This window comes from Mustela nivalis, assembly GCF_964662115.1.
Source record: "Mustela nivalis genome assembly, chromosome: 13".
In the NCBI taxonomy this organism is placed as follows: Eukaryota; Metazoa; Chordata; class Mammalia; order Carnivora; family Mustelidae; genus Mustela; species Mustela nivalis.
Genome location: NC_139032.1, coordinates 82,067,125 through 83,216,677, shown reverse-complemented (window position 1 = coordinate 83,216,677; position 1,149,553 = coordinate 82,067,125). Strand labels below are relative to the sequence as shown.

The 1,149,553-nt window shown below is 47.1% G+C and overlaps 9 protein-coding genes and 4 long non-coding RNA genes across 35 annotated transcripts in view; 7 read left to right on the top strand and 6 right to left on the bottom strand.

Annotated features, from left to right (window-relative positions):
* Nucleotides 1–6,750: 6,750 nt before the first annotated feature.
* NR5A1 (nuclear receptor subfamily 5 group A member 1) lies at nt 6,751–31,900 on the top strand. Of its 3 annotated transcripts, none has more exons than XM_082695021.1 (7): nt 6,751–6,982; nt 10,785–10,901; nt 11,060–11,201; nt 13,242–13,867; nt 20,324–20,443; nt 22,119–22,266; nt 30,158–31,900. In XM_082695021.1, exons 2-7 carry the CDS (start codon nt 10,800–10,802, stop codon nt 30,403–30,405), a joined length of 1,386 nt encoding a protein of 461 aa, XP_082551147.1. In that variant the 5' UTR covers nt 6,751–6,982; nt 10,785–10,799; the 3' UTR covers nt 30,406–31,900. The 3 variants fall into 3 exon arrangements, with proteins under 3 accessions (XP_082551147.1, XP_082551148.1, XP_082551149.1); XM_082695022.1 differs by lacking the exon at nt 6,751–6,982 and adding an exon at nt 9,189–9,222; XM_082695023.1 differs by lacking the exon at nt 6,751–6,982 and adding an exon at nt 9,383–9,449.
* A 2,118-nt stretch (nt 31,901–34,018) lies between these two features.
* On the bottom strand, nt 34,019–53,359 carry ADGRD2 (adhesion G protein-coupled receptor D2). The gene is given in 25 exon segments (XM_082695495.1): nt 34,019–34,162; nt 35,758–35,788; nt 36,062–36,120; nt 36,679–36,793; nt 36,867–36,920; nt 37,038–37,079; nt 40,737–40,857; nt 41,683–41,798; nt 41,889–42,022; nt 42,365–42,518; nt 42,788–42,890; nt 43,084–43,187; nt 44,340–44,473; nt 44,476–44,494; nt 46,445–46,550; nt 47,186–47,309; nt 47,832–47,966; nt 48,563–48,674; nt 49,814–50,095; nt 50,370–50,455; nt 50,820–50,918; nt 51,332–51,973; nt 52,296–52,508; nt 52,819–52,882; nt 53,282–53,359. Coding segments are annotated over 25 exon segments (3,195 nt in total). The 5' UTR covers nt 53,318–53,359; the 3' UTR covers nt 34,019–34,052.
* LOC309846546 lies at nt 51,338–53,582 on the top strand. The gene is made up of 3 exons (XR_014301991.1): nt 51,338–51,492; nt 52,742–52,848; nt 53,443–53,582. It is a non-coding gene; the product is annotated as an uncharacterized lncRNA (long non-coding RNA).
* Nucleotides 53,583–64,900: 11,318 nt separating this feature from the next.
* On the top strand, nt 64,901–71,652 carry LOC309846543. The gene is made up of 3 exons (XR_014301988.1): nt 64,901–65,256; nt 68,356–68,517; nt 68,667–71,652. It is a non-coding gene; the product is annotated as an uncharacterized lncRNA (long non-coding RNA).
* Nucleotides 71,653–83,427: 11,775 nt separating this feature from the next.
* Nucleotides 83,428–147,831, top strand: PSMB7 (proteasome 20S subunit beta 7). The gene is made up of 8 exons (XM_082695598.1): nt 83,428–83,597; nt 84,034–84,127; nt 84,942–85,039; nt 86,639–86,779; nt 95,242–95,357; nt 118,125–118,183; nt 144,523–144,674; nt 147,547–147,831. The coding sequence occupies exons 1-8, from the start codon at nt 83,536–83,538 to the stop codon at nt 147,656–147,658; spliced, it is 834 nt and encodes a 277-aa protein (XP_082551724.1). The 5' UTR covers nt 83,428–83,535; the 3' UTR covers nt 147,659–147,831.
* A 1,013-nt stretch (nt 147,832–148,844) lies between these two features.
* On the bottom strand, nt 148,845–230,304 carry NEK6 (NIMA related kinase 6). Of its 2 annotated transcripts, none has more exons than XM_082695594.1 (10): nt 230,142–230,304; nt 192,037–192,155; nt 182,312–182,452; nt 181,355–181,417; nt 176,418–176,528; nt 171,910–172,018; nt 171,471–171,578; nt 161,366–161,460; nt 153,525–153,638; nt 148,845–150,466 (listed from the first exon to the last, which is right to left on the bottom strand). In XM_082695594.1, the coding sequence occupies exons 2-10, from the start codon at nt 192,124–192,126 to the stop codon at nt 150,356–150,358; spliced, it is 942 nt and encodes a 313-aa protein (XP_082551720.1). In that variant the 5' UTR covers nt 192,127–192,155; nt 230,142–230,304; the 3' UTR covers nt 148,845–150,355. The 2 variants fall into 2 exon arrangements, with proteins under 2 accessions (XP_082551720.1, XP_082551721.1); XM_082695595.1 differs by lacking the exon at nt 230,142–230,304 and adding an exon at nt 201,317–201,506.
* A 20,573-nt stretch (nt 230,305–250,877) lies between these two features.
* On the bottom strand, nt 250,878–257,729 carry LOC309846540. The gene is made up of 7 exons (XR_014301985.1): nt 257,378–257,729; nt 256,307–257,160; nt 255,346–255,639; nt 254,118–254,760; nt 253,748–253,891; nt 252,155–253,639; nt 250,878–251,214 (listed from the first exon to the last, which is right to left on the bottom strand). It is a non-coding gene; the product is annotated as an uncharacterized lncRNA (long non-coding RNA).
* A 132,280-nt stretch (nt 257,730–390,009) lies between these two features.
* LHX2 (LIM homeobox 2) lies at nt 390,010–410,271 on the bottom strand. The gene is made up of 5 exons (XM_082696504.1): nt 409,572–410,271; nt 407,881–408,083; nt 406,523–406,926; nt 400,687–400,892; nt 390,010–390,901 (listed from the first exon to the last, which is right to left on the bottom strand). The coding sequence occupies exons 1-5, from the start codon at nt 409,689–409,691 to the stop codon at nt 390,614–390,616; spliced, it is 1,221 nt and encodes a 406-aa protein (XP_082552630.1). The 5' UTR covers nt 409,692–410,271; the 3' UTR covers nt 390,010–390,613.
* Nucleotides 410,272–447,841: 37,570 nt separating this feature from the next.
* On the bottom strand, nt 447,842–476,582 carry LOC309846535 (uncharacterized protein). Its single transcript, XM_082695599.1, has 7 exons — nt 476,313–476,582; nt 476,165–476,201; nt 469,773–469,874; nt 460,074–460,208; nt 449,136–449,177; nt 448,698–448,781; nt 447,842–448,033 (listed from the first exon to the last, which is right to left on the bottom strand). The coding sequence occupies exons 1-7, from the start codon at nt 476,378–476,380 to the stop codon at nt 448,001–448,003; spliced, it is 501 nt and encodes a 166-aa protein (XP_082551725.1). The 5' UTR covers nt 476,381–476,582; the 3' UTR covers nt 447,842–448,000.
* Nucleotides 476,583–476,713: 131 nt separating this feature from the next.
* DENND1A (DENN domain containing 1A) lies at nt 476,714–973,086 on the top strand. 16 transcript variants are annotated; one of them, XM_082695470.1, is made up of 24 exons: nt 476,739–476,977; nt 517,634–517,704; nt 601,417–601,460; nt 625,119–625,168; nt 636,324–636,443; nt 708,024–708,093; nt 713,262–713,342; nt 718,240–718,293; nt 734,278–734,388; nt 754,216–754,316; nt 771,115–771,160; nt 794,659–794,760; nt 817,902–818,027; nt 908,584–908,688; nt 909,078–909,165; nt 911,053–911,093; nt 913,334–913,405; nt 914,657–914,713; nt 923,165–923,296; nt 946,938–946,994; nt 953,688–953,776; nt 966,692–966,820; nt 969,375–969,633; nt 970,649–973,086. In XM_082695470.1, exons 1-24 carry the CDS (start codon nt 476,961–476,963, stop codon nt 971,849–971,851), a joined length of 3,225 nt encoding a protein of 1,074 aa, XP_082551596.1. In that variant the 5' UTR covers nt 476,739–476,960; the 3' UTR covers nt 971,852–973,086. The 16 variants fall into 16 exon arrangements, with proteins under 16 accessions (XP_082551606.1, XP_082551597.1, XP_082551596.1 ...); XM_082695480.1 differs by lacking the exons at nt 476,739–476,977; nt 625,119–625,168 and adding an exon at nt 476,714–476,731; XM_082695479.1 differs by lacking the exon at nt 625,119–625,168.
* CRB2 (crumbs cell polarity complex component 2) lies at nt 972,619–996,691 on the bottom strand. The gene is made up of 13 exons (XM_082695463.1): nt 996,536–996,691; nt 989,182–989,505; nt 987,147–987,342; nt 986,874–987,013; nt 986,239–986,424; nt 985,902–986,015; nt 982,388–983,263; nt 981,788–982,296; nt 981,046–981,211; nt 979,473–980,259; nt 978,558–978,674; nt 977,752–977,869; nt 972,619–976,152 (listed from the first exon to the last, which is right to left on the bottom strand). The coding sequence occupies exons 1-13, from the start codon at nt 996,630–996,632 to the stop codon at nt 975,928–975,930; spliced, it is 3,855 nt and encodes a 1,284-aa protein (XP_082551589.1). The 5' UTR covers nt 996,633–996,691; the 3' UTR covers nt 972,619–975,927.
* An 11,162-nt stretch (nt 996,692–1,007,853) lies between these two features.
* LOC309846542 lies at nt 1,007,854–1,041,884 on the top strand. Its single transcript, XR_014301987.1, has 4 exons — nt 1,007,854–1,008,208; nt 1,021,245–1,021,346; nt 1,039,423–1,039,539; nt 1,041,236–1,041,884. It is a non-coding gene; the product is annotated as an uncharacterized lncRNA (long non-coding RNA).
* A 35,743-nt stretch (nt 1,041,885–1,077,627) lies between these two features.
* STRBP (spermatid perinuclear RNA binding protein) overlaps nt 1,077,628–1,149,553 on the top strand; it is a 138,001-nt gene continuing 66,075 nt past the window's right edge. For 2 of the 5 annotated variants that reach the window (XR_014301973.1, XM_082695498.1), the window contains exons 1-3: nt 1,077,628–1,077,759; nt 1,144,094–1,144,262; nt 1,147,890–1,148,110. Coding sequence is in view for 3 of the 5 variants with exons in the window: in XM_082695498.1 (XP_082551624.1) it covers nt 1,144,260–1,144,262; nt 1,147,890–1,148,110 (224 nt within the window). In the remaining 2 variants the exon portion in view is untranslated. Of the gene's footprint in view, nt 1,077,819–1,144,093; nt 1,144,263–1,147,889; nt 1,148,111–1,149,553 lie in introns of those variants that run through there. The other 3 variants (XM_082695499.1, XR_014301974.1, XM_082695500.1) reach the window with 3 other exon arrangements.

Genomic DNA, 1,149,553 nt, shown 5'->3' with positions numbered 1-1,149,553 from the left:
GTTCAAAGTAGGGCTTAATTAAGTCAATCCCTAAGAGAAAGCTGTATGGGAGGAGCCGTGGCCCCTCACACCCCAATAACAGAAACCTAGCAGAGCCAGAAGCTACCACTTTGGCTCTGCCTGCCCACCAGGGTTTAGGTCCACGGTGGTAATCAGTCTGTCTGAGATCCTGTGGCAAAAGTGCCCAACTGTCAGACCCAGGGCTCTTGGAGTCTTGTTCCCTTGGCAACAAGTCTCACCATGGAGACCACAGCCCCATCCTTGCCCTCCCTTGCAATCTCCCTCTCCACAGACCTTCCCTGTTCAATACCTAGTCCTAGGAGAACTGTAGGAATGGAAGAGAGCTCCAAGGAGGCCCTTCCTCAGAGTGAGGAGTTTGGGGCACAACCGACAAGAGAGGCAAAAGGAACTTCCAATTTTGTGTCCTCTCTGAGCCTGGCAAGGTTCTGAGGCATCTACGGATTGTGGTCTCGTTTAGATCAAAAGCCCAGCACTTACCCTATTTTACACAGTGGAAACCGAGGCTCATGGAGACACAGTGGACCAGCCCGAAGTCTCACAGCTGGTCACTGTTGGAGCTGACACTTGAATCCAGGGTTTCTGACTCAGGAACCCTTGCTTTGTCTGCAACTCCCCACCCACAGTGTCGAGGCACGGCCGCTGCACCCCAGGGAGGCTTGGACGGTTGGGTGACTCCCCTCCACCCTAGGCCCTGGCTGTCGCACAAGCAGCAGCCAGCAGCCCTTTGAGGCCTGGGCTGGGCCCTGCAGCAGCAGAGGAACTGCACTATTTTAAGCCAGGGCCAACAGGCCCCATGTGGGCACAGGGAGGGTGGCCTCGGGCCCTTGGCCAGCTTCCCGGAAGTCACCATGGCCTCCCTCCTCTCCCCTGAGCAGCTTTCTGAGGCACTCACTTCCCAACAAACAGGAAGGAGGCCCTTAGGCCAGGAGACCTCCAGCCTCAGCTTCCTCCTCCTACACCCCCCGCCCCCCAGTCTTCTCTACATGGGGGAGCTCAGCAGCTGCACGCCCTGATCAATGTCCCTTATCTGGGCTGGCTTGCAGCAGGTGGGTGGCAGGGGGTCTGGACTTCGCTTGGGCCACCCCAGTTCACCCATTACAGGTCTAGGGCCTCCACTTGCCCAGGCCCTTTGCCCACTTGCCCACAGCTGGCGTCTCGTACGTTGCAGTTGGCCCTTAGGGCAGAGAGCAGAGCGGGGGGATCCTCAGGCCGGGCCCCACTCAAGGACCCTAGAGAGAGACGGACTAAGAGACTGAAACAGAGAGAAGCAAACTGGGACCTGCCCAGAAACAGACGGAGGCAGAAGTAGTGATAGACGCAGATTAATCACAGCAGAGACAGCCTTAGAGAGATACTCAGAGACAAAAGCAGAGAAAAACAAAGAGACAGCTGCAAAGGAGGCCAAGAGGTCAGCGAGACGGCTCTGAGCTGTTGCTCCCGACCACCCCCCAAGTACAGGCCCTGTCTCAGGGCTGTGGGGGGCCCACCGGCTGCGTGGCTGAAGAGGAATGTGGGGAGCAAGGCTGGGTCACCCCTTGAGGGCCAAGCGTGTGCACTGGGAGATAAACTATCCCAGGAAGGGGGCCCCAGCTGCGGCTGCACACTCCAGGAGCATGGCGGAGGGGCCCAGGCCCAAGGCTGAAGCCCCAGCCCTGCCAGACACCCAGCTCCCGCCTCTCCTCCCGAGGATCTTCACCAGGCCTCAGATTCTAGAAGGTGCCAGGTCTGTCCCTCTGGCCCTTAAGGGTCCCATTTGTGGAAGAGCAGGGTGGGCCCTGGGAACCCTGCCGGCCACAAGCCTTCCTTCTCCAGCCCCAGCTACAGTCCTGGCTCAGGTGAGGGGGACCAAGCAGAGCAGGGGCTCCAGCAGAGGAGTGCCATGGTGGGGGCAGTTGTGCCCCGGCCTCTGCATGGCCCCCTGGTAGCTTTGTGCACTCCTGTGCACCCGTGTGGGTCTGTGCGCCTGTGTCCATGTGCTTCCACGCACGTGGGGACTTGCACACATGGATGTGTCCACGTGCTACCGGGAGCCCCGCTCTGCCGCTGCAAGTCCCTGCTCTCAGCCTGGAGAAGAGGCCCCCGGAGGCGCCTGGTGTCTCCCACCCCCCACCAGGTGGTCCAGTCCCGAGAACCAGGAGGCACAGGGAGAAGAGCAAGCAGGTCAATTGCCGGCCCCCAGCTCCCCTCCCCACACTGCAGCTGAGGCTCCCGCTGGCCACGGCCTTGACCTGGCACTATGGACTTCTCTGACATTGGCATCGGATCTGAACATCTGGCAGCAGGCTGATAAGGGGTGCAGCGGAAACAGCGTCTGCGCCTGCCAGGAGCCCCGCCCCCCTCCACTGCCCTGCGAGGGGTCTCCACGTCCACATCCTCTCTGCCTCCGGCTCCGGACCCTGCCCCTCTCTCTTTTCTCATTCTCTGCCTCAGTCTCCCTCTCCCCCATTTCTACTTTCCCTCTTTCCCTCTTTCGAAATTGCTCTTGGTCCTTCCTCCTCTCCCTCTCCCTCCTTGCTCTGTCCCGCGCTCTCTCTCTCTCTCTCTCTCTCCCCCTCCCCCTCACCTCTCTCCCTTCCTCCCTCTTTCCCTTTCTCTTTCTCTGACCATATCTGGGTCTGTTACGCTGGCAGTGGGTCTCTCTTCTCTCATTCTCTGCCTCATTTCTCGGTGGGTTCTTTTTTTTTTGTCTTTCCCCACGGTGCTCCAACCCCAGCCTGATCCTCTTTCTCCGCTCCATGTCAGTTCCTAGGTCTCTAGTTTGTTTGTTCCTTGTTCCACCTCCAGGAAATAGGCCTGGCACTTTGGGAAAGTCCCCACTTAGAAGAGAGACCCTGTGCTTTGTTTACTTGGGGAGGGTGGGAGCGGGGAGCCTGGATCACCCCCTTCTCCTTCCCCTCTGGGTGGGTCTCAGGGCCTGGGACCACCTGGGCTGGAGCTTGAAGGAAAAGACAAATGGGCCACCCAGGGGCTTTGGCAGAGGAGGGAGGACGCGGACTCTCCAAGCCCACTGCCTGGATTCAAATCCTAGTTCCATCACACCCTTGCTCTGTGACTTTGGAAAGACTTGGGTTCTCCCTGACTCCGAGTTTGTTCATCTCTCCAATGCTGCTCATGGAAGGTGAGGGGAAAATACTGCCTACCTTCCAGGATGGTGGAGGCGGACCACAGGGGTGGAATGGTAGGGGACGCGGTGCTTGGGGACCTCTGTATTATTATGTCCCCAATACATTCCTTGCCAGCCTCACCCAGCAAGGGTGAGGGCCGAGGAGGGGCAGCGCAGAGGAAGGGGATGCCCATAGAGGTGTCGAGGGCGATCAGAGGTGAGCAGTGCCCAGCCTGGGCAGTGGAAAGTGTCCACGGACCGCCTACAGAGAAGGCAACAGGACAGGAGGGACAGGCAGCAGAACTCGACCTCGCAGGCAGCATGTGGGGCCTTTGGTGCAGAGACAAGTAGGCATTGAACAAATGCGCATTGACGCTGGCTCTGCTGGCTGCTGTGGACCCAGAGATAAATCAGCCCTGAGCCCTGAGCCTTGAGGGTTCCCCAGGCTGGGGTGAGTCACGCTCCCCCAGAAGGGCAAACAGAGCTCAGGATGATGGTGCAATCCAGACTCCACACCAAAAGGGCCCCTGAGGCCAGACATGCCGGTCCTGGGGCTTGTTGTTTGTGTTTTGCAAAACATTTATTGAGCACACATAACACGCTCAGGCAGCCACTGAGTGTGGTGCAGGCATTGTCTCATTTTGTCCCCATTTTTTGGAGAGGATGGGAGGTCCAGAGACAAGTCACACAGCTAGGAAACGGCAGAACTGGGATTTAAACCCGAGTCTCCACCACTAAGCCCTCAGGTTTCTCCTTAGGGCTCAGAGCCTCAGCAGGAGACTGACAAGACCAATCTAGTTCTTCCCACGGCACAACCGTGTTGAAAGGCCCTGTTTGCCCTGTTCACGAAGGCAGTTAAAGTGAACCCCATTTCACAGTCTCCCAGCAAAGGAAGCACAAAAGACCGGGATTGTTCGTTGTTGTTACGCAGATGTGACATGTCAGTGATGTCAAGGTGCTTGCTGGGGTGTTTCTTAAATCCAGACAATGAATGGTGTTAATCCAGAAACAAAATCATTGTATTAAAATGGGAAGATGAGGGGCGCCTGGGTGGCTCAGCAGGTTAAAGCCTCTGCCTTCAGCTCAGGTCATGATCTCAGGGTCCTGGGATCGAGCCCCCGCATCGGGCTCTCTGCTCGTCAGGGAGCCTGCTTCCTCCTCTCTCTCTGCCTGTCTCTCTGCCTACTTGTAATCTCTGTCAAATAAATAAATAAAATCTTAAAAAAAAAAAAATATGGGAAGATGAGTTAGGGTCAGTCATAGGCAAGAGAAATATACCTCGTAAGAACTTCAATGGGTGAAAAAGACATAATTGTGAAGTCATGCATGTTGGGAAATAAGTTATATGTGATGTCATAGGTAGAAATTAGAATTAGAATATGTAGTCCCCCTTACTGGCAGAGGATGCATTCCAAGACCCCCACCAGAAGCTGAAAGCCATGGATAGTACTGAACCGGATATACACTCTGGTTTTTCCCATACCTATATCCCTATGATAAAGTTTAATTTCTAAATTAGGCACAGTAACAATAACTAATAATAAAGCGGAACAATTATAACAATATACTGGTAATAAAAGGTATGTGCCTGTGGTTTTTCTCAAAATACCGTGAACTATGCTCTCCCTTCTTCTTGTGAGATGATCCGAGGCCTCCGTGAGAGAGGTGAGCTGAACGGTGGGAGCACCGTGACGTGGCGAGAGGCTACTAGGGGCTGACCTTCTACCAACAGGTCGCGAAGAGGGTCCTCGACTTCTTGACCCCGGTTGACCCCAGGTAACTGAAACAGTGGAAAACAGGGGCTCAGTGGGTTAAAGCCTCTGCCTTCTGCTCAGGTCATTATCCCAGGGTCCTGGGATCAGGCCCCGCATCGGGCTCTCTTCGCCCCCCTCCCCGCCTGCCTCTCTGCCTACTTGTGATCCCTGTCTGTCAAATAAATAAATAAAACCTTTACAAGAAAGAGTGGAAAACAAAACCACAGGTAAGCGGGGACTACTGTGCTTTTAATCTGTAGAACTGTTTAGTTACGACTGTCAACAAAATTTTTGTCTTGCAGGTATTTTCATGATAATAAAAAGTGCTGGGGGCACCTGGGTGGCTCAGTCACTTGAGTGACCAGCTCTTGGTTTCAGCTCAGACTGTGATCTCAGGGTCCTGAGATGGAGCCTGGCAAGGGGTTCCAGGCTCAACAGGGAGCCTGCTTCTCTTTCTCTCCCTCTGCCCCTCCCCCAGCACTCACTCTCACTCTCTCTTTCTCGCTAAACTCTCTCTAAAATCTTTTTTTTTAAAAAATGCATTAAGTGGGGCATCTGGGTGGGTCAGTGGGTTGGGCCTCTGCGTTCGGCTCAGGTCATGATCTCAGGGTCCTGGGATCGAGCCCCACATCGGGCTCCCTGCTCGGCGGGGAACCTGCTTCCCCCTCTCTCTCTGCCTGCCTCTCTGCCTGCTTGTGATCTCTCTCTCTCTCTCTCTCTCTCTGTGTGTCAGATAAATGAATAAAAATCTAAAAAAGAGAGGGGAAAAAAATGCATTAAGTGACTTCAGTTGACTTCAGTTATCCAGAAAACCCCTCCCTCCCCAGCCAGATAAGTGACATGTTGTGTGATGGGCCCGTTTCCTGAAATGAAAGCGTCAGGTGGTGGTTCTCAACAGTGATTGCCCCATGGCCTCTCTGTGTCCTTCCCCAACCCCCAGGACCTATGTCTAGGAGGTAAATGGTCCAGGGACAGAAACTTCTTCCTTTTTCTTCCCTTTTCCCCAGTGTCTGGACCCATGGCTGGCATCTAGGGTGCACTCAGGAAATATGAGACGAGGGTATCACGCGGCAGAGGGGTGCAAAACAGAGCAACTGGGGCCCCGATCAACCAGCACAGTTCAGGACCCATTTGGGCGTGGAGGTGGGACGTCCCTGGCTGCGTGCAAAGGCCCAGCCTTCTAGACAAAACCCCATGCCCTCTGCCCTGCCCTATCCTGGCCTAGCTACCCACTTGGCCCAACCTGCGACCACGCTAGGCAACCACCTGGCCTTGGGGCAGTCTCAGCCCTGCCTCAACTTCCCCAGCTGTCCGCTGGGAGTATCAGCAGCCCCCAGCAGATGGGACATTCAGAGCAGCCAGCAGGGAAGGCGCACGGGCGGTGTGCAGCCGGCTCACCTGTTTGCCCTCCACCCCCTTCTTCCAGAGTAAAAAGATCAAGCCACAGCAGGAGAGCCACCTGGTCAAGTCATCCATGCCCCTGTCTCCACTCCAGCCCCACCTGACTCCACTCCCTCGTCTGGACCAGGCCGGCGGACCCCGGCGGACCAGGCCCCAGGGAGGTAGCCATCCAAGGGGAGAGAGGCCAGGCTGCAGGCCCGGTGGGGGAGCCGCCCATAAATCAGGCCCCACTCCCACCCAGTCACTAACAAGCGGGGCTGCCTAACCGCCTACATGGGGTCCCTGCCTCTGGGCTCCCACAGCGGCCTGGAACAGCCAGCTGGCCAAGGCCTCCAGAGTGCCTTGGCCTCCACCCCCACCGCGGCCCCCAGATAGATAGGGGTATTTTTTTTTTCTTTTAGGAGAAGAAAAAAAATCGACCTAAATGAAGAGAAACACCAACAAAGAAGGAGAGAGGCCTGCAGAGTCACGTGGGGGCAGAGACCAATTGGGCCTCCGGTGCCCCCCCCTCCCCGCCAGGGCGGGGAGGAGGAGGACGGACGGACAGGGCCAGCCTACTGTCCGCCCGCCGCCCGCCGTGGCGTGAAGGAGTTCCCGTGTGCCCACGGTCACCACTGCCCCACCTGGGCTGCCGGAGCCTTCCCTCGGACCCCTGGTGCCCACTGTCCACCCTCATCCGGCGTGAGAGCTGTCCTTCCGCTCCGTAAGTGAGGGCCTGGGCCCAGGCCTCTAATGGCCAGCCTCCCTCCCCAGTGCCTCCCTGCGGCCTGGGCCAGCCACTGCCTGCTCGGCTGGGTGACCGGTGCCCACGGCTCTGCGCAGGGAAGGGGCCAGAGATTACTCCCAACCTGCCCTCCCATCATCCTTCCCCCTCTTCTTCCCTGGGCTGCTGTTGGGAGGAGCTAGGCCTATGGGGACAGGCCCCATGGGGCTCTGCGGTGTCCCGCTGTCTACTAGCGGCCGAGTGCCCACAGGGCTGTGCTGGCCCAAGCCTAGCAGTCCGGGAATGTGCCCGTGGTCTCTGGGCCTGTCTTTGGGTCTCTGGGTCTCCCTGCCTGCGTATCTGTGTTGTCTCCGTGCATTTGTATGGATTTGTGTGTCTGTCTCCAACGTCCTTCTGTCAGTCTTTCTCTGTGGCTGGTGCAGATCAAGGTTTCCTTCCCCGGGTAGGTGGACGAGAGTGCAGTGGAGCCCGGGTCAAGCCCAGGGCTCCCAACCTAGGACAGTGTAGCCTCTGGAGAGAAACAGGGTAGAGAGAGGTGGAGGGAGAGGGGCCCAGCTCCACAGACCGCCTGGGTCCCCAGCCCAGACTTGTGCTTACATTGCCCAAGTTCCTCAGCAATGTCCAGGAGACCCCAGCCTCACCCTCAATGCCCGTCACTCCCCTACAGAGGTGGTGCCCGTCCTGATTTCCCTCTTCTGAGGCTCCTCCCGGAAAGAGAGCTGTTCAGAGGCACTAGTTCCCCACCTCCAGCTCCTGCAGATGCTCGTCTTTCGGGGGGGGGGGGTGTCTCATGGGGGGGCGTCTGCAGCTAAACTCAGACTCAGCTCTCTCTGTTCTCACCAAGTCTCATCTATGGCATGTCACAGAGACTGCAGGACCCCTTCTGTAGGGCCGGACTTTTCCATTTTACATGTGGAGAAACTGAGGCTCAGAGAAGCAAAGTGACCCGGCAGAGCTTGCACAGCAAGTCGGCTGCCTATTCCGTCCTTTCTTCTGCCGGTGAAAGATAGGAGGAATGGTCAGCCCCGGTTCTCCAGCCACAGCCGGCAGGACCAAGGTGCCAGCTCCAGCCCTGGCCGGGTGGCGGGGGAGGCTCCTGGGGCGGGGGAGGCTCCGGTCGGGGGCCCAGGGGAAGTTGGCCAGGGCCAAGGGCCAGAGTCTTCAGATCCGCGCGTTGCTGCGGGTGCCTAACTGTGGTCACCCCCACCCCCCTCCGGCCGCTTGAAGATCGCGGCTTTTTGGCCTTGCTGATCTCAATACACTTCTCCGCGGAGCGGCCGGGGGCAAGATGAGAGCAGGCCCCTTTCTCTGGTCTCAATTTTTTCTTCTGAAAAATGAGAGTGATCAGGTAGCATTTCCCTACCCAGAGCAATTGCTCAGTGTAGCCCAGCCGGGGGGACCCCTTTGTCCCGGGGATGCCGGTGGCTCCCTTCCTCCTCCCTCAGCCTGGAGAAAGGCTCAGAACGGAAAGGGGGCAGAGGTCCCTCTGTTCTCCTAGCTCCCGCGCCCTTGGTGGCTTCGGGTCCTCGCCAGTCCTCGGAGGATTCCCATTTCCGGCCCAGCAAAGTGAGGTCTCCGTTGGAGAAAGGGTTGGCCCCAGGTCTCCCAGCTGGGTACTACTACTGACCGCTTCACAGTGTTAAGGCATGAGTTTTGTCAACACCTCTTCGGTTCATCCGCACGCCCACTCTTAAGGAAGTCCAGTCATCATTACCACTTCGCAGATAAACAAACTGTCTCTCTCTCTCTCTCTCTCTGTGTGTGTGTGTGTGTGTGTGTGTGTGTGTGTGTAAATTTGCTTGTCTCCAGTGAGGAAATACGGCAGGGCCAGGACTCGAACCCGGTTTCTAGCCTTGAACCCGTGCCTTGGCCATGTACCCCCACGTTCGCCCTTACCCACTTCCACGCTGCAAAACGACCAGCGCCCCCAGCGTGGCCCTTGCCACGACTAAGCTGGATTAGCAAACAGGGGCTCGCCTCCTGGGTGGCTGGAGGCTTCCAGGCGCCCAGCACCTGCCCGGATTCCGAGGCTCCCGGACTGGGGATGGGGGACGGAGAGGGTAGGGTAAAGGCGCTAGCCAGGCTGGGTGGCGGGGGAGGGCGCGGGCCGGGCCTCCGCCCCCGGATACCGCACGCGCTGATATAGAGGGGCCGGCCCCTGGCCCGGGCGAGGCGGGTTAGCGCAGCGCGCATTGGAGGCGGAGGGGCCCGGGTCCCAGGTGCGCCTTGGTGCGGCCCTGGAGGCGGCGGGGGGTGGAGAGGCTGGGGGGTGGGGGGACTCCGAGGCCCCGCGCCCCCGCCTCCCCGCCCCCGGCCCGATCGGCCGTCATCGCGGGCAGGCGGCGCTGCGCCCGGGTGCGGCTCATCGCCGGCGGCGGCGCGGCCAGGAGGTGCGGGGCTCCGCGCGGGCGGGACGCGGGGCGCTGCTGCTCGCAGGAGCCGCCAGGTGGGCGCCGGGCGGGCCGCGGCCTCCGTCGCGCCCCTTCTCTCTTCCTGGGCCCCGGCTCTGCGCGCTTCCCTCCTTGGGACTTCGGCTCTCCGCCCGAGGTCGCTCCCCCGCCTCGGGCTCGGCTCCCCGGGGCCCCGGGGGTCTCCGCCCGAGGTTTCCGCGCCTCGCGCCCGGCCTGCGGCTCCACAGCCGGCGCCTCCGCTGCGCCCGCGCTCCGCCCGACGTCTCGGTCTCGGCGGCACAGGCTGCGCCTCCCGTTGCCGTCGCTGCCGCGGGCTTTGTCTCCCACTGCCCGGGGGTGGGGGGGGGGGCGGCTCGGCGCTTTCGGGCTCCCGGTCCCGGGCGCCGTCGTTCTCCGCCTCCCTCGGCGCGAGTCCCCGGCGGGGTCCGGCCCTGCGGGGCCGCGCCTCGGAGCTCGGGCGCACGGGTCCCGCCGCTTCCCGCGCGTCTCCCCGGCCCCGGCCCCCTGGCTGGGCGCCTCCGTCTCTGCAGGTTTTCCCCCGGTGTCTCTGTCCCCCTCTCCGCCTTCCTCCCTCCCGGGTTTCTCTCGCCTCTCCGTGTCTCGGGCTGTCTCTCGTCTACCGCTGTGTCTCTGGCTCCGCGTCTCCTTCTCAGGTTTTCTCCTGGGCCTCTGCCTCTCGGCGTCTCTGATCTCTCTCTCTCTCTCTCTCTCTCTCTCTCTCTCTCTCTCTCTCTCGTTCTCCACTTCCTTGTCTCTCTGTCTCGTCTCCCCCCGGGTTTTCTCTGCCCGGCATCCGTGTGTCTCTGTCAGCCTCGGATTTTCGTTGTCTCTGTCGCCCCAGGGCGCTCGCTCCGTTAGGCGGCGTCGGTCGGTGGCTCTCGCTCTCGCGCTGGCCGTCTCTCTGTCTCCCCCGGACTCTGTCTCTGTCTCCTTCGTCCCTGTCCGATCCGCAGAACACTCGAGGCCCCACTCCGGCCCGGCTCGCCGGTGTCTCCCCCGCGGCCGAGCCCATCTCGTTTTCTCAGAATCGGGGTTTTGTTCTCAGACGAACGAATCCAGACCCGAGCGCACCGAACCGAGGGTCCCGGAACGGGCGCGATGCAAACCCCGCCGGGGGAGCCCGCGGGCGGGGGCGGGGGGCGCGCGGAGCGGGAGCAGGAGCAGGAGCAGGGGACAGGGCCGGTGAGGGCCGAGGCGCGGGCCGCAGCGGCCGCATCCCAGGACGGGCTGCTCGGGGCGCTCGAATGGGCGGCCTCGCCCCGGGCGCGGTGACGGGGGGCAGCGGCGTGGGGGCGCCGACCCCGCGGGCCCCGGGTCTGCCGCGCCGCCACTCGCGTCCCGCCCGCGGTGACCCTCTCCTCCCTCCGCAGGCGGACGCCGCGGGCATGGACTATTCGTACGACGAGGACCTGGATGAGCTGTGCCCCGTGTGCGGGGACAAGGTGTCCGGCTACCACTACGGGCTGCTCACATGCGAGAGCTGCAAGGTGAGCGGGCGGCGGGCGGCGGGCGGCGGGCGGCGGGCGGCGGGCGGCGGGCTGGGCGCTCGGGGGCCGCGCCGGCGGGCGGCCGGAACGCGGGGACCGGCCCGGGGAGGGGGACACGGGGCCTGCTCGCCTCCCGCGCGGACTCCGCTCTCCCCTAGGGCTTCTTCAAGCGCACGGTGCAGAACAACAAGCACTACACGTGCACGGAGAGCCAGAGCTGCAAGATCGACAAGACGCAGCGCAAGCGCTGTCCCTTCTGCCGCTTCCAGAAGTGCCTGACGGTGGGGATGCGCCTGGAAGGTGGGCGCGCGGCGCGGCGGCTGGGACCGCCGACCTCTGACAGCCCGGCTGGGGGTGGGGGTGCGGGTGGTGGAAGGGGTGCGAGGAGGGCACCCGTGACCTTCTTAAAGTTTCTGGGGCCAGCCGTGGGCCCTGCACGTGGGGTGAGGCCGGCTCTCCGCGCGGAGGCGTAAGGAGTGGCTCTGTCTGGCGAGGGGATGCGTGCAGGCTCCGCGGGCTTGGGTGCAGAGGCATCCGCAAGGGAACCCCAGGGAGAGGACCGTCTCTCCAGCCTCTGAGAGGGTGTGCAGCTCCGGGCAGAGCCCGGCCGACCTCCTCCCTCTGCAAGGAGACCTAGGACACCCCCACTGACACCCAACAGCCACGGGAGCCAGGGTGTTTAATACCTTAACCAGATAGAGTTCAAGTCCCAGGGCCACCACGCACAGGATGGTTGATCCTGGGCAACTTCCTTAACCTCTCTGAGCTGCAGATTCCCCATCTGAAAAGTGGACCTAACAGTAGTTAGGTCCTTCTTGAGTCAGTGTGAGGGAATTGTTAGGGTGAGGGAATTGAAAGGCTAGTATAGAGCAACTGCTATTATTATTATTATTATTATCATTATTTATATTATTATCTGTCCATCATTACAGCCTTCATTCATCCAGCCCACCCAAATGTGTGTCCGTCCAAAAGTTCGCTCAGGTCGATCACTTAGTGGGTGAAAGTCCTTCTACCGTGTTCTTGGGAGGACCCTGAGAGGATGAGGGAAGGGGAACCACGGGTCCCAGAGGACCCAGGCCCATCCCTCCCACCCCCTCCATCCACAGGGGAGGGAAAACCTCAAACTTTCTGAGGGTGGACAGTCCTAGGCGTCCGCCCTGCTGGCCCCAGTCGGGCTGTGTGCCGAGCAGGCAGCTGTTGGCTCAAGTTTTCAAACAATGGAGAAGGTCCCTAGTGGCTCTGGGAGCCACTGACCACAAGTCCTGCCACCTAGAGGAAGGACTCCCAGATGAGAGGGGAATGTCCCCATATCGCCAGCTCTGGGTCCTCCGGGCCAGGGGAGCTAGCTGTGTGCAAGGAGCAGCAACACTCCGGATGCAGCAGAGGGAGCAGAGCCCGGGCTCTTCACCCCTGCGGCAGGAAGATGGGCTGAATGGACCTCCAAGACACTTCCCTCCTGGGCACCACCCTCTCCCTCCTGCTCTGTCCCTTTTCCAAGAACTCAGGGTGGGGTCCTGTCTGAGCAAGGCCTGGGGCCACACTCCAGCTGCAGAGATGCACCTGTTGGGTCCGGCTGGTGACACATTCTTGGCCAGGTGGTGGGACATCTGGTGAGCCAGGGAGGTCCCTTCTTCCAGCTGGGAACCCTGGCCAGCCCTAAACTCAGCGTCATATCTGAAGGCACTGGGGGAAGCCCAAATCACTTTGCAGTAGGGGCTCGACAGAGTGGGCAGTTGGTCAAAAAGCAAGCAGCTGGACCCTGGGCACTGGAGGGAGGTTGTGAGGAAGGCTGACCGGGGCCTGCTTCCTGCAGCCATCTCCCTGCTCGGCCTTGTACTAGGCACCTGAACCCATTGCTGAGTCCCCAGAAACTCTCAGCCGGGGTCACATGGCGTGATACCCCTCAGCAGGATGACAGCGCACAAGAGGTGGGACATCTGGGGCAAGGACAGTGGAGTGTGCCTAGATGAATCCAGGAACACTTCTGGAGGTGGTGACCCTAGGGCTAGATGTTTGGCAGAATGAGAGAAGGCAAGGGTTGGAGGCAGAAAGAATATGGGGGCGGGGGAGCGGTGGAGGAAGAAGGACACGTGCCAAGCCAGAGGAGCCGAGAGAGAACGCGGTGGGGAAAGAACATGGGGTCTTGGAAAGGGTGATCCGGGAGGGCAAACAGGGCCTCGAATGCCAGGCTAAGGAGATGGACTTCCTCTGTGGGCAGTGGGAGCCACGGAAGGTACTGAGCGGGGGAAGTGACGCAGTTTGGGAAAGATCTGTGACTGTGGCCTTATGGTAGGTGGCTCGGAGGGGCTGAGACCAACGCTCTCCTTCTGCCCGCAGCTGTGCGTGCTGACCGAATGCGGGGTGGCCGGAACAAGTTTGGGCCCATGTACAAACGAGACCGTGCCCTGAAGCAGCAGAAGAAGGCACAGATTCGAGCCAATGGCTTCAAGCTGGAAACAGGCCCCCCGATGGGGGTGCCTCCCCCACCCCCTCCGCCGCCGGACTACATGCTGCCCCCTAGCCTGCACGCACCTGAGCCCAAGGGCCTGGCCTCTGGTCCACCTGCTGGGCCACTGGGCGACTTTGGGGCTCCAGCACTGCCCATGGCCATGCCCGGTGCCCACGGGCCACTGGCCGGCTACCTCTATCCCACCTTCCCTGGCCGTGCCATCAAGTCTGAGTACCCAGAGCCCTATGCCAGTCCCCCGCAACCGGGGCCACCCTATGGCTACCCAGAGCCCTTCTCCGGCGGGCCTGGTGTGCCCGAGCTCATCCTACAGCTGCTGCAGCTGGAGCCAGAAGAAGACCAGGTGCGGGCCCGCATTGTGGGCTGCCTGCAGGAACCGGCCAAAGGCCGCCCTGACCAGCCCGCACCCTTCAGCCTTCTGTGCAGGATGGCTGACCAGACGTTCATCTCCATCGTGGACTGGGCACGCAGGTGCATGGTCTTCAAGGAGCTGGAGGTGAGTCCCTCCTCCCGCCTGGCTGGCCACTGGGTCTGGGGTGTCCTCCTGGCGCCCGAGCCTCTGTCCCAGTCAACCTCTGGATGGAGCTGTCCTGCCCACTGGCTTCAGGCAACATCTGGGCACAGGGAGGTTTCTCTGGGGACACTGAGGAGTGTCTCTGGCCCATCGCAGCCTTCCCTGCTCTTCACCCCCTCTCCCTCACCCCTCCTGCTCTCTTTCTTTCTCTGTGTCTTGAATCTCTATTTGTCACAGACTCTGCTGCTTTATCTCTGCCTCTGTCTCTTTCTCTTATCCCTCTCTCCCTGATGTGCTGTCTCTCTGCATCTCTGTTTCTCTGGGCCTCTAGGTCTCTGTTCCGTTCTCTTCTGGTCAGGGTCTCTGTAGGCATTTATCTCTCTTCCTCTGAGACCCCGAGCTCCCCCAAAGGACTACCTGCGTCCTTTGGAAGCTGTCTCTGGCTGCCCCAGCCCAGTGTCGAGAAGAGGACACAAGGGATCCGGTCCTCCCGTTTGGAGAGGCCGCCAATCCCTGCCAGCCTCAAATATGATAGGTGGGGGTCTTCGTGTCTCAGAGTGTGGAATGCTTGTGGACGTGCTCCTTCCCAGCTAAGGTGAAAGTTCCTGCTGTCCCTGCGTCTCTTGTTCATGATGGCTGGTCTCGAGGGTCTGTGTGTGCAGTGGGGGCTAGGTGGGGCTTGTGAGTCCTGTCACCGATCTTCCCAAAGGAGCCCGTCTACCTCTTGCCCAAGTCTTCCCTTCCCCTGGATTAAAGTACCTGCGGCGAAAGTAAGCAAGAAAGCAGCGGGGAAAACTGAGGCCAGATAGGGAAGAGGTTCCCAGTCCTTCTGCCTGGTGGTTTAAAGGACCCAAGGCCTGGGAGCTGCCCCTCTGGGGACCTGGCTCCCTGCAAACAGGGTGCTCCGCCAACCTCTGAGGCCGCTCAAGCCCAGGCAAGGCCCTTCTCGCTGGCCGGCGCACAGACCATCTTTAGTCCGGGCTGATTGGTGTGCGGTTTTCCCCGGCCGGCCTCCCTGGCTGTTCCCGGGCTGGGTGTGAACAGCAAGGCCCGCTGCCCTCCCTGCTGGGGCCACCGCAGCCTTGAGCAGCATTGTCAATGCTGACGCCTGGGCTTCCTCCAGGGGCATGTGGCCGGATGGGCCGGGGGCACTGCCTGCCTGGGCTGGCCACGGGCGGGATAAAATAGGAGGTTGGGCCTGTAAGCCCTTGAGGCATCATGGGGTTGGGGGCCTGGAATTGGTGGTGATGATTCCTGCTTCCACAGTGGAGGAGCTGGGGATGTGCCCTCCATCTGCCGCAGGGTGGGACTTCTCACCCTTGTCCCCACTCTAGGCCAACCTCATGGATGGGACAAGAGGCGGGACCTTGAGCAATCCTATCTGCCTTTCACTCCTGGCTGGGGATGAGGATCTCAGGACCCTTGGGTTGGTTGCCAGCTTCCACTCCAGACTTCCCATGAGCCCCCTGTGCAGAGGGAAGGAGGAGCAGAGCATTCCTGGCTTTCCAGAACCCTGGATCCAGGGGCAGGGCACTTCCTCTGGCCGCCTTCCTAGTCTCTTGGGGTTTTTCACGCAGGATGGGAAGGGCTTTTGTCCCAGCTTGGCTGAGTGTTTTTTCCTGCTTCTGGCTTCTCTGTGGTCCAAACCTTCCTGCTTCCCCTTCCCAGAATCTCTGAATGGAGCCCAGGAATATGAACCATGGTCACCATCTTCTGTAAAGGAACCTTGCAGATAAGTACCAGCCCAGCCCATAGTCAGCCACGTGGAACTTCTTTCCTACTGGTCCAGCGAGGCTGGCTGGTGTCTGTTTGCAAAGCCAGAGGTGGGGAAGCAGAAAAGTGGAGTGGGGCTGAATGACCCTGTTCTCCCTCTTGGGTGACCATTCACCCCACCACCACCTCCAGCAGAATACATCTTAGGAGACAGAGTGGGGAGCTCTCGAGCTCTGAGAGTGGGGCACTGGGGCTGGGCAGTGGGCACCTTGAAATGAACTGGACCCAGGAGGCAGCCAGGCTTTTGCAGGAGACAGACAGGCATGCAGACACCATCCAGGGCTCTGGGAGCGATGGAAGGGGGGTAGTGGGGCCCAGCAGCAGGGCAAAAGGCTCTATCTAAGGAAATCAGGGTTTTCTTTGATCTCTGCCTTTCCAGAAAGCAGTCTGAGAAGGTTAAGGACATCCCAGGAAAGGAGAACAGCATAGGGAAAGACCTAGAAATGTGAAAAGGTGTCCTATGTCAGGGAGTTTCAGGTGGTCCTCTGTGTCCCGAGAGGTTGGCAGGGTCAGAAGCAGAGCTTGGACCAGGAGCCAGGGCTGGCAGAGGCCCCACATCCTGGGACAGGGACGGGTCCTATCATGGAGGCTGAGTTCTCCCCAGAGGCCACCCAGCCCCCGGTGATGCTGATGACATCTCGCTGCCTAGGGGAGGGCCTGGGGTCCTTGCTGAGCTGCCAGGGATGCCAGGAGCCTGGACGCCCCCTCGGGGTTCTCCTCCTCCATCTCCTCCCCCAGCTTAGACGTCCCCCTGCCTCAGTTCTTCATCGCACGCAGTCGAGGTGTGTGGTCGCTGACCGTGGCAGAGGAGTTCATCACAAAGACCAGGATCAGAGCAGCCCGTGTTCAAGTCCCAGCTCCATCGGCTCTGCTGCCTAACCCCGGGCGTGACAGTGGGCGAGGCACTGCTCCTCGGCCCGCGGTTTCCTCAGCTATACAATAAGGGAAGTTGAAAAACTTCTGCTTCGTAGGGCTGTTGCAAGGATTTAGTGGCCAGGACAGGTCCGCGGTCCCGCACAGGGCCCAGCACGCAGAAGAGTTTGGTAGGTTGCAGTGGTGGCTACCGTCCTTCCGGTCCCCTCTGCTGCCGCCCCCGTAACCTGCACTTGCAGGAGGTGCTCAGGCCTGGCCGGGAGGAATGCGAAAGCATAGGCTTTACCCACGCTCCCCTGGGCACTATGTCCCGGGAGCAGTCTCGGGCCAGGCCACCTTGCCCTGGGCTTAGAAAGCCACTGTGTGGCAGCAAGGTGGCAGAAACACCCGTCCCTGCTGCTCTGCTCGGTGGAGGGCCATGTGTCCGCCCAAGCCGTTAGCTTCTGGGGACGGTTCCCAGGAAGGGCAGGACGGCCCATAGGAGTCAGGGAGGAGGAGGTGAGCCCCGAGAGGGCCTAATGACCCATTTTGACATCACTTCACCCTCAACATCCAACTGCGAGGCCCCCGATCGGCAAGAGAACGGCTCAGATTGATGGTTTCATTTAAACAGCAGTAACTCTGTCACTCCCGGCCTGACAAACGAGGGCCAGGCGACCGCTCCGCGGGGACCGCGCCCCGGCCGGCCTGCGGCATGTCAGTCACCGGAGAGTTACGGAGCCCGTTGGCCTTCGGCTGCCAGACGGATCAGACCCCAGGGGGCTCCGGGGGGGGGGGGGGAACCCTGCTGGGAGGGAGGTCAGCTCGGCACCCATAAATACCCCTTCTCCAGGGCAGGCTGCGAAGCATCAAGGCTCCGGGAGGATTTATGGCAGACCGGCGGGAGGGGTGGGCGGCTGGGAGGCTGAGCAGACAGGCCAGGCCGGCGAGGGACCCCAGGGCCAGGCCGCCGGCAAATGTCCTTGTTCCCTGGGTGCCAGGGAGGTCCGAGGGCAGAGGAGGAACCTTTGCTTAGGAAGAAAGCGAAGCAAGGTGAAAACCAGCCTCTTTGGTTAAGTGAGGCTCTTAGCCACCTGCTTTCCTATGGAGAGGGGCCCGCAGCGAGGGCCTTCTGGTTTTCTTTGAAATAAAAAGAGGTGTGTGTGTGTGCGCACGCGCGCGTGCGTGTGTACACGTCTGCGTGCTCATCTGTGTGTGGGCGGTGTCTGAGAGTTTGGTATGTGTCCATCTGTCCACCTAGAGGAGAAGCAAGTGACGAGTCCGTTGGCCAGGGGTAGATGGGCACGTCAGCGGGGGCAGGATCTGCAGGAGAGCCCGCCACGGGGCCACAGAGCCCTTCGCAACAAAGGCCCCTGGGCTCACACGTCTTCTCTAACCAAAAGAGGGAGCATTTGTTTTTCCAGTTCCTCAGAACAGAAAATCAGGGCAGAGGAGGATATGGCGCTGAGTGGGGACTCGAAGAGAGGGACAGGACGCCGCAGCTCAGCCAATATGGCATCTGGCCGCCCTGCCACCCCTATCAGCCCCGTGGGCAGGGCTGCCCCCACTCCTGGGGTCTGAGGTCTGGGTACAGAGTCTGCTCCCAGGGCTTGGCCAGCCGGGTCACTGTGACCCCTCTCGCTTTCTGCCCGAAGCTCAGCCTGCTTATCTCCTAATTCTCCCCTTTATCTCTCTCTCTTCCACCCCCCCACCCCCCTGGTCCTTTAAGCCAGGCCCAAGGGCCGCAGTGAGGGGTGAGCCGAGCCCAGCCCCGCACGTCCTCCCTCTCTCTCTGCCTCCATCTGGGTGGCCCAGGGTAGGCCACTGACTCCTAGCCGGCGCCTTCCATGCGGACCTCGGGACTTCCTGGGGCCCTCGAGCAGCCCGGCCCAATTAGGGGCCTCCGGTTACCTTAGGCAAGCCTCTGTTTCCTCATCTGTAACATGGGCAGAATGTTGACAGGAGGGGTGAGGAGGCCGGGCCGGCATGCTGAGAGTGGGCCCGGCCACAGGCGCTCCCCGAGCCTTGCCTTCCTCAGAAACCGGTGGGGAGGCCTCCTGCCTGTGGGTCTCTGGGGATTGGCCACTTCCTGAGGAGAGATAGGAGACATGTCTCTGTGATTCACCCTTGCCCGGGTCTTCCTCTCTCCTGGCGCCTTCAATCCAGGGCTCCTTGCGGCTGAGCCTAGGGCCCCAGCCGCGCTTCTTGCTCTGACCATAGCTGGGCTCTCGGAAGCACTTTCTGCTAGGAGGGGAGGGGAGAGGTGTGCAGGTTCTTGACACAGAGACGAGGTGAGCAAGGGAAGATAGGGGGCTGGTGACTCAGAGCAGGACAGAGACAGGCCCTCCCTCTTGTTCTCAGCCACGGCGGGCCGTGGAAAGGTGGGCGGGCGAGGCCCGAAGGAAGCCTGAGCAGCTGCTCACTGGTTCGTTCGCTGTGCACTTGTTCTCTGCCTCCATCGGCCTGAGGATGGGCCCCAGGCTGCCCCCGGGGGGAGGGGGGCACCGAGGGGAGGAGGGGGCTTCAATCCCCAAGAAGAGAGAGCTGGTCACTGGGTGTTGCTAGTTCCCCTCAGGCCAGAGGCTGCCTGGATCCCTCAGGAGCACATTCGTGTTCATCAGTTGCTCACCGGCCCCTCCTCCGGGAGCCCAGCGATGAGCTGGACACCAGCCCTGCCTTCCCAGACCTTCCCAGACCCCGCAGGTGTTGGGGGAGGCAGAGGCGTGAACTGGAGTCCTCCGATGTGGCAGGTGCCACAGCCAGAGGACGGTGAGGGCACCACGGGAGGAGAGCTTCGTGGGGGAGGGAACGAGTGAGCCGCAAACTCCTGGGTGGCCGGCCTGGGTCCTCTTCCATCCCAGGCAGTTCGGAGCGCGGATCTGGAACCAGACGGGGCAGTGTGACCTTGGGCAAGTTACTTGACTCCTTGGGGTGTCTTCTCTCCTTAGACTGGGGTTAGGGACTGTCCCAGCCTCCCAGGGGCATGGATACGTAGCACGGAGACTAGTAGCTGTTAGAGTTGGCTCTCGTCACGGGGCAGGGCCCAGGAAGGTGCCCAGGAAGTACCAGCTGGGCAGATGGTGGCGGGCGAGCGAGCCGCGGGGGCTGGGAGGGACTGGCGTCTGTAGCGTGTCTCCCCAGGGTGACCTGCGGGCCCCTGTGCCCCAGGCACTTCGGAGCACCCAGGAGAGCGTGGTGTCTGTCACTGTAGAGGGTTGTGGACTGAGAAGGCCAGCCATGGCTCTGGTCTTGCTCTACGTCTTTGTGATCCCAGGATAGTCCCTCGCCTTCTCTGGGCAGCAGATTGTCATCTGAACAATAGAAGTTTTGGCCAGAGGATGCCTGAGGGCCCTTCAGGCTCTGGCATCCCACAGTCCTGAGTCCCGCTCACCATGGTCATGAGTGTCCACTCTTGTGGTGCTAGAATGTCTTGATCCTCTGGGGCGGAAGGACACCCCCCACCGGGTGCCGTACTTTGCCCACTTCACAGGTGAGAGACTCGAGGCTCAGAAGGCTATAGAACTTGCTTAAGGTCATACTCCTTGTAGGAGCAGAGCTGGGGCCTGCAGCCAGGCCCGTCGGAGTTCTGAGCACCTCCAGTGGCTTTTTTTTTTTTTTTTTTTTGCTTGATCCCTGCTACCCTTTGATGAAGCAGGCAGATAAGCAAAAAGGGCACAGAGAGGGGAAGCAGCTTGCCCAGGTCACATGTCCAGGTGAGCCTCTGCATCGTGGGCTGGGAGAGGCAGGGGTGGGAGGAAGGTCCCCGGCTGAACCCGGCTGGACCCCAGCCCCACACGTGCCTCTTCCCTGCAGGTGGCCGACCAGATGACGCTGCTGCAGAACTGCTGGAGCGAGCTGCTGGTATTCGACCACATCTACCGCCAGATCCAACACGGCAAGGAGGGCAGCATCCTGCTGGTCACCGGGCAGGAGGTGACCAGACCCTACTGTGTCCTGTGCCATGCCCTGAAGGATGCTTCCAGAATTCTGAGCCCAGAAGAGGTCCTAGGCCTCTCCAGGGCTGGCTCTGGGCACCCCCAATGTCAGCCCTTTCCCCAAGTTCATGCCCCCACCTCCCTCTGACCAGCCCTGGCCTTGACCTCGACAGGTTCCAGCCCCGAGGAAGCAGCTCAGGGATGTGGGGAGGGTCAGGGAGGCTCTTGGTGGAGGTGAAAGTGGCCCTGGGTCTTGAAAGAACACATAGGGGTTGGTCAGGTTGTAAAGGGTGGTGGGGGCCAGTCCTACTCCCGTCACAGCAGAGGGGACAGCATGGACAAAGGCACCCAGGGGGATGGTTAGAACCTCTGAGTTACCAGAGGCTGCCCGTATGTGGGTGCTAGTAGGTGGGTTTGGGGGACCAGGAGCCCTGTGAGGCAAGCGGTAGGGCTGGGGGCAGGCCCTAAATCCTGGGTGGATGAGGAATGGGTGAAGGAGTTAGGGACCCCCACCCTGCCCTGAGCAGGGAATTACGGGCCCTAGCATAGGAGCTGGGACCTCCTGAGATCAAGCAGGGAGCAACAGGAGAGTTATAAGTGAGGAAGGGCTCATCTAGGTTGTATTTGAGGGGGAGAGATGGGGGGTAGGGAAGTCGAGGCCCTTGAGTAATGCTGGGGACCCTGGCGGGGGCAGTTCAAGGAGGAAGGCCCCTCCTGGGCAGGAGGAGGTATGGGAGAGTTGGAGGGAAGGAGGGAGAGAAAGAAGAGAGGCTGATGCCGGGGTCTAGGCTGGTGGGGGGAGCATTGCTCCCAAGGGGGAGTTTGGAGGCTGAGGCCCCGCTCCCCATCCTGTGTCTCCAACCCTGGACGGACGTTTGTCCTCATGCTCTATTCTCACCCTGGGCCTCCAGGGCCAGGGCATGCTGGTCGCGAGGGTGTGGCTTGGAGGTCCCCAGGAGTGCGGGACAGGGAGAGTCTGAGGTGTGAGCGTGTTTGTTGGCCGGTGTCAACTCACAGGCGGTGGTCTTTGAGGCCGTATCTCCACACACCTAAGCCTGTGGTTGTTGAGATCTGCCTGTCACCACGTGTGGGAACTCATACACCGGTGCGTGTCCGTCCCCTTACCTTGTGAGGTGACCCTACAACCGCCTGCGTGTATGTGTGTGCGTTCACTTCCTGAAATGGCCGGGCCGCCCTGCAAGTGTGCCCAGGAGTGTGTGTGAAGGAGAGCTGAGTTGTGACCACGTCCCGAGTCTGAGCGGCCGCGGGTAGGCGTGGGGGCCCGGGCAGTCCCGCGGCCAACGGGGATCTGGGTGGACCAGACCCCACCCTGTCCCCGCACCCAGCGCGTGTCTGCCGCGGACAGCACACGAAACACAAAAGCTGCTCGTGCCACGGGGTCGGCGGCAGCTCTCCGAGCGTGAGGGACCCCAGGGTTGGCTCTGCGGCCGTGGGGCCCTCAGCTCGCCCCGCAGTGAGGAGCCCTGGGGAGGCGGGGCCGCGCGGTGGGGCTGGAGGGTCTCTGGGGCGCGGGGAGCGGCCCCCACCCCCTCAGCTCCAGGGACGGGGCCACCCTCCCCAGCCTCCTTCCGGGCCTCCCCTCCCGTGCCAGCCGCGCCCCCCGCCCGCTGCCCCGGGTCCCCCGACCCTGACCCTGCTCTCCGCCCGCGCAGGTGGAGCTGAGCACGGTGGCCGCCCAGGCGGGGTCCCTGCTGCACAGCCTGGTCCTGCGGGCGCAGGAGCTGGTCCTGCAGCTGCACGCGCTGCAGCTCGACCGCCAGGAGTTCGTCTGCCTCAAATTCCTCATCCTCTTCAGCCTCGGTGAGTGCGCCTGCCCACCTGCGGCGGCGGCGGGAGGGCGGCCTGAGGTGGGGAGGGGGCGAGGTTGGAGGCCCCGCCCCCCCTGCCCAGCTCCGTGAGGCTCCGCCCCCGAGGGGGCTTCCGCGGCGCGCGGGGACCCCTCCCGTGGTGAGTCAGGGCCTGAGGGACCTGGCCCCGGGCCCGGCTCTTCAAATGGAGGTTGATTCCTCCCTGGGCCTCAGTTTCTCTGTTTGGAAGTAGGGCCGACCAAGACCCGGTCTAAGATTGGCCCTCTGTGGGGAAGGACTCCGGAGAATTCGGTAAATTCCTGGCTGGAAGCACCAGAGAAGTGCCCAGGTCGCCTCCAGAAAAAGGCCTGTGTGAGCTGGGGAGGCTCTGTTCCTTGGCTCCTATCCTGGGGTCCCTGTTCTCCAGGTTCCCTGCTCTGGGGAGGGGGGTGGCCCAGATTCCGACTCTGGGCTCCCCACTCATTCATTCGCTCCTGTATTCGTTCTATAAATGTGCTGAGCATGGGCACTCTGCAAGGCACCGGGGACACAGGGTGTCTCCCTGTCCCTATTGTCACCAAGCCAGCCCTATCGGTGGAGAGACCATAATCATAATCCAGTTAGTAAGCTACGGACAGGAGTGAATGATCAGTGAGATGTACAGCCTGGAGGACCGTGATAGGGCTGAGGAGGAAAGTAAAGCAGGGAAGTGGCAGAGGGTGAGCCCAGCCCAGCAGCCCCCAGCCCTGAGTCAGGCGGGGGTCCCCTGAGTCAGGCGGGGGTGTGGGGGGGTGTCTCCGTCTCATCACCTCCTGACCTGCCCAGCCAGTGCCGCTCCAGCCTCCACCCTGCTCGGGCTCTCTCCAGTCTGGCCTCCTGTCCTCCCTCCCCTAGCAAGCCATCCGTGCCTTCCCTGGGTTCAGCATGGCTGTGAACACGGGCGTGTCCTTGCTCTCAGGTGGCTCCCAGTCCAGTAGAGGCCTCCGGCTCGTGCTGCCCCGGGCAGGGACAGAGATGGGGAACTCGGAGTGGGGAACAAGGGCTCTGCCGAGAAGGCTTCCTGGAAGAGGGACATCTGAGCAGGGCCTTAGAAGATGAGTAGGAGTTTGCCGGAGGGGTCAGTCTTTTAGCAGAGGTGTAGGTGGGATGGAAGGTCAGAATGGAGGGGCATGACTGCCTCGGCGTCAGGATTCAGATGTCATCTTTGTGGTAATTGACATCCTAGCCCGGGTCAGGCAAGGGAGCGCCTGCCCGAGACTGGGGAGAGCCGGGCGTGTTGGGCGGGTATTAAGGGAATGTTGATTATGGTTCCTGGGCCATTCTCTTCTTCCTACTACTGCACTAGTTGGAGGGTTTCCGTGCAAGGCTACAGGGCTTGGTAGGGGACAACCGTGGTGCTGGCTGGGGACAGAATCGTGGGCAGCCAATTAGGAGCTGTGGCCTGGAGCCCGTGGAAGGGCCTCTGGGGCCCGGGCCACGCTGTCTTCAGCTGGGGGAAGCCCTCTCTTCCCTCCAGTGAGACCCGCCTCCCAGCCGTGTCTCTGTGAGCTGCCAGGCATGGTGGCGTGTGGTTGGGGGTGTGGAGACTCTGGGAGGCATGTGCGTGTTTGTGCCTTTGCAGTTGTATCACTGTTTTCACATATGAGCGAACTATGACCTTTCGTGGGCTGGTGGCTTTTTCCATGTCCAGTCGTAGAAAGAATCTGTATGTAATTGGGGAGTGACGGGAGATTTGGAGACAGGAAGGATGTGGAGTGCACATAGAATTGAAGTGCGGGGTCTGTGGCGGTCGGGCTGCTTGCTTGCTTGCTTTTTTTTTTTTTTAAAGATTTTATTTATTTATCTGACAGACAGAGATCACAAGTAGGCAGAGAGGAAGGGAAGCAGGCTCCCCTCTGAGCAGAGAGCCCGATGTGGGACTTGATCCCGGGAACTCGAGATCATGACCTGAGCCGAAGGCAGAGGCTTTAACCCACTGAGCCACCCAGGTGCGGTCGGGCTGCTTTCTTGACCTGACACTAATCAGGAGGCCTCCAGGGAGGTCCAGAGGTGGGGTGGGTGGAAGGTGGGCTGCCAGCCACTAGCCTTCTTGGCCAGGCCTCCCTGTCAGTTGCTGCCCCACTTTGGCTTTCTAGACCCCTAGAGCCCAAGGCACACCCCTGTAGCCCCTGCCCCTCTCCCAATAAAGCCTCGGGGGCTGGGACTACCAGGCCCAGTGCAGCTCTGGCCTCAGCCACGTGATAAATCCAGGACTTCTCCTTGTATGGGAGGTGGGGGGGGCGGGGATAAGGCTAGCAGAGCCCAGCCCAGCCCTCTTCCCAGGGTCCGGGTGAGTGGCCGAACTCCGAAGCCAGAGTGCTGGCCCCTCCTTCTCGCTAGTCTTTCTCTTGCTTGCCAGAGTGGGGCCTAAGAGACAGGGACACTCTCCAGGGCTTGGCTGGCATAGGCTGGAGGGGCTGGATACAGGAGCGAGCGAGAGAGAGAGAGAGAGAGAGAGAGAGTGTGTGTGTGTGTGTGTGTGTGTGTTCACACACGTGAGGCACAGTGGAACAGTGCTTAGGAATGGGAACCAGGGACGGACCTCCTGGATTCTAAATCTGCTCTCTCTCTCTGGCTGTGTGCCCTTGAGCAAGCCACTCTCCTCTCTGAGCCTCTATTTCCCCATCTGTAAGAGGACCATCCTGATAATCCTTAACTGCTAGGAGGATTTCATGAGGGAATTCCCCCGAGGTGCTCCGCATTGCTTGGGTGCTTGGAAAGTGCGTTGGTGGTGATTTTCCTCCTAACCATCATTACCACCAGTGAGCAAAGGAAGAAACGAATGAATGAAGTGAATGAATGACCAAGTCAGTCTCCATCTTCATTGCATGCTGTCTGGCACAGTGCCCTATCACAGGGATGCAGGTCTGGCTGAGGTGGGTAGGGGAACGCCCAGCCCAGCAGGTCAGAATCCGTAATGAGGCTGAATCTGGGAGGGGAGGAGGAGGAGAAGGAGGAGGCCCAGGTGCCTGCACCTGCCTGAGCTCCTGGGAGAGCAGTAAGAGAGGAGGCCAGCTGAGCTACGAGGCTATCGGCGGATAAGTTCCAGGTTCCAGGAGGAGCCTGAGCAGGCCAGTGTGATCAGGGTTGGGCCAGAAAGAAGAAACCACCCCACACTTAAGATATCAAGGAAGACTTCTTGGAGGAGGGACCTCTGAGATGGGCCTTGCAGTATGAGTAGGAGTGTTCTAGGTGAAGCAAAGCAAGCGGCCGCAAAGGCGTGTGCAAAGAGATGGGGAATCCAGGAGGTCTGCTGTGGTGCAGGGCAGGGAACGGGTGGAGAGGAGGCTGGGGAGGCAGGCAGGGACTGAGCTGTGCAAGGCTTTGAATGTCAGGCCAAGGACCTTGACCCTTCCCTTGGGAAGGCTTTTCAGCTGGAGTAACATGATCGCATTTGCATTTTAGCAAGGTCCTTCCAGCTGCTGCAGGGAAGAAGGTTGGCAGTTGGCAGCCCAGAGCCCTGCAAGAGGCTAGACCTGGGGCTGGAGTGAAGTGGACAAGTTTGGGGAAGACGAGAGGGAAGATCTGCCCAGAGTTTGGAAGGTGGAGGGGGGGTGGCTCTCCCATGATCCCAGGCCCCAGGAGTTAAGTCCCTAAGAGACCTGGAGCCCAGAGAGGGATGGCCACTTGCTCTTAGACCGCCACCTGGCATGCTGGACATCACCCTTGGGGCAGTGCCTCCCTGGGCTGGGCAGCCCTGTCCCTTGTGACGACTGTCCCCCAACCCCCCCTCCCCATCGCCTGCAGCCCCCTCGCGCCTCCTTCCTGCCTGTCTCCGCAGAAGGGTGCCATTTGGCGTCTAAATAGCCTTCTCCCTGCAGGCGTGGAGGCAGGTAAGGAGGTTTAATTAAAATTAGTGCCTCTCTCCTGGCAATCGCGGTGTTTATGAAGATGGGCCCGGCTGGCATTGTTCCGCAGAGGACTTAATCGAAGCTTAATGGATTGACCTAACATTCGATTTCCTGACTCCCATTGAGACGGCCGCCGCAGCATTCCCTTAAGCGTTTGCAATTTACCCACTGCTCCGCGCCAACAAAAGGCGGCCTGAATAGCAGCCCCACTCGAGGGGCCATTGTGCGCGGGGGCGCCTGCCTGAGTCACCGCTATTGGGACAACATTCTTTATGCCTCGCTGGAATGAAAAGATTATTCAAATATTCAATTAAACCGTGAAAAGGGGGCTTTTCTGAGAACCTGGGGGCCCCCAGCTCCGCAGCGCTAGCAGGCTGCTCTCCGAGGGGGTGGTGCCATCTCCCAGCCCCCTCCCGCCTCCCATCTCCAGGACTGCTGGGGCTAAGCAGGCTGGGGGTGGGGGGGACACGGCAGGCTTTTCTCCCCTGGGCCCATCTCCAACCTGCGGTGTCCCGGGGCCCCGAGGTGGGCACACAGATCAGGCCCGGTTCCCATTTTGCAGGTGACAAACAGCTCAGGGGAAGGGCCTTGCCCAAGGTCACCCAGTTGGTGATAGAGCTGGGATTTGAACCCCTGACATACTAAGGGGGCACCTCCAGGTCTGTGCGACTCCTGCTCCCCCCTGTCTACTGGAAGAAGGGCGTGGCGTTCAGTGGGATGTTGGCTGTCACACCCATTATTCCACAGAATCTTCAGGACAGTCCCTTAGAGGGGGGTGCCGGGAGGTGGGAGAGGGGACACGACTTGACAGTGGTCTCCTCCAGGGTGAGGAGGAAGAGGAGTCTGGAGTCCACAGTAGCCTGGGAAACCTAGGATCCCAGGGGTGTGGGCCCTTGGACAGGACTCCTAGATGGGACAAAATGTAAAGTTTTCATGTCCCATCGCTCAGGAACTGATGTCCAAGCCTGATGCTGCCTGTGCTTACCTACCAGCCTTTGGAGCCAGGAGACCTGGCTTTGCGTCCAGACTCTGGCATCTACTCGGTGTCCCAGGAGCACCCCACGCCTGGGGGAAGCCCTTTTCTGCCTGCCTGGGTGTCTTTGGGGATTAACTGAGCTAGAGCACGACACCCTGCGGGTGCCCGGGAACCTGGGTGCGCCTACGCTGCAGGGTGGTCACGGGCTTAACTGGTGATGGCTTCCTTTCCCCAGCCCGGTAGCCCACCGCATGGGTGCGGTGGGGGTCTCCAGGCTGCAGAGAGCTGAGAGGTCCAGAGAACTGTTAAGAGTGGGGGCTGTCCCTGTCTGCACCATCCCCTGCGCTCCACCCCATTGTCCCTCGCTGGTGCGGTGCTGCGGGGCTGTGGGGAACAGTAAATCCTGGTAAAGCCGAGGCTCTGGTCCTCCCAGCCCCCTCCCACTCCTGCCTCTACTGCAGCACCCCAGCCCATCCTCCTCCACCCCCAGCTGTTTCCTCTGGGCCCCCTTACTGCTGTGTGGCCTTGAGCTGGTCCCTACCCTTCTCTGGACCCTCAGCCTCCTATTGCGTATGGTCAGAAGGCGGTATCAGGAGAATTGGCCAGCCTGGGCTAGGGGTCAGGGGTGGGGGGGGGAGGGAGCCGTGAGGAGAGGTGGGGGTGGGGGGTGAAGGTAGACAGGACTCTGTGGGATGAAAACAGGTTGGGACAGGGACGGGCCAGTAGCCACCTCTTGTGCGTAGGAGGCCGGCTTCAGAGAGGGTGGGGGCTTCCCATGACCTTTGAGTGTGTCTGGAGTAGTCCAGGCTAAGGAGCAGGGCTGCAATGCACAGGTGAACACGTTGTTCACTGCACAAAGGCCCCTAGGCAAGGGATGAATAGGGGCTGATATCCTGCTTGTGAGCCCCTTGCCATACTGTCCCTGTGGACAAGGGGAAACTTCTTTCTAATTGGCACCATGGTGCCTTATGGGCTCATGGTGATCATGGGGAGGCAAGGGAAAAAGTGACCCTGGCTCACTGCAGGGAGGTGAGGCAGCCAGGGGTGGGGGTGGAGGATGGAGGACGGGGGGTGGGGGGGGTGGGGGGGGGCAGATCCTGCCATACGCCTTAGGCCCAGCTCAGGTTTCCCTAAATCCAACTTTGGACAACACAAGCCTCGGCAGGCGTACCGGGGGCGGCTGGGGATCAGGGTTGCCAGGAGCATCGAGCCCTCCTGGCGCAGTGGGTGTTAAGCGGGATTAGAAGGGCCAAGGGCTGCACATGCTGGGCTCCAGACTCCCCCGCAGCCACGGAGCTGATGGGGATGGGGGCAGAAGGGAAATGGACGGATGACCACTGCCTGAACCCCTGGAGGCCGACTCACAGGCCAGGCTGGGCCGGATTTGGGGCTGGGGGACAGATCCCGTAGATTCCTGCTGAACCTCAGTCTCCAGGCCAGGCACCAGCTGGGGGTGCGGCCCAGGAGCTGAGAGACACCCACCAAGCCGTGATGAGGACTTGAGTGACAAACTGACCCTCTCTGGGTGCTCCCCGGGGCCCAGGTACCTGCGCAAGGTGGGCGTGCCCCGTTCCCAGAGGAAGGAGGCCTTGCAGGCCAGGAGGGGACAGGGCACAATGCCACGGCTCCTAACTGGTGGGACTGGGTCTTGAACCCCAATCGCCTCTCTCCAAAGACATTTATTTTTCGTGTCTTCACTGCACCCCTCCTGGGCGTGCAGGAGGCACTGGTCACACTCCTCTGTCCCTGGCACAAGCGATCACCCGTCCACGGAGAGCGGCCAGCCCTTGCCTCTCCCACAGGCAGCCACGCCTTCATGTTTAACTTGGATTCCTTGTCTGTCCCTGTTCTTACATAATGTGCAGGCTTCTGTGCAAGCATTTTTAATTTATGTAGATGGCTTTGCCATGTAGATTGAACTCTGGACCTTCCTTTTCTGTTTTTTTTTCCACGTAGCTCTATGTTTTTAAAGATCTGCCCGTATGCTCTGTGCTATGTCTGCTCTGTTGCTTGTGTCTCCCATGCGGGACTCCCCGGGGTGCCCCCCCCATAAATGCAGTTGCGTGAGAATCCACATCCCCCCACGGCCCCATGAGAGAATCTCCTTGTGGTACTGGAGGCTCTTGATCGGTAGACAAGAGGAGTGCTTGTCGCTGTCTAGAATTGGACCTGTCCACTGATGGCAACGGGGGGTGGTGGTGGTGGATGATGCAACAGGATGGTTTTTTGTTCTGTTTGTTTGAAGTAGTTTCCACGCGTGGCGTGGAGCCTTATGTGGGGCTTGAACTCATGACCCTGAGATCAAGACCTGAGCCGAGATCAAGAGTCAGACGAGACGCTTAACCAACTGCCCCATCCAGGCGCCCCATGATGGCTCTGACTGTCGGGCTGGGGTTGGTGTTGATCATGGTGGGGTGAGAGTAGGGGTTACAGTAGCGACATAACTTGTGTTCAAGTATGTCACCACCTACGTGTTCTTACGTGTCCAACACTGTTCTCCAAGCACTTCCCACCGAGCATGTCCCTGAATTCTCCCGACAGTCCTGTGAAGTAGGTACTGTTGTCACCTGTCACATGCACAGGGAGACAGCTGGTGAGGTGGGGATGGTTTTGGAGACGATGGAGGTGTTCATCCTGACCAGTGGGAGGGTGATGGTGGCCGTCATGATGGTGGCAGGTGATCGTGGTTGGGGGAGTGACGGTGGCAGTGGCCATGTTTGGGATAACTGCAGAGAGGGCAGTGTTGGTGACAGCTGCTGTGGTGGTGACAGGAACGGCTGTGGTGATTGGGGGGATGGTGGCGGCGGTGGCCACATTTGGGAGGGATGCGGGGCTGTCAATACTGGCGATGGGTGCTGGGGGCTGTGCTCCTCCACGGCTGCGGTGGCGGTGTGGTGGCCACGGGAGGCCTGGTCGCGTCTCTGACAGTAGTGGCGCCCGTGTCTTTGGTGCTTCTAGGGGGTGTTGGCGTTGGCGTTGCCAGTGACGGCGGCTGATGCGATGGGCTGCTGATGGTGACGGAGCCCCTCCCTTTGCAGATGTGAAGTTCCTGAATAACCACAGCCTGGTGAAGGACGCTCAGGAGAAGGCCAACGCCGCCTTGCTCGATTACACCCTGTGCCACTACCCGCACTGCGGGGACAAGTTCCAGCAGCTGCTGCTGTGCCTGGTGGAGGTGCGGGCGCTGAGCATGCAGGCCAAGGAGTACCTGTACCACAAGCACCTGGGCAACGAGATGCCGCGTAACAACCTGCTCATCGAGATGCTGCAGGCCAAGCAGACCTGAGCCTGGGCTGGGCGGGGCCGGGGCGGGGCCGGGCAGGTGGGCGGGGCCGCAGCCGCAGCCGCCCCCCCCCAAGGCCCTCCAGGGGACTGAGTTTTTTCTGCCGGCCCAAGAGCCCCACCCTGCACGCCCCTGCCCCTGCACTCTCGGCAGCCCCATGTTTGGGAAGGTGGGTGAGGGGGGACGGGGTCTGGTGGAGGTAGGGTGGCCCCCGCTCGGAGGGCCCCCCGGAGAAGGCGGCTGCTAACCACCCTCTCACCCTCCCCTTGCTCCCCTGTCTGTCCTGGAGTCTGGACGCAGAGATCCGGGGAGGAGGCTCGGGATTCCCTGGTGGGCCTCCATGTCCCTTGGGTCCCAAGTTGTCCCTTTCTCCTCTCCGGGAAACAGAAGCAGAGGGACGTTGAGGGGGCACCAAATGGAGGAGAAGAGAGGGTCTCCAGAACTCCCTCCCAGAGACCGGGAGGGCAGCCCTCTGTTCTGTCAACAGGGGTCACTGAGTTGGCGAAGTTGGTCAGGCACTGTGGGGCCTAGAGGACACTAGGGGGCGGGTTAGGACCAAGCCTCCCCAGCCCTTCCACCCCGTCTGACTCGTGCAGGGGAGAACTGTGACGTGCTATCTGAAAAGAATTTCTCCGCAGTCCGCTCTCTCTGTCCCTCTCCCACTGAAGGAGAAGTTTCTATTCCTCTCTCGCCAGGGAGCTAGAACATTCTAGCCCCACCCAGAGTTGGCCAGCCCAGGCTGGTATGTGTCTGCAAAGGCTGTAGTCAAGAGGTTTGTGGGTTTGGGGGTTTCGTTTTTTAATGTAGTAATCTAGATACTCTTGGAAAGGTGGGTATGTAGTGGGGGGCGGGGCAGGGAACGGATTTGAGGACCGAGGCGGGGACTTGAGGATCACCCCCAAGTACAGCCTATGGTTTCTCTCCAAACACCCTGTGCCAAGGACCCCATGGGTAGTGCTGGACCATTGTTTTGGTCCGGAGAGGAGCTGTTGCTTGCCCCTCCTTCGATGAGCAGCAGGATGGCCTGTCGGGTCTCAGAGTCTGTGTGTATGGGAATACGGGTGAACTTGAGGAGGGTGTATGGGTCTCCAGATAGGGGACACTGCTGATACGCCCCTTCCGCATTGGCCCCGTCCCATTGGATCCCTTGCTGCAAACCTTTGAAGCTGGGTCTCCGCTCCCTGGCCGCCTCCTGCCCTGTGTCCTGAAGGACACTCTCCAGGGCCAGGCGCTAGGGGAGGCCTTGGCTCTCCTTGGTCCCCGGGCTGGGTGTCCGCCCTCTTTCCTGCTTCCATGTCGCCATTGCAGCTTGTGCTGAGCCTGCCCAGTTAGAGGTAACTGGGCATCCACGCCCCCCTTGCCTCCCACCGCCCTGTCTCTGTCCCCGCCCCTGCCCACTGAAACATGTGCCCCTGCCAAGGCCAGAGACCCACAGCCCCAAAATGAGAAGTGCCCTTAAGAATCTCCCCAGCCCTTGCAGCCCTGGAATAAATTTTGCAATTAGTTTCCAGCTCCCTTTGCCTGTTTACATTCTGGGGCCAAAGCAGAGCCTCCAAGGTGGGTTTCGGTGGTCTGGGGCAGGGCAGTGCTCTGACTGGCATGGGCATGATGGTCAGATAAGCTTTGGTTCAAAACACCAGGCACCGTTGGGGAGCCTATGGGCCCCATGTCATTCCTGGGATCTTGCCATACCCAGGAGATCTGGGAGAGGCTTGGGTCTTCCTGGGCCTCGGCCAGAGTTCTAGACCGGCCGTGCATCTCAACCGACATCTTGGGAAGAAGGGAACAGTCATTTCATGAGCACCTACTGTGTGCCGTCCCCTCATCTCTCTGTCCCTGCGGTGGCCCAGTCAGGCAGGGGCTATGATCCAGGAGAGGGACTAGGCAGGTGCCCCTCAGTCAGGAATCTGCAGGGACAGATTCAAACCTGGGTCCCTCTGACTTCAGAGCACCGGACATTTCCTCTCAGTCCCTCTGGTGGCCCTGGGCCTGGGACTTCTTCCTGGCTCTCTTGCCTCGCCCACCGCTAGGAGGCAGCAGTGAGCATGGCTGATTTCTGAGACCAGCTGCCTCTTCTGAGATGGCCTTCAGGACTTCACACGCTTTGTCTCATTTTGTTGTCCATATGCTCTTCAAAGCCACTTCGGTAGGTGGCAGCTCCGGATTACAGATGAGGAAACCGAGGTCCGGGGGTGGGGGGCGGGTGAAGTGGCCTGTCCAAGATCACACACCAAGAAGGGGCAGAGCCATCACGGCCACCTTCATCATCCCGACCTGACAAGTTCACCCTGGGGCCACTCACGGTCTACTTCAGGCCTCTGTGCCGATTAGAAAAAAGACACCCCCTCTAGGGAGAAGTATCCCTAGGCACACAGCTTGGCAGTGGCTTTCATGCAAAGAAAGTGTGTCCCTTTTCCGCCTGGCATCTTCAGAAGGGAAGCAGATGCTCTGGTTCCCGCCTCTGGGGAGCATCCAGTCCCACGCGAGGCCACTTTCTGTCATTTTGTGATCCTGTGTGACCCACCACTAAGAGCCAGCAAAGGGGAGGAATTCTTCCTCTGGGGCGCCAGGAAGTCTTCTCGGGGGAGGTGTCATCCAAACTGGGTTTTGAGGGATGTTCAGGGGTTTGCCAGCTAAGACAAAAGTTGGGGGCAGCATGGGCAGGTGTCTGGGGACCTAAGCTAAGCTTCAGAAGTCTCGACAGCCTCCATCCCCGGAATGAAATACCCAGACCCCTGTCTCTGCATGATGGGCACCCCCCCCACCAGGGTAGATTTTGTCCCTGTAGACAGCCCAGGTGGTGCCCAGAGTAGAAACGACACAAAAGGCTATGGGGAGCTACTTGGGCCTGGCTGGGTCCCGGGGCTTCTTGTGCAGCCCTGCCCCGCCTCCACGCACGTGCACCTCCATCAGGGAGGCTGCTCTGATGCCCCCGGCTGTGCCACATCCTCCACATCCTCCGGCAGCATCTGGGCCAGCCGGAGGTCAGCAGGACAGGGTACGCAGTCCCTGGGCCCCTCCTTCGCCTGGTTTCCACCTCAGGGACCACCTGGTGCCAGGCCCTAACACTGCTCACCTTGGGCCAGAAACCAGCTCTACCTAAGAAGCGACCCGGACTCACAGAAGAATCAGAATCTTGCCGCTGGCCACGGAATTAGTGGCGGCAGGACCTGGACCTGTAGCCAGAGTGTGAGCTGCGGTCTCCCCGAAGCATGGCCCGTCACACCTGGAGCCTTCCCCCCTACCCCGGTGCCTTCTCTGAACAATCTTGCCTGGAGGACTCCCTCTCACGGCGACTGCCACCCCTGGCCCCCATGCTACCTCCTGGGGAGACCCTCTCTGAGCCTCCGTTTCTTCCTCTGTACACCAAGGAGTGACGGTGGTCACGGGGCTGAGGGAGGACCCACAGCTCTAAGGCAGGCGGGGGCTCAGTACCAGCTGGGCCCACAGTCGCTGCTGGTAAGTGTAAGTGTTGGCGGCGCCTACCCTGTTGATGAAACCGGGGCTGTCTTGAGTCCTGAAGACAAAGCGGCCCCTTCCCTTGTCCCACCCTCCCGTCAGCATCCTGTCCCCCTCCCCAGGCCAGGGTGACCCCCAGGGAGGCACAGGTCACAGGAGTATCGTTTATTATGACACCTTCCATGGGGCTGTCAGAACTTCAAGGCAGGCGGGAAGGGTGTGCGGGGGACGATCTTGGTCAAAGTTGGAGGGGCCTGAGCTGTGGGGTGCAGCTGCGTTGGCACGGCACTAGGCAGGGGTCCTATTGGAAGCAGGGGGAGGCTGAGGCCGCTGTCTGTCCCGCAGGGGCCCCCAGTGGGCCCTTTCAGAGGTCCCCCCCAGGAGCCTGGGGGTAAAGTCTGCACACTCTCTTCTCTAGAAACCTGGGAGGAAGGGGGGGGGGCTGAGCTGGCAGAGGATCATGGTGGGGGTGTCTGGAGGGGTCTGGAAACGGAGGCTGGGGGGAAGCCCTCGGGGGGATTCTGGCCCCGGGGGACCCTGGGCAGTGTCCCCCATTCCCTCTCTCGGACCCTCAGATTCTCTCAAAGAACACCTGATGCCCAGAGGCTTTCAGGAAGGGCGGTGGCTGCCTCGTGAGGGACCGGGGCTGGCAGCCTTCGCTCCCCCGCTCCTCGTCTCGGGCCACCTGAGAAGGTCGCGGGGTGCGGAGGGGGAGGGGGGCTAGGGCGTCCGGAGGGAGGGCGACGCAGGTTGGGGGTCCGGAGGGTGGGGCCGTCGCGGGCCTAGGTGGAAGCGGCTCGTTGCTACGAGCGGCCTTAGCAACGCACCCATTCAGCAGAGACAAAGGCGCTGTCACTTGAGCGCAGAGGCGCCGCTACCGCTCTTGTTCCCACCCGCGCCTCGCCTGCGGGGGTGGGGGGGAGGGGCGGGGTGGGGGGCGGGGCGCCGGGCCTGCGGGAGCGGGGGCGCTGTCGGCTCCGCGGAAGGCCCACGGCGCGCCGGCCTGCAGGGGGCGCCTCCTGCCCACGTTGCGGAAAGGGGAGTCGAGGCTCCAGGGAACCGGGGACACCAGGCAGGGGAGGAAGCCGGCGGGAGCCTGGGGTCCCACTGACTAGGGTTTCGAATGTGCCTCCACTTACACCGGTGTGACTGCCCCGGTGCCTCACTTTCCCCATCTGCACAATGGGAGGATAGTTCCCCCAGGTCCCCAGGTTTAAAGGAGTCAGCCAACGCGGGGCTTTAGTCCTGAGCCCAGCCCCAGTTAGAGCCGGACAAACAGGCCTCTTGCCCATGCTGGGAAGGACCCCTCGGCCTGAGGTGCGGCGGTGCCTGGCAGGCCCTCCTACAGCCAGCTGTGCTCTAAGACTGGGGGACTCAGTCTGAGAGAGGCTGACAGTGGCCAGAGGGCTCTGGGTTCCCTTCGGGGGCCCCAGCCTCATCCCACTGCCTGCAGGCCCCCATCAGCCCTGTGGTTGGGGAAGGGAGCCTGAGAGGGAAGTGCTCGCTTCTCACCAGGTTTGGAAAGTCCTTTCCGCCCAGGAGGCATCAGGGTAGGGGCTCTGAGAGCGGCGCTGGGCCTGGGGGGTGGGCACACAGAGCAGGTGCGCAGAGGAAGGCAGGCTCCCGGCTCCCTGCTCCTCCTGCAGCACCCGTTATGGGAAGGGGTCCCAAACCTATCCCCTGAGTGCACCTCTCCCAAAGAGCACTGCCCTTTCCTGACAGGCCCCCAGTGTGCTAATGGGGGACTTTGGGCACCAGCAAGGAGCAGAGCAAGAGGAAGGGCCCTGCAAGCCGTGGGAAGCCGGGTACGCTGCTTCTCCAATCGCTTCCATCCTGGTGCAGTGGGGCTGCAGGGGAGGGGGAAAAAGGGAGCCTCTTGGGGGGGGAGAGTTGTACCTGACACCTTGAATGCTGTCAGCTCCACAGCCTGAGGACAGATGAGATCATCAGGGGAGGGGGCCCCCCACTCCTGCTCCCCCTTGCCCTGGGGGCCCTGGGAAACCTTGTAATGACTCCCCCACCCCCAGTGGCCTTGGCATTCAGGTTCTGCCTGGCGGCTCCCAGGGCCCTGCCACCTGGTAACTGAGGAATGGGGCTCCTCTGATCTCCGGAGGAAGCCCCCCTTCCCCTAGTCCCTGTGGTTTCCTCTACCCTGTGGGACATACTCGCTAGCACCCTGCCACCCTCGTCCCAGCCTCACCGGCCTCTCAGGTTCTGCAATGGAGGAGAAGGTTGTGGGGATTCTGGGGCTGTGGGTCCCTACAGGAGAAAAACCCTTTTCAGAGACTGAGACAGGAAGCTCACTCTCTGCTCTCCTGCCCTGGACAGGACCTCATTATCAAAGACCCTAAGGATCCACTCAAAGGTTTACTCCACAGATTAATGAAGAAACTAAGACCCAGAGAGGGAAGGTAACATACACAAGGGCACACAGCATGTAAACTAGGAGATGGGGCTGAAACTCCCGGCCTAGCCTTGAAGTCATTCAGCCCATGCTCTATCTCAGGGCCCCAAACCTCATCTACCCACCTGGCTTTGGAACCCCCAAACACCCTTTGGACAGAGACCCCAGGAACGTGACCCTGGTCAAGCCCTGCCTCTGGGCAGGGCAGCTGGGGCCCCTGTTCCCTGGTGGTGGTGGGAAAAAATAAGCCACTTCTAAGCCATCCCCCAGGCCCCATGATTGAATTCCCTGGGCCTCAGTCTCTTTGCCTTTCAGATGGGCTAATAGGATCGCCAGCGCCTTCCCAGCTTTACCTGTGCACCAGGGAAACCAAGGCTCTGGGTAGTACAGACTGGGGGCTGGTGTGGCCTTACCTCTAAGAGCCAAGTGTCTTCGGGCTGGAGCCAAGGCTGCAGGGCTGTCCTGAGCCACCTCCCAGGGACCCAGGGACCTCGGGGGGGACGCTGGGCCCATGGGGCTGGAGCAGGCCTGAAAGGAAGAGGTGTGGCATTGACAGGGAGTGGGACCTCCCGCCCCGGGATCCCCACCTGCCAGCACCCACCGTGAATGGCTCTGTTGCCTTTTTCTCCGTCATCCTCTGCAGGGCGCTCCGGACCTGGGGGTTGGGCATCAGGGTCAGGCCTAGGCCCCTCGCCCTGACCCCCAGGCACAGGTGTCCTGCAAGTTAGCCCTGCCCATTCCACCCCCCCAACCACCCATATCCCCAACTCACCTCCCCGTTGTAGGCGGCATAGACCAGGAAGATGTACGGCCCCTGCGGACAGACCCAGCATGTGGATGGGTGTCACTGCCTTGGAGCCAGCCCCCTCCACCGCTTGGCCCCGGGGCCATAACAGAGACACACTGAGAGATACCCAGAGACACTGAGAGACACAGGCGGATGAACACAAATCCTACTCTGTCCCCCTCCTGCACTTGGGAGGGGACATCTGTGACATTCTATGGCAGAGAGAACCAGAAGGGGCCCTCCCCTACCTGACCCCCTTCAGCCTCTGGCCACAGATAGCCTCTCTGCCCTCTTGTCCCTCTTTGTCCCCCGACTCCCACCTGCCCCTTCCTCACAGCCTCATCATGGCTGCAGGAGTTCCTGAAATCATGGCTAACTCCAATCCTGGGACAGCAGATGTGTGAATGCATGCTGATTCATGCCTCTAGCTGCGTGTCTCTCTGACCCTCTGTCTCTTCTTCTGGAAAGAAGAAGCCAGGACTCAGCTCCTGCTGTGTGTGAAGGACTCAGCGCAGTGTCTGGGCTATAGCTGGCTCTTCCTGCTCACACACATGAGGCCCAAGAGGGCCTGGCCACTCACGAAGTACCGTCACACACAGGGTGACTGCCCTCATAACCGCTCCATGCTGAGAGGGTGGGGGGGAGTTAATCTTTCCTGTTGGATGGAGCAGGACCCTAGGGCCTGGGACAGGGGACGGAACAATGAGTCCTAGGCCAAAGTGTGACCCAGCAGGTGGAATTTGAAGCCTAGGCCTTCTTCAGATTCTACCAGGACAGGCCACAGCCCCTACCCTGAGGCTTAGACTGGAGGACACAGGGTGGGGTCCAGGGGCCCTCTTTGCGGCTTCTAGCTTCAGCCTCAGAGCCTGGCTGCTCCCCCTGGTTCTTAGCCCCTAACTGGGTTCATACCACCCTCCACCCTAAGACAGACCCTGGTGCCCCCCAGATTCCCGCCCCTCCGCACCCCCAGCTAGCCTGTCTTCCCTCCGCAGCCTTTCAAAGAAAGGCAGCTTTCCAAACTCCACCCAACCCCGCCAGCACCTCCCTGCCTAGCATTCTCCGAGCCTCCCTGGCACCCCTGGGATGACATCCGAGCTCCTTACAATAGCTCTGGGGACCCTGCACGGTCTGGCCCCCATGTGCCCTCCTGTCCCATTTCTCACCAGCTCATGTGTCCCCCCCTTCATGTCTCTGCTGGCTCCCCCCATATTGCCCTGACCTAAAACATTCTTCTGTCTCACTGAGTCTCAGCCGAGAATCGCTCCCTCCAGGAAGCACCCTTTCTGTGTCCCCACGAGGGGCTCCTCTGTCCCCAGCCTGCCCCCATGTCCCCTCAGCCTCTCAGCCTCCGCCATGCCCTGCCGTGGGCGTGTGGCCCGGTGCTTGGATCCTGGGCGCTAGCAAGCTCTCTCCAGCACAGAGCCCACAAAGGTTCTCCCGCCCATGGTGCTCCTGAAGGGTGCCCGGAAACCTGGCCCGGGAGCCACAAGAAGACACATCAGCCCTACCGAGGGAATGAGGCCCCGCTGAGCCCAGTCCCTCTGCCCTGGGCCTGCTGTAGGGTAGGAGGGCAGTCCTGAGGGCAGGTCCTGCCCAGCTGATGGCCCGGCCACAGTGTGAGAGGGACACCCGGAGGTGGGCGGGGTGAGGAAGACAGGGAGGACGGCAGGAGGAGAGGAAAGGCCAGGCGTGGGGAGGGACCCAGAGGACTCAGCCTGACTGGGGAACCTTCCTGGAGACTATGTCGGGAATGGCAGGGTGGGCCCAGGTCATGCGTCCGCTGACCCCGTAAGGCAGCCTTTTCCCTCCTTCAGCAGGAAACCTTGGCAAGGAAGGTCTGTGGCTGACTGGCAGGAGGAATGGGGTCAAGCTCAAGGACAAAAGCTGGCGGCGCCAAGGGTCAACAGAAAGGGACACAGTGGCAGGGCCATGCCAGAGGAGAGGGGGCCGGAGAAGGAACCTCAGAGAAAATTCAGAGACAGAGACGAAGAGGCAGGACAAGGGGAGAGGAAAGGAGGCAGGGGGACAGAGGGAGGGAGGCGGGGAGGTGGCCACTGCCGTGGTGGCCTTGGCAATGGGCTGCTGCTACCTGGCCACCCCCGGAAGGGGGTGCGGGCACCCCAGGCAGGGTCACAGGCTAACCCGGCAGGGCCCACGTTTGAAGCCAGGATGCTCTGGAGGCGTGGGGCTTGAGGAAGGGCTTGTCTGTGTCCAGGAAGGGGTGTAGCGCTGTCCTCTGTCCCCCACTGCTCAGGCCCACACAGGTGTCTGGGAGCGGCGCTTCTTTGGGAATATCTGGAAGCCCCGTTTTTTTTTCATTTTCTGGGCCCGTCTCTGGGCATGGCGCCTCCATGCTCCCCCAGCAGCGGCCCCTTCTTTCCTCTCTCCACTGCCACGCCTGGCTGAGCGTCCCCACGGCCCAGGCCGAGAAGGCGACGTGGACCAGGAGCTGGTGGTCATTACCCACGGCACCCTTCCTCGCTCCCTGCCTCCACCCAACACTGGACGCCTGGCCTTGGCCGTGGCCGGCTCCGCAAGAACACGGCATTTTGTAGCCTCTGTTCCTGCTCTGTCCCTACTGCCTGGAACAGTGTCCACAGCCGACACCTCCTAGACGTTCGACACATATCAGGAGGATAGATGAACGACTGGATCGGACCCTTCCTGATGCCAGCTCCGCCCCACTGGCTGCCGCCCCCCGCCCTGCTCCTTCCTCCCCTGCTCCTTCCTCCCGTGAGGCCTGGGCCATGACTTCACGGGGTCTGTCTTCTCATGTGTAAGCCCTGTTCGCAGACACAAATACAGGACAGAGGCTCTGTCCCGGGCCTCAGAGCACCTGGGCATCTAAGTGGCTGTTAATACCCTCAGGCCCCTTCATCCCAGGAGGGGCAGAAAGGTCCCCAGGAGGACCTCTGGGACACATGGGGTTTGGACAGAATTTGTACCTTATTTCCTGAGCTTTCTTTGTCCATACCCGAGCCACTCCTTTTCTCAGCCCTGACAGGACCTGGGCGGCGTAAGGGTGGACAGCAGGAAGAGGGGCCGGGGGTGCAAGGGAGGCTGGGGGGAAGGGCAGGGGTGGAGAGGCCCTGCCTGGACCCACCTCCCTCCCAGTACTCAGGCCCCTGCGGTGTGCCTGTCTGTGTCTATGTCTAGGTCCCCCCATAGGACCGCCACCCCCCTGAGGACAAGGACTGAGTCTGACTCCTCTCAGAGACTCTGGACACAGGCCCATGGGAGCTGAGTGTTGTCCTCCTGACACAGCCTCTCCTCACTGCTGTCCTCACCAGTGCCCCACAGTGGGCGCCCCACACCCCGAGCCTGAGGGCAGAGATCCCAGGGGTCCTGCGCCCCATCATTGGCTTCCTGCTGAGGCCTGAAGTGGCTCTAGCGCCAGTCTGGGGCCTGGAACCGCTGCCACACCCCTGAGGGTCTGGACCTCAGCTCCCTCAACTGTAAAATGGGCACAAAATCCTCTCTGACGTGCTGCCTCTTTGATTCGAGGGTTGGTTCCCACTCTTGCCCTCAACTTCTTGCCTCTTGACAATGTCCCCTAGTCGCTGTTGGTGCCTCCCATGACCGGCAGGACACTCCTTTTCCCATCTGCTGACAACCCAGGCCCTCCCTCTGAGCTCCACTATGCGTCAGAGCCCTGATCCCAGGAGGTCCAGAGCCTAGAAGTACCTGGAAGGAATTGAGGCCCACGGCGGCGTAGGCCCAAGCCGGGCTGAGGTGCACCAGCACGCCGACCAGCCAGGTCAGGCCCAGGACGGGCAGCAGGACCAGCACTGGCTTCACCATGGCCCTGCAGGAGAGCAGGCCGGGCTGAGGGAGGCCAGGCTGGCCTGGGAATCCCTGCAGGCTGCTGGGTAGGGCGGCACCTGGGAGGTGCCTGGAGAGGCGGGTCGGCCGTGCAGACCGGGGACCGCTGCTCAGGACTTAGGTGCAGCTGGGATCTTCAGCGGGACTTGGCTGTCCCTTCTCAGACCCAGAAGTGGTTGGCACTGGGGAGTCCCAGTCCCAAACCTGGCTCAGAGGAAGGGTGCAGCTGCCCAGAGGGAGGGCTAAGGACTGGGGAAGGGAACCAGGTGGCAGGGAGTCCAAAATCTTCCCTTCTCAGGGACCCCTGGGGAACTCTGGCTTTTCAGGGACCCATTGGCTGAGGCTGTCCTGTCCTTGGCAGAGGACGGGGCGGGGAGAGGAAGGCCAGGGGCAGCCTCCTTTCGGCAGGACATGGCCCTGGAGAGTGAGGAGAGTTCTTGCAAGGGTAGGGACCTAAATCCTCACTCTGAACCTAAACTTCTGGGGACTGCCTGATCGAGGGGTCTCCCCTACTTTGTCCCTACCAGGCCATCTATGCTATCAGTAGACAGTGAGCCCCCAGGACAGCGGCTTGTGTCTACAAACACCTCCCACCCCTCAGCACTTAGGACTGATTACTGCCCCCCCCAGGTGACTTGCGAGGTCACGGGCTCACCCTCGTTCACACACATGAGCATGCGACACCTGCTCAGGTCCCATCTTGGCCCCGCGAGCACACATGGCCTTAGGACCACATCCTGCCACCACAGACTCGCACAGGCCTCCATCCAGTGAGCCTCCTGCGTGCTCCCCCACTTCTGGGCCTCACCATGTCTGGATCCTGACCTGCTCCTGCAGGCAGGGCCGTGGGCTCAGCATGCGGGCACGGCGGCGGGCGCTGGCCACAGTGACCATCACTACGCGGACCAGGATGCAGGTGTTGGCCTGGAGACCGGGCGTCAGAGGGTGAGAGGGCCTCCCCCTTCCCCAGCGTGACCTGCCCACCCCTCTAGGCCCCCAGGTCTCCCCCCTCACAGTCAGCACGAAGAGCACAGGTCCCACAAAGGCCCAGATGATGTCTGTGTGCACGTTGAGCCAGCAGTGCCCGGCCGCCACATAGTCATGGGGAGACAGGGCCAGGGTGACGGCGACAATGGCCACAGGCACACCTAGGAGAAGAACGAGTGTCCCTCGGACCATGCCTTGCAGCCTGTACTCTCCCAGACCCGGCCCCGCCCCCAGGACCTGGCCCGGCCCCCAGGATCTTGCCCCGCCCCTCAGGACCTCCCCACCCCGCCCCGCCCCGCCCCGCCCCGCCCCGCCCCGCCCCGCCCCGCCCCGGACCGGCCACCCAGGGCTGTCCGTGGCAGCAGGTGCACTGTGGGCACGGGGAGCTCTGGTTGGGGCTTTGGATCCCAGGTGGAGACGGTGACCGGAGGGTGTCGGACAGCGAGAGGACACATGAAGCAGACTTGAGAACAGAGCAGGAGCGGGGAGCAGGGGGGCATCACCCCAGCCTGTGGTGTAGTAGAGCGCCATCCGGGGGCCCGGGCGCATGCTCACGACCACCACCTTGCTCCAGAGCAGGAGGCCCTCCACCAACATCCAGGAGAATGCCACCAAAAAGAGGAGGTGCATTACAGCTGTGACGGCCACACAGGCCACCTGTGGGTGGGAGGGTGGCAGAGCCCCACCAAGGCCAGCTGTGGGTGCAGCCCAGCTCTGGATCCCACGCCCGCGTCTGGCACCACCAACGCAAGGATGTATCCGTGGGGAAGGTCTCTGGACAGCGCCCCCCGCCCACCTCCAGCATTCGGGGTTTTGTTCATCTCTGGGCCATGCTCCCCCCAGGAAATGGAGCCTAGTGAAGTGGGGGGCAACCCAGAAACGGCTGGTCCCCCCTGAGCTCACAAGCACACCTGCTGGGCGCCCACCTTATTGGCCTTCGCCCACTCGCTGGCCATGAGGAAGCCCTCGGCGGAGGCCAGGGAGAAGGTAAGGTTCTTGTGGACCGTGGCTCGCTCTGACTTGGGGACCCTGGACAGGCAGGGGTCCGTCAACAAGGTCACCACTAGCAGCCCCCACCCACTATCCGCCCTGCCTGCTTGGGTCCCTGTGGGTGGGCTAATGAAGACAGAGATGGTGGCTTCAAGGGGGCCCACAGCCCTAAGGGAGACCCCCGACCAGGGGCTTCTTGGACAAGGAGGGACTCAATGGGAGCTCGTCTCACCCGGCTGCCAGGAAGAGCAAGAACGTGGTGGCCAGGGCACAGAAGGACACGCCGCAGCCCACAAACGAGAGTGTCCTCAGCAGTGACTCCTCCTCGGCACTCCTCTGCGGGCCAGCCGAAGACCCCGGAGGACAGTAACCCCATCACGGCCCCGACCTGAGCACACCAAGTCTCGCCCCGTCCCAGCCCAGCAAGGCTCCCCAGACCTCCTTGTCTGCGGTGACGCAGGGGTGACAATGGCAGCCCCCGGCAAGGCCAGGCTGACACACAGGAGGCACTTAATACAAGAGCATTCAGGCTTACATACAGGAGGCACTTAATACAAGAGCATTCACCTGTCCTCTCCTGCTGGTTCTCCCTAACCTGGCCCTGACCGGTCCTGCTTTTGCTGATGTCAAAGGTCCTGAGAGCCCTGGCTGGGAGGTGACTGAGGCAGCCACAGGGAGAGGATGGCATGTCACAACCCCCCCACTGGGGGGAGGGGGCATGGAGCTCACACGCAAACATGGCCACTCTCTGCTTTTACAGGACAAATGTGTCTGTAGCATGTTTCTCTAGTGTGCTCCCCAACACGCCGAGGAACCCTGGCATTCCTAAGCCCTGTGTCACTCAGTCTCTTAGCAAGTGACCCCTCCGAGTCCCTTGTCAGCTCTAGTGAGCACACCGGTCCGGCTCTGCTCTTGGGATTGGGTGGAAATGCTGGGTCCCACCCCGAAGCCCGAAGCCCCGTGGCCTGCCCCACTCACCTCTGAGATGACTCCCTCACCCCTCCGGCTGCCCAGGCCTTTGTCCCAGACCACCTCCTCCTCCTTTAGTCCCGTGTCCTCCATTGGCCCGCTGTCCCCCCATGCAGGGCCTGCCCCCTGCCCGCAGACCCCTTGAGGCTCTCTGCCCCTCCAGCTCACTCCTGGCACCAGAGGGCGCCCTTGGGGCAAAGCCAACACCTGCTGAACACATTCACGACAGATAGGACCCATAGGATCGCCATCTGAGCGCCTGAGCATTCTGGGCTCTGACTTCTGCCACTCGTCCCTCCATCTTTTCCACTCCTGGGCCCGACACAGGCAGCTCCAGAGACATCGAAGTTCTCAAATGTGTTGGAGTCGGCCTGCCATTTCTAGTCTCCTTGCCTTTGCTCAGACTGGCCCTCTGCTGGGGATGCCTTTCTGTTCAGTTCTTGGTCACCCTTTAAGACTTGGTTCCGACATCGCCTCCCCCGACGCCCCCCGTCCCAACCCTACCTCCCTGGGACTCACCTGAACGTCATACACCTGCAGCAGGACCGCAAAGTTGGTGCTGTGGTTGCAGAAGCAGGCGGTGGAGGCCTCGTACAGGGCGGCCACAGAGCAGCCAGCGGTGGCCCATGAGCCCCCTGTGTCCGGGCTGGGGAAGGGCAGGGAACAGAAGGGCTCTTGAAATGGGAGGGACATGGAGGTAGGTGGCAAGCAGGGGACAGCCTCTCTCCAAAGCTTGGGGCCCATCGCCACTCTGCCTCTAACCAACTTTGCGACTTTGGGCAAGCCTCTGCCCTTCCTGGGGCCTCAGTTTCCCATCTGTAAAATGGACTTAACACTCTTAGGGATGATAGGGGGCCATGGGGCCAAGACCAGTGATTACAACTGATTAATGGCATTAATTACTAAGTGACAGTGACCGACGTTCAGCCAAGGATCCAGGGCTGGGAGCTGGGACTCATCTCTGAACCGTCTTCCGCTCCTTCAAACACTGAAGCGCCCTGGCCTGGGACATATCATCAAGTCTAACACCTATTTGACGGATGGGTCTCTCCCTAGGCACCCCACAGAGTGAGCTCGTGTATCTCCCATGATGGGGAGCTCACTGTCTTCTGGGTCACAGCTTCTCTTGCTCCAGCTTGTTCTGGAGTTGGGGAGGGGCCCGAGGCAAGACAGGTGGTGACTGGTGACCCCAAACACACCTCATCCTCAAGCAGAATGGATGACTTAAAAAAAACAAAAACAAACAAACAAACAAAAAACAAAAAAAACTAACACCAAATTGCCTTAATTAAAGAGCTGGAAAGTTGAAACTCACCTGATACTGAAGTTCCAGAAAGCACAGACAGGCTGCACCAGTCTCAGCGGGAAGGCCTGAGGGCAGGAAGCAGGGACAGAGCAGGCGTGTGAGTGTATTTGGGGGGCCTGGGGCAGGGGTGTGGATGTGTATGGAGAGCGGAGACCAGGAGGGTGCAGGGGGATGGGACACAGCATATACTCTGGTTCCATTTATGGGAAACGCTGGAAAAGACAGAATCTACAGTCACAAGAAGCAGATCAGGTGATTCCTTGGGGTGCCTGGCCCAAGAAGCCCGTTGGGAATGTGGAAAGGGTCTTTACCTTGCTTGGGGTAGTGGTCCCTGAGTGTATATGTGGGTCAAAACCAGTTAAAATGGACACTACAGTGTATGGAGATTGATTTTTTTTTTAAGATTTTATTTATTTATTTGACAGAGAGAGATCACAAGCAGACAGAGGCAGGCAGAGAGAGAGAGAGAGAGAGGGAAGCAGGCTCCCCGCTGAGCAGAGAGCCCGATGCGGGCCTCGATCCCAGGACCCTGAGATCATGACCTGAGCCGAAGGCAGCGGCTTAACCCACTGAGCCACCCAGGCGCCCTGGAGATTGATTTTTACAGTCTTGGGATGACATACCGAAGACGATAAACTGTGGGGGGTGTGTATGTGTGTGTTCGTGTCTAGGATTAGTGGTCGTGGGTAAAGGTCAACTTTAGATTTCTCTGAAACTAACGTTGCAAAAGCAGGAAGGAATGTGTGTATTTCACGTGATGAAATGAAGCAAGGTTTTTTGGTGATCTTTCCAGATCAGTTTATAGAAAGAGACCTGATCCTTGTATAACCCTAGCGGATAGACGATTCCAGGGTGCAGCTGCGTATGGCTTTTTGCCCAGGCCCCTTGGTGGACGCTTGGGCTCTTCCAGGTCTCAGGAGCACTTGGCCGTGCAGGTCTCTGCACATGTCCCTGGATGCTCCAACGGGAACCACCAATGTTTCAAGTCATGCACACTGATAATGAAATCCCAGCTCTGCCGCTTACAGGCTGGGGCCCATCACAGCCCCTCCGCCAAGCTCACTCTTTGCTATGTCGAATGGGCAGTTGGAGGATTACATGGATGTTGCTTATTTAAGTCCCCCAGCCCAAAGTGAGTGTGTAACAAACCAATTCCCTTCAGGTCCCTGGAAGGCAATGGGGTGCCTTGGGAATGAGTATTTTTCTTGTACATTTTTAGACCTTGGTTCAAATGAATGCATGTTGGGGAAGGGGGACACCAAACCAGGATAAGTGCAGTGGGGTGGCAGTTCCCAGAAGTACCCCCCCTTCCCAGTACCTGGGCCTGGTGCTGCAGGTGAAACGTCACGGCTGTGCTGACCTCCCCGGTCTCATCCCATACCTCAGAGGAGATGATGGCCGAGCCCAGCCGGGTGCTTAGAAACCTGTGGGGAGAAAGGGAGCTTTTTTTTTTTTTTTTTTTTTTTAAAGATTTTATTTATTTATTTGACAGAGAGAGATCACAAGTAGGCAGAGAGGCAAGGAGAGAGAGAGAGGAGGAAGCAGGTTCCCTGCTGAGCAGAGAGCCCGATGCGGGACTCGATCCCAAGACCCTGAGATCATGACCCGAGCTGAAGGCAGCGGCTTAACCCAATGAGCCACCCAGGCGCCCAGAAAGGGAGCTTTTAAGGACACCAGCTGGCTGCACAGGAGAGGTTATGAATGGCCTGGATATGCAGAGATGACACCCTCTGTGTCCAAAGAAACATCAGGAAATGTCCTGTGCTTGGTATTAGGGCATACGAATTCCAGTTTTGCCTTGGGGACTTGCTAGGAAATTCATTAAGTCCTGTCTTCTCCCTGAGTCTCGACACTGAAGCCTGGACCCCAGACAGCGGTCGAGCCAGGTTCCAGCGGCACGCCCAGTGTTGTGAGTGTTGGGGATGGGGGAGAATTTGGTTCTGGGTGCTAAAGGCAGATTTGCCTCTCAGAATCAGGGCTCTGGCATGGGATGGAGGCCTGGCCCTCCCTGGGGAGGGGATCCAGACCCTCAGCAGCCTACTGGCTGGGCCCCACTCACCTCTGTGCCTTGCTCGCCTCTTCTGAGCTGTCAGGGGTCTGGGGCTCTAGGCCGGGCTCCCCTAAGGTGTGCTGGAAGATACTGGAGCTGAACCAGCTGTGGATCACGGTGGCTCTGGAGAGGCCTGGCTGAGTGGGAGGGGGCCCAAGACCCCATCCTGTGTCACTTGTGTGAGCAAGTGCCACGGGTTGGCCCCGAGGGAGATGCTCTGCTCACCTTACAGACAGGGAAACCGGGGCTCATAGAGATTAACTGCCTTCCCAAAGATCACACAGCTAATAAGTAGTGGAACCGGAATTCCAACCAGCCACGGCTCATGCGCTTAACCCCGGCAGCTCTAAGGCCCTATGCTGCATGTCCTGATCCTCCCGCCCCGGGCAGCAGCAGCAAGCTGAGGGCCTCCTCCACCACCCGCTTCCAAGAGGCAACGTGTGGTTCAGTGGAGGAGACTCAGCAAACATCTATGATGCAACAAGTGCTTTTAACCTCATAATCACCCGCAAGGCAAGTACAAAGAGGACAGTCTTCCAGGCAAGGAAACAGGCTCTGAACGGTGAGGTGACTTATCCAAAGTAGCCGAGTTAGCAACACGAGCTGACCCACACCCCAAGAGGAACCCCCTCTCCACCCCACCCTCCGTACCCACCTTTCCTGAGGAGCTGCTCCACTTCTCCCGCGGGGATACGGATGTGGCCGGGCCCCTCTGGATGTCCACGGGGCATCGTGAACACACAGCCCTCTCTGCTGGCTTCCCCCAGGTGTAGGCTCCGCACCTCCAGACCTGGGATCAAACGGGGCTGGGTGGCTGGACCTCCGGAGGGAGGTCTTTCTGCCCAACCAGCCCCCGCGGCAGGGTCGGCTTCCCCTCTCCTTCAAGTCCAGAAGAGGGGAATCACTGAGAGGCGTCCCTGGGGACCAGGATCCGAATATCAATGCACCCCAGAAACCAAAGGGTTCCCAAAGGACACAGGTTTTTGCCAAAATTCCAACTGTGAATCCACAAACACTGAGAGTGTACTGGGGTCTGGCCTGAGAGGCAGAAATGAGTCAGAGACGGTCCTGGTACTCAGGGGGCCTCAGGAGGAAGGAGGTCTGTGGTGACGACCACAAAGGCAAAAAGATGTGTTTGTGTATGGGGTGTCGGCAGAAGGAGGAAATGACTGTCAGGAGAGCTAACACCACACGAGGCTTCCTGGAGGAGCTGAGGCTCCAGCAAGGTTCTGAAGGATAGATAGGAGTCTGCTAGGAGGTCAAGGGAGAGAGGGCATCTGAGGGAGGGCACGGCGCAGGCAGACGCAGGAGACTGAGTAGAAGTGACGGAGGCTGAGAAGAGATGTCTGAGCTCCGAGGGCCCAGCTGGGTGGCTCGCAGGCTCACCGGCTCCATGGCGCTGGATACGCAGTCCCGGCCGCTCGGAGGTCAGCACGGTGCTCAGCACGGGTGCCAGGCGCTGGACACTTGCCACCAAGGCCATGGGGCCGCCGACCACCTGGAAGGAGCCACACCTCAGCTCCCTCCCGCTCGGCATCCTGCTGCCACCCGCCTTGACCGGTCGTGAACGTGTTCCCAGGGATCTGTGAAGTGGCCGCCCTGCTCCAGACCCTTGGTGGCTGCTCAGGGCCTCCAGGATCGAGTCCTGGGTCCTCAGGCTGGTGTCTGAGGCCCGGCCCCATGGGCCTCCTCTGGCCTCTCCGAGCCTCTCCTGAGCGGTCATCGGCGCTGGCCCAGGCAAAGGCCTCCCAGGGCTCCGTGCCTGCCGGCCGCTCGCTTACCATCTGGGCACCCTCCGAAGCTCACTTCCCCAGGGGAGCCATTCCCTGGAACTAGGGCCGCCTGTTGTGTCATCTCCAGCCCGTCCCCAAGCCTCGGGCCGGGTTCTGTCCTCTCAGGCCAAGAGGCACCACATGTGCTCTTCCTGCCCTCGAGACTTTCCGGTGATGTCTATGACCCCTCGTCTCTCCCTTCTCTGGGCCGACTGCTCCCAAGCCTACAGCCACGTCTGCCCGAGGATGTTTCCGACGCCCTTGCCATCTGGATAGCAGCTGTCCTGTTCTCCTGAGCGTCTGGGCTGCTTTGGAAGACAAGATGCCTGAACACTCAGCAGAGATGTCCTCCCTCTTAGGGGGGCTGCCAGACTCTTGGATATGGGGGAGGTCCTTATGGATTAGTGGCTCTTATTTTCGACTGTAGAAACTATTCTTCAAGCGTGGTTGTGTGTGGGAGTCCAACTTTCATAACAGATAAAAGAGGAACTTCTGGGGTGCCTGGGTGGCTCAGTGGGTTAAGCGTCTGCCTTCAGCTCAGGTCACAATCCCAGGGTCCTGGGATTGAGCCCTACATCAGGATCTCTGCTCAGCAGGGAGTCTGCTTCTCCCTCTCCCTCTGCTGCTCCCCCTGCTTGTGCTTTCTCTCTCTCTGGCTCGCTCTCTCTCTCTCTCAAAAAAAAAAAATATCTCTCTCTCTCTCATTTTTTTTTTTTTTAAAGAGGAGCTTCTTTTGATAGACGGAGAGATAAAGCTCAGCAACGGGTGCTGACTGGCCCATGGCTACAAAAGAAGCTGGAGGCAAGGACGGAATGGGAGCCCAGGCCTCCCCCACCGCCCCCACCCCAAGCCCTGCCTGCCTCACCTCACTGACTGAGAGCCACGTGCCAGCCAGCTGCTCCTCCAGGACCAAGCTGGCCACAGACACGATGCCCTGGCCAAGCTGCTCCCAGGGTCCTGTCAAGTGGTCTGGCTCCTCAGCCCCGAGGGCTGTCACCCTCTTCAGGAAGTGGATGATGGCCAGCAGTGCCGCGGGCCCCAGAGGGGCCGCCTCCTTTGCCAGGACTCTCTCCAGGATACCCAGGAAGATGCAGGCCTCAGCCGGCGACAGGTGTCCATGGACTTCAGAGAGAGGGTCTGGGAGGAGCTGTGGGCAGAGGAGCTCCTTGCGGCAGGTCTGGCTGTTAAGAGGGATCTCCTAGCGCAAGCCATACTTGAGCCCCACTAGGGCCTTCTTGGTGGCCCATGTCAAACATATCACAAGCCCCCAGCTCTCAAAGGCTCCAAAATAGGGAATATGAACAATCTTGATTGCTGAAGACATGTTAGGTGGGTGTCCCCTTTGTAGGTGAGGAAGCTGAGATGCAGGAAGGTGACCCAGAGTGTGCCCAATTCTTCAGCTCCCTGGATGGGGGGCTCACCACAGTGGTGTTGGCCAAGGCATTGACTCGGCTGATAACATCCTGGCCAGGCCATGACGGGGCTTTCTGCAGCCGCTGGTAAGTCTCTGCAAAGGAGGGGAGGCCAGGCTGGGTCCCGAGCGACACAGCCCAGAGGTGCCCCATCCACCATTTGCTGCTCTAGGAGGAAGAGCATGTTCACTGCTACGTGTCTGGAGCCTTACAGTGTTCTAGATGGGGAAACTGAGTCATACAATAGCAAAATCACTTGCCCAGGGACACACAGCTGGGATTCACCTCCAGGTCTTTCTGACCCCGACCTCGTCCTGTAGTTTGGACTCCAAGGAGGCCCTGAAGCTTCGAGAAGATTCTGAATTCCCAGTTCGTGCTAACTGCTTACTCCCCCTCGGCCTACACTTGTCCATACCCAGCCTCCCCTTCCGCAGAGCCCTGGGGACTGCCAGGAATCACCTGTCCGGTAGCAGCAGAGGAAGGGCCGTGGTTGAAGGCAGAGCGAAGAGCCCTCAGTACGGGATCCTGGGTTCCATGTAGGGCACTCCTCTGAAGGCACTGGCAGGGATGGGACAGGGGTCAGGACAGTATCGTGGCTCCCCAGGAGCCCCTGTGACTCACCGGCCTGTTCGGGCTTTGAAGGCACTTGTACACCTTTGGGGGCCAAAACGCACAGTCCCTGACTTAGGGGGGCAATATGGGAACCTGGGTGAAGGGTGCTGCAGCCAGCACAAGGTGGGGCAAGGCAGCTAAGGGGTGAGCCTAGTCAAGCTACTCGGATTGGGTATTTGCCGGACCGGCTTGGGGAGGGCGTGACCAGAGCTGGGCGTGGCCAGGTTCGAGAGACGTGGGCTGGGTCGCGAGCTTAGAAGGGAGCCTGCGGGAGCCAGGGGCGGGGCCCAGCAACCAGGGGGCGGGACCCAGCAGGTGGTGGGCGGGGCCTAGCCGTCCAAAGGCGGGGCGGGCCGTACCCGGACAGAGAAGGCGCACCGGCAGGGGCGGCAGCAGCGAGGGCATGACGTCCAGAGCGCCCAAGTCCCAGCGGAAGAGCAGGCCGCCGACTGGCGGCGCGCAGGCTCGCGCCCGCCGCAGCTCCGCGGGACTCAGCGCCCGAGCCCACAGGTGGAAGTCGGTGAGGTTGCCGCTGAAGGCATCGCGCGCCGAGAAGCCGCCGCCCAGGGAATCCTGATCCTGGCCCAGCACGAGGATGCCGCCCGCCGGCACCGGGTGGCCCGCGCCCAGTCCCCGCGCCCCGGCGCGCCGCCGCCCGTCGGCAAACAGCGCCCAGCGCCCGCCGCGCTGCTCCCACGTGGCGCACACGTGGTGCCAGCGGCCGTCGGCGCGGAAGGCGGCGAGGAAGGGCGCGTGGTGGCCGCGCACCACCAGCGCCGCGTGCACCGCGCCGCCGGGCTCGGCGAAGGCGCGCAGCTGCAGCGCGTTGGGCAGCGCGGGCGCGGCGAGGGAGAAGAGCGCCGCGGGGTCGGGCGAGGCGGCGTCCCACTGCACGTGCGCGCACGCAGTCAGCGCCCTCAGCGCGGGCAGGGGCCGCCGCAGCCGCGCCGCCCTGTCCGCGGTCCGCTCCCCGAACACCAGCGCGGCCGACGTGAGCGCGCCTGCGGGGACACGCGGGCCGGCCCCTCAGTGTCCCCAGCGGCGCACAGCCTCTGGCAACCCACTGGCGCAGCTGCAGGGCCCCCTGTGGGCTTTGGGGCATCTCCCTCTCTCGGGAAGGAAGAAATGGGGGCTCCTGTGCTCATACCCATGCGGCCAACCCTCTATTTTACTCCAGGACAAGGGAAATGGAGATGCAACGGGGACTTCTTCTGAGCTCAACCCAAGAGGACTATCACTGTGGGCCCCATCTTTGGAGGTCTCCAAAGCCTCTGCACCCCCGCACCCCCGCCTCCTCCTCCCAAGTCCTGGGCCCACACTCACGCCTTTTCGGGGCTCTCCGAAGAGAGCCCTCTTTTTGGCCCACCCAGATGGGGTTGGGCAGCCGTAGAGCCAGGACCCCAGCAGGGGGCGCGAGTGCCAGGTGGCCAAACCTCTGCTCACAAGCCTCTTGAGCCTGCCACCAGGTCAGGTGCTGCCCTGGAAACTTGCACACCCCATCTGCAGTCTCCACAACCTCCCCGGGACCCACTGGAGCTGCAGGGTCAGAGGAGAGAGTGTGGGAGAGCAGGGTGTGGGCCATGTGCACTGAGCTGGGAGTCATTCGCAGCTCAATGCTCTGTGACCTGTCAAGTCTAGTCCCTTTGCTGAGCCTGTTCTGTCATCTCTTTAGAGCCAAGAATAAGATGGACACTGTTGAAACTTTCAGTCCAGGGTCCGGGGATGATGGGGCTGAACTAAACGGCATCTCCTCCCTTCCTTTGCCTTAGACGCCAATGCACCAGGTGGACCACAGGCTGGCTGAGCTGGAGGACGGAGGAACCCCTCTGGGACCCTCATAACCAACCTGTGACCCAGGAGCCCCTTGATTCAGCTGGTGAGTTGGAGAGGGTCCCAGAGAGACTCCTTATCTGAGAAAGAAGCAGACAGTTCGGGGCTGGGTCAGTCAGTTACTGATTATTTACTTTATGCTCCTGCAGGATGTGTTGGAAGCTCCAAGCTCTGAGTCAGACCTGGGTTCCAGTCCCACCCAGAGGGGATCTTGGGCAGGGAGTTTCACTGCTTTGAGTTTGTCCTCCAGCCCCCCTCCACTCCCCACCCCCCCTCCCGCCCCCGCTCCCCTCCCCCTGAGGAATTAACAAGCTGTTGATTGAATGTAAAAGGTGCAGCAGCAGTGGGTGCTTTTACTCTTATTATTGCCAAAGGCTTATCTCATGTGACCTTCACAGTGACCTCAGAGGTGCCCACTTGGAAGTCAGAAGCTTTGAGTCCCCTTGGCTGCCCCACCCCCATCCCCCACGTTCACGTACCAGGAGGTAGACTAGGCAGTAGCACCAGAAGGCCATTTGGAATCCAGCAGGGACAGGGGAGGGACAGCAAGGGTCACAGATGTGGCCACTGTGGACTGAAGAAGGAAAAAAGCAAATGAACATTCAGCGTCCTGATTTGCTACCCGCTCTGTCTCCTGCAGGGTCATCTTCCCCCAGGTTTGGCTTCCAGAATTTACTGGGCGGAGAGCCCAGGATGGGAATCTACTTGACATTTGCTTGCACAAAAGGATGGTCTCCAGGAGCCCTTTCTAGGACCACAGCTGGGAACGCTGTAGCCCTGGTGAGCTGGGAACGGCTGGGTGTGGGGAGGGAAGGCAGCAGCAGCCGTCTGGCCAGAGAGAGGTGAAAACCGAGCACAGGATCCCTGTTAGACTTCCTTGTGTTCTTTTGGGCTCACAGCTTGGCATTCAAGGCCCTGCTTCATGAGGCCTCTGCTGAGCTCACTGGCCTCACCAGTCTCCCTATCCACCTGCCTCCTAGCTCCCCTGCAGTCACCTTTCCCCTGTCCCCCAAGCTGCCCCCATTTCTCCAGGCAGCATCTCTTCTCCAGATTTTGGGGTGCACAGTCCCTCTTGCCTGGACTGGCCTTCCGCTCCCTCAGGGGCACCTTCTACAGATCAGCCTGCTGTCACGGCCTCCACCTGCACTGATGGCCACACGCTGCTGTGAGCTGAGGATACCCTAATTGTGGGTGGCTTGGGGGTCACTCTTAGCAGTCTGGGGGGCTTTAGGCCTCCTGGGTCTCTACTCCAGCAGTGGCCGAGCACCAGTGGGTCCCAGAAAATACTGGAGAACAAAGAATGGTCCACTGTGTCCCACCAGTCGGCTTCATGCCAGCTGGACGTCTGGAGCCGTCCCCAGTGACAATTCATACCCTTCCCCCTTTCCAGATAAAGTGCCTAAGTGTGGAAACCAGACCCATTCCTGCACAGGAATACACGGGGGTTCACACCTGGATTCTGAAAAGCACCAATTTATTGTCACTTTCCCCCTTTTAAAAAATTAATTAATCAGTTAATTAATTAAAATTAAGTGGGCTCCACACCCAAGATGGAGCTTAAACCCACCACCCCGAGATCAGGAGTTGCATGCTGTACCAAAGGAGCCAACGAGGCGCCCCACTTTCCCCCTTTTTAAACAGCACCTGTGCCCAGCCTCCACCCCCGCCTTCAGTGGGTGGGCGATGGTAGGAGTCCAAGACTTGGTCCCTAGCATGTGCTGGGCACATAGTATGGACTCAATAAATGGGGACCGCCTCATTCCCGTGTTCGCGTTTGCCTGTATTTGCACCCCCGACCCCAAACTCCTTGCCCCACCCTCTTCGCTCACCGTACACTCTTTGGCACCCAAGAGGGAGATGGGAAGTCCGGCGGACACTGCGACACTGCATGTCCTTCCCTCCTCCGTGAGGGCCCAGTGGGGAATGCTTCTAGGCTGATGAGCCAGGACAAGGGCTCCCCCTCCTTCACCCGCGTTGACCCCTCCCCTATTCAGAGCCGAGCTCCTCACCTGCTCCGTCTGGCTCAGCCGCTGCGAAGTGTTTTGGGGACAGACGAGGTCCGGTGACTACACCTCTGTGCTAGCTCTCCACCGGGCAGGGGAGCCCGCCGGGCGCGGGGCGGTGCGGGGGGCGGTTCTAGGAGACCCCGCCCCTCGGCCCCAGCCCCTTGGAGTCAGGGACTCCCCGCCCTCCTATGCGCGCGGGACTGTCCAGTCTTCCCGCTGGCCCGAGAGCTCCGGCGAGAGAAGGGGTGTGCCCGGGAATTCCTCGGTTCCTGAACGGGATCTGCTGTGCTTCTCCCCACAACACGCAGGAAAAGGCACTCGGTTAGAAGGGGTCGCTCTGTGAGGCTTGGATCCCAAATAAACTTGTGGAAGTGGAAGGATCCTTGGACTTTCCCAACCGCATCTCCGGCTGGACGGTGGGAAAGGAGGGAACGTTCGGGGCCCTGAGCTGGCCCCCTGCGGACCTGCTCTCTTTTACCTTTAACCCCACTTTGAGGAGGGACTGTCATACCCATTTTCCAGATAAAGACTGAGGGCTCTCTCCAAGTTAGACAGCTGGTGGGTGGCAGAGCTCGGCCTTGAACCTGGCTCTTTGGGTCTTCATCCAGACCATTCAAAAGGTGAGAGCGGGGTGGGGGGGGGGTGTGTGGAGGGGGGAGGGCAAAAAAAAAAAAAAAAGCTGAGAGCGAGGTGGGCCGGAGAGAATCCACGTGTGTGAGGTGGTGGGGAATTAAAATGAAAGGGTTTTGGCCTCTGAGGGCAGAGCCTGGCTGGGCTAGGTGGGTGGTGGGGGAAGGAGCCAAGGTAGGTTAAGGGGAGGGAGGGGGGATGCAGAGGTGGTGCTCTGAGTGGCCCCCAGCTGGGACCAGAGGCACCCCCTGGCCTCAGTAGGGAGACTTCCAGCTTGGGAGGGAGGTTAGACCGATCCAAGTTCATCTTGACTGACTCAGGCACGTTACCCAATTTCTCTGAGCCTCGGTTTCCCCATCTGTGACATGTGGATAATAGTACACACGTCGAGGGGCTGCTGTGTGATTTAAGTGACCTTGACAAAGCCTGTGGCCCCTACCAGGCATTTAGTACATTTATCGTTCTTGTCAAAACTTTGCTTACAGTTACCTGTAACTGTAATAGCCTGCTGGCCAAACAGTGCTTTATGGGTTTTTCTCCCACAACTTCTTCTGTTGTAGTAAAATATGTAGAACAGAATTTACCATGTTATGACAGTTTTTATTTAGTTTTTTAAAGGTTTATTTGAGAGAGCAAGGGCCGGGGGCAGAGGCAGAGGGAGAAGGAGGCTCCCTGCTGAACTTGATCCGGGGACTCTGGGATCTCGACCTGAGCCTAAAGCAGGCAGACACTGAACCAACCTAGCCACCCAGGGGCCCCATATGATGGTTTATTTTTAAAAGAAAAGGGCAGGGAATCAAACTGGATGATATATTGGTGTGCAGCGGGCTCTTCTAGCTTTATCCAGGTTTGAGAATTTGCAGAATAAAATCGGGGGATGGGAGGTCCCCGTTGGGGCTGAGTCCTGAGCATTTCCCTGGTTCCTGGGCCTACAGAATGTCTGCAGGACTTGGCTGTCCCTTGTCTTTGTGGCCAACCAGCATCCCACCCAGAATGGAGCCCTTGCTGCCTGGTCCGGTTGGGCCCTCCCGCATTTGTCATTCAAGACAGGGACTCTTGGTGTGTGTGGGGGGGGCCATTTTTACATATGTGCTAACTGAGCCCAGAGAGAACACAGGGCTCGGGGCGGCAAGGAAAAGACGAAGCCCAGGTCTGCCACTTTCTTTCTGTGGGTGGGGTGGGCTGGGTAATTCTAATTCTCCCAGCTTCGTTTGTACACCTTCTAAGTCTCCAGGCCTTCCCCATTCCCAGCCCCAATCTCTCTGCCCTGTCGCCTGAGTTACGACATTCCCAGCTTCAGTAATGTCCCTGCCTAGGGGCTCTGGGCCAACCCTCTTCCTTCAGTGGGGTCACATTTCCTGGGAGTCACTCCTGGAGATGGCTAAGTACCAGGGGGCAGGAAGTAGGGGTGGGGGCCTCCATGGACCCACGCTGTTTGGGCGCTGTTTTAGCCTAATCTCTTTACCCCAGAGCCTGGGTATTGTCTGACCGGCAGCCCAGGGCCATTCATCGTGCCTGTGGCGGTGGTTCTGACAGGCCTCTTGTCTCCTTACGTAGGGCCTGGAGGCTGTGAGTGAGTGATAGCCACTGGGGTCCCTGGGCTCATTGTCTTTGTCGATGGGGCGGGGGGGGGGGGGGCATGGGAGCAGCCAGCGGTGTGCTCATCCTGGGGCATGGCCCTGCCCTGTCTCCTCAGCTAAGTTGTCCACAGTCCAAGTGTAGGAATTTGGAAAGAGGAGCTGGCAGCTGGGATACTTTCACCTTGGGGTTGCCACAAGCCCAACAGAATTGGAACTTGGCCATCAGCCAACTTTTTTGTGACCTGGGCCAGCCTCTGTGCCCTGTGTCTTCTCACCGAGAATGTAGAGAATCACCCCCTCTTCTCAGGGACAGAAAGGGTGGCTGTGAGGCGAGACGTGTGAGTGTCAGGGTTGGGGGAGCCCCATAACCTGACCCCGTTGTCACTTTTCTCTGGTGGCACTGGCCTCCTGCTCTGTAGGTAAAAGAAGAGCCCCTTCCCCTCACCCCACCCCTGCATACCTTGGTTCCTGAGAAATCGACGTGCCCAGAACCAGCCTGCCTTCTTGCCCACTCCAGCGCCTCCTCCACTGAGCAGGCAGAGTGAGCGCCGTAAAATTTCCATCTGCTCCTGCCCTTCCCCTGCTCAAAACCTCTCTGTGGCTCCCTGGTGCTCCAGGAGGAAATCCAGGGTCAGCATGTGGCTCACATGATCTGTCTCTCCACCACCCCCCCCCCCACCCCCGCCATCCTCCCCCACCGGGACTCTTCCCCATCACACTCCATAGCCCAGCCTGTAGCCAGGGAACCTCTGTCAGTTCACACCCCCGGGCCTTTACACATGCTGTTCCTTTGTCCAGGAATAGGCAGTCCTCCTCCTCCTCCAAGTCCTTTGTGGCTCATTTCTACCTATCCTTCAGGTCTCAGCTTAGACCTTCTAGGATACCTTCCCTGCCCCCAATATTAAACTGTTTCAGGAACCCCAGATCCCTGTAAATGCTGGGAAATTGTCTGCCTGTCTCTACTGCCCCCACCCGCGCCGCCGCCCCTCCAGCGCCAGGGATAGGGCCTGACAGAGTGAGTACTTGTGTTTGTTGAAGGACTGAAGGAATGATCTAACAGATCTAGGCATACCCAGACAGATACCTTGTGACTCTATGATTGGGGTGCGTGTGCCTGGGGGGTTGGCATGGGGGCTGAGAGGAAGAGGAATCTGCTTAGTGGACCCCCACACCTGCCACCCACAGGCCATATTCACCCACAGTGATTATGGCCCCAGGATACTGAAGCAACTACTTCTTGCCAAGCTGTTTCCAGCCATTCTCAGCTCTTCCTAGTCCTGTCCCTACCTGTCCTCACATGTCCCCACACGTCCTTACCTGTCACTAGGGCAGCTCCAGAAGCCAGAGGCAGCTGATGCAGAGGCCTTGAGCTGGGAGTCAAGGCCAGCCCCACGCTCCATTCTGGGCCCCTTTCTGTGACCAACAAGCATCGGGACCCAAATGACTACATCTCCACTCTTGGTCTTGGTTCCTCTCTTCGGAGCTTCTCACCCCAGTTTAGAGAGAATGGTAGTGCATATCTGTGACATGCCTGGCGTGGAACCTGGCACACAGCAGGTGCTCAATAAATGTCTATTTGTAGGGGAAACCAAGAACTAGAGAGGGAAAGTGACCTGTGGTCACATAGTAAATCCATGCACAGCCTAAGCCTTCACTTTCCTCAAGCAGCCTCTCCCCATCACTTCTCTCTAAGCTTAAAATAACTTTTACCTCGATCTGACATGACAGTGAATGCTAGGGGGTTCAGAGTTTCTTTTGGGGTGGGCAATGAAGTGTTCTAAAGTTGATTGTGGTCATGGTTGCCCCATTGTGTGAATGTCCTAAAAACCATTAAGTTGTATACTTTATTTTTTCTAACATTTTTTTAAACTTTTTTTTTTTTAAGATTTTACTTATTTTTTTTTTTTAAAGATTTTTATTTATTTATTTGACAGAGAGAAATCACAAGTAGTCGGAGAGGCAGGCAGAGAGAGAGAGGGGGAAGCAGGCTCCCTGCTGAGCAGAGAGCCCGATGCGGGACTCGATCCCAGGACCCTGAGATCATGACCTGAGCCGAAGGCAGCGGCTTAACCCACTGAGCCACCCAGGCGCCCAGATTTTACTTATTTATTTGACAGATATCACAAGTAGGCAGAGAGAGTGGGGGAAGCAGGCTCCCTGCTGAGCAGAGAGCCCCATGCGGGGCTTGATCCCAGGACCCCAGGATCATCACCTGAGCTGAAGACAGAGCCACCCAGGTGCCCAAGTTGTATACTTTAAATGAGTGAGTTGCATGGAATGTGAATTACATCTCAGTAAGCTTTTATTTTAAAAAATAACTACAGTGTGCAAGAAAAAGTGCTGGACAGAAGATGTGTAGCTGCACGGGCTTCTTGAGCCCAGGTCTCCTGCTCTGTCACTTGGATCGTATTCCCCACTTATAGGAATTTGTAAGACCAAATGAAGAAGTTGAGTTGTAATATTCCCAGAGTTGATACCAGTATCAATAATATTGATACTGGCCATTTCTATAAAAATGATTCTCTCACTCTCAAAGATTACTGGATAAAGAAATGAACAAATACGTTACCAAAGAAGAAAAACAAAGAGAAAAATACATGGGGAAAAAAGCACTCCTCCTCAATTTTAATCAAAGGAGTGAAAACAAAAAAACAACTTTAAGGTATCATTTTAAAATGGAAAAACTCTGTGCTGACACAGTTGTGATGAAATCGATATATGGAAGTACTGTTACACCAGGCAGAATGGCACAATCCTCTTGGAAAGCAACAGAGTACTATCTTAAGAGCATCAAAGGGGTGCCTACGTGGCACAGTTAAGTGTCTATCTCTTGGTTTTGGCTCAGGTCGTGATCTCAGGGTCTTGGAATCAAGCCCGCTGTTAGACTCTGTGCTCAGTGGAGAGTCTGCTTAAGATTTTCTCTCCAGTGCTTGGGTGGCTGAGTTGGTTAAGCATCTGCCTTCAGCTCAGGTCATGATCTCAGGGTCCTGGGATCAAGCCCCACATCGGGCTCTCTGCTTAGCTTCTTCCTCTCCCTCTGCCTGCCACTCCCCCTGCTTGTGCTCCTTCTCCCTATCACTAAATTAAAAAAAAATCTTAAAAATACATACATCAATAAATAAGTAAGTAGGTCATGGGGATGTAAAGTACAGCATGGAGGCTCTAATAATATTGAGAGTGTATTTGAAAGTTGCTGAGAGAATAGATCTGAAAAGTTCTCAGTATAAGAAAAGAAATTCTTGTATGTATGGTGTGATGAATGTTAACTAGACTTATGGTGATGATCATTTTGCAATCTAGACAAATATTTAATCACTATCTGTACACCTGAAACTAGTATGTTGTATCTTAATTATACCGCAATTTTTAGAAAAAGAAAGAAAAAAGTAGGAAGTAAGAAAAGTAGGAAACAAACAAACAAAAAGCAATCATATAATTACAACTAAGTACAACTCTGTGTAGACCGGCAGATATTGTTGGTGACTGACATAGCATTTGCATCCTTCTCCTCTGTTTTCAAAATGCTCTTTCTCAGCCTCCCTTGCAGCTGTGGATTGTCATGTTACCACTAAGATGTAAACCAAAGTCTTCTGGCAGAAATCAGATATATTTTGCTTTTCTGATAACAGGGATTGTTACTGTTTTCACCACCCTCTCCTCCTAATCTCTTCTTTTAAAAAAAATCTCTTCTGTCTCGGGGTGCCTGGGTGGCTCAGTGGGTTAAAGCCTCTGCCTTCGGCTCAGGTCATGATCTCAGGGTCCTGAGATCAAGCCCCACATGGGGTTCTCTGCTCAGTGGGGAGCCTGCTTCCCTTCCTCTCTCTTTCTGCCTGCTTCTCTGCCTACTTGTGATCCCTGTCTGTCAAATAAATAAATAAAATCTTCAGAAAAAAAAATCTCTTCTGTCTTGAACGTAGGTGAGGTGCCTGGAGCTGTGGCAGCCATATTGTGACCATGAGACTACAACATGTTATGTCAAAAGGCAATCTATTAAGAATGATAGGAACAGCAAGACTGACATACCATGGGTCCATAACTTCATTGTGCAGCCTTCCAACTTAGAGACTACCTACTGCCAGTCTTTTGTTATATAAGGAAAGTAACCCCATTTATTTAAAGCACTGTTGTTAGTTGCAGCTGGGACCATTCTCAACTGGCACATGGACAAAGATATGAAAATACACTGGATGGCGTACGGGATTTGAAGGTAGACAAACAGGGTTTTGAATCCCATTTCTCCCACTCTGTGTAGCTGTGATTTCAGGTCAAGCCTCTTGACCTCTGAGCCTCCATTTCCTCAGCAATAAAATGGAGCTAATGACACCCACCTGTTGGGCTTTTCAAGGTTAGAATGACATGGCAGATGTGGAAGCACTTAGTGAACAGCAAAGTGATATTTGGGTTTAGTCTTATCAAACTAAAAGTCTGAACTAATGCAAGAACAATGAAGGAGCTGTTGTGTTAGGAAGGAGAATTGGTCATGAATATTTTTCTTTTTCATTCATTAATTAAATAATTAATTTATGTTCCAGATATTCTTCAAGACTGCTCTGGCTCTCTCTCCTCCGGGCAGGGACCCCCACCTTGGAGGGGAAGGGTCTGGACCTGAGACCGAGGGCTGTCTTCTGGTCCTGTGTGAAGGTGGCGGTAGGTGGAGCTCGAGGCTCATGGCAGAGCTGGGCCAGGGCGCTGGGCTCTTCACCTGGTCCTGGCAGGCGGGCGGGCACTGGGGAGGCTCAGCGTCAGCGGCTGTGACTCGAGGTAAAAATAATCAGGGAAGGACAGCTGCTTCCTTGTCAGCAACCAAGAGGGAAATAAAGCTCATGTCCCCTCCAGCGAAAACCTGCTCTCCAGGTCCCCAGGCTTCTGCCACCAACTGCTCGACGTCTGCGTGCCAATCCAATTTGAACGGCTGCGATTCCCCCCAGAGAGGGCTTATTTTAACTTCATCAAGCACCGAGAAAAACATCCAGACTAGAGTAAATGGAAGGAAGGAGCAGCTGCTTGGGGGCTCAGGCCGGGAATGGGGTCCGCGGCTTCTGTCCCGCCTGTGGTTGGACTGGGGGGTTCCCTCCTCCTAATCTGGTTCAAAAATTGCCCATGTGGTTAATTCAGCCAAAGCTCGGTGAGCATCTAGTTGGTGTTCCCCTGAAATCCGGTGGGGGAGGTAACAACGCGGCCCTGCTCAGAAGTTCCTCTCTGATGTCATCTCCTCTCCTGTTCCCTCTCTCTCCTCCAGCGCCCGCTCTGGGGCTGTGCCAGGCTCTTCACGAAGGCCCAGACTTGTGTTCTCTCCCAGCTTCGTGCCTTTGCACACCACGCCTTCCACCTGAACTGCCTTTCCTATTTCTTTGCCTGGTAGATGTCCACAAGTTCTAGAGAGTTCCTAGGCATTCCTCAAGACTCAGCTCAGTATCATTGGCTGCTTCGCCAAACCCCCAGGCAGACTTGACTTGTTCTCTGTGGGGCCCCGCAGGATTTTTTGGTTCATCCTCCTGTTTTAACAAGGAACTGGGGTGTCTCCCCGCCTGCCTTCCTTCCTCTTCTATCCTGCTCTTCTTCCCTTGTTTCCAACAATCACACTGAGCGTCTCCTCTCCACCAGACCCTGTGCCGGCTGCTTGGGGCAGATGCAAATCCCTGCCCTCAAGTAGCGTCCGTGTGGACGGTTGTCAGCGTGATGAGAGGTGGCTCGTGGGCTGTGGGGACAGGCCAGCAACACAGCCACCCAGAAACAGCTGCTTCCCGATGACAAAGTGAAGAATCATGTTTGTGTCTCTTTTTATCCTCCTTTTTTTTTTCCTTTTTTTGTCAAGGGATGAGCACAAGAGGCGTTGCTGACTTCCACTACAATTAGTGGAGACTTACATTTTTAGTGTATTCATTTCTCTAAATTTTTAAATGGTAATGCATATTAGATAAACAGTAAATTAACTAAAAAAATTAAAATGAGGCTAATAATAGAAATAATTTTAAAATTAAGGTTTACTTTTTCCTGGCTCGGTCTCTAAGGCCTGCTTCCCCAGAAAGACTTTTTTTTTTTTTTAAGATTTTATTTATTTATTTGAGAGAGAGAGACAGTGAGAGAGCATAAGTGAGGAGAAGGTCAGAGGGAGAAGCAGACTCCCCATGCAGCTGGGAGCCCGATGCGGGACTTGATCCCGGGACTCCGGGATCACGACCTGAGCCGAAGGCAGTCGTCCAACCAACTGAGTCACCCAGGCGTCCCCCCAGAAAGACATTTTTGTTCAGCCTGTGTGGTTAGGTTAGGAGCAGAGTGTCCCTGGGTTCCACCAGGACGAGGAGCCTTTGTCCTGCTGCCTCCCTGCTCTGGGGTAGGATCCCAGGGCCTGTTGATCTGTGGCCCCCATGGCCATGGCTGGAGGGAGTCACTTGTGCAGGGACGGGGCTCTGGATGGGATAGAGGTGGTCTGTTCTTGCATGTTTGGTAATTCGGAATATCTGAAAATGTTCACTGTTTCTTAGGCCTCATTGGAATGTGCTAGCATCCAGGAGAGTATGTCAGCTCAGTCTTGGCTGGGGGCTCAGTGGGTGGGTGGGGTATGTGCAGATAATGGGGTGGGGAGTGTGGGTACTGCTGAGGTAGGCCTTTTGGAGGATGGGTAGATGGGGTGAGAGGCAGAATATGGGATCCTTGGTGTGTGGGGGGTTGGCAGGGAGGGAGTGACAATAAGCCACCAGGTAGATCTGAGGGAATTGATATGGTGGTTCAGAGAGGTAAAGCAACTCACCCAAGGCCACACAGCTGGAGGGAGCTTTGACTCTGTCTGACTCCAGCGTTCACATTCACCTTCCATGAGTAACTGGCAGGGCTAGCTTGAGACATGATCCCTGGGGTTGACCTTGGAGTTCTCCACACCTTTGTCCTCCTGACCCCACTCACAGTGGACTCCAGATGGACCACACTGCAAGAGGTCCACTCACCCCAGTGGGTTCCTTCATGATCTCGACCGGATGGGGAAGTTGTCTTAATGACTGAACTACTACGGAGTAGGATGGAGAGTGCCTAGCCCGGGGTCATGTAAACTGGGACTCCCTGCATGTTTAGCTGTAGTGGGCGCCCATCTATTTCCACGACTTTGGGGGAATCCCCCTCCCCCACCGTTCATGTGATCCCACTCTGGTTGCCTCTCCTCAGAAGCAAGCAACAAACCACACAAAACATACCGACAGCGGTTTTGGGCCATGGCTTGGCCATTTCTCTGGTCATGTGTGTATGTGACACCAGCTGTGCCATTCAGAGCTCTGCCCTAGATGTCCTGTGGAGTGAAGAGAGCAAGGGTCCTGACACTGGGGTTTCTGAGTAGGAACAGTGTGAAATCAGAACTTGCTTGTGGCCAGGTATCATGGAGTTAAGTTTAGCTGCATCTAACAAAATTTCTAAATAAAAGCAGTTTAAACCTGCAAGGGTTTGTTTATCATGGGAAAGAAGTCTGGTGGTGGTCAGTCCAGAGCTCATATTGCTGGCCTGGATGTCCAGCCTCATGTCATGGCCCAAAATGGTTACCATTGCTCCAGCCATTACACCCCTGTTTTAGGCAATAAGGAGAGGAAAGTGGGGAAGGGCAAGAGAGGTGCTCCTTCCAGCTGACTCAGTTTGCCTTCCCTTAGGCAACCTTCCCAAAAGGACCATAGAATACTTATATTTACATATCACTGGTCCCAAGGGAGAAATGGTTTTTGTCACCTGAGCATTTTACCCTCCAGATAAAACCAGGCTTTCATCTTTGCCACAGGTTACATTTCCTGTCCTTTCTGTCTGCAGTGGGAGGAAATAAAACCCAGCCAAGAGGAGGGCACTCAGGAACAAACAGAGAGCAGAAGCCAGAGAGAAAGATCCTGAGAGGCAGAGAGGCAGAGACGCCAGCCCCACCCTCGGCCTTCCCAGCTGCCTGCATCAGCACCTGCTCTCCTTTTTTTCTCAAGTCGGGCTGAACCGAGGAGGAGTTTCTGTGTCTTGTAACAGGAAGAGTGTGCTCACCTTGGGGAAGGATTTACCTTTCTGGATCCTTCTGAGAAATGGGGATTCTATTGCCCAGCAGGTGGCGCTGTGACAAAGACGAACGGTGACACTCTGCCAGGCGCCCAGGGACCTGCTGTTCCTCCTGGGACTTGCTCCTGTCCCCCTCCAGTGATTCCCCGCCACTGCCCCGCCCCCATCACTGAGGGTTTACTGGAAACCGCCTCCTGTCTGACGCAGGGAGCTGGCCAGGCTCCGGTGAGTTTTCTGGACACCTGAGTAGTGGGGGGAACATTGAAGAAGCTGGAAACTGGAGAGAAGGGTGGGGCATAGCTGGAGAAGTGCCAGGAGCAGACATGGCCCCTGCCACCCGGTTGTCTGAGCGCGGGGTCAGACCCTGATGCTGGCAGTTCCAAGGGGCCAGCCCGCAGTGAATGTTTTTTCAGGTTCAGCACTGCGGTTGACCTGGTCCAAGCCCCTTTTCCACTTCTTCTGGGAACAGCACCTGATTTGGGGGAGCCCCCTTCCATGGTTAGCCCCCGTGGTGTTGGGAGGGGCTGACCCGCTCCGTTCTCCCTGTGCGGTATTTGTTTTCTATTGCTGCCAAGCGAATTACACCAACATGACCGCTTACAGGGTGGATCCGTGATCTCACAGTTCTGGGGGTCAAGGGTCAAGGTTGGCTCAAAGGCCTCCTCTGCTCTGGGTCTCCCAAGGCCAAAATCAAGGTGTTGGCTAGGTTGCATGTTTTTCTGGAGGTTCTGTGGGTCAATCCCTTGCAAGCCCATTCAGGGTGTTGGCCAAATTCTGTTCCTTTGGTTGTGGGACTGAGAACCCTATTTCCTTGGTGGCTGTCAACAGCAGCTGGGCTTTGTCCTAGTGGATGGCCATAGTCCTTATGCTTCTCATGTGGCCCCTTTGGCAAAGCAGGGCTTTGCTTCATGTCTTGCCAATTTCCCTTTCTTTGTCCTCCTCTTGCACCTTCCTCTTTGGTCCCATCTCCTTTCTGTTGTTTCTGCTTTCCCCTTCCGCCTTTCAGCGCTCCTGTGGTTACACTGGGCCATCTGGAAAATCCAGTGGGACCTTATTTTAAGATCAGCTGATTAATGACCTTAATTACATCTGCAGAGTTTACATATCAGGGTAACAGAACCAACTAGAGTTATGTATATGTATAATATAGAGGGAAAGACAGAAACAAAAGGACTTTTTTTTTTTTTTTAAAGAATTGGCTTGTAGAGGATTTTAGAGGCTTGGTAAGTCCCAAGATCTGCAGAGCAGGCTGGCAGGCTGGAGACCCAGGAATGTCTTAATTCAAGTCCAAAGGAAGTCTGCAGGCAGAATTCGTTCTTGCTTTGAGGAGGTCAGTCTTGGGTTCCATTAAGCCCTTCACCCGATTTGATGAGGCCCACCCACATTGTGGAGGGAAATCTGCTTTATTCAAAGTCCACTGCTTGGGTGCCTGGGTGGCTCAGTGGGTTAAGCCGCTGTCTTTGGCTCAGGTCATGATCTCAGGGTCCTGGGATCGAGTCCTGCATCGGGCTCTCTGCTCAGCAGGGAGCTTGCTTCCCTTCCTCTCTCTTTCTGCCTGCCTCTCTGCCTGCTTGTAATCTCTCTCTGTCAAACAAATTAAAAAAAAAAACAAAACAAAGTCCACTGCTTTATTTATTTTTTTAAGATTTATTTATTTATTTATTTGGCAGAGAGTCATGGAGAGAGGGAACACAAGCAAGGGGAAGGGCAGAGGGAGAGGAAGATGCATGCAGGCTCTCTGCTGTGCAGGGAGCTGCATGTAGGGCTCGATCCCAGGACCCTGGGATTATGACCTGAACTGAAGGCAGATGCTTAATGAGTGAGCCCCCAAGGTCCACTGCTTTTTTTTTTTTTTTTTTTTTAAGATTTTGTTTCTTTATTTGACAGAGAGAGAGATCACAAGTAAGCAGAGAGGCAGGCAGAGAGAGAGGGGGAAGCAGGCTCCCCACTGAGCAGAGAGCCCGATGTGGGGCTTGATCCCAGGACTCTGAGATCATGACCTGAGCCGAAGGCAGAGGCTTAACCCCCTGAGCCACCCAGGCGCCCCGGTCCACTGCTTTAGATGTGATTCTCATCCCACAACACCTTTATAACCCCCCCGAAATAATGTTTTACCCAACACCTGGGAGAAAGTTGACACATAAAATTACTATTATGTAGCAAGTAGTACCTAGGCTAGTGCTTAGTTGAATAACTAACTGGAAATCAGGTGAGAGGGGAATCTTTAGAATTCTGCCACCCATAGGGGGACAAAAAACGGGGGTCCATCTAGTTAGGGTGTTATTGCACGTCCCTGGCCAAGGAGATTCACTGTAGAATGGATACGTGACCCAGGTGGGTCCCCGAATCTTCTATGAAGACTCCTGGGAGAGTCATGCTCTTCTGATTGGGGCAGCCAGCCCGGGAGAACCAAGCTTCATCTCTATTCCACACTTTAGGGAAAAGTCAAGTGAAAGCAAAGCCAAGCAAGAAGAGAGCAAAACCAGGAGCAGGAAAGAGTTCTTTTTTTTTTTTTTTTTTTTAAGATTTTACTTATTTATTTGACAAAGAGAGACACAGCGAGAGAGAGAACACAAGCGGGGGAGCAGGAGAGGGCAGAAGCAGGCCTCCAGGATGCCTGAGTGGGCTCAGTTGTTAAGTGTCTGTCTTCAGCTCAGGTCGTGATCCCAGGATCGAACCCTGCATCTGGCTCCCTGTTGGCGGGAAGACTGCATCTGCCTCTCCCACTCCCCCTGCTTGTGCTCCCTCTCTCGCTGCCTCTCTCTCTCTCTGTCAAATAAATAAAATCTTAAAAAAAAAAAAAAAAAAGAGAGAGAAGCAGACCTTCAGCTGAGCAGGGAGCCTGATGCGGGCCGATCTCAGCACCCTGGGATCATGACCTGAGCCGAAGGCAGATCTAACGACTGAGCCACTCAGGTGCCCAGGAAAGAGCTCTTGAGGCTGTCTTTGTCTGCTGAATCCAGTTGTCTCTGAAGTCCACACTAATAAGTTTTGCTAAAACCCAGTTCTCCAAATCCAGGTTCCCACAAACCAATTAACAGATGATTCCATCACTAAAGAAATGGGCAGTTTGCCAAATGAATCAAATGTATCTGTTGGGCATCTTTTGGGATGCCCGAGTGGCTCAGCTGGTTAAGTGTCTGCCTTCAGCTCAGATATGATCCCGGGGTCCTAGGTCTGGGTCCCAAGTTGGGCTCCCTGCTCAGTGGAAGGCCTCCTTCTCCCTCTCCCTCTACCCCGCCCCTCCCCAACTCGTATGCATGTGCTCTCTCACTTGGGTAAATGAAAAACAATCTTAAAAAAAAATTATTTATTTTAACTAAGGCTTACAAGCAAGTCCATGACATTCTGTAGCAGAGAATTTGCTCCTGTGACCTGCTGGACCCAAGCAGAGCCCGAGCACCTGACCGTGGGACATCCAGTAACTATGGGATTGAGCTACGCGCCATGAGCTGGTATTTGCGATCCCCCAAGTCACAAGGTCAGGTGGGTACAGCAACGCCTCAACACATATGAAGATAGTACATTGGTGTTTGCCCAGCCAGGACTAGAGGACCGAGTTCTAGGACTCTGAGGCCCGGGTCTGGATGGCACCAGGTCTACCGTAAATACCTCTCCCTTTCCTTCCCCATTAGGCCTCAACTCCCAGTCTCCTGCCTCCCTCTTAGAAGGGCCCCGTGATTACCCTGCTCCCACCTGGAAAATACAGGATAATCCTCTTGTTTCAAGATCCTCAACTTTATCACATCAGCAAAGTTCCTTGTACCATGTAAAGTGACCCCTTCACAGGTGGCAACTTTGGGGGCTGTTGCTAAGCCTACCACATTCCTTCGTCAGTTTCACCCGTCCACCCAGGGGCTCAGTGCCCAGCCAGAGCCGCGCTGGCGAGGGTAAGAGCTCCTCCCCAGGGGAAATCAGAGGCTGCTGGGCCCTATCCCTACCCCAGGCCCTCTAGCAGCAGCTCTGCTCCCCTCGATCTCAAGGCTTGGCCACTGTCCTCCTCGGGACGTGAGCATACACACGCGGGTCACCGTGCTTGTGCCTCTCTCGGCTGGAGACTGCAATGAACATAGTCTGCCTCTGATCCAGCAGCACTCACAGAGCATCTGTTATGCACTTGGCAGTCACTCGCTTTTGCCGATCTGCGGGCTGGGCTTCTTATGTCCTTTGTGGGCGTGGGAGACCCAGAGAAGCCAAGTGACTGGCCGGAGGTCACACAGTGGAAGTAGCGGATTGGAAATGAGGTCTGGAGGACTCAGAAGCTTCCTCCCCCGTCTTCAGGAAGCCATAGATGGGTCTCCAGGATGCTAGCCTCTCATCGGCCCTGACTCATTTTCCCTGGGCCCCCAAATTTAGAGTTCTAGCTCAGTTAGTTCAGCAAGAGTTGGCTGGTGGCCCTTGGGAACAGAAGACGTTAGGTTTCTGGAGCTGGGGGGCCCCCCTGCCACCTGGCCCCCAAACTTCTGTCACCTTTTAATAGATTTCTCAGGGAATGAGTAATTTGTTGCTGGTGCCGGCTTGGCATTCAGCAGGAAGTCCCTGCAGGCCTGGAAGGTCAGCATGGAGCCCCTCAAAAGCGACCGCTGGAGGAGGATAGTGGGTCAGGGCTGGCCGCTCAGCGCAGCCGCACCGCCAATTACCGCCCGGCCTGCTTCCTGCCGCAGACGTGCCCAGGGCCAGCGCTTTGAACCCTCGCAGGGAGGCCAGCTTCCAGTAAACAACCCAGGGCATCGGGCAGATTGACAGGAGAGATGCGGGAAGCCGGCCGGCCACTGGTGCCGCTCACTGCTCCTACTGGTAGATGGACAGGACCCAGTCCCCCGGGGCATCTCCCCCAGTCAGCGGCTTGGGGGGCCATCCGAGTGTCCAAGCCTCAAGGCTGGGAAGACGGGATTTCTAGGCCGTTTTTTCTGGGCCACCGAAGATGTCTTTTTCTGGGTGGTGAAATGAGCCTGGCCTGGGACCCCTTCCCTGGCCACCAGCCTGGGAGTGGGGATTTGGAAAAAGCAGGGTCCTGCTTCTTTCTGTCTCCCCAGGAAAGCCTCAGAAATATTTGGGGGTGCAAAGGTGGGACTGCCAGACTTTCTGCCACCATGTTATTTGGCATGTGAAAGAAAGGAGTTGCACTCGCTGCACGATCCCGTTTATGGAAGTTCTAGAATGTTTGGGTTTCAGAAAGTGGTGGCCTCTCCAAGGCACTGACTGGAAGTGGCACGAGGGAGCTTGCTGGGGGTGGTGGAAATGTTCATAGCCTGGTTGGGGTGCTGGTACCCACATTTATCAAAACCCACCCAGCTATATCCTTGAAAGCTGTTTCTTTTACTGGATGCACACTGCACCTCAACATGAGAAAAAGTAAGATAAAGAAGAGGGGGATGTGGAGGGCTGGGGAGAACCTGGGGATGTGTGCACACACGAGTGTGCATGCGCACACGTGGATGCCCACACACACACCTCCTGCAGGCACACATATGTTTGTCCTCCCTAAAATCAGAGCATTCTTCCCGCCTTTTCCTCAGTGAGGTTGAGCAAGAACACAGGTGTTCCTTCATCTTTGTATTCTTTTTTTTTTTTTTAAGATTTTATTTATTCATTTGACAGAGAGAGATCACAAGTCAGCAGAGAGGCAGGCAGAGAGAGGAAGGGAAGCAGGCTCCCTGCTGAGCAGAGAGCCTGATGCAGGACTCGATCCCAGGACCCTGAGATCATGACCCGAGCTGAAGGCAGCGGCGTAACCCACTGAGCCACCCAGGCGCCCTCATCTTTGTATTCTAATGGATGTCCTTCCATGTGCCAGCAGTAAATAGACCGGATGTGAAATGAGGTGCCCAAGCAGGCTGGCACCCTGTTCCTAAGGAGCCAGCTCAAGGCAACTGGCCCTGTCCCCTTGGGGTAGGACCATGAATAAAGTACCGGCTCGTGGTCCTTCTGGGGAGGGAACTTCAGGGGCTCACCTGCCCCCTGTTGCTGCACTTGCTGTCCGCTGTGCTCCTTCAAGGCCCGCGAGGGTCCAGACACGAGTGGCTGTTTCTAGGCCCACAAGACTAAATGTACGTAGGGAGAACTCTGCGGACATAACCCACTGTGCTGGAAAACAGAGAGGGACTCGAACTTGTGGGGAGCTGGTTGGAAGGGGCTCCAATGGCCAGATTGGGGGCAGTGGAAGATCAAAATGATGAATAACATGAATGGATCATGACCCAGAGAATTTAAAATGTCCTTGAAGTTGGAAAACAAAAAAGAATTAAAAAAACTCAGACGATCCAAGATAAGGAAGAAAGATTCCTAATAGAAGCGCATCAGCTAGGGGGACACCTGGGTGGCTTAGTCCGTCGAGCAGCCGACTCTTGGTTTCGGCTCAGTTTCATGATCTCAGGGCCCTGAGATGGAGCCCCAAGTTGGGCTCTGTACTCAGTGGGGAGTCTGCTTCAGATGCTCTCTCTCTCTGCCCCTCCCCATGCTCTCTCTCTTTTTCTTTAAAATGCATAAATAAATCCTAAGAAAAAACAAAGAAGAGGGTCAGCTAGGAAGTGATGGAAACAGAAAGTGGCATCTCACAGTGGACACTGTAATAAGGGATTGGGGCAAAAATTCTCAGCAGGTGTCAACATCGCTGGGAATAGGCCATGCCCTCAGGCTGGAAGAATGACCCACAAAGTGACATTTTTTTTTTTAAAGATTTTATTTATTTATTTGACAGAGAGAGATCACAAGCAGGCAGAGAGGCAGGCAGAGAGGAAAGGAAGCAGGCCCCCTGATGAGCAGAGAGCCCCATGCGGGACTTGATCCCAGGACCCCGAGATCATGACCTGAGCCGAAGGCAGTGGCTTAACCCACTGAGCCACCCAGGTGCCCCAAAATGACATTTTATTTTATTTAAATATTTTATTTATGTATTTGACAGAGAGACAGAGATCACAAGTAGGCAGAGAGGAAGGCAGAGAGAAGGGGGGAAGCAGGCCCTCCACTGAGCAGAGAGCCCGATGCGGGGCTCGATCCCAGGACGCTGAGATCATGCCCTGAGCCGAAGGCAGAAGCCCAACCCCCTGAGCCACCCAGGCGCCCCCAAAGTGACATTTTAATTATGTAGGGAAAATAATCATTTCACAAATGGAGAAATCTGGCAGACACCCCTTTACCCAAATGGTTGAACTTAAGACCACTAACCTCAGGACAAGATTGTATCTCTGGGGCCCTGAGAAAGGATACATTGCTTATGAGGAACTCTTGCCAGAAAAGCTTCCAGAATCATCAGACAAGTCTACCCTGAAGAGTATCCTTCAGAATGACTGACCTAGCCTCTTCATGAGAGACTGTTCCAGACTAAAGGAGGCTAAAGAGTCATTAAGGACCAATTCAGTGGGGATCAGATCCAAGTCACAAAAACTATAAAGGTGATATTGGGGAAATTCGAGTGTGTGGACTAAATATTAGAAAATTGTATTGCAACCTTATTAAATCATCTGAATGTGACAGTGATATTATGGTTTTGTTTTTTCTTCCTCCCCAACCTTATTGGGGAATAATTGACAAGTATAATTGGGTACCTCTACAGCATTCAGTTTCATTATATGCACGACAGAATGATTACGTACATCAAGAAAATTAACAGACCCATCATCTCTCATAGTTAACATGTGCCCCTGGTCAGAATGCTGCTCACATTCTCTGCAACTTTCAAGTATACCAAAAATATCTGCATATGTACATTTCCCCAGAGAATAATTAGAATGCTTCACTTTCAACTCATCAACTATTTACTACCCCTGGACAGGGTGCGTAGTGCTGTTCTGGACGCTGAAATAGAACGAAAAGAGGACCTGCTCTCAGTCTCAAAGGAGCCCTGACCTCGTAGCGAGATCACAGCTAGATTTGCAGGCTCTCAGCCGATCCCCAGTCCCCGATGAGACTGGCGTCCCGAGCTCTCCAAAGCCATCTGCTCTGTTGTGGGGGTTGAGACTAATCCACTGGTCTCTAAATTTATTAATTTCTTGCTCCTTTATCTACAACATGACTTCCACTTGGGGAGGAATTGCATAAAATCAAAATCTAACTTGAGCGATAACAACACGTCTAATATTCTCAAGAATGTGTTTTTTTCCTTCCAGTTTTATCAAGATGTAATTGACATATAACATTGTCGAAGTTTAAGGTATAGAACATAATGCTTTGATATATGCATATATTGAGAAATGATTATTAACAGTTCATTAACGTCCATCTCCTTATGTGGTTACAAATCTTTTTTATCTTGTGATGAGACTTTTTAAGATTTACTCTCTAAGCAGCTTTCAAATATAGAATACAGTACTGCTAACTGTAATCACCATGCTGTATATTACATCCTCGGAACTCATTTATCTTTTTTTTGTGGTTGGCATACAATGTCCTTAGTTTCAAATATTAGTTTCAGGTGTAATACCTATTGACTAGACAGTTCTATACATTACTCAGTGCCCACCAAGGTAACTGTAGCACCGTCTGTCACCATACGATATTGTTACAATACTATTGATGCCATTCTCTGTGCTGGACTTTTCATCACTGAGACTTACTTATTTTATATCTGTAAATTTGTATTTCTTAATCCCCATTACCTGTGTAACCTATCCCCCCACACCCCTCCCCTCTGGCAACCACCATTTTGTTCTCTGTATTTTTTTTAAAAAGATTTTATTTATTTATCAGAGAGAGAAGTCACAAGTAGGCAGAGAGACAGACAGTGAGTGGGGGGGGGCAGGCTCCCCGCTGAGCAGAGAGCCTGATGTGGGGCTCGATCCCAGGACCCTGAGATCATGACCTGAGCTGAAGGCAGAGGCTTAACCCACTGAGTCACCCAGACGTCCCATGCTTTCATTCTTTTTTATGGGTGAGTAATATGCCATTGGAGACAGATAAATAAATAAATAAATATATATATAATAATATTATATCTTCTTTATCCATTCATCTGTTCTTGGACATTTGGGCTGCTTCCATATCATGGCTACTGTAAATAATGCTGCAGTAAATGTAGAGATGCATGTATCTTTTTGAATTAGTGTTTTCATTTTCTTTGGGCGAATACCCAGTAATGGAATTACTGGATCATACGGTGTTTCTAGGTATTGTGGTTTTGTAGGAGAATGCCCTTGTTTTTAGGAGAATCCTGCTGAAATATTTGAGGGACAACTGAATTCAGTGTGTGATAACTTGACTGGCTCCTGGATCACAAAAATCGTAATGGATGGGTTTCTTCTTCTTCTTTTTTTTTTTTTAAAGTTTTTAAAAAAATACTTTATTTATTTATTTGACCAACAGAGATCACAAGTGGTTTCTTTTTAATTAAAAAATTAAGGAATCTCTATGCCCAGCATGGGCCTTGAACTCATGACCCCAAGATCAAGAATCCCATGTTCTAAAGAGCCCTCAGAATGGTTTTCTCTATAATGGGGACACTTGAGAAGTGGACTAAATATATTTTTTTAAGATTTTTTTTTTAAGATTTTATTTATTTATTTGACAGACAGAGATGACAAGTAGGCAGAGAGGCAGGCAGAGAGAGAGAGAGGAGGAAGCAGGCTCCCTGCTGACTCAATCCCAGGACCCTGAGATCATGACCTGAGCCGAAGGCAGAGGCTTTAGCCTACTGAGCCACCCAGGAGCCCCTAAGATTTTATTTATTTATTTGACAGAGAGAGAGATCACAAGTAGGCAGAGAGTCAGGCAGAGAGAGCGGGGAAGCAGGCTCTGCTCAGCAGGGATGCTGAGGCAGATGTGGGGCTCGATCCCAGGGCCCTGAGAGCATGACCCGAGCCGAAGGCAGTGGCTTAATCCACTGAGCCACCCAGGCGCCCCAGAAGTGGACTAAATATTTGATAACAATACTAAATCCTTACAATAGTGGTGTGAAATGTAGGAGAATGTCCTTGTTTTGAGGAGATCCATGCTCTCGTATTTAGGGATGTAACCTTGTGTAAAGTCGTGTAACTTTCAGTTGATTGAACGGAGAGAGACAGAGACAGCAAGACAGAGAGAGGGAGGGTGGGAAGGGGAATGGTTCGTTGTATTACTCTTGCAACTTCTGAAGTTTTGAAAAACTTCGAAATAAAAAGTTGGGAAAAAAAATGTCTATGTAGAGAATTTGAAAAATACTGTAGGAGGCACCAAGAGGAAAATGAGAATGATCTGATATTCTAGGGAGGAACTATCACTATTGGTAATATGATTCTTTTAAAATATATAATATATACATATATATCATATACATATGTAATATGCATATATATATTATCAAGTTGGAACCACATACATTCTGCTTGCTTCTCTTTCTTCTGTCATTAAACATGCATTGAAAAGCACACTCTTGGGCGCCTGGGTGGCTCAGTGGGTTAAGCCGCTGCCTTCGGCTCAGGTCATGATCTCAGGGTCCTGGGATCGAGTCCCGCATCGGGCTCTCTGCTCAGCAGGGAGCCTGCTTCCCTCTCTCTCTCTCTCTCTGCCTGCCTCTCCATCTACTTGTGATTTCTCGCTGTCAAATAAATAAATAAAATCTTTAAAAAAGAAAAGAAAAGCACACTCTTAATGCCTCTTACATTCTGTCATAAAATATTCAGTCACTCTTCTGTTGACATTAAAGCAGTTTCCAGATTCACATTATCATATTGCTAGAGATTATAATATGCAGAATCCATTATGATATCTATCTGTGTAATCCAATATATGTCCAACACATAATACATTATAAAATTCAGTATAATCAAATGTGCCACCCCAGACATCTTTACACACCAATCTTTGTTTGAGGATATGAGTCTGAGGAGGGGAACTTGGGGGATAAATGTTTAAAAAAAAAAAACAGCTTTACTGAGATAGGATTGATACACCAGAAAAAGATTGTGTAGATTTAATATACACTATTGTAGGAGTTTGGACATAAGGATGCCTATACCAAGATGTTATCACCACAGGCAAGGTAATGAACGTATCCGTCACCTCCAACAGCTTCTTTCTGTGCCTTTTTTCTTATAGGTGTGTGTGTGTATGCCAGGAACACATGGGAGTTACCCTTTTAACAAATTTGGAAGCTCACAGTACTGCGTTGTGAACTCTAGGCACTAAGTAGTCCAGGATTCTGAACCATTTTGGCAAGTGGCTTTTCAGAAAGCTTGTACCACTCTATACCCTTGCTGGCAAACTACGAAAGTGCTCATGTAAGCACATCATTACTAACAGTGTGTATTCTTTTTTTTTTTTTTTTTTAGATTTTATTTATTTATTTGACAGACAGAGATCACAAGTAGGCAGAGAGAGGCAGGCAGAGAGAGAGGGGGAAGCAGGCTCCCCGCTGAGCAGAGAGCCTGATGTGGGGCTCGATCCCAGGACCCTGGGATCATGATCCTGAAGGCAGAGGCTTTAACCCACTGAGCCATCCAGGCGCCCCTAACAGTGTGTATTCTTATTAGGAAAAATGTCTTTGCTCAGTTTGGTAGTAACAACAGCAAAGTGGGTGAGAACCATCCCATGGACTTGTTTCAGTCCTTCTCTTGCTTGACTGTCCTCGGGACTCCCCCTCCAACCCCAGACTTTATTCTCGGCAGCTCTGACTTTATTCTCCCGCTCCCCACCTGCCTCCCTGCCCGCACCTTCTCACCCCGCTTTGCACCTGCCTTGTCTTGACTTGCCTGATGAATTACTGACCATGTCCTCTGTCCTTGGCTCCTCTCTCCTTCTGCCCACCCTCCTATGGCATCTTATCTACACTTGGGACTTATATGAGCTTCTCAATAACACTTGCGCCTCTCCCCAGCCCTGACTTCCAATGCAGAGTGTCCCAATGGAACCCACAGGGGCCCTTCTGCCACCATCCATCCTGACCCCTAAGTCAGAGCCCTGGAGAACATTGACACCTCCTTTCACCCCCCCCCCCCCCACCGCTCTTCACTTCCAACCTCTGACCACATCCTGTCTATCCAACCTTCTGTAATATCTCCTGAAACTCTTCCCTTGGTGTGGCCACTGCCATCACCCAAGTTCGGGCCACCTTCCTTTCCTTCCTGCTCTATGGCTGTAGTTCTCTGTCTGCTTTCCTACTTCTGGTTTTTTCCTGTCCATCCATCCTCTGACCAGCTGCCAGGTTGATGATGTGATCACATCATCCTTCTGATTAATGCTCCAGGACGGGCTCCCGGGTCCTGCCTGCCCCTATCAGAAACTTCTGGTCTTTTAACTGTCTTATTTATTTCTATATTCATTTTCCTTGAGGGTAGAGTCTTTGCGTTCCTGTGCCCAGCACAGTGCCAGACACAGAACAGGAGTTTAAGGAATGTATGAATGAATGAGTGGGGTAGCTGCAGAAGGGTCTAGAACTATGGAGAAGACACAGAACGGGATGTGCCTAGGAGACACACAGTGTCCACATTCAGGGGTGGATCCTGCAAGGCTTAGCTGGAGAAAGCATCCATCAGCTCTGGTCTGGCAGCCTTCAGGATGCCTTGTTTGGGCAACACTCTCTGCTCAAACTCTCTTTGTCAAGTGGACAGCCTGTTCTCCCAAGAGAGGACATGCTGCTTCTCTGCTTGCAAGCTTTCTGCGGCTCTCCAGTGCCCTCGGGACAGGCCCAGGCTCTTGAGCCAGCCTACAAGTCCCTCATAATTGGAGCCCAGCCAGCTCACTACCCTCTCCTCTCCAACCCTGCCCTGTAGCCATACCCACCTACCTGCTCTTCCACAGACCTGGCATGCCCTACGGGTCCTCCACATCTTTGTGTAGGCTGTCCTTTTATCTGGAAAGCTCGTCTCTCTGTTGCCTTCCTAAAAGATCTGGTGTCAGCTTCACCTTCTCTAGGAGACCCACCCTCACTGACCTGGTACTCCTGTCCACCTGAATCTTCTGTAATGAAAACAATCGCACTTTTGCAGCCCACCCTCCAGAGACCCAAGTCTCAGCCTTGACTCTTCCTCCCTGTGTGTCCCTAGCCCTTCCGAGTCTTAGTTTCTCTTTTGGTTCCTCCCCACTTGGGGCATCCCATCTGTGATTCCTGCCCTCGTGGGTTATTATAAGGACCAGAAACGTTGAAAAGAGAGGCCAAGGTTAAGAACAAATGGACAGGACAGGCTTGGGTTCAAATGCTGTTTCTCTTGCTAACCAGCGGCGTGACCTTGGGCCAGGCACGTGCTGTCTCCCAGCTGACAGTTCCACACCGGAGAGGTAGAATTCTAGTAGCACCACTGGGGTGGTTAGGAGTATTCATGGGGTTCTGGAATGTACGGCGCTTAACAGCACCCGGCATGTGGACAGCTCTCAGCGGGTGTCGACCGTGATGATTAAACCAGGTAGAGAAAGGATTTGTAAATTCTAGCAAGCTAGGGAAGTGGGAGATATTCTCATGATTTCCCAGAGATCTGCACAAACCCTAGATAGGAAAAAGCCCCACTCCTGCTCACCATCAGCTGGGGGCCCTAAACTCAGGGCCCATCTCATTTTCTGGGGACAGGCAGTTGAACACCCATCCCAGGCCCCGCTTACAGCAACTGGGACTCTGTGCATCTCGTTGTCCCCAAACCTGCTAAGTGTCCCAGGGAAGTCTGGGACAGGTGGTAGGAATCCACACTGAGACACGGCCATGTGTCCCACTGTGTCCCCCACCAAAGCTGTGTTTCAGTGGCTGGGCGGCGAGGCTCGGCACCTAGGTGCTGTGCCAGGAGCCCGGGAGCCTGAAGCAGCTGCTCTAATTCATGCAAAGGAAGGCGCCCAGGTTTGCCCTGTCTATTTATAGCTTATTTATGAAGAACGAAAAACAAGGGCTCAGTTGCCTTAGCAACCAGGAGCATCATGGCCTTCTTTCTCTGCAGTGGGAAATTGGCCAAGTCTTCTTGTGGGGGGCACCCCCAGATGTGTGTGTATCCTGACAGAGGACAGGGGTGAACCTTTTAAGACCTTCCGTCGCTGGATTCCTAGCGGCCTACAGGTTGGGGGAGGGAGCCTGCCAGGCCCTTGGAAACCCCTCCCTGATACAGAGGGCTGTGCACAGCTGAACTCTCTGTGGAAAGGCACAGTCTGGTCTCTTGGTCTCGGTGCTGACTCCTGTCCTCTGGGTGCCCATCCTGCTGCCTCAGGGAGAAGCTACTGGGAGCCCTTTCCTGGCTGTGCTCTGGTACATGTCCCTTAGGGCACTTAGGGCAGGGAACTGACAGTGTGTTTCCCAGACCAGCACCCCTTAAGGCTGTGATCTGGCCCAGAGCCTGGCACTGAGGAGGGGCTTAATAAATAAATAAATAAATAAATAAAGAATGAATGAATGAATGAATGAAGTGCTTACATTTATAGTGCCATGTCCTTACTCAATACACACAAGGTAAGGGACATACTGTAATGTTCTCCCATTTTACAGCTCAGGAAACTGAGATTCAGACAGATGAAGAGACCAGCCCATGATCAGCTGGGAAATAGCTGGGCTGGATAGATGAGAGTCCTTGAGGAGGAAACATTGCTTTTGCTCTGGCAAAGCCCTAGAGAACACGGGAACTTGGGGTCCAGCTGGGCCATAATTGATGGGGGCTTGGGAAGGGCAGAGTGGTGCTGTGGCTGGTCTGGGACTGAGAGACATGTGGCTTGAATTTTGACTGCCACTTATCAGCTGTGTGACCTTGAATTTTTGACTTTCCCTCTCTGGGCCTCAGTTGCTGCATCTGTAAAGTGGGGGCAATGATGCCTGCTCCTTGGGGATTGGTGGCTCCTGGAGGGCAGGCAGCGTGTCTGTCTTTTGATATCTATTTTCCCTGTGTTGGCACAGTCCTAGATGCCGAGAATGATCATAAGCTCCGGTATATAAAGTAGATTGGATGCTCCCAGGGAAGGTTGCTTGTTATTCCATTATTAGGGAACTGAGGCACAGAGCATGGTGGTTCCCCTGAGATCACACAGCCAAATCCAGAGCAGAGGTGGTGGCTCTACTGGTCTGTCGGGTTTGCCTGAGGCAAACCGTTGCTAGGGAAAAAGTGGGACTGTGTCCGGGCCCTAGGGAGGGCTTTCTGGACTGGGCTGCAGTTCTGGGGGTAGCAGTCATGTTGGACAGGGCGGCTGAAGCAGGGGGTCTCTGGGTACTGGGGACCTGGAGCTGCCCTCCAAACAGCGGGAGGTACTGAGGCCCAGTCCTAGCTGAGCGCAGTTTGCCTGGCTTTGGGCTGGGCTTCTCAAGGTCCAGGCCCAGGCTGCCTGGAGGCTCTCTGTCGCCCTCTGCTGGGCCACCTCCGGAGGCTCTAAGGCAATGCCACCTCTTCAATTGTCTGGGCATGAAAACCATGCCCAAGAGATCCAGTTAAGACAAGGAGCGCCCCGGGATGAACTAGGATCTCAGATCATTTCCACTTCCTTTCCTGGCTCCTCCCGCTCCCACTCGACGCTATGGGAAGACACAGGAGTCCTGGCCTCACCCTCCAGGGCTGCAGGCTGCTCCCCTTCCTTCACTGCCTGCTACTTGATCAGATACATCACTGTTTCCGCAAAACAATGAGCGCCCAGGGTTTTTTGTTTGGTTTTGTTTGTTCCATATGTCAAGCCCTTGCTCATATGTCTGTCCCTTCTGCCTTCGGATTCCACGAGCGAGCGTGGGCTCTGTCCTGAGCCTCCAGGCTTCTGGAGGTCCCACCCCCCACCCAGCCCCTAGCTGGGTTGGGAATCTTCCTGGGGGCTTCTCTTCTCCCCTCAGTGCGAAGTACCACAAACTGAGTGGCTCAAACAACAGAAATATATCGTTGCACGGCTTTGGAGGCTAAAGTCTGAAATCACGGTGTTGGCAGGATTTGTTCCTTCTAAGGGCTGTTCCAGGTCTCTCGCCTGGTGGGTCCGGTGGTTTGCTGCCAACTGTTGGTGTTCCTTGGCGTGGAGAAGCATCACCCCATCTCTTCCTTCATATCCACATAGCTCTCACTGTGTGACTGTCTGTCGGCAAATTTCCCCTTTTTAAAAGGACAACAGCCATACAGGATTAGGAGCTATAGTAATGACCTCTTTCTAACCTCATTTTAACTCAATAATCTCTGTAAAGGCCCTTTCTCCAAATAAGGTCACATTCTGAGGTATGGAGGGGGGTTGTGACTTCAACCTAAGAATTTTAGGGTGGCACAATTCAGCCCCTAACTCGAGGAGAGGAAGTAGATCTGATCTACCTTGTTTTCATTCCCTTGGGGCTGAGCCCAGTGCAAGAGTGAGAGAATCTGATGAATGTTCTAGAAGTCCTTCATCCTCGGATTATTTGCTGACCCCCCCCCCGCCCCCCACCGACCCGGTGTCTGGGGCATGTCAAACTATGACCCATCCTGTCTAGGTCTTATGGAGATGAGTCTCTGTCATCAGGAAATGGACATCTCTAGAGCAGAGCTTAGATATTCTTACTTTTGACTTTCACCAAAGGAGATGCTCAGACTTTTTCCACCAGATTCCTGTGGAAACTGTAAGGACCTATTTAGCAAGAGGCTTTCATTAAGGTTAAACAATAACCTTGTTGCTTAACCCTTAAACTGTCCCTGCTCCCCTTCCCCCAGGGGATTTACTTAAAAACACGTCCCGGAAACCAGCTCCAGGTATCAAAGCCCAGATACAAGGGTGGATCAGGTCAGGTGGAGACATCCGATCAGTGGGGGGTTGCATACTGTCTCCCTAGCTACCAAGGAGTATGGGCCCCCACCCTTTGGGAGCCTTTTGGGTGCCAATTCTAACCAAGGTGTGAAAGGCTAGGTCAAATGTCTACTATAGGGTAAATTGTAATTCACTTATCACCTAGCATCACTGTGCAGCTTTCTCTGTGTGTAACTATCTCATTGGCCACCTGTGCGTGGCCAGGCCCGACCACATGGCCTTTGCCCTTGAAAGCTAGTCTGTGAAACAGAGAAGGGTCGCCCTCTCTGTAAGAGGCGCGGCCCTGGCTGGTCAGTTTGATTCTTGATGCTTGGCACGAAATAAAGCTTTGTTCGACCTTCGCTTTATATCAGTCTCACTCCTTTAATCACGGACCCATTTTGGGGGGGCATAACAGAAACAGGTATGTGAGGCCTTAGTTTCCTAATTCTCCACAAAAGACTCAGAAAAATAATGAAAGAATATTTAATTTTTGACAAATATTTATTGAACACACAATTGTGACAGATTCTTCTTTCCACCAAGTTGCCAATGTAACTTCATTCCACCATTCCTGAGGCTGTCACTTACTTGCTATGAAATGAATGTATTTACATTAATAGCTCTTTATTGAAAAGCTGCTATACGCCTGGGATACATGGTTTCCATGGACAATTTTCAATTCTCACAGCAGCCTTTTACAAATGGAAATAAAATTGACTTAACATAATGTTCACCATTTAAAAATGTACAGTTCAAAAAAAATAAAATGTACAGTTCAGTGGGTAGTAGTTTATTCACAATGTCATGTAACCATTACCACAGTCTAATTTCAGAATATATTCATTACCCCAAAAAGAGACTTTGTGCCCATCGCTCACTCCCCATTTTTTCCTCCCTCCATTTCCAAGCAAGCACTAATCTAATTTCTGACTCTATGGAATTGCCTAGTATGATTTCAGAGAAACTCAGGTTTTGTTTTGTTTTATTTTGTTCTGTTTTTTTGTGCCTAGTTTCTTTCACTTAGCACAATGTTGTCAAGGTTCACCACTGTTGCAGCATGTATCAATGCTTCCTTTCTTTTTACGGCTAAATAATATTCTGTTGTGTGGACGTACCACATTTTGCTTATCCATTCATCAGTATGGACATTTAGGTTGTTTCCATTATTTGGTTATGCTGAATAATGGTGCTATGAATATCTATGTACAAGCCTTTGTGAAAATATGCTTTTCATTCTCTTGGGTATATACTTTAGAGTCAAATTGATGGGTCTATGTTTAACTTTCTGGTGAACTGCCAAATGGTTTCCCACCGGGCGTGTATGAGGGTTCCGGGTTCCCCCATCACCACCAACTCTTGTTATTTTCTTTTTTGACTCTAGCCATCCTAGTGGGCGAGCACTGGTATCGCGTCGCGGGTTTGATTTGCATTTCCCTAATGACTTATGATGCTGGGCATCTTCTCACGTGCTTCTCCTTAGCTGCCTTTTGAGGTAGCTCTTATCTGCGTTGGGCAGCAGAGGAAAGAGATTGAGAGTTAAGAGGACTTGCTCAATGCAAGGAGGCGGTGGGCCTGTGCCTGGACTTGGGCGTGTCTGTCTCCTAGACCCCACGGAGTCTAAGAGTAGAAACGGTTCTGGTCTGGTCCACAGGAGTCTTGTCTTCCACAGGACCAACTTGGACCAGTCCTTTCCCGGCTCCGGGCGTTAGTTACTCCTCCGCGCCACTTGGGGTGAAATACTCCAAGCACGTGCGGGCTCCTCTAGGAACCCACAACTCTACGATCAATCGCCCCGGCGCGGAGTTTGCCCCGCCCCTCCAGCCCAGGTCGCCGCAGGCGCCGGAAGTGCTCCTCTCTCTTCGCTTGCTTCTGCCGGCGCTCCGGCGGAAATACTTTGTGGGGAAGATGGCGGCTGTGTCAGTGTATGAGCGGCCGGTTGGAGGTTTCTCTTTTGATAACTGTCGCAGGTGCGGCCATGCCCGGGGCCAGGTTCCGGGCGGGAGTGGGAGTGCGGTGCCAGAGTCGGAGCTCGGCCGAGGTCTGATCTGGGAAGTCCAAACGAAGGGTGAACGGCGGGGCCCGCGGCCTGTGCCCCGCGGCCCGTGTGACTCAGGGGAATGAGGGCCTGAGAGTGGGTTTCTCTTGGGGCCGAGACCGTCCTTCCCCTTGCCCGGCGCACCAGGCCAGACTCTGTCTCTTTAGGCGAGATGCAGCCCCTCTCCGACGATCTGCGCGCCGGAGAACGCGACAGTCGTCCCGATGTTGGGGGGATTCAGTGAACGGATGGGCTTGAAAGCGAGTAGTAGCTTTTCTTTCCCTGAGTTCCCTAGTAGACACTCTTGGTGCCAGCGCGGCTCGATGTGGTCCTGCCCTTCCGTGCTTTATTCTCTCCTTTTGTTTCAGAAATGCCGTCTTGGAAGCCGATTTTGCGAAGAAAGGGTACAAGCTTCCAACGGCCCGGAAAACGGGCACGACCATCGCGGGGGTGGTCTATAAGGTAAGCCGGCCCAGGCCAGGAGCAGCAGTGACTGAACTGATTACAGGAGCCAGGCAGGCCCCTTGGCCTCCTTTACTTCTCCGCGCTGTGTCAGGAAGGGCTCATGTTTCAGAGGACGTCAGGAAAAGATCCTTCAGGATCTGTCGGGAGGCTTTGTGTACTTATCAACAGTTTATATTCTTTCCTCACTTTTTAGAGTTTTTGACAGGAAACTGGTACTTTTTTTGTCTTAAGATACTACTTCGGGAGGCAGGGTTATATCCTGGGAAAAGATAGGATTTCGGATCAGACAGGTCTGTCTAACAGTTAAACTTTGATGCTGCTTCCAACTTTGGGCAAGTCAGTTTCCTTCTCCCAGCCACACTTCACAGACCATCAAATGGGCAGAATGACTCTTGCCTTAAATTGTTGAAAGGGTTGAAAAGAGTTTATGGTTATTGTTGTTAAAGAGAAAGAGTGATGTCTTTTAAAAAGAAATTGACGAAGTGGTATTCTAATGGAAGGATTTCTGAATCCAGAGTTTTCTCACATTAGGTCTGTGGTTTGTAAGGAATTCACCAAACACGGTGAGCCTCATTTGAAAAAGGGAATGATCATTCCTACCACCTACTGGAGATTCCGCTGATAAACGTTAATCAACAAAGCTCTTGTATTCTGAAAGTATAGCACAATATTTTTGGTGGGACTTTTCAGTGCGGGGGAGGGGGTGGAGGTTTGGGGAAAACTGGGATGGCCAACATTGTTTTTCCTAAACTAGAAAGTTGTGGTTTATATATGTCAAATTATTTTAAAATGTGTGTTTTTTTAAAAACAGGATGGCATAGTTCTTGGAGCAGATACAAGGGCAACTGAAGGGATGGTTGTTGCGGACAAGAATTGTTCAAAAATACACTTCATATCTCCTAACATTTAGTGAGTATCAGTTAGTTTGAATAGCTCTTATATTTTCAAACATGTCAAGGTTAAAATGGAATTTACTTTGTTCTTCACTACAACCTGTTGTTTAACTTGTATTTTGTTTTCTATCTCCCTTAAGTGGTATTTTCATCTGTCTGTTACCTAAGCTGGTCATCCGCAAGTTCTGTCTTTGATTTAGTCTTTAATTCTCTTGGTCTCCGGTTCCTGCTTTCTGCCTCTTAAAACCATTCCCTCTGCTAAAGCCTTAGTTCACGTTCTTAATTCTCATCTGTCCTCTTGCAGTCGTCATTTAAATGATCTTTCTGCCTTTGGTCTCTTTATTATCTACCCTTTTGCCATATTGGATTTTGTAAAACACAGATCTGAATATGTCCCTTCCCTCTTTAAAAATATTTCAAGAGACTTTTCACATTTCCACCCTGCTTTCAGAATAAAATGGAAACTCTGTAGCGTGATATTTAAGATCTTGTGTAGTGCCACAGAAATTTACCTTTTCCGCTTATATAGCTGCCATTACCCTGTGTTCCTGTTACACCCAGACTGTCCCTGTTCCCCTCATCTCCAAGATCTTTCACCTTTGTTTTTGCCAGTCCCTCTGCTTAGAATTACCCTTTCCTCTTTGTTCATGCGGTTTTGTTTATTTCTTTCAAATCCAGCTCATGTGAGACCTCTTCCCAAAGAGCAGAATTAATCCCTGTCTTCTCCCGTTTCTCATAGCGTTTTGTACCTATGCTACTATATCGGATTATATGAGGTATTAGAATTTTTGCCTATTTTTGTCTCCTCCACTCAACTTTTGAAATCAAGTGCTAAGATGATGTCATACTTTCTTTATTCTCAGCATTTGTCGTGACTGGTAACTGGTAGTAAATACTTGGTAAATGTTAAATTGCAAGGCCTTTAACATGCCTTGCCCTTTGGTACAACTTGAATATATTTTTAGGATTAGTAAAATGCAGACTCTGTTAGAAGCACAGAAGCTAATGATTTGAAATGTTCTTTTGGGCCACAGAAAAATATGTTTACAAAGGACGAGATGCATATTCTCTGTTTCATGTTTATTTAAGATTGGTTAGACAGGGTTGTTACAGTGCAGATTATACTTAAAAACATATCTCTTTGTACTTGAACTTAGTGGAAGTTATCCAAGAAGCCCTACTTCTAAATGATCCCTTTGGTAATTGAATTGCAGCTAAGTTTCTTTTTTTTCTCTTTTTTTTTCCCCTAATCTTTTTTTATTTAATTTTTAAATTTTTTGATAAACATATAATGTATTTTTATCACCAGGGGTACAGGTCTGTGAATTACCAGGTTTACACATTTCACAGCACCCATCGTAGCACATACCCTCCCCAATGTCCATATCCCCACCACCCTCTCCCATCCCCCCTCCCCCCAGCAACCCTCAGTCTGTTTTTTGAGATTGAGTCTTTTACGGTTTGTCTCCCTCCCAATCCCATCTTCTTTCATTTTTTCTTTTCCCACCCCCAAACCCCCCACATTGCGTCTCCACTTCCTCATATCAGGGAGATCATATGATAGTTGTCTTTCTCTGATTGACTTTGCAGCTAAGTTTCTGATTGTACTTTTTAGTTGCTGTGGTGCTGGGACAGCTGCAGACACAGACATGACAACCCAGCTCATCTCTTCCAATTTGGAGCTCCACTCCCTCTCCACTGGCCGCCTTCCCAGGGTTGTGACGGCCAATCGGATGCTGAAGCAGATGCTTTTCAGGTAAGGTTTTAGGATGGGGATTTCTTTTTTTAAAATTTAATTTAATTTTATTTAAATTCAATCATCATAGAGTGTGTTACTAGTTCCAGAGGTAGAGTACAGTGATTCATCAGTTGCATATAACATGCAGCGCTCATTACATCACGTGCCCCCTTACTGCCCATCACCCAGTCGGCCCGGCCCCTTCCCACCCCGATTCCAGCAGTCTGCATTTTGTTTCCTAGAGTTAAGAGTCTCTTGGTTTGTCTCCCTCTTTGATTTTGTCTTATTCTATTTTTCCTTCCCTTCCCCTATGATCCTGTATTGTTTCTTAAATTCTACATATGAGTGAAATAATAATTGTCTTTTTTGATTGACTTATGTCCCTTACCATAATACCCTCTATTTCCATCCACATTGTTGCAAATGGTAAGGGTTTTTTTTTTTTTTTTTTTTGGATGACTGAGTAATAATATCTCATTATGTATATATACTACACCTTTTTTTTTATCCATTCATCTCTCATTGGACATCTGGGCTCTTTCTATAGTTTGGCGATTGTGGACGTTGCTGCTTTAAACATTGGGGTGCATATATCTCTTTGGATCACTATGTTTGTTCCAGGATGGGGATTTCTTTTTTTTTTTTTTTTTTTTTTAATATTTTATTTATTTATTTGTCAGAGAGAGAGAGAGCGAGCGAGAGCGAGCACAGGCAGACAGAGTGGAAGGCAGAGTCAGAGGGAGAAGCAGGCTCCCTGCAGAGCAAGGAGCCCGATGTGGGACTCGATCCCAGGACGCTGGGATCATGACCTGAGCCGAAGGCAGCTGCCCAACCAACTGAGCCACCCAGGCGTCCCCAGGATGGGGATTTCTGTAGCATATTTTTCTCATATCTTAGATTTTCAGCTGAGGGGATCCTGGAGGCTAGAGAAAAAGCATTCATAAATTTTGTTTTATTCTAGAAATTTTATTCTAGAAATCAGTTGTTACCATTTTAATATCAAGGCTTTTGATGATATATTTGAATTTATGGGGTCTATCGCCCCCTCCCGATGAATAAATCACATGTGACCAACAGTCGTTTCTGGAAGCATAGGGCATTACCGGATTTTACAAAAATCCCTTTTATTTATGGGAAGAAAGTTAGAACTAGACAGAACCTTTGGTTCATCTTATGAACACACTTAGACAAAAACAATTGTTTTTTTCCTCTCTCTTTTAGGGGCAAAGTAACAGTGAAAAGAAAAATTGTATTTGTAGTTCACTGTAAGTGGGTATAATAGCAGTAATATTAATGCACGTTTATTTTTCTCTTCCTGCCAGACCCTGTGCTTAATACTTTATGCATGATCTCATTTCATCCTTTGATAAGAGAGGCCCCACTGAGATAGGAGTTGTTAACATCTCTAGTATTTCAGCGAAGCTGAGCCTTACAGAGGTGTGGTTGTCTACCTGATCTGTTCTTCACGCCTGCTTACTGCCCTAGTGCTTTTAGTTTTGTCTCCTTTTCTTCCTTAATCACATCATCACTTTACATTCGTGTAGGTCTTCTCTTTCTCAGATTCTAAGTCTGTTTTCTCATTTGCTTTTCAGAGAGAGAAGAGGGACAGTGTTTTAGACCAGAGCTAGGAATAGCTTGGACATTCAGTTGTGGGTTAGAATATTAGTTTCTCCTTTTGGGACTTGCAGTACCTTTAACAGATTCTCTCCTTTTCCTTCTTTGTAGATTTGTAGAATGTAGAATTACGGTGCCTTTTTTCCTTTCTTTCTTTGTAGTTGATCAGAGACCTTTATTCTGGTCCTCATCATTCATTAAGCAACCTACCGAAAACAATGTCTTTATTTAAAAAGATTTTTATTTATTTATTTGAGAGAGAGAGCGAGAACAAGTGGGGCGAGGAGAAGAGGGACAAGCAAGACTCCCTGCTGAGCAGGGAGCCCCATGCGGGACTGGGTCCCAGGACCCTGAGATCATGACCTGAGCCGCAAGCATCCACTTAACCGGCTGAGCCACCCAGGCGCCCCCCAGATCATTTTCTTTGTCTCTGCCCCAAGCAGCAGCAGCTGCATCTCGGCCTGTGTATAAGGAAGCAGGAATAGAAAGCCAATATTGTAAATTGGCATCACTCAGGCCATATTCAGCTTGTAGAGAAACTGTATTTGGGCTACATAGTGGGTTTTTTTTTTGGTTTTGTTTTGTTGTTGTTTTTTTTTTAATAGTGTCCAATAATATAAATTGGGAGATTGGAGTAAAAAATAATCTGGATATCTGACTTTAAAATTTTTTAAAATTAATTAATTGTTTCCTGGCTTCATTTGAAAAAAAATTCATAAAGAGAGTGGGACAGTAGATGGCCGCAGTCTTCTGGAGCTGGTGGCAGGTGTTGCCTTTAGAAGGGGCAGCATGTGCTCCACTCTCTCAGTCCCTGTCTGCTTTGACTTCCCTTCCTGCCTGGCTCTGGGCTTTCTGTGAACTTGCTGGTCTTCATTCATGAGTCTAGCATGGCTCTGGGCTCTCAGCAAGTGATTTGAGGCACAGTGTAGCTGTGCAGCAGGGCCCGTAGCATAGTTCCCGTTTTACAGCTGAGAAGACCAGGACTTAAAGAGTCTGTGGGCAGGAAGGCTAGTCCTGTCTACCTAATGTGTGCTCAGGCTGTACTGAGCCCTTATGCGGATGATTTCCATTTATTTATGTGCATGGTCGTTATCCTGATCCTGGAGAGTCATTGCCTACCAAACCAATTCTCCCAATACAAGTGAGAACTTGTTAAAGCACACCTGTTGCAAAGATTTCTGAAGACATTTGTGAGTTTGATGTTAAATTTAAGGCTCCCTCTGGTGGTTGGTGTGGTGCATTACATTTAAAACAATTTTTAAACTTGTGAAATTGCAAGTAAATAGCAAATTTTCAAGATTTCTTCCAATGTCATTTAAAACATCTAGCTAAACCTAGAAGCTGTTTCTGTTAATCTCTTTAGAATGTTTTGGGAATTCTAAATTCACTTTTTTCAGTGTTTATTTTTAGTTTAACATTATAAAAATTAAATTTTATCACAGTTTTCAGAGGAACACTTTTTTATTTTTTTAAAAAATGATTTATTTGGGGCGCCTGGGTGGCTCAGTGGATTAAAGCCTCTGCCTTCAGCTCAGGTCATGATTCCAGGGTCCTGGGATCGAAGCCCCACATTGGGCTCTCTGCTTAGCAGGGAGCCTGCTTCCTCCTCTCTCTCTGCCTGCCTCTCTGCCTACTTCTGATCTCTGTCTGCCAAATAAATAAATAAAATCTTTTTAAAAAAATGACTTAGTTATTTATTTATTTGACAGAGAGAGGGAGAGAGAGAAATCACAAGTAGGCAGAGAGGCAGGCGGAGGGGGAGGGCGAAGCAGGCTCCCCGCCGAGCAGAGAGCCCAATGTGGGACTCAATCCCAGGACTCTGAGGCCATGACTTGAGGTGAAGGCAGAGGCTTAACCCACTGAGCCACCCAGGCTCCGCGAGAGGAACATTTAAAAAATTTAACCAGGATGGTGCACCTGGGTGGCTCAGTGGGTTAAAGCCTCTGCCTTCAGCTCAGGTCATGATCCCAGAGTCCTGGGATCAAGCCCCATATCAGGCTCTCTCCTCAGTGGGGAGCCTGCTTCCTCCTCTCTCTGCCTGCCTCTCTGCCTCCCTGTGGTCTCTGTTCGTCAACTCAATAAATAAAATCTTTATCAAAAAAAAAAAAATTTAACCAGGATGATTGTGGTTCGTTACGTGTCTTCTGACATTTTTGTTAAGTTACATAAAATGTGCAAGTGGTGTAAGGGAAAAAAGCGTAGGATTTCACTTTATTATTTTTTTCCTTCTCTCACTTTTTTGAAGATTTTATATGTTTATTTGAGAGAGAGGGAGAGACAGTGGAAAGTGAGCAGAAGCACGGTGAGGGGCTGTGGAAGAAGCAGACTTTCCGCTGAGCAGGGAGCCCAGTGTGGGGCTTGATCCCAGGACCCTGGGATCATGACCTGAGCAGAAGGCAGAGGCTTAACCAACTGAGTCACCCGGGCACCCAGGATTTCACTTTAGGAGTTTGGTTCAGCTCTCATCTACAGTGCTTAGAGTTGTGTCACCGTGGGCAGTTCAGCTTACCTTTCTTTGTCTGGGTTTCTTCCTCAATAAGATGACTCTCTGACTTTGGAGAAGGAAATGAGTAAAGAAGCAAGGCTTACAGCAATGCTCAGTACAGGGCCTAATGCACAGTTAGAGCCCCATGAAACTCCGAGGCTGAGAAAGACAACAAGGTATATTCTTCTTGCTATTACTGTTCCATTTTCCCCCGAATAATCCATTTCCATGTCTGTGAATCAGTAAGGAAAGGGGGTTTGATAAACAAGAGTGGACATCTTTTCCTTTATGTAAGCAGTATTTTTATTTTACTCGTATGATGGCTGGATGTAGAAGATGTACCTGCTCTATGATCCTTCTGCATGAGCCTCCTAGTCGAGTTTAGTAGAAACCTTGTGGTCTTTTATTCTGTATTCCAGAAACTCCTTGAGTATATAGAGCCTCTTTCATTTATTATATTAATTGTGTTTTTTGTTCTGTGAAAGTAATATGTATTCATTGTAAAAAATTTGGAAAATACTGAAAAGCCCAAATTAAAAATAGAAATTTTACAGTTCAGGGAAAATCATGTTTTGGTCGGGTGTGTATACTTCCAGTCTTTTTAATTTGTGTTCACTCGTTCATTGGATCTTTCTTTGCTTCCTTCCTTATTACTAGTACATGTTCTCAGTAAAACCTAAGCTAGAAGATAGGGATAAACTAAAAAAATCGAAAAATTATCTGAGTTCCTACAACCCGTAAGCAGTTGGTGCTAGTACTGTATGCTTTTCAGGCTTTTTTCCATTTACTGATACATAACTTATTCTGTAAAAATGGAATCACAGTTGCACATTCTATCCTAAAGTACAGTCTGATCTTTTCATCTACCAGTATGTGTTGAATAGTTTCCATTTGAAGCATTTCAAAATGAAAGTCACCTTTTAAAAAATTATTGTGAAGGTAATGTGTGATCATTATGAAAATTTCCAACACTTTGGGAATGTGAAAAGAAGGAAGTAAATGTCACCTGTTTTGTTACTTAGACCATACGTTGTAAATCCTTGAGAACTATTTTTCCAGACTTTTTATACTATGACATTTGCGCATTTATGTATTTACAACAGTGGAATCCTGTTTGTTATTTTGTAACTGACCCTGTTCGCATAATGGTATATGTTCACATAATGGTAAGTGCATGTTGTTCCCATTAGTAGAAGAGCTCAGCATCCAGAGTTTCTGCCTTGAGCTTTAGAGGAGTTCTGGAAACCTGTGACCCTCCTGACATAGTAGAACTGTATGTACACTTACTATGAGTCCTGAGGGTTCCACAGTGTTCATCAGTTTTTCAAAGGAGTCTGTGACCCAGAAAAGTTGAAAGAACCACTGATCAATATCAATTTCTGGTGGTATCATAGTATTCCATTCTCTAGATGTACATAATTTAACCAGTTTGGAACTTTAACAGTATTGCTTGTGTTAAGGTATCATAAGGTATTCCATCTTGGAACATAGAACCTTTAGGTACTAACTCGTATGACTAATTCCTTAGGCTGTATTCTAAAATAAATTCCTAGAAGTGGAATTACTAAATCGAAGGTATGCACATTTTGATACATATTGCCAAACCCATCCTTGAGAAAGGTTGTACTGAGTTGTGCTACATCAGCGGTGTATGAGAAGATACTGTACTCTTTGGGTGATCCGGAGCAGAGCTATGTCAGTTTATTTAGCTCGTTCTCTTTTTCTGCTTTATTGGCATCATAAACAGTATTGCAGTGAACATCTTTGTGCATTCATTTCTGTATATTTGTCTGATTATATCCTCAGAATTTGATTCCTTGAAGTACAGTTTCCAGATCAGTTTTTTTTTTTTCTTAAGATTTTTTATTTACTTATTTGACAGAGAGAGATCATAGGTAGGCAGAGAGGCAGGCAGAGAGAGAGGAGGAAGCAGGCTCCCCGCTGAGCAGAGAGCCCAATATGGGACTCGATCTCAGGACCCCGAGATCATGTCCCGAGCCGAAGGCAGAGGCTTAACCCACTGAGCCACCCAGGTGCCCCCTGGATCGGTTTTTAAGGAATATGATAACTTACCAAAATATCTTAGATTCTTTTAAAGGCATCAGACAGAGGTTATGTTTTAGCTTGAAAGGAAGCTAGCTGATCATTACTGACTTTATTTAAGCAGCCTGTCTGGTAGGCAGTTGGTATATTGGGTCAGGCATTGGACTGGGGTGGGAGTGGTTGGTCTGGTGATTCCTACTTGTCATCCCAGAACCCTGTGAGCTAGTCTTGACCCTGCTACTAACGCATATGGCGTAGGACCAGTTTCTTTTCTGCCTTCTGGGCCTCTGTTTTCTTTTGAGACTGTTTCTAAAATCCTTTCCTGCTTTTTAATTTTTCACTTAAGGTTCTTTGTTTCTTTTTTTTTTTTTTATAGATTTTATTTATTTATTTGACAGATCACAAGTAGGCAGAGAGGGGCGCCTGGGTGGCTCAGTGGGTTAAGCCGCTGCCTTCGGCTCGGGTCATGATCCCAGGGTCCTGGGATCGAGCCCCGCATCGGGCTCTCCGCTCAGCAGGGAGCCTGCATCCTTCTCTCTCTCTCTGCCTGCTTGTGATCTCTCTCTGTCAAATAAATAAATAAAATCTTTAAAAAAAACCAAAAAAACAACAAAAATAAAACCAAGTAGGCAGAGAGGCAGGCAGAGAGAGAGGAGGAAGCAGGCTCCCCGCTGAGCAGAGAGCCAATGTGGGGCTTGATCTCAGGACCCTGGGATCATGACCTGAGCCGAAGGCAGAGGCTTTAACCAACTGAGCCACCCAGGCGCCCCTGTTTCTTTCTTTTTTTAAGATTTTATTTTTTTAAAGTAATTTCTGTATCCAGTGTGGGGCTCAAAACCACAACCCTGAGATCAGGAGTTACATGCCTGCTGACTGAGCGAGCGAGGCACCCTTGGAATATTTTTTGTGAAAGAGCAGTTTGGTAGTCAGAGATGGAGGAAATAATTGGTTACCAAGAGTGCTTCCTGATGGGTAGTTATGTCTCAGACAGTCTACAGTTAGGACTTTGATTGGGTCTTATGTTTATTTGTATCAGTTTTAATTACTATATCATTAGACAAGTTGGTTTAATTTTTCTTCCCAAAGAGCTAAAGGCTCATGGTGGAAGACTTTAAATCCAACATATTTATTTAGCATAGCAATTCAAATGGTAAAAAATAGAACCGGATACAGGGAGAGCAGTCTGTAGAAGTAGAAAATGAACTCAGTGAAGGATCCAAAAAACAAGTACATGCACAACTAAGTGGAGGTAGGGTGGGGTGGAAAGTATGTTCCCATTTATGGTCCTGAAAAGCCGTAGCGTCATCCTGTAGGCAGTAGCGGTGGGTTTCACAGGCTGTTGTGGAGGGATTTCATCATTCACTTCCCTGCATGATGAAATCTTTTTCTTTTACTCAATAAGAACTCAGATCTATGATAATAATTGTGCCTGTTTATTCAAAAGAGGTGTTTTGATATGAGCCGTTTTCCTATGAGGCTGTGGTGAGGTAAGGTTGCAGATTTGGACAGCTTGAGTCTAGCATCTCCTTGGTGTTAACTTTGAAAGTAGCTGATTTGCTGATCACTGAGCAGTGTGATGGGAAGGGTGCTGATAAATTTTGGAGTAAGCCAAGCTCGGCTCTGAGATATGGGGCTGGCATTTAATGCTTTGGGTTGGTTTTCTCTTCCCTAACGTAGGATGGTCCTTTTTAAAAAAAATTTATTTATTTATTTGAGTGAGAGAAAGACTCTGAAGCAGACTCTGGTAGATTTTGCATGGAGCCTGATGTGGGGTTCGATCTCATGAGACTGAGACCATGACCTGAGCCAAATCCAAGAGTTGGACTTAACCAACTGTACCACCCAGGCCCCCAAGAACAATCCTCTTTTTAAGATTTATTTATTTATTTGACACAGAGAGAGAGAGAGATATCGCAAGTAGGCAGAGAGGCAAGCAGAGAGCGAGAGGGGGAAGCAGGGTCCTTGCTGAGCAGAGAGCCCGATGCGGGACTCGATCCCAGGACCCTGAAATCATGACCTGAGCTGAAGGCAGCGGCTTAACCGACTGAGCCACCCAGTTGCGTCAGACAATCCTCTTTTAAAGGGAGCTGTTCGACTGAGGAAATAGGCATGTTGGAGGGCCTCAAGGATTGTCTTTATGGGCTGATAGTCAGTGTCCCAACGTAATATTCCTTCTGGTTCCCATCTTGTTCCCATCGAAAGAGTAACCACTTCATGAAACCGTAGCAGTGTAAGAAAAGCCTTTTGTTGTCTGACTTCTCATATAGCTTTTGGTTAAGTTACAGTGATGCAATGTAGACTTATTTTTTTTTTTTCTTATACATACTCTGATCACCAGGTATCAAGGTTACATTGGTGCAGCCCTAGTTTTGGGGGGAGTAGATGTTACTGGACCTCACCTCTACAGCATCTACCCTCATGGATCAACTGATAAGTTGCCTTATGTCACCATGGGTGAGTGTAAAATTTCCCTGATGTTTCAGAATCCTCTTACTTACCACGGTAGTCTCTGAAAGAGCTGGTCTGTTTTCTGTTAGAGGAGCCAGGGTAATATTGCGCTTTGATTCATTCCACACATATTTATTGATTTCCTCCTATGGATTAGGCCCTGTTGTAGGTGTGTGGGACAGAGCAGTGAGCACAGTTTAAAGATTCTTGCCTGCAAGGAGTTTGTATTTTAGTGCGGATAGACAGTAACAACAACTATTATATAAATATGTTAATGTTAGAAAGTAATAAATATTAGGAGAGAAAAGTAATGCAGGTACTGTGCTACATTTATGCAAGATACTACTTTTGGGGAAAACTGGGTCATGGGTATACAGACACTCAATGTTTTATTTCTTATATCTGTATATGAATTTGCCATTATCTCAAAACAAAAGTTAGAAAAATTAATGCAGGGTACGGGCACTTTGGAGCATTGGGGTAGAAGGCAGATTATAGTGTTAAATAGGATGGTCAAGGTAGGTCTCAAGGTTTCAGTGTGAGAAACCTCCAAGGTGAGGTTTTAGTAGAGGGAAACTAGAGTGGAGGCCTTGAACATGTCTAAGATGCGCACTGTATTTTTTTTTTTTGGAAGCTAGAGTGACTGGGGCCCCTCTTGCTATCAAATGATCAAAAGCGTTTAATCCATCTCTGACCTTGATTTCCTCACCTGTGAAGTGGTATCAATAGTATTTCCTATATATGCCAGGTTGTAATGATTAGAAATAATGTTTATAAAGAATCTGGCCCTGTGCCTGGCCTCTAATAGTAGCTACTCTTTTCAGATCAGCTTTTAAACATAGGTACTTTAGCTCTAAGTGCTAGACAGAGTATTTTATTTTTCAAGATTTTGTTTATTAGAGCATGCGCAAGTGGGTGGGGGAGAAGCAGGCTCCCCACTGTGCTGGGGGCCCGACAAGCAACTCAGGTCCCAGGACCCGGGGATCCTGATCTGAGCCGAAGGCAGACGCTTAATGGTCTGAGCCACTCAGGGACCACAAGGATTTTTTTTTTTTAATGACCACCAAAAAAAGAAGTGAGAAAATGGAGATTTTCAAATTCTGACTTTTATGTTAAATTTGAGTCAAATTGTGTAGGTACAGAAATTTGAACAGGTCATGTATGCTGGTATTTTTCCAGCTGTTGTTTACCTGTTACATTTTTTGTGTTGGTATCTTCCCTCCGAAGAGCTAGGAAACTGCTTCCTTGAATAGTTTGGAAATTGCCAGTTTGAGACCTTGCTGTTCCATTGTGTCATCTAGCCTCTTTGAAGGTTTTTATACAACAGATGTTCCCTGTTTGTTGGGGAGAATGATTTACCCCCAGATACCATATGGATGAGTCTTTGTAATTATTTTAAAATGAAGATACTTACAGTAATTTTAGAATTGTTCCAAACTGCTTTATACAAATATATTTGTTATCTTCATCAGAGTACTGTTTTTATTTCTCCCTGTCTGATTGATGCCTTTAAATGGTGGGAAAGATGAAATAGCTTTATATATTCAGTGGTTTCATTTCTTTTCTTTTTTTCTTTTAAAAGATTTTATTTATTTATTTGACAGACAGAGATCACAAGTAGGCAGAGAGGCAGGCAGAGAGAGAGAGAGGAGGAAGTAGGCTCCCCGCTGAGCAGAGAGCCTGATGCGGGGCTCGATCCCAGGACCCTGGGATCATGACCTGAGCCGAAGGCAGGGCCTTTAACCCGCTGAGTCACCCAGGTGCCCTTAATTTCTTTCTTTATTATTTTTTTTTTTAAAGATTTTATTTATTTGTCAGAGAGAGAGCGAGCATGAGCACAGGCAGACAGAATGGCAGGCAGAGGCAGAGGGAGAAGCAGGCTCCCTGCTGATCAAGGAGCCCCATGTGGGACTTGATCCCAGGACGCTGGGATTATGACCTGAGCCGAAGGCAGCTGCTTAACCAACTGAGCCACCCAGGCATCCCAATTTCTTTATTTTTTAAACAAAAAAATTTTACACTTGCATTTTAAAAGTAACTGAAATGTGCAGTGAACAGTCATACATGCTCTTTACTTGTATTTGTCAGTGAACATTTTACCACTCTTGCTCTCCCTTGCTCATACCTTATTTTAATTTTTTGTGTGGAATCATTTGAGAGTAAGTTGTAAGCAGTAAAGAGCAGACATCATTACCTTCTACCTCTAAATCCTTCATGATGTCCTCTTATTTTACCTTCATAAAGTCACATTTATAAAATTTAATGTTATTTCAAAACAGGTTCATTTTTAAGATGGGAAGATTGATTTGGTTTCTTTTGGTTTGGAACTGTAGTAATTTGCCTTCTGAGCACAATCCTGAATTTATGAAAAGTTATTGACAGCGAGCCGTCAAGCAACCCCACTTGGCCAACAGTGATCTTGCTGATCCCAGTGTAGTGGGAGCCCAGGGTGATGGTTCCACAGCCTTGCGTTCATAGCATGCTTGTGTTTAGAAATCATTGCCCCATGCAGTCTGGTTTTGTTATCGTAAAAGACCGGATTAAGGAGGAGAAACCCATAATCCATGGGTGATAATCCCATAACACGAGACTGTAATCCACGAGTAATAATTACTGTGAGCTTTAGTTTGTTCACCTCTTCATTTGTTTATCAGCTCTTTCTTGCCTCTGCGCCTAGGCACTGTGGCAGGCTCCACAGAGAGGGGAACGCATGGATCCTTATCCCCAGTACCCTCGCCCTGTACTGAGGGAGCCAGATGGACAAACTGACAAGGGCAGTAGGCACGAAGGTCCGTGGAGGCCCAGGGGAGAAAGGAGCACATCGAAATGGAAGGATTTCAGGAAAAGCTTCACTTCCCATGAAGAGTCTTAAAAGAAGCATAAGTTACTTTTGTTCATTTCTCAGGTCCTTATTTAACATTACTCCGGGCTAGGCGCGGTGCCGGGTGCTGGGAGTACAGGGGTCAGCACAGCACCTGCCCTCAGAACTTGCAGCCTCCTGTGGGAGACACGAATTAAAGTAAGTGCACATTCACTAAAAGAATGCACTCCAGGGCTAAGTGCCCTGGAGGAAAAGAGCAGTAGTAAGAGCGAGGAGCAGGAAGGATAATGACTGTTGGAGAAGTCCTTACTGAGCGAGCGACATGGAAACATTTCCTAGTGAAGGTAATTTATGAACATGACAAAACATTCAAGTGGGAATATTACTTGAAAAATAGGTGTGTTTCGTATCCCTCCTCCAAAGTAACCACTTGTAAGAGTTTGTTTTTTCTAGAAAATGTTTTATGAGACACTTTCATAGAGTTCTGTCAGTCTGTGCCTATTAAAAATACACAAATGGTTGGGGGCGCCTAGGTGGCTCAGTGGGTTGAAGCCTCTGGGATCGAGCCCTGCATCGGGCTCTCTGCTCAGTGGGGAGCCTGCTTCCTCCTCTCTCTCTCTGCCTGCTTCTCTGTGATCTCTGTCTGTCAAATAAATAAATAAAATATTAAAAAAAAAAATACACAAATGGGCCCCGCGTCGGGCTCTCTGCTCAGTGGGGAGCCTGCTTCCCCCTCTCTATTTGCCTGTCTCTCTGCCTGCTTGTGATCTTTGTCTGTCGAATAAATAAATAAAGTCTTTTTTTTTTTTTTTTAAGATTTTATTTATTTATTTGACAGAGAGAAATCACAAGTAGGCAGAGAGGCAGGCAGAGAGAGAGAGAGGAGGAAGCAGGCTCCCTGCTGAGCAGAGAGCCCGATGTGGGACTCGATCCCAGGACCCTGAGACCATGACCTGAGCCGAAGGCAGCGGCTTAACCACTGAGCCACCCAGGCACCCCAATAAATAAAGTCTTAAAAAAAATACACAAATGGGGCACCTGGGTGGCTCAGTGGGTTAAGCCTCTGCCTTCGGCTCAGGTGATCCCAGGGTCCTGGGATCAAGCCCCGCATCGGGCTCTCTGCTCAGTGGGGAGCCTGCTTCCCCCTCTCTGCCTGCCTCTCTGCCTACTTGCGATCTCTCTCTGTCAAATAAATAAATAAATAATCTTAAAATACATAAATGAAGTCATTCTGTACACACCTTTCCTTTATTGTTAACTTGTTCTGAAGAAGTTCTTTATCAACACATGTAGATCTGTATTGAAATAACAGTTACATAGAAATGCATTATATGGCTGTATCATGATTTACTGACCCATTGTATTGGTGGATATTTTGGTCATCAAATTTTTGCAACAAGTGTGTCTTGGTTTGTGGAGGTGAGTACAAACTTCAGATAAATTCCTAGTGGAATTTCAGGATTAGGGTATGTGTATGTATTGCTCAGATTTCTCTGTTGCAAAGCGGTAGAATTCCTGAATGATTTAAGAAAAGAGGGCTGTGTTGTAAAGGACAGTAGGTGGCTCAACAGAATAGCTGGGAGGGCAGGTGCTGGCTTTGGGGCCCAGAGCGGTGTCAGAAATCCTGCTGCAGAGTAGGTCACGGCGGGGGCTGCCTCGCTGCTGGGCTTCTGGGGCCTGGTGCTGGGACCTGGCTCACTGCACGCTCAGCCTCCCCGACAGTTTCAGGAACCCAGTCTTCCGGTCATCCCTTTCACCACTGCCAGTGCGTTCCTTACAGGGGAAGGTGAGTGCTTCTGATTGGTGGAGCTCAGTCATTCACTTCTAGAGTGTTGAGATTCTCCAGACCTAGGAAGGAAGTCATACCATACACACTGTCACTGGTCAGCCCAAGAAAGTAAGAGGGGGCCATATAGTGCATTCTGCTTTTTACTTATTTATTTATTTATTTATTTTTTGGTCAGAGAGAGTGAGCACAGGCAGACAGAGTGGCAGGCAGAGGCAGAGGGAGAAGCAGGCTTCCTGCTGAGCAAGGAGCCCAATGTGGGACTCGATACCAGGATGCTGGGATCATGACCTGAGCTGAAGGCGTCCCTGCATTCTGCTTTTTGAGACCTGTTGCTCGATTACCCTCCAAAGAGATTGTACTAGCTTTTATTTCTACCAAGAGAATATGAGAATGCCTTTCTCCTAACAACCTTACCAGCACTGCGTATTTGTGCTGTCTGATGGGGAAAGATGGGAAGAGGGAACACGTAAGCTGAGACGTGAATGGTAGCTAGGAATTAGCCAGGAGTTCTGTGGCCCTGCTCCCTGTCCTCAAGAAAGGATATCAGGCCCTGTATACACCAGGGTCTGGTGTAGTTGAGGAACTGAAGGGCCAGAGTTTGCTGGGTGGGTGAGGCAGGTGCAGTGGGTCGGGGTAGTGTTCAGTGCAGGGGTGCAGCTGAAGCAAAAGCGTTCTGGAGCGGGGAGCAGAGGTGTGACTCGAAAGCGAGGCTGGAGAAGGTCCTGTGATATAGCCCCAGTAGTTTGGATTTTGTCCTTGAGGTTCCTGTCTAAAGTTTTCATGCCAGAGAAGGGTGGGATGAGGTTTGCTTGTTAGAAAGGGCAGTCTTGGGTGCCTGGGTGGCTCAGTGGGTAAAAGCCTCTACCTACAGCTCAGGTTGTGATCTCAGGGTCCTGAGATCGAGCGCCGCATCGGGCTCTGTCCTTGGCAGGGAGCCTGCTTCCTCTCTCTCTCTCTCTGCCTACTTCTCATCTCTCTGTCAAATAAATAAAATCTTTTTTTTTTTTTTTTTTAAGATTTTATTTATTTATTTGACAGAGAGAAACCACAAGTAGTCGGAGAGGCAGGCAGAGAGAGAGAGAGGGAAGCAGGCTCCCTGCTGAGCAGAGAGCCCGATGCGGGACTCGATCCCAGGACCCTGAGACCATGACCTGAGCCGAAGGCAGCGGCTTAACCCACTGAGCCACCCAGGTGCCCCAAATAAATAAAATCTTAAAAAAAATTTTTTTTTAAGAAAGGGTGGTCTTATAGCTTCTAGCTGGAGGGAGGAGGATTGGCATGGCGGAGTCTGGAGGCAGACAGGGAGATTGCGTCTGGCCAGAAATACTGAGGGTGAGGCCAGGTCCGGTGACAATAAGGATGGCCCCTGTCATTAGAGCGAGCACTCAGAAATGAGCCAGCCGTTAGGCCAGATCCCAGGTGTCTGTCGTCCATCCCCTCCTGACTTCTTAGTGTCAGTCCGTTCTGGGCCTTGACTACAGGGGCAAGTTAACTCCGTCACCTGGGGCCTCTTCCCTTCCATCTGGGCTCTAGGCCTCTTCCTGTTTTGTTTCCTGTTCCTCCCCTAGGCCTTTGTGGCAGCAGAGGCACTTGTACCTCTCGCCCTCTCCTGGGCAGGCTTCTACACCCCACACTCCTGCTCCTCAGCTGGGGTCTAGCCCAGAAGCCATTCCCTCATGACTGCCCCAGGCTGAGTTAGCAGGTCCCCTTGGGGGCATAGGTGTGAAACAGGATTCCGGGATTCCTGCCTTGTCTGCACACCACTTGCCCCGGCTCTTGTCCCTCCTGCGCATGTGAACATTTGAGATCTTGGAGAACAGAATCTGTTTTACCTCCAGTCTCTCAGACTCCTGTGTGACTTGGTGAATATTTGATGGTGAAATAATTTTCTGGTTTGCTAACTTGCTTGTGTCAAAGAGTATCTGAAACTTAGTGTTAGAAACCTTAGCTACTGGTTATGTCTGGTGATTTAACCCTTTACGGTACCTTTGGAAGAGTGTTGCTTTAGATCGTGTTCCATTTGGGGCGCCCCAGGTTAGCTGTGAGAGAATAGCACAGAGCATTGTGTATGTGGTAGGGTTTTTTTTTTTCTTAAAAGCTAAATATTATTTCAGATTTCAAGCATATTATGGAACCTCTCTGTGCCAGAGTCCGCTAGTACTGTCACATTATTTTCAGTTAAAATTCTATGTAAGGGATGCTGTGGTTGCTGTTTTATTGATGAGAAACCTGAATTTAGAGAAATTTATGGTAACTTGCTCGTTTTTGCTCTGCCTGTAAATGGCAAAGCTGGGATCTGAACTCTTCCTGCTCAAGCGAGCCCCTGTGCAACACAGCTGCTTTGATTTTCTCATCTTACAGATGTTACTTCATTAAGCTATTAAGCCTTGCTTCTGAATACTGAAAATATCTATACAAATTCCCGAAGGGCCTTTATTTGTTTTGCTTATTTTTGACTGCCTATGTGCGGATTTTCTATCCTGCATATTAAAAACAGTATTTACCGAAACAGCTTTGTAGTTTCAAAGGAAAAATTTAAAAATTATACATAGTTTTACCATCCAAGACAACACGATTTTTATCTTTTGATTTTTTTCCAGTCCAAGTCCATTGTGAAGAGGTTTACCAGAGAATGTAAAATAAAATACAGGTTTTATACTGTCCTAGCTCTGTCTTTGTCATTTTTTAAGTTTCTTTTAGCCACTGTTGACTTCTAAAAAAAATTAACATATAATCTATTATTTATTTATTCTGTTATTTATTATAATCTATTATATACCCTTCAGGGGTACAGGTCTGTGAATCATCAGTCTTACACAATTCATAGCACCCACCATAGCTCATACCCTCCCTAACGTCCATTACCCAGGCACCCTGTCCCTCCCCCTTATTCCCCAGCAACCCTCAGTTTGTTTCCTGAGATTGAGTCTCTTTTAAATCTTTTTATTTTTATTTTATTTTAGTTAATTTTGAAGATTTTATTTATTTATTTATTTGACAGAGAGAGATCACAAGTAGATGGAGAGGCAGGCAGAGAGAGAGAGAGGGAAGCAGGCTCCCTGTTGAGCCCGATGTGGGACTCGATCCCAGAACCCTGGGATCATGACCTGAGCCGAAGGCAGTGGCCCAACCCACTGAGCCACCCAGGCGCCCCTGAAATTGAGTCTCTTATGGTTTGTCTCCCTTCCCAGTCCCATTTTGTTTCCTTTTTTTCCCTCCCTTCCCCCCCATGATCCCTTCCCTGCCTCTCAAATTCCTCATGTCAGAGAGATCATATAATTAATTGTCTTTCTCTGATTGACTTATTTTGCTTAGTCTAATACCCTCTAGTTCCATTCATGTCATTGCCAATGGCAGGATTTCGGTTTTCTGAAGGCTACATAGTATTCCGTGTGTGTGTGTGTGTGTGTGTGTGTGTGTGTGTGTGTGTGTATCTCATAGCTGCTTTATCCATTCATCTGTTGGTGGGCCACTGAGCAGGGCTTGCATGTGTCTTTCCCTAGAACAGTGGCTGTGCTGGGCTGCCTTTCTTCCTAACCAGGCCATTCTTCTGGCTTCCGGTTGCTGCTTCCTTCTTTCCCTCCTGCCTTCCCTCCTTCCTCCTTCTTTCCTCACTTCCCTTTATTTCTTTTCTTTTCTTTTCTTTTTTTTAGGGAGAACTCCACAATTGCCATTTGGTGGATTTTTTTTTTTTTAAAGATTTTATTTATTTATTTGACAGGCAGAGATCACAAGTAGGCAGAGAGGCAGGCAGAGGGAGAGAGGAGGAAGCAGGCTCTTCGGCAAGCAGAGAGCCTGTTGCGGGGCTCGATCCCAGGAGCCTGGGATCATGACCCCAGCTGAAGGCAGAGGCTTTAACCCACTGAGCAACCCAGGTGCCCCTGGATTTTTTTTTTTTTAAGATTTTATTTATTTATTTGACAGACAGAGATCACAAGTAGGCAGAGACACAGGCAGAGAGGAGGAAGCAGGCCCCCTGCCGAGCAGAGCGCCCGATGTGGGGCTCGATCCCAGGACCCTGAGATCATGACCCGAGCCGAAGGCAGAGGATCAACCCACTGAGCCACCCAGGTGCCCCTGGATTTTGTTTTAATTCGTATTATAGTTGACCCTTGAATAGCAGGGGCAAGGGGTGGGTTAGGCGTACTGTCCCCCTGCACAGTTGAAAAATTCACGTGGAACTTTTGACTCTCCAGAAACAAGTACTAATAGTCTACTGGTGACCGTAGGCCTTACTGATAACATAAACATTCTATTGATGCATATTTTATGCATCCTGTGTATCATATACTGTGTTCTTACAGTAAAGTAAGCTGAAGAAAACATGATTAAGAAAATCATAAAGAAGAGAAAATACGGGGCGCCTGGTGGTCAGTGGGTTAAGCCACTGCCTTCAGCTCAGGTCATGATCTCAGGGTCCTGGGATCGAGTCCCACATCGGGCTCTCTGCTCTGCAGGGAACCTGCTTCCTCCTCGCTCTCTGCCTGCCTCTCTGCCTACTTGTGATCTCTCTCTGTCAAATAAATAAATAAAATTCTTAAAAAAAAAAAAAGAAGAGAAAATACATTTATAGCACTATAAAAAAAATGCACATATAAGTGTACCTGTGCAATTCAAACCTGTTGTTATTCTGGTAAGTGGATTAGCCAAACGTAAAGCTACAGATAGAATAGAAAGCCTTCTTAAATGAAACGGTCCCATGGAGTATTAGAATTTACTGTGGGATTGAGGCTTTCCATAAGTGTATCTTAAGTGAGAAAATGAATATTTCATGTAAATTCTCATGTTTTAGTTAAATTATGAGTTTTTTATTACGAGAAATAACTAAACTTTGTAATTAATCTCTTTTTTTTTCTGAGTGATTTGACAGTAAGAGCTGGAAGCTACAAATTACCCGTAAGACAAGGGTGTCTAAATTTTGTCTACCCATGGGCCTGTATTGGCAACCAGCCAGGTGCCTGAAGGCTACCCTTCATTTACATTGGATAGAAGACACCTGTCTTGTCTTGTGCATCTTTAACATGCTGGCACAGCTCGCTGAACACAGGGTCCAGGAGCCTCCTCTCTGAGGGCTTGCCTGCCTCAGGATTTACTTGGGAGAAGAATGTATCAGATTCCTTGTGGGGTGGCCCTTGGACACTTCTGTCCTAAATCCTTTTTTGTGGACATGGCGTTGACCATAATGATGGCAGCGTTCATCCAGCAGCTTTCTAGCTGCAGTGCCAGCAGCTCTCATGAGATGCTTTACTGATTTAATCTTCGCAACATTGCGAGGTGGGCACTAGCATCCCTGTCTCACAGATGTGGAAATTGAGGCTCAGAGAAGTGTGTGGAGGTCCTATAGCCAGGGTACGCGTGAGCCAGTGTGGGAGCTGCGGCCTCTGTGACTTCCTTTCCTCGCTGTGTTACTGGTGTGATTGCTGGTGTGTGGCATGTGGTCCAGACCAAATATGATTTGGTCCATTCTTAAAAAAGAAGAAAGAGCCCCTTAGATTTTATTTAATCATTTCTTTTTTAAGAGATTAATTTGCAAGAGACTGCAGGTGATTGATCAGTGTGATTGTTGAAAGCCAGGCAGGATTCTTTGATTTTTCTTTATTAAGAAAGGGAAAAGGGCTTTGGTTGTATGTTTTATAGACAAAATGTGGGCTCTTTTAATTCTCAGATTAATTAGCTTATTCTTTTAACTTGCCAGCTTTTCTTTATTAGGCAAACTAAAGTAGTGTCAGGAGAAGCTTGGGGACCATCTTTTGCTATTAGTTTGGCAGTGTTCCTTGTAGCAGCATTGGCAAGGTATATAAAATTTTTATTTTTGCCCACTTATTCACATAAGAATTAATATGAATAAAATTTCAAGCATGACATTCCTGGAAATGAGGCCCTTGGACAATTTAGGAATACCAACTTAAGGAATAAACATTGTTATGCATCATTAGGGAAGACTTGGGGTCACTGCCAAGGCCATCCAGGTAAAATTTGATCTCCAAATAAACTGGTTGTACATTTTCCTAATTACTGGAATATACCTCTTAAGCCCTAGTTTACAGAGCCTCCTAGCAATTAAAAAGATTTGGGACAGAGTAGTAAATATACTGGATGTCTCACCTTGTGGGTAAAAAAAGAATCTTGGAATTAAGTTGGAACATCGGTAGGGAATTCAGACCTGCCATTTTCTCCATATTTTTACACTAAAGTGCAACCTTTGTGCAGACATTTTGATATTTCCACATGACTTGATTTTGAGAATTTTCCTGCCCTGGATTGAATTAGTGTACTACAAGATGGCAAATGTTTCTTTCACGTTCATTTTCAACTCTGAAATCAGCTATGAACTCATCACTGTATGTGGTTCATAGGCCTACGTAAAAGCCGCCTCAGAGGGCATGTGGACTTCATGGCTCTAGCATTGCTGGAAATCCTTTTTCCTTATAATGTGGGCCACGTGACTGTGTGCGGGAGTTCCACGAGCCTGGGGGTCTCCATCAGTATGACAGTGATGCTCAGATACTGTTTTCTGGGGGACAGGGGCTGTGCAATGGAGGGTACGCTATTCCGGTGGGGCCTTTGTCCAGACAGCTAGGGACTATGCAGAGTGGGGTTTCTGTAACCTGGAGTCCAGAGGCATAACCTAGAATGCTGGAAAAAGATGGGAGCCTTGGCTCAGTCTTGGTTCTCCTTGACCAGGGCTGGTCACCTAACCCTTCTGAACCTCAAATCCCACATTTTGAAAAAGAAACTGATTTTTTTTTCTTTTCTTTCTTTCTTTTTTTTTTTTTTTAACTTGGGAAGGTCCCAGGGTTATTGGGGTACTGGAGTGTCATGTTGTATGTGAACATACTGTAAAAAGTACATGTACTGTTCTGTGTGTTAGTTTATCTTGACATTATTTTTCCAGGTAGTGTGGTTTAGTAAAAAGAGCTGGTCTTTGGAGTCCAACTGGGTTCAGATCTAAGTCCCACATTTATTAGCTTTTGACCTTGAGCACTGATTTCATCTGTAGAATGGGGCCTAGAGGAGCTCTCCCATGGGAAACCATACATTAAAAAATTCTTTGTTTTGTAGCACAGTAAAGATGTTTAGTGCATGATATTTTGATCATTTAGTGCTAATACATGCCCTGTGTGCAGTTTTGTACACTAAGACTTCTGTCGGAATTTTTCCTGCTTTGATTAAGTATGATACATTTCAGAAGATTTAAAATGTGCAACACATGGGTATTATGTTGTGTTTTTTTTTTTTTTTAAAGATTTTATTTATTTATTTATTTGACAAGAGAGATCACAAGTAGGCAGAGAGGCAGGCTGAGAGAGAGGGAAGCAGGCTCCCTGTTGAGCAAGAGCTGGATGCGGGGCTCGATCCCAGGACCCTGAGATCATGACCTGCGCAGAGGCAGAGGCTTTACATGGGTATTATGTTTTAACATTTACTCTGCGTGGAATGCCAGGAAATGAAACAATTGGAAACCAAAAATCCACAAAAGTTGGATTATGCGTCTTGCTTCCTGGCTGCTGTGAAGGTGGTATAAGCCAATAGATGGTGCCGTTATGTTAGAAAATGAGAAAATATTTACTTCTAAAATTCCTCATGGTGTTGCAGGGTATGTAATTTAGCCACCCCTCACCAGTTTTTAATCTGTTTTGATTAGAGTGACTTTGTTTTTGATTCCATGTAAAAAAAAACATTTAATGCCTCTTGTGGGTAAAATTGAATTAGTGTAGATTCCTGTTTTTTTCTGCTCTGAGATTTACCATGATATCTTTTCTGACTTGAGTTCAGTCCTTAGCCTACAACCAGGTAAAAGCCCTTGCCAGACATACCTTTTAGACAGTTAAATGCACTCCTTGCGGTTCTAAGTTCTTTGCTTTAGACCCCGCTGCAGGGAGAGGGAGGCTAACTAATTCATCTTTACTTGCTCTTGTTCTAGAATTGGGCCAGAATTGGCCCTGCTACAGAAAGGTGCCTTTGTATTCTAAGAACTTAGTGCTCAATTTTGACTTGCTTATAAGACAGACTACGTGGAAAGTCATTTTATGCATCAGAAGACTTCTCGCTGTGGAGTTCATAGAGTGAGGGATTTGCTGTCAGCCATAACGGCCATGACTAGCTTTGTGACTCTGGGTAGGTTCATTCTCTTGTCTGAACTTAGTTTTTTTCCAGTCTGTAAAATGAAGATAATACCAGCTGGTCCATAGATGGATTCAATGAGAAAATCGATGTACCTGTGCTTTGCACGTTTTGTTCAGTACGTAGGATTTCTTATCGTTTGCATACGGGTCTACGGACAAGATAAATCTTTACTGATTTATCTTATCTTATCTGGGTATGTTTTATAAATTATTAAACTCTGTGGTTCTTTGTCCTTGAGAGTTCTGAGGGGGCATGAAAACCTGAGAAAGGTCCGCAAAGTGGAATAAACTGCAGTTTGGGAAGTTACTTTGAAATGTGAACCAGAGCAAAGGATGCCTTTGAAAAACCTGTCATTTCCAACTGCCTTGAGCTCCTGCAGCAGGAGGGAGCACTGTGTGCCCTGTGCTCACAGTGCTGAGTGTGAGAGCCTAGTGATATGGGAGACTGAGGAAGGAGAGGCCTTTTTTTTTTTTTTTTTTTAAGATTTTTATTTATTTATTTGAAAGATAGAGATCACAAGTAGGCAGAGAGAGACAGAGAGAGGAGGAAGCAGGCTCCCCGCTGAGCAGAGAGCCCGATGCAGGACCACATCCCAGGACTCTGAGATCATGACCTGAGCCGAAGGCAGAGGCCTTAACCCACTGAGCCACCCAGGCGCCCCAGGAGAGGCCTATTTTAAGGTAATCCTCATCCTCTGTCTTATCCCCTAAGCATTGGGTTGGGTAACTCCTTTGTTGGAAGGAGAACAGTTGTCTGTCCTCATACCTTGTGGAGTTTCTTAAAAATATGTTAATAAAACAAAACTTCCACTTTTTAGGCCTGGATTCCCTGATTTGTTAGTCTTTGCTTAAGAATAAGTGTTTTATAACCTGTCATGTTGATGAGACATTGCAGTTGCAATTATAAGAAAAACTCTGGGGTGCCTGGGTGGCTCAGTGGAGTAGGCATTTGAGGTTAGGTGTCTGACTTCGGCTCAGATCATGATCCTCAGGGCTGTGGGATTGAGCCTGTGGGGAGTCTGCTTCTCCTTCTCTGGGTGCCCCTCCCTCCTCTTGTGCTCTCTCTGTCTCTCAAATAAATAAATAAAACCTTAAAAAAAAAATCCCTGTTTCCTTCAGGTGCTCTTAGATTATTTGATTTGAGTAAAATTTAACTCCTTTTGACTTAATTTAGAAAAGGAACTGCATTTTTTTAAATTAGTTTTTGAATGAAAAATGTTATTGGGTGCTTTCAAAATGTATTTCTAAGCATATTAAATGGAATAATTTTTTTTTATTCATTGGGAATAAAAGGTAGACTCTTTGACATTGAGGTACATTTGCTGATGAAAAGGAAGCATTCTTCCCCCTCACGAGGGGTTTAAATGTAATACTCAGTGCTTACTCAGGAGTGAAAACATCAAATTAAACTGTTTATGCTGACAAAGGACAAATCTGGATTTCAGCAACCCATGCAAGATTGTCTGATTGCTTGGCCTGCCTCTCCTTGAAGCTTTTGGCCAGGACTTATAATAAAATGTGTGCATACAATTAAACCATTTCAAGTCGGTGTCTGAGTCTTCCCGGAGTGAGGAGAGGTGCTCCACTGCTCTCTAGTGGCTGAATGTGGTCCCCTGGCAGCAGCTTTGCTTTATATCCATAAATCAGCTCTTCACACATTGGCAGTGTTGGTCTCCAGAGCAGGCACCAATACCAGGAGATTCGTCCTCTTAGACAGGAACAGAGTGAAAAATGATCCCGATCCATGGGTCTCTAGAAAGCACCAAATTTTACCCGGGACGGGTGGCCACTTGACTAACAATGAGCAAGTGTGAGTAAGCACTCTGTCAGAGAGAGCTGACACTGATGGATTAGAGTGTTCTGCGTGGTACTCTCCTACCGCTGCCTACATCCTACACCTTGGCAGGCCACAGTGGCAAACAGGTCCTCGGGTACCTCTGACGGCCTGCTCCTTAGCAGAAGGAGCAGCTTTTTTTCTGAAAAGATCTGGTTAAATTGATTTAGGGAAAAGCAATAGAAATCCATTTCCTGCTGCCCGTCAGAACTTCGTGACTTTGAGAAAAGAAATTTTGAAGACCTCTGTGTCCATTAAAACTGCCAGGCCTGGAACTTGTTGAGAATGATGATATAAAACAGCTCCTGGAGGACGGGGACTTTGTCTTAGTGTAATTTACAGTAGCTAGCCTTTATTGAGCTTTTACTCTGTGCCCGACATTCTGCTTTCCGTGCATCATGCCCTGCAGGTTGCCCAGCCCCCCCAGTGAGGAAGGCACGTTCTGTCCTCTCCCCCTCTCATGGGGGGAGAAGCTAGGGCTGGTGGGCGGGTTGCTGGAGCGAGGCTTCTGGGAGGCCGTCTCCCTCTTCTTGAGGTGGCGGTGCCTCCTGGAGCAGCTTGCAGGGATCCGAGCACCTCAGTGCTGGGCTGGAGGGTGACCCCGGACTGTGCTGCCTCCTGCACAGCAGTGCGTGCCCGGAGCCTGCTCCCTGCTGGACTCCTGGGATGGTTGGTTGGAAGGAATGAGTGGGAAGTTGCCCTTCTAAAGCCTGGAGCCACGAGACCTAGGTTTGGATCTTGGCTTCCCTCCCTACTGACTGTACGGCCTTCACCAGCTGAGCCTGCCTTACCTGGTCTGTAGAAGGAGGAAATTTCTACCTCACTTGAGTTCAGGGCCTGGGACCTGAAAGGCTCCCGATAAATGCTTTCCCCTTTTCCAGTCTGGGAGTTTGTAAGCATGGACCTTATTAGAAAAAGCAAATTTCTACCTGCTGGCTTTCAGTTCCTTCTAGAAATTTGACTTAGAGCAGTGGGCTTTAGAAAATTATTTTAGTCTTTTATCGTTTCTTCAGTATATGTCTAAAAACATAGATTCTAGAATTGCTAAGTTTTGATTTAGTACTTGAGTGAACACTATAAAAATACGTGATTCATGTTTTCTCTCTCTCTCTTTTTTTTTTAACCCTTCTGTCCTCAAGCCACATTAATGCAGGTGTTCTTGAGTATATGGAACAGATCAAAGTGGTATCTTAGATGGTAAAATTTTCTTGATACATTTCAGATTTTGTCCTGAGTTGGGTTGTTCTCTCCGAAAAAGTTAAGTTCAAACTGAACTACCAGTGCCGATAAGCTAAGATCAGAAGTACCTTCAGGGGTTTTAGAAAATGGAGACTAATTTCAGTGTTCTTTTTTATTTAAAAATATTTTCTGAATGGGACTATTTTAAGATAAATACTCAGAACAGACAGTTGAGTGGTATTGCTAAGCAGTGAATGACATCTGTTAAATCATTTAGAACATTTAACTAAAATCCCAATCTCATTTGAATTTCTGAGCAAAACAACACAAATTAACCATACCCAGATGCGTGCTAATCATTCTCGTGAAATCTGAAGAAAAAGCAAATTAGAAAGCATGCTTTTTTTTTGTGGTAGGGAGCTAAGAAAATAAAGCTGTTTCCATGTTCACTTGGTAATCTTGATTTTAAGCATTTGACTTTGCTACTTAGGAGGCAACACAGTGGAATGGAAGGAGCATCAGATGCTTTTTAAATGCAAGATGATATGGGTTCACAGTCTCAGATTTGCTAATCATTGGTTATGTGATGGGGCAAGTTCCTTACCTCGGAGACTGTCTCCCATTTTGTAAGGTGGGACTTCTCGGACCTGCCCTGTCTGAAGAGCAGTCAGAGCCCATGGAACTCGGCTTTGACATTTCTTAAATGCTCTGTGTGCTGTGTCCATTGTGGTCTCTTTAGTAGTTCGTGTGCCACAGCATAGACTTCTGGAGAAGTGGGATCTGGTTTGGGGCTGATCTGCTCACAGGACTTCATTATTAAGAGGCTTTTTATGTTTCACACCATCTGAAGGAAGCCCTCCTAAGGACAGTGGTAGAAAGACATGGTGTGTATATTTGCTTGTGATGAGTGATTGCGGTCATTCCTTGGAACTGTTGACTCGTGCCTGGGTTGACCTTCAGGCCCCTGTATATGAATTTCAGGAGCGAGCTGCGTGCTGCGGTTGTTAGCAGTACGACCGTGACGGCTGGTGAGGTCTTGAGTCTTTTTCTTTTTCTTTTTAATTTTTCATCCCTGTACTGTGGCAAATTCTTATTTTCTGCAAATTTATTCTTTAAAATACTGCAGGTAATGCATGGTCTTTTGAAGAAAAATAAAGTATGAGTAAACCAAATAGTACCACCCAGATGGAAGTGTACTGTTTTGACTTACGGTTTTTCCAGATTTGTGGAATCTGTATCCTCTAAGCTTAGGTGTTAATACTGCTTTTGAACATGTTTTTGCCCTATTGAATATTTTAACATGGACATCTTCTCATTGCCAAAAAAGTATTGTCATGTTTAATGACCGTATATATAATAATTTTTTGCCCTGTCATCTGATTGTTGGATCTTTGCATTTACCTCTAGCTTTTTTCTTCTTTTTTTGCTAATCTAAACAATGATCTTTTTATATACATAATTTGCATATTCACCCATTTATTTCTTTAAAATGACTCTCTAGCAGTGGAATTGCTGGGGGGGATATATACCTTTATGCTTTCTGATGGATGTTTCTAAACTGCCTGTTTGGAAAGTTCTCTTCATTTTTGCTTCTACAAGTGTGTTAGATTTTCCTTTTCACTGCACTACAGCCCTGGGTAGGATTCTCCTTAATCTTTGTTAATGTAAAAAGAAAAAACAAAGGTATTTAATTTAAATTCAGATTTCTCTGATTACTAGTGCCCTTGAACAGCATTTTTAAGTGTGTACAGGCCGGTGCCTTTTTTCCTTTTTGTCAACTGCTGTGTCCTTTTTTCTGTTGCCAGATTGGCATATCTGTGACTCTTTTTAGTTACTAATGTCCTACATGCTGTCCATCTCTTTCTGAGTTTCGGGGCATAGATTTTACATGGTTTACAGGAGTTGGTCTCTCCCTACCCCTCCCTAAGCCCATGGCCTGCTACTAATAAGAGCAGATACTTCATTTTACAAGAGTGGTTGGAGCTGTGGCCCCTTGTGGCATTTTTGCCTCGGACCCCCTTCTCCTGGAGGTCAGCAGCATGGGTGACCCACACTGTCATCTTGAAGTGACTCAGTCCTTGACAAAGATGGGGTGCAGACCTTTCTGGGACCCTGCAGGGCATCTGCTATGGGAGGAATTCTTTGAATGGCCCCCGAACAGGAGCAGCCAGGCTGAGGTGGTGCCTGGCTGATGGCTGCAGTGGGTTGGGGCGTGCGGGGTGGTTCCTGACCCTCGGGTGGAAGAGGGCTGAGTTGCATGTCCTCCCCCCATCTCGGTCTCTGTGCACAGTCCAGCTGGTGCGGGGCTCGGGGGTCTGGAGTGGCTGTGGGTAGGCGGTGAGCTAGGGAAGGACCGCGGGTGCGGGAGGTGAGCCGGTGGATAGCTGGGTAGCCGCCACTGTGTCCTGTACCGTCTTCGTTCTAAATGCTGGTCACTGATTGCTCCTCGTTTTTCTGTTTTAAAGAGCTTTGTTCTGGAAGCAACACTGGCTACTCAGCAACTGTGGGTGGGCTGAAAAAGGGCAGACTTGGTGGAGGTTGCTAAGGAGCAGCTACATGAAAACTACTGATGAGACGAGGTTGTGGTAGTAAAATGCAGGAGCCCTCGGAGGGCATTTTACTCCTGTGGGATCACAGAGGTTTGGACCAGACTAGGACATACAATATGACATGGTTTTGTGGGTATAAAGCCTTTTTTTCCCCCCTTTTGAACATTGAGCTTGCTGCCCGCTTGAGTTTGTCTTATATTCATCCCAGTATGGCAAATTAGGCAATAAATGTTCTTGCCCACTTTATCAAGGCATTTACTGCTATCATCACGCCTTCAGGGCCAGCTCAGAGTTTTCCCCAGCTCCTTCATTTGGACAGTTGTCCTGAAATCAGCCCAGCTTAATTCAGCAGCTTCTGTTTAGTGCTGTGTGCCCGAGATGCAGATACGAAAGGGTGGGCGTGTTGCAGAGAGGAGAGAGCTAACCTCTCCGGGGGCTTGGGCAGGGAAGGCTCGTGGGAAGACGTACTCTCTCTGCCGGGGTTTGCAGGGCGCCTAGGAGTTCTGTGGACTGTCGGGGGGGCAGAGGGCATAGCCTGGGCCAAGGAGGGGGTTGGCTTGAAATGGTATAATTTAGGAAATTATTCTCAATTTTACGTTGGTGGGGTTTCAAGTGTGAGGAGGGGGTCAAGGGAGACAGAGCCCGGGTCCTGGGAGGTCATGCATGTCTCCTCTGAAGTGTCATGGCATGAGAGAGTGAGTGTCTTCAGTCACACCTGAGACAGGCCTCCTTGCCCTGCGCTTCTGAATCCTGTAACGCTAGACGAGAAGCTTTATCATGCAGTGGGACGGTTAAATGGCCTGACGTGATGTGTGGCAGGGAGTGGGTGCTCCACGAAGTGCTCTGCTTTCTTCCTCCTTGGCTGCCTTCTCCTCCCTACCATTAGCTGGCTTTTTGAGGGCAGGCCTCACACCCCTTATTCCCAGAGCCCATCCTGCGTTTGTGGAAAGCATATGCCGTCTGGAGCAGAGGCCAGTGTACGCTGTCTCCTGCTTTTCTGTTCATTTCTTCCTTAATGGAAAACCAGAGAGTTCTGACCAACTGTCTGAGGTGACTTTATTTTTGGAATAGAGAATCAGGGTAAATGTTCCTTCATGATTTTTGCCTTGGTTTTGGGTTCGAAAGTGCCAGGTTGGTTTAAGTCAATGCCAAAGTCATGGAATGTCTCAGGGCATTACTGTGGCTTAAAAGTGGGCTATAAGGGTGCGTGGCGGGGGCGGGGCGCTCCGTCGGTAAGCGACTCCCTTTGGCTCGGGTCATGATCCTGGAGCTCTGATCCTACCTTCTCTTATGCTCTTTCTCTCTCAAATAAATACAATCTTTAGAAAAAAGGGGGATAGAATATCTAAACATTTTGTAGGTGTCATGGCTGCTGTACTAGTGTGGCACTAGCCGGGTGGTTTACTGCAGACGGTTTTAAGTGGCACCGAAACACCTAGGAAGCCTGAGTGAAATGACTGAAGAATACTGGTCTCGTCGAGTTCACCTTCCTTTTTTCTTTTTAGTGGCCAGTTCCTCGTCCCTTCCTGCAGTTGCCTTGCCTTGAAATTATGTGAGGATTTGCGTCTTGTTCTTTTACCTCTTCGGGCAGTTGCAGTCCTATTTGAAATTCTGACTTCAGTGTTCTACATAGACACACGTTCAGGGTTTCCTGGAAACCTGTTGACAAGTCAGGCTACTCCATCTCCTAGCACTTCCACATTTTTCTGAGAAGGGGGCGCCAGAGTCCTCCTTTCCTAAAAAGCTGGGAGCAGGAGCTAATTTGCAAGTGACTTAGAAATTGTTTTTAATGTTGAATTTCCCTTTCTTTTCAAGTTTATTTGGAGGATGCTTATCTTTGATCTCAGGAACAGCAGAATCAGGCAGTTTAGCAAGCTTCCGCTTTCCAGAAAGCTTCTCAACATCGTGCACGTGCCGGATAGGTTGGAGTGTGTGTATTGAGGGGTGGTGGGAAAGGGGAAGCAGAAGTACAATGTAATTAAGACCCCTGTGTCCTCTCTTCATTTACCTGGATGGCACCTTCCAGCTCTTAAAAAAAAAAGAATCAGTCTCAGTGTGAGAAGCATCCCCACACTGGACAGACACTTTTTGTTCCAAGAGTTTAGATTTAGTATATAATTTCCACTTAAAGAAATTTTGTCTGTAGCATTGTTCTAAGCAGGGAAAAATAAAGGTTTTTTTTTTTTTTGATAAAGGAAGTATTATTATATTGGGAAGAAAGTATTTTTCATTCCTTAAAATACTGGATGAAGCTAAGCAGAAGGAAATATATGTGCCCAGGAAAAATAAGAGTAAAATTAACTTATTTATGGTGAAAGCCAAAGAAAGGATGGCCCCAGAGAAAAGAACAGGGCTCCGAATTTCTAAGGAAGAATGTCTTTTATGCTAAGCTTGGTTTTTTTCTTTTAAAATAATTGATTACAGTTTTCCATAAAGTTGTTTGCACTTAGGTTACCCACCCTCCCCTGTCTTTTTTTAAATGTTTATTTCAGGCTTCTGGTACTTTTACCATTGGCTTTTCAGAGGGAGATTCTGGGACCGAGACTGGATAAGGCAAGCCTGCTGTTGGGCACTCTGCGGGAGCATTTGTATCTAGAAGTGTTTTTTCCTGAGCTTTCCTTATTTGCAGTTTTCTTGTTTCTTCATGACAGCTGTCCTTTGTTTTCCTCACAGAACCAGCTTGTTTTTTTACTAAGTCCAAGATGAGTTCTCACCTGTGTCTTAGAACAGCCACTCGGGTTACTTTTTCCTCTTGATCCCCGAATCTCAGAGTAAATGTGTGACTCACAAAATATTGGTGGACTTTGACTCTGTTTTCAGATTTTCAAGGACACATTTATTAACGAAATTCAAAGGTTTGGCTTTGGTGAATTTGCTCTTGCTTATGTGCTGGTTTTATTTGGGTGCACACTGGTTTTATAGCTGCTTAATTTCTAGCTTCTTTCCGAAGGGCTTTTAATATCTCTTCAGATTCCCCCCCTTTTTCTATAAAGGAGAAAAAATGGTAAGAGGGGAAAATGGGGCTGCCTTTTGCTCCCAAGCCTAAATGAATAGTCATTGCTTGTAATACTGGTCTACACTTGACGCTTCCTACTGCTTTAGATGTGATGTATCCAGTGCTGTGAAGGTAATGATCCTCAACCACAGCAATATTCCATAACAGGAGTATCTGTCATATTCGTCGGGATTACCATGTTCATTGATTTGTGTCTGTAAATCTGCTGTTTCTACCCTTTAAATTTGATCTATAATTGGACCTCCTTAAATGGTTCAGAGAAGGTAGTCTGTATTTTCTCAATGCAGCGTGGCTGTCAGCTTCTCCTTTTTCATTATACATTCAGCAGACTTGATAAAATCAGCAGGACACCTCATTTGAAACTGTTTAATCGCTGCCTTTTTCCTTTGCTAAAACCATTGAGGTGGTCAAGCGATGTACACAAATCATTTTAAATAGAAAATATGGTTTTCTCTGTGACCCAGCTAAATAGATAGTGTTATGCAAAACAAGTTAAAAAGTAATAAATGCCAAAAAAATCTTCTAATTGGAGTAAAAAATTGTGGGCAACTCTATCCTCTCTCCAAAAGTAGAGTATCCTGAAATATTGCAGGACCCTGTAAAGACAAGATGATGGTTTTCTAAAGATTCTCTGGTTTCTGAACAAAGCAAGTTTAAATTTTCAAATAGTGCTGAGCTGCCTTTTACATCCATTCAAAGGGAGCCCACACTTATTTGTAACGCCTTTATAGCCTACTTTTGTAGGGGATATCTGCTGTCTGTTAATATCTATGCAGCATAACCTTTCAGCCATTTGCTATTGTGATAATAAATTTTTGTTTCTTTGTCTGTCATTTTGTCTACTCAGCTGTTACTCTTCAAAGTACGAACTAAAAATAATAGCTCCAAATAAATGCCACATAATAAAGTGTTTTACAGTGGAAGCTGGAATAACCTGGTGGCTGCGGCTCGCCGTCCTTATTACCATTGCTGGTGCCGTAGTGTCTTCCCCGAGTGTCAAGGTGACTCTACCAGGGCCAGCTCATTAAAACAATCTATTCTTTCTAACGGGCTTGGTACTTAGCGCTATACCCAGCAGCCTGCCAAGGCACAGTTGTGAAGCACAAGACTCACAGCATAGCATGTATGAAGTTAATGTGGCATCCACTTTTTGAAAAAATACCAATTCTCCATAAGCACATTTTCCTGCTTCAGCATTTTATTGTGACTAATTTACAATTACTCCTGTCAGTGGTGAGAGTAGGGCCAGTTGCAGGTTTGCCCGAGACGGTGGTAAGTATGACCTCAGGTTTTGGAGGAGCGTTGTTTACCTGGTGGATGTGGCCCTAGAGGATCAATACTGACACTGTGCTCAGGCGGGACACTGGGTTTGGTGCGCCATTTTTGCTGCCCCGAAGTAAACTTGGAGGGAGAAGCTGGAGTGGGTGGATAACACTAAAGGTCCATCTTTTTCTTTCAGGTTCTGGCTCCTTGGCAGCAATGGCTGTGTTTGAAGATAAGTTTAGGCCAGATATGGAGGTACGTAAGTCCCTGCAGTTTTCTTCTCTGTCACAGGTTTTTCCAGCTGTGTGTCGGACATTGGCAAGTTGACGGCCGGTTTCTCCAGAGCTTGTACAGCACTGTTAGCTGGAATGCTCTTTGGCACAGGTCACCTTGTTTGCCGAGAAGACTGGTTGGTTGGGAGAGCTTCGTTTCAGAGTGGCCCTGCTGTGCCCTCCCTTAGGCTTGGGGAGCCAGCACTGGTCAGCCTCTCGCTTTGGCCTCTGGGCTGTCTGGGATCTTCTTGGCTGCATATGCTGCTGCAGCGTGGACGTTGTGCTGTGCACTTGGCTCTCTGTGTCTCGGTATCTCAAAATGATGAGGGTTTTTTTTTGTTTTCTCACTGAGAATAGAGAAACTAGGTCTTTGCGTGACACACAGACCTGGTCTGAAAATGGAAGCAGCTTAAAAAGCTCCTATAGATTGTTCTGCATCTGGAAGAAGAGGGGGACAGGACTCGTATGTGTAGTGGAGTGTTCTCAGAGGGTGACGGATCTAGTGGCGCGAGTCTGTTTGTAAGAGATCCTTTGTTCTGTCTTCTTTGGTGGTGGGGGAGGTGGTACCTTCTGAATGGCATCCCACCTGTCTGCTTTAGTGATGGGTGTCCCCTCCCCATTGGGCAGCCTCCCCACCCCCTAGATCTCCAGGAACAAACCCACCAGTCTTCCGTTGTCACTTTTGAAGGGGTGTTCAGTGTGCTTGGGTACTTGATGGTACCACGTTATTCCTCCGCCGTGCTTATCCCTGCCGCTCAGCCAGCTCGTGGGCACAGAGGTCCTGTGAAGTCAGCCTTCATTGCCTGCTCTTGGTTTTTTGATCGCTGTTAATTTTGTGATGGTGCATAGCAACTTGTTTTCAACAATTAGTAGGCTGTTTATGAGTGGTTTACCCTATTCTTTAATATGTAGGCATCTGCTGTTTCTGCCTTTGCAGTATTGTTCTGTTCAGATACCAGAGGATGTCTCTGGGAATTACTTTCTGACAGTGCTTTATGCCTAATCATCTTTGGAGGAGATTGCATATTTAAACATTTTGTTCCACCAGCTCGTTGTCTTTAGAGCACCAGCTGTCGTTGGAACTCTGAAGGTCTCTCTGCCCTTTAGGTTTGGGCCAAGTGCCCTGAGAGCCAGAGGATGTAGGGTTGTGGATGCTGCCCATCCAGGACGGGGGTTTCCTGCCAGAAGCTTCTCTGCCTTTGGTGTGTGAGGTTAGCACACGTAAGTGACTTGGTCACTGATGGCTGGATTGCTCTCTCTGGATTCTTGGACATCTGCCAGAATTAAAACCTATGACCAAAGGTAGGATTTAGCTGGGTGTTTTGTAGTAAAAATAATAGTGTCTTGCTCCAATTAAGAATAGTAAACAGGTCCAAGTATCAACTGTAAATGAGATTAGGATTCTGTTCTCATTTCTCTGTGTGAAAATTTATTCTTATCTCAGCATTATTTTCTGTTTGGGGTTCTTAAGTACAGAGGAAAAATAAGATGTACTAGGTCACCTAAAAAAGAAAAATCAAAAGAAAAAACAAAGGTCTCCCAGTCTCCAGTCTAAAGGAGAGAAGTTCGTGAGTCTTCACGTATCCATTAGAACTAACGAAGGTATGGGGAGAAAGACTCTGATGATTTTTGTTTAGAAAATCGCCTCAGGAAAAAAAAAAAAGAAAGAAAGAAAAAGAAAACCACCTCAGTAATGTCAAGCCCTTCTTTAAACCACATTAATCTTTTCAAATTTTCTTGAGAGCTTTGTCTATTTCCAATTGATTAGAACCTCTATATGTTAGAGACAAATGAGAATTGCAGAAAAAGTTGAAAGCATGAGGTATATTAAAAGTGACTTAATGCTCTGCTAAAGTAATTTTACATTATTCAGAGTTTGGATTTGAAGTGATTCAAAGGCCATGAATTTAATATTGCTGTGATTCGAGGAAGTAAAGGGACATGTGATCTTCCCTTCAATAAGATTTGTGGTATCGTCAGTCTGGAGAATGTGGTCCTTAGATCAATTTTATATGCCGCTCAGTCCACTTGATGTTCTGTATCAGCTGTGAGACCTTGAAATCGCCTGGCCAAATTCCCATTTCAGATTGATTAGTTAATTTTACAATTTCACGTGACTGGTTTTGGTCACGGAAGTTGTTGAAACTTGACGCGGGCTGACAGTGAACATAATCGCTTTATTGTAAAGAAGGTAGTACCTGCTTCTTTGGTAGGTAATAATGTAACAACTGTCAGGAGATAATACTTAAAAAATGTACAGAGCCGTTGATAGATAGGAAAATAATTTATTGTGAAGACCACACCGCTAACTACTGGCCACCTTGCTTTTTGGGGGGAAGATTAAATGATGCGCTTTCTGTGGGAGGCTGAGTCTGGCTGGGGAAGTTGAGAGGATGTTTTAATGACTTCTTTGTTGTGAAAGAGAATTTGTCAGGGTGTCATTTCTGGCTCCGCATTTGCGTAGAACTTGTGGAGACATCTTGGTTTCAGATTTCCCATCTTTATTTTCCTTCTTTCCAGGAAGGCTTTCTGTCTTTCTGTGACAAGAGGTCCTCTATGACTTTTCTTTCTCACCTCTTTTGAGACTGTAGGGTTGGATGGCTAAATCTGCTTATTTCTTTCCAGTATGAGAAAGGATTCTGGACGTGTCTCACGCACAAACCCAGGAGAGCGTTGCTGCGTCTCAGATCTTACGTGGATTGCCAGGACAGGAGCTGCCGCACAATTCACGGAGAATTGCATAAGAAAGGGACAGTTGCAGGCTATCATAATTACATATTCTTTGCCAAACAGTAATTTTTAGTCCAGACTTATTAAACAAACTCTTGGCTTTATTGTTAGAACAAATCAATTAGAGGTAGCTCACAGTCCACCCCCCGCTTTTCTTTCTTTCTTTCCTCCTGCCCTCCCTCTGTCCCTTCCTCCCACAGCCCTGTGCTTTGGAAGTGCTCGTCCTAGACTGCAGTATTTATGGGATGAAAGTCCCTATCTCCTTAAAAACCTTTATTGTGTTTTCATTTTCTTCAGCTTCATAGTCCATTATGGTAGCCAGCAACCACATGTAGCTATTGAGCATTTGAAATGTTTTTTCTAGTCTGACTTGAGAGTGCTTTAAGTAGAAAATGCACACTGGATTTTAAAGACTTAGTACAAAAAATTTAAAAAATATATTTCTTTTGGGCACCTGGATGGCATAGTCAGTCAAGTGTCCGACTCTTGGTTTCAGCCCAGGTCATGATCTCAGGGTTGTGAGATCAAGCCCTGCATTGGGCTCTGTGCTCAGCGGGGAGTCTGCTTGGGATTCCCTCTCCCTTTCCCTCTGCCCCTCCCCATCATGGGCACACATGCATGCTCTTTCTTTCTAAAATAGATCTTTAGAAAGTAAGTATATATTTGATTAATAATGTGTGTTTTCATTGCATATTGAAGCAGTACTACTTTAGGTGTATTGGGTTAAATACCAAATAAATGACTATTATTATTTTTAAAAGATTTTATTTATTTATTTGACACACAGAGAGAGATTGCAAGTAGGCAGAGGGGCAGGCAGAGAGAGAGGAGGAAGCAGGCTCCCCGCTAAGCAGAGAGTCTGATGCGGGACTTGATCCCAGGACCCTGAGATCATGACCTGAGCTGAAGGCAGAGGCTTAACCCACTGAGCCAGCCAGGTGCCCTTAAATAACAAATTATTATTATTATTATTTTTTTTTTTTTTAAGATTTTATTTATTTATTTGACAGAGAGAGATTACAACTAGGCAGAGAGGCAGGCAGAGAGAGAGAGAGGAGGATGCAGACTCCCTGCTGAGCAGAGAGCCTGATGCGGGACTCGATCCCAGGACCCTGAGATCATGACCTGAGCCGAAGGCAGCGGCTTAACCCACTGAGCCACCCAGGCGCCCCTTAAATAACAAATTATTAAAATTTAATTTCACTTCTATTTATTTAAGATTCTACTTACTCACATGAGAGAGAGCATGTGAGCACGATTTGGGGGAGGGGTGGAGGGGGAGGAGAGAGAGAGAATCCCTTGCAGAGTCTGCACTGGGCACAGAGCCTGACGTGGGGCTTGATTTCACAACCTGAGCTGAAACCAAGAATCAGATGCTTAACTGACTGAGCCACCCAGGCACCCCTATTCTTAACTTTTTCAAATGTAGCTACTAGAAAATTTAACACTATGTATGTGGTTCACAAATTTCTATTGACAGGATTAGGATAGCATTGAGCTTGTCATTTGACATCACATTTAAGTTTTCTGCCTTATCCAGGTGACACCTGTACTATTATTTTTCTTGAGAAATTTTTAAATAAATTAATTCACTATTTTTTATAAATTGAGGTATCATTTATATGTAATAAAATGCATGGATCTTAGCTATATAGTAGATCTTGGCGTTTGTAATTCATTTCTTTTGTCAGTTCGCTTTCTCTTCCCTACAACCACTTCAGTTCACCTCTTTAAGTTAAATTTTGTTTCTAAATATAGTATATATCTGTGAAGTCCTGGGTTTGATGCACTGGTTATTTTTTTCCCTGAGACACATGAATGTGAGTACACACTATTAATATAAATAAAAAATATATTCATGTGTCAGCCATTGTGTGCAGGCTCAGGGGTATGAGTATTAAACTTGGAGAAACCTAGGGCTCCGTCTCGCTCCGTCCCCCACAACCCCTCTTGCCAGCTTGCTGTTCTGTGCCGGGTGTGCTTGCTCGGCATTGAGTCCTCCCTGCTGGCGTCAGCCCGCGGTGCAAACGTGGCTTCTTCATTTGTTTGTGTCCCTGTTGTCCATTGTACACACGTGTCTCATTGTTTTATGGCTGTTTGGGGGGCATCTGCCTCACTTGCCCTTGATGGGGGAGAGCCTCGAGGGCAGAGGCCATGACACCGTTTCTGCTCTTCCGCTCCTGTTCCGTATGTGCTGAGCTGAGACACGATAACCCTGCCCTAAAGCAAACTCTGAGTCATCAAAAACCACCTGGGAAATGGAGGGGACTTTCTCTTCTTCCGATCTGGAAAGTGCTGCGCGTTTTTCTGAGATAACCGAGGAAGATAACTCTACACTTCTTAAGTGATACACAGCACTGGGGCGCAGTCAGCAGAGCCAACACCCGCTTAAGTACACAGGCAGTACCGAAGATGGGCAAAGGGCGCATACGCATTGGGAAATCATGGGCCAAAAAGCAGAACAGGGAAACCCAGCGGGGCTTCGTGAATGGTTAAGACAGGCCTCTGCTGTTTCAGGTTATCGGAGCCAGTGACTTGCCTCAGGTGAAAGCCCTGGCTGAAGGTGGCCGAGAAACTGCCGGCTAACCATGTGAGTTTAGGAGTCCTGACAGTCTCCACAGATCTTCACCCGGCTGTGACCCTGCCCCTGCCCTCAGTGGTCTTGGAGCTTTCATTTTGTCCTTCTGTCCTTACGGGTTAGCCTGGAAGTCCTCCAAGGGTAGGAGCTGTGCTGCTTCTTCCTTCTCTTTCCTTGCACCTGGCGTGCTGACTGCTGTGCGGGAGGCATTCAACCGGTGTTTGTTAAGCAAGTGGATAAAAAGGTGTCAGAAGCAGCTTCACTTAGTCCTTCCCAGCTTAACCCTCCTTTGATACAGTTTGATAACTTCGCCTTCACTGTTGATAATACTGAGCTGTCATAGCAATGAAGGTAGAAGACATTGTATTACTTCTGCTAAATCTCCCGCCTTATTTTTATCAGCAAAGGGGGTTGTTTGCTATGTATTAGCAGAAGAGTGGATTTGGAAATGTGTAAGTTGACCTAATGACAAGGGGTCAATTATATGAGAGGTTTGTTTTTGGTGATGCTGGATCGCATGGAGCCATTCCCCTAGATTCCCCCCGCCCCCATTGTTAGAGCTGGTATAGGAATTAAGCCAGTGACTTGCCTCGTTGTTACCCATAGGCTGGCTAGGCAGGAAACTAGTGATAACCACACTGTGGCCTTTTGAGTCCATTTTCCAGTTAAGTTTAAGGAATTTGACCAAAATACCCAGGAATATGGTGTTAGCTTTGTGAAGGTATCTCGAAAATTGCTAAAATCGTTCACGTAAAAGCAGATTTGAATTTAAGGCAGGAAGGGAATTAAGGGAGCGCGCCGGTAACTTCCGTTAGTCTGCCTTCCATCCTGTTTCTTTGTAAGGAGGAATGTTTTCATTTGGTCCAGTGAGAAATTTAAACTCTTGACGATTATAATTCATTAAAACGGGTAGAAGATTAATATTTAGTCTGTCAAGATCAATACTGTCCCCTCTTTGCACTAATTGTCAGAATAGCGCGCGAGGGCCGCTGAAGGGTAGTGGTGTGCGGCAGGACCCTGACATCACAGGGAGACGATTCAAAGGCAAACTGTCCTGCACCCTCTGGTATCGACTTGCAAATTAGCATCTGGAATCTAATTAAACAAGCTTAATGAAAGTAGCAGCTGAATGCTGCTGGAAAAGACAATCAGCTTTTTTCCCCCTCTCTGATACATATTCTGTACTATTGAAGTTGGTCACCAAACACATCGTGTGAGCACAGTTAAAAAAAATTAGCATTTATTTGAAGAATAGAAACTGTTTTTCATTCTGTTATGCATTTGGCGTGCTCTGGCGTCCCATGAGAGCCATGCCACAGCAGATAGTGCACAATATTTATAAATCCATGACAGGCAATAATAGCAACTTGAAAAATTCTTTTGCTAGAATCTCAAGTTGAGAGCTGCCAAAAGCGGAGAGGATCAGATCTGCAGTGGCAGCTGCTGTGCCCTACAGTTAGAATTCTAGACTTTGAAGATGCTCAACTTAAAGAAATGAAGACTGCAGGCTTAGCCAATTTTTGCAGGTTTCTAGAGCTCTGGCTCTCTGCCTTTTGAAGATGAGTTGTTGAAGCTTCTACCACTGCCTGAGGCGTGCTAACACCAGCAGGATCTTTTTTTTTTTTCCCCCCTAGTCTTAGTGTGTCTTCAGTTTTAAGTAGCACATGCTTAGTCAGTGCCAACTGTGATGGTCCTTTCTCTGGTCACAATACTGAGGGATGAGCTCTTAGCCTCTACCCTTCAGAGAGGAGCCACGAAGATAGATGGTGACGTGTACAAGTGCCACTTCAGCCGTCTGATTTATGGAGTCATATTTCATCGCGCAGCAAGTGCTGGCCTCTAGAGAAGCCCTTATAGATTGCTAAAGATGTGAGCAGCTCTCGCCCTAAAGGCTTGTGGTTACCTCGCAGACGTGATGCCAAACACCTAGCTATCGAAGAAACAGAATTAATTTGTCATTCCGGGCAGCGATAGATCCACTTTAAATAATGAAAGAGTTCATACCTATGTGGTGTCGTGACAGCACATCTTCGAAGTAACTGTGGTGGGTTTTTGTTTTTGTTTTAAGCCTGGTAATAGCAAGACACCGAAGTTGTAGATTCGTCTCTGCTTTGCGAGATGGACAGTAGTGTTAAGAGAGCTGCATTATTTTGATTAAAAAGGAGAATTTGTTCAGCTTGGCACAGAGACTGGTCCCAAAGGAAAATATAGAGCGTGGGTTCGGTGTAGTCACGTGGAAAGGGGAATGGGAGTTTAGGAGCTAGAGGATTGGGCTGTGAGTCTGTTTCCACTGTCCTTGTAGCATGACTCTGGGCAAGCCACGACCCAAGACTGTTCGTCTAGAAGATGGGGATCCCGAGACATGCTTGAAGGTTGCTGTCAGGATTCGATGTGGTCTGTGAAACACCTTAAGATGGTGGCTCGCACGAAATTGGCTCTAAAATACACTAGCTGCGCCTGTTTTTCCATCATTCAGTAGCAGGATACAAACATCCCATAGCAACGACTAGTACAGTCAGCCGTACTTGCATCAGGCTTGGAGATGATAGCGTAATATGGACAGATGGGAACCTTCTCTTCCATCCGAAAGCTTAAAATCTGAGACAGACTTATGTAGAGGTCATAGTGACAGTAGAGGAAGCCTGTGTAACACATACCAGAGGCTATGGAAGTATTTGGCTTTTTGCAAGGATGAGGAAGAAGGTATTGAAGATACAGTCATCACGGTAGCTAGTGCTTGTGGCGTGCTGGTACACTGCAGCGGACTCTGTTCTAGCAGCTTCCTCGGCATTCTCTCCTTTACCCTTCAGTAACTGTGTGGGGTCTCAACTTTGTTAGCCCCATTTGGTGGAGAAGAACAGGAGGCTGCAGGGAGGTCAGATACCTTGCCCCAGGACCCAGAGCTATGAGTGATGGAGTCACTGAATCCTGGTCGGTCTGGCTTTAGAGCCCTCCGGTGTGATTCATCACTCTACCATCCTGCCTCTCTGCTAGGCCTCCGAGTGTCTGCCCGGAAGGTGGGGAAGGCATCTTACTCAAGGTGAGCTGAGGTCTGGGCTGCTTGGGCTGTTCTTCTCTCTGACGAGGGAGCCAAACGAGTATCAGTGGAGGTACGCAAGCCTCTTCAGTGAGCCCAGCGATCGGAAGGGACCCTGGAATAGAAAGACACAAGGAAATACAGAGATACTGGGAGATATGAAAAAGTCACTTCGCTGTGAAAAATATTTTTTTCTTCTCTTTAAATTCATCAGATGAATCTGCTGAATTCATCCTTTTAACCCTCCTTCACCCCAAATACCTTTTGATTGGTCCCCCCCAAAGTTTTCAGATATTCACAAGAGAGCTGTTTTCTCTATATAGCTTATGTTCAGATGGCATAGACCTCTTCAGATTTAGTAATGAGACCAAGAAGTCCTTAAATATTGGTGAATGGCATTTGTCCATTTGAGACAAATCATGAATAACTTGAACAAAAATAAAAAAAAATAAGCAAGACTATCACATTTGAATAATGAGGTGCTCTTTTTTTCCTCAACTGCCAAAACTTTTTAATCTTCGTCAACAATTGTTCTGTCCTCCGTCTTATTTAGGTTGCATCTGTGCGACTCTGAGCTCAGGAGCCCTGACAAGCGGCATATGAATTCTGTATTCATTAGTGATCTTGATCCAAATGCCTCTGTCCCTGCCACGGGGGCTCAGGTGTGGAAGCTGCTGGCTAATCCCACCAGCTGACATTCAGAGGTTTAATGACTCCATAGGAAGGTGGCCACTCGCTGGGAGGGTTGCTGGCGGGACCCACACAGCAGACAGTGGAGATCAAGGAGGACTATCAGTGTTGAGCCGGAGCACCTTCCTGTGCGACTTGAACCCTGTTGGCATCAAACGGAGTTTTAAGTAAATGCAAAATTAAAAAAAAAAGCTGACCTTCGATAGCTCTCATAAACAATGGTTTTTCTGTCTGTATTGATATTGATGGTGTTTAAGACTTTTTCTTGTTGCACTTTAATGGGTGTCAGCTTAATGAGCTTAACTTGACACACTTTTCCCAATTTTTAGATCTTAAGGTTATGTTTGTCTGGTTGCTACATCTGTTTAGGGATCTTACGTATGTCTGGGAAAAAATATATAGAGCCAAAATTCTTTCTTATTAAATGGTTTTGAGGATCTGTGCTGACGTTTTTGCTTATTGTGATCTCTGGCTTTGAAAACATACTGTTAGGGGACGCCTGGGTGGCTCAGTTGGCTGGACGACTGCCTTCGGCTCAGGTCATGATCCCGGAGTCCCGGGATCGAGTCCCACATCAGGCTCCCAGCTCCATGGGGAGTCTGCTTCGCTCTCTGACCTTCTCCTCGCTCATGCTCTCTCTCACTGTCTCTCTCTCAAATAAATAAATAAAATCTTTAAAAAAAAAAAAAAAAACAAAAAAAAAAACATACTGTTAGAATGTGAGTTTTTTGACTTGTGACATGTCACAGGATGTTTTGATTCCTCTAGTCTAAAAATGCTGGATACCTTTTCTTTATATAGTAGCTTCATCGAGATAACAATTTACATCTGTACAACTTAGCTACTCTAAGTGTACAGTTCAGTGGTTTTTAGTATATTCTCAGAGTTGCGCAACTATCACCACAGTCAAATTTAGAACATTTTCATCACCCTCAAAAGAAACCCCGTAACCACGCAAGTCATCCCCACGTGCCCTCAGCCTTCCCAGCCCTGGGCAACAACTAGTCTCCCTTTGTCTCCAGAGACTTGCCTTTTCTGGACATTTCATGTAATAGGAATCATAACAATACAGGGTTTTTTGTGACTAGCTCTTTTAACAAAAAGCTCCTTTAATAAAAATATTTTCGTAATATTTAATCCATGTTACAGCATGTGTTGTTACTTCATTCCTTTTTATGGTTTAATAATATTCCATTGTGTGGACATACCACATTCTATCTACCTGCTTGTTAGCTGATGGACATTTGAATTGTTTTCATTCTGGTTGTTATGCATAATGATGCTGTGAACATTTGTGTATGAGTTTTTGTGTGGACATACGTTGTCATTTCTCTTGTCAGTCCCTTGGAGTGGGGTTGCTGGGTCATATGATAACTCTGTGTTTAATCTTTTAAGGAACCTTCAGTCTGGTTTCCAAAGTGGCCAGGTCGCTTGCTGTGTATTAGATGTAGTAAGTTGCATCTTTATTGTTCAATCAAGATAATGTATTACTTTTCTTCAATAATTTTCTCTCTGGTTGTATTTAATGTAAAACAGTAGTTTTTTTTTTTTTTAATTAAGATTTTATTTATATTTTTATTTGAGAGAGAGCTAGCGAGCATGAGCTAGGGGAGGAGCAGAAGGAGAGGGACAGACAGACTCTGTGCCCAGCTTGAACCCATGACCCTGAGGTCATGACCTGAGCTGAAATCAAGAGTCGGACACTTAACTGACTAAGCCACCCATATGCCCCAGCATTAGTTTTTTTTTTTTTTTTTTTTTAAAGATGTCAGAACCCAAAAATATAATCCCAGGGGCCCAGTGTAGGATTATTCTTAAGTAGTGATTTCCAGTGGAGTTAAACAGTTAATTTTAGAAATGATCAGATATTGAAATTGGTGTAATGATTCCATGGGTGATTCGGAGAAACACTTTCAGCTTCTAGAATAGATGATGGTGAGGAGACACTGTTGATGGTTAGAGCTTCTCACCAGACCCAATATTTTGAGTTGTCACCCGTTTACAAAGTAAGTTTGTTCTCCTGGGTTTGAGCTCTACTGAGCCAACTTTGGAGAGATAGGAAAGAACTTCTTGAGTTAAGGTTATTCCCTTGGATCTTTTCCTTTTGTGGTGTTGTATAAGGCAGGTGGATGTTTGGTCTTTCTCCTGATAATTCAGGAGCAGGACTTTGCTCCCTTTATACAGAGTTTGGAATTTCACAAGTAATTGCTTCTCTCCCTCTGATTCTGTAGGATTGCTTCATCTGCCTGACTTAGGAATGGCCACTTCAATGTCTGTTCGTCTGGCTGTGTCTGTGTGTCTTCCGTATCTCTCTGTCTTCAGATCCTCAGTTAATAGGTGTTGGGTGGCTATTGTTTCCATCCTTGCCATTTTATTCTGCCTCTGATACAAGTTGAAGTTCAAAGTGGGGAGTGTTTTGGGGAAGGGGCAAAGGAGATTCTAGAAAGAGTCTTAATTCTTCCCATTTAGCTTCAAGAAATAAAAGAGGATTAGATGGGAGGAGGCCCAGCAAAAAAGGTGTAGTTTACCGAAATCTCCAGTGAGCTAGGAATGGATTCCTCTGGATGCCAGGCATCTAGAATTCATGAGTCAGCAGATCTGAGAGAAGTGACCCTATGTAAAGTTTGAAGTCCTCTACCGCCAGATCTCTGAGGCCTGCTGCTGAAGGTACTATAGGTGCTGCTCTGTGGTTACTGACTTCGAGAAGTCTTTGTTGATTTTTCTGCCAGAAATCTTCCTGTGCAAAATTTTTTTCACACTATGCTGTGTACACACGGAATTTCCTTTTCTTGTAAAGTCAATATGTAATCAGTCAGCAGGTACTTATGGGTGCCCGCTGAATGCGAGGCATTACACTATGCTTGGTGCTGTGGTCTGGAGGTGGTATTGCAGGAGGCCGTTCTGTATGACGGTGGAAATTCCTTCTACAGCTGTGGACCGAGTACATTGAAAAGGAGGCATTATTTTACTCTGTGGTAGATAGGTAATTATTTGTGATGCATTTCTTTGGAGCAGGTGTTCCCATTTGAAATGTTTTCACTTTACATATTTCCTATAACTGAGAAAGGCAGGGGGAGATACTCCGTATAGGAGAAATATTTCACAAAGTATATTGCTTGCTGCACCTGTGGCAAAGATCCAGCAGGCAAAATGTAGCTTCTTTCTGACCTGCAAGTCTTTAATTAGAGAGAGGCAAGAGCTAGATTCCGGTGTTGACTAGAAATAAGTGTTTCGTGACTTTCAACTATATGAGTAGAATTAAAAGGAAGTTTTGTTAATATATTATTCTACATCATGATATCACAGAGAAAATGAACTTCTTTATTCATCTCTTACCACATTGGTCAAAGGGCTAAGGGTCTCAGGGACATAATTTAAGACACTAAAAATGTCACCTTTATCTGCGTTGTCCTTTTCTGTTACTCAAGCAAGCCAGGCCAAGATTGGACTGCCTCAGCTCCTTGGGAAAAGAACGAAAAGGCACTCTTTTATTATTCACTGATTTCATTCCATCCTGGAACTATTATTTTATGAAAATTTTGCCTCATAACCCCTTACTGAACAGTGGCTTTCAGGAGAAGAGGGGAAACCCCCCTGAATTTCACTGTCAGAAGTCAGTCTCTGTGTCAGGAATCCAAGAGGTCGTCTGTGGTTAGAGGCCGGCGGCTCTTAAACAATGGGTTTCCACTTTTCTTGTGTGTCGGTTAGAGAGATACAAGAAATGAAATATAGGACTGAGTGTTATTGGATGGTAGCTTAGAATCTTATAAGTTTTGCCTTGGCAGGTAATTTGGCATAAATTGTTAATGTAAATCTGGGTTAGTGGTGAAGACGTTATTTTAGTAAAAAAGATAAACTGCTGATTAATTCAGCATAGAACTCAATTACAAATTGGAAGTGTCTCTGCGGGACTCCCGGACCCTAAAGACAGCAGATGTTGAATTGATACTCCAGCATATTTCACAGTGGTATGAAATATTAACATGGTTTATTATACTTGTGTGGTGTGTGATATCAGAAAAGGGGGAGGCGGTGGGCATGTGGGTGTGCAAAGCAGCCGCACGTTACACATTCGCTTATACACAGTCAAGCGTGATTAAGAATCGTAGGAAAGTTTCTTCTTTTTTTAAAGTGAAATAGCTCTGGAAAAATTAAGTGTAAAATAACACTTGGAGCTCAATACTTAAAGGTCGTGCCTGTGTACGTTTATGTTATACCTGTAAATGAACATAAAATAAAAATGCTAAACTTACATTACATATTTAAATGTTAAATGGGACCACTGCTGCAAGAGAAAGGGGGACTTGAGCACTCGATCTGTATTTCAATAACTGTCAGCTTGCATGGCTTGGGGAAGTTTTCCTGGGCTGCTGTACTATTTTTACCTTCTGATCTAGAACATATGGTAATTTAATAATGCCCCTGTAATTTGCACAGGCAGAGAAGTTTTGTTTCACAGTTTTCATAGATCTGTATCAACTCAAGGGGGGAAAAGTCGGCAAATACGATGTATCAGAAGAGCTGAATAAATGGAACTGCCAATATTTGAAGGGATTAGCAATTTTTAAGAGGCGTGAGAGTGAAGTTGGCTTAGATGAGATATTTCAAAGCCATTACTACAATTACGACAAGTTTTTTTTTCTTTTTCCCTCTTTGCATCACAGCCTAGTCTAGATTTTGCTAGCTGAAGTAAAAACTGTTCCAAAAATCGCCAAATGATTATGGTCAGAATGAACATAGCCTGGATACCTTCTGCCGTTATAAAGGCTTTAAAGAATGGTGCTTTCTCAAAAACATCGAAATTGGCAAAGGCAGAAGGGCCGTGGGCGAAGAGACCAGAAGTTTCTTGGTACCTACATCACCAGAAGAACATCTTTTATATCCCCATTGAGAAAGCCTTTTGTAAACTGTTGTGAGGCGGGGGTCATTCAGAGGTGTGAAGGGCGGCTTTGTGCTCCATTCATCCAAGTTGTACTGATCTCTGGCCGGGTGCCGAGGTCTCTGCGAGGTTATGAGCCATGGTCTCTCCATTTACAGCTTAGTGGGCTGGACCGGCCTACGGGCACCTACTTGAAAGTGCGGTGTGAAAAGCACAAGAAGGGTGCATCTGTGGGGGGCGCAGAGGTAACACAGAGGGGGACTGGTGGAATCTGGGGACTTTGGGATGGCTCGAAGTGCATGTGACTCCTTGCTTGAGGAGGGGTGGGACCTGGGAGGCTGCAGAAAAAGAGAGACCGTGGGGCATCCCATCATGCACAGAGGTGCAGGGCTGGGGCGGGGCGTTGGGGAGGAAGCGCCTGCTCTAACTTTTTTTTCAGTTGTGGAACCCTGGAAGTTTGGACAGCTGAACATATTTGGAAATAGGAAAACGAAACTCCGGAGGGTGTCCAGAGTTGTCTGGGTGGTCATTTCCTGAGTCGGTGTGGCCTTTTAATTAGCATCCGCTCTTCAGTGTGGGATGAGGCCGAGCTTAGCATCCCTGTCCCTGTGTGTGAATATTTAGTTTAGAAAGCTGCCACGTTCCATTAGAGGTGGTTGTGTTTCGGCAGTGGGTGCAGGAGCTGTGTAGACTTTGCAAATGTCCTTTGAGATTTCCGTTGCAGTGTAATTGGGAGATGCTGGTACTTAGTGTGGTGTGCATGGCGGGATGTGAGCTTACCTGCTGTAATGAGACCCCAGCAGCATACCTCGGGAAGGGAGTTAAAGTTTTAACCTTAACAGATAATGTTACTTGTGGGTTTCTGTGAGGTAATTTATACTACTCTTCCCTAACCCTGAAATGGTACAGGAACAAAAATAAGAAAATGATATGAAGTTGTGCTAAGTTGATATTTTAAAATTCCACCCAGTCGTACAGATTTTGGAAACTGTCTTCAGCAGTGCCCAGAGCACAGTCACACCTGGAATCGTTGTCACCCAGTCGTCATGTCGGAGCCTAGTTTTTCTGAACTTGGAGCTGTGATGATAACAGGAGATTGAAAAGATCCAAGGGAACATTAACTTTGATTCCTTGACAAATACATTGGTTTCTTTTAACTCTGATAAATTGAATTGGGGTGACAGCGAAAACAGGGCATGAAGGAAAGTGCATGTGGGGGCTTTGAAGAGGTCTGGGTACGAAGATTGATTTTTGTCTCTGATGTAACCCCTGAAACCCCGGTTTATAAAACCTAAACCTCATTCGCGACGTGGGCTTAAGTCAGTACTTGAGGGGATTGTTAGTAAATTGCACTCAGGCTCAACACAAGTTTCTTCTCTTATTCTCTGACTACTTCTTGCCCCAGAATGTCAGAAGAAAATGAAAACGCTCTTGCCGTTCTTGGTCTGTTCTGGTTAAGATTTACAATCAACAGATGGCCTGATGGGAAAATTCAGTTAAATGATAATCTTTTTTTATTGATAATACAGGGTAGTCAAGAAACAACTTGACTCATTCTGTTTGCTGAGAGGTTTTATCCGTGGATTGTAGGGAAATGGAAACATTTAAAATGTAGGGCTGATACAGTGAATTAATAGGCTGTTGGTTTGGGGTTTGATGAGTGTACATTCTGTATTAGGGAGATTCATCAGGACGCTCTTAGTTTTACCAAATGTTAACAAGCATGACGAATTGATGGAATGATTGAGTAGCATTATTAAGCAGTGTATTTGCAACTTTGAAGAATTTTCTAGGTCAGCTACTTTAAATAGGCAAACTCAAGCTTGGATTTGTCAGTTACACCTAAGGAGTTTACAAGCATCGTTAGTGATTTTGGAACTAGTTGTATGGAGGTTCTGTTGTCTTGAGTGAAAAAACAACAACAAAGACAAACAAACAAACAAACAAACAAACAAAAAACCCAGGGGCTTGTGAGTCAGACAGAACTCTGCAGAATCTCAGACTTTCCGGTTGTCTGGGTTAGTCATTTTCCCTCTCTGAGCCTCTGTTTCCTGGATTTGTAAAATGGACATACATGTCATCCCTACCTTAAAGGGTTATTTGGAATAGTGAGTGGATGAAGTGGAAGAATGTACTAGGCACAGGGCCTGCACGCGGTAATGTAAGTTCTTTTTCTGCCTTATTTTTTTTCTGCCTTATTGTAGGATATAATTTCTAATGAAACATAATAAGTGAAAATGTGCCACTTAGTACGGTTCTTATTGGCGTAGCAGTAAATTCTGTATGGAGCGTGTTCATGTGTTTTATGGCATCGTTGTGAATTTCAGTTTTAGTACAGGGGCTATTCTCATAATTGATTTGCTTTGAATTGGGGTTTGGTAAAACAGTACTGAGTTATGATCAGTTGCCCCTTGTGTTGATAGTTCTGCAGGAGCTAGCCTTTTGGTAACGGTGTTTGTGAACGTGAGAGAAAGGGGAGGATTGGATCAGGTTGGCACCCCGCATGGATTTCCTGCACGCCGGCGCGGTGCTGGCGGTGTCTGCGGTGCAGAGAGTGCTCCATTTTATCCTCACAGCCCACCCCGGTGCGACGTGGTTCAGGCCTCCTCTGCAGGTGAGGGAGGACATTGGGACTTAAAAATGTTGACTTTCCCACCGAGGTCACATAATTCCTAAGTAACAGGACTTGGCTCTCCTGGGTCTTCATTCTCTTCCATTCTTTGCCTCTGCTGCCTCCCTCCTCCCCCAGCCCCACCACTGCAGTCATATTGTGAATATATCCATCAGCTCCAGAAGTTTCTTTATGCCCCTTTGGGAGGCATCCCCATTCTTCCCAAGAACCTTCGATAACTGAGGGGGCATCTGATGGCTGTGTGTGTGCCTGGGATCCCAGGATGAGGTGATGAGCCAGGGGCCTCATGGAGAAGAGTCTGACTCGGTAGCACCTCAGGATCTTTACTCCCCCGCCCCCTCCCCCCCATCTGCTCTCTGCTTGTCTGTTTTACTTAGGTTTGTTCATTTCTACTTTCTCGTAACTTTACTTTGCAATGGCCAAACCCTCATGACCACAATTCCCCCCACAGAACTTCCTTACATTCTTTTGGCTCCTGCCCCATAGTTAATCAGCCCCTTACACTCTTTCTACTATATTCCAGAGGCCAGCCAGGCATAGGCTGCGAGCCCTTGCCACCAGTGAAATGGCATTTACAAGTTGGCGGATGTGTTCCCACCCCCACCCCCACCCCCACCAAACAGCAGCTTCCACTGGCTCTTCCTTTATCTTGTCTCTTTTTGGTGACACCCATTAGAGTGCCTACCACAGAAGCTTACCAGTGTCTAGAATATATAATTAGGTTAATCATTGTCTCCTATCAACCTGCCAGAAGAACAGGCACCAGGAAGTTATAAAAGGCCTTTCTGTGATGGCTGAGTTTGTTGAGAATTGGGTCAGTGCCCGGGACCGGTGCTGGACGTCCAGGCGGCACCCGCCGCCCCCTTCTGCTTTCCCGCCTGACCCTCACTTTCACTGGTCTCCCAGCCCTGTTGATGGTCCTCCTGCCTGCCCCTGCCGGCCCACCACCGCCTCACTGGGAGCATTCCTATCCCTTGCTCTCCTCTTGTCTGCCTTTGGCCTTTCTTCCTCTCCTGCCTCCAGGTTACAGGTTCATAAAACACAAATCTAACTACGTCATTCGCCAGCTTGAAATTCTCCACTTCCTACCACCGCTTTGCTTGCAGGGCCGGTTCCTTGTATGGCCCACTAGGTTCTCTGATATTCAGCCACGCCTTTCTCCTTCCCACGGTTTTCCTTCTTCCATCACATCTGCCCCGTGGCTTGGCAACCATTTATTTGTATGTCAGGATTCAGCCTCGTCTTTGTCACCTGCGCCCTGTGAGACCTCTGTACCCCTCTATAGTTCCGGCATCAGGCCTGGTTCCTTTTTTTTTTTTTTTTTAACATTTATTTATTTATTTGACAGACAGAGATCACAAGTAGGTGGAAAGGCAGGCAGAGAGAGAGGAGGAAGCAGGTTCCTTGCTAAGCAGAGAACCCGATGTGCGGCTCAATCCCAGGACCCTGAGGTCATGACCTGAGCCGAAGGCAGAGGCTTTAACCCACTGAGCCACCCAGGCGCCTCAGGCCTGATTCTTAAGACCTCTTACCACACTGTAGTGAGCTTTTCTTCCTGTTTCTCTTCTGGACTCCACACTCTTCGGGGCAAGGTCTTTGTCTGTTCGGACCTTATGCGCAGTGTTCAGTGGTGTCTGCGGAGCACGTTAGGAGCAGAGCATTAGGACAGGTTTGCTGAACTCAGCTGAACTGTACATTTTTTTCAGGGGTTTTATATCATGTGAAACTTGCTTCATAGGGGGTCTTTAAACTTCGTCAAACAAAGGTGCTCTGTACTTTCATGGATCTCCTTCTAGGCCTTTCTAATCCTTGTGAGGCTGTAGAAGCAGGATCGTGCAGTGTAACCCAGTCCCCACAGTAACCTTCCCACATGTGCCCTGTCCCCTGCCCTGCTGTCCGTCCTCCAGATGTGAGTGTGGCTCTTGTTTGTCTCTGAGTGACCCAGGGAACACATTCACTTCGTTTCCCCTCTGTTTTCATCACCAGGAATTTATTGGCAGAGTTATCACTGACCGCTGGGGAGAGAGCGAGATTATGAAGATCTTATTACCACCCGGGGCGGCTTGGTTTCCATTTGGAGGATAGTTGAGCATATTTCTTACTCTTCCTTTAAACCTAGTCTTGTTTTTTTCTCTGATTATATTTGATTCACTGCAGCCTTGGAAATATATATTTGTGTACACATATGCTGCGAACGCTGATTTCTTCTTCTTGCAGAAAGCAATATGTTCCTGTCTCTCTTGGTCCTCTTCCCTCTGGAAGCTTAGGTGTTTTTCCTTCCATTCGGTGCATCCAGCAGGACCGCTTGCCCACCACCAGTTTTTCCTGGGGCCGGGTACGAAGGTGGGCTTCAGTGAGGCAAGGCCCTACCCCGGCACTGATCCCCGAGTCCCACTCAGACCCAGCCCTGCGCCCTCCGTGCAGCATCCAGCCGTTCCAGAGCCTCAGTTTCCTCGGCTCACAGGCGGTGAGGAGGATTAAGTCGGCACAGACCCAGCGGAGCTGGTTGGGTGTCCCCTGTTCTTCACACCCTGGCCTCTTGCCTTCTGCCATAGAATTTGCTCATAATTCTGTTTGTAAAGTCCATGTGTCAGGGACATTCCTGTCCCCTTACTCCTCCTAACAGCCCCTGGACAGAGGCGTGGTCCCCCTTCTTCAGCGGGCAGCCTGGGACTCCTGGAGCTCAGCGCCGTGTCCGTCAGTGGCCCAGCTGGGCTGCTCTTTTCTTTTTCTGTGGCGGCTGTTTCTGGCTCATTGCAGCTCCGTAGCCCCAGAGGTCTGCTGTCCTGCCCTGAGTTGTGATCAGGCTTTCGTATCCTTCTGTGATCTGGCACGGGCCGGCTTGGCAGTGGTGTGGCTGGCAGTTCCTTGAATGTGAACGCCCTCTCCCATCCCTGCTGAAAAGCCCTCGGCTTGCTCCTGCGCACACAGCACGTTTGCCCTTCCTTACTCCCATCACCCACATCCGAGGTGCCAGAAGCTGTCGGGGGGGCGGTGTGTGGAAGTGGCAGTGCCCTCTGGACCTTAAAGACACAGTCCCTGCCTCACTCGCCACTCTGGGCACACGCAGCACCAGCTGTGCCTCGGTTACGCCGAACAGTTCGGGGCGTTCTCACGAGCAGCTGTGTTTGCCCACACAGCTCAGGCCAAAACCAAAAGTCAGACACCTTTGCTTTTGTCACACAGCCCTGTCTGAAAAAATACTAAATTAACCTTTTCCACTGTAAAATATGTCGCCACACATGGGATACATCATGTCTGTTACAGAGTGCAGGAAGCAGTCTGCTTGTGGGGGGACTGTTTTAAACACTTTTTTGAGCTCTTTAAATTTTATTCAACCATCAGCCACGAATGAGTCCTTCAGGCCGCATCAGTAGCATAAGCAGAACCTCAGCGTGTCCACAGGCCACTACGGGACACTGTGTTTAAACCTCTTCCTCGCGGTGTTTACCGGTCTTGGAGCGCTCTTGGTCTCTGGTCCCCAGCTGGAGCTGGCGCACTTTCAGAACTCCCCCTTCGGTATGCTGCCGTCTCGTAACTCATTTCACCTTCCGGTTGGGCAGAACTGGGAATACATTTGAAGATGGTGGTTCATGTTTTCATTTGTTGACATCCACGCCAGGCCCTGTGCTTGCTGCCTGGGGTACAGAAGGGAGATGCGATAGTTTGGGTCCTCGTGTTAGAGCCCAGACTCTTCGTCACACCCAGACTTCTAGTCTGCTCTGCTGCGGCTCATCGGAGCAATACCGTTTTTTTACTATTTCACATCAAAGTGACTAAAGACAATGCAGGTTTTCCAAGATGAATTTGGACTGCTTCTGTTCTCATTGGCTAAAATTTTTAGTTTAGTTGTTTTTTTTAAACTTTATTTATTTGACAGAGATCACAAGTAGGCAGAGAGGCAGGCAGAGAGAGGGAGGGGGAAGCAGGCTCCCTGCTGAGCAGAGAGCCCGATGCGGGGCTCGGTCCCAGGACCCTGAGATCATGACCTGAGCCGAAGGCAGAGGCTTTAACCCACTGAGCCACCCAGGTGCCCCTAAAATTTTTAGTTTTTAGTAAAGGAGCAAACTGTTGTGAAATAAATGGTCCTTGCAGATTTTGTAGCGACTAAGAAAACTGATGGGAGCTGTGAGAGGGTCCAGCTGCGATGCTGCCCCATGTCTCATTCCCTGGAGCGGACGGAGGAGAGCCAGTGGCCCCAACTCCCGGCATGATGGTGGGACACACGGCACAGGGCCGCGTCTGCAGGGCCCCAGAGGACAGCAGAGCCAGGGAAGCTCTGTCCTTTATGACAAAGGCTGTTTCTTCTGTTTTCAGCTCCTTTAATGTCAGCCCCTCAGCTACCGAAATGGGCTATATTTTCCAGCAAATAACCCATTTTATTATTTTTTTGAATTTCTTTAAAAAATTTTAGGTACAAGTCAGTTGTTTTAAACGACTCACCATACACACTTACTTTCACATTCCAAAGCTGTATCTAAAATAGTGTTAGGTTTTCCAGCGCATATTTGATGTTTCGCCGGCTCCTACTATAAGTAAAATGCTGTTCCAAATGCATAAGTGAATGTGGTGGAACGTAAGGCTTTATTTAAAGAGCATTAATTCGATGCTGAACTGTCCAGAGTGCCCATTGGCTGGGGCACCAACATTTTACTCTGGTGGCATTCCGCATCTAAAAATCACTTAAGTGAGAAGAGAAATTCGATTGTAGCTGTAGACAAGAATAATGTGGAAAAGTTTCTTTGCAGTACTATTTTGGACCTGCACCATAGTGGCTGCCGAGGTAATCTATCAGTTTGTGAGTGTCTACAAAATGCAACTCTCTAGATAACAGGTTTAAAGTAAAGATTTAATACAGTCTCCATCTCCTATGATGTTGCAGTGACAGTTTAAAACTCATTCTCTAAATCTCAGCAGACTTTATAGCTAGCAGTGGGCCAATATAAAGTTTAATAGCATTACAACACATAAATCATCTTTTAAAGATGCTACTAGTAGCTCCAATATTAAATGCAGACAATCGCCTGTGTTATAAATAATTTATCAAACACCGTTTCAGATTAGCCTTCCATGCTGAGTTATTTATTTTAGCCTTTTCTGTACGATTCCTAAGGCACTTTTTGAAAGATCCATTACTGGTCAGTTTAATGAACTTGGGGGTCTGTTTTGTCCCCTCAAGCACTCGGGTACAGCTGTGGTGACCATTACATGGCCGACGTGGACCTCTTTGTGCCTTTTACAAGTGCTGCCCATTTGTCATGTGGCGGTAAATGGAGCTGCACATTGGAGTCCGGGGACACATTGCGCGATGCGGTGATGGAGACAAACAGATAGCTCTATAAAGTGCTGCTTGTCACAGCTGACTTGTACTACACTACATCACTCTTATTGTAATCTCATTTAAGAAGCAGGGGCGGCCCGGGGGACTGATATTCCCAGTTAGTTTGGTCTTTGTAGCCATAAAGCAGGAAGTGCTCCTTTTATTTTCTCTGAACTTTTAGGGAGTGTGCCTTTTGCTTGGATTAATTGTTAGAGGAACTTCTTCACAGAACTGTGTGCAGATCTGTCAGCAGGTTTGTTTGGACCTTCCTCTCCTGGTCTGGGGTTTGGTTCGGGCAGTCACTGCTCGAGGTAAATTTGGTCTCCGGGCTTCCAGGAGCCCTCTGGCTTGCTTGCTTAAGTAAGTTATGTTTTATTATGCAACAGCTATGTGTCAGACACTATAATAGGTGCTTTCTATACCTTATTTCTAATTCTTGCATTAGTCCTTTGGTAAATCCTAATGTATTGTCCCTATACTTACTATAAGGGAGGACAGTGAATTCGGAGAGGTGAAGTGACTTGCCCAAGGTTGCACAGCAGTAAGTAGCAAATGGGATTCAGACCCAGTCTGCCTCCGCATCTGCCGGATTAACTTTTAATCACCAGGTAGTGATATTTTGGCTGAGTGTCTCAAAGTAAGAGGAAGCAGCCATTGGGCCAGAGGGCCATTTTTTCTGGTAGCCAAGATGAGTCCTGCTGGTCTGTGTGCACACCGAATCCAAGTTCCCTTGTGACTCACAGCGTAAATCTGTGAACAGCTGGTGAGGGGGGTAGGGGGAGGCGGCCGGCCTGGCAGTGGGCAACAGCATGGCACCGGGGTCTGCTCAGCTGGGGCCACAGGCTCTGCAGGGCCCTCGTCAGAGCCCCTCGGTAGCAGCTGTCCCTGGGCAGATGCTGCTCAGAACTCAGGTTACCCTGCAGCTTCCAGAAAAGGAAGTGCGATTTCCCTGGGAAGAAGGAATCCTAAAGGAAGGAACGGTGCTTCCTGCATTTATTGTGGGCCAGAGACAGATAAAAATGTGGTGTTTTCCCCACCTCTTGCTTTCAGTTGGTGGTTCTTCTTGATGGTTTTCTCAAATATTTGGTAGAACGTGTTAAAGACAAGAGTTGTTTAATTGTGAAACTCCACTATAAAGAAAACAGTATGAATATGCCCAGTAGCATATTTGCATATGTGTCTAGAATTCTGCGTCTGGAAATACGGTGGTAAAAGACAGTGACATACAAAGTGTTTCCTGGAACATAGTGGGTATCTCTAAATATTTGTTAAAGACACTAACTGTGTAAGTAATGGGTAGACAGTAGAGCCTTGGTAAATTTTCACCCTGTTTGCCTTTTGAGGGTTTTTGCTAGGGGTGTGAAATAAGACACGGGTTTTTTTTTTTTTTTTTTTAAAGGTTTGTTTATTTGAGAGAGTGCGCATGCGCTAGTGGGTGTGGAGCAGAAGGAAAGGGAGAGAGCATCTTAGGTAGACTCCCTGCTGAGTACCCGAGGCAGGGCTTAATATCATGACCTGAGCAGAAATCGAGTTGGATGCTTAACAGACTGAACCACCCTAGTGCCCCAAGACATGGGTTTCTAATATTGATCTCTGCTGTACTGCATTGTAGAAATGTTTAAGTGGTGTTTGTGGGCAGTTTGGGAAAACGCAGTGCTCCCCACCTCTGTTACGGAAATGACAGTTGGAGCAACTGCCTGTTGGCCCAAAGACTACTTGACAACCACCATCCACTTTGCCCGGGTTCTGAAGATCCTATGTGATTGAGGAGTGACATACCCTCAGTCAGGCAACTGCTGTCCACTGTCCCCAACTCACTAAGGAGCCCCCAGCTGAGACAGGTTGCTTGTGAGCTGGTAGGGTGCTGTGGCATTCTGGCTATGGAGCCCCATGGACCTGTTTTAACTGTTCACTAGCTTGGTGACCTTGGGCAAGTCATACACTCTCTCAGCTGTAGTTTTCTGACAGTATTATCTTAAGAAGATGGTTGGGGACAGAGGTAAAAATTATGATCATCAATATGCCTAACTCGGTACTTGGCATATTGTGGTAGGTGGTCATTAAGGTTCATTCCATTTCATTATATTTAGTCCTGTGCATATTAGATGAGGGTAGGACTGGAAAAAAGACCAGAGACTTGTGAGATTTTTTTTCCTTAAGGAATCGGTGGAGAGGAAAGGAATTTAAATGTGTATTTTCCCAATTTTTAAAAGCCTTTTATACTTAAATAACAGCACATAATAATTTTATGAATAAATCAAGCTATACATAATGCTTTTTGCACATTTTTAATTTTTATAAGTTCTTCTATTCACATTGTGGAATATTTGCAAAATAGAGGACGAGTCACCTGTGATCTGTGCACTGTTCGCATTCTGGTATCTGTGTGCCCAGCTTCACTGACAGACATTAGATGCGCATGCCTGATGTCATGTGTCTATCTCTGTGTCCTCGGAGTATTCCCCCATCCCCAAACATAGAATGACTTGGGAAATTTAAATCTGCAGTCCCGAGTGCAGCCGGCAGGGTTGGTGACATCCACTGGGTACAGTCGGCTGGCTCAAAGCACTGATGGCAGAGATGAGAAAAGCAGTGATATCAAAGCAGAGAAAATCATGGAACAGAGAAGAGAAGGGAAGAGGAGAGAGGATAGGTGAGGAGCGGGGGAATAAGGAAGGTGTCCCTACACATGCGCAAATCCAGAATCTTTTAAGAGAAACAGTTTGGAACGAGGCAGTGTTTGTTGAATTACGGTTGGGTTTTGCTGTCTGTATGGTAGCCGCCATCTCTAAGATGGTTTCTTTGGTATCACCTTCATGGGCTTTTGGCCTCTTGGGAGCCCTAGGAGAGAATCCCTGATTGGAGGATCCTGTTTGAATGAATTCTCACGGGGCTGTATATGCACAAGAGAATAATGGGCTCCGCTGGCCCAATATTAGGGGCCACTCAGGAAGTGAAAAAACCTGGTAGGATAAAGATCAGAATAACCCCGAGCTCCTACTGCTGGGTTGCTGAGGATCCCACTTCCAGCAGAGCCTTCTCGATCCTTCTCCGAGTCTGTAGAGGGCGCTCATGTCACTGGAATCCCACTTCCTGGCTTAGGGCAGGCAGAGGAGTAGGAACCCTGAGAGGCTCAGATCTCACAACAGGAAGTCAGCAAATCTGCCCTTTGATGATGCAGGCTGGACTTTGAGGCAGACAGGCCTGTTTCTCAAAGAGCGGCACTTCGATGAACTCTTTGGTTCAGGTTGCATGCTTGTGGGCTCTACAGGGCTGGCGAATGGGGAAGGGGCAGCACAAGTTAGAGTCTCTTCCTTGGGAGAATGGTTCATCTTTTTCCTTTTTGCCTACAGAGCTTGTACTGCGTGTTCCCCAGGTCCCCACCTCGCGGCTTCCACTACCAGCCTTCAGTGTTACTGGCCTGCTTTGTGCATTCCTGGTGCATGGCTTGTCTTGCAGAGCCCTCCCTGGAGCCTTGCTGAGGCAGCTGGTGTTTCCACAGCTCTGTCTCAGTTATCCATTAGCCCTTAGCACACAGCACTGTAGCTACTTGTGGCTGATACCCGCCCCCTGCACGCTAAACCCCCACAGGGCAGGGACCTTGCGGCCTCATCCGTCTCTGCAGCTCTGCCTCCTAGCCTAGGACCCGAGATCTGAGAGGCCTTCTTGAATCCGAAATGAGTTAATCTGCCTTTTTACAAGTAACTGTTGGTGACTTAGACTTGCTCCTAAAAGAAGTAGAAGAGAGAATGATTCAAAGAAAGGAATCACTTTAAGTGAAAGAAAGCAATAAATTCTCTTGGACAAGAGGCCCCACCCTTGGCTTTGCCACCATTTTGCTAGAACTATAATGTTTTGGTTTTAGTTTTCCCCCTTGATAGTGACTTCTTCATTAGGTTACCTGAAAGCTGGTTCCAACTGTTATGGAACATTTTTGATCAGGGGTTAGCAGACTACAACCCGTGGGCCAGCTCTGGCTCTCCGAGGCTTTTTTGGCACACAACCACACACGTTTGTTTATACATTGTCTTACGGCTGTCTTGTGCTACTGTGGCTGAGTTGAGTAGTAATGACAGAGACAGTATATCTACAAAGCCCAAAATATTTAGTACCTGGCCCTTTACAAGAAAAGTTTACTGGTCCCTGTTTTAGATGATAAATGGCTCTGTCAGCCCAGAGTCCTCAGTCATGCAGTGATTATCTGATGTGAAGTGGCATTTTGAAGAGGTGCATGTGTAAAGGGTTCAAAAGACCTGATTTCTGTACTTACTAGCCAAGGAACCTTCGGCAGGTCATTCTGGTACTCGGAGACCTTTCCTTCATCTATAAAACGGGCACTGAAAATGTCCACCTCACCAGGGATTCTGCACACTGCTCTTGAGGGCACTTTGTGGATGTCGGAGCAGCTCTTACAGCGACTGTGGCCATCCGTGATCGTTGCCATTCTCTTGCTCAGGAGGAGGACGCCAAGAAGCTGGTGAGCGAGGCCATTGCAGCGGGCATCTTCAACGACTTGGGGTCTGGAAGTAACATTGATCTCTGCGTTATCAGCAAGAGCAAGCTGGACTTCCTGCGCCCGTACTCAGTGCCCAACAAGAAGGGGACCAGGTAAGTGGCCCGTGTCCCCCGACTCCTGCGACTACTTGTGGTCTCTCCATGGCACTTAGGGTTTTCTTGATTAGTAACTCCAGTGTCCCCGAGCCAGCCTGCCACACAGACCTTTGAGTCCTTATTTGCTTTATGATTTGGGTAGCTGGCAGGTATAGAAGGGTGGTTTAACTTGTAAAATGTTGGTGGGAGAGGGAGAGCAGGGCCCAGTAGAGAGTCCTAGCCTGGGGGTTTGCCTGGAGAGGTTCGAATCACCTGCTGTTCTTTCTCTAGTTTCTTAAAGGGATCCCCTGAGTTCCTGTAGGAAATTCTACGAGAAGCACTTTTCAGGGAAACCAGCCCCCAGCTTTTCTCAGAGTGGCAGAGGAGTCGTAAGCAGTTATAAACCATGGGTTAGGAGTCTTGCAAGTTAGCCTGGGGAGCTCCTCAGTGCCTCCTGCTCCCCAGGGAGCCAAGCCGGTCCCCCCGGGGACAGAACAGCAGGCCTGTATCTCAGCGGCTCAGCCCAGGCTCAGAGTGGGGGACAGGGTTCCAGCCGGTTTGCTGACTAGAACTGGAAGGTTTCTAGCCCTCGTGACTGGTCTCATCTGCAGTCTCGCATTGTTGTCCAGCTGTTTGGCCATCCTCTGGTTCCTGACCTCTTCCGCGGTCCTGACAGCTCAAGATGGGGTTCCTGAGCACTGTGGGCTTCACAGATTTGACCACTTCCCGGCAGCCCCGTAGCAAGGCCAGAGCGTAGCAGGCACGTCGCCTTAACTCTCACTGTGTATACACGAATTCCAAGTCGGGAGTAGTTCCAAGGAAAGAGCAGAACATTGAGAACCAGCACCGCACTCAGCATTGTGGGAACTCCGTGTGCTCGCAGCAGGCTGTGGTAGCTCAGTAGCAAAGAGTTCTGGCTCGGGCTGGGAAGAGGTCATTGCCCGGCATGGTGACTTGGGGCCCGTCAGTCTCCTAGTCTTGGAAATGACGGAGCTAGCTAGGTGAATGGCCCGTGGAGGACCTGGCCTTTGAGCTGGAAAGGAAACCACCTTCCAGGCCTGGGGCTGTGCTGGGGGAGCAGGCTCTGCCAAGCTCCCTGACGGCTTGGGTCCCCCATTATATGCAAGATGCTGCAGGAACTGAGAGTTCAGGCAGGGCGACATGGTTCCGCTCCATCCAGACAGAACAGCGTCCTGGGTGAGGAATCTGGAAGCCACGTTTGAGCCTCTGAAAGGAGTATCTGTGTAGGACAAGAAACCTGTGCTCAGCAGTGGCGCATCTTAATTCTTCAGGACATTGGCACTCACAACGTGTGAGTAAACCGACAAGAACAGACACAAAATGACCCCCTTGGCGAGTTGTAAAGATTCATTGAGCTGGTACGGAGGGGCTCACCCCGTGGCAGCTGTGCACCCCCTGCCCTCTGGACAGAGCCACTTGCTGCTCAGGGCCTGGGCCCCACGGCAGCGCCGCACTCCGGAATCCCGCCGCCCTCTTTCCTACCAGTGGCTGACTGGTGGGCGCCGCCTGGGATAGCGGAGTTCCTTTCGCAGAGTGGGCAGTCAGGGGTTAGGGCAGAGATTCGGCCGGGCAGTTGTGGACCCAGCCCTGTAACTTCCTCTTGGCTGCTTTGCTGCCAGCCCGCTGCAGCCCTGCTTGGGGAGGCCCTGCCTGCCTGCCTGCCGATGCCAGGCACCCGTGCCCCGGGGTGGTGAGGAGGCTCTCGTGTGTCGGAGCCTCCCATGGACATGGTGGTTCAGAGGAGTCAGGCACACAGGAGCCACAAGGGGCTCTTGCTCCAAGACCACAGGCTGCCGGGGGTCCATTGGGGCGGGGTGGGGGAGGAGCTGCATCTTCACGCCAGCAGGGGAGGGGCGAGGCACATCTCTGAAAAGGTGCTGCCGTCTGATCCTTGGAAGAGAGTGTGGTGGAGCCCGAGGTCCAGGCAGAAATGAGGCTGGCCGCCTGCTGCACGAGCTCCTGGGTTTCTGCAGAGCTCTGACGTCCGCTTCTTCCTGCTTCCTGCTCCCAGTTTGAGCACCAGTGCCCATCTGAGGGGATGGTTTTCAAGGAGCACGTGGTCACGGCATAGCCAGCAGCCTTCTGTTAGTCCGCGCCAGATTGACAGAAATAATGTCCCAGCTGGGGAAAGACCAGAGGAACAGTTGGATTTGTACTGCTGTTTGACGATACTGTAATTCCTGGCCCCAATGTGAGAATTAGCAGCTCAGATGTGGCTCTTACAGACTGACTGTGCTCGGAGAAACCGCTGTCGAGTCACCCCGAGAGAAGGCGTGGGGCATGATGTGGTGGTGACCCACCGCGCTGCCACAGGGAACAGCTAACCCTTCTCGAGGCTCAGGAATGTGGTCTAGAGGGACAAGTCCAGAGTCTGCCTGCGGGTCATTTTTATACTGTTCTCGCTTCCACATGTTTTTAGTGTTTAAGGTAACAATTAGGTCATCCTTGTTTCTACACAAGAGAAGGGTGATGACAGCCTAACAAAAGGGCCCGCTTCCTGCTGATACTGAAGGGTGCTTCGGGGGAGTTGAAGCTCAAAGGCAAATGGCCAGGTGCTTTCCAGCATCTTTTGGGGACAGTGAGGTGGAGAGGGAAATGTGAGGGCCCACTAAGTGCCAGGTGCTCTCTCTGAGCGCTTTTGGGGCACACATCTACTGGCATCCCTATTTTGTAGCCCTTGAGCACCGGGGAGAGTGAGCCTTGGGGCAGTGGAGGACCCCTCCGCCTGCGGTTCCAGAGCTGGGAAGCAGGAGGCCAGGCTCGGAGTCCAGTCCTGCTGCGGCTTGGCCTGAGTACTTGTCCCTCTCTCCAGGCCTCTGTCGGGCTCCTTGAGGGGATCCTGACTCTGCTTTTGATTCTCTCCCGCCAGGTTCGGCCGGTACAGGTGTGAGAAAGGGACGACTGCGGTCCTCACTGAAAAAGTCACCAGCCTGGAAATCGAGGTGCTGGAAGAGACAGTTCAAACAATGGACACTTCCTGAACGGTGTCCAGGGAGAACCTGGGCTTTGAGCAGCACAGGAATCACCCTGATGGGCTGATCTGTGCTCTGTGGGGGGGAGAGGGAGGGGCAGTGGAGGCTCCCCCGTAAGACCTTCATTTGGCGCAGTGTCTGCTGAATGAGACCCAATAAAAATGAAAACCGGATGGAATGGCTGAGGTCTGGAGGTTGCGTGGTTTTTTAGTCACTAAAGCTCATCAACCTGCCCCCCCCCCTTTCAGGATAGGCTTGCCTCCCCCAGTGCCCATCTGCGTTCACACAGGTCTAAGAGCAACAGGACCCTCCTCCCAAAAGCAGGTGAGGCCTCCTCTGTCGTGGAAGTCACAGGAACCTTTCTGCCCATCCTTGTGCAAACTTCTCTTTGTTCGGGGTGGTCCCAGGTTTTCTTGTTTTGTTTTGCTTTATTTAGAGTGAGGGCAGCACAGCCTTTTAAATTAGCAGCCAAGTAGGAAAAAAGTAGAGACATCAGTTCTAAGTACCAAGAAAAACAGGTAGGTGGACAGTTGGCTTCGCCATTAGCTGCATAAAACTGGGTCCACTGCTCGTCGGCCACTTTCACAGAAGTCAGCGGAATGCTCTGCGGCTTGCTGTTTGTAATAATTAGGGTACCATCATCTCACAGGCCCTCGGGCCTGGTGAATGGTTGAAATTTCATGCCTCCAGAGGGTCCTGGTGGGCAAAGTTGCTCTCATGGTGTTGAATGGAGCATGGTGTACAGAAAGCAAGTCATCCGCGTCTGATTCTGCCACGGGTGACACAGTAGAGGCTCTGAGAGCCATAAGCAGAATATGTGCAAAAAACTCTGTGTGGAATCAAAAACTTCTAGTGGCAAGTGCTAGGCAGGAGATCGGGCCTTGACTCTCCCCCAGAGAGAGCGTGGCTGGGGTACACGGGAGAGTCCCAGCACCAGGGTCTTCCAGAGCGAGCCCATTTTGGGGGCAGCCTCCTTTGTTAAAACTGCAGGGAGTAGGGTAGGGGGAACAGTGGAATTATTTAGAACAGTGTCTTGGCTGATGATGATCAAAATTATCTGGGGAGCTTAAAAATATTCCAAGATTACTCAGAATGTCTGGGGCCTGAGAAATTGTTTTGAAAGGCATCTGGGGAAATTGTGCTGTAACATGAGGCTGTTTTTAAGTTACCCGTGAATCGTACTCACTCGCAGAAGTGACCCCACTTACCCCATTTTATTTCAAACATGGAAAACAAGTACAAAGCAAAGGTTGCATCTGAAGAAAATGTCCCAAACCCGGCAGGGTTACAGTAGAACAGAGTTCACACGTGGGAACAGAGCCGTGGCCCAGCCCAAGTCCTTTACCCCCAGGGAGGCCTGGGCCCCTGGTCAGCAAGTCGGCTGCAGTGAGAGCACCTGACCAGGACGCTGAGTGGGCGGGCACGTCTCTATCTGGAGGCTGAACTGTCACCAGGTCGATGGGTGACAACTTAGACCATATGAGGATTAACTTGAGTAGAAAGCAAAATTCAAACTATTTCCTTCAGAGCTTGAGTTTTCCCTAAGTTCACATTTATAAATTAGTCTTCACAGTTAATCCTATTTGGGAACAAGAAATAAATGAACATAGTTCTGGTTTCCTACGCATCATACAGTTAGTTGTACGTTAATTCTTGACTTACATGGTCCATGGACTTCAGTTTTGCGAAGGGGCAGGTGAGTGGCTACCATTTTTGGGATCATCTACAAAATGCTAGGTAACTTGCCTATTTTATTTCCAATTCTGACAGCAAGGCTGAAGGTAGACACTATTAGTCCCATTTTACAGATGAGGAAACTAAGGCTCAGAGAGGCTAAGAGAGGTGCCCAGGGTCATGGTAGGCAGTTGCAGAACCAGAACTTGTACAGAGAACAGCCTGAGGGCATGGTTTATATTTCTATTTTTTGTATCCCGAGCTTCCCACAGAGGAGAACAGACCCTTAACACTGTTAAATGAACTGCCGGCCTTCCAGCAGGCGATGGCGGGAGTGCCCGAGGTGCCCGGGGCAGAGCCGGTGATCAGGAGAGGAGGGCTGGGCCAGGCCGCACAGAACACAGTCGTGGCTCTCGAGAGACCAGGTGCCTTCTGAGACTCTGTGCCAGATGCTGGGCTCTCCTCATCGTCATTGATCAAGTTATAAATGTAGATAAAAAATATTTGGAAAATCTCCACTCTACTTTAAAAAATTATTTCCATTTTATCCTTTTACAACAGAGCAAGCACACAGCTTGATTTTTTTTTGAAAAGATTCTAAGAGCTAAACTGAACTTGCTACTAACCATTTTGAAAGGCTCACTACAAATCACACAGTCTGCAATTCTCCCGGTCTTACAAACCTTGACCTTGACGGGTCACTGAAGGAATCATCCTAGACATTCACATTACAATCCAGATGCGGGGGCTGCTCCGGGGGCTCGCCGAACCACCCACCCTTGGTAACAAGCCAGCTGAGATTGTCCACAGTTTAAAGAAAGGACTTTCGAATGTGACCACCAGTGACCCTGTGACCAGTGCCCCTGCCCCAGCTGCTCTGCACTCAGCATCTGCTGTGAAGCCCGGCCCGCTCTGGGGAACCCGGTGAACCCTCTGGTCTTAGTTGATCTAGGCTACCAGGCGGCCACTTCGGAGAGGAGACTCAGGTGAGGCAGAGTGGAGCGGCTCTGAGCCGGCGCGCTGCGGCCGCGTTCAGGTGCTGGAGGTCCACACGTGCATCTGCTTGGCCACCTGGTGCACGTAGCCGATGTCGGGTCTCTGGTTGGGGTCCGGGTAGATACACATGCTGACCAGTTCCCGTAACTGCAAGGGAGAGGATAACATGTTATCCCTCGGGAGGCTCTGCCCTCCTACCGGAGGGGACGCCTGGCACATGGGTGGCCCACCACGGCCACCGAGGGGAGCCAGCGCCAGTGCTAGACCTGTCTGGCCCCAAGGCCACACTTGGAGACCCTGTGAGTGGCTCTGTCCAAACAACTGTGAACTTCCAACTGCCCACACTGCTCTGTGTGTGTGTGTGTGTGTGTGTGTGTCTGCTGTCAGTCATGCCGACACCCAAATCAGAGGACAGAACTCAAGGCAAGGGCTTATTGATCATAATAAATGCATTAACATGCAGCAGGGCTGCAGTCTGCCCACCCCCTGGCCTCTTTATTGTGCTCATGAAAGACGGAGCTTTTAATTATACAGACACTGAAGGCTGTGCCTGCCTCGGGGTGGGGGAGGGGCGCCTTGAGCCTCTGATCGCCCCGGTTCTTCTGATAGCCAGAGTGCCAATTATTTTAATGGTAATTAAAATAATGACCTTAAAAAGCCTACATCTTAACTTGCATCACTGGGCTCACTGCAATTTTTTCATTTAAATACCTGGTGCTAGAGGGGCCCGGCTGGCCCTGCGGGGTTGGGGGGCTGCAGCAGAGAGAGGGCTGGGCTGGTCCTGAATAAGAGGACTCCTGTGGACTTGGTGGCTGTGCTCAGGGAGTCTGCGGAGGCTGGAGGGGTCAGGCGGGAGCCCTGGGGCTACTGGACGCGCTCCCATGTTTCACACCCGAGGTGTTTCAGGCTGCAAACGAGCTTTCCCAGGGTCGGGCACTGTGAGCTTCTCTGCAACCCATGTGCTGTCTTTTTGGGGTTCTGCTGCTTCATGAACACTGGGAAACCCCTGGCCCGAAAGCTGCGGCTGCGCCCGTGGGCGGCCTGAGCACTCCTGGAGTGGGAGGTTGCGTGTGACCAGACAGTCCATTTAGGAATCTTGCGGAATCTCACAATATTCAGGGGAAGGCCGCAGTAGTGGCCCCTGACAAGTTCATGTACCCAAGGAAAACGGAGGAAGGTAAAGTCATCGTGACTCCCAATTACGCAGCGAGGAGACTACGCAGTTGGCAGTGAGAGCCTGTTTGAAAGCCCGAGAAACAACAATAACGTGTCTTATACCCCGAAGAGGTGACACGTGAACTTCAAAAGTGAGGTGAGCTGAGCAACTCCAGTGCAGAGAAGCCCCTCTCACTTCCTAACACCCGGCCTAGAAATGCTGAACGGAGCTGGTGAAAGCCGGATGCTCTGGGATGTGCGAGGCCACAGAGTTGGAGTGACTGACTTGGGAGAAGGGGGCAGAGGACTTTATGCGGTTTTATTTCATTTCAACTTCTGTCTACAAGGCAGAGATTATGGTTCCCATTTATAGGTGGGAAAGGGCCACAGAGAAGTTCTGATGTGCTCCAAGGTCCAAGTCTAAGCTGCTTCTAAATAACACAGATTTTCAAATTTTAAAAGGTGAGAAAAGAAAAACCAAATGCAACTATGAACTTGGTTAGGAAACTGGACCTGTCCTGCCAACTCTCAGTCCAGGACTGAAGTACTTCCTTCAGGGAGACGCAGAAGAACTCGGTCAAGCCGCTGAGGCTAGAGCCACAACAGAAAGGGCACCAGACGACTCTCCAGGAGTGCGTCCTCCCGACCCTGACCCTCGTCCTCCGGGAGTCTGAGATGCCAGTGAGCGTGGTGTTAAGTGTGGAGGCTGCCAAGAGGGGTCGCTGATGACCCTTTTGGTTGGCCTGCCTGGACACAGCCTGAGGGCCCGCTGGGACACCTGGTCCCTGCAGCCCAAGCCCCTGGTGCAGGAGGGCTGCTCCTTCCAGAGCCTTCGGAACCTCCAGGATTGGGACGGCAGCAAGCTGCACGGGTGGCACCTTAGCCCAGCGGGACCACTGGCTCCCGAAGAAGCGTGGCATCAAGAAACAGGACTGCACAGTGGCTGCGTGCAGGATCTCTGGGTTCCAATCCCGCCTTCGCCACTTGTGAGTTACGTGACCTTGGGCAAGTTACGTTAATCTATCCGTGTCTCAGTTCCCTCGGTAAAACAGGAGGTGGGGAAGGACCCCACGGTAAGTCATAAATGTGAGCTGCTGTCCTGCCACAACAGCCTGTGGTCCGCAGGGTGGGCCCAGGGAGGTCCCGGAGTCCGCCCCACACCCACTAGTGCGGCCCTCGACAGAAGGAGCATGGAGAGTCGGCCCAGCATTTACCCAGAGCCTGGCCCTTTGTTACAGCTGATGGCTCCTTTGGGTGGCACTGGGGTCAGTGTGAGCCCGGTGTAACCCCTCTAGGATTATCCCCTGTTACAGACGAGGAGACCGAGGCTCTGAAGAGTTCAACGACTCGCCCAGACACAGGGAAGAGGGGCCACACCCTTAGCCACGCTGTGTTGTAAACCTGTTGTTTCATCTGCACATCCTATTTACAGGGGTGAAACAGTAGCCCTGCTTTCCAGAAGATGGCACTGAGGGAGGAGATACGCACACGCAGCTGGGACCTGGCACGGTCCCAGAACTGTCTGTGTCCAGAGCCCTCGCACCCAGAGTAAAACGCTGCAAATAAGAGCCCAAGGAGACCAGGCTGTTTGCCGTGGTTTCCTGTCATGGGAACGGAGTGGCAGCCAGCGTGGAGGATGGGGCACCTGGGGTCCTGCCACCTCCTGCCTCCGCGTCTGGTTCCTGTTGTCCCACACGGCACAGAGCCTGCCTCTGGGACCTGCAGCGGCCAGCCTCGTACTCAAGCACCGGCTTGGGAGCCAAATGGGCAGAAGTGTGCCAACGGGGCCTCCCCGGCCAGCTCCTGCTGGTTTCTGGGCCACGTACTGCTGTGGGGGCCCACACTGGTATCCGTGAAACCTCTTTAGTAAAATTAATCTACTTTTCCCCCATACCCCCCCGCCCCTGCGTCACTTTCCCAGAAATCTTCCCTTTTCACCCAGTAAAGAGAACCCAAGTTCCCACCCACAGCCATGGCATTTTGGAAATGGCTCTCTTCTCAAGCCACTGCTAGCCGTAAAGCTTCCCAGGCCTGGTGGCGGCAAACTCACCTTCTCCGAGTAATGTTCTCCAGGGAGAGGCGGGTAGTCACACTGCTCGATCTTCTGGCAGAGGGAGAAGAGGTTCATTTTATCTCCATAGAAGGGGCTCTGGAGAGCTGCCATCTGCGGGGGAAAGGGGGGATAAGAAAAGTGAGTTTGCAGCCTTGAGGTCCAGGGGCAAAAGGGACCCCTCCAGATTGGGGTGATGTCCTCCTCTGGTCCTGATGGGGACTGTCCAGAAGGATCTCTTAAAAACCCTGAGGGAGCTGGGATGCAACACAGCAGCAGTTTCAACTGAACTGAACCTTATCATGCAAGCAAATTCAGTGGCACGAGGCTTCAGTGGTAAAACTTTAAAGGCAACAGGGAAGGGGGAGCTGAATACGGAGGACCAGCCGTGTGCTGTCACACGACCCGCCTCACGCCGCAGCTCTCCAGGACCGATTCTGGTCGCGTGCACACGGCAGATGGGGAAACAGGCCCTGCTCACTGGGATTCGTGCCTGCGCCCAGCAGGCTCGCTCTGGTGCATTGTTCCATTCTGAAGACACCCATGGGAGGATGTCTAAGTAACGCACTGAGGAAATTACCCAAGGACTAACATTTTGGGGGCGGGGGGAGGTGAGGCCTTTCATTTTTGGTTTTCATTCTGGTGTTTTCACTAGCCTGAGGGCCTGGAGTTCGGGGCAGTGGCTGGTGCTCTCTGTAGAAGCCGGCGGCCCCGGATGCGGGGGTCCGGGACTCCATGCCTCGCAGAAGCTCCGGGGTAGAGGGGCAGCAAGCGCCTGGCTCCGGCAGCCGGCCGCAGCCTGCCTGAGTCCCAGCTCTCACTCTTGCTGGGTGTCTGGCCTCCTGTTTCTTAGTCCACAAAATGGGAAAGGCTCTACCTGCAGGGCTCCGGGCAGGCTTGGCCGGCACGGGTGTCCCCAGCCTGATGAGGCCGGGGACACCGGCTCCACCCTGGAGCACTGGGAAGCGAGAGGACTGTGACGGTGGCCCAGCGGGGTCTCCCCCAGTCGGGGAGCTACCAGTCTTCCCCTTTCAGGAGGGTGTCCGGATTCCCCACCTTGTCCCTCACGGCACTACTCGGGGTTCGCGGGAGCTCAGGGCAGCTGCGCCAGGCACAGTGCCCGTCCCCCCCGCCCCCCCCGCTGATGAACCCGTAATGGGATTCAAGTGCTTCTCGTCACTCTGGCTCACTGCTGCCTGCCGCCAGAAGACGCCCAACGCCTCCTGCTAATGAAGTGCCGTCGGGGCTTTGTGCCTGCCTGTCCGCTGGGGAGCCGGGCTGCCAAGGCCACTCTGTGCAGACTCCTCGGCCAGGGGCTCCCCCGCCCCCTGAGGGATCCTCACTTGGCCTCAGGCCCCGAGGGCCGGCCAGCGAGCCCTAGCGCAGGGCGGGGAGAAGGCCGTGGGTGTTGGGTGTGCAGGTGCCCACCGAGCTTTAGGGTCCCAGTCTGACCCCATCCTCTGCTCACCCCCACGGGCAGGTCTGGCCTCCTTCAGGAGGGCCCAGGGGGCTTCCGAGCCCAGGCGATGTTCTTAGGTTTACAAAAGGCCTCTGAGGAGGCAGCCCAGTGCGGCCTGGGGACTTTGTGGTTGCCTCTGACCCAGGCCCAGGGGTCCGCACCTGTGGGTCCAGGTGCCAGGGCCATGCCGAGTGATTTCGGGGGCGTTCGGGGCCAGCCTCACCTCTCCGCCCATGACCAGGGGCTCCGAGGCCCTGGAGGAGGGCTGTGGAACACCCCCTTGCAGGTAAGCTGCAGCGAGGGACCCCTGGGCCGGGAAGGGCATGTGGCGGCCCTGCCCACTGCGGGCCCCGCCAGCCTGACGGGGAGCCCGGCCTACTGCCGAGTGTGCAGAATGGCACCGGCTCGGGTGATGCGGTTCCAGCAGCTGAAATGAGAGCCTCGGTGCGAAGGGCTAATTGGACAGTTTCAAAAGGACATCTGTTGCCACGGTAGAGAGCAGCTGAGGCTCGAGGGCGGTCACTCGGGGTGAGCTGGGTGCCCTCCGAGTCGGGGCTGCATGATTAAGATGGATTTTCCTGGAAAGTGTTTCTGTTCAGAGTAGAAAGAACATTTAAAAACGCTGGTGCCCTAACACAGGCCCTGGTTTCCCGTGTGTGGGACCTGGGTGGGAGACTGGCTAATCCTCTCAACAAGCCGCTGGGATGTGCACAGACCTTGCTGGTGAGGATCCCCAAAGGGCCCCGGAAATTAGGGGGGACGCAAGCCCCTTCAGAGCGTTCCTTCTCCCTTGCGGGACGCTCCCACACCGTCCTCAACGGGGTCAGAAGAGGGCTCCACCGCGGGAGGCTGAGACAGCGGCTTCTCCATCCACAAAGGCAGCGTCTAGGGACAGCAGCGTCGCGCCCGCTGCCGGCTATGCGCCTTCTACCCGGATCAGGGCGCCGGGCTGTGAAGGAACCTCTGGGCCTGCTTGAGGTGCTGGGATTAGAACAATTATCCGAAATGAGGAGATCCTGGCACGGGTGACCAGGAGACCCCCACCCCCACCCCCTCGCTGCCTGGTGGACGTGGCGGTGGACCCGCCGTTCGGGCCGATCCTGGTGGCCGTGTCAGAACACCAAGAGCTGTGGCTCTCAGCGCTGCTCCTCAGATGCGCAACTTGTCCTCTCTGGCGTGATCGGGATGACACAGAGCCAGGCACGTGGGAGACTGTGGCCGCTCGCCCCCCGCCAGCGGGGCTCAGACACACTGGTGTGTGATCTGAGATGTCAGAGGGAGAAGGGGACTCTGACTTCAGAGATGACAGCAAATGCCTTGGACTCCCACCCTGTCAGGACACCCATCTTGTCACCTAGTATCTCCCAAGCACATCCAGGAACGACAGACGCCGATCACCCCGTGGTCCACAGCCCTGGTCCCTCGCGAGCCAAAGGACACCCAGACTCTTCTCTGGGTCCAGCCAGAATTCCAAACAGGGCTCTGTCCCAGGGGCAGCTGGTCCTCAGTCTGGCTCCCCCGCAGCTTTCTTGCCAGCTCTCAGTCCACTGAGGCTGCCGTGAGAAGGTCCCCTGCCGAGGGTCCTGGGGCCGGCACTGGCCCAGCCAATTCCATCAGCTCGGTGCCCGGAGCTGAGCTCGTGTGTACGTGCGCGCTGTGGAGCCCGCCCTGTGGGCCGGCGCCTCCACGGGGCGTGCTGGGGTGCCGGAGCTCCGGCATCTCTGCTGGGGGCTCCTGCCACTGAGGGCGGGTGCTGCTGTCACCTGGGGCTCCTCACAGCCTGGCCTTCCTCTCACAGGGGCTCTGGGCCAAGGCCCACAGGCCCCTTCTCCATGCAGTCATGCCTACCCCCGAGTGGACCCGCTGGGGAGAAGGGGCCTAGCGCCGGCTCGGGAAGGCCCGTGCGTCCAGCCCTGCGTCTGGCCAGGGCCTGGCTCCTGTCCACAGGGTGGGCTCTGACAGGCGGCCTGGGGACCAGTGCTCATCTTGGCCACTTCCTGACTGTGTGACCCTGGGGTACCTCTCCCTAAGCCCGTTTCCTCCCTTATGGCCTCGTGGGACTCTTGTGATTCACCCCAAAGTCTAGGGCAGTGCCGCTCCCCGCTGCTGAGCTGTCGGCCTGTTCCTTTTTCAGGCTGACCTCTTTGAGATGGTCCCAGCAGGCCCCCACGCAGGGGGAGGACGAGCCAGCCGAAATGCTCCGTGACGGCTCCTCACCAGCCTGGGGTCAACATCAGAACCTTCAGGGGAGCTCAGGGGGTCCTCAGCAAACACCTGGCTGCCCAGGCGACAGGGGGTACAGTGGGCTACACAAAGGCCCGCAGGGACGTCTGCATCTTCATCCCGGACGCTGTGAACCTGTTACCTTTGATGGCAAAAGGGGTTCAGCAGATGCGATCCCTCCAAGGAGCCCAGGTGGGAAGGATGTGGGTGCTCCAGGCGAGTCTTACATGTCATCACAAGTGTCCTCGTAAGGGGGAGGACGAGAAGGTGAGTTGCCAGACGGGGACAAGGAGGGGGTCACGAGCCAAGGAGTGCAGGTAATCTCTCTATTTTCCACGGAAGAGACAAGGAAGCGGATTCTCCGTAGAATCTGTGGAAGCAACTGGCCCCGCCAGTACCTCGCCTTTTGTCCACTGAAGTGGCTTTTGGACTTCTGGCCCTCAGAACGGCAAATGAGCAATTTTATAAGTTGTATGAAGCCATCAGCTTGGTGGTAATCTGTTACAGCAGCCGGAGAAAACCAAAACAGGAGGCTCCGGAGACGTCCGGCCCAGGCTGGGGTCGGGGAAGGCCAGGGCCACGCTCCGTCCCTTCAGGTCACCCTGGCTCAGGTGGCCTCCCCCTGGGCCACGCTCACTCTGCAGACGGGGCCCGGAGGGGGTGTGCGGGTGTGGCGTCCCCGCCACGGCTCTGCAGGCTGGCGCTGCTGGAACACGCCACAGGCCGGGGAACGGGAGCGCCAGCCGTGTCTGCGGGAGGCTTTCTCCCAATTACCGAGCCCGGGCCCAGATGCATCTCCCTCCCTGTCTGCCGGGGAAACATCCGCTCCCCGCAGGGCTCGGGAGTGGGGAGAGGGGTGACAGCCCGCAGCAGAGCCCCTGGGGCCTGACATCCTCCCGGCCCTCGCAAACCCTCTTCTGTGGGAGGCCCCGGGCCCTCGGGTGGAGATCCGGGCCCAGTGCCCCTGAGGACGACCAGGCCCGAAGGATTTGACGGATTTCCCTGACTTCCCACTGCCCAGACGTCCCTCCCCGGTTGCGAGCCGCAGGGTCCCACACGCTGCCAACAAATTAATGAGCTCGGCTGGCCCAGGGCCTGAAGCTGGGGAGCCTGGTCAGACGTTGTTCAGGGGCGGCAGAGGAGACGAGACGCCGAGGACCGCCTCCCGGGACCCCAGGCTCAGGCGGGGCCTGGCTGGGGAGCGAGCAGCTCTGTGCCAAAGGCTTGGCACGAGCACGGGGAGTCAGCTGCCGCCCCCTGGCCGCCGGGAGAAGGCCACCGCTGCCCGTCACAGCCAGGACTCACACCCTGCTCGCCCGAGTGTCTGTTTATGTTCAGAGACCCTCAGGGTTCCCCAAAGCAGGAAGCAGCTTCCGGAAATCCCAAACCCAGAACGGAAAAAGGAGAGGAACCAACCCTGGCCCGGACACAAGATCCGTGAAGCCTGGAGGACAGAGCCGAGTCCTCCCCGGGCACAGAGGCCGAGCTGCACTTCAGGTTCCCGCTGGCCAGAGCAGAAAGGGGAAGGCGGCCGGGTGCGGGGTCCTCGCCGCCGGAGGCAGGGGGCAGGTGCCGGCCATGTGGCTGGTGCGGGGTCAGCGAGGCTGAGGCATGGACCCCCGCCTGCCACTGCTGGGGGCCTCCTCTGAGCCAGCCTCCCTTCGTGTGCACTGCCGCCAGGGAAGCTCCCAGAGCGAGATGCTGACTGGCCCCCCAGGGCCTCTAGGAAGCGAGAAGAGCAGAGCTTTGAACTCAGGTCCCTCCCACCCAAGTGGCCCACACCAGGGCCCTGCACGCGCTCACCTGAATTACCGCCACGAGTTAGGGGCCTGCACGCGCACACGCACGCGCACACTGGGATTCACACTCGCACACCCTGGAGCCCTGCCACACCGAGGGCATCTGCTTGGTCCTGGGAGTCCCCGAGCAGCAGGACCTAACCCTGCGGACTGACGCCGTGGACGATGCCCGGGCGGCAGGCGATGGAAGCCGCTCCTCAGACCCCAGGCTGGGCAGAGGGGCAGGGCTGCTGATGCTGGTGCACGGAGCCTGCGGAGGGCTGGGCTGGCCTATGACCTGGGCTTGGCCTTGTCACTGGCCTTCGCAGGCCCGGTGGCCACGGTGTTCACCTGGACTTGGAGAGACGGCTGGACAGACCCGGAACTCGTGATTCATCTTGGGTGACACACCCTAGGACCAGAGGTTCTGTGTGACGCTGAAGGTTTGCTTACCGGGTTTTAATTCCTCCTCAGCAAAACCAAATCAAACCGGCCCTCTGGGGCTATTAGGGACGTGCAGGCATGTGGGACACCGGCTACATGCCTTTCTTTCCTGTCATCCTTGCTGACGACTGTGCTGACTTTCATCTCTTTTCTCTTGTTGCCAAAGATGCTGATTTCCCTCCTGATTGCTTCCCACACCCGCGGTCCTTCCCTAGCTCACCGCCTGCCCACAGCCGCTCCAGACCCCCGAGCCCCGCACCAGCCGGACTGTGCACAGAGACCGAGATGGGGGAAGGACATGCAACTCAGCCCTCCTCCACCCGAGGGCCAGGAACCACCCCGCATGCTCCAACCAGCCGGGCACCACCTCAGCCTGGCTGCTCCTGTTCGGGGGCCATTCAAAGAATTCCTCCCACAGCAGATGCCCTGCAGGGTCCTAGAAAGCAGGTTTGTGCCCCATCTCTGTCAGGGACCAAGTCACTTCAAGATGACAGTGTGGGTCACAATGACACGCTGCTGGCAGGGTGTGTGTGTGTCCCAGGCACAGACGCCCCCTGCTTCCTCTGTAACCACTGGGCCAGTTCTTTAAAATGAAACGTCAGCTCTTACAACAGAGACATCATGAACTTTAAACCTTGGGAAGGGACCTGTTCCGACCTCAGAGTCTCACTCAGTAACGCAGGGACAGGTGGGCCGACTGCCAAAGACTCCGGCCACAGGAGCCACCACACGCCCTACACGGACCAGCAGTGGACAACGTATTCCTTCAGCTTATACCTGAGCACCACGTGCTCCAGGCCCAGAGTCCACAGTCCCAAGGAAGCAAAAAAGCCAGTCTCTGTGACCCCCAAACACCTCCGGGTGCCCCTTCGGCACTATCTTGAGCGTCACTGGCCTGGCAGTCACGGGCCACGTCAGCTTGATAACAAGCCTCTTTAGCTTATTCACTCCCAACCAGACCCCACACATGCTCAAATTCGCTCTGGGGAAAGCAGACAAACTATCAAGGTTCCAATTTTGAAAGCCAACTGTGCTCCTTGGAGGATTTTTCAAAGCCTTTCCAGTCTGTTCTTTCATTTATCCATACCGGGGCCGTGCAGGGTGGGGACTAGGCCCATTTTACAGATGGGGAGGCGGGCTCAGCAAGTAGACAGAATCCCAGAGCTGCCCAGCTCTACATGGTCCAGCCCAGGATGCTGGAGGCTGTGGCCGCCAGCTCGGAGGTACTGCAGGGCTCAGGCCTCCCTCCCTCCCCTGGGGGCTTGCAACACCATCCTGGCTTCGGGATGGCCTGTGCTCCCAGACCTCTGGGGTGGCTGGTCACAACGTGTTCATGTCATCTCCTGTCTGAGCCTGCCAAGACTCAGAAATATTCCCGTGCCTCCATCCAGAATGGCCGCCAGATCTGAAAATGGCCATGCGGTGGCTCCATTTCACGGCTCAGGGGAGGGGACAGTGGTCTTTAGTGAGGCCCGTGTTGCTGAGCCTGGGAGAGCGTGGACGCCCTCTGTGAGGAGCGTGTTGGGAGCACAGGCCAGAGCTGACCCCTTCTGTCCCCAGGGCCCTGTGTGAGACCTGATGCACGGGTGAATGACCGACAGTGGATGAGTGCATCCTGGTTACTATGGGAACTGGGGCAGCCTGTGCCCCCTCTGTCACCCAGGCAGACATGGGACCCTGTTTCTCACTGCAGCTGCCCAAGGGTGATACGGGCCCCCGTCTGTCACCAGCCATGCCTCTAACAAACTCCTCCAGCCTGACATTAATCAGGCAGATGTTGGGCCGAGTGGGGTGAAGGCTAGGACCCAGATGGACCCCATGCCAGAGGAGGATAAATGTCACCCAGCCCTGCGGTCCCACCTCGAGCTGGTGGGGTGAGCCCTGCCCGGGCCAGGCCCCTGCCACGCACCCCCCACCGAAAGCCCAGAGACACTCACCTCATACAGTAGGCAGCCCAGAGACCAGATGTCAGACTTGAAGTTGTAGCCGTTCTCGTGGATCCTCTCCGGCGACATGTAGTAAGGTGTCCCCACTGAAACACAGGAAGGGAGTGGGTGGGCGCTTCCGCTCTGTGCAGGGAAGGATGTGAGGGGCGTTGGGGAGACTGGGCCTCGGGCTCCCTCTCCTCCTGGCCCCGCCTCCGTCAGATGAGAGGGCTGGGCCTGACTGGCTTCCATGCTGGGTAGGGCACGAAAAGCCCCTGGAGACCCGACACTCAGTCTGGGGGCTGGGCAGCTGGGGTTAGGTGTTTCTGCCAAGCGTCCAGGGGACTGGGATGCGGGATCCGGCTCTGGGACACGATTGGTCAACTGTCCTTTCAGGCGAGTGCTTAACTCCTGGAAGAGCCCCGATAAGGCTCTCCACAGTGGGGGAAAAACCAACCCGTTAACGCCGACCAGAGAGCATCACACGTGTTCACACGTTCTTGTTCCTGCAGTGAGGCACACCCACTTTACAGATGGGGAAATGGAGGCTCAGGAAAGCGGCAGGACTGAGGTTCAAACCCAGATTTCTGGGCTCTAGAGAGCGAGCTCTTGGCTGCCACCGATCGGCAGGTCCAGACTGGGGTTGGCCAAGACTTCTTATATCAAACCAAGGACAGAAAAGATAGTGACCATAAATGAAAAGACTGATAAATGGGGACTTCATTAAAATTAGGAACTTCAGTTCCCCTGCAAGACTGTTCAGAGAATTGAGAAGCAAGCCACAGGCTGGGAGAAAACAGGATACATATACCCAACAGTGACCCCGTATGCAGAATATATTTTAAAACTTTTATAAATCACTAAGTAAAAGACAAACCACCACCACCACCCTCAAATTTGCAGGAGACTTAACAGGGCACTTCACAAAAGAGGATACCCCAAGTGGCTGGGAAGCACATGAAACGACCTTCTTCTCGTAAGTCATCAGGGCAATGCAAATTAAAAGCCTCATCAGTTACCACTGCCCACCTGAATAGTTAAAGTTAAAAAGTCTGCTATAAATCAACTTAGTGATGTGTGGAGAAACTGGACCCCTCGTGTGTTGCTGATAGGGACAAAAAATGGTACCCCTACCTTGGAGAACCATCTACCCCAGCATCTATTACAGCTGAAAATACCACCAACACCATAACCTGGCAAGTCTGCACCCAGGGAAATGGCCAAGAAAAACGAGTGCTTCTGTCCATCAAGAGACATGACCAAGAATGTGCAAAGTGGCTTTACTCCTAATAGCCAGAAATTGGAAACAAACGCCAATCAACAGAAGAATGGATAAATTGATAGCGTGGCCTACTCACACAATGGAATAGTACGCAGCAACAAACAAGAACGAACCTCAGGTACACATCCCCAAAGGAATCAAAGTCACAGACAGGAGTCTGAGTGAAAGCCAGGCCCAGAAGAGCACACACTACCCGAACGCATTTTTATCAAGAACGGGACATGTATGGATGTCACATCTCAGTTAAAAAGCAGAGGGGCACGTCTGCGGTGATCTGGAACCGTACAGAGAGAAGAGGATTTCCTGAGAGGGGGAGAGCTCGCTGTCCCCAGAGGCACGCACACTGCAGCAGAGGGGCTGCTTTGGCCGGGCTGAGGAGGGGCTCAGAGTCTGGTTTGTAACCAGATCTGTGGTCTGATTGGAGGACGATTGTTCTGGATACTTCGAGATCAGACCTTGAAGGCTGCTACACAGAGCATTTTCACAGGCCTGCGGATCCCACACAAATGTGATGGTGGCGGCTGTTGGTCCAGCTAAAGTCAGGAGCCGGAGTCCAGCTCGGCAGAGGCTGGGCCCGAGACATGGCTTCTGACCTAGGAAGGAGGGAAGCCCTGCACCATGGAACTCACGGGACCCTAGGGGAGAACAAACACCCCAAAGCAGGGGTCCAGGCTTCAGAAATCTGTGGGCCAAAGAAATCTCGGGACAACTTTGGTTCTGCTAGGTAAGGGTGTTTTATAAAACACAAAGCCCCAACTACCATTTGATGGTGTCACTATTATTTTAAAAAGAGAAGACAGCGGAACACCAGAATAAGTGGAAAAACTTGTAAGCTCAAACTTAGGGACAGTCCTTGCCACTGAAAAGTTTAGCTCTTTGAAAATTTTATTATCTTCCTGTGTGTCTCATCTCATTAGAGACAGGTGAGGAGTAGTTACGGCGAACTTGTAGAGGAGGGAAGTCCTGCTCTGGGCTTGAGCTCCCTGGGGCAGGATCTTGTTTCCCAAAGGGTCCCAGTGCCCTGCCCAGGATGAGGTCACAGGGGGCACCTTCTAAGCACCTCCTCACTGAGCTATGAATCTGTCTGCATCGTATCACTGCTAATACCATTTTCTTGCAGCCTAAGGCACCATCTACTTAATGTACCACCCCAGAGGGACTCCCTGATTGTTGCTCTATGTGGACACCAACCACCCTTGGGTGGTAATAATCCCCGATAAGGACAGCAGCCATCACTTAAATACATGTTGGAAAGATGTGTCATCCTATCAGCAGGCTAACTGCTGTTCAGCAGAAAGAGCTGTCAGTGAACATATGAATCCTTGGGGGGTTTTGTAAACAAACTGCACCTTCAAGTAGCAGCCCCTTGTATATTCTGGTCACAAGGGAGCGAAATGAATGGGCAAGTACGAAATGAATGACTTGTTACTCGGAAACCACAGCATGGGATCCAAACAGCTCTCAGTCAGCGGCTCTGGACCACAGTGTCTGTGATTTTGGAACCCAGGATGCTGTGAATGGAGGTCAGAGGTCCCATCCCCAGCGAGGGACAGCAGTGTCCCCCACTGGCTACCGTGCATTCCTACCCCCGGCCCAGCCCCTGGGGACCAGGAGCACAGCCTGACCCTGACGCCTCTCACCACCCTCAGACTCGTCCTCTGCTCATCTGAGACCCACGTGGGCTTCTCGAGGAGGAACTCGGGGACAGATGGCCTGCGGAGAGCCCAGGCCCACTTTAGAGAAAACAGCCAGTGTCAGGTCCCTGCTTGAGTCCCACACACAGCTACCCTGGCCCAACCCCTCCTGTTCTTCAGTTCGCCTCCGTGTCTGTGCACCTGCTGGTCCCCTTGCCTCCGGGGCTCTCTGTGTTCCAGAGAGGTTCAGCTGCCCCCCCACTCCCCTCCCCTGCCCCACCCCGGCCAGGGAGAGCCAGCTGCGCCCAGAGGCCTGGGCGTTCGGTTTGTCCCTCTCTTCAGTCACCACTTTCTTCCTCTGCTGGGGCTCCAGATCCTTCCTCAGGCCTGCATGTGGGGAAAGAGAGTACTACGACCCCTTCTCCTCCACGCTCCCCCCAATCTTCAACCTCTCCATAGCTCTTTCTGCTTTTACCCCCGTTTCCACAGAGCAAGGGGAAGGCAAACCCCCAAAGGTGATAAGGACCTCCTCCCAAGATGTCAGGGCTGCAGGCGGCCATCCACCCACCCTTCCATCACCTGTCCATCAATCTCTCTACCCACCTGTCTGTCCATCCATCGTCGGTCCGTCCATCCACCCACCCACCCCTCATCACCCACCTATTGTTTGCTTATCTATGCACCCATCAGTCTGTCCAGCCGTCCACCTGTCCTTCTGCATCCAATGTTGACTTGAGACTTGATGCTGCGCTCGGCCCTCCCAGGAGAGGGCCCATCAGGAAGGAGTGAGTTGCCAGCCCCCGGAAGTGTCCAGAAGGACACAGAGAACGGCTGGGCTGACCAGGAGCTGCGGCTGAATCCCCTGGGGGAGACTGTTGGTAATCTGGAAGCTGGCCCAACCCCAGACCTGTAGGCTCAGCAGCTCCAGGGCCGGCACTCAGACTCTGCTTCTCCCGCGAGCTCCCGGGAGATGCTGACGCCTGTCACAGTCTGCGGAGCTGAGCACAGCCTCCCCCAGCCCCCGACCTGCTTTCAGATGCTCAGACACCTGGGGAAAAAATGAACGTACAAAGTGTTCACTGAGCGTTCACTGGCCTATCCCTGCCGGGTACTGGGTCCTCGTGTCCCCACCCCTAGGCAGATTCTCCAGGCCCCCGGACCCCATCTGCAAGCCTTAAAATTGGGGTGATGGTGTTTTGCCTGCTGTTCCTTGGACTCAGTCTGTAAAACCCGTTTTCCAGCCCAACAACAGATTCTCAAACATTACGAAGCACCACGCACAACTTGCACGAGTTTTCAAGATAAAATGAGCCACTTCAAAGAAGTTCCAAGCTTGCAGCAGGGCCCCGAGGATGTAGCCGCAAACCCCAGGGGAGCCGCGATTCTGGGGAAGAGTGGGAGAAGTTGACAAGAGGAGGAGCCCCCTGAAGGCCTCACCCAGCTCGGGCCATAGTCCTGCCCCAGGGGCCCCGGCCAAGCAGCCGCACAGAGTCCGTAGGGTCTCAGACTGAACAGGCCCCTTCTCCTTCTCCTTGGACCTGCCAGTTCCCGGCCGGCGTCCCCCATCGCTCCCCGCAGCAGGGGACGGGGCTGGCATATGAAACACGAGCCTAGCAAACCCCGACCTTCCCAGCGCCAGCGCCCCAGCGCCGTCTTTGCCTAGAACTCCCGGATTTCAAACTGGGTGGATATCAGAGGAGGACGTGGGACCTCAAAGCGGAAGCTGATTAAAGAGGCCGCCTCCAGGAGACGAGCCACTCCTGTCAAAACAAACTTTGCTACGTCTGGAGATGCTCGCCGTGTTTGAAACGTGTTCATTAGATATGAAAAAGGCAGAGATTTCACATGAAGGAGAGGCTGGCGTCTGTGGGCCGCACTTCTTCCCTGCATGGGGGTCTTGAAAACGGCTGGAGAAACCGGGGGTCCCCCCCCGACATCCCCCACTGCAGGTGTGCCCGGACGCTGGGACCCTGGGTGCAACCCGAGCCGCACAGGCTGGTGCGCGGACAAGGGGCTGCACACACTTCTCTCCCCAGCCTCAGTTTGCCCATTGGGGCCACAGACGGGTTGCACTCAAGGGTCCTCAGAGTCCCCCCTTCATCCTTTGGAGCCTTGGTTTCCCTCCGTGGAAATCAGGGACTGAAAACACTGACCCTCCATGGGTCAGTGCAACTGACCCACATGTGCAAGGGGAAGGGCTCTGGGAAGGCCCCGCGGAGCCCAGGAGGGGGAGGGGAGCTGCGGCGGGGGGGGGGGGGCTGAGGGTGGCAAAGGGAGCAGGGGGACGGCGCGGGAGGGAGCGAAGACCAGATTCTGGAACCTGAGCGGCTTCCTCTGAGCTGGGCCCTGGGATCTGCATTTTTGTCTACGATCTGTCCTAGGAAACCCCCCGACCCCTACCACCCCACCAGGCCTCCCATCCTGCGGGGGCTCCCCTCTTCTCTGCCCCCAGTGGCTGCCCCCACCTCACTGGCCTGGACCATGCACTGGCTTAGCCTCCCTGTCCTGCTCTCCCCGCCCTTCCCCTGCCCCCCACATCAGACTGGCTGCTCAGCCCCCACAGGGGAAAGGCAGGGGTCCTCCGCTCGGCAGGCAAGGCCTCTCCGGACTGTCCTTGCCACCCCCACTCTGGCCCCTGGGTGCGTACACACACCGACACGCGCGCGTGCGCGCACACACACATATACACTCCTACCAGGTCCCCCTCAAACCACCAGCCAGCCCTATGCTGGGCGGCCCGCGGCCCTGGGATGGGGGAAGCCCCGCCCTGGAGGAAACACTGCCCTTTCCTCAGCGTGGACTAGTTCTGGATTGTTACATCCATACAAACATCTGCTACATCTAGTTCCCACACTGAGGGTCTCCAGCGGAGCCGCCCATCGGGTCACACAATGCTACAATGCTGCAATTCTGGGCAGCACTGCATTATCCACGTGTCGGGGTCTCTCTCGAGGTGAGGGGGCGTCTTGGATGGCCCCTCGCGGCTCTGGCTGCAGCACCCTGCAGGGTGTCACACGGCGAAGGTGCGCCCCTCGTGGCACCTGGGGCTTCCTCCTCTGTTAAGGGGCACAGGGGCCTTCCTGGGGAGCAGCCTGGGGCCCGGCCCGTGCCCTGCTAAGTGGACAAGTGAACACACAGCTGAGCTGTAGTTTGTCTCCCAGCCAGGCTCCATTCTTCCTTTGTGGCCCCTGGAACCTCTCTTTCCCTCCCTGGCGTCAGCTCATCTAGGAAGTCTGTGCCCTGAAAATGCCAGGGGTGTGGCAGACAAGCCAGGTGCCTCTTGCCAGTCACACGCAACCTCCTGGGACCCCGCCTCCTGCCAGGTCAGCGCTCAGAACCTGGATCCACCTCCTGAAGCAGGTTTTCTGGGCCAATGGTTCCCCAGTGACCTGGGCCGCAGGGATGGGAGGTGTAGGTCCGGGGAAGGGGTCTGCACGGTGCTCTGTGTCCCACTGATGGGATCCCCTGGGGCGCCTAGCTGTGAGGACCTCGTCCCCACTCAGCAGATGCTCCCCAGGGTCCACCAGGGGCCGAGCACGGCAGGCTCCGAGGAGTTGCAAGGACAGGATGTTCCCTCTTCCTTCCCTGCTGCCCAGAACAAGCCCCCAGAGTCCCAGGCCGCGCCTGCTGGCAGGGTGGGAGGGCTCCTCACTCCCGAATATCTGGGCATCCAGTGAGCTCAAGCTCATCAGGACCCAAGCCCACCTCCCAGCACGCTGTGGCTCTACCCGGAGGAGAGATGACACCCCAAGGGCCTCTCGTCCCTGGAGCCAGGTGACTTCAGGGATGTAGTACCCCTCCCTCTGGGCCTCAGCATCCTCGTCTGTCAAATGGAGAGCAGAAATCTTGTTGGGATGACTTTTTAAAAAGCAGAATGCTTTCTTAACATCTTTTAAACCTTGTCTTTTTCACTAAATCACCTCTTTGGTGAGGTCAGGGACAAAAGAAAACTGAAGTAAAGGACAGCCCTGGAAGGGGGAGATGCAGCCCCAGGCCCCTGGCGGTCCCCGGTCTGGCAATGCACTTCAGAGATGGGGAGGCCAACACCGTGCCTGTGCACAGCAGGCCCTTGGGAGACGGTTCTACCTACCCCTTTATCAGTCCACTGCGGGACTGACTGTCCCTGTCCCCACACCAGTCTGCAGGCCTCCTCGGAGCAGGGAAGGCTGCATAATCTAGTCCCTAGCCCCTAGCCCAGGGCCAGGGCGGTCGGCCCGGGGAAGGGAGAAGGAAGGAAGCTATGCCCTGTGGTCGGGCCAGGGGCTGACAGCCTGGGGAAGCCAGCGCACTCGGACTACTGCACCCGATGGGGCTTCCCCCCGATCAGACCTGTTCCCCAGCCCCGAGAGGCAGGGTGAGGCCCGGCACTGCCCAGCCCTGGGCCCAGCCTGGGGCCGCCCTGTCACTGCTCCCGAACAAGCGGGGCCTGCGCTCCCAGCCCTAGCATTTGTCTTGCAGCTGCTGCCGTGGCTCGGAGCGAGACACTTGCTTGTAGCTTGTGAGCTGTGTAGAGGCAAATCTTTCATTTTTCTTTCATTACGCCGGCGTGTACTGTCACTTAATTTTTATGTATGCAATCCTTCCTGACAAATATGATCTGCTGCCTGGTAATTCGTCTGACGCTCATTCTGCTCCACGCTCTAATTACGGCTCCGATTCCTGACACCGAGGCAGCCGCTCTGCCACCGCTGGGTACCGCACCTGTCAGCCCGGCCATGGCATGACTAATGCCCTTTCATGCCAGCCTCGTGTTAGCAAATACAGGGGCGGGAAGGGGGCTGGAGGTGGGGGGAGGCAGGAGGGGTTGAGATTTGCATAAGACTTACTGGGGGTCAGCGGCCAGGAGAGGAGATGGTTGCCAGGGCAACGTGGCTGCACCCCCCCGCCAGCATCCCTGCATAGTAGGTGCGCAGGTGCGGTGGATACATCATTCACAGCCACGCATGGAGGGCGAAGGAGCCCGGACCCCGCATCCTCACGGAGCCACAACGCAGTGGCAATTAGTTCAATCTCTGGCCCGACCAAGTGTGCATAGAAGGCTCAGTTGGCTGTTTGCAGACCCTCACGGTGGAGAGGGGGCCCTTCCCCCGCGTCTGGGGGATTGCGTCCCAGGTTACAGCTCTGGGCTGTGCCTGTGGTGGAGCCCAGCCCTCGGTTCTGAGAGCAGGTCCTGGGAGCAGGGCCTGGCCGTGCTCCCCGCAGCCTCTGAGCTCGGGGGGATGGGGGTGACTCCTGGACATGGGTACGCGGCCCCCAGGAGGGCTCCTTCCATCCGTCACTCAGCCGGGCTGCTGCTCGGTGGCCTCGGGAAGAGTCCGGCCTAGCGAGCAGCCTTTTCCCAAGTTCCAATTCTTTCTCATTAATATAATAAGTGCACCAGTCCGAGTCGATAAACTCACCCTGTCGGATGAGCCCGTATTTGCGCCCGTTCCTAATGATGTGATCCTAACGGGCTCTGACGAGCGCCGCAGTCTCTGTGAGGAGGAACGGAGTGGAGGGGCCTGACTGACAGGGGACAGAGCCAGTGGCTTGAACTCTTCTCTTCTGCAGTTGCCCTTGAATGTCTGACCTTTTGAAGCTCTTAAACCAGAGAGATAAACAGTCTCAAACTCACCAAAAGACTTGGATTGTCCTAAGCAAGGGTCGGAGGGGACCGGGGAAGCCAAGGCTACCTCCCAGCACGGTGGGCTGGGGGCTGCGCGGGAAGAGCCGGCACCACCCTCCCAGGCCCGGCCCTGGGCTTCCGGAGGAAGCATGGGCTCCGCAGGAGACGCCGGTGTTCGAGTCCTGGCTCTGCCACTGCGTTAATGGGAAGAATCAGTCCAGCTCCCGGGTTCCAGATGCCTCGTTTGCACAGAGGATCTGACGGACCCTCATGGCTGTTGGAGGTGTGAGTACAGTGTTGTAAACTCAGGGGATGGTGGGTCCTGCACGTGCTCTCAACCCCCACCCCCCACACTCAGATATCCGCACACTCGTGGAGACACGCACGCATGCATACACACTCGCTCACACCAGCCAGCAGCTCAGAGCTGTCGAGTCCCAGTTAGCACCTCTCCCCTGATGGTGTGCTTCGCCCTGAGAGCCCCTGAGCCCTTGGGAACGTATGGGCAGTGACAGACTCCACCAGGAGACAGTGTCTTCCAGAAAGCTCCTCCACGGTCGCCGGCAGCTGCTCTCTGTACTCCCGGCGTGCTGAGGCACTTGGGGGGAGCGTGGGGGCCTGCTCAGGGCGGAGAAGACCACGGAGGACAGGGTAGGATCCGAGGCAGGCGGTCAGCCTTGGCACAGGAGCACCTTCCCTGGCCGACGCCACCTCGGAGAGCCAGGAACGGGCCGGGTGGGGGCCGGATGTCCCTGTCGTATCTGAGTCCTTCCCGCCTGGCCCTGGCTCAACGCTGAGATGCCCTGCTGTCACGCACGGGGGACTCTATGTCCACGTTCCGTAGGGGGCTCTGCGGGTTTCTCTATCCTAATCAAATGCAAACGCTTCGTCCTCCCCCATTCTGTGAGTCACACCCAGTCCCGTACCGCTGTATGGATTCTGAACTGGGCATCGCTGCAGGTACCCCGAAACCCACACCTGCCCGAGTGTGTGCCCAAGTCCAGCCCTTGGGTGCTCCCGAGCTCCTGGAACGGTGCCAGCCTGGCAAGCTCGACACTTAGGCGCCCCTGTCCTGCAGCACCCTGTGCACCCTGCCCTCCAGCTCACTGGGTCCCTGTTTCCTGTCCCCACGAGCTCCCTGGCTGGGTAAGAACTTTGTCCCTCAAGCTTCCTCCTGCTGGGTAAGAACTTTGTCCCTCAAGCTTCAAAACTGACTGTTTAGAAGCCAAAAACTGGAAATAGCTCCAGTGTACCCCACCAGGAGGAGCAAACGGAGTCCCACGTGGGGAACACAACACAGCAACGAGAAAGACGAACGGCTGCCTGGAACCGCAACAGAGCCGCAGAAGATGCCGTCCTTTCTAGAAGGGGCGTGGAGCAGAGTGAGGGTGCAGCGGAGCCCCACCCAAGGCTTCTCAGGGCCTCCGTTTACCCGCTCTGGGTCACTGGTGTGGAGTGGTAAGCGAGGTCTGGGGCTCAAGAAGGCATTTCCTGGCATTAACGAACCAAAGGCTGAGTGGGGAGAACGCTCGCCTCCCCCCACGCGGTCACGCAGGACCTCCAGCCACTGTTGGGACGTGGGACAGGCCTCCTTACCTAGGGAGTGGGCTGCGGTGGTCTCGGAGCTAAAGAAGCGACCCAGGCCAAGGTCACCAAGCTTCACGACCCCCGTGGCTGTGATGAACACGTTGGCGGGCTTGATGTCTGCGGAAGAAGGGGAAGGTGGTTGGCGCGGGGCTAGGTGAGGGCGGGTGGGCGGGACGGGCTGCTCGGAGCACCGTGGCTGTCCTCAGGGGCTCCCGGCGCGGGCATGTGGGGGGCCCCGAGCTGGACTCTCTGATGCCCCTAAGGACAGGCACCGTACTCGACACCTGCCTGGCTGGGTGACATGGCATGGTCCCACCTCCTCACGGATATCCCCAGAGCTACAGAGAGCAGAGGCAACGCGGCTTCCCAGGCCTCGGGGGCACCTGGCCCCCCCCCGCCCACCTCCCCCCGCTCAGGGCCTACGGCTCAGGGAGGGCCTTGCACGTACCTCGGTGCATCACACGGCGGGAATGCATGTGTTCCACGGCGCTGCACAGCTGGGCGAAGTATTTCCACACCGTCCGCTCGGGGATGAGCCGCTTCTGCTTCTTAAAGTACTGTGGGGAACCAGGGGTTACAGGTCTGGTGACGGGCCACAGGGCAGGGCCTCTGTCCTGTCCCCAGGGGCAGCCAGCACCCGGCACGGGCTAGGCAGGCAGGCTGCTGAACCCACAGTAAGTCTGGGATGAAGGGGGCTGTGTCCCCAGCAGTGCCATTCATAGTCCCCCGCCAGCCCCCGGCCCTGCACTGACCTCCCTGAGGCTGGGGCAGCCCGGGCCCAGAGTGTGTGTGTGTCCTAGACGGCTGTGCTGACCGCACCCTGAAGGCCACTCACAGTCAGGCCTGCGCAGGCATTTTCTAGATGTACGCCCTTCTCTTCCCACAGCCCGCTGGGGAGCTCCCTGCAGCAGGGGGCCGGCAAGGGCCGTCTCGGCCCCAAGCCCCAGCCTGGCCCAGACGGTGGGCACCCAAGGCTCCGTGGGGAAGTCCCAGCTGCCCCAGCAGATCTCGGGGCGTGCCATGGTTCACCAAGGCAGCGGGGGCTGCGAGGACATAGCTTGACATTCTCCAACGGACCCCCCCAGTTTTGACAGGCCACGAACCAACCTCATTGCCTCAAGAAACGTATTTAATGCTCCAGAAAAGCAAACCAAAGCCCCAAACCACCCAAGCTTCCCTGAGCGCACTCTAAGTAACCACATGCCCTGGAAGGAGCGAATGGAGAACAGGTCGTCGTCCACGTCCCTCTGGGGAGTCTCCTGTGCGTGAGAGCAGTGGGGACAATGACGCGTGCACACCAGGAACCTGAGGACCAGGTTGCTGTCCAGAGGCTTTTGGCCTCAGAACAAACATCGTTTCCAAAGCAGCCAGCGGCGAAGCCATAGGCCCACCCGTCCTGGAGCTGCTCTGTGCACAGAGGACAGGGACTGGCCTGGGACACAGGCCTGGCTGGGGGAAGGGAGTGCGGCGTGGAACACAGGAGCTGGGGTAACATCTCCCTAGCACCTGCCTCGTGCACCCTCCGGGCTGGGCCCTCAGCAGGGTGATGGCTCCCATTTTACAGATGAGGAAACTAAGGGCTGCTCAGGGGCTGATAAGGGGCAGTCACAGACCAGCCTGGGCCTTCAGCCTACAAAGGCCAAGCTCTTTTTTATTTTTATTTTTTTTTTTTAAAGATTATTTATTTATTTACTTGACAGAGAGAGAGAGAGAGAGAGAGAGAAAGAGATCACAAGAGGCAGAGAGGCAGACAGAGAAAGAGGGGGAAGCAGGCTCTCCACTGAGCAGAGAGCCTGATGCGGGGCTCGATCCTGGGACCCTGAGATCACACCCGGAGCCGAAGGCAGAAACTTAACCCACTGAGCGACCCAGGTGCCCCAAAGGCCAAGCTCTTAACTTTAACTCGAACATTAACTTTGAATGTTACCAATAACCATCAGATGAGCAACTGAGCTCAGAGAGGTTTGGGAACTTGTCTGACGTCACCTGGCTGGAGCGCCAGAGCTGGGGCCGGATCCAGACACTCTAACACGGGACTGTGCTAGCTGGAAGACTGTGGCCTGGCAGGAAAGCCCCAGAGGCTCTCCTGAGGCTCCATTCTGGGAGGGGGACCTCACGGATGAGTGAGGCTATAGCCCAGACTGCTAGCACGGGACCCCAATCCCCCCCAGGCCACCCCAGGCTTCCGTGGTGGGCTGGGCTACAGTGTTATTTACGCTGTGATGTTGGTTAATCCTCATTACAGCTTTGAAACTCAGCTGTGAATGGTGATTTTCTAAATGTCACGTCCTGTAAGTGCCGTGTGACATTTAGCGGGAAGGCGCAGAGTCTCTGGTGGGTGTTGGGGTGGCGGCAACTCTCAGCTTCACTGTCCATCATAAATAAAGCTGGCACCGTGGCAGTGGTGGCACTGCTCGGCCTGAGGCAGCAGAGCCCCTGGGACGCAGGGTCTCCTGGTCAGCAGCCTCCCGGCAAGCCCAGCGGGGCGACCGTGCTGCGGCGGCAGTCCGCAGCCCTCGCACGGCCTGATTTCCCCCTCAAGCCCAGAGGCAGCCAGAGAGTTAGAAAGGCCAGGGAAATGGAGCCCCTCCCAAGCCCCAGGCATTGCACTGGGTATATTACAGATGAGGAGACTGAGGCATAGAGACCAGCCCAAGGGAGGAGGTTTGAGCAGCTGTGTCTGACTCCAGACTGAGGGTCTCTCTCCTGCTCGGCCCTGCTCTTCCCCGCTTGCTGGGGGCAGCACCCAGCCAGGCCCTACAGGTAAGGGGCCTGGAGCTGCAGCAGAGGGAGGAGGAGGCAGGAGGCAGGAAGGGGCCCCATGACCGTGAGCTAGGAGGCCCCGTGCCAGGAAAAGAGGGCTCCTGAGATGGGGCCAAGAAGCCAGAATGCTGCCCCAGAAGCCCCATGGGGGAGCAGCTGACTTGAACCTTGGGCCAAGGAGGCCAGAGAAGTGCACAGAAGGGGAGCAAAGCTGGCGAGGGGGCACTGCAAGGTGTGGGACACCCACGTGTCTCCCTCCTCTCTTTTCCCCGGAAGGAGCCTACACTCAGCCCCGCTGGCTCCCACAGTCCCCAGAATGTCTCCAGCGCAACCCCAGGACAGAGAGGGAAGCAGAGCTTTGTGGGCAAGGGGATTGATTTGCTGTCACTCCTACCCCCCCACCGTTTGACCCCAGTCCCCACCCTGCGGACTGAGAGGCTGCAAGGAGTCCGGGGTCTGTGGGCGCCTTAGTGGGGAGCAGCGTCGCCATGGGCCGCACTCCAGGGCCCTTCCCCTGTCTCCTCTCCATCCCCTGTCCACTACCTCCGTCCCCACCCCCCATCCCTCCTCTGCTGAACATCTAGCCTTTCTTCTAGAACACAACGCTGACCATGTCTACTCCCCACTGTGAGTCCTAGGAAGCTCCCTGCTGACCTTGAGGCAAGGTCTCGAATCCTGGGGCTGGACAGTGAGGCCCTGGGTGGCTTGACTACCTCGCCTCCCTCTCAACTCCTGCCTCTACCTCATCCAGAGCTTTGTGGACTCTGGACTGTTCATGCCCCTGGGCTCTTGCACAAGCTGTTCTGCCACTAGACCGCTGCTCTTCTTGCAGGTCTCAGGTCAGGTGTCACCTCCTCCAGGAAGCCTTCCTGGGCTCCCATAAGGCCCTGAACTTGGCTCACTCACACCAGCTGGTGACTGTCCATCTATGGGTCTGCCCTTCTGTTAGAAGGCGAGCCCCCTGCAGGCAGCACCCACGCCGCGGTCTCAGCACGGGGGCTGGCACACAGCGTGCGCAGGGTGCGTGCGTGTTTGGCAGGAGAACGACATGAAGGAGAATGGCAGTGGGGGGGGGGGAGGAACTGAGACATGATAGAGCACGTCTGTTCCCACCAGGGATCCGTGCGGAGATTAACATCCCTGCAAACACATTAATATGTCAACGAAAATATAAAAGCAGGTGATAACAGCTCAAGTAATGCCGCTTCCCAACGACGCCCCAATTCCTAGGAGCCAAATTTCAGAAGAGCAAGCGCGGAGCAATTGCTCAGAATCCCCTGCGCCTGGTGGGAAAGACGGAGAATCCACGTCTGGCCCCGTTTGCAAGTGTTGCTGGGAGCGAGGTGGGGGCGCCGGCGTCGCTGGCCGTGCTCGGGAGCAGCGGGGAGGCTGATGGGGGGGCCCGCAGCGCCGGCATGCAGGCTGGCCAAGCCAGCAGGGAGCAGGCTCTTGAACTTGGGGGCCCACACCGAGGCTGTGCAGCCTCAGGCAGGGAGCTAAACCTTTCTGAGCTTGGCTATGTGAGGGCAGTGTGCACTTGGTGAGTGAAATGTGTGCTCGGCATGGCTGTGGCTCAGATTGGGTGCTCCGTCGATGGGACTGGGATGGTTCCCAAGTCCAGACTCACAGTGGGCCTGGTCCTGGGCCCCAGGAGGAGGGGCGCTGGGGTCAGAGCACTGCGGGGGCTGCCGTGGGAGGCAGAGCAATAGCCAGACCCGGCAAGTCACTCAGCCTCTCCGAGACCCCTGGCCTTGGCCATGACAGGGGAATGAGGATGTCCCTCAAGCGCTGGAGGGGCCCCAGGGTAATCACTCAGCTGCTGGTGTCTGGAGAGGGTCACAGGCTGGGACACAGAGCTGGGCCACACAGACATGGCTCTGTCCCCCACGTGACTGGGCATCCTTGGGTGAGTCTCCTAGCATTTCTGGGCTCAGTTTTTCCTTTGGGAGGTTGGATGCATAACACACTTCCCCAGATTCTGTGAGCTGGGCTTCTGTCCTAACACAGGGTTCTAGCCCCTTTCCTTCTCTATGAGGCAGAAGTGACAGGCTGTGGGACACCAGAGAACTGCTTTCTGTCCTTGGGGCTGGAGCTCAAGGGGGCACTCGCCAGGCTGGGTGGCTGCCTGACCCTGGGCTCCGTGGGTCCTTGCACACCCAGCCCACAGCTGGCCGGCCTGCCAGGCACGCTTACCTTGATCATCTGCGAGAGATCCCCTGCGTCGGCCAGCTCTAGTACAATGTTCAGCTCATTGTCCTCAATAAACGAGTCCAAGTACTTGATGATGTTGGGATGGTTCAGTTGCTGTCCAAAGAGAGAAAGATGGGGAGGCAGAACCAGTGAGGGCCAGTTCAGCCCCCCGCCTGCCCCTTGTTAGCCAGCCCTGGCTTTGCTGCAGAGAACAGTGTCGCCTGGGAGTCAGGGAGATCTGGGCCACCCTGGGAAAGCCCTTCTGCATCTCTTGAGTCTGTGTCCTCATCTGTATAATGGGCACAATGTGCTGAAGGGCAGTGGTAAGGACTGGATGGGCTGAGACCCCTGCAATGTTTAACTTGGAGACTCCTGTGCTGAGACGCCATGGACACTCCTGGACAGGGTCCTGCATCTCTTCCTCCTCGCCCCCCACGACCTTCAAGGTTAGGGCCCCGACCCTCTTCCCCCTGCTCTAGCGCTGGGCTCAGCAGGCCTGCAGCTGGTGCTCCCCAGTGTGCCCATCTCCCTTCCTCCTTCCCACCCTCCACTTGACACACCCTTGTGAAATCTGGAAAAACCCCAACCATTTCTGGCATGAAAGCTGCCCTGAGTGCTTAGCTCTGCGCCGAAGCCCGGCCTCTGGCCCAACCACCATGGTGCGCGCGTGTTTGCCAGATGGGACAGCACCCCACTGGCTGGAAGCCAGTCCCCGCCTGGCCGAGAGGGGACAGACCCTGGCAACTGCTTATAATGTAAGCTGACGGTTTCCACCAAAACGATTCCAGGGTCTGGGAAAACAGAGGGGGCTCGAACATTCTGCCAGAGCCGGGTTGGCCAAGTCCACGGGGGCACTCATCAGCTGACAAGCAGAGGCCACCTTAGCACACATTTTCTAGAGGCCTGGAAGTTGCAGTGAGGGGGACGTGTGTTTATGCTGTGCGGACCTATGCCTGCCTTTGGATTCTAAAATGAGGGGGACGTTGGGAGAGATGATGTGGCTATGCCGTCCCCCTACCTATTCTTCCCCCCCACTTATTCAAGCCCACTCCGGATGGCGGGCACACCTCAATCAGATGGCCTCTGTCGCAGGCCATGTGTCTCCTTGAGCTCTACTCTGCCTGCTGGAGTCCTCAGGCGCCTGCTCTGGGTCAGCCCCTGACCCGGGTCTGGACGCACGGGCTCCTCCCGCCCCCGCAGCCAGCTCCTGCCCGTCTCGACCAGCTGTCCTGCTGGGCTGCCCTGCCAACATTCTAATTCTAGTTCCAGCTTCTACATTTGGGTCTGATGCATTTCAAATACATTCTTATGTACGATGTGAGGTAGGGGTCCAGGCCCACTTCTGTCCCTCTGGACGTCCAGTTTTCCCAGCACCGGGGATTCCAAGACTTTCTTTTGTCCGCTGAGTTGTTTTGGTGCCTTTGTCAAAAAATCATCTTACCCAGATGTTGTCTTGAGGTCTCTCCCCGGAGCTAACACTGCCCATCACACCAGCTGCCCTCAGAACACATCGCATTCCAGATATATTTTTCATTTACAACAAAATATCAAAGTGAATGGAATGTGGCACTTCGCAAAGTTGGTCGCTTTGCTGTTGTCGTTGTGGTGAGCACCAGTCCCCCCACCCCCACCCCCGCTCTGTCACTGACCCCTCCTGGGCCTCACCTCATGACTTCCCTGGGACACCGCACACCCTTCTCAGGGAGGAATCCCAGAGACCCTCCAAGGTCATCAGCAGGTCGGGCATCACTGTTCTGCAGATGACTTAGAAAAACTGGAGGGGGTTTGGGTGGGAATTAAAGCTTCAGTCCAAGGGGCTGTACCCTCCAGGTGTGGGCTCCTGGGAAAAAGATGGGGAGGCCTCTCTCCCTGCTCGTACGGCAATGCTGAGGAGGAGAGGTAAGGCAAAGCCTTCCTCATATACCCAGCTGGGCACAAGGGACAGACTGGGGCAAAAAGGGACCCCAGAGGTCAGCTGGGGGAAATCCCTGAGGCCGGAGGGGAGGGGTTGACTCTGGGACCAAGGTGGGGCCAGAGCCTGGTCTGGTCACCACAGACCACTGTCCACCCAGAGCCCCCTTCTCAGTCTGTAGTCCGCTGGTGAGCCCCAGTGTATAAAGATTTGTTTGAGCGAGAGACAGCGCGTGTACGCACACACACAAGCAGGAAGGACAGAGGGAGAGAGACTCTCTAGCAGGCTCCACACTAAGTACAGAGCCTGATGCAGGGGTCAATCTCCCAATCCTGAGATCTCCACCTGAGCTGAAACCAACAGTCAGACGCTTCACTGAGGCCCCTCAGGTGTGTCTTAAAGTGGACAGGCTTGGGCCAAAATATAAGTGCTCCAAAGGTGCAGATGGCTTGGGTTCTGGGGTTTGTGGGTGGGGGAGGGGTAGCCGCTCTGGCTTCAGGTATCTGGGTTCTAGATCCATCTCCAGTGCAGTTTCTCCTGGCAGCATCGGCCACCCTCTCGCTCCCCTGTGTCGCCACGATCCACACCCATCCCTTTCCTCACAACCCGCAGCTCCACAAGATGGAGCTGCCCCTGAGGCCCTGGGCCAGGCCTGGCGGTGGTGGCAGCTGCCCAAGGCTGGATGCTGGCCGGGGGGTGGTGGTGGTGGTGGAGAGGGAGGGCAGGAAGGCAGAGGTGACAATAACGGGCGCAGCTTTCCTTTTCGAATCTCTGTCCCACCTGCGGCCCCTCTGGGACGTGCTACAGTGGGCTGTCTAGAATGTGTCTCCCCTGCTGGCTGCATCCCTGTGTCCAACACTCGGGGCTGCCACAACCCTCTGTGTGACGCATGGTCTGTGCTCGTCTTCCAACAGGGCCTACCGCCCTGCCCCACATCTGCCAGCCTCTGCACTGGGAGGTTTTGGGGTTTGGTCCTGGCATGAATGAAGCAAACAGTGTCGCCTCACAGCCCCTCTGAGAACTGTGTTTCCCTTTGTTTTGCAGGAAACACCTCGTACCCGGGGAACGTCCTGTTGACTTCCCGTGGGCAGGCTGGGGAGCCGGGAAAGCGCTGGCGTCGAGCAGCAGATGTTGTAACTGAGAGGACCTGGGCTGCCTGTGACCAAGCTCCTGCCACACGCCAGACGCGACACCAAGCTCTTCCAGCCCAGCTTCTCACAAACCCTGACAGCGGAGGACAGGACGGGTATCATTGCCCCTTTCTACGGATGAGGAAGTGGAGGCCCTGAGCATCAATAGCAGCCACACAGCTAGCGATGGAGGGGCGTGCCGACCTCTCGAGCCACGGTCAGTGGCGCGTGACCACACGGCAGCCCAAGAAGGGACAGAGCCTCCCAGGTCACACCAAGCCTGGCTCCCTGCACTGGAGACCGGGGACTATGTGCGCACACGCAGATCCTTCCTTGCTGTGAATGGCACACGTGCGTTCTTGGCCACAAGAAGGGAGAGAGTATGGGTGACTGGGACAGCCAGTCCCCAGCGCTGGGGAATCAGAGTCCTGAGATCACACCCGGGGCCCAAAGTTGACTGTCACGTAAAATTTAAACCACGTTATTTGAAGGGACTTTTTGGACCTGGGATAGCCGGAGCTGACGACGCCTCCTGATAAGCCTCCCCGTGACCCCTCGTGGCCGGGGTCCCCTCCCAGGGAGGGCTCGTGAGTCCCAGGGGGCCCCATAACTGCTGTTCGCAGCCTCTTCAGGGGCTCTGCTGTTGTTCCCACATTCGAGTCCCACCTCTTGGATGTGGCATCCAAGGCCACCACAGCCTGGTCCCACCAGTTGCTCATGGCCAGGACCCCGGCAGCAGGCTCCTGTCGGCTTCCAGATTCTGGGACGGGGCCCTGAGCTCTGCAGGGCTTCTCCTGCACTCCCTGGGCCCAAGGGTAGCCAGCCTCACCCCCATAGTCACGCGGCTGGGCTGCTGGGCTGCTCCCCACTGCTTGGGAGTCGCTGAGGGAAGGGATGGGGCCTGAGAGCCCAGGGCAGACCCACCAGTGCAAATGGGTTGTCTAGACCCCGCGGGAGGGTGTCCGTGTCTGTGGCCCAGCCCTCCGCCGCGCAGAAAGGGCCAACGCCAAGTGCGCGCCTGCTGGGTGCTCCACTGCGCCGGGCCCTCTTCAGACACTATTTAATCTTCTCTAACTGCCCGTATTCCGCACGGCAGATACTCTCACCACTGAGCAGACGGGCAAACGGACACTCCCGGAGGCTCCGTCACTTGCTTAGGGTCACAGGGCTTGTAAATGAAGACATCAGGATTTGAACTCAGGCTCCTGGGCCTCTGAAACCCATCCCATTCCTCCTCCACCATCACCTCGGAGACCCCAGGTAGATGCCTAAGCCTTGGGAACAGGGAGGGATCTCCAGGAGGGAGCAGCCCTAGGCAGGGGCTGAGTCTAGTCCAGAAAGTTCTGCTGTCTCTGACGCTGGGGAGACAGCGGGGGAGGGAAGGAAAGATCACCACCCCCCACCCCAAGGTGCCCTGGCACGTGTGTCCTTCCTGCAAGCCACTCCCACGTGGACACCCTGCCTCCTCTTTGGGGAGGTCTGGGAAGAGCCCAGCAAGGTGACCACCCAGGTCCCTCAGGCACCAGGAACCCTGGGCTACATATCTGGTTTTGCGGCCTCTCCACCATTCCAGGCCAGCCTCACTGAGTCCCCGGGGAGTGTCTGCTGGGTGGCAGTGACCCGGTGCCCCGAGGGGGAAGGCCTTCGGTACCGTGCGCTGCCGTCCATAAGCACAACCAACATGGGCGAGGACAGTGAGTCGGGGGCACCACGAGGGCTGGGCAGAGAGGTGAGGTGGGGCCTCCACTCACCCAGCCATGACAAAGCCACCCGGGCTGAAAAGGCTGTTGTCTCGGAACCTAAGAGGCCCTGGGCTGTGGTGGCCATGAGGTGGCCCAGTCTGGGGACCAGGCCACCACAAGGAAGTGAGGGTCTCCTGCTCACCCCAGGGTGCTTACCTTCAGGAGGCCAATCTCCTTGACACAGTCCTGCCTGGCTTTGGCGTCCATCATCTCGAATATCTTGAGCCAGAGGAGAAAGAGAAAGACTGGTTAACACCAGCTCCCAGAGCCCCCACTGGGAGCCACGAGGACTGGAACTCCCAAAACCCATCTTGGCACAAAAAAGCAGGACAAAGAGCCAGACGAGCCCCTCCTAGGAAGACCAACGGGTCTTTTCCCAGCAGAGGGGCCCTCTCGCCTCCAGTGGCCTGGAGCCCCATGTGGTTGGCAGTCTGTAGACCAGCAAGAAAACCATCCCGTGGGTCTGCCGCCAGGCTCCCCACCCAGGGCAGCGGGGCAGCGTCTGAGTCACCTTCTCTCTCCCGGGCCTCCTTTGTGGCCCAGGCTGTTAATCCTATTCTTAAAGGACAAATGAGCAAAGTGAGGTGTCAGGGAAGCTCTGCGGGAAGGTTTAAAGCTCCTTCTGGGGCCAAACCCAGTGGCTCTCAGTGAGATGCCTCCTGGCTTCACGTGCTCAAGCCCCGTTCCTACGGAAGCCAGAAAAGGCTCTCAAGCCCAGAGGCGAGCAGCAAGTGTGGGGCTTAGGGTGAGCAGGTGCGGGTCGGAGTCTGAGCTCCCCATCAGCTCGCTCTGTGGGCCCGGTGAGATCGATACTCAGGCCTCTGCAGCTTTCCTGATCTGAAAAATGGGGTGACCTGGCAGGCCGTTCTCAAGTCATGGCCCATTATACAGTGGCGCTCAATGTATGCTCATTTCCCTTTTCCTTTATGGCTTGCAGGGAGCTTTCAGCAGCAGTAGCCCACCTAATCCTTCCCATGGCCCACAGAGTAGGATCCTGATTGCAGGGGAAGGGGACGAGAAGGAAGGGGCAGCAACTGGCCCAGGGCCAAAAAGTTTAGACACAGAAGCTGGCTCCTGTGACCGGGCTTTGACCCCACGAGGGAGATGGCTCACCTGCACCTTCTTCAGAGCCACCGTCTTCCTGTCCAGCAGGCAGGTGGCCTTGTACACCTCACTGAACTGTCCTCGGCCTATCTTCTTCTCGATCTGGAAGTCGGCCAGCGAGCAGCGAAAAGACAGGGTGTTTGGGTGCCTCTGGAGGAGAGACAGAGGCCATCAGTGGCCACCAGGCTGCAGTGAGGGGCCGGGACCTTGGCAGCGGGGCCCCCTACAGAACCCGGCTGCCAAACCCCCCTAGCTCCTCCAAGGTGAAGGAAGGACTGTGACTGCCAGGGTCGCTGCCAGAGACTTTATCGCCCCCCCGGGGGCTGTCCACGCCATGACACCCCCACTCGGCAGACAAGACCCTGAGGCTGCGGGTGTCCACCAGCCCTCATTACCTGATCGTTCATTAGACTGCGTGTTCCCATCTCCTGCTCCCAGAAAGGTGAGCCCCTGGGGCCAGGGCCTTGCCCACCTTGTTCACTCCTGAATCCCTGGTGCCCGGGTCGGAGCCAGCAAGCAGAACAGGAGCAATTAAGGGGTGAAGGAAGTGATCTGTCAAGGTCACACAGCGAGGGGGAGGCCCTGCTGGGTCTCCCTGGCTCCATGGCCTTCCACGTGTAGTCCCCGACCCTGCCCCTGCAAGTCACGGTCAGATGTGGCAACTTCCCCCTCCTGGGCTGCCTGCTCCCGTCTCGCCTTGAGAAAACCGGCTTCCGTCGGCAGCTTTACCGTTCTGAGCCCTTGTATGGAGAAACAACCCCCTTTACGGCGACAGGAAGAATCCGGACGCTTCGTGCCAACTTGCCAGGGGCCCGGGCTGAGACCGACCACGGAGCAGTCGGACCTGCCCTGGGATCGAGATGCTGGGCGAGGGACCCCCTCCCCATTCCCACACCACACGTGGGACATGCTCTGGGAAGAAGGAGAGAAAGGGGGACAAACTCAGGCCCTGGAACCCTGGCGGTGGGGAGGGAGGGGCCGGGGCTCGGTTCTGCCCCCCTTCCCGCTACAGTCCCCATTCCCCACTCTGGGGCGGAGGTCACTGCCGCTGGGGACCCTCTGGGCTGGGAGCAGTGCGAGGACAGGGTCTCGCATGTAGAAGGGCTACAGAAACATCTGCGGAGTTCATTTGGGGATGTGGGGGTGGGACGAGAAACACCGAGAGCCCTACCGAGGCAGGAAGGACCAGGTTTGCATTTTCTGATCTGAAAAGGCCTTTTCCAGACTGGGGCTGGAAACACCCACGGGGGTGGAAGATCGGGTATTTTATTGGGCTGCGTTCTAGAACTCTCCTTAACCCGAATCCCAACCTCTTAGACAAAGAAGCCCTGGCAGGAGCCTGGGGAGCGCTGTGTGACTGGCATCCTGCTCAGGACGTCTGTTCTTAATCAACTTCCATTTTTCCTTCTTTTGTCTTTACTACACCAATGTTCAGGGTTTTTTTTTAAAGATTTAATTATTTGACAGAGATCACAAGTAGGCAGAGAGGCAGGCAGAGAGAGAGGAGGAAGCGGGCTCCCTGCTGAGCAGAGAGCTTGATGCGGAACTCGATCTCAGGACCCTGAGATCATGACCTGAGCCAAAAGCAGAGGCTTTAACCCACTGAGCCACCCAGGTGCCCCAAGATAGCGCACTTTTTAAACACCCAGAATCATGAGAACACGTTACTCTAAGACCGGCTCTTCCCTCTCTCAGTAACTGATGGATATTGTCCAATGACGGGGATTTAAATAACTGTTCGATACTCTATATGCTCTCCGGTAAGCTTGTTTCCAGTCTGTGGTCACTATAAATAATGGTGCAATAAACATCCTTATGTATATTTCCTTATGCGTATTTCCTGGGTCCCTGGCTGGTGATCTTGGGCAGTGACCCAAGCCATCCCACTCTGCCCCAGTTTCCTGTCTGCAAGGCAGAAGTGTGGAAGCATGTCTGTCTCACAGGGTCGCTGTAAGGACCACGTGAGATTGCTGAGCGCCCCCCCCACCCCGACCACACACACATACACACACAGTAGGTGCTCAGTGGTCCTTATGACCAACCAGCCGGGGCTGGAGCAGGAGAGAAGGCCCCTGAGCAGTTACTCCTCACTCCCACTCTTGGCCTTTCTGAACCTGCTCAGACCCAGCTCTGTGCCAAGGAACATCCCCCCACTGCCCCCTGCCAGAAGTGAATGATGGAAGTCTGAGCCTCAAAGCCCGCTGTCTCCTTCCCTTAGCAAGGTAAGTGTTGGGCCAACTTTGACTCTGAAGTCTTGAGGCCTAATTACCTCCCCTGGTGAAGGATTTGAAGCCGCTCCCTACTGGGGGCTGAGCAGTGGGGGAGGGGGCTGGTGGAGGAGAAAGACCACATTCTTATCCAGCACACGCTAGCATCTGTCAGCTAAGTTCCTAAATAAGAGCAATTAACCCACCTGTACACTAAGCGCCCATTTAAGAAGAGTGAGCATTTATTGAGCACTTACTGTGTGCGGTGCACTGTGCAGAACACTGCCCATGACCCCGTAAGTAGGCATCACTATGATCCCCATACTCATGGGCGGGATCTGACCCTGGACTGGGGACTCTGCAGTCTCTCCCACTGAGCTCTACCAGGTGACCTCCCAACTCTGATTCGTCCTCTGCATTTCCTTCACGATCCCATGACTAGCCAGGACTAGGCTTCCTGACTCAGTTGGCTTCTCTCTTCCAGGAACCTCAGCCTCTGCCCTCCCAAACACGGGATCCCCTCCGTGTCCCCTGAGCACAGGTGTCTGACCTGCCCAGAGCAAGAGCTCGGGGCCTGTTTGTCCAATGACACAAAGGAATGTGCTCCAAGCAGCCCAGTGTGCCATGGGCCTTTGGGATGCAGCCACTGGCCCTTCCAAGTGCGGCCGAAGTCCCACCACCTCTGAAGGAGGCAACTTCCTCACACCCGGAGGGGTCACACTTGCCCTCGAAGCTGCCAGGACGCCCGTGGGGCATTGGGCACCTACCACGCGGCAGTTCCACACCAGCTGCTCCCACAGGTTTTGTGACTGAAACCGCCTCACGCCCTGGTAAGGCAAGGCTCCTTCATCCCATGTCAGAGAGAAGGGAACAGAGGCGCCATCACACGGCTGGTCCGTGGGGAGCTGAGACCTGGACTCCCCAATAGACCCCACTGCTGCTGCCCCAGGAGACTCCCCAAGAGGACAGGGGACATCCCAGCCGGCATCCCGGCATCCCCAGACTCCAGTCGACATCTGCATATGCAATGGCCCAGATTTGCATTTCCTGTCACAACCCATTCGACCTAATTAGAGGAATGAGCAGCAACGCTGGGGCAGGGGGCGGGTTCCTCCCATGCAGGCAGCACCCCGTGGCAGGGGGGCAGTGTGGGCAGGCTCGGGGACACCAGCATGGTCACAGGGGTGAGGATCACAGGTGGGGTCCCGTCGCCGCACCCCCCCCCCCCCCGCCCTCTGTTCAGGCAGGCGCAGTGCCTGAGCAGTAGGGCCCAGACTATGACGTAACTCAGGGGCTGTGAGGGCAAGAGGAGAAGGTGAAGGGAGTTCTTGGTCCATAAGACCAGGCCTCTCCCCACTGCCACCTCCAAGGGCTTCCTCCACTCCTCCCTCAGCCCTCAGCGAGCTCTGCTCTGGCTCCTGTAGCCGAGTGAGTCCATGCGCGACATCAGGGGAACATCAGTGATCTCGGCCCTGGGGTTTCTCTGAGGATTCCGGGACCTGAGGTTGGTGCCAACGGTCTGGGAAGCTCTGAGCTGGGGGCCCCGACCGGCTCGCACTACGCTGGCTCGAGGGTGGTAATCCCAATCGCTTTTCTGAAAACTGCTCTTCTCGCTGTGTGCACGGGCCCCCGTTCCGTCTGCAGCCCCGTGCTGGCTCCTGGGGAAGTGAGCACCAGCCCGGGGTGGGGGCACAGCCTGGCAGACGGGTGACTGCCACTCTGGCTCCCTCAGCGGAGACACTGACACTGGGGAGCAGAGGGAGGCCTGGGTTCAAACCCCAGATCTACCAAGCGCTGGCTCGGGGCTGCGCACAAGCACTCTGAGCCTCAGTTTCCTCCCATGTACAATTCAGGTGATAACGGTGCCTCCTTCCGAGGGCTGCGGGGGGTGGGTAAGCAGGTTACTGAGTGAAGGCACCGGGGAGACGCTATGTGGCTGTTACTGTCATTAGGGGTATCACCGTTGCTCTGTCTGCAGAGCGAGGACTGGGGCTACTGCACCTGCCTCCCAGGGGGCTGGGGACGAGCCGAGGCAGGGAGCTCTCAGGGGCTGTACCACCATCCCCATCTGTGGGTGAGGGTCTGTGCTGGGGCTACTGCCAGCTCTGGGCTCTTCAACTGTGAAAACTAAAATGAATTTGGAGATCTAAGAACAAGATGGGTGACAGCCATGACGTCAGACGCCATGCTGGGGTTTCAGAGTAGCCCATCTCACTCAGTCTTCACGGCCCCATTTCACAGATGAAAAGCTGAGGCTCAGAGAGGTTGCTGATCCACTGTCACCTGACTGCAGTAAAGCAGGGAGGTGCCTGTGTCCCTGTAGCTTCTGACATCACTGTCCCCTGCATGGGTCACACCCAGGACTGTTTGCCGAGGGACTGTGCTACACAACGGGCTCGCCTCACCTCCCTGTCTAGGGCTATGCTGTGGGACACTCGCAGGGAAAATGCTGGCAGAAGTCATTTCTGACTCCTCACCTGCCTTCTCCAGTGTGGGAGCCCCTCAGGTCTCCCCCAGAGGAGGGGCAGGTGGGTGGAGAGGCTGGGAGGAGGTGGGAGGGATGCTGACCGCAATGGGCAGAAGGAGGGGGTCTGCACTGCCCTGGGCAGGGAAATGCCATCTCAGAGAGAAGAGGAGCCTCGGGGAGCAACTCCCTGGACCACAGGAGGCTTGGCAGAACCAGGAGCCCAGGAGAGGGCCAAGGTCCCCAGGTCACCTCTATCCCCAGTCCCACCGCCCCCCACCCCAGGGTGCATCAAGGCTGGAAATGGGTGTGGGGGGAGCAGTGAACCACTCTGGAAAGCTCAGAGAAACCCAGGCTCTCTTCTCCAAGTCAGATCAAATTAGGCCACAAACACCTCCCACCCCATGCTAATTTGAGTTTAAAATATTTGAACCACAATAAGCCTCAGCCATCGACAAATCCCTTAAAAAAAAAAAAAAAAAAAAAAACCAGGAGCATAAAATCACATGTTAAAAGAATAAAAATGCATTCGCCCAATTAATTTCCTGAAATCTCATTAAAAAATTTAGCCTGACTAAGTCAGACTTCTGACCTGAATTTTAATCATCTTTACACTGAATGGGTCTTTTTTTTCTCTGATATTTGCAATGCATCATTAATTTTAAGGCAACTGTTTCTGTGATTTTAAAAAGCATACTTCATCAGAATGACATTTCCTGTAAACGAATTTCACCTTTAAAGACATCTGACACCGTGTATAGGGAGTTCTAATGGATTCGGTATATGTGTATATGGTGATGGGTTTTAAGTCTGTGTAACACAAAAGAAGGGCAGGGTTTACACAGAGTCCATATTGTCAGGCTCTTTCCGAGGCCGACCCCACTCAGCTCTCCACAATCTGGTTAATTTCAAACCCAAAGCTCATCTTCCGGCTTGCAGACCTGGGGGCGAGAAGGGGTGCCGTGGGTCCACGGGATGAGGAGACCCCTGGCTCTGCTCCTCAGGACCAAAACGCACCCGGTATTTATCTCGGTTACCTCCCCTGCCCTAGCGGGTTCTGAATAAGGCCTGGTTCCTGGCCAGTGGGAGGATGGGACGAGGAAGAGCCAGGTTTCATGTTATTGGGACAACCACCGCCATGACCATCCTAGCCTGGAGATCTCACTCAGCTCCCAGGGCCATCAGCACATGGGAATAGCATGCAAGGTGCCCAAAACATGGGAGTCACCTGATAACAAAGCCTAGCATCACCTCAGCGCAGCGGGTCCCTCAGGACAGTTCCCGCTGGCTGAGCTCAGAGAAAGCTGAGCTTACACATACCTAAGAGAAGCTGGGTCTGGCCCCAGTGACTAGCATCAGCCAGAAACCTGGGTCCATCCTTGACTCAGCTCTCCCTCATCCCTTCAGCTACCAAGAGCACTTGGTTTCATCCTGCAAGTCTCTGGAATCTTCTCTCCGAATATCCAGCCATTTAAGGCCACAGAATCATCTCACCTGGCAGAAGGCAGCGGCCTCCTCATCTCCTATTTTCATCCCACTTGTGCCATGAGTGCCTGCAACCAGTGATCTTTCTAAAATGCGAGCTCCCTTGTCCACCCGAACCCACTAACGGGCTCGGCCCTCATTCACTATAGACTCAATTCTAAATGACGCAGCCTTTCATACAGACCAGCCATTCCCCATCCCAGCACTGGTATTTAAACCCTTGCCTAACCTGACTGGTCCTGCACCTTCAGGCCTGGCTCCTTCCTCTTCCCGGGATAGCCACCTCTCCCTGTCCTGCCCCAAATCATCGCCAGCCCACCTGTCCTCTCTCTAGAACCTTCCCTGCCCCACCCCCCCCCTGGGCTCCCTCAGCGTCCACCCATCCCTCCGTGGGACCCTGCCCCTTGCACGAGGCCCCACTTCTGGGTCGGGCAGAAAGGAGGCAAGAAACGAGACAAGCATTTGCTGAATTTACAACACGTCAGCAAACACTTCTTGGATTTTAACAGCTGTTAATATGTGGTCGTTAAATCTTACCTAATTGCCAACACTGCTTGGGGAAGATTCTCATAAAGGTTTTGGCCTGTGCGATTCAGATCCAGAAGCGGCCGTCCCATCCTGAGAAGTAAGGCGCATTCCTCTTTCTCTGAACAGGGCCCAATATATCTGAACTTGGCACACCCCACGCAGCTTTGCAAAGACTTTCCAGATGGAAGACACATTAACCAGGCCATTCTCAGACAAGAGCACCTTTTCCCTTCTTGCAAATTCACATGACTCTTAGTCGGTCAGCTCTGTTTCATTCCTGATGAAAAACGCTCTGCCGCGAAGTGGTAAAGTCCTAGAGCATCCGGCCTTAGAGCTCTTCCCCTCAATTACATGCACGCCCTCATTCACTCATTTGAAACCTCAGTAATTTCACTTGTGACTCCACCGGGTTCAGCAAACGTGTTTTAATAAGCGGACGGCTCTCACAGCTAGAAAACTCCCAGAAATGATAAACCACCAGCCTTGGGCACAGAAACTTAACAGAACCAGTTTGAGTGGTTGCTAAGTGGTCCCTTCTACACTGTGGGCATTTCAGCTCTGGGCTCCTGAGCCACGAACATGAAAATGAAGGCTCAAAGAGAAGAATGAAATGAGTGGCACACATTTCCTTAACACCCACGACGTCCGACGCCATGCTGGGGGTTTAGAGTAGTCCATCTCACTTAGTCTTCATAGCCCCATTTCACAGATGAGGAAATGGAGGCTCAACTCATTTACCAGCTGTGGCCTGGCTAGTGAGGGCTGGAGTTGGGATCTGAGCCCCACCTGGTCTAGACCGAGTGCAGGACTCTCGCCATCGAGAGCCCCAGCTCCTTTTTCTAAGGATGATTTCAGGGAAACAGCAGGGCCTCCTGCCTTCAAGGAAAATGCCTCTGCTGTCAATCTGAGGTGTTTCTATGTCCCGAAACAGGCAAGATTGGGGCCACGATGTCTCCCCAGACGGTGTTTAAATACCTGCACTTCATGAGCAGAGGAGAGAGGAAGTGGCTGCCTGGCCTCATTCCCTTCTCGCCCCGCCCCATGCCATGCTGGTGTCTACACGGCTGCGCACCCTGGTTTGGCAACCCCGGCCAGATGCTGGTGGGACGCAGGGCTCCTTTGCTAACGGCCGCTGCCCAACGACGGGAATCGTGTCTAATTCCACTTAACTGTGTCATTACCCACTCCAACATGTGCAACCAGACGCCCGGACGCCGCCGCCCGCCGCCGCCTTGCCTTGTTTGCGAAATAATTACGGGGCTCTCTCCTCTGCCAAATGAGGCTGTAATTAACCCTAATTGCTCAAAATGCAACTGGCTAATTCTGGGAGATTAATCAAGGGGGACTCAATTGTTAGTGAATGACTTAATATGACAAATTGCTACATTACCCGAGGAGGCTGCACTGGCCCCAGCATCAGTGAGCTGTCTTGGTGGACTCGGCACCAGCAGCATCCACGGGCCTTTGGGCTTTCTGGGATCTACCTCCCCAAATTCCACCTGGGAAATGGGCCCATGTCCCATCCAGTAATGGGAGTGGAAAGCACCAACAGGGCAGATGCCCTAGGACACTGTGTGTGTGTCGGGGGCGGGGGTGTGCATGTGCACACAGACACATGCGTGCGGGCCTACACACACACTAGTCTACTAGTTCACATGTCTCACCCCTGTGTGAATCTATAAAATTGTTCCTTCTTTTGGGCTGATGGAGTCCCACACAGGGAACATGGGTTGATGAAAACTCAGGTGTAGGAGAAGGATCTCAGACTCAGCTGCCTCCTTGACCAGGCGCTTTTGTGCAGTGCACAACCGCACAACTGCACATGGCAGCCCTGGCCAAGTGGGTCAAACAGCAGTCCACCTGACGTCCTCCAACAGGAAGGAGTACTTAGAGGTTGCGACGAGCCTTCTGGGACTCAAAAAGGTAGCTGTCTCAAAGTTTCCCCCTGATTTGGGTCTCCTAGCTTTGGGGAAAAAGCCAACCCTAAACATGACTTTTCATCATCCCAGGCTGTCCCCAGGGACCCACAGCACCTGGCCCTGTCTGACCTGGCCTGCCTGCCCCCACTAGACCTCTGCGTCCCAATTCCTCAAGGTGGCCTCTCTGGCCATCTAGGTTGGATCATGTGCTTTCTGGAGCTACAAGGGTCCCTGAGTTTCTTCTGCCCTGTTTCCTCCCTTTCTCTCCCATGAGGCTGTGTGCCTTCTAAGAGCAGACCTGCCTCTTCCCCACACACAGCCACATGTATCTGCTGTTCATGAACTCAGCTGGCATCGAGGGGCTCCTCTGGGCCTGGCCTGGGATGATGGGATGGGTATAGCCTCGCCCCAGACGTCCCATTTAGGAACAGGAACCAGTTCCCCAGTGGGATGCTGTGGCCAGAGCCCAGTGCCTGGGCCGCACAGGGGAGGGAATGGGAGGGAACAGGAAGGCTCCCTAGAAGCTGCAGCATTTGGACCAAGGCCTGGAGGAGGAGCGGGGAGAGGCCCTCCAGACCCAGGAAACAGCACATTCAAAACCCGCAAAGGATGCATGAGCTGGGGAACCCAGAAGCCACCTTCGGAAAAGCTGCGCGAGGCGGCCTGGCTCTCTGAGGATCTGCAGAGCGTGAGGCAGGTGTAAAGAAACCAGTGCCCTGAGGCTCTGTTGGTTCTAGACGAAGAGGGCTGAAGAGGGCCAGGACAGAGCTAAAACCAAAAAGGGAAGCTGACTTCAGCTGAGAGTGAGGAAGCTGAGAGTGAGGAAGCACTTTCTGACCCCACGCACGGGCTGCCTGTTCCCCAGAGCCCCTCACTCTCTCCTCTCTCCTGGCCTTTCTAAGCAGCCCTGATCCCGCTGAGACAAAGTTGTTCCATTCACAGGGAAATCCTGGAGTCCGGCCCAGAGAAGGCGTCTCTGAGTGCTGCTGAGTGGTGTCAGGGCTGACCAGGTTGGTACTGAGCTGCACTCCCACCCTTGGAAACATTCCAGAAATGACTCCGTCTGGGTGGGGTAGTCAGGGACCCGAGCTCCTTGACGAGGCCCCAGCGCTCTGCAGACAAAGGGCTCACCTGTGGGTCCGGGGCATGGGCAGGCCCTGGGCTGTGGCAGAAGTTGTTCGGGCTCCCTCCAGGGGGCATGTGGCTGGGCTGTCCGGCCATCCTGCATGCCAGCCTCACGGCGCACGGGGCTGCAAAAGAAAACGCAGGCTTTCTTAGACGCATGCCTGTTCACCTTCTCCCCTTGACGGCCCTGGGCTGGGGGACGTGCGTCCGTTCACCCCATGTTCTGGCGGGGGTCAAGAGCCCACGTGACACACCTTCCCTGCAGTACCCCGTCTGACAAGGTTGCGAGGGTTGTCCCCACTGCGGGGAGGGGAAACAGGCTCTGCGCAGGGCACAGTCTAAAGGCATCCCCTCTGCCCCAACCCGGCCAGCAAAGGAGATGCCCATTCAACTCCACAAGTACTAGGCTCCACAGCCTGGTTCTTACTTTTTTTTTTTCTTTAAAGATTTTATTCACTTATTTATTTGAGAGAGAAAGAGATAGTGAGAGAGAGCACAAGCAAGGAGGAAAGGGAGAAGCAGGCTCCTTGTTGAGCAGGGAGCCTGATGTGGGGCTCCATCCCAGAACCCTGGGATCATGACCTGAGCTGAAGGCAGACGCCTAAGCAATTGAGCCACCCAGGCTTCCCACCAAAGTCTTGTTCTTTCCCATTATTGTCCTCCCTGTCTCCTGGGGGCAGTTACAAAGCCCTGCCCCCATGACCACCCCCACAAAAACCCAGGTTGACCACTTGGGTGGCCAGGAGAGAGACGCTGAGTCAGACTGTGTAGCAGCAGCAGGAAGGACCCAACATCTCCATCCTTGCTGGGCCCTGGTGCTCCAAGTGCAGGGAAGGCCAAGGCCATGGGTTCCCCCTCATAGGCATAAACCTCTGGGCAGGTGCAGAGCCCTCTGCACAAGGGAGCAGTCCCCTGCACCTCCAGGGTTTGGGCTGCCATGTCAGAGGCCCCTACGAGAGTCAAGGTTGCTAGCTGCCAGTTGCCATGGTAACCCCAGCTGACTGAGCGACCACTCTGTGCCCGGGCCTGAGCGAAATGTCATCTAAGAATCACTCCCGATGCCAGCCTCCCTGGCAGAGCGCTGCCTCTGGGGCAGGGCCCAAGGCTGAGGCACAGAGAAGCACTGTACAGCTGGAGGTGAGAGCCGGCACCTGGCCACTGCGTGCAACCCTCCGGGACGCAAGGGGAAAAGCCCTCCTCCTTGGGAGGAGAGCCTGTCCTGGAGCCATAGGCGTTTCTGCAGCACCTCCTGGGTCCCGGGCCAGGCCGGGGCTCCCACAGGGCTGCGGAGAATAAAAGGGGCCAATGCCCAGGAGGTCCCTGTTGTAGAGTAGGCATGGGTAAGGGGCCCCTGAATCTGGTGGCTGCTGCTGCTTCTGCCAGACCCCCCCCCCCGCCCCCGGCTGCCCCACAGACTCCACACGCCCCAAACAGAGCCCCTCAAGACTGACCCAGTGTTGGAGCAGCTTTGTCTATCCAGAGTCCCTAGGAACTGGCAGCCCCTAGGACAACTATTAATCAATGACCAAGGGGTCCAGTGTGAAAGTGCCCTTGGCTGGGTCAGGACACTCAGACAGTGGGAGGCGTGACTCACGCTCCGGGCCCTGGGTGGAGGCCGCGGGTTTGGTGCGAGATCACACCCCAGCTCGTGGCTTCTCCCACTCCCTCATAGTTTGCTCACTCGCAAGGCCTGCGTCTGGAGAACCAACCGAAGACAGCACTTTCTCCCGGCCTCTGCCTCTCTCCATCTACACCCAGCAGCCAAGCCCCAGGCTGAGAGCCGTCCCCGGGTCCAGCGGTTCGGCAAGCTCCGCTGCACAGACCTCCCAAGTCAAGGCGCACCCTCGTGCACACGGGCGTCCTGGCGGCGGGAGAGGAATCTTCCTTTCCTTCTCCGGCCGCCGCGGGTGGCATCCAGCCGGCCCAGGCTCAGGGATGTCTGTGATGCCTCATCCAAGGATGTCCCACTGAGCTGCACTCCAGTTCTGCCTCCCTCGCTCTGCCCTCGAAGGTTCCCCAAGCCTCTCTAGGCCTTCTGGGGTCCAGCACCCACTCTTCCTCGGTGCCCTTAGGGCAGGCCGACTCCTCCCTCACACGCCGAACACGGGCAGCTCCTTCGGGGTAAAGCTGCTCTGGAGCACACAGGAGATGGAAGAAAGCAAGGCTACCAGACTCGGGCTCACAGGGGAGCCCTCGGCAGTGGGGAGTGCGCGCGCGGCGAGGGCTGTGTCCGGCCAGGCGTGGCCCGTGCTGTCGCCTGGTTGTGAAGCTGCCAGCCCTGAGCCAGGTTCAACCCACAGACATGGCATTTTATGGACAGATTTCTTGCTCTCTTTTATCTCTTGGCCTGGATCAAGGGCAGGAGAAGGGTGCTGTGGGGGTGTGTCTGTACTTTGGAGGCCTCTTGCCACCCCCCACCCACCCATTCCCCTGACTCTGTCCCAGTGCGGGACTCACCTCCCACCCCGGCCCCTGGGGCTCCCAGTGCCCATGCCTTGCTCACCAAGCCCTCCTCTGTGAGGGCCACCAAGGCTTCCTGAAATGCAGACGGGACCACGGCCCCCTCGGTGTCTCGCCACCATCTGTGCCTGCGCTCTCACTGCGGAGCGCACACCCGCAGGGGGACACAGTGAGGCCCTGGAGGAAAAGCCCCAGGATAAACACGCAAACACGAGCGGCTTCCGGAGGCGGTGCTGTTACTCGTGGTGGGGTGGGGGGTCGGGGTGGGGGGTATGTGTGCGTGATAAACGGATTCACAGGGAAGAGAATGTAAAATGCGCATGCATTTTAGGATAAAACCCCAGACTCCTGCAGGCTCTGCAAGCTGCACCCCCCAGATCCCTCGGGGTGACATGTTCACCGTCCTCTGCCCTTAGGGAGACCTCCAGGGAGAGGTTGGAGAAGAACTGTCTTCAGCAAGAAGGTTCTGTCTTTATCTCTGCAAGTGTCAAGCCGCCCAGTGGCCAGGCCCACACAGGAGCCCACCCACCGGCCCACAGACTCATGTGGACTACAAACCACAGCGTGCATCTCTACGTCTCCCCCCACCCGCATCTAACCCCACTCAGCCTCTGGGGGCCAGTGGGCCTGGGCCTGCGTCTGCTTCTTGGCCCTGGCCCTCACCAGCTGGGAGACTGGGCAAGTCATACTGGGCAGAGGCTTAGCAGGTGTCTGCCAAGGTCATCTCCACTTGCCCCGTGCGGTTATTAGCGGCACCCTCCCAACAGCTGCACCCGGAGGCTGCAGACTGCACTCTCAGGAGCCCACCCCAGGCCTCACACAGGGCTCCAAGAGCACGGCTGAGGGGTCCCTGGTCTCATCAGAAATACCAGCAACAATAATGATGAGTCAACAGATGTGTGCCCTGATCACGCGAGGCCTTGCTCTGCACACTTTACCTCTTAGCCCCTCTCATTTAAGAGACCCTGTCTCTCATGGGATAGGGTCTATTATTGTCCCATTTTACAGAATGGAAAACGGAGGCACAGGGAGGTTAAGAGATCTGCCCAGATCGGTGGCAGTGGAGCCACGACTCAGAGCCCTGGTGGCGTCTTTGTCCAAAACCACCATGCTGCTCTCCTCCCAAGCTCTCAGTGACAATCCTCTTTTTTCCTTACACACAAGGTGGAGAACTTCCGACGTCATCTCCCCACCGAACAAGCCCCTTTCCTCAAAAATAGGGCCTGAGCTGAGTGGGCAGGGGTAGTCCCAAGGCTGGAGGGCCACAAGGGGCCATTTCCCATCACAGGGGCCTCAGGGGCATGAGCCCCTGGAGTCCGGGCCCTCTGGGACAGCATCACGATGACGCAGCTCTGCTGTCCATGGTACCTTTTCTGCCAACGCCCTGGAGCTTTGGTTAAGTTACTGTTCCAGGAAAGAAGTGGCCAAGGAGGATTCTGCAAGTCACAGTCTCCGAGTGTCAGAGAGGGACACTGCAAAGGGGAAGGAGGAAGGGAGAGGAAGGGTGGAGAGGAGGTGGGGGAGGACAGGCAGGGTGGGGTGGCAGGGAGGGAGGCAGGAAGGGAAGGGGGGATGTTTGGGAGGAAGGCAATGAAGGCTCTCCGAACACTGCCGGTGCGCCAGACCTTTCCCATGCATCCTGGGGCTCTTGGTAGACCCATTTTATGGATGAGGAAACAGGCCCAGAGAGAGGAAGCTCAATGTAGTGAGGCCAGTGAGCTACACAGGGGAGATTTGCTCTCAGTGACTCCAAAGCCCCTCCTGGGTCCAAGATACCCCTGCCTCTTGCTCTCCCGAGTGCTACATTTGCAGAGATGGCATTCTGTCTGTACCCCAGTGGAAGCCCAACCCCTTTGCTGGAGATTCCTGCCCCAAACTTTTTCTTAGGGGGTGTGGATGCAGAAAGACCAAGGCAGAGATTCAGAGTGCTGAGCCACGGAGCGTGGGGAAAGCCCTTCAGCACACACACGCCTCCCTGGGCAGCCCAGGGCACTGGCAGCCTGGGCCAGGCAGCTCCTGCCAAGTCACAGAACAATGAGGTCCAGGCTGCCAAGCTCAAGTCAGGGGCCAAAAATGCATGGAATGTGAGACCCAGGCACAGGCTGCACTGAGGACCTTTCTTCCGTGGGGAACCACAGCCCTGCATTTTGGAGGCACCACGAACGCCTAGTGCAGTTCCCAGCCCGGGCTCCCCACATGCGCGTGTCCCCCAGGGGCCCAGGAACCAAATCAGGATGCGCCCAAGGGTTCAGCGAGGCTGCCGGGGAGCCCCAGTGCCCTGGCTCAAATCCTGGCCGGGCTTCATTTTGCCATGCAGTGACTCAGTTTCCTCTTCTGGAAAGTGAGATGTTCCTCTGACGATCGAGAGGACCGAATGTGTTCACAGATGAGAACTCCCTCCAGCAGAGCCTGACACACGTGAATGTCCTTGGAGACTCTGTCATCTGCACTAACCCTCACTGGGCAGCGGACGAGCGGCAGACGTGGGGCCTGGGGCTCAGAGAACGGTGGGGACTTGCCTAGGGCCACATAGCTGGTGAGCAACAGAGCCGGGGCTGTTGGCTCCCAGGTCAGGCTTCATCGGCCTCACCACATGTCCTCTTTGGGACCACTCTGGAACAAATGCCTCCATGGCTAATGTGAGCCGTGGCTACCTTTGCAAAGCACCATGACCCTCTCCTCACGGCCTGGCCTTCAGCTGGAGCTCCTACTTACGCGGGCCTTGGGTTTCCTTCAAGCATCCCCGGAAGGGGCTTCCTCCTGGGCTGGGTGAGGAGGCTTCTCCAAGGGCCTTTCTGTCCCCTGGATAGACTGTCACCTGGCCGTTGCCTCCCAATTTCTGGAAACTTCATCTAGAGGCGTCGTGTCCCTCCTTTCCCTACTGTGAAATGATGCAGGTCGTGGAGGCTGGTGGCCCACAGAGGCCCTTACCCTCCCCCCGAAAGACGACTTGAGACCCCAGGAAGGCTCAGGGCAGGTTTGGGGGTCTATGCATGTGAGGCTCTGTATGTTGGGGGGGGTCTCGTGGTGATGTATTCATACACCATGTGGGGTCAAGTATTTGATCACGTTTCACTTTGTTCTCAGACCCTGAGGTGGAAACAGTGTGTCCTGCCTGCCTTTTCTTAAACGTATGTGCTCACATCTGCATGCGGTCAGGTTTCTCCCGGCGGCCACAAGGCCACATTCTCGCTGCGTCAGCTGAGGCGGGCACGTCACCTGGACGCCGCACCCCAGGCCAGTTTCCCTGAGGAAGGCTTCTCCTCTTCTCAGCCCTTCCAGAGTGGTGAGCAGCTTCACGGGTTGTTTTCCCAAAGCAGGAAACTAGCGCGGTGACTTCACAACCTCCCTCCACAGTCCTCTTTCCTCCCTGAGTAAGTGACCCTGAGTGACCCAACACGGGCACCAGGTGTGGGCACCTGGGGGTTATTTCCACTCGGCCAGTAGGCCCCTGGTGGCAGAAGCCCAGGACAGGTGCCTGCTGCCGGAGAGGAGAGGTGCCACAGGCCAGCCCGGCCCAACACACCCCTGCAGGCCCCTTCGCGAGGGGAGATCGGAGGCCCAGCAAGGAGACACTGCAGCTCCTGGAGCCCGGCCACGGGTGGGGTCAAGGCAGGACCAGCTTCGGCCTCAGACAACACCCACATGAAGCGCCTCCCCTGAGCTGAGTGATCAGAGTAGCTCCCAGGCAGCCCCAGAGGGGCCGGCGCTCCCATTCTGCAGACGAGGAAAGAGGCTTTGAGGAGAAACGGGACTTGCCAGAGTCTACATGCCGGAGAACGCTGCCTTTACACTCGCTTCCTGGACCAGCAAGGCTGTGAGCCCCCAAAGAAACCCGACTTCATGTCTGAGTGCAAGGGCCTGGGGCCGGAAGGAACATCCTGCACACGCAGACGGGTTGGCAGCGAGCGCAGGACAGCAGCGCCCCCCGCCCCCAACTAACGCGGCACATGCTGTGTACTCAGCAGGCACACGCCAAGTGCTGCGCATACCTCGTTCCCTCGTGGGCTCGCTAGGTGGGGGCTGCTAAGATCCACCTGGTGTAGAAGAGGATACAGAAGTTCAGACTGGTTAAGGGATGGGCCCCAGGTCACACAGCAGGCCATGGGCAGGACTAACACTTGGAACCGAGTCTGCCGGACTCCCCTAGTCCACACTGCCTTGGAAGAGAGAACGAATGAATGAATTCCAGTCCAGAGGTTTGGCTCCAGCTGCTGTGTCCTCCCGCTACCCCAGCCCCACTTCTCTTCTGGTCTTGGGATAAGCAGACGTTACCCATTCATCATTTGACAGGAAGCAGCCAGATCTCGGGCCAGAGTCACGGGGGCCTGGGAGCCATAGGGGATAAGCCACAGATGGCGTCTGGTTTCCTGACTGGTCCTAGGTCCCCTCGCTCCCCACCCCCAAAGCCAAACATGCTGCTTGGATGTCTAAGCTTCAGGACCTGCAGGAGCCTGTCTTCTCTAAGACCCGGGGCCATGACCAGCCTCTTCACAGGGAGGGTCTTGCAGAACCCGGGGCCGCTGATCTCCTGCTTGCTAAGCCAACCTCCAACCCACGGCAGGAAGGCTCCCCTCTCCCCCAGTCCCTAACACACCTGTCACAATCTGCAGCTCCCACCCGAAGGTCCCCAAGACAAGACCCGTAGGCCTGCACAAGGCATTCCAAGTTCTGCCCAGCTGGCCTGGGCCTGCCTCCTACCTTTCCCAACTCTTCCACTCCAACCCCAGGCCCCTGAGCAGAGGGGCGTCCCCCTTCCCAACCACACACACCCACGGGGATCCTAGGATGGTCACAGGCAAAGTCACACACGTACAGCAGGACCAGATCCTGGGTCCTACTGAGGATCGACACCTCCTGTGGGTTCCCGGGCAAGTCACGCCTTGTCTGTCTCCATCCATAAAGAAGAAACAGTCGGACCCCAAAGAGTGGGTGTGCAGGGGCAGCTGGGGACTACGCAGGCCCCTCTTCCCCCTCTACTGGTGTCCACACAGCAGAGTCCTTCCCTAAGCCCACCGTATGGGCACCAACTGGTTCCTAGGCCATCCTCTCTTCCTCCTCTGCAGGCCTTCGGAGCAGGAGCCAACGTCTGCCGTCATCTTGAAACCACAGGTCCCTTGCCTGGGGCCTGGATGCACACACTTCGGACCAGTCAGGGATAGAGGGTCGGCGGTTCCTGCCCTGCCTCTGGAGCCCCAGGCAAGGAGCACACGCCCTCCTGTGTGTGGTTCCCACCGTCTGAGCTCTGGCAGAAGTCACCAAGCCATTCAAAACACACCTCCCCTCCCACGGCACGGCTGCCCAGAGCCTTTTTAAAATTGAGAAGGTCCCTAAGCACCTTTCATTTCCTCCTACTAGGATAATAAAACTCAATTCTGGAAGAAAAAAAAATTGTAGGCGCTGTAAACATCTCATCTTTCAGGAAAGGAGCAACAAGGCCGTTGGTTTATGTCCAGGAAGGTCTCTGGTTCCGGGACCCGGTGAAGGCCATGCTTCATCCCACCCACTTGGAAGACGAAGATATCCGGCACTTTCTAAGTGCCAAGGAGTTAAAAGGCCGCACCTCCGCACAGCCCTGCGGGGATGTCTGCAACAACCCTGTCTTACAGAAGAAGAAATCAAGGCACAGATAAGGGGCCCACCGAGCCCCTGGCTCTAGCAGATGGCAAGCGCTGTGTTTAAACCCAGGCCTAACTCTCTTAAGTCTGGGTTTTCATCTCATGTGCTTGGGGCAAGCCCTGCAGACTGGAGCCAGAGGAAGGTGGGATCTCGGCCTGCTGGGAATGTCATACCCTTTGGGCAGTGCCCCCGTGCTGAGGACCCCTAGCCCTCTGATAAATGAACTCATTCTCTCCTCCAGGCCTTAGCAGACTCTACCAGAATGAAGTGCCTCTGGCAAATCCGGCTCCTTCTTCAGAGCTGGAGCGGGGGTACCTCCTCCAAGCAGTCTTCCTGGACTCCCCCGGTCAGTGACTCCCTGGCTCCACAGTGTTTGTACCCGTGTTGTCACTGCCTGCTCACGTTTTTCTCTCGCCAACCGGAGATTTCCGCAAAGGCAGAGACCAAGCCACTCACCTTTGTGGCTCCAGCAGGCCACAAAGGTAGGGCCAGGTTAAAGGCTGCTGACCCGGTCTGTAAACACCAGAGGCCAGGAAGGAAAAGCCTGGGGCCCCAGGTCGGCTCCTTCCGGGGGCCGCGGGGAACGGGCAGTTTCAGGGAGAAATTCCTCTACCCCCCCCCCGCCATCCTGTCCCAGACCGTGGCTTCAGCCCTGACAACCAGTAACGGAAGGAGGAAACCCAGCGGGGCAGCCCCCAGCCTCAGAGTTCGTAAGAAGTTGGTGCCAGGCCCCAGGAGAACGACCATAATCCCAGAGACGGCAGTTTCTGGTGGGAGAGTCTTGCGGAGAACTCACCACTCAGACATCAGAAACGAGCCCAGGCAGCCAAAACTCATCCCAGAAGGGGAAAAAAATGGCTTTTTCTGCTTCCCTCGTAACCTCAGGCGTTCTGGCAAAGCCCGTGATCACTCAGTGTGAAGCCCCTGGTTGGCAATGGTCCTCACCGCCCACCTGGGCGGCGACAAAGGTCATGCCAGGCCGAGGGCGCTCACCCGCCGGCAGCCCCCACCTGGCCGACAATCGAGGGGGGCGGTGGTGGCAGAGGCTCGGCCAGGCCAGGTTCCCCAGGAGCCCAGGCTCCAGAAGTCTCTCCCAAAGGCCTCCCTGCCACTGGCCAGGCGCACCCTCAGGGCAAGGGTGGTGGCCCCAGGCGGCAGGAAAGAGTGAGGGGTTCCCCGCGGCCAGGGGCAGGGCAAAGGCCAGTACCTTGCAAAGTGGCTCCTGAAGGGCTCAGGAGGAGGGCTGCTCAGCTCAGGTGGAGGGTAGATGTGTGGTACAGCGGCCTCTGGGGACCTGGGCAGCCTCGCTGTGCCAGGGCGGCTGAAGGAAGAGGGGCTGGCCCTGTCTCGGTACGGGACTTCCCCTGCCCAAGACTCCCATCCCCAGCCACGGCCAAAAGGAAACTCCCCCACCACGCGCTGCTCCAAAAATAGCTCCGCTGTCACCTCCGTGGTGACTGGAACTTGTCACAGCCGCCAGGGAGCCCGCTGCTCCCCAGGGACGGGCATCTGATGGCCGTGGCCACCAGTCTAGGAGAAAACACTGTGTGCCCCACACCAACAGGCTTGGACCGCCTTCAGTCCTGCTCCCCCATTTTATCTCCCAGGAAACTGAGGCTGGAGGACTAGCGACTTGCTAGGGCCGTGAGCCCAGCCGTGGCAGCACCTGGCTGGGCCCCAGCCTCCCTAACTCATCCCAGGCAAAGCTTGCTCTGCAGGCTCTTTATGAAGGCCTCGCCCCCAACCCGGAACCAGGCACCCTGACAGCAGACGACAGGACTAAACCAGCCTGGGCTTCGGGAGTGCCGAGGTACCCTTCCCACGTCCCTTGGACTCCAGCCCCACCCATCCCTAATGGGGCCCACCAAGTGCTAAGAAGTATAAAAGTCCTTGCTGTCCCTTTAAAAGCCTTACCCTCTCTAGTCTCTTCCTTTGTAAGGGGGGCCAAATATATCTGTTGCCTGCAGGCGAGAGCTCTGGTAGGCGGCCACCGTGGGTTTGAGTCCTGGCTCTGCCATGTCCCAACAGATATCAGTATTACATTCTTATTCGGGCCCCATACCCTCTGAACAAGACCACGGATCCAGGAACCAGGACTCGGGGTGTTCCTAACTTCCCTCCCTCCCTAGGTCTTCCCAGCTGCTGTCTGCGCAGGGCCTGGGCTGATGTTCACTCAAAACCCCCTTGCTTGCCTCTGCAGGAGAGAACCCCTGAACCCAGAAACAGATTCAGAAACCAGAAAAGAACATGAAACGTGCCCGCTGGAAAAGGACGGCCGGATTCTCACTTTGGGCCAGGCGAGGTCCTGGACAGCTGCTTACACCAGGGAGAGGCTGAGCTGGCGTACGTGAATGGGCAGGTTCAGAAGCAGAGGGGAACGGCACTCTGCAGCGGGCTCAGAGCCGGGGACCTGCGCGTATATGGGAGGAAGCGGGAAGGCTCCAGGCTGGCCCCAACCCTCGGTCTCCCGTCTCCGAGAAGCACTCCCGCGGCGGACACCTGCCTCCCTCCTCCAGAGCGAGAGCCACCTCCACCCTAGGCACCACCTCCCCCCCGTGCCCCATCTGCAGCCCGAGCGCTGGGACTGACACAGGCATATGGCAGCTGAGGCCCCAGAGGACACACCGAGCCGGATCCTGGCACTGCAGCTCGGCCACCTGCCAACATACCTTCCCCGCTGGCCGGGCCCAACTGTCGGGCATATGCCAGGTGCTGGCCCCCTGGGTGGCTGCTGCTGGGCCCAGGCCAGCCTTCCCCAGGCCTGTGGGCTAGGGCCCCCACCCAGGCCCTGGTACATGCCACACGCCTCAAGGACACTCCTCCATGACCCAACTATATGGGTGGGTGTCATCAGCCTTGACTCAAGAGGAAGCTCCCGACGGGCCAGGTCAGGCCCCCGAGTTGGGCACCTTCTGTCTAAACCTTGTTTTTCTTCTGTTTCTGGGCTCCTGTCTCCTGGAGAGGAATTCTCCCCAGGGCAGGGACCTGCCTCTAGGGGCTCCTGTGCTCCTGCCACCGGGGACACAGCACGGCACCCAGGGAAAACAGATCCACGCTGGGTGAGCCAACCCCGGGGAGCCTTCCTCTTCCTCCTGGGCCTGAGGAGGATGGTGAGGGCAAGAAATTTCCAGAAGTCTAAGTCAGCTCTACTCAGCCTACACGCCCTCCCGCACACATGGTCACTGCTGGTCACTGCCCAGCTATCCACCCTGGACATGGACGAGAGGATAGAGCGGTGCAAAGGGGCTTGGACAGGTACCCCTACCCCTCCACCCACTGCAAGGCTCTCGGAGCCTCCAGAGCCAGCATGCGCCTCCAGCACCGTCCCCACGAGGCCAAGCCCCGCTTCTCCGTCCAGTCCCGCCACCTGGTGTGGGCACCAGAGCAAAGTGCTTCTCTGGGTTGCAAAACCACAGAGGGGGCCATTGCTTCTAATCTGAGCTAATCGAGGCGGCTTCAGGGAGGTGGTGGCACTGGGTTCGGCTGGGACCAAGCAGCCAGGCCGTAAGGAGGCAGAGAGGCAGCCCAGCACAGGCTCTGGAGTCAGAGAGCCTGAAGTTCAAATCCTGCACTGCCTTGGTCCACAGGAGCTCCTCAGGGCAAGTCCCAAAGTCACCTCTTTGCTGTTCCCTCTTCTGCAAACAGGGGGCCAGGTAGGACCCGCCTCTTAGGGCTGTTAAACAAGGACTCACAGGCAAAACACCAGCCTAGGACTACCAGGACCCAGGTATACACCAGAGCTCAGTAAACGGGGCCGCAGCTACCATTATGATTACGGTTATCCTCGTAAAAACCATGCTCATTCAACAGCAAGTATTTCTGGCAGCCCTCTCCGCAAACCGACTGTTCACAAAAAGACAGGGCGGGGAGGGGGGCTCCCATCTCATGGCCAGCTGGACCCCTAGGCCTGCGGATGTGGTAGGAGGCACCCATGGCCTCTGGAGGACCCCCCCCCCCCCCAGAAGGTTGGGAGAGGCCCCACGGGCTCCCTGGCATTCTCTCGGAGGCGGGGAAGTGACAGCAAAGCATTTCACAAAGTCACCAGGACGAGGAATCTGAGCCATCCCCCTCCCCCAGCTGCCTCAGTGAAATAAATCTTGGCTGGCGGCTGGTGAGAGACCCTATATATTTATGTGACGATCGTGCCTCATGATCACAGGGCTCGAGGTTTCGGAAGGCGGCGTGTGGCAGGGACGCCGGTGGTCCTAGGAGACTCACTATTTTCCAGCGACTTTTATTGTCCATTACATCCTGGCGTTTACAGGGCTCTGCTCCGGGCCCGGCAGGAACACCGCACACGGTGGGGCTGGCAGGCCTTACTACTCCAGGCACCGTGTCTGCGGGTCTCATGATCCTGCCCAAGTCTCTGTGTGACACGGAGAACCCAAGACGTTCCGCGGCGCCGGTGGGACAGGACTGGGGATGTGCCCGGAGGCACACATATCCACACCCCAGCCATTTGCCTGCTTCCAGTCTGCTGTCCCAGGCTGGGGGCCACTGCTAAGACTGTGGTCTTCCTTGGGCTTGCAAAGGGGGGGCGGGGGGAGACACACACTGGAGTCTCTGCTGGCTCAGGAGGGCTGTGTGCGACATTCTCAGGGATTTTGTGAGACAGTCCGTGTCACTCTGGTCGCTTGAAATCAAACATGGGAGGAAGATTTACACCATGGAATTTGGCAAATACTACAAGTCCGGGCTTTGGACAAGTCCCTCCCTCCACCGCCTTCCAGGGAACCATTTATTAAAGACTTAACAGCACATCTGGGGAGGGGGTGACCCAGTGGGCCACTTGGGGACACATGAATGTCAGAGTCAAGTGTGAACCCTAACTTCCTCAACCACTGGCCATGTGACGTCAGGTAAGTTATTTCAAGCTTTGAGCCTCAGTTTTCTTATCTGTAAAATGGGGACATACCTAAATTCCCAGGGCCATCATGAAGCTCAGAGGACCTTATGGAAAATTCCCTGTGTGGGGCCTGATTTGTATCAGATGCTTAATAAATCACTTTCTTCACCTATTCATTCGACAATCGCTTGTCCCCCTCCCCACTCCTCTGGCTCCCATGGGCCAGCACTTACTCTACACCTGGCACTGTCTGAGAGAAAGGGACATATGAATGCCCCCGTGGGTGCAAATATTCTTCCCATCTGGACAGTTCTTGAATGTCTGCAAAGGGGTTGATACTTACACCATCTTAGAAAGCAATGTGACAACCTTCCAAGACAGGCAGAGCAGCATTTTTGAGATGGGGGCTCAAGGGTGGGCATTCCTTGCCCGAGGCCACTGTCAGGGGGTAGCATGGTGGGGCTCAGCCCTGAATCCCTACCTCCTGCTCTAGGCCCAGCATGGCACCCATCTCTGAATTCTGGACTGGGTGGACTGGGCCCCTGATGGTGCCAGGCTGACCTCAGAGGCCACACGGAGAGGACAGGAGGACTAGGAGGTGAGGCCAGGTCCTCCAGTCCAGCAACCTGGCTGCTAGTCTTGGTTCCATGGCCTCTTTCCTCCAGGCCCTCCCCTTCCGGGCCCTAGGCTCCCCCTTAAAAGGCTGGGAGGGCTCCAGTTGGGATGCTGCTGGCCCTCCCAGGCCAGCATCTGTCTCCAGGTTTCCTGGCTTGGCCAAAGAAGAGGCCTCAGGAGTATCATCAGCTCCCATGCTCCAGCTGGCTCCCTGGTAAGCCAGGGCCTTGGGGGTGGAAAGGAGAAGGGGAATGAGAAGAGGCAGGACCCCGATCCAGCTACACTGGGCTGGAGATCTCACACCCTGCTGGGCAGAGCTCATCGACCCATTTCACAGAGGAGAAGAGTTAAGCTCAGGGGCCTGACCTTAGGCTGGCGGCACCCAGGGCCCACAGCTGGGGTCCCCGGCAGAGATCAGGAAGCCACCAAAGCCCCTCAGTTCTGACACCCTCGGGGCCCACAGATGCGATGCTCCTGGCCACCCTGGGCTCAACCCAGAGCGGCTGGGGAACCCTTCTGCTGAAATAGGAGAGTGAGAAAAATGCAAGCAATTCAGATGATTCAAGTAACCTTTGAAACTAGGAGGGGGGCGGAAGTGGGTGGCATTTCTGGTGGATTTCACCTCACTTCCTAGAAGGATGCGTCACCGGCTTTTGCTTAGTCAGTGCTCACACGACCGTCAACACCATGGCCCCAGGGTGGCACCTCCTAGCTAACGTGTCCCCGGAGCCATCACAGGCTGGCAGGTGGGCTGTCGGCCCGTCAAGGGAAGGAACGTTTCCATTTCACAGATGGGGAAACTGGGGCCCGGGGTTGGTGGGTGGATGGGCTCAGGGACACACAGTAGGGATCGAAGCCTTCAAACTCCTTTACCAAAAGCTGACTTTTTCTATTTGGGGAGACAGGAAAGGAGAAACCCTCTGGAACTTTAAAAGGAAAAAAAAAAAAAAAAAAAGGAGAGACGAAAGGTCTCACAGGCAAACAGAACTGCAGCAAGGCCCTCAGCCAGCCTAAAGAGGTTTCTGAAACTCTGTGCAGTCTGAATTTTTTTGCGGGCTGAAGGGTCACGCGATTTCCTTTGCAGAAGGCAGAGTTGAAGAAGTCTGACTGAGGGCGAAGGGGGAGGAGGGACGCGTCCACGAGACTAGAAGTCATGAGCCTCAGCCTGGCTGCCCCAGTGACCGGCTGGGTGACCACAGATAAGTCCTTTGTCCTCTCTGGGCCTCGGTTTACCCTTATTTATTTGTCAAGCCTTGTTCTAATGCACTTAAGTGATGTCAGTCTCCTCCCCCCTCACGGGGTGTTATCATCTGTATTTACAGGAGAGGTAAACTGAGGCACATGACGATCAGGCCCGCTGTGCTGGTAGAAGGGCTGGGATCTGGAGCGAAGTGGTATGGGTCCAGAGCCCGCTCTCCCGACCACAAGGCCCTTCTAGCTCATCTCCAGAAATCCCACGTTCAGGGGCTTTGCGTCTGGGGCTGGGCTGCCAGCAGGCCTGTTTCTGGAAACACCGGGCTGTCCTCCACAGTCTCGGCTGCCGCTCTGCGCTGCTGTCTTTTCCGTGACCTCTGATTTCTTCTGTTTGCTCGGCAGACTTGAGAGCCACGGCCATCGGCCCCATCTCTCTTTGAGTCTCACTGGGTGCCGGGGGTCCGAGCCGGAGTGGACGGCCCCACTCTGATGTCCATTTTGGAGTTTTCCATGCAGGTCGGCCTCTGGGACCGCAGGAGGGAGACTGCCATTCAGGCATCCAAGAAAGAGGGAAAAAAACATCTATTCATAGCCAGACAGAGCCCGCTCTGTGGAAACGACGCGACTGACGCGACAGGCAGCCCAGCTGTGTAAGAGATTCCCGAAAAGCCTGACCTGGGAACATCCACGTGGAAGGCTCAAAGGCTTGGGTGGCCACCAAGCTTATAAAATGTGCCTGCAGGCTCAACCGTGAAATTCCTGAGGGAATAAGGTTCTGACCCAAAACCTGTCTTCCAAAACAAAATTCTTGAGACAGCAGACATTTCTTGGCTTAAGCAAGCAGGCTGCGGATCTGTTTCGCCCCGTCTCTAGAGTCACGGATACTCGTGCCAAGAACAGCCACCGCATCATGTGCTCCTGCCCCAGGCCACACACTGTGCCCCGTACTCGGGGTCCACTTGTTCATTCCCACGAGGAATTACTATCTCCATCCTGCAGATCTGGAGACTGAGGCTCAGAGAGGGGCAAGTTTATTCTGCTGGATGATAACAGAGATGGAGGCTGGAAACCAGGTGCCAGCCTGGAGCACAGGACCCCGGCAGAACCTGCAGTGTACGTCCTCGGGACAAGCCCTGCCCAGAAGTGCAGAGAGAGAGCTGGCGGAGGGGGACAGGTGCATACATTCTTCCCTCCACTGGTCTGGGGAGAATTCTCACAGAGGGACAGGTGGGGAAGGGTTGGCCTGACTGCAGTTAAAATAACTCCATCAAGGCTGCCTCCGTCCTGCCCTTTCAAAGACACCCAGATCGATTAACTGGGAATGTTGTGCTGAGCACCCAGAAAATTCCCCATGCTCTGTGCATATCCTCCGATCACAGCATGGCCATTTGGCACACATGCGCAGTCGCTGCCCTGCTCCTGCTCTGTTTCTGGGAGCAGGAGGAACTCACTTCAGAGTGCATGTCTCACCAGAGACCTCAGAAAGACCCCAGGGAACCCACCAGTCCACATCCTCTATCTCAGAGACAGGAAACTGAGGCCCGGAGCTGAGAAATGATGTGTCCAAGGACATTTAATCATCTATCCACTCAATTTTTCAAACACCTACTCGGACCAGCCTCTGTCTTCAATGGGGCTCCTCACTTAGAGACGGAGTCCCAAATCAGCACCCAGGGTGATCACTGCTTGGTACGCCCAGGGTGTGGAAACACAGCAAAAGGGATGTGTAATCCATCTGGCCTGTGTCAGAACAGGAAGCAGCTCTGAGCAGAGGAGCAGGGGGAGGGCATGCCAGGCGGGGGCGGCAGCAGGTGCAGAGGCCCGAAGGCTGGCACGCCCAGCATCGGTTGTGGGACAGAGAGGGCAGCTCAGCAGCACCGACGAGGAGCAGCAAACCTCTGCACGTGGGGCTGGTACGGGCTGCTAAGGCAGACTCCCCTTCCAGTGCTCTTCTGCACACTCTGCCTCCCACAGTGCCAAGCCCAGGTCTAAATTTACTGAACGCATCATGGGTAGACAGAGCCCCAGATGTAGCATCTTTTCTCCCCCCAAAGCTACCTGCACTGCACTTGACCTCCCCACGCCTGCCCCGGTCAGCTCAGGTAACTGTGTTGACCCACGGAAGGAAGGAAATGCCTCCACAGCCTCCCTCTCAAGGGACTACACAGGGACCGTGTCGCAAGAGTGCTGTGAAGTTTACATTCCAGGCTCCAAGCCACTTTCTCTTATCTGGCTTGTATTTACTGAGCACCTAGTGTGCACCAGGCTCTGAGCTAGGCACTGAAGGGATTCACGAAAGGGTGGTACAACCACTAAGCCACAGCTTCATCTTTTCAGGCTAGCATCACTGCTTGGATTTCACAGGAGGGGAGCCGCAAGGCTCAGACGGGCCCTGGGACTTGCTCGAGCAAGATCATTGTCTAGGAGGTGTCAGGGCTGGGACGCTAACCCAGAAACGTCTGACCACAGAGCCTTTTTGCCAAAATAGATAAGGGTCCCTGGAGGAAGAGAAGAGCCTAGATCCTTCCTGCCTGACACACAGGCAGGCAGCCTTTTATCCCCAGAGCAGGCTCTCTGTGCTGGTGGTACTTCCCAGAACGGTGGGGCCCTGGCATTCCGGGAGGGGTCCCACTCCAGGCAGGAGCGCAGACAGGGCTGGTGGCCGGTGCTGAGCCCTGAAGGGCTCTCGGCTCCGCGGGGTCCTAGCTGGGGCCACCAAAAGACTAAATGCTGATAGCATGTCTTTCAAGAGGCTCAAGTGGGCTGAGCCACTTATCATTGGCCCCTGCATTAAAGGATATAAACAAGTGTAGGGCACAGAGCGCAGACCTGGAATCAGAGCACAGGGTGGCTAGGTCACCTCCCCTGAGTTACACGACCTGGCCCTGGCTGTGGTGCCAGCTCTCCCTCCCTGGACCTGGGTCCTTGTGTGTACCAGTCTCCTCCGGCGGGAATGTCAGCGGGGACCCCAGGACCCTGCAATCACGACAGTCCCTCTTGGGAATCCTGTTTTAACGCAAACAGCCGCCAAATCTTCAAAGCACTAACACTCGGCGGTGCCCGCTGCAGACAGGCCTTCCTCCTCCCCCGCCCTTAGGCCGCTGTCCCGGTGTCCCCGCAAAACTCAGGTCTACCTGGAACCTGGGATTGTGGCCTTATTTGGAATCGGCTCTTTGCAGATATAATCAAGTAAAGAGGACATCACGCCGATTCGGGTGACCCGAGTCTATGGACTGGAGTCTTCATAAGCGGACAGACATGCAGAGAGAAGGCCTTGTGATGGCAGAGCCTGGAGTCCTGCGTCTACAAACAGAAGGACACCACGCCTTGCCCGCCGCCGCCAGAAGTGAGGAGAGAGGCGCGAATCTTGCCTTCCCTTGGAGCCTCCAGAAGGATCCGAACCGGCCAACACCTTGATTTGTAAGCCATCCAGTTTGTGGAAATGAACATGAGCACGCTCCTGCCCCACCTCACGCACGGCCGGTGCGCACAGACCGCCAGCGTCCCAGGGTCCCCAGGCACTGTGGGCTTCATGGAAGGCTCCAGGCTCAACTTGGGCTTCTCCTGCTGCAGAGGAAGTAAACCAGTGGTTCCCAGGTCTGGGGATTTCACAGGCCTATAACGTTTCCCCTACATTCCAAAGACGGACGGAAAGCCGCCAACTTTTTCTGGCATCTACAGGAAAACCTCCATCTACTGTCACCATCCTGCAGAAAAGAGGACCCCTGATGTAAGAAAGTAGCTGATGCCAGGCCTGTCCTTCAATTTTCTCATTTCGCTATGGGTGGGTGAAAGTCTCACGCAGCCCTAGGCCTAGTCTGGATCTTGCATTCGGGAACCAGCAAACTCAAGCCACTGGGCCCTGCTGGGGGATGTGTTGTTGTTACTGTTTTCTCCCTCTGGTCCTGGCCGAGGAGAAGCGAAGCCTGTCTCCCCTGTGCTCCTACGTCCACAAAAAAGGTTTTCTCCCTCTCAGCGATCTGTCCAGTCTCTTCTAGTTAACCCGTGGGTAATTCCGGCAAATCCCTTCTGAGGACTGGGTGATCTCCCCGCCGTGGGAGGACACCTTCCAGGCCAGTCACCGAGGGAGGGTCACCAGGAAAAGAAAAAATAAGCGAAAAGCAGGGCAACGAGGGAGAAGCACAGACCCGTCTCTTGAGAAGGAAACCGCGCCGTGAAATGACTCGATGTACAGGCGTCACGGGCGGGGGGACTCCGGCTCTCTTCAAAGACGCATTGTAAACCCACGCCCAGTCTCAGAGGCAACGGCCAGAGGCCAGGCGCTCAAGAGGTGCACGAGACATCTGGCCCTGGAAGCCTGGTGACCCACTGGAAGCCCATCGCCCTGGGCTTCGTGAAGTTCACCCCCGTGTGGCCCCTATGTCTGCCATGTGGTACCCAGTGAGATGTGCTGGGAGAGCCGTCTGGGGGTAGAACTCATCCTAAAGGTGAGGGAGGCTCCTTTTCCAGTAACTCAAGAGCGCAATCCCCCCTCAGAGGAAGCCTTAGATGATGGAGAAACTTCTGCCTGGAGTGCCAGGGTTAATGGCTGTGCCAGGGCGGCCTCGCCGGGACAGTCTTGGGCACGGGGCAGCCGACCTCAGACAGACGATAAGGTCTGATGCTGTTGCTTTCCGGGCCGGGGTCCATCTCTCCTCCCTTCCATTCTGTACGCCCAGGCCAGGGGCAGGGTGGGCCCCAGTTCTCAGGAAGCCAGGAAACACACTCTTTTCTGGGCGAAAGGCCCAGATTCCTTGAGCAGTCACAGGACACGCTTTTTCAGAGCCGATCCAAAGCCACAGGCACAGACTGGAAGTTTCTTCGGGCAGTGTGAACCTTCGGGGACACAGACAGGCGCACCTGGCGTCCTGGGCTGAGAGCCGGTCCATGACCGAGGCCCCTGCCAGTACTGGATGGGCCGGGGGTCTGCCTGCTGCCTCGGTTTCCTCTTCTCATCATCAGTCATCAAACATTTCTTCAAAGGCTCGCGGAGCCGACTGCTGTCCGAGGTACATGGCGGAGGAGGTCCTACCTGCCCCAGAGGTGTCGAGCAGTCGAGAGGTGGACACAGACACTGGACAGCAATAAATGCTCGAAGTTGGGGAGGAGGGGGACGGAGCCGAGCAGGCTAAGCAGATAAGGGGATCCGGCTTCCCACGGTCACGGCAACAATGAGCTCAGCTATGTATCAAACTGCTTGGCACACATTTGGCACTTGGGGAGTTTGGGTCCTCCTGTCCTCCCACTGCACAAGGGCAGAAACAGAAGCCAGAAAGAGATGGGCTGGGGTGGCCGCACAGGGACTGAGTGGGTCTGGGGCCCGATCTAGCCTGTTTCCCGGGGAACCAAGGGGCTGCCCCCCCCCCACGCCCATCAACCCTGGCAGACTCCCTGCTTTTTCTACGTGGGAAAGCTCTGCTTCCAACATCATGACTCTGATTACGAGTCCCAGCCACCTGCTCTCCAGCCAGCCGGGACTGGCCTTCCTGCATTTGAATTTGGGCTCCTTCCCTTACTTGCTGGGAAACTCTGGCCAAGCTTCATGCATCTCTCTGAGCTTCACTTTTGTGATCTGAACACGGGGAGAAGACCTACCTACAGGTTCACTTGTTCAATGAGCTGGCATAGGCCAAGTGCCCAGCACACAGGAGGCACCCCCGCCCCCATCTCAGCCCAGCACTGAGTGGGGGGTGCTCTTTTGAAGGGATTGGCCCTGGGGTGGAAGCCGGAGTGCAGACTTGGTCTGGGCAGGCTACCTCCAGCCCTGGGGGAACTTAGCGTCTAGAAGGCAAGGTCAGTCCGAGGGCCCAGAGCTCTAATGGGAGTGGAGGGTCACACACATGGGCGGACCAACCAAGGCTTCTCTGCTGAGTGTCTTGGCCATAATCCTCACCTCTCTGAATCTCAGTCTCCCCAGCTGAAATATGGGTTCTGGTGATGATAAAAATGAGACCGTAGATCCATGAAGTCACCCAGCCAGCACGGGGCCCGTTTAGCTCATCCATCCTTTCAACATAAAAATATTCGGGGTCTGGGGCGCCTGGGTGGCTCAGTGGATTAAGCCGCTGCCTTCGGCTCGGGTCATGATCTCAGTGTCCTGGGCTTGAGCCCCACATCGGGCTCTCTGCTCAGCAGGGAGCCTGCTTCCCTGCTCTGCCTGACTCTCTGCCTACTTGTGATCTCTCTCTCTGTCAAATAAAATAAATAAAATCTTAAAAAAAAAAAAAATACTCAGGGTCTGTCCCCAGGTGGTGCTAGGCCCTGTGGTGGGCAGGGGGCTGAGTCCCTTAATGGTGGGCAGAACCCCATCTGCTTTGGAACCACCTGCTTCTATGGGAGGGTGCACAGCAGGCTGGCCCAGGGCTAGCCTGGGCTCATCGTCCTGGGAATCTTACATCCGTGGAAAACCTGGCCTGGATAGATCATGGGTACAGCCAGCTTCTCCTCTGGGCGCACCTATGGCTTTGTACTGTGGCACACTGAACCCAGGGCAGTGAGCCCCACTCCTGGCATGGCTAATGCCAGCTGCTAGACGGGCCGACTCCTGATGGGTGGGGGAAGCTCTGCTCCCAGCTCACCCCCCAACACACACAACGTGCCACAGATGTCCATCAGAACTCAAGAGTCGGTCGCTTTCACGGCTTTGCCTCTGACTTCGCCAGATCAATCCATCCATCAATTGATCAAGGGAGAATCAGAATTCAATCATAGTGACAACACCAGCCAACCCTGGGAAGCACGTTAGAACCAGGGCTCCTGCAGATTAGTGAGACGGCCTGGAAATCGGGAGACGAAGGTGTTTGGCGACAGACACCTTGAGCGGGCCAGGCCTCTGCAGATGCCCTCCCATTAACTCCGATTTCGCTCATCCCCAGCAATCGAAACAGCTTTTCCGACAGGGAGGGAAGAAACAACAAGCAGAAGTCGGGTCTGGGGAACATCACACATCCACGGCACCTTTCTCCCCCCTTCCCTAAGCAGCGCTGCACACTTTACATATTTTACCATTTATTCTCACGTTGTCCCCAGCAAGTCGCAGGTGCTGGCCTTGCTTTTCACAAGAAAGCTGTGAGAGAGGCTGGGGTTCAGAGGTGAGGGGCCTCCCGCCAGACACGCAGCAGGAAGGGCAGGGATGGGGGGTGGGAGAGTTGGGAGTGGAGTGGGCTGTAGAGCTAAAGGCCCTCCTGGTGGAACTGTGGCCTCCGTGTGACCCATCTACACTGGCGCCCCCTCCCCAGCCTCCTGGTCTCACCACCGCCCTCACCAGACCATTTTCCACACATGCCACCAGAAACACGGCCCCTCCTGTATCAGCCTTCAAAGCTTCTGGATCAAGTCGTCACTCCAGAGCTCAGCATCCAAGGCCGCCTGGCCTGCCTGACCCTGATCCCTGCTGACTCCTGTCACTGACCACATTGGCCCCAGAGAGCCTCTTGCACTGTCTTGCTAACCCCCGCTTCTTGCTTCCCAGCGCTCCACCCAGCCCCTCTCCACCAGGCTCTCTCCTGCAGATCCTTACTAGCACCAATGCAGGGGCTTCTAGGGGAGATGGATCTGGGTCCAAAGCATTGCTGTGTGACCCCAGATAAGTCACTTCAGTTCTCTGAGCCTGGGATTCACTTACAAAATGGAGCTTTTTCAAGGGGAAGCCTAGCTCATGCTAGCATGTGTAAACCCTGACGGACATGGGTGAAAAAGCACTCACGGCAACAAGACAAAGAACTGTTCTTAAAAAGACAGGGGGTAATTCTATACAACCAACAACCCTGTTAAGAGAACTGGCATTGCTGAAGGAGGTGCTGGGCATGGGGTGGGGAGCCTTCAGCCCTGGCGAGGTGGAAGGTCTAAACTCAGGACTTTCCCCCCAGAACACACCCGGGTGACTGCACCACTGCTTTGGGATTCTCGCTTGCCCTCCTGCTGTTAGGCCAACCCTGTGGCTTCTGGGGGCCTTGGCCTCACCCCAAAGCCAGGTATCGCGGGCCCACCAAGGAGATTCAAAGGGCAGAGAGCTCCTGGTCCCTCCCTTACTGACGAGGACAGAGAGACGGGGCCCACCGCACGCCAGCCCCCAGCCACCCATCAGGAAATCACTCCGACATCCTGACGCAGCTCAAGCCAAGGCAGAAACAGTCTTTCTAACCTGCAGCCCCAACTTCTTTGCTCCCTGACACAGGGGTCTACAGGTAGGATCCCAGATTGCCAACCCTAGGCCCCATCTCCTGGGTGGTCCGCTCTCCTCCGAGAGGGGTCAGGCACTTCCCGCCTGGGAACGTGAGCAGGAAGCAGGGTTGGACCCGCCCCACGGCCCCTTCCCTCTGGGGCCCAGGCCCTTCAGACCCAGGGAACCATCCATTTGCCAGAGTTCCGTTTTGCTCTCTTTTTCTGTCCTTTCCCCTCTAAGCAAAACTGCGTGGTGGCTGCTCCTGCCTCCGTCCTCAAGGCTGTTCCAAAGGGCCCATCTCATCCATGCAGAAGTGATGGTGGTAATTCTGTTAATGGGAAGCAAGACGGATGGTCCGCGGTGCCCGAAGTGCAGGAGGCAAGCCACATCGGGCGGCCCCCAGGGGAGAAGGAAAGCCTTGCCGGAACACACCCTCCTTTGGGGCCTTATTAGGTCTTGAAAGAGCTGCCGCGTGCGCTAAAACCTGCTTTTGCCAGCAGAAGCCTCATTTTACAAATATACAACAACAACAAAAAACCCGTAAATGGGAAGAAAACCCTGAAGATTAGGCTCCCCTTGCTACAGGGAGGCGGCATGCCCGCTCAGAGCTGAGGTCTTTAGCCTCGTCGACTCTGGGCTTAAATAAATAGGTCTGATCGCCAGCTCCCCATTTTGTGAAGATGGAACACGGCGGTTTCCTTGCTGTTTAAGGACTGTTTGCTAATCGTGGGATGGGACAGCTCTGGAAACGTTTTCTTTGAAAGGGCTTGTCTGCACCCTCCCCTGACCCACCACGTCGGGACACCCTATCGCCCTGGTGTCAGGCCAGCGAGGATCCCTTGACCCCGCTCCCTTCCCTGGCCCCATGCCCACAGGCCCTCACGGCCCAGTAGAGCTTCTCTGGTCTTCTGCCCTGAGAATCGGTGGCATCTCAAGAGTGATTTCACTGAGGGAAGGATGTCCATTTCCAAAACTCCACAAAGGGCTCAACCCCCCTCCAATCTGGAGTTGAGCCACTGAACTGTGCTTTGGGCTTCGGTTGGTCCAAGTACAAAAGGAGGGCAGAGGGTGAAGCCGGCCTGAGATAGTGGTGGTTGACGACAGGTTGTCTAGGGCTGCGTGACTTGCCAGCTGGGGGAACTTTCTGGGCCTCAGCGTCCTCAACCCTACCACAGAGCTAACCTTACCCCCTCTCACAGCCCTGGAGCAAAGACTTCCTGGCCAGTCTGAGCATTCCTTTTGTCTATACCCTTCTGCGGCGCCCAGCACGGTCCAGACACACAGTAGGGGCCTTGCTGAGCCTCTGCTCCTCTGAGAAGAACACATGGCTTCCTTTCATGCCTGGAAACACAAAGACACCCACCCACACTAGAACAGAATGGTTTAAGCGGTATGTGTGCTCTGGGAGCCCAAGGCCCGGGTTCGAAGCCTGGCTCAGCCGTGGACCTACTGTGTGCCATTGCGCCACCAACTCAGCTTCGCTCAGCCTCCCTTTCCTTGTCTGTAAAACGGGACTAAAGAACCTGTCTCTCAGGGTCACCAGGAGGAGTCGGTGGCCACAAGAATATGTGGCCAGGACCTGCCCAGGTCGGCGCCGGTAACTAGCAGCCCTGACACAGAGCAGTTCAAGGTCTTGGGAGAGCCCAAGGGAAGAGTCCCATGTTCTCAAAGATAGTTGAAGCAAAGCAGGTCTGAGAGGCCATCCCAGCCCCCCCGGGGGAGCTGGGATCTAGAACAACAGACAACATGTGAAATCTCAGGAGGCCGTGGGAGTACCACCCCAGGAGAGAGCCCCCCATCTCAACCTCCCTGCGTCTGTCTCCCACACTTGGACCAGCGACGCAGGACGGACTTTACTCCCGGCTTCTTTATGCCGGCTCCCCCCAGCCAGAAGGCCAGCTCCGTTTTGTCTCTTCTGTTCGTCATGCCTCTTAGAACCGTGCCTGGCTTTGTTGGCTCAACGAACGACCGCACAAAACGAGCAAGGGAAGAGTCCCAGGGGGCAGCTCTGGGCTGAGTGACGGCTAATGTCCCAGCATGGAGAGGATCCCCAGAGTGTCACAGGTGTCCCCAAGCTGCCGTCCTCACCCCACGCGGTGCCCTTAATTGTTCAGTACACTAACAGTAACCTCTTGTCACAACCTTTCTCGTGCCTACCTCACTGAGTTGTGAACGCCCCCCCAGGGACAGGAACTGAGACGTGCCCCTGGATTTGCAAGTGAGAAAACTGAGGTCCCCCAGCGGGAAGCAACAAGCCAAGGGGAGTGTCGAGCAGAAGGCAGAGGCCTGGCTGGCATGCAGGGTGTCCAGGTTAACCCACCACCTCCCCCTGCCCCCTGTGTCTCAGCCTGAGACTGGTCTGGGGAGGCAGGAGCTGCAGCTAGAGCCTCGGAACCTGCTCCCTGCCAAGGAGGGGTTGACAAGCATCAGCGGCCACCGTCTGCCTCCTGTCCCGTCCCCACACACGTGCAATGGAGCGTGGAGGCACAAGACTCAGCCGGGCGGGGCCCCAGGCCTGGGTTCAAACCTCAGTTTCCAAACCACGTGGTTTATGGCTTCGGAGTGGTGGCTTCCATCTCTGAACCTCAGTTCTCCTTCTCTGAAAAACGGGGCCAGCCCAACGTTATTGTGGGGATCGACTATGGCAACACAGATGAAATACTTGGCCACATCGCTGGCACATAGTAGGTGCTAAATAAACAAGAGTGAACTTTCCTGAGCCTCCCTCATTCACTTTTTTTTTTTTTTAAGATTATTTATTTATTTATTTATTTCACAGAGAGAGAGAGAGAGAGAGAGAGAGAATGATATCACAAGCAGGCAGAGAAGCAGGCAGAGAGAAGGGGAAGCAGGCTCACTGCTGAGCAGAGAGCCCGATGCGGGGCTCGATCCCAGGACCCTGAGATCATGACCGGAGCCGAAGGCAGAGGCTTAACCCACTGAGCCCCCCAGGAGCCCGTCATTCACGTTTTTGAGAGTAGCCAGATGTCCACATCCTGCGGCCGCCAGCCCCAGCCCCGTTTCAGGGCAAGGAGCGGCGTGGGAAGCTGGCGGAATCTGAGCTCTCCGCCCTCTCTCATCCTCCGGGCACCAGCTGCTTGGCCTTCTTCCCGAGCGAGTGGGTCAGCAAGCTCATCATCTGATTTCGGACCTTGTCACACGTCACGGAAGGACAAGAAGTCGGAAGGGATAGGTTTGTCGATGCAGTAACACAGGAGGAATGCGACGAGGGGGCATTTCCAGCGAGACCCATGTCCACGGTGTGTCCTCGGCACGAGAGGCCCGGGGTGAGGCGTGAGACCAGCCGGCCAACCACAGCACTCACAGCCCTGGCTGGCTGGTGGTCTGTAGAGAGGACCTCACGGTGGAACTTCTCCCCCAGGTAAAATCTGGCTCCAAGCTCTGCGCAGTGTGCCCGCCGATGGGAGGAGGCTGTGGCCCTCCATCAGGGCCAGCTTCACGTGCATGTGACCAGTGTAGTTCCATCTTCCCCTGCCCTGTCCTCTGGAGGGAGCCCCCTGCTTGGGGCTTCATGCTCTGCGTCCACTGCCTTAAAGTCTTCATCTTGGAATCTGTGCGGGCTAAGTGAAGCCTTTGGTGGGATGATGGAGCCTGAGCTCATGGGTAGCTCTGCTCCTGACCCCCGTCCCCAGTGACCTCTGCCATCCTCCAACCTTGGCAGGGGCCTGGGTGCAGTTGCGGGGGCAGGTGAGTGTCCCTGTGACTGAAGAAGCATGGCATTCAGTCGCTAAGGAAAGCCACCACGACAGGTAGGAGGAGATGGTGAAGGATAAAGCTTTTTTTTGGCTTTTTAAAACAAGGGGATCTGCATTTTCTCTTTGTGCTGGGCCACGCAAATCACGTAGCAGGCCCTACCTTCCATCTATATGTCCTTCTGACCCCCAGCCCCTGTCCCAGAGGCCCCAGGGGGATATCCACGCGGTCTGATACAGTCACTGGTCGAAGAGCTTCTCAGATCTCAGCTCTGCCCTCACCCCTGTCCCTGGAGCTTCTTTTTCGCAGCTGAACCGCTGGTCGCTTATTGTCATCTCGTGGACCAGGCCCTTTTCCGGTGCTGGGGATGTGCCAATGAGCAGGACACTGAGCAGTGATGAAACGGGCAGGACCGATGGTGGAGGCACAGCCAGTGGGAGGAGACTGACCCAGCAGAGCCTCTGGGAGGCCGTGGAAGGAATGGCTCCCGCCTGGAGGGACTAAGCTCTGGGGGTCGGCAGGTGCCTCTCATCTGTAAGGTGGAGACAGGGGGGCTTCCTCACAGGACTGTTGGAGGCTGGGAGGTGTCTCAGCTCTGCAGGGTCGCATGGCAGGGAGAAGGGAAGGTGTATGCAAAGGCCGGGGCCCCAGGCACTAACTTGGGGACAGTCTGCAGACAATTCCCCGCACGACCACAAAATCAGCAGCGAGCTGAATGGCCAAGGGACAGAAGTGCCAGTTCCAGGGCCCCCACCGTGTGCCAGGCATGGGGCCTGGTGGCTCTGCAGGCGGCGCACAATCGCCCCTCCTGGGTTACAGATTTGTTCCTGTGGCTTCTAGTCCTGCCCAACATTTCAGAGTTGCCTTTTTTCCTGTGATTTAGAAATCCAGTTAGTACCAGGTGGTGGCGGTAGCTTTTCGGACAGGACTGGTCATGGCTGGAGCAGAACACACAGTGAATAATGAGCTCAGAGAGCTGCCGACCCGGGGTGCACCCCGGGCCACCCCAGCTGTGGGGTCTAGGGCAGATCTGACCTGCGCTGGGCCTTAGTGTCCCCTCTGTCACTTGGGATTACTAAGAGTTGCATCCTCGCAGGGTGGCTGTGAGGACTAGACGAAATGACATCGGTGAAGGGCACGGCTCGCAGCAGGTGCTCAATAAACACTGGCCACTGCGGTCGTCCCGAAACCCCAAAACCTCACACCCCAAACCTGAGCATCACGTGCCACTTCCCAGGATTGTGTGGGTTTGCTCCCTCCTTTCTAGCATCTGCCCCGACTCTACTCCAAGACTCTCTCCCCCCATTGTCATGGCGCATCAGTCCATAAATATTTAAACAACATGTCATCAGATTATTATAACATATGATCTATAGCACTGATGTGCTGCAGTTCTGCGCATTTGGGCTTCGTTTTCAGAATATCGAGACATAAAATATTTATGTATTTAGCCAACCACGAGATCTCACATTCTGTCTCAAATTGCTGGGTGGCGGCAAGATGTGGAGCTGAGACGCAATGTGTGAAGGGGATGCCTTGTTCTCACGTTGGTTCCTGGGGCATCTGGATTGTTTCTGGTTCATTCGAGGACCTGTGAACGGTGGCTGGCTGGATTTATCACAGAAAGCAGAGGGCCAGGATCAAGAGACACCATCAAAATGCAATGGGAGTTCAAAGCACAAGGCACCGTGTCATTTTCATTCGATAGCTCCATGGGCCTGCGCATAGTAGGTGCTCAGTAAATGTTCATGGGGAGGGGAATGCACCTGTCACCCACAGCATCACCTGACAGGCTGGCACCCAGCGGGGCTTCAGTCCTACCTGCTCTTCAGTTTCATCCTATCCCCGGTGTCCAGCACCGGTCCAGGCACAGAGTAGGACCCAGCAAATGTTGCCAATGAGCAGCAGTGGGAGGAATAAATGCGTGACCAGATAAATCACTTAATTAGCTAATAAATTAATGAGGGATAATGACTCCCTGTCTGCTGGTCCGGATTACACAGTGTGAGAACTTCCTCCTGAGAAATAAAGGCTCTCCAGTAACCCGTAGTGGATAGGCAAAGGGGTTTTTCTGGGTAATTAAATATCTCGATTGCTAACATTAGCACATCACAGTGACCATATGTCCCAGAATTTTCAGCACTATGCAATTTCAAAGATGCCATCCCATAAGCCATTCGAGGATCCAGAAACTTCTTATGTACTGGCAACCAAACAGCATCTTCCAAACAGCCTCTCCTGTCCCCAAATGTCACTAAAATGCTTTTACAGACCACTGCCCTTTTGAGAGTTTGGAAATTGTGGTCTTCACATGCCTAACCGACAGACGGGTGATAGCGGAAGGCCTGGGATGTCATAAAAGCATGTGCAAACAAAAGTTGTTCGCTTGGAGCAAAAGTATTTTCTTTGCATAGTTCCCAAATGCTGTGCTGTCACCATCAAGAGTGGGCAGCCTTCACCCTTGTCCCCAGGCTCTGCACAGACGAAAATCCAATCCTTTCTTCCTGGGTGAGCTGAGGAGGCTGGCAATTAAAACAAACACAAAAGGCTCCGAAAAGTCCTGGGGGAGATGAGCAAAGGAAATGCACACACACTGACTCAGGCACACCAAGTCCACACATTAGATCCTGGTGTAACTAAATCCGGCTGGACTCTGCGGGACCCGCCAAACCTATGGGTGGGCTCCCTGTCTGTCTGCCATGTGGTCCCCAGTGGTCCCACCATCTGGGCACCCACCCTGGTAGCCCGCCAAGGCCACACCAGCTAGGCAATCCCTTTCCCTTTCAACCCACAACTCCCCATTCTCTGGTCTGGGTAGACTCTGGAGTTGCTTGGGAGAGTTAAACACCTCCCTTTCCCTGAGCAACCCTCAAAAGATAAGCCCTCTTAAAAAAAAAAAATCGATAGAAAATGCACTCGATAGAAAATGTAGCTTGAAGACACATACCCACCCACTCCAAACCAAAGCCACTCCTATACAGGCATCAGGAGCCCCCCATCAGTAGGAAAGGAGCAAAGGAAGAGACCCTGATAACGTTGGGAGGTACAAGCCCTTCTCTAAGCCTAGGCCCCACTCTAGGAATAACCTGAGCCATTATCTAAGAAACCTTTTCTGGACAGCGGTGGCTCAGTAGGCACAACACAGCCCTTCGCCGCCCACTGGGAGAAGCAGTGTTTGCTAACAGATTCAACAAGTCCACGTAGACATTCTTCCAGCATCCTTCCACTTGCCCACTTGAAACTTCCCATTCATTCTATAAATATTAACTGAGCACCTACTATGTGCCAGGCACCATCCTGGGCACCGAGGACCCAGTGGTAGTCCACAGACCAAGTCTTATCCTCACGGAGCTTACATTCTAGTTCGAGAAAGGGATAATAAACATACAGAATCCAGATAGGGTAAGGGTCCTAAAGATATATAAGGCCAAGTCAGGGAATGGAGAGTGAAGGAGTGACGGGTTCATTTCAACAGGACAAGGACAACAGGGCCTCTTTGGAGAAGTGACTTTTGTGGTGTCCTGAATGAGGGCTGGGGGCAAGTCATGCGAGCACTGGGGGGAAAGGATTTCAGGAAGAGAGGACAGACAGGAGCATAAGCTTACCACGTCTGAGGAAAAGGAAGGAGGCGCCAGGGCTGGAGCAGAGTAAGCGAGAGAAAGACCATTCAGAAGTGCGAGGCAGAGGGAGCAAGAATGTTTCTTGTTCTCGCAAGAATGACCAAATCTCCCCCAGATCCCCAGAGGCCTGGGCAGCCCCTTCTCCCACCACTTGCTCCCTGGTACGTGCTGTTCCTTCCAGCCGCCTGGGAGGCCCTCTCCCGGGCCCTGCGCCTGGGCACCAACTCCCAGCCCATACGACAGGCGTTGCCAGATGGCAGCCTCCGTCTTCCGACGCTGCAGACCAGGCCTCGGTGCCGTGACCATTAACTAAGCGCCACACATCTTCGAGTCTCCGGTTCTGTTTCTCGGGTCTGTAAAATTGGCGGAACGACACCCGCCTCGGAGAACTGCCGGGAGGAGGAAGGGAGCTAACCCGCGGGCGGGGTTAGAACGGAACGTAATACAGGGTTGGTCCCCGTACAAAGGACAGGGGGCAACAGCTGAGGAAGTGACAGAAGTTCCTGGCTTCCCCCTGCTGGGGGGCTGCCCACAGCCTAGGACCCCGGTCTCGCTCCCAACTCCCCATCCCGCAGCCCCACCCTGGGGTCCACCAGCCGTGCACCCCCGTGCACCCCAGCGCTCTCAGACTTCCAGGCTTTCCCGCACCCAGCCTGCTGGGCAGACGTCGTGTTTCCCTCGAGGCCCACTCGGAGGCCCTTCCTCCCTGGAAAGCAGCACTCCTGCTACCCGGGGGTGAGCCAGGGACATGTCACCTGCAGGCACCCCCGGGGGCGTGTGACACAAGCCCTGTCCTCCTCCCCAAGTGGTTAGAGGGCTGCGGGGTGGGGCCGTGAGAGGGGCTCCGGGCCAGCTCCCAGAATAACACCTGACCCACAACATCAGGAGCTATTTCTCCAAGGAGTGCGGGGGCGGACGGCCGTGTGTGGCTAACCAGGGAGCCCGCTCCACCGACGCAGCGGTGACCAGGTCTGTGTTTCTGCCACAGACTCTCTGCACCCAGCCCGGGCCCACGCCCCACGACCAGAGCCTTGGCCTGATAGGTGGGAAAGCGTCCTGGTCAGCCACGCCCCTGGAAACTGCTCAGAGCCTCCCTGGGCCTCAGTCTCCCCAGCTGTAAAATGAGAGGCTTTCATGCCTATATTTTTAAGCATCAGAACCTTATATAAAAAAATTTTCCACGTGACATAAAATTAACCCGCTTAAAGTGAACGACTTGGTGGCATTTGGCGCATTCACCACCTCTCTGGGTCCGAAACGTTTTCATCACCCAAAAGGAAACCCTGTTCCCACTGAGTGGCGGCTCCTCGTGCCTCCTCCCTCAGCCCCGGGGAACCGCCACTCTGCTTTCTGTCTCCACAGACGTCTAGATTATGGATATTTCATACAAGAATCTTTTCTTAAAATGACTCCCATGCAAACGGAAATCCTTCTAGAAAACACATAACAGGGTCAGTGCTGTGGGAAGGGTTAGGGCTGCCCCGTCCCCAGCTAGCGTCCCTCACCCTCTATGGCTTCTCAGGGAAGGCTCTCATCCAAGACCCCTTCCTTTTGACAATTCTAGTCCTAAAGTTGGGTTTCTTTCTTTTTTTTTTTTTTTAATGAGATTTTTTTTTTTTTTAAAGATTTTTTATTATTTATTTGACAGAGAGAAATCACAAGTAGACGGAGAGGCAGGCAGAGAGAGAGAGAGGGAAGCAGGCTCCCTGCTGAGCAGAGAGCCAGACGCGGGACTCGATCCCAGGACCCTGAGATCATGACCTGAGCTGAAGGCAGCGGCTTAACCCACTGAGCCACCCAGGCGCCCCTAAAGTTGGGTTTCTAAGGCAAATCACCCCCTCCCCCCACTGGCCCAGTGTCCAAGAATCCAGGGCCTTGAGCCTGGGGCTACTGGCCCATTTTCCAGGTGAGGGAGTAGAGGTGCTGGATTCAAGGGTGGCTCCACGGACCACTGATGCTCGCCCCTTACCGCACGCACCAGTGGGGTGTCAGGTGTGAAGAGCTGCACAGATGCCCACAGAAGCATCCTCTGGAAGGGTGGCCACTTCCGTGGGCCCTGCCCTCCCCCTTAGGACAACAAGCCAGCCCCACACAAACTTGAAGGGACACCCCCAGGCCCTTGAGGAGGACTCCTGCCCCCAGGCCCAGGTCTGTGACAGCCGCTCCTGTCAGCACAGACCTCTGATGGGCCCCCTGCCCCCCCCATGCTGTGTAAATAATTAACAAAACATCTGCCTTGCTTAATGACAGACACACTGTGGCTGACACCGCTCTCGGGGCCTCCCGAGACCTTCCAACGCCAAAAGGACGCATCCAAACCTTCGAAGGCTCCCTTTCTGAGCGTCGTGGGGGAGCACAAAATGCTGACTTCTGAATGTCTCCCTGAGCCACTCAGAGCACCCTAACTTGTGTCCCGCCTCGTCTTACCAAACTACCATGTCCCCTTCCAGCTATTCTGAGGGTCATGACCACAGGGCCAGGCTTCAGTGGACCTGAGAGGTCCCAATGCTGCTTGCGGCCTGATTTAAGGCCTCGAGATGCAGGAGCACTGAAAATGCTCTCGACAGGGAAACAACCTTTCTGCCCCATGACCCTGGGCAGGTCCTTAATAACCACACAGTTTCTTCGCCTCCCATAAAATCTCAGGCAGCGAGCGTCAAGCATTTCTGGGGAGACACCTGTGTGCGGAGGGCTTTGCACCCATTATTTCCTGTTGTTCTTCCCTCAGCCATTGGAGGTCATAATGTTGTCTGTTTCCCAGATGGGGACACTGAGGCTCGAGGAGACAAATGACTTGCTCTGGGACACCCCACCTCACTCCAGTCGGTGCCAACCCTCAAGTTCTTAATGTGATTGTGGGTTCGCACCCTCCCCTCCTTGGGCCTCAGTGTCCATTCTGTAAAATGGGCATGTGGCTCTTCTCTGGATGGTGAGCCTACTGTATTTTTGGGGGGTAGAGCCGAAGGTCATTTGCAGGGTACCCAATGCCCCTTTGCAAATCTCTTCCTGACAACTCCCAGTTGTCAAAGACTTTGGGGACAACAAGGAAAAGAGAGGGCTGGCCTTGGGGAGAGGGGTCGTGGATAAATATGACTCTGCTGCTCACCTGCAGCGAGGGGTTCATCCCATCTCCTCAACTACAACTTGGGGACTTTGAGGAGTTCTCCTCTAAGGGAGTCTTAGGCTTTGGGGAGGTCTCCCCTAAGGCGCCAGCTCCGTTCTCCAAGGTCAAGCACTGCCCCTCCTCCAGCCCAATTCTGAAGTATGAGACTTAAACAACTCAAGGAAATGCAGCCCGACTGGCTCTCAATGGCAGCTTCCCTCCCCCCTTCCCTCGCAGAAATTCCTTCACACTCTATGGAATTCCTACATAAAGCCCCTTTTTCTTTTCTATGAGGTCACCATCACGCAGATGTGGAAGAGAAAGGAAGAAAGGCTCCATGTGGATCAAGGTCCTTGGAACTGAATGCATTTCAGATCCCGGCTGCACTTTTCAGGTCTGCAGGCCCCTCACTCATCTGTCCCCCAGAGCCGAGCCAAAGCCGCCCATTGGGTTTGGGGTGCAGTGATCCTGCTGGTAGATGCTGAGAGGCCTGGCCCGAAGACTGGGCCTTTGCCACCAGACCACCAGAGCAGTCGTCTGTGGAAAAATCCAGAGTTGGAGACAACACAGCAGAGGCTGTGTATGTGGGTCTGTTTCCACACAGGCGAGTCTGTTAGAGGGACAGATGTCAAAATGCTAGATCACACACCACGGTCAAGTTCCCAAACTGAACGTCACAGGAAGTTACACCACCAACCGATGTGCCCCAATGTCTGGTCTGTCTGGAAGTGGAGTCTGAGGAGGCTGTTGCTCTAATTCAGTTTGGGCCAAAGAAGGGGCTGTGAGCAAGTCACCCAGCTCAGAGAGGAATGAGTGAAGCCACTGAATGACCTGATTTTTTCTTTTTAAAATAAAAACATTTTGGGGGCACCAGGCTGGCTCAGTCGGTGGGGCATCTGACTCTTGATTTGGGGTCATGAGTTCGAGCCCCACAGTGGGCAATGGGCTCGCCTTAAATAAATAAATAAATAAATCACTAAAAAATATATATATAAAATAAAAAAAACATTTCCCCAGAGACCATCTTGTCACTACCCCAGAGTCAGATATAAAATGGCCAAATACCAAAAAATCCACTGAGGCTCTTTGGTGAATCCTGGACATCTACCTCCCATTCGTTTCAAAGCAATTTTACACACCCAGGGGGAGACCACCCCAGATGACCTCCCTACACATACCCCAGGAGCACCCTTGCTCCCCAGGACCCTTGCACATCCTGGTGACCAGCATATTGGCAACCATCCGCAGTGACAGCCGAGGGAGGGTCCGTGCTGATGTACACACCGCTTCAGAAGAATGACATCAGCAGAAATAAATAAATAAATAAATAAAGATGAAAAAATGTAGAAACAAGGACTATTTTTACCTCCCCAAATCACAGGCCAGACGGGAGAGAAATCCATCAATGCCAGAAACGTGGCTGAGCCTTCGCACAAGATCTATTATTTCACACCTTAAATTAACGCATCTCAAAGCAATTTGCAAATGTTCATCAATTCGCAGAGCGTACTTGGGAGAGAAATACCTTTTCCTTCCAACATCAAAGGACCCTTGCACGGGCTGCCCGCACACCCCCAAACCGCACAGTCCTCAAACACTACATTCCTTTCGGGAACCGCGTCTTGAAGCCCGTGATAAGAAAGGAAATGAATGAGGCAGAGAGACAGGCACACGGCCAGAACAGCGAGTGACAAGAAACCTATGTAGAAATGATCCTGTTGTCAGATGTTCAGAACGGGGAGTCCAGGGGTAACTTGCCATCGCCAAGGGTTGGAACACACTGGGCGCTTCCTGAGGGCAGTGCTCCAGCGGGCTCCTCCCCGCACAGGCCTGGAGATGCCAACCCGCATTTCATCTTGGATGACTCACCAGGGTCTTCCTCCCTCCCTGCTCTAACTCCCTTGCTTGGTCTGACCAGAGAAGAGGAAGGGGATATTCTTCTCCTTTTGACGATTGTTTTGACACTTCCCTTCTGAAACCAATCTCTGGCACTTCATGAGGAAAGAAAAAAATGTGAACTGTGAGCCCTTTCTAAGCTGACAGTCCCGGCCCTGGGTGTGGGTTGTCCACAGCAGAGGGGCAGGAGAGGACAAGGAAGGAGAGCAGCCCCTTCGGGAAGGCCTCTCCCCCAAGCTGGGAGCCTGGCGAGGAGCCCAGCCCCAGAAGAACCTGGAAAACAGGGACCATGATTTTCCAGGTCCTGTGGGAAGACAGTGCGGGCTCTGCTCAGACAAGTCTGAGTTCAATCCCAGGGCCAAACGCGTAGCAGTCCGTGACCTCTGGTGCATGACTTCACCTCTCCGTGTCCCCAGTTTCCTCACCTGTAAAATGGGCGTCATGACAGCTCCCATCTGCGTGTCGCTGAGTGGACTGAATGAATGAAGGCCCTTAAAGCTTTTGGCACCATGCCTGGCACACAGCATACCTTTGATAAAATGGTGGCCATTAGGTGTGGGCTACTTTCATGAAACCATGCCTCGCATTTCATCTCTCTGAGCCTCAGTTACGTCATCTGTAAAATGGAGATGACAACCCCCTACCTCATGGGGCAGATTAAAGGAGCAGGTGTGAATGAAAGCACTGGGCACCCCATCAGTGCACCTTCAGGAGACAAGGGTCACATCCCTGGTGCAGAGGACAGGTTTGAAGTCAAGCAGGTGACAGGACTCTGCCTCAACCTCTTTTCAGAAGTCCCAGCTGGATCTCTCTGTCTCTCTGCACAGTAGGTCCTCCCTAAACGTGCCTTCCCGTCATCCCCTTTCCCTGCTCCCTCCGTGCCACTGGAAATGCCCACCCCCCCTACCCCCAACCCAAAGCCAGGAGCTTCCATTCTTGAAACCTGAACAATCTGAATGGCCCAAAGCCCAGACCAACCTGGGCCACTGCTTCAGTCTGAGACTTTATTTTCTGAATACAGAAACTACTTTTTAGTCATTTCCGAAGTAGACAGGACGGCAGAGGCTGACAAACCACAGGGACCATTTTAAATCCTGGGCCTTTTCTTCTGGGAAGTTAGGCAAGAACCTTCCCAAATGTTTGCCCGTGGGGCTCTCTGCCAGGGAGTGACTCATTCACAGCTCCCCACAGGCATATTTTATTTGGGGGTGGGGGATGCAGGGAGGGCCCGGCCTTGAGGGGAGAGGAGAGGCAGCATTTCCAGCAAACCCAGAAGGTATTTTGTGTGTGTGTGTGTGTGTGTTTCATTTTTTTAGGACAAAAAAGAAAAAGAATGTGGATCTTTTTTGTTTCCTTCCAGGTTTTGTTTGCTAAAAGAAGACGTCCAAAGTTCACTCGGGAAGCTGCTGCGTTGGGAACAGACGCTTCCAGCCGGCTCGGCTCTGCGCGTCCCTTTCAATGAAATTCTTCTTCCATTAACACCACGGTTTTTAAATGTGCCTCCAAGATTTGCCTGCGCACGACATTTTCCCCGCAGAAAGGCAAGCTGAGTTTTGAAAATTCAGGGCGAACAAGGGAGCTCAGTGTTTCTAAAGTTGCCCTTAAAGCAATGAAGACTTTCGACAGCAGAGATTTTCAACATTTATAAAGCCCCCCCAAAAAACGGCCCGTCAAAGCTGCAGGACTGACTTTGGAAACCGGTGTCCTAAGCCTGCTGTGATCAATTTGTTACTGTCCTGAGGGCTCATGCTCGAAGCCCAGGCTCAACAAATGAATAAATCAGATTAATATCTATCTACTTAGCAGAGCAGGCAGAGAGGGAGAGACCCTCCAATACACAGACAAGTGTCCTGGGACCCTTGGGCTTCCCAGGGTCAGGACCTTGTCAACCCCAAAGGCCTGGGGGAAAGGTTATAATCTGCCAGCGCCAGAGAGGGGCAAGAACAAACCCAAGAGACCCAGAGGGGTATTTAGGAAGAACTGAACACAAGTCCTCTAGTACCAGGCCAAGTAGCTCTGCTAGGCCCACCAGAGACCCAGCCCAGCATGAGCATCCTGGGTCCTGCCAGTTGGCCCCACCAAGGCCTGGCTCCAAGGCCTCCCCTACTCTGCCAAGCCCAGCCTAGCTCTGCGGGTCTGACCTCCGCCCTCAGTCACCACACAAGGCCCAGCACCCACTGGGTGCCCACCCCCAGCCTACTTCTGTCCGTGGGCTCCCTGGCATGGGGGCCAGGGACGGACACATCCTACAAGACTCCTGGTGGGTGCAAGGGGGGGGGACCCTCACCCTCCATAGTAAACACACTCACACACTCCTGGGCACAAAATACTATTTCGTGGCGTACACAGACACTTTTGTCCTCGCAAGCTCACTAATGCACACACAAATCACTTGTGAATGCTCACCCACGTGTGCACACATACTCCCTGAACCCACACAACTCCTTCACAAAAATGGGATCCCACGTGAAGTCCTTGGCACACTCCCCGGCAAAGAGTAAACAATAAATGGCTACAGGGGAGCCATGCCCGTATCCCCCGCACACATTCACCGCAAGTCACCCAACCCAGACCCTCCGACGTGCACACGCACCGGGTCCGCCCCAGCACGCACACTCCCCCAGGCGCACACCCCGAGGGACACACAGACACGCCGCCCACGCACGCTCGGACGCACGGCCGCCGACACGCTGAGACTCGCTGGTTCACTCGCGCCCCGGCCTCCCGCGTGCACCCCCGCCCGCTGTCCCCCGCCGAGTCGCGGCCGCGCGCGCGCGCACGCGCACCCCCGTCACCCCGGCTGGGGGTGACCGCCCCGCCGTCGGGCCCCCGCCCCTTCCCCGTTCCGACCCTGCCGGGCCCCGGTCCCAGGCCACTCACCGAAGCGCGGGCGGCTCGGCCGCTGGCGGGAGGAGCGGCGCGCGGCCCGGCGGGCGGCCGGCCGGAGCGGAGGGTCCCACACGAGTCGGCGGCGCCGCGGCCGCACGCCCGTCCGCTGGGTTCCGCCGCCGCCTGCGCGGGCCCGCGCGCGTTCCCGCCCCTCCCCACCGCGGGGCCGCGCCGCCCCCTGCGCTCGTGCGCGCTGCCGCCACGCTGGCCCGGGGGGCGCCCCGCGGCTACCGCACGGCGCTGGGACCCTTCCGCGCCCCGGAGCCCCTCAGACTGCGAGTGATTCGACCAGCCGAGCCCTCCATTTCAAAGACGGGGAAACTGAGGCCCATACTCTCAGGGCGAGTCAGACCCAGCAGACTCCCCTCCCCCCTTCTCAGGTTCTAGAGATTTAGGATTAGGGTCTGAGGTCAGCGAACTTCGTGGACCCCTTCCCTGCTTCCTTGGGGACCCATCTACTAACATTGCTCCATTCTCGGTCCTGGTCACACTGGCCAGTCAGCTAGCGCTTATTATGTGCCTACTGAATGCAAACACACATTCAGAAGTAGGCTCCAGGTCTATCTCCACATGGTGGTGAAGGTGCGGCTCCTTGCCCTCAAAGTGCCAGCATCTCCTCATCTGGAACCCCCCAAATCCTGTGGACCCCAAGACAGTAAAAGCCAATGTGCAAAAGTTTCTGGAAGGCTCTACTAATGAATGCTTAAGACTCCCTCTAAGGAGACAGAGGCCCCACGTAAGGCCCCAAAAGCTGCCTGCTCAGTTCCCTGGTGCACTTCTTAAGGGAACAGACACCCACCCCCTCCCCCAAGAAGGGCTGTGCCTGGTTCACACAGTTCCTGTTTCCACACTGACTGCTTCTCCTCCTCAGGCAAGAACTGTATTGTGTTCCCCCAAAAAGACTGGAACCAGGGAGGGACACTGACCGCTGAGCACGGAGCAGTTACCCCAGCACTCTGCCTGGGTGTGATCCATAACGATAATGACGCCAACTGAATACCCACTGTGTGCCAGCCTCACGACTGCACAGCCATTCTCTGAAGGAGGTCTTATGCTACCTTCATGCCCATTTTACAGATGGGACAAAGGAGGCTTAGAACAGAAGCTAAGAGAAACAAATTCTCTTGCTCAAAGTCACCCAGTTAATAAGTGGTTGAGCATGTAGCTCGACCACAGACCGTCTAATTCCAGTGCCTGTGCGCCTAATCTAGGCAGTCCTACCTCCTGAACAGCATAGCTCTGGGCTGCTGTGTAAGAGCAGACAGGTGGGGAAGCAGCTGGCCCAGAGGACCCAGCCCAGTCCCAGACCTTCCACAAACCAACAGGGACAGAACGGGTCATTTTGCACATTGGTTAGCGGTTTCGCTGGGGACCTGCTTACAATCTCACTTCGCATGATATGCATTACAGTAAATACCAGAGAGACTGAAGAGACAGCTGTAAGAAATAAGCATGGCAAAAAGTAACAGAAATAAATATAAAAGTTCTGAGACCGTGTTGCAGTGTGACTATCAGATCAGTGATATTTACCATATCAATGCAGCAAAATCAGTTTCTTCATTCAATCCCTGACACACATCTATGAGCACCATATATGGATCACGTGCTATTCTAGGCACTGGGATATGCTTGTGAACAAAATATAGCCCTGACTCTCTTGGGGCTTCAGACTGGGGGTGGGGCATGTGGGGAAGCAATTGCAAATATCTGCCATGGTTGAGGTTAAGAAGTTTGGTGGAGAAAATAAAACAGGGAAGGGATAGGAAAGCCCAGGGGTGCTTTTTCATAGAGGGTGCTGGAAGAAGGCCTCTCTGATGAGGTGACATCCCTCTGCTAGAGGGAAAGTGATGAGAGGTCTTCTGTATGTAGGACAGGCCCCAGGTTCCAAGAACAGTCCTGGTAAGCTCCAGAGCAAGAACCTGAAATTCCCCTTTGACGGAAACTTTGAGAATAGTGCCAGACCACCAGGAGGAAAAGCACTGGGACCACTGCAGTTTGCAAAGCCCTAACCCAGCCTCATGGAGCCCCTTTAGCAGGTGCTCCTGATATCCTCATTTTCCAGTTAGGAAACTGAGGCTCAGAGAGGTCAAGCAACGTGCCCCAGGTCACACAGTACACATCTCTGCAATCAGCAGGGATGGGTCTGACTATAGGCAAGCTGACACTAATGCTAAGTGTTAGGGGGATAAAGAAAGCTTCACCTCCACCCCCTTCTTGCTCCTGATATCCTCATTTTCCAGTTAGGAAACTGAGGCTCAGAGAGGTCAAGCAACGTGCCCCAGGTCACACAGTACACATCTCTGCAATCAGCAGGGATGGGTCTGACTATAGGCAAGCTGACACTAATGCTAAGTGTTAGGGGGATAAAGAAAGCTTGTTCACCTCCACCCCCTTCCTGCCCTCTTAGACTATAATTCAGGAGCTGGCAGGGTGGAGTGTTCACTGTTTTCCTCACCCACTTCCTTCTCTCTGGCCTGGTCCCAGCCCCAGGTGATATGCTGAGGGGGGAAAAATCAGGTCAAATTCAGCCCAGAGACCCTCCAGATTCCCTGCACTACCCCCACTACCCTGGTCAGGGTAGGGGGTAGAGGGGAAAGGGTGCAACCGGAGCCCCATTCAACTTTTGTTTTTAACTCAAAGGATTTTTCAGCGAGTCCCCAAATGAGTCACCTCGAAGAAGTGCTTCACAAACTGACTCCCAGAATTAGAATCAACATGTCCCTGAGCGTGCTGCCTGACACTTCCTCCCACAGGGGCATTTGTGAATCTAGTCTGGGAGAAAGGCTCTCTCTGTTCACCACCAAGAGTTTCGGGATTAGGCCTGTGTCATTTCATTATTTCTCTGCATTAGAGGAAGAGAAGCTACTACTGCCAGCACAGTCTCTGCACCCAGCTCCGTGTGAGACATTTCATTCTCCCAGCAGCCCTCAAGACGGGGGTCATGCTTTCTGTTTCACAGATGGAGAAGCTGGGGCTCAGAGTAGTAATGTGGTTTGAACACAGCTAGGATTTGAACCCTGGTTTGCCATTGTCGTATTTGGAAAGGAAGCAGTGGGAGACGAGAGGAGGCATGAAAGACTAGAATCAGACCAGACCCTTTGGACAAAAGGTCTTCTTGCCAGTGTCCCGATGGTGGGGATTTTTGTGGGGGGGACAGTCTCAGTTTTCCCAGGAAGTCTGATTTTTGCTTATTGTCTGGGCGACATTGTTATGAAGAGCATCATTTTCAGTCCAAAAGTACCTTGGTTTGGGTGATCAACGTTAGGGTCACCCTGGCTGTGTGCAAAGCCACTGTACTGGGGGTTTCAATTTTTACATTCTATTCAATACAGAATGGGGGCCTCTCGTCTGAGGGGTCTTCACATCCTGATGGCTATGTATTCAACCACGAGATGACAGAGCTATCCAAGAGCAGCAATCCCAGCTGGCTGCGGAAGGAGTCAGGTCTGTGTGTCAGGACTCCCTTTCTCCCACCCCAGCTCTGCCATGTGCTCCCTCTGTGATCCTGGGCCAGTTCCCCAGCTGGCAAAGTGAGGACAGGATCTCTAAAAGTCCCATCAACTTTGACCTTCTAGGGTTTCCTGTTGCCCAATGAATGCTGGGAAATCAACTACCCATTTGGAAATCAACTAACCAGGAACGCAGGGAGCCATTCCTCCCCCCCTGCCCTCAGACAGTTCACTTTTTAAAATGGTAGACCTCGTTTTGAGCGATTTTAAGTTTTGTTTTTTTTTTTAAAGATTTTATTTATTTATTTGACAGACAGAGATCACAAGTAGGCAGAGAGGCAGGCAGAGAGAGAGGAGGAAGCAGGCTCCCTGCTGAGCAGAGAGCCCGATATGGGACTCGATCCCAGGACCCTGAGATCATGACCTGAGCCGAAGGCAGCGGCTTAATCCACTGAGCCACCCAGGCGCCCCCGATTTTAAGTTTTAAAGCATTTATTTTCTGAAGGGCTGTTACCCACAGTTCAAAATTCAAAAGGTGCCAGAAAGATACGTGGGGGAAATGTTTCTTTTCCCCACCAGCCACCTCCTTCTTTCCCCTGGAGGGAACGAGGATTGCCAAACACTCTCTGTTCCCAGACAGAGTGTGTTTTGTGTGGGTGTGTATATATATGTGTGTGTGTGTGTGTTTTCTCATTTTTTGTACAAATGATAACTGATCCACACTGCTCTATACCTTGTGTTTTCTTCACTTCTTGGAGACCACTTCCTACCACTTTGTTAAGAGCTACTTTCTTTTTTATGAGTGCATAGTATTCTAAAATATTTGCATGTAATCCCCATTAAGTTAGCACTCGCTCTGTGTACCAACCAGAAGTTTCGGCCTTAGCTCTGACTCTCGGGGACCTACAGTTTGGCTGAGAGACAAGCAAAGCAGAAAATACTGGAGATGCAAAGAAGAGAAATTTCTCAAATGGCCCCCAAGTTCATTTGTGAGGTGTGGCTTTGGGGTTCATTTTTTTTTTCTCCCCCAGCTCCAGGTATCTCTAAAGGCTGTTGAAGGAACCCAGGCCTGGGTTCTTTTGAGACTTGAAAACGCAGTAGTGCAAGTTCAGGCAATCTACTTCTTTCTTCTGGACTTCAGTGTGCTCATCTGTAAAATGGGGGCAGTTGGCCCCCTCTGCAGGATTGTGGTAGTCACAGGAGATCGTGTTCTTCCTGAGAAGGTTTGGTGAAGAGTGAGACGCCATGCTCCCGGGCCGGAAGGTCTGGGAAGGCTAAGAGGCCGCTGTAAGGAATGCTATGTTAGGTGGTGGGTATCATGGCTCTTCCTGCCCAGAGAGAAGCATCTCTTAAGCTTTTTATGCTTTGCTGATCCTGTGATAACGGCTGATACACAGCTATCTCCTTCCATTTTTGGCAGTGACAGTCACCAACTCTGCATGTGCTGTGGGCTTATCATGGTAGACCCCTCCCCCGGGGATACTGCCACACCCCTGCAGCTCCCTGCAGGTCCCTGCGTCACCCTCCGGGACTTGCTATTTCCATGAACAAATTCAAGTGCCACTGACTCGTGACGAACGCCAAGCATCCCAGCATCATTAAAAACAGTGTCCCCTTTGATTCTCCAAAGTGACTTAGATCGGACAATCGATGATAAGGCCACCCCGTTATTCCTGTCAAATGGAACAGTTACGGTCCAGTGAAGAAATCCATCATCACCTCAGCCGGGGACCGAGGCAAGCATGCGTGTGGTCCACGTAGCCATTCTGGGATGTAGGGAATGTCCATGTCCCCGATGAACGCATTTACAGATGAAAAAACGGATGTACACAGAAGCTAATCAGTTTGTCTAAAACAAAATCTAAGGAAACAAAATTTAAGAAAACAAAATCTGCATTCTAGCTCACTCTGCTTGGAACTCCGTCAGCAGGGTCCCAGGCTGGCCATATTTCTCCCCCCCTCCGGGCATCCAGGCATCCACTTGGCTTTGGGGGCCAAGAGAGGGGCTCCAGCTGCCCTTCCGAAACTCCTAGAGCATGTGGCGAAGGTGAGCGTCCTCTGGGCCTGAGGCGTCCCCTGCGTGTCTGGTGGTGCTGGCCGCTCTCCGAGCAGATGGAGGGAAAGGACCCTCTGGATTTAGGGCCGATGACACCACCCCCTCCCCATCAGGACAGGAAAGGAGTGCTGCAAAGGAGGAGAAGGGTATTTGGTTGTTGCATTTCTCAGCCCTGCCCCCTCCCCCAGTTTTCTGGGAACAGGTGCAAATTTTCTAGGCTTCAGGACATGCCAGGCTCATCTCAGGGGCAAGGAGAGGAGAAGGAACCAGATGGAGCTTGGAGACTGGCCAACGAGAAGGGGAGCAAGGAGGATGAAGGCAGGGGCAGGGGAATCAGAAAAGGGTTGGTTGTGTTGATTTGAGAGGATTCTTGCCAGAGTCTGGGCACTGCTCCTCCTCACCTGCTTCCTTAAGCCAGCCCTCTGTACCAGAAAAGGGAGCAACAAGGGGTTAGCCAACCCATCCGTGAGAAAGAAAATCCATTTTCCCTCATTTGATCACGTTCTGAGGCACCTGGTTCTGGAGTGACCATTGCTGTTTTGGGGTGATTCCCTGAGGCAGGATTCCTGGGTAGCAGAGCACACCCAAGGAGAGGCAGGGTGTCTGGGGATTTCAAAACCCTTGAAAAAGAGGCATGTGTGGACACTGGTTCAAAATTAGAGGCTTTGGGCTCTGAGTAGGGTTGCTCTGGCAGACCCCTGGAATAGGCAAAAATGCTGACCCCATGACTTCTGCCAGAAGCCAGTGGCCAAGGCAGCCACCTGTCCCCCACACTCAGTCCCCCAGAACTGGGCTGGGGCCAAGAGGCTTGGCAGAAACCCTGCCTTGGAGCCAATCAGGCCAGGGTTCAAAACCTGGTTTGCCACCTACCAGCCATATGACCATGAACCAGGGTCTCCGTTTCCTTAGTTGGAGGTGATGACATCTTTCTCATAGCCTCGTGATTAGGTATGGAGAGCAAGTTATCATCTGGCTGAAAATAATATTAATACCAAGTGTTGATCAGACTCAAAACCTAGTGCTTTACATTTTATCTGTGTTGTTTCATTTCAGGTTCCAACAAGCCCATGAAGTGGGTGCTGGTGTTATGCCATTTTACAGAAACCCACACAGCTGGCTGTTGACCTCAGTTTCTATGCCTGATCAAAAAAGCTCAGGAGGTGAAATGACTTGCCCAAGGTCTCGCGGCCAGGGGGAAAATAGTGAAGCTGCAATTTATAATAGATACACAGATGTAGTGAGCCAGCACAGCTAGCCCCAGACTCTCATCTATACAACAGGCATAATGATATTGTGAGTCACTTCCCACTCTTGGTAAATTCCATACTATATGCTTTTATTGAAAAAAAAAAAAATCCCTGATTGTGTGTTTGCCAATTTCCATGGTGTAAAGTACACCCACCATGGCTGGTTTAAGGCTACCGACAAGAGCCTTTGCAATTCCCAAGTATTTAACAACGAGCTCTTAAGACTCTGCTCTCGCCAGACACATCGCTGGCTCGCACATTGCTGGCCCAATCTACCCCCCTCTCCAGGTTCCGGAAAGGGAAACCCTAGTCTCAGTGCCTTAAGATTCCATTTTCCTTTGCTAAGGAAGAAGGAAGGCAGCCAGTCTGTACTGAGCGCCTACTGTGTGCCAGGAACTATGCCGCTGCACCCAAACCCAGGACCTCCTTTCATCTTTCCAGCGCCCCTTGATGAGGATGTCAAGATCCTCCTTTAATAGGCGAGAAGAGTGAAGTCCTAAAAAAGGTAACATCCACTGGCCGGGATCACCCAGAAAGTTGATGGCCGAGTCAGGATTTCAAGCCTAGTCTGTCTGCGCGACCAGACCTGCTCTCCCTCTCTCCTCCTCCCTTCCCTTCTTTCCAGACTCTTTCCACTGAAGCAGGCTGTGTGCGTGGAGGCCTGGGTCTGACATGGGCAAGTCATGGCCCTTTCACGAGTCTAGGTTCTCCCATCTACGAGGAGAAGGAATGAGACAAATCAATATTTAATGATTGGGCGCCTGGGTGGCTCAGTGGGTTAAGCCGCTGCCTTCGGCTCAGGTCATGATCTCAGGGTCCTGGGATCGAGTCCCGCATCGGGCTCTCTGCTCAGCGGGGAGCCTGCTTCCTTCTCTCTCTCTCTCTGCCTGCCTCTCAGTGTACTTGTAATTTCTCTCTGTCAAAAAAAAAAAAAAAAAAAAGATTAAAAAAAAAAATCTAATGATTATTTCAGGTCTACGTGAATCCCAAATTTAAGATTCCAAGTGGGTTCTTAGTGGGGGCTGGGGGGTGGGAGGTCACATGGATGGCATGAAGGCATCCCTGAAGGAAAGAACAGCTTCTGCTTACCAGGGACAGAGGTGGGCAGGACGGCCATCCTGCTGATTGCACCTGGGACACGTGTACTTGGAGTCACTGTGGTGTGGAACCTACTTGGATTTGAACCCCAACCCCTCCACCTCCTGGCCATGTGGTCCAGCGCTCACAGCTTCATCTCTCTGGTTGTTTTTGGTCCTGCCCGTAGTCTGCCCTGTTCTGGAAGCCTAAAGGGGCAAAGAAGGTTTCCTGCTGGGGAAACCTTTGCGGCAGGTAGAAGTGGCAGACGTCCTCTGTATTTGCAAACTACCGTGACTCTTTTTCTCCAGCCCCCATCTCCCCAGGTGGATTTTAGCAAAAGCCAGAGCTCTTTGCTCCCTGGCCTGGAAGCCCAGAGCTGCTGAAAGTGGAGGGGAAGGCCTGAGGTTTCTGTTTCCAGCAAAGGCAGAGCCAAGTCCCTCCCTGCCCCCCACCCCCGCCAGTCTGGGCCCACCTCCCTCTGGCCTGCACCGGCTGGCTGGTCTTCTCAGGTTTCTGAAAGCCTGTGTTCCCAGAGGAGGCATTAAGGATGGAGGAATGCAGACCCGGGTGTGACGGTTGAGGGGCTGTGCTGAGAAGCAGTCTGGGGAGAGCCCCCCCACTGGCCGGCCAGCTGTGCCCCAGCCCAGCCTCCACCGGGGAGGAGGAGAAAGGAAGCGGACAGGAAGCCAATCCCGTGGGCTCTCCGAGGAGTTCCTGTGCTCTGGGTTAAGAATTCTGGTGTGTGTTGCGGGGGGCGGGGAGTGGGAGGGGTACACCGAGAGGGCTCAGCCCACTTGCAGGGAATGAAGGAACTGGTTAGTCTGGGGGCTCCAGACAACCAAAAACAGGGTCCCTGTCAAAGGTGCTTGTTGGTGACCATGAGAGGGAAGGAATATTTACTGAGCAACTATTGCTTTCCAGATGGAGAAAAGCCTCTTCACCCGCAGAACCCTGCCCAAGACCCATCTGAGCAGGGAGGCACATCCAAGAAAAAAAATGAGGCAAGCAACCAGCAAGCAAATGCATGGGATTAAAAAAGGATTATCTGATCCAAATCCAATTCCCAACTGCTACAAGGCAAAGCGGCTCTTGACTGAAGCCCTCCTGGGAAGCTGGAGATGGAGACCAACCTCATCAGCTTGTCCTGGAGGAAAACTTCCTAAAGCCAGCTCTGGAGGAAATCCCACACCCCCCCCAAAGTTTGATCCCACCCCCCCCCCCTAAAGTTTGCTCCTCAGAGCTCCGAGGAGGTCTCTCTTTTCACCCCTGTCTCTCCTGAATTTCTGCGTGGCCTCTAGTCACCGGGGGGTCCTGGATTCTGCTGGCCTTGGGTCAGCCCTGGCTTAACGTGGCTTGGTACTAACAGCGCCCCCTTAAATGCTCAAGAGGGTCGTAAAGGGAGCCAGTAAGTAATATAGCTTTCTTCTTCACTCCCTGCTGACCTCCAGCTTCAGTCAAGGCCCTGGGGCCAGCAAAGCAGGCTTACAAGCACAGGACATCCTTAGAAGGCGAGGAAGGGAGGGTTCTACTGTCTTGTCTCCTGGACCCCAGAGTCTTCTCACTTGTTCCATACAGTACTGACCACACCAATCAGTCTACACTCTCTCCGTGAGAAAATGAAGGCCCAGGGCTTACCACCTGCTCAAAGTCAAATACCTAGTGTATCCCTCAGCTCTGCCTGAGGCCCCATATGTTTGCCACGAGACCGAGTACAGTGACCGAGGAACGAACAAGCTCCCTCGTGCTACATACAGAGACCCTAAGACCCAGAGAAGGTTGGTGCCTTCCTCAAGATCACACAGCACATTGGCAGCAGACCCTGGACTAGAACCAGGCCCCTTAGCCCCCAAACATCCCTAAGTTTTTCCCTGAGCAGACAAGAAGGCTTGGTGCTACTCTGGAGGAAAGCCTGCGTCACCCAGGTTTCCACCAACCCCTCTGTGGGTCCCACCCGTACAACTAAGGGTCTGTCTTAGTTTCCATGTCCAGAAGACTCTCTAGAGGCCCTTGAAGGAGCTCTTCTCCCTGCCTGCCCTTGCTGGCCCCTCTCCTGGAGAAAGGAGGCTGTACCCAGACCCCAAGCTACCTCATTTTCCTAAGGGGGTGTCATAGGGCCAGAATGGGAGTAGCGTTCAGACCCTGGAAGCTCTCACTGGAGAGTCCACGTGTCAGAGTCGTCAGAGTGGAAAGCCACATCAGAGGTGTCCTGACCATGTCACCCAAACTTAGTTTGGTATTTAAGACCCCCTCTTCCCCACCCTCTCCCCCGTACATAGCCTGTGCTCTAGCCGCACCCTTCGAAGCATCCCCTCTTTTTTTAGTCATCAGGCTTTTGCTCATGCTGTTCATCGGCCCGGAGTGTCCTTTCTGCCAGCTGTCGGAAGAACTCTTATTCGTCCGTTGGGATCCAAATCAAATGCCCCTTCCCAGAGCATCAATTATCACACTGATGGGCTCTTTGGAATATCGACAACCCGTGTTCCTTCTGATCAGCCAGGGACCGCGACGGGCAGGTTTTTAAATATTTAGATTCTCCCCTAGACTTTCACTCTGGGGAGTCTTCCCTGGCCCCAGATAGGGTCATCCTTCTGTCGCCTAGGATCCCTGTACGTCCCTCTGCAGCAGCCCTTCTCCTGCTGGCTGGCATGGTTCTGCCTCCTCCCGAGACGGTGAGTTCCTAGAGGACATCGTGCTCCGACTGGACATCGTGCTATCTGCGTCCCCCCCTCTCCCCCGGGCCCCCCAGAGCTACACCAGGGACTGAGCAGCCATACTCACTCTTTGGGTACAAAGTTGATCCTTGCGGGTGACTGCTAGGAGCTGGGGGAGCCCCAGGACACTTTGAATAGCCCCCACTTTTGATAGGACGGGCATCCCATGGGCGCTCACATCCTGTGTGTTCTCACAGCAGCTCACCCCTTCTATCTGACCAGTATTGGTCCCACTTTGCAGATGGAGAAAGCAAAGCACAGAGAGAAAAAGAAACTTGGCTAAGCGAGTAATGAGCCTGGGTTTTGAACCCTGGTCTCAGCTCAATGTGCCTACCCTTGCCATACGGTCTGAATCCCAAGCAGTCTTGCTTGGGCAAGGGCAGTCTTTGGGGATTCTCTGCAACCTCCCAGACCCATGTTCGGGAGCTGATGAGCTGATGAGCCCAGACTCACTCCCCCACTGGCAGTGGGCCCAGGCAAGGAAGGTCACATAAAGTAGGACTGACCCTTTGCCCTGAGTGCTCATTTACAAGCCCCTAGGCCAAGCCTGGGCTTTGGCTGCCCTTGGCATAAATTCTGGAGAAGGATTCTAGGAAGCAGTTCTGCAAATGGAGAAGGATTCTAGGAAGCAGTTCAGCAAATGATACGGGGCTTTCCAGGGTGAGCCAGAGAGACAAGACACAAATGACCCTCCCATAGGGTCACATTTGCCCTGACCACTTAGAAGAGTCTTTTTGTCCCAGATGCCACCTGCATGTCCAACTCTTTGTTGCTCTCAGGGGACTTCAAGTCAGCTTGGTGGAACCAGCCCCAAGCCTTGAGCCACGAGATCTGGCTTCAGATCCTAACCCCAGTGTTTAACTTGCCCTATGACCTAGGCAAGCCACTTTACCTTTCTGACACTTGCTGGCTTTGTAAGTCAAGGGGTTGTTGGGAAAACTAAATGGGGTCATTAGAACCGAGTGACTTGCATGGGCTGGAGTTTCCTCTACAAAAAGGTTGACTCGGAGTTGAAAAGATCCGTGTCCTTCCAGAGAAAGTCCCCGGTCTCCTTCCCTGCCAGTCTCGGTAATCTATAAATTTCCCAGGTAAGATCACCACGCCCCCTTCCTTAACAACCAGGTTTGACCTTCAGGCTCGTGGGTGGGGAAAGCACAGTCTCTTCTTTCCTCCTCTGTCCAGAACTCTCTCCTTTGAAGCCCATGTGGGAGGCCCTGGGCTTCTTTTAGATAAGATTTTGCTTGGGAGAAAGTCCCTGTTTTCCAAAACACAGAAAGCAAAGTCCTGCCACCTCCACCTCCACGTGGTTTGGACAGACTTTCCAGAACTTGGCTGAGCTGAAAACCCGAGATATGAAAATTCCAATTTATTGAACACAAAAGTCACACCTGGGGATTCACTGCTGGGTTCATATCAGTGGCCTGCTCTCCCATTTATATCGTAAATGCGTCTCCCTTGATAGAATTTCAAGCCACACACAATTTCTCAGATGCCTCCTTAGAGTCAAATAGCCGTCTTCCTGAAGTTCTACCATGTTCCAGAAGCCACCTGAGCCGGCATTTCCTGTGGAAACTCCTACCCTGAGCTTTGCAGATCACAAAGCCTGCTTACACCCAGCATCCCACCTAAGACTCACAGGAGAAGCCTATTATGCCCATTTTCCAGTCTGAGACACTGAGGCTGACACAGTAGGAGTACCTCCCCTCTAGTCTCTCCCTCGACTCTGGGACAGAACCTAGAGTGACCTCACCCCTTTCCCCGTGAACTCATATCTTAAGGCAGAGCTTGTGACCTTTCCTTCAGCTCACCTAGAGTACCCTCGGTGGTTTCTCTTCTCTGGGTTCCCTGCAACCAACGATGTGAAGTCCTGTCTCCTGAGAGTGACAGCCTGGTGCTTCTGCGGTCTCCCAACTTCTCCAGCCCCGTAACCGGCATTGCTTTTGTGCTCCAGCATCCTCTGTGGCCCCCAACGTCAACCGCTCTGCTTCAAAGCTGCTAATGTGGATGGGGATGGTGGTGACATGGGATGAAAGTCATAAATGGGTGAGTGTGCACGAGGCTAAAGCAATCTAGATGCCCACGGTGCAAAGTGTAAGGAAATGATTTGTCGATAAGTAAAACGTAGAATTAGCATATGACCCAACGATTCCACTCCTAAGAACTGAAAACCGGTGTCTACAGCGGCTCTGGTCACAACACAGCCAAAAGGTGGAAACAGTTAAAAGGTCCATCAACAGATGAGTGGATAAGACAAAAGGTGGTATGTCCATCCAATGGAATATCCTATGGCCACGAAAAGGAAGGAAATACTGACACCAGCTACAAGATGGTCGAACCTTGGAAACATTCTGCGAAACGAAAGAAGCCAGTCACAGACGGCCACACGTGGTCTGACATCCAGAACAGGCAAATCTAGAGGGACAAAAAAACGGATCAGTCATTGCCAGGGGCCGTGGCAGGGGAACATGGGGGCTTCCTTTTGAAATAATGAAAGTGTTCTGGAACTAGATAGTGCTGATTGGTCCACACCTTGTGAACCTAGTAAAAACCACTGAATTATAGACTTCAAAATAGTTTCAGTAGCGAATCTCATGTTGTATGTATTTCACTGCAACAAGAGAAAAATGTAAGGAAGCGGTCACTCTTGGGTGCCGACCTGTGCTTGCCCACCCTGACCGTATGCACCTCCTCCCGCGTTGTGCTGTGGGTGCCTTGGGTGCCGACCCTCACCCTGGTCCTGGTGTCCACAGCCACCTCCACCCCCGGACGAGAGAATTCTGCATTTGCTCTGTCGCTTCTGTACCCGCCCTGGAGAATCCTTCCTTGGACAGCCCAGTTCACGGGCTGATACAGAATAAAAATATTTGGTAAAAAGAGGCAGCGATAGGGAATTAGGAGCCGGAATTGCTTAGGAACAGCCAAGAAATACTTATTGGAGGGAAGACAAACTGTGGAGAAAGAACTTGGAGGGGGGAAGAAAGGGAAGAATTGCCAAGCTCAGTTCTGTTTTTGTTTTTTAAGATCTTACTTATTTTTTTGACAGAAAGAGAGAGAGAGAGAGAGAGAGAGAGGAAGAGAGAGAGATTGCAAGCAGAGGGAGCAGCAGGCAGAGTTGGAGAAGCAGGCTTTTCACCGAGCAAGGAGCTTAAGATTCGGGGCTCGATCCCAGGACCCTGGGATCACACCCTGAGCCGAAGGCAGACGCTTAACCATCTGAGCCACCCGGGCGCCCCTGCCAGGCTCAGTTTCTAAAACAGCTTTATTGAGATATAATTCACGTATCATATAACTCATCCAATGTGTACCATTCAATGGTTTTGAGTATAAAAAGGGTACAAACTGCCAGTTACAAGATGAGTAAGTTCTGGGGGTCTAAAGTACAGAACGGTGACTATAGTTCATGATATACTCGGAAGTTGCAGAGGGAGTAGATGGTGAAGTGTGCACACACACACCCCGCCCACCACACACACACCACACACACACACACACGTTAGTCAGGTGAAGTGATCTATGTGGTTTTTTTTTTAATTTTTTTCCTTTTTATTTATTTGATAGAGAGAGAAATCACAAGTAGGCAGAGAAGCAGGCAGAGGGAGAGACAGGGAAGCAGACTCCCCGCTGAGCAGAGAGCTCGATCCCAGGACCCTGAGACCAGGACCTGAGCCGAAGGCAGAGGCCTAACCCACTGAGCCACCCAGGCGCCCCGGTGATCTATGTGTTAACTAACCTGACCCATGGTACTGATTTTGAAATATATGCTTACATCAAATCATCACATTATATCCCAAACTTACACAATGTTGTATGTCAATTGTATTTCAAGACAGCTGAAAACAGAACAAATTAAAAAAAAATTTTTTTTGTATAGTCACAGCAATGGGCACTCTCTCCAGTGTCCACTTTGGGATATTTTTATAACCAAAGAGAAAACATCCCCCTCCCCTCCTTCAGCTCTTGGACACTACTTGGGGGGTCAGGGTCAATGTCTGTGCCCATGGGGATGGGAAATCTCTAGAAGGAGGGACGGAGGCCAGAACCAGGATGGAGCCCGGCAACAAAAGGCCCTGTGGAAAAAATCAAGTTGTGGAAACCTGTATGAAGCCTAATATTCCATGTGCCACATTTTATCATACGTGAGCAATCATATTTTTAACTTTTTATTTTGAAACAATTTCAGACTCAGAGAAAAGTTGCGAAATACAACAAAGAATGTCTTTATACTCTCAGGTTCCACAAATGTTTTTTTAAAGACGTTTATTTATTTATTTATTTGAGAGGCAGAGGGAGAGAAGGAGAGAGAAAGAATGAGCGGAGGGAGGGGCAGAGGGAGAGGGGGAAGCAGGCTCCCGGCTGAGCAGCGAACCCAAAGTGGGGCTCGATCCCAGGACCCTGAGGTTGTGACCTGAGCCAAAGGCAGACACTTAACCAACTGAGCCACCCTGGCGCCCCAAGATTCCTTGAATGTTAACATTTTGCCAAGTTTGTTTTATCAATATCTTCTCCCACTGTATAAACACAGACATGTGCTTCCTCGTTCCTACCCGTCTAATCTCCGTAGGTGTATAGATGTGGATACAGATATCTGACACAAACATATATATATATACATGTACCTGTGGGAGGCATGTTTGGGTGTGCACAGATATACACATATAGGTATTCTTCTTCTCTGGATTATTTATGATTTTTTGTTGTTGTTTTAAGATTTTGGGGGCACCTGAGTGGCTCAGTTGGTTAAGCATGTGACTCTGGATTTCAGCTCAGGTCATGATCTTAGGGTCATGAGATCAAGCCCCACATTGGCTCTGCTTGAGTATGGAGCCTGCTTAAGATTCTCTCTCTCTCTCTCTCTCTGTGCCCTTTCCTACCCGCTTGCATGCACTCTCTCTCTAAAAAATAAAGAGGGGCACCTGGGTGGCTCAGTGGGTTAAGCATCTGCCTTTGGCTCAGCTCATGATCTTGAGGTCCTGAGATCAAGCCCTGCTTCAGGTTACCTGCCCAGCAGTGAGTCTGCTTCTCCGTCTCCTTCTGTGATCTCTCTCACTCTCTCTCAAATAAATAAATAAAATATTTTTAAAAATGTTTAAAAAATAAAAATAAAAAAGAAAGATTTTATTTTATTTTTTATTTTTTAAGATTTCTCTTTATTTTGGGGCAGGGGAGTGAGGGATAGAGGGAGAGAGAGAAAAACAAGCAGACTCCTCACTGAGTCTGAGTGTAGAGTCTGTCACGGGGCTCTGTCCCATGACCCTAAAATCACGACCTGCTCTGAAACCAAGAGTCAGACACTTAACCAACTGAGACACCCAGGAGCCCCTAAAGATTTTATTTTTTAGGTAATCTCTACTCTTGAACTTAAAACTCCCAGATCAAGAGTCACATCCTCTATTGACTGAACCAGCCAGATGTCCCTTCTCTGAACTATTTGAATGTCAGGTTTAATGACATATAATTTACATACGATAAACACATCCCTTCTAAGTGTAGGGTTTAATGAGTCTTGAAAATAGAGTGGGAGGGGGAGGGAGAGAGAAAATATCAAGCAGACTGTGCTGAGCACAGAGCCCTATGCAGGGCTCGATCTCATGACCCCGAGATTATGATCCAAGTCAAAACCAAGAGTGTGATGCTTAACCAATTGAGCCACCCAGGCGCCCCTGTCTGGCTGGGGTTTTATCAATTTTCTTGATAATTTCAAAGAGCCAGTTTATGGTTTCATTTATTTTCTTATGGTTTCATTTATTTTCTGTATTGTTTTTCTGCTCTATATTCACTGATTTCTGCTCTTATCTTTACTATTTCCTAGTTTCTGTTTTGGTTTTAATTTGCTCTGCTCTATCTAGTTTCTTAAGATCAAAGCTTAGATAATCGATTCTGGAACTTTCTTCTTTTCAAATATGTTCATTGTTAATACTATAACTTTCCCTCTATTATGCTGCTTTAGCTGCGTCACACAGACTTTTTAATATGTTGTGTTTGTGCTGTTGTTCGGTTCAAAATATTGTCTAATTTTCTTTGTGATTTCTTTCCACATACAATTTGCTGATGCATACAGGTGTATTAAACGTTAAAACAAAATGCACAGATGATAATGATATGTAACAACCTCCAAATGGGGCTTATCTCTGGGAGTGAGGGACAGATGGAAACAGGATGGAAAGAGTGGTAGATATTAACAATGCTCACCAGCATTTCCGTTCTCTTCATCTTCTGAGCACATGAGATGATCACACTTCACTGACCCTTTGAAGTTGTACAGGGACATACGACTTGCTCTAGGCAATGAAACGTGAGCAGAAGTGACATATGCCACTTCCAAATGGAAACATCTAAGAGCGAACGTGTGAGTCTTTGGGCTCCTTTCCCTGCATGGTGAGCCCTGAAGTCTCGTGCTGAGATCACAGCATCATAAAACGAGGGAGCAGCCATCAGCCTGGCGTCCTGGGAGACTACAATAAATACAGCTCTCTTCAGTCAATCCTCATTGGATATAGAGAATGAGAGGAAAACAGACCTTTATTATTTAAAGCCACTGGGGTTTGGGGATTGTTTGCATAACCTAGCCTTTCCTAACTAATACACGAGCTTTGACTGGGTAGTTGAGACATGAATGTTTGCCATGTAATTTTCTATGATTATTGTATATTTTGAATATTTAGTTTTTTTAAGGAAAGCAATATTAGGGGAGGAGGAGGTGACTGGGGTATTGGGCTCCTTTGTTCTACCCCACAAGGTGTTTCTCCATCTAGTCTTTGGGTCTGGGCAAGTCAGGGGAGAGGGGCTTGTCTGTTTCTCGAACCAGATCGTCACCTGGGACAGGGGCTCCCCCTTCCCTTATTTCTTCAGATTGTCACCATCTATATTGATTTGTATGTTTATTGTCTCTTATCCAGTGGAAAGTGAAGCCCTTAAGACCCAGGACTTTATTTACAACGCCAGTGCCTAGAACACTGTCTGGCACCCAGGAGCAACTCAGTATCCTTTTATTAAATGAAAAAATGCAGAGGATGTCTTCCATGGGTCATCTCTTTCCAGAGAGGAGAGGGGCTCTGTCTCTCCCCTCCACATTCCTTCTCCTTTGCCCTTCCCCCAAAGGGAACACACAATGGAGTCAAGGGACGCATAGGCAGCTCTCTACTCAAGAGCTCAGGTATAAATTCCAAAACGATGGTTCCATGGCGTGTGTGTCTCTGTGCCCGCATTTGTCTGTCTGTTTGGGGATGGGATAAGGCCCATGGGGGCTGTAGACATCTCCTTCTTTTTTTCTGTTTTTTTTTTAAGATTTTTATTTTTATTTTTTTAAGATTTAGTTCATTTATTTGAGAGAGAGTGAGACAGACAGACAGAGAGAGAGCATGAGGGGCAGAAGGAGAGGGAGAAGCAGGCTCCCTGATGAGCAGGGAGCCCAATATGGGACTCGACCCCAGGACCTTTGGATGATGACCCGAGCTAAAGGCAGATGCCTAACCAACTGAACCACCCAGATGCTCCCTAGACTTCTTCTGCTCCATATCCTGCCCAGGTGGCAGTCTGGTAGAGAAGGTCCAGAGAGGCACGGACAGACAGCACCTCCCCACCAAGGTCTTCCTCACAGCCTCAGGGAGGAGCCTGGAGCCTGGCTTTCTCCAGTAGATGCAGAACAAGGGTCTTGCTACCAAGGCTGTTGAGGGGGCCTTTGGCAGCCCCTGCCTCACAACTTAGCTGAAGTCCCCTTGGACTTGGCCACTTGGGCATGGAGACGCTCTGGCTCCACCAGCCCACACAGAAGCCTGAACTCGTGTAATTAGACATAATGACACATGGCGGGAGCTTCCAGCATCTCATGCTCTAATGACATGTCCGCCTCTCAGCCCATCTCAGGGGCCAGCGAGTCTCTAATTAGGTCTGGAGTCAGCAGGTGGGAGAGCCAAGTGACAGGGAGCAAGGAGAGAAACTTGGCCCTGGAGTTCATCAACCTGTGTGCCAAGTCCAGCCTGGCTAGTTTTTGACTATGAGACTCTGGGCAAAGCCAGTTCATTTTCCCAAGCTTTCATTTTCTCATCTGTAATATGGGGCTATAAACTGACACCACACAGGGCTGCTGTGAAGAGTAGTCTTCTCCAGGGATGCTGCTGGTGGGACTGGGGTTGGACTGGGGCTGGACTGGCGAGGGAAGGACCTGCGTCTTGGGGAAGCTCTAAGGGCAGAGGAAACCACCGCCCCGCCAAAGGCCAACTTGACCAAAGCGAAGGGTCATAAGACATGTACTCTTCTAAAGTATTTGTTCTCCTTTTAAACAATGAATATTTTTTTTCTTTGTAGCGCATGGGAAATTTTCATTTTAGGCTGATTTTTTTTACAAATCCCTTAGAAAGTCCTTTTTTGTCTTCTCAGCACTTCAGCATTTGGGGGATTCTTGTGCAGATTCTGCTAAATAGGCAACTCCACAAATTGTCCAAATTTGTTGCTTGGCTCAAAAGGCATTTCTTTTAATTATATTTTTCGGTTTTGATTTGAATTTTTATTAAAACTGTACATGTCCTCCGTTCTGCAAGACTTACAATGGAGCGTCCTATCTAATCTCTTTGCCCTCAATTCCCAGCCACCAGAGACAACTGCTTTCAACAAGACACAGCGGTTTCTTTGTCATTTACTTTTGTGCTCCCAAATAACATGCTCTTACTGTTTTTTAAACATTTTATTTAAATTCATTGTTTATTGTTGACTTTATTGAATAAAATATATAAAATACCAATGTATATAGAAATGGATTTAATACATAACATATACAATCATCTTTAAAAAGGCAGGATAAAAATCATAATAATGAGTTGTTTCCCTTTCCTTTTCTTTCTTTTTTTTAAAATATACTTTCTGTTTGTTTGTTTAAGAAAACTCTACGCCCAAAGTGGGGCTCAAACTCATGTCCCTGAGATCAAACAAAGTTGCACGCTCTGCTGACTGAGCCAGCCATGCGCCCCAGTCCCTTTTATTTCTTGATTTTCAGTTTTAGATTTAATCTCCTGCCTTCTTACCTTGGAAAAGAAGAGTTTCCTTCCTGTGCAATCTCCCCTCCATGTTTTTTTTTCCTGGTAGCATCTTCCTTAGATGGTCATATCATAATTTTGGGTTAGGTAAATATTCAGGGTTTATCATGTGACAACCTAAATGTTGACAGCCCAGGCACGTGGAGTCCTATGATTACATTTACTTTCTTTTTTTTTTTTTTTTACTACATATTTTTAAAGATATATATATTGAGAGAGAGAGAGAGAGAGCAAGAGAGCGCACGAGTAGGGAACCCCGCATGGGGCTGAGATCATGACCTGAGCTGAAGGCAGACGCGTAACAACCGAGCCACCCAGGCGCCCCTACATTTGTTTTCTTGTATGTGTTTCTCCTGGGATTTTTCATCTTTTTTTTTTTTTTTGCTCACTTGTAGTCCGTGTCACCTGATTAACCCCAAGCCCTATGCCAGGAGATAAGGTCATCAGACAACCCTCAGCTTCCTCTTTTTCTTAGAAATACACAACAGCAGTCTCCTTCAACACTTTCACAAAGTTATGCTGCATGGGATTAAAAAACAATTTTAAGACACGTCGAATTGCAGAAATATGCAGGAACGGTGTGAAGAACTCCATTCGCCCTGCAACCAGACACCCCATCCACGTTTCACCTGTTGCTGCCACAATGGCACTGATGGAAAGTGGCCCAGCCCAGCCTCCCGCGTCCTTCCTCTCCAGTTGCTCCGTCCTGCCTTGAACTTCACACTCTTGATGTTTTAGAGAGAACGGGGCAGTCCCTTGGCAGAACGGTGCTCGATTTGGGTTTATCTGTGTTTCCTGGTAATTATGCCAGGACCGTGCATGTTGGGGGCGAGGACATCACAGGAGAGACGCTGTGATCTCTCCCTGCCCCTTTCCGGTGCCATTCAATGTCAGCTCGTCCTCACGGGTGGTGTTAACTTCGAACAACTCACTTTTCTCCATCGTCAAGGTCTTGTGTTACTGTCGTCCTAACAGAGTTTCTGGGGGGAGATGCTCCAACACTACGTGAAAACTCCACTCCCTGTATCACTTATGGCCCTAGTTGAAGCATCCCTCGATGTCGCCTACCTGAAATCATCTTCATTATCCCAGTTACCAAGAGGTGATTTTCTTCTTCCCTTATTACTTCGCAGGGAAGTAGGGAAACGCATTGTCTTCTGCTCATTTATTCATTTATTTGTTCACAGCCCTGGGGACCCACGGATTCCTATTTTCTCTGATGGCTCATTTGTTTGGATATTTGAATTACCCCAGGTTTGGCCAGAAGAAGCCCCTGCCGGCTCTTGTGTCCCTTCGATCTCTGGGCACTCCTTCCCTGGGTGACCTCGGGCTCGTCTCGTGCTTTCTCTGGCCCCTCCCGGGAACCTGCTTTTCCTCCATAGAGCTTGATATCTGTCTGGGGGGGAGGGCGAGATCTTGAAAATAAGATCTCGGTGCTGGATGTGCTTGTTGCAACTGGTGTGTTGCTGCTCGCAGATCTTCTCGATGAACAGAGCTGGAGGAAAAAAAAACCAGACACACACACACACACACTTTAAATCGCTGACAGCTCCAATTCCATCCCAGCACCGCGGGGTTCCTCAGTGTCCTCCTTTCGGTATTTGTGCCTCCCTTGTCAGGGAGAAATCTGCCTCCTTTAATCCATGGTAGAGGACGCAAGCGCCCCACCCCCTGCATATATCCGTCCTCTGACCGCCCCCCCCCCAGGCTGGGGTCCCACCCAGCTTTAACTCTGGCCTCACTCGGGGGGCCACCAGGTCTCGCTCCCCGTACCTGCCCGGTGACCCTCTGCAGCGTGAACTGAGAAAGAAAGGCAGGCGTGGGGGGGGGGGGCAGGAAAGAGGAAAGAGTGGGGGAGGGGCAAGGGAAAGCAAGAAAGAAGTAGGCCGACAGGCAGGGGATGGTTTTTATAGCTTGAGAAGATTTCTGGGATTTTCAGGAATGTTCCCGTCGTCTCTCCCCCGCCTCTCTGATGTAGCCGCTAGAGGGAACTGGAAGGAAGATTCCAGGGAGAGGGGCCGCACCCCCATCTGAGCGGCAGATCGCAGAGGTGGTGGGGGCTGAGACCCCCTGACCCTGGCTTCCCTTGGCCCTTTGAAGGACTCCTGCGTATTGTTAAAGACCACACATTTAAAACATTTTTTTGTTGTTGTTGTTGGGGTGAACATAGTTAGCTCTGTGAGTTGGTAATAGGGCAAACTGGTTCTCTGGTCAACTAAGTCCTGGTGAGGACTGGGGGGTGACGGTGGTCACTGCTCAGACTCTCGGGTCCCCTCCTTCTCTGCCCCGAGTACCTCTGCTCGTCTGTTTTGGAACTACTGGGTCTCACTGTGATCTTCTTAGGTTTAGAAAGAAAATTGAGCAATCCCCGCTGGCCCTCCAGCTTGCTGGGCAACCCTGGGCAGGCCCCCCGCCTTCCCTGGGTTTCAGCTTACCCATGGGGAAAGGAGAGGTTGGCTTCCAACTAGGTTCTGGGCACTTCTGCCTTAGGCGGTAACACACACGGCTGGGGACCGGGGGGTCCTCTTTGGCCACCAGTCCCCAAGGCCAGGGAAAGAAGAGCCAAGGTCCCTTCCTCTGCCAGAGGAACAGGTTGGCTGGTTGGGCCTGGGCCTGTGGCCAAGGGGAAAAGCAGACAATACGCGGGAGTCTCCCTGACCGCCTGGGACGGGTTGTGCAACTTCCGCCCCCGGGCCTCCAAATAAGACTGTGGCCCCTGGACTTTGAGCTCTCGGCAGCCCTCTCCCCTCCCCCAGGGCCCAGGCCCTCCAGCTTAGGGGAGTGGACAGGGTATTTTCTTAGTCCCAAGGGTGGCCAGGTGGCTCTGGGTTCTGTGAGAAGGGTCTCACCAAGAGGGATCAGAACACACACCATGCGAGCCAGTGGAGGAGGCCGGCCAAGGGAGGCTCCGTGTGAAGGTGTGTGCACATGTGTGTGTGTGTGTGTGTGGACAGCAGTGAGGTGGGTGGGAGGTTGTGCCTGGGGCATAATCATCCCCATGGTCACGGTCATCGGGGAGTAATCCTAGAGGGCTGCCTGGCTGCTGCTCTGAGCCCATGGTGGTGCCTGGGAGCAAACGCACCAGTCTGCCTGGGAAGTGAGTCCAGGAGTTCAAGGGCACCTGGGTGAGCTGCTGGGTGTGTGCGTGAGTCCTTCGCCTGCATGCCCGTTGTGGGACACGGTGCGGATGGCGTATATGTGAGATGATGTCCACGGGGGCGATTCCATGGGGCCACGTGTGGGTTGTGTGGCTCTGAGTGTGTCCTGATGAGTGTGCATGTGAGTGTATCCCTGTATGTGTGAACACTGCGGGGGGTGCTTTTGTCTGTCCACTGTGGGTACAAAGGTATGGCTGTGATTGTGCCTGAGGGAGCCCCCGGTTGTTGAGCCTGCGGTCTCCGTGGTGGTGTGGTGGTTTAGGGTCACGTGTGGCCTCTGGTGTGGGTGACTGCACACGAAGTATGGAGGCTCGTGCGGGCGCTGGTGTAAGACTCGGGTCCCTGGGGACTTGGTCCAGCTCATCACGCGCTTCACCCCATCACTACCCGCAAACCTGCCGAGGACTCTGCATGCTTCCACCGAGTCTGCATTCTGAGCCCCAATGTGTCCTCCCGTACCATGGAGGGTGAGGTTGGACGGGAGGAGTTATCAGCCTCCTCCTACCATTGTGGGCACTTGTGCAAGACCCCTAAAGAACACATATAATATGAGGAAATCAAGAGCCCAGACATCCTAGGACTTACCTTGGCCCCTGGGTAAGGGGCAGGAAGCCCTAAAGTAATAGGGAAAGCCAGGAACCCGGAGCCTGGAGTGGGGTACATCCAGAAAGGGCCCGAGGAACCTGCTGGACCTCCCAGCTGACCAGGCCCTGCTGTGGCCTAAAGGCAGGGGGCTGTCTGGAGTGACCTTGATCTGGAGTTCTGGAAAGGGAGAAGGGGCGGGTCATGGCCAGGAGACCTCTGTGAGCAGCCCCCAACAAAAGTCTCAGGGGCATTGGTTGGAAGGGAGGACGACACCGCTCTACTCACTCAAAGGAGTCTGTCCTGGCTTCTTTGTTCCTTGACAAGTGGGGCCCTGGGTGACTTTCCTGTCAGGGAGGAGCCTTCATTCCCCTTGGGGCTGGTTTGAAAATTCAAGGGATGATCCCAAAGCTGGGGGAAAAGATACACTCACTGGGGGCGCCTGGGTGGCTCAGTGGGTTAAGCCGCTGCCTTCGGCTCAGGTCATGATCTCAGGGTCCTGGGATCGAGTCCCGCGTCGGGCTCTCTGCGCAGTGGGGAGCCTGTTTCCTCCTCTCTCTCTCTCTCTCTCTGCCTGCCTCTCTGCCTACTTGTGATCTCTCTCTGTCAAATAAATAAATAAAATCTTTAAAAAAAAAAAAAAAAAAGATACACTCACTGAACACCTGCTAGGTCCAGGCCCCCCGCGGGCCCGCGGCGGGGGGCGGGTAGGGGTGCTCCTTGCCACCATCAGCACCTTCACCCCCTTCTCTACCCCAACTCCTAGCAGTTCCTCCCAGCCGCGGTGCAGACAAGCCTTTGTGCAGCATAGTAATGAGATAGCATTGAAGAATCATTGCACAATATCTTTGCTGCAAAGGGCAGTGTTAGCACTAGACAGTTCTGTTTGCCGGGAGCAGGTTCCCTGCAAAGAGCTTGAAGGAGGGACACCTCGGTGGCTCAGTTAGTTATGCGTCTGCTTTCAGCTCAGGTCATGATCCTGGGATCCTGGGATGGAGCCCGAATCCGGCTCCCTGCTCAGTGGGCAGTCTGCTTATCCCTCTGCTCTGCTCATGCTTTCTCTCAAATATATAAATAAAATCTTTAAAAAGTCCATCCAGTCCTGGTGTGATGTGCCCACAAGGCTTGGATTCTGACCGCAACCACTCAGGGCAAGGACCCTGGGCTTGGAGAAGAGGGAGGAGATTCTAGGCGAAGGAAAGTTCTGGATGTCTTCCTCAAAAGTCAGGGCCAGCATGAGCAATAGACGATTCTGCTGGGGGGCGGGGGCTGCCTGATTGAGGACCAGAGTCCCTGTGGGGCTGAAGACAAGATAGTTGTCCCAGCTTTGGAGGAGCTGAAGACAAGATAGTCGTTAGTCTTGGAAAAAGGACACCCTGCCCCCACAAAGTGGAGGGAGAAGGGGAGAAGTAGCCTGGCTTCTCCCATCCCCCCAGTCCCTTCCCAGCACTTCCCATTCGCCCAGCCCAGCAAGAAGCCAGTTGGCCAAGGAGCCGGGGAAGGGCAGTTTGTAGGAGCCGGGCAGCTGCGTATGAAAGCAGATGGGCAACGCCCTGCACTTGCCCATGTCCCGCTCTGCAGGCGCTGGGAACTCGGGAAAAGCAAAGAAAGACCTGGCACCATCTCCGGGACTGTGGATATGACAGAGTTTTGACAAGAGTTGAATGGATGGTGCATACACACACACACACACACACACACACACACACACCTTTCCCGGTGCCACGTGCTCCCTGAGTGGTGGCTTCATGCTGTCCCTGCCACAGCCCAGAGAACTCAGGACAGGGCCCCCGTGCCGTAGTCGAGGAAACCGAGGCTTCCAGAAGGGAAGTCGCTTCTCTCGAGCCCCACAGCTGGAAAAGGGCAGAGCCAAGAACCCACCTCACCTCAGTGTGACTCCGGGGACCCCGGGCCTAGGACACAAGTGGGAAGTCTGCTGGCAGGTCCTAGTGTTGGGAGCAGATGCTGAAGATGAATCTGGGTTGGAGGGGCTGGGTAAAATTCTCTGAAGAAGAGAGGCCTTGGAGGGGTGAGGCCGGCTTGTGGGGGAGCCACGGATGGCAGATTGGGGAGCGGAGTGTAGTGGTAATGAACAGGACTTGGGGGCCCAACAGGCTGGGTCAGATGTGCCCTGCCACATGCCGGTGGTGCGACTGGATCTCCGTGCCTCCGTTTCTCATCTGTAAAATGGGCGTAATAGTGAGAGTAGTCCCTGCTTCGCAGGGCTGTGTGAAAACCGAGAGCTGGATAAGCGTTTGCTGCTAGTACGAGTCATTCTTATTTCTGTTTTATAGGTGAAAAACGGAAGCTCTGAGAGGTAGAGCCGATCAACGAAGATGGCACCACTAGGAAGCAGGATATGACTGAATCTGTGCCGACCCTGTGGCTCTCCCGCCCACCCTTTCCTTCTCTGTCTGCGCCCTCCGACCCCTCCTCAGACTCCTTCTTTACCTCTGTGGCCCACACAACCCAGCCCCGCTGTGATGTGGAGTTGCCCTTCTCCTTGTGTCTCCCCTCTGATAAGTCACCTCCTCCTGTCGGGCCTCCAGGCTTGGGGATGCCACCAGCTTCCTGCTGTTGATGCTCTCTGGGTTGCAGCCTCATCCCCCACTGGGTTTCTCAGCTCTTCTAATCCTTCCAGCCAGCCCCTGTGTTAACGTCCCTCCCTGAGAAACCTAGTATTTCAGTGTTCCTGCCAAACCCCCGAAGTCGCTGTCTATTGTGGGATTCCTTGGACCAGGAACCCTTCCCCATGCCTTTCCTATGTTAATGTACTGGTTGGGAACCCTCACCCCACTTGACAGAAAGAGAAGCAGGGCATCTGGAGAGGAGAAGCCATTCATTCACCTGCAGTCACACCGCTAGTGACGGGCCGGGCTGGGGTTCCCAGTCACGAGGTGGAAATCCAGAGCCCGCGCCCCGCCACCTCGCCTGCCGCTGGCTGTCCTAACAACCAGGTGACTATCTAGGCACCAGAGCCCTGCTCCGATGGTGACCTCGCTCTGGAACTTCTCCGTCTGGCCGCTCTGCCCCATGATGGACCTCAGAGACCCGACTGTGCCCGGCATCCCTGCAAGTTCTCTCCAGCTGAAGACCCCAGTGTCTGCCGAGGGGCCAGCATGTTCTGTGGTCTCCCAGATGCGGGAGTCTCTTTCTGCCAGCCTCTCCCCGCCCCCATCCCCCGCCGCTGCTGTCTTGCCACTCTATGCCAGGACCCTCGATGACTCACCACACAGAGCTTTCACTTCCTTCTTCTTGCAAAGGCACCTGACCTCCTGCAGCTGCAGAGAAGCCGGGGGCTTGAAGGCAGGAGGAGCAGCCATGGGCCCTGCTGGGGGCTCCTTGCCCGACACCGGCCTGGGCCCGACTCTCTCCAAATGGCCAGTCATCTATACAGGCTGGCATACCGGGAGATCGGCCTAGAACGTTTAAGCTGGAATGGAGGCTTTCATACTTACTGATGGCATCGGAGGGACCCAGCTTCTTTCTGTCCTTCCTGCCTTCATGCATGGATGGGTTTATGCTTTCCTCCCTTCGTTCCCTCATTTAACAAATCTGGCCTGGCCTCCGATGTACCAAGTAGTTCCCAGTGGACCGAAGAGCCAGGTTCATTCTCTGCCCATGAGGAGCTCCCATGAGGAGCCCCCTTTCTGCAAACAGAAAACCCAAGCAGGATTCAAGAAAACCCAACACAGGGACGCCTGGGTGGCTCAGTTTGTTAAGCGGCTGCCTTCGGCTCAGGTCATGATCCCAGCGTCCTGGGATCGAGTCCCACATCGGGCTCCTTGCTTGGCGGGGAGGCTGCTTCTCCCTCTGCCTCTGCCTGCCACTCTGTCTGCCTGTGCTTGCTCTCGCTTCTCTCTCTATGACAAATAAATAAATAAAATCTTAAAAAAAAAAAAAAAGAAAACCCAACACAGTAGGGAAGCCGTGGAGATTCTTCTGAGATCTTTTCGCACAGCTTACCGGTGTGTGTACACAGAAATGCTTTCTCATCACCTCCTGGGGTTCTCTCTCCCTTTATAGCACTCTATGGCTCCCAGGGGCTCCAGGGAGCGGGCAAGGGGCCAGGCTAAAAAATAAAGTTTCACTGAGCCTCCTAGGTACAGGTGTGTTGTATAACCTCCTAGACTAAGAGGCGGCACCTGGTTAAATGATTCTGATGTGGAGTCAGACCTGGGTTACCCACTAGTCATTTTCTGACCATGAGACCTTAAGGAAGTTGATCATCTCTGAGTCTTGGTTTGCTCTTCTATAAAATGAAGCTGTTGATGGCCTCAGTGTTGTGTTTTTGCAAGAATTCACTGAGACCCTCCCTGCAGAGCACTGGTACTCTGAGTGCTGAAGTGCTTGGGAAATGCCATCTGTCCCAGTGACTGCTGCTGCTCATTCTGAGGCTCTGTGGGTCCCCGATCCTGCCCGTATGTACGTGCGTGTGTGCATGTGGCTGTCTAGGAGGTGGTCAGGGAGGGCTTCCCAGAAGAGGTGACACTGGTGTTGCGTCTTGAAGGAGAAAGTGGAGGAAATGCATTGCAGGTAAAGGGAGAGGCCTGATGTGGTCAGAGTGTGGGGAGTACTTTGGGGGCAGCCAGCGGCCTGGAAGAATGAGCCTGGGCTCCTCAGGCCTCAATGCTGCATCCTGCAGGGGGCCGACTGTTGGATCTGGGTGGGCGGGGGCTGCCCCAGCTTGGTATCTGAGATGCTGGCAGCTCTCACCCCGCTGCCCCCTCCCGTTTCTGGGCCTCCACTTCCTTCCCCTGCACACACCACAGAGGCGTTTCAAAGGAAGCTGCTGCTTATTTTAGCCGTGATCCCTGGACACCCCCACCCACAGCTGCCCCTGCCCCTCTGGGCCCCTGAAAAGGCATCAGGCCACTCTTTTGAGTCACGGCCCAAAGCACTTATGGTTGAGAGCCAAGTCCTGCCCCCCTTCCCTGCAGCAAACCAAGCCCAGTCTCAAAGCTGGGAGACATGGGTTCAAGCCTAGATCTGATGCTAACTTCCTAGACCACGTCCCGGTCCCTTCACCTTCCAAGCCCTGGATTCCCACTGGGGCTCTGGGACCTGGCACTGGGCAGGCCCCAACCCCTGGATGGACAGATTGAGCTGCGGGTGTGGGGTAGAAGCTTACACTTTGGAGGTCTGTTCTTAAGAAAAACAGAATCACAAGAACAGATTTATTTATGAAAGTACATTTCTATTTAGAAAGGATCTGGGGAAGTGAGGAGCCCCAAAACTCTTTTTCTTTTCTACAAATCTGGGTTGGAGAGGGTCCCCCCAATCCTCAGGAGCCAGTGGGGAAACTGAGGCGAAAAGAGACGATGTCACTGTCTCTACACGGTCCCATAGCTGGGGACTGGAAGGCTAGGGTTTGAACCGAGATTTGTCAGGCATCAATGCCCACATTTCACCCCCTTGTAGGCCCTCATAGCCCCACTGGGGTGAGGAGGGCATGAGGGAGGAAGGGAGAGAGACTGTGAGCACAGGACAGCAGCCAGACAGACTCACCCAAGTCCCAGCTCTGCCCCTTTCTAGCCGTGTCACCCCTCCGGAGCCTCAGTGTCCTCATCTGTAAGTGGGGGGAGGGAGAGCCGTGGGGGGCTCTCTACAGCAGCTGGCACGTGGGGGTTCCATTTCCGCCTTCACCTGGGTCTTCTAAGTTGCCACACTCAGAATGCTGATGACTAACCCTTGTCTAATGCTCCCCTGGCGCCGGGCAGGGCTCTGACTATAGCCACTGAAACATTAAACTTCGAATCCTCACAACAACGTGAAGGGGTACGTGCTCCCGTGTCCCAGATGAGGAGACCAAAGCCCTGCATCCGTGCCAGGAGCTGGGCTGGGCACCGGAGATGCAGCCGTGACATGGTGAGGGCCTTTGGTCCTGAGGATCTCAAAGCTGGAGGGATCAGAGGAGTCAGCACCTTTGCTCTTAGAACCCCAGAAGGATGCTGGCAAGTGTACCATCTGGGGTCTCAGGGGAGTCTCAAGGGAGCAGAGAGGAAGGAGCCCTTCCTTCGGACCAGAGCCTTCGTGCAGGATGTGGCACTTGGAACAGAGCCCTGCGGATTCCCAAAGGAATTTTCCAAGTTGATCAGAGTGGAGGGGCGTTCTAGACACAGGGCACAGCACATACAAAGTCAACAGGCAGAAGGATGCTTGTGGGGAAGGGGAAGGAACCAGGCGTTAGTGGATTTGGGGAAGTTAGTGGGCCAGGAGTAGTACAGAGGAGGCTATAGAATGAGCTCCCCGGTTGCCGCTCTCTGGCTTGGCTTCCAACCCGGCTTCAGTCCTGCGGGAGCCGTGTCTGTGAGGGGCCAGGCTGCTTGTGTGCAGGACAAGCGCAGGATGCAGGGCCTCAGTCACGGGCAGTTCCTGACATTGGTCTTTGGGTTGGGAAGCCCGTGGCAAGGCCCTAGCATGACCCTTCGCTGCCTCCTCTCCTGCTCTACCTTTGACAGTTCGGAAGCCTTCCCCAGTGACGTGAAGCAGGGGAAGTCGAGGGTCACCCGTAGGGTCGCCTCACTGACCAGTTTCTCGCCTCCTCAACTGACCGACCACCTGTCCCCCCTTCCGTCCACCCAGGAGCCCGTATGCACATGCTTACCCTGGGCAGTTCTGCTCCTGCATTGCCCGTGTCCCCTCAGTCCACCTCTGAGGTCCTCGGCTCTGCAGCGACTATCCTGGCTGCGGCGGCGGAGGGCGGGGGACGACACCCCCTATCCCAGCCCCAACCTCCATGTCTCCTAGTCCCTGCCTAGAACTTTCTCTGGTGCCACGGAAGCCAACTTCCCCCAGGGCACCCAGAAATGCTAGGGCTAGAATGTCCGCAAGGCACCTTCACCCACTGATGGATGGAGGACAGTGATCAAACACTCCAGCTTGCCAGTCTCTGGGGAGGGCGACTCTAGGGACATTGCACTGTGGCTCAGTGGATCCCCAGTGGGACTGAGGCCTAGGTGCCCAGCAAGTCACCTGCTCATGGTACCCTTTATTGGGTTTTCTCCCTTCCCTGTCCTATCTCCCCCCTCCCTTATTCCTCCCTCCCTAGACTACCGCCTCCCGGAGAAGCTACCTTGGCTCCCACTGTCCTCCTCATGCTCCCTCCCATTGACCTGTTCATGCGTTTGTCCAGTTGGCAACTATTCATGGTTCCCACTCTGCTGGCCCCTTGCGAGATGAGGGAGACACAGCCTTGTCCTCCAGAGCCTGTTAATGTGTATAGATGGACGCAGGCTCCTGGGGGGCACGGCTGAGCCCTCAGCCTCCACCCGCCTGGCACAAGAGGAGATAGGTGCTGGGTGAAGCCACTTCCTTACCCAGCCGTGGTTCCCCACCCTTGGCTCTCTCCTGCGTGTAACTTTCCAAGGAAGCTTCTAGCAGCCTGTGTTGTGTGCGGCAGGAAGAAAGGAAGAACAATAGTTAGCACTTGTGTGCTCACTTCACTTGAGCTGCCTTACACGTATGAAGCCCATTCATCTTCCCAGCAGCCCCAGGAGGGAGGGATACGCGTAATATGTGCTCCATTTCACAGATGGGGAAAGTGAGGTACTAAAAGCCTCACCGGAAGTGATGTGGGTAAAAAGATGCAAAGCTGAGATTTTGGTCCAGACAGTCTGACCTCAGAGCCTCTTGTTTAGCTTCTGTGCTTTGCTGTTTGCAAAAGGAGAGAAGGCGGGAGGGGAGTCAGTTTGATGCAGAAGAAAGGATTCAAATGCACAAGAGGGTCTGGGAAAGGAAGGCAGATCAGCACCAAAAAAAAAAAAAAAGAAAAGAAAAAGCCTGAAAACATGCTTCCACACTAGTGTGCTCTAGCACTCCCAAATCCACGAATGCCGTGTGCATACAAAGACAAGCCTACACAAGAATGTGTGTTTAGCTAAAGGCATATGTATCCGTGTAAGTGTGCAAACACGTACGTGCCCTACACAGATTTACATGCATCTGGATATCCAAAGGCCACCACCCACCCACACACGTTTGCACACGTGGGCAGGCACTGACACGCATGCATGTTCAGAGACGGACGCACGCACCCACACATTACATGTTTATTTGCACCCGCGCGTGTGCCCTTGCACATGGGGGCCCACACAATACAAATTTGCGGTCTGTTCGAATTCTTTGCTTAAAGAAAACTTGTGACTGTATTAAAAATGTAGGACACATCGGCCAAATAATTAAGGCGAGGAGCGAGGCCGTGGGACTTCTCGCCTCTCTCTCGGGGCCGCCTGTGCTGGGCTGTGCTCAGCGTGGCTTCGTCCTATATATTTGAGGAAGAGGCACTTTATTACAGTAATTTATCACCCCCATAAATGTGGCTCCTCTGTAACGCGGAATAATTTGGGAAGAAATATGTTTTAAAAATTAAAAATGCAGTCGGCATGCGCCCCGGCCGGTCTGCGGGGACACATCGGCGCACCTCCAGTAACTGCCCGTGTAGCTCTAATACCTACAACTTCCATTATTTAAAGTGTGATTATATTTTTCCTGCTTGGAGCTTTGTCAGCTATAAATAAAAGATAAGGGTGAATAGTTGCGGGGCCTAGTAAGCACTTCCATTATTGGTACTTAAGGGGGCTTGGGGATGGAGGCAACGGGCAGGGGTGGGGAAGGAAGGGAGGCCACTCGGGGGTACGGTCGGGCAGGAAGCCCAGCTGTGGGCGTGGGTGGGCCCGGGCCTCTCCCTGGTGGAGTTTTCCCGCTGGATCCAGAGTGATGTGACCCCAGGGACCTGGGTTCTCTTGTCCACCCCTAACCATGGTGGAAGCCACCCACAGAGGTTGCTGTCCGCCGTGACTCTCTACACGCTGACTCCTTCCTGCTCTCCCCAGGGATGCAGCAGTCATGGGACACCAAGGGAGAAGGGGCCTTTAAGAGAAAGGGACCTGGGCGCCGGAAGATGTTTGGTTTTTCCCATCCAAGCATTGTTTTGAAGTGAGTCCAGGCTGTGGCTGCCTGAGAAAGGATTCACAAGGGAGTGCATGTGTGTTGTGGGGAGAGACGTGCCTTTATTAGGCAAGCCAGGTCCCGGCTTTCTGAGCCAGAGAGCTATCCTAATGCAGCAGACAGTAACTGGGAAGGGAAAGATTCTCCTCTAACAACCATCAGATCGGAAAACAAACGTGCTTGTTTTGTCACAAGAAGAAAAGGACCGAAGCAAAGCAGAATGAAAAAGAAAACTAGAGATTGTCTCTTTGCCCTGTCTTCCCTCTTCTCTAAAGTTTTTTTCACGTCCTTGAGTCTCGGTTTGCTCATCTGTGAATCAGGGCTGACAGCGCCCATTTCCAGGGTTATCGTGACAATAAAATAAGATAAGATCTGTAAAGCGTTGGGACTGGCTGTCGCCATAGCCCATACCCCAGGTACTCGATAACGCTGATGAAATCAAGCCAGACAGAGATCCAGAGATCACATTCCTTGGTAATTTACCCAGATGAACTGGAAACTTAGGTCCACATAAAGTTTATAGCGGCCTTGTCCATGATTGCCCAAACTTGGAGGCAACCAAGATGTCCTTCGGTAGGGGAACAGAGGCCCAAACTGAGGTATAACCAGATGGTGCACTGTTACTCAGTGATAAAGAGACATGAGCGGCGCCTGGGTGGCTCAGTGGGTTAAAGCCTCTGCCTTCAGCTCAGGTCATAATCCCAGAGTCCTGGGATCGAGTCCCGCATTGGGCTCTCTGCTCAGTGGGGAGCCTGTTTCCCTTCCTCTCTTTCTGCCTGCCTCTCTGCCTTCATGTGATCTCTGTCTGTCAAATAAATAAATAAATAAAATCTTTAAAAAAGAAAAAAAAAAAGAGAAATGAGCTATAGGAATGGGAAGTTAAAGCTTAATGGGTGCCAAGTTTCGTTTTGGGAGAGCCAAACGTTTTGAGACGGGTGGCGATGTTGGTTGTCCAACAACGTAACTGTACTCACGACCATAGAAATGTATCCTTTACCATGCTTAAAACGGACACTTTTTATGTTATTTATATTTTGCCGTTAAGGGGAGCCTGGGTGGCTCTATGGGTTAAAGCCTCTGCCTTTGGCTCAGATCATGATCTCAGGGGCCTGGGATCGAGCCCCGCCTGGGGCTCTCTGACCAGCGGGGAGCCTGATTCCCGCCCCCTCTCTCTCTGCCTGTCTCTCTGCCTACTTGTGATCTCTGTCAAATAAATAAATAAAAGCTTAAAAAAAAAACTTAAAAAAAAAAGGAAAAAGGAAAAAAAGAAAGAAATGAGCTATTAGGCTCTGAAAAAAAAACAAACAAACAAACAAACCACGGAGGAATCTTAAATACGTATTGTTCCGTGAAAGAAGCCAGACTGAAAAGGCTACACATGGTAGGATTCCAGCTGTATGATGTTCTGGAAAAGACAAAATGGCGGAGGCAGTAAAAAGATCAGTGGTTGCCCAGGGCCTGGGGTAGGGGGGAGACAGGGTTGGGGGGGTGGATGAGCAGACTCAGCTAAGAGGATTTTAGGGCAGGGAAGCCATTCAGCTTGATTCTGTAATGGTAAATGCATGTCATCACACCTTTGTCCAAACCCGTAGAATGCACATCACGAAGAACGAGTCCTAACATCATGAACCCTGGGCTTCGGTCGATAACAATAGGGCATCGATACGGGCTCACTGAGTGTAGACAATGTGCCTCAGTGACAAGGCGTTCATAATAGGGAAGTGAGTAGGGAATTATATGAGAACTCTATACTTTCTGCTCCTTTTTAAACCCACAACTGAAAAATCAAAGTCTACAAATTTCAAATTCAAATAAAAAATAAAAACTTAAAATGAAAATGAAAGCTCTAAAAAATAATTTAAAAAACTGGACCAAAGTCAACACTGGCCTTTCCTTTGCACTTGACACCACAGAGAGCGGGCTGGAAGCCTCGTAGCAATCATTCCGCCCAGTGATTTCCAACGCTTTGTTTCTTTTTCAAAGCAAAAACGTATGGGGCCCCCCAATACACTTCCAAAACTCACGCTATGACCAGAGCAAACCGGATGGGACCAGCAAACAGGTTTGGACTGGCTCAGGCTACATCCTGCCCGCTGGGGCTCTCTGACCGTACCTGTCCAGCCCTCCCGGGGTTGGCCCGCGTTAGCCAGGCTGGATCAGGGGAATTTGCCTGAGCTACATAAACTGAAGCAGCTGATTCAGACCTTTTGGAGCTGGTCCTGGCTGGTTGCATTTGTCCTAAATCAGCTCAGACCCTTTGCAGGTGGCTGAAATTAACACCAAACTTGGCGTCTGGCGAGGAGAGGCAGGGGCGGGGCTCTACATGGAGCCCCAAAGGGCAGAAAAGCTGAGATTCCACTTGGGGTGATCAAACGGAAGTCTGGGCACAGCTCAAGTTGGATCAGACCAATTGGGACTGCTGAGTACGTTGCTGCTGAGGCTGGAGAGAGAGGCCCCGGGCAGACATAACAGCTCCTCACCTCCTGCCTCTCTCCCAGAAGCACCTCCCTGGGTCACTGACTCAGAGGAACAGAGGCCATTTGGATCGGGTTGGGAGAGGCTCAGGCAGGAGAGAGGAAGGACTCTTTTGAGAAGGTGAGGGTAGAGAGGGTGTGGTGTGACCCAAAGGGGGCCTTTGTAAAGAAGCAAGACCCAGGAGCCCGTCTGTGAGCTGATGGGCAAGGACCTGAGGGGAGGGAGGGAAAGGGACATAATAAAGGGTTCAAGTCCTTGGAAAGGGCAGAAACAAGAGGACTCAGGCAAGAGGCAAGATCAGCCTCTGAGTAGAGAAGAGTCGTGGCCTTCCGGTGTCAGGAGGGAGGCAGCGAAGACCATGGCAAATACTATAGGTCCACAGGGTTGGGGGAGACTAGGTTGGCAGTCATATATTTTGAAGCCTGTTCTTCCAATGACATTTAGGGGAAGGTCACCTACTGAGAGCAAGGCGGGTGGCATGGGCGTGGTGAGTTTGAAAAGAGAGAAGATTGGGCATGATTCCCCCCAGAGAAGTGAAACACAGGGCTCTGTGGGGCAGCTTGAAGGGCCCATCGGACATCCACGGTCATGAATTTAGAGTGAAACCTGGCAGCTCAGTTGTGTGATTTTCTCTTGCCATATTCCCCGGCGAGTGATAGCCCAGGTGCCCAGAGTCACCAGTGGAATATGACGATGTGATGGTCGGGTTGAACAAGACAAGAAGCGAAGTCAGAAAGGAACCACTGGACGGGACCAATGGCAAATGGGAAGGGAGTCCACTGAATGGACGGCAGGTCCCTGAGAATCTGAGAATCCTGATAGAGGTGGCACTTGAGCAGAGACAGGGGTCAGTATGGGGTGCTAAAAGAGTGGGAAACGGAGTCCAAGCTGGAGAGGAGACTTATCAAAGGTCACACAGTAATCCGTGGCCAAGGAAGAAGCTTCCAGCTTTTGGTTACTTCTTTTTTTTTTTTTTTTTTAGGATTTTATTTATTTATCTGACAGACAGAGATCACAAGTAGACAGAGAGGCAGGCAGAGAGAGAGGAGGAAGCAGGCTCCCTGCTGAGCAGAGAACCCGATGTGGGGCTCCATCCCAGGACCCTGAGATCATGACCTGAGCTGAAGGCAGAGGCTTTAACCCACTGAGCCACCCAGGCACCCCACTTTTGGTTACTTCTTACATCATTCATTTATGTATTCAGTAAGTTCCCAGTGAGTCCACCTGTGGGCTGGGTGCCCTGAACACTAAGGCCAAAAGATCTGATTCCTGTTCTCAAAGAATTTACAATGCATACATTTGAAATTAATCCATTGTTCACTTAATATATCAAGTATATAGTAAATATTAACATGGTTGAACAAAACTCAGAATGGTTGTTGCTTGCGGGGAGTTTGAAGTATAATAATTTACTAGTTGTAGGATCTCAGGGCAAGAATGTTGGCTTCAAATCTTTGTGTCTCAGTTTCCTCATCTGTAAAATGGGGATTTTAACAGTAGTCACCTTACAGTGTTAGTATGGTGATGAAATGAGTTTATAGCATATAAAGAGCTTTAGCGTCATGTGCTCTCAGTAATTTAGCTATTTTTGTTCTTTAGTAATTGGAATGCACGTATAGCCTCGATTCTCGAAAGACCTGTTGCAGCAGCCACAGTGGGCATCCCACACACACAGTCCTCAGCACTCACTTTCCCCATATGTGGTGATGGCGTCAGATACAAGCTCCTGGGTTTTTTTTTTTTTTCCCCCCCCAAGTGCTTCCTCTTCACCCTGCTGCAGTGTAGGTTAGCACGGACCAGAAGCTCTAGGTGGTTAACACGTCCAGGAGCAGCGTTTAGCCAAGGATACATAAGAATGGAGAGATAAATGATCCCCCTTCCTTGCCCCTTGGGTCAGATGTCTCTTGGACATATTCTAGCCCATCATTTCCCCACGGAGACTGAGTCTCAGTTGCCTCCAGTGGGAACCTGCTCATTAATACACACATGACAGCCTTTCCTTCTCCATGTACCTTCCCCATTCCCTGTTGCTCCTTCCTGGGATCGGCTTTAAAACAAACCATCTGCTTCCAGGGGAGCCCAACTCAAGACGGTTCGTAATACAAATGGTCCCGGGAAGGAGACTTTCAAGATGGGCTTCTGGAACCGAATCAAGGACCATGTTGCTGGTGGGAATGGAGAGGTGCCAGGAGTGCTGAGACTCTCCGCTGACTCCATCAGAAAGGCGTGCAGAGGGAAGAGAGTCCCCGGGCTTATCTAGTGGCTGTAGCTCTTGAGAGATGGGGATTAAGGGGCCAGTGGTAACTCCAAGGATCACAGAGCTGTTCAGGTGGGGTTAACTGTTATGAAGGCCCTGGAGGAAGAAAAGGACAGGCTTAGGTCAGCCCACGATCAACTCAGGGCCCAGGGTGAACGCTGGGAGTCTGCCAGGACAGCCCTTAAATAGACCTTTGGTTCCCAGAGCTGAACTTCAGACCCAAGATCTGATTGAAAGAATAGAGAAGGCACACAGGAGGCTTCATCCTCCATCGCAGCGAGCCTCTGTGTTGAGGTCGAAGAGATGATGGAGAAAGGCCAGGGCTCTGGGATCCGGAAGGGGAATATTCATGCGGATCTTCTTGATAAACCTGAGCCGCTGGCCGGGTCGGGGCAGCCCCTCGTCCTTACTAGAGCTTCCCCTGGATGGGAGACCATGCAAAGGCCTCATCGGAGCTCAATGTGGTCGGAGAGGTTTAGTATTGTTTCTTTAGTAGGAGGAAATGGATTCGCTACCAGAAGAGGTGCAGGGCCTGGCTGTGTCCTGGCAGGATCTAGGAGGACACCCCCTGGGAATGGGTCTTGAAGGTCCTATAACAAGGCAGGGAGGATATAAAGCTGGATGGGGACATTCTCGATCTGGGAGCACTCTGCTGTGAGTCGGAGTGGGAGCTCATCTCCTAGCGCTACCGGAATGGCTTCCAGAGGCCGTCGTGAGTATGGGGGAGATGACAAAACGGCCTTGGCAGATCACAGAGGGAGGGACCCAAGTCTCAGAGAGCTGGACTTGTTAGAATGGACACATTCCGTAAGACCAGAGGATTTGCTAATATGATACGCTTGGTGAACACAGAAAATGGATCGCTGGCCAGAGTACTTCTCCTGGCGCGGGCCTCGGGGACCCGCAGACCTGTGCCGGTCATCCCTCCCGTCCCTGAGCTGGTAAACAGGATGGATACCCCCACAGCTGGCAGAACCCTCAATTTGCTTCCTTCCCCGGGGGTGTAAAAGGCCTCCTCAGAGGGAAGATGGAGTGAAGGCCCCTAACACTGCTGCCACCCCAGCCAAGACAGTGAATCAGAAGAAACACACCACGCGCTGGGAGGCAGCACAGACGAGAGCCACCCTCCAGGGCAAGGAATGCAGGAGCACTGGTTCCTATCAGATCCCAGTTTGGTTCAGCCCCAGAGTCCCTGTAAAACCGGAAAGGTCATCGTGGACGATGGTGAACTAGCAGTCCACGAGGTGGTAGCCTCAGTCTCACTCAGGGCCAGATCACTGTAGCCGATGGCGCTTAGTACGCGTCTGCTGATCTGCGGGATGTCCCTGGACGGAAGAGGGCATGCGCATGTCATATTCACCTGGGGCAGAGGACAGTGTGCCTTCACTGTCTTAGCCCTGCTCCCCCTGTCCCAGAGCGTATGTTAACTGTCCTGCTCTGCCACTATGTAATCTGGAGGGGATCTTGGCCATCTGAAAGGGCTGGCTTTGCACCGGGTTAACCTAGGTAGAAACTGTGTTTCCCAGAATTCCCCTTTCTTGCATAGCTCTGGGATAGCCTGGCCGAGAGATGCTTGGAGGGAGATTTTGTAAGATGGAATCGAAGCAGCGGACGTGTTCATTTTACACCTGGGAGGTGGGTGCCTGGCGTGAGGCCCCCTTGCAGCCCAGCCGGTGGTTACTGAGCCCTGACTTACTTTGTCAGGGGAGCAGACGCCACGTCTCCCGCTTCTCCACCTGCCCCCACTATGCACGCCGGACACTGCCAGGGGCTGGGGATGTGGCAAGACAGGACACGTTACTGCTTTCGCTGAGCTTACGTCCTCCTGGAGGTCAGTGAGTGAGAGAGAAAGGGCTTCCAAAGCCAGCTCTCCACAGCAAGCCTGTGATCTCAACCCTCCCGGGTCCTAAACCACCTCCCATGATAGTATGATCCTGCGGCCGCGGTGACAATGACCGATGCTATCCCCAGTCTTTCCAGCTCTCTGCTTCTATCTTTCTCTGCCTCCAGGGTTTGTATCTGTGGGACAAGAGTATGCAAAGACACGCTCTGCTCCATCAGCCGTGGCTACCTCTGAGAAGTAAAATTGGGAAGGAGGGTTTTCCTGCCTTTCCACACAACTGAGGCGAAGAGAGATTCCATAATGTGCCCATGATCACACAGCTGGGAATTCCGGAGCAGAGCTGAGGCCTCGTTTCCCCTCTGGCTTCGTACATCCCGCTTCCTCCCATGACCAGGACAGGACTCTGCCCCTCTCATCCCTTCCAGGGCTACCCAGCCTTCGGACTTCCAACTCAGACTTTCCCCTGAAATCCCCTTGTGCCCTCAGTGCCCTCCCCACGGCCCTGTGGTCGGAGGACAGAATTAGAACTTGCCTCGTGGTGGGAGGGGTAGCAATGGCTGCAGAAGAGAAGTGACTTTCAACTTCTAGGAATTGACTTTGACAATCAGATCAGGCAAGGGGCTGAGTCACTGGCGGGCCCCTCCGGCTGGGTTTTAATCAGGTCAGGCGGTGCAGCGCTGCAGCGCGTGGGGGTGGCTGGGGGAGAAGAGGGTTTGGTTCCACTTCCTCCCGCGGAGGCCCATGCCCTGGGATGAAGTTTCTGTCTCATTGATGGGGAGGGCGCGCCTAGCAGGTGTTAATCCAGACCACCTGGTGGGCTAAATTTAGGTCTTAGGCTGTCCAAGCTGCAAGGACTCAATATTTTGTTTTTGCAAATGAACAAAGTCAAATGGAAACAGGTCAAGAGACTGGCCCAGGTCACAGAGCTGGGGTCACAGCTGGGACTCAAACCCCGGCCTCTCCAAAAATCACCACACTAACTCCAGAGTGGGTGCTCCTTCCAAACACCCCACCACCCACCTCCACCCCACCCCCACCAACCTGGGCCACCATCCTGAGGTCTGCCCCCTCCTCCATTGTGGTCGAGGGTAGGGAATGGGACACTGCTCTGTGTCTAAGACCAAAAACACTGATTTTGGAGGCAGATGTCTGGCTTCTAATTCTGGCCCCACAACTAACTGTATAACCTTAGGCAATGACTTCATTTCTCTTTAAAGTGGGCGTAAAGGGTGTTGTTGGATTCAAGACACAAATGTAATACAATTGCCTAGGACAAAGGAGATAGTCAATAAATGTGAGTTCTATTTTCTTTATATAATGATTTCCTAACTGACTTTGGTGGAAACAACCTGGGCTCTCTGACAATATCGCCGGGGTCCTCCTGGGTTGCTAGGAGCAAAGAAGGAAGCCAAGAAAGGGGCTTGGAGCCCCCACCATCCTTCTTTCCAACTCCCACTGCCATCGTGCATATGCCCCATAAGCCAGAGTATTTCTCTCTTTACCTGTCTTACAATTTGAGTTCCACCTAAATTTTTTTCACTGGTTCTGCTACGAAAAATCTCGCTTTCCACCACTGCCTAAAGTTTGCAAAACTCAGAGACGACCTACTAGAGTCACAGAGAAAGGAGAATCACAGCGCTATTTTAACTTTCATGCATTCGATACCTGCAGTAGGAGATATAACATTTGATCGTTGGTTTCCTGGGGCAGCAGGAGTCTGTGGCTGCATTGTGGGTTCCCACTCAAGGGCTATGGCCCACTTCCTTCCATGCAGATGGAACCCACAGTTCAGTTGACCACTGGGTGCCCCTGTGATTCATGGAACCCCTTCCCCACCGCAAGGAGGGAGGAAATGTTCAGTAAGGTGAGCAAGTCACGGTGGTCCCTTTCTTCTTGCCAGTGATCAGTTAGGGTGCAGGTGACAGCCTGGGACAAGACTCTGCTCATGAGACTGGTGGAGATGTTTATGGAGGAGGAGGCTTCTGGAGAAAGATGTCCCTTTTGATTAAAAACAAAAAGCTCCAGGGAGAAAAGCTGTCTTCTTTGCCTGCCTGTCCGTGTGATTGTCACCTTACAGCACCGATCTAAGACCTGGGGACAGATGAGCCCCCAAGAGTACCTGCACTCATCAGCTTTGCTATAACAGTACCATGAAACAATCATCCCCCAAACCCAGTGACTGACAACAGGCATGTCTTTGCATGCTCTCAGGTCACGGGCTGGCAGGTTGACTGTGGTTCAGCTAATTTAGGCCGGGCTGGCCCGGACCACTCTGCTTCAGGCTGTGGGTCGGTTTCCAGTCTGTTCCACGTATGCTTATTCTGGGGCCCAGGCTGAGGGGGCCTCCTGGCCACCAGGGAGAGGTCTTCCTCTGGCAGATCACAAGAGCGCATGGCCAAATAAACTGGTACAGGCATGTTTAAGGCCTTGGCTCAAGTCATGTCCGCTGCATTCTGATGGCTAAAGGAAGCCACAGGCTGGGCCCAACATAGGGGGTTATGATGTCTGTTCAGCCCAGGAGAGAGGCCAGTAAACATCTACTGACCAATACTACCACTCCAGCCTCTCAGGGAGGCACAGACCTGAAGATGGCCCTGCCTACCACAGCTGCCTCATTGTGACACAGGCCATTCTGCCATGTGTCTGTTAACTGGCCACCAAGGACAGCCCATGGAAGCCAGGGTGCATGGAGGGTCTGCATGTCCTCCTGGGGACAATTAATTGTTAGAAAATGTGGATTCGGAGTAAGCAACAGGGCTGAGCAGAAAGGAGAGTCCCAGATCCAAGGCAGTGGCTGGAAACCGAAAGTCCCCGCACTCCACTGTCCTTGTGAGGTACGTGCCACACCCAAGGGAGAAAGCCATCGTGTGGCTTTGAACCAAAAGAAGAGCTTCACTGGGGTGCCTGGCTGGTTTAGTCAATAAAACATGTGACTCTTGATCTTGGGGCTGTAAGTTCCAGCCACACGTCGGGCATTCAGCTTACTTATTTAAAAAAAAAAAAAAAATCGTCTTGTTCTTTGCAAAAGGTGGGCTTGGGCCTGCCTGGGGTGCTGGCTGTGACCTCTTTGCACCCATAGCCTGGTGAGACCTGGACAGCCTCAGGTCATGGGCTAAGGTTCCCCAATTCAGGACCCACATCTGCTGTGTCTCTAAAGCCCAGCTCCCAGCCCCCACTCAGAAGAGAGTCCGCAGTCTGGATGTTTGCTCAGTGGGTGGCCAAATGATAACACTAACAACAAGAAACATAACAACAACAGCTGCTTCTGTGTACAGGATGTAAGGGGTGTCCCAGGAGACCCTAAAAGATACCTGGGACATTTGATGCCTTTTAGGCCCTGGTGAGTCCCTGTCTCCTCCTCCCCCCGACCCTCCTGTGGCGGGCTGAGCCCCACCTGATGTTAGGTGGAGCCTTGGGGGAGAGGCTGGGCCCCAGGAACTCCACCCGGCTGACCAGGAGCCTCAGTGACTGAGAGAGTGGTCAAGTTCATGGTTTGAACAGCCGATCGCAGGCCCTCGGGTGCGTGTCCCATATTAGTGAGATACGTGTTGTGTGGTGGTGTGTGTGGGGGTGGGTGTCTCACTGGGTGTGACCACAGGTATCCAGGGCCAGACTGGCAAGTGGGAAGCGTGATGGTGATAGCACAAGAGAGGAGGAGGGTGGTGGCCCGCAAGGAGAAGGGGAACTTCCGGGACTTTAGGAAAGTCAGATGTGTGTGGTGGTGACACAGCAGGTGACCAGCTTGGGCGTGGGGCCTTCTGCCCCCGGGATCTCATGGAGGATTTTACAACAGCCCTGTTTTTCACGGAGGAGGAAGCTGAGCCTCCCATAGGGAAGCAATCAAACAATCCTCCAAATGACAATGGCCCCAGGGACGGGGATTCAAGCTGATCTCTGAGAGGGTCCAGCTGGGCCAAGGCAGGTGTGGCGCCCCCCCCCCCCCCCCCCGTGGTCCTGCACGCTCCGGCTCCTTTTCTGAGACCTGCCCCTCTCCCTAGGGTGGGGCCCCACAGGCCCCACGGGTACCCCACCTCTCTGCCCCCCTGATGACACCAGGGATGGGCACCGACTCAAGCTGGGCCAATCTGCTTCTCTCTCTTGCGACTTAGCACCGAGGGTCAGCAAAGCTGGGCTGCCTTTTTGGCTGGTTATTTGAAATGCAAGATAAAGCCGGGTCAACTGGCTGTATTTGGGCGGCATGTTCATAAAACAGCAGAGAAAAGACGCGATCATAAAGAATCTGCAGTGTGCGCAGGGGAGAGAAGGGGAGACAAGGAGGAAGCCAGGCAAGCTGGGGCCAGCGTCCGAGCATCAAAGCCGGAGGAATCTGGGCAAACACCGGAGCTGCCATCACCCTAGAATCGGCAGGTGCCCTCCTATCAACAATAGTGACAAAGCCCTAATTTGTAGCATTTGCCTACATCTATGTCGTAAATATTCCCACCATGGCCAATGTGTACGGCCATCGATGGACAAGCTAACAATAGATGTCCCTGGGAAGGGATGGACTCCATCCAACACATCCAGCCAGGAAATGGGGATGAAGAGTAGCTGTTGGATGCCCGGAACAGGTGGTCTGGAAAGACCCTGGGGGCAGGCAGGAGACAGAGCAATACCCCCAGAGTATCAGCAGATGGACTTGGCATGGGTCGGCAGCTCCCTTTAAAGGAGCCAAGAGAGACAGCAAGGGTCTGGTCTGTCCAGGGCCTGTGTTTGGGCCCCCAGGGAACAACACTAGAGAGGCCTCCACCTGGGAAACAAGGGGATAGCCCATTTCTCAGAACTCTGGCCTGAGAGCAGGGCTAGATTAGCAGCGAAGGTGAGGGAGGTTTCATTCATTCATTCACTCATCATTCATCATTCATTCATTCAACAGGCAGTTAATGATCTCTGACTGTGTGCTCCTCACCAGAGCTGCAATAGAGAACAAGACAGTGCTTTCCCCTTCCCTCCGGGATCCTGGATGTGGGCATGGACACAGGCAGAAAAGGGCTAAATGGGGTGGATGGGTACACAGGGACGTGGGGAGCTCAAAGAAGGAATATTTAACCCCCAATGGAGAGGGAGCATCAAGGAAGGCTGCCCAGAGGAAGGGTCTGCAAGGTGAGGGCCATGGGAAGCATGGAGGAAGGGGCATGGGGTGAGCGTAAGAAGAAGGTTCTAGGCAGGGGAACAGCCTGTGCCAAGCCCCCAGATGTGGAAGAACTGGGGGTCATGGGGTGCCTGGGTCACTCAGTGGGTTAAGCCTCTGCCTTCAGCTCAGGTCATGATCTCAGGGTCCTGGGTTCGAGTCCCGTATCGGGCTCTCTGCTCAGCGGGGAGCCTGCTACCTTCTCTCTCTCTGCCTGCCTCTCTGCCTACTTGTGATCTCTCTCTGTCAAATAAATAAATAAAATCTTTAAATAAAAAAAAAAAGAACTGGGGGTCATTCAGTCTGGTGGGAGGGAGGGAAGAATATGAGAGAGTCAACTGAGGAGCAGTAGTTGGAAGCCATCGGAGGCTTTCTTTTTTTATATATTATTTTCATTTTTTTTAATTTTTAAAGATTTTATTTATGTATTTGACAGACAGAGATCACAAGTAGGCAGAGAGGCAGATAGAGAGAGAGAAGGGGAAGCAAGCTCCCCACTGAGCGGAGAGCTCGATGCAGAGCTCGATCCCAGGACCTAGGGATGGTGACCTGAGCTGAAGGAAGAGGCTTTAGCCCACTGAGCCACCCAGGCGCCCCACATCAGAGGCTTTCAAGCTGAGGGACTGTGATCCGATACCCACCTGCCACAAGATCGTTCTGGTTGCTCTGGAGGTGAAAATGTCCCAGCAAGAGTCAAGAGAGGCTTGAGCTGAAGAGAAGGAGACTGGCTAGACCCACTCAAAACACATTTCCGAGGGGGATGGGTGAATGTCGGGGATGAGAAACAAGGGTCAAGGTTCATGAAGGATCATGGCAAGATGGTTGGTCTGAAAAACGGATGGTGGTGCCATTTACCACGGGGGGCAGGGGTGCCTGTGAGAGGAATGAGTTGGGGTGAGGAAAGCTTATTGTGCGGGGTGTTTTGCCATTTTTGACCCTAAGCCTTTTCATTCCTTTGGGGAGATGCCCACCTCAAAAGTCTTGGAAGGAGTAGAGGGCAAGGCCCATTTCAAAATGCAAATGCAGAGCCCCTTGCTCAAAAATGATGATGAGTTTCAAGGGGGTGAGAGCAGAGCATTAAACCAAGCACGGAGCTGTACAGACCACATGTCCTTGGAGCTGAGCGGAGAGAGGCACTGATTTTCCCAGCACCACTCGCAGCTTGGGAACCGTATGGACAAAACTTCAATAGGTGGCTTTAGATAAACCACGGAGTCACTTGAAGAAACCTAGAGATAGGGGGAGACAGAGGACCCATCACAGCCCTGGGCACTTAACCCTTTAGAGGTTAATGGAGGAGAAGGATCAAGGAAAAAATTAGAAAGGAGCCAGAGATGTAGAAATAGAAGTCATGGTGTGTCGGAAGGCGAGGGTGGAGACTGTTTTTTAAGCCCAAACTCTTCAAAGTGTTGAGTCCCCAAGAAACCACTGGGCAAGGGGTGAGCTGAGGCTAAGACGACGAGATCCTTGGAGGCCCCATTTATCTGAATTTTAATGTGCACCAACTCACCTAGGGGTCTTGTCAGAATGTGGATTCTGAAACCTCAGGTCCAGGGTGGGGCCCATGATTCCACATTTCTAACAAGCTCCCGGGGTGGCTGCTCCTGGTGGTCCGTGGACCACCCTTTGAGTAGCAAGTCCTCAGGGTAGCAGTTTGGCTGTATGGTAGCAATATCTGGGGAGCTTGGCTGGCGTGAAGCACGCCCTAGACTAATTGAATCAAAACCTCCAGGGGTGGGGCAGAGGCACTAGGAATCTTTAAAGTCCCACAGTTGATTCTAATGTGTAGCTGGCATTAAGGACTCATACTAAGGAGTTCAGAGCATAAGGCAGTGTCTCTGGCTGTGGATAGTTATTCCTACTGAATATTATTATGAGTATTTATATTATGTATCTGATTATTATCATTATTACAATTTAATACCAGTGTTCTTAAAAGTACCATTTGCAACTCACTGAGCTGGGCACTTTACATTCAGTATCAACATCATTATTATTCTGGTTATTTTAAAACATAAGAAGAGCTAATGTTTATTGAAGGCCTATACTAGACCAGACACTGCACTAAGTGATTTGCATACATTATCTTATTTCACAAATAAAGAAACTAAAGTTCAGAGTGGTTAAGAAACTTTTGATTGGGCCCCTGGGTGGCTCAGTCAGTTAAGCGTTTGCCTTCAGCTCAGGTCATGATCTCAGGGTCCTAAGACTGAGTCCCACACTGGGCTCCTTGCTCAGCAGGGAGCCTGCTTCTCCCACTGCCTGCCACTCCCTCTGCTTGTGCTCTCTTTCACGCTCTCTTTCTCTCTCTCTGACAAATAAATAAAGTCTTAAAGAAAAAAATTTTTCCCTGTGATTACAAGGCTAGTGCATGGTGGAGAAGTTTACAATCTCAGGTCAGTCTGAATCAAGCCTATGATGTTTTCCATTATTCTGTGAAATTATTTCTCAATGTTCCTGATAATAAAGATGATCATCGGTCATTTGTTTTTAAATAAAAAAAAGACAATGCAGATTTCTCGGGCCCTCCCTTAGAGAGAATGTGGTTTAGTAGTTCTGACTTAGGATTCAAGTCTCTACATTTTGATCCCCAGAAGATTTTTAGTGTCAGGCAAGCTTGGGAAACACCACTATAAAACCTAGGGATAGGATCGCGGTGAATTCTTTTGTCGTTGACAACCATTCACCCCTTGTGAGAAGATGATAGAGCCCCACCATTGTCTTACCTCCTGGGCGAAGGGATGTGGTTCTCAGCCCCAGGCCAGGCTTGGCAGCATGAATCGCTCTGACCAATGGAAAGTGAGCAACGTAACATCCAAATGCCTAGCACAGGCTTGGAAGGCAGTGGCACGGGTCAGCTTGCTCTCTTGCCTGTCTGTCCTCTGCCATGAAAACAACCTGCCCCAGAGAAAGGGCTGTTTCTTCAGCCTGGATTCCAGAACAAGAAGTCCTGTGAGGCAGTACAGACTTGCAGCCCTTGTGGGAAAAAAAAAAAAAAAAAAAGATTCTTGGTTGTAAGCATTTGAGATTTGGGGGGAGTTGTTTGTTACACAGCATAGCTGATGAATACAGTATTTATTTACAATATTATATAATCACAGTGACACCTATTGAGGACTTTTTAGTGTGTGAAGCATTTTATTTACATATTTTGTCTCCAATCATAGCAAAAATAAATTGGAATACAGGGATTATTAGCTCCATTTTAGACACCAGGAAACTAAAGCTCCAAGAGGTGAGGCAACTTGTCAAAAGTCACAACGCCAGGAGCAGCGGGCCCACTGTCTGCTTTCAAAGCTCTTCCTTTATGAGTGAACCCTCTGGCCCCCTCCCCCCCCTCCTCTTTCCCACCTCTCCCCTACGCTTTCTGCTACCATCAGTCTCAAGTGCAACCTGTTGGCAGAAACAGACATATGCAATATTTAATTCACTTTAATTAAAATATATTTTAGTGGATTTTTTTTTCTGGGACATAACTCATTTTGAAGGGAACCCATTGGATTTTAATGGGAAACCTATTAGAGGAACATATTGTGATCTTTAATGAAGCTGGGCTGTGTGGAGAACCACCTACAGGTAATTAGAAACCCTCCAGGCCCTTGGGGAATAAGGTGAGATGAACTTCGGTTTGTTTAAGACAATTAATGCAGACAATGATCTGGGAACGAATTAAATGGTCCTTGATTAGGAACAGCTGTGCAGGTGGCGTCCTCAGGAAAATGGGACATGCAAGCAGGGCTTTTAAGAAAGAGTGATTATTAATGCTTATCTGTTTATATTGGCAGCTGGCACTTCACCAGGCTGTGGGTTCGATCAAGTGGCTCCATCTCCCCACCCACCTCTTCATGCTGCCTTTCCTTATTGATAACTTCTGGGTCTACCAGGTGTCTCAAGGGCCTACTTGCCTCTGATAGCAGATGGTGCATTCATGTTGGCAGGCTGGGAGCCTCCCACCCCTGACCCCCACCGGTAGACGCTTCCCTATTGATGGGCACTTCTACACGGGTGGGATTGGGAACCTCTGTGTTCTCAAATATGGCTATTTCTACAGGAGTTAGAATGGGAACTTCCAGGCTTTTTCACACGCATGTTTTGTATTGGCAGCTCAAAGAGCCCTGCGCTCCTAAAAGGAGCCCTTGCCCCAAGTGTGGACTGGGCTTAAGCTCAAGAAAGAAGGAATGAACTGTGCACTGGCCAGAAGTACTCTTGTACTGTAGAAAGGAACACATTTCCCCTTCGCCTTGATTGAGGGTCTCTGCACATGCAGGGAGGGTGCACCCTCACTAGAAGAACAGGAAGGCTGCCTGGAGGAAGAAACATCTCAATTGGATCCTGGTGGGAATTAAGGTTGCTTAGAGGTCACTTCTATATGGACAGGAATGGAGCTTACAACTGTGGGTGCTTCTACATCCATTAGAATCAAAGCATCTGCAGTGGTTGGGCTGGGAATGTCCCCAGGGACAGGAATGGCTATGGTCACCTTGAAAGAAAGAGCTGGTGCGTCTATAGTGGCAGGGAAGGGGGCTGCACACAGGTAAAGATGGGGTGCTTCCACACTTGCATGTATAGGAATCCCTACGTTTGCTAGAACAAGCACTTCTGTAGATGGGTATGTCTATATTAGCAAGGATGGGCATGTCTATGCTGGCAGGGGTAATTTCTAGAAAAGAATGGATCTTTTGCACGGAAAGGAATGGTTGTCTCTTCATTGGTGAAGGTGAGCACTTTTACACTCATCTCTGCCATTTCCTGACTCCTGACCAGTAAAACCAGAGTGATTTCACGGACTTTTCCGAAGTCCCAGACCATTCCCTCAACCCACAGCCCAGGGCTACTTTATCCAGGGGTGGAGGAGGCAGTCGCAGTGTGGGTGGCATGGGGCAGGGAGAGACAATGGAGAGAGGAAGCAGGACCACTAGTTACCTACCTGCCCAGGAATGGATTAGGAAGGGAAGAGCCCAGAGTAGGTTCCAAGCAACTTTTTTGTATTCAGAACCAGTGAAGCCAGGGAGGGTGGCAGCCAGGACCCCCCACCAACACCAGGCAGCCCCGAGCCCCTTCCCCAATCCCCTCACAGCTCAAGCTTCTGGCAGGGGCTGCTGTGAGATTCCCCATGCAACCCTGACACGGGGCTGTAGCTAAAACATTGGTCTGGCAGTTTTCCCTCTTTAAGTTGAAGTGTGATGTTGGCAGGCAGTGAGCCGTGGTGGCACGCTGCCAGAGGGAGCATGTGTTGGAAATCCTTGTTCCACGTTGCAGCAATCTGGGGCTCCCCCACCCACAAACTGCTCCAGAGCCAGCCAGCCACGGGGGCCAGAGCCTCCCACTGATGGGGAGCAGCCACCGAGAACAGGGAATGATGAGGAACAGGCTTAGAGAAACCAGGGAGAGAGGAAAACGCGAATAGAAATGGAGCCACCAAGAGACATGGACACAGAACCACAGCCAGAGGCAGACACAGAGAGACCCATGGAGACCCAAGGTCAGAGAGATCCAAGGAAGACAGAATCGAAAGAAATTAAGAAGCATGGAAGACTGGATAAAAATGACAGACTGGGTCTAGTCCTTTCTCCCCAAATCTCCAGTTAGAAAAAAATATATGTATTGATGTAAGTGAATATACTATTGTAACAGTTGTAGAAAACAAGAAAGTTCTCAGCGGATCAGAGAGTTTGTGGAATTCCTGAGAGATGGAAAGCAGACAGGCCTGAATTGACAGAGGAGCCCATAGCCCAAAACATACAAGGAGAGCATCACTCTCCTGCCCTGCAAGATGGGGCTGGTTCCAGGAATGCTCCAAACTCAGCGTCAGCGGGACCACAGGATACCAAGAGCCACGGAGAGCCCAGGGTGATCATGAGAATGAGGAACTGAGAAGCTGCATTCGAAGCAGCCAGGCTGGCGTATCCTTGACCAACTCCCCCACCCTCAATTGCTCATGCTGAGCATCCGACCCTGGAGGAGTTTACCCATAAGCCAGAGCAATGAGTAGACATATTTAGGTCTGAGAGTCAGGGACATGCCCTGGGGAAACTAGGGACACACAAGGAAGTGGGAAGAAGCCCAGCTTTCATCACACACCATTGACAACACTCCTCCACAGTGATTACCAGAGACAAACTCTTGTGGTCAAAACCATCCTTTAGAGACAGGCAGATAAAGCCAAACACCACAGAAAACCATGAATGCCAAAGCATTTCAGAAAAATCAACACTGTGAAAGAGGGGAATCAAATTTAACAAACAGAAGACCTAAAACTCAAGGGAATAGACTTAAGGGGGCAAACAAAAACAAAAAGAAAACTTTGAAGTAGTATAATTACCATCCCCAGGGAGACTGGAGAAGCTATCATACCCATAATTTGAGAACAGGCTGTTACTAAAATGAATCACTAAGAGATCTTGAAAATTTAAAATAATTGTTCAAATTTAAAACTCAGTAGGTTGGCTGAATAGTACAAAATATAGCTAAAAGGAAAGTTGGGATAAATTTAAAGACATGCAGCCCCTATGCCATGTCTAGGTGTAAGAAGAGAGAAACTAACGTGTGTGTAAGGAATTATGTTTGTGTTCACTGCAGCATTGTTTGTATTAGCAAAATATTGGATACAACCCATAAGCTAAGAGAGAATGGGCAAGAAAAATTGTGGTTTGGTCACATTACGTATCTTATGCAACAGGTAAAATGAATTACCTACAGCTACATGTATCCACGGGGATCAATTTCAAAAATATAATGATGAGTGACTAAAAAGAAATTACTAATAGATTAGTACAATATCTATTATATAAAGTTAAAACATGAAAACAATAGCATATACCTTTTCTATGCATTCAGTATAACATCGGTAGTTATATTTGGAGAGAATTTACATTAGAATTGGAAAATGTGTATCTAAAATACATAAAGAATTGTTACAGTGTGATAATAAGACAAACAATCCAGTAACAATGGAGAAAAGATTAAAACAGAAATTCCAAAAAGGAAGATATATGAATGTAATAATCACATTAAAAATCCCCAGTTTTATTAGTCACTAGAGAAATACAAAGTAAAATAATAATGATGTACCACCATACACTAACGTTAAAAAGATTGGCAATATCAAGTGTTGGCAAGGACATGAAGAAAATGGAACTCTCATAGGTTGCTGGTGGGAAGGCAAAACAGCACAGCCAATTTGGAAAACAGTGTGTTAACATAAAGTTAAGAATACACTTCCCTATAATGTAGCAATTTTACTTTCATGTATTTACCCAAGAGAAATTAAAACATATGTCCACACAAAGTTCTGAATACAAATGTTCATAGTTGCATTATTCAGAATAGCCTCAAACTGGAAGTAATTCAAATGTTCATCAACTGGTGAATGGATAAATGAATTGTTGTATATCCATATTTGGGAATACTACCCAGCAATAAAAAGTAATCAAGCATGCAAAAACATGGCTGAATCTCAAAAATATTATGTTATGTGAAATAAACCAAACATAAAAGAATATACAGTATCTGATCCCATATATGAAATTCAAAAAAGGAAAAGCAATAAGACAGAAAGTGGTTGTTATCTAGAGCCAGGATAGAAGCAGGTAATCAACTGACAAAGGGCACAGGAAAACTCTTTTGGGTGATGGAATTCTTTTTTATCTTGATTGTGATGGTGGTTACACAATTTTGTACAAACACCAAAATTCATCAAATGACACACTTAAAAATAAGTGAATTATGTAATATACAAATAATACCTTAATAAAAAGGTAACTTAAAATCATAAAGACCAAATTTAACATAGTTGTTACCTATGGACAGAAAAGGGGAATGGAATTGGGAAGTGTACACAAAGAGATTCAACTCCATTGACAATACTTAATTGCTTAAAAATGGAAACGTAAAGCAAATATGAGAAAACATATTGGTAGTGGGTGCTAGTGTGTTTGTTATATTATTTATGCTTTTTATATATTTTATATTGAAATATTTCCAAATTGTTTTTGAAATAATGAATTAGTGAGTTAAAAATAAGCAGAGGGATGGGGTAGTTGGCTGGGTTTATCAGCTGAGTGCCTCAGTTGATAAACTGTCTGACTCTTGGTTTTCTCTCAGGTAAGGATCTCATGGGTCATGAGATCAAACCCTATGGTGGGCTCTGTGCTCTTTGGGGAATCTGCTTGAGGACTGTCTCCCTCTGATCCTCCGCCAACGTGTGAGCATGATCACTTTCTCTCTCTCTCTCCCTTTCTCCAAAATAAATAAATAAATCTTTAAAAAAATAAGCTGAGGAACTGTCTTATACTGTGGTGTAAAATGACTGAGAGATATGGAGAATGAAAAAATAGTTAAATGATATAGAAACTAGATATAGAAATTTCATCATTTTTCTAGTTCTTAGTAGGAGTTTCATAAGCAGAAGATGTGGGGAGAGAGATGATTAATCAATCGATAGGAGAACATTTCCCAAAACTGAAGACAGGCAAGAATCTTAAAGCTGAGATCACCCAAATGCTAAGCAACATAAATGGAGGGAGAAAGAGTCATTCCTGACACACAGTGGTAAAATTTCAGAAGAAAAAGTCTTAAAAGATAGAGAGAGGGTGGCACTGCTTATTTTCAGAGGAATAAGATTCAGATTGGCAAATGATTTTTATTTGGCAACACTGAAAAACAATGGGAAAAGAGCTTCAGATTTCCAGAGAAATTTGTTTTGATCCTAAGATCCTGTGCGTAACTCAACTAGCCTTCAAGAGTGAGGGGGGGATCAAAGATATTTTAGAGTATCTCTGAACAAATATATTATTCTCAAACTCTCTAAAAGAATTACTCGAGAATGTACTGCCATAAAATAAAAAGAAAATGAACACAAGACCAAAAAAGACACAGGGTATGGGAAATAGTGATTTAAAAACAAACAAACAGTAAAACTTTGTTGTTAAGTCAAATTTTGAATGCATAATCCAATAGCAGCAGTAGCAGCAGCAGCAACACAATGACAATGGTAACAACCCAGGAACTCACAAGCCAGGTGATCTCAGTATGGAATTTATTCAGGAATGGAGATGGGGAGTGAGAGTGTTTTAAAACTTGTCCAAGGAGAGGATAAATATCCTGAGGAATTCCAGACATATGAAGTGCAAGTTTAAATATGTGTTTAAAGAAGGAGATTTCTCTTTCTGAGTAGGCTATAGCAGACCATGCCCTCACTACATTAACTAGGGAAAAAAAAGAGATAAATTACAAAATCAAATTATTAAAAACATCACAGAGCTGTTGGTGATCAGCCTTGGAAGGATTTCCCAATTCTAGGCTTGCCCTGAGGACCTTATTTGGCTCAAGTTGAGAGGCACTACCAAAGCAAAGGGAACACAGCAAAGCTTTTGCTGGTCTTGTAACCAGTGTGATGGAAGGGAACTGTTAGTTCATAATGCGATGTCCCCACAGAAGAGTTTTTGAGGTCTGGGCTGTGTGGGAGGCTGACTGACTGGACCAGAAACTTCCAAAAAATGATGTGAAATCTGTGGTTTCGCAGCACTTGGTCCCACTAGAGAGAGGAGATAACCTCAAACACTGGTGCTTTCTCCATCAAGAGGTCAAATCTCCAAAGAGAGGAATGGGACCTCTCAGTCATTTAGGGATGAGGAGACAGAGACCTTCCAGTCTCTCAATCTAAAGCCTAGAATGGCCATATCCAAAAAAACATGAATAAATCAGAGATAGGCTGAGACTTACTAAAAGTGCAACTCAGCTTTCATCCAACTCAAGTCCTCATTGTACTGATCTGATCAGCTTCCATCTTATTTGTCTAACAGAGGAATGGGTAAAACTTCATCTGGAATTTCCATGATTCTTTTATACATAGTGTGTGTCATAACATTTTTAAAAAAGATTTTATTCATTTATTTGACAGACAGAGATTGCAAGTAGGCAGAAAGGCAGGCAGGGGGTGGGGTGGAGGGGTGGAGGGGGAAGCAGGCTCCCTGCTGAGCAGAGAGCCTGATGTGAGACTCGATCCCAGGACCCTGAGATCATGACCTGAGCCGAAGGCAGAGGCTTTAACCCACTGAGCCACCCAGGCACCCCTGTCATAACATTTTAAAAAAATTGCTAAATACATATGGGGCAGGGAAATGTGGCAAATAATCTTAGGAAAAAATTAACAATAGAAGAAAATCCATAGATTGGTGAGATATTGGAATTAAAAGACAAAGAATTATTAACTATGATTAATGTTTTAAATTAAATCATTGAAAAAGTGGACAAGATTAATGAAAAGATGAAGAATTTCAAGATAATTAAAATTTATAAAAATAATCAAAAGAGAATTCTAAAGCAAAAATATGGGGGCACCTGTGTGACTCAGTTGGCTGAGCATCAGATTCTTGATTTCAGCTCAGGTCATGATCTTGGGGTCATGAGATCAAGCCCCACATGCTCGGTATAGAGTCTGTTTGTCCCTCTCCCTCTGCTCCTCCCTTTGTTCACACACACTCTCTCTCTCTCTCGTAAATAAAATCTTAAAATAAATAAAATAACATAAAATAAAAATATGAAAATTGAAATAAAAACTATTTAAATTGACTTAATAGAAGTTTAGACACAGCTAAAGAGGTAATTAGTGAAGTGGAACATAGGTCAGAAGAAAATATTCAGCTAGAAGCATGGAGAGAGGGAAAGAATGAAATACACAGAAAAGACACAAAGACATCTGAGATACAATGGAAACAGGGATTTTCTCTCTCTCTCCCTTTTCCTTATTATAACTGTGTAATTGTAGTTCAAGAAGGAGAGAAAAGAGGAAATGAGGCAGAAAAAATATTCAGAGGGATAATGCCTGAGAACTTTTCAAAACTGGAAGTTCAGCAAACTACAAGGGGATTAAAACAAGGAAAACCATATCTAAGGGCAAAGGGATCATCTTAAAAAGGAAAGAGACACAGAAGAGAAAGAGACACATTACCACATTTCCATCGAAGCCAGAAGACAATGGAATGAAATATTTAGAGTGTTGAAGGCAAAACAAAACAAAACAAAACCTGTCAACATAGAATGCTATACACAACAAAAATGACCTTTCACACTGACATTTAAAATAAATAAAAGTTGAAAAATTAATTGCCAAAACATTTGCAGTACAAGAACCACTAATGAAAAATCTTCAGTCTAAAGGAAGCTTTCTCAGATTAGAAAAATGACCCCAATGGGTGCATGGAACTGCAGGAAAGAATGAAGAATGAAGAAAATCGATAAGCATAAGGCTAAAAACTGCTTATAAAAACAATGAGGCAAATGTGTTGTGAACTCACAAACTATGTAAAAGTAAAATGTATGATTACAATACCAAAAAGATCATGCAGTGATAAGTAGTTAAACAGCTATGATATTCTGACATCTTTCAGAAAGTGGCAAAAAAAACTAACTTAAGCGCTGAAGCTGAGGGACAACATCAAATGGTTTAATATATATGTAACTGAAATTCCAGAAGTAAATGAGAGAGGAAAACCAGGTCAAAAGAAATATTTGTAGTGATAACAACTGAGAATTTCCCCAAATTAATAAAAGACACCAAACCACATATGCAAGAAGCTCAGAACACACCAAGGAGGATAATACTTTTTAAAGAAGGAGTTACATCATATTCAAACTGCTGAAAATTAAAAATGAATAGAAAAACCTTAAATTTTATAGGCAGCCAGAGATAAAAGACACATTACAAAAGAACAAATATGGGAATATAACAGACTTCTCCCCAAAATACATAAGCCAGTAGCCCTTAGAGTGTCATCACTAAGTTTTAAAAGAAAAATAACTATCAAATTGGAATTATCTACCTAGTGAAAGTATCTTTCAAATATTTGGGAGAAATTAAAACTATCCCTCTTTGCGGGCACCTAGTTGGTACAGTGAGTGAAGCATCTGATTCTTGGTTTCAGCTCAGGTCATGATCTCAAGGTCATGAGATCGAACCCCATGTCAGTTCTATACTCAGCACAGGTCTGCCTAAGATTCTCCCCGCCTCTTCCTCTGCCCTGCCCCCGGTACTTAATGAATAAATAAATATTTTAAAAGAAAACCTAAATCTTTGAAGATTGTTATCTTCAAAGTAGAAAATCCAAGAGGATAACCTTGAAAAACTATTATAGACTAATAAAGAATTTAATAAAGAGGCAGTTATAAGAACAACATACAAAAATCATTGTGGCACCTGGGTGGCACAGTGGGTTAAGCCTCTGCCTTCGGCTCAGGTCATGATCTCAGGGTGCTGGGATTGAGCCCCATGTTGGGCTCTCTACTCAGTGCGGAACCTGCTTCCCCCTCTCTCTCTGCCTGCCTTTCTGTCTACTTGTGATCTTTGCCTACCAAATAAATAAATAAAATCTTTAAAAAAAATCAATAGCTTTCTGAGCCATCAGTGCTAACCAATTACAACATTTCAGAGGGAAAATCCACTCATGATAGTATAAAAAAAATAAAGTGTCCAGGAATAAACTTAATAGGAAATGTGTTAGCATCTATGAAGAAAAGTACATAATTTTATTGATGTAAATAAAGGAAGACTTTTCTTTTTCTTTTCTTTTTTTTTCCTTTTTTTCTTTTTTACTTTCTTCCCTTTCAGTAAAGGAAGACTTAAAGAAAGACACACAGCATTCTGAAAGGGGAAGACTTTATATCATATACTCGAAAAATTCATTTTCCCCAAATCAGTTTATAAGTTCAATGCAATCTCAATTAAAATTCTAATGGAATTTTAGTGTGCCTTGGTGACTCAGCCAGTTAAGCATCGGATTCTGGATTTCATTTCAGGTCATGATCTCAGGGTTGTGAGATTGAGCCCCCTCTTGGACTCCATGCTGTGCATGGAGCCTACTTAAGATTCTCTCTTAAGATTCTCTCTCTCTCCCTCAGGCAGAGGAAGAGGGAGAAGCAAGCTCCCCACTGAGCAAGGATCCCAATGTGGGGCTCAATCCCAGGACTCTGGGATAATGTCAAAGGTAGACATTTAACCAACTGAGTGACCCAAGCATCCCTAAAAAAAATATTCTAATGGAATTTTTCTAGTTGATTCTAAAGTTTCTTGGAGGAGGAAACATGTACGAGGATCACCAAGAAACTTTATAAAGAGAACAATGGAGACTTTAACTATAACCTATCCAATTACAAAGTTATAGTTATTAAAGCATTACGGTACTGATGAGGAAATATATGTTCAGACCAATGAAACACATGGGATTCTGAAAATAGTTATATAAAAGCTTTAGAAGAAAAAGTAAAAGAATATTTTCATAATCTCATGGCAGGAAAACCTTTATTTAAAAACAAACAAACAAACAAACAAACCCTCCCCACCACACATACAATAACAACAGAGAGTAAACCTAAAAGAAAAAGATAGACATGGAAAAACATACAAAATTTCTGCTTCTATCCTAAGGGCTAGACTGGAATTGCAAATAGCAAACATCTCATGGCTTACTCATTATCCACCTGTGGCAGACATCATGAATCAATCTCAGAACACTTTCCTGCTGAACCTATACAAGTTTTTACAGTTCTCTCCAATAGAGTACTTTGGACAGCCACCACCAACCAGTTCATTAAACCCTTAGCATAAAAAAATGAAACCTTCTGATGCACCAGGGATATACAATTCTTCCCTGTGGCTGTGACCTATAGGGGTATTCATGAACTTCACAGGGTAAAAGTCTTTTGTCAGCACATCCTCCTGGAGCACAGCTCTTTTAGAGCTCTCCTTGGTGCTGAAAATTAGACTGCATTTCCCTGTAGGTCCCTGGATCTTGCCACTTTCCACCCTGCCACCATTGTTCACATGAACCAAATTTCCCTTAGCTGTTAGACATCGATCTTGTAAATAAACAGGACCCAGACTATGCTAAGGATGAGAAAAAAACAGTTTGGAAGTAACTAATTCTGAAAGGGAAGTGTTAGAATTTGTTATGAGGTATGATCTAACAAAACAAAACCCAGGTAATTATGGGAGTCAGAATCAGAGAAGATGTGGTGAACAGTAGAGCATCTTGCAAACCATGAGTAAAGGGGTGTGTGTGTGTGTGGGTGTGCTGGGGGTTGGAGGGAGTGAAAATCTAATATTTTCAACCTGAAACCCACCTGAGACAGAGTGAAGATGAAGCAGGTCACAGAGACAGGAAATTCAGGCACTGGGAAGGATGAGTGACAAAGAATTATATGGAACTCCATTAAATTCAATTGAAAAGATCTTTGCTGGCTAATGAATACTTCTTTGTCTTCTTTGTCGTGTGGTTCAAAGCCCCAACCCTCCAAACATATGGCTTGACTTTCTGGAATGGTCAGTCTCCATTCTGAGTCATCTCATTAGCATACACTTTCTTGGGGTCTACCACAAGTCACCTAATTAACATAAAATATCAGGTGTGGTCTGAGAGGCCTATCATGAATAACAAAGACACTCCTGTTACCGAGAAAATTCCAAGGCTTTGGTGATCACCTCCCAGAAAGCAGAGACAAAGGCCAGCCAAATTCTTTATTACACTCTGTTGGTACCTTTATAATTGTCCTTATATTTATCTCTCCTTAATTTACCCGATTTGAGGGTGCCATCTCTTCTCCACTGTGACCCTGGCACCCTGACTAGTACAACAAATAAAACTGAAATTAAACACATCCTTTCTAGGGGTCCCTGGGTGACTTAGTGGGTTAAGCCACTGCCTATGGCTCAGGTCATGATCTCAGGGTCCTGGAATCAAGTCCTGCACCGGGCTCTCTGCTCAGCGGGGAGCCTGTTTCCCTCTCTCTCTCTCTCTCTGCCTGCCTCTCTGCCTACTTGTGATCTCCCTCTGTCAAATAAATAAATAAAATCTTAATAAAAACCACACACATCCTTTCTAGCACTTCCATTGGCAAGAACTTAGTGACATGGCCATACCTGGCTGCAAAGGAGCCTGGGAAATGTAGTCCATAGTTGTGTGTCCATGTGTCCACCAAAAACCCTGCTACAACTGTAGAAAGTAACGGTGTGTTTGTGGGAGTAAATAGTGGCCTGTCACACTGTCTAAGCATTTTATTATTTATTTATTTATTTATTTATATTTATTTATTTGATAGAGAGAGCACAAGCAGGGGGGGTGGCAGAGGGAGAGAGAGAAGCCGGCTCCCAGCTGAGCAGAGAGCCCATGTAGGGCTTGATCCCAGACGCTGGGATCACGACCTGAGCCGAAGGCAGCTACTTAACTCGACTGAGTCACCCAGGTGCTCCCTGTCTAGGCATTTAAAAAATTTTTAAATTATTTTTTAAAAGATTTTATTTGTTTATTTATTTATTTTTGAGATAGAGAAAAAGAAAGAAAGAGAGCATGAGTTGGGGTAGGACCAGAGGGAGAGGGAGAGAGACATTCCCAGGCAGACTCCATGCTGAGCATGAGGACCGATGTGGGGCTCAATCCTAAGGTCATGACCTGAGTCAACATCGAGAGTCAGATGCTCAAACAACTGAGCTACCCACATCCCTGTAGGCATTTTAAACATCTTAAAATGTTTGCCAGTTTGACAGGCAAAGGTAATATTTTATCATTATAATTTGCATTTTTTGTTTGCTAGAAAGGTAGAACATGTCTTCATTTTCTGTTAACCATTTGTCTGTATTGTACTGTGATTTATTTTTCAGGTCTTTGGTCCCTTTTCCCATTGACTTTTTAGAGAGTTTTATTGATCAAATGAGCTCTTTTAGGCTTAAAGATAACTCTTTTTTAAGTCAAAAGAACTTAAAAAAATCCTGGCTCAAAACTGAAATGAAGAAAGTAATAGAAAAATCACAAAAAAGACGAACTTCATTGAACCTCACATAAGGTGACTTTTCTGTGGGGACTTACTCCTGGTGGATTCACAGACACTTTGCCTTGGTCTCTCTCTGCTAGTTCGGGTTTCTACGTGGCCATTTTATGTGCCATCACCTGGGTACAGGCGAATTAAACATAGTGCTGTGTTCTTCTCTTTCCAGAAGTTTCAAAATCTTTCAGGTTGGAAGAAGGTGGACACCTAGTTTGCAGCATGTTTCTCAAACACAGGAGACCATCTTCACTGTAGAGCTCCAATGAGTGTTGGTCCTTTTGTGGGGGTTCTCAAGCTGTCTGCTGGAGAATTCTCGTTAGCTCAGTCACTAGGCTGTGACTTCACAAAATAGGACTCTAATATCTTAGTTTGTGTCCCCTCCATAATAGAGCCCGAGTTGAGGACTTGGGAACCAAGAATTTCAATGGGAAAGTAGTATCAGGAAACTGGAGCAAGGGAGAAGGGGGAGGAAATGGGGGGTTGAGGAAATGCCAGGGAAGGGTGTGTTTTGGATGGGACAAGTGACAGTCTGCTGGGAAATCTCTAAGTAAACGTGTAGAATACACCTGAAACTTGTCTCTCGAAAGAACAGCGGACAGAGACATTTTTCCCTTGGCTCCCCTCACCCTGTCGGCAAAAGCTGACCACAGGACTGTCAACTCCCGGAGACTTCCCAGCTGCCTTGGAAAATCCCTATGTGGCCACCAGAGCTGCAGCTGAACTTAGAGGTGGGTCAAGCAGATATGGTGTGGGCCACAAATAGCATGGCTCTGTTGAATTTTTTCAATAGGTAAATACCTCAACCACGTACAAAGAAAACTATACATGTTGTATTTCGGGTAGGCCCATTCCGAAAGCTGCTGGGACTTCTGCAATATGGGCTAGTGGGGAAAGGCTAGCAGCTAGACCACATGGAAAGGGTCTCCATGTGGCACAGAATGAATCTGACTCAGATGGGAGTGGGACACAGGGACAGCTTGCAGCCCTGCCTGCAGCTGGGCTGAGGCTGCTGATACAGCATTCAAGGGCTGGACAGATGACCCCAAGGTGAGACTAGTGTTCCCAACCATGCCCCATCAGAACAAAGTATCCGCAAGCAGGGAAAGGGGTAGATGCAAGGATGTTCATCTTAGTGGTGTTTATCATAGCAATTTATTATAGTCGGATAATCAGAAGGCATCAGTTACAAACTATGATATAATCATCAAAAATAAAGCCAATTTGCATGAGTTGCAGAAGACAAAGGACAAACTGAACTGCATTGGACAAAATCCAGACTGTGGGAATCTCTATAGGTCAAATAGCTACCATTTCTCAACAGACAGATCTTAAGGAAAGGAATGGGGGGGACCTGTAGATTAAAAGGAACAGGGAGCTGTTTGGGAAAAAAAAAAAGCACTTTTTTTCCCCAAAGACTTATTTATTTACTTTAGAGAAAGAAAGAGAGAGAGAGAGTGCTCTGGGGGTGGGGTAGGGGCAGAGGGAATTGGAAAGAGAATCTCAAGTAGACTCCTGATTAAAAGCACTTAAATGACATATGAAATTTTTTTAAAAATGTCCAACTGAACTGTGGTGTCTAAGTAATTTCCACTTGGGGGTAAAACCTCAGAGAAATGCAAAGGAATGATTGACATAAAAATAAGGATGGTGGGGGCACCCTGGGTGGCTCAGTGGGTTAAAAACCTCTGCTTTCAGCTCAGGTCATGATCTCAGGGTCCTGGAATCGAGCCCCACATCGGGCTCTCTGCTTGGGAGGGAGCCCGCTTCCCCCCTCTCTCTCTGCCTGCCTCTCTGCCTACTTGTGATCTCTGTCTTTTAAATAAATAAAATCTTAAAAAAAAATAAGGATAGTGGTTCTTTTGGGGTGCAAGGAAGCAGTTGTGCCCTGGCAGGGAGCAAGGAGGCTGGCCAAGTTCTCTGTCTTGAACCAGGTGGTGGTCACAATGGTGTTTCTTATAATTCATTAAGCTATACATTTGTCTTGCTGTGTTTTCTGTCTCTATGTTTTATTTTACAATAAAAAGGTGAACTGGGCCACCTGGTTGGCTCAGTAGGTAAAGCCTCTGCCTTCGGCTCAGGTCATGATCTCAAGGTCCAGGGATCAAGCCCCGCATCGGGCTCTCTGCTCAGTGGGGAGCCTGCTTCCCTTCCTCTCTCTCTGCCTGCCTCTCTGCTTACTTGTGATCTCTGTCAAATAAATAAATAAAATCTTAAAAAAAATTAAAAGGTGGCCTTTACCTGACCTTTGTTTCCTTTTACCTTTCTGTATTATCTGAATCTTACACAGTGAACGTTTTGTGCCCAATGAATTTTTCAATAAGTATTACTTTTAGTTCTTTAATGCTGATTTTATTTGAGGGGGTGGGGAAATAAAGCACATACAGTTACCAAGCCAACCCCATGCCACCTGTCCTCAAGTCCCACCTGGCTCTGTCCTCCTGCCCTCTTCTCACAGGGTTCTGTGGTTCTCACAGGTCCATCCTCACCACCAGCACTTCATGGTGGCCCATGTTCATGGAGCACTCACCCAGGGCTTCCCCCTCAGGCACTGGCTTCTCTACGCCTCATGTCTACACTGACAGGAGCTTCATGGGGTTAGGAGGGTGGCACGTGGAAGCCCTGTGCCTGCAGACACCAGCTAAGTGTTTTCCTAGCAGGGATCCAGTGTGACCTGGGAGAGTCTCTGAGGCTGGGCTTAGGAGCCAGGATCCAGTGGGGGCAACAGCCTCTGGCTGTTGGGAAGACCCAACCAGCTCCCTAGATTCCGTCGGGTGTGCGGAGCTCTCCCTGGAGACTCAGCTCAGAGTAGATGTTATAAGTGAGAGTCGGGACCAGGAGGAAGACCCTGGGTCTCCCCTCCGAGGCTGCAGAGGCCCCTGGGACCTGGAGGTTGGAGCTGGAGGAGCACACAAGAGCCACAGACTCATTATCCTCCCCAGACCTGCTCAGTCTCCAGGTTCCCCAAATGAGTGGGCAGAATTGCCACCTGCCTCCACCAGGAAAGAGTAAGGACAAATCTCTGATGCTTCCTTTCCCAACCTCCCCCTTCTAAGGTGCCACCCATTCTACCACCTACATCTCCCAGGTTCCCCATTTCTCTCCACCCCGAGCCACTTTCCTCTCCCAGACCTCTCTGCTCCGTGGATGATTCACTGTGACGCCGTGATGGGTGGCACGTGATCTGCCAGGACACTGACATGGTGAGAATGAGTTGCCTGCAGGCATCTTACCGGCACTTTGTTCTCACAACCCCATGAGGGGGACGCTATTACTAACCCCACCTTACAGATGAGGACACTGAGGCCCAGACCTCTCAGGTCAGTTGCCCCTTTAGGGCAGCTGTCACATGCTGCAGTGGCAATGGGATTCGAAGCCAGGCAGGCTGCATCCAGTCGTGGAGACTGAGAAGGAGGGACCTAGCCTCCGCCCGAGCTGGGCTGGAATTTCCCGGATTCTTACCTAGAATTTCCAGGGATTCAGGAGCTTGCAGGCTGTGTGAGCTGAGGAAATTCACATCATCTCCTGAGTCCTACTTCTTCCATCTGTATAATAGAGATGCTGATCTTACCTCGGGTTGTAGACAAGGTAAGATGAAGTAATGCAGTAAACTTGCAGGCTGTGTGAGCTGAGGAAATTCACATCATCTCCTGAGTCCTACTTCTTCCATCTGTATAATAGAGATGCTTATCTTACCTCGGGTTGTAGACAAGGTAAGATGAAGTAATGCAGTAAAGTCAATGGAGGGTAGCTACTATCTCATTGCCCACGGCGCTTCCCTCTTCCAATCTTTCCTCCTGAGTCCCACCCATTACCCAGCAGGTGGAGTAATTTTTCTTTAAAAAAGAAAAAAAGGGCGCCTGGGTGGCTCAGTTGTTGAGCGTCTGCCTTCAGCTCAGGTAATGGTCCCAGGGTCCTGGGATCAAGTCCCACATCGGGCTCCTTGCTCGGCGGGAAGCCTGCTTCTCTCTCTCCCACTCCCTCTTCTTGTGTTCCCTCTCTTGCTGTGTCTCTCTCTGTCAAATAAATAAATAAAATCTTAAAAAAGAAAAAAAAAATCCGTTCTTAAAAAAAAAAAAATGCCACCTTGATCCCATTATTCCTGGCAAAACATTCCATAGGTCTCCTCTCCTCGTTTCTGCAAGATAAACGCTCTCTCTTTTCCCCAGAATTCAAGGCCTCCCTGATATGGCCTCTGAAGTTCTGTCCCCCGTGCATCTCCTTGGCCTCTCCTGCCCTGGTTTCTCCCTTTCACGTCCCACACTTCATTTCCTGGCCTTTTCCCTCACCTCCCAGGCTCCCCACACACCCTCTCTTTTGCAAGTGGTTCCTGCCTCCGCCAAGTCCACTTGGAACTCTCAAGAAGCAAGCCGGATGTCCCCACCTCTGTGGCTTCCCTTTTCTGCCTCGGTGAATTAGAGGTGAATTAGCCCAAACTCTCCCCTCCACCCTCACTTAGCAAGGCCTTTATTGTTATTCTAACAATGCAACGTGGAGTTAGGGCTTCTGTCTCCTCTACGAAGATATGAGCTCTTTGAGACCTAGGCTGACGAGCCACGCCCAGTTAGAGGATGGGAGTCCCCAGTGACCCTCTTCCCGGACCCCCAAGATCCTCTTCAGCCTTCCCATCTGCCTCCCTGGAGGACAGAGAAGCACCTGCCTAGGGAGGAAGCCTTGGCACCAAAGGTCAGGAGTGGTCCTCATTGGAAGATGTCTTTTGGAGGAGTCTGCCTGACTCCGGATGGCTCTTTTCTCAGACTGCTCTTCTGTCCAGTGGTGGCCCAGCTTCCTTGGACACAGCCGATCAGGCTACAGGCAATAGCCCCAAATAGTCCAGTCTCCGCACAGAGTCAGAGTCAAAGATGCAAAACACAGCCCTCAAACAGGGAATTTAAAGAATTCCAAGGGCACCTGGCTGGCTCAGTCAGAAGAGCACGTGACTCTCGACTTTGGGGTCATGAGTTAAAGCCCCACATTCGGTGTAGAGATTACTTAATTAATAAATAAATTAACAACAACAAAAAAAGGATTCCAGCCTTTACCTGAATTTCAAGAACAATGAAGGAATCCAGACTGGAATTCACGGCGGGGCCCACTGGCACCCGATCCACACCTTTCAAACACCAAACCCCCAGAGGCCTCTTCAATTCATCTTTTTCTCTCCTCCCTGCTTCCCCTTTTTTATCATGCAGATTGTCTTCACCTCTCAGGTGCCCTTCCTTCTCTCTGCTCCCATCCGCGTGCCCATTCTTCTGACTCTTCCAATTTGGGATCTGGGAACCAGGTTGGCAAATGGTGGATGGAGAGCAGGGAATGTATCTGATACTGGCACATCAATAAATATTCTCCCCAACATGAACACAGGGGACCTGGCCCTTTCTTCTGTTATTCTTTTGTTTCGGACACAAGTCTCATGCACAATCTGCATATCATTACCGTATTTATCCTTAGGTCTTGCCGCAGTCCCATCGCACCGGTCTTTTCCCACACCTGGCTTACCTTGTACGGTTCACAAAACCCTTTTACATTCTCTGTCTCAATAGAACTTCATGAGACCCCTGGGAAGGTGGAGACTAATATTGTCCCCATTTTACAGGTAGGAAAACTGAAAGGAGCTAAATCACTGGCCCAACGTGCCACAGGCAGGATTTGAATCCAGATCTTCCTGAGTCTAGGTCACAGCTCTTCAACTCTACTCTCTTTGTTATATTTATTTATTTATTTATTTGACAGAGAGAGAGGCAAGTAGGCAGACAAGTAGGCAGAGAGGCAGGCACAGAGATGAGGGAGAAGCAGGCTCCCCCTCTGAGCAAAAATCTTGATGCGGGGCTCGATCCCAGGACCCTGAGATCATGACCTGAGCCAAAGGCAGAGGCTTTAACCCACTGAGCCACCCAGGGGCCCCTCTCTTTGTCTTTTAAACTAAATCTTCTTTCAGCTGCTTCTGAGACCACCGTATGCATAGTAAGATCTGCACATAGGTACACACACAGCCACACCCATCCACATAGAAACGTATCTAGATTCGCACACATCTGTACACTCCCAACAGTCAGAATAAGCCGTGGGCACCAGCAGTGCGTGCACACCCAGGGGAAAGCACAACAGTGGGCACACGTGTCCACACACGGAAGCAGTCTCCAGCAACATAAACCATGTGTGCATCACTGGAAAAGTTTCATTCATGTAGACGAGAGTGAGGCTAACCCCACTTCTCCATGGTCCTGAGCTCCCCCCAGACACCCCAGTCCCTGTGTCCTGTCCTTCCCCGAGCCCCTCCACCCCCCTTTTCCTCCTGCACATGCTTTCACTGTGCCCTTTCCTGAACTCAGCTCTGCCACCAGCCTCTGCTGGGACCTCGTTATTTTTACAGCTGCAGGGAGCAGACTCTCAGAGAGAAGGGAAAGCTTTGCTAAGGGTGGATGCCTAATGTTCGGAGCCACCGCCAGCCCAGCCTAGAGGGGCAAAGGTTCCCTCGTCTAGCTGAGATGGTGGCTGTGGTCAGCCTGGACCAGCTCCGAGTCCTGCCGGAGGAGGGTCCTGCCTAGCAAGCTGGCTCAAAACCGCTGCCAACTCTCCCCTCAGGGTTGGGGACACTCTGGGTTGACTCTGGGCTTTGTGCCCAGAAAGGTCTCTAGACCAGTAGCCAGGGGAAGGAGATTGTGCATCAATGAGGATGTGGGTAGAGCCCTAGAATTCTTCCCTTTTCACTTCCCCTTACAAGGCAGGGAGCTCCAGGGCTCAGTTCATTTGTGTGGGTCAGAGGACCTGTAGGGAGGTTCACAGCCCCAGGAGACAGGAAGAGGGGGCTAGTTCTGGAAATCTTTACATGTCGGAAGAAGTGTATTGGGGGAAAGAGGAAGGGAGAGGCTTAGGGACCAAAGGAATGAAGCAGAGAACATCTTATCATGGGTAGTCTCCTGTGGGATGCAGAGGCAAGGGAAGACCACCTCCTGAAGACACTTTCATCGCACTGTCTTGCCCCCATGGCCATAAACCTGCTAAGACAGCGGAAGGACTCCGATTCTTACTACTAACTTCTATCCCAGGCGTGGGAATTTGGTTGAACTAAAGTGACATCTTTCCTGCCTCACATCTGGCTGAAAAGACCGAGTGTGACGTCAGATGTTCTCCTTCTGAGGTCCCCCTCTTGCTGCCTTGCCTCTTAGACCCACACCCCGCCTCCCAGGCCCCAGGACCTCTACCAAGAGTTGCCCACCAGAGTGGGCATCTCTGAGTCCCTGGCTCTGCCAGGAGAGGCTTCTGGGACAGCCTGGGGGTACTTTTCTGGCACAGAGTTGGGGAGTGGCATCTGCCCCCCACCCAGTGCATCCACCCTCTCTCTGCTGCAGAGCAAGGCTCCATTGTTGAATTTAACAAAGTTTAGCAAAGAACTCATTATTTCATTTTCCAGCCCAGAATGCCCCACTTGGGTTAATTCCCCATCCTGACATAGGGCTAGTGCCAGCCAGAATCAAGAGTTTTGTTGAATACCCACTGGGCACTTCTGTTTCCATCACAGGGTTAATTAGTCCCCACGAGCCTTGGCCAGGGGAGGGGCTGCTTGGGCTGGACATCCAGAGACCCGGATGTCGGTCCTGCAACTGCCAATGACTCTCTGGGTGAGCTCTGTTAGACATAGCCCTTTCCCTCTCTGGACCTCAGTTTTCCCACCTGCAAAATGAGCAGGTGAACCTGGACAATCCCCAAAGTCCTTTCCAGCTGACTCAAACTCTCCAAGACATTCTGTGATGTGGACATTTCTATTACAGCCAACCACAGTCAAAGATGACGTTCTAAGTCATTCCATGACATTTACAGCCATCTACAGCATTCTATGATGACATGGAAGGTTGGTCCTTGACATTCGATGACATTTACAACTATCTACAGTGTTCTATGACATCTCTTGACATTTACAACGATCTATGACATTTACAAGGATTCACGATATCCTGTGACATTGACATTCCAGAGCATTTTACGACATTCCTTGACATTCAACAGCACTCTATAGCATTCTAGGCATGATATTGTGTGGCATTCTGTGACATTCTAAATTTATACCGTGTCCGTTTGTCTCTCTTCTGAGGGGCCTCCCTGACACAGCCAGAGAAGCCATATCCCCCCTCAAGATCCTCCCCCAAGTCTCCTACCCTACTCCCTTCTGTGGCCAGAGGCCATTGAACTTGGGCTTCTAGAGCCATCTGGCCACAGTCCAGACATGGGCTTTGGGGTTGGCGGGGACAGTTTTTCCAGTAATAGTCGTCTCCTCTGGAGGTTTTGCTCCCAAAGAGATCCTTCTCTCACCCTGGCACCAGAATGTTCCAATTAATGGCTCCTTTCTTCAGGATAAGGGAGTCTCCTTGGCATAACATTAAGTTTAAGCATACCAGATATTAGAAAAACTTTGACCTATGGGAATGGCAATTTTCTGTGGTTCAACCTAATGCAACAGAAAGATGTGGGTTTGGGAATCAGTCCTGGGACAAACACCAGGGCTGCTGTTGCTTAGCTGTGAAACCCAGGCAACCTTACCAGGCCTCACTTCCCTCATCCATAAATATAAATAAGAACTTTTTATTCAAGAAGCTGGTGGAGGATTCAATGGACTGATGCAGGTGTAGAGTAAGGCCAAAATCTAGAACAGAGTAAGAAGGTCTCAGAGATCATCTTCCTTCTCCTTTGTTTCCTTCCCATATAACAATAGGAAAAGAATTCATGCATGAGGTGGCACAGATTAAAAAGGAAGACCCACATTTTGGTCTTGACCCAGCTACCTCCTCACTGTGCACCCTCGAGAGAATGATTCTGTTCTGTGGACCTCAGCTTTACCCATCTGTAAAATGGGGTAGGAAACAGATCAACTCAAGAACCTTCTGGCTCTGATGGCCTGGGCTTCTCTGGCTAAGGAAGGGAGGGGATAGAACAAGGAATCCTGAAGTCTGGTGGAGCAAGCATTGGGGACCACTGGGTCACCATATTCTAGAAGGACAAGACACTGTCAAGTAGGAGGAGCAGGGGAGACCCAAAGGAAGAAACTTCTCTTTCTAAGCATTGTGAGATGACAGGCTTGGTGATAATGCTGCTTCTCCAGTGTTTTAGAATAGCCCCACAATCTCCACCTGAGCTGAGCGGAAGTTACCCCACCTGGTGGGGGATACCATCTCTTGCCCTGCAGGCCCCTGAGTGGCAGGAAGGACTCAGGGCTCGAGCTGAAACCTTAAGAGACTGCTCCCCCTGGTGGCCAGACTCTGTCATTGCATTCCAGGGCTCCTGGTCCGGGAGACCGACTCACAGGCTGACCAGTGGCTTGGTCCTAGTCCGGCAAATTTCTTTTAGAGAAGACATTGAAAGAGGGGCTTGGAAAGAGGTGTCTCAATCTGGGGCTAGCCTATAGGAATATTGGTAAAGACCCTCAGTAACCTCTTCAACAAAGTTTAGTGAGTACGTACTGGGTGCCAGGCAGAGTGTTGGGCTCTCACATTAGCATTGAACAGGACAAGGCCCTTGCTCTACAAGGAGCTCACACAGTCCGGGGCTCCTGGGCTGACCAAGGACCTACCATGAACCCAATTCTTATCTCTGGACTCTTCACAGTAATCCTGAGAGGTGAGAATTAATCGTCCCCATTTTAGAGGTAAGGAAACTGACACCTGAGGCCACATAGCTGTAGGGGGCAGAGTTGGGATCCATTCTTTGATCTAGATGATTCCAAAGCTTCCCACCACATGAGGTTCACGTTGTAGGAAGAGCCCATCCCAGGCAAGCCGCTCATCCAAGATAGGCTTCTTTGGGAAATGGGGCCTGGGGGGTGCCAGCGGGTTCTGCAAAGGAGGGAGTGTCCGGACGCCCTTGCCCAGCATCCAGTGGGACGGCCTTCCAGAGCCGGGGAGGCTCCAGGGACACCGGCATTGTTCTCATTGTCTTGGCTTTCTCTTTGTTTGAGGAGCATCCGGGGCTCGCTCCTCCCCTGGCGGAGATGGGGGCCAGCTGCCCTGAGAGTCTGCTGCGCTCATTAGAGCCCTCACAAACGGCTCTCTCACGGGACTCCCCACCCCAGGGTCTGAGGGAGAGTTTGACACGAATCTAAAAATAGCTGCTGTTTTGTTCCTTTGTTGGAGGGGAGGGGCTGGCAGAGGGGCTCCGGCTCCCCTTCATGACCTGCCCACAAAGAACAAAGCCTTTGCTCTGGATTTGCTCTGCTTCCGCAGTGCCCCGGCCTCCCCAGCTCCTGGAGTTGGACGGTGAATGGTGGTCCTGCTGGCAGAGGCAGGGCCGGGGCCCAGGCCGCCGAGCCAGATGACCTGGGCCCCAACAGCACACAGTGTCCAGGGAGACCCGAGGGCAGGGCTCTGTGGGGGGAGGGGTTTGCACGTGTCATGTGACATCGCATGTGACGTCACATCCCACAGCACAGCTGACAGCGGATGGGACAACAGATCCCTGTATGTGGCTTATTGTAGACAGGTGACTCTGTGGGATTGTGAGCCGGAGGCTGTGGCAGGGGGCAAGGTGACTGGGCAGGTGACACCTTGCACGAGTATGGCTGTTCACAGTGAGCGTCACTATGTGCAGGTGACACAGTGTGTGTTGGCTTGACGTGGCGTGATGGGACTGACTCTACAGGTGATACTGTGTGTGACCCTGTGACTCTGTTGGTGACACTGGCAGGTGGGGCTAGCTGTGCAGGTGGCAGGGACTAACCCAGTGTCAGGAAGCCATAGCAGTGCCCATAGCCCACTGCAAGCCCTGGTCCGGCTTCTATCTTTCTGTCTCTGGGTAGCTCATGGAGCCTCCTTCTTTGGGTTTCCCTTGCCCATGCTTCCTGTGCTCTTCCTCTTACCTCCTGCTGTCTTGTTGCACCTGCCCCTGGCAGCTCTCTGCACCTGTGCTGGTGGTGGAAGCGTGCTTGACTCTCTGGGCTTCCACAGATGTGGTCACCTGCCACCCAACGTGGGAAGGAAAGCTGGACTGGAAGTAAGCCACACTCCTGCAAAGTCCTGCCTGGGGAAAGGAGGCAGAAGTGGGACTTGGGGACCAGCCAGGAGGCCTCCCCTTCCGATGGGTTTGCTTCTCAAAGGGAGAACACATGCATCTATGTAATGGTTTTAAAAAGAATTGAAGCAGACATGACAAAAAGGTTATTTGTGGTTAATCTGGCTGGTGTGACTTTGAGAGATTATTATGCTATTCTTTTGACATCTGTGAATTTTTAATCTCTCAAGATAATTAAACAAAAGCAATACATGCACATGATAGAGTTTGTTATACACAGAAGTTAACACTGATGTCAGGCATTGTGCTGAGAGATTTACGTGGATTATCTTACTGAATGTTTCCCACATTCCTAGGAAAAGGTTATTATTAGCATTGCCCATTTTATAGATGGGAAAACTGAAGCTCAGAGGCCCTGTGTCAGGTCTGCTGGCTTTTACTCCAACTTCCACGTTGCATGGGAGCGCTCAGGAAATCCCTGGATTTCCCCTCTGTTTGGTCACCTGCACTGTGGGGATGAGGCCCATGTCCCATGTTATCTATTCTGTGCAATAAATCATCCCCAGATGCAAAGGTTTAAGATGACAGTAATCATTTATTATCTTGCACAGCTTCTCCGAGTCAGGAATCTAAGGGCAGGCTGGGCTGGGCAATCTTGCTTAGTGATCCTGAGTTTTCAGTAAGACATTGAAGGGCCGCACTCATCTGAAGGTTGGACTGGGGCTGGGAGGGGGTGGGTTCACTTGCAAGTTGGTTAACTCACATTTCTGACAAGCTGGTGAAACCTGTCAGTCCTTTATGTGGGCCTCTCCTCAAGGCATCTGGAGCTTCCTCACAGCATGGGGCCTGGGATCCATGAGAGAGCCCCCTGGAGAACAAGGCAGAAGCTTGTCTTTTTTTTTTTTTTTTTTTAAAGATTTTATTTATTTATTTGACAGAGAGAGATCACAAGTAGGCAGAGAGGCAGGCAGAGAGAGAGGAGGAAGCAGGCTCCCTGCTGAGCAGAGAGCCCGATGCGGGACTCGATCCCAGGACCCTGAGATCATGACCTGAGCCGAAGGCAGCGGCTTAACCCACTGAGCCACCCAGGCGCCCCCAGAAGCTTGTCTTGACTGTCTTTTACAACTTGGTCTTGAACTTACATGGCATCACTTCCATGGTATTCTACTGGCCCAAAGGATCAGCCCTGATTCAGTGTAGGGAAGGACTGTCAAGAACTGTGCAGGGTCTGAGATTTTACCCAAATCGCATGCTAAGAAGTTGGCTTGCCTCTGCTTCTTGGAAGCTGGTGGAAGACATGAGACAGACCAGAAGTTTGTTACTCACAACAATACCAATAACCAGAGTTATAATAGCAGAGCCTCAATTGCCACAGATCAGCATGAAGAGTGCTAGAAATCACCTGCACACACACTGAGTTGTGTTATAGGAGAACCACTCTGATTAGGGGATCCAGATCTCTTACCATGGCCAGTAGCATGCCTGCTCTTTGCCCCGGAGGGGGACATTATGTCTGTCTTCCAGGTGGTTATCACACAAACATCCATAACAAGGGAGCCCAGAATAAAGGACAACCAGTGCCTTGTTCATGAATCATGCCAAAGTGTGCGAGCTGTCTTAGTCAGCTGGGGTTGCCATCACACAATGTCATGGACTGGGTGGCTTAAACAACAGAGCTTGATTTCTCACAGTTTCAGAAACTGGAAACTTCAAGATGAAGGGGTTGACCAATTTGGTACCTGGTGAGAGTTCTCCCATTGGCTTGCAGATGGCCACCTTCCACTGTGTCCTCACGTAGCAGAGAGAGAGAGAGAGAGAGAGAGGAGGAGAGAGGGAAATCTCTTATAAGGCCATTGTCCTATGGGATTATGCTTATGACCTTTATGACCACCCTTATGACCTCCTTTGACCTAAATTAACTCCCAAAAGCCCTATCTCCAATTAGAGGTTGGGGCTTTAACATATGAATTTTGGAGGCACACAATTCTGTCCATAACTAGCTCCAGGTGAACGGTCTCCCATTGGGGATGACACAAGAATGTGAACAGCCATTTTAGAGGCTGGTTACCACAGCTCAGCTGTGGCTACCACAGCTTCTTTGTACCAGGATCCTCAAGTAATCTCTTCCTGAGGCAAAAATAAGGGGAGTAGAGGCCATAGCCTCTTTGTTACTAGTGGCAACATCCTTTAGCAACCACCCTTAACTACTTGACAACCTTCCTCCAAACCAGATCCCCAAAAGTAGGAACTGGGGCTCTCATCTCTCACTCTATGCCTTCCCCGCCTTTCTGTCCCATCTCCTCAGAGGCAAGCCTTCCCCAATGTCACATTTTTCCTCCCGACTCCAGCCATGTGGCTGTATCTCTAATGGAGAAAAAGGAATGACAAGAAGTTGACTATTGTGTGGCTATGAGATCCTATTTTTGAATGTCTGAAGCTGAATTTGTCTTTTTCTTTTTTTTTCTTCTGGAACATTCCTAATTCCCCCAAGGCATATGGATGTTCCCTGACCAACCACTGCCAAGATCAGAAATATTTTTAAAAAGCTGGGCACCTGAGTGGTGCAGTTGGTTAAGCGTCTGACTGTTGGTTTCGGCTCGGGTCCTGATCTCAGGGTCATGAGATCGAGCTCTTTGTCAAGCTCCAAAAGCAGCACCAAGTCTGCCTGGGACTCTCTCTCCCTTTCCTTCTCCCTCTGTCCCTCCCTCACCCCCCAGTGCTCTCGCTCACTCTCTCTTCCTCTCAAATAAAGAAATAAATCTTAAAAAAAAAAAAAAAAAAGAAGTGTTTTAAAAAGCACTTTGGTAATTTTCAAACCACTAAGCCAGTTTACACACAGAATTGTTCAGAAACACAAGTTTTTACTTGTGTTTTACTTTTTATAAAAGTCCTTTTTACTAGATTTTACCGTTTATGTTAGAAAATATATTATAGATTCCATGCCAGTAATACAGATCTCCTTTTTCAACAGTGCTATCGTATTTCAGAGTATAGATACACTGCAATTTATTCAACCGTAATTCTTCTGAAAGACATTTAAGTTGTTTCTAAATATTTCTGTATTACTGTAGTGCTTTAGGGAATAACTTACAAATGCATTTTTGCATGTATGTGCTAGTAATTTTATAGGATGGATTTTTACAAGTGGAATTGCAAGGATGTAGAATACAGATGCTTTATATTTTGATAGATACACGAGTGTGGTCATTTCCCACACCCACTCCGTCATTGAATATCATCTACTTTTTAGTTTAGTAAATCTGTGGGCAAAAAGTGGCTTCCTCACATGTTTTAATTTTCATTGTTATTAGTGAGCTTATGCTCTCTTCCTCGTTTACTGGCCATTTGTAATATTTCTTTCTGAAATACTTGACCATATATCTAGCCTGTTATACCCCTGGATTGCTGTTACTTTCTTATTGGGTTGCGGCAACTCTTTACATGTCGTAGACATTACTCTTTGTCTATAATATCAATTTTAGATACTTATTCCCAGACCACTTGTTTGTCTTTTAAATTTCTTTGATCCCTTTCATTGCACAAAAATATCTTCTTTTTCTAGAGTTGGATCCGTTTATCATTTGTTTTATAACTTCTGGGTTTCATGTTTTCTTGCACAAACCATTTGTGGATAAGGATATTAACCCTCTCAGTAAGCCTAGGTATTGCTCTCTGAACATTGTCAGATGCTACTTGTGACTTGAGGTACCCAGGCTGCAGCCCAAAGGGGTCACCTCCCCCTAGCCTCACACAAAAAAGGGGGGGGGTCTCCCCGAGGGTGATGATGGAGGCAGTGAGGGCCCCACAGTGATGTTTGTTAGACAAAACAAGCTGAACTCCCAGGAGCAGGTCTCTTTGGAAAGGCAAAGCTTTGTAAGAGGCCCCAGGGGGAGGTTGGGAGGGGCCCCCCTGGATCCTTGGCTGCCTGGGAGCCTGTAGGAGGAGCTTACCCCTGCAACTATCAATTCTCCTCCACTGACACTCATAGTCAGTGCCATGCAAAACCATCAAACACACCCACGACATACAGAAACTCTACAAAAACTACACGTGTGTGCACAGACCCATGGACATACCCACCACGTGTCCCCATTCACAAACAGTAATATGTGCACACATCAGGATGCCCGCATATACAAAGCCCATGTACATGTGTGCACAAATACATAGAAATGTGCATGCAGGTCCTTCCAGGTACAGCTCTACTAAGAGATGCCGTAGGCACATGCGCCCATGTACCCAGATGCATGTGCCTGCCATCTGGGTCAGCGTCCCAGCAAGAAGCAGTTGGCACACTCAAACAAAACAAGCAAAATGTCATAAAGGGGCCATTCACAAAGGTGAGGGTAGGGTAAAGGGAAACCAGACACACCTGGGGGCTAGCCAGAGCAGGGAGCCCCGTTGCCAACGCTGGGCCTGAAGGGTCAGGGGCCAGGGCCGTGGGGCGTTGGTGAGAGCTAGCTGTAGCTTTGCAGAGGACTGCCCAAAAGAAATTGCGGCATTCAGATCATCGACCGCAGCCACAACTGACCTTGCAGCCTGATGGGGACGGAGGCAACCTGTGCAGCCCCCCTGCCTTTCAATCTGCTGGCCAGGCTTCCCGTGGGCAAGACCCAACTAGACGCCAGACAGGAGTCTGGTGATGTGCTCCCAGGGTCGGGGTTCTTGGGGGGCATGAAGCAGAGCAGGGAGCAAATCCAGTGGGACGGAGTATATGTGACATACATGCATGTGATGACACCCACATGCGGGGCACAAGTTTGCACGCACACACAAACACGGACAGTGCACACGTGTTCATTTGTACACTTAACGGCCCTGTGCACAGAAGCTCAAACAGCCACAGACCCGCCCAGCCTGAGAGCAAGGCTGAAGGCAATACCCTGGATCTCCTCCGCCTCTCTCTCCCCCTTCCCTCTCCCCCCTCCTTCCCTACCCCTCACTCCAAGCCCAGAGCCAGCTCTCTGCTGAGCTCTTTGTTACTCTTGGCAAAGACCGAATCCCAGCGGGACAATGGGCCAGCCAGGCCTGCACAAATCACCAGCTCTTTGGGGGCCTTTCAAGGCCTGGCCTGCCTGAGTGACAGCTGAATTGGGTCCAGATCGGGCAAGGGGGGAGGCACTCCTGGAGGCAGGCCCTACAGCCAATGAGCTGGGCGGTCTCCAGGCTCCCGCCTGACTCCCAACCCCCCAACAAGCTCCCCGTCTATACCACTGACTCCTGTACAGGGGCATCTGGCCCAAGCCAGGGAAACTGGGGCCCCTCACTTCTCTCAAAGCCTTACTCTCCGCTCACATCCAGCTCACCCGCAAATCCTATCCGTTTTACCTCCTAAGCCCCACCACTGCTAACACCCCAGTCCTAGTCCTTGTCTCCTCATCTTTGGCCTGGATGCCTGCCTTGGAGCTTCCTGCCTCCAGGGAGCTGCTACTCCCAGCCAGAGGAACTTTTTTTGAAATGTAAATCAAACTGTTTTCCTCTCCTGCTTAAGATCCTTTAATGGCTCTCTTACCGGGCTCAGGCTCCAGATAAAGTGCCAACTCAGCCTCCTCACCCTACACTACACCATCTGGTCCCTGACCCCATTCCCAGACTCACAGCTCACTATCCACCCTCTCTCCCACCCCATGCTCCCAGTCCTTTGGGTGTGCTGAACCCATGCTCCCAGTCCTCTGGGCCTTTGCACATGCTGTTTTCTCTGCCAAGAAGCCTTTACACCAGGAACTTCATGGACTGAATCCTCCCAGAGGAAAGCTCTTCAAACTAACTGCGGGATAGGATCAAGTTGGGGTTTTTCCCCTTCAGCCCATCATGGAGAGATGCTTTTTTGAAATACAACAAGTATGAGCTGTGACAAAAAACAAAATTAGAGAACAAAATGAGGAATAACCAACTTGGGAAATAACAGTTTCTTTCTTTCTTTTTTTTTTTTTTTTGTTAAATTTATTTATTTATTTATTGTAAGAATATTTATTTATTTATTTTTAATTTTTTAATTTTTTATAAACATATATTTTTATCCCCAGGGGTACAGGTCTGTGAATCGCCAGGTTTACACACTTCACAGCACTCACCAAAGCACATACCCTCCCCAATGTCCATAACCCCACTGGCCTTCTCCCAACCCTCAGTTGGGAAATAACAGTTTCTTGTAAAGTTAAATATCCACTTACAGGACCCAGCAATCCCCACTCCCTGGTATGCACCCAAGAGAAAGGAAAACATATGTCCACACAAAACCTGTATGAACACATTTGCAATGGTTTGATTTATAATTGTACCAAACAACTCCAATGCCCCTCAATGAAGACTAGAAAAGTCAACCTTGGGGCATCTATGCGTTGGACTACTAGTCTGCAACAGGGAAGAACCGCTGATATTCACAGCATGGGCGAACTTTAGATGCATTAAGAGAAGTGAGAGAAGCCAGGCTCAAAAGACCATGTCCTGTACGATCCCATCTATATGACATTCTGGGGAAAAAAACAACTATAGTGACAGAAAACTCATCCGTGTTGCCAGGACTGGGTTTTGGGGACGTGGGCATTGATGATGAAGGAGCATGAAAGAAACTTGGGGGATGAAGGGAATGTTCTGTGTCTTGATTGTGGTGGTAATTATATGACTATACACCTTTGTCAAAATTCACAGAATGATATAGTCGAAAAGGTGGGTTTCACTGTGGACACCAGCTCCGAAAGATCCGACTTAAAAAAAAAAAAAAAAGCAAACTCAAACTCCATTTTTCTAATTGTGGTAAAATCTACATAATGTAAAATTGACCATTTTAACCCTTTTTGAGTGTACAGTTCTGCTCAAGTTCATTCGCAATATGACCATGTCGTACAACTAACGCCACCTTCCATCTCCAGAACTTTGCTCATCTTGCAAGACTGAGACTCTGTCCCCATTAAACAACAACTCCCCATTCCCTCTCCGTCAGTCCCTGGAAACCACAATTCTGTTTCTGTCTCTATGAACCTGACTATTTTAGGTGCCTCACATAAAGGGAATCCAACAGTATTTCTCTTCTGGTGTCTGGCTTATCCCACACAGCACCATGTCCTCAAGGTACATCCATGGTATGGCAGGTGTCAGGCGTTCTTTCCTTTTTAAGGCTGAATAATATTCCATTGTGTGTATATATCACATTTTGTTTGTCCCCTCATGCCTCCGTGGACACTTGGGTTGTTTCTCTCCTTTGGCTATTGAGAATAATGCTGTTACAAGCATTGGTGTACAAATACAAGACCTACTTAAAAAATTATTAGATTCAACAGTCATAAAACTTCTCTGTCCATTTGCTAAGCACTTATTCTCAATTTTGTTATCCATCTCCCTAGTCTGCCTTGTGAGCTGCAAAGTTGGCCTGGTTCCTGGGCCGGCTGGACTCTACTCTTCCTGACCCAGTGATCCCCCCCACAACCCCCTGGCTGTGTCAGGGGCTTCCTGGGGGGTAGGACTAGGGTTGAATCTTTTTTTTTTTTTAAAGATTATTTATTTATTTCTTTATTTGAGAGTGAAAGAAAGAGAGAGAGCATGAGCAGGGGGAGGGGCAGAGGGACAAGCAAACTCCCACTGAGCAGGAAGCCCAATGTGAGGCTTCATCCCAGGACCCTGAGTTCATGACCTGAGCTGAAGGCAGACCTTAACCCACTGAACCCCCAGGCACCCCAGTTTGAGTCTTCTAATTGCAGCCTCTAACTACCCCCTCACTGGGGTTGGGGTCAGGTCTAGGAAAGGGAGTCAGAGAAACTACAGCCAAGTGCAGTCCTGTCCAGGAGCCAATGGGGGAGCAGGGGCTTGAACAACAGCCCTGAGTTAGAGGCAGAACTCAAGTCCTGCCCTTCTCCAGTTGTCATGCTCAGGATTTTTCCTGGCTTGCAGAGACTTCCACTCATTTCCAAGGTCAAGATGGGGTCATTCAGGTAAGAAGTACTAGTTGTTGTCCACCTTGCCTAGGTGTTACCTGGAGCTGGGTTCTCTTGGATGTTGACCCAAAGACACAACCAAGCCAAAGAACAGGGAAAGGGAAGGTTTTACTTGCAACAAATGAAGGAGAACACTGGGAATATTTTCCAAAACCGAGTCTCCTTCAACAGGGAAGTCAGCATGGAATTGGGGCAAAAGTCACCGGAAGGTGACAGAGTCCTTTAGTTGGTTTTAGTTGGTTGGTCCCCCGAGTGCTCAAACGGGTTTAGATCCTGCAAAGATAAGTCAAGAATGTGGGCCAGGCCAATCTTTACTTTTGAACCAGCACTGGACATTTTACCACTGATTTATCGTCCCTGATATGATTAAGCTATCTCCTGGCCTGATGGTGGCTGTTTGTTCATACACTCTTCTGTTTCTTTAAAATTACTATCTACTGAGGTCCATTCTTGGGCAATTTCAACATATCCCAGGAAGTTCTGCAAGAAATGTGCTTTGGGCAAGTAGTGCTGATCAGGCAGAGATCACAAGATAGCCAGGGGCCCCAGATGACTTTTCTTGTGTCTCATCTTTCTTTCTCGGGGGGCCCCTAACTCTTTCTGCTTACCTTGGCTCCTGGGCATGGGCTGGGATATACAGGTAAGCCATGGACGATAGTAGATGTTGATATGTGTTTGTGCACATCTGTGTATACACATTACCTAGGTATGGGGGCTCAGCATGTGTGTGTCTGAGTTCCAGATCTCAAATTTTGATTTTTTTTTTGAAAGAATAATCATCTTTTTTCAAAGACAAAGGGTCAGGGTAGGAGGTCTTAAAGCATGGAAGGTGCATGAATTTCTCTTCTGGTGGTCACCCTGGTACCTGAGCGTCCGGAGATCATGGAAAGTTTTTTTTTTTTTAAGCCTAAATTTAGACACCCAACCATGCTGACATACAAGCTTACACATTAACACACAAAGCTGTATGCGTAACCCCACGCCAGCCCATACGCACCTGCTTTGATGTACATGTAAGCCCAGAGACAACCACATATCTGTAGAGACACACATGAAACAAATAATAATTGTCAGATTCCTAGGATCCAGGCATGGTGCTAAGTACTTTATATTCACTGCTTTACTTAATCATTTTGTAAAAATCAACCAATATGGGAATTATAAATTTCATCCCCATTTTACACATGAAGAAAATAAAGCTCAGAAAAGTGAAGTGATTCTCACTTCACTTCCCAAGGTCACAGAGCTAGGAAGCGGCTGAGCCAGAATTTGAACCTAAGGGAGTGAAAAATCTGAAACCAGAGTGCACGAGCATTAGACTGTTTGCGGACACAGCTGCTTGCATCACATACTTGTGAATTCACAGAGATCCCGTGTACTGACAGCTTGATTCACACCTATGCACACGTATGCACAAGGACCCCCACATATGATATACTTGTGCACAAAGACACACATACACATACAAACCTATAGTCAGATACCAGCAGACTAACAACTGCACATTTTACAAATGATTTAATTATTTTATTTATTTCAGAGACAGAGAGAAAGAGAGCATGGGTGTGTGAGAGAGGACAAGGGGTGTGTGTGGGAGGGGCAGAGGGAGAGGGAGAAGGAGAATTTCTGCTGAGCAGGGAGCCCCTATATGTGGCTCAATCCCGGTACCCTGAAATCATGACCTGAGCTGAAGGCAGAAGCTTAGCCCACTGAGCCACCTAGGCACCCCAGCCACATATTTTAATGTAGACCACGGGCAGTCACACGCACACTGAGCTTATTGGCATGAGTTTGCACAGAGCTGGGTCTAAGACTTAGATCTAGGTTCTGGCATAAATTTCCCATCTCTCCTTGCCTATTCCACCCCTTCTTGGCAGATAAGTTCTTGGGGTTTGGGCAGTACTGCATGGAGCTCTGCCAGTTGGTGGCTCAGATCCTCTGGGGACGGGCTCCTGCCTCCTGCTCCTATCTACCGGGTAAGAAGAGCCACCCTTGGGGCCAGCATCACAAAGCACCACACCTGGGCCCCACCCAGGAGAGGCTGAACTCAGGGAAACTTCCAGATGGCCGCCACAGGGGCACTCCCCAGCCCCAGCCCACAACTCCTGCTGCTTGCAACTCCCTCTCCAGCCACAGGTGTGGATTACGGAGGCAATGACCCCCATATCTCCTGCCTCAACTTCCATTCATCTCCCCAAGACACTCCACACCCCAGTGCACATGGAGTCCCTGGGAACACAGAGCAGCAATACCTACCCAGGCTGGAAGTCCAGATAAACTCCCTAAAGGAAGAGGTATCTAAGCTTTAGCCAGAGGGCTGCATGCGTGAAGTCCCAGAAGTGAGAGAAAATAATACCTTTGGGGACTTGCAATTGATTCATCATGACTGAAGGGGAATGGAAAGGATTGCAGAGTGATCAAAAGCCTTGGTGAGAGGATGTTTTGTGCACTGGGAGGCTGGGACTCCCTTGGGGGGACAGAGGTGAGCTCGGAACTACAAATGCCTTGGTCAGCTGCCAGAGTGGCCACTAATTCATGCCTTCCTTCTGTGGCTACTGGACCGTGGAGCGTAGCCATGACCCAGAGCACTGGCTCACAGTCTTAGGGCCACCTGACAGCCCAGGACTTGCTCAGATGATTTAATGGCCACATTACACAATCAGGAGCCAAGCTAGAGACACTTCTGGGTGGGTATTACTAGTTCCATTTTATAAGTGAGGAGACAGTCTTTGCAGAAGTGACTTCATAAAGCAAAAGAATGACCTGTCCAGAGCTAGCCGCAAGGAGAAAGATCCCTCCAGGCATGGCTGGGAAAGAGGCAGCTGGGAGGCCTATGCTGTTATCTAGGTGGGGGTGGAGGGGTAAGAGAGAGTTAGTGGGGCTGAGGGGCCTAGGGAAAGGGGCCTCAGAGACCCGAGGCTGGACCCTCTGGGTGGGAGTGAGTCTTCTGTCTTTGGAGTGACCTCAAAGGTACTTCTTTGCTTTGCTTCATGCCACACCCAGCTTCAGCCCCTTCCTTAAGAGTCCAGAGACTCCCCACCTACAGTCTGAAATAAATATTTCTAAGGGTCCTAGAAAATTCCATTAATTTGTATGTCCCAAGTAATTTCCCTGTGAGTGGGGTCTATGGCTTTAACTGTGAGGATTAAACCCCAAATGAGACAGACCCTACACTTCCCTCTGCCCAGCCTCCAGCTCAGCTTTCTCTTGAACTTGGCCCTTGGCCCACAGGGGTCAGTGACCCTTTTCCAGGAAGGGGTGAGTGAAGGACTAGGAGCTACACAGACCAGAGTTTTTATCCTGATTCTGCCCTGGAACCAGCTCTGTGACCTCAGGCAAGTCCCTTCTCCTCTCTGGGCCTTAGTTTCATCACCCATAAGAAAAGGGATGCTTGTAACTATCTCAACGTAGTTCATTCCAAGACTGTAGTGAAGATTTAATGAACAAATATATGGAAATGGCCATGCACCATGCCAGGCTCTAAAGTCTCTAAAAATGGATGGTGTCTTCTTAGATACTTGTTTTCCAGGGGAAATAATCTAAATTCTATAGCTCATAATTCAAAACTCTTCTAAAGCAGACCTCAGCCCAGCTCCTTGGACTTATCTTTCCCACAGAAAATGGCAGAGCTCAACTGTGGGGCTCAGGGAGCAGGAGGTGCTAGACGCCATTGGGTTAGCATTCATTGGGGGAGGCTGCGAATGCAGTCTCAACCTCTGCTAGTCTGAGAGTGCACTGAAATGGGAGAACTGAGCCTGTGGGTGGAGATCTCTGGGCCTCACTCTTAGGTGACTTGCACCTCACCCCCTTTATCGACTAGGGCTGCCACCATCTCCCCTTGACCAAAACCTGACCTCTGATTGAAAGACAGGGGTGACTGGGAGTGAGTAGGACAGTCCATTTCCTGTGTGCCCTGCTCCCAGCACAAAAAGATTCTCAAATCAACCCGTCACCAGCCTAGGCCCAAGGTCACCTGTGTTTGTTTGATGATTTCCCTAGAGAGATTCAGGGTTCATTCCACACCCTGTGAGAATGGGGAACAGGAGGTCTCTGAGATCTGTGGAAGCAGCATGAAAGAGGGAATAGATTGCTAGGCAGATCATTGTAGATTCAAATCCCAGCTTTATTCCTTGCTGTGTACACGTGGACAAGTACACGTGTGTACATGTGGACACTGATCTTCAGTCTTTGCACCTGCAAAATGGGGGAAATGACATCTACATTTCAAGTCCATTGGGAATACTAAATGAGATGACATATGTACAGCATTGGAATGGTGCCTGGCACATAGTGGACTTGATAAATGTCCTCTTCTCCCAGCTGTTAGCTCTAGTACCCAGGACAGCTCCCCACTCTTGCCTGCTTGGCTGCTGTCCACGGTTCTGATAAAAAACAAATTATACTCTGCTATTCTTGTCCCCTTGCTCTAAGTCACTGACCTCTGTAACATTCTCAGAGATCTTGGAGATCAACAACTTGAAAGATCCTTGCCTCCTCTTCTTCTTTTCCAGCCCTGATAATCTGTGGGGGAGAGCACCTGGGATCTTGAGTCTTTCAGTTCTTACCCATTACAGCAGGCAGGGATGTAGTCAAAGCCTTGATTCCCAGCCCATCATCAACAGGACAAGCCAAGTGCACACACACAGAAAAAGAGCATAGGATTTGGATGTAGCCAGACCTGGGTTTGAGTCCTAGATCTGTTACTCACTAGCTCTATGACTTTGGCAACTTCTCTGAGACACAGTTTTCTCAATCTATGAAATGATGTGAGTAACTTTACCTCCCCCATAGGGTTGTTGGGAAGGCCAAAGGAGAAATTGCTTCTAATATCATTAGTAATGTCTCAATAAGTGCTCCATTAATTGGTAGCTATTTTTTACTCTGGACCATATGACCCTGAGTCTCTCAAAGGGGCACCACCAGTCACTATGTGTCCTTTCCAGTAAATCGAGCTACAGACTCCTTAATGTTGAGGGCTGTCAAAGAGGCCTGGCTTTCCTCACTCCCATGGGTTTTTGTACCTCTCAGAGTAGCAATTTTCTTCCCTTTCTTTTTCTATTCAGTATAACACTCGTCTCCAACCCCCTGCACTCTGTGCTTATCAATTCTTGTTTGGTTCAAGTCCACCTCTTCTGAATCCCATACAGAGTTTCGTTAGTATCTCTTTGAGCAAACGGGCAACCCTGGGTTTGAATCCTGGCTCAGCACCTGCTTGCTGTGACACTTCAGGCAGATCACTTAGGTTCCCTAGCCTCAGCTTCCTCATCTATAAAATGGTGATGGTAATAGTCCCTTCCTCATTAGATTGTTGCAAGGAGCAAAGGAAAAAAATGCATCAAGATCTTAGCACAGATGCATGTGGCTAGTGCCCAATAAGTCCTTATTGTTGTTCTTGACTTCCTGATTTTTGTTTCCACAACTCTTTTCCAGAGATGCTCTGCCTCCTCTCTGACAAGATGGAGAGTAGAGAATCATATCTCAAACTGCTGTTTTCTTTTCAGAAAGCAGAGTGGTCACCTGTATTTGGAGCTCCTCTAGTGTACTCTCGTCTCTAGGAGGAAGACATGCCCTCAGTCCTCTGGGACCTTTTATCTCTTACCTAGGGTTGGGATCCCAAAAGGAATGTTCAGCCTTTGTGGTAGTCTTTGCTTTGGTGTGTGTGTATGTGTGTGTGTGTGTGTGTGTGCAAAGACACATACACATAAGATTATGTGTATGGATATCTGAGTGTAGGGATGGGTGTGTCATGTGATTGTGGGTGACTTTTATGGAAGTACACATGTGATTGGGGCATAAGAACATGTGCAAGTGAGAAATGGTAGTGTGGGTAAGGTAGTGCTTATGTGTGTGGTGGGGGGTGCAGCTGTTGGACAGGGTGCCAGCTTTTTAGCCATCTGCAGGCTTGAGGGATCCTGGGCAATTCACAAGATTGCTGGTTGCCAGCACCTGCTACTCTGAGCAGCATTCCCAGCCTGTCGTTTTGGAAATAGCCATGCTTCGGTGACTCACAATCCTGCTTACTCAGAATTTTCTATAATCTGACCCAGGCAAGGGATTATGAAAAGATTGGCCAAGCACACAAGTGGTACTGGGAAGATGGTTTGCTTTGGGAAGAAAAAGTTCCCCAGTACTTCTAAAACCACTCCGGATGAAACCCCTTGTTTACAGTGAGTGCTTAATTACCCGTGATTCTTATCTGTTCATTAAAGCAACTCTCCTAAGGGACCTTTTCCTGACAATACAGGGTTAGACATTCATTCGCATTAATTTAAAAGTAATAAAAATTTTTCAATGCTCTATAATTCAGACTTATCACTAATTCACCAGTACCCTCCCTCCAATTATCCCAAATCAGGAAATTTCTATTATTTAACAGCAATATATCTGATACTCAAGGGAAATAATTTCTATGTCACCACCTAGAATTCAATAGCAACAATGTAACTATATAACCCCTTCATCCAGATGGAGCTGAAATTTTTCAAAACACTTAACCACCCATTGTTTTCTCTGATTCACATAACAGGTCAGGAGATAAGGAACTTATGCTCACAGTCGTGAAGTGAGTGGCAACCCAGGCTCACAAAGCCAGTTAGTGAAGCAGTCAGATTGGGTCCATGGGATCTCAGTGACCTCAGTTGCTCAAAACATAGTTGCCCCTAGAGAGAGCCAGACAGAACTCTCCCCCCTTGGCCGTGTCTCAGATAATATGTAGTCTTTGGCAGTTTGTCATGTCATCTGCTCCAGGGTATTGTTTCAGGAAATAGTAAGAAGCAGAGAGATTTTAGCAACAGGAAGAAATTCCTCAAAAACCTGTTTCTTGGGGCGCCTGGGTGGCTCAGTCAGTTGAGCGTCTGCCTTCGGCTCAGGTCACGATCCCACGGTTCTTGGATGGAGCCCAGCATTGAGCTCCCTGCTCAGCGGGAAACCTGCTTCTCCCTCTCCCTCTGCCGCTCCCCCTGCTTGTGCTCTCTCTCTCTTTGTCAAATAAATAAAATCTTAAAAAAAAAATAACCCACAACAACCTGTTTCTTCCCTCCCTCCCTCCACTCCAGACTGAGACCTATCCTCAATACCCACCATGGGCTAGAGCCAACGGCTGCCTCCTAAGTGGGTCTATTAGCTGAACTCCAGGAACTCGAGGTCTGAAAAGGGGAGGTGGAGACAGAAAAAACTATTCCAGCATGACCTGTAGGGGCAGGGTGGGCAGCGCAGAAGGGAGATCGATGCACCCTATGGGGTGGGGAGTTGAGAGAGGGGAGTAACACTGAGTCGAGTCAGCCAGGCAAGGTATTGGGGGCTAGACTGGGTCCCCCAGGAATCCATATTAAGGTCCTAACCGCCAGCATCTCACAATGTGACTGTATTTGGAGGTAGGGTCTTTGAGGAGGTAATTAAGGTAAAATGAGGTCCTATGAGTATACCTTAATCCAGTATGACTGCTGTTCTTATAAAAAAGAGGAAATTAGGACACAGCCACTTGTAGAAGAAAGATGATGTGAAGACAGAGGGGAAAAATGGCCATTTACCTGCCAAGGAGAGAGAACAGATCCTTCTTTAACATTGCCACACCATGATCCTGGACTCTTAGCTGCCAGAACTGTAAGACACTAAGTCTCTCTTGACTAAGCCATCCAGTCAGAGGTGCTATGTAATGGCAACCCGAGGCATGTGTGGGGAGTTGCAAGTGCTTGGCCACTGTGGGCTGCCCTGGTGGGGGTTGGGGACAAGACTAGAGGGAGCCAGTGTCAGAAGATGTGGGGCTGGGCATCCCAGGCTCAACATTTCAGATTTTTCCTAAAGGCCACACAGTGCCATAGAAATTTTTAAGTGAGAGAGAAACAGGTCTCTAACTACATGTACCCAAAAGGAAAGGGAAAAAAAAAAAAAAAAAACCTAACAAGACCATGACAGAACAAACAAATCTTAGAAGAGGCCCCCTGAGGCCTCTGGCTCATGGAAACAGGCCTTGCGGCAGACCATGCAGCAGAGGGAGGCGCGCAGGCTTTGAAGTCGAACAGATCTGGGTTTGAAGTTTAGCTCCGCTACTTTGTTCATGCTTCCATTGATTCACTCCGCTAGCAAATACTTCCTGAGCACCTACTATGTGTTCTAGGCACTGGGAATACGTCAATGACCCAAATACAAAGCCTATGTTCTCCCAGAGCTTCCATTCTGCCATATACAATAAACAAATACATCACTAAATATGAACACGCCGGTGTGGGGGGAGGGGACAAGAGCTGTGGACAGAAGTAAAGCAGGGAAAAGGACACAGATGGCGAGAAAGACACTTTTTTAGATCAGATGATTAGGGCAATGATGTTGAAACAGACACCTGGAGAAAGGAGGAAATTGACTCAACCTAAATCTGGGCAAGTGTACTCTAAATGGGGGGAAACGCAGGGGCAAAGTCTCAGCATGTGGCAGATAGACTTATGGCTGCTTCCAAGCCCTTCCGGAGGGCAGATGCCAAAGATCCAGCAGCCACAGTTCCTGGACTTTGGTGTCTTGGCCAGAGTGTCCTTAGGAGTGGTAGGGAAGCCGGCCTGACCTGATTGGCTGAGGGGTGGATGGGAAAGGGAATGGGGAACACAGCTTCAGCCAGCAGCAGGAAGTTTTGTTCTAAAGATCAGAGGGATCAGGTGGAGTCTGGAGGGGACATAGAGTCATGGGAAGGTTTCTTTGGGGGGTATCAAACGTGTTAGTGTGATAACATGATGGAGTGAGTAGAGGGAGGTATTGATGGTCCAGGAAGGAGGAAGTTACTGCAGAGGTCAGATCCGTGCTGGTGAGAGGGGAGGGTCCTGGGGCATTCCCATGCAGACCCCAGCCTCAGCAGGGGTCAGGGAAGGTGGAGAGCAAGTGAGTGCACTGGTGGACACAGGGTGGGGGGCCTGGGCATGACCATCCAGCCCCATGGTGCAGTGGTGATGACTCAGAAGAGTAGAGCATTACTTTGAAGACATTTGTTGGTGAGCTAGTTACTAAACCATCAGCCGCTTGAAATTGGCTATAGTGGGAACATTTACACCATGGAAATTGGCAAGTGCTCCAAATCAGGGCCTTCTTACTAGACAACTGGTCACTGACCATTTTCCAACACACCCAATCCAAAGAGGCAGTGGTCTTCTGATTGTCTCATGCTCTCAGGGAAACAAGAAGGTGAGGTGGTGGGAAAAGAGCGGGAGGAGGGGGAGAGGGAGAAAGATGAAGATACACACCAGTCATCTTGGAGTCATAAAATGGTTATCTCACCCAGAACCTTCCCAGACTCTGCAGCAGTGCTGAGAGCCCCCTTCCTGGCCACTCCAAGCCTCAGTTTACACATCTGTGGAGCCCCCATCCCAAGGTTATTGGGAGCCTGAGGTGAGCTAAGGGCCATAAAGCATCTGCCCCAGAGAAGGGGACAGTCAACCAGCTGGATGGCCTGTGATCTGGGTCTCAGGAAGGAAAAGTTCTTGCCTTGGGCCACCCCAGGCAGTGGCTGACACCCCCTGCCCACCCCCAGCCAACCCCCTCTGTGGACTGGGATGGATGGAGTCCAGCTTGGAACATATCACCCCAACTTCCCCCGATCTACATATTTATCACAATACAGCAACTGCATAATTTAAAGTGGGTGTGAAAAAATATTCTAACGTGTTATGTGATTTTGCATTCCTGGGTGAAGAAAAATTGCTGCAAGAAGGTGGTTAATTATTTCAAAAGACAAATTCCATGCAATAAAATAAAAATAGACTCCCTGTCCAGAGGGAAAGTGAGAAAAAAAAAGGTGGGGGGGGGGGAGACATGAGGAATGGTCCTCTCTAAATAGAATGTGGATGTTTCCTCAAACGGTGAGTGAGTACATGGGACAGAGGCGGGCTCTGGGCACCTGTCACGTGGCCAGGAGAGGCGAGGACAGCGGGCAGTGGGGAGACCATTGAGGAGGCTGTGATCGTTTGGGTCGTGGCAGAGCTCCAGACAAAGGGCAGGGGCGTGGAAATGGACCAAAGTGGTAACGTCTCAGAGAAAGCGGTGGCAGGCATTGGTTAAACATGGGACACAGAAGTGAGGACTTTTTATGTAAGCGAAGGGTGGACGGTGGTTCCTCTTGCTGGGGTTCTTGATAAGTCCAAGAGCCACTCTGCGCCCTGACCAATTGAAGAAATAGGGCCAAGGCTGATGAAGGCCAAATGTCACTTTAGCTCAGGTGAGGGGGCATAGTTGTGGGTGGGAACCGAATAGGTCTATAAGCTGAACCCCAAAATAAGGCTCCTGTGCCCCCGGGAAGTGCTGAATGGGGGAGCCTGCCCTGGACGTTCTGGTGGCCGAGAGGAGCAGACCAGAGTTCCCACTCCCTGCGGGCTGCTTGCTCCCAGGCGCTGAAGGCAAGCACCAAGCCCGATTATTACCTACAGGGATCATTGGGAAGAGTCACTGTGCCTCCGCAAGGGGGGAGGGAGGGGGAGGGCCCGGAGTTACGCCCACTAAGCCACATGAAAGGTGGCATCGGGTGTTACCCCAAAACCCCTGCACAGAAATGGGGTAGCAGAGGACAAGCTGGCTTTGGGGAGAGTGATGACCTCAAGGACCCTGAGACATTTGTGCCCCGGATGGTGAGTTTCCCCTCACTTGCCTTCTCGTGGGATTTTGTGAGCAGGAGAGGGAAAAGGGGCTTTAGGACAAGTGCCAGGAACTTTGAGGGAATCCCCCTCGCTCAATCTGCACACATCTGGGAAGCCTTCTCAGTCCCCCCTGGTCTGTCTCCTCCGTGCCTCGTGGCCCTGAGGTTGGCCGTGGCTGCAGGTCCACCAGCTCCCGGCTTCTGGCTCTTCTCTGGCCCCCTCTCCCGGCACAGAGGACTCTCTGAGACTGTGCTGAATGCAGCAAACAAGGGGACCATCTGCGGAGCCCTTCTCTCTGGGGAAGCATGGATTTTTCTTCTGGATACAGAACTGCTGGCCCTCCCTGCATGTCGGGGTGTGGGTTCATGCCTCAATTTCTTCTCCAGCTCCCGACCAGGCCTCTGTCAGGGGGAGGTGTGACCTCAGCTGGGTGACTTCACTCAGTATTTCTTCACAGCAGGATGGTTGTGTGGCGGGAGGCAACTTGTGTGTGCTGTTGTGATGAGTCCCAAGAAACTGTTTTTGTGAGCGATGGAGGTAGCTGCGAGCCAGCTGGCCTGGGAGGGGGCAGAGCCCTGCGTGGGGAACACGGCTCCCTTCTTAAGGAAAACACCCTCCTCATGGGCCAGTTTGGTCAGACAGTGAAGAGTTGGTGGCTCTGGCCATTGCGGGGGAGTCCCTGGCTGCCTGTGGGCACTGAGAGGGAGGGGGGGGGGGGTCCTGGCAGAGAAAAGTCCAGAGAGGGGACCGCTGAGACCCGGGTGGCTGGAGAGAGCACAGTCCTGAGCAATGCCCCTCGGTGGGGGGGTCTGATGCCTGCCGGCCTGACATCCCTGACTTCCATGCGAAGCTTCTCGCTGTCCTGTCAACAGCAAGCAGGGTGGGAAGAACTTTGGGGAATGAGGAGGAGGGATGGCAGCACAGGGCACCATGCCATGGCCACAGCCTGGAGAGTGCTGGCCCGAGACGCAGCTGGGCATCAGCTGGGCATCGCGGAGGAACAGCCTGAGGGGTGATCTTGAGACAGCCCCCTTCCCCGAATAAAGAAAGGGACCAGGTGACCTTGAGGGACAGGGCTAATGTGGGAGCATGGCAGGAAGAAGATGAGGGTGGTCATTCTGTTTAAAGACTGAGGCTAAGGGTGACGCTGGGGTTATGAAGGCCTTGGAGGCCCAGGGGCAGCGCGGATGATGAGTTCCATGCCTGATAGCGAGGGCCATCTCCGTGATGACATCTGTCCCACGCTCTGGCTTTCTGCCGGGCTTCCTGAGTGTGAGAGAAGGGGTGGACATTTCAGCCCGTGCCAGGGAGTAGCCGAGTGGCTCCCATGAATGTCAAATGTCCTATCTTGCTGGCACACGTGTAGATACAGGGCTGGATTGGTGATGGTCAGTGGACAGGTTAAGCCGTCTCTGGGGCCGAGGGGCACGACCTTCTCCAGCCCCTGCAGACCGGCAGTTGTGAGAGCCACAAGAGCTCACACTGCCCACTGTGGGCCCCTGTGGGCCGCACAGCATGGGCCCATGAAGAGGCAAACACAGACTCTGCTCTCAGCAAGGGGGTTGACGGGGTGCGGATCCGTGGCGAGCTTGCATGGTCTGTGTTAATTCTAAGATGTCAAGCGGTGCAGAGTTTTGAGATCATGATCACGTACGCGTCTACGTAGTTCTTCATGCCTGGGGTTAGTTCGAGCATCAGGGTAGCTGCTGGGAGGTTGTTCAAGAGGGGCAGGTGGTATATTTGTGTTTGGAGGTGAGTGGTGTGGCTGGTGGGGTCACCTCTGTGCTCAAAGATGCACCTTTGCCCGTGTACGTGCTGCATGTCTGTCCGAGCATGTGAGCACCGATGGCAGCAGGGGGGTGCAAATATTTGTTTTGTTAAATGTGCTTGAGTACCTGTGCCTGTGAGCACGTGGAGAGTAACTGGAGGTTGCAGACATACGCACGTGTGTGTGTGTGCGCGTGCGCGCATGTGTGCACGCGCACACGCAGGTCCCTGGTGACTGCGCGTTACTCACCGTGAGACCTTGGGCAAGTTGCTTAACCCCTCTGTGCCTCAGTTTCCTCATGGACAAAGTGGGGATCTTTCACACCCATCTCACAGGTTGTGGGGAGATCACTGATGCCGGCATAGGAGAGAGCCAGGCCTGTGCTCCGTGACCTGTGTTCGCTGTTGTTGTTCCTAAAGTGTGAGTTTGCATTTGTGAGTATTCATGGGTGTGAGTGTGTGTGTGTGTCACACCATCATGAAGGGGCAGGAGGTGGCCCAGGTCTCAGGTAGGCGATTCCTGGCACAAGGAAATCGGGGACAGATGGACGGGAGGCTCGAGACCTGCAGCGGGGCAGGAAGCCGAGGCCCGAGGCTAGACCCAGGCCTAGCTCCTCTCCCAGAAGCACTGAGCCCTTCCTTGGGTCTCCTGGGAGGATGGAGGACCCGAGCCAGACCGGGGTGCACAGGGCCCTCCTGCCCTCCTGCCCTGGCTACCGACCCAGAGAGCTGACAGAAGGTGGGGGCTGGGGACAGACAAGCCGAGGGACCGATCCCTCCCGCTCCGCAACCTGACAGCTGTGGCCCAATTAAAATCAACAGTTCACAGGTGTTCCTAGTAATGACTCACGCACAGAAAGCTCTGCTCCCTTTAGGGCTCTTCTAAAAAAATTTAGAGCTCTTTAAATTTTATTCACCCACAACATCAAACCCAGGGAGGAAGTAATAAAAGAAGATGGGGGAGGGGGCCCTGCACACACGTGTGTGTGCACACACGCTTCCTCACTTACAGATACATACGCGAACTGGAACACACTGGCACACCCCTTTGCCATGCCAACACACACTCTCACACACACAGACCCAAACAGCCACACACCCAGGCACGTGTTCAAACACACACACACACACGAACACATGCCACCAAATCCACATCCCGAGTGACATCCCCCGCCCCGAAACACGCACATGCCCCAGCAGTGTTGGTGCTCCCTGCTGCGAAAGAAATGACCACACACGGTGGTTTCAAACAACCCATACTTATGACCTTGCGGTGTCGCCGGGTCGGGAGTGTGGTCTTCCGTTCCGGGTGTCACCTGCTGTCAGCAAGGCAGCTGCCAGGCTGCGTTCTTACCTGGAGCCTCAACTGGAGGGAGCGGCCCCCTCCGCCATTCAGTTTGATGACAGAATGAACTTCTTCTTGGCCTAGGACCAGGGGCCAAAGTTTTGGCAGGCTATTGACTGAAGAAGGCTGCCTGCGGCTCCTTGTCCCGTGGTCGGCCTCAGCGGGCCACATCCCTCATCGAACCAGCAAGGAGAAGGTCTCTAGTATGTGCTAGCCAGCCAAAGCGGTGAGCGAGCATGTGTTGTGTGTTTGGTTCCTGATCCCAGGAGTGACATCCCATCGCCTTTGCCGCGTTCTATGGGCTAGAACTAAGTCCAAAGTGTTGGGACACTCAGAGGGAGGAGATCACACAGATGTGACAGTCCCCCGACCTTGGGTCTGTCCATACCTGCTCACATACCTTTACCCACCCCTGGATGCACACACTCAGAGATCACACACCACAGACGTCCGTTCACCAACTCTTTTGCCGACCTTTGAACACACACTCTGCTATCTCCAGGCCACCCGGAAGGTTCTGTACAGCCTGGTCAGACAGGTGAACCCTTGACTCTAGAATCACCATGGTAGCCAAACACCCTCAGAAACTGGAAGCAAACCCACTGCCTGGCACCTGTTCCCAGTGTCACTGCCTCTTGTAGCCTTTCCTGATTTCCCAGCATCTGGTCCCACTCAGTCCTACCTCTCTCTTCCTCAAGTTTATATTCCCAGCATCTACATGGTCCCCGGACTCCGCCCTTGGTTCCTGGCTGGGGTCTAACATCTGCCACCCCTCCCCCAGCCTTGACCTTGCCATAGTCTGGTCCCCACCTGGTGTGATCTGCAACTCCTTTTAAAGTGAAGCCCATGACACTTTTTAAAGTCCCAACACTCACATTGTCCCTCCCAGCTTCAGGTCGGCATGGATCAGTTTTTGGGTGTCTTTGACAAGTTTATTCAATTGTCTGGAAATGTTGGTTAACAATGCAGAACACTGGAAACCTCCCCCAAGGCCGACCCTGCCGGTACTTTGCGAGGACAAGGCAGAGATTTCAGAGCCCAGGAACCTGGGTAAATGCCTTTTTCTCTCTGAATCTCCATCCTCTTGTTTGTAAATGTGAATGAGAATTTTTCCTAATCAGTATCAACTAGAGCTAAACCTATGCCTACCCCATGACCAACAACGCTACTCCTAAGTATATACCCCAGAAATGCGTACACACGTCCATCAAAGCACAATTATAGAATGTTCATTGCAGAGCTATTCATAACAGCCCCAAAATGGAAACCACACAAATGTTCATCAGAATAGAATGGGTTATCTCTCTCCTTCTCTCTCTCTCTCTCTCTCAGTATATGTGCACACATAATTTTTTAATGCAAGGACATTCTCTGATATATCTTTGTCCTGCTCAAGAAATCTAACCCTGATTGAATGTGGACTGTAGTGTAGAGAGAGAGAAAAAGAAAGAAAAGAACTGAGCAGATCCACACATCGCGCGTACACAAAACAGCAATGAAAACGAGCAGACCACAACCGCGTGCACCAGCACGTGTGAATCTCACAATATTGGGCAGAAGAAGCCTGACACAAAGGTGAACATACTTTGTGATCCCACTTGTAGGAGGTTCAACAAAGAGCCAAACCAAGGTGTGGCTTAGAGGTCAGGAGAGTGGCTGCCCCTGGAAAGGGGACACAAGGGATGCGGGTTATGTGGGTGAAAAGCCGCTGAGCAGAACACTTATTCCGTGCATGTTCCCTCAACAAAAAAACCTTAAAATAACAGACCACTGCCTAATGTCTGATTTGCTCCTGGGACATAATAGCCACTCTCATGAAAAGAAGCTCTTCCTTCTCTTTTCTGAAGGGTGTTCTCCTTCGTGAGGGGAAAGGAAAAAAAAAACATAATGTTCTGTCTTGGGTAAGCATTACACTCACACCAAGCAGTGAGCCTCTATCTTGTGTCTCTCTCCCCAGATACACCCCTGAAGGACCTTCAGTGTGTTCTAAGTATCTTTCACAAGCATTGCCTTTTCCTCAGCCTTCAAACCTTCAAATCTGCTTTCCTACCCTCTCACGCTCTTCTGGGTCTTTCTTAAGTACGCTCCTCCTTCCGTCCCGTCTGAGCTGGGTAGCACACCCGGGGTGTTTGCACTGATGTCTCCCGCCACCCCTCCCTTCCTGGTCGGCTCCTTGTGATTGGATTGTCAGAATTTCCTCTCTGCTCTCTCATCCTGAAGCTTAATAACCAGCTTCAGCCTTCCCGCGAATTGCTTGACATCCCCTCTCCAAAGGAAGTGGAAACCCAGGGACAATCTGATGCACAAACTGAGATGCTGGGAACACCTGGGCATGCTATTTGCATGAGGACTCAACAGGCCTCCAGGGATCTCACCTGGTAATGACTTTGGAAACTGACAGGTAGGCCCAGGTAAACCAGGATTCACACTTTTGAATTAAAAACAGAGATTTTAGGGGCACCTGGTTGGCTCAGGTCATAATCCCAGGGTCCCGGGATTGAGCCCCGCATCAGGCTCCCTGCTTGGCAGAAAACCTGCTTCTCCCTCTCCCTCTGGCTGCTGCTCTGCCTGCTTGTGCTCTCTCTATCTCTCTAATAAATAAATAAAATCTTTTAAAAAAATTTTTAAAAATTAAAAATAAAAACAGAGATTTTAATCTGTTCATCTCGGAGGCTGTCTGAGTCCCTCTCTGTGGAAGAGAAGATGGGCGGCCCTTGGTTTCTGGGCCAGGGTGACAATTGCAGTGAGAAGGAGCCAAGGTCAACTTGGTAAGAAACAGGAGTCAGGGGGCGCCTGCGTGGCTCAGTGGGTTGAGCCGCTGCCTTCGGCTCAGGTCATGATCTCAGGGTCCTGGGATCGAGTCCCACATCGGGCTCTCTGCTCAGCGGGGAGCCTGCTTCCTGCTCTCTCTCTCTCTCTCTCTGCCAGTCTCTCTACCTACCTGTGATCTCTCTCTGTCAAATAAATAAATAAAATCTTAAAAAAAAAAAGAAAGAAAAAAAAAAAAGAAACAGGAGTCAGAAAGCTTTCTCTGTGGAGGGCAAAGTGGTAAATATTTTAGTATTTGTAGGCAAAACAACACACGAACGAGCGGGTTATGTTCAAATAAACCATATTTACAAGACAGGCACAGTTTGCAGACCCCTGATACAGAAGATTGTCCATCCTTTGAGAAATTCCTTGAGCCTCTTGGCGAAGTTAGCTATGCGAACGGGCTTGGGGTCCCTTTGCAGGATTAACAGAATCGTACCAACGATTCTGAATTCATGTGTCCTCTCCGTAATCCACACGCTGAACCTTCTAAAAGGAACATGGAATTCAGGCCCTCTCCTCTCTTCAGCCACCCGGGGAAGGGACTCAGGTGAACTCCAACGTGAAGACTTCATTCCCATCACCCTCCAGGGTAATGAATGGGCCCCACATCGCCAGGACCACACACCGGATCATCCCAATTGCTTCCTATCACTCATTCCGCACCGGGTGTCCGCATCCCACACCTCTTCTCCCTGCTTTGGTACCCAGAATGCCAGTCCCCATCTCATCCCTCCTAGAAAACTGTGGTGGCCTCCACTGGTCTCCCAGTCTCCTCCTTTCTTCCTCTGCATCACTAGGGGCATAATCTCTCCTAACTCCAATCAAGCTATGCCCCCAAAACCTTCCATGACTTCCCATGGCCTATTTACAAAGCCCATATTCCTTAATGTAGTTTAGGGGACACTTACTATTTGGCCGCCCAGCCTCTTCCCATTTCTGGGGCTCCTGTCCTTTTTTTGGGAAGTTCTTAAACCCCCCTCCTCAACACACACACACACATGGGCACACTCCATTCAAGGATTCTGGCATGAGAGTCAAGCTAATCAACACGACCCTTTCCGGAGCCACGATCCTTTGGTCCAGGTGTGGGAAAACGACTCAAGCTGGATCACTCAGAGCCCTGGCCTGGCATTTTGGACGCAGAACTCAAATGGAAGGTCAGGCACTTTGGATGTAAGCCTAAGAGCCTCGTGGGCCATGCCCTGCCATGACCCAGGAGAGAAAAAAACCATCCATCCGAGGGAGGAAAGCAGACAGAAGCGAAGAGGGAAGTGGGGCCTGAGACAGTATTTCCTGGGCTGACATCTCTTTCTTTTGGCTAACACATATCTTGTTCCAGGAAGATTCCTGATCCCTCCACCCACCCCGACTCCCAAAGCCTGGTCCGATGGCCCCTGACTCAACCTCGTGGGAACCTATCCTTCCCCTGTTGTAACATTTATCACCATCATTACCTGTTAAATTGTTTGTACCCCCCATAAGATCTATGTGGGCAGTAACTACCTCTGCCCACCATAACTTGGTACCCAAGGACCTACCAGAGTGCCTAGAATCTTGCTTTTCAACATGTGGACCTCAGAGCAGCCACACTACCACCACCATGTGCTTGTAAGAAATGCAACTCTGGGGGCACCTGGGTGGCTCGGCTGGTTAAGTGTCTGACTCTCGATTTCAGCTCAGGTCATGATCTCAGGGTGGTGAGATCGAGCCCTGTCTTGAGCTCCATGCTGGGTGTGGAGCCTGCTTAAGATGCTCTCTCTCCCTCTCCTGCCCCTCCCCCCACCCCCTGCTTATGTGGGCCCTCTCTTTCTCTCTCTCTCTCAGAAAGAAAAAAAGAAAGAAAGAAACGCAGCTCTAGAACCCCTGTCCCACCCCCTGATGTAGCTCTGCATCCATGTTCAGTATTTTAACAAATCCTAGGGAACTCGTGTGCACATCAAAGTCTGGGAAGCACTTAATTCAGGTCAGTGGTTCTCATACATGGGTAACTCCTGGGGAACTGTTTCAACCACAGAGGCCTGTGCGCCCTCACCCGAGAGTCTGAGGTGATCTGAGGCGGAGTGCCCACATCTGGAACGGTTCCAGCTCTCCCCCAGATCGGGCTGTACCAAAGAACTTAAGAACCCCTACTCTGCTCAGGAAGTACCACTTGAATGAATGAACCAACGTCTATTGAGCATTTCATCTAATCCTCATACCCAACCCCCTGTGAGGTACAAAATAATGCTCTCCCCATATCACAGATGAGGAAGGTGAGGCTGGGGCGGGAGAAGAATGACCGAAAGCTGCAGCGGAGTCCAGAGCCCCCCCGATCTGTGCCCTGCTCCAAGCGATCTCCCCAGGGACAAGGACAAGGACAAGGACGGTCCTCTGGAATGAAACTTGGCTCCATCCTGGCTTTTCCTCCCTGAGCAGGCAGCAGCCCCTGTAGGCACATGGGAAAACAAGCCCCTTGGGGCACTTGGAGGCAAAAACACACACAAATAAAACTTGAACCCCAGTGCCCGCTGTGAAGATTAGGCATATATTTATAAAAATCACCAGAGCCACCGTTCCTCGGTTTCGTGTTTCATTTACAGCGAACACAAATAGCTTCAGCACGAATATCTGGGATCAAAACAGAGCTGCAGGTTCCGGAGCATCTGTGCTATATGGGAGGTGCAGTACGCACTGAGATAATTTTAGCCAAATGTGTTATAAACAAGATCTGCAGAACTGCGCGGCGGGCTGAGTTTTGAAAACTTAGGATTCTAAATGTATAAATTGTTTGGAACATTTAACATCTAGTCATTAAGCAGTCACCCCCTTGCCCTCCGTTTTCAGCGAGAAGCTTGCCGCTCGGCAGCCTCCAGCTGACACCCCCTTCCCGAGCATTAAGTAGGGACCACTAGGCTGTGATGCGCGCACACACACGCGCGCACGCGCGCGAATAGACACACGTACACAGGCACGCGCACACACACCAGCTGGTCCAGACTGTTCCTTGGGAGGCAGAGGCAGCACCAAAGCAAAACATCCATTCACCGCTGTGCTGCAAGGACCGTTTCTCAGACACTGAGGTCTTTTTTTTTTTTTTTTTTTTTTTCCTGTTGAATTTTTAAAACCAGTCTTACACCTCAGGCTCCAAACAGCTCCCCACCCCCACCCCGCCCCCGGGGCTGATCAGGATGAGGGAAGGAGGCGAAGAGGCAGGGAGGGAAGAAAGGCACTGGGAGGTTTATCCCTCATCATGTAACCTGCACTACTTTGACCCGGGAAGGATATTGTTGCCTCTTTCCAAGGGATAAAACTGAGGCTGTGAGAAGTGACATGCCCAAATCAGAGAGCTGTCAGGAAGCAAAGCTGAGATTTCAACAGAAGGGGAAATTGTCTAAATGGTAGCCATATGGCAGACAACGAATCTTGATACCCACTTGAGTTGTTTCTTTTAAAATACCTGAAATCTTTCCTTCCCCTGTTGAACAATTCTTTTTGGATCACAGCACTCTGTGTACATAGCAACAGACCAAATGTTACAGAAAAGGTGGTGATCAAAAGCAAGTTTTCCACTCCTTCCTACCCCACCCCCACCTACTCTGTCCCACTGGAAAAAAAAAAAAAAAAAAACAATTAAAAAATAGAGTTTGTCTTTCTCTCTCTTGAGTAACTCCATATCTCTAGCTAGTTAGGTTTTCTTTCCTATTCCTAAATCTCCTATTCGTTACCTTTGAATCTTTAAGTGGTACACAAATAATTTGCATAAGACCATTGCTTCTTGTTCCTGACTCTTAAACTACTTAAAAAAAAAAAAAATTTCTCGACCCCTCACTTTGAAAGTGAGGATTTTGCACTCCTACCACTTGCTTCTCCTTTCTGACAGCTACAATTTGATTTTCCCACTGTTATTAGCTATTTTCACTAGCATTTACCAACCCCAACAAATACCTCTGTGCTTGGACTATAGTTTGACTTTGAGTTGAAAGTCAAGAAATAGCATATACTTTATTAAGACTGTGTGAGTATTACTTATTGATGAGTCAAGTAATAACTTGGGAGTTCACTTCTCTTAAAATCAAATATCAAGACCTTTGGGTCACTTAGTAGGAGACTTTTCCTAACATCACAGCCAAATTGATTCTCTTTTCTTATGATCTATCAAACACTAAAAATATTGCCACATATTAGTTTAGTTTGTATTTGGACCATGACTTTCTGACAAATGTTTGCTTTTCCTGGGGTTTCTAATTGCCTTTGTTTTCTTTTTTATGTCTTATTACATCTTCAATTTTTTTTCCAAATTTTCTATTACTCAACTAGTCTGTTGAATCCCCCACTTCCTCAGAAACTTCTCTTCTAACCCACCCATTCTCCTTCTCTTTTTTGGACAGGTTTCTTTCTAACCCTACAATCTCACTGTCATCCTTCTGTTTTGGGATTCGATTCACTATTCCTAAGTCTCACACTTTTTTCTTTCTGGGCTTATTTCCTTATTATTATTAGACAACGTCTTCAAATAACCTCCTAAAAGGGAGTGTATGGAAAGTAAATTTTATGAATCATTGCACATCTAAAAATATTCTCTCCCTCACATTTAACTGATAATAAGGATGGGCATTGCGTCAAAGTTGAAAATCATTTTCTTTAAGAATGTTAAAAATATTTCTTTTTTATCTTTTAGAACCCAGTGCTGCTGAAGGGACGGATAGTGCTAATCTGAATCCATTCTTTTTTTGGTGGACTATTTTTTCTCTCTGAAAATTTTTAGGATTTCTCCTTTACCTTGGTATCTCACAAAGATATGCCTCACAAAGATATCTCACAAAGATATGCCTGTGTGTATTTTATCCATTGTGCTGGGTATGTAATAGGTCCTTTCAATGTAAAGATTGTGAAATTCTCTGCTGCTATTTCTTTGGATATTTCTAACCCTCTTCTGTTTTCTGTTCACTCTTTATAAGGTTCAACATGGTCCATATAGAACCCATCCTTATAATATATGCACATATATGTGTTTCAGGATCTCTGGTGAATTTTGCCATTATAATTTTAATCCTTCAGAGTTATTTTTTATCCTCTGTTTGTTTATTTTTCTAATGACAACCTGTCTTGCTTTTGTGGCTATAATATTTTATAACCTGAGTGTATCAACTAGTTGATATTTAAAAACTCTCTTCTGTTTTCTGAATTAGTTCTATTTCCTCTCATGTCAGTTTTTCCATTTAGCTTGATCTTTTTAGAAAATTTCATGATGTTGGTTCTCTTCATATGCTTGCTGTTCCTTGCGTATCTGTTAATATTTTTAAAAGGACTGTGGGTTTCCTCTGCTGTTCTGCAAGAACATTAGTTTTCTACTAGGCTTCCCACCAACTGAAGATTTTTGTGCTCCACATAGGATAGAAGGGAGCATATGACTGGCAAGGCTTTGTTTTAAGGCAAGTATGCCGAAAGTTAGCCCCTAAATGTTAGAATGAAGAAACCTTCACTCTAGATTACTAAAATGCATACTAGGAGCCTTAGATTCCTCTTGGTTTTCTTAGTTTTTTTTTATAAAAAACTCTTCTGGGTTTGGGCCTGAGGTAAATTCTGTGGCCTGCTTTCTATACAGGGTAAAAGGGCTGGAGAGACAAACATGTAATCTGGTGTACAGACCTGCAGGTAATATGTTGCCCTCAACCCCTCTTCTCTTTTACCCTCCAACAAAGCTCATTCCAGGACAGAATATTTTCATGGACCTTTCCTGTGACCCTCCATGAGTGTATTCTAGGCTGGGTCCACTCCATCCATCGATGCTCTCCTATCTGTTTTCTTCCTTTACACATTTGCTGAACCTGTTTTTATAAGAGAAAGATGATGAACCTCCCCAATCCCAACATTTGCTATTGTGGACTTACTCTTTCTTTAACTTAACTTGTCTTCTTTTATTTTGGTGGTGGGTCAGGATAGGAGATAGGGGACAAATGTGTGGGCCCAGCAGTACATCTCAAACTGGAAGTGCTGAATGCCTAGATTCTGCTAGGAATGACCAATAGGTACCACATTTTATAGGTTCTAAACAGTAACAGTAATGATTCTGCATTAAATAATTTTGTATAATAATATAACTTGATATTGTACCACTTACATTAAGTAAATGACTGTCCACAAATGATAATGCTTTTTCAAATTTGAAGTCGATTTAAGGTGGATTCTGATTGCAATGGCTGTTGGGTCTACATTTACCAGAGAGCTTTCATTTCCTCACCATGTCCATTTCTCCCAATGACCCAGTGAAGCAGGCATTGCCCACCCATTGCGGGTACAGAAACTGAAGCTCAGAGAGGTTGAATTGCTTGCTAAAGGTCACCCAGTCAAAAAGGAACATTTCCCATGTAAATTTCTGGGATTTAACAGAGATGAGATTAGAGTCAAATCTGGAAGAAGAGACCCCAACTTAAGACAGAAGGAACTCATAAATGGGAGAAAATATTTACAAGTCATTCATCTGATAAAGGACTTGGATCCAGAAGATACAAAGAATGCTTACAACTCAATAATAAAAAGACAAATAATCCAATTACAAATTGGGCAAAGGATCTGAATAGATATTCTTCAAAGAATTTATACAATGGCCAAGGTGTGAATTATGTCTCAATAGAGTTGTTTGAAAAAGGAAGGAGAAAACAGTTGGGAAATAAGGAAAGAATGAAACTGGAATATCATCTTTTCATTCATGGTGGGGTGACAGGATGGAGCAAGGAGGATCCAGGCTGAAGTAGGGGTGGGAGACAGTGGGACCTTATCAGGAATACCCAGGTAGGTGACACAAGCAGGAGACTAGACACAAAGGACATGTCAGTAAGATCTTTAACAGTCCCTGACCTTTTGGGTGGCTGCACCTGTCTTAAAGTGACACTTGAGTTATAATGACAGTCAACTCCCTCAGTGGAGTAGCGTGTGGTCCTCTCATAGAAAAGCTCCTCCCACCCTCACCCATTTCCACCCTACCCCTGCTTTCCAAGAACAGGCTTCAATTATAATCATAGCTACATTAGTGGCAGGCAACTGGGAAAAACTCCTCAAAAAACCTTGTTTTACTCATGAAGATTTCAAACATGTGCAAAAATAAGGTGGAATAACGAAGCCCCATGTACTCATGCCTTAGCTTCAATGGCCATTGATGTTTTGTTAATCTTTTTCACTTATGCACCACCACCACCACATGCTAAACTCTGTACTTCCATATATATGATCTTGTTGAATCTTCACAACAAGCCCAAGAGGTAGGTCCTCTGATTATCCCTACTTTTCAAACCAATGCCCAGAGTGGTGAAGTCACTTGCCCAAGGAAGTGGCAATGCTGGGATTCGAACCCACGACCATCTGATTTCAGACCATGTGTTTTATCCTATCCCTAGCTGTGTGCCACAGAGGGTTATAGAAGGATGTTTCCATCAACCCACCGGCAATCCTCAATCTTAACACCTGCCATCTTGGACCCATCTTGCAACAAGTCTTAACTCAGGGGGTCTAGGTGCTGTCAGTGCCAGGGTGGAAATAGAAGAGTCAGAAGCAAGAACTTTGCCACAGGTGATGGTATGACCTTGGGTAAGTCACTGTCCCTCTCTTAACTTCAGGTTCCTCATGGGTCAAAGGAATAAGACTCCCTACCTAAGAGAACCACTGTCAGGTTTTAAAGACACAAACAGGTGCCTGGATAGTGCAGTCAGTTAAGGGAACCACTCTTGGTTTTGGCTTATGTCATGATCGCAGGGTCATGAGATCGAGCCCCAGGTCAGGCTCCATGCTCAGTGCAGAGTCTATTTGGGATTCTCTCTTCTTCTCCCTCTCCCCTCCCTTCCAGGCTCACTCACTCTCTCTCAAATAAATAAATAAATCTTTAAAAAATAAAAACACAAAGGATATATACTCCACACATGCAATAGAATCTACAGCCTAATCTAAGCTAGGGAGTTGGGATGGGGCAGGCAGAGGAGGAAGGGCCAAACCCATCTTGGGGGAGCCCTGTTTGGTAGGGGTGGAGCTTCTCTATGAATCCACAGTCCTTGTCCTTCTAGTGCCTCAGTGTATGAAGTCTTAAGGCTGGGAGTTCAGGGAGGCCTTGTTCCAGACTCCATTCTGGCCCCGACACAGGAATAGTAATGACTTTAAACAATGACTGGGACACCTGGGTGGCTCAGTTGGTTGGACGACTGTCTTCGGCTCAGGTCATGATCCCGGAGTCCCGGGATCGAGTCCCGCATCCGGCTCCCAGCTCCATGGGGAGTCTACTTCTCCCTCTGACCTTCTCCTGGCTCATGCTCTTTCTCACTGTCTCTCTCTCAAATAAGTAAATAAATAAAATCTTTAATAAAAAAAAAAGCAATGACTGCCATCACTAGGCCTTACCATGTGCCTGACCCCTGTATGAGGACACTGAGGCTCGTAGAGTAGAAGGGCTGTGCGCCAGCTCCCCCTTTCTACTTGAACAATGAGCCAGAAACTTCAACAGACAGATAATCAGGATTATACCTCGTTCTCAAATCCACGACCACACCGCTCCTTGGCAGTCAAAGCTAGGTTCCCTGTGAGAGGAATGCGAAGACTGTGGCAGATCTCAGTGAAGGACATTCACACTGGTGAGGACATTAAACACTTGGCCTACGTTTAATCTTGAGAGGGAAGTTGTTATCTTTATGATACGGACTGTGTCTCCAAAGGGGAACACATGGGTATCTTCCATCCCCACCCTCCTGAAATGTTACCTAGTCACTCATCCATCAAGAGGTGGAATCTATTTCACTCCTCTTGACTCTGACCTGGTGCTGTGACTTCCTTGGACTGATGGGATGCAGTTGAAGTGACACTATGTGGTTTCCTAGGCTAAACCTTGAGAGGTCTGCAGCTTCCACCTTCACCTCTTGAAATGCTCCTTCTTGGAACACAGCTGCCATGCTGTGAGAGAACCCAAGCAGCCACAGGGAGAGGTGCCGGTGGAGGAAAACAGAGCTCCCTGACCAGCTGCCCTGGCGGACCTTCCAGTCAACATTCACCACCAGCTCTGTGAGGGAGGCAATATTGGATCTTTCACACCTTCCAGAGCTTCAGCTTACACCCATGGAGCAGAATTATTACTGGTCAACACATAGTATTACGAGAATAATAAAAAGCTTCTGTTGCAATTGTACTACTAGAGATTTAGCCCAAAGATACAAATGTAGTGATCCAAAGGGGAACCTGCACCCTAATGTTTATAGCAACAGTATCCACAGTTGCCAAACTATGGAAATAGCCTAGATGTCCATCGGCAGTTGAATGGATAAAGAAGATGTAGTGTGTGTGTGTGCGCACATGCGTGCGTGCACGAATGCGTATGTAATAGAATATTATGCAGCCATCAAAAATGAGATCTTTCCATTTGCAATGAGGTGGATGGAACTAGAGGGTATTATACTGAGCGAAATAAGTCAATCAGAAAAGATAATTATATGATCTCACTCATATAGAATTTAAGAAATAAGACAGAGGAGCATAGGGGAAGGGAGGGAAAAATGAAATAAGATGAAACCAGAGAGGGAGACAAACCATAAGAGACTCTTAATCACAGGAAACAAACTGAGAGTTGCCAGAGGGGAGGGCAGTTGGGGATGGGGTAACTGGGTGATGGGCATTAAGGAGGGCATGTGATGAGCACTGGGTGTTATATAAGACTGATGAATCACTGACTTCTACCCCTGAAACTAATAATACACTGTTAATTAATTGAATTTAAATAAAATTAATTTCTTTAACTTAAAAAGAAAAATCAATAGCTGCTGTTGTAACCCATAAACCTTTGGCAATCGTTGTTATGCATGAATGGGCATCAAAAAATCTCATTTTTTTCCTGCTTTATTGAGCTATAACAGACGTATAACAATGTGTAAGTTTCCAGTGTACAACATGATGATTTGATAGGTGTATATATTGTTAGGTTTGTGAGTGTGTGTGATGAGAAATTTTAAGATCCACTCTCTAGTATACCATACAGTATTGCTAGCTATAATCACTGTGCTATACATTGGATTCCCAGAATTTCTGATATTAAACTGGAAGTATGTACTCTTTGATCACTTTCACCCATTTCTCCCACACCCCCGCCTCTGGCAGCCACCCATCTACTCTCTGTTTCAATGAGCTCAGGCTTTTTAGACTCCACATGTAAGTGAGATCATACCGTGTTTGTCCTTCTGCATCTGACTTACTTCACTGAGGGTAATATACTCAAGGTTCATCCACATTGTTGCAAGTGGTAGGATTTTTTTTCTTTCTTATGAATAAGATTCCATTATATATGTAATGTAGGTATGTATACACACATATGTATCACATTTTCATATATGTATATGTGTATGTATATACACATATATTTTCAAATATATATATGTATATATACATACACATATATATTTATCATACATTTCTTTTATTGGTTCAACCACCAATAGACACTTATGTTGTTTTCATGTCTTGGCTTTTGTAAATAAGGATGTAATGAACATGAGAATGCTGGTATCTCTTAGAGGTGGTAATTTCACTTCTTTTGGGTATATACATAGAAGTGGGATTGCAGGGTCATGTGATAGTTCTATTTTTGATATTTTAAGGAATCTCCATACTGTGTTCCACAGTAATTGCATCAATTTACACTTCTACCAAGAGTGCCCAAATGTTTCCTTTTCTCCACATCCTCACCAACACTTGTTATTTCTTGCCTTTTTATAATGGCCATTCGAACAGGTGTGAGGTGATTTCTCACTGTGTTTTGGTTTGCATTTCCCTGACGATTAATGATGGTGAGCATCTTTCAGTGTTCCTGCTGGTCATTTGTATGTCTTCTTTGGAAAAACATCTGTTCAGGTCCTTTTTCCATCTTGAAATTGGATTATTTGCTTTGTTGCCATTGAGTTGTATGAATTCCTTATATATACTGGATAGTAACATCAGATAAATGATTTCCAAATATTTTCTGTCATTCTGTAGTTGTCTTTTCATTTTGCTGATTGTTCTTTTGCAGTGCAAAGGCTTTTAGATTTGATGTAGACCCACTTGTTTATTTTTGCTTTGGCTGCTGGTGCTTTTGATGTCATATTCAAAAGGTCATTGCCAAGACCAATGTCAAAGAGATTTTTTCCTATTTTTTTCTAGCAGTTTTATGGCTTCAGGTCTTTAATCTATTTCAAGTTAATTTGAGGGGGTTGGTATAAGGTAGGAGTCCAATTTCATTCTTTTCCCTGTGAACATCCAGTTTTCCCAATACCATTTATGGAAGAGACTATCCTTTCTCCATTGAGTTTTCTTGGCTTCTTTGTCAAATTTTAGTTGACCATATATTGTTGAGATCTCTGAGATCTCAACTCTGTTTTATTGATCTATCCTAATACCGGTGCCATACTGTTTTGATGATAGCTCTGTAGCATAGTTTGAAATCAGGCACTGTGCAGCCTCCAGCTTTGCTCTTCTTTCTCAAGATTGTTTTGTGTATTCCAGGTCTTTGGCCACTCCATATGAATTTAGGATTTTTTTTATTTCTGTAAAAAAAATGCCATTAGAATCTTGATAGGGACTGCATTGTATTTACAGAGTGCTTTGGATAGTACAGACATTTTAATAATATTAATTCCAATCCATGAACACCAGATACCGTTCCATTCATTTGTGTCTTCTTTAATTTCCTCTATCAACGTCTTACAGTTTTTGTCATACAGATCTTTCGCCACCTTGGTTAGATTTATTCTCAGCGTTTTATTGTTTTTAATGTTATGGTGAGTGGGATTATTTCCTTTATTTCTTTCTCAGATGGTTCGTTGTTCATGTATAGAAACGCAACTGATGTTTGTGTGTTGATTTTTTTAAAAAAGATTTTATTTATTTATTTGACACAGAGAGAGGGAGAGAGATCACAAGCAGGCAAAGAGGCAGGCAGAGAGAGAGACTAGGGGGGGAAGCAGGCTCCCCGCTGAGCAGAGAGCCCCACCGGGGACTGGATCCCAGGACCCTGAGATCATAACCTGAGCCGAAGGCAGAAGCTTAACCCACTGAGCCACCCAAGTGCCCCTGTGTGTTGATTTTATATCTGACAACTTTACTGGATTTGTTTATTCTAACAGGTTTTTTTGCTGGAGATTTCTTGATATACCATGTTTCAAAACATCCCATGCTAATGATGCAAAGACTGAGACTCAGAGTAGTTAAATAACACACCCAGGGGCACAGCTAGAATTCACAGTCTGGCCTCCATGCAAAGTCTGCCTAACTCCAAAGCCTTGCTCACACGAGTTATTACTTGTACTGTTCGGTCCTTGAAACAGCCCTAAGCACTCGAGGGTACAACACCTCTTAGAGAGGAAACAGAGAAGAAAAAGCAAGATCCAATTACGCACTTCATTCAGCGCCTTAGCTCCTCCCCCACTTGAACAGCCGAGCCCCTACCTGCGTGTGCCTGTGATGCGTGGTGGTGTGGATGGAGGTGGGGAGCGAACACGAGCATCTGCACGTGCCTCTGGGTGTTGGTTTATCTGTGAACACGTGATGCATGTGTGTATGCTGTCATCGAGGCATGTGTTGATATGTTTGCACGACATGTGTGTGAGCGGGGGAGTGTGTGCATCGTGTGTGTTGTGTATCGGTGTGTGTTTGTGTGTGTTGGTGAGGGGTTGTGGTATACGTGGAGAGCTGTTCGTGCGGGGCGGTACGGGTTTGCGGGGCACGGCGTGTGCTGTGTGTGTGTGTGTGTGTGTGTGTAAGGGCGGAAGCGGGGGTGGGGGGGTGCGTGGCGTGTGGCGTGGCATGTCTTCCGGGAAAGGAGATCCAGGGACGAGTCTCGGGCGTGTTTTCCCTCCTCGAGCATCCCAGCGTCTTGCTGACACTGATCTGGGTCTGAGAACGTCTTTCCTGAATAAACATGATGTCATTTCCATTCCATTCAGCCTGCGCCGGGACAGCTGCTGTCAGCATCACTGAGGGAAATGCCACCTCGGCCCTGACAGCTGCCACTTGGCACACTTTGTAGAGAGCTTCTCTGGGAAGAAAAAAAAAAAAAAAAAAACCAGCCAGTCATGCAGATGCTATTTAAAGTATGTTGCATCTTGATGAGAAATGTAGAGGAAGCTAAAGTGTGCTGGAGGGACGGCTCAGGACCCGGGGCTGGGGGGAGGGGGGACTCCAGTGTCTATGGCACAGGCTCCACCTGTCTTGGGCTAAGTCCAGCCTTACCTCCCATTTCACAGATGATGAAACTGAGTCTAGAAAGGAGAAGGGGCTTGTCTGAGATCAGAGAGCAAGTCAGAGCTACAGGACATGAGAGCTAGGAGTCACAGTCAAAATTTGCAAATCTAATTCCTACAATGGATGCAAGGGGAAACTCTGGCCCAGCAGAGAAGAGGTTTGCCCCAGTCCATGCAGCAGATCAATGGCAGAGCTGAGGCTAGAACCCAGCTCTCAGGTATGGGTTCTTCACCTTTGGCTTGAGCACCCTGAGAGTCTCTGTCCTGCATATAGTAGGGGCAACAAATATTTCTTAATGGGGACTTGCATTGCTTTGGATGACTTCGAAATGCATTGAATTGTCCTTATCCCATCCCTGCCTTTCACAGCCAGAAATATCATGTACCTACCCTGACCAGCTGCCTCTAGAGCTTCCAACATCCTTGAATTTATTCTACTCTAGCAGGGAGGATGTATGATGTGCCTGGTTAGGGCTGGGAAATTCTTGCTCTTCCAACTCGTTGTTATATGCAAACCCTGGCTTGAGTTTGACCCCATCTGTCTGATTTCTCCTGTTCAAATTCCTTACAACAGCATTCAACGTTTTTCATTACCTGGTCTCTTTCCATGCTCATCCTTACCTCTTCCCATTAACCAGAGATCCTATCATTTCTCATTCTTCCAGAGTAAACTATTTTCTTTTTTTTATTTTTTTAAAGATTTTTTATTTATTTATTTGACAGACAGAGATCACAAGGAGGCAAAGAGGCAGGCAGAGAGAGAGGAGGAAGCAGGCTCCCTGCTGAGCAGAGAGCCCGATGTGGGGCTTGATTCCAGGATGCTGAGATCATGACCTGAGCTGAAGGCAGAGGCTTTAACCCACTGAGCCACCCAGGTGCCCCAAGAGTAGACTATTTTCTTTCACACTTCCATATGCTTTTGCCTAGAAAGACCTTTCTCTGACTGTCAAACTCCTATTCATCCTTCAAGAGCCCACTCTAATATCATGGAACAAGTAGAGTAGCTGTTTTGGGGCTTACCGCCTCATGGACATCCCTTGGTCTTAAGCCTTATCACAATAAGTTAAATCATCTGACTTCCCAAAAGATCAAGAGCCATTGTCAGACAAAGAGGCTGAGCAGTGTCCATATCCCCAACACCCAACTCAGAGCCTGAAGTAGAAAGTTCCTGAAGAAATGTTGATTGAATGAATGTCCTAGACAATGAATTACTGATGGGCCATGGCAGAAACCGAAGTGAAAGGAAAGAATGGCACCAGCATCATTGAATTCCAGGTCAGATTAAGAGGCCAACCTCTAGCAATTCATTAAGTTCAGCCAACTGTGTCTTTAAGATCTTACTTCTACCCTTTCTGGGCCCCTGACTGACAACTCCGTTCTCACACTCATTTTGGCACCTCCCTGATACCTAAAGCATTCACCAGGTTGGTTGTCTGCTGAAGGTCCAAGCCTCTAAAGTGACTTCGTATTTTTCCCTTAACTTCCAGAAAAATTCCATTACTCTCATTGAGGTGGATTATCTTGGATGTTGGGAAAGCAATCTGATTTATAATTCAACTATAACACAATGGAAATAGAATACAATAAAAACTTGAGCATTCAAGTGAAAACTGAGTTTGACAGCTTCCTTATATTTAAAGATGAATGAGATATGGTCAAGTATAATTTTCTGATATTGCATATTAAGATGTGTCAATATCTGGAAGTTCTGCAGAACACAGTCAACCAGTATTTTCCAAAACACAATGCCTTACATTATATCTTGCAAAAAATCCATTCAAAATCCAAAATCTCAACTATACTTAAATTTTTAAATTAAATTTAAAAAAGAAATGTATTTTATTTAAAAATGCAAAAAAGACCAATGAATTTTTATGAAATAGAATATGAAAATTCACAGCTATGATTCAGAGTGCAAATTGCAACTAATCTTTTAAAGACTACTACTTCTTAAGTTTTAGTATAGCATCAAAGAATAATATCCATAGTCAGCTGAAAAAGCTATTAAAATTCTCCTTTTTCCAACTACATATTTGCATGAGATCAGATTTTTTTTTATATACTTCAACCAAAACATATCACAACAGATTGAATGCCAAAACAAATGGAAGAATCTAGTGTATTTCTATTAAGCCAAACATTAAAGAGATTTGCAAAATGTAAAATAATGCCACACTCTTCTCCAAACTTTTGTTTTGGAATATACAAATGTTTTTTCTTTAAAACTATGCTATTTATGTAACAGGTAATGGGTTTATTGTTCTTTTTCAACTAATTAATATTTTTACAATTTTATTTTTTTAAGATTTTATTTATTTATTTGACAGACAGAGATCACAAATAGGCAGAGAGGCAGGCAGAGAGAGTTGGGGGGGAAGCAGACTCTCTGCTGAGCAGAGAGCCTGATGCGGGGCTTGATCCAAGGACCCTGGGATCATGACCTGAGCCAGGCTTTAACCTGCTGAGCCACCCAGGTGCCCCTACAATTTAATTTTTAATGTTAGTATGGTAAATATCAATAAATAAATTATAAATAGAAACTCTGATCTCTAATAATTTTTAAAAGTGTAAGGGAGTCCAGGGGCACCTGGCTGACTCAGTTGGGAGATCAGGTGACTCTTAATCTCCCGGTTCTGAATTTGAACCCTACATTGGGCATGGGGATTACGTAATTTTAAAAAGTTTTTAAAAGAGTATAAGGGAGTCCAGAGACCAAAACGTCCCCACTGCATAGAGTTATCAACTCCACTACAGAAGAGGAAACTGAGGATCAGAAAGGCAAAGGACCTTCTCATCAGTCCTCCAACTGCTAAGAGATAAACCCAGGCTTGAGCTCATCTGTTTGATTCCAAAACCCACAGTCCTTAGCACTCTTCTCTGCTTTATCACCTTGGCATTCAACAATCATGACAACAAGTACAGGAATTTTGCTTTGCAGCTTTCAAAGAGCTTTTGCTTCCATTATCTGCTCTTATTATTATAACAGTTTGGGAAGGTTGGGATTATTTACATCTTCTCTGAACAGATAGGGATACTGAGTCTCAGAGGGATATAGTGTCTTTGCCCAAGGCTGCAGCTGGACGGTGCAGAGTTGGGATTTGAGCCAGGCTTATCCAACTGTAGCACTTGCTTTCTTTGTACCCCTCCCCAGTGAACCAGTGTATGTGTCCATCCACACAGACCCTCATACAATCACTTCTTAGAAGTGCTTTATTTGACTATTTCGAGTTGTCCTGTGATATTTACTGGAAATGCCCTTCATAATCTGGAGTGAGTCTTGTTTACATTTATTAGAAACAGAAAAGCTCTAGTGCATGGGGGGGTATTATAAATGTCAGGATAAAATACCATAACTATTTTTGTTCCCTAGAACAATGGATTGATTTGTAAGTACTTAAACAGATCAGCTTTTTTTTTTAAGATTTTATTTATTTATTTGACAGACAGAGATCACAAGTAGGCAGAGAGGCAGGCAGAGAGATAGAGAAAGGGAAGCAGGCTCCCTGTGGAGCAGAGAGCCCAATGCGGGGCTCGATCCCAGGATGCTGAGATCATGATCTGAGCCGAAGGCAGCGGCTTAACCCACTGAGCCACCCAGGCGCCCCCAGATCAGCTTTCTTACATTGAGTGATTCATTTGTTGAAAGACAAAATTTTCACATTATTTATCTTAATTTGGATTCCTTGAGATGACTTGGGTACAAATAGCTTATTTGGGAGATAGTCCCAGGAAACATGATGAAGGAGCAGGGAGGTGAGTCAGGGAAAGCAGCAAAGCTGATAAAGGTATATTACTGCAGCAGTGACCACTGTGGGTGGCCGGGGCTTAGACCCACTGAAGACCTTCAAGCAACTGCATAGAACATGCCTCCAAGTGTCAGCTGAGGGTCAAGAAGCTGGATTCCTTGTCTACTAGTTCCTTTCCACATTGCTGAGGATTGCTGGTAGGGCAATAATTCTCCAGCATTTCCCACTGCCCACAGGTGGGTTGAGCATGACCAGAGGACACCCTTTTTGCAGAGAGAGAGAGCAGGCTCCCAGCTCATAGGGAATTGCCTGCCTGTGACCTTGGGATAAGCTGAAGGGACATGGGTAGGGTGCTGACAGCCTGTGCTCAATGGCCAAACATTCATTCCTTTATTAAACAAATCCTTACAGGGCCTCCTATGTGCCAGGCCCTGTCCTGGGCACTGGAGGCACAGAGACAAAAGTCCATGATAAGCCCTGAGCTCATGATGTTACCATGGGCTGGCCCAACCGCACTTCATGGAAACAGAAGTCTAGATCATGACACTCACAGTAGCAACAGATACTGGTTGAATGGATGGATAACAAGCATTTAGAAGTAGAAAGACTCTTTCTTTCCCACATGGGTCTCTGCCTGGCATATGAAAGATGCTTACCAAAAATTACAGTTTTGGGACACCTGAGTGGCTCAGCGCCTTCCTCTTGATTTTGGCTCAGGTCATGGTCTCAGGGTCATGAGATCAAGATCAAGCCTTGCTTGGTCTCCTCGCTGGGCATGGAGCCTGCTTGAGAGTCTCTCTCTCCCTCTCCCCCTACCCCATTCATGGGTGCACATGTTCATGTGCTTGTGCATTCCCTCTCTCCCTCGCTCTGAAAAAAAAAGAAGAAGAAAAAATTAAAGGCTCAATTGAAAAAGAAAGAGAAGAAGAAAGGCTCCAGGGGAAGGGTAGAAGGAATGCGATAGATGTGTAGAGCGGGTTATGATATGAATAACAGCTCTTTTTTTTTTTTTTTTTTTTGGTAGTTACTGCAATATTTTGCTGTCTCTGTAATGGGACACTTTGCACACATTCTGTCATTTAATTCATTTTACAGAGGGGGAAACTGAGTCTCAGAGAGATGCAATGACTTTATCAAAGATATGGCAGCTTAAAACCAGAGTCAATATAAATCCAAAGTCCTGGCTCTTTCCTCCAGCCACTTGGAAAGGAAGAAGGAAGAGGGAAACAGTGGGCAGGCGTAGGGGGACAAGAAATAGGGGGAAAGGAAGAGGAAGGAAAGGAGAGAAACAAGGGCAGGAGAAGGAGAGCTTGTAGGGACAGAGCTACCTGCTACCTAACAGGTGTCTTCGTCCAAATTAGGAAAAGGCCCCCCTCTGAGCCATTGCAGCCCTACAGCTTGGGTGCAAGGAACACATTGCATGTAAAGACAAAGATGTCCTTCCTACTGAAGAATAACAAAGCTCTAACCAGGCATGTAACTTGGCAAGCAGAGTGAGGGCTGGATTTCAGGTCTTCTTTCCCTCTTGCTTGGTCACACTGAGAAGGAAGGTGAATCAGAAGAGAAAAAAGTCCAGTTTGCATTGGTTCAAGAGACATAGGAGAGCTCCCAGCAGGGCTTCTCTCTGGAGGTCCCACAAGCAGAATTGTGAGGGCACTCAGTGTCAAGACATGACAGGAGAACATTTGACAGAGAGAAACCTGACTTCTTCCTACTGTTCTCACTTCCATCTTTCATCCAGCTCATTCATCCACCCAGCTGTCTGCTGTCCACCGTTATTTCACGCGGCTACCTCCTTCCAACGAGCCACACATTCATCCACTCTTTGGTTCAGTCACTCTAAACCCCCTTTGAACCCACTCTGTACAAAAGTCTCTGTTGGATTCTGGGCCCCCAGAGGCAACGTCATCAAGATAGTCTTGACTTTATCCAATGGGGGGAGGGGAGGAAGAAAGAGAGGGAAGGGGAAAGAGGGAGAGGTCACAGTCTAAGAGGAATGTGTGGAGACAGGAAGACGGGGAAAACTACCTGGAGGGGAGAGGAATGATGAGTTATTACTTAATGAGTGGAAAGCTGGAGATGTACAAGATAACCTCCTGGAGGAGGTTACTGGTCTGGGCTTTGGAGACCAGGTAGGATTCATTAGTGAACTGCAAATAATCAAAACCACAATGAGATACCACCTCAAACCCATCCCATTATGATAGCTCCTATGAAAATAAAATAAAATAACAAGTGTTGGAGATGATGTGAAGAAATTGGAACCCTTGGGCACTGTTTTCAGGAATGTAAAATGGTGCAGTCACAATGGAAAACAGAAAGGAGGATCCTCAAAGAATTAAAAATGGAATTACCATATGATCCAGCAATCCCGCTTGAAGATATATACCCCAAATAATTGAAAGCAGGGTCTCAAAAAGATATTTTTACACTCAGACTCATAGCAGCATTACTGACAGGAGCCAAGTAGAAGTAACCCAAGTATCTACCAATGGATGAACAGATAAAGATGTGTTATGTGAGCACTGGAAGAGAAAGCCTTTTTTTTATCAAAGAAGACCTTATTCTAAATGAGTGAGGTTTGTTTTTCTTTAACCAATGAGTTTTTACTGTATTATATTTGCAGATAGTGGCTGAACTACACTCTTAGCAATATTATGTGTATATTTACAGAGTATATTTTATATTTATATATAATAATCTTTAAGGATGATTAGTGCTACTTTAGTGGGGATTTAATTTTAGTAATAAGTGCTTATTATAGCTGTCTGCTATTAAATTTTCACTGATAAATTAGCCACATGTTATGAGAATTATAACTGTCATATTAATCAAACATAAGTAAGATTCTGTTAGTTTGTAAGATTTTGTTATTCATTTAAAGGTGGAAATAAGTATTGCAGTAAATGCAAGGAATATGTGAACCCTTCAATCAATAAAATTCAGGCCAAGAAAGAAAAAAGAAAAAGAAAAAGAAAATGTGTGTAGTACCTACAGTTAAATATTACGCAGCCTCAGGAAGGAAGGAAATTCTGACACCTGTGACAACATGGGTGGACCTCAAGGACATTATGCTAAGGGAAATAATCCAGTCATAAAAACAAATACAGTGTTATTCCACCTAATATACTGGAGCTACAGCAGTCAAATTCTTAGAGACAAAAAGTAGAATTGTGGTTGCCAGGGACTGTGGAAGGGAGAGGAATGATGAGTTATTACTTAATGAGTGGAAAACTGGAGATGTGCAAGATGATAAGGGTTCTGGAGATTGGAGGCACAGTGATGTGGATGTATTTAATGTATTTAACACGGCTGAACTATACACATAACAATGGCTGAGATGGTAGATAAGGGAGCATGGAGGGCACCTGTCACACAGGATGGATGTTCCTCCCTCGAGTGGCTGACCAATGACCACGTGGCTCCTGGAACTGAAGGATGTGTTCTGAGCACTTGCCAGTCCTCCCATCCCTGGGGACAAACCAAACAAACAAGAGGAGAGGCTGATAGCATGGCTGAAGCCTTGCAAGCAACTAGGCAGAGATCAGGACCAGATGGAACGTGGGACTAACATTGATGAGAGGACCTTTGTGTTTATGAGGTAGTCAGGTTGCCGCTGGAGCTCTACTTTAAATACATCTTAAATGTACTTAAATACATCAATTAAAATGAAAAATTCCTATGTTCTTTGAACCATCAGTGCCACTTTTAGATATTTAACCTGCAGAAATACAATAGAGACCCAACCTACATGTTTATAAGGATGTCCGTTGCAGTATTGCTTACATCTTGGCAAGATTAGAAACAGCTTCAGTGAGGTTAAATTCATTCTGAGACATCACTACCATGGAATAAGGTGCAGCAATTTTGTTTCAATGAGGCTGTTACTGATAGAGTACAATGATCATGGCATATTGTCACATGAAAATAGGGAAGTTGCAAAATCGTGTGTATAGCTGGTGATGCCATTTTTGCAGAAGTTCTTACTGTTGCAGATCTTAATTAAGCATAGGAAAAACTGTCTGGAAGATTAAGCAGCAAAATATTCACCAAGATTCTCTTATAGGGCGAAACCATGGGGAAAGGTCCTCTTGTTACATTAGTGTCCGTAGGCTGTCTATGCAGTTGGTAAGAGAAGCAGCACTCCGGTCCCACTGCCCAGGATGGGATGGTGCCCAGTAGTGCCACCAACAAGCAGAGTGACCTCCAGATGTGGTTGGCATATGGTTTGTGATATTATGAATATGTATTTTATTCTTTTCTTTTAAAAGTGGGCCCCATGCTGGGCATGGAGCCCAATGTGGGGCTTGAACTCATGACCCTGAGATCAAGACCAGAACTGAGCTCAAGAGTCAATGCCCAACCAACTGAGCCACCTAGAGGGCCCTGCATTTTATTTTTTCTTTTTAAAAGATTATACTTATTCATTTGAGAGGGAGAGCGTGCACGTGAGCCAGAGACCACAAGCAGGGGGAATGCAGAGGGAAAGGAGAATCAGACTCCCCACTGAGCAGGGATCCCAATGCAGGGCTTGATCTCAGGACCCCAAGATCATGACCTGAGCCAAAGGCAGTGGTTTAACTGACTGAGCCACCCAGGCACCCTTGCATTTTGTCTTTTTAAACACCTATATTGAGATACATTTTCACATATTATAAAATCCAAGCATTTCAAGTGCATAATTCAATAATTTTTAGCAAAACTATATCGATCTGTGCAAACATCACCATAAATCTCTTTTCAGACGATTTCATTCTCCATGAAGTTTCTCCTGTCTAACTCCTGCTGACTCCATTCACTTCCAGCCACAAGCGTCCACTAATTTTTCTGTCTCTATATTTTTGCCCTTTCTGGACATTTCATATAAAGGAAACATACAGTTGGTGGTCCCTTGTTATCTGGTGTCTTCCACTAAACACCATGTTTTCAAGGTTTGTCCATAATATAGTATATGCCCATCATTTAATTAATGTTTCCTTTAATTGATGAATAATATTCCATTGTAAGAATATACCACATTTTGTCTGTCTTTTTCATTCACTAGTTGGTGAGCATTTAGGTTGGCTACAATTTTTAGCTATTTTGAATAATGCTGCTATGAACATTCATGTACAAGTCTTTGTGTGGACTGGACACATTTTCACTTATCTTGCATAGAAGATGCCTGGGTGTGGCTTTGCTGGATCTTATGGTAGGTGCGTGTTAACTTTTTGAGAAACTGCCAAACACTTTCCAAATTTCCCGCCCCGTTTTCCATCCCCATCGGCCCTGAATGAAGGTTCCTGCTGCCCCACATCCTCACCAACACTTGCTATGATCTGTTTTGTTTATTCTGGCCGTTCTGGTAGGTGGGAAGTGGCATCTCATTGTGGTTTTAATTGACATTTCCCTAATGACTAATGGTATGGAGCATCTTTTCATGTAATTACCGACTGCATTTTACTTTTGTAACCAGAAAAAAAGAGTTCCGATGAGTGACCATTCCTCTGTAGTGAGTGAAAGTTCTTCCTGCCCTTTTCCTGCCTCCCTCATCCCTGTTCTCCCTCAACATGGGCAAACACTCCCATCTGCCCGGGGGAGGAGGCCGGAGCGGTGCCAGCACCTGTTCTCTGACAGAGGAACTCTGGCAGCTGGGCTGCTGGATATAATGGGACCCTCTGTCCTACCCGAGACTATCTCCTCCCACTGCGCACCTGCCCAGGCTCACCCAATGGGAGCCTAGTGCGTGCCATCGTAGAAAGCCATCAGAAAGTCAGGAACTGCTGGGACAACCTTGGGGTGCCCAGATGAAGGGTTTAGCCTACCTGCCTCCTTCCCTTCACTCAGAGCCAGCAGCATAGCTCTAGACAAGAGATCAGTTCAACCCACAGCTGCCTGGGCTGCAGGACATTCCACAGGCACTCACAAGGGACCTAGAAACTGGGTGTTAAATCCAGGGTCCTTGGGACACTTGGGTGGTTCAGTCGGTTAAGCAAACTGCCTTCGGCTCAGGTCATGATCCCATGGTGCCGGGATCCAGCCCCGTATCAGGCACCCTACTCAGCAGGGAGCTTGCTTCTCCCTCTCCTTCTACCCCCACCCAACTCGTGCTCTCTCTCCAGTGCTCTCTCTCAAATAAATGGATAAAATCTTAAAAAAAAAAAAAAAAAGCAGGGTCTTTCCCTGATTTCCAGAAGGATGCCTGGCACGGGGCAGCTCTGCTGTGTCCTCACACAGCAGCATATGGTTCAGGAGGAAAGGGCCCAGGTTTGGAAGCTGGACACCATGGCAAACCCCGGCTCTGAGGAGACAGAGAAGTAGACCCTGCCTTCAAAAAGCCCCTGCCATGTAAGGAGTCAGCCATTGATCCTCGAAGCCAGGCAACTGACAGGATGTGCTAGGGGTCTGGGGGTGTAGGGCAGCAGCAGAACAGCAGCTCACTGGGCTGGGCAGATGCCGGCACATTCCCGATCCTCCCCGCAGCCTTAAAACGGATGTCACAAAGAAGTCGGCTAACCTGACCTGCATTTAGCCAATTTGCTGGACTAATGGCCACCCTCCTGTCCCTGGTTGAAACATCCTGACACCCTCCTAACCGGGCTCATGGCTCCAGCCTCAGGAGCCTCCTCTGCCCTGCCAGGGCTTGGCTCCCACTGGTGGAGCTGTGAGCTACCAGAATCAGAAGTGTGTCCCCAAAAAGCTTTGGCTAACTTGTGTTGATTGTTATAATTATGTAATTTAGCTAAATAAAACAAAGAGCGGAATCTGACTCTGTGGGGGGGGGCGGGTAGGGAGGAAGTAATGTTTTGAGAAAAATGAAGTCCAATGCTTTGGAAATATGCAATAAAGACAAACTGCTAAAAATAGATCTGTTGCTGTAGTTTTGGAGAAGATTGGGGGTGGGTGGGGATAGTGACAATGCAGAATTCCAAATTCAGATGGCTTCACAAGAGTTCCAATGATCCATTTAAAAAGAAAAAGGAACTGGAAATCTTTAGCAATGCTCTGTGGGTGCAGGCAAAAAAAAAAAAATGGAACTCCAGCCAGAGAACCTGAACTTGAAGTAGAAATGTTGGCCCACATGGATTATCTTAAGCTAGAATAAAGCGTTTCAAGTGTTTACGAATCCTTTTTTCATGACTGCCTTTCTCAGCCAACCATTTTTTAAATTTAAATTCAATTAATTCACATACAATGTATTATTAGTTTCAGAGGTAGAAATCAGTGATTCATCAGTCTTATGTAACACCTAGTGTGCATTACGTGCCACGCGCTTCTTAATGCCCATCACCCAGTTACCCCATCCCCCCACTTCCCTCACTCCAGCAACCCTCAGTTTGTTTCCTGTGATTAAGAGTCTCTTATGGCTTGTCTCCCTCTCTGATTTCATCTTCTTTTATTTTTGCCTCTCTTCCCCTGTGATCCTGTTTTGTTTCTTAAATTCTATATATGAGTGAGATCATATAATTGTCTTTCTCTGATTGACTTATTTCATTTACCATAATGTTATCTAGTTCCATCCACGCTGTTGCAAATGGAAAGATTTCATTTGTTTGATAGCTGAGTAGTATTCCCGTATTTATATCTGTACCACATCTTCTTTATCCATTCATCTGTTGATGGACATCTAGGTTCTTTCCATAGTTTGGCTATTGTGGACATTGCTGCTATAAACTTTGGGGTGCACGTGCCCCTTCAGATCACTACATTTGTATCTTTGGGATAAATACCCAGTAGTGCAATTGCTGGGTCGTACGGTAGCTCTATTTTCAACTTTTTGAGGAACATTCACACTGTTTTCCAGAGTGGCTGCACCAGCTTGCATTCCCACCAACAGTATAGGAGGGTTCCCCTTTCTCCACATCCTCACCAACATCTGTCATTTCCTGACTGGTTAATTTTAGCCGTTCTGACTGGTGTGAGATGATATCCCACTGTGGTTTTGATTTGGATTTCCCTGATGCCGAGTGATGTTGAGCATTTTTTCACGTGTTTGTTGGCCATGTCTTCTTTGAAGAAAAGTCTGTTCATGTCTTCTGCCCTTTTCATGATTGGATTATTTGTTCTTTGGGTGTTGAGCTTGATAAGTTCTTATAGATTTTAGATACTTGCCCTTTAGCTGACAAGACATTCATAAATGTTTTCTCCCATTCTATCGGTTGTCTTTTGGTTTTGTCGACTGTTTCCTTCGCTGTGCAAAAGTTTTGATCTTGATGAAGTCCCAATCATTCATTTTTGTCTTTGTTTCCCTTGCCTTTGGAGACATGTCCAGCAAGAAGTTGTTGCACCCAAGGTCACAGAAGTTGCTACCTCTGTTCTCCTCTAGGATTTTGATGGATTCCTGTCTCACATTGAGGTCTTTCATTCATTTTGAGTCTATTTTTGTGTGTGGTGTAAGGAAATGGTCCAGTTTCATTTTATGGATGTGGGTCTCAGCCAGTCTTTTGATTACCTAATCAACTACTTGGACCAAATAGCAACTGAGAGGTTTTTAGTGGATTAGTATGCCCATTTCACAGATGAGGAGAGTAAAACAGGAGAGGCAAAGTACCTTGTTCAAAGCCAAGAAGTCTTGGTATAGGAAATGGCTTGAGAGGCACCCACCTCATCTGTCTTCCTGCCCTGAGAGGTCAGAGGGTGGGCAACAACGCCAACTCCTACACCCCTAGGAGGGCCCAGCCACAGTGGCAGTTTCGAACCCCACCCCCTCCTTGGCCCCAAAGAGACTACCTGCATGGACCCACCCAGGGCTTCCACCCTTCCCAGTGGCATCCTCATCTTTCCTGGGGAGTAGTAGCCTTGGCTTCCCTATGGGATGGCTGTGGGCTCAAAGCACCTCAATTCAGAGATCCTGCACTCTGCTATTTTTCCCTGAGGGCCTGGAAGTTCCAGAGCAAATCTGGATGGTACAGGAGAAAAGCCAGACAGGCTGGGTTGAAATCTCCTCTTCAGGGAGGCCTGGGCGACGAGAGCCCCACCTTTCCACAACTCAGTCGCCTCATCTGTTAAATGGGGGTGGGGGAACCCACCTATGGAAGGCAGGAAAGGCTCACACTCAGGACTGGTGAGGTCCTAGCTCTTGGTCTGACATTTGCTAACCATGTGAGTCTGGGCAAATGACTTGACCACCCTGTGCTTCAGTTTTTCTTATGTATAACATGGGGACTATAATAGTACCTATTTGATAGGGTAGCTATGAAGGTAAAATGAATTAATATGTATAAACTCAAAATAAGCTTACAAGACATTGAGAGCTATAGCTGTTGGCTATTATAATTATCATCATTATAATAATTGTTTTTTTTTTTACCATTGCAGGGTTTAGGGGAACATGGAATTAGATGCACACAGCACAGCACCCATAGGAGCCCAGGACAGCTTGGGTGCCCCGCCCAGCCTGGGGAGAAGGTGAGGGAAGACACATGAGGAGAGACCGGGGAACGCTTCAGGTCCTGTCCTAGTCTCCCCTGTACTTCCTAGGTCACGAAGTCCCTTCCCCACATGCTCAGTAGTGTCTGTGATAAGCATGATTCAGGTCTCATACCTCATTTAGGCTCTGAGCAGACCCCAGCGGGGTTCTGGACCCTATTTGCCAGGTGAGGTAACTGAGAACGTTTCCGGGGTGTTTTACTGCCACCCAGAGGTCAGGATCCTAGAACATTCAAGTCAAAAAGAGCCTCAGGACTCCCTGACCCCAGGAGTGGTCTCATCTCCCAAGCAGCTGGGCTGACTTGTTCCAGAGACCTGCTTGAGGAGGATTTTTGAGGCGGCCCAGGACCTCAGACAGAAAACATGCTGTGATTGACTAGCGATGTCTTTCACAAATGCGGAAGTGTCACGTAGTGATGTGTGTCACCGGTCATCCTGTGCTCATCCACTTACTTACTTAGTGTATGTTTAGAGGTGGGTGTCACTTACCCATGGTCTCCAAGGTGCAGAAACGGAGTCAGTCACTCACTGCCCAGCCCAGGATCCTTCCCCCACCTGGCGCTGGATCATTTCTACTTTCCTGGGGAGAAATTTACATGGTGCTTCTGCCATCTGTGGTCCTGGCTGCTAGGAATCAAGCTATTCAGAGGGGACCGAGGGGTTTGTGGGAGGCAGCCCCTGCCTCCATCCCTGCTCCCACCAGGTCCCGGTGAGCCTCGTGCCCCTGTAGCCTACGACTTTGGGGCTGTTGGCTATCCAGAATATTCGGGAGCTGCCCCCTAAGGAAAGGTGTGAAGAAAGTAGGTCTCTGATACATCACAAAGCTGTACTCGTCACCCAGGTTCACTGGGGTGGGACCCAGCTAGGCTGTTCCCACCATGCCCCAAGAATGTGGACAACAGAAGATGCCCAGAAGGTAGCCAGAGCAAGCAGGAACACGGGAGATACGCATGTACACACATATCCATAAGCAAAGACTTGAAATTCACATTATGTACATGATAAATACATGATCACAGATACACACTCAGTTATAACAGAGAACCCAGAGAATATAGCATAACAAATACCCACACACGCCCACTATCTTGAGTTAACAAATGTATGCAATCAATCATCTTTGCCTTAGACATTTTTTAACGAAAGAAACAAAATGTTGAAGAATGTAAAATTGAAGTCCTTCTCATACCCCTCCCCAGTTCCACTTCCCTTCCTCAAGCAGAGGCAACTATACCATCAGGAATTTGTCATGTGCCAGGGGCACCTGCGTGTCTCAGTCGGTTGAGCATCCGACGCCTGATTTTGGCTCAGGCCCTGATCTCGTGGTTCCGGGATTGAGCCCCGCATCGGGCTCCACACTCAGCGTGGAGTCTGCTCGGGATTCTCTCTCTCTTTACCCTCTGCCCCTCCCCCTGCTTATTCTCTCTCTTTTTCTCTCCCTCTCTTCCTCTCTCAATAAATAAACATGTAAATACATACATACATACATACATACATACAATCCTTTTAAAAAATTAAAAAAAAAATTTGGTATGTATCCTCCCAGTCCATTTTTTTAAAACCCACAGACAATACATAGTATTGTTGTGTGTGCTTTAAGATTTTATGTAAATAATATCTTATTATACTAAATATTTATGTATTAGTCTCTTAGGGTTGTTATAAACAAAGTACCACCAACGAGATGGCCTGAAACAAGTGAAATGTGTTCTCTTGAAGGTTTGGCAGCTGGAAGCCTGAGATCAAGGTTTTGGCAGGGCCCTGCTCCATCGGAGGTTCTGGTCTCTTCTGACTCCCAGTGGTGTCTGTCAATCCTTGGCGTTACTGGCTTCCAGCTGCTTTGCTTTGACCTTTCTTTTGTCATTACCTGGCCTTCTCCCACCGTGTCTCTGCCTTTACCTGGCATTCTCCTTTCTGAGCATGTCTGTGTCTAAATAACCCTCTTTTTGCAAGGGCACCAATCAGGGGCACCTAAGTGGTTCAGTTGGTTAAGCATCTGCTTTCAGTTCAGGTCATTATCCAAAGGACCTGGGTTTGAGCCCCTCATCCGAGCCCCACATAGAGCCCCTCATCCGAGCCCCACATCAAGCCTCTCATCGAGTTCCATGTCAAGTTCTGCATTGAGCTCTACATGAATCCCTGCATCAGGCTCCCCACTCAGTGGGGAGTCTTCTTCTCCTTCTCCTTCTGCACGTCACATCTGCTCAAGATCTCTCCCTCTTGCTCTCAAATGAATAAATAAAATCCTAAACAAAAAATAAGGATACCATTCCTATTGGATTAGGGCGCATCCTAAGGACCTCACTTTAGGTTGATAACCTCTGCAGAGACCTGATTTCCAAATAAGGCCATGTTCAGAGGCAGGATATCAACAAATCTTTCGGGGTGACACAATACAACACAGAACACTTTTAAAAATCAAAATTATACTTTTTAATATTTATTCAATGTTGATATACATAACTCAGGTTCATTTGGTTTACAGTATGATGTTCTGCTTTATAGATATGTAATACTGGTTTATTTAATTACTCTCAAGTTTAACATCCCTGACATTTCCTTGATCGATGAGCAAGGATTTCTCTAGGGTTCATTCTTGGAAGTAGAACTGCTGGTCACTCAGTACGCACATTTCCAATTTGTGTAAGAGACTACCAAATTGCAGTCTTTGAGAGTTCACATTTTCCCACATCTTCACCAACATTCAATAGTGTCAAACTTTCCAACCTTTGCCAATCGATGGATGTGAAATGGAATCTCTTTGCTGCTTAATTTGCCTTTCTTCTATAAGTAATGAAGTTAAATATCTTTCTTATGCTTATTCACCATCACTACTTCTTCTTCTTCTTCTTTTTTTGTGAATCATTCATGTTCTTCCCCATATCTCTATTAGGTTGTCTTTCTCTTATGGATTAATGAGAATTCTTTATATACTGGATATTAATCCTAGGTATGCCACAAACGTCTTTCCATAGACTCCTGCTCAAATTTTAACTTTGCGAGGGCCTTTTATTACACAAGAATATTTGATTCAGTTGAGCCTAAAGGTAACAATATTTTCCTTTATGATTTCTGGCTTTTTGTAATTTACTGAAGAACTCCTACCCTATCCCGAGACATAAAGAAAAATCTCCTACTCATCTTCTATAAAACTTTCAGACTGTTTTTCACATTTAAGCCATTAATTCATCTTACTTATTTTTTTTATATACTGAGACAGGGTCTGATATCATTTTTTTCCATACAGAAAGCTCTCCAAACCCTATTTTTATATAGGCCATCCTTTCCCCTTACAGACTCATGTTGCCATTTTTTTTTTTTAAGATAAGAGAAAGAGCACGTGCATGCATGAGAAAGAGCATGGGTGGTGGGGGCAGGGGGCAGAGGGCAGAGGAAGAAGGAGGAGACTCCTCACTGAGCAGGGAGCCGGACATGAGTCTTCATCCCAGGACCCCAGGATCACGACCTGGGCTGAAGGCAGATGCTTAACTGACTGAGACACCCAGGAGCTCCTTGTAATGCCTTTTGATCATGCACCATGGTCCCATACAAGTTGGGTCTGCTTCTGGGATTTCTTTTTTGTTCCATTGATTCATTTGTCCACTCCTGTGCTACAAACCAGGATGTGTTCTTATCAAAGCTTTATAATAAATCTGGGTATTTTCGGGGTAATACCCCTATCTTGTACTACTTCAGATTTGTCTTAGCTATTCATGCACTTTTACCTTTCTGTATGGACTTTAGAATCACTTTAACAAATTTGATGAGAAACCCTGCTATAATTTTAATTTATATTGCATATATTTTATGAATTAATTTCAGAAAAATTAAAGTAGTCATGAAATTGAGTTTTCCTTTCCATAAACAGGGTACATATTCTCATTTATTTTGGGGTGTGTTTTTTAATAATATTTCATGTTTTCTTCATTGGGTTATTGCACATTCTTTGCCTATTGATTACTAGACCTTTTAAAATTCTTTTTCCTGTTACATTTAATTCTCTCATTGATTATTACTTGCAGATGAGCACATGGTGGATTTTCTAGTTTAATCATATATCCAGCAATCTCAGTCCCTTACTTTCCAGTTCCAGGCAAAAGATAGGGAGCTTAGGACTTGGTGACTTGCAGAACCCAAGTCAGGACATGGATTTAGAGCATGTTTAGAGCTTGGATTTTGCAAAATTGACAGGTGAACCTGGGTTTGAGTCCCAGATTTGCCACTTACGAGCTAAATAAGTTCACTTAACTTCTCTAAACCAATGATCACATGCATCCCCTGGGTGATTTTTGAGGAGTCAGGGAGAGAAAATGTGTAAAAGTGCCCAGCACAGTGCGTGGCACAAAAAAAATGTTTAACAGATGCTAGTTCTTATCATTTTTACTAACCGGATTCTCTTGCATAGCTGGGGAGGTAACAGCCCACAGGAAAACACATCAACCTCTGCCTCTATTTATCATGAAGCAGCCACACAGAATTGACAGCATTTGAAGGAGCTTGATCACAAAGTAACACCCACATTTAGTGACTGTCCTAGGGACTGCTGACTTGGAGCTCACGTTTAAAACCCATTTGTTCTCTCTGCCATTTTAATACACATGGCCTCCCAATCAACCAGCAATGGCTTGTCACCGACCATTAATTTGAGAAGCCTTGGAGACACCTGCTCATCTCTCTGACTGTGCCCCGTGCCCCCACATCCAGAACCACTCTAGAGTAAGGTGATGGACATCAAGTGCTGTAGACTGGATGTGTCCCTCCCAAACAATAGATATGTTGAAATCCTAACCCCCCAGTGTGATGGTATTTGAAGATGGGGCCTATGGTCTTTCCTGAACAATCTGATGAATGAATCTCATGAAATCCCAGAGAGCTCCCTCACCCCTTCTACCATGTGAAGACACGGCAAGAAGATGGCTATCTAGGACCTGAGAAGATGCCCTCATCAGACACGCAATCTTCCAGCTCCTTGATCTTGGACTTCTAGGTCTCCAGGATTCTAAGAAATAAATTTCTGTTGTGTGTTAGCTACCCAGTTTATGATATTTTTGTTACAGCAGGCAGAACAAACTTAGACACCAAGCCAGACCATCCTTTCCAAACAATTCATGTGGCTACTTCTTCATGATGTGGAAAGAGATAAATGGGCAGACAGAGTAGTACCAATTATATTGATATTCTTAGACGTATCACTACAACTCTGAATACACTATAATTGGTGGTGTATGCAGGGCTCAAATCCAACAACTCTGAAGTCAGAGTCCAGGAAAAAACTGGACAGTGGCAGCTGTTGATAAGGAAGGAGGAATGGGTCTGGGTATGAGTCGGGACTTCCTAAACCAGTGAAAGGAGAACCAGAAAGTATACCCGAAAAGCACCCTGAGGGGTCATGTAATGTTTCAAGCTATGGGTAATGCTCGGGTGTTTTGTTCAAATAAGCCACCCCTGACCAAGACCCCATCTCTAGGACTTCCCCCCGAGGGCTGTGGGAAATGCCAACAGTAGGATCTGGTGTCATTGCTGATGACACCCCATGTGTCAAGCCTAAGACAAGCGTGTCATAGATAGAATTTCACTTAATCCTCCCAAGAGAGCACAAAGACAGTAAATCTCCCCCCTGAGGAAGTAGAGCTCAGGAAGGAGCAGGGCCAGGATGTGAATGCAGAGCTGTCCTGAGGTTTATAGCTTAGTTTTTGTTGCTCTCCAAGTGAGCAGTGCCTATGGACTCCCTCGCATGACTTTGGGTTCAGGGAGTGTCCTCAGCTTCCCTGTGAGCAGTGTCACTGGGCCACGGGGTCAGCTCAGTGCACTGCTGGAGATTTTCACCAGGCCGAAGAGTACTTGATTGCACTGGTGAGCACTTCTGTTCAGCTGCTGGGTATGGGTGCAAGTCCGAAGCTCATATGAGGGTGAGATGACCGCCCCCACCCCTGTGGCCAGGGCCCCAGACTCAAGCACCTCCTTGGGGTGCCCCCCGGGGGGCAGATCCATAACTTCCCAAATTGCACAGCAGCTGCTCAACTTCATGGAAATGGCTGAGGCTGACCCACTCCTCCCGTTTCCCACTGTGTTCCCAGGGAGCCCGAGGCATGGTTGTGGCTGAGTTAGGGGCCCTGATTGCAGAGTTCACCCCGGCAGAGGCTTGGGGACCCAGGGACACTCCCCGACCCCTTAAAACCTGCCGGGGTCAGCATCGTCAAAGATAGTAGCCAAATGGACAGAGGAGAGTGGCTAAAAGAGAAGACTGCCAGGCAGATGCCAAAGACCTCAAAACCTCGGAAGTCACCGAGTGTTCCACTTCCCAGTCCACTGCACAGGTGGAAAGAGTGAGGCCCTGAATCAGAATGTACAGGAATGTCTATAAGGTCTGCCTTTGGAGACAACATACAGGCAGATCCTGTCCTGTCCTCCCTGGAAGGGAGCCTGAGAGGGCCTGGATACAGCTCATCCTCTCCCTGGCCAGCCTCAAGGCCTGGGCTTGATCTTCCCCTTGGAATCCAAGCCACGTAGCCAGAAGCTGGAACTGGGGCACCAGAAAGCTCTGGGCTCACCTCCCACACGATACTATGTGCTCCTTGTAAAGTGATATTAAATCACTTGTCAGCTTTTCTAAATTTCTTTTATAACAAAGGTAGCACATGCTCTGCTAAATAAATATACACCTACCCTATGACCCAGCAATTCCACTCCTAGGATTTACCCAGACATGAGTGCATAAGGTCATCAAAAGATGTGCCATACATGTTCCCAGCAGCCCTGTTCACCATGGCTCCAAACTGGCAAGAACTAAAGGCCATCTACAGAGACTAGATCAATGAGTTGGGCATTTCTTTTTTTTTTTTTTTTTTGGTAAGATTTTGTTTATTTATTTGAGAGAGAGCATGTGGGGAGCAGTGGGGAGCAGTGGGGAGCACAGAGGGAGAAGGAGAAGCAGACTCCCCACTAAGCAGGGATTCCCAATATGGGGCTTGATCCCAGGACCTGGGGATCATGACCTGAGCTAAAGACAGCTGCTTAACTGACTGAGCCACCCAAGTACCCTGAGTTGGGCATTTCTATGACAATAAGAGCAATAAGAAGGTGATGGACCACCAGAATGTGCAACATTATGGACAAATCACACCTTTATTATGTTGAATCAAGGAAGCCAGACACAAAAGACTACTGACTGTATTATGCCACATATACGAAGTTCAAGAACAGGCAAAACTATTCAAACAATGGAAGACAGGATAGCATTTACCTCTGGGGGCAGATGTAGACTGGGTAGGAGTACTTTCTGGGGTGTTAGAGATGCCTACCCCTTGAGCTGGGTGGTTATGTGGGTATACATACCTATGTAGAAAATTACCAAACCATACACTTAGACACACATTTTACTGCACGTTATGCTACATTCAAAAATAAAGATATTTTATTTTATTTTTATTTTAAGTGTATATGAGCTAAAACCCAAAAGTACATGGAGGCCCCGGCTTGCTCAGTCAGGAGAGCATGTGACTCTTGATCTCAGGGTTGTGATTTTGAGCCCCATGTTGGGTATAGACATGATGACTTACAGAAAAAAAAAAAAAATACATGGTCATTGATAGGAGCTGACAAATCCAGAAGTCTTTAAAGAAATTCCAACTCTCCCATCCCCAACACCAACCACTTCTCCTTGCTGAGTCTTAGATTCATTCTGAGTCCTGGAATCCCTCTGGAGGAACACCCCAAGACAGGGAGAGGAACCAAGGAGTCTTCCCTACCCACAGGAACCCACCACTCATATAATGGAAGCAGGAGACAGAAATTCCAGTCCACCTCCTTATGCCCAGTTTTCTTGGATTGCTGTCCCCCTTCCTGGGGACCTTTCTCCAGGAGCGCTGTTGGAAAGAGGAGCCATTGGGCTTGGCAGGAGCACCACTAGCTACGTGACATGGATCAAGTCTGCCTAAGATCCATGGATCAAGTCTCCTAAGCCATCCAGGGAAGCATTTGGCTACCAAGCAGTTAGCAACAGAGCCTTTACCCTGTCTCTGTCCTCTCTGGGGACCCTGGAGCTTGGAACAAACCAAGAGCCCACCCCTCAAGATAAGATCACTGAAGAGTCCCAAAGAGCTAGCAGAAGAAATAGGAAAGTAAAGGAGTCTCCACCTCCTGCTTTTACAGCTCCCATGATGGGGAGCTTACTACCTCCCAAGGCTGCCTTTCCTCTCCCTAGCTAGCTAAACAAGTCCTTACTTTCAAGGAGAGGGAACTGGTGGCTTAGGGCTCCATTACAAGGTGCCCTGGGTTGGCCAGGACTTTCCCAATTTAGGTGCTGCAAGTCCAGTATCTCAGAGAACCCCTCAATCCAGGAGGTTAGTCACCCCGTTCTTAGCTCCACCAGTTAGAAGACATTGTCTCAGGGCTCCTCTCCCCAGGTACCATAGCCAGGCCAGCCACTGTCACCCCCCACCACCACCCAAGGCCTAGTAATGTAATATTTCTTCATTCACACACTTACTTACAGCCTTCAGAATGGCCTAGGGACTTAGGGCCTGGGCACTGCTTCTGAACAAACCTGGGTTCACATTCTGGCTGTGTGACTTATCACTTGCTACTTAACCTCTCTGAGCTTCTATTTGATCTTCTCAAACTGAAGATAATAGGCATCTACATCACAGGATTTTTGTACATATAAAATGAGATCATAAATGGGAAATGCTTAGCATAAGTCCTGGTATCTAGTAACTACACATACATTGTTAGCTTTTATTCTAGTATTCATGCATCCAACAACCATTTATTGTGTATTAAGTCTGTTTGGGTCCTATTTAGGCAATAAAGACACACAAATAACCCAGACATGCCACCCTACAGGCACCAAGCTGCCTACAGGCTGGTATGGAAAGCACAGGAAGACACAGGCAGTTATAGTCCAGCATGAAACAGGCTGTAAGGAGACAAGACAGAGGGAAAGAACTGGGAAGGTTATCAGAAGAGGTGACTTTGTTCTGGGCCTTGTTCCATAGAAGCCAGGGGGAGGGCATTCTATGAAGAGGGCCTAGTTTGGGGCAAGGGCCAGAAAACATGAAATAAAAGAATTTCTCAGGGAATAACAAGTCATTCTGTACTGCAGAGTCTAGCCCACATGTGGAGGGGGCCAGAGAAGGAGGCAGTTTAGAAAGAATTTTCTTTCTTAATAAAAAAGGAAAATATTTAAGGGCAATAGAATCTATTTATTTTAGCCCAAAAGCCAGTATCATGCTTTAAGAGAAATTCTTAAAGGCATTCCAATCTTGATGAAAAATAAGGAAAGTATGTCTATAATCAACACTATTATTTAAAATAGTTCTGGACGTGGGATGCCTGGGCAGCTTCATGGGTTAAGTCTGCCTTCAGCTAAGGTCATGATCCCAGTATCTGGGGATTGAGTCCTGCATCCAGCTCCTTGCTCAGTGAGGAGCCTGCTTCTCCCTCTGCCTGCTGCTCTCCCTGCTTGTACACTGTCTCTCTCTCTCTGACAAAGAAATAAATAAAATCTTTTAAAATAAATAAATAAATAAAAATAGTTCTGGAGGTACTAGCCCTCATGATTAGACAAGAAAACGAAATGAGAAGTATAAAAATCGGAAAGAAGGAAAATTGACCACTCCATACAGAATCGTCAGAAAAACCATTATAAATAGTAAGGGAACTCAGTAAGATGGCTGGGGACAAAATGCATATACATCATAAACGTAAAATGAAAGTTAGAGGAGATAATGAGATGACCAAAGCAAGATGGGAGAGGAGTAGCAGACAGAAATGGCATCAGGTTGCAGGAGTTCAGCTAGATAGGTATCAAACCATTCCAAACACCTACAAACTCAACAGGAAATTGAAAATAAAAAGAGCAGCAATTCTAGGAACAGAAAAGTGACCACTTTCTGAAAGGTAGGACGAGCGGAGAAGTAAATCTGAACCAACAGGAAGATAGACTGTGGGAAAGGGGCCAGCTCCCAGGAAACAGAAGAGCAATGGAACTCATAATCTGAACTTTTAGAAGTCTGCTCCACTGAGGGACATCACTCTAGAGGCTAAGCGGGAGTAGCGCCCTCGTGGGGACAGTGTGGTCTCAGGTCCTGTGGGGTCACAGAAGGATCGGGGATGTCTGAGTGTAGCAGAGCTCCCAGGTATTGGAGCAGAGAAGCTGACTATAGAGACAGAGCCAAGGAGTGAGCTCTCAGCTTGGGGTTACCTTAAACCATGATCCACGGCACAGTGGGGCCACTGCTCTTTGAGCAGAGACCCCATAAGTGGCAGATCCAAGGAGACTCACCTTCTTCCCCTGGAGGCAGGAATCTGCTGGGTTAGGAGACTCCAAATGGGGCTGCGCATCAGAGACAGAAACACTCATTCACAGACCCGGTGAGCTCTGAGCATGGCCAGAAACCAGGGAGACAGGAATGATTGACCCCTTTACTCCAAGGGCACATTGAGGAGTGGGGCCCAAGCTCTCGGCTCCTCCAGCCAGAGATTGGAAGGCCTCCATTTTCATTCTCCTCCCCCAGAGCTCTACAGAAAGTGTTCAGGGAACAAAAACTCCAAGACAGAACCCCAGCAGATTACTGGCAAGGGCAGCACAATTCTGCCTCGGCCAAAGACATTTGAGAATCACTACAACAGGCCCCTCCCCAGAAGATCAGCAAGAACCACCAGCCAAGACCAAGCTCACTGATCAAGGAGAACAGTGGAACTCCAGAGAATTCAGCTTTCTCCCCATGATCCTTTAGTCTTGCAAAGTTAAATTAAATTATTTTTTTTTCTTATTCTATTTTTTTAATTTTTCCTCTTTCCTTTTTCAATGTTTTTAAACTAGTTTATCTAACAATACCTTTCTAAAAATAATCTTTTAAAACCTTCATTATTATAGTCATATTTTATCCTTCATTGTATTTAACCATATTTTTTGTATACATATAGGGTTGTGTTTTTTTTTTTTTTCTAAAAAATTTTGGGACACAATTTCTTCTAATAGATCAAAATATACCCTAAATATAGCACAGGACTTTGTTCTAGTCTCCGGCCTGAGCACATTCTCTCCCTTCTTTTTTTCTTCTTTCTTTTTCCAACCAACTTATCTTATTAATTCCTTTTTTAGAATTTTTAAAAAATTTTTCATCTTTACAGTCATATTGCATCCCTTCATCATGTTTACCTTTATTATATATATATATATGTGTGTGTGTGTGTGTGTGTGTGTGTGTGTGTGTGTTTCTTTAAAATTTTAGAAGGTAGTTTCTTCTAAGAGACTAAAACACACCCAAATCAAGTGGTTGGCTCTGTTCTATTCACCAATCATATATATATGACTGGTGAATATATACATATTTTTTTATTTCTTTTTACTCTCTCTTTTCTCCCCCCAGTTTGGGGGTTTCCTCTGATTTGGTTAGCATACATTTTTCTGGGATCTTTGCCACCCTTTTAGTATTTTATTCTCTCATTCATATATTTTTTTAAAAGATATTGTTGATTTATTTGACAGAGAGAGAGATCATAAGTAGGCAGAGAGGCAGGCAGAGAGAGAGGGAGAAGCAGGCTCTCTGCTGAGCAGAGAGCCCAATGCAGGGCTCGATCCCAGGATCCTGAGATCATGACCTGGACTGAAGGCAGAGGCTTAACCCACTGAGCCACCCAGGTGCCTGCCTCATTCATATATTCTTATCTGGATAAAATGACAAGGCAGAAAAAACTCACCACAAAAAAAAAAAAAAAAAAAAAAAAAAAAAAGAACAAGAGGCAGTACCAAAGACTAGGGACCTAATCAATACAGATATTGGTAATATGTCAGATCTAGAGTTCAGAATGATGATTCTCAAGGTGCTAGTTGGGCTCAAAAAGGGCATGGAAGATATTAGAGAAACCCTATCTGAGAAATAAAAATCCCTTTCTGGAGAAATAAAAGAACTAAAATCTAACCAAGCTGAAATAAATAAAAGAATCAATAAGGTGCAATCAAGAATGGAGGTTCTTACTGCTAGGATAAATGAGTCAGAAGAGAGAGTTAGTGATATAGAAGACCAAACGATGGGGAATAAAAAAGAGAGCAAAAGAGAGACAAACAACTACTGGACCATGAAGGGAGAATTCAAGAGGTAAGTGATACCATAAGATGAAGCAATATTAGAATAATTGGGATTCCAGAAGAAGAAGAAAGAGAGGGGCAAAAGGTATACTGGAGTAAATTATAATAGAGAATTTCCCTAATGTGGGAAAGAGAATAAGCATCAAAATCCAGGAGGCATAGAGAACCCCCCTCAAAATCAATAAAAATAGGTCCACACCCTGTCATCTAATAGGGAAACTTACTAGTCTTAGTGACAAAGAGAAAAATCCTGAAAGCAGCTTGGGACAAGAAGTCTGTAAATACAATGGTAGAAATACTAGATTGGCAGCAGACTTATCCACAGAGACCTGGCAGGCCAGAAAGAACTGGCATGATATATTCAGAGCACTAAATGAGAAAAACATGCAATCAAGAATACTATATCCCGCTAGACTATCATTGAAAATAAAAGGAAAGATAAAAAGCTTCCAGGACAAACAAGAACTAAAGGAATTTGCAAACATCAAACCAGCCCATTTCAACAGGAAATATTGAAAGGGGTCTTCTAAGCAAAGAGAGAGCCTAAAAGTAGTAGCCCAGAAAGGAACAGAGACAATATACAGTAACAGTCACCTTACAGGCAATATAATGGCACTAAATTTATATCTTTCAATAGTTACCCTGAATATAAATGGGCTAAATGCCCCAACCAAAAGACACAGGGTATCAGAATGGATTAAAAAAAAAAAAAACCCAAACCCATCAATATGTTGTCTGCAAGAAACTCGTTTTAGACTGGAAGACACCTCCAGATTTAAAATGAAGGGGTGGAAAACAATTTACATGCTAATGGACATCAAAAGAAAGCTGGGGTGGCAATCCTTATTTCAGATAAATTAGACTTAAGCCAAAGACGATAATAAGTAATGAGGAAGGACACTATATCATACTCAAAGGGTCTGTCCAACAAGAAGATCTAACAATTTTTTTTAGAACTTTTTTTTAAAAGATTTTATTTATTTATTTGACAGACAGAGAGATCACAAGATCACAAGTAGGCAGAGAGGCAGGCAGAGAGAGAGGGAGGAAGCAGGCTCCCTGCTGAGCAGAGAGCCCGACATGGGGCTTGATCCCAGGACCCTGAGACCATGACATGAGCCGAAGGCAGAGGCTTTAACCCAGTGAGCCACCCAGGTGCCCCAAGATCTAACAATTTTCAATATCTATGCCCCTAACATGGGAGCAGCCAACTATATAAACCAATTAATCACAAAATCAAAGAAACACATTGACAATAATACAATAATAGTAGAGGACTTTAACACCCCCTCACTAAAATGGACAGATCATCCAAGTAAAAGATCAACAAGTAAATAAAGGCCTTAAATGACACACTGGACCTGATGGACATCACAGATATATTCAGAACATTCCATCCCAAAGCAACAGAATACACATTCTTCTCTAGTGCACATGGAACATTCTCCAGAATAGATCACATCCTGAGTCACAAATCAGGTCTCAACCAGTAGCAAAAGATTAGGATCATTCCAAGCATATTTTCAGCCCACAGTGCTCTGAAGCTAGAACCACAATCACAAGAGGAAAGTTGGAAATAACTCAAATACATGAATGCTAAAGAACATCCTACTAAAGAATGAATGGGTCAACCAGGAAATTAAAGAAAAATTTTTAAAAATAATGGAAACAAATGAAAATAAAAACAAAACTATTCAAAATCTGTGGGACACAGCAAAGGCGGTCCTGAGAGGAAAGTTTATAGCAATACAAGCCTTCCTCAAAAAAACAAGAAAGGCCTCAAGTACACAACCTCACCCTACACCTAAAGGAGGTGGAGAAAGAACAGCAAGAAAAAGCCTAAACCCAGCAGTATAAGAGAAATAATAAAGACCAGAGCAGAAATCAATGAAATAGAAACCAAAAGGACAGTGGAACAAATCAAGGAAACTAGGAGCTGGTTCTAGAATTAATAAGAATTAATAAGACTGATAAATCCCTGGCCAGACTTATCAAAAAGAAAAGAGAAAGGACTCAAATTAATAAAATCATGAATGAGGAGGAGTCAAGATGGCAGAGAAGTAGCAGGCTGAGACTACTTCTGCTAGCCGGAGATCAGCTAGATAGCTTATCTAAAGATTGCAAACACCTGAAAATCCATCGGCAGATTGAAGAGAAGAAGAACAGCAATTCTGGAAACAGAAAAACAACCACTTTCTGAAAGGTAGAACCGGCAGAGAAGTGAATCCAAAGCGACGGGAAGATAGACCCCGGGGGGAGGGGCCGGCTCCCAGCAAGCGGCGGAGCAACAGCGCACAAAATCAGGACTTTTAAAAGTCTGTTCCGCTGAGGGACATCGCTCCAGAGGCTAAACCGGGGCGAAGGCCACGCGGAGTCAGCGTGGCCTCAGGTCCCGCAGGGTCACAGAAGGACCGGGGGTGTCTGAGTGTCGCAGAGCTTGCGGGTATTGGAACGGGAAAGCCGGCTACAGAGACAGAGCCGACAGTAAGCTCGCAGCTCGGCGTTACCTTGAACCAGTCGCAGGCTCGGTGAGCTCGGAGCGCGGCCGGAGGTCAGGCAGACGGGAGTAACTGGGCGCTGTTCTCTGAGGGCGCACTGAGGAGTGGGGCCCTGGGCTCTCAGCTACTCGGGGCCGGAGACCAGGAGGCCGCCATTTGTATTCCCATCCTCCAGAACTCTACGGAAAGCGCTCAGGGAACAAAAGCTTCTGAAAGCAAACCGGAGCGGATTACTCACCCCGGCCCCTGGTAAGGGCGGTGCAATTCCGCCTGGGGCAAAGACACTTGAGAATCACTACACAAGGCCTCAAGTACACAGAAGATCAACAAGAAATCCAGCCGAGACCAAGTTCACCTACCAAGGAGTGCGGTTTCAATACCAAGGAGAGCAGCAGAATTCCAGAGGAGGAGAAAGCAAAGCACAGAACTCATGGCTTTTTCCCTGTGATTTTTTTTAGTCTTGCAGTTAATTTAATTTTTTTCTTTTTCATTTTTTGGTTTTTTTTCTCGCCTTCTGGTAAATTTTTTTTTAACTTTTACCTTTTTCTTTTTTAACGTTTTTTAACTAGTTTATCTAATATATTATATTTTTTCTTTTTTATATTTTTCTTATTTGTTTTCTTTTTTTTAATTCTTTTCTTTTCTTTTTTTTTCTTTTTTCTTTTTTTTTTTTTCTTTCTTCCTTTTTGAACCTCTTTTTATCCCCTTTATCTCCCCTCACGATTTGGGATCTCTTCTAATTTGGTTAAATCATATTTTCCTGGGGTTGTTGCCACCCTTTTAGTATTTTACTTGCTCCTTCATATACTCTTATCTGGACAAAGTGACAAGACGGAAAAATTCAACACACACAAAAAAAGAACAAGAGGCAGTACCGAAGGCTAGGGACCTAATCAATACAGACATTGGTAATATGTCAGATCTAGAGTTCAGAATGACAATTCTCAAGGTTCTAGCCGGGCTCGAAAAAGGCATGGAAGATATTAGAGAAACCCTCTCGAGAGATATAAAAGCCCTTTCTGGAGAAATAAAAGAACTAAAATCTAACCAAGTTGAAATCAAAAAAGCTATTAATGAGGTGCAATCAAAAATTGAGGCTCTCACTGCTAGGATAAATGAGGCAGAAGAAAGAAGTAGTGATATAGAAGACCAAATGACAGAGAATAAAGAAGCTGAGCAAAAGAGGGACAAACAGCTACTGGACCACGAGGGGAGAATTCGAGAGATAAGTGACACCATAAGATGAAACAACATTAGAATAATTGGGATTCCAGAAGAAGAAGAAAGAGAGAGGGGAGCAGAAGGTATACTGGAGAGAATTATTGGGGAGAATTTCCCCAATATGGCAAAGGGAACGAGCATCAAAATTCAGGAGGTTCAGAGAACGCCCCTCAAAATCAATAAGAACAGGCCCACACCCCGTCACCTAATAGTAAAATTTACAAGTCTCAGTGACAAAGAGAAAATCCTGAAAGCAGCCAGGGAAAAGAAGTCTGTAACATACAATGGTAAAAATATTAGATTGGCAGCTGACTTATCCACAGAGACCTGGCAGGCCAGAAAGAGCTGGCATGATATTTTCAGAGCACTAAACGAGAAAAACATGCAGCCAAGAATACTATATCCAGCTAGGCTATCATTGAAAATAGAAGGAGAGATTAAAAGCTTCCAGGACAAACAAAAACTAAAAGAATTTGCAAACACCAAACCAGCTCTACAGGAAATATTGAAAGGGGTCCTCTAAGCAAAGAGAGAGCCTACAAGTGGTAGATCAGAAAGGAACAGAGACCATATACAGTAACAGTCACCTTACAGGCAATACAATGGCACTAAATTCATCTCTCTCAATAGTTACCCTGAATGTTAATGGGCTAAATGCCCCTGTCAAAAGACACAGGGTATCAGAATGAATAAAAAAACAAAACCCATCTATATGTTGCCTCCAAGAAACTCATTTTAAGCCCGAAGACACCTCCAGATTTAAAGTGAGGGGGTGGAAAAGAATTTACCATGCTAATGGACATCAGAAGAAAGCAGGAGTAGCAATCCTTATATCAGATCAATTAGATTTTAAGCCAAAGACTATAATAAGAGATGAGGAAGGATACTATATCATACTCAAAGGGTCTGTCCAACAAGAAGATCTAACAATTTTAAATATCTATGCCCCCAACGTGGGAGCAGCCAACTATATAAACCAATTAATAACAAAATCAAAGAAACACATAAATAATAATACAATAATAGTAGGGGACTTTAACACTCCCTTCACTGAAATGGACAGATCATCCAAGCAAAAGATCAGCAAGGAAATAAAGGCCTTAAACGACACACTGGACCAGATGGACATCACAGATATATTCAGAACATTTCATCCCAAAGCAACAGAATACACATTCTTCTCTAGTGCACATGGAACATTCTCCAGAATAGATCACATCCTCGGTCCTAAATCAGGACTCAACCAGTATCAAAAGATTGGGATCATTCCCTGCATATTTTCAGACCACAATGTTCTAATGCTAGAACTCAACCACAAAAGGAAGTTTGAAAAGAACCCAAATACATGGAGACTAAACAGCATCCTTCTAAAGAATGAATGGGTCAACCGGGAAATTAAAGAAGAATTGAAAAAAATCATGGAAACAAATGATAATGAAAATACAACAGTTCAAAATCTGTGGGACACAACAAAGGCAGTCCTGAGAGGAAAATATATAGCGGTACAAGCCTTTCTCAAGAAACAAGAAAGGTCTCAGGTACACAACTTAACCCTACACCTAAAGGAGCTGGAGAAAGAACAAGAAAGAAACCCTAAGCCCAGCAGGAGAAGAGAAATCATAAAGATCAGAGCAGAAATCAATGAAATAGAAACCAAAAAAACAATAGAACAAATCAACGAAACTAGGAGCTGGTTCTTTGAAAGAATTAATAAAATTGATAAACCCCTGGCCCGACTTATCAAAAAGAAAAGAGAAAGGACCCAAATAAATAAAATCATGAATGAAAGAGGAGAGATCACAACTAACACCAAAGAAATACAAACTATTATAAGAACATACTATGAGCAACTCTACACCAATAAATTTGACAATCTGGAAGAAATGGATGCATTCCTAGAAACATATAAACTACCACAACTGAACCAGGAAGAAATAGGAAAGCCTGAACAGACCCATAACCAGTAAGGAGATTGAAACCGTCATTTAAAAATCTCCAAACAAACAAAAACCCAGGGCCAGACGGCTTCCTGGGGGAATTCTACCAAACATTTAAAGAAGAACTAATTCCTATTCTCCTGAAACTGTTCCAAAAAATAGAAATGGAAGGAAAACTTCCAAACTCATTTTATGAGGCCAGCATCACCTTGATCCCAAAACCAGACAAGGATCCCATCAAAAAAGAGAGCTATAGACCAATATCCTTGATGAACACAGATGCAAAAATACTCAACAAAATACTAGCCAATAGGATTCAACATACATTAAAAGGATTATTCACCACGACCAAATGGGATTTATTCCAGGGCTGCAAGGTTGGTTCAACATCCGCAAATCAGTCAATGTGATACAACACATCAATAAAAGAAAGAACAAGAACCATATGATACTCTCAATAGATGCTGAAAAAGCATTTGACAAAGTACAGCATCCCTTCCTGATCAAAACTCTTCAAAGTGTAGGGATAGAGGGCACATACCTCAATATCATCAAAGCCATCTATGAAAAACCCACTGCAAATATCATTCTCAATGGAGAAAAACTGAAAGCTTTTCCGCTAAGGTCAGGAACACGGCAGGGATGTCCATTATCACCACTGCTATTCAACATAATACTAGAAGTCCTAGCCTCAGCAATCAGACAACAAAAGGAAATTAAAGGCATCCAAATCAGCAAAGAAGAAGTCAAATTATCACTCTTCACAGATGATATGATACTATATGTGGAAAACCCAAAAGACTCCACTCCAAAACTGCTAGAACTTGTACAGGCATTCAGTAAAGTGTCAGGATATAAAATCAGTGCACAGAAATCAGTTGCATTTCTCTACACCAACAGCAAGACAGAAGAAAGAGAAATTAAGGAGTCAATCCCATTTACAATTGCTCCCAAAACCATAAGATACCTAGGAATAAACCTAAACAAAGAGGCACAGAATCTATACTCAGAAAACTATAAAGTACTCATGAAAGAAATTGAGGAAGACACAAAGAAATGGAAAAATGTTCCATGCTCCTGGATTGGAAGAATAAATATTGTGAAAATGTCTATGCTACCTAAAGCAATCTACACATTTAATGCAATTCCTATGAAAGTACCATCCATCTTTTTTAAAGAAATGGAACAAATAATTCTAAAATTTATATGGAACCAGAAAAGACCTCGAATAGCCAAAGGGATATTGAAAAAGAAAGCCAACGTTGGTGGCATCACAATTCTGGACTTCAAGCTCTATGACAAAGCTGTCATCTTCAAGACATCATGGTACTGGCACAAAAACAGACACATAGATCAATGGAACAGAATAGAGAGCCCAGAAATAGACCCTCAACTCTACAGTCAACTAATCTTCGACAAAGCAGGAAAGAATGTCCAATGGAAAAAAGACAGCCTCTTCAATAAATGGTGCTGGGAAAATTGGACAGCCACATGCAGAAAAATGAAATTGGACCATTTCCTTACACCACACACAAAAGTAGACTCAAAATGGATGAAGGACCTCAATGTGCGAAAGGAATCCATCAAAATCCTTGAGGAGAACACAGGCAGCAACCTCTTCGACCTCAGCTGCAGCAACATCTTCCTAGGAACAACGCCAAAGGCAAGGGAAGCAAGGGCAAAAATGAACTATTGGGACTTCATCAAGATCAAAAGCTTTTGCACAGCAAAGGAAACATTCAACAAAATCAAAAGACAACTGACAGAATGGGAGAAGATATTTGCAAATGACATATCAGATAAAGGACTAGTGTCCAGAATCTATAAAAAACTTAGCAAACTCAACACCCAAAGAACAAATAATCCAATCAAGAAATGGGCAGAGGACATGAACAGACATTTCTGCAAAGAAGACATCCAGATGGCCAACAGACACATGAAAAAGTGCTCCATATCACTCGGCATCAGGGAAATACAAATCAAAACCACAATGAGATATCACCTCACACCAGTCAGAATGGCTAAAATCAACAAGTCAGGAAATGACAGATGCTGGCGAGGATGCGGAGAAAGGGGAACCCTCCTACACTGTTAGTGGGAATGCAAGCTGGTGCAGCCACTCTGGAAAACAGCATGGAGGTTCCTCAAAATGTTGAAAATAGAACTGCCCTATGACCCAGCAATTGCACTATTGGGTATTTACCCTAAAGATACAAGCGTAGTGATCCAAAGGGGCACATGCACCCGAATGTTTATAGCAGCAATGTCCACAATAGCCAAACTATGGAAAGAACCTAGATGTCCATCAACAGATGAATGGATCAAGAAGATGTGGTATATATACACAATGGAATACTATGCAGCCATCAAAAGAAATGAAATCTTGCCATTTGCGACAACATGGATGGAACTAGAGCGTATCATGCTTAGCGAAATAAGTCAAGCAGAGAAAGACAACTATCATATGATCTCCCTGATATGAGGAAGTGGTGATGCAACATGGGGGCTTAAGTGGGTAGGAAAAGAATAAATGAAATAAGATGGGATTGGGAGGGAGACAAACCATAAGTGACTCTTAATCTCACAAAACAGAGGGTTGCTGGGGGGAGGGGATTTGGAAGAAGGGGGTGGGATTATGGACATTGGGGAGGGTATGTGCTTTGGTGAGTGCTGTGAAGTGTGTAAACCTGGTGATTCACAGACCTGTACCCCTGGGGATAAAAATATATGTTTATAAAAAATTAAAAATTAAAAAAAAATCATGAATGAAAGGGGAGAGATCACAACCAACAAGAAATACATTTATAAGCACATATTATGAACAACTATACACCAGCAAATTTGACAATCTGGAAGAAATGGATGCATTCCTAGAGACATATAAACCACCAAAACTGAACCAGGAAGAAATAGAAAACCCGAACAGACCCATAACCAGAAAGGAGATTGAAGCAGTCATCAAAAATCACCCAAAAAACAAGAGCCCAGGACCAGACAGCTTCCCAGTGGAATTCTACCAAACATTTAAAGAAGAATGAATACCTATTTTTCTGAAATTGTTCCAAAAAATAGAAATGGAAGGAAAACTGTCAAACTCATTTTATGAGGCCAGCATTACCTTGACCCCCAAACCAGACAAAGACTCCATCAAAAAAGAGAATTACAGACCAATATTCTTAATGAACACAGATGCGGAAATTCTCACCAAAATCTAGCCAATAGCATCCAACAGTACATTAAAGGGATTATTCACCACAACCAAGTAGGATTTATTCCTGGGCTGCAAGGTTGGTTCAACAACCACAAATCAATCAATGTGATACAATATGTTAATAAAAGAAAGAACAAGAACCATATGATACTCTCAATAAATGCTGAAAAAGCATTTGACAAAGTACAGCATCCTTTCTTGATCAAAACTCTTCAGAGTGTAGGGATAGAGGATACATTCCTCAATATCATCAAAGCCATCTATGAAAAACGCACAGTGAATATCATTCTCAATGGGGAAAAACTGAGAGCTTTTCTGCTAATATCAGGAACACAGCAGGAATGTCCACTATCACCACTGCTATTCAACATAATACTAGAAGTCCTAGCCTCAGCAATCAGACAACAAAAGGAAATTAAAGGCATCTTAATTGGCAAAGAAGAGGTCAAACTCTCACACTTTCCAGATGATATGATACTTTATGTGGAAAACCCAAAAGACTCCACTCCAAAACTGCTAGAACTTGTACAGAAATTCAGTAAAGCATTAGGATATAAAATCAACACACAGAAATCAGTTGCATTTCTATACACCAGCAACAAAAAAGAAGAAAAAGATTATTAAGGAGTCGATCTCATTTACAATTACACCCAAAACAATAAGATACCTAGGAATAAACCAAACCAAAGAGGCAAAGAATCTGTACTCAGAAAACTATAAAGTACTCATGAAAGAAATGGAGGAAGACACAAAGAAAAGGGAAAACGTTCCATGCTCATGGATTGGAAGAACAAATATTGTGAAAATGTCTATGCTACCTAAAGCAATCTACACATTTAATGCAATCCCTATGAAAATACCATCATTTTTTTCAAAAAAATGGGACAAATAATCCTAAAATTTATATGGACCCAGAAAAGATCCCGAATGGCCAGAGAAATGTTGAAAAAGAAAGCCAAAGTTGGTGGCATCAAAATTCCAGACTTCAAGGTTTATTACAAAGCTGTAATCATCAAGACAGTATGGTACTGGCACAAAAACAGACACATAGATCAATGGAACAGAATAGAGAGCCCAGAAATAGACCCTCAACTCTATGGTCAACTAATCTTTGACAAAGCAGGAAAGAATGTCCAATGGAAAAAAGAGAGTCTCCTCAACAAATGGTGTTGGGAAAATTGGACAGCCACATGCAGAAAAATGAAACTGGACCATTTCCTTACATCACACACAAAAATAGACTCAAAATGGATGAAAGACCTCAATGTGAGACAGGAATCCATCAAAATCTTTGAGAAGAACACAGGCAGCAACCTCTTCGACCTCAGCTGCAGCAACTTCTTCCTAGAAACATTGCCAAAGGCAAAGGAAGCAAGGGCAAAAATGAACTATTGGGACTTCATCAAGATCAAAAGCTTTTGCACAGCAAAGGAAACATTCAACAAAACCAAAGGCAACTGACAGGATGGGAGAAAATATTTGCAAATGACATATCAGATAAAGGGCTAGTACCCAGCATATATAAAAAACTTATCAAACTCAACACCCAAAGAACAAATAATGCAATCAAGAAATGACCAGAGGACATGAACAGACATTTCTGCAAAGAAGACATTCAGATGGCCAACAGATACATGAAAAGGTGCTTCACATCACTCGGCATCAGGGAAATACAAATCAAAACCTACAATGAGATACCACCTCACACCAGTCAGGATGGCTAAAATTAACAAGTCAGGAGACGGCAGATGTTGGAGAGGATGCGAAGGGGAACCTCCTACACTATTGGTGGGAATGCAAGCTGGTGCAGCCACTCTGGAAAACAGCATGGAGGTTTCTCAAAAAGTTGAAAATAGAGCTACCCTATGACCCAGCAATTGCATTTCTGGGTATTTACCCTAAAGATACAAATGTAGCGATTTGAAGGGGCACGTGCACCCAAATGCTTATAGCAGCAATGTCCACAATAGCCAAACTATGGAAAGAGCCTAGATGTCCATCAACAGTTGAATGGATAAAGAAGATGTGTTATATATAGATACAATGGAATACTATGCAGCCATCGAAAGAAATGAAATCTTGCCATTTGTAACAATGTGGATGGAACTTGAGGGTATTATGCTGAGCGAAATAAGTCAATCAGAGAAAGCCAATTATCATAAGCGCTCCCTGATATGAGGTATTTGAGAGGCAGAGTGGAGGGTTTGGAGGGTAGGGAAGGGAAAAATGAAATAAGAGGGGATCGGGAGGGAGACAAACCATAAGAGACTCTTAATCTCACAAAACAAACTGAGGGTTGCTGGGGGTAGGGACGGTATGGAGAGGGTGGTTGGGTTATGGACATTGGGGAGGGTATGTGAAATGATGAGTGTGGTGAAGTGTGTAAACCTGACAATTCACAGACCTGTACCCCTGGGGCAAATAATACATTATATGTTTTTGTTTTTTTAATTTTTTATTTTTTACAATCATATAAAATATTTTTATCCCCCGGGGAATACATTATATGTTAATAAAAATAATTAATTAAAATATTTAATTTAATTTAAAAAAAGAAGAGATAATGAAAGAGAAGCCCCTGTGTAAAATAGAATATTTAGAAAGGCTCAGTTGTTAACTGCTTAGTAACAAAATATTATTCTATTTAATAATAGAATATTTAGAAATAACAAAAGTAAAGTATACAAGATTATTAGAAATCTATTTTACACCAGAAACAGATATAACAGTGTATATTAACTCTATTGGAATTAAAATTTTAAAACCTGAATCACTGAATTCTACTCCTGAAACCAATATTGTACTATATGTTAATTAACTAGAATTTAAATAAAAGTTCAGAAAAAAATAAAAATAAAAAATAAAATAAAATAATTTATTAAAAAAAAGGAGGGGCACATGGGTGGCACAGTTAAGCAACCAGCTCTTGGTTTAAGCTCAGGTCATGATCTCAAGGTCATGAGATCAAGCTCCATGTCAGGTTCTGTGCTCAGCACAGAGTCTTCTTGAGATTTCCTCTCCTTCTTCCTCTACCCCTCCCCCCAACACATGCGCCATGTGCCCTCTCTCTTTCTCAAATAAATAAATAAATCTTAAGAAAAAAAAATAAAAAGGAATGAACTTTAATAAATTGCTGAGGGACATAAAAGAGGAGGCCTGAACATGTAGAATAGTTTTAGACCAGATGACTCAACATTATAAATATACCAAATCTCTCCTAGTTTACATATTATATATTTATACATTTTATATATATATATATATATATATATATATATTCTGAATATATGTGTTATGTTCTGAATATATATAACATGTATATTCTGGTAAAATACCAATAGGAAGTTGATTCTAAAGTTCTTATGGCAAAGTAAGTAAAAGGAAATTCTGAAAAATTCTGAAAAGAGAGAATAATGAGTGAGGACCAGACTTAGATATTAGAACATAGTATAAAACTACAATATTTTAAATAGGGTGCTAATCTTTAATGGATGGATCAGTAAAGCAGAATAGTAAATTTGAAAGCTTACCTGTAGTGGGTAAAATTGTGTCTCCCAAAAAAATATAATCAAGTCTTAACCTAGTGAATAAAACTTCATTGGAAATGGGGTCTTTGCAGATGTAATCATGTTAAGATGAGACCATACTGAATTCATGTCATATTGGATTAGACCGTAATCCAATGGCTGGTATCCTTGGGAGAAGAGAGAAATTTGGAACTGGCATAAACTCTGAGAGGACAGGCCATGCGAAGACCAAGGCAGAGATTGGAGTTATAATGCCACAGCCCAAGCAATGGTTCTTGGAAGCCACCAGAAACCAGAACAGTCCAACTGCATGGTTTGACCCACCAGAGTCACCAGAGGGAGCCTGGCCCTGCTAATATCTTGATTTCAGACTTCTCGCCCACAGAACTTTGAAAGAATACATGTCTTTTGTTATAAGCTACCGGATTTGTGCTAATTTATTACAGCAACCCTGGGGAAGTAATATAGTAGCTAAATGCCTATAGGAACTTAGTATAGAACAAAAGTAACACTGCTAATCAATACCAAAAAGATGGATTATTCAATAAATATGTTGAGACAACTAGCTAGTCAACCAAAGTATTGGCTGAACCCCTACCTCACACCTCACACAAAAACAAATTCTAGAGTGAATAAAACCTGAGAGCAATTTCAAAAAAGGTATTTGTAGACTAAGGAAGGCCTTATAAAATGTAAAAAAAATTTTAATGAATCCATAAATAAAAGATTGATAAATTTGGCTACACAAAATTATTTTTAATTCTTTAAGAAAAAATAATGTAAACAAAGTCAGAAAGCACATATTATAGACATATCACATGTTACCAGCAAAGGGCTGATATCCTTGCTATTTTAAGAGCTCCTACATAATTGGGAAGGAAAAAAAAACAACCTAATTAAAAGATAGGCAAAGGATATAAACAAACAGTTCCCAGGAAAGGAAATGTAAATGATTCTTAGTCATATGAATACATGGTCAACCTCCCTTGTAGCAGAAGAAATGAAATTACAGCTAGGAGATATCATTTTCTATCTAACAGATTGACAAAGATCAAAAAGTTTGATAACATGGCGTGTTGGCAAGGCTGTGGGAAACAGGCTCTGTCATTCATTGCAAGTAGGAGGGCAAATTGGTACAACCTCCCTGAAGCGTGATTTGGCAATATCAGAGTAAATTAAAAATCCACATACCCTTTAACCCAGCAATTCCATTTCTAGGAATTTACCATACAGAATACATGCACATGGCAAGTTGATATGGATGTAGATATTTATTGAAGCTTGGAATAATAGTAGATTGGAAATAGCCTAATTTCCCATCAGTAGGAGACTGGTGAAATTAATTATGGAACATCCATTCTGTATAATACTATGGACGATTTTTAACAGAATGGGGGTGGGGGCACGAGGATGGCTCAGTTGTTAAGTATCTGCCTCCGGCTCGGGTCATGATCCCAGGGTCCTGGGATCCAGCCCCACATCAGGCTCCCTGCTCAGCGGGAAGCCTACTTCTCCCTCTTCCACTCCCCCTGCTTGTGTTTCCTTTCTAGCTGTGTCCCTCTCTGTCAAATAAATAAAATCTTTTTTTAAAATAATTAAAAAAAAAAAAAAGCATGAAGGGAACACCTGGGTGGCTCAGTGAGTTAGGCATTTGCCTTTGGCTCAGGTCATGATCCCACCGTCTTGGGTTAGGGGCCCACACCTGGCTCCTTGCTCACCCGGAGCCTGCTTCTCCCTCTGCCTGCGGCTCCTGCTGTTTGTGTGCACGCTCTTTCTCTCTGACAAGTAAAATCTTAAAATAAGTAAGTAAATAAATAAAAAAATAAAAGAATGGAGCAGTTTTATATTTCCAGTGTGGAAAAAAAAAAATCTCTGAAATGTAGTTAAAAGCGGGGGGAAAGCAAAGCTCAGGACAACATGGACAGTAAATCTTACACAAAACCAATTGTGTAAGAACAATTTTATGGAGGGGTGCCTGGGTGGCTCAGGCAGGTGACTCTTGGTTTCCGCTTGGGACTTGATCTCAGGGCTGTGTGTTTGAGACCCATGCTGGGCGAGGAGCCTACTTAAATTAAAAACAAAACAAAAAACTGTTTTATGGACATGTTTTCATAGGCATAGAATGTGTCCACAAAGAAGGTACACAAGAATCACCTTTAATTAAGGAACCAGGCTGGCTGAGTAAGGTACCTGTGTGCTTACAACCTTTATATATTATGTACAAGAACTCATCATTCCAAAAGAAATCAAATATATTAAATTTTAAAAAGAAAGAAAGAAAGCCCAAAAGTAAAAGTATTCATCTGAGATCTGAATTTATATGTGAGCTCTGCCACTTTCTTGGACACGTTTTTTTCAGCTCTTAAACCTTAGTTTCCCCATCTGTAAAGTGGGAGTAATAACCTTGCCCACCTCAAGGACAGGGGATGGCACAGAAGTGGCAAAGGCTAACTGGTCGACCTAGGAAGGCTGCCCAAGAATTCATTGGGTTATTGTGTTATGCCTCTTCTGTAATTTTGAAATTTTTTCCAAGTACAGTTTGTTTTTCTATTGTGGATTCCCGTGTCCCCACCAGACCTGTTAAGTCAGAAGGTCTGGAGGTGAGGCTGGCAAGCCACCTCTTTCTCCCAAGCACCAATGGACCGGCACACAGCTGGGGTGAGGAGCCAGGTGACAGCCTGGGGACTGGGCCACCCCAGCATCTCACACACTTCCCTCAATCCGTGGGGCGCAGGTAAAGAGGGCCATTTTCCTGGCAGGCCCCTGCAGGACAGGCAACTGGGAACAGGGGGTCCGGGGACAGAGACTGGCTCCCCATCGGGAAAGGGGCCCTGCACTTTCTGCCCCCGGATTGGGGGGGCGGAGAAGCAGAGCCGGGAATGCCAAACCCCACCCCCCACCCACCGCCAGGGCTCCCTTCGCGGGGCCTGTGCCGGGACACGCAGGGAACCCCGGCCCTGGCCGAGCCCCCATCAGATAAGGTCTCCTCCCCCGCGCTGGCAGCCCTCTGAGCCGGCGAGGAGTTTACGTAAGCCTGTTGTTGATGGAAAAACAAATGCACCAGCAGGCGTTTCCTGGCCTGCTTGGAGCCGCGGGCCCCAGACGCTGGCTCACCCCAGAGAGGCTCCGTCCCGACAGCTCCCCAGGGGGCTCAGGCGAAACTCTGGGGGTCTCATGTGCTGGAAGGCTGGCTCTCGGGGAGGCCACCCAGAGCCCCACCTCCCAAGCCCAGGCCACCCTGCACTTGAGCCGGGCGCGCAGGAGGCGGTTAATCAGCGTGGGTCTTAACCTCTCTCCCGCTTGCCCGCGCACCAGCCTGGGCCTCCCGGGGAGCCAGCTCTGGCCCCATCCCCGCCCCAGCCCGGAGCCCAGGAGGGGCCGCTCCAGGCATCCGTCAGCAACACCTCGGCGAGCGCCCGCTGCGTGCCCGGCCCTGCTCCCGCGGCGGCGGGGGTGATGGAGGTATGGGAACCAGGAGAGAACGGAGGATGGGCCGGGCCTGGGAGAACAGCGGCGAAACTCCGCTGCGCACGGAGCCGTCTGTCTTGCTTTTAAAACTGAAGGAGAGCTGAAGCCCACCTGCCCCGAGCTGCTGGAGACAGAAAGGAGCCGGCCGAGGGGGTGTGACCCCTGCCCAGCCCAGATGCGTCTTTGTCTGGAGGGAGGCAGATGACCAGGGTTCGGATTCCAGCACTGCCAGCTGCCCGCCCTCCTCACCTTCGGCCCAAGTCTCTTTATCTAGAAAACGAACCTAATTTTTGCACCAACCTCCGGTTTTAAGAATGTAATAATTAAACGTGATAATGAAGATAAAACTCTTAAAGCATGCCTAGCATCATGTCTGGCACAAAATATCACACAGGAACATGTCACCATTGATGGAAACACAGGGAAACCACCTGCTTTTCCATCTGAGCCCAGACCTCTGCCTTTTGGGGTGATCTTTCCTGACCCCTGCCTGTAGGTCAAGTGCCCCAGTTACATTTGCTCCCAAGTCTCTCTTCCTCCACTCCTCCTGGCAGTGCTCCTCGCCCATAACCACCCCAAACCATGTGTGTGTGTCCTCCTCCGTCAGACTGTGCACTCACTGGGTCCCAATAGATTTGGAAATCACTCAGAATGTCATAGAAATTAAAATCATGTGGACACAGTGCTGGCAGGCAGCTGGACACACAGTAGGTACACCCCAACACCTTAATTTCATAACATGATGCTATTTAATCGTGGAAAGACCTGGAATCCAATGATAGCTCTGCCACTTCCTGGCTGTGTGAGCTTCAGCACAGCCCTCTTTCTCTGGGCCTCAATTTCTCCAATTATCAAGGGAGGTACTATTATGAAAGACCCATCATAAGGCTCTGGTGAGATTCAAACAAGTCGACGCCTGTGGAAGCACTTTCTAGAGTCTCAGAGGGTTAACCTTATCAGCTACAAACTATCCTATTAATGCCAGTGGGAGGAATACAGCCGCGGACAAAGCTTTGGTATCAGGACTGGTCTCAGAACACAGTTTGGACACCTTTTTGTTTTGTGTCCTATGGCTGATGGCTCAGCCTCAGTTTCCTCATCTGTAAAGTGGGGATAATGATACCTACTTCCTTGGGTAGTGTGAAGAGACACAAAATCCCAGGAAGAGTTAGTGTTGTTGCATATTTATTCAATGCCAGACAGGGTTTTTAAGTGCTTTTTATATATTAATTCATCTACTGTTATCTTACAGCTGGGAAAACTGAGGCAGAGAGATTTTAAGCAACTTCCCTAAGGTCACATATCCGGGAAGCATTGCCAGGAGGTAATCCAGGCAATCTGGGCAGCGCTGGAGTCCGAGGTCTTGACCCCCCGGCTTCACTACCTCCCCAGAACCCACGTAAAGCACTTAGAAATGGTACAGAGTCTGGCCTCAGCAAACAGTAGCCGTTATTATGATTTTTATTAATATTTGTGTTGATATCATCGTGATCTTAATTACTCATCAATCCCTTCTCAGAGCAGGGCGAGCTCAAGCTCTTCGGCTCTGGGTGGGTGCCAGCCGAGAGCGGGCGCCAGGATCCCAAAATGTGGGCAAAGTTTCATTTCCTGGTCACACCCAGTGAGAGTCAGCCCATGGGGTGAGGGGGGCCAGTAGGTCCAATGCTGCGCTGGCCCCCAAGTGAGCGTGGATGTCACAAGCAGCCATCTTTGCCCGGTCTGTCCCTGGACACCCACCTGGCTCCCAAAGCAGGGCAGGGCCAGGAAGGAGAGGCAGGGACAGACACTGGGCCTTTTGTGTCCTGCTCCCCACGCGGCCCAGCCCCGAAACCCATCCCCACCCCCGCCCCAGGCTGGGCCAAGGGAGTGCAGTGCCCTTCTGGGAGAGGACAAAATGCAGGCTGGAGTCAGGAGTCGGACCAGTGCCGTGGCTGCATAGCTTTCTGATGGAGTGTCCTGGGGTCTGGGTTCCGCATCTCCAAAATGAAGCATAGAGATCTGGGCTCAGGCACAGGTGGATTAGGGAAGGCAGAGGGAAAGAAAGGAGTAGTCCTGAGGAGCCACAGTAAAGGGACAGGACAGGGGCCTGGCCATCCCTCTGGTGGGTGGAAATGTGGTCAGTGTTTCTCAGCTGCTCCGTGGACAGGCCCAGATTACACTTCAACCCCAACACACGCCTTAACCTGCAGTACACAGACTCCACCATGAACACTCGAGGACACCCAAACACACAAATGCACAAACACACACACCTGAACACAGACACACACCTGATCTCAAACACACACACAAAGACAACCTTGATCACAGACACACATAGACACACATGGACACACCTTCCCTGTCATAGACACACATGGACACACACCCTTGAATATAGACACACACACAAACATACACACCTGATCTCAAACACACACACACACACACACACCCTTGATCACAGACACACATAGACACACATGGACACACACCTCTGAATACAGACACACACACATGACCACAGACACACACATCTCAACAAATACATAGACACCCTCAAATCAACACCCACACCAACATGACAACACACAGTGCTACACCGACACAAGAACTCACCCCCCCTCACACCCACCACACCTCAATGCACACTAGGCCTCCCCCCACCCCATCACACACTACACAGGCTCCAATGCTCACCGAGGCCACTGGGGGGCAGAGCGAGCCCCTCGGGGAGCCCAGAATGAGTGCCTGGGAACCGCACCACCTCATACCTTCCCTTGCTTGGGGAGCCCCTCAGGCCTAAGACCAACACCACTGCCCATAGGACATTAGGAATAAGCCCAAAGGAGGGCCATTGCATGGGAGACCTACTGTGTGCCAATCTCTGCTGTGTGCTTCCGTGCCGTCCCAGCCACTAGGGACTCAAAATTATTCCTTCCGTTTTAAAACTGAGGAAAGCGTGCAGAGCCCGGAATAGATCTCGGGGCCCTGACTTCTCTCCCGGGAGTCTCTTTTTAGTTTTTTACTCCCCCACCCCCACCCAGGTGGGCCAGGAGGGGAGGGTGGGAACCCCTGGGGCTATGCCGCGGTGCACCGCCAGGGGGCGCCCGCCGTCCGGCCCCTACGGGGGCTCCGTCGCCTTGCGCCCGGCGTCCTTCTTCCCAGGGCCGCCCTGCCGGGAGCCGCTCCCCTGGGAGCTTCCCTAGGTCCCGGCGGGCGCCCCCGCAGGATGTCTCGGCTCCCCACCCCGCCGGATCCGACCTCGGCTCCGGCCTCCGCCCCCTCCCCGGTCCCCAGGGGCCATCTCCGACAGCTCCAGGCTCGCAACCACCCCCTCTGCCCGGAACCGCCCCAAGCCACCCCCACCCCAGGCTCTGAGAACCTCGGAGGCCATCGCACAGGGGAGCCGCCTGCTTCGCCCCTTCTCCTGGCGCAGAGACTCCTTCGGGTGCCCGACGTGAGAGACCGCACTCCGCAGACCGCCACCGTTCACACCCGTGGGGCGTTCGCAGGGCAATCCGCTCTGCCCTGGGGCTGCGGGAGTTCTGTCACTCCGGCTTGGGTGTTCTCCTTACCCCCGTGTGACAGATTCAAAATGCTAGGAGCTCAGAGGGGAAGTCAGTTCAGGATCCCAGGAGCTTTAAGTGGCCGGACAGGGTCTAGGACCAAAGCTCTAAGGCTGAGCCCCTCAACCACACATAATTCCCTCCAGGATTTAGAAAATATGTGTTAAGGACCCACCACCTACCTGCCAGGCATCCTCTGGGTGTACTGGGGAGACCGCGACACTGGGTCATGGAGCTTACAGTAGCAGGAAAAAGAGCGAAATAGTCCCAGCATATAAACCTGCGGTTCGTCATGAATGGGCTCCCTTATTACCGACCTGCGACAAGGACACCTGTGCTGGCCTTGCTGCCAGCTGGAGGCGAGGGCACTTGTGGGGACACTGAGACCCTTTATCAGCCTCAAACCAGACCTGTGTGGTGAGATGGGCAGAGTTACAGCAGGGTCCGGAGGGGAAGGCTCCAGAAAGGAGGGACATTGGAGCAGGAGTATTTGAAGGGTTGGACCCCCGCCTAGGCAAAGAGGGGCCCACCCGGTATGTAAAGCTTGGATGACTTCAGAGCGTGTGGCTGGATTTAAGCCCAGAAACAGGTGGGTCTCAAGTCCTGCACCAGGTCCCAAGCCCTGCCCCAGGAATGAGCTTGGGACCAAGTCTCAAACACAGCTTAAGAACCAACTTGCTCAGGAGGGATGGGAGACTCAAAAGAAGGGAAGCAATGGATTAATGCCCCAGGGCCTGTTCATGCCTTTCTCTTGTGGCTTGGGGCCCCCAAAGGGAAGAACTGCCAGCACTTTGATGTCTTAAGACATCAAAAACTCAACAAGCTCCAACCCTAAATTCCTAATCATCTCTCCCCATCCTCTTCCCAGTGACTTTTCCCATTGCAGTGAAGGGCCCCACCATCTACCCATTTGTGGCTCTACCCCCTGCTTCCCTCCCCTTCCCCCCTCCCCCATAGCCAGTCAGCCTCCTTTGCTTCCACCTAGTCGGATGCCCCATCATCTGACTGGACTCAAGAGCCTCCTCTCACCCATACCTACCCTCTCCCACTCAGATTCATCATTCCCAACTCCCTGGTGCTCTTGGAGTGAATACCCAAGGATACTGCCAGGACAGTCCATGGCTATGTCTCCAGCTCCACCTCCCACCACTCTGGCCCTTACTCTGAGAGTCCCAGCCATACTGGAGGGGCAGACCTTTTAATGCCTTGAACCACCTTGGCTCAGGGCCTTTGCACACACTGTTACTCCTTTTGCTCCACCTGCCCATCCCACTGGCTGAGTTAATTGCTACTCACTTATCTGATTTCTCCATGATACCTTTCTCCAGGAAGCTGTCCTTTCCCTCACCTGTGTTGTCATGGTCCCACATATGCCTTCTCACAGACATCATTCGGACGTCACTTTTGAGGCTGCTCAACATTTGTATCCCCCACTAGTGTCTGAGTTCTGGGAGGGCAGGGACCATCTCATTCACTGGCATCCCCAGTGACCAACACAGGACCTGGCACTCAATGAGTGTCCTTAGGCAGGATAGACCCAGATCTGCTGCTTCCTGGCTGGGTACCCTTAGCTAAGTTCCTTCCCCCACTCTGAGCTGCTCATCCCTAAAATGAAGGGGCCAGGTGAGTGGTCCCCAACTCAGGTTGCCTATCGGAATCCCCAAGGGACTTTTCCAAACCCCACGGTGATACTCCTTATCGTCACTGAACTGGGAGTGGCCAGTGGGTGAGGTATGGATGTTGTAAGCAAGAGTGAATGTTGATAAGGGTAGAAGATAGACAATGAGTACACGGGAGTTCATTAGATCCTTCTGTTTACTTTGTGTGTGTTTAAACTTTTTCACAACTGGGGTGCCTGGGTGGCTTAGTGGGTTAAAGCCTCTCTCTGCCTTCAGCTCAGGTCATGATCCCAGGGTCCTGGGATTGAGCCCCACATTGGGCTCTCTGCTCAGCAGGGATCTTTCTTTCCCCTCTCTCTCCCTGCCTGCTTCTCTACCTACTTGTGATTTCTGTTTGTCAAATAAATAAATAACATCTTTTTAAAAAAAATAAAATTTTTCATAATAAAAAGCTTTCTGCAAGATAGATGCACGGCCATGGCTCCCCCCAGTGAATGATGGAGAGCCAGGAAGGGTATTTGGAGCCAAATACAGCAGAACCACCTTTGGCCCCACACATTTCTAGGTCAGTTGCCCAATCTTCCAATTCACAAAGTCCCTCAAACATCAATCTATGAGTAGCCTCTTCTGGGTTCCCTCTGCATCTCGAACTCCCACCCCCCTCTACCCTCCTGCCCGGTCTGCTTCTGCAAGACCCTAGGATGCCCAGACTCGTCCAACTGTCCCCAGCACAGTGCCTGGCATGGCAGAGAAATTGATGTGTGCCCACTGGATTGGTTGAATTGCAATAAAGATATCGGCCTCCAAGCCCTGTGATCCTGGGCAAAACATTTCTCCTTGGCTTCTTTCTCAGTGAAATGGAATGATAATTGTCACCTCATAACGCTGTGGGAAGGATTCAATGAGCTCAGGACTCCAAAGGTTTGGCAAGTTGGGTGGGACGTTCACCCCCTGCAGAGCTAGCCTCTCCCTCCTGGATGTTGGGAAGGAGGTTTCTATAACCCCCTGGGATTCCCTCATGCTGGGCAGTAGCTGGCTGTTGGCACGTCTGTCTCCCAGACAGCCCCCGGGGGCCAAAGGGAGGGGTTGTTGGCCAAACATCTGCATGCTCCAAGTCCCCATTGCCCAGCACTGGGCCACGGAGGAAGGGAGGAGCAGAGCCAGAGGAAGGTAGAAATGGATGTAGGAAGGGCCTACTAGCACTCCTAGAGTCCCCAGAGGTCAGAGCGTCCAGGGGACCCCTCCTGGGGCCTCAGCTGCTCCTGCAGCGGACCCACAGGTCACAATGGCAAACCCTTCCTCTCCAGAAAGGTGATTCTGCCATATGGGACTCCAAACGGAGTGCATGGTGGGAAAGGAGCCGGTTCATCCTGCCCCCTGAGAAAGGGGGATGTCAGAGACAGCTCACCCACAACCCCCCAGGATGAAGTTCAAGTTGACGTTCAAGGCTGTCCGTGAGCTGAACTTCACCCACCTGTCCAGGGGCAGCCCCACCATTACATTACTCTCCACTCCCAGCTGTGCTGTGTGCCCTCTTGCCTGGGCTCTGGCCGTTTCCTCAGCCCCAGATGGCCCCTGCTCCCATCGTCCACCCAGTCCCCTTTGGTTTATCGAAGATCCCAGCTCAAATATCATCTCCTTGGAGTCTCTCCCCCCTTCCCAGGACACTTGCTCCCATCTCTGTGGCTCCCCTCGCATTTGGTGGAACCATAAATACAGCATGTACACATTCTCTCAGGGGTCCTGACAGGACCCCCTGGAAGCTGGATATCATTGGCCCATTTTACAGATTAAGACACTGGGGTCCAGAGTGGCTAAGTACCTTGCCAAAATTCTTTCAAGGCAGAGAAGACGGTAGATCTGTCCCCAACCTTCCCACTCTGCGAAAAAGGAGAGTTGGTAGGGTGAGGCAGGATCACAGCGGAGACCTCGGTTCCTGCAGATTGCCCAGGGCAATCTGGGTGTGGGGCCCAAGAACAAAGAGACCCCTCACATTGGTCTCTTCTGTAGCAGCATGCGGGGAGGTGAGGACAATGCCCAGAGCCAGGGGTGGCAGTGGTGAGGACAGCTACTCCCTCAGTCCCACCGCAGGTGGCCCAGCTGGGCTGGCAGCTTCACTCCTTCCCCACCAAGCACCTGCCTTCCTTTGCCTGCCTCTCCCTCAGCCCGAGACTCTATTTCTGTCTCGCTTCCGGTCTCTGAGAGCCTCCCTTTATCAGCCTCCAAGTGCCCATCGCTGCTTCTCAGGCTCTGGCTCTCGGCCTTGGTCTCTCTCAGCCTCTGAGTCTGTCCCAGGATCCCTTGATCTCTGAGGCTTCTCTTCTCAATCTCTGTCTTTGTCATCTCTCCCCTGTGCTTTGACACTCTTATTCTTGGCCCCCATCTTTGTCTGTCTGTCTCTCTACCTCTGCACTACTCTGTTGCTGTTTCTCTCTTTTCAGAAGCCTGTCTGTGGTTGATCCATTTGTCTCTCTGCCTCCTGCCCCCTGCGTCTTTGTCCCTGTCCCTTTCTGTGTGTGCCACTCTTTCTCTGCCTCCCGGACCTGAGACTCTCTCTCTGCCTCCCTCCCTCCCTCCCTCCCTGCCTCTATCACTATCTTTCTGAGTCTCTCACTGTGTGTGTGTGTGTGTGTGTGTGTGTGTGTGTCTCAGTCTCTGACTCTGGGGCAAGTCACGTCTCCTCCACAGCGCCCCCATCCCGGGGCCTGACAGCAGGCTCTTCTCAAGTTGCTCTGGCGCAGGGGGTGGGGGACCCCCGGGCATCATTCCAGGGTCTGCTGCATCTGGGTGGCGGTGCTGACAGGTGAGATAGGGATCGGACTTGGCTCTGTCCGGGCCTGAGCAAGGGGGCACAACCGGGCTATGCGGGGGCGTCTGGGTGCCTGCAAATGTTTGCCTGTGTGCACATCTGGGTTTGTGTGCGGGTCTCCCCGTGGGGGGCGGTCTGGGTGTCTGTCTAGATGTATTTGTGAGTGTCTGGGCCTGTTGATGTCTGTCTGCGAGCATTTGTGTTTGTGTGTCTTTGTGTGGGGCTGTCTGGGCGTAAGCACCTTAGCCCGTGGGTCTAGCTATCCATGGGCGTCTCAAGAGTGTACGTGCCTGCGTGTCTGTGGGCACGTATGTAAGTCCCTGGAAGTAGCTGGCGTGGGATCGGTGCGCTTATCCATGTCCCAGGTCCTCTGTTCCCATCCTCTCCCGCGGCCATCAGTGAGGTACAGACCCTATTACCCTAGCTGACAGGACTCGGGGTCTAGAGACAGACCTCGTTCAAATATTGGCTTCTTCACCACTAGGCTGCCTGACCTCAGGCAAAATGGCTAATCTTGAGCAATCCTGAATTCATTCAGCAAAAATGTATCGATCAAAACAGATAAAACTAATCCGTGGTGCTAGGAGTCAGCACAGGGGCTGTCTTGGGAGGGGTTGACAGGGAGGAGGCCCAAGGGAGCCTTCTGGGTGCTGTCACAGTCCTATATCTTGATTTGGGTGGTGTCTACGTGGTGGTTGTTCATTTGGAAAACATGAATCAAGCTGTTCATTTCAGATGTGTGCACTTTACACACATTCTAGATCAATATAGAAGTTTACAAAAACTATATTGCACTCCTACTATTTTCCAGGCATGAAATAACAGTAACATTAGTAGTGTTGGTGAGTGTGTGGTTTTGACATTTCGGGAAGTGAGTCTGTCCAGGCTTTAAGCACTCCCAGCCCATTCCTCCCCAAGACTGTCCCAATCATGATGGCTCAGAGAGAATGGGAGAGACACCCCAGTCCTGGGCACTCCAGTCCTGGGCTAGACTATTCCCCCGCCCAATCTCTCCTGGCTGTTTTGTCATCAAGGCAACTATGATGTTCCCTCTGGATTTTCAGATTGGCTGGCCACTGAGGGACGTTTTGCTAGGTAACTACTGGCATTCAGTGAAGCTGGTAACAGAGTGCTCTGCAGCAGGGTTCAGAGCAAGAAATCAGGGGTGTAATATACCCCCGCTTAATATACCACCACACCTGCTTGATGTATTCAGCCATGATGGGCGATGCCTTGATACACACATTCCTGCTCTCCACCTGCAACATCGTTATGAGTCACCTGTGACTCAGTAAGACATAGTGAGTCTCCACCATATACCAGGCCCTCCATTGACTCTTTGGCACACCTTGCCTCATTTTCATTAGAACTGTCTGTAAAGGCCATTATCTTCTTCCAGATGAAAAAACGGAGGCTCACAGAAGTGACGTGACTTCCCTTAGCTCTTACTGCAACAGAAGAGATTCCAATCTCATTCTGCCTGCTTCTAATCCTCTGTCCTTCCTGGATGTGTCCTTTCTGTGGGTTTCTGAGGTTGCCTAAAGCTGTAGTAAAGAAACCAAATTCTTTTGCTTTTGCCCTCTTGGGAGATTATTATTTTTTTTTTTTTTTACTTCATTAGAAAAATTAGGTTTAAGCTGCCCTTTTGTGACAGCATTCACTCCTTGGAGGGGCAGCCTTCCTCATTGCCTGACACACCCTCCTAGCCCAAACAAGAGCAGATAAGGCAGGTGTGGTAAGGTTTTTCCCTCCATCACAAGTATTCAGCAGAGCATACTTAATTTAATACTCGAAAGAACAAATGAATGAACTAATGGTACTTCATTGATGTACTCTCCACTTGGCACAGATCATGCAGACCATGTTAAAGTTATCTCTTCTGTGCTTGCCTCCACTCCCCTGATGGCAAGAAATCTCCAGGTTTCAACAGGCAGCCCAAAGCCTGGCACAGATGTGGGGGCCCCACATGTATTATAAATAAATATTAAATAAGAGAAGACCCCGGGGGGCACCTGGGTGGCTTGGTCGTTAAGCGTCTGCCTTCAGCTCAGGTCATGATCCCAGTGTCCTGGGGTCGAGCCCCACATCGGGCTCCCTGCTCAGTGGGAAGCCTGCTTCTCCTTATCCCACTTCCCCTGCTCGTGTTTCCTCTCTCACTGTGTCTCTGTCAAATAAATAAAATCTTAAAAAAAAAAAAAAAAGACAGAGAGAGAGAGAGAGAGAGAGAAGACCCTGGGATTTACGTCTGGGCTTCAGTAAGACCCACAAGTCCTGTGAATTTTACACCCCACCAAACAGCAGCAGCACCAACTAGTTTCAATAAGTGGTTTTATTACTGGTTAGATTTTACAAATTCTGATATTCGAACAGACTTCCACCTTAAAATTCTAAAACAACAAAGCGACCGTTGGAGGGGGTTTGATTTTTCGTGTTTTTTTTTTTCTTTTTTTTTCTTTTTAGGACTATTCAAAGTAACAAACTTTTTTTTTTTTTTTTTTTTTTTTTTTTACATTTTTGCTCTGGTCATAAATATACAGAGAGAAAAAGAGGGAGAGAAAAATGAACAAGTCATCCAAAGTATGGAGATAAAACAGTATTCCTAAGGCACGTGGCAGTCTTTGAAAATACAGAAGCTCTAGCCAACTTAAATTATTTGTTGTTTTTCCTCGCTCAGTCCACAAAACTGTACAGTGACACAAATGTTGTGTTGCAGATAGATTTTCCAAGTAATTCCTCAAGTCCACACCGCTGCATTAGCGGGACACACAATTATTTTCTTCCTCTGTTTCCAGGCGAGATCCTAAAATGTGGTTAGTTAGTTGCTCAAAGCCTCTATTTTAAAATACACTTGGAATTCAACTAAAGATAATTTCTTTTTTAAAGAAATTGTGGGGGGGAGGGGAGGGCGTGAGTCACTAGAAAAGGTTGGTGAGAGTCGTTTGTGAGGGGCTATGAGGCTCGTGGCCCTCCAGGTTGCCAGGCACAGAAGTTAAGACGGACGTCACAGTTGGCAGGGCCGGGCTGGTCAAGTCTGTGAGGGTGGTGGGCGTGCTGGAGGGGCTAAGCGAGGCGTTGGAGAGCTCCGAGGCCGGCCCCGATGGCGTCCCAGTCTGCAACGCTGCCTCTGTCGACTTGTCCACACCCGTGTTTTCCTGCCGTAAGAGGTTGCGCCTGAACTTGGCCCTAGCGTTCTGAAACCAGACCTGCGTGGGGCAAGAGAGAGAGAGAAGCACTGGTTAGGAGAAGGGAGGCAGGATCCGGAGAGCAGCAGAGCCTCCTCCTCCCTCTCCCCAACCCCAGATGCCAATCAGGCTTTTGCAGAAAGGGGGATTAAAAAAAGGGTGGGCTGGCATTTTTTTTTTTTAAGATTTTATTTATTCATTTGACAGAGAGAGACCCAGCAAGAGAGGGAACACAAGCAAGGGGAGTGGGAGAGGGAGAAGTAGGCCTCCAGCTGAGCAGGGAGCCTGATGCGGGGCTGGACCTCAGGACCCTGGGATCATGACCTGAGCCAAAAGGCAGACGCCCAATGACTGAGACACCCAGGTGCCCCAGGGCTGGCAATTTTTGCTCTTAATAAAATAAAAATTTCCTTTTCTCTAATGGCTAGTACTGGGTTTCCTTTTCTGTTAGAAGGTTCTAGAGCTGAGCAGCACTCTCCAGTATGGTAGCCACTAGCCACCAGCGGCTACTGAACACTTGAAATGGGACAAGCCACAAAGTGGTCCCTTTGTAGGGGAAGACATGGAAATAGATCTGAAGACTCGGTATGGAGAAAAAGAAGGTAGGCTATCTCAGTATTATTGTTTATGTTGGTTACGTGTTGAAATGATAATATTGTAGATATATTGGGCTAAATAAAACGTGCTCTTAAAATTAATTTTGCTGGTTTCTTTTTGTGTTTGGAATGTGGCTGCTAAAAAACTTAAAATGGAAAATTCCACATGTGGCTCACGTTTCATTTCTATTGGACAGTGCTGTTCCAGAAGGTGTGCACAAACCGAAACATTTTTCACAATGGTTGAGAGATTCTTTTTCCCCCCTTGGCAGTTGCCTTTAAGCAGGCAATAGATCCCGTAAGTTCTCATTGGTACAATTTTGAAAGTGCTTCGTGGTCAGAAAGTGGGAAATACCAGAGTGGTGTCAAGAACACAAAGGAATCAGTCAATAAAGAGTTACTTTGAGGAAGAAAGAGACAGCAGTCCTACTCCCCGCCACCAATCGGGGGAGAAGCCACTGGCTATCCTGGACCCCCAGGGGGTTTTAGGTTTCAGGGTGGGGTGGACAGAGCCCCCTGGATTAAAGCCAGTCCAGGGAGGTGATGACCTGCGAATTCCTTCTCCAAATCGGCCACACCCCAGTATCATTTATGAGAGAGGTGGGTGCGTTGTGCAGTGAGAACTGAGCTTGGAATGCAAAGAATACCAAAAAGAGAGAATATTTACTTTCATTTTTCCATGGCCACAGACACACACATCCCTCTACACCCGCACCTTTGCACATAAGCCTGTACACACTCGGAAAGACATACACAGAAACTCATCTTCATAGCTCAACCCCCCATGCCCCCCACCCCCCAGCTACTGGAGTCCAGTCTAACTGCACAGAGAGATCTAGTGGAACCCAGAGGTCCTCAAAATATTTTGAGCGAGGCCTAGGATATCCGGTTGGGGGGGTGTGGAAGGAGTGGGGATGGGGGGGTAGTCGTATCTCCCAAAGAAAAAAGGCCCAAAGGCAGGGCCCCATCACTTCCCTTTGCATGAGAAAAACACCCGCCAGAAGCCTCCCCATAAAACAAAGGACCTTAGAGAATTCTACAGATTCTAGGGTGTCCAGTTGCATATTTCCAGATGTGCCTGCATCTGCCTGTCTTCCCAGTGTCTCAGGCATGGGTGGGAAGGGCTGAATCCTGGCCCCACCTTCCCTTGAGGACCACCCCCCTATGGGGGTCTGTGGTGTCCAATGAGCCTTTCTGGTGGCCAGATAAGATTTGGGCTCAAATAATAAGCACATTCTGGGGCACCTGGGTGGCTCAGTTGTTAGGCATCTGCCTTCAGCTCAGGTCATGATCCCAGGGTCCTGGGATCAAGCCCTGCCTCGGGCTTCCTGCTTCTCCCACTCCCACTTCTTGCTTGTGTTCCCTCTCTCACCATGTGTCTTTGTCAAATAAATAAATGAAATCTTAAAAAAAAAAAAAAAAAAAGGCACATCCACGAGAATCCTAAGGAGAGACTCAGACACCGTGAGGTCAGGAAACAAAGCTCTTTCCCCCGCATACTGTGTCTTCCAGGAAGAAAGCACATTTTCCCTGGCTTCTGCCCAAAGCGAGCCCATCCCCTCTTCTGGAGGCCTGCAGGTAAGTACAGTGTTTCTAAGACCACTGACAACCTGCTCTTCTTAGGGTAGGGAGGACTTCCCTTCTGCAGGTATGAGACTCTGTCCCTCTGGCTCAGGGAATGGCCAATGGTAAAAATCAACAGAGAGGAAGCAACTCCCCAGTCTCACGTCAGGTCTAACATGGAAGACTGAAGCCTCGGGGCCACCCTCTCCGCTGTCCCGGCCTGTGTGTGTCTCTCCAAGCAGTAGCTGGAGCAGGGAGCCCTGGGGGCGGTACAGGCTCCTAGGTCCAGGGCTCCAAGCCCTGGGGACAGGCTGGAACCAGTTAGCTGCCAGCTGTTAGCTATTTCTCCCGCTGTTGCCCCTAACAGTGGTTTGTAAACAATGACACCATCTTCCCCAACTGCCTTCTCTGCTTTACCCAATCTGAGGCACTGGGAACCTGGCGGATGAAATCAACAAGGCAACCCAAAGCCAGGCTGGGGCGGGGTTTCGTCCTGGGCCTGGTTTTCACCTTCCACAGGGTTTCACCAGAACTCTCTCCCAAAAGTCCCCTCCCAAGTGGCTGTTGGAGCAGGGCCCCTGTCTAAGTCATCTTTGTGTCCCTGGGACATGGCACAGGGACTGGCAAAGGGGAAGAATGAGTAACGTGTGTTGAATTCATAGTAGTAATGACAGAGGGGCGTCTGGGTGGCTCAGTCAGTTGGGTGTCTGCCTGCGGCTCCTGTCCTGGGATGGAGCCCCGAACTGGGCTCCCTGCTCGGCGGGGAGCCTGCTTCTCCCTCTCCTTCTGCCTGCTGCTCCCCCTGCTTGTGCTCTCTCTCTCTGTCAAATTAATAAGTAAATAAAATCTTTTATTTTTAAATAAAATCTTAAAAAAAAAAGTAGTAATGATAGATAACACTGATGGACCTCTGTGCGCCAGGCACTACGCTGCCCTCTAATGTGTGATGTCCCCGGTCAGCTCCGGGAGAAGCCAAGCAGGGGCTACCATCGTCGTCCTCCCTTCATCCAGATTTAAAACCAGAGAGGCTCTGAGAGGTGAAGTCACTTGCCCAGGGTCGCACAGAGGCGGCGCTGAGACTGGAATGTAGGGATATCTGCCATTGAAAAGTCCATGCTCTTCCTACCATGTGATCCTGAGTGAGAAAATAAACACAAAAGCAACTGCGGGGCAGTGGGAAAAGCGCCAAATGCGGCTTCCAGTTCCGGCTCTGCTACTGACCCGCCCAGCGACCTTGTGCTGGTCCCCTACCTCGGGGTCTGCCTCAGTTTCCCTGCCCATACAGTGAGAGGGTAGGATGACAGCGCACCATCTCTATGGCCTCTCAGGGTCCTGACAGGCTGGAGATCCCAGGGCAGACGTCAGAAGATGACCCGTTCCACCTGCCCATCTTCTTAAACTGACAGCCCCCTTCTTCATCTGTGGGGAGTCCTATAGCCTGGTGCCCAGGGGATCCCCAATAAGTCCCGGGTGGATGAAGAGGCTCACACTGCCACATACCCCTTCTCAGACACCCGCTGGCCCTGCAGGCTGTGTTTTGCCTCAAAACTCCCTTCCTGGGTCACTAAGGAAAACAGCCCTAAGATAAAATCTTAGGACAAAGATGTCCTTTCCGCCACTTTTTTTTAAAAAAGATTTTATTTTGGGGAGGGACGAGTGGCTCGGTCAATAGAACATCTGACTCTTGGTTTTGGCTCAGATCATGATCTCAGGATCTTGGAATTGGGTCTCTTGGGGTGTGCTGTGCGCTCAGTGGGGCGTCTGCTGGAGATTCTCTTCCTCTCCTTTGCCCCCTGACACACATGCACGCACATGCTCTCTCTCTCTCTAAAATAAACAATCTTTAAAAAAAATAAAAATAATAAGATTTTATTTAAGTGATCTCTACACCCAACACAGGGCTCAAACCCACAACCCTGAGATCAAGAATCATGCTCTACCGACTGAGTCAGCCAGCATGGTCCCCCTCCTTTTTTTCTTTTATTTAAGATTTCATTTTTACAGGGGCGCCTGGGTGGCTCAGTGGTTAAGCCGCTGCCTTCAGCTCAGGTCATGATCTCAGGGTCCTGGGATCGAGTCCCGCATCGGGCTCTCTGCTCAGCAGGGAGCCTGCTTCCTCCTCTCTCTCTCTCTGCCTGCCTCTCTGCCTACTTGTGATTTCTCTCTGTCAAATAAATAAATAAAATCTTTAAAAAAAAAAAAAAAAAAGATTTCATTTTTACATCATGGCATTTTTAATAACATCAAACCAATGGCCGCATGTAAAGTGTCCGACCAGATGAGGTAAGCGACACAGACACTCCAGGCCATTGCGGGGCTATTGTCTTGTGATGAATGGGATGTGAGGAAAAAAGAATAAAAAGAATATGTCCTGGAGCGCCTGGCTGACTCAGTCGGTTGAGCGCATGACTCTTGATTTTGGAGTTGTGGGTTCAAGCCCCATACTGGATGTAGAGATCATTTAAAAATAAAATCTTAAGGGGCGCCTGGGTGGCTCAGTGGGTTAAAGCCGCTGCCTTCGGCTCAGGTCATGATCCCAGGGTCCTGGGATCGAGCCCCACATCGGGCTCTCTGCTCATCGGGGAGCCTGCTTCCCCTCCTTCTCTCTCTGCCTGCCTCTCTGCCTACTTGTGATCTCTGTCAAATAAGTAAATAAAAATCTAAAAAATAATAATAATAAATAAAATAAAATAAAATCTTAAAAAAAATTAAGAGTATATGTCCAGCAGCCCCATATAGTCATAATAACAAATATTATTCGCTAAGAACCAGGTGTCGTCTCCAGAAGGTTCTAAGCATTTTGCACATAGTAACTCATTAGTGCCTTACAAGGTAAGCACTAACATTATTGCCATTTGTAATTATTTGTTGCACATCTGTCTGCCTTCTGGATCGTAGCTCCTGCTCCAGATCTAGCAGGTCCCACTCATTGTCTGGGTCACACCCCACCCAGAACAAGACAGAAGGTCAGTTATTTGTTGAATAAATGAGTGAATAGAGGACAGCTAGCATTCTCAGTTCCGGTGTGCTCACACAAGTTAGTGACAACTAACCAGTCATCCAAAAACTGTTTGTAAACTGTTGAAGATTAAAAGGTATTTTCTTTCGAAGTCATACCAGGAAACACTACGGATACTTTCACCCATCCAGAGCAATCAGCTCAGCACCCCTGTCCCCAAGCCCAGGGCCTATTCTGCCTTCCCTACCCTTCCCCAGGAAGGAAGACAGACAACTCGAAGAGGCATCTGTGTGTTGAGGAATGGTCTCCAAGCATTTGCAAAGCCTAACGTCTTCATGGACATCTGTACAAGGGTCCATTCTCTCTCCCAGTCACTCTGCTCGTGGGTAGAGAGTGAGAATTGCAGTGGCCATGCTGTTGCTGGTGATAATTTTGAGTACTTTTTCTGCACTTAACGGCTCTACAACAAGATTTCTGCTCTGCTCCCGAGACACAGCCTCTACGACCCACTCCTTTTCTCTCCGTCTCTGCTGCTGCTTTCTACATCTCGATCCAAAGCAGGAAGGTCGCAGTCCCTACACTGTGCTACACCAGAAAGAGCTGTGGAATCAAGACAGATCTGGGCTTGACTCTTGGTTTCATCACTTACTAGCTGTGGGACTGAGAGCAAGGGTCCCTAGTCTCCCTGAACCTCAGTTTCTTCACCTGCAAAATAAAGATAATTAATTTTTTTTAATGAGTGCAAGAGAGGTTGGTTGGCTGAACCCTACTGTGTAAATGGGTGTGAAGTTCATGTGCACTGAGTCCCAAATCCATATTTTATAAAATATACTTGAAGTCATCTTATCTACTCCTTGCAAACACCTAATGAATATTACGATCATCCCCATTTTATAGCCGAGGCCACTGGGGCTCAGAGAGGTTAAGTCACTTGCTCAATATGGCTCAGAGAGTAAGTGGGAGAGCTGGGCCTGGACCTCACATGAGCGGATGCCGAATTCCAGTAGGGGATACGGCAGCCGAGGCCTACCGTATAGGAGGTACTTAAGCATAACAGATTCAGCAACAGCCCAGAACGCCCCTACACAATACACACTGCCTGGGGGACACACACACACACCCTCTATCAATCCCCTTTGAGAACACAGCCTCCATCTCAACCTGCCCCTGCCTACAGACCCTCTCTGAAGGGTGAACCGGGACCACAACCTGCAGGGGGCACCCAAGGCTTAGTGCCACTGAGCTAGCATAGACCAGAACCACTTCCTGGGCACCTACTTTACACCACGCAGCACTTCGCTGGAGGCTTCCTCCAGTCATTGTCTCAATGCTCAAGAATTCTCAAGACGCAAACGATTATTATCTTTGTTCCACAGATAAGGAATCAGGCTCAGAGAGATGGTAAGTGCCCAAATCGCACTGCTTGTTAGTCCCAAAGGACCTGAACCAGTCTGTTACCTTCCAAAGCCACAACACTACCTGCCTGGTCCCCAAAGGCTCCCAATCCCACCTCCCCCAGCTGGCCCATCAGTGGTCAGAACGCCCCTGGGAGAGAGCCCCACCCTGCCAGCGTCTGGCTCCTGTAACCTCCAGCAAATCATATCATCTCACTAGTTCTTAAGCTTCTCATCTGTAAAATGGGCAGGAAAGTACTAAAGTAAGGCAGATGAGAGCTTTGCAAAATGTGGCATAACCATGAGCAGTCGGGCTGTTAGGGGATATTAAAGATCAGTGTGAGAGATCTGGAGATCTAAGAAGAGGAACAGCAGTCATCTGGGCTGCCTTACGGGTGTGACCACTGCCACCCTCAACAACATACAAGCCCATGATGATACTCACAGTCAGAGTCAGTCACTGCTGGGCTGGCTGAGTGGAGAAAGAGCCACATCCATTGCCCAGAGACAGGCTTGGATTTGGATCCAGCTCTGCTACTTATAGCAACGCTTGACTTGGGGCAAGTGGAAATCATCTGGGCCTCAATGTTCTCATCTGTACATTGAGGAGGAGGTTATCAGATGTCTGACAGTGAGAACCCAGTGAGCAAATGTGTTTCACAGACCTTTAAATGTGCCTGACACCCAGTAGTGCTCTCCAACATTTACTGATGTGGAGACACCCCCTAACTGTCAGGGCTTTCCTCCCTCAACTAGTTCCTGGCCTCTGGCTTTTCTGACTTCCCATGGTAGTGGGGCATACAGGTATGAGCAGGCTGGCTCAGGATTCTAGGAGAGGAAGACACAGGGCAAGTGTTTGCCCAGGTCCCTCCAGGGAACCTCCTTACCCAAAGAACAATTAGTTTTCTCTGGTCTCCCCCAGAACCCACCTCCCAACAGATCAGACTAGGGGGAAACTGAATGTAGGTCTGTTTCTAACGTTAAGAGGGTGAATTTCTTCAGCGCTGGGGCTGTGAGTCATTCATCTCTGTGTCCCCAACACCTGGTGCCAATAGATATTTGGTCAGCTGAAAGAATAAGAGACAACTATACTGGGAACCTGATTGTTCCTAAATCAGGGAACCAAGGAAGCCTCCTGCCTCAAAGGCCAACAGAGTATGACTCCTCAACCAGATTCAGACTCAGCTATGAGCATTTACTCATTATCATTGAATCAGGATAACTGGGCGAGGCACATGCCCCAATGGTGCCCATTTTACAGGTAAGAACGCTATGACTCAGAGAGGGTAACTGATCTGTTCAAGAGGCACAGCCAGGGAGCCGAGGGACAGAACTAAAAGCAGGTCCTCCTGAGCTGAGCTCTGCTTCACTCCTGCCCTGGCCTGCTCCCAGGGCTTGTTTCACTGAATGGCCCTCACCAACTTGCCCTAAAGGGTTCCCTACAGGGGAAGGGACAAAGTATCCTACTAACCAGAGAAGAGGCAGATGACCAAATTCGCTCATGAGGAATGGCGGGGGTGCCAAGGAGGGATCTGGGACGTAACCCAAGGACGCAAAGTCTGAGGGAAACGGACAAGGGGGATCCGAGGTCCCGCAGGGCGAGGCAATGCCCTTGCCCCTTGTCAAGGTCAGGACAAAGGGACCCGCAGGCAAAAGGGACCCAAATGGGAAGGGCGGGGCCCACGCAGAGTAGGGGGCGGGCCCAGAGCGGCGCATCAGCGTCCCATTGGCCAGCCCTCGCCTCCTTTACGTCTCAGAGCCCGCCAGAGACCAAGCTGCCCCAGAACCTTGCGCTTTGCGCAGGTGTGCGGGCAGTGGGACCAATGCTGCTCTGGGCCGGGACTCCCAGCTCCCCGGGGATCCACCGACCAGCGCCAGAGTCACAGTCCCATCCCGCCACTGCCAACACGCCCCAAATTCTATCCCCCCCCCCACCCCCGCCACATACTCGCACCTAGGGTGCTCAAGCAGCCCTTGGTGTCTACACCCCTCACGCGCACCCCCTCAGCGTCCCAGTCCCACAGCGCTCAGTCCCCAATGACATGGGGCTGGAGGATAAATCAGACTGGCCTGGACTCGAATCCCAGCACCCCCACTCCTGTCGTGAGATCTCGGTCAGATCTTCATCTCTTGATTTTCTTACCCCAAAATGTACTTTGCTCTCCCTACGACCACACATTGCAAGGACTAAATTGGTTAAACTGTGCTATAAAGAAAGATATCCTCTCCTACCTTATGGTTGTACAGATAGGAAAACTGAAGTCCAGTGACCAGAATAATCATTCATATTGGTTAATACCAGTTAGTTTTTCAATCTAGTTAACGTTACTCTTAGCTATCATCCACTGAGCAGTTAAGGGTCAGTCGCTGTCCTGGGCCCTTCTGTTATCCCGACGGTTTCTCGAATAAGCCGGAGGTATAGATAATTTCTTGTGCCTGTTTTTTACGTATGTGGAAACTGAGACTCAGAGGAGTTTAACGACTTGCCCAGGACGGTGACATGAATAAGAGGAGGAGCTGACCATCTGAGAAGTGGTGGCCCAAATCTCTGCCATGAATTTGGGTCATGCAGGAGCCTGGGACTCCCCAAACTATGTTTCTTAACATCTTTGAGGTACGGACAGACCCTTCGAGAATCTGGTAAAAGCTCTGGGGCCTCTCTATGCAGAAAGCACCCTCACAGGTGCAATTCTGCTCAGTTTCAGAGGGGCCTTCTTCTTCCAGATCCCCCGGACCCCAGGGGGTCGGTCCACATCCCCCCTCCCAAACCTTGCTTCCAGGAGAGTCTAAGAAATAACAAAGAGATGAAAAATCTAGAGAGAGACCCAAAGAGAAACTAGAAAGGACCAGTGAGGGGCATGAAGCAAAAGGAGTACACAGCTGGTGCGATTTTCTGGACCAGCTTCCAGGGATGCTCTGGATTTTTCTGAAATGCTTGAACCTTTTACTCCATGAACACTTTGAGTGTCACCTAAGTAATAAAGGGCAACGAAGAACTGTTTTTATAAGAAAGAAAAGAGGCTAGGTGTGGAGACAGAGAGGACAGAGGGACAGGCATACACAACCTAGAAAAATCTAGACAAAAATGGAAAAAGAGGTAGAGAGGGAAAAGAACCCACAACCCTGAAAACCAGCTAGAGACTGAAGCGATGGAGGAAGAGCAGAGGACAAAGGGAAGTGCACGCAGCGGGGTGGGGGTGGGGGTGGAAGGTCCTTCCAAGGCCACGGGCCACACCGCTGTGAGGTTCCTCTCCACATGTCCCCACCCTCAGCCCCGGCCACGGCCCAGCTGACCTGGAGGACCCGCTTGGTGAGGCCCGTCTTTTGCGCAAGCTGCTTCAAGTCCTTGGCGTCGGGGTTGTGGTTAATGGCAAAGTAAGACTTCATGGTCCGAAGCTGGTGGTGCTTGAAGGAGGTGCGCATGCGCTTTGTCTTCTGGCTGCTCGGGTAGGGCTGGTCGCGGTCCAGGTGCTCCGCGTCGTTCTCATTGCAGCTCAGCGCTGGGGAGGGGACACGCAGAAGGCGGCAGGTGAACCTCCTGACCTGCCCCGCTACACGGCCTGGTCCAGCCCCGCCCCACCTGCCACCAAAAGTTTCTAGCTCCAGGACCACTCGGCATGGCTCGCACCACGCTGAGATGACAATATTATTCCCACTGGATAGATTTATAGGAGAATCTGAGGCTCCCAGAGAGCCACCTGCCTGCCCAGGGTCTCTCAGCCAGTAAATGCCGGATTCAAACCCAGCTCTAAGAGATTCCCCAAAACCATTCTGAGACATCAATAACAACAGCTACAACTTGGTGATGGCTTATTCAAGTCCAGGTGATGTGCTTAAAGACCTCCCCTATTTTCACTGAATCCTTAAAACGACCCTATTAGCCTGGCACTATTTCCTCCTCTTTACAGATGTTGAAACTGAGGCTCAGAAAGGGAAATCGCTTGACTGAGGACCGAGCAGTGCACAGGGCTCCCTGGCCAACACTCTTCCTGGTTCCCCCTGCACTCCCTAAGGAAGGAGGCTGTCCCCAGTCTCCCCCTCCCCCCCAGGGTTTGGAGGGGGGCATCTGAAAGTCCATGACTGACCTCTCTCCACTCAACTTTGATTTCCCCCTCATCAGTTCCCCAGTCCTGAAGTTCTGGCTGACCTCGGGCCATGGGCACTGGGCCAAGGTTGGAAACTCTATTTTGTAGTTTATTCCTCTCCTCCTGCCCTGGGGAAGCACTTGCTTCCCGATTAGACAGACTGGCTGAACGAGGCAGGGAGGTGAAGCGATCTCTAGAAATCTCACAGAGTGGCAGAATTCTAGCCGGAAAGAGAAGGAAGTTGGAGGAAGAAATTAACATGTATCTGACACCTAGGGTATCCTTTTGGCTTTGCATATATCATGGAGCCTTCACTACTGCTCCAAGAGGTGGCTACTGCTATTCATCTCATTTCTGAGATGAGGAAACGAACGCTAAGGGAAATGAAGCCACGTGTACACAGCCTCACCACTGGTAAGGACTGAGCCTAGATTCAACACTGCAGTCCTTGCCCGGTTCCTTCCACTGCACCACAAAGGCAGGCAAAGATGAAGCATGGCTCTTTGGGGGAACCAGTCCCCATCCAGAAGGGGCCCAGCTGGGGCAGGGCTGCCAACGCCTGGAAGGCAATGGGGGTGAGGGACAGGGCTGGAAATCTAAGGCCTCAGAAAGTTACTTGGCAACCTGGTGCCTGATGGGGACATGAAGGACTTCTCTCCAAGATTCCTTCCTCGCAACCCGAGCCATCCTACATGTAAGGTCTTACTTTGGGAAAAATCTCATAAGAGATCAATTCAGTCCCCTAAAGCAGACAGCTAGGAATGTATCTTATGCCCCATCATATGTCCCTAATAGAGCTGCCAGGTTTGGCAAGTAAAAATGCAGGTTGTCCAGTTAAATCTGAATTTCAAATAAACAACGAACAATTTCTTAGTATAAGTATGCCTCTAATTTTGCATGGCACATACCTATACTGACAATTGATTCGTTGTTTACCTAAAATTCAAATATTACAGTGGACATGCTTGCACTAAAAAATTATTTGTTGTTTATTTAAAATTCAAATATTGTATTGGATACACTTACACTAAAAATTTATTTGTTGTTTACTTGCAATTCAAATTTAACTGGGCGTCCTGCGCTTAATCTGGCAAAACCGCTTCAGAAGTATTCCCGATTTCCTGGTGACCTACTCCACCCACTGCTCAGGTGGGGAGCTGTCCCTTATAGAAAGAATTCACAAGATGCTGGTCTTGTCACTAACCTTGAAGCTGTCAGCGAGTGGCTACTAAAGGGTCCATTCCCACATGCACCCAGGCACCCAGGTCCCCCACCAGGGCTGTACTCCCACTGAAAGCACTCAGAGTGAAGAACGCAGTCCAGCAATGTAAAAAGGGATCAGAAAATGACTCCAAATGGAATCCATGGAAACTGCCCTGCCCCCACTGCAGGGAGCGACCCTCATTGTGCCCCCCGTCCCCAGCTCCACGGGGGGTGGGGCAGGCCTCCCCACAGGGGATCTCTGGGCCCATCCCTCTGCCCAGTCCCCGCCTGGGCCTTGCTGCTGTTAATGAGCTCCGTGGGGACCCTGGCGCCCCATGCACCCAAGGGATGTGCCCCAAGTGTGGCCTAGATCTGTGAGGGGGGGTGATTTGGGGGAGGGAGAGAGAAAGGGCACAGAAAGGAGAGAAAGAGACAGAGGTAGAAAGAGAGAGAAGGAAAAGAGAGTAGAGAAGAGGGGGTAGGGAGGGAAGATGGACAGAGCCAGGAAAAAAAGAGAGGAGAGACAGAGGAAAGGGAAGCAGTGGAGATGGGGAAAGAATGGGAGAGAGAGAGGGCTACAAAGACAGAAAGAAATCCAGAGAGACAGAGAGCCTGAGGGGACAGCGAGGCCCGGAAAAGAGGGGAATGTGTGGTGGGGGGTCCAGGTTAAGGAACTGAATTCCGGGTCTCAAAGAAACAAGGTCCCCGCAGGAAAGCCTATTCCGAAGCCGTTACTGGCTGGGGAGTGGCGAAGAGGGGAGAGGGGAAGGAAGGGAGGGAAGAAAAGGAGCCAGCCCAAGCCTGGGAGGCCATGCAGGCCAGTGGCCGGGTGGGGAGCTGCGCCGGGGAAGTGAGGGCGGCCTGGAAGTGGCCGTTGGGCCCAGATTTGTCCGGTACCCCAGGCGCCCTCACTCCTGTCCCCCACGCCCCGGCCGGCCGAGATTCCCCCAGATCGGATCCGGGGAGGAGCGAGGGGCCGAGGGGAGGGGGAGGACCGGGCTTTCTCTCTCCCTTTTTTTTTTTTTTTTTCCTCTCAATTAGGCCGATTCAATGGAGCTAAAGAGCTCGTAAAATCATGAATAATTTACTCGTGATCTGTTATTAACCCATCGGGTTTCGAGCTCTTGTCGCTGGGACTGAACCTGTAATCAAATCTGACTTCGCCTCATTTTACTAAAGACGAGATTGTAGGTTCAATTGTCTAAATAATGGATTGGAATCAAATCAGTAATTACGCCGCCAGGCACACACACAAAAAGCTGGGGCTGGGGGAGGCCCGGGCGTCCGGCCGGTCCGCGCGGGACTCCCGCAGCCGTGGCGGTCAAACCCCCGGCGCAAAGTGCGTGGCCCGGGCCCCTCGCGGGCTCAGAGCGCCTCGTCTGCGCCCCAGGCCGGCGGGCGGCCCCGCTCAGGGGTGGGGGGAGGTTTCAGTTCTGTCGGCCGGGGCTGCGCACCGAGGGGCCGCCAGAGGAGGGCTGCCGTGGCCACCGCCCCGGAAGGACTTTCCGACCCTGCGGCCCCACGGCTTTGGCTGCCCTTCCCTCCGCGGCGGGCTGGGAGCACCGACGGCGGCCCACCCCGTGCTGCCCGAGCCCACCACCCTGGACTGGCCCGCAGAGCCAAGGGCTTTGCAAGGAGGGGTCGGGGTGGCTGGGCCCCTGGGTGTGGGACACGCACACCAATAAGCGCTCGTCCTCATACTCAGAAACGCGCACACACGCACACAGACTCCTGCTCAGACACATCACCCGCAGTCGCACCCTCCACGGCCCCCTTTCCAGCGCCGGCGGCCCCGCGGCCCACACTGAGGCCATTCCTCTCCTGCCGGTGCCGGGAGGGGAGGAAGGAGAACCGGAGCCAGACTTGGGGAGGCCTGGCCCGGGCCCGGGCGCGTCCAGGAAGGCGTCCCCTTTCCCCAACCTGGTCCCGGGATCCCCGAATAAGCGAGCCGCACAGCCACCGCGGGCGCGCGGTGCGTGGTTTCTATCGCCGGAGCCAAGGCTAGAGACGCGCGCGCGCGGCCGAGGAGGAAAAAAAAAAAAAAAAAAAAGACCAAAACAGGGAAACCGAGACACAAAACACACAGAAGGACAGAGAGAGCCAGAAAGGGGGACCGAGAGAGTCGATAGGAAAAAAGAGAGAGGGGTCAGAGAAAAAAAAACAAGGAGATGGCATGGGCGAGCAATGTCTGGTAGAGGCTCCAGGTCCCTTGAAACTCTGTCTCCAGCCACATCTCACTCGGTGCCGCCAGACCTCGCCAGGGAAGGCGGCTGAACAGCAAAAAGCACAAATAAATTTCTGTGCCCTTCTACCTTCCTATTCCAAACCCAGTTGCTGAGCTGCGCGCTAGAAAAACACGATCCCACTCACCATGTGCCCTGGGGCCGAGGCGCCTGCTGCTACCTACTGGGGGCCGGCCCCATTTGACAAATAGACAGGGCTTTGTTTTGGGGGACCTGGCCTGGACTCCGTTTAGTCTATTTTCAGGGTGGTGAGAGATGAGGGGTGGAAATCTTAGAGAGCTGGCATCTCTGGTTGAACCTTCAACAAATCTTTAATCTGCTGCCACAGACCTGCCCGCAGCCACTTCACCACCGACCAGACAGCGGGCTGCATTTTCCTCCCAGCTCCACACACCGAGACACATACGTCCATCTACCTTCCAACAAGCAACTTCGTTGGAGCGAACAGGGGACCCCCACACACACACTCCCACTGAATTTTCCTCCCCAGCCAGCTCAGATTTTTAAAGATCAAAATAATCCTGACTTCCTTCCCGCAGCTGCCCTCTCCCTGCTGTCCTGGGTTTTTGTTTTGTTTTGTTTTCCACTGTGCGTTAGAGGAAGGGGAAAAGGAGGAAGAAAACAAAAACCTTCGAATCCGATTCTGCCGCAAATGAAGGGAAGAAAATAATTGCAAATAAACTCTATCTAGTTCAGAAGCCCGGGGAGTCATAAACCTTTCCTGGCCTTGCAGACGTCGGGCAGATGTTGACGGTTCAATTTGCCGGGCCCCAGAACCTCTGCAGCTGTCCTGAGTGGGGAGGGGCGCCGGAGGGGCAGAGCCTCTCCTGGAATGGCCCGGGGTTCAAAGATGCCGGAAATGTGAAACGAGCCCTCTACCCTACTCCGCGCACACGGCCAGGCCTACTTCGGTCTCATCCCCGGGTGCCGGCTTCCTAAGGTTGCCTCTCTCAAACCAGCGCCTGGAGCTTGGAAGAAGGAACCCGGGGAAAACCAAGACCTGGTGGAGCAGGACGATCGGACCGAGCTCAGCGACCAGCCCTTGTTCCTAAGGGTCCTGGACCCAAGTTTCCGGATCCTACTGCCCTCAGGACATTTCACAGAACCGGGCCAAACGCCAGGCAGAGCCCCTGGTCCCCCAGGACGCCGCCAGTCCTTTCTCTTGGGACCCTTGCTGTCCTGCCCCCAATAGTTCATCCATCGCCCCAGCTCCCGGCCTCGGCCCTGCCAACCCAGTGTGGTGTCTCGGCTCCACCTTGCTTTCTCTGTCATTGCACTTTCTGACCAGCAAAGTGGGGAAAAGGCCCGAACTAAAAGCTGCCTCTGAAAAATTTCTCAGCAACAAGGCTCTGCACCGGGGTCAGTAAGGCTCTAATGCAGCTTCTCCTCCCTCTCCAGCCGAGTATGCACAGGCTGGAGCCGAGGAACCTCGTGTCGCTTCTGCCCGCTCGTCTGGTGCTTAGGCACTGGAGGATCTAAGGACTAGACTGCGCAGAGTGATAGAGATAAATCACACTGAGATTCACTCCAGCTCCACACAGTCCATGCCACACACTTTCTCCCAACCCGATGGGGGCGCTCCGGGCGCCTGGCACTCACCAGCGTTGTAGGCCGCCAGGTCTGCCCCTGGGCCTGGGCTCTTGCGCTTCCTCGGCCGCCCCTTCTGCACCGTGCCCACGCCATTGTAGTAGGGAAGACCCAGCGGGTTGGCCCCGGCCGCGCCCAGCCCTGCGCTCTTGGCTGCGGCTGCTGCAGCCGCGGCCGCCGCCACGTCGGCGTGGTTGAAGTGAGCGGGGTACTCGCCCTGCAGCAGCGCCTCGAAGTGCAAGCGGCAGTAGACCAGGCTGTCCTTCATGCCGAAGTGGTCACCCGTGGTCAGCATCTTGTTACACGTGGTGCAGGTGAAGCAGTTGAGGTGATAAACCAAGTCCCGGGCACGCATCACCATCTCCGAGGCTGAGATGCCCAGGTGGCAGCGGGCGCAGCGCTGCACAGAGAACCGCCTGTAGGGACCATCGAGGGAGGGACTGTGGGGACACACGGTTGGGTACCCCCCAGATCCCTCCTCCAGGTGCCGCTGCTGCCACTGGGGGAAATCGCTTCCTTAAGATGGGGACCAGCCTTAAGTTGGACGATGGAGGAAGAGAGAACTAGATTTTGGCCGAGGTCTTGTCCTACCCTGAAATATAGTTTCCCTTAACCATATTCATGTCCACAACTCTTCTCCTTTACCCAGAGCATGAGCAAGCCCCAGGAAAGCCTTTGCTTAGGGACCAGGGAGGGGGGGCTGCCCCCTTAGCCCTTCTCATCCTTCACCCCTGCCCTCCACACCCGTGCCTGAGAATCCTACAGACCTTTGTAATTTGGGAGAAACAAGGAGATGGGGTAAGACAGAGGAAGGGAGACAGAGAGAGAGAAAGAAAGAAAAATAATAATAAACAGACCCTAACCCTAAACCAGAGAGGAGAAACAAACTTGGAGCCTGTTAGTGACTGCGGGTCTTTAACCCTATAGGCAGCTCTCACTCCCAGGTCCACGAAAGACCCGGAAATGCACCCAGCTGCTCCTCCAGCTCTCCTTCCAGCTTTGCCCCCCACCAGCCCAGGCTGCCTGGGTTTAGGGAGGGAGTGTGTGTGTGCCCATTTCTGTTCCATCCACTTGACCCACAAGAAACTTCAAAGGGACAGGGGAGCACAGACCCCCTCCCACCCACCCAAGGCTATTTCTGTGCCTGAGCTCAGACCTGGGCTCTTTTCTCTGGGTCCCTGTACTTCCCAGACCTTTCCAGAGTTCCCTCAAATTTCGAAAAGTTGTCACCCGATGTGTCCTGGCTTGGAAAATGGGGGTGGGGGGGCTAGGAAGGGAGCCCTCCCCTGGAACTGGAGCGGGGTCCAGATTGTGTCTGAGGGTGCTGCAGGGCAGCGCGGGGGAGGGGGTGTCTCCGGGTGGGGGGCTACCTGTAGTAGTCTTCCTTGCAGTAGATGCTTCCGTCCTTGCTGAAACAGGTGAGCTCGGACTCCAGGTTGAGCTTGCACTCGCAGCACTTGAGGCAACGCATGTGCCACTGCTTGTCCACCGCCAGCAGGTAGTAGCGGTCTGAGATCTTGCCCCCGCAGCCGGCACACAGCGCGGCGCGGTCACTGCTGATGGACGGCATGGTCTGCGGAGGGAGGGAGGCGGGAGACCGCGGCGCCTGCGTCAGCCTGCGACTCCGGCCGAGGCTGCCGCTGCGGGGAAACGGGCACCCGCAGCTCCCTCCGAGGCTCCGGCCAGCCCTAAACGCAGAGAGGGCCGCCGGGGAGTGCGGTGCCCTTCCTCCACCCCCAAAAGGCCCATATTCAGGAGGCTCAGAACCCAGGCCCGCCCACACAGGCCGGGCCGGCCAGAGGCCCAGGCCTGGCTGCTGGCCTGGACGGATCTCCCTCCTTAGTTCTCCCCCTTCCTGGCCCCTCTGCCCTTTTCCCAGAAAGGCTTGGGCTGTTTTTGAGGGCTGGGGCAGCAGTGGCTACTCCGGTCAAGCCCTCCAAAAGCTCCCTCAAAAACTGTTTCTTAAAAGAGCCACTCTCTGGGCCCAGGAAAGGGGTAAGATGACCATTAAGTCACCCTCTACACAGACGCCTCTGGGAGATGCATAGAGTTCCCGGCCTGAGCCCCAGTGATCTCTGGATCCTTATGCCAAAGGTTCAAGCCAGGACAGGTCGCAGCCACCCCTGCCCCTCCACCACCTTGCCCCCCCCCCCCCCCGGAGCGGAGGCCCTCTTGTCCTGGGAGATGCTGAGCAAAGTACAGGGGCACCCTCAAAGTCTCTGAGGCCAGGACAGGCTGAGAAAGAAGAGCTCAAAGCTGGAGGCACTGAGGCTGCTGCTCTTGCCTTCCAAGTGGAGAAGCTTGGGCCGTGCTCCCTACCTCCTCAGCCTCTAAAGGTCACTTCTGAGCCCAGCTTGGATAGCATTGCTCGCCGGGCCCCCTGGGAAGTCTGAGGTGAGGAACTGGCTATTTGGGGCTGGGCTGGCAAAGCCAGGTGTGGAGATCCAAACGGACTCTCCTTCCACAAGAGCCAGGCCAGAGCCTGAACTGCGAGCCCTGGCCTGGCCAGGTCAGGCCGGCCAGGAGGCCAGGGACAGGATCAACGAAAAGCGCCCGCCCTGAAGACTTGAACCCCTGAAATTGTGCTGGAGAGGGAACTCCGATTGCCAGGAGGCGGGAGGGGAGCAGCCCATGCCGGCTGAAGCCCCAGTGCTCCCGTTTGGTTCGCCCTTCCCCGCGCCGCAGGCGGCGCCGCCAGCAGCTACAGCCGAGTCGGTGGAGGGGAACGCGGAGCTGGCGACCAGAGGGCCCGGTGCAGTGAGAAGAGAGCCATCCCGGGACACGGGTAGGACTTCGCTCCCACTTCGGGAGAAATGCTCTCTTGCACCCTTGGGGTCTGCAATTTCGGTTTAAACCTTGTTTCCCTTCTCCGCCCCAGCAGCCGGGTTTCCCCCGAGCCGGGAGCTACGGGCCTTGCATCCTGTCCGCGGATCCCCTGCGCCCAGTCCCGTGCGGCACGAAGGACGCTCCCCAAAGTGCCCCCAAACTTCGGAGAGCAGAAGCGCGGACCGACCCGGCCCCGTCCCAGCTTTCAGACCCGACCCCGCAGCCGTGCGCCTACCGTCTCCGTGTCGCCGCGGTCGATGGCGGAGCTGATGGCGGGAGCCTCGCTCTTGGCCCTGCGGTCCATCTCGTCGATGACCCCGTGCACCTCGGGGCCCGACAGACTGTGGAACAGCATCGCGGCGGGACCGGCGGGGCCGGGGGCGCGGCTCCTCCGCGGGAGGGCTTGCCCCCCGCCTCAGCTGCCTGGCGCTCCCGGCGCTAACGGGCCCGGTGCATCGCCACCGCGGCCCCGGCCCCGCCCGAGCTCGGCTGCGCCCCCAGGCCGGGCTCTGGGCCCCGGGCGCCCGCGGGCCAGGACGCCTCCCGCCGAGGCACAGGGGCAGCTACATCGCGGGGCGCCTGGGCGGCGGCGCCAAAGCCAGGGTCACAAGGGCACGGGGCGGAGGGGGGGACGGGAAGGGGGAAGACGGGGGCAGAGGTCGGCGCCCGCCGCGGGCGCTTTCACGCCGCGGGCATCGCCCGCCCGGCTTCAGCGCCCCGGGCGCAAAGCAGGAGCGCAAACTCTGCCCGAGGCGGCGACGGCTGCGGTCGGGTCTCACTCGGGAACGGCTAGGTGCCCGCGGCGGCCCAGCTGCCTGGACCTCTCCCCTCCCTGGGGTGCGCCCCCAGCCCTAGGCGACCCGCTTAGGCGTTGGGTCGGCGACTGTAGTACGGGTTTCTCCGAAGCCAGCGAGCCGAGCCGACACACCGAGAGAATTGAAGAGGAGGAGGAGGAAGAGGAGGAGGAGGAGGAGGTGGAGGAGGAGGTGGAGGAGGAGGAGGTGGAGGAGGAGGTGGAGGAGGAGGAGGAGAAAAAGGAGGAGGAGCAGAGTGGGAGGAGGAGCCGCCGGCCGCGGGCCCAGCCGCGCGCAATGCTCTCCAAGAGCGCGCCGAGCCCAGCCCCGGCTCTGCCGTCCGCGCCAGCCAAGCGTCCGCGCCTTTTCTACAGCCGCGCCTTACATCACGTCCTGCCGCCGCGCCATTGGCCGCCCAGCACCCCGGGTCCTGGCAGCGCGTGCTCCGGGAAGGCGGGAGACCCGAGAGGGAGGGGAGAAGCAGGAGGAGGAGAGGAGCGACGAGATGGTGGGAGCTGGTGGGCAAGGCTGGAGGGAGGGGGCGGAGGAAGGGAGGGAGGAGGGAGAGCGCGGGTTTTGGAGTTTTTAAGCTACGAACAGTTTCCTGCGATTTCTTCGGGATGGAAAAATTAAACCTTCTTTCCCCGCGGTCTCCATCCTAAGAAGGCGCAGCCGGAGGATGCTTGAGGAGCTCTCACTCCGGTCTGCCCTCGGCCCAGACCCGTCACCTCGGGCACCGGCGGGGGGAGGCCTGGGAAGGCAGGCCTGGGGCAGAGCTGCGGGAGCCTTCAGCTGCTTCCCGCGGAGCACGGCCTTCGGCCCAGGCTCAGCGCTGTGGGTTGCGGGCGGCCGCCTAGGCCTCCTGAGGACCCGGCTGAGGCAAGGAGGCTGGAGCTGGCGGGAGCTCTAAGACTCCGGGCGAGGAGGGCCAGCCAGCGTAGCCTCGCTTCCAAGCTAGGGCCCACTTTATGGGAGCGTGCAGCTCCTTCGTGCCCTTCCGGGTCCCTCTACAGCTTGGAAGAGTGGATGCGGGCATGGCTTTAGGCACTAGTAAATGCATAGGTTCGAATCCCCCGTTCTGCCAGTCACATGCACTGTAACCTTAGGCAAGTGACTCAACTCCCTCTAGACTGTTTTTGATCTTTTCACTGAGGGTCGAGCAGGCCCCCTCCATACATGTCATGAACAAAAGATAGCAGGGATTTTAAAGTACCTGGAACAACGTAGGCACTAACCAAATTCGTCCATCACTCCCTCTTTTCCCTCTCCATCTCCTCCTATTAAAAACTTTCCCATTCGGACACAACACTGGGTATCACTGAGGTCCTTAGGGACCGGAGGCCCATCCTCTGCTGTTTGCATCAAGCCGAAGACTGCTGCCTGGCTGCACCAGCTTTCCAGGGATCAACAACCTGGCCTGTGGGTAAATCCCAACTGCCACCCCATCTCCCAGACTTCAGGCTCAACCTAGAGTCCCTTGGGGACACAAGCACCATGCCTAGGTGTGGGGTGAAGCTGGATTTAGGAGATAAAAAGTGACTGTGGGGAAAAACTGAGAGTGAGTCAAGTCAGTAGTAACAGGAGTCCCATTTCCAGGATCTCCTTTGGAGGTGGGTCCTTCTGAAACGACTTGCTTGCCAAAAGGAGGCAAGGGGCTACCTTCTACCTACTGTGCAAAACTTTCAGACACGAACATATGTGTGTTTGTAATGCCCAAGCACGTGCATTCGTGCTCATGTGTGCAAACGCACATGTTCCTCTCTGTTGCCGAAAACATGGCCAGCGGGGATGCAGGGCTAGGATCTACACAGGCACATCGGGTGTAAGCGGCCAGTGCCAGGCAGGAGGATGCGATTGTGCAGGGGTAAATTGCACGTTACACATACAATTAAATGTTCATACAATACGACCTAAATCCCTGCCTGCGCTTCTCCGAGGCCATGTTTTGCATATTTGAAAAAACTCTTGAAGTTCCAAGTACGTGTGTACACGATGCACATGCACAGATGCCCCAACGCGAGGGAAGGACATAAACCCAAAGACGCGCGCGTGCGCGTGTGTTCCCACAGACGTGTGCTTTGGCGCCTGCACACGGGGCCCGCGCCCAGGCACGCGGACGCCTACACGTATACACAGGCATGTTTTACTGACGCATCTGGGGCACTTTCTTTCAAAGGAAGTAAGGAATGAAAATCTAATCTGGGAGTCACCGGGGTTCATCTGGAGGTCGCCCAAAGGGTAGGAAAAAAATTGTAACAGCGCTGGAGAGTTTGTCCTTGGTGCAGCTCCGCGCCTAGGCTAGACGGCTCCAATACGTTTTCGAGAACTCGAGGGGCTGATTTAGGAAGGGGGGGGGGGAGGAGGCGCACTCGGTAACTCTTGCCGCGGGCTGCTCCAGAAACATGGAAAAACACCCTGCGGCTCTTCACTCCCCCCACATATGTAAGTACACGATTTCGTCGCCGCTCTGACCTGCAGTCCACGCCCATCGCTGACCGACCCCAAACTCCCCAGCAGGCAGTCACGATTCCCGCCCGGTGCGCCCGCCTGTGTAGCCCTCGGTGTCAGGCTGGGACCCGCCCGGGTCCGCCGGAGACTCAAACGCGTCTCCCGCCCGGGGGCGGGATCTGGGTGCCCTGGCCCTGGGCTCAGAGGCGGGTAACTTTGCTAATCTTCCCCCAGAGGCGGGGGGACGTCGCACAACCGCTGAGCCCCGTCCGCGAAGACTAAACAAGGAAAGGAACAGGCTGTAAACACACATCCTGACACGTGAGTGACATTTACACGGTGCGAGAAGCCGCAGCCCAGGGGAAGGCAGAGGGTTGGGGGAGCGGGCACCGCAGGTAAAAGTAATCTTCCGAGGCGTCGGGAACGGCGGCCCCTCGACGCCCCTCCCCCAGATAGGGAAAAAGAATCCCGAAGTCCCTCGAACCTGCCTTTTGTGGGAGGTGACAGGTGAGCGGAATTCAGGTCTGGCTACTCTCGCCGCTGCCTACCTCCCCACCATCTGCTTCCTCGCAGACTAGCAGACCCGGCGCATAATGAGGTAGCAGCCTCCAGCCGGCCACCGTGACTAACTCAGAACAAAAGCGCTCCCTCCACGCCTCTTCCAACAAAGGGGCCACCAGCCCCGGCGCTCCCCGAAGGCTGCGGGGCTCCCGGCTGCCGGCTGCGGAGCTGCCGCGCGCAAACTTCCCGGGGCTCCCGGGGCTGCCGGCGCCACGGAGCCTGGGCCGCGGAGGGAGGAAGCACATGCGGCCGGGAGAGAGTGAGGCCGGGCGGGGCGGGGGGAAAGAGGGGGCGGGAGCCGGGGAGCCGCGGAAGGAGGGTGATTGATCAGTGCGCCGTCCCGGCGCTCTGTCCCGTTATTAGAGGCGGCCAAAGCAGGGCCACGCAATAACCTCCGAATCGCCAACTAATTGACGCTGCAGGCAACTACTTCATTGTGCGCGCTGGTTTTATGTCTTCATAGCCGGTGATTGACAAGGTGTAATTAGTCATCTCACTCGGTGATAAACATGGGCACCCTCCTCCCGCGGCATCAGGCCGTGTGTACCAGCAGAGGAAGCGATAGTTGACGCTGATATACCATTAAATCAAAATGAAGACGTTCAGAAGTGTGTGTTTGCTGTGACGCTCTGATGGTTTATTTCTCAAATACGGCACCAACAGATTTACTTGATTTGCAAGTTAACTACAACATTAACTGGTTTTATTTATTTTGCCTCTTCCTTCCTCTTCCTAGGCAGGGATGTTGCTCTTGGAGAATGTGAAGACAGTTTGCTTCTTGACAAGCGAGCGAGCGGGCGCCCAGATTTTTGCAGCCTCTCCGAGTCTCCCCCGAGGGAAAGGCGGGCAGAGAATACGCCGGATTTGGGAGTCGCTAGGGAGGGATTCCGCGCAGAGGGAGCCGCCCTCTTTGGCCCCGGACGGGCCGCCGAGGCCCCCCCTTTGGGCACTGCCAATGGAAGACCTAGAACTCTGAGGGTGGTGTTGGGGATTGGGGTCGGGGAAGCCTCTCGGATCGTAACTGCAAATAAAAAAGAGGCAAAAACAATTTCTCCTCTGCCTGGAAGCGAAGAGGACTGCGTTCTCAAAGCTGCTGGTTGGAGTCACAGGGCCAGTTGCCTGTGTAAAGTGTAATGTCGCGGCTTCTTCCAGTAGCACGGTGCAGCAAATTATATTCCTTGCTCCCCAAAGTGGTTCCTGCCCTGGGAAGTGTGTGTGTGTGTGTGTGTGTGTGTCCCCCTTCACAGTGAGGTGGCTACTAGAAGTGCTGGCTGATCATTCCAGAAACCTGAAGGTTTAAATTTTAAAAGGAGAGGGAGAATTGCTGGTGGGGCTCCCTGGGATCGCTATAGTGTGTCTTGACCCTGATTCTGGTTAGAGAATGGCAGGGACTGAACAAAGCCACCCACATCTGAAAGTCCACTTTGAGGATATCACACTGGCCCCCGGGAGCCCGCCAGTGGGGTAGGCTTCCTGCACTTTTCCCTTCTCTCTAACCTCTGCTTCTTGTTGGTGTGGCAGAGGAACGGGGATTCCTTGCCGCTGCGCAGGAATGTGGGGCTGTGGACATCTTCAATTAAAGATGGGGTGAGGCCAAGTCACAGGGGTGGCAGAAAAGCCCCGGTATCTTCAGCAAGGATCCCCACCCCCCTTCCCAGGCCTGTGGGCCTCCTTCAGCAAACAGGGGGAGTGTTTTATATTGATGTGAGAGGCTGTCAGTCAGCAGCAAATCAGCTCAGGCATGGCTTCCTCTTTACGAAATCAGCTCATTGCCTTGGTCACACCTTACAGAAAATCTGGTGGTCACCACTCTCGGTAATAAAAATTAGTGGGGCCTTACTTGTTTCCGAGAAGAAGCCCATGTCTGTGGATAGATAAATGCCCGTCACAGGCAAAGCAAAGCCCCATTCCTCCTCCCCTTCTCCCTGCAGCGATCTGAACAATTCCGAAACCGCCTCCCTGGGCGTCAGCTGAGCAGGTTGGGGAACTAACCAGGGCCCTCTCTCTAGGGCCCTGTTAAATGCACAGAACTTAAAATGAAACACGAAGTGTGAATTTCAGGTTTGAACATGATGCATCAGGAAACGTGGAGGTTGGCAGCCTTTTCCTCCCTCCTGCATTTCGGTAGGCAGGTATTAATATTGTATTAAATGTTATGAGGAAGTAAGGGCTGTGGAGAGGAATGTGCTCAGATGCAATTTTGTCAAGGTTTTTATCTGTGATTATGATTCCAGATGTAGAAACTCCCGGAGGAGGGAAATGAGGGGTTGCTGGCGTGTGACATGTGTTTTAAGGTGTTTGGCAGTGTTTCTCAAAGTGGTGACAAAATGTTCAATTTTATTACAGCGAATCCATAAAAGAAATACGAATACTAGGTCAGAGATTGTTCACCTCGGCCAAGGATTTACCCTTATTGATTTGGGTGGGGAAAGTTTGTATCTGGGTCCTGCTTAAATCACATTGTCAACAATGCAAATCTGTCACATCAGATTATTCTTAAAGGACAATTGTCACAAAATACACAATAGCTGATTGTATCTCCCCCATCTACTAATTTCCATGCAAAGATGTAAATTGCCTTGGAAGTGCGTGCATCCGCACACATGTGCGAGTGCACAAGCGTGTGCACGCACACACAGACACAGTAAATATTGCAACAAGATGGTCAATTTTTTTTTTCAGCCGGTATAACTACAGCCTTTCCTTGAGGGTAATTTCTTTTTAATCTAACCCAGAATACTACCAGTCCTAAAAGGGCCATTCTGCTAATCTCGCTGCCTTTTAGGTTGAAGCACAAATAACACCAATAAATTTCTTCACACAGGGAACCACATTTTGCTGAAAGCAAAGTCAAGATGATTTTGTGTGAAAAAGGGGGGGGCTGGGGGCGGAAGCAGCTGAACTCTTGACTAGCTGACAACTCCTGTGTCTACATGCACTTGAGATTGGAAATATTTCCTACCACAGTCTTTTCTGAATTTCGAGGCATCTCTGCTACCCCTCTCCAGCAGCAGGACACCCCTCAACTCTTTGTAAGCAAAGGTTTCCTCATAAACCTTTTATGAGCTTCACTAATTGACACGGGTGCCCAGCCAGCACTGACCATACTGCGGATGGGCTTGGTAAACACTTGCACAGAACAAAACCGGGGTGGGGGGTGGGGCTGACGATGCTGGACTTGGCTCCTCCTTGAGTCTCCAGTCATGGAAGGAGAGTCTCTACACACCTGCTGTAGGCATTGCTGTACAGATCACCCCATATCTAGCAGACCTAGTACATTTCTCAGCCCAGTTCATGAAGAAACTCACATGTATTCAGCCCTAGGCTTTCCTTAATTCAGGCTAAAGAATGCTGATTTTGGCTTTCCAGCCACTGGTCCTACTTCACCAACACAAAACATAGGAGGTCCTAGCACAAAATGCATCCTTCTTGGAAGTAAGAACGTTCCTCTCCTATGAGGTTGATGTAGGACATGATACATTTCTGAGGGGAACAGTGAGTTGGCAGAGAAGGGAAAATACTCATCATGGCTACTTCCAGGAGGACCCTTCCCCTACCCCAGCCCAACTTTCCACTGGCCCCATTAGCAAATCTCTTGCTCTTTGGGAAGCTGGCATTGTCTCTTTAGGTGAGGAACAGTCATTTCCCACATAGGTTTCAGCTGAAGCCCAGCCCCCCATGCCCCCCTCCCCAGTTTGTACTCTTTCATTAATTAAAACAACTAATGTCCCATCGATTATCTTTGCACAAATGAAAATCATTATGGGCCCTTGCAGGTTTATGGGAAATTCTGTTTACTTAAGTATTCACACTTTGATTTCCAATAGACTCATTTTCTAGGGCATAAAGAAATTCAAACAAAACAAAACAAAACAAAAACAAAAACAAAAACAAAATCTCCTAACACTCTGCAATAAAGCACGAAGACTGTTAGTAATGAGCTTGTGCCGATCTCTTGCAAGAAGTGTTCAGACGGCCCCGTTTTGGAGCTGAATTATACTATCTGGTAATGGATTCTAGACAGTTAAGGCAAACATTGATAGGTCACCAGACCAGGTCTTGAATTTATGCTTGTGTTGAGTCGGATGAGCTCACCCAAATTTACTTTTACCCTACCTTGTCAGTCCCGAAAGTAAAAAAGGCAGGGAACAATCAGCTGTCTTTGGAATTTCCCAGCTAGTTGGCCATTTCAGCTTGCATCTCCATTTCTGGGGGCTGCCATAATTAGAGCAATCTATTTTGCATTTATTTCTCTTTGCAAGCACTACATTATTCACTCTTTCCTGTGCTTATTAAACAGTGCCACCTGCACCAAATTCAACAAAGCTCTTCCATCAGTCAACCCAGCTAAGGATCCCGGACCATATATTATCATTAATTGAAGCTCAATTGAATAGTTGATGATAGAGGCATGAGTAAAAGCAACACATTTTCTAGGACCTGTTTATAAAAATGTTTAAAGTGCCTCCCCAAAAAACCCCCTCAAAACCCTTCACACATTTATTCCCCAAATTGTTATCTTTTACAAACTCATTTCATTCTCTCTGTACAGTAATTCAAGTAGCAATTAGCAAGTCTTTTAATTAATGAACTATTCCCTGTAAGTCACCAAGGTGCCTCCAGTACAAATGTCTTCCTTCAGAAGGTACTAGCAAGCGCAGTCAATATTTTGTCACCCAAAGCCTTCGAAGCTGACCACCTCGATTGTCCTTATGCTATAAAAAGGATCTGAAGAGCCAGAGACAAGGCTGGGAAGCAGAAGACAATTTTCAGTAAACTAGCCATGGATAGTTTGAATCCAGAGAGAGGGAGTGGCAGAAGAAAGGGGACCATCAGAGAGAAGAGAGGCAGAAAATGAATGTAGGTAGATATCACTGGTTAAAGAAAAGCACAGAAAGTTTCTAGCAAAGAGAGGACCACCTCGGCTCCAGCTATGTTATAACAAACTCTCCATCTAGATTCTGATGATTTACACGTTTTTAAGAGCCTCAAACCTCACTGTGTCTTGTTCTTTAAAAAGCTTCCTGCTTTGTTCAAAATACTGCTTATCTTTGGTATTGTCAACAGCTCTGCATCTGGGAGAGATTAATTAAGTGATAGGTCAGACACAATGAGGTGAAAGGGCACGTCCACCCAATCAGGACTGATTCATCCATTTCTTGGTGGATCAACTTTTTTTTGAGGGATGCCAATTTCAGTTCTATTTCTAGAGAGGATTTATCAATAGGAATGCCTGAGCTCTCCCAGTGAGGGGCTCTTAGCTAGAAAAGATTTTTCTGCAGATAGAAAAATCTAAAATCTACACTCTGTTCTTTTTAAGATGTGAAACCAAAACATAACTATAAATTGTATGCTTAAGTTTCACTGATCTGGGTGAAGGCTGATTTTCTTGAACATGATCCTTCTATAAAATAGCTAATTGGATGATTACAAATAAGATTGCCAAGCAACTCCATTAAAAAAAAAATTAAAAGTTTGCTTTTTCTCTCCTCCCCACTTTCCAACTATTTCTTATTACCCCTTTCTTCCAAAGTCCACTTTTAATTTCTAGGAGGCAAAATGAGAGAAAGAGATGTGAAAAACAGTAGGAGAGGAGAAGGAGGGGAATGAAAGAAAAAGAGGTTTTCTAGGTGTCGACTGAATTTTTCCAGACCAATTAGAGGTTATCTTTAAATCTCCATCCACCCCCCCCCACTCCCTCCACACCTTTCTAAATAGATCCTTAGATTAGTGAGAAATTAGTTAATTGGGAAAATCTTTGTGGCCAGTTCACCCTATTCCTAACCAGAAGGGTTTCAAGGACCTTAGACTCCACTCCCAGAAATGACATTATGACATTCTCCCCATCACTTTAGTAGAATGTCAGTCTGGGACAAAATTGTGGTTATGAGTGTGTGTGTGTGTGTGTGTGCGCGCGCGCGCGATAGAGAGACAGACAAACAGACAGAAACAGAGACAGAGACAAGGAGGGAAGTAAAATCCCAGTCTGAATAAAGCTCAGATAAAGTGACTGTTTTGGGCAGACCCCCAAACAAAACACTTTGAATATTTTTACTCTATTTGCAAAAAGCCTTGCAGATGAAGTTCACGTTTTCCAAGGTATGGGGGGGTGGTAAAAATGGTCTGTGATTTTTGTAACCGACTAGCTATTTCTGGTTCTCCAAAGAAATGTAGAATGCCAATTTCTTAACTATCCAATTCTTTAAATCATCTGGGATCCATCTATATTTATAAAACTGAGCAGAAATACTTAACAGCCTGATCAATAGCCATTGACCGTCAGTGCACCTCACACCCTAACATGCACAGCTTGATCATGTATATTTGATCATCAAAAAATTCAAAGCATCTTGCAGCAGTGTATCAAGCTTCCCATAAAATAGCCTGCCTTTTTCTGTGGTCTTGAAAAGAGTGTGAGCTTCTCTCTCTTCTGCATTCATCTATCCATCCATTTACACACACACACACACACACACACACACACACACACACCTCCCTTCTGGAGAATTTATTGCTCATATATTTGATGAAGAACAAGGTAATTAACTGCAAGGCTGTACATCTGGGCAGCACTTCATATCCATTGCAATAATAAAACACTTTTTTCCCATTTTAGCAGAAGAAAGGCTAGTCCTGCCCACAGATTCAGAGGACCCCAGAGTCTCCGTCTGCAAAGCCTCCTTGTTATAAATCCTGCCTCCCTCTTAAGTGATGGCACGCACAATTGCACCAAGGGGCACTGAGTTTATCTGTGCAAAAAGCATCCTTGGAAAAGCTTGCCCCTTCTCAGAGCTTTAGGATCATCTTGTCAGGGTTTGGGATTGATATGGCTGGCTCCTCTGTCCTCAGTCTGCTTGGCAGCAAACAGGGACAAAAGTCCAAAGGGGCTGTCCTACGAAGGGCCACAAATAGAGGAAGTATATATTGGGACCTCAAAGGCTGTCCCGAGCGTGTGCCACTATGCTCCAGTACCCCCCAAAAGACCTGACTTTGCAGACTTTTCTGATATTCAAGAGTCAGAAGCCTGGTTCTAAGTTTCTCCATAAGGTATGCCGGATCTGTCCAAACTGCTCCAAGGGTCCAGCCAAGGAATACCAGCTGGTAAGCCTGCTCCAAGCCCCCAGCACAATCATTCTAACCCCAAACCCCACAGATCACCCTCACCCTCCCCCAACCAGTACAACAAATTACCTGCAGAACCTCCCATTTCGGGAGTCCCCTGCTCTGTATTCCGAACCCGTGCCCAGGACCAATTTCTCAGGGCCCTTCCTTCTAAAAGCAGCAGCATCTGGGCTGAGGCTCCCTCCTTTATATGGGGGGGAGACTTCATATGATAATACGTGTAATATGATATGGAATGACAGAATGCATGACAGTTGCCCATAATACGGAGAAGTCAGTCAAAGGACAGAGGGGACATTTGGATAATTACCATCCATTGGCTAGTCAATCACGCGAACAGAGAGAAACTGCACAAAACCCACAATGGAGTTGGGAAACAAAAGAGACCCGAGCCAGACTCAGGATTAACCGGTCTAAAGCGATCTAAATGCTTTTGTATCTGAAGAACTGAGGCTCCCCGGTTGCCCCCCCTTCCCAATCCCAGGGAACTAATTGCGGGGATCAGAGTTAAAGCTCTCTCTCTCCTTTCCCCATTCTCTTTGTAGACTGCTCACCACGTAGAAAAAAAAAAATGATTTCTCTCTCTCCTTGTTCATTAAACTATTTTAAAGTTAAAGGGATGGGGGAGGGAGGCTCGATGTGGCCCCTCAGCCCAGAAGCTGGGATTCTTCAGCCCTCCAAAGGGCTGGGACAGTCTCCTTGCCCTCAATTCTTTGTTCCGGGGTAAAGTCTTCTCTCCTTGCCCCTGGAAACAAATGCCCCGTCCACCTGGGAAGCTGCCCTTTGCCTGGAGGCTAACATGGATTGCTGGTACCCTGCTTTGCTGCTTTGGGTGATAAGTCCCCATTACTGGCCCCTGCGCCAGAAAAAACACAAGGTCCACCCCCTCCTTGAAACCTTAGATTGAGTCTGCACACTCAGAATTAAGTGGGGGTAAAGAGGTGACAGAGAAGGGGGTTTAGCCTCCAAAATGGGAGAGTGAGACAGAAGATGGTTGTAAATCGTTAGGAGAGAGAACTTCCTTCTAAGCTGGGGAAAGAGAAAGAGGAAGAAAATCCTTCCAAATTAAAGCAGGGAGAGAATACGCTTAATTGAATGGGCAAGAAATGAGAAAGCTCTTTCTACCCTAGAGAGAGGCAGAGAGTTGAGTCCTCAAAAGAGACACAGGAAAATGGTCCCATAAATTTCTAGAGACTCGGAGTTGAAGGCGAGAGAGGAAGGGAATTGCTTAGAAGATGAACGACAGGGACGGAGATCTCTGTCCCTGAGAGCAAGACCCCCTGGTCCCAGGACCGGCAGACGGGTAACTACCTCACCCACTTCCCACCAGGTCCTCCCTATGCAATTCTAACTCGCCCCGAGCCCTCCCGGCCCCAGCGGGGCTCTCTCGCGTCCCCCGCTCGGTGGCAGCGGCGGTTCCCGGTCCGAGTCCGCGGGTGCCCGGCGGACCCCTGCGCGTGCCCCCAGCGCAGCCCTCAGGCCCCTGGCGGGAGAGCCTCGGCGCCTCCTTACCTTTCCGAGTCCTCCGCAGCGGGTGTGGCCGGCTCTGCGGGCGGCCCCGGGCCGGGGCCGGGGGGCGGGGGGCGGGAGCGCCGGGCTGGGGGGGAGCGGCAGGGTGAGGGCTGGGGGTGTTGGCACGGTGCCCAGGGGGGGCGAGGGGGCAGTTGGCAGCCCCGGGGCCTGGGGACGTGCCCGGCCCAGCCGGAGGAGGTGCGAGATGGGGGCGGGGGGAGTGGGGTGGGTCGGGGAGGGACTCCGGGGCCCGGGCCGGGGGGCGGGGGGCTCCCTCCTCGGGCCGGCGGGGCTCTCCAGCCCGCGGGACCGGCCCGGGGAGCCGGCCGAGGCGCCGGGAGGGAGGCCCGGCGCCCGGGCAGCCTAGGACCCGAAGCGCGGATCAGAGGGTCTGTTTTGTCGCCTCGGCTGACAAATCAATCAGGGCCCGCCGAGCCGGGGGGACTGCCACCTTCTCTGCGGCGCTCGCGGCTCCCCGGCCCGCCCCGCGCCGCCAGCTGCCGGCCGCCTCGAGTCGGCGCGGGCCGCGCGTCTCCGGCTGGGCTGCGGTCATCAGGCTGCGGGTGCTTGCGGCCCAGGGCGGGGGCGGCGGAGGGGGGCGGCGGCGCCGGGAGGAGGCGGCCCCACGGCTCAACCTCCCGGGCCTCCCCCGCCCCCGCCCGCCGCCGTCCCGGGCCCGCTCCGCGCGCTCTTCGCCCCCCACGCCCCGGTCACTGTCACTAGCTCTGGCTGTTGAATCTGTCCGTCTCTGCCGGCCTCCCTCTGTCTCTCTTCATCTCCCGGTCTCTGCCGCGTTTCTCTGTCTGCGCTCCTCTCCTGGGCTCTCCCTGGGTCCCCCGCTCTCTTGCTCACTGCGCCTCTCTTTTTCTCTTTGGATCCTGGTGCTGACTGGCTTGCTTACCCCTCTCTCTTCGGTCGCTCTCACCATCTTCTCCCTCTCTCATTTCTTTCTCACTGCCCTCACTCTCCACCCCTTTCTCCCTTTGCTTGGGAGGACTCGCTGTCCCTCCCTCTATCCCTTCTTGGAAGGGCAGCCCAAGGATGGAGCTTAAGTAATTTCTCCGCGGAGACCTCGGACAAGTCACTTCCTCCAGCGGCAGTTCCCTTATCCCTAAAAGGCGATGAGCAGCTCTTGGTGGTGAGGCTGGGAGGGGCACTGGTGGGGGCCACGCAGGAGGGTGTTCAGTGACTCCGGGTTTCCCCTCTTGGAGTTCATACTTACCTGAAGGCAGCAGCCACTGTGGTAGCTGCCTGGAACTAGGGCTCCCTGGGCACCAGCGTGCCCCGTAAAACCCTTGTCGACAGCCTTGGGGGCCAAGAAAAGTACCAGAAAGCCAGTTCAGTGGGGAAAGCCAAGAGCTCTCTGGGGTCCCCAAAGCCCTTCCTAAGAAGTGTCTGTGCCACCTCCCTGGACCTCCCCAGAGCTGGATCCCACATCTCAGGAATCTGCTGTACCTCCCTCACTGACACCAAGCAGAGGGGGGGGAGCGTTCTCCCCTGTCCTTAGATCCAAGCAGGAAAAAGCCTATTCCTCCTCCTACACACACACACACACACACACACACACACACACACACACTCGGCTTTTATGCTTCAAAGATGCTTCCTGGGCGGAGTGTGGTTTCAGTCAGACAGATGAGGGGTCAGGACCACTTACCTAGTGCATGGCCTTGGGCCAGTCACACCTATCTAAGCTTCAGTGTCCTCTTCTGTAAATAAGAACAATAATCACCTCCTTTTTAGGATTATTTGAAGATTATTCGGGTATGTCTAAAGTGTCCAGCCTATAGAAGGTTATGCATCCTGTTCAGCTTTTATTCAACAAATACTTATTAAGTGGTTTTGCTTGGCATGAGGATACAGCGATTCATAAGGCAGGCGTGGTCTCTGCCTCCATGCAATTTGCAGTCTAGGTGGGGAGACAGACTGTGAACAGCAATTCCATAATTATTTCATGACAGTTGTACAAGTGCCATGGGAGAATGGTGAGTGCAGTGAGACCTAAGATCCGGGGAAACTGGCCCAGGCTGGGGGTTCAGGAAGGGTTTTCTCAAGGTGACATAGAAGCTGAGACCTGAAGTCAGGGCTGGGTTGACAGGAAGTGGGAAGGAGCTGCTAAAGGGAGACTTCTTGGCCGGGTGGCCAACATGTGCCAGGGCTGGGAGGCAGCAGGGAGCCTGGCCAGTAGGAAGACCAGTGTGGCAGGATCAGGAAGAAGGAGGGGGTTGAGACTGGAAGGGTGGGCAGAGCCAGGCATGGTGGATGAGGGGCTTGTAGACTGAGGAGAAGTCTGGATCTCAGTACATGGAAACCCCATGGATCCTGATTTCTCCTTTGCAGAAGTAGAAGGAAAACTGAAGCCAGATTCAGTTCTCATATAAGTCCTTTGTGTTTGGTCCTTCTTGGGGGGGTTATCACCTCTTGTCCTCTCCTCTGCTCTGTCCCCACACCATCCACTCCACCGTGCCATTGCCTGCTTTGGTATCTGTATCCCTGCCTGAACTGAGAGCACATACCAAGGCTTGGTTCCTCTCTGGGCCCTTACTGTCAGCCCCACGGGAGGTGGCCCACAGACCAGCATTGGGTGTGTGATTGAACAATCAATAGCCATCGAGTGCTTGATGTAGGGCCAGGCAAACTTTGTGCTGGGCGTTGCCCCTGTTGTCACAGAAGGTGCTCATTTTGTCGGGAGGATGCTTTGGAACACACAGGCCCGGGGTGACCATTAGGAAGGAGTCCCACGGGGACTCGGGGTGTGGGATTGGAGGTTCTTGAGGGCAGGCCCATCCCTGGATTACTCAGACCTGGCATCATCTAAAGGGGGGCTCCGGTGGGTATTCGGTGACATGGGCTAAGAGGGTGAAAAAGAAAAGTGAAGCTGGAATGCAGAAGGATGGAGGACAAGCTGGAGTTAAGTGAGCCCAGTGAGGATGTGGAGACTTGGCGGTGAAGGTCTAGTTAGTAGCAATGCAGACAGAAGGAGATGGGCCATTCTGTAGACAGAGAGGGAGATAATGCTTCCTGAGCTCCTTCTCTGGGCCAGGCAGGGACTGGGCGCTTTTGTGCAGTTACCTTGGCTAACCTTCACCACACCCGTGCCTCATCAACACTACTGCCCGGGCTTTTCTGAGTAAGTGCTGGGGCCCAGAGAGGTTAAGTCGCTGGCCCGAGGTCACACAGCTAGTAAGAGACTGCGTATGCATTTGAACCCGGGTCTGTCTGCTCTTCTTCACTAAAGAAGGAGCAAAAGAGGAGGGAAAAGGGGAGGAAATAGACAACTGAGAACAAAAGAAGAGCGGTGGCAAAGGAGTGAGCTCCACGAGTAATTTTTCCGCTTAAAAACAATTCCCATTTCCCAGCCCTGCAGAGGCTGGCGCAGCGGATCTGAGGCAAGGCCGGCCCTCTGACTCGCAGGAGCCTGCCGAGGGGCCCCGGCAAGCTGCTTCAAAGCCAGCCTCCTCAGCACAAGCGCTTTTAAACTTCACACGGGAAACTTTCCAGAGCTGACTTTTTGCACTTTGTTTCCAAATCAAGAGATGGGGAAGTCCCTCTCAGCCCAGGGGGGAGGAGATCACACTGAGAGACTTGCCCTGGGGTTCCTGGCTTGGCACCAGGCTCCCCCCCCACCTCCCAAGGCAACCTCCATGGGGTGGGGGAGGGAAGTGCCCCCTGCCCTAAGTGGGTTCCCAGGGAGAATGCAAGTGGGTTCTTGCTGGAAGGGTAAGGCCTCTCTTCCTGCTCCCAGGTCTGGTTTCTACCTGGGTTCCTGGTGGCATCTGCTGACAAGGTGTGACTGTCTCCCGAGGCTCATAATATACACCTTCCTCTTCTCTGCACAGCAGCTTCAAAATCGGACCACAGAGTCTGTCATCTTGTAATCACCATTTCCAATGGTGGCGAGGGTCTTTCTAACCCTCAGCTCCCTCTGATTTTTGGAATTCAGAGTTGGGTTTTGGATGTACATCAAGAGGCTGCCTCCATGCATTTTAATTAAGCTGTCTTTTTTCATTTATTACTAATACACTCCTCTTAACTATGATTTATTTGTTAAACAAAGCACCATAAGCCGTCACTTATTCATCTTAATTTCAACAAAATTAAAGTAGTCGCTGTTAGATTGCACCTAATTGCTCTTGCAATGAAAAGAACGGAGATGTTAATCAAAATAAATTGAAGATAAACAATAAAATCATTACATCTTTGCGGCAGTAAGTGTAACTAATCAGTTTTGACTCGAAGCGACCAAACAGGAATAATGAATGTGTCACTGAAGGCGCGCTCATTAAGGGAAGCCGCTGCGACCTGGGTCCTCAGGGCAGCAGACGGCCACCCTGCCCATGTGGCCCGGAGGGTTCCTGCCTCTTGGGTTGGGCAGAGGGGCGTAGAGGCACAGAGACCACAGGGAAGAGGCTCCTGAGCAAGGGACCCTGTGGCTGCCCGGCTACAGAGGGGTTCTCTTACTCTGATGAGAAAGCCAGAAGTCCCAGGCCTGTTTCTGGACATCCCATGTAGCCAAGGATGGGGAGAGAGAGAGAGAGGTCGGGAAGGGGGGGGGAACAGGCAGATATCCCGGAGACACACAAAGCCCGGACACGCACTGGGGATGGAGTGGGGAGGCAGAGCAGAGAAGATTCCAGCAAAAGAGACAAGGGAAAAGAGACATAACCAGGCAGAAAGAGACCAGGGCAGGAGACAAAGGAAAAGGAGCAAGAACAGGGAGAGGACTGGATGGTCATACAGGATAGACAGCTTGCGAGGAAGAGGCAGCTGGGACAGAGTGGGGGAGGAGACACGGAGAACGGGGACGGGGAGACCCAAAAGACAGAACCAGGTTGGTCTGCAGAGGTAGAGGTTTGCTGGTCTTTTTTATTTTATTTTATTTTATTTTAAGATTTTATGCTTGCTGGTCTTAATTAAAGAATCTCTCCTGTGAGGGCAAAACTTTGATACATTTTCATTTCGAGCCAGTAGAAGCTCAGGAGGTTTCAGGTTAGGATTCTAGAGACAAAAGTCATCCTCAGGAGTCTGTTGAGGTAAGTGACCCTCAGGGTGGGACACCTGGACTGGGCTCTTGGAACACAGAGGCGTTCCAGGGGCGCTGAAGTGGGGGAGACAGAAGACCTTCCCCCTGGGTTTCTCCTGGGCTCATCTTCTAATTGCAGGGATTTCCTGGGCCCAGACCCAGATCTTCCTGAGTGGGTCACGGTCACAGGCTTCAGTGACAGCCATTGGGTTGCCAGCCTGGACAGTGGATGCAGGGCCAGCAATGCCCCTTTCCAGGCTGGGAAGACCTAGAATGTGGGCCACGACAGACAACCTGAAAGATATTTTCTGAATACCTATGGTGTTCCTAGCCCTGAGCTGGGCCCAGGAAGTAGAGATGAATCACATATGATCTTCCTACCTGAATTTCTTTATCTTTAAAGTAAGCTTAATAATCGAGCCTCCTTCATGGGTTTAGTATGAGGATGAAGTGCATTAACGTCTGTAAAAAGCTTAGAATGGTGGTTGGCCCTTGGAAAGGGCTTCGTGTGTGTGTTAAATAAAATTAAAACAAATCTCTGCTCTCGTGGAGGACAGAGTTCAGAAGAAGAGATACATTCATTAGCAGTCAAGTTCACTTCAGTGGGGTAAGGGTCAGTCTAGATGGACTTCAGGATGCTTTGGGGGTCCCGAGTAATGGTAAAGGCTCCAGTCGAGCAGTCCTGAAGGAGGAGTAGGCATTGGTCAGAAGAAGAGTGTGAAGAAGGAGGGAGAGAGTTTCTGCGTATAGGGGACCACGTGAACAGGAGCATAAGGGCAAGGCGACGTCAAGTGGCTTGGAACTGAGGTTGGGCTGCAGACCAGGGATCCCGACCTTGATCCGTCTTAGCAGGAACCACTGAATAGCCCCCTGCATGGACATTTCCTGTTCATTTCTCTGGTTTTAGCTCCTCAACATGCATTTGCTATCCTTGGAGTGGAATTTTTCTTTTGGGATTGTATCCCTGCCTTTCCCCCTGTTCTTCCTTTCCAGTGCACCCGGCTCAAGGAGAGGCAACTCCATCAGGATGCCTGTGGAGCAGGCATGTGACCTAGACCTCAGCCAATCAGCACATTCCATTCGTGTGGCCACAGTAATTGGTTGAGGGATGGACAATCAAGCCCAATGGACACCGCCCCAGGGCTCTGGCTTGAGGACCTGGGGGAGGTCTTTGAATCTTTCCGCTGGTCTCTGATCTAACTGGATGCAGGGACTGGGGCTGCTGCCATCTCTTCGCCACGCAGAGCTTGACACCAAAGCCAACAGAGCAGAAGGCGGCAGGGCACAGCAAAACGAGTTCCAGTGACATTGTTTGGCCCTCAAATCCAGCAGAGATGAAGCTAGCCATAGCCCCTGGTCTCTGGTTTCATGAGCCAATAAATTCCTTTTTGTGTAAGCCAGTTTGGGTTGGGTTTTCTGTCACTTGGAACCGATCATTCTAGCTGATAGGCTTTAAACAGAAATGCGACACGAGACTGTGTATTTTAGTAACATCAAGCTGAGGGACTGAAGGGTTTGAACGTGGAGGCAAAAAGGCTAGAGGGGAGGCTAGTGTGGTCATCCCAAAGAGGACTCGTGAGGAAGAGCAGGCAAAGCCAGGGGTTTTGGTCTCCACCGGCGCGTTAGTTTCTTACTGCTGCTGTAACAGATCAGGATGAACTGGTGACTTAAAACAACAAGGATGGATTCTCTCATGGTTCTGAAGCCTGGAAGTCTGAAATTCAGGTGTCAGCAGGGTGGTACTCCCTCTGAAGGCTGTAGGGGAGAATTCTTTTCCTCTTCCAGCTCTGGCTGGCTCCAGATGTTCCTTGGTTGGTCACTGCATATTTCCCATCTCTGCTTCTCTCTTCTGTCTCCTAGAAGGACACCTGTCATTGATTCAAGATTCATTGTAATACAAGATGATCTCATCCCAAAACCCCTAAGATAATTATGATTCCAAAGACTCCCTTTTAAAAACACATTCACATTTGTAGGTTCCAGGAAATGGACGTACCTTTTTGGAGGTCATCAGCTACACTACAACCCACTACAACCAGCAAGGAAAAATGATCACCAAACCCAGAAAGACCTAACTCAATATCGCTGAGTGGAAACAGGAGGCCAGGAAAGATGAGGCAGTGGGGAGAGGGTCTGGGGTTGCGGGGTGGGCACAGAAGTTAAAATCTCCCTGCTGGGAGGAGTTCATTCCAAGGCAACAGGAGAATTTGCACACAGGATTGCCAAGCCACTGTCCTGGTTTCCCAGGGAATTCTCACTATCCTTGAAAGATATCCTAAGCATCCTTGAAGGAACCTAAGAAATGGACAAGGGTGGTTTGCATTTTCAAAATCTGGAAGCCAAGAGATTGTGTTGAGTTTATGGTGAGTTTAATGTCAGTCTGAGCAGTATTTCCAGAAACCTTGGGGCTTGTGAGAGCACCTAAAAGAGAAAACAGTGATTCTAAGGACTGATTCCCTAAGAACGAGTCATGCCAGATCAGCCTGGTTTCTTTTTTCATTAGGGTCAGTGGATGGGTAGATCTGGAGGGGTATGATGGACAGAGTGAGGCCAGCCTCTGATGGTCTCACAAACAGGACAGAGAAGTGTAGGATGGATTCAAAGACGATTGGGAAGTTGACTACCCATAATGAAAGGGTTTCAACAGATCTCTGTTTCATGGGAAAAGACCTCTAGTGGAGTACCCTAGCTCCTCTATACTAGTTCCTGTTCTGTCCATGCAAGTCACATGTGACAATTCCAAACATTGGACAGCCCACTTGTCCCACTGGCAGATGGTTCATGGAAGGAAGAACAAGAGACTGTGTTGAATGATAAAACTTTTTTTTTTCAGGTGTGAAGGGGGGGCCTTCTGTGCCAGGAACTGAACTAGGCTCTGACGGAACAATGGAAGATCAGATAGACACAGACAGGTAACTGTCCTCCTAGAGCTTATTGTTCAGTGGAGGAATCCCATAAGCACGTTCAGCTTAACAAGCATCCAAAATGATTTCAGCAGGATGGGGTTTACAAGATGATAGGAGGCAGGGGAGACTATAAACTCCTGTCCCTGGTTCCAGAACACACCAACAGCGTCAGCTCAGCAGGGAAATGTGGCCAACAGCAGCTCAAGTGAAGCGAAGAGGACAGTGATGTGGGAGGGGGACCTTAGGGGGCTCTTTAACTTCAAGTGGAGCGTTCCTGCTTATATGAAGTAGCATAGGAGGGGGTTTGAATGCAGGGGTGAGGAGTGGTGGACTCTAAGGACAATGGGAGGCAAGAATAGGAAGTTCTGGAATCATCCTGTGTATCATCATGGAAACTGGAAAGCTTCAGGTTGGAGCAGGGATAAGTGGAAAGGAGGCAGTGCAGTGTCCCCCTCCGCTCCCTGACCACGATGCAGCTGACTGTGACTTAGACACCCAGAGCAGCATGTGGGAACAAGAAGGGATGGAGGTGCAGAGCCCCTGACTCTGAGAAAGTTGTCTACACTTAGGCCAAGGGCAGAAGAAATCCTCCTACAATGAGGGGTGGGGTGAGGGAAGAATCTGCTCCCAAGTATCCTCAGCTGGGACCCCAAGGGACCCTGCTCAAAAGTGTCTCACTGTCCCAGCCCCCCTCCATCTGGAAGCTCCTCCTCCTTCAGTCTGATGCCTGACCTTGACTCTGGTCATGAAGGTTCCATTTATGGTACCAGGCAGAGGGCTCAGGAATTTCCATGCATTAGCTCAACTTCCATATTAACAGAGTTTGCGACCCTCTCCTTTTAGAGAAGAGGAAACTGAGTCTCCAAGGGAGAGTGACTTTCTCAAAGTCACACAACCAGCAGCTGCCAGCACTATGTGTCCAGCCCAAATTGTCTGCTCCCAAAGCCCATGATTGTAACTAAGACACTAAGCTTCTTGAGTGCAAACTCTGGAGGGTCAGTGGGGCTGGGAAGATAATGGGGCCTTGGGAATGGAGTCTCTTGGGCTGTCAGCAGGAAGAGGTTATCCTCCTGGTTGGTGGTGGTCCCTGGTGGCTATGGTTCACCTTCATCTAGGGATTTCCATGAAACCAGGAGGTGGCCCCTAAATTCCTCTTTGCAGCAAGAGCAAGAGCAGGAGTTACCCAACAAGGGATGGCTGGATGCGGGGGGCCAGTGGGGGGCCAGGAACACTCCAACTATACTGTCACTGTGGAGGTCAGCATGGCCCAGAGGAACCTTGGGTTGGGTGCCAAAGCCTGGTGCTGGGCAGAGTCTGTATTCACTCTGTGACTACATGGAGAGGGTAAAAAGGAGCTCCCGTTTGGCCATGGGGTCCCTGTTCAAGCAGAAGAAATGGTGACTTGAAAATACACAACATAAAAATGAAACAGAATTACCATACGATCCAGCAGTTCCACTCCTGGGTGTACACCCAAAGGAATGGAAAGCTGAGGCTCAAACAGATGTCTGTACGCCCATGCGCATAGCAGCATCATTGACAATACCCAAAAGGTAAAAGCAACTCATGTGTCCATTGATAGGTAAAAGGATAAACACAATGTGGTCTGTACACACAGTGAAACAGTACTCAGTCTTGAAAAGGAGGGGGCTTCTGACATCTGCCACAACACTGATGACCCTCCAGGACACTGCGCCATCACACAAGGGACAAATACTGTACGACTGCACTCATGTAAGGTCCCTCAAATGGGCCAGCTCCTAGAGATGAGAAACTGAATGGTGGTCACCAGGGATTGGGGGCTGGGGAATGGGGAGTTACTGCCTCACGTGGACAGAGTTTAAGATGAGGAAGATGAAAAAGTGAACATGGATGGTGGTGAGGGTTGCACAACCATATAAATGTGCTTGATGTCGCTGAACTGTACACTTTAAGTGGTTAAAATGATATATTGTACATTATGCCTGTTTTGCCACCATATTAAAAACCAAAGCTGATGTTGTCCCTATTTCTTTTTTTTTTTGAAGATTTTATTTATTTATTTATTGGAGAGAGAGAAGGAGAGAGAGAGAGCTTGAGGTGGGGGGGCGGGGTGCAGACGGAGAAAGAGAGAGAAACTTCAGCAGACTCTACCTCTGAGCTCAGCACTGAGTACGAAGTGGGGCTTGATCTCATAACGAGACCCAAGCTGAAACCAAGGGTCAGACGCTCAACTGACTGCGTCACCCAGACGCCCCTTTCAGATTTTATTTTATTTTATTTTTTATTTTTTATTTTTTAAAATTTTATTTGACAGAGAAGGAGAGGCAGCTAGAGAGGGAATACAAGTGGGGAGTGGGAGAGGGAGAAGCAGGCTCCCTGCTGAGCCAGGAACTTGATGTGGGGCTTGACCCCAGGACGCGGGATCATGACGCGGGATCATGACCTGAGCTGAAGGCAGATGCTTAACAACTGAGCCACTCAGGTGCCCCTCAGATTTTATTTTTAAGTCATCTCTACACCCATCGCGGGGCTTGAAGTCACAACCTCGAGATGGAGAGTTGCATGCTCTTCCCACGGAGCCAGCCAGACGCCCTCCCTCCCTGATTATTAGACTCTAATCAGGAGTCTTCCCAGACAAAAAGGCAAAGACGAGAAACAAGAACTCTGCACTTCATGGTCTTCACTGAGCGCTCACCGTATGCTAGGCGCCATGCCAACTGCATTCTATCCACCGTCTACTTAGTCCTTTGCAACCATCCCAGCGGTAATTATTTCTCCCATTTTCTCCATGAGGAAACTGAGTCTCACAGAGACACACCACAGGCCTTACAGCTAAGAAGGACCCCCCCCCACCCCACCCCTGCACTCCTCACCCTTGTGCTCGCTTGCCCCGTGCAGCGCCGACTAAAGAGGCAGAGTACCCCTTGTCAGACTCCTTTTGGGGTAGAGCCAGAGTGAAAATGCCAAAGCCCTTGGCAGCCTTGACCTCTGGGCAGGGTGGAGAGGCAGCCCAGTGGCTGGCAAAGAGAGTCTGAAAGGCCAGGAGGGAGCCCATCCCTCTGGAGGACACCCTTTCATCTTTGAAAGTCCCTAGGATAGCTTCTCCTCCCTGTGCATTAGTGCCTGCTGGGGGTTGCAAGGAATCAGAGCATGTCCGATAAATGTTTTATTCTATCCTGAGCCGACCCTCTGGGGCAAAATAAGCTCCTTTCTCCAGGAGGAAATAACGGGGCAAGGATTTCTAGGGCACGTACGTGGGGATTTGTCTATTTCACACAGAATAACTTTTGGCTCAGAGAGGTAAAGCAGCTTGCCTAGGCCCACACAGCTGGTCAGCTCCCAAGGTCCAAACCCAACTTCTGCCTTCTGGCCTAGGACCCAACAGACACTCCCCTCCACTCTGGAGCTTTCTGAGAGTGGGGGCTGCCTCCCTCCCAGGCTCTGCATCCCCCCCTCTCCATCTCCCCTCTCCAGTGAAGGAACATGCTGCAGGCCTGGCAGTACAGGAAATCCTCTTGGCATTGAACCTACGGAAATCCTCTGCCCAGCTCTGTAGGGCACTGAACTGATTAAGTCATTAAAAGTCTACGAAAGTGACTTTTCTTGGGATGGCCCTCCATGCTCAGACTCCTGCCTCCTTCTGCTGCCTCATGTCTCAGCAGCCTCTGCCCTCTCTCCTCCCCCATCCCCCAAGTCACTGTGCTCTTTCTCTCTGCAGGCCTTCCCCTCTGCTTCTCCCCTCCCAGAGATGACCCTACGTCCCATCCTTGCTGATCAAATTGCTACTTATTCCTAGGTCTCAGCTTACACATGTTCTTCCAGGAAGCCCTCCCTGATTCTCACCTTAGGCATCATCTGCAGGCTGCACCACACATATGCTTTCCTAGATACTCATACACATACACTCATTCTCACACACATATACACTCACATGCTCCCACACTCATACACACACTCACAGTCACACAGGACTTCTCTAGTGTTCATTGTTGTGTCCCTGGTGCTTCAAACAATCCTTGGCTCAGAGTAGACCCTCAGTGAATTTTGAATGACTGAATCAATATTGAAAGGAATACCTTCAGGCTTAGTTAACAATCAGGTATTTGCCACTAAGCAGCTGGAGAGGCCTTAGGCAAGATGCTCAAGTTCTCTGGGACTTAGTCTTCTCATGGGTAAAATGGGTATGATAGAAGGCTCTTCCTCATAAGTTGTGTGAAGCCAATGAGAGATTCTACAGAAAGTGCTTGGCACGGCCCCTAGGTCATAGCGGGGACTTAATGAATGGTAGATACCATGCCCTGGGTGAATGTGTCCTCACCATAGCCCTCAAGCCTTTGTGGAGGGGAAAATCGCATATGCAAAGATTAATATCTGCTTTAAAAAAATCTATGAGCTCCAGTACCAGAGTTTGAGACATATAAGTACTTTGGTCTTGAAAGACTTTATGGCCCCATGGGGGAGAAAGAGCCCTAACAGACAATGACAGAGCTGTGGTAGGGGGGACCTGGGGAAGGCTCCGAGGATGGCTCCCCCAACCAGGTGATGCGAGAGCTTCACCAGGAGAGAAAAGGCAGAGATTTAAGTGGAGGGATGTCCCGCAGGTAGAGGGAAAAGCATGGGCAAAGACATAGGGGCCCCCACAAAGGAGTGGTGAATCCATCAGAAGGACTGGGCATCTGCTGGGGGCTGCAGGAGGTCATTTGAGGGTGGGCACCGGCCACTGATGGGTGGAGGGAGCCACCATCCTAAGGAAGCTTTGAGTTTTTGGCCAAGGGGCCCATGGCAAGGTTCTAAGAAGACTGAAGGTGAGGATGAGAAGGTGACGTCACCAGATTTACTCTCTGGGAAGAGCATGGATGGGGCTGAACTTGACAGAGGAGATCCCCCAGGAGGCATATAAGACACGATCCCCCTAAGGTCCCAGGAATAGGTCACTGGTTTGCGGTCAGGTTGGCCTTGCTTCCTTTCTGTCTCTTGTCCTTAGAGCTGTGGGACGGGTGGCTGACCCTTTCTGAGCCTTGAGTTCTCACTGAGAGTCAGGGACAGGGAGACTGACCTGCAAGGGACAGATCCTGGATGTGGAAGCACCTGCACCTGGTAGGCCCACACCAAGGCTAGCTCCTTCCTTTTTGGGCCTAAGGGAAAATTGTACCCCAATTAGCCAAAGAACTTGGGTGTGGCCAAAGCTCCAAGTCTGTTTTGTGCTCACATTAACCAGTGTCATTCCAGAAGCAGCCTTCAGGACTTTCGGGAACACACCCAGCATCTCCCACACCCCTTATTAAAGACATCCTTCAAAATGGGTGGGGTGTCATCACTTACTCAGACCTGGCCATCTCAGGGAGGGGCAGGTGGACCTTTGTAGCTACACATCAAAGCTTCCCCTCCCTGGTCCCAGAGGTTATAGCCAGAGTGACACAGACACAAGACCTTGTGCTCAGGGAGAGGTCCCTGATCCAGACCTTCTGTCTACCTCACTGATCTGTGCCCCCCCGCCCAAGACACAGAGAAACGAGGGAACTTCAAGGAGATTTAAGGCATGTTGGAAGCAAGCTATAAGAATCTCAGAAGTTTAGAAAGTAGCCCAGAGTATGTACCATTCCCTCCCCCTCAGCTCTGCACACACATTAAATATCACTCTTGTCCCCCATGATGTCCCACTTCACTAATAATAATCACATCTACCATTGGTTGACCCTTGCTGTGTGCCTGGCACCTTGCTGAGTTCTTTCCTTGGACTAGTCCTCTTTACAGCCTCAAGAGGTAGATACAGTTGTGGGCCCCGCATTACAGATGAAGAAACTGAGGCTTAAGTGAACTGAGATTCACTTGCCAAAGTCGTGCAGCTGGAGACCAGTGGACTGGGGCTTGAATCCGGGTCTGTGGGCTGTAAAGGATCTAGATCTTTACTTATAGCTGTTGATATTTTCTGTTTGTTTAAAAAGCCGCTGTCTAGACCAGGGGAGGACCAAGGCCACAGAGGTGGTCATGGGAGGCCCAAAATGCTGTCCCTGGGAAAGAAGAGAAGCAAAAGGCTGCGGGGGAGGGTAGCACGGCTGGAGGGAGACTCCAGTTCCCTCTGACTGGCTGAATTAGGAGCGAAGCCTCAAGATTCTTTAAGAAATTTTTTTAATGGGCTTCAGGATGAATCATCCTTTGGCAGCTTCCTCACCCTCCTAACTTCTGAAGGGACCTCGTGCCCCTGTCAAGCTCAGAAACCTTCCCTTAGCTCTCCGCCTCACTCCCTTATTGATTCTAGAAGTCAGGATAATAGAGTTCTGCTGCGGTAACAACCACCCCTGATTTTTGGTGGCTCCTCCTGGGTGCACGCTGCGGGGTGGCTGAGGACCTCTTCTCCACATTGTTCTCCCTCGGAGAACCAAGCTGAGGAAGGATCCTTCTCTGGGCTTCTATGGTTGCTGAGGCAGAGAAAAGCCAACGCCACAGATCGCTCACTAGCTCTTAAAGCTTCTGTTCAGAGGTGACTCACGTCATTTCTGCTCATATTTCAATGGCCAAGACAAGTCACAGAACCATACCCAATTTTACATATTGGCAAGGAAGTGTAATCCTAGCACGTGCCTTGAAAGCAGAGAGATGGAAATATTTAGCAAGTAGCGTTAAATACCACCACACCCATCAACCTTTACTGTGCACCTACTATGTGACGCACATGGTAGGAGCCCCAGAACAGGAGGTGGGAAGTGCTCTGTCCCCATGTCACCTCCGAGGTGTCCCTAGGGGCTCCAAGCAGGCGTGGTTATCCCTTCTTCACCCCGTTATTTTGCCAGAAGTCTGCACACACAGCTCCTTCTGCCCTTTCTCTCTTTAGCACTTGGCAAATTCCCATCCTTCCTTCTTCCTTCTCTTCCTCCCTCCCTTCCCTTCTTTCGTTTCATAAATATATACTGAGCACCTCGATGTGCCAGCATGGTGCTTGGTGTTTCAAGATTCAGCTCAAATATATCATGTGTTCTTGGAGATTTTCCCTGATCCTCCCACTTCAGAAACAAATGCTCTCTGATCTGGGCTCCCAGCACCTTGAATACTCCTCTGCTTATTCCTTTGGCCTGTAAGTATCTGTGTTCACACTGTATTCGCCCACTAGGCCCTAAGTTTTGCAAGGGCTAGGACTGTTGTTCATCTCGATATCCTCATTCCCTGTGTAGGTCTTCAGAGAAGGATTGTTAACTGACTAGCCAACCGACTGAATGAATGAACGAGTAAATGAGTCAATGTCCAATCATAAGTTGCGTACAAGGTAGGACATGACTTCCCACCACATTTAAAATAAAATCCAGGGGCGCCTGGCTGGCTCAGTGGGTTAAAGCCTCTGCCTGCGGCTCAGGCCAAGATTCCAGGGTCCTGGGATCGAGCCCTGCATCGGGCTCTCTGCTCAGCGGGGAGCCTGCTTCCACCTCTCTGCCTATTTGTGATCTCTTCCCGTCAAATAAATCAAATCAAATCAAATCCAAGGGCACCTGGCTGGATCAATCAGTAGAGCACACAACTCTTGATCTCAGAGTTGTGAGCTCGAGCCCCACATTGGATAGAGAAATTCCTTAAAAATAAAATATTTTTAAAAATAATATAAAACCCAAGCCCCTTTCCTCAGCCTACGAGGCCCTGCCTGACCTGACCCTGGCCCACCACGTCCCGTTCTCTTCATCCTTCAGACAACCAAAGCAGCAAGTTTATTGGGCTTGGCACCAGTCATGCCCTCTTAGAACCTTTTATTTCCACTTCATCACTGGACTAGTCCCCTCTCCTCATTCTAGCCCCAGCTCAAATGCTACCTCCTCCAGGAGGCCTTCCCTGATCACCTAGTCAGAAGGAACTCTCCACTGCTCTCTTTAGAGCAATCTCTGTTTTATTCTGTTCATGACTGTTTCCATCTGATATTATTTAGCTCACTGATTTGCTGATTCTTCTGTAGTCTGCTCCCTCCTTCTAAAATACAAAGTTTACAAAGCAGAGACCTTATCCAGCCTATTCCTGGTTCCAGGCTGTGCTGCTCCTTGCTATCTGAGCTCCCAGCCCCATGCAACTGTGGTGTAATCCCCGGTTTTATTTATTTATTTGTAATCCCCGGTTTTAAAGCAAGACTAGGTGTTGCTCCTGTTCTTCCTGCAAGGAGAGGGCACAGGGCAGCCATACCCAAGCTGGCAGGACAGACACAGAACTTCAATGTCCGCTGCTTTAACTGCTGGCTTCAGGCATCTGGAGGCCATGGGTACTCGGGTCCAGGGTGGGGGTGACTCCCTTGCGGGGATGCTGAGCCGGTTCATATTTGCTTTCTTCTCTCGGCAACAGGTGAGAGCTTCACAAGAATAGCAAGGAGAAGATTCATCCCCTGGCTTCCCCATTCCCTGGATGGGACTAAGTGAAATAGACTATACTCCTATATCCCCAAAAAGTGTCTTCCTTGCAGTGGGGGGAAACCAGCTCTCTCGGTCCCTCACACTGGTTCACTTTTTCCAGGGGAAAATTTTGTAGCCTATAAACATGCTTTGGAAAGGCATATCCTGGGGCCACCTGGGTGGCTCAGTGGGTTAGAGCCTCTGCCTTCAGTTCAGGTCATGATCCCGGGGTCCTGGGATGGAGCCCCGCGTCGGGCACTCTGCTTGGTAGGAAGCCTGTTTCCTCCTCTCCCTCTCTCTGCCTGCTTGTGATCAAGTAAATAAATAAAAAATCTTAAAAAAAAAAAAAAAAAAGAAAGAAAGAAAGAAAAGGCATATCCTAAGAAATCTTTTTAAAAGGGGGGGTGCTCCTGGGTGCCTAAGTGGGTTAAAGCCTCTGTCTTCTGCTCAGGTCATGGTCTCAGGGTCCTGAGATCCAGTCCTGCATTGGACCCTCTGCTCAGCAGGGAGCCTGCTTCCCCCTCTCTTTCTCTGCCTGCCTCTCTGCCTACTTGTGATCTCTGTCAAATAAATAAATTTTTTAAAATCTTAAAAAAAAAAAAAAAGGCATATTCTGTGACCTGGTATTTCTCCCTAGGAGTGTGCCCTGCGGAAGCCAATGCATTGATCCGTCCGGGAAGTCGTTCCTTCACTTGTTCCTACCAAGTGAACTACTGAGGTTCTAGTATGGGCAAGGCACTGAACTAGGCGCTAAGGATATTTTCATGAACACACAGTCATAATCCCTTAGGATGCCTTAAACATCTCAGAGCTTCACTGGGGAGAGAAACGTTGAAGAACCATTCACAGAAATCCTTAGTTGAGATGATCCCAGGTACCTGAAGTGAGCAGGGCCAGGCAGGGTGGGTCAAGGTGCAAGCAATGATTTTGTGAATGAATAAAGGCAGCAGTCCAAATCTCTACCCCCAGGGTAGTGGGAGGGAAGCCATGGTCCATTCATACTTTGGATTCTCGTGCACCCATGTCTTCGTCCGTTGGGGCTGCTGTAACAGAAATACCACAGACTGAGTGACTTAGCAACAAGAGGCATTTCTTTCCCACAGTTCTGGAGGCTCAGAAGTCCAAGATTAGGGAGCTGGTACATGTGTCTGGCAAGAGTCCTCTTTCCGGTTCACAGAGGACTGTCTTCTTGCTGTGTCGGCAAGTGACATAAAGGGATGAGGGAGCTTTCTGGAGTCCCTTTTATAAGGGCACTAACCCCATTTATTACGGCCCTATCATCATGACCTAATTACCTGTCAAAGGTTCACCTCATGATGGGGATTAGGCTTTGCTCCATGAATTTGGGGGGCATGAATGTACAGTTTACAACAATCTATTAAAAAGAATGAAGCATATTAAGTGAGCTGACAGTGAAAGGTGTTCTTGATATGGTGTTAAATTTTTTTTAAAAAGGTGTATGGTACGGGTAATTTCTGTAATACTAATAATTATTATGTTATTTGTGTGTGTTATTAATATTTGCACGGGAAGAGACTGGGAGAATATGTTCCATATTGTTAACAGCTGTTATTTTGGGGGAGGGAAATACCTGTGACTTTCACGTTTTAAACATTCCGATAGTGTTTGAATTGTTAAAAATAGACACGCATTACCTTGGTAAAAAGACAAAAAATAAAGATTTGGGGGGAAAATCGGATGCTGATCATTCTTGAGACTCTCCAGCGATCCAGAAGCTAGGTTGATTCAGAGAGCGGAATCTTTCTTCTGGAAGGCACATTTCCTCCCACCCGAGCCTAGAATCACAGTACTTAGGAGTGGAAAGGTCCATAAAGTTCAGTATGGTACAGTGAACGGAACGTGAACTTCACAGCTAGAGAGAAGTGTTCTGGGTTTTTTAAAGATTTTATTTATTTATTGGATAGACAGAGATCATAAGTAGACAGAGAGGAAGGCAGGAACAGAGGGAGAGAAGGCTCCCCACTGAGCAGAGAGCCCAACACGGGGCTCAATCCCAGGACCCTGGAATGGACCAGAGCGGAAGGCAAAGGCTTAACCCACTGAGCCACCCATGTGCCCCAAGAAGTGGGCTTTAATCCTGTCTCTGCCATTCTGTAGCTGGCAATCTGTGTGGATCATTGAGTCTCTGTTTTCTCTTCTTGAGGGAGGGATATAACCATCTCTTCCTCCCAGGGTCGTTTGCAGATTAAGTGAAATGCTACATTAGAATTTTCTTGGAAAGCTACTACTCGGTGGTTCTAAATAGAGGGAATGCCTTTGCCAGACCTGGAAGCATCATATGGAATTGTTGGAAGAGGAGAAACAATTTTGCTCTTGGCTCTTCTTGCAAGGAAGTGGAGTTTGCTTACATCACCCACCTAGGGAAATCCAGGAACATGTCTGTATGTTGATAAGAAGTGGTGATTTCGTTGTGCTTCCCTCCGCGTCCGCCTCCACCACAGAGAAGCGATCAGAGTTTGTTGATTGAACAAACGAGTGACCCACTCCAACCTAGAAGTGACTCGTGGCTGTCACCCAATGTGAAAATCCGCCCAACAATTCGCCGAACAAAATCCACATTTCACTCCCCCGATAGTCTTGATTGTGAAATGTCGTAGGCGTAATCCCGTCAGGCACACTTCCACATCCAACACTTTGTTGGAATATATGGAGGCTGCGGGCGGCTTGCGCTCGAACTGGGGCTCAGGGCACCATTCAACGGGTTTTGGTCTCTGCAGCCAGCTTCGAACCAGAGAAAAAGTACAACGCACGTGAGAAACGCGAGTAAGAAGATAATACTGTGAGCTTATTATATACCAGGCACTATTGTAAACTCTTCGCCTGGATTAACTCGTAAGCGCCTAGGATACGTTATACCACTACCAAGGTCCTTCTGTGGTCTGAGTCCAGATGTTGAGGCGTTCCTACCAGGCTGACTCTCAGCCAGCAGATGGGTGGGTAAAAGCTGAGCCTAGGGGGCACCTGGGGCCTCAGAGCTTCCCCCAGATGCATGGGTGAAGGCCAGACTGCTCCTGAGCCCCACCTTCCCAAGGGGCTGGGCTGCCGGCCCCTCCCCCACTACCCCACCCGGATCAGGACAAGTCCTGCAGCCTGGTGGGCTGTGGGCTGAGCCCTGCAGACCAGTGAGCCTGTCTCTGGCACACCCAGTCTGAGGTGGAGACAGAGGCTGAAGGAAGGGGCCCCACAGTCCCCACTGGTGGGGTAGGGGCACCAGAGAGAGCCAGAAGTTCCTCCTTCTCTGCTCACCCTGCCTCCCACCTTGCCCCTTCCCACTCCTCCTGTGCCCTGAAGCTGCGGGGATCTTTTGGAAAGACAGACTTGACTCTACTGCTCTCTGTGAACGGCCTTCAGAATAAAGTAGCAGCTGTTTGGCCTGGCATTCCGGGTCCTCTGACCTGGCCTTTGCCATCTTCTCTAGACTCAGTTCCTACCTTATCCTCCATCCCCATATCCTCCACCCAAACACACACACACACACACACACCCCACTGCCATTCTGAACAGTTTCCTGGAAGCTCTCTTAAGCTTCTATGACTTTCCATCTGCTGCTTCTTTTGCCTCGAATGTTCTGTCCCCCTTCCTCGCCCAGCTAGCTGCTACTTCTCCTTCACACTGACCTTCACAATGCAGCTGGCAACATCTCCAACAAGGCTCCCTGACCCCGAAACAGGGTTAGGTGACCCCCTTGGTGTCTAGTGTTTTCTCCTCCCTCCATCGCGTGTGTATCAGGCTGGATTTGAACACTTTCTCTGTGTGTCTTTTTCTGTGTGTTTCCCCTCTGCCTCCCCTGAGCCCAGCCAGGCCCTGTGGAGGGCAAAGTAGGGTTTGGTCACGGGTTGCTGAGTGAACGAATGCGTAAATAAAGCGGGGACCCGCTGAGGCCCTCTCCCTTCTGTCTCTTTTTCTTGAAGTCTGCGACTGGCAGCAAGAGGGTTAAAGCGTGGAGATGCTCCAACATGTTAGCAGCGTGAGGACCAGGTGAAAACAAATGGTTCCCAGGCTGCCACGCCACATCCGCCAGGCTCTGCTTGTTCCTGGCACCCCATATGGTCTGCACGCCTGCACGCCTGCCCGGGAGAAGGGCTGAGCCGGGAGGGCTCTGGGGGCCGCAGGGCTCAGAACGCGCCTGTGTCAGTGTGTGTGCTTGGTGGGGGGAGGAGGAGAATAGAGGGGAAGCAGGATAGATGAAGGAGGGGGGAAAGCAGGGAGAGAGGGAGAGAGAGTGATGGCGAATGAAAGAAGAAAGAGAAGGTGGATGCAGAGGAGAAGGGGGGAGTGGCGGGAAGTTGTCAACGTTTACCCCACGGAGAAACAGAAATGAGGCCGGGACTTCTCAGGAGCTAGAAAGCAAGGAGCCCAAGAGCTCCGCTGGACAATGGGACTTTCGGGTGACCCAGAATCCAGGGGAAGGTAAGCAGGAGAGAGGAACTGAATTGTGAAGGTTTGATCAGGAAAAGCCTACTGGGGTCCCCTGATCGCACTCTGGTGTGGCAGTACCCGGAACTCTCCTTAGACCCTTCTCCGATGTTGTCCTCAAGAGGTCCTTATGCTTTGGAATGCCTTGACATTTTCTAAGTCCCCTTCTGGTGCCTGGCACTGACTAGGCTGGCGGTGTCATCGGCCTAGGATACCCTGAGCTTGAGCTAGAAATTTGTGGACCTTGGAATCCCTTCTCCCCCTTAATCAGAGGCCCAAAGAGATTCAGGTCTTGTGCCAATGTGGGCTGGACAGACTCCGGTTCCAGGAAAGCGCCCAGCAAGCAAATGATTCCTGGTGGCGAATGTGGAATTTTGCAGAATCTTGTGAGATTAGACCACCAAAATGATGCTGACTGGATGATTTTGAGTGACTCCAACTGTTTGTATAGGACCTGCAAAAAATAGACACCTAGAGCTCTGTACACCATCGGGGAATCCGCCGGGTTGGAGTGGGAAAGAAGCATCTTTGAGGGAGAGCAGACTTGGTTTCCCTGCTGAGAAGTTCCTAGCTTAAAATGGGCCGTAGGTGCAGCAGGTGTAGCTGTAATGGTTGCTAGCCCAGCCAGCATCTCCCTCCCCACTTTGTCCACCAACCTGGGTCCCGAGTTTCTTTGCTGACCTGGAGAGGAGGGCATCCTCTCTTTCATCAGCCAGGACAGGATAGGGAGGGGAAGTGATGGAGCATACTGTGGGGGAAAGAGAGGGGAGCTGGGCACAGAGGTGTCAGAAAATTCACATAGGAAAGGAGCTTTTAGTCAGATCTTAAATGTGAAAGATAAAACACTGAAGCTTCTATAGGAAAACAAAGAAGGCTATCTCCATGACCTTGGGTTAGCAAAGATTTTTTTAAACAGGCCACAAAAACTTCCACCATAAAGACAAATATTGACAAATCGATCTTCACTAAAATGAAGAACTTCTGTTCATCAAAACCCATCATGAAGAAAGTAAAAAGCAAGCCACAAACTGAGAGTATTTGCAATGCATTTATCTGACGAAGAACTTCTATCTAGTATACATAAAGAGGTCTACAAATCAATACGAAGAAGACAGATAATCTAGTAGAAAACTGGACCAAAACCTTAACAGGACACTTAACAAAAGCAGAAATCCAAACGGCCAACAAACATATGACAAGATACTCGGCATCATTAGAGATCACGGAGGTGGAGGGGCACATGACTGGCTCAGTCAGGGAAGCTTGCAACTCTTAATCTTGGGGTTGTGAGTTTGAACCCCATGCTGTGCACAGAGGCTACTTAAAAAAAAATTTTTTTAATCTTAAAAAAAAGAAAAAGAAGTCACAGGTGGAAATCACCATCATAGCGAGATACCATCCCATGCCCATTTGAACAACTAAGATTTAAAAATCTGACTCTGTTGGGGCATTGGGTGGCTCAGTCAGTTAAGCATCTGACTCTTGATTTTGGCTGGGATCATGATCTCAGGGTCCTGAGATCGAACCCCATGTGGGGCTCCATGGTCAGTGTGGAGTCTGCTTGAGATTCTCTATCTCTACCCCTCCTTTCCCACAACAGGTGCATTCTCTCTCTCTCAGTCTCTCTAAAATGAATAAATAAATCAATCTTTGTTTATTTTGTTAAGATTTTATTTATGTGTGAGAGCTAGAGAGAGAGTGCATGAGAGGGAGGGGCAGAGGGAGAGGGAGAAGCAGAATCCTCACTGAGCGGGGAGCCCAGTGCAGGACTCTATCCCAGGACCCCAGGATCATGACCTGAGCCATAGGCAGACGCTTAACTGACTGAGCCACCCGGGTACCCCAATAAACAAATCTTTTTTTTTTTTTTTTAAATCTGACACTGTCAAGTCTTGGTGAGGATGTGGAGCAGTGAATTCTTATATTCTGCTGGTGGGAGTATAAATTGGCACAACCATTTTAGAAAACTATTTGGCATGACCTTCAAAAGTTGATCCCATGTACACTTAACACAGCCATTATTAAGTATTTAGTAATAGAAATGTAGGCACATAGGCACCAAGGTATATGTATAAAAATGTTCATAGATTTAGAGACATAAAGTAGAATAATGGTTACCAGGGGCTGGGGAGGTGAGAGTGGGGAGTTTTGTTTGTTTGTTTGTTTTGTTTTGTTTTTTAAAGATTTATTTATTTATTTGACAGATAGAAATCACAAGTAGGCAGAGAGGCAGGCAGAGAGAGAGAGAGGGGAAAGCAGGCTCACGTTGAGCAGAGAGCCCGATACGGGGCTTGATCCCAGGACCCTGGGACCATGACCTGAGCCAAAGGCAGAGGCTTTAACCCACTGAGCCACCCAGGCACCCCTGGGGAGTTATTTTTTAATAAGCTCAGAGTTTTGGTTTGGGAAGAAAAAAAAATTCTGGAAAGGAATAGTATGATGGTTATGCAACCAAGTAAATGTACTTAATGACCCAAACTGTACAATTAAAAGGGGCAAAAATGGTAAACATGTCCATCATGCTACCTTAAGGGAAAAACCATAGCATCTTTTTTCATGTTCACCTGACTCAAAATGACCTAACTATCCTTTAAGAGTCGAAAGCATAAGTAGATTGTGGTAACTCTGTATAAGGAACTACTACAGAGCAACAAGAAAGAATGCATCATTGCTACAAGCAACAACATGAATAAATCTTACAAACAGAATGTTCAGTAAAGCCAGGCTCCATCTGTGTCAAGTTCAAAAATAAGCAAAATGAATCCACAGTGTTAGAAGTCAGGAAAATGGTTGTCTTGGGGGAACAGGTAGAGAGTCAGCCAAGGCTGGCTTAGATGAGGAGAACTGCCCAGCAGACCCATAGACTCATGAGCTGAAAACATTGTTTTAAGTCACTAAGGTTTGGGATAGTTTGTTAGGCAATGGGTACATCCCTGAGGCGCTCTGGGATTCCCCAGAGGGACTGGCTCTCCACCCTTGAGCTCCCAATGCGATATTTCTCGTACCTCAATCTCATGTTACAGTGGCACAGAGATGCGTCTGTCTCTCCTCTTAGACTGTGAGCTCCTTGAAGGCAGGGACTCTGGCTTGATTTCTTTGTCTGACTCCAGGACCCTGAGCAGTCGGGTATGCAAACATGGTTGGTGCATGAATTCCTCATTCACATGTGACACAGCCAGCCAAGGGAGTCTTTGCAAGCTCACAGCATTTCACCATCCTGTGCATAGGGATTTCATTCATTCATTCATAGGCAGAGATGGATCGGCTCCAGTCCCCACCGTGGAGGAACTCCCAGCCAAGTTGGAGAGAGAGACTCATAAAGAATGAATTGCAGCAAAAGGAGATAAGTACCCTGATGGAAAGTTTAGCAATGAACTGCAGTTCTGGATGAGGCTGAGAGTGTGGGCTGTGGCATCAGAAAGGCTGTGAGTTCAAGTCCCGGCTGTTGCACTTACTAGGGCAAGTTACTGAGCCCCTTCATACTTCGTGGGAGGGGGGTGGCCACAAGGATGAGATCGCTTATGTCAGTTGCTTTGCACAATTCTTGATGAATAACAAGTACTTGTGACAGTCCTAAAGATAGTTATCATCACATCGGTGAGAAAAGAGACAGAACCATTATTATCGTCTTCATCGTAGTCATCTTTATCCAGACCCACGATTCAAAAATCCTAAATGCCTCGAGAAACAACACCAACACACCAGCATTTTCTTTCAGGAGTTTAGTGGCAAAACCTTCCCTGACCTGACATGGAGCTATTTAATAGTTCTTTATTTAGCGTGTGAATATCCAAGCAGTTCCTGCAGAAACGTTCATCAGTTTTGTTATGGGGACCAGCTCTGTTTTCTGCTCCAGCTCTTCTGTAAACGGTGGTGTATGAGCTTTAGACATTTTACAAAATATGAAAAATTCTGAATTTCAGGGCACATCCGGCCTGAATGCTTACTGTCCTAAGCGTTTTGTAAGAAGTAACTAAATAAGTTGATGTGTCAATTCTGATTGGGTGGAACAGAAGGGGAGAGGTCTGGGAAGTCTTGTAGGGAAGCAGCGCTGACCTGAGCCTGAAGCAGACGGCAGATTAACCGTGGGAACAAGGCAGAGAAGGGCAGCATTGCAGGGTGCGGTGGTGGAGAGGGGAGGTGCGGGGGGAGGGGGGTAGTGGCAGCCTCAGCGAGATCCTGGAGGAAGGGGAGTAAAGATGTACTGTGGAACTGCGGTGAGTCAGGACAGCAAGGAAGGAGAGAGTAGAGAGAGCACTGGCCTAGGAGGCTGGCAGGTGTGGTAGAGACCAGATCATCGAAGGCTTCACATGCACAGCTGAGGAGATCCCAATCTATCCTATGGGCCCCGTGGAATTGTAGGTGCTAGCAGAGGAGGACCAGGTCAGACTTGTGTTTTAGGGAGGTCGAGGTAGGAAAGACACCCCTCCAAGCGGCTTGCTGAAATCCAGAAGCACTCTGCCTACAGCCTCCCCCAATCCGCCCCGACCACACATGGAAATGAGGCTGCTTTGGCATGGTTTGCCTGGCACAACTCAACTTCTAGAAAACATATCTGTAAGAATCGATCATGTCGTGGCAGGAAACCAACAAGGAAGCAGGCAAGTGTGGCTTGGAGAAGTCGATAAGCAAGGTTCCGTGGGCACCCTCCAGCCAGGATTTCCCCCTGCTGCCCCCTTGGACTATGGTGGCATTGCGGCTGACCTGGCCCTGGGGGACGGGCCCAGCCACCTAAGGGCTCACAGCTCAGCTGCTACTGGTCTCTGCTCCGTGATGGCTGTCACACACGCTCGACAGCACCCATTTGCAGCCCAAACAGACACTGTTCACTTCTCGAGTTGGTTTTAAATTTTGCTCTTTTTGTTCCTGTTTTCCATTTAGATTTTTGGCTGGTTCAAGTTCGACAGGCAATTGCAACACTGAGATGGAGGGGAGAGAACATAGCCTGTAAAAGAGCAGACGGTGTGTGTGTCTTGTGATGTTACTGGTTTTCAAGGGACCCTACAAGGGGACATACGTGAATTGAGTCTGTTCGGCCTTGTGCCTTGATTTATGGCACCCACTGTCTTCATCTAGTATGACCCCCACCCCTAGGTTTTTGGTCCGCTACCCATCATTCATGACCCTGCCCCTCTCCCCAAGGCACCCACATTTGTGTATCTAGCACAGGTTGTCTCAGTCCATCTTTCATATCTTTATTCACACGTATGTAAAGATACAGCATTGCTTTGAGCGTGCTTCTAAAAGTCTATGGAAGTGATATCATAGTCCATCTCCTGCTTCTTTCTTTTTTCTTTTGACATGATCTGTAAGGAGATGGAAGTCGTTCCCTTTGGTATGTAATATTTCATCTCATATATTTCCCGCATTTTCCGTATCCATTTTCCTTACTGACGGACATACAGGTTGCTTCCAATTCTGTCATTTTAAACAATGCTGTGATGAGCATCTTTGTACTTGGCCAGAACAGAGGCGACACTGTCCATCAAACTTGGATGGAGTTCAATTCTGCCACCCACTCAGTGTATGAACTTAAGCCTCAGTTTTAACATCTGTTAAAAAGAAAGGGGGTTAGGGGAGAAAATAGCAACCTTCCCCTGTAGGGCTGCTGTACTCCTGCACGCCCCATGAGGGCAGGCCTCCCTACCCCATCCCCAGGCCTCTCAGAGCCTGGCAGAAAGTAGGTACTCAGTAAATGTGTGTTGACTGAAATGACCCGTTGTAAGGATCACCCGAGATATTGCGTAGGAAAGGCCCTTGGCAATGCTGGATGTACATATACAAATAGAAGTTACTATTCCTCATGGTTATTTAAATGAAATTAACCAGCAGGGTATAATCCCAATAAAATGAAACACATTTAAATGACAACAACACCAGGGCTTATGTCCTGCATGTGCGGTGTGTGTCCCTCTTCTTCCTACCCACCTTTCTTCACATCAGGAAACACTTTCTGAAGATTAATCAGTTGGGCCTGGTTTGGGATTGGGAAATCTGAGGCTGGCCTGCCAGACCGTCCAAAGGCCTCCCCTCGGCCACCTTGGCCTATAAAACCTGGGTAATGCCATGCACCCACCTCACTAAGGTGTTGTGAAGATTAATTATGGCTTGTAAAGGGCTTTGAAGATGAAACGTGCTTGTTATGGAAATAAATGGCTTGAGACGCAAAGCTTTCTTCAAGTCTTCCTTCGTGCCCTTCTCTCTCCCCGTTCTTACCTTTAAAGAGTCCCGGATGAGTTCAGAGGTGAGGGTGACCTCTCCACGACTCCTGTGGGAAGCCAAGGTTGAACGCAGACTTCCCTGAACCACATAAGAGCTATGACCCCTCGCTGCTACTTTCAAATTTAAACCCCTGCTCCATTTCCTTAACTAGCCGAGCTAAGCTGGTTCAAAATACATTAAACAGATTCAGCAATGGGGTGGTGAAATGTATTTCCGATACTGAACTTTCTGCTGCCAGATTTAATTATTCAAATTGGTAATTAAAAAAATGGGTGTCTTCCCCCCCACCTCCCCTACCCCCGTGTCTTCCCAGATTTAGAGGTATTAGAAGTGGAGGAAATGTGAGCCAAATGTCTTCCAGGGGCAAAGTAGAGAAAGCATGTGCATTAGTGTCAGACAGACCCGAGTTCAGATCCTAGCTCATCTCCTTACCTGCTGTGAGCAAGCGAGGTAACATCTTTGAACCTCAGGTTCCTAATGGTCAAATGGGAAGATAATGACCCATATTCGAGTTCTTGTCAGTGTTAATTGAGTGGATGCAGGAAATGTACATAAAGCTCACACACTAGATGTTAGCCATTCATAATAACACAACCAAACCTGGTGGGAACGGTGGTACCACTCCCACTTCACAAAGAAGGAGTCTGAGCTCAGAGGGGCGATGCGTCTTGCCATCATCTTGCAGCGGGAAAGTGGGGTGCCAGGAATCAAACCTTGATCCTCCTGACTCTGAGGTCCTGGGGTCACCCACATGGGACCTCAACTCTGCACGGAAGCTTGTTTTCTAGAGCTGGAACCTGCAGTAACCGCCAGTGCAAGCAGAGAGAGAAAGAGGGAGCCCAACAGAGTGTTGGAGCCTGGAGGGTGGCTGTTCCTGTGCTACTGAGTTGTTTAATCCCACGTTTCTGTATTACATTGGCATTCCATATGTTCACTTCTCATTTCTCACTTCTCCTGTTAACCCTTGCTTACCCAAGAAGGGAGTGCTGGCTAGAAGCATGTTTTCTTCTGCACCAGGGTGGAGCCAAGAGTGTCCTGGGCTTTGAGGGTTTCTGACCCCAGACAGGCGCTTCTGCAGTGAAGAATCTAGAGGTTCCTCTGCCTTTTCCTGGGTCTCGGCTTACAGGCTTCAGCTTAGCTGCTGTGGAAATTAGCGTGGCCAAATCCCTCATGGAAGCCAGGACCTTTACCCACATTCATTCGTGGGCATACAATGCTCTTCACTCTTTTTCTCCACAGACATTCATAGAACTTCTACTGTTTCCGAACACTGCTTCAACACTGGGGTCCTATTCGATATCTCCCATCTGTCAGGCACTGCACTTTCCAGGCCTCACCTGCACGCTCTAGCACTTACAAAAGTGCTTCGAGGTAAATATTAGTAATCGTCACCATGTTGCTGTTGAAGACGAAAGGCTCAGGGCACAAACGAGTGACAGAATAAGGGACAGAATAAAAGACAGAGTTTTTCTGACTCTACCCTCTGTACATTTAATCACGAAAAGATACTTCCTCCTTGAGGGCACATGTGGCATCTCATTCATCTCTTCTCTCCAGGTCCCCAGCACCATATACAGTAGGTGCTCAATAAATGTCTGCTGTTGAGTAGATAAGCAAAGTGCTAGGTAATCACTAACACGTGTGCAGCAAACCGCAGAGTCTGAAGAATGACAGATGCTTGTCTTTGGCCTTAGCAAGGGAGGTCAGTTTCATGATCCCACTTCACAGATGAAGTTCGTGAGGTAAACAACTGAATCGGGGCTGTGGAAAGAACAGGAGGCTGGAGCTTGGGTGAGACTCTGAAATAAACTCACGGTGAAGACACAACATCTGATGACGCAGCAGAGAAGTAACCGTCTGGCTAGAGAATACGGATGTTACAAAGCACTAGAGCTTAAGAAAGAATCATATGTCCAGCACATGTTTTCTGAAAATATTCACATCACTTACGTGGTTGGTGTGAGGTTTCAGATATTAAAATTATGAAAGAGCAAAGCAGGATGTGAAAGGCCGAGATGGAAAGAGAACAAAGTAAAATTCAGCCTTGTCACCACCTTCCAGAAACTTCTCCAGGATCCAAGTTTCTGACCCAAATTCACCTTGAATGGATAGCTTATGGATGGGAATCATGCTATAAATAGACAGGTTTGAAGATTTGAAGCCAGCTTCAAGTCCAGGCTCAGTTACTTTCCAGCTGTGTGACGTTGGACAAGTGTCCTTGACCTCCATGTCTGAGTCTATACAATGGAGATAAATCTCAGCTTGCTAAAATAATGACATGTTTTGCAAGTTACTATGAGTGCTATTCTTTTAAAACTTCCTTTTTAGAATTGTAGGAAGTAAAAATTATAATAGTAATTTAATATAGTAGCTATACAGGTCAGACTTAGCTAGGTTTTGCTACAACAATAAGCAACCCTAAACCCAGTGGCTTTAACACAACGGACGTTTATTTTTCACTCATGCTCCATGTTCATCATGGGTCAACATGGGGATGCTGTTCATTGTGGCCACAAAGGGACTCAGGATAAGGCAGCAGTAGCCATCTTGTTTATGATTATTGTGTCCAAGGGGAAAAGGGGATTTGGGGGGGTCTCCTAAGGTTAATTAACTGTTCTGGCCTAGAAGTGACACATACCACTTTCGAGACACAATTCATTGGCCAGAACATGTCACATGGCCCACCTAATCACCGGGGGGCCAAGGTGAACCTATCATGTGCCCGTTAGGGGAGAGAATCAGAAATATTTGTCAAATGGTGTGTAGCATTCACTGAGTACTGATCACGTGCCTGGCATTGTGCCAAGGGTTTTTCAGATATATCCCCTAATGTCCTCAACAATCCTCGGAGCAGGGACTGTTATCTTCAGTTAATACTTGACCAACCTGACACTCAGAGATAGGAAAGAAAGTAGTTTGTTCCACGCTGCCAATGAGAAAGGAGCCGAATCAGAGTTGACAGCCACGTACGTAAGAGCCCCTGTTCCTTCCCCTGATGTACTCCTACAATGTCAATTGTCCAAGCCAGGGGGTCAAAGATTTTCTTGTTCTGAGCGCTGTTATCAACAGAGTTCTCCTATTAGTCCTTGTACGACCCTCTCAGTTAGACCTGAGAGTTTCATGTCCATGTTAATGATAAAAGATCTGAGGCTTAGAGAGACTAAACAGCTTGCCTCAAAGACGTAGCTCTTGAACTTGAGTCTTTCCAGGTCTAAAGCCTGTGCTCATTTTACACCCACTCTTCCCCGCTCATTAGTATTTATCATCATTTACTATAGTGATGCTAGCTCGGTGGGGTGGGAGGAAGAGAGGGTAAGGGTTAAGGGCATGGGTGGTAGAGCTACACTGTGGCTGTGCTTGGATTTGGGCTCTGCCTTTTCCTGGCTGTATGACCTTGGGTAAGGATTTCACCTCTCCGGTTTCCAAGTCCACAACATGGGCTGATCATAGTACCTACCTCACAGGATTGCTGTGAGGAATAAATGAGACAGTCATCATGGGGATGATAACAACTCCTCTTTTTCAAGAACGTACTGGGGTCAGGCGCTGTGCTCAGGGCTTTATCTGCATTGATTTTTAACTTTTTATTTGCTTTTAAACAATTTTAGGTTGCCAGAAAGTTGCGAGAATAGTACCAAGGGCTCCCATATCGCCTTCACTGGGTTTTCTCCTAATGTTCACACCTTCCCTAACCAAAGCATATTTGTCAAAATAAGTTATTATTGGTGTGACCCCATTCAGTAACCTACCGGCTTTACTCAGATTTCAACAGTTTTCCTACTAATGTCCTTTTGCTGTCCTACAGTTTGATCCAAGACATGACATCACTCTTAATCACATCCCCATAGACTCTGGGAACCTTTACATGTGTTCTTTTATTCTCTTTTTCAGTTGAGGAAACAGAGGGTCCAGTGTCGAAGTCACTAGCCAGGGTCACAGACCAGTAGGCGTGGAGGTAGAATCCCACCCCGGGTCCGTCTCCCTCCAAGCCCAAGTCTTTACCGTTTATAAAGAAATTATTGGAAAGAAATCTAATGTTCCAAATCAGATCAGCACACAGAGAGTGAGAAGCTCAGAGGGAGAAAAAGGACTACATCGTAGAGAACTGGCTTTACAGCTTTAGAATACTAACTCAGCATGATCTACTCAAAACACAGCCAAAGTCCAGGTAATCTGTTCAGTGAGGAAGAGACTCGGGCTGGTGAGTATGCACCTTGGGAGTCATGTAGAGGCGTCAAGCTAAGCTCCAGCTTAGCCACTAGCAGAGGAGGGCCCCCAAAGGGCCGAACTGCTCACTTCCTGGCAGCAATGCCTGTTTGCAGAGCGCCCTGGTAGAGGCAGGACTTCAGTAGGATGAGGGCCAAAGACAGGACCACAGAATTCATTAAGCAGGTGTTCCCAGTGACTCCTGCTGCCCAGAGCACACGACGCAGTGACTGCAACCAAACCACCCATGGCAAATTTGGTCCAATTAATACCTACTATAAATCATCTCTGCTTGTCTGGCATTCTATATGTCTAAGCTCCGGGCAGGGAGGAACCAAAAGAGGGTCCTGGCATTCTGTTTCTTCAAGGAAAGAGAAGGGATCTAATGGATCAGATGGTCAGTGCATGGAAAACCAAGCAGGGGGTGGCCAACCTTTCCTGGACCCCTAACCCCTCAATGTTGAGCTGCTCTAGCACAGAGCTGGGCAAAGAATGGGTACCAGTGACTCCATTTTGAGTGTGCAAGCAAGTGAATTAATTTGCGTGTACTCCCATACCTGGCACGGCACCTACTAGGACCTCAAGAAAAGACGAAATAAATTAATCACTATTTAGATCTGTGCCAACGCGCAGGGCTCTGGCTGGTACTTAGGAAGTCTTTATTTTTATTTTTTTTTTAAAGATTTTATTTATTTATTTGTCAGAGTGAGCACAGGCAGACAGAGTGGCAGGCAGAGGCAGACGGAGAAGCAGGCTCCCGCTGAGCAAGGAGCCCGCTGAGCAAGGAGCCCGATGTGGGACTCGATCCCAGGACACTGGGATCATGACCTGAGCCTAAGGCAGTGGCCCAACCAACTGAGACACCCAGGCGTCCACTTAGGAAGTCTTTAAATATCTGTTGACCCAGTTGGTGGGCTGTGGTTGAGGTCTCCAGGGAGAGACCTTTCCAGCCTGTGGATTGTAATCCATTAGCACAGAGACACTGAATGCCACAGTGGCTGTGAACCTGGGGCTGGGCTTCTTAAGTCCTTCTTAGGTAATTCCTGGATTGTATGACCTTGGGCAGGTCACTTAACCTTATCTGTAATGAGGGTTGAAGATGGTGGTGATATTATCTACTTCGGAGGTTTGATGTTGAAGATTGAATCAAAGCACACGTGTACACAAAAACATGAATATATGTATGTGTGTGTTTTAATCTGTTCATGTACGGTTTAGCTCAATTTTAGAAATGAACCCACAGTAAGCACCTCCCAAGGTTAGTTATTAGAAGACAGCTTCCCAGCCTCCTCTCTCCTGTAGCACCAATTCTGATGTAAACACCTCTCTCAATCTGACTCACGTGTCATCTATTACAGAATCTATTTAAGTTATCTAATGTTGTGCAATCAGTATTTCTTTCAATGCCTAATGAAACAGAAGTTAGAGTGCGTCACACAGAAGAGGGAGAAGCCCTGTTTCGTGTTCCTGCTATAAGACACATGCCCGTTTGTGCTCAGGGTCGCGGTGTTAAAGAAATTTCTTCCAGTGGGTCGCAGTAAAAAGCCAGGGCCTCCAGAGGGAAATACGGGATGGCTTTCCTCAGCAGAGGAGAGGGCCGGCTAGTCCCCAGATGAGCTTTGCTGTCTACCTCTCCCTCATGGCCTCTGTTGCCAAATGACCTCTGGAAAGACACCCCACCCTGTGCTTGCACAGGACCACATAGCTCTCTGGTTTCCACAGAGAATTTACTGAGCACTGCCCGGCGCCTGTCATACACTTGAGCTCGCAGAATCGGCCCCATCGTGCCATGAAAGTGGCTCTCAAAGTGTGGTTTCGGCTCTCCGAAACTCCCCGTGAGCTTGCTAGAAATGCAGCTTCAGGGCCCTGAGTGGCTCAGTTGGTTGAGCCGTCTGACTCTTGGTTTCAGCTCAGGTTATGATCTCACGGTCCTGCGATGGAGCCCTGTGTCTGGCTCTGCACCCAGCAGGGAGTCTGCTGGGGGGGGGGGCAGTTTCCGGCCCCTCCTTCTGCCCCTCCCCACGCTCACTCTCTTGCACCTTTTCTCTCTTTCTCTCAAATAGATCAATCTTTTTTTAAAACCAGTTTTTTAAAAGACTTTATTTATTTGAAAGAGAAAGATCACAAGTAGGCAGAGGCCTGCAGAGAGAGACGGAGAAGCAGGCTCCCTGCCGAAAAGAGAGCTCGATGTGGGGCTCGATCCCAGGATCCTGAGATCGTTGACCTAGCTGAAGGCAGAGGCTTAGCCCCCTGAGCCACCCAGGTGCCCCTCAAATAGATCAATCTTGGAAAAGAAAAGAAAGGGAAGGAAAGGAAAGGGAAGGGAGGGGAGGGGAGGAGAGGGAAGGGGAGGAGAGGGGAGGGGAGGAAAAGAAATGCAAGCCTCAACCTCATCCTCAAGCCTCAGCCCAAATCTACTGAAATAGAAACTCCTGGGGCTCAGCAACCTGCGCTTTCTCTCCAAGTGATTCCAATGTAATCTAAGGTTGGCCAGCCACTGCTCTTTGAGGAGACTGTTTTCTTTTGGGGAAACTGAGGCTCAGAAAAAAGAAGCGACATCCCCAAGACCATGTAGGGAGGAAACAACAGAGCCAGGATTCTAATGCTGTTACCACACAGTAATACAGTCCTTAAGTGCCTATCCCTCCCCTGAGGAGTGGGTCCTTCCGGGCAGAGATCAATGCTGATGTGTTTCTATTTTCCAGTCTTTATGTACGCATGAGCCTGATATACTAGTGTTCTGTGGCCTCTGATGGCTGGAGGAAAAATCACACACATCCTTTAAAAGCCAGCCCAGGTGAATGCTCTCATCGCATTCGAATGGGCATAACCATCCCAGACTGGAAGAGAAGATACACACAGGATGAGGAGTTCTTGATTAGCCAAGGTCCCAAGAGCCCCTCATGCAAGTCAAGGCCCAGAGCAGAGTCATGCCCAATATTGACTCCATTCTCGAAAGTCTATCAGTTCCAAGTGGAGGTGCGTGTCGGGGGGAGGTGGTGGGAGCCAGAAAATGGTTAACAATTTTGATAAAATTTAAAAAAAAAATCCTTTACTGGTTGTGAGACTTTCCAATAATGAGAAGTCAACACAATTAGACAAGGCACTAAATTCTTGTGCAGAATGCCAGCTGTCACTCTTCTTGACTAGCTCAGATCAAAGAAACGCATTTTATCTCCTAAGTTATTAGACATGATGGGGCCATTAAGCGGAGATACTGTCATAAGAAATGTAGGAACATAAGAAATCTGTTGCTTGCTTTGAAAATAAACATCTCACCTTTGCTTCTTTTTCCCTGTGAAAAGCTGAGAGCCATCAAACTATTAACTTGGGCCTTTCCAGCAGGCTTGCATCCTGCCATGTTTTCCGGCAGCCAGACCTGGGGTTTCAGTGCTTCCTCTTCTTCCCGCATGTCTATGACTATGAACTAGGGCCCCTAGAAGGCCGCGGACGGGCCTGATAGCTGTCGTCCACCTCACTTTCACCCGTCATAACAAAATCTTCCAGCGTTCCAGAGCTCTGCTTGCTTTGAAAGGAGTTCATCCTTAAATGTCTTTCCAAGTGCCTAGCCTTAGGCTTTCCTCATCTTGAACTTGGATCCGAAAGAGCTCACTCTTCATTTCTTCAGGTAACACTCACTCTTCATTTCTTCAGGTAACACGGCCACTTGTCTGGACCAAGAATGGGCCTTGAGGTGGTGATGTTCTTACATTCCCTGGTTGCCTGGGAGCTGAGGGGCTCCATGGAAGAGACTCTGCATCCCTCAGGGGCCAAGATGGAGAGAGGGGACATGTTCCAAAGGGAATGCATGAAAAGATCTCAGTGTGAGGGGACTATTTCCTAGGGTGGGCAGGGTTAAGGGATGGTGGAGTTCCTCAGAATGAACCACACCGGGGAGCCATTACTATTCTTTGTGTGAAGAAGCCAGGAGAAGGGGAGGCTACTGGAATTTGTTTTAAAAGATTTTATTTATTTATTTGACAGACAGAGATCACAAGTAGACAGAGAGGCAGGCAGAGAGAGAGAAGGAAGCAGGCTCCCTGCTGAGTAGAGACCCAGATGTGGGGCTTGAACGCAGGACCCTGGGATCATGACCTGAGCCGAAGGCAGAGACTTAACCCACTGAGCCCCCCAGGCACCCAGGTTACTGGAATTTGATGAGAATCACAGCTGAGGATAAATGTCACCAATAGGACCCATGGCCATGGAGACAAGAGGCAACCTCTGCCAAACCACAATGCAGCAGAGAGTCATGCCCCATCCCTCCCCGCTCCCGCTCTCTGGTCTTCTGCTGGCCTTCCCCATTGGCTGGACCCAGCCAGAAACCAGAGGGTAAGGGAGCCTGGCAGACACAGTCTATATGCTCAGTCTCCTGGGCATAGTGCAGAGTGGCAGAGTGGGAGTGGATCTGGGGAGTAAATGGAAAATACCCAGTATGCACTGAACCCCACACATTGCAGAGATTTGGACCTACCCAGACAAGACAGGGTTGGGTGCTGGAGACACTGCAGAAGGTAAAGGGTATGGGTGAGAGCCTAAGAGAATTTAACAACCAGTCATTCGGCATAATGAGTGAGACTCTACAAGGAAGATGAACACAGCACTAATGAAACTCATCCCATTGTGTGCCCCAGGGAGCAAAGGGCTTTGTTCTTGAATTGAAAGAACTTAAATCCTTCACCAGCTTCTGTGACACTTAAGGCTCCAACAGTCCTTGAGCTCCTACAGGGAGCACACAGGGGAATGCGCTCCTTGCCTCACAAGGGTGACAATGGGGGCTTCCAGCTTTCCAGCTCTCTGGTGCCTAGACGGTAGCTCAGGCATAGCTTGGAGGCACCCGGAGTGCCCCACTGTGCAGGTGTGGGTCCTCGTTGGGTCCTAGTCTGTCTACGTGCTCTAGTGGGCAACGTCCAGGTCTGTGATGTGGGCACATAGAGGTGTTCTGGGAATTCCAGAACTGTGGTGCAGCTGTGAAAGGCGGGACTTCTTGACAAGAAAGAGAAAACTTTGGTGTATTGTTCTCAAAGCCAGCAAATCCTAGGACCTTATCCCAACCTTGTAGCTGATCTTCAAGGTAGAAATTCTGGCCCCATTTTTAGAAATGAGGAGTCAAGGACACCTGGGCAGCTCAGTCGGGTAAGTGTCCGACTCTTGATTTCTGCTCAGGTCACGATCTCAGGGTCGAGAGATCCAGTCCCCGAATAGGGCTCTGCGCTCAGCAGGGTGTCTGCTGGAGATTCTCTCTCCCTCTCCCTCTGCTCCTTCCCCTGCTCCCACTGCACATGTGTGTGCACCCCTCCCCCTCCAATAAATAAATAAATAAAATCTTGGTTGGGGGGAATAAAAACCACCACAAAGAAATGAGAATTCGGCCCAGAGAAGACAGCCCAGGCAGGCTACAATCTCTCTTTCTAGAGTCTCTTTGCTTCCTCTGTTTCCACCACAGCAGCCTCCTTGTTTGGCTAGAATTTGCCGATCTCCTCCTTGTTCTGCCACATTTGTCCTCACCCCTCCCCCTGCCTGGAAACTTCTACCCCCCCCCCCCCCATAGCCACATCTTCTACTCCTTCCACTCATTATAAATCTTTGTTAAATGTCACCTCTTCAGAAAGCCAGAGCACGTGACCTAAAGTATCCCCTTTCCAGGTTTTTCTACCTCCTTATTCTGCTTTAGCTTTATCATACATTGCTGTCATCCTGTTTTTGTTTTGTTTTGTTTACTCGTCTGTTGACAGCCTGCCCCAGGCTCCATGGAGGCAGAGATTTGTCTCATTCTTAGAACAAGGCCCTAAATGCCTAAGCCCCTGAAAATCACAGAAGGATTTTATTTTTTGAGGTGAAATTCACATAACACAAAATTAACCATTTTAAAATGCACCATCCAGTGGCATTCAGTACGTTTGCAATGTTACGCAACCTTCACCTTTATCTAGTTCCAAGACATTTTTTTAATCACCCCCCAAAAGTGTACCCCATATCCGCTAAGTAGTTGCTCCCCACTCCCTCCTCCCTTCAGCCCCTGGCAACCACCAGTCTGCTTTCTGTCTCTCTGGGTTTGCGTATTCCAGGCATTTCGTAAGAGATGTAGCCTTTGGGGACTGGTTTCTTTCACTTAGTGTAATGTTTTCAAGGTTCTTCATGTGGTAGCATGTGTTAGTACTTCGTGCCTTTTTATGGCTCAGCAATATTCCATTGTATGGACACGCCACAATACATTTATCCATTTGCCAGATGATGGGTACTTGTGCTGCATCTACTCTGAGGCTATTATGAATAATGCTGTAAAAACACGCACAAGTGTTCGCTCAAATACCTGTTTCCAGTTAGTTTGGTTATGTACCTGGGAGCAGCATTGCTAGGTCTACATATAGGGGGCTTTTCATAAATATTTGTGGAATAAATAAACAAACGAGTGAAAGAAAGAAAGAAAGAGAAAAAAATCCAGGCTTTTCTCCCTCTAATCTGCCACATTACCTTCCCAATGAAAGAATGGGACTGAATGACCTTGGCTACCTTGAGGCCTAATTGACCTTAGGACAGTGTCATACACTGACTGGCATATGTAGGTGCTCAATAAAAAACTGAGCCACAGGGGCACCTGGGTGGCTCAGTGGGTTAAGCCTTTGCCTTTGGCTCAGGTCATGATCCCAGGGTCCTGGGTTCGAGTTCCGCATCGGGCTCTCTGGATCGAGCCCCACATCGGGCTCTCCGCTCAGCAGGGAGCCTGCCTCTCTGCCTACTTGTGATCTCTCTCTGTCAAATAAATAAATAAAATCTTTAAAAAAAATAAGTAAAATCTTAAAAAAAAAAAAAAAAAACCTGAGCCACAAAATAAGAAATAGTGTAGTGACCATTTTCTTGCATTTATTTTGTCTCCAGTATTGATTGTTAATGTCAGATTCTGAGAGAGGAAATTACATCTCAAAGAGCATTAACTTTTAAACATTTTGGACACATACACCAAACTGCTTTCTGAAAAGGCTGAAAACTTATCATTCCAGTCTTAAGAATGTTTAGGCTCATTTGGATTGCTCTACCTGGTGGCTGATTGCCTCCCATTGGAGGAAACTTTTCTGGAACCATCTCTACCATCCTCTCCAGCTGGGTAAACAGTAGCTAGGCTGATTGTTCTTGATGCTTTGCTTTTCCCTACAGTTTCCCCACCTGTATGATGCACTCCAGCCACTGTCTGCTTCTTGGAGTGGATGGTCTTCTTCCTCTTGAACACTGGCCTCTCTTGAGCCCATGATGCACCCAGCCAGTTGGAATTTCTGTACTTGGAGACCTCAGGAATGCAGCCTGCTGGAAATGAGGCTAAATTAGTTCTTCCAAAGAAAATGCCCATTTGGAAAATGACTTCCCATGTCTGTGCAGCCACGGGCTTGCCTTTCCAGGGAGACTTGTCAGAATGCGTTGTGCTTGGCGGCAAATGAAAGCCGAGTGGTTTATTACCACTATTAGTGATTATTTGTATGGGGCCGTAGGTGTACACAGCACCTTACAATGCCCAGAGGAAACTGGAACAGAGGGCAATGTTTCTGCCCTCAAGGGACATCCTGCCTTGGCTGATGGTGAGACTAGGTGCCCACAGGAAGTGGATGGACTGGCACAGAGCAGGACTGTCTGAATGACAGGGAAGAACAAGCTGGGAGAAGGAGCAAAGAAAGATTTCTCACATGCCTCTGTGTGCCCAGTATTTAACAGACATGATCTTGTTTAATCTGCTAAATAATCCTAGGATTTAGGGATTTTATTTCCATTTTCAAGTGAAAGGATCGAAGTTGAGGCTGAATGCTCTTTCTCCCACATTTTCTTAGCATTTCCCCACTGTGTGCAGGTGAAGATACCAGTGTGGATAGATTATTTGGGTGAAAATTGCAGGAGACAATAGAATGGGCAAAAAGGGGGCTACAAAGAAGGGACTGAGGTGTTTTTTTTTTTTTTTTTTTTTTTTTTTAATGGATTCTGTGCTCTTTGCACTAGAATCCTGCCTGACTTGCCAGTTGGGGCGAGCACCTGTGGTTTGGAATCCAGCAGACCTGGGTTCAAGATCTTCTGTAACCCAGGAGCCTGGGATGAGTCATTTCTCTTTCCTGCTGCACATGGGGCAAAGAGCCACTGCGCACTTGGTGGTTCATGTGGGGATTAAAGGAAATAACATACATGCATTGGCTGGTGCAAAGGTGTTGATAATTGTTGACCCACCACCAGAAAGAATTGAGCAGGAATGCAGGGTGGGGGGGGGGGTAAAATGGCTACTGTCATCCACGAAGAAGATTAAAAGGGTTAATACAAGTAACAGACTGGTGCCTGCTATGGGGTAAGCTCTCCATACATTTCTGCTGTTATTATTATCTTATTCCTCTTGACTTTAGGTTGGATCAGGAGGCCATATAAAATGAATCAGTTGGGGCACCTGGGTGGCTCAGTGGGTTAAAGCCTCTGCCTTCGGCTCGGGCCATGATCCCAGGGTCCTGGGATCGAGCCCCACATCGGGCTCTCTGCTTCCCCCTCTCTCTCTGCCTGCCTCTCTGCCTACTTGTGATCTCTCTCTCTGTCAAATAAATAAATAAAATCTTAAAAAAAAAAAAAAAGAATCAGTCATTCATTAGGTGGGTGGGGAAAGTAGAGGCCACAATGAGGAATGCCTGATCCCCTAGTAAGGAGAGGGAAGACCAGTATTTTCTGTTCTACTTTTGGGCACAGGTCGATGACTGGTGTTGCCCATTCTTGAGATAGCACCTGTGTTAAGAACGTGATCTGCCAAGGTGGGGAGTGGGGCAGGAGGGAATTGTGACTTATCATCATGGAAGAACCCTGAATTTGGGATTTCCCTAGCTGTGAAGATTTATCCCAACCTCACTGAGATGTTGTTAGATTGAACCCTAGTGTGTGTGTGTGTATATATATATATATATATATATACAGGTATATGTTAAATAGTATTATTTATTGATTTATTATTAACACTTACAAAAGAGAAGAGGGATAGGCACATATTTAGCCTTTGCACATGCTGTTCCCTGCATGGAATCCCCGACCCCCACCCCAGCCCCTGCTTTTACAATGAACAAATATGTATGTGTGTGTACTATAGGCCCCACACCATGGTGTTGACCGGATCCTTGCCTCCTAGAGTTAACCTCAAATAGTAAGGCAGGTACCATTGACTTCCCAGGTTCTGTGCAAGCTTTCCCTTAAACAGAATAGGAACCCAAAGACTATCCTTGGGGTTTTGATGAAGTCTGAGACCAAATACATAGGTCCATTGCCTCTTGCCACTCCTGGGCTTGATAACTTCTCCTATTAATTGGAGGGTCAACTTGAAGCTCACTTTTCCAGGAAGATGCCTTTGATTGTCCCTGCCAGAGGTCAGGTCCCCTGTTTCCTTAACATCTTGGACTTCTCCCTCTTTCAACTCATCAAGATTTGCAATTATTTGTCATGTCATTTAATAACCACTCCCTTCACTAGATTGCCAAGTCCAAGAGGGCAGGGGCTGTGTCTTTCCTCACTTCCATATCCCTTGGCAACAACTGCATAGCAAGCAGTGAGTCCTCAATAGAACCTTGCTGAATGAGGAAATGAACAGAAAAGAAAGCATTCTGAGGACAATCATTTGAAATAACTGAACATACACATTAATCACCTCATCTTTCTCCCTGCTTGAGCAGCAGAGATGAGAAAGTAGTGCTTTGGCAAACCAGATTGAACTCAGCCTTTTGGGGCCAAACCAAGAAGGGGGATAATTATTTTTTATTTTTCTCATCCGCTTCTTGGTGGTGGAGGTGCCGGAGGCAGCCGAACTGTGGGCTTTGCTGAGTCTACAAGGGAAGCCCCTGAGGGTCTCTCTGCTGGAGGCCCAGCCTCTGCCTGCCAGATCTCTACCTCTGTCTGGAGTTTTATCCACTCTTTCATGTCTGGCTCCTTCCCCTTCACTGGAAAATCTGTCTCCTTGTTTTCTGGAAAGTGCCTTGTTTCTCAGGAGGCCCAGGGCTGTCTCCACTCAGGGGCTGGAGATCTTGGGCTGGACTTGCCAGCGGCCCAGGCCAGGCCCCCTGCCCCTACCCCAGACCCCAGCGTGGCCTGGATTTCTTTCCTCAGAAGCTGTGCTAGCTGGGCTGGGTGGGATCCGGCAACAGTTCCCACCAAACTCCCAAGCTGACTGCAGACATTTGTGCTGTCAACAGAATTGCAAAAAATGCAATTCGTGTTGTTAATGAGCAGCTTGTTTGGGTAAACAAACCAGGTGAGGTGAAAAAAGCGATGCTCTCCAGTAGGAAACACAAGTGAACATTAGCCAGATGGAGAGTCGTGCTTCCACACACTTCCTTTTCGGCAAGGCTCTGGGTGGTTAGAAAGGACATTGCCCACTCTGTTTGGGAGCTGGGACTCCTTACAACTCCTGCCTGGCCTGGATTTCCTTCCGAGGGAGAAGAGCCACCTTGTCCCCGGCTCTACCCTCAGCCTGGCACTGTGCCTCATGCCAGACCTTTATCTGCTTTATTATTCGTTCTCAAGCACCATGGAAGCTGGCTGTTATGAAACCCATTTCACAGCTGGGGAAACTGAGGCTCCAACAGGAGGAAGAGACTTGCCCAAAGTCAGGGTGGTGGACTTGAACCTGGATTACCCTGACTCTTCAAGTCTCTGATCTGCCCTTCTCTCATGTAATTCTCCTTGCCCTCCTCCCCTCCTGCCCAGCCCCTCAGTCTAGTGGAGGTTCCCGTGACTGCCACTCCCTCAGACTGTGAGGCTAAAGAAAGTTTTAGCTTCCCACAGTGAAGGGGCCCCCATCTGTCTAGTCAGGATGGCATGGCTTTCTGAAATTTGTGCAGGTGGATCTCGGACCAGCTTCCCCATGATGAGAAAGAGTGTGAGTGTGTATGAGTGTGCGTGGTGTATGTGTGTGTGTATGTGTGTGTGCACAAGCATGCGGGAATGTGTACATTTACCGACCCATTCCAAGAGGAACTGGCTTGCCCCTGGAAAATCAATAACTTAGGGGTATTCACAGCCCTGTCTTTATAAACTGACTACATATTCTGTTTTGTTAGACTCAGATCATTTAGGAAAACACACACACACACACACACACACACACACAGATATGGCTATATTTTACAAACCTGAATGATCTGGGTGATTGCAGTGGCTCGATCTTTTCCCCATATAGACAGGGCCAGGAAGAGGGAGGTTCAGGGTACAGACTCAAGTCCACATATGTTTTTGAATTTCTCTCTACGTTGCTCAAGGAAAAAAAAACATATTACATTCATATGTTATAATGCCATGAGTTATTTTCTCCTTAGCATTCAAGGGTAAAGAGTCCATTAAGCTGTCATCAGCCACATTACCAGCAGGAGAATTCGGGGCAGACAGTTTGGCTTTAGCTGCCCGGAGCTGCCCCAGGATGCACACTCTGTGGTGTCCGTGTGTGCGTTGCCCTAGAAGCAGAAATCAATTACTTCCACTGCTATTAGAGAGATGATCTGGTTGGGGAGGCTTGCTGTGAATGCAGCCACCGTTCATTACTGAGCTCTTTATACGTATTATATCTTTTTTACTCCAGGAAAACCGAGGTTTGGGGAGAGAAAGAAACTGTAAGAGAACCAGAGCATGGTACATGCTGGGGTCTAAGCCATCCCCTGCTTGGCTGCAGAACCCCCGTACTTAATCACTAGGCTGTCCTGCCTCTTCTGCGAATGCTGTTGATTTACTCCATTCATACTGCCTATGTCACAGAAGCTCTCCGCTTCTGAGGGGCCCCATGTTACATGCCAGGCTCCATGGGTTGTCTCATTTAATCCTCACCAGAATTCTGTAAGGCCAGCGCTCCTATAAGCTCAGCAGAACAGCCCAGGAGACCAGCTCTCAGGGCAGTGGGGAGGGACTTGCAGGAAGTCGACCAGCTCAAATGTGGTGGGAGTGTGTGGATGAGGGGAGTTTGTTTTCCTGCTCTGCTATGCTGCCATCCAGCTAGGGACACAAGCTTAGAAGCAGAAGGGTTTCAACAGGCAGCTCCCTTTTCTGCCTTCCAATGAGTTTTCATGGAAAGAAAGGAGCAGTTCAGCTCCTTCCTTCATATAAGTGGGAGCTTTTTCTTTGAATGAACTGATAACATTCAAAAGGCAAAAAAAAAAAAAAAAAAAAGGTATGCATATTAGCCAATGAGGATGCTGTTCTGGATATTTTTAGCTGAGCTAAGACAGAAAGAGGGTGAGAGAATGGAGCAAGGTTGAAGTTATCTTGGAAGAAGAGGCAGCTTGAGAATCAGAAGGCCCTTGAGCTCTTCTATGAGCTCTCATTGCTTTTGGCTGGGAGACTGTGGGCAAATCACCTTCCCTCCTGGAAAATATGTATTCATAGTACCAGCCTCTCTGGGGTATTACAAAGATTGGGAATGATGTGGTCAGTGGTCACCAATTCTCCCTATGATAATAATAACGCATTTATCAAGTGCTTCTTGTCCCTGGGTCCTCAGTGTTTATGGATGTAATAATTTTATCCTCATCATCATACTGTGAAGCGAATACTAGCAGTATTTTCACTCTCCAGATGAGGAAACTAAGTTAAGGTTACATAATTTGCACTAACAGGGCCAGGATCCAACCCCAGGCAATGTGTGCCCTAACTACCATGTGATGCTCCCGCTATCATTTCTTTCTTTCTTTCCTTTTTTTAAAATTTGACACAGACAGAGAGCACAAGCAGGGAAAGTGGCAGACAGAGAGAGAAAGAGAAGCAGGCTCGCTGCTGAGAAGAGAAACCGATTTGGGCCTCCATCCCAGGACTCCGGGATCATGACCTGAGCTGAAGGCAGATGCTTAACTGACAGAGCCACCCAGGTGCCCCTCCCCCATCACTTCTAAAGAGACAGGATTTTCACTCCTGGGAGCAGAGATCTCAGATTTAGGAGGTAGAATCTCCTTTGAGACCCTCAGAAAGCTACCTACAAATTAAAAACAACACCATCATTGAGCGGAGTCAGAGGATCTCTTCTTCAAGGTCATGGCCATTCTGACCAATGAAAACTCTGGTCAGGCTAAGAGGTTAGAGAACAGGGGTCTTAATCTTTACTCAGATGCTAGGCAGGTCATCACTGTCACTCATTTTGTGTGCCCTGATTTGGGAAATGGGAGGTATTTTGGGATAGAAGCTTAAAAATTCAACTGATTTTCTGCTCACAACCAAAACACTAAAATGATTAGGGGAGGTATTAGTTTAGGTGAAAGGGTAGTTGGTTGAAATAAATAGGGAAAAATAATATACAATATATATAAATGCATATGGGAAAAAAAGTGTTAAATAAAGGAAAACTGGTAAGAGAGTCCAAGAGTACAACTGGGCAGAGTCCTGTAAACTCTCCAGCTCAGTTCAGAAAGCATAGAGGTACATGGTTGCCATCTTCAATATGGAATAGAGGAACAGGGCTGTACCTCTAGAGTTTAGGCCTGAGTCTTGCCAGAAGCCTGGGTCAGTCAGGTGGAAATGGGAGCAGCTCTAGGGCCAAGAGGTCCTAGAAGTCCTGACAAGGAGGATTAACACCCAAACTGGCCTGAGAAGCACCAAGGTCAGGGCTGGGCAGACAATCTACATGTCAAATACTCAAGCTGCAGAGAGGGGGAATGTGGAAGAACACATTGCAAGGTAATGCGCTAGACAGCCCTGAGATTAAAGGACCAGGGGCAAGGCAAGAGTCTTAGAAGCAAGTTCAAGATCACAGAGGTGCTTTTGCAGGTGTCCAGCACGAGATATCAGGAGTAAGCAAGGGGGCTGAGGGGAGCACACCAGGCCAGACTCTGTACTGTGTCTCATCTACTGACTGTCTCGTTTATAGATGTATCCTTAGCACAGGCATGGGGACCACGCACACAGTAAGCTCACTAGGAATGTTTGCTGAATGCTACACTGCAGGGGTGGAGGAGAGGGATGGGTCTCAGCTGGGAGCAGGAAGCAGTCCTTAACACAGGACCTGGCACGTAGGAGGAATTTGGTACATGAGTGAATGGTTTGTTGATGACACCTCCCTTGGGTCTCCAAGTACTAACAAAGCTCAGCCACACACCCTGACTATTTCAGAAAGCCAGCAGGTGGAATGCAGGATCCGGAGCTGGAGGCTGGTGAATCTTGGGAGTGGAGCAGGTGGCCTGCTGGGGCTCTGTCGGTACTAATGGGAATTCAATCCTTATTGGCATCTGGGTAAGGCTTAAATCAGTAGTTCCCTACCTGATTGTGGCTCTACATAACTTGCAGAACTTGTTAAAACGCAGAGCCTCTGATTTCACTTCTGAATGAGAATTTCCCAGACCAGAACTCCGGACTCCTTATTACAAACAAGCATCACAGGTGGTACTGACGCCCATAGCTAATTATAGGAATCAAAGCCTTAAATCATCAGTTCTCTTTGACCTTCCTTAGAATTTGTCTTTTGTTGGGGGTTCGTTATCAAGAAGACAACTATATAACAGCACACACTGAGCCATTACTAAATGCAAGGCTAATCTATGTACTTCACACACATTAAGACATTCAGTTCTCACAATGACCAGAGGAAGAAGGTACTATTATCCCATTTTACAGATGAGGAAACTGAGTCTGAGAGAGGTTAGTGACTTGCTAGTGATTGGTTCCAGGGCCTATATTCTTAGGTTCCACAAGAAAAGACTTAAGCATATCATTTCACATCCATGTAGGCCTACAAGGGGATTATGTGCGCTATTTATTCTTGTCTTTTAAAAAAATTTAAACAATGTTAAGTTATTAATGCCACTAAGAAAAATAATATATTTGATGAATTAATGAATTAATCAATGAAGGAAAACCACAGAAAGATAAAACACTGTATCTTAAGAAATAAATCCGGGCGCCTGGGTGGCTCAGTGGTTAAGCCGCTGCCTTCGGCTCAGGTCATGATCTCAGGGTCCTGGGATCGAGTCCCGCATCGGGCTCTCTGCTCAGCGGGGAGCCTGCTTCCTCCTCTCTCTCTCTCTGCCTGCCTCTCTGCCTACTTGTGATTTCTCTCTGTCAAATAAATAAATAAAATCTTTAAAAAAAAAAAAAAAAAAAAAAAAAAAAAGAAATAAATCCACAAGTGGGAGCTAGGGCAACTGAGCTGAGGTCTGGCTCCACTTTCTAGCTGTTTCATCTCAGCGAAGTTACTTAAGCCAGCTGTGTATCCTCAAGCAAGGACAATGGTTCTCCCTGATTACTGAGCAGTTGGAAAGATATAAACTATTAAGTATTTACAAGGTAGTATTATTAAACTATAGTAAGATAATGCACCATATAATCAGAGAGCAGGTGAGCCTTCTGGCTGAGCTTACTGATACAGGACAGGTTCAAGCACCTTTAGTCCTCAAAAGAAGGTAAAGACCCTAGGATAGCTAGATGGTGCAGGGGGTTAAGCCTCCGACTCTTGATTTTGGCTCAGGTCATGCATGATCTTAGGATCTTGAGATCAAGCCTTCTCTCAGGCTTCACGCTTAAGATTCTCCCTCTCCCTCTGTCCCCTCCCCCCACCTACCACTCACATGCATGCTTGCTGTCTCTCTCAAAAAATTAAATAAAATTTCTAAAAAAAAAAAAAAAGAAGGTAAAGAACTTTACCTTACATCATATATAAAAATGAACTCAAATGGATCAAAGACCTAGATGTAAGAGCTGAAACTATAAAACTCATAGAAAAAAACATAGGAGAAAGCTTTGTGACATTGGTTTGGAAAATAATTTCTCGGATATGACACTAAAGCTACATGCAACAAAAGGAAAAATAGGTAAATTGGACTACATCACAATTTAAAATTTTTCTGCATCAAAGGATACTATCAACAGAGTGAAAAGGCAATCCACAGAACGGGAGACTCTATTTGCAAATCACACATCTGACAAGAGGTTAGAATCCATAATATATAAATAACTCCTATGGCTCAATGATACCAACACAACAAACAACCTGATTTAAAAAATGAGCAAAGGACTTGAATCAATGTTTCTCTGAAGAAGATACACACATGGCCAGCCAGTGCACAAAAGGATGTTCAGCATCGCTATCTTTAAGGAAATGCAAATCAAAACCATAACGAGGGGATGCCTGGGTTGCTCAGTTAGTTAAGCATCTGCCTTCAGCTCAGATCTTGATCCCAGGGTCCTGGGATCGAGTCTCACATCAGGGAGCCCACTTCTCCCTCTCTTCTTGCTCTTCCCCCCAGCTCAGGCTCTCTCTCTCTCTGTGCCAAAGAAATAAATTAATTAAAAACAAACAAACAAACAACACCACAATGAGACACCACCTCACACCCATGAGGATGACTACTATGAAGAAATAGAAACAGCAGGTGTTGGTGAGGATGTGGAGAAATTTGAACTCTCCCGCCTGCTGATGGAAGGTAAAATAGCATGGCCATGGGGCACCTGGGTGGCTCAGTGGGTTAAAACCTCTGCTTCAGCTCAGGTCATGATCCCAGGGTTCTGGGATCAAGCCCTGCATCAGGCTCTCTGCTCCACAGGGAGCCCGCTTCCTCCTCTTTCTCTGCCTGCCTCTCTGCCTACTTGTGATCTCTGTCTGTCAAATGAATAAAATCTTTAAAAAAAAAAATAGCATGGCCATAATGGAACAGTACAGCGGCTCCTCAGACAATGAAAAATAGAACTATCCTATGATCTGGCAATTCTACTTCCGGGTATATACTCCAAAGAACTGAAAGCAGGGACTCAAGCAATATTTCTACATCCATGTTTATAGCAGCATTATTCATAACAGCCAAACAGGTGGAAGCAACATGAGGGTCCGTGGACAGATGAACAGAGAGACAAAATGTAGTGTATACATATAGTGGAAAGGAAGGAGGTTGTGACACATACCTCAACAAGGATGAACCTTGGGGCACCTGGCTGACTTAGTAGAGCATGGGACTCTTGGTCCTGGGGTCCTGAGTTCAAACTCCAGGTTAAGCACGGGACCCACTTAAACAAAAGAAAACAAAATAAAACATGGATGAACCTTGGGGACATTATGCTAAATGAAGTAAACCAGTCATAAAAGGATAAATACTGTATGATTCCACTTACACGACGTTCCTAAAGTAGTCTGACTCGTAGTAACAGAAAGCCTCTGGTGGTTGCCAGGGGCTGGCGGGGGGAAGAATGGGGAGTCATTGCTTAATGTGTACAGAGTTTCAGTTTGGGGAGATTTGGAAAAAAGTTCTGGAGTTGGAGGGTGGCAATGGTAGAAAAATATTCTGAATACAGTTAATGCCATTGAATGTATACTTAAACATGGCAACAGTGGTAAGTTTTATGTTATGTGTGTTTTATCACAAGTTTGAAAAGAAAATAGGGGCTCATGGGTGCCTCCTGATTTCAGGGTCCTGGGATGGAGACTTGCATTGGGCTTTCTGCTCAGCTGGGAGCCTGCTTTCTCTCTGCCTGCCTCCCTGCCTACTTGTGATCTCTCTCTCTGTCAAATAAAGAAATAAAATCTTTTAAAAAATAAAAAGAAAATATAAAACATAGGAGGTAAAGAAATTTATTAATTTAATACAATAAGTTCAAATTTAAGGAAGAAAGCATTTCCCAAATCTTGTTCCGCGACTTATTTTTTAAAAAAAAAGATTTTATTTGTTCTTTTTAAAGATTTTCATTTTCTTTTAAAGATCTTATCTATTTATTTGACAGAGAGGGGTTACAAGGGGGAGTGGGAGAGGGAGAAGGAGTCCCCCTGTTAAGTAGGGAGCCTGATGCAGGGCTAGATCCCAGAACCCTGGGATCGTGACCTGAGCCGAAGGCTGACACCTAATGACTGAGTCACCTGGGCATCCCATGTTCTGTGGCTTATTATTTCTAGGAGAGGAGGCTCAAAATGAGGGTTTTGAGGTCATTTATTTATTCCTTCAATAAATTTTTATTGATCCCTGCCTTCCTGCCAGGCTCTGTACTAGATGTTGAGGTTTAGATATGGATAAGCCTGATGTGGTTTCTGTCTTTATCAATCTGACAATTTAGCACAGAAATATTTCCACTTATTGAATTCTAAATGTATACAGCAGGAATCCTACAGTCTTCATTTCATCTTCTTGAGGTGGCTATTATCATCCCCTTATTTAAAATGAGAAAACTGGGCGCCTGGGTGGCTCAGTGGGTTGAGCTGCTGCCTTCGGCTCAGGTCATGATCTCAGGGTCCTGGGATCGAGTCCCGCATCGGGCTCTCTTCTCATCGTGGGGCCTGCTTCTCTCTCTCTCTCTCTCTCTCTGCCTGCCTCTCCATCTACTTGTGATCTCTCTCTGTCAAATAAATAAATAAAATCTTAAAAAAATATATTTTAAAATGAGAAAACTAAGGCCCACAGAGTTTAAGAAACATTCTCCAAATTCACTCCATGAGCACCTTGGATAGGCTTGATTCCACTGTCCATTCACTTACTACTGGGAAGGCGTATGCTCTCTTCCAAGGAGATCTATGGGGCACTTTGCTACATAAATGTCGATCAGATGCTCAGGGGAATAAACCTATCTAACTTTTTTTTTTTTTAAAGGTTTTATCTATTTACCTGACAGATATCACAAGTAGGCCGAGAGGCAGGCAGAGGGTGGGGGGCAGAGCAGGTTCCCAGCTGAGCAGAGAGCCCAATGAGAAGCTCGATCCCAGAACCCCAGGATCATGACCTGAGCCAGAGGCAGAGGCCTTAACCCATACTGAGCCACCCAGGTGCCCCAAACCTATCTGACTTGATGTGATTCTGCATATCCCAAACTTATTTCATTATATAACTCCTCCTTTTTTGGGTAAGGGCAGCAGCACCCCTATTAATGAACTGTGGATTCTTTCCGAAGAACATAACCACAACGCCCAAGAGAATTATAAATGTACTTCCACACAAAAACTTGTATGTGGATGATCAGAGCAACATTATCCATCACAGCCAAAAAATGGAAACAACCTAAGCATCTACCACCAACAAAATGTGGCCCATCCACACAATAGAGTGTTACACAGTAGTCAAAAAGAATGATGTGCTGACAGGTGGTACGACATGAATAAACTTTGAAAACGTTATAATAAGTAAAAGAAAGCAGGCAGAATGGCCACATGAGCATGTGTTTCCTCTTATATGAAATATCCAGAATAGGCAATTGCATAGAGACAGAAAGATACATGGTTGCCAGGGTACAAGGGAGGGGGGGGGGCGATGGACAGAAAAGGTGAGTGAACACTAGTGGATACAGGGTTTCTTTTTGGGGTGATGAAGTGTTACGAAGTTGGTAGTGATGATAGTTGTCCAACTTTGTGACTATATTTACAAGCATTGACTTGCACATGTTAAAATGATGACTTTTATGACATTTGGATTTTATCTCTATTTTAAAAAATATATATATATATGATCATGCCTAAGTGGACCAGGAACAACATACCACTGGCCTGTGGGTCCTGCTGTTTCATACAGTATCGTTAATGAGGTATTAGAGATCTTTGGGGCTGCTATCCTTCCCTCAATAGGTAACAGCTCTCAAAATCCTAAGCAGAAAAACCCAAACAGGTACAGAGAGCAAGGGCAAGCTTGGAAACAGGAGCATGAGTGTCTGCGCGGGTGGTATTGCACACACTGTGGGATTATTTATCGGCTAGGTATGCTTAGCCTATTTTGACAACAGGCCAGAAGGCAAAGTTCCTAAACCCCCCCTCATCACCGGAAGGTTTCAATCCCAACAACTGATTATCCCATGTACTTGGCAGAGATGTCTCCTTTTATTTGAATAACATCTGATTCATCCAGGTTTATAAAATTGAATTATAGAATTTTAGAACTGGAAAGGGCTTCTTTAAAAAAGGTTGTATTTATTGATTTGAGGGGGGAGGGGCTGAGGGAGAAGCAGACTCCCCACTGAGCAGGGAGCCCCCGGCAGGGTAATCTCAGGAGCCTGGGATCATGACCCGAGCCAAAGTCAGACACTAAAGCAACTGAGCCACCCAGGTACCCCTGAAAAGGGATTTGAAGAGGGATCATCTGGCCTGATTCTCTTACTTTATATTTCGGGAGACTGAGACCCAGAGAAATACAGCGGCTTGCCCAAGGTGCTTGGCTGAGACTGCCAGTTGTTTTAAAATATCTTTTCTCCCATTCTTTTTTAAAAAAAGGTTTTATTTATTTATTTGTCGGGGAGAGAGAGCGCACACATGCACAAACAGGGCGAGTGGCAGGCAGAGGCAGAAGCAAGCTCCCTGCTGAGTAAGAACCTCATGTGGGACTCAATCCCAGGACCCTAGGATCATGACCTGAGCCAAAGGCAGACGCTTAACCCACTGAGCCCCCAGGTGTCCCTTTTTTTCTCCCTTTCTTCCCGGGAAATGACCCCCTTCAGCAATGCACATGATCGTCTGAAAAAAGGGCTATACTTCCTTAATGAGATGTGGTTGTATAACTAAGTTCTGGCCAATAGAACGTAAGTGGAAGTGGTGTGAGGAACTCCAGGGAAGTGTATTTAAAGATTAGCAGTTGGGATTGGGCATGACCCTCTTTCTTCCTGCTGGCTGGGTTGCAGATTAGAAGGCTAGAGTTCAAGCAGCTGTTCTGGACCACAAGGTAGAAGCTTATTGGGAGAATAACAGCACGATAACATAGAATTCTGGGCCACCAACACCAAAGAGTCTGATGGAAACAGAAGACAGGTATACTACCACAAAGCCAAATCACCCTCCCTGTCCTGTTTCTGTGCCTTCAAGTCTTATGGTATGATTTACAGAACTGCCATACCAGCTCTGGAACATTCAACTCCAGATCTTATGTGAAAGAGAAACTCTTTTTTTTCCTTTTCAGTGACTGTTTTTTCAGGCTTCTATCATTTACAGCTGAACTAAATTCTGACCCACAATGTAAACAATTACATTCTAGGTTGGAAACTCAGGTCTCCTGAATCTAAGTACAGGACTATTTATTATGAAGATTATTACTATTAATAAGAAAAGCAAAACTGTGCCAAGTTGTGCATATAATAGTTACTGTTAATTTTTGCATGCTTCCTATAAGCAGGTCACTGTTTAAATACTTTTAGGTATCATGTACTCATTGAAGTTTCATGTCAACTCAGTAAGATCTATGACTATAATTTCCATTTTACAGACAGAGAAACTGAGGCACACAGAGAGTGAATAACTTACCCAAGGGCACACACTTAGTCAGAGGTAGAGTTGAGATTCAGCCATGAAGTATGGCTCCCGATCCTGGGCTCTCTTAACTCTTACATTATACCCTCTCTTATGAGGTGAGCTCCTCCCCATCCTCTCTAGCCATTTTAGTGAGGAGGAAACTGGAGCAGGCAAGTTTCTAATCATTTCCTTTAAATTGCTTTGCTAGGCAGTGGTGCAGTTAGCATTAGAAGTCAGTATCCTAACTCCCAGCTCAATGCTCTCTCCCCAGACCACCCTGCAGTCTCAGAGGCCACCTGGACAGATAGATAACCCCCCAAAACCACCTCCAGTCTCCCCCTCCAACACACACACACACACACACACACGCACGCACACACACACCACCCAGCAGGCACCCAGACATTTTTGTGGCCAGGATGGCTACAACCTCCTTTGAAAAGGAGCCAGCTTTGCCCTCCACCAAATAACTTTGTTTTATTTATAGTCTCCTGCTCAGAGCTTTTGAACTGGCTGTTCATTCCAGGGAAGATCTTGATAACAACTGTTCTTTGGAGAGGGTTCATAGAAAACAAGGTGAATAAACACCACAGAGGCCCTGTCTGTCTAGCAGAGCTTTGCTCCTGGGGGTGTTTATAAGTCAGTGTTGGTGTCTGGGTGCAAAAGACTTGGAATTCAAAATGGTGGTTTGGATTTTCAATGTTTTTGCTTTAATTCAATAAGTTCATTCTTTGCTTTCAATAATCTCAAGGCACAGGCAAAGGAGAGAAACTACCTTTATATGGAATGTAACTCCAAAAGAGGCAGTTCTTGTTTTCTTTGCTACCTGCTTAGCAGGGACCTAGGACTAGTTACTATAGTGATTGAGGGGTGGGGAGACATCTCAGGAATTTACAAGAACTAAAATGGCAGAAGGAACGAATGGCTTTTAGAACAGAAAATTGTAAAAGAGGGACACCTGGGTGGCTCAGTAGGTTAAAGCCTCTGCCTTCAGCTCAGGTCATGATCCCAGGGTCCTGGGATCAAGCCCCACATAAGGCTCTCTGCTCTGCAGAGAGCCTGCTTCCTTCTCTCTCTCTGCCTACCTCTCTGCTTACCTGTGATCTCTGTCTGTCAAATAAATAAATAAACTCTTAAACAAAACAAAACAAAAACCACACAACATCCCACTCTGACAACATCCTACTCCACAATGAAGGTGGAATAGACTGGGGTAGAACCATAAGATCCAGTAATCTACACTTAAAAAAAAAAAAAAAGAAAAAAAAGAAAATCGTAAAAGAAGAAGAGGAAGAAGGAGAAGAAAGGATTATTTTCAAAAGTGAACCATGAACCTACTATGTCTTCTGACTTGTGGTCAAAGGTGCCATCCTACAGCGCAACTATGTCACATGTGTTTGGAATTATTCCGCCTGGAAGCTAATCTCTGCTCCAGCAGTTGCAAGTTATGTAACCTTTCCTCTTTGTGAAATTGATGTGTGTGTGTTGGGGTGGGAGGTGGACACACACAAGATGGTTGTGAGGAGTGGTGCTAACCCTGCAGGGGAAATAGTAGAGAACCAGCCGTGCCTGGTTCAGGGATAACACTCACTCACTCAGTGAATGGTGGGTCCTAAGGGCGGCCTTCTTTATTGCTTTCTTTGTGATTCCCCCAGGCCTAGAGGAAATGATATTGGGGTGTTCCTGAAGGTGAGCCCCAGGGAGGGGTGGAGGCAGGTAGCAGGTTGATACTTGACTCAAATTCGCTCATTCACCTTGAGTTACAACTCTCTATCAGGGACTATTACCACGACATGTCCTGTCTGTATTGGAGCCCCCATAATGGCTTATATAGTGAGGCAGAAGTCCTCAAGGGTAGGGCAGGACAGAGCCACTAAGAGGGTAGTACGAAGTCTGCGGTGATGCTCCTGTGGGTAGGAGAGGTCTCCTTAAAGATTTTTATTTTTATTTTTTTAGGTTTTTATTTGTCTATTTCAGAGAGAGCGAATGAGCAGTGCTGAGGGGCAGAGGGAGAGGGAGAGAAGCAGACTCCCTGCTGAGCAGGAAGCCTGATGTGGGGCTCCATCCCAGGACCAGGAGATCATGACTCCAGCCGAAGACAGACACTTACCCAACAGAGCCACCCAGGTGCTCCTCTCCTGAAAGATCTAAGGGAAGAGGAAGGGGCTTCTGTCAAGCACCATGCCGGGGAAGTGTGTAGTGTGATAGAGAAGAGGCTCCCTTAAGCCACAGTGGCTTAACATAAGTGGCTTCCTTACTGGAAAGTATGGATGGCATTTAAAAAGGGGAAAACTTGTGCTTTCCCGGAGGCCTGAGTGGGAGACATCTGAACGCCAAAGCTACTGGGCGGGAGGACTCATAACGTTGGAACGGGTGGAGGTTTCTTCAGGTCGCTCGGGGGCCTCCATAGGATGAGGGTGTATTCCCCACTCTCTGTAGGAAGAGGTACGGGAACACGGTGGGTGGAAGTCCTCGGGAGACCTCGGGAAAACGGTTCGCCCAGCTCCGCGAGTCCCCCGCGGTGCTGAAGAGCCGCTCCTGTCCCCGACAGCCCTCAGGCGGCCCCGCCCCCCCGCGAGCGGACTACACTTCCCGGCAGCCCCCGCGGGTGGCGGCGGCAGCGGCGCGGGCTGAAGGAGGCGGCGGTGTGAGAGGCGGAGGGGGCGGTGCGCGCCGGGTACGCGCGCCGGCGACCATGGCGTTCGCCGGGCTGGAGCTAGTACATTAACCCCGGGAGGCGGCGGCGGCGGCGACGAGGGAGCGAGCCTCGAGCGGGCGGGCCCAGCCTGAGGGAAGGGAGGAAGGGGCGGGGAGAGCGCCGGAGGGAGGCCGGTCGGCCGCGGGCGGGCGGGCTTGCAGCGCAGCGCCGAGCGGGGCCCGCGGGCCCATGAGGAGGCCCGGGGACCATGGGCTCCAGGATCAAGTGAGTGCGGCCGGGCGGAGCCGGGCCGGGCGCGGGGCGGCGAGGCCGGGAGAGGGCTGCAGGCCGCGGGCGGCGCGGGGGACTTGTTGCCGGGGCCTGAGGGGCGCCCCGCGTGCCGGCGTCACGCGGGGAGGGGGTCGGTTGCCATGGCGATCAGGGAGGCGCGGGGGCGGGGAGCGCGCGGGGTGGAAAGCCTCTGGTGGTCAGGTGTCCCCTCCTCACCTGAGGGCGGGAGTCGCAGAGATTCCAAGGTGGCCCCCTCCCCGGGATAACAGAACCTCTGAAAACGCTCACACAACTGTTGGGGGGGAGGGTGAGAAATCTCCGGAAGCAACTCCCCAAATGGGTGTGTTTGGGGCGCCCCTGAGAGTTGGGCAGGTCCTGAGAGGTCTGCTTACGGCCTGCGGTCCCCACAGAAAGTCGCCTGAGGTCCTCGGAGGGGCCACTCCTGGATTTAAGGTCTGGATGGACTGAGGAGGAAGGCCCCTTTCTCTTTCCTCCTTTACCTCTTATCTGTGAAAGTCGCCACACAGCAAGGGCCAAAGGCTATGAAGAAAGATGCCTCTGTGTCGTAATTGAGCACCTGATCTTGATAGTGGCTGGAGAGGCTTTGTAAATCCAGTCTGGCAAATTCCCTCATTCATTCACCTGGGGTCCTCGGTGGGGGATTCGTTTTCTGGGGATGTTGTTGATACATCAAACTTCAGGACCCATTGAAACATTGTTGCCTTGCTTCTAGACCTAGAAGTTGACTTTGGAAAGTGCAACTTTTATGCAGTCCAGTTTGGGTGTGTTGCTTTAGACTATCTCCCCTTCCCGTCAGGTCCTTTTTGGGCCTCTCCCTTCCTCAGCTCCAGAACATGAGATGCCTTATCTCTAATCACTAACAAATGTTCACTTTTCTCTGTGAGTAATAGAATTGTTGAAGGGCACTTAAAAACAAAGTTGACAGCATAGGCTTTTCCCTAAACGGCTTTCATAGGACACTTTAAACCTGCTTACAAGAAAGTCTGTGGAATGTGTTTATTTCAGCACTTTGAGAATAATGCTGGGGAAGTTTGAAAGGGGAAGGGCCCTGAGGACAAACTCTAATAATTATTCAAATGTCTCTCATGTCCAGCCGATGTCCATGCAGCGTGGCCCCTGCCCATCCTTGGTAGTCCCTTGACTGGCTTAGGCTTCTCATTCACTATTGGCTCATATGTGCAGCGGCAGGCCCGAGACATCCACTAAATGAAGCTAGAAAAGTTCGCTTATGATAATGAAAATGGAACAGTCGGATGAGCACCCTGTTCATTCTTGATTTTGTGGAAACAAGGGGAGAGAGTTAGAAGTGTGCTCCAAACAACAGCTTAAGAGGGTTGGGAGGTAAAAAGACATAGTTTGTAAAGCATTGGGATTAAGGAGGTACTCCAAGTTTAGCTCCCGATTCTAAGAAAGAGTCGTAAACTTGAATTTCAATTGCACTTAGAAACACTTTCCAAAAGCCACCTTACAGTTGCGGAGTATGCTTGTGAGGATGCTTACCTTTGTTACAGAGACGTTCAGAAACTTGCCTGATTGACATACGGCTGTCCGTGTCAGAACCAGCATGAAAATCCAACCAGTGGAAGGTCAATTGCCTAGACCTAAGGTCTCTGTCTTGCTTTCGAAGGTTGCAGGTTAACATACATTTCTCAGGTGTGTTTTGTGGAACCCATTACTGTTACTTGGGTGAAGGAACTTACTGAGGTGTGAAATTAGTGTAAAGAATAGCTTTTTTGATCTTCAAACTACCTTGCTCTGAGATAAAAGCTTAGGCTTGGGAAATATGTTTGCTTTATTTGTGGTGGGACTGAAAGAGAACATGAGGAGAAGTTATGAAAAATAGTTGTGATTTATGGTGACTGTTGATTTCTGTCCACAGCTAGGAATGGGGATGGACAGGTGGCTAGGGACCATCTACGTAGATGCTGCCCCCTAGTCTTTGGAGGAAACAGAACTTTGGTCACTAACTATTCTACCCTGGAAGGAAAGAACAGAATTAGCTCAAGGTATTGAACTAAAGAGTTGAAATCTAAGTGTGTAGGCTCTGTTGTGTAGGGACAGCCGTGTGTGTGTGTGTGTGTGTGTGTGTGTGTGTGTGTGTTTGTATTGGGGTGGGGGTGGAACACAGCACTCTGGGGCCCCTCAATAGGAGAGCACTATGGCCGCCAGTGTTTCCTCTTATCTCTGATGCTATGTGGCCCAGTCAGACTGATGATGTGGAATCAGAGCTGGTTCAAATTCCAGCTCTTTTGTGTACTGACTGGAACTTCACACAAACTACCTCTTTCACCCTCAGTTTCCTTGAGGGTATAATGGGGAGGACTATGTCGCAGAGTCATAATGAGCAATAAATGCTGTATCAACATGATTGCTGGGCCTGTATTAAAAATTCAGCAATTGTTAGTTCTCTTTTATACTTTCTCTATCAAAAAACAAGTAAACCCATATATTTTATGCCAGAAATGTCAGAAATGGTATGTTTTAAGAAGTGAAGAAAGTTTTGATCAAGGAATTAGACTGTTAATGTGAAGAGCAGGACTTAACATTCTCTTATGAAATAAAATTTGATTAAAACAATACTGTGTAATTGTACAGCTCGTGTCTGTTGTATGATTAGTAATAAAGTGGTTGCATTGCTAGCACAGGTGTTGAGTTATAGTGCTTGATCAGACTTCAAGCTAAGGCCGGTTGAGCATAATCTCTGTGTCAGGCGTGGTGGTACTGCTTTTTGTGAACCATTTAATCAAATCCCCACAACTGTCCAATGATAGAGGTGCCACCGACCACATTTTTCATGAGAGAAAGGGAGTTTATTTGCCTAAGATTGGTTGCTGTCACCAGGAACCTGTCCTGATCCTGGCTCTGCACTCTTAGCCCCTCCCAGCTCAGCCAGCTGCCCTCATCTGTGCAACCACCCCTAGCCTAGGCCCGGTGCCCCTCATCTGTGGGTCTTCTTTTCAGCCTAGAGCAGGTGACCCTCATCTGTGCACTCCTTCTTCATCCTAGGCCATGTGCCCCTTGTATGTTTCTGTGGCCCCTTGTGTTTATCACTGTTCTAGCACCAAATTCAGTTCCTTGACCATCTTCCATATTAAACTGGAGAGTAAAGTTCTTTTTTTTTTTTTTTTAAAGATTTTTTATTTATTTATTTGACAGACAGATCACAAGTAGGCAGAGAGACAGACACAGAGAGAGAGAGGGAAGCAGGCTCCCTGCTGAGCAGAGAGCCCGATGTGGGGCTCGATCCCAGGACCCTGGGACCACGACCCGAGCCGAAGGCAGAGGCTCAACCCACTGAGCCACCCAGGTGCCCCTGGAGAGTAAACTTCTTGAGAGCAGGACTATCTTATTTGTCCTTGAGTTCCCTGTGTCTAGACCTGGTACCTGACATACAAAATTGTTTAGGAAGAGTTTATGGAATGATTTAAGAAGTGTGGTAGGATCTGAAGATCCTGACTGAGGCTCCAAGGTGAGTTTACATAGAGTTATAAGAACAATTTGCTATCTGTACTCTTGAGAAGAAAGAGGTTTTATGTTTTTAAGTTAATTGCCCTGGTCTGTGCAGAGAATTACTTTTTTCTTTTCTTTTCTTTTCTTTCTTTTTTTTTTTTTTTTAAGAGATTTTGTGTATTTATTCATGAGAGAGAGGCAGAGGGAGAAGCAGGCTCCCCAGGGAGCAGGGAGCTCAATGCAGGAATCAGTCCCGGGACACCAGAACCACATCCTGAGCCAAAGGCAGATGCTTAACCAACTGAGCCACTCGGGTGCCCAATTACTTACTTTTTCTAAAGAGTGCTTTTTTTTTTTTAGTTCATGTTCATCTAAACGAACATTGTCTAGCTTCAAACCAAGCACCTACTTGGCAGGGAAAGAAAAGGTCACCAGTGTGCAGGTAGCACCCTGGAAAGCTCCTGAACTTTAAACCTGAGCAGACCTTTATCTAGAGGGATAAAAGGAGCAGTGGAAACTGGCAATCTTCGACAGGTAGGCTTAAATCTTATTTAGTGTTTGAGTGATCCCAGTGGACTAGAATGTGGTTAATATGAAGCAATTTAACTGATAATGCAGACATACAGCAGGAAACTGTGTGGCAGTTTAATATTGCTTGTGGTGACATCCTAGAAATTGTTTCCAGGCACCAAGGGCAGGAAGTGGATTTTAAGTAATCGAAGGAAGTATTCTAAGTGAGTTTGAGGAAACCTGACATTTATGGATGCAGAGAAGAGCATACTTTAAGATTTGAAGCCATAGAGACTGGACAGGGCAGTTCATTTGGCCTTGTGGTGGTATTAATTCTGCATTAGCCAACATACCTGTCTTCTGTCCCTGTCAGACTGTGACCTCTTTGAGGTTTGTGACCAAGAAATGTATCCATTTATTCATTCACTCGCTCACTGTAGAACTAAGGGTGCGAAGCACATCTTGAGCCCTCAAAAAATATTAGTCATTAAACTGGTATTGTCATGATTAGTATCATGTGCCTGCTAGTGGGCTGTGTGCTAGGGACACAAAAATGAAAAGGTTTTTCTTCACTTTAAGGTTTCCCAAACTCTCTGTAGCAGGACAGAAGTGCAAAACAAAATAAACTCCCTCCAGGTCCCCTCCCCACCAATAAAAACCCAAGTATGATACACTCTAATCAGTGCTATGGTGGAGGTGCAGCTAGTCCTGAATAGGTAAGGAAATGGAGAGACTGTTTTCCCAGGACGGCTCAAGCAAGGAAAGCAGGCTTCATCAAGAAGGTGTTTTAGGGGCGCCTGGGTGGCTCAGTGGGTTAAAGCCTCTGCCTTCAGCTCAGGTTATGATCCCGGGGTCCTGGGATCGAGTCCCACGTCGGGCTCTCTGCTCAGCAGGGAGCCTGTTTTCCCCAGCTTTCCCTCTGCCTGCCTCTCTGCCTACTTGTGATCTCTGTCTGTCAAATAAATAAATAAAAATCTTAAAAAAAAAAAAAAAAGAAGGTGTTTTAGCTGAGACAGGAGAGATGAGTACAGGTGTGAAAAGGGCAAGAGTGGTAGCAGAGGGGAGTGGTGGTGGCGGCGGCAGTAGTCTCAATAGAGGGAGAAGCAGTACGTGTGAAGATGTGGCATATTAGGGAAATAAAATTGTTAATTACCACTTTTAGGCACATGCCAGGAATTGTGTTAGACATTCAGAATTAGGCTAAATAACACATACTTGTTCCTGCTCTCATGGAGCTTAGAGTCTGGTGGACCCAACAGGTTAAAAATAACAGATCAATTCCCATAAAGCCACGTGGATGTGCTAGAAAGGAAAGGAATGCCGAGGGAGAATGCAGGGGCGGCTGTCCTGTTTTAGAACAGGTTTACTGTAGAGCTGACATTTGAGTGGAGACTTTGAGCATGAGAAAACATTTGTCCTGTAAAGGGACTGGGGAAGACTTCATTTCAGTTGGAGTTGAGCATATATATACAAAGGCCTCGAGGTGAGAAAACCCTAGATACATTTCAGGAACTGCTTGAAGGCCAGAGGTTTGAGTAGTGAATGATGGGACAGAGTCTTGAGGTAAGGTCAGACATACAGACAGGGGGCTGAGTAGGGCTTTGTAGGCCATGGCAGTTAGAAAACAACTTAAGGTGTAATTAATATACTGTAAGATTTATTTTTTTTAAATATATAGTTAAGCGATTTTTAGCATACTCACAAAAGTGGGATCAATCACTACTATATCCAATTTAAGAACATTTCATCACCCCCCGAAAGTAACCTTGTACCCATTAGCATTCACTTCCCATTCCCCGAACCTTCTCAACCCTGAGCAGTCACTAATCTGCTTATAGTTGCTGTAGATTTATTCTGGGCATTTCATGTAAATGGAATCATACAATATATAATCCTTTGTCTTCCACTTAATATTGTGGTCCTGAAGTTTATTTCTGTTACAGCATATAAATATTTCATTACTTTTTAATTGGTGAATAATATTTCATTGTATAGATAAAACCACATTTTGTTCATCTATTCATCAGTTGTTAGGTATTTGGGTTGTTTCCACTTTTTCACTGTTATGAATAATGTTGCTGTGAACATTTTGTGTGGACATATGTTTTCTATTTCTCTTGGGTATATACCTAGGAGTGGAATTGCCGGATCATATGGTAACTCTGTTTAAGAAACCGTAAAACTGTTTTCCAAAGCAATTGTACCACTTTGTGTAAAATGGTACCTCATTGTGGTTTTGATTTGGCCCAAATGATAGTGTAGAAAACAAAAAAATCACAGTAGACTGAGAAGTTTCTCAGAAGATGTTGAAACTTGAACTGAAAGAAAGGTGAGACTTGATTAAGGGAGGAGGCATTCCCAGAGGGAGACCAGTGGAAGTTTTATGACTTGGGAGTGGGATAACCCCTTTGCATTGTTTTCTGGTACAGAAAAGCAGCTTTGGCTTCTTAGGATAGCTCTTTTTCAGTCCTATCTTTGGACTGCTCATCATAGGATCCCATTACCAAAATGCACCTTGCTTGTTTTGTAAGGCCTGTTACGTAGCAGAGTTGACCTGTCTCCCTACTGTGGGATAAGACCAGAAGTTGAAACGTGATGTCCTTCATCTAGGGGTTTACCTAACCCCTCTCCTGCCCCCAACTACTGCCTCTTCTCTTTCCTCTCACCATGTGGTGTTCCCCTGCCAGTCCCCGTGGAAGACCATACAAAAACTTGGGGTGGTGGAATGAGAGTCTTGTGGGAGACTGATCTCCCCATTATTAGTGCCCAAAGTCAGTCACTTGAATTTTCATGACTTTTCTGGATAGTGTATTGGTGCAACTCCATTCTAATCTTAGCCATTGCAGTCAACGTGGAGGGCTTTGCACAGCAGCTAGGAAGTTGAAACAGGGAAGGTTAAACCTGGGGTGTTGTAGAAAAATGTGTCTCAGGCTGTCACATCTGTGTGTAAGCTCCCGGCTGGAGTTCTCATTGTGGGTTGTGAAGGCTCAGCCTTTTTCCTGGCCCTAGAGGGAACTAATCTCTGGATTTACAACATCCTTTTTGCTTAAAAGGATTTTGTTGGGAAATGGAAAGATAAACAAGGAAGAAAAATAAACCAAAGAAAACAAAAACAGTTAGTCTCCTTGACTTTTATTGGAATCCATACCCATTCTTTCCAAGTATTTAGGGACTTGAAAAGGAGCCATATAAAGGAAGTAACAAAAGGTATGTTTAAAATATTTGACTTCCTATAGAAAAGATAGGGTATATTCCCAAAGTTCATTTTGTAAATTGGTTACAGTATTTAGAATGTATTTTTTTTTTCTTGGAGATACTGTTAACATAGAAATCCATGGGTGTCAAAGATAAAGAATTTGTAGGCAGAGGGAACTGTGTAAAAGACAGGTATGGCAGAAATACAGGACATGTGAATAAGGGCTAGAGGAGATGGAGTTGAAAAAAGTAAGCTTATGCCACTGGAACATGATGCCTCTGAAAGATTTGAGTTGGGAATGTAATACGATCAGGTTGGGGTTTTTAGGACGATCACTCTGGCAGCATTAGTATAGAACTATGCTAACTCTGGCCTGTAGAAGATGATCCACTGGGGTGTGAAAAAAAATGTTAGAATTTATATTTGTTTTTATATTAATTGTCAAAATTTCTGTTTTTGTGTTTTTGGATACATAAGTATAGGAAGACATTCTCACAGTTTAGAAATATATGTGTATCAGATGTATGCTCAAATTTTTTGATGGGAAGGGATGGATGGAAAAAAACTGGAGACCGCTGGTTTATGGACCTGTGTTTATGCTGTAGAAGATCAAGGCCCGAAGTGGGGTTTTGGTTGTTGAAAGAAAAGGGAAAGATTGGGGAGAGATTTTAGGTAGAATTGACAGGACTTGTGACAAATTACATGTAAGGGGCAAGAGAAGAATCAAAGATGACTTGCCAAGGTTAGCAAAGTTATAAATGAGTGTTTGGAAGGTGAGGGCCAGTCATGTAATGTGTTTGCTTTTTCTGAGGGAAAGTGGAAAGTTATCATTGGGAAAAGGCGTTGTAGTCTACAGTGAGAAAGGAGGAGATCTTTAAGGGCTCCTTGGTGAATGTGTGTACTTCATCCGGTGAGTAAGACTTAAAGTGGGCTGAGCCAGGTTGCTGAAGGGAAATCCGTCCACGTTCGATTTAGAGAGAGAAAAAAAATAAACTTTCGAACTCACTTGAGCCGCAGGAAAGGTTTCAGGGATGTTTCATTGATCTCGCCTAGTCTGTTTGAATAAACAGGAGGAAGGAAACCGGTCTCGAGCAAGATGCTGTTTGACTCCAAGCAAACAGTTCTTGTGCTCAGCGTGTGAGAGGAGCTGGAGATTGTGGGCCTTGGAGACACACGCAGTCCCTGTCCCAGTCCCAAGTTTCTCAGCCTCGGTTTTTTTTTTTTTTTTTTTTTTTTTGTAGAAGGAAGCTGATCAATTGACCTGTAGGATTGTTGTAAGGATTAGAAGCAATTTTGTATCTCACCTTCAGCAGAGAAATGTTTGTGGAGTGAATGGCAGCTGTCATTAACATTGCTTGGCAAGGATGGGCACACTTATTTGAACCCCTGGAATCAAGGTCAAAGCAAGTGTTCCTTTTTATAGCTTTTTTTTTTTTAAAGCCACAGAGAAAGTATTTGCTTCTTCGTGAGTATGTTAGGTGTGATGTGTTGTATATTTTACTGAATTTATTTGAAGTTCTGTGATCCTCATATATGCAAAGAATTATTCCTTTTGCTGGCTTGGAGAAAAGAAGCTTAAAGTCCACTTAGATAAGATGAGTATATGAGTAAGAACAATAGTATTTAACATTTGATGCCTGTCCTCTCAATATCTGAAATTTTTTATTCAGTTCTACATAAGATTTGCATCATTTATATTTCTTTGTTTAGTTGATGGTACTGTTCATTTCTAGTTTTTGTTTTGTTTTAAGATTTTATTTAGGGCGGATGGGAGAGGAAATCTGAAGCAGACCCCCACACTGAGCACAGAGCCTGATACAGGGCTTGATGCCACAACCTGAGATCATGACCTGGGCTGAAACCAAGAGTCGGACATTTAACGAACTGAGCCATCCAGGCATTCCCACTTTTAGTCTTTTTAACCTAACTTCTCATTCCTTTTCCTGGGTGCTTAAAATTATTGTTCTTAAGACATTTTTAAGGGAAATTTTAAACATCTACAAAAGTAGAGAGAATAGTACAATGAGCCCTCAAATGGCCATCAGTGTTAAAACACTTATTAATGTATGGCTTATTTAGTTCCATTTATAGATAACTATAAATGTAACTCCTCCTGTCCTCCAGACTTGGATTATTTTGAAGTGAATTCTGACTATCCTATCTCATTCTTTTTTTGTTCTTTTTGTTTTCAGAGAGAGGGAGAGTAGAGATTTTTTTTTTTAAGGTCGATTATTTATTTGACACATAGAGATAGAGATTGCAAGTAGGTAGAGAGGCAGAGAGGGGGAAGCAGGCTCTCTGCTGAGCAGAGAGCCCTACGTGGGGCTTGATTCCAGGACCCTGAGATCATGACCTGAGCTGAAGGCAGAGGCTTAACCCACTGAGCCACCCAGGCCCTGAGAGTGGAGATCTTTAGAGCAGGAGAGGGAGAATCCTAAGCAGCGCAGAGCCTGACCTGGAGCTCCATCTCAGGATCCTGAGATCATGACCTGAGCCGAAACCAAGTCAGTTGCTCAACTGACTGCACCACCCAGTCGTCCTGTCCTATCTTATTCTTAAATATTGCCATACATGTCTCTAAAAGATAGACTTTCTTTTTAAAAACATAACAACGACATCATACCTAAAAAAAAAATTCCTTTGTATCATCAAATATGTTCAGAGTTTTCTAGTCATGTGTATTTTTAGTGTTGATTTGCTTAAATCAAGTAAGATCATACTTTGCAGTTGGTTGGTAAGTGTCTTTTGTCCTTCTTGCAATTTATTTATTGAGGTGTGTTATTTGTCCTATGTAGTTTACATTGCATCCTCTTTAATATGTCCTGTCCCCTTTTTTTCCTACAAATTGGTAGTTAGATTTAGTTACTTGATCAGATTCAAGTTCTTTTCTTGGCAAGAATACTTAAAATGTAGTGATAGGTATTTTCATCAGTAGGGACATTATATCTGATTATGTCTCTTTCTGTCTTTTTATTAAGGCCTGTAAAATGGTGATTTTCACATTATCATTTCTTCATACTAGCCACAGTATGTCTATACAGGAAAACTTGCCCATATTCGCTATTTGGTTACTGTGAGGTACAGTTCATCCAGGAAAAGTAGGATTAAATATTTGATTCAAACTGAGTTTGCTGGTATTTTCCAAAGATGACTGTATTTTCCCCCCAAGACTTAAACACATAGATTTAAACCTGTTTACTATATTTGAATTACCATAGTTCTCATTGATGTTTAATTTGTCCTATCTTTGTCTAGTGACAGCTTCTTCATGTTAGCTTCTAGAATCCTTTTGACAGGATCCTGATCCCAGTAGTTTTTAAAATAGCTCCCTTGCCTTTTGGTAGGACAAGATGTTCTGAGGTTGTCTTATATTTTTCCTGCTCCAGACCTGTATTCCTCTGTTTCTCTAAGGAGTCTTGCTTCCTTTTGGTGGGAATTGGTATTAGAGATTATAGTCTGGGTTTTGGGACTCTTTTTGTTTAGTTTTTTTTGCTACTAGGTCAGCCATTATTCCAGGGTTTTCCAGGGGTTAGCACTAGGAAATAAGTGTGTGTTTGTTAAAGGTAGACTGTTCGTACTGATATTTCCAATTCAAGACTATAGCATTTCCATTTAACCTCCTCACCCTTGTATCTGAATCTCCTAGTGCTCATCCCAAAAGTGCTGATTTCCCGTGACACCAATAGAAATACCTTTTCTCAGGTAAATGGTGAATGTACTTTTCTCTCCTTCCCTTTTCTCATTTTATAGTTTGTAGAGAGATCACTTCTAGTAGTGTCTGGCGAGCATCCTCATTTCTCTTTAAGGACAGCATAGTTAGTACTCCGATGGATGGATTATGGGTTATTCAAGCAATCTTATACTGATGGCTTCTTAGATTGCCTCCAGTGTTGTTATTACAAATGGTGTTGTAATGAATATTCTTATAAATGTGTCTTTCTATATTTTTACCATTATACCATTGTGATAGATTTTTAGAGGTGGAATTGCTGGATCAGAGAGCAAACTTGTGTGTGATTTTGCTATTGTCCGATTCCCCAACACAGGGATTGTGCCAGTACATAGTCCCACATATGAGAGTGCCTGTTACCTTACAGCTTCACCAATGGAATGTGTTTGTCCGACTTTAAAATTGTTTTAATCAAATTTATAATGCACATGGTAAAATAGTTTGTAAGCACTGATGATGGGAAGCATTGAGTCTATACTCTATCCCCCCCAAGAACCTGTATTAACAATTTTATTTCTAGTTCTTCTAGAATGGTAACCCATAACCCTTAGATAGATCTCACTTAGTATAACTTTAGATAGTATTTATTGACTCCCTGAAGTGAAAGATGATGCGTGCCTTTATAGTTATTCTTTGTATCTTCTAGGGTTTTATATATTTTTAAATATATATACACATATGTATTATATATATTGGTATATATGCTAATATATAGTTTTAATATATTATTTATATGATTTCTAATTTTTAAAAGATATTTTATTTGAGAGATAATGCAAATACAGAGGAGGTACATAGGATGGGGGAGAAGCAAACCCCCCACTGAGCAGGGAGCCCCATGTGGGGCTCCATCCCAGGACCCTGGGATCATGACTTGAGCTGATGGCAGATGCTTAACTGACTGAGCCACCCAGGTGCCTCTGTTATTTCTAAATATTTTTTTAAAATTTTTAATTCTTATAATGGTTTTATTTTGACATTGTTACTTAACCCTTTTTATTCCATTAACCTTCAACAGTGTTTCATTATTCTCCACTCTCTAAAGGAAGGATACTTATTGTTTCTAGTTTCTCTAAGCTGTACTTTTACTTTTATGTGGTGTTTTAGTTCTGATCCATGGCCAGAACCAAGTCCTTTATTTATCCTTAGGTTAAGTCTAAGAATTAAATGTTATTCGGAGTTTTTAAATAAAAGTGTTATTATAAGTATTTAAATACTGCTCAACATAGGCCAAGTAGTGTGCTGGAATAACCTTTTCTTCTTTTTTGGTGTAGTGCCATCCCATTTGAAGGAGAATGTTCTTAACATCAGGGTCATATAAACTTTTTTTCTTATAATCCATCCAGAATTAAAAGCTATATTGTATATTCTAATATATAGATTAGTTTTGCAATTATTTTCACAAAAAAGCACAAGGGGACACCCACCCTGTATAGATAGCAGCTCAAGATGTCACATGAGTCCTTCCATCCTCATGTTGGCAGACAGAAGGCTCTACTTTGCACACTTTGTGGGGATTGGGGCACTTTTCGGAGCATGAGCCTTGGCTTTGACTTTGACCTTGTTAGTAGCCTCAAGACCAGCACAGCCTGGTGCCCTGGCAGTGTTGTCATAAATGTGTCTCTTCAAAAAAAAAAAAAAAACAAAACCCGGACGGGGGGAGGGGAAGCATGTCTCTCAAACTTGAGACATGCCTTTTAGGGCCTTGAATTTGGCAAAAGCCTCGATGATGGCTTTAATTTTATTTTATTGGTCTGCATCTTCTTTAGAGCCTTCTTGCATTTCTTGACGAAAGTTTAAAGTTCCTAGGAACTTAGATTCTACCTCCTTAACCTATCTTTATGATTAGGGCTTACGGATACCATTTTGTGCCATTTAGTACTGTGTGGTGTGTGGTGTGTGGTTCTTGGACTTTGCCATGTCTGCATTGCTGCCTGCGTTCAGAAAGTGCTTGAGACTGGAAAAGAAAGAGCTGTATTTGGATTTTGATTTTTTTAAAATATTAGTCTCATTTTCCCCTTCTCCCTGCATTTCTAATCCTTTTCACCTCTTGCATTATTTGCTTTATCATATCCTTAATTTTTTCCAAACTTAAAATAATACTTGCAGTCTTAAGGCTTTCTCCACCCCCCCCCCCCCACCTTGACGGCTTCCTCCTACTTTCCTGTTCTGATCTGTGCAAAGTTAGCTACATTGTTGTAATCCTGGAATGTCCCTTCATCATGCTCCTATTTCGTTATTTCCTGGCCCCTGTGTTATGTTATTTCATTTGCCGGAGTCCATATTCCAGTTCTTATAGGAGACAGTCACAGCAGTGGACTTGTAGAAAGGTGCATTTGAGTTTTTCCATGTCTGAAAAATGTCTGCTTTCTCAAACCCGGTTGATAATTTGTATGCTGCTGGAGTTCTAGGCTCTAGAATTTGCCCCCAGAACTTTGAAGAAAGTTTCCTACTGTCTTTAGCTGGCTTCCTCCGACCCTGCTTCCAAAGGGGAAGGGAATACTTTGCCCTCTTACTGCCTTTTGGGGTATGTGTGTAGGTTCCTTGTTCAGGCTTCCTTAACACCAGCGTGGGAAATTCCCTTTTATGAGTGGTGGGTGAGAGTTCTGATTCTCTCAGAGGACTCCACTGATAGTTCTCTGGCTGGGTAGAGTAGTGCTTTTTTTTTTTTTGGTAAACATTTATTTATTTATTTTATAGTGCATATGTGCACGCATGTGAGTAGAAGGGAGGGGCAGGGGGAGAAGGAGAGAGGGAATCTTCAAGCAGAATCTCCACTGAGCATAGAGGCCAATGTGGGGCCGGATCCAGGACCCTAGATCATGACTTGAGCTAAATCAAGAGTCCGCTGCCTAACCGACTGAGCTACCCAGGCGCCCCTAGCGTAGTGCCTTTTTGCTGCTCTCGCCACGGCTTCAGTTACTGCCACAGGAGAGTGGAAGTCCAGGTTCTCCACATTCTCCACTGAAACCACAGTGAGGATGTCCTTGTTACTGCTGGCGATGATGAAAGTCCCAGCCCCCTACCTGACTTAATTTCTTTACAGCCTGGCCAAGATAGAAATTTGGTTTCTTCCCTGCTTGTCCTTTGCTGGCTTGAGTGGAAAAACCACACAGGTTTTTCTGTGGTGTGTGGCTGATGTTTGGTGGTTTTCCCCCCCTGAGTTTTCTCACTTGTCAGGGTGTCCCTTTTCTGGCTTTTTGGCTGGCTTTTTTTGGAGGTTTTTTGGTCTGCATTAATTGCTATTTATGGGTTGCCACTTTAGTCATGAATGGAGGTTGAATTTTATCAAATGCTTTTTCTACATCTATTGAGATGATACGATTTTCCCCATTTATTAATGTAAGTGACATTTATTTTCAAATGTTTAACTTTGCATCCCAGGGATAAACCCATTTGGTCATGATATATTATCCTTTTTATCCATATTGCTAGAATCAGTTTCCTGATACTTATTTTATGGTCACATCTATATTCACTGGAGATTGTGGCTGTAATTTTTGTTTCTTGTAATGTTTTTGTCAGATTTTGGTGTCAAGGTCATGCTGGCCTCATAAAAAGGATAGAGGATTGTATTTTAAACTAGAAGTGGTGTGGTTTTTATTATAGAAAGTCATCAGTGATTGCAGCTTTTTGGATGAGTGTGAATTTAGGAAAATTCAGTATTACTCATAAGCAGTGGGAATAGGGAAATGCTTATCAGTGTTTCCCTGTAATGTGAGGGGATAGGTAATCCCTCCTTATACCTCCACCCCATTATCTACTTATATTTATTTTATTTATTTTGGCTGAATAATCTCATGTCAAGTTAAGGCCTCCATGATGTTTTATCTGTTAGTGTTTTAGTGCATATCTCCTAAGGACAATTATATTCTGTATATATAATGAGGATTCTTTTACCACCACCAAGAAATTTCACATTCATACAACATTATCTAACAAACAATCCATATTTAAATTTTCCCAGTTCCTATAATGTCCTTTGCAGCTGTTTGTTTTGAGCCTGGGTCCAATTAGGGATCATATGTTGCATTTAGTTGTCCTGTCTCTTGTTCCCTTTTATCTAGAACTGTTCTTCTGCCCCCCACATTTTGGCTCTGACATTGACTTTTTAAAGCATCCAGACCAGTTGTTTTATAGAATTTCTCACATTTAGAATTTGTCTCATTGTTTTCTCATGCTTAAGTTCATGTTTAAACATTTTGGCAAGGGGCGCATGGGTGGCTCAGTCAGTTAAGTGGCTGCCTTCCGCCCAGGTCATGATCCTGGAGTCCTGGGATCAAGCCCCGTGTTAGGCTCCCTGCTCAGCAGAGAGCCTGCTTCTCCCTCTGCTTGCTGCTCTGCCTATTTGTGCGCGCGCACTCTCTCTGTCAAATAAATAAAGAAAATCTTAAAAACAAAACAAAAAAACATTTTGGCAACAATACCATGGGTAACATGTCTAATGTTATGCATTTTTATTCTCCTTGGAGTTATTCTTTTTTCTTCCATCCTTTTTTTTTTTTTAAGGCTCTTATTTGTTGGCTTTCTTATCCTCTTGTAGCTTTCTGTTCCTGTTTTGTAAAAGTCATGTTTTTTCTGTTCTATTTAAGGATACCAGTTTCCTGAAACATATTTCTTAATCATTTTCAGAGATACATACTTCTAAGAGACGATGTTCCCATTCCTCAATTTGCAGTATTTTTAAAAGGTCTTTTATTTTCTGTATGCCCTTGAGCAAGGTGAGCACTATCTAGATTTGTTGTTTGCCATAAACAAGGCGAATGGGTTACCATGGGCACTGTTCTTTGTGCCCTTGGTGGCTGTCAGGTCCCCTTCTCAGATCTTGTATCTGAAGGACTAGTTCATATTCACTGTTCCAGTTGTATTCCTAGTGACTAGCAGGCATCTGTGCTACTGAGGTAAAATTTTATTCCCTCACTGCCTGATACTCTCCTATTCTGAACTCTGATCACCTATAGAAGAAATGAAAATTCCAAGTATACTCCACTAGAGTTGTTCTTGTCTCTGTTCTCATTGTGCTTTTTGTGTGTAATTATTATAACCAATATAACTCATTTTAAAAATAATTCAAGAGATTTAGTGGCTCTCCCTATTTAAAATGTGAGTGTAACCAGAATTGAAGCGCACAGTAACTGAAGGCGGGTAGACCAATTAACCTATTATAATAGAAGAGAGGTAATGAGGATTGATATTTGGATGTTTCCTTTTGCTTTGCATCACAATGTCTTTTAAGAATCCAGCTATCAGTGAGAGTTGTTAAGAAGTAGGTATCGGAATATTACAGAGTCTTCACAACCAGATAGATGATGACTCTAGGGTTTGTAGCCAGGGTGACAGAGGCAAAGGTGGCAGTGCTGGCATTAAAAAAGAAGGAAGTAGAGATTTTCTGGGCTCGATTTTTTTTTTCATTGCTTTGATTTGAGTTCTTCTTTTTTTTTTTTTTAAAGATTTTATTTATTTATTTGACAGACTGAGATCACAAGTAGCAGAGAGGCAGGCAGAGACGGTGTGGGGAAGCAGACTCCCTGCTGAGCAGAGAGCCAGAAGTGGGGCTGGATCCCAGGACCCTGGGATCATGACCTGAGCTGAAGGCAGAGGCTTAACCCACTGAGCCACCCAGGTGCCCCTGATTTGGGTTCTATTGAGGATTAGTTTACTATCCATCGGGTACTCTCCAGGGACAGTTGAAATTTTGGACCTGAAGGTCATTGGAGGGGTGGGAGCTAAATATAGTTTGGGAGTCAGTTACAGAGTGGTGAGTAGTGAGAACTAAAGATATTTCATAAATCCTAAGTAGGCAGATGGAGGGCAGGAGGGAGGGAAAGATAAGTAAGATGTTGGAGACATCTCACCTCCTAAATCCAGATATCAAGTCCTGTTTATTCATGTACTCTCCTCCTTATCCACTGCTGTCCTCTTGGTCCAGGCCACCATACTCTCAGCATAATGGCTGTGATGCCTCCCGACTGGGTTCTTTACCACTATTGCTTCTCTCCAGTCCTATATGTACATGTCCAGAATGAGTCTTCCAAAGGGCAGACCTGATCAGGTCAGTTCACTGTTACTCTTCTTGTTTTTCCTGTGGTCTACAAACTTCATGAAATCAGGTACTGTAAAAGCCTTGTTCACTGTTAAACCTTGAGTGACTTACACAGTGTGAGGCACATCGTAGGTACTCAGTTAATACAGACTGAATAATTAAATGAATGTTTAATACAGTGTAGAGGTTTAGTGTTGATTTGGTTTCATTTTTTTTTTAAGATTTTTATTTATTTATTTGACAGATCACAAGTAAGCAGAGAGGCAGGCAGAGAGAAAGAGGAGGAAGCAGGCTCCCCACTGAGCAGAGAGCCGGATGCGGGCTCGATCCCAGGACCCTGGGATTATGACCTGAGCTGAAGGCAGAGGCTTTAACCCACTGAGCCACCCAGGTGCCCCGATTTGGTTTCATCTTAAGAGTATGATCAGGGGCACCTGGGTGGTTCAGTGGGTTAAGCCTCTGCCTTTGGCTCAGGTCATGATCTCAGGGTCCTAGGATCAAGCCCCGCATTGGACTCTTCCTCAGCAGGGAGCCTGCTTCCTCCTCTCTCTCTGCCTGCCTCTCTGACTACTTGTGATATCTTTCCCTCTCTCTCTCTCTTTCTCTCTGTCAAATAAATAAATAAATAAATAAAATCTTAAAAGAGTATAATCAGTAAGTAGTCTTTTCATATATTTAACCCCACTATTTGTGATTGTTCCAAATAACTGATGATCCCCAAATTATGTGGCTTTGGCAGATCCCCTTTGGGATTATAAATATTTGTATTTATTTTCTGAGGCTAATGTTGTTATGCTTTATTCCTGGAGTAAATCCTGAGAGTCAGCAGAGAAAGTCCAGAATGTGGAAGCTGCAGCCTGGGTGTGTCTTACTTGTGGTGACTACAGTATAAAGTCATTTATTTTTATACTGATCACTGAGGAGAAAGTTGTTTCTCCTCTACCTGTAAGACGGCTCTTCTCTTTGGTGCTAGAGGACGGGCAGTCACAGCCTGGAATTAAAAAGGAAGAAATTTATAGAGAGTTCTGATGGCCTACTTCTTAATGTTTTCTCTGGCAAATTGGTCTCACCTTTCCCACCTTGGTCTGACTTCCTCACTGGGAAAGTTTCATATTGAGTAGGAAAGAACAATTTAGCAAGAAAAGGAGTTGCACATTATTAGCTCAGTGGTGCTCAAACCCGTTCAGGTGATGGGGTACCTAAAAGTCATGGTATTGTGTGGAATACTCTGAAATATTTATATATTAAATGTCAAACTACATTTTCCCCCTCAATCAGATACTATTTTATATTATATTTTAGAATAGAATAGGAGTGAGAAAGGCTTAAGAAAAATTTATGGTAGGAAAACTTAGATTACATTATTTTTTCATGCAAATTGGGAAGTGGCCATTTTTGGCACTTCAGCCTGGTTCCTAAACCTGCAGTGTTTTAAGTAGCATAACTGGAGAACTATTAAATTAATTGAATATGGGGGAGAGCAGAGGAAGTAAAGTAAAAGGTGACAATATCAAAGTTTTCAGTCTGGGAGCATCAAAACCTCATGAACAGAAACTGGTGAGTCAGGAGAACTAGGAGGGAGGTCACGAAGAGTGGCTTTGGTTGACTCGAAACTAATGATAGGGCCAAGGAGAAGAATGCAACAGGCAGTTAGAATGTAGGCTTAGTGCCTGTCATAGAGTAAGGCCATCAGTAAATATCGGGGGCCACTGTTACTGGGAAGAGGGCATAGAGATTTGGAAATCATTGGTGCGAATGAAGAAAATGAAGCTGTGAGAGTTGTTTTCAGGCTGAATATAGCAAAGCGCGGTTCAAGGTTTGAACTTGGGGGAGAGAAGAGACTTAGATAGTGTAGAGTGCTGCGGGAATGTCAGTAGAAATGGGAATCCAGAGGAGACAGTTTGGTTTAACAATGAGTTGCAGATGTCCTTTGAGAAAATGGTCTCAGTATTATATGCATTAATTCATTCACGCAAGACAGAAATCTGGGAATTCTCTTCAATATCTCCCCTATTACTTGTCCCTTCAGTATTAGGATGAAGAGCTGTCAAATTTACCTTCGTAAGTAGGACACAAAAGTGAAACTATACAAGAGTAATGGATACATTAGGCTTTATCACAATGAAATCTTTTGCTCATCCAAAGACACTCTTTAGGGAAATGACAAGTCAAGGCACTGAGTTCTAAAAACTCAATTTATAAACTCTTACAACTCAGTAAGACAGTCTAATAAAGAAAAATGGGCTAAAGATTTGAACGCTTTATCAAAGGAGATATACAGATGGCAAATAAGCTTATGAAAAGATGCTTAACATCATTAGTCATTGGGAAAATGCAAATTAAAACTACCTTGAGAAAGCCCTGACACATCCCGTAGAATGGCTAAAATTAAAGAGACTTACATTAGGAAGTGTTAGGAAGAATGTGGAGCACTTGGCACCCTCATGCCTTCCTGATAGACTCAGAGATGGGCCATGGTGTTCAAAACCAAGTTTATGGGGTCATGTTCCTGAGCTTCCCTCCTCCTATTATCTCCCCAGTTCCCTGGGGCTCCCTGTCAGTTCTGCTGGCCAGAAAACTGGGGCTTTATTTATCCTGTTCTGCTGTGTACCTCCCACGACTACATCTGTGGTCCAGACCTAGCAGTGGGAGGGCACAGAGGGCAAATAAGTAATTGGTATTTGCCCCATTCTCTTCGGGTTACACTACTGGTTGGAAAGGAAGGTTCTTCACTCACTGCTTTAGGTGTCTGTAGATCCTCCCACTTTTCCATTCCTTGAGCCTGAAATAGAGTGCTTTTCCTGGAACTCTGTCTATGCTGTTGTCAACTTCCAGTTTTTATGCCGCCGTATGTCCATGCTGAGTGATACCAGAGGAAAGGAAATGGTAAAGGTATGGTTTACCGCTGATTTGGTGAAATTTCGAATTCTGATCTTCTGCCCCAGTCCATGTGCTATTATTTATCTTTTTTGATCCCTCACATAGGTGCTCCTTGAATTTGACCCTGGGTGTATAGAAGTATTTTATAGCTGTGAGAGACAAGGTGGAGTATGCCGACTATATTTTACTTGGAACCAGAACTTCCAGATTTCTTTTTTATTTATCCTTCTCTGCATTCATTGGACTCCTTGAATGTGTGAATATGTATCTCTTGTCAGTTTTGGAAAATTTTCAGCTCTTTTCATACCAAGAACTAAGTGAAGATGGGAATCCAAAAAGGGTACATAGAGCCTTGAAACCAGCTTGGGTTGTGCCCCATTCTCTTTACCTCTTCTGGAATATTGATTAGTCTTAGAATTTGTGGGTTTATCTTTGTCTTTTGCTTTTTTATATTTATTTAGTTATCAAAAGATTTTATTTATTTACTTGTCAGCCAGAGAGCACAAGCAGGGGGAGCAGCAGGGAGAAGGAGAAGCAGGCTCCCCACTGAGCAGGGAACTGATGTGAGACTCAATCCCGGGGCCTTGGCATCATGACCTGAGCTGAAAACAGATGCTTAACCAACTGAGCCATCCGGGTATCCCTATCTTCTGCCTCTTTTTTTTTTTTTTAAATAATTTCTGTCTCTTAACACTCTTCTGTCTAATTTCTGTAGGTTCACTAATTCACTTTGGTTGTATCTCTAATTTGTGTTGATTGTGACCTTTCTGCTCTTAGCCAACCGTTATTTTTTTCTTATTTTGAGAAATACTTTTTTCTTTTTCAGTTGTGCTTGATCATGTCATAGTTTTACTCTACTCATTTTCAGTCTTTTATTTCTTTAAGCTTATTGAGCATTCCATGTCCTGTAACTCCTAATTCTAGTATCTGAAGTCTTCAAAAGTCCGATTCCGTCATCTTCTATTTCTCAGGTTCTTATTTATGGGCTTTGTTTCCCGGAGGGATGTAATTTTTGCCCACAAACTATTTCTTGGAACTGTGTGTGTATATGTGTATGTTTAGGCTAAGGTTGAAGTGAATTTTTCCGGAGATGATTTACATATTTCTTGTTAGAGCTCTGTGGTCGCTTTCAGTTTGTGACCATTTCAACTTGCATTCCTGGGTTGAGGTTTTTGACCATTCAGTAGCAATCCCTTGTGAGGGCCAGGTTGTGGTTGAACTTGCAGGAAGATTGCCAAGTTTTGAGAGTAATTGTTTTCATTTTAGTTCCTGAGATGTGTGTGTATGTGGATGGGTTTCTATCTTGAGCACCTTTGTAGTCCCAGTTTAAATTAGGAGGGAGGAGCATATGTTATAATTTCTCTCTCAGGCTGGATGTTACTTTTGCCTTGTAATCCTTGAGCCTCATTTAATTGGGAGAATGAAATCTTGCATTGGGTGGTGTAAATAAATGCCTTCGAGGGGAAAGCTAGTTTTTGTGTTTTGCTTTTTACCCTGTTGGGTTCTTAGTTTCATTCAGTTCTTCATCTGAATCTTCCTTATTTGCTTCCAAGCTCATCACTGTATTTAGTTGAGAAGATAAAAACATCCATTATTTATAATTGTTCCAGTGGAGAATCAGAAGTATACTTAGCTTATCATATTGCCAGAAATGGAATTTACAGCTGCAGTTTTTCCAAGTTTCAACCCGAGTTAGTTACTATTCTTCAGACTTTATTTGAACACTTAGCACCTCTGTATTTTTATCAGGCCGTTTCCCCTGCTTCAAATCTCCTGTCCTCCCAACCCAGCCAAATCCTGTTCACTCTGCAAGGTTCACTTCAAGTTCTCCCTCTTCAAGAGAGGCATCGCAGAGTGTCCTTGCTCAGTAGTTTCCAGATGTTTGGAATTTTACACCACTAAAATCTTAAAAACAAGGTTTGTGGAACCACAAAGCAATGATCATCGCCCATCATCATCATTTTTGAAAAGAAATTACATTTTTACAGCGAAGAGCAGGAAGAACATGTCAGATTAAGGGTGGTTTTAAAAACTACGTACTTTTATATGGAAAACACACTGCGCTGTCCCCTTGTTGTCCCCCTCATTTTGCTATTGACTGTCAAGGGCCTCACTGTAGACTGTCCACAGGTAATCAGACCCATGGCCTGCAGCCAGGAGGAGGTCTTCAACTTGCAAGCCCATAGCGTTTTGTTTTAGCAATGGTGTGGCACCTAGTCTTGTATTTCCTCATGGCAGCTCACGTCTTACTCTTTACCTTTACGTTTTATTATGTTTTATCTCCTTGACTAGACTGTAAGCTCCTTAAGAGCCATTCTATGTGTGTATTTAGATTACTCATAAATATGTGTTGAATGAGTTAAATTTAGATGCCTCTGATGATAGTTGAAACCTAAAAATATTTATAGAACACACATTTGAGTATATCACAGCTTTGAATGTTGTTTATTTCTTGAGGAAAAAGAAGTTTTAATATGAATCATGAGTCTCTTATTCATCTCCTTTCTCCTCAGGGAAATTCGTTCCGTTAACAAACTTACCGAGTGCTTGTTAAAAGCCAGGCCTTTTGTTAGAGGCTGAGGATACAAAGATGAAGTGAAACAAAGTTCCAGTCTAGTGGGTTCTATGTACATATAACTAGAAAGAATGGACTAGCTCCTGGGAAGCCGTACAGTAGAGCTTTGAAACAAGTCTTGTGACAATGTAGAGAGAGCAACTGTGTTTTGTGAGGGAGTCAGAGAGGCCTCCAGCGGAGAGGAGGCATTCTTTCATTTTGTCATTGATTCGGCACATATCTCCAGTGCCTACTATTTGCCAAGCCCTGTTGTAGATGCATCTTGAGTGAGTATGATGCTTGGTGATAGAGCATGTTTTAGGAAGGAAATTGTGCTCAGGAACATACCTTATGAAGTCACAGCAGACCTGGGTTTGAGTTCATACACTGCTCTTTACTAGATATTTGCCCTTGGGGCAAGCTATTTAATTTCTTTAAGACTATTTTGTAAAATCCTCCAAGACTCCCTTACCTCACAGGATTGTCATGTAGATAAAAGGAGGTGTGGTGTATAAAACGCTCTGCACAGTTCCCAGCCCTTCGGAATTAGCTCAACACATGGTAAATATACCTACAAGGCATTAGGTGATTGAGGCCTGATGAGAAGGTCAATGTGACTGTCACATGGGGACTCTGTGTGTGTGTTGGTAGCTGGTCGTGGCAGAAGCTGAAGGGTCTAGGGAGGCTCAGTTGCAAACAACATTGCTTCTCATGCTAATTAGTATCTTTATTACTGAATGCATTTGGGAGTCTCAGAGATTCATGTTAGAGTTTTGTCTTCATTTTCTAAACTGTGTTGTGCCATGTAGAGCTTAGCATAGTAGTTAGGAACATGGACTTTGGAGCCAAAATGCCTGGGTTCTGGTCCCAGCTTCATTTCCTAAATGTGTGAGCTCAGACAAGTACTTGAACAGTCTGCACTTCGTTGGTTTCTTCACTGGTACACTGGGTAATAAACATAGCTGTCTTACATGTTTGTTTTGTTTGCAAACATGCTTTTAGAGTTTTATTTTCTTTTTCTTTCTTTTTTAAGGTGTGGAACTCTGTGTCAGAGGAGACTTATGTAAAATTTAGAGGTAAAACAGTAAAAGTAGGGGTGCCTCGGTGGCTCAGGTTGAGTCTGAGTCTTGGGTTCAGCTCAGATCATGAGCTCAGGTTCCCTGGATCAAACCCAGTGTGGGGCTCCCTGCTGGGTAGGGAGTGTGCATCCCTCCCCATGTTCCTTCCCCAGCTTGCTCCCTGCTCCTCCTCCCCCAACCCTCACCACATGCACCCTGGGGCATGGCTCACTCTCTCTCTCTCAAATAAAGAAATCTTCAAAAAAACCCATAAAAGTAGATCTATGTGATGGATCTCTTTCATTCTCTTCCCTTTCCCCCTAAGGCCTCTGATACATCTCTGGTCTACATTAAAAATCACTGCCTTAGAAAAGTGAATGTTGGGGCTCGTGGGTGGCTGAGTGAAGGATCCAACTCTTGATTTCCAATCAGGTGATGATCTCAGGGTTGTAAGAGTGAGCCCCACATCAGGCTCCCTGTGCAATGGGGAGTCAGTTGCTCTCCCTCTCCTTCTACTCCTCCCCTAAAGTAAATAAATAAATCTTTAAAAAAAAAAAGGGGGGTCTTTCTCTTAAGTATTTGTCTAATTGATAATCAGGACAAAGAACTTTTATAAGTTGGGAAATTAGCATTTGTAGTAGTCTACATCAGTGTATATATTTCAAGGTTTACTTATTTTAGAGTGTAGGGGCAGAGGAAGAGAGTCCTTCAAGTAGACTCCCTGCTGGGGTAGGAGCTGTTGTGGGGCTCCATCGCGTGACCCTTGACCCATAAGATCAGGACCTGAGCTGAAACCAAGAGTCAGAGGCTCAACCGACTGAGCCAATCAGGCACCCCTGAATCAATATTTTGATATAAATATCATGAGCCTTTGTATTAACAACTAAAATAGGACTTTGTATTTTGCAAAAAAAAAAAAAAAAAAAAGATTTTGCAAATCTCTTTGATTTAGAATGCTAGAGCTACAAGATGTCAGAACAGGAATAGATCTTTCTTAGTGATCTGCTCATAGAGGGAAAATTGGATCCTACAGAGGGAAGTCTTTAAAGCTATGCTACAGCCAGTCCCCACATGCTCATGTTTTAGACCTCCTGGCTCTCATTTCTTGCTCCAAGCTGCACAGCTAGTTCATTGCCAGAACCAGGGCAAGCAGATAGTTTTCACCATTCTAGGACTTCTGCTTCTTTCACCTCTTGCTGTTTTACAGTATGTATTCTTGGCTTTAATGTCGACTTTGCTCTGAAGCATTACTTGGTGAGTCTATGGATCGTTTTTTGTTCCTCCGGTTGGTCTTGGAGTTCTCAGAGAGTAAGGGCCTGTGGACTTGGGCTCATTAGGTATTCCAAGATGCCTTTCCTTATATTGGTAAGTTTAAGTGTCTGACTAATTACCATCTATCTGTAAATCTAGAAAAGAGGTAAACCATGAAAAATAATGATGTCCTAAATTAAAAACGGATATTATTTACCTCAGTGAGTAAGCAGACCTACCATCGCTGAAAATCATTAGGAAAATTAAAGTTGTTTTCCACTATGTTAATGCCCTTGATGTTAAGGAAATGGCAGACATTTGAATGGGTGTCCGTGACTGGTCACACAGAGCCTGCACACTCCCGACCACTTACTCAGGAGCTAATAAAGTACCATATTTAGGCCTTTAAAGCACTCCCACAACCTTTAGGGTCTTCTAGTCTGTCAGGGACCATACAGACTCTTGCATTGGATTCTCTGCCTCCCTCTGTCTTTCAGTTTTAAGCATTGTTATTTAAGTGGGTCCTAAACCTCGCTGGCTATTCAACAGAATCACCTGGGGAACTTAAAAAAATTTTGGGGACTTCACTCTAGAACCTCTGAACTAGACTCTTGGGGACCCGGGAATCTATGTTTTCATAAAGTTTCCTCAGGTGGTTTTGTTGAAACAGTGGACGGACCTAAGTTCTAGAACAAGTGGTAAAGCTGATGCCAGCTGTGAGAGTCAGTTCTGGATTCTTAGCAGAGAGAATCTGACTCAACTTGTTTTTAATTCAGGTCCCTTTATGTTCTTAGGGAATATTCCTGTATTTTTCTTCTTTTTTTTTTTTTTTTAAATATTTTATTTATTTATTTGAGAGAGAGACAGTGAGAGAGAGCATGAGCAAGGAGAAGGTCAGAGAGAGAAGCAGACTCCCCATGGAGCTGGGAGCCCGATGCGGGACTAGATCCCAGGAATCTAGGATCATGACCTGAACCGAAGGCAGTCGTCCAACCAACTGAGCCACCCAGGCATCCCCTGTATTTTGCTTCTTAGTGGTGGATCAATTCATAGCAGTTTTTAAGCCCTGTTCCCATAGAACTTTGGTGTTCCATGAGTTGCTGTTAAAATTGAATGATGCTGGATATTTTCCCATAGGTCTCTGTCTTTGTCTCTGTCTGTCTCTCTCTCACACAAACACACCCCTAAATGGACAGAATATTTCCATTTTAAGTAAAAATTCCTTTTTTGAACAGAGATTCTTAATTGTGATGTAATCAAACCCATTAGTTTTTCACATTATGGTTTGTGCTTGTTGAAGATTTTATTTATTTATTTCATAGAGAGAGAGAGAGATCACAAGTAGGCTGAGCAGAGAGCCCTATGCGGGGCTCCATCCCAGGACTCTGAGATCATGACTTGAGCTAAAGGCAGAGGCTTAACCCACTGAGCGTGCCAGGCGCCCCCTCTCCCTTTTAAAAAAGCTTTTATTTATTTATGGTTTGTGCTTTTTAAAAGTTTATTATTTTTAGTAATCTCTACATCCCACATGGACTCAAACTCACAACCCTGAGTTCAAGAGTCCCATGCTTTTCCAATTGAGCCAGCCAGGCGCCCCTGGTTTTTGCTTTTGAAGTCTTATATCCTTAGCTATCTAAATCTATGGTTTTGATTTTGAACACCATCAGAGGAGTGCATGGAGAAAGCCTTAGAAGGTGGTTAGATGAAAATGGAAAAATTGTAGATAGAAGAGAATGAAATTATCTCAATATCAATTCAAAACTCTTTTCTACATAGATGGTCATGTCTGCAAATAGGAAAAAATTGATTGCTTCCTTTTCAGCCCATGTGCCTTTTGTTTTTCTTGCCTTATTGCCCTGGCTTAACTGTTCAGTGTAATGGCTAAGTGATGAGGGTGGATATCCTTGTTTTATTTCTAATCCTAGAAGGAAGGTATTCAGTCTTTCACCATTAAGTATAATGTTAACTGTAAGTTTTTCATAGAGGTCCTTTATTAGCTTGAGGAAGATCCCCTCTATCCCTAGTTTTCTGATTTTATTTATTTTTTTTTTAGATTTTATTTATTTATTTGACAGAGATCACAAATAGGCAGAGAGGCAGGCAGAGAGAAGGGGGAAGCAGGCTCCCCGCCGAGCAGAGAGCCTGATGCGGGGCTCGATTCCAGGACCCCGGGACCATGACCTGAGCCGAAGGCAGAGGCTTCAACCGACTGAGCCACCCAGGCGCCCCTAGTTTTCTGAATTTTTATCATGAATATGTTTTGAATTTTATGAACTGCTTTTTCTGTGATTAATATAATTTTGATTTTTCTTTTTTAGCTTATTAAGATGGCATAGACTCTATTGATTGATTTTCAATATTAAGTCAGCCTTGCATCCCTGGAATAAATTCCACTTGGTCATGGTGTATCTTGTTGAATTCTGTTTACTAATTTTTTGGTAAGGATTTTTGTGGCTAAAAGGGTATTGATCTACTGTGTGTGTGTGTGTGTGTGTGTGTGTGTGTGTGTATAATTTATATTTTTGGTACTGTCTTTGTCTGGTTTTGGTATTAGAGTAATACTGGTCTTGTATAATGAGTTGAAATGTTTTATCCTCTTCTGTTTTCTGGAAGATATTGTATAGAATTTGGTATTCTTTTTTTTTTTAATTGAAATATTTTTATTTTATGTACAGGGAGTTAGCATTAGGGTAGGTATCTTGGCTATCTTCAGTAGGTCTCTTGCATCCAAGCAATCCTTGACCCATTCAAGGAAGTTTATTTAATCCAACTTAATGAAGCCTTTATCCCTTGAGTACTGGTAGAAACACTGGCAGTACGTATTGAGGGTGTGTATCTGGATCAGACCATGTGGGTTTGAGCAGACACAACAAGAACCCTGGCCACATTTCCTCAGATGGCTCCAGTAGAACTGCTGGTGACCCATCTTTCCCATCCCCATCAGATGCAAAAGGCACAAGGTATAATTGATATTAATTCTTTCATTGTTTCTTAGAATTCTCCAGGGGAACCGTCTGCATCTAATGAGATGATCATTTGACTTATTTAGTTCACGTAGTTACCATTTATGATGCTCCTTATTTCTTGGTACAGGTCCTTATTTCCGTATTTCCGTTATTTCTTTCTGCCTGAAGGACTTCTAACATTTCTTGTAGTGCAGGTCTGCTGGTGATGAATTCTTTCAGCATCCGTAATGTCTGAAAAAAATCTTTATTTTGTCTTCACTTTTGAAATATTCTCTGGGAATAGAATTCAAGGTTGTCAGTTTCTTTCGGTACTTAAGAGATGCTGCTCTGCTGTTCACTCATTTGCCTAGTTTCTGACAAGAAATCTGTCATTCTAATCTTTGTTCCCGTGAATATAACATGTGTTTTTGTTCCACTTTTAAGATTTTCTCTTTAATACTGATTTTGAGCAATTTGGTTATGATGTGCTTTAGATTTCTTCATGTTTTTTGTGCTTGAAGTTTGTTGAGATTTCTGGATTTGTGCATTTATTGTTTTCATCAAATTTAGAAAGTTTTTGATCATTATTTAGTTTTTCTGCATCCTTCTGTCTTTGGGGATTCCAGTCACTGATATATTTAGGCAGTGTAAAGTTGTTCCATAGGTCAGTGATGCTTTGGGTTTCTTTGAATTTTTTCCCTTTGTATGTTTCATGTCTTCAAGTTCATTAATTTTTTCTTCAGTGTTTATTCTGTAGTTAACCTCATTTGGTAGATTTTTCATTGTCATTTTATCTCTACAAATTCAGTTGGTTCTTTTTTGAATCTTGTCTCTTAATTTTGTAAACACTTGGAATATAGTTAGAACTACTATTTGAATGTCCTGTCTTCTAATTCTAACATCTGTGTAAGTTTCAGATTGGCTTTTCTTGTTATGGGTTGTATTTTCCTAATTCTTTGCGTGTCTGGTAATCTTTTTATTGACTGCCAAACACTGTGTATTTAATATTGTTGGGTGTGGGGTATTTTTGTGTTCCTACGAATATTCTTGGACTTCTGGCAGTAATCTGAGGCAATCGAAAGCTCTTCTCATTTGTTTTCCATCTCTCAAGAAATTGCTGTGCTTTGCTGCCTGACATCTTGAAAACCATTGTTTCATATATTTCACAAGTTGAGTATGAAAGAGTTCGATCCTCTGGGTTTTGATTTTAAGATTTGTTAGGTAGGACTAAAGCAGTACTCAGCCTAGGATTAATTATTCCCCATTGCTAAGGTAATACCCTGTTCTATCCAGTGCACTGTAAATAATATAAAGAACTTTAAAAAACAAAACAATTTCAAGTGAGGTGTTGATCTGATGCCTCATAACTCCTGAATACTTCAGTGGGCTTTCTGACAAATATAAAACCACAATCAAACATCAAAATCAGGAAATTAATGTTGATGCATTACTACATTTAAGCCTTAGATCCTATTCAAATTTCAGTAGTCCCTAGTAACATTTTTTTATTATAGCAAAAAGATCCAGTTCAGAATCATACATTGTGTGCAGTTGTCATGTCTCTTTGGTTTCCTTCAATCTGGAAGAGCTCTTTAGTCTTTCCTTGATTTCTATGACCTGACACTTTTTATTTATTTATTTATTTATTTATTTGACAGAGAGAGATCACAGTAGGAGAGAGAAAGGGAAGAGATCACAGAGAGAGAGGAAGGGAAGCAGGCCCCCCGCCGAGCAGAGAGCCCGATGTGGGACTCGATCCCAGGACCCTGAGATCATGACCTGAGCCGAAGGCAGCAGCCTAACCCACTGAGCCACCCAGGCGCCCTGACCTGACACTTTTAAAGATTACAGGCCAGATATTTTTTTAGATGACTCTCAATTTAAATTTGTCTGATTGTCCGATGTTTCTTAAGATTAGATTGTGGTGAAGCATCTTTGACAGAAATGTCCTGGAAATGATGCCGTTTTCCCATTGCATACTAACAATTTGTTTCATTACATACGTTGATCACTTTAATGAGTTGATTAAGGTAGTTTTTTGCTAAACTTCTACACTAAAAAGTTACTCTTTTCCCTCTTGCAATTAGTAAGTATTTTGTGGGAAGGTACTTTGAAACCATGTAAATGGTCCATTTCTCATTCAGTTTTCAATTCTCTTATTTATATCAATGTGGACTCATGGTTTCCTGTTTTATTTGATGAGTTAATAATCTGTTAATGTCCTTATTGAGCTTGATGCTTAAATTTCCCCAGATCTGGCCAGTGGGAGTCTTTTCAAGCTGGTCTTTTGACAGTTCCTGTCATTCTTTGAGCACTTCTTTGCTTTCTGACACAATAAGATGTTCCAGCTCATTTTGTACTTTCTCTGCCCCAGCCCTGGAATCAGCTCTTTCCCCGAGGAGCTCTAGTTCCTGTTAGAGAAGAGTTGTATTAGGAACCCAACGTCTGGGTACTAGATATGCTCATTACTAGTGGGGGTTTTGCTGCTACTAGGCCCTGTCAGTAGACAGAGCCTGGAAATATGCGTATGTTTAAAAGTCAGGTTGCATTTATGTTTTATTTCCTTATCTATATATTTATTGAAAACCTTGAGTTCACACTAATACCTCCAATTCAAACCCAACTCTATAGCATTCATTCTGGTTTCTTGTTTACTTCATCTGTGAGAAAGCAGGCCCTCTGTACTGGTCTTGGGCCCCTTCATTCCTACCCTATATGGATGGTCTCCTCTTTCATCTTGTTTTCCTAGGATCATCATACCTACTCCTGTAGTTCAATGGACCCCTGCCCTCTCCACTGCCTTGTGGGTACCATGCTCAGACTCTGACTCTCCATCATGCTGAGCAAGCCTGCCCCAAACCCATCTGGCCAAACTCTTCATACCGACCCAGGCTTCCACACTGTACTCTAGGGTGCCCTTGTGCTTGGACATGCTCCTCACCCTCTTGGCCTCTGACAGCCTTGTACCTCTGGGGGTCACTTTCTTCTCCCCACTCATGTTTCAGGCCTGGCCATCCGTGTGTTTGGACACATTTCTCATTCCACTCAAGTTCTGGCTCCCCTTGCCTGGCTGCTCCCCCTGAATGAATGCCTTCCTTATCTACTTGGATCTGGGATTGTATTGCCAGGCCACCCCTTTGTATGGATATCCTCCTACCCTGCTCATGCTCTGACATCCCTTGGCAGGGACCTTGAGGGATACTTTCCTCAGCCTGCTCAGGCTCTGACAGTGCGCACTGGGCCATTGCCCACGTGAACATCTACCTTGCTTTGCCTAGGTAATAACTTTGGGACTCAATTGTTCAGAAAGAACGGAGGAAAAGTTAGGGAAGGGGAGGCTTTTAAATATTTCTTAAGCACAAAAATGTTAATGAAATAGACATGATCTTTGCAAATGTTATTAATATGGTTGAAGAGTCTATATTTTACACGGTAGCTCAGGAGAATTTCTTTAAACAGTATGGAGTATTGGGGCGCTCGGGTAGCTCAGTTGGTTAGGTCCCAACTCTTGATTTCACTCAGGTCGTGATCTCAGGGTCTTGCCTTCTTCGAGCCCTGCATCAAGGCTGTGCTCAGTGGGTGAGTCAGAGACTCCCTCACCCTCTCCCACTGCCCCTCCGCCTGTTCTCACAGGCACACATTCTTTTTTTCTCTCTCTCTGTCTCAAATAAATACATCTTAAAAAAAAAATGTATGGAGTATTTCGCATTGCTGAGGGGTATGCAGGCACTGTTTTTATTCTTGGAACTCAGCTAAATTTCTTCCATTAGCTTGCTTTACACAGGGTGGCACGAGAATCTTTCCTATATGAAAAGGTGAAACTTTGCAACTCCTCGCACAGCAGGATCTGTGTATCTTTATTAATCTGATCCTGAGAGCATTATTAGAAATGAAAAGTTAAGTGTAAAACCTTGAAACGACTTGTTTGTATAATTACACAACTAAGTTAATCATTTTCTAACAAGTCTTAACAATGACTGCATTCTTCTATGGAGGTGTTAACTTGTTATGGGTTAGAAAGCACCCTTTGATACAGCATTTTCAGCCTGGAAAAAACGGCTTTAATTTCAGAGTTCACTGGAACAAATGGAGACTTGTTGGAAATATTAACACTACCCTTTTGCTTGTTTGTCTGGCTTAAAGGAATCAATGTTTAGTAGGTGATGTTCGCTAGCATGTGCTGAAGTGTATACAATTTTGAGTGACTTTGTTGTCAACTTAAGACAGTTTAACTGGTATGAAGTTTGAAATAAACTGCTCGCTCTCTGCTCCCTTAGTATGTAAATTTGTAACCAAAGAAACAGTGTGGTGAAGTCAGATCATTAGTCTATAGAGAATAGGTTGCTGTTTTGCTTGATAGATATTATCTGGTTTGAAGATTTGATGGCTGTGAAATGAGTAAGGGGTCCTAACACGGTGTGTTTAAATCTGTAGCTCTAAAACACTTAAAGGGATGAGGGCCTAGCATTGTAGCATGGTTACCATATGCAGGGAAGATTCATTTTATGAGGAGTTAGTGTTATATTTTTCTCCTAATCTCGTAATATGTTGTAATTGAGGAAAAGTAGATCCTAATTGAAAGCTGATGATCCAGCGGAGTGATCAATAGCATGATACTCTAAAACAACAACAACAAAAAAACCCATTAAGCTTTCCTGCTGCCTGAATATTGTCAAAGCCTTTGTCTGTTTCATGACTTCAAGCTGAGTGTACTTAATCATTTTGAGAACATGGCCCTGAGCACTGAGCATGGCCCTTCCAGTGAATCACTGAGAATTGTGTTCAGAAGAGTGGTATTGAATAGAAATGCTCTCTTGGCTTATTTTCAGGCTTCATTCTCCCAGAAGCAAGAACTGAACAGACCTCCCTTCTTTCAAACACATTTTAGCTGTTTGTGTGTCATTTTTCTGCATTTAAGAGCCAAGGCTGTTGTCAGCAGGTGTGACTTATTGATACCTTTGACTCCAAAGGAAGAGATCTTTAAAGAGTCATGTGTAAGCAGTGTGTATCCAGTAAATTACCTCTTGTCAGGGAGAAGCAGTTACTAGGAGCTGGAAACCACATGTCAGATGTTGGAGGAAGACTCATTCATCAGACACTTACTATGCCAGGTGTCAGACCAGGGCTATGAGAAGACTGTCAGTGCCCTCAAGAAGCTGCCAGTCTAGAGGGGAAGGTGGATATTTAATCAAAGGGACGTGGGTGGTTCTCCACTGGAATAAGTTGGGAGGGGGGAGCTTTAAACAAATACTGGTGCCTGGAGATTCTGATTTAGTTGTTCTGGGGGTGTGGCCTGGGTATTAGGATTTTTAAAAGCCCCTTGGGTAATTGTAATTGCGTCAGGGTTGAATGTGGTAAGAACAGCAAGAGTGGGGGAAGCACAGGGTGCCCTAGGAATGTAGAGGAGGGGTACTTAACCCTATCTGTGCTGTGGCTACGTGGGATTGAGAAAGGCTTTCCAGAAAGGAGGGCGTGCCTGAGCTGAGGCTTGATGAATGAGATTGTCAAGTGCAAAAGACTGGAAAGACTGTTCCTTGCAGAAGCGCATCTGAATAATGTCAGTAATGTCAAATGGTAAAGTGGTTAGAGCTGTTGGATGATTCTTGTTGATTCTGCTACTCCTTTGCTTTGACTTTGGCTAGTTTATCCTGAGTTTCAGTGTTGTCCTCTCTCTTTTTTTTTTTTAATAGCCATTTAAAAAAAAGATTTTATTTGTCAGAGAGCGCACAAGCAGGGGGAGCAGCAGGCAGAGGGAGAAGCAGGCTCCCTGCTGAGCAAGGAACCTGATTCGGGACTTGATCCCAGGACCCTGGGATCATGACCTGAGCTGAAGGCAGACACTTAACCGACTGAGCCATCCAGGTGTCCCAGGTCCTCCTCTTTAGATGGGGGTAAACACACATAGGGTGGTTGAAGATGAACTGAGATAATGCATGTAAAGTGCTTAGCATTGTGCCTGGCACACGGAAGCAGTCCATAGTGGAAGTAGAACAGTAACGGTGTTCCTGGTGAACCAGAGCATGGTTTGTTGAGTGGGCTACAGCTAGTTCTGTACAGCTGGATGTTAGGGTACAGGACTGCAGGAGGTAAGGGTGGGTGGCAAAAACAAAAGTTGTTTGGCAGGTAGGCAGGGTTCCAGATCATTAAGGTATAGAGACGTAAGGCAATTAATAGTGGGATATGGTGGCAGTACCAGGACATTACCATGGTAATATGTTAAGCTATATCATGAAGTGTTCTGGGAAAACTTGGGTCCATATTGGAAAATTGGCTCTGAATATGGTATTCTCAGCATCATTACGTGTACTGAATTAGCAGTGAGTGTTAATAGGACAGAAATAGGTTTTTCGGTTCCTTTAGCCAAGTAGTTAAAAATATTGAGCATCTTGAGAGGAGTAATGGAGGAAATAAGCAGTCTCAAGGTAGTCTCGGGGACTTTGTGGAAATTGTTAGTCTTCATTGTTTATAGGCTTAATGAAAATATTAAGAGTCTCTTGGCCATTTGCATTTAGAAGAGGCACTTTTAAATTTATTTTTTGATTTGCAAAGAAATAGAAAATGCTTCCATCTGCATTGGGTTCACTGGCCCTTAAAATAACTTATGTATATTTGTTGGTATGTTACATAACTTGTCATAACATTAGTCACCACCTCTTCCATAAGGCAACATGTAAGTGATCATGGATAAGCATGACTATAACTTATAATTATAGTCCAATTTGTTCTTAGTGTTTTAGTCAGCTTTTTTGCCTTTTTTTTTTTTAAGTAATTGTCCTAATCTTCAGCTCCATGTAATAGAACTCTGGCAGGTATTTGAACTGAGTGAAAAACTTAGGTAGTTTTAAAGTTATTATTTTATTTATTTATTTTAAAAATATTTTATTTATTTATTTGACAGGGAGGTAGAGCACAAGTAGGCAGAGTGCTGCAGGCAGAGGGAGAAGCAGGCTCTCTGCTGAGTGGAGAGCCTGATGCAGGGCTCGATCCCAGGACCCTTGGGATCATGACCTGAGCCCAAGGCAGCTGCCCAACCAATTGAGCCACCCAGGTGCCCCAGGTAGTTTTATTCTTCTCATTAGAAGAATGAGACAGTAACTAAGGATAGCGATAGAAGAGGAATAAGCTTCTGTCCTACAAATGCTGTTTTTCTTTGAAATCTGTTTTATTGCAAAAGCTCTGTTGATAGATTATTAAGTGTACCTTAAGTTTGTTTTGTGTACTAAATTATTTGGAGGAAGAATTGCATTTAACTTGATCAGTGTTCTTTTTTTTTTTTTTAATTTTATTTATTTATTTGGCAGAGAGAGAGAGAGATCACAAGTAGGCAGAGAGGCAGGCAGAGAGAGAGAGAGAAGGAGACTCCCTGCTGAGCAGAGAGCCCAATGCAAGGCTCTATCCCAGGACCCTGAGATCATGACTTGAGCCAAAGACAGAGGCTTTAACCCACTGAGCCACTCAGGCGCCCCTCAGTGGTTCATTCTTGAAGTGTGATCATTAGTGCAGCTGCATCAGTATTACCTGTTAGTAGACAAGTATTTGGCTACAAGTTAGAAATGCTAATTCTTGGGCTTTCCCTGCCTCCTTCCCCCCAGACTTTGAAGTAGGGCTGAAATCTCTCTTTTCACATGCTGAAATTTGAGAATCGTGGGAGTCTATAATCACTCCTATCATTTATTGAAATCTTTCAGACCCTAGAAAAGGCTGGTCTGTACTTCCTTTATTCCTTCTTTTCTGCTCAGTGTTTGATTCTGATTGTGTCCCAGGCACTGTTTAGGTACCTGGGAAGCACTAGTGGGTATGATTGACAAAATCCTTCTCCTGCAAGTTTACATTCATAGGAGGGAAATTGACAATGATCAAGATTGTGATGGGTATGCTGTAGAAAATTAAAATGAGGTGGCAGAGAGTGTATTGGGGAAGGTCTTTCTGAGTTGAAATAGAAGCTGAGTTTTGAATGACAGGAAGGGCTACCTTTATGAAGATGGATGCAAAGGTCTGTTATATAGGAAAGAATTTGGTGTGTTTAAGGAGCTGAAGGAAGGCCAGTGTGCCTCGAGTGCAGTGAGCAAGGGGAAAAAGGTATGAAATGAAGTTGGAGAGAGAGGGAGAGGCCAGATCATGTAGACCTTGTAAGGACTTTTTCCCCTCATCCTCAGTTTTTTGTGTTGTTGTTGTTTTTTTTTAATTGTAAAATACATGTGAAATTTACAATCTTAACCATTTTTGGCAGTATACAGTTCAGGGGTACTAAGCTGTGCCCTCTGTGGTACAGCCATGCCCGTCATCCATCTCTAGAACCAAGACTTTGACTTTGGGTGATGGGGGACATGTCAGGGAGGTTTTAGGTGAAGGACTGACCTAAACTGACCTTTCCAATAAAAAGATGACTGACCAGAGTTGAAATCTGATCAAAGGAGGGCAAGAGAGGAAGCAGCAAGATCAGTCAGGAGAGTGTTGCAGTCGTCAAGGTGAGGTTGTGATCTGGCAAGGACCGTAGGGTTGGGGATGCTGAGAAGCATTCAGATTCTGGATGTATTTTGATGATCAAATCGACAGAATCTACTGAGTGTGACATGTAAATGACTGTGGCATATATATAAAAGAGGGGTCAAAGATGATACCAAGTTGTTGTTGTTTTTTTAAATCTAAATAATTGGTGGAATTCAAGGGACGCAGGTTTGAGGAAGAAGAGTGCCGTTTGCTAAATTAGAAATGCTTCTTGAATACCCAAGCAGGGATGTTGAGTAGGCAGTTGGATAAGGGAATCTGGAGTCGGGGAAGAAGTCAGGTTGGAGACATGATTTTGGGGCTTGTCAGCATTTGCATGGTAATTAAAGCCATGAGGCTGAATGAGATCATCTAAGTAATGAGTGGGGAGAGGGAGAGGTCCAGGACTAAATTTGAGGGTAGGAGAGGTTACATGAGAACGATTTAACAAAGGGAGCAGCCAGTAAGGTAGGAAGAGAACCAACAGAGAACGATGTTCTGCAATATAGAAGAAAGTGTTTCAGGGAGGGAAAAGTCTGTCAATTGTGTCAAATGCTGCTGAGATATTGAGTAAGACGAGCCCTGAGAATTGGCCATTTTATTTATTTATTTATTTATTTATACTGTGTTATGTTAGTCACCATTCAGTGCATCATTAGTGTTTGATGTAGTGTTTCATGATTCACTATTTGTGTATAACATCCAGTGCTCCATGCAATTTGGGCCCTCCTTAATACCCATTACCAGGCTCTCCTCCCTTCTAAAACCTTCAGTTTGTTTCCTGGAGTCCATAATTTCTCATGGATCATCTCCCACTCCCAATTTCTCTCCCTTCATTTTTCCCTTCCTTCTACTGTCCTCTGTGCTATTCCTTATGTTCCACGAATAAGTGAAACCATATGATAATTGACTTTCTGTTTGACTTATTTCACTTAACTTAGTCTCCTCCAGTCGCATCCATGTTGATGCAAAAGTTGGGTATTCATTCTTTCTGATGTCTGAGTACTCTTCCATTGTGTATTCGGACCACATCTTCTCTATCCATTTGTCTGTTGAAGGGTATCTCAGCTCCTTCCACAATCTGGCTGTTGTGGACATTGCTGCTATGAACATTGGGGTGCATATGGCCCTTCTTTTCACTACATCTGTATCTTTGGGGTGAATACCCAGTAGCGTAATTGCTGTGTCATAGGGGAGCTCTGTTTTTAATTTTTTGAGGAACCTCCACACTGTTTTCCAGAGTGGCTGTACCAACTTGCTTTCCCACCAGCCATGTGAGAGGGTTCCCCTTTCTCCACAGCTTCTCCAACATTTGTTCTTTCTTGCCCTGTCGATTTTTGCCATTCTGACTGGTGTAAGATGGTATCTCATTGTGATTTTGATTTGAATTTCCCTGATGGCTAATGATGATGAACACTTTATGTGTCTGTTAGGAGAGTTGGCCATTTTAGTATATTTTAGCAATGCGGTTGTTGGTAAATATGACAAGGTTGTTTCAGTGCTGTGGTGGGTTCAGAAGCCTGGTTGAAGTGTGTTAGAGAAAGTGAGTATAGACCATGTGAGGCCAGTCTTCACTTAGAGATATAGCAGGTCTGTACAAAATGCCTTAACCTAATGGCACAGGTTAATTTATCAGAGCTCCAGTGTTAAAAAACAAACAAACAAACAACAACAAAAAAAAACACTTGTTATGTAACATCTTTGTATGTGAGTGTTTGTTATTTCAATTTTCCAAATGAAATTTTGAGATGAAATTCAGCCAGTTGAAAAATGAGGCTAAGAAAGCTATGTTGATTTAAAAAGTTTTTAAAAATTTTTAAAAAAGATTTTGTGAGAGAGAAGCAGGGGGACTGGCAGGCAGAGGGAGAAGCAGACTTCCTGCTAAGCAAGGAGTCTGACATGACCTGAGCCAAACGAAGATGCTTAGCCAGCTGAGCCACCCAGGTGTCCCAAAGTTTTCTTTTAAAAACTGATTTATTTTGGAGCAAGGAAGTGCAAGTTTAGGGGGAAGGGCAGAGGGAGAGAAAGAGAGAGGGAGAGAGAGAGAAAGAGTGAGTCCGAAGCAGACTGTGTGCTCAGCTCAGAGCCCAATGTGGAGCTCAATTCCATGACCCTGAAATCATGATCTGAGCTGAAACCAAGAGTTGGTCACTCAACCAACTGCGCCACCTAGGCACCTGAAGAAGGCTGTGTTTAGATTTCAGAAGGAGTCTTTCTGATGCTCTTTAAATAGCCTTAGAACATTCCTGTCTTCAATCGAACACTCTATTTTGAGATCATCTGAACGAAAGGGGTGTTTCCATAAGACATTTTCCACAATGTTTGGTGACCAAAGGAGGCTAACTTGATAGACCTTTTTGTATCATCCTGCAGGGAAAACACACAAAAATTTTAAGGCTTTTTTAAAACTTCAATTTACTTTGTTTTATTTAGCCTATTAAGTAAAACATTCTACTTTATTGTCTGATTTTCTTTTTAAAAGGTTTTATTTAGGGCGCCTGGGTGGCTCAGGGTTAAGCCTCTGCCTTCGGCTCAGGACATGATCCCAGGGTCCTGGGATCGAGCCCCATGTCGGACTCTGCTCAACGGGGAGCCTGTTTCCTCCTCTCTCTCTCTCTACTTGCCTCTCTGCCTACTTGTGATCTCTGTCTGGGAAATAAATAAATAAGATCTTTAAATAAAAAGAAAAAATGTTTTATTTATTTATTGACAGGGAACACAAGCAGGTGGTGTGGGAGAGGGAGAAGCAGGCTTCCCACTGAGCAGGGAGCCCGATGTGGGGCTTGGTCCCAGGACCCTGGGATCATGACCTGAGCCGAAGGCAGAAGCTTAACGACTGAGCCCCCCAGGCGCCCCTATTGTCTGATTTTTAAAATTATATTTGACAAGGTGTATGTAAATACCTTGAACTTTAGAGCAGTCAACTCTTTTCACTTAAAGCAAAAGCTTAAGTTTCTCTTCAGGGAAGGAATGATGATCCTTCACAAGAGAAATGGATTCCTGATTGACAAGGACACATTTTTCTTCTCCTAAGGAAGTAGAAGGAATATTAACCTATTTATTGAATCTCAGATGCCATTATTTGTAAAATGTATCATTATGTATATTACTATCAAGGAAAAAAAAATGCTGCTATTTAGCATTGTCAGATGCAATAGATTGTAAGAGATGTGGGAATGTGGGGGAAAAAGTTCATCTTAGAATCAATGAAGCACAGAATTTGAGCCCCAGGAGGGTGAATTCTGGTTGTAGCTGTGTTTGTTTCTAACTAGCTGTGGCACCGCCGCCAAGTCACATAGAATCTCTTTGCCTCAGGTTCCTCACCTGTATGGTGAGAATAATAACCTATCTACCTGTCCTCATAGGATTATGAGGACGAAATGAGATGAATGATTTATTTTGAGAAGTGGAATCTGCTGGGCAAATTCAGGGTATTTATTTGATTGAAAGTAACCGTTAGATCTGTTCGGGTGACTCAAAGTTTCTGAGCCTTGTTGTCAGGTTTAAAATAGAATTCCGTTACAGACCTTTGAAAGTATAACATTTTCTTCTAAACCATTTTCAGTCAATCTGGAAATACCTTTTTATTGTAGTTTCAGAATCAAAGAGAAAACTCAAAGCTAATATAACCCGATGTTCTCATCATTCAGAATTAACAACTGTTAATGTTCTGTTAGTGCTGTGATCTTTTTCAGGCTTATTATGAAATATTTATGGCATAAAGAGGTAAAAGGATATAATAATGAAGTGTCATATACTTGCCATTGCCAGTACCCATGAAGCCCCCTGTGTGGAAACGGTATCTTGTATTTAGATTAGCATCCTGTCTTTGTAATAGCCTAGTGGTTTAGGATATTGTTTCTCTGTTTCAGTCTTTAAAACTTGTAAATAAGCAAGCCGACTGCATCATGTGTTTTATCCTGGACTATGGGGGAGAAGCTACTTTGTGCTAATGCTAATGTTGCCTTGGTTTGAGTTTCCTCAGAATTCTGCTTATGGCTTTGGAGGTACAGCTGTGTAAATTCAAAACCTGACTCCTGTGAAATCATAATCACGGCTATAGCCCATTATTTGTCAGCCATTATACCTGGACAGTTTTTCTGTTTTAAGTTTCACGGTAATTCTTCTGGTTAGGTGTTTTCTTTTTTTTTTTTTCTTAAGTGTTTTTGTTTATTTGAGTGAAGAGAGAGGGAGCACAATTGGTGGCGGGTTTGGGGGGTGTTGTACAGGCAGAGGGAGAGGGAGAAGCAGACTCCCCACTGAGTAGGGAGCCCAACAAGGAGCTTGATCCCAGGACCCTGAGATATGACCTGAGCAAAAGGCAGATGCTTAACTGACGGGGTGTTTTCATCTTATAGATTAGGTAGGCATGGCTCAGAGAAGTTGAGTAACTTGGCCAAAGCTCCGCAGCTATTAAGTTGTGGAGCCAAGGATTTTAAGTAAGGTCTGCCTTATACCACAGCCCCATGTTCTATACCACACTGCCTCTATCCTTGTCAGTAATCACAGTCTGTTTCTTTTGTAGGCAGAACCCAGAGACCACGTTTGAAGTCTATGTTGAAGTGGCCTATCCGAGGACGGGTGGCACTCTTTCAGGTATTTGCATGTTTTGTTATGATGTGTATTTATTGTATGATATAGCTGTGCAGGACATTGCCTCTTGGCCTTTTGGCTAAGATCAGGTGGAGAGAGCTGTGCACATGGGATGTGTGAATATTCTAAACAGTGATTTATCTTTAAGTATATTTAATTGTCTTCCCCTTTTATTCCACATCATCCTAAGGAATGGAGAATAAGTGCAGCAAACAATTCAAGTCACTACTATATCAGGCTTGAAGTATGGTTCTATTCACTGTAATCATTGGGTTTGGTTTGTATCTGAAAGCCAGCTGCTTAGTATGACATATTGTCACCTTGCTAATGAGGAAGGCTTAAAATTAGGTTACAAAATAATATAAAGGGAAAACTCTGACACTCAACTGGAAGAAGATGTTTGAAATGGATTTAGTGTAGTAAATTTTATGTCTGCTGGTAAAAGTTGGAAGCTAGTTCAAGGAAAAGCCTCCTCTGGCTTTAGCTTTTGGACTGATTTAGACATGTATTGTAGGACAACAGGGTCTTAGTTAAGGTTAGAGTATCTTGAAAAGACTGAGTATATTCTCAACTAAAATCCTTCTTGGTTAATAAGAAAAAAAATAACCTTATAACGTAGTATTCTTTTTCTTGTTAACTAGGAGTGATGCATTTACCAGAAGTATGTCAGGAGCCGCTGTTGGTCCACACACACAAACAGTTGTGCCTATTACTTGGTGTTTAGGGAAAGTGAATTTACTTGGATTAGAAACTTGGAGTAATCAGGATTCCAGTGATAGTTATGCTCTCAGCTGACTGTGCAACATTTTCTGTTTCATTATGTTAGACTGTAAAACTCATAAAATAGCTACTTTTATGGAGTATCTATTCTGTTGTCCTAGGTGTTGGACATTTTATCCTTACAATACAACCTTTTAAAGATAGTTGGGTGACATCTCCATTATACCTATGAGAAAATAGAATCTCTGGTCAAATTATTTACCGGAATCGCATGGCCACTGTGTGGAATAACTAAGATTTTTGGTTCAAGTCTTCTTTACTCTGCTAAGTTGTCGCCTCTAGGGCTGTGACCGTGTTGGGCACATCTCTCCTTGTCATCCACAGGGCTTTGCATGATGCCACTAATATTTGTTAAATGAATGAATCTCTCTCTCTCTCTCTCTTTTTTTTTTTTCCAAAGATTTTATCTATTTATTTGACAGAGATCACAAGTAGGCAGAGGCCAGCGGGCGGGGGGGGGGGGGCGGGGGGCGGGTAACAGGCTCCCTGCTGAGCAGAAAGCCCGATGTGGGGCTTGATCCCAGGACCCTGGGGTCATGACCTGAGCCAAAGACAGGCTTTAACCCACTGAGTCACCCAGGTGCCCCTGAATGAATTTCTCTTAATAGTGAAAGTGAGATAACTGTGTGTGCCACTTTCTGCGTTATCTAACGAAGATTATAAATTTATGGTCATTCTAGATGTGGAACGTTAGCACCTGTGTTACGTTATCCCTCTTACTCTGTAAACTGTTGCCTTGGGAAGCCTCTGTTCTTAGGTGCATACCGGCAGCAGCCCCTCTGAGGGCCTACTTTACAGAGTAACCATTTGATGATGGCTATGATTTGACAAATTCAGGGACAGAATTTTTCTTTTTTTACGGTTGCTACCTCTTTCAGTGTTCGAGGATATTTTTTCCTCCCAAAGTTAAAAGGAATTTTTTTGGGAAAAAGAACAAAATTAGAAAAGTACAAATAAGGTGGGGCACCTGGCTGGCTCAGTGGGTTGGGCATCTGCCTTTGGTACTGATTATGATCCTAGAGTCCCGGGATCAAGCCCTGCGTCAGGCTCCCTGCTCAGCAGGGAGTCTGCTTCTCTTTCTCCCACTCCGCTCTCTGTTCATGCGCTGTCTCTCAAATACATAAATAAAATCTTAAAAAAAAAAATTACAAATAAGATGGAAGAGTGAACAAAATGCTAAGTCTTAGTATCTTACCCCAGTCATCTAATTCATCTGCTCTTTAGACAACTTCTTTCTTGTATAACCCTTTAGTATATTATAAAAACTTTTTATTTTGAAAATATTTTAAAAGATGAAAATTATAAGAATGGTCAAGTGCATATGCCCTTACCTTAGGTTCATCAGTTGTTACCCTTTTTTGCCATACATGCTTTATTATTCTGTATGTATATACATATTTTTTGAGTCGTCTGAGAATAAATTGCAGACATATCGACCCTTCACCGCTACATATTTCAGAATATATCTCCTAAGAATTTTTTCTTTTTTTAAAAATATATATTTTTAAAAATTTATTTGACAAACAGATAGAGATCATAAGTAGGCAGAGAGATAAGCAGAGAGAGAGAGGGGTGAAGTAGGCTCCCTGGTGAGCAGAGAGCCTGATGTGGGGCTTGATCCCAGGGCCCTGAGATCATGACTTGAGCCAAAGGCAGAGGCTTAACCCACTGAGCCACCCAAGTGCCCCCCCCCCAAGAATTTTCATATGTAACTCTAGTACAGTTATTGAAAGGAGAGAATTTAATGTTGATATAATGTCAGTTGTTCTGTTTAAATTCAATCAGTTTTGCCAATAGTATCCTTTACAGCATTTTCCTTTCTGATCCATCAGGATCACGCAGTCCATTCAGCTTCATATGTATTTAGTTTCTTTCACTAAGTAATAGTTTTGCAGCCATTCTTTACCTTTTATCACAGACATGTTTTGAAGAATTTAGGTCTGTTGTTTTGCAGAAGGTCTCTAGATTTGGATCTGATCATACCCTCATGATTAGATTTGGGTTATGAAATGTTGGCAGGTGTCTCTCTGTTACTGTGTATCATACAAACAGGCACGTGATGTCTATCCCTTATTTGTGCAAAAAAAAAAAAAAAATACATGGAACTTACATTTATAGTTTAGCAAATAATGATCATGTACCCATGTTACTGCTCTCCAGACTAGGAAATACAATGTTGCCTGGATGTAAGGAAATACTGTTACTGCAGGAAGGGTCCCTCCCCTGGCCCTGTGCTTTAGTGGGCCCTGCTTTGGCCCTCTTCCATGGTGCAGAGTCTGTGGGACCTGTGGGACATGCCTGCTTAGAGTCTGAACCTTTCCATGGTAGACCATACTTTAAAAACCTAGGATCTCAGAATTTCCTGCCCGAAGGGCCCTGAGCTTGTTTCCAGAGCCTGTGTGAGTCCCTTTCCTGGGGCCCATACTTCTGAGGGTGGGCATGGCTGCTGGTCTATACAAGGGATGGCCTAAGTGTGGTTGTGTGTGGAGAGTAGGATATGGAATGGAGCTTGGACTTGTGAGTGGAGGTGACTGCATGCTTGTGTGTGAGGTCCTTGGCTGTGTGGGATGGAGAAGAGGACGATGGGAGATGGACCAGTGGCCAGTTCTCCCTGGACCACCATGTTTCTGCATGGAACTCTGGGGAATCCCAGAATTCCCTGTATGAATCTGGCTTTCCAGGCAATTATAAAGGTATGTTTTTCATGATAGGAGGATAGAAGATATTTATATTTTGTAAGCTTGTTTCATATCTGTTATGTATTAACACACATGGAATGAGGGCCTCTATGTGTACTCTTTCTGAGGCCCTGTAAGTGTTGGAGTTGGGTTTGGTTGGCACCCCAGAGTTCGCCTTTTTCCTTTCCCGAGAGGGAACTACTATCCTGACTTTTATGATAATCATTTGTTTTTCTTTATAGTTTTATGACCTAAGCTTACCTCCTTGAAAAATACAATATAGTGCTTGCTTCTGAATTTTACAGAAACAGAATTATTTTTTGTGTACTTTTGCTATTTTTTTTGCTCAAGATTATGTTTGTAAGGGTTCTTCATGTTGTGTGTAGCTGTAGTCATTCATTTTCATTACTGTGTAATACACTAGGATTATATCACAATTTATCCATTCTGTTGAAAACACTTGAAGTTGTTTGCAGTTTTGGGCTATTACAAGCAATGCCACCGTAATCATTCTTCATACGTGAATCCTGGCGCACTTAAACGTATTTTCCTTAGGATAGTACCATACTTGATTACTGGATCATGATAAGCTATTTTTCAAAATTGTGCTTGTCTACACTCCCTCCAGCAGTGTTTGATAGTCCTTACTGCTGTACAGTTTCATCAGTCCTTGGTACAGTTAGATGTGTTGATTTTTGTCAACCTGATGGTTATATAGGAGTATGTCCTTGTTTTTATTTGCATTTTCCTGATAACTAATGAGACCAAGCACCTTCTGCTTATTGGCCTCTTGAATGGCTTGTTTTTTAAAGTGATTTTCAAGTCTCTTGGCTCATTTTTCTTATTGAGTTTTCTACCTTTTTTTTACCCCCTCATTGATTTGTAAGCTTATATTATGGATACTGATTATCTTATTGTATGTATTACAAATGTCTTCTTCCACTCTGTGGTTTGTCTTTTACCCTCTTTATGTTAACTTTGATCATAACTTCTCAATTATGATATAGTACAATGGACCAGCATTTTCTTACCCCACAGTTATGAAGATAATTTCCTCTAAGAAATGTATAGCTTTGCCTTTCACATTTAGGTCTTTAATCTAGTAAGGATTCTAGTTTTCATTTAGATGATTAGCTAATTTAAAAAATTGGGAAACTAATTGGGGGCACCTGATGGGCTCAGTCTGTAGAACATGCAACTCTTGATCTCAGGGTTGTGAGTTCAAGCCTCCCTTGGGTATGGAGCCTACTTGAAAAAAACCAAAACCAAAACCCAAACCAAGGAAACAGTTGGGAAACTAAATCTGAATTACTGGGGTCTGCTACTCCTTTACTTAAAATGCTTTCAGAAAATGATCAGGTACTCCTAGGAGCACCTGACTGGGTCATTTGGTAGAGTATGTGACTCTTGATCTCTGAGTTCTAAGTTCAAGCCCCATGCCGGGTGTATTGGTTACTTAAAAAATGAAGTCTTAGAAAAAAATAAAACAATCAGGTACTTTTAAATCATACAAAAAAAAAAAAAAGTCACCTCACAAAAAGATGACAGATGTGAAACAGGCCAGTGAGAAGTATTACTAGACTGTAGGAGTGCCTGGGTGGCTCTGTTGGTTAAGCTTCTGCCTTCAGCTCGGGTCATGATCCAAGAGTCCTGGGATCGAGCCCCCGCATCTGCTTGCTGCTCAGTGGGGAGCCTGCTTCCCCCTCTCCCTCTGCTCCTACCCCTGCTTGTTCTCTCTTGTTCTCTTTCAAATAAATAAGTAAAATCTTAAAAAAAAATTACTAGATGTTAGAAATATTTTTCCCTCAATTGCTTTTAATGTCTCCCTTACTGAAGACATGTATTATAAGTGCACTGTGTACTTACTGTACTTGAGAACATTCTGTGACCTCCCTGGAAGGGATATGTGATCTGTCAGCTCCACTTAGTGCATCAGGACCTTGGACACATTTGAATGGGACACCTTAGAAACATCTTGCCAGTAAGATTTGGGTACACAAATAACTTGCGGTGCCTCTGGTTTTCTTTGGGAGTTTCGGAGATTTCTGAGTTACCAGGGAATAAGCTGTCACTTAGTGTTTGATTTTAGGTATCTTTTGTCTACTTCTACAACCTTCTTGTTTTTAATAAAACTTATTATATTTGCCTTTTTTTGGCTATTATTGAATACATTATTTTTGTCTTTTTAAATGATTGCAAGGAATCTGTCTTAAGATTAGTCTTTGTTCCTTGGATCTGCATCTCTGATCCCTGACAAAGTATCTGAGCAAACTTAGGTATAAACCTTACACTATACAGTACTAGTGTCTGGGCATAATCTTCTCTTTGAAGTTGGTTTGCATCCCCCTGAAGGATTAATTCCCTGCTGTGAGAAGGTGGGTTAGAAAGCACTGAAACTACTTTACGGGTCTTTAATTGGAGGATTTAGTATACATTTTGTTCTATAAACTTCTGTGGGAGTTTCATTCTTACAATTTTTCTTATACTGTGGTGTGTTATATTCTCATTGTACATTTAAAAAAAAAACTAAATTTTCTCAAGTTATTTGAGTACATATTGACAAATTATCCTGGTTTGTGTTTTTGTTTTTTTTCCTATTTAAATTTTTAGTACCTTGTTTTGAGTATGTATACAATTTAAAAGTTTTTGAAAAATTACAAAGAGAAAAATCATCACTTGGTGATACACTATTAATATTTTGGTATATTTATTTCCTTGTAGTTTTTTGTGTGTCAGTGTGTGAAAATAAAGCATTTATATAAATATATATGTAAATATAAACATACTTTTCCCTGAACTTGTGCTCTATGTATGTTTTCCTTGCTGGTCTCCCCCAAATCATTAAGCTTTTCCAAAAATTATTATACAGCTTTGTGAAAATAATTTCATTTGCTATGAATTATTACATCATATTTATGATATTTATATGATATTTACTTACAGTCGGATCTTTAAATTGTTTCCAGAGTTCTCCTATTGTAAATAATGCCGGCTAACATCACTGTGTATAGTACTTGTTACTTCGGTATGTGATTTTTATAAAGAAGTTGTAACATTTCAAGCAGATACTTGACCTACTTTGTTCTTAACTTTTATGCTTTTTGGCCACATTCCATTTTGTGTGCTCTGATTTATGTCTTTGCTCAAGAACCCACCTTTACTTGGGGACCCCAGAAAACGAAGAAGGTCGTCTTGAGTTGGGAAAGCTCCCAGAGCTGAGTTTAGCCTGTCTGACTGAAGGTCTTGGAAGAGGGTGCTCTCACAAGGTCAATGAGCGTGCTGGTCCTGTGATCAGATGGTACTGGCCATGCTGAAATTCTGGAATGCATTTGCAGCACAAGGGTGTCATTATAGCTGGCATCTCGGAGCCTGCGTGGGCTCCCTGCTTGGGCAGCTGTGTAGCTGACCAAGAGAGTGGCTAGCAGCATCAGGGTCTTGAGGCCGTTCTGCCTACCTGCTTTCTCCGGTGTCCGTTCCCTGCCCAGTGTTCTACTGCCATAGCCAGTGGCCACTTGGTAGCAAGAAGTGGATAGTCCAGTGAAGAATCTGTTGTGAGAGCTCTGGAAGGAATGCTTATGACATGATGCTTCAGTTAGCTGTGGTTTTCAGCTATGATCAGTAACTTAAGCACGCAAACACCCTGGCTTTCAAATCTCTCTTAAATAGCCGTTCACATTTCTGGATCCACAGTATCATGAAGAAAAGCAAGTCTCAGCCAAAATGGATGGGATTGAGAGCCAGATCTGTTATATTCTGAATCTGAGCTTTCACTTTGCAGGTCTCTAATTCTATGAACGTTACTTGGATCTGTGACCACAGTGGATAGTCAGTGTGACTAGATAGTTTTAAAACATTGATCTAGCATGCCTGGGTGGCTCAGCGTGTTAAGCCTCTGCCTTTAGCTCAGGTCATGATCCCAGGGTCCTGGGATCAAGGCCCGCATTGGGCTCTCTGCTCCACGGGGAGCCTGCTTCCCCCCCACTCCCCGCTCTCTGCCTGCCTCTCTGCCTACTTGTGATCTTTGTCAAATAAATAAAATCTTAAAAAAAAATAAAACATTGGTCTAAAAATAAAAACAGCATGCCTGGGTGGCTGCCTTTGGCTCAGGTCATGATCTCAGTCTCTGCTCAGTGTGGAGTCTGCTTCTTCCTCTGTACTTCCCCCCCATCTTGTGCTCCCTTCTACTCTCTCTCTCTCTCAAATAAGATCTTAAAAATTTTAAAAAAATGTATGCTGTTTCTTTAGAAGTTGGGATGGAGGGTGGGGGGAAGTCCTTTGAGAGTTGTTTTACTTCGGATTAAAATATTAGAGGTATTAACCAAATTTATTATCTTCTTTTCAGTAATATAGTCACAGCAAACTCTTGAAGAATGGTGATAAAGTGGCTAACTTTTATTGAGTCCTTATTATATTTCAGTCACTTTTCTTAATATTGTTACACTTTCCTTAGTATTGTTCTCATATTGTTAATGTATGGCCCTTTTAAAATGGGTCATATTTTTGAGGAACCTGAGGCTCGAAAAGGTTCATTTGTTTGCCCAGATGGTACAACCATTGAGTTGTTGATTCAGGATTTTAACTTCATTCTTATGGCATCATCCTGAAAAGTACTGGCTAATATTACCTGCACATGCAGTAGTTAGAAAAATCAGACATTGTGAGGGAAGAAAAATCAGGCTTATGTAGAAAATCAGGGGAGAGGCAGTTTTCATTCATGAACAGTACAAGGATTTCTTATAGGTTTTTTTTTTTTTTCCTTTTAAATGAGTCAGCATGATACTTTAGCTTTTCTTTATTTTTCTTCTTTTACATCCTTGGATTTTTCTAGTGAAAGTGAATCCACTTTATGGAGTATTAAGGTATGAACATAATTTGCAGTAGTGTAGGGACAAATTACCACTCACTCAAAAGACATGGATTACTTAAAAATTAATTTTTCCTGACTCTGAGTACTTGACATGGCCACTTGAAAATCACTTATTTGGAATAGAGGCATGAAACCTCATTTTTTTTTTTTTTTAAGATTTTTATGTATTTGAGAGTGAGTGAGTGAGTGAGCCTGAGCAGGGTCAGGGGAAAGGCAAGGGGAGAGGGACAAGCAGACTCCCCACTGAATGTGGAGCCTGACACTGGGCTTGATCCCAGGACCCTGAGATCATGACCTGAGCCGAAGTCAGCTGTTTAATGACTGAGCCACCCAGGTTCCCCTCACTGAACTTTTTAAGCTTTTAAGCTTTTGAGAATTGTAATGTGCCTTATGTTGTAGGATTGTTAGAGCATTTCTTTAAACTATAGTTAAGCCCAAGGAAAGCTCATTGTAATAAAGCCTTTGCTCATCACCTAATGAAGTAAGAGGTAGTGGGCTCAGTTATCTAGGTAAGAAAAACAGGGTTCCACTAAGGTAGAAATGACCTCTTTCTTGTGCCTGAAATTCCAGCAGCTAGAACAGTACCTGGCATACTGTAGGCCCTCAATGAGTATGAGTGATCAAAGCTTAGAGATGGGAAACAACTCGCCCAAAGGCAGAGTTGGGATTTGAGGTCTACTCTGACTATATTCTTTAAAACAGTTTATGAAACTATAACACAAATTATATGTGTATGCACCGCTTAAAGAATAAACGAAAATGCACATACGCACTACTCAACTTAGGAAATAGAACATTTTGTGTCTTTGAAGTCCCTCTGTATTCCTACAGAGATCACATTTTGAATTTTACCTTAATTGCGTATCTTTCCTTGAAGCTTGTGCTTTTTATTACACTATGCTGATGCTCTAAATTGGTTATGTAGAATGACTTCGAATTGCTGTTCTTAAAAAGTAACAGAAAGTGAGCCATATATTTTCTTCATGTTTAGTTATTTGAAGCTGATTCCAGATTTCTTCCTGAAGTGTGCAATTTAGGGGCCATCTGGGTATAAATTACAATATAGGAGAGTCTCATGATTTTTGGTAATTCATGGCAGTGTGGTGGTTCTTGCTGTATTTGTGGTTCATGGTGTTTTTAAGGCCCTAACCCTCCAGGTAGACCAGCAATTCACTGACTCACTAAACCATAAAATTCGTGTGAGCAGTGAGTTTGTTGATCTGTATTTTAGTTCCCTCAGAATGACAATTTGAGTCTCATTCTGTCAACTATAAAATGGAGTCCTTAATAGTATCTCCTTCATTTAGTTGATAGATTACATAGTAATGCAGAGTGCATGGGACATGGAAAGTTCCTAGTAAGTGGGAGCTGTTACTTGTCATTTTTTTAAAAAGATATTTTAGAGAAGATTCAGGTTCACTGCAAAATAGAGAGGAACATACAGAGATTTCCCATATATATGCTTTTGCTCCAGGCATGCACAGCCTCACCCAGTGTCAACATGCCTAACCAGAGGGCACACTTGTTAATATCAGTGACCCTGTGCTGACACATCATAACCACCCAGAGTCCACTGTTTATGTCGTGGTGTTGTGTGTCCTTTGGTTTTAGACAAACGTATGATAACATGTATCCATTTATAGTATTATATAGAATATTTTTCAGTGCCCCAAAGAGCCTCTGTGTTCTGCCTGTTTATCCCTTCATTCACCCCCAGCCCCCTGGCAACCACTGATCTTTTTATTGTCTCCATGATTTTGCCTTTTCCAGAGTGTCATGTAGCTGGTATCCTACAGTATCTAGCCTTCTCAAGTGGGCTGTTTTTCCTCAGCAGTATGCATTTATGGTTTTGTGTGTGTATGTGTGTTTGGTTATTCCTTGTCTTTTCATGGCTCATTTCTTTTTAGTTCTTAAACATACTGCATTATCCGGATGTACGAGTTTGCCCATTCACCTACTGAAAGGCATCTTGGTTCCTTCCAGGTTTTGGCAATTACGAGTAAAGCTGCTGTAAACATCCATGGGCAGGTGTTTGGTGGATCTAAGTTTTTAGCTCCTTTGGGTAAATACTGAGGATGTGATTGCCGGATGGCAAGAGTATGTTTAGTTTTTTGAGAAACTGCCAGCTGTCTTCCAGAGTAGCCCTGCCATTTTATATTCCTGCTAGCAGTGAGTGAGAGTTCCTGCAGCTCCATATCCTCACCAGCATTTGGTGTTCTAAGTGTTCGGGATTTCGGTCATTCTAATATGTATGTAGGGGCATCTCGTTTTAATTTGCATCTCCCTGATGACATATGTGGAACATTTTTTTCATATTCTGATTTGCCATCTGTATATCTCGTTTGGGGAGGTGTCAAGATCTTTGGCCCATTTTTTTTTTTTTTTTTAATTGGGTTGTTTTCTTATTGAGCTTTAAGAGTTCATTGTATAGTTTGGGTAGCAGTCCTTTATCAAACGTGTCTTTTGCAAATATTTGCTCCCAGTTTGTAGCCTGTCCTCTCATTCTCTTGACACTGTCTCTGATAGATCAGAAGTATTTATTTATTTGTTTGTTTTAAAAAGATTTTATTTATTTAGTTGACAGAGAGTGTGAGCTCAAGCAGGGGGAGCAGCAGTCTGAGGGAGAGGGAGAGGCAAACTCCCCACTGAGCAGGGAGCCTGATGCAGGACTCCATCCCAGGACCCTGGGTTCATGACCCGAGCTGAAGGCAGATGCTTATCAACTACTGAGCCACCCAGGCACCCTGAAGTTTTTATTTTTAATAGAAGTCCAGATTGTCGGTTCTTTCTTGGATCGTATGTGTGGTGGTGTATCTAAAGACATTTCCATGCCAGGGTCATCTCTAGGAGTTTTATACTTTTATGTTTTATATTTTGATCTATGATCTGTTATGATTTTGGTGAAGGGTATAAGGAAGGTCTGTGTGTACATTCGCTTGACTGCATATGGGTGTTCGGTTATTCCAGCAGCATTTGTTACAAAGACTGTCTTGCTCTTGGGCAAAGATCAGTTACTAACTACATAGGGGTCTGTTATTGGATTTGCTAACTGTCTGTTCTTTCACCAGGATGGTCCTGGGTTGGTTACTGTAGCTTTATAGTCAGTTTTGAAGTCAGTGTCCTTCCACGTTTGTTCTTCCTAATACTGTGTTCATTCTTCTGGGTCTTTTGCCCTCCATATGCTTTAGAGTCCGTTTGTCAATATCCACAACATAACTTGCTGACGTTTTGGATGTGATTGTATTGTGTCTATAGATCAACTTACAAAGCACTGTCATCTTGACATTACGGAGTGTCCTTATTTATGGATATGTAATATTTCTCCTTTTCTTTTTTTTAAAGATTTATTATTTTAGAGGCATAGAGCAAGAGAGAACATGAGCAGGATGGGCAGAGGTAGAGGGAGAGAGAATCTCAGGTCGACTCCATACTGAGCATGGAGCCTGATGCGGAGCTCGATCTCATGACCCTGAGATCATGATCTGGGATGAAACCAAGAGTTGGGTGCTCAACCCACTGTGTCATCCAGGGCCTCTGTATTTCTCCATTTATTTAGTTCTTTATTTTATTTTATTTTAGAGGCAGAGTGAGAGACAGAATATGAGCGGGGTGAGGGGCAGAGGGAGCAGCAGACTCAACAGGGAGCCTGATGTGGGAGCTCGATACGGAACTCCCAGATCGTGACTTGAGCCGACGGCAGATGCTGAAGTGAGTGAGCCACTCAGGTGCCCCTTATTTAGTTCTTTGATTTCATTCATCTGAGTTTTGTAGTTTTTCTCTTGTAGTTCTTGTACATTTTTTGGGTTAGGTTTGTACTTAAGGAGCTGTTATTTTAAATTATATTATTTTTGTTTAAGTCAAGAGTTCATGTCTGCCCAGAAGTCTGCTGCTCAGCAGTTGTTATTGATCTAACACAGCTGAAAAATGGGAAGTAAAAGTAACTAGCCAAAGTAGATTTCTCAGAATCCATGCATTTAAACTTAACATCTTTTATTCCTGGGAAAGCCTTTGGCTTATGCCCTGTGTGCTTTGGTTTGCTCTGAGGATTTAAAAAAAAATTTTTTTTATTACATTGTTCAGCATGCTTAGTGATCGTGTTGGTGACATTGTTTTATTAGGATTCTTTTTATCCTAAATGGCAGAAGCCCAATGAAATCTGGCTTGAAATCTCGCAATAGAGGGGACTTATTGCTTCTCAATACTGAGAAGTGTAGTGGTAATATGGGCTTTTGGTTTTGCTGAGTCTAGGTGTTCTACTTACCTTTTCAGAAATTTGTTGTCTCTTTTGTCTCTTGGTTTTGTGTCTCCTATGTTGGGTTCAGGTGCTTCCTATACAATGGCAACCATGGCTGCTGACAACCCAAGTTTATAGTCTACCAATTTAGTCACCCAAATGAAAAAAAAAAGAGGGTCTTACATTATTTTGAGTAGTAGTCACAGGGCTGGTTGCACTAGGCCCAGTTTGGGTCATGACTGATCTATGAATCAGTCACCAAGATTTTTAGAGGGAGGGGGTTGCTCTGAGATGTTGATTGGGTGATGAGGGGGTATGTATGTGTGTGCGGGCCTGTTCCGTGCCACCTGGATTCTATAGCCTGAGAGTGGGGCCGGGTAGCTTTTGCAGAGAAAATCTGGTGCTGTTAGCAGAAGAAGGGAGAATGGATGCTAGGCAGCCAAAACAGATGTCCATTGCAGTCATCAAGAAAATGTTTTATTCAAAATATTCTTTTCAAAAAAGCAGTGAGATGTATAATCTAGTTTGGAAAGATTTACAACCAAAATGTTTCAGTGCTTAAAAGTATAGGTCTTCAGCTTCCTTAAAAATTGCCATATAAGCCTGATTCCTCAGGAGTCTGTGAATGAGATCTTATTATCATACATCTAATTTTTAGAGCTTCTTAATCACTTATTCTCTGAGCACTTGCATTAGGTTCAGCACTCTGCTAAACTCTCTAGAAAGTGGAGTGTAAGCTCTGTAAACCGGGGACTACACCACGTATTTTAAATGCTTAGGAGACTTTTTTTTTTTAACCTTTAGAAAATTGTATTCTAGCTTTTGAACTTCTTTTGGTATTATTTCACAACACATTTTGCATTTCCTTCTTTATGTTACATTGAAAGCATGCAGTGTGCTCAAAGGCTTTCATTAGAAAAAGAAAGCTTTACTGAAGATTTCACTATGAGCTTGCTTTGCCCAGCAGGAAACTGTAATAAGTTGCTTGATTTAAAGACAGTTTTCTTACCTTTAATGTGTTCATAGGCATTAGAATTTTATGCTATCACAAAGCCTTATTTGAAGAGAAAATAGATGCAGATGAGTTGCTGTCTAGATTATAACAATGTCATTAAGTATCTTCATGGATAATTTGTAATAAAAACAACCTAATGGAAAGACTGTAGGCTTTGAAATCAGATTTCTTCTGCCACGCAGTAATTGTTTGACCTTGGGGAAGTTATTAAACTGAGATCTAACGTGGCACTGTTTAAGTGGGACTTATCTATTTGGCAGGTTGTTTTTTAAGTTAGAGGCAATATGTATTTAAATGCCTAACACAGAAACCAGTGCACATGAGGCGTTCTTGTGGTGACGTAGTTCAACATTATCCTTAAGTGAAAAACAAACCCAAACTCCAAACCAAAACCCAGACAAGGAAACTTCCTGTAATTGTGATTTTGTTAAGAGATGAAATCTTCTTTCTGAAAGAAATAAATTCTTATTTGAAAGGGTCCAAATACCAGAATAATAATGAGATGAAGGTTGAAACTTAATGAAAATTGATTGATCAATATTCTCTTTCAGAAACTAGGATTAGTTCTGTGTTTCCAGAAGAGTATACTTGGGATACGTGGATAATTTTAAATGATCAACTTACATATGTATATGTTTTTCCTCTACTTACCTGTTACAGTTAAACTTTAACAAAAACAAGGATCAATCGTCAGTTACCAGAGTATCTTTTATTTAAACAGTCTTCTTGTGAGAAGAGCCAGATACCAAGAAAATAAGCCGGTATCAGGGACCTGATAATTTGGTAATGCTTTGACGAACATACCAATTCTATGTCTAGAACAATGCTGATTTCCATGCATTCTCGATTTTTAACTTATAAAATACTACATACTGTATCAAAGGAAACTCTGAACTGTGTATATTTTACATTCTGTTTGAAATTCTTCTATAAATAACTTGGAGTGTCAAAAAAAAAAAAAGTATTAAAGCAGCCCATTTCTGGAATATGATGTATAAGTTAGCTTATCTTTAGCCCAGTTCTCTGTCCTCAGCAGTAATCACTACTGATACTCAGAATGATGGAACTGATTTCTAAAACATGAAAGTTTTATTAGTTTGTTAGATTGTTTTTATATGAAAGGAATATTGACAAAAGTATTTGAGAAAGATTTTCTACAAAGACTGAAATGAAAAATCTTTTCATTATGGCTGACAATGAAGTAGAAAATCAGCTAAGCAAAACATTATTCCCTCTTCCTACTAAATATTTTGGTTAATTGGAGTTCCTCCCACTATCTCCCCCGCTCCCCCCCAGATTTCAAGCATATAATTAGCAAAATCTGGCTTAGAGCATAGTTTCTAGAATCAGGTCTTCTGGATTCACGTTTTCACTCTACCACTTATGATTTATATCCCTGTGTGATTTTGGGCAAATTACTTAATCTCTCTCCTTTGCTTCTTAAACCGTAAAATGGTGAAGGTCATAATAGTATCTCAATGTTATTGTACAGATTAGAGAGAAAGGAGAAATTAGTTCAACATGGGACATGGCAGAGTGCCTCTCAGCTTGAACTTTCATTAAAGAAAAATAAGTTGGATTTGTTTTGATTTTTCACACTAGAAGTTCAGCATTGTTGAGGGAGGACATTAGGACCAGGTCTAAGGTACTCCTAGGCTCGGGGTCTTTGGGAGGCTTGAAGTTTGGGAGGTTTCTTTTTTGCCTTCAGCAGCAGCCCTGGCAAGTCTGATGTAGGTTTTTAAAAAGTTTTTAATCCCTGGGGTGGACCCTGGAACAAGCTGACCTAATTTCTCTTGTGTTTGTGGAATGGAGATTGAATTGACTCAGGTTTTATTTGAGCTTCTCTGGATCTGATGCAGCATTAAAGCTCAGGTCTAGACCAATTTAAGTTGAGATTTTAGGGCTGACCACTGCTGTGTTTCCTCCTTTTTGTTTAGGAAGATATTTTTACATCACACTTCATCCCTCTGGCAATATTTATGACAAGCCTGGTATGTGATAGGTGCTTGGGTGGGAGGGGGGCAGCACGGGGAGGGGATTCCGGACAGAAGGCAAAGCTTAGCTATGGAGGAATATAAAAAATGTGATTTGTAGTTTGATTATGATCAGTTTGAAGGGATCCTTTACAATCAATCACGCTCAGCCTGACAGTTCTGCAAGGGCAGAGATCTTTGTTTACTTGGTTCACGGATCTGTCCCCAGCACCTAGAACAGTGAATGGTGCATAATAGTAAATATATTTGTTAGACAGATTTTTTGGACAAATAAATTGACACAGTTCTAATTGATTGCAATGAACCTTGATATTTTGATTAGTCTCTGAGGTTTTCTTGTAGACTAATACCTCATTTCCAGTAGGTTAATGACTGTTCATTTCACTATATTCTGTTTTTTTAATGGAAATTTCTTGGCTAGAACTGGTGGGGGGGCATTTATGTTAGAAGCAAGAGGTACCTTATAGTTTCTCCAGCAGTTTTTCTGAGCAGATGTGCTCAGGATGAAAAGTTTAAAGGAGGACTCACTCACATTTGGCTCACTGGGCGCGGAATGCCTTTTCCTCTTCATTTAGTGAGTGTCCATCAGACTTCCCAGAGTACAATGAGGCATTTACCCAAGGCCTCAGCGGCAGCCCATACTTTCTGCATTTTAGGCTTTTTCTGCCACCCCTGGGAAACTGCCTGGTGGTCTGGCATCATAGGAATTTGTCTCACTAAAAACTCTTTCCCCACCCTTTCCTTCAGGAGAAGCGGTGGGTATAGTGGCAGGAGCTCTGGCCTTGGTGTCTGAATTTTGGCCACAAGTAATAGCAGTCTGGCCTTCGGGAAGTTCTTCATCCTTTTTGCTGAGTTTTCTCAGTTGCAAATGTGAGTTTCATAATTGTAAGGGTTGTTGTGAAGACTGAATAAAATTCTAGCAACAAAAAATTAAACAGTGCCTTGTTAGTTTCTTTCTTCTGTCACGTCAAATCACTGTTTTTCACTCTTATCCTTCTGACACAAAAGGACACCTATGTTATTTTTCATAACTCAGAGAACTATAGAGTCTTTGATAATGGTTTTCTCTCTCTCTCTCTCTCTCTGTGTGTGTTGAAGCAATGTGGAGTTTTACGAATGTATTTTTAAAAACATGGAAAAGCTACATTAAAAAAACCCAAACATCTCATACTTAATTTAAAAGTTTTTCAGAATATGACCTTTAAAGTAAAGATCTTCCAAGACCATTCCTCTGCCCATACTCTGCTTCCAAAAGAGGACATAGCATGTTTTTGTGTTTACATGTTGGTGAGTGAGCGAGCGAGCATGTGTATGTGAAGGAGAAGGAAAGAATGAAAATATGTGTGGTGGAAAAGATATTTTAGCCTGCTTTTGTAACTTTAGCTCTCTGTGCAATGTGCCAAAAGTTATTTCTCCCTAGGGAGTGTCTCTTTCAACAGTTTTTGAAGGCAGCATAAATTCTCACTTGGTGTTCAAGGAAGATGGTAATACAATTTAGTACAGGCAGAGTATTTTCTTTAACTTGTTAGAAACCAAAATGTGATTGCAGTGGCGAAGTTGTCAGCGCACTCAAGTTTAACAAGTGTTCGAAGGATTAGTAAAGGAAATGTAGTTTACTCTGCAGCTTTTATGGCAAAGAATTTAAAAGGTTTTGCTTTAAGCCCCTCCATGTGTTTCTTCCTTTTCTCCAAAACATACCTCTAAGTTGAAAAGAGAGATGAATCTCTTAGGCAGAAACTATTAACTCTGAGGGAGTTTATCATTGTTTGAGAGGAAGCAGAACATTTACATTTGAATCAGCTCTGAGTGTAGCTTGTGCCCTAATCTCATTCCTCCTAGAAGTTGGTGAAGAGTTTAAGTACTTCCTACTTTGTGTTCTGGTCCTTGTAGTGCCATCCTAATTTTCTCCGGGATCATAAATTTCCTAATTCAAAGTAAGCAAACTCCTGAGACAATGTGCGTTGGCTTTGCTTGGAAACGCTTTGTACAGTTGTCACAGTCATCTGAGCAGGGCCACTGGCCAGAATTATCTCATTTTCGAAGCACTGATTACCATAGAAGAAAATAGCATAAAAAAGACAAAATATTTCAGGAAGTGTGAAATAGAGCAGATAAAATCACCTCTATCACAATCCCACTTTAAAGTTTTGAATATTCCCGTTGGACACAATTGCAATTGGTGTATAGTTTTAAATGAGAAAGTAACACCATGTTTGTGATAAGCAATTCGATCAACTTTTGAAGGCTCTATCACAGTCTTATAGTGTGATTTACCAGTTCCCTATTATTACACATACAAATTCTTTTTAAAATAAAAACCACAGTACTCACAAGTTTATGGACTTTTGTGAGAAAATCTTAAGTATTGCCTCCCCCCCCCCCCCCGCACCCCCTTGTGGGGACAGGGAGAGTTTGGGGAGGTGGAGAGGCAGGTGGAGGAACAGAGAGGGCTGAGGAGGGCTTTGTCAAAGATAAACTGTTAGAGATGGTAATGTTTTTCTAAGTCTACAATTTTTTTTTTTTAAAGAGTTTACTCATTTTTATTATTTGAGAGAGAGTGCACAAGATTGAGAGAGAGCACGAGCTGGGTGAAGGGCAGAGGGAGAAGCACACTCCCTACTGAGCGAGGAGCCCGATGTGGGACTTGATCCTGGGACTCAGGGATCATGACCTGAGCTGAAGACAGGTGCTCAACCCACTGAGCTACCCAGGTGCCCTTACGTCTGTAATTTGTAAGAAGCTTGAAATTGAGCCATTTTCTGAGATTACAAAAAAAGTATTATGATAGTATTTTCTACCATGAATATTAAATTAAAAAATTTGGATTTTAGGGATTCTTGGGTTCTTAATGCATACTTATGTCATTGATTTTTACTTTCTTATCTTGAGGGCCATGGATAGTTTTAGGTCATTTTAGCTTAAAGAGAATAGAAACAATCTACCTAAAAGACCGGTTGGTGGGAGAAATTCTTCATATTTGCTCTTCTGCCTTGCTAAGACAGCTGTGTCCTAGACTGGAGTTAGCTTTTATAGCAGCTGTGAAGTCCTCACCTTACAGAAAATGTTCCCAGTGAATGTTTGTTCCCGTGACTTGGAGCTGTCATTCAAACCCACCCCAAAGAAATAGGGTATGTACAATACTTCATGGGTGTCAGATGAAGAAATATTATTGGAACTATGGTTTAATTAAAGCCAGCAGCCTATTTTATTTTTATGTTATTTTCTTAAAGGAATTAGTAAGTTAGGATTTGGGGAGGTGTAGCCTGTGTTCATTCCTTAGAGATTGGGACAAGAATTTTGCCTTTGCAGAAAGAGCTTGTGTAGTTAAGGACTAGCCTGAAATGCTTTGCCTGGCAATTGCACTGGGCATATTTGGAAAGGAAAGCCTCTTTGCATTGTGCATTTAGAAAAGTGTCTGTAAGCGTGCTTAGAAAATGGCAGCTTTTGCTGGTCTTGGCTGTCAATGTCTTGCTGCTACTGACTGTGTTTAACCAGAAAGGGAAACTCAGAGTAGAAAAAGTCTCACTCCCAAGACTTTACAAGAAAACCCCTCTTTGTTGATTTATATATATATATTTTAAAGGAGCTTGACATCTTCATCAAGTTCACAGTGGGCTTGCTTTGTTTGCTTTCTCTTGAATGCTTGATAAGATTTTTCTTCTATTGTTTTGTGCAGCAAGAACAGATCTTTCCATGGCTGGGGTGGGTTTTTTGTAAATCCACAATATGGTCATTGTCTGGTGGTGAATAATTGTGGCTGCTTTTTGTACAACCAGAACTAAGGCTTTGGCTGTGAACAGATTCCTTCTTAGCGTGAAAAGGGACTAATCCATGTAAATACAGCCCCAAAATAAAGCTTTACAGAAAAAGGGGAAGGCCGCTAAGCAGGAGGGCACAGGTCAGCAATTTAACCTTTAACCTAACAAATAAGAAGCATGAAAGTTCCAGAATTGGTTTACAAAAGAAAGCTCCTGTGATCTGTCAGTTTTTCTTTTCAGGAGGGAGCTGGGTGAGAGATCTGACTGACAGCTAGTGCCTTTTAACTGCAGACTGAAATTAACTGCCAAATCGAAACTTGAATATGTGAAGGAGATTTTTTTCCTAAATAAATTGAGGTGGTAGAATAGGCTACATTAGCATTGGTCAGGCAGGGTCTCGCATGAGGTTTCCACCCTTGAAGCGGGGGGCATAGGCATTTGACTGGACTACCTTTTTAAGATCCCTTCCAAGTTTAAAAAAGAGTCTGGGGCCTGACTCTTACCAAAGTAGACATGAACTTAGCAGTTTAAGGCCAGATGAAAACTCCTTCTTCTTTTGTTACTATCACTGATACCCTTTGTAGACTTTTCATGGTTCCATAAATTAATTGCGGCCTTTACTAAAGATTTGTTAAGAGCTTTCTGTAAATATAATGAATGCATTGGCCGCAAAATAGCCATCTAGCAATTTCATAATATGTACAACTTTTACGACCTGATGCACTTTAGAAACTCCGTTGTGCCACGTGAGCACCGTAAAGCAGAGGACACAGGCTCTCTTTCATGTGCTGCTGCTTTGTTCAACATGCTTAGGCATTATTAGCAGATACAATTGAGGAAGTTAAAGCTGCGGAGATTGAAATAGAGGTGTTTATTGGGCAATGCACGGGGTGGGGAATGGGAAGCTGCGAAAAGTGAGGGATTGCCCTGTTTCCTACGTGTGCTTGAAGAGTTAACAAAATAAGGTCTGTGCTAAGTGGGAAGTTTTACTTTTATGCTGTTGTACTCATTTACAAACTTTGTAAACAGTTTGTATTTATTTAATCACAACAGGTAATCTTGTTAATGAGTGTTAGTTTTTGCTTAAAGCATAATACATCTGAAGTCAGCTGTTCTATTTCACTATAGAGAATTCTCTAACTGATAAAAACTTTAATTAATGAGAATCATTCAGATTAAAAAGAAACAATGAACTAATGACTTTAAAGTAGGCTCCCTGTAGATTAATAAGAATAGTAATTATACTGTGCAACTCCATCGTGGAAACAAAGTCCCAGGGACGATTGTTTTAGTTTTTTAGGTGTCCATAGTATGATTGTATAAGTTGTTTAAAACTTACTCTTTCCAAGGGCCTGGGGGCCTGCCTCAGTTTCCCTAAGGGCTTTAGAGACCAGAGAAACATAATGTTGCTTAGTTAGTTATGCTAACTAAAATTAGCATAAAGTTAAGTGGCCACCTTCAGTTACAAGCTTAGGCATCCACTCTCTTTTTCACTAGCTGGTTACGAGAGCCTCATCACTGGCCTTTATGCTTTCTTTCACATCCATGTTTATTGCTGTCATCCGAGGCATCTTTCAAAAGCACAGCTGAGACCGCAGGACATCCCTTCTTATACCTGTGTCCTCTGATCCCCACAAGCTCAAGTCAGGCTCATTAGCAGGGCCAACGAGGTCTTCTGTGATCTATTCCCTGCCTGTCTCAGCATCATCTTAGTTCAGTTCATTCCCTCCTAAATATGCATCTTCCAGTATGTCCCAACTGACACTGACTCCGACACAGCAAGGGAGGGAACACAAGCAGTGGGAGAGGGAGAAGCAGGCCTCCTGATGAGCAGGGAGCTCGATGTGGGGAGCTCGATGTGGGGCTTGATCCCAGGACCCTGGGATCATGACCTGAGCTGAAGGCAGACACTTAACCGACTGAGCCACCCAGGTGCCCCACGAAAGGCTGATATGTTTAAAAGAGGATTTAATGTGGATGTTTTGAGAAAAGCTAATGCGTATAGGCTTCACACTGTAAATGGTCCCATGCTCTTCTGTTTGATCTTCACTCCAACAATACAGAATGGGCCACGTTTTCTGAGAGGTACTTAGTATTTGAACGGATGGATGAATAAATAAATGAATGAGTGGACTGTGGAGTCTGAAAGCAGGGGTTAGAGTCTAAATTCTTCCAGTTATTAGCCATGTAATTTCAGGTAAGTAACTTAACCTCTCAACCTACTTGCTAACCTGTAAAACAAGCTCTGTACTAGCCTTGCTTGTCCCATTAGATGGTAGGAGGACTGAGTGAAGTAATGTACAGTAAATAAAAATGCTTTTCAAACTGTAAACCCCCATGCAAATGTTGGTTTCTGCTGTGAATATTCTTAATGTATTCCAGGTCCTATAAATGAAGAGAAAGCATTCATGGATATAGATAGATTTGTGTTTTAATGACTGAAAGAACATCAGAACTGTTTTATTCATATCGTGTTAAAATATAAGCCCGCTTTGATAGCAAACAGAAGACAGTATACCCTTGTTTTTCTTTCATAAAGAAAATGTCAGGTTTATACTGTTGGTAAATGCTAACTAACAAAGGAAGCACATACTGTATGGGGAACGGGTGTTCAAATGCAGTGTTTAGAGGCTTGTCTTCGCTATGCATTCTCCTTGGGTTGCCTCTCAAGAACCTTAGAGCCATATTTGCCTTCTAGCTCTGTGAACTACATAACAACTTTTTCAGTAAGCTATTATTTTTGTGTGCGTTTTTCTTTCTTTCTTTCGTTCTTTTTTTTTTTTTGGTGTATAGATTTTTCTGATATTCATTTCTGTATGCTATTATTATCTCTGGCTTTGTTTGTCCTCCGTTTATTTTATTTTCCTTTTATTCTTACTCAGGTTACATGTGTATTTTTTGTCCTTTGAACTATATATATTTCTTTTTTTTTTTTTTAAGATTTTATTTATTTATTTGACAGAGAGAAATCACAAGTAGTCGGAGAGGCAGGCAGAGAGAGAGAGAGGGAAGCAGGCTCCCCGCCGAGCAGAGAGCCCGATGCCGGACTCGATCCCAGGACCCCGAGATCATGACCCGAGCCGAAGGCAGCGGCCCAACCCACCGAGCCACCCAGGCGCCCCTGAACTATATATATTTCTGTAAGACATCTCAAACTGTTCCTGGGATGTGTTGGAGTGTAGTGTGATCTTAGTCCTACCTTGGTTTCTCCAGTCACCTACAGACTGATAGTTCCTCAGTCTGTGTTTTTGGCTCAGATTCCCGAGTGCCAGGCTTGGATCCCCCTGCCAATGCTGCTTCTGGATGTGCCACAAGTTCTCCAAATTGAATTTAACACCCTCCAACACAGACACATCTGTTTCTTCAATCTTCTACCCCTACCCTCTGGCCCCCACCACCCATTGCTGGCTACCCAGGAAAACAAAACTGAAAAGCCAGTCCTAAACTGTTCCTTCTATTACAGGGCCTTGGTCAATGGCATTAGTACCCATTCACTTGCTCATACCAGAAACCTGAAAATCATCCTGGATTCACCCCACATCTAATTAAACTTCAGTATTTCTTTTCTTATTAAAAAAGCTTTAAAAATATTTTAAACAATCATCAGAGTCACAGAAAAATTTTAATTATACTGCGGGAACTTGTTTTCCCTTGCACTATTTGTGAATAAGTTGCAGACTTCCCCTTCAAATAATTGAGTCTTTGCTGCAAACAAGGAGATTCTCCTGCATTATGCCCAGCAAAATGAGGAAATTATTATTAATACAGTACTGGCATCTAATTCTCAGAGTTTCGCTAGTTGTCCCGGTAATGTTCTGTAAAGCAGAAGGACTCTGTTCGGGACCACAGACTGAATTTAGTTTTATGTCTCTTTAGTCTCCCTCAGTCTGTAACACTTCTCAGGCTTTCTTTAACTCTCACAACCTTGACATCTGCAGATTGCAGGCCTCCATTTTTTTGGTCTGATGTTTCCCTGTGGTTACCCATAGGTTAAGCATCTTCGGTAGGAAAATCGTAGAAGTGATGTTGTGCTGTTCTCATTGTATCTTATCAGAGAATGCAGGATTTCAACTTGTCCCCTTCCTGATGGTGATCACATGATTTTTAAAAAAGATTTTATTTATTTGAGAGAGAGCGAGAGTGAGAGAGAGCGAGCACACAAGCAGGAGACGGGGAGAGGGAGAAGCAGACTCGATGCGGGACTCGATCCTGGGACCTGAGCTGAAGACAGAAACTTAACCAATTGAGCCACCCAAGGGTTCCACCACTTTGTAATGAACAGATGTTTTGGGGAGAGTACTTTGAAATTCTACAAATATTCTGCTACACTTTCAGTTTGTTTGTTTGGCTTTGGACTCACCATTTCCTTTTTTATTGAAGGCTGTTATTGAATTACTCAGATTATTATGTGACTAAATTGCATTATTCAGTCTTTTCCAGTTTTGATCAGTAGGAGCCAGCATGAAGGAGCTCTTATGTTCTTTTGACATGTCCTCCTCATTTCTCTGAGCTCTTCTTTGCTTTCTAGCATAAGATGTTCCATGCTCATGTTTACTTTCCTTTTCTTTGGCCTAAAAGCTGCCGTTTCTCCGATGAATCCTGGTTCCTCCTAGTGGAGAGTGCTATTTAAAATCTGGATGGTGGATGTGCTCATTGCTCTTTGGGTATCACTATCTCTGGGCCTTTTTAGTAGACAGAGCTGGAGAGTATGTGCTGTGCATGTGCACATATGTTTACATCTGTATGTATTTCTGTATCCATCTGTGTATATTGAAAAGCATGAAATTTTCAGTTTCAATCTAACACCACAGGAGTCTTCTAGCTTCCTCCCGGGCACATTTGTAACTTCCTTCTTTGGCAGCAAGCAGCCAGCTTCCCATTATACTTAATATGTTTGCTTATTAATCTCAGGTGTATGACCATTCTCTCATCATGGCTGTCGCCACGCCCTTCCTAGTATGGATGCCCTTCCCCAGCAGGGTTCTGATACCATATGCCACTCTGCCTCGGCTACTTGGATGCCCGCCTCATCCAGCTTGGGCTTTGACAACCCATGACAGGCTGGCCTTTCATTATGCATGTTTGCTTCTTCTCAGGTTTTGACACTCCATACATGACTGCCACTTCCCTCCACGTTGTCCTCATCCTGCTCGGGATTTGACACCCTGTACTAAGTGGCCTCTGCATGGATGTCCCTTTAGCCTCTCAGGTGTTCTGACATCTCACTTCAGGCACCTGCTCCCTGTTCCTTTCTCCCTGCTTGTGCTCTGACTTCTGACACTGGGCAGCTCCCCCTGTGTGGACCCCCTTGTCACTCTTCCTGGGTTCTGACGCCCTGTGCTGGATTGCTTCTTACAGCATTTGACACTGCCCCTCCCCCATACTGCTTGGACTCTGTCTCCCCATGTTGGGTGCCTTCTTTAGCAGTATCATCCTTCACCTGCTCTAGACCACTGTGGCTACTTCTTGCCAAGTGGGGACATGTTCCTTGGCCTTAGAATTAAATTATTAAAGGGGAACCCTCTTACACTGTTGGTGGGAATGCAAGTTGGTACAGCCACTTTGGAAAACAGTGTGGAGATTCCTCAAGAAATTAAAAATAGAGCTTCCCTATGACCCTGCAGTCGCACTACGGGGTATTTACCCCAAAGATACAGATGTAGTGAAAAGAAGGGCCATCTGTACCCCAATGTTTATAGCAACAATGGCCATAGTCACCAAACTGTGAAAAGAACCAAGATGCCCTTCAACGGACGAATGGATAAGGAAGATGTGGTCCATATACACTATGGAGTATTATGCCTCCATCAGAAAGGATGAATACCCAACTTTTGTAGCAACATGGACGGGACTGGAAGAGATTATGTTGAGTGAAATAAGTCAAGCAGAGAGAGTCAATTATCATATGGATTCACTTATTTGTGGAGCATGACAAATAGCATGGAGGACAAGGGGAGATGGAGAGGAGAAGGGAATTGAGGGATATTGGAAGGGGAGGTGAACCATGAGAGACTATGGACTCTGAAAAACAATCTGAGGGTTTTGAAGGGGCAGGGGGTGGGAGGTTGGGGGAATCAAGTGGTGGGTATTAGAGAGGGCATGTTTTGCATGGAGCAAAAACAATGAATACTGTTTCACTGAAAAGAAATAAAAAATTAAAAAAAAGAATTAAATTATTAACTAGGAAGAGGGGAAGAGAAAGGGGAAGTTTAATTTCTTTTCTTTTTTTTTTTTTTAAGTTTAATTTCTTGAACTCTTTCCTATCTTCTTTTTTTGTCATCCAATTTCATTGTCTTTGTCCTAGTTCTGGCCCTCCTTATTCTTTCCTGGATTATTGCCACTTATTGGCTTCTTTGGTTGGAGTCTTTCCCCTTCCTATCCTTCCATCCTGCTGCCAGTGAGATATGTCTAGTAAACAGATGTACTTGATCATGCCTGTCCCTTGCTTTATCCCTAAACTCATTACCCGTAGGGTAATATAGAAATCCCAGGCGTGGCATACCAAGACCTTCATGACTTGACAGACCTCTCCTCCCTCATCTCTCACCAACCCCTGTCATTGACCTTGTGCTCTAGCTAAATCACTTTAATCTCTTCTGCTTCCATGCCTTAGGACTTGGTCTTTTCCTTTTCTGTACCATCTGCTTTCTGCTTATTTTCCTGGTGAACTTGCATTGTCCTTTAGGACTTCCGATCTGGTACCCCGTCTTCTAGAAGGCTGCCTTTAGTCATTCCAGAAGGCTGCCTTTAGTCATTCCTTTTCTCTGTCCACCCTTACTTCCCCCTCCCTTACCCCATGTAGACTTCGTAAGAAGACTTTCCTCTTGGTACCCTGTATATTGTATTATAACTGTCTTTTCCTGTTATACCTGAGGGCAGGAACCGTGTTGCCTACCTTCTTTGCCAAAGGATTACCCTCTTCAGTAGGTAGCTTGCTAAGTGAAGAGACATTTAAAAATATTTCTGTCTTAGAGTTTTTCTGAGTTAGCGAGATTTGTTTTGTCCAAATAAGCACAGCAATATTAGTATTAGTTGTTTATGAGGCTTTTGAAATAGCCCCATTTACATAGGACAGGACGTTATAATTGTATCTTTTTTTAGAGTGGGATTTTACCTATAGTTATATTTACTTCTAGGATATCTCCAGGGATTTATCCTTGTTTCTCCTAGCACAGTGAAAAAGAGATTTAGAGCGTATCAAGGATTGGTTCATTATCTTCTCGTTCCCATGCTCTGCACTTATTACCACTATGCATGCAGTAGCGACTCTCTTAGATAGCTGATAAAGATATGCTTGACAGAGAGACAGGAGAGGGGCGACAGACATGTCTCCCAATACATGGGTTGTTAACCATTTGCTAATTGATGAAATCACTCAATTCATTTGTTTTTTGGTTCACTTTGCTTTCTGAATCAGTTGGAATTGAATTTTTTGATCAGAGGCAAAGTTGTAACCTCAAGGGTCCTATAACATGTGGTAGTTCTGTAGAAAGGTTGTGATTGAGGTCAAGGGAATAGGCTCAGGTTCCTGGGCAGGAGAGCCAGCCCAGGGCTGTAAAGAACGTTCACTACTTATGCCATTTTTTGTTACAAGACACCAGGAGGTCTGATTATTAGACGAAAGGTACTAAGCATGATCAGGCTTAAAATGAGGTAACATAACAAATTCAAAACTCATTTGTAAATCCTTTCGCCTTGCCCCAGCTGTCGCTGCCCTATACTTGTGTCACCTGGGGTTTTCCTTTTCCTGCAAATTGTCTGCTCACATAGTACAAGTAACCTTGTGAAGGTGAAGGTGTATACTTTCTTTTCGAAGTAGCTCATTTGGGTGTATTATAAAAAAGTATCTAAAAGAGGTGCTTCTTAATCTGAGAAATTTTCCAGCCTAGTGAGAGAGACAGTAGTCTTGTGGAGAAGCAGGCATCTGCAGACAGAAAGCTGTGTCTGAGGGCTGCCCTGGAGTGATACCGAGTGGTTTCTTTACTCTGTCATTGAGCCCTTCTTGTGTCAAAAAAGAAATCGCTTAGAAGCCCTCACAGAAGGATCTATTCCCGAAAACTCTAGTGTTAGCTGAGTCAACTAGCTAGAACTCCTAATTTCAGTGTCTTCCATTCAGGGCCTTTTACAAGTGTTCTAGATGAAGGATTTTCGCCTTCCACCCCTCTCTCTTCTTTTACACAACAGCTGGGGAGCCAGCTCTACCCTGCCCTGAGCATAACCTATCACTGGTTATTTACAGTCAGATTTAAAATGAAGAAAATCATCTTTGGGAGGTTTTTTCCCTTCACCAGTTGTACTCTAATCAGACAATGCTTTTGAGTATGTCAGTCTATTAAAGTACGGTTTATATATAGGGCGGGCGGTGTTTTTAGGATGTTCCTCAGATTCAGTCCTACTTTCCAGTGTTCCGTGTGCTGTTGTGGTCCATAAAGGGACTATTCTTGTTTGTTTTGTTTGAGAGAACACAAGCGGGGGGTGGAAGGGTTGCGGAGGAAGGGGCAGAGGGAGAGAGGATCCCAAGCAGGTTCCACGCTCAGTGCAGAGCCCGATGTGGGGCTCTATCTCATGACCCTGAGATCATGTCCTGAGCCAAAACTGACTTTTTTTTTTTTTTTTAAGATTTTAATTAATCATTTGATGACAGAGCACAAGCAGGTGGGGAAGCAGGCAGAGGCAAAGGTAGAAGCAGACTCCCCACTGAGCAGGAAGCCTGATGCAGGGCTCCATCCCAGGACCCTGGGATCATGACCTGAGCCAAGGACAGACGCTTAACCAACTGAGACACCCAGGTGGCCCTGTAATGGCAGGATTAGCTTAAGATGTTTGCTGTAGACATTTTTCTTCTAAAAAAGAGGAAGGCACATATCACACAAAAGGTCCTGCTCCATAGCAGTTCTGAAATAAGGCTTCTTGATGGAGACTCAGTCCTACTCCTGAGAATGATTCTCCATGGCTCTTAGTTCCATCTTCTAGGCTTTTGGATTCTGAGTTTTCTTTTTATTTATTTATTTTTAAAATAAAAGTTAAAAAAAAAATTTTTTTTTTTAAACTCAGTAGTTTTTGCAGCCTGTTTCTGGCCTATAGAATTTGGTGTTTCCAATGCCTGTTTTTGTTTTGTTTTGTTTTGGTTTTGTTCTTCATTTTGTCTCTGTCACTTTTAGCTGGTAGTGTTTTTCCCAGCACAGGTCTGTAAAGTCCTTGGTTCTTCTATGGATCTTTTGGAATTTGCTCCTTCACATTACATTCATATCCACAAATGTCTTTGAGATTAGCCCCTTTCTACTTTGGGTTTCTGATGAGGCTACTGAGGGAATTATACTCTTAAGCTTATTAAAGCCCTGTTGTTTGACTGAATGGTTCTCTATAATACCACCTTGGATCTTTCACTGGTCTTACAAAGACTTTTAAAAATTTTACTTTCGGCTTCATCTTTAGACAGTGTTATCCTAGGAACGCTCTGGATTTGACCTTTACCCAGAGGCCATTTCTTAATTTTATCATCATTTGCCCTCTGGAGGGGCTAGAAATGGATAAAGAAATCCAGTTACATGCATGCAATAGAATACTAGTAAGTAATAAAAAGGAACAAAGTATTGACACACTCATCAACATGAGTAGATCTCAACATGGTGATGCTGAGTGAAAGAAGGCAGAACCCCCCCAAAAAAGTATATACTGTCTGCATTTATATAACCTCATAGAAAACACAATAAATCTACAGTGACAGAAACCACATCAGTGGTCTTGTAGGGATGGATGGTGGGCAGTGGCGGGAAGGGGTAGATTACAAAGGAGCAGGAGGAAATTTTGGGAAGTGGTTGGTTGTGGTCATGGTTTCATCAGTGAAAAACTAGGCTAAAACTCATCAAATTATACAATTCCATCCTTTCATTTTCTTATTTTTTCCATCTTAATGTTGCAATGTGTCTCTTATAAGTAACATTTTAGCTGGATCTTCTAAAATCCAGTCTGATTATTCATATCTTTCACTGGGAAAGCTGCTTATATGCTTTTTCATATATATATTTTTTTTCCTTTTTGCTTTCTTCTGGATTAATCAGGCATTTTTATTGTTCCATTTATATTCTCTTGTAATTTGAACATAAGTAGTATTTCTATGTTTTTTTAATAGTTACACTAAAAATAATAGTGGCTACGACTTAATGTAAGGTTTGCTATGTACTAATTACTGTTCTGGATGATTTACATATAGCTCATTTAATCCTCACAAACCCCGTGTGAGATAGATACTATTATTGTCTCAGTTTGACAGGTGGGGAAACAGGTGGCATGGGGAGGTTATGTAATCTGCACAATGGCACACAGCTATGAAGTAGTAGATCTGTTCTAGTCCTGCATTACCCACATAGTGGGCCTTTAGAATTCACAATGTTAACTAGAACAAATATGTAGTCTCTCAGAACCTGCTTATGTAATTTAGCAAGTTAATTGGCATCTTTATCCTCCTTCTGAAAGATATAAGGACCTTATATTGTTTAAACTTTGATCACTCCTCTTCCAGCTTGTATGCTTTTATTGTTGTATATTTTACTTTAAACCTATATGGTGTTAATTTTTAGATAGCCAGTTATTTAAATTAACCTATTTTCTGTTTTATTTTTTTCTTCTTGTCTCCTTGCATCTCAGATATTTTTCTGCCTGGGATAATTTTATTATAGCTTGAATAATATCTCTTTGTTGCTAACAAATCTCTGTTTTTGTTTATCTGAAAAGTATGTTGTTGTTTTTTTCTCCCCCCCACCCCCCGATTGACAGTTCCTTTCTTTAAGCACATTTGAACTATCATTTAAGTGTTTTCTGGCTTCTGTTGGTGCTGTTGAAGTCACCTTGCATACTAGTTATCATTTTTGTGTAGATAATTTGTCTTGTTCTCCAGTTTAGCAATCACATGTGCCTAGCAGTGGGTTTTTCTTATGTATCTTGGCTAGGATTTAACTCTGTGACTCTGAGGATTGGGATCTTTCTTCTTTACATCTCTAATTCTCATTTCTTCTCTCCACACTCTCCTTCCTCCTCACTTTTTCCTTTACAGTTTTAAACCATATTATTTTGTGTTTTCAGACTGTTTCTCTCTGTTGCATTTCAATCACTTCAAGTCTTTTTTCCAGTTTCCTAGTTCTCTTTGTGGCTGTGTCTAATTGCTGTTAAAGCCATCAGTTCAGTGTTTAATTTTAGTTGTTTATTTACGTATGTATGTATGTATTTATTTAAGTAGGCTTTACTAGAGCCCATTGTGGGGCTTGAACTCACAACCCCGAGAACAAGACCTAAGCTGAGATCAAAAGTTGGATGCTTAACTGACTGAGCCACCCAGGTGCCCCTAATTTTAATTATTTAACAGCTTTATTGGGATATATAATTCATTTACCATTCAGTTCTCCTGTTTAGAGAGTAAAGTTCGATGGTGTTTGATATATTACATTAATTTATTTAAACTGTGGCAATGTGTCTACATTATAAAATTTGTCATGTCAGCCATCTTAATTGTACAATTCAGTAGCATTAATTGCATTCACACTACTATGTAACCATCTTCACTATCTATTACCAAAACCATTTCATCACTCCCAATAGAAACTCTGTAATCGTTCAGCAGTAACTCTCCATCTTCCCTCTGACCTACTGGTAACCTCTGATCTACTTCCTGTCTCTGAATTTGCTTTTTCAGATTATTCATTTGAGTGGACTCACACAATATTTATCCTTTGTGGCTGGCTTATTTAATTAAGTGTGATGTTTTCAAGGTTTTCTGTGTTGTAGCAGGTAATGGATCTTCTTTTTCTTTGTTTTTGGCTGAATAATATTCCATTGTGTATATGTTGCTTATCCACATGTTGCTTATCCATTCATTTGTCGATGGACACTTGGGAAGGTTGTGAGTCATGCTGCAATGAACAATGACATACAGGCATTTGTTTGCATCCCTGCTTTCAATTCCTTTGGGTACATACCTACAAGCTGGATTGCATGGATTATATGGTAATTATATTTTTAGCCTTTTGAGGAACTGCCACACTTTTCCAAAAGCAGGTGCACCATTTTCCATTCTGTGAAATAATAAGAAGTAATGTATATTGGTCTTTGCCTCTAGTCCCTGACACAGGGCTCCTAAAATCTTTGTAAGGAGGTGCTAGGAGAATCTTTTGTTCTAACATTTTTTTTTTTATAAGATTTTATTTATTTATCTGAGAGAGTGGAGAGTGTGAGAGAGAGTGCATGCAAGCAATGGGGTGGAGAGGGAGAAGCAGATTCCCCGCTGAGCAGGGAGCCCAGTGTGGGCTCAGTTGCAGCCCCCTGAGATCATCTAACACTTCATCTTTGATCACAGTTCTCAGCACAGACATCCTACAACCTTTGTAATTTCCCAAGTCCTAAGAGCACTAGGAGCATCTTTTGTTCTACTGTTTGGATTTGACCACAGTTTCTGACACTGGGCTTTTAAATCCCTTGAAATTTCCTATGGGGTAGGAGTGTCTTTTATTTTAATGAGGTGACTCTGAGTGGGTTCCTCAGTGGCTCCTAGATGGAGGCTGGTCTCCAGAAAGACCAAGCCATGATTAGAAGCTTAGAATTTTCAGGCCCAACCTCCATTCTCTAGAGAGAAGAAAGAAGCTGGACAGGGAGTTAGTAATTGATCAAGCTGACATAGTGAAAGCTCCATAAAAGTAGTATGGGAGCCTCCAAGTTGATGAAGACATCCATTCGCTGACATGGTTACATACCCTAACTCCGTGTGCTTGGGACTGTCTCAGGCCTGGGCCCTGTGTGTCTATTTATCATCTGTGTCCTTTATCATATCTTTTATCATATTAATAAACCAGTACACATAAGTGTTTCCCAGAGTTCTTTGAGCTCTTCTGGCAGATAAACCAGTCCAAGGGAAAGGAAGTCAAGGGAACCTCTGCTTTGTTTTTGTTTTGAACCTCTGCTTTATAGCCAAGCCAGACAGAAGTTACGGGTAACCTGGGGACTACTCCCCCCTCCCATCCCCCACCTTCCTTCTGGTAACCATTAGTTCTCCATAGTTAAGAGTTTGTTTCTTGGTTTTTCTTTTTTCTCCTTAGTAAAGTTTTGTTTCTTAAATTTCAGTTATGAGTGACATTGTATGGTATTTGTCTGTGTCTGACTTTTTTCACTTAGCATTATACTCTCTAGCTCCATTCATCCATGTTGTTGCAAATGGCAGTATTTTATTCTTTATGGCTGAGTAATATTCCTGTGTGTGTGTGTGTGTGTGTATAAACATACATATATACATGCATATTTATGCACACACACATATACACACATACATCTTCTTTATCCATTTATCTATTGAAGTACTTGGGCTGATCTCATAATTTGGCTATTGCAAATCATGCTGCAACAACCAAACATCGGGGTGCATATATCCTTTCAAATTAGTGTTTTTGTATTCTTTGGATAAATACCCAGGAGTGTGATTATTGGATCATAGAGTAGTTCTATTCTTAACTTTTTGAGGAACTTCCACAGTATTTTCTATAGTGGCTGCACCAGTTTGCATTCCCACCAGAAGTGCAAGAGGGTTCCCCTTTTTCTGCACCCTTGTCAACACCTGTTGTTTGTTCTGTTTTTGATTTTAGCCATTCTGACAGGTGTGAGGTGATATCTTATTGTGGTTTTGATTTGTGTTTCCCTGATGATGAGTGGTGTTGAGTAACTTTTCATGTGTCTGTTGGCCATATGTCATCTTTGGAGAAATGTCTGTGTTTTCTGTGCCCATTTTTAATTGGATTATTATTATTTTTTTGGATGTTGAGTTGTATATCTTTTTTTATATATTTTGGATACTAACCCTTTATCACATATGTCACTTGCCAAGAAGTTGTGGGCAACTTGGGGACCACTTCTTGGGATGGTCATCTGAAATGGGGGCAATCTTGTGGGACTAAGCCCTTAAGCTGTCAGATCTGACACTGTCTCCAGGTAGGTAGGAGGAGGCCCAGCTGAAAAAACCCTTACATATCTGGTGTCAGAAGTATTGTGAGTATGGTAGTAGTGTGAGAGTAAAGGATAGACCCATAGGAAGACTGGGTTTTTACATTCCCACAGCAAGGTACAAGAGTTTCAAGTTTTTTACCTCCTTGTTAGCACTTGCTATTGTTCATCATCTTTTTATAGCCATCCTAGTGGGTGTGAAGTAGTATCTTACTGTGGTTTTGGTTTATATTTGTCTAATGACTGATGATGATAAGCACCTTTTTTGTGCTTATTGTACATTTGTATATCTTCTTTGGAGAAATATATATTTAGATCTTCTATTTATTAATTGGGTTATTTATCTTTTTAATATTGAGTTGTAAGAGCTCTTTATATATTCTAGATACAAGTCCCTTATCAGATACATGATTTGCAAGTACTTTTTTATTTTGTAGGTTAACTTTCCCTTTTTTGATCATGTCCTCTGAACCACAAAAGTTTTGAATTTTGATGAAGTCTTATTTATCTATTTTTTGTTTTATTGTTTGTGCTTTGGTGTTCTAGGAAACCATTTTCCATCCTAAGATTACAAAGATTTATTTCTATGTTTTCTTCTAAAGTTTTTATAGTTATATATCTCATATTTGAGTCTATATTCCATTTCAGTTGATTTTTGTGTATGATGTAGGGAGGAAGTCTAACTTCATTCTTTTGCAAGTGGATATCCAGTTGTCCCAGAACTATTTGTTGAAAAGCTGTTGTTTCCTCTATTGAATTGTCTTGACCCCTTTGTTAAAAATTGACAGTTGTGGGGTGTCTGGGTGGCTCAGTAGGTTAAGCCTCTGCCTTCAGCCCAGGTTATGATCTTGGGGTCCTGGGATCGAGCCCCTCATCAGGCTCTCTGCTCAGGAGGGAGCCTGCTTCCCCCTCTCTCTCTGCCTGCCTCTCTACCTACTTGTGATCTCTCTCTCTCTGTCAAATAAATAAAATCTTTAAAAAAAATTGGCAATTGTAAATATTTATTTTTAGACTTTTCTGTTCATATCCTTATGTAAATATTACACTATCTTGATTTTCCTACCTTTGGAGTGAATTTTGAAATTAAGAAGTATGAATCTTCCAAGTTTGTTCTTTTCCAAGGTTGTTTTGGCTTTTCTGGGTTCCCTGCATTTCCATACACATTTTAGGATCAGCCTATCAATTTCTGCAGAAAAACCCCCAAATCCCCCAAATCCCCAACAAACCCAGCTGGGTTTTTGATAGGGATTAATTAGATCCATTTGGTGAGCATCACGATCTCAACATTGTTGAGATTCCATTGTTCATTCCATGAACATGGAATGTCTTTCAATTTATTTTGGTAATCTTGCTGCAATTTTGCTGAACTAGTCTACTAGCTCTAATAGATTTTGGTGGATTTCTTAGGATCTTTATGTAAGATCCTGTCATCTGCAAATAGAGATAATTTTACTTCTTCCTTTCCAATCTTGATGGCATCTATTTCTTTTTCTTCCCTAATTGCCCTGGCTAAAACCTCCAATACAGAGTTGAGTAAAAGTTGCAGGAGTGAATATCATTGTCTTTTTTTTTTTTAAAGGAAACATTCAGTCTTTTACCCTAAGGTATGATATTAACTGTAAATTTTTTTTGTAGATGCCCTTTATCAGGTTAGCTCCATTGAAGATCTGGTCCCCTTCTAGTGAGCAACACATTTTTTAAAAAATCCAGTTCTGTAGGCTAGAAACCTACTAGCTTTGTCCTTGTCACATACCTTCTCACTCATCCTCCATATTCAATATATCAGAATATTTGGTTGATTTATCTGAATGTCTTTAAAAACTAGGTATTTCTTTCTGTCTCAACTATCATTATCTTGAAATTCTCACACCCCCCCCACTAGGTAACTCCCATTCCTCCAGATCATACTTCATATATTCTATCTTCAGGGAAACCTTTACAAATCACCAAAGTAAACTTGTTCCTTACACTGTACGCTCTTGTAGCATTTATCATAGCTTGCAATAACTACAAGTCTGTTAGGGTAGGATTACCTGCTGTTTTCTCTACTGCTATATGGCCAGTGCTCAATACTAAGAAGATTTAATAAATATTTATGGAATGAATGAACCAGTGAAAATGAGATAATTTATGTGGAAATGCTTTTAAAATGAAAATTGCTAGAGAAACATTTTGATCTCAACATTTAGAGTAACTGTGATTAGTTTATTGAATTTACAATTTTTTGCCTGGGTGTAGAGAAGTTCTAAGTTCTGGTGGTATTTAAGTGTGGATCACCTTGGATAGACTTACTTATTACTGATTAGGTTTTGTTTACTTGGATTATGGAATTAGTATAACAATAACAAAGTATATGGTAAGATCTTTCTAGAAAGCACTATAATCCTTCCTAAATGACACCTTCTTGGTAATTATCACATTTGGTTTAAGATTTCACTTAGCACAGAACGGGTTGCAGAAAGCCAGACCCTCGGATATATTCAAGTAAAGGTGATGACTTTCTTCACAATAGAGCAGAGATGAAATAGCTCCCACATTTGTTATTCTGAATGGAGCCTTGGGATGAAATTCCAAGCAGCAGAATGCCACTTAACATTCTGCATGCTAGTTTGCTCTTTAGTAGTATAATTGTAAAATGAGGCAATAAAACCAGAGAGGATATAATATTTATACCTGTGCAGGCACTTCACATGATAAAATGTCACACGGGACTGTTTACTCCATGCTGGTTATTTGGATAATGCCCCACCTGCCTGGTGACAGGAGGTGCTGAGTCTTGCATAAATCTTGAAAAGAAGGTTAGGGTTAATATAGTGAATTTTTCAGCAGGAAAAAAGAATACATCTTATGGGATAATAGTAATGGCTATTCTTTGAGCACTGTTTTTGTGTCAGCACCGTACTGGGTCCTTGGGGACGGAGAGGGACAAAAGAGGAGAGAATTAATAACAGGGAGTAGCTTCCACGTGTCAGTTACTCTGCTACACGCTGTACTTACAATATATCTAAACCTTATAACAACTCTGCCAGGTAGGTGGTGTTATTCCCATGTATATGTGACTGACTCTTATTTATCTCATAAAAAAAATTCTAATGACCTCATTGGAGTTCTGTTATAATTATCATGTTTAAACTTCGTGTGTGTGTGTGTGTATAATTTTTTTTTTTTTTTTTTAGTTTAAATAGCCTTTTTTTTTTTTTGAGACAAAAAAAAATTAATGAGAAGAGACAAAGAAACATCAAAGAGCTTTTTCCTCTGATTGCTGTGTTAGAACTTTTGCCTGAAAATAGGTTACATTCCTTCTGTTTTCAGCTGAATCCTCATTAACTTTACATTTTAATGATGTCCAGGGCAAATTACACCATTTATGGTCAGTGCCTTAAAGGGATGCTTAAAGGGGACTTAAAAAAAATTTTTTTTTCTTAAAATGGTGGATGCATTTACTCAGAATATAAATTGATGTGGAATTCTTTAAATAACAACTCTGTTGGATTTCCATTTCCAGCTATTATAACAACTTAATTCAGAGGAAATTATTTTCAGCTTAAAGTAAATTAATCATTGAAGAGAGTTTTTATAATATTTGGAAGTATGTAACTGAAACTAACGTCCTACATTTAGGTTTGAAAATAGTTTCAGTTTCTCATTTACTTGGATTTAAATTCAATTTTACTGCTTAGCTTTAGAAATAATTCATAGGTGGTAGATGCTCAATAGGAATAAATGAAGACAGCTTCTCCCAGTTATGAAAAAAGCAAGGGTGATTGAAATGCTAATATGTTGATAGACAGATTGTATTTGCACAAGAATGAGGGGATATGCTGTAAGGTGGAACTCTTCACAGGATTCCAAATTATTCAATTTAAAAGAACAATATGAACTACAGAGCTGTGCTTTCATTGTAAGCTTTGAATGCTTAATTATTATTAGATGATAAATTAGAATAAAGTGTCATGTTGTGTCAAATACTGTTTATTTCCTTAACAGTAATTTGATAAGTGGATTAAGGGAAATTGGCCTATCTGTTGAGAGAACTGTAATTATAGGAATGCCCATCAGACGTCAGGTATTTTGTAAGGTTTGTACTCCTGTTTTCTTAAATGTGTTTAATTGAATCCCTTCTGTGTGCTAGGCAATGGGCTCGTGTCCCTCTTAAGGCTTTTTTGAACGCAAGGAGAGGAATTTCACTAAAACTGCCTCACGGAGGGCAGGGATGGAAGTGGAAGATCAGGAAGCAAAGTGCAGCTGGGGCTCCTGAGGACAAACTAGAAATGGAAAGTAATGGCTTCTGTGACTCTGTCTCTTTCATTGTAACTTTGCTCATTCTGCCCGCCACCCCCTCCCCAGGCTCCCTTGGTTCACTACTTATATCTTGATACGGTTCACATTGATGTCTTCAGCCTATATGATCTTTCAAACCTGGATTCCCATGGCTAACAGACATTTCTGTGTTTGTTAACAGCACAGAGCATGTGGCTCAGCCCAGACCTTGGATGATCCCTGCGGTCACCCAGGTGTTGCGTTGCACTGCCTTTTCTGGGGGGCCTGGGGTGAATGGAGAGTGGAATGTAACCGAGTGGATAAGACATGCCCTTTGCTTGTGTATATCCTTTCGTGAAGATAATGCACATAAAAATGCTAATTTCTACTTAATGTGCAGAGGACTTCCCTGTAAATAAAAATGTCTGAACTGTCTTAGTCATCTGCAGTGTTTGGAAACTGAGGAAGTGGAGAGAGGTTTTGGGGGATATCATTGAGGGTAGATGGCATGATTTTCTTTTGGAATGGTATTTCTGAGGTAGGATTCCCTAAGGGTCCTAATCATTAGTTGGATCCTTCTTGCAACTATGAAGGAAACCAAGTTTACAAAGAAAAATAAAACTTGTTAGTGTGTAGCACTGAATGCTTGGCAGAAATATTTAATATAGTTTGAGGAAGTTTTGCAGTGTTTGAGTTTGGTCCATTGTGGCTAATGACTCATGCTTGTCAGCATTTCAATTTTCTATTTTTTAAAGATTTTATTTATTTATTTGACAGAGACACAGCAAGAGAAGGAACACAAGCAGGGGGAATGGAAGAGGGAGAAGCAGGCTTCCCGCTGAGCAGGCAGCCTGCTGTGGGGCTTGATCCCAGGACCCTGGGATCATGACCTGAGCCAAAGGCAGATGCTTAACTACCGATCCACCCAGACGCCCCAACATTTCAATTTTCTAGTGACCTCATTAAAATACTAGTAGATTCTGCATTTGCTCCTAAATGCTATCATCATCATCATCATCATCTTGCTTCTTTTGTAACTTAGCATGGAAATGGAGCAAACTCCAGGGGTAGATAAGAGTGTGGATAGGACATCTGTTGAGTTTCTAGTTGCTTTATACACACACACACACACACACACACACACACGTATGCACGTGTGGTATTTTATTCTTCTTAGAGCCCATAAGATAAGAATTATTGTCTCTGTTTTACAGCTGTTGCAACGTAAGGGACAGAGTGATGAAGTAAGTAACTTGCCCTAAGGTGATAGAGCTACTAGTAGTGGATCAGTGATGTGATTCTGGCCTGTTTCCTTCCACTGTACTGTGCTGCCTCCAAACACACGCCTGTGCTTGTGATATCTGTTCAAGGATCGTGGTTGCCTTGTGTTCTGGGATGTTCAGCTTCTCCGATGGAACAAGGTTTTGGGTCTGTGTGGTTATAAAAGCGTAAGTTTAGGTACAGCCATTTATAAGCTGTGTGATGATGGGCTGTGTGAGTTAGCTCTTTATTTTTTAACTTGTACTATGGGGCTGTCGTAGGGGCTTGGTATGAAGAATAAAGGAGCTAGTACAGTTTTTGTCACATGTGTTTCTGTAATGCAGATTCACTTGTAGCCAACTGGTAAAGAGAGGAAGGGTGTCCAATAATGTAGAAGTTGCATTGGTTTGTCTATACCCCCAAGTTACATTAGATGAATTCAAAGTAGATTAACACTGTTTTTCTTGATCTTTATCTTTGAGTATATTTTCAACTTTAAGTTTTGTCTTTTTTTTTTGGAAGATCTTCAGAAAGAGAGATATTGATTTTGAGGTTTGGAAGGAGATTGGCATTGATAGGCTAAAGACTCCTGAAATCATGCTTGCAGACTGTTTTTTTTTTTAATAGAAATTACATAACTTTGAAAAATAATTTTAAAATAATATTTCAGTTTTCAGAAAAGATACATATGTATGTATGTTTCTATCCATATTTTTACCCCTAGATAGAAGAATATGGTTGCTTCTGGATTGTGGTGATCCAATAAGACTATTTTGAAGTTGTGTTCTCTCCTCCTTTAACTTGACCTGGTTTGTTGAAAATGCTCAGTCCTTTTAGAAGCAAGCAAGGGTGGCTAATGGAGTATCTCTGTTGAGTGTTGAGGCACTTGTGTCTGTGCATGCATTGGGGTAGTTTATCACTTTGATTATTTTAATTACAGAAAATATAGTAATAGGGGAAGAAAACAGCATGCATAATATGAGAACTACAGGCTCGATACTGAGTTTGGACTTTAAATCCTGGCCCATCAATGGCCAATAAACTGACTTGAGCAGGGCAGTAATTTTTTTGGATCTCTGTTTTTCTCACCAATGATGCAGAATTATCCCCATCTGCCTCACAGGGTTCTTTTGAGAATTTGATGGCATTCAAAATTTAATGATAGAAGTATCCTGAGTGTCTCCCTCATAGTAGCTTTTTAATAAATGTTTAGTAAGGGAACCAGAGAAGTTCACAGAAATGCAGTTTAACCTGTTTTGTGGCATTAATACTCCAAATAATTTTATATTGTTACTGTTTTTTAAGAGGTAGATTTATTTATCTTAGAGCACGAGCAGGAGGGGCCGAGGGAGAGAGAATCCCAAGCCGACTGTGCCGTGCCACCCAGGTGCCGCATGTTGTTTCTTCTTTTGTAATACATCACTGTCACATGAGACAGAAATGGAACTTCTTCTAAGAAAAAGTCTGGTGAATTTTGTAATGTGAATAACTACTTTTAAGACAGCATTTATTATTGAAAAAGGAGTGTACACATTTATGTAAAATTTTGTTATAATGCAGTAGTATTTTATCATTTTCTCAAATTTGAAATGAATAGTGTGTTATACTGTCAGTTCAAAAACTCCTATTATATGAAATATTTAAAAAACTTAGACCAAAAATACAATATATTTTACCTGCCTATTTAGCTTTTGGGCCACTTTTCTTTGGAAATAATATTTTATATCCTCTCCTTTTAATTAAAAAGAAACTGTATTAGCTCTTTTTTTTTTTTTAAACCATGTTTTTCCTCTTTATAATTTTATTTGAAAAAATAAATTTGCTTACTTTTTTCCTCTCACAGGCGGCCAAGACTAGTGAGTAAAACACCCATAGCTAATTTGCATGAGCTTGGTTACACTGTTAATGCCCAGATTTCCTTTAGTCCTGTTAATTCGTATGTGAACCCAGGGGCATTATTGCCCATTAGTCTTTCCTCAGTTATTTTGTGAAAGTCGGAATTGATGTGTAAGTGTTGTGCACTCTTTGGAGACCCAGTGCCTTGGACATACAGGGGTGAATTTTGTTCACAGCTGGCATAAAACAAAGTATCATAATCTTCCAGTGCCTTGTTTATGTAATTGTCTGTAAAATTTCTGGTTCAGCAAAGACTTTTTATTATCCTCGAAACTTAACCTACAATGTGCCAAGAGTCAAGAAGAAATAATAGTAAATGCTATACACCTACTGTGTGTCAGACACGCTGCTGGGTACTTTATAAATAGGAACTTTAATCCTTGTAACTCTGCATAATGGAGCGTATTGGTCATTTATTTGATGGAGGCTGGGAAGACTGCCCCAGTCGCATGGCTTTTTCCAGGCTTCATAGCTGGACCTCTCCCCACTTTTTTATTCTGTATTCATGCAATCCCAATGGCTCTAGTGGAAGTCAGAATGTATTTTGATAGAAAGTTAGTGATTGCCTTCTTTCTACCTAGGTCCCCCCCACCCCCGCCCCGCAACAGGAATAAATGAAGTGTGTTGTAGAGGAGTGGCAGAAAGATACTTAGATTTTCTTCAATGTTTCATGAAAATTAAGAGGAGAATTCAGAAATATCCACGACAAAGAGTGAGGGTAGTTAGTAGTTTGTGGGCAGAGTTTAGGTTAATCAGATCTCTGGAAGGACCACAGGATTTTTGAGTTTATTATTGTGAGTGGATATTTGTGTGTGGTGGAGGTGGGGGAGTGGTGATATGTGTGCTTGGCTCTCATAAAACTAGAGGGACAACAGATTTCTTTTCCCCCTCCATGACTGTATAGTTGAAAGCTTTCTTTTATCATTTTGCTGCCATATGTGTTTGTGAAATCAGTTGCGTTGTAAAATTCTTACTTCCTGGAAACCAGAAACCCATTCAGTAAGTGTCCCTGCCTTGACCACTTCCTCTTCGTTATTTCTAAATGATAGTGCTGCTCTTGTAGCATTCCAGACGTTCATCTAGCTAGGATTCCTTTTTCACATTTGCTCTTTGGTGCATTTTCTCCTGTTTTATTTTGTTTCTTTGTCCTGATTAGTTCACCAAGTATAATAGAGGAGACATTTGCTTTGTTGTTTTTCTTTTTTCTTTTCTCTAAAGCAAGTTATTTTAGAGGGAGAGTTTACTAGTGATAAGAGCTGTTTATGTCCTAAGCGATTGATTTGTAATTAATGTTGCCTGGGCTCTCACATGTTGGCAGAATTGGTAACAGCTTGCAGAATTTTTTTAATTCACTTTTCTTTTTGGTATTTTGACAATGTCATTCATATCTCATGAAAAAGTACCTCAGACAGGTTAAATGTGTTAAAACATGGAATGAAAAGGATGGAAGGAGACCCAGTGCTGCCTAGAAACCTTGATCTTTTGCCAAAGTATTTAAACAATTTAGTGTTTTGGTTTCCTAGCTCCAAGCTGCTTCTCAAATCCCTTGCTAATTAATCCAGTTAATGCTTTGTAGACTTACTATATGCAGTGCTTTGGCCTGCTCGTCTACCATTGAGAGGTCCGTTTTGTTTCTTGGGGCAAACCTCAGCTCTGTTCGGGTGCAGTGATACGCAGGGGACTTGCTGACGTGAGTACGCTTTTTCGTCTTTCAAACCTTTGTTAGTTTAAGTGTATGTGCATGTTCCCTGCTCTACATTGTACTTAGGCTTAAAATTTCAAGGTAAAAAAATTGACACAAAATAGAAATATAACTAGAAAACACTGTTTATACCAAACTAAAGAACTGATTAACTGGGTGAATGATGTTATTCAGTTCTCTAAGCCTCAGTTTTCTCATCTGTAAAATGGGGAAAATAATCTTTCTGGCATTGTTGTTGTTGTTATAATAAAATGACTCTCTTGAGTGCTTAGCAAGTGCCCAGCGCTTGGTAAAACTCAAGAAATGATGACTTGCTTTTATTATTGTGTTAGGATGTTGAATAAATTCTTTGGGTACTTGCTAAAATTTGGAGGAGGCAGATTCCTTTCATCAGGTTTTCTTTTGGCAAAGGAGTTTCAAATGCCTTAATTTGTGTCCAGGATATAAAAATCAAGCACTCATTCTTTAACAGAGATAATAAGAAACACACAGCTGTATTCTGCTTCAAACTGTGGTTTGAAGACCCATAGATGTGAATTATCAATACAGATAAAAAAAAATTTTTTTTTTTTTAAGTTGAAAGGTAAATTTCTCTCAATTTGCTCACTTGAAAGCTTAGGTACAAAAAAAATACATGGGCTGTCCACCCACCCCTCTCTACCCCACCCTGACAGTTAAATAAAACATGGATGCAAGTTCAGGAAGTCCTCACTGCTGGTAAAACTGATGATGACTTTTTGCTATCCCATTTCTGAAATCATACATTAAGCCTTTTAACCTCTGAGTATGACATAGTGATTCAGAATTAATAGGGTCCTCATTTGATCATTAAGGGAAATATCATCGCCTCCCTCCTGCCCAAGGATTTCAGAGAAGAAAATTGGCTGACAAACTATGTTACATTCTAAGTTTTCCCCCTACATACATTGATGAACTATCACAAAGTTAAAACATCCATGTAATTCCCACCCAGGTCAAGAAATGGAACATTAGTAGTATCTTATTAGTAGATATCTTATGTCTTATATATCTTGTAGTATCTTACTTGTCTTTCCAGTGATCACCCCCTCCTTTCTCCCTAAAGAGAACCATTATCTTCTAACAGAATTGACCATTTTTGCCCGGTTTTGAACACATGTAAGTGGAATCATATAAATAATTATGAGGGTATTTGGGTTTTTTTTCTTTTTTTTTTTTTTGCTAAACACTAAATTTATGAGATTATCTTTGTTGTGTGGTCCCGTGATTTGCTGGTTTCATTCATTGCTGTACAGTGTTCCATTCCCTGACTATGCCATCATCCATTCATTCTTTTGTCGATAGACATTAATGTTTCCCCCTTGTTTCAGCTATTTTGAATGATGTGGCTGTATGTCAATATTGAGACTCTGTCTGGTGCTTACATACTCACATTTCTGTTCTGTTAATATAATTAGGAGTGAAATGCTAGGTCACAGTATATGTTTAACGTTAACATAAAATGCCAAGCAGTTTTACAGTGTGGTCGATCCTTTTGCCTTCCATCGACGTGTGAGAATTCTGTTGCTGTGTCTTCACCAACACTTAATGTAAAACATCTCTCCAATTTTTGCCTTTCCCGGTGTTTGTGTGGTGTATTTCATTTGGGTTTTAGTTTGCATTTTCCTGATTACTAATGAAATTGAATATCTTTTAGTATATTTATTATTTGGTTATCATTTTTCTTATTTGTTCTTTGCGTATTTAAAGCCCTTTGGTAGTTATATCTATATTCTGTTCTCTGGTTTATCTTTTCCACTTTGACGGAGTCTTCTGCTGAACAGAAATTTTTACTTTTCATGTAGGTCAATTTATTAATTTTCTTTATGCTTAGTCCTTTTTGTGTTCTGTTTTAAAGCTCCCTATTCCAGGGATTTAAAAGATTTTCTCCTATATTTTAGAGGATTTTTTAAATTTTACCTTTCACATATAGTGAATTCACCTGGAGTTGCAATTCACCTGGAATTGATATTTTATTTTTATTTATTTATTTATTTTTAAAAGATTTTATTTATTTATTTGTCAAAGAGAGAATACACACAGGCCCCCATAGTGGCAGGCAGAAGCAGCGAAAGAAGCTCCCTGCGGAGCAAGGAGCCTGATGCGGGACTCGATCCCAGGACACTGGGATCATGACCTGAGCTGAAGGCAGTGGCTTAACCAACTGAGCCACCCAGGTGTCCCTTTTTTTTTTTTTAAATGCAGTGAGGTATAGGGTGGCAGTGCCCCCCCCCCAAAAAAAGTTGCTGACTCTTTGCTGTATATGATTTTTAATTCTTTGAAATTTGTTGGGTCTTGATTTTTGACCCAGAATTTGGTCAGTTTTTGTAAATATTCCATGTGTATTTTAAGTCAAGTATATCGTGTGGTTATGGCTATAGTGTTCTATGTCAGGTTGATATTTTCCATTCATCTGTGCCCTTACCAATTTTTTGTCTTCTTGTTGTTTTACTTGCAGAAGAAATATATATTAAAATTTCATTCTATGATTATGGCTTTTTTTTCCTTTATCCTCATAGTTATGTCACCTTCTAAAAATAATTTTTGTGGCTTTATTATGGTTGCAAACTAATTTGGAATGATTTCTTCCTGGTAAATTGAACCTTTTATTATGAAATGACTTTTTATATTTAGTAATGATTTTTGTCTTAAAGTTTACCTCAACTGATATTTTAAAAATTTGAGATATAATTTATATACCATAAAATTCACCATTTTATTTATTTATTTATTATTTTTTTTAAAGATTTTATTTATTTATTTGATAGAGATCACAAGCAGGCAGAGAGGCAGGCAGAGAGAGAGGAGGAAGCAGGCTCCCCTCTGAGCAGAGAGCCCGATGCGGGGCTCCATCCCAGGACCCTGGGACCATGACCTGAGCCAAAAGCAGAGGCTTCAACCCACTGAGCCACCCAGGCGCCCAAATTCACTATTTTAAAGTATACTAGTACGTGGTTTTGTAGAATATTCACAGGGTTATACAATCATCACCACTACCTAATTTGAGAACATTTTTATCCTTTAAAAAGAAACCCTATGTCTATTAGCAGTCTCTACCCTTTCTCTTTCTCCCCATCCCTTGGCAGCTATTAATCTACTTTCTGTCTTTATGGATTTGCCTATTCTGGACATTTCATACAAATTGTATCATACAATATCTCATGGGGTTTGTTTACTTTCACATATCATAATGTTTTTGAGGTTTATCCATGTTATAGCATGTATTACCGCATTCCTTCTTAGGGCTGAAGAACACTTCATATGGCCTCCCCTGATCTCAACTCCTTTCTTCTCTTAATCACCACCCTAAGTTTATAGTGATCACTTTCTATTTTTCTTTATCATTTTATCACTCAGACGTGTCTCCTAGCCACCATCACTTAGTCTTGCCCATTTAAAAAATTTTAATGTGTCACTTTAAATTATTTATTTTAAAGATTTTATTTTATTTTTAGAGAAAGTGTGTGAGCAGGGAGAGGGGCAGAGGGGGAGAATGTCAAGCAGACTCTACTGAGCACAGAGCCCAAAGCCGGGATTGAGCCCACTGCCCTGAGATCATGGCCTGAGCCAAAACCAAGAGTGGGACCCTTACCCGATAGCCACCCAGGTGCCCCTAGATTTCTTTTAAACTAGAAGCTTACCTTCCATCACTTTCTTTTCATTGAACTTTATCTGTTGAAGAACACCAGGCATGTGACTTGTAGAGGTTCCCATAGTCCATATTTTGCTGATTGTGTACTCAGTGTGCACTTTATCGTGTTCCTCTTTCCTTTGTATTTTCTGCAGATTGGTTTTTGGGTCCAAAGACTTGACTGGAATCATGTTTGATCTCTTTGTCAGGACATAGGTGGTATGTTTTTTTCATGTGGAGGCATCTAATGTCTAGTTACCTCTGTTTTTATGTTAACAGCTATTGTCACTAACTGTCTAAATCTGTTAGTAGGACTGCTTGTACAAGGAGACACTCTCCCTTGTTTACTATTTGGTAAATGTGTTACTGGTCTTGGGTAAAGGCAGGGGAAATGGTTGTTTCTTTCCCTTTATTTGCCAGTTTTCAGGATAATGAATTAATTTGTGTTTTGCTGCTGCTTTGCATGCCTGGTAATCTTTAATTGGATGCCAGAAATAGTGAACTTACCTTGTTGGGTGCTGGATATTTTTGTATTCCTATAAATATTAGTGAGCTTTGTTCTGGGACACAGTTAATTTACTTGGAAACAATTTGATCCTTTTGGGTTGTGCTTTTAAGATTTGTTAGGGCCAAAGCAGCATTAATCTGGGACTAATTACTCCCTACTACTAAGGCCAGACCCTTCTTTGTACTCTATCTGGTGCCCAGTGAATCATGAGTGTTTTTCCAGGCTAGCTGGAAGAAACAGTCACTATTCTTGGCCATATATGAGTGTGGGCACTGTTCCCTTCAATTCTTTTGGATGATTCTATCCGCATCCTTGGGTAGTTTCCTCACATGCACGTGCAGATCAGCACTGTCCTGATTATTCAGGGGAGGCTCTGAAGGTTTACCAGAGGTGTCTGGGCAGCTGTTTTCTTTCTGGTTTCTTCCCTGCTAACTCAAGTCACTTTGAGTTCCCTTTACCCCCTTACCTGTGTCTCTTCAATTCAAGGAGTCTGTTGGGATCCTCCGGGCTTCACCCTCCTGTGCTCTGGCCTGGGGACTTGCAGTAGGCAGTAAGCTGGTGCAGTTGTAGGCGTACTTCATTTGTTTTTCCTTCTCAGGGACCACTGTTGTTCATTTCCTGATGTCCAGTGTCTTGAAAACTTTGTTTCATGGTTGTTTGTGTTTTTTGTTGTTGTTGTTCAGGTGGGAAGTAAATCCTGTCTCTGTTACTATTCCATTTTGACCCAAAGCCAGGTGATTTTATTAGACGATGCGATGGTTGGATGTTCTGGGTCTGTATTCTCTGGTGCTAGGTGTGCTTTTTCAATATGTGATTTCAAGTCTTTTTTTTTTTTTTAATTTTGAAAGTTTTCTTGAATTATTTTAGTATTTCCTTGCATTTGTTTTCTTCTTTTTGTCTCTTATGCATCTGTTTGATTTTCTTTGCTTCTCTTTAGTATTTGCTACTTTATTTAGAATTCTTTTTATCTATTTCCTCACTTTTGGAAATGACTCCCCTCTTCCCCCTTACCTTCTGTTTCTCTTCAGGCATTATCTGTTGTGTTTGGTTTTTGTGTTTCCTCTAATTAGTTTTCATATACTTTTTTCCTTTTAATTCTGATTCTTCCCTGAGTTCTTTACCTCATTTGTACATTTTTATAATTCTGTCTTATGTTCTTTCATGTCTATACAATTTTCTTAATGTATTTTAGCTATTTTGAAATAGAAAGTATAGTTTTGGTTATTATGTGGTCCTGTCTTTCTGGCTGTAGGGATATTAGTCTGATTCTTACTCTGATTTATCTTATTGTAACTTTCTGTGGGATTTTCTTTTCGTTTTTTGAAATGATCTTTATTTAGAGAGGGAGAGAGAGCGGGGGGAGGGGGCAGAGGGAGAGAGAGAATCTTTTTTTAAAAAGATACTTATTTTTTTGAGCGAAAATGCATGTGAGCGAGGGGGAAGGTTGAGGAGAGAGGGAGGGGGAAGGGGAAAGAATCTCACAGACAGCGCTGACCACAGAGCCTGCCACAGGGCTCAATTTATGACCTTGAGATGATGACCTGAGCCAAAACCAAGAGTCAGATACTTAACCACCTGGGCACCCTAGGGAGAGAGAGAATCTTAAGTAGACTCCACATCCACAGCAGGGCTTGATCTCATAGCCCGGATACCATGACCTGAGCTGAACCTATGGGATTTTCTCTTAACACATTTCTGTTGCTCATTTTTATGTGAAATTAATTCTCCTGTAATGTTATGAGGAGAAGCAGTTAGGTGGTTTTATAACTTCACTGGACTCTTTCTACTGTTATTTCATGTGGTGGTTAAAAGTATATGATGGTTTGCTGTGTAATTTCCCTGGCTCTGTCCTCTTCTCTCACTTTCATCTGAACCTTCTCTTTGCGTTGCTTCCTCTCTGTTTTCTGTCAGTTTTGGTTCCACTCCCAGTAGGTTCCCTTTACTGGAGGCCCTTATCCCTTACAGGAAGATTTGGAGTTTCAAAAACTGTGCGGCTGTCCACGAGACTTCTCCGCAGCATATCCTCTTCATCTTTGATATTTTCATTGGGTATAAAAATCTAGTTATCTTACCTGCAGTCATTTCCCCCCCACCAAATCTGAAAGCTGTTATCTCTTTGTCTTCTGGCTTCTATTGTTTGTACTGGAAAATCAGCCATATGTCTCATTGTTGTTCCTTCAGTGGTAATTTTCTTTCTTTTTTTTCCCGGCTCCTTTGAAGGTTTTCCTCGTCATCGTTTGTTTTCAACAGTTGTGGTATGTTGTGTTGCTTTGCATTTGTCCTGCTTAAAGTCTGGGGTACTGCTCGAAAATAGGATTTGATTTTTGCCATTAATTTTGGGTAATTCTCACCATTATTTACCTAACTATTGCTTGTAATCCTAGTCCGCCCCCTGTTTAAACAATGTTATTTTAGTGTCTGTGTGTTTTAACACCATTATTTGAATCTCTTTTGGGTCTGTTTATCTTGCCTGTGGGACCCTGTAGTTTTCAGTCACTTTACTTTTATTTCTGTTTTCTTGGTTATTTTGTTTTGTTTTGTTTTTTTGAGTGCCTGTTATTATATATTCAAAACTGTAGAGCTATTTTAAGGCCTAGAATAAGGATTTACATTTATTGTTGGGATTCAGGCTAGGAGCACTAGCAGTCTCCCATCCCTTTACCCCATCCTTCCTTCTTTCCCAGTCAAGGATTTAGATGATTTGAAGATGTGCTTCAGTCTCTGTGAGGATTCATCTGTTTCCTTTTCGCTTTTCTCATGAGAAGTTCTAATTATCTGGGGTCCCAACCCAAAGCCTGAGGTGCTTCCTGGGGCCTCCTCCCTTTTATAGGCCCTGAATTCCAGTTTTGTCCTCTTAACCTGTTGGTGATTTGAAAACTCTGATCAGCTTTTAGCCTCTTACTTGCTTCTCCTGGAATCAGCACATGTCTTTAGGAGAAATGTGGCCTCAAATGCTATAATAATTTTTTTTTTTGAAGATTTCTTCTCCTGGATCTTGGCTCAGTGTAATTTGATACTTTTTTGGTAATTCTTTGATGCCTTTGAACAGTTGCTCTTTTTTATATTTTATTCATCTGTTCTATTTTTTTCTGAATAGGAACATTGATCTAAATCCTAATTCACCTTAACTGGAGTGGAAATCCAGCTAGCTTTTTTATAAGGGAGCCCTTTATTCAGGCAGTGGTTTAAGTTTGTTGTAATGTATCCTAATCCTAACATTTGCTCTTCGAGGCAGATGGTATCATTCCCATTTTCCTTACAAGGAAACTGATGCCTAAATAGGTTAATGAAGTTGTCCAAGGTCAAAAAATCTTTACCTTAAGGCACTAAGTAATTCCATTCCAGGAGACCTTCTCTTTCAGGCTTTGGACTTTAGGATAACAAGTACCTTGTTATATTATATGGTAGGTACACAAGAAATCTCAGTGATAGAGGAACGAGTCCAAAGAGGATGAGTGTTCTGTGGGTGTATATATATGGAATATAGACTCTAGAAAAACCTATAATTAATTTTGTGTGCATGAATAATTGGGTGTGAATCCTCCCACACAATCAGTTAAGTTGTATTTAGCTATTTTTCAATGTAAAAATCATCTTCCAAGTATTTGTCATACATCACAAGCTTTGACTTCTTGTTGAATCTTTGTATATAATTTTCCATCCATACTGTGTGATTAATCATGTATTTTTTAGAATTACAGAAATTATTTCCCAGCTTTAAGTTGCATTTAATTTACTTTAGAGTTGTACTTTATAGTTTGTTATCTGTTTCAATACTGCTTGGGATCATATTGAGTTTGAGAGAGGAGTTTTTAAAGCATTTTATGGTAGATCTCCCAACTAAAAGAATCTAGTTGTTGTTTGAACCTTAGAGCTGATGCAGAGTCACCTACATTCACTTTGGCCACTACTTCCATGGAGAAGGCCACTGCAAGCTGTGTGGCAACAGACAGGGGTTTAGAATTCTCTTCAGGAAGGAGCAGTGAAAAATTGGGTACAGAATTACAGCCAACCACATCTTCCTTTCCAGATGAGACTTTCATGTGATAAGTGTTTCTAATCTTGTAGGATTTGAGCTAGTTTACCTTATTGATTCTAGGACACATTTTCTCCCATAGTTTAATGTCTGATGTCATGATGTATCTGCAATAGATGAGATCTTGTAATCACTGCAAGCCACGCAGCTGTTCTGATGTCATTGCCCAGGCATGGAAGAACTTGGCTGTGAGTCCCGGTGGTACGTTGGGACACCTGCAGCTATGGACATTTCAGGATCATTTGAGAAAGTAATTTGAGGCATGATTTTAATCTGAAAACTTTCTGTTGACCTCTTCTTGCAAGATCAGCATCTATTACAGACTGGGTGTCGGCAGCTTGGGAAAAGTCTCGGAGGCAGTAACAAAAGGTTTAATTTTGTTTTGGAAAAGCCGCATTATTAAGCGCTCCTCGTAGCTCAATGGGTGATACTGTGTGCAAAACCTGGATTGAGGACTCTGAGCTGAAAAGCGATTCAGAAGAGTTGCTTTCTTTTGTGAAAAAATTACAGGAATACTTTGACTAATTTATTGTGCATGTATTTTATGTTTTATGTATGCACAGTGGTGTCGGATTAAAAAAGTCTGTTCCAAACGAGTAAGTTAATTTTACATAAAAAACCATTGTACTGTAATTTAATTTTCCCTCCTTTTTTTTGGGTGGGGGGATAGTAATAGCCTAGTGCATCTTATTCTCAGTGGTTTCTTAGATTCAGTGAAGAATGATAACTTGCTTCTTGCATACTTAAAAGATGTTCAGTATATATTGGGTAAACAGAGCCAGGGTTTCTTTCTTAGAAGACTTTCTTATAGTGCACATCTTGATATTAATTTTGAACTAAGTTTATTCATTCTAGTTTTAAATAAGATTTATAGAAGATGGGTTAGTAATATTTGTGTTCTTGAACTGAATTTTCATCATTTCACCATTGTTTGGTAGCACACAGTGAAGTTAACCTTTTTCTCTAAAAGGATAATCTTTTGGTAAGAAGATGACTTTTATTTTCTAATTTAATCTTATTTTGGGAGTAGATGGCTAAACCTCCTCTCTTAAAACAACAGTTTGTAGTGGTAGATTGGGAAGTAGGCTGGTGTCAGGAAACGGTTGGCTGATACATATATAAGAACACACATGGACATCTTTTTTTTTCCTCTTTGTGGCCCTCTCGGTCTTGAAGTTACTTACATGATTTTTTTTTTTTTAAAGGATTTTATTTATTTGAGAGTAAAACACTAGAGAGAGCATGAACTAGGGTTGGGGGCAGCAGGAGAGGAACAAGCAGACTCCCCACTGAGCAGGGAGCCTGATGCAGGGCTGCATTCCAGGACACTGAGATCATGACCTGAGCCAAAGGCAGAGGCTTAACCAACTGAGCCACAGAAGTGTCCTGAAGTTACCTGTGTGTATTGAATTTAAATTATATGCATTATTTAAAAAGTTAAGTGATATACAGTCTCTAAGTGATCTTCCAAATCTAAACCTTGACAATAGCAAATCGAGAACACGCCTTCTTCACATTCTGTGCAGCGAACTATAATGATGCATTATGGTAGAATTTACAGAGATGAGTTGAGCAACTCCTCTGCCTTCAGAGAACTTGAAATCTCATGTTGGCAGGTGGCTGAGAGTTAAACGTATTGGTATCCCCACTCTGGATTTGAGTGGCATTGTGTTTTAGAGGTCAATGGCATAACTGTTGGAGGCTGTCTAGATCTGAGTTTGAATCCTGATGTTCTCCTTTGTCAGCTTCTGCAAGGTACTTTCCCTCTCCAAGTACAGCTTCTTCAGTAGGGTGGTGGTTTTGAGCACCCAGCACGTTGTAGAAGCTCAGTAACTGTTAGTTGATGCTGTATCGTATTCCTCGTTCTCACCGTCATAATTCTCATCTGCATTTCAGTGTCATGAAAGAACTTTGATGTCAAATAGGCCTGGCAGGATTCCAGTCTGTCTCTGATATTTAGTTAGGTGTGTGGTATCACACTGTCTGCTTGAAGGCTCCTCTCGAATTTCTTTCTTTCTTTTTTTTTAAAGGTTTTATTTATTTATTTGATAGAGCTCACAAGTAGGCAGAGAGAGAGGAGGAAGCAGGCTCCCTGTGGAGCAGAGAGCCCGATGTGGGGCTCGATCCCAAGACCCTGGAATCATGACCCAAACCAAAGGCAGAGGCTTTAACCCACTGAGCCACCCAGGTGCCCTCGAGTTTCTTCTTATGGATATTGTAGACTGAACCTGGGCTCTTGCTCTCCAACTTGGCTCCTTCTATAGCTTTCCCATCTTAGAGTTGTTTGTATCAGAAACTTGGGAGTCATTCTCTCTGTCTTTGTCTCTCCTCTCCCTCATTCATCTTTCTTGTCTAGTTCTGTCTCTTGCTTCAGTCTTCTAGCTTCACTTCCATTGCCATCAAAGCCTGTACCATTTCTCACTCAGACAATTGCTGGAGCTGCCTACCTGAACTTCTATTAGGCTTTGCCTAATTACAGTCCATTCTCCATGGAACAGCTAGAGTAATCTTTGGAAAAACGTATCTGATCCTCTTCCCTCCCTCCCACTCCTTCTCATTCAGAAATTTTCAGTGGCTTCCTTTTACACCTGAATAAAGTCCAGAGTCCTTCATGTACCTGTGAGAACTGACATGGGTTGGCACCAGAGTCTTCTGGCTTCGTTTCCCTTGTGTTCAGTGGTTGTTACGCTGGCCTTCTTTGATTTCTTCTTTTGACCCAAATTCTTTCCTGTTTCAAGTGTGCTTCTAGTCCATGCTCTTCCTGCCCTCCACCCATACCACTTTCCCCACTTTTGTCTAATTCCTTTGCATCCTTGAAGTCTATGCTCATGTGATACTTCTTTTGGAAACCTAAAAACCTCTCAGTCTAAGTTGAATCTCTCTTTTATGTGCTGTCATAGCATGCCGGCTTTTTCTCTGTAGCGCTTACCTCCCATTTAAGATCTTCTTTCCATAGAGGGGTGCATGGGTGGCTCAGTGGGTTAAAGCCTCTGTCTTTGGCTCAGGTCATGATCCCAGGGTCCTGGGATCAAGCCCCGCATTGGGCTCTCTGCTCAGTGGGGAGCCTGCTTGCTCCTCTCTTTCTGCCTGCCTCTCTGCCTGCTTGTGATCTCTGTCTGTCAAATCAATAAATAAAAATCTTTAAAAAAGATCTTCTTTCCATAGAATCTAGTTTTTTGAGGGCATAGACTATATGGGTTTTGTCCACTGCTCAGTTGTCCCCAGAGTTTTAGCCCTGGTCCCTAACACATTGTAAGTGCTCAATCAACATTTGTTGCAAGGATGATACTTTTATTGAAATGAGTGAAGATTACCTGCCCAGTAGGGTTGGTATAAAAATGAGGACACAAATGGTATCTCACTGTATGTTATGTGGCACATAGTGGGTCTGTGATACTGTTCTTTTTTCCCCTTCATTCTAAAAATTAAGAAGGGTCTACCAGTTTTCAAGTGATAGGTTGTGACCCACTCGTGGGCAATGAAATTAATTCAGTGGGTCTTACAGTGAATTAAAAAAAAATGGAATAGAATAACAATTATTAGAGAAAATAACATCTAGTAAGAACAAGTATTGTTTCCTGAAACTTTTGTTCTGTGGGTGTCATGTATGTACCAATGGAGATATAAGCTATTTCTTAACGTGGGTAATTGATGGGAAAAAGAAATTTGAAAGCTATGATTGTAGCTATAACACAGTGTAGTATGTATATAGCTTCTAAGCAACATGGTGTTTAAGTTAGGGCAGCTAAATGCAGATGTAGCCAATTCTTTTTTGTTTGTTTGTTTTTAAAAGATTTTATTTACTTATTTGACAGAGACACAGTGAGAGAGGGAACACAAGCAGGGGGAAAGGGAGAAGGAGGCTTCCCATGGAGCAGGGAGCCCAATACGGGGGCTCAGTCCCAGAACCCTGGGATCACGACCTGAGCTGAGGCATACATTTAACAACTGAGCCACCCAGGTGCCCCCGGATATATCCAGTTCTTAAATGTAATTCCATATACCCTTGCTGACTTGTTACATTACTCAAGGGCCGAGAATCTTCTTTAGGCATCAATGTCATCACCAAAACTTGTGAGATCCCTAGTTTTTCCTTTTATATAGAGTCTATAATTATCTGTTTCTAACTTGTGTATTTTTTGAAAGTAACCTTCACTTCCATACGTTATATACCATGGCCTTTTCCAGGGTATTGAAAAGATCTCTCTAATACTGTTAGTATTTATTAGGGTGACATCTGTCTTATATAAACTGTATAGTGATGATGTTAACTTTGTGTTATAATGGTGTTCTCTAATAGCTCCAAGTACTGCCCTTATTAAATTTTATTGCTCTGGTGACTTTATAGGCTAGTATTATTAGTTTGATAAAATCAAGGTTATACAGATTTTATATATATATATATATATATATATATATTTTTTTTTTTTTTTTCATAGAAAGACCCAGACAAAAGCAGAGCATTTAAGGATTAAGACCATGATAGGTATGACTGTGGTAGCTTGGTAAATGATTTCATTTTTCAATGCATTTTTTAAAAATACAGGTTTGATAAGCATTTGTGTAACTAAACAATGATTTTCTTCTTTAAGGCCAGTGGTCACTTCCAAACCTTTGATGCTGTTGACTTCCTCAGCATTAATCATTGTTTTATACTCCAGTCTCCAAGGATGCATAAATTATGATAATGGAAGCAAGAGGAGGGCTGGAGCTTGTGGTCGCTGCTGCATTATTGTGTCCACTGGGATGGTATTTTGTGTGCTTGTCCTCTACAGATTGTTGGGCTGAGAACTGGATCCCATTCCCTGCAAAGCTGGAGACAACAATGAATTTTAAAAGGCATGAGAGCAGTCCTGTTAAGTGGTCTGATTGGAACTGTTACAGACTTGATGGAACAAAATTATTCTGGGGATCTTACAAAATCTCATGCAAGCATGGAGTGTCTCCTTACTCACAGTTAATTTGTTTTGTGGATATTCGTGGCAAATGCTCAAATAATTCAAATTGTTACCTCCAACCCACCGTAAGGAAAGACTGCGGTCAAGTCACAGAGTTTAGTTTTTCAGGTTTTCTCATGACTGATTTCTGTCAGCCATTGCAGACTGGTGAGCTAGACGCTGTTTCATTCTAAGAGAAGGAACTAAACAATGGTTCCTTGTTTATTTATATTCTTTTCATTTTAGAAGTGCGACACTTATTTTGGAAAATTTGGGAAATAAAATATTTAAAATGCAATATAAAAATTTCCCAACCCTCAGGTAAATTCTTGTTATTTTATTTGTATACTTTACAGTCTATTGTCTGTTTACACATGAAAGAATACTGCATGTGTTTTTTTTTCTGATGAATTTGAGATGAAATGAGTGTTTTTCAGGGAAAATAAATTACTAAAGTAGATGAAGAAGAAGTAGGACACTTAGCCTGGAATGATGTTCTTGGAGGAATTTGAAAAAGTTGTCAAAACACTATTCATAAAAAGTTGCTAGTTCTAGATGGTTTAGCTAGTCAGTATTCACATCTTTGTAGACAATGCCTATGCTACTTAAACTGTTCTAAATTACTTTTTTCAGTGTCATGCTTCTTCATTTTGCTAGGTTGTTATAACCCAAATACAAAAATGCTGGCCAAAAAGATAAGATTGGTCTGTACTTTTCTTTTTTGTCTCATTTATGACAAGGAAACTGATGTTGGATCATCAGTGATCGTGTGTGTTGCTGCACCAGCTGTTTTTTCGAATCCTACAAGAGAATAAACTCTGTATATTTTGAGTATAAAATGCTATTATTCACTTGAGATACAAATAACTTAATATTCAAGTTTTCATCCTACAAAAGATGATTTGTCATATATAAGATATTGAAAATAGCAATACAAATTTATTTTCAGTTCTCTATCACTGCCTATAAAGATCACCTCAAAACTGGACACAGTACTGATTTCTTATTTTTCGTGCTTCTGTGAATTGGCTGGGCTTACCTTGGCAGTTCTGCTCCGAGTTGTTGGCTAGAGCCACTCATTCAGCTTAGATCTCAGATGTCCAAGACGGCTTCTCTCATGTGTTTCCCATTTCACCTGGGTGGCTGGAACAGCTGGGTCCTGCCTGGGTCTTTCTCTGTCTCTGTGGCCCCTCTTCATTCAGGAGTTCAGCCTGAGATACGTGGCAGCCGGATCCCAAAAGGATGAAGGCAGAGCTGCCAAGCTTCTAAAGACCTAGGTCCAGAAGCAGCTCAGTGTAATTTCTGCGGCTTGTTCTATTGTTCAAAGAAAGTCACTAAGTCAGCCTGATGGAAGGAGGGGGAAACAGAATCCATGGCTTGGTGAGAGAAGTGGCATATGCCCGAGGTGACATCTTTGAAGACAGTCTACCATATTAGTTTAAACAGAACATTGCTAAGGTCTTGAAGCCCTCTGTGTGCTCCTCCCCTGAGTCTGCCCTCCTCCTGTGCCTTACTCCCATCCCTAGATAATCACTGCTCCTTCCCCCATTTTTTTTTCATTTTCTTGCTTTTTATGAACATTTCACCATATATGTAGGTATCTCTAAATAAAGTCTTCTTTAGTTTGCATGGTTGATATGTATTTGTTTCTTTAATAATCCTAAGTTTCAACTTAGAATACCTATACTGAAGATTATTTACAAAACTCAGCAATGCAAAGATAGAAAAAACGAAAATAGCTTCTACTCCTAATTCTTAGGTATAATCATTGGTAACATTCTGGTATTTGTTAACACATGCACACACTCCCCAATTTCTATCCACTATCTCTTGTTTCCTGAATCTATTTCTTGAGTTTGAGTGCTAAGCGCTTCTACTTTATCTGAGTCTATAATAATTGGTTCCTGCATTTTGGATGACATATGGCAAGAACTTGGGTATGTGAGAGATTCATTTAAACATTATTTGGGGCGCCTGGGTGGCTCAGTGGTTTGGGCTGCTGCCTTTGGCTTGGGTCGTGATCTCAGGGTCCTGGGATCGAGCCCCGCATCGGGCTCCCTGCTCCGCAGGAAGCCTGCTTCCCTCTCTCTCTCTCTCTGCCTGACTCTCTGCCTACTTGTGATCTCCGTCTTTCAAATAAATAAATAAAATCTTTAAAAAAAAAAAAAAAAAAACATTATTTGACTCTGTTTGGATGGTTAGAGTTTGCACAGTGAAGGATAGCTACGCGCACACGTGTGTGTGTGTGTGTGTGTGTGTGTGTACATATGTATACTAAGTGATAATTCTGTTGGCCCAGGGACCACACTTTGAGAACTTCTGTTCTTTAATATGATTTTTAATGGATATATTACAGCTAATCACATAAATATATTCTACTTTAGTCAATCTCTTTTAAGTCATGTTGTCTAGTGTTGCTGTTTCAAGCAATATGATAACGATGGTCACGTACATTTATTAGCATTTCCTTTTAATATATATCTAAAAGTTGAATTACCTGGTCAAAAGGTTGGCGTGTTCTTAACGCCTTTGTTTTATTTTATTTTTAAATTTTATTTATTTGACAGAGAGAGAGATCACAAGTAAGCAGAGAGGCAGGCAGAGAGAGGGGGAAGCAGGATCCCTGCTGAGAGAGAGCCTGATGCTGGGCTTGATCCCAGGATCCTGAGATCATGACCTGAGCTGAAGGCAGGGGCTTAACCCATTGAGCCACCCAGGTGCCCTTCTTAATGCCTTTAGTATGTGATGCCTAATCATATCCCAGAAGACTGTATTCATTATACTACCAACTAGGAAAATATGAGAAATCTAAATGAACATTCCAAAGTGTCTGAGGGAATTTTCAAAGGGGACTCTCAAAATAATTTAACATTGAAATAAGTGTATTGCCTTTGTAAGGTTATTATTTTGTGAGGTTGATACTCCTTTGGATGTAAAAATTCTAATATATTAAAAAATTGATCAATTTATGTGACTGTTTTACCTTGCACGTGGTGATTAGCATTTTTAAGTGTATGTTATCAGATAAAAGGGTCTCTTCTTCCTCAAACCTCCCAACATGTGGACCAACATGCTGTTGTTTATCATTTATAATGTCCCTACAGTGAAATCTCTGTAATTTTGCATTTCCTGCTGTAATTTGGCATAAAGATGAGTTCTCTTTCAAAGCCGTTCTAGGGAGGGTGATAGTTTCTAATCTTGAAGGCCAGAGATGGGACCTGAATCTTGTGTCTGCTACTTACTTTGTGACCTCATTAATAATCTAAGCTCTAGTTGTCATTTCTAAAAAGATAGTAACACCGGGAGTTGTTTATGTAGAGATTGGGTATTTCTAGAAACAGGGCCGTATTCTCTTGCTGTAGCCCATGGAGTTCTGACTGAAGTGACCTTGCTTGAGCCTGGAGAGAGGATCACAAGTGAGAGACAGTCAATGGACTGCTGCACTTTCTGTCCCAGTGGCCAGGTTTTTGCCTTGAGAAGGTGTGGGGATAGTAGTAGCTAAGGACTGAGGAGTATTCTTCTTTGTGTTTAGAGTACCTCTCTTTATTTTCCTCTTTATGTATCCATTGTATAACTTTTCCACTGGATTCTTTTGAGGATTTTATGAATGCTAAAGCACGTGAAAGCGCTTTGAAAACTGTATAGTCTTTTTGGAACTCAAAGCAATATGATGTTTGGCTCTATTCAGAGACTAAATGAATTCGTATCAGAGAGCCAGGTCATTATTTATATTCCTCTAAATTGTTTTCTGATATTTTTTACAGATTTTTGTTACAGGTGTTTGTCATGGATTTTTGATGTATCAAATGTTCCCAGCTTAGGAGGGGTTCATTTAAATAAGTTTATAAAATACTTATTTAGAATTATAAACCTCCTTAGGCACAACTTCATTCATAGCATTTTTCTCAGGCCCAGTCCATGAAGCCCATTTCATCTACCTCCTCGTGTGTGTGTGTGTGTGTGTGTGTGTGTGTGTGTGTGTGTGTGTAGTGTGGGGTGTAGAAGTTGGTGTAGATGATAGGTTAGACTTTGGAGTAGTACAGAGTTTAGGCTAAATCTTGGCTTTGTCCCTTAGTAGCCTTGTCACCTTGGGAAAATCAGTTAACATCTGAGATTTGTTCTCTTCTTCTGTAAAGAATATTGTGCCTCTTTCGTAGGATGGCTGTGAAGACTAAAAAAGAAAATGTCAGTTTGGGGCCCATCGGCAAACAAGTTCTCAATAATTGTTTCCTTTCTGCTTACCCTCTGAATATATTGTTGAAGTTTTCCTGTTCTCTTAAATCACTCCACTAGTTTTGTTTTGTTTTCATACAGATTGCTAAATTGTCTTAAAAGATGAAATTATAGATATGTTTTTGCCTCTTTGTATTGTTAGATGTTATGTAATGAAGAGGAATAATAGAGTCAGTGCAGAAAATCAGATAGTCATAATAATGTGTATCTTTAGGAATTCTCTTAGAAAATATGCTGTCAATAAATGAAAACAGTTCTCTGATTTTAGGGATTAGATGTGATTCCTGATCTGCGACACAACGGCTATTTGCAATAATTGACTTTTTGATGCTTTTTGAATTAGATTGGTTCAGTATGTACAGTTGTTTATAGTCGTTTGAATTTATTGAAGCATTTCTGTGGTCAAATGCGTATGGGGGGTGTCAGACTATACACATTTGCTGATTATCTAGTTAGGAATATTGCTTATGCTGGTCAGTGGTTCCTGCTGATTTAAAAACAGAAGGTGCATCTGTAGACAGTGCTTAGATTGTATAAAATTGGTTGTATTAGCATCTGACACTGCAGGAGAGCAAATTATATCTTGAACGAATAATTTTAAAGAATACAGCCGTTTGTGATATCTTTGTAACGAAGGTACCATTTTATCTCCATCATCTTAATTTCAGTAAGATCTAATTTCCTACCTAGCCACATCTCTTCTTTTCTAGTGGGATTTAGTCTTTATAGGTTGAGTCGTTTTTAGTTTTATGTTTTTAATGAAGAAGATTGTCAGCAGTAGGATTTCCTGTAAGGAATTTTAATTCATTTTGTTTCAGCTGAAGTTGGAATCATTGCTAAGCTCGTGAAAATATCATTCAGTGAATAAGATCTTAACAGTTTAAAAAAATACTGTATTTATATTATTCCAGTTATTGCATCTTTAGTTTTTCATGTTTGAATATTTTTTAGGTAGCATCACTTGGGCACAGGAAACTAATGTGCATTGTTCTATTAATAAAGAAGTGGTTGTTCTCTGATTTGATTGTTTGAATTGTGTGAATTGGAGAGTAATGTTTTTTTAGCATGACACTTTGGGAACTGCTACTTGGTTAGGATACTTTTGTTCCAAGGTCTCTTTGAGTCAGTTCCTATTAAAAGTGAAATGTGACAACCTGTATAACAATGAGAATATTTGAACAATACAAACTTGTATTATTATTGTATGGCTTTGAGGAAAACCTCATACTGTGTCTAATTGAATTTATTATGCTTAATGAATATTTAAACCAAAGAGTACCTTTTTTGTTTCCTTGACCATTGAGTTTACATTTTTAAGTGTATGTAAAATATACTATAAAGTACGTAGAATGCTGAAAATTTGCAGCCTAAGAGATAATTATACAGCAGTTGCATTATAGCATTCATTTCCAAAGAAATACTGTTAAAAAATTGTATTCTCAATAAGTTCTAATAGATGGCAGAAGAAGGAAGGGGTAAAAAATATTAAATTAACATTTGCTGTCATTAATAGTTCCTGTGAATTTTTATAAAGGAAGTGATCACAGTGAATTTATTTGGTAAATTATCAATCTCCATATTATACACCTTCTTAAGAATGCCTTGGAGTGTCCTATTCAGAAACATATCATTAACTTAAAATGGTGTTCTTTCCCTTTTTCAAGAGAACAAGGAATTCACATTTAACTGCTTGATACTAGCTATATTATGTAAATTATTATGGTTTAAGTGTAATATTATATAAAAACCTCCCAAGTAGTTACAAAGTAGTAGTAGTTATATGAGGATTTATATCCAGTGAAATAATTTTTTGTTAGTTTATTCAAGAATATCACTATGAATGAAATTTAGTGATGATTACAGTAGTACCAAGGTACAGCATTTCTCTTAACATTGTAACTATTAAGATACATTACCTGAGTGACCCTTTTCTAAAGTTAAGCTTTGGAAAGGAGAGGGAAGTGTGAGAGTATGGATTTTGAGGGCTATATAAAAGTTTGGATTTGTGTCCCCATGAAACTCTTAAAATTTGGCATTTTGTGACGGTAAAAGAAAGCTCGCAGGAATGCCTGACTACTTTGCTGTTGCCCAGTGTTTTCACTTGCTAGGTAGTTAAGTATCTGTTTGGATTCTTATCCTTTTGTTGGATAAAGCTGACTGGGTCTTTTTCCTTGCATCTAAGACAAATTGACCCAGTATATTCTGGTTTGTTCTGTCCTACCAAATGTTTTTAGCTATGACTTATTATGTTTAAGGGATATTAAGAATATCCTTATCTTAAATGTCTTTTTCAGATGAGGAGGACTTTGCCAGCTGCCATGAGGAGTTAGGAGTGAATGGCCGTGTCAGGGGGCTCTGCTATTTTGAGAGACAGTTGACTATCTGGTTGAAAACAGTTGCCTGCTGATAGCATTCATAAAAATAAATTTCAGGTGGATTAGAGATCTACATTAAAAAAGAAAAAGTTGGGCGCCTGGGTGGCTCAGTGGGTTAAGCCGCTGCCTTCGGCTCAGGTCACGATCTCAGGGTCCTGGGATCGAGTCCCGCATCGGGCTCTCTGCTCAGCAGGGAGCCTGCTTCCTCCTCTCTCTCTGCCTACTTGTGATCTCTCTCTGTCAAATAAATAAAATAAATAAAAATCTTTAAAAAAAAAAAAGAAAAAGTTAATAATATTTGAAGAAAATGTGAGGATAGTTTTAGAGATCTGGATAGAAAATAATTTCTTCAGTAAGCTGTGAGAAAGCACAAACCTTGATGGAAAGGACTAGATTTAACCACACTAAAATTTGCAATCTGGGCAAAAGAAACTGTAAACAAAATAAAAATTTCAGATTGAAGGGCGATTTTTTGCAAGCTTGGGATCTGGATACGTAAGGAACATGAAAGAAGGAAACAGGAAAACAGACAAAATACTAGGTCACGAAAGAAGAGACCCAAATGGTTAATAATCATATAGAAAGATTACATCATTAAAAATCAAGGAAATACAAATCCAAGCTGTGAGATATTGCTACTTCTGTGAGAGTGGTAGAATATTTTAAAAGTTGAATAAATGCCAAGTATTGGTAAAAATGTAGGACCACAAAAACTCAACTCTTTTGGCAACACCTAGTAAAGAAAAGGGTACTCATAGCCTGGGAACCAACAGTTTCACTTTTAAGTAGATGATATAGAGAGATTCTTACGTGTGCACAAGGAGACAGAATCAAGAATGTTCATAGCAACATTCTTTTTTTGTAATAGAGAAATACTGAAAACCTAAATGACCATCCCTGGAGGAAATGGATAAATTAGGAGTTACTTATAATCGAAGAACTGTATAGCAATTAAAATGAAATCTCATCTACTTAACACAAATTGGATAAATCTCAAAAATATAATTATGAGTAAAAAACAAGTTGAAAAAGCAGTATACAGATACATAAATGTTAAAATTATGAAACTTTTGTCATGTGTGCATTCATGTGTATTAACAGTATAGAAGCATGGAGGGGAAGGCTTACTAACTTCAAGACTGGTGATTCTTTGGAAGGAGGAGAAGGATGAGATGAGGGTGGAAGGTGGTGCTTTAAGCTGTATTTGTAAATAGGAATGTTGCAGAAGTTTATTTCTGCCCATCAGTTGGTGAATTAATAGATAAAATGTGGTATATTCATTTAATGGAAAACTATTCAGGTATAAAAAGAAACTACTGGTATACGCTTTGGGCATACTTCAGAAATATTATGCTTGGGGCGCCTGGGTGGCTCAGTGGGTTAAGCCGCTGCCTTCGGCTCAGGTCATGATCTCAGGTCCTGGGATCGAGTCCCGCATCGGGCTCTCTGCTCGGCAGGGAGCCTGCTTCCTCCTCTCTCTCTGCCTACCTCTCTGCCTACTTGTGATCTCTCTCTGTCAAATAAAAAAAAATAAAAATAAAAAAAAAATCTTTAAAAAAAAAAAAAGAAATATTATGCTAAGTGAAAGAAGCAAGACACAAGACACCATATATTGTATGATCACATTTATTGAATGTCCAGGAGAAGCACATTTAGAGGGATAGAATAGATTAATGGAGTAGATTAATAGTAAAGGGGCACGAGGAATTTCACTGGGATAATGAATGTGTTCTAAAACTGATTTATGGTGACAGTTGCACAAGTTGGCAAATTTACTAATAATCATTGGAGTATACAATTGAGATGGGTGAATATATATAAAATTTATCAAATGAAGTTATAAAAAGTTAATATTTTTTATGTCTGTATGGTAGTCAATATAAAAGTGTTTCAGGGGTCCTGTTAAAAATTATTAAATAGGACACCTTTTCATATCATTTATAGTTCCAAATCACTTTATTACTTTTAAAAATGTATTGAGATTTAGAAGGAGGTAAATCCACAAAGTGTGTAGCTTCATGAATGTATATAGTTGTGTAGCCCTTACCCAGATCAAGATCAGGTATATTACAGTAATGTGATTATAGTTAACAATGCTGAATTGTATACTTGAAATATGCTAAGGGAGTACATTTTAAATAAGTGTTCCCATCACACGTGAAAAAGGTAACTGTGTGAGGTGATGGGTATATTATGTAGCTGGGTCGTCCTGACTATTTAACAATGTATATGTATATCAAAACATACTTAAATTATACCTAAATAAAGCTGGAGTAAAATATCCTATATGGCACTCTAGAAGGCTCCATTGTGTTTCCTCATAGCCTCCTCCCTTTTCTTGCCTCCTACTGTTTCATTATCATTAAGTGTTAGTCTTGTTTTTGAACTTCATAGAAATAGGATCATATAGTTCCTTTGGTTTAAAAATATGTCTGAGATTCGTCCAGGTTGTTGCATGTAGTCCATTCTTAAAGATTTATTTTTTTAAAATTTATTTTATTTTTAAAAATTTTATTTATTTACCTGACAGAGAGAGAGATCACAAGTAGACAGAGAGGCAGGCAGGGAGGGGGGCGGGAAGCAGGTTTTCTGCTGAGCCGAGAGCCCGATACGGGGCTCGATTCCAGGACCCTGAGACCATGACCCAAGCCGAAGGCAGAGGCTTAACCCACTGAGCCACCCAGGCGCTCCAAAGATTTATTTGTTTTAGAGAGCGAGTGCATGAATGGGGGAAGGGGGAGAAGGAGAGAATCTCAAGCAGACACCCAGCTGAGCATGGAGCCTCACACAGGGCTCGATCTCATGACTCTGAGATCATGACCTGAGCCAGTATCACCAGTCGGACACTTAATCGACTGAGCCACTTATTTGCCCCTAGTTCATCCTTTCTGATTGCTGTACAGTTTTCCATGGTAGATATACCGCAGCTTTGTTCATCCTCCCATTGATTGACACTTGTGTTTTACTCTTAGCAACAAAGCTGCAATGAATATTTTTGTACATGTCTTTTGGTAAACGTACCCACTTGTTTCTCTTGGTTATATATCTAAGTAGAATTACTGGGTCATGAGTTGGGTGTATGCTGAGTTTCACTAAATACTGTCAAATTTCTAAAGTACTTGTGCCAGTTTCTTCCCCTCTAGCGGTCCTTGAGAGTTCCAGTTGCTCCACATCCCACTGCATGGCTCTGTGGCATGGGTTACCACACTTTATTTAGCCATTGCTCTACTGACCGATATTTAGGTGGTTTCATATTTTCAGTACTTTGAATAAAACTCTCATGAACATTTTTGTAGAAACAGTGCTTCGATGAGTTCCATAAATGCTTTCCTAGAAATAAAATTGGTGACTTAAAAGGCATGGACATTTATTTATTTATTTGACAGATCACAAGTAGGCAGAGAGGCAGGCAGAGAACAGGCTCCCTGCTGAAGACAGAGCCTGATGCGGGACTCGATGCCAGGACCCTGGGATCATGACCCGAGCCAAAGGCCGAAACCTTAACTCACTGAGCCACCCAGGTGCCCCAAGGCATGGACATTTAAAATGGATTTTGTTTGTGTTGCTAAAAAATTACACTCAATTGTTTTCCATCCAACCACATTCTCAGTTACCAAGGTTATGAGAGTTGCTTGTTTCCCCAGATGCTTCAGTCTCTGTATGTTTCCCATACTTTTAACCTTTCCTAAACTGATAAGGGGAAGAAAACAACAGAAGTTAGGGAACCATAACACTTCAGCACTTTGCAACCCTTTTCTGGCATCTTTCAGGTGGTAAGGTAAGGGATCTAGTGTCCCATCTCCTTTGAAAATGCTTTCAGTTTTGCAGGCTCTGAGGGGAAGGAGAGGCCGGGTTGGTCTCTTAATGGGATCTAATCAAGGCTTCATGCAAGAAGGATGAGAGAATTCAAGCTTGAATCAAAATGTTGGCTACCTAGATAACACGCGGACTATGTTGGTAAGGGATGGAGGAGCAGATACAATTCCTTGACAGAGGCTACTGCCTTTCTTACCTCATTTGATGAGGTATAAGAGTCCTTAATTTACCTGTTCACCCTTCCTTTCAAAACTGTCCTAATTTCTGTTGTACCTGAGCAACTTCAGGAGAGCATTTGTGTGCCTCTTATGAGGGAGAGACCGCAGATCATGTGTCTTAATGCCCTCTTCGTGCCTAACATGCTACTAGTAGTGCGCATGTAAATTCCGTGAATGACTCACTAGGACCCCCCCCCCCCCACTTTGGAAGGGAAATGTCAGAAGAGTATGACAATGTCCTATTACTGCTCCTCAAGATTGGACCTTCCTGGAGAGGGCCAGAGGAGAGCAACAGTGGACAAGGACTGGCAAGGAGCCCGGCATGAGTTAAGGCTCCTCTCTGGCTGAACCAGGATAACAGGACAGCAGCGCTGGCAAGGAAAGGCCAGCATTTTTAAGTCCAGCTCAGACATAGAGCTGTGGTGAGGACTCCAATTATACATAAGCAGAGGCTCATGGAGAGGAATGGAAGCGCTGGTTACTGCGGAAGTGGTTGCGGTCTTCGTATGCCTCCTCCTTCACGGTGGCTAAGCATTTGCTAGGTGCCAGCTACCTTTCAAAGTGCTTCACTTCCGTTATTAACCCTGAAAAATTCTGTGAGGCAGACATTATTATGCCCCATTTACAGATCAGGGCAGTGGGGCTCAGAAAAACTGATTTGTCCAGGTTCACACGGCTGATAAGTAGTGGAACTGAGATTCTGATTTAGGAATGACTTCAGTGCTGGGGCTTCTGGGTGGCTCAGTTGGTTAGGTGGCTGCCTTTGGCTCAGGTCGTGATCCCAGGACCCTGGGATGGAGCCCCGCATTGGGCTCCCTGCTCAGCGGGGAGCCTGCTTCTCCCTCTCCCACTGCAGCTCCTCCTCTTGTCCTCCCTCGCTCTCTCACTCTCTCTCAAATAAATAAAATCTTTAAAAAAGGAAATGGGAAGGACTTCAGTCCTCACTCTCTTCACTTGCCACACTATTATGAAAAAAACATTAAAAATAATATAATGTCTAAAATAGGCTGATCGCTTACCACATGCCAGGCACTAATTCGGCTTCTTTAAGTGCATTATTTCATTTACTACGCTATAAAATAGATGCTCTCTTAATGCCCACTTTACAGATGAGGAAACTAAGCAGAGGAGGTTTAAATAACCTTCATTAGGTCACACAGCTAATTCCTGGAAGAGTCCATATTGAAATCCAGTCCACACCACCTTCTTGGGTCATAGTCTGGAATGATCTTGCCCGGATGGTTTCTAAGCACCTTCGTTAGCCTTGAGAGTCTTCAGCCTTCTCCTCTCAGGCACAGGGATCATCTTATGGTTTACTGTTCTTATAATCCTGCAGGTGCCAGAGGCTTCCAGAAGGTGTATAACTAAACTTGCTGTGTGAGTTAAGCTACTGTGGCAGCATATGGGTTTTTTACCATCAGGTGAGGTACTGGAGGTAGCAGTGCTGCTTGGATTACATAGTCCTAGTGTAGGGCCATGGCCCCACACAGTGGATTCCAGAGCAGGTTTGTCCTGGCGAGGATGCAGAGCGAGAAGGGCCTGATCAGTGCCCTGAGAGAGCCCTCTGTAGTCTGAGCTTGCGGCCTCCTGGGAATCCAGTTGTCCATCCCCACCCCCAGTTGCAGCTGGGAAGACCCAACCCTGACAAAGTCCCATTCCTGTTCTCCAGGATGGGTTGCTTGTTTGTTCAAAGATATCTGTGTGAGGCACGGTGCGAGCAAGTCTAAGAAGAGAATCTTTGCCAAACCTTTATCTCAGTGCTCCCTGAGCACAGACGAATTCTCTGAGAATCCTAGTTTAATCTGTCTTGAGGAGCTTGAAATTACTGGAATTTCAACAGTGGTTAGCTTCAGAGGCACTGTAGGGTTTGGGTTGTTTTTCTCTTTGTCTTGTGTAACAGCCTTCTACTGCCCTCTTGACTGTTCCCTTCTATGCCCCCAACAGCCCATATTTCCTGTGTGTCCTGTTTCTCAAGGCCTGGCCCCTTACCTGGCTCCAGGGAGCCTGCCCTCACTTGTTGTTGGCATGGATGCGCAGTCCAGAGGCTGAGGAAACCTTGCTGATTTTCACCTTCCTTAGGAGAGGGTTGTGTTTTTAAGACTATTGAAGAAATGCAAATTGAGGAGAGCTCTTGTAGCATTATTCCAAGCTAAGAATCCTTCTGTTATCTCCTATATATAAGGTTTTATTGGTTCAGTTTCAACCAGTTTCAACCATTTCAACCAAATGGAGGAGGGGGCTTCATAGAATACAAGTTTTATGGTAATGGCAGGAGGGAGGAAACCCCTCTAGAGGATGAAGCGAAACCATGGGAGTAAAGTCATCGAGCCAAACGGAGAGGATGAAAGGAGGCTTTACAATTCTCATTGTTATGTCAAGTGTATCAGTCTAGTTTAGAACAATTACTCAGTTACTGAGCTAATTGCTTCTTAATGGAAAATATATATTTCAATGTTCAGACTTCCTAAATCCTTAATTTAAAAAAGGCATATATGGAATGGTATTTAAGTATTGGCCACTGCTGCTTAAATTTAGAATTTTACTTCATTGAAAGGGCTTTGTTTTGTTTTCTTTTGTGAGAGTCTTAACTCTGTAGGATGGTTGGCCACAGGGAAAACCAGAAAGAAGTGCTTTCCTTAGGGCTATTTTCTTTTAAAGGATACTTGTAGCTATGGACATTTTACCAAAGCAGTGAGTTGTCTGAGGATTTTTAGATCATAGAATGACAGAATTTTAGAGTCCAAAGAATTCTTTTAGTCAACACTTTCAGTTTATATTTGAGAGAATTTATATTCAAAGACTTTTTATGATCACATAGTGGCAGAATCTAGGCCTGCTGATTCCCAATCTGATACTTTAATATTCATGCTAAATCTTATGTTGTAATGTTATTGTGACTGTCTGAAAGCCTACTGAAAATGATTGCATGTAAAAAGTCAGATATTATTCAGGTGTAGGAGACACAATGCTAAATAAAAGTGGTTCAACTACCAAGAAGGCTTGGACTAAGGTAGGGAAGGTCAGCAAGTAGATGGAACATTGTCCAGTGTGATACAAGATGTGTGTCAGTCAAGGTCTAGTTGAAGAAGAGAGAGACCACTCCATCAGAAAAGGAGTGAGTACAGAGAATTCCGTCTTAGAGAATCATTGGAAAGAGTGGAGGAATATGCTTCAGGCTAAATCTCCAGGAATGACTTTCAGAATCACTCTGCAGAAGTAGCACACCAAAAGATTGGCCACGGCTGCTGTGTCAGGAAGCTGAGGGATTCTGGAAGCTGCTATCCCAAGTGTTAAATCCAGGTCAGCCCTTTGACCACTTGGGCTTAGGAAGTCTCCATCAAATTTGTTGCCTCCAGAGCCATCATGCCATTCCTACAAGTCCTGAATCAGAGAATTGGGTTCTTTGTGTTACCTCCCGGCTCTCTTCTTGGCGGTGCTCTGATTTCAGGCCTCACCAAGTGGATCTAATTGGTGGAACCAAAATCATACCCAAGATGAAGTTATTGGAATTTTGTTATTGAACTTTCCGAGTTCAAATCTTGGCTTTTACATTTACCCATCTGTGTGTTGATGAGCCTGTGGGGTAACGGTACTTACCCTGTAGAGTTGTCAAACTTAAGTGACATGACGGGGCATATGGCTCGCATAGTATGTGACACCCAGCATAGGCATTTTGTGAAGTCTTTTGGAGGAGACTTGACCAGAAGCACCCCTAAATTAATTTATCTTGGGAAATGTTCAAAGGCATTTCAGAGTAGAGTTCAAATCAGAAAGCTTTTATGGAAGGCAGCCTGCTCTGTGCTCAGCACTGTGTTTGAATGCTGGGGCGCCTTGATTCTTGGGAGGAGTGCAGATGGTGGGGAGATATGGGTCCTGGCCTTGGGAGCTGCTTATTTTATTTATTAAGAAGACAAGTACTTACAGAAGTAACCGTCTAAGATAGTAAATGATTAGATGTGCAAGCAGGTGTTAATAATTTGATGCTATCAAAACAGTAAATATTACAGAAGCTCAGAGGAAATCAGTCAATGTGGGCTAAAGTAGTCAGGGGTAGGTTCCCAGAGAGGCAGATGGGGACATTATATGCTGTTGTACGCCATTTAAATCAAATTTCTCAGGAACATATTTCTTTATTTACAAAGGTTTTTTTGGTGTGTGTGTGTGTGTGTGTGTGTGTGTGTGTGTATGTATTTAAATTATGAGCCTTGTTTAAAAATGTGGAAGATTCAGGAAATAAGGAAAATTCCTATAATTTCACAACTGAGGCACTCATAGCTAGAAGTTTCATTGGGTTTCTATTTAGTGTTTTTTGAAAAACTTAAAAGTAATTGCTGTTACAGTGTGATAAATCTTTACATTTTGAGTTAATTCTTCCTAATGCAATGATGTTAGTATTTTCCCACGTTATTACAGACACAACCTAATTTTAATGGTCGCATAGGTGGTGGGTCACTTGAGCTTATTAATGCTCCTAGTGTTTGAAATGAAGTTTGAAACAAACATAAAAATAATTATATTTTCAATTATTTCCTTGGGACAGATTCTGAGAAGTGGAATTACTAGGATGTGGATTGTGGACATTCTTAGTGCTTTGGAAATGTATTGCCAAATTATTTGCTGGAAGGAGTGGTCGAATATATGCTCCCTTTCTTTCTTCATTCTTTTAGACTCATTCGGTACTTATGTGCTAGGCCCAGTTCCAGGCTGTAGGGATATAGTAGTGAACAAAATAGGCAAAAATCCCTGCCATCATAAAGCCATCTATACTAGTAGGGGAAAACAGATAATAAGAGAGTGTATAGTATGTTGGGTGATAAAATGTGCTAAGGAGAAAACACAGGAAAAGAGAATAAAGAATGGTGGGGATAGGGAAATTTTAAATAAGGTGACTGGGGAAGGCAGCACTAGGAAAGTAACTTGTGGATGAAGACAGCACATGCGTCATTCCTTGGTATTTATCCCACAGAATGAACAGCAAGGGAAAGGGCCATGAAGTGGAAGCATGGCTTGCAGGTTTGAGGAACAGCAAGTAGACCCAGGTGGCTGGAACAGGGAGTCAGGAGGGCAGAGTCATAGGAAATGAGGTCAGAGAGTTGCTGGTAAAGTAGGACCTGACTTAAGTAAGTAACAGGATTACTCTGGCTGCTGTTTTGAGAACAGCCTGTAGGGAATCAGAGGCAGAAACAGAGATATCTGTTAGGTGACTGTTGTAGTGGAAATGATGGTGACTTAGACCAGAGTGGTAGTGTGGAGAAGGAGAGAAATGGTCAGAACTTGAATTTGTTTTGAAGATTTAGTTGACAGATTGGCTGACAGATTGGATCTGAAATGTGGGAGAAGGATCAGGAGATCAGTTTGGGACATGTTCAATTTGAGATGTCCGCTAGGCATCCAAGTGGAGATGTTGAGCAGACAATTAGATATAGGAGTCTGGAGTTGGAAGAAATAAATGTGAGGTTGACAGTGCATATTCGTATTTGAAGTGGTGAGACTGAAAAAGGCCAGCAAAAGAGGACATCAAGAAAGAAAAGTGAAGTCCAAGAACAGGTCTGGGACAGACCTGTGGAAGCCACATAAACAGAGAAAGTGGAACCCATCCAGGATGTCAAATGGTACTTATAGGTCAAGTAAGATGAGGATTGAGGATAGATAATTGATGTTAGGAGTAAGAAGTGAGTTAGAGTGGTCATTAGTGCGTGAGCAGTTTCACAGCAGTGGTGGGGTAGAAGCTTGATTGACACGGGTTCAAGAGAGTGAAGAGAGGAACTGGTAAGGTGGGAACAGACATCCTTTTGAGGAATCTAGCTTTGAAGACAGTGAAAGAAATGGGGTGGCAGCTAGTGGGGGCTTGACCTTTTAAAGAAGATTTGCAGAAATAACAGTATGTTTGCATGCTGATGGGAAGACTCCAGTAGAGAGGTAAAATTAATAACACGGGAGAATTGGTAGAGAAATGTTTTAGTTGGTGGGAGGGGATGGGCTCCTAGTCACAAGTGGAGGAAGAGCCTTTGCAAGGGGGCACGGGTAGTTCTTTATGGTGGTAGGATGAAGGCAGCGTCTGTGGGTCAGTGATAATAAGTGGGTAGATGTAGTAGTGGAGGCTTGTGGGAGGACTCTTCTGATTGGCTTTCTCAGTGAAGGGGCAAATGAGTCAATTAGTGGCATTTGAGGTTGGAGAAGGTTTGAAGGGAGAGAGGAGAGTATGACATAGTCACCGAGGAGAACAAGAGAGTGAACGAATTAAGGAAAATATGTTACAATTAGTCAAGCTCACTTACAGAAAGTAATCCAAATTTAAAGCTAGTATTTTAGTATTTTAAGCACAGTAGGGTGATTTTCTCCACCTGGTACAGGAGTGTAGGTGGATCTCTGGATTTAACAAGGATGGTTGGACTTTTGCCAAGTGAGGTTGATAAAGTAAGAGAAGCACAAAGATGTTGAAGATGTATGGAAAAGAATGGTTATAAATAGAATTAAAGCTGGGCGAGGAGGATAGGGTGGACCTCAGGTGGATCAAGGACACTGAAAATGTTGATAATAGTGTTCCTGTGGGATTGAAGAATGAAGACAGAATATTGTAGGGACTGAACTAGAAGGGCAGGAGGTAAGTCATGGTTGGAGGCTGAGGTGTTTAAAACTCAGGGAGTTTCAGTTATTGGTAACTGTATAAAGTTTGGATGTAACCATGAGAGTGAGTAGCTTGAGACTGGGTAGAAAACCTTGGCAGGGAGAAGCCCAAGGAACCAAGAATTCTGGGATTTTGAAGGATTGGCTGTGTGTAAACTTGAAATCGCTAAGATTGTGGTAGAAGTACTGGTAGAGTGAGGGGCAGTACACCAAGATCCATGTGACTCAGGAATGAGGAATAACCCTAGGATTAGTAGATGACAGCATGGCAGAGTAGGGGTGGGGAGTGTAGGCTGGTGAGCTCAGGTTAAAATCCAGGATGTTGGAAAATGAGGGAGAAAGGTCTTGAAGTGGAAACAAGGAGCAGAGGCTGCTTACCCTACCTCCAGACCAGTGGGAGGGGTGGAGAGGAAACACTGACCACTTGAGAGGCCTACAGAGGAAGCCAGCATTAGGTCAGAGGAAGAATGTAAGAATGAGAATCTCAGTCTCTTAGAGAATTGTGCTGATCACTGACCAGGAGTGCCAGAAGGCAAGTGAAGGAGTTTCAGCGAGTGTGCCAGTTTTGTTGTTCCTTTGCCAGCTATGCTTAAAATTCACTGTACTTGTGATGGATGACATGGTTCTTTGTCTTTTTAATTTTTTAAACTGCTAGTGTAATTGAATGTTAATTCATAGAGGAATATACAATTGGCCACGTTTATAAATTGTGATGCCTAAGAGCATGTTTTGGAAGGGTCTGATTTGGATGAGTGAAGAGGAGAAAGATGAGCAAAACATGTCAAGTTTTGTGGGAAAGTGGATTGATCAGCCTGGCTAGATTTGGGAATTCATTTTTTTTAATGATTATTATGTTATGTTAGTCACCGTACAGTACATCATTAGTTCTTGATGTAGTGTTCCATGATTTGTTGTTTGTGTAGAACACCCAGAGCTCCATGCAATATGAACCTCCCTTAATACCCATTGCTGGGCTAACCCTTCCCCCCACTCCCCTCCCCTCTAAAACCCTCAGTTTGTTTCTCGGAGTCCATAGTCTCTCATGGTTCATCTTCCCTCCGATCCCGCCCCTTCATTTTCCCCTTCCTTCTCCTAATATCCTCCATGCTATTCCTTATGTTCCACAAACAAGTGAAACCATATGACAATTGACTTTCTCTGTTTGACTTATTTCACTTAGCTTAATCTCCTCCAGTCCCATCCATGTTGATGCAAAAGTTGGGTATGCATCCTTTCTGATGGCTGAGTACTATTCTATTGTGTATATCTTCTCTATCCATTCATCTTGAAACATGTTAAAAGTAGGATAGGTCCTCAAAAAAAATTAATCATAGAATTGCCATATGATTCAGCAATTCCCATTCTGGACATATATCGTGAAGAAGTGAAAATAGGGACTTGCACAAATATTTATACACTCATGTTCATGGCAGCAGCATTATTTTTTAAAAATATTTTATTTGTTTATTTGAGATAGCAAACAAGAGAGCAAGAACAGGTGAGCAAAGGGAGAGGAGAAGCAGGTCCCCACTGAGCAGGGATCCCAACATGGGGCTCCATCCCAGGACCCTGGGATCATAACCTGAGCCAAAGGCAGACACTTACTCGACTGAGCCACCCAGGTATCCCTCATAGCAGCATTATTTATGATAGCCAAAGATGAAAGAAGCTCAGGTGTCCATAGATGAATGGATAAATAAAATGTGGTCTTCTTACAATGGAGTATTATTCAGCCTTAAAAAGGAGGGAAGTTCTGACACAGGCTACAACATGGATGAGCCTTGAAGACATTGTGCTGAGTGAAATAAGCCGGGCAGGCAGGACAGGTATTGCATGATTCCATTCATATGAGGTACCTAGGGTAGTTAAAATCATAGAGACAGAAAGTAGAATGGTGGTTGCCAAGGGCTATGGGGAAGGGAAAATTGGAAGTTATTTAATGGGTTCAGAGTTTTAGTTGGAGAAGTTTTAGAGATAGATATAGTGATGGTTGTATAATAATGTGAATGGACTTAGTGCCACTGAGTTGTATATTTAAAAATGTTAAAATGGCAAATTTTATGTATATTTTACTTCCTGCTCCCCCCAGCACCCCCCCCCCCAAGTGGTATAGGGTATATAGGTATCATATAGGATACATGGTACAGATATGGACTAGGCAGCAATGGCTTGTTTCCAGGGAAAGAGAGGCAGAATTTTGTTGACGAGAAAGTCTTCTGGTTGACAGGCATAGTATGTTTCCCTTGCTGGCGTGTCAGCTTTGTGTATACTGTATGTGGTAGTTTGGCCTTGGCATTGGGGTTCTCAGTATGGCTTAGAGGTACTTGGGAAATACATTTTCTAAGTAGGAAAACATTTCTCTACATTCTCATCCATTCTGTGTAGCAAAAAAATTTCTTTTTCATAGATTATCCAAGGATACCCTCTAGTCTTCAGAATTATTCTAAGTTGTTAATAGGAATTCATTTTTTCATTATCATGTTTGCTAGTTGAATTGAGTGCTGGTTACTCTGGAGTCATTTTATTTATATCCTGAACTTGGCAAAGAAGTTTAAATAGAGAAATTGGAAAGCTCTCATTCATAGTCTGCTAAGGCCTATTTCATGACAACATGTTTTGGTTATTTGTCCAGATGTATTCTTATTGTTGAGTCACAATAATAACTAGAAGACAGATCAACAGGAGGACATACATAAATAAAGCCAAAAAAGAAAGCCACTGTTGGATTCTTGGGAGTCTGATGGATCCAGGCTGAATCCCAGCTCTGTTGCTTAATTGAATTTGTTCTTAGTGAGCTTCACTCTTATTTTTAAAACAGGGGTGCATCTCCTTACCTGGCAGAGTTTTGTTATGATTAAGATAATAAAATAAACCACCTTTGGCAACTACTGGTATACATAGGCATTCAGTAAATGGTAGCTGGTAGTATTCTAATTATTACTGCAAAAATGCTTAATGGAACTCTGTTTCTGAAACCCAGAATGCAAACTTAGAAAGCAAAGAAATTAGCAGAAAGGTCCTTCAATTTATACAGAGATTCACCTCAGGGTTTCTGTAAATCTGGGAGAGTCCCTAGTGCATTTGATGTTTACAGATCATTAGCAAACAGATGCCAGGAGGCAAATAAACTGTAGCTTAAGGATTTTCGAACCGCTGACGATGAAGAGAAAATCAGTTTCTGATAAAGTTATAACATTTCTAGGTAAGTAATGGCAGGCAATGGGAAAGTTTTAATTGGGTTTATAAAAGTTTATTTCAGGAACACATGTATTTCCAATTTGAGGCATACCTATACATCTGTAGCCATCTAATTTATGGTGCCTGCTTATTTCTCCACTGGGGTTAATAATAAAACAACAACTAATATTTATTGTGTGCTTACTTATATGCCATTGTGTCTTTAGGAGGGAAGCCTATATATAGCATTCAGAGGCTTGTTCTCAATTGGATGTTTTGAAATTGGCCTTTTCTCCATTTTGAGAGACAGGTATTTAATGAGTTTTTTCTCTTACGCCAAAATATTTGTTGAGCCTTTGTAACCGAGAAGACCTTCTGTAGCAGACAAAGCTAAGTAGAACAAGGGCCCTGGCCTCAACAGATACTGACTTCCTGTCCATTGGTCTGTTCGAAGGTGGCTGTGGTAGCATGAGATGAACCATGGTCTAGTCCTAGCCTCTGCATCTGGCCACTTACTCCCTCAACGCTTTTTCTGCCCTGGTCGGAATTAGGTTTGATGCCCCCCTGCTCATCCTAGCACAGCACTTTGTGAAACTCTGTGGTGAATTAATTCTGCGGGTTCTCCATTAGGGTCACACTGTAAACTCTTTGACAGCAAGGACTGGCTTTTTCATCACCTGCACCACTCACACCAGTATATTTGTGTCATGAGTAAATATTAATTTTCTAACTTTGGACAAATAGTAAACTATTGCTTTCTTTAACGATGATACACTTAACGATAGTCCCAATATCAGTGTTGTCATGAAGATTAAATTAGAAATTGTGTATAAAATGCCTGTCCTGGTGCCTGACACGTAGTGGGTCTGCAATCAGTAGTTGCATTTGAGTAAATAATGAAGTTATCTCTTTCCACCAGATTTGACAGTTGTGATATATCTATTTATGAAGACCATATGCAGTGATGTCATGTTTGTAGTACATAAAGGGCACAGCTGTCATTTACGTGAAGTCTGAAGTAATTATTCACATTGGAATAAAAATTGGACACTTACGATGTTCATTCAAAAAGAAGGGCTAAAATGAACCCTAACTCTCAGGGAAATTAAACGGAAACCTGAGATTATAGCTATTAAAAAAAAGGGTCTTCATCAATATTTATCAATTTGATAGATTTTAGGAATAGTTCCAAACCCTGAACTAATTTTTAAAAACCTAAATATTTAAATAATAATAATGAAAGTTAAAAGCTAGGATATTCAGGCAAAAAGGAAAGTATAAGTGAATCTAGTCTCTGGATTTTTTCTTCTCTCCAGCACACTCTCTCTTTCCATTTTAAAGCTCCCTTTGGAATTCGACTTATGTTTGATTTTTGGGTTAAGTGGCATAAGTTTGGTTGAGAATCAGATTTATATACCTTTTGTAGATGGAATGAGTTATGGAAAGTATTTCTAATTATCGGTAAGTAGTGGCATTGGCTGGTCAAAAATCTATCACCATTCTCTAGAAAGAGACGTAACTCCCAAGATTTTACTGCATAATGTCAGTGGACTCTTTATTTGTAGAACAGCTGATGCATTTAAGACTCGTTGATTCACTTAATTGATAACTGTACTACATTCATAACTCCCAACAGCTGAAAACAATAGGTCAGTGTCTGCTGTTTATGCATAGAGAGTCACATCAGAGCAGGATATGTCTGAAAGGCAGAATCTGTTAGTTCGAGGAGGAATCTGGCACGTGAGTGGTCCCATTGCTTGCCATACTGAGGTGGGCTGTGTTCCCCTTCCCTAAATAATGCTGTTTGGGTTTTCTTTATAGGTGTAGATGGTGCACTGGTCCTGTGTTATCAGGCCAGCTGCTGTGAAGTGTAATATTTGAGTGTGTTTCTGCCAGTGTTGAAAGGAAAGGCTGGAATAGAAACACAGTTTTAAAATTAGTGATGACTAAAGTTTTTGTGTCTAAGGGTCTTCATGTTTTAGATCAAGAAGTTAATACCTGGAATAATTTTTAGGAAATTCCAGTTGTGGGGCACTGGGTGGTTTAGTTGTTAAAGCGTCTGCCTTTGGCTTGTCATGATCTCGGGGTCCTGGGATCAAGGCCCTCGTCAGGCTCCCTGCTCAGCGGGAAGCCTGCTTCTCCCTCTTCCGCTTCCCCTGCTTGTGTTCCCTCTCTTTGCTGTGTTTTCTCTCTGTCAAATAAATAAATAAAATCTTAAAATAAAAAGAAAAGAAAAGAAATTCCAGTTGTACGTGGAAACCGAAGGTTCATTTAAAGTACTTGGAAATGATTTTTTTTTTTTGGAATTAGTGAAGTATACTCTTCTGTAATTACAGGATACAATCTGCAGCAATTTTTGTTTGAAGCAAGTAACTTTTAATTTAAAAACATTTTTAAAGCAATGACAACATAAACTATTTTGTTTCATTGTTAAGGAAAAGGAAATCATGTTTATAGTTTTTTTTTCCTATGTAAAACATTTGAAACATTCCTTTCAGAAATATATTTTTAATTAAATTTTAACTATCATAAGTGGAATAGTTTACTAGAATAATTGTATTGAGTTAAAATGCTAAACAAATGATGCAGGTATTTTATAATATAAAGTAAGTAAAGCTGATTCATTAGAGCAGCAGTGAGTTTAATAGGGAGTTTCCTTTAAGCTTTTTTTTTTAGTGGAGTCCATCTTGTAATCACAGTGTCAAGCAACTTTTTATTTCTACATTATACAAAAAAAAAACAAAACTTTTCTTCTTGAAGATGAGAAGAAAAAGGTTATTTCTGAGTGTGTTTTGGAGAAGATTGAGCTCGTCCTCAAAATGTATAACTTCTCAGACTACTCGCTGAGTGTATACATTTTCAGCGTATAAAATTTGAACATGGCATTAGGGAAAGAGCAGTGTAATGGACTCTCCCTCATTTGCAGCATATTCCCATCTTCTCATCTGGAAAATTAAATCTGATTACAACTTGGATTAACATTTACAGTTGTGGGGGAGAGGAGGATAATCTCTTAAACTATATGGAATTAAACAATGAGGTGATACCATTTTATGGCTAATTTTTAAGTCTTTTAAAGAGGAGGTTTTTTTTTTTTTTAATAATTATAAGCTTTAAATATGTTCAATATTTTGTTACTGACTGAAATATCCTAGGGATAATGACTGAATAAATTTTTAGTGGGCCTTAAATGTAATTTTTTCTGCCTTGATACCTGCCACATTAAAAGTGAAAGCAGCGTAGGTTCCCATGTTAGCGGCTACAGTTGCCTGCAGTCTCTCTTAAATTTCCTAAAAGAGCTTCAGTTATGGAAGATGGTAACATTTGGTTCGTGTGTAGTTGTCCCACATTTCATAGAAAATGAAGTCAGTGTGTTTTTCAATAAAGAGTTAAAGTGTCGTGCCTTGACCCTTCATATGGAGTCATTGGTATGACAGAGGAAAACAGGAAAATAATTTGGTAAGAGGTGTGTGTGTGTGTGTGTGTACGTACACATACTAGTTACTGATCTACAAATGAGCCCTCATACATAACCACAGTACTTTTATGAATTATTTTGCATTTCTGTTGTAAAAGATCTGTCTACCACGTTTTCTAGGAACTTTAAGCCTAAGGCAGAACTCAAGGTTTTGGAGCCTGTGTAAAATAATTTATAGCACTGTTCCAGCAAGTCTTGCCCAAACTCTAATTCTATTAATTAAACATCCTGTGGCAATCTGGTATATCTTAAAGACTTAAAGTATGTTACAGTAGGATACTAGAAAACATGAACAATTGAGGTCGAAGAAAATTAACCTTTCTTAAAAAAAAAAAATCAAGACATTGTTGTTCTGAGACTTCCCCCTCACCCTTGCCGAGCCCCGCAAGGACCTAGCCTCTTAAGCATGGGTCATGTTCTGTGCCTGAATCAGATCAGGAGTCCTGTGCTGTGAAATGTCTGTGTTAAGTATAGAAATGCTTCTTGTGGCCTCCAGTGGAAAAGCGGTGGTGCACACGTGTCTTTGTGGAGACCTCCTTTTGTGTGGCTGTGGTGCTAGAAGAACATAGTGGCCCATCACGTTGACACAATGTGAAGCTTTATTCCAGAGCCAGGTGCCTCTTTTCGGCTTACGTGATTGAGAGATCCATGGACTCTACCATACCATACATCTTGTGGCAAGATATTTTAAATACGTTATGTTCGTATTTTCCTAGGAGATGATGAAATTGATTTTTAATTTTAAGAATCTACTACTTAAATCTGGAGGAAGTTGCTGAGAGAGAAGGAAAACGAATGTTCTTAATTTTCTGTCAGAGGGACAATTCTTAGAGAAAAAGCTTGACATATGCCCATGACTCTGTTCTTACTGCCAATTGCCTGAGCAAATTGTTGCTTTTTTCCTTGGTAGTTCTCTGATCTGCAGATTTTTGTGTTGAAAGTTAGCTGTTTGGTGACACTGCACTTGGCGGTGAGGGTATGAATGTGAGAAGGTGTTTTGGAACATTAGCAATTATAGTATTGGATGGTGGATAAAGAAATAGATACATAAATATTAGACTGATGCACACTTTTCCAGTGTACATTATTTTCCATATAAAGATATAGAACATTTCATAAAATGTTCCCAGACCATTTAAAACTCAAAGAAATGCAGCTGATGCAATGAAATACATAGAGTACTTGTAAAAACATACAGACACGCAAGTGGATTGCTGCCAGACAGAAAATTTAAAGGCGGTTTGCTCAACTGCAGGGGTGCGAGGTTTTGTACATGTGCCATGCTGAAACTGTTAGTAAGGCGGGTGTTGTGTTGCTTGAGAAAAGCAGATTGTATTTGGACCTTTTAAACTCAGATGTTTCCAATGTCGATATTTTGGTGACATTATGGCATTGTGATCGACTCAAAGTGAAAAGAGAGGATTTCAACCCACTGTGTGAAATAGACATTTTTAAGAAAACTCCAATTCTTTTCAGTTTTTTGGTTAGTTTTTACAAAATGGCTTTCATAGCTTTATAAACTATCAGATTGGATGTTTGAGCTAAGTAAGTGGAACTTTGTAGATTGGAATTTGGTTTCTAAAAAACATCGTGCGTGTGCCCCCCCCCCCATTTTAAAATATTGCTTTAGAGAGTGTTAAGAACCCATGAAGTTTGCTTTTGTAAACCTCAGGGCCTTAAATCACAAGCTTTATGCTTGGATCATAGTAAATAATAATCCATGTATTATCTTGGAACACGATTTTGCAAAAATCTGGGAATCTCACTCTGGGCTGTTGTAGGATAGTTGAAGGAATTTGGTTGATGACAATTTTCGTGCCTGCCACTGAGGCAGTGTTTAGGATACCATGATTTGTGTGCCTCCCATCTTGGCATTCCATGGTCTTTACCTTCAGTATATTAAAATAAGTAGATTTTTAAAAATCTATGTTTCCTTCTCTTCTTAAAATGTTGCTATATTGTGTATATTAATAAAATACATGTTTATAATAAGTTAGTTATTCATATAGTTTCTTATTAACATAATTGACAAAAGGTACAAAAACTTTCCTTCTCCCACCTATAAACAAGAATCTTTTTTAAATTGAAGAACGTATCATACATTTTCGTTTCTGACATTCATCCCCTCACAAAATGGTGATAAAAAAAAAATTCGTCTTTGGTTTCATTCCGTCTTGGTTTCCATCAGTATTTGTGGTTCCTAAGAAGCACAAACTACTGCAAGAAGACATGATATTAAAAATTTATGTCGAGTCATTTCTATAAAAGTTTTCTCGTTGAAGAGTAAGAGTTAACCACGTGATAGTTGGAAGAAAAAGAATAAGCCTTATTTTGTGGCTTTCCCAACTTCTATTTTACTGCGTCCCTCAGTGGCTTACAAGTACATTTTTTTTTTTTCTGTCTTGGGACCAAATTTTAAATCCTAAAATATCAGTTTTTTTCTGTGCAGGGTGATTTACCTATGTTTTAGGAATTTTAACTGCTACCCTCTTATTTAGACTTCCCCTTCTCCCCAACCTAGCAGCAAGCACCGTTTTAGAGGTGTGTCTGGTTGTCCCTTTGCATCCTGCTCATTCTTCCCTCTAGGCCTGGTGCTTTTCATGTCACGCCATTAGCGCCCTCTGGCCTCCTGTCTCAAGTGGGCCAACTCCTTGCATGATTTCAGCCCTTCCAGCCAGAGAGAAGCAATAGCATCTTCCTCTGGCCCACTAGCAGCCCTGCACAGAGGGGATCACTCCAGCATTCTGCTGGTCATAGTCTAGATAGGTCCTTTGTCCCATTGAGTGTTTGCAGATGAGGGTAAGGAAAGGAATTGATCTCCAGTTTTTAAGTCAACCAGAAGATACCTCAAGAGTGGAAATGGTCTATAGATAGTTTCCCCTCTTTTGCACCACCTGTTTTTGGAAGCTTTGCATTTTTGGTATGCCCTTTTGAATACTCCTGTTTTTGTTATTAGCCTTGAGTTTTGAAAAATAACATCCACTGACTTTAATGACTTGAAAACTGGTATTTCTAGGATTTAAATGTAGTATGTGAATAGGCCCTTAGTTTTTTGCCTTTTTGATTCTCCACTACAGCAAGATTAACTGCATTTTTGTTTTGTGATTTGGAGGGTTTTAACTTTTATGTGGATTCACTCTCACAGAGAAGTAAATTGATATTTTAAAAGATAGCTAAGAAAACATGGTATATTTTGTGATCAGTGTGTGAGGGGACCCTCAAATACTGTGTTTTTCCATATACCTTTTGCATTGATATGTGATTTCTCAAATACATATTATTCTTATCATTCCCCATAATGTGTCTCTGAGGAACCAAATGTCTTTCTTTTATTAGTAAAGATTGAATGTTTTCCTAATCAATAGCAAATGGAGTGCTAATAGCATTTAATTAGTACACTTCTGTATTGACTTAGAGACGATGGTATTGGATTATCTTGCAATTATGATGGAAAAATCAAGTGACCCCTTTAGTAATTCTGTTTTAAACAGATGGTAACAAAAGGTGTTTTCACCTATGTATTTTTATAGTTGCTGTGCAAGTCTAATTATGTTAGGTAGAACATAATATCTCATGATATTTTGTACTGACAAGCCAAAAGTGTATCATTTGGTTCTGTTTTTGAAGAGAACTTCATCTGGTTTTATCTGTATTTTCAGGAGTTCATAAGTATTTTGGTAAGGATACATTTTATTTTTAAAAGCAAAGAGTTTTGTATTTGTTCCTTGAAAGAATTCTTCTCTCACTCCCCCACCATCCTGCCAGCAGGTGCACTCACACACAGACGCGTGCGCACACGGGCGTGCGCATGCACACACACACACACACACACACAATCTGAAACTGGTGTTTAAGGTGGTTTGTCAAGCCCACATCTGTAACTATGAAAAGGAGGCTTCTGATTAGAGAAAAAGAGTCAAGCCAGGTTTAGGACTCATTTTCTCTGGAAAAATATATTGAGGGCAATTTGCAGTCGGCAAGATTTTTGCATTAGGTAATAGTCTAAAGTTAACAGTAGCATCAGGTCTTCAAAATTTTTCTTTTTTATTTTTCTGGAGGAGGGTAATGGGAGTGCCTTGCTGAGTCCTTCCTTGTGCTCATCAACATAGCAGCCCCAGCTGCCCCCCTTGGATCCCCTGCCAGGGCTGCTATCATCTTCTGATCAAATATTAATGTGTGATCCTCTGCTTGCTCACTAATCCAAAGCCAATTAATATTATCTGTCAATTATTTACAGATCCTGAGGTGCAGAGGCAATTCCCGGAGGACTACAGTGACCAGGTTCGGAATGCGTAATTAATTTTTTACATGACAAAATTTATTTCAGAGTTGTTCAACATATTATTACTGTTCTTTTTACTGAGAGAGATAAATGAATTTTTAGAGGGAAGAGAAATAGCAATTAGGAACCCAAGACAAAAAATAAAAACAAATGGAGATCAGATTGAAAATACTATGCTAGGTTTGGGGTGTTACCTTCAGGGAAAAAAAGCACAGAAAGTAAGGAAGAAATCTATCACAAATTTTACGTTTTACTTTGAGGTATGCTGTAGTCTGCAGTTCATTAGGCAATCCTTTTGTGGATTGCCTGTGACTTTTTTTTTTTTTTTAAATGCCATTTAAGCAGTCAAGAACCAGTGTAACAAAAAAGGGAGGAGGAGGAGGAGGAAGGAAGTTTATAACATTTCCTGGAATTTGAAATAGATTATGAAATTATGTGTAATGGTAGTATTCCAAGGAGAAGCTACACATTGAGGAATGGTCTTCTGGGTGAGGTTCTAATGATGGTAGAGAAAGTTGAGGTTGGCCGGTTGGCCCTGCCATCTCAAATTTCCTGTATCTTCCAAGCATGGAATGGGATGGAAGGAACTATTTTAATCACAAAAATAGTACTGAAGTTCTGGTGCTGCTCTACTCTTGAAAATTAGATCCAGGTTATGCATTCTAGATTCCAGTGTTTGTCTTAAGAAATATTAGAGATGTTTTATAGCTTTCTGTGGGTCGTCATGCACTTTTAGTTCAAATAGGCAATTTGCTGTGCTTTTTAAAAAAACTGTTTCAAGATAGAAGCATTCTTGATTACACTGAATAAAACAACTTTATAAAGCCATCCATTGAATTTTGTCTGTGAAAAAAAATGTCCTTGAATGGAATAGAAATATGCAATACAGTAGTAGTTACACCTTTGCAATGTAGCCTGTTGTATGAGGGCAAGGTATCTGAGACATCTTTATGAATCCTGGGGACATAATGTGACCAGGAATATAACTGGATAATCAGTATAATGAGATGCTTTGTAATGAGGTTTTATTGTACAAGAACCCAAGAGAACTGGTATGGCTTGCTTTGTGTGTGATCTCAAGACTTTTAAATGAGATTTTAAAAATACTAATCTTCTCTAACCCTTGCTTCATCTTCCAACAGGAGAGTTAAATTTTTATCTTGCCCTGAATTGCTATGTGATTGAGCCCATTGGATTTAAACTACACAATCCAGAGATTATAGGACCTCTTTATTAATAATTTTTTTCTCATTAAACAGTGTCTAGAGGGTAGAAAATTTTAAAGTGCTGTTTTGAGTAGACTTGAAGCCAATAGCTCTTAAGAAAATCATTATTCTAAAGTTTTGTGGCTAGGTAAATAAACTTTGTGGTCCCAGGTTCTGAATTACCCAACAAGAGAAAATTTTGTTGGACAAAACTGAAAATGGTTGAAAATAACCATGGTTAACATCTGGTTCTAGTCCTTTAAATTTAGTTTCTTACTATATCTGACACTTTTTGATCTTTTCTTTTTTGGGAGGGGTATAAATCACATGGGTAATAGCCACATGGGTAATATGTTTATGACAAAATATTTAGGAAATATAGATAGAAATAAATTTTTTTTTTAAAGATTTTATTTATTTATTTGACAGACAGAGATGACAAGTAGATGGAGAGGCAGGCAGAGAGAGAGAGAGAGAGAGAGGGAAGCAGGCTCCCTGCTGAGCAGAGCCCGATGCGGGACTCGATCCCAGGACCCTGAGACCATGACCTGAGCCGAAGGCAGCGGCTTTAACCCACTGAGCCACCCAGGCGCCCCAAGATAGAAATAAATTTTTAAAAGAATGCAAAGAAAAATACAAGTCATCTATAATTTTACTACTCAAAGATAACTACTATGAAAATTTCATTTTTTTTTTCATGTTTATGTGACTATGTTTGTGTTTGGGGTGGAATATATGTGTATATATTTGGGTACTGTACATCCATATGCATATATAGTACATGTGTGTACAGAGAGAGAAATACAGGCTATTATCCATTCTGTTGTTGCATATGGAACCTTGTTTACAGATTAAATGTTATGTTATGAACTTTGTTCTCTTTACTTGGGTTAATGGATGATATTACATCTATTTCATATACTGAAGTTGGAATAATTTAAAATTACAGTAAGAACCTAAAAAATATGGAGCACTGGGTGTGGTGCATAAACAAAGAATTTTGGAACACTGAAAAAAAAAAATAAAAAGAACCTAAAAAACGATAGCCTTCAGCTATCTTAAAGGGCTCACAGGATAGTTAACTTGTTTCCTTTGTTTAGATCGGGGACACAATTTTAAAATTTGGAGGATGATATTCACGGGCTAGATGTAAACTTATGAGAGTTTTTTTATTCAACATCTCTTCCAACCTGGCAAAGGTAGTTTCCCTTCTTTATCACAGGTAGCTCAAGAATGGTAGGTGAATGAAAGGTCTACTTTATTTTTTGAGAAGTTACCTCCAAATTCCCAGAAGTTGATTTGACACTTGATCTGTTGGTAAAGGGAATGGGACCTGCATATTTTTTGTTTCCCTTTTTACCATTTGGGTTCTGATCTTAGGTTTTTTTTTTTTTCTTTTCAGCATTTGTTGGATTAAACCAAATTATCTTTCCCCTCAGTTGTACTATTTTAAGGAATTCTTAGAAATATTTCTATTACCTACAAACTGTAAATGTTGAATATGCACTTAACCTAGACGACATTTCTAGTATTAAAACATTTATGATGTAATCCATAAGGAATATTTGAACTAATTCACCATAAAGTATACTGCTTGTTATTACGCACACGCACATGCGCGCGCGCACACACACACACACACACACCCTCTGATTTTCCTCCTCGTTCGCCTAAACTACCAGTGGTTGTTTTTACATATAGTGTGTTTCCCATGTACCAGCACACTTGATCAGAGACACTTGCTGCTGCTAGATGTTTTATTCTGTGTGTTCTTTGTACCTTACAGTAAAAGAATCTGTCACAAATTATTGTGGCTCACTGCTTTAGAAACTGAGAAAAAAGGGAGGTTAGATTGACATCTGTGACTGAATAATGATGACCAGCCTTTTGGCTCTCCTTGAGCCACAAAGCTAGCACTGCCTTTAGAGTGGAAAAAGAAGTAAGAAGAAAGGGGAGGGATAAAAGAGAGTTACAAATCTGTGGTCCCGGAGATGTATTACTGTTGGACCAGTTGTCTGCGTGGTATGATAATCCATTTTGATCTTCTCTGTCTTAATTGTCTGCTAAAGACAAATGGGCAGTAAAAGTTCATCAGTTTCATCTTTTTTGCTTCTCGTTTAGAAGCAGAATAAATGATCCATCACTACAGAAGTAGCCTTTCTTTCTGACACGGAAGTAATGCAGACCCAACACGTTTTATTAAAATGTTTTCCCCTCATTATTTCGCTCCTCTCAGCTCTGATAGATCTTACTGTTTCATAAAAAATGTAATCTGAAATGTAAATAAGGGTCTTGATTCAGAAGGAAGAAGTAATGAGCAGCCTGAGCCACATCTTAGGACTCTTGATTGTAATTACTGACAAAGTGATTTCTCTGTGCCCCATTTTTTTTTTTTTTCTTCCTTAAGTTGTCTGTGACACCCCTGGACCTCAATGACATCTATGGTTTAAAACCGTTAAATCACTGTAGCACCCAATATTTCATTTCAAATCCGGTAAGCCTGCTATCCTTAAACCTGTAAGTATAGGCTTTGTTAATTTCTGAAAGACCTGCAATGCCTGTGTTTTTTTTGAAAATAGAGAAACAAACCAAAAAGGCAAAAGCAAGGTCTTTTCAGAGTTCACATTATTTATTCATCACCTTTTGTTTAAAGCTTAGCTAGTTTAAATACTAAAACATCAACATTCATAGGGTCCTGACTTGAATCCTGCATTAAAAAAAATCTAGCAATTTACATAAGAAATTTTAAAAATGGTTTGTCCTCTAAGCATAATATGAAGTAGTCTAAATTTTTGGGGGGGAGGGTGGTGAAGATTCAATATTTTAGATACAATTTGTGAGTTACTTTGGTTTTGGTAGCTTAAGCCAGATTCTTTTCAGTCTCTCATACACATTTAGAGAGTGAAGTTCTTGATAAAGCCTGTACGATAGAAAAATTTTGTTAAAAAACAGAATCACAACGAGTTTTTTTTTAATTTCTAGAAATGGTTCTCAAAGATATCAGCATGTCAATCTAGCATTAAAAATAAAATACAAAACATGAATATCTTTTTCTGCTGGAAATAGCCTGTAGTTAATTAAGTAGATTTATAATTATTCTGTTTACTGTGTTCATTCATAATTATGGAAATAATTGGTAAAACTTTACTCATTGTGATTAGTGCAATTTTAATGAATACTAATTGAATTAAGGGAGAAAAGGATAGTTAAATTAACATGTTAGCAAATTATGGTTACCATTCTCATCAAACTCTCATCTTTGGTTTCAAAACATTATATGATTTTTCAGATTAAAAAGAGCCTTTAGTAATTACAATATGTACTGTGGGCTAATGTGGAGTAAAGCTGTGGTAACTTATCAGAGAGAAGATTTCCATAAATAGCCTTGTAATATGTCAAGTATAATAGGCATTACACATACCATTTTAAAACATATTAGTTATAAGACGATTACCTCTTGTACTAAAATATGTAGAATTAATAATTTGTTCTCACAATTGCACTTTTTATAGCCTGTTTGTTCCAAGAGTGGTGCTTAGGGGTGAGTGTGCTAGAAGTTGCTTCTCCGGTACGCTTATGCATATTTTGGTGAAATATAGCTAGTGTCTTAGAGCTTTTTGAATAGAGGTCTGAGCACACTTACTTACTCTATATATATAGTTCGCTGTTTAGAGTTGCAGGTAATTTTTCTTTCCACTGGCACTGAAACAGAGGTTATAATGAAACCAACAATCTTTATGCATTTATAGAAACTATAAAAATTTTATGGAAATCTTTATATAGAAACTAACAGTGTTGCTTGTACAAGCTCTATAAGCAATGTAGAAACATGGTACATTGGGAAAAATAAAAAGGTACCCTTTCTTTTATGGTTTTATATGGTCTATGTGATTTTAAAATTTCACTATAGGCAGTTAAGCAAATTATAAAAACATGCATCACCTATATACTAAAAAGGAACAAAAATATGTTGCATAACTTAGGCTAATTGTGATGGAAATTGGCATTTGTGAGTTGCGTGTAATTGCTTAAATATGGAGTTTTCATCTGTTCATACTTCAGGTATGCTCTAAAGAAAACATTTCTTAGGCTCACAATTATTCATAGTTTAACCTATGTAAATGGATTGGAAGATTCTGGTTAGAAAGACAACAGAGATAATATTTAATCAAGACTTGCTGCTTGTATTCTGGTGATTGCCTCGTTCTTTTGGTGTGCTCTTGTGTTTGAAAACTTTCATGTTATTTTCCTCTAAATCTCGATAAACCAGAGACTAAACATTTTAATTCAAAACTTGTTCATGCCCTGATTCATTGAAAGAAATAAATTTTCTGTTACCGTGAAAGGACGTCTCATACTGGCATTGTATAATGTGACATACATTTGTAATAGTCACACAAAATTTAAAAGAAATGATAAAATCTGATTTTTCTCATTGTCATTAGGCATTAGAAAACCATACGCAGCCGTGTACCTGGTTTTTATAAACTGTGACTTTGATTCCCGAAAGATTCTGCTAGTCTTTCTTTAGAGACTTGTTGAAACTGTAGGATCTTCAAGTTGGAACTGAGACTTTGGGTTTGTGGTCCTTTGGGCCTTGCATTCACCAAGCTCACGAAGAATGGAGTCAGACCTGGGTGTATCCCATTTCCCTTAGAAATTTTGAGCTTTCTTTTTTTCCCACATTCTTCTCCAAAGTGTGGGTGCTGTCATGCTTCCAGTCTGCTCATACAAACTGCTCAGATTTGATCCACTTGAAATGGTGAGGTCAAGTTTGGTTCTGGAAACTTTTTTTTGACACCATATACATGGGACAGAATTTATTGATTCATTTAAGTCTCATTGAGAGGATTTACTTATAGAAGCATCAAGTGGATCATGCTTTTGAAATGACTCTACAACCTGGTCTTAAGAAGACTAACTTATAAGTGTCTGCATTTTCTGATCTTTTCTTCGTCGCCTTAGTGTGTGTTTTTGGGTGGCAGAAACTGGGAGAGTAGATTTGATTTTATTAATTTTTTAAATTTTTAATTTAATTTTTTTTAATTCATTAATTGAATGAGAGACTATTAAGTGTAGTGTCTGCAGAATGTGAGCCAGGCACCATGCTAAGTAAAGAGGAGAGAAGAAGTAGATTCTACTCTTCCCTGAAGGACCTTACTGTCTCGTAGGCTATAAGCGTAATGCACGTTCAGGTCATTTTGTCGGTTTGTAGCACAGTGGCATGACCAGAATTGGGGGTGTCTCCAAAAATTAATGGTAGTGATGCCACCATGTAATCACATTCCTACAATTTCTTGTCCTTTATGTTATGAAGCCTTAGAAGATAGTAGAGTTAAAGTGGTACAGAGAAACCCAAGTGGGAAAGTCTTGAAGCTGCCCTTACAGAAGATCATCTTTTAGGTTTGTTTTGGATGTGATTTTCCCGAGAGTCACTGTTGATTTTTGGATTTTTCCACCTCTTGCTCGGAAAGGTCAGTTTCCATAATTCTTAGCAATTTGGCAGTCTGGGATTGTAGATAGAAATGTAATTTTCTCATCCACAGATATAAACATTCAAACTCTTCAGACCCTAGGAGCTGATTGTTTAACATAACAGCAACAAAGCACCCTGCAGAAGCAGCTTTCTTCAGGAAGTGCACCAGTCCCCACAAATGCCATGAGATGTAGCCATTTTGATGGACCACAGTGCAAATTTTGAAAAGATTCATTGATAGAATGCAGATGGACAAATGCATCCCAGATTAAACATCAGCTTCCTTGTATGTGTTTAAAAGTGTTCTGTTCTTGATGATTGGCTTGGTTTTAATTTATTTTTTTTTTTCAAGTATAGGTTCATGGATGGTTAAACAGTAATCCTAAAAAATCTGTCACATGTCGCTTCTTATTTTTCCTTGTATTGTTACAAGTCAGATTTATCATCTTGGACAAATGTCAGAGTTGATGCTTTTTAAAGTGTTTGCTAAAGAGAAACCACCTTGTAGATAAATGCTGCTACTCTACCGTATCGATATCATGAGTTCCCCCCAACTTCCATTTCCAGAAAAGGGTGAATTTAAGAATGGAATGGGGTTGGACGGGCTTTTTAATGAAAACTGTATTTCAAAACCTTAAACATTTAACTAAACCCAATTGAAAAATTGATACATTTTCTGACTTAAGGCTTTTCTTTCAAGTTGAAGATTTCTTCCCAATTTGGTCACTCCCCAGCTGTTACAGTTATATAGAAGGAACTCATTAAAAAGACAAATTCTTTTTGAGCTATTCTTTCTGAAAGCACGCCAAGCTATGCAGCTACGTTGTACTACTACTTACTTGAATCTAACGCCAGGAAATGGTAATTATGCAATTCTTACTTACACATTCTTATTAGAAGTGTTCTCCTGGTCTTATTCTGGCTCCAAAAAAGCTCCACTAGATTTTAGACATCTGTGAATACTATTGGATGGTCTTGTTTCTTTTGAGTTTACTCAATGGTTATAACTAGGTGGATGGAGGGCTGTTTCTGAGCATGGTAGTCTGAGCCTTAACTTTAGTTTCGTGTAACCAGTGTCAGTTGATCAGGCAAGTCTTGTTTATTATCCTTCCCAAGTTGCTCCCCAGTCTTATTTCCCTCTGCATTCAACTCTTAGTTTCTCTCCTGTGAACTCTTCCTAATGGCTTACAGCCCAGTGCCCTTTTAATCACTTCCCTCTGCAAGACGGCCAGAGATAACTTTCTAAAACGTATTTCGAATCCCACCATTTCTCTTTAGTCAGAACTCTTGCTTGTCCCCTGGTGCCTTCAAGATTGACTCCAAATTTCTTAAAACTTGGATTTCAGGCCCTTCGCAGTCTGAGCTGACTCAACTTGCAGCCTAGTTTCCTACACCTCACTCGTGCTCGCTTCGGCAGCACATATACTAAAATCCTACTCCTCACTCTATAAGCAGTCCAAGAACACCTCACCATTTCCCAGCATGCTTTGCTTTCTCCCACCTCTGTTCTTGCCCAAGCTGTTTTTATGGTTGAGATCCTTCCTCAAGCTCCCTCCTGCTCCCCAGGTATACTTCTGTTCAGCATTAACTGTCCTGCTCATATCACTTCCCCTGTGAAACTGGCCGTGACAGAGTTAGTCACTCTGTCTCAGCACTTGGAGAGCTCTTGGAACATTGACTTCTTACACTGTATTATTTGTCTATCAGTCTGAACTCTTTAAGTACAGGAATGACTATAATCCGTGTTAGAGGCTCTTCTCAGCAGCGAAGATAAATTACGGGCCAGTGAATAATTGTGAATATGAAGTACGTCTTACACAGACATAATTGTTAAGGAGTTCAGATTCCAGAAAGCAGAGTACAGAGGCGTGAATGATAGCAGTGATGAAGAACATGGACTTCGGAGCCAGACTGCTTGGGTTTGAATCCCAACTCTGTCATTTACTGGACTTACCTCTTCAGGATTTCATTTCCACATCTGTAAGCTAGAGGTAATCATAGTAAAGACCTCCTAGGGTCTTTGTGGGGGTTAAGTGATTTGAAGTGTGTAAGAGGGCTCAGAATCATTCATGGCATCTAATAACCAGTAGTTATGTAGTGGCTCCCCTGTCTAGGGACGGATTTAAGGCAGCAGGGTAATCCAGTGCGGTGCTTTTGTTTTGTTGGGTATTAGGGTTATATGTGATAGCCGTTGCCTCCAGAATTTGGCAGAACCTAAGAATTCTGGAAAACCTTTCCTTTCTGAGCCTGTGCTGTTCCAGAGCAAAATTTAGAGAAGTTGCAAGAGGAAGAGAGAGTACTTTGTCCAGTAAAGATGAAGAGATATAATCAGAAACAGTTCTTGAATATGTTCGAAAATATACTGAAAATATGGAAACTCTTTAAATGGTGATGAAGGGGTTTCATATAGCTAATTATTTTTAATTTATTTCAGTTGTGAAATCTGCACATTGAGACTTTGCGTGTTCAAAATCTTAGAAATTTAGTAATGTGCCCCCATTGTCCTTGTAAGTTAGCCCTTTTGGTCGCCTATAGTGCTTTGTACTATTGTGTTAGCTTTTGTTTTTTTCAATACACACAGTAGAGTTGAGAGTCCTGTGGCTACTGTAATTACAAACTGTGTAACTTTGGTCAATTTCAGATTTCAAATGTGAAATAGGATGAAACCCATACCGTGGACTAGTCTGTACTGTGTGTACGTGGGTATATAGCAGGTGGGGGTCCGTGGGTAGAAAATGAAAAGGTATTTATAAAAGAATTAAGATGATCTTTTAAAGAACATTGAGCTTAACAAAGCTCATGTGCTTATATACCAGCCTTGTGAAATATGTGATAAAATATTTTTTCACGTTGCTTTTATTCCTGGAATATTCTTATCTAGCAGTTTGTCTAGTAAATACTCATCTCTCAAAAGTCAGGTCGCATGTCACCACCTCTGAGGGGTCTTTCACATCCCCCCGGTAGAACTCTCCATACCTTCCTTTCTCTATGACATCTGTCGGAAAACCGAAAACACTTTATTGCATGTTGTTGTTTATGTATCCTCTCCCTCCCCCCAAGCAGGAGGTCAGGGTTTCTTGCTTGCTTTGTGTCCATATCTCTAGCACCTGGTACTGTGCTTGGATATTAGTAGTCCAGATATTTGATATGTAATAATAAAAGCTTATTAGAATAGCTTTCACACTATGATTTCTGAGCTCAGAATTTGAACGAGGTAGGACAAACGAAGACATACATTTTATTAAATCCTATCTTACCTACCAGACGCTTTTAAGATTCTTACATTCGAAAATATTCAAACATGATGCCTCTTCAGTAACATCTGATTTTAGAAGTGTAAACTGTAAATTGTTGAGAACATTATTTTTAACAGAGAACTCTTCCAACCTTCCAGATACTTACCATTTCTAGAGATCTAAACTGCTAGTAAATTGAGAAGTATTTCTGAATTTCTAAAATATATCTGTTATAATAAACAGATTTAATGGCAGCTAAAATCTTTGCATTATTCATGTCTCACTTATTTCTTAACAATTATCATCCCCCCCCTACAAATTTTAACTGCTTTTCTTTCTTCTCCTCCTCCTCCTCTTCTTCTTTCTTCTTTTTCCTTTTCTTCTTTTTTGGTATGTTTGGCCTAAAGAAAAATAGTAGAAGGTAGATATCTCCACGTTGTAGGAGATCTGGCTTTGGAAAGGCCCTTTGGGCAAAGGCTTTACTTTTTCAGCCTCATTTTTTTTTTTTTCATCTGTAAAACAAGAAGTAATACTAATTTTGTAGAACTGGCAGGAGATGTGGGTGTGATGTATACACAATACCCAGATTAGCCTAGTTGGATAATTGTTTTCTGATGTAGCATGAGGAAAATGAAGCAAAGGGAAGATTTTGCTGTTTCCATGTAGTTCATGATGTGTCTGGTATTGCATTAAGTACTAGAATGTAGGTAAGTCTTTAATGTGGATAAATAAAGAGCCTGGGGTCAAGTGATAAAACCTTTTTAACATCACTCCCCAGTTTCCCATCACAAGGCAGATAGAACAGCTCTTTGTTCTTTCAGGACCTTCCAGACACGCCATGGTTTTCCAAGAGTCTGAAGACCATAGCAGCCAATCTAGAACACTTTGAAGAGTGAAACGGGCACCATGATTATACAAACTGAGCAAACCAGGATGTCCTGGGCAAGCCGGCACATGAGGCTCCCCTAACCGAAGACCCTGTGTTAACACAAGCCTTGCAGTCAGTCCACTGCTGTAGTTGGAGAGTGAGGTGGGAGAGAGGCGTTAGCTTCCTTCAGCATGGAGGGCTACTACCGCAAAGTTGGAGCTGTCTGAGTGTTTATAACTGTGGTGACAGAATCCTAATCCAGCAGGAGCCAAGAATGAGACTCTGATTTGTAGTCAACAAAGCAGTAAGCTGAGGACTGTGGAAAGAACTTAAGCTCCAGGGATAGATGAACTTGGATTTAAATGTTAGCTTTTCCATTCACTGTCTACTTCCAGTTAGGCAAGCTACTTCACTGTTCTATCTGATTAATTTTACTCCACTTTTAAGGTTCAGTTCACGCATAAGAGGTTGATAATCTTTATGATACACAAGATTACTGGCAGGATCGTTGAGCATATGTAAAACTTCTAGCATAGAGCATGACCCGTTTCGGCTTCCTTCTGCTTGTCACTTTACCCCCTCCAGAGAGCAGATGACCATTGGTATATGAGCGACACAATGAAGGCTGAATCAGAACAAGTTATATAGTTACATAGGTCAATTAGATACCTTAAATTTTGTACATAATTCTTATATTTATTAAGCATAAATAGTAAATTTTTGACAGAAATGGCTTATACCACATTTATACAAACTTTAATAGTTTCTTCCATTCCTTTTCTTTCTTATATCAGGAATAAATATTGGGACACCTGGCTGGCTCAGTCGGCAGACCATGTGACTCTTGGTTGTGAGTTCAAGCTCCACACAGCACATGGAGCCTACTTAAAAAAAAAAAAAAAAAGAATAAATATTGTTTCTCTGATAAATTCAGTTCTCCTTTGGCCCGTGTGGCCTCACTGTTTCCTATGGAGATTAAACAATACAACCTATAGACTCTTAGCACAGTGCTTGGCAATAGTAAATGCTCAGTTAATGCTCTTATTTTTGCATCTAAATCTCCAGATTGTTATCCAGCCATCTTGCAGCACCACCTTTCACTGGGTGTTTCCTCTGTGCTGGGTACCCCACTAGACACTGACTGTGGATATAATCCCCACCATTCTTAACTCAGTCAAGTGGGAAATATATTCGATTTTTCACTTTTTAACCTCTCTGAAATTGGGATGCATCTTACCGTTGATGGTGTATCATTCAAAGCTTTTTTCCCCCTAGTAGTACTGAAAAATAATAGTCTTATAACCAATGGCTTCTGAAATGCAATGATAGATAACACGTTACTGCAATAAAAAGTCCTGCTTTCTTCGTATACAGGAAAATGGACTTTGGGGTCTCAGAAGGAACACCAGATTATCAGGAGCATGTTCTGAAGAGAGATTTAAGCTGATCCTGTTCAAATTTGTTACACTTCCTTTGTTGTTCTCTTCAACCATAATCCCTTTCCGTGCTGCTGCGTTATTATTAAGGCTCCTGTGTGAGGTTCCCCTTCCTTCTCTCAGGAATCGGAGGCCTGACAGGCACCTGGGTGTGTGTCTTTATTCTCCTGTGGAAATGTAGGGTCCTGAGATGATGGTCCGTTGAATGCTAGGAATGATGGCTGCAGGACTGGCGTGGGAGCTCAGGTGAAGAGCTCGATGAGAATAGCGCTTGAACCCCTTGCAATCTGGAAGACGTGGGGGTTACGGCAAAGTCAGAAAGTGACATGCAAAGTGATGTAAAGGACTCAAACCCTGCTCGTGACTTCAGTGCACTAGAATAAAGCCCAGGCTCCGTAGCATGCCCTATAAGGCCCCTTATGATTTGGCCCCTGACACCCTGTGCAACCTGATCTTTTTTATTTATTTATTTTTTAAGATTTAAAATTAAAAAAAAATTTTATTTAAATTTAAAATTTTAAAAATTTATTTGACAGAGTGAGCAAGAGAGCCCAAGTGGAGGGTGGGCATTAGAGGGAGAGGCGGAAGCAGGCTCCTTGCTGAGTAGGGAGCCTGAAGCCAGACTCATCCTAGGACCCTGGGATCATGACCTGAACCGAAGGCAGATGCTTAACCAACCGAGTCACCCTGGCAATCCCCAGCTTCTTCTTGCCCTGCTCTGTTTCAGCATGCCAGGCTGATTTCAGTTCTTTGAGTGTGTCAAGGGTTCTTGTTCAGTGGCTTTTGCTCATGTTCTTACTTTTTTTTTGGCCTTTCTCTTCCTATTCCTCTAACAGTCTTTGGTGAACCCTTACTCATTCCCAAAATCTCAGCTCAAGATGCCACTTCCTGAGATCTTTCATGACCCTTCCATCTAATTTCACCCCCCATCATTCTGTCAGAAGACCCTCTTCTTTCAAAGCTCCCTTCACGTCCAATTCTACATTCATGTATTCATTTGCAAAGCATCTGTCTTTCTAACTAGATCAGAAGCTCCGTGCAGACAGGGGCCGTAGCACATTGGTTCTAAGATATTATCTTGCTTAGGGAAATATACACATTTCCTTTTCTAAGATGACTGAAATACGCTTCATTCCAGGGTCTCCTTTCTGTCTGCCTTTTTGTTTATTAACTTTTGGGAAGCTTTTAAGGAACCAGAAGCTTTTCTTCAGAGAGTTATTTTAAAATTCAACAACCAATTGGCCAGTACTTGAATCTAAGTCACTCAAGTGGATCGTGTCTCCCGCTGCCCCCATCCCCAAACAAGTAATAGTGGTTGTCTGAGCTCCTTTCTTGTTTTGATGGAGTGAAAGAGCTTAGTGAGCCCCAGTGTTCCAGGAACCTAGATGATGCATCTGGATTTTCAACATGCTAAGCTTAAAGTACTTACGGGACACGAGAAAAAAGACAGAACAGAGCCTGGTGTTAGACATAATCTAAGGTGAAGATTCGAATTTAAGACCTTTACATAATGATAATTAAAGTGTAAATAGACTATTAACAGAGGAGAATGTGGAGTGAGAAAAAGGAAGAGAAAATCCTGGGAAACACACTTCAGGGGAAGAGGTTGAAAGAAGGGCCAGAAATTCAGTAGTTTGAAGGCTCTTCCATGTTCTGTGTCGAGCAGAACGTTGGGTATGTAGCTTGTGTTGTTTGTGGGAGTGGTGAGTAAAACTTTCTTCTCTTTTAGTACTTTTTATGACATTATGGACAAAGTAACTATTGAAGAGCTGTCCGTGATCCAAAGAGTGTCAATCATTTTATTTGTTAAGAAAACCCCTGAACCTCACCTGTGATAATAGTGAGCTGTTAAGAAAGAATTGTTTCTCTGAAGAGTTTATGCCACAAGACCGTTGTGAATGTTGAGTGGTGGAAATAGGTTTGATTTGTAATTCTTTGTTTCTGTTTTGTTGTTGTTGTTGTATTTTAAATAATTTTCCAAAAAGAGAACATGTTTGTATGCAGTAGACAATTAGCCATTTAGCGATAATCAGGTGAGAACTATTGAATCACCCTAGAGTCAGTATGATTGGCCTGGTCATTTCACCTTTCAGAAATTTCAGAATTTGAGTGTTGATAAGTTTGGGTTCTGTTGTATGATGAGGCTCCTGGACAGTCTAGATCAGGGGCTGGCAAACTAGAGTCAGCTGGCCAAGTATTGCCTAGTGGAGGTTTATGTGTGGCCTTTGAGCGAAGGTGGTTTTACCTTTAAAAACAAACAAACAAAACAGAAGAATCCGTGACTGAGTCCATCAGTGCCCTGCAGAGCCTCAAATATTTACCGTCTGGCCCTTTAGAGAAAAAGTTTGCTGCCTCCTTCTTTAGTTTGTAAGTTGTAACTGAAATGAACCATAAATTCCATAGGAAAACCTCAAATTGATGATTACCGTTCCAGAATGTCTTGCACGTCATTAAGTTTTTCTTTTAAATAGTGGCTTAGCTGTTCAGTTATGAGAACATTTTTTTGTTGGTGAATCAGTGAACTCTTGATTGATTGATGTCTGCCTTGTGCGACTTGATGGTGTCGTCAGAGGGTAGAGGGCTCTCAGGTCCATATGGTGTCTCATAGCATAGTTCTGGAAAGTGTTGACATCTATTCTGATACTATTGTTGTGTGTATAGTTTATCCCAGCCTTGGGTAAACATTGGGACGCACACGTAAAGAGCACGGTGTATAAAGTAAAATAAAACATACATGTGGAATTGAATTATTTTCTTTGTTTACACTTTGCCGGCCCTCTGAAGAGACACTTTCTAGTTGCAAGAGTGAAATCCTTGAGTATTAGATTTCGGAAAACTATTTAAATTGTATAATTTTAAAAATTTCACTGCTGTTTTGTAGCATCTGCCTTTTGTCTTTATAATGAGATGTCATTGATCTTTTCTGAGTATAAATTTCCTCAGTGCTTGAGTCCTCCCGATAGCGTTTTATTAGAATCTGTAACTTGTGGGGAAATAAAAGTTGATTGGAAGCAGTTCTGTAATTGGAGGTGACTGTTCAGTGGGGCCCCGTCTAATCAATTGCTGAATAATTCTCTCTCAAAAGCGGATTTGATTTTTACAGTTTGATCTTCATAGTGTGTTCCCAGTGTTTGTTGATGGTGTCTGACATCTCCTGCCACTGGATAAATAAAGCCTATTATTTCTTTTTCAACATTTTAAGCGATTACTCTCATACAAGAGCTGAGAAGCAGAAGGTTAGCTATATTATCAAACTATGATCCTGTCTCTCCGAAGAAGCTGGGAACCTTGATTAATATGCCTTGTTAACTGATGATTTCAGTTCCATACTGGTAGTGCTAGAATAATTTGTATAAACCAAGCAGTACAGATTCCTTATTTTAGCACTAAGACTTACAAAGGCTTCTTTTAGCAGCCTTTAATTTTGTACTTATGTATGTGACATAGCCTGTGGCTGTGATAGCTACTGTGAATCTCCAGTTGTTTGGGGATGAAAGGCGGAGGCAGCTGGAAACTCGGTAGCTACATCTAGCTGTCTACCTAGAGAAGGCCTTGATTTCAAGTTTATCTAAACAAGCTCGACTAATCCCAACTATCTAGGGGGATCCACTGTCAAAACAAGCAGCGTGGCCCTGAGGCAAACACAGCTATACAGAAATGAAGGCTGGGGCTTCCAATACTCCGATGACTGCATACTGGAGGCTTTTTTCCCCCCTGAAAGAGGGTAAGAGAGGTAGAATTTGCATAATGCCTTTTCATTGGAAACTTTTGGAAAGCTGACAGACCTCCAGCTTATAGATCTGTAGCCACAATACAGAGTCTATAGGAGAATCCTTGAATGACCTAACCATATTGAAAGAAAATATAAAAGCGGCCAAGTATAGCCAAGTGAGAGAGGGAAAGAGGCTGATGCATTGTCTAACATCTGCTGTACTTCTCGTTAGTTTTGTTCTTTGCTATTCTGTGTGGACTTTGGAGAAGCCTAAGACAGCCTAACATGAATCCTATAATCTTCCTTCTGAATATTTATGTAGCGTGCCGGCTTCTAAGCTGTCCTTTGCGTTTTCCTTCTCCCCCCTCATTTTCATGCTCTCAAATGAGGCCAACATTTCAAAAGCTAAATAAATGTTTGTGAATGTTTATAAAAGATTTGCATAAATTTGTCCTTGTCTGACAAAGATCACTTTTTTCTTAGGCCAGTTCTGAAAAAAATTTTTTTGTAAGGTTTTGGTGCTTGTCTTGACAACAGAGTCCTGCATCCCAGAACAATGATTGCTGATTAAGTGGGTATGCAGTTGTGACTGAATAGGCTTTCAAGATACTGGGTAACAAGACCTATCATCTGAAGGCTGAATTATAGAATTTAGAAAATGTTATCAGAAGTACACATTTAAATCTATTTTTTGGTACCATATCATTAGGTAAGACAAAGAGTTCTTACGAGTTAAAAGTATCACCACCCACGGTTTTAAAAATTCTTCTGTATAAATTTTAATAATTAGAATGTTTCAGTAACTCAGAATATCACTTTTCTTTCCTGTGGTTGAACATATTTAAAAATAATTTTTCGACCCGTAGGCACTCTTTGGAACCTGGAAGTCTACCAGTCATATGTGTTAATATGGTTACTGGGGTGGTGATCAGAGGAAATAAACCAGGCACTCGTTCAAGACCTCTGAATGCACAATCATACCTTGAGAAAATCTAAACTACATGAAATACGTGTTAGGGCTTAATTATAGGACACACACACAGACACACACACACACACACACAGACACACAGACACCACACACACACACACACACACACACACAGAGCCCAGACACTTGTGCCACCGATGTGTTTGCTGAATTCATTTGTCTTTTAAAATTAGAATGGATTTTGTGGGGTGGCAGGGGATGCTGTGGGTAGAGGTGCTAATTCAGTTCAGAGATATTCAAAGATTGGCAGGAGAGAGAGGTAACAGCCAGTTCTGTTAGTCCTTTGGTTGTATTGGTTTAGAGGCTTAAGTTGTCATTAAGGCACAAACTAGAGCCACTTCTCTGACACAGTTTTTATCACATCTGCTAGGCTTGTGTCCCAAGAGGAGACGTGGAGAGCAGTGAATTCAGCATGGGCCCATTATCGACTGCTTTTTCGTGTGTTGTAAAAGGAGTGAGACCTCAGGGAGGCTTGGAGCCTCCTCCCGTGTAATGTCCAAGTCAGATTTGAAGGACTGGTGGCAGGAAAGCTTTGGCCTTTGGGTGTGAATTCTAAGAAATAGAGGCACAATTAAGTTTAAAAAATTCAAGGACTTTGAGCTTGATAATGAAAGATTTTTTTTTCTAGACTAATGTGAGCAGAAAAGTTGCCCATCTGTGCACATTTTTGTGTGCATTTAAAATATTTAAAAGCTGACAGCTTTTAATATGCTTACAAAATACGATTTCTATCAGTGCTCTTTTTTTTTTTTTTTCTAAGTAGTATCTTCCTGAGGGCAAGTTGCTTCTTCAGTGAAATCATGTTTGCACTTTTACTTTTGGGACCCTGTTCCTTTGGTATGTGCTGACTTGTGTTTCCCCCTCCCCCGTTTCCCCTAATCTTTCTTCCTTTTAAATATATTGATAATATAAATGTTCAGATAACAGGGTTTAAAATATTTAAGGAAATGAACAAGGCAAAATATCTTACAGTAGTAATATTAAGTCCAAGGAATTCCATTACTGACGCCACCAAATGCTAATCGTAAGAGATTCCAACCAAATCATTTGTTCATTTTGTAAGTATGTGAAACAAATGTCAAGAAGTTTACTGATCTTAAAAATGTAGCTCTCTCATTTCACCTCTTTGCTATAAGCTTTCAAGTTAATCAAATGAAATCTCAGAATAGAGGATGTGATAATACTGTAATTTGGGAATGACTTAGTTTTAAGTAATTTTTTGAAGATACGGAGAGATACAAAAGGGAAAAAGTGATTTTGTTAAGATTTTTTTCTGTAAGATCCAGTATTTTTACATTAGACTTCCAAGGTCATGAAGATCTGTCCTTAAAAATAGTGAAACTACTGAAGAGGTGGTTCTTCAGCTGTTGTTAAGCATTCCACCAACCTACTTAATTTAGATATAAAATTTATATGATACATGTTATAGAACATAAAGAATTTCTATAGTTTTTTGTAATTTTATCTTTGAATTACATTGTGTATATTAGGCATTATACAAATTAACATGATGGTAACATATACATGACTCAAAATTAACTAACATTTGTAAGGGGAAAAAAAAAAGGTAAACTGGGAGTAAATATTGAAATATACCAAAGAAAGGAAACAGATTCTGTAGCATTTGAGCAGCATTGTTAGAAATTTGACCCAGCTTTTATGTTTAGGTGTTGAAAGGCCTTTCTGTAAAATTCCCTTTTTCAAAGACTTTTCTTTTTTTAAAAAACTTTATCTGTAACTCTGTTATGGATCTTGGATGTAATCTGACATTTATAGGGATAGAGAAAAGTTTGTGTTTCCCATTTTCATATTTAGAAATTTCTGATCAACATTCTTGAACTTGGTGCTAATTAAGCTTCTAAAAACTTACCATTCTGTTTTACCCTTCTTGATCATAAGCATTAAAACCTCTGGTAGCTTTCCCTTGGAGTCCCTGGTTTTAAGTTGAAATGGCTTAGAGTAGAAATTTTGTTAGCTTTCTGTGTGTTTGGATTTTGTGTGTGTCCTGTTTTTAACTTTCAGCTTGAGTTTTAAGATCATCAATCAAAGGCTTTTCTTTCAAGTCAGTGGCACTGATCTCAATGGCAGGACTTAGACAGTCAGCATTTCCCTCATGCTATTAAAAAAATTTGAGCATTGAAATAGAATATTTTAGGAATTTTTGCTCCCCTGATCTTTTCATCACACATTTACATTTTGAAATTAACAAATAAATTAGATATAAAAAAACTCAGGAAATGTTCTCCCACTGTTTTCCTGTCTCTCCCTCCTTCACTCTTTTTGGACAAGGGTAAATTATCTACTGCTGTCCTAGCTTTCAGCAAGCTGCAAAGTGGCTGATTATAGCTCTCTGTGTTTTAAAATACATTCATTTACTCAGGCTATCTCTTTCCTTTATTTAAATGTTTTCCTGCAAACATTTTCTTTTTCCCTTTGAACTCTTGAAAATGTGTCTCATCTCCCCACATTCTGTAACCCCAGAGGATATTATAATCAGCCTGTGCTTTTGTCTTTCAGATGGCATTTATTTGTGGGGTGTATATGTCAGTGTCTGACTGTGGGTTGTTTTCATCTGCTGAATACAACTGATTTTCATTTATGGGTCTCAGTGAAGCAATGGAAACAAAGTATGGTCCTCCAAACTGATGGTTGTAGGATCTTGTACACCTCCCTACCCACACCCCAAATTTAGAGCAAATTGGTTTAGCCTTATTAATAATCTGTTAACTGCGTCAAATTGAGTCTTCCAAGTTTTGCTCCCAAATAGGATTCTATGATGGATACTATTGTAAATGTAAAACTTTACCAGGTTTTTAAGAGAACGCCTCAATTTCAGCAGAACAAAATCTGCTTTCTCCAGATTGGAGCGAGTCCCCTTAATGGGGACTTCCGTCCAGAGGAGAATTCACATTGGATGAAATGAATCCAAAGGAGACTGAAATGTATCTTGAGTTCATTTCTGAGTTTCATTTGCAAGTGAATCCAGTGTTAGGTGTGTGGATTTCATGTTTGCTTCAAACTCTGAGGCTTGTGTCTATCTCCTTGTGGGCTGAGCTTTGTAGATGTTGTTGCTTTTCTACTACACTGTGCAATCTGCTGTTTGATATATGCATGACTAAAAGGTTTGTGCAACTGTCTGTCCTCCACGAGGCTCCCCACCCCCCCGCCTTGCTTTTATTTCTTCCCATATGAAGTATCGTTGATTTTGTTAGGAAGAAAAGCCCTTTTAGAAATTGCCTATTTCATAAATTGTCTAGTGACACTAGGGGTTGAATGCTGAATTCTTGTCTCATTTATTTTGAAAACTTTGCTACTGAACTCACCTTAATCAATGAGCTCAGTGTTGTCTCCAATAAGTTATGTGTTGGATATATTGATTGGGAAGGATTTTAGAAAACCCGTCTGGGGTTTATAATGTCAGCAGTGTTTTGATTATGAAAAGAGTTGGAACCTGGGGACATGGAACCAGGTGGCGAATGTCCTAAAGCCAGTGGTGACATGGTGGACTGGTTCCCTCCTGGGATCTAGTTCATGCCCTGCACTTTAACTGTGGTGACCGGCTACTATAGATTCACTTTTTTGCTCATTAAAATGTTAAAAAATCAAACTGTACATAAAAAGATTTGTGAAAATATAAACTTGGGAATTGATCTGGGGAGCTGGCACGATTTCCCCCACCCCCTGCCTTAGCAATGAGGTCATTTACATTTCATCAGCCGTACTGCATCTTGAAGATCTGATTTATGTTGTAGTAGTAGTGGTTGTACTGAGGCTGGTTGTCTGAAAGAGCTTGTGTAGGCAAGAGGAAAAGGGGAGAAAACAGGAACATTACCATTTTCAAAGAAAGTTCCTTAGCCAAAGACACAGATCCCGGAGAGGAAAAAAGGGGTTGCTAACTACTTAGTGACTTTTTCCAGTAAAGTTAATGTTGAAAGACACTCTTTCATAAATATAATGCTCAAATTATATTTAAATCAGGGTTTTGGAGTCCCCTCTCTTGGGGAGTGGTACTTTTCGTCTTCAGGTAATTGTATTTTTCTTTGGAATAGAGGATAAAGTAGTTAAGTGTGTGTGTGTGTGTGTGTGTGTGTGTAGGCAAAAATCAGTAGTAAGAAAATTGGTTTGTTTCAGCAGTTTTTGTTTAGAAGAAACACTGCTTGTTTTTCCCTGTCTTCTGCTTATCAAACTAAGAAGATTTTTCAGTTCTGATTGAGATAATGTGTGAATATGCCTAACACAGAGTAGATGTTCATTTCTGTTTTCTCCTCTGACAGCACACCACTGGCTTGTTTGACTTAAATTGGAATATCAAGCTCTTGTAATATCACAAACATGAAGAAACATATTGTAAGGCACAAACATGTGCCTACATTTGCCTCTATTCCCTTCCCTCCTCCCCTCCTCCTGCCCCATTGCTTAATTAGACTTATCACTGCTTTCTTGGTTAAAAGGAAAGCTCTTGGGAGGTGGACTATACCCAGCCTACACTAGGTATTTTGATATTTGTTCTAATATTATCTGACAGACAAGTTCACGGTTGGTTATTACTCTCGACATTAGAAAGTGGTAAGTAGTTTCTATATTGTAGTGAGTAATAAGTTGGGCATATTAGATTCCTTTGACTCTGCTGTAGAGCACAATGCTTCCTCAGAGCCATGGGGGTTCTTTCTTTCAAAAATCTTGAGGCCTTTTGGCAGCTCTTCTCCAGCATACAGTAGAGAAACACTTCTGCACCTGTCACTTCTGAGGGCAAAGGATAACTGTCTTTGTAGCTGATGTTGGCAGTGAGTGAGCACTAGGTACTGAGTGTTAAAGGATGCTCAGTACATACACTGAAGTCAGGAGATGCTTTGTGGCATCTGAAACCTGATGTGAAAGGAAATTTGTAAGGATTTTTTGTGTGTGTGCATGTAAATCATAAGAGTTGAGCGTATGTGGGTTAGAGTATGTTTTAGACTGCAGACATTGAACTGATTTCTATGACCTTTTCCCCAATATTTGCCTGATGTTAACATTATTGCTCTGAGACATGGCTCATTTTTCTGATTCTTGATGAGCTTTCGCAATTTACTTAAACATAATTAGTTTTAAAACAACATGTACAGACTTCTAGATGCCACATGATGGAATTAACTGGTGTAGCAATAATGCCTCAGAGAATGTGCTGAAATATTGTTACCTGCTCTTTTTCATTTTTTAGTTTCGTCTGCCTTTACTCTTTCATGACATGCCTTAACAGTGCTGTGATATACATAGTACCAGGCCAAGATGATATTAAAAAATAGGATATGCTCAATTGAATTATGTAGGCGGAACATGCTCTGGCAGAGCAAGTCAATGTGCTTTCTGCTTCATTGAGTGGGTTATTAGATTGATGTGGTTTATTTCTTGAATGATAGAACTGGTTTTAAAAATAAATGAAGCGAGAAGCATCAATTCAGTTAGCATTGATAATTCATTATTATTGGTTAGAAAAGTGCTACATTTGTAAACTGATCTATAATTTATCACTTGGATTAGGATTTGCAATGGGCAGGTTTGTTTTAATTTGAACCAGCTTCTCAATGACCGAACAATGTATTCTTCATTTTGTCTTGAAGTTGGGATTTTCAAATAGTTAAAAAGCAAATCAAATGCATGAAAGGAATACTTTTTTAAAATTTATAACGTTGGTCTGTGAACTTATGATAAGCACCAACTGTGGGCTGTCCAAGTCTGTTGTTAAATTAAGTCAAGCTAGAGAAAATTTTATGAAGGAAGTAATAATTAATTACTTGTATATGTGTTTAGTTATGTGTATATATGCCGTATACGTGGAAATGTGTCTCTTGGGAAAAAGACACATGTGCGTGCGCGCGCGCGCGCACACACACACACACACACACACACTGTGTATTGTGTCTCTTATTGTGCTGTTCTTAATGCAAGAAGCTTCCCTTTTATGAATAAGAAATGTTGCTCTGCTTTTTGCTTCCTTTTTGTGCACTTCCCCTAAATGATGGATTTGGTCTTATTACCTACATATTTGTAGAAAGATATTTAATTGCTTTGGATTTTCACAAATTATAAGCAGGTAAGTGTGTCCACTTACAATGACATTTACTGAAAATAGTGCATACTTAAAATTATTATCGTTTGATTACAAAATTTATTTATGCCAGAGATGGCAACTTCTTTATAAAGTAAGGAAATGAAGTTTTAAACTCTAAAAAAAATGTAGTTGACAACATTCAGGGACAATTATCTTCAAGTTGGCTTTCTATTCTGCTTGGGATTTGGCCTATTGATGTAGGAAAGCGTTGTCTAATCCTGGCCCCCTCTGTTCCTAGGTAACAGGCAAAAACGGTGCCAGCAACAGCGGCCCTGCCAGGCCAAACCCATGTGGCTCGGTGTTATTCACTCTGATCCATATGGTCAGGCTGGAGATGGTCCCTGGAGGGGTGTTAACACTCAGCAACCCAACCGCCTCCCTCCCTTCAGAGCTTTCCTGCGTGGCTCCTGCTGCTTGCCCATGTGTGATTCTTGATTAATTTTTCATTTTTAATGAAGTTTGATCATGTTTATTATTTCTCATGATTGACTGCCTGTACTCCTCCCATGTAATTGATAAAGCCCATATTTCTTCATCTGTCTCCTCTTTCTTTAGGGTAAAGTTGCTAGATTGTGTGCCGTGGTTAATGCTAGATTTATTGGTCCCATTAGATGTATAAATTATCTCTCTTTCTCTCCACAGGAAGTTCTACAGACTTTGACCAAGTTTTGTTTCCCCTTCTATGTGGACAGGTAGTGTCAGATTTTCAAACTTTACTAGAAAAAAAAAAGTGTCAATAAACCTGCTATGGAAAATAAAAACCATACCATTCTTAACATTCCGTCTGTTTAACCAAGATTTAAAACGTCTATGTTTGAAGGGGAGTTGCAGTGTTCTCCTTTCCCGGGGATTTTATGGACACTATCAAAAAGTTTAAAGCTTGGAGCTTTGCGTTGGTTGGTCTCTGAGGTGGATTTTGCATGACATTAAATTTTTGATTTTGGTTATCAGACTTGAACCATGATTAAGAATGGTTGGTATTTATTCCAATGCTACTTCATTCTTATTTAAGTGTGAACATATTTAACTTAGGTAATGTGGCATTATTCCATGGCCTTATGAGTATTACATGGACTTTGTTTTTCTTTGATTCAACGTAAAATTTAGATTGCCACGGGCCTATATTGTTTAAAGGTGTTCAGCTATTTAAAAGGCATGTTGTTTCATAGTATCTTGCATTTTAGGTGGCTAAGAATGGTATCTCTGGGGAACTAAGCATTTTCTATAGGTTCTATAGAAAAATTGAACATTTTCTTAAGATTTTGCAGTACGGTAAACTCTTGGAAAGGTGTCAGTATAAGAACTCTAAGATAGTTAAAATAGTCTAGTGGATTTAAAAAAAAAAAAAAAACCCACTGGTTAATGGTAACAATTTTGGAAGAGCTTCTTCTTCTTTTTTTTTTTTTTTAACTGTATAAAACTGTAACTCACTAACAGTATTAATAAAATGTCAAAGCGGTCCTCTTAATCTTCTTTTCAAGAAATGTCTACTATGTGTTTCATTACATTTTAAATGACATTTCAAGCATATTATTTGTGCAGCCATTTGCCCGCCATTTACTCTTTTAAATTTTCTCTTAGAGAATTGAGCTATGAACTGTGCCTACAGTATGTCTTAAAAAGTCCACTTCTAGTGACAGAAGTTTTAGAAAATATCCTAAGTAATAACTGCCATAATAATGTTCTGAGAAAGCTAGAAAATGGCCCGTCTTCAGGAAGAGTCTGTCTTGGATTTCAGAGTACCGAACCCGGCAGGCCTGAAGGATGTCAGTGGTTTCGAGTGCACGTGGGTAGTGTGCTGCTTGGTCTTTTCTACACTTTGTGGGAGTGGTGTCCTGCTTTGTTTGGCACAAACCTAAAAATGGTGTGAGATGAGAATTGGTAGCCAAAGGAGTTTAAAAGAGTACTAAAAAGCAGCACTGGAATGTTGCCAACCACTTATAATCACTGTTTTCCCTGGTTCTAACATGTTATTTTTAAGCCAATCAGCCATTGTAGTATTCCCAGACTTGGGCCTTTTTAAATCCTGGGATCAGGGTTGTTTTAGTAGTTAGTGGGTTGATGCTCAAAACAGAATAGCCTTAATTTTAAGGGGGTCAGTCTTTGTAATGAGAGTCCTCTTGTCTCTTCTTTATCCTATTCCTTCTAAAAATAGCAAGGAAGTAGGGTTTTGTTTAGAGACGTTTAATGCAAACTTCACATTTATATGTATGAATTAGCGATGCATGAAATTTCCTCCAGTCACTTATAAAATGTCTTACAAATTATGGCAAGGGCATATTTATATAAATTAATAAAGCTGAAATGTTTTTAAAATGTGGTTAGGTATCTAACAAAGAAAAATAAGAGAATATATTTTTACATGACTTCTTGTAAGAGTGGTGATCTGTTTTGGATAGATATTCTTTAATTAACTTTGTCAACTAATATTGAAAGAAATGCGCAATGAGATTAAATCCACCCCCAACACACAAACCTCTCTCTTCCTCTCTCAACAACCACACTGCTCTACTTACCTACCTGTTTGGGTGATTACATTCTTAAATGGAAAAAAAAAAAAAGCAGAGTCCTTAAATAGTTCTAAAATCTTTTTCTTGTCACCAATGTCCTGATGCCTTTTTGTTGTTAGAAGAATATTTTTCTTCTAAAAACATTTCTGTCTAGATCACCCTCCCCTAATCATGTTTCTCCTATTTTTTCACAAAATGATTTGGGACAGAAATGTCTCTTTATGGATCTACTTTAATCCTTGCTTTGTTACAGTGGTTCTGTCTTATATTTTGTTATATTCCACAACCTATAGGTGTTGATAACTTTTATTGATAACAAAAAATTCCACTTTATTTGAGGATTATATTTTTTCTCTTCTCTTTCCCCACTTTTAACCTTTGCAGACTTTCATGTAGAAGAGATAATGATAAGTTTACTTACAATAAACACAAAGGTTTTAATGTTACCATTTTTTTTTAATTACTTTGCATTAGCACTGTTGAATGGCTATGCCCAGATTCTGGGGCCCACAGAGCCCCCCCCCAGATGTATTCTTGATACTGTTTGCCTTAAAAAAAAATACATCAGCATGGGAGATGAGTAATGCCCTAGGTGATTATGTTCAAAAAAGAAAGCTTCCTAATCTTTTCTGTATCTGTGCTTTTCTATCCCAAGGAACAGTAATACAACTTTCTAACATTTCTAGTCTATATCAAGAGTGGGATTTTCACAGTCATCATCAAATCACCCGTTAACATTGACATCTTACTGTCTCTTGTGTTGTTTTAAGATTTTTCTTTCTGAAACTAGGACTTATGAAAAATAATAATGCCAGTATCTCTTCAAAAGAAAGTGCTTTCTCATGTATCGCCTGACTTTATCCTCCTATCCTAAGAGATGAGAACAGGTGTTGTTATCTTCATTTGAAAAAAGTCTAGGCTGCAGAGAAATTAGAGTTTACCCTAGGTTCTTATTAGGCTGCTAACATAACATAGATGTTCATCTCCCACATTAATGAATACATTTTTCTGTAGAACATGTTGTGGGAAGATCAGTCACCAAACAGTGCAGAGAGGATGGAAATTTACATTCGAGTGATGCTAGTCAGAGTGCTGGCCATTTTCACATTAGTACTTCATTTCTTTTCCCCTGCAACTCTGAAAGATAGACGGTGGTGGTAGCTCTTTTACAAAAGAGCAAAGGAAGGTTCCAAATGTGTAGCATTATGTTGGGTGATATGGAAATGGTATTAGACTTGGAGTTCTGCCCTCCATGTGTTTCTCAGTCTACTTCAGGAAGTATTATAAATACACATCAAACAGTATCTCTCCAAAAGGATAGTGAGGTTAGGGAAGACTGAGATGGTCAGAGAAAACTTCTCACAGTGGGAGAGACTTGTGTTGAGTCTGCAAGGACCGTAAGAAGCGGGTAAGTGGAAGGGAGAGCCTAACACCCCATATGCCTGAGGAGCAAAGCAGAGGAGAAACCACGAGTGAGCCTAGAGATTGTTCAGCCTGAGCAGATGGAGCCTGCTGGGGAGAGGGTGACGTGTACTGTGAGAGCTTGGGCTCTGGCTACAGGAGGCCTTGCAAATGTGTGAGAATAAGACGAAATTTGTCTGGTTCAAACATCCCATTTTACAGAAGGGAAACCAAGATTTGTAGAGGTGAAATGCTTGGCTTACGGTCACAACTACGTAATAACAGAGCTGGGAAAGAAACCCATACTCTTACTCCCAGTCCAGAGTTTGTTCCCTCCCTCCCTTCATGCCTTTCTCTCTCCTTCTCTCCTTCTTTCTGTCCTTCCTTTCAATTATTTGCTAGAGAGAGGAGGGCGAGCACGAGCGCGCGCACCCAAGCAGGGGGAGTGGCGGGCAGAGGGAGAAGCCGGCTCCCTGAGGAACAAGGAGCCTGATGTTGGACTTGATCTTGGGATCATGACCTGAGCTGAGGGCAGATGCTTAACCGACTGAGCCACCCAGGTGTCCCTAGCGCAGAGTTATTTCTACCTTAGGCTGTTTCTGAGGCTCTTGGCAGAGAGGAGTCTTGAAACGACAGCAGTGAGAAATGTTATCACTCTCAAAAACTTGTCCTTGTTAGACAAGGACAAGGAAAGCTGTTTCTTAAAGGAAGGAAAAGAGAGATTTGTATACCATTTTGTACTGCGGTGCTACTTGGTAGCTGGCAACTGCTTCAGTCAGAGCACAGAGCACTCACTGGAGGATGGAAAAGCTCTTCCTTCCCAGGTTTGTGCTTATCCTCATTCGGAACCCAGTGAGTCGGCTGTCATTCAGGTGCTCTGTAAATCCTTCTGCACACAGATGACACAAGCACAAAATGAAATGACATAATCTTTTAAGGGTCAAAGGAAGGCATAGTTTCGTGATTTTGGATGTAACCACAGATGCAAATGTGATTCACATGCTATTTGCTCTTTCATAAGTCTGTTATGTGCCGGGCGTTGTGCTGTGTTCTCCTGCTCTACAGACGTACACATTTGCAACTTGCTATTACCATAATGCCATGTATGGGGAGAAGGACTCAGAGAAGTTCAGTAACTTCCCCAAGGCCCCACTCCCAGTAAGCGGTAGAGCTGCTTTTGGAACCCGCATTTATCTGACTTCCAATTCCGCCTTCCTTTTTCTACTTTATCGTTCTACTTTATCATTAGGTCCATCAGACCATAACTAAAGTAACCAAAAGAACTTTCAAATTTTCTCTTTTTAAAAAAGATTTTATTTATTTATTTGAGAGAGAGCTTGAGAGCACACGAGTAGGGGGAGGAGAAGCGAGGGAGAAGCAGGCTCCCCACTGAGCAGGGAGCCGGACCCAGGGCTTGATCCTAGGACCTGAGCTGAAGATGGCTGCCTAACCGACTGAGCCACCCAGGTGCCCCTCAATTTCTTTCAAAAGCAATGTATGTTTATTGTAGAAAAGTAGCAAATTCTGGTAACTGAATAAGAAACCGAGCAGAGACTGAAACTGATGTGCTGGCTAGTGTGCTCGTCTGTATCTGCCCAGACCTTCGCACTTGTTCCACATCCACACATTCATCCTGCTCTGCTTTGCAAAACTGAATTCCTTTGGCCCACTTGTATCTCCTGTGTTTCATCCTTGGTTTAGTTCCTTGGTTTGGTCCCATGGGTGAAGCTGCTCCCTGTGATCGTTTTCTATGACATTTGATAACAATGAAGCATGTAGGCCTCACTGGACATTGGGAGTAGCAACCTGGAGGACCAGGTTTTCGTCTTTGTTCTGCCATTGACTTGCTCTGTGCTGTGAGCCAAGTGATGTCTCCCCTCAAGGGCCTTAGTTTCTTCATGGGTAAACTGAGGGGATTGGATTAGACCTTTGCTATTCCTTCTGGTTTTGCTACTTTTTGGTTTCCTACTTATGATTCATTTGTGTTTTGTCAGGCTCATGTAGACGAGGGAGTCTAGTATTCTCTGATAAGTTTCTTGAGCAGATAGGCATGTCTCTGGCAGTATGTGACCTACTCTTGGTCCCCAGACATCTTGGGTCAGTGTCATTCTTGCCACTTGGATCTTTGAGCTTGGAATGTGAGGAACTTGAGTCTCAGTCAGATGAAAGCTTTATGGAAGAAAACTTTGAGGCTCATGTAACTTAAGGTTGAGATGGGGTAGTTTGATAAAACGTGATTCCTGCCTGATACCCTGCATGCACAGGTGGAAAGGAAAAGCAGCTTTTAGGGTGCCCTGCAGTAGGGCCCAACAGGTAATTATCAGTAAGCTGTACTACATCGAGGATCACAGAATGTTTGAGTTCCAGCTCTCGAATTTTGTAGTTTCAGGACAGTAATTTTCACCTTGTATCCATTATATGCTACTTCGTATACATTATTTATAATTCTCACTGAAAAACCGCTCTGCAAAGTTTTATTTTCATTTTGTAGGCGAGGCTCAGAGAGGCATGATAACTTGCCTGTGCTCACAGAGCCAACGTGTAGCATATCTGGGCTTGGAATCTAAACACCTAAGCTTCTGTGCTCGCTTCGGCAGCACATATACTAAACACCTAAGCTTCTTCTCCCTCCTGCGTCATGACTCTGCCCCTCCAGAGTCTTCTCCAGCGGCCAGCAGCAAACTCTCTCTCCCTTTCATTCCCACTCAACCACTCCCTCATTGTCTCTTCTTGGAAGAGTTAGCTGCACAGGTGTTTATCCCTCAGCCCTCTCCAGTCTGTCTTCTGCTTCTGTCATTCAGTTCGAGCTTTTCTTACCAAGGTCCTCTGCAACCTCGATACCGCTCAGTTCACTAGCCACTTTTCCTCTCTCATCCTGATTCGTGGGTACAGTTGACCAGTCCCTCCTGCTCGTTCTCCGTTTTTCCTTTGATGTTCTTTTCTCCCTGCGTCTCTAAATCGGTGCTTCTCTAACGTCGTCCTGGATCCTCTTCTGTTTTTCCGAATGCTCTCCCTAAGTGATCTTGTTCTTTACCATGGTGTTAAATTACGTCTGTGTGTAGATGACTTCAATTTATAGCTCCGGCCCAAACTTTTTCTCTGATTTTCTAAGAAGTATGTTCAGCCACGTACTTGACATTTCTATTTTAAGGTTTCTCAGGCTTAACATATCCCGAATGGAACTCTTAGATCTCCCCGCAAACTTGTCTTTTCTATCATGAAATGGTAATTTGCTGTCTTTTTACTCTCAGTACATCTGCAAGCCTGTCATTTACACCGGCTAGAACTAGGAACTGGTTCTAGCTAGTTCACTAGCTATTACACTGGCTAGAACTGGGAACTGTCCGCTCAGCTCCATTTTCCCTCCCCCTCCGTGAAGTTCGGTTCCATCCAGTCTCACCTGCGCTCGTACACCAGCTTCCTCATTGCTTTCTTTGCTTCCGCTTCTTCCAAACTGTTCTCCACGTAACATTTCCCGTTGTACACTAGACTGTTTTTCTCTTAAAGAAAACCACTCAGTGGCTTTCCCTCACCTTTACAAAAAAATCCTAAATCTCTTTTCCTAAATCCTAAATCACCTTTACAAAAAAATCCCAAACCTGTGAGGCCTTGTGTATAATCTAGCTGTTGCTTAGTGTAGCCCCTTCACATCATGCCTCTTTGCCTTTAGCTCCCGATGTTAGCTGCGGTGGTGTCCTGGTGTCCGTTGAGTTCCTTGAACATGCCTTGTTTTTTCCAGCCGGAGGCCCTCTGCCTAGCTCCTTCTTCTGCCTGAAACACTCAGGCCCCTTTCTGAAGGGGTTGCTCTGCCTCATCCTTCAGGGTCAGGGTCATTGTCACCTTTGAAAAACTGTCTCTAACCTTGTTAGCTGAGTACGGCTTTGCCTTCTCCATTTGCTTTTATCTTTGTTCCGGCTTTGGTTTCTTAAAACACTGGCGCATACAGCTGTATGCTGTGTGGTACACTTGTTTGTTATTCCTCTCTAGCTAGTGGGATATCTCCATAGCAGGACAGGTGGCCAGTCCTTGTCCTGGTGCCCAGTGTAGTAGTTGCTCAATTTACAAAGGGGACAAGAAAACCCAAAGGCTGATAATATGGAGAATCGCATCTCTCCCTGGAAGATTGGAACCACACCGCCTGTTGACATGCTTCATGCCGTGTATACACTCAGTGTGTAAATAACTTGGAGATTAAGCAGAATGCTGCTGGAGGAGCCTTGAATGGCTCACAGGCATTTAAAAGTCAGCATGAATGTTAAAGTCTGGTTTGAGTATTTGTTCCTTTTTGCCCTGGTTTTCCATATTCATCTAGTCCTGGGAAGCATAGCTAAGGGTGGTCTTGGCCCTGGTCTCCTGGGCATATATCTGGAAATACTCAAATTTGGTTTCTCTTGCTTAGTGGGAAGTGGTGTGTTTGATAAGACAATTATCTGGATTCCCACATACTTGAGTTCCTTTAACAGGGTTGCAAGCTGCAGGTGAGGCAAGGGTTTCCTTGTATTTAGTGTAGCCTGGCAGAATGGAGAGGACTTTGAACCTGAATTGGGCTTGGAATTCTGTGTTAGTCCTGATACTTTGAAAACAGCAAACAAAACCAAAAACAGCCCTGTGTCTCCATTTTCCCATCTTAAAGCGAGATGCTTTTTGCGGTTCCTCCCAGTTTTAAACATCGTGAGATCTCTGATTCCTGTTAAAAAGTTACGGATTCTAATACTGGAGGTAAACACGAAGCCTGTAGCCTTTAACGAAGCAGACCCTTTCCCCAAAGTCATTTTTTATGGAGAAAGCTTGCACACTGTCCCAGAGCGCTGCAGCAGAGAGGGAATGACAGATTCCTTGGAGGTTTCGAAGTCTTCAAGTTAACCTCTGACCATCCTTGCCTGGCTTGTACTTGATTGGAAATTGTCCAAGGAGAAAAGATTTAGGGTTTGTTGGTTTGGGCCCCCTTTGTTTGTTTGTGTGTTTGTTTAAATGGCTTATACTTCACCCTATTAGGAATTAGAAAGGTGAGTCAGCTGAGAATAACAAGTGCTCCCTCCTAAGCTGCGACCCCTCCCCCGCCCACGCCAAGAGAATTTTGTTCACTTTACTGAGTGCAGGAGCAGCTCCCTTGGTCACCCAGAGGACTGTCCTTTACAGAAAATACAGAACAGAGAAGAGAGAAAGGCCAACTTCCTTTCTCTGCTCATATAAGGGTTACAAGTATGAGTCAGTGGGGAAGATTCTGAGCAAATGCATGATTTCAATATGAATTTTTGTTTTCCTTTAGATGGTAACTTAACAGCTTGCATCTCTTCTATTAATTATTTTGTATTATGGACTGGCCTTTATTGTAAATGCTGATCTCACTTATTTCCGAAACCTCCTTTGGGTTGGGTAGTAGTTTCGCATTGTTATTCCAGGTGAAGAGACTGCAGTGCTTAGAGGTTAAGTCACTTGCTAAATGAAGGCCCAGTTAACAAGTGATTGAGTTGGGATTTGAACCAAGTAAATGAGTAATGAATCTTTCTTTGAGCCTAGGATGTCGCTAAAAGCATTTTCAGCATTTTTAATGGTAGTGAAAAGATAATGGGGAAATTAATGACACTCAATTCACAAACGAGTTGTGTTCATTCTGTGTCCTTTTCGTAGAGATTCAGAGTGTTTTCTTTCAGTCCTATCAATACCCTTTCCTTCTAGGATGTTTTATTTCAAACATTCTAGAAGGGAAATCAGACTCTGAGTTAAAATAATGAACAGTCATATTTTATATGCTCACATAATAATATTTCACAAAAGCATGACCTTATTTGCAACTTAGAATCATTGTGACCGGTTGCTTTAAATATTTTAATAATTCAAGTTTTTCACCTCCCCCAGTGAGGCCCACTTTTCTCCCCAATCACTTTAATTATGTGAGCTAGAAACCTGTTTCTCACACATCTTCAGTTCTCAACCTTGTTAAAATTAATCATATAATCCCCCTTTAAAACATAGTATTAAATCACCATAGTAACACAGTATCCAAGCTTTATTGATAAAGCATAACAGCCATAAGAAGGTAGAGTTTGGTGTCCCCTGGACAGCTCTATAACTTTTATAGAAATGTGTTCCTTCTTCTGGCTTGTGTATGGTGGAGGGATAGCATTACTTACACCTGTTTTATTACCACACTGCTTTTAAATTGCCACCTTGTTTTCGCTCACCTTCCTAGTTAAACAAGGAGAGTGGAACACTTTCTTTTCTTTCTGAATTATTTTCTTGCACTCTCTAACCACTCTCTAGGGGATGGAATTGTTTCCTTAAACATGACCAGGTAAGGTCCATTGACCTTTTTTGTGCTGGGATACCTTGAAAGTCTCCTTAATTTTCTTTTGCTTATGTGGTTTCTATAAGGGAGTTTTAGAAAGGAAGGCGATCCATATTTGAAAAACTAATTCATATTGTATCCAAAGACTCCATAAGTCTGCCTTTGGAAAAGGCCTGGTGAATGATTTTCATTTCTGCTGGCAACTTAGAAAGTAAATTATAGGTGAGAGCACTGATTTGAATATTTTGTCAATTTGAGAATATTTTGTAAAATACAATGTACGTAAAATACAATATAGGTTAATGAGTTCCTTTGAATAATTCAATGTCAAATTTCAAAATACTATGTTAGCATAAATTTATGTATCAGGATTTGGAATAGTTAAGTTTTTAGAAAGAAATCCAAGCTAAGTGGTAAGCTGATTTTAGAAAGTGGTCTTTAAAACATTTTGCACCTGCAAACCTAGTTTCTAGGTTAATCTGATTAGTAGTATGCTTTTTTATTGCTTGAAACATATTTCCTACTTTATGTCACTCTTATCTGTGGCATTTTAACGGAATTTTGCATTCATGTGGGAACTTTTAGCTTTTTTCTCCTTATTCTTTCTTTAAAGCCCGTTTCCATTTCTAAGCACCTCACCTTAAGACTTTGGGTATTTCGGGGTGGCTGGGTGGCTCAGTCATTAGACGTCTGCCTTTGGCTCGGGTCATGATCCTGGGGTCCTGGGATCGAGCCCCACATCTGGCTCCCCGCTCGTCAGGAAGCCTGCTTCTCCCTCTCCCACTCCCTCTGCTTGTGTTTCTGCTCTCTCTCTCCCTGTCTCTCTGTCAAATAAATAAATAAAATCATAAAAAAGACATTGGGCATTTCTGTCCTGTAAAATGTATGTTCCTCATAAATTCAAAAATTCTGCAAGACACAGGAATGTAGGAAAGTAGTAGCTAACCTTGCTCTCCGGAATGCATTATCTCTCCTTAGAAGCTCTGAGAGTAGGATGCAGTTACCTACCTGGTCAGTCTTCCATTTCCTTTTCTGTAAAATGGGAACATCATCTAACTTCTGGGGTTAATATGAGTAAGGGAGATGCTATTTATCAAGTGTGTAACTTGATGCCTGGCACGAAGTGGACACTTAAATGCTGTTGTCATTACTGCTCCCCGACGAGGCAAATAGCTGGGGAGAACCGTTAGCGGCAAGCTGGCAGAGTAGGCTTTGGCATCATAGAGGCCTGGTCTCAAACACAGCTTTTTGCAGCTTCCCAGCTGGCACCTTAGGCAGTGCTGCTCCCGGCTATTTCCTCGTCTATAAAATGAGGTTAATAGAATGCTCCTTTCAGGATGTGGGGGGATGATTAGCAGGGCTACCTGCCTGAACTCAGTAAGCAGGTTTGGTAGCTGCTTGGGTAGGGAGGTGGTCACTAGAATGGGCTGCTTGCTGTCTTTCTTTTCTTCTTCTTCTTCTTCTTCTTTTTTTTTTTTTAAACTAGCTCAGTCTGTTTCCTCGAAGTGTGTAAATTTCGAGTTCATTTACAAAGAGTTCCACTGAGAAAGGAAATGTTACAGGTTCAACGACTTGTCATGATCAGATGCTTTATCAAGAAACTTACTGCACATTCATTTTTCCCCCTTTGTCCTGTCTTTGCTGCAGCCTCACAGTGAGCCAAGTTGGCCAGAACTTCACGTTCGTGCTCACTGACATTGACAGCAAACAGAGATTCGGGTTCTGCCGCTTATCTTCAGGAGCGAAGAGCTGCTTCTGTATCTTAAGGTAAGGGAGAGTGGCTTTGGCTATTGGCTAGTTCTGTGAAACAGTGTCGGCCTTTGCGTCGTTCCTCTGTCATTAAATTTCCCAGCTGTTCTTCCCATTTTCCTATCTGTCTCCCACAAGTCACTGCACTTGGGGAGAAGGACTTCGCCGTGTTGTTCTTGCACTTTAAGTTCTGCAGATAATCGTATTTATTTATTTGCATCACATCCCTTGGGTGGGAAAGGGATCATTGCTTCTGTGGAGTATGTGGAAGCTGGGGAGTCAGCATGGCTTCAGTTCCTCCTGCTGTTATCTGGAGCTGTCAGAAATTAGCCTGTTAGGCTTTCCCTTGGACATTTTGTGTATGTAAGATTATTAATAAAGTATGTGTCTGTAGCTCAGGACGTCTTGCAGACACTGATTGCGTCCTCCTCAAAGTAACACCCTTGCCCTCTGTGGGTCAGTGAGGGAGGAACTGTTTCCCAATTTGGCTACTTCTCTAGAGGTTTGGAAAAAGTACAGAATCCTGGAAGAAGGCTTCTTTAGGTCTTCTAAAGCCCCCTCACACACCAGAGCCACACTTGCTTAATGCTCTGTTTCCTCCTGCCAGAGGGGCAAGGTGTGTTCTGGGACCGGAGGACGTGTGGAAATCCGATTTTGGAGCTGCTGGCTCTGGGGGCTCCTGCTGGGCGCCTCCTCTGGGGGAAGTAAAGGCATCCCACACACTCTCCTCTCCGTCTGCCTCGGTTAAGTAGGTGTCAGAGGGGCCTGCCTCCTGTCTCTCTCTGCTCATGTGGAGCAGCCCAGGGCAGGCCAGCAGGGAGGCGCCCCTGACAAAACCCGGGTCCCCAATCTTGGGCTTGTGCCCAGGGATAAAAGGCCAGGCTCTGTGAATTCCAGAAAGAGTGGTTCTCTGGTACATTCATTTTTGGACTTTCTTCTTCTCCTCACCAAGAAAAGACCTCCCACCCCAGCCCCCAAAGACAGACACACACACACACACTCACACTGCAGGAGAAAGAGGGGCTTTTGAGGTGCCTCTGCTGAGTAACTGTCAGTCTGGGCTATTACGTTTGCGTTTCTCTACACGAATCTTCTTGTTAATCAGCAAAGTCAGCTCTCTTCTTCACCAGGCTTCACATCTGTAATTCAGGCCCTCGAGGGCAACTGCTGGAAAGACTACAGGAAGGAGGGACAGCCCAGATGGTCTGTGAGGTTAAGTGGTGCAGCTGCTCTCAAGCTTACCTCAGGAGCCCAGGCCCAGGGCTTACCTGCCCAGAGTATCAGAGTCAGATGTAAACGATTTATTTTTTTGATTCAACAATGTTGAATTTTTGTTTTCTCTTTTTAAATAGAATTTTCTCTTCCATTTTTTGTTCGGTTTCAGCCTTGGCCAGGGCACTGTGTATTTATATGGTCATTTAGAGGAGAGGAAGGTTTAAGACAAGTTGTTCAAGTTTTGCAGAAAGGTTTTTGTTTGTTTTCTCAGAATATTTGGGTTTACAGTGTTTCTTCCTTTCAAAGCTGGGACGTACTCTGAACTGACACTATCAGAGTCATTCAAATTTCTGGGACTGGAAAACTGTTTACTTAAAAATTCAAATTTAAAAATTGCTCTTCTCTGATTCCAGTATTTGACTGCGTGTGTCTGCATGGAGGTCATGGGTGTCGTGCTTACAAAAAGCTGGTTGCTTAGCATTCCTGTTGCCATCATTTAGAATGAAAAATAGCAGCCATTGGTGTGTTTTCTATCCGTTATACTAGCTTGGAACTGCGGGAAAAGGGGGTGGGTTAATTCACTCATTTGTTTGTCAGCTCTTAATTGAGTGCCTACTGTTAGCTAGTCTCTGCCCTTGAGGAGGTCCCAAGCCTAACTGGGGAGACTGATGTCGCTGCAGAATGCTATATATAATGCACAGGGCAATTCCATGGCACTATGGCTTCTTACTATTGATATTCTAATGCCAGAGGATAGTGACTGTGGTTAAAAATAGAGTCCAGATAAATTCTGGGCCATGAGTGGGTCGGGGGGACTCACTTTATCTCTTCCAGCTTGTGCGTATGTGGAAGGTATGCCCAGGGGCACTTTCCCTGTGGCTTGGATTGGGAACACTGGTGAATTGAGACTGGCGTATGAATGGAAGGGTCTGCTCTTAACCTTGAGTGACTTGGCAGCGTGTTCACTGGAGAGGTCTGCCGGGAGAACGCAGGTGTGATTTGGGTCAGGGTTCTGTTAGCACTGTTGGTCTCCTTGCCATTTGGAAATGCTTGGACCCTCTGCTCCCCCCCACCCCCCTGATGCATTTCCATTAGTTAACCAGTGCCTTGAGGTCCAGTCACTGTTCTTGATGTGCCCAGTCCTCTAACTCATCTGCTCCTAAGCCACCTCTGCTTTTGCTTTCCATTTCTTCCCATGGGAGGCATAACTTCCGGTGATGGTGTCTGTGCAGACATAGCTTCCCCAGTTTCAGGATTTAGCTTCTTAGGATCACTTCTTCTCGGACTGCTCTCCCAGGCTCCTATGAGCTTCCCGGCCCATATGAGCTGTTGGACCTTTCTGCTTTCACACACTTATCCATCCACCCACGGCAGCGTTCTTCAGGCAGAGGTAATCATCCTCTCCTCTGGGTGCACCCAGCATGCTCTGCGAACTTCAGTCACACACTCACAAACCTTGAGCTTCTTTTTACCTCTTCCTCCTGTTACTCTGAAATTAACTCTTTAAGGATAAAGACTGTGTCTTGCACAACTTTGTATCTCCAGCACTTAGTGCAGTGCTTGGCCAAGATACTGTGTGCGTGGCTTTCAGAGACGGGATGTATTCCATTTGAATGGAAGAACAGGACACTGAGTGAGAGGACAGGCTTTGTGGGACACCAGTTCAAGAGAAAATGTGAAATACAGTTATTTATAGGGAGATGTGGTTCATATTCTCAAACTTATGTCTGTTAGTTGTAAGAGGTGTACTACCTTTGAATCTCACCAAGGAGATCTAGCTGTTGAGTGACAGCCATTGTGCCCATAAAGAATTGGCCCATGTTTGAAAATGCAAACTTCATGTTGCAATGAAAGGTTCGTAGACATCCTTTATACAGTGTACGCTTGGGTTCATTGTAAGAAGCATTGTCTTTTCCTTCCCCCTAGAATGTAACGTCCATGAAGCCTGGGAAGTCTTATCTGTTGTGTTCCCAAATATACCCAAAGTATATTGAGGAATGTCTATGCCCAGTAGGCACTTAGTAATCCTTGTTTTATGAAGGAAAGAATTCCTGATCCATAGCCCAGTGTTTAAACGTCTTTTAAAAATTGGTTTGAATTCTATCACCAGCTAACTCTGACAGAAAGGTAGTTGTGCTAGAGTATAAACAAGTCTCATGAACACAAATACCACGGTGTGTAAAGTCAAATGCGTTAGGTGTTCCCACAGTTGACTAGTTCTTTGTAAAATGTTTTACTTTTCCTTGCGATTGGCCATAATATTATTTAATTCTGTGCTGCATGGTAGTCAATACGGGATTAAGAGCACAGCTAGGAGAACAACAGTTATGGGTAGGTCCTTCCTCATTACCTTCCTCTCATCCAGGAGCGTGTGTGAGTGTGGTGGCATGTGCCACTAGCACCAGCTGAGTCTGATGTGTGGTATAAGCATTTACCTCTGAAGTCTTTCAAAGAGCATAAAGTGACCTAGAACCATAATTTTTTTTCACAGCTTCTGATTTGTTCGAATGACCCATGTTCCATCAAGGCTAAAACTGTAATGAAATACGTTATTTATAGCCATCTTCTGGTTTTGGGGGAAGAGGAAGAGCCTAAGAGTTCAAAGTCCTAACTCTGTTGTTTGTGGGCAGTGGACTATGGGAGAGATGTCATACAAGAACTAAATTTGTTTACTCTTTATAAAGGAACTTTAAAAATAATTATGTTTTACAATTTTCTCCTTTATGTGTAAGAATCTTATTTAAATCTTGAGGAAGTCTTATCTGTTGTGTTCCCAAATATACCTAAAGTATATTGAGGAATACTGTCTTTATACCCATATAAAGAGGTGTTGGGTAGCTCATTTGGTTAAGCATCTGCCTCCCCCTCAGGTCATGGTTCTGGGTCCTAGGATCGAGCCCCGAAACAGGCTCCCTGCTGAGCAGGGAACCTGCTTCTCCCTCTCCCTTTGCCTCTCTCCCTGCTTGTGCTTGCTCACTCTCTGTCTCTCAAGTAACTAAATAAAATATTAAAAATATGTTATATGTATACCCATATAAAACTGTTCAGGACCTGTTACACATTTTGGGAAGAAATAACTTGTTACATCAAAACAATATCTAAGATTTTTTTAGTTTGATGTTTTAACTGTTACTTAGTTAGGAGGTACCTTAGTACCTTCTACATGCCAGGAATGAGCAGTTGTAACATTTGGTCTTTAGCCTTTGTTTATCCCAAAATAGGCAGTAGGTTCCCCCATGAGAACTGAATCAGATATCCTGTTCATTTCAAGATTTTGATGAGCTGAACTTTTTAAACTTGGTCTTACCAACTGAAAACAATACATACTTTTGTTTCTTTACCAAATTTAAAATTTAATGTGCTTCTGAGCGCACCATCCCCTGGACACCTCAGATTTTGATACCCACCTCCTCTATCTGTTTCCCTTTGGCCATCCTTTGTCTCAGGAGCCACCGTGAGAGTCTTTGGGAAGGGACTAAGTAAAGAAGCAAAATATACTGTGATAAGTCCTTTCTTTAAAAAAAATATGCTTTGTGCAAGTTTCCTTGGGGTCACCGGTTTGGCACTGCCCCTTCCTGGCTTGAAGAATCAGGGAAGTGTTGCTGATGGTTTCCAGTTAAACTGGATCTTAAGGAACCACTGGGGGTTTAACCGGAGAACTGGAGGAGAATTTTGTAGGCAGTGAGCACTGTCTTGTTAAGGCCTGGAGAATGAAAGATTGGGCGAGACGGAACACCAACGTGATGGCGGCTGGAGCTGATGCCATAAATGTCTTGGAGTTGGGACAGGTTGGGAAGACCCTTGTGGGACATGCTCAAGAATTTGGATTTACCTCATAGCAAATAAGCATCATCAGATGATAGAGCAGGCACTGGAAACATTGATGTTTGTAGACCAAAGGGAAAATGGCTTTTTGAACCTGCAATTGCCATCTGCACCTGCTTGGGATTTTCTGGCCATTGTTAGAGGGACGCTGCCCAGCACGTTGGGGGTACCACTCTGATTTCGATTGGAATTTTCAAGCCTCAACTTTAGGTTTGTTTGTTGTCATTGTTGTTCTAACAATGAAATATGTTCCTGGGACCCTGTTGGAGAATTTTTGTCCTCCTTTCCATGCAAGTTGGCATATGGGCTTGTGTTTAGACATTAATTGTGTTAAGTGATAACCATCTTCCTTCTGGAACACTTTCTGACTTAATGGCAGACACAACTATTACGTCCTTTTTCATCCGCATGGTACTCATTTCTACTATAAACACAGAAAAGCTCAGTTTTCACAGAGGAAAAAAAAGAAACTAGAAGTAATAAAAGAGTCTGGTTTTAAGAACCTCGGTTTCTCTAACTGGTCCAGTGTTTTTAAAACAACGCATACAGTTCAGGAGAAAAATCAAAGGGCTCTTTCCTTAGGCAGGTGCAGTGGCAGAAGCCCTTTTGGATGGATTGTGTGTTAGCTCCTTTGGTTTAAAATAAGTGTGTGGGGGGATGGGGAAGGGAGTTGGGAAGGAAGGCTGTGGGGACAGCTCCCAGATTTTTACCTTGAAAGCAGGTGCTGCTGAAATATTCCAGAAACAGATGGAATCTCCTATTCTTGTTTTAAGCTATTTATGGTTGTCTCGCCTGAGGGTACCCTGCTATACAAAACGGCACAGCCTGATGTTTGAGGGCAGTTTGGGCATCAAAGCTGGGGCCCCTCTGGGAGAAATCAGCCTTTCTTCCCCAATGCCTTAAGCACCATTTGGAAAACCTGGATCTTTCATATTATTTAACGGAAGACTTTCTTCTGCTTTTTGAATATTTCCATCTCTCTGGAGCTGTTTGATTTCTTCTTAATGCCTCCCTGTAAAAGTAGGGTGGGAACGGTGTTGTCTTCTGAATGGTCAGCTGGGAGAAGGCCCCATTGCTATGGCAGATTATAGTTCTGCCCGTTGTGGATCTGTCAGCGGCTGAACCCGTGGGAGTGGGTCTGTGGAGGCTCTGGGTTTACGGTTTAGGGTTTAAGACCCTTTTGGAGATCTTTAGTATTTTGGAAGGTTTGCATGGGAAGTGTGCTCATCACATCCCTTGGTGGGAGGTGATAACTTTTTTTTTTTCTTAATTAAAAAAAATGTACTGGTTGGGGAATGTTGAATGTTTTATTGCCATGCAGATGCCTTCATGCTTAGAAACGTATAATCCTCTGGGGAGCCACAACTCAACAATAGTAACAAGCCGTCCAGTTTTTAAAAAATCACCTTTGAAGAGTAGAAAGGGAAATAAATGAAACTGTCCTTGCTCTCCTAGCAGCCTGCTGTTTGAGGGCTGGGAAGCTGGACAGTTGGAAAGACAGGTGTGTCTTCTGTGGCAGCAGCCAGCCTCAGGGCTGCCTTCCTCAGGAGGAAACTTCTTTCCTCCTCCTGGTCCTTTTCAAAGGACACCAGCGTAGAGCAGCCTTCCCTTAAGCGATCTGAGCCCAGCATTATGGATGTGGGAAACTTCAAGACTTTGGCCAAAAGAAATTCTTTATTTTGAGACTGAATGAGTTGTAGATTACAAGAGACCATGATATTTTCTTGGTTTGTTTTGAGAACAGAGGATTTCCTTGTCTTAAGGCTCATGAAGCTTACTACAGAGCAACAGGTGAAACCACCGTAGGAACTCCAGGAGGGCACTTTGGTTCTCTCCCCACCTCCCTACCCCCATACACCACTCCTCTTGTCACCTCTAGCAACTACCGCTGTTGGTTAATGTTGTTATTCCATTTTGTAGATGGGTAGACTGAGTCAGGACAACTCATTACAGAGGATTTGGAAAGGAGGGGGGAATGATCATTCATTAGCGTTTGATCTGCCCGGTGGCTTACATAATTCTCATTTAATCTTATTGTGACCTTATGAAATTATCTCCATTTATAGATAAGTCAGGGCTTGAGACTGAGGGCAATAGGGTGACTTGTTTGAGATCTCACCAGGCGTAGGGGAGGGACTTTGGTTCGGAACCCCAAATCCAAGCCAAAGCTCATGCTCTCAACAGCTTTGGGCATATTTCTAGTAACTTACTTTTGGCCCTGATTCAGAACTCAAATTTTATTTTCTTGCCACCAAAGCAGCCATTACAAGTTTCAAAAGTTTTTTCATCTCTCTGTATATATTTAGTTAAAGGAGCCTTGATGGGTAGTTTGCCACTGCACAATGATTTCAGAGGTGAGCTGTCAAAAAGAGTTCTTAGAAATAATATACCACAGCCCACCCTCGTTTTATAAATCATGAAATCGAGACCTGAAAAGAGATTTTTGTCCCAAATTCTTTAGCTGGCTAATAGTGGTCTTTTTGACCCCCCAGTCCAGAGTTTGTCCAGGATATGGCAATGATCCTTTCAGCTCAGGAGAATAAGGCCAAGGCCACCTGGATCTAAGGGTTTTCTAAACTCAGTAACCTCCAGTTAGCATCAAGGGCAGCGTCATTGCAGCCTCTGTGAACTATCCAACCATATCATTAAAAAGAAAATGATCAGTTCTGTTTAAATCTGAAGCAAAGTATGTTTGAATGGAAAACCAGTAAAACTGAGCTTGCCTTCTGAAAAAGTCTTAAGAATTCCTCCTGAGGAACCTTTTTTGGGAGATGGAAAACATTCTACAAGAGAAGCCAGTTGATGCTTTTTAGTGGAGTTTGAGCGTCAGCAAATATTTTGGGACCCTCCCCCTGCCTTCCCCTAAGCAAGCCACTTTCCTATAACAGCAACAACAAGCAGAAGGCATTCATTTGAGCCTTATCTTTGCTTTTCACTGGGCAGGAGGTAGAAAGAAAATAACTCAATATGCTTCACACCTAAACTTGCCCTTTGGATCTAAGCTGCACTCTTATTTTAAGAGCAAGTTAGATTTGTGAATACAAAGAAGAGTCTGAATTTAGGTTGTCTGGCCCTTCCAGTGATCAGTTTAGAAGCAGTGGGAAGCCTAGCATTTGTCCCTCATGGAGAAGCTCCAGGAGACTGAGGTAATTGTGTACCTCTTTACATCATGTCAAACAAAAATCATTATGCCATCTAACGTTGGAAGATCCTAGAGTTCTCATAACCAATTATGAACCACTTCTTTTCAGGATGTCATTTTATGAGATTATGAAGATACACTTTCTCATTAGAGGAATTTAGAAAACTTGAGAAAAGAGAAGCGATGATTTAACACCCCATGGCTCTAATAGTGACTAGAGGAGTTTTCTCCCTTGAATGGGATCATGCTGTAGGTATAGTTGTGTATCTAGCCTTTTCATGTAGTATAGTGTAAGCATCTTTGCATGTCATTAAATATTCTTTCCTGAGAATGTTTTTGACTGTGTGATTTATAAGAGAAGAAAGCTCTTAGGAAAATCTGAGAAAGTATTTTTTGCTGAAACTTAGATTCTTTTAAAAAATGCATTTGCCGTAGTGACTTTGTCATTTGGCTAATTACTTTGGTAATTTTGTTTAAGCACACACACACACACACACACACACACACAACCAAAACCCCTCATCTACTTTCTATCTTAAGGCATGAGCTATTACCAGTTTCTTGACGAGGAGGAATAGTTATTAACTTCTGAAAACAGTGAACATAAAATATGGAAATAGTATCAAAAGTCTTCATTAAATCGAGTGGTAAATAAAGTACTTAGTTTACTTTTCCTCTCCATATTTACATCTTTAATTTCTTTTCATCAGTATGAGTTATACATGGCAAAAACAGTAACGTAGCATAGAGGGAATACTTTTAAAGTTAAATCGCAATATACATTTTTGATTTTTGAATAATTACATTCTGAATGGGAACAAATTACACATATCTTAAAACTTTATGTACAGGAAAATATCAGTAATCTTCAGCACAACCAAGGGAAGTTGCCCTTTAACTCAGTTCACAGGTGTTAGGCTCCGCTGCGGAGATTTTTAACCCCTTATCTATAACATAAAGCAATATTTATTATAAAATTAATTCTGAGAGGCATCGTTTATGGTTTCTAATCTATTCTATTTCAAATGCCTTTGAAGTAAAGTGGGCGGAGCTTTGTATGTGGGGTTAATTGTCCCATTGTTCATTTATTCAGTCTGGTATTTTAACTAGCTCTTTATGTGTATTAATGAGCCCAAAATGCAGCAAAAAGCCCTTGCTCTAAAAAACTTAACATTAAGAAAAAAAAAAACCTTTAAAAAAGTGATGGAAAACGAAGTTGGGTGAAATTTAGTGCCCTGTACTTTTTTGCCTGAGCTCTTAATGACTGGTTTCTTCTCTCTCTCTCTCTCTCTTTTTTTTTTTTTTTTTTAATTTTAACCCCATAGGAAAGCAAGAAGTCTTTGGGGGACTGAAAAACAAAAAAACAAAAAGCCACTGCAAACAAAAACAATCCCAAGCCAAAAGACTTAAGGAAATATATTTGCTAGGGTCTAGTTTCCTGCTCAGTTAGAAATTTTATGGTCACCTCTGTTTAGAAGAACTCTAGTTTTGGAAACCAGCTTTAGAGAAATTTTTAGTTTGTACTTTTTTATTAGTATATGAAAGTATACTAAATATTGATCATCCTCATTAAAGATAACCAGTGTTTTCTGACCACTGGAGACAATACTTATTTTTATATATATCTTATTCTTTCTTTTTTTTTTTTTAACTTTTCATTAAAATTCCTCAGATACTATAATTCTAGATCTTTATATTTGAAGAGTTAGTTAACTTTCATATAGTGGAGATCCTCCCTGAACTCACCCTTTCCTCAGATTCAGTACTTGTAATAAAAAGAACACTTGTGCCATATTTGATTTTTCTTTTAAATCTTAAAAATTGCCTTTATAATAAAAATGTTTTCGCTTATCCATCGTTTATCTTTGTTTCAGTTACTTCAGTGGTGGATTGATGATAATACTAATTCAGAATATTGTAGTGAAGATTAATTAAAACAGTGAAGACTTGATAAATAAAGTTCTTTGATTATTGTCTGCTATGTAAATATTTAATTACAACCCTGTGCCTGTCTTTTGCAAATTGTGAAATAAAATCTGCAAATAGAAAAGTACATGGAGTTAAACCACATACACATACACATGTATGTATACATGAGTATATAAAGATGTACATATATGTGCACTCATATGTAAATAGAAGTACACATTACTAATTATATAGCAAATACCTATGTAAGAAATCTCATGCACCCCGGAATAATTTTTGTCACATGTGTATATATCCCTAAGTAATGTGATACCGTTTTCTCTGGTTTTGAGCTCTGTTTGGATTGAATTATACAATCTGGATTTAAATCTTATTTCTTTTCCTGAACACTGGAGATTCAACCATGCTTTTGCTTAGAGTTGTTTGTTTTCTTTGCTCTGTAGCATTCCACATTGTATGACTATACTATAATTTGCTGAAGCATTCAACTGTAGGTAGCCATTTGGGCTGTTTCTAGTTCATGGCTTTTATGAACATTCCTGAAGAGGTAGCCTGGTGTACATAGGCACTAGGTTTTTGGCATATAAACCTAGGAATTGAATGGCTGGGTCGTAGGACTTGTTTCTCTTCAGTTTTATTGGATAATGCCAAATTGCTTTTTAAAGTGGCAGTGCCATTTTCTGGTTCCGCCAGCTGTGTTGAGCAGTGCCGTAGTCCCACAGTGCTACTGCTTATTCCTTGCTTCTTGGAGAAGACATGAGACCTGCTCTCTTCTTTCTCAAAGCCCATGAGATCTAGGTATTGTCCTCCTTCGCTGAGCTCATTCTCTAAAGAGGCATTGCTGGGTAAAAAGGCAGCCCATGGGGAGGTGGGAGGAAGGCTGAGCATCTTTGGAACGGTAGGATGAACTCGGAGGTAGCATGTCCTGGAGAGCACGGTCACAGTCAAGGAAGGGGTTGAATCCTATGTGCTGCCAATGTGGACATGTGCTTTTTGCTGCTCTATTTACTCTTTTTGAGCCTTAATTTTTTCCTATCTACTTTTTTAGTGAGGATTAGAGATAATATAAGCAAAGATCCTGGCAGGGTGGTCATTGGCACCTTACAACATTACACAGTGCTGGAGTTATTGCTAGAAGGACAGACCAGTTTGGAACATCATGTCCTTGCATAGGTGTGATTTGTGTGGGCATTACGTAACCAAGTCTGCATGAACATGGTCATGTCAGCTTAAAGATGACTCTTGATGGCCATGTACACACAGTTGGTAAGGGAGGGTGTAAATGGTTTGACATTCCTCAAAAACAATTGGCAATATATACTCAAAACCCTTAAATTATTCCCACTTTTGGGAATCTGTTCTAAGGAAAACTCAGGAATGAATATATATATATATATATATATATGCATATGAGGATGTTTTTTGTAGCATATGGAATAAAAAATTAAAAACCTTTTGTGGAGGGAGAGAGCTAAAACTCTGATACCGATTCACCATTAAAATGATGTTTTTGTTGATCCTTTAATGTTACCAGGAACATTTAGGACATACTGTTATACAGAAGAAGCAAGAGAGGAATTATGATATGATCTGTATTTGTAAAAAATTCATAGAAAAAACGATGGGTTGCTTAGATAACAAAGTATTAACAATAAGAATAATTAGGTAATGGGATTATGGGCATTTCTAATTTTCTTCTTTCTACATCTTTTTTTTTTTTTGAAGTTTTTACTTATTTGAGAGAGAGAGAGAGCACAAATGGGGAGGAAGGGGAGAGGCAGACTCCCCCCCTGAGCAAGGAGCCTGAGGAGGGGCTCAATCCCAGGACCTTGGGATCATGACCCGAGCTGAAGGCAGACCCTTAACCGACTGAGCCACCCAGATGCCCCTTTTTATGTCTTTAATGAGTAGTTCTTCTGGCAGTTTTATCCTCTCATGAACAATCCAAATATTCATTGTACCACAATTTATGTATTTTTTTAGCTTGGAAAATGGTAGCTACCTTCATATAACACATGATTCCAAATATATAGAAGTTACAAACAACACGCTTTAACTACCAAACTGATGACTGATACTCTAGTGGGTCTGTGTTATTCTCCCCCTCCCCCCCATTTGTGGTATAGATTTGAGCTCTGGGAATATCTGTGTTTTGAGCCCTGGGAAGATCTGTGTTCAAATTATCCTTCTACCACTTGCTTCCTTTAGGAATGTAAGCAGGTCATATCACTTTTCTGAGTCCGTGTCCTCATCCGTAAAATAGAAGATACTTCCCAAGGTAGCCTTGAGGATTAAGTGAGATTTTTGATACTCAGCTCAAAGTCATTATTCCTGTGTTGCCTTGCAAGATTTAAAATAACACCATCAGTTGTGAAATGCACCATTGACGTGAAAATGGCTTTTCACAGGGGGGAGAAGAGGGCTGTGTTAAGTTTTCAGATTGATTTCAGGAAGCATCTTGATTTTGAAAATATTAAAAGTGAGTTAGAGTTTATCTTAATTGAGAAATGTTTGTATTAATTTCTGTCCTATCGATTATAGCTGTTCTCTACTCACCTAGCTGACCTTTTAATATTCTCAGAAATTTTCTATCTTATTTGTGTAAGGGGACTAGGAATCTATTCCCAGTGCGTGCCTCAAACCTGCTTTTTATGGCCTCAGGATCTCTGTCATAACCCGTTTTATTCTTTCACAAACTGAGCCCCTGGGGAGCTGTCTGCACTTTTCCGTGTGATCCAGCTGAATTCCTTCCCTTCTCCACTCGAGCTCTTTGATTTGCCAGGTTTTTGTTCATCTACCCTAAGGATGGACTGAGATCGCTGAGCTCGGCCTCTCTTGTGGTGCAAAGTGAGAATTGTTTTTAATTGGGCAGAAACATGTGGAAGGATCAGGAATATCTCAAGGGATTACAGAGAAATTCCAAATTTGTACTACTTACAGCTTGTGTTTAGAACAGGGTCTGCTGGGAATAAATGTTAGTTAGTGTGGCCTGTGACCTTAAAAACTGTTGACATGGACTTCAGCCAGAAACTAGCCACAGACCTCCTTTGTTAAACTCATTCATAGCTCCTTGAAAACTCTAGTCAGTGAAAGTTGCCAGCTCCAATCTAAGCAGAGCGCCCTTTTTTTTTTTTCCCATGCTTTGGAAACAGAGGACGCCCCTTAACCAGCAAGGCTTCTTTAATAGGACTACATGGCCTTAAACGCAATTGGAATTGACAACTTCCTGGCTTGGGTTTGCCAACTGGCAGGGCTCTGAGGCCGAGGGGACAAACAGCGTTGGGGCGCTGTGCACTTGTGTTTGTGTATGTGCGGGGGAGACTGAACTCCAGAGCATTGCGATACCCCTTCACTCCAAAAGCCACACTCTGGCCTGAATTGCACACGTCTTCCTAGTGTTCTGGCTGGGACAATTCAGAATTCTGTCTCAATATAAGGGGGGGGAAAAAAAGCTGCCCTTTCTTTTCAGTAGTGTTGAGCCTGGCTTCTCCCTTCTCCCCTCAAAACCCTTCATTTAATCTTTTCATTGGTGTTATGTTGACTCAGATATAAAGTAAGAACTTGCAACTGAGATAGGGGAATTGTTGGTTTTGAATGGTACTCAGCACCCACCCACTCAGGAGCTTCATGTGACAGATTTTAGTTTCTCTCAAGCTGAAGAAACAGCCGTGGTGTCTCCTCCTTGTATCTGTTGAGGAAACTGAGGCATGAAGAAGTGAAGCAGTTTCTTATCTCCTGCTATGAAAAAGAATCTTAAGGCCTTAGACGATTTGCTGCCTCTGTAAACCAGCATCTTAATTGAGACAAGAAACAAGTATCTTCCCTAGTTTTTGTCTTTAATCCAAAGGCTACATTATCTGAATTTAAAGACAAGGAGGCAAATAGAATGTTTGGAAAAATGAGTAAGATAATCATACTAAAAAGAGGAAGCAGTTATTCTGCTTACAAAGTTTATTTATTTTAATACTGTAACATGTTGATGGTGGGTAGGAAATCTATCTTAGTTATCAACTGTCATCCCAGGATACACAATCCTATCTGTCCATCTCTCTCCCTAACCATTTATTAAATTTTGGTTGTTGGAAAATAATATTTAGTTTCAGTTATGCTGTTAAAATAGTTATTTTTAACATAAATACTCTAGCAAAGCCATCTCTGAGGGTTGGCGTGATTTCAACCAGGCATGTGTGAGGGAAAGAAAAGGAATGTCATGTTGGCCTAGGAATTGATGGCAGATAGGCCCTAGGAACATGGAAACTCTGGGAAGAGAAATTATATAATTTCCTAGAGGCTTCATGAGATTGTCAGTGTAATTAAGAGAGAACATCTATGAGTTCTCTCACCTGATCTGTAGGTGCTCCATAAGTATTTGTTGAATGAATAAAACTGGTGAAATATCCCAGTCGCAATTGTCTTTCTTCAACCCTTACAGCATTTATTCCTCCCACAGAAGGTAGATGATGCCTTCATGCTGAGTCACTTCAAGTTCTAAAGTAAAGCTCTTAGGTTTAGTCAGAACTAGATTCAAGTTCTGACTTATTAGTCATGGGACAAATGAAAACACATGACTTCTGATCCTCATTTCCCACATCTATAAAATAATGAGACCTACTTTGTAAAGTTGTTAATATACGGGTAAAAATGTTATATAATGCATCGAATTTGGGAGTTAGTAACAGAATTTCTTTCCCCCCAGGAAGGAACTTATATTTTCATCATGTGCTTCGCTTTTCCTTCTATCAAAAGGAAATCCTATGAAAAGGTCTCAGATGCTTTGCTGCCTCTATGACTCTTCACTACTCATTCAGGGAATGTAGTTACTCTGTAGACCAGCTAAGAGTGATTGAAAATGTCCCAGAGTCTGCATAGAAAATCTTTATAGAGCCTCCTTTCATTACTGATTATATCTTTGTCTATATTTAATACTTTGTATTGGAAATTTTAAATGCTACAGATTTGTGTGGATTTCTAATGCCAAGGACAAAAGTAAATATTTTTTCTCCCGTAGACTTTCTTGCCTTATGTAGCTGCTGTGTAATATGGTGAATTAGAGTGGTATTTTACTTTGTGATATTTTACGAATATGTCAATATGGTTAATAGTTACTGTTTGCATTAAATTGAAAAAAAAAAAAAAACCTTCAGTGGCCCATGGAAATTGTTTAGTGGTAGCATTCTGAACACTGAACTAAGAATGGATTGTTAGAAAATATATTTAGATAGATTAAATAGGTGATTAAAAAAGCCATATTCTCCTTTGGCTTGCTTTTTGACAAAAAGGAAATGCTCATAATCTCAGAACATGAAGCAGTACAGGGAATTTTCTAGAATTCTTCAAATTTGTGTTAAGAGTTCCCCTTCGTACAGGATTTCACGATACATCCTCTCCTCCTTAAAAACACTTACTCAGGGGCGCCTGGGTGGCTCAGTGGGTTAATCCTCTGCCTTCAGCTCAGGTCATGATCTCAGGGTTCTGGGATCGAGCTCTGCATCGGGCTCTCTGCTCAGCGGGGAGCCTGCTTCCTCCTCTCTCTGCCTGCCTCTCTGCCTGCTTGTGATCTCTCTCTCTGTCAAACAAATAAATAAAATCTTTAAAAGCAAACAAACACTTACTTAGAAGAATTAATTCTAAAACTTCTCTATATGAGCTGATGAATTTCTTGGGTTTCCTAACCCATGTATTTATTGTGTGAGCCTCACTGTTGGTGTTTAGTATGAATAGCAAATTCTGGGAAGCCCGCTTTCTGTCCCCTGCCTATTGGGGGTTAAGAATGCACTCTGGACGAGGTGGAGAAGGGTGAAGAATTTGGGTGTGTAGTAAAGGGAAGAAGATGATTTGTCAGATTTCATTTTACTGGACTGTTTCTCCCCCCAGAGTTCACAAGATGAGAGCATGGCAATTCTTTTCCTAAATATCTCCCCCTCTGATGCTACCTCATTTTCTAAACTTTCATGAATAGCTCTTTGCAGCTGAAGCAAATATTTTAGATCTTTCTTGTACTCTCCTCCAGCTGGGAGTGTCTTTCACACATCAAAGACAGATATGAGCCTCTCATTAAAAATGATAGTATGAGGGGCGTCTGGGTGGCTCAGTGGGTTAAAGCCTCTGCCTTCGGCTCAGGTCATGATCCCAGGGTCCTGGGATCGAGCCCCTCATTGGGTTCTCTGCTCAGCAGGGATCCTGCTTCCTTTCCTCTCTCTCTGCCTACCTGTGATCTCTGTCAGATAAATAAATAAAATCTTAAAAAAAAATGATAGTATGAGTTCATCATCTCAGAAGAGGAGAACCTGAGAAGTTGAGCTAACTTAGCTACAAGTCAGATCTAAGCCGGACTGAGATTTTTCTGTGGGTCACCACATTTCTTTTCTCAATTTGTCACTCCAGATGCTACAAAGTCTGCCTTTCCCCCATAGTTTTATTATATCTGAAGATTATCTTTATTTGGGATAGGAAGTTAGTTGTAGAGCTTAGAAAAATAAATGCTTGAAAATTTATTCTTAATAAGAAGATAAGGAATGCTGAAGCTTAGGAAGAAAGCCCAGGGTATGCTTGTTCTTGTCTCTCCCTCTTCTCCACACGTTCTGTGTTAGGACTTCTTACTCCCTAACTGCACTGCCTGGTCTAGGATCTATAAGATAATTATTTAAAACTTCTGAAATTGTCTCCGAAAATTCACAAATTCCCTTTTTCCTACCTTTTGCTAATGAAAAGCAGCACTGAAATCGGAGTGGTTAAACAGATTCTTTTGAGAGTATGGAAGGACAACTGGTTATGTCCTTCAGACTTTATTTTTGAAAACAGTTGTAGATTGGGGTGAAGGTTGGAATGTTGTATTCTAGCTAAAAGCCACACTAATTATTTTTAGCTGCTTTTATATATATGTGCATGTGCATGCACGCACATGCACAAGTGTGCTATAACAAAGTATTACGGGTTCCATCATTTGCGTAATAGCTCCAGCAAATCCAGATTAAGTCTTTCCCGTAGTATTTACTTTCCTTACTTTGGTCAATTTCAAGCTCTGTGTTCGTATTTTCTAGCCAAAGATGAAGGTTGTCCCCAGATAAATATTAGGATGGCCTGCCAGCCAAATCCCAGGCAACCCACTGAATTGCTCTCTTTGATAGTAGAAAGGTCCAGTTCAAGTTGCTCTGAATGGCATTTAACTATAAAACAATAGCCTTAACAAAAGTTACTGGTGTCCTTCAAATGGTTTCTGTGCTAGTAGCCAATTCTTTTGGCATTTTAGCATATGAGGCTTGTTCCATAATAATTCAAAGTGCAAGTTCAGAGCATTACGTAGCCAATGAATGGTTGCAGGGTGGGGGTTGGAGGGGGAGAGAAAAGTACATCGACGTATTACAAATGGGTGAAGTAAAAAATGAAAAGCAAGCAAACAAAAACACCCCTCCCATACACACACACACACACACACACACACACACGCAAACCCAGAAGCTGTTGACTCGGCAGTTTTTCATTCTTTATGGCTCTAGGGACAGGTTTAAATTGGGAAAAAAATTTTTATTCTCTTGCGCTATTTGAACAGAAATGCAGTGTTTGATGTAATCTGACCCAGATGTCAGCAGTGTGCGTCTTTGGGATGATTATTTATCTTCAGGTTTTTACTTTGTAAAAGGAGAATCCGCAAACAGTTGTTTAGGGTTGTAAGTTATATTTAGTGACTATTTTCGAGATCTGTGTGTGTAACAAACATATAGGGTAGTAAATATATGTATTAAGTCTCATCTTATTTTAGCTATTAATCTTAAAGTCCTTTTTAACAAATGCTGGTTACAAGTCCCCTGATAAATGTTAATATGTTCGGTTGCTTTTCATTCTGGGTATTGTTCCTCTTATTTCCATTTCTCATTCTTATAGGAAGTTTTCTCAGCTAAGATCGTTAAACTAGTGGGCCTTTTTACATGGTCTTCGAAAGAATTTTCTCATGTAAATTTCCCAGAAGGATATTTGTATTTTTTGGTTACATAACAGCTTCGAATGTAAATGGCAAATTTGGGTAACAGTTGCCAAATGGTGGTCCATTTATGTACTTGGAATTGAGGTGTATTTGTTTTAAAAGAGTATTGTTTTCAAAGTATTTTCAGAGGATGGGAGTCACTCATAATTTACAGCAATCCACTGTTTGCCCCCTTTGAAGTGCCCTGGATGGCTGCTAAGTCCCTCAAAGAGAATGGAGAGTTAGAAGTTTATTTTCAGAGGTGGGAGAGGGGGTGTCCTGTTGTCATACAATCCTATTTTAGAGATCAAGGGATGCACACAAAAATCTTTGCTTTTGTTACATTTTTTCCAGACACATCTAGATTTCCTTAGTAAATTTAATTCAGACTAGTCAATTACTTGGTGAGCTGCCCTTTCAGGACTGAGTTCAATTCAAAGTTAAATTTAAACATTTTTGAATGTTTTCCATATTATATGCCAACAGTGATTCCCACCTAATATAACCCTAACTCAGGTAGTATTAACTAGTCTACTGCTTTAGCTCATCTCATTGGATTTAATGAAATTGTCTTAAAAATGCTGACTAAATTACATTGACTTTCTGTAGCTTTAAGTGCCAATGTGAGGCTACTGATCTTAATCAATTGAGGCAGCCTTCATTGGCAGCAGTGTTAGTATGTACAGAATAGAACAGTTTTAGGACCCAGGTTCAAGCTTCATACATGTACCACTAATAGGCCAGTGACATCTGACCAGGTGCCTGATGTGGATAATCCTCAAATGTAAAATGAGAGAGTTGAATGAGATAGTCGTCATCATCCCATAAGACTCAAATATTCTGTGATTTTTAAAAAATCATACCAACTTCTTAAGTTCCAGTGAGCTCATTAGGGCTTTATTGCTAAAGTTCTTGTTTCCCGGATGTTTTTTCCCTTATTCCCATGAATGTGTTTGAGATGCATGATCAGAGGGATTATACAAGTTTCAGTACAGTCTTGTAAATGCACGGCAGTATTTAAACATTTTTTTAAATTGCATTTGATTATTAGCACTTATTGTCACTTTTAGATGGAAAACATTAAATATATGCCCTCGTCCATTTTTTTTAAAGTAGGTAGGGACAGTGGGTCTCTGCTGTTGTCATCTTTTCCCCTGATATCTCTGCCTGGGGAAGCTAAGACAGCAAGGGACGTTTTCCTTGCAACATGGTAACATGACCCAGCCTGGAACCCTGATGTAGAATTGGATTAGGACAGTAAAGGCCTTTGATCTCGACTCTGCTTAGACTTATGGGCTATATGACTTTTTGGGTAAGATGCTGTTTTTTTTCTCCCTCTGTAAAATGGAAATGATCATGTTAGCTCTTCTGAACTCACAATATATTTCATCTCTTATAGGTTATCTGTTTGCAAACACTTTTGAAGACCTTTTTCTCATTTGTTTGTGCTTTTAGCCTCAGTTAAGACAACACTGCTATTGGCGTGTATAATTATTGTGAGGAATGTTGCTTCTCATCAGAACCATGTGTCTAGATAGTATCTATAGAGAAGGTGTAGTCTGTCTTTAATCGAAAGGTGGATGTTGCTTTGGCAATTCTGAATTCTTGGTTAATAATAAAAACTTCCTAGAAGGAACTATATATTCCAAGACTCATTATTTCGAAAGGATAATTTCTGGATGTCCAGGTGAATACTGAGTGCTATGTATGAAGTGAAGGTGATCTGAAGAAATCATGAAGCTGGCTTCTTTGGAAATTTAAAAATCGTTGGAATATCATAAAGCTTCTGGAAGCGAGCACTGTGATATAAGGGGAAGAACAGGAGCTTTGGGATAAGACAGGTTTGGTTTTGACTCTGAGCTTCCACTTGCCAGCTTATGATCTTTGTTATCTAAATTCTAGAAACCATTTCTCCCCCATCTCTGAAATTCAGACATAAGGATTTGGCCCGAGGTATTGTTGTTTGAGAGAGTATTTGGAAATCAGCAAGGTGCCTAGTAAATAGTAGGGACTCTGAATGGTAACTATGTATTCCTCCTTGAATGGAGACATTTAGAGCATTTAGAAGTGATCATAATAGAAACTGGAGTATTTTAGTGTTCATCAACTGGTTGGTACTCAGGAGGTCACCGAGCCTTTAGATGAGGTGTGTCCTTTGATTTGTTCCTTGATCCTCCTAGGGGAGAAAGCCCAGAATGTAAACTCAGAAGGTTCAAGTCCTAGCTTTTTTTTTTTTTTTTTTTTGTCTTTTGTCTTTTAATCTACATTTCCGTAAGCGTGACTTCACTCTTCTTGACTTCTTTTCTCCATCTATATAATGGGATAGTCATAAGTCCTTCAAAGGATTGTTACGAGTATCAAAAAATAACATGTTACTACTTGGTAGTACTGATCTCCATACAAGTTCTACCTGGTAACCAACTGAAACTCTAATATGGTTTTTAATTTTTATTATTTTTGAAATTTTCCCAGTCCCCTCTTGGGGTGTGTTAATATAAGAGAATGAGGCAGGAATTTGCCATGGTAGAAGCCACTGTGTTCAGGGAGCTGACTGTCAGTACGTTCCATTCAGCAATGGAATGTTCGCAAGAATCAGCAAGGGAAACATTATTTTCATCTTATGGAAGAGGAAAAGGAGCCTTGGACATTAGTTATTAACCAATATTGTCACCTGATTCTAAAACCCATATGCTTTCCACTCTTTTTTGCTGCCCCCATCCTGTACTTTCTGCCTTGTCTAATATAGGTTAAGGAGACAATTATTGGGTGTCTATAGGTCTGGATCTTCCCCTGTAGGCACTGGGGATGCAGCAATATAAGACATACACATTTCCCATCTTCACATGGCTCAGGGGTCTAAAGATAGACACATAACTAAACAATCAGTTGTAATATTGAACCCTCCTAAGAAAAGCATAGGATAGTAGCTAACTGTGTAAATGGTTAGTCATTCTATATTTCAAACAATTTCCTCTGAAGAGTGGATCTCTGTTGGTTTCAGGTATCACATTATAATCTTATAATCTTAAAGTAGTTCTGGTTTTTGAGTGAATGTAATGTCCTTTATTTCCATAACTTAAAAAAAACCTTGCTAAAATATGCTTACAAATTCAATAACAGCTCATATTTATTAAATGCTTACTATTTGCTGAATGCTTTCCATTTCTCATTTAATCCTCACAATGACCTTAGGAGAGGCCACTGTGGTCCCCATTGTATAGATGCGGAAACCGAGGATCAGAGAGATGAAGTGGCTTGCCTAAAGTGATACAACTAAAGTGATATTGTTGATACAACTAAAAAAAAAATGACAGGATTCTTCTGATCCCAAGCCTGCATTTCTAAACAGATTCAATCAAAAAAGTTCGTTAGAGAAATAAAATCTATTTCTTTTTTACAAAATTAAGAGATACTCTGACTTATTAATTATACTTTTTCAGTTTCCAATTTACATAGTCCCGTATCTACTGCTGCAACCAAGATAAGGACAGTTCCATAACTCCCCCCGAATTTCCTTGTGCTGCTGGTTGTAGCCAAACCCTCCTCCCATTGCTAACCCCTGACAATGACTGGTCTTTGTCCCATCCCAAGTTTTGCCTTTTCTGAAGTGCCATTAAAATGTAATCATATCTGGGGCGCCTGGGTGGCTCAGTGGGTTAAGGCCTCTGCCTTCAGCTCAGGTCATGATCTCAGGGTCCTGGGATCGAGCCCCGCATCGGGCTCTCTGCTCGGCAGCGAGCCTGCTTCTTCCCTCTCTCTCTGCCTGCCTCTCTGCCTACTTGTGATCTCTCTCTATCAAATAAATAAATAAAATATTTTTAAAAAATGTAATCATATCTGTTTCTTTGAGGGACTGGACTCTTTCACATAGCAAAATGCATTTGAGATCCATCTGTGTCGAATGTATCAGTGACTTCTTTCTTTTCCTTGTGGAGTAGGCATTCTGTCATATAGGTACAACCACAGTTTGTTTCTTCATCCATTAGTGAAGACATTTTGGGTTGTATCTAGCTTTTGTGATTATTGAATAAGACTGTTATAAACATTTGCATACAGATTTTTGTGTGAACACAAGTTTTTGTCTCTCTTGGGTAAATGTCAGGGAGTGCAATCTCTAGGTTGTGTGCTGAGCGTACGTTCAACTTCACGGGAAGCTGCCAAACTTTCCAGTGGCTGTATCATTTTGCATTTCTCTTAGCAATATCTGAGAGTTCTAGTTGCTCTACATCTTCGCCAGCATTTGGTATTGTCACCGTTTTCTTAGTTTTTATTCTGTTAAGTGTTAGTGGAATCTGTTATGGTTTCAATTTGCATTTCCTTAATGACTCGTGATTTTTCGCATCTACTCATGGCCTTTTTACCAACCGTGTTCCATTTTTTGGTAGTGTCTATTCAGATCTCTTAACTCTTTAAAAAATTTGGTTTGTTCATTTCTTTATTGTTGAATTTTAAGGTTTTTTTTTTTTTAAAGATTCATTTATTTATTTGAGAGAGAGTGCACAGGAGTGTGAGCGGGGATGGGGGATGGTGGAGGGAAAGGAGAGAAGCAGACTCTCCGCTGAGCATGAAGCCCCACACAGGACTTAGTCTGATGACCCTGAGATCATGACCTGAGCCGAAATCAAGAGCTGGACATTCAACCAACTGAACCACCCAGGTGCCCCAAAGTTTTAAGAGTTTTTAAAGTATTGATACAAATCCTTTGTCAGTTACGATTTGCAGATGTTTTCTCCCTGTCTATGGCTTGTCTATTCATTCTCGGAGCAGTGTTTCTTCATAAAGCGAAAGGTTATAATTTTGATAAAGTTTAATATGTCTTTTATGGATCATACTCTTAGTGTCCTATCTAAGAACCATTTGCCTAACCCCAGGGCCACAAAGATTTTCTCCTGTTTTCTTTTGGAAGTTTATATTTTACATTTAGGTCTGTGATTGATTTTGACTTAAATTTTTTTTTAAGGTATGAGGTTGAGAGTTGTTTTTTTTTTTCTTTGCATGTTGATGTCTAGTTGTTCCAGCACCATTTCTTGAAAAGTCCCATCTTAAATGGATTACCTTGGTACCTTTTTAAAAACCTGACTGTATTTGGGTGGGTCTTTTTCTGGACTCTGTTCTGTTTCACCGGTCTGTGAGTCTATCACTACCATACTGTCTTGATTACTGTAGCTTTATAGTAAGTCAGTTGCATGATTCTTCTAGCTGTGTTTTTTTTTTTTTTTTTCAAAATTGTCCTTGCTATTCTGGGTCCTTTGCTTTACTGCATAAATCCTACTGGGATTTGGATTAATGTTGAGCTGAATTTATAAGTCAGTTTGGAGAAGTTGACATTTTAACATTTGAGTCTTTCAATCCATAAGCATGGTGCATCTCCCCATCTATTTAGGACTTCCTTAGTTTCTTTCTTTGGTGTTTTGAGGTTTTCAGCATCCATCTCCCATTCATACTTTCTTAGATTTAAACTTAAGTGTGTCTTTTCCTGTTTGTTGTTGTTCTTGGGAGGAGGTGCTAATGTGCATACAGTTAAAAAAATTAAATACTGTGGACTCTGAAACACCATCTGAGGGGTTTGAAGGGGTGGAGGGTGGGAAGTTGGGTGAGCCTGGTATTGGGTATTGTGGAGGGCACATATTGCATGGAGCACTGGGTGTGGTGCTCCATGAATTCTGGAACACTGAAAAGAAATAAAAAAAAATTTTTTTTTAAAGAAAAATTAAATACTAATTTTTTCATTAATTTCACTCTAATTTATAATCTTTGGTTTCTGAAGATATTTGCCTATCATTTAAGGTCTTCAGCAGTAAAAGATTATTTTTTGATATTTGTTCTTGGAGTCTTCTTCATCTGTTTGTGATCCGTGGCCCTTACGCCATTTTGTAATTAAGATATCAAAACAGCTTCAAAGGATATATCTGGGAGGGATCTGCAAGGGTTCCCTGTACAGGTGGAGAGGTTTTGAGACAGAATCCATGTTTCCTTCTTTCATTCGGCGTCACAGGGATTTTTGAATTTCTTTTGTCTTGCTTCACATACGAGAATACAGTTCAGCTTCTTTTACCTCAAAATCTAGTCTGAAGTATGGATATTAACTTTTAGCTTGATTTAAAATGAGGCTTTGTGGTATACACTCTGGAAAAAAGGATGTTTTCTGGGTATTTACTCTTGGTCGACTAAGTGAGAACAGTTTCAGGGAAAATCACAGCAGCTATCACCTTCATTATATTTCCTCAGTGCTTCTCTACCATCTCCTGTTCATGGCTTATTGTTGTCTACCATACACAATCGGCGGGCAGCCAGGTAGAGAGTAGGTATCATGACTTAATACCCTTTTTAAAAAAATACTTTATTTGAGAGAAAAAGAGAAAGAGAGGGAGAGGGAAAGAGAGAACCTGAAGTCGACTCTGCACTGGGCACAGAGCCTGACATGGGGCTCAATCTCAGAACCCCGGGAGCATGACCTGAGCTGAAAGCAAGAGCTGGCTGCTTATCTGACTGAGCCACCCAGGTGCCCCCATGCCTTAATACTTTTAACATTCGCCATCCAGTTTAGGTCCTGTGACAACCATGTAAATTACAGATGACAGCACTGTCCTTCAGAGTGATAGTGGCCTGACCAATGTTGAGTGGCTGCTCAGAGAGTATGACTTGAATACAGGCTCCCCGACCACCAGAGTCCCTGGTGTTTCCCACTCTGCTCTCCCAGATGGTCTTCTCCGATTTTAATACTTCATGGAGTTGACCTTTTGGGTGATGGGAATCCTTTGAAAATCTGCTGAAAGCTCCAGGAACTATCTCCAAAAACGTGTCTTTGGATGTCCTTCTAAAGTTTTCCAGAGTGTTTCCAGAACCCCTTCTATGCTCTCTGAATCCTAGAATAAAAAATCCATGTTCAATTTCTTCTTTAGGCACGGATTTATTTTTTTCCAGTTATCAGGAACCACCCAAGCACTATATTCTCTTCTATGACGCTTGGATGCTAATTCAACACTACCTATCATGGCTGCTTTCATATGGGTAAGGGGGAAACGCCTGAGGCTCTTCTTTCTACTCTTCACTTCCTTCTCGCTCCATTCATTTTTCATTCGTTCATGCTCTGCTCTGGGTCCTGGGGATTTTGCTGTGAATAAAACTCTATCCCTGTCCTCAAGGGCTTCATGGTCTAGTGCACTTTGGAAATAGTCATGGTTGGAATGGCTAAAGTTTGTTCAAATGATGTGGAGAGGCAGCATGGGGGAGTGGAAGAATCTGGATTTGCAGTCAGCCCTGGATTAAATTTTAGGCAAGGTATTAAGTATTCTAGGCCATTGTGTAAAGGAAATTGTGGATGTCACTTACCTTATATCATTTCTAAATGAGAGCTTTTCTTGATTTTAAAAAAAATGACTTTTTCCAGAAATTTAATATACCCAAGACTTCAGAAGCTTCAGAAGAAACTAAAAGACTTCAGCTTTTAATAATGTTTAGCCATTATTAGCAATTGAAACTTTTTATTCAAAACATATTTGAGGGTGAGTCAGTGCTGTGCATCAGGACCTGTTACTAGAGATGAGCATATGAAGAAATGTCCTAGTGCAAAACAAACTTCCGCATTTAAGATCTGTATTTGCTAATACCCAGCAAGATTATACTGAAAATGGTTTTAAATAGTGTGTTGACGTCCTATCGGGCTGTGCAGTTTTTCTTGCTTGCTGAAAGCTGCGTTTGGTTTTCCTTTTGTTGTGTGGTGTTTACCTGTGAGAATCCAGTTTCCCAGTGACCACACAGGTATTTCCTCAAGAGGAAAACTGTCTCAGGATTTCCATGGCATAATTTGTGACAGGATTAAGTTATGCCACCTTTGAAGTCAGTCACAGCCTGAGAGCACAAGAAGTTGTTTACAAAGGAGCCCATCGATTCTCCCTCTTTCTCTGGAAGCATCCGAGCAGTGAGACTCGCACAGTCTGTTTGGCACAGTGGCCGCTCTCAGCTGGCCTGGGGCCCTCCTGCTGCTGGGCAGAGAGAGGATGCGCCAGAGCAATGCTTGTGGCTGAGCAGAGCCCGCCTGCAGGTCTGCTCGCGCTTCACTGGGGCCTGGCAACTGTGGGCTGCAGCCTGCTGGTTTCGCTGCCGTATCTTTTCCTTAATATTTTCCATCTGGCCAGCGATGACCTATAAAGACAGACACAAACCAGGATTTGAATTATGAGGAGTGTGATGCTAAAATGCTTCCTAGTCACACTCTAGAACTTGTAGTCATGGGCGGCTGCCTTTGCACACTGGAGAGAAGGAAACTTTTCTCAAGTTGGTTTGCAAAGCATTCAGTCACATCAAAGCCCTGAGCCATTCAGCTTTTAAGTGTCTTAAAAGGCTTTGTAAATTCTGTCTCTGAGTGCCATTGAATTTTAGCATTTAACTCACAATTATGCACTAATATTGAAACTTTTGGGGCAAAAATATAATGAGGGTCATAAGCAAGTTTCATATGCAACTTCTAAATTTCTAGCTATATCCAAAGCTTTAACAATTAGTGAGGCTTGGGACAGAATTGGTATCATTGCACCCTGAATGACATTCCAGTTGCAGAGACGGTATACTATAAACTTAGAACTCATTGAAAACGAGATTTCAGAAATGAGTAAGAGTTGCCTTTGAGTTTCTTTTTGCTGAGAACTTTCCTGAAGATGCATTTGTTAATGTGTTTTGAGCCAGATTGAAATAGTCCACAATCAAGCCAGTTTCATGTTTTTGAGCCATTAGAAACCGAATTAGAATATTAGTCTAAATTAGAACGCAAGTCCACATTTTTCACAATTTTGTATCCACTATCAAAACATTTGAGGATAATTTGTGTTTTTTACAGCTTGATTCTCTTAGGAATTGCTAATCATCTTAGTCGTTTTATTCTTAGACCACCCTATAGACGAACACCCTATAGACTAACAAAGACAAAGGTGAGCTGCTCTTCCTTGTGCTCAGAGAGGTTATGATCTGGCCTCTGTGGCCAGGCCTTGACAGAGAGGCTGAAGAGGCCTGGCCAGGCATTTTGACGCTCAGACCTCAAGTCCATGCTGCCACCTCCTGTCTGTATCCTAGCGTTCATTTGAAATCAACCCGGCTTTTCTTCTGAAGTTCGCTCAATGAATATTTTTGCCATTTTGTGCTCCTCTTGTCTTGTCTTCACTTTCTCTCTTCTCCTCCCCTCTCCTCCCCCTCACTCCAGGTGGTTAACTCTCAGTGCCAGAGTTGAAGACAGATTTGGCCTGGAGCCAGCACGGAGAATACAGTGTTTATTTTGCAGTACCACTAAAGGACGAAATTCAGACTAACATCTTAGGAAGGAAGTTTAGGCGTGTGTGGTTTTAGAAGTTGATTAGATGCTCCACCTGTGTGACCCGGACCCTCCCTCTCTTCAGTCCCCTCTGATGAGTGGTGCTTGTTTTATAATTGTGGTTCTCAGTTTCCAGCTCTAGGGGTTAGGATGAGAAATGCAGGTTAATTGGAGCAAGTCAATTGACTTTAAAAATGGGAGTGAGCACCAACTGCTGAGACTGCAAAGGTTAGACTAGTTCCGTGCCTTTGAGAGGAAGGAAGGGAGGAAAATTTGGAATTTTCTTTTTTAACAATCAGAGTAGCAAGCGAAGATCGTCCCAGAGTATGGCTAGTGTTAGTTGTGGTCCGTTCCTTCATTTAGGAAACATTTACTGTGTTCTACACGAGGCAGGCAATGCAGGGATGAGGTGTTCTTGTGGGAGACTGTGGGCAAGCCAACGGTTTCAACGTGGTAAGTGTGTGAAGGAGGAAAGCCCTGGGTGGGGGAAGGTAGGAAGTAAAATGAGACTGACCGGGCAAGTGCAGGTGTTAACCCAGGGAGCTGGGGAGCTGGGGTGTAGGAATGGGCAGTAGGGAATCACACGGGCGGAGGCCCAGCAGCAAGGCAGCATGGTGCTTGCCTAACCACAAGGCCTTTCCTGTGCCTGGAGCAGACTGCCTCTGGTGGGAGGGAAGAGCCTGAGAGCAAGGACCTCATAGGCCATGTTGTTGCTTTGGGACTTGAACCTGAAGTCCATGGAAAGTGACCTGGAGAATCTTAAGGAAGGGAGTGACATGATCACATTTGTGTGTGAGAAAAATCCTTTTCACTCCAGTGTGGAGGAGCTGATGTGGGTCCCAGATCTCTCCTGACCCGTGTTAGGGCAGAAGGGTAGAAGGAGGGGTTGAGGTGGGTGGATAGTGAGCGAGTGAGCAAAATTGCTGTCTAAGGCAAGAACAGACCCTCGCTTACGTACTTGGAAGGAGTATCATTTATGATCGAAAAGTGATGACTTTTATACTTGAATTCCTAGCATTTTGTCCTTGAAATGCTCATGGGGTGTTTGTTGAATGAATGAATTGCCATTTCTTAAGGGCAAAGGTGGCTATTTAGTCCTCTCATTCCATTTTGCTTAAACTCTCATTTTTTGTGTATCCCGAATGTACACGCACAAAGCACAGGACTGAGATAGCCCACACATAGACTGGGTGGCAGCGGGAAGCCAGTCTTGGATTTTGAACCTTGCCAGTGATAAGCAAGAACCAGTTGTAAATAATCATGGGCCAAACCATAAAAAAAATGATGAAGTTAATTCTGCTACGATGAGTCTGAAAATAGTTTGAATGTGTTTTGAATAGCCCTGATAGTCAGAAAGGTGGACATTTGTACTAGTTGCTGGGCCTAGTAAAAAGACCGTATTTTGCTGAATGAAAGGATCGGAGGGGCAATTCTTCTGATCTTTTGCTAGACTGCACTGGCTCCTCTATTTTGATGACATTTGAAGTTGCAGGCCCATTAATGAGAACACTTTAGCTGGTCTCAGACCAATCTTTCTTCCTCTTCTCTTCACCTTTGTTCATCTGGGGTCCCTCCCCCCCTCCCCCGCCCGCCGCTTTGGCCCCTCAGCATGGGCAGACCTTCTTCCGCTAAAGAATAAGAGCAGTTTCCCTTGGAGCTCAGGCCATCTGAGACAGCTGCCTTCTCTCACCCCCCAGGCCCTCTTGTTTTCTGTTTTCTTTAAGACTTAGCTGAGGGTTGGGGTGAAGAAAACCTTTTTTCCTCTTTTGCCAATCCATTACACTGTTCCTGGGGACCTTCCCCTATTTGAATACATGGAGATTCTGAGCTACATTTTGATGTAGAAGGTACAGTCCATAAAGAAAAGTTCACATATTTAATTGATGATCATGGCTTGGAGGGAACAGAGTAATTGAGTATATTGTCCATTTTCAGGACGGAAATTAACTTAGAGCCAGCCTTTAATTAAGTGTTGCAGTCGTGACTGAGGCAGTGAGGCGCAGTGAAAAGGGGGAAGGGCTTTGAATCCACAGACTTGAGTTCAAGTGTTGGTTTCCTCATGGGCCAGATTTGTGACGTTGGGCAAATATTTAACTGGACTTCATTTTCCTTCTCTTTAAAATGGGATTTAATAACACCAGCAGAATCTCTGTTGTTTCGAGGATGAAGGTCATATAAACTAATAGATATTGAGTACCAGCTCTTTTTTCTTCTCTCTGGAGGGCAGTTGTCATCATGATTGGTCATCCACAGCAGTGGCAGAATGTTGTGCTGTAGAGAAAATGGACCTGGGAGTCAGGCCAGGGCATCCACTAACCCTGAAACCTCATTCTAAAAGGGCATGTGGTACTTGGCCTCACAGAGCTTTAGCTTATGCAATGAGGGCAGTGATTTCCTGCCTCACGGGGCTGTGGAGACTGAGAAGGTGAATGCGAAGCACTGATTCAGACCTTGGCAAGTCATAGGTGACCCTGAATTTAGGCCTTTGTTGTTGTCATCTGGGCTGTCCTTTGAAAAAAAAAATTTTTTTTTTCCAAAGCCCCTAGTTCTGGTTCAGTTTTGGCCTCAAATTTTGATTGCTCTTAATGTTGCTGCAACAGAAGAATACCCAGAAAATAATCATTCCAGTGTTGCTCTAGACCTGGAGTGGATGAGGAATCAAATGCAAACATATAATCCTCCGCATGAATCTTTGTAGGAGACTCTTGTTTCAACTGCCTCGAGAAATTGCACTGGGTAGGGAAAGGATGTCAGAACTTTAGCCAGAGCTGCAACTGTAATCACATTATTTTGCTGCTGCTCAGTGGAGCTAAGAAAGCTTAAGAGTATTACCATCTGGGCAAAACCAACCAATGGTGAACTGTGAACTGCTTACCAACTTAACAGAAACTCTTGCTACCTCATTCATTAATTAGGCCTTTATGGCACACCTTCTCTTGGTTGCCTGGCAACCATAATAGCAGTCATTAAATTCTGTCATTTTGTATTAACCCTTTGGCCCTAGGTGGATTGGGAGCCCCCACCTTAACACTAATGCATTTTACATTAGTACATCTACCTGGGAAATCCCATTCCCTTGACACATAAGCTGTAAAGAGCAAATAGCCAGAGTCCAAAAACAGAAAAATTCCCCTTTTTTCCTTCACATTAGTGTGTGTGCTTTTAAGGCTTTACAAAATGTATCTGTCAGGATGGAGGCCATTTCCCAATTTGCTGACAGACAGACATAACATACACCCAGCAAGATGAAAAGACTGCTAGTTTCCCAGAAAACAGGAGCTGACGGTGACTTCTGTGGGCTTATGGAGGAAGGAGCCCGTGTGAAAACCAGATGGGAGAGCTGTTAAGAGTTGTATGTTTCCAAAATTGCCTTTGTAGCTGCTTTACAAAAATTTGGACCGTGCATGCTGGAGGGATAGGGGCCATTCCAACAACACACTGCTTGGCATCTCAGAAATGGATTAGAATGGCAGGGAATAAACTATGTACTCTGGCAAAAGCTGTGAGGAAAAGGAGTGGCTAACGGGCAACCTCCAGGAGCTCATGGGCTCCTGCAATGCTTCGTGCACTATTATTCAAAATTCCATACATGGAAACAGGCTGTGAACGCCCTAAATTAAAGTAGGGTTTGGGAATTAAAAATGCTATATGGTCTCTTTTCTTGAATGGATGAAAATGATTTGGAACATGTGCAGTATACATAAAATAACATAATTCAATTTCAAAGAAATACTTATTTTTCTTTTAGCAAAAGAGAGTTAGGTTTGGGGGGGGTCGGCAAACTGGGGATCAAATCCCCTGTCTGCCCAGTAGCTGTGTGATCTTGCACAGCTGGCTTGTTTGCTTTTTGAGCTCCCTTTCCTTATCTATCAGGAAATTTACAGCCACATTTGGTATCTGAGCCCCTTTGTTCCTCAGTTTACCAGTAAGGCCCAGAGAAGGTGTTAACATGCCAAGGTTATTTGGCCAGATCTGAGAGAAGTATCTGGGCCACCTGATAATCCGGTGGCTTCTCAGTTTTGTAAAAAGTAAAAAGTAGCCACATTCATTCACTTGCCAACTCCAAGTTCTTTCATCGGACTTAACAACTAGATCACCCGTTTGCATCTGTGGTTCATATGACAGTGAGGTAGCCCTGGCTTAAAATTGTTGGCGTGGTTTATTGAGTTTACCTAAAAATGTATTCCTCCATCCCACCAAGAACGTATGTGATACTGAGAGCATCTGGGATCTTAAGTGGCTACTGTTTGTTAACAAAGCAGTAACTTCCTTGAAGGAGTTTTGTGAGTTGGGAGAACTCACAGAGGCAATTAATTTTGTTCTTCGGAGCAGTGCCTCCCCTGCATTCGTTTGGACTCCGTGCAAGCTCCAATTATAACCCAGGAGCCAGTCGTACCATGATCCGATTTGATATTTAGTTTTGATTTTATTAGTAGTTGTCTTTAATAGATGTCTTGTCATGTAGGTTTCCTGATTATTAGTAATTTAAATTGACTCTGAGAATGAAAGGAAACCGCAGGCAAGAAACTGATGGGCTGTGACCACAGCGGTCTTCCAGCTCTCACAGCAGCTGTGACGCCTCAACACCCCCCTCCCACCCCCCGACACACACCCCTTTCAAGCCTTTGAACAGTCTTTCGGCTAATGCCGAAAATGAGAGCTTAATACCGTCACTGTATGGGAACCTGTAAAAGCAAATGGGCTTCGTAAGTGTTCTTTCCTCTTTGAAGGTAAGTGTTGTCCATGGGTCCCCTCTCTACCTGATCAGATCTAATTTGACCCAGGAGTAGCGATCTGGGAGGATGCTAACTGAAAAACAATGATTGCAGGAGAGGTAATTTCTCTTGTTCTTATGCAGGGCCTTTCCACCACTCTCTGGAATTGCTCACATTGTCTTTGTGAAGGGAATGGATGAACATTTGCTGTTCTCTGCTGTGCTTTAGGTAGTGGCCAAATTCACATAAATGCTCAAAGAGGCTGTTCTCTGGAATGGTCCTGGGCCGTGCAAGTCATGCCCTTCAGGGACATTTCCTGGGGGCTTTAAGATCTAGGGCTTCAGCACTGATTTCCCCGACCTCCACTCCTACAGCTGATGACCCTGGAATCTGGTACCTGAGGTTGGATTTAGCTTAGTTTCTGTGCAGAGATTTTACGGCCGACTCTACGTCATTTGCTAAATAATTGTACTTACTCATTAACCAAGTGTGTACTAAGTACCTCCTTATTCAGGCATTTGAGTGAAGGAAGCAGGGAAGAAAGTTCCTTGGATGGATGAATGAATGAATGAACCATCCTTTCTGTCTTCAGGTAGCTCCCAGTCTCTTTTAGGATGGTCTGACCAAGGCAGTTTTTAGACAAGTTTTCAAACTTTATGCTGATGGGATGTGCTCCTAGCCCAGGGTGTCTAAGTCACAGAGTTACTTTTTGCGACAATTTTGTATTCTCATTTCTCTTGCTAATCCAGAAAAGTTAAATTGTGAGCAAAATATATTTTAGAAGTGAGTGAAAAAAGAATTTTTAGGAAGTCAGTAAAATCTGTTGCTGAGAAATGTTTGTTCCTGGCAACCAACCTGAAGACTTTTATTATGGAGAGAGAGCCTATAAGGGAATCCATTTTCAATTTCTCTGTCCCCCTGCCCGCAGCCCAATTTTCACCGTTATTATGGTTGTGGTAACGTATAGGCATGGGGGAGTGGTATGAGACTGTGTTGCTTTTCTCGTGCCACAGCCCTCATGGCTCTCTCTCCAAGAGGGCCGGCTTGGAAAGGTTTTGTCCTTCCAGCCTGGTGAGCCAAGGTGGCCTGGGGGATGCCATCTGCACAGCCTCCCACACTGCTGGGGTTCCTGTGACTGAAGCAGGCTCAGCTGAAAGTCAAGAGGACAAGCCCACCAGGATGACTTTTGGACTGTTTGAGGATGAGGACTGGTTACCACTATCCAGGCTGATCCCGCTCCTGTTTATTCTCCAGCAGATAATGCTGCTTACTTTGTCTTGTCTTTACTTGATCAACTCTTTTTTTTTTTTTTAAGATTTTATTTATTTATTTGGCCAAGAGAGATAACAATGAGAGAGGGAATACAAGCAGGGGGTGTAGGAGAGGGAGAAGCAGGCTTCCCACTGAGCAGGGAGCCCGACTCAGGGCTCGATCCCAGCACCCTGGAACCATGACCTGAGCTGAAGGCAGACGCTTAACGACCGAGCCACCCAGGCGCCCCTTTACTTGATCAGTTCTAACGTGCCTGCTAGCCAAGACTGCTTCTAATTATACACACTAGTTTTAAAGTAATTTCAGAAGTAAATTCCGGTTTCTAGATAGCTTTTGTGTGTAAGCCACTGGTCTAGCTTTAAAGAGTGACATCGTTTTAGGATTTATTTTTAACCTCCTCTCCCTGTTTGAAAAAGTAGAATGGCAGAGTCCTGTCTTAGAGTCAAATCTCAGCCAGTCTTTTATGAACTATATGTCCCTGGGCAAAACAGTTCACTTCCAAACTTCAGTTTAAAGATAATAACATTAATTTATCAATCAGCAAATTACTACCCTCTCGTTGTTGTTGCTAGAATTAAATATAATGCATACAGGAATTATTGGCAGATTGTGATGTTTTAGGTTAGTCCAGGCTTTTCATGTTTTTACTCTTTCTCTTTAGTTCAGATTTTAAAATTTATTCATTGTATTTACTGCGATTTGTGGGAAAACTGTATAGTTTGAAATGCCATAATAAGGAGTTTGTGCAAAGCTATGATGAAAAGCCCGAAGTCCCATTGCCCTACTCCTATGAACAGTTGCTGTGAAGAAATGGAAATGTTATTCTGAATTGACCTAAACCAGTGGTCCTGTGCTCTAATCTCTGATTCCCAGATGATAACAGATGTCTCTTAAGTGATTCCAGGTGTTCTGAACATAGTGAAATCTCTTATCTGCCACCTCCACAGTTACTCCTTAAAGTTCTTTTATATTGCCTCTTTAATAGTATTTGAAGGATCGGGGTTCCTTGACAGCTGTTGGAACTCTAACTCCCTACTTGAAGGGACGCTGCTTTTAGTCCTCAGGTGATCTCCAGACTTTCATGCTGTACTGTTTGATTCGAGCCCACATGCCAAATAGTTTTAATATGTTCTCCTTTTTTATTAAACAGATTTTGTCATGTCCAGGAGATTTCCTGCCGGTAGCAGCTCTAACTTTTTCTCACCATCAAGGCTTTCCCTGCCCCTTGTTAACTCTCGGCCAGGGATTTTCTGCATACTTCTGTTCACAGTATTCCCGTTGGCATCCTATAGGCTAGGAAACCTTCCCTGACCACCTTCAGCATTCAGTCCTCCCTCTTCCGTAATTTAGAGTATTTTATGCATACTTGTAGGTGCGGGCCTTTCAAAGCCCACATTTAACTTTGGGGGAAGTTCTCATGTGTCAAATCTGAGCTTCACTTCTGTAGCAGAAGTTGAGGTATTTCGTTAGAATATTCTGTCGAATTAAATATGTTGGAGATTCAGAAGGCAGAATGATGTAGTGACAGAGCGGGACTTGATGTCTAAGTTCAGCTCTATGTTTTAACAGCTTTTTGACCTTGGGCCCATACTTTGCCTTCAAGTCTTCTCACATTAGGCCGTATTGGTTTTGGTTTCATCCTCTCAAACCCAGTTAAAAGAAGGGAAGTGAAATAAGTTATTGGCTTGAGATGGAGGAGACATGGACATTTCCTATGTTTGGACAGAAGAGGAAGAGGAAGAGATGGGCATACATAGTGGTAGTAATAGCTGGCATTTATGGTAAGCTTACTATGTGCCATACACCATTCTTAATACTCCAAATATATTATTTAATTTCCATACAATCCTGTGAGGTTGGTGCCACTCTTATCCCCAATTTAGAAAGGAACAAATAGAAGCACAAAGACGTTAAGGAACTCACCCGAAGGACAGGGTGAAGATAAGGACCTAACTGATCTAGTTCCAGAGCCCAGTCATCCAGTGGTGGTTAATATTTATTGAATGAATGTGTTTTTGGAAAGTTGAGGCAGTTCCTGTCTGTTAGCTTCTATTTTCTTTATGAAGTAGGTGGTGAGATCAGACACTGAGAAGGAAGAAGAGCGTGTGTGGAGATGAGATGTTTGAGTGGAGAATGGAGAAGATGTAAAACAGTTATGTAGGCTGACTAGTGAAAACAGAATTGCTGGATGGCGCTGAAGGCTTAGTTGATGCTGTAGATTCTATAAATGTAGGATTTTTAGAGATTCAATATGTCTGGGGGGACTTCTTTGCCCAGCCATGCATATCAGCCTAAATGTAGGCCCCTAAATGTAGGGGTTTTCCATGCACGTGTGATGAGAGGGAGAGAAATGTGGACCTTCCATGATGGACCACAGAACTAAGCCAGATAAGGCAGCAGTGAAGAACGAAAGGTCTAGAAAATGGGCAGGTATCGTATAGTAGGAGTTGTGAGATGAGCAAACACCAAGGGTAGAAAACTAGTTTCCAAAGTGGGGATTCTGCATTAGTGATTTCAGAGGCAGAGCAGTTTCAGCAGCGGCAAGGTCAAGGAGAGACTAAATAAAGGAGAAGGTGGCTAAGGTTCAGTAAAGAAGGTGGTCAGAAAGATGACCCATCCCCGAAGGCTGACCACCCCTGATGAATGTGTGCCTCTGCTTTCAGGTAGTGTTATACACAAACATTGATGTATGTTTGTTTATTCCTTTCTGTGTAGACATTTTCAGGTGCACATTGCTTATCCAAGTAGATTGGGGGTGGGGGAGAGATGAATTGAAGCAATTTCTTCCAAGATTTTTTCATTATATTATAATTTAAAGGGGGTGTCAAGTGTCCCTAGCAACATCTAAAAATTATTAGTTTTTTTAAAAATGCAAGCCAAATTTATATGATGCTGTGGTTTTTTTGTTTGTTTGTTTTTGTATTTTTTTTTTTTAAATTAAGATAAGCCACCTTTAGATGATTCAACAGAGCAGCTGCACTATGGGGTTCTTTTTCTCTGGCTGGGGAGTGACTGGGAAGGATTCCATGGGGTGATAGTTCTGTTGAACTCAGGCTTGCAGACTTGGCATTCAAACTCTGATACTGACTTCCCAGTTGTTTGTTTCCTGTAACTGAACAGAAGGCCCTCAAAACTCATAATGCCTGCACCTTGTTACAGAATTTGGTTGGTGATATAAAAAACAGAACAAAACAAGCCAAAATCTCTTGTATCAAAGTGGCTTGCAATTACTTTATCTTAGTCTTTGTAACTTTAAATGCATGTATTTTAATTAACAAAGATAGATGTTTATGAATCTGAGTAGTATTTACATGGCTAGGTAAGGAATTGGAAGTGCTTTGGTAGCTCCTCAGTATGTTGGAAGTTTGACTATCAGCATGGTTTGATAAAAAGAGCATTAACCTAAAAAGGGGAGGCCATTAATCTGAAATCAGAAAGACCAGGGTTGAAAACTTGTTCTACCAAGTGCTACCAATTCTCCATCTTAGCCATTTTGGTGGGGGGTGGTTGGAGCACAGGGGCAAGGTGGAAGAGGGACAGAGGGAAGGAGAGAGAAAGAATCTTAAGCAGGCTCCATGCCCAGTGTGGAGCTTGAGGGTGGGACTTGATCTCAACCTGAGATCATGTCCTGAGCCAAAATCAAGAGTTGGTCACTTAACCGACTGAGCCACCCATGTGCCCCCCTGCAGTGGTAATTCTTAATAAGTTGAGTTGTGGCAAAGATTAAATAGTTGTGTGGGTAAATGTCTGGCACATAGTAGTTGCTTAAGAAATGTTAATTTTCCCTTTCTAAGACCCCTTTCCCCTCTACTCTAGTTAATTCTAGATCATTGGCTTGAGGAAACCTTGGTTTTTCAAGTTCATTAGAAATTCTAAGTGGAGAGTTTGTCATACATTTTCCAGCCTTCATGAGCATAGCTAAAGTTTAGGAGAGGTAGGTACTATCAGAAATGCAGTTCATAATATAGATATATTTGCCAGTATTGGCACCTGCAGAGATTGGCATATATGGGTGGATAGTAGCCATTGTTGAGCAGGCCATGCACCAAGAAGGTAGGAAGCCTTGATGCTAGAGGACTGTGGGTATTTGCAGAATACTTAATTAACAGGACATGGGGAAGTGCCCATGGGAGGGGCACAGGGAGTAAGAGGCCTCCGGCATTTGTTCTCCGAGGTCAAGTTTGGAAGTAACAAAGCAGAATCAGTGCCAGGCCAGGCATAGAGACCCAAGGGAAATCACTTTGGGGAGAATAAGACAGGGAAGGCTTTAGAGCAGAGTTCATCCCAATGTGAGTCCGTTCTTGATCATTACAACAATTCCATCCAGAAGGCATGAGAACAAAGACCATACCTTCTCACCTGGAAACTGGGGCACTGGTGCTCAGAGAGGGGCCAGGGGGGGGCAGGGTTGGGAAAGAGAAGTCCTTGGAATTAGGAGACCCCATACAGAGGGGCCGCTGAGCTGACAGGAGACTTGTCTACTCTGCTTAGGCCTTCCCTCTGATAGGGTTGCATAATGCTTGGCATCTCCACTTTTAGACAGAGAACAGACCTGACCATTTTCCATCCTGCTGGGTTGTGGAGCGACAGCTCTTAATATGCTGACCAGCTGCTTCCAGGTTGATTCCAGAGGAACAGTAGGGGACTTCGTGATAGCCAAAAGGGGTTCAGACAGGAGTAGTTGTCCCCAAACTGTAAATGAAATCCAAGTCATATGTTTAACCCAGGTCACCTATTTATTATGTAATACTGAAAATAAAGTGTCAACACCAGTGACATCACAAGGAAATCAAGTAATCATTTATTAAGAGATTAGAATCCAGTTAAAAACAAAATTCAGTTAGGGGAATGTTAAAAGAGGTGGAGAGCAGAAAGCTCGAGGAGTTTCGTTTTGATTTTATTCCCAGTTATATAATCAGTGCACGCTCATTGCTCATCTTGCTCCCTACCAAACAGAAGGTGCTGTAGGAAAATAGGAGAAGGAGCACCTGGGTGGTGTACTCGGTTGAGCGTCTTTAACTCTTGGTTTTGGCTCACATCTTGGTCTCGGGGTCATGGGATCAAGCCCCCTGGGGGTTCCGCTCTGAGGGTGGGGTCTGCTTGGGATTCTCTCTCTCCTGTTCCTTCTATCCCTCCCCCTGCTTGTGTATTCTCTCTCTCTTAAAATAAATATTAAAAAAAAAAAATAGAAGAAAGAAACCCATACAACCCAACCATCTGCGTGCAACAATTATGACACATTCTTTTAGTGTTTTTCATATAATATTTTATGTATCACTAAAATTTATTTTTTCAGGTATGAATATGTTTAGGCTCTAACATAAATGTACATCACATCAAAATTGAAGAAAATGACCCATAATGCCATCTACCCAGAGAACTTATGTGTCCAAGTAGTTATGTAAGCAATGTCTGAGTATTTTCTTCGTAAATAGTTAATATGTAAATACATAATTAAAATAATAAAGGTATAAGGTAAGGGTAAAATTAATCATCCTTCAATTCCAGTTTTCTATGTGTGTTATCACTTTTATGCATAGTTATCAATATGTTATTGGATGCATATGAAATAACATACATATGATAAAATGAATATTTGAGAATCCACTGCCCTCCCAGAAAACATGACATTAAAACTATTCCTGCTGAATATGTGGACCATTTCCAGTTGTTTTTCATTTGTTGTTGTTTTGCTATAACAAACAGCCCTGTTAATGAACAATCAGAGGAGAAATTTTGTAAGTTGCTGCTACCACATCCTATGACCCACCTGCAAGTTTGCCCATATATTCTACTTTTTCTCCCATTGTCATGGAGGTACTGGCCCGATTCTTAGCAAGAGGAAAACCCTGCATCTGTACACAAGATCCATCCTCTCTCTTGGATTCCAGATTGATTTCAGCAACTCTCCCTTTTCTATTCAGGATTATTATCCCTCCCCGCCCCATCCCCTCGTCGTACAGGCATGTGGCTATCTTTCCCATCTTAGATGGGGAGGTGGGAAATCACTCTGTTAAATCATGTTTTGATACCTTTCATCATGTGACCTCCGGGGACCCCTACTTCCCTGTTTTCTTGCTACCTCCTGGGCTTTTCTGTCTCCTTTGCTGATTCTTAGATGGCCCCCCAGATCCTTTAATGGTTATGTGCTCCAGGACCCAGTCCTTAGACAGACTGACTTTTCTCCTTTAAATATATTTAATCCCTTGATTACATCTAGTGTCATTTGATGGCTATAAGTACCATGTGACAGCTCTTAAAATTAAACATCAATCTCAAGCCTGGACTTTTTTGTGAACTCCAGCTGTCTGCGCCTTTGCTTGGCTGTCTGTTCAAAATCCAGCTCCTGCTTTTCTCAGTCTTCCCTGTTTTAGTTAATAGTAATGTCATCTTTCCATGTGATCATGCCAGAAACCTTGGAGCTGTCCTAGACTTCTCTCTTTGGCTCACACATTCTGTATCCAGTTCACTGGCGAATTTGGCTTTAGCTTATAATCCAGTATATCTAGGATGTCCTCACTTCTCTCCACCTTACTGCTACCACCTTGGCCCAAGCCACCACCATTTCTTTATGGAATACTATAACTGGTTTCCTGGTTTTTCAGTCTTAACCTCTTAGATGCAACTTTTCTCAAACAGCATTTCTCATCTAATCCCAGAATGCAGAGAAGGATTCAAATGACTATTTTCTCAATTCTCTCAATGAGGGAACATAAATAGTATCATTCTTGATAGATAAAAGAGTAATTAAATCACCTACAAAGGAATACTTAAGGCATTAAGTACCACCTACTCCCTCCCCAGGTTTATTGAGATATATTTGACATTTGACATTGTATTAAGTGTAATGATCTGATACATACATGTATTATAAAATGATTAGCACAATGCATTAAGACTTAATTTTTTCATTAGAACTTTGAGAAAAGAATGACAGTGTCTATAATTAGCACCTAGAGGGACTTTTTTTTTTTTTTTTTTTTTTTTTAAATTGTCAGACCACTCCTTGGTCCCAAGTTTGCCAGTGGTTTCCTTTTAGAGGAAAAGTCTTTACAGTGCAAGGCCCAAGGTCATGTGCCCCCCCCCGCCCCACCAACCTACCTCTTCTTATTTCGTTTCCATTACTCTGCATCTCACTCCCTCTGCTCCAACCGTTCTGGTCCCTCTGTTGTTTCATCTGGGCCTTATTCTTACAGATAACGACACGATTTGCTCTCATCTCTTCTTCACTTCTTTATTCAGATGTCACCTGTGCAGTGTGGCCTTCTGTGGCCCCTCAACTTAAAATCACCCCTAAAGCCCCCTTCCTTGATTTGTTTCCTGCTCTTTCCATTCTCTTTTTCTCATCCTTCCATTTGCTCTCATTATCCTTAGGAAATTTGATTTCCCTGTTACCACTTCCCTCTTCATTTTGTGCTTTTTTTCTTCAATATTTAACATTCATATATTCATCACCTAGATTTTAAAATTAACATTTTACTATACTTGCTCTACCACATGTCTATCTATCCATCAATACATCTTTTTTATGCATTTCAAAGTAAGTTGCAGACATTGGTACACTTCACCTCCAAACACTTCTGCTTATGTATTATTAACTAGCATCCAACATTTATTTATCTTTCTTGCCCCCCCTTCCAAGAGAAAAGTTATGTACAATGAAATGTATAAATCTTAGATAAATTATTTGGTGAGTTTAGACAAACGCGTACACCTATGTGGTCCAAGCACTTACCAAATGTGGAACGTTACCATCACCGCAGAAAGTTCCCTCATGGTCTTTCACAGTCAAACCCTGTGCCTGTCCCTCAAAGGAAGCCACTTTTATGATTTTCATAGGAGAGTTTTCCCTGTTCTAGAACTTCATATAAATGAAATCATATATGCTCTTCCATGTAAGGCTTCTTTCACTCAGCATGATACTTTTGAGATTCATGGGTGTTGTTTCTTTTATCAACAGTTCTTTGCTTTCTGTTGCTGAGCATTTGTCCATTGGATGATTATATAACACCTTGTTGCTTCTCCTGTCGATGGACATCCGGGCCATTCCAGTGTTCGTCTATTACAAACAAAGTTGCTGTGAACTTTGTTATACAAGTCTTTCTGTGATCACATATTTTCATTTCCCGTGGGAAATACTGGTGTAAAAGTGTTGGATGACAAGATAGTTGTATATTTAGTTTCATGAGAAATTGCCAGACCTTTTCTTAAAGAGGCTGTACCATTTTTGCTTTGCAACCAATAATGTATGAGAGCTCTAGTTCTGCATCTGTACCGATACCCCGTACTGTCAGTCTCTTTATTTTTAGTCGTTCTGGTGGGTGTATGTCATTGCGGTTTTAATTTGCACTTCCCTGGTGACTAATATGCACTTAATATGTTTATTGGCACATGAAAAAAGTAGTTAAATCTTTGACTTTTTCTTTACTGGGTTGTAGGAATTCTTTATATATTTTAATACTGATCCTTTGTCAGACATATATGTTGTACAGATATCTTCTCCCAGTCTAGAGCTTGTCAGTGCATTTATTTTTCTTTTAAAGATTTTATTTATTTGACAGAGAGACAGGGAACACAAGCAAGGGGAGCGGGAGAGGGAGAAATACGCTTCCCGCAGAGCAGGGTGCTCGATGCGGGGGATGTGGGGGTCGATCTCAGGACGCCAGGATCATGACCTGAGCCAAAAGGCAGACACCTAACGACTGAGCCACCCAGGTGCCCCCATTGCCTATTCATTTTCTTAGTTGTCTCTTTGACAAGGAGGTTTTTTATGTTGATGAAGCTTATTATTACTTTCCCTTTATGGCTTATGTTTTCTCTGCTCTAAGAAACTTATGCTTACCCCTAAGTCATGCTGTTATGTTTTCTCTTGTGTTCTCATCTAGAAACTTTATAATTTAACTTTTGTGTTTACATCCATGGTTCATCTTAAGTTGATTTTTGTACCTGGAATGAAGTGGGGGGTTCAGTGTTCATTTTTTTTCTTCCCATCTGTTTATCCAGGCTTTCAACGTCGTTTCTTGTGAAGCCTATTTTCCTTGTTGGATTACTTAGGTGCCTTTGCAGTGATTGTATAAGTGTGAGTTTCTACTGTGCCATTTTATTTTTAATTATCTTTATGCCATACTGTCTTGAGTATTGTAGCTTTGGAGTGAATATTGAAGATTGGTAGTACATATGCTCCAACTGTGGCCTTTTTCTAGATTGCTTTATATTTGTATTTCCATGTATGTTTTAGAATCAGCTTGCCAGTTTCTACAAAAACATCTGATTGGAATTGTACTGAATCGATAGCTCAACTTAGAAGATGACATAACAATATTCAATCTTTTAATCCGTAAACATGGCATATCTCTGTCTTTAATTTCTCTCAGCGGTATTATTACTTTTCAATTTAAAGGTCTTACATGTCTTTTGTTACATTTATTTCTAGGTTTTTTTTTTTTTTTTACAATGCTATAAACAGAATTGGTTGTTTATTTTATTGTATTTGCCAATTGTTTGCTATATAAATATATACACACCCACAATTGATTTTTTTGTATGTTGACACTGTATCCTGTGACCTTGTTAATTTCAGTTATTAGCTGTTAGAGTACTTTATTAGATTCTCTAGGTAACGTAAACAATCTTGTCCTCTGCACACAGACAGTTTTACTTCTTCCTTTTGGATTTTTATGCCTTCCATTTCTGTTTCCTTCCTCATTGCATCAGGTGGGACCTCCAGTGCCATGTAGAATATTGAACACAAGCAGTGAGAGCGAGTATCTCTGTCTTGTTCTCAATGTTTTACTATAAAGTATAATAAGAACTGCAGATTTTTTTTAGAGATGCCCTTAAAGTGGGGAAGTTTCCTTGTATTCCTGGTTAACTGAGAGTTTTTATCATGGATGGGTGTTGAATTTTGCTGCTTATTCTGCATCTATCACTGTGAACATCTGGCTTTCTCTTATATTCTTTTAAAATGGTGAATTATAATCGGTTGATTATAGATGTTCTACCAACCCACTTGGTAATGATATTTTATCCTTTTTACATATTACTGGACTTTGTTGGATATTTAGTATAGAATTTTTGTCTGTGTTCATGAGTGATATTAGGTTGTGTGTATTTACAGCTTCAGTATTGTTATTGGGGCTATTTTTCTTCTAGATGTTTGAAGTTTCTGCTTCAGATCCAACTGAAGATAGTCCACCTGGAATTATTTTTTATGGATATAATACAGTTGGGTTCCAGTTTCATTTTTTTTTTCCCTCCATTTGGAAATCCAGTTGCCCCTAACATGTTTTGAATATTCGTTCTTTCCTCTAGGGCTTTGCAGTGCTGACTTTGTCATACATCAGGTTTTCCTATATCTTCAGGTCTTATTTCTGGCTTTTCATTCTGTTCTATTAGTTAATTTGCATATCCTTATGCTAATATTTTGTTGCACTGTTAAGGATAGTTTTAATATCTGTCAGTAATTTCCTCACCATCTTTTCTTCAAAAATGTTTTGCTTTTCTTGGTTCCCTACCCTTCCAAATAAATTTTAGACTTGTATTACAAAGTTTCGTCAAAACCATGTTGAGATTTTTATTAGACTTTGATCTAATATATGGATAGGTTCTGTGGTGAATTGACATCTCTATGTTAACAAGTCTTTACAACTTTGAACATGTTAGTTTATTTAGGTCTTACTTTAATATCTTTAAAAATATCTTCCATAATGGTCCTGTGCATCTTTGGATCATTTATTCCCTAAGAACTTACTTTGTTGTGGTAAAAGATGAGTATCTTTAATTTTCTGTTGTGTTGTTTGACAGTTCAGTTATTAAAGTATTGATCTTTTGCCCATGTATATAATTAATTCTAGTATATATGTTCTTTTGTGTTTCAGATACAAAATCATGTAGCTTATTAATGACTATTTTATCTTTTTTCCCTTTTCTTTATAACCTTTACTGCCTCTTGTCAATTGTGCTGCTCCACATGTCCAGTACAGTGTTGAGTAGAATTAAAGATAGCGATTTTTTTTTTTTATTGTGTCTGCTTCTAAAGAGTATTTTAACATTCCTCCAATAGGATAGATCTCAATTAGTTATTTATTAGATTAAAGAGGTTCTTTTGTGTTTCTAATTTGCTTTTACTTATTTACTTGCCGCAAATGAATGTGTCTAATTGTTGCTCTTAAATGAATTCACTATCTGTCTTCCTGTTTTGTCTTTGGAGTTGTACAATTTCAAAAGTGTTTTGTCTCTGATACAGATTTATTTAACTTGCTTGGGATTTCTGGATCAGCAATTCTGGAATGTTATCAGCCATTATTTCTTTGACTGTTGCCTCTACTTAATGTTTTTTTTAAAGATTTTATTTATTTATTTGTGAGAGAGTGAGCACAAGCGGGGGAGCAGCAGGCAGAGGGAGAAGGAGGCTCCTCACTGAGCAGGGGGCTCCTCACTGAGCAGGGGGCTCCACACAGGACTCAATCCCAGGACACTGGGATTGTGACCTGAGCCGCAGGCAGACACTTAACCATCTGAGCCACCCAGGCATCTCAAGATTTTAATTACTTGACAGAGAGAGAGAGCACAAGCAGGGGGAGTGACAGGCAGAGGGAGAGGGAAACAAACTCCCCACTCTTAGGAGCCCCACGCAGGGCTGCATCCCAGGACGCTGTGATCATGACCTGAACTGAAAGCAGACACTTAACTGACTGAGCCACTCGGGCACCTCTCCATTCTTTTCATTACATTCTTTTAGAAATCTGTTTAGAATGATTAGACATTTTCACTATCTTTTATGTTGCTTATCTTTTTCCAGTTGGAAGAAAGGTGGTATGGCTGTAGATGATCTTCTTTTTCCTAAGGTTTTTTTTTTTTTTTTCCTCATTGTCTATTTAGACCACAGTATGGATAATGTATCTGGGTTTATTCTTCAGTTCACTAATTTTACCTTTACATGTGTCTAATCTTTTCATTTTGTGAAGTTCCATCTAATTCTTTTATAGATCTGCTTGGTTTTTTTATAGTCTTTTTTGTTTTCTCTTCATTTTCAATCTTTATTTTTTAAACATATTGAATAGTTTTTTAATTTTCCATTCCTCATTATTTTAGTTGTCTATAAAGCTGTATTTGTAGGAAATTTTTGAAGCCTTGGTTAAATTTTGAGTTCCTCTTCATTAGATCTGTATTTCACTTATGCTGCCGTCCCCTAGAGGTACTGATAATGATGCTGTTCTGTAGATTTTCTGTTTGCCATTTTATCAGACCATAGTAGGTAAATTTGGGTTACAAATCTATGTGAGAGCATACTTCTAATTAGAAATTGTCGGGGAGATATTTGTTTCCACCCTGCAGTAGCATCAAGAATAGAACATTTCTGCTGGCAGAGTTTATGCAAATTTTTAAATTTTTACACTAAAGATGTAGCCGTGAAGCACCTAAATTTAGGTTGTAGTATACTTAGGAGGTTTTAGGCTTTACCTCCTTTCACTTCTGCCTTGTAGCTCCATCATTTGGGAATTCACAGTGCCCATAGTCCGGCAAAGAGCTGCAGGGTAAAAGCTAGCTTTATTGCTAATTTACCGTTCGGAGTTCAGTTTCCATTTCATCTTCTCCCTGAAGTGTTTACTTCCTGCTGGATGAGCAGTATGTTTTTCAAAGTATCTAATTTTCCAGTATGCCAGAATGGAAGATCTAATCTCACACACACACATTCTCTCTCTCTCTCTCTCTCTTTCACCAATTTTAAGTGTACAGTTTAGCAGATTTGACAAATGTATACTACTACTATAGTCAAGGTAACTACTACTATAGTCAAGATACACAACATTTCTGTTACCCCAAAAAGTTCCTTGTTCCTCTTTTCAGTCACCCTTTGCAGCCTTGGCCCTAGGCAACTACAGATCTGTTTTCCTTCATTAAGGTTAGCTTTGTCTTTCCTAGGATTTCACGTGAATGGGATCATCTTTATGGACTCCCATGTCTGTCTTCTTTGGCTCAGCGTAACTTCTTTAGTGATTCGTCTGTATTGTTCTGTGTATGAATAGTTTATTCCTTTTTTATGGCTGAGTAGTATTTTGGTGTATGGATGTATCCCACTTTATTCCCTTGTTGGTGGACATCTGGGTTATTTCTAGGTTTTGGTTATGGTAAATAAAACTGATCCGAACATTCATGTTTAAACTTTTGTATGGACCTATGGTTGCTGGGTCTTATGATTTAATAACTTTATAGGAAACTGTGAGTTTTTCAACAATATACGATGCACTTGCTCCTCGTCTCCACCAACTGTTGATAGTGTCTTTTTCATTTTAGTCTTTCCCTTAAAATCATGGCACTGTCTCATTGTGGTTTTAATTTGCATTTTCCTAATGACATAAAATGTGGAAAATCTTTTCATGTGCTTATTTATTAGAAGATACTGTATTACGTATCTCCTTTGGTGAAATGTCTGTTCAAATCTATTGACCATGTAGTAATTGGGTTCTTTGTCTTATTGCTAAAATGTAGGGGTTCTTTACAAATTTCAGATACAAATCTTTTATTAGCTATATGCTTTGCAAACATTTTCTCCCCATCTGAGGCTTTCCTTTTAATTTTCTTTTTTTTTTTTAAGATTTTATTTATTTGACAGAGATCATAAGTAGGCAGAGAGGCAGTCAGAGAGACAGAGAGTGGGAGAGGGAGGCTCCCTGCTGAGCAGAGAGCCCGATGTGGGGCTCAATCTCAGGATCCTGAGACCATGACCTGAGCTGAAGCAGAGGCTTAACCCACTGAGGCACCCAGGCACCCCTCCTTTTCATTTTCTTAACAGTGTCTTTGCATATCATAAAGTTTTAACTTCAAAATCCAGTTTTTCCAATTTTTTCTTTAATGGTTCCCATTTTTTGTGTTTTATGAAATCTTTGCGGAACTCTAGAGCCCAAAGATATTTCTCCTGTATTATGGACATTTCACAGGTTTTTCTCCTATATTTAGGAATCCATTTCTATTACTTCTGTATATGATATGAGGTAAGGAAATTGATATTAAGGTGATAAATTGGGGGCGCCTGGGTGGCTCAGTCGTTAAGCGTCTGCCTTCGGCTCGGGTCATGATCCCAGGGTCCTGGAATCGAGCCCTGCATCGGGCTCCCCGCTCAGCGGGAAGCCTGCTTCTCCCTCTCCCACTCCCCTGGCTTGTGTTCCTTCTCTCACTGTGTCTCTCTCTTCAAACAAATAAATAAAGTCTTTAAAAATAAAAGGTGATAAATTGAAATTAATAAGGAATTTGTTTATAATAGCATTAAAATATGAAATACTTACCCCTAAAATTACTGTTCTATGTCAACTGTACTTCATTTTAATAAAATGAAATGCCTAGGTATAAATTGATCAAATACTTAGGTGTAATTGATCTTTGCATTACCAAGATGTAAAACATTTCTGAGAAATGTTAAAAGATCTAAGTGAGGGGTGCCTGGGTAGCTCAGTGGGTTAAGCCTCTGCCTTCGGCTCAGGTCATGATCTCAGGGTCCTGGGATCGAGACCCGCATTGGGCTCTCTACTCAGTAGGGAGCCTGCTTCCCTCTCTCTCTGCCTGCCTCTCTGCCTACTTGTAATTTCTCTTTCTCTGTCAAATAAAATAAAATAAAATGAAATGAAGATCTAAATGAGATACGCCATGCTCATGGATTCAAGAACTCAGTGATGTAAGGATGTTGTGGTGGTTAATTGTACGTGCCCGTTAGCTGCTCTGTGGTGCCCAGTTGGGTCAAACATTAGGTGGTGCTGGGCCGCCTGGGTGGCTCAGTCGTTAAGTGTCTGCCTTGGGCTTAGGTCATGATCCCAGGACCCTGGGATCATGGGATGGAGCCTGTATCGTGCTCCCTGCTCGGGGGGGAGACCTGCTTCTCCTACTCCCACTCCCCCTGCTTGTGTTTCTTCTCTCGCTATGTCTCTCTGTGTCAAATAAATAAGTGAAATCTTTATCAAAACAAACAAACAAACAAACAAACTTTAGGTGGTGCTGTGATTAATATTTATAATCCATTCACTTAAAATAAAGGAGATAACCCTCCAGTGTATGGTTGGGCTTCATTCAGTTAAAGTCCTTAAGAACAAAAACTGAGCTTTCTATGAAAAGAAAGAATTTTGCCTCAGAATGATACATAGAAATCCTCTCTGAGCTTACAGCCTGCTGGCCTACCCTACACATTTTGGACTCAAGAATGCAATATCACCTCTCACCTGAATTTCCAGCCTGTTGCCTGCCCTATAGATTTTGTACTTGTTCAAACCAATTCCTTAGAATAAATCTCTCCCTCGATGTGTCTGTGTGTACATACATGTCCCCTACTGGTACTGTTTTCTCTGGAGTACTGTTACAAAGATGTCAGTTTTCCCAGACTGACCTATAGAGTACAATGCAATACTGCTAGGCTTTTTTCTAGAATTCAATAAGGTGATTCTAAAATTTGTATGGAGATTTATATGGCAAAGGACTTAGCTAAAATAAGTTTGAAAAAGAAGAATAGGGCACCTGGATGGTTCAGTACGTTAAGTGTCTGCCTTCAGCTCAGGTCATGATCCTGGGGTCCTGGGATTGAGCCCTGCATTGGGCTTCCTGCCCATTGGGAAACCTGCTTCTCCCTCTCCTTCTGCTACTCCCTCCGCTCATGCTTGTTCTCTCTCTCTCTCTCTCGTAAAAATAATTAAATAAAAATACTTTTTAAAAAAAGAAAAAAATAAAGTTGGAGGAACCACATTACCTGCTTTTAGGTCTTAATATAAAGCTATAGTAATCAAAACATTGTGGTAGTGGCATAAAGATGGGCGTGTGTATCAGTGGAACAGAATCAATCAAATTTTTTTGTTTTTTGTTTTTCGAGAATGGTGACAGGGTTATTCGTGGTGGGGGAGGGGAATGGATAATCTATTAAAAAAAAAATGTTGATGGAACAATTGGATATCCACAGAGGAAAAAATATGTGAAACTGACTTTTGAATGAATATACTTTTTTCAATATAGAAGAAAAAAATAAACACCATCCCAAACCAGAAGTAGTGGTGGATGCCCATTATTCCTTTTCTAATGCTATATGTAATATACATATAGTAACATGCACACATTTTACAGTTTACATATTTGAGATCATGTACCTTTTTTAACTGAATTGTTATCTTTTTACATATTTTTATAACATTAAAATGTCCTTCAGAGAGCCACATAATGCTAAATCATGGTGTTCCATATCTTTCCTAATGATCCTTTACTGTTGGAATTAGTAATAGTAGCTGCCATTTATTGGTTACTTTCTACCTAGGGACTGTTAAGCATGTTCCATGAATTATATTACTGAATCTTTAACAACAACTTTGAGATATTTAGCACATTTTAAAGAAAAGGAAACCAAGGGTTAAGGAACTTGCCTATCTCTAATGTGTGAAGCTTGGGTTTATAATCAAATGTCTTTTATTTTAGTCCCTGAGAAAAATAGACTGCCAATTTTTTTTAGCCTCTTTACAATTTTTTGCTATCCTAAGAAGCTCAGAGCTGGATATATATTTGTGTATAAATCGTTGTCTACATTTCAGACATCTGAACTTCTTTTCTTCTGTTACTCCTTCATATATTTTATCCACCCTCATCTAATGGGATATTTTCGGAGCCAGCATGGTTGTCCAGCATAGCACGTAGGGCAGAGCAGTATATGAACCGCAGAGCTGCCCTCGTGGTTCATGAAGCAGCAGTCAGGGCAGGCAATTCTGTAGGAATCCAAGTCTGCGGAGGAACGATTCTAAGGGAGTTCTGTGGAGCTGACCCTTCAGTGATGACTCATCCTTGTAGTAGTCTGTCCCCTAGAACATTGAGTCCCACTTTATTATGAAGTTTTTAATTTTAATTCCAGTATAGTTAACATACAGTGTTCCATTAGTTTCAGCTGTGCAACATAGTAACTCAACAGTACTACTCTCCATTACTTGGTGCTGATCATGATACATCTACCATTGAGTCCCACTTTCAAAATGGAATTATGTAATGTTGGTCAGGTCATCTAACTCTTCTCTGCCTTGTTTTCTTCATCTAGAGAGAAGGTCACTAAGTTAGAGCTGGATAGCCAAGTGAAATGTCTTAAGGAGGCAGAGTATTTCCCAGTGAGCAGAATCTTACCTATTCATGATTTGGAAGAGACCGGGGAGGTAACATGGTGTTGTGGCTTTGGATCCAGAGAGACCTGGGTTCAAATCTAGCTCTAACATTTATCGGGTGATCTCACACACAATTCCTGAGTCTTTTTGAGCCCTACTTTTCTAATTTTTCAGAATGTAGAAAACACACATACTGATCTTTTAAACAAAGGGATCTCAAGAGTCCTTCGTTTGTTTTCCTCTCTGTACACTGCCAGCCCTCTCCCCCTGGACCCCACAATTAGGATACAAGAAGCAGGGTAATCCACACACTTTCGTGTGACCCAAGTCTTCCTTCCTCCAAGGAGTCCTCAGTTCAGCCTCTTCTATAATGACATGGTAACAGGAGAGTTAAATCTTCTTGGTCCTTGACTTCTGTTACCTGCAGTTCTGCCTAGCCTTTGCATTCTCTTAACCTGTTGTTTGAGAGCACAGAGGACCTGAGTGAGATCTGAGGCCATGTCTAAGTTTGTGGAAGAATTGTTTTTAAGCAGCCTAAAGGTTGTGTTTACATTTAGAATATCCTTTCCTTTCCATTTCCAAGTTCAAGGCTTAAGTACACTCGGTGTTAGGGGAAGAAAAAGATAAGACAGCTCTAACAGTCTCTCCGTTATACCTTGTATAAGACTATAACTGCTTCCAGTGTTCCTGGTTTTTGCACTGAGGCTCCAGGAATCCTGGAAACCCACCACAGAAGAGGAGGAGGAGGAGGAGGAGAGTGATAAAAGCCGAAGAAAGCTAGCAAGTGGGTAGAATAGTGCCCATCCACTTGCACTCCCCTCTGCTGATGGGCAGATGTACCTTTCAATTTTCTGTCTGCATTGATAGAGGCATAGTGATTTTTTGCTTGGAGAAACCTTTGTTAAAAATGATTTTTAAAAAATTAACATATAATGTATCATTTGCCCCAGGGGTGCAGGTCTGTGAATCCTCAGTCTTACACAATTCACAGCACTCACCAGTGTCCATCACCCAGCCACACTATCCCTCCTCCCCACCCCCCAGGGACCCTCCACCCTCCCTCCCTCCCTCCCTCCCTCCATTTTTTTTTCTGAGATTAAGAGTCTCTTATGGTTTGTCTCCCTCCCGATCCCATCTTGTTTCAAAAAATGATTGTTTTTAAGTGTTAAAAAAAAAAAAGAGTATGGAACCTAGGTGGAGGCAAAATAAATATGCATGTGCGCATCTTTATAAATATGCCTGCTTTTTCCCTTTTCTTAAAATGGCAAGAAGGATATCTAGGGAGCAGAATGTACTCTACAAGCAGATCTTCACCTTGTTGGAATTAGGGGGTTCCTCCTAATGCAAAAGGCATGCCTCTTTCATTGTTTGTGTAGCTCAGATTTAAATTTAATGGGCACTAGTTATGGCAGGTATTTGGTAAGATGGGACTGTTACATAGCATCTTTAAAGGCATCGGGAGTGAGCCACAAAGGGTCCTGGTGAGCTTGGCGTTTTTTATTTTTTGTTTTCATATGCCTTAAGTAACCTTAAGAGGACATGATAGGGATAAAATAGCCATCATAATTTAGAAAGGAATGTGCTCGATCTCTGTCTCTTCTCTGTCTAATGAGTTCATGTAAAAAATATATCAAAAGAAATACTCATAGCAGAATCCTCACATTTCAAAGGGGAGTCTATTTATTATAAGAACCGCTGATTCATTAGGAATGCTTCCTAATTCGAACAGCAACAGCTGCTTCTGCTTAGGATAAACTCTATCTCTTTTGTGCCCTGTCTCTCCAAGGGGATGTGAAATTTTGGTTGATGATTCTTCTCCTTCTTTAGCTTTTTCACTCTCTTCCTCACTCTTTCCTCTGGTAGGATGCTTGATCCTTTTCAGTGCTCACACGATTTGAACAACCCACCATACTCACCCCCCATCTTTAGAAATGACTTTCGTTAAGGTTACAAATGCTAACAAAACTCTTCTGATAATGTGTTTTGTTTGCATTCACAGTGGCAGTGGAGTGTATTGTGCAGCAGTAAAGAAAAAAGTTGAGACACGTTGTAGTCATGAATTCTAAGTGCAATAATTTAAAATACAGGGAGCATTTGAGAAACTGCCATTGTCCATTAAATGAAACCACTGTATTAACGTATCATAGCATGCTGTTCTAATCACTTTTCTCCAAATACCAGCTTTTGAAAGAAACATGGCTGTATTTCTTATACAAAATCTGAAATCGTGTAATTGAATGGCTTGGCAGAATAGGTAAATGAATGTAGCAACATGCATTCAAATGTATCTCTTTGGTTTGTAATGAGCTGATTGAAGTTCACAGTTGTAAGACTTGCCATTTTATATCCTGATTTTACATTCTGGACCCAGACAAAGGTGCCAGTTTTTTGTATTGACGGAAAAAGGAAGAAGAAGAAAATTGTTCCTAAGACTCAAGTAAGCTCTTTTTGGGGATCACTATTGGATTCTGTGCTCTAGTAGCTTTTACTCAACTGTCCTTCTTATTAATAAAGAATCTTCTAATGTGACCATTTCTGTTTAATTTTAGAATTATTAACAACCCCTCTTAGGGCTTAAAGAAATTCTGTCACATCTGATGGAGTTGGTCGTCTGCCATGGGTGTGCGTGCTCATTTGAGAGAGGTAATTGGTGCCCGTGCGTACTTCTCTCATAGTGCTTATCTTAGTAATTACACTTGTTGATTTATGCATCTGATTCCCCCTCTGGACACTGAGCTCCTTAAAATTATAGACGGTGCCCGGTTCACCTGTTAGCTCCAGGAGCCAGCAAAGAGCCTCCTCCTCAGTAAATGTTTGATGACCAAATAAACCAAAGAACACTAGAGCCAAATGGGCGTCAGCGTAGATACCAAAATACACAGTAGGTAGAAAGATCATACAGTTTGGAGCTGAATGGACATTATTTTACATCCTGGTTGGTAAGGGATTATGGGAATTCCATGTGGAATCCAATTAAAATTTTGATGTTTCAGGACAATTTCAAGTATTGAGGACCACAACTGCTATACATTCTTTCAGACCAGAGAATCCATGTTTTTGTTTGTTTGTTTGTTTGTTTTGTTTTGTTTTGCACCCTGCTTGTTAGGAGGTACAGCAGAAAAAGAGAGTAATACTGAGGGAGTGCAGAGCCATTGATGGGACAGAGATGTGTACTTCTGGGTTTGTCCATCTCTCCTCTGTGCTGTGCAAATGCATGGCTTTGCATCAGTTTCTTCCACTGTTTCGACTACTGTTCCTGCTACAAAATAAAAGGGTTCAACAGTTGAGAGCAGCTGGCTGCTTGTACACCTCCTTTGGCTCACCTGGGTGGGCTAGGTGATGGAGAATTTGGGTTCTGCTTTTCCCGGTCATGGGGCAACCTCTTGCCACCACCCACAGTATTATGGTCAAACCTCTGGGCATAGCTTCTTAACTAGGAGAAAGCATGCAATAATGCAGAGATATAATCTACTACAACCCCAGTGTAGACAGACTGGTTTAGCTTATTCACCTGTGAGGTGCATCTCACGTACTCTGTTAGTATTAAATTACACAGCTAATGAAGTATGTGAATGATAAGCTGTTTTAGTATGTTAGGTGGACTGAAGGTATTCCTTTAATATCCCCTCCCTTGGGACAGAGTGACAGAGTGACAGCTTCACATAGTGTGGTAGGACCTAGGATTATACATTAATAGACACCCCATAAGGGGTGAGAGGGATTGACTTAGATGGGGCACAAGGGAGCATTTGGGGGTCCTGGAAATGTTACATATATTGATTGTGGTGGTGGTCACACAGCTGTGTGCAGTTTCACAACTCCTTTCATGGGTTTTATTGTATGTACACTGCATGTACACCATGTAAACCAATGATGCGTTTTATTGTATGTACCTGTATATACCCATGATTCAGAGTTGACTGATCAAGACAGGACCATGAGCTCTGGAACCAGACCCTACTTCAAATCCCGTTGCCCTCCACTAGCTTGGTGACCGCCGCACATCTTTGAACCTTTGTTTCCTCATCTGTCTGTTGTAGCTGAAGATAACCCATGTCCTGTAGCTGAGGTGAGGAGAGAGAATGGCCTTGAACTGCTTGGTCCGATGCCTGACACGGCTGAGGTGTACAACATAGTTTCATTCCCATCCCATTAATGGCTCAGTGTGCTGAACTGGTCTTTAGCTGAAGCTGCTCTGTTTTAGCCCCATAAAAGTTAAATTCAGACATTTGTGAAAGGTAAAGAAGATAGCGTCCATATGTTTGCTTAATGATAGCTCTTAGAGTCTTACTACTGTTGCTATCTTTTCTATCACTCTAGCATATTAAGTCTTCTAGGGTTAGATCTTATTTAATTAGTTAGGAACAATATGGGAAAGCACAAGGTGCTCTTTGCAGTGTTATTTTGAAAAGAGTCATTCATTGAAGAATGATCGGAAAAAAAAATACTGGTGATACATTTATGATTCCTATTTTTTATTTCCTTTGTTTTCATTCTGTCCTTGAAATGAAATCTTTTTCTTGTGTCAAGTGGGGAAATAGTAATAAGATCCGCATTGACCCTAGTCCACTCTTCTGTGACAAGTACAATCTTAAAAGTAACTGTAAAGGGTATACATATGCTTGTGGTTCTTAGCATTTTAAAGGCATTTAAAACGATCCAGAATATGGTGTAGAACCACTCTGTCACCTGAGAGATCAAGTAGACCTTTCTAACAATTGTGACAACGGATACCTATTTTTGAGTACTCGCTACAATCTGTGAACTGTTGTGGGCACTAGGTATTATTTGCATTAAACTGTTATTTAATTGATTAATTTGTTCCATGCCATAGCCTTGTTGGGTCGATAGGAAGTGATATCCTTTTGCAGAGAAAGTAAGCTTGGAGAGGTAAGCAATAGCTTGGAGGGTCCCTTTGATAAGATGGGGTGGATCACATCTGTTGCTTCCGCTGTCCAGCCCAACCTTCTCTCCCACCATGTCACACAGCGATGTTGCTTCAGAAGGGAGCTCACCTTCAGGCCATCCTTTGCCTACCAGGAACCCATTTTTAAGCTCTACTTCTAGAGTAAATTCAGTAATTTAATTAAAAGGGCACTGACAAAAGCCTTCACTTTTAGAATCTCCTTCCTTGAGGACTTAGGCCAACTACATGGGTCTGAAGACCTTTGAATTTATCTGTTTCCCTCTTCCTCTTCCAATTCATCTTCCACTCTGTTGAAGTGAGTGATATTCTAAAAAGGTAAGTCTGATTAAATCCCTCCTCAGCTTAAAACTCTGCTTTCAGGAGAGGAGCTAAACTCCCTAGTCTTGCGCATAAAACTCACAAGCTGGTCACTTTGGACTGCTCTAGTATCATCTTCTGCCAGAATTTCCCTTCCCCAGCCCCCTCTCCTCAAAATATTACATAGAGAAACCTCTTGCCCCACCTTTAGGTGGGATCCAACGATCTCAGGCCATTTATTGTTCCTTGTCTCTCTGTCTCTGGAAAATTTTGTTCTCTCCAGATGGAAGCACTCCTTGATTTGATCTGACTTTTCTTCCTCATTTAGCTGACATCCTGGTCTAGTCAAGATGCTCTCTCCTTCCATGTTCCTATGGTGCTTAGTGCCTCAACCCCCACCCACCCATCACAGAATCCTCACGTTGCCTTATGAAGAGCTGTTTACATGTCCGTCTTCCCCCAAGAGATCTGGGTTCCTTGAGGACAGGCAGCACTGTGTCTTGTTCTCGTATTTATCCTGGCTATCTGGCACAGGACTGGCATGTACTGATGCTTACTAAATGTTTACAGAAATGACCCAGGCTTAAATAGTTGGCCTCAAAAACCTAACAGGGAAAAATAGATTCTGACCCCTTTTCTTTCCCCTCTCAACTTAGGATGGCCTTAGATAAGTGAGGGTGTCTCACTTTCTGAGGCCCACTAGAGTTTATTGAGGCTGACTGTTTCCACATTAAGGAAGGTCACTGAAAACCTTATTAGCCAATCACCCTTGCCCTTGAACTGAGATCCATGATAAGCATGGTGCAGCGAAAGAGCATGAGACTCTGGTGTGACCAGGTTGTCAAAGACTGCTACCTTCCATCTCGTCCAGAGAGCCTGCTGGGGAACTGGGTCATCACAGTTATGAAGCACACTTAAGGAAACGAGCAGGTAGGCTTGTGATTCCATTCTCTCCAACCATGAATCCTCCCAGCCACCAAGCAACGTGACTTGGACGTTGGTAGGCAGGGAGGAATTACACACGTGGCTATTTTTTAATTTAAAAGTTAATAAAAGTACATGTATTGATTGTAGAAAGTTTGGAGAATATAGAAAAACACAAAAATGAAAGGTTATTTGTACATATTACAGAGCTTGCTTTTTTTTTTTTTTTTAAACATTTATTTGTTTGAGAGAGAGTGTGCTTGTGCATGTTGTGGGGGGGGGGCGGCAGGAAGGGGCAGAAAGAGAGTGAGAGACTCTGAAGCAGACTTCACACTGAGTGGGAAGCCTGACCTGGGGCTCCATCTCACAATCATGAGATCATGGCCTGAGCCAAAATCAAGAGTTGGACACTTAACCAACTGAGACCCAGGCATCCCTAGAACCTGTCCCCCGCTTTTTAAAAAAAGTTTTGTTTATATGAGAGACAGGGACAGAGAGCGTGAGCACGAGTAGGGGGAGGGACAGAGGGAGAAGCAGACTCCGCACTGAGCGTGGAGGCCCAAATCAGGGCTTGATCCCAGAACCCCCAAATCATGACCTGAACTGAAGTCAGATACTTAACTGACTGAACAACCCAGGCCCCCTCCCCAGAACCTGCCTTTATATCTAAATACATTGTAAGTATTTAGTAGTATTTAAAGTATTTTTCCATAGTCTGATTTTAATGAGTATATAATACTCCATCATTCTGGTAGCTCATAATTTATTGTGAACTATTGTACATTTAGCTTGCCTCCAAGTATTTGCACTTAATAAATTACACAGAGTACTTAAGAACAACTTCCTCTGATTTTTAAGATGCGTCATGCTCAGTACATAAGCCGTAGGAAATGCAGAAAAGAACGTAAAAGGAAGCAAAGTTTATTTACAAATTCCATAACCTAGAAATAACCACTGTTAATTTTTTATCTTCTAGCCGTCCTATATGATTCCCTACAATACCTAGCTGTGATTATTGCTTCTTTTCAATCTCTGTCATTTCATGGACATTTTCCTATCATTAAAAATATTTTAAAACCTAATTTTCTTATTTCCTGGAGTTAACATAATTAATTTAATCATTCTCTTAGTACATGTTTAGGTGTGTGTATATATGTATTGCTATTATACATAATAAATAACTACCATTTAAAATATATTCCCCTCAAATTAGTCACAACATTTAATGCTAGTGAAAACGTAGTAAAAATAGTTCATGTATATGTTTTCTGACCTTCATTTTAATGTTCTGCTTTTAGTAGTTAAACTCATTGAAAGTCAGCTTTCCTGCTGTCTTTCATACTATGTGAATTTAAGAACTTATATCGGAGAAACCTATTTCTACTCCAGGTTTGCTGTTTGAATCTCCTTTCTCTAAAGATTAGTTTTTTAGGGAGGTGCCTGAGTGGCTCAGTGGGGTAAGCCTCTGCCTTTGGCTCAAGTCATGATCTCAGGGTGCTGGGATCGAGCCCTGCATCAGGCTCTCTGCTCAGTGGGGAGCCTGCTTCCTGCCGCCACCCTGCCTGCTGCTCTGCCTACTTGTCATATCTATCTGTCAAATGAATAAAAATAAAATCTTTAAAAAAAAGGAAGATGGTTTTTAGGGTTTCTTTTGAGGGAGACACACAGGTGGTAGTGTCACTGGGAATATAAGGTTTACGGCTTAATTTATCAAATACTTCACCTTCCTCTAAGCTACTATACTTTGAGGGAGTTTAATACACCAGTTTTGGGCTTTTGTAACATCGTGGGCTGCTTTTTTAGATTTATAATAAAGCGGTAAGTTGTAAGGACCAATATTATTTAAAAAATAAGGAGTGACTGAGAGATGTAGGGGTTTGGTTTGGTTTTAAATCAGGGCAGCAGAACAGAGAGTGACTAATGGCGTGGTGTTTCAACTGATCTCCCTGTTGGTGGCTCCCCAGCTCCTCATTGCTCAGGACCCGACCCGCCCTTCCTGTGGAAGGGCCCGCTTGAGGGAACGGTTTCCTCCCATGGTGGTGTTCTGTGGTTATGGTTCAGAGGGACTGCAGACCTCACCTCCTCTCCAGAGGTCCAGCTGCTACTGCTCATATTTTTCAAGTTGTGTTTTTAGATCATTCCTAATGCTGTAATGCTTTCACCTACCAATCGAAACGAGGGACCTACTTTTGTGGAGGGTGTGCCTTATTTTCCTCCACCCAGTGCTTGGCTTACGTGAGGCATTGAGTGCATGAATGCTAGCTACAAAACAAATGAGTGTAATGGTTGTTCTGTTTTGACCGTTTGAAAACACTGAATCAGATGCCAAGTGTATGTGCTGTGTAATGGGCCCTGCATTGATCCCCTGGCCTGAGAGAGTTTTTTCAGAGAAGAGTCTGTCTGTGTAGCAGGTTGCACAGACCTGAAGTTAACCCTGCTCTACCTTGTGGCTGTGTGACTCTGAGCAAGTTACTTACTGTCTGTGCTTCAGTTTTCTCATTTGTTATCTGGGGCTATGATGGTACCTATTTAATAGAATTATGATGAGGGGTGAATAAGCCAGGGCATGGAGAGTTCCGGACATGTGGTAATTCCACAATGAATGGTGGTCTTTCCTGTTACTATTTTCATGTTCAGTGCGTGACGAGTAGCACAGTGGTAAAGGTACTTGGCTCTAGATGGGTCTTGTAGTAGGGCGGATTATACTGTCCTGTTCAGCAGGGTGACTGTGTCTCTGTGTGATCAATGTCGTGCAGAGAAATCTGCTTCCTTCACCCTGGACCAGGTGTGCTACAGAATGACATAGCAGTAGAGGTTTTCTCCAGGGTCCGAGAATCTGGTGGGGAAGACAGATGCCTGTGGCAGAATGAAGCAGGGGAAGGGCTGCCGGACTTGGACAAATTCCTGTGTTTCCTTCCCTTGGAAACTTCAATCTCATTTCCAGGAGCATTTTGGGAGAAGCCTCTTGGTGAGAGAGTTGCTCTGTCACAAAAGGTAACTTGAGAGCAGTTTCCTGTCTGTCCTTATGGCCAGCTTTTAGTAAGGTCTGCTTTGTACCCCAAGGAGGCTTTGAACATCAGCTGTCTTGAACAATCTCTGGTCTTATCACTTATTTTAATGTTCGCTGCACGGGTCACTCCTGGATGTGGTGCTCTGGGCAGTCTCACCCCAGAATGCTTCCCTTCCTTTATTTAACCTCTGACCTGTGAAAACAAGAGTTAATCAAGAGTTCTAAGGTAGCTAAGAGGAAGGGGAAGTGTTTGGTTACAAATTAAATATGAACAAGTCATAAGTCATAAATCCCCACCAGCGCTACCAGTTGTGTGTCTCGAGTTGCATATGGTACAGGGTGTTTGGGTTATAAATTCAAGTTCAGGGCCCTGTGATTGCTTGGGGTTAGGTGCTAGGTTAGTTTTCTTTTGGTCTAAAAAAAAAAAAAAACCTCTTGGCCTTTTAAAACATTACTTTTATTAGACCAGCTACCTTCATATCCTACTTTCTCTCTGTGCGCCTGTCTGTCCTTCTTCCTTTCTTTGCCTGCCTGCCTGCTTGCGGTGATTGGTGTGCTGTTCTGTGAATGGAGACAGAACTGCTTCCCTGAAAGAAGTTAAGCATATGGAAAAAGTTGCTGAGGAAAGGCACTGAAGCATAGAGCGTAAATGGGTTTAAGAGACAGCCAGACACTTTTATAGAGAGATTTGCGATTGAATGATAGAGCATTCGAACAGAGATCTGGGGTAGAAATGAACTTAAATGAGTGCTGTTCGCGGAAAACCGATGCCCTGTCTAATCTAGTATTTCCTTAATTGTCACCCTAAGCATACATTCAAAGCTTTATATTTTAAATTTTAAAAGGCAGCACAGTCTGTTTAAGAATGTATGACACAGGCGGTGATCTTTCTAGATAAGTTCTTAAAAATAGGTAGCCGAAGCGTTGGGTCTTGATAGGAAGCACTGGAAAGTTAAAAACCAAAAAACATCAAACATTTTAAATCAAACCATTAATACCTGTGTTTCTGAATCTAACATGTACACTAATACCTAAAGCAAGAAAGAGCTGACACATGGCTAATGTCCTGGGGCTGGCAAAGTAAGAAAACACGCTGAATGCTTGGGAGGCAGCCAAAGTCAGCTTGCTCTGAACACTTGGAGCTGACGGACTTTTGGAGGCAAGCTTTCATTTTTCAGGGCATTACGGTGAGAACCGCGAGGTAAGAATTTTAAATCCTAATTTCAGGATGGATCATTACCCTTGATCGTGTTGTGCAACTAGTGACGTGTTGCACGGAGCGAGGAGGCTAGAAATCGTACGGAACCAGTTTTGTGTCTGAGCTGTGCTTGGCCCAGGTACATCACTTGACATCTCCAAGACTCAGTTTTCTCACCTATAAAATGGGATGATGACTCACCTTCTAGAGTTGTTGTAAAGACTAATATTTCAGAGCACCGGAAACTTGGTCAATGTTTTTTTTCCCTTCCTCCATTTGCTTTCACTTGTTAGCTCTAAAATGAGAATAGCATCAAATGGTGTCTCAGTGGGTTCATTAATTTTGTTGTTTACTCCTGAAAGTAGGACAGACAGGATTTCTGGTGCAGCTGTTTCTTCCCCTTGTTGTGTTTTTTTTTCAGCAGAGACCATGTATTTCTCTTTTAGTCTATGAAAGGTTGTGTAAGGTGGGCCTTAGTTAGAACCTCACTAACCCATTATATTATATTACAGTAATAATTTGAACCCTAGAATAAGATACTCTGAATGGGGAAAAACTTGCAGGTGTGTGAATACAGGAGTGGGAAGCATCATAAACTCTCTTAGGAAAATGATGAAAGGCCTATGTGCTCGCCCTCTCTGGGCTCAATGGAAAATATCTGAGAATTACACTCAATTGTCAGTGCAGGTGTCATTACTCCAAAGATCTTCTGTTACCAACACTTCACCGGTGATAACAGAAAAGTGCCTCTGTGCTTTCCTCCTGAGCAATCTCCCTCAATCACAGTAACGCTGTCATAGAAAAGAAGACGGCAGATCTGCTCTCTAAAAGCAACAATTATTGAATACCCATCAAGAGAGAAAAGAGCCTTGTTACCAAAATCAAATCCAAGTGTGTGTTTGGGTAGATTTATATAAGCACAGATGTTTTATGGGAACTTTTTGGGGTTTTTTTCCTAATGCAAATTAATATTTCTACTCATTCGGTGCATGCAATACATTTTCCTGCATAGATGTAATAGGTTTCACAATGGGATGCTAATTATGGACATAAATCAGAGGTTTTTGAGCTTAACTGGCTACCATAATAAATTTACAAGTTGAGATCAGCAGCTGTGAGCCAAGCAGACTGCTCAGATAGAGTGAGACTGACTTTGATCTCCCAAAGGGGTTTGTTTGTTCTCCTATTTTAGGTTCCTCTGACGTTTGATCTTCCTAGCACCAAGAGTGTGATCTTCTCAGGGAAAAACAGTGTTTACTCTGTTCCAGGCACAGTGGTAGGTGCACTCACCTAGGTCACCTTCACAACAGTTGCATGAGAATACATACAAATGGCTCACACCCAGGAATAGAAACTGATACCCAAACCCAGGTGGGTCTTCTGACTGCACTCGGTGGAAAGTTGATCAACAAAGTGTCATTTTGTTCCTTTTATGCACCTCTATCATAACACAGACGCTGTGTTGCTGACATCGTCTGCCTATGTGTCTGCTTCCCTCGTTAGACTGTGTGCTCTCCAAATGCTGGGCCCTTGCTCTCATTCCCCACATACCTCACACAATGCCAGGCATATACTGGATGGGTCTTAATAAGTGTGGAGAAATATGTGGTTTGATGGATGATTGACTGCAACGTTTGCAGAACGAATGATCTAGAAATGTGTGATGTTTGGACTGTAAACGTCACTTCAGTTTTAAGTTCCAGAAAGCATTTATTGACATTTAATGTGGTTAGCTCAGGAGGATGGGGTGCTCCTTTATTAGGAGGAGGAATGCTTGCACCTTGGTGCTAAGGCTGTAGTTTGAAAACTGTGGACCACCACACATGGGTGTTTTGTTGTGCTTATGGATGGAGTGCTCATTGGCTGGCTATAATGGGAGAGAAGATAGGTCTTACAGAGGGCAAGGTGGTTGACATCTAGGGTCTTCTCTACTTCCCACCTCCAGTTAGGAGGAAAAGGGGACAACATGAGAGGTCTAGAAGTGGAAGAGCTTTTCTCATCAGGAGGTTTGGAAACAAGAATATCTTCTGGAGAGCAGGAGGAAAGGGTAGAGACGGGAGACGAAGGAAAACTTTGGAGCAAACCCTCTGGGGAACTTGGCCTGATGTGCACTGATAGAGGATTCTTGAAGAATTTTAAAGATTTTTATTTATTTATTTTGATAGAGAGAGATCACAAGTAGGCAGAGAGGCAGGCAGGGGGGGGGGAAGCAGGCTCCCCGCTGAGTGGAGAGCCCGATGTGGGGCTTGATCCCAGGACCCTGAGATCATGACCTGAACTGAAGACAGAGGCTTAAACCACTGAGCCACCCAGGCGCCCCTCTTGAAGAATTTTAAACATTCACCAGTGCTTGAAAAACTAAGATGACAAATGAAAATAATCAGCTGGGTTTTGTGACATTTTTCCATAGAACTTGAAGTAGGAACACAAAAAGTAGATGGTGGTGTTTACTTGTGTTGGAGAGATAGGCAAGGGGCAAGAAGCCTCAACTTTGTATGTCCTTCATGGTCTGCTTTGACTGCTCACTCGGTTCTCATTATTTGTCACAGACTCCAGCATTCCATTGGCAGGGATCATTTTTGGTTCTGGATCATTTGCCTACCAAAGTGCCCTGCCTTCCAATGAGATTGGTTGACTGTTACCCCAGTGGCAGTGGACTTAGTAGGAAATACAGGCATGAGTTACAGCTGTCAAGGGAACTTACTATGTGTCTAACTTGCGCCAGGCACACATTAGAGACCGAACAGTCAGCACCCAGCCATGATCCCTGCTCTCATGGAGTTGACACTACTGGAGAAGACAAAAAAAAAAGAAGCATGCATTATAAACTATGGTGAGTCTGCATGTAGGCTCAGACCAGAAGGGCCTCACATTCTGGGAGTAAAATGTGTCTATTTAACTGGGGGCCAAAATTTTATAGTAAAAATGAGGGGAAACTTTATTTAGGATTTTTAATCTGGGAAAAAAAATGAAACTCAACGTTTGGAAATCAGATTTCAGCAAAATCTAGCTTTTATTCCAATAATTCATTCTTTTTGGGATAGAATAAAGTATGAGACAATTTTTTTTTAGGGGAGCGATTATGGTTTTTCTGATGTAATAACACTTTATGTTTGACTTTCTCAGCATAATCATAAAAAGAGTAATTAACTGAAAAATATTTGAGGGCTTAATCAATTTCCCCCAGGCCTCTCCAAATCCTTTGATATTGAATTCATTTCCTTTTGATGTGACTATTGTGCCACCATCCTTGTTTGTTTTGAATTTTCTCTTTGTCCCTTGTTACTCAGTCTGAGGCCACCAGGTCCTCATTTGTTGGCCACTTGGCCGCACACCTGAGCAGGTGTCCAGCATCTCCAACAAGGGCTTTGTGAAATCCTGAATCCTTTGCCATGGTTGTAGTTTTATTTACATTTTCTTGTAGATGTTTGGCCAACAAGACACTGGCGGAGCAGGGAGAGATGCTAGGTCAAACCAGAAGGGCTGGGTGGGAACTTACTGGTTTAAGTGGACACATCATTCATGAGCAGTTTCCTCTTGTAATGGCTCGTGCTTTCCTATTCGCTCTGGTGACTGCAGGGTGGGAGGAATTCCTGGACAGCTTTCTAAAGATACCTCTGAGCCAGAAGGAGCCTGTCAGAGCTGAGATCCACAAGAATGTTAGGCAGAGAGGGGTGGGAGGAGCAGTCCAGGAGGAGTCCAGGCACCGGACTGGGTGTGTCTGCCTACCTCAGGGACATTAGTGAGGTGGTGGACGTCTTCCAGAAGAGGAAACTGAGTCTTTGCAAGATTGCTTTCCTGAGGTGTCACACAGCTAGAACCAGAACTGAGATTCACCTACAGTTCTTCGACACAAGTCCATGTTGTCTCCAGCATATGCCATGCTGCTCTGCTTTTCTTTCTTTCTTTTCTTTCTTTCTTTTTTTTTTTTTTTTAATTTTTTGGGGTTTTTGTTTTTTGAAAACTTTAAATACTGAATGCCAGGTAGCCTTCACCAAGGGATGCCTTGTCATCTGATGAATCTCGGCAAAATCTGACAGGGGATGAGAGATGAAAGGATTACCTCTCTTGGAGTACCCAGGATGGAGTTTTAAGAGCTCCTCAGGCAGCGGAAATCGCTGAGAAAAATTGAAAGACCTTATTCTGTGTCACTCTCCTTAGCTTTAAACTCATTCCAGACCTAAGTTAAAAGCAGCTCTACAGTACCCAGGGAGAAACTACTTCGTTATATCTCTAATACAATGGTGTCTGAGTGTTTCCATGTTAAAATGTTGTTATAAATTACTTTTCTTTTTATTATTTCTAGTAGAACCAGAACTTACCTTGATCTCTTTAAATATTATGGATAGAACTAGATTATCTAAGATTTTTCTCTTTAGGGTAACACAAAGTGGACATGTTCTGTCCAGGCTGAGATCTGCTGGACTGTGCCGAGGGGGAAATGATCACTTTATACCTAGTTCTAAATACTGGTCCTCAGAATAGAACAGCTCTTGAACCAGCCCTTCAGTCCCCCAGTGATGACAGAATAAAAGGGGAGGCCCATCAGTTTGGCATATGACAGGCCCCTGAGGTCTGGCTTTTTCGACCCCTACCTGGCCTTCTGTCCTACAGCCCGCGTACCCTTCTTTCTGGCTATTCCAGCTGCACACAGTTCTCAGATCAGGCCCAGCAGGCCAAGCCTGCTAGTCAGTGCTCGCAAGATTTCTTTTCTGTCCTTAATGTACTTTATCCCCACCCCTTCCAGCCTTCCTCCCATACACTGAGAACAACCTCTTTGAGGACGTAGCTGATGCTCGGCCTTCTCTGTGCAGGGACTATTGACTCCCACCGTTGCAACCCGCCCTTCTCTCTGTTGCATGCCCCTCCCTAGAGCCATGGCTTAAAATTCAAAATTTTCTTTTCCCAGCTCATGTTCTTATTCTGTATACTCAAACTGCTCTACTTATGATGTTTTTGATGAAATGAAAGACCCTTTAGATCCTCTTCTCTCCCATTTTATTTCAGTTTTGAAACAATAACAAACATATAAAAGGGACACCTGAGTGGCTCAATTGGTTAAGCGTCTGCCTTCAGCTCAGGTCATTATCCCAGGGTCCTGGGATCAAGCCCCCTGTCAGTCTCCCTGTCCAACGGGGAATCTGCTTCTCCTTCTCCCTCTGCCCTTCCCCCTACTCATGCTCTCTTTCTCTCTCAAATAAATAAAATCTTTAAAGATAGATACACAGAAAAGTTGTGGGTATAATACAAATGCCCATTTGGGAGATGTTGCCAAATAATACCCAGTAACCCCCAAATACTTTAGTGTGTATTTTTTTTTAAAGGAAATATTCTTGGGGCACCTCCCTAGCTCCGTAGAGCACATGACTCTGACTCTTAGTGTAGTGTGTTGAAGCCCCCACGCTGGGCATGGAGCCTACTTAAAGTAAGAAGGGAGAGAGAGGGAGGGAGGAAGGGAGAGGAAGGAAGGAAGATTGTTTTCCATAACTACATGCAATTGTCAAAATCAGAAAGTTGCTGTTAACATAATACTTTTGTATAGTACTTGGACCTCGTATATATAGGGGGGCAAGCTGTAGTGTAGAATCACATGTTGGATTAGTTGTCCTGTCTCTCTTATTGTCTTATTCTGGAGTAGATTCTCAACATTCCCTACACTTCTATGAACTTGACATTGGCTGTTAATTTGTAGAAAGTCTCTTATCCTCAGGATTGGGTTCTGGGTCTGTGGCTGGAATATGATGGACGTATTTTGTATTGTTTTACCATATCCGTCAGTTGGCACACTTTCAGCTTGTTGCATTACTTAAGGTTGTGTCTCCCAGGTTTCTCCCTTCTTTTTCCCTTTATAATTAAAAAGTGTATTCTCAGTGTCCTCATTTTATCCTCGTCAGACTTAACGATTCATTTATTTACATTAGCACAGAATTGTGATTTCCTATTTTATTTATTTTTACATATTCTCTTTCTATCATTATTGGATTTATGCTCAGATTGTCACAGATTTTTGTCAGCAGGAGACCCTCCACACTGGCTTTTCTGTCCTGTTGACCTGTCCTAATCTTAGGTGTTGAACCTGCCTTTTTTCTAGCACAAGATATTTCCCAGCCCCAGCTCTGGAATCAGAATTTTCTTCAAGGAGCTCTGGTACTTAGAAACCAAGATCTGGACACTTAAGTATGCTTATTATAATTGGGGTGTCTCTTCCTCCAGGGTCTCTCAGTGGCTAAAGCCAGAGTATCTATGCTATATAATGTACATATACACATCAGTATGCACATACATACATTTGCATTTCTAGTTCTTTCATTTGTCTCCATGATTTCACACAGTTATCTCTAATTCCAATACGACACCATAGGTTCATTCCTGTTTTATCCTGGTCCATATTTGTAACTCTCTTCTCTGATAGTAGTAATTCCATTATATGTTTACATGCTTGATCAGTCTCGATCAGACTCTTGCTGCTGTAGTGCCTTTCCTCTGTGGCCGGCCTATTCCCCACACTTGGATTTGACCTCTTAGGCACTGCCTTCTCTTCCTACCTTCTCAACTGCTTGGGCTCTGTCTCGCCACCCTTCGTGGAAGCCCTTTACCTACTTAGGCTCTGACATAACACATGGAACTGCCTTCCAGATGCTCTGGGTTTTTTTTGACACCAGTCTAGTCAACCTCTTTCTCTAGACATAGATGCTTTCTTACCCAGCATCAGGCCTTGCCCCTACTTAGACACCACTTCCCCCCCTTCTTGAGTTCTGACCCTCCAAGCCAGGCCACCTTCTGTGTTTTTACTCTCCTGATCTTGCTGGAGCCCTGACTTTTCCTCACGAGGAAACCCGTCTTACCCCATTCAGACTCCAAAACTCTGAGGCCTGGTGGCCCCTACAGGAGGATTTCCTCCTCTCTGTGCTTGAACTCTGACATCTGCTCACAGCTGGTGTTCTGTCAAGGGACACTTTCCTCAGTTTGGTCAGGGTCTGCCTCCATTGCTCCCCCTCACACACACACCCCTGTCTTGCTTGGGCTCATCTGATGGCTTTGAACTCAACTATTAGCAAGAGATGTGGGAGAGCTTTTTAAAATTTGTAATGGGTTTCTATCTAAGTACTTACAACACTGGAGTGGGATCCTATCACATGTACACTCGTACAAGGTCACTTACACACATGCGTGTATACACAAAACAGTGGGAATGATTATCCTGACAGTCCATTCAGTGGAGCGAGATTAGAAATGTAAGTCATCTGTCCTCAGTCGGACTCAGTTCCTGAGTTCAGCTGGAGGGTAAGCAGCTCAGTAAGCTGACAGATTGGAGCATAGACAGTTTTCATTCAGTATGGGCCCCCGCAAACTCAGGCCAGCTACTCTGTGTCTCTAAAACCACATCTGCTCTATGTGGGGAGCAACCGAAGGGCCTTTTACAGGTGATTTTTTTCCATGGGCTGTTTGACTCTTAAGTATTATGTCTCGAGCCTGCCCGGCACATCTTACAAGGGCCTGTGACAGCCCGTAGCAGTGCAGCCATGTGTGTAGGAATCCACAGATGCTGCCGGAGTTCTTCTCAAGTTTAAGACTCTGTATTGCCTCACACAAAACAAAAGCGTTCTCCATTTGACTCTTAGGCCAGGGACTGATGGCAGAGCCTGGGACAGAGTTATCCGAGACACACTTTGGTGAGAGAAGTGTGGATCGTGGCCAGTGCCTGGGAAGCAGGCTTGTCCCACCTTGGCTTTTCCCCCCATCAAGGAAGGCTCTGCTGATTGGCTATGGTAATTTTACAACTTGATCCAAATCCTGAGCTAAACCAGACCCTTGGAAAAGAGTTCCAGCTCCCCCTCACACAAACTATTTCACCATCCATGTCTCTTTTCCCCACCAGGACCATGGCCCTCCTGAAGGCAGGGACCCTCTGTTGTTTGTCATTGGGGCCCGAGCCTCGGACTGAGCCCACTGCACGGTGGTGCTCGCACGGAGGCAAGTAGAGCAGGCCCAGAGACGTTTGCGACCCCTGTAGATGTCCAGGGACAAGCAGGGTAATGGAGTGTTTGTATCCTGTCTCTGGCCCAGGAAGTAGTGTTTGCTGCATGATGACAGACACGCGCAGAATGGAGTGGAAGGCTCCCCGGCCTCACCTGCAGCCCCGCAGGCGGGCAGAGCCCTTGTGCCAGCACTAATGAAGCGGTACAGGAAACGCCACTGGATAAGGTTCAGCTGTGAACCCTGGCCTCCCAACAGGGAAAAAGAGGGATCCTTTGAAGAAGAAGACAGCTGGGTTTTGGTTTCAAGACCTTAACGCTGCCATCCCTGGATATTCATCTGTCAGTGCACAGGGGACAACATGTGGGGAACAGTTGCGTCCGGTCAGGCCACAGGGAGAAAGGAATAGCTGATCTCCAGGGTAACTGCGAAACCTCCCGTGGCTGAGGGTTCTGCTTCGTGGAGCCAAAAAGAATCGATTTGGTGAGGGTGAGGCCGCGGGTGAGAAGCTGGGCGCCCTGCTGTGAGCCGGGCGGCCCTACCAGGCCACCTTCCCTCCACCCCCTGGCTACGGAGGACACGGGAGACTTGGGCTTAGGGCCCGAGCTGGTGGGCCAGTTTGACGTCATGGCAGAAACGACATCCATGTATCCCCTAGTCCCGAATTACCAGAGAGTCCGGCCTGCCCCACAGCTCCTCATCTAGGATTCCTGAAATGACTTCAGCTTTTCTCTCATTTCCTTCAGGCCGGGATTTCCTTGCAAGAAAATATTTTCTCATCTTCCACCCGCTCCCCTTCCCTGCCTCTGCCCCACCCCCCTTCCTGACTTTGAGTCGCTGGATTTAACTAGTGGTATTTTCTCTTTTGGGTATTGGGAGGGGGGAGGGATTTGTAATCCTTGGTTGAATTTGTTTACTAAGAGTCCTCTAATCTGGGCAAGAGTTTTCGTCTGAGGGGATTTATTGTTCCCACTATAATGGCTTTTAACTCAGCCGAGGTTTATTTAGCAGAATAGGAAGGGAGAAACTTATCTCCTCCCTAATCCCTCTTGAATGTTTACATTGCTCTGCCAAAGTAAATGCTGTGGAAAGTGGCAGCAGGCATTTGCTGTGTAATAGTCAATATGCAGCTGCCAGGGCTGATTGAAACATATTAACATAAGTGATAATACTGTCATAGAAGTGAAAAGTTAAGTTGCTTATCAGTATATTTTGATAAGCTACTTAAATTTTACAGTAGCATGTGCTGGCTTCAGACGGTCGTTCCTGATGGAGAACTGTGCACTTTATCTGTCCTCTGGATTGCCTCTCACTTCATCTGTTACCCTCGGCAGTACAGCTGGGAGTCAGGGCCGGGTGCTGAGCTCCCCCCGCCCGGTGGGATCAGCGCTCCGCTGCCCGTCCAGCTCTCCCAGGAGCGGACCCTGTGAGCGCAGCAGGGCAGATGCGAGCGGGACAGCAGGGGTTTGGTGCGACAGCCTCCTCGTCTGACCACTTGTCACTTTGGAAAAGTTTCTTACTGGAGAATAAAGCCATTTACATTATGTGACAGAACTTCTGGGTGGAGGGGGTTGGGGGTGGGAGATAGTTCAGCAACAATTCTGTAACCTTAACATGCCTTTGCTCTCAGCCTTTGTTGAGTTGTGTTTGCTCCGTCAACGCTGAGCACTAGTGGTGTGCTGGGCTCCTTGCTTGGCCCCTGGAAGAGAGAGTGAAGAAAGATGAGATCCTTCCTTCTCGGCGCACAGTCTGTTACCAGAACAGACACACCATTGAGTGCCACGTGGTGTGTGGAATGTTATAACGCGAGTATGCATGTGACCTGGGCAGCACAGAGAAGAGGGAATTAGGGCATGAGGGGTGGGGATGGGGAGCGTGCGGGGGACCGTTAGGAGGATGCGTGGAAATCAGCTCGCCTGGACCATGAAGGTCAGAGGGAGAAAAGGGCCAAGTGTATGAAAGCTCAGGCAGGCTTGAGGATGCCTGGCCATTCTCGGAAAGAGGCTGCTGTGAGAGGAGAGTGCACGTGGGGAAGTAGAGCGGGTAGCCAGTCAGGGATTGACAACGAAGAGCCTCCACCGCCGTCTTCAGAGTCCACTGGTGATGGCATCACTGCAGGAACTGGATCCGTGGGCCACTTAGTTGTGCATTTCAGAAAGAATATTCTTGAAGCCCCATGGAGGGTAGAGTGAGGTCAGGACCAGACTGTCCTCAGAGTGAAGGGGCACTATGGTCAGGACCCAGTAGGGGGCAGTGGGGACAGAGAGAGCTTGTCCCGAAGTCAGTTTAGAGGGGGTGCGGTACGGATAGGAAGTTTGGTTTGATGCCACAGTATGATTGGTTTCAGGCTCATGGGGCCTTTGGGACACCTTGCAGGCAGCAGCAGGGGAAGTGTTGTATGTATGAGTGCGTGGCTGTGTGTGTCCAATCATGCGGAACTTGCACAGAAGCTTCCTGGAAAGGGTGGGTGTGGTGGGAGAGGCCTGGAGGGTGATGCAGAGATGGTTCCTGATTGCAGAGTCTGCTTTGAATTTCTTCTCTATGAGCCTGTTCTAGCTCTGAGGCATGGGAATAATTTATAATGGACATTCAATCCTCCACCTTACACAGGCAATTTTTTAAAATCCCAGAAATAATTAGCATTCTACCAGTCTGTGTTTTCAGCAGCCTATAACAGGAAGACTCTTTAGGATGTAGAGGAAAAACTGAAATGTAACAGTCTTGAATCAGCTCCTGGTTCAAGTTTTTGACCTGCATACTAATATGTCATGTTTCTCCTCTTCTTTCCCCAGCTATCTTCCCTGGTTCGAAGTATTTTATAAGCTGCTTAACATCTTGGCGGATTATACAACAAAAGGCCAGGTATTTACCTTGTATTTTTCTTTTTAGCAAGTAACTTCAACTTCGTTTATTAAAATAATATGTGTCTTATATATCACCAGAAGGTTTACCAGAAAAGTAGTGCATGCCCATTATAGAAAGTCTGGGGAATTTGGAAATAGAGAAGAAGAGAAAAATCACTCCTGATGTGTTCCCTCCTTCCCACCTGAACATAACAATCACTAGAATTTTGGTGTGTTTTCTTCCTTTACTTTTTGAGTTAAAGGAATAATAGATAGACCCTTAGCATTCAGAGTTAATCTTCTGATAGATGATAGCTGATACTCCCAAGCAGCCCTGGAAGTTAATGACATTTATTAAATTATAATTTTGCTGAGGCACGAATTTGAACTGCTCACGTCATGCCGCAAAGCTCGATTTGTGTGTAAGACACTTAACTGGCAAGAGACCTGGCCACCTGTGCCAAGTTCCCCTTCCAGTAAGGCTTTATTGTGCACTTCCGGTAATTTTTTTAAGGGTCTGGAAAAGTACTTAAAAAGTTAGCTCTACTTTACTGTACTTCCGGAAGAAATGATATGTGGAAGTGTCTCCCATGGATGTCAGAAGTCTACTGGAGCTGTATTTAGACTTTCATAGCTCAGATTTTTCACGTGCTGTGGTAACAGAAGCACTTCCCCCAGGCTAGTAAAAAGACTGAATATTTTTCTTGGGTGCATAGCATTTTATTACAGACCTTAGAAACATTTCCCTGTTGTTGGAGGTTTTTTGTTTTTTTTGTTTAAAAGTGTATTTATGTTAGAGAGCACGTGCACACGGATGCATGCACAGAGCGGGGAGGGGCAGAGGGAGAGAGAAGGGGAGAGAAGCAGACTCCCCACCAAGTGTGGAGCCCAACCCGGATGCAAGGCTTAGTCTCACAGCCCGGAGACCATGACCCAAGCTGAAATCAAGAGTTGGGCACTTAACTGACTGTGCCACCCAGGAACACCTGGTGGGTTTTTTTTTTGGTGGGGGGAGGATTTTTTGGGGGGGGAGGGGGCACTGTTTAAATGTAGCTATTAGCATCATTGAACATAAAGCATCTTCTTCATTTTGGATATTTTCCTTAAGAGGAAAATCTCAGAGGGGCCATTTTTTAGGGCAGCGGACATAAATATTTAAAAGAATTTGCCAAACTGTTTTCCAAAAGAATTGTACTGTTTTCTTAAAAGACGCCCTTCCCTAGGAATGTACGGGAGCGCTTGGCTGACCATGCTCTCACCAGTATCATTTGTTGAATCTGTTGTTTATTTGACAAGTGAATAGTCTCATTGTTTTAATTACATTTCTTTGATTGCTAATGAGTTGAATATTTGTCCCTATATCTAACTTATTAAATTGTCCTTTTTGTAAATGACCTAAGATCTTTAATTGATGATACATTATTATTAAATGTTTCAGAGGTTTTTTTGTCCTCATACTTTCTACAGAACATTAGGTCCATTAAAAAAAGGAGGGGGTATAGTTCAGTAACCTTGGGTTTGGAGAGAGGGAAAGCTGTATTTCGTTTTTGTCTCCTTAAGATTCTTTTCCTGGTGGCGCTGAGAAGGTCCTGCCGTGGAGAAATGTGTGTTCCTTAGTGCTTACCGTCTTATTTGGTCCCAAGCCCTTTTTATTCCACGACAAATATTAAAATTCTGAGATACTAATGTTTCCTAGAACATACTTGAGGAAATGCTGCTTTGGAGAAAAAGTGGAAAATGTGTGTATAATGGAGACATCTTTCCTTCAAGTAAGATTTACTCACTAGCAGTGTATTCCAGAGGCCACAGTAAATGGAAGGAATAACTAATAGAAATGGCTCCCTAGGTCACTACACTCACTCTGAAAGGATGCTTAGATATAAGGGAATTGTGTCATGAAGGAGGTGATTTATTCTTTGAACTGATTTATTCTTTGATGAATGAATTCAGAGGCTACCTTGGGTCTGTTCATCGATTGATGTTCACAATTCACTTTAGTCAAACATTCAGGTTTTCACTCAAATTTGAAAGATATCTTTAGTAAATAGAATTGTATCACATGTAGGCTCTTAACAGTCTTGGAATTGGAGATTGGCTCACATATTTTTTTCTTCCATATTAATGCTCCAGTCAAAACACATTAGACTTTTAAACACTTGTCTTGTGGTATAGAAAAGGTTGGGTTTGTACACCCAGTGCATAGGGGAGATAGGATTATTGCCCTGGGAAATTGGTGTACCAGTCCTCTGGGCCATTGCCCCAGGAAGGACCCTGCCTCTTGAAGTGTTGAGTTGTAATCAGTGATGTGTTTTAGTGGAGTCTGTTTCCACTGTCCCCAGTACTCTTTCTATTAAATTTTTTTCTGGTTAAAGGAATTATGGCACTAATGATAGGAAATCTGTCTACAATTGGCTTACTTGTTGGCAAGGTGTGAGTCATTAGATTAGAACAATAAAAGCTCTGTTTTTATTTTTCTGTTGTTTATATAAAAGCTTTTATTAAACAGAATCCCCTCCCCAAGTCCAAAAGTCTTTGGGCATGGTAGGCTTCAACTGGGGGGCTTGGGGGTGGATAGTGACCATGACAGCTCAGAGTGGAGTGTTGGAGCCTAAGACACAGGATGGGGGTGTCTGTTTGGGTCATTGATCTACCACGGTTATCAGACCCTAGATCGGGCATTGAGGGCATCCCTGTGAAAGAGTTGGCAGGGGTTGAGGAGGGCATCCGAGCTGGAGAGCAGCCTGGCTGAGGGTGTCAGAGCCCAAGAGGACGAAGTGGTCGTTCATGTGCGTGCAGTAGTAGTGGCAGTGGCTTGGCAGCAAATATCTAAACCCTAGGAGGACCTAGAAGGATCCACACGGGAGAGGGGGAAGCAGCGGTCCAGCACTGGGGTGTTGGATCCTAGGGTAGAAAGGGCATTCTTGTTGGAGAGGAGTAGACTGTAGCAGCCTGGCATTGAATATCTGTTCTCAGGCAGGGCAAGGAGGGCCCCTGAGTGGATAGGGGCCCTATTGGTATATAACCAATAAAAGATTGGTTACATACAAATAAATAAATATATTAAGAAAATAGGATTGATTGTCATTTCTATAGAATTTAGTTACAAATATGAAAAGGTAGGAAACTAGAAGGATTCCTATATTGGATTGGAATTAGAGCCATCAGTATGACCTGGTGACTTTCCAAATATGTGATATAGAAATCAATAAAAATGCATATATTGTGGGTCTCTGTATGCATAGTATGTTTTCTGGTTCTAACCACTAAAAGAGTCTGGGGTTAGCCATACCCACGTAGCAATGAATGTACCTAGTACGCACATTGTGGTTTCTAAATAACATTCTCCATTAAAAGGAGCCGGGGCTCTCTGAAGAAATGTCTAATTCTAGGGCCATTGCAGGGAAAGTATAAAATGAGCCTGCAATATCTTTTTGTGTCAAAAAATGCTCAGAAGAAGTGCTCAAAGCATGTCGGGGACATGTCAGAAAGACACAGAAATGGATAAGGGGTTCCCACTGGTCCAATCTGGGACAATTTGAGCATTAAAACAAATAATGATAGCAAAGATTTATAATCATTGAATAAAACCGGAAACCATATGTGCTTACCAATATAAATAAATAAATAAGTTCAAAGTTTTGATGAGGAAGGGGATGTTTACATAAAGTATCACTCCACAAAATGCTTGCTAAACACAAAGGGAGAATGAGTACCTTCCCAGTAGAGACTTCAGAAGAATTAATCAAATGATCAAAGTGAACATCACGAGTAATGGAAAGAATTGAAGTCTGAATCAATAGAAGACATCAGACAATTGGGAATTATTCAACAAAATGGCTGGTCTCACTGTCAAGTACCTACAAATCTGGGAAAGACTCGGGACCTTTTCCAGACTGATGAAGACCAGAGAATCGTAACTAAAGGCAACATGCGCTTCTGAGCCTGGATGGTTTTGCTCTCCAAGGACATTATGGGCACAGTGGATAAAACTTGAAGGGATCTGAGGATTTGATGGTAATGTTCTGTCAATGTTAATTTCCAGATTTTTTGATGATTAGTTGTGGGTTGTACTGGAGATGGTCCTTTGTATTTATGGATGGTGGAACGTAATGTCAGCAACTCACTTTTAAGTAGTTCGGGAAATACAGAATTGCTTCCTGTAATTGTGTGGCAAAATTAAACGTGTGCACATGCACACACGTTCATTTCCCTGTGAGAAGATCGAATGATGAGAGTTCAGACTGAAGCAGGTTTTTAATCTGGGCTCATTGACTCTTTTTGCCTTTCTTTTAAATCCACTACCCGCAACTGTTGTGGAGCAGTGGAGAGTTCTCTGGGCTTGAACACAGCGAACCCGCATGTAGCTTCTGGCTGTGCAACTTACTAACTGGCTGATCTGAGCCAAGTTGTTTCACCCTTTGGAGCCTCAGTTTTCAATCTGTGAAGTGGGGTAGTTGTGAGGATCAGACAGATAACAAATGGAAACCCATGGAAGCTCAATGCTGTTCTGTTAGCACAGACCATTCCGCAGGGTGGAGAAATGGCTTTTGCATAATTCTGTAAGCAGCGCTCTTTTGAGCATTTTAAAAGTGAATCTGTTTTCAATCGAATAGTTTGTACTGCTTTGTATTTCATTCTGTGGCTCCATTTCACTAATTAAAATGCACAGCCACCATACTGTATTGCATACTGTTGTGTGTAGTTCATTTTAACTTTCCATAATTGGATGCTGCTGTGTGTATCCAGTGAACACTCAATAAAATTAATTGAGGGTAATGATGATGAAGACAAGATCTATAGTGTCATCCTTATTTCTCCCAACCGCCCCCGCCCCGTGAGCTAGGACTGCTTGCATTTAAAAGTTGTTGCTATGGAGTTGAGAGGATAGGTTTGCTGAGAGCTTATGGTATATGAGCCATAAAAGGCGGTCATGGTAGGTGTCTCACTCCGTAGAAAATGTCAGACTTGGTGTGGGAGGATCTAGTTGGCTTTTATATTGAGCCATAAGCAGTGTCTTTTGTCCAACCCTGCTTGAATATCAAGCCTATTTCTGTACAGGGGCCAGCACCTCCCCAGCCCCCTCAGTCATGGGGGCCTCCGGCTTACCGTGTGCCCAGACCTCCCTGCAGGCCTCTCACGGAAGGGCTCAGCCTTGCTTTTGTTACTTAGGCCTTTTATTTCTTTCAGGAGAATCAGTGGAATGAGCTTCTTGAAACTCTGCACAAACTTCCCATTCCCGATCCAGGAGTGTCTGTTCATCTCAGCGTGGTAAGTGGGGTCAGAAAATTAGCGATCACCAAGAAACCATTTCATTATTAGCAAGGAGGCAGAGTTAGCGGAACAAGATTGTCTTTTGTTGTCTGCACCTTCCCCAGCCCTCCCTCTGAATACTCTGAAACCTCTGGACTCAAGACAGGCCAGGGAGTTCAATTTCTTTCTTTCTCTGGGATTCCATAAGGAATGGGTCCCAAACGTCCCCAGGCTCCCTTCTTCCTGGTTGTCATCCCATCACAAGCATCTCCTAGATGGCAGGTGCTTGGCTTGGAATGGCCCCTATCTGCCTCATCTGCCCCCATTCTGGGCCTCCTGCCTCCTGTTTTACCCCCCAGCACTGCTGTGTGTGCCTCTTTGCCCATCCTGTTACCCCGAACCTTCAACACCACTTCTCTCCTCTTTACCAAGCCGGCCTACATTCATCCTTCAGAACTCACCTTGGATTTATTTCCAGAGAAATCCTCCCCTTGACCCCCTTCCCCAAGGCTTAGTCAAGGTTTTCTTCTTTGCCCCAAGCATCTTGTACACTTTGCAGTGCTTAGTCATACCACATCTGTTTTCCTCTCTTAGCCACTGGGCTGTACATCCCTCAAGGACAGGGATGGGGAGAGCCTAGCATAGATCCTGGTCTGTAGTAATAATTGTTTCTTTAGACATACATGCTATGTGATATATAGTATGCTGAGTGGAAAATCCTGTGACTGTGAAGCTTCAGTCCTAGCTGTAGTTTTGTCAGTGACCTGAGTGATCTTAATTAAAACCTTTAACCCTGTGGACCTTGAGTTCCTCATTGACGGGATAAGGCATCAAAAGAGGTGTAGGGGATCTTTTTCATATTTCGGGTTCCTGGAATTCTCTAATTCTCTAGGTCAAGCCCTTGTCGCCACCTTCATCAGAATTCTCAGGTGGATACCCTTGGGCCAGCTCTTGATTACCAGGGGCTGTTTTCCCCATGTTGTGGGATCTGAATGTTTTAAAAGTTGCCTTTTTTTTTTTTTTTTTTAAGATTTTTTTTTTTTCTTTTGGGCGCCTGGGTGGCTCAGTGGGTTAAGCCTCTGCCTTTGGCTCAGGTCATGATCTCAGGGTCCTGGGATCGAGTCCTGCATCTGGCTCTCTGCTCAGCGGGGAGCCTGCTCCCCCCCCTTCTCTGCCTGCCTCTCTGCCTGCTTGTGATCACTCTCTGTCAAATAAATACAATCTTAAAAAATAAAAAAGATTTTATTTGAGAGAGAGACTGCACAAGTGCAGGGTGTAGGGAGGGCCAAGGGTGGGGACAGAGAGAGAGAATCTCAAGCAGACTCCATAGTCAGCATGGAGCCCAGTGAGGGCTTGGTCTCAAGACCCTGAGACCAAGAGTCAGATGCTTAACCCACTGAGCCAGCCAGGCTCCCTCTGAATGTTTAAAAAGTTTTACTGGATGTGAGGGCAGTCTGTGACATCTGTCACCCCGTTGTTCTGGCTGATCTGGCTCCCTAGGCAGGTGTCTCCTTCCTCCCTCACCACTCTGTGTCTGTCCCTCCTGAAGCTATGTGCTCGGTCAAAGAGGACAACCTTCTCCGACAGAGGAGGACTGTTTTTCAGTCAAGGGTATGTGAGTAGCTGTGCTCCCCAGCTAGAACCTGCAGACAAGCTCTCAAGGTCTAGTCGTAGGAGAACGTAGGGCAGTCAAGTTTCCAAGACTCTAGACACATCCAAATGAAGTGTTGAATGTGGCAGTCTGCTTTTTGATAGATAGATAGAGAGAGAGAGAGAGAGAGAGATGGTTGGTTGGTTAGATAGATGGAAGGATGGATGGATAGACAGATTTTTAAAATAATAGCAAGTTTTGTCTTTCATTTCACTAGAACCAGGTACAGTGTTGATATTTAGTGATTAGTATCTTGGTATTTAGCCACATAGAAAATGAACATATCTTACAGCATTTTTTTTTATGATGAGCAAATTGAAAGCAGTATTACTACTAATAACTAATAATAGATCTTCTATTTATTGAGTTCTTAATTTCTGCCAAGTATGCATCCCCTAACGCTCAAAAGACCTCTACAAAACAGGTAGTAGTGTTCTCGTCTTACAGAAGAGGCTGAGAGAGGAAAAGGTACTTGTTCACCCAAGGCTATGTGGCTAATAAGGGAGAAGTTTGGGGTTTTCAAACCCAGGGCTCGCTTCCCAGCCTGTGTTCTTTCCACTAGGCCATGAGTGTTGAAAGAAAGGGGACAAAGAAGGAACTGGTAGAGGTTTTTGCTCATTTCAATAGAGCCTAGGTCGGAAAAGATTCTTGTTGGAGATCTGCTCATAGGGAAGACTGCCTAGGAAAGATGAAGAAATGAACTTTAAACCTGCCCGGGTCATGGCCAGATAACTAAACAACCTTGCCTTTGTCTCTGTCCCTTTTCCTAAATCAGCTTGATCTCTCTGCTTCAGCCTGTAATGACATCCGACAGGTAGCTGCGGAGTAGCCTGGCTGGGTCACCAGCTGCTAGGGAGGAAGGGCCACTCCTTCCCCTGAGTGGCTGCCAGGCCTCAAGGACAAGCCATCCCAGGGGCAGGAGGAGAAACTGTTGGGGGGAGGAGGTGCAGCCGTTTCGTGCCAGTGGTTCCTAGGAATGTTTCTGACCTCCTCTGGTCCCAGCATTTCATGGGTGATGGAGCAAGACAGAATCTCAAAGGACAGCCTGGGGACGACTTGGTTTTGGAATTGTGATGCCTCACTATTTACAACCCATTGCATCTGTAAAGGCAGATATTTGTTTCTTTCCAATTCGAGAGGAATTCTCTCCATGTTGCATTTCTGATTTTGAAGGCTGAGTCTCATCTAGTTTATAAAGCCTGAAATGTGGAAAGATGGCAGTCCTTGACTTCGTGTCTTCAGAACAGAATATGTCTGTATGTCTGATGTAGGTGATTGAGAAAAACGGAAATGTGTAAACTAGGAGCCGAGCAATAATAATAATTTTCTATTAAAAGATTTTCTATCAAAAGATTATTATTAAAATAATAATTTTCTATTATTAAAAATAATTTCTATTAAAAGATTTAATTTTCAATTAAAAGATTCTATTAAAAGTGCATGTTAGGCATTTCATGTATGTAATATTATTCTTTATAACAGTTTTGAGGTAGATATTTATGATTCTCATTTACAATTTCAAAAACTGAGCCTCTGAGCTGTTAAGTGAAGTTACCCGAGATCACGTAGCTAGGAAGTGGTAACTGATCCTTGTGTTTTCTTCCTCACTGTCCCAGCCATTACATTGTCACTCTGTCACCCATGGATGTCCATTACCGAACATTTCCTGGGACTCCCTTCTAGCCATTTCATATAGCAGTTGGTATCTCATGGCATCACATTTAACCTTGTATTTTACTTTTGCTATTTTAATCGCCATTGTTGAATTGAATGGGTTGGTAACCAGTTTTCATGCCCCATAATCTCTGCTGTAATATTTCATGGGTGACATTGGGCACAGACCCACAGCTTTTTGGAATGATGCTTTGCAGAGGATTGTGTTTTTTTTTGTGTTTTTTTTTAAAGTGGTCTTTTCATAATTTTTTTTTTGTTCTTACTTTTTAGTTTATTTCAGTTGACGTGGCTTTAACTATAGCTTGTTCATAAAAAGCGTAGGTATAGCAATCTGTTACAGTGGGAAGAGCATAGCTGTAGTTCTACAGAACCTGCTTTCAGTTCCTGTCACCTTCAGTTCCTGTGACCTCAGCATCTTAAGTCTTAATTTATCCATTTGTAATATGGAGATAATATGTATCCTAAAATTTGTTAGGGAAATTAAAGATAATACTGATACAGATACCTGGCATAAAGCCTTCCATTAGCAGGGCGGTATCTGTTGAATATTAGGCAAGTAGCCTACACTATCGTTGTTATTGTCATTACCGCAGGTGTCCCCAGCTTTTCATTTCAAGAAGTCTATACAACTCATTCTTCTTGAGACCTACTTATTTTGCAATTATCTAAGAACGGAGGGGAGGGACTTCCTGAAATGTCACTTGGGGGTCCAGGTTTGAACTTAGGCCACAGCTAAGCTGACCTTCTCTGCTGCGACCTTTCCTGCCCTTTGCACAATCCCATCTTTAATTGGCCAGCACCAGACTCTTCACTCCCGCTTGCCATTGTCCTCCGAGTCTTCAGTAGCTCCGAGGAGGTGTCATCAGTCCAGCCTGTTGTCATTTAACTTCAGGACATATGCTCGTTACATACATGGGGATGCCTCCTTGAAAGTTCTTTGAACAGGTCAGGTTTTCAGCTCCACTGAGTCTCCTGTTCTCTTCACTGGAGATGACGTTGGAAGTCAGGAGGCTTCTTTTCAGAGCATGCTTAGGGGACAGAATTCTCCACTCTTAACCATCTGTAATGGTCTTGGTGCAGCAGTCCTTCAGCTGGAGCTGTCCTTAACATCACCTGGGCCTTTGGGGCAGATATTGCCTGCAGCTTGTATGGATATAATCTCAGATGCTAAAATGAAATGGCAGGTTTGGTTGGTAAGACCACTGCCGAGCGAACCTAGTGATACTTGGTCCCTCGAGGCCACTTGCCTCATTGAACAATAAATTATGAAGCCTGCAGCTTTCATGTGTTCAGAAGTGTGCAAACATTGTAGGGGAATTTAGCCTTTAACCTCTTTGAGCTGTTCATTTATATCTCCCAAAGAAGTTCATCTCTCATAGAAAAGAATTCCGTCTACCGAACTGGTGATTTAATGTGTCTGGCTGTAACCCAGCATTAGCCAAAGAAAATACTCTGTAGTCATTTCCTGTGAGTGAAACTCTGTTCCTCATCTGAGTGAGGAACTACCTTCAGATCATTTACCTGATTTCTGAATAATATGCTTGTTGCATATTTTTGCAAAAGTAAATAACATTTGCTTTTCTTTTCCAGCATTCTTATTTTACTGTGCCTGACACTAGAGAACTTCCCAGCATACCTGAGAATGTGAGTACTTGCTGGGGGTGGTGGTGGGGGGGATTAAATTTTTATTCTTCTTTGTCTTTATTTACTTTTAAAAGAAAATAAAAGGATGTATTTTCCCATAGTAAAAATAATGCATTGCAAAAGCAAAAACAAATAGAGAATCTTTGAAAAGCAGAGAAACTCTAAAGATAAAGAAGGATCATTACTTCTCAAAGGTAATCACCTATTAACATGTTGATGTCTCATGTTAGTCTTTTTTAAATGTATTTTTTTACATAGTTAAAATCACTGATCACACATGCATTTTTCCATCTCATTCATAGAATCCTGTTTGTTGGCTGTGTAATAGTAACATTTGCTGTGTAGTTGACTTAGCTCTCCCTTCACTGTTGTGCATTTAGGTGGTTTTTAGTTTTTGCTGTTGTAAATAAAATGTTTCTATGTAAAAAACTTCCCTATAAAGATTTATTAGGTTAGATTTACTCAAGGAATTACACTGCATTTCTATATCTACTTTGAAGAGCGTAAAAGAAAGTATTTTGGGGTATAAGTGTGAGGACTGCACCCTCCTCCCCAAAGATTTAAGAGTAAGGAGCATGAGTCTAAGGGAGCAGAGGGTAAGGTTTGGCTTCTGAACAAGCTGAATTGCATATCTGGCCTTAAGACAGATATGGGTTAAAGCCTCTGCCTTCGGCTCTGGTCATGATCCCAGGGTTCTGAGATCGAGCCCCACATTGGGCTCTCTGCTCGACGGGAAGCCTGCTTCCTCCTTTCTCTCTCTGCCTTCCTCTCTGCCTGCTTGTGATCTCTGTCAAATAAATAAATAAGATCTTAAAAAAAAAAAAAGACATATTTTTAAGATGTTTTACTCAGAATATAAGTAGTGCTATGCAGAATTAAATATAGACTCAGCACCATGGAGGCCCTGTTTACTTTTTTAAAATTGTGGCAAAATATATATAGCATCGAATTTACCATTTTAACCGTCTTTTTTTTTTTTAATTATTTATTTATTTGACAGATAGAGAGTACAAGTAGGCAGAGCAGTAGGCAGAGGGAGAAGCAGACTCCCCGCTGAGCAGGGAGTCCAATGTGGGGCTCGATCCCAGGACCCTGGGATCATGACCCAAGCCGAAAGCATTCGCTTAACAGACTGAGCCATCCAGGCGCCCCACCATTTTAACCGTCTTTAAATGCACATTTCATTGGTGTAAATATATTCACGTTGCTGTGCAATCATCATCAGCATTCATCTGCAGGACTTTCTCATCTTTCCCAACGGAAACTCTGTTACCTGTTAAAAAACAACTCCCTGTATGTCCCCTCCTCCCATCCCCTGACAACTGCTGTTCTTTCCGAGACTCTCTCTATAAATTTGATTAGGTACCTACTCTAAGTACAGCCATACAATATTTGTCCTTCTGTGTCTTGCTTATTTAATTTAGCATCATGCCTTTGTTCATCCCATGTTATAGCACATGTCAGAATTTCCTCTTTAAGATGAAGTAATATTTTGTTGTGTGCATACAATATACTCCATTTTGTTTATCCACTGATGGACACATGAATTGTTTCTACACTTTGGCTGTTGTGAATAATGTTGATATGAAAATTGGTGTACAAACATCTGTTCAAGTCCCTGCTTTTAATTCTTTGGGGTATATACCTGATTATTTTTTTAAAGTACTGGAGTAAGTGGTATATTTTTTTGTAACCATTACAGACTCATAGAAAGGAAATTCTTTTATAACTTGTCTATAGTCAGACAAATTATGAGTGTCAAGTAATCATGTGTTATTAATGAAGTTAGACTACTGAGTTATTGCTAGAGAACCATCTTAGTTGGGATTGTAAGATATATCCATAATCTTTATGATCAGGCTCTGGTGGAAAACACTGCTTCCTTTTTGTTTACATTAAGTAATAAAAACTTTGGACCATAGTTCCTATTTCAGCCACAATAGCTAATGCTACTATGTGATATGGTGAATTCAGTGAGTGAGCATTTTCTCTTTTAACAAGCTTAGCTGGTTACTATGGTAATTATTATTTTATATCTGGAAACAGGCCCCAAGAACTCAAGTAACATATTCAAGGTCCTACCACAAAGATGTAATAGAATTAGAATTCAGATATTGGTCTTTCTGATTTTAGAGACTGAGCTCTCACACACTATGCTATACTTTGAGCCCATTATTTTGCCCTTCATCTCCAAAATATTCCTTGGAAATGACAAAAGAACTATAAAATTAAGGAGAAGGATGTCCGTGGAATTCCATAAGGAGCTGCCATGAGCCAGAAAATTTGAGGGATTTCCACAACTTAAAAGAGATGGTTACTGATACTTAACAGTCAATAAATAGTAGATAATGGAGGAACCCAAAAAGAATTAGAAAAATCCTCTGGGAGAGTAGAAGTAGGGGCAAAGCATGGATAAATAGCAAAAGGCTGTTTGTTGAAGGATTATTTTCAAATGCCGTGGAACAATCATAAAATTGGCTATGTATCAGATCACACTGAAAATTTTAAAATAGAAAAACTCAGAGTCTGTCAGATCAGTCTCTTCATGGCAACGAAATAAGACTAGAAATTAATGATAAAAATTTTTAAAATATCCATCTACTTGAAATAGTGGAGGGGTCAAAGGGGATAAAACATTGAAATTGTGTATTATTTAGATATTAATGACAACAAGAATACTAAACAACAAAAACCTAAGGGATGCGCCAAAACTATACTCAGGGGGAAACTGATAGCTTCTAATGCTTTTATTATAAGTAAGAACGTGAGAAAATAATGAACTTGACTTTCAGTTTAAGAAGCTGGAAAATGAGGGGTGCCTGGGTGACTCATTCAGTTAGGCATCTGATTCGATTTCAGCTCAGGTCGTGATCTCAGGGTCATGGACTTGAGCCCCATATCAGGCTTAAAGCTCAGTGCCCCCTTGTGTGCGCTGTGTCTCTAAATAAATAAATACAATCCTAGGAAAAAAACCTGGAAATTTAATAGCAACCAAAAAGCCAAAACTAGAAGCATTTAATTATAATTTTACTTAGAAAATATTGTTAAAGTAGAACTGAAAAATAAGACTTTTAAAAAACCAAATATTTGAAAAGAATAATAAAATAATCTTAAAATTATGCAATAAATTTGATAGAAGATAAAATTTTCCAGAAAAATATAAGTGATTGAAGTCAGCCTAAGAAATAGGAAATATAAATATAGAACCATAACTTGAAAAGATTAATGAAGCTTTTTTAACCATGTCTGCACCTTGCTGCTATAAGTATATGAGGTTTGGGTGGTTATATAGGCATGGTAAGGAACAGATTATTATGTAAAGTGTTCCAAATTGTAGAAGAGGCATGTGTGTGTATGTATTAAACAACAGCAAAAGAAAAACCACTTGTAATTCCGTATGTCAGAGAAAGTCACGTTCCAAGTTTTTCTTTATGATAATAGTTATTTCTACACTGTGTGGCCTAGAGCCGTGAGGTTGCCGTAGGACCCTGGATGGCCTGGGGGAGATGGATGGTGGCTGACCAGAGCATGGGGTCCTTGCTCTGGCTTTATTCATTGCCGGTTCATTCCTGTCCGCTTAAATTGGGAACTTGGTAATATTTTGTTTGAGATAAAAGAGTCCTTTTGATTTAAAAAAAAAAAAAGAAAGAAATTTAGAAACTGCATCTTAAAAAACACAATGGAGATCATACCAAGTACATACATACCTTTCTATCAGTGCTTTTTCAATGACAACATATAATGGATGTTTACTGGTGTCATTAAAATTCATTACAAAATATCTTTGTTGTAAAAAACATTAAATAACAAGTACGTATAGAAAAAACTGAAATACTTCCCTGATGCCGAGTGATATGGAGCACTTTTTGCCATTTACGACAACATGGATGGAACTAGAGCGTATCATGCTTAGTAAAATAAGTCAAGCAGAGAAAGACAACTATCATATGATCTTCCTGATATGAGGAAGTGGTGATGCAACATGGGGGCTTAAGTGGGTAGGAGAAGAATCAATGAAACAAGATGGGATTGGGAGGGAGACAAACCATAAGTGACTCTTAATCTCACAAAACAAACTGAGGGTTGCTGGGGGGAGGGGGTTTGGGAGAAGGGGGTGGGATTATGGACATTGGGGAGGGTATGTGCTTTGGTGAGTGCTGTGAAGTGTGCAAACCTGGTGATTCACAGACCTGTACCCCTGGGGATAAAAATATATGTTTATAAAAAATAAAAAATTAAAAAAAAAAAAAAAGAAAAAACTGAAATACTGTCATCCCTTCCCCACCCCGGTCCCATTCTCCCTCCAGTTTGCATGTCCTTCTAGACCTTTCTCTGTGTATTTACAGTATTATATGTGTGAGTACCTGTGTATGTTGTAGACATTTCCTTAGACATAAATGTGATACTTTTCCTACTGTTTTACAACTCACTTTAAAATGTATCCTAAAACCTGTCCATACTGATTTACTTCATCCCTTTTAAATGATTTTTAATTTAATGGTATTACTATTCTTATGAAAGTAATACATATTAATGGCTTTTAAAAAATCATATAGTACCACATAATTGTTGATGAAAATTTCAGCTTCTCCTTACTTTCCACCTCCCAGAGGCAGTTACTTTCAAGATTTTAGCAGTTGAGTATTTCTTTCCATGTTTTAAACTAATATGCACATATCACTATATCTTAACTTTTTTTTTTTTTTTAAGATTTTATTTATTTATTTGACAGAGGGAGACAGTGAGAGAGGGAACACAAGCAGGGGGAGAGGGAAAGGGAGAAGAAGCAGGCTTCCCGCTGAGCAGGGAGCCCAATGCGGGATTTGATCCTAGGCCCCTGGGATCATGACCTGAGCCGAAGGCAGATGCTTAACGACTGAGCTGCCCAGGTGCTCGTAGTATTTCTTTTTCAAATATCGCCTATTGATTTTCCTGTGGAAGTTGAGAGTTTAGACCTTTTATCATCTCTGAGCCTCTCTCCCTGTAGAAGATAACTTCTCAGTCACATGTTTTCCTTCCCCCGTTTTTCCTCTATCTTTAGAAAAATTTTAAATCCATAATGTTTATAATTCAATGAGCGTGCAGAATGAGACAATCAATTATGATTGCATTTTCTTTCTTGTACAACTTTTTGTCCAATAGGAGTTCCTTGATTTCACATCTTCTTGTTTATTCCCTCATTCTGGTGAAACATTCCAGTAGTTTCCTGAAAAAGTATTGTGTTGGAGGCAACATGGTCAGACCTTGCATCACTGAAAATGACTGTTCTCCTCTGGGTAGGATTGGAAATTGCCTTCATAATTTTGAAGACCTAGTTCTGTTGACTCATAAGCCATCCTGATTGCTGATTTATTTTTTAGAATCCTTAATATGTCTTTGGTATCTGAAATTGTCCTTTTCATCTGCTATGCTGGGCATTTGGTGGCTCAACCAATCTTGGTGGCTATAAACTCATGTCCTTTATAGCTGGGAAATGGTGTCACCTTATTTCTTTGAAAAGATTCTTTATTTTTTCCCTTTTCTCTAGGGCTTTGATGGTAGGATCCTATGTTGATCCCTTAATGTTCTCTGTTTTCTATCTTTCTTTTTCAGTCTTCTCTCTGCTTTCTTCAACAAATTGTTTCACCCTTTTGAAATTCTTCTGCTATCATTGTTTATATACCTAAGAGCTTTTTGGTGTTGTTTAATAAATTATGTTTTAATGGCATCTTGTTTCATGAATGTAGAATTTTTTCTTGTCTCTTCGAGACTCATTCTTAGGCCTAAAAATTGTTCTTTCTGCATGTTTTCTTCCTAAATGTTTCCTTTCTCCTGTTTTGTTTCACTCTGTATCTACAATAGTAGAGGCTTTCCTCAAGCACCTGTCCTGCCCTATTTAAGATGGAGGGCACTGAAAACCTAAGTGGAAGCTATGTGTTTATGAATGGGGCTTGTTACCTTGTGGCCTTTATTGGAGATGATGGCTCAGAGGCCTGGTTACTTAGAGGGGTGTATGTAGGGGGCTCTCAAATGTCAGTATAAGAATCTTGTCTTTGGAACTAATCAGTTATTTTTTTGTCTTGTTTTGGTTTTGGTTTTGGTTTTGGTTTTGGTTTTTTTTTTTTTTTTGCCAATGATCATACACTTCATGTACCATCGTCCTGGAAGCTGAATGTGGTGGCGAGTTATGGGATATCAACATTTAGCATGCAGTCTTTCAACCTCCCCTCCAGGTTTTTACTTCATGACTTGTCCCCTGTCCTTAGGTATACCTGGTGTCCCCACACCTTTCTGGTTCGGTTCCTCTAGAAAGTAAACACTTCTGCTGGAGGAGTATCAGAAGGCCAGCTAACTAGCAGAGAGAGCTAGGAGAGAAGAGTTTTGTTTTTATTGGCCACCTTCCTCCAGCCTTCAAAGCTTCTGGGTGTCTCCACTTCCTGAACCTTTTTGGAGTTGCGTGATATGAGTTGGGTTCGAGTGTGTATCCTATCCCTCTATTCCAGCTTTCGTGTTCCGCCCTTTGTGGACTGCCAAGTTGTCTTCCTTTAGTTTCTCAACCTCAGTTGGCATTGTTGACCTGTTGGGGCAGATCATTCTCTGTCGTGTGGGACTGTCTTTTACGTTGTGGGATGTTAGCATTCCTGGGATCCACTCACTACAGGATGGCAGCACACCCCCTCCCAGCTGTGACAACCCAGAATGTCTCCAGACATTGCCACATGTCCTCCTGAGGGTGAATGACCCAGGTTGAGAACCCTTTCTTTAGTAACTTCTGCTTTCTGGCTTCTAAAAATTTGACATCTCTCTTTCAGTAATGTCTTTTTCCCTGTTTCTTTGGGAATTATGTCTTTTAAAATTCTTTCACTGTGACTTTCCTTGGGGGCTTCTTGGGGAGGGACAGTATCACAGAGAAAAGATAAATATGTGTGTTTAATCTACCCTATTTTACTAGAAATCCCTACAGGTTTTAACTATGCCTCACCTACTCATAGACATTTAGATTGTTTCTGATGTTTTGCTATTATAAATAATGTTATAACAATTATTGCCTAGGTTAGTTTCATCATTTAAAATTTTTTTTTTTTCAATTTGAAGGACTGAGAATTCCTTAGGAACTTAAAATGAGATACCTGCAAGTTCTGATAATTTCTTAATTTTCAGAACTGCCACAACGGAGGTTAGAAATAGTTTGGGGGTGGGGGAGAACTCTCTTCTTCATAGCCCCAGCTCCAGTTCCTGTCAGCACTGCCCCCACCATTAAAGAAAATTTGCATTCCCTTTGCTGGTTTTGCCACTAATGAACCAATTCCCTGTGTATGACCCATTGTCCCCTAAATCCTCCTTTGCAAATCGGTAAAAGGCTGGCCTTGTTTGTTTCTAAGCGGGAATGATAAAAACAATCTGTCAGACTCCTAACATACATGGCTCCATTTAAATCCTTACAGCTCCTCTGTGAGAGGTAGACGTGAGCCCCATTTTCTATATAGGGACCCAGGTTACCAGCCCAAGGTCTGCACCAAAGTGGGGTGTAGTGACTCAGGTTGGTGAGGAACCAAAGCATTTTGTTTTCATTATACCCGCCTGCCTCCCTGCAGTTGACTTTTGATATTCATGAGGAAAGAGGCAAAAAATTATTTTTCATATCTCAGATATGAAGTGAAGCAGGAAAGCTTTTCCTCTAAGGAGAATCTGAACTTTTGTAGGACCAATTTGTGTGATTTTTGACATAGAATCAGTCTTGAGCTCCAGCCCTGTTGAAATTTGCATTTTAATCTCTTGGTGATTTTTCAAGGATTAATTTAAAATGACTAAATTGCTGCATTGCAAATTGAAACAAGCAATAACCATGGGGTTGTTAATATGATAGAGTCTGCTGTAGTGGAAAGAACATGAGTTTTGGAGACAGCCAGGCACTGGGCTCTACCACTCGGGGACCTTGGACTACTTATAATCTCTGAGTCTCAGTGTCCTTATGTAATAAAGAAAAATGGGAGAAACAAATGAAGAACTAAATGTAAAGTTCCACCTTCAGTGCTTGGTGCAAGCGAGATGCTGCTTTTGATGGTCCTTCTCTTTCCCTTCTCTTGGCTTTCCTACAGTTCTAGTCTTAACCTCTTTTGAGGTCTGAGTTGTGGCTCAGGCCTAGGGCACATTATTGCAAGGAGCTTGTCTTTTCTGGGTTTTTGCTAACATTCTTGGTTGTGAACATCAGTATTTGTCCTTTCGTGGACTGTATATTTGACCACACAAGTCTCTTAGCAGGTACCGTTGACATCAGAATTTCTGGAAGCTTGGAAATGGTGCAGAGAATGGAGCCCAGGATTCCGGTGCCTGTCATGTGGGAAGTTCTGTAAACATTTATTGATTATCTCCTCTAAGAGACATGTTAAACTTTAGAGGATAGGCAAAGAAGACCGTAAAAGGACTTCTTTTATTTTTTTTAAAGGAATTTTTAAAAGATTTTATTTATTTATTAGACAGAGAGAGAGAGAGAGCACAAGCAGGCAGACCAGCAAAGGGAGAGGGAGAAGCAGGCTCCCCACTGAGCAGAGAGCCCAATGAGGGACTCAATCCCAGGACTCTGGGATCATGACCTGAGCCAAAGCAGAGGCTTAACCATCTGAGCCACCCAGGACAAAGTCTGTGAAAGGACTTTGGCACATGGAATTTCATTCTGTCACCAAAGAATCAGGTTGTTCTGGACAGCATCGGAGAATGGTTAATGTAAGAAAGTGAGAAAGGAACTAGTATCAGGCACTATTTGCCATATCATGGAATTTTTACAGCAGCCTGGTTATTATCCCTGCTCTGAAGAGGTAATGAAGCCCAGAGACCTGAAGTAACTTGCCCCAGTCAGCTAGCCAGTAAATGCAAAAACCAGGAGTCACACTCAGGTCAGTCTGATCCTGGCACTGAGATGCTGCTGGGTCTTGCGCCTCTGGCTCCATGGTTTCCCACACCATTCTAAGAAATTGCCCATCGTCAGTTTAAGTTCTGTAATTAATTTTGTGAACTTCTTTAGTGTCATTTCTCCTTCCATAATGAGATTATTCCATGATGAGATGAATATTTCTTCATCACTGCTTCTCTATCATTAGCACTATACCCAGAACATAGGAGAGTGTCAGAATGTATTTGTGGAATGACTGAATGATTAGGTGAATGAATGAATGAATGAGCAAAGCAGCCTCCCCCAGGAAAAGGGAAAATAGCAGTTCTTTTCAGTTGGCTTTTCAGCCAGTATGTCTGCAAGACATTAATGAAAAGCAAATGTAGACGATCTTTTTGCTTTCAGATGGCTGTTGAAGTTAATTCTCATTATTTTTACAATTTTTGCGTAAAAATATTTTCTTTCTTTTCACTGAAAAACTGTCACTATGTAATTGTTCATCAGGGTTTTCTCTATGAAGATAACACACATAGGAGTGAATTTTATACAGGCAATAGTTAAATGAGCATAAATCTTTATGAATTTTAAACAGTTGACCTGCCTTAAAAAAGAAATCACAGATCAGGAAAGATACGTACTAATAATTACATTGTTAACTGGTATAGAAGGGAATCTTTTTTAGCAGCCAGGTTTTGAAGTTTACTTTTGATTAATGGATAATCATATAGACCTTCATTTGGAATATTAAACAAACCTGTCTTAATTATCTGGTCAGTGTCATACTAAGTGGTTAATGACGCGAGGAAAGCATTTAGAATGGCCAGTTACATATAACATTGCCCAGACTCCACTTTGTCAAAAGATGTACCATGATATAGAAAAGATTTATGAACTCATCGTGACTTTCAAAAATAAACAAAGTTGAGGTGGTGGTAGAAGACCTATTATCGAGTTCTGAGATTGTAGAGAATTCCATTGTTGCTCTTAAGAGCTGTCAGGTAATTGTTTATTCTAATGGTTTTTCCATTCACACGGAGGGATAAAAGTTGACCTCCGGGTAAACCCTGCCTTCTTTCCTATAATATACTTCTCTGATGTGATTGCTTAAGTGAGTTTGTGGAATTCTTTCTCAGACAGATTATTTTAGAATGCAAATTTATAATTCCCTTTTAAGAATCCCACACAGCTAAAGTAACCTAAATTCTTAAAAAAAAAAAAAATCAATTGAGGATTTTAAAGGTTTACATTATGATAAAATAATCTAAGCAGGAGTTATTTCAGGAAATAAGACCCACTGGCAAAACCAAGCCTCTCGCCTTAGAAGCCTCCTCCAGACACAGTACAGTAAGTCTTTATCATCTGTACTGTGTATGAAGCTGAAAGTCACAAAGACTAATAAAATGACAGACCGTGGGGCGGACTAGCATCTGTTTCGAGGGCTCCAAGGAGTACCCAGCTTAGAGTCGGTTCTTTGGTTTGGGGATTATCTCATTTCCCTAAGGAACTGAACCTAAGACGCTTTTTCTCTAAGCCCCACTATATCTCCTCCCATCCTTGGCCCATCCCCCCCGCCCCCCACCTGCTTCCTCACCCCGGGCATGGATCACAGTGAGCCCAAGGTCCCCAGCCACCTGGATTGGCACAAGAGCCAGCAGGGACAGCTAGAAGCAAGCAGCCATTATGGGGCTTCTCCTGGGGGAAATGAGGCTTGCCAGGTGCCTTCCCCTCTTCTTTGTCTGGATTTAGAGCCACAGAGGGTTAGATCTGGAAGGGACCTTCACCGTCATTTCTTTGTAGAGATGAGATGAATGGGGAGCCTGGAGAGGCTAAGAAGCTCGTGTGGCACAACCTTTTCCCAAACTCAGCTTCCAGGCTGTCCTGACCCTGTTCACTAGAGCCCTTCTTTGGACTTGAGCCCTGTCCAGCCTGGGTAGTGGTCAGTTTCATATCCCTGTCACCCAGCCCTGCAGAGAGCCCGCAGTGAAAGCTAGGCAGATAGGAGAATGCTCACGGGCACGTAATCGGTATGTGACTGAAAGAATGCTTGAGCTCTGGGACTAGAAACGGAATGTCCTCAAGCCTAAAAACATGCTGGCACTGAGGAAACTGAGCCCTTCTGAGCACGGACATTGGAAATAGTCTCTTTGAGCAAGATTTTCCTTCCCAGTAGGTGAGTCACACAGAGAAGTAATTGTCAGGGAGTGAAGGGGGTAGAGATTTAGACTGAGCCATGGTGGCGTTACCCCAGGACACCAGGCCCAAGACTAGGGGTGCAGCAACACCATGTTTACGGGATTTATGGCTCCTGAGAAGGAGGACTGATTCCCTTATTAAATGAGTAGGCTCCATTTAAAAAAAAAATAAACAAAACCTGAGCAGGTGGATAAGTGTGGTGCTCAGTAACCTGGAAGCCTGGGTGTTGGCTCTGATCCTTCCTCCCCTTCCACAATCAGGTCTGATTCATCATCAGGTCCTGTGATTCCAGAAATCTGTCACATCCAGAGTCAAAGCTTTCATCTCCGTAGTTTATTTCTTGTAATCGTTCTTTCCCAGAATATGGCAGTAAGTAGCCTGTTAACGGATTGCCCTGCCCCCCTGCTTGCCGTCTCCTGGGCATCCTCCATAGGACCTCTAGGAAGAGCTTTCTGAAACACATGTGTGACTGTATCATGATTCTGCAGCAGCTCCTCCTTCCCCATGGGGAAGGTCTAAGTTCCCACCGAGTCTGAACCCAGCTCCCGGGCCCTGTATCCTCCTCTTCACTCTACTGACCTGCTGGAGCTCCTCTCTCCTCCTGCTTCTGTCTCCGTGTGAAATACGCTTCTCCCCCGTCCACTGAAGCCCTGCTGGGAGGCCCGCATCCGCTATCTTCTCCTCCGTCAAGCCTTCCCCAGCTTTGCCGCCGTATCTTATCCACCAAAGTTGAACATGCCCTGTTCGGGCAGTAGCCTGGACCATGGGACTTTGCACACCAATCTGATGCCATTCCCACCCCCAGGCTACACTCCTGGAAGATGGGGATCATCGTTACCTAATCTCTGCAGGCCCAGCTCCCAGGGTGGTACTAAATACATGGTAGCAGTTAAATAAGTGGTTGTTGATTGGGCTGCTTACAGGTGACAGAAACGGGAGGTTGGAGACTTAGTCCCACTGAAGCAAAGTGCTAGGAGAGTGGTAGACCTTGTGTCCCTTAGAAATACAAGTTCACAGTATGTTCTGGCTTCAGTCTTGGCCTAGGACAGCGTGCCATGGAGCCCCTCTCTCTGCCCCTTATTCCTCATTCCCTACACTTGTGTCTTACCTGTAAGACCTGTGATGACCGGACTTGTGAAATGAATATCTGCTTCTGTATGCAGCCCCCTCCCTATCATCTGATGAACAAACCACCTATTTCTTCATACTTTTATTTTTTTTAGAGAGAGGGAGAGAGAGAGAGAGAGAGAGCATGCATGGGGGTGGGGAGGAGAGGGCCAGAGGCCAGAGGTGGGGAGGGAAAGATGGAGGGAGAGGCAGAGCTGGGGAGGGGAGGGAAATTCCCAGGCAGGTCTGAGATCAGAACCTGAGCCAGAATCCAGAGTTGGGTGCCCAACCGACTGAGCCACCCCGGTGCCCTTCTTTATACTTTTAATAAATGGAGCCACAAATACTTTAAACAGCAACCCCCCAGCCCCCCAGCTGTTTTACCTGACACTGTGAATTGCCAGTGTCAGTTCTTTTTCCATGAGCCCTTCACCATTACTGAGTAACCCATCACTTCATCCAGCCTAGACCCGGGTTTTCTGATGTCAAATGCTGTGTTCTTCCTACTACACTGCATTGTCTTGTAGGCTGGTGCATTTCTCTTGGGCTGCACAGCTCAAACTCCAGCTACAGAGCTGAGGTCTTCAGTCATCACTCTATTTACTGGTTCCTTCTTTTATCAGACTGCTAGATGATGGGCTGTATCCAGAGGGACCTCAATCTAGTGACAGAAACACGCTTGTCAATGAGTGGCTATAGGCTAGAAACAAATCACCATGCCAGCACAAAGTGTAGGAGCTTGACAAACATGGAATCGAGGAAGCCTTCTAGGAGGAGGTGGCATTTTACCTGGGTCTTGAAACGTGACTGGGTGTCCTCAAGGAAGAGAAGAGCATTCCAGGAGGAGGCAACAACAGAAGTAAAGGCCTGAAGGTATGAAAAGTTACGGCAGCTTTGAAAAATTGAGGGTTGCTGTAGCTTAAGCCACCGGATGCTTAAGGTACAAGGGAGGAGACCCCTTTTTCAAGGGGTTTTCTTCAGAGATGAAGCTTGGTGGAATCTGCAAAAGCTCCCTACAGCTGCTCCCAAGCCCTGCTCTGCCCCACAGGTGCTCCCACGGCTGAGCGAAGTTCCCAGGGCTGTCGCCACTCCCACCCACTCCCACCCGCCTAGGCGGGTGGCATCCCAGAAGGAAAGAGGCAGGGGAGGAAGCAGATAAGAAAGACAGCTTCTGTTTAGACACAAATATCTTGGTAATCAGCACAGATGGGATGAGAAATACCAAAAAAAGTACATGACAGTTTAGAGAGAATTTGGCTAAATGTTACATATTTTTAACATACCTGTATAGAGTTTTTGGAACAAGCACCTGAATCTCTCAGAGCCTGATTGGGCCTGGGGGTTATGCCTCAACCAAGTGGTGTTTTGATTTCAGAAATGTTTCCTTCCCCATCCACAAAAGTATCCTTGTGATGATTTTTTTTTTTTCTCCCACCAAAATAAGGTGCAGGATTTGTCTCTGACGCTGTGTCTCCTTATTTGGACGGCAAGCTGTGTAACATATTTCTACCCAGCGTGAAGCTTCTTGGCAGACTCTTGAGGCCACGTTTTGGTGGCTTCAGAGTTATCTTTGGATCTGTCAAAAGTGCTAATGGGCTTTCTGGCCTTCTTTAAGCTCCTCATTTCTATTTTCTTTTTACTTCCATCCTCTCCTAAAAGAAAAATTTATGTAATTCATCAGCAGTTAAGCATTTTACTGAAATGCTCAGCTGAGGGCCTTGTATTTTTGTTTGCGAGAATAGCTCTGCCATGTCACGGTCTTCAGAACGAACCCCACCCTGACATCATTAGCTCAGCACTCCTCAGTCCACTGGGCAAGGGACCCACTCGTTGACTGATTCACGCTGCCTTGCTTGTTCATCTTCTGTTTTTCAAGTTTGTTAGGAGGCAGGTTGGTGTGGTGGTTAGAACAAAGGCCGTGGGTTCGGGGGACCTGGTTTTCAAACTGGGCTCTGCCCTCTCTAGCTGGGTGACCTTCGGAGCCTACCTACCCTTCCTGGGCCTGGGTTTCTTCATGTATAAAATGGAGATGATAAGGCCTTTTCCAGGGTTGTTGAGAAGATTGGAGAGAACCCCGGTAGAGTACCTATTGTCTAGCATGGAAGGATTACTCAGTAAATGGGATAACAATTCTTAAGAGTGACACTTTTTCTCTTTCAGTATTTTGAGTCTGCTTTGTTCCGATGCTATGCTTTCTTTCTCGAATCCAACTTTCACCTCCTGTTTGCACTGATATAAACAAAGAGCACAGGTTTAGAGCCAAACTCACCCAAGACTGAAGATCCACGTCGCATATAACTTTGGTCCTATTTGTTTTCTCTCTTGCCTCTGTTTTCCTGTCCGTACAGATGATAATACCTGTTCAAGGAGTGGCTTCAAGATTAAGTGAAATAATGTATGTAAAGCTTTGTATATTGTAGGTGTTTAAAAATACTTAAGTGGGACAATGTAATGTAAGGGAAAGTGTATGGGCTCTGAAGTTGGATCTGAGTCCAGATTCTGACTCCACTGGTTATCGACTCTCTGCCAGACTTTATCTGGATATTGGAGAGAGAATGCCTCCTTGGAGTTTTGTGAGAACTGCCTAAGATTACACATACGAAGAACCTGATAGGGTACCTGGTACTTGGTAGGTAGTATGTGGAGCTATTTAGTTCACTCACTGTTCATAAAGGTCGATGGTTAACCTGGTATTCCAGCCAAGCAACAATAAATCATAAGATAAGTGCCCATTCTTATTCCCAACCCATAATATTGTTGAAAAGCCCTTTATGCTATTTTGCATGTAAAATCCACCTGGTTTACTTGAATTTATGGGTTTATAGCTCTTTCATCATTATAAACCACAACCCCCGGCAAGTAGTGTTCCTTCCCTCCCTGACCCCCTTCATTTTCAGAGGATTATATTGTGAGGCATTGAAAAGCTGTAACATTGAAGAAATTAACATATTCATGTGTATTATTAAAGTCAGGTGGGTATAGAAAGGGTTGCAGAAATGAAACACATTATGTTTTTTTCTGAAATCTGAAGAGTACCAATCTATAGTACTAATTAAAGATACGATGCCCTGGCTATTAGACAAAAGCTAGTTAAAACACTGCTTTGTCACCACTTCCTGCTGCTTGTCTGCAGTTATTTTTCGTTTGTTGTTGTTGGTTTTTTTTTTCCTTTTGAATGAAATACCTGGAAATTGTAAATCTTCAAAATTGCTCTAATTCCAGCCGAGCCCTTTTAGAGAATGTCAGTGGTGGAGGAGGGGGACACCAGCAGCGATGACAAGAGAGGAGCGTGCCCAGCCTTTGGGGGTGGGATCTCTGGGACAGAAATGGGCTCTGTGCCAAAAGCATTTTGTCCCTGGGTCCTTTCTCTTGCCTAGATGTTCTGGTACGGCACATGGGGAAAGTTCTAAGATCCCGGCTCAGAACATCTGAGCTACAGCCCTGTCTTTATCGCTATGAGACTTTTTGGTCTTGGCATCCCTCTCTGAGGCTTGGTTTTCTCATTTGTAAGATTGCAGGCTCCTGTCCTGCTCACCTTTCGGAACCGACAGGCACGGCAGTGCGGTGCCACCGGTGACCTCCCACAAACTGTAATCACCACACACAAGTGCTTCATATCTGAGGTCTCTTCCAACTTGGCATTTCATGATTTTACACGAGCGTGGAATTCGGTCTCCCAGGTGGGAAGAATAGGACGGGGGCAGAGGAGAGCATGATTTCCGATGATCTTCTGTTTCTCCTCCTTTTTTTTAGAAACCACTTGTAATAAGAACAAATGAAATAAGCCACAAATCTCCCATTCTTGTTTCTCCTAGAGAAATCTGACAGAATATTTTGTAGCCGTGGATGTAAACAACATGTTACATCTGTATGCCAGTATGCTGTATGAACGCCGGATTCTCATCGTCTGCAGCAAACTCAGCACTGTGAGTAGACAGTCTTGAGATGGGCTTTTATAATTATTTTATTTTAATTGAAAGATGTATCAGGAAGATGAAAGACAATTTTAGAAAAAGAAATCAGCCACAATCCCCCTCAACATGTCATTTTCCTTAATTATTCATATTTCTTTACAGTGCCAGTGCCCGTTTTCATTGATTCCTATAGCTTCAGGATCAATTATAAATCATTTTCCATTTGGTCTCATTATGAACACTTCGCGTATTTTCATATATGCTTCCATCATTGTCATTTTTTACATGTCTGTATCATATTCCATTGTACTGATATGTTGTCATTTACTAAAGCTTTCTTCTCTTGGTGGCCATTTAGGTGGTTCGTAACTTCATCCTTCAGTAGATAATACTGCACTGAACATCTTTTGGCTGCTTTTGGTGAAGGAGGTTCACAGTCTAATGACTTAGGACCATCAGGTCAAAGGACCTCCTGAGCACTGTGATTTGGGGACTGCCAGACGGCTTCCCAAACACGCTGTGCTTGTTTATACCGAATGCTGCCAGCTGTATACGAGTTTCCATTTTTCCTGCAGCCTTGCCAGAATTGCGTGTGTGTTCATGCATATGTGTTTTAATTTTGCTAATAAAATAGGCATAAAATGGCATAGCAGGTTTGCTTTATTTTTTTCTTTGGTTAGAGGTTACTGAATATTTTCCATGGGTTTATTTCCCATTTATATTTTGTCAATGTCTTCCCGTTTATCTTATCTTATATATCTTATCTTATATCTTTTTTTTGTTTGTTTTTTTCATTAATTGGAATGAGGTCTTTTATATTTTAACAACTATTACTATATGGATAATAGAAATATTTTTCGTATTCTATTTATTTTCGTTTTTTTTTAACTTGCCAGGTATATGAGTTTATATCTTTCCCTGGATTCTATTATGAAATTTCTCAAACACAGAAAGCTGAAATCATTTTACAGTAAATACCCATATAAGCCGATCTAGATTCTGATCACTTGACTGTGCTTGCCTAGACACATATTTATTCATCTGCCCATCCCACGTGCTATCCATCAAGCCATCGTATTTTTTGATGACGTTTTAAAGTAAGTCACAGACATCAGTATACTTCCGCCTAAATAATTGAGTATGTGTGTTATTAACTGAAGTTCAATATCCGTTTATAGTAGTATTTTTCCTTCGAGGTTAAGCTTGCAAACAGAAATTGACTGGGAGTGGAATGCCTAACAGGTACCTCTCTGTTAGAGAGGGTAGAAAGACCTTCTTATAGTGAGCATTTCCCTAATGAAGTCTGTGGATAAAATCAGTTGTGTGTTCACCCACGAATGCGAGGTGCCTAATAATGAAGACTTTGTGAAGCTGTTAGTGTTTTTTATGGTTTTCATTGTAACTTCAGTATTTTATAATTTCTTCGGTATTGTTTGCTTCTCAAGAACTCACAATTTTTTGATTGTGCCAGGCTCAGAGCACGTAGGGGTGATAAAAGCGTGGCCCTTGCCATCGAGGGGAAAACATCCCAGCGTAGACCTCTTGCTTTGTTTTGGCATTCTATTTTAAACTAGAATTGCAGTTCATAATCTCAGGGCTTGAACACCCAGGGAGTTTGAGAATGAGAAGATTGCCATCCAGATTTATCACTGCATCTTTATGAGGCCAGTCAGAAAACAAAGTACAAGTTGAGGAGCACCTGGCTGTCTCAGCCAGAGGAATGTGTGACTCTTGTTGTCAGGGTTGTGAGTTCAAGCCCCACATTTGGTGTAGAGATTACTTAAATAAAATTAAAAAAAAAAAAATAAAACTACAATTGAAAGAATCTAGTCTACAACCAGTTACTGTTGCACTGGAGTATTAAACTTCAGTAGAACAAAAAAGAGACATCATATTAAGTGTAATTTGAATTCCCTATAATATGATCATGATGTTTTTGAGCTCCTAATACATACCAGGCACTGTGCTAAGCACTTTGCATCTATTACCTCATTTAATCTTCACTCTATCAGGGTGTAGGAAGTTCTCTTATCACTGCCTCCTTATAGATAAGGAAGAATATAGCTTCTGTGTAATTTCTTTTGTTTAGATATAGTGGATTAAACACATAAAGTTATTTCTGCTCTTTTCCAAAACTAAAATGAACTAAAGAATAAATCAACAAGCACAAAGAGCAGATGCAGCAGAGATTTTTTTTGTAGCAAAGATTTTTAAAAATAGTAAGAAATTACTATTACTGTTATGCCAGTATTTAAAAACTAAGATGAAATGGACAGTAAATTATAACTTACTAAAATTTGAATCAAAAAAGAGAAAAATTGAGTAGGTCATTTAATTTATAGAGATTGAATTAATACATATTTTCCCCCATTCAGCTCAGATAGTTTTACAGATATGTTTTATCAAACATCTCAAGAAACAGATCATTTCAGTCTTAGACAAATGTCTTCTTGGGAGTCTAGGGAGAAAAAAAGAATACACTCCATCTTTTCTTGTGATGATCAAATAACCTTGACATTCAACCACACAAGGAGGAGACATTACAAGAAAGTTTGTCAGCCAATCTTGCTTATAAATCTAGCTGTATACGTTTTAAACAAAATAGTAGCAAATATGTTAAAAAATGTGATTCATAACTAAGTTGGATTTATTCCAGAAATGTAAGGTTGATAATACTAGAAAAATCTATTACTATAATCCACCACATTAATGTATTAAAAGGGAAAATTCATGAGGCACCTGGATGACTTGGTCACTTGAATGTCCCACTCTTGGTTTCAGCTCAGGTTGTAATCTCAGGGTCCTTAGGTTGAGCCCTGCTTTGGGCTCCATGCTCAGTGGGAATCTGCTTGAAATTCTCTCTCCCTCTGCCCCTCCCCCTGCTCACTCTTGCGTGTGCTTTCTCTCTCTCTTCCTCTGAAATAAATAAATACATGTTTATAAATAAATAAATAAATAAATAAATAAAAGGGAAAATTCATATGATCACCAGTAGTTGGAGAGAAAGCATGACTATGTTCATGAACAGGAAGACTCAATGTATTGAAGATGTCTTTTTGCTCTAGAACAATCTATAGACTGCATGCAGTTCCATTCAACATTCCGTTAGGATTTTACACGGTACTTGGCAAACTGATTCTGAAGTTAATGCAGGAAGGTCCCAAGGAAGGCCAAGACATACCTGAAGAAAAAGAATGAGTTGTGGAAGCTTGCTTTACCAGAATCGAAACTTTTTATAGAGCCGTAGTAATTAAGATGCTAGTAATGGCATAGGAATACACAAATAGTCTTGATGGAACAGGATAGACATTGCAGAAACAGGCCATGTGGTGGGCTCTTTATATGCAACAGAGGTGGCACTGTAAAATCTGGGAGAATGGATGGATTTTTCAATAACTGATTATCTACAAGGGGAAGAAAAGGGAGACAAGTTTCTACCTTATACTGTATGAAAACTGAATTCCAAATGGATTGAGGACTTAAATGCGAAGGACAGAATTTTAAAACTTTGGGAAGACAAAATGGATAATGTCTGTGATCTCAGAGTAGGGGAGGATTTAATCAAATAATCCAAAATATACATTGTATATAGGAAAAGATTAGAATTGTAAATATTTGTTCATTAAAAAATACCATTCAGAGAATGAAAAGACACGTCGCAAGCTGGAGTTGAGATATTTGCCATATGTAACACCGACAGGATTAATATCTGAAATATATAACGAACTACTGCAGTTAAAAAAGCAGAAGACAAATCTATCAATAGAAACATTGGCCAAAAGCACAAATAGGCTTTGACAGAAGAAACACGAAATGGCTAATAAATATGTGGAAAGATGCTCAACTACATTAGTAATCCTAGACAAGCAAATTAAAACATACAGTGATTAAAACAGTAGGTTTGCAAAGACTTGATATCTACAAAGTCTAGTGTTATATTGAATTGTACTGGAGAATCCACATACTATGCTGAAAAGTATTTGGCACAAAACTATTTGCATACACTCACAATTCAGCTATCCCATCCTTGGATAGAATAGTGTGTGCGTGCCGGCTTGTGTGTACATATACACACTCATTGGTCATTTGTAGTGGGATATATGAACATCATGATCATAGCAGCATTGGGTTTTTTGCTTTTTGTTTTTTAAACCTGGACAGAGCCTGTGTGACTACCAGCAGAGAACCCCTAAATTATGGTATGTACATCCAATGGAGTACTATATCTGTAAAAAAGAACTGACCCACCAACATGATTAGGTCTCTAATGAAAGAAGCGACAGAAGAATATACAGCACGGTTTCATTCACATAAAATTCAAGTGAGAAAAATTAAATGGTGTATGATTTAGGGGTACATACAAACTGCATGGGGCATGAAAGGAAATGATTAACACAAAATTCAAGTAGTAGTTTCCTCAAAGGGAGTGAAAATGGTATAATTGGGAAGAGGCATATAAGGGACATCAAAAATACTGCTTTCTCTCTTGAGGGTGGTTAGGGAACCAGCAGACTACTCTGTAAAGGGTCCAGTAGAAAATATGGCTTTGTAAGCCATACAGTCTTACAATTAGGGGACTGCAACCTTGTAGTTTACAGTCCGTAAACTGGTGGGTGTGGCTGTGTTCCAACAAAACTCTATTTACACAAATAGGCAGGCCAGACTTGGCCTTCAGGCTGTGGCTTGCCAACCATGAAGTTAGGGTGCTGGGTTTTGGATTCTTAAGTTTTTTTCTTTTGAAAGTTGATTATGTAATGTACATACTTTTATATGTATAGATATTTCAAAATTTTTGAAAAGTTAAAAAAAAAAGAAGATACCAAGCCCCTTCATCCTCAAATTTGACAACATAGGGGTAGAGGCAGAGGAGTTCTTGTGGGTAGGTTAAGAATTAAAATTGCACGAGATTTGGCAGTGGCAGTTCTTGAAACCAGAAGACGGTGAAATAGCATCTTGAACTTCTAGGGGAAAATGACCTTTCCTGAAATTCCATACATATCTAGTGGACGCCCTCAGAAGAGAGTGGTGCGGCCCCTACCCTACCTGTCACCTGCAGGAGGTCGCTGCTCCTCCACTCCGCTTCTCTGTTGTGGATGCACCGTCTGTCCTCTCCACGCCAACCACTCTGCTTATCCAGCTGACTCCATTCAACCAGTATTTTTCATGGCACTGTCTTAGGCACTGGGGTTACAACAGTGAACAGATAGGCCAAACTCCCTGTCCTGAAGCCTACATTCTAATTCTAGTAGGTAGGCCTTCCATAAACTAGGTAAGATAAATACTGTGGTACAGTAGCTAATGATGAGTACTAAGGAGTGTTAATAAAAGGAAGAAGGAGACCGAATGGGGAGGGTGAGGTGGCAGGCATTGTGGTTTTAGATCGATGGCCAAGGAATGCCTTATTGAGACGGTGACGCTTCAGTTTCCTTCTTGCTGCCATCAGGGAGTTCCTCCAGCCGTGAGCTCCTCTCTGCTGCATCACTGTTTTCTTCCCTACTGGCCATTCTTTTTTTGTTTTTGTTTTTTAAGATTTTATTTATTTATTTGACAGACAGAGATCACAAGTAGGCAGAGAGGCAGGCAGAGAGAGAGAGGAGGAGGAAGCAGGCTCCCTGCTGAGCAGAGAGCCTGATGCGGGGCTTGATCCCAGGACCCCCGGGATCAGGACCTGAGCCAAAGGCAGAGGCTTTAACCCACTGAGCCACCCAGGTGCCCCCCTACTGGCCATTCTTACAAGCTTGCTTACACGGTATAATATCTCCCAGACTTAAAAACAAAACTTCCACATCCCCCTTTATCCCATTTTTATTCTCCCTTTTAGAACACAGTGTCTCAAGAGTTCTCTTTATTTACTGTCTAATTGCTCCCCTCCCCTCTCCCGCGTCTTCTGTCAGGATTTAGCCCCGTCCTCTCCACTGAAACAGCTTTTGTTCAGGTCACCAATGACCTCCTATCAAGTAAAATTAAAGTGAGTTAGTTCTTATAAAACTCTTAGAACAGAGTCTGGCATAGTGTGTGTGGGTATGTGTATTTATAATAAGTTACTAGCACGTGTAATGGGAAGTCAAATATTGTTTAAAATTTAAAATCAAGAAATTTTTTTCTCGTTACTTGTTATTTAGAAATAAGGAGATAGTTGCTGTGTTGAATGAATCCAGGTTAAGGACTGCCGCCATGTATCCCTTTGACTTAAACTTTTTTAAAAAAACAATTGATTTTTAATTGTGTTCTGCGTTTTACTGATTGATGGTAGAAACCTTTTTAGGAAGGGGCAGGGGTCTCCTTATATCTCACATGTGATCAGCACCCCAATGTGTCATTTCTCTGGGGATTAAGTAGCTGAGCAGACTTCAGTTTTATCCAAGCCTTTCTCCAATTTCAGAATCGAAAGTTTTCTAATTATTGCCTTTTATTTTCTCAGTAGTGGCTTTTTTAAATCTTTTCAATGGGCGGGGAGACATAAAGGTTATTTTAATAGCCTGAGGTTTCTGATGACCCTCTCCTGACGAACCCAGATATGGCCTATCATACTTTGGCAAACCCCATTTTTCTCAATTTTCTTTGATAAGATGTGGGCTTGATGCTCCTCAGGACCATCAAGCATCTGAAAGATAAAAGCTGTCAAACACTCCAGAGTGCCATTTTCTATAAAGATGACTATGTCAATAGAGACAAGCCCAGCAGTATTTAGTTCAGAGTCAGGTAATATTCATTTCACGCTTTCTTGGTCAATAATATGATATTCTGTATAAGAAAAATGTGAGTTTTTGTTCTCTTTGCTCAGTTAATGTATATTGATTGTTTTTCCTTTATAAATGATAAATAGGGGAGGCTTAACTAAATCTTGTTCTCTCATGTAAATACTTCACTGTGATCTCTTCTAGCACAAAAGCCCCATTTTTCTTCCAGATTTTTATAACTGAGTTTAACTCATGTTGCTTTTTGCTAACTCTTTTGGGTAGCAGATAGGTCTAAAATAAGACCTTTATGGAGATGATCTCTTAGAATTCCAAGAGCAGTCCTAGATGGTCAATATTATCCCCATTTTGCAGAATAGCTCATCTACGATGAGAGACGGAATAAGCTGACAAAGGTCATGTCCTAGTTGGGAGAGGCAATTGTGCAAGTGGGTCACTGTGATGCAGTGTGGCTTCAGGAAGAAACCACCGGGAAAATTACATATACAGACGAAACATAGCCCCTCCAAAGTGCTTGCCTTGGGGATCAAATTTTGTGTGTTGGGTGTCACCTCAAACTATTGTCAGAACCCGTGCGTGGGAACTGTCAAAGTAGAAGCACATGGTTAAGAATATCCATCCCACTGAGGGAGTCTGTGAATTCTCTTAGCCAAAAAGATAGTCTGAGCCAAGTCTGGAGGATAAGGAGCCTGATGGAGCTGAGTAATACTGGTTTGAGTCCTGATGATATAGTGCTTAGAGGAACTTCTTGGGTAGCTTGTAAATAGTTCCAAGACTTGCCAAAGAGGTGTATTGACCACACCCGTGGACTAAGTATGTGGGGTGCCCTCATTTTGATGCATAGCCTGTATTTTATATGGTCCCCAGTTCTCCCTCACACCCTGTTAAAATTATTTTAAGTTAACCTTTTTGAACTACCTACTATGTGCCCGGCTTTGTGCTAATCATATATGTAGGTGTTCATTACTGCTCGCAGCAACCCCGGGAGCTGGTTGACTTTATCCTCCTTTTGTAGATGAGAATATTTGGCACTGAGAGAGCTTAAGTGCCTTGTCAAAGATGGGATTAAAACCCATTGCCTTTGAATGCACATTCAAAGCTTTTTATTTTGGGTTTCGTGAGCACTTATTCTGTGCCCGGCACCACTTGGCACCAGGGGAACAGAAGGCTTAGATCGGAATTTCTCACTGACACACTCACCCTATTAGGCAAAGCCCTGTTTCCATGAGCACTGCTCAGATTCAGCCCACTCTGACTGCAGGTGGTTAGATCTGCCTCTCCAGGAGCCTCACCCCTGCCATTCGCTTGCCATGAGCACAACCTTAGTGGGTCCCTGGGGCATAGCTTTCCTAACTCTTTGTGGCTTCCGGGCTCATGTACTGCAGTTCCTTCCAGCCCCTGGGCATCTTGGCCCTAATCGCTCCTTTTATAATTTCGGAGTAGTGCAAGAGGTTCTGTAAACTGAGAATATCCCGCATATGATGACAAAGGCATATTTACTTGCCAAGAGAGTGGATATTTGTTTTAGTTAGTGGATGCTTTTTAAAAACATGTTCTGAGGAAGGAGGCACAGTTTAGTGACAAGACCACTACCGAATTAATTGAGCTCCCACACCTAATTATTGATGTAGTACCCATAACTGTGAAAAGAACTGTGATAGTACCTCATTTAGGGAAGGGGAAAAAACAAAAAACAAAAAACCCAACGAATACCTTCTCCCTGACACTTTCTTCCTAAGTATTAGTCCCAGACAACGTGGGTGACACCTAGTGTGGGTGTGAGGGATGGGGATGGGTGCCCTGCCAACCTCACCCCACCCCGGTCCCACCCACTCCCACTAAGAGCCTGCATTATCTCCCACCACCTGGTCTTGTCACCTAAGAAGGGCCCGGTAGTGCACTATGCGGGTTTTCAGATTTGGTTTCATTTTCACTTCTTTCCTGATGAACTCCACCTGTTCATGCCTATGCCAGCCTGTGTCATAGGAAGTGCACCCAAATGACGGGTGTCAAGCTTTCCCAGCTCTTCTGGACTAGAAATAACTAATCCCGTTTTGCTTATCTGCCGCCCTCAAAGCAGAGATGAGAGCCGGCAGTTTAAGAAGGTTGGAAATCCTGGACCGGAGCCAGGGCCTCTGCCTGCACACTCCACTCTGCATGTTCCAGCCGTAGGAACAAACTGCATTATTTTGTTTCAAACTGTGCTCAAGGGAAGCCAAGACCTTGTAACTGGAAACTTACCAAACAGAGAATTCTAAGACTAAATTTAGTGTTCTATTTAAAAAAAAATAAAATAAATCGAACATTTTGTTTGTTCATCTTTTATATGTTAAAAAAGAGAGATTAACCTAGTTCACACTAACAACCCAAGAGGAGTATTCAAAGAAGTGAGAAGAAAACTAATCCTCTTGGTGAAGAGGGAAATCCTTAACAAAATGTAATGAAGGGGCGTGAAAGACAGACTCTGCAGCCAAACTTTCCAACTTTCAAATAGGGTAGCCTCTCTGATCTTCATCACCTAAAATTTTATTGTGGCTCAGAGAGTATTAAAAACTTAGGGATGAAAGGAGCTTCCATTGGCAGGAAATAGGAGAAAAGACTGGAAGGTTTTTCTCTGGTTTTGGAGTATAAATACAATTAACTGCTTTTTGAACGATGTTCTTCATTTGATTATGTGTGAGTTCGTTTTCTCCTGTTTGTGTTGATCTGCATCTAGAATGAAGAGCCTTGAGATGTTATAGAGGCTCTGTAATATAGACAGCATCAACAGTTTAACTGGAAATATTTTGAAAATTGTGATTTCAACCAGCCAAGGTATCCCTAACTAGTTCTTGTTCTTCCTCTCCTGCTTCTGCTCCCTTTGCTTCAGTGAGCATTAATAAGTACCTGTTTTGGACTAGACACGGGATTCAGACTGCTGGTGATCCCCAAATGCTGGTCCATGGGCTATCTGTGTTAGGATGACCCAGAGAACTTGTTAAAAATCCAGGTTTGGGGGTGTCACCTCCAGACTTTTCTGGTTCAAAAGGTCTAGCATGAAAACCACAAAAAGTCTATTTTTTTAAGGTTCCTTAAATGATTAATCTACACCCAGATTCAGAAACAGTGAATAAACTGTTCTGTAAGACAAAAACAATTATTTCTTCTTTGATTACTGTTATTTTGCATCATTAGACTAATTTTCATTTTGAGACTACATAATGGAGCCTGATTAAGTTTGTTTGGAAGACAGGACCACAGGCTAGCACTACAAAATGCTTTGACTCCATGTTTCTCTTTAGGAGAGTTTTGATTTTGGCACTGGCTAGTCGGGGATCAGGCAGAGCTAAGTATAATCTGGGTAAGCTGTCAATAATTTTGGTTGCTGATGCGGTGCACCGTTGTAATTCAGGATGCATGGGTATAAAGAGAACGAGGTGACGGTTCTTTTCAGTCATTGCACTGAGAATGTGGTCAAGAATCTTACGTATTATTTTAGTGGTGTGGTCAGTTTGTGAAATAGTATATTCTTTAGGTTATAGGACTGATGATAGCTTATTTTTATATGACTCTCAGGAATCAAATGTCTACCAAAAAGCACTAATGGGTAATAGTCAAGTCACCGATATCTTCATATGCTTAAAAAGCCCTTAACAGCACCCATGGTGGCAGATGTCATGTGGATTTTATTAAAGAAATTTGAGCACCTACTAGGTGCTAAGTCAGCAAGAATAAGGACTTATGATTTCCTGCGGTTTCTGTAGGCTGAAAGTGTGGTCACTTTGGTGAACCATAGCGTGATGTGAGATTAGGCTGTGCTGTTAGGTTGGTACAGATCTTAGGAAAACTCACATTTTTTTCTCTTTTGCTATCCTGATAGTTCTGTGGTCTGCCAGCTAGACGATTCAGCCAGTCACGCTGGTGATCTTTTCCCAAGAGGAAGGACAGCCGGAGAGTACCAGGCTTCAAGTCAGGATGCTTTTGTTCACTTCCTACCTTTATGCTCAGTCCTCCCTAACCATCTAGCTTTGGGCAACGTACTTGATTTTTGTTGAATCTTTCTGTCCTGTTGTGTAAAAATGGGGATAAGTATTAAGTGGTTGTCGACGTGAAAGCGCATCGCCCAGTGCTAGGCACACACTGCTTGGTCAGCAGAGGTTAGTTGACTCTGAAGGTCAGTCAACCCCGATTTGACTTTCAGAAGCAAAAGGGCTATCGAGATCCTGGAAGTGTTGGGAAGTTCCGATTAGTATAACTGGGGATAGTAGGTGGTGAATGAATCCAGGCAACAAAGGATAGTCATGACAACTCCTAGGAGGTTTTCCACACCCACTCACTTCTCGTTGGTCACTCAGTCATTGACCAAATTGTCATGTCTTGTTCAAGTCTCCACAGTCATGACTGCATAGCGGGTGAGTGGCCTAAGAAGTTGCTGTGTGTACTTGACCCAGCGTTACTACCTGACCACGCTCCTGGAGAGGAGGTCTAGCAGCTTCCTGTCTTCATCCCTTCAGACTCTGCTCTGATGTCTCTCTCGCTCGCTCTAGGAAGCAGGCCTGATTCTTGCCCCAGGCAGAATTAATGACTCCTTTTTTATGTGCTAACACAGTTGAACCTCTATTATACCCCCTCTTTCGTAATGCCTTTGTGTTGAAGTTGATTGCATTTTGATCTTTCTATTTTAAATTGCTTGAGGGCATGGCTTGTACACAGAGTGGATTCTCGGTAATAGTCCGATTAATACAGATCCCAGCTCAGAGGCCGTTTCCTGTGAGCTAAGAACACAGTCTCCAGGGCTAAACTCCCTGGATTCATCTCCTAGCTCTGCCACTAGCTCTGTGACCTTACATGAGGTCCTTAAATATGTAGTCACCTTGGTTTCCTCATCTGTAGAGTGGAGACAGTAGTGTTACCTACCGTATAGGGCTGTTATGAAGATTGAGTAAACACACAGAAGCATTTGGAACAGTGCTTGCAGTAGTAAATGCAGAGGAAGCAAAGTGGTCAAGGTGGTGGCTTTGTTACAGCTTCAATATTTCTGCATTTACTGGTATTTTCTGAGGTTGGATTTGCCTGAAAAAATGCTACAGGGAAGATTTCTGCCCCCATGCCTTCAAATCTAGTGAGTCCTACCACCTGACGTTTCCAGTTTCTTCAGGTACGGTTGGATACCTGATAGATAGTTTCTCGTGATTCCATGTTCAGTTATGCTACTATTTTTAAGATTTTTTTAAGAGAGAGTATGTGTGCAGGGGCGGGGGTAGGGGTTGAGGCAGAAGAGAGGGAGAGAGTCTTAAGCAGACTCGGTGCTGAGCGCAGAGCTGGACTCGGGGCTCGATCTCATGACATCCTGACCTGAGCCAACGCCAAGAGTCAAGCATTTAACCCGACTGTGCCACAAAGGCACTCCTATGCTGTCTTTCCTTTTAAAAAATACGGTTCTTTATTAAAGCAGCAGTGTAAGTTAGCTAAACATAATTATGATCTTAGAAATATTTCCAAAGAACTATTAATATCCACTTACACAGAACTTGAGGTGGCTGATAGATTTCTTTTTTTTCTTTTTTTTTTTTTTAAGATTTTATTTATTTATTTGACAGAGAGAGATCACAAGTAGGCAGAGAGGCAGGCAGAGAGAGAGGAGGAAGCAGGCTCCCTGCTGAGCAGAGAGCCCGATGCGGGACTCGATCCCAGGACCCCGAGATCATGACCTGAGCCGAAGGCAGCGGCTTAACCCACTGAGCCACCCAGGCGCCCCAGATAGATTTCTTTTTGAGGGGACACCTGGGTGGCTCAGTGGGTTAAGCCTCTGTGTTCAGCTCTGGTCATGATCCCAGGGTCCTGGGATCAAGCCCTGCATTGGGATCTCTACTCAACAGGGAACCTGCTTCCCTCCCTCTCTCTGCCTGCCTCTCTGCCTACTTCTGATCTTTCTCCCTCTCTGTCAAATAAATAAAATCTTTTTAAAAATTTTCTTTTTGAGTGCCAACTTGGATCCATTGACAATGGTTGCATGTTTGGAAGAATCTTCAGGCCATGTCCTGACTCCACAGTTAATAGTGTCTGTCACAGGCACAGAATGGAGGAGTGACAGCACCTTGCTGTCCCTGTATTAAAATGAATTATCAATCTCAATGTAACTTTGCCTTTTTCTCTTTCATCTTAAAGAAAAGGCTTCACTCTCCTCAGTCTCGGTCCTGTGGGCTTATTTACATTACAGTGTGCCATTCCATCCTTTCTGCCTCTGCTTTGGAAGCAAGAGCTTTTCTCTGGCAGTTTTAGTTGCTTTGATACTTTGCAATGTCAGATCTTGGCACAAAAGCTTGTTGCCCTGGCTAATAACTTACTCTAATTACTTTACCTAGTAGCTCACTTTTTAAAAGAGAGAAGTGATTAAGCAGGTGATCTCCTGAGAAAGCTTCCTGTTGACTGGATGATCTTGCCCTTAGAGGAAGGCACTCTGCTCGACTCCATGTTGGTGCACTAGGATTTTTTTTTTCTTTCTCTTCCCTTTCCCCAGTGGATAGTCTTCCATTGAAGTACTAACCAGGCCCAACCCTGCTTATCTTCCAAGATCAAACGAGATCAGTTGCGTTCAGGGAGGTATGGTCCTAGACGCGCCCCAGCGGATAGTGGAGAAGCAAGAGGTAGGATGTGTTCCATCCAACTAAGTGAAACTACTGGAAGAAAGATTGCCCCCACCCCCTGCAAAACAAAACAAAACAAAACAAAAATAAAACCCTGAAAAACAAAACTAAAGAAGCATTACATTTTGGCTTCTAAGAAAAGCAGGACATTCTTTGCTCTTTTCCTTCTTTCCATGCACATGTCTGGCATCTGTCTAGACCAGCTGAAGGTCTTTGATTTCTAAGGCTTTATAAATTGTCTTTCTGTTAAAGCATCTTTGATAGTTTCTTAAAAGCCAACTCTTCCCTCACTAAATATAGTAAACCGAATTTGATCAGAGCTGAACCATTTATAATGAAAAGGTTTTTCTCATACCCTTGGAAGGGTTAAGTAGATTAACTTTTGTAGCCCCTGCAAAAAAAAAAAAAAAAAGGTCTTTTTGTTGATCTCATAGTGGGTTTGCTATTTGAGATTAAATAAAAATGAGAAACAAAATCAGCAACACTGTTTGAATCATGAGCCATTTATTCCTTGATGATTATAAACATGGGCTATAATCAAATAAAAGAATTTAGTTCACAAACCGAGAGAGCTAAGAACTTCTACAAGACACACAACATTTTCTGCAACTGTTCTACGTAGGATGATTCATGGTTGAAATGCGTGGACATAAGAATGACCTGTCTTTAAAGCTAGTAATCGGGTATTCTTTCTGTACTCTTTGTTTTTATCAATTTCCTGGTGTTTGGCCTCAGAGGGGAAAGCGAAATTCTGCCTGAAACTAAGCCTGTGATGAAGCAGGCGTCAGTTTGATCTTTCAGCATCCTGAGTTCTAGGATGTGAAGAATGACTGTGACCATCTGATTTTTCCTTTAGTACTTGGAATCTCAATACCTTTTAGAAATGTACAGCTTCTAATTGTGATCTCTTAAGCAATTACAATTTGTTAACTGTCTGGTAATCTTGTCTCCCATTCCTCATGGTGTTAAGCTGGAGGCATTCTTACATTCCCCAACGATTGCCCAGCGCCTGCTCTGTGTCAAGCATAGTGAGATAGGGAGAGGAAATCAAACGTGGTCTGTGTCCTTGAGGAGCTCACATCTTTAGTTTCATGCCCCCTGGTCTCCTCAGATCATCTACCTCTGAGATATCCGGAATGTTGGGGGCCAAGCACTGGGGAAGGCTGTGCCCTCCACAGTCTCGGGTTAGGCCTGCAGCGGCTGACGGGGGTAGCCAAGGTAGCCCAGGCATTCCGGTTAGCCCCTGTAACTGCAGACCTGAAAAAGTAAGACAAGCTTTGAGACAGGCCCTGTTTTACTTACATTCAGCGTAGCTGAAGAAGGTAAGCTGGGGTACAGGAGGCACATTCTTCACCTCAAAGGATGGGAATTCCTCTAGATCAGAAATTGATAAAGCTGGAAGAGGACACAGAGATGACGGGGTCCTACTCCTCCCTTTCCCTGTAAGTGAAAATGAGACTCAGGAGAGGAAGCGGCTTGTTCAGATCAAGAAGAAACTTAATGGCAACTCCATGGACGTATATGAAAGGGAAAATGACAGAAAGCCAGACTTTGAAATCGGTGGGCCAGATTGGGGAGTAAGCTTTCCCACTTGACCAAAAATCATTATGCCCTTGTCTAGAATTTCCAGTGGATTAAAGACCATCCAGCACCCCAGTTAAGGGTAACTAACCCCCAGGAAATGATCAGATCTGTGTTTGTTTTAGAAATGATCATTTTCTGTTAATTGGTATTTTACCCCAGGTATTTGGTCATCTAACAACAAGGCAGACGTATTTCTGCATAATTTGGCTGTGCTGGTAGGAACAGTATGTCACCTAGTTCAAGCTCCTCCGCATGGGGTATAGGCACAGGGTAGACAGTCAAAAATGTTTTTAGTTAATTTACGCATTGTGGAAATGCAGTGGCCATTATAGTCTGACCGACCTGGATGTGAGTCCCAGTTCTGTCACCGATGAGCTATGTGGCTTTGGGCAAAGTTATTTCACCTTTGAGACTGATTTCGCATCTGTGAAGTATGGTGATGAGTGTATACGTTTGTAAACGTGCACACTTCTTAAGCAATGCTTTTCAGAATCCTAAACCCCTCACACGGTGCCTGGAGCATATACTGTGGGGATTTCTTGGGGTTTTGTTTTTGTTTTGTTTTTAAAGATTTTTATTTATTTGACAGAGATCACAAGGAAGCAGAGAAGCAGGCAGAGAGAGAGGAGGAAGCAGGTTCCCTGCTGAGCAGAGAGCCCAATGCAGGGCTCAATCCCAGGACCCTGGGATCATGACCTGAGCTGAAGGCAGAGGCTTTAACCCACTGAGCCACTCAGGCACCCCTGTTTTTTGTTTTGTTTTAAGGGGAGAGTCTTACTTTTCTTTCATGTTAAACTGCAGAGCTGCCGTCAGGAATCAGCCAAGGAACTAGAATCTATGATTGTGGCTATCTGGGCATTATATCTGAGAACTACCTTGAACTAAGAAAAAATACACACACGCACGCACACACACGCACACACACAGTGTCTTCATGATTTTTCCAGCTCTGTCATTGGTCCCTCTCCCTGTCCTATCCCTGTTGCCTTCTTTCTTTCTCTCCCTTTGCCTCAAAGAAAACTAATGGAGCCATGCAGAAAGCTCCAAGATAGAACTGACCTTGTGCACCTTTAATTGAGGACAGAATTTGCTAAAAGTGCGTCTAGAAACCCACCAGTGGTTTACTTTACAGTCTGTGTCCTGGCTAGACTGGCTGTTGGCTGTGTAATTTGTCTAGTTTTGTCTGGAGTCTTAGACTATTCAGCTGCTTCAGGGCAAAATCTTTTGGGGTGTCATTAAATGGGATTGATAATTGGCTTCTGATGAATATTCATTGTGACTAATGACTTTGGGCAAATTTTACACATACTATCTTTCTATTCTCCCACTGAGTGAGATTTTGATAGGATCATTTTCTTCAACTTGCACTTCAATTAGATACTCACAATACCCCTTTGTTGACTATAATCCAAATTGTATACTTTCATTACTTTAAAATTTTGTATTCTGTAAGGAATGAGCATAGGCCTCTAAAAGCCTTATTTTACAAATGGAGTTGGCCTTAGAATTGTTTTTAAAATAAGTAGCTAATGATAATTTATGGGATATAGCATTATTTCTGATTAAGCACAGATAAATCATAACACTTTTCTTGTGGTTGACTCACCACTATTCTTAAATACTGATGTACATCGTTTTGCCGCTTTGCATTTTGGAAAAGAGCCAAACAATTCTCTTTGTTTGTTTGTTTGTTTATTTGTTTGTTTTCTTAACCAAATGGATCAATGCATTTTACTCCAATTACAGAGATTTGGCTTTTAGGAAACCCCCAATGAGGATGATGATTGAGCACCTTTAAAAATGTTTGATTTTTATAAGGGATAGGTAATTTTAAAATCTTGGTGTTTAGCTTTTAGGTCTTTTTGAGGGAAAGGAGACATGAAAAGAACATTGTCTGGAGATAGGATCTCTGTCGCTTTATTGCTTGAAATAGGATTTGACTCAAACCAATTCAAGCTAAAAAGAGGGAGGTAATCAAGTTCTGTCTCAACCAGGAACATTCTATTGAATGACTTTCCCAAAGAGAATTACAAATGAATTCATGTGATGAGGACATCTTATATTTGTACAGCACCTTAGAGATTTTAAAATGCTTTTACTTATTTATTTGATGTGTTGTAGAGTTACAGAATACACGTATTATTGAAGGAAAGAAAGAGAAAGAGGGAGGGAATCCATTAATATGATTTCCCAAAAGTGACATATTTGTGTGTCTAAGCTTGCCATTATTGTTTTGGAATTTGAGTTATATACCACACTCTGTGAGACTCAGGAAAATGTTAGTCCAATAGTTAAAAGCCAGGCCACTATCTTTATATGTGAATATATTGTAAGTAGGAATTATTTTTTATTTATGGAAGAAACGTTGCATTGATTCACACTTAATAGGTGCTGTGCCACTGAGAACATGGAGAGGAAGAGAGGCAGGGTATCACTTTACAGAGAGAGAACAAACTTGCAGACCAGGTATAGTCCCATTAGTAATGGGGGCTTATGCCCAAAAGAGCTATGCGAGGAAAGTAGTGCTTTCACAGAGACCCAGAGGAGGAGGAGTTTGCCAGGGGCATAGACCTGGGTAAGGAGTCCCTAGCTACTCCCAAGTCTGAAATGATTTATTCAAAGGATGAGCTTGGAGAAGGTAGTAGAGACTGTGGCCAGAGATGTTGCTCTACATAGTTAGACGGAAGCTGGTGAAGACACTCCTGCCCGCAGAGACTTCCAAGGAGGATGGGCATGACGGGACCTGCACTTCAGTCTGAGTCCTTTGGCAGCCAGTTAAAAGATGGGCACGAAGAAGTGGGGCCCAAAGCCAGGGTCATCCTCCAGCCTCCCTGCAGGGTGCCGCTGGAGTGAAGTTGGTTCATTTTCCCCTCATTCAGCACCAGCAAAGATTTTTCATCTCTTCTAACCCTGAAGAGATGAGTCATGTAAAATATGACAGCCTTCTTTACATGGAATCCTACTGAAATGGGTTGAGAAGGGATGGATTAAACCTACCAGCCTTGGCAGAGTCTCTGGGAACAACTCTTGAGAGCTTGCTGGTCGGCCTCTGTTCATGACATGTACCTGATTTAAAGAACAGGGTCTGGAGGGAGAAAGAGGGGGAAGAGAGTAGCAGCCGTGGATTTCATACACAGCTCTCACAACTGGGAAACATCAGCAGAATATCCAATTTAAAGCTGTTCATGTTACACTAACCTCTGGGATTCTTTTAACTGGGCCTTGGCACGTCACTCTTTCGCCACGTAAATGTCCTTCTGTCAGCAAAGGCCAGTTAACAGCTTCCAAGAGAAGCAAAGTCCTCATGGGAACAGGCTTCCCAGAAACCAAAGAAACATTAAAGAAAAAAGGCAGAAAGAAACATGTGTTGTTGGCTTTTGTCACTTCATAGCCCTATCTCCAAAGGTGTTGGTTTTTTTTTTCCTTCTTTCACTATATTGAATTTTGTAGCAATTTTATTCCATTACATCTCTGTCCCTAAGTTTTTAATTACATCAAATCCTGATATGATGTGTCTAGCTCTTAAGAAAAAGAAGGAATATGAAATAGGGCCATGTCAAAAGAAGAGGGAGAGGAAGGATTAATCAGTAAACAGTGCTGGGGCGATTGATTAACTATGTGGAAAAAATAAATTCTCACCTCTGTCCTTAAACCTAAATTAATTCCAGATGGATTAAAGAGTTAAATGCTGAGGAAGAATTTGGGGGATGTTTGTAGTATAACAGCAGTAGAAACCATCGTGAAGGATGAGATTTGTCTGTGAAATTATTTAAACCTTCTCTTCCCCAGCCCCCAAATTCAAAGGAGATTATAGAAGGATAAGTTATTTTCAGAACTGTTACGGAGCATTACTATCCTTTGTAAATATCCAGTGTTCACTTATAAATCACTTTTAAAAAATACTAATACTCATCAGTGGACTACGAATATGAACAGAGCATTTACCTATGAAATAGAACCAAGAAACATGACAAGCTGTTAAGCTTTAGACATGATCGGAGGGATAAAAATAAAATCCAAACAGATACACTTCCAAAGCTACTAACTTGACTGCAGTTCTTAACCCTGGTGAGCTGTGGAGATGACATTCTAGGGCATGGCTGCAGGAGTGTAAAGAGCCTCCATCCCTTATTATATTAATACATTTATTATATTTAAACTACAGTTGTTATCTCTGAATCTTCCATCTAGGAACCATGTCTGAAAATTATTGACATGATCTGATTATATAACGTGATGTTGGGAGAGTGGTTAATACACTGTGGGAAATTCACTGAGTGTCCTTAAGAGATATATTTTCTAGGAATATTTAAGGATGTGGGAAAATGCCAGCAAATAAACACGGACTTTAAAAGAAGGCAAACGAGCACTGTATTTACAGTAATCCTAATTTTATTAGAAAAGGGAATAAAAGTGCTTTGTTTGTAATTCCCCAGAACATCCAGTTTTCTTCAGGTGGCAAAAGACTTTTATTTTCTTCTGCCCCTTTTTCCATTTTCTAAAATCGCTACTGTCATCCTGCATTAGCTTTGTAATCAGGGTGGGGAGGAAGCTTTCTTAGGAAAAGCAAGCTCAGGGGACACCTGGCTGGCTCACTGGGTTAACCCTCTGACCTCAGCTCGGGTCATGATCTCAGGGTTCTGGGATCGAGCCCCGCATTGGGCTCTCTGCTCCACAGGGAGCCTGCTTCCTCCTCTCTCTCTGCCTGTCTCTCTGCCTCCTTGTGATCTTTCTCTCTGTCAAATAAGAGACAGAGAGAAAAAAAGAAAGGAAAAGCAAGCTCTTGCTAAATTTGAATTTGAGTGGTTGAGGTAGCTTATAATTTTTAAAATGTGGAGAAGTAGGTACTGAATTTTATTGCTCACCTCCAGTGAGCGCATTGCCTCCCGTGGATTCCGTAGCTCTGAAGCTCTCACTTGCTTGTGTTCCAGCTGACCGCCTGCATCCACGGGGCCGCCGCCATGCTGTACCCCATGTTCTGGCAACACGTGTACATCCCCGTCCTGCCTCCGCACCTGTTGGACTACTGCTGGTAAGGCTGCCACTCCCCCTGTCCCCTGCTTTTCCTTCCCCAGCACCCGACGAGGATGTTAGGGCCGTCTCTTATAATGCAGTTGCTGACTAACTGGAAACTCCTAACTGGACTGACATGGATTTTAGACCAGGCAATCGATCGCATGGCTCTTTGGTTTCCAAATGGCTTTCAGCTATGCTGTGGCATTCTTCCGAGTGCAAGGCAGTAGATCTTTTCCCATGGCTCACTTCGGAGAGACCAAAGCACCAAGCAGTGGTGTGTTTTTGTTTTGTTTTGTTTCCTTTTCTCCCCCAAGATGGATCGGAGCCCGGTGAGAAGCACAGTTGTGGTCCTCCAGGTCTTCAGGTTTCAGCCATACCCTGACACGTTCTGTAGGACTTGTTTCCAGCTATGGTTTGGGCGCACAGGCCAGACTTCAGAACCCTCTGCGTTTTTTTTGTTTTTGTTTTTGTTTTTGTTTTTTTGCTGAGAGTTTCACTGTCCAGGGACATGTATTTTAGCAAAAGGCAGGCTGGCAGGTTTTAGAGTCAGCTCTGCTGCTTTCGGCAAGTCACCTGCCTTAAGACTCTGTTTCCTCATCTGCAAAGTGGAGTCGGGCCGTATGTGCTATATGAAGAGAAATGACTCAGCAGATGAAGGGACACAGTGTAGAAAAGCTGCCCATGGTAGGGGATCTGCAGATACGTTGTCACCCTCTGTCCTCGATAGATTACCAAGAAAGACTGTGTAACGGATTTGGATCTGTTTTCCTTCTGAATAATTTCTTTCTCCAGCATAATGTGATTAAAGACATTGTCTCCAGACAGCTCAAGTCAGCAGATGTTGATAAGGGAGCACTGTATGTATTGTAGGAAAAGGTACTGCCTGCCAGAAATTAAGAAATTCAGGAGAAAGGGACCCACGGAGGGGTCACAGCGCTGTCACTTAAAAACTGATGATTTAAGGACGTTTATTATCAGGTCAGTCATAGTCTTTGCTAGGTTCTCCCAGCCCATTTTGCAGTCCTGTCACTGAAAAGGCTTACTCAAGTAGCCAGGTTGTGCTGGGAGCTTAAAGGTATTCTGCAGGACTCCTCATATGGCTGTGTTGGGCTCACTTTCATCCCAAGAAGCCATGTGTACAACCAAGATGTAGCTCAGGGCCATCAGGAGAAAATCAGTGGCCCTCTCCAGCGCATAGCACAAAGTGGATCAGCTTATTTCTCTCTCAGTTATGTATCTTTCTTATCAAGGTAGCTGTTTTTATCCGTGCCTTTCTCCCACTTAATGAAATTAAGGAACTCTTCCTCTGCTCAGACTTGCTGCTTCCTTTTGAGCTTCTAAACCGACTGTCTTGGCTTTTTCCATGCTGCCACGTGTCTCAAAGGAGAGGACCATGTTTGCTCTCCAGTAGTGTTCGTTGTTGATTCAATGAAAGACTGGGGGGCTGGGCCGAGGAGGACGCCTACACTCAGGAAGAAAGAGAGAGGGAACTGGGAGGGGGAAGGAGGACAAAGGTGGAGGAGGATCGTGAGAGAAATAGATGGAAAAGGTAGAAAGGGGACATATGTTCCTAAGACAGACTTCCCAGTCCTCTCAGCCCATTGAGGAGTGATGGCAGCAGGCTATCACTATTCTATTCCAACATAGAATATTCTATTCCAACATAGAATAGTCTCGTAGGCATCTACCCTCACACAGACACGTGGCCCCCAGACTCACACATACACACTGACACAGGTCCCTTCCCTACGCACATGTCTCTGATGCCCCCGCGGAGAGACACCCCCTGTACACCTCCCCCCAGACATGTGCTTTAAGAGAAAACTTTAGAATTCTCCCTGGAGGAGACTCACTTGTGTGTCCTTTTTTATTTTTTTTTTTTAATTTTTATTTTATTTATATATTTGAGAGAGAGAGAAAGCACCCAAGCAGGGGAAGTGGCAGGCAGAGGGAGAAGCTGGCTCCCTGCTGAGCAAGGAGCCTGATGCAGGACTTGATCCCAGAACTCTGGGATCGTGACCTGAGCTGAAGGCAGATGCTTAACTGACTGAGCCACTCAGGTGCCCCGCACCTGTGTGTCCTGATGCTGAGCTTCAGATGCAAGCACAAATGGGCTTCTGTGTGCAGGAATTGGCAGAGTCATTGTAGTTCCTCTGCCTCCCAAATAGTACAACTTTATTCTTCTATTATTTCAAAAGCTTTGGTTGCTAAATTGTCAGCTAGCTTGAAACTGGCAGCTTCCATTTCCGGAACTGTGCAGAGAGAAAGGCTTTGTCAGCTTCGGTGGTAACAATAGCTGCCAGTGTTGAAGACCTCCAATGCCCCAGTCTGTGATCTCACTTAATTCTTCTAGCAACCCCGTGAAGCGCATATTATTAGCTCCATTTCACAGATCGGGAAACCAAGGCCCCAAGAGGTTTAGTAACTTATTCTAGTGTAAATACCATATACTGTATGCTTCTGTTTTTATAAAAACAAACATTATGTGTGTCTATGAGACACAAAAATGTGTGTGTAGATGTGTATATACAAATGTGGATGTATCTATATGTGTATATGTACACATACCACACACACACACACATACACACACACATACACACACACAGGCAGAGTTCTAAGAGGAAACACACCACAGAGTTAGCAGGGATTTGGAGAGGAGGGGGAGGAACTCGGTGTGATTTTTATTTTTATTTTGTTTTATATTATTCTGTTTCTGCAATGAAAACGTATGGTTTCTATACTTGAAAAGTTTCACTTTAAAAAGAAATTAGTATTTATTCTAGCCATTTGTTCTTTCCAGCCGTCCTTTCTTGTTTGCTTAAAGGATTTATTGGCTGTTTTGCTCTTCCCTGTGGAAGGTGATCTGAGGTCCTCTTTCCGACTTCCTCTCTAACTCCAGCCCTCTCGTGAGCTGTGTCACCAGCCTGCCCGAGAGCAACAATGCTGGCAGGTCTACCTTAGAAGGGAAGACTTGACAATAACGTCTCCTTAGCCCTTGTCAACCCCAACTTCTCCAAAAAAATCGAAGCTCAGACTTGCATTTTTCAGAGCCTGAGCGGGTTCTGTGATTAGGCTCCATCTTGGAAGTATCTGTGTACATGATAGCAGTTCTTCTCCTGGTCTCTTGTTTTCATGAAAGAACTTTCTTGACATTTGACCAAAGGTTGATTACAGGCCAGTGGAGGTTGGTATCTGTTTATTAACTACAACATGTTAAGAATGTGGAAATAAAAGACCCCGAGAGGAAAAAAAAAAAAACAGATCTTCCATTCAAGGCTTGATTTGATCACCTTCAGCCTGCTACCAACTGCTTTGGTCAGAAACTACAAATGTCATGAAATTTGAGTCAATGCTAATAACTTTATTCTATTGTGCTCGGTGACTTTCACCACTGTTGAGTTTAATCCTTGGTGGTGAGAGCCAGCAGGGATAACTAGCATTTTAAGTAAAGTGCTAGGAGCTTGAAACATGTAAATTTGAAGGAGGTTTGTTCCTCTGCAGATGATTTAAATGTTAAGTACGTCCCCATGCAGGGGATACACGAAATGGAATCTGAAAACTATTATCTCCTGTAGAAATGAACTCTCAATTTACTCACTGCACAGGAAGGGCAGATTCTAGTCATTTTCACTGCCAGCAGGTGCCCTTTCTATGCATAATAGACTTCGAAAGTGTAATTAACACATGAGGACCACTGCTGCCAGTTTTTCTTCAGGTACATGCTGCTAGGGGTTTTCAGGACAACAGTGTAGGCTGTGAGAGCTTTTTACATTGCACTTGAAGATGAGGTGTTCATTGACTTCTGGACAAAGACATGTTAAATGGGGCTGAGTCCAGATCCTGCTGGTGGTATCACAAGTCATGGTCCTTGGGCCCAGAGACCCCAGGAGCTGTAATGCAGCCTCACGTAGAACAGAGGCCAGTAGAGCAAAGCTCTGGGATGCGGTGAATAAATGGAAAGTATGATGCCGAAAACCCCACAATTATGTGGAAGACTCTAATTGCACATTCAGAAATACAGCAACCAATTATCTGAGTTAACTTTAATTAGAGGTATAATCACAGATTTTAATTATCTGAATAAATCAGTGTAGTACAAATGATCTGCCCCCAAATATTTCCCAAATTAAAATTTTCAAATCCCTTCGCATTTTTGGAGAGGGTGGTAGAGAGAAAGTGCCTCAGCTTTGGATTCAGAGGACCTGGATTCAGATCTCAGTATCCTGTCTTATTAGCTGTGTAACCGTTAAAAATCTATTTGATCTCTTCAACTTGCAGTGTCTTTTTCTGTAAAGTGGGTTTGATTTACCTACTTTGAAGAGTGATTTAGAATTAGATATACTGGTCATCAAGTGGCACTCAGGGGCCACTTAAGCAAATGGTGGCTGCTCTTACATGGTTATTATAAACACGGGACATGGATTTTGGTTTCCAGAAGGTTTAACTCAGATCAGACATTCTTATTTCTGCTGCTTTGTGAGCTCAGGGGAAAACTTTATAATTCATCTTTTCTTTTTACCCCTCAGATTGTTTTTATTTTGATTTTTTTTTTTTTATTTAACTTGAGTTATTGTATGGTTGTTTTCATTTGCAGCTGTGGCATAAGAATGAAAAGAAAAGAAACAAAAGCAGATGGCAGAGAAAACGAAAGGAGTAAGACATTTCCAGCCCTTATGAATATTTAAAAACATGTGCTGCTGGTTCCTTTCTACTTTAGATCTGTACCATTTTCTTGACTTTGAAAGCGAAAATGAGAATGTTCCCTACCTTGGCTGACGGCAGCCCTGACCTTGGCCGGTGTTGGGAGGGCCTTCCCATTTCTGGGACAAAGGGATTAACTTGGTGATGAGAATCTGCGTTTTGCTTCATTATAATAATCACCATCTATTGAGGGGTGTGTGTGTGTGTGTGTAACTCTTTATCAACATTATTGTAAATCTTCAAAATCAAACCGTAAATAATATCTCATTATTAGCTCCATTGTATGGATTCAGAATTCAAACCTTAGGGACTTCTCGTAACTTAAACCACTGTCACACAGCTAGGAAATGGTAGAGCCTGTGGTTGAAATGTAAGGCCATCTGACACTAAAGCTTTCCTTACTAACATCCTCCAGAGTATGAGAGAATAAGTTGTACCCATCACCAAGATTTTGTAAAAAAAAAAATTTTCATGTAGGCGTCTTGATGACTTATGTTTTTCATTCAGAAAATATTTGTAGAGCACTTACTATGTACCCGGCACTATGCTAATTAGATGTTGCTAATAAAAGGTCCTGGTAGAAACCATATGGTATTTCCCATGTAAATTCCTTTTTCTGCCTTACTCTTTCAGAAGTCGTCCTAAATAAGGACTACAAGTCAGTTCCCAAATTGAATTGTATATTTGGATTGTTCTGGACACTTGTTAACATGCCTTTGTGACAAAATATTTCCAGAGCAAATCAGGGCAAGTTCATGTTGTCCCCCAAAGACCAGCCAGATCAAGAGCCAAGTTAGTACCTAACTCCCCATGCTCTTGAGGATGTGACTGAACCAAAAATTATATCCTATGTGAACAATTAAGGTTTGAATTTTGCAGTTGTCTTTGTAAAATGTGTTGTATCTCCTGACTCTGGAAACTGTTCTTCCACTCGGAGTGGGTATGCTCCAACTTCGTGTGAGAGATTCTAGTTCTAGGCTCTTTATCCACGTTACCTGTTGGGTTCCGAATCAATCTGCACATGCTGCGTCACATTTTCCATCTAGAATTTTTAGCAAGTAGGCTGAAATGTGCCTGATTACAGGGTCCCCAGTCCACATAGTGAAGGGGCATCAGTCTAGGAAGTGACTTCCGGTTGACTTGGGGCTGGGTCCAGTCTAATCTCTGTCTCCATTGATGCCATGAGATTTTGCGTAGGGAATAAATTGATGCTAGAGTCAGTGGGATTGTTGATATTCTTAGTGACAGAAATAGAAATCAGTGAAGTGTGGTGTGGTGGAAACAGACAAACCTGACTGTGGTTCTGGCTTCCCCATTTACTAGCTTTGAGGTCACCGAACCTCTCAGCCTCCTTTCTCTTCTGTCAAACATGAATAGTAATTACTACTGACAAAAAAAAAAAAAAACAAAAAACAAAAAACAGGTGTTCCATAAACAGTAGGTACTACTTTTGTTATTAACAACTACAGATAGATTTATAGCCTATTAATGTGAATATATAGGAACGACCTAGCAAAATCCAGTTGAAATGCACAACATCCGGGTGAAATGGGTATAGTTTAGGTAGACAGGTGTGGCTAAAATTCTTCTGTATATACCAAAGTCTGGGCCCTGTAGGTTTTGTTAAAGATTGAAATCCAAGTGAGCAGAAACTGTCATTTGTATTTTGTAGCAAATATTTATGAGTGCCTGCTATATCCCTGGCATTCGGCACAGGAAGGTAGGAGCTTCTTTGTAGATGGTCCTGGATCTGATAAAACACTCCTTCCCAAAAGAATTCAGGTGTCCAGGCAGGAGTAGGAGAACAGACTTTTCCAGCTAAGAAGCAGCAGGGGACAAGATCCAGTGCTCGGGGTGGAACCACGCCAACAGGAGCTCCTTTGGGGAACCGTAGGAAAGGAAAAGGACCAGGATTTCAGCTTTAGACAGAAGAAGGAGAGAAGTTGTGTCTGTAGTTGGCCTGATGGGGAGGAAGCGTACAATGTTGAACAAAGGGAAGTTCTAGATTTCCAGGGAAATCCCTTAGTAAGATTTGGCTAAACTTGACCCTGAGGTTTGAACAGAGAGGCTGAGTAGTAGACGAGTTAAGTTTCGGGTCTAAATCCTGGCTCTGGTCCCACTGAATACATGTCTTTGGGTGAATCACATTACCCCTCCGAGCCTCCCGTCTCCTCGTCCACAAGAGTGTAGGGGAAAATATGTTCTCCGTGAGAAGCCTGGCAATCTAAAAACTCGTTTGGTGTTGACAGTCACCACATTTCAGTGCCCCTCCATTTCCTTCAGACTGAGAGTGCCAAGAACCTTTGGAGGAGGTTTTGGACAATTTATGAGTAAACTGTTTTCCTGGTGGAAAAATGGCAGAGAGGAGAGACTGGGAGCTGTTTGCATTATTGGAGCCATAGATGCTATAGGAATCTTTACTAATACTGTGGGTTCTTTAGGTTCAAGTTCTCCATTTTTAAAAATTCAATCTTAACTCCTGTACTGCGACACTTAACAGCCTTTTTAAAGGTGTACAGTTCTCTGGGGTTTTGTGTCTTCACAAGGTTGTGCAATCATCACTACTAATCCTAGAGCCATTAGATTTTTTAAATATAGTCTTTATCATTAGTAAGGTAATTGGTCCTATTTAAAAACAGAAATCCTTTAACCTTCCAAAAGCACCCACAGCGGAAAGCCAGTGTTCGGTGAAAATGAGCAGCGCGTGTGGGTGGATGGCATCAGACCCTTCACTTGGTCCCTCCGAGGTGCCCCTGATGGCACAGGTGCTAGGTGTGCGGCGAGATGGCAGTCATCCAGCCTCGGTGGCGTATGCCCGCAGTGATGCAGAAACTTGCAGGGTTAGAGAAGGCGAAGCGCCCTGCTGCGGAAATGGCCCTTCCCCGCTTGGGGCTGGTGGTTGTCGCAAGCCGCCCTGTGGGGAGCTCTCCTGATGACAGCTTACCCCCCGCTGTGGGCCCGCCACCTCCTCTACGTCTGAGCATCAGAACCTGGCTTGCTGGTCCACCTTGTCAGGCCCGGTCCTGCTGCCGGATGTGACAAGGGGCCACACCGCTTGCCTCTCCTGCCCCAGTCTCTGACTCCTGCATGGAACATGGCTGGCCCTGACCTCTGCTGATACAACCAATCCTTGCTTTCCGGTTCTTGAGACACATTCAGTGTGTAATTCCTCACTCCTCCCGTACCTGGAGCCTGTCTTGGACCCAGGACTTAGAAAACTGTGGAATTTCTATGGCACTGCGTGGTGTGGTCTCTCCAGCAAACATTCTAACAGGGCAGGAGTCACAGACCCTGTGATGCCATCGTGCCTCAGCGGGGCAGGGCCCTGTCTCATGGCAGGACTTTTGGGATGAGCGTCCCTGCCTCTCTCGGGGTGGGCCCGAGGCAGAGTGCATGAAGCCACCAGCGCAGTGCAAGGCTCGGTGTGATCTCCCGGCACAGGGGATTTGTTCTTACCCTTAAACATTTGAAGGGCTGAGAGGCTAGGCTGAGAAGGGATTTGATGCTTTACATCTTGGCATGTGACGTGTCTCAGTCCTTAAAAAACAAAAAGAACTCTTATCCTCTTTTTAAACTTTTACATTTGCCAGGGAGTTACTTCCTTTTGATTTATCCATAAACTTCTTTTTCCCTCTCTCATTTCTTTCTTCCCTCTTTCATTCCTGCATTTCTATGAGAGTCTCCTGGGCGGCTGGTGGCTCCCGATTAGAGACGTCCCTTTGCAGCTGGCTCTGGCTGTTATGGTTCTCATTGAACTCTCTGGGGCAATAGAAAGCCCTGTCTCCTGACCTTTTCTCTGTGATTAACTTCTCCTGCTACAGTGGTCTTAGCCATGGAGCCCTTCCTGATGTTTTCCAAGTATGTCTCCTTCCGGTAGACTGAGAAGGCACAAAAGGGCGGACCACTTTAGGCTTTGATGTTGACCTTTCCAGGTTTTCATCCAGGCCTTATCTTTGTAGCTCATGTGTTCATTTAGGTTGGGTTTGGGGGCTTGGAGCTCTGGAAGGCATCTCCCCCAAGCCCCAAGGGCACACACTGAGAAGAGCACTGCTCCCGTGCCTCCCCTCCCTACCGTGCTTCAGCTGCAGGGATAGACGTGCGTTAGGAAACCATCTCCAGTGCCTGACCCCATGCACACCACGCTGCCCCACAGGGCACAAGCCCTGTAAGCTGGCTCCCGACGGCACGCCTGGAAGCTGGGCAGTTTGGGCCTCCTCTCCCAATCCAGAATTGCTCCTGTCCTCTCATGGGTCCTCATCCCAGACTGTTGCTCATAAATCAGGGAGGGATGGGTGGAAATTAAATACCTTTTCCCCTAAGAAAACTGTGATTAACTCATGGCATTTGTACCCCTTCTGCTTTTCAAGCCATATTTTCTGCCTCTCACCAGCTGTGACCTTTGTCAAGTCACTTAACCTGTTTGAGCCATAGATGCCTCTCTAAATTATGGAGATCAGCCTCTCAAGACTGCTGTCATGATGAAAAGAGGTCACTTCAGGTCCGCCCCACAGCACCTTGTATGTTTCCTTTACCTCCATTCACACACATATGCTAATACACTCATCTCATGTCTGCTGTTCGCCATGAGTGCCGGATAGTCAGGGACCCGAACTGTTTTCTCTGTCCTCTATCCCAAGCCCGATGCGATGCCCCACACACAGTAGTAGCTGTGGGTTGCCCGACAAGCAGAGGGAAGACACTGAGCATATACCAAATGTAGTGTAAGACATTCATTTTCTCTCTCCCCTCCCCAGTTGCCTTCTTTAGATTTAAGCTCCTGAACAACTAGTTGCTTTTTCTCTCTGGACACCACGAAGCCCTGTTACATTCCTGTTTCCCTCTTCGGGTGTCGGCAGCTGCAGTGCTCACAGCCGAGTTTGTGGCCCTCGCAGCAGGTGTGCCGAAAACCTCACAGCCCACAACTGCAGCATCACGTTCACCCCGGCTTCCATGTCTTCCCTTTGCCCCTACTTCTTTTCCTGCCCTTGTTGGTCTATTAAATTGCTTTAAATCTTATTTAGAACAAAAAATGTCAGTTCATTTAAGCTAGTAAAGTAGACGGTTTTGTTCTATGTAGTATCCACTTGGCTGTTTTCTTTTTCAGTTACGATGGTGAAATAACTTTTTTTTACTTAAGTTTTTTAGTGTGAGGGGTCAGAGAATATTAAGCAAGAGTAGCATAAGAGACTTTGAAGTCGAAGGATTTGAGCTGGAATCACCATTAGCTGTAACCATGGGTAGGCTTCTGGGAATCCTTTTCTTAATCTGTAAAATGGGTGGTATAAATGGGATTATTTGGGGGATTAAGTGAGATAAGGTGGCTCAAGCCTCTGGCGCACACTTGGGGAGCACGCTCCACTGTCCCCGTTCTTCTGGGCTCCGCATATGGTAGGCGCTGCGAACAGGAACCCCTTCGTTTCTCCTGTGACTGATTGTCTAGAAGAGCCATGCAAATTAACATGTGCTTCATGCCAAATGGGCAACTCACACAAAGGCCTCTACCCAGGGAGGTGTTCACAACCTCTGGGGTCCTGTGAGGAGCGATGCTCTGTCCCACTGGGCAGCAGAGGTTCACTAGGACTTGAAGCAGGAGGGCTTGGGGCCCAGAGACACCATCTGAGGAGGGGCTCAGAGGCAAACTTGAAACAAGAGGATTCCTGTGGGTGAGGGGAGTCAGGGAGCTGGTTGCTTGGACGTGATGAGACGGGGCCTTTGATTTGGCACGGCTTCGGGCCAGCCCTCAGAAAGCAGACTGCGGACGACCTCATCTCCTTCCCCCTCTCCTTCCATAGGCCACGCAAAGGCTGGGCTTCTGGGAAACTGTCTGCTCGTTTTGTCTCAGCAGAATGGACTTGGCCTTTCATCTGTTCTGCCATTGACGAGTGTGTGACCTGCATGACCTTCATCTCTTCATCTGTACGGTGCCGGTGGCAGTAGCACCTGCCTCACACTGTTGTCGTGAGGGTCTGCTGAGCTCCTAGCCGGGTGCTGGCCCTTGGCGGGCCACCTGTCGGGTCGCTCTCGCTGAGACCAGAACTGTGACAGTGAGGGTTCTCTGACAAGATGTGCTGTGAGGCATCGCTGGTGCTCCTTCTCCCACCTCTTGTCCCAAAACCTCTCTACCCAGGCCAAGCCTCCTATTTCAGAGCAGAATCTAAAAGTGTAGGACAAGCTGTGTTTATACTTTTGTTTCTTTTCCAAAAAAGAAAAGCTGAAACGAAGAGGACTTCTTTCAGAGTTTCCTTTCCCTTAAAAGTAGTGAACTGAGGAAAGACTTATGGGCTCCCCTGTGCCAGTCAGGACCTGTGACTAAGGAGGTGTGTGCCTCTGAGAGGTGGACCGGGCCCTGCGGCGTGGGAACTGTAGTGCTGACTGTGCATTTTTATGGGGAAAAGAAAAGCCGCACAGTGGACCTTCAAGTCCCTGGGCAGCTCTTAGCTAATTCCGTGCTGGGGTCAAAGAGGTGTTGCTTACCTGGCCCCGGGGGTTGGGGGGGGTGCTCCCACCTCTCCGCAGGTCCTACCCCGCCCCTCCCCCCTCTGTCTTGGGAAGCTGTGTTTTATGATTTGAGCAGCCAGGGTTCCTTTATTTCACCTGACTCTTTTCCAATTAGTAGCCACTCACCTCAGGGGAACATAATTAAGAGGGCTCTAGTTGTCTGGGGAAAGGAATTAAACAAATTGTGAACGTGCAGTAATAATGAACGGGGCTGCAAGACCATTAATAAGTCTGCAGGAGCCGCATTCATGCGGGGAACGAGCCCGTGCATAGAACTTACCTATAAGAAAGTTTTCTCGTCACAGGCTTGAGTTCGTAGGAGGATTGGGTGAGTAGCCCCCTTGGGATACCGGCACGGCTTTTGGCTTAAGTATCGAGCGTGTGCCGTGGGTCAGCGTGGGCATAGCCATCCCACAGCCCTGCGTTTGAGTTACAGCTTCCCTGTTTACTAGCTGTGTGGTCTTGCGCGAGTTACTTCACCTTTCTGAGCCTGTTTTCCAATCTGAAAATGTGGATAACAGCACTGCCTTGGAGAGTTGTCTTGAGAATTCCATGTAAATAATGCATAAAAGCAGCTGGGTTACAGTAGCTCGATAAATATTCTAATGTTCCCTTTCAAATTAAACATACCTTTCCGGTATTAGGTTATATTATATATTATATTATATTGTCACTGCCTTTTCACCAGCAGCAGACCATCTTTCCTTCTCAGGGAAGAAAGAAGAAAGAATAGTTTCTACTCTTCTAGAATATAACTGATGAAGTCAGATAGTACAGTAATTCCCCGAGAACAAAGGCCTAAAAGAGCTATATTCAGAGATGCACAGTGGCATCCCACAGTTGCTGTTGGCCACAGGGCAGTTGTGACACAGTTGTCATGGCCTGCCTGTATATATGAACATGGTCATAGCTGTTAATATGGTCACTGCTTTAATTATGTGCACTATTGGTTCCGCATATGTTGTGTCTAACTGACATTTAAAATGTCCCTGAAATCGGAATCGGCATTGAAATGTAAAGTCACCATGAATGCTGAAAGTCAGAGCTGAGAAGCATGGTGTTCATTTGCTAGTAGTTAAACAGATATTTGCGTTGCTGTGTTCTTGAGAAGCAACCAACACGTTCTTTGGAGGACCCAATAAGGGACGGTAGCTTCTAGGTGAAATTGGATTATGTCTTGTAATTGAGATACCCTTGGGAAAACACTCACACTGATGACTGGATCACAGAGTGATGCTGAGTGATCGAACTCCGAATGCTGAAGGAGTGTTTGAGGAACCGCTTTAGCAAACGTATTTTGCGGGGCGCCTGGGTGGTTCAGTGGGTTAAAGCCTCTGCCTTCGGCCTAGGTCATGATCCTGGAGTCCTGGGATCGAGCCTGCTTGTGATCTCTGCCTGTCAAATAAATAAATAAAATCTTTAAAAAAAAAACAAAAAAACAAAAAAAAAACAAACGTATTTTGCTGTATTTTCCTTTGAAGGTATGCTCAGGAGTGATAGGTGGCTTTTAAATTTTGTCATTGTAAGTGGTGAGAAAGTAACAAATTACAGTTTACTTGTGGTCTTTGCATTTTTTTTTAAAGATTTTATTTATTTATTTGACAGAGAGAGATCACAGTAGACAGAGAGCCAGGCAGAGAGAGAGAGAGGGGGAAGCAGGCTCCCTGCTGAGCAGAGAGCCTGATGCGGGACTCGATCCCAGGACCCTGAGATCATGACCTGAGCCGAAGGCAGCGGCTTAACCCACTGAGCCACCCAGGTGCCCTGGTCTTTGCATTCTTGGTGGTGTATGAAACTAAGAGTAAAGGTTGCCTTCCGAAGAAAGTGTTAAGCAACCTACCGAGCTCAGTAAGTAGAAGGGTGGTGACGAGAGCGTGCTTGGTGTCAGCAGCCCACGAGCCAAACGATGCCTCTCAGCTCCCTGCTCTCATAATAGAGCCTCAACTGTCCTCACCAGGGCTTGGCCAGGTATCCCTCAGGACTAGGGCAGGAATGAGAATATCATTCTTGGGGTGCAAAGAGAAGGGGTCCAGTGGGACCAGCCCTGTCAGGGCCTCGGAGAGAACCTACATGGATGTGAGAAGTCACTGAGCCTACCACGTGCTGCTCCTGTAACAAGGACTTCACGGGTTCTCTCCAACCTTTGCCACTGTCCTGGAAGATTTCCAGTGGGGCCTGTCCTACCCTTTTAGGAAGCACTTTGCCAAAAAATAACAAAAGATATAAAAAAAAAAGAAACAAAAACAGTAAGAAAAGGAAAACAACAACAGTAGCAGCCCTGCCTCTTGATTTAGTAATTTCTATGATTGGGAATTCATGCCCATGAAGTTGTTCATTGTCATTACCGCGTGACTTACAGTGAATCGTTGGAATCGTCAGACTTAATGTCTAACTCCAGAACTAGGATGCAGTAAATTAAGGCACATCCGTATGTGGTGGACTATTACACAGTCTTTAATCACAAAGAGTGTAGGCTACTATGGGAGAGGTTAACGTGGCCAATGAGAAAATAAAATATGTATGTACCCTATAATTTCAAAGATATAAATATGTTTGTTAATGTGGGCTACTATCGAGTAAGAAAAATGTGAAAGTCAAAGTAGTGTTAAGGTGATGTGATCCCCGCCCCCAAATTTCTCTTTACAATAAAAAGCCGAAGAAAAGAGGTTTCCAAAGAAAACGAGTCAGTAGCGGCAGTAACAGTTGAGGGTTACTGAGGATGGAAATTTTCAGAACGCACCGAGAATTACCCAGTTACATATTTGCTACATTGAGATGTTAAGGAGACTCTGGGTTTCCTTTTTCCCCCCATTTTCCTCTCCCCGCTTGGAATTCGTAATTAGTATCTTTGCAGAGCAAAAATGCAAGTCAGTTCAGGGAAGTATTTGAGGCTTTATCAGCAGATGATGACAGTGTAAAAGGTATTGGTCTAAATTTGCATTTATACAAAACATGGAGCTGCTGTGATTTCAGAGTAAATGTGTTTTCAATATTTTCTAAATACAGAGCTGGTGCAGCCCTAACAATGCTTGGCTAAGAAATTGCACTTCTATGATAGGCCATAATTACTCTTTGGGAAATTATTGGGCTGAAAACAAAAATGCCTACCTAATGATACCTGAAGTGTGGGTCTCACTTTGTCCCGTTTTGCATCTGTAGCCACTTCTGCAAGACTCCTTTTCTTCTCTTTCAGAGTATCAGTGATTTTTATTGCAGGACAAAGGGCATGGCATTAAAACCTACATATTTAAAATTCTAGAAAACATTTCATTTTCAGGTAAGAGGCTTCAGTTATAGAGACTTTTGCAGGATTTATTTTCACCTTTTTCTTGGGGGTGTTTGAATAGCCTTTTTCTGTACATTAACTCATTTGCTGAAATTTCAGTTCTAAAATTCTAGTTAAAACTCACCGTCCTTTGTCAGTTGCATGATTAAATGTAGAAGCTGGAAAAGTTGATGAGATTTGGTTAAATATTATGGATTAGAGTTTTTCTCCCTTCTATGTGTTAGGCTGTGCTTCTGGACAAATTAATAAGTGACCATTTTTCTGGAATTCTGCACTCTTCCTGCTTCCTTTCATTACATTAGGCAAGGTTCCACTAGATGAGACATTTGCAGTCTTAAGACTTCCTGCCAGGGTTCAGACTTTGTATTTTTGACATTGAAGCTGTCGTGTTCCTGAAGCTACTTAATTAGAAACACATTCATTTCAGTGTACACTGGAAAAAGCTTGGACAGCAGAGCCCGGCACACTGGGAAGTTTGAGCATTTGTGTAGCTGGCGGCTAAACTAATGGTTTACAGTTTAAGCGAAAAAAATATCATAGGGCATTTCCTTGCCCCTAGAAGCGAAGAGAAGCTGAATGTGCACAGCGGATACCTTTTTTAAAAAGGAGAGAGGAAGAAGAAGAAAGCAAAGAAAAGACAACTTCACTTTCACTGCAGTTGTGTGTATAATTCTTTCTTTGGCTATTATCAAATACAAAAGTCTTCTAGAAGAATAGTTCCCAAACTGTGCTGCTAATATTCAAGTCTGTTTTACAGGCTCCCAAGATATATTACTGCTGAGATCTGTAGTAAGGAGGACATTTTATATTCTGGGGAAGGATTTTTTGCTTGAAGAATGTTATTTGTTGAATGGTGATGGGGGAATTGTGCCCTCTCTTATTTTTAAATGTTTGAGCAATTTAAAAATGCACATCTGATGTTTAAAAACCTTCATTCCCTATCCATTGCTTTCAGGATGATGCCTAAACTCCTTAGTATTCAAGTGAAAACACACCTCTGCGTTCTTACTTCTTACCCCTCTGGTTTTCCCCACCCTGTTCCCAAGGAAAGCCATTCTTGTAGATCCACCTGCTGTCTCCTGGCCGCCCCAGAGGAAAGGCGCCTGGTCACCTTGATCAGAGCCTGGTGTCTTTGCCAGAGGCTCACAAAATACTCTTGCACCTTTCATAGGATGTGCTATGTACTACTGGAGAGACCTGGGGAAAAGGTGCCCACTCGCTCTCGTCCTCCTGCTTGTTGACCTCCCTCCCTTACTGTCCCTAAGAAATGTAGTCATGGGAGGTGGACCCAGGGACTTTAAGTTCAATGTTATGAAGTCACCAAAAGAAGAGACTTCAGAGTCCTCTCCGGTTTGCTGCTCCCTTTGTTTTGTGGCGTTAGAGAAGGGATTTAAGCTCTCTGGGGCTATTCTGGTCCTCTGTAAAATGGGGATAACACCTGCCTTATGCCATTGTTGTGCGGATTAGGAAAGATGAATTTGAAGTTCCTCATATACCGCCTAGCCCCTTTATTGGTAAGTAGCATCATAAATGATAATGTGTGTGAGCGCGCGCGCACACACACACACACACACACACACACTCCTGAAACCAAAGGAAATCAGTCCATAATGCCTAGGTTTTAAGAGCTTTGGAGTTGGGTTCTCTACTCCTGCCCAGTCACTGAGGGAGCAACCATTGCCCTCCCTGTGAATGAAGCAGTTGAAGGGGGCTTTGTGGATTGTGGCGCCATTGGATGGCATATGTGCATTTGGTGGGGAAAGGATTGCTCAAAGTTCCCCACATACTTAGGCCAGTCAGAATGGACCGTTAGATCACATCCCTGATGGCAGAAGGAAACAGCAAATAAAGAAAAAAAATCATCCTTCACTGAAACACATTATGCCTTCCATTCAACCCTGTTAACTGCCTTTTCTGTTGTGATTGTGGTGGTGATCATTTCCATTGGTGCCAGGAACTATACTGATCACTTGACATGTAGTCTCTTGCATTCTGATCGCGAGGGGCCCATTTGATTCCAGTGTCCCATTTTAAAGACAAGGCCACTAAGTCTGTGTAATCACAGGGCTGCCCCTGACGGATTAACGCCAAGGTCGGCGCTCTTCCCACCACCCGTGCTTCTTCTCGTGCTGCCCACATTTTGAAATTCTTCGGAAGTTTCTAGGCTTGGGAACAAAATGTCACATTAGGATTTTTGTTGTGAAAGGAAATGTAACTGTGCATACGTTTATTAAAACAGTTTTTCTCCAAATAGTGAACCATCTGTAATTTTCTGTCAGAAGCAACAGACATTAAAGCAGCTGTGTGTCTCTGTTTCTCTTCACAGTGCTCCCATGCCCTACCTCATAGGAATCCATTTAAGTTTAATGGAGGTAAGTTGGCGCCTTTCCTCCCCAGATCTCTCTACTTGCAGCTTTGTTTTGCTCTGTGACAGTGGAAAAGACCCAGTCTCTGGATTCACAGCTCTGCACGTGGGAGCATGTCCGAGCAGCACGTCTTGCGCGGCCCCCTCCCAGGTGCACAGAGCTGAGCAGTCCACCGAGACCCCTTTCCACTGGCTCTGGTTTCCAGTGTTTTTCCACTTTGCTTGGAGATTGTCGATTTCCATGGGTGAGAGAGTGAGGTTCAAAGAGGCAGGAGAAAGGGGTTCTTCAAGGGTTTGAACCAGGGAAGGGAAGTTGCTTGCTCTTCAAAATGATGTTGATTCCAAATCACTGGAACAGTATTACATTTTCATTGTAGAGGATGTGATATAAGGAAGTATAAAGAAGAAAGTTAAAATTATCCACAATACCATTATTTCCAGATTCAACTACTGTTAGCATTTCACTATTCTTCCTCCTAGTCTATATTCTGTGAACATATATTTTGTTTGAATGTGCATAACTGATGTGTATATCCATATATACATACATACATATATATATAATTTTATGTCTATTTCACTTAACATTGTAGAATGGGGATTTCTACATGTTTTTAATCTACTTTCAGTAATAATAATTTTTAATTTGGGGCCTGTCAGTCCACCATTTGGATATACCACAACTTAACCATTTCCCCATTATTGTTGGACACTTAGGTTGTTTATCATTTTTCACTGTTATAAATAGTCTTTCGGTGAACATCTTTATGCATAAGGTTTTATCTGCCATTTTGACTTACTTCCTTAGCACAGAACCCCCAACGTAGAAATGCTTGGTCAAAGCTATGAATCTGGTGCCAGATTGCTTTCTGCATGGCTGTACCAATTAGATAGCAGTTCTTTTAAAGGACTTTTCTGTGCTTTTGTAAGTGCCATTGGTTCGTAGACATGAACCTTAAGCTTTTCCCTCCTCAAGAGAGAGCTTAAATTTGTACTAGAGCAAAACGGGGTGGGAGGTGGGGGGCTTGCCTGTTTTGCACAGGAGATACGCTCTCAGAGGGAAAATCTAGAGCCATGTCCGTCTGTGATGATGCTTTGCATGTCTTAAAGGAAGTGCTACTTCTCTTCTTCTGTTCCCTTCATTTCACGTCGACGAGGACCACCTGCTTCTTCACTAACTGTTGCACACTGTGCTATTGTGCTTACGAAAATGAAACAAGTTGGTTATCGAAAAACCTGTTTGTTTGACATTGAGAATCTTGATCAAAATAGACCACAGAAATCTGCTCAAATTTCTAATTTGACAGGACGGCCATGTGGCTCCTACATTCTGTTAACAGTTCCTCCTTGTCATCACCCAGCCCTGAGCACATACAGTACACAGTTTATGGACTATCTTGGATGGTGTATTTAGATCAGATTGAAGAGATTTCTTCTGTGTTTTACCTTTGTTTGTCAAGTTTCGGGGTGCATTCAACTCTCCTGTGCGAAAAATTAAAAGTGAATCCTTTCTCATCGACCTTTCATGCCAGTTGTTGCAGAGTTTGAAACACGAATCTGAAGACCATTTGGTCTGTCGGAGTCCACAGCTCTCTCCCGCCCCTCCTCCTGCCTTCCAGACTGTTCCAGCACAGGCTTTTTCAGACTCCTTTTCATGTGCCTTTACCTTCAGCATTGTCCACATTTCTAGTCTTAGCTCGGTTTTCTTCTCCACATGCCCTCTAGTCATCTCACCTGAGGCCTTTTGCTTCAGCTACCAAGGCAATGTCAGGGACTCAGCTGTGATTCTCATACTGGGTCCCTTTCTGTGAACTTCAGATGCAAAGTTTCAAGCGCCAGTTGACTGTCACCTGGTGTGCTGCCGATACCTCAGATGCAGTCTTCCCCAAACAATGCATTATCCACACACACAGAGAGACACGTACGCACGCACGCACGCACGCATAGGCCTTCTGGTGCTCCGGGTCCCTGAGTGGCACCAGGGCCTACGAAGGCACCAGGGCCCGACCTGCAGAGCCCAATGGAGTAATCCTCTTCATCATTCTTTCTCTCAAAGTAGTGACCACAGTTCTCACCCGACTCTTCACCCAGTTCCTTTCTCACTGCCTTCACTGACCTTTTTCTTTGCTGGATTCTTACGAAGCCTTCCTCATTCACGTGACAAGCAAAATGACAGCCTCTGTGTTCCAGACATCAGCTCGGCTGTGGAAGGATGAAGACGGAGACGAAATTCAGGGCACAGTCCCAACATTTGGTGGCCTGCCGTCTGCCTCGTCACTGTACCTCTGTGGCCCAGCTCTCTCTGCCCTCCCCGTGTTCTGCCCCTTCTCCACCGCTGTCACGCCTCATGTCCTCTCCCTGTCCCTTGCTAGCCAGTGCCCTCAGTGATCCCTGAACACTAAGCCTGCTCTTTCCAAAAGTCCCCCAGTTGTCATCTTTCACTTCCTGTGCCTCTTGCTCTGGATGATAGCTATTTGCTTCCCCGTCCTCTCTGTCATCCCTAGGAGTAGGAGTTCTGTGAGAACAAAGACCGTGTTTCATTTGTGTGGTGTCGTCAGCACCTAGTGGGACACTGAACAGGTGCTTCCTGAAAAGAAGAATTGAGTGCACGCTTGGAAAACGGGAATTCGGAACAAACTTAGAGCCTCCACTGGGCATCACTGTTTCCAGGGAACCCAGCGCTAAAATTTTACTGAAAGATGGAGTACCATTTTTTCCCCTTTTTATATGACTATAAGGCATTTTTGAAAAGGCCTTTGGTAGTAAAACATGCAATGCAAAATGTACCTAAATTTTGAAGCGAATATTTGAGACCGTTTGGTGTTTAGGTGAATGGGGTGCAAGTCTGCTCTCCTCAGCCTTTGAAGGGTTTTAAGTGAGAAGGTTCGGGAAGTACCAGGCAAGATAAATCTTAGACCTGTTTGAAATTGGGGAGGGGTTTGCCATGCCGCAGCCTGTGTGGTCAGCACTAGAAGGAAAACAGAAGTAGTTGTCGCCCCGTTCTGGAGGCCAGCTAAGCCACTTTCCAGACAAAGTGGTGTTTCCCGGGTGTGTTGGGCAGCTGCGAACGACCCACTCATGGAACTGAGTCTCTCTGTCTCCTCGCGTGCATCTGGGCTCAGACTCCAAGTGCTCTAATCATTCCTTTTGATTGGGATTATCTGGTTCTGTTATGCCCTTCAAGGGAGAGAAATGCTTTCCTGAGATTTCTTCCAGGAGCTATGGGCTGTAATGCTCGGGGAGGAGCTCGTACCTGGGGCCAAAGGAAAGCTCTTTAAGGAAGGAGCTCGGGAAGGCCCATCTCCTCTCGCACACTAGTTTTCTTACTGGCAATTCAGCAAAAGGCTTATTTTTGACTGTCTTGTTATTTTTTCTTGAAAGCTATAGGCACCTTATTATGCCTTTGCATATGTGCCAGAATTTTTTAAACTTCAAATGAATGTGGCAGATGTTCATAAAAGTTTAGAAAAAGCTACCATAGGAAGACTTTTTAACCATTTTTATGACACTCAAATTTGTTGCACAAAAGGAAATATAAATTATAACCTAGTGTTCTCATCTGAAAAAAGGTTATTTTGGGGAAAGACCTCATTCTGGTCTCCGTGCTCTACCAGGGTGCCCTTGCTGTGTGTCAAATGGTAACCTCATCCCCTTAAAGAGACTGCCTTCCTTCTAAAGTGACAAGTTTTTAGTTGATCCTGATTCTTACCCCTCCTTCTGCCTTTTTATATTCTTTCTGTCATTTAAGCAAACATTAATTTGAGGCTAGTGGTAAGTTAGCAGGATAGCCAAGGCTATTGGCATAGACCTAGTTTCTTCTTGGAGAGAATGATCTTGTTAGCTGGCAGCTAAGAAGTACCGAAACGTGGCCAGATTACACAGTGGCTGTTCCCTTTCATTTCTCTCAACCTCGGTTCAGTTCAGGAGACGTTTCTGCCGCCCCTGTTCTGTGCCATGGCCGGTAGCAGGTGCCAGGTCACATCTGGTCGATGGTGCTTCTCCTATTTGACAAATGAAGACTTTCCTTTCCAAGCCTCGCAAACAATGCTTTGTGTCCAGGCCTCAGAGCGACGCGAGGGATGGATGCAGGAGATCATGTATGTATCACTCCTGCCGGCAGAATGCTCAGGAAGGAAGTAGGAAAGGCGATGGGCCTGGCACAGTTCCAGACAGCGGCTCGGGCTGGCGTGTAGGTGCCGCTCCACCTAGACACAGGGGCACCTAGACATAGTGGCTGGAATGTGGGCTCCGGATGCCGGCTCCCCTCTGCCTGCTTATGCGATCTTGGGAATGGTGGTTGACCTCTTAACCTCTGTTGTCTTACGTATCAAGTGAGGGCAGTGGCCATATCTCCCTGAGAGGACTGTTGGGGGATCCGGTGAGCTGATGCTTATTAGGTACCTCGCACAGTGCCTGGCACATGGAATTCAACAGAGATCAATGACCATCACTGTTTTCATTTCCTCAGTGGCCTTGTAAGTCATTCACGTTGTTAAGCTGATGGCTTTGACTTCTGTTTCAGAGACACTTAGGTTACCAGGCTCATCGTCCTCACCATCTGGGCAAGGAGAGTGTCACAAGATTGGTTTGTGCTCACCCTGTTGTGTCCTGGTTTGCAGTGCTAGAGGGACCGAGTCAGGGGTGGGAGCAGCACCTGGAGAATGCGAAGGCGCTGTCTGTCCCCTGCTGGACCACTCCCTGCTGCAAGAGTTTTAGGCATGATACTTTGTCTCTCTCTATCCTACTTTCTTCATCTGTAATAGTCCTTAGTATCCATCTTTTAGGATTGTGGTAAGGATTAAAGAAGGGAGTCCTGTATGTGTCCCATCACGTCCTAGGGCCTGGCCTATGGTTAAAATGCTATCTGTATCCCCTTCTACAAGAATGTTTCGAGAGCCTTCTGCATACACAGGCACTGCATCGTGTGACGAGTTCTGTATGAAATGGTGAACGTCACATGATCCCCGCCTTCACAGGGTTTTGTCTGGGGCAGATGCAGATAAGAGGAAAGTAATTACAGTGAATCTGGGATGCCCTGGGCCTGGAAGAGCAGACACCACATCTAGCCTTGAGGGCTGTGCTTCCAACTTCAGTTCCGACTACCTGAACTGAAACCAGGGAAACTGGGAACGGCATCGACAGAGACTTAAAATGAACACCATGGAATTTTCCAGAAAGTTTGAGTAGTTCAGTATCTGACAGGAACACAGAGCTGAAGGGAGAGAGGAGAGCTGAGGTACGCAGGCAAGGGCCAGGCTATCCAGGGCCTTGTAAGCCTTGTTAAAGAGTTTGAACTTTATAGGGCAATGGAGAGCCATTGGAGTGTGTAAATAGGGGAGGGACATGGTCAGGCCTTCTCCTTCTGGGCCATTAGAAACACAGTCCTTCCATATAAAATGCTTGGAAACTGCTTAACCATGTTAATAAAGTAAATTGATATTTATAAAGATCAAGGTAATTCTTAAGTAAATTACACACCACGACCATATATATAAAATTCAGATGTGTTAGCGTCCCAAACCCAAGCTTCCGAATGGCTCCCTTGCCACCACGCCGTGGCAGAGGTGTTTGTGGTGATGACTTTTCTTCAGGGGTTTAAGCACCACTTTTACTAGGTTTTGTCTTTTCCTCCGTGTTTCCAAGTACTTTTTATGAATTAGATATTCTTTCTACAGCCCAGTTTGAGGATATAAATTTGGATTGCATACTAAGTGATAGTTCAGGCAGTAAAAACGGGGGGAGTGAGACCCAGAAACCAGGCTCACAGGCCCCTGGCCATCTTTCCCAGCACTGCAATGTCAAAACGCATGTGATAGGTACATGAGGGCACGAGGACAAGGTCACAGCATTCCTTTCTCTTTCTCACCATCCTTTACCTGGGGAGGCTTGGCGGGAGCTCCTAGGAGCCAACTTTGCAGTTGAACCGGGTGCTTGGCTCAGCACTGGGCCGGCACATCCAGGGACCAAGTTACTGGTCTGTGGGAGCCAGAGGCAGCAATTTCTGTCTGCAGTGGGGCTCAGGGTGTAAATAGCAGGCTTTCACACACACAAAAATCACAGGATTTACTTATTTACAGAAAAGAAAAATAACCTTTCTTTTTTCCTACCCATCTCAAAGAACCCGAATTTTTGTCAAATGAGTTGACACAATTTTAACTCGTTTTTTCTTTTCATTTTTCCCTGGGCACAGAAAGTCTTTAATCCTTTGTTCACTTTTTTTTTTTTTTTTTTTTACATATAAATTTATTTTTACACCGTTTCACAGCAAGTGGAGAAGAGTGTTTCCTGTTTACCATTGTGCCATTTTGCTTCTTCGCAGGACTCCACAGGTAGACGGTAATAAGATGTAGTTCACACTTGTTGATGCTGAGATTGATGCAAAACTCAGAGCCATAATTATATTCAGATGTAAGTGGTGGCTTGTATATGTATCCTCCCAGGAATTGAGAAATTCAGTGAAGACCTGTTGGTTAGTGCTCAGTCATCCCTTTCCTCCTTTATAAGAAGGAACAAGATAGGAAGGTTGAGACAGCTTCTGAATCCTTGCTCAGCACCAGACGCTGTGCCAGATACTTCACCTGTTTTGAATTTCGAGAGTTCCTCCAAATCCCCCTGCCAGGCGGGGGGTATCCGTATTTGCCAGTGGGGAAGCTGAGGCTCAGGGAAAGTCATTTCTATAGAATCCCTTTGCTGCGGGGGTGGTTTGTGAGGACCCAGAGCCTCTGCTCTGAGCACCATCTGAGCGGGCCATGTGGTTCCGGCCTCACCCTATCCCGTGCTGGGCAGAGGCCCCAGCTTTGCCCAAGCTTTTCCTTCTCAGGGTGGCCCCCTACCATGCACTGGGCATTGTGGTGAAGGGCTCGGGGAGACGCCTCTGGTGGCCTCATGTGCCTCCAGAGCAGAGGTCTGAGTGCACCTGTATCTGAGGCTGTGTGACTTAGCCTCGCCATGACTTCATTCTCTCTTCAGTAAAATGAGGACTGTGTCACCTAGCTAAAGGACTTGAGAGATTTTAGTGATACAATGGATGCGAAGAGCTTCTTTAGAACACTCTACCGAACATTATTCTTTGCAGTGAGGAGGGAAGTTCAGCACACTTGCTGGTGCTTGCTTTATCATATAAAGAAAAAAATGGCTTGGTTTTGCGGGGATTTCCTTAGCATGGTATCTGTTACCGTGCGGAACACCACACCGGAGTCCCTGTCACAAGCACGGCATTCAGTGACAATTCAGAGGCTCTGTTCAGCTTAGGGCCGGATGGAGCTCCTGCCTTCTGCCGGTTGGGTTTCCCCTGAAAGTGCTTTTCCTCCTCACACAGCATCTACTTTAAAATGAGGATGATTCTTAAATGTCACTTACCCTAATGTTGGAATTAGTTAATATAAAACAATTTAAAGCTCTGGTAGTAATTTATGTAATCAAAGGGAGCAAGTTCTTCTGGCTGATTTAAGAATCTCTTGCAGTCAGTACATTTTCAGTCTAATTTGTTGTGACTGAAATGTTCTCTTGTGAGATGAGATAAGCCTCTGTTATAGATTAGCAAAACTGAGTAATTTATGAGGGAGAATCCCAGTAGAAAATGTGAAACCATCATTGATGCTCCTGTTTGCCAATTTTCCCATCATCACTTAGCCAGTCATTATATGTAGGTTCCGCTTAGCAATGTGAAAACTGACTTCAAAGAAAATTTAGTTTATCAACTGTTACTAAGAGAAGCTTGAACTCATCAAAATCCTGTCAGATTAAGAAAAGGAGCGGCGCGCTAGGAGGCTGTGCAGCAAGAGTGGAAAGGACTCTTGGGCTCCAGAGCTAGGTGGCCCTGGATTCAAATTCCAGCCCTAGTTAATGTCTAGTTTAAGTCAAGGTGGCTTTAAACAAGCTCCTTTGTTGAACCAAGAGGTCAGTTGTGGTATTTCTGCTGCATCCCATAGTTAAGACTCCTTTCCACACAGGATTACTGTGTTGTCCTCTGGAGAGATGACTATTCAGGGGGCGCCTGGGTGGCTCAGTCGGTTAAGCGTCTGACTCTTGATTTCGATTTCATGGTCTCAGGATCCTGGGATGGAGCTGTGCGCTCAGCGGGGAGTCTGCTTGAGGATTCTCTCCCCCACTCTGCCCCTCCCTGGCCCCTGCTCGTGTGCTCTCATTCTCTCTCTAAAATAAATAAGTAAATCTGTTTTTAAGGGGGGGGGGGCACCTGGGTGGCTCAGTCTTTTAAGCGTCTGCCTTTGGCTCAGGCTATGATCCCAGAGTCCTGCAATCAAGCCCCACATCGGGCTCCCTGCTTGGCAGGAAGCCTGCTTTCCCTCTCCCTCCTGCTTGTGCAATCTCTCTATGTATTAAATAAATAAACTCTTTAAAAAAAGAGAGAGAGAGAGAGAGAGAGAGAGAGAGATGCCTGTTGGAGATACTTAATGATATCAACCATTGAATGAGGACCTCCCAGTGTACATGGCCCTTGAGCCATACCATTTCTAATGGTCACCCTGTGAGGGGAGTATAGACTTTATAGAGAGGATGTTGTGTTATCTCTCTAAACCTCAGACACCTCACTTTTAAATGGGTTGATTCCCCACTTCATAGGAGTTTTTAATGAGCAGTAAATGAGGGAATTGGTACCGGGCCCATGGTGCCAAATAAATGGAAGCAACTATACGTATATCCATATTCTGTAGTTCAAAGGCATCTACCTAAGATTGACTTTCTCCTTTCCCAGCCTCCTTTTGTATTTTTTAGTGAGTGACTTTTTCTAAATTGACATTAACTCAAAGGCACTTTTAACCGAGCACAGCCACATGGGACTGGTGACTTCTTTTCATAAAGTCCTTGCAAGTGATTAGGGGCGGGGCCCCTGTGGGAGCTCAGAGACCAGCCGTGTGATGATTGAAGAGCAGTACCCTTGGCCTAGGCAGATCCCACTTGGAATCCGGGCACATGTGGTTCTGTTTAACACCGTGCTCCACAGACTCATGGTCCGGGCTTGTGACCATCAGACATTTGTTGTTGATAGGTGAGGTCACCGCAGTAGGGGTGTTTGTCAACCAAATTAAACTTCCTCTTAATGACCTAAAATAATTGATTCGGAAGGCCTTTAAATGGGCCATGGCAGTGTGTAAGCAGGCTGAAATCTGGTATTTTCTGCACACATTATTGCGTGTTATTGTTTTGCTTGGGGGAAGATATGGATGGACCATTGGCTTTCCGGGCAGCTCCACCATTTGTCTGCACGAGATGTGGGCGAGTCCCTGAACTCCTGTGCGCGTGTGCCTTACCATCTGTGAAATGGGGCACCTGCCTTTACGCGATGACAGAAAGAATGTGACTAAAACTCCACGCCCACTAGTTTGCCCTCACTCAATGGAGAGATTATTGTTAATAAAGGATTTCCACTGGGCGTCTCTGAAGAAGACAGCTTAGTAATAATTTTGTACAAAGTGGTCAAACTCCGATGTAGTAACCGTACCTTTTTTTTCCCCCTGCTAAACTGATTTCTCCATAAACTGCTTTCTGTACTAAACTTAAACACCCATAGAGAAAAGTGTGACTAAAATTGGAGTCTGTAAACCTCTCTTTACATATTGTTTGATTCTCAGCTGATTTCAAAATGAATTTAAAGTTGAGTACTTCAGAGCTATGCCATGTAGGCTACAAGAGGTCTGAGTGTTTTCTTTGCCTTTGGATTCAGACATTAATGACCTGAGCTCTGGCCTTTGCAGGTAGAGTGGGGCCACCATACCATGTTTGTTAAAAATAAAGGCACTGGCTCAGGGCTTTCCCTGAGTTTGATCAACAGTGGCACTAAAGTTTGCTTTTGTGTTTGGAAGTTATCAGTATCCCACAGAGTGGTTTATGTGTCCTGCCTAAAATCCTTCCCTCCATAAACCCAGATATCTGACAAAAACTAAGAGCTGCAGGCTGGGGCTCCCTAGGGTTCTGGACATGTCTTTAACCAAATGTAATATCTGCTAAACCTTGGCATCAATTGCTTTTGAATGATTTATTGGTAATAAATTTATATCCTGCCTCTGCAGCATTTTATTGCAAATATTTTGTACTGACCGAATGGGTTAAATTATGAAGCTTGATAAGTACATATGCACATTACCCATCCCTAGCTTTAAAAGAAAAAAAAAGGAAGAAAAAGATAGCTATGAGTTTGGAAGTCATCCCAATTTTTAAAAATAAGAGAATTTGGACATTTTGGCATATGGGGCTTTTTAAATGAAATTTCATGGAACTGAAAACAGTCAATTTTAGGTTTCCAAAAATTGTTTTGATTTTCATTGGTATAAATTTGCTGCACATGGTTTTAGGGAAGTTCTGAGAGATGCATTTGGGACTTCGGGGTTGATTTTTTTTTTTTTTTCTGAGATTTGTGATTTATTTTTAAAAGGTGATTTTTTTTTCCCCAACTCAAAGTATAAATCGGAGGAGACATAGTTCCATTTCTAGGACAGCTTTTTTGTAATGACATTGTTAAGCATTGCCGAACAACTGGACTTGGGGTTGAATTATTGAGCATCGTTTCGGCACCACTTGGACACCACGCGGCAGACTCCTCTGCCCCCATCTCGGAGTTAGAATCTCGAGGCCAAGTGATTTGGGCCATTCCATTAGCAGCAGCTGCCAGTGATAAGCACCACGAGAGTCACCTGTGTAGGGTCAGGCTTATTGCACATCAAGGTTCGGCAGTGTCGGAAGAGAGGGAAGATGCCCAGGAGGGGGCTCCAGGCCACCTGCTGTGTGAGGATCAAAGGGTTGAAAGGTCAGAGGGCGCAGCTCCCTTAACCATATCTGTCTGTGCAATAGCTATTTCAGATTGTAAATCTTGGCGATTTCATTAAGTCCTCCTGGCTGCTACTGGGGCATTGAAATAATAAAATTTTATATCTGTTGCCTTTCCTGCCTCTGGCAGCCAGGCTGATAGATTCTCAGCAAAATGGGGCGTCTTTATGAAAACCTTTCCTGGAAGGATCAGAGCAGCCCTAATGAAGCTTCAGGTTGGGAAGTTGGGGTTCACAGCACCTCATCCTCTGGAATAGCTTAAAATACACACACACACAAACCATTGAGCCGCCTTCGTGATTTATGTAACACCTTGTTTCTGAAAAGCAGGTCACCAAAATATTACATCTTGCTAAATGCTTACTCTTACACAGAGGAGGCGTGGGGTGCTTTCTCGGTGCGGCTGCTTCGTTAAGTAGCCCGTTCTGATGACACCAGGCCCATTCTCTTGGGGCGCCCCCCAGCCGCTGTACAGAAATTATTTCTTACTCGGCAGACCTTTTGGGTGTTTTTAGAGACGTGTCTCCTGAATATGATTTTCCAAACACTTTTCCTAGATCTTAAAGTTGTTATGGACCTTTAGGGTTCCTTGGCTCTTGGGCAAGACAAATCACAGTAATGGCTGCCCCTTTACTGCCCATCTGTTTAAGACCCCCTGTAGTTTGTTTGAAAAGTTAAGAGATTTTCACAGTGAAGGTGCCATTTCTGAAATTTAAAGTGTTCCTTTTCACCGTGAGATAAGTTCACTCTGATTAAGTCCGTAATTCTCACTAAGCCATGTTTATGGGGGCAATAAACAATGTTTCAGCGTGCTTGTTAAATTGGGTTTCCAACCTCTCCACTCTTTAAAAATTGACATTTCAAATAAAAGGCAGGTGGAGATGGGAGTCCGGGTTCTCTGTGCCTAGTGATGAATGGATGATGGCAAGTTGGCAGTTGTGTGGGAGGAATGAGGCCCTATTTTATGGAGGGTGACCCCAAACCATTTTGGGACCAGGGAATCGACATCCCCTTCTACCCCCAGTGAAACCCTTACATTCAAGTTTCACCGTTTCAGATTGGATGGATACTGTTTCTGAAATCCTGCCAGCCACAGTCCACACATTACTGAATTTTCACAGCCAGCCTGTGCTCCGGTGGTGGAGGCCCGGTTTTACACATGATGAAAGTTGGGCAGAGGGAGGTTAAGTAACTTGTCCAAAGTCACATAGCTAATAATTACAGAACCAGCACTCAAACCAAGTTGTTTCATTGTGTGAAGTGTTGTTGTATATACAAAAGAAAAATATGATACTGGTCCAGGTTTAGGGTCTGTTTGCTGTTCTGCAACTAGCCACTGATAAGTCTATCCAGAGGTTACAAAATAAATCTGTCACCTAGTCACTGTTCTTGATACTCACTCAGCTGGGAAAGTAGAGGGGCTACACAGATAGGAGAGGGAGACCACCAGGCTTTGGGCTCGGGCAGTCCTGAGCTCTTGTCCTAGCCCTGTTACTACACAGGGACCTGGTGCGAATGCTTCAGTCTTCTTGTCTGTAAAATGGGATTAATAATGCCTGTTCTGTGAGGTTGCTTTGAGGATCAGATGAAAAAATGCATTTTAAAATGATAGTATTTAATAACCCTATGATACTTTATAGACGACCATAGTGTTATTGCAGTTTCTGTGAAGATAGGAAGGTTAGAATGGTTCAAGGAAACGTGACAGCGATACATGAAATAGTTGGAAACATCACTAAACAAGTCTTTTGTTTGTTTTTGGTTTGGGTTTTTATGGGCCCGGTCATATATGATCCACTGCGCTTGGCGCTTAGGACTTCCAGAAGGCAACTCGCCGTGGGGCAGGAGTAATCAGGAAGGTTTTATAGAAGAGCATGGTCTTGTGGGATGGAGGGGACCATGGTGACCTAGGTCTGGGCCATCTTCGCATCTCACCAAGTGCTCTACCTCTTCATCCTTCCTTTGTGCCTTACCACAGACTTTCTTCATCTTTTTGTTTGTGACACATGAGGAAGCTGAGTCTCCAGCCTGGGGAACCCGCTCCAGTCTGAGGCAGAACACCACCACCACAAGGGCAGGCTCGGGGAGGGAAGAACCCAGCTCTCAGGGAGGCCATGTAGTTGACCGTGTAGCTGGCCCTCTAGGAAGCACAGGCCCTACTTAAGCTTTCATCTTCTCAAAAGTCCTGAAGGTAAGGACGGGGACTCCCATCTCACAGAGAAGCAAATGCCCGAGAAGGTAAAGTGCCTTGCCTAAAGCTACCTGGCTAGTGAGTGAAAGAGCCGGGACTCCAGCCTTGGGATTTTCTGACCTTGGACCCTGGATCATCCAGTGGAGGGAATCGAGCAAGTTCCGTGCAAAGGGAGATGTTCTCTTCTACCGTACGTTCCTGTACCTTTTCTTAGGCCAGCTGGGTAGAGCTTACCCCACCGCTCCCTCTCCATGCCCTCCCCGTCAGGAGGCCGAGCTTCTTCACTTCAGGGATCACGTTTCATTACGTGGCTGACTGGCCTTAAAAGCTAGCATCAAGTTGGCCTTAATGACCGACTGACGCATGACCGACTGAAGGGGTGAATGACTGAAGGAACGTCCAGTAGAGAAAAATCAGGAAAGGAAAAATCGCCCATCGGAGAAACCGCTCCATGCCGACCTGGGTCGAAAATCCCTGGACTCGAGAGTCGGTGCTGATTACCTTGCGAGGAGTGGATTTGGCCTGACCTGGGAGGGGCTTGTACCACTTCCCTCGCTTGTCAAGCTTCTGTTTCTGTTTAAAGCACACTGGGAAATTCCAGCGGCGGTTTCAGGGGTCCTCTGAACTGTCGGGCTTAGATTTTTAATTTTGCGGAGCAGGAAGGAGCAAATCAGTGACTCCTGGCTCCAAAGGAAAAACCACTACGTTTATCAACTGCTTGGCAGCTCAGTGACCTTTGGGGCCTGAGCAAGGGAAGGAAAATGTCACTGTTCCCTCTGCGTGGATCCAAGATTTCAGGAGGGAATAAAGAGTTTAGAAAACCTGAAGATTTGCCTTTCCTCTTCTCGTCCTTTCCACTTTCCCTCTTATTTCTCTTTCCTTTCTTCCTAGGAGGCCACCAGCTCCCATGCTGTTCTTTGTTATGTGCTTATATGTATGCGCATGCATTTGGGCACATTTTCTATGTGCCGTATAGTGGAAAGAACATTGGCACGTGGAACCGAGATTCAAATCCCTTTCTCTGACAAACACCGATTGTAAAGAGCACGGGCAGACTGCTTACTCTCTTTAGCCTCAGTTTCTTCATCCATCAAATGGGTATGCTATTCTGGAGAAAACCCTCTCCCCTGGGAATTTTAATGGGGTCTGGGCCAACCATCAAGTTCCTGAAGGGCTTAATTGTTTTGGTATGTGTTGAACAAACATCTGTTAAGTTACAGTTGCTCGGTATGTTTGTTGATTGAAACAACGTGTCACACAGACAGTTCATAAGGTACACTGGGTCATGGGGTGTTGGTGTTCGACTGGGTTCAGTGTGCAGCTCCACTGCTTCCAAGCCAGAGGACTTTGGACAAGCTATTTGACCCCCCTGATCCTCAATCTCCTTCTCTCCACAGGAGTGTGGTGGGGATGATATGATAGGGTACTCATAAAGGGTTGGGTATGGGAGGAGCACACAGGCTAGTGGCTATCGTGTTGTTATTGTTGTAAGAGTTCGTAAGATGATGGTGTACTCATGTAAAACCCCAGTTCCAGTCTGCCTTGCAGTGTCTTGGCCCACCAGGAGTAGAATTAGCCTCAGAGGGGACTCCATGAACCCAGCAGTAGTGTGCAGCATAAAATTTGGATTAACACATTATTAAGATGGAAGAGCCATGTTCTCCATCTTTCAAAATTAAAACAGCTGCCGAGAAGTCAGAGTGAAGGAAGACCTAATGTTGGGAGCCATATCAGTTGGCCTCTCTCACAGAGGGACAGAGACTGGATTTTCTTTGAGGCAGCAAAGCATGTTGTGCGTGTGACAACACTCTGACTTGGGAACATGCTACGTTCTCTTGAAACAGAGTGTCCTTGCCCAGAGTCGGTCTTGGACCCGACCGCTTTCCTTGGTGGTCTCGTTGCTGGTCTCAGAGTTGCTGCCTCAGCCACAGGAGAGGAGACCAGGCTTGCAGGCCTCAACAGGTCACTCCAGCAGGGAGAAGGCCTGCCTGTAGTCAAGGCCAGTGCCCTGGGCAGATGGGACGGAACATGGCCACATAGGTGCTGAGTTAACTATTTCTATTTTATTTTCCTATTACTTAATCTTTTCACAATACTATATAGTATGTAGTGATGGCCCCATTATGTAGATGAGGAGACAGGTTCAGCTAGATTTAAATAACTTGCCCGGGGTCCTATGAGTAAGAATTAAAGAAGGTAAAACCCAAAGCCCTGTCCATCTGACTCACACTCCTGCTCCGTCCTGCTGCTCCCTGAAACCCAGCTGACACAGGATCACAAGGGTCTCTCAGAAGGTGCCCAGGCAATGTTTCTGTTTTGATCTTCACTGGAGAGACAGCAGGACAGACTGAAGAAATACCATGTGCCCTGGAGGTGTCTTCCTTTGCAGACAGATTTTCTGACCATGCAATACATTCTAGAGTGAATCCTTTTTGTCAAAATAATTACCCTTATGATGTTTTTCAGAATAATCAATACTCCGTGCTTATTGTGTAGCAAACACGGTCCTAAGTTCTTCTACATATTTTAACTCATGCAATGACCATGACGATCGAGTGACGTCCGTGCCATTTACTGTTTGTTTACAATACTACTATTGAAGTGTAAGATTTCTAGGGCAAAGCACACTCATCCTGTGCACACAACAAGGTCAGTCAGCCATGTGACCACCACCAGAGTGAGAAACAAAATACTAACTGTCCCCCAGAAGCCCCTCTGGTGTCCTCTTGTAGTCATTTGGCCTCTTACCTAAGGATAACCATTATTGTCCCCAGGGATCAATACTATTTTAATTTCATCGAACAGATGAGGAAACTGCTGCACAAGACAGCATATGCATAACTGGCACAGTTGGGAATTCAGACTTGGGCAGTCTGGCTCCAGAGAATGCGCTCCTATCCCTGGGACATAGCTAGGAAAAGAACACTAGATTGGTGCTGGTTTCGGTTTTAATAGCACAAAATTGTCATAGTGGAGTCTTAGCAGCTTCTGCCTTTGGTCTGAAAACCAGTTTAAATTCTTACAGTCTTGGAACTGTAATCCATGTTAGTGGGCCTAACTTTCAGATTGCAAGGACAGAAACTCAATTTCCATAGCCACCCCCACCACCCCACCCCCCGCCGCCCAGTTTATTGTTCACTTACTGCAATTGGGTACTGTGTTAAATTTTATCTGTACATTGTATCATTTAACCCTCACAACCCAGCTGTGCACTAAGTAGTAATATCCCCATTTAATTTAATTAATTAATTTATTTTTTATTTGTTTTAAAAGATTGTATTTATTTATTTGACAGAGAGAGACAGAGAGAGGGAACACAGGCAGTGGGAATGGGAGAGGGAGAAGCAGGCTTCCTGCAAAGCAGGGAGCCCTATGCAGGGCTTGATCCCAGGATACTGCGATCATGACCTGAGCTTAAGGCAGCCACTTAAGGACTGAGCCACCCAGGTGCCCCAATATCCCCATCTTATAGATAAGAAAACTGAGGCTCAGAAGTAAAGAGATAGCTAGAGGTTACACAGTCACAGAGGCAAGGCTTGAATCTGGCTGTCTCATTCCAGAGCTCACAGTTTTAACTCCCATGTTAACTCCTATCTTACTTTCTATGTCAACCGTGAATTAATTCTGTACTAATTAATCATGATAATTTCACACGATTATTATCACTGCCATCATCATTCTTATTCCCACTGCACTTCCTTGAGCAAACTCCATTTTGCTTACTTTGGGCTTCCCTTGTCCATGTGGGCTTTACGTTGACATCTGCTTCTAAGCCTGCCTCCCAGCAGAGTGCATCCAGCCACAATATCCCATTCATTCTCTAGTTAATAAGCATTTGCCCTATGTCCAGGCACCGCACTGGGCACTGGAAGAGGAGAGACAAACATGCCCCAGCTCTGCCCTGATGACAGTCCTTCTGGAAGGACAAGAGAAAAGATGTACGGCCTGCTGGCTCATTGACTCCGTGCTTGCTGCCTCACTGACCCCCATCCTAGATAGGGACCCAGCGCTCAGCTGAGGAAGCTGATCTGTTCCTCAAGGTCTAGGACCAGCTTTCCTCCACATCTAGCTCCTAGCTTCCTAAACCAGGGGAGCATTACATGCTTCTGACTGCTTCTTGAATTCCCGAGATCACACTGCCAGTACAGACCCTTCCACTTCATCTTATGGACTGGTTCTGAGTCCTACATTTTGTCACTAGCTGCCCAGTCCCCTCTCTAGACAGGCGGGATCACTCCCCATCTGTGGGGGAGGAGGGGTATTGGTGTGGTTCAACTAGGGTCCCTATTTTATGTATTAAGGGAGGAAAGCCATTGTTTTCATATGACCAGTTTTAGAAAGTAAGGCTCAATAAAGTCTTGGTTTACAGGGGAAACAGCAAAGGTAGAGTGATTCTCAAACAGACTCTACTTTTGTGTAGGGAGTTATATCAGTGTCTCTAGGGGCATTGGATTTTTATGTTTATCTTAAGAAGGCATGAGAAGAAAAACAAAGTTTAAAAAAAAAATCCTGGGCTAGATCAAAGAAAGGAAAGAAGCAGGGAGCCAAACTCAGTTGCAAATTGAATGTACCAGGGACTAATTACCTTGTCTTGTAACATCCATTCACCATTCTTGTGTTGTTAATTTTTTACCATCTACTGTGATTTTATTCCATGTTCTGGACATAGTATTAATATGTTTATCAACTTCATTGGGATACAATTTATGGACAAACCATCCATTTGAAGCGTAGAATTCAATGAATTGTGATAGCTTCATACACTCATGAACCCACTGCCACCACAATATATAGACTATTCCCACCACCCTCAAAGGATTGTTCTTTTCAATTTAACAAAATAAAATTCCCTTATCTTGAGCTTCTCCTGTGCCAGGCACCCTGCACTACTTTAAAAACGTTAACCCATTTAGTCCTCATCACAAGCCTGTGAAGGAGGCACTGTTGTCATCCCAGTGTCCAGAGGACAACACTGGGGCACAGAGAGATGGAATGAAATGCCCAAGCTGGCACAGTTGGTGAGTGTTAGAACTCACGGACTGGCTTCCAGATCCTGTGCCCTTCACCGCTCTGCTCTGCTGCCTTCCATGAGCCAGGTGTTGGGGTAGGAACTGACAGTGCAGAGACAAGTCTTTTTACCTCCAAGAAGCCCGAAGACTAGGAGAGGAAGCAAATACCTCTGTAAATAACTCGTTGGCATGTTGTTCTGGTTGTGGGACTGACCTCAGGGGAGCATAGGGAAAGGCAAACTTACTGCTAACTGAGTCCCTCTGAAGTGAGGTTGGCCAGGCTCCACCGAGCTCTCAGGAACTATCGGAGGAAAGGAGACTGACGGACAGGAGAGCCACTGTTTGTTGAATGGCTGTTCGGGTGTCCGGGAATCAGGCTGACTCCTTTACATACACTTGCTTATCGAACCCTCACAGCAACTCTGTGAGGGGGAACGGTCTTGATCCCCATTTCATAGATGAAAACCTGACTTGCCTTAAGGTAGCCCTCAAGGTAGAGGCGCGATCCTTTAGTGAAGCCTGTATTAGAGTCTATAAACCTCTCAGCTGCCCTGACCACCTCCTGTACGATGATGTTTCCCTCCCTGTCCTGAGAGGCTGGGGTCAGGCTAAGTCTGTCTGTGACAAAGCATAAAGAGAAAGACATTTTTGATTAACAATATTTATGGGAAGATGCCATTTTTGTGTGTTTCTCTGTGCAAGAAATGCCATTTGGAAAGTCGGTGTGCATGTCAGTATTTTTTTTTTTTTCATTCTGAGAAAAAGCCTATAGAGTCTGGTGGGGGGAGGGTTTGCAGCTGGCAGGAGCTTTGGCATATGTTGTAACTAAAAAGAGAGGGAATGTGTTGGTGGGACAAGCTACCGGAGAGCTGTCTCGGTGTGCTGCGGTACTAGTAAGTGTTTTAATTGGGTAGGGTTTTTGGAGGACTATTTTGACATCTGCTCGTGTCTTTGCTGATTTTTCTTCACTTAGAGTAGGAAACACAAGCTGTGGATAAAATGACTTTAAAATAATTGGAAGTAAAGATATCTCCCTCAAAGTCGAATTTGAGAGGGACACTTTTTAAGAAGTGGAAAGTAAATTCCACTTCTAGGAATCCATCCTAAAGCACAAGGCTTTATGCCTACAAATTTCGTGATAATATTATATATAAAAATTGCTGAAAAACTGGAAATAATAGCCAACGGGAGGGGCTTGGTTGACTTTGTTTCCATGAAATGGAACATTTTGTGGCAATTAGTAATGGTCTTCACAAAGTTTTTAATGAAATAGAGCATTCCTGTATTGTAATAAATGAGAAAATCAGAAAGAAACAAGAATTATTTTAACTATATTTTTAAAAGTAGGGATTGGGGTGAAGGGTTATAGAAGGAGACATCAAAACATTGTCTACAAATGGAAGGATGAAAGCGAGTATAATTTCCTCCTTTGAACTTTCTTGTCCATCCCCTTTTTTTATTTTTAAGATTTTATTTATTTATTTGACCGACAGAGATCACAAGTAGGCAGAGAGGCAGGCAGAGAGGTGGGCGGAAGCAGGCTCCCCCGCTGAGCAGAGAGCCCGATGTGGGGCTCGATCCCAGGACCCTGAGATCACAACCTGAGCCAAAGGCAGAGGCTTAACCCACTGAGCCACCCAGGTGCCCCATCCCTTCTTTTATTTTTAACAGGCATATGTGATTTTTATGATACAAAAGGCAAGTGCTTATTTTGTGTCCGAGAAAGCTGGCCCCGAGAGTGTTCCTCTAGCTTCACACCCTACAGGTACTTGTTCTGAGGTCTGAGCAATTGGATTTGGGATGTCTTCAGAAATAGTTGGGCTTTGAGTGGGTCCAAAAGTCAGCTCTGGCGCTCACCAGCTGTGTGATCTGGGGCAGTTTCTCTGATGTCTCCAAGCCTCATTTTCTCATCCCTACCACAGAGGTGATCCTGTCTCCCTTAGCGTGGCTGGGATTAAATGAGCTGGCATCCAGTCCTGGTCCAGCTTCCTCCTCCACCAGCACTTCCCACCGCCACCCCCGTAGTTTGGAGGTTTTTGTGGGGTTGGGTTTTTGTTGGGGCAGGGGGGGCCGTGGGGAGGGGGAGTGGCGGTTGGCTTTCTTCACTGCTCCTGTTTCCTTGAGCCTTTCAGGGATAAGGCACCATCCGGCCAAGCTGGCCTCCCATTCCCTCCTTGGGAACACTGAGCTTCAGGAAGGCCCTTGAGTCTACGCCAGCCCTTTTGGAAGAGGCCTTGCTGCCAGGAGGGCGGCATTGTCCTGTAAGAGGAAACTGTGCCGACCCAGCTCCTGCCTGGAGCCTGGTGCTTGGGCATCTTGGTTACTAAGGGGACCCTGGCCTGCTAAGTCAGAGAAAAGGGCCAGGTTTTTTCCTCTTCTTCAGCCTGCTGCCATTGTTGAAAAAGTAAACACTCCACACAGCTTAACCGGCAAGCCCTCCAGCCAGGAGTGGGAAGAAATCAAAAGCCTGTTCCAGCCCAGGCCATGGAGAGCCCACAAGGGCTGGTCTGTGCTTGCTGGGGCCTTGCTGGGAACACAGAAACAACGCCCGATTCTGGTCCAGAATCAACATCCCTCTGGCTGAGCCTTTCAGCCTCGGAGGCTTCTCTCCAGTGGCCAAGCCCCCTGGCCCCCTTCTGTTTGGGGATGTTTAGAAGGTCAGATGAGGCAGAAGAGGCAACTCTGGGGTACACTGGCCGTCCAGGCCTAGAGTCCCCTGCTGAGTTACAGAGTTCCTTGTACCCCCTTCTCTGGTTCCGTTTCTGGTGTCTCTGCTTTCAAAGTGACAGCCCATGAGCTACTGAGAAGGGGCCGGCAGGTTTTCTTTCCAGTTGTCTTAAAAGTTTTATAGACAAAAAGTAGCCAAATAGTAGCCGCATAAACTGAGGCAAGCCAATTCTTATGGTGGGAATGGTGAGACTTTGTCTTCAGCTGGGTTGGCGAATCTGAAAGAATCTGTGTGAGCAACACCGAGGGAGAAAAGTGAAAAAGATAGTTGTAGAGGCTGTTTGTGTGACTTCCTACCAGCACATTGTGAGGTGTTTAACCTCCTGTACTGAAAAATGAGACAGCAAAGGAACTCTGGACCGTTCGCCATGAGCCTTAATATTCTCATCTGAAAAGTGGGGATTGTGCTTCATGAAACTCTAGTGACTTGTGTTATTCTCCAGGCTGTTGGCTGATAGCTCTTTACCCTGTAGACAAAGCAGTGGATTAATGTGAGTGTCGGGGTTTGGAGAGCACAATAAACTTGCAAGGAGGCAGTCTTATCCCTTCTCTGCGGTTCTCAGCCCAGAGTGGGCCCTCGGGAAGTGCTGGTGCGTGGATTGAGAGGTTTGTGGGCTAGCCCCTGGTAGCTTGGAAAACTCAGTAGCAAAAGCAGTTTGAGGCTTCTAGGTGTATTCAGTGGGAGGGACCCGGAATGCCATCCCCTGAGACCATTTTCAGCCATGGGAGGCTTCTGTCTAGCTCAGTGCCCCACTCCTGCTTGGCAGAATGTCAAAAGGTTTACAAAAGTACCAGGTTCTGGTACTATAGTTCTGCTGTTGGAGAGAACAAGCATTGACCAGCATTACTGAGCGCTGACCGAGTGCCATTTCCTCGGGTTCTGATCGTCAGGAAGCGGTGAGCCTAACAGATGAGCCGCTGAAGGAGCCCGCACGCCAGTAGAGGAAAGCAGGCAGGCAAAGGGGTGCTGGGCGCATGACAAGGGCTCTGCAGAGGTCTCGCTGAGGGTGTCTAATGACAAGCAGCGACAGTGTGGTGCTACAGGAGCATGGCTGGGGAGGCGGCCCTCACTGTCACCTCGGCCCCTTACCTCACCTCTCTAAGCCTGCTTTTTCTCCAGGGACATAAAGTGAAAGCAATAACATACACTTTGCAGAATTCAGTATGAGTTAAATGAGATAAAGTATAAAATACCAGTGGGCTTCTAGTTTATATTATATTATTATATATTCTATATTGTAATTGTCCATTTCTAGGGCATTAGCAGACTCTGGCTTAGCAGCCATTGGGATGGTCCAGCCCCAACACTAGGCAATGCAGTGCTCTGGGATGAATTAGGAAAAGGCATCTCCCTCCTCCCACTGCCACCACCCCTGACCCAGGTGTGCGGCTTAGCAGATTTCAGCCCCTGCTGGCTGGCTGGGCGTCCTCGGGCAGCGCACATCTGCACAGTCATCTGCAGTGCCTCAGAGGGCAGCTAATGCATTGGTCCCTTATATAGGTAAGGTGACCATATGTCCTACTGTATATCTTTTGCCCTGGCATGATATGTTGTCTTTCACACCCACAAGCATTCCAGTTTTGGAATTGTAGGGTCTTTCTAATTAACTGAGGCCCACTGGGATAAAGACAACAGTTCTGAAGTTCTAGACTCTAAGGGAATGAGCTTTGATATTTGAGAGGAGAAGGGGGTTAAATGAGATTGGGAGTGGTGGGTGAACAGGAGAAAAGTGGAGGTGGATTCCAGCAGCAGGTGAATATCGTGATTAGAAACATCATCTCAGGGACGCCTGGGTGGCTCAGTGGGTTAAGCCTTTGCCTTCTGCTCAGATCATGGTCTCAGGGTCCTAGGATTGAGCCCCGCATCAGGCTCTCTGCTCAGCAGGGACCCTGCTTCCCCCACTCTCTCTGCCTGCCTCTCTGCCTATTTGTGATCTCTCTCTCTGTCAAATAAATAAATAAAATCTTAAAAGAAAGAAAGAAGCGTCATCTCATACTTAAATAGTCTGTGGAGAGGTGCTCCCAGACGGTGGACTTTTCCTTTCTCTATCTTTACCTATCCCTTCCTCCCCATACCAGTGTGCACACCCAGTAAGCACGTCCCCCATACCCTCTCTGCTCCTGTGCCCAGGGAATTAGGACTTCTGGCCAGAGCCTCTGAGCCTTGACTCACTAACTGGGTTTCTATGGAAAATGGAATCCAACTAAAAGTGTGACCTCCCTACTTAGTGGCTAAGGGAAATGTTAACATGTTAACACCAGGCCTTACACTGTATTCCATACCCAAGAATGACAAGGTCCAAAAGAGAGATGGGCAAGTAGCTTTTGGTAAATGAAAGGGGATGGGTTGAATGTGGGTGTCGTAAGGGCCGAGCTGTACATCAGAGTTCCTGGGGCCCAGAGCTTTAGACCACAGCTTCTACTGCTTAAACAAAGAAAAGAAAAGAAAATACAAGAAAAAAAAAAAAATAATGTTGGAGAGTAAAGATCTCTCTTCCTAGCTGTGTGACCTGAGCATGTTAACTTAGTCAGCTTCATCTCTGTGAAACCCTTTCCACTCCTGGGACTTGGGGATGACTGTAAAGCTTATAGAGTTTTTGTGACAGTTAAAAGGCCTCAGAAAATGTGAACCACCTAGCATTGGGCCTGCCACAAAATGAGCCTTTGTCAAAGCCTTTGTCACTGTTCTTCCTTATGCCCTTTCCCCAGAGAGGGCCAGTGGAAGTATCTGTGTCCTCATGGTGCTTCAATGATTTTTTTTCTCTTGGATTTTTTTTTTTTTTTTATTTGCAGAAAGTCAGAAACATGGCCCTAGATGATGTCGTGATCCTCAACGTGGACACCAACACCCTGGAAACTCCCTTTGATGACCTTCAGAGCCTCCCAAATGATGTGGTGGGTAATGAACTCTTGAGGTCTGACTCCTGTGAGTTGGAAGGGGAGGGGGACATGGATGTGACTTTAGAGAAGGGGAAGGAGGGGAGACCGCTGTGGTTGTTTCTGTCTCTGCTGTCTCTGCCACCTTTGTCTCAGTGGAGAAAGCTGGAGGGCAGTTCATTTTGTTCGTCTTGCTTTGCTGTCATAACTTGCATCTCGAGGGCTGATACCCGGGTCTGGTCAGTTCCTCTTTCTGTGGGGGTCTGGGGGTCTTGCTGTCCCTCTCTAGCACATTGCCATGTCCCTTGGGTACCCCGACTGTGAAGCGGGGGCGGGCGGAGGGCTTTCCTTGTGAGCAGTATGGGGCACTTCCAAGTCTACATTTCTCTCCTGGACCACCATCAAGCAGGCGTTTTCCCATGTAGCAGGGTATCTGCTGACCATGCTCTGAATGTGGTTCCACGTCCCATAATCCTTTGTTACCTTCGGTCTGGCCGGACAGTGAGCTCACTTTAGCAAAAGCAGCCAGCTGCCACATTTACCGCGCTAACACCTGACCACACACCAGTCTTGGCGCTGCTACTTGGGCTGCCTCATGGGCAGCTGTTTGAAGTAGCCCCAGTCCCCTCCTTGTCCGGATGAATGAGGAGGATTGGGACACCCTGGGAAATATGGTTTGATGTTTCTGGTTTGACCTCTGCGGCTCTGTCTGCTGGGAGATCTATAAAGTTGTTCTGGCTTCCAGACTGGAAGGAGTTGATGTTCCGTGTGTGCTGACGTGGACTTGGGTTTGTGTTGCTGGGTTTGTGTCATGGCAGGTGGAGCTCCATGACTGCCAGGAGTGCTGATGGCACTTGGGGGTTGGCTGTCTGGAAGAGAGGGCTGTTTGTTGGTGAGTGGGTTGCAACATGGTTTCAAACTCCTCCACTCTGAACTCAGTATAAGATTGGGGAAAGTCATTTATGCTATGTAAATTCTTCCATTTGCAGCCTAGTTAAACAGTGGCTGCCATTAACTGACTTCCTCTGAGCTGAGCACTGTGCTGAGAGCTCATTGTTGGCCTCTCATTTCGTCTTCCCACTGCTCTGAGGAAGGTATTTTCTTGATTCCCACTTTACTCGCAGAGCTAGAAAGAGGAGGAGCCAGGAGGCGACCCCAACTCCGCCTCTCCTGAGAGCCACCGGGCCCCCACTGCCTCTCCAGGGCCTGCGGCCTCCAGGGATCACATTCAGTTAGCATCAGAGCCCAATGGAGGAGGTGTTCTCTGTCCTTTTCACAGGGGAAGAGAGCCTCAGAGAGTACATGCCTGGCCACAGGTCACACTGCTGGCTGGGCCAGAACTGAGATTCAACACCACCAAAGCCCACGCCGCCCCTCCTCGTACACTGCTCTCTTCTGCAGCAGAGAGATGGCAGAAGCAGGAGAAGTGGAGGCAACAGACGCTGTGAGGTCTGCTATTCATGTCAGGACAGAGTATGGGCTTGGGATCTTTGGGCCTCCTGACCATAGTTTGAGTTCTGTTGGTCTAAAGAATATGTCATTTCCACCCTGGCTTTGTTTCGGTAGGAGAGCTTTTCCTTTAAGCCATGGGTGCCGGAGGTATGGCCTAGCAGCTCCCGAGTGACTACGGTAAGTGAGCCTAGGAATGGCCAGGAGACCTGGGGACAGCCCGGAATGAGTGACTGGTGGTTAAGAAACCATGCAGGAGGATGTCTGGTCCCATCTGCAGTGCTTTGACCCAGTGCTGGGCATTAAGCAGCAACAATAAAGCAGAGCTAGTCCTTTCTTTCAAAGAGGAAAGTAGGGGGAAAACAGATACCTAAATTACGTCTACATCACGATATAGCAGAAGGTCCCAGGTGATGACAGAATTTGGGAGACAGGTAATAGATAGAGCCTTCCTGAAGGTGGCACATTCCAAGATGCTTTGTTTGCTATTTTGTTTGTTTAGAGAGCATGCATCCAAACATGTGTGCGAGAGTGTACACAAGTGGGTGGGGAGGAGTGGAGGAGAGGGAGAAAGAGAGTCTTAAGCAGCCTGCATGGCCAGCACGGAGCCTGATGTGGGGCTCAGTCTCACCACCCTGAGATCCTGACCTGAGCCAAAATCAAGAGTTGGACACTTAACCAGCCAAGCCACCCAGGTGTCCCCGACTCAAGATGATCAGTGAAGTGGTCTCAGGGAACCCAAGGAATGTGAGCAAGTTATTTTTTGTCTCTGAGCTCAGTCTCCCACCTTAGAAGAAGGAGTACGAGCCCTGTAAGTTAGGATTGCTGTAGCAAAGAAATGAGATGGTTATGCCCTTCAGGTGCTTGGGACAGAGCTCACACATTATCAGTGTTCAGAAAAAGGTACCTGCTTTTGTTTTTCATAAAACTATTGTTAGTAGTTACAGCCAGCGTTAGAGGACAGTTAGTTCCTTAACAGTCCTCAGCCTACATGAAAAGAGCCTCTTTGTTTGCAGGTTGGTTTGTGGCAGTGTTGAGAATGTTCTACAACGGTGTTGGCTCTAGATCCATTAAAGACTCCAGAGATACAGTAATGGAGAGGGACTGTGGTCTCTGAGGTACGTGTGTTCCAGTGGAATGCACAGACACGATTCTCTCAGGCTGTGGGAACTACCAAGTCCTTGAGAGGAAATCATGTCCTGAGCATCTCTGTGTCCCTTGCATTCAGCACAGGACCAGGTACCTTCAGGGTACCAGCATACCCGTAATTGACCTCATAATTTCCCCTTTCGTTAGAGCGGCCTGTTCACGGCATCTGGCAGATTCGGCTTCTTAAACTGTTTGTCCAGTCCTCTTCTCCGTCTTTCCCCACACCCCCGTATCCAGGCTCTTCTCTCCTGCACTATTTTCAGCAGCCTCCAAACGTGGTCTTCAGACTCCGGCCTTTTCCTTCTCTTGGACCAGAGCGACCTTTCCAAAACTAAATCTAACTATGTTTCCCTCTTAAAACCTCTCCATCAATGAACATAATTAAAAAGCTAAAAAAACAAAAAAACAAAAAAACAAAAAAAAAAAACTTGAAAAGACAAAATATCCTCCCCGAACTTCCCAGTGCCTATCGCTTAGAGGCAAATTCCTTTCATTAGCTTTGAAATCAGACAGATGTGTGTTTAATTCCTGGCTTCTTCACTTACTAGCCGTGTGATCTCGGTCAGAATTCCTTAAGCTCTCTGAGCCTTCGTTTCCTCATAGGCTGTTGTGGGAATCGAAGGTAATGTATATAACATATGCAAAACATATATCCTACGAGTATGATAGATGGTAGTTAGTGGTCATGATTTATGGACGCAAATGACGATGAGCCTGGCATTCAAAGTCTTCCTTCAGGTTCAGACCCTCCTGGTGTTTTTCCATAGCGTTAGCTCTCTTTCCCCTCCCAGCTCCAAACCCTATGTTGTAGGTATTTGGAACGGTTACTAGTTCTCCAAACCACACACGTTATTTTATAACTTCAAACTTTGCATACAGAGTTTCTTTTTTCCCAAATGTCCTATCCCACCTGTCAATCTCGTACTCATTCTTCAAGACTTACTCTAAATGGGAGGCTATAAAAACCTTCCCCAGGGCGTATGGCTGGTTCAGTCCGTGGAGCATGTGACTCTTAATCTCAGGGTCGTGAGTTCAAGCCCCATGTTGGGTGTGGAGCCGGCTTTAGAAATAAATACAAATATAAATATAAATATATATGTATATATATATTAAAAACCTTCCCTGACCTCTCTAAGTAATTGGACTACATCTTTCTCTATGTCTTCAGAGCTCCTTGTATTGATTGTGTAATTATACTTGTCACCCAGCAATATAATTTATTACACATTTCTGGCTTTTCCTTTTAAATGTCAGTTCTGTGAAGGCAGGAATTAAGTTTTATTCATCTTTGCTTCGCAGAGATGCAGCAGCCACTGACTAGATAGATGGAAGGGTGGAAGGGACATATGGATTGGGTTATTTTGGTAGATGAAATCTTGCAAAACATGGCACCCGTGCTGGAAATTTTATTAAAAGAGGCCTTTGTTCTGCTTCTAGCCATGATGGAATAATTGGAACTGGCTTTATCCTCCTACCACTAACAACTAGAACTCTGGACAAATATAAAAACAACAGTTTTCACATGTTAGACAACAGGCACTGCAGGACTTTGATTCCGGAGAGAAAGGAGGCGGGTGAGGGGAGGCCTACCATCTCCCCTGGCTTTTTGCCTTGGGCATTTCTGGACCGTGGTGCAATGATGGGGGCTCCCCAGCAAAGCACAACAGTCTTGGTAGGTTGAAGGGTCAGAGATCTGAGCGAGAGGTGGCTTACGTTTGTGGGTCAGGGTACCAGACCGGAAGCCACTCATCGAAAGGAGCTCCATCAGAATCAGGGCCTCTTGGCGAATGTGCTGAAGACTGGCCAGCCCACATGTAGGATGGAGCTCATGCAGACGAGGCGACATTCGGATTCTGACCAGGCAAAGGAAGGAGATCTTGCTGATGGCTCAGGGCAAATGGTAGAGACCACAGGAGGCCATGTCTTGGTAGTACTCTAAGTTAGCTCTAGAGTAAAGATTAGGAGGACCCATAGCACAATATCAAGAGGACTAAAACACTTAACATCATTTAAAAAAAAAAAATGAAAGATTATAGCTTTTTTTTTTTTTTAAACTTTTGGTGAAAATTGTAAACTCAGAGTTCTAAGAAGCTCAACAAACCACAAGCATAGTAGATCTAAACAAAACCACACAGAATCCCAAATTGATCATTACTTATACCAGTGATAAATAGAAAGGCTTAAAATTAGCTGGAGAAAAAAGACACATTATATAAAAGAAAGAAGTAACAATAGAAGACTTCTTACAAGAAAGGTACCTAAGCCAGGAGATAATGGAATGACATTTTAAAAGTAATGAAGGAGAGTTGGGGGAAATCAGAGCGGGAGACGAACCATGAGAGATTGTGGACTCTGAGAAACAAACTGAGGGTTTTGGACAGGTGTGGGGGGTGGGGGAGTGGGTGAGCCTGGTAGTGGGTATTAAAGAGGGCACGTATTGCATGGAGCACTGGGTGTGATGCAGAAACAATGAATCTTGGAACACTGAAAAAATAAAATAAAAATAAAAATAAATGACGATTTTTGTCAACCTACAAGTCTATAGGATGAAAATATCCTTCAAGAATGAAGGCAAAATTAAGACCTAGTCAGACAAAAAAAGTGAGAGAAAATCATTGTCAGCAGACACCACAAGAATTATTAAAGGAAGTTCTTCAGATAGAAGAAAAATGAAACTGTAGAGAAATTTGAACAATGAAGAGGGAAGAGTGCCAGAAATAGTTAATATGTAGGCAAATATAACAGACTTCTTTTCTCATTTTTAGTTTCTATAAAAGGCAATTGACTATTTAAAATAAAAATAATACCGATGTATTATTGTGTGTTGTAACATGGGTAGAAATATATTGTATGGCAACGGTAGCACAGAGGACAGGGTGAGGATGGAGAAAGGAAGTACAGTTTTAAGATTCTTAAATTCTATGTAAACTGATATAACATTATTTGAAGGTAGACTATTAAGTTAAAGATGTATATTGTAACTCTTAGAGGACCCACTAAGGGGGAAAAAAACGTGTAGCTACCTAATAAGCCAATATTAAGAATCCAAAACATTTGTGGGGAGGAGGAAGGATGAAGGAACCAAAAACAGATGCAACATATAGAAAAGTTAACAAGATTTACCCAACTATATTGATTATCACATTAAACATATGTTATCTAACTGCTCTAATTACAGGAGAGTAATAAATTACATAAATAATCAGGATCCAATTGTATGCTATCCACAAGAATTTCATTTTAAAGAGTCAGATAGATGAAAAGTAAGAGGATGCAAAAGAGCGCAAACGCCAACAAAAAGGGAGTGGATGGGGGACGAGAAGCAAATCTTCCTCAAAGAGGAATTCCGAATAATATCTGTAGATACTCCCCTCCCCCCTCCCCCAGCAACACACTCACACCTACACTTGAGCATGGCTGGACTTGGTGACTAGCTTCCAAGAAATGGAGTAGAGGAAGGGAAAATCTGTAACTCGAGTGGACAAATGTCCAACACTACTTTAAGCAATTAATACCACCGGTGATGTTGATACATAACCTTGATACAATGGAGATACATGACCTCTCTGGTATTCTTCCCAAAACCCCAGCCAGATAGTGACAAAGACCTCAGTTAAACCCAAATTGAGGGACATTCTGTAACATATTACCTGCTGAGTGTTTTATCTGTCAAGGTCCTGGGGTGCCTGGGTGGCTCAGTGGGTTAAGCCTCTGCCTTCGGCTCAGGTCATAATCCCAGGGTCCTGGGATCAATATCCGCATTGGGCTCTCTGCTCAGCAGGGAGCCTGCTTCCTCCTCTCTCTCATTGCCTGCCTTTCTGCCTACTTGTGATTTCTGTCGAATAAATAAATAAAATCTTTAAAAAAAGAAAAAAAACTGTCAAGGTCCTTAAAAAAAACCTTAGGAAAGACTGAGGCACTGTCACATTCCAGAGGAGACTAAAGAGAAATGGCAAACAGAACAGGAGGTGGAATTCTGGATTGAAAACTAGGATAGGAAAAGGACATCAATGGAAAAATCGCTAAAATCACAATAACGTTTGGAGTTGAGTTGAAAAGGTGCCAAGTATTGGCTTCTTAGTTTTGACAAAAGTGCCGCAGAAATACAATACCTATTAAGTGAAACCAGAACTGAGTGTGGAGTAGATGGGCACTCTCTGTAGTAGCTTTGCAACTTTTCTGGAAGTCTGAAAATACTCCAAAATAAATAGGATTTTTTTTTTAAAGGAAAGGGAAAAGCAAATACGGGAATAATTATAAGAACTTGATGCCTACAATTTTGATTAATTAGGTAAAATAAACATTCTTGGAAATATACAAATTACAGGCTGTTACACAATAAGCAAATAGAAAAATAGCACTATTTCTATTAAGTAGATTTGATTTTGTAATTAAAACTCCCACAGAGAAAATTCCAGTTCCAGATATTTTCATTAATTCTGTCATGCTCTTAAGAACAGATACATCTCGGGGCGCCTGGGTGATTTAGTCGTTAACATTTGCCTTTGGCTCAGGTCATGATCCCAAGGTCTTGGTATCGAGCCCCGCATCAGGCTTCCTGCCCTGCTGGAGGCCTGCTTCTCCCTCTCCCACTTCCTCTGCTTGTTCTCTTTCTCGCCATGTCTCTCTCTCTCTCTGTCAAATAAATAAATAAATAAATAAATAAAATCTTTAAAGAAAGAAAGAAAAAGAACAGGTATCAACTTACGCTAACTTTTTGAGAAAATAAAAGGGGAAAAAGACAATAAAGGGGAAAGGAACACTTCCCACATTACTTATAAGATTTGCATTACCCTGACATGAAAACCAAGTGAAAAATTTACAAAAAAAGAAAACCCCTAGCCAATATACCTCATAAATACAGATGTAAAAATCTTTAATAAAATATTAACAAATTGAATCCAATGTATGAAAAGGCTAATACATGGTGAAGAAATGAATACATATTGGCTAAGTATTTGAAAAGCCATCAGTCTAGTATACCATTATCAACAGACTAAAAAAGAAAAATGGTATCAAAACATACAAACAAATTATTTTAGGAAAAACACAACACCTATCATGATTAAGAGAGCTTCCCAAACTGGGTATCCCCATTGTGATCGAGAGCATCTAGAAAAAAACCTACAGGTAACATCTCACTTAATGGCAAAAGAATAGAATGCTTTTCCTCTCAGAATGAGAACCACAAAAAGGAGGTCTGCTCTTCCCATTTCTACCCAGCATTGTACTGGTGGTTCTAACCAGTTTGCTAAGACAAGGGAAAGAAAAACCCTAAATATTAGAAAGGAGGAAGTAAAATTGTCTTCATTCAGACATGATATGTGTATGGAGAATCCTAAGGAGGCTCATAAATGAATTTAGCAGCATGCAGAATAAGGTCAGCATATAAGAAAAATATTTCTATATGCTAGTAATCAGTTGGAAAATGAAAAATTCAAAGTGCCACTTAAAATAGCTAAACATAAAATATTTAGGAATAAATTTAACAAAATGTATGTAAAATTTGTATACTAAAAGCTATAAAATATTTCTGAGAAAAAATTTAAAAGACCTAAACAAATGGAGAGATATTCCATGTTTTGGATTGGAAGATTCAACATTTTAAAGATGTTAATTTTCCCTGAATTGATCTATAGATTCAATATATTCCCAACCCAAATTCCAGATGGCTTTAGAAAAAAAAAAAAAAAAAAGAACTTGACAAGCTAATTCTGAAATGTATATGAATATGCGAAAGATCTGGAATAGCCAAAACAATGTTGAAAAAGAACAAAGTTGTAGGACTTACTTTACCTACTTTTAAGACTTACTATGAAATTATAATAAATGTAGATAGTATAGATACATAGTTCAATAAAACAGAACAAATATTTGTTTAAACGGCCAGTTGAACTGTAACAAATATGCCGAAGTAATTTAGTAGAGAAGTAATAAGGTTTTTTGGTGTTTTTTTTTTTTTTCAACAAATGCTACTGGAACAACTGAATTTTCATATAGAAACAAAGTGAATCTCGACTTTTACCTCATGTAAATATAAGCCCAGAATGGAGTATAGACCAAAACCTAAAAGAAAAAAAAACTATAAGCACAAGAAAATAGAGAAGAAAATCTTCATAAACTTGGGGAAGGCAAAGATTTCTTAGATAAGACACAACAACACACATCATAAAAGAAAAAATGATCAGTTAAACCTCATAAAAATAAAAGCTTACCTTCTTCAAAAGACAATTTTAAAAATAAAGTAGCATGCCATGGACTGAAATATTCTCCATATGTATATATGAAAAAGGGTTTTTTTTTTTTCCAGAATATACAAAGAACCCTTAAACTCAGTAAGGAAACAGTCCAATTAAAAAGTAGGAAAAGATTGAAGAGACACTTAACAGTCAAAGGTATTCAAATGGCCAGTGAACACATGAAAACATGGTCCTTGAAGGAGCTATAACACAGTGAGTATACCACCATCCACCCCACTGGTATGAGCACAGTAAAATGACTGCGTTTCTTATAAGTGTGTATCTTACATATGTTTACTCTTTGACAAAAGTACTTCACTCCTAGGTATTCACCCAAGAACACTGAAACTTACATGTACACGAATACATATATGTAAATGTTTCCAGTGGCTTTTGTTCATAGTCGCCAAAAACTGGAAATAACCCAAGTGTCCTTTAACTGGTGAATGTATAAACAAAGAAATACTACTCAGCACTAGAAAGAAACCGCTGATCTGCCCAAAACCTTGGGTGATTCTGAAATATCTTACACTGAGCAAAAGAAGCCAGGCTAAAGAGAATATACTATATGATCTTATTTATGTAAAATTATAGAAGAGAGAGGGGCGCCTGGGTGGCTCAGTGGGTTAAAGCCTCTGCCTTCAGCTCAGGTCATGATCCCAGCATCCTGGGATCAAGTCCCACATGGGGCTCTCTGCTCAGCAGGGAGCCTGCTTCCCTTCCTTTCTCTCTGTCTGCCTCTGCCTACTTGTGATCTCTGTCTGTCAAATAAATAAATAAAATCTTTAAAAAATAAAATTATAGAAGAGAGAAAGCTGGTCTTTGGTGGATGAAAGCTGATCAGTGGTTGCCTTGGGCTGGGTTGGAGAAGACAGGGACTGACTGACAAGGGCACCAAGGAACATTTTGGGGTGAAGGAAGCATTCTGTATCTTTGATTGTGTTGGTGGTTACCCAGGTGCCATGCATTTGTCAGAACTCCTCAGATGGTTCTGTAGGCATTCTATCACATATCAGTTATGACTCAAATTAATTTTTAAAAAGAAGAGGACTTGGAAATGAATTTTAAAAGGGGGCTCCAGTATTGAGTAGCTTTCAGAATAGCACTGTTGATTTTCATGTAATTTACAAAAAATGGGTAAAGGGGTAACTTTGGACATAGGATGGTATTCTACTAGGCTTTCAAGTAGGTACCTAGACAGTTGGGTTTCAACTTCCATAATCTTAATCTCCATTGCCTTTGTCTGTCTTAAAAAAAAAAAAAAAATACCAGATGGACAAGGTTAATACCATTGTATTTTGTTGGGTTCCATGAGACTTGCAGATGTAATATTTTTTACTGACCATCTTGTTCCCCAGCTGTGGATTTTGGAGAAGGGATGTTGCAAGAATAGTCCATCTCTTACTGATCTCCATGCCTGTTTATAGACTTCATGTTTATCTCAAGGCCGCATGGCTACAGAGAACACAGCCATTTAACTGCTTCATCAGTTTCTCTCCTAAATTTTAAATAACATCTCTTATTCCTTCAAGAATATTAAGTGTAGGGGGACCTGGGTGGCTCAGTTGATTAAGCGTCCTACTTTTGATTTCAGCTCAGGTCATGGTCTCAGGGTCATGAGATCAAACTCTGCATCAGGCTTCGTGCAGGGCATGGAGCCTGCTTGAGATTCTCTCCTTTCCTCTCTCTCTGCTCTTACTTGCCCCTAAAATATAATAATAATAATAATTATTATTATTATTAATTAATTCTTACAAAAAAAGGTATTAAGCATAAGCTGCTTAGTCAATACATAGATTGTAGTGCTTTTAAAAAACTTGATCAAAGGGAGTTCAGACTCTTTCAGGCTTCCAGTGATGTGGACATACCGCATTTTATTACTGGGGAACAAGATTGCTCATGGCTCAATTAGGGTCCTTTTTAATATTCATTGGCCTTTTTAATATTCATTTGTGTGTGTACATATATGGGGAAGCCTGTACTATCTGCTTACTCTTTGTTTTTTTTTTTTTTTTAACTTAATGCTTTCTATAGCCTGAGTGGTGCTCTTTCATAACACACTTTCTTATATGAGGATATATGTAATGGGACATTAAAATGTATTCTTTTTTGACCCAGAAATTTGACTTCTAAGATTTCTTTTTTCCTGTCAAGTATTTCTACATGGAGAAAGCCATGTAACCAAACAGCATTGTTTATGTTATGTTAACCAAAGTTAGAAGCAACTTTATAATCTGAAATTAAGGGGAGTAGTTAAGGTGATCTAACCTATTGCTATTCAGTGCTGTGTACCCTGAAGTCATTAAAAATGATGGTTATGAAGATTATGGGCAACACAAGAAATGCGAAAGATTCAATTTAGAGAAGAAAGCAGAACATTAAGTGACATATCCACTATGAGAATCATGAAGAAAAACAATTAGATACCCAGAAATAAAAGATTTTTAAAACACCTTCCAAATTGCCAACAGTAGTGTATTAAGACAGTAACATTGTGGATTAGCACTTTTTCTCCTATTTTCCAGATTTTCTATAATATGACTATTACCAGTTTTATAATGGAAAAATCATCTTTCCTCCTTTCATCTGAAACACTGGAATGTTTTGGCTTTGGGCCTCATGGCTTGTATGTCTTCAGGTGTCTGCCTGTCACCAATCATTCATCCTTCATCCTTTTAAGTAATTGTCTGTAGGACTCTGTTCTGTGTTGGCCAGTCTCCATGACAGTGTCCACTCCATACCTTGTAAGTTTCATGCAGAGAGAGAAAGAGAGAGAGAAGGAGCATCGTGATCCATTGGGCCCTGCCCTGAGTGTGTGTATATGATTTGTCAACAATCAAGTATTTTATGGGAGTTTATGGGACTTCATTAAAGATGCTGGAGCAGGAGCACTGTGGGACATCAGAAGAGACCTCAGCAATAAACCGCAACTCCAAGCTTTGGAATGCAGTAAATGTTTAAGAGACTTCCTTCCTTTCATTACTGAATTTTACTTTACTTTTATACCAGTAAAGAGTTGTGTTTTATTGGTTGAAATTTCTTGATTCCGTTTCCCCAGGTCTGTTTAAAAGCTACATTTTATCTTTGAGGATGTTTGGCTCATGGTAGAGGAAATGCTGCCAGCGAATTCAATTTACTGGCAGAGCTCACAGATATTGTACACGGATTTCTTTTTTTCTTCTTTTTCACAACTGCTACATAAACACAGCTGGGTTTAATATTTGTCGTAACAAAGATTTAACTTGAATCATTTTACTCCGGGTAATTAATGCTTGGAATCTCGGCTACTTTTTCGTTCGTCCGCTTGTAATCCCCTGCATTGCTTCACTCCGGCTATCTAGATAATGAAGTGCGCTCCTCTAGGTCTTTGCCCTGCCTTAAAACTGCTTAATATTTGGCCGTTCCCACTAGAGAGCAGATGCTTTTCTTTGCAAGAATTGAATTTCTGTCAGCTCTTTTATGCATCATGTGTTTGGAACTGTAAGTGGATCAAGTTGTTCATCACAGCAGGGACACTGTGAAACACATCTATTATACACACTTCCCACCCCCCCCCTTCCTGTTTTTTTCTCCCCCGAGGAGGTGGAGATGCCCAGATCCCGTTGGGAGATATCTCACTCCGTGTGGATATATCCATGTGATCCACCAAGGATCCGGCCTGACTGCATCCCTAAGCATGGAAATTCTATATCCATTCAGCCCAGCATTGTTGCTGAGACAGATCCTGCTTTTATCTCTGTAAACACCACGCACTTCATTAACTCCCAAATATACACCAAGTTTGGGTCACTAAATAAACCCACCAGGCTTAGCATAATGAGTGACATTTCAGTAATTGATGCCCTAGAAAATGTTAATTGTGAGTCCATTATTCTTTTCTATGCTGCAACAATGGCTGTGTAGTTTTGGCTTTGGAGTTGAGTTGTGTGGAAGAATGGTGGCCATCTATTAGGCTCCTACTATGTGCCAGGCACTGTGCTAGAGGCCTTGAAAATCTTGACATTTAATCTACATAACAATTCTGAAACAAATGTCTGGTGGGGGGAATACTTTACCCCTTTTTTATAGAGAAGAGAAGAGGTTAAGTAACTTGCCTAGAGGCCTCCAGCAAGCAGATAGCCAGCCTCGGAGGCAGAATTTGAACCCAAGCTCAATCAACACACTTCGGTGTGTTGTACCTTCATGCTCAGGGTTTGCTAGACAATACATTCATCCATCAGTCAGTCAATACACTGATCCATTCCACATGTCTATCAGGACCACGTGGCATCTCTGGCCGGTTGGCTTTTACCAACGCCTCCGTGTCCACCGAACTCTGAGCTGCTCAGGTGATGTTTGCAGTTGGTCCTTCAGTTTTGCTTTTTCTATCAGAGCTCAGTGTGCATCTAATCCGACTTCCCCAAGCAACTGCCCGTGTTCTTACAGTTTGCATTTTGCAATTTTGGTCCCTAGATTGAGCTTTGAGCTGATGGCTAAAAATTCCAAATCTGAGTAGTTTAATTTGTCAACGTTGCTCTGAAAAGCCGGAGTCTTGATTATGTTCCTGCTGTGATGCGCTCATCTTTCAGGTCTCAGATAGTGCTGCTGAGGGCAAAAGTGCATTTTGGTGCATTTTTAATAGATATCATTCAATTTGCAGGAGTCATTCTGGGACATTCATGTTCTGCCTGAAATACCACTGGTCTATAGAATTAATTATGGTTAAGCAGATAGGTGGCTTTTGCCCATGAAGAACATCATTAATCTCTTGATAAACATTTTTAGTTAACGATTAACTTTAGTCTTTCTGCAAATACTTTTCATTAGAACCAGGCATTAGTGGCCTGGTTCATTAGAAATAGACCAATCCCTTTTATTTTCGATTTGCAGTCCATTTTGTTGTTGAAAGATGTTGGCATTTAAAAAAAAGAAAAATTGGCGGAGGATATACTATAAAAAATAAAAAAACTCAAAAAACAAAACAAAACATGTATAACGTCCCTCTCGCAAGTGTGTATCTGTTTTTTCAAAGGTAACTTACATTTATATTTTGTGCCTTGTGTTTGCAAGAGAATGGTTCTTGGTTTATTCATGTTGACAACTGAAAAGCCTTAGACCTAATTAAAAGAATTTCCACGAGCACCTTTACTGAACCATTTCATTACGCGGCACTGCACAGATTGCATTGTGAAACATGGTGATAGTTTAAATCTGACCTTTAAACCTAAACTGCCAGAAGTGTGGGGGAGAAAACCCTTCTCTAAGAATACTCCCCAGATGCATATATATGGATATAGGCATACACGTATGCACATATTTGGTTAGAAATAATCCTTTTATTGAATGACCATCTAATAATATAAATACACATTTATTCTGAGCTCAGATCTTGCTTGTAGCCTCCTTGAGCTTGGGCAGAATTTTCAGCTGCATTAATTGTGTGTGGGGGGGTGTGGGTGTGGGTGTGTGGTGTGTTAAAGCTAAATTGTTTTATAGGGAAAACAAAGACAATTTCACTTCCTCTGGGCAAAAAAAAAACCCAAAAAACAAAAAAGCACTTGGAGGAAAAAGAGTATTACAGATAGGTAGAAAAACACAAAAGTTGTTGCTGCTGTGTTTCAGTTTAAAATGCAGAGGGACTTGGATTAAACACACGGGAGGGGCTGGAGTGCTTTAGTGTGTGCAAGACTCCTCCTGAGCTTTGTTTGGCAGATAGTGGAAATGGGCCTTTTTGTTTTAAAATTGTGCTTTTTTAGTCGCAAGAATGTCATCCTGTGGACTGGATAGTTTGTTCTCAAGATGCTCAACAAAGCCATTATAGCATATAGTGAAGTAGCCATTCACGTAATGAAAATTGATCCTTTTGTCTAACAAAAGCTGCTTAGATTGTAAGGCTCGCCTCTAACTTTCTGACTTAATGCTCGACCAGTGAGATGTCAGGAGAGACAGAGGGAGCAGAAACCTGGGCCCCTAGGGTCATAGCCAGCTCCAGCTTGGAGCTCCACATAACTAGCACAGGCCCCACTCCCCCATGGAGAACTGGGATCTTTGAGGGGAAAATGGGATGCAGAAGAACCAATTAAAGCCAACTGAGGTCAAGGTACAACCATGTTCTCAAGAAAGAAGCAGAAAAGCAAGGAATGAAAGGAAGCAATAATGGAGATATATTAAGTTGGGGAATAAATAAACCAGTATCAAGGACAGATATAATTTGCTGATTTTAAGAAATCCTGGCACCAGTGAGAATCAATGAAATAGCATAGACTTTGGAGTAAGGCAGACTTGGGCTTGACTTTGGCCTCTGCCCTTTGCTATGTGACATGGAGCCGAGGCTCACTTTCCTTGTCTATGTAGTGGGGATAATCCTGCCTGTCTAACCCGGTTCTGAAGTTTTAATACAACTGGGTTTGAAAACACCTGCCATGGCATTTGGTATCTAGTAGGGGAGTTGATAAACACTAATTCTTCTTGCTTTTTCCTAATGAATTCCTGGTTTTCCCAGAAACTTGTTACTGTGAGAGACAGTGGGGTGGGATTACCTTTACATTTCAAGACTTTTTGCTTCAAGTGGGAGCCAAGAACTAAGGCCTTGGTAGATACACTGCCATTTTTCACTACCAATGTGAAGTAGCAGAGGGCCGATGTAGGTGTGCCCCTGGAAATGGGAAAACAAGGCAGTAGTTCATTCTCACTTCTCCAGACCCAGACTCCCCCAGGAAATCTTATAACAAAACCTTGATAGCTAGTTTCTTCTGGAAAGGAAGAATTACTTTGCCTTAGTCCTTACAGGCCGTTTTCCAAGGGGCAAAGAAAGTGTGACTCTCTGGCCTTCCCCCAGCTGCTGCTGGGTGTCCTACTGGTCAAAACAACAAGTCTTTTAACTTCATTTCTGACACTGAGCGCTTAATGCAAGTGGGACCCCCTGCATAGTCTGGCTTGAGACAGACTCTTTAAAAGAACGCATTGCTGTGTGTCTCTGAGGGGAAGGGCCCTGGGGAGTATAGGACAGGGAACCTTGGTCTGTTTTGAGGGATCAGACCTCGGGAGTGATTCTGTTTGAGCCGAGACCTGAAGAGTGAGTAGTCCTGCATGGTAGCCCCTATTCACATGCGACTATTTAAATTTTAATTGATGAAAATGGAATAAAGTAAAACTTTTGAGTTCCTCAGTCACACAAGGCACATTGCCCGTGCTCACAGCTGCCACAGCAGACGACACGGGTGATAAATTACGGGCAGAAAAGCCAGGTGGACAGCACTGGGTTTGCGGGCGAGGGGCCGATGGTGCTGGGAGCACTCCAGAGGAGCAGGCCTCCCGCGGGGCCCGGGGTGTGAGAGAGGCCGGTGTGACTGGGGCCCAGATGGTGTGGCCGCTGCCGTGGAGGGGATACGGAGCCTCAAATCTGAAAGAAGCTGAGGCTGGTCACTCGGGGCCTCACAGGCCAGGCTAAGACTTTAGTCTCTCTCGTCCAAGCAGTGGGGAATCTGCACAAAGGCCCTCACACTCAGAAGGGCACAAAACAGAAGCTGAAAACCTCCCTGCAAGGTTCATGCTTTTTGTGCGCGATCCATGGCATTTTAGATTTTTCGTGTGTATATAAACTTATATGGATAATATGACTTTTTAAATGATTTGTGCCGTATGAATTGCCCAGCACCTTGCATTTTTGCCCCCGTCTGGCAGGATTTTGTGGACCTCTTTTCCTGTCAGAGGTGGCTAGGTGAATCGTGGGCCACCTTTCTTGCCATCTTGTGCCACCCCACCACACCTGCCACAAGTTGCAACCAAGTATTAATGAAAGAAACCTATATTTACTGAGCACAAAGAGCTTCTCTTCATTCTCGTGGGGAGGAAGATACATAAATACTGATTATACAAAAAGCTCAACACTAGGATGGTGACGCATGCCACTCGAAAGTCCCTTTTAAAGTGGTAACGAGCTACCTTGTGGCTCTTCTGGGGGAGGCTGACAGCAAGCTCTCCTGCTGGGCCCTGGTCACCCGAGGCTGTTCCCAGCCCCTTCCCAGCCCTGGGCCTGCAAAGATGAGGCGTCAATGAAAGGAATGAGCTCCTGTGCCTTGAGAAAGAGCTGTTTGTTCTGACAGAGGGCATGGCAGAAAGAGGCTTTGGGGGTTTTGCTGTTGTTTTTGTTTGGTTGGGTTTTGTTTGTTTGGTTTTGTTTGTTTGTTTGTTTCAATAGAAGGATTTTGTTCAAGAATGGGAGTGGGTAAAGAACACCCCAGGCTTTTAGCATGGCATGGCCTAGAGGTCTCCAAAACTCAGTAGAGTGCTGGACAGTGTTGGACATGGAGCTTGAGCCAAGCCCGTCCGTGGAAGGCCTCGAATACTGTGCTAAGGAATTTGGACTTGATCATGTTTGCAGTACGGAGCCTTGAAAATTTGGGAGGACTGGAGTAATGGGATGCAGCCTCTTGTTTTAGAAAGTCAAGTTCATGCAAAAGACGGATTCAACTGGGATGAAAATAGAGCCCAGCAGTTAAAAGACGGTTGCAGTGGTCTAGGGACAAAAGGAAACATGAACACCGAAGAACCGAGGCACTCGTTGTCTCCACCAGCCATTTCCAATCCCCTGGAATTTAAGCCTCAGAGCAGACGGGTGTAGCAGAGACCTCATTTTACAGCAAAGGAGACGGAAGCTCAGAAAGGTTAAGAAAGTAGGAGAGCTGGATGTCCGATCCCAGACTGAGGAGTGCATGGGGACAGAGAAGTGGATGAGGGAAGTCAAGAGACCCTCGGTGAGCAGGCAGAGCAGGAACCGGGGGTAGGGAATGCTGCTCGTCATTGCACGAGTTGCGTTTGCAGTTAAGACTGGGCAAGGTGTCCGCTTTCACCGAGAATTCTGTTTTCCTTGCAGTTCTGGTTGCATCTAAGTGGTGGCTTTCTGCAGAAGGGGAATGGACGGATGGGTATTAATTTCTCTCCCCAGCCCCATTCTTCCCAATGGAGACCAGATTCTTCTAATGATCATTTACTAAAGAATGTGATCCCAGACTTTCCTCCAAGCGGAGGGGTTTGACCACTGGAAGTGCCTCTCCGGGTATCTAAACACTCACTCGCCCGCTCTTTCATTTAGCTGCAATTGCTAACTGATTATACCAGCCAGGCCCAGCTGGCCCTTCTGGGAACTCAGTCTATCTAGCAGGAGAGGTAGTGACCTCTCACCGAAGACCCACCAAGGCAGTCCAAGGGGCCAGCAGGGTGTCGTGGGCCCTGCCTTAGTAGTCAGGGAAGGCTTCTAGATGGTGAGACATCTGGATCCCCTCTTTCCCTTAACCCAAAGTAACCTTTAATTTGACTACTAAGGAAAAATACCTCATTTGAATTCTTTATTCTAAAAGGAACATGTGCTTTTTAATAAAAGATAATCAAAACAATCGAAAGTGCATAAAATAGAAAGTGAAAGCATCCATCTGTAGGTAAAGTTTGATGCATGGCATTTTAGATTTTTACTACCTATATCAACATAAACTTTTACATGATTCATGCTGTCTAGCTCTGCAACTCGCATTTTTCCTCCCATTTGGCAGTATTTTGTGGACATCTCTTTATGTCAGTTCAAATCCTGTCAGATACTTTTCAGCAGCTATGCAGTATTTCATTGTAAGGATGTGGTATAATTTACTTAATTGACCCCCATTGATAGGCACTTGGATGGTCTTTTGAAGGGTGACTAACTCTTCCACAAATAGACCAAGAAGGTACAAGGGGCAATGCTGTGTGAGTTGTTGGCCTGTGTATGGGCTGGAGAGATGTGAGTGCTTCTAAATCATAATTCACTGTCAGTCCAACATACATTAAGCTGGGCTGAGGGAAGTGAGGCCAGCTGAGCAGAGTGTCACCAACTGCTTGGAGAAGTTGGGATGTTTTTCTGCAGGTGGTGATGGCCCAGGGTGGGGAGCATTGAAGGATTTTGATGGAGGGATTGAAATGACCAGATTCATATGTTTCTGAGATTACGAGGACAGCTGTGGGTGGGTGGCATTGAGGGGATACTGAGCACAGCCTGTCTAGGCAGCTGCACCATCAGTCTGGGCCAGAGAGGAGGGATGGAGCTCTGTGGCACAGTGCCAAGGTCAGGGGCACTGAAAGGGGAGGGTGGGTTTGGGATATTTGGGGTGGTGCTGAGAAGATGCGGAGAACGGTGGTGGGTAGGGAAGGAGGATTACGGAATCTGACCTCGGAATCTGGCCTAGGAGACGAGCTGGTTGATGCTGCAGTGGCCAAGATGGGACAGAGAAGGCGATGGGGGTGGGGGGGTGCATTTGAGAGAGGCTGATGCGTTCAGTGTAGCATCCTCTTCCCTTTGTTTTCTGTCTTCCTCCTGATACCTCATTAAAGGAGAAAGCGAGCCTCATCAGCATTTCTGTCGCCCCCAGATTATGCCTGATGAACCCCAATGTTAATGATTTGACCAGAACCCCCACATGGGCTCCTGGCAAGTTCAGTTTTAGATGTATGACTCTGGGTTATTTTCAGCCTCCGATTTTCATCCCTCACTTTTATTTAAAGGACAAAATGCTATCACCAGTTATCAGATGCACATATACTTGAAGTTTCAAAGTTTGAAGTGCTGACAAAAGCTTCTCCGTGTTGCAGGGTGAGGAGAGGTCTTCAGAAGTCTTGGCCTGAGTGGTCACAGGGGCGCCAGGAGCCCAGGACCACTTGGCTGGTTTCCGACCATCTGGGGCGGGCAGGAAGGCACACACTCTTATTTGCTCAGTTTCAATCAGCAACGACTTCTTTGTGTAAAATGATAATGAGGCCATTAGGAGAGGCTCACCTGAAGTGCAGCGTTGTGAATCCAAGGTAATTAAACACCTCCCGAATGAAAGGGAAAGGCCAGGGAAGGTTAAGTGAGGAATAATCCGCGGCACAGGTGGCCCAAGGCCTTTGAGGAGCCAGAAGAGTGACAGTGGCTTGCACCATTTCAAAGGATGGAGACATCACCCTCGTCCCTGGGAGAGGCAGGATTTCTATTATTGGGAGAGTTGGATAAGGGCAATATTTTGAACCTTTTAATGAAGATGCTTTGTTTTGTTTTGTTCCATGTTGCTATTTCAAGTTGAAAGTCCACGGCAGAGTCTGCCCGGCTGCTGAGTGGCCTGCATTGCTCTGCATGGGCTCGTACCACTGTGGCCCTGGGGCTCATGTGTCCCAGAATAGGGACGTCCCAGTCAGTAGGATGTGGACACCCAGGTGTTGTCCCCGACTTCACATGTCCTTTTCAGCTTATCTTCATAAGTTCTGGCAATAGGATTTTCACCATGCAGACTCTGGCCTCAAAATCTCTTGGTGTCTCCACATAAAAGTTTCTACATGCATGTTCATAGCAGCATTATTCATAATAGCCCCAGTGTGGAAACACCCCAGACGCCCGTCAACCAGCTAAATATGTAGGGTAAATAAAACGTGGCATAGCCACACAATGGAATATTATTCAGCTGTGAAAAAGAATGAAGTGGTGATAAGTACCACAGCATGGAGTCACCTTGTTTAAAACGAGCTTATGCTGAGTGGAAGAAGCCGGTTACAAAAGATCTCTTATTGTATGATGCCATTTGTATGAAATGCCCAAAATAGGTAAATCCATAGAGACAGAAAGTGGGCTAATGGTTACCTAGGACGGGGTGCAGGAGGAGGGGAGGAAAATCGGTGGGGGGTGAGACGTAACTGACAATAAGATGGGTTTTTTGGGGGGGTGATAAAAATAGTTGGGGATTAGATAATAGTGATAGTTCTACAACCTTACCATTATACTCAAAACCACTAAACTATATACTTCAAATGAGTGAATTTTATGGTCCACACACAGTAGATCTTAATAAGCTATTTAAAAATCCCTGGGGTGCCTGGATGACTCAGTTCAGCGTCTGTCTACCTTCGGCTCCTGTCCTGATCCCAGGGTTCTGGGATCAAGCCCCACGTCAGGCTCCCTACTCAGAGGGGAATCTGCTTCTCCTTCTCCCTCTGCCCCTCCTCCCTGCTCATGCTCTCTCTCTCTCTCAAATAAGTAAAACTTTTAAAATAAAAATCCCTTATCAGAAGCTTGTTAGTAAGAAATAATGTCCATGGAGCATTTTTTTTTTTTTTTAAGATTTATTTATTTGAGAGAGCATGTGCGAGTGGGGGGGGGGGGTGTAGAGAGACAGACTCTTTTTTTTTTTTTTTTTTTTTGCATTTTAAAGATTTTATGTGTTTATTTGACAGAGAGAAATCACAAGTAGTGGAGAGGCAGGCAGAGAGAGAGAGAGGGAAGCAGGCTCCCTGCTGAGCAGAGAGCACAATGCAGGACTCGATTCCAGGACCCTGAGATCATGACCTGAGCCGAAGGCAGAGGCTTAACCAACTGAGCCACCCAGGCGTCCCGAGACAGACTCTTCTTAAGCAGAGCGTGACATGGGGCTCGATCTCATGACGTATGAGATCACAACCTGAGCTGAAACCAAGAGTCACGCAACCAGCTGAGCTGCCCAGGCACCCCCAAGGAGCATTTTTAAAGTCTGTGTAATCTATCCCAGACCAGCGATCCTTAGTATTTTTAGGTTCATGGGTACCTTTAGGGATCTGAGGAAAAGTGTGGAGCCTATGCCCAGAAAAATGATCATCACTCATTCATATTAAAAGTTTGTAGGTGGTTCATGGACCACCTGAATCTAATTTTTCTATTTTATCCTTAAATAATATCAGGCCATCAGGTAATCTTATATCGAAGCCCATACAGATTCCTGAAATATTCTCTCAATATGTCACCTACATGCTTGAAAACAGTCATTAGGTTTACATTTTCCCTCAAGACGAAGGAAAAAAAACTCCTTACTGTACTCACAGCACTTCTGACCTCTGCCTTTTCCTCTAGTCTCATTTCAGGCCATATTCTCCATCACTGTCTCCCCTGAAGCCATAGTCCTTTCTGTTCTCCGAGCTCCTTGTCACCACAGGCTTTTTCTCCTGTTCCCCGGACACTGTTCCTTCCCGTCTTTGCCAGGTTCTACCTAAGCTCATCCTCCAGATTTCTGTTCAAGCCTGATTTTCTCCAGGAAGCCTTGCTGACTTCCTCAGTGAGCTCTAGCATAGACTCATCGCGTAGCAACGCCGCACGGGTTTGGTATTTTCCTCACCGGAATATAAGCTTCGCGTGGGCAGGGCCCAGGTCTGGTTTTTTCCACTGTTAGATCACCGTTGACTCAAGGCTATCACATTGCCAAGTTCCAGGGATACTTTTCACATGGAACAAATACAACGTGAATGGTGTGCCCGGAAGTTGTGTAGTGCAGCAGCCTGAGGTGAATGGAAAGGTTGTTAGAAACAGACCAGGAAGCTTGGTATTGTCTCTCACGTTGAGGGCAAGAGCCATCACGTCACACATGAGGGTTTCCTACACTGAGGATTCACAGGAGAAATCTCTTTGAGTTCTCACTTTCAGGAAAATGCGTTTTCATTTGTGCAAGTGGTTTGTTTGTACTACATGGACCCAAAGAATCTCACAACTTGAGTTTCTCTTTTTGCTTTGACCACTAGGAGGCTCTTAAGTCAAATTTGCAGGCCAGTCTAGCCACCATGTAAGGCCTTATAGCTTACATTTATATACTAAATATTTCTGGCTGCTTTCCCAGTGCCATGGCTTTCTTAACTATTTTCCTGAATCTCTTTGAGTACATATCTGTAAGGCTGCCATGATTCCTTTAGAGTATGAAGGATGTAAGAATATATATGTTATTCCTCTAGTTACTTTATATTTAATAAACATAAGTTATAATATATTTAATAAATATATATCACATGTGTTTATGTATTTAGCATGTATCCAGAGTATGAGGTGTGAGGTATATATGTTATAAATAAGCCATTCATTTCTAATATTTGTAAGTAATTTAAAGACGGAGTAGACTTCGAACTAAAATAATTTTTGTCATTTGGGCTCAGATTATAAGACTTTCAAGTCATATTCCAGTTGGCCAGTTCTTGGGCTTGTTCCTAGGCATGTAATCTAACCTCACTGCGACTGTTTCACCCTTGTAAGACAGGAGCGCTGGTCCCTTCCTTGCAAGACTGCGGAAAGAATTAAATTAGAAAATGCATGTGAACGGGCATATCTAGTACATTGAAACTACTCAGAAAATGGTTTTGTTTTTGCTCTGACTCGATACGCTCGATTCAGTTTCAGAAACCTGCCCCAATATTGAATGCGGTTTGTTCTCCAGCCCCTGAGCTGTTAATTCCATCCCCCTCCCAGGAAGTTTCTCGAGCTCTGTATGTATCGGGTTTTGCCAGCCGTCCACCCACCCTGCCCTCAACCCGCGTCTCCTTTCTCTCTGTCACCAGATCTCTTCCCTGAAGAACCGGCTAAAGAAGGTGTCCACAACTACTGGCGATGGCGTGGCCAGGGCCTTCCTCAAGGCCCAGGCGGCTTTCTTCGGCAGCTACCGAAATGCTCTGAAAATTGAGCCGGTGAGTAGCTTCTTGGCATTTATAAATCTACGTCAGGGCTGAGAAATATACCTCAGGGGTCACAGGAATTCAGCTCTTCATCTGGTGGTTGAATTCACCCAGAAGGGTTTGTGCATCTGCGTTGTGAGGGGCTGGGGGTGCCTCCCCTTGCCTTTCCTCTTAGCATGAGGAAGCCATGCCGCTCTGTGTGGAGCGTGAAGCGGTCACTACTCCTGTGAACGTTAAAGACCTGTCCCCTCCCTGGACAGTGGCACCAGCTGCGTGTTAAGACAGGGCCCAGACCTCTCACATACCTGCTCTCTGAGGATCTTTTCCACTTGACAAATGGGGAAATTGAGGCTCAAAAGAGATATGACTTGCTAACCCAGCAGAGGAGCTGAATAGTCCCAAAACCATGCTTTCCCTCTGTGTCTCAAGGCCCTTTTCCTAGGAAGGGGCCTCGGCTCCACCCTTGGGAAAGCAAGGCATCCTAGCGATTCACTCCTCAGGTGCTCCCAAAGTGCACTTGGCGTGCTGACTCGGCCTTCCTGAGCCTCAGTAGCCTCGTCCATTCCCCTGCCTGCCCTGTGCGGTGGGAAGTTACTGTGAAGATGCGAAGATATTTAGGGGCAACCCTAAAACCAAAAAAAGTGCGGACTCTCCCGGCCTCAGTGGGAAGCTCCCGCCTGATAACCCTCTCCTCTGCCTACTTCTGGCCTCTTGGCCACAGAGAATGGAGAACTGGGCTTGGGCCCAAGTCACCATGCATAGGAGGGAAACTGGGGGGTGACCTTGCCAACAGCCCTATTCTCTCAAGAGCGCAGAGCCTCCTTCATCCTGAGCCTGCCGGTGATGGCAGCCGCATCCAGCCTGGCTAGAGTGGGTCTGAGGAACCAGCCATAGGTCGCACTGCCTATAGGCCGGGACTGTTCGTTTCCGTCTTGGTTTTAACCCACGGCATTTTATTCTGTTAAATGACAAGGTGAGTTATATGTCAGGCGGTGCATTTCACGTGCAAACTCTGACAGTGAATCTTGGTTATGCTTCCCCATGAGCCACCGTTACACATTGTTAAGAATTTTTTTTTGATTACTGTGACTCCATCATGTGTCTAAGTGAGACCCAGAATAATAGTAACCACCTTGTTTTCCCTTTACCCAGAGCACACTTGCTGCCAGGTCGGGGACTCAGGAAGCAGCAGTCTGGTGCCACCATTCCTTGTTCCTTGTCTCCTGTCCAGCACTTGGGCTTGCCTTTCTAAGCTGCCTCTGCTTCAGGCAATGTCATGGTCATAACACAAGGGATGTACTTTCTTTTTGCTTCCTTAGAGCTGCTTCCCTGAGGTCCACTAAAGCTCTTAGTTAAAACAAATTCCCCATGTCCTACTTGTCTCCAAGTGAGGCAGCTCTGATTCTTTGTCCATACCCTGGGCCCAGCTGAACCAGTCAGGTCTAGTGCTCATTGGAGAGCTCGTATAATTCAAGAAAGATACTGTTGTCTTTCCATCTCTGAAAGGTGAATGGGATAACTGGTCTAGTCCTTTCCTTGCGTCGCTGGGAACTGACAAACATGCAGTATTTCCACTCTTAAAATGATTTCATTTTGTCGTATGATTGTCTAGAATACAGAGGCTGTTGAATCTTGGGAGGGATTGCTGGATACATGATCTGGGCACAAGTTGTTCCTCAGAAGAATTTTATGGTTGTATTTGCACTTGACTCTAAAAGTCCCTGGGTTTGAGGACGGAAGCCCTGGAGTTCAAAGCCGGGCTCTGCACTTCTAAGCTATATGACCTTGAACAGGCCACTTCATCTCTTTAAACTTCAGTTTCTTCACCTGTGAAATGAAGCTAAGAATACCTATCATTCTACATCTCCAGATGGTTATAAGGATCAAATGAGCCATAAAACGTTTCATAGGGAAGGTAAAACTTGACCTGGGTCTGATGGCTCAGGTTTGGAAAAAGAGAGAGCGTCCCTCCATGTGGCAGGTGTGGAGTTAACTGAGTGAGCAAAGGCTTGGAGGCAGTACCCCTCATTTCCACTTTGTCTGGAGTCGTGGGTTTGGATAGGGAGAAGAGGCTGCTGGAGAGGTTGGAGCCAAATTTGACAGGGCCTGGGATGCTAGGCTAGAAGTGTGAACTTCGCCTTGTAGGAAATATCAGGTTTTGAGCAGAGATATGCTAAGACTGTTTGTCGTGTTTGACCAGTACTAGAGTGATGGACTGAAAGGGGAGTTTGAAGCAGAGACCAGGGGACTGTCCAGGAGACTCAGAAGAGAGCCCTCTGGTGGTAACACCAGGAAGAGGTCCCATGAAGAAGAAATGACTAGATGCATCTGCAAAGATACGAGATGTGGGAGACGAGGGGCAAGAGATGTCAAATGTCTCCCAAGATTTGGACCTAGGAGAAGGTGATGATGCCTGTAAGTAGAAAAAGCGAAAAACTTAATGCAAGGTATTCCCAGTAGCAGTACTGATAATGGTAAAAACATGGAACAGACCTAAGTGTCCGTAATAGGCAACTGGTTAAAGAAATTAAAGTCTATCCATATGCTAGAATATTATATAGTTATTAAAAGTGGCATTCTGAGGATAGGATGATGGGTTTGGTTGAAAACAAGGTACATTTCACTGAGCCTGGGTTGCCTTTCAGTCATAAGATGTACCATTACTCTGGGTGCCATTACGAAACAGGAAAGGGTGCTGGATCCATCACGTTGGATGCCATCAGTTGTAAGACACATCCGGATTCCAGAGGTGTTACAGTGTGAAGAAATCTGCATCTTAGAATCAATGAAATATGGCAGATTGTCGTGCCTTTGGTCCCATTTATCAGCTCCCAAATAGCTTTTTTCTGGACGGCCAGGAGGGAAGCCAGAGAGCCTGCAATTTTCTGACCAGGCATCATCACCATGCTACCTCGATGGTTTTTAAACCATAGATTTAATTCTAGGAATTTCTCCTTATTTGAGAGATGGGCTAACAGCACTTCCTATGCAAGATTGTTTGGGGAATTAATTAAAATAATTGACTGCAAAGCACAAATGAGCCCAAGAAGAGATAAGGGTTAGTGGGCATTGGCCACACGGGGGTGGCATGGGGAATGGTACTTTGGGTGAGCCTGTTTTGGGTGACAGTAAGCACGGTGCTGAGAGGTTAGGGTGCCCTCCCCAGGGCCACTTGTCTTTTAGTTGATTCCCTGGTTATAAAAATAGCACCTGCTCTTGGTAAGGAAAAAAAAAAAAGTTTAACAGAGGACTAGAAATGAGAAAATACCCATAATCCTCTCGTCTGGAGTTAAGACAACATGTTAGCATGTTTCTACCTAGGCTTTAGGGTTTCAGGATTGTTTTTGTTTCATTTAGGTTTTGGGTTTTGGTTTTTTTCCTTAAAGACAGTTGATATATTCCTGGCAAAGTAATCCACTTCTCAGTTATTTGGTTTTGCCTTTTAGTATGTGGTTTTATGTTTTAGTATACTGTAGTAGTTTTAGTATGTTGTAGTAGTATTTTTTCACCTTATATAAAAACTCTCCTTAAACATCTCTTACGATGACAGCACGTACCCCATCAGGTGACCCCTGTGGTTCTTAACTCTGCGTGGATCAGAGCCACCTGTGGGGCTCTTAAAACGGCAAGTGTCTGAGATTTTTCTCACGTTCCCACAATCTGCAGTCAGTGCTGAGGCCCACCCCATCATCCTCATGCTGGTTCTTCAGATCGTGGGTAACCTCTCCCCATTTTAAATCACACTGTGATGAACATCTTTATAGAAATCTTCATGCACCGTCTGAATTATTTCCTCAGGCAGAATCCCTGACATGGATTTACTTGGTTAGACGGTCCAAGTACATGGAAGCCTTTGCTATGGAAGGTGAGGGAGAAAGCTGGCAGCCAGAAGCAGGTGGCAGCCTGGCGGGCAGAGCCCCTGAGACAGACTGAGGGCAGGGCCCAAGCAGCAGCCTTACATGTGGAGAATGTTCCACGGCTGATGGCAGAGGGAGCCTACAGGGTGGGGGGCCCCGAGAAGCGGGTGTGGGTGCGAAGGGCACTGCAGACCCCCAGAGCTCCCATGGCTCTTCCCCTCTAGCTGCCCTGTTGCATGTCCCCAGCGTTTGCCGCACTGCTCCAGTGTGCTGGCTTCCCACCCTGGGCCAGCGGGCGCAGCCTCGGGACTCAGGTCACTGCGGAGTCACCGGGTTTGGATTTTTTACAACATGAAACGTGACAGACTAGACAGCGCTGCTTTCTACTCTGCTTGGCGGCCGGCTCCCGCTGCGCCCCTCGGTGCCCTGCCTGGCTCGGGGAGGGGGGCGAGCCCCCACCGGAGGGGCCAGGACGCGCCACTCCTCCTCCACGGCCCACGGCTCACTGGAGACTTTTAACTCTTTGGCCTTTTTTTTTTTTGCCCTGTCCGACTGGAAAAATTTCAAAATGCAGCTGGCTGGGGAATCTCGAGCGTCGCTTTCTTTCCCCTGCCCGGAAGGGAAGGCGACGGCATCCCCCTGCTGAGGCCGGCCACATGCCAGAGCCTCGCTGTCCCTGTCCCTGCCTAGGGCTCCAGGCCGGACCCAGGCAGGAGGGCCTGCATGGGCTAGCTGGCAGTGTCTCTTCAGGGCCAGGTGAATTCTTCTCCCAAAGGGCCAGAGAGTGGGATACCCGCTCGGCGGCCTCCCACAAGGCTGGATGGAGCTCGGTTCATCTCCCCAGTGGCTCCGCTTCCGTGATCTCAGCCGTCTCCCACGACGGCCCCCTTCCTTCCCGCGTCCCAGGTGGGGGATGAAGGCGGAGATCGCCGGTGACTTCCCGGTGGGCGGAAGAGCCAGGAGGCAGACTCAGGTCTGCCCGACTCCAAAACTCAGGTTCCTTCCACCGCACCCTCTTGCCTCTCTTTGTTCTGATTTCCTCAGGCTCCACGTTAACAACTCTCTCCGCATTGCCAGCGCCGGGCGCAGGTCATGGCAGGGTGCAGGCGTCAGTGAGTCAATCTTGGAATAGTGGTTGGAGGGATGGGTGACAGAAAGTAAGGAGCAGAGAGGTGTGCAAGGCCGGGGTTGTGTTCAGTGTGTGCAACGCAAACACGGCACATCCTGCCTTGTCTTTAGGCTCTGGAGGTTGGTGCTCCCTGGCAGAGGGGACAGTGCCTACAAATCGCAAGGGCATGTGACCCATTTTTCAGCCACGCAGAGAACAGGAGGTGCAGAGCCCAAGATATTTAACAGTATCGGCCATGTCAACTTGTTCTTCTCCACTTAAATGACAGAACCACAAGCAGCCAGGCAGCCCCGTTCAGAAAAACCCCCTTTATCCATGTCAAGCAGCGGCCCAGGCTCTAGCTCATTTACTTAGGCCTTTCTTGCTCTCTGACACGCCTCCTTGCAGTTGCCAGGCAACTCTGGGAGTAGCAGTGTGTGTTAGGGATTAACTAGTTAGGGCTGGGGTCCTTTTTGGCAAGAAGGGGATAAAAGACAAATGATTTTAATTGCTAGGCCGAGGATCCTTTCTGTGCTTGGTGGAAAATGGCACTTTTGGAGGATATGTATAGCAGTGTGCTTCTTGAATTTGCCGCGAACATTCCCCTTCCTCCCTCTCAGAGAGAACGAATGAATTTTTAAAAGAATCTTACTTTTCCCACACTCCTTTGTTTAAAATTATATCATTGTGGAATCTGAGCAAGACTAACCTACCACCCTCTCTTTGGAAGACAGCACAGTGGCCTCAGCTTGAAAGAACTTTCAAAAATAGAATTGTGTGTTTTAATTTCCTGCCTTTTTCCGTTCGTAGTTTCTCATAAGCTCATACGTGGAGTCGCCTCAAGATAGTACATTTACAGGTACTTGTTCCCACCTCTGGCCCACTGCAGGGTTTGGTAAAACATCCAATCAAAGAGCAAAACTGATGGATATTGGTGCTTTCGAACTCATCCTGTTCCGTGCCAGGGTCTGCAGAAAGGCCGGGAGGGATGGGGTACTGTGAGTGTCGTTGAGTCAGCAGGCCAGCGCGGCTCTCTCTGGGCCAGGCTGCCAGCTGGGCCTCCCCAGGATGAAGGGAGCGCAGCCCCTGCCCTCAGGGAGCCGGTGCTGGGGTGGGGGCAGTGAACAGGCGGTCACATTCATGTGCTCGGAAGGAGGCCGTGCAGGCAGCATCCGACTCCGCTTGCTTAGTCTGTCCCAGGAGGCCTGGCTTCCAGATTCAGCTGTGGGTACGCTGGCCTCATCCACCTTATAGCCCCTCATTTTGCACATGATACTGCTGACTCATATTTATCCACCTAAAAAACCCCTTAAAGACAGACAAGTTAAGATAAAAGCAAATTGATAGCCTGGCTTTCAAGCATGAACGGACGAGGCTGTGTTGGAACAGGTCGGAAAAACACCATGTATATCTGTTTCCTGGTTGAGTAACGCCATTGATCTCATGGCTTCAAAAGGCACAACTATATCTCTACGCGTTTTTAGTGTAACGGAAAACAGAAGAGTATTTAGAAACTAGAAACATTCGAACACCACAATGGTCCCACTGAACTAACCCACCTACCTTAATTTAACTACCTTTCATATGCTCTTGTCAATAACTTTTCATGTTGCGAAGTGTTTCCGTAGCTGCTGTCAAACCTAAGTTAAAAGTTTGTTCCTCCTCCATCTAACGTTACATCAGACACGGTTTTTGTACAGCTGCCGAACATCCCATCAAGGACAGCCACCATCATTTCTGTAACTATTCTCATTGGACCTTTAGATCGTTTCCAGTCTTTTAATATTTTAATTAATATCGCAACAATCGCCTTTGTGAATAAAGGTCTGAAACGCCGTATTTTGAAGGCTTCTGAATAGAAGAAGTGCAAGTCAGCTGCATGCAGAAGCCTGACTTGGGGTGCCAGCTTGTCACAGCATGGTAAGGAGCAGATTTGCATTGACTCGGTCTAGCCACAGCTCAGGATGGAAAGCATAGAGAGCCCTTCCTGGCATGCGCTCCCTGCTCTCCACGCGGGCAAGCAGAGGATGCCCAGAACATATACAAGGAGTGTCACTAATTTGTGCCTCCGTCTTGTGCTACAAGAAAGGGTTGAGGAACCCGAAAACAGTGTGTGCAGGAGAACGAGACATGGGAGGTAAGGGAAGCAGGGGAAAGGAGAAAGCCTGGAAGAGGCTGGCGTGTGCTCCTCTTTGCTGGCTCTGAGATTCTCTGCACTGCTTGGGAGCCTCGAGCTGGAAATTGAACCCATGTCTGTCTATGAGCTCACGCTTTTTCCTCTTCTTCTCCCCCTTTTTTAAAATTTTTTTTTTTTGGTGGTAAAAACATATAACATAAATTTTCCATTTTCACCATCGCTCAGTATGCTATTCAGTGGCATTAATTACAGTCACAATACTGTACAAGCACCATCACCGTGTTTTCAAAATTTGCGTTACCCCAGATAGAAACTCTGAGCCCATTAAGCAGTAACTCCCCACTTGCCCGTCCCGCCAGTCCTTGGTAGCCTCTCCTCTACTCTCTATGAATGTCCCTATTCTAGATATTTCCTGAAGTGAGTTACTTGTCCTCCTGCGTATGGCTAATTTCATTGAGCATAACATTTTCAGGGCTCCTCCACACTGTATGTAGCTGGTGTCGGGACTTCATCCCCTTTTAAGGCTGAGTAATATTCCACTGTATGTATGGAACTCCCACATTTTGCTTGTCCAGTCTTGAATGGATGGATGGACACTTGGGTGGCTCCCGCCTTTCGGCTCTGGTGAATACCGCTGTGAACTTTCCTGTGCACGCATCTGTTGGAGGCCCCATTTTCAGTTCCTTTGGGGTGCATACCTAGAAATGGAATTGTTGGGTCATGTGGTGATTTTATTTTCGAGGAACCACCAAATTGTTTTCCACACAGAGCCCACGCTGTCTTTAAGCAGACAGTGGTGTGTTTGTGAAGGGTGGGTATGTCCCCATGGATATTCTGTAGGGAAAGTTGGTCAGAGATTTTCTTATTTTTTTTTTAGTTTATTTTAAGCAAGCAGATAGGGAATTATAGCCCAAACCTGCTGTCCTGAGCTAAACAGAAGTGTTGACAGCAGGAATCTATAGTGGACTAGAGAGGGGCTCATAACGTACCAGTTGCCAGTCTTTCTCCTCTTAGTGATCATCCCAAGTCAAGGTCATAACCCTGTAGATGAAGCAGGGAAGAAAGAAGCTCTGCTGCTCTCAACAGCCAAGGAGGCAGAGTGCGATGGAAAGAGTATGTTTGGAGTCACCTGGATTTTTGTCTTGGCTCTGGAAGTCTCTTAACTTTTCTGAGCCTCAGTTTTCTCATCTGTAAAATGCAGATAATGCCTACGTTATAGGACTGCTGATAAAAATAGCAGTAATGTACGTAAAACACCAGCACAGTGTTTTTGCTGACAGTAGATAGTAACTCAAGGATAGTAACCCCTCTTAGGTCAAGAAAGTAAAGGAGGAAGTGGAGAATGACACTGCCACATTCTAGAACAACGGTGGCCAAACATTCTTGTTCAAGTGTCAGAGTATCCGAAGCCATTCACAACACGAATGAGAGTTTGGCTTATTTATTCCTACCTCATGAAGTAACTGAAGGATTTGTAAGAAAACACATAATATCGAATAAAAACTAAAGGAAATAATTACTCATTTATGTTATTGCTCACCAGTACTTACAGGCAAATATGAGGGGGATAGGTACCAAGGGTTTAAAATTAAGAAATGCATTGGAGTCCACTTTTTTTAATGCACAAGAGAAAATATAATCAAGAATCTTTTGTTCTATTTCATCAAAATATTTTGTGCCTCTTGGGAGAAGATGACCATCATTCGATATTGACCCCAAACCTCTATAGTCCGCCTCCCAGGTTTGGACACCGATGCTGCTTGTGGACATAATTTCGGAGTCCTGACATCCTGGAGCCACACCACAAATGCTTGCTGAACTGAGAGCCATTGTTCTAGAAGTAGACTGCTCAAGTAAAAGTAGGTCCTTAAGTGAGAGAAGATAAGAACTGGCAGGAAATCTGCTTAAACATGATGATCAAGCTTCCCTGAGTGATTTCAAAGAGCATCACTGAATATGACCAAAATGAAATTCCCACATGTTCTAAAATACTTGAAAAATAAACCACACCTAGTGGTACCTTAGACTATCCAGGGGGAGATTTCCATTCTTTGATCTCATATCATAATCCTGATTCCTTTCTTACTTTGTTCCTGTAGGATTGGACCACATTCTGTATTCCTTGGTGTTCCTCACATACTCTGATATTTTTAATAGGTACTTGTTAAGTATTTGCTGAATGTGTGGAAGAACAAATGAATGAGCGATACCTGTTTTCCCATACTATGCATCAGACTAGTGACTGTATTTCAGTGTTGCACAGTAGAGATGCTTAGTTTAAAAACACACACACACAATCCCTTAGAGTGTGAGAAGAATCGGACGCAAACACAGTACCGTCAGTGTAGAAGTGTAAAACAAAGACACAACCCAGCAGCTACGTGGTACCTGACCAGAGGCAGTTAGGGTCTAGAGAAGATCACCCTTTATGGGATCATCCCGTGGAGTAAATAATCAGGTCCAGGTAGGAACATAGAAGAGATCAGTATATTAGTGGAGTAAACTCACTTTTAAATATTGTATCTTCGGGGACAGTGGCAAAGAGAAATGGGTGCTATTATTGGAGTCTTTAGTCAAATGATCTCATTTTAGGGTCTTTTACTTTTTCATGGAGACTCTGAAAAAGAGACCTTTCTGATCCGCTTTTAAGCAGTGATTAACATTTGACAATTTTGAGCCTAAAACAGTGATTCATGATTCCATGTACTAGCTAGACCGTGAGCTTAAAAACAGGATTCTGGAGTATTCCTTCTTCTGCCCCCAGCGCATACATAGTAGCAGCTCAGTAACCTAAGACGGAGTGATGGTGGGATGGTTCTGTGGGGGACATTATGGTATTTGTGGTGATTAGAGGATAAACTTGTAGATTTCTTCCCCTCTGCCCACCCTCCCAGACATGAGTCCACACTGATTTTCTTTGGGGTGTGGATACATTCTCAGAAATACACAGCTACATTACATTCAGTCTCGTGCTCCCCTTGCCCAAAGAGATGGAAACCCACTCTGGAAAGTGGAGGAATGTCGTGTGACTCATGGACCTCTGGCACACAGACTGCTATGTAGAAGGCGCTCAGTAATTATCTGTGCAGTGAATGAAATGATAATAGTTCTTACCTATAACGTCCTTTGTTGTTCGGGAGCTGAACATAGTTTTGTTAAATAAATCATTAAGACTTGTCTTAAGGAAAAGAAAATAACATGAAGAATTTGTTATGTGCTAGACTTTTTACATATAGTCCATTACTTGATTTTTACAGTTCTTCTATGGAGAGAGTAGTGTATCCCCATTTGACTGATGAGAAACCAAGGCTAAGAAAGGTTATGTCCCTTTTTAAAGAAGTGGCAGAGCCAGGACTCAGACCCTCCATCTGCCTGAATCTAGCAACCACGCTCTTTCCTCTGACCGCTCGCCACAGTGGTGATTACCATATGGTCCATGTTACATACAATTTGAGGGCATATCAGAAGCGAACGGAGCCGTTTTCCTCTTAGGAGTCAATATCTCCAATCTGTGCAAATGTTTCTTGAAAAATACAGGTTAAACTAGCACCATTTATAAACTATTTTGCAAAGGGAAAACGTCAAAATTTTAGATATCTTTTTAAAAACATTCCCTTAATGGATAATTTTAATTGCCTAATATTTTGTTGTTTAAATATTTGATATTTATGGTGATAATTGGAGGAAAAAGTAAAACACTTTCAGGGGTAGCCCTCCCTCCTCTTTTCCTGGGCTGACACCTAGTGGCCAGTTTTGTCATGGCAGTGTTAATCTGGGTGTTAAATCTTGTTGATGGTTGTTGTTTGTCAATTGATTTTAGGATTTTTTTTAAAAATCAACAATTTTCATCATAATAAAACTAGCTGCATTCATGTAAGGTTAACTTATTGGGCTCATCCTAACAATGGAAATTCTATTTGATTTAACGTGAAACGCAAGTCAATTATAATCAAGCCTTGCTGACAGAAAATGATGTAAGTATTTAAAATCTTGGGCTGGGGACGCCTGGGTGGCTCAGTTGGTTAAGGAGCTGCCTTCGGCTCAGGTCATGATCCCGGCGTCCTGGGATCGAGTCCCACATCGGGCTCCTTGCTCCATGGGGAGCCTGCTTCTCCCTCTGACTCTGCCTGCCACTCTGTCTGCCTGTGCTCGCTCTCGCTCTCTCTCTCTGACTAAATAAATTAAAAAAAAAAAAAAATCTTAAAAAAAACAAATTTAAAATCTTGGGCTGACTGGCTCAGTCAGTAGAGCATGCAACTCTTGATCTCAGGTTCATGATTTTGAGCCCCACATTGGGCATAGAGATTATTTAAGTTAAAAAAAAGAAATATAAAATCTTGGGGTATTTGTCATGTCCCCCCACTTGCTTCCCCCATAACCTAACTGGTAACCATGGTAACCACCCAGCCCTGGGCACTGCCTCGCACACAGTGACAAGTAAGGCTTGATCACTGCACTTACAGACAGTGCAGGGCAGAGACAGAGTTGCCCTGAGGTATGGTAACTGCTGTAGTAGACTGTTGCACGAGTAGGTGACGTCCAAATGCAGGATGAGTTGCTCCGCCTGGGCCCCAAGGGGAGGTTTCCTGGGGACAGATGCACATGGGTGACACCTTACAGGAGGAATAGCCTTTCCCCAGGAGCAGGGGCAGAAAAAAGCTCATGCAAAGGCAAGGGGCATCGAAACTACACGATGTGGTTGGGTCTGGGTGTGGGGGGTGGTCACCTGGCTGGAGTATGGACCAGAGAGTAGCCAAGGGTAAAGTGGGAAGGCGCCAGCTCCAGTCCGTGAAAGACCCAGATGCCCACAAAAGGGTTTTAGCACCAGTACCATAAACCAGTGTTTCTAGAACAATGTTCCTGGAAATATTAGATCTACAAGATGTTGTTTTTCTGATCATATAAGATTTGGGCTTGTCACACATTGCATAATGTAACTCTCTCTCTCTCTCTTTTTTAAAGATACTTGCTATGCACGTTACTAAAGCCTGGCTGTAAAGAAATCCGGTTAACTTTGTTTAACCTAGCATTTTTCAAAAACCCTTTCCCCCCACAAAATACCTATTAACATTCCATGCATCTACTACTCCTCACCACAGTTGAGGAAACACATTTGTAGCTAGTGATTGATGATGAATTTTTTTCACTCTAAGACCATGGAATTAGGATACCAACTGTGGTCTTTTTACCCCCCCCCCCCAACCCCCATCTCACTGCTGTGAACCTCAGAAAGAGAAAAAGTGTGTGCCTTTTCCAAAAGCTTTCTTGTCTGGCCAGACAGAGGCTTGTGGCCAACATGTGGTCTTGAGATGCAGAACCCAGCCGTTCCTCAACTCTCAGTGCAGGATCATGAGCTGCCAGTTGGTTCCCTCGGTCCAGCAACTTGGTCAACATCTCAGTCAGGATCTAACCAGGACAGTAAAAACCCCTTCAGATGTTTATAAGAGGGAAAATAATTCAAGGAAATGGTTATCCAACTGAGAGAGCAGCTGAGACTCAAAAGGGGGCAGAGAGGTAATCCAGAGATCCGCAGGAGCCCAGGTTGGTGCACCTGAGGTCAGGGTCAGGGTCAACTGACTACAGCTGGAAGCTATGGGTCTGTGCAGTGGGTGTCTGAGTCAGGAGGCAAACCCCTGCCAGAGGAGCCACCCAGGCAGAGAGAGAGAAGAAAACCTCAGCTTCTCCCTCCTGTTCATCCTCATCCCTCACCAGTCCCTTCCATGGGCCCAACCAGGCAGGAGGCCAGCTGACCTGGGAGCCCAGGGGATTCGGTTTTCCTTCTATACAGAATAGAGCTGAAGAGTGGAGAGTGGGTCTAAGGTCAGATAGGGAGCTCCTAGATCCCAGATATTAAGCTACTTAGTGATGCACCTCACCATGCCCCAGGCAATAATAAACAACATGATGAAATTAAAAGCCCCCTGATTTCTAGTTAGATGTGGCACTGACCATGGCTATGCCTCTTCTCAGCTGTGTGTCTCTAGGTGAGTTACTATCCCTTTCTGAACCTTGGTTGCTCAGTTGTGAAACAGAAAAAAGAATCTCTGCTTAAAGGATACCCTTACAGGGCCTCCCTGGCATATTCGTGGCTGGTTCCTGTTTTATAATGAACCAAGAACAAGGTATTTTCAACTTCTGGAGCTTAGTGTGGAGCTAATAGGAGAGTTAGCACCCCGCATGTGTTGGTCAGCCACTCTGAACTTCAGTGAATTGGCTGAAATTTTGTTAGCTAGCAATCAGTATCTAGTGGATGGCTCATTTCTTAATCTTTTCCCTTCCTCGGGATGTTGGAGTGGGAGAGAGCTTATAAAACGGGCAGCGGAACGTTCAAGTGTTGGAGAGGTTCTCTGTGTATGTTATTAGCTACCAGTTCGCTATAAAGTAAAGACAATTGAGATTCCAGGAAAGCTGCCACTTCAGAGATGTTAAACCTTGGAAATTACTTCCTCCTTGAACCGCGACTTTTTCTTATTTTATGGGGAGAAAAATGCTGGCCTCAGAAAATTATTTTAAGAATTAAATGAGATGGCAGGGGCAAAGTACTCGTTGTCCACACGTCTTCCCTGCCCTTCCCAGCAGACTGTAGAGGCAGCTTCCCCCCCCCCCCCCGCCCCATGAAGGCCCAGTTCACTGGCCGCTGCATTCCATGCCGGCATGGCAGGATTTTTGGAAAGCTTTAACAGGAGATACTTATGTTTGGTTTGCTGGTCCCTGTTAGTGAGGTGACCTGGCAGGCCTCCACGCACCCTGTTCTCGTCAGTCACAGCTCACTGGCATTATTCATAAGCCATTTTCTGGAGACTTCCTTTGCCCATATTCCCACTGTGATGCATTTGTAGCCTCCTCTTCACAACATTAAAAATGGTCTGTAGGTTTTGAGGGTGTCCTGAGCAAGTCAGTTGTCAGCTTAAAAGGTCATTATCCTTTGAAGGGGAACTTTTACCTTGAGTTCATGAGTTTTATCCTTGTTCAATGAGTGTTAGGCCAAAGAGGAAAAGGAGGGGAAGGGGTGAAACCCATCTGTTGAGCACAAACTTCTTGCCCTTTATTTTTATTTTCTTGGTTAAGTGTGCATGGTATTATCCCCAGCCGATAGGTGAGGCACTGAAAGCAGAGAGTTGAAGTAATCTGAATCAGCAACTTGGAACAAACGTTTCCCACGACCTACTTTGCCTGACGTGGTTCTAGATGCTTCGAGATGCAACAGTGAATAAAATCAAGTCCCAGCCCTTGAATCCCTTCCATGGCAGGCAGACACAGGAAGCAGAGTTGAAAGTGAGTCTGTAAGTGTTGGGTGGTGACCAGTGTGCAGGAAGAGAAAGCTGAGAAAGGGGATGGAGATGAGGCAGGTGCCGGTAAGTGACTGAGCTGGACTGGAGGCCTGGAGAACTCATGCTTTTTCCCCGCTGGTCCCACTCTCCTTCTGGTCCTCTGATGGTTTCCAGCAACTAGGGAAACAACGTAAACTTGGACATTTTGCTCTTTATTCTGGAATTGACAGTTCAGTGTGTCGGGGTGATGACATTGCATTCCTAGGGCACAGAAGACATTTGGGGGCACTCCCTGCTGTCAGCAGCATGTAGCTGTCTCTTTCATCTCTCTGGTTTCCCAAACACATTTCATCTCGATGCAGAAAGCATCTTGCCAGCTTGGACTCAAGCCCTCGTGCTGAGGAGCCCAGTCTATCCTAGAGGAGGGTCCCTGCCCTGTGACTGCTGGCTTAAAGGAACTCATGCCTCTTTTCTCTCTGCTTCCAAAAAGTGATGTCATAGGTAGTAGCTTAGGTAGTCTTCATTTCTGTTTCCTGATCTCTGATACTCAGTAAGGCAGTTTGATCCCATAAACGTTGGGCACCAAGAGACGGATCAGATACGGAACCTGCCACAGGAGTCAACGGGACCTGGGTTCCACTTTTCTGCTTAAGTAATTTCGAGCAAGTTAATTTCAGCAAGTTAACCCTCTGCGCTTCGGTTTCCACCTCTGTAAAAGGGAGAGAACAAGTGTGATCTGCCTCATAGGATTGCGGTGAAGATCAAATGAAATAAGATGCCTGGTGCCTAGCATTTGGAAGGAACTTAATATTAGGTAGGCTTCTTTTCAAAATAAACTTTATATTTTAGAGCAGCTCTGCGCTCGCAGAAAAACGACGTAGAGGGTACAGAGATTTCCCGTACATCTGCTGTTCCCACTCATGCGTATCCCCCTCCATTAATAATGTTCATTTTAAAATATTTAAATATAACTCTTTAATTTATAGCTGAACTTTCTCTACATCCTATCCTAGGAGGAAACAGTGGAGTAGATAGGAAGTTTTCTTTTTCATAGTGAAGACACTATTTCATTTTAGTGAAAATGATGGTGGGAATTCTCATCGTGACAATAGATTATAAAGAAATGTTGATACTCAGTCTTTACAGTACTCCCCACTGAGCAGGTATCGTTATACATTTAAAAATATTTTTACTGTAAAGTAACTTGTAAAGTAGATCGAGAAAACTGCCTTAATCACATGAACAGTTTAACCCATTGTTAGAAGACCAGCACTGCCCAGGACAAGAAGTAGGGCTCTACTACCCATCACAGAAACCCCCTTCCATGAAAACCCTTTCCCTCTTGCCAAAAGTCCCCGCCATCCTAACTTTCCTATTTTTAAAAAAATAGTTTTTTTACACAAATGTGTATTCCTAGATTCTCTAATATAGTATTGGCCATTTTTTAAAAATTGTACGGTTTTAGTTCCCTTTTATATGCTCCTCTTCTGTCCCTTTCCTTTTATTACAATTTGTCTGTTGAAGAACCCAGACCTAGCATTTTCCCCGGTATGGACTGTGCTGTTCACCATGTTCCTCTGTCTTCTGTATTTCCTGCTAATTGGCAACTGGATCCTGAGATGGGACAGACCATGGCTCAATCCCCTTGGCAGGGCAATAGGAGGCATGTCAAGGCTGGTTGTTTTTCTTCTGGGAACTCTTAGTAGCCAGTAATGCTTGGTGCCTGTATCTGTTTATTCAGTAGGAGTTGCAGAATGATGATGGATGTTCTAAGCTTATTTGTTTTTCGTTTATTGGCTGGAATATTTTTAGGAAGAGACACTTGCCCTTAATTTACTATTTTGTTACCCATTGACACAGTTCATGTGGCAAAGATAAATACTTGGTTCTTTCCCTTTGACAGTTTTTAATGTAACGAATTTGTTCCCTAACATCCTTAAAATGTGACAGTTCTTTCGTTTATGTAGATTGTGGCCCAGTGGGTTTATTTATTCATTATTTATTTTTAAAGATTTTATTTATTTATTTGCGAGAGACAGAGAGAAATAGTGAGAGCACAGGCAGGGGGAGTGGGAGAGGGAAAAGCAGGCTCCCCGCTGAGAAGCAGGCTCCCTGCCGAGCAGGGAGCCCCATGTGGAGCTCCATCCTGGGACCCTGGGATCAGGACCTGAGCCGAAGGCAGATGCCTAACCAACTGAGCTACCCAGGTGCCCAAAGTCGTAGTGGATTTAAACATTTGATGGTTTGGAGTCTCTTGCAATTATTATTGTTAACGGAATTCAAACCGTTCCAACTTCTTCAGTTCAGTGCCTGAGTCCTTCTTTAAACACGGTCCTAGTAGTCTTTGATAGCTCCCTTATTATCTGATACTGCAAGATATTCCAGGTTTGTCTTATACATTTCCTGACTCCAACCCTGGAATCACACATTTCTTTAGATAGCACTGGTTTTTTAATTTTTTACTTGTTTATTTATTTTTTAGAAGATTTTATGTATTTATTTAACAGAGATCACAAGTAGGGAGAGAGATAGGCAGAGGGGGGTGGGAAGCAGGCTCCCTCCTGAGCAGAGAGCCCAGTGTGGGCTCGATCCCAGGACCCTGAGATCATGACCTGAGCTGAAGGCAGCGTCTTAACCCACTGAGCCACCCAGGCACCCAGCCCTGTTTGTTTGTTTGTTTTTTAAGTGACAAAAATACCTCAAGACTAAAACCTGGGTGCTAAGTATACTCCCTGCTCCTGACTAGTCAGTTTCCAGGCCTTTCCAATGGGCAAAGCAAGGAGGGAGGGTGACAGACAGACAGACAGACAGACACACACGTATCGATGTTTCCAATTCAAATTCAAGACCATAGAGCTTTTGCTTAACCTCTTCTCTGTTACATTTGTATTTCCTTCCTTCCACACTGAGAATTCTGGCTCTCCAAAGGGCACAGGGGATAATAGAATTAGAATATCCCATAATTACTCATTTGTTTTCACACACAGCAGCCTCAGTGAACAATACTAACACCAGCACCAGCATGATTGCAGAAAACCTTTTAACCCTTGTTTGCATATTCTCTCCCTGTTTTCCCCAGCTTTTGTTTAGTCGCACTGTGTTTCCACTGCTGGAACATTTCAGCCTTTATCTGCCCGTTCTCCCCCTCTCTGCCCTCCAGGTCTTAGTTTTCAGGTCACCGTAACTAGCGCTCGAATGGGATGTCTCTTCAGTCATTGTGGGTTGTCTGAGGCTCACTGTTGGATTTTCTCAGGATGGGCTCCTCGGAACAATAGTCCCTGTTGTTATTAAAGGTTGATCGGTTTCCTGTGCCCTTTCTACGTGAGTCAGTTTGGCTGGATATAAAATCCTTGGTTCATACCTTCTTGCCTTGAGTATCTTAAAGCTGTTAACTCCATTTTCTTCTGGCAGAAAGTGGTGCTGTCAAAGTCTGATGATAATCTTAATTTTCTTTAATAAGTCACATGTTCTGTTTTACTAGATGCCAGGGATTTTCTTTTTTCCTCTTTTAAAGTCCAGTCGTTTTTTTGCAATGTCATGGATGGTCCTTCCATAGTCTCAGGTATATAATGTGGTCTCACAGGGTATGGGATGCATACAGTTTCAAGTTTTTTCTCTTTTTAATTTCAAGAAAATGTTCTTGAATGATAGGTTTCAGCTTCAGTTCTGTTCTTTTGCTTTATTTTTCTTCTGCGGGGCTCCAATTATTCTTCTATTTGATCTTGTTTTTCACTTTCTTCAAAATCTTTATCTCTTTTTTTAACTTCTTATATTGAGATAGAATTCCTCTTCAATTTTTGTTTTTAATGTTTTTTTCTTTCTTTTGTTAAAACATCTTTACCATTGATTTGCTTTCTCATCCCCTCTAGCCTGTTTCTGATTCTTGCTGGCATTCTATCCCCTCATGTCTAAGCTTTTATAATTCAGATATATGTTGTCCTTTCGTGCTTTGTATATTTTCTTAATGTCTTTAGCACATTTTGACGCCATAGATTTCAGTTTTAATCTATTTTGTAGACAGATGCTCAGGACACATTTCTGTGGATGTTTCCTTTCCTTTTTTGTCTTATAACTTCGTTTAGGATTTGACCTCAGTGCCTTTATGTTATTAATTTTTATATGAACTTAGTTTGCCTGACTTGAGAATGAGATGGAGTGCTGGAAAGCTTTCCTCACTTCATAGAGCTCCCTCTTCTGTCATTTCTGGTAGTGTTCACAAATTCCTCAGCTGCTTTCTAAACTTCTCTGGCTGGATTCTCTTCTCCTGCATTGACGGAGATCTTCTTTTTCCCTTCCTCTCTCATGTCTGTCCTGCTCAGCCTTGCTCTTTCTTGATTACATTCCCAGAGGCTTCTCCCCATTATGGATCCCTTTCTCGAAAGGGAGTCCTGACACATTCTTTCAGGAGGCTGTAGGTGCTCCTCGGACTTGTCCCTTCCAGCCCCTCGGTCCTTCCTGTTGGTCCCTTGCGCTCCTTGCTGTTGCGGAGGTCAGAACCCTCCCAGCTTCACCTGCTTTTCTTTTTTCTTTTTTTTTTTTTTTTAATTTTTACAGAGAAAGCAAGAGAGGGAACACAAGCAGGGGGAGCAGGAGAGGGAGAAGCAGGCTTCCCGCTGAGCAGGGAGCCTGATGCGGGGCTCGATCCCAGGTCCCTGGGATCATGACCTGAGCCGAAGGCAGCCGCTTAACAACTGAGCCACCCAGGTGCCCCTTCACCTGCTTTTCTTAAAGAGGCCCACCTAGCTTTCTGCAAGGCCCTGTCAGCTGTTTCGAGATTCACTCTTCTCCCGTCTGTCTGTCAGCGCAGATGCCAACACCGAGCAGGTCTGGTCTGTTGGTAATCTGCACTCAGCTGCTTGCATTTGGGGGCCCATCTTTCATCTAGTTTTGCTGTCAGTGTTGCATGTTTGAGGTTTTGCTACCCGGTTGTCCTTCCTTTTTTATGTGGGGATTTGAAGATATCACCACCACCAAATTTCCTGAATTCCTCTTACCTGCTTCTCATTTCTTCCTGAGAAATCCAAGAGGTAGCATATCTCCCACAAGCATAGGCCGTGCCCTTGTGGAACTTACATTGTACTGGAGGAAGGCCAGTACTAAACATGAACCGAAAATGGAAGCAGATGATCTCAGACAGCAGCAGGTACTATGAAGGAAAGGAAACACAGTAAGCGGTAATGAGGGGTAAGTTTGAGGGGAGTAGAGCAAGTGCTTTGCATTTTGATGCTCTTTTCCGAGGAGTTGGCATCTGAGCTAGAATGTGAATGATGAGAAGTAATAGGTATACAGGTACTGGGGATGAGAGCATTCTAGGCAGAGCAGACAGTAAGGTAGGAATGGGTTTAGTTCGTCTGAGGCTCAGAATGCAAGGTCTGTATAGCTGACACACAACCAACATGGGCAGAGTCATAGGCGACAAAGTCAGAGAGGTAGGCAGGTCCGGATGAGGAAGGACCTTGCAGGCTCAGGAAAGAGTTTCATTTTAATCTAGGTACAGTGGAAGCCAGTGGAGGGACTTTTAAGCAGAAGTGTAATCTGACCAGTTCAACTTTTCAGAAACTTCTTTTGGCTGCTATAGGGACTGCAGAACAGAAGTCAGGGAACAGTGGAAGATACTGGGGAGAGACCTGTGGCCCAGTGAAGAGGGAGAAGAGTGGTCAGATTTGGGGTATAATTTGGTGACGGGACTTGCTAATGTATTGATGAGTGGAAGAGAAGAGTGAAGGATCCCTCTAGGTTCTTGGTCTACCTCCAGATTTTTTAGTTTAGTTTTGTTTTGTTTTTGGTTTGTTGTTTTGTTTTTGGTTTTTGTTTTGTTTTGTTTTGTTTTGTTTTTGTCTTTTTGAAGCTTATTTCTTGGAGAAGGTCAGATAGAACTTAGCTCCTGAACAAATAAATAGATAATACTATAAAGCAAGTGAAAAATAACAAGCCACCGACTGGAGGAAGATAATTTGCAACAGAGCAGAATCTTGGTTTCTAGAGTATATGAAGAATTTCTGTGAACCTGTAAAAATTAAAATGGGGAAAGATGTCAGCAGACATTACACAGGAGAGGTAAACAACAGTGGTTCATAAACTTACAGAAAATACACTCAACTTCACTAAGAAATCAAGGAAACTGAAATTAAGACCAAGGCATCATTACTTTTTGCACCTATTGAATTGGCAAAAATTAGGAAATCTCTGGCCGTATGTGGAGTAACAGGGGGTCTTATTTTGCTGGTTCAAGCATAACATTGGTATCTCAGTATTACAAATTGAAATTCTATCCCATTTAGGCTAGGAAACATGTACAAAAATTGTCACAGCAACGACAACAACAATGGGAAATGGGGAACAATTCAAATGCCATTGAAGGGTAATAGATAAGTAAATTTATCTATTTAGATAAATAGGTATTTAGATAATAGATAAATTAGAGTATATTTATGTGTTACAGTATTACACCAACATGAAAATCAGTGAATTCGAAGTAACAACATGGATAAATCTTGGCAACATGCAGTGTGCTACCAATTTTTAAGGCTCAGTAATAAGTAAAACTAAATATTATTTAGGCCATATCATGTGTGTGCTAATTATTTTTTTAAATGAGAATAGGAATGGGAAACAGAATTGAAGACAGATATTATTGGGGTCTGGGGAGAGGGACAGGAGGAGGCAGTAGAGGGGATACAGAGACAATGCAAAAATAATGTGTTTTCTTAAGTTCAGGAGGAGGTTTACAGATGTTCATTTTATTATCATGCTACACAACTCAATATAGGTTGCAGATAGTCTTTCATGTGTAAATATCAATTACATGTTAAATTCAGTGGAATTACAAAATAGGTGAAGTATTAATAATTTCCAAATCCCATCATTTTGTAACATTATGTTTAAAATCCAGCTCGGAGTTTGCAAGCTCTGGACCCTTCTAGTGTAACATATTTCAGACCTCCTAAGGATCTTGAAATGTGGCTTGACCCAGTGTGTTGAGGTTCTCGATTTCCTTAGTGGCTGTGAAAGAGAGGGGGTGGCTCAAGGTGAATGTCAGTCAACATTCCTTCCCAGGTTTTTGGTAACGAAACACAGAAACGCTAAAAGGAAGAAAGAATTCAAAAACTCTTTTGGACAACTATTCCCTGCAGCTTTGAACAGACAGTCTCAGAATGATCTGATGGGTCCCTTTCACAATAGTGGCCACGTCATGTACCCTATTCTAAAACCTGCCTGACTCGTTGAAGACTCTTCTCCTCTAGTTTCCAGCACTTCAGTCTCCCCAAAGGATGGGTCCGTGCACAGTGACTAGTCCCCACACTCTAAGAAATTTGTCTTTCTGAACCCCATTTCTAGCACAGGGAATGGCAAGTCAGCTTTGGAATCTAAGAAAGTCAGACTCTAGTGTGATGCCATTTCTTGTTCCATCATTGAGAGGAATTACAAGGAATTCTCTATTATTTAGAGTAATCATGGCATTATTACCCCATTTCTCCTTATCTGTTATTTAAAATAGTTCTTTTCTAAACCTCTGCATGCAACAGGAGAGATTGTTCTTTTTTTTTTTTTAATTTAGTTGACAGATCGAGATCACAAGTAGGCAGAGAGGCAGGCAGAGAGATAGGAGGAAGCAGGCTCCCCGCCGAGCAGAGAGCCTGATGCAGGACTTGATCCCAGGACCCTGGGATCATGACCTGAGCCAAAGGCAGAGGCTTTAACCCACTGAGCCACCCAGGTGCCTCAAAGATTTTATTTATTTATTTGACAGAGAGAGACACAGTGAGAGAGGGAACACAAGCGGGAGGAGTGGGAGAGGGAGAAGCAGGCTCCCCACTGAGTAGGGAGTCCAATGGGACCCAGGACCCTGGGATCGTGACCTGAGCTGAAGGCAGACACTTAATGACTGAACCCCCCCCCCCCCCGAGACACCCCTGGATAGATTGTTCTTATAGATTCCTTAGCCTAAGTGCCAAGGAGGGTGAGTGATTTAGTGAATGGACAGATAGATGGATGAATTTATGCCATATTCTTTTGAGTCAAGATAATCCAGTGGGGTGGAGGGAAAGCCCACCCTGAAGTGAGTAAATGTTTTTCACAACATGGATTGAGCACCTACTATATGTTTGACACAGAGCTCAGCACTCCACAACCCCATGGCAAGTAAGTGGTAGAATTGTGATCCAGGCACAGAGCTCAGTGCTGTAGAAAATGGGCTTTTCCTTTTGCAGGAGAAACATTTCAAGAGCAGGAACGAGGAAACCAGAATGAGATAATTCACCCAAATATGAACTTGTAACCCCGGTATTTGTACATAAAATGGCGTAGAGCTGTTCGTGCGGGGGACTGTTGTTTGTGAATGCCAGCCCTGGTCAAGCAGTGACAGCCGCTCTCTGTTATTTACCGGGAATAGCCGATTTGGGTTCTGCCCTGGACGTGCAGCCTTACTGGGTCCTTTTTCGTGGACTCATATGCTCAAGAACCCTTTCAATTCTTAGAAGATACAGTGAGAAAGACTAAGCTTTAGAGCAAGACAAGCAGGAGTTCGTATCCCGGCTCGGTTTCTATAAAATTGGAACTTTAGCAGCAATTTCAGAAGCTGTTAGGAGGATGAAGCGCGTATTGCTGTAATAGGTTTGATCATCACCTTGTAGATGCTCAGAAATGTCAGTTCCCAGGCTTCCTCCCCCAGTTGCCACGACCTTCCCGAGGTACTAACCTGTCAGACTTTGGAAAATGGCTAGTGAGCGGTGTCAACTTCCTACACTTTGAGGGATGGTAAGCTAGTTCCTTCTTGTTGTGCACAGGTTTTCTGGGTGTCTCAAGTTCTTAATTCTCTTAGAAGAAAAGACTTTCATTTTAAGGGCAGTTGTTTTATTTTAGCTACTAGCTTGTAGGTTTCTCAGTGCAGATTTCACTTGATTTTTCGAAGGGAGCTAGGAACGTAGCTGCACGCCCTACTCTCCCCCAACCCCCGCCACTCCCCCACCCACACTTGAATCACATTCAGAAGATTTCAGGTTTTAATAGTACTTTAGCGGACAGTGATAGTTTGAGGTAAGAATAGAGGGTTTGATGTGAATTAAGGAATGTTCCACAAAGTATCTGGCCTGCACTCTTCAAAAATGTTAATGTCTTGTAACAAAGAAAGACACAGAATTCTTCTAGATTAAAGGGAACTAAGAGGACAGCTGCATACAATATATGATCCAGGATTTTTCTTTTGCTATAAAAAGACATTGTGGGGACAATTGGTGCCTTCTGCATAAACTCTGTAGATGAGATTTTTTATTTTATCAATGTGAATCTCCTGATTTTGATCATTACACTGTGGTAACATTCTTAATTTTAGAAAATACAGTCATTTGCTATAATGCCTGTTTCAACAACACCAGAGTGTCCTAACGCCACCGAGAGATTCGGGAATGATTGCAGCTTAATGTGAAGTTCATGTTTGACCGTGCATGGTATCATCTGTGAGAAATACTAGGTGAATGCAGAAAACTGCACCCAGACGAACTGAGCTATGTAAGAGTACACAGAAGGCACATACACACGCGGCCCTCACCTCTGCCAGTGACCTCAGTTCACCGCGTGTGTTAGGGGCCATACGTCCTGTCCACGACAGTGTTTAACTCTCTGTCCTTCTGCCACCACACCACACTCTGCCCACATGCTGCGTCCTCCTGACACACATGTCCGCGGCAAACTTGAGGCCTTTTTCAAGGTAAAAATGATATATTTCTTGTCATATTTATATACTTCTTAAACATCGACCATGTATAAAACAGTGCTACTGTTTTTATTAGGTTTTTTTTTTAAGATTTTATTCATTAATTTGAGAGAGAGCAAGTGCAAGAGGGGAGAGAGTCAGAGGGAGAAGCAGACTCCCCGCTGAGCAGGGAGCCCGATGCCGGGCTCAATCCCGGGACTCCAGGATCATGACCTGAGCTGAAGGCAGACACTTAGCCCACTGAGCCACCCAGGTGCCCCTATGTTAGGTTTTTATCTTATTTCTACATGTCACTGATGAAGTTTTTGAGCATTATGCCTCCAAGCATGTTGGTTTTTAGGAGCATATATGTCACATGAGAGCATAACTGACTATACTTAAGAATGCAGAGGGTAAAAGAACATCATGCCTTAAATTTATTCTCAAATGGTTCAGAAAAACACTTTAAACAGATAAAGCCTACATGATATATAGCGTAATAATGCATATTTGTACACTCACATGCATGTGCAAGGGGAAAGAAGGGATAAAGCCATTGTGGTAAAATGTTAAATACGAGGGATCTAGGGTAAATGAGAATTCCTTGTATTATTCTTGCAACTTCTCTGTAAATCTGAAATTGTGTCCAAATAAGAGGGGAAAGGGAGAAAAGGAGTGAAGTATTGGGGAACTTTTTTTTTTTTTTTTTTTTAAGTTCACATGTGAAAAAGGAAGAAAATTAAAAGGGAAAGGAAAATGACTCATGTGGGGAACAGAGCAGAGCAGATGGGGGGGGGAGGATCCGAAACACACCTTCCACAGAGTAGATGAAAACATGAGCTGAGCTTGAGGCAAGCATTTATAAAATATTATAGGAAGAGTACATCTACAAAATGGAAAAGAGAGACATTTTGCTTTTCCAGGAAGACTTTTTTTTTTTTTCTTTTGGGAGTCTAGCCCAGAATACTGAAAAACAGAATAAACTTACATATATGGAAATCACATAAATTAACAATTCTAAATTAGTATCTTTATTCTCTTCCTAAATAATACAGGGATTTTAATATATTTTACTCATCGGACACCCTCATATACAAATTTTAGCATTATTAGAATATTAGTTTCACTTTAAAAAAGAACATTAACAATAGAACTATAATTAGTTTTATTAGTGTATCAGTGTGTGTGTCCTACTGTTTCTCTGTAGGGTTACTTTTGTCTTTGTATGTCTAGAAATTTATTTTTATTTTGCTATGACTTTTGAAGGATAGTTTATCTGGGTATGAAACTGTATATTGACACTTTTCCTTCTGCCCTTTGAAGATTTGTCTTATCTGTTTTTATTGGTGGCAAATCTGCCATCAATCCAAATTCTTTTTTTAATAAAAAAATAAAAATAAAAATCTTGGGATGCCCAGGTGGCTCGGTCCCTTGAGCATCTGATTCTTGGACTCTTGATTTCGGCTCAGGTCCTGATCTCATGGGTCGTGTGATCAAGCTATATCCAGCTCCATGCTCAATGGGTGTCTTCTTTGATATTCTCTCCTTCTGCCCCTTCCCCTGCTCATGCATGCCTGTGCATGCTGTCTCTCTAAGTAAATCTTTAAAAACAAACAAACAAACATCTTTTCTCTCTAGGAACTTTTCACCTTCTGTTCTGCAATTTTGGTATAATGTATCTAGGAATGGGTTTATTTTTATTCTACTTGTGTAATAATAGTGTCTTTTCAATATAAGAGACACATTTTCTCAATTCTGGAATATTCATAGCCATTATCTCTTCAAATACTACTTCTCTTCCAGGCCTAGTGTTTCTTTGATTTTGTGTCTTATTCTGGACACTCCTATATAAATAGTTGGAACTTCCCAACCTATAAGCCATGCTCTCAAATGTTCTTCTTTTACTCTTGATCTCTCTCTGCTTTGTTCTGCTGAACTCTTCAGTACAATCTTTCAGACTAGCTGATAATTTTCAAATTTATGCCTTAAAAAAAGAACTGAGATCATATTTTACCCAAGGTAAAACAGCTAGTAAGATAGCCTGGATTTGACCCCAGGTCTTTTTGACTTCTGACATAGGTTCTATCATTTGTGAATTAATAAGTTCATCGCCAAAGTTTAAAGCCCCAGAATAATGAAATAGCTTCAGATCAATGCATTCTCTTGTCATGTGGGTGGCTGTAATTGGGAGGGTGAATGTGACTTCAGAGCAAGATGCCATGTGCTGGGAAGACCGGAGAGGTGTCAAGAGTTATATTTGGCCTCTTTTCCATTTTCACCCTGAGTTGTTTCTGAGAAAGAGAACTTTAGTTCCTTTTTGTCCTTTATGGTGCACAAAATTTCCATCGTTCCCATTCTTTTGGCTGTCTAAATAGACTGTTTACCAAGGTTTGTTTGTATACCACTTGTCTCTTCTCAGTAACAGAATTTTGGTTTTGTTTTATTGGGCAGATGTTGTTAAACTTAGAATTTTTCAACCACAGGGAAGTGATGAAATGTTTACAACGTTATTCTATAAATATAAAAGAGTCTATTGTTGTTATTATTCAACATTTGTTAAGCGCCCACAGAGTGCTGGGTGTTGAATATCCCTATGGGGGTGGTGGGGAGGAAGGGTCCAAGCTCACAGATTCTTTTCTGTGCAAATCACATCCCTTAAAATTTCTTTGTAATATTATATCTGTTGTTTATCTCAAGTAGTTCAGTAACATTTTGTGAGAGCTCACACCATCCAGCTTGGGCATTACAGCCAGAGATGAGATGAGGGTGACACACACATTATTTTGTCACTCATTCATTTAAAATATATTATATTGATCATCTGTTACTTGACAGGAGAACTCATGGGCCCATAAGGAAAACAAACTGTTGCAATGCAGTATGAAGAAGGAAAGTGCTAGAAAAGTGAGTGGCATAAGGAAGGTGTGGTGAGCTCAGCTGAGATAGGTTAGGAGTGGCTTCCCACAGGAGGAGATGCTCCCTCAAAATGGACCTTTTAAAAAAAAAAAAATTTAAATATTGTATTTACTTGAGAGAGACAGAGAGAGCATGAGAAGGGAGAGGATCAGAGGGAGAAGCAGACTCCCCATGGAGCTGGGAGTCCAAAGCGGGACTCGATCCCAGGACTCCAGGATCATGACCTGAGCGGAAGGCAGTCGTTTAACCAGCTGAGTCACCCAGGCACCCCTTGAAATGGGTCTTGAAAGAGTTTTCCAGAAAGTAAAATCTTACTCCAAATAAGAGGACAGCAAAGCTAACCCGTTAGAAAAAACTCAAGTCGTTCTGTGTGGCTGGATTACAGGGTTCTCTTTGAAAGGCAACGCCAAGGGTAGGGGCCGGTCTGTGGAATTCTTTGCTTCACAAGAAGTTTGGGTGCCCTCTGTCATCACTGGGGGATTTTTAAGCGGGGAGTGTTTACCTTTCTGGAGGCATGGAGGAAGCTGGCTGGAAGGAGGTGAGACCCCAGCAGAGACCAGTGAGAAAGCTGTTGTAGTAGTCCTGGAAGGACAAACCAAACCCAGAACTCTAAAGTGGAAATGAAGCAAAGAGAACACATCTGAGGGAAGAGAGAAGAGATGGAGTCAATCAGTCAAAAATGGGGGACTGGCAGGAAAAGGAGTGGGCCAGGATGACTTTGAGGACTCCGGCTGGGGGGGCCCCCAGTGGAGACGTTTTCACACCCTCGGGCTCCAATAGTAAATATGGCAAATATTTCTTGGCAGTCTTGGTTTCTGCCAAGTGACCCCTCGGTCCTGGAGGAAACCGGCAATATTGCTTTCCTACAAGGACCCTGTACTAAAGAAGCATCCCAAGGCAAAGATGGCCTCACTCTCTGAGCTGCTCGCGAAGAAAGTAATGAGAACAACGTGTGGAACCTTAGTTCTTGTGATTTAACGTCTTTGGAGGAATCCTCTCCTTTGCACAGAACAGCTTTGATATCGAGTTCATGACTCCTGCCTTTAGCTTTCTTTCATCATTGCAGACGGAACACTGGTCATGTGTCTTACCAGCCAGCTCTATTCTCATGTGCCTCAAAATGTTCTTTTTGAATAATTAGACTTTTTCACTTAATTTTAAAAAAACATTTCTGATGCCTATTATGCACCCTGGATGGCGGCAGGAGCTTTCCCGTGGTCTCTCATTTAAGACTCACGGCGACCTGAGAGAGAAGTGGAGGCACCAGTGTTCCAGGTGGGGAACCGAGACGACAGGACATTAAACAGTCAATCCCAGGTCACAAAGTCGATCCGTTGCAGAGTCAAGGTTAGAAGCTGATTCATACCACACATCTTGTGGTTTTTTTCTCCCATTGTATGGCTGTCCACTCGTGCAGCTTGAACTTTTTTCTTTAACAAACACATCTTTCTTTGAGACTTCTCTCACTCCTCCATTCATTGTTGCAAGCACGAGTGGCCCCTCTTGCATGTCAGTAAGCAGACTGGGTGCTGGGTGGGCCACAGGAGTGAGACAGACCAGTGGAGAGAAAGCCAAGCAAATAGGCCATTATAATCCAGTTTAATGAGTGCCCCAGAGGGGAAGTAGAGGATGATGGGGAGATCCTAGGAGGGGACCCTGACCAGGAACCGGGGCTCAGGGACAGTGCCCCAGAGGAAGTGATACCCGGGCTGAGGCTTGAGGAGTGAGAGGTAGCCAGGAGAAGAGGAAGGAAAACAGCCCCCAGGCCCAGGGAGGGCATGGCAGGGGGTGAAATTTAAAGGCAGATTTGGGTCAGGTCAGGGAGGGCTGTCTAAGCCGAATCCGGAAGCATATGATGAATTCTGATGTCAGCGGGGGCGACTCCGGAAGAGTTTGTAAACAAGAAAGTTACATGAACATGCGGGCATTTTCGGAGGTGGCTGTGGTGGTAGCGCGAGAAGACGGATGATTCGTAGGAAGACAAGCACGGAGGGAGGCCACCCCGGAGGCAATTACCATGAGGGGAGAGCGCAGGGAGACCTGGCCTGCAGAAGCCACCACAGGCATGGTGAGACGTGGGTGGGCTTGAGCGATGTGACGGAGGAAATCCACAGGTCTCAGTGACTGAGGGAAGGGGAGAGGAGAGACTGACCCTGGTGACTGGGGCCAGGGCGGGGTGGGGGGAAGCATTCGCCGGGATGGAGGAGGAGGAACTGGTTTGGGAAGGAAGACAAGTTCAGTTCTATTTGTGTCCAAGGTGTCACGGGACATCTGACCAAAAAATGCCCCTTTAGGCAGTTTTGAATATGAATCCATGAGGTCGGGAGAGAGGTGTGGGATGGAGACATAGATCTGAGGAATGGCAATGCCCGGATGGTAAATAATTAACCAGGGAAAGTATCTAAGGTCGGAAGTAGAGAGCGCAAGCCAGAGGACATCTGTATTTAAACTGCTCAAGAAAGGGGAGCCAGTGAAGGAGCCAGAAAAGGTGCGTCCAGAGAGAGGTCTGAGGCAGGATAACACTCTGAACTCAGGGAGGAGAGTGCTTCCGTGCTTCTGGGTAGAGACGGAGACTCCTGTGGGCTTTAGCCCCAAGAAGGGCGTGGGAACCTTGGGTGAACTTGGACCGCTCCTCTGGGCAGCTAGACTGGTAGGAGGCAGAGAGAAAGCGTGACAGCCACGTGGTTTTCTGGGGATAAGGGAAAGCTGGGGGGTTTAGTGTGTGTGGTTTTAACATTGGAAGAAACTGGAGCGCATTGAAATGCTGATGAGAAAGATCCAAGGCCCTGTGATCATAGGGCTTTGGCAAAGCAGGGTGGGTGGGTGGGTTGGCCTTGGATCAGGGGAGGGGCCTGTGGCCCTCTGCCTCAGCGTCACTGGGGAAGGAAGCCTGAGGGGTGATGATGCAGGTAGAGGGTGGGGGGGGGGGGAGTGTGAGTGAGTTGGCGCGGGCAGTGGTTGGAGACGAAGAGGGATGGGCCAACAGCTGGGGAGAGTGGAGAAGGTTTGAATAGACAAAGGTGAGAGAACTAGCTGAGCCGACTGGGAAGGTTTATGATTTTCTTTGACCTAATGCTGGGGGATTTACCCAGTTGTGATGAGAAAGTGGACTTGCCACGGTCTGCCTTGTTTGGTCCTGTTTGCCGCGTGTTCTTAAATTTTCTCCCCCGCGGCTCCTGTGGAGAAGGGTCATAATGCCGACTGATTATTGTTCACTGAGTTATCGATCGGAGAGAGAAGGATCCAGTTAAAGCAGTCTTCTCTGTGCCCTCTGGCGTGTGGCCTTTGCCTGCCACCTACGTTAGTACATAAATGACCAAGGTGAACTCTCAAATAATGTCTTCTCTCTTGGAGTTTAGACGGTTAGCACATATGTGAGGGATGCCCTCGAAACGGGAAGCCAGGATTCTGGCTCTGCTCCTTCCTTCAGTTACCTTCCCACTCACCGTAGCGAGGGTCAGGCCAGGTTGTACCTAAAGGCGGGCCCTGAGAGTCAGGGCAAGAGCCCTTTCTATGAAGGACTGTCTCTGAAGTGGGCTTCTCCCTGGGTCTGGGTTCCTGCACTGGTATCTCCAGTCTCCCTGTGGAAATAAAAAGTCTGTTTAGAAGGAAACCTCGCCTAATTTCAGGTCCTGGCTCTGCTGCTTATTCACAGTGTGACCTTGAATGTGTCTCCCCTTTTCTGAGTCTTAGTATTATCATCTGTAAAATGGAGCAGTGATACCCACTTTACAGGAATTCATGGCTATTCCCCATCCTTTCCCACTCTGGCTTTTCCAGAGCAGGAACCCCATCCATAGCCAGTCTGAGACATTAATTGTAAAGGCATTTATGATGGTAGGACCGGCATAGTCCGTGCATTCCTCTCTCAGAGGTCAGAACTGCACTCCTCTGTGGGCCAGAGTCACCAAACCCAGCCCTTACATGTGGTAGTTTGTGAAGTGGTGTTTTAACCTTTTTTTGGTGGAGGGGGGCTGCCTTCAGATACTTGAAGACATGGAGACAGGGCGTGCCTGCTCTGTTTCCACAGCTCATGGCTGTGTCACTCATCTCGTTTATATTCCTGGGGATCATGAGGGCATTGGAGTTTGCAGCCTTTATTTCTAGATCTAGTCTAAGCTTGGTCCTGAAGGAATCCTGACCATTAACCCCACAGATACCACTGCAAGAGTCTTGGGAATCCTCTCATTGTGTTTGCAGAAGCATATTGTTGAGGATGTGGTTCACTTTATCTATTCAAGTCTATTGACTGAGTGCCTACTGTGTGCCAAATACCGTATGTGCCCTGTTGTCGATATCTCTGTGCCCTCGGTCGGAAGCCCCACGTAAGTGGCCTCTGTCAGGTATCAGAAAGCAGCAGCGTGTTCCCGCTTGGGTAATTACAGAAAAGACATCATTCATTGGCAAGTCCACTCTCCTGTTTACGTATATTTTCATCCCCAAAATGCCACTGGCTTCTTCTCTCTTCTTTCAGACTGAATGCTCAGATCACCCTTTCTATCACCATGCTCTTTCTACAAGGTGCAAAGGGCCTACCCTGCTGTTTCCTGAGTTTTTAGGGAGTCTCAGGCCTCTGTTTTTATCACCTCTTAGAGACTCCAGCTTCTGGCCCAAAATTCAAATGGTTGTCGACTGCAGGGTTGATTCTAAAGAGCAGACCCAGATGGTTTCTTCGAGTATCGCACACACTGAAGTACTTCCTGGCTGGTACATTCATTCTTAATTCTGACCCTGGAGTCAAGTTTGCCTTTCCAAACCAAGACAGGCTGAGGAGGCGTGCCTGGTTGGCCCAATGGGCTAAGCCTCTCCCTTTGGCTCAGGTCATGATCTCAGGGTCCTGGGATCGAGCCCCACATCGGGCTCTCTGCTCAGCAGGGAACCTGCTTCCCCACCGCTCCCGCCTGCCTCTTTGCCTATTTGTGATCTTTATTATTTTTTTTTTCTTCAAAAGATTTTTTCTTTATTTATCTGACAGAGATCACAAGTAGGCAGAGAGGCAGGCAGAGAGAGAGGAGGAAGCAGGCTCCCTGCAGAGCAGAGAGCCCGATGTGGGGCTCGATCCCAGGACCCTGGGATCATGACCTGAGCCGAAGGCAGAGGCTTAACCCACTGAGTCACCCAGGTGCCCCCTTGTGATCTCTAAAAAAAAAAAAAAAATGCCGAGGAGCAGAGCCCTTGGCGCCGAGCCACCAAGCACCTAGAGTACAAGAGCTCTTCCGCTAGGTCATTAGTTGCCACTTTCCATTAGAAGTAGGTTAGTTTAATGGTATGAGGTGTCTTTCAGTTCCAGCTCAACTATTCCGAGAACAAGCTGTAAACTTTTCAACAAGGTGATGTATCCATCTGAAGCTGTTCAGCGTACCAGATGAACACTATGCGTGTTTTCCCGGGATGACTTGAGTTCACATCTGTGACTCTGTAACACAGTAGCTGTACGATCCTAAAAGCAAGTCACACCTTCTTTGAGCTTCGGTTCCACCTCCTGTCGTACACATGGAATACGGGCTACTACTTCCCCAGGTTCTCGTGAGCAAGGCCTCGACTGGATGAGGAACGTGAAGGGCTGAGCAGACCATGTGGCGAGCAGCTGGGGATTAGCCTTCTGTTGCTGTAACATGGGAGGGAGTTATATTATTGTCCTGAAATCTGTTTTGTTTTGTCAACAAAATTACCAAATGTAGTCTCCTAACTCTGTATGTTAGCAGTTAGGTGTGGGCCCACATTGATGTTTGACCTCCATGTTTCCCCTCCCCGCCCCCCTCTACATTATACTGCAAGCTTTTCAAAAGAAATGAAAGTTTCTTATTCCTCCACTGAATGTTCTCTCCGGACTTGGCTCAGATGCTGCCCCTTCCCAGGAGCAGATTTGTTTATGTCTCCCTCTCACTAGACCTCAGGGTTCTTGCAGGTGGGGACAGTGTCCCAGGACGTCTCATGTCCCTGGGGCAGATACAGTTTGCATTCCATAAATGCCAGCTGATGGAAGTCGGGGAAGTTCTCGTCAGTCCAAGGCCCAGGACATAGTAGGAGCTCATTAAAAGGTAGCTGCTGTTATCATTATTAGAACCAAAAAAAAAAAGAGAGAGAGGAGAAGGAGGAAGAAAAGATAGGCATCTAGTCACCCACTTTGGCATAAAGTGTGGACATTGATGGCAAGACTATTTTAGAGAAACAAAATGGCCCTTTATTCGCTTTGGGGAGGGGAGGAGGGTTAACAAGAGAGTCTTTTTCAAGTGTTTGCTCCATCTTGCTGCCACTTTACTATGTGTGGCTGCTGTTGCTATGGCAATTCTTTAAGCAATTGAATAGAACAGCACCGAGTTGTTGCAAACCGGCTCTAATTGCTCCCATGCACCAGGCCTGCCCACACGACCACTCTCTGCACAGCAATCCCTTTTTCAGATGCATATTTTCATAAATCTGTGGGCATTGTGCAGCTCCCTTGCTCTTGTGACATTGCCATCCTCGGGCAGAGGGCACAAGAAGCAGCTCTGAGCGGGAGAGAGGGGTCTGCCAATTTTCTCTGTGTGAACGAGCCGTGCAGACCCCCATGTTCAAGAGGGTAGCGGGATGCAGGCGCAGCAGGGCCTTAAAACCAAATAGAACATTCGTGGGATAGGTTTATTATATGTATTTGCCATTGTTGGGCAATTTAGTCCTCTTTTTAAAGCCAACGGTACCTTTCCTGTGCCCGCCTGCCAGGGGACCCAGTTCATGGTGTAGTGAAAACTTCTGGTTTTAACCTGAACGTGATTGGAAGGAGTGAGGCAGGGAGCTGGCACATACTGTGGCCCTCCCATGTGCCAGGCCCCCTCCCAAGCACCCTCTGCGTTCTCTGTTACCCAGTCCACAGAAACACTGGACTGGGGCGTGGGGGGAGTGTGGACCCTGTTACAGATGAGGAAACGGAAGAGCAGAGATCTAGTGTCAGACCCCAGGTCACAGCCACCGAGTGCACAGCTATGATTCGACCCCAACTCTGACTGATTCCAAGGCTGGGGCCCTTTTCACTGAGCCACGCTGGGTCTCAGGAAGGAGGCCAGCTTTTGGCAGCACTGGGAATCCAGGTTTCTCCTGCCTTGTGGCATATGACATTTTGCTAATTTCCATGTCCTTCTTCAAACAATCATGACACTTTTTAAGAATTACTATAGGAACAACTTACCGTAATTATAGCCTTTTTTACGCATTAACAGTATACCAAGCTCAAAACCATACGACTACCACAGTTAATCTTAAACCCCCCACCCAAAAAGTCTATGAACTTGATACTGTTCCCTCTGTCTAGATGGAGAAGCTGAGGCTTAGGGAAGGTAAGTGACTTACCCAAAGTCACACCAGCTAGAGGTGAGAGCGCCAGGATTCAAATCCACGTCCCACTGCAAAGCCCTTTAACCACTAGGCTGCCTCCCTTGGGGCTTATTTGGAAATGGCTGTTCCGTATACACTTAAAACGTTTCCTGTGCCTATTCAGAAGCTTGATCACCAATGGGAAACTTTTCTTTCCATTCCTGAGCTCTTTGTAAAGCTACTTTAAACTACACTGCATTCGTGCACAGCCTAGCTTTGGAATGAAGAGGGACTTCCCGCCTCAATGCTCTGGGTCTCTGTTTCCAGTGAGAACCTTCCCCTTAACAGCTCAGTTTTGCACTGCAGCAGAATGGTAGAATTGTGTCTAAATTTTTTTTTCTCTCTTTTTCCCTCTTTTTCTTTCAATGTAGTTTGTGTAATAAAAAGGGGGGACAAAAACTGAATCTTTTTCTCATAGAAATGGTATGACTCCTACTTTTAGCAAAGATTTTTTTTTTCCTTAGCACTTTACAGTGAACACTCTGATTCATGCATTCAAATAAGTTTTACTGAGCCCACTGTGTGTTAGACCCTGGACCAGATAGGACAAACAGAGCAGTGTACCAGGAAGCATTTAGCTACAGGTGACAGAAATCTGGCTAAAATAATACAGATTTTATTATCAGTTGGAGGAGGGTCAGAGATTGGCTAATTTAGCAATTTGCTGATGATATCAAGAACCCCATTCTTTAATTCTTGAGTCTGTTACCCTCAGCCTGACGGCTGTGCCACCAAGTCGGCTTCCTTTTTGGTCTCAAGATGACCGTATCACTTCCATGCGGTATATCCTCACAGTAATCTGTCAGGGCAGGAAAGGGACCTTCCCTTCCTCATATCTGCTGAGATTGAGAAACCCTTTGCCAGAGGCTCTCCTGGTGACTTGTCGTGTGTCACTGAGCAGAAGTGAGTCACATGCTTATGCTCACTTGGAAGGAAATGAGACCACTTGGGTGGGCTCAGATGGGAGGACCCATCCCCCACCTCTGGGTTGGGACCTGAGGAGGTTGGGGGCGTGGACAGGTTGGGGTTGTATTGGGAAAGAGAGAGGAGAGAATGAGGGTTGGGTAGGCAGCCAGCAGTAGGGACTAGAAACACTACATTCCAGTGAAATAGGCATAGAAAACAAGGAGACAGACAGCATTTGAAATGTGTCCTCTGAGTCATCCTCCCCTGCTTCTGCTCCAGACGGAGTGGTCAGGGTCAGGGAAGCTCTTTTTGGAGCTGAAATTTTACCTGAAAGGTGGCGGATGAGAACCATCCCCCCAGACTGGGTGGGGGCAGAAAATGCTCCAGGGAGAGGGCAAGAGGTAACACAGCGTTCTGGAAGAACCAAAGGGAACAGGGGACCCAGGGTACAGTGAGCAAGGAGGCAAGTGACAGGGTTGGATGACACCAGGTCTTTCAGGCCATGGGAAGTTGGGATTTTATTCTAAGTCGGTGGAAAGCCGCAAGAGTTGGGAGGGGGTATTTTTGGAGCTTTCTTTGTTTTTTTGGTTTTTTTCAGAGATTTTATTTATTTATTTATTTATTTATTTTATTTATTTAATTGACAGAGATCACAAATAGGCAGAGAGGCAGGCAGAGAGAGAGGAGGAAGCAGGCTCCCCCCTGAGCAGAGAGCCCGATGCGGGGCTCAATCCCAGGACCCTGAGACCATGACCTGAGCCGAAGGCAGAGACGTTAACCCTCTGAGCCACCCAGGGACCCTACCATGAGAGTTTTTAAAACAGGTGTAACACAATCAATTTTATGTTTTTGGTGCCTTTTTTTTTTTTTTTTTTTTTAAATCACTCTGGCTGCTGGAAGGTGGGGGCCTTCATGGAAGCACAGAGAGCACCTATCCAGGCAGGAGATGAGGGTGTCTGGACTCTTGTGGGTGAGAGTGGGAACAGCCTAGAAAATTCTTTGGGAGATGGGGTTGGTAGGACTTGGCAGGCGCTGGGCTAGGTATGTCCCCGTGCCTCTCGTGTCCAGTCTTCTCTGTACTCTTAGACAGTATTTTCTTTTTGTAAAGTAAATGATTACACCCACTTTACATATAAGAAAGTTCCAAGAAGTGGCCAGCACTGGGTCGTAGCACTCAGACCAAGCCAGAGGAGGAGAGGGGCTGCATTCCGGGAGAGGAGGCAGGGCCTCTCAATCAGTATCGCACTGGGATCGCTTTCCTAGATGAAGCTTCTGTTTTCCAGGGTGATGTTTTGAGAACTGCTGTCTCCGTGGGAATATCTCCATTGTGTACAGCAGAACCATCTCTGCATCTACGTTTTCTTGTTTAACACATGGCTGTCTTTATAAGGAGTTTCCTTCTTTATATGGGGTTATCAGTATAACTCTGAATCTATTTTACAACTAAATTAATGATATCCAGGAAACATTTATTTGGCTCCTTTTCTATTTATAATGTTGTTACCAACTAATTGCCTTTGAATGTTCCTACTTACAGGGTCCTTCGTGCTAGTTAAGATCCATCCCACATAGGTGAATCCCTAATACCACTCAGGGCTCTCCAGTCACTTGTGAAGTTTATCTTCTTGTTGTAATAACAGGAGCAATCATAGAAATTTACACCAGGGCAAAGGGCCAGGTTGGGACAACATTGGAAAAATAATAATGTGTATTGTTTTGTTTTGTTTTGTTTTTCTGATTATAAAAGTAGTATGTTTTCATTGTAGTAATTTTAAAAAGATGGAGAAGATTATGAAAAAAGTCACTTACATTCCCACTACCCTGAGGCAACCAGCATTAAATTTGGGGGCATCTTTTCAAATGTTTTTATATCTTTTTACATCATTGGGCTTATACAGGCAATACTGTTTGTTTCTTCTCTTTCCATGTGGTCCTCGTCATACAGATTTTCCTCACACCTTGAGATACAGTTCTTATAAATAGTTGTATGATTCCTTTGATTAGTTGTGTCACAGTTTACCTAATTGTGCCCCTCCTGAGGAAAATTTAAATTTTTGTTGTTGTTTCTGATGAGACTCGTTGGCATTTGGGGGGGGGGGGTTTCCTTAAACTACATTCCCAGCAATTCCAATGCTAGACTGAAAGATAGGCATATATTTTTTTAAGATTTTATCTATTTATTTGAGGGAGAGAGAGAACACAAGAGAGCAGGAGCAGGGGGAGAGGCAAAGGGAGAAGCAGACTCCCCGTGGAGCAGGGAGGCTGACTCAGGGCTCGATCCCAGGACTCCAGGATTGTGACTTCAGCCGAAGGCAAATGTTTAACCAACTAAGCTTCTTAGGCACCCTAAGATATGCATATTTTTTAAGGATTTTATTTACTTATTTATTTGACAGAAAGAGAGAGGAAGGACAAGTAGGCAGAGAGAGGAGAAGCAGGCTCTCTGCCAAGCAGGGAGCCCAATTCGAGACTTGATCCCAGGACCCTAGAATCATGACCTGAGCCGAAGGCAGCCGCTTAACCAACAAAGCCATCCAGGTGCCCAGGATGTGCATATATTTAAGGTTCTTGGTATACTTACCAAATTACTTTTCATAACTGTTTACTGCTGTCCATTCTTATCTACATTCCATTTACAGTCACCCTGAGCTATAACTAGGACTCTTTATTTTTTATCTTTGTTCATTTAATATGTAAAAGAAAAATTCTGTATTAATTTTCATTTCTTTGATTACCAGTGACATTGAACTTTTCATGGTTATGAGCCAGGTATTTGTTTTCATGTTACATCTTTTGCCCATTTATCTGCTGGGCTCTCTGTGTTATTTTTAGTTACATGCATTCTTTATATGTTTTGGATATTAACGGTCTTACCAATTTGTAGCAAATAACTTTTTGTGAACTAGGACTTTATTTTATTCTTGCTTTTTATTACAAGGATTTCCAAATATACACAAAAGTAGAGAGTGCAGATCCCCTACATCTCCATCGCACAGCTTCTGTAGACATCAACATTCTCTCATAATTATTTCCTATCCCACCCTGTCCACTTTCATAAATAAGATCTTTCTTATAAATAAGAATCATAAATAAGGTATAAGTACTTATACCTTATTTATAAATAAATAAGATCATAAATAAGGGCCTTTCATAAATAAGAATTTGACATTTTCTTCTTTATCCAATTTCATTATTTTTAAGAAAATTCAAGCCTATCGAAAAGTTACAACAGTACAATGAGCACCCATTTACCTAAGTTCATTGACAATTAATGTTCTGTATATTTGCATTGTCTTTCTAATTCTATATACACACTGCACTTTTTGTTCTGCTTGTTGCACCAGTTTGAAAGTAAGTTGCAGCTGTCATGACCCTTCACTCCTAAATATTTTAAGCCTCAGTCACCTAAGAATCAGAACATCCTCAACCATAACCAAAAAGCCACTATCGCTCTCAAGAAGTTTGACATTGGTACAATAATATTGTCTAACTTAACATTTATATTGTTTTCCCAGTTGGTTCCAGGTCTTTATTTATTTATTTATTTATTTAAATTTACTTATTTGAGAGAGAGAGAGAACGCGGGAGCAGGGGGAGGGGCAGAGGGAGAGAGAATCTCGGGCAGACTCCCCACTGAGTGCAGAGCCCTATTCCAGGCTTGATCTCACATCTCACAACCCTGAGATCATGACCTGAAGTGAAACCAAGAGTTGGACATTCAACCAACTGAGCCGCCCAGGGGCCCTGGTACCAGATCTTTTATAATTGCCTTTTTCAATATACCTGAGGTCAAATCAAGGATGACACATGGCATTTGGTTGTTGTTATCTCTTAAATGACTTTAATCTAAAACAATGCCCTGGCTTCTTGTTTCATTTTGTTCTTTCATGACACTGACATTTTTGAAGAGTTCAGGCCATTTGTCTTATAGAATGTCCCACGGTATGGATTGTTAACTCATATATTCCAGTATGACAAGAGGCTTCCGGTCCATCTTGTACATCTTGTGCCCCAGATCTAGAATCAGCCTTTTATTCAGTGAGCCCTGGTTCCTTTTAGTAAGAAATGGTCTTTAGAGACCATTTTCCGAATACTGGCAGTGGTCATTGCTACTGGTCTGTTATGACTTCTAGAGATTTTCAGTGGATAGAATCCAAATGTCTATTTTTTTTAAAAAAGGGGAAAAGAATAATAATGAATTTGTATTGATATTGTCTTTTCAAATTTAAAATTTCAGAATTTAAACTTGTTTGATTTTATACTTCTGTGTTTATTCTATCTTGAAATTCTTGGTTCCTAAAAATGTTAATGGATATAATTATTTGTTTTATCATACAATAATATACGTCGTTATTTTTAAATCTAAAAATCAACTTTATGGCTGCCAGTAATTCTCAAATTATGTTTTTTATTCTTTTTTTAAAGATTTTTATTTATTTATTTGAGAGAGAGAAAAAATGATTAAGAGAGAAGGAGCAGGGCAGGAGCAGAGAGAGAGGGAGAAGCAGACGCCCAGCTGAGCAGGGAGCCCACCATGGAGCCCGGGATCATGACCTGCGCCACCCAGGCCCCCCTTTATTGTTCTTATTGTCCTTAAAGATCACCTTCTGAGCATGTGTAGTTAGAATACTGTCTGTAGGGTTTATTGCAATAATTCTTTTCTCCAAGTGGATATGTCACCAGTGAAAATATATAATTAGGTTCATTGTTTCAGCGTCTTCTCAATTTTTAGGAATTCTTTAAAATTTAATTTTGTTTTTTTTTTTTGATCTTATAAACTCTTTGCATGATTTCAAATATAATATAGCAAGGTTCATTTGGAGAAGCCAGGCTTTCATCCCAATTCCTTCTACTCCAGTTCTTACCTCCCTCCTAATCCCTCTCCATTACTTTAAAAAAAAAAAAGGCGGGGGTGGTGAGTATCTTACTATTTTTCACTTACTCTATCCTGGAAATCAGTCTAGGACAGTGTAGAAAAATCTTTACCGTTATTTTTCATGGCTACATATTGTTCCATAGTGTGGATGTCATCGTTTTTGCGACCAGTACTATGTTGAAGTTCTTAGAACTTTGCTATTAGAAGTCATGTCATATGACAAATAAACCAATCATTTTCTATTTTCCTACATATATCTTTGGGCTAGGTCTTGTAGGTCAGACGGCTGGGTCGTATACTGCTGCCGGATATTGCCAAATTCCCCTCCATGGGGGTTTCATCATTTTTTTCTTTCCTGTCCTGTTAATACTATGGCTTTTCCAGTAGTGTGTGTTGTTAAATCTATGGATTATTGGGGCTCCTGGGTGGCTCAGTGGGTTAAAGCCTTGCCTTCGGCTCAGGTCATGATCCGAGGGTCCTGGAATCGAGCCCCGCATCGGGCTCTCGGCTCAGCAGGGAGCCTGCTTCCCCCCACCCCGCTGCCTCTCTCTCTGCCTGCCTTTCTGCCTACTTGTGATCTCTGTCTGTCAAATAAATAAATTAAATCTTTGAGAAAAAAAATCTATGGATTATTTCCAATCTGATGGCTATGAAGTGGTATCTCAGTGAAATTTTATATAAATCTCTATTGCTACCAGTGAGATTAAATATCTTTTCTTACATTGAAGGGTGATTTGTGGCTCTTGTTTGTAAACTGTATGATTCTCCATTTTTCTACTGGGCGTGTATTCATTTTCTTGATTTTTAGGAAATTTTTTATGTTTTAGGTTAATACCCTCTTTGATTATGACATAGATTACAAATACTTGTTTCGGACTGGGAATTCTCAAAACGACTGTTTATACGTAGTTCCTTGAGTACCAGGTATACGGCTTCTATTTGTCCCCAAGTGTCTCCTTCCTGTCTTTTCCACGCTAGAGAATAGAGGCTTTGGGGATAGGTGTTGGGCAAGGCCCCATATGTTGACTTTAGACGCAATCAGGGCAGCACCAACCCCAAGCAGTACTTCCAGTTCCTTGTGTAACCTTGGGGCAAATTGCCTGACCCTTTGGGCTTCAGTTTCTCCAGCAGTAAAAGGAAAAGATGGGCCTGATGACATCCGGAAACTCTTCCAGCTCTGATATGCTTTTACCCTGGCCCTTAGTTGGCTTCCGAGAAACCAAGGAACTCAGTCTCATCTTGCCTGAGAAGATGACAGGGCAGCACTGTCATTATGTAGAGAATCTTCCAGTTGTGTCAGTTTTGTTGGATCTCACCTGTCCACGGGGACCCGCCCTAAGAAAAAAATGCATTTCCTGCTTGAAATTTCCGGTACCACATGAATGCGATGTGCTTTTATCACAGCGAGCCAGTGGCAGCTTTGGACTTCTAGCCAGAGTCTCTGACCCCAAAGCCTGAACTTCTTCCCCTGTGCTGGGCTGACTCTCCTTGTGGCTGTGGGGTGAACAAGGAGGCCCTGAGCTGCACTGAGAATCAGACGCAACAGAGAAACTTGCCCTGATCTCTTCCATCCAGAGTTCAGTCCACGACCGCCTCACAGGGTGCTGGAAAAGAATGGCCAGGAGGTAAACAGACCTCAGAATGACATTTCAATAGTAAAAAACTTGAACGATCCACGTTCCCAGCCCATTCAGACAAGAGCCACAAGTTCTGTAGCTCATCCTCTAGTTTCCAGAAATGCCAGAAATGTTTTAAAATACGGCAGCATGACTTCTTCAGATTACCTAAATTGCACAGCCACGCGGCAGACGCACTGCCAGGCGTCTTCCCATCTCGTTTAACTTCGCCCTCACAGCACCCCTTAAGGTGTGTATTTTCCAGTTTCGGAAACTGAGACTCAGAGTGATGAGGCAATCGGCCAACATCACGTAACCATTAACGGCGAGGCTAGTACTAGAACCAGCATCTGCGAGCGCCAAGTCGACTCCTCCTTCCACTGTTCCAAGCTGCCCACCATTCCTGACTGTTGCCAGCCCGATTTAGGGACAGCCTTTCTGGGGCCACCTTGCAGATCTGGAAGTCCTCCAGTCGCCTCGCTTCTGGTAAGTTTCTGGCTCCTGCTTTGCGGAGCTCCGTGGCACTCTGTCATCGCCGGTTGCTGGAGCAGCCAGGGGGCCCGTGCAGCAAGGAAGGACACTGAAAAGAGAAGCGAAGGAACTAGTCCCCGTGATGCTGAGAAGGACACTCACCTTTCCTCATTTGAATCTCTAAGTCCGCGTCCCAGGATGCTGTTCTTGCCCGAGATCTGTGTCTATAGAGGCCTCTGAGCTTTCAAGTGAAGTGAGCCAAGTGCCGGCCCATTCACTCGCACCCCACTCCCGTGGCCAGGGGCCACGCTCCCCCCCGAAGCCAGCACAAGGCGAGGTCCTCATGGGGCCTGGCCCTCGGCGTTCACAGAGGAAAAATGAAAGTTGCTTTATTCCCCGGCCTCTTCATAGCTCCCATTATGACGAGAGGGCTCCGCAGTGAGGAGCCGGGGCTGTGATATTTCTGCTTCAGCATGAGAGATTCATATGTTTGACTAATCAATTCTTTGGCACTGACTTCCCGGCCTGCATTTTGTTCTCCTGCTTTTGATCGTCTGTTTGCCTTTTTGCCATTCTGCTGGTTCTTGTTTGGAGCTTTTATTTTCCAGGAACACTTTGACCTACTCGATCCTCTGTACTCTTCTCTCTCTCTCCCTTTGTCATTTTCCTCTCTGATTTTGGTTTCCCGTGTGATTGACCGCACACAGCTTCCACATGCAAGCGAAGTGGAGACCCTCGAGTCACGAGGCCCTGATAACTGCAGGGTTTTGTTTGGAGAGCCCAGGGACCCTGGACTGCAGCCAGCCCCCAGCCTCCCAGCCAAGCTGGGCGGTAGCTCTTCCGTCCCTGTCGCAGCCTCGCCCCGCGACACGCAGTCGCCGACGTCGGCTTGGCGCTCTGCGGTTCACAAAGCCCTCTAGAGCACACGCAGCAAACTGGGAGGGCGGGGGTGCAGATAACTCGGCTTTGGTCCCAGTTCTCAGTGGAGGGAACGGGGCGTTGGAACTGGGACGTGACCCTGCCAGTGTCCCCAGCTCGTGAGTGGCCAGTCCGGGGCTGGACCCGGGGCTGCCGTACAGCCGGGTCGCCGCACTGTCCATCAATGGCAGGCTGCTTCCGTTCTCGGCCACTGGCCTCAAAGCCGCTCTGTCCTCGGTGCGAGCTTGTCTGGTGCAGCTGCTGCCTCCTGAGCACTTGCTTTGGGCCGGGAACGGTGCTGAGTGCTTGGCCTGTGTTAGTGCACAGGCCCTCGCCATAACCTGAGCTCGGAGACCTGAAGGAGCCCTCTTGAGGTCACCCTTCCAGTGCCACGACCAGGACTGCAGCTGGCTCTGGCTGCTCTGACATCAGTGCTCTTAGCAGAAGAGGCATGTACCCAGGCTGTGGAAGCAGAGCAGAGGGATTCTGACCTGGGGAGGGAGTCCGGGAAGACTTTCCGGAGGCAGGGATACTGGAGTGGGGCTTTAGGATGAGTGTGCGTCTCACAGGAAGAGGAGGGCTGTCGCAGGCCTTCTCTGCAGCCTGCTTCCTGACCCGTTCTGGGCTCACGTTGTTTTCTGAACCAGTGTTTTGCACCCGAGGATCTCAAGGCTAGATTTGTGGTCTTCTCACCTGCTCCATGCTTGAGTCTTTTCCACAACATTCCCCTGCCCCCACCCATTCGTGAGTCTTTCTAGCCTCTACGGCACACCTCCAGTGCCAGGAAATGGGCTTTTTTCTTCTGAAGCATCCTGTTCTGTCTTTAAAATGCTCCTATGGTGGGGCACCTGGGTGGGTCGGTCAGTTAAGCAGCTGGCTTTTGATTTTGGCTCTGGCCATGATCTCAGGGTCCTGGGATCGAGCCCCGCATCAGGCTCCGTACTCAGCATGGAATCTGCTTGAGATTCTCTCCCCCTTGCCCCTCCCCTTACTCTCTCTCTCTGTCTCTCTCTCTCTCTCAAATACAGATGGGGGGGACCATACAGGATTGGGAAAGAGCAGAGGGACAAGCAGACTCTGCACTGGGTGCAGAGGTCGACTCGGGGTTTGAGCTCATGACCCTGAGATCCTGGCCTGAGCCAAAATCAAGAGTTGGACACTTCGCTGACTGAGCCACCCGAGCGCCCCAGGAATCTTTACTTATTTTTGTGAGAAGTTCCCCTTTGTGCTCCCCACCCCACCCCCAGGTTGGGGAACACCACGGGGCCACAACACTAGTCCTTGGAAACAGTTGACAGTAGTGGCTGGAATGTGAGCCAGAAGTGAGGTTTCTGCATTTCTGTTTGCGGAGAGGGGCCTGGTGTGTGAAGGCCAGTGGTGTGGGGTTCACAGGCCCTCGGCAACATCTACTTGACCAGTTCTGCAATATGATTTCATATGGGTGACTCTCCTCCCCTTAACTTCCTCACCTGTGGAATGGGAGCCCTACTCTACCCATCGCCAAGTGGCTGCTGTCCACAGAACATCACAGGTGCACTCATACGTACCATCGTGCCGCAGAGGCCTCGCCATCTATCCATATTCTGTCGTGATGGCGTGTGTTCAGGATTTGTCCACGTGAGCTTATTGTGGTTAATCGAGGCAGCAGCCCTCTTTATCACCTACTATGCGTGTGCACGCCGTGTACAGAGTTCTGATCAACAGATTTTACCCATGTTCCTGGGTAGCTGCCATGGGCCCGGGTCTGGGGTAGGTGCAGGGAACATGAAGGTCCCTAAGATACAGCCTCAGCCTCTCAGGGGCTCTCAAGGCAGCAGGAGAGATGAGAGCAAAACTCTGAGAGGCTCGGGGCCTCGGGCAGTACTGAGGGCTGTGGGGCAGACAGCCACGGGCGGCACCTTTGCCTGGACTTGGAAGCTGTCTTTGAAGAGGGCAACTCTGCTGAGCCAGGAAGCGAGGGAAAGGGAGTAAGAGGCAGGGACAGCCGCGGGAGGCATTTCACAGGTGGCTTCATCCGAACTAGGTGGCTTCTCAGAAGCAGGGGAGGAGTTGGCGACGAGACTGGGCGCAGAACCCCACAAGTGAGTGAGCGGAGGTTTCTTGGCTGAGGTCCGGAATGCCGCAGGCTGAGTGGCGGGGCAGACTTCAGAGTTGGCATGTCGGGTTTGAGGACCACGTGGGTCATCCCAGGAGAGGCCCCTGGTGCGCTGTTGGAGAAACAGGTCTCGGAGTTTCGGTGGGAATTCTGGCCTGGAGATGGAGAGTTGGAAGGCTTTCCTCTCTTGTCAGTTCATCTAAAAATGTAGAGGCCTCTTTGGTGCTACCCAGGAGTATGGAAGACACCCTTGTGCGCTCATTGGGTGTGTGCCATCCGCTTGCAGCCTGGAGAGGGGGCTCAAGAGAAGTCGTGAAGACAGGACAGTCACCGCCAGTCCCCTTCGTTGAGCACCACCTGTGTATTAACTTAAGTTGCTACGCTGCAGCGTCCCTCCCAGTCAGGATCGGCATCCCCACTTTACAGAGAAGGAAACTGAGGTTCAGAAGAGCTCATTAAAGCTGACTGGCGCCAATTTAGAAGACACACGCACCTGACCCCCACCCCTGCCCCCACCCTGGGCGCTGTTGTGTACCTTCCCCTGTGCTGTCTGGTGGTGAGCGCCTTCAGCAGACTGAGTTTCTGACCCTTGCCTGGCCGCTTGGCCCTCAGAGCCAAGCCCATTCACGACTCCCCGTGTATATTCAGTCTCCAGCAGGCATCTTAGTCTTGCAGATCATCTACATGTGCTGCTGTGCGTTTGAGTGCGACGATCTTCGGGGGCGCCATCCCCGGCTCACTTTGGAAACAGCCTCGCTGACACCCTGTCCAACAGATGCAGAAGAGTCTTCTTCCATCTCTTTTCCTTCATTCCTCATTTCCTGTCCAGTTTCTTCACTGTGTCTTTTGGGGGCTGATAGGGTATCGTGGTGTGAATATGCACCACCTAAGTTGTAATTTTACTTTACATTTAAATAAACCGCGTGCACACAGACTGTAAGACGGGTGCGGGACACAGCCGGGGGTACTCTGCTCTGAATTCCTCTGGCTTCTATGTTTTTTTCAAGTTTGAAAATGTGTTGGGAAGAAGGTAACATTATGATAATTGGAAGTTCAGTATATCTGTCTTTTTCCTCTATTCTTTTATACTTTTTTAGATACAATTAACACTCCACACTTCACCTGGTCCCTCCTCGGTTACCTTTGACAATTCCTTGATATTTACTTAGATATTCGTGGCACCTTCGCTTTGAACTCTGGTTAAGAACATCAGTAACTTTTTAACATAAGCATTTTTTCCTCACTGAAGATACGCAATTAGTGAATTACATGCATGTGGACATCCACTTACCTTTTTTTAACGTGTCAAAAGATCATGACACAATTATGTGAAAATAGGAAAGATAAGTGATTTACCATCAAATCTGTATACCTGCTGTGAACTTGCAGAAACAGCTCATTTTATTACATTTTCCAGAACAGAGCATTTCACAGAAGATAGGAAAATGGATAGGAAGAACTTCATGGGTGTCCTCTCAGAATATACAAACCACTCATGATGCATTTATTTTAAAATGGCTGTTTTCTGTAAGCGTGTGTGAATACCGATTTCGAGACACACTAGAATTTGACTGTCTCCTCTCAGGTGCAGATAACGTGATCTGTTGTCCTCACCAAGAACGAAAGTAAAAAAAAAATGTGGCTTTTGCCAAAACTTTTGCTACTTTCCCAGTTTCGCTTGAGGAGGCTTGTCTTGTGTAACATTGGCTGTGGACTTGCCGAGTCTAGCTGAGGCAACATTTCCTTGATTAGATCCATCCCTCTTTGCCTATGCTATTTGGGAGCTGTCAGATAATGTCATCATTAACCCATTGCCAACGTGCTTGAAAAGGAATCCTCAAACTCTAGATGGATTATGATGCTAGAACTTGAAAGAGACAAAGAAAGTTGTTTTCTGAGTGAATGCATTTTAAGGGCAATTGAGCAAGGCTGAATGAAATTTCACAGTAGAAATGAGAAAGTATCTTTTGAGTCTCTGAACACTAGTTATTTTAAGACCCCCCAAAATTGTTTTTCTATGTTAATATTCCCCTGGCTTTCATCCATTTGGGAGAGAAAAGTCATAATCTCACATATCAACTTGAATGGCTCTCAGCCTAGAGCCTTGCCCATAAACACACAATGAATGAGTTAAAACACACTTAATCATTACTCTTGCGATCCTCAGTTATAATAAAGATGCCAGCTTTTGTATTTGGATCATTTGCTACATCAGATGACTTAGGTCATCTTTTTGTAGATAATAAAGTCTACTGGAATTTCCTTTTGGACTGAAGTTATGGATCTCATAAGAGAAAATGGAAGTGATTGCATTTAATTCTCTCCGCTCAGTTACCCAGACAAAAATATGATAAGTGTTTCTTTTTCAGCGTGTGTGGAAATTTTGAGCCATGGTTGGGTTCTGAAGTTTAAATAGGTGTTTATTCTGTTTTATCCTGTGAGCAGCATCTCTGAGTGGAAAGAGCCTGAACTTCAGACAAACCTGGGCTGCAATGACCACGTGACCTTGAACAACCAGTTCCCCTCTCTGAGCCTCTTGGTTCATTTGTGAAAGGACCTTCCTTACCCTTACCTCGGTGAACTGTTGTGAGGACCAATGTGGAAATACTGCTACTAGTGACGGTGATAGTGCCCACTCGGTGGCAGGCACTCTTTAAAGCCCTTGACCCACTACCCGTTTATCTTCACACCAACCCCGTGAAGTGGACACTGTTACTTTTCCTGTTGTGTAGGTGAGAGAACTAAAGCACAGGAAGTTATGCGACTGGCCCAAGGTCACACAGATAGTAAGCATTCAGGCTGTAACTCTAATGCACAGGGTCTAGTGGAGAGCCCTCGCTCTGATTCACCACGGGGTGTTGTCCTTCAGAGCCCGGCCTGTAGGTGGCGTTTGATAAATGCTTGTCCTCTCTGGAACCTTCCAACTCAGGTGTATAAAGGGGGCATACTCAGGCCCGCTGAGGAGCAGGGGCACCGAAGATGGCATTCCTAGCCTCCTCTTCTTGATCACAAGGTACTTGTCGAAGGGAAGCCGCGTTGCCGGATGGAAGAAAGAATGCCTCTGACCCAACACAATCTGGGATCATCATGTTACTGAGGAATCTTTAAATCTGCTATTTCTAAATTTCAAAGCTGGTTCGAGCTATAGTTACAGCATTTAGCATACAAAAAATCGTTGGGAAAGTGGGCTTTTAAGTGGAACGGTTGTGTAATGGAATATTTCACGTTCCGGTTCAGCCATAAAGCTCAGGGCTGATAAACAAAGCATCTGAAGCCAAATGGCTCCTCATCTGACCCCAATTAAAATAAAGATTTCATTCCATTCTGTCCTGACAGAGAGGAACATATTGTTGCCTTTAAGGGAGTTTGGTTTAGTTAATGAAAGAATTTTATTTCATTCCCCCCCCCCAAATACAATATCTAATTAAATAAGATTCAATTTGTTAGGACTTCTGGTAGGGATATGTTAACTCTTTTAAGACTGTGTTGCCTACGTGCCTCGGGATGTAAAGGGCAGTTGTAAATCCCGCTTCCCCCTCTGTTGTTTAAAGAAGAAATAAGCTCAACTCCTCTTAAAGACAAACATCTTCTTCAAGGCGTCTCTGTTGATACATCCTTTACAGCAACCTGTGTATGTAGGTAGCGCGGATTCTGTAGAAAATATCACTTATTTACATAAAGCCCTGTTTCCTAGAAGCATTTGTACTTGTACATATTGTAATTTACCAATCACCATAGATCTGTCCATATAGAATATCTCACACAGGGAGCTAGAGCTGCTAAAATATGTTAGGTAACATAAGTTGGATATTGATGCCAAATTATCACGGAGTTCCTTCAGAGTTATCTTGAAGAAATATGCAACTGTCTCAAGAATTCATCATCTAACATTAAGAGTGAGCACCAGCCAACGCTTCTGGGAGGCGGGGTGGGGGCTGGTTTTGTGTCATGCTGTCACTACTTTTTTTTGTAGCCTTCTCTTACGGGCCACAGCTCCTCATGACTGTTGAGTTCGTAATTACCAAGCAGAAAATTTTCGTGGCATTGTGGGGAAGTTCTCTTCTGCCCAGCAAGGCAGGAGGAGGTGGCTGGCTTGTAGGACCCTTATCGGTCACTTCCACACCTCCAAGGACTTGCCATGGTAATCCCAGGAGGCTGCTGGGAAACAAGGTGGCCTGGGCATCAGGCCCACAGGGCAAGCCCCTCACTTCTCTGGGCTTCAGGTTCTTCATCTTTAAAATGACTGAGCAGGGTCTGTGCCCTCTGAAAGCCCCCTGGCCGTACCCTGCTCAGATTCTGTATTCAGTAGAGCAGAAAGTACATGATACTTTTAAATCCACTAAGAATTTATAGTCAGATGCTAAGGATTTATGTTCTGGGAAATAAGAAGTCTTTAAGACCATAAAACCTAAGGCATTTAAACCACATTAAAAAAAATTGCTGTGGGTTTGCGTGCGGTGGCTCCTTCTGACATTCAGGGAGCACTGACTCAGCGTAATTGAACACCTATTCTCGGCAGGCCCACTGCCAAGTGTACAGAGACGTGTTATTCGTGGCCCTGCCTTCCAGGAGCTTATCTCCTGGGCAGGGAGGCAAAAAGCAAGTAAAGAGGTCAGCCCTTTATTGAATAAAGTATACTCTGGGGCAGGGGGCGGGGGGTGAGAGGGGACGATGCTGGGTTCCCAGAGGAGCGCATGTTTTGGCTGGACTTTGAAAGGTGAGTGCATTCACCAGTTGGAAAAGGGGAACTAGGCAGAGACACAGGAATGGGGGTGGGGGAAGGGCAGCATACAGGGGCAAAGCGATGAGTTCCGCACTTTTGGAACCAGGGGGTGGACTGAGTGAGGAATAAAACTAGAAAAGAAGGCTTGTGAAAAATCTTGAACTCTTTTAAGTTCCAGTGTAAGGTGTGTGCCCCTTGTTTTTCTGACTGGTAGTGGTGGGTATTCTTTGAATATATAGGGTTCTGTGGCCAAGAGATTCTGGGAATACAGTTGAGTTGGTTCCCCCCCCACTTAGGAGTACACAGTGTATGCTAAATGCTCTACATACATCTCAGCAATTATCTGAACTAAACTGGATTGAACCCAGTGTTTCTCAAACTTTTGACCATTGAACCCTTCTGAGACAGACCTGTTGATACTATGGGAGCAACTTCAACTTGAGATAGGGAGTCCCACTGGAGAGCTATGGTCCGTGGAAATACAAGATCCAATCCGCATTTTAGAAAGATCATTCTGGCCTGGAGGACGAACAGGAGCTTGAGGAGGCAGGGAGAATGTCACCAGTATCAGAAAAGCAATAAGACACCTGGTTACACTCAGAGCTGCTCGAGGTGCATTTCCGGGAGAACCCCTCCCCCATCCACCCCCCCCCCCCCCGACTACAGTCCACACCTTCACGCACATATGTGAGCTCTGAGGGAGTCCCACAGACAGGCTCTCCAGATGCTGACATCAAAAGTCATCAGCCTGGCAGCCTTTCAAGAGCTCCCGGATGACATCAGTGGCCAACCCTGGAATGAGTTTGATGTTAGGCAGTTGGGAGTAGGAGATGAGGCTGAGGGCCTTCTTTGTGCAGGGACTGTGCTAAGTACTTTTACATTAACTCCCAACTATTCCTTGACACCGTCTAAAGGCACTGCTGTTGTGCTTCTTTGATGCATAAGGAGCAAGTGGCATAAGGGGGTGCTTGGCCCTCCCAGAGTTCCATGGCCCGTAGGTCTCACACTCACCTGACTCCTGAGCCCCCTGGGCTGTCCTGCCTGCACCAGAGAGCCTCCCTGTAAAAAAGCTGACCATCTGCCGGGCCTTGTGCAAAGCACTGTACATCCTTTAACATACTCTGCCCTGCAGCCCTATAAGGTAACCGATGTTACCCCTGCCTCACCCACAGGCAAACTAAGGCTTTGTTAAGTAGCCAAGGTCATAGCTGGACATGGTAAAGCCAGGAATTGCACTTTAGTCTGGCTGCTCACTCTTCCCACTAAATAATTCTGAGGCGGTTGTTCAAGAAATTGCTCAGAAATGTTTCTCTGTAGAAATACTAGGAAATCAGTGGACTTTATTTTTGGTGCAGAGATACTCCAGCTCTGGGCTGAGTTGAGCCCAGTGGTTCAATCCTTGCCTTGATGTTGGCCATGCAAAACTCAGATTTGAGTGAAGAGGTTACTGCAGGAAATGTGTCATGTGTCCCCAAGCCCCTACTCTAGTCCTTTCACTGGGCCTGGAGCTGGAGATTCAGGCCTGAGCAGAACTTTGTCTCCGTACTCAATGGTGAGAAGAATACGTGTATGGTGAGCTCTCCGTGCAGCATTGTTGAGTGCGATTATAGAAACCTGTGGAGGTAACCCAGAAGAAGGGGAAGTAACTCTATTTGAGAAATGAGTGCACGCTTCCCAGGATGTGTGTCTGCAGTGGGTTTTAAAGGATGCATAGGAGTTTGCCAAACAGCAAAGGGGAAAATATGTGAGCTTATTTCTCTCCCTTGGGTTGAATGTTGACGATCCACTTTACAACAGTAGCAGAATTCATATAGAACTTGAAATCAGTGCCCTTGTGGCCTTGGTTTGCTTTTAAGAAAAATCTAATCCCACCCTGAATGCCAAGCTGACGAGATTGGAATCCTGAGATGTGGTGACCCAGGGAGGCCTTTTACGTGTGTCTTCTCTGAGCAACATTAAAAATGTTTGTTTACTTAGAGAGCGTGGTGTATCTGGGTGACACGCTTCATTTAAAAATCATTGAAATGATGAAACCTGGGGAAAAAATAAGCAAATTATTAGACTTTCAACTTTTTAATTAAACCTGCCTGCCCACCTCACCCCATTTAGGCTGACTGGCTAGAATGAGCCCAGCTGTGAAGGAATCACCTGCCTTCTCGCTCACGGATTTATTTGTCAGTGACAGGATCCTTGTCCTGTGCTGGGCTCTGTGGGTACGAAGAGGGAGGACACAGGTCCTGTTCACCAAGTGCACACAGATGAGTAGAGAAGTCCGAGGTGTCTGTCGTGGGCGGAGGAGCTCTGGGAGCAGCCAGCTGAGCTGGGGGACAGATTTCCTTTAGCAGCACTTTCCAGAAGAGGTGCTGAGCCAACCCTTGAAAATTGGATGACCACCATCGCCATGAACTTGTGAACAGGAAGAGGCGGAGAGGAAGCATGTGGGGCCTCTGGAGGCAAACTGCAGGGTCCCCACACCTGTTCCGAGTGTCCTTGGCAAGTGCTCAATTTCTCTCCACACTGTCTCCTCATCTGTAAGATGTGCATCATAAATAGGCTCTCCCTTTTGGGGTTGTTGTGACCATTAATTGAGTCATTACTTGTAAAGAGATGAGAACACTGCCTAGTGCGTTTGTGAGGGCAGTAAGCCTCCATTGCCTTGTACCAGACACCAGATTATAGTGCTTCAGTGTCTCCCCACATGCCTTCCTGGTATGTGGTTTTATGCCCATAATTCCGATGAGGAGACCAAGTGTTGAAAGCGCCTAATGATTTACCGAAAGCCACGTATCTAGTTCGTGACTGAGCCACGAGCTGAACGCCAGCCAGCCTCCCGAGCCCCAAAGCCCCGGTCGCCTCTGTTACACCTGTGCACACATCTTGACTGTGCACTTTCTTCCAAGCACTGGGATTTTTGGGATAGTGTTTTTGCTTTAGTGGTAGTTAAAGCTTTTTCATAAGAGAAAATTTTTGACCTCTGTAAAGTATGGTATACAGAGAAAGGACGGGCTTTAGAACAAGAAAGATTTGAGTTTCCAATCCCAGCCCTGCTTCTGCCCAGCACACCGGTGATCTCGGGCAAGCTCGGCTCTTGACCAGCGCACTGGTGACCTTACACCAGTTGCCTTCCTTCCCAAGCCCCCTCAGTAAAACAGGGATACTAATTCCTACCTCCCAGGAATGGTCGTGGCGAGACGAGTGAGAAATGTGTGTAAAGCTAGTATGTGCCAAGTGCCCGGAGTAAGGACTCTGTGAATGTCAAGCGTCCCTTCGTCTTTCCGCACCCTTCCATGATGTGCCAGGTCTCTTCTTCATAACCAGAATTCCCTAGCAGTTGTTTCAGCCAAGGCTTTACCTGATTCAACCATCTCATAGTTGTCAGCATGTAAATTCTTCTACCAGAGTGTCTTTCTGACATGAACCCGAAAATTGCACGCATCTCTCTTCAGAACCCAAACGTGCCCATGTCCACTCTTCGGGCATCTATGCACGGTGACTACAAACTTTCCTCTCCTTGCGTGGGGTCTGGCTTGAGGCGACAACTGCCACTTTTATGGTTCTGCTGGTCAAATGAGTGTCCTGTTTCCCAAGGTTTGGATGTAACTTGAGGAGTGACTCAAGCTGTGTTTTTTTAGATGGAGGGAGATGGGTCTATGGAAATCTCGCAGCAGCCCAGGATTTATATGGCTAGCCACAGAAGCTGGATTTAGCATGCTCAGTTTCGACAATGGGAGTAATACTCCTAGGCTCTCTTCTAGAGAAACAAAGTAGCAGTTCCTGTCCAGAGCCTTGGCTCTGGCTGCACATGGTCAAGCGAAGAAAGTCAGCCGGGGGACAGATGCTTCCAAAGCGGTATGGGTCGGTCCCGCGATAAAGGGGGGCACAGGAGCTGGGGAGTCCCACAGAGAGCCTGCCAAACCCAGCCCGAGACAGGCATGCAGGGGCTCGGTGTTGAATGTTGTCACCCCAGGAAAATTTGTAAGGGGATCTCTTGAGGAGGAGCTCTGTCCTGGTGGCCGTGTAGCTAGCACGTACCAGAAGAGGTGGGGGAATTGTGGGGGACTACACGGGACGAGCAAACAGGGTCCAGATCCCGGGAAACCAAGGAGGGCACACTCCGGCCCTCAACCCAAAATGAGTTTGATTTCAGCACAGCCCCATGAAAACAGCTCCTGCGGGAACACCAGCAACTCGGAGGCTGCGGTGTCCTCTCTCCGAGCCCCAGCGCCGGTGTTAACAGTGCTCTCTCATAGCCGCTTCTGATTAAATTTTGTCATGGTCCTGAACACAGCGCCCACCTCCACACTCCTCCAGGTGGGTCTGATTCGTAAGACGTTTGTGCAGTTCTGCAGTCTTGAGGACAAATACCTCGGTCCTTGTCTTCGTGGTCCAGAAGTTCTGATTCGCGCGAGGCAGTTTGGGTCATTCCCGAAGTGTGTTCTGTGGCGTGAAGCAGGAAGACTCAGAGCCCGGTCGTCTTGCTCTGTGTGTTTATGTGCTTAGTTGTAAATACCGGTGAAATCCTTAAAATGAAGACCTGTTTGTGTTAAAAATAAAAAAGAACCCACACCAAATATGTCCTGTTCAAAAATCGCTTGATGAAGCTGAGTTTTTTGAACTCTGACTAGTACTTAATTTTAGCTACTTTTTTGTTGAAAGCACCAGGGAAAGCAGCCAGGCTTTCAGATCTTTGAATTTCCTTTTTTGGGAGAGATGACAGTGCTCCTCTAAAGTTTCTTTCTTACCTTTCCACCTTTGAACAATTGATTTTGATTAGAAACATTACACCCAGCATTTACTTTGACATCCCTGAGTACAAACAGTCATTTTAATGGTTTTTTTAAAAACAAAATCATGACAGGGACATCAATCCTTTGCCTGGTGTATGAAGGCCTGGTATATTAATTGGCTGTCAGATTCTGAAGAAATAATGGATTAATGTGCTTGATCGTAACGCTGTGTTCAGAGACTGAAGTTTGATCCTGATGTCCCCAGTCTCTCCGCTTAATGCAATTACAGATATGCATTCAGGACATTTGAGTGGATTGCATTTCATTAATATGATTTGAGCGGACAACATTAGGCTGCTGTCGGGTCCTCTCTGACAGCTAATTACTAGAATGAAGCGTGTATACCGCTAAGGAACAATGGTGCCCTTATTGGGGCCATTAAAACAATAGAAAAATAGTGCTTTAAAACACTCAGAGTTACTTTCCATACTTGTCATGGGCCATGAAGATCACTCAGAGAGGGATGTTAGGAAGAAAGAGATGGACAAACACTGGAGAAGACTCTAAGACTCTTTGTTATCTTTGAAAGAAGCCAAAATTCTAACCAATAGGTAGGGTCCTGCTAAAAGAATTGGAGATCGCTTGCCCATTGTTGATCTGGGGGTTCTTTCAGGAAATGTCATGGTCTCTGACTACTAAGCCCTGATTATTTCGTCTCCTCCCCACCTACCCTATCCCAAGAGATCTTTCATACTGGGGAAAGAGGCAATTTGGAACATCCATGGTTTATTACATTTTTCCTATGAAGAGAAAAGGTGGCCTTCGTCTTGTGGTGTTGTAATTGGGCCATATGGGCCATTTGAGTGTCTACCCATGGAGGGACTAGGTGTAGGGTATTAATGAAAGTTTATCATCCTGGAGATATTTCTAGCTCCCAGAGGGCCCCCCGCCCCGTCTCAGGAAGGCCGTGCGTTCAGGAAGCGTTCATCTGACTCCCATTGTGTGTGTCTAGCATTGCCGGTAACGTGACGAAAAGATGAATAAAGTGGGGCACCTGGATGGCTCAGTCGGTTGAGCGTCCGACTCTTGATTTCAGCTCAGGTCATGGGATTGAGCCCCATGTCTGGTCTTTGTTCAGCAGGAAGTCTGCTCTAGATTCTCTCTCTCCCTCTGCTCCTTCCCCAACTCGTGCATGTGCGCGCTCTCTCTCTCTCTCTCTCTCAAATAAATAAATAAATCCTTTAAAAAAAGATATGAATAAGGTGCAACCCCTTGTTCTGGAGCTCGTCAAGGCCTGTGAGAGACAGACCTTTAAAAAAAAATGGCATTTGCAACCACATAGATGGAACTAGAGGGTATTATGCTAATCTAAATAAGTCAACCAGAGAAAGATAATGATCATATGATTTCACTCATATGTGGAATTTTTAAGAAACAAAACAGAGGATCATAGGGGAAAGGAAGGAAAAATAAAATAAGAAATCTGGGAGACAAACCACAAGAGATTCTTCTTAACTGTAGGAAACAGACAGGTTTGCTGGAGAGGTAGTGGGTAGGGGGGTGGGGGAACTGGGTGACCGGCATTAAGGAGAGCACGTTTTGTAGCGAGCACAGGGTGTACCACACGGCTGATGAATCACTGACCTCTGCCTCTGAAACTAACAATGCACTGGATGTTAATTAACTGAATTTAAATAAAATTAAATTTCTTTTAAAAATGCACGAGGCAGTGCTGGGTTGGAACAGATGGAAGTCTAAGAGAAGTATAGAGAAGGGAAGCCTGAAGCCTTCTCAGAAGAGAAGGTAGCCTATGAGGCTGATCTTAAAGGAGGATAGGAGTTTGCTTCAAAGTCAGGAGGGGAATTCGGCCTCTGTGCAGCGGCTAGGATGTGGAGCAATCGGACTGTGCGTCCTTAACAGGGAGGAGCTGGCTTAATGATCCATTGAGGACCTATCTGGAATAGAATTCCTAGCTGCACTCTGGAGGCTGTGTTCTGCAGCCTTGAGCCAATGCCAGTGCTCCCCAGAGGCTATAGAAAAAATCTTGAACTCAGGATCAGGGTTCCTGGATTCTAGCCCTAGATTTACTCCCTAGAAGCCATGTAAATCCCCCAGCAGTCATCTGGCCTCAGTTTTCTGTTCTACAAACTCGAGGGAGCACCCACTCTGTCAGACTCGTGATGGAGCAGGTGTGATCCAAGACGCCACAGCTGTGGGCGTCAGAATCCAGAGTTGAGCTCAAGTGGGGCCCACTGGTACAGGGCCTGTACGCCACACTGCTCCGGGTTCCTCTGGAGAACCAGTGTAAAAAGTTGGGATCGGGAGCTAAGTGGTGAGCTCTGGGGGATCCCGCCTCATCTTCAGATCTCCTTGAGCAGTGCAAGGTGACATGAAAATTCCTGCCATCGAAGCAGCCATCGGTTGACACTCAGATGCGCCCTGCCTCTCTACCAGGAAACGTGAGGAGCCTCTGGCCACCTGCCCATTGTGTGTCCCCAGGAGGTCGCAGCCCCGGTGGAGGGCACTTCTCCAGAAATGACGGCAGACTGCTCTTAGAGTCCTAGAGACAGAATACCACCCCCTTCCCCCTAAGATATCTGCTTCTGATCCAGAGTGCCATGGGGAGAGAGAGCCCCAAGCTGTTGGTGAAGTATGGTGGTCCAAGCTATCAACTTCTGTCTCCTCCGTCGGTCACACCCTGTCCACTCTTTACCTGTCAGTCAGCTCCTCACCCCCTGGCAGCTCCTCAGATGCCCTAAAGGCAGGGGTCTGACTGTGACCCCCAGAAATCAGATCCCTGGCCAAGCTAAATTTCTTTAATGGCATAGCCCCAGTTAGAAACGCCAGACTGGACGGAACTGTTCAGGGCACAGGCTGTGGTTACTCATCTCTGTAACTCCTGGCCTAGGACGGGCACGCCAGGAAGTTCTTGGCAGAAGGAGCGTCTGGAACCTGAGAGAGTTGCTGGTGTGGTGGCACCCCTCCTGGGGTCACCTCCATCTGCCCTAATGGCAGTTCCCGGCCCTCGGTTTTCGTTTTGACCAGTGAGTTCCCTCTTGTCTTCCACTCTTGATATCCTGAATGATCACTAGGACGAGAGGAACCTGGTTTAAGTAGAGTCATGGGGAATGGATGCAGGGATGAGGAGGCCAGCCTTGCCCCCTCTCCCTTGGGGAGCGTGAGCTTCCTGAGGACAGGGCTGTGCCCATCACACGGGCAGGCGGGGGCATGGCCCAGGGGCTCAGGGACGGCTCTGGGGATGGGCCCGGGAATCCTGGCCCTGCCTGGGCAGGACGCCCTGCTCACCCGAAGCCTGTCACAGAATGTTGGCCGCGTCAGCTGCCTCATCAGGGGTTCCTCAGGTGGGAGCCACATGTGCCATTATTCCCCAGGAGCCTCACCGGGTGAGCGCAGAAGCCCCCTGCTTTCTTCTCCGAATTGTATTTGCTAATTTCTCCGTGGGAAACACAGCCCTGCCAAGACCTGTTTCCCTCCTATTACCTGGCTGGCATTTTTCTAATGGTTTCCTTCCTAATGATCCTCCAACAAAGAGACGATGGCGGAGGGTTATGCGTCACTCCTGCCTCTCACTCCCTGGTCATTCTTGCTAACAGGCTTAGCCGCGCTTCGCAGTCATTATCACATGTCGCACTGTCTTTGGGATGCAGAGATGATTTGCCAGCTCCATAATGCCTCATTTTTACTAAAATGAAGGCAGGACAGGGAAAAAAAAAAAAAGATTCTTAAAATAAAAAAGTGTACGCTCACTCCTGACAGACGCGATCTTAAAACCCTCCTGTGTCCCCTTGTCCAAACAGGACAGCGTCTCCACTTCTTGGCCAGGTGTCTAAGAGCTTCACGATCTGGTCAGGGATCTCTTCTCACTTCACAGACTCTTCTCGTCACCCTCACTCCCCTTGTGGAGACACCTGTTCCCAGGGGCCCAGCCCTTCTGCTCTGTGTTCCTGCTCATCTCTCTGCCCGAGACGCCCTCTGGGATCCGCTGAATGAGGCTTTCAAAGCTCAGTACAAGCGCCAGCACCCTGTGCTCCTCTGTGACACTTTCCCTGATGGCCCAGGTGGGATCAACACCTTCTTTCTGGCCTCCTTTATACCCAGGCAAGCCTCTACCTAACACCGAAGCCTTTCTGTGCCCTTATTCATGGGCCAGTCTCTCCTGGGAGGCTGCCAGCCCCTTGGTGACAGGAGCCCCATCCAAGTGAGTCCTTGATGGCTTCTGGTGCCCCGCACAGAGCCTGGCCCACGGGGAACCCTATGAACACCCGGGAAATGAAAGAAAGTCCTTCCCCAAGAGGATTTCCAGGCTCCCCCAAGTGAGATTTGTCTCCGTCTTCCTCTGCTACTCCAGAGCAGCTCCATGAAAGCCCTCTCTTTCTGCCCGTTTTCTTTTGACTACTTTCGTATCCCTCTCCCACTAGGTTGTGAGCTCCAGTACCCAGGTCACAGAGAGCCACTGGCTCAACAGGGAGCTCCCTCAAATCTGGGGTCACAGAGGAACAGGTTGAAGGATGGGGTAGGAGATAAGGAGCTGAGTCTGGAACAGGTTACTGTCGAGGGGTTTGTGGCACATTCAGGCAGAGACGACCAGTGGGTAGTGAGACATTCAAAGCAGGGCTCTGGGCTTCCCAGGATCTTTGATGGGCCCGAGGCCCTTCTATCCTTGAAATTCGTTTTAAATGATGTACCCCTTGGAAGAACAGGTATGTTTGTTTGTTTGTTTTAAAATTAATTGATTTATTCACTCATTCATTCACTCATTTATTATTTATTTGACAGAGAGGGAGCACAAGCAGGCAGAATGTCAGACAGAGGCAGAGAGAGAAGCAGGCTCCCTGCTGAGCAGAGAGCCCAATGCGGGGCTTGATCCCAGGACCTTGGAATCATGACCTGAGCCAAAGGCGGACGCTTAACCAACTGAGCCACCCTGGAGCCTGGAAGCCTTGTTTATTTATTTTAGAGCAAGAGACAGCAGCAGGGAAGGGCAGAGAGAGAGGGAGAGAGAGTCTTTTTTTTTTTTTCTTTAAAGATTTTATTTATTTGACTGAGAGATCACAAGTAGGCAGAGGGGCAAGCAGAAAGAGCGGGAAGCAGGCTCCCCGCTGAGCAGAGAGTCCAATGCGGGGCTTGATCCCAGGACCCTGGGATCATGACCTGAGCTGAAGGCAGAGGCTTCAACCCACTGAGCCACCCAGGCACCTCAAGGGAGAAAAAACCTTAAGCAGACTCTATGCTGAGTGCAGAGCCCAACGCGGGGCTGGAGCTTATGAGCAGGAGATGACCTGAGCTAAAACCAAGAGGGGGATGCTTAAGCTACTGAGCCACCCAGGCGCCCCAGCCTTGAAATCCGTAAGGGCTAGTGGAAGTGTTCTTTTTCCATGAGACGGCAAGAGCAGCACTCAGAGTCTTAAGTGGGGAGACCTCAAAGACCTTTCTTACAGTACTCCCTGCTCACTCTAGTCAGCTGAGAGCCCGCAAGTTGATGCTGCCCAAGGAACGTTCTCTGCAGACACACACTCACAAGCTCGTGAGGACTAGAACTGCACAAAGCCACACCCTACAATCCCCGTTTCTCACAACCAGAATTACACAGGCAGCCTGTGAGGGTTGTCCAAAAGAGGCCTGTCTCCTCCCAAGAAGGCTACTTAAAGGAGAAACCATCTTTGGATGTGTGCATTCTGGTGTGTCCGCTGGGCAGCCCTCTTACTCTGTGGTCCTATTTAGTGTCTCCAAGTCTGAAGCGCAGAGTTGATAGGGAACTTCGATGCATCTATCCTCTTCGGCAGGCCAGCCGGCTTCTGCTTCCACACCTCTGATGTCAGGGAAATTCCCTCTTCAAGAGCCAAAACCTTACCACAGTTCTCATCCCCTAGCCCTTCTTTTATACTTGGTAGTCCCATAGCGCTAGTGTGACTTTTCTCCCGATACTAGAAGAGCATAGTCCTCTTGCCCTGAGCCTTCCCATGCCAGTCCTTCAGCTAGCCTTTGGAGGACTACAGTTTGTCACTTTCCATCCTCAAACATCTCAAACACCACCGGGTGCCAGGTGGCTCAGTGGGTTAAGCCTCTGCTTTGGCTCAGGTCATGATCCCAGGGTCTGGGATCGAGCCCCGCATCGGGCTCTCTGCTCAATGGGGAGCCTGCCTCCCCTTCTCTCTCTGCCTGCCTCTCTGCCTACTTGTGCTCTCTCTCTCTCTCTGTCTGTCAAATAAATAAATAAAAGCTTTAAAAAATAAAAAGTCTCAAACACCAGATATTCCGTATATGATCAGATGAGAACAGAACTTAGAGGACCTGTTCTTCCCCCTTCCCCCTAACCTTGACGATAGCCATACAGTGTCCAATATAGTGGCCGCTGAGCAGGTGAAGAAGAGCTACCAGGGTAAAACATACACCGGATTTCTAAGACATAGTATGAGTGAAAGAACGTAAAACTCATTAATAATTTCCTGTATAGATTACAGGTTAAAATTCTAATTTTTGTGTACATTGGGTAAAATATAATCCATTAGAATTTCCCATACTTCTTGTTTCTTTTCAAATGTGCTACTAGCATAAAATTACATCTGAGCCCACGTTACTGTTCCGTTTTAGACTCTGACACATTTGAATGCAACTTGCGATTTTCTACTTACGTGAATCTAGCGGGTTGCATTATTTTTTTTTTTAAGATTTTTTTTTTTTTTAGTTTATTTACTTGACAAGGAGAGAGACACAAGCAGGGGGAGTTGGAGAGGGAGAAGCAGGCTTCCCGCTGAGCGGAGAGCCCAATGTGGGGCTTGATCCCAGGACCCTGGGATCATGATCTGAGCCCAAGGCAGACCTGAGCCACCCAGGCACCCCTACATTATTCTATTTTTTTGAACCATATCACACTGGCGGCCATTGCTGACCATGTACTGAACATCAAATTTTGCCACTTTTACACCTACCATACAAATGGCTTTTAAAACAGGTCAGCCTTGACTAGTTCATCTAGAGTTGATTTTTTTGAACCTAAGTTTAGGCATTTACATTAGTCCCAAATACATCTCAACTTGTTAGTTTCAGCCCATTGTTCCAGTCTCCTGGCAGTATTTTTTTTAATCCTTGCTGTCACCAGCTCCTTGACAGATCTGATGAGCATTTTCTATGTTTCTATCTAAGTCGCTGTCGATGATGTTGGTTGAGCTCAGAACAAAGTAGAGAGTTCTACTGCATACCAACCACACTGGCCAGCAGTTTTAACACCGGCTACAAACCCATTATTCAGCGGTGGCTGTTCAGTCCATGTTCCTCCATTTTGCCCACATGGAGACAGTTCTTCTAGATGTCTAACACCAACCTGCATTATATCCAAAGCAGCCTCCTCTTCTTCTATCTTGTCTCACCCCCAAGCTGATTTACCACCCAAACAAACAAAAATACGGCATGACTTTTGGTTTTAGACACCAAATGGATGGACTCATTTTCACTTAGGGTTAATGAGTGGGAAGGTCTGAACTTCACCTTCGTATTAAAAAAAAAAAAAAATACATGATTTAAGTGGGGCCTTCAGTACCACAGACAGATGGAGAACTCTATTTGGAGTTGATGCTGCTAAGGCAGAGTCAAAGGGAAGACGTCTTGGGACTTACTGAGGAAGGATGGGGCCTTGTCCAGCCCCCTCACGTCTTTCCTATAGTTGGTGAAGACTCAGTCAACATGATCTAGCGAGTCCGGGATTCGCACATAGAGCGGCTGCTCTGTGTACCCCCTGCTATGCTGGTTGTGCACTTCGACCCACACTCTCTCATAGTCGCCTTTAGTCCTTGTAATTTCTAGAACTAGGAATTGGACCTCTGACTTTAGATCCGTGCTTTTGGTATGACCTTCATCTGTGGCCTCAAACCCAGTCCCCTCCTTTCTAGCTAGGTGTGTAGATTTGCTTCTCTTATGCAGCTGTGCGTGTGCAGAGGGTGTGTGTGTGTGTGTGTGTGTGTGTGTGTGTGTGTGTGTGTGTGATGGAGGGAACAGAAAGATATTCTCTCAGCTGGCATAGGGCAGAGGGAAAATCTTTTTCCCCTTTCTACCTTTGAAGTCTTCACTGTAGGGAATGTTTCGAGTGTGGGAGGCCAGAGGGGAGCATTTGCAGACCTCCTGCCTGGCCCAATTGTAAGCATGAGCTGTTTTTCCTGGGTGGCTCAGCAGGCCCTTTCTCCCTTTCTTTGGGGCTGATAGAAGGCGGCAGGCACCACACGAAGGTGCCTGGTTTCAAGTGCACTGCATGAGGGATACTCACGTTATTTCTAGTTTGTGAAGCATCCCCCTTCCCCCGCCCAAGAGGACAAGAGCTTACTTTGTGTAACGTTAACATCTTGGGTAACTGCCTCTTTAAGAGAACTACGTCCTCTGCTTTACAGATTTTGTTTCCTGCCAAGAGGGTCACTAGCCCAGCACCACTGGGTGGCAAGGCCTCTCAGGGACCACAGGGAGGGTCTCTTACAGAAACTGCGGCAGGGCGGGGACCATTCCTTGGCCACAAAATCAGGAGGGGATGGAGAGCCTTATGGATATCTTGCCCATCAAGAGGAGAGTGATTTCTGGAGTCGGACCAAACAATTCTGGTCCACTCTTCATACTGCTGCAAACCAGACTCCTTCGTTGGGGTCTCTCTCACAGGATGTGATGTCCTTTGCATTTAGAATTAACTGGATGTAATGAATTCTGGGTTTTACATATTTATTACCATTGTCCGTGCTCCCTCTGGTCTTGTAACCACTTCTACTACCCAGCCTGACTCCCTCCAGGGAGAACAAGCAGGAGACTCAGAGGTGCTGGCAGTCACGGAGGCAGCTGGGGGAGGGGAAGCTCTAGCCGGCTTCCAGTTGAACAAGCAGGGTTCAGACCACGACTCCATCATCCATTCATCTCCCCCAGCAAACATTCCTTGCAGCCCTGCCCTGGGCCAAGCAAGCCCTGTGCTGCTGGGCAGAATGTAGAGGTGAATGAAAACCAGGCTCTGCCTTGAGATCTTGTCTAATGGTAGAGGCCCACCTGGAGCCAACAGGAGGGACAGCCTGTGGTAACTGCCGGATGGACGTTTTAGTTCACATGGGAGACAGCCCTGGAGCTGGGCCTTGAGCGGGGAGGAGGACGCATTGGCCAAGGAGTGTCATAGAAAGCAACTGATTTAGGGGCACCTGGGTGTCTCATTTGGTTGAGCATCTGTCTCTTGGTTTGGGCTCATGTTATGATCTCAGGGTCCTGGGATCGAGCCCCACATGGGGCTCTGCACTTGGCTCGCCCTTTCCCCCCCTCTATGCATGTGTGCGCTCGCTCTCTCTCTCAAATAAATAAAAACTTAAAAAAAGAAAAGAAAAACAACTTCTTTAACCCTCTTCGAGTCTCAGTGTCTTCATCTGTTAAAAGGGGTTGCAATCCATCCATTCAAACGTAAAGCCTGCAGACATATCAGCATCCCTTTTCAGGGGCCTTCATACTATCCACTGAGGCAGGTCTTTGGTTCCCCTTTACCCCCCATTCCAATTATTTTGAAGGTTTTGATTTTATAGGACATTGCATATATTTATCTTTTTGTGATTTTTGTTGTTCAGACCAAGAAAATGGTGGAGAACATTCTAAATGAGCTCAGAAAAGAAAAAAAAAAAAAAAAAAACTTTGAGAAATTAACAGGAGAATGGGGACTAGAAAATGTCCACAGGACAAGTGCATCAGGAGAGTCATTTGGGGGCCACAGACATTGATCCGAAAGCGTTTTGGGGTCCTGCCATGTCTTTGTTCAAGAACTCTGACTTTGGTTTCATAACTTAAAGACGGGAAGGGGAGAAATAAGATGGAGGCTCTTCGAGTTAGGACAATAGCTGCGATAATATTTGGGGAGAAAAACAAAACAAACAAACAAAAAAACCCAGCAGATCTGTGGGCTGACTGAAGTGGCCCTAGACTTGGTTAAACCCTGGCTCGGCCTCTCTGCATTGCGTTGCAGATGGTAGTGGCCTAACCGACCTTGGACAGAAGAGGCAGGAGGGAGAATTTCTTGGCTTATATAATTGAGGAATCCAAGGCGTCTCCTGCTCCAGGCAGGACTGGATTCAGGAGCTCAAGTGACGATGACCGCTGTTTGGTTTTTCTTTGCCTGCCAGTTTCAAACGTTCTCTTGCTTTGTGATAGAGGCATATGGAGGGTCTGTGCGGTCCTCAGAGCTTGAAGTACATTCACAGGAGACCGCTTGGCCTAGCATGGCCCCATCTGGCCGCCCTGAACCAATGACTGTGACCAAAGGATGGGGTCCTCTGGTTGGTCAGGCCAGGGTCCCAGGCATAGCCATTGGCTGGGAGAAGGTTAGCAAGATCAGCCCCAGTGGGGAAAGAGAATGTTGCTACTTTGCATTCATGTTCAAATAGAAGAGACAAATGTGGGGGACAAGTAATCCCGGGTCAGTGGGTCAGTGCGGGGGTGGGGGGGACTACAGAAGATTGGGGGATGGAGGGGGCTGTCGGGGAGGGCTTCGCCGCCATGTTCATGTTGGAGCAGAGGTTGCACAGACAGGATATCACCAGCAAACCGACCCTCGGGCTTGGCTAACTGGACACGTGCGGTTCAGCTGCAGTAACTTTCTGAGAGCTCCTTGGCGGTCGCTGCGGGGATGGTAGATCAGAGGGGTGTGCTGTGCCGAGTGGGTCTCATGGGGGAGACAAGTTGCCAAGATGCTTCCTTCCCTGCCTCCCAGAAGTCTCTGAGGGCGCGTTGCTGAGATCGAAAGCCTCCTGGGCAGGTTGGTGGCAGGGCCCAAAGCCACGGCAAGTGAGGTCTGTAAACAGTGCAGGCACTCCTCAGCACCAGCATCCAAGAGCCCAGTTTTCCAGGTGCACGTCTCTGCTCCGGTGGCCTTGCCCAAGGAGGCCTTGCCCTTTGGCTAACTCAAGCCCAGGGTGGGGGCTGACCTGGGATTATTTTCCCCCTTCCCCGATGATCCACCCCTCTCTCCTTTTACTGAAATTTAAACCCTATGAGGATTATAAGTGAACTACTTTACAAATGGGCTTTGGTTTTTTTTTTTTTTTTTAATGCTCTTGAGCCCATGATTTTATTATGCTCATTTTATAGATGAGGAAATTAGGGCTCAGCTGTGACTTGACCAAAGCCACAGAGCTGAGAGAATTGGCAGTGCCCAAATCCGTCCCTCCCTTCTCTTCCCACCGCCCTCCACGCACCCAGTGTGTGGCTGACATCTTGGACTGCCTGCCACGGAAGGTCCCAGGGGAAACCTTCCTCCCGCCACCACCACCACCACACCACCACCACCCCTCGCCCCATCCACAGGTCACTGGGCTCACAGGCCAAGGAGAAGATGGGTCCAGAAAGAAAAATCCACCCGGTGCTAGCTAAAGATTAGTGGTGGCTAGAAAATCTGGAAATGTAGACATGAGAGTTTTATCTTCCACATGTGGAGGCCAGAAGGAGTCCCTTTGATCCGTTCCTCATGGCCAGGAAAGCTGGATGTAGAACGCAGCGCACAGCTTCTTAGTCCATGCTCCTCAAAGATGAGTGAACACTGAGAGGAAAGCATCTTTGTGGATGGTCTGGCTCCTTTCCCTGGAAGCTGACCCCACGCTGTGTGTGTGTGTGTGTGTATGTGTGTGTGTGTGTGTGTGGTGTCTCCTGGCAGAACATGGCAGGGGGAGAGGTAAGGCCCTTCAGCCTCTCCAAAGCCTGTGGTCAGGTACTCAGGTGTGGGAGCCCTGCTCACAGCCCCTGAGCCTGGTCTGCTTGTGTTCAGTGGAGATTACAGAGCTTAATGATTAGCTCCACCAAGCTGCAGCTGATGCCAGCCTCTACCCCCTTTACACCTAATTAGTCTCATTAATGAGCTCCTCTGCTCTCCATAGAGAGAGTTTCCTCTTTGGAATAAGAGGCAAAAATACCTTGCCCAGGTAGATTGCTGAAGCCTTTAATTATTGCCCACACCTGCTAAGCCTTGTGACTCACACCCAGTGATAGTGCTGAGCTGAAATGGGGCTTGTTTATAAGCACGAGCACATGTTAACTCTTTCAGCACCAGAAAGGCTTTTGATTTAAAGAGACACGTTTCCCCAAGACTTCACACCTGCTCATTTCAAGCACGCCGGGCTGCACGGCTCACAGGGGTCATCGTGAGATGGCAGAGGCACAGCTGTCGCCCTCAGGAGGCTCAGAGTCTAGTTAGAGTGACGGGCGAGAAACTACGTAGACCATTATGGTGGCTGCCGTTTACCAACGCGCCGCCCCCCCCCCCCGCAGTGGTTCTCCTATAATCCCCAAAATAAAACTTGGCGGCAGACGGCAGACGTTAGTACCTCTGTGTTCTAGAAGAGGAGGCTGGGGGCAGAGAGGGTATGTCACCTGCCCCAGGTGCTGGAGGTGGGAGGAGTATGGAACTGAGTGGAACCAGGTCTTCTGGCCTCCATGACCAGTGCACTCCCCACTCTTGCCTGGGGGCTCCCTTTCCTCCCATACTGCAGTGAGGGCCAGGTGGAGGGGAGCTCATGCCCTGAGGCCAGGAGTGAGCAGGAGTCACAGGCAGGCGGACAGACGGATGTCGGATGTCGTGATAAGGACCGCCCAAGCAGAAAGAACCTGAGCCAGATTCAGAAGTGAGAGCGTGCCCTCTGCACTCACAGACCTGCAAGTCCTCTGTGCAGCTTGAGTCAAGGAGCCGGGCGACTGGGGGCCATGGCGCGAGAAGGGTAGACGGGGACCAGAGCAGGAGGCCCTAAAATGCAGGGTGAAGACTTTTGCACTTTGTCCCTGGTACCCTGTCTCATCCCTGCTTTGTACCTTCCCCAGTCCCTAGCACAGCTTTAAAGTAGGTGCAGGTTTTTGGTCGGGGTTGAATAGAGGACCCCCCACCGTGAAGGCAGGAAAACCACTGAAAGATTTCAGGCAGCAGAGGGACAGTACCACAGGGCTGGCTGGAGAAATGCCTGGGTGGGTCTCTCCATTCACACTGGGATGGATCAGAGGACTCCGGGATTTGAGGTTCAAGTCCTCACCCTTGCCCTTGTCTCCACGTGAGAGAGATGCTCTAGGCTGCCCAACCCTAGGTGGTGAAGGTGGGATTTGAACCCAGATCCATCTGTCTGCGGAGCCCAAACTCTGCCTTCGCTGTGTGGACTGCTAGATGGAGGCTTACTAAGCAGCTGGGAGCACAGAGTCTCCTGGCGTGGGCTCCTTGGATACTAAATAAGAAACTTTCAGGACAGGCACACAGGCTTCCCAAAAACCAGAGCAGCCAACACAATAGAACTGCATCACTGACCAATTTAGATGAACTTGGAAATGAATACGTATAACATTTAACAGCTTACATTCAATGACCACACTTACTAGGAGACACTAACCAGCTTGCTGTGTAGTCTTCGGAGAGACAATGCATTTAAAAACAACAACAACAACAAAAAACCATGTCTCAGGGACAGTAGTAACAGCTCCCAACCACTGAGCCTCTACTACTGTCAGGCACTTTATATAAGATCTGTCCCTCACGACAGCTCTGTGCAGTAGCTTGTATTATCCCCATTTTGCAAAGGAGTGAGGCTAGGGGAGCTAAAACCTCCCACACTCCTATGGAGAGTGAGCGGGAGGCTTGCCCAGCCCAGCCGGTCCCACGCCGGAGCCTGAGTCACCCCAGAACACACTCTTCCTCAGCCATCCAGAATGTGACACTCGTCAACACAGGGCATTTCCTTCATGACAGACGGAATGCAGGACAGATTCTGGCAAGCTGAGTATGCAGGTGTTGGGTCAGCCAAAGGCTGCGGAACCCGGCAGCACCCCCAAGCCTGAATGACTGGACGGAGAGTCCTGTGCTTTTCAGACAGAGAGGGCCCGCACACAGAGGCAAGCGTGCAAGACACATGGTTTATACTCTGCTTGGAACTAGTTTCCTGGGTTCTTGGAGGCTGCCCTGGGTGGGGGCGGGGGGTGGGGGCAGGGGGCATGCTCTGCTTGGTAAGGGGTAGTCACCTGTCAGATCTAGGCCACGGCAGTCCGTATCTACTCTTCCCTCCTAAAATAGCTCTTGAGTCCCTCCCTTCCCATTCCTGCCCCCTCGCTTCCGTCATCTCTCACCTGCACCCTCCTGGCAGCTCCTCGGCTTGGGGGGGGGTGGGGGGATACGCCTGCTCCCTCCTTGCTTCTTGGCAGACATATTCTGGAGTCCAGAATGATCCAAAGCGCAAATACCTCCCTTTTCCCCTTTGCCCCCCAAGCTTTAGGGCTTCCCCGTTGCTTTTAAAGATCTTGGCCTAAAAGGGCCTGCAAGATCTGGGCCCAGCCTTCCACCCTACTCTCGCTGGACTCACAGCCTTGCCCCATCGCCCTCTGTGTCCCAGCAGGTTTGGCCTTCTCTGGGTTCCCTTTGCACTCCTCCATCCTTCCTCCCCACCCCCAGGCTGGGAGAGGCCTGCTTCCCTTCCTCCATCAACATACCTGTCCCTTCCTAGAGTACTTCCTACTGCCTCCTGGCCAGACCAGACCTCAGCACCCTGTTAGATGCTCTGCCAGCAGCAGGAACTGCTTTAAAGCCATGATCCCAGGTGGGATAGAGTGTGAGGTTGCTCAGCTCCCCTCTCGTAGCTGCTGTGATGGCCCAGCAGGGCCATAGCCACTACTGGCAGAACTGATCAATGAAAGGCAGGGATTTTTTTTTTTAATATTTATTTATTTGACACAGAGAGAGACATCATAAGTAGCCAGAGAGGCAGACTCCCTGCTGAGCAGAGAGCCTGATGTGGGACTCGATCCCAGGACCCTGAGATCATGACCTGAGCTGAAGGCAGAGACTTAACCCCCTGAGCCACCTGGGCACCCTGTGGGAAAGGGTTGCTGAGGCTTGGAGCCCGAAGGAGGAGTATACATTTGACCAAGGGAATGATCTACAGCGTGTATGATGCTTGCTTTCAAAAAGAAAACATATGTACTGAGTTCCTACAATACACTGGTGCTTCCGGTCCCCACAGTAACCCCCGTGAGGTTGGCAGCATTGACTCCAGTTTCTTGGGGAGGTAGCCCGGCTCAGACTGGCCAGGCTCGTGGGGCTCATAGGCACAGGAACGAGGATGCAGAGTGCCTGCTGCAGCAGGGGCCCAGAATCTGCCGTGGGGGAACAGGTGTATGCCAAACCTAGGGACCCCGGGGTAGGGGTCTACTCACGAGGCTTTGCCAAGGTCAGACTCCCTTTCCTAAAAGCTAACAGTTTTTTCCTGAGCAGGGACAAAGAAGCAGAATCAGATTCCATCCACGTGTTCCTCCTCCAGGAAGTCTTCCATGATCACCCCCACATATAGCAAAGAGCAGGGACAGTGATGCCTGCTACAGACCCTGTCTTCGTCACTGGCTGGTGGCAGCACAGCCAGTAGAACCTGACCATACATTTTCTCATTCGGGTTTCTTCACCTCTTAGACTGTCAGACGTCTTCACCTTTCCAGTAGGGATAACGATATCTCATGCGCGAAGGCTGAATGAGTGAAGCCATTTGCACAGTACCTGGCACAGATGGGCACTTGCCTGCTGTTGCTAAGACTTCTCTCCACCATCTCATTCCCCCACTCCATTCCTCCCCGTTGCCACTTTGTCTCTCTGCGTCCTCACTGGCCTCGTGGGTTTCTAGGCAGCTGCGTCTCCACCGACTGCTGGCTGCTGGGTAACTCGCCCATGCATATTTCACCCTCATAATTTTGCCTCCTGAATCAGCCTCTGCAGATTCTAATAACCTCGCTTTCTCTTCCCTGAATTCCCTCCAATTTGGAGAATTCAAAAGAGGCGCGTCTCTGCATGAACATGCTGTGATTCAATTTGAAAATAAATCTCTCCTGGCAGCAGCCATCTCTCTGAAAAGTGACATTTAAGACTGACAGTGGACAAGATTGTAAACAGGTTTCCGATAAGGGAAAAAAAAAAAAAGTCAGTGTTAAGTGCATTCTCTGAGTTTTTTTAAACAGTGTGTGCGTGTGTGTGCACACGTCTATAATTGTAGCCTTGCTGTGACACCGTCTGCTTCAGGAAGAATTCTGGGAGTGCGCAGGTCTGTTTCGAACTATCTTGGTATTCTTTTCCTTCTCAGAAATCAACTTCATTTCATGGGACTCAGTCCCATAAGGACTGTAGACGCTGAGTTCCTTCGGTCCTTCACCCCACAGGCATTCAGAGCCACCACGTGTGAGGCCGCGTGCCCAGTAAGGGGTCCACAAACGATGAGGCTATTCGCTCTCTATCTGTAAAGAGCTCCTGTCCTCAAGAGGGAGGCCAGCGGGTAAGCGGGTAACTATGTGTAATGTGGTAGAAGTAGGCCTGGGTTCCTTGGGGGCACAGAAGACGTTCCAGAGAGGGGAGGCCATGGGGACAGGGATCGCTTCCTGGAGGCCATGACACATGAGCTTTGCATGGTAAGATGCACGGGGGTTAGCCTACTGACAGGAAGAGGTGGCACTCCAGGCAAAGAGAGAAGCGGGGAGGTCTGAAACAGTGCCCTGCATGGGAAGTGGAAGGCAGTGTGCAGGGACTGAGACTTCTGGCTTGCAGAGGGACGTGTTAGGAAGCATGGCTGGAGAGGGGGTCTTTGCGGGATTCACAGGCCAACCAGGAGCCTTGGGGCCCCCACAAAGGCAGCAAGGAGTAGGGTGGCGCTTTAAACATGAGTGTTGGGATCGGATGGTCAGAGAGGCCCTTTGGAAAGATCCCTCAGGGGTGTGGCTCAGCAACACTGGGTGCAGAAAGCCTTCTAGCAGAGACCAGGGGAGGTGAGGAGACCCCGAACCAACCAGGGCAGCCTGACAGGATCAGAGGTAGAGTTCAGGGGGATAAGGGAGTTCAGAAGGTAAAGAAGGTGGTCCTGCAGCAGAAAATCTCTTACCTTGGCATTTCTTTTAAAACAACTTTGTTCCTAATACCAGAGTTCCCAGCTGGTTTTTGTTGTCTTTGCATTTCGTTGCATTGTGTTGCATTGTGTTGCGTTGCGTTGGTCTGTCCTGACACAGGGAAGGAATCGCTGGTAAAAGGAATTCAGTTGACGCTTGCCTTTGCCACTCATTATTTTTTTTTTTAAGATTTTATTTATTTATTTGACAGAGAGAGATCACAGGTAGGTAGAGAGACTGGCAGAGAGAGAGAGAGAGCGGGAAGCAGGCTCCCTGCTGAGCAGAGACTCGATCCCAGGACCCTGAGATCATGACCTGAGCCGAAGGCAGCGGCTTAACCCACTGAGCCACCCAGGTGCCCCTGCCACTCATTATTACTAAACGAATCTCTTTCCAGGGCTTCTTGGAATGTCTTTCGACAGTCCCCCTGGCCAGATCACAGATTACCCTGCAGTTACTTTCAAAAGGAAACAAGAAGTGGGAGGCTCCTGGTGTACCACCAGAGCAAGAGGGAGAGTCGTTTGGTTCCTGTAGAGAGGTTATGGGCAAGAGGCCTTTGGGGTCTGGTGGGGCAGACAGACCCAGTGGGCAGTGAAAGGCATGAAACTGTTGGTCAGACCCTATCCAGATACTCTCTGGGCAGCTTCTCTTTTCTTCCTACCAGCCCCCACGCTTCCTGGGGCCCCGGGGCAGAGGCAAGTGGGGGCCTGAGCAGAAAGTCTGTCCTGGGATAGAAGGGCTGCTAATTACAGGGATTCCAGAGTCCTCTCTCAGGATCATGTGAGGATTAAATGAGGTAACGATTAGGGAAGCCACCTGAAAAGCTACAAGGTTTCCCAAGTGAAAAGAATTAAAAATGTTGGGGCGCCTGGGTGGCTCAGTGGGTTAAAGCCTCTGCCTTCGGCTCAGGTCATGTTCTTAGAGTCCTGAGATCAAGCCCCGCGTCGGGCTCTCTGCTCAGTGGGGAGCCTGCTTCCTCCTCTCTCTCTCTGCCTGCCTCTCTGCCTACTTGTAATCTCTGCCTTTCAAATGAATAAATAAAATCTTTAAAAAAAAAAAAGAATTAAAAATGTTGGTTGCTGGTGTGCCAGGGCTCAGTCTGATGAGAGGCGAGGTGGAAAAGGAGGACTAGAATGAAACTTGGAAGCGACCTTGGGATGTCACTTTCTCGCGTAGCTCCGCCCAGCAAAAGGGAATGAGATTCGATGATGGTAGTGACCTTTTGAAAGGTGGCAGGCCACAGAATCAAGAACCCAGATCTTGGCCTCAGACATGGCTGGATGTGAGCCCCCACCCACCACCTCCTTGTTACGTGGTCGCGGACAAGTCACGTGATCTTTCAGAGCTTTGTTTCTGGATCTTTAAAAGGAGGGCAGATGTCTTCATATACTCGTCCCATATATATTTGTGTGTGTGTGTGTGTGTGTGTGTGTGCGTGTGCGAAAGGGAGAAAGAGAGAGATCTCCCTACATCTTTTAGGGGAGGGACCCTGACTAATTTAGCCATTACTGTCCCAGTGATTCGACAGTGCCTGGCTCATAGCAGATGTACAATAGTTGGTTTCTTGTTTAGAACTCTCTTTTAATACCTCCCTGCCAAAAAGTTGGGTAACAGGATAAAGTTGAAGATAAAGTTGATCACAGGACAGCACATCCTGCCACCACCCCCGCCCCTCCGAAGTCTGGTGTCTCATGTCCCCTTGTGAGAATTTCACAGTGAACTCTCTCAGACCTCCCGCCTCGATCGTACCATTAACGTTTTACTGCGCATACTTTGTCACGCGTCTATCCATTGTTCACCGTATCTTGTACCTTAATGCATTTTAAAAAGTCAGTTCAGATACCAATACTTGCCTGTAAACAATTCAACATGGATATCTCTGTAATAAATACTTTTAATGAATAGCGGCCCTCAGTAAATGGCTGCTGCTATCATCGTCAATAAGGAAAGGGGAACAGTCATGGTGATTTGATGTTCCCAGAGATAAGTCACCTGTTTGCCTTGGTGTTAAGAGGAGCCTGCCATTTCCTGGGTACTAAACTGTCCTTACTTCATGGACTAGCCTCAGACAGGGAAATGGCTGGAAGTCACAGTACCCCCGGCACGGACTTTAGCCCATCCCCTGGATGCTCATCCGCTTGACGACCTCCCAGATCCTTTGGGAGACTTAATAATGCCACTGTAAAATGGAGGTTAGGGATTTTCACAGTGGATTTCTGCAGAGCAAGGTTGGGTTTGGGCTTAGTCGAGGCTTAGTCTATCCCAGAGACCGTCCCACACTCCTCTCTCAACACTGTCTATCACAGAAGGGACTTGGGGCACAGAGGTCAGGAGCTGAAAGGTCATGAACCTAGGTCCTAGAAAGTCAGAATCTGGGGCCCTGGCTGGTGGCCTTGTCCTCACCTAGGACCATTATTGGCCACATGTCCCGGTGAAGGAGTCCAAGGTATAAAAGACTCTCCTCTAAGAACCTGCCGTTTTCCGAGAACCATGTGGAGCCATAGTTGCAATTGGTATGTTTACATTCAGTCAACAAATGTTCGTTGAGCCCCCTCGTCTTTGAAGATAACAGCCTTGGGAGAAACTGAGGCAATCAATCAGAAGGATTTGGTAATCAGTTTCATTTATAAAGGTCTCCCACGTCTGTTTAATCCTTACATTCCTCCCATGGAGCCAGGAGTTTGCTGCCAATGTCCCACTAGGCTGTGGTAGGAGATGAAGGAGTGAACCAGGCTTGGCCTCAAACCCGGTCTCACCCTCACTGGAAAATGGTCTAAAGTGGCTCAGTATACGGTCCTGCCCTCGAGTCCATCTGAAAGTGGATCTCAGCTTCCTTGGGGTAGTGTGCGATGCAGCCTGTGTAAAAGTGCCTAAGTGTTTAATGAATATGTCCATCACCAGCTCTGGAAGCTTCTGCCCTGGGCATGGGGATATGGTGATAAAAAAGAGAAGCAGAGCCACAGCCCTCTTGGTGCCACAGTCTGTCAGACCAGAGTCAGACCACCTGGGTCAAATCCTGCCTGTGTAAACCCAGGGAAGTTGCCTTACTAGTTCTGTGCCTCAGTTTCCCATTTATAACATGGGACAGCGACTGTGTCTATTTCATGGGGTTGCTGTGAGGATTGAATGGAGTGGGTATATGTAAAACCCTTGGGCACCTGGCATAGGGAAAGCACATGGGTCTGTTACTCCTGGTACTACTATTCTAACAGCCCCAACACCCCCTTCCCTACCCCCCACCCCACCCCAGGTTCCCGAATGCGTTAGAATCTAAGCAGTTGTGCAAAAGTCTGAGCCGTGGCCCAGGAGGCTGCATTTAAAACCTCCCTTGGTGAATCTTCTTGGGATACTGGACCTAGGAACCACTGATCGAAGTTGGCTACCCATACAGGTGCAGATGCTGAGACTTGGGGAGGGAGAAAGCATGCGCAGGGGGACAGCACTAGACCAAGAGCACCATCTCAGACTGCTGACCCCTCACAACGGGGCCCTCAGGCAGACGCTTGCCCCAGATCAGCCAGCCAGTGTGCTGGGCGGGCCTTGAACCAAATCCGGGCTCTACATACTGTGGTGAGGAGCTCTCATGTGAAGGGTCCAACAGAACTGAATCAGCAATCCGGTCTGGAGAAGCTCGTCTCTCAAATAAGGAAGCTTCCCTCTATCCTGCGTATCAAGACACTGCCCAGATAGTTTTAACCAGGAATCCCCCAAATATTGAGAGTCCGCAGCCAGGAAATAAGTCCCTGAGGGAAGCATATAAGACGTCCGTTCCCAAATGGTCTCTCCATCTACATATGTAGATGTGGGAATATTTACGCCACTCCAGCGCTCTATCTGGGTGACTCTTATAATTAATATTTACTTAAAACAATCATTAGTCTCTGCTGGGCGACATTAAACCCACGTTAGCAGTATTTTTAGCTGGGCCTTCCCCACACCTGTGATGGCAGGCGAGCATGCGGCAGCGGGAAGCCCTGCGTGCTTTATAAATAAGCCTCCCTGCACCTGGACGGGCCTGCTGGATGCTGCTCAGGCGGCCGGGGGGGCCGGGCCGACAGCTGTCCCGGTGCACGCCCGGAGCTGCCCACACGTCCGCTCGGGGTCCTCACGTCGCTTTACTTCCCCAGCATCAAAATTAAAATTCGTTTCTCTTGAGACTGTGCAGCCTCTGTGCTCGGGGCTGGACCCACATAAGTCATGATTTTTTTCAAGAAGGATTTCTCCAGGAAGGGTGAGGAGGACCCTAGCAACAACCATTTATTGGATGCTATCAGCCTTATGTTCACTGTTCCCTTTAAACCACACAACAACATGACCCGGGAGGTCACATCCCTTCCTCTTCCAGAAGAGGACGCGGATGCTCAGAAAAGATGAGGGCTTCCCCAAGGCCACAGAGCCAGTAGGTGGGATCCCAGCATGCTGTGACTGAACCTGCGTTGCTCTGTACTTTCTCAGCCTGTCTTACCTGATTTGTTAAACCACGAGGGAGAAGGGAAGTGGAATGACGTTTACTGAGTGTCTGCTGTGTGCTGGGCAGTTTGCATATATTGTCCCAATACTCACAAGTGGAATTCGTTCACAGGAGATAAGAAAGATTATTCCCATTTTACAGATGAAGAAACTGAGGCTCTAGAGAATTTTACATTACACAATCAAGATCATCTTACTAAGCAAGCATCAGAGCCAGAATTCAAACCCAACTTGATTCTCCAACAGTAGATGTTTTCCCACCTCACCAAAGGCCTCAAAAGAGAGATATTTGCCATACGTGTGGGTAAAAAAGTATAGTTTCCTACAGAGCCTAAGATTCTGTCATTTTCCTTCTATTCTGCTAAGTCTTTCTATTTAAAATCTTCGAGGTTTCTAAAGAACTTTTACCCCAGTAAAAAATTTATGTAGAATTTTATAATTTTCAGGGATCTTCTTTAATAATTTAATCCTTATAATAATCTTGTGAAAGTAGGTGTCGCAAAGCCCATTCTACAGAGGAGTGAACAGTTCAGAGGGACCAAGTACATGCCTAAGGCAAGTACCCACCTGGCAGGCACTCAGCCTCGGAGCCTGTATTCCCCCGCCGCCCCACAGTGCTCTTCCCAGGCCTGGATCTGTGTGGTAGGGCCCAAAGAGTGAGGAATTTAAACACTGTTCACTGAGAAAGAGATGGGGGGAGGGGAAGCCTGCAGCAGTGGAGCGCAGCCTCCCAAGCACCCCTTCACTAAAGGTGGTGGCATTTCCTCACCCATAGGAGCAGGCCGGAAGTCGTGATGGTCGGGGAACTACAAAAATAGCAGCTTTCACACTGATTCCTGCACGGGTGGAACTGGTGGTTCCAGGGCAGAGAAGAATGACTTTACAAGATGAAAATGATCAGTGAGGGCACGCAGGTCTGGAGGGGAGCGGAGTTGGCATTTTTTGGCCCTGCAAATAGCTGCCCATCTGCTCTCTGTCAGAATATGTTAGGAGTGCATCTGGATTGCTGCCCCTGAGTCTCGGCTCCAGGCTGGTCATGTGCTTGTCTCCACGACAACTCCAGGAGCGGTGTAAACTGCTGTGCTTTGAGCCAGATGCTGCTTGCACATGTGGTCTAATTAGACGGCGTTCCCGGCCTCCCGCCTCCCGCCTCGGCCCCTCCTTGCACACATACTGAGTTCTCTGCTTTCCCTTCCTCCCTCCCGCTCGCCCTCCTCTGCACGTCCTCAGTCTGTCTGTCTGGCTCTGCACCATGTTGGCCTCTTTCTCAAAAATGTTCCCGTTGCCTTGTCGGTGGTGAATAATTCATTCACCAAGCACAGGAGTGTCTGCGCTGACCTGGGTCCCGTGCTAGGAACTGGAGGTGCAGAGACAGTGGAGACGCTGCCCGCACCCTCGGGGAGTCCGGCCTCTAGCGAGGGGACCCCAGGACAACTGCGCAGCACAGAGATGGCTGCGAGTGCTGTGGCGGAGGCGAGCGTAGTGGCTGTGGGACCAGACCAGGGACACCTAACCCTCCCCAAGGCAGGAAGGAGGTGAGGGGGAGCCTTGCAGGGCAGCTGTCCCCACGTTAGTCCTGGAAGGCTGAGGGGGGACTTCTGCTGCCGGAAGAGGCAGGAGTGGGAGGCCTTCCTGGCAGAGGGCACAGCACCTGCAAAGGCAGGGGCCTGCGGACCAGTCTGGAGAATTGTGACCGGCTCCATGTCATGGCGACACAAGGTGTCTGGGGAGGCAGGGAGCTGTGGCTGGCCCAACGCACGGGGTCACACCTTGCAGGGCTTCTCTCCAACTCCACTCTCCGCTTGGATCTGCGGGCACTGAGAGCCGGGCAAGGGGAGTGACAGGGTGGCTGTTGGTGCAGCCTGGCCTCTGGCAGCAGGTGGGGGGTGGTTTCAGGGGTGACGCTCTGAGTAAATGAAGCCCTTCCAGTAATCGTCCCTGTGGACGAGGTCTGTTCCTTGGAACCAGAGGCCTCCACTCAGGGCTGGGTGGGCTGCTCTGGGACGAGCTCCGGAACGAGCTCCGGCACAAGCAGAGCAATCGTGTGTACCAGGGCCCAGCGTCCCCCACTGCTCAGAGCTCTGGCTCTCAGGGAAGGTGCCCCCGAGTAAAGAAGGAGAGCATCAGCATCTCACTGACCCCCACCTTCCCTCTGTGACATGGTGTGCCCCCGGAGCCCGAGGGACACCAGCTCCTTACCGCGCGGTGTCAGCGGGGCCTCGTCAGAGCCCCACTCCTCTGCTCCTGCCATCCTCTGCTTTTCCATCTAGTGAGTCCCTGCTCCCTGGTTTTTATAGCATCTGTTCCCCCTTGTGGCCTTTGTTGGGCCCCACCCTCCCCAACAAAGTCCCTGGGCGGTGCCCTCCTAGCACCCCAGCCACAGGTTCTCGTTGAGTGGAAGGTATAGAAGGTTCCACACAAAATGCAACACCCAGCTCTCAAAGGGCATTTTGAAAGCGCTGTTAAGACTTGAACCTCCGCTGAGTCCCTCTGTGTGCTACTCAGTATTGGCGGCTTGATAAATCCTATATCATCTCAGACCTTTTGAGATGAAGCACATAACATCCCCAATTTACAGATGAGGAAACTGAGGCTCACAGAGGCTCATCTGTGTCCCCACTCATGGAGCTCTGGGCTGCACTGAGCCTCTTGAGTTTCCAGGTGATACATAATCCCCACCTAGAGACTCTGGACTCCTTTGACTGGCTGTGTCATATGTGGGAAAAAGGACATTTTTGTGTGAGCAATCATCGGTATCTTAAAATCCCCAGAAATTTCCCAGGGGGGGGGCGGGGAGAGCAACTGAGCATGCTCAGAGTGCCTTGGGGTGTTGCAGGGAAAGCGTACCTGGGCTTTGGGGTCAGACAGCATTGACTTCAAGTACAGCTCTTGCTCTTCCCAGCTTTGTGGCCTTGGGCAAGTCACGTCCCCTCTCTCTGTAAGACGAGGATAAAAGATCCTCTCCTAATAGGGTTATTACGCAGGTCCATCCCTCCGCCACAGTTAACGTGTGTCTGCTGTGCCCGGTCCTTTCCTCCTTTGCTCTGAGTCATGGTCTTGACTCCAGTGACCCCATATGTGTCCAGGGCAGGTAGCACAGGTCGCATGCTCTGAAACAGGGCTGCTTGAAGTAAATCACTGTAAGTGTGCTTTGGGCAAAGAACTGTTGTTATTTGGAGCAGAAGACTGGTAGTGTTTAGCCCCTCTAGAGGTCAAGCCCTGAACTGAGCACTTCTTATGAATCATCTGCTGCTCCCAAGCCCCCCTTCCCCCCGTGAGGAAGCATTCCCCCATATTATGAATGAGAAAGTGGGAGTCAAAGGGTTCAGGCCATACACCACGTTCCACATGCAGTAAGCAGCAGAGCCGTCATTCTCACTTGAGTGTGTCCTCTGTTCCCAACTCTGCCCTGAGGGCTGTGCATTGGGACCCGTTTCTCTGTCAGGGGCTGTGGGTGACCTCCCAGAGAAAGGCCCTTTCCATTCTTAGAAACAACATACATTAGCATTAGAAAGCACCTTGAAGATCTTCTAGCATAGCACCTTCCCATTTTACAGATGAAGAAACTGAGGCCTGTACAAGGAACGGGAAATAAGGCCCGAGGTGGGTGGTTTCACTCTTCTTGTGCTTTCTCCTTCACAACGCTGCCATCTGTTCATGATGAAAAAGCTTGCTGCCCAGGCCTCGTAAGCACAAGACCCCACCAGGCACGAGAGATGGGCCCCGAATGAGTGACATTTGTGGGGAGAGGTGATCATAATATGCACGTGGACCAGCGAGGGAGCCTGACAGTGCTGTGGAGGACCACCCTGAGGGCCATGTCACCAAGGCTGACCGGCAGTGCGGAATTCAGTCAGAAGGCTGGGATTTTTCCTTCCTCCGGACTGATTTGTGCTTCTTTGGTTTTATCTCCATGTCCTTTAGCCTTTTGACCCGTGAGTCCTGTATTCCTGCGGCTACAGCTAATGTTGGTTTTCCTGCCGGTCACTTTCAGGCTCATTGACGTCTCTCTCAGGGGCCTGTCAGGCCCTCTGAGCCCACACTCTCTGGAGCACACTCCTGAAACTATCTGCTCCTCACTCTCAGGAAACTGAAACCCTCTTCTCGAATCCATTTAGGACCTCCTTTCTTGGGACCTGGGATGCAACAGACAGTGTGTTAAACCCAGAGTCTGGCCCTCAGTGACAGGCAGACTCGGGTGTGGCCAAGATGGAGGTCCAGCAGGAATTGGACATTGAGGGCGCCTGGGTGGCTCAGTCGGTTAAGTGTCTGCCTTCAGCTCAGGTCATGATCTCAAGGTCTTGGTTGGAATCGAGTCCCGCATTGGGCTCCCTGCTCAGAGGGGAGCTTGCTTCTCCCTCTCCCTCTGCTTACTGTTCCCACTGCTTATGCTCACTCTCTCTGTGTCTCATATATGAATAAAATCCTAAAAAAGGAAAAACAAAAGGAGTTTGACGTTGCAATCGCAGCATATCCCGTCTGCCTTCTGTACTGGAGAGGGGAGCTGTCGCTGTCCTGCAGCACAGCTTTCGGTCACTTCAGCCGGACACTGTTGCCTGGAACTTCTGACGTCATGGTACTGGGCAGTTAGAGCGTGCGGTAGGTATTATTTCCAGGATATCCAGAAGCAGACGGAGGTTCCGGGTAATGAGATGCCTTCCTTAAGCACATAGTGGGAGCCAGAACATTCCATTTCTCCAGAGTCCCCTCTCCTCATCACTGCCTTCTAGTCCATCTCTGCGAACCGTTGGAGCAGCCCCGGGCGGCCGATAGGTCAAATACCATCGCATGTTGCATGAGCCCAGGTCCAGACTTCGCCTTCCTAAGCCTCAGTATCTGTATCTGTAAAATGGAGATCATAACACCACGTACCTCACAGGATGGGGGGGAAGAGTAAGTGAGATAATGCATGTGAAACCACCAGCACCGGGCCGGCGCTCAGTGAGCGGGAGCTGGTTTTAATCACTGCACCTGCTTTCCTAGTAGAGCCGATTCCCATCTGCATTTCTTATGGAGAGAAAATCTTAAGCCGGTATGCACGAAGACCCTCTTCATTGTGTCTCCTCAGCTTCCACAGGCCTCCCCGCTCATCTGCCGTTCCTGCGCTAATCAGAATTTCCTGACTTCTCCCTGTTTGTCTCGGTTAATGCAGAAGGCAGGGGCTGCTGGCGCAGAGGAGCCAGGCGTGGGCCGACGCGCCTGTGATTTGAATGTCTTTACTGTAATCTAGCGAGTGTGTGTGGGGGCTTCTGTCAATACCGGAGCGGCTGGCCAGAACGGGCGGCTCCCATCTTCCCGGCAGCCCCCGTCCCCTGCAAATTATCAGAGTAGCTCTTGTTGGACACCCGCCTTCCCCCTGACTTAAATCATCCGAACAGTGAGCCGGCTTCCCCCGTGACACATTGATTCTTTGTTTAGGGCTTGTTACGGTGCTGGGGGCCCAGGCCGGGAGGCTGCCCCCGGCGTGCCTGGGCCACTGCACAAATGGTTCAGAAAGCTGTCTTGGGGCAGCCCGGCCCGAGCCATCCGCACGTAGCCATGCGACACCCACCTGCCCACGTCCACCTCGATGAGGGGAGAACATGTGTGGATCTGGGAGTTGTTCGAACCCTGCAGTATGGCGACCTCAGGCAGAAACCCTTGGCCTGCATGGACGTCCTTTCCCCATCTGTACAATGGGAGCCCTCCCTGAGTGTTTCAGGGCTGTGGTTAGGATCCAGTGAGGGGAAGGGTCGGGCTGGGCCTCAGCAGGCACTCAGCGGGCATTGGCTCCCTTCTCCCTAGACTCCCGCCTGCTGTGGCTGACCTGAGATTACTGCAGTCGAACCCAGCTGTCCCTCCCTCCTCTGCCTCCAGTGAGGACTTTGTGTTCTCTGCACCAGACACAAAGCTGAGTTTTTTCCTTGTTGGCTGGGAGCCCACCCTGCTTTGTGGGCAACCGCCACACCTGACCCTGTGAGCAGCGGCCCCAGGGACCCAGCTCTGGGAGGGGTGCCGTGGCCCCGGGCAGGGGGCTCAGTGTGGGCTCTCCACGTGGCCTGTGGGGCAGAATGAGCTACTTGGCAGGATCTAGAAAGCCCCCCTCCGCCTTCAGAACAGGGTTCCTGGCTGCCCTGCCCTTTAGCCAGTGACTTGGATATTTTATTAAGAATTTGGGGGTATTTAAACAAAATGCAACCAGGTTGGGAGAGTGCTGGTGATAAATGGGGCCAGATTTCCCAGCTCTCTTCATTCTTAAATTAAAAACAAAACAAAAACAAACAAACAAAAAAAGAGTGTCGATTGGCCTAGGTGCTATGCTAATCTCTTGTATCTATACCAGTGATTATCAGCCTTGGGTATACTGAGTCCTGGGGCGTTTTAGAAACTGTGGCCCTGGCATTGGGGATTTGAAAAGCCCCCCAAGTGATTCTAATGGGTGGAGGGTTGAACACTACTTGACCACACCAGCATGTCCTTCCCCCCGGCCCCCTGTAGCCCCCTGAGGCAGGTGGGGGAATGAGGATCTAAGAGGTGCTGTCCTTTGCACACTGGGGTGGAGCTGGGACCAGAACCCAGCTCCGTGGTGCACTCCTCCGCCTGCTTCCTCCTGCAGCGGGCTGGGGTGAGGGGGTCGGTGGCTGCTGGCTGGGCCCTGGTGGTCTTGGTGTGGAGACATCAAGGTGGCTCCGCGGGCTTCTCGTCACCTGAAGGCATCAGGTGAGATGCTCAGAGGAAGTAATGTGAAGAAGGAAGCCAGAGGGGAGCATGTGTGGGGAGAGATTGGCAGCAGACAGTCCAGAGTCTCTGGCGATGAGAGTCTGGATGAGGTAGACAGGATGTCGTAGCAAGAAAATTCGTCCGGGGAAGGTCACAAATAGCCTTGAGTGTCCTGAGGCAGAGTTTGGACACGCCACTTACATGGACCCGCCACCTTGCTCGAAGCTCTTCTGTGCTCCTGCCACTGAATCAGATGATAAACGGAGTCAACCGCCGGAGCCCCACTGACTACCCCGCAGAGGGAGAGGAAGCTGGGGACATGCAGGGCCTGTGCAGTCACAGGGTCCTGGACTCTGAAAGACCTGTGCCTCCTTCAATGCCCCACGGCCACCATCTTGAAATTCCTGATAATTCCACCTTGAAACTTGTGCCTTATAAAAGTAGTCTTATGAGACAGTGGAGCATGTGCAGGAGCAGAGGACGTCTGCACCACTGTCCTCCCCGGAGTCTTGCCCTCCCGGACCCATAGAACCCCCTGGGTGCAGCCTGCACAGAGTTGCAGTGGACCCACGGTACATGGGAGCTCAGCGAGACTCAGAGCGCTTACAAGGTAAAGCTGTGGGGTCCACAATTGAGGCAGCGGGACACCAACAGCCCCAACAGTCCCCACTTTGTGTTAGAACGAGAACGCGCTTCGGTGCCGACAGAAGGCAGTGCTGTACTAAGAACCTCAGTGATCCTATTTCTCGTTCACATTACTTGCCTGTATTAGCCTACTACCACTTGTGCAAATGATGGCCTAGAAGGAACGGATGGAGCAACTTTAGTTCCTTTTCCTTTCTCATCAGTAAGCCGAAGGCAGAGAGCGCTAGTAGAATATGTGTACATCAAGAACTGAAATAAAAACAGTTGAGTTTTGTGCAGCATTTCCACTGTCTGATAAGGACAAAATACAAATGCGTTTGTGAGTTACGAAATATGATTCCACATATGTTCGCATTTAAAACTGGCATGGCACAGTATAGAGTTGAGCAATAAGATTCATGCTAATAATTTAAATTTTTATTTTTTTCTTCACGTAGAATGACATTAAATAGTAAATTTGAAAAGCTCCATTATGGGCCTAGAAAGAAACCCATGAAAGAAAGAAAAAGCTTTATATTTTGCTATGGCACTTCGAGACTTAACAGCCCTTCCTTCCCATGCATCCATTCTGCCCTGTGTCGCACGAATTATGTCGCCCGCCCTGGAAAAACCCAATCTCTGCTCTCAAGAAAATAGCTGTTTGTGAAAAATCTGCTTGCTGTTCTTTGCCGTAATCTTCCAAGCAACGCTATGAGTTGGACTGGCCTTGAGTAAGTGTCCTAGGTGGGGAATGACCAGTCACCTGAGGTCACACAACTGGTCAGAACCACAGTTCAAGACCAACTCTTTCTGACTCCAAGACACGTTCTCTGTCTACCACATTGTGTTACCTTAACTGACTCCATTTTTGTTTTTTAATCTTAAGGGTTTTTTAAAGGGCCTTTACCCCCCAAAACATTTAAAAATAAAAATAACCAGCCACTGGTGTGCCATTTTCACACTGTATTGTGGTTATTTGTCCCTGAACTAGATAGGATTCTTTGATAATAGGAGCTTTTCTTTTAGACTTCCTATAATGGAAAATTTCAAATTTATACAAAGTAAATGAACTCCCACGTACCCATTGCCCAGCTTCCACAATTATAAACATTCTGTCATTTTTTTTAGATTAAAAAAAATTTTTAACTATAGTAAAATACACTTAACATCAAATTTACCCCTATAACCGTTTTTTTTAAAGGTTTTATTTATTTATTTGACAGACAGAGATCACAAGTAGGCAGAGAGGCAGGCAGAGAGGAAGGGAAGCAGGCTCCCCGCTGAGCAGGGAGCCCGATGCGGGGCTCAATCCCAGGACCCTGGGATCATGACCTGAGCCGAAGGCAGAGACCTTAACCCACTGAACCACCCAGACGCCCCCTATAACCGTTTTTAAGTGTATGTACAGTTCAGTGGCATTAAGTACATTCACACTGTTGTACAATGATCACCCATTTCTAGAACTTTCTTCATCTGGCATAATGGAAAGTCTCTACCCACTAAACAACTCCCCATCCCTCCCCATCCAGCCTCTGGCAATGACCATTCTACTTTCTGTCCCTAAGAAGTTGAGGACTCTAGATACAAGTGGAAATAAGCAGTATTTGTCCTTCTGTTACTGGCTTGTCACTTAACATGAGGTCGTCAAGGTTTTCCATCATAGCCTGTGCCAGAAATCCTCTCCCTTTTAAAGCTGAATAATATTTCATTGTATGGATATTTTGTTTTTCCACTCATCCACAGACACTTGGATCGCTTCTGTCTTTTGGCTACCGTGAGCAATGCTGCCATAAACACAACATCCTGCTGTTCTTGGCCCTATCCCCTGGGCTGCTCCCCACCTTCGACTGATTATTAGTATGACTTACAGGAATTGTATTTTATTCATCTTTGTATTCTTCTAACGCAGAATCGGGCACATAGAAGGTGTTTTTTAAATGTGAATAGAGGGCACCTGGGTGGCTCAGTTGGTTGACTGGCTGCCTTTGGCTCAGGTCATGATCCCGGACTTCCAGGATTGAGTCCCGCATCGGGCTCCCAGCTCCTTGGGGAGTCTGCTTCTCCGTCTGACCTTCTCCTCTCTCATGCTTTCTCTCTCACTCATTCTCTCTCAAATAAATAAATAAAATCTTTAAAAATAAAAATAAAATAAAATATGAATGGAGGGGCGCCTGGGTGGCTTAGTGGGTTAAGCCTCTGCCTTCGGCTCAGGTCATAATCTCAGGGTCCCATGATCGAGCCCCACATAGGGGGTCTCTGCTCAGCAGGGAGCCTGCTTCCTCTCCCCTCCCACCACCTGCCTCTATGCCTACTTTTGATCTCTCTCTCACTCTCTGTCAAATAAATAAAATGTGTGAATGGATAAATCTTCCAAAATTACTGTTTTTAAAATTTTAAGCAAGGGCCATAAAGAATGAACCCCTTTTTTTCTTAGAATTGCAGAGTAAATGTACACACAGAATTTTGATAAATTTGCACAGGAAAATAAGAGTTTAGTACTGTAAGTATAGATCATCAGAACAAGGAGAATTGTCCCCTCAGAAGACTCTGAGAGGAGAATTTATTTTTATGCCAGGACCCACAGTGCTGTGGACAAAAGCCGTTTATTTCTGGAAGTATCAGAAACGCTCGGAATCACCATTTTCACCTGTTAACAAAGGTGGATTCATTAGTAACGGAATTTTCAATTGATTGCATATGTCAGGAAGATAATCCGCGAGTACAACTTGTCTGTCTGTAACAGAATCCTTGATAGGGTTAAGCAGCTGTGTTTAACTGTCCTCCGGGTCATGGATGGAAGAACTCTGCTAATGTGATCTAAGCTTGAACACTCACGGCTCGCCTCGCGTGCGCTCACGGAGCTATCAGCCAGTAGTCCCAATGCTGAGCGCCGCCTAAGAAGACAAAAGATTTAATCAACGCAACGGGAGAACTAAATCAGCAATTCTTACAAAGGAGGGTTTAACGAGACACCTTGCCTTGTTCCTCTCCGCTGCAGAGAGTGGAGTGGGGTGACCATTTCAGCTACAGGAGGGGAAACCAGGAGTAGCTGGGCCAAGTGGTTCAGCATCCTTGGTACAGATGGGCCTGGGGCAGAAAGAGCCTTCCTGGAGGCTTGCTTACTCCCGGGAGCGTAGGTGCTTCGAGTACCCATCTACCAGGAGAACCCGAAGGCTTCCACCTGCAAGAACTCTCCTGTGCTCTCGCAGGTGTTCACGGACAAACAGTTTGAACTGATGCCCCAAGAGAAGCCCCAGGCTGGGGGTGGGCCACGTGCATGACGGCTGGGCTTGGGGGGCCGTGGCGTATAAAATCTTGACTGACATTTATGGGTCCTGGGAGCTTGGGCAAATGACCCTACCTGTTATTCTGTAACAGTTAGGTGGAGTGTGGTGGTTGTCATTTCCTTAGAGAGTGAGTAGCTCCAGGGGTGTGAGCCCTCCTAGCCTGTGGCCGGTCAGCACTTTATACATGACAACGGGTGACCGCGTCTCTGTTTTTCACCAGGATTAGGATGAAACAGTTGCCCTGAACAGATGGGATTTGCTTACCCAATCCCCATTCCCCCTATTAGACTCCGTTGACATGTGCCTGCTCTCTCTCAAGATTTCTGACCTGCTGCCCGAGGCGGGTAGCCTTTTCCTCTCCTGGCTCCTGTGGATGCTTGGCGAGCCGCCCCACGCGGGTGGCACTGCACTCTAGTGGTACTCGTTCCCATGGCTGACTGACACCGCTGGGGGTGTTCTTGAAGCTTTTTGCAGAAAAAGCCCCCGTTGTCACATTTTCCTCTCATCTTTTCCATCCGTGCCCATGTCCTTTTGTCCGCCTCTATGGCAAAGACATCTGATCTGGGGGGACATCGCCTGCACTAAGGAGACAACAGGTCCAAAATGTTCATGTCTCCCCCAAAGCTGAGATTCTTTCTGCTCTCCTGCAGCTAAATTCTGCCTCAGGCTACCCTTCCACACAGATCTGGTGGCAAATCCTCTCGAATTTATTGGTCCCTCAGCAGACTCCTTCCTGGCAGTGCTGGGCCACAGCTCTAGGAGTGAATGCTAACAACTCCAGCGAGCATTTCCTCCAAGGAGCTCTAAACTCCCCAGACACAAGTGTCACTCACCTGGCGTCGCGTTCTGAGACCTCTTTACTGTCAGGTCAAGTAGTATCAGCCACAGCGAGACCACTGGGCTTTTGTGGCAGGAACCAGGGTCAGACTCAACCTGTGGTTCTAGAGCCAGTGTCCCTGAGCTTCTAACTGGGGGGTGGGTTCGGCGCTCTCCCCGGGCAGTGTAGCGGGGAGTCCGGCCAGGCCTCTGCCCTCTGGAGCTCCGGGTCGCAGGGGACACCAGTGAAGATTCAGTCTCCAGGGGTATGCCAGGCCAAATGGGAGCACTAAGCAAGAATGACTACTGCGCCTGGGTGGCTCAGTCATTAAGTGTCTGCCTTTGGCTCAGGTCATGATCTCATGGTCCTGGGATCAAGTCCCAGATCAGGCTCTTTCTCTAAATACACACAGTCTTAAGAAATGAGAGGAAGGAAGGGTAGTACAGGTGCAAGGAACAGCAATGGAAAAAGCGGGAAGCAAGTGGGAAAGGACATGGCGTATGATCAGGAGATGCATTGGGAGCAGAAGTTACCTGGGGGAGCAGAGGAAAAGGGACACAAAAGGACTCTGGAAAAGAAAGCTGGGCAGCTTAGGAAGGGTTTGTTTGCCCTGCTAGGGAGCTAGGACTTTTCCTCTCCTCTCCCACACAGGGCCCTGTGTATGTGACACGCGCCACTAGGTATATGGTATTGAGTGAAACAGGTGCCATTGCTGCCCGCATGAAGCTTAGAGTCTAGTGGAAAAAGTTAACCCAGTAACCACCCAGCATAATGCCTCTGCAGTCAAAGTTCCTGGGTAGCATAGTAGCGTGAGCCAATGTGCATGTTAGAAATCTCAGAGAATTGCTGGGGGGAGGGGGGGTTGGGAGAAGGGGGTGGGATTATGGACATTGGGGAGGGTATGTGCTTTGGTGAGTGCTGTGAAGTGTGTAAACCTGGTGATTCACAGACCTGTACCCCTGGGGATAAAAATATAAGTTTATAAAAAATAAAAAATTAAAAAAAAGAAATCTCAGAGAATTGGAGTAGACGTAGGGAGGCAACTGGAAGGCACACAGAATTAAATCTCCACCATGGCGGGCAGAGAAATGGTGAGCGGAGACAAACTTGACTCCTTTCACTGGCAAAGCAGGGGGGGATGTGGGCAGTGTGATAGGTCATGGGAAGCTATGATAATGCCAACTTAAGAAAGAAACAGATGTGGGGTACAGTCCAGGCGGGCTAATGATTGGGAGTTGGGGCCATTTTGAGTTTGAGGTGCTAATATTAGGGCCATCCAGGTGGGATTGAGACATACGGTTTTGGAGGGAAGGAGGTCTGAGCTATGATGCTACCACAGGCCATCAGTGTGTAGGTGACACCACTCATGGATGGGACGGCCTGGAGAGGGACATGATTGCCCGGCTGTGCTTCCCAGGATGGAAGCAGAACTGGCAGGCCACGGGAATGGGATGCTGGGTGGGCTTTAGCTTGTTATCACTAGCCCATCTCCCAGCTGTTAAGCAAGAAAGATGTAAATCCGTGCCAAATTAGTAATGTCATAGAATATTCTTTTTTCTGAAGAACAAGGAAATTGTCCTCACAGACAACGTCCTCACAATGTAAATTTTGCCTGTTTCCCTTCTTGCTTTCACAGCCAGGAAGCTCAGAGCTAATTTTGAACCTTTGTTTTAGAAACCATAGAGGACCTGCATATCCAGACACTCTTTTCCCAAGTAAACATGTTTTATATATTCACGTATTCTTTAGCTCTATTTTTTTTTCCTTTCCTTTGGGTGCTCATGTAGGCTGCCTCAGATCCTTTGTAAAATTAGGTGGGGCTTATCTGTGTAAAAACAAGCCCTCCCCCCAACCTAGTTTTTGGGGGTCATCCTTACACCTTTTGCGAAATGTCTGCACCATTGCTGAGCTAATATTGGCCAGACTTAAGCAGGAGGAACCCTTGGAATTCACAGCAGCCAGACAGTAAATTTAACACTTACGTAACTCATTAAAACAGGATAAAAGTACAACTTCAAACATCTCTGTGTTTGCCGCCAAGTCTGTGAAGGGAGGGGCACTTTTAATTCAGTTCAAGGTGTCAAAGTCTGATCTTTCAGAATTGAGGATACACCACCGAAATTAAAGACTTGTCTGAGGAGATGAGCACTCCAGATCCCTTCAAAGAAGGATCGAGGTGTTGACTACAAGGATGGAATGCGGCTTCAGCTTCGGTTCTTGTTTTCTTCACTCATAAAACGTAGTTTGGTGAAAGCATGACTGCTCATCGAGCGCTATAAAGCACACAGTTGACTGGGCGGTAAATCCTATTTTTTATTAGCCCTGATTTTTTACATAAATAATTATTTTAAATGGTTATTTGTGGGACGCCTGGGTCTCAGTCGTTGAGCATCTGCCTGCGGCTCCGGTCATGATCCCTGAGTCCTGGGATCGAGCCCCACATTCGGCTTCCTGCTCGGCGGGGAGCCAACTTCTCCCACTGCCTCTGCTTGTCTTCCCACTCTTGCTGTCTCTCTCTCTCTCTGTCAATTAAATAAATAAAAATCTTTAAAAAAATAAAATGATCATTTGCTCTTGGTCAAGATCACTGTGTAGATGGTTTTCAAAGTGTGTTCCATGGCCGGCGCCTCGGGAACTGCAAAGGTGCTGAGGTGGGGCAGGAGACTGCCCAGCCACCACCCCTGCACCCCAGCATCCCCCCACCCCCCGCTTCCCGAAGAGCAGCTGGGCAGTTTTATGTGACAAGGCCCCCCCTGCATAAGGTGCTGCTTGGATTCTCTTCAAAGTGAAAAGAAAAGTCTGGAAGTGATCACATTGGAGGGAACATCCCACTAACTTGCTGCTGGGGTACAACCGGCTCCTCCGGAAGGGGCCAGGGGTGGGGTTGGGAATCTCAGCCTCCTACCAGCCCTGGGACTTTGGGGGATGACTTTTCCTTTCTGAAACCTCCTCCTCTTCCACAGAACAGAAAGCCTTTGATGACAGTAGCCACTCGACCAAGTAAACGAGAATTAAGTCAATCAGATGCAGAAGAGCCATCTAACCGAGTGTAAGAACTGACCGCCACCCTCACCCCGCTCCTCCAACCCCCCTCTGCCATCTCTGTTTCCCAGGAGGAGCCAATCACCTTCTGTGAGGAAGCTTTCGTGTCCCACTATCGCTCGGGAGCCATGAGGCAGTTCCTGCAGAACGCCACCCAGCTGCAGCTCTTCAAGCAGGTACCCCGCCCTCCCCGTGGAGGGTGGCCTGTCTGAACCCCTGGCGGGGATTTCTGCAGCTGTCTTACTGTGAGCGCTGAAGCTGTGGGCATCGGGGACCCAGGCCCACCAGAGGGGCTCGGGGTCTGAGGAGTAGGATGGGTGCAGAAGGGGGGGTCAGTAGCCAGGCAGCGCCAACACAAATATACCAGTCAAGTGGCATTCAGCAAGTTACCGTCAACGCATAGCCAGTGTTTTCAAAACTTGTTTTTAACTCACCGTTCCAAAGGCCCTTTCCTGTCTTGGGAAACGTGGTGGTTCTTTGGGTGTACACCAAGGCGTCCGGCTGAATGGTTTAGTCCCCTGTGTCTTTGCATAAGCTGTTACGCTTTTATTCTTTCTTTCTCTAGTTTATAGATGGGAGACTGGACCTTCTCAATTCCGGCGAAGGTTTCAGTGACGTTTTTGAAGAGGAGATCAGCATGGGCGAGTATGCTGGTGAGTTCGATTCATTTTCCCCCCTGTGCCGTGGGCTGTTATGTGGGACTAGGGCGTGCGTGGCAGGGAGTGGCTGTGGCTTCTCTCTTTCCTTCAGTGCGGGTTGGAGAGAGACTCACTTCACCCTCGGCCTTGAAATGTGTGAGGAATTCCTCTTCATTTTCTGCTGAGACAGAGGCACTTGGCCTGTCTGAGATCCTCTGTCCGGGGGTCAGTCGCTTCCCCTGGAGGGCCAGAGTCTAGTGATACATAGTGGCCGGCGTGCTGCAGCTCAGAGCGCTCGAGGCGTTGAGTTAGGAGAGCTGGCTTGACATCTGGGCCCCACCTCTAGGGAAGCCGTGAGAACTTGGTTGGGCCATGTCCCCTCTTCATCTGAAGTGTCTGCATCTCTGTGCTGAGGAGAACAGGGCCCACCTCACGGGGGTCCTGTGGAGACTGACTCGGAGTCCACGAGGACAGATGCTGGCACAGGACCACTGCTAAATGAGTGTTTCTTTCAGAGGTGAAAGTCCTCACTGCCTTGTCCCCACAGACCATTTGACCTGGAGCGATCATCCTCTCATGATTCAGAGGTGGCCTCTGAGGCCCAGAGAGGTGTTCGCGGTGGACCCTGCCTCCTGAATCCCAGTCCGGCCTTCTTTCCAAGTCCCGAAGCCTTAGCCTGTGGCAGTAAAGGCAAAACCAAATGCAAAGTCACGGTAATCAGGCCGTTGACCCGCTCTTATTGCTTGGCCCATGTCAGGTCTGGACTATGCTTCTGTGATGTGATACAACTGGTGGTTGTATCACACAACCGGTGGTTCATAGGGTCAGGCATAACCTTGCCTACAAAACCCCATTCACAGGCCTGACCAGCCTGAGCTGCACAGAGAGCGCAAAAGCGCCCATAAAACCAGTCCACGGACGTCAGAGCGAGTCAGTGTTCCTGCCACGTCCAGAGCCCCATAGAGTAAGAAACAGAAGACCAGGTTTGGCCCTCAAGGAGCGGAGTCTACTGGTAGGAGAAAGAGATGCATAACTAAAAACAAATACAGATTAAACCAGTGCAAGAAAAGGAGCAGAAATAGGCTATTTTAGGCAGGTAAAACAGGACTCCACTAATCCACGCTCTGTGGTGTGGAAGCTTCACAGAGACACAGCGCGCTCAGAGTGGAACGTGGAGTCTGAGGAGAAGACGAGCTTTATGTGCCATTGAACTAAGGCAGGCCGTTCGGAGCTGCTACAAAAGCTGTCCGGTGATAAGACCTTCTTATCCCACCGGATAAAATGAACAAGTCCCCCAACAATGCCTCCTTTTTCTTTCCCTGTCGCTACTCAAGGGTCTTGGGGCTGAGGTGGGGACATGCAGCCCTCCAGTTCCTGCCCTGGGGTGGCTCGCAGAACTTCAGAGAATGTGGGCTTTGGAGCGGGGGTTACCGGCTCTAGGGGCTGTTCAGAGGAAGGGGTGGGCGAAACTTGCAGAGGAAATGACGTTGGAGCTGTTGGTTGAGCATCGTGAGCAGAGGGAGTAGGGAATGGTGGCCAGCAAGGGGAACAGTGTTTGTGAGGGTGTGGAGGGCGGACGGGACCAAATGGCCGAGAGAGGGTGGGGCCAAGACAAGACTGGAGAAGAGAATCAGGCATGCTCAGGAGTCTGACCCCACCTCTGTCCAGTGCGCAGTGAGGAAGGAGGATTTAGGCTGCGACTGGGGCCACTGAGAGGATCGGATCTCTGGTCTGGAAAGAAAACCTGTGGCAGCAACTCCCCGCTCCCTCCTGTAGCAGTGGAGCATGGAAGCCTCCATGTGATTCTCCAGATGTTGAACTTTCCAAATCCTGCTCGCTAAGCAATTCGAGGAACTCCTGAAAGCATATGCTTTAACCACTTCTCTAACTTCTCTTTCCCAGGCAGCGATAAACTCTACCATCAGTGGCTCTCCACAGTCCGGGTAAGTGTGCAGCCCCATAGAGCCCCAGGGCCTCTCCTGAGCCTTTTGGCAGTCCCCCGCTTCCCTTGCTGCATACCCCCCCCCATTCTGCCGCAAGGTGGTCATTCAGCCCAGGGCCCTCCATTCTTGCAGCCAGAGATGCTTCTGCTTGCAAAGCCAGGCCATCTAGGTGCAGGCTTGCACGATGAGACTATCAAAGCATCCTTAGGTGAGGGCAAGGAGAGCCAGGAGAAACGTCCTCGTCTCGGGAAGCTGGCCAGGGTGTGTTGAGTAGATGTTGTTATCCTAGAGCCTTTCTGGGGGTCTCCTTCGAGACCAATGCAATTGGGAAATTTTCATGGCAAAACCAAAAATGTGTCCCTGTTGCTGCTCTGCGGTGTTTTTCACACCAAAGGCTCCTAGGAAGATGGAGAACACATCACTGAGTTTTTCACCCCCTCACTATTGTTATGAACAATGTCTTGTTGTGTGTTAGAAGCTAGGTGCTTTGGTCTTCAGAAGCCAATAAAGCCTCTGCTTGGGTTTATCAGTGTGTATGTACTGAGGGCCTCCGGTGGACCAGGCGCCACACTGGGGATACAGTCGGGAGCAGGAGGACACAGTCCCTGCCCTGGGGGCACTCCCTGTCTTCTTGGGGTTGCACGCGTAAACAGGCAACCCCAGCATAATGTGAGAAGTGTTCTCTCCTGCTTGCGGGCTGAGCTCACCACTGCCACGGCAGGTCCCTTGGAAGTGGCTGCCGTTGGCCGAGAGTAAGCAATTCCTCCATGAAAGACCTCTTTTGTTCTTCTTGGATGGCCAAACACTGCACTTGGCAAATCGTAGACAAGCAATAAGGACTTGTTGATTGATTGATAAAAGGAGTTTTAATATTCCAAAGGACCATTGAAATAAGATACTGAGTAATTTTGGAAAGCAGTATGGAATAAATGAGTGGGTAAAAATTTCATATTGGCCTACAACATAGAATGCTTTCTAGGTCAAACTGCAATGTTTTTAATTAAAGCTCAAAATTTCTAATAATGGGCCGAACCAAAAATCGTGCTAAGAGTTAATCCCTGTAATTACATTACTGTGTTTTATTCATTTATATACCCACTTGATCCAGTCTGTCTCTTTGTTCAAATCAGTGAGAGTTATCTTTCCAAACCGCCGCCAATCTGATTATTGATGCATCTGATTAAAAGTCCTCTGGAATATAGACTCCATAGCCCGGCCCCTCGAGAGCTGGCCCCACATGCCGTCCTCCCCATGATACCGACCACCAGCCGGGAACACCAGGGGGTTCCAGCATCTGCACCTGTTTCCTGCGCAGCCCTCTCTCCCTAGAATGTCCTTACCCTTCCTGTCCCCCACATGAACTCTTTGTCCTTCACAGACCAGGCCAGATGTTTCGTCCTCTAATGCCTTTTCTGACCATGCGAAGTGGGAGCTGTGTCCACGCCCCTTGGCACACAGTCAGGGCAGCTGGCCCGACCTTCGGCTGCAGCTGTTTGCCCTGGGGTGTCCCCTCCTCCCAGACCGGAGGCCCTCGAGGGTAAAGGCCAGCCTCCCTGTGACTCAGTACCCTCCGAGGCTAACACAGGGTGTCTCCGCAGCGAGCCCTCAATGAATTATCGAGAGCCTGTGCACCCTTCATGTCCGTTCGTTGCCTCCTTTGTGTCCCGGGAAGGCCAGCCTCCCTCCCCTTCTCCTCTGTTCTCCCAAAGAAACTGATCCGAGAAATTGGTGTGTTGGATTTGTACGAAAGCCATGATTCACGTCGATGGCTACTCATTCTTTCCTTCCCTCAAGATGTCGAAGTTAAGGAAGGCAGCCTACCAGGGTGATTAAAAATCACAACACAGAAAACCCAGGTGAGGAAAGGAAGGCTGTAGCCAAACCAACTAGAACTTCTTCAGAAGCCGTAGATTACTGTGGGGAAACCTGGCCTCAGAGAGCCTGTGAAGAGCTTTTCTTCCAGCCAGCGGACAGGTGCCAAGTGCAACACTGCGTCCCCCTGCGGCCAGTTACCGCCACCCGCGTGCGCTCCCGGCTCTGGCTCTCCCGGTCCCCACCCATAGCGCTTCTGCCGCCGCCATAACTAATTGCCCGGCACCGGTTACCATCCAGGCCTGTTTCTCTAATTAAATTACACGCTCTTGGAATGTTGCTTAACTTGTTCAGAGAGAAGAGGTTTTTTGTTGGTGTTGGCCCACTCTGTCTTGAGTCCCGGTCGCTAATTGACGTTTCTATTACAGAAAGGAAGCGGAGCAATTCTGAATACCGTGAAAACGAAAGCGAACCCGGCCATGAAGACGGTCTATAAATTTGTGAGTACTGGTCTCGGTCCCAGGACCCCGACAGACGGGTCCCTCGGCCTGAGGAAGCTCTTCAGCCTACCTGACCCTGTACCGCAGAAAGGATTCAGGGGCTGCTGTGCGGTTTCCCAGAGCTTCCAAGGCTCTTAGAATTACGTAGTGTTGATTATCTGGTGACCAGGTCAGTGACATTTTTCATGTTAAACGGTTTCCACTCCCAGTTGCTGCAATCAAGAAATGGGAAGCCACTGGTTTTAGCTTTTAGTAGAGGGTAGACCAGGGGGTGCGGATGCTGGCTGCTCCGTGCGTGTGTCCCTGAGACCCGCAGGTGTGGCCGGCCGAGCATTCTGGCAAAACCTTTCCTATGGGGATCCCCACCGTCCCATCTGAACGAAGCCGCTCCTTTGCCGGTTAGTGAAGAGCGTTCATGGTGGGACACACTCCCTGACCATTGTCCCCAATTCCTTCCTCGTCTCTCTCACCACTGCCCTGTAGGATGTGCATTGTTTGTGAGACTCATGCCCACAGCAGAGAGAAAATAGGAGAACACGTCAGCTCCCGCTCTGATGTTCCATCCCTTACAAGCCTCAAGTATTTTTTTTTTCTCATGGTTTCTCTTGCTTGCTAATTTGACTGTGAGCCACTTCATGGGGTGGTTTTGTTTTATTTCCATTTTTAATTTTGTTAGTCCTTTCTGTGCTTAAACTATAGTTATTTTAACCAGGCGGGTGGCTGCCAACAGAACCACACAGGTCTAAAATGACAGAAAATAAAAGCCAGGGTGTGTGCCGAAATGAGATTGAAAGAAATGGCACTGGGGAACCCAGCGATGTGTCTGCTCAGGCCAGTCAGCCCAGGCAGAAAATTGGTCCTGAGGCCCTGGCCTGGTGAAATGTAATAGATATTCAGATTCTTAAAGCTGCTGTTCCATCTACACTTGCTGGGAGCTGTCACCAGGCTGCTAAGATAAATAATTATAGAGAGCAGAAGAAGGCCTTTGGAAGGAGGGAGGGGAAAAAAAAAACTCAGTGCCATCAAAATGCAGCAAATAAAATCTCTGTCGCCTCTTTAACGTTTTTTTTTTTTTAACCTTTTAACATTGTATTTGTTTTTTTAGCCATTATGTTTTTCGACTTGATGATCCCATTTTTTTCCTTCTTTTTTCTAGTAATCAGAGAAGGTGATTCACGACGGATTGAAATCAAGCATAGTCCCTGCTGGAAACAGAGAGGGAATCTTAACTTAAATTAATTTTTCATGCAGGCAAAAGATCATGCAAAAATGGGAATAAAAGAGGTGAAAAACCGCTTGAAGCAAAAGGTACTTGAAGTTCTTATTCAAAATGTATAAGCACCGTGTATGAAATGCGTGGCCACAAAAAAGTATGATGTGATCAATAGAGGGCTGTTTGACACAGTGTTGTTAGCACACTTCAAAATGCATTACCAGCTGTCCGGGAGTTTTCACACTGTTATAAATATTCACAGACAAAAAAACTGTCTTCAAATAACATTAAGCCTGGCTTAAACCCACAAAGGCAAGCAAGTTCAGAGTTAAGCACCGTCGGTCTGCCCCCTGCCCACCCCTCCGGGCCTGGGGCTCACAGGGCTCTCTGGGAATCGGCTCGGCCTCCCCTTCCGGGCCAGTCTGCTTCCCACCGCTGACCTCTGCCCTGGGACGGCTGGTCACCAAAACCAAGAAGCATCTCCAGGGAAATGACCTCCATGGTCTGGGCGTGCATGTGACCGCCACACAAACACGGGACACACAAAGGGGTGGGTTTCAGGAGGACGCTGCAGGCTGTCCTCACAGTGCTGGCCTGACCAAGAGGAACCCAGCGGCTCTGGTCTGAGACTCTTGGGCAACAGGGCAAGGACTCTGATTTGTCTTCTTGGACCATCAGTAAAATGGTACGGAATCCTACAGGCTCCGTGCTGGCCAGGAGCCCCCTGCCTGATTGTCTAGCCGAGTACAAGGAGGTTAACACAGCAGAGGGAATTTTTATATGATAACGGATGTCGTCCTTATCACAATTGCCACCCTTCGATAACCACCTACTGAGAATGGACCAGGCCGCGAGCTGTCACACTGAAGCCGTAGAACGACCCTGGGCAGTTATGATTCCCATTTCCTGTGTAGAGAGCCTAGGCTGTGGTGCAGAGGTGAAGAAACTTGCCTAAGGTCACACTGCTGGGGCCTGTAAAGCCTGGATCGGGTTCCAGACCCCTCCATTTCCAGTGTCCACGCCCTTACCATGGCAGACTTTCATACAGCCCTCCAGAAACAAGTGTTTGCTTTCCAAAAGATGGTTGGGAGCACGTACTTCATTATCCCCCACCCCCCAGATGTGCAACTCTAACAAGGGCCTTTGTCTGTCTCGGCAGTTTTTTTAAAAAATTGAAAGCAGTTTTAATTTTATGAAGTCAGAACGGACCTCTAATTAACTTGAAACGGTCCAAGGAATTGATTCCTTTCTTTTAATTGCAAAATAATTTGTTCCGACTAAGCATTTAAATTCCGAGCTTCAGCTGAGAATAAGTTTTTAACAGCTGAGATTCCAGTCCCCAAATAAAAATCCTGTCCTGGACATCCAGGTAGACCCTCACGGTGGTCGGTTGTGCCCTGCCAGCGGTGGGCAGGTGGAATTCTTCCCTTGGATATTAAGGCTGATCCATAGTTTTTTGTTTTTATTTTTGTTTTTTAAATCTCCTATCCCAGTCTCATGGAAGTGAGTTGGATAAAATATAGAGTGGCAGGGAGGGGGTAGTTCTCACACCAAACTTTCAAGCCTCCTTGACGACCTGATCGTAGGCTCAGCTGGTGTTAGAACAGTCCTTGAACTAAGTCGAGGAAGGGGTCCCCCCTCAGGCCGCGGACAGGTGCTTTCCATTGGTTGGATCTGCTCTCTGCACGCCATCACCTCCCTCCCAGTACGTGGGAGCCTTGGGCCTGACGAAAATCCCCTCTTTCTGATACGTAACATTTCTGCAGATAACCAGCGAAGCCCCCATTTTTTGATGTTGTCGTTCAAAGGTTCGCTTAAACAATCTAGATCACCCTCTTTCCACGCCACCTCCCCTTCCTTTCCTTGATAGTATCTGAAGCAGGTTTTTCTCCCCCTCCCCTTCTCCTCTTCCCCCTGCCAGTCTTTTCAAGAATAGCTTCAGGAGGTAACGTTCTATAGAAAGTGTCAGTACATTTCAGGTGACACGAATGGTGAAGGCATTTTATAGAAATGTGGCTTGTCACCATCGGACTGTTGACAGATCTATTAGTGCACCTTTTTCAATTTTCACTTTTCCCCCCTTCGGTCTTACAGATTTCTACAGACTTGATATTTTGCAGTTGTTCTTGGAAGAGCGATTTTGTAATTGAAACTCTAGCATTGTTCAGTGCAGACAGGACTTGGTCTTCAGCCGTGCTCTCCTGCTCCCTTTCTTGAGCTAATTTAGGATTTGGCTCCATCTGACCTCTCTCACTGCAGTAGAAAATATTTCCTTGGTTTTTTTGTTCCCCTCCCCTCTGCCCCCTCCCCTTCGCATGGCAACATATCCGTGTGGCTCCCCAGATGTGTCTAATACAGACATCTCAAGTTTGGTTTCTGCTATGAAATCGAGGCAGTTCCCAACAAAGATCCAATTTTCAAATGTACTGGGTTGCCACCTGGCCTCCTCTACCTCCGCATAGTGATGGTGACCTCGCAGATATAATCAAGAACCCAGTCTTGCCCTCTGCGCTCTCGCCTTGGGTTTGAATTGCAAATAGAAAATGTGGGGCCGACCTGCGGAGAGGTCACCACGGTGTGTGGAGGGTCCATCTCTAATATGACTGAGCAGGGCCCCTTTTCCATCCCTTGTTCATTTGTGCTGCAGATTTTCAAAGCATCTGAGAGAGGAGCTTTCAGGGTATCCGTGTGACCATTGGCAAATAATTGTTAATAGATACTATAGTGTGGCTTTATTCCGTACCGGCTCTGCTTCAGCCCAACAACAAAAAAAGAAGGATGGATAGCATATTTCTCTGGATAAATGCAGCAAGGTGGTCAAGTTCTTCTGTAGCTTGGCCTCCTTTGAAGTCTGACTTGCTCAAAATTAGGAAGAAGAAGCGGCCAAGATGCTACCCAGCTGCCGCTTTCTAAAGGGAGGACGGGGCGTCTCCCCGCCGGACCTGGCGTGTGGGAGGATGCCACGTGCCTGGGCTCCCAGCTGTCAAACCGACTTGCCGCCTCTGCCCATGCCGTGCAGGGCTGGCATCACAGTGGTCTGTCTGAAAGACGATGGCCGCACACTTGCTCCTTCTCGCCTGCAGGGAACATTAAGATACTCACCTAAGGGCATCATGTTTACGTCCATTGGGAAACCCCTGGAAGATGAACTTCTCTTCCTCCGGTATTGGACTGAGTCACATGGACCCATTTCACGGCCCTTTTGAAAGTTCCTAAATCTTTGCTCCCAGAAAGCCAAGTCGAGCTTGTCGATGTGAAAGTTTGTGACGGAGAGGAGCAAATTCACAGTTAGGTCAACGTAGCCTTGAGTCTCTGGACACATGTTTCCTAGTGTATTGAAGGGAGTAAGCATGAGTGGGGCAGGGAGATCTAGATAGACTCTCGTAGAACAGATGTTTTCACACCTTACCCCACAACTGTCAGTTCCCTGTCTCCTGCACATTAAAATACGCTACAGCCTCAATCACAGATATTCCAATTCTGGATATTGTTTTGATATCAATATTCATATTTTAATTTGCATTCGCTGTGGTGTGAAGTAGACTGCGAGAGAAGGGCAGTGTACGAATCTGAAAACGGAGACCAGCAGCCCGAGTCAGAGGTGTGAGAGGGTCTGCCTCACGCCCCCTCCCCCCGGGGGCCTTTGAACCCCCAGCACAGCGGTGTGTGTTTGGGCTTCTGAGGTACCTAATCAGGTTTAGTGGGGGTTGCAAAGGATAGTAACTCCGTGAACTTGAGTAAGTTAGTAGTCCTCTCCCAACGGTTTTTCTCTCATGTAACTAGGGAAAGGATCGACTTTTACTGGGTTGTTAGAAGGATTAGAAAAGGTAATCGCTTTCAGCAGCAACAACACTTAGGAGCCACTCAGGAACCGGGAATCTCCATCTTGTTCATTTCCTCTTATCCCACGTCCAGAGCAGCCGACCTGTCCAGACCCCCACGTGTGCACACTCTGAGGGCATGGCTTGCAGGGGATCCCCTCCCTTTTGGTCATGCACTTGGCCACCAGAGCAGTTTTTCTAGAACACAGCACTGAGTCTCTCTCTTGATTAAAATTTTTCAGACCTTCCTCCACCTCAGCCTGGAGGACTTCTTGGAATGCCCCAGCTTCTGAGAGACTTGTCCTTCCTTAACCAGGCAGTGCTCTCTCATACCCCTGGCCCAGAAAACGCCACCACGTCTCTGCCTCATGAAGTCATAGCCTCGGCTCCTTCCGGGTCCAGCACCTTCCCGAGCTCCTACCCAAGGCCACTCGGACCCCTTCCTCCCCTGGGTTTCTGCCTCTGACTTCTCAGAGGTACTCAGTCCAGCGACGTACTATATGCTGTCCCTGCCTCCTCCATAGGCGGGTGGAGGTTAGACACCCCCAGTCATGACTTTTGATTCCAGCAAACTCTTAGGGAAAGGGACAGGAACTGAATGAGTTTCTGACCCCTTTACTTTACCAAGAGATGAGAACTGGTTGGGCCCCAGGGCTCCTGGTAAGAGATGTGTTACTCTGTGGTGGCCCCTGACCCACAGCTCTGTCTAGTTTCTTCCTCCTGTGTGACCCTTCCGGAAGGAACAGATTTACCCCTCCTGTCAGCTTCTTGGTTTTGCATTTTCAAAATGACATTTCGACAGGTTTTTTTTTTTCTGTTTACAAACAAAAAGCATGTTTATTGGAGACAGTTCAACAAATCAGACAAGCAAAAAGAAAATGATCTTGTTTTATAACCTGCATTTTCACTTACTGTATTCTGAGCATTTCCCGACCACTGAATGTTTCTTCTGCACGACATTGTTTTAAGTGGCTACAGAAAATGTTATCTGATGGACATGTATTCATCAGTCCCTTTCTTGGATACTTAACTTAGGTCCAGTTTATTTTCTAGGCCAAATATTCTTGTAGTAAAACATGGCAGGAATTCTTAATTATTTCATTAGGATAAATTTCTAGGAATGTAATTAATGGGCCAAAGGGCACGCACCTCTTTTAGGATTTTGCTATAAATTGCCAATTTGTATTCCCTCTAGAAAGGTATGAGGGTGCCTGTTTTCCCAAACCCTTTGCCTGTTTTCCCAAACCCTCAGCTCATTCTGAGCCCACAGTTTCTTTAATCACAAAATCTCTACCGTGTGTGTGAGATCCCTGCTAGAAGATACAGCAGAGGATGTGAGTTGGCCCTATTTCTTTCTCGACTAGGGCTCCCCCAACTCTGCTGTCCCTGGGAGGAAGCAGTTGTCCTTCCCCAGCTATAGGAAATAGTGAAGAAGTGAATAAATTGGCAGGGCGAGCCACGGGACTTTGTAAGAAGTCTTTTTGCACTCTGGGATCTTCTAACTGAAGAAAATTAATGTGCGGCACTGTTTTTTCAATGCACAAGCACATTTGTATATCGGACACATTTGCCTTCCAAATGTTCAACTCAATTTACACAGATTGATCAGAGAGCGTGTACTGTATATTCAAGGCTCTGGGGCAGAGAACCCAAACCCCAAGGACCTGACCGTCTTTAGGGATAGGAAGTAAGTGCAAAGAGAGCATGAGGGGTGGCGGCCGAGGGCCAGTGTAACCGAAGGGGAAAACCTGATGGTCCGTTGAGTGCCTCCTCAACTCAGTACCTTCACAGATGTGTTGTTGTGGGTCAATACTGGTATAAATGCCAGAAATCGCAGAGCTCTTGGTTCCTCCGCTTTCTAGCTGTCTAGCTTTGGGTGAGTTGCCCCCTTTGAGCCTTGTTTCCTCACCTATAAAAGAGCGATAATCCTGTTTACCTTGTGGTCGCTGTGGAAACTGAGTGTGATCCTGAGGGTCAAGGGTCTGGAAAAGTGCCTGCCGGTAGTAGGCACTCAACACAGCCCAGGGAAGCTCTTTCTAGATGGTGCTCTTTTTCCATTTTGCAGGGGATGCAGAGCTGACGTTCCGTGTGCCCGGGACCGTAGCATGCTCCGAGCTCCCTCATGTTTCATCTCCTTTAATTCTTTCTTTTCTTAGCTTTGATGTTCACCAAGCAGGTGGTGGTCTCCCCTTTGTAAAAATAAAGAAATAGGTACAAAAAGGTTGAAAAGATCAACGAGTTAATGGCAAAAACAAATCTAGAAAACAGTGTTTCCTTCTAAGCTTAAACTAAGGCACCTTTCCCAAAACCCCCACATACAATTTTTTAAAAGAGCTAACATCTTATAGTTTTTATTACCATCAGTATTTTCCCGCCATGTACCCTTACTGCTCCATTTCTTTCTTTTTTCTTTTCAGCTAGTCACTCAGTATTTTTCCTGAACTAAAATGGATTCTTTTCCTCTCTTTTTCGTTTTTTCTTTTTCTTTTTCTTTTCTTTCTTTCTTTCTTTCTTTTTTTTTTTTTTAACTGTTTAGCTTTACTCAACCTTTGTGTCTGTCTGCTCAGTAACCCCACCTGGATCCAGAATGCCCGTCTTGCCCTTTGTTACTTTCTGGCACAGATGGAGCCCCTCCCCTTCTTTGTTCCACTTGACCCGAGCACCTTAGGGCAGCCCCTTTTCTAAAAGAGCCATTTCTAATTGGCTGTCGGCAGCCTCTCATCACGCAGCCTCAGCCAGGCTAAGACTTGGGGGCCACTTACCGAAGGCCCGCCCTGCGAAACCAAGAGGCCATCATCACCTCCCTGTGTTGTTACCAAGCAGGGCTAGAGGCGGCAGCTGGGTGTGTGGGGTTGAATGTAGCAAGGTCCCTGCAGTTTATTATAATAAAGTTTATACCTTATTAGTTGGTCTTCTGTTTTTACCAAGTGTTGTACTTAGTACGTTATTGAGTCCTAATATTCTAGACAAACTCGTATCACTGTTTCCTTTAGTCCTCACAGCTACCCTATTCCCATTTTACAGACGAGGAGACAGAGATTCACACATGTTCCATGCATTTCTTCCTTAATGCATTATTACCCAGGGAGGGACCACTGTCCTCCATTTGTCACCATTCTCTTTATTTGCCTAAGTTAAAAGCAACCCATTGTCAAGTCTTTTGTGTGCAAAATTTAATGAGTACTAGAATCCAATGTCTTCTTGACCAAAATATGTCTTTGTTTTTGCAATGAAAAGAATTGGAATTTTTATTTATTACCTCATTCTGACTGGGAGTATTTTTACTTGGTTAAAAAAGATTATTATTTAGGGGCGCCTGGGTGGCTCAGTGGGTTAAGCCTCTGCCTTCGGCTCAGGCCATGATCCCAGGGTCCTGGGATCAAGCCCCACATCGGGCTTTCTGCTCAGCAGGGAGCCTGCCTCCTCCTCCCCTCTCTCTCTCTCTCTCTGTCAAATAAAATAAATAAATCCTTTAAAAAAAAAAAAAGATTATTATTTAAATGGTTTTTATTTGTACATTTATTCTCTGCCTTGCTCCAACGAACAGCTAGGCAACTTTCACAACTTGGGGGAAACGTGTGATCCGTACAGCATAAGTGGGTACCATCCCCATCCCAAAGAACCAAAAAAAGCATCACCTGCCTTTTGCATATTGGGATTTTTCTTTTCTTTATACATCGACTTCATTCAACAGCAGCTCAAAATTAAATGTATATTTCTGAATTTCAGTATATTACTTTGGTCCCCCAAATGTTCTCCAAGTCATAAAATCCAAACTCAGACTTGGGCCTCCTCATTCTCTGCCAGAGAGACTAACTAAGGCTAGGAAAGGCGGGGAGCACAAACATCTCATTTTTCACAGACAGTAACGTCATCAGTAAACAAGCCTGGAGGAAGTGTCCATACTCACAAATAACAAAGTACGCAAATTAAAACAACAATGAGGTCTAATTTTGCACCTCTTAAATTAGCAATACATTTTTAAAATGATAAGGCTAACTAACAGGTACCATGAAACTGGTAACTCATCCATTGCCAGTGGTTGGTATAAATTGGAAAGCAATTTGGTAGAGTGAATAAAAAGGCTTAAAGTGTTTTATATCGTTTGACCTAGTAATTTCATTCCTAGGGATTTCTAGAAAAGAAAGAATCCAAAAGAAAGAAAAACTGACGCTTATCACTGTGGTGTTTAGGAAGGAAGGAGGGAGGGAAGGAATAACCTAAATACCCAATAATAGCAGAATAATTTATTAAATCATTATATATCCACTCAATGAGATATTATGCATCTATTAAAATTATCATTAAAATGACTGTAGCACCGTGGAGATGCTTATAATATAGTAGGAAAAAATAGAATGTAAAATTATGCATGAGCTGTGATTGCAAGTAATTTTTAAATGTCTGCACGTGGACAAAGTGAATATGTAAAAATGGAAATAGCTGTGTAAGGTAGTAGGACAGAAAGATCCCCCCCTCCGCTATTATGAATTATTATGTTGTCTTTGTAACTTCGTGTGTATGATTGTGGTTTACCCTGTCCTTAAAAGTCAAAGAGCCAAAGTTACCCTTCTGCTTCCTCCATCTGCAGCAGGAGGAGAGGCTGTGAACATCCCAGAGGGAGTGTTCTGTGGCAGGCCCCTGAGCTGTGGGGTCGGAGGGGGGCACCTGCTCGCGGCAGGTGCCTTGACCCCAACACCAACCCCGACTGGCTTCTCCCTACAGGACATCACCGAGAACGGCTGTGCCCCCACTGCGGAAGAGCAGCTGCCGAAGACCATACCGTCCCCGCTGGTGGAGGCCAAGGACGCGAAGCTCCGAGAAGACCGGAGGCCAATCACAGTCCACTTCGGACAGGTATGTACCCTGGCCCTTGGACTGGTCTTGTTTTCGTTTTGTTTTGTTTTGTTTTGTTTTGTTTTGTTTTGTTTTGTTTTAGCAGAAGCTGGAGCATTGCAGGAGACAGGCTTTTCGTTTCCACTCTCTTTGGCAAAACCACTCCATGGAGCTTTGCACATCTTTGAATGTTTATTTGGTACAAACATGGTTCGAAGGGGAATTTTTCAAAAATTTTGAGGAAACAGCATGGCTCTGGTCATAAACGAGCTCAACTTTTGAATGAAGTCATTAAATGCAGCTGCCACCTCCCCCACTCCAAGGCCCTCCATGGAAGGCGCCTCTGTTAGCTAAGCATCTCATTAGAACACTTTAGCATCCCAGGCCCTTCTTTGCACCTTCAAATAAAAGGCAACAAGCGAAGTCTTAAAAAAAAATCAATTAGGAGTTCTTTATTAATGTACTTCCTGAAAATCAATACTGGGAGTCGTGCTTCTCAGAGCAAACCCCCGCGCTACTCTTCAAGAGATCCAATTCCTTCACCAACTATTTCTGATGACCCGAGCATTGGAAAAATTGTCTATTTGTTTGATTTTTCTTCCCCTTTAAGTAAAACATTGCATTCTGTATGGAAACTGAATTTTTAAATCTATTTCCAAGCCATGGTTGTGTTTTTAGTTGAAAAAGATTGTACACTGCCCCCGATTTCTCTCGAACTGACTCTCTTGATGAGCAAAAGTCATACTTATTTCATTTGTGGAAAATGGCTGTCAGCAAGATGGGACTGTGACAAGCATTTGCAGGGTTCCTTATTTTTAAATCACTTGATTCTTGAGCCATTTATTAGATGGAGCATGATTAAAGTCGTCTTTATGATTTTATCTTAAATACTGTTGCTTTTTCATCACATAAAGGATCTAAAAACATACATTTTAAGTGCCCTGTTTTTAACAGACATTTATCAAGTGCCTACTGTGTACCAGCATTGAGCTCTTTAGAAATGAAGAGAATTAATGAAATGGTTGCTCTGGGTTATTAGGTTAAGGGGTGAGTTTGTTGACATATGAGAATCTTCTCTGTAATTAGTGTTTTCAGATAATGCATTCATACATCTTAAACTTGGGGAGGTTCGTCCCTCTTTCGGATTTTACACTTAAAAAGGACGTTTTAAGAATTGAAGCATAGTAGTGAGAGACAGGAGCATTCTCGGGGCCGTACTCCCTTGGTCCATGCTTCTCTTTTGGATGATGTTGTGTTTCCACCCCTGAAGAGCTGCCTTCTGTGGGGCTCAGGCCCTGTTGGAGAAATCTGCACCCCGGTTTCCTGGCGGAGTTTGCTGCAAGCACAGCCCCAGTTGTAACCAGCATGGCATTCCAGAGCCAGCTTCCTGCTTTCCTTTGTCCTCATTCCTGCACACACTAACCTTCCCATGAAAAGAGCCCCTCGCTGGAGTTTGAAGCCCATTACAGAGAAAGAGGGGGCGGGGGAGAGGGATTTCATGGTGTTAAACATTCCATTTTCGAAACACAAAAAAGGAGGCCCTATTTGAAATGGAGAAAAACCTTCTTTCCATTTCAGCAAGAAGTAGAGATGCTTTAATGTCATTCCCAGCTAAATGCAGAATAAGAGTGTGTGTGTATGTGTGTGTGTGTGTGTGCGCGTGCGTGTGTGTGTGTGTGCGCGCATGCACGCGGGTGAGGGATAAACAATTAAAAAAGCCACCCCAAACTCTGTTGAAATAAGAGCTGTCTGTGCCTTCACAGGTCTGTAAACTGGAGAGGATGAAAGTGGCTTTTTCTCCCCGTTTGTCACTTCCCTCACGTGGCTGCCAGCATTATGCAAGTATACAGGAAGGCAGGAATTTTTTTTTTTAATGCATGCATGCGGATTAAGGTCAAGCCCCAAGTATCAGCCATGCAGCGGGCTCTGCCTTACAGCTGCAGCCAGCAGAGCCTACCCACAGCCGCGAGATGCCTTAATTGAGACGTGCTGTCAAAGTGACAAACACATTTGCATACAGTCTACACTCTATTTATTTTCTCTGGAAAGGTCTACAGTCTGCTGTTGGTTGAACATTCTTAATCAGTTTGCTGTAAGTGAACTGCCAGCCAGCTCACTTGTGCCGGGCCGCTTCTTCATTAGGTGACAGATTAGCTGCAGGGGGGATGGGCCAGGGAAACCGCAGACCCCTTTCTTTTAACTCTTTCCGGCTGGCTTTGCCAACCCCCCCTTGTTCGGTTGTCCTTCAGCGCTTTTCCCTGGCGCCCGCCCGGTTTGATGAGCCCGTGACCGGAACCAGCAGTGTTTCTAGAGCACCTACTACTGGCAGGGATGAGTTTTAGGGACTTCTAGGCTCCTCAAAGAACAGTCTTTTGAGTTCCCTTTCAGAAATTTGTGCCACACCCTCCTACCATCTGTGCTATTCTTTTCCTTGCTGTTTTTCTTTAAATAGACTCAGACCTGACATCCGTACCAGCTTTAGTCGTATGATAAGTAATGACGTTGACAAGATCACAGGCCTGACGTACTAGTCCAGTTTTTTTTTTTTTTTTCCTAAGGCCTATCAAAAAAATCTTTTTAAGTGTCAATCCATACATGGCCTGAACCACTCATGGGGGCCCAGCAGTACGCATTCTGTTTTGGGAAAGCGTGTCATCTCTGCCCTAGCCCTTCGAGGAAGGGACCACTAGCTGCAATTTAGGGACCCAGAGCTAGAGCCCAGGGACCCGAAGGGACCTGGCCAGGGCCACGGTAGCCAATACAGCAACCTAGGACAGTCTAGCTACAGAGCCCACGCCAGCTCCCTCACCAAGCAGGGATTTCAGTTGTTTGATGTCTGTGAAAGCCCGTTCATCCAGCGAGATAATTTGAACTACCCAGACAGCGACGATGTCCTCAGAAAGACTTTGCCTTGGGTTAGCGTTTCGGTGGATCTCATTCTTTAAGAGCACTGAGCTCTCCAGCGGGGACAGAGACTGCTGAGGTGGTTATTACATCCCAGGAGTGCTCTGTGTCGCCAGCCAGGGGACCTTCGTGGGGACACGGGGTGGGGTGGCAGGGAGCCAGCGGGGGCCTGTGTGGGACCCCTCAGACGCAGCTGTGTGGGGCGCTGGCCAGAGCTGCCTCTGCCGGGGCAGAGAAGGTGCTCTCCTGTCTCTCGGCCTCATGGCAGCTTCCTTCTTTGAGGCCATGACCACCCCTTCCGTTTAATGATGCATCTGTCCATCCATGTATTGGGTCCTACAAGGGGCAGAATGAGGGAGACAGAACAGCCAATGCACAGTCCAACCCAGAGCGGTGAGAACGGAAGTGAGGTGAGCCCGGGACACTTGGGGCCCCACAGAGGCCATCCCTGCACCCTCAGGACCACTCTCTGCAGCCCCAAGTTGGGCCCTATCAATTAAGAAGTGTTTTGTCAGCCAGCTGAACTCACAAATAGTTCATTTGTTTTCTAGAACAGGCACACGTGTCACCACGCGGTGCTCGCGATCACTGTTGATGGTTCCAGACGAGCAAAACAGATTCTCAGTGAGCCCCTGCACGGCTTCTGTGAAGCGTTCAGAAATCTCAAATAACTTGAGAATGCCTGTTCCTACCTTGAAAAGTATTTAGGTTTGGAGAGGCTTTAAATAACTCTTTTTGTTTCCCCTCCCAAGTTCGGAATAGTTGAGAAATAAGGCCCAGGAGATAGACAAATGAGAGGAAAATGCCAGCCTTTTTTTACTGATAAGACTCAAAGGAGAATGCTGTTTTAGACCTGAGGCCAGATGGGCTTGCTAAAACTTCCCTTCAGAATTACAGAGACGAAGCTACCCGCACAGGAGAAGGGGACGGCTGCAGGCAGCACCCAGCAGGGCCCCGGACCGGCCGCTCGGTGGGAGGGAGCCTCGAGGGCCCGTGGAGCCCAGAACATGCTCAGGGAAGCCCTCCTCTTCTCCTGGCGGGAGTGAGTAAGGGGGTGCAGAGAGAAGCTAAGGACCTCCCCCCCCTTGCCTTGTGTTTTTCTCTCCTGGGCAGGGGAGTGGACATGCCCTCCTCTCTGTAGGTGTGGAGACTGAAGAAGCAGTGTCCTGCACTCACCCCTCAGCCAGAACCTCTTGTCTCGACCCCTTCTTCAGGGAGATGAGCAGAGGTAACACCTCCGGGAAAGGCAGACGCTCCCTGCTTCTAATAAGGTGGACAGGCCACTAGGTGCTTTTACATCTCTGCTTGTTTCACTGAGTCTTGATCAGCTGGTGAGGAAGAAAGCACAATACGCATTGTGCTAACAAGGAGACAGGCATGGAAGACGTGTGCTTGAACTGGTAGCTAACTGACACTGCGTCACCAGCAGCAGCTCTGCCTCTCAGGGCCACCCCCCCACCCCTGGCCAGGGCCACCTGACTGACTGTGGGAGCCCAGTGACTAGCCTCTGGTCCCGCCTACATGCTGGCAGTGCCGCGTGCCTGGCCGGTCGCCAGGCCTCCTCAGGAAGTGGGAACACAGGGCTCCCCCAGAAACTTCAGGGTAAACCCACAGGGCCCCCTTCCTGTGCTCACTCCAAATGACTGATCCTGCAGACGAGGTGACTGCCTGCCTTCCAATCTGGTAGCTTCCAAAATGTACATTCTCCCAATGGAGCCAAGGTTTCTGAATCTCTTTAACATAAAGCTTGAAAAGCCAGTTAAACCGAAGCCCAAACTAAGCACTGTCATGTCTCCCAGAGATCTGGGACAGAGGGGTTTGGCTCCACCCCCCAGGAACAGCTCTTGGAATATGGTTGCCTGCTCGTCTGTGCACATGGAGAGCTCTGGCTTGACAAGCATGAGCTGGGTCACTTAGTGCCAGTCTCACACTTGGCCGGAAAAGCTGCCCAGCCAGTAAATGCCTTCTCAGCACGCTTGGCTCCGAGTGCCTTGAGAAACCCCTTCTGCCCCATTGAGCTTGGAAGTCACACATGATTCCCTTCAGTTTAGCCACGGACATCTCCAACAGATGTTCCCGTGTTCCCCAGACACCTCAAACCACAAGCCTCGAATCTGAAATCTGACATACACACCCCCCCGCCAAACTCTCTCCTCACCCGCCATCTCCACCTCAGTGGACGGCACCGCTGTCTCTCCAGAAGCCTAGGTGCGCTCACTCTCACCTCATGGCCTCTCCCTTCCGCCTCCTGGACACTGCTGGGTCCTCTCCTCTCCATGGCTTCCCTCACGGCTGTGGTTCAAGCTGTGTTATCACTCAGCGGGACGGTTCCAGTCTCCTGACTGGCCTCTGCCCTCCAAACTTACCCCACTACACACCCCACCTGGCCTTGCGGGGTCCACTTAAGGGATCCACGAGTGGCCTGGTCACCTCCCTGCTCCTCCCCACCCCCAAACATTCCCTCTTCATCCTTGGCTTGGCACACAAGGCCCTTCATGGTCCACCTGTCTGGCCTCAGAGCAGGTCCCTTTTGTAAATCCCCAGGCTCCCCTGGGGAGAGCTAGCTGCTCCTGTCTTTATGCTACCCTTAGAGCTTGGCACATGCCGTGCATCTCCCACAGCCTGTCATTATTTCTTTAAGGCTTGTCCTCCCCTGTGAGAATATGAGCCTCTGGAAAGTCTACCACAGGCCCTGGCGCTGCACTGGCAGGCAGTAAACGTCTTAAGGTTTTATTATTGATGTGGATTTTTAAATTGATTAATAATTGATTATTGTTTAAGTACACGCTCTGTGTCCAGCCAGTTACTTGGTTTTATTTCAGTTGCTACGCTTATAAATCTGTTCATGTGAAGAAGAAAAATGAATATTCCATTAGTGGCCAAAAACCACTTCCAAATCACTTTCCATAAATAAGGGTTTTATGTCCAAGTAGAAACAGCTTTGTATTATAGGAATTTAGATCCTCTTAGTTCATGTTTTTATGAACTCCCAAGGTCTAGTCCTGTATGCCTCAGGAAAGGGAGGGCGGGGAGAGAAGCAGAGTACTGGGACACCTGCCCACATCCCCAGGATGGGTTGACCTAGGTGGCAGGGGAGCGAGGGAGAGAGCAGGCAAGCGAAGGAAAAGCCTGGCGTCTCCTGAATTATATCGTGTAAAGCAAAGAGTTTGTCTATAAAAGAGACTAAGCTGCATGACCAAATGCAAAGTATTAATTTAACTTGGATTATGGTGGGGTTTTTTTAAGCTTTAAAGACATTCATAGGGAAGTTGGCAGATTTGAAGATGGACTGGGTTGTTAGTCTATGTATGGTGGAATTGTTAATATTCTGGTTTGGGAGGGGTTATCTTTATTCCTAGGAAATGCACACGGAATCATTTAGGGGCAACATACCAGGACGTCTGAAACTTGCTCTCAAGTGGTGTGGTCAGAATGTCATGCAGGGGCACACATACCCATTCGTGGAGACAGAAAAAGAAAATACAGCCCCGTCCCCCACAAAAATGTAACTACTGAAAAAGCAGATGCTGAGTGGTCGCTGGGGGGCAATGTGGGAGAGAGGGAAAGCCCAGATTTTCGCATCGGGCAGCTGTGGAATTCAGTTTCAGCTCTGTGACTATCTAGCTGTTACGAACTAACCTCAGTGAAATCAGTTTCCCCATCTGGGGAGTGGGGATAATAGTATCCTTGTCGTGAGTTGTTGTAATGGTTCCGTGAGTCTGTTCAACCAAGTGCTGCCCGTAGGCCCTCGGTAAATATGTGTATTTCTCCGGGGGGAGGGCGAGGGGGAGAAGGGCTAGCTGTCAGTCACCCAGTGACCCAGCTGCCTCCGCTGGCCTGGCAGCCCAGCACACGAAGCTCCCCACAGCTCTTGGTGGGAAAACCCACACCTCATAGGAGCCAGGCTTACGCCCCAGAGCAGAGGACCAGGGGCTGACGGCATGGCCAGGAGATGGCGCCAGAAGGAGCAGGTGCCCGAGCTCCCGGCTGACTAGGATAGTGGGCCTGGGAGGCCATGGGGCACGCTGGGGCACCAGATGTGACGAGCATCGTGGGCGCTGGTCCCAAGTCATTTTCTTGGTCTAACTCACCAGCCATGCCCTCGCAGTCCACAAAGCAGAGCCCTTGCCCACTGCTCTTTCAAACCCTGTTCCTTCCAAATCCCCCTTTTCCGTCACCCCTCTTTCCTCTCCCTCAGCAATGTCTGCGCGTGAGAAGGCAGGTGCTACTGCGGTGGGTCCCCCAGTCCAGCCCCTCTGGCTCCAGTCCAGCTGTTGCCAGCTGCAGCGTGACCACAGGCTGTTCTGCCTTCAGTCCTGGTGGGGTGGCCCTCCCAAGTTGTTTCGACTCGTTCGCTGCCATTCCAAAAGCAGCAAGGTCCCTAATTGCTGGTGGGTTTGTCAGGTCTGCCTGGGAAGGGTGACTGACGGGCTTGTCCATCCGTGTGGACTCACTTTTTCAGAGCCCAGGCTAGCCCAGAGACAGCTTTCCACTGGGAGGTTCACAAGGCCAGGGTTTGCTCCTCTGAGCGCACACGTTCGATTTGGGAGGGAACACTTGCCCATCAAAGGGAGAACTCAGATTCTGGAAATTCGGAACAAGTGGAAAATTCCAGAGAATTCCGCTTAAGCCGGGCGTGCCTGGGAGCTTGAGAAGGCCGGAGAGTTCATCAGCGGGTGGATTTCCTGACGCACCGCAGGCGGCCTGGGAGGTGTCAGCGGCCAGGAGAAAATGCAGGTTCACAGGCAATGTGCTGTGTGCCCCATTCAGCCCAGGTGAGGATGGCTGCAGGACTGGGGGCCAGGCTCCCTCCCTGAGCCCCCACCCCCTAGGACGTTTGAGCCCTTTAGCGGTAGTCTGAGCACCTGTCACATGCCAGGCAGGGGGTGGTCTAAGGACAGTCATGGGAGAAGCATGAGCGTGACTTGCTCACCGTGTGCCCGGCACTAGGCCAAGACCTAGAGAAACATATTCCAGCTCCGGCTGTCGTGCTAGGCGGTCCCCACATATTAGCCCACTTAGTCCTTTCAGCCACGGAGGGGAGCCTCAGGTAGCATCTCCCCTTGCAGAGGGGGACACAGGCCAGACACAGAGAGGATAGAGACTTGGTACAGCTTAGAAGCAACAGTCAGGATTCAAAGCCACATTGCTGGTGACTAGAGCTCGGGCTTGTACCCCAGCTCTGTGCTGAGATCATGGCACCTTTGTTCTGGTGGCCCCGGTACCCGCTTCTGACTCATTCCTCTTGAGCTTCTCTTGCCCCGTGTCTTAGTGTGTCGTGGGCCTCCCCCAGAGCTGCCTCACCCCAGTTCCACCCAGGCGTCAGCCCAGTGGACCCCAACATCCCTCTGTTTCCGGGGTCGCATGTTGCTGTCCTCAAGGGGTCAGTGAGGCAGAGGGGCCTCAGAAAACATCAGCAAGCGCTGAGGATAGGCAGGCCCTTCGGTCCCCCAGAGTGTGACTGTCCCCAGGATTCCCTCTCTGATCACAGACTCACCTGGTCAGAGAACTTACCCAAATCTTAGGTCCCCGCCAGAGTCACTCCCTTCCAAGCTCCCCTGCCCACACCCCTTTTGGGCTGGAGGTACCTGCTGTCCTCCACATCAAGGCCAGTGCTTATCACCTTGCAAGACCCTGCTAAGTGCCCCTCCACCCTGGACAGAGTCCCATCCTTTTGTCCCCAGCTCACAGTTTATATAATTCATCTCACTGCTCGTTGTGGGCATCTGCCCCAGGCCAGACCCCACGCTGGGGTCGTGAATCTGCTCCTACCCTTATCCACTGCCAGGAATATCCTTCCTCTTCTCTTCCTCCTGACAAAAGCCCATCAACCTGTCAGGGCCACTTCCAGAGCTCCTTCCCGCAGAACCCCTCCCTGACTCCTCCAAGCAGAGCTGTTCCCTCCCTGCTCGGCATCAGTGCCATCCCCTTGCCTGACATACTGTCCCGGTACAGGGACAGTGTCAGCCTCCATTCTGTGACCTTGGCCGCCTCACAGGGCCTGGCACAGATGACTCACCCAGGGGGGAGCTTAGGGAATGACCAAGTAGCGAGTGAGCGCAGACTTGAAAGGCGGCAAGTCACAGAAGAGGTGGGAAAAGTGGGAGCACTCCTTGCGCCCTTGAGCAGCCGGTCAGCTCAGCAGAGCAGGGGGACCCGGACACAGGGGTGGCTGGTGTTCCATGGTGCCTGTGCTCCCTATTAAACCCCCATGTGCAGTACCATGCTTGGGTGACAGGCCGCTTGTATCCCCCACGTCTCTGCCACCCAGCAGCGTGACAGCGGGGCCTCTTTGCCAATGGACTGACCAGAGCCTAAAAACAGCATTTCTTTTAAGGCCTGCGCCAGAGCAGCTCGGAATCCAGCTCCCTGCCAGGAAGATATTGAGCCCAGCAGGACAAGAGCAGGAAATCTGATTCAGCGAGACCAGAGGAGGCATTTTCTCAGATTAGAATTCTCTGTGCCAAAGGTGGGGAGTTTATCACAGTAGGGAAGGGGAAATAAAACATAAAATATTGAAAATAAATTATATCCCACAAGCAAGATCCTCTGGGAGAATCAACTCGGTGTCAAGGGGCCATGCAGGGAGTCCCCCCACCATGGCTCTGGGAGTGCTGTGCCAGGAGCCACCTGTCCTGTTGTCCCCCAACGGTCCCTAAGCACCCGTGTGAACTAGGTAAATTATTAACCTGGCTGTGCCCAGAGGGAAGGGATGACAGGGACTAATGGAGTGGTGGCCCTGGAAGGAGGGGCCAGATGGGTTGGGTTGGTTTTCATAATAACACGGACCCATGGTGTGGGACTCGGGCCTCGGACAGGCATCACCTCACTTAATCTTCTCAGCAGTCCTGTAAGATTCATGTTTATTATTATCTCCAGAAAGCCAGTGCTCAGAGAGGCTAAGCAGCTTTCCCAGGGTCACACCGTAAGTGGCAGTAAGAATTCCAAACCAGGTCTGTCTGACGCTGGCGACTGGGCTCTCCCTCCCATCTGCCCCTCTCGTCGGACCCTTATCATTCACACGTGCTTCCTGAGGCGTCTGGTTGTAGCTGCCGGTAGCCTGGGACCTGCCTAGGCTCCAACAGTGTGGCTTAGGATGGTCGTGGAGATCACAGTCACTCTGTTTTGCCTCCTCCTCTTTCCTGGCCAAAGCTCCCAGCCACTGCCTGGATTTGGGACTTGGCTCTCTCCCCAAAAATAAGTCTACAGAGTTCCAGATTCCTTAGCACTGTAGGGGAAGGGAGGGGTGTGCAAAGCCACAGTGATGCCACCCTCCTGACGCCCGCTGGCATGGGGCAGGGTGCCCAGTAGGTGCCTGCCTTGTTTCACAGGACCTTACCCAGACTGGTGTGGAAGGGTCTAGACTGCCCCGCTTTTCAGGATGGTCAGGGGCCTCACTCTAATCCCCTGGCTGGGAGAATGGATTCAGAGGCAAAGCCCTGGCTTCTCCTACCTGGCCTCCAGCTCCTCTGACCCTGAGGCAGCGTGGCAGCAAAGGTGCATGCCAGCCTCCTGCACACGCGATCTGAGATCGCACTGACCGTGCCCCTCATTTAGGTTCTTGTTTGGCCCACGTTCGTTTTATTGTCAGTCTGCTTCGTTCCCTGTCTTCTGGAATATCGTATCGCGTTTGTTTGTTTATACTGCAGAGAATTTTAAAATGTAATAAAAGTACAGAAACAGAATATATAAAAGGGCCTTCTCCCAGGGGATTGTTGGTTATATCCCACTTGAAATGCAAAGTGTGGTATGGGATTAACATTGCCGGGAAGCAGCTGAAACTGAATTTCAGAGAATTTGCTGCCCATCAGCCATATGGTTCCATGGTTACAACTACTTTCTTGGCCCTCCCCGGCAGGCCCCAGTCCCGGACTCCTTCTAGGTGGATCCCAGCTTGCACTTTTCCAGAGAGCAGACAGTTTGCAGAGGGACGGTGGGTTGACTCTTGACAGGATGATGCCTGGGCTAACGTAGTCACTGGAAGCCAGGAGCCTGGGACCCTCCAGGTGTGCTCACCAGCGGATCATTCTCGCCACAGATTGGGGTGCAGGGGCGCGGGAGGGAAGCTTCTTCCCCAGGGCTGTCTACCAAACACTTCCACTCTCCCAAGCCGCGAGGACCAGCTAAAAATTCTTCCCCTGCTGCCCTCCTGTCTTTGTGGCTAAAAATCTTGACATTTTTTTGCCAGGCAGGGCTCTGAGTTATTCTTTCATGCCCTCTTTAATTCCTTCCTTCACTGATTCAGCTTATAATGAGGCATGTCGGCTGCCAAGCCCTGCCCCAGGCCCTGGGGTCACAGAGGAAGAAGATGGTGTCCTGCCTCCCTCCTTGACCCTCATTGTCTGGGAGAGACAGTCGGCAAACCATATGGAAAGAGAAATGCTAATGGACCTAAGTGCCTAAATGTACTGGCTGGAGAGGGGCCATAAACTGTCTCGGGAAACCCAGGCAGGCTTCTCAGAGGAGGTGACATTCCTGGTGGATCTCGAATGGGAAGTTTATATTAGGTGGAGCCAGAGGAGGAGGGCATTCCAGGTGAAGAGAGTGACATACATAAAAGACAGGAGAGGCTGCATCTTCCGAGAAGAGGAAGGGCTGATGTGGGGAAGCAGGAGGCCAGGGGGCACCCGGCGAGGGCTGGGAGCCAAACTGCGGAGGTGGGCAGGGCCACGAGAACTTGAAATGTATCTTGTGGGTGTCAAGGAGCCAGTGAGGGTTGTGTCTGAGGGAATGGCATCTGGGAAGATGGACGCCGGGCCCCCGTGGGAAGGGGAGGAAGAAGGTGAAACAGGGAAGCTGCTAATGAGCCTGCTGGCTCGCGGCCGGGAGCTAGTGGGCGTCTGACCTCAGACCCCATTATGGCCGTGAAGAGAAGGGAAAGATTTGAGAGATCTGGGTGGTCTGCTGGCTGCTCTCCGTGGGAGCTGCTGGTGTCCTTCCTTAGAATGAATGAGGCTGGACGCACACTGCAGTTCTCTTCCTCCAGCCAACGTGCTCTGATGAGATTTGAGGCGCCAGCCAGGACCACGGGAGCCCCGTCGGTGTCAGGGCCAGTGGCCATCGCCCTCTGTAGCCCAGGGTGAAAGTTCTGCTGAGCAACAGAGTAGGAAATAGGGTCCAGTGACCTCCACCCTCTCTGTCCTGCTTTTGCCCCAAGGCTGTCTCCCAGCCCCCTTCCTTTTTCTACTTTCTCTGGGTCTTGGAACCAGGGTAGCCATATCTCCTTCCAGCCTCTCCGCCGTCCCAGGGTATGGAGCGTTACGGCTCCTGCTCTCCGGGTCGCCAGCTCTCTGGTGTCCCGGGTCACCTCCGCCACAGATGATGTACAGTATTATGCTAAACCAAGTTTACGGGCGGCCCCTTAAAATGCAAGCCGCTGCCCGTGATAGATGGAGAGCAGGCGCTGTTTAGCCGACCACTTTCGGTTTGTTGCAAACCTGCAAGAACCACACACAGGCGTCTTGTTAGGCCTGTTGCGACAAGGACCCCATAAATAAATAGCAGAGTGCGTCTTGGTGCATCAGGGCTGGAGTATGGAAATAGGGGCACTGTATAAATAATACATATTTACAAAACAAATATATCAGTGCGTTAGCGTACGCAGCCATAACCAAATCACCCAGCGTAACAACCCGAAAGGCTCCGAGGGTCGCCCACGTGGTTGGCTTCCATCCATCAGTGTGCATCAGCATTAGAAATGACCGCCAGAGGGAGGGGGTCCTCCTGCCCGCTGACCTCGAGGCCTTTGCATTGAGGCAAGTGGTGGGATCGCAGGTGGGCGTCCTGACACACAGCCTTCCTGCCAGGGTCTGAAGCCTACCGCGGCCGTGTGTTCCTACAGATGTCTTAAGGTCTGCCGCCAAACAGAAGGTTGATTAGCACCAAGTTGCAAGATGTAATGGGGTGCACCTCCAGGAAGACGGCTGGCTGGAGGGGAGGGAGGGGGCCGACAATGGACTTTCAGATCATGCAGATTTGCTTTGGCTTACGAAAAGAACCCGTAGTGGTGGACTTTCCAGGTGACTGTCACCAGAGGCCTGTTCCTTCCAGCCTTTCACCCCGAAGGCAGGGCTAGGTTCTCAGAAAGGCAGTTCCCCATCTCCGCTGCCCCTTTCTGAGCCATGAACCCCACTGGGCATCTGGCTCTAGCATCTGGAGTTCCGAAGAAGCAGCTGACAGAATGGCCACTGGAGTGGGCGCCCCTCCCCTCGCTCGTAATGGCACAATGCTGGATTTCAGTATTTTAAATGAAAAATATATGCAGTTAGCTGTGCGCTGACAATGTCCTTGAGGATTTGACAGTGAGATTTTCCAGCAGTTGGTCTTCGTTAGGATCCTGGCGGTGTTTAATAAGGCAGTCGAACTGCTGGCACCTTGGGTTCCTGTTTGTTCTCCGAGGGCTCTGGGGCTGCTGCGGTAAGCACATCGACCAGAGCTGATCATTACAAGGGCGTACGCCACCATGAATAAAAATGTCACACGTTTTCCCATCTCACAGCGGTACAAAATGTCAGTCCTGTCAAACACACATTGCGGGGAGCTGTGTGCAGTCCGTACAAATTGGAGAGCTGCATATTCCCCCAGCCTTCTGATATTCTTCATTTGAAGCTGAAGAAAAACAGTTGTTAACCTATTAGCTAGGATTTTAAACTCTGCTGAGGCGGTGGAGGGGTAGACTTTGACACAGATAGAAATGTATTCCAGGGTCCAGGAATTTTAAAACCCCGTTCTCCATCCATTTGTTACAAGGGAAGAAAAAAACCCCTCTGTCGAGTGAACCTGACTGTCTTTCTTTAACAGACACACTGGGGAAATTTGGGGAGGTTTCACATCTAAGCTTGCTGTGGCGTCCCACTTTTGCATTCCACTCAGAAAGTCTCCTGCTTTTTGGGATGGCCCTGGGGCTCAACCTGTTGAACCAGGATGCCTCTAGGTTGGGAGTTTTTCCTGATCAAAAGCATGCCAGGAAGGTTGCCAGCCTTCCGGACTGAGCGACTGGCATCCAGAGACAATGACTGGTTGGTCCCGGTCTGTGGAATGCTGGGAAATGGCCTCCCTGGTCGTTTGGTGGCCGGTTCCACAGTCCTGGACAAGCATGTACTTTGCACTTCTCATGTGCGGGCCTTGTGCCGGAGCCTCGGGTCCAGGTGGGAAATAGACACAGCACTGCCTTTGAGGGGCCTCTGTGTTCCCGGGGGGGGTGGAAGAAAGAAGCCTGAGTCTGTCAAGCCAGGAAGAGAGACATGGCTTCCAGGGAAGGGAGAGACCCGAGGGATGGGCAGGACCTGTCGGGTAGGCGAGCGCCAGAAGGGCACACAGGACGAGCACGTGATGGCGAACAGCAGTAGCACGTGAGGGACAGGGCAGGCTCTGTATCGGGGTCTGGCCGGAAGGGGCCGCTTGTGGTGGTGCGTTGTAGGGTGGGTGGGGGCAGAGCCGGCCTTGGCTGGCCTGCCACGGGCAGTGTGTGGGACCATGACCAGCTTTCCACGCTGCCGGGGGATGGGGGGCTGGGGCAGGGAGGCCAGCGTGGAGGCTGGCGCGGCATCAGACTCTGACCAGAGGCTGCTGTGCGGTCCTCTCTCTACCACCGCAAAATTAGGAGAAGATTTTTATTTTCATTTGCTAGTGGCGTTCTGCATGGGGTGGACATCGTTCTGGAGATGATAAATTAGCCTCGGTTTTGCTGAGCTGGTCCTGGCCCTTAAATGCACTGAGCAAACCCTCACTGAGGCAGGACACAGCCTGGGAAAATGCAGGTGGCAGCAAAGATGGGCCCTTGTGTGTGGTCAGAACAGACGTAGCAGGATAAAAAAAAGCTCAAAGTGGTTTCGGGGACAACTCCCTAAGGAGAGGGGAGCACCCTTGGTCTTGAGGGGCTACGTTTCAGCACCTTTTCCTTCTGCTGTGCGTGTATTGGCTGTGATGGAGGGAGCGTGGGCTTCTTGGGGGTCAGACACAGTTGGGCGAGGAGCCAGGCTCTACCATTAGCTGTGAGGCCTGGACTGGATGAGTCACTGAGGATGTAGCCTCAGTTTCTTCATCTGCCAAATGGGGATTTTACCTTCTCTGCAGGGCTGTCAAGGTCATGAGAGACCTTATGTGTAGAGTTCCCAGCAGAGGACCTGGTCCGTAGTAAGTGCCAAAAAACAGTGCTGGTGTGTGAGGGCCTTTTCTCTCCCAACATCTAGAAGCCCCTCCTCCTGTCCCCCACCTCCTGGGAGTGTCACCCAGGCACCCTAGGCAGCACCTCCAGCTTCTGTCTGGGCAGCGATTGGCACATGTCAGCCCAGCTCGCTGCCCAGCCACCGGCCGCCGCCTCTGGTGCCCGACCTCCGACCGCCAGTGGGTGCCCCCTATTCAACCCCAGCAGCTGCACCTGACTAACAACAAAAGGCTCCCCTCCCCCTCCCCACTTCTGGCCCTCCTCCCTATTCGCCCCCCAAGCGGCTAGGGTCACCCGGCCCCCTCGCAGCCTTCCTCACAGCTGCCTCGCCGCTTTTGTTCAGCATGTGAACTTCCCCATCAGCCAAGCTCCTTGCACGGGAAGTAATCAGGGATCTTGACAAGGCTTCAAACCACAAATGCCACTACAAATTAACCAGCACCACTACAAAATACTACTCCTGTCAACATCAGGGAGGAACGCCGTGCTCTTCAGGACCAGGCTGAGGTGTCTTTCAGCTCGGCACTCACTCACTGCAGAGAAAGGGCCTAGGACCAGCCTGCCAGAGTGGCCTCGCCAGGTGACTTGTTGAGGGGACCGAATCCTAAGTACACGCTCTCCAGAGACGATGGCTGACAGACCCCGCGGCAGGGGCTGCAGCGTTTCTCGGACGGCCACCATCGGTCCCCTCACAGATGGTGCCTCCAGGCAGCATGACACAGGGCATGTGGAGACCTTCCTCTGGAGCCCAACAGCCACAGACTGAAGACCAGCGCCACCAGCTTCCTAACTATGTCGTGCGAAGGTCAGCATGGGGCTTCCGGTTCCCTGTCTAGAGAGTGGGGGTCATGATAGAGCCTCTCTCCAGAGTCTCAGGACTGACTGGGATATTCGGAGTAACACTGGCCCATCCAGGGCCCTCCAAGATGAGACACCACCCCCACCCCACTCCAGTTTCTCCTTCTCATAAAGAAGCACCTCCTTGTCACCTGCTATGGGCAGGTTGGAAACTTCTTCCTCAACCACAAAAGAGAAGTCCACCCTGGGCCACATCTTGTAAGAAGCGTCCCTCTGAGACCATCGCCCCGAGCTTAGAGCTACCTCTGCGGGTGCTTAGGGCCCAAAGATGGCCAGGATCCCATCTGAGGGCCCCGGACCCGGCCCCTCCAGTCACCCTCGCTGAAACTTTGTAGCCAAGGCAGGCATTTGATCCTCCCAACAAGCAGGACGGGCTCTCTGAAGGGTGGACGAGAGGCCCGAAGGTAATGACAGTTGCTGGGGGACAGGTAGGAGCCGTGCCTGAGAGAGCTGGTTGGGCATTTCAAAGGAGACACTCCACACAAATATAGCTTCAATACACTCCTTTTTGGAGGCGTATCAAAAAGAAGCCTCTTTTATTTCCATATCTTGCATAATAGCGGCTTTCCGGTCCCAAGGAGGAGAGCAGCCCTGCTCTCAGCCCAGAGGCCTTCTGTAAAGCCACGGAAAGCTTTGTCTTCTTCTCCCAGCCAGCGCCGTTTCATGCGTAGGTCAGAGCACTGATATGGCTACTGGCCAGGAAAATTAACCAGGTGAACTCCTCCTTCGTTAAACAGTGACAGAGCTTAATCGTGAATTTTCTCTTCTCTCTTCTGGCAGCCTATCTGATTGGGCCATACCCCTAGAAATGGGTCATACCCCTAGGACAGAGCAATCCCAGGCATCTGTCCAGCCTCCCCTTTGGAACACCAGGGCCACCTCCTTGTAGACTAGATAGAGTCTGATGGGGAAGAGAGAGCTCAGCATCATTCAGACACAGGACTGAGACCCCCTTTGGGGCCAGCCTCAGAGGCCAGTTCTCATGCCTCCAGCCCTTGGAAAGGGGAAGTGTGGGGGGCCCCGGCTGCTCTCATTGGCGTCTGGCCTGTCTCCCCGCTGACTTTGACATTCCACCTTCTGTGTGGCCTTAGGTAGCACCTGTTCCTCCACCGGCTCCCTCTGCCTGCTTTCCTAGAAGCCAAACGGGGTTGCTGATGGTGACCTTGAAGGCATGATCCCAGGTGTGCCCTCCATGGGGACTGAGTAAATCCATGCTTCACTTTCTAAACAGTCAGCCCCTCCCCCGCCCACAATTAACTCGGGATGAGCTTTTTGACCTTATTCCAAAGGGCCCGTCATCCGCTGCTCTCTGTGACCCAGGGAAAGCCTTTGCCTCCCCGCCATCTATGAAATGGGGTAATGACCCTCATTCCCGTCCAGAGGATTCCCCTGGCTAGCGAGTGAGCTGGTTATGCCCCGGCCCAGGCAGGCAGGAGGTGCTTTGGCTCTGCACTCTGTGCAGGCTGAACCTCCCCCAGCCCCTCTCGCACGCACTGCACACTCTTGCCCCGGGTCGTTGCCACAAGTCCAGCATTTTCCACCCCGGAGCCCAGTGCAGGGCATCCACTCACCCATGCTGCCCAGGTAATTAAGTTGCTATTCCAACACGACTTCCCCTCCTGACCTTTTGGAAACAATGTGTTTTGCTGCATCAACAAATTAACTGCAAATCAGATGCTGTCCTCATACATGTGGGTTTCTTATCCAGTGAGCATGCTCACCTGGTCCGCACGGCTGACTGATGCAACTGTCAAGGGCCGGGCAGAGGCCAAAGTGTTCCTCTCCTCTTTGGGACCTCTGTGTCAATCATACCTCCGGGCTTACCCTCTCACGTTTACATCTTGCCGTAGTCAGGTGGCCAGAGGTGGTGAGTTCACAACTTGGAGGCTTGGGCAGGGCCCTGTAGCTTGGGGGAGAATATCTGTCCTTAGAAGCCCACCCAGGCTCCTCCCATCCATCTTCTACAACAAGGACACCAAGGCCTCTGATATGTCCCTCCCTGCCTAAATCCCTCCCAGCTGCTCTCCAGAGAAAAGCCACATCTCTTAGCCTGATAGTCAAGGCCCTATTATGGGACCCACCCCTCCTCCACCAACCCATCCAAGGGCCTGGCCTGCCTTGCCCTCATATCCATCCTTGCTCTAATCATAGTGAGCCACATAGTTCCCCTCTACCATGCAATTGAACTTCCTCCCACGCCCATCCAATAAGCTCCTCCTCTGGACCCCCAGAGACCTCCGCAACCCTCTCTCCTCCCTGCATTGTAGCCCCTTCGATCAGAGAGGGAGCCCTTGGAGAACAGGACCATATCTTGCTGACTGATGTGCAGCGTACGTGCCATTTATTAGTTGAATGTTTGTTAGATGAATCCTCTGCCTCCTTTGGAAGGCCATGGAAAGAGCTGCTCAAATAAAGAAGGAAGGGGAAGATGTGAGTCACTCTCTTACCAGCCTTTTCTCTTAAACAGATCTCTAACAACAGATTCTAACTTCAAATGGGTTAGAAAGCTGTATCAGAAAGGATTCCAGACGGCTTTAGAAATTTGGGTTGACAAGGGTAGTGCAGTGTCCTAAGAATACCTGCTTGTTTTAGTTCCTGCCACTAGCTATGTGACCTCATACTAGTCCCTTAACCTCTCTGGGCCTCCTGTTTCCTGCCACCGTAACAGGGACATGATCCTCCTCTAACTTGCCTCACCAGGGGATGTAAGGCTCAAAGGAAAGAAGAGAAGCAGGAACGCTTTGAAAGGAAAACACATCATATAAATAAGAGAGATTATTATTAAAATCCAGTCACCTTCGACAGTGCATCGCTGATAGCACACTTCCTTGGAAGACCAAGGTCTTCACATCCACAGGACTTTTCTGGGAAGATTTGTGAGCCCAACAGAGACAGAGGATTGGCTGGGGTCATCGTCAGGGGCTGGGCCAGAGCCCCCAGCCAGAACTGCAGCCCTACACCGTCCTCTCGCCAGAACCTGCAACTCGGGTGTTATCCCTGTTTTACAGAAGAGCAAACTGGGACTTAGGTTGAAGTAACTCACCCAAGTGGCAGAGCCGGTAGTGGACTCAGCTAGGAAATGGCGGAGCCACAACATGAACCCACATCTTTCTAACCCAAAGTATATTTCTGCAGTTTCAGCCCAAATACTCTTTGTATCTAAGAGATTTTTTTCCGTGATGTGCTTCAAATGCCACCAGACCATACATTTCTTAAGGACAAGAACTTTATTTTATTTTATTTTTTTCTGAATCTATGGGCCCTGACTTTGTTCCATAAACACACGCAGGAGGAATCTTTCCACTACTCGGGAATGAAACTTCTTCTCCAATTGGACAGGACCTTCGGGAAAACAGGTGCATGTGTTGATTATCAAAACCTCCAACCCCACCATCGCCCCCCACCCACCCCAGCCCAGCTCAGAAAGTGTGAGATGAATTGTTGAATGGAACTCTTCTTAGCAAGAGATAGCCAAAGGCCCAGCCTTCTGAACTCAGTTAAGAAACAGCAGTCCGTGTAGCCACACTTTGATCCAGCCAGGGAATTAGGGTTCCCATACAACGTGATTTCTGTGCAAAGGGGCCTGGACTTGGCCCTCTCAGTTCTCGGCTCCTTCCAAAGTGAGGCTCTCCTGGGTTTGCTTCCACCTCCTCCAGCAGTGGGAAGAGCACTGGACCCACAGTTGAGGCCTGGGACCCACTCTTGGCACTCCCCCATTACCAGCTGGGGGCCGTGCGCGGGGCGCTTTACCTCTCTGCGGTCTGTTTCCCCGCCCACAGATGGATGTGCTCCTTGCCACTGGGGCCACCGGAAGAGCTGAACAAGCAGGTCCGGGCCCTGGACTGTGGGGTGAGGGGCAGAGAAGAGTGAAAGTCGGTCTGCACCCTCAGGGAGTAGAAATGCGTGGGGGTACCCCTGGCTCACCTGAAAGACTTTCAGGGTGCGCTGGCCAGATCCGCAGCCTCCCCAGGCCCCACTCACACTGTCATAGCCCCACTTTCAGTTAGTCTCGATTCAGCCTCCAACCCTGGGGCCACGTTCTGGAAAAGGATGTGTCGAGTTGATCCTTCCCTGGCTTCTTACTTCACCTTCTCTTCCCACCCAGATCACCACCGGTCACCCCTGTAAACTCTTCTAATTGTCCCCAGGGTACTCCGCTCTCTCCAGCCTGTGTCCCCAACTGTCATCCCAGCCCAGCAGGCTTGGGAAGCTGTCGCAGTGGTGTGTCCTCTGGTGCCTGACCCAGTTTACCCCAGCGGTGAGGCCCTGACAGATGGACCACATTACCCTTTCACAGTGTCTCTAAATCCCCCCAACTTACTCTGCTCGCTTCTAGGTTGGGTGTGATCAAGAGTCTACTTTCTTCCCATCATTGATAAAGTCAGTTGCAGAAGAACCTGCACTTCCTGGTGACCCTCAAAGGAAAATAAGTTAATTACAAAATCTGGAGAACTTTTTTTGAGTCTCTACACCTGCCAGGGAAGTTTAAGCCAAAAATCATTTGCTGAGCACCTGTTATGGACCAGTACTGGGCTGGCCCCCAGGATACACAAGAGAGCTGAGATGAAGAGGCTTAGAAGGACAGCCTGTGTGCTGTGATGACCCGTGGGCCGGGAAGGGTAGGGAGGGCCTCCTGGGGGAGGTGGTGCATGAGCCAGACACCAGAAGATAAACAAGAGGCACCCAGGGTGAGACAAAAGGAAATGGAAAGGTATTTTAGGCTAAAGGACCAGCATGGAACCTCAAGAACATGGAAGGCCAACTCGGGGGAGCTGGACGGTGTGTCGGGTCGGCTGCGGGTGGTGGGACCCCAGGGAGATGCGGGGGAAGCCCCAGAGATGAGACTACAGAGGTCTGTAGGTGGGACCCGGCGTCTGGAGGGCTTAGAACACTTCGGGTGGCATTTTTCAGAGGCTGTTAACGGCTAGTATAGGGAAAGCGAGTCTGGGTTCAAATCGATTGAACAAATAGGACGTAGAAGAAGAAACGTTAATAGGGTTTTGCCTGTTTAAGGTGGGGTTTTTTGGTTGCAAGACTTGGTAGCCTTTGCTGTGCTGACTGGCATTGTGAATCTCCAAAAGGAATAAGGCAATAGACAGCATTTCCCAGACTCATCTGGCCCGGGAACCCCCTTCTTTCCTTCATACAGTGCGTCTCCTAGGATGCACTGGGAGAAGCGGGCCTTCCTCTGGCCTTCCACTGGGGTGATTTAAGCTGGTGAGAGACAGAGTGGGCTTGTATTTTTTTTTTTTTTAAGTCCCCTCTGGAGCAAGCACGGAGATGGATGGGGAGGGGAGAGACTGGGCGCCGGGAGCCCGCTAACAGTGATAGTTGCCAACGTCCACTGACAGCCCTGTGGGAAGATCGTGGCCAACATGGTGTCTCTGAATCTTCCTGACAGCCTCCTTGGTGGGTGGGGCCGTGACCTGTGTTTGCACCGATGAGGAACGGGAGGCTCAGATAGTTAAATCACAGGTCTGTAGAAACCCAAAGGGTAGGGGGTCAAGTCCAAGACTGTCTGACCCTGGGGGCCACCCCTGGAGCACTCTGCCACCCCCCGCCCCCCAGCAGGGGTGGAAACAGCTTGTTCAGAGGCAATGAGCCTTGAGGACTGTGGACTGGAGCAGAATGGCCAAAAACAAGTGAAGGTGGGGGATCGCGTGACAGTGGGGGAGGCAGGTATGGACGAGGCAGCGGCCTGTGCACCGTGCAGGTGGCTCCCCTCTCCCTGTCCTTTGACGTCCACCTGCTGAGCAGTGTGAGCTGAGGGGCTCTATCCTCTTTTGCCCCATACTTTCCCTGTAAACATGAAGGAGAAGAAGTAGGGCTTAGTGGGTTGCCATGCTCATCGCATGGGGTGGCAGCCCCACCCCCAGGAGGCCCCCAGCTGAAGGCAGATCTGTGAGCCTGGTGTGGCCTGCACTGCCAACTAACAGCCCTCGACCTGGAAGCCGTAGTGTACCTCCCACCAGACATGCTCTGCATGTGCTGTGGGGGACCCCAGGACACTACTGAGTCCCTCTGCCGACTCTGCCACTGGCCCCTTGCTGGGCAACAAGGGTCCAGGATGCTTGAGACATGGCCCCTGCTCTCTGGGAGTTGGGTACCGAGAGTGAGTCCCACGGCCGGTCTGGTGTCTGAAGACTGTCTCCAGCCAAGCGAGGCTCTAAAGCACTCTAAAGCACCACCATCCAAGAGAAACGTGGCAGGAGCCTCAGTGCAAGTCACGTATGGAATTCAGAATGTTCTAGTAGCTACATTAGAAAAGTAATAAGAGGGGCACCTGGTGGCTCAGTCTTTAAGCGTCTGTCTTCGGCTCAGGTCGCAGTCCCAGGGTCCTGGGATTGAGCCCCACATCGCACTCCATGCTCAGTGGGGAGCCTGCTTCCTCCTCTCTCTCTGCTGCTCCCCCTGCTTGTGCATGTGCACGTGCTCTCTCTCGCTCGCTCGCTCTCTGTCACTGTCTCTGACAAATAAATAAATAAATGAAATCTTTAAAGAAAATTTTTAAAAAGTAAAAAGAAACGTGAAATTAATATTAAACCCCATGGCCAAATTGTTTTTTAATCCTAAGATAGAAAACCAATGTAAAAAAGTTAGAGATGTTTTACGTACTTGTTTCAGACTAAGTCTCAGAAATCCAGTGTATATTTCATACTTAGAGCATATCTTAATTCAGACTCACCACACATGGCCATTGGCTGCCAAAGTGGGCAGTACAGGGCTGGACTTTGTCAGATAAAAACGCACCTTTGTGAACGGCGTGGCCAAATGGGAAGGAACCAACCAGAAGCCCCGAGGGGTTTCCCGAGGGTCCGCAGTCTTGGTCTCAAGCGTGTACTCACTTTCCTTACTCTGCCCGTGCATCTCCCACACCTGCTAGGGCATCTACACGGGGCAGGCGGTTGAAAAGACAGGGCTTGACTTTCAAAATAAAGGGTTAGAGGGTAGAGCCAAGAAGCTGTGCTCTCTTGGTTTTCATTTAGATCCTAATTTCAAAAGCCTTGTGTTTTATACGACTTTATTTCTTCATCAGACATTTATTTTGCAAATGTTTTTTTCTCCCGAGGAATAAGGATGAGCCCTGAAGGAAATGAACATTTGAAAGGAAGTGCAGGGGTCTGGTGGGAGGGAGACACTGGGTGGTAGATGCCATGTAGCAGGGGGCACCGGGCGGGGGAACATTGAAGGCGGCATCTGACCTACCCTCTTGGATAACAAATGGACATTTACCAGGCCAATGGGGATGGGGTAGGTCATTCCACACTGAAGAGTGGCAGGAAACAAGGCATGAGAACCTGGGGCCACTTGAGGGTCTGCCCAGGTGAGCAAGGAAGAAGGTTGGGAGGCACGATAGAGCCCAGGTCCCCAAGGACTCGGAATGCCAGCCCAGAGTCTGGTTGTGTTGTCACCCGAGGAGGGAGGGGGGCACTGCAGAGGTCTCGAGGCTGGGGTGCAACAGGGTCGGCTCGCATCTTAGAAGCTTCCCCCGGCCTGTACGGAGAATGGCTGGAGGAGGTCCTGCTGGGAGATGATTACAGAGATCCAGGCCTCAGAAATGCACATGCAGGACCCGGTGACCAGTTGGCGTGGGGGTGAGAGAGCGGGAGGCATCAAGGACGTTCCTCGGGGTCTGGCTTGGGGGAACCGGATGCTTCCTCTCGTGTGCCAGGTGTGCACATGCATGGGATCACTTCCATGTGTACTGATGCCTTAAGTTTCGCTTTAATGCAGCCACAAAGACTCCGTCCCACCCGCCCGCCGCCGCCCAAGATACAGCGCTCGAGGCCCGTGAGTAGCCGGTGGTTCTGCCCTCCCGCCTAACACTGCCTGAGCCGTTCTCCCCGCCTGACTAAACCTCGGGAGTTTGAATCCAGCTGCCTTGCAACACCAAATCGGGAATTGGGTTTTTCAGCTTCCCTCTCTGTGTGGCATGAACCCGGACTTGCATTTTCTGGGCTTCTCTCTCCTTTGTCCTGAGCCCGTCTGGCACCTTGCCGGTCGGAGCTGTAGGTAGCCGCGAGCCACTGTGTGGTGTGTTTGCCGTGTGCGCATCATTTGAGCCCGTCTCCCAGGCTGAGTCCTATTCTAGCCAATGAGCTTCAAAGTCGAGCTCCAGCCGCCTCTTCCTCACAAAGGAAGCAGAAGTGTGGCAGCAGGGGTCTCGTTCCCGCCAGAGCCGGGTTTGGAAAGGCATTTGATGTCCCTTTTGCGAGGGCAGAGGCTACGCCCAGAGAATCTCGAGCGGCCTCGGGTGGGGACCAGCCTCACATAGAGCCCCACCTTCCCCAGTGAAGTGCCAAGTCAGGGCGGAAAAGCAGGACGACATGCGACAAGCCCCCCAGCACCTGGGAACAGAGTGGGTGAGGCAGAAAGACCCCTCCGAGGTTTTTCAAGACAAATACTGTGGAAAAATCTGGGGTGCAGGGCCCCGTTTTCCTTGGAAGCTCAGACTTTGGCACTGGCGAGGCATAACCACCGTAATGGGATCCTTTAAAGTGGGGAAACTTGCCAGGACCGTTGGGTGAGGGCTGTTTACCAGAAGAGGTGCTCTGCCTCGTTCAAAGCAGCCACCGCTCCTGCAGCCCAGCAAAAGAGGTCAGGTTCCCGGCCAGCTGTGACCAGAGTCCCCACAAACCCATGTGCCAGCTCCCGCCCTCCCCCTGACCAAGGCACATGTCCACAGCAATCCTGTGACATGTGGCAGCCAAGGGGTGCAGGTGGCCCTGCCGGACTGTGTCTGTTTTTAATCCACAGCGCACACGCCCAGCATCGCTTGGGTGGCTGCTCTCTGCGTGGATGCTGGAAAGTTCTGTGGCACTGTTTTCCTTCCCTTCCCTCCCGTGTGTGGGAGTTAGAGGGCCCTCGGGGAGGATGGCGGGGTTTAGAAACCTTCACCTACGGCAGTCGTGAGTCTGCAGTTCCAACCACGTGTGACGGATCCCTCCCGAACCCAGCCAAACCACGATGAGCCCAAACCCCATCAGCGAGGCTCCGGAGGGGCCGGCTGGAACATTCCTGCTCACTGTCATTGGGAGGAAGGCACAAACAGCAAAAAGAAGCTGCTTTGTGAAACAGGAAGCCCCTCCTGGGTACAAGCGCGTGTGATTTAGTGGGAGCTGCGGGATGAGGCACTGGCATGATGGTTTGGAGAGTAGAGGGAGCTGAGCTTGGGGACCCAGGCTCTGGGGCTTGTGGGCAAGGACTGAAGCTCCGAGCCTTGCCACACTCTCCCCTGAACGCGCCTTCTGTCTCTCTGACGTGCCCTCATCCATAGAAGCTTTGACAGTGAACGGAGATGACAGCCCTAGAGCCTGATGCCCGGCCCGCAACAGTGGGTCTTACTCTTAATGGGTCTTTAAACCTTACAACTTCTAAGGGAGGACTTGGTTTCTTGGTGACTGTTATTTGCCATCGAGTTTTTATAGTCAGCAAGTCATCCCAGGCGAGCCTCCCAGTAATTCTACAAAGTGGGCATCATCTCCACCCATTGTAGAGATGAGAAAACTGATGCTTAACCCAACCCCCTGGGGTGGAGATAGGGGTCACCAGACTCGAGAACTTGTGGTCTTTCCAGCATACCAAGCTCCCAGGGCCCTCTGTCTGCATTTCCCTGGAGTCTGTCATAGCATAAAATCCTGGGGCAGTAGGGCGCCTGGATGGCTCGGTCAGTTAAGTGTCCGACTCGAGACTTCGGCTCTGGTCATCACCTCAGGGTTGTGCGATCGAGGCCCACATAGAGTTCCGTACTGGGCATGGAGCCCGCTTTCCATTCTCTCTCTCCCTCTCCCTCTGCCCTTCCCCCTTCCCTCACTCCCTCCCTCTCTCTGAAAAAAATAATTTCTCTCTCTCAAAATAAATAAATAAAAATTTTAAAGGGTAGGGTGGGGCGCCCGATGACTCAATCTGTTAAGCATCTGACTCTTGATTTCAGCTCAGGTCATGGTCTCGGGGTTAGGAGATCGAGCCCTGCATCTGGCTCCACACTCTGTGGGGAATTTGCTGGAGAGTCTGTCTCTCCCTCTGCCCCTCCCCCACTCACACACGCACGCCCACGTGTGCTCACTCGCTCTCTCTCTCTCTCTCAAATAAAATCTTTAAATATGATAAATTTTAAAAAGTTGTCTTCTTAAATAATAAAAATAATGATTAGCAGCACCAGCTGGGTTCCTTATGGAATCTCTAGGGCTGTGTCGGGGTTTGGCAAGGATACGGAGGTGAAGAGAATTAGCATTTATTTACTGGGTACTTTTTCTGTGCTTAGGACTGTGCCAGGCACTTGTATAATAAGGGTCTTATTTGTCCCTCCAACAGCCCAGAGGAGACAGAGACTGTTTCTCCAGCTTGCAACCAAAGCCACAGAGATAAGAGGCCAGGCTGGCCTTGGAGCCCAGGCCCGTGTCTCCTTAAGCCCGCCACCCAGAGAATTGCTCTCCGAATCTCCTGTAGAGACCTAGGACCCAAGGCAGGCAGGGGCTCTCTCGCAAAGCATGATCTAGGGCAGGACAGGTATTGGAGACCACTCCCAGGGACTCTGTGCTGTTTCATCCACGTGGGGACCTGTGCAGAGTCGGGGAGACTCCCACTGGCGACTCCAGGCTTGGGAAGGCACACGTGGCCCTGAGAACAGCCCAAGTAGCATTTGCCTCTGCCACTGCGCTGGTGCTGGAAGCTGCTACCCTGTTGCTCGGTGCTGGGCCGGCCCCAGCTTACAGTGTGCTAATGGGGCAGGGGACCTAGCGGAACCAGTTCTCCTGGACTTGGAAGGCAGAGAGGCCTGCCCTGATTGGAATCACAGGTTGGCAATTCCTGGCTGTATGACTTGGGGCAAGACACTTAATTTCTCTCTGAGTCTTAGTTTCATCATCTGTAAAATGGGTTTAGCTGCAGCTGCCTGGTGAGGGTCATGAAGTCTCGTGTGTATAGTGCGTAGCACAGTGCCTGGCAGGAAGTGGGCACATATACCCTACTACTGTCACCCCAGATACCTTGTGCCAAGCAGAGTCACTGTGGAACTAAACTGGGAGTGTTGGAAGGCTTGAGCTTTCTGGGCTCAGCAGGACCCTGTGCCCCAGAATCTGCTCACTCTGCATCCACTCATGTAGGCCTTTCCAGTGGGCACCACTGTTCACTCAGGGTGATCCTGGGAGACATGGGGTATGGAACCCCTCGAGAGCCTTGAAGAGAATGGCCTGACCAGTGCTCATGTCAGGGCCTTTTGGCCCCCAGCCGGGCTTTATCAAGTACTTAGCCACAAACATCTGGGCAGGAGTGGGGCCATTGGCCCAGGGTGGCAGGAACATGGGGGCTAGGCATTCAGCCTTTCTGGAAGGAGCTTTGTAGCCTGGCACCTGTGGCTGGAGTTCAGATGTTACCAGAGGATTTAGATTTTCTTTTTAAAAAGAAGAAAAAGGAAAGAGCAGAAGAAAGCCTTGCCAGTGTCTGGTGGACTAAGGGGAGTGGATGGGGGCGTGCAGGGGAGAGGCGGGCTGTGGTCGGCCACATGTGAAGCGCTTTATAAGCTCGGTATTTATTATTTCTTGCTCACCATTAAAATCAAATGTACTCGGAGCTTTTGTATTCAATACACATTTAACCCTGCCGACTTAGATTTCTCAGGTTTTAAATCCAGTGGGGAATTGGCTGGTTTCCCAACTTTCCCCACAAGTCCCCCTTGAACAGAGCTCAAAATCCCTGTTTAGCATTTTCTCCCCTGGCGCTGCTGGGATCCCAGCACCGGCGGGGCCTGTCGCCGTTATGTGTGTTGTGTGCGTGCGTGCGGTTTCTTACCCCCTCCCCAGCCTCCCACCCCTCCCCAGCACCCCCTAAAAGACGGATGTGATTGCTGAAATATGACGGGCCGGTTGTCGGCACCGTCTTACGATTCGGGCTTCATTAGACCATTTTGTCTGTGTGTGTCGGTGCCTGGTTGTGGCTCTGTGTGTGTGTGTGTGTGTGTGTGTGTGTGTGTGTGATTCGCGCGCATACCCTCGACTCCCGTGCGTGCCTCTGTGAATGTGTAGTTGTGAGACTGCGTGAATGCCGGCACCTCGAGGCCTCCGTGCATGTCTCGGGATGGCTGCCTGTGAGTATAATTTTGTGTCTGGCTTTGTCCACACTAGTCAGGTGTGTGTGACTCTGGGTGTGTCTGAGCCGTGCAGGTGACTGTCTCTGGGTCTGTTGTGCCTTCCTGTCTCTCCCCTGCCTCACTGCCTCCCTGCTCCCCTCCCCCACCCTCTTCTCCCTGCTCTGTCTGTTTTATCATCCCTAATGAAGCAGTCTTCTCCATCGATCCTGCTGATTGCCAACCCATTCCTTTTGTTTGTTGGCGCTGAGCCATTCGGCGGCACTCTGACAGCTCAGCTCGTCTAATTAGCTCTGTTGTTCTTTTTCCCCATGTTTCACCACGTTGCAAGTTCAGTTGAAGTTGCCACAAACTTAATCCCCCCATTTCAGCCACAAGTTCACATTCCTCACCCGCCTTTATTGTAGCGAGCAGCGGCCATGTGCAAGGACAGGCTGACAGGCCTTCATAGCTGAGCTTTGCCGGAACCCCCCCCCCGGGACCCCCGGGGCAGGGCAGAACGGCTCCGTTACCCCACACCGCACATCCGCCCTCGTGGTGAAAAGCCTGGGGGAGTATTCCAACCCCCGGCGATCCTGCGCAGCAGCCTTGAGAGGGAGAGCGGTCTGGCTGTGGTCAGGGAGGCCGGCTTCGAGCTGGAAGGGCTGGGGGATCTAGCCATCCATTCATTCAGCAGTGGTGACCGAATGTCTGCGCTGTAGCAGGCCCCATTCTGACGACACTGATGAGAACAGCAGCATTCTTGGGCACTTCTTAGATTCCAAGCAACCTCATCCGTTTGTTCCTAAAAGTCTCGCTGGGTGACCACCGCAACGCGAGGCAGCTCTGAGCAGGATGCTAAGCGAGGGTCAGGGCATCTTAGAGATCTTAGATGGCGTCTTCTAATTCAGAGATGCCCCATCCCCGTCTCCTTTCTGTTATTGATAAGGTCACAGAGAAGCCACCATGTACGCCAGCTCCTTGCTGGCGCTTTCCCTGTGACATCTCATTGGACCTTCGTTCAGAGGAACCCCGCGGAAGGAGACCACAGATTTGGTGGAACGCATTTGGCGGTTACCGCACCTCTGATTTGCCAAACAAGGCTGAGATCATACTGGCCACTCCACAGGAAAAACTCTGGTTAGATCAGACATGCGGAGACCCGAGAGCTTGGTGAAACTCTGCAAAGACTTGTCTTTCATGCAGCCAACTTCTGTAATCTGTGTTCTCCAGCCATTATTATGCTGGTTGCCCACAAATTGCTAAGGGGGGCCAGAGGGTTCAGGGGAGAGGGCAGGCACTGAATGGGACATGTGTGTGCTCTCCTTCCCTGTCTTGTTGGGGAACCTTAACGATTGTGGCATTTAATCTACCTCGGCCCCTTGTCTGCAGAGAGAAAGCAAACCCCTACACTGGGATGTCCAGGCATTTTTATTGGCAACAAAAGTCACAGACAGACTTTCTTAGTTTAGCTCTCTCTAGTCCCTCTCTGGCATTGGAAATGCTCAGAGATGATGGTGCCAAATTTAAAGCCATGTAATGTTGATTGGACCATTCGAGGATTTTATCCTTGTAAGGGCACCCTCAGATTCTTAGCCTAACTCCCATCAGAGGCGATGGTCGCGGGGGGGAGGTGTCTTTTCCTGTAGGCCCCCATCTCGGCTTTCAGATGCAGCGGATCAGGAAGAAAAAAAAAAACCCACCCCATCTTGTTGCTGTAGCCCAGCTGTGGATTGATTAGGAAACTGTACTTCACTGTGCAGTACACCCGCCGCCGAGCCTCAAGCTGGGTCCCCATGAATGCAGGAGCTCCATGGGGCATGCAGTGTCCAGGCTGAGTCCTGCTCAGGACTGCCCAGAGATGGCCTGGGGAGCAGAAAAAGGATTTTTTATCGGCACTCTGTAATGCTACCATTTGCTTTATTCCCCCCACCCGACTCAGAAGAAAATAAGCATTGTAGGATTCCGTCGTAAAAAAGAATGAAGTGAGCATGTGTACTGTAGAGTTCAAGTCCAAGTGAAACCTTTTTGTTCTACCAGACCAGTTTCAGGGTTCTTGAAGAAGTGGGAACTTTTCATAAATGAGGGCCTCTGTGTTCTGGGTCTTGCATGGACAGCATCTTGTTGAACTCCCACGGCAGCCCTGCAAGCAGTCAGGTGGCGCTGTCCCCTATCTGCAGACGAGGAAACCAAGCTCTTCAGAAAAAGCTTTCCCACTTGAGGGGACCACAGAAGTCTGGGTCGTGTGTCTGCTGCAAATTCAGTGGCAACATTCTCGAAATAAGCAGAGCTTTTGAAGCCTGTACCATGCAAAAATGCCTCAGGGTTTATTTGGGGGCTGGGGGATCTAGATCTGCAGAATGTTCCTGAATGGCTTTTCCAACTCACTCCTTGGGGCCTTTCCCCCGTGCCCGTTCTAGGTACGCCCGCCCCGTCCGCACGTCGTGAAGAGACCGAAAAGCAACATCACAGTGGAAGGCCGGAGGACTTCTATCTCAAGCCCTGAGCAGTGAGTACCCGTTGCTCCCCTGCCCTCTGTCTGCCAGAGCCTGAGCCCAGGGGGCCAGGCCTTCGTGCTGCAGCCGTGGCCTTTGAAAGGCTCCCTGGCCTGAGCGGGTGTTTCAACAAAGAGGTCAGTTGGGGAGCTGGGCTTGATCTTCCATGTCGGCTTTTGCTAGCAGTTGTCACGCCTGCAGGAGGCCCCGGAGACCAGGGAGCCAGGCCTCTGGGCTGTGTTTTGAGTGACGACACCCGAAGTGTACTCACACAGGCTCAGAAGAAGGTTCCAGGCCTGGGTCAGCAGGGGAGAGCTGGGACCCGATCGAGGGGGCAATCTGTTTAACAAGAGGCCACCACTCTCCCAAGCCTGGGGTACTGGAGGGCTCTGCAGCTTGGATTCAGACCCAGAACTGTCCTGGTCCACCGCCCCATCCCCAGCAGTACCTTTGCTCACCTGGGCCGCCGCATTTGTTTCATTCGGACTTGGCTTTTCTGCCTCCCCTCTGGTCCGGAGGGGCCCGGGCTGGGTGTTCTGCCAGAAACTAGCGCAGGGCCCGGTTCGGAGTCCCGTGCAGGATAGATGCTGGAGGGAGGGGGTGAATGACGAGGCAGGTGCACCAGCGATGCCTGGAGATGGAGCTGCGCACAGCCCCAAGTCCAGAACCCTCTGCCTTTTGTTGCCAAGGCCCACGGCCTGGGGCTCTGCCCAGACAACTCAGCAGCTACACACTGGCTTCTTGGGAGGCTTTGAAAAAGTACACGAAATCGTCTCAGTCCGGGGTTTGTTAGGGGAACCGTACAGTTGCCCCAGGGACCCTGAAGTCCCTCGGGTGAGGAGAGGAATGCTCCTCCTGTCTGCTTTACTTGCAGAAAAGTTGTCAGGGAAAGAAGCTAAGGGAAATGGCAGGCCCCAGCCAGGGAAGGAGCCAGAAGGAAGAAACAACTCTGAAAGGTCACGCCGTGGCCTAACCCAGGCTGCAGTGTACTTCAGCTCTTCTAGGGCTCTCTGGCTTACAGCCTGGCCTTGCCTGAGACCACTGTGTTCTTAGAGAGCCAGCCTACCTGGGCCTGCTTACGGCTGCCCGGACAGCGGTAGGAGACTCTGTGTGTGTGTGTGTGTGTGTGTGTGTGTGTGTGTGTGTGTGTGTGTACGCACATCTTGAAAGATGCTTGATTATGCAAAATTTGGAAGAGAGGACTCCTGAAGTTGGTTGTAGGCATAACTGATCCCCTGCACAATAGGACGGTGGGAACATGAAGGACTAAGTCCCTGGCCACCACTGGCATGGATTATGATTGCCCCCTTGTGGAGAAAATGCCATATAGCTTCAGAGTGCCTCAGACCCCAAAGATTTCTCCTTAGGGAGGGATGAAATGAGTTACTTTTCTTGAAAACCATGTCTTTAAAACTGGGCTAAATCTTTAAGATGCTGTGCGGGGAGACAGGGTCACCGGCCTGTGGATACTGAAATGCAAACCCAGAGTGTCCTTGCTTTGCCCAAGAGCACACCAGACCAGCAACGCTCCACGTTTCACTGAAAAGCATTTCCCATGCTGTGTCCGGGTCACCAAGTAGAGGTCGGAATTCCTAATTATGTTTATTTATGCCATTGCTCACCCAGCCCCATGACAGGGGATGTGTCTTCAGTACAGGCCAGAGAGCCAGTGTCTGGTTGGTAATCCTGTCCCCCTGGGTGTCAGCACATCTGGGCCCATGTCACTTTCCGTTTCTTTTTGCAGTGTGCCTTGTTTGGATGTCTGTTCAGGAAACGTTTGGGGTTGAAACAAACCAGTGGGAACATGGGAGCGAGTTTAGGGGGTTGGCACACTGGCAGCGATCAGAAACAAATGAGAACTTCTCTGTGGCCAGGGCTCCGCAGCCCCAGCCCTCCAGGTGATCAAGGTGCACGTTTGGGGATATGATTCCGAGAGTTTCTGTTCACAGTTTTTAATGGTTGGGGGGGGGGCTGTTCTACAATAATACCAGTGACATCTCGGTACAACTGGGGTATTTTCCTGCATCTCTTCCCATGCTGCCTCCCCACCCCCACCCCCCACCCCCACCCCCCGGTGTGCTCCTCCATTTCCAAATACCATGTCACAACAGCACTTGGATGTGTTTTTCTCAACTGTCATCAGCTCCAGCTGGCAAGACCAAGTTCTTGAAACACAGGAAGCATCCAGCGGAAAATATTTTAATAAAACAGACTCCTCATAAAATATTGTTCTGCGGGGGAAAGAAACCAGCTCCACCAATCTGTCAGCATTGTGCTGGGAGACACGAGAAGACAAGCCGGCAGGCAGGAGCCAGATCCTAATGGGCCTTTGTTGCGGGTGGTTCCGTGTGGGGCACATGGACTCCGTGCCTGGCCCTTTAATCTGGCCTGGATTTTCTGGACTCACGGATCTTTGTCTCCACTGGGAATATCAAAGTACACGGCAACTTAGAGGGTTTGGCCCGCAGAGAGAGATACGGGATCTTTGAAGTGGCGGGAAGGGTTCAGTCGTCCCGACTTCTGGCCCCAACTCTCACTTCCAAACAGCACATTAAATAATTAACTTTGTGGACAGCAAGACGGAGCTGATTAACAATAAGACGGTCTCCCTGGCCTCCCGCAGCAGCTCAGCGTCTGGAATTCATCAAGGCCCGGTAGCACCAACTGCCAGCTCTGCGGCCGGGCCCTCCGTTGGATCCAGTTTTTTCCTTCCAGATGATGTCCGTCTGTCCACTCACGCATCCATTCACTCAGCAGAGAGCTTCCCAAACCGACCAGGTGTGAGCGAGTTGGGATATTTAAAACAAGGCCTTTAAAGACAACCCCCTCGCTGACTCTTTTGTGACTCGCGTTTTCCCGAAACAAAATTTCTCGTATGTCAGATGTCCTTTCCTCATCAAAGGTGGGTGTCCTCGCCCCTTTAAAGCCATCCGTAACAACAGGAAGAACGCTTTCAGGGGAAAACATGCCCTCTGTTTTTCAGCTAATACTTGTTAATTAATATTCAGTGACTATTTCTCCTCAAGAAGTACTAGCTACTTGCATTATTATTCAGGACGGGCTGATGGAAGGCCCTGAGGGTTCCCTAGGGTGAGAGCTTGGGCTAGGAGGGGTCAGGCAGCACGGGCTGTGGGTCAGAGGCCGTCCAACAGCAAGTGCAGTCGAGCACCTCTTGTGTTCTAGGCCCTCTTCGACTGGTGTTTGTTTCTTCTTGCACCGAAGGGGAACTCAGCAAATATATGTGCTCCTTGTTCCCGGGTCACCCGGCTAGAAGGTGGCAGAGCGAGGACTCCAGATGCTGCTTGATTCATTTTCTCAGCTACACTCTGCTGCCCGCGGGGGTCCCTTGTCAGTTTGGCTTTGCCTAGAGAGACGGTTCTGGGTCCTGTGTCTTAAGATGACTTTCCCCACACGCCTCTCTTCTCTGGTTCCTCAAAATCAGGAATTGGAGCTGTTCTGTCCACCAGTGTTCCCTGGTGCTTGAGTGTTTCTACCCGGAGAAGGAAAGACAAGCAACACTGACTGAATGTCCTTGGGACTGTGAAGGGGAGGTGGTGGCTTTCCCATCTAACAGGGAAACTGAGGCTTAGTGGGGGACTTTCTAGTAGAACTAGCGCAGGGTCTGCAGGCTAGAAACTGGTAGCATCAGCTGTCTGCTGACACAGACCTCACCCCTCCCTCTCTACCATCCAGCCTTTTTGTTGAGAACCTAAGTAGGACCATGAGCTACTCCGAGTGATGGGGACAGTGGTGGCTGCAGGGGGCGCGATGTGGTCCCCGTCTCCCTCCCGCGAACGGTCGTTTCAGCCGCAGTGTGCGGGGCTGTCAGGCCCCAGCTTACGTTCCCCTCAGGACTGCCCAGCCGTCAGGAACACGCCCAGCATGCAGAGGAAGCCAAAGGCAGGGAGTCACCTGCTGGTCCCCAGGCGCCCCTCTCTGCCAGGCTGCCTGTCATTTGTTCCCCACAGCAGGGGTCAGGCAGTACCCCTCTCAGAGTCGAGGAGGGTGCACAGGGATGTGGTCAGCCTCCACCTTGTTTAACTTCAGCAGCCCAGAAGGGGGCAGCTTGCTGTCTTCTGAGCCTTAATGGCCAAGAGGCTGACAGTCAGGGTAGCTCAGAGACGCACCCGGGGCAGACCAGCTGCACATCCTGGACTCGTGACCGCACACCTCCGTCTCCCCTCTGGCGGGTGGGCCTCACAGCACCTTCACGGGGGTCCCTTCTGCGGGCTGGTTATTTGAAGTTTCGTTGTACTGAGTAGGAGTGGTCCAGAGTCAGGCGCCGAGGGCCCACCAGCCACCTTCCGGCTCACCTGGTTGACCGGATTTGTACAAAATCTGCTTTTTTCAAACAATTTCTGTTTGTCTGTAAAAATAACCTGATAACCTTAGAATCCAGGAGTTTGAGAAAAGAGACAAGTTCATTCTGAACCTCACTCCTTGTTAGCAATTCTGCAGCTTCCCCTCCGGGGTTTGTCCTGTAGATCATTTGCAGAGCCGCAGTCTCCTTGCTGTACGCCACTGGACTCGCCCCGTGTCCTTGTAACCCCCGCTGCTCACAGCTGTGGCAGGCTCACATCTGTGGCAGGATCCCGCTTGGTGTGCGGGCGTGGTCCGCATCACTACACCCCTCATACTGGTCTGTAGATTGTTCTAGGGGTTCACGAACATGAAACACCAAAATAAATACCCTTGCTCTTAAAGCTTTTCTCATTTGATACCATCTAGGGCATGGAACGATTAACAGCTACCATTAGCCAAGAACTGCCGGCTAAGCACCTTGTGTAGGCCATTTCATCTAATCCTCCCAAGAAATCCGGAGGAGTAGGTATCGTCAGCTCGATTTTATAGGAGTAGCTGCGACCCTGAGAGGTTGTCATGGCCCTGTACCACAAGTTCTAGAGGCAGACTTCTGTTCCATGTTGCTAAAGAACTTGCTAAAAGAATTATACCACTTTATACTTCCACCAAAACTCTGGACTCTCTGCGAATCTGGGTCTGGGGGACCCAGAGGAACATGCATTAGAAATCCTTCTGAGCAAGGAGAAATCCTACGGGTTGCTCTGGCCGGACAGACAGACTGTGTACCAAACTGCCGGCCCACGCCGCTTAAGGATGGCAGTCTCGTTATCCAACTTGCACCATGTGACCCCAGCACCCAAAGCCCCAGAAGATTAAAATAAGATCAGAAGAAGCTGCCAGAAGCATTTAGTGAGAGCTCTGCCCAAAGACGAGGTCTCAAGAACTCTGCAGCTGTGTCTCTTTGACCAGTGGGCACACAATGGGCTGCTCCCCGCCATCTCAAGACCTGGGCTTGGCACGGCCTCAGTGGTGCTGGCCATGGCTCACACACGGGTAGACCCCCTCTCTCTCCCCGCCAGGCCCAGAGCTGACCCAGGGGTGTGGTTGGTGAGCCACTAGGCCGGTGGGCTGGTGTATGGGAGGCAGGGGGGACTCTGGCACCCCACAGCGGCCAGCCAGAGACCCTGGGCAAGACTCTCCCCTCTTTTTTCCAACACAATGACTGTTCACATCCCAAAGAGCACAGTTTGGGAAACTGCCCACAGGAGCCGCCCTAGCATCCTAAGGTGGCTGGTACACTGGTCTCCCCTCCCACAGTGGCCTAATGCTCACCCTGGTGCCTCCCCATGAGCTGGACCCTCCCCTCCCCATGCCCACAGTCCCCCCGCTTCCCCGGATACAGCGCCAACCTTCCACGTTGCAGTATTCCCTTTACGTGACACACAGGCGCGTGTGCACACATGCAGCCCGCCCCCCCCCCCGCCTCCTTCGCCCACCCACCACCTGGGGGCCTGGGAGCTCCTCCAGGGCAGGGCCCTTTAGCTTTGACTCTTGGGCTCCTGGACCAGAGCCTAGGCCAGACCTCTGCTCCGGGATGTTTCCTGAATGAATAAACAAGGGAATCACTGAAGGCCCTCTGAAGCGTATAGGCCAGCACCCTGGACATGGGGAAGGGGTGTCAGTTAACCATAAACATGTAAAGAGCACCTACTACATGCCAGGTGTGATTCGGTTGTGACTCTGAGGCTACCTGCCCCTCTCCCGCCCAGAGCCATTTAAGAGCCAGAAACTGCCACCCCCCCCCCAGGAGCCAGTCTCCAAGATGCCAGCTTGGCCCTGGGCCCCGGGGGTGGGGACAGCTGTCTAGGTACTACCCAGTGGCAGCCTTCCAGGACCTACTCCCTGAGTGGCCAGGAGTCCAAACACCAGAGCAGAAGGTCTCAGACCCAATTAACAATGTGAGAGGCCCCTGACCCAACTCAGGCCCCCAATTCCCTCTCCAACAGTGGGTTCTGGGCCCTGGAGACAAAGCCATGCCAGGAGCCAGATGTGGGTCTGAGCCCAGACTGAAAAGCAGGAACTGCCACGGAGTCCCCAGGGATGGGCAGCAGCAGGAAAACACAGGTTTCCCTCATCCGCAGCCACTTTTGCCTGACAGCCGAAGGGAAGGACCTCTCCAAGGAGCAGTGGCGACAGGAGTTAGTGCCCCACCCACAAGACTTGCTGGTTTCAGCCTCCTCCGAAAGCTTTGCCACCTCACCTGAGCCCCTCCCTCTTCCCGGCATCACGGCGCCACGTCTCATCCCTGTTTCAGGCTGGCACTTCTGCATGTCACCTTGGTTAACCTCCCCACACCCCAAAAGTCTTCACAATGCAGGTGTTTTGGCCTGTTCAGCCATGAAGGAAGCAAGGCTCTAACACAGGTGGAATGACCTACCTTGGATCCAGAATGTGCACCCACGCCCGCGTCCACCGCTCTCTCACCAGACACCCTGCCCTCCACCACGGCTCCCACAGTCCCCACGAAAAACTCGGGCTCATGGCAGGCAAAGGCCATCTTCGGGGAGAGAGGGGCAGTTGGTTCTCACAATCTATACAGCTTCCTTTCCAGATAGGAAAAGTGTGGAAGGTGGCCCCATCCCCCCAAGGTGTCCCCATCCCCATCTTCCTGCTACTAAGGAGCCCGAAGAGTGACACAGTAGAGTGAAGCCCTTATCCTGCGTTCGGGCCTCCCCACCCATGTGTGTGTGTTCACCCAGGGGCCCGGGAAGGACTTCTCAGGGTGTCTGGAGGCAGGGGTGAGGACATGTGAAATTGACACTGGTGATTTTTTCAAAGAAGGAATGAATGATAAGTACAGTGAGTACAGTGAGGTTGATAAAGTGGTCAAACAGATGGACTCACACAGATCAGAAAGGCAAAGGGCCTAACAAGCCCGAGAGTGAGAGAGATGGAGCCAAGCCAGTAAGGTCCCCTGCTGCCTCCACAGCCCCCACATCACGCCCTGACCCCTCCTGTCGTCTCAGTCCTCATGCAGGTTCAAGACCCTCCACCACCTGGTGTCTGCCCACCCTGCCAGCCCCTTTTCTCGAAACCCCCACCCTAACCTCAAGCCCCTTGTGCCCACACCTCCCAGGGACACCTGCCGCCGCCTCCGTACTCATGACTGAAAGCGCAGCTCCCGCATCACCTCCCAAGGGAGCCTCCTCCGAGACCCCCTGAGCCAAGTATACCCCCTGAGCCAAGTATACCCCCACCGCTGCCCTCCGGCAGAGCAAGTCCCCAGGGGTGTGAGAAAAACCTGATCTCACAGCCACCTGTCCCCACAAGGCCAGTTCACCTGACAGGCAGAACTGGTGATCGTGACTCATTATAGCAGTGATTCTGTCTTGCTGTTTCACAGTAGAGACTCACATACAGCGGCGTGGAAAGACCCAGTGTCCAGCAGGTTCTCTGTCTGTCTCCTCTTTCTCCTTGGGAATGGTCCTAGCCGTTAGCCCAGGTCACACAGAGGATAACGCCAGCGCCGGTCCAGAGCTTCCCCTCCGTGGGTCTCACACTACGCTCGTTTCCCCCAAAGACCACCCTGACTTGCTTCGGAGTCTTGTTCTATTGTTTTCACCTGTGCACATGCGCAAGCATGGTCTGGGGTCCCGGCCCCACACTACGGTGATGGGGAGATGGTGTGACCGGATCCCAAGACGGGTTCTGTCCGGTCATTCTGACATGCTGTGATAGGCCAGGCTGGGGACCACTGACCTTGACCAGGAAGGTTTCTGAAGGCAGGAAAATTATATTCATCCTCGAATGCCGAAGGAAGACCCTTCACAGGATGAAAATGCGCAGAATCTATATGTTGGCAGGTGAACGTGGTCTGTTGGTAGTAATTGAGTATGTACTGTGGTGCGGGGCATGAGGCAAAGCCCTTTATGAATAATTCCATTCAGCTTTTCGAAAACCCCATCAGGAGGGATGTAGGATCCCCATTTTACAGCTAAGAAATTGAGGTGCAGGGAGGTGTAAAATGACTTTTGAGCTCATCTGGCTGGGAAGTGGGGGGTGGTAGAAAGCGGGACAGACTGGCATCGCTGGGCAGGCAGGACCTGGCCTCGTCCTGGGACCTGTCCCCACTCATCAGCCCAACCAGAGCCTCGTCATCGGAGGATGCCAGGGTGGCCGAGACATTTACCAAGGAAAGATCCTTTGTGCTGGAGTGAAAGGATCCTTTAAAAATGATCACCAGCTCCCCTCGTTACCTCCGGAGACCAAGTCCTTGCTGATTTTTTTTTTTCCCCTTCTTTATCTCAAGTACATTTAAATGTCAATTAAATTTGAAATATCTACATTTGTCAGCATTTCATTTTGGGCCAGCGTGACGTGCTGCTGATTTGTCCACGCGATGTGACACATGAAAAAAACTCTCAAGATGCAGATCTTCCTCATTAAAAAATAAGCCCGTGCGATCCCGGCGAGGCGGAGAGCCACAGAGCACGTCCCTGCTTCCTGACGCCGTGTCTCTGACATGGTATTTAAAAAGGAACAGCCGCGCCTGTCACCACTGTCACACGCGCCCGCTAACCGGCGACACGTTAAACCAAACATTAGAAAGGGTTCGGGAAGTCATCTGCATGGGAACTCCGAGCCGAGATGAGGTGGGCAGAGGCGGGAGCAGCCGTGGGAGGCGATGGGGTCTGAATGGTGATGGACAGCGGGCCTTTCTTTCTTGCCAAGACTCTGGCAGCCCTCGCCGGGTAGCCAAGTTCACCACGACCTGCCTTTTCACAGACAGCTCTTTGTGTGTAAGAAAATCCAGGCGAGTGGTGGGTGGCAGACTGCAGGGTAGTCGCTGAATTGGGTTAATGAGGGAAGAGGTACACTTTTTTTTTTTTCCCCCTCATATTCTGCCTTAAGCTAATAAAAAATTTAAACCTGGACATTTTCAACGATTCGTCCTTTATCTCTGACAAATATCTGGCTGTATGTTTCCTAGGAGGACATGAGCAGCCGAATTTAAATAAGTTTATTTTGAAATTTCACTTTTTATTAAAAGTAGAAGGGGGAACGCCCTAGCCCTTCTTTCATTGTTTCAGGTCTGCAGGACTGAAGAGGCAGGACCCCAAAGTGGTTTCGAGTCGGGCAGACCCAGATTCCTGGCTCTACCGAGAGCCGCTGTGTGACAGTGGGCCAGTGACTACGCCTCTCTGAGCTTTGGCTTTTCTGTCCGCAAAGAGAGGATGTGACCAGGAATTAATGAGAAACTGTACAAACAGCATTTAGCCTAACACTTGTAAGTACAGCCCGTCTCCCCACTGTCATCTGTGTGGCCCGGAGCCTGAAAAAAAACACCGATCGGACCAAACCACCCCTGGCAAGGTTCTCTGTCACTCTGGAGAGAGAGATGGTGTGTTAAGGAGACACCCCGGGCCTCTTACTGAAGCCACAACCCAACCCAACCTGCCTGGCCTGGCCAGGAGAGCTGACTGGTGAGGGAAAGTGGTTTGTGAGCTGGAAGCGGAGGTTCCCTCTTCTCCCTCTGGCCCCCCCGGGCCCGCTTCGCCACCACACCGGTGTGGGAGGACACGGGATTGGACAGGCCCGTGAACTCCAGCAGCCTGGCTGGGTGAAGCCACGGTCCAGCCCAGCACAGAGGCTCTCTGCTCGCATGTGAATCCAGACACTCCTGGCAGCTCGTGTGCGGAGCTGCGATCTCGGCTTCCTGGTCAGCGCTCGGACGGGTGCGCGTCCCCCTCACGCACGTCTGCCACCAGCCTGGCTGACGGGGACGTACCCCAGCGCTCCGCCAGCACTGGGTCTGCTCGCAACAAGCGCTCCGGAAGTACATCTCAGTTGGGTGTGCAGATGGATGGATGGATGGACGGATGGACAGATGGACTAAATGACAGGCTCGTCCTCCATAAAATCAGTGCAGCGAAGCCTTTCCGCTAGGCTGCTGGGAGGGGTGGAAGTCACCCATGGGAAGCCCCTCGATGTCATCGTAAACCTTTTTCCGAGATTCCCGCCTGCTCCTCTACCCCCAAATGTGGTCCCATTCTACCGTCTCAGCATCTCAGAGGACAGATGAGGACCCCAGGGGACACTTTTCTGCTGTGACCGCAAGCGGATGGAAGGGACGGGTGCTGTTCTGGGGCTCCGGGAAGATGGGGCTTGGGGTGGAGCCTGCCTTGTCTCCCCAGCGCACTGGCTTCCATTCCTGAGATCAGGAACCTCCATTGCACAAACGTGCCGCACATGGGGGTCAAGAGAAGGACAAGCCAGGCCACTGCCCTTGAGGACCTCGACTCAGAAACGGAACTGCGGGAAGTTCAGGGATACCGATAAAGTGCCCCAACACGCAGCCAAGGGGGATGCGAACTCCAAGTGGGGGAGGACTCCAGCTGGGAGTTCCAGGAAGGCTTTCGAGAACACCAAGTGAGCCGGGTCTTCAGACCGAAGAGCAGTCAGTGCCCCAGGCAGAGGCGACGGGATTCTGTGGGGTGTGCAGGGGAGGGCAGGAGGAGGCAGCAGAAGTGGACAGGGCTGGGCAGACAGCACGGTGTCTACCCTGCATGGAGCCTGGGCTTGGCCCTGCCTACCCGCAGCCCTCGCCCCTGCCCACCCAGCACATTCCACAATCTCCCCAGTGTGGAGCCTGAGGCCAGGGTACCTGTCTACCCCTCTAGCCCTCCTCACCTGCCCGGGAAAGCCACCCAGTGCTAGAAGTGGGTGCATCCCCCTAACTTTTAAATGGTTGAGTAAACCATTCTGTAAATGTCTGAACCTCATTGTTCCGAACCCTTAACGGGATTACTCCCCACACAACCAATGCGCTCGGCATCGCTACTGGGGCCATGCATGTGTGGGCGTTAAGCTGGAGAGTGACAAGGTTGGGTCTGTGATGCACAGCAGGGTTCCAGGGGCTGCATGGAGTGGCCCTTTTTGCCACACCGTGTTTTAGGTCCCAGGGGATGTGGCAGGAGCCGGGCGGCCTTGATTCTATGGATCACATCGTCCTGCCCTCTTTCCTGACACCAGAGGAAAACACGCGACCTAAGCCAATGCTCTCTCTGGTCCAGGAAGGGCTGCGTCCCTTACCATCCAGGGAGGTGGCCTGGGCAAGGACAGGAGTTCTGTAACCCACCATCTCCCTGTCCCGGTGCGCAACCCTGGCCAAGCGGCTTCCCTTCTCTGAGCCTTGGTCTCCGCTTCAGTATGAGGACAAAGCTCTTAGCCTGCCTGACGTGCAGGGATAACACGAGGAGGGAGAGTCAAGGCCGGCACGGGCCGGGGAGCTCTGCGGCGCTGGGGGCCAGCCCTGGTTCTACTTACAGAAGATGAGCGCATCGCTGGGGACAACTGGCTTGCCACCTGACGGCAGGTCACGGCACAGCCCACTCTCCGGGTCCCTCACCGCCCTCCAGCGTGGTTCCCATTCACTTTTTTGCCATGAAACCCAGAAGGAACTGCGTCAGAAAGCAGAGAAAGGACCTGCTCTGTCCAGGGATGGGGGGAGAGGAGACTGCCCCCAGCTCAGACACCCCTACACTTCCCGCCCCACCCTCTCCCGAACTTCCCCCCGCCCCCAGGGATCCTTGGAGCACGTGCAGGCTGGAGCCGCTGCGGCTGGGGGTTGGGGGGGCCCACATGGGACCCAAGCTTGCTGGGTCCGGCTCCCCTCTCGCGAGCCGTCCACTCGTGGGCCCGGGTCGGTGTATAATTCATGACGGCCGCGTGGACTTTCTCGGGGCTGCGCGGTGTTTGTGTTTATGGAGGTAGAGCTCACAGGTGGCTGACAAGGGAGATGTATTTTTTATCACAATGAATATTTAATTTCCACATCACAGATGAAAAGACTCTCTGAAGAGGCGTGCCAGAGAGACTCAGGAGAGCAGCCGCTAATCAGGAGGGGCCTCTAGCCCGAGCCCCTCCACGTGGCTCACTTTCTTCTGTAACTTTCTGTTTTTATGTTTTCCTGCTTACTGAAGTTGATACGCACATTGTAGAAAGTGCAGAAGACACGGAAAAATTAAAGGAGGCGGGGTGGGGGCATGTCACCCCCGAGCCCCCTAGCATTTGTCGACAGGTACATACGACCCTTTCCGATCTTTTTTCCCTGCCTTTTCTCATAAGCAGGTGAGAGAGAATGTAGTCTAATCACAGTTCTGCATCGTGGTACGGAGATTTTTCTCTTTTATAAACATTCTGGGTGATGGGTGGCTCCTTTTTGGCCGAGGATACTGGAATTCACCAGCCTCCTATTGCTGGAAACGTAGGATGTGCCGTGTTTGAAGATGGTGAGCAAAGCAGCAGTGCCCATCTTTGTGCATTGTTCTTTGCTACATTTGGGGTTATCTCAATGGAAGGGGAGGGGGTGAGGTCATAGGAGAGTGGATCACATGCTTGGCAAACACTCGGCTTCTTTCCTGTCTGGGACCAGCTTCCCCGCCTCGGGACCTGTCAGGCCTCCCGGGCCCACCCCTCAGCCTTCTCCAGGGAGCCTCTACCTCAGGTTGGCAGAGGGAGCCCAGGGCCAGGCGCTGTGCCCAGAGGCCACCCCCTCCCACCCCACCACGTGGCGTTCCGAGGGTACCTCCTAACCACCTCTTCTCTCTTGTCTTCCTCTGCCCCAGCCTGGTAAAGCCCTTGCGACACTATGCGGTCTTCCTGTCCGAAGACTCCTCTGACGATGAATGCCAGCGGCAAGAGGGCCCGAGCTCTGGCTTCACCGAAAGCTTTTTCTTCTCCGCCCCCTTTGAATGGTCTCTCCTTTCTTCTTCCATTTCTCTGAGCTCAACTGGGTGACTCTCCTGGGCCGCGTGGGGGAGGGGGGCCGGTGTCGCTTGCCCTTGTGCGGGGGGAGGGCTGTCTGAAGCTGCTGCCTGCCAGTGCCCCCATGCCAGCCCGCGGGGTGAGGGCCCCCTTGTGTGCCCCTGCCCAGGACGGCCCTTCTGCCAGCCCCGCAGGCTCTGTGGTGAGGAGCCAGGGGGCGGGAGCTGAGTCCCTGGCCCTCCCCCAGGAGAATGCACTTGACTGTTAGCAGAAGTGGTTGTGGATGCCTGAGACCTCTTCTTATCTCAGCACATTGCCAAAAACTCTGGAGATGGAGGGTCAGATTTGAAGCTTAGAAAAAAAACAAAAAAAAACTTACTGATAGGGAATGTGTGTATTATTGCTGACAGAGACAAGTGTCTTACTGATCTTCCTGACTGTAAGATAATTTTTATTGTTTATAACCTGAGCCTCATCTGAGTAAAAAGAAGGTTCACCCACAATCCAGCCATCCCCCAGTGTTAAGCTTTGGCAGTTTCCCTTCCTTCACTAGTTCTCTACCCACAAGTTTTTCAGGGCTGGGATTGAGCAAAGGGACAGTTTTTGTCCGTCTTTAATGGGAGCCTTTCAGGGAAGAGAGCTGCCCTTTGCTGAACACCCCCGGGGTCTTACAGAAGACGGGATTCATCCCTCCGCCCCCTTCCCAGGTCCCTTCCCTTGGGCCAGACCTCTGGGCTCCTCAGGGCACCTGATAAACCCCCAGCTCTGCTCCTACCTCTGCCCCCCAGGGGTCGGAGGGTTCTGGCCCTTTCTGTCACTTGTGAGCACAGGCGTGTCAGTCCCCTCCTGATCCCCTCACGTAGAAAGCGGTGGCCTAGGTCAGAGCTGCCCAAACTCACATGCCACCTTCTCTGTACGTTGAATATTTCTTTAAAAATTTTCTGTTAAAATTTTAGTAAGTTAACTTTGTCCTGAGCGGTGATATCTGATATCATTGGCCTAAAGTATCAATGATCATTTCTACTATTAGTTGAAATAAAGGCAGAACCACTGGAGTAAGAAATGCTCATCCATGTATCAGCTCAAAATCACCTTGCAGGTAAAAGTGCTCTGCCTGGGTGGCATCCAAGGACTCCCCACCACAGTGGGGTCTCCAGTGGGTCTCCTGTCTTTTTATTCATCGATGCCTTAATTATTTAAATAGTAATAGTGCTCACTTTCTTAGCAGGACCTATGAAAAGTACAGGCTTTTGCATGTGTGGGATTAAAAAGGCAGTGGCCCATATGTTAACTAAAGTTAAATAAATAAAAATAAATTGCACAGGAGAAGAAAAAAAGGTACCATCTTAAGTCAAAATAAAATGGTTTTTTCTGGAAGAATACATTTTTTTCCTGAAGTGTTCGGAGCACTTGGACTTTTCTTTATCCCCTTCATTGTGTTCAGACTTGGTTAAAAGGTCTTTAATTCCTTGGTCAGATGCCTTAGAGTGAGTGCGGACTTTGAAGGCTGTCATACTTGGTGTCCATGGCTACCTTTCGCTGTGTAGCATAGGGTGAGTTACTTAGCCTCTCTCAACTTGAGTGAGATCCTGAAGGCTGATGAATCCTTGTGGAGAGATCGAGTATGTTCACTGAGCCCTCCCCTCCCTGGATGGTCCCTGCCCTGGTTCCTGCAGGGGGGCCTTTGGGCCAGCAGGTGGCGCCCTTCCCCCACTTTACCAGAGCCTTGGGCAGTTTCTGCAGGAATGCAGAGGGCAGAGCCAACTCAGGGTTGATCCAGGCACCCAGATCCAGGCACCCTTCTCCATGTACCCAGTGGTTCCCTAGGGCTCAGGCTTGTGAGAAAGCAAAGTAAAAGAAGCCTTCTGTCACCTATGCCTGGGTCAAAGGTACAGAATGCTGTGAACAGCCTCTGTTAGTTGGTTCACGTAATTACCACCCCCACATGCAAGGGAAGTACATTCTGGAATGGGGAGAGGCCAAGGTTCAGAGAGGTTAAGAACCTTTTCCAAGGTCCCATAGCAAGAGATGTTAAGATCAGAGCTAGAACCCGTCAGCGCAGGCTGAGGCCCACACGGTTCCCTCTGGGCGTCCTGAGCCACCCTGGGTCCTGAGTCGCCCTGGGGACACTTTCCCCAGCTCAGTTCCCTCTGAGCTACAGGGTGATGGGAGAGCAGAGGCCTGGCTCTGGAATGAGCAGGCCCCCTCTTCCCTTTTCAGTCCTGTCCCGTTCCTCCGACCTTGCCCGGATGGCCTGCAAGCCTACTAGCCAGTTATGTGATGCGTCCCGTGGTTTTCGAGGGAATCAGGTGGCTCCCCTAGTGCAAATGAGTCCCACACTGAGCAGCAGACCCAAATGCGGCCCCAGGTCTGGCAGAGCGCCCCTGCACAGACTCCAGCCCTCACAGGGGCCCCAGGACACTCTCCTGGCCCCATGGCTCCCAAGTGTGCCCCTCAAGGCCCACAGGTTCCTGGGGATGGGGGCTGCTTGCTCCCCCCATGGAGGCTCTGGGTGGGAGAACCCACTGCTCTGCCCCTTCCCAGGCCTCAGCCCTACCGGACGCTCAAGGAATCAGACAGTGCGGAAGGTGACGAGGGAGAGAGCCCAGAGCAGCGAGCGCGGGAGCCCACGAGCCCTGCCCCGGCTCCGCCTGACCGGGCTGCCAGCATCGACCTTCTGGAAGACGTCTTCAACAACCTGGACATGGAGGTCCCACTGCAGCCACTGGGCCAGGCCAAGAGCTTGGAGGACCTTCGGACCCCCAAAGACCTGAGGGAGCAACCGGGAACCTTCGACTATCAGGTATGCTGCCCGCAGGGACGGGGACCTGCTAGGGCTGTCGCTGTCCCCACAGGACGCAGGTACCCCCAGGGGACAGGGAAGGAGACCAAGGGAGAAACAGCAACTTTTCCCGGGTCCTCAGCCGATGCTCAGGGCCATTCTGCCTGCAAACCCTGCCAGGCAGGCCAGCAGCCGGGGATGGCTGTAGAAACGTTACTCCTGATGGAAATCAGCCCCTCGAGTCCGTGTGTGCATCGGGCAGAGGTGTGCTGCTGTGCCAGGCCTCCCTCCCGGGACCCCAGCCCCACCAAGTCTCCTTGGAGAGCCTCGGGGTCAGAATTCCTGGGTTTTGCGTGGGACACTGATCGTCCATCATGACTTGCAATCTGCCACACTCTCTCCCTGGGCCTGTTTGCCCACTTGCGAGTGGAGGCTGCTGGCAGAGTCACTGGGTCTTTGGAATTCCCGAAGCTACCATAGTGAATGCAGCGATCCACGCGTGCTCTCCCACAGGGAGTTCGTGGTCCCTGCTGCTGACGCCCAGGTAGCGTCACTTGTGAGGGGCAGAGCCGGGACAGGAGCCCAGTCCTGTTTCTCTGCCTACCAAGGAAGACACCTTTGCCCTGGCCCCGTGCCTCGCTTGTCCTCAAGTTCACAGGTGATTAAAAGTGCTCACATGCTTTGAAAAGTGAAGAAGTCCCGGCCAGTAGATGGTCAATAAATGAAGTCATTTTCCTAAAACTTCTTGGCAACACCGATGTCAAAGGACAGGGGCTTTTTCTGGAATCTCTTTGTGCAGTGAGGAAAAAAAAAAAAAAAAAAGCCCGGCATGGCGTCTGAAAAGTGAGGAAAACAGTGAGGAAAGCCTGGGCTTGGTATCTGGATAGACCCGGGCTCTCTGCTGGTGACCTGGGCCTGGCTCCCCAGCTGCCCTGAGTCTCGGGGGGGGCGGGAAGGTCCCGGGGAAGGGGCCCTGCTGCCTTCCAGTCTGTCCAAGTCAGTCTCTGGTCACTGCCTCCCTCGCTCTCTCCCCCAGAGGCTGGACCTGAGCAGGAGTGACAGGAGCCGTGGGATGCCGATGGCCTTGAAGCTCACCCACCCATACAACAAGCTCTGGAGCCTGGGCCAGGATGACATGGCCATCCCCAGCAAGCCCCCGGCCGCCTCCCCCGAGAAGCCCTCGGTCCTGCTTGGGAACTCCCTGGCTCTGCCCCGCATGCTGCCGACCCGGGACAGCATCCTGAACCCCAGTGACAAGGAGGAGGCACCTGCCCCCACTCCGGGCAGCATCACCATTCCCCGGCCCCAGGGCAGGAAGACCCCAGAGCTGGGCATCGTGCCCCCACCCCCCACCGCCCGCCCGGCCAAACTTCAGGCTGCCAGCGCTGTGCTCGGGGACTTCTCCTCAGAGCGGCTACAGGCTGAGTGGGAAAGGCGAGCTCCCCGGAGCCCAGCCCCGTTCCCTGGGCTCCTCCCCAGTGCTACCCCACAAGGACCCACCGAACTGCTCCAGCCACTCAGTCTGGCCTCCGGGGCCACGGGCTCGGGCAGTGACGCCCTGCTGGCCCTCCTGGACCCACTAAACACAGCCTGGTCAGGCAGCCCTCTTCCACCACGCCCTCCAGCCCCGAGTGTAGCCCCCTCATTCACTTCCCAGTTCAGCTTCCCACCAGCGGGGACCCCCACCCCGTTTCCACAGCCATCACTCAATCCCTTTATCTCCTCTGTGCCTGCGGCGCTGCCTGCCGTGCCCCTGGTCTCCACTGCGGCCGGGCCTTTTGGGGCCCCTCCTGCTTCCCTGGGGCCCGCTTTTGCCCCCAGCCTCCTGCTGTCCAATTCTGGCTTCTGTGTCCCACACAGATCTCAGCCCAACCTGTCTGCCCTCTCCATGCCTAACCTCTTCGGCCAGATGCCCATGGGTGCCCCCGCCAGTCCCTTGCAGCCCCTGGGCCCCCCAATGGTCGCCCCGTCAAGGATCCGAACGTTGCCCCTGGCCCGCTCAAGCGCCAGGGCTGCCGAGGCCAAGCAGGGGCTGGCCCTGAGGCCCGGAGACCCCCCACTCCTCCCTCCCAGGCCCCCACAGGGCCTGGAGCCAGCACCGCAGCCCTCCGCTCCTCGGGAGGCCAAAGACCCCTTTGAGGATTTGTTACGGAAGACCAGGCAAGATGTGAGCCCGGCCCCGGCCCCGGCCCCGGGCTCCGTAGAGCAGCTCAGGAAGCAGTGGGAGACCTTCGAGTGAGCTGGTCGCTGGGAGAGGGTGAGCAGGGCCCCTGCGCTGCACTGCGGGCTGCTGTGCTCCCAGGCTAGCCGGCCCTGCTTCCCCTGCTGCTCTGGTTCTGCCCAGGTTCTACTGGTGGGAAGGAATGGGACCCCTCTCTGCCGCCCCTCCTCCCCTGCACACCACCCATCTCCGAGGTCTGGCTGCTAGACAATGGTGCCAGTTCTGGCCTGGGAATGGGCCCAGCCCCTGGGCACCCCCCAACCCTGCCGCCACCCTTCCCCTGCACCCCAATTAGGTTTTGCACTAAAGCGGTCAGCTGGGCGAATGACTGTCCCAGACCCGGCCCCACCCGCCTTCCCCCTGGAAACCAGGAGCCCGAGGCTCCACAAGGCCTCTCCTCCCCAGCCCTGTTGGCCCACCGGCAGCCCGGCCTGCGCACCCCACCAAGACCAGCACAGGAGGCCACGTGGGAGCCTCGCGTGAGCGTGTCTGCACCAGACTCATGTGGTTTGGGAGTTGGGAGTAAGGAGAATCGGCCTTAGGACGGGGCATTTCCAAACCCTCTCTAGCAATACGCACCCTCGCTCTTTCGTCAGTCTTCACCCCAGCCCTCAACCTTCAGTTCGTTCTGGCTTGGTAGGGATTTGGGGCTGAGGGGTCCTTGGGAACCCTCTTGAAAGCCAAACCCAGCCGGGCAGCCGGCCCTGGCTGGGGACTGGGGGCTGGGAGCACCAGCAACTCGGATTTGTAGGAGGAAAAACAGCAGCAGGTAAATCGAGTGCACTAGGAGGAGGCAGGCCACCGCCCTGGACTCTCCCTCCGGCCGCTGGGGTTTCTCCAGCTCTCCAGTGTTGATCAGACGGAGCTCTGCCTCTCGTGCCTGGGACTGTGGGGGGCGGAGCTGAGAAGCAGGCACCCAGATTCCAACTGGGAAGACAAGCTTCATGCCACAGGCTGATGCAGGAGGCCCAGCCGCCCAGGCTCCCTGAGTCAGGAATGGCCAGAGGGCACTGAGCCCTTCTCTAGGCCCTGGTGGGGCGGACACACGGACACACGGCTTCTTGCGCAGAGACAGAAGGGCCAGGAGCCACCCCCTCCCCCGCCCACGTAGCATAGAAATTCCTGAGGCCACCGTCACCAAAGCTCAGTTGAAATGTTTTGTTATTGTTTCTTTTATCTATCTTTTCCTTTTTACTTTATTGATTTGATGAATCTTAAAATTGACTAGTTTCAATAAACCGAGTTAAAATACAGCCCAACCATGTAAGAAAACAACCATCTGAGACATGCAGGAAATTGTGAGCATTTTGACCTGATTTCTCATTTCCTATTTGTGAGTGGTCAGACACACAGTCTCAGAGGTGTCTGACAGGGCAAGGGGGCCCCCAGAGGCCCCTCTAGCCCCGGGGAGCTTTGTCCCCATCTGAGGGACCCTGAGGCCTGGAGGGCGGGCCCTGAGGTTCTCGGGCATGGGGATGTGAGGAGCTGCTGGCCCAGCACAGTGCCCCTGCCTGAGTCCGACACAGCCCCCTTGGGCAAGTGGCTCTCAGTCCTGGAGGCCTCTCTGGCTGCTGAGGTGGCGTGGGGAGCTGGGGGATGTCTGGGCACGCGGGCACCCCCAGGCCTCTCAGGTGTTTCAAGACAAGTTCCAGATCTGCCCACCCATCCTGGGCAGACCCCTGAGCCCAGCTGGGGAAGGGAAACCTCCCCACCCCCCCCACCCCTGTAGACAGGGAATGGGACCAGAGGTATGGTGGGGCCCCGGGGAAGCAGAGCCCACCCATGGCCTCTCTCCCCGGCTGTGCTGGGGGCTGGTGGCGAGCCCTCCGTGTCCCAGGAGCATTGTCATCTCTTCACTTGCTGGATTGAATTCGCACCCAAGGATGAATGTTGTGTGTGCGTTCAATAAAATCATCTTGGGGAGAAGGTTGGTATCCCTGCGTCCTGAGGAAGCTCTGGGGAAAGGGGAGGGTTTAGAGCAGTCAGAGAAGGATTTGGCCCCTAGCCCACACCCCAGCTTGTTCCATTTGAGCCTGTGAGCCCAGGCCCTTCCCTGTCCCAAGCAGGGCAGCGGGGTGGGGGTGCGGGGGGCGGCGGGGGCAGGGGCTGGTCACAGGCACGTGCAGGCTTGGCGGGTCCGTGGAGCAGGGCTGCCGGTCACCAACGGCGCTGAGTGCTCCCGGACTCCAGGGAACAAGTTCAAGCAAGAGAACAGCAGGAAATTCAGCCCCACAGATCTCTCATTAGTAAGGGCAGAGCTTTAGAACCCGCACCTCTGTGGGGTGTTTGTGTTGGGAGAGCTGGACCAAGCCCCCCAGAGTCGGGGTTCAACACCCCCAGGTGCCCCTCATCAGCCCATCATCTGGCCATGCTCCCCTCCCCTGGCTGCCCTTGAAAAGGACAGATGCCACAGCCCTTAGGAGCAAAATAAAAGTGGCACTTTTATTTATTGGGGTTTCACGTGCCTTAGAGGAGTCTGCAAGAATACAGGTTTGCCAAATCCCTGATTTAATAAAATAACCAAGGTGCCAGCCTGTGGCTAAGTTGCTGGTACCAGATCATGATGGAGAGAGTTGGGGGAAAGGCACCACCTCTTACAGGATAAGGACGAAGCAAGCCCCTTACCCCAGCGTTCAGGGCACTTCGTCCCAGCCTCGGCCGAACCCCTCGGTCCCGACCACCCGCGTGCTCCCTTACCCCCCGCCGCCACGTGGCTCTACTTCAGGCTTCACGCCTGTGCCTCTGGAAGCTGGTGAGACCCTGAGGGGAGCTGGGGAAAGTCAACTCGACGTGGAAAGAGGCCTCCTGGCCTTGGCACAGGGGGCACTGGCCTGGGAAACCGGAAGGACGGGAGGGCATGGGACTTCCTGAAACTAGGAGGAGGCCAGCCGCTTGGGCTGGGGGTGCCCCTCTGGGGTCGGTGCGATGGCATTGCCAGGGAAGGGCCGAGAAGCAAAGCGGATTTCTCCTGTGCGTCTGTGTCTGTGTCTGCAGGACCAGCCCAGACCCAGAGGCAGCGCCAACGTTTGCTGAGTTCAGCAAACGACTCAGAGGGCTTCCTCCGAGTCCTGAATCCCACCCCGCCACCCCCCGATACATACACAGCCATGTAGAGAGGTGTCCGGGCTGGAGGAACAGGGACAAAAGCTTTGCTCCTTCATCCTCTGGCCTTCTTGCTGCCCCCAGGAAAGCCCCTTCCCCTGCCTTCTCAGCTCCAGGCTGACAGCCTTTCCTGAAACCTCAAGGGGCGACCCAGAGAGCCTGGCAACAGATAAGGCCTGGAGCTCCTGCCCCGTTTGCCGTCACTGAGCCTCACAGCCGCCCGGTGAGGTAGGCCCAGACTCTTCCCCCCCCGCAGCCGGCCCCCCAGCGGCAAGGTGCGACAGCTCGGGGCAGCTGGCCCTCCGCTCCTGCAGGTCTGCCCTGCACACGGCCCGGGTTCCCGCGCATCCTGTCTCTGGGGCCACTCGCTCATGACCTCCCCACATCCCCACCCAGTTTCCCAGCTGCCTCCAGAATGGTGTCGGCCTCCGGAGCTGGAGAAGCTCCCAGAGCTGGGGCGCTTCGGTCCTTGGGCTGGCACTGACCAGGCTGCCTTGAGAGCAGGCCCTACGCCTGCCCCGGGGCTGGAGAGGGTAGCCCCCCCGCCAGCCCAGCCGCCCCTCCACGGGATCACCTGCACCCACGACCCTGTGACAGGCACACCCAGCAGAGACTCGGATGTGCCCACGAGTCCGTTCCAGTTTCTGCAGGTTAGCAGGCCCCGGGGACGTGCTCACACACACTCCCGAACGCACAGTGGGTGCCCCCGTGTGCCCCCCTGCACAGCTGGGGGCTTCCCGAGGCAAGAGCCCGCAGGTCCGGCAGGAAGTCCACGGCCTTGCCAGGCCCCCCGTCTGCTTCCCTGAGTGCTCCCCTCTCCTGTCCACAACGGGGCGGAGGCAGGGGCTGCCGGCGAAGGGGACGCTTGGCCACCAGATGTCCTGGGCCCTGCTGCTGCGGGAGGAGGCCGGCCACCGGCCACGGCCACCTGGGGGCCTCGGGTGGAAATCGCCTGGGAGCTCCTGAGTGCCGGAGCCGGCAGCCAGGCAGGCCTAGATGAGTCTCTCCTCCGGCGGCACCTTGAGGACGCTGTCCATCTCCAGCCGGGCTCCGGCCACCTCCTGCTGGCTGGGGCTGTAGGTGCCCTCGGACTGGCGGCGCTTCCTGGCTGCCAGGATCCCTGAGAGGAGGCCCAGGAGGAGGAGGAGGAGGCAGGCGCAGGCCGCGGGCACGGCCACCTCCAGCAGCGGGAACGGCAGGGGCAGCGGCAGGCCCTTCTGCGAGAGACGCGGTAATGAGGGCTGGGGGCGCGGGTCCGGGCTGGGGGGGGGTCCCAAACTTCCTGATGGTCCAGGGAAGGGTGGGGATACGCCCTCACTCCCACGAGGACAGGAACCTCTGCTCTATTCTGTGAGCCGGTGAATTCCAAGCGCCCGCCACAGGTGGGTGGCACAGGGTAAGTCGCAGAGGAGAGAACAGAGGTTTTCCCCAGACCCAGGACCAGCAAGCCAGGACTGGCAGACCCCTCGTCTGCCCCCAGGGCCCAGGCCATGCCCAGGCCACCATCCTTCAGCCTTGAATTACAGCTCCAGGCCCTTCCTTTCCTGGCCACAGCGGGCCCTGCCACCCGGCCTCCCCCACCCGCTTCCCCCCTCCCTGCCATAAACCCAGCCAGTCAGAGGCAGTGGGGACTTGATCCCGCCCTGTCCCAGAAGGTGGTCTCCTTTCTTAGTGTCTGTGGAGACCTTGTTTCATCCCGGGGGAGGCGCCTCAGGCAGTATGTAGGAGACGCTCCCCGGCCAGGTGGCCTGTGGCGGGCGGGAGTGGAGGGGGCCCGCCCAGCTGAGGGCAAGCTCAGAACCCGCCAGGGTCTGCCCAGCAAGGGGACCTGAGACCAGGCTTTAGGGAGCTCCCAAACCTCTTCCCCTCTAGGCACAGAACAAGGATGCCCGCATCAAAGGCCTGGACCTTGGAAGCCCCCAAATCACCAAATTCTTAGATTCCAGAGCCCGAGGATCTGAGACTCTCTGGCCCTCCCTCTGTCCTGTGAAGCCTCTCGGCCACTGGGGCCTGGGTCCCAAGTCCCAGGACCCAGCCCTGAAGGAGGAAAGGCACCCAGGTCTGGAGAGCAGAGTTCCGACCAACCCAGAATGGGCCGTCCCCAGCCTCCGTGCACCCCCACCCCACCCCCGAGAGCTGTAAAGCCATTTCCTCACTTGGCCCCAAGAGGAGGGGAGGTAAGGGCGCCAGAGGCTGTAAAGTTCAACTTGAAAGGAAACATTCCCCAGAAGCAGAGGGGATTTGCGGGTTTATGACCAGGGCTGCCAGAAGCCTGTAGAGATCAAGGCTCTGCCCCTGCCTACCTCTCTCCCATCAGCTCCCACGGTGGGCTCGCGGCCCACTGGGCCTGTGGCACCGGTCCCGCCCCTTGGTGGAAAGCGGAGCCAGGGGGAGGTTCAAACTCAAGCTCCCCTCATCGATTGGGCCCCTCCTCAGCTGAGTCTCTGGCTGCTCCGGCTCAGAATCCAGAGCTCTCTAAGTCTTCCTACTCTGGAATCCTGGCACGCAAACCACTGGAGATTACAGGCCCTTGGAGCCACCAACCGAAACCCCAGAATCCTAAGATCCTGTGAGACCTGAGTCCTGGTCCCAGAGAAGATTTGGCAAAGCCCCACTGTTTCACGGCCAGTCCCCAAAGGGACGGTGGGGCCTCCCAGGCCCTCCCGGAGTCTCCTTCCCTCCTACTCCCTGCCGCAGGACAGCGCTGGTCCAGGCACAGCACCACGGGCTCTGTAGGTGCTCCCCCCACCCCCCGCCCAGACCATCTCACCGAAGTCCAGGACAGGGCCCTTGCCAAGCTCCCAGGCATCACTCACCACCACTTCGCAGAACCGGCCCGAGAACCTGGCACTGCAGATGCACTCGTACAGCCCACCCGCAGCCCGGCACGTGCCGCCGTTCACGCAGGGGTTGACCTTGCAGGGGACCTGACACCTGGAAGGCAAAGAAGGCGGGGGTCGGAGAGCTGCTCCCTCCTGGGGGCCTCTTGCTCCCCCATCGGCTTCAGCTTCTCAACGCCCCCTCCAAAATACACAGGTGTCTACCCGCTGTCACCATGCACGGTCCCCGCCTGGCAGGGCCCTGCCAGGTGACTGAGGCCAACTGTGACCTCCAGCACCGCCCCCCCCCCCTGTGTCCCAGCAATCACAACAGAGAACGGCCTGCTGGGGCAGAAGCGTCGGGGAGCCTGTGTGAGGGCAGCAGCCGAGGGATGCAGACGCCCTCTCTCTGCAATAGGCCCAGAACCTGCCCAGCTGTGTCTCCCTGGGTGGTGCTGAGATGGGCTCAGGGCTCAGGGATGGGCACTGGGGGCCGAGGCTGAGGTTGAGGCTGAGGCTGAGGTCAAGGGCAGGTGGATAAGGATGAGGGCTGAGGCTGGTGGATGAGGGCTGAGGGCTGAGGCCCTAAGAATCACCACCAGGCCACCACTTCCCCAGCGACAGCCTAACAAAGAATGGCCTTGGAAACTCCGGGAGGAAAGAGCTCAAGCGACAGAGGTGGGCCGTCCGGCACTGTGGGCACTGTGAGGGTTGAGAAGGTGATCAAGGGTCCACACCCCACTCTGTCTGCCCTGTCTGGAGGGGATCCAGGCTCCCCTCCCCTGCCCAGCTCCCAGGCCCACCTCTGGCCACCAAAGCCCTCCTGGCAGCTGCAGTTGGTCCCCTGGGGCCCACCCTCACAGGGGCCACCGTTGAGGCAGGTGAAGTTCAGGCTGCATTCCTCCGGCACGACAGGCGACCTGGGCAGAAAGCAGAGAGACCGCACTGGGTGGGGGCAGCACCCCGGGGACCTGGCCGGGCCCCCAGCCACCGAGGCTACTACAGGCCACCTGAGCCTCCATGTCCTCAGCTGTAGCGTCCAGGGCCCGCCTAATAGAGACCCGGATACCCGCCACGGAAGTGGTGTCCGAGGTGGAAAGGATGAGGCACGGGGCTGCCCTCCTGCGGCTCCAGTCCCCTCCCCCAACAAGGTGTACAACCTCCAGACCCAGGCTGGGAACATCTCCCTGGGCTTAGAGTCCCTGGAGAAGCTGAGGAACGTCAGAAATCTCCTTGGAACAAAAGCATGTTCCCAAACATAAAACTTGGGTGTGTGTGTGTGTATGTGTGTGTGTGTCACGCCTCTGCCAGACCACCCACCATAAGCTTGGCTCCAAAGGGAGCAGGAAGTCAAAACGAGACTGAAAAGGGGAAGCATCAAAGTCCAACCGGCTCCCTCGGCCCCTGTCATCCTCATAGGACTAACGGGTGAACGCGGACAGGTAGGGAAGCCTCCAGGTTTTTTTTCCAAACCTAGCTCTGGGTTTCCCCCCAGAGCTAGGTGGCATTGATCTCAAATTCAAAGTTATCTGGGTTTTACCTGGCAGCTCTAGGGGGCGGCTGTTCCCATTTCACAGATGAGGGCACAGAGGCTCAGAGAAGCGCCCACAGAACCAGAGCTGCGGATGCGGAGCCCGTGGACTTGGGTGCCCCACACCTGCCCCCGCCCGGGGAACCCACAGGGCCCCTCCGGCCCAGGCCGCCCGGGCCATCCGCACCTGCAGCGCGGGCCCACGAAGCCAGGCGGGCAGCGGCACTCGAAGCGGCCGTCAGGGCGCGAATGGCAGCGGCCACGAGCACAGGGTGCCGAGCGACACGGGTCCGCGCGGGCATCGCAGCGCAGGCCCTCCCAGCCCGGGACGCAGGAGCAGGCGAAGGCGTCAAAGAGGTCGCGGCAGCTGCCGCCGTGCAGGCAGGGCGAAGGGACACACACGCGTGCGCCGTGGCAGCCGAGGCGTGGGACCGGTGTCCCGGGCCAGGCTGAGAAGTGCTCTCGGGAGCCGGGGGCTGCGCCGGGTCGCGGGCGCGCCAGGGGCAGCGGGAGGCCGCCGACAGCCACGCGACCCAGGCAGCCGGTGAAGTTCTCCGCCAGCAGCAAGCGGGCGGCGCCGGGGCCGCGCAGGAAGCCCAGGTCACTGGCCAGGCCGCGCAGCGCCGCGGGCACGGTCGCCCCGTCCAGCCAGAGCAGCCAGCGCGACGCGGCGGCCCCCGGGCGCTCCATGGCCAGGCGCACGCGGTGCCAGGCGCCGTCGGCCACGCGCGGCCCGGACTCTGGCAGCACTGCCCCGGGCAGGCCTGGGCCGCTGCGCACGCTGGCCGCCAGCGAGCCGTTGCGGATGGCCAGCCAGATGGCCGCGTGGGCGCCCGCGGTGGCGCGCAGCAGCCCGGCCTCGGAGTCGCGTGTGCGAAAGGCCAGCGACAGGCCACTGAGCGACAGCCGTGACGACGCGTTGTGCCCGCTGAAGGTGGCCGCGGGGCCCTCACGGAAGGTGGCTTCACCCACACCTGCGGGGAGAGGGAGTGTTGGGAAGGCCCACGGGCAATGACACACCTGATCCCCAGGGCCCCGCTCATCTCGAGGGGGCACACCCACACCCCCATCATCCAATCCCAGGAGCCATCGCCCCCACCACCCTGGCTTCCACGGCTCATAATTCCCTACCAGCTTCTGGCAGCGTAGGGAGAGAGCTACCCTACCCCACCACGCCAGGCCCTCTCTACCCTCCAGGTCACGCACCACGCAATAATTCCTCTATCCCTTCCCTCTTCCGTGGAGTCTCAGCACTGAGGCTCACTATTCACTGCAGTCATCTCTTTTAAATGCAGATTTTTAAAATGCTGATCATGCATTTTAATAAAACGCACTCATCTTTCTAAAATGCTGATCACATCCCTCTCCTGTCTAAAACCAACCCGTGGCTCCCCACTTCCCTTAGGAAAAAGTTCTGAGCTGCCTGGTCTAGCTTTTAAGGCCCCTCCTGGCAATATCTGGACCTCAACACCTGTAACTGTGCTTCGGTTGTTCTTATAAACCCTAGGACTTTTGCATATGCTGTTGCCCCACCTGAAAATGTCCCCCTCTCCATGCCTAGTCAGTCTTTCTTGTCCTTGGAAACCTGGTGAGTGCTGTCTTCCTCCAGAAAACCTGCCCCTCTGGATGCAGTAGCCTAACCACACTGGGGCTGTTGGCACCCTGGTCTACTGCCTATGAGCCCTCAGGGTAAGGGTGGGCTCTAACCCAGCCTGGGTGTCCAGAACCCCGTATGTAGGCTGCCCAGAGCACACACTCACAGACAAAGCCATCGGGGACCTCCTCACAGGTGGCAGGCGGGAGGCAGGGCTGGCCAGGACACCACAGTTGCTGGGCACATGTTGGCCCCGTGAAGTTGACAGGGCAGGTGCAGTGGAAGTCATTCCAGGTGACGAGACAAATGCCACCATTGAGACAGGGGTCAGGCTGCAGAAAAATCAGGGCAGGGATTGGCTCAGGCGTCGGGCTAGCATCATCCCACCATAACCATCACTGTACGGGCTCTTCACGGAGCACCTACTACAAACACATGAACTCCTCACAAACACATAGAGAGGAAGTCACTATTGTCCCCGTTTTATAGATAAACTGAGGCTCAGAGAGAAGAAGCCACTTGCCTGGCTCATCCAGGCAGGAAATAGGGGAGCCAGAACTCACACTCGGGCCATTCCAATGCCAAGGTTGGTGTTTTGTCCATGGACCCAAGGACATCCCTGTCGTCCGCGCCCCCTCCCCCACAGTTCCCACAGAAAGGCTCAGGCAGCCCTCCGCCTAGGTCAGGGTATCTGTCTCACACCAAGACTGGGGAGGGGCCAGAGCAGAGGCCAGGAGCAGCTGGGCCGGGAGATCAGTGTGAATCCTGCTCTGTCACTCTCTAGCAGAGGAAACGTGGGCACAGCGCTTCACCTCCTGCCAGTCTCCTCACCAGAAGGACATGCTAACCCCCAGAGATGCAGGGTAGATCCCGAGAAAGGGACCCACTCCTTTTCCTGGGGAACTCACACTGCACGTGTCCTCGGAGACGCAGCCCATGGTGAGGTTCCGGGACTGCCTGCTGCCCAGCTCGCTGGGCTGGCTTGAGTTCCCCAGCAGCAGCGGAAAGAACGGGAGGTGGAGGTCATTGAGTCTCAGGTCCTGGAGGCAGCCTCGGAAGGGCCCACCCCAGGGCTGGGCGTCAGCAGGGAGGAGCCTTCCACCCACGTGCACCTGCTGCCCCAAGCCCTGCAGCTGGTCAGGCCCGAAGCTGAGCGTCACCAGGTGGCGGAGCCCATCGTCCCAGCGCCCAGGAAGCACGAGAGTAGGACTGCCCAGCACCTCGGCCTGGATCTGGCCCTCACTGAGGAATACTGTTAGCCCAGCTACTGAGTCGTTGGCAAGTTGGAGCAGCAGGCCAGCGGGTTCCCGAGTACGGAGGAGAAAGGACATGGTGAGGTTGGGGCCTGGCAGCTGGCGGAGCAGGAAGGAGGCAGAGCTCAGGGTGCCCCCCAAGCCAAAGGTGGCAGCAGGAACCTCTGCAGGGAGAGAGGATGTCGAGTGTGAGGCCTGTGGGCCAGGGGAAGGCCCACTCTCTGCCCCGGGGGCCCCACCTGCCTCGCTCCTCACCATCAGCGCAGGTAGGACCACTATAGGGCCGGGGGCATTTGCAGAGGAAGCGAGTCCACATGTCCACGCAGGCCCCTCCGTGGGCACAGGGTGGAGGCTGGCACTGTTCACGGCGCTCGCAGCCCAGGAGGACATTCTCGCCAAGGTCCTCGGGCAACAGGAGGTGTCCGTCCACGTACACGTCCTCGAGACAGCCTTCAAAGGCTGTGCCGCCCAGCTGGGCAGAGCAGAACCTGGCAGGCGTCGGTGCTTCAGAAGTCCCGGGAGCTGGGGCCACAGGACTAGAGGCCACACAGAGCCGGGCAGGGCAGTCCTCGTGCCAGAGCTGCAGCTCCAGGACCCCCAGGCGCAATGAAACCTCCACTTTGTGCCAGTGACCATCATTTAAAGCCAAGTCCGGCAGCTTCAGCGTTAGCGCAGTGGTGTTGCCGTGGCTCCAGAGGGTGGCCTGAAGTGTGCCCCCTGCCAGTGCCAGCTCCAAGCTATCCTGGGCGTCCGTGCGAGCAGCCAAGGCACCCGCAGGTAGTGTGGTGCGAAACCTCAGTGCCAGACCCCGGGGGCCGCCAGCTGGCACGGATGTCTGCACAGAGCTCCCGGCCACCACAGAGAAGGTGGTCTTCTGGCCACAGAAAGGTCCGTGAGTACCAGGTGGGCAATGGCAGGCGTAACTGTGGACCTCGGCCTTGAAGATGGGGATGCAGGTGGCAGCAGGTGGGCAAGTGTGGCCCTGGCAGCCGGTGAGCTGCACGGAACAGTCATGCCCACCCCAGGCCTCTGGGCACCGGCAGACATAGCCTGCCACAGTGTCGTCACACGTCCCGCCGTGGAGGCAGGGCTCCGACAGGCATTCGTCCACATCTTCCTGACATGCCAGGCCTTCAAGAGAGACCAGGTCAAGGCTCAGCACTCAAGGCAAGAACCGAGCACTCAAGGCAAAGCTTACATGCCTTGTGGGACGGGGATCTCAGCACCTAGTGACCGAACCAATTCCCAAAGGATTTCTCATGGTCGCCTAAGTCCCTGGAGGCTGGAATCCAAGATACCCCTTCCTTTCCCATGTCTGGTGGATCCCCATGCCCCGTGGATTCAATCCCCTAAACACTCACTGGTCTCGCCTTTTCTCCCATGCCACCTTTCTGACTCACCAGCTCACAGGGCCACAGTCTAATGTCCTCTACTTTGCCTGCCTTCAACCCCCTCTACCATCCATCTCCACAAGGAGTCAGAGGCCTATCTCCAAAGCATCACCTCGCCAGATTCGCCTGCTTAAGGTCCAATCACCTTGGCACTTAACACTCCTTACGGGCCGGGCTCTCCATGGCCCCAAGTCTCAACCCTGCTTCCTCCAAACCTTGAACTGCCTGTTCCTCTAAGCATTTCCTAGAAAATATTTCCCAGGGGCTTTGCTCGTAGTGTTTCTCTGCTTGGAATGCCTTCTCCTCACTTACCCAGTCAAACTCCTACTCATCCTGCAAAGCCCAAATTCAAAGGCCCCTAGGAAGCTTCTTAGATTCCCAGTCCCTAGCTCTTGTGTCACTCCCAACTCCTTGCCTAGACACAGCACCCAAGAACCCTGTACTGAAACTATCTGTTTACTCAGCTGAGATCTCCGGGGCCTGAATATGCCCAGCAAAGGGCTTGGTCTGGCTTTTGTAGACAAAGTATCAGAATGGGGGAGGAGGGGATGGATGGATGCACCCAGGCTCCATCCCCCAGTCCCTCTGCCCTGAGACCCCAGGCTGACTATGGAGGGGGTCACCTCACCCTCTCCTCCAAGGGCTCCCACACGAAGTACTTTGGCCCCAGCTTGGGTCAAAAGGCCAAAGCCCAACTCCAGCTCAGCCGGAGCCTCCACAAAACAACCAAGGCCAGCCCTTCCCATCATACCCCACCTAGAGGAGCCCAGGCCCAGAAAGGCCGCCAGGATTTGAACCCTGACCCCTGTCAGCCCCCAACCACCATAGCCTCCTTTTGAGGACAGCCAGCCACACCTCATCCTGCCCAAAGCCCCAGCCCTGCATACCTGCCAGGAGCCACAGGCCGCCCAGGAAAGTCCACAGAGCCCGCGGCCCCATCGCATTTCCCCATGGATGGCCAAGAGTGCCGGGCGGGTTGTGGGCCAGGGGAGCTAAGCTCCCCGCCTGACCAGCCACCTCCTTCAGAACTGGCTCAGGAATGCCAGGCACTGGCCTCCCCCAGGCCAGCACGACCCAAAAGGAGGATGGGGGTGGACAGTGGCAAGGAGCCCAGCCCTATGGTTGGGGTTCCCCCTCTCGGGCCCTGACCTCGGCTCTGACCTCCCTGTCATCCATCAGCTGAGCTCAGCTGGGGGAGGAGCTGGGCTCTGGCTGACACTGGCGAACCGCAGGGAACGACACCCCCTCTCTCAAACCTCCGTGACTTCATCTGTAAGAACTCCACCTCGTGGGGGTGTGATGAGGAGGGAACGAAATGCACAGAAATGCTCATCAGGGGTCGCGCCCGCTGTAGTGGGCCTGCCGGGTGCCTGCAAGGCCATTGCTTCCAGGCAGGACTTGGGGAGTCTCAGCCCACGGGGGGCAGTTGATGGGCTTCCTGGGTGGCTGCCCTGGGGCAGGGGACACTGAGCCCAGCATCTTTGGGCTGCTGAGTTGGGAGGGAGGGTGGTGATCAGCACCTCCTTGCCCTGGGCGGGGGAGCCAGTGCCCAGGAAACCTGCCAGGGAGAGGAGGCAGTGTGCCCAAGCAGGAATGCGGGCGGGCGCAGGGGAGGTGTCGCACACATTCCAGAGGGGGCAGGGACACCCGAGGAGGATGTGAGCACGTCTTTGGGTTCACCAGCGTCCTGGAATAGGTATCTGCGTGTCTAAGCATCTGCTGTACCCGAGGCAGGGAGAGGCTTTCTGCAACCCAGCTCCTGCCTGATAGGCCCCAGCTCTGCAGAGGTCAAGTTCACCCTTCTATCTGTGATCCCCTCCTTTACTCTTCTGTCCTGTCCCTGCAGGGGCCCTGGGCCTCTGCCCTGCCCTAGGATGTCAGGTGCTTAAGGTTCTCTTTGCCCATCACTCCACACATTGGCTCCAGCTGCCAGGACTGTACCCATGAACCCTGGTCACTGGTTCTTCCTGGGCCCCAGACTTCGGACCACCAGCCCCCATCCTGGCTCCTCCCTGTGGGTGCTCCGCAGACACTTGGACTTGGTCTAGACAAGTATGGACACCCAACCAACATCACCCAGGGCAGAAGCAGCCAGCATCTCTGGCCCTTCTCACTCATGCCTGGACTAACCCCCAGGGCCTCCAGAACTCCCCCCCCACCCCCGAAATAGTTCTCAACCCACTTAGTTCCCTCCACTTTCGCCTCCAAAGCCCAGGTCCCCGCTCAGCCCTTCTAGCTGTCCCCAGCACGTCCACCTTCTTCCTGCTCTCCTTGTCCCCATCAACCCAGCCTCCATGCATCAGCCAGAGGAAGTTTCTCAGCCCAGGCCCCCCGATCTGCCCTTGCCCTGTCCTGGATGCCCACCCTGCCCCCCGCACCTGTGTAGCCATCTGGACAGTGGCACTGGAAGCCGTTGGGCAGGTCCTGGCAGCGGCCACCATGGAGGCATGGCTGTGAGGCACACTCGTCCACATCCACGCCACATTCGTCCCCTGCAAGAGGGCCAGCTGTGGTTCCCACCTGTGCCCTCAGAACCAGAGAGCTGGAAGAGCCCATTTTAGAACTGTGGAGACTGAGGCCCAGGGAGAAGTGCTAACACAGGCGGGCTGCACCTGTGTAACCGAGCCAGGCCTCGAGCGGAGCCCTGGCATTCCCCCCCACCCCCATCCACACGCCAGCGGGCCCGCTTTCCCGGTAGGGTGGAAGGGGACTCACCCTCAAAGCCGGGAGGGCAGCGGCACAGGAAGCCGGCAGCGTGGCGGAAGCTGAAGGTGCCGGGGAAGGTGGCCTGGGCGCCTCCGTAGAGCGCCGGGTCTGAGCGCTGCAGGCATTGCCCCCCGTGCTGGCAGGGGCCCGACTCGCACTCATCCTCATCCACCTCGCACTGCGGGCCGCTGTAGCCTGGGGGCACACGCGCGTAGGTAGCAGGTCACACGGGATCTCGGGGGAGCACCCCTCCGCTGCTGCCGGCCAACGCGGGGCCAGGCTGGAGCGACTGCTCAGAATACGCTCACCGATGGGGTGAGGGACGGGGACACTGAGGACAGTGGGAACGACCGCGGCAGGCGGTCAGCGTCCTGTTACTATCACTGCTAGTACTACGGAGCCCTTCGCACGTGCCAAGGCTTCACGGGCATTTCACCTCGACCCTCCTCGCAACAATGCTCGGAGCAGCTGCTGCGATTAGCCCGGTTTTGCAGATCCCCGCAGAAGTGACGCTCAGAGAAGCCGCAGTCACAGACACACCGGGAGGGCGGAAAAGCCCTGGCGCACACCTCCCGGGCGCCCACGCGGCGCCACCGGGGCGCGAGCACACGCACGCGCACGCACGCACGCGCACGCACACGCACCTGGCCAGCAGAGGCAGCGGAAGCTCCCGAGGCCCTCGAGGCAGGACGCGTTGTTCGCGCAGGGCGCCGACTCGCACTCCAGTACCTCCTGCTCGCAGCGCGCGCCCTCGTAGCCCGTGTAGGCACAGTCGCACCGGAACCTGGAGCAGAGCGGGGCGCAGGCCCGGCTGAGCGCGCCCTGAGCCTCCACCCGCCTCCACCTGCCCGGCTCTGGCGTGCAGCCTCCTCCGCCCCCGCGCCACGGGGCCGCGGCCGCCCGCTCCCGCAGCTCACCCGTTGACCAGGTCGTGGCACTCGCCCCCGTGCGCGCACGGCTGGCTCTGGCACTCGTCCAGGTCCAGCTGGCAGCTGGCGCCCCCATAGCCTGGCGCGCACACGCAGCGGTAGGAGCCCACGCCGTCCAGGCACGAGCCGCCGTGCAGACAGGGCGCCGAGGCACACTCGTCCACCTCCTCCTCGCAGGTCACCCCTGGACAGGGCCGGAGACACAGACAGACAGATGGACACCCGGAGGGAGGTCGAACGAGGCCCAGGCAGGCCGACCTGCAAGCAGCTTCAGACAGCTATAAGGAGCGGAAACCTGAAGATCCCGAGAGAATCCGTTGGTCCCTTCGTCCGGAGGAGGTATCTCTTGAGCCGGCAACAGCAATGAGGTAGAAACGGGACGGCCGTCCCTGCCTCCTGAGCTCACAGCCGTGGAGCTGGGGAGACGGGGAAGAGGTCGATAGGACATAGATGCTAATTTTTCACTGTGATAAGCTCAGCAGTGGGAGCATAGTGGATCCCCTAAAAGCAAGACCCAGGGTTCCGGCCTGGACAGCTGGAGTCAGGGAAGGCTTCCTGGAAGAAGAAACTTTTGAATGATGAGTAAGAATTCACTGGATTGGGCCGGGGCTGTGCAGGGATTTGGCTTCCAGGCTGGGGAACTGGCCCAGACTAGCTTGGGGCAGAGGCATGATGTCCTCAGAAAGGGGAACAGGGAGGGTTAGGAGCAGAGGACAGAGCAGAGGAGGTCAGGGAGGGCTGGGGGCTGCGGTGGCCTCGGGGGCGCCAATCTGGGCTTATCCTAAAAGTCGGAAGCCACTGAGTTACACGATTCTATCTACACTGTGGAAGGCTCACTCTGCCGGCTTTGAAGAGAGTGTAGAGAGGGGCTCCGTCGGGGAGGGACAGGCCCCAGTGAGAACTGCTGCAGTGACCAGCTCCTTCTGGTTTCCCCTGCGCCTTCTTGCTTCTAAAACCCCAAACCCAGGGAAGCCCCTCTGCCTGGGCCAAACTGAGACATCTGGGCGGCCCTCAGGGATCAGGAGACGTGTGGAGACGAGGGGAGATGGAGAATCTCAGGGTTTGGGGATGTACTGCCTGAGTTCATCGGGGGGCCCACATGTCACAGTGGACCCCAGAAGCCCTGCCCCCAACTACGATAGGGTTGGCCCTGGGGGACCAGGGACCCAGCTGGCTCCAGCTGGAACCTTCCACCCCCTTCCCAGCTCAGTGAGCACCAAACACAGCCCCTCCCTCCCGTGACCCCTCACTCCTCCCGCCCCAGTCCCACTCCCACCCTCTGTGCCAGGGGGAGCCAGGCCCCAGCCGCCTGGAATCCCAGCCTCCCCCGCCCGGCTCTGACCGGAGGGAGGAGGAGCGCAGTGAGTCATGGCAGACTGCCCCCGCTCGCAGCCGCAGCTCACCCAGAGTGTGCTCCCCAGGGCCCCCTGGGCACGTCTGGTGCATGCACCTGCTGGCCCACACACGTCCATGGATGCACTCCGGGAGCCCAGACACCCGCAGACAGAGACACACACAGGCCCCTCACGTGACCTCCCTCACACACGCAAAGCTGACACTCCAACCAGACTCTCAGACCGTGAGGAGGATACGTGGGACCCATTTCCAGAGTCCGTCCCAAAGTGCCTCACTATACGCTCCCTCCCCTGGGAGCCGGCCCCCCCAGGGTGCACCCCTTACTCTGAGACGACCTCAAACTACCTTCTCAGAGCAGAGTTGTCTGAATTCGGGGTTGAACTAGAACTGGGAGTGTCTATGCTGCAGGGTCCCCGCTGCCCTGTGCAGAGCCTCTCGCAGACCTGTGCCTAGCTGCTCCCCACTTCCTGGCTTCCGTACAGTCCGTCCATTCTGTGGGAAGCCCCAGAGCAGAATACCCCAGAGTTTCCAGGATGCCTTGGCGGCTGGGGGTGGGGGTGGAGGGGGGCTCTCTAAGCTAAAGTCAAAGCTCAGTGCGTCATTTTACAGCCTGAGCCACCGATGGGATGGACATCACAGACCTCCGTCCAGGACGTGAGGCCATTACCTGCATAGCCAAGGGGACAGCGGCACTCGTAGCGATCAGCCAGGTTGTGGCAGGTGGCCCCGTGGTGACAGGGCCGGGAGGCACACTCATCGATGTCTAGCTCGCAGCGTGGGCCCTGGAACCCGGGCACGCAGTAGCAGCGGAAGCCGTGGGGGTCTGGACCCTGGGGCACGCACAGAGCGCCGTGGTGGCAGGGCCGGGTGGCACAGCCCTGGGGCTCCGTGGGCCCGCAGGTGTAGCTGCCGTTCTCCGTAGCCTGGCACACGGTCCCTGGAGCACACGGGGCTGAGGCACAGACACTTGGGGCCTCCGAAGGCACCATTCCTGTAAAGAGAGAAAAAGGGCTGGGCGGGGTAGACCAGGACGCTCCGCTCCCCACTGTCCGGCCCAGCCCAGACCACAGAGCCAGAAAGCAGGAGGGGTCTGTCTGCTTTCAGGAGGCTAGACGGAGGGCCACGGGCTCTACAAGCTGCATCCCCAACGCCCCTGCACAACTACAGCTCGAACTGAGACTGGTTCAGGAGGGTCTCTGTGAAGGGGGGGACCAGAAGCTTCCACTGCCACCACCCCAGCTCCCCTCCCCCACCGTGCCCCAGCAGGACTAGAGGAAATGCAGGAGGGTCTCTGCGAAGGGGAATGGACCGGATACTTACCCACCCCCGCACCATGCCTCAGCAGGACTGGAGGACAGACGCTCTCAGACCCTGAGAGCTTTGCGCCCTGCTCATCCCCTCCTCGCAGAGCCCCTTTTGGGCAGGCACTGTTGTGCCCATTTTACAAGAGAGCAAACTGAGGCTCAAGCGAGAGAGTGAAGACCTTTTTATTTATTTCACAGAAAGAGAGGGTGTGCAAGCGGGGTCGGGGGGTGTGAAGCAGGCTCCCCGCCGAGCAGGAGTGGGGCTCCATCCCAAATCCCTGAGATCCTGACCCGAGCCAAGGGCAGACCCTTACCTGACTGAGCCGCCCTGGGGCCCCGAAAGTAAAGACTCTTGCCTGAGCCTCACAGCAAGTTACTAGGACAGCCTAGGAGCCTATCCCAGGTTTCATCACCTCCAACCGCCCACCTCTCCTGCTGGGGGTCTGGCAACTCCATCCCAGAGTGAAACCGGAGATGGAGAACTTCAAAGGCAAGGACTGGGAACTGGGCACCGCCCCCCCCCAACCCGGGCCCTCCTCCCAGCCTCCACTCGCTCCCTGCTTGGGGGCCTGGAAACTCTCCGGGGATCCCTGGCCCTCACTCTGTTCCCTGCCTCAGCAAGCGGCTGACCAGTCCGCCTGGCCAAGGTCACAGGGTACAGGACAGCTGGGTCAGACCACTGCTGCCTCCACCACGCCACAGGGTCACCTGCTAGTCTGGAAGCCAAGCCCCTAGAAGAGTCAGCCCCGTCCCCTCCTGAGAGCCTGCATGGCTGGTGAAGAACTTAGGCTTTGAAGCAGAACTGCCCTGGGTTCAGATCCCTGCTTAGTTACCAGCTCTGAGACCCCAGCAGGTCCTTTTTCCTGCTGAGCCTCTGTCTCTCATCAGAGAGGGGATGAACACAGGGCAGGCCTCGCAGCACGGGGGCGGATTCAGAGCCTCAGGTACTGCTGCTGGCCACTCGCAGGACCTCAGTAAGAGCTGGGGGAGGGGAACCGCCATAAAGCAGGAGGCACCCCCAACCTGGGGCTCTGAGAGGCGCCCCTCCCCTGCCCAGGTTGTCATCCAGACACTAACCAGGCCTAGAACAGCTTCAGGCCCTGCACCTCCCTTCCCCCACCTTGGTGAAGACCCCCCAGATAAGGCTCAGCGGCATCCACATTCCACCAGGCAGGGCCTTCCACTGGCCAACCCCCGCCCTTCCCAGCCCCAGGGCAGGCTAGGGGACAGGGATGTGGAGACACAGACCTTGGCAGCAGAGAGAGAACCTGGCTGGCACTCCCCAGTGCCCAGAGCACCTGGTACAGCTGGGCATGGGCTCACTCACTCCCTAACGGTGGGCCACCAGCGTGCACCCAGGGCTAAGCATGTGGCAAGGGGGCAGAGGGGCTGAAACACCGTCAGGCCAAGATGACCGTGTGGGGCTCTAGTGATGTCCACAGCCCCTCTCTGACCACTGTTCCCTCCCCAGCTCAGGGCATCCATCCCAGCCCCCTCCCCCAAGCCTGGCCATGTAGGTGAGGGCCGAGGAGTCTGGGCCTCTCTTGGAGCAGCTTCTGGGCAGCTCAGCTTTCTTTTCCCCACCGCAGCCGCGGTGGCTGATCTGTTTAGAGCCATGTCCTTTAGGGCTAGATGGGCATCAGACAGGCCTGGCTTCTGCGGTTTGAACAGTGCCACCTCATGCTGTGAGAAACCACAGAGGGGACAAGAGTGAAGGCCTGGCCGCCAGTGAGGCTTCATGAAGGGCTGTGGCCATTTTGATCAGGCTCTGGATCACCATGGGAGCAGGTGGCCCAGGACCCTATATGCTGGTGCCCCACGGAGTCGGAGTCTAGTGACAGGCGAGGAAGAAGCTCCTCCAGTGAGAGTCAGGCAGAGAGGAAGGAAGCTGCTTATCCCACGGGGCACGCAGTAGCACCAAAAGCCTGGATGGGAGACACCCCTCTTTCCTGTATACTCCGTTATCTTCCCGTTCCCCGTAGCAGACGCAGAGAACTGCTATTCCTGTTCTACAGCTGAGGGAAAGGACCTCAAAGACGAAGGGACTGCCCTGTCCCCAGCCTGTGAGGGGCTGGAATCCAAACCAGGTCCCACTACTCCAGGCCTTCACCCCAGGGCTTCTGAACCTCCGGCCTGTATTAAGGATACAGATTTATGGGGGTGCCTGGGTGGCACGGTCAGTGAACCTCTTGGTTTCAGCTCAGGTCGTGATCTCAGGGTCGTGAAATCGAGCCCTGCATCATCGGGTTCCGTGCTCAGGGGGAGTCTGCCTAAGATTCCTCCTCCCCTCTGAAAAAAATAAATAGATCTTTTAAAGACAGAGAGAGAATGAGAAAGAAAGAATACAGATTTCTGGCCCTGTACTCCAGACCTAGAGATTCAGAGCTATTGGGCCTGGGCCCAGAGAATCTGCATTGCCCCAAGCTCCTTGGGGAACCCTTTGCACATGGAGGCCTTGGAACCGCTGGCCTCAGTCTGGCGGGAGTGACACCAGAAGGCCAGGCCAGCCATGGGCTGGGAGGTGGAGGTGAGGGCAATGGGGCAGAGGGGGGCAGGCCCTGGGCCAGGCTGGGGGCGTGGCCTGTTGCCAGGGTGACGAGGGGCCTGTGCTTATCTTTACAAATCCCTCCTGACCTCTCAGGCTGCCTGGGACAACCGGGCAGGGGAGGGATTAAGGGACACACGCCCCTCCCCTTCGATCTGCTGCCCTGTCCCCGGGGAAGGCCCAGATCCCACCACCAAGAAGGGAGGACGATTGTCCTATGATAACAGCACCCGTTTGTTGAGTGCGTACTATGCGCCGGGAGCCGTGCTTAGGTCTGTGACTGCGTGACTACCATGGATTCAAACCAGGAAGGGTGGGTGCTGTTAAGAAAAGTTCTGTTTTCTAACTCGGAGAGTTTATAAACTTGCCTCAAATCTGCCCTCAAAAAACTAAGAAGCAGGTTGTCTCCAGACTCCTGAAAGACCCACATCTCCCAAGGCATGTGAAATCCCCACTTTGCAAACTCTACATTGCCACCCATTGTCATCTCAGGGCATCCCAGATCACAGGAAAAAGTCTCTGAAGGTTGGCACAAGGGTGGAGGTCCCCGGATGGGCCTAGGCAGAGCGGTCAGGTTTCCCTCTTTAAGCAGAACCGGGCTGTGGGCAACCCACTGTGCTTCTGTGGGCTCCTTGCTAAGGGCCTACTAACTCCTACTTTATGTGCACTTGTGGCTTGTGTATAATCACTGAACAGGTATCCAAGAGTTAAATTACTCAGGATTTAATTGCAGCAGGATAAACTGAGCTTTTGTATGGCTCAGGTACTACACATTTATGTGCACTTATAACAGACCTTGTGATAACTCCTGACGGCTGATGGGAAATGTTTACCGAGGGTGAGTTTTGAGAAGCTTCTTGTCTTAACGTGGCAAGAAAGGATATTTCTAAGAAGTGGCCCGAAATCGGGGCACCTGGGTGGCTCAGTGGGTTAAGGCCTCTGCTTTCAGCTTGGGTCATGGTCTCAGGGTCCTGGGATCGAGCCCCACATCGGGCTCTCTGCTCGGCAGGGAGCCTGCTTCCTCCTCTCTCTCTGCCTGCCTCTCTGCCTACTTGCGATCTCTGTCTGTCAAATAAATAAATAAAATCTTAAAAAAAAAAAAAAGAAGTGGCCCGAGATCTTGTAAGATGTGGGAGCTTCTGAGGGGCAGACACTGCTCATCTAATCCCACTAGACCCCCAGGACAGGAGTGAACCCCCACTACCCCACAGCCACCAGGAAAGGGCTAAGTTACCCTAACAAGATGGGACAGTTTGGAATACTCTAACACAAAAATGTTTAACACCCCCCCCCCGAGGCTAAAAGGGGGGTTCAATATTGATAATTTTGGTAACGATAGCAGGTGACAATGGCTGCCATGATTCACCACCCACCCTGTGCCCGGCCTATTGGGTCTCAGAGCCCAAGTCCATGGAGACACTTTCTCATGGGGCTCTGCCACCCAAGCCAGTCACTTTTATGAGTGGTCTCTGGGCTAACATGTCCTTGGAAACTGCAAGCCAAACTGAGTTGGAGAACCACTGTGTTTTCCCATCAGATCCCGCAGAGTTAGCTGGGCGGCCCCCTGAAGGCGTAGAGGAACAGAGAAGGGACGTGGCTTAAATAGGCAGGTACTGAGCACAGTAGCTGTGCGACTTGAGGCAAGTCCCTAATCCTCTCCGGGCCTCATTTCTTCCTCTATAAACTGGGGGGGTTAGCGCTGGCCTCACACAGCTGGGGGAGATTCTCAGTCTGTCATGTGGGGCCCCCGGCTGGCGCTGTCGGTACAGCATGGGACTCTCGATCTCAGGGTGGGAAGTTCAAGCCCTGTGTCGGGTACAGGGGTGACTTAAAATTGATAAAGAGATTTTTTAAAATCTTTAGTAGGGGCGCCTGGGTGGCTCAGTGGGTTAAAGCCGCTGCCTTTGGCTCAGGTCATGATCTCAGGGTCCTGGGGTTGAGCCCCACATAGGCTCTCTGCTCAGCAGGGAGCCTGCTTCCTCATCTCTCTCTGCCTGCCTCTCTGCTTACTTGTGATCTCTGTCTGTCAAATAAATAAATAAAATCTTAAAAAAAAAAAAAATCCTTAGTTAGAAAAACAACAAAAAGACGAAGTCCCTCACGGCAACCCATTAGCATATCTCCCAGGGGTGGCCGTCCGGCCGTGCTCTTTATTCACCGACCAACAATCCTTTACTTGGAGCAAACTCTGTCTAGCCAGCCAGTCCTGACGCTGGTTCACATGTGCGTGGCTCCCCTCACCCGCCGTCCCTGCCTCTCTGCCTCCATCCCACAGCCCCCCCCCGCCCCACCCCCAGCACTGGGGGGAGGAGGGGCCAGACGTGGGGACAGGACTGCTGCCCTTTGTCAGCCAGGCTCCCGGGCTGTGAGAGCCCAGCCCGCCCCCATTGTCCTCCAAGATGCTTGGTCCTCTCCACAGAAACCAGCCAGGCTTTTGTGGCAGAGCGGGCCCAGGATGGAGGGGCTCAGCTCAGGGCCTGGCAAGCCTAGGAGGCAGAGCCAGGGGCCCAGGGCTTCCAGAAAGCTCCTCCCCTCAAGGATGGAAATTACTTTCCCAGGGACACGGTCCCCAGCCCCTCTCTTCCTGGCAGCCAGGCCTCGGGCGCTGGTATCCAGGAATGCTTGTGCTCATGGTGCCCTCACCCCAGCTTTGGGGGATCCCCAGGGAGTGGGCTCCCTGCAAAGAAATCACAGTGAGAACAGCCGCTCCCAGGCACCCTAGCAGGGTTAGATTGGGGTGAGCCTGTCCCTCCGTGGCCACTTTTTCTGCAGCATCCGTCTCCTTTGTGTTCACGCGAACATGTGTCTGAGTGTGAGTGCACATGTCACTGTCCGTACCCTGGTGTGTGCAGGCACCCATCACACACCTGGAGGGCCGTGTGTATTTGTGTGTGAGTGCACGTGGCCCCTGCTCACGTGGTGAGTTGTGCCCTTGTACGTGCCACACCAGCGTGCAGGTGCATGTGTACGTGGTAGGGCAGGGGGCAGAGAGCAGATTCCACGGAATCCAAGATTCCGTGCCCCTCCTGTGCAGGGAGCCGGCCCTCGGCTCCTCTCCTGAGCCTGGGATCCGGGATCCGAGTCAGGAGGCCCGCTCCTCAGCCCCGGTCCCTGCCTGCGCCTCAGGGTCCTTCCCTACAAAGTGGGGTCCTCATCCTCCCCAGGGGCCCTTCAGAGAGGAGGAGACAACGGTGTTGTGAGTAGGCCCCATGAATGGGGAGGAGGGCCCTAGGTCGGGGCCTGGGGAGGCTTGACCTCCCACCCTGGGAGTCGGAGAGGTGCCCCCCACCCCCGCCCGCAGTGAAGTCCAGGCCACCGGCCCTGGGTTGGCTCCCTCCGCCAGCCAGCAGCGGAGGCGGGGTCAGGGGACTTCCCAGGCCTGGCCCCGTAGCTATAGTGACCAAGACAAAGCGTCCCCAAGACCCCCCAGGAAGAAGTCCAGGCTGCGGGCAGCACATGTGAATCCTCTCGGACAAAAGCAAAACCGTTTGGCGAACAGGGTCTGGCTTAGGAAGCCCTTTCAGCCAGGTCGGGAATGCCGGGGAGGGGGCGGCAGGGGACACACGTGCTCCCCAGTGCCTGGCCACCCCCCAGGGGCCCCAGAGCACCCTCAGGCCCCAGTGCAGGCAAGGGAACACACACGTGGAGTGGATGCAGGTGGACGTGGACGCTGGGCTCCCCTGGCCCCCTTCCCCCTCCCTACCTTGATCCACGGGGCTGGGGTCTGCTGCCCCCGCCCCGGCTCCCCTTGTGGAGAGCTAAGACACAGCTCAACCCACTTGACAACTTATACCCCACAACTTGTGCTCGGTCGCAGCCCACCACACCCAGAAAGCCTCAGACAAGGACTCTGAGCTCAGCCGGGACAGCTCACAACTTCATGCACCCATAGCCCGGCGCACACTCACAACAGACTCGGGGATGAGACGCCCACTACCTGAAACCCCCGGCTCCCAGCCTCAGCCCGGGGCTTCCCAGTCCCAACACCGCTCCCAGGCCGCAGCGCCCCAACCCACGGCCCCTTCACAAAGGCCCCCGGCCACCCAGCAACCCCCCAAGGCCCAGGACACACACTCCACACAGGCCCGGGGTATCTGCGCTGGGAGACAGAGACAGACCCAGTCCCAGTCCCCCGCCCCCACCGCCACCCCAAGGCTTGTGCCCCAACTCACCACCCAGGAGGGCGAGGGCCGGAGCCAAGAGCAACAGCCACAGCAGGAGAGGGGCCAGGGGCCTGGAGGCCGGGGTCCCAGGCCTGGCCAGCGCCATGGCAGCGCGCTCAGCTCCCGGCTGTGGGAACAGGCGGCCTGGCTGGCTCCGCACCCCCCTCTCCCTCCAACCAGCACTAATGCCGTGGACAGAGGCCCGGCCCCTCCCTCCCTCCCCTCCCGCCTCCTCCCCCACCCCAGGCCCTCCCGGGCTGCTCCACTGGGAACAGATTCTAGAGGAGGGGTCGGACCCACCCCGTCTCCCCAAGCTCCAGGGCTCCAGAGAGACCTCGGGGCCCTGCAGGTCTGACCCGATCCTTGTGCACCCCCCTTCCCCCCTCCTCCCACCTCTCAGGTCCTGCTGCCTCAGCCTCCTGGCTGGGGAGGCTTTCTGTTCTTTTCCCAGATGATGCCCGCTACTCCCAAGTCCTAGGTTATCCCAGCCCGCCGAACACGCCCCCATCTCTCCTCAGCCTCCGGCCCCCCTGCCCAGCCCAGGGCTGAGCAGCCAGCAGCCTCCCAGACCTCCTCTTGGCTCAGAAGCCCCAGCCCTTCCCACCCAGCTCGTTCCCTCCCGCTGCTCCCCACCTGAACAGGTACCCCCCAGCCTGCAGCCAAGGCCCCCTTCCCCTCCCCACACTCCGCCCACCAGCCCCTGGTGGCTCTTCCTTCTCACTCTTAATCCCACCCCTCTCCTTGACCTATGCTCACAAACCGCCCCTCCCAGTGGGGCCCTCAGGATAAGGCCCCTGGCTCCCTTCATCCTCACCAGCCAAGGTGAACCTTTTCAATTTCTCCCCTTTGGCCTAAATCTTTGCCTCTGCCATTCATAACTCTGGAAACCTCACTGCAATCCAAGGCACCCCATTCTAGTGAATGGCAGTTCCAACTAAGCGAATTTTCCCGCTCCCCTGCTGGGAAGTCCTTCTTGTTGTCTAACCTTATAGTCTCCTGCTGCACTTGATGTTTGCTTGCTGCCGGCTGGAAAAGGGAATGTTGCTTGCAGGGGTGGAGGGGTGTTCTTTGGGGGACCTGGACTCAGGAATCCCGTGGTGGGCTCTGGGATGTGCCCTGACCTCTGGAGGGCACAGCCTGGAGAGATAGACCTGAGCCGTGAATGAGGGAGCTCAGGCTGTGCTAGCAGGTCCACGGAGGGAGGGAGTGAGAAGGGCAGTGGGCATCACACACTCATGGGTGGCCCAGAGCCACGCTGGTCCTCCAACCCTAGCAAAGTGCTCAGAAAGGGAGCCAAAGACCTGGGTGGACCCCTGGTCCACATCCCACATCATCCCCACCTGGAGTCTTGTTTCCTCTGGGATGGGAGATGCTCCTTGGTTTCTGGGACTCTCCTCAGAGGGTCCCTGCCTCTCACACACCAGGAGCTCCCACCACCCTCAAGACCCTCCTCCACCTTGTGAGAAGAGCGCAGACCCCGCCGCTAAAGAGATCCCAGTTTGAGCACAGCTCTACCACTGATTGGCCGAGTCATCTCAGCACGTGACTTCCTCCCCAGGCCTCAGTTTCCTCATCTGTATAATGGAAATAACAGTTCCCATCTGGTAAAGCTTTAATGAGCTGAAGCGGCAGTGAAACTTCTGTTCATTCTGTGTCCCAGAGGTTCCTGAGCGTTCCAAGCAGCCCGGGGAGCTGCGCACAGAACGGAAGGGCTCCCATCCCCCCTCCCCCCATCCACCCCCGGTCCCCGGCCGGCCGCAGACACAGACATGTGGCTTTTACACTGAACCCTGAGGTCAGCAGGACGCCAGTCCCAACGCCCCCCGCGCCCCGCCCCTGTCCCGCAGCTGCTGTGCGCCACCGTGTGGCCAGACCTGGGAGTGCCGTGCGAGGTCGGGAGGGCACTGGATGGGCGGAGGCGGACGCCGAGGGATGGATGCGGAAACTCAGCGCGCGCGCGGGAGCCCCATGGAAGCGAGGCGGCGGCGGCTGGGGAGCCACCGCTTGGCAGGAGGCCGAGGTCAGACGGGGGCAGGCCGTCCTGCCGCCCTCCCTGTTCGTGAGCGTGGGCCAGCCCCGCCCGACTGGGTAGGAGTGTTTCCCCACCCAGTTCCCCTTGGGGGGCGGCTGTGAAGGTGGAGGGGGACCTTGTTTTACCCCCTCAACAATACTGCAAGGTCAGCGCTGTCCCCATTTGACAGATGAGGAAACGGAGGCTCGGGAAGGTGGGATTGGCTGCTGGGGCCCCACAGCTGCTCCGTGCAGGGGCGGGATTCCAGCTCGGACACCAGCCCTTTCCACTTCTCGAGTCTTCGCCTCCAGGCTGAGTAAATGCCCTCGAGGATTCGCTCTGCTCGGGAGCTACTTGCTGACTTCCTCCTGGTCGGGGGCGCCCAGCAAGAGGAGCCGAGGGGGATGTGACAGGAAAGCTTCGTGCTGGGTGGCCCCCACTTTGTAGGAATCCTGAATCGGCTCTCTTCCCCCAGGCAGGGTTTTGTGGGTCTCTTTTAGTTTTTCGATCCTCGTTTCCCCCATGCGGCAGTTGGGATCACAGTATCCATCGCAGTGCTCCGAGCGGGCTGCCGGCCCCGGGCGCCGTCCGGGGGAAGCGGATGCACCGCCCCCACCCCAGCCGCTGCTCCCCGCTGAGGGGGTCTCCAGGAGGGATGCCTCTGGGCCCTTCCAAGTGCCGCCGGCCCTGGATCCTCCCCCCCACCACCAGGGGCCTGCATCTCCCTTTTCAGGGGACCCTGTTGGTTATTCTGTCTCCCACTCTCCACACCTAGGGGGGAGGGACCCCTCCTCCCCCCATACGGCCCACTGATTCCCAAGGACTTCCGGCCCCTGGCTTCCCGGAAGTGGCCCGTGGTGGCACAGCAGGAGAGAAGAGAGAGGGAGGAGGGGAAAGCCCGGGGTGTTTCCTCCCTCTCTGCCACCCCTCGCGCCCCACCGCCCTCCACCCCACTGCCCGGCGGCGATGCTGCTGAGGACCGCTCCAAGCACAGGCCCCTTTGTTGCTTCAGCTCTCACCAGCGCAGGAACCCAGTTCCCTTTGTGGCCAAGTGGGACCCCCTTTAGCCCTGACCTCCCTGACCTTTCAGAGGCCTTCCCCACTCTCGCCCTCTCCCTTCTTCTTAGAACATTTTCCCCTGGCTTCCCTCCTACTTTCCTGGCTATCCCTTGCTCTCTCTTTCCTCCCCAAATGTTGGGGTGCGTGGGGATCTGCTCCCAGCCCCCTGCCCTTCTCACACCTCCCTCCCTGGGTGAGCCCGAGGATGCTTGTGAGCTCTCTGCCAGCAGATTTTTTTTTTTAATATTTTATTTATTTTACAAGTACGCAGAGAGGCAAGCAGAGAGAGAGAGAGGAGGAAGCAGGCTCCCTGCTGAGCAGAGAACCCGATGCGGGACTCAATCCCAGGACCCTGAGATCATGACCTGAGCTGAAGGCAGAGGCTTAACCCACTGAGCCACCCAGGCACCATGCCAGCGGTTTTTAACCATGTCAGTTCCCCCCTTGATAGGTATCTCCTATCACCCTTTACTCCCCTGCAATGAAATAGCATAGGTATGCATATAATTCCCCAAGGAGATTCACCCCAACGCCTTAACCAAAATATCACAATGAGCCATCATAGGCTAATGGTGAAGTACACAAAAACTGGTTCAAATCCTGGCTTCTACACTTTCCAACTGTGTGATCTTGGGTAAGTCCCTTACCCTCTCTGTGCCTCAGTTAGCATTCCAGTTAAAAAAAAAAAAAAGGTGGAGGGGGGGAGAGGAGGATTTTTTTTCCCTCTATGTAGTACTTAGCTGCAAAGGGTTATTATGAGGATTAAGTGAGTAATTATTCATGAAGTATTTAGAACAGTGCCCGGCACATGCTAAGAGCTGAGCAAGTTCTGATTAAATTAATAAGGAAAGTAATTTAAGAGGAGGTGTATTTCAAGTTGTAAATACTTTCATTGACTACACTAGAAAGACATGATAAAATAACAAGACGCCTGTACCTATATATACATAGAGTCCCCTGAACGTGACAGACCCAAATGCCGACCGGTGAGGGCTTGTCAGGTTGGCAACTCAGATACCACAAGTAGTCTTAACATCAAGTATGTGATTTTCCAGAATGGTGACAACTCTGGGGAAGGTTCTGAACAAGATAAAGAGCACTGTTCCTTCCATTTACATGGAAACCGTATATCTGGCAATTTCAGTGTATGTCAAAATTCAGAGCATTCATACAAAAATGCTCTGTACTTAGGAGCAAGACTTGGGCTCTTGCTCAGACACAAACAGGTATTTTTTTCCTCTACGTAGATACCTGGTAGAACATTCCAAAGGCAAAGGGCATATGGGACATTCTTGTTGGTCCAGTCTGTTCTGCACATTGCAGGGTGTCCAGAATCCCGGTCCCCACCACTCAGTGCCAGCCGTGGCCCCTCGTCATCATGAAAACAGCACTCCCTGAGATTCCCCCCAAAAGCATTCAGGAGGCCCCTGGCTTCTACACCAACTGCCAGAATTTTTCAGATCCCAATTGTGTCTCCTTGGCTTCCAGGCCAAGTTCAAATTCCTGAGCCTGATGCCCAAATTCCTCATAATTCAGCTCCCTGCTTACCTTCCCACAGATGCAGATGCATATCATGGGGTTTCACCCTCTCCCCTCCCCCTATATCCAGTTGCTCTGTGGTCCCCCCAACTCCCAGCTAAACACACATACACAAACCAGGGGTTGGGGGGGGTGTTTTTCTGGCAAGTCTTCACTCCCAGGGTCTGCTCCCGGGAAAGCTCATTGCTCCTCCCTCCACCTGGTTGAATCCTGTGCCCTCCTCAGAGCAGCCTCAGTCCCTTTCCCAAGGCTTGACTGGGGTCTCTCCTGTTCTTCCCCAGCCCTGTGGGCTTCCCTGAATGACCTCAGCACTGACCATCCCCTGTTCCTGTTGCCAGTGTCCATCTTAGGATGTCTGTACTATCCTAAAGCAGAACACATAGCAGGTGAGAGCCATTCAGCCCTTGGCTTTCAGAAGCTCACATCTAGTGGAAAGACAGACACACGGACAATTCCAGGAGACACTTGCTTAGAGCCTGGTGGGAAACGAGGACAGAGAGGCCAGCCGCCAGAGGGCAGTTTCCAAGAGGAGGTGGAACCTTGGGTGTGGATAGTTTTCCAGGTAAAGAAGGGGAGACAAAGGCTTAGCTGGCTGAAGACTCAGTGTGTTTCCAAGGTCACTTGTTCCGCTTTCCCATCAGGGACTGCAGGCAAGTGAGCATGGCCTGCGGTCAGGACGGGGAGGGGCTGCAGTCAGAGGTGAGGCTGGTGCACCTGCAGAAAAGAACTCATGCACAAGGTGCCAAGGAGGTCGGGCTTTGTCCCCGGGGACACTGGGGAGCCATGGGAGGGATTGAAGCACGGGAATGATACATTCGGTGTGCGTGTTGCGGAGTGCCCTCTGGGAGGAGCGTGGAAGATGCGCTGTAGGAAGGCAGGAGTAGAAATAATCCAGGGAAAGGTCACAAAGCCTAATTAGGACAGGGATGAGGGTCGAGAGAGGGTGGGCATTTGTGGGGCTGACACAACAGAGGTCGATGTTTTCTGGGGCTGAGAAAGAGGGGGAAGGCCAGTGTGTGTCTCAGGTGAAGCATCCCAGCTTGGTGAATGCCCCAGTGATGAGGGTGGAGACAGGAGCAGTCGGGGTGGCTTGGGGAGGGTGGTCCCCACAAACCCCGCCCTCCCCCGCCCACAGGACCGGCTGCAGGACCCTCTGGAGCCACTAGAGGGAGCTCCAGGATAGGCCAGGCTCCCCTCTCCTACCGGTTGTGGGCCTCCTCCCCCTTCCTGGGGGGATAGGACCCACCATGCTGCTCAGATGTGGGCTTTGGGGGTCCTGCTGGGTTAGGGTTACTGGCCCAAGTGCAGCTCTTCACAGAGTTGGACCACCTCGTTCTCCAGCCACTGGGTTTGCCGGGGGCAGAGGGCATTTCTTGAGCTGAGAGCAGGTAGGGGCAGAGGTTGGGGACCGCCAGCAAGCAGCACAGACAACCAGTCCTGCCTTACCTGGCACCTCACCCTTTACTCCCACCAGGAGAGGGGGAGCAACAGGCTCAAGGTCACATCACTGTCAGAGGCGACGCCAGAGCCAGCCAGAACCGCTTTCCGCAGCTGGGGATGGAAATGAACCAGAGCTCCCAAGTCAGAGCAGCTCTTGAATCAGAACCGGGCAAGCAGCCTGGGTGAGCTCCCCTGGCCCTTCCTACAAAAACCTGGGATGGAGGTGAATTTCCTTGAGCCTCCTACCCGGGTGACAGCTCTCCAGACCTGGAGGAGGGAGGCTGGTAGGTTCAAAGGATGGGGCAGAGGGCGGGTTGGCTGCAGCGTTGACCGCTGCTGGGGGGCTGGGGGCGCCATTAGGGAGTCTGGGGGCAGGAGGCTTTAGCAGGCCTCCTCCATCTGAGGCAGTGTGCAGAGAGCTCCACGCCAGGACAGCCTGGTATTTGCAGAGCGTGGCTCCAGCTGCAGAGAGGGGAGAGGCAGGATTACAATTTTTGGAAAAGTGACTGGCCTCTCTACTTGAGTCCAAATGGCACAGTCTTTTACATTTTCATGAAAACAACAAACGAATAACAAATGGAGACCCAGAAAGAAGAAATCCATTTCCTTTTAAATCTGATGGAACGAGCGCATCCAAACCCCAGAGAATGCCCGCAGGATCGTATGGTAATCAGCTGTGACAAAAGGTGCGATCTCAGCGGAAGTCAGAGCAAGCTGCCTGCTCAGTTGAACCTAGAAGCCCGAAGCTGAATCCCTTTCAGCAGTGCTGCTCTGGTTGCCTGAGGTTTAGGTGGGGGGCAGGGACTAAGCCAAGGTCATACAGTGAGGCTGGAACTGGAGCAAAGACTCCCGACTCTTAAGCTTGGGTCTCCTCTCTGTGTACACGCCTACTTGTCTGCACACACTGCACACACACCTACACACACACACATACACATCCCACCCCACACAGGAAATGCTTTCCAAACTCCGATATGCAACAAGATCCCACAAACTCACAGATTTGCTCACACAGACACATGCGTACTTGCCTGGCTAGAAATGCAGGGACATCCACTCGGTACCCCCCAGGGCACCCAGATACACAGACAAGAATATTTGCATTCACACACACAGGTGTTCTTACCCGCAAGTGTCTGATCACGCCAAGTCTAGATACTCACATATATCCAGATACACACGTGCAGATATCTACAGATACAAATGAGATCCAATCCCATCTCTCAGTACACATCTACACACACACCACTCACACAACAGCGCAGACTCCTGAATGTTCACGGACACACTCACACGACCAGCATACTGCACAGTCCCGTGAGGCCCACCAGCCAACACTCGGGGCTAAACAGCCATTTCCTCTGGCTCCCCATCCCCCCTCTCCCCGCCGTGGTGGCACTGAGGTCAGCGAGGAGTGTCCTGGAGACCCTGACTCTGTGGGGGCCTGGGGATCTGAGACGGGCGCAAGCAGGAGCCCAAGGACGCTAGGTTCCTGTGCAACGAGCCCAGGCTGATTCATGCAAGTGCCCAGGCAGCTGGGGGGCCTGGAGCGGTCCCCAGACCCACCCTCGCTCAGCCCCACACTCTCCCCTCCCAATAGGCTTGTGTGCGCCGGTGGGCTCCGGTGTATGTCTTCTTGGGGGGCCGACAGGGGCAAAGTCAAGATGGGTGAGTTCCGCTACTTTGTGGCTTTAGGATTCCTTCTTTCATTCATTCCTCTGCAACTTATTTACATTTGCAAATATAATTCATTTGTGAATCAGGCAAAACAAAGACAAACAAAGGGCAAGGAGCTGAGCTGCACCTGGGCTGTGGGACTGAGCAGTTCACATTCTCCTCTGAGCCTCGGTTTCCTTCATCTGAGAAATAGGGACCCCTGGAGCTCCCAGACCCCCTGTTGGGTTTGTTGTTAGAATCAGATTTGATGATGGATGTGGCAGTGCCTTCAGAGGGAAAGGGAAAAATTTTTTTAAATTATTTTATTTATTTATTTGATAGACAGAGATCACAAGTAGGCAGAGAGGCAGGCAGAGAAAGAAGGGAAGCAGGCTCCCTGCCGAGCAGAGAGCCCGATGCCGGGCTTGATCCCAGGACCCTGGGATCATGACCTGAGCCAAAGGCAGAGACTTTAACCCACCGAGCCACCCAGGCACCCTGGAAAGGGAAATTTTGAGTAAAATAAGAGTCAGACCTTTCTTCGGCACAATCTGTGGGCCAGATCCGTGGTATGGGAATGTGGACAGGTGTGTGGGCCATGGAGTCAGAAGCCGGGCTGGGTTCTAATCACTGCTTGGTCGAGACTGGCTGTGTGAGCTTGAACAAGTTACTTAACCTCTCTGAGCTTCTACTTTCTCATCTGTAATTATGAGTAGAAGCCCCACTGTATGCACGTGCTGTGGGATAGCACACCGAGAAGCTCAGGGCCCACTTCAGAGCAGGTGTGCAAGCCAGGTAGTCCCATTATTGCCTCTAAGCTTCCAGGCATTCATTCACCAAACACTTGCTGAGCAGCTACTAGGAACTGCCATGATTCTAAGGGCTCTCCAAATTCTGACTCATTTAATCCTTCTAACAACTCTGCTGTGGTCCCTGTCTTACACTCGAGGGAACTGAGGCACGGAGAGGTCCCATCACTTGTTCGAGGTCATGCAGCAGCTAGAAGCCAGAGTTGGAATTGGAAGCCAGGCCTGTCGGCCTCCCTAAACCCATCTAGAAGACGTGCACTTCCCCTCTTAGGGTTCAAAGTCCTCCCCTCTCCCCAGGAGCAGACCCTGTTAAATAAATCATCCAGTAACGGTTTCTAATTCCCAGACTTGGTTGCAAATGAATTATTCACATTGTAGGGCCTGCGAACGGCTGGCTGGGCCTCATTACCCAAGAAGGGCTGCCCGCCCGCAAGATGCCACTCCCTCCCCTGGGCATGGGTCCTGGTGGGCCAGCCAGAGGCTGCCGGAGTTGGCGGGTGCCGGGGCTGCTCCGGGAACTGGGAGGAGGCACTTTCCTCCTCCCATTCCCAGCCTTTGCTTTCTAATAAGCTCACAGCCTGCCATTGTCAAGAGAACATGAGCTCTGGACTCAGCCAGGCCTGGGTTCCAATCCTGGCTCTGCTCTGAGCAGCTGTGTGACCTCAGGTAGGTCGCTTACCCTCTCTGAGTCTCTTGGGAGGCTGACTGGCCCAGCCTACTTCACACTTTCTCTTCTTCCTCCATTTGTGGGCTGAGGCTTGTGCTGCCCAGCCAGGCCCTGTGCTGGAAGCTGGGGACAAAGATCCTGTCCTGGGGGGGACACTCAGTCTCAGGGTCTTTTATCTTCTACTTCCAGCATCTGGCTAAAACCCATGCCTGAGCCAGAGCCCACGGGCTGGTTGTAGGGGATACTGGGTGTTACAGAGCCCCCCTTCGGGGCCAGGTACCCACCCCAGCGCTGGGAATATTGACCGCTGATGGCTTCTAGGCTATGCCCACTGCCACGGGGCAGCAGGACCTGACCGGTGCAGAGGGGCAGATGCCCAGCACCCTTTCCTCACCTGGAACAACCCCAAGGGTCTCACAGCCCCAGGGACCCCTGCAGGGGCCTTATCCACAGCCTCACTGCAGCTTAGGCTCTCCCCCTGCCCACTCCTGCCTCCCTGGCTCCTTCAGGTATACCATTCGAGGGCATGCCCCAACCAGCCTGTGTGTGGTCCTCCAGCTCGGCACGTTTCTAGGAAGCCCATTTAACATACTTGTCACAGACAAGGCCCAGTCTCATCAGTAAAGGAGACCTGTGCAGGTCCCTAGTACTTAATACTGCTTACAGACTGAGCCTACCCCCAGTCCGAGCTGCCCCAGTCCGAGCCCTGCTCCTCCTCCCAGGCTGAGCCCAGTTATCATATGGGAGGCAGACCTAGAGGCTAATCAGTGGAAGGTAGAAGGGGGTTGGAGTTATCATATGGGAGGCAGACCTAGAGGCTAATCAGTGGAAGGTAGAAGGGGGTTGGAGTCTGGCTTAGCGGGAGAACAGGACCGAAGCCAACCTCATTGGAGAAGATGAACTGATGACCCAGAGCGGCCAGGAGGTCAAGGTCACAGACTCACTTCACAGGGAGGTCTTTTTCGAAAGCAGCTGAACAGGATCTTCTTTATGGAAAAACTAAGTTTGAACCAAGAATGATAAGATTAGTCATAATAGTTGCCATTTCTCGAGCACGGAGGACGTCCGGGCACCGTGCCGTGGGATCGGCTTCATGCCCTTTCTGTCTCCTCAGAACAACCTCATGGGGTTCTCTTCTCTCCCATTTTACAGATGAGGAAGCCGAGGTTCCCAGGGCTGAAATGACTTGTGCCTCAGCCGTGGCAGAACCAGCATTCGAACCCTGGGCCATTCTGTGCTTCTGCAGGATCTAGACTCAAGCACACTCCAGTGTCCTGAAGAAAGGCACCTAAAGAGCTTCCAGGCCCCGGGGATCACCTGAATTAGCTGTTTGCCAAGGGCCTGTGACAGCCCAGGGCAGCAGGGGAGTCAGGAGAAGAGCGGTGAGTCCGTGAGTACGTCCCTGTGACCCAGTCCCAGTTCCAGGCGGGCCACTCTTCCTGTCAGGGCCCTCCAGTTCGTATATTGGATCCCAACCCCCATCTGTGTGCCCCAAAAGAGGAAACTGTGGCTCAGAGAGAGCATACGGCTTGTTCAGGCTTGCAGAGCGGAGACTCAAGAATTCCTGACACTTGGTCTCCTGTCCTCGGCTCAGCGTGTGGAAGAACGGAGGCCACTGCTCACCGATCGAAGATTCAGATGTGGAAACCCAGCCCCCAGTGTGATGGGTATTTGGAAGTGGGCCTTTGGGAGGCGAGCAGATCGTAAGAGCGGAGGCCTCGTGAATGGAACGAATGCCGTTTAGGAAGGAGACCCCAGAGAGATCCTCGGCCCCTTCTGCCCTGTGAAGGTATAGCAAAAAGACCAGTGTCTGTGAAGCAGGAAGGGGCTCTCGCCAGACACTGCATCAGCTAGAACATCGATCTCCGACTTACCCGCCTCCAGAACTGTGAGAAATAAATTTCTGCTGTTTATACCCAGTCTGTGGCATTTTGGTACAGCAGCCCGAATGGAAACAAAGGCAGCCCCTTCCCCCATCTGTTCCGCACAGTTGATCATCCTCCCCTCCGTCCATGCAAACCTCCGTCCATGCAAACCTCCGTCCATGCACAGATCCATGCCTGCTTCCTTCCACGTGTTCGTCTCCCTGTGCGTCCACGCATGTCTCCATCCACAGCTGTGTGGTAAGCATCTCTGCGCACCGGGTCTGGGCTGGGTGTTAGGGACAGAGCAGGCACTGCCTACGCTTGCCGGAGAGCCACGTGTTAAACAAACAGCCCACAAAGCCCAAGTGCATAACATTGTGCAAAGTGCTGGGAAGAGGCAGCTCGGGAGGCCTTGAGTGGGTGTAACAAGGACCGTCTCTCTCAGGAGTCTTCTCTGGGCCCCAGGGAGCTGGTGGGCAAGACACCCGCTGAGACAGCCCCATGGGCTGGGCCTCGGGGGACAAAAGCTAGGAGAAAACCATGAACAATGCCCTAGTGGAGCCAACTGGCTTGGCGAGGCCACAGCCAGCCCACCGGGCCCTTCCAGCTGATGGGCTGCCTTGGCTGCAGCCGGAGGTAAGTCAGGAGGTAAGTGGGGTGGGAGGGGGGCCTTTGTAACTCTCCCTCCAGATTTGCCTTGTGAGCCATCCCAGCTGGAGCCTACAGCATCCAAGAACTGTATCAGAGCTTTAGGAAACACAAGAGAAGTTATTTCAGGAGAAGGGAACAGCATGAGCATACGTGTGGAGGTGGGGATAGTAGACAGACACAGGAAGGTAGAGCGAGGAGAGAAAGGGGAGGAGAAACTGAGTCCTGGTCGCCAGGGACTTCACCAGCACGCTGGGGGCTCAGCTCCCCCTATACACCAGGGGCAAGAATTGCTTTTGAAGGCTAACTGGGCCCCCAAAGAGGGCTACGTGGGATCCCCATTTCATTCTCATTTCATTTCAATTTCATTTCATTCAGTAAGAGCCTTACTGCTGACCCATTTTACAGACAGAATAACCAAGGTCAGGAGAGGAGGGATCTGTCACCTGAGAGGACAGAATTAGCAGGTTAAAGGGTCAGAATGAATTCTTAACACTCCCCCACTGTGCTCAGCAAACAAGGGGAGGAAATCTGGACGCTTCAGGGGCAGTGCCCAGGCTGCTCTGCCGGGGTCTCGTCTGTCCCGCCCACCAAACTGAGAGTTTATCTCCGTCACCGCATGATACTAGGTACAGAGTTGATGCTCAGAAAATTCCATGAATATAAGAACCATCCGAAGAGCAGACACTCATAAACCGTGGGCTCTGCCACCACCACGCTGTGGCCATACTGTTATCATGCCCATTTCACAGGTTGGGAAACTGAGACCCAGCTAGTGAGTGGGAAGGCCTTGATCCACTGGACAGCAAGTATATAACTCAATCAGCAAACTCACTGATAAGATGAGTAATGACCAGTAAATGGATGAGAGCAAAGGAGAGTAAATAAAGGGTGTGGGGTTGAAGGAGGGACAGAGGGAGCCAAGGTGAGATGTGGATCTCGGCAGAGTGCGGGAGAGGGGAAAGTCATTACACTTGTCTCACCTCCAACTCTCAGGAAAAGGGCTTTTCCTCCTCCCAGGGCGGCTTGACTTCTAGCCAGGCTGTTGCCTAGCAACAGGGCCCTCACCCTGGCCCCGCCCCCCTTGAGCTGGCCAGAGCTGGGCACCTGCAGCCAGCCGGGAACAGGGACCCTGGGCTCTCAGGCTGGAGGGAAGAAGGCCAGGGCCAGAGAGGCGGGCCCGGCTGGGCTCCAGCCCTGAGAAAGGAGCCCCAAGACCTGCCTGGGGGAGGGGCTGCTTGGACCAGCCGTTTCTCCCGAAGGCTGTCTGCAGGGCACGGGGGAGTGGAGGCGCTTGCAGCTGCGCAGAGCAGGGGCCACGGGGCCCTGGGTTGGAGAAGATCTTGGATGAGTCACTTTCCTTCCTCAATCCCTTTCCTCATCAGTAGAAGGGAGCGCATGCCCCCTTGCCAGGGGGTCCTTGTGGGGATAGAGTGGGCCCAGGGGACTCTACTTGCGGAACGTGCAGGCTGCTTCTAGAGGAGAAAGATCTGGGGCAAAGGCCTCTCACAGTCCCCTCTAAGAGGGGACATCATGCCCTGGGTGGGAGCACGAGGCCTAGAGGGCTCCCCAAGGAGGTGGCGATGGGACTTCTCTAAGTGGGGTGGCTGGGGAGGAGGAGAATGGGCAGAGGAAGCCAACGTCCGTTCAACGGCCCAGAGGCCGGAGATCAGTGCCCACATAGCAACAGTGACACTGCCTCCTGCCCGACCCGTTTACATTCAGTCCCCAGTGCAGCTCCGGCGGTGGGCAGCTGTGCTCCCATCTCGTACGAAGTGAGATGTTGGCTCGGAAAGGTACAGAGACTTGCACACAGTCACACAGCTGGCGGGTGGCAGAGCCACGTCCAGCTCCGTTTCCCCCGCTCAGATTGGGGGAGCAAAGAGCAAATGGTATTTGGCAAAAAAATGTCACGGTGGAGTCTGCAGGGGCCCCTCCCGGCACTGCCGGGGGGTATGGGCTTGGTGCAGAGGGCACTGGGGAGCCACTGATGGTTTCTGAGCTGGGAGAGAGATGCCCCAGGCTGGGTCCCCAGGTCCCTAGGTGCTGTCCCGGGGACATCTGTCTCCGCCTCCCACACCTGCCACCCTCTGCCTCCAGCCACCCCCGCCGCTTCTCAACCACACCGAGAAACCATGTGTGACGGAGGAGAATGTAAAAATATATATATGTAACTGAAAAACAACGTGCTGACAGAACACAGCTATAAATACTCTGACGGGTGCAGAACCATTCCTCGGATCCTGCTTCCTGCCGCCTGGGGAGCGGGGACACGGGGCCTGGCAGGTGGGGTGGGAACTCGGGAGGAAAGGAAAGGGGGCAACCACTTGTGGACCGACTTTGTACCAAAAGCTTTACAAGCAGCATGTCTCTACGTCTTCCCAAAAACCCTCTCAGAGAATCGCTACTGTCAGTTGTCTCCAGTTCGCAAGTAAGGAAGCTCAGATTCAGGGAGGGAAGTCATCCGGTCAAGGTCACACAGCAAGGAGGCAGTGGAGCTGGGCCTCTCGCAAGCCCTGCAGAGGGGCCGCCGCCATCCAAAGAACAGCAAGTGCGCTCCGGCTCTGCTTTCCTTCCTCATTGTCTGGGGACAGAGAGAGCTTCAGGCTTCCAGACCCTGCTCTGCTTCCATGCCTTTCAGGGCTCCCCAGTGCCCTCCAGATAAAGACCAAACTCAGTGAGGCCCTTAAGACCCCTGTGCTCTCGCCTCTGGCTGCCCCCTGAGCCCACCTCCCACCATGTTCCGATCTCTGAGACACAGAGCCCTTCCGTTGGGACCTCTTCAGGACCAAGTGCTCTTGGCCTCCGTAACTACTGTTCCCTTTGCCAGGCATGCTATTCCCCTCTCCTTACTTCCACCTACACTGGGCCTCAGCTTTTAAGTGCCACTTCTTCCCAGGCCTCCAGCGCCGCTCAGGCCCCCCTCTGCGTTCCCTGCAAACGCTGAGGCTCGGCTGTAACCGCGTGGGTCATTACGGGTGGTGGGCCACCGCTGGCCAGGGCAGCCCCAGGGCCGGCTGCCAGCCGCGGGGCCACCCACTGGGTGCCCCCGAGTGCTTGGCTGCTCGGGGGGCGGGCTGGCTGTGCCACCTAACTGCTCCTCTCCTGTGCATGGGTGGGGCCGGGTGATGACCGCACCAGGTAAAGCGGCTTTCAGGCTGTCCGAGACACCCCAGGGTGGTGAGAGACGGAGCTGGAAGCGGTGCTGACTCCAGGCTCCCCGGGGAGAAGGAAGGGAAAGGAGGAGAAAGAGAAGCAAAGGGGCTCCCAGGGCCCCCGCCAAGGGCACCAGACACCCACGGAGGAGTAAGCTGGCCCCACCTCCAAGACCCTCCCTGGACTGGGACGAGCCTTCCGCCCGGGGTCCGAACCTGTGTGCAATCCTGCGTGCGCCTCCAGCCGGCCTGTGGCACAGAGGTAAGGCTGCAGGCGGTTACCTGGTTCGTCCCCAGACCTTCCGCGTAGACCAGTGCCGTTCCCTGCAAGTAAAGTGTGAGCCACCTATGGCATTTTTACTTTTCATTTTCTAGTAGCCACTTTAAAGAAAAAAAAAAAAAGCAGCAGCTGAAGTTAATTTTAATGTTTTATTTGGCCCCAATATCATCTCATGTAATCCAGATAAAAAAAAAATCATTGAGATTTTTAAAAACTTTTTATTCTTACTGAGTGTTCAAAAATCCCATGTGTCTCATGTATGTAAAACACATCTTGGTTTGGACTAGACACATTTCAGGTGCTACTGTATTGGGCAGCAGCGTTCCAGACTATACTGTGATGAGAGCCAGGACCACGCTTGTATCCACCATTAGCTCCAGGGTTCAGCCTGTGAGGGAGACTCAGGGCGTGTTTGTTGAATGACTGGCTGAGCGACTAGAGGAAGGGAAGAATGAATGCATGAATGAACAAATGATCTAAGACGTTAGATCAAAAGCTAGATTCCCAGCCCAGGCCATGGGAAGAGCCTAGAAATAAATTCTCATTCCACTTCAGCCTTTAAGTCTTTGCCCAACCAGAACTGAGCCCTCAGTTGGGGCCTCAGTTTCCCCATCTGTACAATAGATTGTGGGGTTGGACTGCATGACGTTTCCAGGCTCTCACTGGAGGTTGCCAAGGGCAGCCTGCCCTCCTGTCTGCGGCTCCCTTCTCTAAGTCAGGCCCCGAGGGAAGTCCCCCATGCCCCAACTGCCCCATTCTCCCCTCTCCTGGGTGTGAGACAGGAGGTCTCCACGGAGACCTCCAGGTGACCTTCTGTGCCGGGCGCCAGAGGACTCCTCCACACAACAGCCAGCCATGGCACAGGGAACAAAGCCAAGGTGTATCCCCAGGCTTGGCCCTCCTCCTTGGTCACCTCCGGATCTCACATTTGTTCCAAACTCGGAAGACAGCGGGGGAGAGCCTGTCCCTTTGATTCTATAGAGGATGAAAAGGGAGGGCCAAGAGAAATGTCAAGTCCAGTCCAAGGCCACACAGTGAGCAGGGCAGAACCCGGCCTCTGCTTTCCTCACCCAAAAAATGGGTGCAAAACCTGCCTCCCTACCCCTCAAACATCAATGCCTCAAATCCAGGTTCTGCTGCTAACAGCCCTGTGACCTCGGGCACCAGGCCTTACCTCGCTGTGCTGATTTGTAAGTAGAGATGGTAACAATACCAGCGTCATCGGTTGCTGTGCCCGTGAAATGTGTTCACCTACGTAAAGCGCTTCTGCAAGTGATAGATATTATTATTAGCCTTCACTAGGGAGCTATTCTGCCATTCAGATGAAGCAAGGGGTGTGACTGGGGTTTATACACCGTAAAGTCCTCTCTTGAGAGGCAAGCGTTTTTTTTTTTTGTTTTGTTTTGTTTTGTTTTGTTGGCTGCAAAGGAGGTTGCAAACTGTAAGATGCATTGTGACTTGCAAAGTGTTTTGTAAATGTTGCCGCATTAAGGAGGCTATTGTAGATTATTAGCTTTTTATAACCTGAAAGGCACTTCAAAATCATAAATCACTTCAGAAACCAGAGACCGTAGAGCTCTTTCTTTTTTTTTTTTTTTTTTAGCTCTTTCTAAGGGCTTTCTAGACTGTCGAGTGCTGTGCAAGTCTGAAACAAGTGGCCTTTCACAGCCACGGGCAAGAAGCAGGGTGGGAGTGGGCAGAGAAAGGACGAGAAGCAGAGGATCGAAACTGCAGCCCGTTTCCCCGCTGGTCACGGCACCGTCGCCGCCCATGCCCGCCGGTGCGGAGAAATTCCAGAGTATCTGCAGATTCCTGAGCTTCTGCTCTGAGGCCAGGGAGGCCTGCCGGCAGTGCTGACTCAGCCCAACGGGATGAGTTAAGCAGGAATCAGCCCCATCTTCCTTGCACTTAGGCCTTATCTTTTTAATTTTTTTTTTCTACCACAAAGGCAATAAACCTGACACCATTTAAAGATTTCCCTGTGGGTTTGGGGAGGTGGTGAGCTCCCAGGCTGCGTGATGACCTTGACTTGGGCCTGCTCTGGAGACCCAGCCCGGAGCTCCTGCTGCCCCTGGGTTGACAGGATGGCAGGGGTTCAAGGGCTAGAGGCAGATAGTGCAAAGGCTCCGGTCTGTGAATTTGCCCTCCGGGGTGGGCAGCGAGGGGGGTTCCAATCCTAACTCTGCCTGGTACTTTTTCACCTATGACCTTGGGCCAGTTCCCTTAGGCTGAGTCAGGAGTCCTTCAGCTCTCACAGATTGATAATGCCCATTTGCTTGTAGGCATTAGGTGGCCTAGTGTGCCTGCAAATTCTGTCCCTTCTGGCTCTCCATAGGCCCGGGAGCCTTCCAGTCGGGGAGAAACGGAAGGTGAGGCAGCTTCTAGAGCTTTGGGGTTATGAGCATGGGATTTCAAGTCCTAAAGACCTGGATTCAGATCCTGGCTCGGTGAGATACAGCTGTGTGTCTTTAGGTGAGTCACATGCCCTCTCTGAGCCGCCCTTTCCTCAGCTGTAAAATGGGCCCAGTAATAGTCATTATCTTGCAAAAAACTGGTGAGGATTTGGAGACGTGTCTATGGCACATGTGGCATAAAATCTGACACTTAAGAAGTCACTGATAGTATCTTCGATCTGCCACGCCCTGACCCATTCTGAGGGCCCCGTTGTGCCTTCTGACGCCATGCAATCCCCCTTCCTGGGCCTCTCCACATTTGCAGCTACTCGATAAAAAGCCTGCCTTACCATGTGACCCAGAGGACAGCTGGGGTCCTGGGCCATCTCCATCCAGCTCGAGCCGCGCCCCACCCCCACTGGAGTTTCTGCAGAAACGTTTTCTCCAGCCCTGTCTCCTTGTGGCCCCTGGGCTGTGTGATGTGGACCCCAAAGTGGAAACTCCTCTGAGCTCCTTACACAAGCCATGTGTGAGCAAAGCGCCTTGGCTGTAGATGTCACAGACAAAGGAGGGTCTGCTGGAATCTGCTCCAGAATCATCTTCCTGCCCTCAGAGCTCATCCCAGGCTTCCCCCCACCGCTGGCATCTGCCTCTTTCCCTCGCCTAACTTTTAGAAGCAAGACATCGACATTTTTCCTTTTGCCTCGTGCAGCATACCTCATTTTTTTCTGAACAAAGCCAGACTCTTCCCAGGGTTGTGATGAAGGCAAGTTGTCTTCATCTAGTTGCATCCCTGGGTCGGTGTGACATTTCAGAGCCAGGACTGTGTCCCTGTTCACTCTTCTATGCCCAGCCCCCAGCCCAGGATCCGGGCCCCAGAAGCGGCTGGGAAGTCCGTGGTGAGTGAAGGTACAGGTGAGTAGACGGCGCGGGGGGGGGGGGTGCTACTGGGGCAGGGGGACCTGAGAAGCTGTCTTCTGGTTGTCAGTGACCCTCTGGTCTTGGAGGTCAGTTCCGTGGCAAAGGGACTAATTCAGGAAGAGGCTGAAGCTGATGTGTGTCTGTCTCAGGCTCCAGAAACGACCGAGTACTAACACGTTCTTGGCTCCTTTGAGGGCCACGTGAACTTTAACACTTGGGGGTCCTTCTTAGGGTCTGACACCATCAATGACTGCCTCCCTGGAGAGTTAGCAAGGGCAGGGCAGTGGTTCTCAGGACGGGCTCACCTCAGACTCCCCTGGAAAGTATCGAACCCTAGAACCACACAGGCCTCATACCTCCTCCCTCAAGATCCATTCAAACGTCCGATGTAGCATCTGATTATGATTTGTTGAAAACCCTAGTGGATGCCGATATACACCCCTGAGCCAGAGAAAGGGACTGGTTTTTTTTGGTTTTAGGTTTTTGGGTTTTTTTAACTAATGTGTCTGTGCTGCCGGTGGGGTTTCCACATGAGGCCCTCTGAGGCGGTCTATAGGCTGGGAGTCTAGGCATAGGGCCTGGCTGGATGGTAGAAAGGAAGGTGTGTGGGCTTGGAAGGCCCTGGAGACCTGGGTTTGAATCCCTGTCTTGAGACGTCCCAGCTCTATGGTCTTGGGTAAGTTGCTTCATCCGTCTGTAGGTCGTCTCCTCCCCCGTGGACTGGCGATCAGAATTCCTACTGCATGGGGCTGCTGGGGTCCATCCCCTGGCCCGGGGTCCAGCCTAGAGTCGGTGCTCCCCAAAGTATGGTTCTGTTGCCTTCCTGAGCAAGCTGCACAGTGGGAGGGGAGGTCACTGGCCCGGAAGAAAGTTCTAGTTCTGGCCCATCGTGATGTGCAGTCTTGGCCAAGCCACTCCCATCTCTAAGCCTCCGTGTCCCCATTCAGCTCCAACCTGGGAGACAGTTAAGGGCTGACCTATACGGGGGTGGACGGACCTGTTTCAGCCAATTCTTGTGGGCAGGTCACTCAGCCTCCCTGAACCTCAGTTTCCTCCTCTGTAAAAATAGACATCCAGCGGTGTGCACATCTCATCACGACTCTGTTTAGTCATGTCACGTCGCTAGCTTGAAATGGGCCACAGTGGGAGTGGCAACACCAAACAAGTTAGCAAACGTTATAAATCAGATTCTCCCCATCTCCCCTTCCATGTCCCCCCCACCCCCGACAGTCAGTTTATCAATACGCCAGCCACCGGGACTCAAGTAAGAAAACTTTCATCGTGGTTGTTGGGAGATTCAGAGAACTATTGCCTATTAAAATTTAGCACAGCACCTGGACTTAGCACAGCACCTGGGACTTAGCACAGCACCCAGGCACTAATATGCACTAGTTAAACACACTTAACATTTATTGGCCACCACTTTGTCTCTGACCTGGTGTACAGTGATCACACCTGTCATCTCATATAGCTTTAAGAACCCTGGGAAACTTCTAGAAGAGGAAATTCAGGCTCAGACAGGCTTGCTGACTTCAAATGCAATTAAATTTTGCGGGTGTATTATATGTCAAGTTTATTTTTATATACCTATCTCTGTTCAGGCTTGCAACCCCCTTTTCCTCACTCCAGTTGAGGAATCAAAGGCCCCGAGTGGGCAAGTGACCCGTCCCAGCTCCCACGTTGAGCGCGGGGCCGTGTCGTTGGTGTTGAACCTGCGTGTGCTGGCCTCCACTCCCGCCAGACTCCCTCCCCACCACGTCCAGCCGCATCCTCTCCTGGATCAAGGCAGGCTTTGCTGATCTGATCTCTCTGGCGCGCTCCAGCTCTGACATCCTCAGTATTTAAATCAGCACATGAATATTTCACAAGCATCCCCGGCGAAAATAACCCCCCGCCTGGTTATGTCAGGCCGAGGCCCCAGTCGCTGCCGGGCGCTCGGGCTATTTGCGAGGCCTGCAATTCTGCGAGGCCTCCCGGCAGCAGCCAAGGAATCGATAGCCTTTAAATAAGTAATTAGAAGAGCTGAAGATGTCGGCACAGCCAGGAGTGAGCAGGGGAATATAAACTCATAACTCTCCCAGGCTCACTGCGGAGGGCCGCGTTCTGTTTCTTGGTTAGGAGATGTGGCGGGGCCTGGGGTAGGCTGAGAGGTGGGGGAAGTGCAGGGAGGGGGAAGATGTACACACCCGACTTGGTGTTTGCTGAGCCTCCTCCATGTGCCAGGCTTTCTCTCATCATTGCCATCCCTAATGTTCTCCTAAAGACGTTGAGGCTCAGAGAGGGGCAGTCAGTTGCCCAGGGCTACACAGCCAGGAAGTGGCAGAGGCTGTAGGCCTGTCTGACTTCAGCACGCAGTTTCTCAGCTTGGGCATTAGTGACATCTTGTTGGTCGGGTGCTTCTTTGGTTTGGGGGTGGAGGACTGTCCTGGTCATTGTAGGACATTTTCGCCCTTGTCTCTACCCTCTAGAGGCTGGTAGCATGTCCTCCCCACTCGTGATGACCAAAAGTGCCTCTGGATGTTGCCAGATGTCCCCTGGGCTGGGGGCTGGGACAAAATTACCCGGAGTGGCGGGGCTGTTTACTGAGCCATTCCTTCTCTCTGCTGCTGGTGGCTTTTAGGATAAGGATCAAAATCTCTCTCTGACCTAGAGAGATAGCTCTAGAACCAAAGCTGGCCAGGTGAGAACACACCTGCTGTGTGACCTTGGCCAAGTTCTCAAGCTCTCTGTTCCCCATTTGCCCTATCTGTAAAATGAGGGCCCCCTCCCTAGAAGGTTATCATGAGGTTTAAATGAGTTAAGCATACGCAAAGCATTTAGAGCAGTGCCTGGCCCCCACAGTCCAAGGAGCCGTGAGACCAAGTCCCAGCCCGAGTCTGCAGCTTCACTGGTACTATTCCTCCCCTAAGAATGGAGAGAAGGACCCTAGGCAGGAGCTGGGAAGAAATCATCCCTGACAGCTTCTGCTGTTTCCACCCGCTTCCCCCTCCCACCAGCCCTGAAGCCGGAGAAGCAGCAGCAAGGACAGCCACATAGTCCCACAGGACCACAAGGTGCTAAGAACAGAAGCTGCCACTTCCTCTCCCCTGCGGTGCTGGCTGTGGGGAGAGAGGAGTGCGGAGGGGCCTTACCCGATTTACAACAGCATCCGATTAAAATACAATCCCTTTTATTATCCAGGAAGCCATAAAAATACATATAAACAAACACGTTTTATCCCTGGAGTTGGTCATCGCATTTTACTGGTTGATGGCGTGTGTTTTCATCTGCTGACGTCTGTTAGAAACAAGGTTCCAGAAGGCTGTCCTCATTTGGGTACTTGGGAGAAGCCGTTTCCGGGAAGGCACTGCAAGGCACCCTTGCAGAAACAGCCCCCAGCTGGCCACAGAAATCCTCCCCGCCACCCCAAGAAGGTCCCTAGAGATTACCTGGTCTAGCCTTGTCCTAGTGGAGGAATCCGAGGCCCAGGACACATAGTGCTTAGTCCAGGAGCCCTGAGCAGCTTGGTTCAGCAACTGTTTTCTGAGTGTATTAGTGCCCCCCAGGTGCTGTGATAGATAGGCCCCCGACCTCAGTGACACAGTGGAATTGTCTTTCTCGCTCACATGGCCGGTGTTCTGGAGATGAGCCCTCTCCACGGTGACTCGGGGACCCAGGCCCTTTCCTCGTGGCTGCAGCCTTCCCGAGGGCCTCAGAATCGTCTGCTTTCTGCTGGATGGGGAAAGGATTCAGAGGATGGCAGGTCTTTATGGATTTTTACCGAGGTTTTTCTAGGTCAGGCTGGGGAGTGGCCCATGTTGCTTCTGTGCACGTTCCACGGGCCCGTTCTAGAGTCACATTCCAGACTGAGCTGCACGGGGGGTTGGGAGAGGTAGCCTGGCTGTGGGCTCTGGAGGAAGAAGAGACAGGCTGGTGAGCAGCTAGCTGACAGGGTCTCAGGGTCTGGCTCTGGGCTGGAAGCTGCCTGGGTGGGGATGACTAAGAAGGCCAACCTGCTCTCTCTCGGGGCTCATAGCTAGTGGGGAAGGGGAGCAGCAGGTGCAGCTGGCTGATGGTCCCAGCTTGAAATTCAGAATGAGGGCTTGTCTTTTTGAGCCCCCCTCCCATTGACCCCTGGAAGCCCATTTACTTCTCTCCAGAGAGACCCCCCCCTCTCCCCCAGATGCCACGATAAATCCAAGACTCCTGGGGTCCTTGGCAGTTTGGCCCCAAAGGAGTCAGCAATCTTTGCTTCTAAAAGGTTGCAGAGGGGGCCCCTGGGTGGCTCAGTCGATTGAGCACCAGAGTCTTAATCTCAGGATCTTGAGTTTAAGCCCTGTGATGGGCTCCACGTGGGGTGTGGAGCCTATTTTTAAAAAGAGAGAGAGAGAAAAGTTTGCAGAGAAGACCCTGGAAGGCCCGGTTCACTTCCTGAAAGGCCCTATTCTCTGTAGTATTTCCTTCTCGGGGGAGAAAGAGGGGCCTCCCTCCCCAGGAGTACCTGTCACTTCACACTGCCACCTGCCTAGGCTCTCACCAGAACAGGTCTGGAGACATGATGTGGCTTCTCAGTGTACCTGCCCACGGGCGCGCTCGCGTGGACACACGCGGCCCTCAGAACTGACCATCGCAGACAACTGCCGCTTGGGTCGGCTGGTATCTACTGGGGGGATCCCGAGACAGGAGAGGACCTCCCGCTGCAGAAGCTGATTGGGACAGATAGCCTGTGCCCCCAGCAACTTGACGTCATGCACGCGGCCCGAAGCTGTGGTCCAGGGGACACGTCCTCCCAGGACTCTGAATCTTTAGGGTGACCCAGGCACAGGGCCAGTTGGGTTTGAAAGGCCACTGTAGCAGAATGACATCCAGCGACGTGTGATGCATCGTCTCTGTGGCCCGTGGTGCCAGCAGGAGCCTCAGTGACCGTTGGCAGTTGGCCCCATGGGCCGGGCCTGAACTCTGGGTTCCTGTCAAGCCTGTTTCTTCAGTCCCCGTCGATCGCATGCAGCACTTCACACTTTTCCAGACAACTGCTCTGGCTAAACCAGAGCCAGTCTTCAGTAAGGACAGCCGAGGACCCTCCTTCTGTAGCCCGGGCAGCACCCGGACCTCCACCCCACTCCCTGCCAGACCCACCCGGGGGCCATCCCAGAACCCCTCCCCACCCCCCACCTCCCCACAGGTCTAACAGCTTCTGCCCTCAAGGGAGATGCCAAGGCGGCTCCGTCTCTTTTCCTCCAGGAGATTCTGAGCAGATCTCTAATGAACCTGTCTGTTCGCACTCCTTCCACATTCGAAGTCCTCGAGAGGGCTGTGGGCAGAACTAACATAATTGGTTTTCTTTGTGATCTTATGCATTTTATGCGTTTAGAGCCATTATTCTGACAAGAGGTCCACTGTCTTCACTTGGTGCTGAGGGGATCCAGGGCACCAAAAAGGTGAGGGTCCCTCTGGGCTGTGGCCTTGGGACTGCCCGTAACAGGATTCCCTCCTCCATGACACACGAGGCCCCTTTGCCTCACGAGACCCTTACTGGTTGGGGAGAGCACCCCGTCCTCCCTGCCCCATTCCTTCTGGGAGGAGATCCCCACTTCCTTCTGGGACCACCTCCTCTCACCGCTCTGGATAGAGGTAGGTGGTCCCAGAAGAGGTTGCTCTGTCACCTGTGACCTCACTCGCCCGTGTCAGCTGACTGGTTAGGGAGGGGCCGGCTCCTGACCCGAGCCAGGCCAGATGGGTCCTTCTCTGCAGATGCTTTTCTTTTCTTTTTTTTTTAAAGAATTTTATTTATTTGACAGAGAGGGATCACAAGCAGGCAGAGAGGCAGGCAGAGAGAGAGGAGGAAGCAGGCTCCCCGCTAAGCAGAGAGCCCGATGCAGGGCTTGATCCCAGGACTCCGAGATCATGACTTGAGCTGCAGGCAGAGGCTTAACCCACTGAGCCACCCAGGCGCCCTCAGCAGTTGCTTTTCTAAATGGGAATCGGGAGGGGGCTTCCAGGTCCTCTCTCCCCCTGTGGGGACTCGGAGCTAAGAGCAGTCACGTTTCCCACAAAGTAGGGGAAGCCAGTTTGAGTAGGACAGGGAAGCTGAAGGGAGAGAGACTGAGACAGGGGTAGAGAGAGGGAGAGAGGAGGAGAGAGGAAGAAAGAGAAGTGGGGGGGGGGCGAGGAACAGGAAGGGCCGAGGGAGGGGGGAGGGGAGGGAGCTGGCTGCATCCTGGCTCCTGGCCCGAGGTCAAGCTGTGCCCCTGCTGGTTTGCTACTCATTTCGCTTTGGTTCTCCATTACTTCCTTAGGTTCCCCACTTGTGACCTCAGCTCACTGGACATGGAGTCTGTCACGGTCTGACTTATTCCCACTGAGTCTCCAGCGTCTGGCCAGAGCCCAGCACATAGTAGGTGCGCAGCCAACATCCGTGAATGAATGAATGAAAGAACGGATTATGCAGGGAGAGGTCAGGAACTGCCGGGGGTGTGGGAGGTGATATTCAAAGTGGGACTTAAAGGGAGAATGCTGAGTTTTCTGGGGGGAAGAGGCTCAAAAAGACAGGGGGGACTAGGTTGAAAAAGGCTTAACTATCAGACTAAAAATTAGGATTTTTGCAAGGAGTGGCTGATCTGGGTATAAACCCCAAGTGTTCCAGGATGTCCGGGTTCTATCCATGTAAGGGAGTGTGTGGGAGCTCCTGGGCTCCCGTCGCGTCCCGGCTTCCAGAGACCCTGCTGATAGGAAAAGCCGGTCCTCTCCCCACCCCACCCAACACCTTTCCCCAAACTGCCCCCACAGGGGTCCCCAGTAGGCCTTCGTGCGGCTCCATCCAGCAGGTCCCAATCCTCCCGGACCTCTGGGCAGCCCTTCCCATTCTGTCTCGGGCTCTTTACCTCTTCCCTGGGCTCACAGCGATTCCCTAAATATCCGTGACCTCCAGGGCCTGTACTGGCTCCTCCCCTCGCCCTGTCTCCAGCCTGAACTGCCCCTTCCTCTCCCGTGGCTTTGGGGACCACTCTGAGCAGCACGTTCCCAGCAGCTCCCGACCCAACAACTATCCAGAGGCTGGACCTTCTCCTCCAGGCCCTTTGGACTCAAACGCATCCCGAGTCAGACTCATGGTCTTCACCTCCCGCCCGCTGTTTGCTCCCCTCCCTCCGAGTGCGCATCCTGCCTTCTGTCCTTGCAGCAGGCTTGGAGGAGGCTTGGAGGAGGGCAGGACGGCGCACACAGGGGTCTGCGTGGCTCCAGTCACGTTCTTGATTTGGTCTCCAGGCTGGGGTGGTGTTTCTCACCTCTGACCCCCAGGCCTCCCGGGGCCAGGCCAGTAAACGTTGACCAGATCGATTTCCACCGTGTTGGGAAGTCAGCGGTCAGTTGCTGACCACACTGTCAATTATTCAGGCTCCCTGGGATTCCACCAAGAGCGAAGGTTTAACTAAAGCGTGGCTCCATCGTCCTCACACCCCCAACTTGCCCTCAGAGGCCTGGGCAGGGAGGGCCACCTCCCCACGCAGCCAAGTGGACATCAGGCCCAGCCCCCCCCTCCCACCCCCATCCCATACATCCCAGGACCCGGGAGCCTCATTGTCCTCAAGTCTCTCGGACATACCTCTGGGCCGAGGGGGGCTGAGGCCTTGAAGGCAGAAATAGGACCAAGGGCCAGAAGTTACCTGAGGCTCGCAGTGTTGGCGGGTCCCAGGCCCAGCAGGTACAAGCCGGTCCGCTGCAGACCGCCATCGGGAGGGACAAGCTATCATGGGGCGAGACCAGGCTATCAAGGAGAGATAACGATCATCTTCAGTGTGATCTAAATTTGCAGACTCTTCCTGACGTACCTACGTCATCATGTGGCCTCAAGTCTTTTTTTGGAACTAGGTGATACATAAACAAAAACCCGTTCATTTGTTAGCTGTTTACTGAACAAGCCAGGCACTTTGCTAAGGTGCTGGTGGATGAGGTAAGAATATCAGTTTGGCCCTGACCTTGAGTAATACTAGTACTAACGCTAATAGTAAGGGGAACTGTGACCAGTCAGGGAAGGTTCCAAACACCCGACCTGCTTCAAGGGACACCCCCCCTCATAACAACGCGGTGAGGCGGCGGCTGAGACTGTCTCGGTTTTATAGGCAACACAAGATTTTATAGGTGAGGCACAGAGAGGTACGAAATGTGCCCAAGGTCACACAGCCCATGTAAATGATGGAGCTGGAATTTGAACCCATGCATCTGATTTCCAGTCCCTGCTCTCAGCCTCTCTGATCCAAGTTGTGTGAGGGGGTTCGGCTGAGGTCAGGTAGGTGGTGATCAGCTAAATAATGATCTAATGACAAGAGCTGCGGAGGAGAGATCAGAACTAATCTATCCAGGTTGGGGGGAGGGGGTAACAAGTCAGAGAAGACTTTCTAGAAGTGTCCTCGAAGCCAAGAACTTCTGGAAGAAGTGTCCAACAGGGGAATGGGTCCAGGGCAGGAGGAGCGTTCAGAGAGGGTAGCACAGCCAGCTGGATGGCCCTGCAGCCCCGGGGCTCTCCGAGGACCCCTCTGAGCCCCGGCAGAGAGGAGCAGGGAGGCGGGCCTGGGACTGACTCTCAGCCTCCCCCTCTCTGGGCCCACTTCCTCTCTGTCTGCCGGCTGTATTTTTAGATCTCTTACTTTCTGATGACTGGTGGGCTGGCAGTATCTGGTCCTTCCTTGGGACGTTTATAGTCTCCTACTGCCGGTGGATCCAGCACAGCCCTCCCCCTCAGAGACCTGAGCTGCAGGGCTGATTGGAAGCCCCCCCAATCCCCGGCTGCTTCGCGGATGCCTCCAGGTGGAGGGGCCCACACTCAATCGCCAGCTGACAACAGCCACCTCTGTCCCTTCTGTCTGCTTTCTCTCTCTCTTCTTCCCGGTTCAATCCGTGCCACCCCCCGGTCCCTACCTGTACCGGAGTCTGGGCTGGGCACTGACTTAAACAGCTGACCTGAATGCCTTTAGCAGCGTGTGCTAGAGGCAGAGTGGGTGCACATGATTCCTATCCCAAACTGGGCAGCGTGTGAAAGCGAGGGTGCTGTTAACAATTCTGCTGGGAGCACGGTGTCGACCCAAGCAGGGATACAAGTTCAAGTTCACTCCAGCTCAACAGAAGGATGGACAAGTGAGGAGAGACTTGACACAGGGAGGACAGGTAGAAGGGAGTCTTGCCCGGGGTAATGGGATGTGCAAGGACGTGGCACGTTCGGGGTAAGTGGGGAGTTTATGGTGACAATAACCTGGTACCTGGACCATGGAGAAGGGGCGGAAGGAGAGCCCAGGTTGGACTCCAGGCAGGAAAAGTTGGTACGAGTAGAACAGAGTGGCAAAACCTTGCTGTTCTGCCACCCCTGGGCCCAGAGCAGGCATTACTAATGGATCACAGCACTCTCCTTCTCACGGATCCCACCTGCCAGCCCTCAACACAGTGCTGGGGCCAGTCCCTTCCAGTTGTCAAGCTGTGCCCTAGAGGAAACCTACTTGTCACCAGGGGCTCAGCAATGGGACAGTGGGTACTTAGCTGGGGAGGAGGCTGAAGTTCCAATGGAGAGAGACCCAGAATGTGGAACTAAGGAGCTGGAATCTTCTCTGGGTGTTAGGGAGCCATCAGATGATGTCGCGGGGTGGGATGTACCGAAGACTGACATTTCAGGGGTTTTAGGAAGGTTGCTGCCGTGGCAGGGAAAGCAGTGAGGGGGTGCTGATGTCCCGGTGAGAGAGGAAGGCATGCCCCCTTCACTGACCTGGGAGCACAGAAGCAGATGCTGTGGGTTAGGAAAAGAAGAGGAAGGCATGGAGGAGGCCTCCCAGGCTTCTGGGTGCCTGACCAGGCAGGTGTGCCAACACGGTGGGAGGTCCTGATGGGAATCTTTGCTCAGGAGGTCAGCAAACAATGCAAGATCACCAAGGAGAGGGCCACCCTGGGCCTCAGTGCCCAACCCCCAACCGCACCCCACCCCCCACCCGGGGTGGGGGTGGAACAAGCTGGTTTGGCAGGTGTTACCAGAGAACCGCAGAGCCTGGAGCGATTTGCCTTTTGAGGGAAATAAACAATTACCAAGATCTCAGAGATCCCCGCCCCCGCGCCTCCCCCCCCCACCAGCCCTGCCTTGACCTGATGGAGGGAAAGAGGGGCCTGCAGGGCTTCCCGCCCCATCTCTGAGAAATAGGAGCCCCAGGGAGATGCTTGCAAAGTTTGGGGGTGACTGCCACGAGGGGAAACTGACATGTCATTCCCCGATTGGATATCTGCTTAGTCCTGGGCTGCTACCCGCCTCTGGGCCACCAGTGTGGGACATGGTTGTCCAGGGCAGGGGTGTGTGTGTGTCTGTGTGTGTGTGCGTGCGTGTGTGTGTGTGTGTGTGTGTGTGTGTAACGCCCCTTGGGGTCTGGTTTCTGAGAGGCACAGGAATGGCGCCAACTAGAGTCTGCGGAGGGCCCAAGGGAGTGGAGGCTGCAGGCTCGCTGGCACCTTCTCGGCGTGGGGGGCGCGAGTGGCTGAGGTGCAGGCTGAAGCTTAGCTGGCAGGTGCCGCTTTGTCGGAGAGGGACCACCCGTGCCTGGGGGGAGGCCTGGGAATTCAGTCCCTGGTCAGTGGGATCTTTGGGGGCCTCCATCGTTCATCACTAGGCTTTGAGCTACGTCCACCACAGCTGTGGCTCACAAGGGCACCACTGCCCAGCTACGAGTCCCTAGAGGGGCAACTGCTTCCTCTTCTCCAAACCCAACCCTAGGGGTGAGCCCAGAGAGGGGTTTGTGTGTGTGTGTGAGTGTGTGTGTGTGTGTGTGAGACAGAGACCACTCTGCCCTTCTTAGAACTCCCCAAAGTGCATGCATGCACAGGTGTACACACCCACACATACACACACACGCACTTCGAGCCCCGAGAGCTCCCAACTTCGCTTACCTTGCGGAGGAAGAAGAAAGTGTGGGGTCAAATCTGAGTTTTAAATGTTTTAAAATGACCAGGGCTAAAGCAGAACGAGAGACTGCTTCTAGAACCAAAATACCTCCAAGTCAGAAACTGGACCAAAGTGCCGCGGAAGGTGGGAAGGTGCGCGTCTGCCAACTGCTAGGAGGGTTCCTCGGGGCCCAGCTGGTGGCCATTATTAGAAAGATAATTGTACCTGTAACCTAAGGAGCAGAAAGTCCTTAATAAGCTGTTGACAAAGGGAACCCAAAAAGGCAAGCGGATTTGAAAGGATGAAGAGGATTAGAAAGAAGGACGGACTGAGGTGTTGTTGAATGAACTCAGCAGGGGGACCAGGAAGGTCTCACACCTGCCTCTGTGCGCTCCCGCTCCCCACAGGGTCAGGGGGAGCCGTATCTACGGGAAACACGGTTGGGCTTCTGCCCCCCCTCCGCCCCCGTTCTGACTCCGAGCCCTCTCTAGGTTGGCTTCCTCCAAGGCGAGACCCAGATCTCAGGATCCCTTCCCGTTAAGTGGGCCAGGTGGGACGGGTCTGAGGCAGCAGGGGTCATGCCAATGACCTTCCAGGGGGCAGTGAGCAGAAGCGTGTCTCACTGGCCCACCACTTCCACAACGTGGCTGCGAAGGTGGCAGAGGCAGAGCAGGGTGGCGCAGAAGGAAGAAGAGGACATGAGGACAAGGCTTGGAGACCTCGGGGTCCTCCTGGCGTCCACCTGCTGGATCAGGAAGCCCATTCAGGAAACCTGACTCCTGAGGTCTAGCTCTCTCCCTGGGGCGGGGATAAGGGAAGAGATGGGGAGAAGGAAGGAGCTCTTGCCTCCCCCGCTCCCCACGCCTAGGGCTGCAGAGAGGGGCTCAGCCTAGCTTCTGGATCTGAGGGGCCTGTGGCTTATCCAAGGCAGAAAGATACGAGGTCAGGCAGGGGCTCTCTCAAGAGAGAACTAGGGCAGAAGACAGGAATCTGGGAGTCAACAGGACAGAGGGAATGCCACAAACCTTGGTGTCAAAATGAGAGCAGGAGACGAGGCAGCCAGGAGAAGGGAGACTGGGGGAAGCCAACTTTTTGGGAGAAAGAGTGGCAGGAACTCGCAAAAGAGCTTGCGGCTGCCAGACCCCCTCCGGCCGCTGCCAAGATGCATCTCTCCTGCTCTGGGAAACCTAAGGGCCTGCGTCTGCCCAGGTGGGCAGCGGGACAAGTTCACGTCCCCGCTTCCTGCCCTTCCCCCGCCCCTCCAGCCTGGGCTCCTGCTCTGGGCGGCTGCTGAGCCAGCTCCCCCGGGCCAGCCCGGGCTGCCCTCCCCCTCGGGCCCTGCGTTCCAGACTTTCTCCTCATCAGTTTACCAGCCTGGTCTCATTCCCTCTCCGGAGCCTCTCGCCAAGTTCTGCCTGGCTCCCTGCCCCTGTCTTCTCCTCTCCTTAGAGCAGGAGCCAGTTGGGGCCCGTCTGCAGATGCAGCCGCGTGCCAGGCCCAGGGACCCCTCCCGCCTCAGGCAGCAGAGCTCATGCTCTCCCCATGACGAGCTTTTCTGTGTCTGTCCTCACACCCAGTTCTGACAAGGGGGTTTATGCTCCGCGTCTGAGACCGAGTCCCGAGGACTGGCCGGTCACGTATGCCTATCCCTGGCCCACACAAACCGGCCTCGGCGTCTTCAAACCCCGGCCCCGCCTGCAGCCACAGGGATGCCGCGGGAGCTGTTCCTCTGTGGCTCTGGGGTCCCTCCATCGTTGGCCGTCTGTACACAACCCATTTGTCAGCTGGGGGCCTCCAGTCCCGGAGAGTTTCAAAAATACCAGTTCAAAGCCATAATCCACAGCCTGTGGAAATGCAAAAATATCTTTAATATCCTTTGGAGAGTTCTGGAATGGTTCGCTTTTTCACACTCCCCTCTGCATCAGAGCTGCGGCTTCTGCTAAATCCGTTTAGTGTCTGGATTGGGCCGCTGCCCCGGGCCTGCTGTTTGGTTTTTACACAGCTCTGGCTGACAAGGGGAGTACAGCAGGCACCTTCTACTCTGTCCGCCACACACACACCATGGAAGGTATTTCTGGGTGCGTAACGCAGGCAGGCAGGTGGAGGAGGGTTTAGGGAAGTTGGGGGGGGTGGTTTCAAGGGCTACAATGAAATCAACTTCAAACAGCATTAGATATCCTGTTCTTAAAAGTTCTTGGGTCACCACACTGCTGGACAGTTTCAAGGACCCTTTGACCTCACTCAGTTCCCCAGCCTGGTCCTGGCTTCTTATATTCCTTATTTGCATCTCTCTTCCCTGAAAAGCAAAATAGTGCATTGCTTCAGTGCAAGGGCCTGGCCCTGTGAGCTTGCTTCTGCATCTTATCAGCTGTGTGATCAAAGGAGGTTTACTTAACCTCTCTGAACCTCAAGCTTATCTTTTATGAGGATCATATAAGTTGAAGATAATACGACTTGTGGTGAGGATTTCATAAAGCAGTCTGTGGGAAGCACTTAGCATAGGGTTGGCTCAAGGATGTTAGTTATTACTACTATTACTATTAACCCCTCCAGATTCTCTTCTTATTCTTCTAGGCAGAACAATTCAAACTTCTCGGCATTATCCCAAATACAGCATGTCTTTACATATTTAAGCACAGAAGGGCTTGTTCTTTGAATGGGATTGACCCTCCTTGGAAAGAGGTCAGTTGAGGTTATGAGTGGGTCTAATAGTGACCTCCCATTGGTAAATACCAAACGAATGTATGCCCTTTCTTCCTCTCTCTCTCTCCCCGTATCCCTCTCTCCATCAGGCTGAAAGCATACAGCCAAGACCAGCAGTGAAAGATCTTGGACCTCATGGGAATCAGCTTGACTTTACTGAATTATTGGGAAACAGGTGCCCCTTTTCAGGGATTCATACACAGCCCGAGGCGGCTCTTTATCCGACCTCATGGGAAAACCCAAGAATGAAGCCAACATAAAACAAAAAGACAGCTCCTTGGTGATGTCACTTGAACTCCTCTGTCCTACCACACGTGGATTCAGTCTGAGTTTTCCAAATGAGTGAGCCCAGAAATCCCCCTTTTCTTGTTAAAGCTAGTTTGATTTGAGCTTCTGTCATGTAAAATCGCATGAATCTTGACTAAAGATTCTTGAATCTTGAATTTCAACTACACATCGGGTGTATTACAGAACAAGGGGGGATGTCAGGGAATCCACTGCGGGAAGTATAACCAGAAATCACAGGCCTGGAAAGACTGCTTCTGACTCCATTTCTCTCTTTCTCTCTCTCTCTCAGGCCACACAATCACCTATTTCTGCTTTTTTTTTTTTTTTTTTTTAAGATTTTATTTATTTATTTGACAGAGAGAATCACAAGTAGGCAGAGAGGCAGGCAGAGAGAGAGAGGAGGAAGCAGGCTCCCTGCTGAGCAGAGAGCCCGATGCGGGACTCGATCCCAGGACCCTGAGATCATGACCCGAGCCTAAGGCAGCGGCTTAACCCACTGAGCCACCCAGGCGCCCGTATTTCTGCTTTTTGTCTGCATATCTGCTTCTTGTTTTTTAGCTTGGCTAACAGGTATTTTTGCTGGCTCCTCTAGCAAAAGGTCCCAGGGCTGACGTTCACTGGTCCCAATTGGGTCATGTGACCGCCCTGACCCGTAAACTGTGATGGGCCAACCAGTGAGCCCATTACCCCTGGATCTGAGCATTAGGATCAGGCCTACGTCCACTAAATAGACTGAGAGGGTCACAAACGGTTAGAAAAAAAAAAAAAAATCAAAGTACTCTTTTCAGACCAATGGGGAATGAAAGTCAAATACACACACACACACACACACACACACGTGTGTACACACACACAACGCATCTCTAACATGGAGTGAAGTGAATTTCTGTTTCACAAACCAGCCAAACCCTGAATAAACTCAGGGCCAGCCTATCGCCCCCGAGGAACATCTCTAATGGAAACTTCCAAACTTCCACTAGTGACAGCAGCTTCTGGAGATCTGGTTTGGCTTGGGCTTTCCTTAATCTCTTTTCGGGTCACACCGAGTGCGAGAGGGGAGCTGGTTCTGGCTTTGCCCCCACCCCCATAAGTCCCTTGTATGGCATCATTTGAGTCATAAATGCCCCATTCCATGCAATCATGATGGGGAGCTCCAAGGAGAGAAGCCAGGCAGTAAAGAAGGGATCCCTGAGGCGGGAGCCTCTGAATGAGGCCTTCAAGGATGGGCAGTGAGAACTCGGGGAATCACGAAGACAAACGATCACCAGTGTACATGAAAGTGTGGAAATCCCGGAGCACCCGTACACTGCTGATGGGAACGAAAATGGCACAGCCGCTTTGGAAAGCCGTCTGGCGGGGCCACAAAAAACTTGGAGCTACTGTGTGACCTGGAGATTCCACTCCTGGCTGTCTACCCAGGAGAAATGAAGACACATGTCTACACAGAAACTTGTGCATGAATCTTCATAGGGGCATGAGTCATAATTACCCCGAAGTAGGAACAACCTACACGTCAGATGAATGGATAAATAAAATGTAGTCCATCCATACAGCGGACTATAATTCCACCGTGCGAGAGAATAAAGTCTGGTACCTGCTATCACAGGGCTGAACCTCGAAAATGTTTTCTTTCTTTCTCTTTCTTTCTCTCTTTCTTTTTTTCTCTCTGTCGGTCTGCCTGTCTTTCTTTCTTTCTTCCTTTTTCTTCGTCGTCTTTTTCTTCTTGCAGATCAACAAACCTTCTCTATTTTAAAGCCAGAAGGACTCTTAGGGGCTGGTACACTATGGCCCACAGGCCGAATTGGTCTGTTTCCTATTTTAATAAATTCAGTTTTTTAAGAAATTGATTTTTTTTTAAAGTCCGATATAATTAATGGATAGTGTTACATTTGTTTCAGGTGTACAATTCAGTGATTCAACCATTCTATACACCACTCAGTGCTCATCACAGTAACTGTGCTCTTAATCCCCAAGCCCCCACCCGCCTCCCCTCTGGTAACCAACAATTTGTTTTCTATAGTCAAGAATCTCTGTTTTTTTGTTGTTTATCTTTTCTCCCCCCTGTTTTGTTTCTTAAATTCCACATAGGAGTGAAATCATATGGTATTTGTCTTTCTCTGACTTATTTCATTTAGCATAATACCTTCCAGATCTATCCATTTTGTTTCAAATGGCAAGATTTCATTTTTTATGGCTGAGTAATATTCCTCTGTGTGTGTGTATACACACATACATACCATACCTTTATCCATTTATCTATCAATGGTCACTTGAGTTGCTCCCATAGTTTGGCTATTTTAAGTAATGCTGCAACAAACATAGGGGTGCATATATCTTTTCAGATTTGTGTTTTCATATTCTTTGGGTAAATTTCCCTCTGGTGGAGTTCTTGGATCATATGGTGATTCTATTTTTAATTTTTTGAGAGACCTCCATATTGTCTTCCATGATGCTGCACCAGCTTGCATTCCCACCAACAGGGCACGAGGGTCTCTTTTTCTCCACATCCTTGCCAACTCTTGGTGTTTCTTGTGTTTTTGATTTTAGCCATTCTGACAGGTGTGAGGTGATAACTTACTGTGGTTTTGATTTGCATTTATCTGATGATGAGTGTTTAGCATCTTATGTGTCTGTTCATCAGAACCTTGAAAAACGAAAGAAGCCAATTATAAACCATCATGTGCTGCATTATTCCACTTGAATGCAATGTCCAGCAGAGGCAAATCTATAGAGACAGAATGTAGAGGAGGGTTGCCTACAGCTGGGGGGATGTGTTAAGGGGAAAAAGGAGTGACGCTGATGGGGACTGGGGGGGAATGTTAAAAAATTGATTGTTGGGAATACACAAAAAACATTGAGTTGTACATTTTATTTATTTATGTATTTATTTATTTTGACAGACAGAGATCACAAGTAGGCAGAGAGGCAGGCGCAGGGAAGGGGCAGTGAGAAGCAGGTTCCTCACTGAGCAGAGACCCTGACTCGGGGCTTGATCCCAGGACCCTGGGATCATGATCTGAGCCGAATGCAGAGGCTTTAACCCACTGAGCCATCCAGGTGCCCCTGAGTTGTACATTTTAAATGAGTGAATTTGTATGGTATACAAATTATATCTCAGTAAAGCTATTACCAAAAAAAGGAGGTAGGAAAAGAGGGGCGTAAGTTGTATATCAGCCTGGAAACTCAGAGATAGTAGGGCTGACTGTCTGATAAGCTACCCCCTCCCCACCCTTCATTCCTCGGATTCCATAGTAAGTGAAGGGAATTTGGGGCCTGGGAGTCCAGCCCTGCAGCATAAAGGAAAAATGCTCAAATGAAAAAGGGGAGAGAGGAGGGGGCACCTGGGTGGCTCAGTGGGCTAAGCATTTGCCTTCAGCTCAGGTCATGATCTCAGGGCTCTGGGATCGAGCCCTGCATGGGGCTCCCTGCTCAGCAGGGAGTCTGCTTCTCCCTCCCCTCTGCCCCTCCCCCTGCCTTGTACACTCTCTCTCAAATAAATCAAATCTTTAGAAAAGACAAAATATGAATAAAATAAATGAATAATAAATAAAAGGCGAGAGGGAGGAAAGGCTGTCTCTGAGGACCTGAGGTGGGCAGGAAGCTCCATGAGGAAGCGGGGTGTCTGGTGAAGGGCTGCCAGCTTGGGTCACTGGGTCAACGGTTGCGGGGCGGCCTAGGACAGCCTCCGTGCGCCAAGTTTCCTTGGTGTGGAGGACCTGTGGTTGGTACCAGTAGTGGTGTCTCCCCCCACTGATGCCCGCTGTCTAGCCTATTCATCTAGAATCCTCATAGAAGCCACATGGCCCGAGGATCCCGCAGCTGGTCCCGGCGTGGACCTCTGGCCCAAGTGAAATCAGTCCATGTCCCATCTCTGGAATTTGGGATCTTGACAGAGGCAGAGGCCTTCTCTCCAAAGGGCCAGAATATGTGAACTTTATGTGGCTTTAAGACAGCCGCACCTCCTCCCCTCAAGTCCGGGTGGGCAGGGCTGAAAAGACTAGGAAGCAGATTCCCCAGCCTGTTGGAATGTTCTCAGCCCTCCGTGGAAGTAGCTCTAAAGTGAAAGCACCTGGGAACCCTTTGGGAGCCTGAAGGAGATCTGGGGGCCCTGAGCCACCAGAGCAACCGCAGGGAAGCAGGGAAGGAAGATTCTAGATGAAGCAGCCCTCATGAGAGAAGGCAGAGAGGAGCCGGGTGTCCCAGCAACTTCCCCAGACAGAGTGTGGGAATCAAAGCCATGGTCATGGGTAACCACGGCCCTCAGCCTGCAAGTTCCAGGGAAGCAAAACTTCTACAAATAGCGACCTAATGCCTTGTTAATGTCATCAATAATTAATATATTGTGCCAGGACAGCCCATTATACTTTTCAAAAGCACATCCACCTCCACAATCTCACTTGCTCCTTCTCCATCTAAATTGGAGAGATACGTATTGTGCTCTGAGAGTTGCCCTGCCCACTGTCCCTTCTTCTAGAATAAAGCTACCTGTGTGACCCACCCCTTGCACACCGGAATAAGGTTTGCAATTGATATAAATTAGCTGCCCTCCCCCTCCTCCCCCACTCACTGCCTCCCCGCCGCCACCAAGAGCCAGCAGCTTTGGAGGAAGCACAGCAGGAGACCAGTCTCTCCAGCACAGTCTCTCTCTCTCTCTCTCTCTCTCTCTCTCTCTCGGCTTGAGAGTGGGCCTCCAGAGAGAGGCAGGGCTCTGTTTTTGCAAGGGCAGAAGCCAAGAGACACAGAGAAGGCAGTCAGCAGGAGCCAAGATTCAGGAAGACGTGGCGGTGGCCCCCAGAAGATGAGGTGAAGGTACGGAGAGATGTTCGTGGGCAGGGGAAGGCACGGGATGGCTGAGGCCAAGGAGCCAATGGAGGGGCCGCAGGCAGAGGGCACCCCAAATCCTGGACACTGAAACAACACAAGACCCCAAAGCATGTTCCTGTCTCCATGAAACCTAGTCAGGTGGCTTAGGTTCCTGCTTTCCTCGTCGTCACAAGTATCCTTGATGGGAGCCCTGGACAGGAACCGGTTAGCTCTGTTCCTTAAGGCAGCCATATCCTTCCTTTAGTCCCCGGCCCCCCAGGAGGAGGTCAGCCCATCTCAGCAGGAGCCTCCCTCTCCTTTCGAACCTTCTCTTCCCCAGAGGGGTCCCTATCAGGCGCAGAGTACAGGAAGGACCCTGCTGTGACTTGGTGACATCAGTCAGGATGTCACCTGCCTTCAGCCTGGACAGTTCAGGGGTATATCTCATCAGAGGTAACCATGCCCTCGATGGGTGGCTGGCCAAATTCAGTCAAGGTCCCTTCGTTCTTCCCTCCCTCCTTCCCTCTGTTTCCTCAAGCGAACTTGACTCTCAAATGCATCACTTGCTGCCTCGAGCACCCAGCAGAGTCTGACGGGTGTCTGCCCCAATTCTAAATTCAGTCTGGCCCAGTTTGGGTCAGGTGACCACCGGGGAGCCAATCAGCCGTGGCCAACGGAACAGGGTTACGTAGTATTAATCTGGTGGCTGCCGTCTGCCCTCGTGCTGTAGCTTCCCTGGGGGGACAAAGGGAGCACAATGCAGACTGAGACCTAAACTGTGTGTGCTAAACCAAGCTAAAGCCAGGGGACAGGAATGAACATTTTTAAAAACTGGCATAGTGAGGGCTTCAGAAATGGTACGTATATTTTTTAATCGACTGCAATTCTCACAACTGTGTGAGATAAGCGTTAATAACCTTGTCTTGCAAACGAGGGAAGTTAAGGCACTTACTCAAGACATGGGGTCTAGTCTGCACCTGGATGAGAGTCCAGGACTAACTCCCAGGATTATGTTCCTTCCTCTAGCACACTGCCTGGCATCGACTTGAGATGGTGTTTCTGCCCTTGCTTTGCTAAGGGCTCAAACTCCACTCACTCAGCCTTGTGGAAAGGCCTTTGAAGTTGTCTAGGTCACATTCATCAACATATAGATGAAGAAGTAGAGCACAGAGAGGGTTAGTGACCAGCCCATGGTCACACAGGAATTCAAAGGGGACAAGTACCCAGGTCTCCCAAGCCCCAGGCTGGGGCTCTCCCCTGAAAGTCATGCTCCCCTGTAGGTATCCTGAGAGCCTGCTCCCTGGCTGCTTTCCTCCCTGCAGAATTAGGGGGTGAGGGTACCCTGTGCTGCTTCCTGTTCTACCTCTCTGTCTCTGTTTCCTTCTCTGGTTCTTCTGTTCTTTCCTTGGATGTAACATCGGTCCCTCTCCTCTAAAGTCCCATAGCAGCAGAGTAATTTTGCTCCACAACTGACCCCTTCACTGTGCCCTTGGGACTTTCTCTCCAAGTAGACTGCAAACTCCCTGAGGGGAAAGTCTTCTCTGACATTCTCTAAATTCCTAACATGTCCCAGCATCCAGGAAGTGCTCCAAAAGGACCGAGATAAGTGTTGAGATAAGATCATTGGATTATGTGTCCCTGAGTGGCCACCGCATCCATCCACCCACGGTCCATCCATCCACCAGTCCAGTCCGTCCATCCATTCACCCATCGACCACAATCGTCCATCAAGCCTCGGGTCTGGGCGGACTGGCCTTAGCAGGAAAGCTCTGGGGATGCCAGGCTTTTTCACCGTGTCTTTATCCGTTTGCTTCTCTCTGGGTGGAATGCCCTTCCCATCTTCCGTCGCCCGACACTCCTCTTCCAGCTATGGCCACGGCAGCATCTCTGCTGAAGAACCTTTCCGGAAGCCCATCCTTGACTAAGAGACCTCTTCTGTGTCCCCAAATGCCTTTTACGCTTATCACATTCTTGACAGGAACAGCTTAAGTAGGATATAATTCACACAGCACAAAATTCACTCTTTTGAAGTATACAGTTCCGTGATCTGTGCAGAGCTGGGCAACCATCACCGCTATCCAATTTCAGACTGTTTTTCTGCCCCTCCCCCGGCAGAGAAAGCCTGTGCCCATTAGCAGCCCCTCACCATTTTCCCTCAGCATCTCTGGCCCCTGCAATCATGAATTTCCTTCCTGTCTCTACAGATTTACTTATGCTGGAGGTTTCATTCAAATGGAATCATACAATATGTGGCCTTTCGTGACTGGCTTCTTTCACTTGGCATTTTTTTTTAAAAGAATTTATTTATTTATTTGACAGAGATCACAACAAGTAGGCAGAGAGGCAGGCAGAGGGAGAGGGAGAAGGAGGCTCCCCACTGAATGGTGAGCCCAACTCGGGGCTTGATCCCAGGACCCTAGGATCATGACCCGAGCCAAAGGCGGATGCCCAACAGACTGAGCCACCCAGGTACCCCCCACTTGGCCTGTTTTAAGGTTCACCCATGCTGTTGCGTGTATTGGGACACTCACCCCATTTGAAACAGATTGTGGAGTCTAGGAACCTAGAGCCCCATTTGGTAGCCTAGGTCCTAGGGCGAGCAGAACGAAAAAGAGACAGTCTGAGGGTCCTAGCACTTCTCTAATTCAGATCCAAAGTACTCATCCCAGGAAGATTGTTAAAAACCAAAGACAAAGAACAGAACTTCTCCATTCCAACTGTTCATAATCCCTCCTCCCCAACACTCAGCTCCCCCTCCCAACTGTAACGTTATCTAATGACAGGTGGTATCTGTCTGCTTCCCACCGTATCTTTGCCCTGAGCTCAGAGTTGTTTATCCTGACACAGGTCTATACATTCTACTCACGAATATGAAAGAATCCAGACTTCCCATAGATCTCTCTTTCTGGTCCAGGGGCTGTCCCCAGAGTCCCTCCCTCATGTCCATCACCAACAGATAAGGCAATCCCTAGAATCTCTTACATGCTGGATATCAGCCAGTGGGAGAGGAGGCAAAACGCTAAGACACGGGGACAGCAGGTTGTCTTTGGTAAGACTGTTTCATGAACAAGGTGTTGTAAGAGTCCTAGAGAAAAACCAGGTGAAATTATTAGCTAGGGTAGCTTGGATGGCAGGCGATGGGAACTCAGCACTTTCTCTTCCACTAAGAGGCCCCTCAGCTGAAAAGATTTATACCTGTGCTCGTCACCCTACCCACACCCCAAGCTCCCTGTGGTAGGCAGAATAATGGCCTCCAAAGATATTAATGCCCTAATTCTGGAACCAGTGACTATATTAAGTTACATGGCAGAGGAGAGTTGAGGTAGTAGGTGGAATTAAGTTTGCTAATCAACTGATTTTAAGAGAGAGAGAGAACATCCTGGATTATCTGGGTGCACCCAATGGAACCACAAGGATCCTTATAACTGAGCAAAAGAGGTGGAAGAGAGGGTCAAAGTGAAACATAGGAGAAGGACTCAAGAGGCCATTGCTGGCTTTAAAGATGGAGGAAGGAACCACGGGCAGAGGTTGGAGATGAGAAAACAGATTTTCCTCCAGAGCCTCCAAGAAAGAATACGGCCCTGCTGACATCTTTATTTTATTTTATTTTATTTTTAAGATTTTATTTATTTGGCAGAGATCACAAGTGGGCAGAGAAGCAGGCAGGGGTGTGTGTGTGGGGGGAAGCAGGCTCCCTGCTGAACAGAGAGCCTGATGCGGGGCTCGATCCCAGGACCCTAAGAGCATGACCTGAGCCAAAGGCAGAGGCTTAACCCACTGAGCCACCCAGGTACCCTGACATCTTTATTTTAGCCTACTAAGGTCCAGGGAGGACTCTGACTTCCAGAACTATAAGATAATAAATCTGTATTGTTTTAAGCCCCTAAGTTTGTGTTAACTTGTCCCAGCAGCAATAGGAGACTAATGCAGATTCTGGTATCTGAAAGTGGGGTGCAGGACTGTACCTACTCCTTCTCAAAAGTGGAGGCAGACCCTGCATACAAATTAAGCATTGGGATTCTGCCTCAGATAATCCAGGATTTATATTTCCAGTGTTTGCATGCTGGGTATCTTGAGTGAGTGACTCGTCCTTTCTATAGAATTTCTTCAGCAGTAAAATGGGAATAACTACACTTCCCTCATGAGAGCGTTGTGAAGTTTAATGAAGAGTATATGTGTACGTTCTTAGCACAGGGCCAGGCCCATGGTAAGCACTGAATAAATAAATGTTGCCCGATACTATCATTATTGCCATGCATCATTAGCTGTTTTTGGAAGCAACCCAAATCAGAGCTAATTCCTCCTTCCTTTGTGGTATCTAAAAGGACAGCACCCAAAGGGTACTTGGGCTCAATGTGGGCTGGACTCTGTAGCCAAGAACATTCCTAACAGCTGAGGCTCCAGAGACCGACCACATTCTTCATGCAGGTGGCCTTACGTGGTTCTAGATGTTTGTCTGGTTTAGAGTAGGACAATTGCAGTGGCACAAAGTGACGAAGGTGTCTCGATGCATAGGAAGGGGAGGGATGGAACCAGGGGAAGGACGTGGGATGTTAGGGCACAGCAATGTAGTCTAGAGACTAAGATGGGCCGGGATGGTGAAAGATGGACCACAGGGAAGCTGCATGGACTCTTGAACCCAGAATTTACACCAGACCCAACAGTAAATATTAAATGCTCCCCCAACTAGGATGGTTAAAACAACAAAGGCAGAAAATGCCAAGTGTTGAGAATGTGGTGAAATTAGAACCCTCCCACATTGCTGGTGGGAATGTAAAATGCTACAACCACTTTTGAAGTCTAGCATTTCCTGGGATAGTTAAATACACGGTTGCCATATGACTCAGCAATTAGTTACTAGTAGACCCATGTCCGCATGTGTGTCTACACCAAAGCTTGTGCATGAATGTTCACAGAAGCACTTTTCATAATAGCCCCAAAGCAGAAACAACCCAAACGTCCATCAGATGAGGAGTGGACACACAAAATGTGATGTATGGAATGGAATGGAATCTCATTTGGCAATAAAAAGGAATGAATAACAGATAACATGCTAGAACACAGATGAACCTTGAAAACATGATGTTAAGGAAGCTGGACATGAAAGACCACCTGTTGTATGATTCTCCTTATGTGAAATGTCCAGAATAGGCAAATCCCATTGGAAAGCCAATCTATGGTTACCATAGATTGGGGGGGGGGGGAGGCAAGGGAGAGACGGCTGATTGGTAGGGTTTTGGGGGAGGGGTGATGAAAATGTTTTGAAAATAGATAATAGTGATGGTTGCCCAACTCTGAAGAGATCACCAAATTGTACACTTTAAAGGGATGAATTTTACGGTATGAGAATTACAATGTCGACAAAGCTATTATTAAGAAAATTAAGTACTACTAGGCTTTGAGCGCCTGCCATGCGCCGGCAAGTGAGCGGAGTGCATGCCTGAGCTTAATACCAGGCTGTGGGAACGGGGCTGATCTGCGGTGGTGAGCCCGAGTCTGAGCGGGAGCCAGTAGGAGTTTTTGGAGGAAGGTGAGGAGGAAAGAGGACAGGTAGCCCAGCTCTGCTGACAGGTGCACCAAGATGGCTACTGGGATCTCTCACTCAAGGGGGTGATGCTGAAATCGGGGGGGTGGAGGTGACCTCAAGACAAGTGAGATAACCTCGGTCAGAGAGCGGGTCTGAAAGTTGTCTCCATCTGTGGCTGTCTGCTGTCAGGGGCTCAAGAACAGGGAGTCCGGGCACCTTTCACCATACAACCCTCTATCCCCCACAGGAAACCTTTCACTTTAAGCAGAATGACATGCCCCATTTGTGGGAAACCGTATGGGAAGAGGGGAAAGGAGAACCAGACAGACGACGTAGGAGGCTGGAGGCATCATCAGGAAGCGAGGTGAGTGGGAGAGCTTGCACTTCAGTGGGGAGATGGGCAATGTGTCAGAGTTCTCCAGAGAAACAGTACCAACAGGAACTATCTATACCGATATTTCTATCTATATCTGTATCTGTGTGTCTATAGCAAGAGATTTATTCTAAGGAATTAGCTCATGCGGTTATGGTGGCTAAGAAGTCCCGGGGTCTGCGTTTGACAAGCCGGAAACCCAGGAAAGCTAGTGATACGATCCCAGCTTAAGTCCAAAGGCCCGAAGCGCGGGAAAGCCCTTGGTGCCAGTTCCAGTTTGAGGGCAGGAAGAATCCAATGTCCCAGCTCAACAGCCAGGAGGGTAAAGTTCCCTCTTCTTCGGTCCTTTTGTTCGACTCAGCTCTTTAATGATTGGATAAGGGCCATCCGCATTAGGGAGAGCAATCTGCTTTACTCTGCCTATTGATTCAAATTTAATCTCATCCAAAAACACTCTCACAGATGCACCAGGAAGAATATTTGACCAAACGTCTAGCCCCCTTACAGACCGGCAACTGACAGGTGAAATTGACCATCACAGGCAATAAGCAAATAAACACCATACTTATATATGTTCAGGTAGTCCTGAGAAAGTAAGAAAGAAAAAGGAAAGGAAGCAGGACGAGGGACTAGAGAACAGTGGGGACAGAATGACAGGCACGGAGTGTCAAGGATAAATCCTTGTTGCCTGAACGGCCGAATCGTGCACCTCTATCAATGGGACGTTTTTTCTTTCCATCCCAAATTACTTTACCTTCCGTTAGGTTTCAATTGTAGTGAAAGCTATTGTTGCCGGGGACAGGCGTTTTCTATTTCTTAAAAAAGAAGCAGCAGCTTGAAAAATGCCATGTTCACACATTCTTCAGGAATGTCATATTTGATATGGCCACTGGACACGCTTGACTTCTTTATTTATGATTGCTGGCGCTTTTCCTTTGAGGCCGCTCAGAATAGCTTCGGATCCTGCTCACTCACACACAAGGTGAAATCAAATCTTCCTGCGCTAACCCCGTCGTCAGTGCCTTTGCTTACGAAAGCTTCCCTTGCCCTCCATGGGTAACTGCATGGTTAGAACAGGATTCAAATGTGCCTCTCTTCACATAAACATCCTTGCCTGGTGTACTATGCTTTTGGTAAAGTGCATTTATTTCCAGAAATCTATCCCAATCCATAGAAGTTGGGTGCACCTTTTTGAAGGCCAAGTGTGGGCCATTTGCTGTTCACCAATCTCCTTATACTGTCCTAAATGTTTTTTTGGTCTATCGCTCGGTATAGTCAAATCAATGTTCTCCCTTGTTTATTCTTTGGAAGTCTCATTTATCTCCCTCGGCGTCATGCCACGTCTGTTTGATTGCTTTTGCTGAATTTCTGCATGCTGGTCACAGCAGTGGGCTTAAACTAATACACCTGTTCAGTATGATGCATTTATGTAGGGACATCTTTGCACGAGTGTGAGTGTGTGTACCCTAACCTTGTTGAAAGAGCTCTGATCTGGACTCAAACACATTCTAGGTTAGAAGGGCAGCTCGTTCATGTTCTAGCTAGTAACTTTGGGCAAGTCACCACATGGGGCCTGCATCCATACCTGTAAAAGAGGTGTATAGGTGTGCAACCAAGAGAAATGGAACTAGAGGTCCACATAGAAATGTGTCCGTGAATGGTCACAGCGATGTTTTCTTCATACTAGGAAATGAAACCCAAAGGTCCTTCAACCGAGGAGTGAACAATAACATGTGGTATGTTTCTGTAGTAGAATCTGTACAGTAGAATATTCTTGGGTCATCAAAAGGGAACCAAGGACCACCTACTACAACATGGATAAGCCTTGAAAGCACACGAAGTGCAAGAAGATAGTCACAAAAGGCCATGTGTGTGTGTTTGCCTAACACAGGACCACAGACTGGGTTGGTTTGATAACACAAATGTATCATCTCAGGGTTCTGGAGGCTGGAAGTCCAACATCAAGGTGTCAGCGGCATTGATTTCTTCTTGGGACTGTGAGGGAGAACATGTTGTCTGCCCCTGGCTTCACTTCTGGTTGAAGATTGCTGGCAATCTTTGGCCTTCCTTGGCTTGTAGAAGCACCGCCCTAAATCCTACCATTGTCTTCACATGGTGTTCCCCCGTGTCCAAATTCTCCTTTTTATAAGGACATCAGTCGTGTTGGAGTAAGGCCTACACTAATGACCTCAGCCGAAATGATTGCACTGACAAAGACCCTATTTCCAGGGGCGCCTGGGTGACTCAATGGGTTAAAGCCTCTGCCTTCGGCTCAGGTCATGATCCCAGGGTCCTGGAATCCAGCCATGCATCAGGCTCTCTGCTCAGCAGGGAGCCTGCTTACCCTTTTCTCTCTGTGCCTGCCTCTCTGCCTACTTGTGATCTCTATCAAGTAAATAAATAAAATCTTTAAAAAAAAAAAAAAAAAGACCCTGTTTCCAAATAAGGTCACATTCCAAGGGGGTTCAGACTTCAACATATAAATTTTGAGGAGACACAGTTCAACCCATAGCATCACACATTATAGTGTTCCGTTTATGGGAAATAACTAGAATACATAAATGCATAGAGACAGAAAGTGAATTAGTGGTTGTCAGTGACTGGAGGAAAGAGGGAATTTGGATCGACTGCTAATGGGTACAGGGTTTATTTTCAAAAATGCTCTGGAATTAGAGAGTGGTGATGCTTGTGCAATTCTGTGAGTATACCAATGGATCGTACGCTTTAAAAGGGTGAGCTGTGTGGTATGCGAATCATATCTCCAAAAAGCTATTTTTAAAAGTAAAAAGTGTAAATAAATAAATAGATCGATAAAAGTAAAAAGTGTGATGCTGGCTACCCTTCGGCCAAATGAGGTGATGCAGCTCATGTGGTACAACCGAAATTGAGTGGGTTTGGAAAATTCTGTAAAGACAAGAAACAGTCGCAACTTTCCAGGCTTAATTTTTAAACACCTTTGGATTTTGTTACGTACATGCCACCCTGACTGCAGTGCGGGTTCCCTATTGATCCCAAACCTTTCTAATGTAATAAAGGGAATGCTAGTGTTTCTTAAAAGCTAACTTTGTTGCTCAAAGCTCACTCGTATTACTTGGGAAAATGTCTTCTCTAAACCTGCCCTGTGATTCCCATGAAATGTTCATCCTTTCTAGATGGATGTCTCTTTTACCATTGACTTTACCTCAGTGAAATCTCCAGAAAGCACCGTCAAGCCTTTGCATTTTCAGAGCTGAGTTTTTTTCCCTGCATCTGTGTTTTTGCCCTTGTTAGCTCACAGTGAGTTCCTTCCCCAGAGGCTAAATAAAATCGCACAAAACAGTCAGGATTTTGGTAGCTAACAAAATGATTTCCCGTCCTCTGAGATGCCTTTGTGCGTCTCTGCGCATCCCTTATCCCCAGGGGAATGTGCACAGAGCCTTAGGGACCCCTGAGTTTGTGGCCAGTCCGTGCAGCTACCTCTGGCCACTGGGCCAGTGGGCATAATCATTTCACACGTGAGCTTGGCTGGCAACCTCGTGCTGGTGGGTGCCTTGTGTCTGCTGTACAGGGATCTGGGTGAGTTGCGTGTCTCCTGTTCACTGGTCTGAGGGATCTCTGGGTGTGACTGCACGTGGGGCAGTAGCCTGTAGGTGAACAGTGCAGTGTCAGGTCCAACTTGGTGAAACCCAGTCTACAATCCCTTCAATGCCCTCTTCTGTCTACCTGTTCGACTTTGTGCCGTGGGGCCTAATCATATCGGGTCCCCATCCTTACTCTGCAGTTTCTTGCTGTGTGTCTTTGGCTGAGGTGCTTGACCTCTCTGGGCCTCAGTTTCTTCAATGGTGAAAGGGAAGCAATGATCCTTTTCTCCTAAGGCCGTGATGAGACAGGAGAAAAAGGACTGAGATTTCTCTGGTATGGACCGGGAGCCCGAATTACTGTACGTGCTCTGCCTCCCTTCCCCTCCTCCACCAGCCACCAAGGAAAGTCTGATCTCCCAAGTCCATCTTGACTGAGATCTAAGGGACCGTGGAAAGAGTGCAGCCTTCAGGGTCAGACACACCTCCTTTGAAGTGCCAGCTCTATGACCTTGGGCAGAATCATCTAACCCAGCCTCTCCCGTGTCAGTGGGGTTGGGGTGAGGTGAGGAGCGTGTGTGAAGGAAAGATGTTGGAGGCCCAGAGGGGGCTGTGTGGCTGCGAGCTGCATATGTCTGCCGTTGCCCTCTGACCTGTCTCCCTCACAGCCCGAGCCCAGCTGCTCGCTCTTCAGGGGACCCCCCCCCCACACCCCTCCTCTGCAGTTCCCTCATCCAAGACGCGGTCAGGTTTCCCGGTTCCAGGCCTCTGTGTGTTTTCCTCACTCTCCATCCTCCCAGAAGACTTTTCTTAGTCTGAGGCAACTTCCAGGAGCCCTGGGCCAGCTGCCAGTCTCCAGCCCTGGCCTCGCTCCTGGTGGGTGGTGAGTGGCCAACGGACCGGGGACAGGGCCCCTCCAGCCATTCCTCGCTCAGCTCGTAGAGCTGTGGGGCTTTGGGCAAGTTCCTCAAGTCCTCTGGGCTTTAGGTATCTCCTCTAAGAGACAGTGATGGTTATAGCACGTCCCGCTGGGGTAGGTGGCTGTGGAGACTAAATAAGGCATCCTGAGGGAAGAATTTAGATCAGAGTCTGGCACATAGTGAGCCCTCGGTAACCGTTTGATATTACTGCTGCTTCTTCCCTCAAGGAGTCCCTCACTGCTGGGTACTAGGGACACAGATGCGACCGTGCCCTGGCAGAGTTCCCAGTCCAGAGAGGCAGGCCGGCTGGACCACCGACCATCCCAGAGGGTCGGTGCCGTGGGAGCCGGGCGGGGAGAGACGGTGACTCCTTCCGAGTCTGGCTCGGAAGAAGCCTCCAGGAGAGAGACCGTCTGGCTGGGGCCTGGAGGAGGTGTGGGAGTTCACCCACTGGGGGAGAAGAGGCCTAGAGGGGGGCAGGCCAGGGATGGGAACAGCACAAGCAAAGGCACAGAGGCTGGGAGAGACGGGCCCACATTTGAGATGAAGACTGACAAGGCTGGCAGCCCCTGCGGCTGTCCCCTCCAACCCCTCCCACACGTCTGAAGCCTGTCTGTGGGGCCCTGCTGTGGGCAGCCACGACTCCAGAAGCAGCCCATGGGTGCCCAGGAGTAAGCACCCCAGGACGGGCCCTCACCCCAGACAAATGGAAGATGGCAGGTATCCTTGGCCCTTGGGGTGGAGTAACACGAAGCTGTGTTTCATCCCATTTCCCAGAAGTCCCCAGGGAGACAGAGCCCCAGGTGCTTGGAATGATGCCTGCTCAGAAAAGCACCTTATACTGGTCCATGCCTCCCGAGTGCCCCCTTTGGAACCCAGCGGTTTCCTCAGAGTCTGCCTGCTGGGGAGCCCAACCTAATGCATCAAGCTACGTAGGAGCCAGCCAGACAGGTTGATTGTCCAGAATCCTGCTGTCCACTGTGCACTTCTGGTGACTTCTTAGTTCTTGCAGCAATAACTGAGCTTTCGGTCCGTAGCCAGCACTGGGCTAGACCCTGAGGGAGATGCAGAGAAGTGGAGAAAAGAGTCCCTCATGGGACTATTTGAGGAGGCAAGACGTATCTGAAAAAGAGAAAATATAAGAAGTGGGAACGGCTGAGCTCATTTCAGGAAGAGCAGGAAGCCCGGTGCACTGGGTGGTGGGTGGCGATGCAGAGCAAGGGGGGACTGGGTGGAAGCAGGAAAACACGGAACGCTGGGCCAGCCGGTGGACACAAGCCTAGAAGTCCTTGTACGGATGGGTCTTTAAACCATAGGCAAGGGGAGTCCTAGAAGGGTTTTGAGCAGTGCAGGGATGGGACCATGTGTCAGAAGGATGCCTCGGGCTCAAATGTGGGATGACAGGGAGGGGGTGAGGCGGGAGTCAGGGAGGCCCAGGTAGAGGCCCTGGGAGTCCTCTTGGCTGGACTTGGCTGTGATTCGGACCCCAGCTCAGCAGGCCCGGGAACCTAGGGGCCTCCCCACAAAACTCAGCAGGGCGATCTTTTCCTAAAAGTGCGGAAAACTTCCTGCCTTCCCAGCCTTCCTTTCAGCCCTGCTTCCTGCTTGGGCTCCAAACCTGTTCCCATTCCTCCCACCTTCTCCCATTATCTCTGACTTCAGAATGTTTGCTTTGGCTCCCACTGTCTCCCGTCTGCTCTCTCCTGCGGTTAGTGGTAGATGCTCAGCACAAAAAAAAAAAAAAAAAAAAAAACTCTTTCCTGCAAGCCAGCCCAGACTCCCGGGGCAGGGATTGTCTTCTTTCTACTTTAAGTAAACGGAATTGGAGCAACCTTGGCCTTGGAAGACAGACTGTGTCTTCTAGAGACTTTCCTCCAAAACCACAAATGCATTTTGCCTCTATTTGAGGTGGTTCTTGCCTCTGTCTCAGCAACCTCAGGGTGAATGTGAAGCAGCATCTGGCAGCCTTAAGATTTCACAGCGGATGCTGGGCTTTTGTGAAAAGTCGGTCTCTCTGCAAACCCGCCGAGAGGGCAAAGATGGCGCCCTGCTCCGTCCATTCAGTAAATGTGTCTGAGCCAGGCCTTGAGCTGGGAGTCAGCAGAGAAGACTTCTGCTCCCCGGGCCCCCACAGACAGCAAGACTGGTCCCGTACAGGGGTACTGAGTGCCCTGTGTGGGCCCTCGCAGGTGGCGCGTGTCGGCTGCACTGAACTTGCCCGAGCAGAACGTCGTCGCTGCGCCACTTCCGGCAAGTTACCGACCTGCCTCTGCTTCACTTCCTGTCTACAAGGTGGGGAGAAGAGAGTTCTCCCCTCTTGGTCTTGGTGTGAGGATTAAGTAAAGGAAAACAGGGACCCCTCAGCATAGAGCTGGGAAGAGTAAGCACTGAGTAGATGCTAGCTATTCTTTGTTCTTGTTTCTTTTTTTCTTTTTTTAATTCTCTTACCATACAGTTCTCCCTTTTCCCGTGTACCATTTGGTGGGTTCTAGTATATTCACAAGGTTGGGCACCCACAAGGTCCAAAACATTTTTATCGCTCCAGAGAAACTCGGTGCCCCTGAGCTGTCACTCTCCCCAATTTCCACTGCCCCAGGCAACCCAAAATTCTACTTTCCATCTCTACGGATTTGCCTGTTGTGGACACTTCACAAACACGTAATTATACAGATAGGTGTGGTGGCCTCTTGTGCCTGGCATCTTCACTTAGCATAATGTTTTCCCTATTGTAGCACGGAAGGCTCACTTGGTTCTTTTTTTTTTTTTTTAATATTTTATTTATTAATTTGACAGAGAGACAGCGAGAGAAGGAACACAAGCAGGGGGAGTGGGAGAGGGAGAAGCAGGCTTCCCACTGAGCCCAATGTGGGGCTCAATCCCAGGACCCTGGGATCATGACCTGAGCCGAAGGCGGACGCTTAACAACTGAGCCACCCGGGTGTCCCTTGATTTTTTTTTAAAGCTAAATTATATTCTTCTCCGGTGAAGAGATTTTGTTCATTCATCAGCGGATGGACATTTGGGTTATTTTCCACTTTGGGGAAATCAGTATACTGTCATGAACATTTGGGTATTGTTTCTGTGTGAACATACATGCTCATTTCTTCTTCTTTTTTTTTTTTTTTTTTTGAAGATTTTGTTTATTTGATAGAGAACAGGGGGAGGGGCAGAGAGAGAAAGAGAGAAAGAGAGAGAGAAGCAGACTCCCTGCTGAGCAGGAAGCCAGACCCAGGACTCCATCCCAGGACCCTGGGATCATGACCTGAACCGAAGGCAGACTCTTCACCAACTGAGCCACCCAGGCACCCCACGTGTTCATTTCTTTGGTTCTCTACCTGGGAGTGTCATGGCTGGGTCACGTGGAAACTCTGAGCTTCACTTTCTGAGGAGCCGCCAGACTGTTTTCCAAAGCGGCTGCACTAGCTATTCTTGACTCAAGCTCTCAAAACACTTTCCCACACACATCATTGCCCAGCCCCAAGGGGAGCCATTATCACAGCATCGAGAGGGAAAGTGACATGCCAGAGTCCCAGGGACAGTGAGTGGCAGAACCAGGACCTGAGCCGAGAACTTTAGGGCCCAGAGTCATCGTGTCACCTGAGGCCCCCAGGATCAACCACCTGGGGTTTATGCTGTGCCCCAGATGGATGAGATGAGGTGTGAGGTGTTGCCTCTGCTTACAGCAGCTCCCTTGTAGCAGGTGTACACCAAGAGCCGTGGCTTATTCGACACCCCACCCCAGACACGAGAAGGCCCTGTGCCCCCCCACCTCCGCCCTTCTCAGCAGACACAGCTCCGCCTGGTTCCTGAGCCCCAGGCCTAGGGGAACAGTGGCAGGTATGGTCTAGAAATGGCTGTGCTGTGCCAGACTGGTGGGTGGTGTTTCCGGATGGAAGGGAGCCCTAGGAAGCTTCTGTTCCCAGCTTTCACTTCTCCTGCCTTGACTGGAGCTCAGCGCTAGATCTCTGCTTTCCTGGTGGGGACCCTAGCCCCTTTCCTCACCCACACCGGACTCTTCCCTTTTGCGACCCTCTCATTCATTCAGTGTCTCACCCTGACCATCATCTGCTCACGCTGAGTTCCCAGGCCTCTCTGATCCTCTGCTGAAATGACCTTGAACTATGACTTACCTGTGCCCAAACTCAGTTTTCTCAGCTCTCAGACCTGTTCCAGATGGTGGTGTAGGAGCAGCACAGGATACCGGTTAAGGGGATGAAGTTGGCACCTGGACAAGGGCTTTTAGGCCCCCAATTACCTGCTGTGTAAGCAGCATGATCTATTTAAAGGACCAGGGACTGAACAGTTGCTTTGGAGATGCTGTAAGCTTCCTAGGCTAATGAGCCACATCCCAGCACGCCTTGTCCCATGACACTTGTGTCCCTTGCAAGTGAGACAGAGAGCTGAGTGTGAGCTCGAGAGCCCAGAAGCCCACTGGAATCCTGGCAGACTTCCTGGAGGACCAGGCCTTGCACAATGGGCAGGGTTTTCAGGGCATAGAGAGGACAGGGATCTTCGAGGGAGAGGAACAGGACCACGAGCGCTGCTTCAGGGGAAAGAGCAAGGACACGAGTCTGCTTTTTAAAATGTGATGCACTTTTTCTTTTAAAGATTTATTGGACAGACAGAGATCACAAATAGGCAGAGAGGCAGGCAGAGAGAGGGGGAAGCAGGCTCCCCGCTGAGCAGAGAGCCCGATGCGGGGCTTGATCCCACGACCCTGAGATCATGACCTGAGCCGAAGGCAGAGGCTTTAACCCACTGAGCCACCCAAGTGCCCCTAAAATGTGATGCATTTTTATTATAAGACATTTAACAAGTTGGGGGCACCTGGGTGTCTCAGTGGGTTAATCCTCTGCCTTCAGCTCAGGTTATGATCTCAGGGTCCTGGGATCAAGCCCCGCATCGGGCTCTCTGCTCAGCGGGGAGCCTGCTTCCCCCTCTCTCTCTGCCTGCCTCTCTGCTTATTTGTGATGTCTATCTCTCTGTCAAAAACAAATAAATAAAATCTTTTAAAAAAGACATTTAACAAGGGGGGAAACTGTAAACATACAATTAAGAGAAGGAGGTAATCTTGGGTATTCTCCCTCCCCAGAGGTAACTACTATTAACGTTTTGCTGTAATCCCCTGCCCCTTTTTATCCTACGCAAATATATTATATACATTCTCTTTTCTTTCCTACAAAAGCAGAAATGGACTCATGTACATACTGTTTGTGACCTACTTTTAAAAATGCATCATGAACTGTATTCTCTGTCATTAAATATTCGTCTTCAACACTCTTTAATGACTTTACAGTATTCTCTCATATGAATGGAACATAATTTATTTAAGTAATTTTCTATTCTTGGATATTTAAGTGGTTTCCAGTTTTTCAGTATCATAAGCATCTTCTAAACGAACCTCCTCGTGGCTGAAACTCTGTGCATATCCTTAATTATGTCCTTGGGATAAGTTTCTAGTAAAGGAAGTGCTAGGATAAAGGGATGCAGATTTTGAAGAATGCTAATATGTATTATCAAATTGCTCCCCAGAAGATTTGCGTGTCTCTATATTCCTACTAGCAGAAGATAGGGTGCCCCTTTTCTAGTGTTTCCGCTAACAGGGGGTATGATTTTCTTCTTGGTGAATCTTATAAATTCAAAACCAGAGGTCATGAGTCCAAGTTTCCTGAGAAGTAAATGAAGGTGATAATAGTGGAATCTTTTTTTTTTTTTTTTTAAGATTTTATTTATTTATTTGAGAGAGAGTCAGTGAGAGAGAGCATGAGCGAGGAGAAGGTCAGAGAGCAAAGCAGACTCCCCATGGAGCTGGGAGCCTGATGTGGGACTCGATCCCAGGACTCCGGGATCATGACCTGAGCCGAAGGCAGTTGTCCAACCAACTGAGCCACCCAGGCGTCCCGATAATAGTGGAATCTATCATGGACTGGTGGCCACAATCAAAGCACATGGTGGGTATGGTGTGCTTTAAAACACACACCCGGGGTGCCTGATGGTGCAGTGGGTTGAGCCACTAACTCTCGGTTTCATCTCAGGTCCTGATCTGAGGGTTGTGAGATCGAGCCCTATGTCTGGCTCAGGGCTTAGCTGGCAGTTTGCTTGGGTTTCCCTCTCCCTCTGCTCCATCCCCGACTCAAGCACTCTCTCTCCTTTTCTCACTCTCTCTCAAATAAATAAATAAATCTTTAAAAAAAATTTTTAAGGGGCGCCTGGGTGGCTCAGTGGGTTAAGCCGCTGCCTTCGGCTCAGGTCATGATCTCAGTGTCCTGGGATCGAGCCCCGCATCGGGCTCTCTGCTCCACAGGGAGCCTGCTTCCCTTTCTCTCTCTCTCTGCCTGCCTCTCTGCCTACTTGTGATCTCTGTCTGTCAAATAAATAAATAAAATCTTAAAAAAAAATTTTTTTTTAAGATTTTACTTATTTATTCTACAGATAGAGAAAGAACAAACAGGAGGAGCAGCGCAGGGAAAGGGAGAAGCAGACTCCCCACTGAGCAGGGAGCCTGATGCAGGCCTCGATCCCAAGACCCTAGGATCATGACCTGAGCTGAAGGGAGACACTTGGCTGACTGAGCCACCCACGCACCCCAATAAATAAATATTTATAAGAAATAAAAGAATAGAGGCATCCGGGTGGCTCAGTGGGTTAAGCCTTCAGCCCAGATCATGATCTCAGGGTCCTGGATCGAGCCCTGCATCAGGCTCTCTGCTCAGCGGGGAGCCTGCTTCCCCCTCTCTCTCTGCCTACTTGTGATTTCTTCCTCCATCAAATAAGTAAATAAAATCTTTAAAAAAATTTTTAAAGAAATAAAAGAATAAAAACACAATTTGGGGCACCTGGCTGGCTCCGTCAGTGGAGCATGCAACTCTTGGTCTTGGGGCCATGGGTTCAAGCCTCATATTGGGTATAGAGATTATTTAGAAAGAAAATCTTAAAACACACTCCCCCCCCACACACACACAATTTACAGTTGCTGGTGATTATTCTAACTTGATCATCCCTGGAATGAGGAAGCCCTGTGAGTCAAGGTTGAAAAGATACATGGAAGCCAGCTTTGTAAGGGGCTTTGTTTATCTTCCTTTTAACTGCAACATTAATATATGCTTGTAAGAATGGACACAACCCCCAGCTTTGACAGTGAAAAGTGAAAGTACCCCTTCACCTCCCTATGGGTCCCCCCAGGAGATTAGATGGGGCATCCTGCTAGATCTTCTCTCCTACCTTTACAAATTGTGTGTGTGTGTGTGTGTGTGTGTGTGTGTATTCTTCCACGTATGAAATGTATTGTTGTTGTTGCTTTGTAGACTGGAAACCTGTATCGGATTTTGCTGCCATCTCATAAAAAAAAAAAAACCTACCTTATTCTAGGACTGGATAAGTCATAATTTGCTTATTCTTTTCCTAAACAACACAGTAACGACTCGTCCTCAGATGCAGACCCCAGTTTGGGTTCCTCGCAGTGGGGTGGGAGATCAGAGTGGTTAGACATTATCATACTGTCAAATCGCTCTCTCAAGGGATTGTACCGATTGAATTCTTCTCCCGCCAACCCTCTGGGAGTGTGTGGAGGGCTGGGCATGCCAGACTCAGGGGAACAAGGACAGCCCTTCCATGACTTGGTCCGGGTTTGGAACAGCACCTATCTCCCCATAACTCTTTTGTTTTTTTTTTAAGATTTTATTTATTTATTTGAGAGAAAGAGAGCAAGCATGAGAGGGGAGAAGATCAGAGGGAGAAGCAGACTCCCCACGGAGCTGGGAGCCCAATGTGGGACCCGATCCTGGGACTGTGGGATCATGACCTGAGCCAAAGGCAGTGGCTTAACCAACTGAGCCACCCAGGCGTCCGCCCTGTAACTCTTTTAACTCTAAAAGGTCCTGAGCGCAACCTGAAGCAGGTCAAGATCTGTCTCCAGCAGGAGCTTCTTGCTGTCCTCGGCTGTGAAGCAAACCACAAAGGAATCTTTTTCTTGTTAATTAACTAGGGTTTTATTAAACACCTTAGCAGCAGCTAGCCAACTGCTCTGACCCAGCTGTTCCTAGGAGACATTCTCATGAGAAGTTGTGTTTTAATTTATACATCTTCAATGATGGTTTTTGTGTCAGAGTGTGTGGTCTCTAATCAAATATTAAATTAGCTAAGAGTCATAGCATGAAGCCCTTACTCTCTGCCTGGCACTAGTCTGGGCATCGGGGAGATAGACGTGAGCACAAAGGTGCAGAGGGGTGTCAGGAGATAGGAGCAACCAGTTATGAACATTTCATTATGGGGGGCATGTTGGGGGAGGGGGAACCAAAGCTCTCTCTTTGGGGAATCAGGAAAGTGGACATTCTCTGGATCTCAGAGGCCCAGGAGGTCTTCATTAGTTGAAGAAGGGAGAAGTACAGGTATGTATTACAGTATGAGTAATACATCTGTATGGGAAATAGCGGATTGAAATCTGGCGTGGCTAAGAGATTAGTTGCAAGGCCAAGGCAGTACAGTCTGGGGTATACATAGGAGATAAGGCTGAAAAGGAAGGTTGAGGCAAAACCATGAAGGCCCTTTAATGGCCTGAAGGCCAGGGGGCTTGGTCTTTATCCTCTAGGTGATAGTGAGCCATTGAAAGTTTTAGACAGAGGAGTGACACAACCAGATCTGTGTTTTGGAAAGTTCACTCATGATACACGGAGAGTGACTTGCGAGAAAAGAGGCAGGAAAGACTAGTAGGTTTTTATTATTTATTTATTTATTTATTTAAAAAAAATTATTTATTTGACAGATGGAGATCACAAGTAGGCAGAGAAGCAGGCAGAGAGAAAGGAGGAAGCAGGCTCCCCACTGAGCAGAGAGCCCAATGTGGGGCTCTATCCCAGGACCCTGATTATGACCTGAGCCAAAGGCAGCGGCCCAACCCACTGAGCCACCCAGGCACCCCAAGACTAGTAGGTTTTTAAATAAAACTGTTAATATTACTAAAAGTGTTTTAAAATTCTTTTTTTGTTTTTTAAGATCTTATTTATTTGACAGAGAGAGATCAGAAATTGGCAGAGCAGCAGGCAGAGAGAGAGGGAGAAGCAGGCTCCCCACTGAGCAGAGAGGCAGATGCAGGGCTCTATCCTGGGACCCTCAGATCATGACCTGAGCCAAAGGCAGAAGCTTAACCCACTGAATCACTGGTGCCCCTAAAATTCTTTTTTTTTTTTTAAGATTTTTATTTATTTATTTGAAAGACAATGAGAGAGAGCATGAGTGGGGAGAGGGTTAGAGGGAGAAGCAGACTTCCCATGGAGCTGGGAGCCCGATGCGGGACTCAATCCCCAGACTCCGGGATCATGACCTGAGCTGAAGCAGATGCTTAATGACTGAATCACCCAGGCATCCCTTTTTTTTTTTTTTTTTAAGATTTTATTTATTTAGGGGCGCCTGGATGGCTCAGAACATTGGGCATCTGCCTTGGGTTCTGGTTGCGATTTCCTGGTCCTGGGGGTCTGCTTCTCTCTCTCCTCCTGCTTGTGCTTTCTTTGTCTCTCTCTCAAATGAATAAATAAAATCTTTTTTAAAAAGAGCAGTTATTTTTAAGATTTATTTATTTATTTGACAGAGAGTGTGCGTGAGCATAAGAAGGCAGAACGGTCAGGCAGAAGGAGAGGGAGAAGCAGGCTCCCCACTGAGCAAGAGCCGGATGTGGGGCTCCATCCCAGGACCTGGGATCATGACCTGAGCTGAAAGCCGACTCTTTCAATAAAGATTGAACCATCCAGATGCCCCACCTTGAATTTCTTTCACCAGTGTTTTATAGCTTTCAGAGTACAGGTCTTTTACCTCTTTGGTTATTTTATTGTTTTTGGTGCAATTGTGAATGGGATTGTTTTCTTTCCTTTTTTTGTTTTTTAGATTTTGTTTATTTGAGACACAGAGTGAGGGAGAGAGAATACAAAGCAGGGGCAGAGGGAGAGGGAGAAGCAGACTCCCTTGCAGAGCATGGAGCCCTATGCAGGGCTCAATTCCAGGACCCAGGGATCGTGACATGAGCTGAAGACAGATGTTTTACTGACTGAGACACCCAGGGGCCTCACAGGATTTTTATCTTGATCTCACTTTCTCCTGCTTCATTATCAGTGTATAGAAATTCAACAGATTTCTGAATATTGATTTTGTATCCTACAACTTTACTGAATTCATTTATCAGGTCTAGTATTTTTTTGGTGGAGTCTTTAGGGTTTTCTATAAATAGTATCATGTCATCTGCGAATAGTAAAAGTGTTGCTTTTTCTCTACCAATCTGAATGCATTTTATTTCTTTATGTGGTAGCATTAGTGTGGCTAGGACTTCCAGTACTACCTTGAATAAAACTGGTGCCTTGTCTTGTTTCTTGCAGTCTTGTTTCTGATTAAAGAACGAGACTGAAGTTAACAATGATATTATTTCACCTAATATCTTGATACCCAGTTTGGCAAGAGTGTCTGTAAGCAGGCACTGTTTTATATAGTAATGGCAGTGTGCTCTGGACCTGAGCTTGACAATATGTATTAGAAAAACTTTAAACAATCCTTTGTGTCTTTTTATAAAAAATGTATGCTGAAGATAATAAAAAATGGAAAAAAACTTGAGGATATTTATTATTCTTTTATTTATGAAAGTAAAAAAGTGGAAGGAACCAAATATCTAAATTAGGGCAGTAATTAAGTTAATTACTGTATAACTGCATTTTTGCACATATTAAATCATGTTCTTATTTTTTAATTTATTTCATTTCATTTCATTAGAGAAAGAGAGAGAGAGAGTCTTAAGCACCCTTCTTGCCCAGCATGGAACCTGACATGGGGCTCAATCCCATGACCCTGAGATCACGAACTGAGTCAAAATCAGGAATTAGATACCTAACTGACTGAGCCACCCAGAAACCCCTTAATAATGCTTTTATTTTAATTTTAAATTTTTAAAAATGATCTCATTTATTTACTTGAGAAAGAGAGAAATCGAGAGAGAGCATGAGCTCGGGGAGGGGCAGAAGGAGACTCGCCACTGAGCAGGAAACCTATCAAGGGGCTTGATCCCAGGACTCTGAGATCATGACCTGAGCAGAAGGCAGAAGCTTAACTGGCTGAGCCACCCAGGGTTCCCTAAGTCATGTTTTTAAAATAATACCCAATTACAGGAAAATTACTGCTCTACAATAACATTCAAAAGCAGTATATGATGCTATGCACAACGTGATCCTGGTTTGGTTTTCTAAATATGTGATCTGTTTCTAATCCTCTCTATCCAGAAAAAAAAATCCACGATATGGTTAACTGTGACTATCTGGCTAAATTTTATTTTCTCCTTGATATTTATCATTCTCTTAATTGTCTGCAGTGAGGATATAGTGCTTTAATAATTAGAAAAAACAACGAAATTACTTTTGGTGTTAAAAAAAGGCAAAGGAAATCCATGAAAATGGAAGCAAGACAACTAATAAACATGAAAAATGCTCAACCTTGCTAATTATTAAAAATGCAAATTAAAGCAGCACTGTAATCCTATTTTCGTGGACCAACTTTAGAAGAAAAACCTGTTAGTACACAGCATGTATGTATTGGCAACAGTATGAAGAGAAGCACTTGCATACTGCAGATCTGGGTATAATTTGGTTCAGGCTTTTGAAGAACAATTTGGCAATATATCTCAAAATCCTTCAAAATGTGTAATTTCTCTATAAAGTTGTTTTAAAGATCTGTAATTGTATTCCTTGGATATCTTAAAGTAATTATTAAGAAACTGTGTACAGGGGTGCCTGGGTGGCTCAGTCAGTTAAGCATCTGGCTATTAGTTTTTGCTCAGATGGTGATCTTGGGGTTGTGAAATTGAACCTCCCCCCTTCCCCCCCATAGGGCTCCATGTTCAACGGAAAGTCTGCTTCCCCCTCTCCCTTTCCCTCTACTCCTCCCCACCTCAAATGAATAAGTAAATCTTTAAGAAAAAAAGGAATGGTGTACAGGTGTATAAGCAAGAAAGCTTATCACATTTTTTTTTTTGAAACAGTAGTAAAGAGTTGTTTGAAATAATGTTATAGACTATATAGGCTGTGGAAATGTGATGATATATTTTTAAATTTTAACATATAGCTAAGAACCTGCCCTTGGTGTGATCCCTATAAGAAAAAACAAATAGGGGCACCTGGCTGGCTCAGTAGGTTAAAGCCTCTGCCTTCAGCTCAGCTTTATGATCCCAGGGTCCTAGGATTGAGCCCCGAGTCAAGCTCTCTGCTCAGCAGGGAGTCTGCTTCCCTTCCTCTCTCTATGCTTGCCTCTCTGCCTACTTGTGATCTCTGTCTGTCAAATAAATAAATAAAAATCTATTAAAAAAAGAAAAAACAAATAAATATATAAAATATATAGACTGTATATTTATATATAAAGGGTATATAGAATGCCTGGGCGGCTCAGTTGTTTGGACGACTGCTTTCGGCTCAGGTCATGATCCCGGAGTCCTGGGATCGAGTCCCACATCGGGCTCCCAGCTCCACGGGGAGTCAGCTTCTCCCTCTGACCTTCTCCTCGCTCATGCTCTCTCTCAAATAAATAAATAAAATAAAATAAAAAAGAGTATATAAATGTATGTATATATATATAATGTATTTATATATAAAGGATCTGGAAGAGGAAGAGTATACATGTAAATGTTAATATTGGTTATATCTGGGGAGGTGCATGGGATTGTGATTATTTTTAAATATCTTCAAAATAATTCTTTTCAAGCCCCATTTAAAAAATCTTTACAGATTTTGAAATACAGAGTAATGTGTATTAAGGCCCAGCCATGAACAGGTGGGCTGAGGGCTCAAAGCCAAGAGCGAGCACTTCCATGGGTTCTACAGGAGAAGGAATCTGCTTGGTCCATGGAAGAAATGCTTCCAGTTCCCCTTCATCCTGGGGTCCAGCCCGACCTGCATGGAGCAGGTCTGGGAGGCTGGAGAAGCCCCGACTGCAAGGGTAGGACCCAGCACAGGCTTGCTCTCATCTGACGCCTGGAACCGTTCCTGCCCCTTATGTCTGACTCCCTTACCCGTCCCTCCCCGCCACTGCATCTCAGATTTTCTTTTATTCTCTCACCTGAAGCTTGATTTTTCTTGCCATAGAATTTTAGCTGGAGGGGTCTCTTCTTCCTGAAATAGTTTTTCTTTCCTACTCCTCTGTCACCTGGGCAACTTCCGCTTCACATTTTATCTTAAAAGTCACTTTCTACTTTTAGAGACGAGAGATACGTTTATTAGTTTGATTGTGGTGATGGTTTATGGATATAATATATCTCAATAATAATATGCACCCAGTTGTATATTTTCTTCTTTTTTTTTAAGATTTTATTGAGAGAGAGAGAGATAGAAAGAAAAAGAATGAGTGTGTGTGTGTATGAGTAGGGGGAGAGACAGAGTGGCAAGCAGACTCCCTGCTGATCTCTCCAAAATCATGACCTGAGCAGAAGTCAGACCCTTAACTGACTGAGCCACCCAGGCGCCCCTAAATGGTATATGGTCAATATATGTGCAGTTTATTGTATATTAATTATGCTTCAACAAAGCTATAAAAAACCCAAGGACTTCCTCAATGAGACAGGCCTTGAACACCCCCCACCCATCCCCACCTCCGACTCCCCAGGCTGTATTAGCCTTCTTTGGTAGACACAGTGAGTATGAGTGACTGATTCATGATCTGCACGGTGGCGGATGAATGAGCAAGGGCACAGGTTCAGCCCATGTTCAGAGGGCATGTTCAGAGGGCAATGGAGTGGCAGGGACTCCAGAAGTGAGGACGGGGCCATTCAGCAGGGAGTCTGGAGATGGCATCTGAACAAGTCCAGAGAGGTACTCAGAAGTTGGAGGTCGAGTCAGAAGCTGGGTGGTACTCTGCCTCCGTTTCCCCAGGCTGCAAATTGAAAAGAATAATAATAATATTCATAACTATCCTATTATTTCTGCAGACTATTCTTGTCGAGGATTAAATGAGTTACTCCACCTCCAGGGCTTAGAAAAATGCCTGACTCCACTGGCGGCGGTAAGTGTTCACATCAAGCCTTATTTAATCGGGAACAGCCATCAATAAGGCTGGGAGCCTCTGATACAAACCTTTGATTGATTTGGATTCAGGTTAATGGGGAATAACTTTAGGGGTTGTCTCCTGTCCATGACAGAACCATCTCCTCCTCTGCTCCCTTTCACCCAGCTACCGGGCTGCCTCCATCTTCTTAGCCTTCCCTGCAGCGCGTGGAAACCCTGTCAGTTTCTCTACCTTATTTTTGCAAAGCTGTGTTTCTGAAGCCTCCTCTTTCCAAACGACAGGGAGGCACACATATGTTGCAGCTTATGCTTCTATTTAGAGTTGGGGATTTGAAAAGAGAAACGCACACACACGTGGACGAGCATTTGTGTGCAAGCTCGTGGGCTTGTAGGTGTGAACATGTGTGTGCCTGTGCATGTGCTTGCACGAACTCCCATGGTTGTGCATTTACCCGTGTTCATGGGCAAGCGAGCTTCTGGATGACTGCCTGAGCACGTAGATGGGTATGTGTTTGGAGGATGTATGCATGCATGTGTGTCCGTGACCGCGCGCGTGTGTGTGTGTGTGTGTGTGGTGTGGTAGGGTGTATTTTGTGTGCATCTTGGTTTATGTGCATGTTTGCACATGTGTGTATCTGTGTGCATATAGTGTAAGCTTGCTTCTGCTCATGCCCCAGGAGGCACCAAGGCAAGTGCAAACCACAAGGAACAAAGGAATAATCTGCATAATTTAGCCTTTGATCTCAGGCCACCCCTCTCCCCATCCTCCCTTGCTCTCACTCCAGCTGAGCTGTTTCCCCAGCCCTGTGGAGCCCATCTTTGAGCTTTGTCTTCTAGAAGCCTCAGCCTCTCCTTGCCACTGCACGAGACCAGCAGGGCTAGACAAGGGTCATGATCATTTACTGAGTACCTATGGTGCCCCAGGCACCTGTACCAGATGCTTCACGTACATGCTCAAATTGGCTCCAGCAATCCCACAAAGTGTAACAATTGTTCCTAATTGTTGTCTGAGGAAGCTGAGGGTCAGGGATGATTAAGCCATGTGTCCTAGGTGGTGGGCTAAAATTCGAACTCAAGACTGTGTAGGCAAAGAGCCCACATTCTTTCCCCTTCACAAAGTTGTCTTGTGGCAGCATGCAGTCCGCCAGTACAGAGGGCTCCTGGGCAGGGGTGGGGGGGCGGGGAGGGAGAGCGGATGGCGGAGGTATCCTGGGAGACACGGATGTGAGGGGAAAGGGAGTGCAAGTGGGAATCAGTAGGGAGTACAAAAGGCTTCACTTCCTTAGTCTTCACCAGGAGGGCAGGATGGAAAAATCCCAGGTGTGCAAATGGTCCAAAGATGGAGCGGGGAGAGCAAGGATGGGCCAAGAGCAGAAACAGCAAAGGTGAAAAAGATGCCATTTTTGCCACCCCTAGCTTCATTATCCTCACAGGAAGACATCATATCTCGCCGTTTTCTCAACTGGGAAATATGCCTGAAGAGTGGGTTTTAGAGGGTTTTTATAAGCTCTTGCTAAAACTAGCATTTGTTGATCTTCTGTGCTAAGTCACACAACCTCACAACCAACTTGTAGAATAGTTACTATCATTGGTCCCATTTTATAGATAACGATACCAAGGCTTTGAGAGGCTTGGTATCCTTATCTTGCCCAAGTGGCAGAGCAGGACCCAAACCTGGGGGCTTCCTCTACTACTGTTTTAAAGTTGAAAACAAATATTATATAAAATACCAGAGACATAGTAGGCACTCAATAAAGGGTAGCTAATAATAACGACAATGATGAAAGAGGACGGGGGTGGGGAGGAGGAAGAAAAAAGGGTGTTTTGCTGAGAGTTGGGGTGGCATTCAACTCCTCAGGCATCAAAATTTCTGGAAAAATCCCCCACCATTAGTGATCATTTTTAGACCAAAAAGTTGCTTTCCTTGGAGAGGGCGGTGATACCTGTTCCTGGACCAGCCAGGCCAGACTCAAAGCACAGCCACCACTTTCCAGCTCTGTGGCCCTGAGTACCCCAATCTCTCTAGCCATTATTTCCTTATCTATAATGTGAGGATAATAATAGCCCCGCCTGGTTCCCCAAAAGGTTAAATGTTAAGTTAGTACATGACTGACCCAGAAATCCCACTCCTAGGTGTTTACCAAGAGAAAGGAAAACAGATGTCCACACAAAAACTTGTACGCAAATGTTTACGGTGGCTTTATTCATTAACAGCTAAAAAGTGGAAACAGCCCAAATCTCCGTCAGCCGATGAAAGAATAAGCAAAATGTGGTTTACCCATATAGTGGGCTAGTATTTGGCAGTAAAAGGGAGTGAAACACCCATATGACGTTGATCCTTGGAAACAACGCTAAGAGAAAGAAGCCAGTCTCAAAAAACCACATAATGTCTGATTCCCCTTACATGAAATGTCCAGAAGAGGTAGACCCATAGGGACGGTAAGCAGATAGGGGATCACTAGAGGGAAGATGGAGAATGGCTGTTAATGAGTAATGGGACGTCTTTTTTGGGATGTTGAAAATGTTCTGGAATTGGTGAGTGGTGATGAGTGCACAACTTTGTGAATATACCAGAAAACCCACTGAATTGCGTACTTCAAAAGAATGAGTTTTGGATGGGGCGCCTGGGTGGCTCAGTGGGTTGAGCCGCTGCCTTTGGCTCAGGTCATGATCTCAGGGTCCTGGAATCGAGTCCCGCATCGGGCTCTCTGCTCAGCAGGGGGCCTGCTTCCCTCTCTCTCTCTCTCTGCCTGCCTCTCCATCTACTTGTGATTTCTCTCTGTCAAATAAATAAATAAATAAAATCTTTAAAAAAAAAAAAAAGAATGAGTTTTGGGGCATGTGAATTACATCTCAATAAAAAACATCTTTTTTTTTTTTTTTTTTTTTTTGGTGACGCTTCAATGAGATCATTTAGGTAAATCCCTTAGCACAGAGGCTGCCTTGCAGCAAGCACTCATTTGATGCTGCATAATTCAAATAAATACCAGCTACTACGACCATGACCTTCATTACAAGACTAGCTGGTGATTTTAGTTCCTTAGCCTCCTGGAGCTTCAGGCTCCTTACCTGCAAACAGAAGCTATAACACTTTAATTAGTTAAGGTTTCTTAGTCTAAGCAACAGATACTGACTCAGGCTCATTAGTCAAAAAGGAATTTATTGGAAGGCTGCAGTGCTTAGAGGAAAGGACAAAGAACCGGGCTCAGAAAGAAAAGATCCAATAACTGAGAGGCTCTGGACTTCCTGGTGAAGCATGTGTTCCAAACCCCAGGCTACTGGGGTTCGAACCTAGCTCTGCCCAGAAAGCTATGTGAAGCTTGGCTTTGATGCCTCGGTCTGTTCATCTGCTAGACGGGGTAGATAGGGAGTGTACTGAGGATGAAATGAATTAATGTCTGTTTGTACACCTATGATAGTGCCTTGTGCTCAAGACTCTCAATATTATTATTATTTTTAACAGGGCCTTGTTGCCAGGATGATTCAATTTGACATTTTCTCTGACAGTGCATGGCTCTGTCCAAGGTTCAAATCCTTACGGAGTAGGATGGGTCTAGCTAGGGTCACTTACCCACTCCCTTACTCCAGAGGAACCTGGAGTATCTTGATTGACAGCACCATGGAGACTAACAAATTATGGGGCAGAGCTGATGCCTAACGGAGAATCTAGCAAAAAGGCGGGAGGGTGCTTTGCAGCAAAACCAACCAGACCTCTTGCAAATACCCTCATGTGAGATCCTTTGGAGAATCAGAGATAAGAAGTGCAAAGTACATGGTGCGCAGTGAGCCCTTAACTATTGGGTTCTTTTTTTTTTTTTCTTTAAGATTTTATTTATTTATTTGACAGAGAGAGCTCAAGTAGGCAGAGAGGCAGGCAGAGAGAGAGGGGGAAGCAGGCTCTCCGCTGAGCAGAGAGACTGATGCAACGATCGATCCCAGGACCCTGAGACCATGACCTGAGCCAAAAGTAGAGGCCCAACCCACTGAGCCAGCCAGGCGCCCCACTACTGGGATTCTTCTCAGCTGCTGGCTGTTCTCTACCTGGGTGTTCTGGACTTTTCATTACCATTGCAATATGGATTTGGGATGGATTATAAAAGGCCTTGAATGTCATGTTTAAGTCACCTGTGCTTTATTCTGAGAAACAAACAGGGTACACCATCTCCTGAAAACCCCATGGCATTTTCAGAGTCCATGTGGACAATAGTCCACATTCCCCAAGCATCCCAGTTGTGGGACCATGGGCCTCAGCTTCCCTGTGCATAACACGTGGCCACATTTCAGGTTCTGCAGGACTTAAATGAAATAGTATTTGCAAAGTGCTTAGAACAGTGTCGGGCCCAAGGTGAATGCTCAATAAATTGTGGCAGTTATAATAAATAAAATGAAATTCAAGAGCCCCACCTCCTGATGTCGATAGGAGAATCAATTGGAATCAAAGAGGCTGTAACATTTTGCACAGGACATGAGGCTGTGTCCCAGAAAGCAGTGTCCTTGATTGTAATCACCACTGGCAATAAGACAGGCTGAAGCCTTCAGTCTAAGTCTTACTGTGTTTTCTGTGAAATAAAGTAACATAAAGGGTACACATTTAATAATAAGATGGAGGCTGATCTTAGAAACATTAAAATATGAAAAGGGTGTGTCTTCCAATTTGAGGAAATAAAGTATTGATAATTTAATATTTCACGTAATTAAAGAATGTTCTCCTAGAGTCTATTACCAATTTCCCAAAACTTAGAACGCAATATTGCTTACTTAATGCTAAAAGGACACTGAGCATAATTTAATCTTTCCTTGAAGCTTTTGAATTTCCTTGAAGGCAAGATCAGCAATTTCAAAATACACTTTTAGATCCTCCCGCTCAATGGTTCTCAACCCTGACTACACATTAGCATCCCCCGGAGAGCTTTTAAAAAATACTGTTGCCTGGGTCCCATTTCAGACCAATTAAATCTGAGTCTCTGGGGGAGGAGCTTGAGCACTAGAATTTTTGAAGTTCCCCAAGTACTTCTGATGTCCAGAGGGTCTGAGAACAGTTCCTCCCAGCGGCCACCGCTGAGTCCCCGGAGAATGCCGTCTGTATTTGCATATGAGGCTGAAGAGGTCTGCGGAGGCTGGGTCATGGAGAGTTTCCTACACGGTAACAAAACAGCCCACAAGTCTAGGGGCTTAAAGCAATGATTTTTTTTTTTTAAGGTTTTATTTATTTATTAGAGAGAGAGAGTGCATGAGAGAGAGCAGGGGCAGAGGGAGAGGGAGAAGCAGATTCCTTGTTGGGCAGGGAGCCCTACGTGGGTCTTGATCCCAGGACCTTGGAATCATGACCTGAGTGGAAGGCAGAGGCTTAACCGACTGAGCCACCCAGGCGCCCCAAAGCAATGGTTTCTTATTTCTTCTGATTCTGTGGGTTGGCTGGGCATTTCTTTTGCTGGCCTCACCAGCAAAAGAGGACTCTCAGTCACGCCTCCCACCCCCCCGAGACCATGACCTGAGCTGAAGGTCCGTGGCATGAAGGGGTCCTGTCCTTCATGCAGCTGCAGTCATTGGGTGGGTTGGCTGGAGGCTAGCCTAGCCAGAACAGCTGGACCTCTTTCAGCGTGGTCTTTCATCCTTGATTTCTTGTCTGCATGGTGCTCTTGGAGATGGTGTTCTATAGGGGATGGGGGCAGAAGCTGCCAGGTCTTTTAAGGTCTAGCCTTGGGAGTCATGTAATCTTAGTTCTGCCTCCTTTCATTGGCCAGAGCAATTCACAAGGCCAGCACCGATTTGAGCACCGGGAAAAAGAGGCTGTGCCTCTTCTAGGAGGCGTGGCAAAATCACATTGCAAAGGACTTAGCATTCCATGGGATGAATTTGTGGTCCTATTTTGCAGCACACAGGCTGAAGCCTGGCCTAAGGCAGGGGCAGTAGAAAGAAGTGAATTCATTCATTCACTCAGGTAGTAATTCATTCAATCAATATTTATTGAACACTGCCTGTCTACCAGGTACTTTTCTAGGCATTGGGGAGACAGCTGTAACTGACAATGGCAGAGTAGTGCTCTTGTGGAGCTTACAGTCTAGGTAGAGAGGCATACAAAGAACATAAATAATGAGCAATTCAAAAATGCTATGAAGAAACATAAAGAAGAATAAGGGATTAGGGCTATTCTAGATGGAATGGTTAAGGAAGGCCTCTTTGGAGGGTAAAAGCAGTGGAAACCTGAAAGAAGTGAATCATATAGATGTTTAGAGATTGAGAGGGAAACAATAAGTGCAAAGGCCCTGAGGCAGCAACGCGCTTCATGTTTGAGAAACAGCAAGGAGTTTAGTGTGGCTGGGGCACAGTGGGGGAGGGAGAGGGTGAAAGATGATGAGGTAGGAGAGGCAGGCAGGGCCCAAACTGTGGGGGACTTTGCAGAGAATGATAAGGACTTAGGATTTTTATTTCAACTGTAAAGGAAGAAGCCATTGGGAGATCGTACGCAAGATTGAGCTTTGTTTCAAAAGGCTCATTCTGGCAACTGGGTCGAAAGAGATTGAAAGCAGGGGGTGGGGGGCACGACTAAGAGGTTATTGCTTGGACAGTAGTTGGAGTGGGGAAGGTGGTATATTTTGAAGACACAGCTAGTAGAATTTCCTGAAATATTGTATATGGGTTTGGGAGAAGGAGAAATTAAGAAGTCCAAAGCCATTGGCTTGAGTAACTGGGTGAATTGTGGTGCTCTTCACTGAGATAAGTCCAGATGGATCAAAAGTTTGGTTTTAGATATGTTAAGTCTGAGATGCCTTTTAGGTTAGAGTAGGCAGTTAGCCATTGAGTCCAGAGTCCAGGTTGGAGTTCCAGTTAGAAACCCGATGTTATCAAGAGCTACATCAATCTTGGGACTGGATGGATCACTTAGGGAAACTGTGAGGAGCTCTGAAGACCGAGCCCTGGGGCCCTGTGACATTCAGAGGTTGGGTTAAGGGGGAGGGTCCGGCTCCGAAGAGGCGGAGAAGGAGTGGCCAGTGAGGCAGAAGATAAGGAGGGGGTGTAGAATACCAGAAGCCTGGGAAGAGAATGCTTCTGGAAGAGGGTGGGATCAAGTGTTGAGTGCTGCTGACGAGACAGGTAAACTGAGGCAGAGAAAGAACAAACCATTTGGATTTGGCAACATGGAAGCCGCTGGTGATCTTAAGATTAAATGGAGCAGAGTGGAGGGGGTTGAGCAGGGAATTAGGATAATTGAAAGGGAAGGAGGCTCTGTGTGTGTGCATTCAGCTGAATGTACAGAGTATTTTTCTGTTGTGGAAATAATCTACTAGAAAAGGAAAATAATCAATGATGTGGAGAAAGGGGGACAACCACCGGATCAAAGGGCGTGTGATCCAGGGGACCCGGGGAGGAGCTGGCCTCAGGGAGCAGGGAGGACTTTTCTCTCATTGTGTCTAGAGGGGAGGTTGAGCGTCCGGGCTCTGGTGCAGGTGGATGGGCAGGCTTGGCAGCGGGGCACGGAGACAGTCAGGAGGCATTTGGAAAGCAGAACAGGAATGAAAACCAGTACCTTTCGGATTTAATGTGTCTCCCAGCAAGACTGTCTCTTATCAACAACCTCTCCCAACACCCCATCTGTGCCAGGCCTGGCGCCAGGTGGAGGGGCTTGGGGATGACTCACCCAGTGCCCCTGCTGATGAGAAGTTCACAGTTTAAGAAGGGAGGCGGACCTGTAAACTGACAACTTCAATACGATGTGCTAATAATAAAGTCTCGTACAAAGGGTCTTGAGAACAAAGAGGGTGTGAGTAACTCTGCCTGGAGGGGTCAGAAAAGGCTTCACAGAGGTGACATTTAAATTAGGCTTCCAGGAGGGGGAGGAGGAGAACAAGATCACACTTGATCTTAGCCAAAAGGCCGAGAAGCGATGAGAGGAGAACAAGATCAGTCCGGTTGGAAGAGGAAGGTCTTTCAAGGTGGAAAGAATGGCACGAGAAAGCCTCAGAGATGAGAAAGATCTAGTCCCGCTTTTTCTGATTTTCCACCTGTCTTTTTTCTTCCCGCTGCCTCCCTCCCCACTCCAGGCTGTCGTCTCTCAGGCTCGCTTAGTTCAAGAGGAAATTTTTCTTTTTGGAAAGTTTAATAAACTTCCGCTCAGCCTGTACTGAGTCATGACAAAGGTGTGTTTCACACTTAAACAAACGTCTCAGATGTTATTTTTTGCACTTGAAGAGCAAGCTATTTTTAAAGAAATCCAAACTCACTGGGGCTCAGCAAGGACGAGTTCTGTGACCTGTTTTCAAGAAGTGAGCTTTGCAGAGGCACATAGTGACCAGCAGTGGTAGAAGCAGACGACCTAGCAATTCTTTCCTTTAAGTGAGCCAGTGAGTAGTCTCACCTTACGAAGTTGCTCATTTTATCTTGGCTCTCTGGTCTTCCAGAAAGCTCTCAGGGAGCATGCACCAATTTCTCAATAAACAGAATGAGGGAAGATGAGGTCAGCACTCTCTCAGAGGTGGCCTGAGATAGTGGCAGAGAGAGGACAGAGAGCCAAGGGTGGGTTTGAGAGGGGTCTAACCCTTGCAATGAACAAGGGGAAAAGGCATTTCCCTGTGCTCCAGAAGTGTCGCCGTATCCATCTAGGAGCTCACCTCCTCTGAGGAATGTGCATTGCCTCCCCGCGTTGAGTCCTTTTCCTACTCTCTTGAATCTGGTCTTTGATGACCTGACCAACTGAATGCAGGGAAAGCGACACGGGACCAGTCCTGGGACTAATCTTTAATAGTTTCCAGGTTCGAACCTGCAATAAACGACCCTTGCTGATTGGCTTTGACTCACGTCTCTGGTGGTCTTTTAAGGTGGGGGTAATATTCAATTGGCATTTCACCGTGAGAAGCCTGTTATGTACATCATTTCATTTCTCCCAAGCCTGCCCCTCTTTTCAGCTCAGCTAGGGAGTCTAGACCACCCAGGCTTTCACCTCGAAACACCTGGCACTGCCTTTGTCCACCCGGTGGAAATGGAAACCACTCGGATCTCAAAGACAGGAGACCTGGAGCTGAGCCCCAGCTCTGCTGTCCAGTTGCTGTTTTACTTCAGGCAAGATCACTTCCCCTCTCCGGGCTTTCATTTCCTTTTCTGAGATAAGGGGACTGGGGTAGAATTGGGCTGTTTCTAAAACCCGAGTAATATATTAATTCCTCCATTTTAAAAAAGATTTTATCTATTTATTTGACAGAGAGATCACAAGTAGGCAGAGAGGCAGGCAGAGAGAGAAGGGGAAAGCAGGCTCCCCGCTGAGCAGAGAGCCTGATGGGGGGCTCAATCCTAGGACCCTGGGTTCATGACCTGAGCTGAAGGCAGAGGCTTTAAGCCACTGAGCCACCCAGGCGCCCCTAACTCCTGCATTTAAAAAAACTTTCTTATAAAAATTTCCAGACATACCCAGATGCAGAGAGCGCAGTGAACCTTCATGTACCTGTCATCTAGTTTCAACATCATTTCCATTTTGCCATACTGTATTTAATTCATGGCCCCACCTTTTTCCCCCCTTACTGGCACATGACATCATATCATCTCACCCCTAAATTGGGGTTGCCAGACTTAGTAAATGATAACAGAGGACACTCAGTTAAATTGGATAACAATAAATAATTTTTTTAGTAAAAATATGTTCATGCCATCTTGTATTTTATCTTGCAACCCTACCTTCAATGCTTCGGTTTGCAGTTTTAAAAAGGAAGAATTTATTACACAACTACAAGCTTATGATAGTACCTGAAAAAAAACCAACAATAATTCCTTAATGGCATTTAATAAATAGTATATATTCAAATTTCCCTGTTTGTCTAGAAAATGTCTTTTCACTGGTAGTTTCTTCAAATGGAGATATAAGGGAGGTTCATCATTCTATTTGGTTCTTAAGGCTCTTCTTTTTTTCAAAGTTTTTTATTTATTTATTTTTTTAAGTCACTACACCCAATGTGGGGCTTGAACTTGCAACCCTGAGATCAACAGTCCTACACTCCACTGACTGAGCCAACCAGGTGCCCGTTTGTTAAAACTCTCTCTCTCTTTTTTTAAAGATTTATTTATTTATTTGACAGAGAGAGAGATCACAAGTAGGCAGAGAGGCAGGTGGGGGTGGGGTGGGGTGGGGAAGCAGGCTCCCCGCTGAGCAGAGAGCCCAATGTGGGGCTTGATCCCAGGACCCTGAGATCATGACCTGAGCCAAAGGCAGAGGCTCAACCACTGAGCCACCCAGGCACCCCTGTTAAAACTCTTCAAGTCACTTGTAATCTAGAAAAATTCCTTCTTTCTTCCCTTCCTAACTCCCAGATCTTCTTTTTTCATGTTATTGACTTATTGAAATAACTGGGCTGGTAGTCCTGAGGATGTCATGTTCTGAATTTTGCCAGTTGTTTCTTTATGGTGTGTCATTTACTTGTTCCTTTTGCCCCTTACTTTCTGTAGATTAAGTTTTATCTAAAAGTTTCATTGGATTCAGACTAAATATTTTTGGCCCAAATAGAGATGCTGTGTATTTTAGAATGCATCTCATCAGGAGGCACAGAATATATGTTCATGTAACTTTGAGTGATGCTAACATTTATCAGTGGATTCAGGGAGTGACACCCTTTTTTCTTTCTTTTTTTTTTTAATTTTAATTTTTTATTTTTATTTTTTTTTAAAGATTTTATTTATTTATTTGACACAGAGAGATCACAAGTAGGCAGAGAGGCAGGCAGAGAGAGAGAGGAGGAAGCAGGCTCCCTGCCGAGCAGAGAGCCCGATGTGGGACTCGATCCCAGGACCCTGAGATCATGACCTGAGCCGAAGGCAGCGGCTTAACCCACTGAGCCACCCAGGCGCCCTAATTTTTTATTTTTTTAAAAATATTTTATTTATTTATTTGACAGACAGAGATCACAAGTAGGCAGAGAGGCAGGCAGAGAGAGAGAGAGGAGGAAGCAAGCTCCCTGCTGAGCAGAGAGCCGGATGTGGGGCTCGATCCCAGGGCTCTGGGATCATGACCTGAGCCAAAGGCAGAGGCTTTAACCCACTGAGATACCCAGGCACCCCTTTTTTCTTCATTGTGATTGTAATTATAATGTTCCCTATCAATCCTTGGCTCAAAAGTTTTACCATCTATTGATGACCATCCCTTAAGCCAGGTATATTATTAGCATTTGCAAAATAGTGATGATCTGATTTTTAGCATTCATTCTGATTTATTAGCTGAAGTTCTTTTGTATAGATCTTTTTCTTATTCTCTGGGGGTATTTGGATACTTGAAATTTAGTCCATAATAAAAGACAGAATAAATGCTCAACTTTTTTTTTTTTAAACAGAACCCTCCAGTTTTTATGAAATTTCTTGAAGAGAGTTGAATAGCAATGCTGAGATTTCCAACTGAAATCGAAGATTGTAAGTTTTTTTATTTAACTCCTTTGATATTATATTTGTATCACTTTTGTCCTAAAATTTTTGGATCTTAATATCATTGATATCATTACTAATGTTTTAACCCATGATAGACATATTTTAAAGTAGTGATACTGGGCGCTTGGGTGGCTCTGTTGGTGAAGCGATTGCTTTCGGCTCAGGTCATGATCCCAGAGTCCCAGGACTGAGTATCGCATCAGGGATCCAGCTCCAAGGGGGAGTCTGCTTCTCCCTCTGACCTTCTCTCCTCTCGTGCTCTCTCTCTCTCTCAAATAAATAAATAAAATCTTTTTTAAAAGTTTAAAAATATTTAAAAAAATAAAGTAGCAATACTAATATCATTACTAAGACTATTGAGAGTTTAAGATTTCTTTTTGTTTTTTCCCCTTTATTCCTATCATATATCTCATTAATGACAGTTAAAAACATTTCGTTTTTTTTTTTTTTTTAAACATTTCGTTTTAAGGTCAATTAGAGTGATTCTTTTTTCCTGTGTGATCATGTTATCAACCTGATATAAAGTTATGTTTATATTTTGGCTTGTTTTTCATGTTAGGGATTATTTAAAAATTTATATGATTTAATGATTTAAATATTTACATGAATCATTTATGAGATTTCAAAGTCAAAGGTATCTAACAAGGCTCATTCAGAGAAGCCTTACTTCTAATCTCTTCCCTTCCACTCTGTTCATTTTCTCCCCTATAGAAGCCCATTTAAAGCTTTTTCCATTTTGGGCTGATGATCCTTTGGTATGGGTAAGGGTGGTGGTGGTGCTCATCCTCTGTATTTTTCTTTTCAAGATTTTATTTATTCATTTGACAGATAGGAGGAGGGAGAGAGAAAGAGCACAAGCAGGGGGTAACGGCAGGCACAGGGAGAGGGAGAAACAGACTCTTGGCTGAACAGAGAGCCTGATGTGGGGCTCAAACCCAGGACCTCAGGTCATGAGCCCTGAGCTGAAGGCAGACGCTTAACCCACTGAGCCACCCAGGTGCCCGATGACCCTGTGTACTGAAGTATGTTTTGTAGATTTCCTGGTCCCTACTTACTAAACGCCAGTTGTTACTACTGAAAATGTCTCTAGACCTTGCTAAATGTATGTTTGTGTAGGGGCCAAAATTATAGCTCATTGAGAATCACCATTTTAAAGGAGACAATTTCTTGCTGGCTTGAAAATCTGACCCCTGATCTAAGATATCTGCAGTTAACATTAAACTCGTCACTTTAGGCAATCACTTTTGCACCAATATGAGCACTACATTTGGGGTGCCAGGAATTATTTATAAAGTGGCTGTCCCAGTGATCCATAATATACATATTATTTGTTAATTGTAATTGAAACCAACACACCCATTTAGAAACTTCTCTTATAATTTGGGACCTCTGAAAATTTGTCCATTGAGAGGACCAGGGAAGAACCTCTGTGCTTTCCCTGCTTTGTAAAATTCTGGAGCTAGGTGATTTCTTAGGGCTTTCCTTCTGTCTGAATGCTTTTGTCCTTAAAGCCTAGAGGCTTGCTTTTCCAAATAGGGGTGGACAGGGTAGTAATTGAGATCACGGAGTTGAATCCTAGGTCTCTAACTTATCGGCTCTGTGACATATTGCCAGTGCTTACCATCTTGGAGCCTTAGTCCTGCCAATGATAAATGAAGACAATAATTGCATTAGAGACATAATGCATGGAAAGTATTTAATATACTGCCTGGTATATAATAGGTGCTTAATAAATGTTGGCTGTTAGTGTAATTACCATCAGGGCTAGGTGGTGGTGTGCCAGGAAATACTCAAAGCCACAGGACAGATCAGGAGCATCTTCCTGGAGTGTGAATTTCTACTTGAGGAGTTGGAAAACACAGACTTTGAATTTTCCTCCTAAAGGGAAGTAGTCAAAACTTTATTTTTACATATTTAAACAAAAATGGGAATAGAAGGTAAAGTTTGCATGGATTTTAAAGATAACACATGAGACTTCAAAGAAATTTTGTGCTTGAGGCTGATGAATTGGGGTGTCAACCCCAGGCCTTCGGGAAGGCTGTCTCTGTCCTCCCTGCTGTGAGACATCTTTGGTGGGAGAGTTTCAGCAGTAGCTGAACAGCTCTGGGCTGTTGTGTATCTTCGGCTAATGAAAGTATCAGGAGTATTAGAAGAAAGCCTGTAAGAAGTGGGAACTTCCTGACCAGGAATCCCTGCTACCTTCTTGTCTTCTTTGTTCTCCAATTTGCTGGGTATTCATTCAGTAAATATTTATTAAGTGACTATCCTGTGTCTGGCATGAGTCAAAGGCATACAAGTAGAACAAATCAGTCTGCCTACATGAAACCTTCAGCTTACTGACCATTCAGAATCAGTAGCTACCAGCTATCAGTAGCCTCGATAAAGGAACAGAAATGGGGGACAGTAGGGGCAATGGGTTTGAGGTTTAGGGGAAAGATCTGGCAGTTACAGACAGTTGGGTAGCATGTGAGACATCCAGATAGGGACCCTGTGTAGGCCGTTGCATGAGAATCTAGAGCCACAATTCTCACGTGGGCCTTTTAAACATTTGTGGTGGAGTTTGGGTAGTCATAAGGGCACTTACTGGGGAGAAGCCAGGAATACCAGATGTCCCTCACTGCATGGACAGTACTGTGTGACCTTTGAATGTCGCATTGGACTTTTATGTAGGGGAAAGTCTTCTGTGCAATGATCTGAGCCTAATAACTAACTCCATTTTTCATATAGAGATAAAGAATATTCCAGTGTCATTTTAATACTCCAGGGAGGCAAATACTGTGTAAGGTGAGTGAAGATCATACCTTGCTGTGCTCAAGACTCTACCAAGAGTTATTCACCATTTCCGAAAATCAGGTCACCGACAGTGATTCTGCTGTTGTATTCTAGTCTTCAGTTGGTGTCTGTAGCTGTTGATTTTGGGTCAGTCTTCTCAACTGTAAGGTGCATGGGATCACCTGGGAATCTTATTTCCTCCCTCCCTCCCTTTCTTCTTCCCTTAGAATGGAAAGGATTATTTGGGTAATAGAATCTAATCCAGTAGGGAAGGAGAGGCTGACATAACAGAGTGGTGGATTAAAGAGTAAACTGCCTGGGTGTCTGGGTGGCTCAGTCATTAAGTGTCTGCCTTTGGCTCAGGTCATGATTCTAGGGTCCTGGGATTGAGCCCTGCATCAGGCTCCCTGCTCGGCGGGAAGTCTGCTTCCTCTCCCACTCCCCTTGCTTGTGTTTCCTCTCTCACTGTCTCTCTCTCTCTCTGTCAAATAAATAAAATCTTAAAAAAATAATAAAGAGTAAATTTCCTTAGAGAGTAGGAAGGGGCCTTCAGACCCAGGAAAAGGATGCGGTCTTTGGTGAGAGGGCTGGTTTTTGTAAAAGGAGGGAAGGAGGGAATGGCTGGAGATGCAGAGGTGGATTTAGAAACAAGGTGACAGGTGGCAGGAAGTTGAAGGATGTCACATCCCGTGTCCTGCCTCTCACCCACAGTGGGACTAGGCACCTTTCTGTCTTCAGCTTCTTTCTGTAGAGCCAGCCTATGGTAGGGAGAGGGGTAGGGAAATGAAGGATAGGGAGACCAGGCCGACCTCTCTATTCCCAGGGCAACTGCTTTGAAAATAATATACAGTGAAGGTGCTTGGGGTGCCTGGGTGGCTCAGTGGGTTGAGCATCTGTCTTCAGCTCAGGAGCCCCCCTTAGGCTCCGTGCTCAGGGGAGAGTCTGCTTGTCCCTTTCCTTCTGCCCGTACTTCGCCCTCTGTTCTCTCTACCCTCCACCTCGCCCTCATGCTCTCGCTCAAATAAATAAATAAACAAAATCTTCAAAAAAAAAAAAAAGTCCCATGCTCTACTGAGGAAGTCAGCCAGGTGCCCCAGGAATGTTTTGCATTGGTGCTGTTCAATATAGTAGCCGCTAGCCACATTTAGCTATAGAGCACTTAAAACATGCTTAATGCAACTGAGGAACTTGATTTTAAATTAATCACTTATTTTAAGTATCCCTCTCCCCATAATGTGCGGCTCAAACTCATAACCCTGAGATCAAGAGTCACATAGCGTACTGACTGAGACAGCCAGGTATCCCTATTTAATTTTAATTTATTTAAATTTAAATAGCCACATGTGGCTAGTATCTTTTGTAGCAGAGAGTACAGTGTTGTGTGTTTTCTGCCTCTATCTCAATGTAGGTCTTCAAAGAGGAATTCATTTTATAGAGCGTAGTATCGTTGGGGACCAAGAGCACTGAGCTGGGAGTCAGACCAGAGTTCAATTTCAGCTGTGCACTTTACTGGCTTGGTGACTCTAGGCAATGCACTTCCTTATCAAGGTTTCAATTTCCTCTGCTTTCTTCTCTTTAGTGGGGAGACATGAGGGTCCAGAGAGCTAAGGGTAGTAAGGCACTGGGAACTGGGAAGGGCTGCCCACTGCTCTCACAGGTTACCAATTCACCTCCCTTTTCCACTTTTTTTTTTTTTTTAATCTTAAAAGATTTTATTTATTTGGCAGAGAGAGAGAGAGAGCACAAGCAGTCAGAGCTGTTGGCAGAGGAAGTAGGTTCCCCACTGAGTGGAGAGCCCTACACGGGGCTCTTGATCCCAGGACTCTGAGATCATGACCTGAGCCCAAGGCAGATACTTAACTGCCTGAGCCACCCAGGCGCCCCTACCAAGCACCATTTATAAGAATGGCAGAGTACTGTGCCAAGTGTATGTTCCAAAGATGCCTCTTCAGAGAGCTTTTGAGAAAAGCATCTATCCACCTCTATTGCCTGCTTCCTTTTCTTTGAGGCATTCGATGTTATTTGAGTAATGTATATTGGCCTCTAGGGTCACAGAGGTAGGATACTGTAGCTGTTTTCTTTTGTATTGCTTTTGTATCTCTAGAGACTAGCACGTAGTAGGTTCTCAGTAAATATTTGTACATGAATGGATGAAATGACAAGTGCTAGTATTTGAATTTAGGTGTGATTTTAAAGAACTCATCGAGTTCTATAACTTTACAATATCTATTACCTTACCATGTTTAATACTGGAAATGCTGGAAAAAGACCCAAATACCCAACACAGGTGCTTGGTTTAATTAAATGATTCTTAAGATCCAGGGAGTATTCAGTGACATAAAAAGAGGTGTATGTACTTTGTATTGTTAAGTGAAAAAAAAACACCTGAAGGTATACTATAGTCTCACTTTATAAAAGTTATATATATTTGTATGCACAGGATAAGTTTAGAACAATAGATATAATTAATATAAATACGATTACTATCACTGGGTGAGATTAAGGGATAAAACACTTTTTTTGGGGTGCCTTGGTGACTCAGTCATTAAACATCTGTCTTCGGCTCAGGTCATGATCCCAGGGTCCTGGGGTTGAGCCTCGCATCTGGCTCCCTGCTCAGCAGAAAGCCTGCATCTCCCTCCTCCCTTCCCCCTGGTTGTGTTCTCTCTCTCTCTCTCTCTCTCTTTGCGTGTCTTTCTCTGCCAAATAATTAAAATCTTTAAAAAAAAACCCCACTTTTTTCTAAAACATTTATTTCAATTAAAAGAATGTATCTAATATATCCAGAAAAGGCAAAATTATAGAGACAGAGTAGATTAGTAGATGCCTATGGCTGGGAGTGGGAATGGGATTACCAGTAAATGGGTCTGAGGGATTTTATGCGGAAAATGTTCTAAAACTGAAATATTGATGTTGCATCACTTGGTAACATTATTAAAAATCCCTGATCTGTTCTCTTGAAATGCATGAGTTTTAGGATAGGTAAATATACCTCAATAACATTTAAAAATGTGTTATATATACATTTGTTTAATATATATGTGTATGTGTGTATATATATGCATACATATGTATATATATATATGCTTTCTTAAATAATTAAAGCAATGTAGAAGTATTCAGAATACCCTATCCCCAACCCTAGCTCTACTTTTGAGGCATAACAGTAGTAGTTGGTGTTTAACCCTTTCTAGCCTTTTTCTATGCAAAATCTAAGTAAAAAATACACATAATAGACATGTAATTTTTTGCAATTTTCTTCTCTCTCTGAACATACACTGTAGGACATGAAAAATGGTAAATGCCCTGGGACGTGGGATTAGGGGTAGAGGGAGTAGAGTGGGGGTGGGAAGGGAGAAGCACACTTGAAATTTTTAGTTTCTTTACTTTTACAGCATTTGCATGCTTTTTTTTGGTCAGGAATGTTTGGAGTTATGAACCCAATAAATAAGTGACACCGTTGAATGCTTAATTCTGTGCAGTCCACCTATTTAAAACAATTTAGAAATTGACCTAATGCTGGGCACTAAACTAAGTGCCTGAGATACACTGTCTCACTGAATCCTTGTAGTGATCCTACAAGGTATGCAATATTATGGTCTCAATTGACAGATGAGTTACCTAAGACCTAGAGAGACTGATTTTCCAAGGTCACATAGCTGGTCTGCAGAGAACCCAGACCTTTTATACTGCAGTGGCTCTTTTTCTCCAAGCAGATGCATGTTCTTGGAAAGCCCAGCTTTAATGACCTCATTGCCTGTGCACATGCAGTCCTCCCTAACCCACTCAAGTCCTCCAGGTGCTTACAGTCCAGGGAGGTGACCAACAATTACAAGCTAATGCTGTAAGAACACATGGTTTAATGAGCTGTGTGCAAAGCGGAGGAATTCAGACGATGTGTCTGAAGCAGCCAGTGGGCTTTTGAGAGAATACATTCGGAATTGACTAAGAATCTCAAGGAGGCTTCCAGGAGTGTGAAGAAAGTTGAGAGCGATCGGAAGTGGGGGACAAGGTGTAGAAAGGGACTTTTGGGCCTAGCCTGCCTCCCCCCTCAGGTGCCTCAGAAAGTGTTACAGACCCTGGCAACTACAGTACTTAAGTTCAGTGTGGCTGGAGGGTCAAGCTGGCCTGAAGGAGGGGCAAAGGGAAGGGCATTCACCTTGAAACTTAAGGCCAGATCACCCAAACTTGTGAAGTTGAGTTAGAGTATTCATACTTTATCTCTTGAATAAAGCAGAGGCTTTAAAACATTTGAATCTAGCATGTTACAAAGAAGGGAAGAGACCCAGAAGGGGCTGTTATGGAAGATTCCCTCTTGACCCCCAGGTCTCCAAATCCGATTGCTGGGTGGTCAGGTTGTTTCCCACCCTGGGCTGGGAATTTCTTTAGGGCGAGGACCTTGTCTCATTCACTTGTGCTTCCTAACACCCAGCACAGCACCTCGCATGCAGCGGGTACTCAGTAAGGGGCGGAACTGGTAGGCAGAATGCTGTAACCAAAAAAGTGCCCAGGAGTAACTCTGTAAAATACAAAGTAAAACATAATTTCTTCCTTAGCACTGCCCAGACGGGTGTTCAGCCAAAGTCTGACACAACAATAAGGAGGCCAGAGAAGTCCTGGCCTCAAACTGAATTCCCAGGTAGGTCCATTGGGTGAGAAAAGGAGAGATGGTTGCTGACTAAGCAGCCAACTTCTGCTCAGTGCCTGATATGTGATGAGAGAATTCACACCTATTGTCTTTTTCCATCTCTCCAACGGCTTCTAAATCGGAATTATTGTCCTAGTTTCCCTACCATAAAACTGACGATCAGAACGGTTCTCTAATTTGGTCAAGGTCACACAGCTGGTAAGTGTAGCGGGGCGGAGGCTGGGAGAGAACCTCTTACCAAGTCAGAGGCCTCCCGGTCCTCCACCTGGGGAGGCGTTGCGCAGCCTACACTGCTGCTTAGCCTCTGGGGTTGGGGGCGCACTCGCCACTGGCGCGCGGGCCGGGAGAGGCAGGCTCTGAGTGGCATCCGGGAGCCGCTCCCAGATTCGGAAGTTACGAAGTTTCCGTACATTTCGCTAGCTTCTCTGCGCAGCTCGTCCCCGCTCCGCAGTAGTTACGCTGCTAGCGCAGCGGGGCTCAGGTGCTGCAGCGGGCGGGGGCCTGGCGCCTGGAGAAAGGCGGGGACGCAGCTTACGTAAGCGTCCGCTCGCAGGTGCATGCGGCCTCCACCAGCGTGTGGTCCCTGCGCGCTCCCAGGTGCGCAGTTGGCGCAGGCGGCGGCGCGGCACGGCGCCGGCGGGCGCTGGCCGGCGCTCTCAGGTACGGCAGAGTGCGCGTGGAAGGGGAGCGCGGCGAGCGAGGGGGCGGGCTTTCCGTTCCCCAGCAGCCGCGGGCCCGCCCCCCGGATCGGCCAATGGGCGCGCTGGGCGGTGTCACGTGCTCGCCGCCGCCGCCGCCGCCGCCGAAGCGGAGACCGGAGCCGCGAGCGCCACCAGGGCAGCAGCCGCCGCAGCCGCCGCCGCTGGGCTGAGGAGCCGGAGACGCGGACGGACGAGGTGGCGGCGGCGGCGGAGCGGGAGCGGGGACCGGGCGCGGGCAGAGCGCGGCGGCGCGGGTAGGCTGCGGCGGTGGGGTAGGCGCCTGCGCGGCGGGCCGTCCCGGGCGGGCGGCGGTTTAGGCGGCGGTTGAGGCGGTTGGCGGAGCCGGCCCGGGCCCCGCATTGTTTGTTGTGCGTCCTTAGCAGCGGCGGCGCCGGCCGCGGCGGCCCGGGCGGAGAGCAGGGAGCAATCCCGGCCCCCGTGGCTCTGGCATTGTGGCCGCCGCTGCGGTGCCCCGGCCGTTTCGGGCAAGGGCAGCGGGCAGCCTTCCTCACCTTCGTGGGGGACGGGGTCCCGGCCCCGAGTGAGGGGAGGGCGTGGGCAGTGTTGGGGGGGACCCGGCGCCGGGGGTCTCGGTAGGATGGAAGGCGAGGGGCTCTGGGCAGGTGTTGGAGGACATTGGGGGCAGGGGTTGTGAGCGAGGCTTGGGGGGGCTGGCGGAGGGTGTGGGCAGACTTGGGGGAGAATGAAGGGTGGAGGGATCCGGCCCAACGGAGCGGGAGGGCCTTCGAGCAGGTTCGGGCGCCCAGTGGGGCCACGGGGAGTGCGAGAGGGATGGGGAGGGCATTCAGGCGGGTGGAGGCAGCCTTTGGGGGTTCAGGAGGGCGTGAGGGAGGCTTTGGGGAGGGTAGAGGCTAGCGTGATGGGAATGGAGGGAGGAAATTAGGGACTCGAGGGAGGAGTGGAAGAAGCGGATGTCCCGGTCGGGGCTGCGTGTGAGGGGCAAGGCGTGGGGGCAGATTTATGGAAGGCCACGGGACAAATGGGAAGGGAAATGTGGAGGCAGGTGTGCAGGTAGGGGGAAGTGTGATGGGGAGAGAGGGACGGAGGTGTCTAGGGGTCTCTGGAGTGATGGTGAGGGAAATGGAGGCTTGCAGGGAGGAGGTGTGTGTGAGGGTAGGCCCAGAGGTTTCAGGAGACCGGTGAAGGATGTGAGGTTTGCGTCTGGCCAGGAGGTGTGTAGGGAAGACAAGAAGGAAGCAGGAATAGTGTTGAGACTGGATAGGTGGGACACGCAAAGGGCGGACATGTGGGGCGGGGGAGAAGACAGGTGTCTCACTGGCGAGTGGTGCTCAGGGGAGAACTGTATGGTGGGGGAGGGGAGGAGGAAGGTGATTGGAGCAGGGCCAGAGTTGGAGAGAAGTGAGGACAGTGGAGTAGGGTGGTGGCGATGGACAGGAGGTGTGCAGTGTATTTAGCGGATAGCAGACCTGAGTGAAATGAGGAAACTTTGGGGTTGGGGAGACATTGCGGGGGATTGGTGGAGTGGAGTATGTGTGAGGTAGAGGGCCAGAGGTGTAAGGGGTGAGGAAAATATTCTTGGAGTGGCAGCTGAGGTATGAAAACAGATGGAAGGAAATGTTTTGGGGGCAGGAAGTGTGGAGGGGAGTTAGGGAGAAGAAGTGGGGGTGGTACGTGTGTGAAGGGAAATCAGTAGAGGGAGGTAGTAAGGGATGGTTTGGAAGGGGAGGGATGCAGGTCAGGTCTGGGGTACATACAGTATGTAGAGGGATGGAAACATAGCTTGGGGTGCTAGATTTTGTCTGGTGGGGGATAGGCAAGGAAGAGAGGGAAGAATGGGGGAAAACAGGATATTTTTGGGTAGCGGACATAGAATAATGCACAGTATATAACGGGGTAAGAGAAGGGCAAGGTAGGGAGGTGCGTGAATGTGTCTGTGACTAGAAAGGGATAGGTTGTGTATTGGATTGGGGTGATGGTGGAGGAAGCAGGTTGTCCAGGTTTAGCGGCAGGAAATGACTATTCAGGCTGGAGAGAGTTAGGAAAACAGGTTGCTTAAAAGAGAATGGAAGGAGCAGGGTGCTGAAGAGTGGGGTGAGATTGGAAAACTTTGAGTCCCGAGAGATTAAGGGGTTCAAAAGTTTTAGGTCGCTGGAAATAAAAGGCAGAGTGCAGAAGTTGAAAAAACAAGCCAAAATCAAACTGAAGAGGGGATTATATTCTGGACGTAGAAGAACTGAAGAGTGTGTATGGCCTGTGTATGTGGATTCTGGAATGATGCTAATGAAAAACAGAGGACATTAAACCCTGTATATAAGTTCATGCCTCTAGGATCAGAAAAATCAAGAAGCCAGATTTTAGTTCCAGAACCCTATGAATGGGGAAGGGACAGGGTAGAGCTGAGTAGTACACACTCCCAAGTTGGAGGAGGTATGTGGTAGAATATTGTCCTATTGCATTGCACTGACAAGTGTGCATATAGAAGAGCCATACAGGGTTGTGTGGATTGCACCACAAGTGAATAGAAGTAGGATTGCAGCAGGTGCAGGGCAGATGCCTTTTTGAAGATACTGCAAGAGAGCTGGGCCCAGTGTTCGTGCCATTCGAGGGCTGTGTATCAGAGAGGAAGGAATACCTTGGTGCAGTGTCTCAGCTACCCTGGTGCTTTCTGGGTAATGGGGCAGTTTTCAGGCTTTGTTTGAGTGATGTAATATCTGAGTCCCATGCTAGAGGCAGACAGAGGTAATGTACATCCAGCTCCTAAAAGTGGCAGGAATGGAGATCTGCGATTCTTTCACTCTCTTTCAGGGTAAAAGTAACTGATCCTGGGTTGTTGGCTTTTTCTCCCAAATAGTTCAAATAATAATTTGGTTGGAGGCTTTTGGATTTTCTGGTATTTTGATTTGAGTTAGGGAGTGTAGCGTTAACTTTATTGAGGAAGACTTTTGGGGTTGTGAGGACATAACGACCAATCAGCTTGCCAGACACATAGGAAATAACCTTCAGGGGTTTGAGCACATATATTTCAGTGCGGTTCTCATTCAGTGTTCTGTGGCTTGTGTTAGATTCTTTGGGATTTGGAAGGATTAAGGAAACTGCTTTGAGACTGCCGTAGTAAGCAGGGTTTTCTACAATCTTGGGAAACGATTTCCCTTTTGACAGTCAAAAATTCAGTCTTGTCAGATTTTGCAAAAAAATTATTTCATGTTGCAGAAATAGCTTCAATTATCTCTTTGTGGGCTTCATGTAATGTGTTATGTAGTACCTGTGTGGTTTCAAATAAAAGGTATGCTTTGATACTTTGGGAAGCTTTCTGGTTTGATTTGTTTTCTCCTTTTGTCAATTTAGGAAGTATCTTAATGTGGCCATTGTAGCTTCAAATAATAAGTTTGAGTGGAAGTGAGAATCTTGCCTAAACATAATGAAGGCTGAGCAGAACAACACATTTTATTTATTTATTTTTAAAGATTTTATTTATTTATTTGGCAGACGGAGGTCACAGAGCAGCAGGAGGAGAGAGAGGAGGAAGCAGGCTCCCTGCCGAGCAGAGAGCTTGATGTGGGGCTTGATCCCAGGACCCTGGGATCATGACTTGAGCCAAAGGCAGAGGCTCTAACCCACTGATCCACCCAGGCGCCCCAGAACAACACATTTTAAATAATCTGAATCTGTAAATATAAATATTTAAAAAGTAAACTGGAAGCTGATTTTTAAAATCAAATTTAAAGTGCATCATGAATGCAACAAAATAATGTTCTGAAGGCATTGCTATAAGATTTTATTTTTGGAGGGAAAGGTTTTTAAAGGACACTATGCCTTTCATTGAAATTTTTTGCAGTATTTTGAGACTTGATATATGTGTAGGATATGATTATAAGGGCATGTTTGGCCCCTTTGGCTCCCTGGCAGAGAATTTGAGCAGTATCGTATAAAATGAATAGAGTAACCTTTGAAAATTCTCTCCGATATGGCTATTGTTTCCTCCTTGAATTTTTAAAGTCCATTGTGTTAGTTCATTTTATTGATTTGGGGCAAGCAGTATTTTCTTGCTCAGAAAACTCAATTCTGGGAGTGTTCTGGTTATATGTATTGTTCCGTGAAATTCTATGGTTTGGGATAGTTGGTAGGCACTTGAAAATATTGTCCTAAGTTTATGAACCAAGGAAAGCAGGTTATTTAGACTTTGTAGACTAAATAATTGGGTCTGGTTTTATTTTCACTGGTGACTTGCTGGACAAGATACTTAATCCCTTTGTGCTTGTTTCTCCTCCAAGAAACCTGACTCTGTCTACTTCCCATGAGAATCGAGATGGTTTATATAAAAGAAGTATAAGTCTTTCAGGAAGATTAGAACTATGTAAATATGGAGATAGCTCCTTTTTTCTCTGTGTCTCAGTCAAATAATAATTGGTGCTTCAGAATTTGGCATTAGGTGAGTTAATTTATAGTGGGAAACTTGGATAGAGATGAAACTTCTCTGAATGTCAGAGGTGTCTGCAAATTGAAGTTTCTTCATTCTTTGCTCTACTGTCTGCTTATCTTTTCTGACTCATTTCTGTAGTTGAGTGTTGGTGCTGATTTGAATTCTTGAGTATGAGCAGAAGATTGTGAGAAACATTCTGCATTGTGGCTGTAGCCTGAGATTACTTATAAGCATGAATTTCCCGAGATGAGTACTTCTCTCACTCAGTGAATTCACTTCCTAAATCAGGAATAATAACTACAATACATTTTCCTGTGTATTTTTCAGAAAATCAACTAATTCTAAGTGACTTGAACAGAAGAATAGAGCTATCCTTCTTCTAGTGGCATTAAACCTCCTCCCTTAGATTATTGAGTATTTTTTCCTTTTTAAAATTTTAGTTCTCATACCCATCCTGTTGACATTTCCAAACCTGTTGACAGGTTATGCTCTATTTGAGGAAGAATGATGTTGAAATGCTTTTAAAATGTTTATTAGTTGTAGAAAGCCTCTGTATGCTGGTTATGATTGATATTGCAAAAATGTAAATAGTCAGTTGCTTTTTGGGCATTAATTTGCTTGAGCTTGGTAATACCCAGCCCTGATAGTAGTCTTTTGTGCTAGCTGATTTTTTTTTTTTAAGATTTTATTTTATTTTAAAGATTGATTTATTTATTTTGGCAGGGGAGAAAAAGCTAGCAAGTGGAGGGGTGGGGCAGAAAGAAAGGGAGAGAGAATGTCAAACAGAAGACTCCCCACTGAGTGGGAAACCCGACATGTTGATCTCAAGACCCTGAGATCATGACCTGAGCTGAAAGAGTTGGATGTCCAACTGACTGAGCCACTCAGGCGCCCCTTTAGAGATTTTTTTTTAAGATTTTATTTATTTATTTGACAGAGAGAGATATCACAAGCAGAGAGGCAGGCAGAGGGGTGGGGAAGCAGGCTCCCCGCTGAGCAGAGATCCCGATGTGGGGCTTGATCCCGGGATCCTGAGATCACGACCAGAGCCGAAGGCAGAGGCCTTACCCACTGAGCCACCTAGGCACCCCTAAAGATTTGATTTTTAAGTAATCTCCATACCCAGTGTGGGGCTCGAACCCACAGCCCTGAGATCAAGAGCCTGCTCTACCAGTTGAGTTGACCAGGTTCTGATCTATTCTTAATAGTTTATATTCTCTTGTATAACATGTTTGGACCTCCGTTACCCATCTTATTGCTCTTTTTGTTTTCATTTGTTTTATATAGATTTTATTGGAAAATTGGTTGTTTTAAAAAATTTGTTCAGCTGTAGAAAAACTGTTTCTGACAAGTAATTATGAGAGGCTTCATCCAGTCTAATTTTAGAAACCTTTATTGAGAAAGGTAAGTTAAATTTATATGTCAGTTGAAACAGAAAAGAATAAAGTGATGAGGCCAGATTAGTGGTAATATAAATATTTAAATGGTTTAAGCCTGAAAGATCTGCAAGTCTGTAACTTTTAGTTCTTGCACTCAATAATGAGGTAACCACATGACCTGATTTGTCACTTTCATGCCTAATTTAATGTATTTCTTGTTTTAAGGGTCCTTGAAGTACATCCTTTTTGAGAAGTATGGGTATCTGTCTCACAAAAGACATTCCATATATATGTGTTGCTGAGTGAATGAATGCCATCCTAAATTTCAGTTATTTGATATTAAAATTCTCTTCTGAGATAACTAACACTGTGTCGAACATCTGCTTTCTTGAGTTAACTTTAGCACAACTCGAAAGGGTATAGTTGATTATATCAATAAAATCACAGCCTTGCATTGTGTGACTTCATGGTTCATTTCCATTTGAAGAGTGAGTTCTGCAGCAGGTTGTGTAATAAATTCAGAGGCGTTTCTGGGTCATGGATAAGATGTAGTTTCTTACTGCACCTGCAGAATTTCCTGTTCTTTGCAGTTTTCCAGGTACCAGCACTTTTCACAATATCCTATTAGGCAGATCAGCAGTTTGTTTATAAATTGAATTTAACCATGTTAATACTATAGACATAAATCAAGTATGAATTTAACCATATTCATACTTGACATAAAGCAAATAGTAATTGTCCTTAAAGACTCTGTTTAGATTTTTTTTTTTTTTTAAATTACACTTACCTATTCTATTAGTTTAATTCAGCAAACATGCATTGACTTAGGCTCAAAGGCACATTTTGTGCTGGACCTAAGATTTCTTTTTTTTTTCTTTTTTTTTTTTTTTTAAAGATTTTATGTATTTATTTATTTATTTGACAGACAGAGATCACAAGTAGGTAGAGAGGCAAGCAGAGAGAGAGGAAGGGAAGCAGACCTCCGGGTGAGCAGAGAGCCTGATGCGGGGCTTGATCCCAGGACGCTGGGATCATGACCTGAGCCCAAGCCAGAGGCCTTAACCCACTGAGCCACCCAGGTGCCCCAAGACCCAAGATTTCTTAGTAGGGCTCTATAACTCTGTTTTGAGTAAAGAATAGATCCTTCCCTTGATAGATTGGCCCTTAATGTATAAATGGAGTCTATAATTTTGGTTACCTAGGTAGTGACCTGGTAAAGAGGTGGTTTGTTTCTAACAGTTAAGATAGAGGCAGTTTATTCTTATGGTAGTTATAATTCCAAGTAAATCTAAAACTCGTTAAATATTGCATCTAATCATAGGCTTTTGTACAACTTAGACAACCTACGTTTTTACCTAATGAAGTATAGGGTATTGGGTAGCTCTTGTCTTAACTCTGGACAATTCAGTTTTAGTTAGCAAAGTTAGTGAACTAGAGGGGAAAGGTGTTGCAATCTTGATAATGTAGGTTAGCGGCTGGAGGGAATAATGTTTGGAGCCTTTGGTATGCATACTTTCAGTTGTTTTTGAAGTAAGCTGTAAATAAGCTTTTTTTTATTTACAGAGAGAGAGAGACAGAGAAAATGAGGGGGAGAGGGTCAGAGGGAGAAGCAGATTCCCTGCTGAGGAGGGAGCCCAATGCAGGACACAATCCTGGGACTCCTGGATCATGACCTGAGCCAAAGGCAGTCGCTTAACCAACTGAACCACCGAGGTGCCCCTGTACATAAGCTTTTAATGTCAAGGTTAGTATGGAAGGACAGATATCAAACATATTAGTGATGAGATTTTTAAAAAGATGGTATCTTAAAGATAAATATTAACTGATGCTCTTTGAAATGCCAGCTTTGTGGTAAATGTTGTGGAGTTATACAAAATTGGCTTTTGAGGGGCACCTGGCTGGCTTAGTGGCTAGAGCAGGTGACTCTTGACATCAGGGTTGTTAAGTTCCAGCCCCATGTTGGGTGTAGAGATTACTTAAAAATAAAATCTTCAAAACTGGCTTTTGGTCAGTATTATTGTTTAGTAGTAGTTTTTATTTCTAGAGCCCACGGTTTGCATACCTGGACTTTGATCCCTCTGGGAGTATAATGTAGGTGAACAGGAGAGCATTACATTTAGAGAAATGGAGGCACGGAGTTGACTCTAGAGCAGAGATAGGCAGACTTTCAGAACACCCCTAAAGAGGTTCCTTTTGGTTCCCAAATTTGGGCAGGAAGGTTGATGTCTGGGCAAATTTGAAATCTGCTAGTTTCAGTCAAGCTTTGAGTGCAAGGCTTTTCAAAGACTGCCTGCAGTAATGCATGGCCTTCATAGGAGATTTGGGGCCCAGGATTATGCAGTAGTAATGAACCTGAAGAAGAGGGCTAGCCCTTGGGTGTACTCTCCTTTTAGGTTATTCCCTGAGATGATCCTGTGTGCAACCCAGACTGCTGTACTGGGTAGTACAATGTTGTTGGCACCAGAAGACTTGGCTTTGACGTCTGATCCTGTTATTTCCTAGTTGTAGATCTCACTCCTTATGTATAAAATTGGAATAAAACCCCTAAATTACAGTTATGGTGAGGATTAAAGAAGAAAAGAAAGCTGTTTGTAAGCTGTGAAACATGGAACAGTTTTTTTTTTTTTTTTTGAAGGGAGGATTGAAGAGAAATTAAGGGCATACTTTGAAGTAATGAGAAAAATTTGACTCAGAAGGACCTGAATTTTAATTTTTTTATCATGGCATGTTCAAATGTACATGAAAGAGAACAGTACAATGAACTTTCACGTACCCGTCAACTAGCTTCAGCAGTTACCAGCATTTTGCTGCTTTTGTTTCATCTACCCCTCACTCAGAATTACTTTCTGTTATTTTTGTTGAAATATTTACAGTAAATCTTAGGCATCATATACTTTCATCCATTAATACTTCAGTATTTCTAACAGGTGGGAACCTAAAAAAAGATACAACCACAAAACTTTTAACTGTCTAAATTAACTATAATTCCTTATCTAATGCTCAGGAGGAGCTGGATTTGAAATATAGCTCTACCACTCACTAGCTTTGTGTGTTAATCAAATTACTTGCTCTCTCTGAGCTTCTGGTTCCTTATCTGTAGCATAAAGATAATACCTCATGAAGTTATTTTGAGCTTAAATGAAATAACATACAAAAGGCCTAACATGAATGTTCTCAGTAAATAGCCCAGCTTCTCTCCTGAGCTTCCTATCGCATGTGAATTAGGATTATGGGCCGCCCTCCTTCCTTCTTTAGTATCACAAAGAATAACAGTGCCCTGAAATGACTGTCCACTAAGCTAGTGAAATTTCTCTTCATTGGGCTGTTTGACTCTTTTAGTGAAATTCTGTCACAGTTGAAATCATGTCTGTTCTCCCCCTCTTCTGCTAAATCATTATTCTCCTGCCTAGTGGCTCATTCTAGTCAGCACACACATGCTGTTATTTCATGTATTCTTTTTTTTAAACAATGCTTTCTTGACCACGCTATTTCTTCTAGATGCAACCCAGTTTCTCAACTTCTTGGAAAAGTTGTTTCTACTCATTTTCAGTTCTCCTGTTCTCTCCTGAACCTACAATAAGAGACTTTCAACTTAATTACTGAAACTGCTCTTGTTGAAACCACCAATTTTAATTCTTAACCTGTTAGCAGCATTTGGTGCAGTGGATGTCTCCTTCCTTGAAATACTTTATGCTCTGGTTTCTGGGATACCATATTCTGTTGGTTTCCTCCTGTCTCCTTGGCTTCTCCTTTGTTGGTTCTTCTTCATAACTATACCTCTTAATATTGGACCACCTGGGATCTCTGCTCTTCATTCTCATTCCCCCAGTGATCTCATCCAATCTCCTGGCTTTATTACTGTGTATCTCTGAAACTCCAGACTTGTTTGTCCTACTGCCTATATTGATTGACATCTCCACTTACATATTTTATTGGCATCTCAAACTAAACTTGCCCCAAACCAAATTCCTGATTGTTACCCTGCCCCCTCTTTCATCTGCCCCTCTTGTGGTATTCCATGGGTTTTTTTTTGTTTTGTTTTGTTTTTCTCTTTTTTAAAAAGATTTTATTTATTTGACAGATCACAAGTAGGCAGAGAGGCAGGCTGAGAGGGAGGGGGAAGCAGGCTCCCTGCTGAGCTGAGAGCCCGTTACAGGGCTTGATCCCAGGACCCTGAGATCATGACCTGAGGTGAAGGCAGAGGCTTAACCCACTGAGCCACCCAGGTACCCCTCCATGTTTTAGTTAATAGCAACTTCCTCCATCTTTTTAGTTGCTCAGGCCAAAAGAGTTGTCTTTGACTCTCTCTCATACACTACATCTGACCCATCAGGAAATCTTGCCAATTCTGCCTTCAAAATACATCCAGACTCTGACCATTTTTCATCATTTCTACTGATTTAAGTTTACATCAGTTCTTGTGAATTATTGCAGTAGCCCTTTTTTGCTCTTTGCCCCTTCATATTCTGTTCTCAATCCCATAGCAAGAATGATCCTTTTAAAAAGGTAAGTCAGGGGGCACCTGGGTGGCTCAGTGGTTAAAGCCTCTGCCTTCGGCTCAGGTCATGATCCCAGGGTCCTGGGATCGAGCCTCACATCGGGCTCTCTGCTCAGCAAGGAGCCTGCTTCCCTCTCCTTCTCTCTGCCTGCCTCTCTCCCTACCTGTGATCTCTGTCTGTCAAATAAATAAACTAAATCTTAAAAAAAAAAAAAAAAAAAAAAAAAAGGTAAGTCAGATTTTGTCTCTTTCTGGTCAGAACACTGTCTTGCTCAGAATAAAAAGCTACGTCCTGTCAAGGTCTTTTGTGATCAGATACCCTTTTCTTCTCTGATTTAATCTCCTCCTACTTTTTGGACACAGAAAAGTGTCCTCCTTGCTATTTTTTTTAATGTGACAGGCATGTATTTCTGTCTTAGGTCCTTTGCACTTGCTGTTTGCCCTGCGTAGAATGCTGTTACTCAGATATATGATTGCTCCATCCTTTTTAGGTCTTTTCTGGTGAGGCCTTCCCTTTCTACCCTGTTAAAATGGCAGCTCCTCCATTTCTGGCCCTTCCCAGCCTTTTCCACCTTCCTTTTCTCATTACCATTTAAACGATTTAACTTATATTTTGCTTATTTTGTGTATTGCCCTTTTACCTTTACTAGAGTATAAGCTCCATAAAGGTAAGGATTAATACTGGTTTTGTATTGTGCAGATTCTAAGCACCTAGAACAGTACCTGGGACTAAGGTTGTTGACTATTTGTTGAATGAATATTTTTTTATTAGTTATAGTCTGTTTCTTGGTAAAGATGCTATAGTTGGAATTTCAGTTTTTTCTGTGGAATACTCTGTACCTTGAGGTCTTTATGATGTGTCTTTCTTCTTAATGAGTATTCTTTCAAAGACTGCTGTTGGTTTTATTAATTCATCATAATTTTGAATATTATGCAGTGTGCTAGTTGGATGGGGGGGGGGGAATACAAGAATAAAGTATACATAGACCCTGACCTTCAAGAGCTTACATTCTATTGAGATAGATGATGTGTGTGTGTGTGTGCATGCGCGCGTGTGTGTATGTACATGTATGTATGTGTGTGTGTCTTTTTTTTTTTTTTTTTTAGGTAAGACCTTAAGAGTTCAGAAGAGCAAGATATTATTTCTAGCTAAGAGGGATAAGAGAGAGACTTCAGAGAGAATGTGATACGTACATCTGTACTGAGCCATGGAAAATGAGTAGGATTAGGTAATGAGAAAATAGGGAAGAGAATTGCATATGGAGGAAATTGCATTAGCAAAATAAGAATGCTCAAGATTTCTTTGAGAAAGAATAAGTGGTTCAGTAGTTAAAGGTGAGAGAATATCAAAGGAAATGGTAAGAATGTTGGAGCCACTGATGATGGAAGGCCTGGAATGCAAAGGTGAGGAACTCCGTTTTTACTCTGTTGACAGTGAGGCTTCAGTGAAAGGTTTTTAAGCAACAGTGGAGGGATGGTATTATTAGGGCTATATTTATGAATTTGGTAACTTTATGTGAAAAGAGAGGCAGAAATGCATACACTGATTAAGATGCTATTGTACTTTGTATTGTATTGTATTGTTTGAAGAAAAAAAGCGATAAAAGTTGTGGAAACAGGAATGGAAGGGATGCCGTGAAACTGAATGTGAGGGCTGAGTGACATGTCTACAGGTTTCAAGCCAGGTTGATTGGGCAGCCTTGGTGCCTCGGTTAGGGAATCCGACAGTGGCATCAGGAGGCAAGTTTAGTTTAGTTTTGGTACTGAATTTGCAAGTGTGGTGGTGACATTCAGGTGATGATTGTTTTGATAAAAAGAAAATTAGGAATGTTTAGAAAGGATGTGCATCTGTGGCTTTATGCTTTCATTTTGATACTAACTGCCAGAAAGAGATGTGATTGCTGAATCGGTTACTGAGGTCTGAATCTAGATAATTGATTTGGAAACCTTCTGGTAAGGCCCTCCAGACTTTTCTTTGGATTTGTAAATGTCTCCACTGTTTCAATAAAGCTTGTTAAATAAGTTGCTCTAGATTGTAAAACATTTTATGTTCTCAGCAGTTTGTTACAACTTAGATGTCATCCTTTGAGCTTTCCTTTATTGCTTCATGGGCTATGGATATCTAACTCTGTCTGTTCCAGCCTTTTGGAAACAACTGATGAGGGGTACCTGGGTGGCTCAGTTGGTGAGTGTCTGCTTTTGGCCCAGATCATGATCCCAGGGTCCTGGATCCAGCCCCACATCTGGCTCCCTGCTCACAGGGGAGCCTGCTTCTCCCTCTACTGCTTCCCCCACTCATGTGCTCTCTCTCCCTCTGCTCTCTCAAATAAACAAAATATTAAAAAGCAAAACAAAAGATCAGAGTTCCCAACTAGTCCCTTCCGTCACTATGTTGAGATCCGGTTGAGTTATCAGGTTTGAATGCTCATGCCAAACTCCCTCTCCTTCCCCTTAGGATTTAGAAGCACAGTGGAGGAAGACAACCTTCCACCCTAATTAATGGTAGTTAAGGTGTTAGTTGCCAAAACATGTCTTTAACAACCTACACTTAACAAAATACCAGAAGATACCAGAGGATTTAGCTTCTCTTCCAGGCATATTCAAGAACAGAATAAGATTCCTTTAGATTTAAAAACTTTTCAGAGCTGTATAGCAGGAGGAGTTTTTAATCTGAAGGTCATTTATAGGAAAAAAGACATATTTGCAAAATATGTTGATTAATGTATGTAATTTTATTTGTAGGCTGTCTAATGATGCATTATACTTATATTTTTATACTTAAGTTGGATAAAAAGACATCCTTGAGTTTATTAGTTAAAAACTTGTAGTTCACCAACTTGGCTTATAATGGTGACCTTGAGCTTACCTCATTAGTTGTATCTGAATTAAGTCTTTTCCTTTGTCCTTAGATCATAATGTCAGTGAATATGATTTGGGCACTGTCATTATAGAATTGGTTTTTGTTACCAGTAAATAGGAGTCAGTAGGACCCAGTCACCCTGAAATGAGAAAATTTTCTTATGTAGGATAACACATTTTAAGTTCAGTGGACATGTGGTGGCTTTTAATTGGTCAGATTTAGCATATATTGTAGTTAAACTTTTTTTTTTTTTTTAATCTGGATAATTTTATTTCACATAATTGGTTTGCTAAGAATATAAAGTATAGCATCTTTGAGAAACCTTTTATGTTCCTTTAGCCCCACTTTGTTCTTTGGCAGATGAAGAATTCAGGATATATCCTGAGTGGTAAGGGACTTGGCCAGAATCACACACATAACTAGTGGCATAGTTGGGGTGTGAAGTGGATTTCTCCACCTCCAGGCTTGGCCTCCAGGCTGTTTTGGAAATGTGGACCAGAAAACCTCAAATAAACTCAGCTTAACTGGTCACATTGCTGGCATCTAATGATGTTCAGTAGGAATAATTATGCTACTTTTTTCCTCATTCCCTCTGAAAATTAATTTTTTTTAAAATTAACTATTTTAAACTGAACAGTTCCGTGGCATTTAGTACATTCACATTGTCTGGCAACCATGACCCTTTCTAGTTCCAAAACGTTTCCATCACTCCAAAGTGAAACCCCTTGACCCATTAAGCAGTTTGAAGATTATTTAAGCAATTAAAAATCTTTAAACAATTAAAATAAAAATCTTTACTCTGACAAGGTTGACTGTAGCAGGTTTGGTACTAGTGGTCACTCTTAGCGCTTTGCTCCCCGTCTCTGGTTTGCCAGGGAGAATTAAAGTGAATCCTCTTACATTAATTAGTAGTGGATGCATTACACTTATAATGACAACATAAAAAAGAAAGTGTCAGACATGTAATGATTAACAATACTAAGAGTAGTTATACATTATGCATGTTATGACTAATCTTCACACTAGCCTTTTAAAGTGGTTGCTCTAGTTCAGATAAGAAGATTGGGGCTTGGGGCACCTGGGTGGCTCCATCAGCCGAATGTCTGCCTTCAGCTGGGGTCATGATCCCAGGGTTCTGGGATCGAACCTCATGTTGGGCTCCCAGCAGCTTCTCTTTCTACCCCTCTGCCTGCTTGTGTGCGTGCTCTCTCTTTTTCTCTCTCTCAAATAAAACCTTAAAAAAAAAAAAAAAGGAAGAAAATGGAGGCTTGTTGAGTAAGTTCAGAATCACTTAATTGGTAAGATGTGAACCTGATATTCAAATCCATGTCTATTTGATTCCAAGAGTTGGGTGTTCTCTTTACTAAATTTGGGAGTAGACAGGCAAAAGCGACAAATGGAAGGGATCATCTTGTATGGGGGACCTGGTACTGTTTTAGCAGGATAGTGTATAAGGGAAGGAGGTTGAGTTTGACGTATCGCCACTTCTCCTAACCCCTTGTGATCTGTATTCCATATGAGAGAAACAAAATATGAAATAACCTTTGGAACTCTTTAATGAACATTATAAGCAATTAGAAAAAAGTGTGTAGCTTCTGAGATTTTGTTTTTAGAAATTCTTTCTTTCCCTGGTCATTATTTTAAAATCATAAGTTGATTTGCTGAGTAGTTAATGATTAGTCTTAACAGTATTGGAACTCCATTGATTTCCCATTTTAAGATACTTTTAAAAAGCATCTTAGGAGGCACCTGGATGGCTCAGTGGGTTAAGCCTCTGCCTTCGGCTCAGGTCATGATCGCGGGGTCCTGGGATCGAGCTCCGCCATCGGGTTCTGTACTCAGTGTGGAGCCTGCTTCCCCCTCTCTATCTGCCTGCCTCTCTGCCTACTTGTGATCGCTGTCTGTCAAATAAATAAATAAAATATTTTTTTAAAAAAAAGTATCTTAGATAAGATACTTTACTTTCAATGAGGAATAATTCAGATTGTGTGTGTTGAAGGATTTTGTTGTTATACTTTTGCCCCAATGAAGAAAACCCTTTTAGCTTTTTTAAAGTTTGAAAGGACTTTAATAGGCCAGTTTTCAGTCATTCTTTTAAAGTGGCTAGTAAGTCATCTGGTAAACCTTGTCATTTTCCTTTTTTTCTCCTTTTTTAAGATTTTAATTTTTAAGTAATCTCTACACCCAGTCTGGGCCTCGAACCCACAACCCCGAGATTAAGACTCATGCTCCACCGACTAAGCCAGTCAAGCCCCCGCCCCCCTTGCCATTTTCTACTGTGTTTTGAATGACGTGACTTCTGGAGTAATTTGGTTCACTGTGTTAGGTTTAGGCTAAAAGAAATGTAAGTAAAAGATAGCTTCCTGGCTACTTAGACAAAGAGATTTTTTTAGGTAATGTGAGCATAGCAGGAATGTAAGCTATAGCAACAGCAGCCACCTGAGATGTCCTGACTTTAAGTGTATTGATAGTTATCCCAAAAAGTATAGATTTTTGGCAGTGACCTTGTGACTTTTGCTAATATCTAAATAGTAGGTACTTCCATAAATGGATTTCAAGCTTTTAAAAACTTTATTTAAAAATTTTAAAATGCCCTTGTATCTTGGCTCAAACATTACACATTATTTTTCTGGTTTGACCTAGAGATAAGGTTTGATTCACTCTGGAACCAGCCAAAATATGTTGTAGAGAACACAGGCCTTGGATTGGTCAGGTTTATTTTCAAATCCTTTCTCTGCCACTTACTATCTGTAAGACCTTTCACCTTTTAAAATGAATATAATACCTACAATCGTGTAGAATAGGATTAGAGGGCAATATCTCACAGGGGCTCAGCGCAGTGTCTAGCACATACTAAATTGTGTTCAGTTTGTAACTGTTGCAGGAAGAAGTCTTAAATTTTGGTAGCCTAGACAAATATTAATATATGCAAGTAGGGTAAAACCTCATCTCCTAATGTACACTGTCCTGCAATCAATACATTTCTTCTTGGATTTTTTGTTTCTTTGTGTGTGTGTGGAAGTGCCGTGTGTCAGTTTTCACTAGTTCCTGTAGTTTGCCCTTCTTTTCTCAGAAATGCTTGGCAAATATCTCCATTGATTATTGTATAATTTGCCTCAAAGAATAGATGGTGCTTCCTATAGAGGTTAATGATGAGGCATTTGCTTCCCATAGCAATCCTTCAGTTAGGTGTTCCTGTGTTGCATGCTAACAGGTTCTTACCACCTTCAGAGATGTCTGCTGGCAGAATGCCCAAACTTTTGTCAAAGAAGGAAGCTCTGGTTACCTGGAATGAAAGAAGTACAGAGTGCCCACTTAGTGTTTATAGTATATTTTATGATAATTATTAATATTAAAGCATGAAGAGCTATATCCTGGTCTATAAATTTTGCTCATTACTTCCCCATTATTTGTATCGCTTCCCTTAATCTGTTCAGAAAAGGATACAGAGGACCTTTTACTCTAAAACTTTAGGGTTGAGGTTGTGATGAATCATAATCCAAGAATATTAGCTGTGGAGGGGACTTTGGAGATCAGCTAGACTAACCCTCTTGTAGATGAGAAAACTGGCTGAGAGAAAATTGTGACTTGCTCAAGGACACAGAATAAGCGACGGGACTAATTTCCAATCTGGGGTTATGAAGCTAACCTGGTAGAGTGGAGAGAGCACTGGACTTTGGAGTCATACAGTCCTGGTTCTGAGTCCCTGTTCCACCATTTATTAACTGTGTGACCTTTGACAAGTGCATCTGAGTCTGTTTGCTGCTCTGTTGTATGTTGTTTGCAGGATTGTAAGGATTTGAGATAATAGAAGTAAAGTATAGTATATAGTGCCTGACATATGTTATGGCCTCAATAAATGCTGTCTGTTATGTTGTACTGTTTTTCTTGATTACTTAAAACAGGTCATATGGCTAAGTGATTTTTCTTTATGAAATGGGAATCAATGAGAATGGTTGATGTTTTTGCCAAATCCTTTCACTGAAAATCTAAGTAGTTGCTCATTGTAGGAGGACTGCTTATTGCAAAACAAGTGCAAAACATGCATCAAGAGCTTAGAGAATAGTGCTCCAAGTTGTACAGTTGTTGTCATAGTACTTTTCTGGGAAATCTTTGCGTTTCTCAAATGAAATGGAGCTAGTGTGAGGAACACCCAAATCAGTGTACATTTAGTTAGGCAAGCCTAACTCTGTAGTTTTAAACTCAGTAGTACTCTGCACTCTTCAGAGATAATTGAGGATGCCAAAGATCCCTGTTTATGTGTTATAGCTGTTGATATTTGGGTTATTAGAAATTATATCAGATAATATTTACATATGTATTCATTTAAAATAGTAACCATTGGGGGCGCCTGGGTGGCTCAGTGGGTTAAGCAGTATCTACCCATTTCACTCACCTTCTACAAATGATAGGTTTTTAATGTAAAAGAATTTTGACAACAAAAAAATTTAGTGAGATGAGTGACATTGCTTTACATTTTTGCAAATCTCATTAATATGTAGCTTAATAGAAGACACCTGGGTTCTGATAGCTGTTTCTGCCTTTAGCCTATTGTGTTATGTTATTCTGATTGAAGTATATAAAGAAGAAAATTAGGCTTCACAAGATTTGAAATTGGAAAAGGGGAGGAGTATTTTAATAGACTTTTCAGATAATTGTGGATATTCTTTGATACTACACCAGAACTTGACAAATGATAGTTTCTTGAAGGAATCTGAAGCCAGATCGGTGCACTTTCATATTCTGTTAAGTCAAAATGCAGTAGTTTGTTGCATTTTGAAAGTGAATCTTTTATCCCTGCATGATTTCATAATATCATGTGTTGGTCATTTGGAAGGTGTTGGTTCACTGAATTATGTTGAGCTTCCAAATGTGACACATTTCATTATATATCTCCACACATTATGTAGTCTCTGGAAAGCTACATTCATGAGAGGGACTTCAAAAGGCACATAATGCCTTGCTACTACTTTGAAAATACTTCTGGCTTTGTACACCCCTGAAGGAATCCTGAATACCCCTAGAGGCCCTGGATCACGATTAGAGAACCAGGGAGTTAGATTAACTAAAGGTTTACTAACTAAAGGTAGTGACCAGATAACGGATTATCTGGTAATTATAATGGAATGGATTGTTGTACAAGCCCTAGGCTTAGAAACCATCTTACTCTTTGAAATAAAACATAGCCTAATTTTGAAATGCAGTGAGTTGGTCATTGAACATTTGAGTGCTTTTTATAGACAAGATACTGTGTTGAGGTGCTACCAAAGATATGCATTATGAAAAAGGCTTCCTTTTCAGTAGTTTACAGTCTAGCCGGAAGAGGTAAGACATAATTTTATGAAAAAATAATTAATACAGTGTTCTCTGGTAACAAGTGTGACATACAGTGCTGGGTAAAGTGTGTTTTAAATAGGTGGAGAGAGGAGGCCATTGTCTTTATGAAAGAAAACTGCAATGCTTGTTCAGAAAGTCATTATGTCAGTTAGGCTAGACTGGAAAATTTATATAGAATAATTAATCTAGGCTTGCAAAATAAAGTTGCACTTTATCTTTTTATTTTTACATTGTTGTCCTGTTTTGTAGGATTGTATGGTTTCTAGTATTTTTAATAGATTCTTACTTGCTTTCTTTTTTAGGCTAATTCACTGTGTTGTGTGTAGGATAGATCTGTCAAACATCTTACCAAAACACTGTCACTATTTGGTAGATAAGAAAACAAGATTAAGTAAAATCTGCCCAGAACACATACATATGAGTAATATGTTACTTGCACATATCAGAAAATATGTATACATGCTCAAAATAGAATATAAAATACTCAGATCCTTTTTCTTTAGGGAAAAATATATACAAATATAGTTATATACAGAGTGTAAATATCTCCACTCAAGACTTTGTAGAAATATTTTAATGCTTCCTAAAGTACCTGTGTATACCTTGTGCTTGGTTATTTCCTTATTGGATTGTTATAAAGATTTTTTTCTAAAGATCTTATTTATTTGAGAGAGAGCACAAGCAGAGGGATTGGCAGAGGGAGAGGAAGAAGCAGGCTCCCTGGCCCGATGTGGGTCTCAATTCCAGGACCCTGGGATCGTGACCTGAGCCACAAGCAAATGCCCAACCAACTGAGCCACCCAGGCACCCTTGTTTTAAAGATTTTTTTTTTTTTTTAATTTATAAAGTGCCTTGTGCTAGAAGGCACTCGTAGTAGCTATTATTATTGTTGTTGCTGTTGTTACAGTCTATTCAACTCGGATTTATCTCTCATGTACAAGTTTGATAAGACATTTAACTTAGTCCATTTCTGATGTTCATTTGTTGAGTGGTAGTTATTCAGCTGTTTTGGTCTCTGTGTGTGGAATTCTTTTATTGTGTTTCAGGCACTGTGCTAGGTGCTTTACATGCATTGCCTCTTTAGATCTTTGTAAGTCTCACTATGAGTTGAGTAATGGTGTTTCCATTTTATAATGGGAAAAATGAGGCTGGCAATGGTTAGCTGCTCAAGGTTCTTACTAGTTAAGTTGTATAGCTGGGATTTGAATCCTTCTCTGTCTCCAAGGTGTTATCTTCTACTTTTCCATTTGGGCAGTAAGTTGAAGAAAATATTTTTGGGATATAGTGGGGATTTAGCTACTTTTCAAAGAACAGGTTTGTGTGTATTTGTGTGTGTGTGTGTGTGCGCGTGCATGTGTCACTGAGGGGAGTTGGATGGTGGTTATTCTCCCTTTTTACATGTATTTGGTTTGTGTTTGGATTCCATGTTTTTTTTTTTTTTTTTTTAATGAGTTAGTCATTTGATTACTTAATTGCTTGATGAAATCATGGTAAAATAGAAATAAATTAAAATTTTCAAGATCTTTTTTTTTTTTTCCAAGGTGACATTGTATTTTATTGGTGAAGAACAGTTTGTGGGCTTTTACAGCTTGTTTTAGGCCAAGAATTGACCTACCTTTACTGTCTGATACATTACTCTCTGCTTGAATAATATGGTTATAGTCACTTTTGAAAGAGTATTGTGGCTTACAAAGCTTGTGTGAGAAAAATAATTCATTTGTACTGGCAGTTAGCCAGTATTTTATAAGCTACAATTTTCTTTTGAATAGCTGGTGGTTTGTAGCACCATAATTTGTGGTTCTTCTGAACTTGTAAAAAGATTACACATATTTAAAAATGACCTTATCACTTTAATGTTTTAAGCAACTAACAACTGTCGAATTCTCTTCAGTTATAGTGTCCATGTTTTCTTAATTTTTCTGGGCTGAGAATATTGTGAATTAATAATTTATATAGTATAATTACCTTCCCTCCTCTAAATAAACCTCCAAACAAACCTAAAACCAAAAACTACTTTGGTAATGTTAACAGGCATGGTTAAAGACAAAGAAAATATGAATCTTTTCACATCGGTCTGCCAAATCTTTGCAGTATCCTGTTATTCTATTTCTTAGCCATGGCTGTCCAGATACGTTGAATTATGTGGTATGTGGGTTTGTTTGGGTGTGTTTAGTGTTCCTGCATGACATTTAGTTTTAAAACCAGTTTTTATGCTGTTGCCACTGCTGCGGCTTCACATCCAGGTAGGAAAGCACTTCATTTGAAATGCTTCATGTTTTCTACCTTGTTCTCATGGTTTATGTGGAGGTAATTAAATTCTTGAAAGTTGTGAGATTATTTTATATCCTTCCTTTTGATTTTAGGTTAAATCCAAAGGAATATGGTAAACTTCTGGTTTGAAAGATTTTAGAAAGCCAGATTAATTAGTTCCATTTTTATAGTTAGAGAAATTTCACAGATAAAAACGAAGCTAGTATTCAACTTCTGACTTAAATAATGTTTCTACTTGACAATGGAGTTTAACTGTTGTAAACTGTTGTCTTTCTTGAGTTGATTTTTTGACGCTTATTTCTGGAAGGTGGGTGAGATTTGAGTTAAAGTTTCCATTTATCAGAGAAATGATTTTCGTAGCTAATATTTTAGCAAATGGTTAATGGCCAAATCGTTAATGCTTCTTAATAATCTTGGCATGCTCATCAACAGGTTGCCTTTAAAAAGACTCTTGCAGGGTGCCTGGGTGGCTTAGTCACTTAGGCGGCTGCCTTCGGCTCAGGTCATGATCCCAAGCTCCTGGGATCGAGCCCCGCATCTGGCTCCCTGCTCAGTGGAGAGCCTGCTTCTCTCTGTCCCTCTCCCTGCCGCTCTGCCTACTCATACTCTCTGTCTCTCTGTCAAATCAATAAACAAAATCTTTAAAAAATAAAAAGAATCTTGCTCTGGAGGATACTGATTCTCAGTCTTGATTGTACATTGTAACTATCTGAGAGCCTAAAAAATACAGATGCCTGGGTTTCACCTGGAGGGGCTCTAGTTGAGTTGGTTTAGGATGCTTCCTAAACATGAGGGTTTTTAGAGGTGATTCTTAGTGCGTATTTGAAGCTGAGACCCTACTGCTTTGCAAGATTTGTCTGCCCACCCAAGGGGAAATTCTTGACTTTGAAGGGTAATTATATATTTATCTTTGGAGCTTAAAAAACTTATTTTGAAATAATTGTAGGATCACTTGCTATTGTAAGAAATATCCAATAATAATTTATCTGTAATTTTGTCATTTCAAGAATGTCATAAACGGAATCATATAATATGTAAACTTTTAAGATTGGCTTTTTCCTCTTAGCATAATTCCATTGAGATATTCAAGTTGTTGCATGTATCAATAGCTTTTTTTCTTTTTATAGCCAAATAGTATTTCATGGTAGGTAGGTGTGTCACAGTTTGTTTCATCTGTTGAAGGATATTTGGATTGTTTTCAGTTTTTGGCTATTACCAATAAAGCTGATGTGAACATTAGCATACAGGCTTTTGTGTGGTCATAAATTTTCCTGTTTCTGGGATTAATGCCCAACAGTGCAATTGCTTGATTGAATGGTAAATGCCAGTTTAATTTTCTAAGTCACTGCTGTACTTTTTCAGAGAGGCTGCAGCACTTTACATCCCACACAGCGATGTATGAGTGGTTCAGTTTCTCTGTATCTTCACCAGCATTTGATGTTATCACTGTTCTTTAAGAAAAAATAATAAGCTTTTTTATTTAGAGTAGTTTCAGATTTATAGAAAGTTGAACAGATAATACAGAGTTCCCATAAAGACCTTTCTCCTTCACTTTCCCCTTTTATTAACATCTTGTGTTAGTATGGTAAATTTGTTAAAATTGATGGATCAGTATTGGTACATTATAATTTGCTAAAGTCTATAGGTTTCACTCTGTGCTGTACATTCTGTGGGTTTTGACAAGTGTGTTTGTATCCACTGTTGCATGATCGTATATAATAGTTTCACTGTCCTAAAAAAAATCTCCTGTACCCTACCTATTCATCGCACCCCAGCCCCTGGCAACCAGTCATCTTTTTCTGAATGTCATATAATTGGAATTATGTGCATGTAGCCTTTTCAGGTAGGCTTCCTTCACTGCATTTAAAGTTCCTCCATGTCTTTTGGTTGTTTGATGGCTCTTTTTGTTTTTTTTTGATGTCTCATTTTAAAAATTGCTGAATAATATTTCACTGTATGGATGGATATATTGTAGTTTATTCACTTAACGAAAGGCATCTCGGTTGCTTTCAGTTTTGGGAAATTAAGAATAAAACTGCGCTAAACATTTGTGTGCAGGTATCATGTGTAGGTATTTGTGTAGACATAAGTTTTCAACTCATTTGGGTAAATACCTAGTACGATAAGACTATGCTTAGCTTTGTGAGAAACTGCCCGATGGTTTTCTTAAGTACTATTTTTCATTCCCTTCAGCAATGAATTATTTTTTATTTTAGCCATTTAGATTAATATATAGTGATTTTTTTTTTTAAAGATTTTATTTATTTATTTGACAGAGAGAAATCACAGGTAAGCAGAGAGGCAGGCAGAGAGAGGAGGAAGCAGGCTTCTCGCGGAGCAGAGAGCCTGATGCGGGGCTCGATCCCAGGACCCTGGGATCATGACCTGAGCCGAAAGCAGAGGCTTTAACCCACTGAGCCACCCAGGCGCCCCTATAGTGATTTTTCATTGTGGTTTTAATTTGTATTTCTCTAATGGCCAGTGATACTGAATATCTTTTTCATGTGCTTGTCTTCTGTATGTCCTTTACAGTGAAGTGTTTGCATCTTTTGCCCACTTTCTAATTGGATCACTTATTTTACTGTTGATTTTTGAGAGTACTTTATCCTAGATATAAGTCTTACTGGATATTTGACTTACAGATATTTTCTCCCAGTCTTTAGTTTCTCCCTTTTTCTCCTTCTTCTTCTTTTTAAAAAGATTTATTTATTTCAGAAAGAGGGAGAGAGTGTGCGAGCGGGGAAAGTGGTGAGGGAGTGTGCGAGCGGGGAAAGTGGCGAGGGAGTGGGAGAGAGAGAAATCTCAAGCAGACTCCCTGCTGAGCACAAAGCCCAACACGGGGCTTGATCTCACAACCCTGGTGTATGAACTAAGCTGAAATCAAGAGTCAGACCCTTAAGCGAATGAGCCTCCTAGGACCCCTAGCTTATCCCTTTATCTTCTTAATTGGGTGTTTCATAGATTAAAAGTTTTAATTTTGATGAGGTCTAGTTGATCAAATTTTCCTTTTATGGATGTTACTCTTCATGTCAACTCCAAGACATTTTTTTTTTTTAAGATTTTATTTATTTATTTGACAGAGAGAGATCACAAGTAGACAGAGAGGCAGGCAGAGAGAGAGAGAGAGGGAAGCAGGCTGCCTGCTGAGCAGAGAGCCCGATGCGGGACTCGATCCCAGGACCCCGAGATCATGACCTGAGCCGAAGGCAGCGGCTTAACCCACTGAGCCACCCAGGCGCCCAACTCCAAGACATTTTGACCTAGCTCTATGTCCTGAAGATTTTCTCCTGTGATTTTTTTTCTTGAAAGTTTTTATAGTTTTAAGTCCGTGATCCATTTTGACTCAGGTTTTTTTTTTTTTGTTGTTGTTGTTGTTTCGTTTTGTTTTGTTTTGTATAACATGTGAGGTTTAGATCACAGTTCTTTCTTTTCTTTTCTTTTTTTTTTCTTTTGGCCTTTGGATGTCCAATCCCTGCAGCGTCATTTGTTGTAAAGGCTATCCTTCCTCCTTTGAGTTGCTTTCTCTGTTGAATTGTTTTTGCACCTTTGTCAAAACCCAATTGGACATGTTTGTATGGATCTGTTTCTGGATTTTCTACTCTGTTCCATTGATCTATGTGTATTACTATAGCTTATAAGAAGTCTTTAAATTGGTTGGAGTGACTCCTCCCCTCTTACTCTTTTTCAAATTTGTTTTAGCAATTCTAGGTCTTGTGCTTTTCCATATTCTAGAATAGTCCAAATCTTGGAGTAAGTTTGTCTCTAAAAATAACCTTGATAGGAATTTCATTAAATCTGTGGATCAGTTTGGGGAGAATTGATAGCTTTACTATGGTTATCTTTACTGTGGATTTCAGTAGATTGGAATGAGATTAGAGAGAAGTAGTTCTATAGAGAAAGTATACAAACTCCTTAAATCAGGCAGAGATTTGTTTATAACTAAGTGTTAATTTTTAAGTGTTAATTTTTTATGTCCCACTCCCCTTTTGGTGCTATAAAAACACCATTAACAGAGCAAAGGAAGGAAGTAGTTGTTCATTTATGCTGTTATATATTCACTCAGCATTCTTTGAGTTATCTAGTGTAGGCTAGGTAGTTCTAGACATTGGAATACAGTGGTAAATGAGACAGACAAGGTCCCTACTGTCATTGACTTTATGTTCCTGTGGGGAAATGGTAAGCAAGTAATCAAGAAATACATCAGTTAAGTGCTATGTGGAGAATTAAAATGGACTGATGGTGGTAGGATGGCTACTTGACTGGATGATCAGGGAAAGCCTCTGAAGAGATGTCACTTATGGTTAGATGTGAATGTTAAGAAAGAGTTGGCCTTAGGAAGAAAAGGGAGAAGACTACTCTGGTCAGAGCAAACAGCTTAGTGCAGTCCAAGGACATAACTGGTATGTGGGAGGAACTAAAAAGAGCGGTTGGAGTGTAATGAGCAAGAGGGAAAGAGAAGAGGGTGGGTGGAGAGAGAGGGAGAGGTACAGATACAGAGGAATTCGGTGAAGTAGGCAGGGCCAGATCACCTAGTACTTTATAAGTCAGGGTGAGGAGTATGATTTTTTTCTGAGAATGATGACAAAACGTTGGAAGATTTTGAATAGGGGAGTGAAAAGGGTTGATGTTTTAAATGATGACTCAGTTGTATGGAGAAAGGATTGTATATAGGGGCCAGAATAAAAGTAGGAAGATGAATTAGGAGGTTATTTCATTTTAGATGAAAGATGATGTTGGGAAGGGATTCAGGATGTATTTTAGAGGCACAGTGGTAGGATATGTTTACAGTCTGTATGGCAGGACTATACACATATATATGACAAGCATATACTTGCATGTGTTGTGATGAGCACTGGGTGTTAAAAGCAACTAATGAATTGTTGAACACTATGGCAACAACTAATGATGTACTGTGTGTTGGCTGACTGAATATAATAATTTAAAAAAAGGAGATATACATGGTAAGCAGTTGAGTAACTACTTGGGTCTAGCATAATGCTAAAATTGGGGGTGACAACAAAAGAAGTGTGACATGTAGATCATACTTTCATTGTACTGTGATGGAAAGAGGCGAAAAAGAATACTAATGGGTAAGTGACAGTAGCAGAAGAGGATTTCTTGGAGGAGTTGGGGCTTGAAGAATAAGTAGGACTTAAGTAGGCAGGGGAGAAGAACAAATCCAGGTAACAGAATAAGGTGTGATAGAAAGGCAATGAGCTTTTTACTCAGAAGACCTGGTTTGAATGTGGGCTCTGTCACTTAATCGCCTTGTGAACTTGGTTGAGTCCCTTTGAACCTGTATCCACTCTGCTTGCCTCTTAAGGCTGCTATAAAGATGAAGACTTGGGTTGCTTCAACTCTAATGACAATATACTCATTCTTATATGAGATGGCTAATACTCATTTATTGCAGATACTCATTTTAATAACATGGTTCATAAATTCAAATGTCTCATTTAGTAATTTGTATTTATCACATATTTCACAAGTTTCCATTACAAATTATTTATGCATAGTGTCTAGTTTACTAGACATTATTGACATTACTGAATGTGAGGCATTCAGTAAATTGTAGGTGATAATCATTATTATTACCCTGCTCTGGCTAAAGAATAGCATAGACATTACTGAATGTGAGGCATTCTGTAAATTGTAGGTGATAATCATTATTATTACCCTGCTCCGTCTAAAGAATAGCATAGCAAAAGGTGATGACAGTCTTTTCCCTTCTGGAGTTTTGCTCTTGGTGATAAGTCATCCTCATAGGAATGTAAGACAGAGACCAAAAGTCTCTGCCCTGGTACCTTAATTTGTTATGCACATGCAAATAAAGATGACAGGCAAGGCATCTTCACTGGGCCTCATTGTGACAATGAGACTAAATGTGGCCCAGAAGAAAAGGTAAGATTTTGGATAGTCAGGGAGGGCAGTCTATGCATTCCATTCTAAGAGGGCTTTTTATTTTTTTATTTATTTTTTTAAATTTATTTTACTTTATGTACAGCTTATTTTTAGGGGTAGCAAAACATAAATGTTACTGCCACTGCTGAGGAAATCATTAGTAACACCTAAAAGATCCTCATTCTGGAACTTCTGTAATGTTACAATGAAATTTACTTTTTTCCCTGTACAATTTATTGAACTTGTGCCTGCTCTCCAGATGGCATTATAGAGTAAAATTTATTTTTGGAATGTTTTTTTTTTTTAAAATATGGGATTGCTTTTATGATATACCTAGGTCTAATATCTGTTAAGGGGGTTTCTTTTTTATGTGTATAGATAACAAAGCCCTCTCTGTTTTATGCAGTAAGATTTATTGTTACAAAGGCAGGGCAAATTTCTGAAATTTCCTTAGGTAATCTCTCTGCATGTTTTTAGATTATTTGGATCTAAACAGTTTATAAATTCATCTGCATATGTGGGATGCTAGGATGACTCTTTTTGTTTTGGAAAACAGTGCCATCAGAGTCCCCATACAGCCTGTGCTGATATTGGGTTGAGTTAATACAATGCACTGTTCTCTCTTGGTCACTGTAATGGTTTGTAAATAGCCCGACCCTAGGTCATGCTTCTTTTTATGCAGCTGTCTTTCTTGGTTACTGGAAGTTAGATGCTCTTAATTTGTCTTTAAGGGAATCTAGGTTTAATTGCATATCTACTTGAGTGCTTTGTACCACCAACTAGGCTACAGAGAATTTTTGATAGCATTCCAAAAGCTTTTCTTATTGATACATGATCAGCAATAGCTTGATGAATTTTTATAATTTTAATAATAAAGCTGACATTTACTTAGTGCACTTAAGCCATGCACTCTGCCAAACAGATTTAAAATTGCTTATAGAATATTTTTCATTTAAACATCACAGCAACTCAGGTGAATATTGCTTTTATTCCCACTTTAAGTGTGAGACAGAGGTTAATTTTCTGTCCCAAGGTTACACACTTAGTAAGTAATAGAGCAGGGATTTGAACCCAGGCAGACTGATTTCAGGGCCTGTTTTCTTACCCACTGTGCTTTACAGTCTTCTCAGATAATGTCTTCCTGGGAAACTGTCATATTAGGAATTTAATTTTATCTTTTATGTGTTACTTTGTGTGAGGGCATTGTAAGCTTGTTACTAAGTTACTGTTAGGGATTTTATAGTTGTACCCATCACCTTATATGAGAGATTGGTCATTGTCTTAGTTAAGTAACCCTAGCTGCTGATTTAGAGCCCTGAAATACATTGCCTAAAACCTGAAAATACAGTGCATAATAGTCCAGAGCAGGTGTCCACATCAGCATGTGGCTTTCCTTTGTATAACATTTAGGGGCCTTTGGGCATTAGGGCCAGTGGGGATTCTGACATCTTCAATGCATGGCTTCCAAGGTGGCTTTTAGAAGTATAGGGCAAGAGATTTTCTCTTGAGCAGCTGAGGTGAATTCAAGCAAGTACAGTTTCTGCTCACTTCCATTGCTAACGGCTTAGTCTCATTGTATTGTCTAGTTGCCGGATGGATTTGGAAATGTGATGTCCTTTCCCCTCGCTTATCCTAGGAGATTAGGTGCCATTCTTTAGTGTTTTGAGTATTTCATCATTGTTGAAGTAGTCTTGGTGAAGTACATTTTCATTGGCAGAGTTTGTGGTGATTTGATTTAGGGATTGGAAACTATGGAGTATGGCAGAATGTTAATGTATTTGTACAGATGGGTTATTAATCAGAAAGTAAGACATCTACACATTCCCATTTTAGTATAACAAAGGCAGCAAGCTCATTCTGGTTGACTTATTTTTCTTGGAACTCTGTCTTTATTCCTAAGTTATCTCAGAAGAGGTGACTTTAGAACAGAATGAATTTTAATAGTTGAAAGTAGCATGATCTAAGTTTATTTCCCATGTCACAAACTACCCTTTGGACATTCCTTACAGCTTTAATTTTGCCATGATTGGGACAAAGATCAGACAAAGAAACACCATTCTCTTTGCTTTTGGTTGGTGATCCATACCTCTGTGGGATGACAGTGTATTTTGCTGGAGTTTTACCTTAAATGATTTAGTCTTTTCTTAGATTTTCAGTTGTGTGACAGAATATCAATAAAAATGTAGCGGTTGTCTCATAAATTCACTGAAGCCTAATTGAGTTCCTCATACAATAAGACTAGCATTCTTTGAATGCTTTTGTAATAAAAACACACTTATGCAGATCTTCTATAATCCTTTGTTTTAACATATACACTCTAAATAAAAAGTCTAAAAATAGACTGAATTTTAAAAAAAGTTCATTCTCCAGCTTTTATAGCTTTGAGTTACGCACTTTTTGGAAAAGTACATGTAAACTTTTGACCTTCTACCACAGACAAAGAATGCAGGCATGTGTACTGCTAAAATTCTTTCAGGGCTTCTTTATTTGCCTAAAATGGGACAGGACTTTCAGGACATTTTAATGTTCAGTTACAGTGAATTTTAAGGTATGTCATTTGAATTCTGGTTATAATGTGATTCTTATATTTATAACCTGAATGTCTAGTTCAAAAAAGATTAAACCAGTTGGACAAATGCAAAATATTTAAGCTGAGATAAGGCATTTCATATGACACTACTCTTTTTTTTTTTTTAAAGATTTTATTTATTTATTTGACAGATGGAGATCACAGAGAAGCAGGCAGAGAGAGAGGAGGAAGCAGGCTCCCTGCTGAGCAGAGAGCCCAATGTGGGACTCGATCCCAGGACCCTGGGATCATGACCTGAGTTGAAGGCAGAGGCTTTAACCCACTGAGCCACGGAGGCTCCCCTAATAAAAGGGTCTAAAACTGAAAGGAAGATGGAAAGAGCACTGGACTTTTGGTAATGAGTCCAGGGTTTGATTGAGTCTGAGCCTTGCTAAAAAGTTGTTTGGTGACTTTGGGCAAGGGTCTTAGTTTTCTCTTTGAGAAGTAAGGGTCTTGTATTGTTAGTCTTTTTGACCAGTTTTAGCAGTCTGTGATTCTGATTATCTCCTAATTCTCCAATTCTCCGTGTGTGTGTGTGTGTGTGTGTGTGTGTGTGTTGTCTTTTGATGAGAAAGTTAACAATATAAAGCCACCAATTGTTTTTCTTTTGTCTTGGTGAAAAGTATTGATAATAGAAAACATGATTTGAGTTATCCTACTTTAATATGTTTTCTAAAATTTGTTTTCAAGGAGGCACAAAATTAGAAGTATTTTGTTAAACATTTTAGAAGTCCACTCTGTTGTGCATTGCACCACAGGGCCAGCTTGGTTATACATTTTAATTGTGTCTCACTGCTGTCGGTGTAAAACAAGCATGTGAACTGGAAAGACAGTCAAAACACTTTGAAAACCTTCTAAAAGGTATCTCATATACCTAGTAAAGTCTTTTGAGTTTCCATTTTTTAGTCATAGGGCAATAAAATTGGTTAATATGAGTACTTGTATGGAACTTTGCCATATAAATTAGTACAAATGTATTGCTATTACATTTTTCTTTTTTTTTTTTTTTTTTTTTAAGATTTTATTTATTTATTTGACAGACAGAAATCACAAGTAGATGGAGAGGCAGGCAGAGAGAGAGAGAGAGGGAAGCAGGCTCCCTGCTGAGCAGAGAGCCCGATGCGGGACTCGATCCCAGGACCCTGAGATCATGACCTGAGCCGAAGGCAGCGGCTTAACCCACTGAGCCACCCAGGCACCCATATTTTTCTGTAAGTATTTTATTAGAAAAGTTTAAACGTGCAAAAAAGTTGAAAGAGTTGCAGTGAACACCTGTATATTCTATAATTAGCTCAACTTCAACAATTAACATTTTCTTTTATTTGCTTTATCACTTATTATTTATTCCACTACCCATCTATCAATCCCTCTTATTTTTTTTAAGATTAAAAAAAAATTTTTTTTTAAATTTATTTATTGGGGTGCGTGGGCTGCTCAGCCAGTTAAGTGTTTGACTTAGGCTCAGGTCATGATATCAGGGTCCTGGGATCGAGCCCGGTGTTGGGCTCTGTGCTCAGCAGGGAATCTGCTTTTCCCTCTCCCTATACCCTTTACCCACCCCCCTGCACTTTTGCACTTGTGCTTTCTCTCTCAAGTAAATAAAATGCTAAAAAGTTTATTTATTTTGGGGGGGCATGCTAGTGGGAGAGGGGCAGAGGGAGAGAATCTTAAAGTAGACTCCCTGCTGAGTATGGAGCCCAAGAGGGGGCTTGATCCCATGACCCATGAGATAATGATCTGAGCTGCAGCCAAGAGTCTGATGCAATTGACTGGGCCACCCAGATGCCCCTTAAGTTTTTATTTTTAAGTAATCTCTACACTCAACATAGGGCTTGAGCCTACAGCCCCGAGATCAAGAGTCATATGCTCTACTGACTGAGCTAGCCTGGTGCCCCAAGTCCATCTTATTTTTGTTGTATTTCAAAATGAGTTGCAGACATCCTTAGCATTTGTCACTAAACTCTTGGATATGCATATAATTAGCTAGCATTCAATAGTTGTTTATACTTTTTAAGCTAAAATTTACATATGTAAAAATACACAACTCTTAAATGTGCCATGGATGTCAGTTATTAATTGAGCACCTGACCTATTAATTGAGCATCTAGGGTCTGTGCTAGTCTGGGAAATAGATGAAGAAGACACAGCTTCTGCTTTTATGGTGCTAGTAGGATAAATAGGGGAAAGCTATGTAAAAATAAACTCAGTATTCTACTGAATTGAAAGATACTTTCAGAAGAATTCAGGGGCATTTGGAGGGACTGAAACCAAGACCTGGCTGACCCACACGGCTGTCTTGTCTTAACCTCTATTTCACTTTGCCCATCTGTTCATTCTTTTCTTTTTGAAGATCGGCTTTCTCCTCTTTTTAGTACCTATGGTAGAATATGCCTGCCCCCACAGCCTTTCTTTTAAAATGAACACTTCTCAGCCACACAGAGACACCAATTTTCTATTTTAATTTCAATTTTAAATTCCTGGGAGGTAGAATCTAACTGGCTGAGTTCTGCTTTGACTTTGGCTGATGGCAGGGTTTTGAAGTACTTATCTCCTATTGGAATTCTCCCTTTGTGGATGGAGTGAAGTAGAGGAAAGAGAAGCGACCCTTCTCAGAGCAAGTAGGGAACTATTATAAGTGAGGATGCTGACACTGAAAAATGCTTCTAACTACAAATGTGATAGATAATCCTACAGACGAGAACAGGGTACAGAAATAGCATAGAGGGTGAACGAATCACTGTTTAGGGATGGAGTGGGGTCAAGGACAGCTTCCTGGAGGAATTGGTGGCTGAGTTGGGTTTTGAAAGATAATCAAGTACAGCAGTGGGAAGGAAGGATCTGCTCTACAGAAGAGCAGCAATAGAAAGATAACAGATGGCATAGTGTGTTTTGGTAGTTGTAAGCATGTTACTGGTATAATTTTTGAAGTGGGGCAGGTTTGTTGATGGCTGGAGAGCACGAGACCAGACCCAGTTCATGGAGAAACCTATCTTGCTAAGATAAAGGAACCCACAAAGAGTAGGTGACGGTCAGGTTTGTTTCCTTATGAGATCATTCCACTGGATGAACTGGAGGCTGGTTCATCCTCTTGAGAACCTGGGCTAAGAGAGTGGCAGTAAAAAAGAAGAGGGGAGATACTGGGGCATCTGGGTGACTCAGTCGGTTAAGCTTCCGACTCTTTCTATTCAGGTCATGATTTCAGGGTTGTGGAATTGAGCCCCACATCTGGCTCTGCGTTCTGTAGAGAGTCTGCTTGAGATTCTCCCTCTCCCTCTGCTCCTCCCCCTGTTCACACACGCCCCCCTCTCTCTAAATAAATAAATAGAATCTTTAAAAATAAAGATTTTTAGGCAGTAAAATCTTCAGTACTTGGGGTTTATTAGTTGTAGGGGGAGAAGGATAATTCTTTTTTTTTTTTTTTAAAGATTTTCTTTTGGGGGGGGGCACCTGGGTGCCCTTATTTGTTAAGTGTCTGCTTTGGACTCAGGTCATGATCCCAGCCAGGGTCCTGGGATTGAGCCACTCATCTGGCTCCCTGCTCAGCGGGAAGCCTACTTCTCCCTCTCCCACTCCCCCTACTTGTATTCCTTCTTTTGCTGTGTCTCTGCCAAATAAATAAATAATCTTTAAAAAAAAAGATTTAATTAATTTATTTATTTATTTGAGAGAGAGGGAGTGCACGCATGAGTTGGGGGAGGGGCAGAGGGGGAAGGAGAAGCAGACTCTCCGCTGAGCAGGGAGCCTGATGTGGGGCTCCATCCCAGGACCCTGGAGTGGTAACCTGAGCTGAAAGCAAACATTTAACTGACTAAGCCACTCGGGCACCCCAAGAAGGATAATTCTTAAGATGATGCCCCCTTGGGGCACCTGGGTGGCTCAGTGGGTTAAGCCGCTGCCTTCGCCTCAGATCATGGTCTCGGAGTCCTGGGATCGAGTCCCGCATCGGGCTCTCTGCTCAGCAGGAAGCCTGCTTCTCTCTCTCTCTCTGCCAGCCTCTCTACCTACTTGTGATCTCTCTCTGTCAAATAAATAAATAAAATATTTAAAAAAAAAAAAGATGATGCCCCCTGATCTTCTGATCTGGGTGACTAGATGAATTGGGATACCATCTAAGATAAGAGATAGGAGACTGAGGTGCTGTTGGTGGTATAATCCTTGATCTGACTGATAATTATAAGGGCACTTTAAATAGTGCTTATATATTATATGCATTTTTCTCTAAGTTATATTTCACAATCTAAAATGTTGAACAGCAGCAAAAAAAAAAGTAGAAAATACATTTGGGGAAAAAGATGCTGACTTTAGGGTTGCAATTTGCATTTGGGGTGTCCAGGTGACCCTCCCAGTGGAGGTATATATTTTATTTCATTGTTTTTTTTAGTGGAGCTATTTAGAAAGCAGTTGGATTTGAAATCTGAAGTCCAGAATTACGGACTGCTGCCGATAGAGATGAAAGGATTAGTTTAGATTAGGTCTGTAGTTCTCAAGCCTGGCTGTATATTACAATCTTCTGGAGAGTTTAAAAAAGTACTGATAACCTAGATCCACCCCAGTCTGATTAAGTTGGTTTTTGGGGGTATGAGGGCACAACATCTAGCTGAAATAGCTTCCTGAGCTTCTAATGCACAGAGATGAGAACGGCTGGGTTATAGAAAGATCACTTATTCCCTACATTCTGTGCCAGAGAGAGAGTTGTGCAAAGAGGATTTTGTAATTGTTTTAGAACTCAGTATAGGTTTATTGTTTTTTTGGGACATAATTCATATGCCTTGTGCTTTTCCCTCATTAATGCTGGAGATTTAAAAAGTATGCTTTTTGTTAAAACAGTGATGCACATGTGTTCTTAAAAAATATGTGGAAGATACAGCTATTTTAGATAAAATAGTTTTAAAACAAAAGCTTTCCATTATTGATATGGCAGTGTCTGGGGCGCCTGGGTGGCTCAGTGGGTTAAAGCCTCTGCCTTCAGCTCAGGTCATGATCCCAGGGTCCTGGGATCGAGCCCCACATTGGGCTCTCTGCTCAGCAGGGTGCTTGCTTCCCCCCCCCCCCAACTCCCGCCTGCCTCTCTGCTGACTTGTGATCTCTGTCAAATAAATAAATAAAATCTTAAAAAAAAAAAAAAAAAGAAATGACTGTGTCTTCTCTAATTTCAATTACTAATAGCGTATAGTCTTTGCAGCCAAACTTAGAAAATTGCTTCATCAGCTGCAGTGTCTTTGAATAGTAAATACGAAGGACAATGATTGGTAAATGAATTGTGTGTGTAATGTAGTCTGAAAGGCAGACAGCTGTAAATGGTGAGAGATTTTCTCTGATATCTGATATTTGTGGGGTACAGAAAGGACAGTTGCTCACTCATCATTCTTTCATTCCCTCCCTACATGGCTTTATATCTCAGCAGGGTCCTGTATCCATCAATATGTAATAATAGCACCTGGAGTATGCCCAGGAGTATATTAGGAAATTTATGTATGTTACTAAATAAATAAAATAAAAATGCACGGGACTTGCAGTAGGCATGCCAGTTTGAGTTGAGGAGGGTGTGTAAATGACAGTTGTATACAAAATTATTTGGTAATGATAAGAATCCAGAAACTAGAATGATTTATTGGGCTTGAGCATTTAGGGATGACTTACACGTGGATTATTCTTCTAACACATGGGCCTCTGGTTCCTTGATCTCTTCTTCTCTAGTGATCTTGTTTTCCATGGATATCAGTCAGATGATGGACCTCAGATCCATTGATCTTACCATTGTTTCATTGTCTTTTATCTTCTTGATGTTCACACTTCCTTCCTCAGCCAGCTTAGATTCCATATTAATACAAACTTATATATCCTCCACTCCCATGCTCTTCTTGCTTTATTACTCACTTGGCAAAACATACAACCCTGGCTAACCTGACTCTCCTACTCAGTATGTGCACTCATGCATTAAGTGCACTCACACACTCCCACAGGCATGCCAACTGATAGTATTTTTAAAATTATTACCTTGGACCTTGAGTGGGTCCTTAATGCTGCCAGGCAATCATATGTCCCTAGTCCATTCATTTTGTCACTCTCCTAGACAGCTCTTTTATGCCATTCACTTTCACTTTAAGCCCATAACACCTCCCGTTCCAGCAAGATGACCTTGCCTTCTGCTTCACTAAGAAAACTGAAGCACTCTATATTTATGCATTCTTCCTTCATTCCTATTACCATAGATGAACTGTCTGTGTATCTCTATCAGTCTCTTTACTAGTCTGCTAGATAGCAGCCCCTCTCAACTACTCAAAGATATTGCTCCAAGAATCCCCCCCCTCCAGTTTTCCCACATCACTATTTTCATTTCTGTTGGATCATTCATAGCATATAAACATGTTATTTTTCCCACTTTAAAAATACTCTCTTAATCCCACTTTCATTGCCAGGTACTGTCCCATTTATTTGCCCTCCTTTGTAACAAAACTTCTAGAAAGAGTTCTCTCCTCAGGGGCGCCTGGGTGGCTCAGTGGGTTAAGCCGCTGCCTTCGGTTCAGGTCATGATCTCAGGGTCCTGGGATCGAGCCCCGCATCGGGCTTTCTGCTCAGCAGGTAGCCTGCTTCCCTTCCTCTCTCTCTGCCTGCCTCTCTGCCTACTTGTGATCTCTCACTGTCAAATAAATATTAAAAAAAAAAAAAAAAGAGTTCTCTCCTCAACTCTTTTGAATTTCTTTCTTCCTATTTTCTCTCTCTTTTCTTCTATTATTTTTTATTGAGATATAATTCGTATACCATAAAATTTATCATTTTGAGTGTATAATTAATTGGTTTTTAGTACACTCATAAAGTTGTGTGTCCATCACCATTAATTCCAGAACATTTTCATCGTCCCCACAAGAAACATTATTCTTAGTAGTCTCACTGTTTCTTTTTTGCCGGTAATCTTTGGCAACTTCTAATCTACTTTATGTCTCTATGGATCTGCCTATCCTGGATATTTCATATAAATGGGATCATACAATATGTGACCATTTGTGTCTGGCTTCTTGGTAATGTTTTCAAGGTTCACCCATGTTGTGCATCTATCCGTGCTTCATTCCTTTTCGTGGATGAATAATACTCCATTTTATGGATGTGTACCTACACATTTTGTTTATCCATCTGTTGGTGGACATTTGGGTTATTTCCACCTACTGGCTGTTCCACTTACTGGCTGTTATGAAATAACACTACTATGAACTTTCATATTCAGGTTCTTTTTAAAAAATTTTTATTTATTTATTTTTTAAGATTTTATTTATTTATGTGACAGAGAGAGATCACAGGTAGGAAGAGAGGCAGGCAGAGAGAGAGGGGAGGAAGCAGGCTCCCTGCTGAGCAGAGAGCCTGATGTGGGACTCGATCCCAGGACCCTGAGATCATGACCCGAGCCGAAGGCAGCGGCTTAACCCACTGAACCACCCAGGCGCCCTCATATTCAGGTTCTTATGTGAATGTGTATTTTCAGCCCTCTTGGGTGCCTATCTTAGAGTTGAATTGCTGGGTCACGTTAGCAACCTTATGTTTAACACTTTGAGGAACTATTAAACTTGTATAAAAGAATTGCATTTTACATTACCATCAGCAGTGTGTGTAAATTCCAGTTTCCCCATCTCACTCTTTCACAAGCCAACTTTAATCAGACCTTTTTCCTGCTTCTCAGTTGAAACTGCCCTTGACAGGTCATTAGTAACACCAGAGTACCTAAATTCACAGTCAATTCTCAGTGCTCATTGTGTTTGACCTATAAACAGCATTTGACATAGTTGATTACTCATTCCTCCATTCTTCACTTTTGGCTTTCAGAACACCACACATTTTTGCCTCTTCCCCCCATTTTATTGATCTGTTTTTATCAATCTCTTTTGTTGTTTCTTCCTTTCTCCTCTTTAAAATTGGAGTTCTCATTGGGGATCTTATGTATACTTACACATCTTTTAATACCATTTGTATGCTGGCTCCCAAGCTGATACCTCTGAGATCTCTTTTTTTTTTTGCAGTTCAGAGCCATATATTCAACTGTCTGCCTACTTAACAGCCTCACCAGGATGTCTGATAGACATCTTGAATTGAAAATGTCTAAAACCAAAACCCTTTTCTTCTCTCCATATGTTCAACTCACAGGTCTCCCCATCTCTAATGAAGAGAATTTCATCCTCTAGTTGTTCAGGCGAAAAACAGTGTTAACTTTCACTCCTTTCTCACATCCCATATCCAGTCTTCTAAGAAGTCCTGGTGCCTTTATCTTTAAAGGCACCTCTGCCTTTGTTGTCATCTTGGTCTGGTCATCATCTTTCACCTGGATTTTTGTAAAAAAAAATTCCTAGTTAAATCCCCTGCTAAGGTACCTTTGCCTCTAGCAGTAGCATAATACAATAACTGGAATAGCCCTTGAGGAGTATGTCATATCCTATTCATTTTCTGCTCAAACTCTGGATTGGCTTTCCATTTCACTCAGTAACAGCCAAAGAACATCGTATTTCATTTGACTGTATTACTTTTCTGACCTTATCTACCATTATGCTTCCAGGTTTACTCCTTTGACCTCCTTCCTATTTTTCTTTTCTTTCTTTCCTTTTTTAAAGATCTATTTATTTAATGTAGAGAACGCATGCGTGTGTGCATGCATGAATTGGGGGAGGGGCAGAGGGAGAAATTTTCAAGCAGACTCCTCAGATGAGTGCAGAGCCCCATACAGGGCTGGATCCCCTGACCCATGAGATCACCACCTGAGCCCAAACCAAGAGCCCACCAACTACCTGCTCGAACCACCCAGGTGCCCCACCCCTTGTTATTTTTCAAACAGGTCAGGCATGCTTTAGATTCAGGGCCTTCGCATTTGCTGTTCCTTTTGCTTGAAATTTTCTTCACCTCTTTAAAATCTATTCTAAACTTGTGACTTAAGCTTACTCAAATTTTTAATTCTACAACTTACTTTTTTCCATACTTGGTTCCTCTTACTCTGCTCTTTTTTACATAACACTTGAGTTACTGATTGGTTGTATTGTTGACTTGTTCATGTATTGCTTTCCCTCCAAACCCCTCTGCAAGGCTGAAGCTCCGAGGGCTGGGACATTTGTTTCGTTTACTGGTGTGTCTTAAATGTTTAGGGGCAGTGATGGTACATATTAGCCATTCAACAGATATTTGTGGAATGAACAAATAAATGGGATAGCTATGTGGGAGAGGTGGGGTCTGAGGCAGATCTTGAAATCTTTTGATAAGCAAAATTTTCAGGAGAAAAGAGCAGTTTGAAATCTTGTTTCCTACTCCTCTCTCTGCCTTTCACAAAATCACCTATCCTTCAAGGCATGGGCATATGAATTAGGATGGAGTTTGAATCTGCTTCTTATTGTGTATATGGTCCTGAGCAAGATTTGTGGCCACTCTTTGAGTCATTGTTATCTATCTATCTATCTATCTATCTATCTATTTATTTATTTATTTATTTTAAAACTTAGGAAGCTTGCTTTTTTTTCCTTCCTTCCTTTTTTTTTTTCTTTTAATTTTTGAGAGAGAGGGGTGGGGGTGCAAGCATGCACATGTGAGAGGGAGCAGGGGGAGAGGAAGTGTGAGAGAGAGAAGCCCAGTGCGGAGCCTGACACCGGGCTCAGTCTCACGACCCTGAGATTGTGACCTGAGCCAAAATCAAGACTTAGATGCTTAACTGACTGAGCCACCCAGGCACTCCAAAAAAGTAATTTTTATTAAGGTATATACTTTACATCTAGTAGAGTTCACCCTTTTGGGGCATACAGTTGTTTGAAGTTTGATTTTCTCAATTATGTAACAGCCACAATCAAGATACAAAATATTTCCGTCACTTCAAGAAGGTCTTTTGGGTCCCTTTGTAGTCAGTTACCTCCCTTTATCTCCCATCCCTGGCAACCACTGATCTAATTCCTTTCTCTATAGTTCTGCTTTTTCCAACATGTCATACACATGTAGCCACTAGGTGTGACTCATTTTGAGTCAGGTCTCTTTCATTTAGCCTATTGCTTTTGAGATTCATACATGTTATTGCATGTATTCGGAGTTGATATCTTTTTATTGCTGAGTAGAATTCCAGTGTATGGATATAATAACAGTTTGTTTTTTCATTTACCAGTTGATAGATTTTTGGGTTGTTCCTAGTTTTTAACACTTACGGGTAAAGGTGTTATACATTTTTATGTATCATATATACATTAAAAATATTTTTTGGAGGGTGGACATACGTTTTCATTTCTCATGGGTAAATACCGAGGAGTGGGATTGTATGGTAAGTAATTTTCACTTTATAAAAAACTGTCAAACTGTTCTTCAGAGTGATGAGTCTTTTTTCACATTTATCAAATGGGCTGTTAGTTAGGACTCTTAGTTGCAAGTAACAAAAATGAGCTGTGGCAAGGGAACTTAGGAATGAGATATTTGGTGGCTCACAGAATCCCTTGGAGGGCTGGAGAGAGAGGCTCAATTATGTATCTAGGAACATTATCCTAGGCACAGACACTAGAGTTGGAACTGCCAACACCATCAGGGGGCACAGACACTGTAAGTAGAACTGCTGTCTCTGGAAACCTGATAAAGCTTCAGTGCTGCTAGCATTGGCCAGAATCCCTTCTCTGAAGCCTAGCTCTTTTGAGTCATTACTTTTGAATCGCTTTTTGGAGGTGATTTCGTAAGGCAGGGGGTTCCCCAAAGGTAGAAAAGGGGGTTCAGATGTAGGGCTACTAAAGGAAGTGGGCTATATGTATCACAAATATCTACCTCCAGGCGTGGTTGTAATTAGATAAAGTAATTTCTATGTAATGTTTAGAACTTATTAGGTCCTTTCTCCTTAATAGGATGTAAATGCTTGTTTACTTAGCTGTCTACTTCTTTCTCGTCTTTTTAAAGTAAATTTCATTGAAGTATAATGAAATAGTGCATAAATCTCAAGTATATACAGCTTGGTGGATTTTCATGAAGTTCATACTTTTAACCAGTACCCAAAAGAAGAAATAGAATATTACAAACATCACAGAAGCCTCTCTCATATCCCCTCCTAGAAACTCCCCACTTTCTTTTCCACTAGGTAACAGCTATCTCGACATGAGTAATTTTGCCTCTTACCAACTTATATAATCAAAGCTGTAAGTTTGGTGTGTATGATTTCTTTCCACACTCAAGCTCATCTGTGAGCTTCATCTATGTTCTTGTTCTTGTGTGTGACAAGAGTTGATTTTATATTCTGTTGTATGAATATAGCACCATCCATTCTATTGATTAAAGTATGGATTATTTCTCATTTTGACTAATACAAGTACGTGCTGTTATGAATATGCTTGCATGTCTTTTCATGTGTATGTATGTGTATACACACACACACACACATACATATATATACACATACCTACATATACACATTTCTGTGGGTATATAACATGGAGTGGAATTGCTGGGTCATGGATTCTGTGTATCTGTAGCTTTACGAGAGAATGCCAAAAAGTTTTCTAAATTAGTTTTTCCATTTTATACTCCCATCAGTAATACATGTGGGTTCTGGTTTGTTACATCTTTTTAAACGTCTTTATCCTTTCAGTAAGACTTTGTTCCCAGGATAATACTTGCTTGATTCTACCTGATGAGTTCCATGTGTCTATTATATTAAGACTTTGATGGGAGATTTCATTTTTTTAAAAAAATCTTTGTTCTTTTAGTATTAAGTACAGAATATAAGATGTATATAGTAAATAAGTGCTCAGTGGAAGTCGCATGAAAAAATAAAGACTGTGTATGCTGGGATAATCTTGGCATTTTTTTGGGAGAGAGAACTTTGTGATCTGACTGAATTAGAAGTGAATGGTATGTTGGAAACAATGATAGGGTTGAATTCAGTCAGATGGAATCTGATTGGATTCTGTAGGTAATAGATAGCTCTTTTTTGTTTTAGGAACTGGGAGAGAGTTCATGAAACCTATTTTGTTCTGAAGAATTACATTTTTGTTTAAAAGTGTGCCTAGCTCTTAGGAAGATTTGGGCCGATGATTGGATACAGGTTAGACAAAGCATGGGCTGGTGTCTATTTGGTCAGCTTTATCTTTTCTTAGTTTCACATCGCTCTTGTCAAGATTAGAACTAATATAAAAATGTGAGTAGATTTTTTTCTTTTTCTCGGTAGATTTTATTCTATGGCAATCCAAGATTCAGAACTTTAAAATGTATGTTGCCAAGTATAATTTGTGAAAGAACGGAAGTTCAGCTTCTTCCAGTGCCAATCCTTGTGGAATTTTGTCTAGCTAACTGTAGTATTTCCAGAGTGGCTTGCCTACATTCTCTTGTGCTTTGTTTTTTTGTTTTGTTTTGTTTTGTTTTTCTACTCTAGCAACTTTGTTCTGTTTGTTTCAGTAATCAAAAATAAAACTTTTTTTTTTTAAATAAAACTTTTATAAAGTGGCATGAAGTTTCTTGCCTCTGAGGACTTATATCACAAATAGATGTCAGATTTCATTTCATGATTTTTGTTAATTAAAAAGCACATAAATATAGGGGCGTGGGTGGATCGGTTGGCCAAGCTTTTGCCTTCCGCCCAGGTCATGATCCCAGGATCCTGGATCTAGCCCTGTATTGGGCTCCCTGCTCAGTGGGGAGCCTGGTTACCTATCCCTCTACCTGCTGCTCTCCCTGCTTGTGTGATCTCTTGCTCTCAAATAAACAAAATCTTTAAAACAACAACCACACATAAATGTTTTTTAGAATTAGATTTCTAGTGGGAGAAAGTGGTTAAGAAGAAAAAACTTGTAATATTAAATCTGAGTTGGAAATATCAGTTTAAACAATAAATATATTTACTTGTCCGATCCACTGAAAGGACCTAGTAGCAATGACATCCAGAGGAGAAGAGAATATCTAGTGCCCAGATAATTTAATTTTCAGTACCATTTCCCACTAATAGGAACCTTGGAGAAATGTTCCTTGGATCTGGTTCCACATGTGGGGCAGGAAAAGTGCTAGCTGAGTCTAATACATCTTATGTCAAAAAGCAAGGGAGCTGGGGTGCTTGGGTAGCTTAGCTGGTTAAGTATCTGACTCCTGGTTTTGGTTCAGGTCATGATCTCATGGGTCAGGGGATCTGGCCCAGCATCAGACTTTTGCACTCAGCAGGGAGTCTGCTTGAAGATGCTCTTCTTCCGTCCCTCCCACCAGTCACTCGCTCACAGGCTCTCTCTCTCAAATAAATACATCTTTAAAAAAAGAAAAAAGCCAAGGAGCTATCAAAGATGAACAGTTCATGTCCAAAGGACACAGGAACTCACTTGTAAAGCCTACCATTGGCCAAATTTGAGACAACTTGGGTATGAATGACAAAGAACAATGGCAGCAGACATTGGATTTTAAGAATATTCTATTAGTTCATAATGTGTTGGGGGAGGGGAGAGGGAAGAAACGGGTTTGGAGAGAAAGGTAGAGCTTTTCTTTGCAATAAGATCACCAGAAAATAAGTGCAAAAGGAATGATAAAAGTAGAAAATCACCCTTTTGTATACTCCACTGTATTAGTTCTGGCCGGGATCATTGGTGGATGCTAAAATTTTTAAGTTGCTAGGAAAAAGGATATTCACAGAGTATTAAATATCTTACTGCTTACAAAAGGGAAAATAGTTTCATAATGTGGAGATCTAGCATTTACCACCTTAACCAAGTGATTAAGCTTAGGATCACCAAGCTGACATCAAGTACTCCCTGACTTGATGTAGTAAAGCTGTGTAACACTTCTGGTTGTATTATTGCCAGAAATGAGGAAATAATCAGAGAAATGTGGAGCATTCCATATGTCAGTTGGCCTGTACTCCTAAAAAAGTCACTGTTATGAAAACAGAAAAACAAACAAAGGTAAGGAGACTGAGGTATTTTTTAAATAAACTTTTTCTCCTTGATTACTTTGGAAGCTACATAGTCTTTTTCAGTTCTTTTGATGGTTTTTTTTAAGCAAATTTGTCATGCATCTTTGACTTACTAGAGTCTATTTTTATTTGGTACTGTTACCCTTTATCTTGACTGTGTATGCATCTTCGAACACTTTAACTTCCTTTGCCCTCATCTCAAATTATAAATTGTTACAGTTGTGTACTTTATATATTTGCACCCACAAGTCAAGTCACAATTCAATATTGTCAGTTTTGTCAAGTCAATATTGTTATTTTTGGGTAACATTTTTAATATTAATTTGGATGTATCTGTTCACAGTTGACTCTTGAACAACACAGGTTTGAACTGCATGGGTCCACTTGTATGTGAATTTTTTCCATATAATATAGTACTGTAAATGTATTCTCCTTATGATTTTCTTTCTTTCTTTCTTTCTTTTAAAAGATTTTATTTATTTGAGAGAGAGTGAGAGCAAGAGAGAGAAAGCACACAGACAGGGAGAGAAGAGAAAAGCAGACTCCTTACTGAGCCTGAAGCTTGATTCGGGACTCGATCCTGGGAGTCTGAACTGAAGGCAGGCCCTTAACCAACTGAGCCACCAAGGCACCCCTTATGATTTTCTTAATACATTTTCTCCAGCATGTATTATTATTACTATGTTATTAACATATATTATTTGTTTCAGGGGTACAGGTCTGTGATTCATCTGTCTTACACAATTCATAGCATTCACCATAGCACATACCTTTTCCATTGTCTAGGATACATTATTGTTAGAAGAGTATAGTATATATTACCTATAACATACAAAATATGTGTTGATTGTTTATGTTATCAGTGAGGTTTCAGGGCAACAGTAGGCTATCAATAGTTAAGTTTTGGTGGAGTCAGAAGTTTTGTTTTTTTTTTTTTTAAGATTTTATTTATTTATTGATAGAGAGATCACAAGTAGGCAGAGGGGCAGGCAGAGAGAGAGGAGGAAGCAGGCTCCCTGCTGAGTAGAGAGCCCGATGGCGGGGCTCAATCCCAGGACCCTGAGATCATGACCTGAGCCAAAGGCAGAGACTTAACCCACTGAGCCACCCAGGCACCCCAAAGTCAAAAGTTTTATGCAGATTTTCTGCACGGGGAGGTGTCAGCACCCCTAACTCCTTGTGTTGTTCAAGAGTCAACTGTATTTATCACTTTCTTTGCTCTTCTTCTGTCTGAACTCTGGTCTTTGACCTGTGATAATTTTCTTTCTGTTGGAAGAGCAGCCGTTAGAATTTCTTTTAGTATAGGTCTTCTGGTGCTGAACACTCTCTGTTTTCTTTCTCTCCCCCTGAAATTTCATTCATTCCTGCAGGATATGTTCCCTGGATACAGAATTCTGTAATGCAAGTTACTTTCTTTAAGTGATTGAAGATAACCATTCCTCCCATTTCCTGGCTTCCATTGTAAATATTGAGAGTTGTCAGTCTCCCTCTCCTTTGAAGGTATTTTGTCTTTTTGTTCTCACTTACATTTTAAAACAATCCTTTGGGAGGTAGGTTTTATTTTTGTTTGTGCAGGTGCAAATAGAAACTCAGGACAACTTGCCAAAGAGTTAGCAAATGGTAGATTAAAATCCAGGTCTGTTGGACATCAACACCTATACCTTCCCCCCTTGCCTTACTATCTCTCACTAAAGGAGACTGTATATTCATCTCTTCAACAGTATTTATCCAGCTCCCATTATATGTATAATACTGCTACAGACTACACATTTTGAAATATAATTCTGACCCCCAATTTTATAGTTTAGAGAAAAGTGTGCTAAAAACATTAAAGTTGAAATGAGGAGATATATGGCTAACAGCTAAAATCGTGATAGCTTGTTATAATTACTTGAAGGAATTTATGCAAAGAGAATGTCACATTTGACTGAAAGTGTCGAAGATTGCCCTGGAAAGGAGGAGGAATGTTGTCTGGACTCCAGGCAGATTTGTTGAGGGTGGAGATTGTAGAAGCTGTTTTAGGAGCAAATCACGGGAAGAAAGGGACAGAGGACTTGATGGATTCCAGGCATGGCAGCGCTTGATTTGGCTCTAGCTGAAAGTTGTAAATGTTGTTGGGGATAAGATTGTATGCGAGGGGGTGCCTCATTCTTTTAGGTGGCAGGGAGTCCTTGAAGAGTTGTTTGGGGTGGGGTGATGCGGTGAAAGCAGAAAGTATTACTTGGAGGGTAAGAGCTTGTCCTGATTCCATATTCCAACCTAAATTTCAATTATGGCAGTGTCACTTCCTCATTAATACTCTGAGTTAACTTTTCAAAGCTTCAGTTTCCTCATTTGTGAATTTGAAATAATTATAGTACTTACCTCATAGTTGTTATGAGCATTAAATAAGTTAATATAGGCAGTGTTCTTAGAACAATGACTGGAACGGAGTAAGCACAATTTAAGTATTTGGCATCATTTTATTATTATTACTAAATGAGATGATGCATATTAGTAACCAGTGTCTGGTACATGGTTAATCACAATAATGGTTACCAAGAGCATATGTATAGGGTGAATATTATTAACCAAGTTATCTTTTCATACCACTGCACCTGGGTATAGGGAATGTAAAACCTTTGAAGTTGTATAATGTATGGATACGCTATATGATTTACTTAAGTCATTTCCCCATTGCGTCCTTTTGTGATTACATATTACATACCATTCCTAATCTGCACCTCAGTTAATTCAATTTATCAGTAACAATAATAGTGAAGAAAACATCCCATGTTATGAATCTGTTGTTAGGGGGTGCCTAGATGGCACAGTCAGTGAAGTGTCCTGACTCTTGGTTTCAGCTCAGGTCTGGGCTCCATACTCAGTGCAGACTCTGCTAAAGTTTCTCTCTCCCTCTCCCTTAGCTCTCTGTTCCCCCCCACCATACCTCCTCTCCTTGCCCTTCCCGGCATGCTTATTCATGCTCTGTCTCTCAAATAAGCAAGTAAATAAATAAATAAATAAATAAAATTAACTCTTTAATTAAAAAAAAAAAGTATCTATAGTCAGAAGAGAGGGAAGGAGGTAGTTAAATCTGTGATGAAACAGTGTATCATAGGAGGAAGCTGTAAATATGCCACAGGAAAGATGTAGGAATTGTGCTGGTTGCTGAATTTAGAAACATTATATCTGGGTTCTGTTTAGTATGGTCTCTTCAGGAAGCAGCGTGTAACCTGAGGATGCTAACTAAGCTTCTGCCATAGGTATGAAGAATAAAAAAATGCTTTCTCTGTTAACATTTTTTTCCAAGGGAAATTGTATAAAGCCATTGAAGCATCAGGACTGATGGAGTAGGAATGCATTTAAGTGAGGGCTCATTAATCTTTTAAGAAGTAGAAAAGCAAACATATGTCAGAGAAGCATTGTGGATTTACAGTATTAAAATGGCAGTGTCTTCAAATATTGTCACAAAGGAGAATGGGAAATGATTTAAGAATGGACACCACTTATGTATTTCTTTTAAGGTTGAATAGTTCAGCATAAAACCAGATGCCTTTACTGACAATACACAACAAGCAGCTAATTGTAATTTTAAGTGAGGTATAGCTTATTTAACTTATTGGAATTATTTTGCTAGACAAATTGCCTTTTAGGGAACATACTCTAAGTCTAGAGGAACTAAACACATGGTGCTATTTTTTATATTGTATTTCAGATATTCTGTGGTCTCTAATTACTAATGATTTGGACATTTTTGTTTTAATTGGCAGCTTTTTTTTTTTAAAGAAGAAAATTCCTATAAATACTTTCACAGTTTTAAAATTTTCTATAGTCTTTGTTTTCTAAAATTAGAAAGGGAAGAACTTTGCATATGGTCTGTTTTTATTGGAATAAGATTTTTTTTCCTGGTTTTCCTCTCTTTCTGATCTGCTTTCCTAACCTCTAACCACCCTGTTAACAGATGATCAATTTATCCTTATATTCATCATTTTGATTAACAATTTTTTTTTAAAAGCTCAACTTGTAACAGTGATGTAAGTTTTCTCATGACAGCAACATTTAGGATTGTATAACTTATTTCATTATGACAGTTTTGATTCTTGAAATTCCTTTTATCTTTTGAATTGAGTTTGTATCTGTATAATGCTGAATGCAAAGCCTAACCTTACCTTTTAAGTTACTGCGTTATTGTTTCTTTCTGACCCTTGGCTGAATTTTCAGTTGATTGACCATACTTTATAAAGCAGATAGGGCAGATGTCTTTTGCTTGAAGGTACTTTAGTGTAGAGACCCACAGGTTTTGGCACCGAAAAGATTTGGGTTCAAATTGTACATTTGCCTTTGTGGTGAGTCTCAGTTCCTCAAATGAGGAGCCTTAAAATGGAGACTGATCATGAGCTGATGGAAGCATTAAGTTAGATGATTAATATAAAGTGTTTTGTATACACTGTGGAACATGGGGGATCAAAAATGAAGTAACTGCCAAGGTGATCATTTTACAAGATTGGTCATGTAATTGTGTATGATGTGGTAGTAGTGTTTGCTGTTTATATGAGCAGTTTATTCAAATGAATTATCTGGGAATAAAGCACCTTTAGAATGAATTGCAGTCAGTGTCTTATAAACTTTCATTTGCTCCCCAGCAAACAAAGGGTGCACAGTAACTGTGCTCATAGCTCCTGCTTGTCTACAGCCTAGTAGAGATATGGCCCTTAGGGCAAGATTGTCTAAGTTATGAGTCTAGCTGTGTTATAGCTGTGGAGAATGATGGGGAGGTCTCATATGCCCCGCACAAAAATACCAGAACAGGGGCACCTGGGTGGCACATTTGGTTAAGCATCCAACTTGATTTTGGCTCAGGTTATGATTTCAGGGTCGGGAGATCAAGCCCTGCTTGGGCTCAGGGCTGGGCATGGGACCTGCTTAAGATTTTCTCTCTCCCTCTCCCTGTTCCCTGTTCACACAGATACTTGCTTGCTCTTTTTCTCTCTGATACTCTTTCAAAAAAAGTACCAAGACAGAGCCATAATTGGGTTGTCATTTATTCATTTGTTTATTCATTTGACAAATATTTGAGCTTACTATGGAGGTACTGTGTTACATACAAGGAATATAGCAGAGAATGAAATGTAGTATCTTCCTTTAAGGAGCATGTAGTTATAGAACTGGTAAGTGGTGCAACATAAGGCAAAGCTAGTGCAGTGGCAGCATATGGGAATGCTAATTTATTCAATCCTGGCTGGGAAGGGGCAGAGGGAGAGGTCAGTGCATGGGGGAAGAAGGTGCTGTCTAAGCTGAGGGCAAAATGAAGATAAAGGGTTCAAGAAGTTAATGGTGGTATTTTGAAATTTTTATTTTAAGAGTTGAGCATCTTATTTCTGAGGATAGGTTACTGAGTAAGCAAGCTTGAGTCTAATTTCCAGCGGAAGTGGGGAATCAGATTTTAGAAATCCGTTCTTTTTCTCTTTGTTATTGGGGATAGGGAGGGGTAGGTCTAACTTTGTGCCCTGGACAAACTAGAGTTGGGAATCTCACTTGGAAGCTGGAGTTTTAAACATTACTTGTATTTTTTTAAAATAATGTATCTATTTAGTTTCAGTAATTTTGTTATAATAAATATTTGTTGACTCAATTGCCAAAGGGATTGGCATGGTTCTGGTCCCTGTCCCACCTCCATCCTTCAAAAGTAAGATCTGAGAGGCTAAATGGTTGGGTGAGCAGTGTAGAGAGTACTGAGAACACTGGGCCTTGGAATCAGGCAGCTGATCTAATACATGAATCAAAAATAAACATAAATGACATGAATACATAAATAAACATGAATTCGTACCTTGGCTCTGTCACTCACCCTATGGTACTGGGCAAATAACTTAATGTCCCTGTTAAGAATGTTTGAAGATGATGTTTAGTTTCAAAATGGGTTTTGTTGATGTAGATGGTTCTTCAGGAACGAGGAGCCCAAGACTCAGGTTAGTTACATGCCTACTCTTCTGTACACATATATGCGAGTATATATGTGTTTGTTCTTGTGCATGTATGTGTGTGTGTGTGTGTGTGTGTCAAGATTCATAATGTTAATAGATTTTATGTTTGTTCTTCTGTAACTGTGTAAGATAGGTAGAGATGAAATGGAATGGTGCTTTGAAATGAAAATGGTTTTAGACTTGGGTTGGGATGAAGGAAGGGTTCCTGGAGAGGTAGCCTTTGAGAGATGAGTGGGCTTTTTTTTTGGGCAGATGCTTTATAGCAGAGTGAGTCATGAGGAGATCCGGTTCTGTAGACAGGTTATCTCGTTTGAATCCTGGCTTTGCCGTTGACTAGCTGTTTGATCTCAGTTAAGTTACTCTTCTAGACTATTGTTTCCTCTGTAAAATTGATATAATCACATCTCCCACAGAGGGTTTTTGAGGATTAAATGAAATAATGCATGTAAAGTGCTTGGCATATAGCAAACATTGCTATTACTACGGTGGCATCATCATTATTACTGATAGGGATTGGGGAGGCCTTTTTATAGGCAAGAGAGATTGTATTCTGTTCTGTCTTGATAAACTATCAGTTTTTTTTCTTTTAAGATTTTATTTATTTGACAGCGCGTGTGTGCGCACACACAAGCAGGAGGAGCGGGAGAGGGAGAAGCATGCTCCCCCTCTGAGCAGAGAGCCTGATGCAGGGCTCGATCCCAGGATCCTGGTATCGTGACCTGAGCGGAAGGCAGATGTCCAACGAGTGAGCCACCCAGGGGCTATCAAGTTTTGATAATAATCTAGTAGTTGTATTTTTCCGTTTATGAGTCACACACTGAATAATTGAGATTTAGTCCAGATTCTTCTTGAACTGCAGAATTTGTTGCAGACTGAAAAAAACACCAGTCACAAGCTCATGGTATTGTGTTGCTGTCCCTTGAGTTCAGGACTCGCTGTCATTGGTTAGGTTGGAAGGGTCATCTTCCTTGCTTATAAAACTGTGCTTTCTAAAATACTTGCCCAACTGTTACTCCATGATCCTCACAGTAGCCTCGTGAAGCACATAGGCTGGGAAGTTTTATTCTTCTGGAAGCGGAATCCACAGGGCCAGCTGTTAGTGGCCATTCCAACAGTATAGAGCCCTGGTCTTCTGTCTTACATTCCATTTTTTTTTCTTTAGTTTTTTTTTGTGAATAGAAGTCTGTCAGTCAACCTGAGTTTGCATTTAGTTGCTGCCATTTACTAGTTGAGTGATCTTGTAACAGTTCTTTGATTTCAGAGTCTGTTTTTGCATCTGTCAGATGAGACTTTGAATCACCAGGGTTGTCTGTGATGCTGAATTTACATTGTGTAATGCTATGTAAGAATTGCTTTGTATAATGTTGTAGGGTCGTGTGTATTAAGACACATGCTTATTAATTGGTGTCCTATCAGCCTAATGATAATGCAGGGAGGAAATATTCCTATTTCAGTATTGCCTCTAATGTTTTTATCCTGCTTATTTGAGGGTAAGATCTTGGATAATGATGTGAAGACTCTGTCTTGGGAAAACTTAGGTGATCTGGGAGTGTTTGACAGGTGAATAATAACACTTCCACAAAATAACAATCTACTTTTCACATCATTACTTGCATTGCTTGGTCTTTCCCCTTTGTCTTTCTCTTCCTCTCTCTGTTTTTTTGGTTTAGTATTTCCCAGATGGTTAAACAACTTAAAGCTTTCAAGCTAATAAATACATTATTTTAGAAGCTCAAAGTTTCTTTCCCATGGGATATTCAGACAAGGGGATTTCTTTTAAATATGAAGATCATTTTTTATGTGTGTTTATCAGTTATTTATTGTTTTCCTCATGAACCTCTGTCAGAGGCAGGTGAATATATAGTCCTATAAATACCATATTAATTGGAAATTATAAAATGTTTAAATTGAGTAAAACGAATTGCTTGTATAGACTTATTTTTTCTTGAGTGTTAAATATATACATGGGTACTTATTTATTAAATGGTTGAGTTAGTTGTTGTGAAAATCCTAATTTTAAGTTTTCTAATAACTGAGAAAATCTACGTTAAGGAAGAATTTTTGCATTTTACTTGTTCCTTTTCTGAACAGAGATTGTGATAAAATACTGAGATTGACTTGAAAGTGTCATTTATGAATTATGAGACTCTTGAGTTAGCATCTGTATTTTAAGGGTTGGGAGAGAAACAAGTTGTCTTGTAAAATACAAGGATATTATCTATGGACATGGACGTTTTTGTTCCCTTTCCAGTATGTAGTAAGTATGAAATTGCAGTTTCATAAATACTGTTGTGTTGAGTGTGCCAGGATTCCAATCATAATATGTGACTTAGACAAAATAACTGGCCTAATAACTTAGGGTACCATTTTAGCAATTCATATTTTTAAAGTTACCCACATTCGAAAAAATGCTGTAATAACAGTTCATAGTTGAGTAGATTGACTTTAATTTAAAAAGTTATATTCCAGTCAAGAAGACCAAAACTCAGTTTAGTCAGCATAGGCTTTAGTTAACATAGGCTTGGGAGCCTTTTAAAAAAAAATTTGGTATAGGGACACCTGAGTGGCTCAGTCCTGGAGTCCTCCACTGGGCACCCTACTCAGCAGGGGGTCTGCTTCTCCCTCTCCATCTGCCTATTGTTCCCCCTGCTTGTGCTCTCTCTCTGATAAATCTTTAAAAAAAATTAGATAAAATGTGGATGGAGTTGGATAATAGATTAACTGTAATCCTGGTTTAGGGCACGCTCTCATTGGTTTGCACATAGCCTTGTTTTTGTTTTATTTATTTTTAAAGATTATTTGTTTTAGAGAGATTGAGTGTGCATGTGGCTGGGGGCTGTGCAGAGGGAAAGAATCTCAAGCAGACTCCGCACTGAGTGCAGAGCCTGATGCTGGGCTCCATCCCAGGACCCTGAGATCATAATGAACCAAAATCAAGGGTGGGACACTCAACCGACTGAGCCTCCCAGGATTACTGTCTTTTTAAGAAATTAAGAAGGCCCTGTGAACCCACCACCAGAGCAAAAGGATAGTCCTTAATAATCTGCGTCTGACTTTTTTTTTTTTAGGTTCTCTCACCCTTATGCCTCTCCCCTCCCCCCACAATCTACAATCTGAATTCTGTGTTTTTATTCTCTAGTTTTCTGGTTTCATATAGTTTCATCATATCTTTAGGGATTCTTAGAAAATGTATCTTTTTGTTTTGGCTTTAATTTTACAAAAAAGGCATTCTATATGTAGTCATTTGGGACTTAGTATTTTTGTTTAATATTGTATTGCTAAGATTTATTCATTTTGCTTCATGTCATTGTAGTTCCTTCACTTTGCTGAGTAATAATCCATTATATTAAAGTAACCTAGTTTGTTCATTCATTCTCCTGTGTATGGGCATTTTCCATGTTTGCTAGGTTTTTGCTTCTGTGAACAATTTTGCTATGATCATTTTAATAATGATCTTTCGTACAAGTAAGTTACTCTTCATACATACCTAGGAGTAAAACCCCTGGGTAATAGAGAGTGGGATTATTCAATTTGTGAAAATTATGACAGACATGTTTTCCCACTATCAATCTATAAAAGACCCTGTGGACATACCCTTTCTAATGCTTGGAATTGTCATACTAAATTTGTGTTACTTGAATGGGTATAAATGGTATTACATTTTTACTGGTCTTGTGTTTTTTGTTTTTTTTTTCCCTGTGAGATGTTTGTGACCTTTGTTCTGGTTTTTTGTTTGTTTTTTTTTTTTTTTATCCTTCCACTTGGGTTGTTTGTGCTTTTCTTTTGGATTTTAAGTCATCTTTATATAGTTTTGGTACTTTTGTTGGATGTATATATTCCAAAAGTCTTTTCAGTTTGTGACTTTCCATGTTTTTTAGGGTGTTTTTGATGACCAAAAGTTAGTGATTTTAATACACTTGAATTTATTTTATAGCCAACACTTCTGTATCTTGAAGGAATTGTTTTTCTTTTTCTTATTTTATGTGCCAGTATCTGTTAACAGTGCACATGACATTTATTTCAAGGCCTGAGATTGCAGTGGTAGGACAATAGAGAAGGTGCAATGTAGCTTAAGATGTGAATAACACTCATTGCTCATCCCTAACCCTCAGTAGAAAATAAACCCTTGTTAAAAACTGGTTTCACATTTGTGCTTTAATCCTGAGTGGAGGTCACTGGTCTGCTGTCATGATTTTTTTCCCCTAACTTCTTACCATCCTGTATGTCTCTTGAATGATTTACCCTTTCTCTGGACATATGGTTCAAAAATATTTTTTTAATAATGACTGTTGGTGAGAAAATGAATATGATCTTCCTGATTCATTTAGATGAACATTAAAAGGATGTTACATGGATATATTATTTATATTAGAAGTTATTTTTATTCTTGAATTTTAAAATAGTTGGAATAAAGCTTAAAGAAATTTGTATTAGGGCATTCTGCAATAAAACATTTTTGGAAGTTATTTTTCTCTACTTTGGTCTTAAGTTTCTAAAAAGGACTTCAATTAAAGGCTGTTCTGCTATTCATGCAGCTTGTCACACGCATATTTATATGACAGGAACCCCTATCTCCTGTCACTTCTATATATTACGTACTTTGTTCTCTGGCAGATTTGAATTCGGAAATCTCCTCTCCTCCGAGCATGAGTGCACATACATGTGCACACACGCATACCCTGCTCTTCCAGAGCCATCCTTGTACATGTTTCTGCTGTTGGGAAAGTGTACAGAGAGAACTTCTTATGTTTCATTAATAAGGGTATCATTGTTGCCATCACATAAATAACAAGAATTTGTGTAGGGCTTTATCAAGTGCTTTTATATGCATTTCCTCCCCTTTAATCCTTACTAAAACGTGGGTGATTGACAGGGCAACTTATAGTCCTACTTTAGACTGGTAATACTGAGGTTTGAAGACATAAAGTCAGCTTGTTCCTGGTACATTAAGATACTTCGTATTTGTTGGATGGGTGGATGAGTGAATGAGGAAATGGTTAGTTATGCTCACCCTGATCCCCTTTGGATTATACCATTGCTTCAGATTTAGCTATGCCCCAGCAGAGGTCTTGATATATAGTAGAAACTAGAATGTTTATTGACTACAACTTCTGCTTCTGACTATGATGGAGTAACTGGTTCTGGACTAGCCTTTCTGCTGTTAAAAAACATGAAACTGGACAAAATCTATGAGGCAGATCTTACAGGCTTTGGATGATAGGCCTGTGATCTCGAAATTCATGAAATGAGCCTCGGGATTACCCCTGTTTTCTGCCCGAGAACAATTTCCTGAGCTGGAATCTAAGTAGAGCGTGGTGGCCTAACTGTATTGAGTCAGAATTTAGGGCAGCTAAAATGGCTAGAATCTTCAGGGCAGGACAACTGAGAAGAGGAAGCACTAAGAAAGGGGTTCCCAAATGTTTCTGTGTGGATTCCTCATGAATTATTGGTGAAGGGTAGAGCTGTCCATAGGGGAGAAAGGCTGGAAGGTTTATCAGAGTGGCTGCTCCAGAGTTGGGAATGGAACAGAGATGCTATAGGTTGTATAGCTGTGGGATATTGGAGCTCTGGCCCAGGCATAGAAAGACTATGAGGTAAAGCAAGGATTGGTAAACTCTGTCAATAAAATTTTATTAAAACACAACCACACCCACTTATTTTCATTCTGCAGTGGCAGAGTTCAATACTGCCACCAGGACTGTAGGTTTGCAGGCCTCCAGTGTTAATTCACTGCATGTCTCTGTAAGAAAAGATTTTCTGACTTTTCCTAGAGTAAAGCCTACTCTACTACATAACATACATAACAAAGCCTACAATCAAATCCTGACAAAATCTTCAGAGGAGACAGAACTTGGTAGTTGAGTTCTGCCAGGTTATGGAGACTTGAGAAACATTTTAGGCTTTCCATAGTTTTGCCCTAACGAAAGTACTACTTGATCTTTATTTAGAATTAGAGTGTCTCTAAGCATTTTTACCCCCTGTATTGTTTTGGGATCTTCAAACAGTGACAGTGACTCTAGCCTATATTCTGTAATACTTTGAAAGTCTTTGGTTATTCACCTGGATAAATCTATGTAGGAATACATCTCATTCCATTAAAGAAACACACACACACACACACACACACACACACACACACAAACTTTTAGTCTTCTTTGATGGGGGAACTTTCTTGTATCTTCTTTCCAACATCAGTATTTAGTTTAAATAGAAAAATTTGGTAATCCCCAAGAATTAGCTTAAGAACTAAAATAATTTTCTGACTAAGAGGACCAAGGTTTGGGGCACCTGGGTGGCTGAGCTGTTAAGGGTGGCTGAGCTGTTAAGCGCGTCTGCCTTTGGCTCAGGCCATGATTGCAGTGTCCTGGGATTGAGCCCTGCATCAGGCTCCCTGCTCAGGGGGGAGCCTGCTTCTCCTTCCCCAGCTCCCTGCTGCTTGTGTTTCTCTCTCTTGCCATCTCTCTCTGTCAAATAAATAAGTAAAATCTTTAAAAAAAAAAAAAAGACCAAGTTTCCTTTTTCTTTCTGAATATTTTATAGATGTGGGTATAATTTTAAAAACACTTGGAAATTTTGAATTGTTTTGGGCATATAGGCAAAATAGAATATAATAATATGTACTCCCCACACACAACATTTTCACAAGCTAGCATTTTGCCAAATTTGCTTTTTCTTAGGAAGTAGAACTCACATATGTACCATGTGTGTATCCCTCCTTGATGCTGTTCTATTCCTTTTTTTCCCCGTGATAACCACTCCTGAATTTTGTGTCATTACCTCGAATGATTTTTACACTAAAAATTTATCTATAAATTATATATAACATTATCTTACGCATTTTCAAGCTCTGTATAAAAGGAATCACTTTATATGCATTATTCTACAACTAGCTTTGGCACCCAACATTTTTGTGGGTTTAGAAATGATGAAAGGTATCACTGTAATTCATTAGCTGTACAATTTATAACTTCATTCTCTTGTTGATGGACATTTAGGTTTCCAGTGTTTTGTGATTATAAAAAAGTGCTGCTGTGAACATTGATTTTAACCTATCTTACTGTGTTTTTGTTGGAGTTTCTATACATAATATAACCAGAAATAGTATTGTTGCTGTAGGATATCCACACCTTTGCTTATTAGTTATTACTAAATTGCTCCCTGAGATAGTTTTATAGTTTTGGTTTTGTGCAGTTAGTATAATGGATTCCCTAAAGCCCACATGTTGTGCTGAAGGAAATATGACATGAAAATCTCATTTTTCTACAGGTAAATTGAAAATTGTCTGTTTAGATTCTTGGTAAATTTGTTCCTGATTAAACCTTCTTATGGAAATATTTAAACATATACAAGTAGAGAGAGCGCCTGTGAACCATGGAGAACCCCTATGAGTTTGCAATAATTATCAACATAAATCCATTCTTATTTCACTATCCTATAACCCCCCCCTCCAACTACATTATTTTAAAGGAAATCTCGGATTTTCAAATAGTATCATCTGTAAATACTGTGTATCTCTCAAATTAGATATCAACATCCCCACCAAGAGAAACTCACACAATATCGTTCTCACCCTCTTGAGATAATTCTATAATGTTATTATTCTGTATTCAAATTTCCCAAGGTATCGAGTTTTTAGTTTTATCTATAGTATTTATATTACATTTAAAAACAGATAATTTCAAGGTTTAAGTTTAATATGTCTCCTATAAAATGTACTTGTAGATTTCTGATTTATTACAGAATCATGTTTAAACATAGTACCAAGGGCGCCTTGGTGGCTCAGTTGTTAGGTTTCTGCCTTCTGCTGAATCAGGTCATGATCCTAGAGTCCTGGGATTGAGGCCCCGCATCAGAGGCATCAGGCTTCCTGCCAGGCAGGAAGCCTGCTTCTCCCTCTCCCACTCCGCCTGCTTCTCCCTTTCCCACTCCACCTGCTTGTGTTCCCTCTCTCTCTGTCAAATAAATAAATCTTTAAAAATAAAAAATAAACAAAATAAACATAGTACCTAAAAAGTGATCTGGATATAGTCTAACCCTTTTACTTTATAAACAAAAGAATTGAGCCTCAGAGAGGTTGAGATTTGTTCAAAATTGGCTAGTTCATTTGTAGTAGGGCTGGAATTAGAAGGCAGATCTTCTGACCCTGAACGCTTTGTTCTTAACACTAATTACATTGTATTGGCTGCCTTGTATACTTTAGTCCATTACCTCTATCAATTTTTTTTAAAGTTTTCTTATTTATTTTTTAGTAATCTGTATCCCCAAAGTGGAGCTCAAACGCATGACCTGTATCAGTTTTGTAAATCTAGCATGTGTTCCCCTCCCCCACAGTGGCTTTTCTTAAATATTAGACTACTGTGCTGTCTGTGAAGTACTAATCTTGTGATTTACATCATAGTGTATTTTTAAAGGAATTTGTGAAAGGATTGAATTATAATATCAACACTTGTGCCAAAGATATTGAGCTGTTCTGAAAAGCTACTTGTCTTTTCTGACCTAGATACACAGTTTCCAACTGTGGCAGAGGATGCCAGAAACAGGAGAATGAGTGTTGGCAAGAGCCTGGAAATTAAATTATTTTATTACTGAAGGATCTAATCTGACTCTTAATATTTAGTACTGTTATATATGAAAAATTTTTCTGTATCAACATAATACTTAGTGAATTTATGCATTTTTAGAGTCAAAACCAGTTATTTGTTTTGCCAAGGTGAAGAGTAACTTCTGTTTGTTTTAAAATTCATGATTTTTAACATTATTGCTTGTTTATAACTAGATTGCAGGCTCTGAGGTTGTTTTGCAAACAGCTAATTAAGAAAAATTATCATGTCCATTCTCTCCAGATACAGTTTCTTTGCCCTGCTCTGTTCTGTAGAATGGCAACAAAAAGTCTTTTGAGAACCAGAGACACCCTTTGAAGCTTGTTTACCAAGGTGCTGGTTTACCCTTCAGTGTTAAGTGTGCTGCAGTGGGCACAGGAAGACAGAGAATACTTGAATACTTAACTGTTTCTTGGCACATTCATTCCTGCTTTTTCCTTTTGACTGAAATTGTCACAAGATCTGTAAATTCAAAGATAGTCTGATGCCCTCTATCAGAGCCTTTTAGTAAAAAGAAAATAACTACTGAGGCATGTACAGTTCAGGTGTTACTTCATGTTTGATTGTGATATAAAGGACTAGATTTCACGTTGAGCTTTTAGAGATCACTGTGTAAAATTAAATACACACCTGGTCTTTGATTTACTCATGGGCACAGTGATGTGAATTGGAAAAGATGTTAGAGACCCAACCCTAGTTCTAAGGATGGCTCTGCTGATGTGTGATCATAGACAGATCATTTAACATTTTTGTGTATTTGTACTTTCATATTTTAAAAGATTATAAAATGTATACCATTTATTCCATTTTTTACTACTTTTCAGGGGGCTGTAAACATTGAATGTAATGCTTTATGAGAAAATATTTTGAGAAATTCATTTGAATTTCTCTTTTGTGCCAAACACTGTTCTAGCTGTGCAAAACAAAGACTCCACAAAGATAACATGCCAGTGGTAAATCCTATGGAGATGTAAACCAGTCAGAGATGTGCTGGAGCAGGGCTTGCTAGTTTATATGAGATGATCAAGGATAGGCTCATGACATTTGAGAAGACAGCCTGAAAAAGTAGGGGAAGGAGGTTTTTGGGTATCTGTGACAATAAATAGCAAATGTAAAGGCTTCAAGGAGGGGAAGATGTGAGTTAGGGGCAATCAGGTTGATTTATAGGCCATTATATGAGGTGTTTACTAGGAGACCAGAAGCCATTGGAGGGGTTTGAGCAAAGAATTGACATGACCTCTCAACAATAGCCAAATTATGGAAAGAGTTCATCATCAAATGTCCATCGACTGATGAATGGAAAAGAAGATGTGGTACACAAACACACAGAAGTATTACTCAGCCGTCAAAAAGAATGGAATCTTGCCATTTGCAATGATGTGAATGGAGCGTGACTGTATTATGCTAAGTGAGATAAGTCAGTAAGAGGAAGACAAATACCATAGGATTTCATTCCTATGTGGAATTTAAGAAACAAAAGAGATGAACATAAGAGAAAGGGGAAAAAAAGAGAGAGGGAGGCAAACCGTAAAAGACAAAACTACAGAGAACAAACTGAGGGTTGCTGGAGGGGAGTTTGGTGGGGAATGGGCTAAGTGGGTGATGGGCATTAAGGAGGGCACTTGTCGTGAGCGTTGGTTTTTGTATGTAAGTGATGAATCACTAAATTCTACTCCTGAAACTGATATTACACTATATGTTAACAGAATTAAAAAAAAGAATAACACAACCTAATTTAAATTTTAAAAAGAACACTCTGGATGCTGTTGTGCCAGGTAAAGAGAACAGGGTAAAAGTGAAAGATTTGGTGATGGAGTAGATGTGGGTTATGATTAGAAGAGAGCTGTCAAGGATGACTTTCTGTCATAAGCTATTGGAGGAAAGGAGTAGTTGCCTTTTCTTGAGTGAGAGAACTGGAAGGAGCAAAGTTTTGTGTGGGGGGGTGGGACACATTTTAAGATGTTTATTAAATATCCTTGATTATGTATTTGAGTGTGAATCTGGAATTCAAGGTGATACAAATTTGGTGGTCCTTGGTGTATAGATGGTATTTAAAGCCTCAAGCCTGAGTGAGATTGTCAAGTGAGTACATATACAATGGTGAAGGGATTTGGCGTGAGGGCTGAGTCCGAGGCATTCCTGCATTTAGAGGCTCTGAAGGTAAGAAAGAAAGGAGCCAGCAGAGTAATTTATGAAGTAGGAATAGAACTAAGAGTGGAGTTCTGGATGGATGCCAAGGGAAGTAAAATGTTTCAAGTAGGGAGCAGTCAACTGTGTCACCTGTTAGTGAGAGAGGTCAACTAAGGTGAGGACTGAGAATTGTTCATAGTATTTAAACATCATGGGAGTCATAGGAGACCTTGACAAGAGCTGTTCCAGTAGAGCATTGGGGTGAGAGGCTGATGGGGGTGAATTTAAGAAAATGGGAGGAGAGGAAATGGAAACCAAAAATGTAAACTCAAAGAGTTATGCTCTAAAAGGGGCAGAGAATTAGGGATGGAGAGCTAGAGGTTAAGGAAAGTTATGCAAGAGAGAGAGAGCGTGCAAAGGGAGTGATTACTGGAGTCGTATTCTTGAGTAGGCAAAAGGGGATGGGATTTAGTAGGGTTTGAGTTCAGTGCTGTCCACAAATAGGAATAGGAACAATTCATTCATAGTGAAAAGGAGGAAGAATATGTGGGAAAAGATGCAGAGGGTTGGTATTTTGATGAAATAGAAATCAGGATGAGCAGTCAATTGTGAGGCTATGGGATGGAGGCATAGATGTTTGAAAAAAGACAAGGTGTAAAATAATCGTTAAGAAGGTGAATGCTTTCTCCTACCCACTTAAGCCCCCATGTTGCATCACCACTTCCTCATATCAGGGAGATCATATGATAGTTGTCTTTCTCTGCTTGACTTATTTCACTAAGCATGATACGCTCTAGTTCCATCCATGTTGTCGCAAATGGCAAGATTTCATTTCTTTTGATGGCTGCATAGTATTCCATTGTGTATATATACCACATCTTCTTGATCCATTCATCTGTTGATGGACATCTAGGTTCTTTCCATAGTTTGGCTATTGTGGACATTGCTGCTATGGGATTGGGAGGGAGACAAACCATAAGGGACTCTTAATCTTACAAAACAAACTGAGGGTTGCTGGGGGGAGGGGGGGTGGGGTTATGGACATTGGGGAGGGTATGTGCTTTGGTGAGTGCTGATTCACAGACCTGTACCCCTGGGGATAAAAATACATGTTTATAAAAAATAAAAAATTAAAAAAAAACCAAGGTGAATGCTTTCTTCTTTCTCTCTCTCTCTTTTTAAAAGACTTTGAGAGAGAGGGAGAGCTCATGTGCATGAGCGCAGGAAGGACAGAGGGAAAGGGACAAGCAGACTCCCCACTGAGTGGGGAGCCTGGCAAGAGCTGACATGGGGCTGACACGGGGCTTGATCCAAGGACCCTGAGATCATGACCTGAGCTGAAGTGAGGTGCTTAACCCACAGAGCTACCCGGGTGCCCCTGAATTTCTATCCACCACCACCCCCAACCGCCTCCCCACCAATGGAGCTTCTTGGACATTGAAGGATGTTTAGCATCCTGGGATACCAAATACTAGGATTACTCACTAGTCATTATGACATCCAAGAAACTCTGCCTCACATTTTCAAATCTTCTAGGGTTGCAGTACTGTTTGAGAACTATAGATTTGTTGGACCTTTTGAGGATAGATCATGAATTTAGAAAAAAGACCAATAAGCATAGTTATGTGATTTTTTTTTTTTTTCTCTTCTTAGTCACATCCAGCTGTCCAGGGTTATTGGTGTGGCATAGCGAAGGTTGGATTTAAGCAGGTGTGGAATTTTGCCAGGAGGGGCTAACAGAGGGAGTTGCTGGTGTAAATGAGTGACAGATGATGGATTGTATAATTTCAGTCAGGTAAGGACAGAGTGAGGGTGTAAAAAGGGTGGGGGATTGTGAAAGGTGTGTTGGACCGGGGGATTAGGAGCCTTGGTGGGGAGTGGGTGTCTAAAGTAGGAAAGAAGATGAGAACATCGGAGGAAAGGAATATAAGGAATGGAAAGCCCAGAATTTTAAAAGAATCATCTGATGTTACTGAAATTGCTAAGAATTAGGCTAGGAGTAGAAAGTGAGTGTGTTTGAGTGAGTTAAGTGGTAAAGTCCTGAAAGAATGGGAGAGGGTTTGAGGGATTAATCCAAGATGGGTGAAATAAGTCAAATAAATAATGGAATTTCTGTTTATGGAGGAAGAGTCAGAAATTCCCTGTAAGTCACTGTATTGATGATTGCCATGGAAATATATGGGAAGAGCTGGTGACCTTTCAGATGGAACCTTCTTGAATTCTGCAATTAGGTGCTCTCTAAGGATTGAATTCAGAATTTTATTGAGCCTCCCTGAGTGTAGGTCATTGTAGGCGGTGCTGTGGAGGTAGAGTAAGTTACTTCAGTAAGGAGCTTATGATAAAAATAACTGAAAGGAAGTTGAAAAAATGCTGGATGCCTTAAAGAAGGAAATTATATCAATCTCAAGTACTAGGTAAAGCTTCATGGAGAGGTAGACTTGAGATGGACGGTTAAAGGATAGAATAATGACAGATCACGGTAGAGTAGAGGTTATAGTCCAAGTAAGGGAAGGTTTAATTTTAAAAGCTTAGCAGTAGGGGCACCTGGGTGGCTCAATTGGTTAAGTGTCTGCCTTTGGCTCAGGTCATGATCCTGGGGTCCTGGGATCAAGCCCCACATCAGGCTCCCTGCTCAGTGGGGAGCCTGCTTCTCCTTCTCCCTCTGCCCTTCCCCCTGTTTGGACGTGCGCATGCACGCGCGCGCACACACACACACACACACTCACTCACTCTCTCTATATAAGTAAGTTAAAAAAAATTTTTTTTAAAGATTTTATTTATTTATTTGACAGATCACAAATAGGCAGAGAGGCAGGCAGGGAAAGAGGGGGAAGCAGGCTCCCAGCTTAACAGAGAGCCCGATGCGGGCCTTGGTCCCAGGACCCTGAGATCATGACCTGAGCTAAAGGCAGAGGCTTAACCCACTGAGCCACCCAGTGGCTAAAGTCCAGGCGCCGTAAAGTTTAAAAAATTATAAATAAAACTTAGTAGTAGTGCATTGCAAGATGTTCTGGGGAGGAGTCATTATACTTGTTTTGGCTGGAACTACAGTGATGAGAGGAAGGACAGGGAAAGGATTACATTAGTGTTGTATTATGGAGGACCTTGGTGCCACACAGAGTGGATGAATGGAACGCTGGTTGAATATGTAATGATTAGTCATTGAAGTTTTTGAAGGGGAACTTGACATTCTCAAGGTCAAGTTTCCCCCAAAGAAGGGCTGGAGTGGGGAGAGAATAGTGTAGGCTAGGGTGAAGTTCCTCTAAATGGTAAAACATGGGGTACCTAGGTGGCTCAGTTGGTTAAGTGTCTGCTTTTGGCTCAGGTCAGTGTCCTGGGATGGAGTCCCTCATGGGGCTCCTTGATTAACCGGGAGCCTGGTTCTCCTTCTGCCTCTGTCCCTCCCCAGCTTGCTTCTCCCTCTGCCTCTGCCCCTCTGCATTTGTGCTCTCATTTTCTCTCTGTCAAAATAAATAAAGAAAATCTATTAAAAATATAGTAAAACACGGCAAAGCTAGACATTGTAGTGTATAAGATTTCAAAATATAGGTATCTTTGATTTGGAAACATCTTTGGTAGTAAAGCGAGGATCAAAACTCAGGATTTCCATTCTCATGCTATGTCCCTTTTCTTGTTTTTAATTCAAGGAGCTTGCCTTATTTATAAGTTTTGGCTTTCAGAACAGCACAGTCTTAGGCCATCCCTTCTCTGACTGTAGTTGTGCCTCTTCTGCTTTCTCCCATTCATTGGTGTACTTACCTACTCCTTTGGTGATCTTGTGGCTTTATATGCTAGCTTGATGCCAAAAAATACCAACTGTATATCCTAATCCAGACCTCTCTTCTAAACTATAGGTTCATATCCAGTTGCCTACTTAAGACATCAGTATCTGGAATTCAGCATGTTACAGAGGTGAATTCCTAATCTTAATCCCCCAAACCTGCTCTCCTTTGACCTTTCCTAACTCATCTGCTCAAGCCAAAAACCTTGAAGTTAGTCATGCTTTCAGCTCACTCATACTCACACATCCATTTTGCTGGAAAGTCCTGTCATCTTTCCTTTCAGAAAATATACATAATCTGATCACTAAACCTCCCAGTGGTCTCCTTCCTTCCACTCTTGGCTTCTCTGTTATATATTTCAACATGGCAATCATAGTGACCTTTTAGAAATATGAGTCTGATATTATCACTTCTCTGCTTAAAACCCTTCAAGGGCTCTCCATCTCACTCAGAGTGAAAGCCACAGTGTTTAAAGTGACTGGAAAGTCTCCCAGTATTAAGAATTGACAAACTTTGGTCCATGAACCAAATATGGCCCACTGCCTGTTTTTGTATGACCTGCCAGCTAAGAATGGTTTTTATGTTTTAAAATGGTTAAAAAAATTAAAAAATTGATATTTTGGGATATGAACATTATATGAAATCAAGATTTCTGTGCCTCTAAATAAAGTTTTATTGGGATATATCCACTCCCATTTGTTCACATCTTGTCTATGGCTCCATTTGTACAATAAATGCAGAGTAGAGTAGTTATGACTTCATGGCTTGAAAAGCTATTTAATACCTAGTGCTTTGGGCGCCTGGGTGGCTCAGTGGGTTAAGCCGCTGCTTTTGGTTCAGGTCATGATCTTAGGGTCCTGGGATCGAGTCCCACATCGGGCTCTCTGCTCAGCAGGGGGCCTGCTTCCCTTCCTCTCTCTCTGTGATCTCTTCTGTATTCACAGCTAATATTGAATGGCTGAATCCCTTAGAATGGTGAAGTGGAGTTGGGAATGGGAAATGCTGAAGACTTCTTTGTGTAGTACGATCTTTATACAAAAGGATCTTTGAGATGTGTCTTACCATGGGATCATGTTTTAGATTGTTTGACTTTGTTGTATGAAAAGACCCTGTGAATTGCAGCATGTCTGTGTTCCCACCCTACCTTCGTGTGATATGTATAATAAAGTAAGTCTGATTGATTAATTTAGTTCCATGTTTTTTTTTTTTTTTAAATCAAGTTTTGCCAGCTTATTTCAGGTGGATTTTGTAGAGTCAGGGAAGTTGATGACCAGATAGGAATAGTTTTGCATGTAGGTCACAGCTGAGTATCATTTGTGGGTCTCTTTTTTCATTGCAGTATTGGGGAGCCTTTTCTTGGTTTTCTTGGTTTCAAAAACTCAAAAAGGACTTAAACAACTTTTTTTAGACTTATTTATTTGAGAGAGAGAGAGCGAGCATGTGAGCAGGGAGGGCGAGGGGCACAGGGAGAGAGTCTTAGTGGCTCTCTATTTTCCAACCGTGAGATCATGACCTTGGTGGACACCAAGACCCAGATGCTTAACTGACTGTGCGACCCAGGCACCCCAAGGATTTTTTTCTTTAAGAGAGCAGCTGATAGTATTAGGAAACTTACAGACAGAAGTATAGGGGGTTTCCTTATTTAAAGGAAATTTAAAGGAAAGATATTGAGATGAAGAGGAAGCTACTTTTTTTTTTTTAAGATTTTATTTATTTATTTGATAGTGAGAGAGAGTATGAAAGGGAAGAAGGTCAGAGGGAGAAGCCCACTCCCTGCAGCTCTAGTAGCCTGATGTAAGACTCGATCCCGGGACTCCAGGATCATGACCTCAGCTGACGGCAGTTGCTTAACCACCCAGGCGCCTGAGGAAGCTATTTTTTTTTTTTTTGTGAGTTTATACATACTGTGGTGTGTAAATAACTTCTGATAGCCACACAGCTAAGCATGTATTCTCATTGGATGGTTGCTGTCTACTTTTGTTTGTTTTTTTAACATCTTGGCTTATAATTTTATAAGGATTTCATCAGTGCTCAGAAGAGTTTCCTTTTACCCTACCTGGAATAAAACTTCATAAAGATGGAATAAAGGAGTAATAGAATAGTGATAGACCTCTGAGCTGATATACACAGTGGGGTTTTGGTGTGAGAGTCATCCATGGGTAATGAAGTCAGGATCTAGTGAAGATTCAGGAGTTTGTGATAACAGCACTTACAGGTTGAAGTCAGGAGGCAGGGTTTCTCAGGAGTTAGGGGAACAGAGCCAAAAAAGCATTCTAAATTTTAGGCCTAAAAATGATTAAGGAAGAAACATTGTGCCAGCATATACTGGCAATTTCAAGTGGAAAAGCTTCATGGTCTCAGTCAATGGTGGTGTATTTTCAGGTATATTATCTGCTCTTTGGATAGGTCTGGATAATGCCAGTTTCTAATAGAAAATCTTATGGTTAACTGCAGTGTTGTTGCCATGGATAGTAGTATTACTTTTTCAGGTAATACTTCTTTGCTGAATCTGTGTCTATTTATTTATTTCATTGAATGCAAGTCAGCCAGCTGCCACATTTTGACAACCAGGAGTGTTACTTTTTTGGCCATATCACTTAGGCTCTTGGCCTCAGGCCTTCAAAAGATACTGTAGCTTATTTTGTTTGAAATGAGGTCATTTTTCTCTATAAAGATTATTTCTTTTTTAATTTTTTAACTTTTAAAATTTATTTGACAGATAGCAAGAGAGGGTTGGGGGGAGAGGGAGAGGGTTTGGGAGATGGAGAAGCAGGCTTCCCGCCAAGCTCCATCCCAGGGTCCTGGGATCATAACCTGAGCCAAAGGCAAGTGACTCAGCCACTCAGGTGCTCCAAGATTATTTCTTTTTAGTCAATAACATGTTTATGGGCTCCACACTCAGATATGAAGCTAATTGTAAATAATCATTTTTGAAAAGTTGTTTTTCTTTTTCTCTTGCAGGTGTATTCTAGAGAATAAGTCTTCAAACATCTTTGCCATATTGACTCTGAGTTGCCAGGGGACTCAGGCTTATGAGGAGGTACTGTTACACAAAACAGTGTCTAGTGAAGACGACAAGAAAGTGGGGAAAGGATTGGAAAAAGAAGCTAAAACGCTATAGAAAATCATGGTAGGTATTATTTGTGTTTTCTTCATTTATTTATAAAAGATTCCAGTAGTTTAAAATTGGAAATTTAATAGTGAAGGCAAGTGAAAGACAATGGTGTTAATTTTTGGCTCTAGTGTATCAGATAAAGATGCCACTCTACTATTTAAGCAAAGCCAATGAGTTCAGATTTATTATGAGCCCTTTAAACCACAAGATGAAGCCCCATGAGCCCTCAGGCCATAAATTATTAAATACAAAGGAGGGAAGGCTCATAAATAATATTTTCTAATAAAACTGACATTAGCAAACTGATACAAGGATGGCTTAGGTGACCTTGAACTTGAAATTGTATAATTTTTCTCTAGTCTTCTACCTGAAGTTCAGTTTTTTCCCATGGACATAAAAAATCTGAAATTAATGCTTTAATGAGTGATACGGATGGTGCAGAATTTTATGAAATGTTTGAGTATTGAACTCAAAAGTTACCTTTTCCACATGCTTTTAAAATAACAGGGTTAAGTGTTTAGTATTGGGGGGCATTGAACCTAACCTCAAGTAAATCTTGCTTTTTTGTGGAAAGTTCATACTCAAATTAGATGAGATGTTAGATGAGATCATAATCTCTGGTGCCTAGTGTTTCAGCTGGTAAAATGTGTTGATTTTTTCTCTTCTAGTATTTTGGTTCTGGAGGATGTTGTGTGAATTTTTTCCCTAAGTATAAGTGAGAAAAGACTTAAAAAAGATGTTATAAGTGGGAGAAAAAGCACAAAAATATTAATCATCAGTATGTTTGAAATATGTTGTTTAGCAAGTCTGATGGTATTTCTTTAAGTGTTGATTTTTTAAAAAATTTGTTCTAAGGATTATAATTTAGTTGACTTGCTCTTAGAGAAGAAATTCCCCAAATATTTTAATTCTGGATGGTGGGGAAAAATGTTAGTTAACTTGGGATTTTCTTTGTCATTTCGTTTTAGGTGAGGTTTAAGAAAGGATACTGTGACTTCCATTTCTTCAAATTTATTTATTATAGTCTTGATTTTCTTACAGTTTAATTGCTTTTTACTGTCATTTGTCATAGTTGATAAAAATTCCTTTCCTAGTTTATTCATTTTAAATTTAGTTTAGATTTCCTGGTGTTTACATAATTTTGTGTTTTTAAAATTTAATTGGTTGGTAGGTGTTTTCCAGTTTTTCCTATTGCTTTATACCTTAGATCTTAGGGCTGAATGACAACTTTCTGTTTCTGCATATTATTTCTAATTTAATTTTTTAAATCTTTAAGGGGCACCTGGGTGGCTCAGTGGGTTAAGCCTCTGCCTTTGGCTAAGGTCATGATCTCAGGGTCCTGGAATTGACCCAGAATCTGTTCTCTGCTCAGTGGGGAGCCTGCTCCCCCCCCCCCCCCCCCGCCTACTTGTGATCTCTCTGTCAAATAAATAAATAAAATCTTAAAAAAAAAAAATCTTTAAGTCCATTTGGACCTTGTTGGGGTAAATAAGACCACCCTCCCATTTTTTTGGTCTTTTTTTTTTTTTTTGTAATACTGCTTATTCTTCCTTTGACCATTGTTTCATGGTGCTTATCCTGTCACAAACAGTAGAGTCTTGGATTTAATATTCTTGGATTTAACATTGGCAGCGTGTTATTTGTGAGAGAAACACCAAAGCTTTGTGGTATGTCACAGTATGTCATTTTGTTAAGGGAAGGCCAGTGTGCAGGGCTGAGTAATTTAGCTAACTAAATAAATTAGTAACTCACCATAAAACTAAATGACAGAGACGATCCCAAGTTAACAGTTTTTTTCTCCACCATTCAGAACTAAAATATTAGTAAATTTCTTCTTCTCTAAAGAGAAGTCAAATAATTTAATAATTTTTCTCTAGAACAACCTTGCATCTCCAATTTGTTATATGGCTTTTTTGTTTTCTTGTTACTTATTTTGGGATATGTGAGTAATTTCCAGAAGTGATTAAAAAGTTGGTTTCTTTGCGGCAAAAGATTCCAGTTAGAAAACTGGTTGGACTGTGAGGAAGGCAGAAATCTAGACAGAAATGGGTTGTATCTAGAAAAAAAGGAAAGCTCTGTGATTGATTTGAGTCCTTATAATAATTGAAGGTTTCAAATGTTTACTTACCTTTTTAGCTATAGTGTGCTTCATTTTATAGGGGACGGTAATACTGTAGTATTAATTAACTAGTGTTCAAACTAGTGTGATTTTTAAACATTAATATTCAAATAAAACAAGAGGCAGGACTGATAAGGACTTGAGAATATTTTAGTTTGTGGTAGACTTTAGAACAAAATATTTACCATCTACTGGCATATTAGTTCATTTAAGTAAAGACACTGTAGCCATCCTTTAAGTGGAATACTTTGGGCTTTATGGAAACTCACCAACTTATCCCCGTTCAGTTTGCGGTGTACTGGTACAAGTGTCTTCATGGTATTTGTAAATTTGGAAATATTCAAAAGTTTCTGGAAGTATGACTCATGAGTGTGAAGGATCTGCTCTATTAAATTTTCATGAAATTCATTCTATTTCTAGGTTTTAATCTGCTCCACTGATTTCTGGGCCAGCGTGTCATTTTAATTACTGCTTTTTTTTTTTTTTTTTTAAGATTTATTTATTTATTTGACAGAGAGAAATCACAAGTAGATGGAGAGGCAGGCAGAGAGAGAGAGAGGGAAGCAGGCTCTCTGCTGAGCAGAGAGCCGGATCCAGGACTCTGAGATCATGACCTGAGCCGAAGGCAGCGGCTTAACCCACTGAGCCATCCAGGCGCCCTTAATTACTGCTTTTTAAATTTTTGGTATTTTGTTTTAGTATAATGGTACCACTCATCCATCTTTGTAGAATATTTCTTGATATTTTCATTGATTTTTTTTCTCCAAATTAGCTTTAAAATGATTTTTGTTGAATATTAAGTAAAGCTATCTTGAGAGGATTTGATTGAGAACGTAATACATTCATAAATTACTTTGGGGAGTTGATTCTTTTGTAGTATGTATTTTCCCCATTTTGGAGTTTGGGATGTTTTCTGCTAATCTGTTTTAAAAATTAAGGCCTTGCACCAAGGGTGTGAATGCCAAATAGTAAATAGAGTTCTGATGTTACCCACAGCTTTTCTATAGTGTTGACACATATCTTTGTATTTTATATTATTACTGTATTATGAAATCTCAATTTTTCAAGTTGCATAATTCTTCAGCAGTTTGGAAAGGAGTGACTGGCTATCACAAGTCACCATCATGGTTCCTAGATACTTTGTCAAAGCTAGGAAGTATCTTTTTCTTGCAGACGATGTGTGATACAGATGACCTTTTTCAAAGATCTTCTGTATGTATTGGTATTCAAAATACTAGATTCAGCTAAAAGGTAGCATGTACATGATGCGGAAAGTGACCTGGGTGAATCTTAGCAAAATAAGAATGAAAAATCGCTAATTTTCTAGTGTGGAGTTCAGTAGAATGATGATTTACTTTCTATTCTGTGCAATTTTTTGTTGTCTCAACATTAATTGTTTCTGCAGTGGTTTGACAATGCTATGACTTGACTGAAATACATATATGTATTTTAATATATTTGTATATCATATTTTTCAGGTAACATTACTTTTATTGAAGTAATTGTTTTCTTTCTTTTGACAGAGATCTATTAGATCTTTTGCCAATGATGATCGCCATGTTATGGTGAAACATTCAACAATCTATCCATCTCCAGAGGAACTTGAAGCTGTACAGAATATGGTGTCTACTGTTGAATGTGCTCTTAAACATGTGTCAGATTGGCTCGATGAAACAAATAAAGGCACAAAAACAGAGGGTGAGACAGAAGTGAAGAAGGATGAGGCCGTAGACACCTATTCCAAGTGAGTGTGGCCTAACCTTTGTGGAGCTGTACTGCAGTGCTCAGAAAAGCTGAGTCCTCTCCCACTGGGTTTCGTTTGGTATATGGTGTTCTTTAGGTTTTCTCATTTATACGACTGTAAACAAGGAAGTAAATGTTTGTGGAATTTTTCCAAGTTACATTTGAAAGGAAGTCAAGAAAGAAACAACGATTAGACCAGGAAAAGAAGATGGACTTGTTCAGGATGCCTTTTGAGAGTGCACCAAGCCCTTTGAAGTTGTCATTTTGGAGATTATGAAATGTCACTTTTTTCATGTGTTGGTTCAGCCTTCTGAATTCAGAAATAGGTCTTTGGGGAAATCATAAAATGTCATTTTTTTTTTAGGTATTTAAAAATCTTGGTGGAGAGGAAAATGTGTTCTAAATGTGTTTTTGACCATACCTACCTTGTTGAGTCCCAGGATTCAACACAGTGTCTGGCATGTAGTAAATGCTCACTGGATATTTGTGGAATGAATGAAGGACTAACAGGAGCCAGAACCTTCAGCAGTTAGGGCAGAGTATTCTCAGTGCTATAACAATAGTAAGAGATGAGTGAGATGAAGCTTCATGATAACTGAAGTTAGATCAAGAAACTCTGTATGACGTAGTAAACTTACTGTTTTGAGCAGTGACACTATAATTGGAATAAATATGATTTACTTGGAAAGAAGAAGCTCATTTAATTGTACTGTATTTATAGGATTAAGAGCATTACTTTGGCTATAACAAAGATACAGGTTATAGAATTTTTTTTTTCAGCTTACAATTTAAATTGTGATAAATAAAGAATAGTGGGGAAGTTTTGATAAATCGATTTTCTTCTGTGAAATATAGTGTAACTTTTTCATCTTTACATGCAAGATAACCAGTATCAGTTTTCAGCTGAAGAGCATAATTCCTTGAATTTGTTAACTGTTTACAGGTAATATCTACATTGTGTATAGTACTAGCCTTGTCAGCTTGGAGGTTCTTGGCAGTAATTCAGTTTTTCTTGAATGTGATGGCTTTAAAATAGATACTGTCAAATTTTGAGGTTTATGTTAATTAGTAGTATCCAGTAATTAGCTCTATATATCTCAGTCCCTGTGCAAATTAAATAGTTTTGCACTTCATATTTAAATTTGTACTATGGAATGTGTTTATGCTCTTTCAAAAACTTCTTAAAAATTTTTGATAAAATGTGTATAACATAAAATTTACCATTTTTTAAAAATTTATTTTTTATTTATTTTCAGCACAACAGTATTCATTATTTTTGCACCACACCCAGTGCTCCATGCAATCCGTGCCCTCTATAATACCCACCACCTGGTACCCCGACCTCCCACCCAAAATTTACCTTTTTTTAAAAAAAAAAAAAAAAGATTTTATTTATTTGACGGAGAGAGAGGAATCACAAGTAGGCAGAGAGGCAGGCAGAGAG

Excerpts from the sequence above, each read along its gene's own strand:
- NR5A1 (XM_082695021.1), top strand. The coding sequence starts at position 10,800 with ATGGACTATTCGTACGACGAGGACCTGGATGAGCTGTGCCCCGTGTGC. Across the intron at positions 10,902-11,059 it reads TCACATGCGAGAGCTGCAAG|GGCTTCTTCAAGCGCACGGT; the intron begins GTGAGCGGGCGG and ends GCTCTCCCCTAG. Across the intron at positions 20,444-22,118 it reads TGCTGGTCACCGGGCAGGAG|GTGGAGCTGAGCACGGTGGC; the intron begins GTGACCAGACCC and ends CCGCCCGCGCAG.
- DENND1A (XM_082695470.1), top strand. Across the intron at positions 718,294-734,277 it reads TTCCCAGCATACCTGAGAAT|AGAAATCTGACAGAATATTT; the intron begins GTGAGTACTTGC and ends TGTTTCTCCTAG. Across the intron at positions 913,406-914,656 it reads TGAAGACGGTCTATAAATTT|GCAAAAGATCATGCAAAAAT; the intron begins GTGAGTACTGGT and ends TTTTTCATGCAG.
- CRB2 (XM_082695463.1), bottom strand. The coding sequence starts at position 996,632 with ATGGCGCTGGCCAGGCCTGGGACCCCGGCCTCCAGGCCCCTGGCCCCT. Across the intron at positions 987,014-987,146 it reads TGCCACGACCTGGTCAACGG|GTTCCGGTGCGACTGTGCCT; the intron begins GTGAGCTGCGGG and ends GCTCTGCTCCAG. Across the intron at positions 986,425-986,873 it reads CCGCTGCCTCTGCTGGCCAG|GCTACAGCGGCCCGCAGTGC; the intron begins GTGCGTGTGCGT and ends GTGTGCCCCCAG.
- LOC309846535 (XM_082695599.1), bottom strand. The coding sequence starts at position 476,380 with ATGTCTCCCACTCAGGCCTCCGGGAAAGCACAAGTTTTCCCCTTTTTA. Across the intron at positions 469,875-476,164 it reads CACCTGGGTGGCTCTGTTGG|TGGGTCCCGTGCTTAACCTG; the intron begins GTAAGTGTCTGT and ends CTTTTGTTTAAG. Across the intron at positions 460,209-469,772 it reads CAAGGTTCATCCTTGTTGAG|GCTGCATTCCTGAGGTCTCC; the intron begins GTATGTGTCACA and ends CATTTCCAGCAG.
- NEK6 (XM_082695594.1), bottom strand. The coding sequence starts at position 192,126 with ATGGCCGGACAGCCCAGCCACATGCCCCCTGGAGGGAGCCCGAACAAC. Across the intron at positions 176,529-181,354 it reads AGGAGATTGGCCTCCTGAAG|CAACTGAACCATCCCAACAT; the intron begins GTAAGCACCCTG and ends CTCTTTGGACAG. Across the intron at positions 150,467-153,524 it reads GAGAACATTACTCGGAGAAG|TTACGGGAACTGGTCAGCAT; the intron begins GTGAGTTTGCCG and ends TCTCCCTTGCAG.
- LHX2 (XM_082696504.1), bottom strand. The coding sequence starts at position 409,691 with ATGCTGTTCCACAGTCTGTCGGGCCCCGAGGTGCACGGGGTCATCGAC. Across the intron at positions 406,927-407,880 it reads TGCAAGGAAGACTACTACAG|GCGGTTCTCTGTGCAGCGCT; the intron begins GTAGCCCCCCAC and ends TGGTCCCTACAG. Across the intron at positions 400,893-406,522 it reads CCTGGCGGCCTACAACGCTG|CGCTGAGCTGCAATGAGAAC; the intron begins GTGAGTGCCAGG and ends TCCCCTCCCCAG.
- PSMB7 (XM_082695598.1), top strand. The coding sequence starts at position 83,536 with ATGGCGGCTGTGTCAGTGTATGAGCGGCCGGTTGGAGGTTTCTCTTTT. Across the intron at positions 83,598-84,033 it reads TCTTTTGATAACTGTCGCAG|AAATGCCGTCTTGGAAGCCG; the intron begins GTGCGGCCATGC and ends CTTTTGTTTCAG. Across the intron at positions 86,780-95,241 it reads CTGAAGCAGATGCTTTTCAG|GTATCAAGGTTACATTGGTG; the intron begins GTAAGGTTTTAG and ends TCTGATCACCAG.